This window comes from Peromyscus californicus, unplaced genomic scaffold (assembly GCF_007827085.1).
Source record: "Peromyscus californicus insignis strain IS unplaced genomic scaffold, ASM782708v3 Scaffold_12__1_contigs__length_115047231, whole genome shotgun sequence".
Lineage (NCBI taxonomy): Eukaryota > Metazoa > Chordata > Mammalia > Rodentia > Cricetidae > Peromyscus > Peromyscus californicus.
In genome coordinates, this window is record NW_026294413.1 from 105682954 (window position 1) to 106836386 (window position 1153433).

Consider the following 1153433-nt stretch of genomic DNA (forward strand, 5'->3'; position numbering starts at 1 on the left):
TAAATAATTTTAGAGAATATTATGACAATGTTGAATCTGGTGAACATACAGCAGTTTGGTTTTCTTTAGATTTCATGAACACAACCCTTCCCATATGCTTCTCCGTGATGTATTTGTTGCTGTTATAAATCAGGCTCCCTTACTCAATACCTTACTTGCTTCATGAGACATAATTGGCAGTTGTTATTCTAATGACACAGATCTATGTCTGCATATCTGTGGCCTCATGACACGTTGATGTCCAATACATGGAACAAGTGACCTGCAAAAACAAGTAGCATGCTTTTCTGAATATGGCGAAAAAATAAAAAGGGAAAACAAAATAAGGGGCTTTAGAGACACAGAAAAAAGGGAACTGGATAATTTTGTTCTTATAAGAGAACAACCCCTGTAAAAAACAAGTAAGATATTTGTGAGCCTTTTTCATCAGAATGAGGTGAGTGAACAGAATATGGACCAGGAAATGTAGGAACCAGGGCTAGTATCTGGGTACAGCTTCATCACTCTTAGGATGATGGGGTTAGTTAGCACAGGACAGGGGATGACAGCTATAGCCCAGTGCTGATCTGGTCTATCTCCAGTTTGTGGAGTCATAGACAGTCACTCATTCAGCTCTATACTGCTCATGACTGCTTTCATGTTACAGTAGCGAAATTGGGTAGTTGTAACAGAGGGTGTGTGAAATGTGGAGCCTAAAACAGTACTTCAATGATCCTGTACAGATTGTGTTTCTTAATCCCTGAAACTGATGATTAAATAAATTATTGAAAATAACAATTTGCTTTGTGAAAGTTGGAATCAATTCATCAATGGCTTTTCAGGTATGAGCATTTACTGTCTTGAGTGAGCGCCTGAGCTAGGAGAGCAGAGCCTCTTTGCCAAGGATTCAAGCCACCTTATTCTCCTGATGGCTTTCCACTATGACCCAAGATCCTCACAGCACCCCTGTCTTCCAGCCATGGAGAAGAAGAAAGGAGAGAAAGAGGGCTTCTGCTTCCTCTAAACAATCAGACAGTTGAACATTCACCTCTACTTAGACCATACAGACCTTGACTATATCTGAACATGTGGTTAAAAAAATATATTCCTATCTAGGTGGCCATGAAACCACTGAATAACAAATAATGCCACAAGAGACTGGTGGCCTATAAATTTCTTTCAGCTTAAAATCATGTGTCATATTGTGTTGATCTCAAATTGCTATAGCAGAATATCAGAATCTGGTTAGCTTAAAAATGGGAATTTATTTCCTTATATTTAAGAAGCCTGGGAAGAATAAGGTCAAGGTGGCAGACTCTATAGTTCCTCATGAGGTGTTCCTTCCTGCTTTTCAGTGTGTCCTTAACAAAGCAAGATGATGGTGTCTTATTTGCAGTGAGCTAAATCCTATCAGATCAGGACTTGCCCCTTTAACTGCATTTAACCTCAGTTATTTACTGATTCCAATGCAAGCACACTGTCTGTAGGATTTCAACACGTGAATTTGGGAAGTATAACCAAGTCCTGGTAGTTTCTAATACAAATGGAGAGAAATAGAAGAGCTGTGAATTCACCAAAAGACAAGAATGGGGTTGCAGCTCTGACCCACAAATCTGATTGTGGAAAAATAAGAACATCATGCCAAGACAGAAGGAAATAATAAAGCTTACACTGATAACTCCATAGCACAATTGCTGGCTTTGACATCTGAGAGCCTGGGTTTCAGTCCCCAGTGACACTTTAGCAAGTTATTGAACCAATTTTACCCCAGCCTTTTCGTCTATAAAATGGGGTGGGAATGGTATTGAGGATTAATGAGGTAATGTAACCAAGGCACTTAGCAAAGAATCAGACACATGCTAAGCACACAATTAAGGTAGCCCTTGCTATCTTTATCCACTGAAGAATTATAGTATCAGTTGAAGGAGCAAGCCCATTAAACCCAGAGTCCCATAGCTCACAGCTACCTTAAAGTGTAGATTTCATTGCCTAGTAACCTACACATCATATCAGTCAAAGCATGATCTTAAGGGTAAACAGCATGGCTGCCACACTTCCCATGAGAGTCAGAACACCGTGTAGAATAAATAGATGCAGGTGAACTATCCTTAGGCAGGTATCCCTGACTAATATTTCCCAACCCCTTTCCTCCATTAGGATTTCCTTTAAAAAGCATCTTTTACACCTCTAAATAATTTCTTACCCATGATATTTTAATATCCTAAATATGCTATATGTCTGACTATGTATAGTATGGGTATCTGTGTTATACTCTAAAGGAGCAATATTGTTCTCATGGACAGTACCCAGGTTGGACTTCACAGTCTAAGGAAATGCCCAAGGTTCATCTTATCAAGTAACCAACAACATAGCTCATGTTTTTTTTGCAAGGGGTTGCTTCACTGTTAACACAAGAAAAACAAGTATGGTGAGTTTACTAGATAATATATAAATTAAAAAGGAAATTGTTCACAAAGAAACCCTGTTTCAAAAAACCAAAAAAAAGGAAATGGTTGTTTTTGAAATAAAAGTGATAAAAATTGATTATATGCCTATTGCTTAAAAGACTGTCTTAAATTAAAATCATTACATTTATTTATCTTGTGTGGAGGTGGGTGGGCATGTGTTGATATGGGAGTGAAGTCAGAGGACAACTTGCAGAAGTCAGTGAGTCCTAAGGATTGAACTTGGTCACCAGCTTCAGCAACAAGCGCCTTCCCACTGAGCTATCTCAGTGGCCTTCAGTATCTTCCAAAAATTGCAGCATTTCTTGGCTACCGTGGAATAGATTTGAATGCCACGTGAATAATCAATGCTGATGAGCTGATGAGTGTGAATATTAACACCCAAGGAGAACAGGACACATAGAGTCAGTCTCCATGAGCTGACTGACACAGGTTCACTTTCCTTTCCTCAGAGTGAGCTATCCCCTCCTGAAAGAGTGGTCTGACCAAAGCTTGCCCTGCTCCTCACTAAGTGCCATTGTGGTCTTGACACAGGCTTCTAAGTGCTGGTTAGGCATTGTTTGAATTATAGATTCATGATTGCTTAAAATACAAAACTGTTGATTGGAGAAAGATATGTTTTGCTTATTCTTGTTTTCATTTATTTAAAAACACGTGAAGAATCATCTACATTTAGATCCTTTAAAAGAAACCATCTCAAGGAACATTTTACACTTTAGGAAAAGGTATTTTTGACATTAATAGACTCTTTCATTTTAGAAGTAAGCCCTTCTTTTCAGTTCATCGAAACATTACAATTCTTTTCTCTCTTTAACATCTTTATTTTACAAAACAGACTCTCCGAACCCAATTATAGCCCCCTTGGAAAGTAATGGTACCACAGGGAGATAAGAACGGGAAGGACTTGGGTATAGCCGCTCTATTTTTTGTTATGTTTTTGTGGCTGTCATGGGAAGACTATAAAAGCTTCAAGCCTGATTTTGGTGAATAAATTCCCTACAAGCTTTCCCTTCACAGAATGGCCACTATTATGGACAGAAGGGGAGTATTTCTTCAATATGTCCATTTGATTTTATTTTCTGTAGCAACCACCTTAGTAACCCACACTAAGATGTCAGAAATATGAAACTGTCTTCAGTTCACTGCCCTGTAAAAGATGCGTGGCAAAAAATAAAAATAAATAAAAAATAAAATAAATAAATAAACCTAGGAATGCCTGAGTAAGTAATTTTGTTTTTTATGATTCAAGCTCCAAAAGGTCTTGAACTGTCAGATTTATTGTCTATCCGATTTTATGACTTTTAGTTGTATTTATTCTTAGATGTTTACCGTCAGTGGAGCCTGTGTGTGTGGAGCCTGTGGGCTTCCCGATTGCTAAATCATCTTTTAAGCTTCAGTTGTAGCTTCTATTTAGCACCAATCCTCTGAGACATGCCATTAACATGAATCACGTTGGAGAGTGTTTGGTGCAGTATGAACCCCTTGTTGACTCCATCACTCACTGCCATGGAAGGAAATGATGACCTTCTTGGAAGTATTCATAGGGAAGAAATAGCCAAGGACTCGACTGCAGTCAGGGGCTTCTGATTGAGGTGTTCCCATTGACTTCTCTTTGCCTCTGTGAGGAGGCCAGAGGTCAGCAGGGCTCTGAAAGAGAACAGGAAACCAGGGGAGAAGGAGAAATGTGGCCCCAGATCACAGCTGCTGCTTCTTAGAGGCCTGGCTTCTCCTACCTCCCCAGAGGTTACATGCACAGCAGGCACTTCTCAGCTATTTCAATGCTATTCAAAATCTCCAGCCATTTCCTTCTTTCCCAAGAGCAGTCTATGTTCATATTCTCTGTTTTGCTATGTCTTTTCTCAAACTACTTTAAAAATATCATTTTAGTTCTATATTCAGGTGCTTGCTGATGGAGACCTAGGACTTCTCAGGTTGAGTTACAAAGTTCCTGAAAGACATGACTGCAATCCCACCAGGCACCACGTTGGTTTTGTCTCTTCTAACACGAGGGTATTTTCAAGTTTACAGTTAGTGTAACCTCTCTGCAAAATCTGAGTTATTAATGACACATACATCATTACTCTGTAGTTCCACTCTGTCTTTGCTTGTGTTTTGTTGAATTTGGCTCCCCAATCCTCCTCTTCTGGGGTAGTCTGACAGATGACTCAGGCCGTAAATCACTTGCCAGGTAAGCCTGACACCTGAGTTCAATGCCTGTAACCAATATGAAGGCAGAAGGAGAGAATCATGTCTATAAGCTGTCCTTATTTGACTTACATATGGAACTAGTGGACCTCCAACACATCCCACACATATGCAACGCTAAGACTAAAATTTGAATATGTATCTTTTAAAGCAGCAAATAGAAATTTAGATAAATTATACAGAAGATAATAAAGTTGAAGGGAAAAATAAGATGAAGAGAAAAATTTAGACAGAATGTCAAAATTTAGTCTTCATAACACTAAATTTTCAGCAGTATGATGACTTATCATGAGTAACAAACCATTTGAAAAGAAAACCTTTCAGGCTGTAGTTCATGTCCCCATATAAATACCCACACCACAGGTCTACACTTAGCAGTGCCCTCCTTTCGGTTGCTCAGGAGAAAAACAAAAACCAACACTCACAAACTGTGTGCCCCACCCCCACCCAGCTCTATCTTAGGTGCTGACTTCAAGTCACCAGCAGGCTGCTGTCCCTTGATAACCAGAGTGGCTTCTTTTATGCAGGCCTTATCTGTGTGACAAAACTGTCTTAGTAATGACCAGGAAGTCAAAATGGATAATCATGCCCTCCCCAACACAGTGTCGGTATGGTTGGTTTTCTCCGTGGCGCCTGCCTGCCTCTGCTACCAGGTGCCTTTCTGCCCTTAGCTGTGTGACGCGTGCACTCCTCAAAAGAGCTGGCCAGGCACAGCTCACTCCCTTTTTGCCTCTTTTTGCCTCTCTTCTTCCTCTTGTCTCTTCCCTGTCTGTCTGTCTGTCTGCCTGCCTCTCTCATCCCCACTGGAACACACTGTTCGCTCTTCCCCTCCCCCAATAAACCTCTTGCACTGTTTACTTAGTGGCATACCTTGGCAGGGCCTGCCAAAAGGTACCCACTTTGCCTTTCTTATTTTAATCATTACAATTATTATCATAGAAAAACAGATAAAATAAGTGAAATATAGAAATATATTATTTTACAAGAAAAATGGAAAATTCCTAAAAAGACACTAGTCATTTTTGTTATTTTTATGAAAGGAGACCAAGAACTTGTACTGTATTGGCTTGTGTATTAATGAAGTTATTGAGCTATAATTTCTTCAAGTTTGTCAATACCTGACGAAATCAACTTAAAAAATCTTCATCTTACCAGAGTGCAGTTTATCAATCTGCCTTCATATTGATCAAGGGACACTTCATAAATTTAAATTACATGGGTTAATAAGTATACAAAACAGTCATAAAATTCTTACTCTCGAAGTTCCAGGACATTTAAAATGCATTTAAAACCTCATAGAAAGCTGGGCATGGTGGCACACACCTTTAATGTCAGCGTACTGGAGGTCAGCAGATCTCTGTGAGTTTAAGGCTAGCTTGGTTTACACAGTGAGTTCCAGGCCAGCCAGAGCTACACAGGCAGTTCTTCTCTCAAAAAGCAAACAAACAAAAGAAAAATCAAACGAAGAAAAACCTCCAAGCTGGCACATCAGCTGTCAAGTCTGAAGTAATTAAGTTTTGTTTCTTTATCTTAGCAATCTCCCTGCCATTGTTATTTTGAGTCTGCTGTTCAGCTACAAAATAGCAGTGTCTGACGGGAGCAGCAGTGAGCCTGGAAAGGAGCGGGGACAGCGCACCGCACCGTGGAAGAAGAAATGCATACACATAATGGAGAGGCTCTGCGTTATTCAATCAGATGCATGCCTCACTGCATATACTGTTATACACCCCATGATACTTTTCTCTGGGCTCCTAGAGAGACAGGTATGGAACTGTGCCTCAAAATACCAAACACAGCAATAGAAACTGTAAGAAAGCCAGGCATCTGCCACCAAAAAGTCCATGAATGAATGGATGATGGAGGTAGCAACAGAGCCACCAGAAGCAGCTACCGAAGCAGTGTTTCTGATCCTGGCTGCATGCCTAAGGAACTTCAAACATTGTAGTGACTCAGCCTGCGTGCCTGTTGGTATTGTTTATAAGTTCCTCAAGTGACTAAAACACATAAGGCAATGTGAATACACACTTAACAATCAATATATCACATACATTTCATGTTTTTGAAAGTGAGACAAACCACATATGTGTAAACTAGGGACACTCACACTACAAAACAGTTCCTTAATCTGATGGTCAATTTAATGGAACCTAGAATCAGTTGGGGAGGGAGTCTCAGTGAAGGGTTGTCTAGACTGTGCTGAGCCTGCTTGCAAAGAGCTGTCTTGACTGCCCTGGTTGGTGTCAGAGACCCATCCAGAAAGTGAGCATCATCCTTCCCTGGTTTGGGGCGTTGGATTGTGTGAGGGTAGAGAAAGCTTGCTGAGGAAGAGGCAGGCATGGATTTATTCTTTCTCTTCTCTTGAATGGGATGTTACTAGCTACTTTGATTTCCTGCCTTGACCTCCTTGGCATGATGGATTATGACCTGAAATTTGTAAGCCAAATAAACCCTTTCTCCTCTAAATTGCTTTTGTCAGCGTGTTTTTTGAAAACAACGGAAATGAAACTGGAACACTTAGTAACATTCTCCCACATCATGTGTTAAGCAGGATGGAGGACATCTGGGAGGAAAGTCACAGATGGCCCTGGGTGTCACAGGACGGAGTGGGGGAGTGAGTGGGCACCTCCACATTTCTCAGAGCCAAGGAAGGCTTCAAATGAGTAATGAAGTTATTGTGAGTGGTCTGTGCTCCACCCATCCTTTCTAAGTGTCTTCATTGCGAAGTTGCGTATGATTTCACAATGGCTCTGTGGGGTAGGTCATCTCCATTTTCCAGATTGAGGAAATAGAAGTCCAGAAGTAAGTGATTCTTCAAAGATCATAGGATGAAGGATCAGTTCTGCTGGATCCCAGACAGGGGGCGCTAATGCCCTCCTAGCTGGAGAGAGATGGGCTGGGTAGGAAGAGAGACCAAAAGATCTTACAAAGCAACCGAAAGTCACACAGCGGTCCTGACAGGGAGAAAGCAACCAGGAGATGGGAAAGTTGAGGGTTGGAGAGTCTCCCTGCATGACAGCCATTCTAAGCAGTGGTGGGTACCGACAAAGTGCTTCTGATGCTCGCCTTTTATTACTTCAAAACAAAAGGTTCTGGGCAAGCTTAGCGTAGTTAAGTAAATAACAGGTTAGTTAGTAAGTCACAGGAAAGTTAAGTAAGTAGCAGTTATGTAAATACTGGGTTAATTAAGTAAATAGCTGGGTAGATAAGTAACCAGGTAGTAAAATAAGGAACAGAGTAGTTAAGTAGGTAACTGAGTAGTTAAGTAAAAAATAAGCCAAAGTGAAAGTTCAAGATCAGAGAAAAATTATGGGAAGTGGCAATACTGTGTAAATGTATGAGTTAGAGAGACTAGTCTGTCTCCCAAGAACCTAGGGAGTTTAGGAACAGCGAGCAGACTTGAGTGACATGAATCCCCTAGAAGTGATGTGCCGCCGATGTGTCTGCTGGCTTTCTCCACTACAGAGTTTCTGTTTCCCCCACTGTTGGAGCGGTGAGGAGTGATCTTTAGGGATTATAAAACGGCTCCCGCTACAACAATCAGCCCCTCCTTGGAGCAGTCATTATGTTGCTGTGTTCCAGTACTTTCTAATCTCCTTCCTCCTACAGGTTCCTTGGAATCCTTGTACGATTCTTTGTAGATATTTGCAGTTTCACTTTCTCATTGATGTTTCTATGGCCTCATAGATATTTGCTTTCATCTATTAGTTATATTCCAGGACTCGGATTATTTATTTCATTCAGATTGTTCCAGTTTGGCTGCTTGTGCGTTCTCTTCTGTGTGTACTTGAAGCTGTAGATCTGGGATCACCCATAACATCTAAGGTTCTCACGGTCCTAGAAGGCAGGTATGTTTAATCTCACTGGTGTGGAGTCATGTCCCTACCCTCCCAGTGGACAGAACAAGAAGCTGTATACATGTATGTGTCTAAATCCGGACAGACATATTTCTACAATAATCCCAGAATGTATCTACACATGCAGAATAGTAATAAGAAAGAGTTCATGCCACAGCCCAGGGTTTGTTTTAGATTTTCCCTGTTCTTAATTTATATTTATTTTATAGAAGCCTGAAATTTGGAGCATATTTCAGTTATCCGTTCAATTCTGACATATACAGGAAACAATTCAGAATTCTTAATCCATATGCCTGTCATGAAAAAAGGTTACTACACACACACACACACACACACACACACACACACACACACACACACACATAAACATACACACACACAAAATTAGTTTTTGTATTTCGGCTTATAACATAAATAGTCTGCCTTTTTTCACTAAATAAAACATGTGGAAGATTCATCCAGGTTGTTGCAGATATTAATGATTCATTACCTGTATTGGTGAGTAGTGTTTAATTGTCCAGAAGAAACATGTCATACACACACTCACTGATTCAAGGAGCTATGAGTTGTTTCTTAGGACAGTTACAAACAAAGGGGCTATTCACATTTACATGTTCAGTTTTTATGTGAACATTTTTATCTTCTGAACAAAACTAGGAGTAGATGTGCTAAACCGTGTGATACTTGTATGCGTAAGGTTTTTTTTTTTTTTTGAATTTGCCACAGAATTTTCCAGAATGACTGTGCCCCTCATCTTTCTGGTCAGCAAGCTGTCCTGTGCTCAGCACTTCCTATCCTCCCTTTTCAAATTCTAGCTACCGTATTCTGAAACATATATGTCTCGTTGTGATTTTATTTTTCTCTAATAATTAATAATGACTTTGAGTATTTTCTCAGGCACCATTAACGTACCCTGCTTAATAAGGTCTGTCCAAATTTTTTTTTTAGTGTTTTCTAAAATGAGCTATTTGCTCACTGAGTTTTGGAGGTTATAAAAAACAAAACCAAAAAACCTTATCTTAGCTGGTGGTCCTTTGTCAAACATGTGGTTTTGTTTGTAAATACTGTCTTCATGTCTGTGGCCTTGCATCTCCAGGCAAGTGATCTGCTGCTGAGCTAGGCCATCAGCATCCTCTTTTAATATAATAATTTCATCAGTTTCTTTCCCAGCTGTATGTGTGCAACAAACTTTGAAGTGCTTAATTCTTATTCTCATTGAGTCAAAATGTCTTCAAATTTTCTCAGATGCCCTCTTTGAACTCTGGGTTGTTTAGAATTGTCTTGAGCAAATTTATAATATTCAGCAAATGTCCAGGTATCTTTCTATTATTGGTTCCTACTTTAGTTTTGTTATTGCTCAAGAATTTAATTTTGTGTGTGTGATCTGTGTTGTTTTCAGTTGGTCCTTTATGACAGACTATGAGCGTCTTGATGAACACTCATGTGTACTTGAAATGAATGTGGCTGCCATCTCTGGCACTGTTGTTAGATCAAATTGATTTACAGTTTTATTTAGTGTCTCTACATCTTTATTGATTTTCTGTCAACTTGTTCTACCAATTACTAAAAGATGAAAATTACGGCATTTAATTACTATTGTGAGCTGCTGCTTCCAATTCTGTCTTTTTATGATTTGTAAACTTTGAAGCTCTCTTCGGACACGCAAGGGCAAGACTGCCATGTTTCCACGGAACTGAACTCGTCACCGTCCTCTCATGTGTCTGGCTGTGATCCCTCCAGGACCCCAGGGTGTCAGGTAGTATTGGGCTACCCCACTTTTGTTTAGCTTACTGCTTGCATGCTACATCCTTTCCACCCTTTGTCTTTACCCTGTCCACATCTTGACGTTTGCTGTGGATTTCTTGTGGACAGTAAGTGGTTGGAACATGGCCACCTCTTTCATTTAATCTTGTTTAGGCTGCCCACACTGAATGTCATGACTACTTTAAGTCCATTCCGCTGATACCTGTTCCAACTATTGCTGTTTCTTTTTTTTCTACCTTCTTTTAGAAATATAACTCAGGATTTGTTATTTGTCTTAACTCTTAGCTGATTATTAGTTATGCTTCTTATTAAATAATTTTAGGAGTTTCTATATATAGCTTAAACCCCAAATCTCTCTGCTGATCTAAGTAGCCTACATAACACTTAGCTTACAAAAAGTTGGCAGTTACACTGTAGATTCCCCGTTCCTCCTTCTAAACTTAGTACATTTTACAATTTCCTCTGCTGCTAGTACACAACGTGACACTGACATTTTTTCTCAGCCATTAGCTGTAATATGGAGCTAGCTGAGATGAGTGAAGGCCATTTTATCTATTCCATGGCTAGTGCTACTCTTTCTCTGTGTGTAGATATGGTCTCTCTTTGGTCTGGGATGGCTTCCTCCTGAGAATTTCCTACATCAGTTTTGATTTTTTTTTCCTCATAAATCATCTGGAAATGACTTCTTTTCTTATTTTCCTTATTCTTTATTCTTCTCTCATACAATACCTCTCTCTACAGCATTCCTTCTCCATGCACTCCTCCTAGTCCCCACCACACTTCCCTTCTCCCCAGACCCACTGCTCCTCTGTTTCCCTTCCAAAGAGAGCAGGCCTCCCAGTGAGATCAACTGAACATGGCATAATAAGACACCTAAAGGCTAGGCATAAACCCTCATATCATTTTGGTTTTCCTGTGAGATTATCTCTCCTTCAGTTTTGAAAACTGTTTTTTTTGGGTCTCTCTCCTCGGTCACTGTTCCTTAGCCAGACAGTCCTTCCTTCAGCACTCTGCAGATGGCACTGCCCTGTGTCTGGCAGGCGGTTTCAGGAGAGAGTGGTTCTGTCTTCTGGAGCTGCACACTCCACGAGAGTTTTCTTCTGGGGGTTCAATGCCTCCCCTTCTTTTGTCACCAGCAGTTTGGCCACCGACACTTTAGCCAAGGCACTGGCTTCTCATATTTTTATACTTCTTATTTGATTTTCTGATTTGATCTGTGGTTGGGTGCTAGTACCAAGTTCTGGAAAGCTCTAAGCCATTGCTTTTTCAAATATTTCTTTTGCCCTGTTATTCTATCTCTCCTAGTGAGGATGTTGACTATAGTCATTCCAAGCTCTCCAGCACTTCTGTCCATTTTTCAATTTTACATATTTTCTTTTCTAGCTTCACTTTCACTGCTTTCAAACGACTTTCTATGCTGCTGATCCCCTCCCACCCCTGCTTCATATCAAGTCTTCTTGGGGGCCTCGAGGTTGTTCATCTCGGCCTGTGCCTTCCTCATTTCTAGCATTTCTGTCTCAATAATTCTGTAAGTTTTCAGTCTTTGCTGACAATTCCCATATGACCATTTACCTTATCTTTTATATAAATCTTTATCTTTTTAACCATCACTGTAGCTAGAGTTTTCCTGCCTGGCCCACAGTCAGGATAAATCTCTCTCATCTGCCAGTCCCACAGCCCCTCAGACCCAACCAAGTAAACACAGAGACTTATATTGGTTACAAACTGTATGGCCGTGGCAGGCTTCTTGCTAACTGTTCTTACAGCTTAAATTAATCCATTTCTATAAATCTATACCTTGCCTCGTGGCTCGTGGCTTACCGGCATCTTCACATGCTTTTTGTCATCATGGCGGCTGGCAGTGTCTCTCTGACTCAGCCTTCCACTTCCTAGCTTTATTCTCCTCCTTGTCCCACCTATACTTCCTGCCTAGCCACTGGCCAATCAGTGATTTATTTATTGACCAATCAGCAACACACTTGACTTACAGACCATCCCACAGCACATCACTATTTAAACCAACCTCTTGCTCTTAATGCTAGTGTCCTGTCTGAGTGTGGTCCCTTGACTGTTTTGAGTTCTGGAGGTGTGTTATATCATACCTTTTCTTATGTCCCCTGATGCTGGACAACAGTCTAAGGTAAGTAGATTTTATGTCTACAAATGTCCATACCTTGCCTTTTATAAGACCATTTTCTTTCTTTTTCTGTTATTCCTTTAATGTGCATCATTAAGTTGATCTAGTCAAGATGTTGGTATCTATCTCAGGTTTGTTATGAATATTATCTTTAGTGTTCCAGAATCTTCTAGGATACCTTGTGCTTGGGGGCAAAAGGGGGAGGGATCTCCTGTGCTTAATGCTGCTTAATGAAGTTTTAGTTCTTTGCTTTGCATACAATTCAGACTCTCTCTTTCTCTGCATCCTTGTAATTATTCTGGCCTTACCTGTAGTTACTTTGTTTTATGCTGGCTAGCCTGGGTTTCTAGTTCTCAAAACATGTGCTATATCTTTTGGTCCCAGATAGACCCTCTTGACCTCTTACCTCCATCCCTCAGCTATAGTTCTAGATCTGGCACGTGTCCCTGATGTATCCTCAGGAGTATCCAGTTTTGTTTTCTGTTCATTCCTAGACTGCAGTGGGTTTTCATCATTGTCCTTGGGTTGACAGTACAGGCTCTCTTCCCCTTTCTATTTAACTTTCACATTCACAGTGAAAACAAGGGAGATCTGTGATGGCGTGAGTTTCCCCCACATGGTTGGTGGTTCTTTGCTCAGTCCTGTACCAGTAAGCATGTCTTCCTGGATGCTTACTGGTCTTTTGGGGATAGAGAGGGATCTGTGGAGAAGAGAAGCTTGCAGTAGAGATAAACTCTCCTCTGCATCCACCTCCTATGACTCTTCCCAATCCTCTCACAGTTCCAGCCATCTGTTATGCTATTTTTTTTCCAGTATCCAGCCACATTTATATCAGGTAATTATTGCTCACAGCCCTGCTGTTCTAGAAGAGCATCTATCTCTGTTGATTTCTGGATGACATTTCCAGTGACATCAGCTTTCTGATCCATTCCAGAAGTGTCCTATGTTTGCAGAGAACTCTCTATTCTTCTCTGTTGCCATAATATTGGGATTAAATCTCTTCCTACATCTCTACATGGAGTTATAAAAGCCATCTAGTTTCTATGAGGAATCAGACATGTAGGAAGAGATGTAGGAAGAGATTTGACCCCAAGATTATGACAAGTTCACACTAGGATTGACAGAAAGCCACACATGCATTAATCTCATTCTTGAGGGAGGAACACTTATGGCCTGGCACCTCTTCAAGTCCTCACCCTATTCTACTATTGCCTTGGTGATATATGAGTTTTTAAGGGGATACATTCAAGACACAGAAAATGTTGTTCTTAAGAATTGGAAAATTCTAATCTACCCCAATATGAATTCTCAGCGCAACTCACTGCTCAGTGATCAACATGCCTTTTCATCATAATACTCCCTCTCCCCACCTCTGTCTCTGTCTCTGTCTCTGTTTCTCTGTCTCTTTTATGTGGTGTGTGTGTGTGTGTGTGTGTGTGTGTGTGTGTGTGTGTGTGTGTGTGTGTTACATGTATGTACTTGCCTATGTGGAAACCAGAAATCAATATTGGGTGTCATTCTCTATCACTGTCTAACTTATTTCTGAGAGAACATCTCTCAGTGATCCCAGAACTCACCAATTCTGCAAGGGTAACTCTAGCCAACAAGTGCCAGGCAGGAATCCCTGTCTCCACCTTCCCAATGCTAAGATCGCAGCTGCCCTCTAACTGAGGTCCTCATGCTTGCACAGCTGGTACTTTAGTGAGTGAGCAGTCTCCTTTACTCTCCTCTCCCACTTCTAGAACTATAGTTGAGGGATGGAGACAAGAATTGCAGAGGTTATACCTGGAGATATCTTTTAACCAGTAATTGTCCCAAATTGCCTTCTAGGGCTTCTTACCTTAAATGATTTAAGAAAAGATATTTTTCAGATACACAAAATATTTCCCCATATTATTACAGGTAAATGACAAGAGATAATGATCTTAAAGGAGAGAATATTAGCCTTATTATTATCCAATTGACTCTAACTTGCACAGTTGAAGAGGAAGAATTACCTATCTCATGTGGTATGTTCTTCTAACAGCTGCTCAGTGTTGGTACTGTTAGGAGAACAAGTCTTTGGACCATTTGCACTTGATGGATATACAGATACATGCATGAAATAAGGTATTGGCAAATAGGGTAGTCTAGTTTAATGTTTATCCTAACTGCTGTCATCATGGGGGACATGCCTTAAGAATGTTTCTGTTGATGCTCATCTTCTCTCAGAACGTCCCAACCTCTCCAGACAGTTGAGGATAAGGATAGGAGTTCTTTGTATTCTTTTTGTGCTCTGTGGGAGAAGATGTTACAAATAAGCATGTTAAAAATAGCTTCAATAACAATGGACATTCAAGGTTTAACAGCTTTCCTTTCTCCTAACATCTTGCAAAAGATATAATACTGCATGGAAGGCTCAATGACATGACCCAGAGCATTTGAATTTTTAAAATATGGTCTTTGGATAAAAAAGAGTCATTCTGGGAGTGTGGTATTTAAAGGTCATCAGGAAAACATCTCCCTGGCACACCGTGTCATTGGCAACTTCCTGGTATACCAACTGATGGGGGTGCATTGTTAGAAGCATTGTGTGACAAATGGAAATAAGGATGTTTGTCATCAAATATTTTCTGCTGCTTGTACAAATAGAGGAGATAAGGCTCATGATATTTATTCTTCTGTCTGCTGGTGCATTCGAATGTTTCTATCAGAGTCTCATCTTTACAGAGGTCTCTCCTATGGAGATATAACAACTTCACATGCCATTTTTAGCCATTGTGAAGGTAAATGTGAATTTTTGCTGATAACATCAATGATATAAATGAAATATTCTTCTAGTACTGAGGTAGAAGTGACAAAGAAAAAAAATGAAAAAAAATAAAGTAGCTGCATAACAGGATCGTATGTGATTATGTTTTTCTCTGGGCCTCCAGATGACATGGGTTAGCTTTTACAAAGTCATCTGTAGTTATCTGGGAATTCTAGCCATATCTCAAAAGAAAGGGCCATTCCCGAATGGAGTTAAGGTACATTAAAAGATAAACATTTTCAGTTTATCTTCCTGAATTCAAAATGTGTAAGTTTTATTTTACAAATAATACATTTATTTTTCCAAACAAAACTGGTCTGAACAGGAAGGAGGTAAGATTTCTCATTTCAGAAAGGTAGCCAAAACAGTCAAAAGAGCAATTTTTTTCTCTATGATGCAAAATTACCTGTTCAATTTCTCTGTATTAAAATAGGACCATTTGTAATATGAATCATTTAAAGTGAATTTTAATTGTTAAGGACAATTTCAATTCTGAAAACTCTACTGTTCAATTACAATCCAAATGTTGTTTATTATCTCATGACTTGATACTATTTCATATTTCAAATTTGACATTTCTCCTAACACACATTTCTGTTCTTATCTTGTTTGCAAATATAGTAAGAGAAACTGACTGAAATATTTGGGGTCCTGGCTATCTTTTCGGAAGACTGGTAGCAAACACACAGTTTAATTAACAGTTAAATGAAAGACGTTATCTTGATTTACTTGCTGGTAGTTTGTAGAGAGAACCTTCCTATGGCTCATGGCTCTGGAGGCTGGGGAGTTCAAGAGAACTATGACGGTTTCTGGTGGAGCCTTTGTGTTGCATAATCCCATGACAGAGTGTGAAAAGCTAGTAAGTGCACAGATGGGGAAAGAAAGGGGTCAAACCTATCCTTGTATCAGGAGGCCACTCCCATGATGAGGAATCTGATCCCTCTTCAATGGCATGAATCGGTGCACATGAGCGAGCTCTGCCCGCCCTCATCACTTATTCACTTCTTAAAGATGTGACCACTTGCTGCCATAACAGGTGGCTTCAGCATAGAGAAGACATTCAAACAAGAACGGGAATATTTTAAGAGGCATGACCTGGACATATGGAATCAATAGGGTTGACACAGTACCTTGCATGAAGCCATTACCACTCACAAGATGGAAGGCATAATGATGGGTCTGGACTGTTCTGAGAATCTGGGGACATTTTGGAGCTGAGGTCTATTAGGACCTCAGCCCAGTACTCATTGCTGCCAGAAACATGGACAGAAAGAGCTGAGGAAAGGGAAGTGACACTCCAACTTGTTTTTAATCCAGTTAAAGGTCCACAAAGCCAGGAACCTAAGTAATTCTGTTGGTAGATGCCAGTTGGTGCCAGTGCGTCACCATCGATCCTGACCTCTGTTTCCCATCATGTTCTCTGGCTCACTCAGCCACCACCTCTGGAGACATGTGAGGGACTTGTTGCTGTTATCTGTGCACGTGCTTCTCATTCTGTCAGGACTTCTGCTGTCTCATGTATTTCCAACCCGTTTGTCTCAGGGTGACTCTGAGGGCTCTCCAACCGTATTGCACCTTTTCCCATATGCACTTTCACTCTTCTCTGTGAGTCCTACTGTCGTCACTTACTTATTTGACAAATATTTCCAACGCCCTTTCTGTCTTATATGTTAAAAACTACACCCTGGTTAAACCTAAATGTCTCCAGTCTTTACATCTGCGTTGGTTCATCTGGACACTGTTGGGAGAATTATCACTTAGCCCAGGTAATTGGTTTAAATTTGTGGAAATGGCCTGGAGGGGGGTGGGGGGGCAGTGATGGCTGCGGTGGCGGCACACACCTTTAATCCCAGCACTCGGGAGGCAAAGGTAAGGTGGATCTCTGTGAGTTCGAAGCTAGCCTGGTCTACAGAGCGAGTTCCTGGACAGCCAGGGCTGATAAACAGAGACCCAAGTCTTGAAAAACAAAATTGTGGAAATGACCATAAACTTCAAATAGATACTCAAATGAACTAAAAAAACCACCAATAACAACTGAATAACAAAGAGTCTTGCTGATCTCATGTACCAAGAAATTCAGAGGTGGGCAGCTCAGCTATGTTGCAGTACTGGTTTGAGCTCTTGGTCTTTCACATATGGCTGCAGGACAAAGTCACACTGACAGCACAGCAGTGTCACAGTCACAGACAGAATGCAGGACATTCTGCTGTAGAAAGCTGCCTTCCTCCTGCTGTCCCTGATATGCTGGAGAGAAAAATGTTTCTTCTAAAGATGCGTTGTTTAAAACTGGGCTTACGTCAATGCTGGACTTGAGTCTGCCTCCCCTAAAACCAGATCTTCACCAACCTGACATGAAATAGTGGTCAGTTAGTGAGAACATATGGATGACATGTTCTCAGGGAAGACAAACGTCTGGTGGAAATCCATTGTGCTCCTTCCATGTCAGACGCACCCACATCAGCACATATACTGAGATTGAACTCTGGCAATGTTACAAGAGAGTGTAACAGCTAAAGCAAGACCGTAAAAATCAGGGATTTGGGGAACCATGATGGTGCATTATCATACATGCTATAAAGAATAAGGAGAAATTCTGTCATAGACTCTAACTCTAGAGAGTTATCCATCCTTGTAGGAAACCTTAGTTACAAATCTATACATTTCCCATGCTTTTGTCCTCCATTCAAAAGCAATACATTCATTTACTGCTCTCTCTCTCTCTCTCTCTCTCTCTCTCTCTCTCTCTCTCTCTCTCTGTCTTCTCTCTCTCTCTCTCTCTCTCTCTCTCTCTCTCTCTCTCTCTCTCTTTCTCTCTCTCTCTCTCTCTCAAGTATTGGTGATTGAATCCATGGTATAACATATGCTAAACAAGCTGAGATGTACCCCAAGCCCCATATAGTTTGTCTGGTTCATTTAAAGTAAACTTAGCACACACACATAGAAGTTCCATATCAAGTATCTGTGAAAGCATTTGTTGATTTTTACTGTTTGTTACAGAAGGCAGTGAACATCTTACATTTTGTTACACTATATGTATTATTTCATTTATCTAGTATATGACTAAGGGTATGAAATATCTTGTTAAAATTAATGACATGGAGAAAAGATAGCAGAATCCCTTTAAATGCTAGACTGAGACTCACTCATCCATTTCCAGTGGCATGTACACTATCACTGCCACCCCTCTGTCCTAAATGTTTCCCAAACTACAATTCTTATTGAACTAAAGATGAGGCTAAAGGAAAGGCTATTGTCCCCAGAGGCCCCTCAAGTGAGGGGGTGGATCATATCAGAGTGTGCCATCAAAGAGAAGACCTGTCATTTCTTGCAATAAGTGAATATAAAGTAGAAGTTACTTCCTCTCATGGCAAAGATTTGTAACCCAGAATTACATTGATCCATGTGCTGTGTCAGTGGCAGCAGTGAAATTCATAGTATTTTTATGTGAAATACACTGTTTTATTGCATTAATTCACATTTAATGTGTACACAGTAATAACCATAAAGTATGATAACCAAAGTTATATATTTTCTTCAGAACATTCATTTACAGAGCTTTCAAAGGAGTCTGAGGAAATTAAAATATCAGTCAGTTTACCTGCAGGATATAGAGCAAAAGCAGAAAGCAATATAATATCTTTTACAAGCCACCCATTCCTCTCCACATAATGTCCTTACTTCTGGCTGATAAAATACAATAGTCATAACAGTGTACATATTTTTTAACTATGATACACAAAACAAAGGTTTCTGAAGGGAAGGAAATATACCTCCATCAGTAAAATTGTATTACACACATGATTACAAGCAGGAGGATTGAGGCAAGGAGCAGCGAAGGCTGCAGTCCCCAGGTCCCTTTCCTGGTAACGGTCCACAGAAAGATGGCGTCCATAAAAGCTGAAATCTCGTATAAGAGGTAGTGGAGGCCCAAGGGATGGTAGGAAATAACAAATGAACAATTGCCCAGAAAACAGAACAGGAATGAAAAATCTTGGTCATATTGAGGGCCGAGAAAATAAAACAACTGAGTGGACTATAATGTTCTAAAAGCTGTGACAGAGAAACCAAGAAATGGGTGATTTAAAGTCAGCGAACACAGAATGGGTCTAGTAATACAGAACATTACCATCCTTTTTGTAAGTATTTTTAAAAAAGATTTATTTTTTTATTTATGCATGTATGTGTGTGAGGGAGTTGGATATACCATGTGTGTTCTGGTGCCTGTGGAGGCCAGAAAAGGGTGGATCCTTGGTGCTGGAGGCTCAGGAGGTTGTGAACCATCCGATGCAGGTGCTTAGAACTGCACTCTGGTCCTCTGCTAGAGTAGCGAGAGCAGCAAGAGCTCTTAACCAGAGACCCGTCTCTCTTGCCCCTCTTACAAGTTGTCTGGCTGCCAAATATTCTACTCTAGTATGCAAACAAACTTAGTATTAAGTTCAGGCATAATTTGAGACCAAATTCATATTTGTGTCCTTTAAGAAGGCTCCCTGAACCATGCAGCACTGCTGACTTTCTCTTCATTGAATCCCATTTGGTTTTGTATCACTTATGTAGTTTATTGATTGATTCATGTTTTTGTGTATTTAGCTTTTATGAGAAATTTTCTACATAGATAGATGGAAGATAGATATGATGAATTTATCAGTGAATCCTGTTCAAATAGAAACATAAGCAGCAACAATGTACCTACACTTTAGTATTTTTGTCATTGCTTTGAAACATTTTAAAGAATGCTGGTGATATGCAAGTGACTTTATACATTTCTCCAAAAAGAGATGCATAAAGTCAGGAGTAATGCCTCTCCTTTACTACAACTGTAGACTGTGGTTAAGGATGTCTCTTCATCAGCCCCAGTCTTCATTTTTTTCTATTTTATTTTATCTTTTTATTTAGTCTTCTTTATTATAAGACATCCTGACCACAGCCTCCCCTTCCTCCACTCCTCCCAGCTCCTCCCTCCCTACTTCCCCTGGATCCACTGCTCCTCTATTTCCCTTGAGAAAAAAGTAGGCCTCCCATTGATACCAAGCAAACACAGCATAACAAGATGCAATAAGACTAGGTTCAAGGCTGAATTAGGCAACCCCGTAGGAGAAAAAGGGTCCCAAGAGCAGTCAAAAGAGTCAGAGACACCCCCAGTCCCACTGTTAGGAGTTCCACAAAACCCCCAAGCTAAACAACCACATTATGTATGCAGGTGAGCTAGTGTAGACCCATGCAGGCTCCCTGGTTGTCCTGTCAGTCTCTGTGAGTGTCTATGAGCCCTGCTTAGTTTATTCTGTGGGTCATGTTCTTATGGTGTCCTTGACTCCTCTGGCTCCTACAATCCTTCTTTCCACTCTTTCCCTCTTCTGTGGGATTCCCTGAGCACCACCTAATGTTTGGATGTGGGTTGGTGGGGGTTTCTGCATCTGCTCTTGTCAGCTGACAGAAGAAACCTCTTCAATGATAATTGGGCTAGACACCAATTTATGAGTATAGCAGAATACCATTAGGAATAATTTCATTGACTTTTTCTGGCAGTTGTGTTTGGTTCTACCCTAGGTCTCCAAGCTATCAAGGGAGTGTTGGGCATGGGCTCTCTCTCTCTCTCTCTCTCTCTCTCTCTCTCTCTCTCTCTCTGTGTGTGTGTGTGTGTGTGTGTGTGTGTGTGTGTGTGTGTGTGTGTGTATATACAGGCCTCGTTAGACTGGTCATTGATTGGCCACTCCCACAAGCTCTGAGCCACCAATTTGCTCCAGCATATCTTGTAGGCAGGACAGGTGTTGGTCAAAGGTTTTGTGGCTGGGTTGGTGTCCCAGTTCCACTGCTGGGAGCCTTGCCTGGTTACAGAAAATGGCCAGTTCAGGCTCCGTATCCTCCTTTACTAGTAGGAGTCCTCACTAGAGTCACCCTCATAGGTTCCAGGAAGTTTCCACTCAACTGGGTTTTCACATAGCACCCTAAATGCCCCCCTATTCCATAGTCTCTCCCTGTACTCTATCTCTCTACCACCCCCCCACACCTGATCCCCCCTGTTCCCATGTCCACTAGAGATCTTTAAAGGCTAGGCTCACAACCCAAAATACAATATTCATTAAAAATATCTCATAAGCACTTATTCATTTCTTGACTATTCACGTAGGCAAATGAATGCAGATGCCAGTATAAGCTTTTCAAACAATGCATTTAAAAAATCTGATGACATGCAATTGCATACCCATGAATATGATACATACATATGTATACATATGCTTATGTGGTTCTATTTATTGCATTTTCCTTTCTTCTAACTTGAATGTGGACTGGCCTTAAGATATGTATTGTCATAGATGAGGATAGCTGTCTTCATCACCAAACCCATCTCCCCTCCTTCCTGCATTCACCACAGACTGTATTTTCAGTGTTGCCTAGTAGTTTGGTGTGACTTTTCCAGTTAGTTCTAGCTAGTAGATGGGATGAGAACTGTCTCTGTTCCTTCCAGTACAAGTCCTGAAAATCTCTTATGCACAATCCCCTTCTCATGTTGTACTGGTCAGGGGCATATTGGTGACCACAGTGACTGTGCAATTGGGTGTGGAAGGAGGACACCTGCTAAACACTCACCCTGCCATTAGCCAGTGCTTGGACATGTGCAAGAAACCAGTTTCCTTGTGTTAAGACACTGAAATTCTAGTTTGTTGTCAGAAGTTGTTACTTCAAACTTACACAAATCTGTGGAGATAACAATGTACAGGGGGTGCATAATTGTTTGGCCAGAACCATTACTTCAGTTACCATGCTTGACAGGCATTAAAATGGTCAGCAGTGTTTGTTAAACTGCTCAACTCCACTGAGTAGAAGTACAGGATTCAGGTCACCATTTCAAATGTGGGTGCTTGGCAACTATGCCAACAACCTCATATCTTTTGTGTTGATTTGGTTATCTCTGGTAATGTTTGAGAATGCCGACTTTTATATATCTTGTCACTTAGGTGTAGAATTGTAATTTTTCCCAATTAATTGGGGGTAATGAATTTTTTGTTGGCATTTCTATTCTCAGAATTTTGAGGGAGATGATGTGCCTTTGTGTGTGGCTTTGACCATTTCTATTTTGTTTTCTGTATCCTACACACCTGTGCCATTTGGACATGCCTCTAAAGGTTACTTGTCTTTCTGGGGTTGATGCACAACAGAACAGTGAGAGATTATGAGAGGTCATGTCATCACTCCTCAGTGTAACTCTTGGCATGGGAGCACACTGGAGAGTTTTTGCAAAGTTCAACAATATTTATAGGTTTTTGACTCTTACTACAATGGCATAAGCTGTTATTCTTGGCATTTTGTGAAAGAGGACATAGTACTGAAGGAATTAAGGGGTTAATTGCTGGCATTAAATAATTACTTAATGGTAGAGCTAGATAAGGTTCCATAACTTATGCTAGTAAGTCACTGCTTTTGTGAGGTGACTTTTCTATATACATTGCTGTAGTGTTGACCCGATGATGTTTGATATCATCATCACCACTGCCTCGCTACCAACTTCACTACCATCACCATAGCCATTGCCATAATTATCCATATGTGTCACTGGTTATTAGAAAAATAACTAAGTATAACACCTTATAAAGAACACTGGTTTTTAAGATTTATTTTTATTTGTGTGCATGTGTATATGTCTCTGTGTGTATGTCACATGAGTGCAGGTGCTTGTGGAGGCCAACAGAGACTTTAGATCCCTGGTACTGGAGTTACAGGTGGCTATGAAATGAACCCAGGTCCTTTGGAAGAGCAGCAAGTGCTCTTAACCAGTGAACCATCTCTTCAGCCCCAAAGAACATGTTTTACCAGACACCTGTAGAAGACTAAAAATACAACAATTCCTATGAGAACTATCAGCAATAAGGCTGAAGTTGGTTTCCAAAAGTGGTCATTGATTGACTGACTATGATCTTGCACTTTGCGGGACAAGTGAGTTTTCCCTTTCTCATATCTGGTCCATAGAGGAATATGCTTGATGAGTACTAGGTCATGATAGTTCTTGGAATTTACCACAGACTGTATCAGTACCTACATTAGAGGACCTTCAAATTTTCTGGAGGAAACAAATATGAAGCAAAAAATGTAACCAAAATACAACAGGCTGCATTTCTGTAGTTTTTCACACACAGTGTCAGGGACACCTAGAGAGGAGGCAGTCACTGTGGTTGGAATTTCTTGGAGAAGTTTGCCTAATAGATGGCATTTGTTTGGGGTAGTGCCAGGTAAGTATTTCTTACATTGGTGATTCTAGATTTTGTGCTCAGTAGTATTCATACATATCAGATCTTGTTTTGCTCAATAGTATTCAGCCACGATGTCTTGAGTTACATGAAGCTAAATACAACCAAGCATCAGTATCAGATGTCCCTTGGCATTACTGGTCAGCAGCATTCAGAATTCAGAAAGGCAAACATGCCCCATTTATCATTATAAATTACCAATATAATTTCAGCAAAGGAGGAACACCATAAATATTTTTAATAATAACCATATATATATATAACCATATGCACATACACACATACAATATGTGTGTGTGTATGTGTGTGTGGTGTGTGCACATACACACATGCATGCTTTCACAGGCCACAGTGTATGTGTGGAGGTCAGAGGACAACTTGCAGCTGTCAATTGTCTCTTTCCAACACGTATGTCTCAAGTATCTGATTCAGGTCATCAGGCTTGGCAGCAACTGTCTTTACACTGTGCCATCTCACAAGCCCAGCACTCCATAATTATCTGTTAAACTAAATTAAATCAAGTGGTGTCTGGATTCATATCATTGTTGCCAAGGCTAACTTAAACTTACAGTGATAACGATGCCATTAGTTATGTCTTTCTATAAAACAGGATAGATTTAAAAGGCAGCAGCTGGAGGATGGCTCAGCAGTGAGGAGCACTGGGTGGAGGACAGCTCAGCAGTGAAGAGCACTAGCTGTTCTTATAGAGGACTTTGGTTTGGTTCCCAGCACACACATGGTGGCTCACAATCATCTGTATCTCTACTTCCAGGGAGTCTACTATCATCTCTCCTATGAAGGCACCAAGCATGCATGTGGAGCATATATATATATATATATATATATATATATATATATATATATATATGCTCACAGACAAAACACTCATACACATAAAATAATAAGTCTTTAAAGGGCAACAGCTGAGAGCAAGGAGGGCATCCCAAGGCTGACGGTGGCATTTGTCCTTCCCACAGGCTGTTAATAGTCTAAAGACTACACCATTCAGGGCAGAAGACAACTTTTGCATCTTGGTGGGCTAGTGGATGGCTCTCACGGTGGGAAGCAGTGATCTGCTGGGGCCTGTGGTGCATATCCATCCTCCACAGCAAGTACCTGTCCTGTTCTTCTAGAGGACTTTGTCCTCAACAACCTGCCTTGCTATTCATAAAAGCATCCTGGCAATGTCTTGAAATTGGCACCCCTGGAAACAACTCTAAACAAATGATGAACCAGGTGAATATCAGCTTATCCCCCTCATCCTCCAATAGGATGCCATGTAGCTGTGTGCCTCCATGGCTGTCCAGATTCTCCCAGCAAGATCAGCTCAGCCTACAGAGGTACCTTCCTGGTCATTTGCTCTGAATATCAGCCTTTCCTCCCCTTCACACTTTCTCCTTGTCTCCAAGTCTGCTTCTGGCCCTCTAACCCCAAATAATATATTTTCTGCTCAATATCACCTTTCCTTCTCTTACTTTACTGTGGGATTGGGGCACAGCCTCTGGCCACTTGTCGGAGTCTGCCGGAGACCAGCTCTAACCTGCTCCGACCTTTTGAAGGGTTCTTGAGTGAAGGAGAGAGGAATGAGGAAATGATGAAAAGATAGAAAGAGACATTAAGAAAGACAGACAAAGGATAGCTTTGGGAGGGCCCTGAGTCAATACCAGCAGCCCAGAGCTTTATTTCAAAGGGCTTTTTATAATATGCCAAGAGAAGAAGCAGAAGAGCTCCCCTTTTCAAGATCAAAGCATACCATGCAGCCAAGTGCAGATCCTTCCAAACACCTGCTAACCACACTTGTGGTCAAATCATGTCCTTATGCAGCCCTGCTAGGTAAAGCAAGCTCAGAATCTCTGACCCCGAGTAAGGCCTCTCCAGATAACCTCTGTGGGCCACCACAGCCACTTGCTGGAAAAGGTGAATGGGAAGAAACATTTTGAGTTCTTACATATCAAAAGACAGCTGCCACACTGGGCTTACAATTATTATTGTAATAATTGTAATAATAATAATAGCTATGTTTGCATATATTCAGGTTATGACTAATAATTATGTACAATTACAATAATTTCTAAATCCTTTGCCTTCAGCTGCCGAAGTTCCTCACCACATCGCTGTCTAACTTCTGGGGATGATGTCCAAGAAGCTGGATGTTACTGTAGTCTCTCATGTGCTCTGGTAATGTTCAACAGCTCAGGCTGGACTAGACCTTTCTGTGCAACCCGGGCTGGTCTCAAACTTGCAGCAGTCCTCCTGCTTCCACCTCTTAAGTAATAGAACTATGTATGTGAGGCCCATGCCTGGCTACTTGCTTTTTCCCCTCCTGCTGAAACCCTCATTATTTGGGTAATTGATTGCCTTACTGGTTCTCGCATTTTCTATATTTGTTTTACGTTCTCATCTTTTACTTCCACCAAATCTTAGGAGATAGTTCTGGAACTCTGTTGGCCACATTCAACTATTGTGTTTTAAATGTAGTATCTTATGCCTGATTAAGTCTTGTAGCCAGATTTCCCAGTGTACAACATCTAAATAAATGTGTTTTGTGTAGAGAGAGTAAAGGATGAATGTGTGGCCCCTGAGTATAACCTCCCTTGGGCCCGAGTCAGTGCTGCTACTTCCTGGCCTGTCTTTTCCAGACCAATAAACTGTTACTCTCAGCAACAACCATGGTACCTGCCAGTGTACATTTACGAAAAATCAGAATCAACCTAGTTATTTTTTAAAAAAGATTTACTTCTAATTATGTATATGTCTGTGAGTTTCTGTGTAGTCTTGAGTGCAGGTGTCTGCAGAGGCCAGAGGTGATGGGTCCCCTTGGAACCAGAGTTACAGGCAGCTGTGTGTTGCCTGGCATGGATGTTGGCAACTGAACTCAGGTCCTCTACAAGAGAAGTATGAGCTCATAACTACTGAGCCATCTCTCCAGCCCCTTTCTAGTTATTGCAAACAGAGGCCATATCTTAGAGAAGTGTGGGAAGGACAGGAGAATGGAGAAGACATTGCTCAAAGATTAGAAATACAAAGGCTCTGTGCCCTCATAACTAGAGGGAGAAAGGGCACATTGGTATTTCCTGACACCACAAGGGCTGTGCTGCTGATGAGGTCAGGGCCATGAGTCTTACTGTTGCTCTGCATGTGCCCTGGAGCCCAGTCTTCCTGACACTGTTGGGTGTGCGGCCCACAACCACCAGTTTCTATACTGTTGATCCCGTAAGTATCCATAATACAGCTCCTGGAGGTCACCTGCAGGAGTGTGCTGTCATCTTTGTGACTGCAGCTCCTGCTCCTGGAGATCACCTGCAGGAGTGTGCTGTCATCTTTGTGACTGCAGCTCCTGCTCCTGGAGATCACCTGCAGGAGTGTGCTGTCATCTTTGTGACTGCAGCTCCTGCACCTGGAGGTCACCTGCAGGAGTGTGATGTCATCTTTGTGACTGCAGCTGCTATACCTGGAGGTCACCTGCAGGAGTGTGCTGTCATCTTTGTGACTGCAGCTGCTACACCTGGAAGTCACATGCAGGAGTGTGCTGTCATGTTTGTGGCTGCAGCTGCTGCACCTGGAGGTCATCTGCAGGAGTGTGCTGTCATCTTTGTGACTGCAGCTCCTGTACCTGGAGGTCATCTGCAGGAGTGTGCTGTCATCTTTGTGGCTGCAGCTCCTGCACCTGGAAGTCACCTGCAGGAGTGTGCTGTCATCTTTGTGGCTGCAGCTGCTGTACCTGGAGGTCATCTGCAGGAGTGTGCTGTCATCTTTGTGGCTGCAGCTCCTGCACCTGGAGGTCACCTGCAGGAGTGTGCTGTCATCTTTGTGGCTGCAGCTGCTGCACCTGGAGGTCATCTGCAGGAGTGTGATGTCATCTTTGTGGCTGCAGCTGCTACACCTGGAGGTCATATGCAGGAGTGTGATGTCATCTTTGTGGCTGCAGCTGCTGCACCTGGAGGTCATATGCAGGAGTGTGCTGTCATCTTTGTGGCTGCAGCTGCTACACCTGGAGGTCACCTGCAGGAGTGTGCTATCACCTTTGTGGATGCACTTAGTCACAGAGCCCCTGTGGCTTTAGCTATTCCACTGCCTACATTTCTAGAGCTAGAAAGAAAGGAGGAGGGAAAAAATGGATTTTCTCTCCTTCATGTCACTCTTTCACCAACATCTTGAGATGTTTAGTGAACACGCCACAGAGCCTTGCAGTTAAGAAAGCTTGGGTGACCCTGCTTCAGGCATGGGCATAGAGCTGGATTATGGGAAAATTGCCAACACCCCCATTTATTGTGCACTAAGGGGTACCAGGATATTCCTACATTATCTCACTTAATCTTCACTGCAGCCTAGCACAGTAGGCACAGGGAGCCCACTTACTAAGAGAGAATGCAGACTCAGTGTTAGCCCATGTGCTTAAGACTGCATGACTACAGCATGGATGCATCTGGGGTCATTCTGATTCTAAATCTTAGGCTCTAGAGGATTTTGTTCCCGAAACATCTCTGGGGGTTATTTATTTTTAATTTGTTTATTATTATTATTTCACACTAATCTGTTTTGTGTATGCATGTGCATGTGTGTGGGGGCACGCATATACCATGCATAGAAGAGACATGGGAGTCTATAATGTTAGTAATAGAAAAGGAGGGTTTCAGATAGCACAAGAAATAAAGCTATTTGCCTGACTTAGGGAACAGGTGTTGTTTGCATAAGGGTGTTACCTTAGTTCAGGAGATCATTTGACCTAGGATGCTTGATAGGTATTTTAGATAAATACACTGTTAGGAGTTCTTGGAAGCATGCATAACATTACAAGAAAATCATTGTAGGAACCAGCTAATATATATACAAAGCTAAAATATCACCAAGACTTCTTAAGCCATGGCTTGACATTCGGAAAAGTCCTTGACTTTTCCAAGTAGTAGTTTTTGTGATAGTAGCTGGGTTCCATTATGGTTTCCTGCAGCTTGCAGCACTTTCCCTATCAGACTAGTGCATGATAGTCCACCTTTTCATTCAGGAGTGTGGTGGTTTGAAAGAAAATGGCTCCCAAAGGGAATGACACTATTAGCAAATGTGACCTTGTTGGGATAGGTGTGATCTTGTTGGAGGAAATGTGCCATTGTGGAAGCAGGCTTTGAGGTCTCATCTATGCTCAAGATACTGCCCTGTGTCTCAGACTACTTCCTGTTGCCTGCAAGATGTAGTGCCTGCCCTCAGCTACTTCTATAGTGCCATGTCTGCCTGCTTGCTGCCATGCTCAACCATGATGATAATGGACTAAACCTCTAAACCACAAGCAAACCTCTCCAACTAAATGTTTTCCTGTGTAAGACTTGCCATGGCCATGGTGTCTCTTCACAGCAATGGAAACGCTAACTAAGACAGAAGTTGGTACCAGGGACTGGGGTATTGCTGTCATTGGCCTGACCATGTTTTTGTTTGGAGGAATATGGACTTGGGTACTTTGGGTTAGGAAAGCAGAAGAATGCTTTAAGCACTGCTTAATGGGCCATACCAGTAGGAACATGGAAGACAGTGGTGCTGAGTGTGATCTGATAAACTCTGGGGGCTTTGTTCAAGAAATTACAGAGGAGAAAAATTTTGGTAGGTTGACTAGAAATTGTTCTTGTGATGTTTTGGTGAAGAATGTGGCTGATTTTTTGCCCTTGTTAAAAAAGACTGAAGTGACGAGTTTTGGCTTAATTCCATTGGCAAAGGACATCACAAAACTGCCTAGGATAGACTCCATCATATGGTTATTAGTGCTAACTATAATGAAGATTTATAATGAAAAGGAGCAAGCTGAGCAGGGTGTATTACAAAATGTAAAATTTAAGGAGAAAAGAAGCACCAAAAAGTGGAATGGAATGAAGTCCTGTGTTCAAGGAAGTATCAGATTAAGAAATGGAATAAAGGGAGTGGTGACTTCAGGGTAAGATACCACCCAGCTAAATTTCCAACTTGTGAAAATGAACTAATGAAAAGCTTAGAGCCAGGTGAAGTAGGATGCACCTTTAATCCCAGTACTTGGAAGGCAGAAGCCAGTAAATCTCTGAGTCTGAGGCCAGCCTGGTCTACACAACAAGTTTCAGGACAGCCAAGCTTAGGCTGTAAAAGACTGAAAGCTGGTGAAGATGTAATTGAATGAGGGGGCCATGTTCCAGCCACAGCAAGCAATAGAACCTGGCAGCTTCAGCCACATGGTCTGACTTCAGAGTCAAGGATAGAAGGAAGAAGTTATGGAATTTGCCTCCATGCCTAAGGAAAGCTGCTGAGACCAGGCATGTGTCAGGGGTGTCTCTGAATGAAGAACCAGGGAGGTCATTTCATGAAGCTGTAAACTTGAAGCCTGGATTGCCTAGGATACCCCAAGATGTTAGAGATGCTAGAACAGTGGGATATCCACCAAGGAAAGCTGCTAACAGGAAGTAGAAACAGCCCTAGGGAAAGAAGTGTGTTGCAGTCAACAGAGCTGAAAGGAGTTGGAAATTCAAAGAGTGTTTTGACATCAGACATGGAGATGCAGACTTTAGAGTTGGCTCAGTTGGTTTTCAGTCTTCCTTTGGTTCAGTATTTCCTTACTATGCCCCCTTTCCTCCATTTTGGAATGATAATATATATCTTGTGCCATTGCGCTATTATATGTTAGAAGTATGTGATCTGTTTTTTATTTTGATTTTATAGGGGATTACAGTAAGAGACTGCATGAGTCTGAGACTTTGAACTTTAGACTTTTAAATAAGTTTGAGACTGTTATAGACTATGACGACTTTTGAAATTGGACCAAATTCATTTTTGCATTATGACATGGCTATAGGCCTTTGGGGACCAGTGAGTGGAATATGGTGGTTCGAAAGAAAATGATCCCCAAAGGGAGTGGCACTATTAGGAGGTGTGGCCTTGTTGGAGTAGGTATGGTCTTGTTGGAGGAAGTGTGTCACTGTGAAAGCAGGCTTTGAGGTCTCATATATGCTCAGGATACTGCCCAATGTCTTAGACAACTTCCTGTTGCCTACTTCTCCAGTACCATGTCAGCCCGCATGCCACCATATCCCACCATGATGATAGTGGACTTAATCTCTGAACTGTAAGACACCCCACTGTAATCTCTGAACAAACCACCTCAATTAAGTGTTTTCCTGTATAAGAGTTGCCGTGGTCATGGTGTCTTTTCACAGCAACAGAAAGGCCAACTAAGACAGGGAGCCAGTGTGTCCTCAATCTGGCCTGTTTGGGGAATGCCTTTTCACAAGATGCGTTTGTCTGAGGTTTCTTTCAGAAGTCCCATGTCTCCTGGAGACCTGTCCAGGATTCTGGGAAGGCCATCCAATTGTGAGTGGACGGGCCCTGATGATAGTGGAAGATCTTTCATCTACCAGCAGGGAGCTAATCACATCAGAGCACACAACCGTTCCCTTTATCAACCTGCACTATACTCTGATTATATTCTCCATCCCTATAGATGGGAAACAGATGGCTGTGCACTAGAAAGCAGAGAGGGAACAAGCTCCCCAAATGCTCTAATTTCCTTCATGTCTTGTTCTTTTCCCTGATACACGTCTAATTCTGCCCTCACCCCTTGATTGCCCTTCTACCGCAGGGGGTGAGAAAAAAAATACATTTTCCCCAAGGGGTCAACTTTACTCAGTTTCTGAGAGCCATTGCCAAAATGCAAACATCTAAAGAACTCACTATGAATAGACTGTTCAAAGAAACAATCTTATTTTCAAATAGTACATCAGTGTCCATTCTGCTTTTTGAATGGCTCCTTAATTCTCACTGGAGTTTATTAGTCATACTTGTTCCCCCTTGATTGAATTTATTTGTAGCTGCTTCCAAGATTATATTGACAGATATTCCTCCTTACAATTTACAAGGAACATTTTTGCAGTGCCTGAGCTGACATAAGAAAAATGGAGTGAACAGATGCATGCACTGTACTCTGAATATCTAATTCATGGTTCCCTCAGCTCCTTATTTTTTTTCCATTGTTAGGAGCCAAACAAAGAAGGTAGTATTTGGGTTTAGTAAGATAAGTCTATCATTTGTGATTTACAGTTTTATACTTTTGAAAATAAATCTAATAAAAAATAGAGATAAAAGTTAGTTGATGTCATTTGCAGAGTCCCTGCATTTCATGAGGTAGTTGCTATGGCATACATTATGATTTAGGACAGATTAAAAGGGTATGGAAAGAAAAATAAAAGATCATTGGATCATTGTTGTCCTCCACAAGGTTGCAAAGATAGGATTAGACCAAGTAACCTTTAGTTGGATAACAGACAAATCGGGGCTGTTCTTTGGAGTCTTACTGTCACTTTGAATCATAGTACTTCAAGACTGGGGTGCATATGAGGTCATATGCAGTCAGAAGTTGCCCTCTTTTTGTATGTTGACATTATAAAATGTATTTAGTGGGTTGACTTGCTTTTAAATACCACAGGTGCCCTGAGAGGATGGAGCATACAGCTCATAGCTGCTGTCAGCATTCTGCCCTTCTTGGCATCCTGATCAGTCCCTTGCAAGGAGTGCTAAGTCTCTAGTTGCCTAATCATCCCCTTGGCCACAGTGCTCAGAAAGCCCCACAATTTGTAACCGTGTATAAGAAGCAGTCTCAGCTTTGAGCTTCTCTTCTTAGAATCAACAAATCCCTTTCCTTCAAAGTATAAAAAGAAATCATTTGACTTTTTTTCAAAGCTGGTATTTTTGGTGTTTCCTATATTATCTAGCTCCAAATGTAATGGTAATTCTGCAGCAAAGAGATTTCCTTTGTTCTATTCACTGTGTCCCCAGTGCTAGATGAGTGATCACTTGCAGTCAGTACCCCATGAACATCTGTTGCAGAAATGAATGAAAATGGAGAAATGGCAACATTTAACATTATTGGTTAAGGAGAGTATGAGGCTGTGTAAATTGAGCTGTACAAATAACCTGGGGAAATTGGAGTCTGTGCATTCTTCCTGTCCATGGAATTTAAGATGAGAGCATTCATAATTGTTTACCTTGTAGGTGAGCTGAGGTTATCTAAGTTGGTGCCTTTAAGTGCTTCAGGGTAAACAAAATGTTTTACTCCACCAAATTCTGCTTAATTAATGCTTATTGGCTTTTCAAAGTCCTAAGGCAAAAAGAAACACAAGACCTTCCTACTGTCCTTGAGATGAAGATCACATCATGACCTTGGTATGCTTACCTCAGCTGCTCCTTCCTCCCTCATCTCCCCACTCTCTCAGGATGGGTTAAGATGGGTTTGAGGGTATCTTTACTGAAGTGTGGGAGGGAGTGATGGAGAAGGCATGGGGGCTGCAAAGTGGCTTGCTTTCCCTACTTCAATAGTGAGTCAAATAGAACCACAATTCTAATGTATTTCCTCACACGATGGGCCAAATAAAAACAAGAAAGCAAGCCTCACACAAGTGCAGCAGGCCAAGACAGAAGTAAGTTTTAAAAATGTGCCTGTAGAGTCAATCATTGGTGGTTCATACATATAATCTCAACACCCATATAGCTGAAGCAGGAGGTTCAACCTGGGCTATATAGTGACTTGAAGCTGGCTTGGGCTACAAAGTAAGACCCTGTCCCCCAAAATAAGGTATAGCAAACACTAAATTAAATTAAACAAACAAGAAAGTACATATACATATTTATACTATATGTATATTATATACACAAATGCAAGTATACATATATGGTCTATGCTGGCTAATTTTATGTCAACTTGACACAAGCCAGAGTCATTTTGAAAGAGGGAATCTCAGATGAGAAAATGCTCCCACCACATTGTCCTGTTGGCAATCTTGTGGTATATTCTCTTGGTTAATGTTTGACATGGTAGGGTTCGCTTGCTCTGGGATGGTGGTCCTGGGTTGTATAAGTAGGCAAGGCTGAGCAAGCCAGTAAGCAGAACTCCTTCATGTATCACTTCTTGTTTCCAGGTTCCTACTTTGTTTGAGTTCTTGCACCAAATTCTCTCAGCAGTGGAGTAGGATCTGAGTTTTATAGATGAAATAAACACTTCTTTCCCAAGTTGCTTTTAATCATTTCATTTGTCACAGCAATATAAAACACTAAGACAGATTTAATCACTCCACTGTTGCCATGAACTGTTCAAAGCATGCAGCACCTCCTGTGTGTACTGTGTGAGTGCAACTGCCTGTCTCTACATGAAGAGGGAAAGCTGATACTTCTCTTCAAGTCCTTGCTGGGGTGGAACTTCAAATGTTATTCATACTCTACAGTGACAGAGGTGCCATACAAGGGCTTTGCTTAGAATGAGGGAGACAGAACAGTTGACAATCCTCTGTATTTTCAGTTGACTTTGGAGTACAAAATTTCTCCAGTGTTCGAGTTCATTTGAATGATCATGGGATTACAAAGTATCCACATACAGTCAGTTGTTCATATATTTGGAAATCTAGTAAAAAAGTATCTGCATAATTTTATCTTAAGACATGTCTACTCAGCCTAAATGGGTATCTTAGTCAGAGTTTCTATTGCTGTGAAGAGGCACCATGACCATGGCAACTTTTATAAAGGAAAACATTTAATTGAGGCTGGCTTAGAGTTCGGAGGCTTAGTCCAATATGATGGGAGTCTTGACAGCATGAAAGCAGACATGATGCTGGAGAAGAAGCTGAGAGTCCTACGTCTTGATTCACAGACAACAGGAAGTGAACTATCCCATACTATGCCATAGTTTGAGCATATATGAGACCTCAAAGCCCACCCCCATAGTGGCACACTTCCTCCAACAAGGCCACACCGAATCTAACAAGGCCACACCTTCTAATATTACCATTCACTATAGACAAAGCATTCAAACACATGAGTCTATGTGGACCATACCTATGCAAACCACCACATTCCATTTCCTGGCACCCATAGGTTTGTAGGCATAACATAATGCAAAACGCATTCAGTCCAATTTCAGAAATGTGGGAAGCCAGCTCCCACTTTTTCCCCAGGGTACTCTTGAGGAGAAAGGGATAAGAAATGTTAGATGGAAATATAGTGGGGAGAGAAACAGACAGAAACACAGGATAGCTTTGGGAGGGCCTGGATCAACATCCACAGGCCCTTTCCATCTCTTCTCTTCTAAAGGACTTTTTATAGGAATGCCAAGGGGAGGAGCAGAAGACCTCCCCCTAGTGCAGCCCCTTTCAATCACCTGGTAATCATGCACATGGTCAAGCCATCCTTTAATGCAGCCCTGCTAGGTAAAGCAAGCCCAGATCTCATTAGGAAACTTCTATGGGCCTCCACAACTCCCCCATCTTGATATAATAAAGGACCCCAGGCTCTTCAGGTAGACTGTGCCTGTCTTAGGTCATTCTTCTTTACTAATTTTCCTTACCTGTCTCAGAGATAAACTTTAAATCAAGCATACTCTGGCTTAGGTTGGAAGCTAGGAAGAAGAAAGTTGACTATCTTTGACTACCAGCCCCTGGCAAGAGGGGGTACAGAGCCTAACTCAGCTCTGACTCAGGTCCCTACTAAGAGCTTGCAAATAGTTGGGACATCCACAGTAATCCCTAGGCTGCCACACACCCCAGTAAAGGAGTAAAGGATGATAAAGATAGAATGTCCTTTTTGAGTGGGTCTAAGATGTCTGTAACAGCTCTAGCTGTGCCAAGCCCTTCTCTAAATCAAAACTCCCTCCTAACAGATATTCCTCACAAAGGCAAGACTTTCTACATGGTTATATTCATTAAGAAATTCAATACAATAAAATCAGAATTGAGCTTCATTAATTTAAAAATTAGAGCAATTAACTTTTTCATTGTCAATATACAAAGAACCTAGGGGACTAATTATCAGTGTCAATAAAATTTTCAAGAGACTATTTTGATTCCCAAGAGAAAGCATTCATTTTAAAACACTTCTAAGTATCCACTCAAGTAAACAAAAACCCATACTAATTATATAGACACTTTTAGTTGTTTAAGTAGCTCATATATACATGTGTTTCTACCACAGTAGTAGAATTTCTGTACAAATTAACTTGATTGTAAGAAGCCTACCCCTTTCTGAACAGAAACAGAGGAGGAATGAAAACTCCTAGGCAGAAGACAGAAAAGCTCCCCTAAATTAAGACACCTTCGCTTAAGTTTTCCAGGGGCCACTGAGACCATAAAATTATATTTTGGGCTATCATAAAAAGTGTTCAAATATATCTGAAGGTAAAAGAAGACAAAGGCTTTAGAATGTTTTTAATGTGATTGATTTGGTTTATAAATCATATTTCTTTAAAAAATAATGTTACCTAATTTGTCCAGACTAGACAGATACTGATGGAGTAACAAAAACAATTCTAGTATGAACATTGCTATACATAATTACAACTAGCATGGATATCACTATACATATTTACACTTTTTATAAACATATTCAAAAGGAAACTCTATAGGACTATTTTACAAACTTTAGCAAACATCTAGAAAAAAATCTCAACAGAACTATCTACATTTTCTTCCAACAAAACAGAGAGTTCACAAATCATGAGTTACCACAGTTAAAATTATAAGTGAACTCAAAACTGCTTCATTTTTGAAGTTCAGAGTTCACAGTCAGCTTTGATATCATCCTGAAAGTTTTCCTGACAGTTTGAAGTCAGAGCCTAATTTGTCAGTGGCTCTAGAGTTTTTGTATACTCAAACTGTTTCTTAAAGGCACCATACATTAATTTGCCATTAGAAGCAGTGTGGCTCCAGGTTCTTTTTCATTCCAATAGCCACAAAACCTTTGTCCCAAACTCCTCAGCAGTCTGGGGGCCCCCTTATTCTCCTACCTTCTAGAGACTGCAGGATGGAACCTCCATATCAGGAACATTGGTTCCACTGCTCTTACTCCAGCTTTTCTGGAGGAGTGTTATTGGAGCTGACATTCCTGTGTACCACACACCTCACCAAACTCAGCCAGCCAGAAAGCTTCCTTTGGTGACTGAGGGTAAAATTTCCCCCTTCTTAATTTTTTGAAACTGCATCTTAAGATTACCATAAGCTCTTTTAATGATGCCAATGTTGCTCTCTTGCATTTCAAGCACAACCCAAGTTTTTTATTTGCCTGTAAGTTTTTTTCCATACCCAAAGCAATTTCCTGGTGTTAGAACTATCTTTCCTTTGCTTTCTAAAGGGTGTCAAAATGGCTTGTTGACAAACAGCATTAGCATTTTAATCGTCTCCTGACAGGCAAGCTTTCACCTGTTTCCTGTTTTCAGGAGGTAAGTTAAGCTTTCTAACAGCACTTGGAAAAAAACAACGTTTTGGGCTATACCTGTACCAGCAGCAAGCCATTTTAAATTCCTTATGCTGTTTAATTGGAATTAGAACATTCATTTGCTTGATATTTCCCTTGGGTGTCTTACTTCTCTATTATGAGGAACATTTGAAAGCTTTTGTCCCAGTCTATCTGTTTTCCTATGGGCCTGCTTATACCGCCACACTGTTAAGAACTACATTTCCCAATCTGCCTTTATGGGTCTGGGAGAAAACTCAGCTCTGGTCAATTGCAGCAGCTGCACTCCCAGTTCCATTCACTCGGTCTGTATCCTCTGTATTTGTACTTTTGCTCTTTTGTCATGGGAGGTTTTCTTACAGATGTACCTCCTTAATCAGTCTATTCACCTGGCACTGTCCCCAGAGCGGGTCACACCTGTCTGCCGACATGCATTCAGACCAGGCTTGATGCCAGAAGCAAATCCCTTTGGGGCATTGCTCTTCCACCTCACTGGGTCCATGAAGAGTACTTGAAATAAGAGCTTTTTCAGAGAAATTCTCCACCCCCACATAGATCCTCTTTGTCCTGGCTTGTCTCCCCTCCCCAGGTGCAGAGTCCCTGATGCCTTGGCCATGGCTCAGCCCTCAGCTAACTCTTTTCTATATCTGGGGGTAAGTTCCCATTTTTGCCTTGTTTGAAATACTGACTTGAATGGGAGACAGAACTATCAAAGAGTGTTTACCATATTCTGAGAGAGGTTTTTTTTTTTTTTTTTGCTAGGACAGTATGGGCAAGCTTTCCATTCTAATAGACATTCCTTCCAGGTGAGTCTAATTTTGCCCTTACAGAAAGAAAAAAGATCTGAGAAAGAAAGACCTGAAAAGCTTCCAGTTTTTCAAGAAAGAGATTATTAAGTTTTTCCCCAAGACTTCTGTTTCCTTAACTCAACTTCATGGCCAAGAAGAAACTGACTCTGATTGTATGGTGTTGTAAGAGTATCTGCCAGTAGAAAGGAAAGGAGGATTTTGTTTTGTCCATATCTGCCTCAGGGAAAATTCATTTCCCTACTGCTCAGGACTCAGATCTAAGCTATCCACAGGCTAAAAGCTTCTACAGGAATCTTTTTCTGGCCCATTTTCCTCATATTATTATTTTTTTCTTTTCTTTCTTTCTTTTTTTTTTTTTTTTTGGTTTTTCAAGACAGAGTTTCTCTGTGTAGTTTTGGTGCTTGTCTTGGATCTCACTTTGTAGACCTGTCTGGCTTCAAACTCACAGAGATCTGCCTGGCTCTGCCTCCCAAGTGCTGGAATTAAAGGTGTATGCCACCACCGCCCAGCGTATTTTTTCATTTTGACTCTGATTTTTTCCCCAGGTGTGGTGATATTTTATTTGTGCACCCCAATAAAACTTATTTCAGCATGAGAAAACAGAGCCTGCCACCAAATTAGACATAAAGGTCAGACACGGTGGCACATACCTTTAATCCTGTTACTCTGGGAGGCAGATATCCAGTTGGATCTCTGTGAGTTCAAGGCCACACTGGAAACAGAGCCAGGAGTGGTGGCACACACCTTTTAATTCCAGCACTTGAGATCTCATGCCTTTGCTATCAAGTATTTGGGAAGCACACATGCCTTTAATTCCAGCACTAGGAAGGAAGGAAGATGGCAGGGCACAGAAAGTTATATAAAGCATGAGTAATAGAAAGTCTCACTCTGGAGGCTGAGGACTTGGTAAGATGAGGTTGGCTGTGGCTTGTTCTATTTCTCTGGTCTTCCAGCTTTCACCCCAATATCTGGCTCTGTTTTTTTTTTAATTAATAAGACCTTTTAGCAATTTGTGTTATACCCAGGAGTCTGCATTCAGAGTCCCAAGAACACAGCTCCTTTGCCTTGTTCTTCTAAGTTTTTTCCTATACTATATTTCTATGCTTAACCCTATATTTTTTCCTAATTTTAATAGATAGAAATTAATAGAGAGAGAAAGAAAGAAACTTAGACAGAGAGAGATATTTACTGCAATGAAACTTCTTGCTTTGGCATTTCTTTCAGCCACTTTGCTTCATTTATATACTCCTGAAAATAGAATACCATCACCTTTACTTTTAATTCACTACCAGGCATGACCACCTGCTCTGTCACACCCCCAATCTCCTTTCACCAAGATCCTAGTTAAATTCCTGTTCTGTGAGGGTCCCTGAACCATGTTCTGGCACTATCTATGGGAAGTCAGCTCCCACTTTTCCCCCAGTGTACTCTTGAGGAGAGAGGGATAAGAAACATTAGATAGAAACATAGTGGGGAGAGAAATAGACAGAAACACAGGATAGCGTTAGGAGGGTCTGGATCAATATCCACCATATCCTTCTATCTCTTCAAAAGGGCTTTTTGAAGGAATGCCAAGGGGAGGAGCAGAAGACCTCCCTATGGTGGTATTTTACTTGTACTGAAATGTGATTTTAATTGTATGTTAATAAATAAAGTTGCCCGGGGGTCAGAGCTATTAGAGCCATAGCAAGAGCGTGGCAGTGGTGGCTCACGCCTTTAATCCCAGCACTTGGTAGACAGAGCTAGGTAGATCTCTGTGTGTTCAAGGATACAGTCAGCATTGGAGACACATGCCTTTAATCTCAATACCAACCATAGAAGACTTGGAAGTCTTTACAGACAGGCAGTGACGAGGGTAGTTATGTGTTTGGGTTTATAACCAATGAGAAGGCAGAACAGAAAGGCTATAAAGACAAACACACAGGAAATAGCTCCCTTTCGGAGAGCTCTCTGGCTGAAGAGGATCGCTGAAGCAGGAAGGGTGAGGCTCTTAGCTCTGACCTCTTGACTTTCTTCTCTGAATCAGCTCTGTGTTTCTTATTTAATAAGACGATTGGTTACATCTACACCTCCCCCTAGCATAGCCATGTGCAGACCCTTTTCAATCACCTGGAAACCACACATGTGGTCAAGCCATCCTCTAGTTCAGCCCTGCTGCATAAAGCAAGTTCAGATCTCACTAGGAAACCTCTGTGGGCCTCCACACAAAAGTTCCCACAGTCTATCACACTCTCAACAATGTTTAAAAAGCCAAAGTTCAAAGTCTCTTCTCAGATTCATGCAATCTCTTAAATTATAATACCTTATGAAAACAAAATAAAAAAGAAGATACTTCCAACATATAATAGCACAGAACATATATTATCATTCCAAAATGGAGGAAAGGGATCACAGTAAGGAAATACTGAACCAAAGCAAAACAGAAAACCAACTGGGCAAACTCCAAACTCTGTATCTCCATGTCTGATGTCAAAGTGCTATTCATGCTTCCCATTCTTTTCATCTTTGTTGACTGCAACACACTTCTTTCTCTTAGGCTGGTTCCACTCCCTGTTAGCAGCTTCCCTTGGCAGGTATCCCAGTTCTCTGGCCTCTCCAATATCTTATGGACTCTAAGGCAATCCAGATTTTACCTTCACAGCTTCATACAATGGCTTCTCTGGGCCTCCATGCAGGGACACCCCTGCAACACACCTAGCCTCAGTGACTTTCCTTAGTCATGGAAGGAAATTCTGTAACCTCTTTCTTCTATCCTTAACTCTAAAGTCAGAACCACGTGGTCAAAGTTGCCAAGTTCTGCTGCTTGTTGGGGCTGGAATATGGCCTCTTTATTTGATTACATCTTTACCAGATTTTGGTTTTCAATGGTTTCCTTCACTGCCTAAACTTAGCTTTTCTGGAACTTGCTCTGTAGACAAGGCTGGACTTGAACTCAGAGATCCTCCTACCACTGCCCCTGGAGTGCTAGGATTAAAGGTATGCATTACCACATCTAGCTTTGAGTTTTTCTTTAAACACAAATTGGAAGCTTATCTGGTGGGATCTTGCCCTGAGATCACCACTCTCTTTATTCCATTTCATTTTTTTTTGTTTTTTTTTTGGTTTCTCTGTGTAGTCCTGGTTGTCTTGGAACTCAGTCTGTAGGCCAGCCTGGCCTCAAACTCACAGAGAATCTCTTGCCTCTGCCTCCTGAGTTCTGGGATTAAAGGCTTGTGCCACTATCTTCCAGCTTTATTCCATTTCTTAATCTGTTTATTTCCTTGAACAGAGGACTTAGCTCCATTCCACTTCCTGGTGCTCCCTTTCTCCTCAAATTGTACATTTTGTATTTTTCTTCATTCAGCTTGCTCCTTTTCACTATAAATCTTCATTAGATTTACCACTAATACCCACATGACAGAGTCTATACTAGGCTGTTTTGAGATTTCTTTTGCCAATGGAATTAATCTAAATCTCTTCACTTTAGCCTCAGGCAGACTCTTTGGTTAAGGGCACAAAGCAGTCACATTCTTCCCCAAAATATCATAAGAAAGATCTCTTGGCAACATACTAAAATCCTTATCCTCTGAAACCTCTTGAGCCTGGCTCCCAAAGTTCAAATCACTCTTAGCACCACTGTCTTTTGTGTTCCTATTAGTATGGCCTATTAAGCCTCACTTAAAGCATTCAACTGCTCTTCTGGTCCAAAGTCCACCATCTTCCAAACAAATGCAGGGTCAAGCCTATCACAGCAACAACCCCTTTTGTTACCAACTTCTTTCTTAGTTAACATTTCTACTTCTGTAAAGAAACACCATGACCATGGCAACTCTTACAAAGGAACATTTAATTGGGGCTGGCCTACAGTCCCAGAGGTTTAGTCCATTATGGTTATGGTGGGAATCATGACAGTTTGCAGATTGACATGGTGCTGGAAAAGAAGCTGCAAGTTCTACATCTTGATCCACAGACAACAGGAAGTAAACTATCCCACACTAGGCATAGTTTGAACATATATGAGACCTTAAAGCCCACCCACATAGTGACATACTTCCTCTAACAAGGCTACAGCTATTTTTAAAAGGCTACATCTCCTAATAGTGCCACTCCCTTTAGACCAAGCATTCAAACACATGAGTCTATGGGGGACATACCTATCCAAACCACCACAATGTTTATGTCTTCCTCAGTGAGCAAAGCATGCCTAATACCTCAACTTAGGAGTGAAGGATATGATGAAGGTTGGGACATCATCAGTGGCAGTTTTCTGGGATGGGATTCTGGAGGCTGATAGCTGGTAGTAGAAAATGTTCCACACCAAGTGAACTGTGTAGAAGATGCTCAATAGACCTAGTCTGGACATAAGATGTTCTGAAGACATATGGGCTTGATGGAGGATACTTTGCAAACATGTGGGGTGAAAATTGTCCCCAGGCACAGGGCATTATTAAATATGGTCCACAAACACATCTAGAATATATGTCTGAATGGAAGATTCTCCATTGACAGATAACACTCAGAGAAGATCCAACACAGGCACATGGGTTAGGAAGAATATTCTCCACATATATGTGAGCTGGAAGAATATGATCCACAGCACACTGGTTGGGTGGAAGATGCTTCATTGACAGGTGCTCTGAAAAGAAGATGCAATAGAAACACATGGGTTGTGTAAAGAATGATCTATAGACACATGACCTAGATAGAAGATGCTTCAAAGACACAGGGACTGGGTGGAGGATGCCATCAATCCATCCATCCACCCATCCATCATCCATCAATCCATCTATCACCTTTCTTTGTATCTGTTATCCATGTGTCATCTCTCCAACATTCATCTCTATGATCTTTAAAAGTACATGTCAAAGTAATTTCTAAGTCTCTTAGCTTACAAGTCCTCAGCAGAGTCCATGTGGTGTGAAATCTGAAAAAGAGAATGTTGCCATTATTTCCCACAGCCAGGAAGTGACTAAGAGGTGGATGTTCCTAGTAGATGTACCTCCTAGGGGAAAGCGATCATGGTCATAATATGGGTTTAACAATATTATGTATGCACAACAACAACAAAGATGTAATGAGCTAATGTGACATTTTCATAAGAATTTTTAAACATTTGTCAAGTGCCCACTTGCTTTCTATGTTGTTATAAAATGACATTGTGATACACCTTTTCCAGGAAGTTTGGAGGCTCTATAAATTATGTAATCAAATGCCTCAACCTATCAACAGCCTCAGTGTGCCTTTCTACGTTATATTTCTTCACCATCGCTCCTAGAATTTCCAGGTACTGTCATCTGATCATTACACGTCTTTTTTTTTTTTTTTTTTTTTTGCCAACAACCTCCCTCAATTTTTACGAGCAGAGGAGGGTGTAGCCACAGAGTCAAACAGAGCATATCTTGTTCTGACTGCCACCACTGGCTACAGAATGGGGCAGGTTAGGTAACTTGGATGTATCTTCAATCTCTCATCTGTATATGGAAGTAACAATGATTAATGCTGGTAACAGTACGCATACAAAGCAGCCTAGTCTGGGGTCTGTCACACAGTGCTTAATAAATCCTAATTTGCCTTCAATGTATATTCCTTTTGATTCTGAATAAATTTCCCCTTAGCTGAGAAGAGCACTCCTCCTCTCTCCTGCCATCACTTTAGCTCATGGTAATTTCTCCACTTAGGTTGTCTTTGGGCACTTCTTGTCAGGCACATTCATTTCCCTTAAGACAATTTTTTTTTAAATCTTGGGATCTTAAATGACAAAAAGCATGTAAAGTGCTTCTCATGAGACTTGAGACTTGACAGCTAGTAAGTGCTCCATAAATATTTCTGTGGCTGCTGCTTCTATTGCGAAGGCAACAGTCACTCATATCCCTGTGGTGAGAACAGCTCCATAGAAGGATTATACAATGGATGAAGTGTGTTTATGAACAAAAGAAGCAAGAAGACACCATGGGCAAAGACTGGCCCTCTGAGCCGATTGCTTAGATCAAAACCCTGAGCCTACCATTTCCTCTTGTGTTTTGTTGATCAAGCTCCTTCATCTCCTGAGTTAGAAGGCTGTGACAGTGAACCACCCCCAGAAGTTCCCTGAAAACGGAAAGAATTAAAGTATACAAAAGCAAATAAAAGCTCTTTGTATGAATGCACTGTGACAGGTGTTTCCTCCAGGCTGTTCTCACACCTTGTGGGTTTTGAAATGTACAAAAGTAAAGGTTTACCTCTCTGCTGATCTTTCCATTGAGCAGAAGCAAATGAGATATCAGATGTCATCAGGCATGTTCAGAAGAGGCTGGGGACACTGTTAGAAGGCTACACTGTAAACTTCCTTTGACTTATCTTACCCACCACACCTGGAGACTGTGTCTAGTATCCTTGAACATTTTTATGGAGATAAATTTATTTCTTTCTGTATGCCACAGAACATACTAAACATAGGATATAATTCAAACTGACCTGTTATTCTATAGAAACCTGACTTATTGCAATGCCATCATCTTCATTTTTATGATTGGCAGCATTTGCTGTTCCCTCAGTGGCTCAAAGTTAATGTGTTTTATTCTGGAACCCTGAGTTGTTACACACTTAAATCAGACATTGTGTTCATCTATTTTAGCTTCACCTTCATCTTGCTTCCCTGTTTTCTCTTTTCTATCTGTGGAAGATTCACATTCACACTTAAATCACTGAACTGTGGCTAAATGACAAAATAGCTCTTATTTACAAAAGGCTAGCTATCCGTGTTGTCAGCCACTTCCCTGGGCAGCATTTCCAATGTTGCAACATTTTATAGATAAGCCTGTGCAAGAAGTACTGGACAAAGCAATGTCACTCTTCATGCTCTTGATCTCCAGATAGTGGCTGGCTTAGTGACCCCCTGAATGAATGCCAAGTGTGGCAGCATGTAGAACAAAACACAAGCTTGGAACCTTAATCTTTTATGTCAGCAAGATTAGAGAAGGCAATGTGATAAGATCTGGCCAACAAAAACTCTGTTCCTACTCTAACTTTGCTTCCTGGGAAACATGTGATTAGAGGGGAGTAACTAAATCACTTCTTCCATTGATCTAGAAAATGGGGGTAATGATGTTCCTAATGCGTGACATCATCACTGGGGTGGACACAGATAGTATGCATCTGTAATATGTATGATGGTGTTATACAAATAAAGATATAATTGTGATGAATACATAATGATAGACTCAGTGAGGTTCTGCATGGTGAGGTTCCTAAAACATGGGCTTTGAGGTAAAGGTGTACACATAGGATGTTTATTATAAAATTGTTGCAGGCTAATATATTGGGATAGTGTCATAAGTAAGGTTGGATATATAGACACTGACACAGACTCTCCAGATGCTCCCAGAGGCACTGTGGACCATGGGTTGCCCTTCAGGTAGATGCCCAAGAAGCTTGGAAGCTGGTCCTTTACACTTCTGCACATAACAGATTTGAACCTGGGCTGCATCTTAGAAGGGCTTGACTCCACCAAGCTCCACTTTGGGAGGATGGGTGCAGTGGTCCTGAAGGGAGATAAGGTAATACACCACTGGACCCACTCTGGGTTCTTAACAAAAACTTTATGATAGCTGTGTGTGACACACCGTGGTATTCTATCACTTTCCCAGGCAGTGTACTCCTGGTGGGTAAGAATTAAGTGTGTTCTATCTGGCATGCAAAGTGCTCAGTAAATATTCATCAAATTGAATGGAACTGGGCATAATGCTGTCACATTAGAAAAGGATTGTCTCTGTAGTTAGTGAGCTGGGAAATACATTCTTAGACATGCAGAAATTATTGATATTTCCATATTGTACTACCAATTTTCTTTGTAACTTAACCAGAATACAAAATATAGTGGATAAAGCACTACTATAACACGATTTATATGACTATATAATGGGAAAATGTAAACTATGAACTTTCCCACATGACTTATGGTTAAATCTGATAACTCGTCACACTTGTAAGACTGTTTCTTAGCCTCTTGTCTTCCAGATAATGATACTTAGGTAGAGAGTGAAACATTCACATTCTAGAATGTTTACCATATCAACCAGGAGCTGCTCTGACAGAAGGCTGTGCTATTCCTTCATCTTCTACATGTGGGAACATTTTCATAGTAGAATTTTATAGAAAAAAATCATTTTTTTGAACATGGCTACTCATCTATAATATATTGAACTGAGTCTTCAAGTGAGAGGTAGAAGGCTGGGGTGAGACAAGCATTTTGGCAAGCAGAGTGCTATGAGTTGAGGGCTTTCTGGTTGAACAAGCGTAGTGTTTGCGAGTTATTCTTTTGGGGACACAGGTAAACAGACAGCATGTAGCAGTGACAGTGGAAGAAGATTACCCAAAAGGATACCTGCTGTAATCGGCATGGTATTATTTGTCTATTACAGACTAATACAATGTGAAGGAATGTCGCGTCCACCTCGACCAGCAAGGAAGACGCGACGCCAGGTTCTTCTCCAAGCAGTTTTTTCAGGAACCTTGGACCATCTTCTGACCCCAGGGAAAGCCATCTTCTTCTTCTCTCTCACTCTCACTCACTCTCACACTCTCTCTCTCTCTCTCTCTCTCTCTCTCTCTCTCTCTCTCTCTCCCTCTCCCTCTCTCTCTCACTCTGATCTCCTTCGGGGAAAGCCAGCCCATGCCCTTTATAGCCACTGGGCAATCAACCCCATAGTATCACGTGGACAATGCCGATAGGGTCAGACATACGCAAGCAAGCCAGATTAGGTCCAGGTGTGCAGAAGCAAGCCAGAGCCTAGCCTTAGCCAAATAAGGAGCACCTGCCATCAGGAAGGCAGAAGCCGGATGCTGGCGCCATCTTTGAGGTGCAGCCGTGCACGGCTCTCTACAAAGGAACAAACTAATACAGTGTGTGTGTGTGTGTGTGTGTGTGTGTGTGTGTGAAAGAGAGGAGGAAAGAGAGAATGTATTAAAAGGGAATTTCTCAGGTGTCTTACATCACAAGGTCTGAACACTTTGTTCTCTGGTGTTGTGTGACGAAACATTCCTGGGAAGATTCAACACACACACACATCTACTCACCCCAGTAGGGAGCCCATGACAGAGGATATGACCAAACTCCAGTTTGGTGTACCAGTGAGTTTACTGAGATTACTTACAGGAATATTGTTGAGGGGAACACTCAGCTTTTCTTGTTTATTCTGGCAGGGAGAGACCTAGGAATCTGGTCAGGTCCAGGGACTTCTTGAAGCTATTTTGAGTTGTTTTTCCCTACCTCTCCCCACCAGCTCTAACCAAAGCCATCTCACCCTAGGAGCCCACCTTCCACACAAATCTCAAGCTGTGCTGCTCTTAACCTAGCGGCTCTGGGGAGATCTGGTTCCTTACAGGGGTATGGGTGAGGTGTTCCTTACAGGAGCAGAAATGGATCAAAGGCAGCTGCATCATCAAAGCCCACCTCAGCATGTGTGACAATTCACAAAGCTGGGAACCCAGAGCACATCACACAGCCAGCTTGGATGGAGAGTGTCTGTTCCAGGTGCCTCAGTCTAAACCACTTCCAGGAAGCTCGGCTGGCTTTTGCTTCTTTTAGGGCAGCTAGTTTGTCGTCTTTGCACTTTTTTTCCTCTGAGGATCTTTGCCACCCAGCTTCCATCTGTCTGAAAGGCACTCTTAGCTTTTATTGCTTATTCTGGTAGAGAGGGGCCTAGTGAATCTGGTCAATTTTAGGGACTTACTGAAGCTATTTTGAGTTGTTTACCCTCTTGTGAAAGGAACTTCTTTGAAGGATGGATTTTTTCAGTTTCAGAGGAAACAGTTACACAACATCCACACACCACAGAGTTCTAGGACTCAACCCCTTGCTGGAAGACTAGCTCAATGGAGAGGTTTTGGGGGACTCTTGAAGATAGGGTGCCTGATCTTCCCATGAGTATCACTTGGGACAGAACCTAGGTTTCTGCAATAGATTACTTCCTTTCAATTCTATTCTTAGTGGCCCTTGGAGTGTGTGTGTGTGTGTGTGTTTCACTGCCTTAGGCTGATTATAAACCCCTCCTTCAATTAGCATTTTACTTGAAAATCCTTCAGATGAAACAGACAATTGAATCACTTTTTTGGAGGTAGATTACTGGGATAAAGTCTTCCACTCCAATCATATCTATCATCTGTGAAGAAGTCTGAGGAAACCAGGGGTCCCAGGAACATGGCTGACTGACTCTCTGACTTAGAAAGACAAGTTGTACACCATGGCTGAGACCAGTGGAGAAACAAATGTACTGCCCTTTCCTTAGAAGCTTCAGTTGTCTACATATGAACATCTTATTTGTGGAATTCTGTTGTTGTTTTTTTTTTCCAGAGTGGTTAGAAAGTCATAGGTGAAGCAGAATGGTTTTGTTTACCCCAAAACAAGACCAAAGTGGTTAGTCAAAATGTGTGTTTGAATAATCCCTATCTCTCCTCAGATGTGGGCATCCTTTCAGTCACCAAGACAAAAGGGCACCCTTTATGGCCCTCTCTGGCTACTGGCCTCACACTGATTTCTGCCTTTTCAGTGGTGGCTGCTTTTATGATTTTTTGCTCATGAGCTAAATCAGGTCTGTCATACCCTGTGTCATGTCCTGTGACACCAAATGAACACCTTCCTCAATCTCTTCTCCTCACTGACATGTCCAATCCCTTCAACAAAAATTAGGAGACCCCATTCCTCCCTACAACTTCAAAAGCATGTGAATCACCAATGTCAACAAGAAGACTTAATTCATCCTTCAAAGTCATTGAGTCAAAAAAAAGAAAGCTCTTGCTTACATTTTCATTGTTTTTGTAACTGAAAGACCCTTGGTGGTGTAAATAAAATGTCAATTTTTTCCACTACAATTATATACATATAATGCTTGTCATTTTCAAGTTTTTTGCCTTACACTTTTGGAGCAGAGAGGCTCCTGCAGGTTCCTTTGAGTGTCCTCATGTCATGCTAGTGGACTAGATTACTCAAAAAAAAAAAAAAAGAGTCAGAAGAGATGGAAGAGGAGAGAAAGGAGAGAAAAAGAGGAGAGAGGAGCAAGGATGGAGCCCAGGCCCCCAGCCCCTAGTGGAAGCTGGCCTCGGTTTCACACTCACACCTAAGAAAATAGTGTTATAGAAAATTCTCCTGTCCTGAGAGGTTAACAGTACCAGCTCAGAAAGTATCATGAGATTTTATTTCCCTTTAAAATATAAATTGTTGTATTGGTACTATATTTCATTTAAATAATTTGGAACAGAAAAGTGCTACTACTAACAGAAATCCAGTAGGAAGAAGAAGTCATTCAGTGAGCAGTTCCACTACAGGCTCAGAGGATACACTGAAGAACAGAAATCCATAGCTGTGTAAGACGGGAAATTTAGCTTAGCCTGAGATATTGGATTGGAGAGCAGTCTGTGAGGCCTTAAATCTCAAAAACACACTTGTGTACTGTGCTAATCAAAGAATGTGCACTAGGATTTGGTGTGTATTTGGTTTGTATGTGTTCGATACATCTAGTTTTTGTTCATATGAATAATTTGAAATTTTCTTGCTGCTACATCTTGTGAACTTTTATTTTTTTGGTGGATGTCTAAAAATCATAGGTATAATATAGTCAAAATAATCAAATCCTTAATTCATTTTAGGAATTTATCAATAATTTTCCATTATATATACCTTTTATGGAAATACAAGCCAAGACATTTTGCTATTTTGTCACAAAAAGGTATATCTGTGAAGAAAATGTGACAATGTGACTTCTTGACCTTTAGCTATCTCCATAACAAGTGACACAAAACCAGAAGACAACATCAGAAGAGATTTATTTCACCAGCAGCTCTGGTAGGACTGCCTTGGGAGAGTCTAGATAAGCCTGCAAATGCATTAACATCCCTCTCTTCAAAAGAATGCCCCTTGTCACATCATTCCTTCCTTGCTGCCTGGGCCAGGCCTGGTGACTTCCTTCTAACCACTAGAATGTAGCATTCCTCCTAATTCCCAAAATGTGTCTCAAAAACTACAGACTGCTGCCACACCTCTTCATGATGCGAAGATTCTCAAGGCCAATGTGAAGGAAGCCATGGGCGCTTGTTAGCTTCAGCTGTGCTATGAGAAGCAGAACCTCAGGATAAGCTTCCCAATCATTGCAGCTGGGCTGATACCTTGACAATAGCCTTCTAAGGAACCATGAGCCAGAAGCCCCCACACTGATTCCGAATTAGCAGTCACTGAAATTACAAACCACAGTGATTTTTGTTATAATTCCCCCCCCCCCCCCCCCCCCCCCCCCCCGAAATGTAGTCTGAAGTTTTCTTGTGTCCAGCCAGGCCCATGGTCGAGACAAATCTCTCCCACTCATGTCCAGAAGTTGGTTAGTCCCAAGTAAACATATAGAGGCTTATATTATTTATAAACTGGATGGCCTATTGCTCAAGTTTCTTGCTAGCTAGCTCTTATAACTTGACCCATTTCTATTAATCTATAAGTTGCCACATGGCTGTGGCTTACTGGTATTTTCACATCTTGCTTCTCCTGGCAGTGGCTGGTGTCTCTCTCTCCTCTGCCTTTCTTCTTCCTGTATCTCTCTTCCATTTCCAGCCTAGCTATAACCTGATTTGCCATAGGCCAAACAGCTTTATTTATCAACCAATCAGAGCAACAAATATTCACAGCATACAGAAAGAAATCCCACAGCACTCCCCCCTTTCTGTCTAACCAAAAAGGAAGGTTTTAACTTTAACATAGTAAAATTATATATAATAGAACAATAACCAAGCAAAAAATTACAGTTAAAATATCTAGTCTATTTGTATTTGGCAAAATTAATGAAAATATTCTATCTGTCCTATATTTGTGAATCTAAAGTTTCATATCTAATTTATCTTTTATCATGACTAAGGAAAATTATAACTAACTAGTCTTCAACTATGTCAAAGATCCCAGAAGAATATAATATTACCTAGGTAAACAGGAAATGCATTGTAAGCAACTTCCAAAATTATGGAAATGACAGAAACAGCTGCCTGCCTGGACAGACATCTGAAGTTCTTCTGTAACATTGGGGCATCCATGTTCAGCCAATAGGCCTAGAGTTTATTAGTTGCTTCTCTCTGTGTTCTGTAGAATATTTGGCAGGCTTCTCTGTGAAGCAGAAACCTGAAGAACCATTTCACTTAATTTTAGCAAATTCAGTGGACATTTTCCTATGGGTCTTGCATGTCCAATTTATACAACACATTATCAGCAGTCCAGGCAAGAGCAGCCTCTTTCCCAAATGGCTATCTTTGCCAAGAAGAAGATAAACTCCATATGGAATGTCTTCAATGCCCATCCTCCTCTCTGAAGTAAATTGGTGCTGCCAGGAACAGACATGTCTCATTGTCCAGAAAGTCTTAAGTTTTTAAAACATTTTAAATGCCATATTCTGTAAGTCTTTTAAGTGTTTGAAGATTACCTATCTAGCTGAAATATATCTTTGTATACCTAAAAAACAACTAACATGATTATAAGTTTGATTATCATAGATGATTAGCTATTAATCTGTATTTCTTAATTATACATTACAATTTCAAATGAGCTGCACAAACATAATTAAACAAGAATAGAAATATACATATAGTATAACAAAATTAACTTTAAATCTGTATCAATAAACTAAAATCCATAGCATTGTAAAACATTTAAAACAAGTTGTTGCTCTTTAAAAGTAGATTCAATATTATATCATTCATCCTATCATATCTATATCATATCCCCTTTTATTCTTTTAGAAAGAGATTGCATTTATAATCAACCTCCTTTAAATAAAAGTAAACATTTATAACCAATATTTTGTGAATTTGTGTATAGCTTCTCATACTACTTCCTGCTGGTTGGGGATGCTGGTAATCTTATGGGATCCTGAGAAAATTAAGAATTATAGTTAAATCTTGGCTGTAGTCTGTGGGGATGGATTGTCTCATCCAGTTGCTTTGAAGCTAATTTTGGATATTGGATCATCTGGGCCATGCTGTTATTGGAGACCTTTCAGGAGATCTTGGGTGATCAAACCATATTAGCCTGGAAGCAATGCACAGGCTCTCATCTTCTGTGGAAACAAAAACAGAACCTCTTTTCCAAAGCAACATATCCTTAGACATAAATTTTGAAGTCAAGATACCTTTAAAATATATATATCAGCAGCCTTTGCAATCAAATGTCTTTCTGAAGTTAAAAATCCTAAAGACTAGATAATCTAGACTCTCTGTGTGATTTCTATCTTTACATGGCTTATTTTTTATATTATTTTTACTGTCTCTTTAAAGACTTTATTTTAAAAACTATCTATTTCTTTATATAATTGCATATGATCATTTTTCTCTCTCTTCCAAGCCTATGTACATCTTTACATACACTGTAAACAGTTTAGAGTTTTATTCCATCTGAATCTGTCTTATTGTGCATCTAGAATCCTTCTCTGACCAGGAGAGATTTTTAAACTGCTAAACTGCATGGCTAGGACAAAAAGTGGTAGCCTTGGATACTGACTCCACCAACTTCAGCATAGCAGAAGTACCCAGGAGAGTCACATTTACCCTACCAACTCTGGGGTCCATGATCACCATCAAGTCTAGGAAGCAGTGGGTCTATACCCCTATCTAGCATTATGTAGCGCAGAAACCCCTTTTTTGTCTGTACTAGCAAAAGCTAAATCCACCATGCAGTACACTGCATGGCTTAGAGACACTTCTGTGCACCATGGCAGGAATTTGCCATGCTGTAGGTCAAGCCCGCAGACCACAAACCTACCATGGCCAGGGGACATGTCATTGTACTGCAGCCCTCCATGAGTGACATGAAATAGGAAGTTGCTCTTAGCTACATTTATAGTATCTTCTTAGCACTCTCAGGTTTTAGGTGGAAACTCTTGCCAGCATGTCTGGGTGCCATTTGTAACTGGAAGATTTCCTGTGTCCCACCTGGCCTGCAATCAGGACCAATCTCTCTCACCTGCAGTCCTGCAACCACTTTAAATAATCACTCAGAGGCTTAATATTAATAACCAATTGCATGGCCTATGGCAAGCTTCTTGCTAGCTAGCTCTTATAACTTAACCCATTTCTATTAATCTATAAGTTGTCATGTAGCCATGGTTTACTGGTACTTTCACATGTTGCTTCTCCTGGTGGCAGCTGGTGTCTCCCTAACCTCCTTTCCTCTTCCTCTCTCTGCAGTTGGAATGTACTGCCTAACCTTATTCTGCCTCACCATTGGCCAAACAGCTTTATTTATCAACCAATCAGAGCAACACATATTCACAGCTTACAGAAAGACATCCCCCAGCACTGAATAGTCAATGGAAGTCATTGTCACTGCAATTTAGCCCTATGTGCTGTGGACTAAAAGGGTTTGGCTGCAGAGACAGGTGATGGGTGGGCTCAGTTCTTTCCCTTGTGCTTTCCAACTATTTTCTTTTTCTCAGGAAATATAAACTATTTGCCCCGGCCAGTGGGGTATCAATGGGGGTGACCCACCTGCCACCTGCGGGAGAGAATGAAAGGGATGAGGAGACACAAAAGAAGACAGCAAGACAGGGTTCTGATCAAGCTGCAAATTTTATTCTCCTTAGCAAGGCTTATATACCATGGGAGGGGGAGGGGGCAGGAAGAAGGGAAGGGCATGATGTGCTGTACATGCAGTTGAGGGGAGACGTGTAAGTCATGAGGCTACAGGATGTTGTGCTAGGTGGTAAGGTCACTCATCAGGGCCCATTGTTCTGTTGCTAAGCTACCTGACCTACCTGACCTGTTCTTTATCTTTGGCGGCATCTGGTTTAGGGCAGGGGCTTTTTCTCTGGCCTAGCTAGTACTTTTCCATGGTCCATGTTTGGTCCCTGACATCTCCCCCTTCTATACGTATAGCAAAACAAAGAAAGGAGGCCCAAATGTTTTTGCCATGACAGGGGAGGGGTGACAGAGGCTCTATCCCTGATAAGTTCCATTGTTGACTGTCGGTCCATGTAGGCATCCCCATATGTCCCAAAGGAAGCTGGAATGATGCAGTTTTTTACAGGGGGAAGGTTTGAATCTGGGAGGAAAGAGTATAGGGTCTGCATAACTGCCATGCAATAGAGCATGTCATCCAAGACACCCAGGATGGTGGAGCACTTTAGTCTCCCTGCCTTCTGCAGTCCCAGCTGCACCTTCAATCCCCTATGCAGTGGGCTCCAGTTCCCAGGCACAGGTGCATCCTCCACTGGGCAGAGGGGCCTGTGCTGATATGGAGTCTTTATCTGGTTCATTGAGACCACAATCATGGAGATCGAGGTGATGGTAATGAACCTGAATTTGTTTTGCCTGAAGTTCGGCCAGCTGACCGCGCACAAATCGAGTTAGTTGAGACAAGGCCCAAGGGCCGAATGTCAAGACAAGAATGAGGCCAACCAAGGGTCCCAGAAGGGACGGCAGGAGGATGGCTAGCCAGGGAGATGCAGAGAACCAATTTTGGAACCAGCCTAGCTCTTGATCTCTTTCTTTTTTGTGCTTCTCTAAGCCTTCCTGGACCTTGGCCATGCTATCCCTTGCTACTCCTGTGTGATCAGTATAAAAGCAGCACTCTTCCTTAAGAGCAGCACAGAGACCTCCTTGCTGTAAAAAGAGGTCAAGCCCTCGGCGGTTTTGGAGGACCACCTCTGAAAGGGAGGTGAGGGAGGATTCAAGGGTGGAAATGCCTTGCTCAAGCTGTGCTATATCCTCATCTATGGAAATTCTAAGCCCTGAATAACGTCGATTAGATAAAACCAGGGAAGCTATGCCCCTACCGGCCCCTGCAGCCCCGACCCCCAGGAGGACAGCCAGAGTGACCGCAGTCACAGATTCCCTTTTCAAGTGATGGGGGGGGTGTGTGCGGCATGAGGGCAGCCATCTCTGCCAGAGTCTTCTCTTTCCATCTTCCTGAGAATTGATCTGGGGAATAATAGGTTAGCCTAGGGATAAGTGGGGAGTAGATAAGACAACAAAAACAAGCAGGAGGGAATAATCAATCTGAAAAGAGGCTTGGGAGGAAATGACTCTGGCAATTAGTGACTGGGCCTTATGGGCAGCTAGGGTTAATTGATGGGGGGGGTTCACTGGGGCCCCAAAGAATGTCATAGAGGGGTAGAAAGATCAGCGGTAGGGAGTTTTAAGTATGATCGAAGCCATTGAATGTCCCCGAGAAGTTTTTGAAAATCATTAAGGGTGGTAAGGTTATCTGTGCGCAGCTGGATGCATGGGACCAAGACTCAATTGGAATGCAATTCAAGGCCCAGATAACTAAAGGGCGTGGAGCGTTGGATCTTATCAGGGGCGAGCTGTAAGCCAGCAGCACAAAGGGCCTATGACAGATCTTGGAAAGTTGCTTCTAGGATAGAGGAGCTAGGGGCGGCCAAAAGAAGGTCATCTATGTAATGTAAGATATAAGTAGAGGGCCATTTTTGGCATATGGGATCGACCGCCCAGGACACAAAGTTTTGGCAGAGAGTCGGGCTATTTGCCATTCCCTGGGGTAAGACGCACCAATGAAAGTAGAGCATAGGGCCCTGAAAATTAACCCGAGGGAGGCTAAAGGCAAAATAAGCTTGATCACCCGGGTGTAGGGGCATGATAAAGAAGCAATCTTTTAAATTGATAACCATTTTGTGATAGGCCTCGGGGATGGCGATGGGTGAGGGCATGTCTGGTTGGAGGGCGCCCATGGGCTACATAACCTTATTAATAGCTCGCAGGTCTTGGAGGAGTCTCCATTTCCCAGATTTTTTCTTTATGACAAAGATGGGCATATTCCAGGGCGAATTAGATGGTCAATATGACCAGCGGTGAGCTGTTCCTGTACCAACATCTCCGCTGCCTGTAGTTTCTCTTGTGGCAGAGGCCACTGGTATACCCACACAGGTTTATGGGTAAGCCAAGTGATTTTGTCTGCATGGTGTACAGGGGGAGCAGTGGCCTCAATTAAAAACCCTCAAAGCCAAACCAAGCCTAGTTGTCTTATTAGTGGGAGCGATGGGCTGGGTTTGGCCCTGTTGAAGCTTACCGAGACCCTTTCCTGGGATGAAGCCCATGTGTAACATTTGTTGGGTAACCACCTCATTTGGGCTACAGATGATGACTTTCATTTGGGAGAAAATATCTTGGCCCCAAAGGTTGACAGGGAGCCCAGGGACCATAAAGGGGGTGACAGTACCCTGGTTACCATCCTCATCTGACCAGGTCAGAACTTTAGAGGATTGGAGGGTGTTGTTGGATTGACCTATGCCATTGAGGTCGGTGAAGGAGGGGGTGAGGGGCCAGGAGGCGGGCCAGTGGTCTTGGGAGATCACAGTGGCATTAGCGCCAGTCTAAGGAAGCTAGATGTACCCATGAAAACACAGGCAATAGATAATCCCACACCAAAAAATACCAAAGAAGGGAAACACAACACTACCACCAAAAAAAAAAAAAAATAAAATAACAAGAAATAAAAATCATGGTCATTAATAGTCTTTAATATTAATGGACTCAATTCACCTATAAAAAGGCCTAGGCTAACAGAATGGACACAAAACAGAATCCATCCTTCTGCTGCATATAGGAAACACACCTCAACTTCAAAGACAGACACTACCTCAGAGAAAAAGACTGGAAAAAGACTTTTCAAACAAATGGATTCAAGAAGCAAGCTGCTGTAGCTATTCTAATATCTAACAAAATAGACTTCAAACTAAAATCAACTGAAAGAGATTGGGAAGGACATTACATATTCATCACAGGAAAAATCCACCAAGATGAAGTCTCAATTCTGAACATTTATGCCCCAAATACAAGGGCATCTACATTTGTAAAAGAAACATTACTAAAGCTTAAACTGCACAACAAACCCCACACACTAGTAGTGGGAGACTTGAACACTCCACTCCCGCCAATGGACAGGTCTGCCAGACAGAAACCTAACAGAGAAATAAGGGAACTAACAGGTATTATGGCTCAAAAGGACTTCATAGATATCTATAGAACATTCCACCTTAACACAAAAGAATATACATTCTTCTTAGCATCCCATGGAACCTTCTAAAAATCAACCACATACTCAGCCACAAAGCAAATCTCAACAGAAACAAAAAAAATTGGAATAATCTCCTGTATTTTATTGGACTACCATGGCTTAAAGCTACATTTCAACAACAACAAAAATTATAGAAAACCTACCATATCATAGAAACTGAATAATACTCAACTAAATCACCACTGGGTCAAGGAAGAAATAAAGAAATCAGACTTCCTAGAATTCAATGAAAAGGAATGTACAACATACCCAAACTTATGGGACTGTGCAAAGAGAAAAATTCATAGCACTATATGTCCATATAAAGAAGTTGGAGAAATCTCACATCAGCAACTTAACAGCAGAAAACTCCAGAAGAAAAGGAAGTAAACTCACCCAGGAGGAAGAGATGCCAAGAAATAAACAAATCGAGGGCTGAAGTCAATAAGATAGAAACAAAGAGAACAATGAAAAGAATCAATAAAGCAAAGAATTGGTTCTTTGAGAAACTCAACAAAATAGACAAGCTGTTAGCCAAACTAATCAAAAGGCAGAGAGAGAGCATCCAAATTAACAAAGTCAGAAATGAAAAAGGAGACCTAACAACAATCTATGAGGAATCCAGAAAATCATACTTCAAAAACCTGATTCCACAAAATTGGAAAATCTAAAAGAAATGGACAATTTTCTGGATAGGTACCATATACCAAAGTTAAGTCAAGACCAGATAAACAATTTAAATAGATAAATAACCTGTAAGGAAATAGAAACAGTCATGAAAAGTCTCTCAACCAAAAAAAGCCCAGGACCAGCTGACTTCAGTGCAGAATTCTACCAGATTTTCAAAGAGCTGATACCAATACTCTTCAAATTGTTCCACACAATAGAAACAGAAGGAAGATTTCCAAACTTTTTTTTTTTACCCTGATACCCAAACCACAGGAAGTGCAACAAAGACAGAGGATTACAGACCTGTCTCCCTCATAAACAGTGATGCAAAAATAATAAAATATTGGTAAACTGAATCCAAAAACACATAAAAAATACTTGTCCACCATGACCAAGTAGGCTTCATCCCAGAGAAGCAAGGATGGTTCAACATATGAAAATCTGTCAATACGATACACCATATAAACAAACTGAAAGAAAAAAAAATCACATGATCATCTCATTAGATGCTGAAAAAGCCTTTGTCAAAATCCAACACCCTTTCATGATAAAGGTCTTGGAGAGATCAGGAATACAGGGAGCATACCTAAACATAGCAAAGGCAATTTACATCAAGCTGAAATCCAACATCAAATTAAGTGGAGAGAAACTCAAAGCAATTTCACTAAAATCAGAAACAAGACAAGGCTGTCCACTCTCCTTATATCTATTCAATATAGTACTCAAAGTTCTAGCTAGAGCAATAAGACAACAAAAGGAGATCAAGAACATACAAATTGGAAAAGAAGAAGCCAAACTTTCCCTATTTACAGACAATATGATAGTAAACATTAGTGACCCCAAAAACTCGAACAGGGAACTCCTACAACTGATAAACAATTTCAGTATTTTGGCGGGATACAAGATTAACTCAAAAAAATCAGTAGCCCTCCTATACAAAAATGATAAATAGGCTGGGAAAGGAACCAAAGAAACATCATTGTAGATGAATTTCTAAACAGTCTTATTAAGTAGGAAACACAGAGCCAAATACAGACTTAATAGCCAAAGAGATCAGAACAAGAGCCACAACTAGCTTTAGCTTACCATCAGCAGTAGCTTCCCCCGAGAGAGACCTCTTGCTGCCTAACCTGCGCTTTTATTGCTTTCCTGTTCTGTCTTTTCACTGGCTGTAAGCCCAACCACATGAATTCTTTGTCACTGCCTGTCTATACAGACCTCCAGGTCTCTATGGTTGGCATTGGGATTAAAGGTTCGTGTCACCACGCTTGGCTGTGTCCTTGACCACATAGAGAATCTGCCTGCAATGTGATCGGATTAAGAGTGTGTGCTACCACTGCCTGACTCCCGCTTATGGCTCGTTTTGACCTCTGATCTCCAGGCAACTTTATTTATTAACATACAAATAAAATGACATTTCAGCACAAATAAAATATCACCACACATCACCCTTTACCATAGCCACAAATAATATAAAATACCTTGGGGTTATGCTAACTAAGCAAGTGAAAGACCTGTATGACAAGAACTTTAAGTCTCTGAAAAAAGAAATTGAAGAAGATATCAGAAAATGGAAAGATCTCCTATGCTCATGGATAGGTAGAATTAACATAGTAAATAATGGCAATCTTACCAAAAGCAATCTACAGATTCAATGCAATCCCCATCAAAATCCCAACACAATTCTTCATAGACCTGGAAAGAACAATACTCAACTTCAAATGGAAAAACAAAAAACCCAGGATAGCTAAAACAATTCTGTACAATAAAGCAACCTCTGAAGGCATCACCATCCCAGACCTCAAGCTCTACTATAGAGCTATAGTAATAAAAACAGCTTGGTATTGGCATAAAAACTGACATGTGAACCAATGGAATTGAATTGAAGATCCTGACATTAATCCACACACTTGTGAACACCTGATTTTTGAAAAAGAAGCCAAAACTGAACAATGGAAAAAAGAAAGCATCTTCAACAAAGGTGCTGGCATAACTAGCATGTCAATATGTAGAAGACTGTAAATAGATCCATGCACAAAACTCAAGTCCAAGTGCATCAAAGACCTCAACATAAATCCAGTTACACTGAACTTGATAGAAGAGAAAGTAGGAAGTAGTCTTGAATGCATTGGCACTGGAGACCACTTCCTAAATATAATACCGGTAGCATAGACACTGAGAGCAACAATTAATAAATGGAACATCCTGAAACTGAGAAGCTTTTGTAAGGCAAAGGACATGGTCAATAAGACAAAATGACAGCCTACACAATGGGAAAAGATCTTCACCAACCTCACATCTGACAGAGGACTGATCTCCAAAATATATAAAGAACTGAAGAAACTAAACATCCAAATACCAAACAATCCAATTAAAAAGTGGGCTACAGAGCTAAACAGAAAGCTCTCAACAGAAGAATCTCAAATGACCAAAAGACATTTAAGGAATTGCTCAACATCCTTAGTCATTAGGAAAATGCAAATCAAAATGACACTGAAATACCATCTTATACCTGTCAGAATATCTGTGATCAAAAACACTGATAACAGCTTTTGTTGGAGAGGTTGTGGAGCAAGCAAATTTGGACAGCTTCTTTGGAAATCAGTATGGTGGTTTCTCAGAAAATTTGGATTCAATCTACCTTAGGACCCAGCAATATCACTCTTGGGCATATACCCAAGGAACACTCAACCATACCACAAAGACATATGCTCAACCATGTTCATAGCAGATTGTTCATAATAGCCAGAACCTGGAAACAACCTAGATGCCCTTCAACCATAAAATGGATAAAGAAAATGTGGCACATATACACAATGGAATACTACTCAGCAGTAGAAAACAATGACATCATGAAATTTGCAGGCAAATGGATGGAACTAGAAACTATTATCCTGAGTGAGGTAACCCAGACTCAGAAGGACAAACATGGTATGTACTCACTCATGAATGGATACTAGATGAAAGGCAAAGGATAACCAGACTATAACCCACAGCTCCAGAGAGGCTAGCTAGCAGGGAGGACCTCAAGAGGGATGCATGGGAAGGGGAAATAGATGAGATCTCCATGAGTAAACTGGGGACAATGGACGATAGGGGTGGGGAATGAGAACATAAGGGAATGGGATAGTTGAGCTGGAACAGGGACAGAATGGAAGAGCAATAAAAGAGATACCATGATAGAGGGAGACACCATGAGGATAGGGAGAAACCAGGTGCTAGGGAAGTTCCCAGAAATCCACAAGGATGGCCCCACCTTAGACTAATAGCTATAGTGGAGAGGGTGCCTGAACTAGCCTACCCTGGTAATCAGATTAGTGAATACCCTAACTGTCATCAGAAAGCCTTCATCCAGTAACTGATGGAAGCAGACGCAGAGATCCACAGCCAAGCACCAGGCCAAGCTCCAGGAGTTCAGTTGAAGAGAGAGGGTTTCTATGAGCAAGGGACATCAAGATCATGATGGAGAAATGTACAGAGACCATCAAACCAAACTAGTGGGAACTCATGGACTGTGGACCAATAGCTGTGGAGCCTTCATGAGACTGGACTAGGCCCTCTGCATAGGTGAGACAGTTATGTAGCTTGATCTAGTTAAGGGGCCCCCTGGCAGTGGGATCAAGAGCCATCCCTAGGGCATGAGTGGGCTTTTTGGAGCCCGCTACCTATGGTGGGACATCTTACACAGCCTTGGTCTAGGAGAGGTGCTTGGACCTGCCTCAACTGAGTGTATCAGGCTCTGCTGAGTTCAGACATTTGAGATGAGGAGGTGGGAATGGAGGTGGGGATGGGGGGGGGAACTAGGGGGGTGAGAGAGGGAGGGGAGGGGATCTGTTGTTGGTATGTAAAATGAATAGAAAATTTCATAATAAAAAAAAGCCTGAACAAAAAGTTACCCTGTGTCATATAACAATGTGTATATTGGTAGGGAAGATATGTGACAGCATTCAGTGTCCCCTATAAGCACTTTCACATGTATGACATGGACCTGCAGACAGAAACACACACATGAGCACACATACAAAGTGCAAATGCACATAATTAAAGAATTAGAGGGTAGAGTGCTTTCATGGTGTTTCCTCTGATAGTGACATTGATGTTTATTTCCATATTGTGATAGCTGAGTACAAATGAAAACATTGCTACTGCAGGGACTAGAGTCCTCAAGGAAGAGCAGGTAGCAGTCCCCTGGGTACTTTTCCTACCTTCCCTGGAGAAGCCATGCGTGCTGGTCTAATGTGGCCATTCCAACAGGAAGGGATCCTTCTTCATTACCTATGCTGGATACCAAGTCCTGGTCTAGAGACACCTGTGCAGCTTCATTCCAAGGCCTCTCTCCCTGGTGAGACGAGGTGTGGTGGTATTGTGTTCCCCAAAATATTGTGTATCCTAATAAACTTATCTGGGGTCAGAGAACAGAAAAGCCACAATATTAAACATAGAGGTTAGGCAGTGGTAGCACACGCCTTTAATCCTAGCATTCCAGAGACAGAAATCCCTCTGGATCTCTGTGAGTTCAAGGCCGCATTGGAAACAGCCAGGCATGGTGACTCACGCCTTTAATCCCAGAAAGCAGCCTTAATCCCAGGGAGTGGTGGTAGAAAGCAGAAAGGTTTATAAGGCGTGAGGACCAGAAACTAGAAGCATTTGACTGGTTAAGCATTTGGCTGGTTAAGCGTTCAGGATTTCGAGCAGCAGTTCAGCTGAGAGCCATTGGGATGAAGACCCAGAAACTTCCAATTTGAGGAAACAAGACCAGCTGAGAAGTTGGCCAGGTGAGGTTAGCTGTGGCTTGTTCTGTCTCTCTGATCTACCAGCATTTCACCCCAATAACTGGCCCCGGGTTTGATTTTATTAATAAGAACTGTTAAGATTCATGCTACAATGAGGGGCTTCTTTCCCTGTGGTCTTGAGGGACCAGTCCCACTGCTATAAGATGTCTGATCCCTGATCTTTCTAGTTCTTAGGGTGAGCTGTCCTCGGGCAGGAACATTTCAATGACCTCACTATGTTTCATCCTCCCCATTAAAAGCCTCAATGAAGAAGTGCCCCACACTGACTGAGTCACACGATGAATTTCAGGTAGCATCCGTCCCAGAAAACACCCCAAACTTACCCAGACACTTGGATTTGCTTCAAATCCCAGCCCTCCTTCGTGGACTCTGTGTTGTCCTCAGGCAAAGAACACTGATGTTACTGCAGCAGAGATTTACCTGTGAGGTCACAGAGGCCTCACCTCACTTCATTCTGGAAATCACAAAGGGCATCCTGGCCTCAGTTACCTCCCAGCTTGGTCCACACTTATTCTCTCCCAAACTGTGTCAAGTGTCCTTGGAAACACATAGATTTGGGGAAGTAGCTGGAAGTGTTTTACAGAGACACCTCCATGGGAATCACTTACACACATCTTGTGACAGCCCTTCATCTTTTCTGAGGTCACTGCATCTTTGAGAGGAGGCACACAGTTGACAGTGCTGTTTCCTCATCTCAAATGTCTGAACTCAGCGTCTCAGATTCACCATAGGCATCATGGTTTATTGCTGGTACTCACCTGCAAGGTGCCGTCTTCTGCCCCTTACATCTGGCTCCAAATGCAACCACACCTCGTTTATCATTTTACCTCTTCAGCACTAGTCTTTTAACTTGTGGTGGGTTATTAACTGAGTGTTTGCTTGCAAGCCAAGGGGTCCTCACTTTTAGAGGGAACAGGATGAAAATCTATAGATCAGTAGTGAATAAGTATACAGCATTCATGAATCACAATAGAATGCATTGCAGGCTGAGTCCAGTGTGAGGTGCAGAGAAACCTGGGAGCACATGCTGTCACTTGTCCTATCCTCAGTGGACCTTCTACCTGAATAACTGTTTGTGGATAATCGTTCTGTGTAGATGTGCTTCAAGCCCACTGTCCACATGCACTTGCAGTTTATGTAGTGTTGGAAGCTCCTTCTGTTAGCCTTCTCTGACCTGGGATGCTTTGTCAAGTCCATGCTTCCCCTGTGCAGGAGCTGCAGTCTCTCAACCACCAGGTTTCCAGTGTTTCTCATGACGGGTGGCAGGTGTAAAATATGACTGACACCCAACACTGGGGATTGCTGGGCACACATGGCCATGGGGCCACTGTGCACTCTCTGTAGTTACTCAGAATGCTGGAAAATTCAGTGGATAAGTGTGAAAAGCTATAAATCTTTGCTTGAATTAGCCTGGCTCCCTCTTTGGAGACAATGTGTCCAGCTTCTTGCATGAGGATGTTTTAATGGAGTCACACTGTATGTATTTGCATTCAAATAGGCTCCCATGTACCATGACTCATAAGCATGAGGACCTTGTGGGGTGGGTGTCATTTGGAGATTGTGGGAAGTTAGAGTGCCTGATGGAAGGATAGGCTTTTACAGCAGGTGAAGGAGTAGCCATTGTTGTGTCTTAAGTCTGGCCATGTGCTGTCTCCTGCACAGGCTCATTGTGACTGTAGCTGGCCTTCTGAGATCCATATATAACACAGGTTATATATGGATATACTTGGGCACAGAGAGACCTGTATCATTCATTATCGTGATGAGTTGTCCCCTCTCCTCAATGTATCACCCTCTCTTGAGGGATGAAATGACAAATTCTGGCCAAACCTGATTAAAATCCTGCAATGAGAACATAAAGTGAGGTTAATTTTCAAGTCACCTGTACTAACATCAAAGGCCACACTGGAGTGTTAATAGAATAAACACTTCTAAGTCTGGAGAGGTTATCTACCAAACCAACAGGAAACAAGAAAGGGCGTGGGCCAACCGATGCTCAGAACCTCTTGGCTTCTTTGGGCTTCTTCAGTCTCCTTTACTCTTCTTTTGTTTCTAGAAGCCAATACCCTACCTTGTCAACTCCAGTCTGTGCCTCAGTTTCAAGTTCTTATTATTTAAGAAGTAACTTTAAAACAGTAGAAATAGTTATTGGCTTCAACCATAATGGGGAAATTAATGTGGCCTGTTTTTCTGGTCTGTGAATTTTTAATGGAGACTATTGGTATAATCTGAGTTTTGGTCTTTAAAATTGGAGTTTTGTGAGCTTCCATATTACATGTCTAGCAGCTAAGAGTGTCCTTCATGTCCTGGCTTTGTGGAAGCAAGGCATATTTTACCACCAACACATATGTTTTGATAAACATTCTAAGGTTGAACATCAATTTTTTACCACATAACATTTACAAAGAATTATGTGATTATCAGCTGTAAAGAATACAAGTGCAAGATTACAAAATAAAACTCAATGTTGGGTAATTAAGAAGTATATTCAGTATAGATTTAATTGTGGAGTAGTTTCCTTGATTCATCTCACACAATGAACACTGGGATTTATAGTTTTGTTTACTCTGAACTCCAGCAGGTTATCCTTGTGTGGGACTGTATATTCTTTCAATTATGATTGAAGGGCAAAAAAAAATCCACATAAAAAGAAAGTGCATGATTCTCATGCTGTATCAAATGATTTTGCTTATGTATGAAAAAAGAGCAATATAAGAAAGTGGTACATGTAAACATTCCTGGTACAAAAGACTTTTGCTTAGTGTGTTGATAATTTTAAGTAGTTAATGAATCAGGGGCTGGGAAGATGGCTCAGTTGATAAAGTGGTTCCCAGAAACTATGTAAAAGGCAAGGAATGGCGGCATGCAGCTACAATCTCAGAAGGTGGAGACAAGAACATCCCTGGGGCTCACTGGCCAGCTTGTCTTGCTGAATAAGTGAGCCTTGGGCTCAGTGAGAAACTGTTTCAAAAAATAAGTTAAAGAGATATTGAGGATGATACCAGACATCTACTTTGGCCTTGATACTTGTTCACACTTATGTACACATACTCACATGCATGTATGCACATATACTGTACACACGTACATAGACATGTATTAAAATAGTTAATGAATATGATAAATGCTCAATTTAAAGGAAAATTTACAGGTAATTTTTACTTTAATTTTTAAATTGATTCATTTTTAACATACAAAGAGTTTTACTGTGACATTTTTATACATATATATCACTATGCTTTCTTAACATTTTGTGGAAATCAAGAAAAAGGCCTTGAACACTGTAGGCAAGTGCTCTTCCTCTGAGCTATATTCAATCCACTTTTTTAAGATGAGAAAAACATTTCCAACATGAGTTAAAAGACACTTTGTGATGACCTTGTTCTATTAGGAACTAGTCACCAGTTTCTTTTCCTTCTGATATTGAATTCCCACATCAATGTTCAATAGAATAAAGACAGAAAATGGTCTAAGGCAGAAATAGGAGGGCATATTGAAATTTTCAGCCACTTTTAATGCCTGGCAAAATAGTAATGTGTTGGCTATTTTAATAGTCAAGACAGAAACATGGTGAGTTGAAGAAGACTGTTTGCTTTTATGAAGTTGTAACCCATAGTTTTTAATTAGTGTATGTAGAAGTATATAGAAGAAATATTTAAAAAGATATTTCAACTATGCAATAACACAAGCATTGTTATTCTGATTCTAATATTTATCCCAAGAAAATTGCTTAACAGACTCCAAGCATCAATTGACATTAAAAGGAAAATGTTACACATCAGTGATTTTTTTTTTTTGTTTTTTTTTGTTTTTCGAGACAAGGTTTCTCTGTGTAGCTTTGGAGCCTTTCCTGGAACTCACTCTGTAGCCCAGGCTGGCCTTGAACTCACAGAAATCTGCCTGCTTCTGCCTCCCGAGTGTTGGAATTAAAGGCACACACCACCACTGCCCGGCATCAGTGATGTTTTAAACTCATCTGGATGTTCAGGGGAAGTTCTTCCCAGCCCAGGATATACATATTTATCATATGTGTATATATGGGGAGAGATATACACAAGCACACACATGCATATACATACACCCAATATACAGAGATTTATGATAATATAAATGTATCACATGTATTTTTCTACCTTGGACCTTGCTTATGGCATTTATCTGTTGGAGTAAAAACATGATACTCATAAATATGAGGTCTTGCCATGGTGAATGCTTCATTCTGAAGGCAACTGGATGACCTTAGAGGTGAGGTCTTGCTGGCTTCCACCTCTCCTTATTCCTTCATTCTATTACCATTGAGTAGGTTACAGAAATTAAAATTTCTGTTTCCCAAAACAACTTAGAGGACTCAGGAAGATACCTGTCATTTCTGCCTCCTGATAGTCCGTGTGTAATGAGTGTCCTGCCTTGACTAAGAGGAGGATACAAGAATCGCACCTATATGAAAGGTCCTTATGCTGCAGCCGCCTCAGTCTACCTCTCTAGACTATACCCTCTTGCCCAGGCATGCTTTTCCACAGTTCACTTCTCAGCAGACTGAGCATAAAAACTTTACCCTAGTTTTTCATGTGTGAAGGAAGGATCCCATGTCACATAAAAGTTTCTTAAAGTGTTAAGATTTTCTCTTGCTATCCTGTCTCTTATTGGTGTGTTGCCCATGATCACTGCAGTAGGTGGGGAAGACAAATTAAACTTTTTCTCTCCTACTTTTCAATGCAATTAAAAGTAAAATGAGAAAGAGATACTCTGGCTATACTTCTTGCTAATTTTTTTAGTGATTGTTCTATTATAATATGTACCCTTTTGAGAGCATGGGTAGCTAACATTGTACTACTTCAGGTACAATTAAAAAGCTCTGGCAACAGGATGACTCCATTAAGCCATGTCTTCTCAGACAGTACACCTATTCATGTGTGTATTGCTCACATTGAATAGTCTATGATCAGGTATGGTAATTCTCAATCTTGGGGTCGCAGATCAGATATCCCGCACATCGGATTTTATATATATATAAAAAACTAGCAAAATAACAGTTATGAGGTATCAATGAAATAATATTATGGTTGAGGGTCACCACAACATGAGGAACTGTATTAAAGAATTGCAGCATTAGGAAGGTTAACTTCTGGTTTAGTATTTCTCACAGTGCTTGTCTGTATTTTATTTATCTAAAAATACCTTGGTTTCACCTTTATTTCAAAAACTATTTCAGCTGGATATAAAACTTTAAATTCACAGGGTTGGTTATGTAAGTTGATAATTTTCACAAAAGTCATAAAAAACTGTGGCCATTATTATAGTGGAAATTAGTGAGGCAATTCCATGTAGTTTATCTGATAGTCAAAAGAGGTTTATTTTGTGTAAACTTACAGCAAGCAAAGGGGTCAGTTACAGAATCCAGGAGAGGTGAGGTGCAGTCCAACGTGGTTCTCAGGAGAACTCTGACTTAGTCTGCAGTCCAGCATCCAGCATTCAGGATCACGAGGTAGCCAAGAGAGAGTGAGCATGTAAGCATCTCAGGTCTTAAGGGGTCCCTGTCTCAGTTACACCCCATGTCGGGGAGGTACCTAGCAGTTACCTGCTGCCTACTAGAGGTGGTGCTTCAGGGGGAAGCACAGACAACTACCCCTGCACATTATTTTCTCAATATTAGGGTAATTAGGCCGTTAAAGGCAAGATCAGCACCCACAGAGGACTGGATCTGAGAGTCAATACTGAATCTCATAACCGTGATGATGCTTGTATAGGAGAGGAGATTTCCAGAGTCTTGAAGAAAAAAAATCAAAATCTCAGGTGTTTTAATTGTGGCAAACAAGGTAACCTAAAAAGGGATTGTAGATAGGGTATTCCTAGAAACAATGTTTTTTCTAGGAATAATCCAAACATAAGACCCTCTCTTCTGGAGTATGCAGAAGGTGTAGCAAAGGCCAACATTGGACCAATAAATGCAGATCAACAAGGGATAGATAGGATAACCCTTTGCCATTGGGAAACTCCTTGGTGGGCCTCATGCAGGCCCCCATGTCAAATTTGGTTCAGTCATTCCCAGACACAGAGTGGGCCTCATGCAGGCCCCCATGTCAAATTTGGTTCAGTCATTCCCAGACACAGAGGGGGAAACTCCTTCACAGAGCAATTAAAGGACCTAATGCCTATTGTAAAAAACAAACAAACAAACAAACAAACAAACAAGCAAAAAACCCATACTGCTCTGGATGACAGAATAGCTTTAAAAGATCAAACAAAAAAATTTCAGGAGAAACCATAAATCAAAATTAATAAAGATTAGATTTGAACAAGAAATACTTTTTGATTAGAAGAGGTGATAGTTCATCAACCAGCATGACCATTCAGCCTAAACTAACTTACTAGACTAATAAATGCTTTTCATTTGATCAGATATAACTTGTCAAAAGGGAAACTCCTCAAAGTTAGGGTTGGGGCAGGGTTTTGTTTTTGTCTTTTCAAGAGAATGAAGGCAATCAGCTAAGAAATCTGAAGACCACTGAACAAATGAGACAGCTTTAGAAAAAGGATGAATCATCCAGATAAAATGTCCCAAGAAAAGGAGCAAATTGGCCTATTGGTACATCATATTTCCAACAAATAAATCTTCCTAAATGTTTGTTTCTGCTGTGCTTTACAGACACATTGTTGGAGCCCACTAGGTTTCCTAGTGGCTGTACCCAGCAGGACTGCAAAAGAAGTTGATTGGACCACCGCCTGGGTACCAGGTGTTTGTAAGGGTGTAACTAGCAAGGGGGAGGTCTTTTGCTTCACCCCTTGGCATTGTTATAAATAGGCCTTTGGAATAAAGTTCTGGGCTGGTGGATAAGGATTCAGGCCCACCTGAGTCTATCCTATGTTTTCTCTCTGTTTCTCTCCCCCTCTATTTCTAACTAAGTCTCTTATCCCTGAATTCTCAAGAGCTCCTGGGGTAAATAATGGTGGGGGCTGGTCCACCACAACACATAATGCAAATTGTCTTTTTGTAGTCCCAGTTCAATTGAAAATTAAAACTGGCTTTGGAGTTGGAGCATGGCTCTCTCCCTCTCTAAACCCAAGCATGTTTGTTAAAAGGAAAATCCAAAATCTATGTCTTATGTCAGAAAAGCCACCTGACATGGGACAGAAGAAAAACCAAAATTAAGGGACTATTCTATTGCTACTAATCTCCTGATCCTTTGGTTTTATTTTGACTCTTTAAAACTTTTCTTAAGGTATGAATATTATATCAAAATTTATAAGATAAAAATACATATATTAAACTTTTTATCATGATATTAATGGTCATAGAGTACTAATTCTAGAAAAAAGCTTCATCTAGCTTCCTGTACATGACTTCAGGTTCAAGTCTCTATCAGGTAATTACAAATGAAGTTTTTGTATTCTGGAAGTATATAACAAATTATGGTCCTTTAACCATTTTGAGATCTGCTGCATGCAACATTTAAAATGTTTAAGTTTTCTGTAATGAACCATGACCAGGCCTAACAGTGACCTTTGAAGTCTGCAAAAGGAGCATGGGGCCCACCTGGACTATGGTACCACCTAAAGATTTTCTTTGGACTATAAACTACTCAGGAGAATTTCAACGTGGTTAGCTGAGATGGTCCAGCCTATGGACTACTGTAGCCAGTATTTGACATAAGCCCTGCACTTTCCCATTGCACAGAGACTGGACAACAAATGATACAGCTAGCTCTCCCAGGACTTGACAATTATCCTAATGCTTTTCAGGGTCCCCTAAAGATGCCTCCACCCCTAGACAGCAGGAAGTAATTTTAAGAACATGACACCCATGCTCCCAAGAGGCATTTCTGCTCCTGGCAACACCAATCTACTTGAGAGAAGATGATGGGCACATGGAGTTTACTTTCTTTGTGGCAAAAGTTAGCCACAGGGCAAGAAACTGCCCTTGCTTCAACTGCTGACAGTATGCTGTCCAAATTTGACAAGCAGGATAGAAAAGAAAGTGACTGCAGAACTTTGCCAAGACAAGGTGGGACAGTCCTTAAAAAATCCTGCTTCACAGATAAGTCTGTCAGATATTCTAGGCCTGTAGACTGATGATGGATGCCCCAATGTTGCAGAGAAATCTTGGGTGACTTTCCAGGCAGCAAGCTGTTTCTGTTATTTCTTATTTTTGGAAGTTGTTTGCTCTACACTTCTTGTTTACTCAGGTAATATTATATGCTTATCAGGTCTCTGATGGAGATGAAGACTTTATAGTTATAGTATTCCTTTTTTAACAAATTCCGAAAAGAAACTCGCAAAAGAGATGTAAAGTATATTAAGTTGAGAGACATAAAAAGGTAATTTGGGTTGGAGATGCAAGTTAAGATAGAAAGTGAATTAGGTACAACACTTTGGACTCACCAAGATAGGATAGATAATGGAGTATTTTCTTTGAATTTGTCAAATGTTAATAGACTAGACATTGCTAATGTAATTATTGTCTCTATTTATTTGTATACAGTTATTGTACTTATTGTATATAGTTTTTCTGTTAGTTAAAACCTTTACTTTTTATTTAGACAAAAGGGGGAAATGTTGTATGATATTTTGTTTGTGTTCTGACAAATAAAGCTTGCCTGGATATCAGAGAGCAGAGCTAGTCGCTAGTTAACCATACAGGTCAGGCAATGGTGGCTCACACTTTTAATTCCAGCACTTGGGGGGCACACATCTTTGATCTTAGCACTTGGGAGACTCATGCCTTTAATCCCAGCACAATTAGGAGGTGGAGACAGGAATACAAGGTGGTTAGAGACAGGATCTCAGTCCCCTTTGGTCTGAGGATTCTTAGAGGTAAGAAGTCTCTAGTAGCTACTGCTCTGCTTCTCTAACCTTTCAGGTTATTATGCTGATATTTGACTCTTGGTTTTTATTGATAAGACTAATGAAGGTCATGCTTCAGATATTGGTTGGTTATTCCCACAAGCTATGTGCTACCATTGCACTAGCATATCTTGCAGGCAGGACACCATTGTAGATCAAAGTGTTTGTGGCTGACTTGATGTTTATGTTTCTCTTTTGATATCATGCAGAATACCTTCCTGTACCAAAGATGCTAGCATATAGGGGTGAAGGCTCTCTATATATAGGCTCAACGTCTCCATTTTCAATGAGTTGTGTAAGTGTGGTCTTCAGCAATGGGACCTTGCTGTCAGTTTGTAGAGAGCAAACTATAGTCTAGGTAACAATTTGGATTGTTTGTGGATTCCCATGGGACTCTGTTGGCCAACAACTCAATTTCATGTAACCCAATCCTGGTACTGGAAGCTTCATTTGGTGACAAGGAATGTCCAGTTGGAACACTCTCTCTTCTGTTATTTGGTGACTTCATTTAGATTACCTTTATGTATGCATGTATTTTAGGAAGCATCTACTGTATTAGGTTTCCTCCACACCACCCTTTAAATGGCCCCTCATTTTAGTTGTCTCTCACTGTATTTCCTCCTTTATTCCCCCTTTTTCTTCCCTTTCCCACTTTATTGTCCCATTCCTGTGCCTTCCATCCATGCACAACTATCTATTTTATTTCCATTTCCTAGAGAAATCTGTCTGTCCCAGTCCCTTCCTCTATACCTAACCCTTGTGGTTCTATGAATTGTAGCTTGGTTATCACTGGCTTAACAGCTAATATCCACATATAAGCAAATACATTCCATGTCATTCTGGGTCTGAGATACCTCACTCAGGATAATTTATTTCTAGTTCTATCCATTTACTTTTAAAATTTATGATTTATTATTTTTTTAATGGTGGAATAATACTCGACTCTATAAATGTACTACATTTTCTTTATCCATTCTTCTCTTGAGGGACAGCTAGGTTGTATCTACTTCCTGGCTATTGTGAATAGAGCAGCAAGGAACATGGTCAAGCAAATGTCTCTGTAGCAGAATGAAGTGTCTTCTGGGTGTATGCCCAAGAGTGGTATAGCTGGATGTTGGGGTAGATCGATTCTTATCTTCCTGAGGAACTGCCACACTGATTTTTATAGTAGCTGTTCAAGTTTATAAGTTAAGTATCTATTATAGCAACAGAGAAGCAAACCAGAACCCCTGCCTAGGGAATGGTGTTACCAACAGAAGGGGGCCTTCTTACCCTGATTGTTGTAATCAAGAAAATCCCCAACATACATACTCTGAGGTCCATCTTGCTTGGGATTCTAGATTCTGTCATTCTCATAATGAACATTAACTGCTATATAGTTTTTGTCTGCTAATATCAACAACTGTCTGTTGTCACAGATTTGTATGGACTTGTTGGTTTTTTAATATGGTAGATATCTGTTTTATTTTTAATTAATTAATTAATTAATTTTTCCCAGCCTAATTACATTTCCTTTCCCTCCCTCCTCTCATACCAATCCCTTCCCCTACACCCTCCATCTACTCCTTTCTTTTCAGAAAAGGGCAGGTCTCACATGGATATCAGCCAGCCATGGCATACAGTAAGACTTGTCACCTCTTCTCCTATTAAGACTGGACAAGGCAACCCAGTAGGAGGAAAGGGTCCATAAAGCAAGCAACAGAGTCAGAACAGCCCATGCTTCCACTGTTAGGAGTCCAAGAAGACCAACCTACACAACTGTAACATATGTGCAGAGGGCCTAGGTCAGTCCCATGCAAGCTCTCTGGTTGGCTGTTCAGTCTCTGTGAGCCCCCTGGGAGCCCAAGTTAATTGATTCTGTGGATTTTCTTGTGATTCTAGCCTTTTTTAAAAAAAAAATTCTAATATGCCTTGCTGTTTTCTATCTTTTTAATAATGTCTAGTTATATGGCCATCTGCTGGATATCATGAAGCTGTAGAAAATTTAGATTAGGTTACTTTTCTTAAACAGTGTTGGCTTCTTACAACCCACATCTAAATCAGTGGTGGATATGCTTGCTTTTGTGGGAGGAATTTATTACTTATTAAAATGTTATTGATATCCATTTAATAATTTCATTCTCATCCTAGGTCAAGTCTTCACTCTAGAGCACAGAGCTCACTCTTAAGATATCTTTTTTCTGTATTTAATGGAATGGCCTCAAGTGGGTTCTCTTATCTGGGCAGATGCCTCATTGAGTTCTACACAGGTACCTCTGCTTTTAGCTTTGTATACTATATGACTCTGTTGCTAAGCAGTCCTATCATTGTCCAGGAACTCACAGTCTGTCCCTAAGACTCAGGAGTTGGTGAGTGGTGGTGGTCAACATCACTCCCACTTCTCATGTACACACTCCACGATCTCAGACGTTTCAGCAGCAGCATTACCAACTTCTTTCCCTTCAGACAAGCGAGCCTATGAATTCTGTCAGCTCTGCTTCCTTCACACCAGGAAAGCTGCATTGTTACTATACATTAATTACATATAGGATTAGATTTTAAAATCTCATCTCTCTTTTAGGTAACAAAAAGAATTCAATTGTTTTTCTTTCTTATTAAATAGTTTCTGCTTAGTTTTTTAAAGTGATGTATATATAATACAGATATAGTCTTTTATTTCTTAAAGAGACAAAACAATGCCAACCAAGTCGTTTGCCTTCATTGGTGTAAAGTTCGGTAAACAACATTGCCATTAATACTTTTGAATTTATAGAGTAGCAATTTACTCCAAACTTAAACCTCTGCTAAAAAGAAAGGATGAAATATATTTGATATTTTAATAAAAATTTAAGTGAGAATGTTACTTAACTTAAAAGTTTTACAATATTTATGTTTTACAGATTGTATCTAAGAGCTTTGTACAATCCATCTTCTAGATGTAGACACATTAATGAATATAAGTGAATTAATTTCCCTCTAGCATTTAAAATTTATGATTGGTTGGGTTTGGCAGTGGGAAGTTAAAGGGGATTTGAGATCAAGTGGAGTGATTTTTAAGTGTATTGGGAAGGGTGAGTTATATTCATTTTAATATCACCAAGTTCTTTTAAAGGCTCCCGTTTGTCAACGTTAAAGCTTTTAAATCAGAATCTCCCTTGATCAATGCTCCACTGAAACCCAGAAAGACAAGGACAAACATTTAACACACAAGGAAACATAGGAGGTCAGGGAACTTCTACAGTATTTTAAACACTCATCAATAGTTAGGAAAATGCAAAACACAACCACAGTAAAGTGTCACTACTGCTGTGTGACTTTTGCTGGGGAGATGTAAGCAAACCTTAGATTCGGCATATAAGGCAGAGCAGAGAAATGGTACTGTCCACCTCCCTTTTGGTGAACCAGAGTTTGTTGTTCACTTAGTGGGAAATGGGTAAGTGGTTACTTAGAGGAAAGTGAGTTGTTAAAAACAAATCATTGTGGTTTATTTTCAGAATAAAGTATGTTTGGAACTTTTCAGAGAACCTGGAGGCACTAGCCCCTGCCCTCATCTTCCCTAGCTATCCACTGGCCCCTGCTTGGTTGGGTCAGTTTATCTTTGGGTGGAAACATTGCAGATTGTTAAATGACTAAGCCTTTGTGTCAGAGGAGAGGAGAATTTGAGGAAAAGGCTGTTCTGAATGAGAGGTGAGAGTGTAACTCTCCGGAGTACCAGCCAGTGGGAAAAGAAAAGCAGTATCTTTTCCTTCTTTTCCTTTCTGTTTTTTCTTTCTTTGTATCAGAGAGTATAAAATACCTTCTGCAGAGAGAGAAAAATCTGTCTTTCTCATTTTCCCAATTTGAAGTCTCTTAAATTTGTTATTATGGAATGAAGGTCTTATTTCTCCCACAGGTGACACAAAAGCCACAGTACCACTGTATCCCCTCAGCATGGGTGTCAACAAAATGAACATCACATCGACTGAAGGTTGACCTTCTAACTTCAGTATACTGTAGCATCCCCAAAGGGAGAGAGTAATGGCTGGAATCCCAGGTGAGAATTCGTCCCCTTTCTATGCAGGAGTGCCAACAACTCTGGTGACATTACTATAGGCCTGGTTATCAATTTATTTTGTTCCCATGACTATTGGACAAAGGTACACTATAAGTTACTACAGAAACCACTCTTCATAATGGCCACAGTTGTGTAATGCCCAGAGGAAACAGTGATTCACAGCATCTGTCTGGCACATTGGCACATCACTTAGTTCATTAGAGAGAATTAGTCTGTAGCCATTCTGACCAGTACTCTAGGCTGGCCTAGACTATAGAGACTCTATAGTGTGGCCTTATTCCATCTTGACTTAAGGTCAGAGAGTTGGAACTTCTTTTGCCCTGCAAGGCTGCATAATAGAATGTTTTGGACAAAGGCATGGTTATCAGGTGTCTTATACTTCAAGGCCTAATTACAGGATGTTTTGCCATAAGGCATGGTTACTAGATGTTTTGAGAATTAAGGAATTGTTTACACTTGTCTGAGAGAGGGAGGTCTTTTGACTCTCCCTTTGCTGGTGAATAAAAGTCCATGAGGAATAAACTCTGGGTGATTGTGGTATTGACTCAGAGCCCTCCCAATGCTGTGTCTCTGTCTTTTTCTTTTACATTGTCTACATCTCTGTTTTTTCATATCTGTTATTTCTTAATCCTCACTCCTCCACTCAAGACTGTTTAACAGTCGAGTGGGACCTGGCACATGATGATCCTTCCTCCTTAGCTTTCCATGTGTTAGAGAGATAGGAAAGTAGAGTAAAGATCAAGGTCCTGGAAGCCTTATACAAAAACTGTAAAATTAGCCTCCAAGAGAGGCCTGTTGTCAAAGAGGAAGGCTGGAACTGATTGTGAACAACCATTTGCATTTTGGTAATTGGACCTGGCTCTTCTAGAGTCATCTCCCTAAACCTGACCCTGTCCTTTGTACAGTGTGGCCATGCTTACACATACTTGGCTGTAGAATGAAATATCTCTTGTCCTCTTTGAGATGAGAGTTGTGGGTTTTGGACAACAGCAACAATCTGCATTGTTTTATAAAGTACAGAATCTAAAATTGGAATGAAGCTAGGGTGAACTAATGGAGTGCCCAGTTCTATTTTCCTGGGAAATCTACATCCAAGTACATGTGACCACTTGAATCTTTGCTGTTCTCCAGGGGGGACCCAGTGTTAAAGATCTCCAGGCTGGTGCTGCTGAGAGGCTGCTGAAAGGGTAGGAGTATGGGAGGTCTTCAGATTATTAGAGGATGCTTAGAGGTAACTGTGGGATGTTGAACCCTTCCTTTCTCTCTTTTGCTTCTTGCCTGTGAGGTAAGTAGGTTTGCTCATCATGACCTCCCGACTGATGTGGGACTCCCCATGGTCCAAAGCAACCAGAGCACTGAACCCAAAGCAACTGGACAAATAATCACAGACTAGAAGCTAGAAAACTGGTAGCCTAAATAATCTTTGTTTTGTGGGGTGAGTAGGAAACCAGGGATGGATCACAGGGTCTCTTTTGTGCTAAAAATGGGCTCTACCACTGAACTACATTCACATCATTGAGCTTTCACCACCTTCCCCCGCCTTAACTTCCTTTAAAAATGTTTTAATGCTAGCATACAAAATAAAGGGTTTTATACATTTTTATTTATTTATTCACAATTTCATAAACATATACAATGTACTTTGATCATAAACACCCATATCCATGCTTGTCCCCCTCCTACCAAACCCCTTCTTCTTAACAAGTTGCCCTCCAACTTTCATGTCTTTACAGAATTTCCCATGTGCCCAATGCATTTGTTTAGGTTTGCTTACATGAGTATGGGGAGGGTCACCACTAGGGGACACTTTTCCTCTAGACTTGTTGGGTCAGAGGGGTCTGCCTCCTACATCCACATGTCAATACAGGAAAGAGGTTAGGTTTGGCCTTTCACTTCTCTTGGAGAACATTTATGAGAAATAATGGAATAAAATGAATAGAATTGATGTTTAGGTAGGTATACCAAAGAAACATGAATCTGCTATAATTTTAACAATGTAAGCAGTCTGGATGGAAATTTTGTACCTTTTGATGACTTTATTCTTTTACCTTTAAACAATATCACCAAATGGCAAGCATCCAAGCATTTCCAAACACACCTTACCAGTTTTCAAAATAGAGTCATCATCCAGTAAACATCCTATCACTCAGCAAAGCAGCACAATTGAGTTGTATCAGAACCTCAGTGCTGGGGAATAAGGAGAAGCCTCTGCAGGATTTTTATGAGAAATATTATTCATGTCTCATGGTTAGTTATTTTTTAAATTATTTTAATTTAAAAAAACAGTTAGGTCTTTTAAATTATTTTCATAAGCAAGAAAATATACTGTCCAGATGTGCATGTACTGAAATTTTTTACTACTGCAAGAAACTTGATAAAAACAAAATTGCTTTAAGAGGATGTGTCCATATTTTTAGCCTTGAAAGAATAAATAAAAATCTTAAGAATTAGGAAAGAAACTGAATTCAAAATGGGCACTGTGGTAAGATGAAGCATCCTTTGGGCATATGTCAGGTCTTGAGATAGATCGATTCCCAATTTTCTGAGGAACCACCATATTGATTTCCAAAGTGGCTGTACAAGTTTGTCCCCCACCAGCAATGGAGGAATGGCCACTTTGCTCCACACCTTTACCAGCATGAGTTGTCACTTGTGTTATTGATCTTAGTCATTCTGACAGGTGTAAGATGAAATCTCAAAGTTGTTTTGATTTGCATTTCGCTGATGGCTAAGGATATTGACCATTTACTTAAATATTTCTCAGCCTTTTAAGTTTCCTCTTTTGAGAATTCTGTTTAGATCTATATCCCATTTTTAATTGAGTTTTTGATTTCTTGACATGTAACTTTTTTTTGTGTTCTTTATATATCTTGGATATTAATCTTTACCCATTCTACAGGCTGCCACTTTGTCCAAATGACTACGGCCTTCGCCATGCAGAAGCTTTTCAGTTTCAAGAGGTCTCATTTATTAATTACTGATCTTAGTACCTGTGCTAATGGTGTTCTGTTCAGAAAGTGTTTGCCTGTGCCAATGAGTTCAAGGCTATTTCCCTCTTTCTCTTCTATGAGGTTCAGTGTGTTTAGTTTTGTGTTGAGGTCTTTGATCCATTTGGAGTTGAGTTTTGTGCAGAGTGATAAGTATGGATCTATTTGGATTCTTCTACATGCAGCCATCTAGTTTGACCAGCACTATTTGCTGAAGATGCTGACTTTTTTCTAGTGTATATTTCTGGCTTTTTTTTTTTTAGTCAAAAATCAGATTTCCATAGGTCTGTGAATTTAGGTCTTCATTGATCAGCTTTTCTAGTTTTGAGCCAGTACCATGATTTTTTTTTCACTATAGCTCTGTAGTACAATTTGAGGTCTAGGATGTTGCTATCTTAAGCAGTTTATTATTATTATTACTATTGTTATTATTATTATTATTCAGGATTGTTTTATCTACCCTGGTTTTTTGTTTGTTTGTTTGATTGGTTTTGTTGTTTGTTTGTGTGTGTGTGTGTGTGTGTGTGTGTGTGTTTTCATATGAAGCTGAAATTTTCCTTTCAAGATTTGTAAAGAATTGTTTTGGAATTTTGATGGGGGATTGCGTTGAATCTGTAAATTGTTTTTCATAGAATGGCCATTTTTACTATATTAATCCTACTGATGCGTGGGCATGGGAGATCTTTCATCTTCTAATATCTTCTTCTATTTCTTTCTTCAGAGACTTGAAGTTTTTATTATACAAGTCTTTCACTTGCTTGATTATAGCTACCTCAACATATTTATAATATGAGGTTATTGTTGAAAGGTGTTGTTTCCCTAATTTCTTTCTCAGTCCATTTTTCATTTGTATTTGGGAAGGTTACTGATTTCTGTAAGTTAATTTTGTATCCAGCTACTTAGCTGAAAATGTTTTTCAGCTGTAGGAGATTCCAGGTAGAATTTTTAGGGTCATTTAGGGATATTATTATATCATCTGCAAATAGCAATACTTTGACCTCTTTCTTTAAAATTTGTATCTCTTGATCTCCTTCAGTGTCTTATTGCTCTAGCTGAGACTTCAAGTACTATTTTGAATAGACAGGGAGAGAATGGACAACCTTGTCTTGTTCCTAATTTTAGTGGAATTGCTTTGAGTTTCTCTCCATTTAATTTGATGTTGACTATGGGCTTGCTAGAAATTGCCTTTAGGTATGTTCCTTGTATCCCTAATATCCAGGACTTTTATCATAAAAGGATGCTGGATTTTGTCAAAGACCTTTTCTGTATCTAATGAAATGATCTTTTTTTTTTTTTTTTTTTTTTTTCTGGATACAGAGTTTCTCTTTGTAACAGCCCTAGCTGTTCCAGAACTCACTCTGTAGACCAGGCTGGCCTTGAATTTATGGAAATCTCCTTGCCTCTCCCTCCCAAGTGTTAGGATTAAAGCATGTGCCACCATGCCTGGTGATCATGTGTTTCTGTATTCCAGTTTTTTTTATATGGTGAATTACATTTATCAATTTACATATGTTGAACTATCCCTTACATAACAAAGCATAGTTGATCATGGTGGATGACTTTCTTTCTTTCTTTTTTCTTTCTTTCTTTTTTTCTTTCTTTCTTTTTTCTATCTTTCTTTTTTTCTTTCTTCCTTTCTTTCTCTCTCTTTCTTTCTTTTCTTGATGTGTTCTTAGATTTGATTTTCAAGTACTTCATTGAGAATTTTTACATCTATGATCATAAAGAAAATTGTTCTGTATTTATCTGTCTTTGTTGGGTCTTTACATGGTTTGGGTATCAGGGTAACTGAGGCTTCCTAAAGCAAATTTGGCAATGTTCCTTCTGTTTTTATTTTGTGGAATAATTTGAGGAATATTGGTATCAACTCTTCTTTGAAAGTCTGATGGAATTCTGCTCTAAAACCAACTGGCTCTGGCTCTGCTTATATATAATGCCTTGGAGGCTTTTAATTACTATTTCATTAGGGGTGATAGATCTATTTTAATTGCTTGCTTATCTGATCTTGATTTAGCTTTTGTAAATGGTGTGTATTGAGAAGAATTTCTTTTTTTTGTTGTTGTTGTTGTTGTTGTTTTGAGACAGGGTTTCTCTGTGTAGCTTTGCGCCTTTCCTGGAACTCACTTGGTAGCCCAGGCTGGCCTCGAACTCACAGAGATCCGCCTGGCTCTGCCTCCCGAGTGCTGGGATTAAAGGCGTGCGCCACCACTGCCCGGCTGAGAAGAATTTCTTAAGTAGGCATTTGGAGCTAGATTCAAAAGTGTTTTAAAAAGAAATTCTGCTTCTCAGATAATCAGTAGCTCCATCCCTTTATGTGCTGCTGAGGTCTGAGGTTATATCCAGTAAGGAAATGAACTTCATGAACTTGGAACATCTTTATGAACTTATTATTGAATAGCTCTACTTGGACAATAATGTAACACTAATAGATGCCCTTCAAGGGACCGCAACAGAGGCAGGAGGTAACTGAGCTCCCACGTAGCCTTTGGTTTTACATCTGTCTGTAAGGAAAGCAGATGTTTGTGGTTGGGTGATTGAGGAGAGAGGTAGAAGAGAACCCTTGTGGTGTTCCAGTAAACCACAGACAACTTTAGTTTTGCTTCTGTGATTGATGGCATCACTGAAAAGCCTCTATGGGACAACTGTACTGTCTCAAATCCTGAACTGTAGACTATTCATTATGCGATGTGTTTTCTACCCTAACCTGATATTGATGTGTGCTGGCCAATGAATCATGTTTATCACATCTGCAGCAGAACAGGGTGGGCTGTGTATTTTATCTTGTACTCATGACCAAGTGGAAAATGGAGAAGAATCTGATAGAAGTCAGGTTAGGAAATATCAGACAAAAAAGGGGTGGGTAGAGAACTTAGCTGGTACCCCACAGGCATTCCAACACTGTAGTGAAGAGACACTGGCCCCTGACATCCATGCAGTGGAAAAAACATGGATATCTGTAGGACATCAGGCTTTTTAACTTCCAGTGATTACAACAACCATTTCCAAGTGAAGGTAACCCCAGTTTCCTGAATTGATGAACCCATATGCATATACTCAGGACCAAACTTTCCAACTAAGAGAAAAATCAAGGTGTTTAGATGGTCATTTTAAAGGAAACTAAACATAAAAAATGAAGAGAGCAATCTACCCTATGCATATTTTTAAGTGAGAGCTTTTCCTTAAAAGAAAGCAAAATGGCTTTGCCCAAGGTATGCAACCATGTGTATCAAGTTTTTCCTTTGTGCTTTGCTGGCATTGTCAATGCTCCAGAGGACAGCAGAGCTGGGCAAGGCCAACATGCTGACTGTGGTCCCAGTCATTGCTGGTGTGGAGGCTCTCACGAGGTAGGATAAGTAACTGGAGTACACATCACAGGATGTAAACAGGAACAAATAATTCTGAAAGTGAGCAGCTCACTGTGCAAACTGCAGTGCAAACATGGAGCTCTTCATTGTCTCTCAGACTGCACATGTCAGAGAGGTCGTGTCAAACTCCCCTCCCCATCAGGTTGAACACCCATCACCAAGACAGTGTCACTTTCCATTTCCTACAGCTGTCAAACCCCTCCGCTGAACTTGCGGTTTCACCCCTAGGCAGCCTCCACGCTCACAGGTGGGGCTCTTATCTTCGAGGAAGTAAGAAGGAGAAGCCTGTGGTTCCTTGTCTCAAACCAGCATCAGCAGGAAGGTCTGGAGCTTATACCTTCCCTTCTGCCCCTAAAGCACAGCTCACTTCTTGGTCATAGAACCTGGAAGGGAAGAGGAAGATGGGCAAAGTTTTACTGTTTAACTTTTCTTACCTGGTTGTCATGGTTTCTGAGGCTAAAAGTCCTTCCCCTTCCCTCTTATCTTCTCCCCCAACCCATTGGGCCCTCCCTTCCCTTCCTTTCTTCCTTTCCAGCGCTGGGGAGTAAACTCCAGGCTTTTCATATACTAGGCAATTTCACTAAGCCACAATCCAGTCTTTATTATTCATTTCAACTGGCATGCAATTATACTTATTTATGGGGTACAGTGTGACATCTAAATACATGTATATAGAATGCAATGATTAAACTATAGTAAATTGGGCTATCTATAATATCAAACATTTATCTTATCTTCATGGTAGGAATATTCCAAATCCTCTCTACCAGCTATTTTGAAATACACAGATTAATTGTTGTCTGCTATCATTATCCAGATAACCGTTTGTAGGAACACTACAAACCTGCCTCCTAGAAGGGGCTCAATGGGAGGAGGCTAAGAGAAGGCACTGAGAGAATATGATTGGAAGAATGCACTATATGCATGTATGACATTGTCAAAACTCCGTTAATTAATAAAACAGTAAAGTCGTGTCTCCTATCCAGATGTGGGTCTGCACTGATTAGCCATCCATGCTCCACCTTCTCATGCCTGCCTCTCTCCCTGAGCTCTGGTAACCACTGTTCTACTCTCTACTTTGTTGAGATCAATTTTGTTAGTTTCTGCATATCTGTGAGAACACCTGTGCCTGACTTACTGCTCTTAATGTAACATCCTCCCATTCTGTTCATGCTGCCGTCAATAACGGGCTTACATTCATTAGATAATTTTATATATCCCCTCTTGCTCATCCTATGCTAGATACAACATGCTAGCTGTCCTGGTGACAGAGTTGGGAGCTGGCTGCAGAGATTTCCCATATCTTTCTTCTCTGAGCTAACACTGCCTCGCTTGCTTCAATTCCCCAACTATTGCATTCCACAGAACCTTCCCTAGCTGCTTCTGGCTGAGGCTCTGTACCTAGGTCTGAGCACTCTCAGGTGGGGTTTAATCCTCAGTTCCTGCCTGCTGTTCAGAACAGAAAAATTCCATATTGAAGTAGACTGACTCAGATGTCAGCTCAAATACCCTAAACCCCTTTCTGAGGTTTCTGCATCCTTCTTCCTCCCAACCCCCTAGTCCCATTGCTATCTATGGCTAAGACCTTGTTTCTTCCTTGAAGGACAGCTCTTGAATTACTGGAGCCTAATGAAGTGCTACCAGAAGTTTATTTCTCTTGGGAAAGTATTTACCATAGCTTATTCAGAAAAGGAACCCAACGGCCCAGCTCTCCTCACTCCATTAGAAACAAGCTAGAGGCTTCACTTAACTCCTGGGTGGTGTCAGTCCCAAACCAACTTGGGGACTTGGGGACTGTGGGAGATGTCTTACCTTCCCCGTTGTGCTCCCAGTACCCTAACTGGTATCTCCTGGGAACAACTTTTCAACAGCCCTCTGGACTCCGCACTTGGGGTCTGCCCTGGTAGAATGTGGCTTAGAAGATCTACCCTGACAGGCAGCTGGGAAAGTGTGGGGCTCTGTCACCACCACCATCTTGGTCCAGCTTCCTTTTTGGTTAATTTCAGAGCCAGAGTGGCTGTGAACGTTTCTTTCCTTCCTCCTCTTTCTCACTTCCTCTGTTCCTCTCTTCTTCTTGCCCGTTCTTTTTGTCTTTTCCTTTCCCTCTTATTTTCCTGATATAAGAAGCCCTGACTCCACTTCTAGCTCTTCTCACCTAGCACTGGGAATCATGGAGAGAAAGCTGAATCAGTTTATGTTCGTGGATGGATTGATCATCTTGAAAACAATGGTTCATTTTTGTCACATTCTTGATCTCTTGTCTCTATGTCTCTATGAAGAGGCTTGGGATTTGGGTCAGTGTTTGGAGAAGGGAAATAGACAGGAAAAGGGGGAAGTTACATTTTCTGAGTTAGAGTTCAGAAGCTGACATGCTTAGCAGTGAGTCTGTAAATGATGGTGTCAAAAGGGGTGTGTGCAAGTGCTAATTAAAGGGTAGTTGTTGCTCTCCTCTCATTTTCTTGTTCTGTCTTCAGGTGCATCGTGTTTCTCTCTACCCTCTGGCCCTAGGCTGTTCTTCTTGAGGGTGCAACATAGGATTTTCTCTTTATTATCCAGGTCTCCAGCTTTGTCTGGCTGACAGAAGCACCTGCTATCCATGTAAGTCAAACAGGTGTTATGAACTACTTACCATGCTTTTTGTAAAAGGGCTACTGACCAACAGCCATACTATGTTTCAGAAATGTCACTATGTCTAAAGGAGGTCCCCAACCTGAGCGGTTGTAGTTGTTCATATCAGAAAGGATATTGTTGGCCATTGATTGTGCCATTTGTACCATAAGAAGTCAACATAGATGTGCCTATATTCCAAATGATGCTTGGGAAGCAGCTGACCCTCAAAGGCCCCCTTTCATCTCCTGCCAATAACACATGTCACTTTTGCCAAGGGATTGTGCCCTTGGTTGACCTTTATAATGAAGAAGCAATGTGAAACAGTTCAGAAGAGGTCTCTTGAAGGCATTCTTGCTCTAGAAACCATGAGAAAATGTTCAGAAGGGTCAAACTTCGGGCTTCCAAAATGGCTGGAACTTATACTTCACAGTCAAATCTATGTCCAGAGCCAGTGGTAGAGACAAGTACCCCATGGGCTCCCACCAAAATGACCATCAGTTTATTACTATCTGAAGGTAGAGGGGGAGAAGAGTAGAAAGGGGAGAGATAGAGGGAAGATGCTGAAAGAGAACATAATAAATGGTTAGGCAAGTGAAGGCTAACTTCTATTTAGTTTTATATGTTAAACCAGGACAACGGCTGGACAATGAAGGAGATGGCTCCCCTTGTCTCGGAGCCTCAGCATTTATGAATGAAAATGCTCCACATTCAGGTGGCTTTCCTGTCGAAGGGGCTCATCCATTACGGGGATAATGACTTTCCGTCTGGACAACAGCACAGCCAAAGGCCTGTTACAAAGGCAATGTAAAGTTAAAAAGACATTAGGAAGCAAACTGTGGCTCGTGCTGACTTTTGCCAGCCCTTTTCCAGAGATGATTGCCTGGTGCTGATGTGTGTTTATTACGCTTAATAATGGTGACATAATTCTTCCTTGAGCTCATTAGAGCTGTCAGATCAAAAGTAAATGTGTTCCCCTCTCTGTTTACGTCTAAAGACTTTGTAGTCAATAAAGAAAGATGAATGACATCCAGGGGGCACTCAATGTGCTCCTGAGCATTGCAGGCAGTGCCAAGCCAGGTTGTGTGCTTGGTGGCTCCTGGGGTCAAGCAGGACCCAGGGCAAAGGGTTGGCTCTCTTTTCTACTTCCTTTTCGGAGTCAACCGGTTTCCAACTTCAACGTGCTTGGGAAACCCCTCTTCCCCACCGTGCTGAAATATCCCCAGCTAGCTCGGGTTCCCAGAGATTCGGAGTCAGTAGCTGCGGGGTGGGGCCCAGCGATTTCGATTTCTACCAAGCTCACAGGTGATGCATGGTCCACACTTGGCAGCCAAGGTGCAGATCTCAATTCCAGTGCTCTCTTTTGCTAGGGCAGGGGAACCTCCTTGGCAATTTGGGATGTCCTAGTCTGTGCCATCAACAGTAGTGGTGACTTCAGGCAGCAGGGTAGCCGAGCCGCTATAGCCACAGGAGTTGTGACTGCAGCAGCCCGCCGCAGATCAAGTAGAAACCCCACCGGGCCAGCTTGGATCTGAAGGTAAAGAGCCAGAGTGGGGAGGCGGGGCCTGGCGCCCAGGGGCGGGGTCTGGCGCCCGGGGGCGGGGCACAGCGGCCGGGGCTCCCGCTGGTGGCTGGTGGCGGCGGCGGCAGGGGCTGAGGGCACAGCCAGCGGGCGGCGCGCCGTGGACTCCCAGCAGCCCGCAAAAGGTAAAGCCAGGAGCGTGCCTCCTGCCCGGTGGCTGCGGTGCCAACCTGGAGCGTCCCGGGCCACAAAAGCTGCGTTCGGGTGCCTGGGCATCTGTGTGGCAATCAGGCAGAGGCTGCCCAGCGGGGGTTCGGCGTGCGTGGCCCTGGGTTGGGGGCTGGGGGAGTGGGGTCGCTGCCGACGCCTCAGCCAGGCTAGGCTATCCCGAGTCGGAGGCAACTTTGCGCAGCGCTCCTCTTCCAAGTTCCCTTTATTGCCATTGTCTTAGCGCCTCCAGCCTCACCAGCTCCCGGACTCCAGCTTTGTTCTCCCGCGGTTTCCAGGGGTGTGAACCTGAGAGAAGCTGGCAAGTTCCACCTGCTGGCTCGTTGGGTGTTTCTCCCCTGGGTCGGATCCCGGAGGGGTTCAGCGCTGTCCAGAGCTTACTGGGGCAGACATCATGAGATGTAGTGTCCATCTGAGCAGTGATGATAGATCCTTGAGGGTCTGGGCTCAAGCCCAGGCGTCTTACTTGATATGGGTCCTGAGAGGGGGCGAGAAAAAGTTTGGGGCATTGACTGGGCCCAGAGAACTGGTAGCGTAAGGCTGTAGCTGGCAGGAGTTGGAGAGATTGCAAGGTGCTGGAGGTGAGCAGAGAGAGCAGGACCAGGACCCAGTTCTGGGGGATGTAGCTCTGAACCTGGATATTTGGCTGGGATGGGATGCTTGGCCACAGCATGCATGCGAGGTGGCTGTTGAGGAGTTGGAAATGGAGGAAGGTACCGGTACTATATGCGTACCCGGCGTCTGGATATTTTGGAAGAACAATACAATGGGTGCCTGATCGTACTGTAGTTCCTAGAGCTGGAAATAGGGCTGAAGTGGGGGTGAGAGATGAGTTTTACCCAGTACTGGAACTGGCTTTGAAAGCGAACAGGTGATAGTGACACCAGACGTGTGTGTGTGTGTGTGTGTGTGTGTGTGTGTGTGTGTGTGTGTGTGCACGCATGTGCATGTACGATTTGTGTGCCTTGTGTAAGAGTGTGGGCACACACAGCGACTAGGGATGCTATGGGACTGGACCACAGGGTGCCTTCTCCCCCGCCTCCTTCGCGCTTTTGACAGCTTGTGAGTTCCAGCTATTCCACACTCGCTCTGATAGGGGAGAGGCAAAGTGAAGGTCTGAGCAGAGCAGACAAAAGCGCACATTTGGAAGACCCTAGGAGGGCTTGCTACCTGAACACACGTGTGAGTAGAACAGGTCCCCTTCCTGCCAGGGAGCCAGAAAACAGGAAGAGCAAGAGACAGGAGTCCAGGGGGGAAGAAAGCCGGGATTTGAAGCATCTCGCCTGATAAGCTGAGGAATTATAAACTGGGCTTTAAAAAAGATATTAAAGAAAGAAAACGAAAATAAAGATGAAGCCAACGTTTTAGAGGCTACGACACAATAAATGTGATTATTTTCCAAAGGTGTTTTACAGAGTAGTGTTAAAGTCAGTCTGAAATCTTCTCTGAAGTTTATGACTGGTTTTAGGCAATCCTCTGACACATCTTTCCTGCACCTATCCAGAAAAACCTTTCGACTGCCAGGAAGAAGTAAAAGTCATATACGCAAATAAAATGCAGCTAAATGAAGTTTAAATGAAGCTTTGAGCGGGATTAAATGGCTTGTGTAACTGCTGAGTGTTGTTAAAGTACTGTCAGGGTTATAAAATAGCCAGACAAAAATAAAGGAAAAAAATAATTGTAACAAGAAAATGAAGGCTTTACAAGAACTTCAGTAATGAACACATAACAATTGATGGTATGATGCAGTAATTATTTTCGTATTTACGCCATTAACGATTGTAATTTAACGTTAATGTCCTGGTATTTTATTTCTTCTCATTTGCAGACAAAAGCACATCTGAGACACCATCAGGGAGTAATTTGGTAATATAAAGCATGAATAGAAAACACTAAACCATGCTCAGAACTCTGACAACATAAAGCGTGAAACAAAATAACCTCATTTGCTGTTTATTATCTGCCTTTAGAATTCTGTTTACCGTCATTTGCATAAGTGAATAGCTAAATTGTATAGTATATCCCGTTTTCAAGCAAAAAACATACTTGACACTTACACTGGGAAAAAAAAAGCCCAAAAACCCTAGGAGGTTATCCTTCCAGTAGGCATGAAGAAATTGAAAACTTCATCAGATTTGAAGCTAGCTGCAAATAATGGGAACATAGATTAGCTGACCTTAACCATCTCTGTTTTATTTAACTCTGCTCAGATAGTTTGCCCCATGTGCATTTGAGTCATATATGGACAACCTTTATACTCCTATTACAGCTAATCTTAGACAAACCAAACAAAAAATTAAGCATCACATATTGTAGCATGAAGCAATTGTGTTAGTCTGTAAAACTTTCTGCTATTCAGAGTTTCAAAGGGCAGATCATCTGGAGGTGAAGACAGACTCTCTTCCTCTTTTTTTTTTCTTTTTGCTCAAGTAAAAATTCAGAGGACACTTAAGTTATTCACATTTTAAGACAAACATCAGCATTCACCCATCTTAAAATGAATGTGAATTATCTTAACCTTGAAATGTTTGTTAAAACTGCCTTGCTCATATGATAAAGAGAACAATTAATAACTGTATTAAAAGGGCTCTGAAGTACGTGCCAGCAAAACAGCTGAGCCACACATGTGGTGGTTGGGAGTGATCAGTCAATCACATGAATGTTTTTTTAAAAAGTCCATTTATCTTTCCTGGGCACACACAGCATTGAAGTGAGTGAATGTGCCTTTTCTTCCCCAAGCAAACACACACTGGTTTTGTGTGAGACAACAGTGTAAGTTCAGCATTACCTGGGAGTGGGTTCCCTGTAAGGACAAGGATCTCCTATGTGCTTTTAGGTATAGAGAGACATTAAAACCCTATGTCCCGCCCAGTGGAGACGGGTGACGTGGAAGACTGGAGTAAGTTCTTAACAGTTTACTGCTCACAAGCTCGAGAGGTGCAATGGTATGGGCAATGGATAGCTTGAGTCTGTGTTCCATTACTATATTCACCTTTCACATCACCATGTCTCTGTTTCACTTTTGTGTTTTATGTTTTACAGGGTGACCAATTTCTCTGCATTCCCATTATTCTTTATAGCAGTCCTACAGGAAGGAGTCCTCCAACTTTCTTAAAGGCACACATCTGATTTTTGTTAGTTCATTGATTATTGATGCATGCATTTAATCAGTGACCATTGTTAAGAGCTAGGTGTTGAAGTACAAAATACGTATTTAGGGCTGAGTTGGACTCAGTCACAGTACTTAAAAGTGGATCCTGTAATCTATGTAAGTATGTTCTGCAAGTTAAAGAAAAGGTAGTTTTTAAAGACAGAAGAGGGATAGGTATGTGGATAAGAAAACACACTTAAATACTTGTAACACATCCCAGAGCTCTGCAATGGGATGGGTTTAATTCTGCTCCATGTCACCCAAATGTGGCAATGCTAGTCAGCCCCCTGTCTCAGTGTCCATTCATGGCACTCTGACTTCTGGCTCTACCACCCATAGAGGCAGCCTCAGTTGAGATTCACATTGGCTGCTGGGAGTTTCAGGGAGATGATAAAAACACAGCGGTTGAGACTTGTTTCCAGGTAGCTTTTCCCTGGAGGCCTGTTCGGTGTCTGTGTCTTGTCCCCACTAATCCCCTCCCCTGCCCTCTGTTCTCTTTCTAACTGTATGAGGTAGGCTGCTGTCCCACACTACATGCTCCCCACCATGGTCTCTGTGTCACCCTGGGCAGGGCTATGAGAATATTGTCTGAAACTTTTGGAATTGTGGGCCAAAAGAAGTCATTTCCCTTTTAAGTTGATTGTCTCAGGTATTTTGCCATTGTGACAAAAGGCTGACTTACAGCGCTTCCTTTCATCTTTTACAGACATCAGATTCAAGTTTTGCCACTAAAAAAAGAAATTAGCATAATCGTAGTGAGGAATGGACTGCTTTTTCTCTCTAGGAAAACAGAGTACGTTTGACCAAAAACCTAATCTTAAAATATAATCAAGAGAGCTGGGCGGTGGTGGCACATGCCTTTAACCCCAGCACTTGGGAGGCAGAGGACAGCCAGGTCTGTTACACAGAGAAACCCTATCTTGAAAAACATTATATATATATAATCAAGAGACTGTTATTTGGATATTATAAACTGACATGCAGATTTTTTGATGAAGAGTAGAAACAAAATAATTTGAGAAATAGCATCACTGTCTGTAGTAGTAACTTTACTCATTGTTGTGGTAAAAGAAATTGAAGATTGGAAGGGTCTACTTTGGCTCCCAGTTGAAGGTGGCAGGGAGCTTCTGGCTGTGGGGCATGAAGTTGCTGATCTCACTGTAGCCTCACTCAGGAAGCAGAGAGACCTAAATGCTGGTGCCCAGCCAGCTTTCTCCCACGCAGTCAAGATCCCAGGCTAGGGAATAGTGAGTGCTGCCTACATTGAAGATGGCGTTCCCACCTCAAGGACCCTAATCTAGAAAATCCTCACAGATGACCAGAGTTCACTTCTAGGTGACTCTAGAGATTGTCACATCAACAATATTCATGGCCAGTGTCAAAGCCAGGGCTTTGTATCATAGCAATGACTTCCTAGAGTCATAAGTTACAGGAACCACGAATCGTGTGTTCCTCTGTCCAAACACCTCTGTGCCCTCTGGCTTTGCCTCTGCACAGTACTAGGGTGCCTGTCTCCTCTATTTCTTCCCTTCCTTCCTCTATGTACCCCTTTCTTCTCATGTCTTTCTTCCTAACTGTCACTCTGGCGCTTACGTTCATAACTCTACCTCTTTTACCCTTTCTCCTTCTCATTTTCTTTCTCCACCATCCTTCTTAGAGCAGAACCAACCAACTAACCAGATAAACTCCTAACAATAAAACCCAGCTGGACCTGGAAGAATGTCTGTTCTGGCCCTTTCACCTTTGGCTTCTCAGCCACAGGGCCCTTGCTTTTTCTGCAGTTGGGGGGTCTTGGTATTATTTAAGACTTATATCCAGAAAATTAAAATTCTTTACTTGTTTTTCCCTCTGTTAATTAATAAACATACATGAGATAGGAAAAAAAAAGGAAGAAATTGACACTGATGGAATATGCCAAAGCAGGGCTTCTTAAACTGTTTCTACTCATGAACTGTTTTCCAAGAAGTTTCGCAAGACTCCGGATTTGTAAGGATGTGAAATGAGGGAACAAATTAAATATTTACTAATAAACCATTAAGGAATTTATTTTAAATAATTTCTTTTGTTCAATAGAACTTTGCCACTTATTAAAGATGAAAGTATTTTCATACAGATTGGGTGGATTTTTAAAAATTTATTTTTATATAAGAACTAAATCTTGGGCTGGGCAGTGGTGGCACACACCTTTAATCCTAGCATTCAGGAGGCAGAGCCAGGCGGATCTCTGTGAGTTTGAGGCCAGCCTGGTCTACAGAGCGAGATCCAGGACCAGCACTAAAATGACACAGAGAAACCCTGTCTCGAAAAACCAAAAAGAAAAAAAAAATCTTAAATCTTGGGGGATATTTGATACTGCAGGATATAGAGAATCTTCAATGTTGTTCTGGGTTAACCGATATTTCATTTTATAATTACTAATGCTGAGAAGGCTCCTTCACATAAATATATGGTACAAAGTGTCAGATTTATGTTTAGGGCCATTTTAGAAATTTGACCTACTCCTCAGATAAAATTCACTGAAGAACTTCTTATGAAACTCAGGCCAGCAACTCATGCAGCAATTTTGTTTACATGTACATGCATGCATGTATGTTGTGATGTACATCCTTTTAGTGTAGTTGTGTTCATACAGGTGAGGGTACACTTGTATGCATGTGGAAGTGGAGGCCAGAGGTCCAGATGAATGTCTTTCTCTGAATGCTCCTACCTTTATTTTTAGACAGGGTCTCTTGTTCAACCTGAAGCTTATTGATTCAGGTAGGCTGCCTCACCAATGGGCTTCAGAGAGCTGCCTGTCTCTGCCTCCCCGCCTCTCCCCAGGCACTGGAGTAACAAGTACTGGATACAGCCATGACTATTTGTACATGGCCGATGGATATTCAAACCTCAGGTCCCCATGCTTGCATACAGGTACTGTGCTAGCTGAGCCAATTCCCCTGACTCTTCAGATAACAACTTTTAAAATCAAATCTTCAAATGTAATGCATTGCAAAGATATACTGAATTCTGATGCTTATATGGTAAGAAGTGATAGTAGGAAAATATTAAGGGTCTTTTCCCCATGTTATTAAATGATCATGTTTCTTTAAAAACAGACAACTTGTTATGTACAGTGAAAACAGCAATTCCTAATGTATAATAGTTTCTAATGTGAGCTGAGGTGTTTCAGCCAGGATTTGTTCTTGATGCATGGTGTGATGGGATGCACAATGCAGTATGCATAGGTCATGTGTTCAGAACCAAGGTTACAGTGAAGTCCCGTGAAGCAACAGAGCGGATGCTGCCAGATACATCTTGGGTTCATTGCACACTTTGTATTGTTAAGCATTCAGAAACCTCTTACTGTGGCCAACATTTTGTGATGCCCCATCCAGTCATGTGACCCTCCTATAGGGTCCCAGCCTATAGTTTAAGAAGCTGTGCTCTAAAATGATTATTCTCCAGTTAGTTTTTGCAGCCAGTTAACAAGTCAGGCAAAAGCAACATTCTGGGTTCATCTGCCATTTGGAAAATGCATGCTCATTTTCAAAGAGATGGATAAAATTGAATAATGGCCTGGGTGCTGTTAAGTAATAATTGTTGAGTGCTTGTTGTGTGTATGTGGTGGACTAGAAGACCTAGACCTGCTATTTAATCCTCACTCTTAGGTGGCCTGTATTCTGCAAAACGTATGTAGACAGAGACAGAACAGGGTTAACTGACATAGGCCAAGGTCGCAAAGCTAAGAGGATGTCAGCTCAGATGCTCTTGACTCTGTCCTTTAGTGTAGGCTCCTCGTCGTCATCGTCACACCAGGTCCCTAGAATGTAGAATAACCATGCAGATAGTTTGTTGTAGAAAGTCTGGAAGCTGCAGTGGCTACATTAGTGTGGGCACACATCAAGAAAATGATGGGTAGTGATAATGGCACTATGAGTTCAAGTTCCACAAGCTCAGTTCAGGTGGGTAGATCTGAAGGTTTGAATTTCTGCAGGAAAGCATGGCAGAGACAGCTCACTGTTGGCTCTCTGGTTTGATTACCAAGGAAGACTCACTCACAGTACTTAAAAGTGGGTCCTCTAATCTATACATGTATGTTCTACCAGTTAAAGAGAAGGCAGTTTTTAAAGAGAAAGAGAGATAGTTATGTGGCTAAGCAAACACACTCAAATATTTGTAACACACCAACTTTGCTCCCTGTATATTCTGTATGTGTGGATTTGCTCTAACAGCAATAAAAATTTGTAGATTCCAACTCACTCTGATTGACTTAAATATACCAATGATTAACAACATCACAATGAGACAGAAATAATCATTTGTGTGAATGAAACAGTCCAAGTCCTTCAGATCCCATCTTGAGGGGAGCTGGTGATTATGGGGCCTCAGCTAACTTTATAATCCTGATGTACCAAATAAAGCAAGCCTAGCGGCTCCAGTCACTACACGTTACTTATTTCCAACTTTCTGTTGACCAGAAATTTAGTCAGGTTTGGGTGAATACTCAGGCTAGAGTTCCAGCAAGCCACAAAAGGGTCACCAGTATGAACTTTAAGGAAAAAAAATCCTATTTTTATTTTTACGTGTGTGTGTGTGTGTGTGTGTGTGTGTGTGTGTGTGTGTGTGTGTGTGTACTCTTGGAGGCCTGAAGAGGGGACTAGATTCCTGGAGATATGTGTGGGGATGAGCCAGCCACATACCACAGGTGCTGGGCAGCAAACTCAGGTTCTCTGGAATGGCAGTGTGTTCTCTTAGCCACTGAGTCATTTCTAAGACCCCGTCAGCATGGAACTCTGTCTACATTTTTGAGAGAACTCAGTTACCTAGGGCTATAGGGCTGTGACCCCTGCTCTCCAGTTCTTCTTTGTAAACTGGGATCATTCTGAACTGTTAGAAGTATACCCGGTTTAATAGCCTCGCTATCTTCAAAGCCAGCAATGGTGGTGGTGGTGGTGGTGGTGGGGTTTCTTGGTCTTCAGCTTGACTATCTCTGGAGTTAACTAAAACCAAAGTGTCTGGGCATACCTGTGGGGGATTTTTTCTCTTCATTAAGTCATAAGATCCACCTTTAACCTGGACCACACCTTCTGCTGGCAGCCTGTATAAAGGACATGGAATAAGGAAGCTGGCTCTGTGCCTGATTGCTCTCACTTTCCATGACAAATCCATTCCTTCATTGGCATCAGAGCCTACTTTTTCAGGAATCTGGCATATACTGAGACGTTCAGCCTTGTGGACTAAACAACTACTAGATTCTTGGACTTTCCATTGTTGTATTTGCTGGACCACAGCCTGTAAGCCATTCTAATAAATCATATATATATATATATTACCTATGAGAGAGAGAGATATGAGATTTACTGAATGGGATATAATATTTGGGATTATTATAATTTAAATGTATTATTTATTATACATGTATTCATATTATAAATTATTATTTGATATAAAATTTAAAATGTAAACTATCATATATTTGAATATATATTTATTAGAATATATATTTATTCTTCAAGTTCTGCTCCTCTTCAGAACCCTGACTAATACAGTGGGCCAAGTCCTTCTTGTACTTGAAGCTTCCTGGACATTTTTTTCCTCTCTTATTTTTTTCTACTTGCATCAAGGGAAAGCTCTGTGCTCTGGAAGGACAATGGAAGATTGGTCCACCCAGGTAGTTCAGGAAAACCTCCCTCTGTAAGGTTTATTGATGACTAACTTTATGTCTGAAGCCCCTTTTCCATGTGTGGTGAGGTGACATAGTCACATGAATAACAAAAGAGTAGACGACACAGGGTCACAGGCAGCTCGCCACAGGGCGCATGGGGTGTGCTCTGCAGTGTGGGCTGACTCCCAGGATTGTCAGCTGGAGAGTCATAGCAAAAAGCTGTAAAGTGGACAAAATGGGTGTTTTTTCCATCTATCCTGGGACACACTGAGCACATATCATGGTACTCACAGGACTGATGCAGACATAGTCCCTTCATTAGTTGTGTCCTCTAAACAGTAATCCTCAACAAAGAACTTTGCACATTCAAATGCCTTCAGGAGGCAGGAATCACCAAGAAACACGACACCTGTAATGGGGACAAGGAGTGAAATTAACTTCAATACTGGCCTGCTTTGAGGACCTGTAAATGGCAAATATCTAAATATAAGAGATCATTTTTAAATCTGGATTATGGGTGAGTCTGGAAATCAGTGTAAAATCTTCAGGATTTTATATGCCAACTAAGTCAACATTTAAAATATAGGAAAGCCCAAACTAATGAAACTAAGCCTTGTGTGTTGCATGGCAGTTAGCAATTTGTGGTTTTACCTGTCTTGAGTAAATTCATGCTTGAGTAAAGTAGAATTCAGGGTGATAGATTGCGCTCAATTAGCACTGATAAAGAAATGAAGCCACTGTAGTACAGTGAGGCCAGAAAGCTTCCGGCCTTCGCTCCCTGATGTGACACTGTGACTTGAGAGTTCTGGTTTTGCTGATCTGTGGTAGAACAGCAGGACTGAAGGGTGATTACAATAATGATGCTCTTGAATATTGAACCTTACAGGGGTGGCTAGAATTCTGGGTCTACGCTCCCCAGATGTACAGCACAAGTAGAATCAGGATACGGGTTGATGAGCTCCGTAATGAACAGTTTGGAGAAGTGAAGAGCAAATCTATAGTTACAAAATGACTCTTGTCTTTAGAGCCAAGGAGCAAAGGATGTTCAGAATATAGACTGACTTAAGTAAACACTTTACAAGGTGCTCAGAGACTTGGGAAATGTATACTAGATATTGGGTTTGAGGTTATAGGGCATTTCTGCTTGTCTGTATTCACTTGAGTAGCTCCTGTTTTACAGACAGGATGTTGTTGTGTATCCAAGGCTGGCCTCAGGCTTGTGACACTCCTGCCTCAGCTTTCCATGTGCTAAGAGTACAGATGTGTGCAACCCAGTACAGCTCAGAAGGTTCCGTGGGTGGGTTGGAGGCCTTATGGTTGAGAATACAGCTCTGGGCCAATGGGATTGGACTTTTATTGGAGTCCTGACATTTACTAGTGAGCCTTTGGCTAGGTTACTTCACTTCCTGAGACTGTTTTTTTTTTCCCCCCTACAAAATGGGATGTTTAGCACATACCTCTACGGTGAAGATAAACTGGAAGGAACCCATATGTCACTGTTATTTTCATCCCAGGAATCCAAATCTGAGCCTTTAGCCTCTTACCCACACCCATCAGTTTCCACAATGTGGACTGAAAACTGCCTGAATGCTGCAAAAGATGAGTTTGGGACCTCTGGCTTAGTAAATGAAGCTATAATGGCACCAAAGAACAACCCAGATTCCAGGCTGAGTCTTCATCTCTTCCCCAGCCATGGCTGCCATGGATGGAGGGCTCCTCTTTCCAGAAGTTTCCAGCATAGGATATTGCTGTGTTTTCATGGCAACAGAGTTGGACTTGGTGCCTAAGAATCCAGATGCTGGTTTGCTTTTATAATGTCCCAGCCAAGTCATACGGATATGAGGAATACACTCAAATCCTCCGAGCTTTAGAGTCCCTTTGTATGAAACAGAACACTAAGTTTTCTCAGTCACTATGGGCTTGAAAGGATTGCCTGAGGCAATACCTATAAAAAACGTTTTTTTAAAGCCTTGGAATCCAAATGGTTAGTACCTATTGCTGCCCCTCCTGGGCCATTTCCTCCAGTCTGGCATGAGCAAGAAGAACAAAATGGAAAGATGACCCAGACGCCTCCTCCATTATTCAATGAATATGTATTGAGCATCCATCTTTTCCCAGCTATAGTAAGTATGGGGGATAAAGGCAAGCAGGCACTCGTAAACACACTGCACAGTGCCTAACCTCCTGGAGGCCGTGTTCCAGCTGGGCATTCAAATGCCACCATAACACAGGATGCTCACGCAGATGCAGGTGTTTGCACATGGGAAAGTGGTGGGGCGGTAGCATCGGGGAGGGAAGCCTAGAAAGATATTCTAATTGAAGTATTGCTAAAATGTATTTCAGGTTGAGATGAGTACTCAAGAGATGCCCTGAACACAAGAACCACATCCAAAGACCGATATTTCTTGATTTGTTTCCTTTCTTATGCTTCATTTATGGTACAGTTAATACAGTAACTCTGTGGAAGTCCTTTCTGCCTAAGATGATATCACTGAAAATGCTACATAAAATTTAAAAACTCCAGCACTTGCCAGAAGGGCATTTACTTGGCCATTCCCCAGGTCACAGCAGCCTTGTATGCCCAAGTGCGTATACCCTGGCCTCCAGCCCAGCTTGTGGCTGGGTGCCTGCCATTCATCAGAGTTGTCACCTAAATTACTCTTACTGTAATTGTTTTCTCAGATGGCTGCAGTCAATCAGAAAGCCTTTGTTTAATTCAGGATATTCTAGACTGCCCATGATAGTCTGGATGACTGTAAAATACTATCTATAGTGAGGTTATTTTGAGAATTAAACCTTTATTCAGGTCATGTGGTATTTTAGATCAGTTAAAAAATAGACCAACAGAATGAAGTTTATTACATAGTTTTAATCCCAAGAATCTTCTTTAAAGCGTGTCTCCCCAGTGTAATAGCAAATAACTAGTGAGAAGATTAAATAGTAATGAGATAGCTAGACATGTTTCATAGTTATACGAAAGTTTGTATATTTATGAATAATGATGGCTACACAATAGAGTTAGAAGGTATCACACTTTGCATCCTGAGGTTTTCTGCAAAACGTGAAAGGACATCCTGAGAAGTGGCCCATCTTCAGCTAAAATAATCAGAAGGACCATTTATTTTTGATTCCCTTTCGTTTTAATTGATGCTACCTTTTAAATTTCATTTTGGTTTTGACTTCCAGAGTCTGTGAGGCGTTAAGAATTCTTCATTTTTGTTGCTTTGATTTTTTCTATTGAGCGACAGTCCTGGGAGTAACAGAAAGAAAAGGGGAGAGGGAAGACTGAGAACGGCCCAGGACTCACCACAGTTATGGGAAGGAAAGGAAATAACTCAAATGCTCCTCAGTTTCAGTTCTTGTCAGGGGCTCATTGTCCTCAGAAACAGGGAATAGGCGCCATTATAAATTCAAAGCCATGGGTAGATTAGCACACTAAGAACTACTTCAAAATGGAATTATTTTGTCATTTTTATTTCCCTTATAGAAAAATAAATGCAAGTTGGGCAGCAAATTAAAGGGTCATCTTCTCCCCTTATGAGGCTGGAGATCTGAATATTATTTTGTGGGAATTTGATTGGGGCTGAGGGAGTGATCTTATTATCAGGACCCTTTGGCCAATGATTTCATGACTAAAAGCATGCATCAACCCCTTTTCTATTTACATTCCTTGGCAAGCTATCATTCATTGTTATTGTGGGGATTTTGCTAAGTAATAGTTCTCTGGAGAAATTATGGGTTCCTTTGTGCGGTTAGAGTTTCCTATGAACTTACAGAGCCAGTCATAGACCCTCTTGTGGGTTAAGAATCCACTCTCAACACATTTCCTTTAGCACAGTTTATTTGTAAGGCTTCTGACAATCCTTTCTTCTGAGAAATTAATAATGACACACCACTATTTATTTTGTGAAAGAGAATTGATTAGAAGAAACAGTAAGCATAATTCTTTTGCCATGAAACCCAATGTATTTTGAATACTTGGCTGGGCTCCATAACAATGGTCCTATGTTCCTTTTCTGGCAATGGCTAGGCTGAGTCAAAGACTGTCTGGTGGATGATCTCCTGGAAAGTCTTCTCTTGATATATGGTATTTCACCCTTGGCCTTTATTATTTCTTTGTTCTGACGTGACAAAATCCTACCGGTACCTGTTTGTTGCTGTCAGGTCATTTCAAAGGGATTGTAGTGACTGCCCATTTGGTAGATTATTTTTCTCTCAACACCTACCTAGGTGTTTTAGCAATATCTATGTTTAAAAACTCAGATTAATTAACAGAAGCTTTGTTTTAAAATCTCAGATTAATTGAATAATGCTTCTGAGCATTTGCTAAGTTCAGTGTGAACACAGAGCCTGCTTCTAAATCTGCAGCACATCCAGAAGACTATTTCAGAGCAGAGGTGGGCTAGCTGGACGAGGAGACTCCATAGGGGAGGATGCCAAGTATGGCCTTCCTGCAACAGGGAGACTTCAGGCTAGATCTTGCTTTGAAGACCCGTTAGCTGTGGGCCCTTAGACAAGTGGCTGCATTGCTCTGAGTGTAACCTTCTCACCTTGAGACAGCTGCAACAGCACCTGCCTATGAGATTGACTGGATTTACACAGGCAAAGAACTTGACATGTGGTGGACCCATTATGAAGTGAGCTCCATGGCTTCATTTCCATCTTGGGTACATGTGGATTTGGATCAATAAATGCCACCTACCCACACACACACTACCACACTAAAATATGACCTGAGTGTGGAAGTGAGAGCGCATTTTTCAGCTCTGTGGCCCTCAGGTGAGCACCAGCAGCATCCCTTGGGAGCTGATTAGAAATGCAGAATCCAGAGCCCATCCTGCTACATAGAATCTGGTGTAAGGATCCCCTGGGGGATTTGTGAGTACGGCCGAGTTCAAGAATGAGAAATTGCAAGCTAGACCGTGACATTTCTCTCTTGACCACTTCAACTCCCTGTTGCTGGTCGTCTTTTCCTTTTTGCTGTCCACCTGTTAGTTTGGTGATTTGGTGATGACAGACACACACAGTGCTTGCTTCGTGAGGCAGGTTGACACATGCCTGTTAGCATATGTATCTATGGACTACCCTCAGCAGAGGACTTGGCATAGGTGAAATGCCTGTAAATGTTTATTGGGGGAGATAAAACAGCCAGTCATCAGACAAGCAGACCTTCCCATCTGTTCTGCAGAATCACAGCAGCTTGGAAGGACCTGGAGAGAGATGAATGTGTGGAGGCCTCTGCCAAGAGGTATTACCCAGGCCTGGTGGAGGAGGCTTGCCAGTAGATGTGCTGAAGTTATGGAAGCCTATCAAATGTGTGCAGCCAGAACAAAGGACAGGGAACTTCCTTGCTCCATCCTCTTCTCTACCTGGCAAAGTGGGCTGATGATACTTTGGGGACAGTTTCATTGGGTGATGCTTTTATTTGTTCCTAAGGTTCAAAGAAGTAAATAGCTAGCCCTGCTTCAGGTCATATTCGTTCCCATATCTGCGACTAGTTGGTTTATGTCTTAAAGTTTCTCTATAGGCTTCAAATTTCTTAATTGCTGATTCCCAGCTTTTCTTGTAGTAGGGGAAACTGAGAAGCGGGTAGTCCATAGAGAAAAATGATACAGCTGGAGGAAACTTGCTGCCTTGAGGGGAGGGTGAGAAATAGGAAACTATCGACTCATGGAGCTTTAGGAAATTAATTGTACTGCATGGCCACGAGGAAATCAAATGTGACACTTCCTTAATGTATACAACTGTGCAAATATATCTAAATTGATTTTGTCAATGTATATCTGGAGTATAGGTCAATGAAAGTGTCTAGTAGTGTCCAGACCTTTGAGAATGGCAACCTCTCTCCAAGGGAGGTAGCACCCTTTCAATCTTCTTTGTCCCTGCTCCAATGTCTGTCCTGTCAAGATCGACAAGCCTGGGAGCTTCAGATTGGAGCCATATACCTCACTTTATGACTCTGATTTGATCCTGGAAATCTAAAGAAAGCTAAAAGACATCAATGTCATTCTTTTCACAAACTCCTCTGTCCTTGCTGTAAAGCTTGTTTCCCATCCATCCATCTGTCCATCGATTCATCTGTCTTCTCATGTATCCAGTGTGAATATTCTGATAGGCAATAAGGAAAACTACCAACTTAACACCTGTATCAGATGAAAATTATCTTTAATCCTTTAAAGCATATTTTTCCTAGCCTTCATGTAATCTTCTTGGTTGTTATGTTTTGAGTTAGGATTTTACACAGCTTAGGCAGGCCTTGAACTCATGATCCTCCTCAGTCTCCCGCTTTCTGGGCTCACAGTTATATGCCACCTGCCTGGTTGACAGAAAATGTGAGTAAATTGAAGTAGCATCTGGGTTGATGGACACAGATTAGTATAATACTTTGGATAATACTACCTGGAGTTCCAGGCAATTCTCCATATTTCAATCCCTTTGTAAAATGAAATCTTAAGGAATAGACAGGAGGCGGCACAAGAATGGGACAGCTGGCCTTGGTTGAGCAGGAGATGGAAAGGATTGGAAAGGTCGCTACAGGCAGGGAGTTAAGGGCCAAATTACCCAAGGTTCTGCCATCTTCCCTCAGTGGGTCTCTCTGATTCTCTGAGTATTGACATCATTGGTCAGATGGGGCTCTAAAGACATGACTATTGCTCACATGTCACTGCCTTGAACTGATTCCTGAGGTCACTCTACCCGCAAGGAGGCTGAGAAAACCACCTAGCCATGTGCCGAGTTTGACACCCCTCCATCAGTCGGCACCCTGCTCCCTTTGTCTCTTCCCCTGCAAACCTGGAGAGAGAGTTGACACTCCCTTCCCCTACTTGAGAATCAGTTCTCTGCTTCACAAAGCCCCCTCCACCCACCTGGAGACCAAGAATAGAACCTCAACATGCCACGTTTTGACAGTTCCTAACAATTAATCCAGACTCACACAGTTCACAAGGATACTGTGAGAGTTAATGGATTATCTGAGTGATTTCTGTCACTTTGATCGCTGCCTGTACACTGCGCATTTGGCTCATGTGTGGACAAGTCTGGGCTCATTGTCCCTTGCACACCAGGGAGCTCAGTATGCACAGGCTGAAAGGCGTATTCTATCTGCTGTGACAAGGCCACTCCTGCATGCAGCTCCCACTCTATTGCTACAATAACTTCGAAAATAGAATTTTCAGGAAAGGAAAGGTAAGACAAACAGTGTTTTAACATGGTTCTTAGTGTGTTGCTGTAGAATCTTACTTCTAGGTAACATGGGAAAGTGACCCCCCCCACACACAGTAAAGTGGAACCAGTCACAGCTTGGGTTGTCATATAGATTAAACACATTGATGTTTACTGAGTGTCGAAGACAATATCTGGACTGTAATATGTGCTTTGTGATGTTTAGCTATTACCTGGAATACTGGTATACAGTCCTGGTACTCCAGATCAGGAAACAGACTGTGTGTTTATGTTACTGGAAAAGTGATGCTAAGGTAGAACATACGACAGCAACATTATTTACTTACAGAAGAGATTCCTCCATTTCTTATAGGCCAAGTTGAGCCAAACTTTCTAATACGAGCCACCGTCACAAAATCACAGAATCTCTTGCAAAGGGCAGCAGGGATGCTGAGGTGTGTCTGTGCAGGCTGTCCGAGGCACAGCCTGCGGGCACTGGCTGTGTGCAGATGTCATCATCTGACTGCGGTGGAATTCCTGGAGACAACGAAGTGCCTTATGTTCCTTGAGCCAGGTCAGGTGCTCCTTTGAGGTCAGCAAGGGCATTGTCTGATCACGGAAGGTCATCCCTTCTACACAGTTCTTTAATCTGTAGCTGTGACACTGGGTTTTGTCTTGTTCTGTGGCTAAAATAAAGACAAAAACATGAAAGACAAGAAAAATCATAAAATACTCACAGGCTCAAAGGGATGGTTAAGCCGTTGTGTTTGTACACAGGATGCAGTATCTCCCATATGAGGGTTTCTCAAAGGGACCACAGCTCAGCAGGGCTGGAGTAGAGCCCAAGTTTTTAAATTTCTAAGCACCCTCCACCCCCACCTCTGCTTAGGATGCTGCTGCTATTGTTTCTCAGTCTGAGGGAAATCTGATGGTTTGGACATAACTGCTATTGTGGTGGCTGTCCTTGGTCTTGAAAAGACTGAGATGATGGAGCCAAACTTAAGTGTCTCCTGGCCATTTTCTTGTTGTGTTGCTGCTTTCATTTGTTTACTTGTTTTTTCCTGCTCATCTTCAAAATGAAATTGTGCCATTATGCCCTGGATTGGAAGATGCTCCTTTGAAGTTGTAGTTTTCCATGTGACTCCTTATATTCTCACTTCACTTTCTTTTAGGGCTCCTACAGATGTGACTCTGAAGCCCAGCCTGGGCAATCGTTTAGGGGTACAGAGTCCTTCATTAACTCTCAAGTCTCATGTTATCATCCAGTTGAGAATGTACTATGAGTACTTCAACTCAGTTTTCTGTGAGCCAGAGATTTCCTACAGTGTTGACACCAGACTCCAAGGTATTGGCAGCCTTCATTGAAGGTGATTGTGGAGGTCTTGAAAACCAAGCTCGAATTCATACTTCTTGGCTTATGATTCCTACAGCCTCCCAGGTGACATCATGCACTTTGCTGGGGACTACACTGTGTGGCCGACAGTGCACCACTCTTAGGACCCAGAGCTGGACTATGTATAAGTAGGTCAGGAGGGACCCAGAGGCACTTTCATTGTGAATAGTCAGCCTATCTGTAACCCACTTGGTTTCAGAGCTATGCTCCATCATTAGGAGCTGGGTTTATTGTAAATACAGAGGAGCAGTAAATCTCCACTCTAGGATAGAGGTCTTTAATCAGTCAGGTTGACATGCTGGCTCTTATTTAATTGTCCTTTGACACAGGACAGGTGACTGCTGATGGCCACGAATTCAGCATTCCCAAGTCTATCAACATCTTGGTTCATGTTTGTAAACAACTTAATGTGTCTCCTTGTTTGGGCTGGAACATCTGAAAAGCATCCAGATGTGTTTATCGGTTCTAGCCTCTTCTCTCCCGGGAGCAGTGTGTCTGCCCTGCAGTTTACAGCTGTGCGTGACCACAAGGTCCTTTTGCTGCTGGCGATGCTTCTGCTTTTCAGCGTAATGAGTTTCACTCTCTCCGTCTCTCCCTTTAACTAATTGCAACACAGAAGTGCGTTCTGTGCCCCATCTGTTTCCATGATTGATTGTCTTTTAGTTCAGATTGTCCTAGAGGGCTGTTCAAAAAGGAAAAGGAGGCTTCGGTGTGACCTTTCAGATCATCGTAAACTTGAGTGCTTCTCTGCACCTCTGGGCACTCACAGGAAGAAGAGAGGCTTACTTCCCACTGCTGAGTGCAGTCTCCTCACTGCTCACTCTGGGCAGGCTGGCACTGAACACCTGTGATCCCTGCTTCACTTTGCTTTACGTCCACCAGAGTCAGCCTTTCTGTGTCTGTTCACAGAGAAGCAAGAATGGCGGTAATTAGGGAGCGTGCAGCAAAAGCTTAACAGAAACAACTGCCCCAGGAGTTTGATGTGCCATGAAATTTTGCTACACAATAGTTTTAATTATTCATGATAGCTAGGTTCTATAAAATCACCAAGATTACAGAATTACCGAATATTGAATCATTATTCCTAGAGGAAGTGCAAGGCTAGGTGCCTATGGATATATGATCAACTTTAAATCAAATGATCATTGTACAGCCTTGTTTTATTTATCCTTCTGATAAAGACACCTTATTGGGCTTATGCCAATTCAAAACAAGATTGTGGTCAATACCACTCTATATAGCTCATTCCTTGAAGAAACTGATATAATATTGGGTATGTCATTCGTATGGCAAATCACGGCCTGTTTGTGTGTAGGAACACCAGATAGCATCTTAACTAAACAGAGCAATCACCACAGCTTCACAGTAAAGAGCATGCAGTGACACTTGTGGGAAACGATAACATCTGAAGTACAGAGGCAGACTGTCACCTCATCCATTAGATCTCACCTGGAATACGCCATCCACACCTCAGCTTCCTCACAGCTAGGCATGTGTCCACAGATGCTCACAATGGTTCCGAGTGCGGATTTGGTGGTTATATATAAATATGAGTAGAAAGAGACCAGGATACTGAGGATTGATTATATCTTATTATATGAACATCTGGTTTCTACTTCTCTTACTCTGATGGTCTGTGCTCACTCAGAGGGGTGAGGGATTTTGTCCCCAGTCACTGCCCACTGGTAGAAACCTTTTAGTAGAGATCTGCACTTGGCATAAATAAAGGTATACACTCACCTTGGCCACATCGCCTATATTCATATCTAAAGCCCCCTCTTTATGAATATACATTATGGAAGACTTTTATTGGAAATGATGGACAAGGAACCTAAACCAGGTCACAAGTGCTTTATGCCAAAGAGTTTGCCATCCCTATGAGGAAGGAACAGAAAATGAAACATGGTAAACAGTAAGTACCTAACGGACGGCACAACAAATGTAAGAGATTTTGAGACCTGCTAAAGGTTGGTTAATATTGTCTCCCATTAGACTCCATCAATTTTTCCACGTGTGTAATATTAACCAGAGTTCTCTTCATAAAATTACTTTGTAGTTAGTGTGCTTGTTAGCTGTAATGGTCATCTTGACATAACCTAAACTCACCTTGGAAGAGACTATTGTGGGGGATTATCTAGATCAAGTTAGCCTGTGGACACCCGTGGGTGGGGCTTATCTTGATTACTAATTCAGGTGGGAAAACCAAGGCCCTTCTGGTGGCATGATTTCATGGGCAGAGCTCTGGATTATTTACAAGAAAATAGCTGAATACTAATAAGCAAGCAAAAGGAAGGGTGTGTGTATTCTCTCTATGCACTTGACTGTAGCTATAATGTGGTATCTTGATGAGTTCTGGCCTCAACTTCCCTGAAATGATGGACTGCAACCTAGAATTGTAAGCCACACAAACGCTCTGCTCTCCCATGCTGCTCTTTGTCAGGATGTTGCCACGCTAGGACAGTCAGCACAGCCTTTCGAACAGTTTTTATCTGAAGTATTATGAGCTCGAGCCAAGAGTTGACAAATATTCCTGCAAGTGAGGATTCTGAGGGTTTGGAGTCCTGGATGACTTGACGACTGATTTAGTTGGGAGGGGTTACCCAGTGGCATGAGACAGAGATAATTCTGAATTCTGAACTTGGGCTGGGAAAGTTTTATTGGAATACTGTTGTGTCAGTCTGACCTCTGTTGCTATGACAGAGCCTGGGTAATTTATGAGGCGCTCAGATTCATTTCTCAGAGTTCAGAGGCTAGGAAGTCCAAGGCCACGCCAGTGGTGTCTGCTGGGGATCTCCTTGCTCCTTGCTGTGTTCTCAAATTCAGAAGGTAAGTGGGAAGGAGGGACCCAATCCCAGCAATCCTTTTCAATGGGGAACTCTCATGACCTAAACATCTCTCTAAAGTCCCCTCCTCCACACATGATTGCCATGGAGAATACTCTTCATGAATTTGGGAGACACATCTCCCACAGCAGCAGCAGACATGCCCACTTGTCATGTCAGCCTCGGTCTCATGCCATAGTGTTGAGTTGTGTGGTCTACGAAGCTCAGGATGCTTGTTGTCTGTTCCTCTACAGGAACCGTTTGTTGATCTTTTTTGTGAAATGAAAATTATAATGCAGACCGAGGCACCTGGGAGATAGAAAGTGAAGAATAATTCTCTGCTGGAAAAGCTGGCAGAGCAGAGAACATCTTTGGTTCTCATCAATCATTTGTGCATTCACCTACATGTATGGTCCTATTTTCTTCTAATTGAAAACTGAGAGAAACAGAAACCCCAGTAGAGATGTAGGGCATAATCCATAAGTCTATGCTAAAGTTGCTCTAACAGTAGGACTCCACCTGTGAGGGTTTGCTTTAACCATCAGCCTGACTCACCCTAGAATCCCTTAGGGAGAGGTTGAAGGAGTGTCTAGATCAAATGGGCCTGTGGTCTTATCTATGGGATATTTTCCTGATTTTTAATCGATGGGTAGACCCAGACCACTATGGATGGCACCATTGCCTCACTGGGTCCTGGACTACAAAACGGTGAAGACAGTGAGTAGGATAGTAATCTTGTGTGCACTCATTTCTCTCTGCTCCTGACCACGATGATGTCTGCTGCTTCCGTTCCCTGCTGCCTTCACTTCCCCGCAATGATGGACTGTAGGCTTAAAAAAAATCCTGTCTCCCTTAAGGTGCTTTTTGTCAGTCTTTTATGTCAGCAATGAAAATAAAGCCCGGACACCGAATCTCCATGGCCTTCAACAGCTTGCACTGGCTTCTCCTTGTGTTGAATTCTGCCCCATGCTGCCCTGTCTGATTTCAATACCAGAACCTCCTGCATCTGGGTCCCTGCCAGGCTTGTGGAGAAAGGGAAAGAGGAAGAGGGGTAGGGTAGGGAGGAGGAGAGGGGAGCAGAAGGGAGGCTGAAATGCCTGGAAGCTTCTTCTGAGATGTGGCACATCACTTTGTTTGCACTCGATTTCCATTGGCCAAAGCAAGCTATTTGGACAAGCCTGTGTTTAATAGGATGGGACGATCTAATACTCAGACCCAGAAAGGAAGCAGATAAACACAAACAATGGCTGCTTCTCCCTCACAGAACGATAGAGTCAAAAGATTTTACCTGAAAGGGAGGAGTAGCTCAGAGAGGGATGGAAGCAAGTTTTGTAGGGAGGAGACAGGAAATGGTTTCAGTGTCAGATGTTCTGGTGGCTCCTTCTGACAAGGCGGGTGCTCAGATCGGTGAGGGGAGAGTTGTTATAATTTAAAAACGGTGGTAAGGAGTCATATACAACAGGGCTCCCATGGGAGGTTTATTGGAAGAGGAGAGAGAGAAGGGGCAGGGAAGGGGGCAGAGTCCGGTCCCTGGGGACAAAAACAGTGGAAGAGAAAGAGACGGGAGGTGGGCAAAGCCCCCCTTTTGTAAGGGAACAAGTTGAATGTGCACAGAGGGTGCTGTTAGTGGCTGCAGCTGAGGACTTATCGTATCAGGACCCCAAGGGTAGGCCAGTACAGATGCCCAAATGCTAACATTCCTCCCTTTTGCTTATTATAAAAAGGTGAGGAGTTAGAAAGGGGTAGCAGGTGAGGCGGAATGAGGACCCTGTGTTCTGGAGACTGCTTCCTGCTGACTTGGGGGGCATCGGTCACCTTTGGGGGTCCTGGCCATGTTCTGGGGTAACTGACTGTTCCACTTCACTGTCCAGGCTCTGTGGAACCGTCAGGCATCTCTTGGACCTGGCAAAATGCTGTTTGAGGTGGATCCGAATCGACTCCCTGGAGCTCACAAGAACCTTGAGTTTACAAAAAGAAATAAGTTTTAGAGGTATTAGAAAGCAACCAAAGGGAATTTAAAATCCTGAGCTTGTGGCTATGATACTATAGTGGTAGAGTATAGCATTTAGTACTCTGCTAGAGCTAGACTAATAGCCTATCAGAATTCTGTCAATTAATGTCAAGGTTGTGAACAGTAATATATCGAGAGAGAGAAATCTGGAACATGCTTCATTCTTTTATACATCTCAAATCACTTTCTCCTTTTCAGCACTTAAGCTTTCCTATTTTCACATAAATAAACCCTAAAGCACCTGGTCCTTTCCCATCAGCACAGCATCACCTTGACACCCTCTTTCTATCCCATTCACCAGGAGACACAGGTGGTTGACTACGGAGGGCAGTCAGTAGTAAAAAGTTACACTGAAATCTGTTCTGTAAGTTTATCTCTTTTCTGATCTGATAACAAAGTAAATTGTGTCTAGACCTAGTAGTCGCTCTAGGAGAGAGAGACCTGTGGCCTGAATTTTACACACAGAGAGAACTGGGAAGGCTACTGAAGCCTTGGTTGCTGCTGTTGACTGGTACAAGACCACCAGTAGCCTAGTCGTTAAACAGCATCAGAGTTCTGAGAAGGAAATTTCACCTGAGTTAGTGATTAAAAACGACAGAGACGTAGTTTCTGGTTACCCCAGGGTCCTCTGTGGTCATTGGGGCCAGAGATCTCAGGGCAGCGTCAGTCTTTGGCTGCCAGGCCTTGAAGATCTGACAGACTTTCCTGAGGAGGAAAGTGGGGGACCAGCCTACCTTGTCTAGGCAAAATGAGGCCATCGACTTCCCAGTGTCCTGTTGTCCACAGTCTGAACAGGGTCTTGGCAGTAGTTGAGGTGAAAGGCAGTTTTTTTTTGTTTTTGTTTTTGTTTTTTCTCAGTGGCTAGCGTTGCCTCATTTAAAACAAGCTTCTAGGTGGAGGCTCTTCTGTGCCCATCCATCTTCTTTGAAGGAGATGGGGTGCTTCCAGGAGCTGGTGTTGTTTCTCTATCATGAAAAGCTTTTTTATCAAATATTTAGATGCCTTATTCTACAAATCTCTGAAGCATTTGAGGACTGTTTGTCTATTACGTATATCTGAACAGACAAAATTTGCTTGTTTTTAGTTACTTGTCTTAAGCTTAACCTCGAAAACATATACAGGGGACTAAATAAGGCTTGTCCCTGTAATTAATTATATTAATACTTTGCATGACTACAATTCAAGAATTTGATCATTTATAAGGTGACTATTAACTTACGTTTCTTAACAGTCTACAACATGGTAGCAGCTTTCATAAGACTAAGACTTTACATTTCATTCTTGTCAGGTTTAGCCTTAAAAACAATGATTTTAAATTGAAGCTCTTATAATATCAAAATAAAACTTTTTGATCATAAATAATGGGCTCAGTAAAAAAAAAAAATAGTCATTTCATGGGTAAAAACAGAACAAATTTGTACCAAACTAGTAAGGCTGTCTCCTGAGAAGGCAAGGAAAAGTGACAGGGGAAAGATCCCCAGGGCCTAATGGGGACAGGAGGAAGGGGCTGTGAGCAGGGACTGAGGGAGCACAGAGGCCAGCAGTGCCCTGGACAAGCCATGGGAGACTCTGCTCAAATGTCCAACTCTGGGAAAGGACCCTCTCAGGGACCAGAAAACCCATTATAGAATATATATATTTTTTATCAAATACCTTATTTATCAAAAATATGCAACCATTTATTTAAATTCTCTGGAAGCTTGGTGTTGACCACTTGGCAAAGATATAAGTACTTAGGTATAAATCTCTATGTCAGCTTTTGTTAATCTGAATAGACTTTTATAACCTTAAATTTTTATTACCATATAGAGTATATTCTAAACCAGAGCATACAAATCCAAAATATTTGAGGCCTGTTGCTTCCTTAGTCTAGAAGGAGATAAAATGAACAGAGAGGTCATTAGGACTAAGTGTACTCTTTAACGTTAGTAAAAGATGGCTGCCAGCCATGTGGCTGTCTACATCATGATGAGGTCACCAGCTGAGATGGAGGAGAGCTATGTGGTTGCTGTTTAAAACATGTTTTTCTAAGTAATAGTTACATGCACATATACACAGAGTTGAATCCAGATTACATACACATATGTGCAGAATTAAACCCAACTTACATTTATACATATAGGGTTAATCCATGTCACATGCATACACATACACACACACACACACACACACACACACACACACACACACACACTAAACAGGAGTTGAGTAATAAAAAGAAAGGGGGAACTAGTATGTGCTGAGCAAGAGGAAGCTGGCTTCTCCATCTGAAGAAGCAAACAGATAGGACATTTAGAGAGGGAGAGAAGACAGACACAAGCAGGTTTTGGAGCAAGAAAAAGAAAGAAAGCGGAGAATTCTTTCTCGGTTCCCCATCTGCCTGGTCCAAAGAATATGGAGGCCAGTCTCACATCCAGGGGAATTGCCATTGGTGGGTAGCCCCATCAGAGACCAATTGTTGGTATTGAATGGAAGGCAAAGCTGTCAGTGAAAGAGAAAGCAGGTTTGTTGCAGGTGGAAAAGAGCGGATCTGCTGTGGGTGGAACAGGCAGGTAGGGTCCTAGCATGAAGTGGGCACCTTTGGGGGGCCCTGCCAACGTATGCCACTAAGCAAACACACCACATGCAACAGAGTTAGTGTGAGGGATTTGTTGGGAGGGGGAGAGTGAAAGAGAGAAAGGCTGTGTCGGGCTAGGGACCTGAGAGAGGCAGGCAGACAAGAAGAAGAGAGGCAAGAGAGGAAACAGAGACAAGAGGGGAGTCAGAGGCTGACTAGAGGAACGGAAAGAAATAACAGAGAGAAAGCTTGGAGCGAAGAAAAGAGAAAGCTTGAATGTAGGGAAACAAAACTCTCTTTCCATTTCCCGGATTGCTCACAGTAGTCACAAAGGTCCCTAAAAATATTGGGATCTAGGGTGCTGTTACGTGGCCATTTGGATTGGTTATCTAAGGGGTATTGAGGCCAAATTTGATTGCAACGATGAATAAGTTTAGGGCCCTGCAGGTCGTGTCCCAGATGTAGAGGCCAGAGGTTTTCTTAGAGGCATCTCAAGGGGGAGTGAGAGGGTATAGAAGACATGGTTCCTATGGATAAGAGAGGGAAAGGAAAGAGTCACTGCAGCTGTAGTCATGGGTGTCCCCAGGACTCAGGGAGGACCAAACAAGGACCAAGCCATTCAGAGGGTTGTCACCCAGCTCAATGGGGGTTAGGGAAAGAGAGCCAGCCATAGCCTTAAGGACTGTGGCTAGGGGTACCTCTACCTCTAAGAGTACCAGAGAAGTGCCAGACAATCAATGATTACTTCCTTGAACTCAGGGAAACGTTTACACCGACTGAAGGGGAAATTTATGCAATTGCCTCTGCGGTGCTGAGCAGCTGGTGAGCCAGAAGGTGAGTCTGTTGCAGGTAGACTAGGTTCAGGGTCCCAGCATGTCTCAGATCTTCACCTGTGGGTGGGAGGGACCACCAGGAGAACTTGCCAGAGTCTTGGCACCAATGTAATAATTTAAAAATGGCGGGAAGGAGTCATGCCACACAACAGGACTCACATGAAAGGTTTATTGGAAGAGGAGAGAGAAGGGGCAGAGAAGGGGGTAGAGTCTGGTCCCTGGGGACAAAATCAGTGGAAGAGAAAGAGATGGGAGTTGGGCAAAGACCTACCTTTTACAAGGGAACATAGCGAATGAGCACAGGGGGTGCTCTTAGTGGCTGCAGCTGAGGACGGATCCTGCCAGAACCCTAAGGACAGGCCAGTACAGATGCCAAAATGCTAACAAGAGTGGCTAGGGTGTATAGAAGTCTAATGACCTCATGCCTTAGAATCATCTGGCAGATTCAAATGTATGCTCTGATGAGCTGTCAGAGCAAGGCCTAGAATTCTGCATTTCTAACTAGCTCTCAGGAATGTTGATGCTGCCAGACCTAAAAGGCAAGGATGTATGTCACCAGGCACTTGAAAATGAAATGGGGAAGTGAGTGTTCATTAGCAAATCATCCCTGTCAAATGGTGAAGAATGTCTCTGAGGGGAAGTGTTGAGCCTTGAAAGACTGTATTGAGACTCCAGGGCAGAGGCAAGAACTGAGCTTTGGTGAACAGGGTGGCTTTGTAAGTGGCAGGCAGCAGTCAGGTGGCATCATGGGTTGGCAAGAGAAGGGTTGATGGTTAAAAGTTGTGTCCCCAAAAGGCAGTTAGCAGAAGCTTGATGGTCAGCTGGGAGAGCTGTCTCTTACCTGAGGCTGCCTTGCACCAGCACCTCCCACAGCAGGATTCCTTGGGACTTCAGGAGCTGGTGATAAGATAAATGTTGCTGAGTACTCATACATGAACAGCTGCTGTTGGTAGAATTTATGCCATTGGATGGTAGAAAATGATTCTGTATGATTAATAAAAATCATTCAGCCTTTTCATTGCTATGAAGGATGTTCCATTTGACTTCTGACTGTCATGGTTGTCTTGCCAGTTAAATCCTGATCAAAACTACAGTGGTGAAATTTGATGTTGAAGATAAAATGTCAAGGTGTAAGTCTTCTGTAGAATGCCAGTGTAGTTTCTTCAAAGGGAATGTGTTGTACCTAGATGCAGCCAGATTTAATGCTGCCTAGTCCACTTTTGATGCTATAAGGGAAGTGCCTGTGCCAAGATCAGATGCAGTGCATTTGGAGTTCAGATGTGTCTTGTCTTGCCATTAATGACTCTTGAATTGAAGTTTTGTGTCACACAAAATCAGGGTTTGCCACCAGTTTTCTGTGTTTTTATGGGAAAAATTTTAACCTTTTTAAGCCTGATTGTTTTATTGGTAAATTATGGTTGAGATCTTGGTATGTTGGAAACTAAATGTGCATCCTCTGGAAGAGAAGTACATGCCTCTAACCACTGAGCCACTTCTCCAGCCAGAGGTCTTGCCATATTAATAATAGCTGGCCGGACTGGCTTTCTTCCTCCATACTTCTTTGCTTCTGCTTCCTCCCTCCCTCCCTCCCTCCCTCCCTCCCTCCCTCCCTCCCTCCCTTCCTCCCTCCCTCTCTCCTTTCCTTCCTTCCTTCCTTCCTTCCTTCCTTCCTTCCTTCCTTCCTTCCTTCCTTCCTTCCTTCCGCTCCACAGTTCTAACTCAGGGCCTCACACATGCCAAACGAATGTTCTATCAGTGAGCTACATCCCCAGCTCAGGTTAACAGTAAGCATTTAAAGGGCATGACAGAGAAAAGAGCATGTCCTAAGTAATGTTGGGCATGTTTTTTTAAAAAGTAATGCTTTTTTTATTCTTTGAGAATTTCGTATATCTATCAAAATGTATTTGATCAGCCCTGTAACTTTCTTCTGGCCCTCCCTTCACCACACACTCCTCCTGTTGGGTATATTTGTTGAAAGCCTGGGAGCACTTTTTTCACATATTCAACACAATGAGCTCTGCATAGCTCTGGTCAACAAGAGACACTAGCAGATGCTGGGAAAAGATGTGGAGAAGTTGAAACCTGTGTACACTGCCAGCAAGATTGTAATACAGTAGAGGCACTTTCCAAAACAGCTTGGCTTTTTTTTTAAATGTTTAACACAGATTCACCATATGACCTAGAAGGTCTACTTCAAGGACTCTGTGACCAAGAGAAATGAAAACATGTCCCCGGCAAGGTTTCACAGATGTTTATGGCAGCGTGGTGATATATAGTGGTCAAATAAAATCAAAGGCTCTCTCTCACTCATGAGTGGCCACACTGTCGTCATCCATGCAACGAGTGCTGCTTGGCAGTGAGGAAGGAGAAGGTGCTGCTGGTTTGTGACATGGGTGGCCCTCGCACACCCTGGTAAGTGAAAGTAGCCAGACACAAAAGACAAAACATCGTAGGGTTGCATTTCCACGGAATTCTCAGAAAGGGCTAGTCTGCAGATAAATCAGGAACTTGATTAGGGCTTGACTGAGGCTGAGGGTAGGTAAGGTGTCTCTTGAGAGAATGAAGATGCCCTACAGCTGGATAATGCTGATAACTGCACAACTATGAACATACTAAGATCACTGAGTTGTATAGTTAAATAGGTGAATTCTATCATGTGTAAATTATACCCCCCATGGCATTGTTTTCCACAGAGTGAATCGTCCTCATTTTTCAGGATTTTCGTTCTTCCCATGTAGATGCTCACTGCTTTGAGACAAGGAAGACAGTGGTTCACAGCTTTCTGAGATGGGTTGGGCTGTTTATCATCAGGTTCCTCCCATTATTAAATTCACTGAGGAAGTCTGGTTACAGGACAGCAAACCTAACATTGCCACTAAAGCCTGCAGGATGGTCGAGGAGCGGATACTCGCATCTGAAAACTATAGACTCCCTGTAACTAGAAATCAATAACATACTGATGATTCCACACGAGCAGAGAGAGAGATCTGGAAGATGGAGTGTCTCTATGTGGCTGTTAAACGTGCCCTTCTCCAGCTCTTCATTAAGTGCCTGTCTTAAATGGGGCAATTCAATCTAAACCTTCAGATATGCTTGATTTATGGAGATCAACTGTTTTATGGCTGGCATAGAGCACAGGATAAAAAAGAAAAACTAACTTGATTATTGTTTCAGAATAGAATATCAAAAGAGGTCATTGGCAACACCTGGAAGATTTAACTGAAAGGGAACAGGTGCCGGGGGCATGGTCACAGCAGCACAAGTGCAGCCAGGGCATGCAGACTCTCACCTGTGTGACGCTAACTCTAAGGACCCCATTCCAGCCAGATGTGGAAGAGCAGAGAGTGGGGCCTGCTGTATACCTGTAATCCAAGGACTACCGTGCTGTGGTAGGAGGATGGTAAAGTATGCCAAGGCCTGGTTGGGTTACAGTGAGCCCCAAACACACACACACACACACACACACACACACACACACACACACACACACACACACACACACAAGAGAGGGAGGGAGAGAGGAAGAAGGGAGGAGAAAGAGACAGAGACAGAGTGACAGAGAAAGAGACAGAGACAGAATGACAGAGAGAGACACAGAGATTCCACTTGGAAAAATGGGAATTCTATGACAGCAGATCAAATAAATAGGAAATGAAGAAGATTTGCATTTGGCAGTTTCTGTGGCATGGGGTGGGTGTGATCCGAGCACCCCCATCCCCAGGCAAACTGTTTGGTACAGGCTACTCATCACATTTTTTTTTTTTTGGTTGGTATTTGTTGAGCTGAGTGTTCAACAGGGTTAGAAAGTTTCTCAATTGTGCCACTTAAATAGCACCCAAGCAAACAAAACCTCCACAACCATTCTGCCTCAATATACAAACAGAGGTACAAGGTCTGGATATTGTGAAATGGTCCTTAGAACAGGAGACTAGAAACTAATCCCTGATCAAAACTAGTGTCTCATAGCGAGGCTGTGCTGAATGGGTGGCTGACCAGCTCCCTTAACGCCATCTTTTTCAGGTGCCATGAGTGGGAAGCAGGAACCTAATTACAATTTCTCCTGATGATTCTAATGCCATTCAGCTTTGAGAACTATATTCCTGGCAGGAAACACAAGCAACACTGATTGAATGTATTTGTATAAGCAAGCCACTCTGCACGAAGTGTGCAAGGCATGTAAGATTTAGAATGTGGTGTCTCTGCAGTTGGCTCATTTTAATTCAGAAGAATGAATTAGGGGACAAAAGAGGGCCAGGGGATGTTATTCCAAGTGATTGGTCATGGGGTGTCTCAGAGAAGTAATACCAGAGAATAAAAGGAGTGAGAAGGCTGAGTCTGTGCTTCAGGGATGGACAGGAAACACTGTCGATGGCTACATCACCTTGAACATGCTCTACTCAGATTCCAGAAGCTAAGCAAAATCTGACCTTGTTAGTACTTGGATGGGAGAAGACACAAGGTAAGAGCCCTGGACAGGTGTGTGCCTGGCAAGTTTAAAAACTGGTAGCAGCCAGAGTGATAGTGTAGGCAAGGGTGCAGGTGGTAGCGGGAAGAGAGAGGAGAGAGAGAGAGTGAACAATGAATGGCCTCATGAGCAGATCTGATGTCTGTATTTGACTACTGGCATCTGTGACCTTTTCTGGCCTGACCTTTGCCTTCTGTAAAGTAGGATGAATACTTGTCTGAATTATTGTCTGCCTTTCAGAGGTTGTATGTGTTCATATTTCTCAGCTTCCAGAACTTAGCCCCATACATCACTCATAGGACATAGTACACATTATAAGCAATAGAAAGAAAAATTAATACTTCTTCCATCAGAATCTCAGTCTTCCAGATGGAGACTAGAAATGGCATTCATAACCAAGCTTCTCCAGAGAATTTGTGAGTAAATATACTATTTAAGAAGCTTTAGTCTTCCTTATATTTGAATAGAGTTCCCTATAGTTATCTGAAGCTTTCTATTAGTGGAATTTTCAAGTATGAAAAATAATTTGTCAGAATGGGCTAGGCTACCTTCTCTGCATGGCATGTGGACAGTGTGGGGCTTTCAATGCCCTACTGAGATGAGGCATCATGGCTTGAATACTTGGGACACTACCCAGAAAGAACTAATTATTGGGCCAGCAAGATGGTTCAGAAGGTAAAGCCCAATACCCAGGCCCCACACGGTGGGAGAAAAAGAACCCACTTCCTCAAGTTGTCTTCTGACCTCCACATGAGTGTCTTGGCACAAACAAACAAAGACCCTCTAATTCCTCTTTGATTTGCTCAAGCTAGTCAATAATAGTAAGAAATAAAACACTTCACAGTCCACTGTGTGTTAAAGGCAACCCCAAGGAAGGTGTGGTTCTATGCACTAAGGTTTCTTAGGATTGTTAGGTCAAAGAGTCCCTGAACCCAGTGATCTGTGCACCACTTGATCATCATCACTCAGCTTGTTCCTTCCACGTCATCCTACGGCCCAGTGTCTCAGCCACTCTGTGTAGGAGGCCATTTTCAGTCTTTTGAAACAAACCATTCTTCATCACGTAACTCTGGTTATTTGGCTTATACTTATTTGCCTTAGGGAACTACAAAGATTAAATTTTACCATGTCTTATATTGACGATGGTTTGAATGGCTAGGTTCTCTGCCTTAATTTCCCCTCTGTGAGTTCAAGAGGTCAGAAATGGACTGGGGCAACACTTCAGGAGCCTGTGTCTTGAGAAAGCAATTGGATTAGTTACCTTGAATCTCATCCTTTTTTTCACATTAAAATGATGGGGGAGGCGGGTTCAAGATGGGCAAGATGTTTTAAATTGATTTATTGGTAGAGAAAACACACCAAAATTGCAGAGAGAATTCCTTCCCTCTATTTAGTTGCTAAGCTATATCTGATGGTTCTTGATGAGACCCAAGATGAATAGAAAGTGGCAGCTTTTGCTCATCAATTTCTCTTACTCATCCTAAGTATTATAAGTTAATCATGGTGACCATTGAGTATCATACATGAACATCCTTGAAAATGCAAGGCTATTCCTCAGATATTATCCCTAACTGTTATTACTCCCGAGGTTTCTCATTGAAGGCTTATGTGATACTTTGGTCACACACCTTTATTTCTCAGATCAGAGAACTGAGGCTTAAAGCCGGTTTTGAGTATGGGCCAGAGTTAGATGTAACTGCTCACTAGGCTTTCTTCTTCTTTTTTATTCTTATCAAATCAATTGGAAGTAGTCAGTTCTATAATTTTTCAGATAACATCTGGGATGCACAATTAATGTTGAATTTCAGACAACACATGTTTTTAACTTGATTAAACTCCAACTCTAAGTATATCCCAAATATTATGTAGCAAATACACATATGCTAAAGATGTATTTGTAGCTTGTCTGAAATTCAAATTTAACTCAGTTTTCTGTATTTTCATTCATTTCTAGCAATTCTTAATGCTCTTTGGATTTGAGGACAGAGTTGTGAATGCTCAGCTTTGGTCCAAAGGAACACAGGAAGCAAGTTATTTCCCCACCTATTGCTTTATTTAAAATAACCCTCATGTTAGCAATATTTTTTTTAATGACAAAATAATTTTCTCCAAACAAAAAAATGCTAAGGAAAGGATAGCATTCCCCCCTTGATTTTTGCAAGGTATGTGGTGTTTAGCTTCACAGAATGGAGCTGAGTTCATGGCTCTGCTTCTGACTCTGCAAAACTGAGCAGTACATTTGGAAGCAAATGAGAGCACAAAAAGAAAGGTTTCTTCTCTGGAGTTTTGATCCTGTGGGTGCCCTCCCGGAAGGCCTGCCAGGGTGTGTCTCCACTGAGGTCACCGTTTGTCAGCAAATTTTCATCACCTGTCCTGTTGTTGAGTGTAGCCTTTTATTGTGATGGTGATTTTGAAATTGTGGCCTAAAGATATTTACCAAATATTTAAGAGTGGCAAGCAGTACGTGCCCTCCATAGATAGAGCTGCCTATCTTCACAGATGCAGAGGGTGTGCTGTAGACAAGAGAGGTAAAGAACTTTCTGACCCTGACACATGACACCCATAAGCCTTGGGTTGTTTAATTTTCAGTCTGCTTATAGAATTGTATTCATGGAGTTTAAATCTCACGAAGTGCTAGCCAAGTGTGGTTGTCAGTAGTCCATGCCTGTGAGCCTGTTACTTGTAAGGATGCAGCAGTAGAGGAGGGTTGCCATGCGTCTGAGGTCAGCCTGGGCTGTATAGTGAGACCTTGTGTTTAGAAGCGTGTCTGAAAGACTGTACTGAATACAGAGAACAAGGGAGGAATTACGGAGTCACAGTGGAGTGGCTTTTCATCCCTGAAGATGTGCATAGCCAGAGAGGTTACATAAGCTGCCCATGATTAACTAACTAGGCATTATTGGGTTGAAGCAGATCTAAAAAAAATTTTTTTACCACTGTGCCATGAGGTACCCATGACTCCTGCCCTTAGGAGGTGGACATCAACCTCAGTTGCAGGGAACAGATTCCAAGTGTGATCATTGGTTGTGCAGAGACCAGTGTTGGTTGGGCGAAGCAGAGGGAACTGAGTCAAAGCATGAAGTATTGGAAGGACCCAGAGATATCGAGAATGATTCTTTTTTTTTTTTTTTACTTTTTTTTTTCATTTTACATACCAACCACAGTTACCCCTCTCTCCACTTCTCCTGCTCCCCCTCCACCTTCCCCCCACCCCAACCCCCATCCACTCCTCATGGGGGATAAGGCCTCCCTTGGGGATTCAACACAGGCTGGCATACCAAGCCGCTCCCTGCTGTGAGAATGATTCTTATGGGATAAACAGCTAAGGGGGTGGGGGTGTACAGGCAGAGACAGCCAGGGAAACAGCCTTGCTCAGGGGGAATGGAACTGTGAGGATCAGGGATATAGGGGAGTAGGGGAGGAGACTGATCCAGAGTGGTGATGGCAAGGCATAGAGAAAGGAAGAGACAGGAGAGGAAGATGAGATGGAATCCTGGCAGCCATACTCTGTCGTCAGGAGCCTTAGATACCTTGTCCTTCTGGCTTGCACATGAGTGTCCTGTGAGTGGAGCCATACCTACAGTTCTGTGCAATAGTTCCTCTCATGATTTAACTTCATGCATGAAGCAGCCCAGCTCAGCAGCCATAGGTATTTTGTATAAAACTGGAGGAATTCATGCCAGCTCTTCAATAACATCTTTTTGTGTATAAAACACCAGTAGTTAAAATGAGGTTTGGTTTTCACTCTTGAAGCCTGTATCTGGAGATATAGTTCCTTGTGATGATTTAATGGTCACTTAGTGGGCCTTCAGAGGGTGATGCCATTTGCCTGTCAGTTAGAAAAGAACACTTCTTTGTGGAAAGTCAGAAATAAACTGAATATAACAACCTGGGTGAGGGAAGAGAGTTTTTGGAAGATGTCAAGCGGAGACCATGTGGTGTAGTCTGCCATGTTCCCAGCATGTATAATAGCCCACTGCATTAGAAGACACCAGTGATCTTCGTGGACTGGGGAAATACACACCACAATAGTGACAGTTGGGCTTTCAGATGAAAACCTGGCTTTTTCAATTTTCAATTTTTTTCAATTTTCACTAGTTCCCAGTTTTCTTCTTTGATAAATCCATCTTCTCTTTGTTGATAAAGTCATAAGAAGTAAAAAGAAGATGGACTTTGCCCACCCTGAGACACCTGTGTCTCCATTCCTTCCACATACATGTGGAAGAGTAGCAGCAGCCTCTTGCTCGAGGCTGGCTTTTCCTGATATGTCTGCCACCCTATCTCAGTTCCTTAGTGGGCTCAATTGCTCAAGCGACCCCTTATGTCTTCTCACATCTGCTGTCTGTTTCTGCTCATGGATATCGTTTTAGCTTAAGCTTTTGACGAAGGCTTCACTGAGGCCTTTCTCCTATCACTGTCTGACTTTAAACTTAACCTCTATAGTGTCTGAGCTGCAAATGCTATGCTGAGCCTCTGGGGATGTCTGCATAACAGGCATGCAAGCCATGTCCAGCCCTTGCAGACCTTCAGGGCTGGGCAGCTCCCATCGCATCTATTAGCCCTAACTATGGCTGTCTATATGTCTCTCTTCAATTTAATTCTTTGTTATTGGTGTCTTTTTTCTCCTCTCTGGGCAATATTGGTGGGAGCCTGGCTTCCTTCCCTCGCCATCTTCTTTGTGTTCTGTGGGCAGTTGGGGCGACATGAACTTCTAAAATCCACATCTTATTCTACTGTTGAAGGTAAAATTTGTATCTTCAGCCTGATATTTCCTTTAGGCTCTAGAATGAGGTATTTGGTAGGAAACCTGCTCTTTCTATTTCAAACCTGCCATGTCACACTCGAGCTTTCTCCGTCCTTCAGCTCATTCCTCTTCACCGTCCATCTCTGGTTGGTCCTGGCATCAGTGGCTCAGAGCAGACATTTATAGACTGTAGCCTTTGGGCCGGTCTACCTGCAAATGAAAATTTGTTGGGATATAGCCATGCTAGTTCCCATGTTTGAGAGAAGATACCATGTGGCTTTCAAATATGAAATACATACTCCCTGACCCTAGTTTACTTTACTTGTATTATCGTATTTATTATATTATATTGTATATATATATATATATATATATATATATGTGTGTGTGTGTGTGTGTGTGTGTGTGTGTGTGTGTGTAAAACTACATATAACCTCCTTGGCTAATAGTTGTTATGCAACTGTGAAACCAAACCAGTTTAAGGTAAATAAAAATCTATGTTAGTATTCAGACTCTGTATGATCTGGGGTGGGTCTGCTGCAGTGAGGCTCTTGTGAATTTGACATGTCATGGAACCTGAGGGGTATCATATCTGTCCCTTCAAGTTCTCCTGAAACTTTTATTTTTATACTGTACTATGAACATTAAGTTGACTTCTTTCTTCTTGCAAACTGCTTGCAGATGGTATAACTTCTCACTACACAAGTGGTCCTGATTCCCACAGATAATGCTCTGCAATGATCGGAGCCGCAGAATCAGCTTAGAGCCTCAGGCTGATAATGTGGCCCTCCACACAGATCTGCCCATTGTTTCTCATCTCATCGACTGCTTGTTGCCTTCTTATCCATTTCCCTAGTACTGGACTGGGGCACTTGCAGGTCTAAACCATTGCATGTCTCTGAACTTTGCACATAGTCTTCTGAATGACTACTTCTTCCATTCCTCAAGGCCAATCCACATAACCACTCCAAGCTTCATGCCTATTCATCCTTTAAACATAACTCTAATATAAATACTTCAACTAACTTGTTTCCAGGGAGACAAGCTACTGACTCACTGGAACCTAGGACAAGGGCCTCTGGGCTCTCATTTTCACGAGAGCTCAAGATAAATACCAATGTATTATGCATGGTTTAAATAGGCCTTGTGGAGAAATGGGAAATGGTTAAACAAACTTCACGTGCCCTAGAACATAGAGCTATAAATCTTTCTCAAGTGACTATATCATCCCATGTATTTTGAGACGTGATATTGCTGCTTTCAATGCGTCCATATTAGGTAATGGACAGTTGGTTCAGGTGAATTTCAGAATCTCTAAGTGTAGTTCAAACTGCATAGCTATTGGGGGAATAGAATGACATGTCCTGATCTTCTTGATGGTTGAGTTATATTTTATGACCCATTGTGGTTCATTCTACAGTGTTTTGTGTTGGTGTGAAATGTGACCTCCTTGGGACTTTGGGTATTTATTAAATCAAGCCTATCAAGTGTGTTCTTATTGCTGGGACTTTGTATCCACCTACTAATTCCTAAGACATGTTTGTTAGAACCCCAAAACATACATTTTCATATTTGGTTCACATAGCTGTATTATAGTTACATTTAAATATTTCAATCCTGTTAATAATTATGGTTAAGTTTACAGCTTGGATTATCTTTCTGCTGGATTAATGTTTAACATTTTCCTGTGATTCTTTGTAGCTAACTGTTCTTATTATTGTGAAGTTGGTTCATGCGGCCTTATACATCATTTTGATTAGGGTTTGATTTGTTTACTTTTCCTGTCTTTATCTATTCAATATTATTTTTCCATTTATGCTAGATTTTTTGGGGACACATGTTATCTAACTTGATTTTTGAAATACTATTTATTTTAAAATTACTTCATTTCTGTTGATACAGTTACTGTTTCATTTCTAGCATATTTTGTCTTTTACATTTCCTCTTACATACTGGTTTTCCCTCCTGTTTTTCTTGTTACATTTCTTTCATTCTTTTAGCCTCTCATGTCCTTTTTAGTGACTGCCTTGGAAATGAATAACTATATCTAACAAACCAAAATTTGCTAACCCGAAATCTTGCTTGTTATGCAACGTATTTACCCTTCCAGGGATTCACAAATGCCAACTTTGGTCACTCACTGAAGTGGTTTCTGCTTGTTTGAAGGTCCATGTTTCCTGCTGTAGTGAACAGTATGTTGGGAGAAGGTACATCAGTTGTTTCATCATCCTTTGGTGTATCCAGCTTGCAACAATTAACTCTACTCCTTGCTTCACAGCAACTTCCTTCTTTCCTCCCTCTATAGCACCCCACTTATTTCCTATAGAAAAGACAATTCTGCCTTCTTTAATTCATTTTTTTTGTTTATAATCTGATGAAGAAAGGGGACTGAGTAACTCACTCTTAGGAAGTATATTCAATCTGAGGATAAAATGTTTGGGTATGTGAACAAATTACTTATCCAAATTCAATATTATAGATTTTAATACATGATAATCTAGAAATAGGTTTTGGTGCTATGAATTGCTCATCTTCCTCAAGTTCTCTTGGAGAATAGCCAAGATCTTCATGATTATTGCAATTTCCTAGATATAGCTACTGCTGGAAATCTTAGCACTGGTGAATAAACAGTTTACAGTACCATGTCAGAACCCACGTCTCTTCACGTACAGAAACACAGTGCATGAGGATGAAATTTAAATGGTGGGATTTTATCCATACTTATTACTATGGGTGGATTGAAGAAACAGAATGTTTGATATCACTCTCAGGTATACACATACTCTAAAGCAAAACATACACAGACATATGTCTTAAGTGTGAGAAATGTCCTTCAGTTAATCTCGTTGTCAGTTTTGAAGACTAACAATACCAATAGTGCGAACTGAAATTTAGCACAGGCTGTCAGATGTATGTTTCCTCTCATTTTTATTGCCATTCCCTAAATTTGGAGAATGTTGGCCTAATCTTTATATATTACATAATATAATACCTGTGTGACTTTGTTAAACCGATTCTTTGTTTTAGTTTAAACGAACACTGCATAGGGATGAATTTGACTTTGTAATTCATTAATTATAACCTTTAATTGTTCTAAAGAGCTAGAAAATCTTAAGAATAGAAAATACCAGGTATATTCTAAAGTAGAATCTAGGCATGGCCCAAAACAAGAGACTTGTCTGGAAGTCTACAAAAGAAACAGCTTGGTTCATTTGGAAAGACTTGGACACAATAAAAGCCCAGCCGTAACACCGGGTGCTGGCACCTAGAGGTGTGGACTTGATGAAAACCCACATGTTGACCAGAGAGGCCTTGACTTCCTGGCTTGCTCTGAGCACTGGCAAGTGCAGTGGTGGGCCTATGCTCCTTTCAGGAGGGCAGAGGCCTTTGTTCTCGTCTTCTTGTTACGTACTTATTTATCTGGAGGCAGGGTCTCATGAAGCCTTGGCTGCCCTCATACACACTACGTAGCTCAAAATGACCTTGAGCTCCATACCTTCTGCTTCCAACTCCCAAAGTCTATAACTAAATGTTTTCCCCTGGTCCTGCCTGGCCCTACAGTCCGCAGCTGCTTATAAAATAATCACTCAGAGGCTTATATTAATTATAACTGCTTGGCCATTAGCTCAGACCTACCACTGACTAGTTCTTACACTTAAACTCAGCCCATTTCTGTTAATCTATATGTTGCCATGTGTTCTGTGGCTTTACCTCTGTGCCATTGCATGCTGCTCCCTGGACGCTCACTGGCGTCTCCTGACTCAACCTTCCTCTTCCCAGAATTCTCCTTGTCTGTTTATCCCACCTATACTTCCTGCCTGGCTACTGGCCAATCAGTTTTTTATTTATCAACCAATCAGAGCAACACATTCACAGCATACAGAGCATCCCACAGCAAAGATGTAGCTTACTGGCATGTGCTGCCATGTGTGGGTTGCCTGTGCTTTTATTACTTCACTCTTGTATGGCACACAGTCTATACTGGACTTTTTTTCTACCTGATTGGTAGCTTTCAAGCTGCCTTTCTCCTGCATTTCAGGTGGTGTTTGCTTTCTGCCTTTTATTTCACATACTTTTTTTCTACATCTGGTAAACTATTGGTTGACTACTCAACATGTAGAATCGGAAATAAAGCTACCTGGGGATTATGTAAGGCTGGGAGGGCATATTCCTGAGAATTACAGCAGGTGTCAAATGTCAGACCATGGACATTTGGAGCCAAAGGATTCTCGGGTGTCAGGGGCAGCTGTATGCACTGTAACTTGCCCATCTCTACATAGGCTATGCCCGAGCACATATAACGGGGCAATGAGGACAACGACCCTATCTCTTTAGAGCAGCTTGGTATTTGGAGCTTCCCGCATCTCCAGAGGGGCCCAGTGCTTGCTGGGGTGATAAGTGCTGTTTTAAACTGGTCTGTACACACCTCTCGATGGGAAGTCCCTGAAGGCAGAAGCTATGGGGTTCCTCTGAAAAACAAAACAAAAACTGTTATTTCTATCTGGAGATAAAAACCTGAAGATATTTTGTTAAATTTATTATTTTTAAGATCTCTTTGTTCATTTGTATAATCTCTTTCACTGTAAGAATGCTTGCATTGTCAATGTGACTCTTACAAATGGAGAGTTGCTGCCATCTGTTAGATCCATGTTACATTCATGACAGTTCTCTTTTTCATTTCATAATTTTTCTCCACAGCGGACTTAAATATCCAGGGATCTAATTGGGGGTAATCTTGAATGCTTGAATTAAAATTGAGTTCTATCCTGTCTGGGTATGCAAACATATTGCTTTTAAACCAGAAGTTATCAGTCTACAGATGGATTAAGTTCTTGCCTTCTGACTCCCTGACAGAGGCCACAGGAAACCCTGTTAGATGGGTCAGTTCCCGGTGTCACGTTTTTTTTCCTTCATGTTTCACCAAGATTCCAAGCAGGTGGGTTTCCTTGCAGACCCTGCTTGGTTTTGATTTGAGTTCTCAGTTCCACTAAGGCTTGTGGAGCTCCTAAGTGTTGCCTTGTGCCTCCTGTGCTCCACATATTCACCTGAACTAAAGTGAAGAGATGCTCTGAAGGTGCTCAGCACTGCATGCCTGCTTCTCTGATTGTTTTGATATAGTGTTTACTGCTTCCTTGACAACTTATGTATGATTAGTTTTCAAAAGCATTTTAGATTCTTAGTTGCTCTCAATGAGTGAGTCAGTCCCACATTCTGTCCTGTCTCAACCCCAGCACCTCAGAGCTTGCGTTTGTTTGCTGATTTGGCAAAACTGGTCCAGATATTTATGACCACCGGATATTCCAGGGATGCCCACAGAGTAAGACACTATGCCCAAAGGAAACAAACAGCAAAAGGGATCCCACTGCCGGCAGAGGAAAACTGTGGGCGGGTAGCCCACACATACTTTTAATACACTGGAAGAAACGAAAGAAGATAATGCTTCCATGAGATACACAGATGTACAAATATAAAAGTCCCAAGCCACAGACAGAATTTAAAAGTTGTGAAAGCATGCTGAAGAGCCAAATCATTAAATAAAACAAGTGGTGGTGGCACACTCCTTTAATCCCAGCACTCGGGAGGCAGAGGCAGGCGGATCTCTGTGAGTTCAAGGCCAGCCTGGTCTACAGAGTGAGTTCCAAGACAGGTGCAAAGCTACACAGAGAAACTTGTCTCAAAAAAGAAAAATAGCAAACCAGAGAAAAGTATTAATGTTTGTCCGATGGTTCATAGGATGGGATTTGAGGACCCAGAAGAGGAATGTATGGTCCCTAAAGTTTTAGAAGAAGCTTCCTGAAGTCATGTTTCCATATGAGTACAAATCTAAACTTTTTCCAGACACTAATGATACTACAGCCCCAAATTTGAATATGGAAGCAGATGTGAAAATCTGAATGGCTTGTATTAAAATAGACATTAAAAAGCAAACAAAAAAATGTAAAATGCAATTCTCATATTTTCTTTGACATATATTTTTGTAAAACTGCACATTAACATATAAAGCATTTATTTTAAATGAGTATTTTTCATTTTTTTGAGCCTGTATGGTATAGTACTATTGATACCACCCTTAGCTCCTCCAGACCCTCATTTTTTAACAATGTGAAGAGTCTGCTATCAAAATGTTTGATAATCAATGAATTATTCATTTAGCACAGGTGGTCCAACATCTGGAAAGTAGAACTTGAGAATAAGATAAAGATAATTATTCAAATATTTCAGAACTCAAATAATTCAGTAGAACAACTTGAACGTGAGAGACAAGTTTCCAGATTGAGGGAGCACAGTCTATAGAGGAACATGCTAGTTTGCATATATGATAGAGTATGACATCTCAAAGCTCATGGGATCAAGAAATAATCCTTGATATTTTCATAAAGAAAACAAGAACCCATGTATGTGTCTAGGACTCGTGGTGGTATATCAAACTTTCCAAAGGCAAATCGCAAAGATGAAGGATGATACCTTTGAATCCTGATGGTAAATGGAGTTCTAATTCAAGTAGGCTGGAGCTAAGGACACAGTGGCCAGTCACCCAGATTCTGTACAAACTATAGAAAAATGGGGCTCTGGGAGTGTAGTTGTGGAGAATCATGGAGTACAGAATTTTCTGCATTGCTTGAATTGAGAGGAATTGCACTTTAGAACTTAAAATGAATTAATGATATTAAATTGACAGAGGCAAAATATTTGCTCCAAATTTTTTACTCTAGGGAAATAAAATTGTATGTGAAAAAACTGTGTATCTTGGGCCACCTAAGTGAGCTATAAATAGTATTTATGTAGTCATTAGTAGTGGGAAATCAAATTGTGAACAGATATTTTGTACTGTATTTGAGAATGGGAGAGCATGTGGATGGGTGGCAGAATGGGGGCAAGAGGTGGGATTACTCAATGGCTAGAGCTAGAAACTCCACAGCAACGTGATTTTATAATCACACAGGAAAAGAATGAGTGGGAAAGAGTCTGGAAAACAACAGATTATTTAATTTTACTGCAATCTCTGAAAAGAGAGCCACATCCATGTCAACATCAGTGTCTTCTTGGTAACTTTAAATCTTAGGGTTAGGTAGAGAAGAACAGAATCGCCAATGTTTTCATTGGCCCAGCACAGTCAAGTCTGTGGGAAGTTGAGGTCTGGACTGCAGCCATGCACACCCTGTTTGCAGATACCCAAAAGCTCCCCTCCTCTCCAGGGAAGTGCTTAAGGCTTGAAGTACCATCTGCAATGCCTGGGAGGTTGATGAACCCCAACAAGGCAGAATTCTGACCAGTTTGCCCTATGCTGGAGGTGATCATATGAGTCTGGGAAATATGACCTTATTTATTACAAAAGCAGATCACATGAACAGTTTCTCTTTTTGATGTGGTGCTGGGAACTCCTCATAGCATGGAGAATGGTGGAACATTCCAAGGCCAAAGCATCATTCCACTGAAGCTTTTAACAGAACGTATAACAAAAACACATATCTTTAAAGTCCAATCTACTCAAGACAGTCAACGGGATCAGGATTGCTGCTGTTGTTAATTCAAACTGAAATAACTGTAATTGCTATGTTTCCAAGTTGCTTTTATGAGCCATATTCATTTAATACTCAGGGATGGAAGAGCTGTGTTCACTTGGACTTACTCTCATCTAGACTTAAAGTCCTTTCAAGGCATTTTTAAGGCAGTAAGGAACAGTTTTAAACCAAGAGTGGTGGTCTGTGGAACAACTTGAATAGTATGAAGCCAAGAAATCTAGAGAGCAAGAGAGAGAGAGAGAGGAGCAAGCAGGAACGCTGCTGCTTTGACACTGTAATTATAAACACATTAGACTTGGTGCAAAATATCATCAAACCATCAGTTTGGGCGATGGTTAAGTTAATTCACTTTTTGAAGTTCAATAATTCATCTGTGAAGTGTCAGCAGCAGGGTCTTGTTAATGGTAAGCCTTTCATTCCTGTTAAATCAATTGTAAATAATAGAACCCCTTGGAGAAAAATGATGAAATAAGCATTGATTTCCAAATTGGATGTCAGAAACAGAGCGTTAATAAAACACATTGCAAGCAAACACGTTCCTAATACACTCTGATCACTGAAATAGTAATCCGAGGGAAGGAAATCAATGGGTTTTGTGTAAGTTGTTAGTATTTTAACATTTCATTTGTATTTCTGTGTCATTATATCAAGTTTCCCATCTTAGACTCTCCATGGTTATTTCATTGTCATTATCGTCACCAGCAAGCCAGGTGGCATGTGTCTTGTCAGACGTGTTTCCCTCCCTGCCTTCTAAATAGATAAAGGCATCTGCTCACAGAATGTTCTGGATGCCTGGCACTGATGATTTTGTTTTGTTTAATGCAACACAGTGATCATTTACAGTAAGCCTCATAGAATGCCAAGAAAAATATGATGGCTGTAATAAATTTTTTTTAGGAAAATAAAGCTCTCTATCAGGTCCATGTGAGTGTTTTGTGCCCACACACACTAGTGTGTCCTGTGAACTCCACATGTGGAGCCTCCTGACAGAAAAGCATGTTTGTGGAGCTGTGATGATGCTCCAGCAGAGAAGACTGGGAAGGCTATGCCTCATGATTTGTCCACTGGAATATGAAAGATGTGGCTCTTCACAGTAAGACTTATACGCAGCTGGTGTGGGGGTAACAACATGGTTTGTTTTCTTAAGCTGCAGATGGGACATTTGTGGAAATACCATATGATATTGAAATAAGAAATACTTGACTTTCATTGTCCAGTGTTTCCTGTAGATGTTAAAAACAAACAAACAAACAAACAAACAGTGATATAGAGGTACTTGCTTCTTTAGCTTGATTTATATATTTTATTGATATGTCTCAAATTCCATTACCATGATCTGTGTTTTAGCTATTGTGATCTTTTCTAGTTTTATTTTTAACTTTTATAAAACATCTTTGTGAACTTATTTGGTGGCTATGACACTTAATCATGATCAAATGGTTGAGTGCTACCTGTGGTTATCTATGGGCTCAGTAAGAAACTATTTGTAGGAATCCAATTTTGAAGAGTGGGTGATATGCAAATAGTCCTGATGAAGTGGAAATAGGGATTATTGTAAGATAAAAACAATGCACACTGTGGGGTGTTTATGAGACATAAAGCAGTGTGCCCACAACATGTAGCAGATGCAGGAGATCTGACATCTTTTCCTCAAACCCACACAGACACTGTGTATACCAGTCAGGAAAGAAAAGCAGGCTGGTAAGAGGCATAGTGTATGCCATGTGGGAGATATTTGAATGACCACGAAAGTTTTAACCAAAAGTATGGCAGACTGCAACTCTGGTTATCTACCAGCTGACCATGAACTTTTGTGTTACAGTGACTATGTAATTTACCAATGGGATCCCTTTGGGAGGAATAGAGGGTGTCTACAGGCTGAGTATGGAAGAAGCACACTGAGCAAATTGACTGTATGGCCATCTTGGCTTTAAAAAGAGAGCTAGACTACTGACTTCGTGGGATTCAAGGAGGATCAAGGGTTAAAAAAGAAGAGTGCAATATAAGGAAGAAGTTGCTTAGGAACTGTTCATTGGTTGAAAGATGTCCGAGTTGTTCAGGTGATCATGAGTCCAGGAGCAAGTATGCCATATGGAGATGTGAGTCTCCAAATTCAAGTTGGGCCAGGTGAATTCTAAGGCACCACAAACCCCGAACACCTCAGCTTCAGATGGAGAATCTCTAGCGTCTTAGTTACTGTTCTGTTGCTGTGAAGATACCATGACCAAGGCTACTCTTGTGAAAGAAAGCATTTACTTGAGGCTTGCTTACAGTTCCAAAGGTTTAGTTCATTATTGTCATGGAGGATAGCTTGGCAGTATGCAGGCAGGTACCAGAGTGGCTGAGAGCTACATCCTGTTCTGCAGGCAGAAACACAAAGTAAGCCTGGACCTGGAACAGGCTTTTAAAACCTCAAAGTCCTCCCCTGGTGACACACTTCCTCCAACTATGCCACACCTACTCTAAAAGACCACACACCCTAAGCCTTCTAACCCTTTCAAATAGTGCCACCCCCTGGAGACTAACCTTTCAAATATATGAGCCTATGGGGGCCATTCCTATTCAAACCACCATACCTAGGAAGGCTGTAAGTGCTACATCCATTTATTTTATACATGTTCATGGACTCGTGTTCTAGAGTGCTGGGCTACAGTGTAGTGATGAGTCTAACAAAATGTTGAAACAAAATGAACCCAAACTTCAAGTCTGAGCTGAGAAGAGACCTCAGACTCTCCAGCATAGGTATCAGGGCTCAATGTTAGTGTCCCTGTGTTGCAGTAGAAGATGACTTCAGGCATTAGCAATACATAAGTTGGATACCCTAGAACTTGAAAATCAATTTGCTTGCAAGTAGATCTGTGGTCTTGGGGGAAGTTTCTCTGCTGGACTTTTGGAGGGTAGCATGATGACTTACACAGGCCATCTTCTTTACAGTGAAGACATATCATGTGAATGTTTGTTTTAGGCAAATTGACCTTAGATTAAGTAGTGCTGTAAAACTGCGTATTTGAATGCCTTACCTACAACCCATTTTTAATATAGTCTATTATGTCTTAGGACATTTTCAAGGGTGATGCTGGCTGTGAATTTGGCCTTATTCACTCGTATAGATCTGCACATGCCCTCTAGGTTGATTTTTATTTGGAACATTCCAGCAATTTCTTTTTTCCCCATTAGTGTAAACCTTTTGCTCTGTCAAGTCTCTCTTATCAGTGGTAGCTATGGCTGAGCAATCCTATCTTAGCCTTTGGCAATTCTTGTCTACAAGGCAAATCATGACACTAAAATAACCCTGTCTGTACTGTTCCCTGTTGCATCTTGACTATGTGTGGCCTCTCTATGTAGACAGCATGTCCCTTAGATTCAGAGCCTCATGCCCAGCACACTGTGGATGTGTGAGCAGATAAACAGAGCTCACTTCTCCCTGAGTAGATAGATGAGGGCCTCCAGGAGGAGAGGCTTCATAATGACTGGCCTCTCAGTCATACATACCGGAAGATGATGCCCACCGTACCTCAGAGAAAGCTGCCTGCTGAAGGCAGGGATGTGGAAGAGAATGGTACTAGAATCACTTGAAGCTACTTGCCTATATTAAGCTCTTTGTGATTTCAGTGTGTAGTTTGTGTATTCACAAACAGCTTTGAGTTGTTTTTTGAACATTCTGCTTCCCTCTGGGAAGTTTGCTTATACATGCTCTGACTCACGGTGACATATTCATAATTGAGATTCACATTTTATATAACCTGTTAGCGTCAGTAGCTGAAGAGCATTTCTTCATAAAGGACCGTGGTCTTCTGCTTCTCTGTCCATCCCTGCTTTTTTGAGTTAATATCATGGAGTCATAAAATTAAATGTCTGGCCACCTGCAGACTTATGTTTCATAAGGAAGGGGCATTGATTACAAATAATATGTATATAATGAGGTTGCAGAGGATTTAACATCACATTTCTTCTCTTGACTAATTAATGTGCATAAGAAGAGATGATTTATGGGAAAACACGTTTGGAAAGTTGGGAGAGACTGAAGGATACTTTGAACACAACGGAAAATAAATTTTTTTGAGCTGTTGCTTCAACAAACAATTTGCTTCTGCCAGGGTCTGAAGGATAACCTCTAGCTGGATCCTGCCTCTTCCAGCATCTCTTATTTGAACTCTGAGCCATGCTCTGTGCATGTGAATGCTGAGGGTTGCTTCTCTGAATTTCATCACTTCCCCTTTGAAACTTGTTATCGCTGTTGTATGAGAGATCATCATGGTTTTGCTTATGTGTGGCATATACCACATGGGTAGAAGAGACAGTAGGAAATGAACAATTGTTTTCATTTGCAATGAAATAGTTTGAGGGCTGTTAAATAGCTCCATGGTAAGGCTCCTGCCTAGCATTCATGAAGCCCTGAGTTCAATACCTAGCACTACTAAAAAATAAAAGCCACCTGTAGGCAGGTTCTGGAATAACCTCCAAACTTGCATAGCTGATGTTATTAGATGCCATGCTCAATGCTACAGTTGAGGTACATCACGACCTCTGAAGGTTTATGCTTTATTTTCCTGGTAGGTTATCTCTGCCATGGATACGTGGATTGGAGGTGGTTATCCACTTGTAGTACCTCTGTGGGTTAAGCTCTTAGACAGTGGTTTGATGTGAGGTTGGTATGCCTGTATGCAGGAGGAGAAGCTACCAGCTTGGGCCAAGGGCAATGTGATATGGAGGCCAGGAAGAGATGAGAGCATGTTGTCCATGAGTGCTCACCATTTTGATGATGCACATTCTTGTTACTGCTTAACTTACTGTGGGTCTCCATTTGGAAGGCTGAGAAATCCATTGTTGCTACAGGGAGATACTGAGATAGCTAGGCACAGCATTTGTCCAAATCTCAAAACCTGATGCATGGATGGGTTCCTCCACATTGAGCATCATATTAACTATACTAAAGATGACAATAGCTATGTAGTCCTTCATGTGAGACCAATGTTTCATATGCATTGGTTTGTTAGATATAGTATCCCATCAAGAACAGATTCCAGAAAGGTAAACTTCCGCAGGTATTCCTGATGGAACTGAGTTTGGAACCAGTCAGTAACAGTTCTGAATTTTCACTGTAGTGTTTCAACACTACGGGCTTGTGAACAGGAGAGACTTGGCTGAAATGCCATGTATTACCTAATACATATTCTTTCGGTGTGCTAGTTATTTTAAATTAATCCACAGTGCAGGGGTAATAACCAGGTTTACTCTGTAGTGTTGCACTGAGAGCGGTGATATCCCTAGTATATTCGCCTACTCTTACTCATGGTAATGGATGTTCAGGGGATGTGCACCAGCAGGTGTCTACTGATTCTGTGTGTTATGAATACCTCATGTGACAGGGGTGGATGAATGAGGGTGAGAGGCACTCTGAGCAGGCTCTGACTCCAGTTTAATCTCCTGCATGGGTTGCTGGAGCAGCCGGTATGGGTCTTGACCTCATGTTTGTGTTGCAACTTCCTGAGATTTTAGTAAGTTCACCTTACTTTGTAACTGACAGTCCTGACCTTACTGAACTGGAAAACAGCCACTCTCAGACTAATTTCCTCCTGATAACGTGAATTTCCTTCTCTAATTGACTAATAGAATTATCTGGAATTTTGCAACTAGAAGAGGTCAGGAAATGATGGCAGTGTGTCATCCTCTAGGCTCACTGTGCCCTCCCACCCACCAGTGGGAAGATTGATCCAAACCGCACGGCTATCTTCTTTCTCCTGTTGAGACTGCTGCCACTGCTGAACAGGATGCTGTCGCCACAGACCACAGCTGTCACTCTTATGGCAATGTGCTGTCCCTGACTGAGTTTTCATTTACTTGAGAGTTAGCCTTGTGGCTTTAACTCTGGGCTGTTCATTAGTGAACGGAGGCAAGAGAGACAATCTTGACTTGGTTTTATAACTTCCCGTTGCTGCAATGTTTGTGTTTTATTACCTTATGCTTCTTAAAGAGAAGAAAATTACCTCAGGAAATAGCAAGAAAATCCTAAGTTTACTATTTCCAAAGGAATTTTTATGCTGATGAAATTATATGGTATGAGTCATTGGCAATTTTAGTGCTTCTAAATCTTCAAAGCATACATTTGCTTAGAAATATTTTGTCTTCAATTTCTACTACTATTTGAATGTGGTCTCATCCCTCTCAAAATTCATTTAATTACTTCTAGAAATATTTATGTTGGCATCCACCCTCTACCCATGTCCGCATATCCCAACCCGCCAACACACTGAACCTGCACACTCCTGCTGTTCACTCTTGCATACCCACACATTTCTACACATGTCTATACATACCTACTTCTCCTTGTATATACACATACATACATCTGTACATACCCCCACCACTATAAGCCCCCACACCTACACACAAATCTCCACACACCTATACCCTACCCATAAACATCTACACCCACCTATATCACCACTCCTATACTTCCACACAGATCTACACACACAACTACACACACCTATACCCTAATTGAAGACATCTACAGGCACCTACACATACTTACTATACAATTATATACATAGCTAGACACCCCTATATACATAGACTTATACACACATCTGCACACATACCTACATCTCCTAGCTTACTCACATGCACACACACACAAAGATACATTTTAAAGGTATTTTCAGTAAGAGCACAAATTCTAGTTTACAAAATGTGCATGTGGTTTTTTTATTGAATAAGTTTCAAGATATCAACGAACTCTTCAAACAAGCAAAGTGTCATTCACATTATTAAGAGAGCTGGTGAGAATGTTGGCAGACCATTCTAGGAAACTACCTTCAGGCTAAGGGTAGATATAGTACCATAAAAAGGAAACCTTTCTAAAGATGTTGTTGGACTGACATTAAAGAGAGCTTTAGACATGAACATTTGTGCAGTATGTTCATTATCCTGATGTGATCAGCAGCATCATAGTAACTGCTTTTATACTAAGTCTCCATTGCCAGATGAAATGGTGAGGAGCTGGGAACCTGGGTTGCTGTACCTACTGCTGCCTTCTGGAGGAGCTATGTCATTTTCCTGTCCTTTGAAAGCTCCGGTCTTAAACTTGGTCTTGCTGGTACCCCCTTGAGAGCTGAAGTGCCCCTTATCCATCCCAGGTGGCGTGGAGTCTCAGCCAACTTGCTCTTCTAACCTAGGCATACATGACCATGGCTGGCACTGATGTTCCTTAGACATCTCCTTTGCTTGCTGACTTTAAATCTAGGAAACTCCAGATTGATTTTCAGGTTAACTATATTATCAGTTTTTGGAGCATTTGGACATATGTTTTCTTGGTTAGCACCATGGAAAAATATGACAGTCAAGTTGCTAATCGACTTTAACCCTGAAGTGTCACCCATGGGATGTACTAAAACTTGGGTGAATTTGAAAGATGACATCTGAAGAAATTAGTTCCAGAGTAGAAGGTATCCATTCTGTCTCTTCCTGGTTATGAGTTGTTTAGGCTAATTCCCCAAACACTCAGTAGGATCCCAGAAATTGTGGGTAGAGATGGGTAGTCAGGATGCTGGAGTCTGTCCTTTGGAGTCAGATGTACTTTTAGCTGTAGCCACCAATTAGCTGTATGACCTTTGATCAAATTACTGCTAGCCTCTGTTTCTGCACCGTTAACTGGGCATGATAAGGGCTTTGATTGAGGAATACCAATTGGTATCCAAATAAAATAATGGGACAATATCTGTGGGTGAAGGAGCACTGAGGCTAACACACTTGGGATGATGAGCATGGAAGTGATGGGAGCCCCCAGACTAACACTTCTGGGATACCTGTGAGTGAAGGAGCCCCAGGCTTACTACACTCATAAAATTTCTCCAGACTGCTATAACCAACACAGTCCTAAAACTTTGATTTATAGCCCAGGAAGTTCAGAACATGGGTAATTTTACCAAGAAGTATAAATGTTACTTATGGATAATAGCTCACAAGGTTTCATCTCTGAAGTTCCCATCTACATATGTTTTTCTTGCTTTGGATTGTCTTGCGCGCCTGGCTAATGTATAAGTTGTGCTATTATTGATGGCGTGAGTTTAGCACCCAGACTGTCCACTGGAATTTTGCTGTTTTGCTCAATGACTAGATGGTCTTGGAAAAGTTACTTAGCCTCACTGTGCTTCTGTTTCCTATCTCCCAGTTGAAAAGAGTAATAGCTCCTTTTAATGAGCTGTACTGTGTAGTACTGTTTGAAGTACACTTGTATTTTGCTGCACATGGCCAACATCCAGTTAACATACTTACTCTTATCCATACCCATCCCTGTAAGCACATGAACATGTACCTTTCAACAGAATTTTTTGACCACATGAAATATTGATACTAACTATGGGAATAACATCAATCATGCATGAGTAGATACAGGGGATAATAAAGAATAGGTTATATTTTGACCTTTAAAAATTATAGAAAGCAGCTGGGCAGTGGTGGTGCACACCTTTAATCCCAGCACTCCAGAGGCAGAGGCAGAGGCAGAGGCAGAGGCAGAGGCAGATGGATCTCTGTGAGTTCAAGGCCAGCCTGGTCTACAGGGTGAGTTCCAGGACAGCAAGAGAGAGCAGTTTCACAGAGAAACCCTGTCTCGAAAAACCAAAAGAAGAGGAGGAGGAGGAGGAGGAAGAGGAGAGGAGGAGGAGGAGGAGGAGGAGGAGGAGGAGGAGGAGGAGGAGGAGGAGGAGGAATAAATTGGAGAAAGCCAGGGAAAACAAGGTGACAGGACATTCTAGAACAAGTAAGATGAAAAATTACCTACATATGAAGGGCTATGCAGAGAGGCATCAATCAGGGTGTGAGTGCTGCATCCCTAATTTCAACTTCTTTAAACCAGGTTTGATTCTGCAGCTACTTTCATGGAAGCAAGTAACCAAGGCTGAGAGTTTACTACAGGGAATCACTGGCATGTGAGGGGTGGAGACTGGTGAGGCCCATTTCAGGCACACTCTAACCCGGTTACCCCTAGGAGTGAGTAAAGGCAAGAGAGAAAGAGCCTGAGGGGATATAATGAAGTGGTTAAACCATCCTTACACATTGGCAAGAAATGTTAGAAGTAAAAATAGCTGATTCATAAAGAGAGTAGAATAAAATTGGATCTGATTTAATCTAATGTATTTGGATTATAAACACTCCAAGTTAGACCTAGATTACTTCTTATCAATCTTGGGCACCAGAAGTTTAGTTCTCCAATTCGATGTGTGTCAAATAATCTGAAGGTTGTGTCAAAGCACAGAATTGCTGAACCTTGCTTCCTGAATTTCTGCTTTAGTAGTTTTAGGAGAGAGACTTGCAACTTGTTTCTACAGATTGTACTGTAAGAGCTCACGTTCTATACTAAAGGTTTATTTATTTTTCTAAATTAAAGGTTGATGTCAAGATTGCATAAGGGATTAATGTAAACTGTATGCATTCTTTCTCTTCCGTTCACTTGTTATCCTTCTTAAAGAGACCAAGTACTTTGGGGTGACTGTGATTGAAAACAACAACAACAACAAAAAAGCAAAGTAACAAGTGCCCGTAGAATATAGAGAAATTGCTGTTGGGATCATTCAGTAGTGTGTCTGGTGTTTTTTTTTTTTTTTTTAAAAGGACAATTCTAACATGAAACAGAACCTACATAAAATCCAGTAATCCCAATAGATAAATATTCAGAAGAATTGAAAACAGGTGATCAAAGGGGTTTGTATGCTGCTGTTTATAACATTAGCCACAATTGCCAAGAGCCGGGGGCAAAAAACAAACAAAACAAAAAACAGCTGTCCATGCGTGGATGGATGGATGGCTCAACAGAATGTGGGTTGTATATTCAGTGAGGTACTATTCAGCTTTAAATGGAGGTAACATTATGAAAAGCCTCCAGTTTTGATTACATTGTGCTAAGTGACAGGCATGAGACACAAAAGAAGAACATCATGTGATTCTACTTTCATCAGACCCCTGTGATTCCTACATCTAGAGACAGGAAGTGCAAATGGAAGTTGTTTTGAGTACAAGATGAAGAGGAGGGAGGACAGCAGGTATGTGCATGGGAGGTGAAGGGTGCTGATGTTTCCATAGCGCCTCTGGGTCTGCCTGAGCAGGGCCTTTATAATGGTTGGAACAGTGTATGAGTTACTACAGTTTTTTTTAAACTGGACAATAATATTCTCAGTTAATCGAACAGTTACACTCCTATAGTACCAGCATTTGGAATGTGGAAGCATGAGGTATAGACTTCAAGGCCAGCATAGACTGTATAGTTAGACCAGTTTCAAAACCATACCCCCCCCCAAAAAAAAAATAAAAAAGGAACAAGCTTATACCACCTTCCTTTTCCTCTTGCCAGCATTTCTCCAATTTAGAGTAGTCTGTCATTGAATATTGAGTTGGAATAGGACAGTAGTGTATTCTCCTACAGTGAAACAATAAACTTTAGCTTAATGTCCCCCTCCAAGACCTGATCTTTCACTGAAATGGAATCACAACAGTCATATATATGCTGAACTTGCCCAGAAGTTAACCCTTCACATCTACCCACTGGCCAGGGGAATTAACCCATCTTGATTTGTCTGGATGGGAAGCCATTGTCTACAAGCTTAGCTCCCAGAAAACAGCTGCAAGTCAGAAGCTGTCTGGTTTGGCATCAGTGATGTCTGTCTCTGACACTTATATCTCAATTAGATTGCTGCTAATTAAATAACCATGTGAAGCCAGCATCATTCCCTGTCTGTCCTCCTTCATAAGCCAGGGTATTGCCATTTTGGGGAGTTGTCTGTCTCCATCATTTCATAATTTCTAACCTTAGGCATAGCTGCTTAACTCAATTAAATGCAACCAAAATGAACTTTGCTGAAAATCCTAATAGCAAAATAAATACATGTAGTGAGATGCCCTTAGGTCTGATTTCTACCATTCAAGCTGGGGCTGTTAATTTTGAACACCATGGATAGTTGATGCTCATGATATTTTACAAAAGAAATGTATTCTTTCTGGATTATGCTTTAATGGGGGGGGGTGCTGTTTCTGGTTTTAAAATGTCCCGTTTCTATTTTAACTAACCTTTCATTGCTTTAAGTGACCAAGATTTTCATTCCTTGCAAGTGCAACAACAGGAAGCTATGAACCATAGAGAACATCGGGACCTGTAAGCTAGAGGTCCTGTGTCACTGCGTGTGAGATGAACCCTTGGTCTGACAACTACTTCATGCAGCTGTCTTTCTTCTGGCTCTTCTATTGTCTTTGTCTTCCAAGTAGCCTGAAAGCTAAAAGGATTTCCCTCTAGAGAACACAATGTTCTGAGAAATAAAACTGATTTTTTTTTCTGGAAGAAAAGATCTGACACATTGCTGCTTAATCAAAATTCAGAAAGCAAACAAAACTACAGGACCTCTAAACATTTTTCTTTACTAATTTGCATTTCAGATTGCCAAGCAACCATTTAAAGGATGGTTTGAATGGTTCATTGAATCTACCATTCAAAGGCTCAAAGTTTATTTGCTGTGGAGCCTTATCTTCCAAGAGTTATCGTCTAAAAGTAAAGAAAAATACAATAGACTTTAAAAAGTTAGTCCACCTACCTTCATCACACAAAAGGAGGATATAGAGACTGGAGACCTCAGAGTTTATCTGGAGTTGGAAGATCTTGAAAATATGAAAGTTTTTTCTTTGGAGAACAAAGGGTCAAGTTCAGTACCACAGTGTGAGTTGCTATTGTTGGGTGGCTGATGCCCTGAGACACTTCGGCACTCCACACTCTGCCACTGGATATTGCTGCCTCTCCTCCCAGCTCACAGCATATTGCCAACAAGTGAGATGGTATCTGTGAGACAGCCTTGGTAGTTGCTGGATCAAGTTCCTCAGAGTGCCCTCTTAGGGAACAGATCTATGCAGGAGACAGTGGGTTTGACACTTATCATTATCATGATGTTGTCAAGACAGAGCTTTTCTGTGTGATGGTCACATCACTGGTCAGGAAACAACTCTGTCCAGAATAAACAGTAGAAGGTGCAATGTGCGACTGTTAGTAAATTGTTTTGGTGGATTTGAGTGAGCAGTTTTCTTTATTTTTCAGTGTTTTAGGGTTTAGTACACTGATTTATTATTCTGGTTGTTCCTAATTTTAGAAATTCCTCCTTTATGCATGATAGAGATATTAGTCTGAGTAGCTTTGTACTCTGAAACTGTCTAAGCAATTGGTGAGTTGTCCTCGTTGTTACAATCTGGCTGCTTAGCCACCAGGGCACTCACTGCATTCTAGGAAAGATAGACAATCTGCTTATGGGGAAGGTTCTGATTTTATTCAGGAAGGGAGATCTTCATCAGTAAAGTTCAGTTTATATATTATTGCCAACCTTGTTTCATGTCTGTCTCTCCCTTGGAGGTGACTTGGTAGGTCATGTACGGGACATTTCAGCATCTATCACATTAGCTTTCAAAGAGTGCTTTCACAACCTGACCCTGTTGCAGCATGACCCAGGCATCTTGTTTGGAATGCAGATTCTTAAGCCATACCCTGCTCCCCTATTGAATATTTAATTTGAGGAGCCCTTAGTTGGAAAACTTTGCCGAATTCCAACACAATACCTAGCTTTAAACCAAGCACGCCCTTGTGACAATCCTTGTCAAACCCGTAAAGTATGTTCTGCTTAGGAAAAGATGAGGTTCATAACATGTCAGATGAATTCAGCCTCTAGAGGGTCTGAAGAAGCAAGCATGGCCACCTGACCCAGCCATCTTCTAGACATCCAAGCTTGTGGAGAAATCAGGACTGTTTAGGGAACAGCTCAGGGACTGATCATTCATGAGACACAAACGTCATTTGGTCTGCTACTGTTAAAAGCATCCACTGACATCTGTTTCTCACCCTCATTGGGAATGAAAGCCTGGTGGGAGGAGAGGGGACCCAAAGGAGTGTCTGTAGGCCAACAGCTGTGGCCAGGGATAAATCCCTGACTAATAAGCTGGAGACTGAACTCCTGATGAATGGACATTTCCTGGTGAAAAAAATTGCAGATGAGCCTTCAATGAAAGTGAAATTAAAGTCATTTATCCAGATCATTTGGAGATATCAACTCGCTTCTTAAAGAGGGAAAATACAATAAAGCTTCCTCATAAAGATATAAAATATTTAACGTGTGACTTCTGTTTCGTACCAACATCACCTCTTAATGGTCCCATTATTTTGTTATGTTTAACTTCTATGAAAAATTTAGGAGAAAGGATGGGCAAATGTTTAACCCAAATCAGAATTTTTTTTTTTTGCCTGAAATCTGTGATTACATCATTGGCACATTTATATTGCAAGACATTTTTACGATATAAGCATTTTTTCATTTGGACAGCAACCATAATAAATTGAAATAAAATTCAGTCTTGATTGATGCTGGAAGTGTCGTGTACAGGGCAAGTCCCATTTATTAAGTGCAGTTTGCCAGGGCAGCAATAATAGTAGCCTTTGAATGTTTTTCTTATTAAGGAGAAAAATGGTCAGTAATGTGAGATTTGGTGGGTGCCGACTGCTCCTGTAGGCTGCAGATATTCACAACTCACTCCTTTCTTGGCTTTAGGATAAGGGTGGTCATAAGCCTACAGACATTGTTTTTCTGTTTTTAAAAATTAGAATAAACTATTACAGTTTGTGGAATGAAAGAGAGAGGCTGATTACAACATAATGGAGTGTACCATATTCATCTCTTTGAAATATGACCTCACCCGGCCTTTTCCATTTTACAATCGATTCTCTCATTCCCTTAATGAACCTTTGCATTCATGAGTCTTCTTGGAAGTATGCACATGAAGTATTGCTGCAGCGAAGAATGATCATCTGCCAAGCGAGGAAGAACAGAGTGCCTCTCCTGTCGTTTGGTTCAATAACATTAGAAACTATTAATGCATCATGTTAGGCACTGTATTGTTTTGCTTAGTAATTATCTAATTTGCCAGAGCTTGCTGGAAAAATGTGGTTTTGGAAAACTGGCACAATAGAGTTGTTTGCCAGTTTCTGTAAGGAGAGGAGTAGAAAGCTGGTAGAAACGCACACAAGCAAAGTCTGGGCTTTTAAGCATCTTACTGAGCCTATCTGACTCCAGCAAGGTAAGCCTGCAGCTAGAACAGTGATGGCACTAAAAAATTATAGAGAAGTCTTCAGTGATTATATCAGGAAAGAATATGAAAGCATAAGTCATGGAAGTCCTGGGGTTGAAAATAATGATAATTCATTCATGGATTCTAGAGTGAACACATGCAAAGTTCATGGCCCCAACATTGGAATATAATATGGTAGTTCCACGCAACCATCAGACTCAGAGATGTTTAGTCCCAGAATTTTTCCCTTTTGCTCTGGTAGAAATTCAACAATGTAGTTACATATATGATATAGAGTTACTTTTTAAAAATTGGATGAAATTTTTGTGAGTTAGGAAGAATGTGAAGAAAGGAAAGAATGGGTCTAAACATGATTTTATTGATCAGCCACATGTTCCAAAAGCTAAGTCCTGCCTCAGGAAAATGGGGTAGTGGTTGAAAGGCATGTTGGGATATTTAAAGTAGGTCACATTTATTATGTGTAGACCAAACCAATCCAACTATGAATCTCTTTAAAGAAACAAAAAGGAGAGGGAAGGAGTTACCATGGGGCTTCTATATCAAAGAGAGTTTTGAACAAACTCCAAAACTTGTGAACATTTTTACAAATACAACTGTAAACTCATCATCATCAAAGCCTTTTTCAAAACATGAATGAAATACAGACCATTCTCAGATCTGAGGCTAATGAATATGTCCCGAACAGTAGTCTATTCTGCCAACTAGCACCTCCCTGGAGATGCCTTTCTTTCTGTAATACTGTTCTGACTGTTGGGAGGAAACAGCCCCTTCAGTGGGGTCTCCTTTACAGGAATGGTAACTTTAACTACATGGACACCACTCCTCTGGGGAGCTGGCGGTGGATTGTGTTTTTACTGCACCAGATCTATATGTTTATACAGGTATCCTCTAATGCCCAGCCATTATGTGACAATGACTACACTATTATCTGTTTTAGAATTTCAAGATGAATCAGCTTGTACATATTCCTAAGTCTTACATGTAGCACTTGACCTCAGGCTTTCTCTGCTCCTGGAGACCAACACTTCCTTATTTTCGTGTGATTTTGAGGTTTGTGACACACTTCCCTACCTAATGTATAAACTCAACAGGAAAGGAAATTAATGGGGGAAGCAGCTCACAGTATTCCCACCCTGTCTCAGCTGAGACCACATCTTTCCTATTTTCTTTCCACCTTACAAAATCAAGGGTACCCTCCCATCCACATCATCTGGCTGGTGGTCACCTATTGAGCTTTAGTGTTAAATGGGTTCCATTTGGGACAGCCTGGGATGATAAGGAAAGGTGCTTTGCTGTGTCTGTTTCTCAAAGAATGATACAGTAAGTCTAGTTTAGCTGATTGATGAAAAAATGAGAACTGGCTATGCCAATCTGAAGACAGACTAGATAGTTTTATATGGGTTGTATACAGTGAGTCTGTGCTTCAAAGGTTTCATCAAAACCATGGAATGCATGGTCAGATCACAGCATTTGGTCATCTTTATGCTGGAAAAGGTTTGTCTAAGGTAGATTTTGCTTTTCTAATTCTTTCTAAGTATCTTTATATGCACAAGGCACAGCCAAGATAAGTAACAGGCATAGTTAATAATCATTTGAAGTCCTAGGACAAGTTTGATATGCTACTAAAGTTTGTTCAGAATCTTAGGGAAAGTCCCACCCTCCTCAGTAAACTACATTTCCAATACAGTTTTCCTTATGTTAGGTGCTGTCTGTGCTGACTAGTTTTATGTCAACTTGATACCAGCTAGGGTCATCTGGTAGGAGGGAAACTCAATTGAGAAAATGACTCCAGAAGATCAGTCTGTAGGCAAGCCTGAAGGGCATTTCTTTAGATTGACAGGGGAGGGTCCAGCCCATTGTGGGTGTAGCCACCCCTGGGCTGGTGGTCCTGAGGGTTATAAAAAACATGCTGAGCAAGAGTACTCCTCCATGGCTCCTGCATCACCTTCTACCTTCCGGTCCTTCATCACTTCCATGGATGATGGACTGTAAAATGAAATGAACCCTTTCCTCCCCTAGTTGCTTTTGGTCATGATGTTTTATCATAGCAATCAAAATCCCTAAGATACAACCATAGTTTAAAATGTTTTCTACATAACATGACATATCAGTATAAAATATTTTTTAAATAATGTAGTCTTTTTAATCACAGAAAATATAAAAGAAAAATAATGCATTAAGAGAAAGTAGTAGGGTGTGAAAATAAGTATAAAATACATCAAGGTAGACTTAGCAGAGGGAAAATAATAATATAAGAAAAATTAATGATGTACCATTTTCATTTATTATGTATTTGAAAATGAAAAATATAGATAGGAAATCTCTCTAGTATTTAGAATCTACTAATTATATATATTTTCTCTTATTTACATTTATATACTTATAATTCTAATATATTTAACTTTTTTCAGTATTTATTAACAGAAAATAGTTTGTACTTTCAGTTAAATTTCTGTTCAGAGCCTTCAGTTTGATATTGAAGAATGTGTATGTAGCTATGCAGGTATTTTCAGACCCACACGAGCACCATATTCCGAGGTCCTCCTCTAGCTAGCTAGCACCTCGCCTTGTCAGACACAGAACAATGGGTATCTTTAGATTTTCAAAGTCCTGACCTTGTGTCATGTTCAGATAAACTTTGAGATCAGTCTTTTTCCTTAAAGTGAAAGGAAAGCAAATTCTTACACCTTCACTTAAAAATTAGGCTGGGGAGATGCCTCAGCTGTTGAGGGCACTTGCTGTACAACCATGAAGGCCAAAGTTCCTATCCTGCCACCCACCTCACAAACCTCGGAATGATCTGATGCCCTCTTCTGGCCTTGCATCCACACATAGATGTTCGGCCACTTTTATCTTGGGAGTAACTTGAGTGTCTTATTGGATATATGGCAGGTTCAGTGGGAGGGAAATCATGTCCGGTACAGCAAACCTAGATAATTTCCCCTGGCTGTCTTGAGATGCCAAAGACCCTAGAAAAGAGCTTACTACTGGTATGTCATAAACTAATATAATCTCTGTGGTCTAAAAACCTATCCTTATATACACAGGTAGTCGTAACTCTTAACCCTCATGAACATAGCTTCTTTTCACAACAGAGACAATCGCAAGATCCACAACTTGTCAAACAACAGAACATACATGATTGTGGGTTCCCAACCTCAGTTAATATACCTGCAATGAAAGCTCTACATTTTAGTTTAGTTTCTTAAACTGTATTTCTCTTTACTTCATTACAGGCCTGGAGAATGGCAACTCTGATCATGTAATGTCTTTGTCAGTCAAGAGAGGATGGCCATGTTTTCCTCAGAGATTCCTAGGAAAGGTCCCTGAGCAGCCAGCTTCAATTGTAATGTTAGTGGTAGTAAGAATGGCTTTTCTAACAAACTAACCCAGCCCCTTCTCAAAGTCAATGCATTATTTAAGCAGCAATGAAAGACCTCTATTTCATTGAGGCTTCAGAACACATATTTCTCCACCATATTCAACTTCTTGCTCCAGAATCAGGTTGACGGATGTTAGTCTTGATGGAATGACTCCTTTCTAGGGATAGCCAACTGACACGATTCTGGCCAGGGAGTCACTGGTGGAGATGACCGAATCTTGAGTGATGAGCAAGTCTATCCAAGGGTCTTAAGTGATAGCAGAGCCTGAGGTTTTGAGACCACCCCTTTGCAGGTGCATTAGTCACAGGTGATCTTACCGGGTGTTTTATATAGCTTTACAATTACATTTACTATTGTCAGATTTTCTGAATCTTTTGTCAAAAACCTATTTTTCCTATCAGAGAGCCAAAGGCTTGGTGTTTAAATCACTGCTTTCCTTGTGTAAACTGATAAGACAGTGTCATTTTTATGTTGAATATTTGAGCTAAGCCACTGGACAATGAAGAAGAATTTTAGTTCTCTAAAAAAAAAAAAAAAAAATCCACACTGACCTACCGGAAGAACAAGAACACAGGGCTGAATGTTGAGATGGCTTACAGCATGAGGATACATAAGGCAGAAAATGTTTCATGATCAAACTGAGTCCTTACCTGAGTACCCACAAATGGTAGACAGAGGGTGACAGTGGTGAGAGCTTGCAGAGCCCAGGCAGTAGGAGTGAGAGTGGCAGGGCTGAGAGCATGCCAGGCCCCACAATCCCAGGAGAGGGAGCAGAGTGTGTTCAAAGCTGTAGGGCAGTGCTGGGTGGCAATGATGACAGATAGTGAAAAGGACTTAATTTTCTGGACAGAGCTAAGAGTTGAGTTTGGCACAGGGATTAGAGACAAGAGGAGCTATGGGGCTCTATTTGGATTTCATAAAGGTCACTATGGCTAGTAGCTAAGCAATAGATGAGTGGAAGCATGTAAGGCTCAGTTGAGGCAGTGGAGTTTGGGCTACAGGTGTGTTTGGGCACAGTGAAGAGGACAGAACCTAGTGTGTGGGTTGACTCTGCATAGAAAACATGAGCAGGTGAATATCTAGATTGCTTTACTGATCTTCAGCTTAAACAAAACTGGTATAACCAATAGTAGACTAAACAAGCCCCAAATAAAGGCCTAATCCATGAATCAGACCATTGGATGAAAAAAAAATCCCCATATGTAAATTAGAGTTCTACCTGATATTACCTTCATGATCAGGGGAAGGCTTACTTTAATCTCTAAGATCCCTATCTTGAAAGCTTTATTAACCACATGAAAGAATCCTCATAAATCCTGGAGCCTAGCAGCAATGTTCTGTGTTAATTACCGTTTCTGGATCCAGTTAAGAGGAAGAGAATGGGGTGAATCTGAAAGCGGATCATACGTGAGTTGGAGCTATCCAGTGGGAGTATTTGCCCGTTTAATCCACTAGTGTTGATGAGTACCCACGCTACAGGCACTGTGCCAGACCCTGGGGAGCTTGTAGAGATGGGATTAGGAGCAGAGAGCCTGGGAAAACACTAAAGCACCAGAGTAATTGAGAGTTGGAATCAGTTCTCAGACCTGGGCATCACGATCCTTGGAGGGCTTGTGAAGCACACTTGCTAGGTCTTGCTGTGAGTTCAGACAAGGTAACGGTGTCTGACATGCTCTTCTCTGACCATCTTCTTACATTGCTGATGAACTGGCTTCGGTCATAGATAGCGTGCTGCAGCACTGCAGTGAGCTGCCGTCAAGAAACCAAAATAAAGGAGTAGAGGGGTATAGGGAAAATCCAAGGAAAGAGAGCTTTAGAGGAAGAAACAGTCTATCTGAAACATGCTGCTGAGGGTCCAAACGAAAGAAACAAACTGTCAACCAGATTTAGCAAAATGAGCACAAGAAGTTGAGCTGAAGCATAGTGAGCATGTGAATACTAGGGATGTGGGATGACATATTTACCTAACTTATTTGCTTTACTCCCAAACAAACAAATTGTTTGAATCCTTTTGCCCAAAGTTTTTTGGGGAGAATATGTGACTTAAATTTGAAGAGAAAAGTTTTAGTGGATCCGGTCAACCTTGTTCTTTGTAGAACCATAAGATGTTCCATAACACTTGTTCACAATACACAAATTAACTTTGTGAATTGCCACTAGGGGAATCCAGCAATGATTACCACCATTGTTTAACAAGGAAATTCTTTAGTTTTCAGAAAAGAAGTAGTCCAAGGAGTACTTTTTGACAACTGCACTCTGAAATTCTAACCCTTCAAGGGCCTATAGAGGTCCCTGGAGAAAGGAACATCTCATATTCTTTATAACCTCTCAGGAATATTGGGGTTTGAGGCATTCTTTCCAAATCTGAGGACTACACATAAGTGATGGGTACCAAATCTCATAGCTGTGTACTATCACAAAATATTCCAAGCCTTCAGATGGGGGATAGCCAGAGAAACAGATGGATTCTTGCTCATGGGTTTGGTCTTCTAGAGGTATAGTTTAGTTTTTATCCTCAAAGTGATTAGTTGAAAGTATTTGATTCTTAAGTCTCTTAAAACAAAACAGACCCCCCCCCACATTTAAAGATAACCACTCTGTAAAGTATAGTGGTGAAATGTTTTAGAGCTATTTTCCCTACCCCAAGCAACCTATTATTTTTGTGTGAGACAAGGAAATCTATATCTGATGAAGGGATGTGGCCATCAGTATGCTATACATTGGAAGCTAATATACCCACAGCTCTGTGAAGGAAAACCAAGCAAGCAAAGATCTTCACAATGACAATGTTCCCACCAATAACATGAGAATTTGCGTGAAGCTCAACCTAATGTATTCACCAAATCCTGTTGCTTTGTTTTGGATGTGTTTCACAAAGAGCGTAAAAGAGATCAAATTGAGAACAGAAGTGATTCTGACAAGCTAGACACAAACTCTTTCTAGCTCTAAGAGGTCATAATTCTTGAAGGAAGCAGTTCTGCCATTTTAAACCAATGTAAAATTAATTCATATTGCATCAGTTTTTAGTGGACTAGCCACGTCTTTTAAAATTCTTTAAACCATCACAATTAATGGATACAGTCAACTTGCTGTGATTTGAGAAGAAACCAGTTTATATCTTACAATGCAATGATTGATGTGCTGATTATTCCCATCCTTCAGGTCTCCAGGATCCAATCCCTACTGTTATTCAAATGAAGTACTAATTTTCAGAGAACTTCAGTAGGAAGGAACACAGCTAATAATGTTGATAATTCTCATTTTTATCATACATTAGAAATGCTAAAACATTTTAGAGCATCTTTTTTCTCATAATTCCTCAAGACAAATTATTATCATGATGAACTTTTTGTGGAAGGAACCAAATATCCAAGAAGTCCAAAGCCAATGAGTAATGGGCTTGGATCTGAGTTGGAATTTAGACGACAAATCATAGACTCCATCCTCCATTTGCTGCCTGTATCCTACCAGAGAGTATACCCATCCATTCTTTCATTAATAAATATCCAAGCACTCACCCCTACCATATTCTATGTCCTGGCCATTTTTTTGCCAACTCAATACAAGCTAGAGTTATTAAAAGGAGCCTTAATTGAGAAGATGCCCCCATAAGATTGGCCAGTAGGCAAGCCTGTGGGGCCTTTTCTTGACAACTGATGGATGTGGAAGAACCCAGCTCACTGTGAGTGCAGTCAGCCTTGTGCAGGTAGTCTTGGAGTGTGTAAGAAAGATAGCTGAATTCCCAATACAGCTGGAGAAAGCCAGTGAGCAGCACTCCTCTGTGGTCTCTGCCTCCAGTTTCCAGGTTTGAGTTCCTACCCTGACTTTCCTTCAAGCTGTGAGGTGGAATAAAACCTTTCTTCTTCAAGTTACTTTTGGTCATGGTGTTTTATTATAGCAATAAAATGCTAATATATCCTGCTATTGTATTTCTGAAATGTGAATGAGCACATACAAGATCAGTAAGTAGGACAGAACTATCTGTAAAACATGAGGGTCCTCTGAATTCTCCTGATTTCATCCATGCTTTACATATTAATGTTCATGGCACAGCTAAATATGCCAGTAGAGGAAGAGGCAGAGCCAGGGGCATGGTGGCCCTTTCTGCCTTTTTTTTTTTTTTTTTTTTGGTTTCATTTTGGCTTTATGTGGCCACACATTTTCTTTTGGGAATTTTTCTTGGGCTAAAACCCTTTCCTTTTCTCCAAGATTCAACCTTAACTTTCTCTCAGACCTGCTTTGATCAGGCTAACTCTACTCTTTGTTTCTTCACTAAAGTCCTTCCTTCCATATATGAGTATTTTATTTGTAAGGGGTTCTGCCTGTCTTCCAGCTCTTCCAGTATTCTTACTGGGGTGTGATTTTTGTCATATATTATATATATATATATATATATATATATATATATATACTTGTCATATGTATTACTTTTAATATATATATATATATATATATATATATATATATATATATGACAAAAATCATCACCCCAATAAGAATACACATACAGGTACCTTCAAATTAAGTGATCTACCTGACCTGTTTTCATTCTGGTCTTTCTTAATTTAGTGTGTGGTTTTGCAGAACACATCATTTCAATTCCACATAGTGTATATAGAATAGACAGCTCTCTTTGTTGACTAGTTATGTGCATGTGTGTCTATGTTTTCTACAAAACAAAGGTGAAATATTTGAAGCACATGTCTTTCTGAAACACAGACCTTATGAGCATAATGAGAATACTTGCTTAGGCCTCCAGTCATTGGGGATTGTGGGAAGGCTCCTGTGTCTATGTACTCTGCCCTCTATGGAATTCTCAAAGCAACCATGTGACTATGGTTCATTTTCATCAAAGGAGTTGAGCTCCAGGTGATCTTACTCTTCCTTTTTTTTTTTTTAACCTATTGAGCTGTTTTGCTGCTGATAGAATAATGCTGAATTTAAGGTAGGCGGCTTGCCTTCTCTAAGCCTGGAGACTTGGAAGGGACTGCTGGCGACATGTCACACTACTTTTGCCTTCCTGCCTTGGGCTTTGCCCTCAGCTCCAGTGCCTATCTCTTTTTATCCCAAACCCTCTTGTGATGAGGCTCTTTCTCCAAAGCACACTTAAAGTTGAGCACAAGAATAACTGGGTAGCATGTCTAGATAAATAAAAAGTCCAGATATCAGTATAATTTTCTTTGCAATGTTTTGGACCTATGGATAGCTGTGATTATTAAAGGAAGTTCAGTTAGTTAAAATCATGCTAAACAATTGCTCCCATCCCCAAACCTCACAAGCTTCCTAGAAGAGAAGTTATGTCACTCAACTCAATGTCCAGTCTGGATGCCCCTGGTCTAGCAGCTAGCTCCCTAACCTGGAACTCACTGCTACTGTTTGTAACCCTACATTTCCTTCTTTTTAAAAGTGTTTCCTTATTCTTGGGAATTTCACACATGTATACAATGAAATGTTATATACATTCCCCATTTATTCCTCAAACTTCCCCAAAGCCTCCCCTACACAGCCTCTTCTTGTCCTCTTCTTCTTCAAATTCACTAATTCCAGTTAGTTCTGCCTGTATGTGTGTTGAGCATGGGGCATCCATTAGTGGTCATACCCTCATAAAAGAATAATTCTCCCTCTCCAACAGCTGTCAGCTGCCAGTAGAGCATCGGCAAGGGGTAGGGCTAGAAAGCAGTCCACATCTATGCTGGGATTTGACAATTTTGATTTTGTGCAGATAACCTCAGTTTCTGTGAATTCATAAGAGCAAAAGCCATGTTGTGCCCAGAGGACATCATCTCACAGCTCTCCTCCCCATCTTTCAGCTCTTATATTCTTTCTACCTCTGCTTCTGAGATGCTCCCTGTTTACTTGGCAGGGGTGTGTGTGTGTGTGTGTGTGTGTGTGTGTGTGTGTGTGTGTATGATAAACATATCTCACATTTGATGAATGGATCTCAGCAGGACCTAAAGTATTCTCCATGGTGGGCTGCCAGTGGCAGAGATTGTAGATGGAAGATTTCATGTGGAGACCCAAAGCAGTACTCTGCCGCTGCTGTACACTGATTGCAGTTGGTGAAGGCCAGCCACACCAGAAGAGGGGCTGGCAGGGTGGCTGTGTGCCTGGAAGGAAAAGGAACTGGGTGTTGTGCACAGCCAGCCAGTTTCTGCCAGAGGGCTGCCGTAAGTTGTTTAACAGCTCCAGTCTTCCATCTAAAATGACTGCTTCCAGCAGAAGAAATTTCTCTACAGCAAGCTGTGATCAATGTTATGACTCTATATTTTATTTTATAGCACCTCTGCTCCATTCCTTCTAAATTGCCTTATTGCGTTTCATTATGGGCACTAATGATGAATTAAGTTGGACTGCTTAATAATTAAAAGTATCTCTAGGATAAAGCCATCTTCTCTCTTGGAGGGAATCTATTTGGCTTTGTTCATAGTAGCTAAGCTCAGTGCAGGAGACTTGGAATCCTTCAGAAATGAGCAAACCTCACGGTAAGTCACACTGACGAGAGTGTTTCCTTTGGGACTGACTGTAGGAGAAGTCACACCAATAAGAGAATTTTGACCAAGATAACTCAACATGATAAAATCTTCTCATAACAGTTTGCGGAGGATAAACCCAGAAGGGGCAGTCATGTTTGGAAGAAAACTTGAGAAAGAACCAATTTCTGATGCATATTTGGAAAAAGCTAACGGCAGCACTCCCAAGTTTGGGATCAAACATGAATGTTACCTAACATCAAGCAGTACCATCTGAACTTTGACATCTTTGGATAAATGTGTTTATTTTGGTTGATCCAAGTTGGCATTAGAGGAGGTGTGAGGGTACCAAGCTGCATGTTAAAATGTCTGTGAGTGCTTTCCTAGAACAAGGGTCTGGTTTTCATTAGGGTCCCTCTAGGATTCTGTGATACACCCTCCAAGGTTCTGAGGCAAGAATGTGAAGTTTAAGATTACTAAAACCACAGTGCATATGGTTGCTTTAAAAAAGTTGAAGTCTTTAGCCCCAGAAGATGACATTCCAGAATATTATGAAGCTAGGGACACGCACCTCTGAACCACTTTTAGTAAGGTCTGCTCTCACACATTTTCATTGAACAGTGTGAGTTTTCCATGCCTCATTCTATGATTACATGCACTAATGGACAATGGGAAGCTGCCTGAGTGTGAGAGTGAGGATCAGGGAAGCAGGATTCAGCAGTGCTGCCCAGGGCTCAGGTGGAGCAGGCAGAGGCAGAAGCCTGCGTCTTCTGCTTGTGATCCCAAGTGAGAGTGAATCTCTCTATATGCTCTATAAAATGAGGATTCATGATCCTCCTCCTTTGTATTGGAAGGAGAATAAGTTAAATGAGACACTTTATGGTAGTGCCTGAGACCCAGAAACATCTCAGTAAGTGATAGTTGCTGTTCGGTGTCTTGAAATAACTGAGCGCGTCAGGTGTAAGATGGATTAGGCATGCACTGGGTGGCCCTGTGGGGAGAAGAGACATCAACAGATCTGATTTATAGAGTCATCACTCAACCTAGCATAGACAATGCTTAATAATTACAGAAAAGGATAAATACGGAGCCAGGAACAGGGGATGAGCTCCCATGACTGAGGGGGTTTTAAGTAGGAGGATCCACATCTCAGGGAGAGGGAAACTTTGCAATTAAACTGTTATACCTGAGTCCTTCTTTAGTCAGTCTTCCAGGGATGTTCAGTAGCCACGATGTAAATAAGTTAGAATCAGGAGGTGTCTTGACTGCTCCCCATTTCCCCCCTTCTCTCTCCCTCTCCATATCTCTTCCTTTCTCTATCTTTCCATTTCTATTTCTAAGAAAAACTTGCTTTGAAAGAAGCATTCATGAAATTTCTCAACCCCAGGAAGAAATTGGCATGACTGAAAAGCTATCTCATAGAGCTCTTTTAATAAAAAAAAGAAAAAAAATCCATATTCCCGTGAATGCAGTATCTTGAGAAAGTGATGATTCTTTGCTTTACAGAAGGATTTGCTACAGGGATTTATTTGTTTAAGACAACTATTGGATCTCTGCATCTGCTACCATCAGTAACTGGATGAAAGCTCTATGATGACAGTTAGGGTATTCACTAATCTGGTTACTGGAGTAGACCAGCTCAGGCACCCTCTCCACTATTGCTGGTAGTCTAAGGTGGAGTCATCCTTGTGGACTCCTGGAACTTCCCAAGCACCCTGTTTCTCCCTATTCCCATGATGTCTTCATTTATCATGGTGTCTCTTTCCTTACTCTCCCATTCTGTCCCTGTTCCAACTCGAACCTCCCATTTCCTTATGTTCTTATCCCCCATCTTTTGCCCCCCATTATCTCCTCTCATCCCCAGTTAGCTCATGTAGATCTAATCTATTTCTCCTGTGCTAGGTTATCTTTGTGTCCCTCTTAGGGTCCTCCTTGTTAGCTAGCTTCTCTAGAGCTGTAGGTTGTCGTCTGATTATCCTTTGCTTTACATCTAGTATCCACTTATGAGTGAGTACATACTATGTTTGTCCTTCTGAGTCTGGGTTACTTCACTCAGGATGATATTTTCTAGTTCTATTTATTTGCCTGCAAATTTCATGATATCATTGTTTTTTACTGCAGAGTAGTACTCCATTGTGTACATGTGCCACACTTTCTTTATCCATTCTTCAGTTGAGGGGCATCTAGGTTGTCTGCAGGTACTGGCTATTATGAATAATGCTGCTATGAACATAGCTGAGCATGTGTCCTTGTGGTATGATTGAGCATTCCTTGGGTATATGCCCAAGAGTGATATAACTGCATCTCAAGGTAGATTGATTGCCAATTTTCTCAGAAACTGCAGAGATCCCCGGCCAGGCACCAGGCTGAGTTCCAGGAGTCCCATCGATGAGAGAGAGGAGGGAGTCTATAAGCAAGGGACACTGAGATCATGATGGGAAAACGTACAGAGACGGCCAGCCAAACTAGTGGAAACCCATGAACTGTGGACCAATAGCTATGGAGGCCCCATGGGACTGGACTAGCCTTCTGGATATGCGGAACAGTTGTTTAGCTTGAACTGTTTGGGGGGCCCCCAGGCAGGGGGATAAGGATCTCTCCCTGGTGAAGGAGTGGGCATTTTGGAGCCTAGTGCCTAAGGTGTGACACCTTGCACAGCCTTGGTTCAGGGAGGAGGGGCTTAGACCTGCCTCAACTGAATGTACCAAGCTCTGCTCACTCCCCATGGGAGACCTTGACTTGGAGGAGGTGGGAATGGGAAGGAGGGCTGGGAGGGAAGGCTGCGGGTGGGAAGAGGAAGGAGGGGGACCTGTGGTTGGTATGTAAAATTAATAGAAAATTTCTTAATAATAAAAAAGGAAAAAAAAAACAACTATTGGGATGCAACAAATGTATGAGATGATCTACTGCCCTGCTTTTTGTAATTACCTGTTAATGATTCTAGAAATAGGAAAAGAGTAGAACTTTGCTTTAAACTCAAGGACTTCATGAAAAAATACACTTTCATGAAAAATTTATGCATCAGTTTTCTAGAATATTGGGGTTGAACTTATCTGCTCTATCAAAAAGCACTATTTAGAAAAATTGGCTTCCTTGTCAACAATGATGTCTGTGACTTCTTTCCCATCAGAAGACAGCCACACACACTTCTGTCTGGTCAGCTGGCTTCTGTTTTATTTATAGACAGGATCTAGCTGTGTCCCCAGATAGTCTCATAAACCTCCTACCTCAGTGTCTAGAGTGCTGGGATTGCAGGTGTGTCCCAAGCTTTGCCAATGTACAATCACCTGTCTTAAAGTAAAATGTACTTATCTGGGCTTATACAGTGGTCAATATAAAATTAAACTGGCCATATGTATTTGTCTTTATATTCCAAACTGGAAGGAAATAGAATAATGAGGTTACTAGGTATGAACTTATAAATAAATCTAAAGACAGCAGAAGTAGTTAGGAGCTACCCATTGCAAATCAATACTATACCACTCACTAAAGTTTGGGGTCTACTCACTGTCTTAGAAACTGAATAGCTTAGCCTTGTGGTACAGGCCTGTAACCCTAGCCACTTAGTAGATAAAGGTATGAGGGTCACAAGTTCCAGGCTAGCCTAGGCTATAAGAGAGTTTAACATCAGCTTAGGTAATTTTGTAAGACCTTGTATACATTGGACTGGGAGTATAGCTGAATGGAGAGTGTTTGACTAACATGAATAAGGCTCTACATTCATTGCCCAGTACCGCAGGAAGAAAAGGAATAGAAGAATTATTTTAGAAATTTAATTCTACTCTCTTCAAAGGCAATCTTGTTGCTGTACAGTGGAAATACTCAAGTACCTGGATACAGAAGGTTGGCTGTAGACACAAGGAGACGGGCTTGGTTGAGAGTTCTGACAACACATGGAGCCACATAGCCTGGGATGCTAGTTACTTAGTGTTAGAAGTAAAAGGTCCTGAGATGAAGCCTGAGGCAGGATGTTTCTTTGCATTTCTTTCTAGCATTACTTAGGGGCACAGATGCAGATCTCTTGAGCATTATTTCCTGGGGCTTTTCTGCGGCATCTCAGGGATGAGTGGGTCCTGGATTTAGGAGCTGTTGCCACTCACTGTAGCCTGTCTGAAAGTGAGAGATGCTGAAGGATTATTGAAGACAGGGGAGTAAGTGAGTACCTACAGCCTTGTCACCAGTGCCCACACTACTCCTGGAAAAAGACTAGCAAACTCCCTGGATTTGGAGCATCTAGCATGTCCTGTCAATGATGTGTGGAATACAGTGGTCAGCATGTGTGATCTCAATTCTCAGTGATTCACCACTTGCCTGTTTTAAACACACACACATGCGGCAGATATATTGTATTCTGATCTGTTTCTGTGACATTTCAGATTACTATCTGTGATGTGTAATTTTGTTGGTTTGTTTCACTAAGAAGTGCTTAGGACATTAGAGACGCGCCTCTGGATATGTCCACTATCCATGAAGGCATTCCAGAAAGGGCTAACCAACTGGGGAGAGCCACCTTGAATGTGGGTAGCTTTATCCTCTGTGCTGGGGTTGCAGCCCAAATAAAAGGAAGGAAAAAAGAGAAAGTGAACTAAAGCTGGCATTCTTCTTTCTCTGCCTTGTAAACTGCTGGGACATCAGATAACAGCCATTGCCATGGACAGGACCTGGTCTCACCACAGCGTCTTCCTGCCACATTAGACCATGTCTTTTGAGCCTTGTACCCAAATAAACTACCCCATTACTTCTTGTCAGGCATTTGGTCATGGCAATGAGAAAGACATCTAATAGATCATCTTTTGTCCTAAAGTAGACCTTGGCCTTTCATGGTAGGTCCAGCTGCTATGTGGGGCATTCTGGAGGCCCCCTCACTTAGCTGAAAAGATCTGGCTTGGAAGACAGAAGTGGCTATTTGCTGGTGTGTGTGAAAACTCGGAACAAAATCCACTTAAGAGGCATTTCTGACGTTAGTGCTTTTGATTTCAGACAGAGGACACTGAAGTTGTAAACCAGGACAGAGTATTCTGAAATACTTCCTTTGAAAATCCCATAGACACTAGCTATACAGAAATATAAGTCAAATACTCGATTTTAACATGTCCAGCACTCACGTTGACAGAGGTGAGGCTAATTTCAATGAACTTGGAATATCCAAATATTACAACAAGTCATTGACATTAAAAATTAGTGGACATATTTTACACTCTTGTTCTGTATCATGAGATGTGTGGGCTTCCTGTGTACAATCTATCTCAGTTCTCAGGTGTCTGGTGGTTTTCGTATTAGAGCAGCCTAAAAGCCATGCTCCCAAGTTGCTAAGAAATCTTTTCTAATTCACTGGGGCAGTTCCCAGCGAGAGATAAATGTTCAAATTTTGTTCCTTGAAGAAGCTTTTTAAGTCCCTTCGAAAGGGAAATTACGAGTTTGACTGTGATGTATGTGCCTGCCTATAGCAACGCTGGCGTTGTGTGGGACTCTGGATCTGCTCCAAGTGAGACATGAGATGAGGTGACATTTTTAACTGTATTGAGACCACCAAACAGCTCTCTGGAAATGCTTCTGTATTGATCCTGGGTCTGTACAAACATAGGTGAGGAGGTGGAGCATTAAATTGAATGGTCAGTCTGTAGAGATGTTATCTCAGGAGAAGGAGTGGGGTGTCCACAACCAGGAAATGGAGATGGGAAAGAAGCTGTGGCACATGGCAGAAGAGACAGTGAACAGAAGCTGGTTAGGAGGAGGGCCAGGGAGAGAGGCAGCAGACCTGGGTGGCATGATAGAGTGTGTCAGGAGTGGAAGGCATGCAGATGCTTTCGGGAGGTCTGCTGGCTCTGATGGACAGGGAGAGTTAACAAAAAGCAGGCCTGTGAATGGGCTGACTTCAATGTAATGAGAACACAGCAGAGATGTTTGTGCTTATGTGTGAGGCTTTCCCAGGAAGCAGTAAGACAGCAAAGGGAGAAATTCTCAGGTCATCTGGAGGCTGCGGCAGTCTGCTCCATTTCAGTCACTGGGGCAAGGGTCATAGTGGTTTTCCAAGGCCCCATCTCGCATAATCTCGTGTCTATGTCTGGCTGATGGTGGTGTCTCCAAGGACTTTTCCTGTGGGCTCTTAGCATTCCTAGGAGGACCTGGGGAGAAGTCCTGGTCTTTTCTGCTTTCATAATGGAGGCCTGGGCTGGTCATTCTCCACCTCCTCCACACAGTGTAGAACTCTTACCTTTGGTGACAACCACGCTGTGCTGTCTGGTGGTCAAGTGTCAACATAGCACTCGTGGAGCATGGCCCAGGAGACAAAATTATCATGTGGAACAGCTGCAAGTCTGTGCTGCTGAGGGGTATAAAAGGAAGGAAATCTTGTACCAGTTCAGGAAGAAAGTAGACTTTCATTTTATGACCTACTCTCTGTTTTCTGTGTGTTTTCTATTCCAAGAATATAGGAGAATCTTCTCACAATAAAACTGAGTGGGGTGTCCATCAGCAGAATATATACTTGAGTTACGGAACATGTGCATGTGGAGAGCTTCCATTAGGAAAACCATGACTCTCAGAAATGTGCTGATAAAAAAATCCAACACAGCATGCTTAGAGCATGCTTAGGAAGTCAAAGGGCAGAATGATTCATAGGAAGGACCACAGCAGCGGTTGCTGGAGTCTAGACCAGAAGGAAACATGAGATTTGGGGGTGATGATGTTTTATACACTAACAGGGTGTGCACCTGTTCCAAGCGTATCAAGTAGGAACTCTAAGATTTGTGTGCTTTATGTAAATTGCAGCCTAAAGGGAAAAAATGGAGATAATCAAATACCGTAGTGAGCTCTAAGTTTATTTTGAAAGGTGTCAAAAAATCAGATAAGCTGACTGATAGCTGGATAGCTGGACACAGAAGTGAACACAGAAAGGGTTATGAGGTGCAATGTGGGAGTGAGCTGTACAATTCCTCAACCTTTGTATATTTTGGAAATGCCCAGAAAAACGTTGTAAGAGGACATGGAATACTTTGTAAACTTGGATGCCTTAGAGGAAACAAATTAGGCTCCTATGCTATGCAATAAATACAAATTCAAAATGGATCACAAACCAAAAGCTGAAATTATAAAACTTATGAGGTGAGCAGAAAGGAAAATATTCCTGCCTTGAGTTAAACAGAGACTTTGTCTATGAAACCAAAAACCATGACTCAAAATAAGAAAATTCAGGTAAGCCAAAACTGTAGAATTTAAAATTTGCCCTGTAAAACAAATACTATAGTAAAAGAACCAACTTCTTGGTTGGATAGAATATTTGGTTGGGTAGGAGAAAATATTTTCAAATCTCAGACTTGACACAGGACCCAACATCAAGCAACTTAAAACTCAGTAACAAGAGACAAGGATTTGAATGTCACTACACTGAAGATTGTAAATACATGCTCAATGCATTGGTCTCCAGAGAGAAGCACCATTTGCCTTTCATCTACTAAAATGGCTATAAGCAAAGTGACAATCAGGGCATGGTTGTTCTTGCCTATATGCAATGCCAGCACTTTGGAGACTGAGGCATGAGGATTTTGAGTTTGAGGTAACCTAGACTGCATCTCTAGCAAGACTGTCTTGAAATAAAAACAAGCAAAAATCAAGTATTGGTGAGCATGCAGATCCTCAGACATAGCCGTTGGAATGTAAAATGATAGAAGTATTTAGTATTTCTCATTTCTTTTCAGGAATATTAAGTCTAAAATGACCATGGGACCCATAAAGTCTATGTCTATGATGCCGTGGATGAGAAATAAGGGACACAGATCTGCCAAAAGACTTGAAGGTGAATGCTCAGAACAGTAGTAGTAGCAAAAAACAAATAGAAGCAATCTATATTCTACGGCTGCAGAATGCTGAAAGAAGATGTGGTCCATTGGTGAAATGGATTATTATCTGACCCTTTGCAAATGGAGGAGGCCAGGTACCCAGAGACTTTATACTAGAGCCCGCTCTCTCTGTGGTATATAAAGGAGAAATCCACAGAGACAGAAAATGGGTAAGAAGTTTCCTGTGAGCAAACAGGAACCTGAGAATGAGCAAAAGGGGGCTGCTGTGGGAGACTGAAATGTTCTAGAAACAGATTGTTGTGATACTTGCACAATTCTATAAATTTGGTGCTAATCATTGAATTGTGCACTGAAATCTGGTATCATGAAATCTGTATCAGTATCCAAAGCATGCTTAAAATGACATGTAATATGAACAGAACACAAATACAGGTTTACTCAAAAGCCATCCAAAATGGTTTCCTCACAAGACGATGGAACTTAGTCCCTTATGCCCTTCATCCTCACTGTGACTTTTTACAGTTATTTAACCTGTGACTTACATTTTTGTCCTATGAAATAGCAATAATAGCATGTTACCACTTAGTAATGCTAAGAAACCTGCACAAGAGTAACAGCATTTACCACAACATTCAAAAAACCAAGAACTTAATAAACTTAACGACCATGGTAATGATGGTGGAGAAAGCCAGGCCAGAATTTTATTGTTGGTTTTTAGCTCAAAGTTCATAATCTTGAGTGCATGGATGTACTCTGATACTTGCTATCCAACTTTGTAGATGTCATTTATGAAAGGACAGCCAACCAGATGCTATTGTAACTCCTTAACTTCAAATTTTCCTCTATCTCCCCCTTTTCCATGGGCCTTTCATTGGTTCTCCTCAGATATTTGGAAAAGAGGAGTTGAGCAGCCAGCCCCCTGTTGCAGCTTCCCGCAGTGCTGTGAACTCTGGTAGCAGTTTCTGCACCGTTGTGACTTAACAAAAGAGAAGAAACTCCACAGTGGCTAAGTGAGGGTTTCGAGGGTCTTCACCTACAAAGTGGGATGCATAGGTTCTGTTTCATGTGCTGTCTTGTCATGAGTTGGGGGACTCTGACTTAATTTCTGCTTCCCAGGATGTCATTCTCAGTGGGTGGGAATGCAGAGGTAGTTCCCAGCTAGGAAATCAGCAGGCTGTTGTTAAATCAGGGCTAGGTCTGGGGGATGGCTTGGGTAAGACTCAAATTTTCATTTACAGAGATTGTGGACATCCTAGTTACATACTCTGCAGGCTGATTTCAAGTTTATCAGGCAATGAAAAGCAGTTGCTTTACTCTTCAGTGAGGCTGACAATGAGAACTGGCTATTAGCAAATGTTCACTCACGGAGTCCTGCTGCTTTCTTTCAGTGTGGCAATTAGGAGCTCAGCTCAGTTTATGCACATGAGGAGTGTGTGGGAGTCACCAACAGTCAACCTCTCCACCCAATTAGGACCAATGTTTTCTTAATCATTAATAATCCTATTAATTAGTAGAGCAAATGTTTTCAATGGGGAGATACTATTACTACCAACTCAAAACAGGAAAATCAAGGGATTTAAAATTGGAAATCTTTGAAGCAATAAATTAAAATTCTATATCAACAACGGCAGTCTTTGCCATACTCACCTGTATTTCCATTTAAATTGTCTTGTTTTAGCTGTCAACTTCATAAGGTTTAAAATCAAGTTAAAGTGATCAGTTAGAATACTTAGTTTTTTCCCAAGATGGAATTTAAGGGCACAGTGCTCTGTAGTTACCTCTCTGGACTGGAACATGGCTTTCTGCTCACTGTGCTATGCTGAGTTAGACTTCTGGTTGTGTTAAGGCCTGTTCCATCTGGCACTTACACCCAGGAGCCACAAATTCCTCCTCCACTCAACCTACTGTCCACAACTCACTCGGCTGCCCTCTGTCAGGTCTTCTTAGTTTTATTAATCATCTCTTAAGTGTCACAGTTTCAGTTTATAGGGAAGGCTGGGCAAGACTATGCTGTTCAGCTAATATGATCTGAGGGACAAATTAAAGTCCCTTTTACTCCTAATTAGGTCTGTTAAGCCTTCACTGGCACCACACCTTGTCCTACAGTCCTCTACTTCACTATGTGACGTCCATGCCTGCAAATCAGGGCTTAACGTGATGCATCCTCAACCCCAGCAGGGAAAATGATCAAGGACCTGCTTGTCACATCTCTGTGTGTTTTCAAATGAGATGGCAATCTTCCACTGGAGACATGGAAGACAATTCTGAATTTTAAAGATTCTAAGTAGTTCAGTCAATTTGTGACCAAAACATTGCTGGCCCCCTCATCATAGCCGACGTCTCGCCCAGTTCGTACTCCCACTGGTGATTCTCTGTGCTCTGAGAACAGTACCATATGCAAATGAAGGAGTGGTTTCTCATGCCTCATAGTACCATGCTCTCTATCCTTGCCGTTTCCTTATGCTGAGATTTACTGAAACATTTCTAGACCTATGCCAAGAAGGAAAAACCGATTAGTGATTAGTGTGAGACCTCTGTCACTAGCGACCAATGCAGCAATCTTAGATGCTGCAAGAGTTTTAAGGGACAGCACATTCAAATAGCCCGATTCCCTGCTGTCAGGACTGTGGAGTGGCCTCAGACACTACATACAATTTGCAGTCTCTCCTGGAGGTATGGGCTCTAATTCCTCTCCTGACAAATGCCCTGGTTGTGGGATTAACTGATTCGTGCATTTGCTGGTTTGGGATTTTGGATTGGGCATAGACTACCTATTCCCCAAAGCTTCTTTCCTCAAGGATTTCAATAGACAGTCCTATCTGCTGCTATTTGTCACTAGGATCAAGAAATGTAGCCAGGTCTCCCAGTTCTGCAGTCTAATCCTGTGAGCTGAGGGAAGCCTGTTTCACTGGGTGTCACTTACTCATGTGTAAAGTTGGTGCTATTGCTCTCCTCGTAGAGGAGAGTATCTTGGGAAGACACTTCTGGTGTCAAAGGTTAAGAACAAAGCCTGGAATCCAACAACTTAGTTTTGCTAAGGACTTCTGTGCAAGCTGCTGCACAATGCTTTCCCTCTGCCAATTCTTCCTCTGGAGTGCAAGGAGCAGGGCTCAAGATTTTCATTGTCATCCTGGCCAGGGATGATCAAACCCTGGGAAATCTGGAGAAGATGAAATGTATCAGAAAAATAATTCAGTAATTATACAGCTAAAAAATGAACTGACAAAGAGATAGTATTTTCCCTTTGTTCTTGGATTCCTTATTTACATCTCTCTTTGCTCCCACAATGAGGACTTGCTGAGGGGTATAACAAAAGACACACAAACAATGGAGATGTGCAGACAAGGGTAAAAGGTCAAGAGACTGGGTATGTGAGCTATTCATTTAGCACATTATTTTCCCAGCTGGGAAATCTACTGCAAAAACTGAACTGGGATCAGAAGGGTGCTTCATAAATATATAGGTTAATTCCAGCAATATATCTGAAGTGCTTAGAGAGCAACCCTCTCTGTATTTCACTCTAATGGCCCAGCTTAATTTGTCATCTTTTTTCCCCTCCCTTTTAAAGCATTGCTGAGACTTTAAGATACTCATTGTGAATTAATTTGGGATTTGGCATAATAACATTAATCATGCTAAAAGAATTCATTTGACAGTAATGCAGTATAATTAGTGATGTGCTAAATCCATTGAGATCTACCAATAATTATAGAATCGTTATTTTAAAACCTTATATAGGCACTTCTTTTTCTTGTTCTTTCTTTTTATCCCTTTTCTATTTTGAATCTGCAACATGCAGAGGCAAAGTTTCAGCTCTGACAATTTGCTTTTTGAGATTCAAGGCAAAGGTATCAAGAGTAAACCTGAGTAGATTTAGCACTCCCCTGAAAGGCCTTGTGCTCAGGGCAAAGCATACGAATTCCCTTTGAGGGGACTGTTTAATCCTGCAGACAGCTAGATAGATCATGTGGAATTATTTGGAAGGCTTGAGAAAATAAATGGAACTGAGCAAACATAGACCTTAAAAGCAGATGAAGCTCAAAGACTGTTAGTACAAGAAAATATTTGGATTCTTATTTATAGACTCTGAATGTTTGCTCTCTCTTAAAAGTACTATGAGTGGATGGGGCATCAGAGGAAGCAAGGAAGGCAGGTTTTGTGGTTGTTGACTTTTAGGTATTGCAACAGCATAGAATCTTGGGGAATAAAAGCCACATTGCATCATTGTGCATAATAAAACTGAGGCTTCATTTGTGGCCATGTGATGGATAGGGCTTAGAGGACAATGTGTTAAGTGAACAAAGCCAGACACAGACATACACAAGTACACAAATACTGGGTGATCTCCCTTGCATGAGGAATCTACAAGGGTTGGTGTCATAGGAGATGAGGGGACAGTAGTGGTTGTCAGAGCTTATGATGGTGGAGAAGCAGGAGAAATAAAGAGAAGCTGGTCAACCAGGACCAAATTATTGTCAGGGAGAATAACTTCTCATATCCACTGTCCAGTAGGGTGAATATAGTTGACAATTAAGCATAGAGTATTTTGAAACAGCAAGAAGAGAGACGTTGAATGTTCTTACCACAAATAAATGCTAGATATTTGTGGTGATGTATTCAATTATACTGATTAGATAATTGTACAATGTATAGATCTCATAGTATCTCATACATGTGCATAATCCTATGGCAACCATGAAGAAATGAAACAATTAAAAGAAAACTTGTGGGCCATCAAAGTTGCCTACCTATTCAAAACAGTTTGATGACCCAGAAAGCAGAACACACTAGGCAATACGAGAAGACATCTTTACAAAGTTAATTATAGTAGGGCAACTTAAAAGCTTTTAACATTTACAGAAATAAAGGTCTTTGGCATATTTTTAAGTCTCCTTTTCTTAATTTTCTTTGACTCTTAAGAAGGTTTAAATAAGAAGATTGACTCTTATTTAAACAAATATGATGAGGCATAATGGCAAGATATTTGAGAAGTCATTAGGAGTGTACTGGGATAGTAGCAAGGCTGAGAAAGATGCAGTGGAGAGCATGTGCAGTTGAAGCTGACCTTGGGAATAAAAGGGTCTATATGTTGAGCAAGAAAAAGTCACCTGATTCACTTCCACAGCTGGATACATCCTGTGGTGCTTTACATGCAAGTGGAAAATCTTTTGCCCTCAAATGCGGATCCAACTTGAGACAGGTTACTAACCCATCTACACACACACACACACACACACACACACACACACACACACACACACCTGAGTTGAGCAGGGGGGCATCCTTTGTGAGGATGCTGAAGTGTCTTTGAGATGTTGGCCAGACATCAGGGATTGATGAACTGTGATAGAACTGCTAATCAAAAAACATCGAGTTAATGGTATCTTTGATGTATCTGGGTCTGAATTAGAAAATAAAGATGCCAAGAAAAGAGAGAAACTGAGGTCTATTTTTGTAGCAAGCATGAAGAGTTTGATGTCCCTGTTAGGATTCAGGGACAACAGGACAGGTGTGTGTTTACCAAGCACTTGAAAAACAAGGCTGCTGTCTGCTTTCTGCTAGGCTGGCTTGAAGCTGGTGAGGTCATGCAGACAGCTGGACTCTTGTCACTGCAATGAACAACCAAAATACGGTTCAATGTGACCCTCTTGACACTACTCACTTCTCAAGTCAAATGTTTCTGGATTAAGAAACTAAGCGGAGTGTGGCATAAGGATATTTTGTGTTGTGTTATGTTTGTGTGTTTGGCTTACTTTTTGTTTTGTTTAGTTTCATAATTTTTTTTTTACCATAATTCACTCAAACTTTCAGAAAGGAGCCATTGCAGGTTGTTTTTGTTGATGTTCTGAGTAGCCAGAACTATTTATGGAGACAAATGAAGTCCTGTCATCTTCCCCTGCTCCAAACTTAGGGAGACAGCTTGACCTAGAATGTTCTATCTCTAGCCCCTATCTTGCTCAAGAAAATTTTCTGGTTGTTTATCTATTCATCCATCCATTTGTTAAAGATGGGATCTTTCTATTTAGCCCGTACTAGCCTGTGACTCACAATTCTGCATCAGCCTCCTAGTGCTGGATTGACAGGTGTGATCATGCCTGGCTATCAAATTACTATTATTTTTTTGGTAGAATCATTTTGTCCTAAGGTTCTAAGTTAAATACTTCATCCAGTATTGACATTAACTAGAATATTGAATTCTAATTAAACCTAGAAATTCCACAATTATATTCAATATCACAAAATTTGTCATACAGGAATAACTTGGCTTGTTTTGTGTTCTTGTCTTCTGAGTCCCAATCTTTGTTCTTCACTATGCTTTAAAGTATGGCTTTTCAAAACAATAGTTGCATGTAACAGAGCCATTTTATAGGGCTTTCCCCTGGCTTTCCAAAGGAAGAGGCACACGTGCCCTGACCTAAGGAAAAATTAGAGCCCAACATGCTGCATGACATCAACTTATTTATCAGATCTTAAGCATCCAATCTGTGCAGTACTTCTGATAGGAACTCAACGTGGATGTCCAGAGCTCAGAAACATGATGACGAACACGTGTAGCAGAGACCTACTCATACCTCAATGACTACTGAGAAATACTATTATACAACCTGTTCTGTGTGGGGGAATACAACTCACCAGTTAGCTTTTGTCCTGTGTATATTAATCTTATGAGAATACTTCTCCTAAAGTATCTGATAAGTTGTTGATAAGATAAAATTGTTGAAATTTTCATAAAGTCAAAAATAACCACCATCTCTTTAAAAGAAGAAAAACTAAAGTCTAAATGTAAGGACTCAGGTGTAGGGAGCCACAGCTAATTCATACTGACTTACTTGTGGTGTGTGAACATTAATACTCTCTGAAGTCCTCATCAGTTGTGCTCCATGTAAAAAAGAGGCTGTGCAAAGACACCAGCATGGCCTTTCAACACACCTCAGACTCAGTCTTCTACATGCATGCAAAAGGATGCACGTGTTTTCTATGTAAGTCAGAAGGCCGGGCGCGTGGGCCCTCCCCACCTGTCTTTCTGAGATGGTCAAGTGCTACTTGATGATGTAGGGCTTCGAGACATGGCCTTACAAAGAGCAGTTCTCAACAGCCTGAGCTACTGTCCCAATCACGCTGATTTTGTGACATTCGTCTAGACTCAATCTCTACACATCCCCATTTAGTGGTTGTGATGTTTTCAGCTCTAATTGTCTTTCTCAGCAAATATCACTCATTGTGTCTGCTTGTCTAGGTCTTGGGGACCTGCATCGTCTCTTTACAGACAGATCCTATGGCTAAGCATGTTCTCAGCTCCAAAATCCTTACTTAGACATGTCTGATGGCAGAATATTTCCTTCAATTTACATGGTCTCTTTCTCAGAGCATGTGTGGTCATTGCAAATAAAATGTTTCCCAAATCAGTCTTACTTTTCACTAGTAATCCCTCGAAGTTGAATTGCTTGAGAAAACCAGTTACATATTCACACACAGCAAACCTTGAACAATAGAAAGGAAAAGAATCTTACTCTTCCCCCGAGAATGATCATTACAAGTGTTACAGCCATGCTTTCTCATATACAATGAAATGCCTATTGGGGTTACTAGAAAATACACAACATTAAAAAACAAAATAAACCATGCATTGTTTCCTTAGGTTTACCTTCCCAACTTCACAGTATCATCTGGGGGGAGAAAAAAGAGAGATTTAATGTAAGTAAATCACACTTAGAAAGCATTATAAAACTTTTCAAGAGGAAATAGAACAACAGGTTTCTCATGGGATCTCCAGAGAGTTAGGGGTGGGTAGCAACCTTCTTAATATTCTAATACATGATTTGGAAATTAGAATGTGCTGTAGAAACTCTGTTGTGCACCTTGTACTTGCTGTCCTGGAGGATAAATTATAAGATGACTTCACCTTGCAATAAGAATAAGCAAAGAAGTGTAAATGCATTTGAGGGGGGAAGTATCCTGGACTATAATTCATAATATAATGGTTTGGAACTATCATTAATGAAAGAGCAAAGAAGCATGGTTCTGTTCTGCAAGTGGAAAATATGATTTTAAGCAAAAAAGCTGAAGCACTCTGGCACTGTTCATCTGTTCCAAAAAAAAAAACTGTTGAAAGTCCTTGTGCAATTATAAACACCATGCTAGATCCTGGAGGTGTAGAGTTAAAAACAAAAATAGCTCAACTCTTAATCCTCTCTCCTTTCCTCCCATCTCTAAGATCTTCTCTCTGGCACTTAGTGGGAAGCATCTTCCGTACCCTTTACACTGCCAACAGCCCCACTGTCCTGTGGCTTCTGTATACTGAATGCATAGCAGTGCTTCTCATGCGCTAATGCTACTGCTTTGGGTGGGTGCCTTAACACTTAAAAAAATGTGTGCACTCATTCTACCCATGCCAACATTCTGTTCTTGAGTTGTTTTTAAAGACCTGATTTTATTCATGTGTATGTATGCCATGCATGCATAGGTGCTTGTGTAGACCAGAAGAGGGTACTGCCTCCCCTGCAGCTAGAGACACAGGTGCATGAGAGCTGCCCAACATGGGTGCTGGGAACTGAGTGGAGGCCCTTTGGAAGACCAACAAGTGCTCTTAACTGCTGAGCATCTCTTCAATTCTGTGTTCTTAAGTCTCTCCCAGCACTTCTGATTGTTAGTTGATGTGTTCATACACAATATGATAGCTTAATAACTTATAAGTCTAGATATTACTTCCAAGGGCTAGCGACAGCATTCTAGAATTTAATATGGAATATTTTAATTTGAATGGAAAATTAAGAGTAAAGATTTTTATTGGTCACACTGTCAAAGACTATTTTTGCACACTGAAAACAAAATGGTTTATTAAAACAGAACAAGAGAACATATAAAGCAGAATTAGCAGGCAGCTGTCTGAGTTTGGATGGAGCACAGAGAGCTCTCCTTTGAGAGCTATGCTGTGTCTTCTCCCTTTATGATTTTGAGTGGAAGAGAAAGGATAGGAGATGGGCTATGTCAGGGCTTCGTACTTACCACTGTCATGTCAGTGTGTTCGAGTGCAGCAGAACTGAAATATATGGTTGTTCCTGGCATTATAAAACTCTACACTATTCCCCAAACCCAAGTTATTTTAATTGACAGTCATTACAGAAAACCAGAGAAAGCTACTCCACAGGCTGTGAATGCTGCTGTAAATTCTGTCATAATGAGTGGTTCTGTATGTTTCAATCTTGTGTCCCCAAGTCTTAGTGTGTGTATTAGTTCAACAATACTGGGCTTCTGCTGAACATGTATACAATACTTACTGTGTGTCAGCTACTGTTGCAAGCATTTCTCAATTATTAATTTTTTCCCCAACATAATTTTTTAGTGATTCTTTGGGAATTTCACATCATGCTCCCCAATCCCACTCGTTTCCCAGTTCCTCCATATCTGACTCTCACCATTGCAGAATTTCCCTACAAAAGAAAAGTAAAAAAAACAAAATAAAAATGTTAATTAAAAAAACCCACTTCACTCCTCTGTCTTTCCCGCTCACCTCTCCATCACTTCCTCACCCGCATTAGTGGCACTATGTCTTGCAGTATACCCTTTTGTTCTGATAGCTTTGGCAATTGTTCATTGCAAGGAGTTGTCAGTCAGGTTTTAGACCTCTGGCTTTTGGAACACCATCAATACTGGACCCTCACCGAAACTCCTCTGGAGTATTCTGTTGTTACCGAGAATCATAGAGATCCTTCAGCTCTGGTTCCACAGGACCAGTCCCTTCACAGGCTCCAACAGGTCATAGATGGAGTAGATATTGGGGTGAGCCAACTCAAAGCACTGGATGTGATCCTGGGTGGTAGCTGAGTTGTTCAGTCCTGGCTCTGCTAGGACTGCCCCTCTCAGGTGAGGGATAGAACAGGCTTTCCTGTGCCCACACCATCAGAGGCTCTCCTGCACTTCTGATGAGGGGTGAGGCCAGATCTCCTGGGACCAGCTCTCCCAGGGCCAGGTTCATTACTGCCAGCTCTCCTGCTGCAGTCGCCACCAAGGGGCAAGGTCTGATCTCCTAGAGCCTGTGAAGGGTGGGGCCAGCTCAGCAGGGCCCTTGGATTTCAACATGTATGGTTTGCATGGTTCCCAGTGGTAACATGGACCATGGACATCAACACTGATCCTAGCTGTAACAGGACCATGGACCCATACATGGTCCTTGGCAGCAGCAGGGTCCCTGATTCATCATGGTCCTGGGTAGAGGGCAGACTACTCAGATTGGCATGGCCCTGGCTGCAGCAGCAGCAGCAGCATGGCCATTGAATACCAACATGGCCCCAGGGATGATTAATTTCTTAATCCTTAGAGAAGCCCTGTATGAAACACTTTGTAATACAGATGCAGAGGAATTTGCCAGAGATGAGCTAGTCAGCAGTGGAGCTGGGACCATAGTCCAGGCTTTCTGCACTGCTCTGCCATCTACAGCTCCTTGAATTGAGTAGAGACTAGGGTGGGTAGAGAGCCATTCAGAAAGGATTTTCAGAACTAGGAGTGTGAAACAAAGTTGGAAAATGTGTGAAAAATAACTTAATATAAGTTTTAAGTGCAAAAATTAGGGGGGAAATGGGTGCTCAGGAAAATGTGAGTGTGGGTTCCACTGGAGAGTTGCAATTAAGTAGGAACCATTTTGGTGGCTTTCCAGTTTTGCCCATCAAATTGTTAAACACTGTTTTCCCTTTCTTTCTCCTTGGGTAAATAAGCTACAGGGTGGCTGCGGGATGCCTTGGATGGAATTATCATCTGATACGGTAAAACTGGGAGTCACTAAGTTTACACAAGGGACTTAGGACATTCCTTTTACTATAATGGAGTTGCTGATGAGAGTCCTGCAAATTCATAGCTGGGAAGGAAGAAAAACCTAAGCAAACACGGCTCTTCATGTTGGAATCATTAACAAAGCATTTCAACTAGTATCTGGGGTAAGGATGATTTTCTCCTTTTATGTCCCTATAATATCCTGTCTTTCTATTCTCTCTCATCATCTTATTATTGTGTTGATTGATATCAAGTTCACATTCAATAAGGTAAGATGGAAAAATAGGGAAATTATGAAGACATGGGAAGAAAATGGAACTCCTCATTCTGGAGCTCCTTGGTAGCCAAGGATCAAGAATTCCAGCACCATCACATTTGTTGTAGAAATTACTGACATAAAGACAATATCCTATTAAAATTGTTATAATAATAAGCCAGGCTTGAAGCCTAAAGTGTATATTACCTTTCAAGTCAGACATCTCCCTTCTACTGACTATTTTCTGGGAATCACCCAAATAAGACTATTAGCTTTAAAAAAATTTAAATTATTATTTTATGTGTATGGGGGTTTGCATGCCTGTATGTCTATACATTGTGGAAGCCAGAAAAGGATGTTGGATCCTCTGGGACTGGAGTTTCAGATGGTTATGAGCTGCCGTATAGGTACTGTGAATGTAACCCAGGTCCTTTGGAAGAACAGCCAGTGCTATTAAACAGGGAGCTACCTTCCTAGCCCAAGATTATTAACTTTCTTCATTACAGTGAAATATCTGAACATCCTGAGTCCCTGTCATCTGGAACTTTATCATCTCAAAAATGTTCAGCATGACACATCCTAGAAACCACTGTGATATCATTGACATTATGTTTTTCCTTTAAAGATTGACTTATTATTTTTATTTTATGTGTATGAGTGTTTTGACTGTGTGTGTATGTGTACCATGTGCATGCAGCACCCTCAAACAGCACAAGAGGGAGGCAGAGCACATGGAACCTAGGGTTAAAGATGGTTGTGAGCTGCCATGTGGGTGCTGGGAACTGAGCCCAGGTCCTCTTCAAGAGCAGCAAGGGCCCTCAACAGCTATCCTGTCTCCCTCATCATTGATATTTCTTAACAATCCTTTAAAACCCATCCAAATCATATTACACAGTCATTGCCAATTTGGTGAAGTGTGACCCCACAAGTGTATATGTCTCATTTCTTCCTTGGGTACTACTCTATTCATTCTGGTGCCTAAAAATCTATGTTAGATGTGTTTTTTTTAATAGCCCCAATTCTGCTACATTATAGCTTGTCCTGAATTTCTTTTCTGTGACAATGCCAAGGATCAGCTTTACCTATGTTGAGGGCCCTGAGGGGGAAAGGAACTTTCTAGACTGCCAAGGGGTGGCAGCGTGGAACTGTGTCTCTTCACCTGTTATCAATGATATTCATTCAATACTAACTCCCAAGAGCCCATTAAACGCATATTTCTAGTATATATATATATTTTTTTTTTTTTTTGGTTTTTCGAGACAGGGTTTCTCTGTGTAGCTTTGCGCCTCTCCTGGAACTCTAGTATATTTTAAGTATATACATACTCATACATTTTTACACACAAACACAAATGTTACATAGTTAATGTTTCTGTTACAATTTTAATAACCTCAAAGTCTTGTATATATTTATTATAGGCGAGAGTTTGAAGGTATTTAACTTGCTATTTTGTTTTCTTTTTTATTTTTAAGATGAGGACAGATAGCAACATGTTCAACAATTTTTTCAGAGAGCTGTCTGTGATTAGAGAGGTTTTACTGTGTTGCTGTGGACTGTTAATTTATCAGTTGGGCAGAAAGCAGCCACTGGGCTTAAATCACAGTCTCTACTTTGAGGAAACTACCATTGCCTCACAGAACTCCTGGCTGTGATAATCTTGCCTTCATTTTTATTTTCTTACTCAGAAAAAGTGATGAATGATTGTGGAAGAGAAGAAGCCCATACAATTTGCTTACCAATAGGATGTCATTACAGCAGAAAACTAGTACATTGATGGCAGAAGGCAGAAGAAATATTGGTGCAGAGAATTTCAATAAAATAGAATTTGAATTTGGGATATTTCCATGTGTGGCTGTAATGTTAAGAAGAGAAGGAAATAATTTTCTAGAAAGGAAGAGTATTATTCTGTGTGATTCTTTTTTTAAAAAAAAACAACAATAGAAAATATGCAAATCTCACTAAACATGCTTTCAAATAACCACATCTTTTCACTCTCCTAAACAAGAATTATTGGTTTAGGGTTTGGAGAAACAGACAGATAATGACAGCATTTCATTATAAAACTTCTTTGAAGGTTTTCATGAAAATAATGTTTGAAAAATGAATCTCTTAAGAGAAACATTTTGTGTCTCTTATATTGCTATTTAAGCCCATCTACATTTTCCCCAAGGTAGTTTGTGAACACTGTTATCCAACCCCCACTTCCGGAAAGGCAGTTCTCAATGTAGGTCTGTTGGGTGTTTTCTCTGTGGCTGCCCTGTCACAGTCTTGCTTTTGAGCAGATTGTCCTTTTCAGGCTACCTCGTGGTCTGCCACTGAGCTCAGATGCAGGCTGCACCTGAGTGTCTGAGCCCACAATGAACTCTTCCAGAGCAGAAGTGACTGCGGCTTTCATAGAAACAAACCCTCTGAGGGCCTCACTCCCAGTTGATCGTTTTGTATTTGAGACAAGATTTCACTGTGTAGCCCTTACTGGCCTACGTAGACTGGGCTAACTCAAATTCTGAGAACCTCTGCTTTGCCTCCAAAGTTCTGGGATTAAAGGTGTGCACCACCACGCCCGCTGAGACCTTATTTATTGAATAACCACATTAGTAATTTTAAACCAGTTTGCTTAAAAACAATCAGGGAATCAGTATTTTTTAAATGATCACTGTTTTCATAACCTTTCCTGTATCTGTTAAACCATAATAAAATAAAACATCATCAGATCAATATTTTTAAATTGGTGAAAATATTTTAGATTTATGAAAACACATGTGATTTGTTTTTTTTTGGTATGAATTCCCATGATGTAACCCACTACATGAAGAGTAGAGAGTGCTCTTCACATCCTTGGGGCCGTCAGGAACACATTTTGCTTTGTTAAGCAGACTTCCCACAGCTTCCTTGTGAAGTTCCCTTTGAAGAACGGGATGATAAATAAGGGGGCTTTTCCAATTGCCATTTGCCAAAAGGTATTGTGGAGGTTTTTGTGTTCATGATGACTCGTGTGTTCAGTGTGCTGTTGTGGTTTTGGTCCTTCTGAGCTGCGGAGGGCAATGCCCGTGTCTCTCCCGTCTACGCCGCACTTGCCAGTTGCAGAGGAGCTAGTCTGCTAGGCCCGCAGCCCAGAGATGTGCTGGAGAGCCCTCCTGGTAAGAGTGTTTCTCTTTAATGAATTGTTTGAATGACTTTCCAGACTTGAGTTGTGCATTTCTTCCATCCCCGTCCCCTGAGAGTTGGTGCGTGTACTACCTACTTCCTCATTTTGCTTAAGTTGGATTTTCTCGGGTCTGAACACTGCGCTTTAATAAGCCCAAAGTGTTGTCTTGCCTGTTAGCAACTTCTCTTCCTTTGTGCTTTTGTGAATGAAAACTGCCTATTTGATGCTGCTCGTGCTGTTACTATATTCTGCTTCAGGCGGTTATTAAGAAATTTGCTTACATAATCAAAATATGAGTAATTTCTCCTGCCATAAATAATTACATCAATTTGAATACCAAAGAAGAAAATGCCTGGGCATATTCCTCCAGTATTTTGACCAAATGCCATTTTATTTCCAAGGTGATTTTTTTTTTTGGTTTGCTTGTTGTTTGTCTTTGTTTTTAAGAATTTGCTTCATTGGAGAAAAAATCTTCAGAGAGAGCTGTCATAAGGCAAAAATGAATTTAGAGGTTAGGAGTAGCAAGCAAGGTTTATCAAACATCAAAAAGCCAATTGGTACATTGAAAAGTTAATGATATTTTGGAGTACTAAATTATAGTAGGATGTGGCAGAAACATTTTGCAATTCCAAAAAGCACCCTAAAGACAACAAGAGGTGTTTACCAGAACCGATCACATGGTATTATAATGTTGGCACAGGACTGCATCCAATTACATTTTCCTAGTGGGGGAAGGAATTTGGAGGGTAGCTGTTCACTACTGCATCATCATCATTTTCGTCATGAAGCTCAGCAATGGCCTGTAGCTGGCTGACTTCACCCATGAAGCTCTTTCACACTCTGCTGTGGCTTTCAAGCAGACATTGAATGGCTTTGTTATACTTAGGTGCAGAACAAAGGCTTTACATCATCTTTTGTGTGTGGATCTCTCTGAGTGCCAGGAATTCAAACCAGAAAACAACACCTAGTCTCTTTCCATTACCGGTAAGCAATGTGTATGTGCCAATGAAAGCAAACTAAAACAGCTTTAGAAATAGATAGGCCTATGGCCCTGTGAATGTCTGCGAAGCTACTCCTAAGGCTATTACCTTCACTCTCAGGTCTTTTTCTTATCACACCCACCGCTGAGCCCACAGACCTCTGCTAGAACTTCCCAGACAAAGGGATTTCAATTTTAAAAACTTGTTGGTGTTCCAAATTATCCACAGACTCATTTTACCATGAAAAGTGAGATATTCTTCTGACTTTCCAAAGCCCCACATCTAGACTACACCGTGTGTCAGAACGGACACCTTTCTATGAACGATGGTAGATGTTCCACATAGGAAGGGCAGTATGAAGGATTCATTTTCACTTGCCCACATGGTCACTGGTACCGCAGATTTAGCTGGGTGGCAGTAACCTGGCGGGTTGTTGGCTCCTCTTTATTGCATTTCTTCCTGAGTGTTCATTTTTCTACTGGTTTTAGTTTTTCTTTTCTTTTAACTACTAATGAATTCATAGTGGGTGGAATTTTTTGATGTGTTGAGAGAGACTGCAGATTGAAAATTAATTTGAGGGACTCAGAGGTCTTCTGGCTAGTTCGTGGTAGCTGCTGCTGATCCGAGGAGAGTCCTTTCTAGGGCGTCTTGGGCATTCACCATGCATTCCAGAGATAGCCTCTGCCCTTGCCTTAATGCTGTGACTCATGTCCCTCTGCTCATAGTCTGTGTCTGTTGGAAGTATGACATGGCCCCAGAGCCTTCATAGACTTGTGATTTCCAGATGTGTGATGGTGACAAGGCACAGAATTATTCAGGAGATGCATTTGTTTTATTTATCAATATTGGCAGTAAGAGTTTTCTGAGCTCTATTTGTGGGGACATTGGGTCTCACTGAAATCAACGTATCTGAAGTCTCTGATTTGAGCCCAGTGTCACATTGGCTCTGGCTCTTCCACTTCGTGTCCCCTCACTTTCAAAGTCAGGAAAGAGCACTGAGACCCAGAGACATTTTTCACATTAGCCGAACCAAGAGTTTTATCCAAGGCAGCTAAGACTAATTTAATCTACTTCTCTTCCTTTCCTTAATCAGAATTCTCATAGAGGGATTAATTAGCAATAAAGCAACATGAGAGAAAGGAGAAGAAAGGGAGGGCATAGATAATCCACAAACTATATATAATCATCTCTGGGTAATCAAAAGTTAACTGTCATTAACATGACATTTTCTTTTAAAGCCAAGCAGAAAATTATGATTTTTGGCACTAACCTAATCTTTAATTATAGAGCAGTACCATTCTCCCCCTGTGTTAGTTCAGAGAGCTATAAATTATATTAGTCTAGGGCTTTTGTGTCATTTCCTGTCCTTTTCCATGATTTATATAGTCAGAATACTGACCTATAATTAAGTGTTCCTGAGAACGGCCTACAGTTAATTAAATGCTGTGGAGTGTGGAGGGTGTGCTGTGCCAAAATTCCACAGAAAGAGGCCAGTCCTGGGTTAACTATCTATGCAGAGGCTGGGTAAGTCTCAGCGATAGTCTTATATGACTGTTGGAGCCATTATAAGAAATCAAAATGAATCTCTCTTGGCTATTGTCTGTAAAAGGATATAAAATTCATCTCTTTTTTTTTTTCACAATTTAAAGATATAATTTCAAAAAGTGGTTTTCTCATCTGTGGCATGCCCTGGGTTGTAACTACTGGTTAAACAGATTTATCACAAGGAAACAACAGTGAAAGTCACGCCCTCCTTCCTCTCTTTTTCTTCTCTTGTCCTTCCGAATAACTAATCTTTCCACTGCCAAAAGTGAATATCCTGGGGAGTCACAGTGTGTCTCAGGCCTTGCTTCTTGTCTGGTGCTAAGGGCTCCCCTAACTCCACGGCTGATCTAAAGCTAGCCTCTCTCAACCTCTTCATCCTTACACCTTCCCAACAGTGTCATCCTACCCAATTCTGTTGTGTTTCAGATGTAAAGGTCCCAAGGCCAGTTCTAGGACCTAGGACAAGCAAAGAGGCGGGCCTGGGTGTAGGGGGCGGGAGAAGAGCTTTGTTCTTTGTGGATTGGCTTATCGAAAAGGGCCTCCAGACCTGTCTGGAACGGCCTCTAAACATGTGTTTAGTCACCTGCTCGCTGTACTTGGTTGGCTGTGAACAGGAGGGCACACTCATGGGCACAGATGGGTGGAGGGAGCTGGAATCGCAGATGTTTCATTTGTTACACAGGGTGCTTTAAGTAGTCACAACATTTTAAAAATTGAGAACTCTCGGTCTCAGATCCAGATACCTGATTTGTTAGAACACTCCAAACACTGGCCACAGAATATCAGTGTCTTCTGCAGTAAACCAGTGTTGACAGGGTGATGGGGTGGCTGTGTTCACTGGTGCTTAGATGACAGAGCACACCATTACGTGGGCTGTGTGTGGACTGGCATATGCTTCCTCTCCTTATGTTATAGTGATTGCTTGCGTGTTGGTGGTTGAAGAGAGATGAATAAGTTTGGAGTCAAAATTAATTTTGGCCAGGTCAGTATTAAGGTGAACGTAGGGAAAGGGGCATGGTAGGCTTCCAGATGTGCAGCCACTGCACATCTGCAGGTCACCAGTAGGAACACATTTCTTTTCCCTCTTCTCCCCTCCCCTCCCCTCCCTTCCCCTCTCCTCCCCTCCCCTCCCTTCCCCTCTCCTCCCCTCCCCTCTCCTCCCCTCCTCTCTCCTCCCCTCCCCTCTCCTCCCCTCCCCTCTCCTCCCCTCCCCTCTCCTCCCCTCCCCTCTCCTCCCCTCCCCTCCCTTCCCTTCTCCTCCCCTCCCCTCTCCTCCCCTCCCCTCTCCTCCCCTCCCCTCTCCTCCCCTTCCCTCCCCTCCCCTCCCCTTTCACCCTCTCCTTTTACCTAGTTCTTTCTCTGTCTCTGTCTGTCTGTCTCTCTCTCCATCTCCCTCTCTCCACTCCTTTCTTCTCCTGCTTCCTCCCCTGCCCTCCCTTTCCTCCCCTTCCCCTCTTTTCCCCATGCCTCCCTTCTTTTTTTCTTAAGTTTTCTTTCTGTAGTCCAGGCTAGCCTGGAACTCACTTGTATCTCCAGCTGCCCTAGAACTCCTAGCAATCCTTTGCCTTATCCTCCCTAGTTCCGGGGTTCCAGGCATACTGCAGAAGGGCAGTTTCCTTCTTTAAATGATGTCCACAATTGTCCTAGAGTTTCTCCGATGTGACATTTGCTAAGTACCATGTACTTCCCTTTAGAACCTTGTGATATCTATACTCTAAGCCATATGTCAATTTTGGGTTTCTCCTGTCACCTAACGATAAAAGCAATCTCAGGTAGCCATTCACATTTATAAAGCTTGCTTTCAGTAATTTCAAACCATCAAAATGACTATATGAAGATGCTCTCTGGATTTAGTCATTGTCTGTTTGAGCCTCTGTTGGAAGCTCTTCTTCATGACTAGAAATGGAATCCTTATGTTATGTGGTAACTCTTTAACCTATTGCCCAAATGTCAAAATGTTAACATATTTTTTACTGCAGTGGCATGAAGCTGCATTCAATGATCCCTTCAGTTCTAAATACTTATTTGCTCTTATAGCATAAGCCATTCTTTTTTTCACACAGAAATTAAAGTGTCAGAAAAGATGAATATGTGTAGATACCCTAAACAAAAATATTTTTTGGTTGAATTTGGCTCAACATCATCATTTTCATTTTTTTTTTCAAGCCATATGCCTCACATTTGGTTTCAAATTAATTGTTTTGGCAATTCTTTTAAATTACTGTTCCTTTCAGAAAACCATGATAGACGCTGAACATGGTCTGTGTAACACTAAAAGTTTTGCTCTTCTGGCCAGTTCCCTTCTAATACCAAAGCAAATTCATCAACCCATCGCAGCAATTTTCATAAAAGTTCCTTTGTAAAAGTATATGTGAAGATATGTTCTGACATAAAGTAATATGGGATAAGCTCATAATGTAGTCTATGTACATAAATAACACTTTATGTGATAATTTTTCTTATAAATAAATGCCACTCAATCTAGGCATATTTTATGATTTTTTTCAAAACAAAGATCTCATTTATTTTAACACATTTTAGTATTATTAAAAATGAGCCACAGGGTGATTTGGAGCAACACTAAACTCCTCTCGTCCACATTAGAGGACAGGAAATGCATCCTTTCAGTGACCTGCGTGGATCCCTTCAAAGGTAGTCATGCTCTGTGTGTGCTGTCAATGGACTAGTTCATCATTTCATCTTTTCACAGTACTAATGGAGTTTCACTTGACAATTTCATACCAAATTGTCCTTTCTGGCCAGCCACAGAAATAATGCGAGAACCCAGTAAGTGAAAATTTCTTCATCGGTTCAAAAACTCCTGCTGATGTAGAAAGGTCATTCAACATGGATTGGGGAGCCACATCTTTTCTCTAAAAGAGAATTCCACAAGAAGGGGAAAGTAAGAATTCTATACAAGTTTAATTTTAAAGTTAATCATTCAAGACAGTTGCCCATCTAAGCCACAGCTCAGATGCCTCTGCATTCTGCTTTTCCACAGTTCTTTGCCTGATGAGCTCTCACTGGCCCTCTAGATTGTTATAATATTAGACATAATGCATGAGCTATGTACACAGTTGGACGATATTTTTAGGGACTAATTTCATAAAAAGTCTGTAGACTTTTCTGGGTTAGATAGAAATGCATTTTTTCTTGAGTATTTTCTCTCTGCAATTGGTTGTACCCATGAACCTCCAGATAAGAAAGACAGAGGATACAGCTTTGTAAAAATTTTCTTGATTTCTGTTTCTGTCTCATTTTTCTGTGGGCTGTAAAGCACACATTTATAGACCAGCACTTGAAAATCTTGAATCTAGAGCTCTCCTTTTAAAGCTAGAGAGATGATAACTATCTGAATAAGCTTGAGCATTTGACAAGATTGGGAAACTCTATGCGTCCAGGTAAATCCTAGCTTTTCAGTGTGCACATCTCCATATGTCATCAAGCTTCCTCATGAGATCAGCGTGTGAGTAATCAGGGATCCAGGCTCAATGCTTTTAATTTTGATTTTTCCAAAGGGAAGAAGTGGGTTCCATAAGCACAGGAGTGTTTTTATTCGTGTTTCCAAAAATTCAATTATTTCTTAAGGCCACACAGCTCTTCTGTGGTAACTGGGGCTACCTGCAGTCCTCCCCTATTTCATAGGGGTACTGTCTCATCCCAGGCTCTACTCTCTCCTGCCCTGTCTTAGGAACTTCAGGGTATGGTGCACCAAAGGACTCTCGAGACATGAGATTTGCTGAGCTTAGAAGATACCATCCATAAAATTGATAATTATAAAAGGATCTTCAGTATGAAAAAGACCTTGGATTTTATTTATTTTAATCCATATGTGAGGTACTGAAGTCCTTGTCTAATGAAGTAAGTTGTAATGAACACAGATATTGATAATTCTGGTGTTTAGAGTTGACAAGATTTGGTGGATGGCTAACTGCTAAGGCTGGGAAATAGAGAAGCCCAAGACAGGCAAAGCATTAAGCATGACTAAAAAGCATGGGCTTAGGAGTTCTCTGTCATTACTGCCCAAGTGGCCTCACTCAAATCATATGATCTCAACTTGTTCATCTGTGAAATAAAGAAAATTCCAATTTGAGGCTTTTATGAGGATCAAGTGGTATTATATTGGTCAAATGTTCCTCATGTTGCCTGGAGGTTTTAAGTTTTCTGTAAGCATTATTGTCAAGAACATTAGATTCATTGATTGATTGATAACAAAAATTCTGTACCATGGTGATGTGAGGATTTTTTTTTTCTTTTTGTGGGGAAGGTGTTTAACTGGCAATTACACCCAGGCTTACACTAAGGTATGTGTGTGCTCCCACACTGAGCTCTGTCCCTAGCCCCAGAAATTCTTCTTTACTATTGGTTCTATAACGGGTTGTGAATACTCTAGACTTGGGTCCATTATTGAACCATTTACTTTCCTTTATCTTATTATTACCTCAAAATTTTTAGTAGTTTGTTGGTTTTTTTTTAATGAGAACAAGGAACAATTTTGGCTATGGGATGTTTTGGGAAGGCCAAATTTGGACTAGAGAAACCATGAAAGATGACTAGGAAAGCTGCCTGGTGCAACTGAGTGCCACATGAATTCAATAGTGTGAACTGAGCATCTTAGTGAATGATACTGAGGCATCCCTTGGCTTATATTCCTAACCTGGACCACATAAAAGAGAATTTTGTTGGACAAATCTTAGTTGGCAGCATGAGTTTTTGAAAATCCTTCTGAGTTTAGGGGGAGAAGCAGTAACCCTAAGCACCACATAAAACAAACTTCTATTTCCTTTTATTGCACTTGGTAAGGGTTATTAAGAATGTAATTCTTTCTGCTTGCTATGTGATTAGCAGCCAAGCCTTTTGGGGGTAAATTTCCATTGCAAGGTTCTTGTTATCGTAAATGGAACTCACATGCCTAATTCTCTTTCCTCCATATTGAATCCATACCCCTTTAGGTCTAACGGCAGGCTAAAAGTGATTCCAATCCTCCAATGTTGATTCTGGGCCATATGTTAGTACTAATTATATAAATGAGACTTGGTGGAAATGTGACATGCTAAGCATTCCAAGCTTAAGGAATTATCTAAATGAATTCTAGCTGCAGCGAGAGTGAGCAGAGGCATGGAAATGTGGGTGCAGATTTTGAGCAGATGTTAACAGGCCGGCATGGCCCTTCATTGCCTTTATTTGTCTAACTATAAGGACTGCTGATGAAACATTGTGTCAGAATATTTTAAGGTGCCATTCTTGTGAAAATTGCATTTCACACCTACAGATGGATCCATTCTCTGAATAAGCAGAGTGGAATGATATGGGATAGCAAAGGTCAGAGTCAGCAGCATTTGATGCCTTTGAAAATTTATAATTCATTGGAGTTAGTTGTCATGGTTATTATATTCTAGAATCAAGAGATTTGGAAAAGAACATTCCATTGCAACACCAAACATATCTGAAGTTTGGTTTATAAAACCAGAGGGGGAAAGAATAGCTGGAATTCAGTGAAAGGGAATGATAATGTCACAGTCAGTCCTTTCTGAATGTCTATTACAACTTGGGAATTGGTCCCTTGGAATACAGGTTGTGGGCAAGGAGAAGTTTAGGATCGTAAATCCTAAGATGATACAATGTAACCCATGGGTCACAACTCCTTTGGCAAATCTCTGTCTCCAAAAATATTTACATTACAATTCATAACCATAGCAATATTACAGTTAGGAAGTATCAACAAAATAAATTTGGGGGACACCACAACATAAGAAACTGTATTAAGTGGTCTCAGCAGTAGGAAGTTTGAAGACCACTATGATAAAATGTCAGCTCACAACCTTTACCTGGAAGTGGGAACATCTTGGACCACCTGACTTAATACCCCTGCTTCACCTAGAAGTTGAGCATACTGTCCTGTATTCTATATTTGTTAAACATCAGGATTTCCATGTGTTTTGTGATCTTCTCAGTTCCCACATAGACTAGTAGGTAATTGTTTGCTAAAATCGTGAGAATATCTAATGTTTATTAAATATATATATATATATTTTTGCTGTTTTGCTTGAGAAGTCATACTCTGTGGCTCAAGTTGCCCTAGAACTTACTATGTAGCCCAGGCTGGCCCCAAGCTCATGATGATCCTTCTTCTTCAGCCTTCCTCCAAACCACAGGGATAGTAGTCACAGCACCAGACCTGGCTGGAACCTAATTGTGCATTGAATACCATTGTCTTGTATAATCCATACTGGTGTGTTCTTGGATAGAAGCTGCTTTTATTGAGGAATCTGTACTAAGGCTAAGGAGGCTAGACAACTTGCATAATATCACACAAATAGAAGCGATAGACAGGGCTGGAGTTTGAAATAGGAATGATCATCGGTGCCTGTCATCCAGCTCCATAGGACATGGAGGCTGCAGAGGAGAATCCTGCAGTCTGGCGTTGCTATGTCCTTGATAGTCAAGTGAATGCTGCAGGTCAAGTGTCCTATATGTTTCCCCGCAGTGGTGACATGAGTGGATATGAGGCCAAGTGCCACTTCATCTGGTGTCCTTGCTGTGATGGTGTTTACTAAGTCATGAGCACCCGGAAGTATTACTTTACCTGTAGAACATTATCTAGGGAGGAAGAGGTAAACTGACTGGGGAAACATAGTGTACCTCTGCAATAAAAGCTTGGTGACATTAAGTTCCACAGGGTCAAAATTGAGAGCGCAAAGGACAGCAGTTGCTTTCTGTAGGACAGTGGGGAAGTAACGATGCCATAGAAATGATGCCATTCCAGCCAGGTTAGACTCAGCCCGGGAGCGGGGGAGTGGTCTCAATTAACAATGTCTCCTATTCCATTAAATTATGTGAGTTATTTATAATTAAAATTAACTTTAATTAGCATACAGAGCCCTAGGTTTCATCATGGCATTTTCAAGCAATTTGGTTTTTTTTGATCCTCCTCTTCCCATCTCTCCCACCCTCTCTTTTTGTTCCCATTGACCTCCGTTAACTAGCTTTCTCTGTTTGTCCCGTGTGTTGAATTGCCCTCCACCACTTCCTCAACCACTCTTTTCCCTTCTTCCCCCTCCCCATTCTCATAGTCTGCACCTGCATTCTCACATGTATACATACATGCAAACATTAAAAACTTGGATTGACTTACGAGAGAGAACATACAATGTTTATCTTTTTCAGTCTCGTTCACCTTGCTTACCAGTTTCCAAATGCATCCATTTCCTCTGAACGTTGTAATTTTGTTTTTCTTTATAACTCTATAAAATTCCATTGTACATATACAACACTTCTAACACCATTAATAGATAGACATCTAGACTGGTTACCATGCCTTGCTATTGTGAGTAGGGCAGCAATCAATAACTATGGATGTGCAAGTACCTCTTTATTAGGACACGAAGTCCTTTGAGTATATGCCCAGGAGAGGTAAAGATGGGTCACACTAATGTCTATAATGGCTGTACCAATTTGTATTCTAACCAGCAGAAATTAAGAGGTCCTCTTTCTTCATATCCTTATGAACATTTGTTATCATCTGTTTTCTTGATGATTACAATTCTAACTCCATGGTAAGATGGACTCTCAAAGTACTTTTAAATGTCATTTTCATGGTGGTGATGGATGTTGAGCACTTCCTAAAATATTTATTGGTCTTTTGTGTTTCTTCTTTTGAGAACTGTCTGATCATGAGCCCATTTAGTGATTGGTTGTGGGCTTTTTGGTGTTTAATGTTTGAAATTATTTGTGCATTCTAGATATTAATACCTTATCTGAGGTCGAGCTGGCAAAGGTTCTCTATCTCCCATTGTGTAGACTATCTGTTCAGTTTGCTGAAGGTCCTTTGCTGTGTAGAAGTTTCTTCATTTCATGAAACCTCATTTGATCATTTGAGGGGAGTATTTCTTGTGCTACTAGGGCAGCACGAAGAGTTGTAGCCTAAGCATACACCTTGAAGTGCTTTCCACTGTAGTTTCGGTGTTTGGGGTTTTAAGCTAGTCTATGATTCCATTTGAATTGATTGCTGTGTGAACTGAGAGATACAATTCTCACCCCAATCTTCTGCAGGTGGGTGTCCAGTTTTGCCAGCACTGTTTATTGAATGTACTGTCTTTTCCCCAGTGTATTTGTGACACCTTTATTGAAAATTATGTGGCCACAGCTGTGTGAGTTTATTTCTGGGCCCTCTATTATGTTCCATTGGTCTAGATGTTGTTTTTTGTGCCAGTACCAGGCTTTGTCATTATTGTTTTGCAATATAATTTGAAGTCAGACATTGAGATACCTTCAGTATTGTTGTTTCTGCTTAGGACTCCTTTGGCTAGCTATATGACTTTTAGGATTGTTTTTCTAGTTACTTGAAGAGTAGCATTGGAATTTTGATGGATATTGCATTGAAGTTGTAAATTGATTTTTATAGGATGGCCATTTTCACAGTTTTCTTCTAATCCAGGATAATGGAAGATCTATCATAGACCAGGTCTCCTATAATTTCTTTCTTCACTGCCTTTGAAGTTTTTTTGTAGTTTTATGAGTATATTTGTTTTTCTTTGCAAACATCACTTTCTAGTATCATGTACACCAAACACAACACTTACAATTTTATGTTGGCATGCTATGCAATAATAAACTTGATCAGCCGAGATTGAGGAAATAGCCATAACTTCATCTTTCCCTTTTCAAAGGTATTTGTACTTATTTTTGCTTTAGATTTATATCGATGTCTGTATATAGTCCTGGTGCCTTCATTTGGGAATGAATGTCTATACTCTAAGGTGACAGTGTCTACAGCCCCAGAGATTGAACTGAATCCTCATCAGGTTGGCAGTGGAGTATGTGTATGTGTGTCTGTTAATTTATGCCAATGTTACTAACGTCCACAAAATGCAAGTGGCAAGCGTGGAGGAGCTGTGAATTTTCAGGCGACCTACCAGCTTAGAGATCTCAGTTTGAAGGGAGCTTTTCTTCCGTGTCTTGTTTATCCAGTTCTCACAGTAGCAAAGAAAGATAGCGTCTTTGAAGGAGCATTTCCAGAGTTGTACTCTCGTGATTCTCTTCTGCCAAAAAGGAAAGGGAATTCCCTTGGAACACTTGATCACTACAATGTCTTTATATGCTGGCCGGCAGCCACCAGACAGCAGACCTGAGTGGAGATGTATTTCTCATTCTCCTTGACACAGCCTACAGCTCCCTAGGGCATCACTGCTGTCTGAAGCAGTGAGGTGTCTATGGGACTTAGGGCTGGCAAGTAGTGAGGCCAGTTTGTACTCAGAAGTTTATGTGCCACTTATTCTCCTTAGAACTCATGGGCACTAATTTCTCGAGCCATCTTGAAAGGGGCCATGTATTATATAATCATCATTGGAATTCAAGTGGCTGCATAGTAGGTGGACAATAGAACATCTTTTGCAGAGTTAAGTGGTGATTTTATGATAGCTTGGATACTTCATAGTGGAAATTACATAACCAAAGCTACTACCTTTAGGAACTAAGAGGTAATGGGAAGCTGGGAGCAGTCTATGGGCCTTTTCTTTCTATGCAGAATGTTTTGAAGATATGATGAGCAAGCAGTTTCTATTAGAGCACCATGTACACATTCTTGGGAAAATCTGGAGTTTTGAAGTATGATACATTAACAAGGGCAAGGATTATGGGTAAAATGGAATTAAAACAGAAGAGACCAAAGATGTACAATGTGACCTCATATTCTCAGGATGGGTAGGTCCAATTAAAAATATGAGTGCATTGAAGATACATGTTAAATTCCTTATAATGAGGTGCCACATATATGCATTAAATATTATATGTCTTTACTTCTAAAAGAAAAGCAGCTAGCTAGATAAGATTGGGGTGGAGGCACTGAGGCTGCTGACTTTTATAGATAAGATATAGAGAAACAAAGTTACTAAGACATTTGTGGTCACACAGAGTGATGAGCAGACATATGGGTAAAATGTGCAAAGTATAGCAGCCACCACATACCTCGCTATGAGAACATGTAGCTTTGCCCCTATGATTTACTATCAGCCATTCAGGTTCAGGTTCTCAGAAAACTCCTATAGGACCTATACAGTATCTTCCTTAAGATGATGTCATTGTGAGATTACTGATCCCGTAGCATTAGCATATGCTGTGGATGTATGTCTTGGAGCAAAAGAGGCTGAGTTTGTCAGGATATTTTAATGATAATTCAACCAATTGAATCCTGTATCTTTTATGTGTGAAGAGTTTTGTTCCATTCTGAGAAATAGAAAATGTATAAATAGCAAAGTTGGGCCAGGAACCCAGACCATGTGCCAGCATGTCCTTAACCCTGTGGACATATATACATCTTTATTTAAGATGCTCTAAGGGGGTGCATTTAAGGCTTCAAGGGAGGTTCACAGGTACAGACAACCTTTAACAAAGTGATTCTGGGCAGATTCTCTGTCCAGTCTGGGTAGGAGTATAGTGATGTAATTGTTTCCTAATGAAACAAGATCCTTAGTCATGGCATTAGGTAAAGGTGAAAATACTGAGCTCTCAAGCACCAGTGCTACCCTTCAGAGGCCTGCTACACTCTGGCTCAAGCATTTCAGTGCTGTCTTTACTACCTAAATAGGTGGTTGTTTGGAACATGGCAAGGTCTTAGGAGTGTGATCAACAACACCACCTGCTATTTTTTTAAATGGCTCATTAAATTGCTTGTATCTGAGTAGTTAGAATATCCCTTTAAAATTATTACATTTTATTTATTTACTTCCATGTATATATGATTGTGTGTGTGTGTGTGTGTGTGTGTGTGTGTGTGTGTGTGTGTGTGTGTGTTTTGGCATGCACATGCCATAATACATATGCGGCATGTAGGATTCAATTCTTCCCTTCCACCATGTGGGTCCTAGGGATTGAAGTCAGGTCTTGAGCTTGGAGGTAAGTACCCTTACCCAGTGAGCAATCTCTGGTTTGAATACTTGTGGGCATTTAGACATGCACCCACTTAATGATGGATTGCCAGAATTCACATAAACCCCATGAATCTTTTCTGGTTATGCCATAAGCTATTCTCAGGTCAACTGGTCTACAGAATTTTCCTCCAATTACAGAAGACATTTGAAGAGCATTTCAGAAGTGCTCGACATCTAATGACCTCCAGTCTACATTCATCTACTGTTATGAGCTGAGGTAGGCTTCAGATTTTTCTGGCAGCAGTGTTGGGAAGCCCAAAAAAAAAAAAAAAAAAAAAAAAAAAAAAGGATTCAGGGAGATGCATATGTGATCAAGACTCTAAATTGAAATTCTAGCTCTTCTGTTAATCAGCCAAGTAGGAGGTTCAATAAAAGTTGAAATGATGCTTGCCTGTGAGACTTTATTCCATAAGATCCCTTGATCTGTGGCTAGGCAACCTCTCATATTTGTGTTCATCCTTGTGACACTGTGACATGATGCTGTCATCTATAAAGTCTATACAAGAGAATCATACAGTTGAGATTTTAAAATCACAAAAAAATCTTGTAACATTTTAAAGAAGTTTACAATTCATTGTTGGGCCATGTTATAGCTCACTTGTGGCATCTGAAGTTTATGGCCACAGGTTGGACATTCTGCTATGGTTTCTTTTCTATTAATTGAATCTGAAAATAAAATTGAAGAAGGAAAAGCATTTCCCTGCTGTGAGTCAGTGTTGCTTAATGAGCCACCCATAAACCCTTGAAATCATCCCCCGACATATTTCCAGTAGAGAAGCTTAGCGCCTACTCCTCAGTAGAGCCAGGACAAGGAGCACAGCCTGGTCCCATGAGGGGTCAGAGCCTCCTGGGCTCTGGTTACCACAACAGCCTGAACACACGGGGAATCTCAGTGCACCATGGCAGCTTGCACACATGGAATCTCCATGCACCATAGCAGCCTGCACACATGGGAATCTCCATGCAACATGGCGGCCTGCACATATGGAATCTCCATGCACCATGGCAGCCTGCACACATGGAATCTCCACACACCATGGCAGCCTGCACACATGGGAATCTCCATGCACCATGGCAGCCTACACACACAGGGAATCTCCATGCACCACAGCAGCCTGCACACGTGGAGAATCTCCATGCACCATGGCAGCCCTCACACACGGGGAATCTCCATGCACCATATCAGCCTGCACACATGGGGAATCTCCATGAACCACGGCAGCCTGAACACATGGGAATCTCCATGCACCACAGCAGCCTGCACACATGGAATCTCCATGCACCACAGCAGCCTGCACACGTGGAATCTCCATGCACCATAGCAGCCTGCACACATGGAATCTCCATGCACCATGGCAGCCTGCACACATGGGAATCTCAGTGCACTTCCTTGTTTTTAGAATCGCAACTACTGAACTTCAGCATTAACATGATAAGATTTAGAATTATCCGAATCACATCAGTGAGTGTGTCTCTGAGAGTGTTTCCTGATGAGAGTCTGAGGGGAAGATCTGGATATGGGTGGCATCATCCCATGAGCTGGGGCCTAGGTGGAATAAAAGAGGGAAAGGAGAAAGCAAACTAACAAAGCGACAGCCTTCCTTTCTCTTCTTGCTGCTCTGTCCTGCCTCCCACAGTATGAAGGACTGAGCCCTCTGTTGTCCCTCAAAGGGCTTCTCTCAGGCATCCGAGTATCCCTTCACATTGTGATGTGACCGTCACAGTGTAAAGGTCAATAATTCAGAAGGTAACAGAGTAGCTCTCTGCTGTTGAGCCGTACTTCAAGTCCCACTCATCCGAGCAGAATACCGAGTCACTGCCCACAGTTGCTGGCAGTAGAGGTTGTTAGCTTGCTGAGAGGAAACCTGCATAACTCTCCTGCAACTTTGTTGTACACCACACTCTTGAGAAGTGCCAAAGGCTCCGTGTTCATGATCGTAGCTTATGTGGCCACTGGAAACCCTCCTGTGAAATGTGGACAAAATACAATTCTTTTCTTCTTTGAATATGTTATGCAAATTAGAGAACCTCCTTATCTGAATATGTTATGCAAATTAGGGAACCTCCTTATCATATCACCTATTTAAAGCAGGGAATGCAGTAAACTGAAGACCAAATGGAGCAAAGAAAGCTTACCAGAGTACATTTGTAACGATTTGGAATTTATAGAATGATTTCATGTTCAAAGCTGAATGCATGTAGCAATTAGGAAATAACAAATCAAATATATACATTAAAATGGAAAGTGAGAGTATATACTTCTAGACTCCTTGGACTACATCTGAATTGATTTAGATACCTGGCAGTGTCTTGGAGTTTCACTATGTGCAGAGAATTTCACTTGAATGTCTGGTGCAAAGCTCTCTTCAATTGCAAACTCTATTTATAACCTGGATACTGTTTGGATCATCACAAGGTGAATTAATCTTTCCTCCAATACCCCTCACCTAAGTAAGAAATAATGCTACCTGGATTGACACAGGGATGGGAAATCTGCACAAGCTTCACCAGTCAGAACCCCTTTGTGTGTTTGGATGGTATACAAGATGGCAGGGTCCATGAAGGGAGGGATGAGAGCAGGGAAAGTGTCTTGCAGCAGCATTTTTGAAGCCCCAATTGTTAGCAGAGAAACCTAGCCATTTAGATCACACAGACTGACTTTTATGGTAGACCTCTGATTTCATTTTTGGGTTGGTTTGTGTGTGTGTGTGTGTGTGTGTGTGTGTGTGTGTGTGTGTGTGTGTGTATTTCATTCTCAGTCTGTGTTTTCTTTGAAATTAATAGAGTCACTTACAAATGACTGTCTATAAATTTTCTCCCTCACGTATGTCTTGAAACAGTTTCATTTCTTCATTTAAAGCATTATAGCCATATCAAAATGCTCTGTTTTGTATTTAATTTCACCATCTCATATAAAATACATGTTCTTCACATAATTATGTAAAAATGGGTTTGTGAATGCCCTGGAGATCCATGTGATGGGCACATTACAGAAGTCTAAGTAATAATAATCTCCTGTTTACATGAGATTATTATTTTGATTTTTCAGGCTGTTTTTTACATTTTAATATGTCCAGAACACAGCTTTGCCCAAATACGCTGGTTTATTCTGGCCCCCAGAATGCATTTGAACTAGCATAGATGAGTTTGTCGGGCAGGATGCACAGCTATGTCTGATTTTTTAGAAGCTAACATAATAGAGCAAGGATGGAAATTGTTGTCCTGTTTGCAATAAACAGAGCAACACGAAGATCAGCAAAGTGACTGGAACATAGGAGGCAGAGGAGGAAGCAGAAGGAAAAATGTGTTCTTAGGCAGGGAGCAGAGAAGGGGCATCTGTATAGAAACAGTCTATGGTGGAGCTGAAGCATCATGGGATGAATCACCAGTACATAGAGAGGGCTTTGCAAGATGTGCCCGGGCTCTACCTGCAGCATCTGGAACCTTTGTGGAAATAGAGGTCCCTGCCTAGAACTGGAAACTGTGGTGGTGAAGCCCAGAATCCTGCATAACGATCTGACCATGCCAAACCACTGCACACTCGTCTATGAACTGCAGCTCCTGGAGGGCTTCAGAGCTTATTTCCACTATGAGGAGACAGGATAGCCTGGACCCCACACCCAGGTGTGGAGTGGGGAGAGCTAGGGACAAGGAGGAAGAGTGAACAAGGGACAGGGCTTATCAGGGAGTGCATGGGAGGAAGTTCCCTCTGAAGCTGGTGCCCGGAATTCACCTTTCCAGTGACTTTAAGATCAGGTGATGCTGCAGTATAATCAAAGGAAAGGACTCTGGAAAGTCCAGAGAGCGGCGACTTCGCAGTGGCTGTGAGTGCCCTCTAAGCACACCCCATGGAGTGTCTCACACTACCACAGCTGCCCAGTTTCAAGGCTGGGCTACTAATAACTGTCAAGCTAGACTTCTAGGAGGGTGTGTTGTGAGTAGGGGTTCTAAGCAGCTACAACCATGGAGAGAAAAGACTTGGAGCTCTGGGCACTGAGCCTATACCTAGACAAGAGGAGGGCAAGGAGCCATGGCTGCAGGCTAGAGCTCAGACAGTACAGAACTAATGCCAGGCTATGTCCCTGTGACACTGGGTACCCAAAGAAGTATTTTACTATTGAGGGCAACATGGAAGAGTCTGTGTGAATTAAATGAGTGCTATAAAATGCTTTCAAGATATCTTGAAATTAATTTTTTACATAGTATATTGTCCAAAATCGATGGGATTAGTAATCTCACGGTCCCTTCCTAGGCACATGGTACTGGCCTCTCTCTGGTATACTCTTATGGAATACCTAGGCTTGCTCTTGTCCCAGAGGAATTTTTCTGGAATAATGTGAGAGAAAGGATAGGATTTGTTGAACAGGAAGACAGTGCCAGCTATACCCCCAAAGAACAGAAGATGCATGGGTGCTGCTTCTCCTTAGGTCAAAGTTCAGCATGTTCAGATAAACAGTTCATCCATCAGCTTAAGAAGGATGAAGCAAGGAGGGATTTCACTTACCTTTGCTTCTTTGCTTCTGGAATCTGCATTACAAGAAACATGGTAATTCACCCTTCCCACATGCAAAACATTGCTGTGCTCTGTGCTTGGGGGATTTCCCACAAAGTTTTCTCCCATTTAGCTAAACAGCTAGAACAACCCACTCAGCTGCCTCCATAGTCCCGGTTCTGCAACCAGCTCTTGCTTCTTCGGTAGTCTAAGCAATGATGAGGGATTATTCTAACAAATGTTTCCCTTTCACATTAACCAAGTAGATTCCCCCATCTTGATGGACTAGATTATGGATCCCAAGATTTTAAGCAGGACTTTGACCTTCTGAAGAATTCTTCATGAGGTTCTCCTTTCCTAAAGCTCATTGTCATCTTGCTGCCACCCAGCAATGACCACTTAGACCTTTGTCTCCTTCAGTCCTGAGGGACTTTGTGTGTGCTTCTGTCTCAGCTCTGTACTTCTCTGCTGAGCCTTGTTCCTGGCACAGTCAGAAGCACTTCTGAAAAGCACGGTTTCCCACAGCATCTCTGAGTGCTTGTTCTTAACACCATTCCCTTGCCTATTAACCCTCTTCCCAGAGGCGTCCATTATCAAGACACCAAGCACCCCTTCATTTCTTTAAATTTCCTGTGCAATTCATTGGCTTGTATTAAAGATAACATAGCAACACTGTAAAACTATATTTTTGCCTTGAAAACTGTTTAGAGAAAAGCTGTAGCTCATAATAAGTATCAATTATGGAAAAATACATATATAATCAAACTCTGGGTGGTGGCAAAGCTAAGGAGCTATTCAGTTACTTAGACTCAAGGGGACTTTGTTTGGGCATGGCATCTTGTAGCTCGAACAGGTAGAAAGCCTGAGCTGGGTTCAGGGTCCTCCAGATGTCTGTGCAGAGAAGGGTTTATGAGCTGGGGTTCATGAGGTTCGAATGTGAAGTGGTATTATGCATCTCTTTCATTTTAATAACCTAAAACGAGTAATTCACTCCTTAGAAGATTTGATAAAAATCTTGGAAGTTTGCCAGCAGGCACTGTGGGAGGAAGAAATGCATATTCAGAGGGGGGTAAAGGGGGAGAAGAAAAGAATCAAGAGGCAAAAGCCCAGAAAAAAAGCAATCTACACCTGCGTTAATTTCTCTACTACACTGAAAACATCTTGGCTGAATTGCTTTGAAACACCAGCAATGCAAGTCTCCCTGAAAGGCCGAGCTGAAACTCGATGCTTTTAAGAAGGAGCCCAAGAGCATGCTCCTTGCATTGTGCTCACCTCAGGCGACAGATCTCATGAACTTGAAGCTTGGTTCTGGATGTCAAAACACCTACCTGCAATGGTGGTCGTTGCCATAGCAATAACAGGGTGATAACTAGCTAGATGATAGATAGGTGCTGAATAGATAGGAGATAAATGATCACATATGTCAGAAAAGGCCTTTGTGCCTAGGAAATTACAGATTTTTTTTTTTCAAAAACAATTCTACTGTCAAACCCCAAAATAGAACTCTCTGCTTTCCTCCCACCCTGTGTGCACTCCTGTGCTTTTCCAAAGACTTCTTCTCATCACAGTTATGATGTGTTCCACCCATCCAACTCCTTCCAGACTTCACAAAGGATGCAACACTACTGTGGAAAGCAAGCATCTAGCAGATGTCCACTAAAGTTGCTTCGTTTTACATTGATAGATGATTTCTTCATTCTTATTTTCTTTTGTTAACCCCCCCAAGTTTTTCATCTTACTTTTCATTCTTTTTATTCTCTTTCCTTCTTGCCTTTCTTTACCCCTACTCTTCTTTGCCCCAGCACACTACCATGTCCACACTAGCAGATATGGTGCTGGAGCCAGAACCCCAGGACTTTGTTCAGGTCAGGCAACGGCTCTACCAACCCAGGTACACCTGCAGTCCCAGAACAGCCTTATTTGAATGACCAAGAACTGAGACAATGAAGTAGATCTCTACTCCACATTAACCAGCTCCTGGAGACTGACTGTCCCTATAGAATAGTAGCAACACTTGTCTACTGAGGAAAATGCCAGAGAGAGTCTTGGCCCAGTGACAGTAGTAGCCACCCTTCCAGGCAGCAAGTAACAGCAGAGGGCATGTATGGGCTCAGAACCCACTGAAGAAGCCCTGCCTTCTCTGAACTACTAAAGCAACTGGTAGAGTGGTTATTTGCTGTCTTCAGGAGACCATAGTCCTAGGAGAGAGCTAGTGGCTCTTAGAATCCAAAGAAAAATTAATATTTGTCATTCATCACCCAGATTTGAAATCATATTTCAAGTTTTAACAAATCATTACTTGAGATCACGAACAGGAAACCTTGGCTAACAGTGAGCCCAACAGTGGTGTTAGCTTGTAGAGGTGGACAGAGAGTAAATGTTGCCCAGTTCGTTTCAGTGTTATGAGGAAACAGAAAAGAAAATCATTCCATCTATACAACCAGGCTTTTGAAGAAGCAAAAGAAGGAGTTGGGGGGAAGGTGTGATTCTCAATAAAGCTGTGATTAATTGCAGAATTAGAGGAAAAAAATGTCCAGAGCCTCTGAGCCTGAAAACAAATCTGTCTTCTTGATTATTTGGAGGTCCCAAGTTGTTGATAGAATGTTAAACTTTCACACTATCTGGCCTTATTTTATGCTGTGTCCTGCATGTGTTGTTCCTGGAAACATGATTGGGGCAACCAAGGAATTAAGAAGTGATGGATGCTAGACAGTGGTGGCAGGTGCCTTTAATCCCAGCAGAGGTAGGTGGATGTCTAGGAGTTTGAGGTCAGCCTGGTCTTCAGAGCTAGTTCCAGGACAGCCAAAGAAACCCTGTCTGCATGCCTTTAATCCCAGCACTCGGGAGGCAGAGGCAGGCGGATCTTTGTGAGTTCGAGGCCAGCCTGGTCTACAGAGTGAGATCCAGGAAAGGTGCAAAACTACACAGAAAGAAATCCTGTCTCGAAAAACCAAAAAAAAAAAAAAAAAAAAAAAAAAGGAAAAAAGAAACCCTGTCTGAAAAAAAACAAAACAAACAAGCAAACAAACAAAACAGAACAAAAAAAGAGAAAGAAATGATAGACACTGAAGACAGATACCCATGCACAGAAGAAGAGACCAGGTGAGCTCTGCTTGCTCTGATCGAGGGCACTGGGTGATGCAATCTAGTACCCGAGGGAGGAGCTAGCTGGTCTCTGTGAAAGGTCTCTGCAGGAGAACAGTTTCAAGCTACAAATATCCAGAAGGAAAAAGCTGTGGTGGCACGTTCTGTACACACTGTCAACAGTATCATACTCTCCAAGGGCAGGCTTTGTCATTCCCTGAGCCTGACCTGAGGGAGGCTTAGCCATTTCCACCGATCTGAGCATGGCTATGCCCATGTCAACAATATTCATTCACTCAGGCCTTCATCTGCTCCCCACAGTTTTCTATGTTGACTCAAAACCATTGATCTAATATTTGTCTCTAGCTCAAGTTGTATTCAAATTGTATTTTCAACGGTAAAGAGTCAATGTCCCCCTACTGGTTCATTCTGTCAAGACGTGTCTCCTGCCCTCTGTGCAGCACTGTTGAAAGGACAGGCCTGGACAGTTCATCCACCACTGAAGCACAGGGAAACAAAGGTAGAAGTTGGGTACAGAGGAGTTGAGTTGTGTAAGCTTAACTTACTTGCTTTATTAAGCATTTGTCCCACTTTCCTAGACTTCTGTCCCATTTTCCCAAGCTATTTCCTCTGTAATCACTCTAGTTTCTTTTCTGTTTCTGTGGTAAACATCTTAACAGAAAACAACAAAAAGGGAGCTCATTGGCTTATTCTTCCAGGTTTCAGAATATCACAGCAGAGAAGCAACAGTACCATAAGACTGAAGCAGCTAGTCATAGTGCAGTCCAGAGCCAACAAAAAGAAGTAAATTGATACAGGCATGCTTGTTGGCTTTCTCCTCTCTAATGCAGCTCTGGGCCTTGTACCTAGGGAATGACACTACTCACAGTGGGCCATATATTCCCACATCAACCATAATCCAGACGATCCCACATAGACATGCCTACCTACCAACCTGATCTAGATAATTCCTCCATTAAGACTCTCTTCCCAGGTGGTTCTAGGCTGTGTTGAGTTTGTAGTTAAAAATTAACCCTCACAGTAATCCATGATTTTCCTCACAGCTACTTGTGCCCTTCATCCCTAAGCTAGAATACCATCAGGAACCTCAACTTTAGCGTCACCTCTTCCATGAAATTACCCAGGGTCTACGGGTACACTGTGTGTCTACCAGGGTGTCGGCCCCGTCTCTTTCTACACTCTGTCAGCACACTCAGGTTCTGCAGACGTGTAAAGATTCACGTAGCTGTCTGTCTCCACAGTTAGAAGCAGAGCCGGAGTCCAGCTCAGTGTGCTGCTGCTCTTGCGCTCTTCGGAGGGATGCAGGTGTTCAACGTGGATCTAGAGAGATTTATTGACTCCTCATGTTGTCCAATAAAGGTGCTACATATAATGATTTTAGCTTCCCAAACATAGTCAAATTTGAATTAATTAAAAGATAGTATTCATTCCTTCATTAAATGCAACATCGAATCAAATTTGGAAAGCATTTCCTGGTCAGGTTAATTGGTAAGCGCTTGAGGCTTCCCTACCCATGGACACAGTTTCTGTTCCCTCTGAGCTCTGCAGAAAAACAATATACACATTTGCATGCTGAATTATTTCCATTTGTTTCTTCACAGAACTTTGCAGTCACTGCTTCAATCTGTGTCTGGGAGCATGAGAGGGACACACAGCCAGCCATAGTGTCTCAGTAGGAGTGTTTATCTAGGAGCATGTGTGAGGGAATGGGAGATCCCAGGCCTCCAGAGCAGGAGCTGCCTTGCCTGTGGGCTTGGACTATAGGAAGCAGAGGTCAGTTCCAGGCCCCAGGTGGCTCTGATCTTCCTATGTGCTATCCCACAGCACTGGCCAGTCAATTGTTTGTCATGAGTTGGATGCCACCTGATATCCAGTGAGCTCTCTATGGGAGCATCTAATCATAGGGAGCAAAATGTGGCTGCCTATGACATGGACAGAGATGAGCTACTTAGGATAAAGTTAGTAGAGGGACAAAACTAACCTGTGTCTCCAGTCACAGTAACCCTTATTCCTAGCACCAAGTATTTATTCCATGCAAACACCAACGATATAAACAATCCAAGATAATATACAAAAGAACCAAATACTCACAAAATAATGAATTTGCAAATTTGTTGTCATTTAAGACAAACAGGATTGTAAGTTTTTAATCAACAATTATGGGCACTGTGGGCTTGAATCCAAGAGACCTTGGCCTCTACCTCCTATGTCCAGCACAGGCCAGATTCAGTACAGGGTATGGGACTAAGAAAATCCTTATCCCATGTAACACGAATTCTAAATGATCTTATAATAAAAACCCAGAGCCACATACTGGGTAAATGCTGGATCAGAGGAAACAAATGAACAAGACACAACCACATCTCACCTCACCAACTCCTCAGCTGATCCTGTCTCCACGAATCCTCAGACTGAATCCTCTTGAGTCCTCAGCTGAAAGCCTCTAGTTCCTGTCTCCTCATGCCTTGGATGCCTTTCTCTGCCCAGCCATTTCACTTCCTTCCTAGTGCTGAGATTAATGGCGTGTGTGCTTCCCAAATACTGGTAGCAAAGGCATATGGCTCCCAAGTACTAGAATTAAAGGTGTGTGCCACCACTGCCTGGTTCTGTTTCTTTGAAGCAATCTCATGTAGTCCAGGGTGGCTTTGAACTCACAGAGATCCAGACGGATCTCTGCCTCCCAAGTGCTAGGATGAAAGTACTGCTGCCTGGCCTCTATGCTTAATCTAGTGGCTGGCTCTGTCCTCTGACCCTCAGGCAAGCTTTATTTGATACACCATATATCACCACAATCCCATGGTTTCTGCTGTGTGAGGGTGGTTGAACTCTGTTTCCCACTGAAATGTCAGGAAGTCTTGCAAAGCATCACTGAGTCTCAGGGAGAGTGAGCCTTCCCCAGCTTTTTGGAATGTTTCATCAGCTGCCGTGAGGACATGATGAACTTCAGAATTAATGGTGTAGTAGGAACTCCTCCTGATATGGCATCTAATAAAGGCAAGCAGGAAACTGCATCTTCTGTCCAGACATCTGCCAAAACAAGCATGAAGGTAATTAAGCAACAACAAACCCCATCATTAAAATGCCCCCCATCCTGAGTTTTAGGCTTACATGTTGTTTTCTTCTGGTTTTCTTTTCTTCTTTTTATTGATTGGTAAGTTTTCCTGGGGTGGTTCTCACACTGACCATAGGCAGAGGCAGCTTGCATTATTCAGTAAGGAGTGGATGTCAGGACTGTCTGTCTGTCCCTGTGTAGGGACAGACCCTGAGGGTGTGTCCCAAGTGAACAGAGCACAGGGACCCCCAAGGTTCATGCAAGTGGGTATTTTCTACTCACGGGTTTCTCCATGATAGCTGGAAAGAGGTCTGTGGCCTTGAGCACCAACAGCTACTGAGTGTTCCTACAGTGGGATTCATGTTTGAGGGTTTTGTTTTGTTTTGTCTTTTCCAGGAGTATTTTAAGTTAATAAGATATAGTAAAAGCAAAAACAAGAGGCCCAGGAAGTAATTTGATAACAAGAGTATAATATTCATCAAGAAAAGGGAGCTAAGAAAGCGGAGAACATGCATTAAGCAGTGATGACATGTACCTGTGTCCCAAGCTCTTTATCTCTGATCCTCTTACTCTCTACAGGAGCCTCGTAAAGTTGGCATCATTATCCTTATTTTTATATTTGAAAAGATGCTCAGCCAAGTGTGGAGACTTCGAGGTGATCTGGTGGTTGATAATTGGATTTGAGATTTGGATTCCACCTCATCTCGAACAGTGGTTAATCCTCAGAGTGCACTGCGGACATCACATCCAGACTTGACATTAGCCACAGCCAGGGAAAGGGAGTTTAGCAAGATGTCCTGAAATCTTCATTTGTAGAACACTGGGCTCTCCCTATTGTGTTCTGTACTCAAACACTCTGGGATCTTAGAATTGTGGCTTCCCATTTTGAGGATTGAGTCTGTCTTGTATCATGTGGAGGTTTTAGATCTTTATCTTTGAATGTGAGGGGTTTTCCTCTAGTGTTACCTAGATGTGTCTTGACCAAATACATTCTAGAACTTTATTGATGTGGTCAATCTGCTAAAGTAAATCATGCAGCACACTGACATTCAGCAATGGTGAAATGTGTTATTGAGAAAGAAAAGTCTCCCTGGAAAGGTCTCTACCCAGTCAGTGAGAAGCTTCCCTCTTTGCCAAATACCCTATGCCACCACTGTTATCTGCACGGGGGTCTCCGCGCTCCAGTGTGGAACTGGGCAGGAGTGAGATTATTGCTTTAGATGAGGCAGTCCTCTTCTAGCAGTGTTGCTAACTTGTGATTTCTAAAGATGGACTATTTGAGACTTTCCAAGTCACCCAGAGAGATGAATTCCGCAGAGCTGTCCCCTGAAGGGGGTGGAGTGAGCTTTGGATTACTGAAGATGACCAAATTATCTCCAAACACTAAAAGTACTGGACTGTGGCTGAAGGACAAGGTACAAGTGGGCTGGTGAGTGAGGGGATTCAGCAAGCCAAGTGATTACCAGCAAAACAATTGCCCAAACTGTATTTATGGAGGCTATCTTCTTTGAACCTAGCTTTGGTCCTATACCATGGATTACATGGAAAACAATTTGGTTTTCTAAAGAATGATGGAAATAGCTACGGGTTTGTCTCCTTTATGGCATCTTTCAAAGTCTATTCTTAGAGCAGGTTTCTTGGCAACAGTGACTTCTTATTTGGGGGTCACATGGTCAGTTCAGGTACAGGATACTAGATAGCATTTCTGACTTGGTCAATTCCAGCATCTTATCTTGACAGTCAGAAATGTCTCTAGGCATTGCTTCAGGTCAACAGTAGTGAACTCCCAGAGTTGAACCTACATCTTAACCAGCGACACATTAACTAACTGTTTTGATGTCAGGTCATGTCAGGTCAGTCTCTGCTATGGACTGCCTTGTGTGCGGGGCGGGGGGGCATTTCAACCTTACAGCTGCTTGTTTTAGAATGTGTTACCCTAAGCAAGATAGCCATGATCTTCATCAGATCAGTTGTATAGACACCAACTGATGTAACTACTTCTATCATCATCCTCACGTTAAAGAAAGCGAACTTGCTGTGCGTGAGAGAGGTCAGCTGACTGGAGAGGTCACTCAGCTACTGTCAAAATCCTTGCTACAGAATCTCACTAACGCCACCACTCCTTTTATCAGATCAGCTGTTCCTACTTATTGGAGATCATCCCAATTAGACAAGGCTTACTGACTGTTGGCTTCACCTCAGAGAAAAGGAGCATTTGTGGAGAGAGTCACTGGACCCTCACCTGAGACTCCAGTCATTTGCTACAATATGCCCTAATTGCCTCAGAATCTTGGAAAGGGCTTAAGTTATTGATTGAGGAAAGTTATCAGAAGGGGGTCTATCTAAGCAGCTGTAGAGAAGCCATCATCCATCGTGGGGGAAGACATTACAACAAGCTCCTTTGGGGCCACCCATGTAACCCCTCCTCTTTGCTCTGTAAATAAGCCCACTAAACCTGTTTCCCCAGGTTGAACTTTGGTGGACTCATACTTTGGCTTGTTGAGGGGCCTTATAAGGATGATGCAGACGTTGAGTCCCAGGGAAGGAATTCTTGCAACACTGTTTTATGTAACAAGTTTGATCATCATCCTCATTTTAGAGAAGGCAAACTTACTGTACCTGAGAGAGAGGTCAGCTGACTAGAGAGGTCACTCGGGACTACTAACAAAATGATGTCAGCCTTGCTGCAGAGCCTCACTCTGTCCCCCTTACTCCTTTTATTCCCTATCTATGCTCTGTGTTTGCTAATGAAACATGCATTTTAATACCTTGCAGCCTTCTTTTCTAGATACCTTGGAATTTGTTTTTGATCTTTTTCCTACTTTTTTTTAACCCATTTACTTTTGATGTTCATATTTTTAAAGCCAAGCTGTGTCTTGCTCCATAGAGTGGGTTGGTGTGGAATGGGTCTTCTTGGCCCTGTGGCTGTTTGTGTGGGGTAAGATCCAGTCTGTCCTTGGCTCAATGGCAGTTCACATTGTTTAAGCTTTGGAAAAGTTCTGCAGTGCAGCCCAAAGCAGAGAAGAGTACTAATACAAACACAATGAATTAATTCACAAGACTTACATAGGCAATACTCGGGGAAAGCATCTATTTTTGTTCGGGGTCAGCTGTCTATATTCAAAGCATTAGAGCTTAATGATTTCCCTCCTGGTTGTCACGCTCAGAGCTTCTTGATCCAGTTTGCCTTCTTATGCAGGCTTGATCTTACTTGAGCCTCCCCTGAGAATGACGTTATTTTTCCATTACATTATGACTATTATTTGCTTAATGAACCAAATTGAGGAAGCAGAATAACTTTTAGGACTAAACCCTCCAAATCCTGAAAAACATTGTAGCTATGGAGAATTCTAGAAATCTGGTGGGAGGTAACCAACCATAGGGACAGAACCATTTCCTAAATGCAGTGTGGAGTGGGCTGAGGTTCTCAGTTGGATTGTTGTAGGTCTTCTGATCTCAGAAATGTGCCAGAGAGAAAAATGTACAACACATCTAAGAACAGAAGCAAGGACACCTCTGTGTCTTCAGAAATCAACTCCGTTGTGTTCAGTCAATATTTAAGGATTAAAAGAAACTTCAAAGGCAAGCATAGCTGTAATCTTGGGGTAAGTATATCTGTCCCTTCCCTTTTGGGAAGCTGTGTGGGGACCACAGCGCTCAGGCACACCCTGACCAGCAGAGGGCTTCCATCTCTGACAAATGAAGGCTGAGCAGAACAAAAGGGCAGAGCGGGATTTCTCACACCTTAGATTGTGAAGGCTTCCCCTTCTGTTTTCACCATCAAAGTCCCCTCAAGCTGAGTTTTTATTGAGCTACAGAAAGCCCTGTCTTCTCCTGCGTTGTGCTCTGTAAGGTAGAATTTCTCTTTTATTTGTAGAAAGCTGTGGGGAGAATTGTGAGCATGTTGTATGCTTATTTGGTTGGATAAAGGCTATGCTTAGGGTAATTGATGTTTTGCAGAAATTTACAAATCAAATAGCTTCAAAGGAAGCTTACTTGCTAGCCCTCATGACAAAAAAAAAAAAAAAAAAAAAAAAAAAAAAAAAAAAAAAAAAAAAAAAAGCCCCACTGTTTTCTGTACATGCACTAGGAAACATTAGCACCCTAATGCTGTTAGAGTTTGCCTTTAGGAACTATTTCTGACCTTCTTTTCAGTGCCAAGCTTTCAAAGAGAACATCTTTTATTAAATGTGTACTCCCTGTTTTATATTTTCACCATTTTTAGCTTTCAGATGACTTGAGGCTGGAAGGGGTTCGGAATTGCTTTCAATGACTATGTAACAGGGACAGAGGACTTAAGATGGCCATCAAGTATTCTGCTGTTCGTGCTTGCCCTTCCTATATACCAGTGTTCACAAGCCTACGAAACAGGCGATGATCACTCGATGGCTTGTTTGGTATAGGTGGAATTTGGAATTTGGTGGAGAATTGTCCCAGAATCTTCTGCTGTGGGTTCCTTCCCCGAAGGTCTCTGAAGATTTGTTTTCCCTTCCAGATTTTCCTCCTTGAAGTGTACTGATATCAGGTTGTCTAGGTAACCTGCTGGCATGGAAGACACATTCTAAGGCTCCTCTTTAGTTCATACAAGTAGGTGGTACTCACCTTATTTGTGTTGATGTCATTTGTGGGCTAAGACAGGCTAGAAATGCTGGTGAAAGTGATGCTCTGAGGACAGATGTTTTGATTGCAGATGAAGGACTGGAGATAGCTCTCAATCTCAGGGAAGCTTCTGTTCCACTGTGGCTACTACAGCTTGGATGGAATGTTTGCTAGGCTTGCCTCCAAGAAGGGACACAGAATCTCATGACAGTGTGTGTGCTTGTTTTGGCCATGCTTCTTTTTATACCGAATGTATTTTTGTCAGGCATTTTGTGTTCTTTTGGGTAACCATGAGGATCTGAATGTACTCTATAGAGTAGAATGGCTATGTCCTCCTGGCTGAGCAATGACCTACCACTATCAAAAGGGAGTGACTCCCTCTGCCTCAATCCACAAGAGAATTGGAGAGGTTTTATATTGTAGTCAGGGAGAACAGAGTTAAGAAAATAAATATGAAATCAAGAACCCAGGAGCCAATCTTTCATGACTGTGAGGATCATGGGCTCTGGGCCAGGCTGGACTTCTCAGTTCCAGGACAACTCCAAGGTCACTCAGTGATTTTCATCAGGTCAGTCCAGATAGTCTGTCACATGTCATATGATGAGAGTTTGGTAACTGTCTCACACTGTTGTAAGGATTCAATGAACTAGGGCATACAACTTGTTTGTATTTATAGGTGCCTGGAATGCAGAAAACCTCATCATGGCCCATTTGTTTCTGTGACAAGTATCTTGTCCTGTAACTGGGATTAGATTTGTCTCTTTAAGTTGAGTCTCAGCCCCCTCCATAACAATTTTTCAGAAAATAACAATATGACCTTATAAACTGTGAAGGAATTTGTCACTGAAAGCTTAGGAGAAGAACTGTGTTGTAATTCTACATTTTGTGGGCATGTCTTAGCTTCTTAGATCTTCTCGCAGATAGTACAAGTTGAGAAGTCTACTGGGAAGTTTACACACACAGTACAGTGGCCCCAGGTTCTTCGAGCCCTTCCTTTGTTATCTGAGGTTGTTGTCACATTATTCTTCTTTGGCACTGACCTTTAGCCATTTAATTGTCTAGACATTCTAAAGCCAAGTGGACATGTATCTATTATTGGAACTTGGAGAAGTCAGAAAGGGAGAGACTGTGTTAGTTCAGTCAGAAGTAAGATTGAAGAGGCCTGGAGTGGGAGTCAAGGGAGAGACCAGCTAATTACTTAAGAGAAGTGATGTAAAATGTGGGGGAAGCGGTGGGAGTCGGTCTAACCCTGGAGGGTTGTGTCTTGATTTGTCTCTCACAACCACTTGTGCGGTATCAGCAGGTGGCTTGTACTGCTAACCAACCTCTCACTTCTCTGGTGATATTTTATGATTTCCACACCTCAGTGTGTATGTTCGCTAACACACTCCTTGGTCTGATTAAGTACAGGAAAGTCAAAGGTCACTTCTCCCATGTCTGTGACTGACCTTGGTTTATAGTCGTCTCTCTCTGAAGTCCCTAACAAGAAGCAGAACAACTAGGATACTGGACAGATGTTGAACAGACCAGTGGTGTCTGTAGTCATGGCTAACCCACTTTAAAGAACAAGGAAAGTATAAATTCCCAAAATATCCTGTAGGTAATTATACTGTGTTAGCAGCACTCAGTTTAACATTAGATATATCAAGTTGTCCATCTTGCAAATCTTGACTAATCAAACTGCCATGCCCCAGACTCAACATGCATATTTCTTCTTCCACTTCCTCATCCTACGTGATTCCCTTTCATGGAAGTTACTGGATCCAGATTCAATATCATATGCTTTGATGTGTATCAACTAGCTCTGAATAAATGTTAAAAACTTAATTTGAAGTAGGAATACTTCATGTTGGCTTATGGATTCCCAATTATCATAAAAATTTGAAGAACTTGCTGTTACAGATGCTTGAATGGCCACGGCAAGGCAAAATTTCTTGGTGGTAGCCAAGTTGAGCTAGGAATAGCTTTCCAGTTGGCTACTTTCACCATAATTTTCATTTGGCTTTTCTTTCCCTCAACAAGGCTCTCTCTTGAGAGTGTTTCTGTGTCCTCTGAGGTGTGTGTCCTTGAGAAGAAGCCACATTAGCCCTCAAGCTCTGCATATCCCTTCAATTCTCTCTCTTTTCAAACCTCCTTGTTGAAGGACTTTATCTTCCACTTGCTAAGTATAAAACGTTGCTTTGACACTTGTGTCTCTAAACCAAATGGCCAACTTTCAAGGGCACAGTTGTCCTTTCTCACTTTGTCAAGGTGCCATCATGTGTGGCCTGGTTTCCACATCCATGTGCCTTTCTGCATATGTGTCAGGATGGAGAATGAAGTGGTTGAATGATAGTAAAGCCTAGAAATGAGTTATTACCCCATCACTGGCCTTTATGAGCTCCTCTGCAGTCATGTAATTAAGGAGGCATTCACAGCTTGCTTTATGGCACTATCAAAGTTCCCAAAATGAATAAAATAGCCTCATCATTAATAATTTGGATTCGTCATCTTTGACCCAAAGGCATCCCGCACTAGAGACAGCAAATATTATTTTAAGCAGTTTAATGGATTATTGGACAAGTAACTAATGGATTAACAGGTCAAATAAATTAATGGATAAATTGGTGTGAACATGTGGATGAGCGGCTTTCCAATTGCAGTTGTAACTGTAAAAGGCAGACACCCTGAGGAGGAATTAAGCAGTAGCAACAAACACTATTATCATTAGAGTTCCGGAAGCATGCTTAACAGACAGGATGCTGTCTAATGAAACTGTAAAACAATTATAATAGCACCTCAGAGCTTTGGTGGCTTCTTTTTGTTTGTTTGATTTGGTTTTTTTCCTAGTGAATACAGGGGAAGAAATAATATTGGAAACATCAGCCAGATAAAGTATCATGATTATCATAAATAATTACCTGTTCAAGATGGACAGAAGAGTAGACAGTTAAACATGAGCCACATAAATATGTATAAATCTAAAGCCATCTGCCATGTTGTCTGGGTTGACTAGTATCTTTGCAGGCCTCCCACATAAATCAGTTTTAAAGGCTTCCCCAAAGCAACTGTAATGACGGGCAAAGATCTTCATTCTTTTGAGATGACAATAATTGTCTTGTTTCTCACAACGAAGATGACAAACTTTTCTTTTGGGAGTAGAGAATTAGTTAACTTTGCCACATATAAACTACCTTTGAACTTCATGTCTTAAAAATAGCAACCATTTACTTATTTCTGGGTTCTTCTGGGTAAGTCTGATCTGGGTGGTGTGAGACCAGCTTTAGCTGGGCCATCTCCTGCTTCTGTAGACCCTGCCACCCTGACTCCCAGGTTAGCTTAGTGGGCATCACTAATAAGTGAATTCTCTATTTCCCTCTCATTTAGGCTAACCTGGGCTCGTTTATATGAGTTTTTTGAGGTTCTAAGAGCAGTAAGTAAGGCTAAGCCAAATCTGCAAGCATTTTTCAGGACTGTGGGTGGTTATTCTTGAACTAGTCGTTTTGGAAGTAGAACACCCATGGAATTGGATGCAAGGAAACAGGGGTCAGTGGTAGGTCACTCCCCTGCGATCCACCCACTATTCATAATTTTGCTGACATACAAAATACATAGCAACCCCCCCCCCCCCAGTGAGGAGGTCAGCTGAGTCTGTATTTGTCAGCCTTTGTGCATGCTCGTTTCCTTCTTGCTTTCAGTTTTCTGCTCTTCAAACAGAATACAACAAAGGGCTAAGAGGGTAAAGAACCTGCTGCCAAGCCCACCCACCCGAGTCCTTCCCCAGGAACTGTGTGGCGGAAGGACACACCACTCCACAAGCTGTCCTATGATCTCTGCATGCTTGACATGACATGCATAACACACACACACACACGTGCACACACCACACACACACACACACACACACACACACACACACACACACACACGTGCACACACACACACACACCTTAAAAAAACATTTTTAAAAGAATATAGCAAAAGTACTTTACCCGAACAATTGCTTAAACTAAGCAGAAACTTCATGTAGTGTCCATCATCATGTAGTGATCATTCTGTAACTGTTTCCTGTTGGGGCAATGTGGCACGGCCCTGGTGTCACACTGCTGCTGCTGTCATTGCTGGATATTAATAAAGATATCACCAGTAGCCTTCCTGAGAAGTGACATTTTGGTCACGCAGTGCTGCCCAGCTCTCTCTTCCTTCCAGGTGCTGCTCTCGGGCCCATGCCATTCTTCATTAAGCTACTCCAACTCTCTTTTGTTTTTATGCCATTTAATGTCAGGGAACCAGAGCTTAGATACTTTCAATGTCTTTCTCCACACATCAAAATCCCAGCTAATTTTGTTTTTAAGAAAGACGAGAGAGACAGAAAGTGGGTTGAATTTCAATGTCCATTTCCTCGTGGTGGCTCCTCTGCAATTCCAGATGGCTATGATGGGGTAGGTTCTGCTTCAGAGCTTTGGATAATGGGAGAGTGGAGAATTTGCTGAGAGAGTGGTGCATTCATTTAGATCTTTGTGTTTGATTGTTAAATATAGTTTTCGCTGTGCATTTCCTTCTCAACCTAACTTTATATGTAGCTAAGGAGCTCTGTCTACTATACAGTGGTCAAGGCTGTCTGGTTTTTTTTCCTGTGGTGCTTGTGTATGTGTGTTTGTGTGTGTGTGTGTGTGTGTGTGTGTGTGTGTGTGTGTGTGTGTGTGAGAGAGAGAGAGAGAGAGAGAGAGAGAGAGAGAGAGAGAGAGAGAGAGAAAGAATTTGAGAGAAAGGGAGAGAATGTGTGTTAGAGACAGTGTTTGAGAGATAGAGAATGTGTGTGTATGAGAGAGAGAATTGTGTGTGTGAGAGAGAGAGGGTTTTTGAGAAATACAGAGAGAATATGTATGTGAGAGAGAGACAGAGAGAGAATGTGTGTGGGTATGATAGATAGAGAAAGAAAGAAAGAAAGAAAGAAAGAAAGAAAGAAAGAAAGAAAGAAAGAAAGAAAGAAAGAAAGAAAGAAAGAAAGAAAGGAAGGAAGGAAGGAAGGGAGAGAGAGAAAGAGAGAGAGAGAGAGAAAAAGAAAGAAAGAATTGTGTATGTGTGTGCATGCATCTGTGTGGAATATGCACATGTAGAGGCTGGAGCAGAGATGTGAACATTCATGTTTGCATGCAGAGACCAGAGAAACACACTGGGTGGCCTTTCTATCATGTCCTACTTTATTGTCTTGAGACAGGATTTCTCACTTAACTTGGAGCTACACTGGCAGCCAGTAATACTACTGTCTATATCCCTCACAGTATCCAGGGGGCATATGCTTGACCATGTCTAGCTTTTTATGTGGGTTCTGGGGATTCAAACTCAGGTCCTCATGATTATGCAACAAGTGCTCTTACCTATTGATCCATCTCTCTCCAGCCTCTCACTGAGATATCTCAACTCCAAGATTGTCTTATTACAACTTTATATTGGACAAGGCATTATAAACCATGACCTAATTTTAAAGTTGGGGTGAGAAGAGGCTGTCACAAAACCAGATCCAGCAGTTTGTTCTGAAGGAACAGGTGGCAAACATTTTAGGACATGAGGGCTCTGTTGCAACCACTCAACTCAGTTTGTGCAGCTCTAGGTGGCACAGATAATGGGCAAATGGAATGAGTAGAGCTATGTGTAGGTAAGAGTTATTTAGCAAAGCCACCATGAGCCACATTTCCCTGTGACTGAAACCACCCCATCCTAGCAGGAAATCGAAATCAGCAGAAAGGAAAGAACATTGATTGTAAGGAGATTCAGATAGCAGAGTGGTAAATGTGAGAATGGAAACTCTGGCCTGGTCAGTGTCCAGCCTCCTTCTCCAGCTCAGGATCGGGTATTAATGTTTGAAATAACCAGACAAAAAGGTGATTTGGCTTTCTCTGTGGTTCCATATTTGAAGAACTGCTTTATGTTTGGAGACGATATATCGATAATGGTTCCAAAGACTAATGAGTGACATTCCCAAGGCCCAAGGTCAGCTCCTCAGAACTGCAATTATATTTGTATGAAAGGGTGTGTATCCTCTCTGTGCTCGTGGCATGTGGCCTACAGCATGGGACTCTCACTCCAGATGAACAGGTGCTTCCTGAGGCTCCCTCTGCCTCCAGTTATTCACCTCAGTATCATTGGTCTCATGTTCCACTGTAATTGCCCATCAGTCCAGGCCTGGTGTAAGAAACCTGGATATTTTTCAAAGATGGCAGCCATCACCAGAGCCTGACAGGGAAGAAGACATGAGCAACATCACCACTCATGTCTTCTAGAGGCTCTTGAGGGTTAACAATATGCCGACTGTCATTTGGCATCACGGTGTGATTTTTCACAACAAACCCGAAATGCATCCAATCATTCCTCTTAAAAATATGAAAGGATTGACCCCAGGAGTTTGGTTTCTTTAACCATTTTTTTTTAATTTGACATTTGTATTCTAAGTTGTTCGTTGAAAAAAAAGGTAATGAGAGGACAAAATATTATATAGAAATATTTTTCTGTAGTAGTTCTTAGATGTTTTGAACACAGATAAAACCATAGTAATAAATTAGGGAAAAAGAGTATTTTAATCAGAAATAAATGCATGTTTATTTGTGACCTTTTAATGTATCTAATATTGTCATATTGTCAAGTATTTCTTATAAATGTTGCTTCTAGATAATTCCAGCTCACCTTTTAAGTCACACTTTTATAAGTTGGGTGTGATGCTTTAGAAGGCTGTCTTACTCACATTGGTAACACTCTGTCCTGTAAGGAAGCATTGATGAGGATGCAGCTACCAGTGATGCTTTCTCTCACCTCTCAACAGGCTTTGAAGGGTCTTCAGAAATGGCTGGCAGCTTTGTTCATAGTCCAGTCCACTACCCAGTAGAGATTTAGCAGTGACAGAAATATCCATCTAAGCATGTTTAATTTCTAAAGTCAGGCTGCCCAGTCAGTACAGTGAATACAATTATATAGAGCTGTTGAATGTCCACTGTAAATGTGGCCAGTGACTAGGAGAGTGGCTTCCCAATGCCACTCCATTTTAATTAATTGAGTTGGGATGGATTCCGAAAATGAATTGAAGCCCTGTTCATATTGACCTGTAGAGGGAGCGGACATTAGAATGCAGACTGTGAATAGAGATCGAACCATTAAAGTGTTGGCTTTCATGCTGAGTTAATAGTTCCCTTGCCACAAACTTACTTGCTCAATAACTAATCATTGCTACTGTAATCATTAGTATCATTGTTATTAAAAACAATAGGATATGTTTACTCAAGAAAGTATATGCTATATGCATGCTAGCTCCTCTTCTAATATTATAGGTGCCTTCGAGACAAAACTCAGTCTCATCCCTGCATCCAGTCTGGAGTTTAAACTCCAGTTAACTGTGACTAAATTCTATGGAATGATTAAATAAGATCCCCATTCCCTCAGCCTATGTGGTGAAATCCAAAGACAGTAAGTGTATTTCATTTTTCCATCCTGAACTTGCTCTGAATGCTCCCCCATCCTACACAACGAGGAAAGACTGAAATTCTGTGTTCACTTCTATCAGCAATTCTGTCTTTCTACAGTGCAGTCATTTGAACAGCTTCTTGTGCAGGGAAACGGACTCTCGGTTTCCATCAGTCTCATGTGGTTTGTTCTCATAGATGGTGCCTGGGTGTCTGAAGGGATTGTGGCTGCTCTGAGCTTACTACAGTGGGGCAGGGCAGAGCAGAGCGGGAGTCTCCTAACATCTCCCCAGTACCTGTGTCACTTGGACTCCCAATCAGCCTGTGCTGTGGTAGTGAGACATCTTCCTACCTCACCTTTGCATGACCTGCAGTGTCTGGCCAGGGACACCTGGGGCTGCTGGGTCTTATGGTCTGAGCTCACACTCTGTTTCTCAAGGCTCCAGCTGCCCTTCTGGCTGACAACCAGACCACTGCTTTCCCTGATTTTACATTGCTTCCCTGGTGTCTGACTGTGACTCTGACACCATAGGTCTCTTGGTAGCTCTCTGCAAGGGGGCCTTTTGTTCTGCCCCGGCTCCTCTTGCACCACAAGCTATCCAGAATCCCAGCTGGTTTCTGTGCTCAGCTCAGTGCAGAAGGTGTCACAGGCTTCCTGCTAGGCTATAGAGGACCCATAGCTGGCTGGGAAAGCCATGGTCAAACTCTGATTCTGCAGGACCAATTGCAGTCTAGTGAGCTCCAACATGACCATTTTCTACTTGGGGCTGGCATGGATGGTCTAGTGACTGTGTCTGTGTTTGTTCTTGACTTCCCTTTGTCCTTGCACAACACTTTCTTCTCTGGACAGAATGATCAAAGTCCATTCCTCCAAGCTTCCTCTTCCTCCCCGTACACACTACCTCACACTCTTTGCTGGACTCTTTAACCCTCCCCACTGTAGAGGCCCAACTTCTCCTCTCAGTGGCTTCTGACAAGAAGGGTCATTCCTGAGGGATTTGGGAAATGTGTTGGACTATTTTGGGGTTTGGGCTGTCATAATGAGATCTGCATGAATATTTAGTCCAAGGCTGCTGCTCATGCTACCAATCTTGAGATCTACATCTAGCCATTGATGGATCCTCTGGACCCTCAATGTCTTCAAAACCATCACAGATGTGACTATATCTAGCCTTATTATTCCTGTCTGTACATAAACATGCAAGTATTAAATACATTGGGGTTTTCCAAAAACCTAATAACCGGATTGAGATAGGATTTTGCTATATTCTGTTGATAGTTTGTCCACGTTCTTCACACTAGTGTGGTTCCTGGCATGGCTTTTCCAGTGACGACATCTGCAGCTGTCACAGCACTGGTGACCATGACAAAAGAATGAACTCCTGCTGATGTCACTGTGTGTTGCTGTGGGACTGACCTGAGCGCTCCAACATAGCTGCCACGTCTTTGCCATTCTTCTGCTTTTGTTTACTATTTACCTAACTAAAAAGAAAACTTTGTTCTTATTTATAAATAATTGTATTTTGCTAGGCAGTGGTGGTGCATGCCTTTAATCCCAGCACTTGGTAGGTAGAGCCAGGTGGATCTCTGTGAATTCAAGGCCAACTTGGTCTACAGAGCGAGTTCCAGGACAGGCTCCAAAACTACACAGAGAAACCCTGTCTCAAAAAAACAAAAAAAATATTCTATTTTGTAGATGAGCTGCATGTTCTGTAAATGAGGCTTATAGGAATAAGGTTTTCTTAGTAATCAGTGTTTTCTTAGAAAAGAAGAGTTCCTGTGGGTCATTGTCATCACTGTCCTCCTGCTCCCCCTTCTCCTCCCCACCTCCTTCTATAACTTCCACCTCCTTGTTAAATCTTAACTTGTAGAAGAAAGTAATTAGCTTATTAAATGCTGGGGGAGGGAAGGAAAATGCCATTATCTATGCCTTAAAATAAGGCACTAAAGACCACTAGAGATCATTCAGTGCGGAGTGTGATAAACAATCACGCAAAGATGTGTTGAAATAGACAAAGCACTAAAATAAGCCCAATGAGAAGAGCAAGCAATTCTCGATTAATTTTCTATTTGGTTTTTACTTTTTATGATTCTCACTAATTCTAATTTAGGCTGGGATGGAACTGTTCACCATGACGCCACTTGTATCATTATAGATTAATAAAATTATTTGGGAAAGCAATTTAGCTTTATAATCCAAAGTCATTACAATGCACATTCCTATCGATCTGGTAATTCTTTCCTGAAAATTTAAGCTAAGCCAAGCAAAAGAGAAGATATAAAGCAAACAAATGAAGGTGCTCATGGCAGTGTGACAACAACCTGAACAGTGCGAAGCAAGGGAGGTGTGCAGAATACAAAGCCATAGCGACAGCCGCAGGAGTTGGTTCTGTATTCTACACCACAGTGTCCATGTCTACTCCACCACCCATGTGCTCAGCTGAAATTAGTACACACCATGAGAGGCTCTGTGTCAGTGACTGGGAATACATGAATGGGAGGACTGGAAGGGGGCAGGCAGTTTGTGTGAAGGTAGGATTTGGACAAAAAAAGTCTCATAGCATCTTTTGCTTCCAAGTTTAATGTGGGGAGCTTTCCCTCACGAGGTCATTTCTTTTGCACGATCCCGCTGCTCAGCGGCATCTACCCAAGTGAGCAACACAGCGCTGCAGAAGTGTGGCTGTGGGTGGCCGGGGCAGAAGAGGGAAGATGTGGATCAAAAGGGATGCTCCTCCCTGTGCTGGTGCTGGCTGGGTCACTATAGAAAGCTAAGGATGGCATAGTTTCCCCTGCCAGAATCCATATCACATGCTCAAAGAATTTCACATATTTTAGCGACAAAAAGTAATCATTTTATTATCCATGTATGTGTCACAACATTACTACATACAACATTTCTATTTTAAATGTTTCTTTGTATTTTATGTGTTTAAGTGTTCTGTCTGCTTGCATGTCCATGCCCCATGTGCATACAGTGCCTGCAGAGGCCAGAAGAGGGCATCTCCTGGAATTAGAGTGACAGATGTTGGTGAACTGCCATCTGGGTGCTAGGAACTGAACCTTGGGCCCCTGGAAGAGCAGCCAGTGCACCTAGCCTCTGAGCCAGCTTTCCAGCCCCATATTTTCAAATTGACAAGCTGCTGAGTTCAGAAGCAGCTGCCTATGCCTCCTGTTTTGAACTCCATTGGCAACCAAATGGGTTTCTCTGGCTAACCTATGCAAGGCTTAGTGTTCCTATTTGACTTTCATATTCCAAGAGATCAGTTTGCTCCTTTCATTCTGGAAATACCTCAAGCAGATATCTGACTCTTCCCCATCAGATGGGGAGCTGTCACGTCCAATTAATCACCAACGTTGTTAGTGCAGAAGTGGCGGGGGGGTGGGGGGTGTCCACACCACGAGCAAAGCTCTCTCTTCTGTGGTCTCTCCTGCTCACACTCTGACTCAGTCCCTTTATGTCACATGAACTTGAGTTGGGTATTGAGAGTGTGTGCACAGCTCTCAGAGTTACCAGCTTGGGCTGTCCAAGTTGCTGCTGTTCTGTTTTGTGTCCGGTTATTTTTGATGAGACAGCTTCCAAACTGAATGTGACTACATTGGATTAATGTAAGTAGATGTGACTTTTCCATCAACCTTGAAGGGGAAACCCAGAGACCAACGGACATATGCTAGGTGTTAGTTAACGGACAATTTCACACAGGAAAATTTCAGGACATTCTAAAGTGGGAAACTGAATTCTATCAACATTTTAGAAAGACAAAGCATATGCCCAGGCCCTGAGCTAATCCCTCTAAGGGGGCGAAAGGCCAAGGATACATGTTTGCCTTTTTGCAAAGGGGGAGGTGGAAGTCTTTTGTTTCCAGAATTTTTCTTCATTTTCCCCTGTTATGAGCCAGGCCTTTTAGAGAATAGCCTCTCTCCTTTGTACTTCACACAGGAGCTGCAACAGCTGTGTTAATTAAATAGATATGTCACAGCACCGAGGCCAGAGCCTGCTGCCACATTGGCAGCCATGGGCCTCCATGCGTGGCAGTTCCCTGCTGCAGTCCCCGTCCCAAGCTGACAGAAAGAACAGTAAAACCACAAAGAGAAGAGTAATAAGCCAAGAACAGGGACCCTGTGCTAATTCCCATCTGTGTCCATATTAAATATGCCATCAAATATTTATGGGATTAAATACGAGCATGCTTCTTGTCCCCGCCTTGGAATATCTGAATATAATTCTCAGAACAGTGGGGAGGTCACCTGCAGCGGTGACAAGCTGATTTTAAACACTAAACAGGAAATTGTTTGATTCTCAACATCGTGCAGAAGAACAGCTCATTGACTCTGGAAATATTTATTGAATGCCGTGTGCAGTCTTCCTTTGCTGAGGCTCGAAATTCAGATGTGAACTTTAACCCAGTCATAACAGATGCTTCCAAGATGCAGAAACCCCAAAGATGAGTGAGCCATATTGCTAGCCAAATTCACACTTCCTTCTCATCTCTTTACTTCAAGTCAGGGTCTGTATCAGTTATGCAGCAGATTCTCTACAGATTTTGACTTTTACCAAAATTAGCCCTAGATGTTTGTTGATTACTTTGGGATTAATGTCCAAATGGGTTTGTGGTTTTAGTTAAAGAAATATTAATAGTACTTAATGTTGTGTCTCTGAAATTTAATTTGTCTTCTCTGGATTCTGCTTGCATCATGCTATTTTTTTGTTCTAATTGATTCATAAAGATCATTAAACAGGAGAATAAAAACAATTTGTAGCTAATCTCTGAGAGAATTCAGTGCGTGTGTTTTATGGTTCAAATAACAGATGTTATTTCAGGGAAGCTGAGCAGCCCTGAGACTCACTAGAAGTCTGCCTGGCCATTCACACGGCGGCTGCCTTCCCTGCTCACTCTGGTAGCCCGTCTGTGAACTTCTGCCCTTTGCAAAACAGCAGAGAAGCAAGGCTCCATGGCTTCGCGGCTCCATGAGCCCAGGAGGAAACTCAGAATTACCCATCACAAGCTCAAGTCCTGAGGATGTTCAGAGTTCAGCTGGTGCCCTTCCATTTTCCAAACTCTGATCTTCATTCAGAAAAACATACTTAGTTTCTGTCTTCCAAGAAAATTTTAATTTGATCTGTCAGTTTTTGGTGCTACTGTTCGCAGTAACTGTCAAGAAGTTGTGTTGTCTGAGTTCTTGGCCGGTGGCTAGTGAATGTTTTCAGAGCACAAAACTCAACAGCAAAAATGGAGCCTTCTGCCACCTGCCTTCTCTGGGAGACTATAATCTGCTGGCACCTGTCTCTCTGCTCTTAATTACTTTTAGTAAAACAAATCATGGTAAAGACTCACACCAAGTTAAGCACATGGAGGGGTCAACATGATGGAAGCCAACAGGAGAAGTGGGGGGCCGGATGCAAACTGTCATCCCGGCGGGGAAGCCAAGCTCCACCTTAATATATGGTGCAGGGAGTCAGGAACAGAGTTCGCTCCTGTGATCTGAGATTGTTATACAGTCCACTTACCTTGGGGCAACTTAAGAAATACAGTCTATTTTTCAGATGATGTTCTCCTGTACTACACACACAGTCAGTGGTCAGTTTGGGAGAGGAAATAGAGAGATTATTTAAGTCTTAATCCTAATAGAAAATGGGCCCGACAACAGATTTGATTTCACATAGTTTTAAAAGGCCAATTTGAAAATGAAGTGATCGAAGTTAGTTCATACCCCACAGCTTTCAGTCAAAGCCGGCAGCTCTCTCTTAGTTATTTACCTGAACCTCTCTCACTCCATCATGGGTAAACATAGATGTCTCAGATACATGTGTGTGCATGGACACACACAATACCAAGAGAAGATCCAACGATACCAGTGAGAAGCAATAGCCCATGGCTTCTGACTTTTCAACACTGATTTTAAGAACTCTTGCTCCATGTTATTTGATTATCCCCCCTATGTGTAATGGAACTTCCTAGCACACTATGAGCAGTAGAGCTTGTGAGAAATGGTCTCGATGTTGAAAAAGTGTGTGTGAGATGCTAGATGGACTCATTGCTCCTGATAACCTGTCCCTTCACCAAGATGTTTGGAGCATGGTCCTATGCCTGGGTCACACATGTCATGAAGTTTTCCATGATCACACTAGAAACTTCTGTGTTGTTTTATTTTAGAAGTGGAGTGAACATAAGTCTTGTTTTCTGTTGGGCCTGATTGACTTTAAAGGCAAAGCCATCCCTAACATTAAGGCAATTTGTGTAAGTTTGCATGTAGGTGTCCCTTAAATGGACTCCTGTCTTCCAAACAAGGTGCAAATTGATGCATGCTTGCTGGATCACGTGCTAGGACTTTATAATAAGTATCATAATTTTCAATTATATAATTTAATTAAATATTTCACATATACAGCAAAAATAGCAAAAACACTTTAACATTGTGTTTTTTTTTCTGATAGATTCAATCGGTAGTAACTTAAAACATTAAAACTTAAATAAATGATGTAAGGTTGAAGATTAGTCCAATTATGGTCCCCTTTCCTGCTACTCACATCAGGAATCATGACTTTGAAACTGTCCAGCATAACTCAGGTGCATGGGTTTATTCTCCTAAAGCACATGTGTGTTATCTACCTTTTATTTCTTCCTTTGGAAAAACTCTCCATAATACTCTTGTATTATCACATTGTACTTGCCTTTTATAACTTTAGTTTTAAAATTTTATATATATATATAAAACATCAGATTGTTAGGTTAACTGCCATGGAATTCTACTCTGATTGGCAGTGACATGTATCTATTAATTTATTGATAGTGGCCACTTACATTGTTTATACAGCTCTTCAGTCTATTTCCTGGGATTTCCTCTTAGATTTGTATTACTAAAAGGATGGGAACAATGTTCAACAGTCTATATAGCACGAACGGTAGGCACTGAGGAGCGAGAGTAGACACCATCCACAAGCAATGGCCACAGCTGTGTCGGGGGCACTTGCTGAACTCTAGCCTTGGCTTCCAGAGTACTCAGGTCACATTTGGCAGCCTGCATTGTTGTGCCCTAAGGAAAAAATCAATTGCTCCGAATTGCCTCTCCAACACTGTAGTATGTTTTCACTCCAGCCAGCAACATTTCCTACAGCACCATAAATACTTGATACTGCAAGATATTTTAATGTTTACTTGGTTGATGAATTTGAAATGGCATCTCTGCTTCATGCTCCATGCACATATTTTCGCTGGTGCGGTTAGACATCCTTTTATACATACACATTATTCCATATACAAATTACTATTACGATTTTCTACAATTAGACATTATCTTATTGCTCTGCTGAATGTTATTGTGATGAACATTCTAAATGAGCTACCAGAAATTACCTGCAAAACAAATGTGTGTGTGTGTGTGATGTGAGAGAGAGAGAGACAGAGAGAGACCTTTGAATCCCATTTTTCATTTTTACTACACTTGAATGTTTATATTTTATTGTAATATTCTACTTAATCCAATATCATGAATGTACTGAGTTGGAAGGCATGGTGGGACTCTAGAACTTGGAAAGCTGCAGCAGGAAGATCGTGGGTTTGAAGCCAGCCTTGGCTGCATGGGGAGGCCTTACAGACTGAATTACTCTTCTTTGTAAAGGCTAAAGTGTTGCTTTGGATTTCCATCTCCTGGAATGTTCACACATGGAGGGAGCCCAGCTGTGCTCTCTCTGCACTCCCATCCCAGTGTGCCCTCACACCACACTCACGGTTTGCTGCCACCTGCTTAGCCTGCACCCCTCCCTGCCAGGCCTCCCTGACTCCTTGGCTTCTCCCATCATACCCTTTACATTCCATCTCTTTCTCTTTGCTCTTTGGCAAAGTCTCCATTTGGTCCCTCACCTTCCTTAATTCTTGTCTACATGAGTTTCATATTAATTTTTCAAGCGTCAGAAAAGTCCCTGGTGAGGTTTTGAGTTCAGAGCTTCATTGAATTGCAGGCCACGTAAAGGGAGAATTGGTGTCTTTAAATATTTAAGGCAAAGATTTAAAATGTATTTTGTGTTCTATAAAATAAATGTGGTACTTTTTTTTGTTCCATTGCTTCTTAAATATTGTTTAATCTTTGTTGCTAATACAAATAAAGTGGCTTCTGGATTGTCTGCCATATGGGAACCTTTCTGTTCCATGTTGGTCTTGTAAGTAGCCACTGTATTGAATTTTCTCATTTATTCTCACAGGTCTCAAATTCCCCTGATCTTTCTGTATAGACAACTCTATAATTTAAAATGTGGTGTTGTCCTTACTTATTCATTTCTCTTTCTGTATTACTCCATTTTTTGTAAAGTACAGCGTTCAGCAACACAATCTGTCAATTTTCTTGTAGCGTTCCTGACTTCATGGACTTGGAATGTTTCACTAAGGTTTGGGAAATTTTCTCATTAACTTCATTAACATTTTAAATGCTTATATTTTACTCGTCATTATTAGTGTTCTTCGAGGCTTTTGTATGTGTATCCAATGAAATATGACCACACCCACCCCATTTCCCTCCTCCCACTCCCCCATCTTTGCCCTCACAGCTGTCTCTGAACTTCTTTGTGTCCTGAATGGGCCTAGTGGGTCATTTAAAAATAACCCTACCGAGTCAAGTAGGGGTTGTTGTTTTCCTCTCTCACTCGTGTTTGGTGGCATCCCTGACACTACATGTCTGCCATCCTTCTCTGCTCTGGCTTGGGGTCTGACATTTTGTTCCCAGCTGACCCCTGCCCAGCATGAAGACCCTTGATCTTGAATGAACTCCAGATGTCATGCTACACCACTACATGCCACACCATGCCATGCCACACCATGCCATGCCACACCATGCCAAGCCACACCATGCCAAGCCACACCATGCCTACAGAGTGTCTTCTTTTCTGCCCAGGCTTTCCCACCCTCTCCCAGGCCACCACCAATGTGGGGTCGATTTGACTCTCCTTGCCCTCAGTGGCCCCCAATCTTCACTGATATAATTTTGCTTCAACAAATCCATGGATAAATTTCACTGGTGTTTGATGAGGTTTTTTTGTTTGCTGGTTTCATCCTGCTTTTGCATTCTGTTGTTCTTATTAGACCGTGAAAGCTCTGATGGTGTGGTCTGGAGGGTCTTGGTGTGCACCCCCACGTGCCTTGCCACTATGTGCATGCTTATTTTGTGCTTCCCTGACTCAGAATTTTCTTGTTCAGAAGGGAAGAGAGGGAGATAAGATAACAACAGATGCATCATCCACACTGTGAGATAAACACTCTGCTTGGCTTTCTTCAGAGCTGTGATATTTGCATCTGGGTTTCAAAGTAAGTTTACCACGTGTTTTCCCTTTCTGGTTCCTCAGATGGTTTTGATATTTTATTCTAAAGCCCGACATTTTAGTAAGGTCATGATTTTACCCTGTAATCCAAAAGGAGCCTGCTCATCCAGGAGAATAGGTCTATTTGCACAGGTCTATTTAAGAAGCCAAGATAAAAGCTACTCCATGTGAACAATGCTGTCAGCCAGATCAGCTCATGGCGTTTAAATCGCTACAGGGGCTGCTTCGTTACCTTTTTATGTTGAAGTTTACTACTGTATTTTTCTTGATCAATTTATCCTCAGATAAATTTCACTGAACATTGGGAGTTTTGTTTGCTTGTTTTGATTCTTTGAAGTTTTATTGTTTATCCTTGTATCTCATTTCCTGTGTTTTTCATCTTGAGGTTTTGTTTTGTTTTGTTTTTCAAGACAGGATTTCTCTGTGTAGCTCTGGCTGTCCCGGAAGTCACTCTGTAGATCAGGCTGGACTTGAACTCAGAGATCTATCTGCCTCTGCCTCCCAAGTGTTGGGATTAAAGGCGAGTGCCAGTTTGTTTTTTGTTTCTCTCTAAATTTCTGAGTTGAAATTCTCATTATTTCTTCTTTTAAATTTTATTTATATTATGTCTTAAATTGTGTGTGTTTATATACAAACGTGTGTGAGGAGGCCAGAAGGTGGCATCAGATCCCTTACAGCAGGAGTGAGAGGTGCTCTTGCAAGCCTCTGGCCATGGATGCTGGGAACTGCACTCAGGACTCCAAGAGCAGCAAGCCCTCTTGACCACTGGGCATCTCTCCAGAGTCCAGGTTTCTTATTTCCATCACATGCATTTGAAGCTGTAAGTCTGCCTATAGTGAGTTCAGGGATCATGACATGTTGGATTTCAGATGTAGGCAGCTATTAACTGTTCTCAGGACTTTTGATCTATTTTTGTCTTTTACTTCCAATGATGCTGCAACTCTTGCTTCAATTAATCATACTATAAACTATCAGGCTATGAATAGTCATGTGAAATCACTTTTTATTTTATTTTGTGTAAGATTTAAAATTACCTTTCCAAAACAGGTAAGAAGAGGTATATGCTTCGAATCTTGGTGGTCAGAAGTCTGAGGCAAGAAGATTAGGAGTTTTGGGTGAATTTGAAGTTAGCTTGGGCTATATAAAGAGACCTTGTCTCCCAGGGTAGGGAGGAAAATAAAATACACACACACACACACACACACACACACACACACACACACACACACTCATACACATACTCACACACATGTGCAGTCTGCCCAGTTTTTTGTTTAAAGTCTCTGAATTAGTATAATTCCCCCATGCCATCAATGTCTCTGACTTCGCAGTCCACTCTGCCCAACAGAAATCCAGGTGTCTAGGTGTCATTCAATTTTCATTATCCTTTTAATTCCAGAGGTTTTCATTTCTTTAAAACTTGCAGATTATTATTCTTTTTTAGTTCTTGCTCTTTCAGAAGAGGAAGACTTTTTATGTCAGCTTTTCAAGAGGAATAGGAATACTTACAGAGTCTCAGATTAGTTTAGCTGGCTGGGTAAATTTAGCTGAATTGCTGTTTGTGAGTCTCTCCCAAGGAGGCTCATTTCTTCTTGATTTGTGACTTTTACCCTGCACTTCAGGGCCCCAGTCATTGAGCTACGGGAAAGCTCTTATATCCATTTTATTAAACAAACATGGGATTGTATGTCACTATAGGCTCAAACAGAATTTGCTGTCACATAGACACAAGGCCTGTGCTTTTCATGGAAGACTATGTTTATCACCCCGAGCTCCTTGATTGACAGGACCTCCTTCACTGTTTTGAAAACAGTTCTTACAGTACATGTTGAGGATGCCTTCTTCTCCAAAGCGTTGGTAAGCAGGGGCATGGCAGATCCAGGGATACTGACATATTTGCTAGCTAAGCATGTCTATCCAAAATCTGAGATGCTCCTCATGCACGTTTTCAGATTTTTGGAACATTTCCAATCTTAACATTTCATACTAGGAATGCACAACCCATATCCCTTTCTGTGTTTGCTGCAGTTTACTAAAGGCCCGAGCTTTAATGGGCCTTATGCCCCATGTTCAGCTCTTTGGTTTTTGTAGTAAAAATTATATCTACTTGGATATCTTCTCCATTTCTCTTATATTTCTGTATTCTGGGATTTTCTTTCTCATCCTTTCAGAGACCTAACTAGTTTGCATATGCATTTTTTTTTTTTAGATTTATTTATTATGTATACAGTGTTCTGTCTGCACACCAGAAGAGGGCACCAGATCTCATTATAGATGGTTGTGAGCCACCATGTGGTTGCTGGGAATTGAACTCAGGACCTCTGGAAGAGCAACCAGTGCTCTTAACCTCTGAGCTATCTCTCCAGCCCTTGCATATGCATTTTTAAATCTCTTAGAAGTCCTAGCACTTTTTTTAGGAATGCAATTACTATAGATATTGTTGCAGTGATTTTTGAAAAGTGGACTGGCTTCCATTTCACAGCATCTGTTTCACTGGGTACCAGGGAGCAAAGTGCATGGTGTAGGCACTTACTTTCTGGAACATGCACAAATGTCCACAAAGCCTTTTAGCCCATAGTTTTGTTTAAAAGCACCCTCTTCCCAAAGAACACCATATTCCACATGTGTGCATACTAAACTGAGGAGGAAGTCTCCGTGATTTTAGAAAATGATTTTAGGTACCGTGTTGAGGCAGCTTCTGATTGTTCATAGCTCATGGAACATGGACATTATGGAGAAACTCTAGTTAAAAAATCAAAGCTTATGAGTATGCACTTTTGTCCATTTCTGCCTTAACTTGTGAGAAGAGAGGAGAAGGAACAGGAAGGGAGGAGGGATAGATAAGAAGAAAGGGAGAGAAACAGGGAACAAACATGAATACTTAGCTTCAACAGTCAAGTCGGTCCTGGAAAGTATTCTGAATAGTTCTACATGAGACTGATTCCATCTTGTATTGGCTAGCTCTCTGGACTCTGAATCGTTCAACATGAATTGTTGGTGCCCATCTGAATTCTGTGATCAGGAGACAGTTGAAAGTGGGGTGGGGAGAGGGTATTGCCTTGTCAGAATTAACTGTAGACAGTCGAGGTCAGACTTGAAGTCTTAGAATGAGAGAAAGACTTTCTAAAAGGGGAATAAGTGGTGTCCCCAAGAGAAGCTGCAGAGCTGACACCCCCGATTTCACTATGGAAACATCGGCTCTCCTGTGGTTGCGTGACTTAGCACTCTATCAGTTTCATAAACTCAGATATCAGTGGTTTCTCAGGCGCTAGTGGTCTATTTCTAGAAAGTAAGTTTTAGGTAGATCCCATGTGTCTGAGTACAAGTGTTCTCTAGGTGTGGCATGGGGAGAGGTGTGACTTGTAATATCATGCACAATAACAAGATGCTTTGATATCCTGAAGTACTCATATGGCACATCACATTGAGGTCCCTTTTTTACTGAGACAAATTTCATACACCCTCTTTATTTCATTGATTTTCTTCTGCTGATCCATCTTGCTGGGTGACTTGTGTACTTCTTTAGCCTGTGGGGCTAATTTTTAAATCGCGCTATCTTTGATTTCTAAGATTTTAATTTTATTTTTGCTTATGCCTGGGGGTGCATATTTGTACACATTTGTATGGGTGCCCAAGAAGGGCAGATGAAGGCTTTGGATTCCCTGGAGCTGGATTTAAGGGCAGCTGTGAGTTGCCTACTGTGTGCTTGAAACCAAATACTAGAGTTCTGACAGAGTAGAAAGCATTCTTAACTGCTGCGTCATCTCTCCAGACCCCCAATTAAAAATCAAAAACAAATTGTTTTATTGGTAATGACTGATTTATTTTTATACTTTGGTATGTAAGAGGAATCTATTAAATGTGTACCTATGTATATTGCAGCTGTGCACACAAATGTCGTGTAGATATGTAAATGACTTTTCCTCATTAATCATCAAACTCTAAAAAGAATGTTCCCTCTTTTAAGAACATAATTCCAAACTCTGACAGCAGAAATTCTACTGTTACCAAAGCTGCAGCACTGAGATTTCCCAGAGCCTGAGCACACAGACTCCAATGTGCAGGTATCACTGCGGAACTCACCGAAACCCAACCCCTGTGTGGGTCCTTGGTGATGTGCTGGTCCTGTGTAGTTCTCATGTACAGTTGGTATTTCAACAAAACTGCCTGATCTGAAATGAGCAGAATTTGGGAGAGAGGCTCCGAGGAGCGAATTATTGATTTGAACTATTTAAAAGATAGATATTTGCAAAGGATTCTAGGAGCTCAGCCATGCTGCTGTGTAGTACTTTGTCTGCTGTTGAGAATGTATGAGATGGGATGGTAAGAAGCTAAAAGGGCAAATTAATCATATTAAGTAGATGAGACAGTTTTTCTACTAACACAGCTAAGAATAAATAAAAGACAAGTCTTAAGCTGTTTCCAACAAAAACACAGACCAGAAAACCAGCTGTGGCTTTTATTTATAAAGGAAAACAGTTGCCAAGTTTGAGAATGTCTTAGCAGAGGCCTAGCTCCAAATATGTGAAGACTCTCCTCCCAGAGCTCCAATGTGCTCCAAAGAGCAAATGGCTTTCTTTTTTTGGAGGTTTTGAGATGGCCCCGAGGCACTCAGCTGCCTAGTGATGTGGATGCTTGGGGGTTTGTTCTCCTCACTTGTCCCCCTCTTCCTCAAGGCAGGAGAAATGAGAACAGTGAGCCATGTCCACTTCACACATTGACCTCCGGGTTGGCCCATAGCCTGTGTCCCCAGCTAAGCAAAAGGATGGGCTGTTGGTCTCCCGCAGTTACATGGCAGACTTGTTGTACTGCTCTTCAACAAGTAACCAATGAAAACCAGGTATGCCTTGAAAAATATTGATACATTACTCTGTTTTCTCTGTGCTAAATGTCTGTGGTTCACACAAATGTCCTATCTCAAATTCTTTTGCTTGTAGCTTATTTGATTGTGAAAGTGTGTTTTTATACATGGACTCTGCAGGGCAGACAGGCTAGGGATGTGAACTGGAGTTACGGCTCCTCAAGTTAAAACGGTGAGTTGGCTTCAAGTGTGACAGGCGTTGCGGAGACACTGAGAGAGGCTCTAGGGCTTATTTTCTGCAGGACTCCTGCTGCCCTAGGAAGTAAACAAAACCCAAAACTCAGGAGAAACACTCTAATTTGAAACTGTTCATATGCTACATCTCCAATGCTCATTACAGCGCTTGATACCTGGCACAAAATGTCCAAGGAGTTGGAAAAGCTAACCACCCTGCACAGACAACTTCACACTGCTCACGTGCCTCAGATGATCATACCAGTCAATTAAAATAATAAGACATAAATCAACTAATGAAGATCATGCAGCTAGAAATGGGTATACAGACTGAGATGTCCTAGGATTTGATTCACCAAGTTTAGTATATCCATCTTTATTTGCAGTTTACAATTTTTTTAAACTATGAAGCTTATGAAAATATTTTAAATATAAAAAATCACTTAATTTAACATGTTTTCTGTCAGATTTTCTAAGCTACATATATTTGCATATGTGTTTTTATAACCATAAATACATACATTCATACACAGATAAAATTTATACATGTGTGCATATCAGTGATGTATAGATACAGCATCATATGCATATATATATATATATATATATACATATATAGTGGTATGTATGTATGTATACAGTTTAGCACTAGATTATATAGTCTACCATAGCAGGGGAGTCACAATGACAGGAACTTAAGAGAACTGGACACATTATATCCATAGTCAAAAGTAGAGCACAATGAATTAATTCATACTTACTAGTACTTGACTAGCTTTCCCCACTGGCATAGTTCAAAACCTCCTGCCTAGAGAATGGTGCTACCCACAGTGAGCAGGTCTTCCCGCCTTAATTAGTGTAATCAAGATAATCCCCCATAGACAAACCCACAGGCCAATCTAATCTAGACATTCACTGGGACTCCCTTCCCAGACGATTCCTGATTGTATCAAGATGACTATTGAAATTCATCACAACAGTAACTTAACTCCTTTAATGCCTTTGTCCCTAATACTTTTGACAGATATAAAAATATCTGTCTCATGATTGTTGGGAAAAATCATTTGAGTTTACATATAAAATGATCACAAAACACCTGGTGCCTACTTAATGTCATATGAGTATCCCGGATGATTATACTTCAGGTCATATTACAAGAGCCTGTTTGATACGCTTAGGGGCTCTGCAACATTTCATGAATAGATGCAGCCTGGTTTATCCCTCGAGTGTTGCACTCTCAGTCATTTCTATATGATGTTAGATGCAGTGTGGAGATGGAAGTCTTTGGTCCCATTCTTCCCAGCCTTTGCTTAGTGGTGCTCCTATTCATTTTCTCTCTCAATTATTGTTCTAAGATAAAGAGCGTAATGACAAAAACAGAATGCCACACCACTGAGGGTATTTCCTCGAGGAAGAAAAATTACACCAGACATGAAAAGTGTTCAGACCAGCTTAACAGGGAACATCAGGGGGCCATGAACAAATGCAAATCTTCACTGTCTACCTGAAATCACAAAGTAGCCTGTTTCAGTATTAAATGTGAAATTATGCAGATAGCAATGTGATGATCTCTTTTGTCTCTAGGTTGGTCAGGAGGATGTTAGCACTGGTTGAGAGTTTTGTTATTTCTTTTGATATTTCATATCCCTATAGAAATATTACAGCTGGGGACTAGAGAGATGATGCAGTAGCTAAAAGCTTGTACTGCACTTGCAGAAGACCCAAGTTCAATTCCCAGTACCCCTGCCAAGTGGCTTACAACCACCTATGATGTAACTCCAGTTTCAAGGGACTAGACACCCTTTTCTGGCCTCCTAGGTATTGTGAGTTCATGTGTACAAACTCATATATACACACATATATAAAATAATTAAAAATAACACATTTTAAAAAAGAAATCCACTACCTAAAGGCTTTGTTGAACACAGCGATCAGTCTCATCAACACACCTCATTCTTATCTGGCAGTGTCTACATATTTCTCACTCAAACATCAGAAATAGCAGGTGAAGACAAACAGCCTCCCTTGTCGGAACTCAGACACTCACAGTTACGGCAAGTTCAGTCTGCAGTATAGCAACAATAAAGATCCACTGGTCGAGGTACAGACAGACATGCAACAGAAAAGTCTCAAAGGTGCATGGAAGTTCACTCCATCTTCAGTGGTGGGACCCACAGGCCCAGAGCCCAGTGTTCTGAAGGTCGGCATGGTCTGACCATAGCATCAGGCTCCTGTTGGCCATGTAACTAACCAAAGAAAGCATTTTGGCCTCATTCAAGCATGCCATATGGGATGGGCTTTGCTTTGGTAACATCAGCAACAACAAAACCTCAAATCTTAGGAGCTGAGACTAAAAATGTCTCCTATACCAAACAAAGTTCGTTTGGCTTCCCCTACAGGAAGCTTCACTGATATGAGATTTTTTTTCCATCACACTGTGTGATAATTCAACTGTCATAAGATGTGTTAGCCATATTGAAGTCCCCTGACAGCATTCCCGTAGTGACAGGTTCTACAAAGTGTATTGTTTCTCTGTGACCAAGAAGTAAAAACTAAATGGAGTTCGATGGGAATGCAACTCTGCTGTGATTACAAAGTTGGCTTTCAGGTCCTTATGAAAGCCTTCACACCTCAGCCTTTCCAGGTCTGAGATATCAACAGAATAATATTCATCCAAGGAGTAGCTTCATGTATTTATGAGCCGTGAGAGTCAACTGTTAGTTGTTTCTGTAATTTTACAGAATATTTTCTACCGTCATTCCTGTTCATAGCAGCAGAACATTTAGGTTACAGGTATTACAGGTATCCTCTGTGCGGATTGCTCACCTTTCTATAAATCTGTGGTGACCCACGCCTTAAATTCCAGCTCCAGAAGCAGGTGGATCTTTGAGTTCAAGGCCAGCCAGGGCTACACAGAGAAAACCTTTCTTGAAAGCTAAAATAAATAAATCAATAAAATTTTTAAAAAGGAGGAAATACAAGTATTACCTTGAAAGCTGAGCTCATCAAAATCTGAAAGGCCGTGAGACGCTTGAGCCCAGCGCTGGAGCCCAGCGCTGGAGCATTGTGGGCTGTGAGTCTGGCGTTGGAGCGCTGTGCACTGTGGTCCTCTCTGCCTCCCTGGCTGCTTTCCTTGAGTCAGTTGAAATTTTATCCCCTCCTTGTTCAACCCAAAATCTAGAGTCAGTGCTGATCCTTGTTTTTTTGTTTTGTTTTGTTTTTGTTGTTGTTGTTTGTTTTTGTTTTTGTTTAAAAAAAACACTACACAGGAAATCTATAAGGGAATCTGTTTTCCAGATACTGAGCTAGACCAACACCCCAAAGACAGGTATCCTTAAGTGGTCAAAATAGTCCTCTCCCTGTTCCCTGTACTTCAACCCTGCCGGCATTTCCAGCCTAGGGAGAACTGTGTAGGAATGACACTGCATTTACTGATCTAAAACAAATATCTGTCATCTCCTTGTTTCTTGGGTGAGGAACCCTGCAGCACCTGAGCTGGGAGTTCTGCCTCAAGGGCTCTCATAAGGATGTGGTCAGGCGTCAGTCAGGACTGAGGTCCACGAGGCAGCAAAGACCTGGCTTTCAAGGTAATTCAAGTCGCTAGCTATGCACTGTCAAGAAAGCAGAAAGCTCCTCCCGAGCTGGGCTCTGTAGACTTGTCCTCACACCATGAGGCTGGCCAGCCCAGGACACACGAGGCAGCCATGCTGCATCTATGACTGAACTCTGCACAAATATCATTTCCAGGACACACTGTTGGCTACATGGGCCAGCCCAACTTAGTGTAGAAGGCAGCTGCAATCGGGTGTGAATGTCCCAGGTAATGATCACCAGAGGTCATGGTGTACCTTGACCACATGTTCCCTGTGGATTGCTGTCTACCTAGTGTTCAGTGCAGCCCTTCTATCGTATTATATTTTCATTTTCCATTTGTTCATGTGTGGTGAGGATATGTGCACCATACACGTGTGCACGTACGTGTGGAAGGCTGAGGTTGATGCCGGAAGTCAATTTTGATCACTCTTATTTTCTACTTTATTCATTGAGGGAGGGGCCCTGAATAAATCCCAGAGCTCACCAGTACAGACAGGCTTTTACTACATCAATCAGACTCAGCATTTCTGTGTGAACCACTCAAGGATGGTTTCCCACTCAATTAGCAGGAAAGTTCAAGTTCATCCAGGTTTGCTTGTTTGATTTGTTTGACCGACAGTCACACCCCCCGAAACTTCTTGCTCTTTCTCTCTTCTCCTATATCCCCAGCCACACTGGCTCCTTCCTTCTTTCTCGAAGATGGCACTGGCAGTCCTCATTCAGGACTTGTTCTTGCTGGTCCCTCAGCCTGCGTTGTTTTCCAAGCCCCAGAGGGTCAGTCCTTGATTCCTTTTGCTTTCTGCTCTAACATCTTGCTACTGGAAGGACCCTTTGTGCCAGCAAATGAATGGCTCCCTCCAGGATCCACATTCCTTCATCTGACTCAGTTGATTCACACATTCACAAGCTGTGATATGGTCATCTGGCTTCTAAGACTAAATCATACATTACAAACACTGTTACTTCCCCATTTGAAGTACTTGTATATGTACTGGGTATGTCTCAGACTGAAGTATAGCAAATGGCCACCTACCCTATCTTACATTCAGAGATAAATAAATATGTGTGTGACCAGACAGATGAAGTGATGAAATTCTGAGTTTAGACTGTTTTCCGGGTTTTTTTTATTTTTTATTTTTTTGTGCGTGTGTGACTGAATTGTTATGGAACCCCCACTTCTTTAGTGGCATTGTCATTTAAAAGTCTCCAAGCGACTGGAGATGTGGCTCAGTAGTTATTGGTGCCTTCTGCACTTCCAGAGGACCTGAGTCTGATCCCTAGCTCCCAACAGCAGGTGGCAGCTCTGTTGTTTTCTCTTCTCTGTTTTTATTTTTGTATGTTTGGCATATTTTATTAACAACTTATAACAATTTTTCACAATACAAATGAAAGGTGGCTATTATATTTCAAACATGAAAGATTAATTTTTTTATTTTTAAAAAATTTTATGTATGTATATAATGAAATATGATTATAACTAGACCACTGTTCCCCTGCTCTAACTTCCCCTGGTCTACTCTCAAACTCTCCCCTTCTTGATTTCATACCTAGTTTTTGTCTTTTCTTTCATTGATAACCAACTATTTCCAGTTAGTGCTGTGCTGCCTTGTGTTCATGAATGTGGGGTCATCCACTGGAGCACAGGAACCCTAAAAAAGAGTTGTTTCCCATCTCTCAGCAACTGTCAGCTGTTAGTAGATGTCTAGAAAGGGATAGGGACAGAGACCATAGACCCTGTCTATTTTGTGATTTGGACTGGCTTGATATTATGCAGACCTTGTGCAGGTAATCGCAGACATTGAGAATTACTAAGTGCAATAGCCATGCTATGTCCAAAAGGCAGACTTGCACTCCATTGCTTCTGATTGTCCAGATCTTTGCTTCTTTCTACCTCCTCTTCTGTGAAGATCCCTGAGCCTTGCCAGGATGAGGGTGGAGATGTTTACAAACATATCCCCTTTAGGGTTGAGTTCCCAGTCTTCCCTCCTCAATACTCTGCTGTGGGATGTCCTGTATACTGTAAATATATGTTGTTATGATTGATTGATAAATAAAACACTGATTGGCCAGTAGCCAGACAGAAAGGATAGTGTAGGTGGGACAAGGAGGAGGAGAATTCTGGGAAGTAGAAGGCTGAGGCAGGGAGACGCTGCCAGCCACCACCATAAAAAGCAAGATATAAAGTACCTGTAAGCCATGAGCCATGTGGCAACTTATAGACTAATAGATATGGGTTAATTTAAGATATAAAAACTAGATAATAAAAAGCCTAAGCCATTAGGCCAAACAGTTTAAATAATATAAGCATCTATTTGTTTATTTTATAAATGGGCTACGGGACTGTGGGGGCTTGGTGGGACCTGAAGAAAAACTCTCCAGTTACAATACTCAACAACTATGAGTCTCTGCCCTCACTGCTATCCACTGCAAAAAAAAAAAGCTTCTCTGAACCCAGCTGAGATCAGATCAGGTCTGTGAGTGGAAACATAAATTTTTTGTAAATATATAGAAACATAAATGTAGAAGGCAAATTCCCATGGTTTAGAATATTTTCCAAGTATGAGCATCACAAAGAATTCTGAGAGGAACTGTAACTTTCTACCCTGTGTTTGATTTGCACAGCACCCACCAACCCCCAAATATAACATAAATACAGTGATAGTTCAGAGGCTTACAATAAAGCCAAAGAGCAAATACCTGAACCATCTAAGAACTAGTACTGACATATAAAGCTCCTGCTATCATTACATAAATGCCTCCTCCCTTAAGCCAAAATATAATGAGCACTTTGTTCCATGTTTGTGTTGAGCTTATAGGAAGTGGGAACCTGGATGCCCTTGAGTAGTTGGCTAGTCAGATATGTGAACAATGGCCTTGATTCTAGTTTCATTTCTGTTCCTGTGACAAAATAGCTTGACTAAAATCAATGTATGGGACAAAGCAGTTTATTTCAGCATACAGCTCCAGGCTGCAGTCCATCATTGTGGAGACATCAAGGCAGGAACTTCAGCTAGTCACATCACATCCAGTCAAGAGCAGAAAGAAGTGAATGCAGACATTCTCATCCAATTGCTTATTGTGTTCAATCAAGTTCTCTATTCACAGTTCAATATCCCCAGCCTAGGAAACGATACTGTCCACAGGTGGGCTGGATCTTTCTGAATTAATTATGACAATCAAGATAATCCTACATAGACGTTCCTGCAGGCCAATCAGCTGTAGACAATTTCTCATAGAGTAGCTCTTTCAAGGTGATTCCAGGTTGTGTCAAATTGACAATTAAAGCTACTCATCAAAGACCTCCTCCTTTGTGTGCTCCCAAATTCATATTTATTCCTTCCAGATCTTTATGCTATGAAACTCCTACTATTTCATGATACTACAGTAGTAACTTTATTTTTTTCCCACCCTTAATAGTAACTTTGTGATGACAATTCATGACCTGTCTTTGGTTTTGATTTCTTGAAATCTTATATTTCTATACCAATGCATTTACCCAAGAATCAAAAGCAATGAAATAAAATGTACTTTGTAGCTTTTAGTCTACTGAGGAGTGTTGGGACCTATTAAGAGTCCCTGGTCCAGGAATGAGACATGATTTTGATTTTGCCACAAATGGCTGCCATGCTTAAGGAAATCACTTTGGGTATGCTTGGATAGCTGCAAAATATGTCTGAAATTCTGCGATCCTGAAAGAGAATGTAGGTTACAGGGTGAAGAAGAGAAAGACTAACAAGATGCATACCTCCTTAGATTTCATGACTGTGTGACTTATTTAATGACAAAAAGAAACTCTAGGAAGAAAGGGATTTATCTCAGTTTATGGTTTCAGTTTGTAGACCATCATTATGGAGACTTCAAACTCCTATAATATTTCACATTCATAATTTTTCTTAGATAATCATGACCTTATATCTTTTTTTTACCTTCCAGTCATCCTCCCAAATAGCATGAACAATTATCATTCCCACCGCCTTGAATATTCAAATCTTGTGCGTTTAGTGAGCAGCTCCAGCCTGCTGACCTGCTGAACTCTCTGTCTTGCTGGCCACGCCACAGAGTGGGTCTCCAGGGGGTCCCCCTTCAGCCAGGTGTCATTGCCAGGTCTCTCTCACCAGCTTCTGGGATTGTGATTTGGGATCAGCCTTGCTCCAGGAGGCTTAGAGCGGGGTGGGAATGTGCTCATTTGCCTTGTTCTGTCTGGAAGAGGTCAGAGTGGAATGACTCTGGGGTCAGGGCCAGGGGAAGCGGTGGAAGGGACGTAAGCAGGAAGGAAGGGATAATTTAACTGAACCCAGCCTGAACCTTCAAGCAGTTCAGTTAAGGGCCAACACTGACGTCAAAGCTGTTTCTTATTTTATAAGTCAGGCTGCCTCCTGAGTAGCCCTTTTCCTTCTGTCAGGCCCAAATACCAGGTCATGACCTTTTGGCTAGTTGCTCATTAGAACCTTAGTCCAGGTAAAGGTTTTCACAGTGTTACCCCTTTTTTGGTCTTGTAATATTAGGTCCTGCTGCTGTCTTTATATCATGACTCATGGAAAAGAATGAACAAAAGTCTTAAACGTATTTGCTTGGTTTTACATCCTTATTTCATTGGATTCTATGTATTAAATAGCCTTTCTTACAGTGACTCCATACCTCTAACATACTTAAACTTCCTTTAAATAAAGTACAAAGAAAAAACATTTTAAAAACTAAATTAGACTTAAATGCTATGACAATGGTTTCATAAGCATACATGCACAAGACTAGCAAACCACCGTTAGAATTACAGCATGCAGTGAGCCTACTATGGAGGTAAGAAAAATAGTTTTATTTTGCATATAGACTTTGATTTGAGTCCCCTGACATTGTCTCTACCAGTTCACATCTTATCCTCACCTCACTTGATATCTTTGTGTGAAGGTGACATCACCATGGGCATTCACATTCCACTGTTGCTTCCACCAAAGTGGACACTATTATGTATATTATATCTTTTAGCCCTCATATATCCATGATGGGGATTTAACATGCTCTGCTCTCCTAAAATAACAAAGCAACAAGTCACAGGGAGATGTGGTTTGCTCTGAGCCACAGTTCTCCTAGGACCAGACCCTATGACGCTTCCCCAGGAGCCTGTTGTTCTTCACTGGTCATGATTCATCACTGCTGTACACTCAGGTGTACTACTTGCTGTCCTTGGTCTTCCATGATGTATCCACGTGTGACTTGTTAAATGGTCCTCCTGTGTCTCTCTCTATGACCATCAAGAGCAAGGCTGTTGTGGGTTGCCATGACTCATCAAGGCCTTGCCTGCACCTTCTGGTCAACAGCCACAGTCATGTTCATGTCTCTGGAATCAAGTGAATCTCTGTGATTCTTTCACTGGATAATTATCTATTTGGTGTTGATAATGTAACTGGCACAGTGATTAAGGTATAGAAGTAGATGAAGAGTGTAGAGATTCCTCCCTTCATGGAATTTATAAGCTAGTTAAAGGAAACAAGAAGTGAACAGAATATAGAAATAACATAGAAATAGAAGGTGGTGATGCTATGGAAAGAGACCAAGTAGAAGGAAAGCTGGGAAGAAGTTGTGGCTTTAAGTATAATGGCTCAGGATGGTACTGAAACAAAAGGGACAGCAGAATTTAACATCCAGAGGAGGTGAGAAAGTGGTGGCATTAGACACATATGTATAATGTGTGCAATGTAAAAGATTAAATAGTAACGTTGAAAGTTGCAGGATTTCTTCATCCAGTTTCAGCTACATCTAATTAATATTAGATAGATTAGAAGAGACAAGAGGAGTTGCTTTGCTCTCCCTGACCTACCTTCATTTTGTAGGGTGAAAAATAAAGTTTAATGAGCCACAATGCACATCTTTAGCCTTAGACAGACCAAGAAATCCAAGATGCCTGCAGAAAACCTAGACCACCCATCCATGTATTCACCATTCAATATTCTTCCTTTCACCAACCCATCCATCCATTTTTTGCTTCCTCAACAAACTATTACACTTAGCCTAAAAATTACTGCTCCAAATCTCACAACAATGTTACCAGACAAACATTTTCTGCTTGGGCTTCATGATCCAAATAGGAAGCGAGCCTCACACTGAGGAATTCTTTATGTCTAAGAGCATAGTTACCAATTGAGAGTACAATTACATAGTTTGTTTTGGGGCAAAGGTCATTTACTCTAAATCAATGGTTCTCAACATTTTTAATACTGCAATCCTTTAGTACAGTTCCTCACATTTTGGTGACCCCCCCAGCCATGTTTCATTACTACCTTATAACTATAATTTTCCTACTGTTATGAACTGTAATGTATATATCTATGTTTTCCAACGATAGTCTTAGGTGACTCCTGTGAAAAGATTGCTTGACCTCCAAAGGGGCCATGACCCATGGGTTGAGAGCCACTGCTCTAAACAAAGATCATAAGGGGACTTCTCTTTTAATGGTGACAAAGCTGTCATCACTCAAGCTAGATTGGAAATCTCACTGTGAGAAACAGAGGCACTTCCTTCCAACTCAAAGAATAAATGGAATTTCAGTAGGGAAAATAATAACTAAGCTATGTTTCATTTTAGACCTGGATAGAATCCACATTAACATGTCTCCATGTCTCTGGCTCACATTAGTGAAATGGACACTGCACAGAAACACAAGGGCACTTCAAACATGCCGTGGTGTATCTGTTAAATATTCCAAGCTATTATTGACATCCTCAGTTTTTATTGATACATAGGAAATCTTTGATTCTTAAAGCAGTTTGTTTCTTATTAAAAAGAAAATACTCCACAAATCTAACCAGCAAGTGAAATCACCTGGGGAGGATTTAAAAACATCTCCTTGCTCCACACCCAGATGTTTTAATTCAGAAGGTCTTGAGTAGGGCAACAGAGCGTACATTTCTAACAAGCACCACATGAATTCCCATAATCAGCCTGATTCAGAAACTGCCACAGGGCTTGGCAGCCACAGCACTGGGAGCTGCTGACTTGTACAGTGTAGAAACCTGAATGATGGACTGATTTGAATTTCAGCTATGGTATACACATAAAAGCCCTGAACAGGAAAATGCCCTGTATCGTTGCTTCTACATGCTGGCATATTTTGACTTTCTAATGAGTGAGCTTCAAAATGTTAAATTGTTTGAGGTGATTTACATTTATTTTCCTTTAGGTAGTAGGAAGATTGAGACACTTTATCTTATATCTATGGGAAATGTAATCTAAAAGAATAAAGTGATAGGTATATAAAGGCTATGCTCATAAAGGGGGCATGAATTGATTACCAATTGGCTTTGCTGTGCATGAACAGTTTGATGAGCACATTTGAAAAACGATCTCACTGATGAGGCCATCTTCAAAAGCTAGAGAAGAGCTGGATTAGAAGATGGATTGCTGTAGATTCTCACACTTTAGTTAGGACTGTCAAATAATGATAGTTGCTTGTATTTAAGAATGTGCTTGATGTCTTTCTCTGATTAAAATTATTGGACAAGACATGCAAAACAATTGGTATATTGTATGTGGAGAAAGGAAGGGCTGAAGACATGTGCCAGGGACCTACTGATTGGTTCCTCTGGCATAGACCACTGGAGCATGGCAAACCTGACTATTTCTTCCCTAGCCCACCCTAACCTAGGCTGTGTGTCACAAACAGGTTAGTTTTGAAGTGGTCACCAAAGTACCTCATTAGCATGGAGTTAACTTAAGGTTAAGAAACTTCAGTAATAAGGTCAGAGAAAGTCTTTTGCTTATAATGTCAGAACTGGGCAGAAGTGGCTTAGTAGTTAAAAGCACATACAACTCTTGCAAAGGACCTGAGTTCAGTTCCCACATTTACGTCAGGTGTCTCACAACAACTGTAACACCAGCTCCAGGGATCCAATGCCCTCTTCTGGTTTCCTCAGGCACATGCACATACCCCCACACAAATACACATATGGACATGACCTAAAAATAGTAAAAATACATAGTAAAGAACAGTATTTAAGAACTATTTCAGATTCTTAGGTCAACATGGCAACCAATTTTAGCTCACAAAAATAGACAAGATTAAAAAACACATTTGGCCCTAGATAGGTTTTCTTTGGCTAAGAGAGTATATATCTAATCATAAAGAGTGACATCACAGAAGTCTCCAGAAGTATACTTGGTTTTGCTGAATCTATGCATACTATAATTGTGAGACATCCTTCATGGACAATTGTCAACTAGCTCATTTTGTCATTGCCTACCATAAAGTCCCCATGTTTGGTACTACTTACTGGTCCTTATTTATCTCCATTTTGTGTGCAGATTACAATTGGTTAGCTCTAGGCTGAGCTAATCAAGGACAGTACATCCTGCAGGATGCAGGTGGCCCTGCTCAGGGTGCTCAGCAAACAGCTCCATTATCGTACAAGCCTCATGGTTCTTCTGGCCAAGCTGCATTAGATCCTTTTCTCCATGCTAAGGGGAACTTAGCAACTAAAGCCCACTTAGGCATAAAAGGAATGACTGACTCACAAAACTTACAGGTCCAGGATACAAAGGAGTACATCAGGTGAGGCTGGGTTCAGGTACTTCTGCAGTACTGTGACCTTTACCATAGTCTTCTCTTCCCATGTGGTAAGATGGGCCAGAAACTCCCTGTTGACCCCAGGTCAAGTCAAGTGGAACAGAAAAGGAACACTCTTTCTCTTACTCTTTTGTGTAGATAATTCTGTGACATATTTTGCCTCCAAAGTGGCTTTCAATATCACATTCCTTTGTGAAATATAGTACTGTCTCATCCTTGGACTTGGAATGACTGTTCTTTTGACTTGCTGTATCAACAGAAAGTGCTGCAGATGTATCGTGCCTCTTCTAGGCCCACCACTCAAGAGTTTTGAAAGTATCTACTTCCAATTGTTCTATTCTTTGGTGTTTATGTAAGGATATCAAAGCAGCTTATGCTTAAAGAAGCCACTCTGGGGCTGGAGAGGTGGCTCAGTGGTTAAGAGCACTTGCTGCTCTTACAGTAGGCCTGAGTTCAGTTCTCAGCACCCATGTCAGACCACTAACAACAGCATGTAATTCTTGCTTCAGAGAATCCAACAACTTCTTCTGTCTTCTGCAGATACTCATATATGTATGTACACACATACACACTGGCACACATGTATGGGGACACACACATACACATAAATATAAGTAAAATCAGTCCCCCAAAGAAGCTATCTATAAAGAGAAGCATGGGACATGAGATGATGTGAAAAATTTTGGTCTCAGAGGACTGTTGAATCTCCCAATACATCAACCAGCAAGGCTCCACTCTGATGAGGGATCTATTTCCAACCTTCTTGTTAAATCCAGGGCTGCCTTGCTACTGAAAGAACAACTCCAGGCCTAAGTGTTGCTCAGACTTCTAATCTTTACACTTTTAAACAAGATGGTAGTTACTGTTCCAAGCCATAACATTGTAGGTTACCTCATTTTCTACCAATAGCAAACTAGCATAGTCACTACCCACCATTCCATGGGGTAGAGAGGGCATTAACTTGACTGAAAGCAGAAGAGCTTGTGCCTACTCAAGAGTGTGATGCAGGAGGATACAGGATGTCACAGGAGTAACTATGAGGACAAAACACTTAGATTTTTACTCCATCTGCTTCTAATGTCCTACATTTCCATTTCCCTCTGAATTCATGGAAGGATAGGTCCCTCTTTATTTCCTGAGAGAGACAGGAAGGAAACACTGTTTATCTACACTAGTTCTGCAGTGACACAGCCAGGACTTCTCTGTACTTTGTGCTGTTTTCCTGAAAACCATGCTTTCACAGTGTAGTATACTGAAAAGATACCTCACACACCCAGCACCTGAGAACTAAAATTCTGTAGCAGAGGACTATGTATAATAATATGATGTAGCCTTAAATGTATCTGTGAACATTGATCATAATGACTTCATTAACTTAAAAATCACAGAAGGAAATGTAAAATGCTTGTAGTTTATGATCCACTAAACACAAAAGATTTAACATTCAATTCTGGTTATAATGTTTCATCCTGGAGGGATATAGGAAATAACCCAACTTTCCCAGACCTCAAGTCTCCCATGCGCAAGAGAGTTGTATTTATAACTTGTTAAAACAGTTGTGAATGAGCTCAACCTTCTTTCTGTCTTTAGAGTGGAAGTGCAGGCTGCTAACCTTTCTCATTTATGCATTAGATATCCAGGGCTGAGCCAAATACCATAGGAAAATCTTTAAGCGGACCTGTCAATGATCCCTAGTTGATATGATGAATAGTCTATCATAATGTTTAAACATTGCCAACACATCAACTCTGGCTCTCCAAACTTCACTCCTGATGCCATCTAAAGTCTTGAAAGCCTTTTCTTTCGGCCTATGCTGCTAAGAATCCCAGGCAGTGAGGCTATTCTCTCTGTTTCCAGTTATAAAGCAGATAGATTTATGGTTTTGGACTACATGCACATGAACATGAAGGTGGCAGTCATTTCAGGGAGTCAGTGGACCAGCACACAGAGGAAGAGGGCTGACTATAGACATTGTGAATATTAATTGATCCAAAGTACCTTGACTTCCATCAGTAAATACAGCCATACCATGCTAACAGTTCTCAACGTCACTTGGTTGATCTTTAATCATTACTTCATTTGATTCTGCCTTTACTCTGGTTTTGGACAAAGCCCTCTACAGATGCTTGGAATGGTTTCCCACCATCATTGATTTCATCCATGGTCTCTTCATCATGGCTTCATGAGAGAAATGGGTTTGAACACTTGGTAGGTTGAACAAGAGACATGTTGGAACTGGTAAAGCGTAAATTGCATCTAGGTAAGACAGGCATGTTTTGGAGTCATTAGTGTTATTGGGTAGTATGTAGCACACACTATACTTATGAATTTGAATATTAAATAAGTTTGAATTTGGATATTAAATCAATAGTCTGAATTCATACACTTAACAAATACTTTGATCAGTGTACAGAGTGTCTCTTATATAGATTGGGTACTGCTGATCCAAAATGCCTCAAATTTTTTGAGAAATGACATGATGTTTAAATGGAAAATTCCTTATAAGCCCCATTTTCTAGGATAACAGAAACTCAACTGTGATCAGTGAAAGGTTTTTGCACCCCGATAAGTCTTTCTGCCATACAGCAATCCAAATCAAACCAAATTAGACTGAATTAGAAAAAGCCCTGGTTTAATGGGCAAAGTGTTCCTGAGTAATTATTCATCACCCCAGAGAGGAGATGGGTATGAGAGACTGGAAAACCATGTGTCTGTTTTCTGGGATGCAGCTTAAATACCCTGTGGGAGTGATCTTGAGCCTCTCTGGGGGAGAAGCTGAGTTTGGCAGGCTTTGAAGGGGTGGGTTTGGGGAAAGAGATGGGGGAGGGGAGTTGAGGTGGATCTTCTACCAGAACATTCCAGACTCTTTCGGTAAAGGGATGCCAGGGTGCCAGGGGTTGAGGTGGAGTTCCCACCCGAACAATCAGTATGTTGGTTTTGTGGTTGTGTGTGTGTGCATGCATGTGTGTATGCATGTATATTTCACAGCATGACAAGCTGAGGGACATACTTACCAGGAATCAGCAGGAATTTCCTTTGAGAATTCCTATGTTGTCATCTCAGATTTTGTGGATGACACAGGTCATAAATCCTCACAATGAGTCAGCATTGTTTCATTTATACCATCTCACCCAACCCCAATATCACTGGGATCTGAGAAGTGTTCATTCTAATAGACAAGGGCAGAGGTTGTAAGCAATTCTTCTCACTTCATCGTCCAAAGACACAGTATCCTCTTCCTCGCATAAGTCACTGAAGATAGCTGCCTATGTCAAGGAGAGGAGAATCAGACTTCCTCTCCTAATGCAGAATGGTAGGAAGCAATGGCACGGTCTCTTGAAAGCATATGTGTAGAATTAGAGCTATCCTCACTCCCAGTGTAGAGGCCCACAGAGGCTTCCTAGTAAGACCTTACTCAAGGTCAAAGAATCTGAGCTTGCTTTACCTATCAGGGCTGTATAATGGGATGATTTGGCCATGGGCATGGTTGCCAGGTGTTTTGAAGGGTCTACACTTAGCTGTATGTTGTGCTTTGATCTTGAAAGGGGGTGATCTTTTGCCTCACCCCTTGATATTGTATAAAAAGCCCTTTGGAATAAACCTCAAGGCAACTGGGTACTGACCTAGGGCCCTCCCGAAGCTATTCTGTGTTTCTATCTTTCTAATCGTCTCTTTCTATCTAGCTATCATTTCCTCATTCCTCTCTCCTCCCCTCAAGAACCCTTCAACAGGTCAGAGCTGAACTCCGACAGACTCCACATCCCAGAAATGACCATTCATCACATCCATGCTTGGATACTGGTCTTGTCATCATAGATGAATTGTTCCTCCCCAGGCTCCTTCAGAATCTAAACCTCCAGTGCTCTGAAAGTTGAACTCATTTGTGATTTTCTCTCCTGACTATGAGTTAAATATTATTCCTGCTTCCATACAGACATCACAGAACCCAGGCTGTGTCTTCGCAAAGTTGAAATAAGTCAGTCATCGTGTTTAACAAAAGAGGATGAAAAGAAAGAAAGAAAAAGTCTGCCATGTTGATGAATCTACCTTCAATATTAATTCAGGTGTAAAGTTTAAAAGCACTGTGAAGGTCGTGGGGCCCCTGGGAACATGGGCGTGTCTGGAGCATCATTTAAAAACAGCACAACCAATGACTCTGAACTTTGGATGTTTGACTGATCACATACCTTTGTGTTTTAAGACGAGTATCTATATGACGGGAGAGGAGAGACAAGAAGGCAGCCTGCTAACACTGTGACCATTACAATTCTCCAAAGAAAGAACAGCAGGTACTTTAGTAAGTACTGCTGAATTTACTTACTAAATTCCTTACTTACTTGCTGATCCCACTTGTGAATCAGAGTCATTTGCTTCATTTTTCCAAAAATATTTATTTTGCTGAGTATGAGTTGTCATGAATCTTATTATCTTAATAATCCCACAGTTGTAATGACAAAACAGCTCCTTTTCATAGCCTTTTCTGTCTTTAGGGGCTGTCTCTAGCTGTTATAGGTTATTGTTAAAAGATGTTCACTCTTATCCTGAAATGCAGGACACATAGAAAATCATATCCATTGAAAAGACTGAGGTAACAATGCTCTAAAGAAGCCATGGCATATAAAGTTTCAAAATTAAACACACACACACACACACACACACACACACACACACACACACACACACACACATTTAAGTCTGATGGAATCACTGGTGCAGCCAACCTGCCAGCCCAGCATTTTCTTAATTGTAAAATCGTGTGATTCTTAACTCTGGGATGATGTTATCTTAAACAGCATGTCTCTGGGTGACAAGAGTCATCAGAGATGCTTCTCACACTAGCACTGAAGCACACACTTTCAAACTCTCTCATTTCAGTCTCTTCTCCCTCTACTATCGAGTTCAATTGTTTATGCTACAACCCCATTTAAGAACCTAGAGACTCCCTCTAAAGTACACTCACATTTACAAGTGTCTTCAACAACATTGCCGGTTTAAACGCTAAACAGAAGGAAAAACAGAACTTGTTTGAATGTTGCACTGGTTCTGAAGTTGAATGGCTCCCATGGAGGAATGACTCTTGGAAAATCACCTGTTTATGACAGCCGTAGAATGCCTGTATTGGACTTCATTTGAGCACTGTACTGTAGTATCTGTTCCGCTGGGCCATGCAGGAATAAGTTTATACCTAACATCATTGGATATGATTGTTATTTTTAAATATTCTAAAATTTTTACCAAAATTAAAATTATATTTGAAAATAACAGAATTTAAAAAAGTTATTCTAGCCAGGCTATGGTGGCACAGGTCTTTAATCCCAGCATTCTGGAGGCAGAGGCAGGTGGATCTCTATGAGTTTGACTCCAGCTGGTCTACAGAGTGAGTTCCAGGACAGCCAGGGCAGTTACACAGAGAAACCCTGTCTTGAAAAACCAAAGGGGAAAAAAAAAGATTAAAAAAAAAATTCAGCATAGCTGTTAGCAAGGCCCATAGGAAGAAAGAAGGGTGTGTGTAGTAGGACATAGGAAGGGCCATATAAAGGGTAAGAACCCTACTGTAGATGAATTTCTAAATAGTCTTATTAAATAAGAAACACAGAGCCAAATACAGGGTGCAAGCTGTAGAGATCAGAGCAATAGCCGCCAACTAACCTTAGCTCACCACGTTGCCGTAGCTTCTCAAGAGAGCCTCTTCCTGTCTAACCTGTGCCTTTATTGCCTTCCTGTTCTGCCTTCTCATTGGCTCTAAGCCCAGCCACATCACTTCCTCATCACTGTCTGTCCTTACAGACCTTCAGGTCTCTATGGTTGGTCCTGGGATTAAAGGTGTGTGTCACCATGCTTGGCTGTGTCCTTGAACACAGAGAGACTCTGCCTGCCATGTGATAGGATTAAGGGCGTGTGCTACCACTGCCTGACTTCCGCTTATGGCTAACTATGACCTCTGATCTCCACATAAACTTTATTTATTAATGTACAAATAAAATATCATATTTCAGCACAAATAAAATATCACCACACCCTGCAATGAGACTGCGGCTATGTGAGATGGCCGCAGGAATTCAACTTGTGGGAGAGACGTCCCAGTGATGCCTGGTTCCCTCATCTTTTTCTTTATAGGTTTATAACCTTCTAAAAATAATTCTTTGTAGCTCCAGGTTCAGAAAGCCTAATTTGCATGAATACATAATATGCTGTGCGGATGAATACCAAGTCTTTTTATCTGAGCCTCTAAGAGAGAAGCATAGACAATAAGCAAACCTTGTAGCTCTCAAAAGACAGACAGGCAGGGCATTTGTCTTCACCCCTCCTTTGTGGCAGGGGGATGTGGAAGAGGATGAGACATCAGACATGCATTCCTTTGAGTCTTTGGAAGACACCCAGCAAGAAATCAAGGAGGATGGGGTATTTGGGGAGGCAGTGTGAGCAGGTATGGGCTGACCCAGGCACACTGGACTGTGCCTCTAATGCCTCTGGGTTTTGAAAAGCCTTGCATGGAAACATCTGCTTCACAGGCTGTCACAGAATGCAGAAGTGGGACTTGGAGACTGATGAGCTTCCCATATCACACACTCTGAGCACAGAGCACAGGTCACGATTTCACTGTACTTCTTTCTCAGGGTTTACTTCTTCCAATTCCAGAGAGAATGTGGCCTTCTTTCTAAGTATCAGTATCAAGTAGGAATTTCACCCCAAGCAAGCTCTCACAATGTGGATTCCTACTCAAGTCTTCATAAAACACCTTGTCTATGGCACATCTTTATAGTAGCTCTGTTTTGTACAACCAAGAATTCTGTATGGAAGAAACAAATTCGTTTAGCATCCTCTCCAGTGAAACTCCCCATTGATAATAGTGTTCACACAACAAGAACCGCTGCTTGAAAAAGAGGGAAAATCTAACAGTGTTGGATTGCAGTGTGAGGGTGAGCACGTTAATGTGTGTAAGAGGGTGAGCAAGTGTATGTAATAAGTGCGTGAAGTGTGTGTAAATGCTTGCAAATATTTGAATGTGTAAGGCATCTGTTACTGTCTGCAAAAGTGTGTGCACATTTGTGCGTGTGAATGTCTGTTAGAATATGAATGTGAGTATGAACATGTGGATGTACAAGTGCGTGTGTGTGCGTGCGCTTGTGTGCGCGCACGCGTGCACATGTGTGTGTAGTGTCAAGTTTGAAGATCATTTTCAAAATTGATAGAGCACACAATTGTGTTGCACAAATCATGTTGAGAATAACCAGATGAATAACCAGGTCCTGTTTCCTAAAGCATTGCAAATGAGTGACTGAAGCTTCACTTGAAATTTCCAGTACCACATTGTACAAGAATTTGAGAAAGACAGTATTGTCTTAGTCACTGTTCTATTGCTGTGAAGGACTCCATGACCAAAGCAACTCTTATAAAAGAAAGAATTTAACTGTGGACTTGCTTCCAGTTTCAGAGGGTTTGTCCATTATCATCGTGGTGGAGGGCATGGAGGGAGCATAGTACAGTAGCTGAGAGCTTCCTCCTGATCCACAGGAAGAGAAGAACACTGGGCCTAGTGTGCACTTCTGAAACCTCCTAATCTTTCTCAAATAGTGACATATCCCATAATCCTTCTCAAATAGTGCTAGTCCTTGATGAATAAACCTTTAAATATATGACCTATGAAGGCCTTTTTTTTATTCAAACCATCACAAGCATCTTAATTGGAAATAAAGTGAAAAAAATTGTGAGTGATTAAAAACATGGTTCTCTTGGTGGCAAAGAGGCTGATATCAAAGTTGCAAATGAAGAGTTTATGTAATGTTATTTTTAAAAGGGAGAAACAAAATTTCTAGCACATGACTTATGTAACATAATTTAATATTCCCAAGTAAGGAATTATTTATTCTAAATATGCATTTAGTCATTCTTCTTTATACCCCCAGGTTTCTGTACTTCAGTCAGTCAAGAATATTTCCTGGTATTACCTAATTGGGAAAATAGATTTGTTTATAATCTCATCAGAAATTGGTTCGTTGCCCATTTCCCCAATTACGTCAGAAAGGTCCTAAAATCCCTGCTTATAAGTGAACCAAGAGCCACCTTAAAAGCTACAAACTCACCAGAACAATCAGAAGATAATGGGAGTTGAGATGGAGAGGGGCTGAGAGAGGAGGAGGTCAAGGGAGATAGAAGAGATTAGGATAGACTAATGCACCCCAGCTACTGCAGTCAGGATGGAGAAATCAAATCAGAGGGTTCATCTGGATGTGCTTGTTCAATTGGGAGGACTGCATGTTAGAAAGACACTTAGTCCAATTTACTGTGCATTCACTTGTGTTCCATTTGTTTAACCAAAATAACCCCAAACACTGAGGACCTGGAATGCTCTGGAGTTCTGATTACCAAAGAAACAGAAGTGAGTCAGAGGCACATTCTTTGTTAGCCTCCTGGGCGCTGGCTCTAGATCCTTGGCACCCAGGGTCATGACTTGTGTTCCTGAAGCAAGCTGGTATAACCCAGTAACGAGAGGCTTACATCTAGGAGATGTAAACATGTATGTGCATCCCTTTTAGTGTACCATCTGGTAAGGATTAGGTTAGGCTCAAGAGGGCCGCAGAAGTGTTGGTCAAGCAATGCTACAAAGCATGGAAAACTAACAGAGGTGACTGAAGAATACTGTGTGTCCCTGCCAGAACCAAAGAGGATTTTGAAATTTTTATCAGAGTATAATATACATTCAGAGATGCACAGAAACCACAAATGAACAGATATGCCTCTTTTACTGTAAATCAGTGGTTTCTAATTCTGTGCATGTTTTGGGTAGGTGTATGGAATTGGCCAGAATGGAATTGTTCAGTATCAGTGGGTATTTGCAAAGGTTTTTCCAAAGTGAGTTTCTGAAGTCAGGTGTAGGTATTGTGGTGTATGCTTGTAGTTCTAGAACTTGGGAGGCTGAGGCAGGAGGATAACTGTGCATTCAAGTCCAGTCCCAGTTACATAGCAAGTTCTAGGTCTGCCAGAAACACACAACAAGACCCTAACTCAAAGAAAACACACACACACACACACACACACACACACACACACACACACACACACACACACACACACACACATCTATATCTATCTATACCTATAGATAGACATAGATATAGAGATATATAAATATATAAAAGCATATTCTTTAGAGATCTATGCTAACAAAATCTTACCTATGGCAAAAAAAATGAAAGAAGGAAGGAAGAAATGGAGATGGAGAGGAAGGACAGATGGATGGAAGGATGGAAGGAAGAAAGGCATGTAGTCAGTGAAGAAACAAAGTGCTTGACTGACAGCTAATTTGTTTTTACACCTGGAGTGCCAAGGATTCCTAGTTCCTCCAGAGGCTCCTGAGCCCATGGCATCTTCAGTCTTTTTGTGCTAGCCACCCCTAGAGTGTAAAGTGGTACCTGGCATAGATTTAGCTGCATTTTGAAAGCAGAAAGTTGGGAAAGCATCTCCTGAAAGACTGACACTTAGAGGAACAGAGCACTCAGAAAGGGAGGGGTCATTCTGCAGAGCTGTTGGAGGCAGTTAGAGTAACATAAGGCAGGAATGGTGATCCAGGGGAATTGTGAGCCTTTCCTTTATGCTCAGGACAATAACTAAACACTAGACACTAAGCAGAAGAGAAGAGCAGACTAGAGTTATCCAGACCACTGGGGAGATGAGAGGTAGAAATGGTCAGGAGGACCTAGGTCTTGGGTAAAGAGGCTTCACTTCCTGGCTGGTTAGATATCTGGGACTGGATATCTATAGTAACTTGTTCCTTAAAACCTTGAGGGCTAGCTGGGCATGGTGTCACATGCCTTTAATCCCAGCACTTTGGAGGCAGAAACAAGCAGATCTTTGTGACTTTGAGGCTAGCCTTGTCTGCAGAGTGAGTTCTAGGACAGTCAGGGCTACACAGAAAAACCCTGTCTTGAAAAACTAAACTAAACCAAACAAACAAAAACAACTCTGGGGCTATAGTAGACTCCACATGTATACAAAGGAAGCATGGGCACCATCTCAATCATGTGCTAAAAAAGCTACTTCACCATTTCCAAGGCCTTAAGTGGGAGAGGGTTCACTGCCACACACTGTTAAGCTAATAGCTTTTTCTGTCTTTAATTGCTGAGGATAGGATAAAAGCTAGCTTGGTCTCCTTGTTGATTAAATGAGGGCCTACGTCTAACAGCATTTGCTCATAAGCACACTTAGGACCCACTAATGCAACTGAGGGTCATACCATTAGAAGAAGGGACAAGACTGTGACACAGGAAGCCTACGTACCTGTATATCATGCCTTACAACAGTTTGGGCTTGTAGCTTCTACATCACTCTTAGGGACTCAGGTGGGACTTCTACCATGGCCAGTCATGAACATGGAATGTAGAAGTGTCGTCTTATCGTGTTTGTGCCTAAGACAGCTATGGAGGGCACAGTGGTGTTCTATGTGTGTCACTAGTGAAACCTCAGAAGGTGAACACTGCTACCTAAAGTCATTCAAATGACAGTATAATAACCTAGAGAAATTAATTGAGAGGAAATTAAAAAGTGATGCATGAAGACATTTCTCCAGATGTTGATGTTTGGGAAGCTGAGTAGAGGATGAGTATGTGTATGTGTGAGGGTGCATAAGATGATACCACTGTCTGAGGTCATCATTAGTGTCATGTGACTGAAACCTCAGTGCCTCTCTGTTGTTGGCCGGTCTTTGATATAGTTTTTCTTATATTAATTATAATTTTTTTTATTTTAGACAAAAACAGGGAAATGTGGTATTTCATTTGTGCTCTAACAAATAAAGCTTGCCTGGAGATCAGAGGAAAAAGCCAGCCACTATATTAAACATAGAGGTCAAGCAGTGGTAGCACATGCCTTTAATCCTAGCATTTGGGAGGCAGAGATTCATTCGGATCTCTGTGAGTTCAAGGCCACACTGGGAACAGAGCCAAACGTGGTAGCACACACCTTTAATCCCAGCACTAGTTAACCATAGAGGTCTAGAGGTCTGTACAGACAGACAGGAAGTGATAGAGCTGGGTGGAAAGAGGAAGTAAGATGGCAGGGCACAGAAAGGAATATAGGCATGAGTGTACAGGAAGTAGCTCTCTTGGGCTGAGGATTTCCTAGCAGTAAGAACTTGTGCCTGGCTTGTTCTGATCTCTCAGCTTTCACCCCAATAGCTGGCTTTGAGGTTTTTTTATTAATAAGACCGTTTATCAATTCATGTTACATGTCTCTCCATACTAAATTTCTGTCTCTGCAAGATGAGGAAAATGGCTTTTTGGTGGGCCATAATGCCTGAATCTTCTCTCCTTAACTCCCATAGTACATGGTCTATAATGAAGAATATTCTCACCCTAGACTCTCAAGCTAGAAAATGAAGATGATGAAAACATGGAAAAGAACAAGTGCTTGTAGATGTTTCTGTATATCACCCCAAATACTGCATAATTTTACCTTCTCTTAGTCAATCTTAGTGTTATACCATTTATTGTATATAGCTGAAGGGCAATTTTTTGTTCAGTATCAGTTATTATTAGTCAATAAAGCTATCAGAATACTTAGGCATTATTTCTGGCACAAACTGCCCTAACACTGGGGCTATGCAGAGGCAACTGCACTGAGGTTTTTAATCCATATAAACTGACATGATTAAAAGTAATAACATTTGAGAGTAATTATAGAGACTCTCATGAACATTAATTAGGGAACAAATGGTGCCTTGGAGATCAATTTCTATTTATCTTCCTTGTAGATAAGAGGCCTAGGATAAGTTTCTTATCAATAAAACAACCTGAAATAGTCCCTAAATAGTAGGAAAGGCAGCCCAACTAACAGGCTTGAAAGCCATTAGGCGGCAATTTCAGCTACAGCAAGATAAGAAATTAAATGAAATCTTGAAATTAAAAAAAAATGATTAGAGAACATATCTACCCAAAAAAGATCTGAGTGTTCACAAAGACCTCACATTCCCTATCTGTCCTTTGATGTTGTCCTGAAGCATGGTGATTATGACATCTTAGTGAACTTGAAGGCAGGCTCATTTTGCTCAGATGATAACAAGTGCTGCTGGGCGGTATCAACAAATTATTTTATTAGTGACTTTGATATCAATTGATTTGGGGTCTCGAGCCTATCTCATTTTGACTTGTCTGCAGATATTATATAAGGTCCCTGTCTTGTCAGCTCACCCCTACAGGGTTTTGCTGAGCCTAAGAAATCAACCTTCCTAGGCTTGCATTCTTGAACATCAGTGTTCATCATTTCTTTTTGGATATAACCAACTGGTTATATCCAAAAAGAACTGGAACTGGACAGGAAGTAGAAATGAAAATAGATGGTATAAATGACTGGGTTTCTCATACAGATGGACATATGGTTAGGCAGGTAATACAGATGAGCTAGGGGGCCTATAGACCACACAGGGACATCTGGAGAGAGCTTGCCACCTTGAGAAAGCAGATGCCATGAGAGAGAGCCCAGATGTCAACTGGTCCTCTGGGTTTCCAGAAAACCCAGAATATCAAAATTCTTTGGGTGTTTGCTTATGTTCTATATGCAGATGAATCATTCAAACTGCAATTAAAGACCCTGATGAAGCAATGTTTTCCTGTGGCCTATGTGAATCCCTTCAGTTTCAATATGCCAAACGCATCCCCAAAATAACACACTCCATGGGGAATCTCAAGTTACCTGTTACTGTCTAAATAAAGTGAATCACATGAAATTGCATTTTATAGCTCAAAAAAAAATGGTCAAATACAAGTAATTGTCTATGTTTCAAAGAGACTGTTTGCAGTTTCCTGAGACCCATGATCTTCACTGTCAGAATCAATGAACTATAAGATTAGCACACAGGGCACTTCTGATCCTGAGACATCTGTTAAGGCCTGGGGTCTTCTTAGACATCGGTACCTGTGTATGAGGGTGTGCCGTGAGATAACAGGGGCTAGAAAGTATAGAGGACAGTTTTCTATTGAGGAGACTCTCGCACACTGCCAAGTTAGTTGTTCAGGGTTAACACAACAAAACACTACAGATGAGGCAGCTTCTATGGTAGAAACTGCTTTTTTCACAGTTGTGGAGTCTCCAAACCTAAGGTAAAGGTATTGGGAGATTTGATATCTGAAATTTCTTAGCTGACATCTCCTCACCATGTCCATGTTTGACTTTCTTCTTTGTTTGACTCATTCTCGACACTCATTCTGGTGTCCCAGTGTGTCCACATCCCTGGGTGTACTGTTGAGACCAGAGATCAGTGTCTGCTGTCATGCACACTGCTCGTGCCTTACTATTTGAGAGAAGCTCTCGCCACCGAGTCTGGATCTCATTGTTTTAGCTGTGATGTCATGGTCAGGGCTCTCTGGGACCCTCCTGTCTCCAACCTCCTGGGCTGGGGTCACAGATGGAGGTGGTTAGGGATCTGAACTCAGGCCTCCTTACTTATGCGGCAAATACTATACCCCTGAACTATCTCTCAAGTCTCAGATTTCTTCTAAAATACTAGATCTGATTAGGGTCCCACTCAAAAGACATTATTTAAATTCAATGGCCCTTTAAAGGTCCTTTCTCCAAAGTCATTAAATATGGAGCACTTGAGGTTAGGACTGTAATGTACAAATCTTGAATAGGATACAGTCCAGAAAAGTCATGTGCTGGTAAATTTTAACCAAAACTTTTCCAGGGTGAAAACTCCTTAGTTGTAGCATTTGCCCACCTTCCATACTGGAATTGCTTTCACCTGGTTGTTATCATATTCCTGACATGATGTCAGGTAGAAAATTTCTTGAAAAATTGACAATGGGCTCAAAAGGGCCAGTGCAAATCAATATCTGTACTCCACTGAGTGGGACTCCCCATAGCCATAGAAAAATAGCAGAGCTAACATAGAAATGGCAAGAAGATCATCCGCCTGACATGGCATGGAAAGAAATAAATTGGAATGGTCTATATAGCACACAAAGGGAAAGACATGGAGTCTTTGGAAGGAGAGTTGCTTTTCATAAGACTGAGAATTTGTGGAACACAAGAGAAAGGAAGAGAGAGCCTGCATACAGAAGGCCCGAATTCCATCCCAGCCATGTCCAAACAAGATGGAAAATATGGAGCAGAGAACAGCCTCCCTGAACCCATTTCTTCCTCCCTAAAATACGTTCTCCTGGTATGGGTGTGATATCTCACACAACTTTGAACTATGATGCCACCACTCAATGCATAACCACTGAGCATGTATTTCTACATCTCTAAGCTAGTTTAGAAGAGAATTCATGACTGAAGCATGTGGCTGCCCTCACATATGGTAAAGTCATTGCAGAAAATACACTTAGTGGAAAGAAAAAAAAATCCAGTAATGCTGTGTCTAGTAGTAAGATGAACCCACTTTCTCTGCTGATGGGTGTGTGTTTTAACTTTTGTTCCAGTGGTCCTGATGTGGACAGAACCATTGGAAGATGCTAGGACCTGGGCTTCCTCTTCTTTTTCCAACTCTTTCCATCAGTGTTTTGGAGAGTGATGACCCCAGATGAGCAGCTTTAATGTTGTCTGGGAACTTGCTAGAAGTGCAGATTTCTGACCTCACTTTGACCTGTTCCACCAAGCACTCAGGAGATAGGACAAGCAAGGGGTAGAATTGATGCCAACATGTTCTATGAAATTGTGGACTTGCATAGCCCCTCTGTGGTTGGAGAGGCCAAATATTTGACTTCTAAAAACACACTTTGGTAAACAGTGGTTTTTAGAAGGAAGAGGAACAATTTCTGGTCTTTAGTATGTTAAGGAAAAACTTTGGGGTGGGGGGTGGTGATGAAAGCTAGATAAAAATGATAGCCATTTGGGGGAAGAGGATTTAGCTCAAGGATAGAACACTGCCTAGCAAGGCCACACCCTGAGTTTAATCCCTAACACTGCTACAAAGAGGCATCTATGTGGAAGTAAAATGTTCAGCCACCCTAACTCCATATATGGCTAAGGAAACATTGAGTGTTGTCTGTATTTTCCAGAAAGTCTTGCATGTTCCTGGGGAACATGGAGAAGATCCTGCTACTTTCTAGAGCTGACTTCTACTTGTTTCCAGGCTTTTATACTATTGGATATGATTGCCTGGGCCACTCTCATCCCATAGGGGTTCACATTTCTTTTCTTGCTGTGCTAGGCTGGAGAAAGAACTGGCCCAAGAGGGGCCGGATGTGCTCTTATTATAACTTAGGGCTGGGAGCACTTCTCAGTGTTCACTGGAAAGTGACATGATATATCCTTCTGTTACCAGGTGAAGTTTTTCCTTGGTTCTAGTCTTCTCAAAGGAAAGAATTCAGCTGAGAGGGAAAGAGATTGAGAGAGAATTCAAGCAGTTATTTATTTACTAAGCGAAGTGTACTTCATAAATATTGGAGATGCAATCTGCTTGATTACTCCATGTGCCTCCATTCTCAGTACTGAGAGCTCAAGATTATGCTCCCATGTTACCTGGTGTTCTGTGTGTGCATTTTAAAGTTTTAATGAATAGTTATTAAGTAGGTGGCATATTCATGAGCTAAAGTGACTCTTTCTGTCTATCAAATTATGATGGACCACAATTTTAGAGTGTTCTCATGATCCACTTGAAAAGTCCATAAGGGCCAGGGTCAAATTTGCCATGCAAAATATTATAATGAAGCCAGGGATTTTGATGACAGATCCTTCCTCAGTTCACATGTTTGACAACTGGAAAAGTCCCCTCAAGACTTAGCTTCTGATAGTTGGGAGATGTCCATTGTTAAGTATGTTGAATCACAAAGGGATGCTGTAGCTGAAGTTTTCTCCAGTCCCGCCCGGGCCTGTAGCCATTCAGAACCAAATAAACACACAGAGGCTTATATTAATTAAAACTGCATGGCCTAATGGCTCAGGCTTCTTGCTATCTAGATCTTATATATTAAATTAACCCATTTCTATAAATCTATACCTTGCCATGTGGCTTACCGGTATCTTTACATCTTGCTTCTCATGGCGGTGGCTGACAGCATCTCCTGACTCAGCCTTCCTCTTCCCAGAATTCTCCTTTCTCTTTGTCCCATCTATACTTCCTGCCTGGCTACTGGCCAATCAGCATTTTATTTATTAACCAATTAGAGCAACACATTTACAGCAGACAGAGCGATATCCATAACACTTCCCCTTTTCTTTTCTTTTTTTAAAGGAAGGTTTTAACTTGAACTTAGTAAAATTACATATAACAAAACAGTTAGCAAGCAAGAATTACAGTTATAATATATCTCTGCAGGGTTATCTAGTCCTCAGAAGACAGTTGCCAAGATCCAGCTACATGCTCTCAACTCCCTCCTTCCTAAATCCTTCCCCACAAGAATCAATGATGTCAACATAGGAAAGACTAACTTCTTCATCACCATAGAACATTTTAAAAAGCAAGGCTGGATTAAGTGCTGCCCATTTCTATTCTATAAAGAGGACATATGCTAAGGGAGAAGACTTGAAGAATTCTTGCTTCCAATCACTTTGAAAAACCACACTCCCACTCCTACGTCCATCACTTCTTAGGAAGCAGAACACCTGACAAACTGCTAACCAACTCTGACATCAGTAAGTTAGAGTTGGTCTTTAGCTTGGTCCAACTCTTATCTGCTTACCTGCTTCAGAACAAGTGACCTGGGAGTCAATTCCAAGTAGAAAGCATTTCAAGTTTCATTTACAGATACATGGCCCATGGGAGCCTTTTCTGAGGTCTTTGCTGATGAGTCTCCTTTGCCTTTTCGAAAGCATGGCCAGTGGGAGTCTTTCCCCCAGGTGAATCTAACGCATTTCTCAGCCAGTTCACTGACACCTAGAAGCCCTATTTAGCACTCTGGGATACTCTGTATATTAAAGGTAATCCTTGGAGGGATCTGGGTCCATAAACCACTGAATAAGTCACATGGAGCACAGCAGACTGTGTTTCATCTTAGGAATGGGCACCAGGGGTCATACTACTATTCCATCCAAACTTGAGAAGGAAATTAACATGGCCCTGAGAAGTCAGAAATCCTGCCCTTGCAATTAGCTTCTGTGGGAAGCAAGGTCCCAGAAACCAAACCAGGGTGGAAGTACCTGCTTCACGATAAATGAAGCAGAGCCTCTGAATTTGGGGATGCAGGGACTACAGTGTCAGGGAAGACAAATCACATTCCTCAGCTCTAGTGGACTTGGAAAGCCCTTTATTCCTCTGGGAGACAGATATCTCATGCCATCAAATTGAGCTTTCAGTGCTGAAAGTGGAGTCACACGGGTTGATCAAGTAGATTGAATTGCTGGTCAATACCTTTTCTATTATTATACCGGGAAATAATTATTACCTGCTTCGTGAGCCTGTGTAAGGTGGAATAAGACTGGAGGGAGAGAAAGGGAAAAGCACTGTGTTGTTCCACTTGTGTTTCCAACTTTTTCCTCATGTGTGCAGAAACCAGCAGTGCTAGCTACCAACCACTTTTAGTTACTGTTGTTTTTTAAATAAAACTTATCCTACGGTTTTAAAGACTGTCATTAAGCCAGGTCGGGTATGTAATTCTGGAATTGTAAGCACAGGAAAATGATGGAAGCATATTAGTATTTAATTCTATATCCATTGTAACTTTGGTTTGGGTTTAAAATTTTATCTGTGATCTCCACATAACGGCAAAGATGTTAGCAATCTTTTTGAAGAAAGGGTAAGTTGTCTGGATGCTAAGTTCATAGCACATTATAATTTGTTTTGCATTCCCCCCCCCTTCCCCTGCTCCCTGGCAGCACTAAAGTTAATAAATCCAAGACTGGAGCAGCTAAGTATTTTGCGGAGCTCTGGGGGATTGTTTCCTGCTTTGTCACATGACTTTGAGGAAGTCAGATAGAAGCTGTGGGAACCATTAGTCTCTGAGGAGGATCCAGTGTTCACCTGTGCTGAATGCAGCTGCCTTCAATCCAGCAAATATGCCTTTCTGGCTTTTGCAGGCCTAAGTCTAAGTTTCCTGGTGAGCAAAGACATATCGCTTTGTTTTTTTCTTCTTCATCTTTAGTAGATTTTAGGTACTCAAATAAGTGTTGACAAATGGGGCTGGAGAGATGGCTCAGCCGTTAAAGGCTAGGCTCACAACCAAAAATATAAGTGTTGACAAATGTAACACAAAATCAGAGACCTCTTTCTGCCTCAAAGATATAAAGTGGCAAAAATGCTTGAATTTTTCTCATCCCTAGACATTGTTCTAGAAGCTTCTTTCCAGCAACATTATACCATGAGAGTGTAACCCTCTGTGGTGGTGAGCTACAGTAGACTTTATATTACATTCAGGGGCAAGGTTTAAGAAGTTTTGTTTGGGTCATGGTTCACTGCATTTAAGATGTGTAGCAGGACCTCAAGGTGTCATAGGATACTCTTTTCCTCAAGTGGTGACAATAACATTGTGATCACATCACATATGCCATGGGACAATGCTTGTCTTTGTGCAGCTTCCCCAAACCCTAAACCCAAAGGGTCTGGGGCCAGTTCAGTGGCTTTTTAACACACAGCTTGGCTCTCACACTGTGATATTCTCAGGAAATGGCACAAGGGGGCAAGCTGGCCTAGCAGCTCCCTCACAAATTCCCACAAGAAGAGAAGCACTGTGTCTCAATGAAAGCACATGCCCTACTCTCCCGCTCCCTCAGACTGAGGACAGCCTTCCTTGTGTCTGGAGTCGGGTGCAGTAGCATACTGAGGAGAATCTTATGGCTCCTTCATGGCCTGTTTGCTTCCTGGCCTCCAGTCCTCTCTTCCTTGTGGACCCTTCTTGTCTCAATATGCAGTGAGTATGAGGGGGAAGTGACCCCAGGCAGGAGCCATCTGTGGCTAGGCCTCCTCCTACCCAGCCGCAGAAGCTTGGGCTTGAGATTTGCTTTGTTTGTTTGTCTTCCCAGGTGAGGAAGGGGAAACAACGGAGAGGCACAGATATCAACTAACCCAGTTGTTCATTTACTTCTCTGGGATTTTATTCATCTATCAGAAATGAAAACTGAAAACAAAGAAACACCACAGAAAGCATGAGCCTGATCTGAGCAGAACTTAGAAGGAAAACACAGTAAAAAACAAACTAACAAAAACAGTTGTAGCTAGAGTTTTCTCGCCTGGCCCACAGTCAGGACAAATCTCTCTCACCTGCCAGTCCCACAGCCGCTCAGACCCGACCAAGTAAATACAAAGACTTACATTGCTTACAAACTGTAAGGCCGTGGCAGGCTTCTTGCTAACTATTCTTACAGCTTAAATGAATCCATTTCCATTAATCTATACCTTGCCACGTGGCTCGTGGCTTACTGGCATCTTCACATGCTGTTTGTCGTTGTGGTGGCTGGCAGTGTCTCTGACTCAGCCTTCTACTTCCCAGCTTTATTCTCCTCCTTGTCCCGCCTATACTTCCTGCCTAGCCACTGGCCAATCAGTGTTTTATTTATTGACTAATCAGAGCAACACATTTGCCATACAGAACATCCCACAGCAAACAGTCATTTTGACTTTCATAATTATCTTTAGTTAACTGGTTACGCATGGGAAATTTTGATTGATGGAAGCCGGGGAAGGATACCTTTTCCTTAGATAACCCCACCCATGTCTACTCGACCTGATGTTAGGCATAGATTATCAATTAAACTAACATTATCTTCCCCTAATGCATAAACTTGGTGGTTGTTTTCCTCTGCCAACACTAGTGAGTGACGATGGCCGCCACTAAAATCAGATAGTAGAAGAGTGTAAATCAGTGAGCCGGCCTATTGCTCTTAATTAACCCGCAGTGTGCATAGCAGAGCCTCTCCCCCCACCTTCCACATCCCAAAGACAAGGAAGGTAAAACAAAGACAGTAAAAGCTAATGTCCCTGTGGGCTGCGAAAATTAACAGCAGGAATTTTTTTTTTTACCCCAAAGTCATTTTCAGTCATTAGTTGAATTGCTACATAAATGCTAAGTACTCCTTGTTGGTTTATAAAGTTAGTCCCAGCCCAGGAAGAGGCTGACTTATTCACTGATTGTGTGGATCTGAATTGGAGCAGACAGGAAACTTTGGGGCACTGTCGCATACCCAAACCAGCGTTCATTTTAAAGGACGCTAACAGAATCATCCTCAGAGAAGCAGAGGTTTTTTAAAAAAGTCGGAAAATACATAGTGCCTGTCATATTATGTGGGGAACACACATTTGGATATGGTCACTGGTCATTGGAAGAATAAAATGGCAGATCACTTGGCAGGAGATGGCAGGGAGGTAAACTGGAGGCAGAATCTGAAGGAACCCAGCTTTGGTTTTGTAACTGACTTCTGAGTGTATCCTATAAATACATTCACTGAAGTTTGCAGTGATGTAAGTATGAAATTGTACTGGGGTAACAAGGTTTGACAGCAGGAAAATAATTGAGTTGTCAATTCTTGGGAGAAGACATTACACGTTACATATCATGACTGTAATATGTTATAACCATTCCATGCTCGGTGAAAGCCTGTACAGCTGAAGTGAGAAGTTTTGTATACTTGCTTAAGTTATTGCATCTACTTGGTTAAATATGAAATGTTTTCTGGTTGCCAGACTCTCATTTGGAGATTTTGCTCTGATGAATGTGCTTCTTTCGGGTTTAAAATAGCTAGGTGGTAGTGTGGCGCGTTCGTGATGCTGTCTCCTTTACTGTCAATATTTACTGTGTAGATGCTTTACCAGAGCCTATGACCTCAAGAAGAAAGAGGTTAGGCCCCAGGAACTTAAAAGAAAGTCAAGCAGAGAAAATTAAATAGCAGTCACTCATCTACAGTGAGAGAGAACCATCAGTCAGAAGCTTCAGAGGGAGACTGAGCCCAAAGGGTGTCAGGAGTCAGTGATTTAGACCTTCCCCAATTGTAGGGTGGGTGGAGAGTGAGTTCTGGAAATGAGGAGGCAGTCAATCCTGAACTAACCACCAACATCTCTAAGAAACAACAAGGCAGAAGAATGGAAGAAGCCATCTCCGTAGCCGGTGGCTACAAGGTGGTCCACCACTAAACGCTTTCCAGGAGTCCTGAGGATATTGCCAGTCGACAGTGTGGCAATACAGAGCTGCCTGTGGATGGCAGAGAAAACAAATATCTGAGCACAAGAAGGGCAGTGCCTGGTCCTCTGTCTCCCAGATCTCTGGCTCTTTTGGTCAATTACAACTTCAAACCATACCTGGGTGGATATTCTGGAAAAGGAAGTTCAGTCCAGTCAAGTTGATCAGGTACATAATACCACAATAAATACAAATCATCTTAAGTCACCTATCTCATGCTATTGAAAAACATGTATCTAAGAGCATGAACTGGCATTCCTAGGCCAGACCTTACGTTCTTATTATGCAGAGGGTAAATGGATTAAAAATTTGTAACTGTTGATCACATGCAGAACTCTGGTAGACTGGTCTCCAGAATTCTCTGGGTTTTTTGAAGTTGCTGAGTGGTCTGCTCAACTGGGGTGTGCTCACCTGGTGTCTATTCACCTGGGATGTGCTCACTTGGGGGTCTGTTTACCTGGGATGTGCTCACCTGGGGTGTGTGTGCTCACCTGGGGTCCGCTCACCTGGGGTCTGATCACCTGAGATCTCCTCACCTGGGGTCTACCCACTTGGGGTCTGATCACCTGAGGTCTTCTCACCTGGGGTCTGATCACCTGAGTTCTGCTCACCTGGGGTCTGATTACCTGAGGTCTTCTCACCTGGGGTCTGATCACCTGAGGTCTGCTCACCTGGGGTCTGATTACCTGAGGTCTTCTCACCTGGCTTTTGCCCATCTGAGGTCTGCCCACCTGGCATTTTCTCGTCTGAGGTCTCCTCACCTGGTGTCTACCCACCTAGTGTCTTCTCACCTGGGGTCTGCTTACCTGGGCAGAGGTTGCTTTGCTCTGGGGAGATTCTTCAGACCCCACTAGTCTTTTTAATACAGGTGACTGTGAAGATGAACCATTAATTTATCTCTGATCTCTCAAATGTGGTTTGAGAGGACCACCTAGTGTGGTGGTGAACACCTGCAATCTCAGAGCTCAGGTGACTGAGACAGGAGGATAGAGAGTTCAAAGCTAATCTAAATAAGGAGATCCAGTCTAAAAATACATAGCTATATAAACAAAATTGCAGAAAGACCTGTGACATTTTTAGAATGTCCTGCAAACTTATTTAAAGACACTGGAAATACAGCCTTTTTGGACTTGGATGTTACACCACGATGCTATAATATTTTTCTCGCGTGGATAAGGTCCCAGCTTCCTTTCACAGCACAATAGTGAGTAAACAAGCAAGTCTTAAAACTGAACAAGTAAATAGAAAAGGCAATGTCTTTCACACAGCGGGGGCAAGATAAATGCTGGATGAGCATGAGCAGATGGGACAATGTTTGAGTAGTGGTTTCTCCCCACAGAGGGAGAACATGCATTAATAGGTCATTGTCACAAACTAGATGTGCGAAGAACAAGCATTCAACAAGGTGTGTGTGTGTGTGTGTGTGTGTGTGTGTGTGTGTGTGTGTGTTTATGTGTGTGCCTGCAATTCCACACAGATATCTGCCATCTTTCACTGCAGATGCAAGGAGCTTCTCCCCTCTTATCCTCCCTCTCTCTCCTGTCCAGCCAAATATCAACAGTAAGACAAAGTCAAAATCAAGCTACATGTATTATTTTTCATTCATCTAATGACGTGAAATGTAAAATCAGCCAACATTTAGAAACTAGAGATTTGGGATGAGGCTCCAAAGTCCTTTGTCTCTCAGTAGTCAGGAGGCAGTGTGGACTCAGTCAGCGCTCCCTTGTGACAGGCACAGTTGAGCTCAGTGCAGCTTGGACCTCCTCTGACCCAGCACTCAGGACTGTTCCTTGACCACTTACCATTTTGCATGGGATATAATAATTACAAGATTATAAATCACAATCAATGGAAGATAAGAACAGGTCACTACAGATTAACCTCATCACATACACAATAAACTCGACATCCATTTTTAAATCTCAATTCTTGGTCTTGCACAGTAGCTATCCCATTTATGGATAGAAAGATGAGATTAGGGCAGTTAAGGAGTTTCTATGTGTGTCAAATGAAGTGAGGCACCGGAGGACAGGAAGCAACACTGCACTCAAGAGCCCACTCATAAGCACAGATGTGTCTTGAAGTAACACAGTCCTAGTAAATGTAGCCAAACTGCATCCATCCATCCTTCTAGTGCACCCCTGTCTTACTACAGTGGCACAGTATCTGTAGACCTGTTTACCCTGGGGGATATCTCAGGAGTATTACATCACAAGCTTTGGAAATCCAAACCTCAATTCCAACTTCAGTTTCTCCTGAGTGTGTGGCACTTTTACATCGTTACCAGCTGAGCCCTTGTCAGTTGGGGACAGTCTGTGCTGGGTTGCGTTGCGCTTGCTGTGCCCAAGCTGTGACTCTTCACAGAAACCCATACAAGAATGTTTAAGAAAATCGGTGTGTCATGAGTCATCTGCACAGACAGGGAACGGCTGCCCTTAATCTCTAGGCTGTAGTCTATACCCTGAGCCTGTGAGCCTCTGTGACAGCAGCAATGGATAGAAAGCTGTCACAGGCAGCGGGTGCTGTAGCACCCCATGGAACTTCTCTTTACAGGTATGGGGGTTTCATGTTTAACCCAAGTCCTCTGTCAGCCTGGATGAACATTGATGGGTTGTCTTTTTTTTAATCTTTATTATTTATGGACACAAATTTGAGTTGTTTCTCATGTTTTGTACTTTTCAAATACTTGAAACTCCACCTAAGGTGGCAAAAATAAAAGAATGGATGCTGTAGGTCTAGGTGTGGAACTGGAGCCTTCTGGAGGCAGCTTATGCTGTGAGCTGTGAGAAGAGAATGGAGGCCGACATTTTGGTCAACACCAACCCTGAGCTCCATGGGTTAGATGCAAGTCATGTTTCTCACTTCCATGACCTCGTATCCCAGCTATCTCTAACCATGTAAGTGTGTGGCATTTCTATTCTGAATTTACCTGTCTCAAGTAGGTGCCTGAACAGAAACAATGAGACTGGCTTCACCTTTTCATCTAAGTATCCATTCAACAGCATTTATTGACCATCACCTGTATGCTCAGACCTTGGCATGGGACTGGACTGAGGAAGAAGCCTGAACATGATTCTGGTGGAAGACTCCAGGCATCAGCTCCCTCACGTGCAGCCAACCATACATACACCGTGTCTTTGTGCAGGCTGTTCTGGAAGCTGGTGGGCGGGCCAGGTGTCAGAACTTCGTCACCATAAGCCACAGAGCCAGTCAACTCCCGAGCACGCTTGTTTATGTTCAGGGTGGGGCCTGGGGTTCTGGCCAGATTCTTTGAGCGTCTCTGGTGTCCTGTCCCAGAGACATTCTTCTGTCTTATAAAACTAGGTTTTGCTTTCTGACCTGTGGCACTTTGAAGGTCGGGTGTGAGAGGTGTGCTCACCAAGGATGGGTATTTAACCAAGTCTCTTTGTGTGATGGTTTTACTTCCCTCTCTCAGAATTACTGCTGGCTCTAAAAGAGTCAAGAACTCAAACTTGTGTGAACTCCTCACACCTTTCCAAATTCAACAAAGCTGACATTTATGGCTTTGTTGAAGCAGAGACATGGCATTTGGCTTCAGACTGTTTGGACTGTGGAGTGTCAGTATAAATAGCTTTGATTGACTTTTGAATCGTGCACATCTGGAAGCAATTTATGGCATTCCAGCTAGATTAAAGAGCATTTTAAAGGAATTTCAGCAGCTTTTTCCCCCTCCTGTTGGCCATGGTGAATAAAGTTTCAAAGAGGGTTTAGCTGCTGCTCCTCTTAATGTAGATGGTCATGAAGTCAAACTCGGGGCAAATGCTTGGTGGGGGCGGGCAGCAGTAAAGTGGCTTGTTTTGCTAAAAGAATAAGCACAGAGGTGACTTTCCCTCAGCTGTTTTGTTCACACTGATATGAGAGAGAAAGCTTCAGTCCCAAGGAAGTTGCTCTGGCTACACAGAGCCCGTGAACTCAGTCCCTTTCAAAGAGGTCAAAGGACTGACTTTGACAAGGCACTGGACTCCACAAAATGGAACAGGCAAAATCAGGCATCTTGGCTTTCATTTACTGGCACTGTGGTGGTGTTCATTAGTAGGAACACCCACTATGGACTAGGGGAGATAGAGACACTCTCGGCTGCTGAGCAAGTTCACGACACAGCAGGAGACTGGTGGATCCCTCCTGTAGCACATAGTCTGGTGAAGCAGAAAGATACTACACGCCACACTGCATATACTTTATTCATTATCCACCCATTAGTATTGTTAACTTAAAGTGAGAGGATTGTTGTCTGTGTGGCAATGTGCTCAACTTAATTGGAAGCTGTAGAAACAGTGCTTGGCCAAGAGTGTGTAAATGATAGACATATATGTGAGAGCAAATGAAAAGGTGGAAGACAAGGAACATTCCAGATAAGGATCCAGTAATTCTTCTTTTTAAGCCACCAGAAATAGTAAGGAACAGCCCAGTAAGGTAGGTGTTTTCCCATTTAGACCTAGAGAAGATGAGATCCGGGTTGCCTAAAAACCTTTCCAGATTCTCCCAAGGACTACCTCTCATCCCCGTTATGAATATTCACTTCCTTGACACAGGGTATTTTAGGTAAAATTAAGTCCTATTACTTCTCTGAACCTCAGTTTCCCCACTTTGTGATGAAGACATCTAATAGTCTTAGGAAGTCAAGGAATCTATGTAAAAATGCAGTTGCATATAATACGGGCAACATTGTAATGAATTCAATGGAAACTCTAAAGCTTGCACAGGTTGAAGATGAAAACTTCTCTGGAGGGTGGGGCAAGAGGAGTCTCTTTTGGGAAAGGAGACATGTCCTGAGTCTCTCTACCCTAAAAAGGGAAATTAAATATCCATGATCAGCTCAGGTGGCCGTGCTTGCAGAGAATGATGCCCACACAAGGTCATCACTGCAATGCCAAGGTCGCTGCGTTCCTTCCCCTCCTTGATGCCTGGGATCAGGTCCCTCCCTCCTTCTTCTTCATCACTGAAGGGAAGTGATGAAGTGGTGCCAAAAGGATAGCAAATCGTCCTAAAAACCACACAAAAGTGCAGTTTAGCACACACGCTAGGCTGAAGGAACCGCCTTTGTTTCGTTACATTAGTTTCTCAGGGATTTCTTTCCTGGGTTGGCATTTCAGTGTGGAAATCTGTCCCCTTTTTCTTAACATAATGAGGCAGTTTTTACGTTTTAAGAACAATAGAGAAAAGCATGAAGAGTGATCGATCTTTTAGTTGAGATTTATGAACTGCTGCCTGGAGCCTCTGCACATGATTTGGAGAGACAAGGAAGCAAAACCCTGTGTTGTTTTTAGTAAAAGTAGAAAGAAATCTAATCGCCAAGACCAGGAGATGAAAAATGCCCTACTGGGGGTTTGCCTTTCCTTCGAATCCAGGTTCAGGAAAACCCACAGACAAAGGAGCGGCTGCTTTGCTTAAGGGTTTTGAACCGATGGGAAAGGCGACTCCGGGAGTTTTCTGTTCACATGCTTTCTGGCAGGATTACCCTGCTTCTGTCTCACTTCTCCCCACTTGTTGGTACAGGCTTCACAAAAAGACATCAAAATAAAACTCTACTGATATGCTCAGGATCAGTTTTCGTGCGTTCTGTATTTGATTAGAGGGATATATAGGAAACAAAGAAGGGTGGAACAGGGGACAAATGGGGAGCAAGGAATGTGGGGTCCCATGGCAACAGCAGGAAATGCAGAGATCAAACCTCGGTGGAAAATGGTCCGTGCTTTAAAAACAAGGCAGCAGTGGCGAGCCGATCAGAAGCAGCTTAGACTTCTAGTGGTGCCCCTCCCTGTGCCCCCTGCCTCCCCCACCACTCCCTCCCCTCACCCTGCCACTTACTCATTCTTTGAAAAAGGTTTTATTGTGTCTATTGATGTGATGTCTGTACGTTAGGCACAGTGCACAGGTGGAGGTCAGGGGACAAATTTCAGGAGTCGTTCTTTCCTCCCCTTGTGTGGGTCCCAGGAATTTAACTCATCAAGTGTGGCAGTGAGCACCTCTTCCAGCTTCACCAGCCCCTTATTCGTTCTTTCAGTTCAACATATGCTGAAGTCCCTCCAGTGTGCTAAGACTTGTACAAGATTATAGGATTACAGAGTTGACGGGCAGACACAACCTTGGAAGCAATGCACTCGAGGCTGTGTGAGCATTGAAGGACTTAATGTGGTGGATTATATGGTTCAAGTTGTACATTGACAAAACTTTGGTAAGGCTGAGAAACCTCATGAGGATAGAATCTGAGACCCAAAGGGGACATGATGGTTTTTGATTTGTTACATCTCACTGTGGTAGGTTTGGAGGATGAATGTTAGGCACCAAAAAGAATTCTGTCTTCCTGAGGCTGGGCTCACTAGGTCCCAGTCTGAAGAGACATTAAGTGTCACCATTAACATTACTGGAGAGGAATAAGGGAGCTGGAAACTATTTGCCTGTGGCTTTACTTTTTACCTGTGATTATTTATTTTGTGTGTGACAGTGTATGTATACACACATGCCCAAGCCATGGTGTACTTATTGAGGTCAGAGAACAACTTGTGTGGAAGTTAGTTCTCTCCTTCCACCATGTGGATCCAGGGATCTAACTTAGATCAACAGGGCTTGGTGGCAAGCGCCTTTACCTGCTGAGCCATCTTAATGGCCCTTTCATGAGTTTTATAGGAAATTGGAATTGGCCCATGAGCAATTTAATTATGTATCATTCTTAGCAGGAGAGAGGCAGAATAGTTGTGCGTGTATTCATAGAAAGGGAAGGAGAGGTACCTGTGCTCAGAGGAGAGTTTGAATCGGAGAAGGGGGCGGGGTCTTACTAGAGAAAGTCCACTTCACTCACAGCGACATTCTCCTGATATCGTAGGGGAACCTGACTAGCCCGGGGCACTTATGAGAGTGGAGTTGTGTGTACGTTTTTAGTTTCTGCTCTGGGAATATTGTAGAACACTCAGGAAAACAATTCTGTCAACAGATGAAGTGCGCTAAAGAGTGGAGCTCTCTGGAGCAAGTCCTCAGAGAACGTTACCTTGGTAATAGAACTGAGACTGTCCCTCTGCTGGCCCTTTCTGTCTCGCCCTCCTGCTCCTCCCCTTTCCCTTCCGCACATAAGCCCCCACCCCCATTTCTCTAGCATAGTCACCATTCTCTAACAGAGTTGCCTCAGGGTGGAGCCAGCGGGACTTCTTTGTGATTCACAGGTAGATGGGACACATTGCTGCAGATTCTGTTTTATTCAAATGAGCCAAATCAATCATTGAATGACTAATCTTTGTAGCAAAATTTCTTAGAATCTTTTGATGACAAAAATAATCTTCTGGCCACTGTTTTATTAGACAATCACAGAAATCCTATGAGATAGGCAATCTGTCTGGCATAGTGCCTACCCACAGTCCTCTATGCTTACATGGTTTAAAGACAACCCCCCTGTGAGCTCACTGAGGATGCACATACATGCCTTCTATACCTTCTATTTCCTTCTTGGTTTACTAACACCGCCCAGAACAGTCTACCAAGGAAAAGGCACTGGGGGAGTGTCTGCTGAGTTTAGCAAATGATTAAATCCTGTTATGAATTTTGTTCTTCCCTTAGAAGCTATAGAAGGGCAGATTGGTGAGCAGTGTGTTTAGGGTTTATCAGTTACTCTATGTCGTCATTAGTGTTTAATGTGTAAGTCTGACGTCAAATCTGTCCCTCACCATCTCCAAGCCCTGGGGAATGTGCTGTCCATCTTAAATTCCTCATCTACAAAGTGAACTTTCTACAGTCCCAACTCCCTATGTTGGATGAACTCTCTCCACAGTGCTCTTCAAAGTGGCTGTTTAGACTTTAAAATATTTGAAGGCATCATCTGAATCTGCATCTGGAAAGCTTATAGAGCAAGAGCTAGCTCTCAAGTAAACCTTGTCTTTATCGCCTAGCTCAAATAACTTTTCTCAGTTCCTGAAGTAGAGGGATGAGGGGGGCACATTTGAGAAAGCAACTGAGTAGGCGTGTGTTTGAGGCCTCTAAAGGTCACACTGTCTTCCTCCTGTGACGATACACTCACAAATCACAGAATGGCACTTGCTTGCCCAGCTAAGGACTTCTTAAAATTCCTCCCCCTTGCCTCAACCTGAATTCCTCTTTCAGATTTGGAGCTCTGGAGGACAGAGTGTATCATTTCCCTTCCTCCAATCTGAAGTCAATATAAAAAGATGAACTAATAATAAAATAACTAAGGGATTGGGTTAGTGTATGCATAAAGGAGAGTAAATATAAAGAGTGCTGTGGGAACCCAGGCACTCATGAGTGAAAGTGCTTGGAGGAGTGGAGGTGCTGACACCACAGACAAGAAACGGGGGTGTAGAAAGAACATGGAAGAGAGGACTGGCTGAGCTGACCGAGCAGTTAGAGCTCGGCATCTCCTGGCCTGCTGCCCTGCACATCTGTCAGCTGCTGAGCCTCCGCTTCCCCAGCAGCAGCAGCAGCAGCAGCAGCAGCAGCAGCAGCAGCAGCAGCAGCAGGAGTGGACGAGGCTCAGTAATATGGGTGACACACTGATCCTCCCAGTTTTCCAGAAAAAATTTTGTATTTAACTGTCATCAACTTTGTGTTTTCCATTGAATTCATCATCTTGTTGATGAAGGCGTCGGGGATGTATGCTAAGTCTTGAACTATCTATAGCTAGGACTAACTCTTGTCTCTGGTGGCATGCCAGGAGTGATTCCCTTTGCTCTGCACCTGCTTATCAGTTCTCTTTACCCAGCTGACCTGGGCCTTTCTTTATAGTTTAAAGCTGTCAATCACTGCCAAGACTAGAGAAATTATATCAAATCCAGGCCCTGATAGAGAAATTCCACTCGGGAGAGCTCTCCTTTGTGCAACTTGATAGACACCAAATAAAGCAACACCATTGTGAAAATTTAACCCACTCTGTGATTGATTAGTTACCCATGTCCCCATTAGCTGAAATTATTTCTTCTATTCCTTTTAAGCTTGAACTTTGATTTCTTAATAAAATTTACTGTCCTGAACACTTCACTTCATTGCAATTAAAAGCCCAAATGAACATGAACTTTATTGTGGAACTCTGTAACTCCAGTCTTACATTTGTGCTTAATCTACATACCAGACACATTTACTGCAAGCAGTTATGTCTTCAGGATTACTGTAGCTAATGTGTTTTCTGAATCTTTGAACACTGTTGTAAGGATATGTATTGGGTTGGAAGCCTATTCTGAGCATGCCTTTCTCACTCTCAAACAGGCATTCTAAGAAAGGGGTATACTTTGACAAACGACATGTCATTTTGTTTGTGAAGCTACAGTGAAAAGAATTATTTATGAAAGTGTATTTCAACCTCCATAGCATGTAACCATACCTTTCTGTTTTCCAGGTTTATTGACGTATAATTAACAAAAGAAAATTATATAAGTTAAGGTGTATACTGTGATTTGGTAATGTATGCCTTGTGACATTTATTATGCACATTTACTGTAAGCATTTCTATCTTCAGAATTACTTTACCAAATGATCTTATTTCTGACTATTTTACCATTTTAATGGCAAATTGAGTTACAGGCACAGGGACATCAATTACCTCACATAATTTCCTCTGTGTGTGTGTGTGTGTGTGTGTGTGTGTGTGTGTGTGTGTGTGTGTGTTGGTGTGAACATGTAAGATAGAAGCACTGAGTGAATTTTGGGTATAGAACAGTCTTGTCAAGTGTGATCCCAGAGCTTGTTCAGCTGTGGGACTCCAGCTTCCCACACTCTGGGCCAGCCTGTGTCCCTATCCTCTCAATCCAGCCCCTGCCAGCTGCCTGCCACTCCCCATGTTTCTCATTTCCCCACTTCTTATGTCAAAGCTTCATGGCTCTGCACAAGAGCTTCATCTGTTCCTTATTGAGAGCTTGTCTTTACCAGAGAAACTGTTGAACCTCTGAGAGGGAATTCGTGATTCAGGTGCTGTAGGATCCAGTGGTGTGGAGGCTGGAGTTTGGCCATCAGAAGCCCTTAGGGAAGGAGCTCTTACGGGAGTTTAAGCTTCAACCCTGCTCTTAAACCTGATCACTATGTTTTGCTCTTTTTGAAATAGCATTAATTCACCAAAACCATGTTTTGACAAATACTCATTCTCAGATTATTGGAATCCATTTCTTTTCTTAATGTTAAATTCACAAGCCATACTTCTATGACATAATTATTTAGCAGTCACATAAAATGTGTATCTGGTCATTCTTAACTGGCCCATTTATACATGGGCCACATAAAATTTGCATTCTTACACCAGAGACTCATTTATTAATAGTAATAAATACACTGGGCTGCAAGCCAAATGCACTTCAGAGGCTTGTAACCTGAGAACGGTCAGCAGGGATGTGAAATGGAGTGTGTGTGTATGTTTTAAATAACATTTTTTAAACACTCTCTTTCAAAATGGGGGTTGGAAGGGAGTCAATTTTTTAACAAAGGAAAGAGGAAATTTTCGAGTGATGTATTAATAGATTTAGAAAGAATGTCTTTCTCTAAAAGTTTATTCTCACCATGGAGTTTAGGGGGAGAGAAGGGAAAATGGGTGTTGGACTTGTTCCTTTCTTTTCTTTTTTTTAAAACAGACTATTTATAATAACACCATGAAGATTTCTATTAGATTTTCCATCCAAAAGAACCTATTATGTATTTTTATGGCTGTGTTCCCCGAGAGCAGAGGTTTGCCCATGGGTTGGGAAGACAGAAGAAGCCTCAAATCTTGAGTGGAAGGCTAGACAGAGGCAGCAAACAAATGGTAATGGTTTTACAAATACTGATGAGAACTAACAGCACCTTATTCTGTGGCTCATCAAGGAATGTGTGATTGACACTGTTCAGAACTCCTCAGTGGCTTTAACAGAAGCCATATGTGAGGGAGGACACGGGGTACAGCTCTCCTGACTAGGGACTGATGAGCCACAGACCTTTCTTTATTACGTTTCTTTTAAGAATAGGAGTTACAGTCTAATGAATTGCTTTAAAGGAGATGAAAAAGGACTCAACAGAAGACAAGAAAAAAAAGCTCAGGAATACTTCTAAACAACAAAATCCTTTCAACTCTTGGTGGACTTTTCTGTTCTTTGAACAAACTTTGGTTAAAGGCTTCACATTCACTATGTTACTTTCAAAGACACTTACAGGTGTGATCTGAGGTGTACGTGTGATTCTTACATGAATATCTTACTTCTCGATTCAGAAACATGTGGGAAGTTGGCCTTAGCTCAGCTTTTGTAAATGTCAAGCAAGACACAGTCCTTTGTCTTCTGTGCCTAGTGTTCTATCCCCTGGACCTAGACACTACCACTTTGTGTTGTTAAATAAGAGAAGGGATAAAGAAAGAAAACCTTTTCATGTTATAGGTATCTAAGCAAGTCTTGGGATCTTCCCTGTCTTTTTGTAGAAATTAGAGCTTGGACTTGAGGGTTGCACATACCCAGAGTGTGTGGCCATCACATGCCTAACTTTAACAAATGTTTGAAATCTATTTAGAGATGTAACTGAATGAGTCTCTCTTGTTTTTAAAAGTGTACAAAAATGGTAAATATACAACTTTTATGTAAATAAACTTTGATTAAATTAAGTATCTCTAGAAGCCTCTTTTTAGAAGTGGTAGGACATGAGAGATGCAAAGGGAACGGGCTATGTATGGCCAGCCTTGCATTCTCCAGTTGTGACTTTCCCAAGTGTTAGTCCCCACCTTCCTGTACATTCCTTTAGTCTAACTGGAAGCCCTGTGGACATGAAGTTTGCAATTTGAAAAGGGTCATCACCCCATTATCACAATTTGTCAAACATCTTGTATCTTGGAAAAATGGACTATAATCCATGGCTCCTCAAAGACCAAATTTGAAAACCTGCAAAGCTTGCTTGATGGCCCCAGGAGGTCTAAGAGAAGGCAGAGATGTCCAGTCTATATCTAGGAGATGTTTAGTCCAAAAGCCCAGGTAGAAGAGATGGGGTTCCTCCCTGATAAATTCTCTTAGCCGCTAATCTGTGGGGAAGGTAAGGAGCTGGGACATGTTCATGGATATGTCTGCATACTTCCTGGTCCTTTAACTGACTGAGGAGAGAAAAGCTGAGAGCTGTACACTGGAGTGAAAGGCAGGCCTTGGTCAGGAGACACTTTCAAGACAGCCAGTGACGGAATGTGAACATCCAAGAATTATGAATTAGTGGATAGGCTGCTGCCCTCCTTCCAGATGCAATGGCCTGTCCTCCTTCCCCTTCTCCCTACCTCTTCTTTTTCTTCCTCTCCTTCCTCTCCTTCTTTCTCTCCCCTCCTCTCACTCCTGTTCACCCCTTCTTTCCCTTCTCCTGGCACCCCGGGGAAATGTGTGATTTCTGTATGTCCTTCTGTGGAAGCTCAGTTTCCATTCAGCTGTCAAAGAACTTCAGTGTCATTACCTCTCCAGCCTTCTACAGGTTGGTTTATCTTCCACAACAATCAAACTGACCTGGACGGCTCTTCAGGTTTATGTTTTCTAGCGTCTTACAAAACTTTAAAAGGATGTGAAGCGTGAGTCTGTGGAATACAGGATTCCCTATCAGGAGCTGAAATCAATTACTCAGCAAATCACCAACTTACCAAGTCTGACAGCACTGGCCAGGCCTTGTGGTCCTACAAGCTCAATATTTTCATTTGTTCTAAGATGAAATGTAAGTTAGCCATCTTCTTAAAATGTTTTTTAGATGTGAACTATAGAGGACATCCTAAATACTGTTAAATTAAGAGTGTGACAGTATTTTATTACACACTGGGAAATGATAAGATCAGATTTAACATCAACTAAACCCAATCAATAGCTTGGATAAATATGCATTCTTTTTTTCTTTAAACCTGTCGTACTCAAAGCACAGGCCAACATACTGACTCGGTAAGTCATGGCGTCGACCTAATCATTCTGTTTGTAGAGTGGAAGGGAGCTGTTACAAGATCACCTAGTCTGCAGCTGCTTGAACAACACTGAGATAGCAGAGGGAGGAACAATATGGAGAGGAGATGGCCATGTGTGTTGGTGTCCTAACTTCCCTGGGAAGCTCCTAGGGTAGGCTGGCATGCCTAATGCATTGTAAAAACCTGCTTATGCATCTCTTGGAAAAGTGCAGAAAATAATCAAAGCAGTCCCATAAAGGATTCCCTAAGTGAACACAGATGGAATGAATAAAGGCCCAACACAGACCAAGTTTAGAAAATATAGAAGACATTGGTATTCTGTAAGACACTACAATGTAACAGACTTCCTAGTTGGTTTTTGTCAGCTTGACACAAACGTACATATATCTGGAAAATGGAAATTCTTAATTGAAAAAAATGTTTCCATCCAACAGTAGGCAAGACTGTGGAGGCATTTTTTAAATTCATGATTAATGTGGGAGGGCCCAGCTGACCATGGACAGTGGATGGTTCCAGAAAAGATGGTTCCAGGTTGTATAAGAAAGCAGGCTGAGCAAGCCATGGGATAAAGTCAGTAAGCAGCACTCCTCCACTGCCTCAGCTTCAGCTCCTGCCTCCCGGTTCCTGCTGGAGTTCCTGCCCTGACTTTCTCAGTGATGGAGTGGAACCCAAGAGTTGTAAGATGAACCAGATCCTTTCTTCCCCCATGGTAGTTTATTACAGTTGTAGAAAAGTAGCTAAGGCACCAAGCTTTCATCATGACATGGAAAATGGGGTTTCTATAGTATTTATGCATCATCAACATGTTAATTAAGCTTTGTTAATATTTCTTCTGAGTCAACCTTTGCAGATACACACACTCTCTCTCTCACACACACAGAGGGAGAGAGACAGACAGGGGGTGGGGAGAAAGAGAATATTTGATTGAATCTGTACATTGAAGTTCTTGTTGGTTGTTTTCTAACTGCTGAGAATTGCATTTGGATGCTGTTTGGCTCTGAAACACTTACCCCCAGCAGTCAGCAGGGAGAACCTGCCTCATTAACTTATCCTGTGCCCAGAGACTTACAGTTTTCCTCAGATTTACTTGTGTTACTTTATCAGGCCACCCGTGTCACTACGAACCTCAGTATCTTGTGTGGCAAACGACGCTATTTCTCTAAATTCTCCATTTGCTGGGACTTCTGGCGGCATCACAGCCTTGAGCTTTACAGATTACTTACTGAAAGGAGCCTGGGAGTTATAGCTAGCCATCGGTAATTAGGTAGTTCCAAGGAAAATAATAAAACTCTTTTGTGCCTGGGAGATCAGAATGGTGCACAGTGACTCGTATTAGTCAGCTGAGTAATTATGTAATTACACAAGAAGGGAAAGAAAGCCCTTCAGATTGTTTTTCCTAAGAGGCACTTTTGGAAGAGTTCCAGCCCATCAGGTACTTATGTAATTAGGTCAGGGCACCATCCATAAGGAAAGGCTGGGGGAATTCATTAAAAAAAATGTTTATGTAAAAGACCCCAGCGGAAGAAGAGAGAGAATTCTTACAGTATTCATGCAGACTCCACACACAGTGTTGGGAGCCACAGCACATGCTGGTGCACAAAGCATGCAGACTCCACACAGCGTCAGACGCAATAGCATGTCCTAGTGAACAAGGCAGTGTGCAGACCCCACATACAGTGCTGGAAGCCACAGCACATACAGGTGAATAAGGCTCTGTGGAGACTCCACATAGAGCACTGGAAGCCATAGCACATTCCATTGAACAAGTCACTAATATGTGGGTACACAGGGGCCAGTGCACTATTTGGGGTGACCACCGTGCTCTATTTAGTTCATAGTAATGAGGGCCTCCCAGCCACTCACTGTGGTGGCTCTTGGCTTTCTCTGCTATTGCAATTGAGTGAACTGAGAGTCTCAACGCATTTGAACCCAGGTCACCCATATCGTAGCAACACCTCTCCCCACTGCACCATACTGCTCACCAGCATTTACAGTTTGAATTACAAATGATGCCATGCTTATACAGACCTACATGACTTTTTAAATTTTTATCTTTTCACTCCTTATAAATATTATCCAAATAGTGCAAAAGTGATGCACTTGGTGGCTTGACCATCTCAGGCCCCCTCTGGATTTACTATATGGTTGCTGTAAATTTCATACCTAGAAGAATGCTGTGTGTTCATTGCAGAACACCTCTGATAGATACACCAGATTTCCCATAGCCCTTGGAAGCGTTTGTGGGCATTTGGAAGGACTGTATGGTGATGTCAGAGAATTTGTTTTATTATATAGATTTGCTTGTTCTGGTCCTTAAGAAATGTTTATGATTGTGTTGACATTCCCAGGACTGTCCTTATGGATCATAATTTCTGTGATAACAGACAACTGAGTTTCTCTGGCTAACGGCACTAACTCGAAAATTCTTTACTCTTTATCTGATTGCTCTGCTTCATCCAGCCATGCCTTTATAGTTTTAAAGGATTAGGGAAACATACTTCTGAAGAGAAAGGAGATAGGGCCACTTCAAAACTCCAGTTCACTAAAGATATAATTGCCCCTGGGACAGAAAACTTGAGCCATTCCTTTGAGATGACTGGGGAACCCATCGGGTCCAGCCAGGCTTGAATTGTGGAGCCCACTAGAGGTGGCCATGGCACAACTGAAGGCAGAGAGACCGGCAGAGAGTGTGCAAGCATGGGAGAACTGCCCAAAGGTCCTTGGGGGCCCAGCCCCTCTGTCAGATCTGGGAATATCCTAGAATTCATGAGACTTCATTTGAAATTGTCAAAAATTTGCCAAATTTGATGAAGGATTCTAAGAAACTCAGTGTTAAATCCAGTAGAACATGTGCAAGTTGGACTGGCCAATTTTCTAGGCCTGCACACCACTTTCTTGTTCCTTTCTCCAACTGATATGCTTTTCCTGAGAAATTCTAGAAGCCTGTCAACCAGGCTGTGGGGTTCATTAAGGCCATACAGACCGAGCACTTTGTGTGGCACTCTTTAGATGACAGTTAAAATGACTGTGGAAGAGGCAAGCCTGAAAACTTCTCCTGTTCTCTCTCTCCCGCTGTTGCTGTGGACCTGGACCTGTGAAGGTGTACGTTCACTCTGTTGGGTGTAGGTGCTTCTGAGTGCTCAAGACACAAAATACCTTCAAATGTCTTGATATGGCCTACGTCTTGCACATGATAAGTCTCAGATGAGATGTGGGTGGTATTACTCAAATTAAACTTTACTATTGGCTCAGTGGCAGAGAGCTGGTCTAGCCTACACAAAGCCATAATTTCAATTCTTATTACCACTAGAAAAAAAACCAGAGCTTCTCAAAAAGTAATATTTTGCAAAGGAAAACTATGTCCTGTAACAGTAAAATGAAATGATTTGGTCTAGAGAGACATATTGCTTGTGTGAAAGTCACTTTGTACCAATGTGGCCATGTACATGATGAACAACTTGAAGGAAGAGACTTTTGTTCAGCTTCAGAGTTAACAGAGAGCCCAGTCCACAGCCTCTTAGCATATGAGCTTGGGGTCATGATGGACAGGAAACAGGGTAGGCAGGGGCCTGTGTATAGTCTTCAAGGCCTGCACTTATTGACCTACACCTGCCAGCAAAGCCCCGCCTCCTGAAGAATCTGCAGTGCCCCCCCCCCCAGAAGAGCCCCACAACTCGGGTAACCAAGCCATCAGGTATAAGCTGTGGAAATGCTTCACATTCCAGCTGTAATTGCCTGTATTCTGTTCACAAGTTGAGCAGCATTCCAGAACACAGCACAGCAGCTCCTCACTGTGTCCCAGCACAGGCTTTCTACTTCACAAGGCCACACTGTCAACTTTTCATTGATGTCTTAGTCCCCTGTCTAACATTTCTAAGTGATGTGCTCATACATTTCAACATCATTTGCTGGCATGCAGCTATAACGCTTTTAGCTCTTCCATATCACATTTGTGTGTTCATTCCCTTCCCTCCATTTGCCAGCATATTTATGTTGCAATTCTCAATCAATATTTATATTTATATATATGATTGCTCACACATGAAGCTGCCATATACTAGGAATCCATTTCTTTCTCAGGTACATTAGCTTGATTCTCACTAACTACTTCAATTCTATATACAGTTTAATGGTTTAATTCTCTCCATTCTAAATTTTCTCTTACACTTTCCAGCTATTAAAATTTTGTTGGCATCTTCCACTTGCTGCTCTCTCTTCTTACATGCCATCTGACCTTGCAGTCTTACATCTTTTTGGCTTAGGCAGAGACAGAGTGTATTCTTTGACATGCTGTGTTTAACAAAGTAGAGCAGGGTTTTCTGCGTGAGGCCACGGGAAGGAAGGAGTTGGCTTCTAAGAAAGAATGAGTGCTTATCCAGAGGAAAAGCAGGTGTTGAGATAAAGCAGAGTTTAAACTACTTGCCAAGGCTATTAATAAACAGATAAAGTAAAGAGGAGGTTTGGGAAGGTGTAATTGTCACTGTAAGCACTCAATTTGTAAATGTGGGAGAAAGGAGGTATATCTGGCTCTAAAACATGCCTTGACCTGTTAGTTTTAAGAAAAAGGACTCTTGCTACAACTTTCAAAGAGCAGTCTAAAAATGCTTTGTGTCTAAAAGGTGAGAGGTTAGCCTCTTTGAGTCCTAAGTGCTAAGTGTAGGAGACCAGATTATTTGTGATAAATAACAAACCTTTGACTTAGTGAATGTTTCATTGTTGATGGAACTTGGTTTTATCACTCACTAAGCCTACCAAAATGTCACATCACACCCCATAAATACGGGCCCCTATTAAGGGTGGTGCTGGGAACTGAACTGGTGGCTTTGTGCTCTAATGCGAGTGTCAATGCTGGTCTCTTTTACAAAATGAGAAACATTCCTGCAGTGGGAATGAGATGTAGAGAGTCTCCATCGTTTGTACAGCCACTACAGGGATTCAAGATGAAGAATCTGTGGAGCCCAGTCTACACACAGGGACACCACAAACTTGATTGTAGGTTATTGGGGTAGAATTGCTATGTAGGAAGTAAAATGGACTGCTATAGGTACAGAAGTCCAGAACACGATGGAAGTTCAGGGAGAGGGAAAAGGTGGATGCTGAGATCATAGGGATAAAAGGAGGAAGGGAGCATAGCAAGATGGAGACTATGAGGTAACAGACAGGAAAGTCATGGTGCAGTTACAAGAGGTGACCAGGAACACTGCGTAGGTCACTGGTTCACGTGTGCATGCCTGCATTAATGGTGACTCCACTGAGAGCTAGTGGTCAGGAAAATGGCTCATCTGTAGACATGGTCAGAACAAGTTAACTATGAGCTAGAAGTAGGAAAATGGACAGGGGAATATTGCCATTGTAGATGCAGACTAAAGGAAGAACAATGAGGCTGTGAGAGAGTCTACACATGGTTCAGTTCAACTAATGCCACGCCGCCAAATACAATTTTAAACTTTATCAACAAAAGATGGTGAAGTGATTTTATTTATTTATTTATTATAAAGTGATTCATTCTCAGTCTGGTAATTCTTGTCTTGCTGACATTGCGCCCCAGTAATAGCTGTTTCTTCTCCTGTTGTCATTGGACCCTAGTAGTAACCCTAAAATCGTTACCAAGCCTGTATAGTGAAGAGAGCCATGCAGTTGATGCTAAGATTGAGACAAAGATAGCTCCTCCTCTGATGGGTAGTAAGAATTAGCTAGTACTTTTAAGTTGTGTAGGAAATCTCTGGGATCCAACAAGTCCAGTGAAATTTCTGCAGCTCATAAAGGGCTTGGTTTGCTTTACTTTGTGATTTTGTATTCTCCACTAAATCATCAAATTTGGCATTTAAAAAGCAGATGCTCAGAAAATGTTCACCAAAGTGAGAACCTCCAACATCACTCCCATGGGGCAACTTGCCAAGCATCCACAAGCTAGCCAGTGGGAAGTGGCTGTGATTTGCGAATGGTTATCTGTAGGGCCCTGTGCATTCCCTTCAGAGCTATTTATACCACAGATGTCACGAGCTGCACCCTCTCCCTTCCCACACTAAACACACCGGGTTCTTATGCCACATACCTCATGTCAGAGACCTGGCTTACTGGAGATACTTAGGAATCCAGGCCAACAGAGGTTTCTAGCATCTGAATCCATGATCTTTGAGGAGAAAAGAAGGGGCTTCCACACCAGTTCATTGACCAAGCTAATCAAACACTTCTTTTAAAGTGGACAAGAGACGTGTAGTTGTACCTTGCTTGGTAAGTAAGGAGCACAAAATACGTGTGCATCAAAAAAAAAAAAAAAAAAAAAAAAAAAGTCCAAACAGAAGCAATCTAAACTCTTGACTAGCACACCAAATTATCCCCCAAATTCTATGATATATTCTTTGAAGTTCAAATTTTAGATGCAACAGAGAAGATTTACTAGCTTTTGCAAACAAGAGTATAAGATATTGTGGAAGATTTGATCCTCCCATAAATAAGAAACACTTTATTTGAACATGACCCATGTACATGCTGTGCTAAATGCTTTATGATTTTTTTTTTTTTTTTGGTTTTTCGAAACAGGGTTTCTCTGTGTAGCTTTGCGCCTTTCCTGGAACTCACTTGGTAGTCCATGCTGGCCTCGAACTCACAGAGATCTGCCTGGCTCTGCCTCCCGAGTGCTGGGATTAAAGGCGTGCCCGGTGCTTTATGATTTACAAATATGCAGAGGGCCTAGGTTAGTCCCACACTGGCTCCCTGGGTGTCAGTTCAGTCAGTCTCTGTGAGCCTCTATGAGCCCAGGTTAGTTGATTCTGTGGGTTTTCTTGTGATGACCTTGACCCCTTCTGCGATCCTTCCTCCCCTCTTCCACAGGATTCCCTAAGCTCTGCCTAATGTTTGGTGTGGGTCTCTACATCTGTTTCCCTCAGTTGTTGGATGAGTGGAGGAAGCCTCTCTGATGACAACTGGGGTAGTCACCAATCTATGGGTAAAGTAGAATGTTATCAAGCATCATTACATTGATTTTTTTTCTCCAGTTACATTTGGTTCTATTATAGGTCTCTGGGATATCAAGCCTCTGTGTTCTGGCTCTCCAGGCAGTGTCAGAAGTGGACTTCTTCTAATGGCATAAGTCTCAGGCTGGACCAGTCACTCCCACAGTTTCCTTTAACCCAGTATATCTTGTCGGCAGGACAAATTGTCTGTCAAAGTTTATGTGGCTGGGTTGGTGTCCCAATCCCTCCACTGGAAGTCTTGCCTGATTACAGGAGATGGCCAGTTCAGGCTACATATCCCCTATTGCTAAGAGTCTTAGCCGGGGTCATCCTTGTAGATTCCTGGGACTTTCCACTGTACTAGGTTTCTACCTGACACCGAAATGTCCCCCTTTTCTAGTCATCTCTTCCAGTATTTTCCTGCTCCATCTCCCCAGCAGATCCCTCCTGTTCCCATCTCCACCTGTCCCCAGTCCACCCAGGAGCTCTCTCCTCTATTTCCCCTTCCCAGGGCTATCCAAGCACAGCCCCCCCCCCCCCCGCCCCCAGCCTTGAGCCCTCCTTGTTACTTAGCTTCTCTGGGTCTGTGGATTGGAGCATGATTATCCTTTATTTTACAGTTGATATTCGTTTATAAATGAGTACGCACCATGTTTGTCTTTCTTGGTCTGGGTTACCTCACTCAGGATAATCTTTTCTAGTTCCATCCATTTGCCTGAAAATTACATGATGTCATTGTTTTTAATAGCTTTGTAATACTATTTTTTGTAAATGTATAAATTTTTCTTTTGTAAATGTACCATATTTCTTGTGTGTAAATGTACAATGTTTTCTATATCCATTCTTCCATTTAGGAACTTCTAGGTTGTTTCCATTTTCTGGCTATTATGAATAAAGCTGCTATGAACATAGTTGAGCAGGTGTCCTTGTGTTATGGTTGAGCATCGAGAAACTGCCATATTGATTTCCAAAGTTGCTGTACAAATTTTCACTCCCACCAGCAATGGAGGAGTATTCCCCTTCCTCCACATCCTTGCCAGCATGAGCTGTCACTTGTGTTTCTTATCTTAGCCATTCTGACAGGTGTAAGATAGAATCTCAGAGTCATTTTGATTTGCATTTTTCTGATGGCTAAGGATGATGAACATTTCTTCAAGTGATTATTGGCCATTTGAGATTCCTCTGTTGAGAACTCTGTTTAGATCTGTACCCTAATTTTTTAATTGTATTATTTGGTTTTTTGATGTCTAATTTCTCAAATTCTTTGTAGATTTTGGAGATCAGCCCTCTATCAGATGTGGGGTTGGTGAAGATCTTTTCCCATTCTGTAAGCTGCCATCTTGTCCTATTGATGGTCTCCTTTGCCTTACAGAATCTTTTCAGTTTCATGAGGTCCCATTTATTGTCAACCTTAGTGCCTGTGCTATTGGTGTTCTGTTCAGGAAATTGTCTCCTGTGCCACTGAGTTCAAGGTTACTTTTGTCTTTCTCTTCTATCAGGGTCAGTGTATCTGGATTTATGTGCTATGCTAAATCTTATTTAAAATTCAAATTTCTTTTTCCTATTATGTGGCAACCCCACAGAATGGTCTTAAAATTTTGGAATTCCTTGAAATGTCTTTATTCTGTAGATAAACAACCATACAGAAGTAGAGAGAAACTGGTTGTGTTGTAAATGTCAGTATTTCCTGCAAGCTGGCCTTCCGGAAAGAGCAGTGAAAGTGGCTGGAAAGGGATATATTCTGTCTATCCTCACAAAAGCTGGCTTTAAGAGATAGTGTCCTTTTCTTCATCTACACACACACACACACACACACACACACACACACACTCACACCCTCTTGGCATAGCAAAAGAAGCAAGGAGTAGAAAGACTAGGGTGAAGTAGAGTCAAACATTTTAAAAAACCAGAGCATTAAAGAAAGCCATGGAACTTGGGAACCTCATAGCCAAGACAGACTGAGCAGGGGCAGACAGTTCCCCCATCCTCAAGGTTGCTGGATTCAATCTTCATTAGCATGCTTGCTGTTTGTAGCTTGGGGCTTTTCTGTTACACCAGTGTGAAGACACACATGGAATGGAACTCAAATGGCCATAACCAAAGGCAAAAAGAATGAGGTAAGTTGACAGGAGATGTTGCAGGCTTGAGAAACTGAGACACAAGTAGACCTATTAAACAGCTCCCTGGCCACTTGTGACAATGATGCAGGATGTAGTTGGCAGTGCGATAATTTGGGTCCTCAATGTTCCCCCAAGACCTACATCTTCAAGGTTTTGTCTCCAGCATGTGGTTCTCTTGGGAGAAGGTCAGTTATTGAAAAGGCAGGGCCTGGTCACTGGGGACATGACCTTGAAGGGATATGCATGTCTGACCCCTTCTGTTCTCTCTCTCTCCTCTTAGCCAGAAGACAGGTGACTCTGCTTCCCCACACGTTTCTGCCATGGGATGTCACCAGGGAGTCAATGCAGCAGGAGTCATTAGGCATGGGCTGAAGCTTTTAGAATTGTGAGCCAAATATGCTATGTACATCTCCATGCTGCAACCACAGGAAGCTGGCTGGCTAGATGGTCACAAGTTCAGTTTGTTAGCATTCTGGAACTGCTTCTCCCAAGGAGCCTTCCACACATATGTTCTCTGTCATCTCTCATCACCTCACCTCTCCTCTCCTCCTTTCCCCTCTCCTCTCTCTGCCCTTTCTCTTTTAATCTCTCTTCTCCCTCTCTAAGAAACACACACACACACACACACACACACACTCCTGGATGCTTTATTGCTTATAGGAAAAGAGACTCCATCAAAACTCTCTCTCCACTTTTGAATGAACAATCAATTATGAACATAAACTTGATCCCTTCACTCACACTGAGATCTTGTTCTAAAGGAAACTTCTTGTCTCTGCTTTGTATCAAACTCAATTACTTATCACCACCCCCAACCCCAAGATAGCAAGCTTTCTGGGGTAAGAACTTAGGTTTGTTTTGCTTGTGTTTGTCTCCTGTTTAATCCACAAGTAGTTTATTTTGTTTAGTGGGATCTCTGTAAATGGCTTAAATTGAATTGAATCAAATCTAATGGAATCCTTGGCAGCAGTCCTTAAACTCCAAACACAAAGCAGTGTGCTGGCATTCCTGGTAGCTCACTTAAAGAAAATCAGAAGACTGTAATCTATGGAGGGAAACAGTTACAACTCTATTAAATGACTGCAAACAGATAAAAGAAAATGCCATCCTCATCAACACTACCCCTGTGTTCATACGTTGGTGGACTGCTAATGGGTTAGTGGATTGTGAGTTACTCCTTCCAGTGCCTGAAAAAATATGTTTAAAGCTTCAGCAGAGAGCCTCCATCAAATAGAGAACTGAGCTAAGGCTTGAGTTTGTGGATACAGCTGCTGTCAATCACTGACACAAGGATGTGACCCCAACACATTGGCCCATGAAGCACTCTCTATGTATCTCACAATGCTTCCTTTAGACACTAAAATTTAGAAAAATGAACAAATAAACCAATGGAGTATCAGGGACTTCCTGTTTATAGATGTCTCTTGGGTTCCCACACTGGGCAAGGGGCAGAACCTTCCCCAGCTGGTGGGCGCTTGGGGTATTCAGAGTGACACAGTCTGGTACAACTCTAGTGTTATGGACAAACAGAGGCTTGGAGGGGTGCAAAATGAGTGTTGGAAGAACTGACATACTCGATATGGCTGAAGTGTGTCTTCTTAGACCCAAATGTTAATTCACATGGAGACTTGTGAGGGAACAAAGCTATGAGCGTGTTAATGTGTGGAGTGTAATTCATGAATGGATGGCTCTCGACTTATGACCTTGAGAATCTGGTTGTCTGTTACAGGAAAGAGTCATCTGTATACAGTCATAAAGACCATGTAAGGCAAGCTTAAGTGGGGCACAGAGGAATCCCAGGATTCTTCGATCCAGGATGTCTGCACAGGGCCTGTGGAGATGGTGATCTTTGCTGAGATTCATCATCCCACTCCATGTTCTTGGATGTGTAGGTAGAGTGCTGCTTCAAACAGAAGAGACAAAGTAAGCAAAGACAGGGATGTTCCATATCTCAACAGTGGGAGGCACCCCAAATGTTCCCTGTCTCTGGGGTAAAGCAGGCAGAAGGAACCTGAGAAGCCAGGGCACTGCAGATGGGGAAGAAGACAAAGCCACAGGGATGGGAATGCACATAGAAAACTCCAACTGTAGAATAATTTTGCCCGAGGCCAACCTGCCCTGCTAGGGAATCTGCAAAGAAAACCCACATTATTTATGTGCGTATGACCAGCAATATGTCGAAGGCCAAGAGGAACTGAGAGTTATTGAGCTAGTTCAAAGCAATCTCGATTATTGGAAATGAATGAAATTGAATTCCACTTCCTACAGAGTCATTTATTGAGAGACAAAAGCAATTAATATTGAAAATAAAATAATTGTGAACCTCTGAACTAAATTACCATGCATGCATAATGCACTGTCTCATCTGTCTTTAAATACTTCATAGATTAGGCACTGCAGCACTAGTCTCTACAACACAGCCTCCTCCATCGTTAGCATTTGCTTCTTCGACTTTTTCCAGAAAGAGGGTGCCAAGAGTATAAAAGATTACTCGAACTTAAACATATGTATCCAGGTTAAGATTTGGGAATTTAGTGTGTAAATTTACCCTGTCCACTGATAAATTTAGAAAAGGGAAGAAAGAAAATGAGAAGCTGATGAGGTATTCCCGAGTTCACTGACAGAGGAAGAAATCTTTTTATTGCTCTCAATTTAGCATTGTCATGGAGAACTATACAAGCATTTGAGAAATGAGTCAGTTATTGACAGGTACCATTGTATACCTGGTAATTGTACTGAAAGTCTTGAGAATGCAGCTGGCAATACATAGACAGTCCCCAACTTACAATGGTTCAAACAGCTGATTCTTCACCTTTGAGATGGGGTGAAAACCAGTACATATACCTTGAAGCCACATTTATGAATTTGGTCTTTTCTGAGCTAGTGATTGATTGTCTCTCATAATGGTGCATAGCAACCATTCTCATCCCCCAGAACCACAGAATAAACAACCATGTAGTACTGTGGTGACACCATGTTTGGGGTTACAGAGTCAGTAAATGACATGAGATACTCGGTATGCCGTTCTAAAGTAGACTTTGTGGTGGATGACTTTGCCTAGCTGTGAGGCTGATGTGAGTGCTATGCATATGGTTTAAAGTGGGCTTGGCAAAAGTGTAACGCTGGGTGGGGTAGACCTTGTCTGTTTCCTGCTGCTTCACACAATGCCACACCTGGTAATTTATAAAGACAAGAGATTTGTTTCTCAGAGTTCTGGAAGTTGACAGATTAAGACAATGGCACTGGCATCTGGCACAAGTCTTATGTTGTGTTATACCATGGTGGAATGGTGAGGCAGATGTGTTACACTGGAGTGAGAGACAGAGAGACAGACAGGCAAATAGGCAGACAGACAGACAGACAGACTTATAAGTCGCTCCCAACCAAGAGTGCTTTCTTCACAATGGCATGTGTCCACTCTGCTCATAATCCAGTCACCTCTATATTGCCAAGACAATCACAGTGGCAAGGAGCAGCTGGGATGGGTTTTGGAGATTCACACACACCAGAAAGGTGTGTTGGATGCACGCTCAATTGACAGTGGGTTTGTAGGGCTGGTCTCATCTCAGTTTAGGAACATCGTGGGCATAAAAACATGACTTTGGACCAACAGTTAAGGAGTATGACAGTTGTAGAGTTTGATCTGTTTGTGAGGCTCCTGGTAGTGAAATCGGGACCTGTCCTTGGCACTTAGCTGGCTTTTGGGAACCTGTTTCCCAGGCTGGATTACCTCGCCCAGCCTAGATGCAGGGGGAGGAGCTAGGTCCTAACTCAACTTGATGTGCCATGCCTTGTTCAAGCGCATTGGAGGCCTTCCCACTTCTGACTGGAAACAGAGGAGGAGTGGGATAGGGAGGGGGTAGATGGGAGTTGGCGAGGAGGGAATGGGAGGAGAAGAGGGAGGGGAAACTATGGTTGGTATGTAAAATAAGTGAAAATGTTAATTAAATAAAATAAATTTTAAAAAATAAATAAATAAAACATATTACTTCATAGTTTTTAAAAAAGGTGCATATGATGTAACCGCACAAGTCCCAGGGGAGCCATTTTGGTTTGGGAGAACAAGACAGTCTCCTGAAAACTTGGTTTCCTGATACACTTCTCACCTTTGGAAACAAGTTGTCTTGTGTAGGTTTCTGTTGGAGTATGATTTGTGATGTGACTCAGAGGAAAGCTGCTGAGGAAAAGTTGAAGAGGTTGGGGCCAAAAGGGGGGGAAGCAATATGGAAAATAACTTTGGTTCCTTTTGCCTGGGAAATTTGGAATCTGTCCACAGCAGGTTCTGGAGTCACTGGAACCAGAGGCCAGGACGCTGGCATAGTTATGCCTGTCTGTGGTGATCTGGCAGCATCTGTTGAGAGCAAAAGTGCGTGGGAGCTGGTCTGTCATGAGGTGGTAAGAGTCTAGCAATGCACAGGGACTGCCCTCATGGAATCTGCCAACACCTTCTATGTCACATGCACCAAGATATCTTTCAATGCTGCAGAAACAGAGTTTAAATCTACCAGCCTGGGGCAGCAATGAGAAGCCAGCCATCACTAATATGCCCAGCTCTTGTTTATCTTCATCTGGAGCCTAGAATTCAGGGCCTCAAGGAGCCAACAAACTGTCTTCCTGCTGCTAATCAGGCTGGATAGAGAAGACTAACACAGGATGAGTATTCTAAATGGGAAAACAAGCCAGGAAAGGGGATTCCTTCTCTTTTGCCTCCAAAGGCTTGGCAGGTAATGTCAGGAAGAGGCAGCAGGGTATTCAGTGAGAGAGATCAGAAACGTCTCAGAGAATCCAGAGAGAAATCCCCGTCTGAACATGATGCTGTGCATGTTAGAAGAGGGCTGGCTCATGAACACACATGTGAGCACAGTCAGCCCAGGAGTCTAGTGTCTGAGTGACTAAACGCCCAGTTAGCACATAGATAGCTTAGGACATTGGTAAAAAGCTTTCCAGAATACAGAAGGCAGACATAGAAGTTCCTCTTAGTCTGTTATTCCATTCTCAATAGTAGCAAAAGTTGTATACAGTTAGCCATGATCTGAAAAAGCAAAATTCAAATATCTGAGTTAAGACATTAATGAGTTTTAAGTTTCATACAATTGAGGAGTGTGAAAAAATGTCTGGGCATCTAGCTCCATCACACCTGGGATATGAGCTTTTGTCCGGTGGATCCACACAGTATACACTACCTTCCTGTTTGTCATTATAGCCATCAATATTATCATCTCATGGCATGTGGAGTCTGTGAACAAGTCTTTACTGCTTAAAAATGGATCCACAGTGCAAGAGAAATGATACTGGCTCCTTGGACATGAAAGTGGGGGGTTCCTTTAAATGAAAAAGAGAGAAGTTCTTAAGGGGGAACAGATGTGTTGTGTGTCAAAGTTGGTGATCTTTGCAGTAAGCTATTGCTGGCCCTCTCCTGCTGGGGTGATGTTACAAACTAGACTTGATCATAGGCATGTGCATGGGAAACAGTGTGCAGGATCTGATACAATCTGGGGAACCAGGCATCCACACTGCAAGCTTGGGATACCTTGTAGACAAGGAAGGTCACTGCATAATGGGGCAATAGTTCTTAACTCCATTGAATTCTAGATGTGTTGAGAAGCTAGGTTTCAGGGCTGAGGCTATAGCTCAGGGGTGTGGCATGTGCTTAGGATACATGGGGCTGTAGGTTCAGTGTCTAGTATTTGCAGAAGAGAAAGAAAAACATTAAGACTGCCCTGGGAGTATGACTCACTTACCCAGCATATGTTATATGATGGCATGGATCCAAGCAGTGCAGAAATACATAGATAAATAAATATAGAAGTCAAGACTCTGTTACAGAACAATAGGTCTATCGGTCACAAATTATAATGAAGTCCAACTTTCGTGTATTGCAGTGTATCATAGGCTGTATGTGTCGGGGACGTGTTTATATGTGTGGCTTAAGAGAATGTAACCCTTGTTTTCCCTGAGAGGTTCTGTAAGCATGTAGGGAGGATAGAACTCATTTAGCTATCCAGCAGAACAGGGCATTGTCTCTTAAAGATAAGATGCTATCTTGATGCAGCCCCTCTGTTGCTTCTTCTCACACTCGTTAGAAAATCTCCCTAGTTACCCATCACCCACCAAGTCCCATGGGGATTGGCTGAATATTGCACTAATCACTAGGCCTTAAAAATAACCTACCCTTCAGTGTGTGAGCTCTCACTGCTAAGTCTTCCCCAGATGCTCTTGAATGTTGATGCTTTCCAGTAATTTTCCATTGTACCAGGATATCCTTGGGCATCATCAGTAAACAGGCTGATCGTGGAAGGGCTTAGCTTGTAACCTTGAAGCATATGTGTTGAGTTTGAATTACCCCACTGTGTCATTTAAGTGCTGTAAGTGTTTCTGCCAGAACCATCCATGCTTGTTGCATTCCACAGCAATACAGCTCCTGTGGGCAGTTATGAGTAAAATGTCTCAATTGTAGGAGATTGGAGCTTATCACCATACTCTTTCTAATTCCATTCGAGATGAGAGCTAGGCTTCAATGTTATCCTTCCATTACCCTTTTTTAAAATGGAAAGCAAAATACTTAGCCTACAGAATGACCTTCCTAATCTCTTAGTCAAAACAGAGCAAAGAAAAAAAAGAGAGAAAGAAAGAAAGAAAGAAAGAAAGGAAGGAAGGAAGGAAGGAAGGAAGGAAGGAAGGAAGAAGAAAGAAAGAAAAAAAAAGAAAGCAAGCAGCCAGGCGGTGGTGGCACACGCCTTTAATCCCAGCACTCGGGAGGCAGAGATAGGCGAATCTCTGGGAGTTTGAGGCCAGCCTGGTCTACAGAGCAAGATCCCGGACAGGCATCAAAACTACACAGAGAAACCTTGTCTCAAAAAGAAGAAGAAGAAGAAGAAGAAGAAGAAGAAGAAGAAGAAGAAGAAGAAGAAGAAGAAGAAGAAGAAGAAGAAGAAGAAGAAGAAGAAGAAGGGCAGCTTCAGTGAGTGTCAACTGGCTTGCCCCAGTGATGGACTTCATCAGCCCTTGAGCAGCTTTCCACTTCAGGTTATTTGGGGAGACTTGGCTTAGGGAAGACGTACTCACTTAGAGACCCTGTGGAATGAGGGCAGTTTCCTTTGTAGGAAAAACAAGGCCTTCTGTTCCCAGTTCTTGGCATTTGATTATATTTACTGTTTCAAGCCCATTGTGAACTTTATTATTCATTATTACTTAGGAAAACTAGTCCAAATGTTCTTTTATATCTTCCATTAGATAATTATTTACATCATTTGCTTTAAAAATAATTTCATATTATTCCATGGGAGTGTATTCCAAACTAGGCCAATGGAGTCCTGTAAAAGAGTTCTTAATAAAATTTAGGTATTCCTCATATGAGAATGATATATACAGTTGTCTTAAAATATAGATTGCTGACATCATTAATTTGCATCTAAAACTTACCTTGGCAGAAGACTCAAAGATACACTTGTAAATAATTATATTTGATTCTACTTTTCTAAAGTAAACTTTCTCCATGCTGCCATTGTCAAAACCAATGTTAATCATGCGGTTCCACCTTGCTAAGGTTATAAAGATTGACTCACAACACAAACCTTCTGTCCATTAACTTTCACCTAATGTCACTGGATTGCCATTTGGTTAATTACACTTAGAGTTCAGAGTTTTGACTATGGCTGATTTATCCAATGTAATCTTTTAAAGGCATGAAGTTACTGCAGATAGAGAAGGTTATCATTCCCGAACCATCAAGGCGGACAGCCTTATTTTCCTAACTACAGGAGATGCTGATGCAAGGCACTCAGTCTTGTGAATTCAGTCAGTTCTGAGCATTCAGAATGCGGTCAGCCTTAGATCATTCTAGGCTACAGGATCCTGCCTGTCTAACGGCTTTTGATCTAGATGGAGTTGGAGTAGTGGACACTGTGATCAGAATATATTGTATAAAACATTTATTTTTTAAATATTAAAAAATGTAAATACTTTTATTACTTTACCTCTTTCCATCAAGCAAATATTGAATGATATTTGTAAAAAGGAAAAAAAAACCTCCCTCCTCCAAACTGTAGTCATGGAGCTTTAGGGACACACTGAAACCAAGCATATATTAATATAATTACCATGACTAGTAAAACATCCTGAAGCATTACAGTCTCAGCATCCTAAGACAGAAGGAGAGGGGCAAGGATGGGAGATTTATTTCTTTTTTATTCATTGCTCCTGATTTTAATCCCTGTGTGTGTGTGTGTGTGTGTACAGATATGTATATGTATGTGTAAAACACTAGTGACAGCCTACACCACAGGTCAAAATGATTAGATTCCAACAGGATGCTGTGTCTCCTGAAACAGTTCCTTCCATCTGAGTCTGGTCATGTGAGGGAGAGCCTCCTAAATACTTTAAAATCATTTTCATGCTCAGGCTGGAGAGATGGCTTAGTGGTTGAGAGCACTGGCCTTTCTTGTAGAAGGCCCAGGTTTGATTCCCAGCACCCACATGAAAACTCACAACTGTCGGTAGCTCCAGTCCCAGGTGATCTGATGCCCTCTTCTGGCCTCTGAAGGCACCAGGCATACAAGTGGTACACAGACATATATGCAAGCAAAACACCCATACATGAAAATTTCTAAAATTTAAAAATTAAAATAAATAAAATTATTTTCACACCTACAATTTATGATTTCTGAATGATTCTGTAACCAAAAAAGAAATTTGATCAAAAAGATAGAAAAAAATGATCAGTCTACTGTCCATGATAGACCAGTATCAGCGTTTTGTCATATAATCTCCCAGTAACTGTTGACACATACATTCCAGGTATTTATACAAGACATAAAACCCTACACATCATTTTATAGTCATTTTCCACTTTTTTAGGATAAATATTATCCTCCATGAACTTTTACATTTTTATAATATAATTTTAATATTTAATTACTCTGTTGCTTCTCAATTGACTTACTCCAAGCCACTCTTCATATGCATTTAATTTGTTTCCATTTTTCACTTTTATAAATTCTCTGGGGTTCTTGCTGCTTTCCTTACTTTAATTATTTCCTCAGGGCACACTCCTAAAAGTAGAATGGCCTGGTTAAACTCCTGCGGCTTTGGGTATATTATGAGAGAGATTCAACTTAAGCCCATGCTGGGGTAGACTTCCCCTGGCTGGGGACACACGCCAACCCCCATATCTCACTTTTACTAGGCACTTGTTTTTATTTTTAACCTTGTCAGTTTAGCAGTAACAGAGTGACTAGGTCAAGGACTCTGCAATATCTATCCTTTGTGAGGCTAGAATGCATATTTAATGATGTTTTAATATTCATAATGTTGCATTTAAAATAAAACTAGAAACAAAATCAAATTTGGAGGAAATGGGAGCTTGTAGGAAATGTGTGCTCTGAAGACAAACTTGAAAGTCATCCTGTTGACAAATGAAATTCTACATATTACAGAAAAAGCAGACTGTGCCAACAGGAGCAAGAAGTATTCTGTGCCGAGAAAGCAGAAAAGGTCAGAGTTCTCTATAATCACTGATGAAAAATTTATTTTTAAAATAAATTTGGTAAGTGGGATGGCTATTTTTTGTGGGGTGTGTGTGTGTGTGTGTGTGTGTGTGTGTGTGTGTGTGTGTGTGTGTGTGTGTGATTGTGTGCATGGGAGTGCAGTGCCCATAGATGCCAGAGGATGGTGTTTGATACCCGGAACTAGAGTTACAAGCAAGTGGGAGCTGCTGGATGTGGGTGCTGGGGACCAAACTCTACTGCAAGAACAGCAAGCTCTCTTAATCACTGAGCCATCTTTCTAGCCCATACCCTGTTCACAGTGGTATAATACATCACAGCATTCCCCAAAAACAGCTTCCTCTGTGTCCAACAGTTAAAATTAAATAACATAGATATTTGAAGGGTTATGTCAAATACAGAACATAGGAATCAAAAGACATTTGGGAAGCTGCCTAGCCCCACCCATGATTTTGTAGCTGAAACAGAGAACTGGAAAGGAAGTACATGTGCTCAGAAGTACATGTCCAGTGAATAACAAAATCAATTAATTTAAGTAGAAATGTGTTTTTAAAAAACATAAAAGCCGCCTGAAATTGAACACCTCAAAGAACCCATAGTCTGCCTCCTGCATTTTGAACACCCATACATAGGAGCTAATGTATATACTTTTTCTAAACTTCCATTAAATGGCAGTGGGCTGCCATCCAGAATTCAAAGTTATGGTTATGACTGATTGATCCAACCTGATCTTTCAAATTCATAAAATATTTTTATTCAATTTATTTTATTCAGCATAATAATAAAATTATGGTAGGATCAAGAATTGATGAAGGTAAAGTAGAACACAAAAATATAGAATATCTTTATGCAGACTTCGTAAAAATGTTCTATAAACTATGCTTTATGTGTAGCACTTTTTAAGTAAGTGGAATGCCCTCCACTGTGTCTCAGCACACACATCATGGGCTTGAACAAATGCATTCTGGCAAAGAAACGATGAATATTTTAGGTTTAGGGGTCCTATAGCCTCCATTCCAGTCTTCACTTCTGCTGTCTAAGGCATGAGGAGCTACAGAAAGTGTGTACACAAAGGGTGTCAGGCTGTGCCAATAAAACTTGATACAAATAGATAGAGGCAATTGTTTGAAGATAGAAGGGTAAGAAGCTGATCTACAAATGATGATCTGGGGAAGGAGGCACACTGGGTGAAGGACCTCAGAGAACTGAGTTTGAGTCTTCTTTCTTAGCTATGGCCTACATAAAGGAGGCAGAACACGATAAGGTTATGTAACTTAGCTGGGAGGGTTATTTAGAACTGGTCCATTGGTAGATAAGAGCATCCTCCTTACCATTGGCATGGGGGAAGGTGGATCTGAAGCATTTGGGCAAAGAAGAAATGGCCATACTCACTTTGATCACAAGAAATTAAAGAATTTTGTGGCATGGTTTCCTTTCAAAGCCATTTTTTAATCTGCGGTTTAAAGTTGGGCCATTAGCTCATACCTGAGTGGTCCTGAGACTTGCTGAGAACACATCAGCATGCTGGGCATGGAACTTTTGCAATAAAGGAAGCACTATAGTTTAATTTGTAGTGATTTAAAAAGATAGAGACTTTTTGAGAAGGGAAATCTAATTATGGGGAAAATAAAATTTCATTTGTTCATCATTTCCTGCATTATTTTTTATTGGTGAGATAAGTACACACGAAGACTATCAAAGAAAAACCATAAAGTGTACTGGAAGAAAATGAGAAATTAATGTATTGCTGTTCAGATATATATTACTGATACTATAATCATATGCTTTTTTGTTTTGGTTTGTTTGAAATCTTTGAATAAGCCTATTGAGTCAGTCCATTGGTGTTTAAGAATTTCTACAGCAGTTTTAAATAATTTTATTTTGCTTTTTTAAAATTCACTTGGACTTTAATGTCTTTGTTATGGCTGACTAACCTTGTTTCCTTCTGAGGTTGCCATAGTCATGTGTTCGGTTGACTCCTTTAAGGCTAGACATGGCTGGCCTCCTCCTGTATGGCTTTGTTGTAGCTTCCTATGAATTCAGAGATAGCTTCTTTATTTAACTTTATAGGTAAGCCTGAATGATCCTGTTAATTTAGGGGTGTAGTTTAATATCAACATATTGATTCTTTATATTTTGGGAGGCTGTTCATGTTCATTCCATACTAGTTAAATATTACAAATAATGGCCATGGCTTTAAACCTAGAAAAAAATGTGAAGTGATTCCAGTGAAGACAAGGCTGTTTTATGAGAATAAGTAGGTGGACATAGTTGAGACAACTTTGAAAACCAGTTTCTGCAAACTAATATTACGTGACACATTTATATGAACACAAACAATAAAAACATGTTAGCATTGTCTTGAGAATAGAAACCAGGCCAGTGGAACAGAATAGAGACTAGGAAGAAATTGAAACATGGGGATTTGATGTTAATACAGTATAAAAGTGGTATTTTTAAATTATTAGGGGAATAACAGTATAAATAATAACCAGTGAGGACACGAATTATAAAACAACTTTGTGGCAAATGATAAACAAAGCTGAAGCACTTTTTAAGTAAAATTGAAAAATCTGCATGCCAGCAGATCCACAAGATTCTCACAAAGAATTCTTGGGAAATAAGCATATGCTATAAAGTAGATATTTTCAGAAAAATATGAATAATGAATAATGGAAAAGTATTCCAGCATAGTAATAATTAAACATACACAAAACTGCATCTCACTTTGACTTTGTTTCCACTTTCACTGGTAAATGTGGCCCAATCACATCTGACTGTAGGCAGTCAGGGGCAGGCTCTCCTTCCCTCTGGGTAGGAGTGTGCAGTGAAGTTACTTTCCTACAATGAAAATGGCCAATATCCATTAAAATTTCAATTATAAGAATCCTGAAAATGAGAAAAACCTGTGAGATTGCTCAAAATCCTATCTATGTTCAAGAAGTTCTTTGTGCTTTCTCATAGAAAGCCCTGGAAGACTGGGTAAATAAATGATATCTCAGAATACCAAAACAATGCATGGTAAATCTCTGTCAGATGATACCAAGATGGGTCCATGGTAGGTGAAAAATGCAAGCTTCAGGCAGAGCATAATCTGGTTCTTATTAAAAATGAACCAGTTTTCATCATGCTTGTCTCTGGGTATGGATTTGGAAAAGGGAGTGGATGGGCTATCTATTTTGTATATGTTATTTTAATGCGTAATCTGATTGTGGATGCTTTTTGTTTCGTTTTTCAAATAAAATATGTAAATATATAAACATAAAAATAGAGCAAAAGTAATGAAGATAGATATAAAAAGTCTATTTTGCTTTTATTGTGTTTGGCTGGAAAATTGCTTAGATGTACAGCTTCAAGATAGGGCTTTTCATTAAAGTTTACCTCATCAAGAAATTCCATCCTACATGTAATCTAAGGAAAAGACAGCACATGGCCACACAAAATCTGTTAACATGTTTATAACAGTGCTGTTCTTAATAGCCAAAAAGCAGAAAAAGCCTAGATGTCTGACTGATGGATGGATAAACATAAGCATGGGATTCCCATGTGGTGAGAGATTATTCAGCTTAACAGGAACACAACACCAGTGTACATGGAAACTTGCACACACCTGGGGACATTGTGATAAGTCACAAGATTTCACATGTACAATAACTTTACTCATTATAAGAACTTCAGATTCCATTTCTGTGAACTGTCCAGAGTATGTGCATGAGTAGAGACAGACAGTAGGTCACGAATCAGCTGGGTTGGAGTCAGGAAGTGGAGGGTGGTGACTTACCACAGCTAATAGGTTTAGGTTTCTTTTTTAAGGGAATTAATGTTCAATATTAGATTATAGTGATGATGTTTGGCTCGGTGAACGTAGTGGAAGTACTGAGCTGAGTACTTCACCACGGGGCATCATTCACCATGTGAGATGTGTCTCCACAAAACTATTTTAACAGCATACTTTCAGAACTAGGAAGGGGGAGACCCGGAATACATGCATTTGGGTGTCTGGTGCATTGGTTCAGGGGGTGAGGGTGTTGAGCCTAAAGACCTGACTTTCACCTTTAGAACCCACATGGTGGGAGGAGAGACCCTGAGTCCCACATGATGTCCTCTGACCTCCATGTGCATAAAATAAAAATGGATAAATAAGTAAATGTAATATTTTTAAATACATGTTTCAGAGTCTGTAATGCCCCCTGCTTTTCTGACACCCACAAGACCTGTGTCAGTTAGGAAGCGTCTGAGGTATCTCCTCAGAGGCCAGGAGGAAGAAGGTCAGCCCATGCTTGTGTTTCTGTCACATGCAGTTGGGGATGACCTTTTAAAAGTCTCAGTTTTCCTCACGAAAGGGACTTGGTGTCAGTGACATGCCTTTTTTCCCATTTTGTTCTCCAAAAGGCAGAGTTATGGTGTCACATCTTCAGTAGCACTCCATAATAGAGAGTCCCACACGCTGTGACAGAGCATCTGTCAGACTATGCTGCTATTTTGTACACACACACCCCACACACACACACACCACTATGCATTTATGTACATATATATGTGGCATCTTTACCAATTCCTTGAGAATTTCAGGGTATTTTGACTGTATTTCCTCTATTATTTTTATGAAAACTTTGTATTTGAAGTGAAGAAGCCTTACCACTTCTGGTAGTGCCATTCTGTATGCTTCTTAACTACCCTTTGTTAAGGTAACAAGCAAAAAATAAATACATTTAAAGGACAAGCCAACACAAGGATGCCAAACAAACGCAATAGGGGTTGCTTGCTGCCAAGCTAATGCTTGGGGGATCTAAAAACTGAGGTCGAAACAGAGTCATTAAGACCACAGCTGTCATTAGTCATTGGCTAACGGGTCCATGAGGCCTTCAATGGACCCAGAGGTTAGAACATTGATGAGGATCACACGGTCTTCTTTTCAAGACTTGGCCACAAGACAGGAGGGGAATGACATCCTTCTTGCTCCCAGCCACGAAGAGGAGTGACAGACTTCTGGGGAACCTGGGAACAGCAGGTGCTCCCAGCCTATTTCTCACTTCAGTGAGTGAGCAACCATGACCTCTGTGGCCAGCGGCAGCAACAGAGCTCAGCAAGGTGTCATTCAAAGAGAGGAGGTAGAAACTTTGCCTGACTTTTCATAAATGCCAAAGCTAATTTTGATGAGTGCCTTGGTGTTGTAATGATAACCAAGATTAAAGGAAGCAGGCATCCACTTTAGGATATGAGAGCTGGAATTTTAGATTTCATTATAAGATTGCCATCTCAACAAAATCCTACTGTAATGGCAATGGATTTCCATCTTTTCTCCATTTCAGTTGAAATATTATCTCATAAATATACTTTGATACAAAAGAGATCTCTCAATTTTATGAGAGCTCTATTTTATTCTTAGGCCGACTTTATTCCCAAAATATCTTTTTGATGTACAGCTTCAATATTCTTGCCAATGTCCATGGCATCAGCAATCAAAGGCAGCATTTTTTCAGACCTTTTTTTTTCCACATTAAATTGTAGGTTATCCAAAATAACAGACCCCACTTAGTGTTCAGTGAAAACTCCTCAGAACGTCAGTGAGTGAGGGTTATTGTCCCTGGAGTTAACTGCTCTGATGGGGATGGATATATGAAAGGAGGTGGCTTGCCCAGAACTGTTGGTGGGGAACAAAGACCAGAGGCTGACACCTCCACATGTCAGTGTCTTGATTGTGTCTTAGACAAGTATGCTATGATCAGATGGCTGGAAAGTGTAAGGCCTGCTCCTCAATATCCCACTGGACATGTGGTGGCATTAATGGCACCCCAGACCACATTGCATTATGGGTTAGCCTTTCTAGCCTGAGAGTTGTGTCCCCACCTATGCTGTCAGATACAAGGGTGGACTTGTCACCACCGAGGTTGTTGCAAGTTGGCAAGCAACTGCTGTCATAGGTGAGTTTGTTTACTTAGCTGGAATAGATTAATAACACTTGATTCTAATGACTATGTTTCTGTAGTCATTCTTACATTACTGTGAGACCTTTTTCAAAATTATTACTCTAGGTATTAAAATCCCCTGCATAGTCTGAGATGTTCTGGCCCATGGAGACTTCCTCCCTACATCAAGCAGTGCTTCTGCAGAGCTTAACTCTGAAACATTTGTATTAAAATCTGTTTTCTGAGTTGGTAACTACACTTTTCCTCTAAAAAGTCCATCTGAAAAGAAGGATGAGGGCTTACAGGGTGATTCAGTGGGTAAAAGTGTTTGCCTCCAAGCCTAATGACCTGGATTAAATCCTAGGGACCCACATAATGGAAGAAGAGAACCAATGCCTGCATATTGACCTCTGACCTTCCTACACTCTCAGTGCCACAAGTACCCCCCAACACACACACACAATAAGTAAAATGTAATACAAATTGTAATTAGATATATTTTGATATTCAGAAATGTTGAAATAATACAGTGAAGTCAGTTCAGTGCGTGTTTACATGTGCAACAACACCAACTCTGGTTTGAACCACTTGTGTTATATAAATTCAGTACCACTGAAGGGCTTTCACACAGATGTGCAGTGAGTCCTGGTAGCATCTCTGCTGTTGTACACACTATCCTTTACTAACTCCAAGAAGTGGGTAGAATGTGGCACTTACCGTCCAGACATGTTCAGAATATATGTACATGGCAGAGAGCCTGGGAGGAATGTGTGTTCTGGTGAAGGCTGGTACATATCACACTAACCTCTCTCACCTGAGCCGTAGACAGGATGAACTGGGTCAGAGATTCCACACTGGAACCAAGGCCTGGCAGTTGGCCACTGTCTGCCTCTGGGGAGAAGGAAGCCATTTTCTCTGCCATTCCCTGTGATCTTAACAATTTGATGGCCTTTGAGGTAGCTTTATCAAATCACTTTTTTACTCAATGAAGATAGAAATATTTTTAAATGAAATTGACACCACTGTTTTCTATAATCCATTCAATAGAGCATAAATATCTTCCCCTCACCCGTCAAGTGTGAAGGAGAGAAAGCCAGACAATGCCAGCACATGGAATAAACAGATTTTTTTTTTTCTGAATGACCCAAGGTTCCCTTCATACTCTGATGCCTAAAAAGTTGTAGTTGTTACTTTTTAATTTTAATGTGAGAAACATAATTTGCTTATTGTTTTCCAAGACAGTCAGGGAATGAATTGCCTTTGATAAACATGCTTTCACTGTCTCCAGTGCGATCCTCAGTTTTCATTTTCATCAGGACTGTCTGCACTGATGCCTTCAATTAGTCGACTAAGATGTCAGTGTCTGGTACTCCTCAAAGACTTCATCCTGAGTTAGAAGCAAGGCAGCACATGTTGCTATCAATTTATTATCTGTAAATAGTTTTCTGGTTTTAATACTTGAAAATCAGAAGTGACAGGACATTTGAGTGAGTAATTTTTCTTTGCCTTATTCTTCCCTAAAAGTCAATTAGAAAAATAAAGTAATTTGGGCAACTATTTATTGAATTGGGGCAATACTATTTATTGAAAAAATGTATGTTCTAACTCCAGACATTTCAACTTCTAGGATTTTTATTAGTAGATGATGCTGTCCTTTTTGTATGTCATTTCTCTGACTGGAGTCAGAGTATATACTCAGAGACACACAAACACAAACATGCAGATACACACACATATTCTTTCATCCTTAAACACACACAAACACACACACACCCCTTTGTGTCTCTTATTCCATTAATAACTAAAGCAGATCTGAAAATAACTTAAAGCTTCCCAATAACAAAAGTAATTTATATATAATATAGAAAATTCTGATTATACAAAAAATATCTTTGTTGATTCTCATACACAGTTAGCTTCCCCCACTCCCTGTACCCGTACCCATGGACTCTGCATCTGTATCAAACACAGAACGAAAGTGGTTTATAATTATAGAGGTGTATGCACATCTCTCTCTCGCCATCTTTTCCTTAGCATTGTTCCAACAGTTCCTCATACAGTCAATTCACTGCATTGGAAATTTTAAGTAACTAGATCTGCTTGAGAGTACAAGGGAAATGCAGTTGCATTGGTTATATGCAAATGCTCTACCATTTCTAGGACAGTTAGAACATCCACAGACTTTGGTGCCCATAGGGACCCAGGAACCAATCCATGTGTACACCAAGAAATAGATGACCCTGTGTCTTTATTACAGTCTCTTACAATTAATAGAAACTCATCTGACAAGCTGTTTTAGTTGCTGAGCCCAGCTTACTCAAAACCCCTGCCTGAGAAGTGGATTGATTTTCATTTCCCCCAGTTTCTCCTGTGAGCACTCACCACATCCCAGACACCAGGATAAATACTGAGCATGTATGTGAGCTCAGGAATGGCACATGGATCTTAACTGGGAAACATGGATTTTTTTTTTAAGGTATTTTTTTTTAAATTTATTTTGCAATACAATTCAGTTCTACATATCAGCCACGGATTCCCTTGTTCTCCCCCCTCCCGTCCCGCTCACCTTCCCCCCAACCCCCCCCCCCCCATTACCATCTCCTCCAGGGCAAAGCCTTCCCCACAGACTGAGGTCAACCTGGTAGACTCAGTCCAGGTAGGTCTAGTCCCCTCCTCCCAGGCCGAGCCAAACAATCCTGCATAGGCCCCAGGTTTCAAACAGCCAACTCATGCAATGAGCACAAGATCTGGTCCCACTGCCTGGATGCCTCCCAAACAGATCAAGCCAATCAACTGTCTCACCCATTCAGAGGGCCTGATCCAGTGGGAACCCCTCAGCCATTGGTTCATAGTTCATGTGTTTCCATTCATTTGGCTATTTGTCCCTGTGCTTTATCCAACCTTGGTCTCAACAATTCTCGCTCATATAAACCCTCCTCATTCTCGCTAATTGGACTCCCAGAGATCCACCCAGGGCCTAGTCATGGATCTCTGCATCCAGATCCCTCAGTAGTTGGATGAGGTTTCTAGCACAACAATTAGGGTGTTTGGCCATCCCATCACCAGAGTAGGTCAGTTCGGGCTGTCTCTCGACCATTGCCAGCAGTCTGTTGTGTGGGTATCTTTGTGGATTTCTGTGGGCCTCTCTAGCACTTTGCTTCTTCCTATTCTCATGTGGTCTTCATTTACCATGGTCTCCTATTCCTTGTTCTCCCTCTCTGTTGTTGATCCAGCTGGGATCTCCCGCTCCCCCAAGCTCTCTTTCCCTCAACCCTCGCCTTTCATTACCCCCACTCATGTCCAGGCTGTTCATGTAGATCTCATTCCATTTCTCTATCATTGGGTGATCCCTGTGTCTTTCTTGGGGTCCTGTTTTCCAGGTAGCCTCCCTGGTGATGTGAGTAGCAGACAAGTCATCCTTGTTTCATGTCTAGTATCCTGCTATGAGTGAGTACATACCATGTTTGTCTTTCTGAGTCTGGGTTACCTCACTCAGGATGATTTTTTCTAGATCCATCCATTTGTCTGCAAACCTCATGATGCCATTGTTTTTCTCTGCTGAGTAGTATTCCATTGTGTATATGTACCACATTTTGTTTATCCATTCTTCAGTTGAAGGGCATCTGGGTTGTTTCCATGTTCTGGCTATTACAAACAATGCTGATATGAACATAGCTGAACAAGTGCTCTTATGGTGTGGTTGAGCATTTCTTGGGTATATGCCCAAGAGTGGTATAGCTGGATCTTGGGGGAGATTGATTCCCAATTTTCTAAGAAAGCGCCATATTGATTTCCAAAGTGGTTGTACAAGCTTGCATTCCCACCAGCAGTGGAGGAGAGTTCCCCTAGCTCCACATCCTCTCCAGCATAAGGTGTCTTCAGTGTTTTTGATCTTAGCCATTCTGACAGGCATAAGGTGGTATCTCAGAGTTGTTTTGATTTGCATTTCCCTGATGATTAGGGATGTTGAGCAGTTCCTTAAATGTCTTTCGGCCATTTGAGTTTCCTCTGTTGAGAATTCTCTGTTTAGTTCTATAGCCCATTTCTTAATTGGACTGTTGGGCATTTTGATGTCTAATTTCTTGAATTCCTTATATATTCTGGATATCAGTCCTCTGTCAGATGTGGGGTTGGTGAAGATCTTTTCCCATTCTGTAGGCTGTCGCTTTGCCTTGTTGACCGTATCCTTTGCTCTACAAAAGCTTCTCAGTTTCAAGAGGTCCCATTGATTGATTGTTTCTCTCAGAGTCTGTGCTACTGGTGTTCTATTTAGGAAGTGATCTCCTATGCCAATGCGTTCAAGACTACTTCCTACTTTCTCTTCTAGCAGGTTCAGAGTAGCTGGATTTATGTTGAGGTCCTTGATCCACTTGGACTTAAGTTTTGTGCACGGTGATAGATATGGATCTATTTGCAGCCTTCTACATGTTGATATCCAGTTTTGCCAGCACCATTTGTTGAAGATGCTTTCTTTTTTCCATTGTGCACTTTTGGCTTCTTTGTCAAAAATTATATGTTCATAGGTGTGCGGATTAATGTCAAGGTCTTCAATTCGATTCCATTGGTCCACATGTCGGTTTTTATGCCAGTACCAAGCTGTTTTTATTACTGTAGCTCTATAGTAGAGCTTGAAGTCAGGGATCGTGATGCCTCCAGAAGTTGTGTTATTGTACAGGATTCCTTTGGCTATCCTGGGTTTTTTGTTTTTCCATATGAAGTTGAGTATTATTTTTTCCAGGTCTGTGAAGAATTGTGTTGGTATTTTGATGGGGATTGCATTGAATCTGTAGATTGCTTTTGGTAAGATTGCCATTTTTACTATGTTAGTCCTGCCTATCCATGAGCATGGGAGATCTTTCCATTTTCTGACATCTTCTTCAATTTCTTTTTTCAGGGACTTAAAGTTCTTGTCATATAGGTCCTTCACTTGCTTGGTTAGTGTTACCCCAAGGTATTTTATGTCATTTGTGGCTATAGTAAAGGGTGATGTATCTCTGATTTCCTTCTCCGCTTCTTTGTCCATTGTATATAGGAGGGCTACTGATTTTTTTGAGTTGATCTTGTATCCTGCTATGTTGCTGAAGGTGTTTATAAGCTGTATCAGTTCCTTGGTGGAATCTTTGGGGTCGCTCAAGTATACTATCATGTCATCTGCAAATAGGGAAAGCTTGACTTCTTCCTTTCCAATTTGTATCCCCTTAATCTCCTTATGTTGTCTTATTGCTCTGGCTAGAACTTCAAGTACTATATTGAATAAGTATGGGGAGAGTGGACAGCCTTGCCTCGTTCCTGATTTTAGTGGAATTGCTTTGAGTTTCTCTCCATTTAATTTGATGTTGGCTGTTGGCTTGCTGTAAATTGCCTTTATTATGTTTAGGTATGTTCCCTGTATTCCTGATCGCTCCAATACCTTTATCATGAAGGGGTGTTGGATTTTGTCAAATGCCTTTTCTGCATCCAGTGAGATGATCATATGGTTTTTTTCTTTGAGTTTGTTTATATGGTGTATTACATTGACGGACTTTCGTATGTTGAACCACCCTTGCATCCCTGGAATGAATCCTACTTGATCATGGTGGATAATTGTTTTGATGTGTTCTTGGAGTCTGTTTGCCAGTATTTTATTGAGTATTTTTGCATCAATGTTCATGAGGGAGATCGGTCTGTAGTTCGCTTTCTTTGTTGTATCCTTGTTTGGTTTAGGAATTAGGGTAATTGTAGCCTCATAGAAGGAGTTTGGTAATGTTCCTTCTGTTTCTATTGTGTGGAACAATTTAGAGAGTATTGGTATTAACTCTTCTTTGAAGATCTGGTAGAATTCTGCGCTGAAACCATCTGGTCCTGGGCTTTTTTTGGTTGGGAGACTTTTAATGACTGTTTCTATTTCATTAGGGGTTATTGGACTATTTAAATAGTTTATCTGGTCTTGATTTAACTTAGGTATGTGGTACCTATCCAGAAAGTTATCCATTTCTTTTAGGTTTTCCAGTTTTTTCGAATAGAGGTTTTTGAAGTATGACCTGATGATTCTCTGGATTTCCTCAATGTCTGTTGTTATGTCCCCCTTTTCATTTCTGATTTTGTTGATTTGGATGCTCTCTCTCTGTCTTTTGGTTAGTTTGGATAAGGGCTTGTCTATCTTGTTGATTTTCTCAAAGAACCAACTCTTTGTTTCATTAATTTTTTGTATTGTTCTCTTTGTTTCTATTTTATTGATTTCAGCTCTCACTTTGATAATTTCCTGGCGTCTATTTTTCCTGGGAGACTGTGCTTCTTCTTGTTCTAGAGCTTTCAGGTATGCTGTTAAGTCTCTAGTGTGAGATTTCTCCAACTTATTTATGTGGGCATTTAGTGCTATGAATTTCCCTCTTAGTACTGCTTTCATAGTGTCCCATAAATTTGGATATGTGGTGTCTTCATTTTCATTGATCTCTAGGAAGTCTTTAATTTCTTTCTTTATTTCTTCCTTAACCCATTGGTGATTCAGTTGGGTATTATTCAGTTTCCATGAGATTGCAGGTTTTCTGTAGTTTTTGTTGTTGTTGAAATCCAACTTTAGACCATGGTGGTCTGATAGAACACAGGAGGTTATTCCAATTGTTTTGTATCTGTTTAGATTTGTTTTGTGGCCAAGTATGTGGTCAATTTTAGAGAAGGTTCCATGGGGTGCTGAGAAGAAGGTATATTCTTTTTTGTTAGGATGGAATGTTCTGTAGATATCGATTAAGTCCATTTGAGTCATGACATCAGTTAAGTCCTTTATTTCTCTGTTAAGTTTCAATTTGGGAGATCTGTCCAGTGGTGAAAGTGGGGTGTTGAGGTCTCCCACTATTAATGTGTGGGGTTTTATATGTGATTTAAGCTTTAGTAATGTTTCTTTTACATATGTGGGTGCCCTTGTGTTTGGGGCATAAATATTCAGAATTGAGACTTCATCTTGGTGGATCTTTCCTGTGATGAGTATGTAATGCCCTTCTTGATCTCTTCTGATTGATTTTAGTTTGAAGTCTATTTTGCTGGATATCAGGATGGCTACACCCGCTTGTTTCTTAAGACCGTTTGATTGGAAAGTCTTTTCCCAGCCTTTTATTTTTAGGTAGTGTCTATCTTTGAATTTGAGATGTGTTTCTTGTATGCAGCAGAAAGATGGGTCCTGCTTTCGTATCCATTCTGTAAGCCTATGTCTTTTTATAGGTGAATTAAGTCCATTGATATTGAGGGAAATTAATGACCAGTGATTGTTCATTCCTGTTATTTTTTGGTGGTGATGTGTGGGTACTTCTATACGTTGGGGTTTACTGCTGTGGCTTTATCTGTTGCCTGTGTTTTCGAGGGTGTATCTGACTTCCTTAGGTTGGAATTTTCCTTCTAGTGCTTTCTGTAGGGCTGGGTTTGTGGATAAGTATTGTTTAAATCTGGCTTTGTCATGGAATGTCTTGTTCACTCCATCTATGGTGATTGAAAGTTTTGCTGGGTATATTAGTCTAGGTTGACATCCATGGTCTCTTAGTGTCTGCATTACATCTGTCCAGGTTCTTCTGGCTTTCAAAGTCTCCATTGAGAAATCGGGTGTTATTCTGATGGGTTTGCCTTTATATGTCACTTGGCCTTTTTCCTTTGCTGCTCTTAATATTCTTTCTTTATTCTGTACGTTTAGTTGTTTAACTATTATGTGGCGAGGGGACTTTTTTGGGGGGTCTAGTCTGTTTGGTGTTCTATAAGCTTCTTGTATCTTCATAGGCATTTCCTTCTTTAAGTTGGGAAAGTTTTCTTCTATGATCTTGTTGAATATATTTTCTGTGCCCTTGAGTTGGTATTCTTCTCCTTCTTCGACCCCTATTATTCTTAGGTTTGGTCTTTTCATGGTGTCCCAAATTTCTTGGACATTTTGGTTCATGACTTTGTTGGCTTTAGTGTTTTCTTTGACTGATGAATGTATTTCTTCTACTGTATCTTCAACGCTAGAGATCCTCTCTTCCATCTCTTGCATTCTGTTGATTATACTTGCATCTGAAGTTCCCAATCGTTTTCTCAGATTTTCTATTTCCAGCATTCCCTCTGTTTGTGTCTTCTTCATTTTTTCTATTTCCCTTTTCAGGTCTTGGACTGTTTCCTTCATTTGTTTCATTGATTTTTCTTGATTTTCTCTCAGTATTTTATTGTTTTCTTCCAGGACTTTATTGATTTCTTCTCATTTGTTTGCCCTTTCCTCTAGTTGTTTACAGCATTCTTCACATTTTTTTGTCTTTTCCTCTACACAAGCCTCTAGCTTCTTCATGATGTCATTCATAAGGCTGTTTTCTTCTGCTTCTTCCAATTTCTGATGTTCAGGTCTAGGTGTTGGAGGAGGGCTAGGGCCTGGTGATGCTGTATTGCTATTCATTTTGTTGTATATGTTTCTGCCTTGACGTCTGCCCATCTCCTTGTGGTTCGTTTTTGGCCTTATCCGCACACTTGGTTCAGACAGACCAGTGTTCCAAAAGGGAAGTCAGTGTTCCAAAAGGGAAGTCCGGAGCAAGATGGGAGCTGGGGGCCGGCCTCTAAGTCTCAGGAAGAGGCTTGGGGCTCAGGCGGATGGGCGTGGAGGCAGGGCGTGGAGACTGCAGGGTCTGCCAGGGGTCTTGGAGAAGGGGATCCTTCCCGGTGGGGCTAGCAGGGAACCTGCCTGGTGGCCAGAACCTGGGCCCGAGTTGGGCAGGTCTTCCCTGGAGTGGCTGGTGCCCAGGGATGGGGTCTGGGGCAAGGACGGGCACTCACCAGTGTTGTAAAAGGGAAGTCTGGAGCAAGATGGGAGCTGGGGGCCGGCCTCTAAGTCTCAGGAAGAGGCTTGGGGCTCAGGCGGATGGGCGTGGGGCCAAGGCGTGGAGACTGCAGGGTCTGCCAGGGGTCTTGGAGAAGGGGATCCTTCCCGGTGGGGCTAGCAGGGAACCTGCCCGGTGGCCAGAACCTGGGGCCGAGTTGGGCAGGTCTTCCCTGGAGTGGCTGGTGCCCAGGGATGGGGTCTGGGACAAGGAAGGGTACTCACGAGTGTTCCAAAAGGGGAAGTCTGGAGCAAGATGGGAGCTGGGGGCCGGCCTCTAAGTCTCAGGAAGAGGCTTGGGGCTCAGGCAGATGGGCGTGGGGGCAGGGCGTGGAGACTGCAGGGTCTGCCAGGGGTCTTGGAGAAGGGGATCCTTCCCGGTGGGGCTAACAGGGAACCTGCCCGGTGGCCAGAACCTGGAGCCAAGTTGGGCAGGTCTTCCCTGGAGTGGCTGGAGCCCAGGGATGGGGTCTGGGGCAAGGAAGGGTACTCACCAGTGTTCCAAAAGGGAAGTCCGGAGCAAGATCGAAACATGGATTTTAAATGTGCTCTGGAAGGCTCATCTTGTTTGTGAAATGAGGATTGTTTTAGTGTTTGGGGAATGTTAAAGCTACTGCCCAAGTCCAGGAAAGAGAAGTGATCAAGGACCAAGGATCTATGAAATCAGTCAGTCGTTCATAACAGAAGGTCGGATTGCAAAAGAGATTGAAAAGAAATAGCCAGAGGAGTTGGGAAACCGGATAATGCAGCTCACAGAAACCACAAGAATGAATCTTTATTTAACATGGACAAAGTGGTCCACTGGGTCAGATGCTGCCAAGGACTGTTGCATGGTGTGAAATAGTAAAGAGATGGACAGGTGTGGAGGTTGAGGCTGGCAACTTCTCTGTTTTTTTATTCCATTTAAATATGATTATTTATAGTTCTAATGCTGCTGTTAATTGAAGTGTGGTCTCCAGGTACACACTAGCTGCCTTCTCTTTGTTGTCCTGAGTCCAGGTATAAAGAGAGTTGAGAAAATATCTGATCTCACTTTTTCTTCCTGCTTTCCTTACTTCCCACCACCATTTCTGTCTAATCTAGAGTTTCTTCCCTCTGCTGTGCTTCTGTCTTGATGAGACTAGACTGCATCACCTAACCTCTGCATCTCTCTCTGTCACAGTTCTTTGGCTATGGACAAATTAACTCCCCCCATTTCAGAAAATTCAATGTTTAAGAATTAACGTTCAACTGTCATAAAACACCCATCTGCTCACCCAAAGAATGACTCTTCCTTCTTCCTCTCTTTAACACCCCCTTTCTTTCTCTCCCTGCTCCTCCCCAAGAAGTTCAAATGTTCTTTGACCCAGACAAAGTGTGCAAAATATAAAGCTTGCAGAAAAAAAAGGTGAAATCAGTAGTCACCATATTTTCTCCTGAAGATATATTGAGCAGCCATTTAAGAAGAAAATGATGGATTGGGGTAGAAACAAGAGAGCAGAGATTCAAGGGGGTAATAAGCGGGGAATACCTAGCTTAAATAAAAGGCTTTAATTATGTATTTTGTGATTCTATTAACATCTTAATGACACCAAGAACAAAACTAAGAGGTTAGGAAATGAGTTGCTAGTTAGTGCTTCTCACCGTCCAATGGCGTTTTACTCCATGGACATCACTGGTAACTGGAAGGACTGAGCAGTACTGCCATGTCGTATGGTGCAGTCCCTCAGTGCTGTGCACCTGTCTGCTGCAAGATGAATCTGATTCAGGAAAGATGCCCCATCCATAATGGTGGTAGCATCCATAATGGTGACTGCCTGTGCCTCCTGCAATGCTCAGGGGAGGAGCAGCTTATCTTCAGGATGGCCAATTCGTTATGGTTAGTATCAGAAATGAGCCTATCAATCAGCCACATGAGCCCTTTAAAGGGACACCAGGGCCATAAACTTTATGAAAAAGGCTAGAGATTACTTTCATCCCTAGAGCTTATACACAATTTCCCTACCGCTAGCACAGGACCGAAAGACTAAATCCTCCAGCTCAAGGATCTGTACTCTCATCATGGCTTTTAGAAGCTGAGACATAGGAAATGATTGTCAGACAGATCTTTTCTCCACAGCTAAGTGAAGAAAAGGCCAGAAACTGAGGCCAGAGAACTTGAGGAAGGGAGGAGAAGTGACTGCAGGTAATTCGGCTCAAGTGGGAGAAAGGATTCCAAAGTCTGGACTCTACAAACACTTGCCTGCTTATGAGATAAGTCTACCTCTATTGGGGGGACTTACAAATCTCCACTGATTTATTCAGAGTAGGCAGAAGTTGGAGAAAATCTCATTTCACAGTCTCTTATTCTCATCACTCAGTCCTCGGGTGACGGGGAGTAAACCTTTCTAAGGGCTCCCCAGACACTTGGACGTTTTATTGAATTAATTGTCATTTATCACCCCAAATTTATATGCTTCATCTTTTTGTTCAAACAAGGGGTGATTTCTTATGGAATAGAGTTCTTAGGGTACCTGGGAGACTCTGGAAACTTCCCAGATAAGCCTAACTTCCCAAGTCTACCTTGAAAAATCCTGTCTCACTGGCTGCATTATAAATTTCAGTTGGGGTGCACTAGGATTCCTGCGAGCCTCCCTGTATACACACTGTCATGATGTTTCATCTGGCATAACTCAAGAATGTCTAGAAGAGGGAGATGGGGGATGTTTTGTGAAAGCGACATCTTTTCCTGAGCCAAGGAAGTCTCCTTGGACCTTGTTACAGAGCAGGGGTGGGGGTGGGGCATCTTTGCAGAAAGCTCACATTCTCAGGGTTTGCTTTCTGGAAGGTTCCATAGACTTCAGCCGTTTCATCCACAGAATGAGGTAAGAGGAACTCCATGGTCATGTCACTCTAGTGCAGGGCCAGTGTGGACCAGTGATGTCTCCGCTGCCTGTTGGTGCAGTTTAAGGAGGCTCTAGGCACAAGCTGTAGGTTCAGTGAGCGAGCCTGTCTCAAAGGGTAATGTGCAGAAGTGATCTAAGAAACCGTGCAAAACACGTGTGCACACGTGCGTGTGTGTGTGTGTGTGTGTGTGTGTGTGTGTGTGTGTGTGTGTGCAGTAAATACAGGAAAGAAAAAAGAAGAAATTGTGAGAGACCTCAAAAATGAGACTATTCCAAAGTAATGTGAAAGGTAGATGTTTTTTTAGCTCTACTTCTAGTTCTGCAGTGCCCAGCCAGTAGCCAGATCACTCATGAATATTCAGTGAATATCTTGGGGATGAAGAAATACCAGTAACTACAAGATAGTTCACAACTAAAGCCTAAGTCACACCAGACAAAACTTTGTTACACTTGACAGCTACTAAATGCTTCTGCTCAATTAAATATATGCACACATCTTCTTCCTTTGGATTTGAGACTTTGCAAAAACTAAGTCACACTGAGAGTCAAACCACGTGGCTTCCCTTCCATTCCCAAACCAACCCTTAGCCAGTCTGTGACTTACCTAGCCTGAGCAATGGGCCAGCAGCAGGACTGCTGTAAATCACCCCTTTCAACAGAGGAAATCCTAAGAGAGGAATTCTCTCTGCAACCTGAGTTCATCTACTTGCCACACAGACCCAAAGGTTATATTTTCCCCAGCAACATAATCAGCTCATTTAGAGCGGTGACAGGGAGCCACAGGCCATGCCTCCACCACTGGAAGGTTGAGGAGCTCAGTGGGAAATGCTTGGAGAAGAAATGCAGCCCATGCAGTATGGGGACAAAGACATTTGAGTCACAAAGCTGGGAAGTTCGACTTGTGGGTTCAGCACCTTCAGCATATTTTTGAAAATTGGAAACAAGAACATTCTGGTCAGCCAGTGGCTTTTGTCACATGGGCACAATGAAGCAGTGAAGACCCAGCTAGCAAATGAGAACATATGGACAAGTAGGACAGCCAATCAGTGTGGTGGGAGCCTTAAACCAAACAGGACAGGAAGGACAGTGGCCGCCTTGGAAAAAGTTTCTGGATAGCACAGGTGAGCATGTCAGATTACTATCTGGTGGCACTCCAGGATTTCTATCTACTTTTTAAGAGCTTTATGGACTACAGAGGCTGAGAAGAGGGCAGATGTCATTAGGGCCTGATCTTGGGACCTCCCCATTGCTTCTGGAAATCAGGGATGGCTAAAAATGGCTTCTAGCTACTCAGGGGATTTTAAGCTTGATTAAAACCAACTTTATGCCATTCAAGTATCAGTGTTTGTTTCTCCTAAGCATTTTCAGAGAACAGGATGATTAAGATACCAGCCCTTAGCCATAACCCCAAAGTCCAATGCCTTTGAGAAACCAGGCATGTTATGTCCACATCTGGAATGATTTGGGAGTGCTAGAAGGGAACATCAGATACACTGTGAAGCAAAGGAAGTGGGTCTGTGGTAAAGGAGGCAGTAGGTGGTGCTGCATGAGTTTGAAGGGCCTGTGTGGTCAGAGGGTGGGGCTGGGACTCTCTCCCACTCCCTTGATGTGTGTAAAATACAAACACAGCACAGAACATCACCGTGAGTCTCTATCTTAAGATATCTGAGTAACAAAGGTGCTCCAAGGGTGCCCCTCAGTTCTGATAATTAAAGCCATTAAAAACAGATTGTGAAATCACAAAAGTTGGACAAACATCGGGTTAAACAGAGGTAATTGGCTTTCTTTATTACAAGGTATCCTAGTTAAGGTTACTATTGCTGTGATGAAACACCATGACCAAAAGCAAGTTGGGGAGAAAAGGGTTGATTTGGCTTACACTTCCATATTGTAGTCCATCATTGAAGAAACCAGGGCAGGAACCTGGAGGCAGGAGTTGATACAGAGACCTTAGATGGGTGCTGCTTACTGGCTTGTTCCCCATAGCTTGCTCAACTTGCTTTCTTATAGAATCTAAGATCACCATCCCAGGGATGGCACCACCTAAAATGGGCTCGACTCACCCACATCAATCACTAATTAAGAAAATACCTCACAGGCTTGCTTACAGACCAATTTTTGGAGGCATTTTTTCAACTGAAGCTCCTTCCTTTCCAATGACCCCAGCTCATGTCAAGTTGACATAAAACCAGGCAGCACACATGGCTTCTGAGAACTTTGAATGTGTTCCTTATGAAGTGAGCTTCGAGAGAATGCTCAGAGCAGGAAGCATTTCTAAAACTTGGTTCACTGCCTTGCCCTGCATTTATGTAATACCTCATCAAGCACTTCAGTAATGTGCTTTGTGATAAATGATACAAGTGTGGTTCCTGGAAGTGAACATCCCAGAGGAACAGAGATGTCAGAAAACAATGAATACCATGGCTCCATGAGGATGGCTCCAAGTAGCCTTGGTAAGTCAGAAACCACAGCAGCAGTGTAAAAGACCAGGAGTGGAAAATAATAACTGTTGTTTTCATCAGCCACCATGTGCACTGGGTTATCTTACAGTGTTTTGATGTCTACACTTTAAATTGAAAGTGTGAGACTAGAGATGATAAGGTCAAGCCTTTACCATTAACTCATCTATTCCCTGGTACATGAAGAAACCTCATTTTCTCTGCCAGGCAGTATGCCAGGGGCTAAATACAACACGGATAAAGCCATAGCTGGCTGATGCCAAGTCTAACCTAAACCCATGAATCAAATTAAAGTGTATATTTTCAGTTCGTATTTTAGCACAATGGAAAAATGCTAACATACAAAGGAATGATATTTTCTTTTCATTGGGGGGTTTTCTGACCTCCTCAGGTATGCTCTCACCTGACGTGGTGGTCTTTAGCTACATAAGTGACTACCAAAAGCCCTACTTCTCCACCATGTAGAAATCTGGGTTGATGAGAATATGCTTGTTTCATCCTGGAGAGTTGGGCTTCTCCCTCCTGTCAAACCATAGCAATTCTCCTCTACTTTGTTCCTGTTGCTGATGTTTCTTCTTTCTCAGGGTCATTCTGAATCACCAGATGCTGGAGTCACATGCCATATCTTCATTAAGTCACCTGTGACCCTTCCCACATGAAGGAAAGGTGATCCCTTTCATAGTCCACCATATACTTACCTGCAACCTACTATGTCCTATATTGCCTTCCTTTATCATGTAAAATTGCAGATTAATCTGTCTGCTCAGTATATATACTAGGGTCCCACAGCACACATCTGAGCTCTTCTAGTGGCCAATAGAGAGAAGAAAGACACTAAGAGAGTGTGACCCCTGCCAGTCTGACACAGAGACGAGGATGGAGTTGAGTCTATCTGTCCAAGCATTACTGACCAAGGGCCTGGTCTGATGGGGCTAGCACTTATTGGCCAGGTTTTCTATGAACTTGACTTCCCTTCTGCTCCTCAGCCTTGCTTCCTTGTCCTCTTACTGTATGATGCCTCAACAAAAGTTCTTTTTCCTGAAAATAATTTGTCAATTTGGTTTTGAAAACTCCATTGACTCCCTTCTCTTTATTGTTCAAGTTTCAATTCCATTTATAGGTAAAAATTCCTCTGAGCTCAGCCACTGGGAACAGAGAATACATAAGGCAGTCTAAGATGCAGATTTGGGTATCATCCGAGATCTCAGCAAGTGCCTTCCACTTGACAAGAAAATTACAACTCAATTAGCAGGCATCTCTCTGCCTTCTGTCCTCTGCCTCACACTTTCTGGTTTTCCCAGGCAGATGCAGCCAGGCTCCCCGGCACTCCACCTTGCTCAGTCATCCTTCAGTCTCTGTGTGTCCTTTAACCAACAAGCTAGTTATGGTGGCATCCCACAGAAAGCATTTCTATGCAGTAACTCTGCTGTCAATCAGGAAGTGGGAGAGCAGCAGGGAGACTGGTGTGGGGTCTGCAGCATGCTTGGGCTGACAGAACCCTGCATGGCAGTACTTGAGTGTGTACTTAAGTAGATAGGGGAAAATATCTCCTCCAATTTATCATGGCTATTACTAACTTACAGCTAGAGGAAAGTATTTCACTAGAAATCAGATAATTGCTTCAATCCCTCTCATTATCTATACAGTCTGTGTTGGAGTATAGAGATTATTTAGTGAGAGAATTAATCTCAAAACCTGGAAGAGCAAATGAGTAAGGACTGATAGGGAAACATTAAAATCTCAAACCCAATGGCTGAGGTCCCCACTGGATCAGGCCCTCTGAATGGATGAGACAGTTGATTGGCTTGATCTGTTTGGGAGGCACCCAGGCAGTGGGACCAGATCTTGTGCTCATTGCATGAGTTGGCTGTTTGAAACCTGGGGCCTATGCAGGATTGTTTGGCTCGGCCTGGGAGGAGGGGACTAGACCTACCTGGACTGAGTCTACCAGGTTGACCTCAGTCTGTGGGGAAGGCTTTGCCCTGGAGGAGATGGGAATGGGGGGGGGGGGGTTGGGGGGAAGGTGAGGGGGACGGGAGGGGGGAGAACAAGGGAATCCGTGGCTGATATGTAGAACTGAATTGTATTGCAAAATAAATTAATAAAAAAAAAAAAAAAATCTCAAACCCATGTGCTTGTATCTGTTACTCTATTTACTTGGGGAGTAGCTTGTATTTTGTTGGTTTATGTTTTGTTAGCTGCATATAAATTTAGGATTTGTGTGTCTCCTGGTGAGCTTTTCATCATAACCAACTCTTATTATCTGTGCTTAGATGCTTGGGTCTGAAGTGACTTTGCTGGTGTCCTGTCCTCATCCTCTTTCCTAAGATTTCCCTTTCAATGCACAATGTGAAAGTCAACTTTTATATTTAAAGTGTAGAATATACATGCAAAGTGAAAAATATTTACACTTCTAAATAGTGCAGAAGCAGGGCTTTTTTTCCTATATCTTTTCAATTAAGTACTTCATCTTTTACATTTAATGTAATGACATGACCATTTGTATGCACTGTCTTACCATGTGTGGCATTTTGTACACCTGTTCTTTGTGACTATGACTCTGCCTTTTTCAAATGGATTGATTTCTGTTTACTTTTAGTCTTTTGATTTCTCTGCACCTTCATTAGCCATCTGTTTCATACTTTTTCTGTGTGTTTGGGGGAGTCTGTACATCAGTAACTCACATTTTGGTTTATTTGTATTGACTACTGTCTCGTTATCCTTTGCAGCGTTGACAGTCTAACAATGGTTTCTTCCTCTTTACCCCACCTCTGCATCACTGCTTCAGTATCCTGTTGGCTGCTTTGTGAACTCCGGAGACACTGTTTTATCTTTGTTAGCAAGTTAAGAACAAGAAAAAACATTGCTTACACTTACACACGTGCTCGTCTTTTAGATGGTTCTTTCATTTCTTCATATTGTAATATTTATCCTTAGCCCAGAGAACAGTTTCTGATATATTCCTACTTTAATATTTATGCATTGTAGTGTGAGTCTGTATAGAGCAAGTGTGCTAGTGCTAAAGCAGTTAAGAATTTATTAATCTGGAAATGCATCTTGATTACCTTTTCTAGTAGGAAAGATTTCTTGGATGAAAAAGCCTGACTTGGACGTGACTTTGTTCTCTGTGTAACTTTCAGCGCTGTGAAGATGTTATTGCATTACTCTCCTGCCTGCTCATTTCAGATAAAACGCCATCACTCTTACCACTTTTGTCCCTGTGGGCAATGTGTCTTTTTCCTTCTGGCCACTGTCCAGATCTTCATCTTCGTCTTTTGTATTTAGCTTTAAACATGATGTAATTATAGATGGTTTATTTTTTTATTGTCATGCTTGGACTTGTTAAATCCTTAAATATTAATAGTCAAAAAGTATTTGAGAATAGGGATAGAATGATACTGCCCTTTTGCACAATGATTTCTTCTGCTTTGGTTTATCCGTTCTTCTCTATAGACAGCAGTTACATCTGTGGAGACCAGTTTCATGTTTATGGCTTGGCTGCTGGGCTCTGCTCTCATGTCTGTACACAGAATCCTCTTTATTCTTGGTATTCCTAATTCACTGTTGTTCATGCAGTGATTCTTCTGTATTTCCTTACAGGCAATGCCTTACAACCTACAGTTCATTTACTTATTTTGGGTGTGTGTCCACATGCCATGCCACACATGTGAGGTGAGAAGACAACTTGGGAGGGTTGGTTCTCTTCTCTCACCGTGTGGGTTCCTGGGATTGAACTCAGGTCACCAGGCTTGGCGGCAAGCTCCTTTAGCCCTCTGATCCATCTCAATGGTGAAACAGATCTGGTTTTAACTGTAAGGTTTGTATTGGTTTTTCCATAGTGACGTTTCTGTCCTGAGGCTGGGCGTTTGTCCACTCACTGTGTTCATCCTTCATTCACTATGTGTTTATCTCTGAACGTGTTTATAACCACTTTTGCAATCCTTCTTCACTAGTCCACCAACTGTGCCTTTCGCCTTCTATTTGGGACTGCCTCTCATGATTGCTTTTCCTGCTTTTATCTAATGACACTGAATGAGGTGAATTTCCATAGCTTACATGCCGTGGTAGTCTGGGTTGTGTAATTATCACTAAAGACAGTCAAATTTTGTTCTGGAAACCTCTCAGGTAATCAAGTAACTAGAAATTCAGTTGAGTTTTAAGCTTTATTGACACAAACCTAAACTATTACTATTGGACCAGAGTTGAAATACATCTGAGGTCCAAGCTGATAAAGTCTCAACAAGATACTGTATACTGAACAAAATCTATTCCTGCTGGTAAAACAGAAACACCTGGTCCTATTGGCTTTGGGCTCCTCCTTTCCTCTCTGAGCCTCTGTTCCTGCTCCCTGCAAGGCACCATTCTCACCCTCAGGTGGCTAAGAACTGACTGACACTCTTGTATTCCCACTTGGCTTCCATGCTGTGCCTCTCCCTTTTCTCTGCTCTCCTAGTCCTCAGATTCCCTCTAACTCAGCAACTCCAGTTTCTGGTCTCCTCATTCTTTAGGGAGAATTGGTAGCTTTCGAAAGAGTTCTCTGTTTCACAGTACGGCTAGAAAGTTTCCCTGGAGAGATCCTGCTTGCTCATGTATGTCTTAGGATCCCAGCTTTTCTGTGCCAGGCCTGGAAAGAGCTGCTTTATGTGAGTGGAGGTTTTTATTTTATTTTACTTTACTTTTTACTGTTTAACAGTCGCATACATCACTTCATGTGTTTTGAACAGCCTCAAAGTCGTTTAGAACAGGAAGTTAAATTTGACACCTGTCACTCTGACATAGATAGCCTCTGAAAATGTACAAAAATTATTGTTATTCATGTTGCAGCTGTAAAATTTTTATTTTTATTACTTTTCCTTTTTGGTCATTTGTTTCAGACACCAAAATTGTGTTAACATCAGTATTTATTTTATTCTTTACACATAATTAATTTTTCTATGCACAACAAACACTCTCAATCATTTTATGAGTAGAAAATTATTGGTGTTTGGGAATGGTTCTATAAAATTTTGTTCAGAAAGGAATAGATCCTGGAGGGATCCATCAGGAATGACAAGGGGGAGGTTTTGCTATTATTTCCCTGAGTTTATATGGCTATTGTATTTGTCAGTTTTATATTCCATCTGTTTGGAGTTTTAAATGTTTTTACTACATCTTTAGATTTTATTTCTAATTATGATATGTGTATTTTAACCTAAGATTTTAATGTAATTTTAGTTAGCTTGTTAGAATATATTTTTTAAAAGAGCACTTACCAATTGCTTAGACCTCCAGTATGAACTGATTTGGACCCCAAAATGTCAGCATCTTAACACCCACTTCCAAATACACATGGTCATCAGCACAAAGGCAAAATCATTTACATACTGTTGCTTCTACATGAAAATTTGAAGAAGAGTTAACAGGGCTCTGTCTTGCATAAAATGTAGATTAGAAGGGGCTGTTGTAGAATGGCAGGTGAAATTTGTCATTCTAAAGGCATGGTACCAAGAGACAGTGGTGATGCACTCACTGACTATCAATGTAAATACTGGAATGTGTATCAGTGGGATTTATCCTCCGGTAAGTACAGGCAACATCTCTGTGAATCAGGAAAAATGGAGCAGGAACTCTAACAATTTAAGAAGGTAAATATAAGCTGTTAAAAAAAAATCCAGTGGCTTTTTGTTTGTTATCTTGTTATCACTGTGACAAATACTTGAGCCAATTCATAAAGAGAATAGATTTGAGACTAGATGTCTCAGTAGTTATGAATGCTCATCATTTTTTCAGGGAATCTGAGTTCATGTGAGCAACCATATGAGATAGCTCACAAACCACCTGTACCTGCAGCTCCAGGGATCTGGTAGCCCTCTTACCTGCACTCGTGGGTCCACAGACATGCATGCATACATGTAATTTTAAAATCAGGACTGCAAGGTGGGAGCAGATGTTGTAGACACAGGTGAGGATTAGATAATACGTTTTACTCCACAGGTGCGGTCGCTGTGGTAGTTCAAACATTTGGTCTGGAAATCATGTTGTCTGGGTTCAGAGCCAGAGTCCTTGGTGTTTTCCGTGTGTGCCTACCTACTAGTAGAACATTGGGCGAGTTGACTTTGCTGTGTATCCATCTCTTTTTCCATAAAATGCAGAGGATAATAATTGGTGCGTAATGGAATTTTGAGACTGTTTTTCTGAAGAATAAATGAGATCACTCTGAATTGGTTTGAAGAATACTCAGCGCATCATCAGTACTCAATAAACATTAGATAAAATAGGAAAGGATTCTGGTCTAGTAGAATTAGTGCTCCTTCTCTCAGGTTGGTGGGTGGCTTTTAGGTCTGAGTAGCACTTGGTTTTGAAAGAGGAAACCCCTGACAGACTCACATTTTGCTAAAACAAACAAACAAAAACTACTTGAAAACTCCTGCACTTACTTAATTTCATGGCTCTGCTGTAAAGTGTGCTTCTGAGCTTTCTGATGATATTTTGATTGTTTGCACAGAAGTCAATAATTTCCCATTTCCCTATTTAAAGTAGGTTTTTGTGTGGAGCGTGCAAGCACTGTAAAACAGGTGAAATTATAGCTTTTTGAGCTTGAGGACAAATAGGAGGAAGTGTGACTCTGAAGTCCTGGTTCACTGGGAGATTGGGAAGGGTGGTGGCTTTGCCACTGTAAGAACTGAAAATGGGAAGAGTGCCAGGCAGGAAACCCCAGGCAGGGGTCAGGTTCATGTGGACAGAAGCATTGCCTGGCTAAACTAAACTTTCTCATCTGGCTTCATCTTCTCTTCCCTGTTTTTCCCGTCGGTCCTGGTCTGGCTTGGTGCACCGTGTCTAATTCTTCATAAATCAGGTGCGGTTTAGAGCGATATTGACAGTGGCTTTCCCAGCGCCATTGTTCTCCCTCAAGAGTGTTATTCGGTCTCCAAACAATCCGGTGTGAACACCCTTGTTTGCTGGCCACACTGGCCTTTGTGGGCACTGCAAACTTTGATTTATAACTGTAGATAATTGATGGCTGTGGGGTAGAGACCACAGCTCTCACTCCTCCTCTTTTAATCTTGCTTTGCTTAGAGATCCAGGTCCCGGAACATTCTCAAGGGAATGGGCTGGGAATTTCCCATCTCCCCAATGGGAGGCCATTCATCATGGCCAGGAGTGTGTTTGTGAAAGCAAAGAACACAAAAGTCAGGCCACCTCCAGGCAGCCGGGCGGGCGCAGAATGGTGTTAAGGCTAATGTATTCATTATGACATGGCTAAGAGAAGTGGTGCTCTCCAGTGAATCAGACATATTTGGTCCTTTCAAAAACAAACTTGGACATTTGTGCTTCAAGTTATTAGTATTGAAATGCAATGCCTAGAGTCCTTGCAAAGTCATTGCTGGGGAGCACTTGAAAGCTCTGTTTTAATGGCACAAATCTCTTCTTTCTACTAATGAAAACACAGATTTCCCCCATTGGCAGCTTTATCACAATGTAGCTTGGCATACCTGCCATCCCAGCATATGCTCAGCTTCAAGCCCTGCTCTCCCCACCCTGCTCTCTTTACTTTTACTAGTTCAAAAGGAGTCCTTGCGACTCTTTAAATGGACATTTCTTCCTTAGCATACAAAGACTGATGGATGCCTAGTTTTTGGAGGTGATGATAGTCTTCTCTAGAGCTACAATGAAAATACAGCCGGGCGGTGGTGGCGCACGCCTTTAATCCCAGCACTCGGGAGGCAGAGCCAGGCGGATCTCTGTGAGTTCGAGGCCAGCCTGGGCTACCAAGTGAGTCCCAGGAAAGGCGCAAAGCTACACAGAGAAACCCTGTCTCGAAAAACCAAAAAAAAAAAAAAAAAAAAAAAAGAAAATACAATGAGCTGAGTTTTGCTGTTGTTGTGTTAAGTTCCTTGAGAAGAACAGAATTTACTCTTTACTTTTTGTTTGCTTTTTAAACTCTTTACAAATCACTTTCAAGCTAAAGATAGCCTGTTCTTGCATACAGGTGTGTGTGTGTGTGTGTGTGTGTGTGTGTGTGTGTGTGTGTGTGTCAGATGAAGTGTAATGTCAAAACTAGAGTAATGCATCATGAAAGTACAAAACTGAAGTATGGGGTAAATTTTAGGTTGTTTGTTTATTCAAACTATTTTAGGGATTAAAAAGTTATTCAGGGATGAATAGAAGAACAAAGGAAATTTGGAAATTACAACACCATGGGTCCCTGGATCATTTCTCCTAAATGTATCTGAGATGATGAGGCCCTAATGAAATGTTGCTTCCATTTGCTGCATTTAATGAATTAACAGCAGATACCATTGAAGTGGCATTAACACGCAGGATCTGTGGCTCTTGTTTTTCACACACCTGTTGATATGGGCATCATTTAAAGTTATTCATTGTATCTCAGTGAGGTTAAGTGACTGAGCTTTTCCTTGGGAGAGAAGCCTTAAAGGAGTTTGAATTGATAGACGCTGTCTGCACGGATGATGTAGAGGAGAGATGGAAACAATGCTCTTCATATATGTATTCCCAGTTAAATTAGAACCTTTTTCAGTTGGAGGGAAAGATACTTGTTGATGCATCAGCTCTCAAAGTCTGCACTTGATAACACAGAAATTGATGGGCCTTGGAGAAGAACTCCTTAACATCAACTTGGTTGGGAGGTAACTTCAACCCGAGTCCATGGATGTAGACTTATAAGAAAAGGTATTTATTTTCCAGATGACAGAAAACAGTAATTAAAATCCATGGTTAATCTGATTGAAAGCACAAAGTAATGCAGACATGGGACACCTCTGACAAATTAGCTCTCTGCTTCTACAAAGTAGGAGCTCCTCTTCCGTCAGGGGAGCCAGCTCTCTCCTTGGCACACCTTTGTACATTACAAAAAATAACTGCATTTAAAATAAACACACTTTCAGGCTGTACCTGTGGCTCAGTGATAGGGTGCTTGACTATACAGTATGTGCAATGTTCTACATTCCATCCCCAGTACCACAAAAAATAAGATATAAATTAGTAATGTCGATATGAGAGCCAGGTTCCCTTATGGTTTTTACTGCTTCCTTGGGAAAAAAAAAGTAAATATTTGAGAAAATTCTACTGCAGAATGTTCTTAAATCATTACACACTTAGCATATTTGTACTTCAATCTCATAGCCTTACATTTCAATATCAATGTTTAACTCATTTTGCACAGTGATTTTTTATTATAAGAAATATTTCACTATCAACCTGTCAACTCCCAGCCTTATGAGAAATTTACAGAATTCCTTTGGTCACAAGTGGCTCTGCTCCAAAGAAATTAAGTCTGTAGAACAAAAGATTGTTCTGGACGTTCTCTCTGAACACCTTCTCTTGTGTGATGGTGGGCTGTGGAATGATGTTATCCTAATCAGGGACAAGAGTTTGTCACACTTTGGGGATATAGACAGTGAATTTATTCTCACTGAATGGAAAAAAATAAAATAAAAAAGGAAGAGACAGAACTGGTCCTAGGGATAGTGGGGGAGAAAGTTTGTTATAGATATGTGGGGAATATAGTCAGAGGCAGAGACATGTGAGAGAGTCCAGAGTGGATATGACCAGACTGAGCTGGGCCATGTGGGGCGGGGGGAGGGAGAGGGAAGAGAAGAGGAACCAGGTACAGCAGCCACCAAGCCCAAAAGAGAGCGGGGGTAACCAAAATGTCTGGATTATATAGGGAAGAGCCACTGGGGGAAGGAAGGGCAGGCCAGCCTCCTCCGTACTGGAGAGTTCAGGGTAGAGGTCAGGGTAAGCAAATCATAGCCTGTAACAGGTAGGGACTGAGGGACCTGGGAGAACCTGGGCCAGAATCCACTTTGATAAGTTAAATAGGCCCCTCAGCCATTTGTTCTGGCTTTGAGACCTAACACTCACTTCTTAAGTTCAGATTAAACAAAACAAAATGTTTATAGTACTAGGGAACAAATAAAAAATGACACCCTTCACCCCAAACTCTAACTTGTAACCACAAGCAGAGAGGAGTTAGGTGCAGAGCCACATGTCCCTGTATGAGCAGTTGCTGCCAACACACCTCAGTTACCAGCTTTTCAGACTCACTCCACTTTCCATGTGTGGGAAGGAGATGGCTTCCTTCACAAAACGTATAAAGTACTCCATCATCTCAGAAGTACTGCATATGGGTTACTGAAATAAAATATGATGCCAATTAGCTACGCTCCAGAAGAGCACAGCTAGGTAAAGAGCACAGTGAACGCTTTCAGCCTGGTGTGCAATTATTTAATTGCAGATAGATCTCCCCATCATTGTCACTGCAGCAGCAGTGGCGGCTTGGTCCTGGGATTGGACTAAATGTTTCCTCAGAAGAGCCTCCTGATGCTCCTTGTGAACAACCAGTCAGTCCCCAAGGGAGACTACATCACCTGCAATGAAGAGCGGTGGGGGTGGGGGATGGGAGGAGAGAGAGAGGGGCAGATAAAGGGAGAGGGAGAGAGAGGGAAGGAGGAGAGAGGGAGGGAGGGGAACAGAGAAGGAGGGGGAGAGACAGAGGGAGGAGGGGGAGGGGGAGAGGGGGAAGGGGAAAAGAGGCTCAGTTGTAGAGAAATAAACCTGCATTGTGATGTCCTGAGGCTTTCTGAGGTCCAAGGAGGACTCAGCTTGCCCCAGGAGTAGATGGGACTTGGAAGTCTCCAGTGACGATCCTCTTTCTAAGCACGGGTGAGACCATGGCAAACAGGACAAGTGTAGGGCTGTGACATTTGCCTTTTGGATATTTTTATCCTAGGAAATAGCAGCTTCCAACCAAACTTCAAACTGTACACTTGGTTTTGCTTCCTGCCTTCTATGGAGCCTACATCTGTCTCATATGAGATAGATAGAAACTTTATTGACTTCACAATTAGGTTTTAGTTTGTTTAGATGTTTTTCCCCCATTTACTCTCTGAGTGGTCATAGACATAAATGCCTACAGCTAAAGATGACTGAAATATTTGTGGAGTGGGCACTAAAAGGCATTTGTCACACCACAACAGTTGGATCCATTTAAAAGCACTCTGGAAATTGAAATCTGAACATCTGTATAAAGAAGTGAAATGTGCTGCTGCTGTCAACACTCCCGGAAAAAGGTTGAGTTTGGGGTTTATTTCCTCTCCGTGGTGCTCTGTGGCCAGATTGGTTGGCTCTGCATATTTTGCAAGTTATTTCCAAATTGCTAAACATGAGTGCTGCAAGGTGGCTGAATCAAAAGAGACTGGGAGGTTTATCGTCGGGGCCTGAATGATGCTGGTGAAGCTGAAGGCTTCATCCAAATTAAGAAACTATTGCAGTGCAGTGGTGTTTTGTTTTTATGGACTTGTGGTGTTTGGATAATTGAACAGCTATGCTCTGCCTCACTTCAGCTTGAGAAGCATCTCTGTCAGAGCTTGGGAAGCACAAGGAGTGCTTTGCAGCCAGACTTCAGGAATCTGCTGAGCAGGCACTTAGGAATGAGGAGGCCAGACCTGGCTGCCGCACTGCAAAGTTCATGGAACTGTATCCATCTGTCAAGTGATGGGGGAAAGAGTGTCCAACCAAGAAGACTGGAAACCGTGGGGGAGTTTGGCCTTTGGAGAAGATGGCAAAGTCAATAGTCCATATACCACCTTTGAACTCTTGCTGCGCACTTCTTTGTACAAGATTTTCAAGGTGTTTTTTTTTTAATTATGTGTATGTGGGAGATGGGGATGTACATGTGAGTGTAGCAGACACAAAAGTTGAAGGTGCTTGTGAGTTGTCTGCGATGGGTGCTGGGAACTGAACCCTGGTCCTGTGCAAGAGCAGCAAGAGCTCTAAATTACTGAGCCATCTCTCTAGCCCTGCCCAAGGTTTTAACAAAAACAATGAAGCTCCATTCCCAGGCGGCACTTCCATTCAGGTATCTGTGAGCCTCCCTGTGGCCCATCTCACACTGTGGGTACCTGTGCTCTGAAGCAGGCACCATTTGAATTCTCCTGCTATCCTGCAGCAGATTTGCTACTGTGATGAGCTGTGAGATTAGGTTGGAGTTGTTTCATTTTTCATCCTGTGACATAGCGCTGATTTAGACCTCCATGATACTTGTCCATTCATACTAGAGTGAGTCTGGGTTGGGACAGATTTTGTTCCTTCCTGTTAGTGTTGTTATCGTTAACTCAAATTCACACTTGGACCAGCAGTTCTCAGGATCTCCTAAAAGGGAAGGATGCAGCTTACAGGTCATCTCACAGAGTTACAAAGACGAAGACAAAGGCAGCCCATTGTGTTCAGAGCTCTCTGTTTCCTCATCAGTTCATGATGAGCCTTTGACTCTCCCAATTCTCCCATGCTGCTTGTGTGGGGTGCTTGGGTGTTTAGGACCACACTTCCTAACCTGTGTGTTCAGGTCACCTGTGCTCATCTAGGGTGGGACTAAATGCAAGTTTTGATACCTTGGGTTCTTCCTTCTTAAAAAGCTCTTGTCTCTTGGTGACTTTGTGATGCAAAGGAGAGGACCCACTCTCTGGTCTTAGAGCTGACATTTCAGGCCTGGCAGGAGCACAAACCCGGACAGAGGAGAAACAGTAGGAGGGACATTTGGCTCAAGTCATGTACTGTGCTGAGTGGTGGGGTAATCCCTGTAGTGTGGACCTTCTGTCTGGGCCAAGAAGCTCCAGACTAGGAATGAGCAAGAATGTGATAGAGCTCCAGAGCACACAGGGTCCTGGCACCAGAAGAGACAGCAAGCAGCTGGCTTATGTGAGGTGGGGGAGACATCACATCTGGTGGCAGTACTCATCCGGGGCTTGAAAAATTTGAGGTATCTTTATTGGTAAGCAGGGGGGACAGGGTTGTGTCCACATTCAAATCTAGTATGCCGCTGTAACAAAAAGAGTTGGGGAAGCTCACAGTTCCAATGTATGTTTGAGAGTACCAGGAAATGTAGTTTGCTTTTCTGTTTATTTGTTTGTTTGTTTGTTTAAAAAGAATGTCTGTCTTGTGTGTAGAACCTCACATTTATTAGCTTGGTCTTACAAACGCCAGAAGGAGTTAGCATGCTGCCCACTGTGCAGATAAGCAGATTGAGGACTACGGAAGTTCTAGAACTTTTGACAGGAACATTGCTTGTCCAGGGCTGAGCAGGACTTCACAGCCATTCACAGCCACACACTGACACAAAGCACTCAGCACCCCTCTTTGCCAAGCACAAGGAAGCAGACCACTGAGAACCAGGAGAACTACGCTCAGGGCTTTACATCAGAGCCCAAGAGTGGGAGACCATGGAATGCAGGCAAAAGGCTTCTGGAAGTAAGCATTCTAGAAGCCTCACCATAATAAATTAGCAAAGAGCATTCTGGGGGCCAGTAAGAAATTGATATGTATGAAGTAACCAGACTGTGGGTCAATAAGAGTGCTCAGAAAATATGAAGTCAATTCAAGCAGTTTCTGTTCTTGTCTAGGAGAAACATGTCTATATTCAAAACAAAATCTCCATGTCAAGGTTGGTATGTGTCCCACCTTCAGAAGAACAACAGAATGTCTGAAGAGCAGACTAGCTGGTGAGTGGGTTTTGTCAAGATCTACAGGAAAAAGGCGGGGGAGTCAGCACCTCTAAGGCTAGTGCTTCCATAAACAGCCCCACTGGGTTACCTCAGCTGCTAAAGCTTCCAGCCATCCAGGGATAGATACTATCTTTACCTCAGTGTACAGTTCTCCTTGTGGAGGCCTTCTCTTTATCAGGGCTGAGGTGGTTACAGGCTCATCAAGTGTTTTCAGCAAATAACAATGATGCTGTGGAGGACTGCACCAAAGCACACACTGCCATCCTTATTTCCCAGACTCCTTTCCTCGGGGTCCTGTCTGTAATCCTCCTAGAATAAGCCCTGGCATTTCTGCCCTGAAGGACTGGCTGCTTTGGTACACCTGGTTCCTTATTTTCAAATTCACCTTTCAATTGCTCATATCTTCCTGTAGACATGTGAGACTTGACAAATGAAAAGAAAGAGGTGGGAATGGAGGGATTATGTTAAGGTCACAATTACAATTCCTTCTCCCCTTTCTAGTTTCTTATTTAATGAATTTTCTTTCTAGCCAAGTCCTTGTAACAGCTATCTGTGATTTCTACACATGCCTCTGTAATACTGTCCAAGTACATATTGGGTGGATATGGATGCCCAGCTCCCCTGCCTCAGACCTTCATATTTACATAGCATACGATACTTTGGTTTGCTTGTTATTAACTGGTGTGCACATGCACCTGCTGTACAGGGTTGGGTTTCATACTGACATTTTTGGACAAGTTGTCCTGTTGCTGTGGCAAATACCCTGACAAAAAGCCACACAGGAGAGGAAGGGTTTATTTGCCTTAGAGTTCCAAATTGTAGTCCATCATTGTAGGGAATTCACAGAAGGAACTCTGTAGGTAGAGTTTATCTGTGTCTCAACAGCTGCTCCCAAATAACCACAAAGAGGCTTACTATTAATTATAATTGCTCGGCTGATAGCTCAGGCTTGTCCCCAGCCAGCTCTTACAACTTAATTTAACCCATATTTCTTATCTAAGTCCTACCTCATGGCTCAAAGCTTGTTGTCTCATTTCCTATGCCTCCTGTTCTTCTGCTCAACTCCTCTGACTCTATCCTCTTCCTCCCAGTGTTCTCTCTGCCCTGAAAATCCTGCCAACCAGCTTTTATTAACAATGAGAGCAATACCTATTTATACTGTACAAAGATTGTTCCATAGCATTGAACTCAAATAGCTAGTCACATTACGTCTACAACCAAGAGCAGAGAGAATAAATGCCTCCTTTTGTGGTTGGTGCTTATGCTTAGCTAGCTTTCTTCATTCCTATACAGTTTGGAGGGCAGCTTGTGGAATGTTGCCACCCACAAGTGACTGAGTCTTCCTACCTCAGTTAACTCAATTAAGAAAATCTCCCATTGACATGCCCCAGTACAACCCAACCTAGATGACTCCTCATTGAGACTCTTTCTGGATGATTTCAGGTTGTGTCAAGTTGACAGTTAAAGCCAACCTGAATGCAGTGTACAAAACACTTTCACCACACCCTCCTATTCACCAGTCTTCCCTTCCCCTTCTCATCCCATTATTTTTCTCTGTTCTCCTACACAGTTTTTCTTCTACTTTTGTATCATCCATGATTTTGTTTCTGTATAAAATCTAGGATGCTCACATGACAGAAACATATTTTTTCTGAGTCAGCTTTAATTCACTTAATATGATGATCTCCAGTTGCATGTATTTTCCTACATATTACATAATTTCATTTTTATGGACGAATAAAATTCCATTGTGTGTGTGTGCGCGCGCACACACACACACACACACACACACACACACACACATTCAGATTTCCTGTATCCATTCCTCTATGGAGAGCATCTGGAGGGAATGTTGGATTTTTGAGAGCTTACAGGGCAATTCTGATGTAACAACTTGTAAGTGTGAAGACAGCTTTTGAGGTAGTAGACTCAAGACTGCTTTACAAGTGCTTCTCAGCAACACCCGGGAACTTGTTCCCAGTGCAAATTCTTGGATCCCATAGCTGACTAAGGAAACATATATTCTGGAGTTGGTGCCAGAAAACAGCTTTCCAAATGACTGTGGTGCAGCCAAGCCCCTGGCCATACATCCTCCCAATAGGTTTATGATGTGGAACATGGTGACCAGCTGTCTGTTATTTTCCATGAAGCCAGAGCTTGGGAGAAATCTATTTCAATGACAGTGCAAGCCATTTAGGTCTGTATGAAAAGATCTCAGTGATGCAGGTGGCCCAAGCAGGAAGAAAGAACTGAGGGAGGATTTTGGAATTTGATTTGGAGTGGGTAGGGGCAGGTAGGTGGAGTACTGAACCATCAAAAAGAAAACAGGCAGAAAGGAAAAGGGAGAGTCTGGCCTCTGGAGGAAATGGGGAATGTGAAGTACATCATCTGACTTCACTTGAACCATCCAGTCCTTCTTTCCTGTGCTTTCATTCAGTGTCTTCTGAAATGGTATCTTTGCTTCTGCTGCAGACCCCAGTGTGGCTGAAATCGCCCAAAGAGCTTTGTTACACTGGGAACTTTCCACAGCAGGAGCACGAGGCTGGGTCACGGCACAGCGGCTTCTCCCCTACCCCCTACCCATGACTGGTCTGTCTAATTGTCATCATTTCCTGCAGCCACAATTGTTATTTTCAATACTTTATGTCTAAACAGGGGAATATTAACTAACTTCCCTAATGCCCTTCATTGTATGATTGTTCAGGATGGCTGGTCTTGTATTTTTCAAGTATCTCCATAGGACTTCACCGAGTGGTTATCTGGATTAGGTTTCATTGGTCTTTATGGTGATTGTTTTGAAAAGAATGTTTATTTCAGGACTGTGGGATGCTCAAGGAATGAATGGACAATACATGTGCCTAAACTGAGGATGTGTGTGATGACTGATATGGGGAGGCAACATAAATGCTTGTGCCAGGCTGGAGACCATTGAGAAAGCTGTAGTGCCGGCAAGCTGGGGGTGGGCTGAAGCTGATGCCTTGTACAAAGCCAATGTCTCTAGATCCTTGACATGGGCTGTCAGTCACCAATTCCAAGGTGCTTCACCACCCTTGCCAACTGTCCCCCTATACTTAAAAATTGTGTCCTTTTTTTTTTTCAACCAAAAACAGTCTCTGTGCTTGGATTTTGGTCTTATTTGACTTTCGCTATTCCCATCCCTTAGGGAAGAACCACCTGTGTCTAAAACTGAGGTAAAGATGCTGAGGAAAGGGAACTAAAAAGGAGGGAGAAGGCTAAGGCTAGCTGCTCTTTCCTGAGCCAGGATGGGAGGGTGAGCTAGGATCTCAAAGTAGTTAATCTGTGGGTGCCTAGGTAGTGATGATGGACCACGTGAGGCCTATGAGAACACACTGAACAGAACACGCTGAGGAAAGAGCAGGCCGTACACCAGCGGCTTGCAAGGCATACAGCAGCTGTGAGCGGATGGGTAGGCTTTAAGATGAGCTGCTCTCTCTCTGTCCCTCTGAAACCTCTCCAGTCAGCCTGTGGAGTTGAAAAGGGATGCATGTGTAGAACTGGGTTGCGTTTCTGACAGCCAAAAATAGAAAGGGGCCAGGGAGAGAATCGTCCCTCACCAGTCACCTCGCTGTTCAGACTTCCTTTCCAGCTTTTGTTCGCTGTTAGCAGTTTGTCTAAAAGAGCACAAGAGATTGGGAGGATGGGGCAGAGCATACAACAGTGGCAGTGCAGGGAATCCTGCCCACGTGTTTCCACGCTCAGTCCACAGGGCAGAGACCCATCGGAAGGCAAGGTTTGGTGGCCTGGAATGTAGTGCGCCATGACTCGTCATGGCGATGAGCTGGAAACTGCTGGAGGAATGCTTTGGCCATTAAAAGCAGAGGAACTGGCAAAGAAGCCAAAAATAAGGGAACAAGGAGAACCATGAGTTTAAAAATAGTCAGGTCAAAGCACTTCTATAGGTAGTAAGAAACACTCAGAAGGCTATTTGAGCATTCTAATTAAATGGCGACATGGCTTAATCATGGCGGGTTCAACTTTACTAACATGGTCCATGGGAATAACTGTTATGGAAAACCACTTTCTAACTCTGTAACCTGCAAGTGACCTCAAGCAGTCACCTTGTGGTGACTGGAAGCCTGAAAACAGACCCCTGAGCATTCTCTAGAGTCTAGACACATTCTGACATCAGCTGAGCCCAGCTCCTCCTGCTCCTGCCCTATTGGGCAGTACACACTCAGTTCTCAGGTCACAGATGATGCCCCTCCAGTGGAAGTGTTTTCTTCTCCCTTGAAGTTCCTGGAGCTATGGCCCAAATTAGCGCATGAATTCTGAGCAGTACCATGGCCCAGCATGGGGCTGCAGGGGAGACTGAAGGGCAGACAGCCGCCACCTTGCCTTGCTCAAGGTCCTGTAGACTTCCAGATAGGGCATCAGATGAGTGGGTCAGTGATTTCTCATTCAGCACATCCGTGACAAATGTTGTGCACATTGTTCCATGCTTGTACGCATCCTGCAGCTTCCGAGTGTGTCTGAAGACTCTCAGGAGGCTTCTCGGGCGGGGACATCTGAGGGGTGAGTTATTGCAGGCAGGCAAAGGGAGTCAGGAGAAAGGAGAGTGGATATTTAAAGCAAGAGTTCTTCATTCCACTTTCTCTATGAAGACTCCCACTTTCTAAAATTTTTGCTAAGCATATTTTAATGAAAAACCATTAACAGCTTAGGTATGGAGTTTAGTAAATAGTGTCCTCTTTCAGAGAAATATTTTTCTTTAAAATTTCTATATATTTTAAATAATTTTATTTATTTATTTATTTTACATCCTGGCCACAGTTTCCCCTCCTTCCTCTCCCCCCAGTCCCTCCACCCCATCTCCCTTCTGTTCTCACCTCCCAATCCACTCCCCCTCCATTTCTGTTTAGGAAAGGGCAGGTCTCCCATGAGTATCAACAAAACATGGCATATCAAGTTACAGTAAGACTGAGCACCTCCCCATGTATTAAGACTGGGCAAGGTGACCCAGTATGAGGAATAGGGTCCCAAGAGCCTGTAAAAGAGTCAGAGACAGCCCCTGTTCCCACTGTTAGGAGTCCCACAAGAAGACCAAGCTACACAACTGAAGACTCCCACTTTTACTCAGCTCCAACCGATCTCTTCATGAACATCAAATTGCAGTGAACAGCTCAGAGGTTAGAGTCCTCCGCTGTGACTTATCTTCCTTCGGTGACTGTGTTTTGCTGGTCCAGCCTCATTTACTCTTGTCCCCAGTCAGGATGCACAGTGAGAGCTATTCTGACCTGTGTCACAATGGATAAAGCATCCCACCGAAACACCTTTCCACTGCTCAGTTTTTGTTTTTTGAGACAGGGTTTCTCTGTGCAACTTTGGCTGTCCTGGAATTAGGCTGGCCTTGAACTCACAGAGATCCGCTTGCTTCTGTCTCCCAAGTGCTGGGATTAAAGGCATGTGCCACCGCCTCCCATGGCTCGGTTCCTTTATCCCAGAAGATTATTAGGAAAAAGTGAACCTGGATTGGGATTGACAGACTAGCCAGTGTGCCAAATTCACCCAGACACTTGGTTTTGTAGATAAAGTTCTAAAGTTATTGCATGATCACTTACATACAAGCTGTCTGTGGCTGAGTCTGGGTCACAACAGGAAATAATTGCAACAACAGCAGTAGGCCTATAGAGCCTGAAATATTTACTATCTCATCTTTCCCAGCAAAAGCATACCAAGCTAGATCTGAACACTTAGCACATGACTGCAATATTGTCCATCCTGAATAACCCACACCTTCATGCCTTTTATGTTATCCTCTTCTGTACCAACCCCTACTTAAGTCTACCTTAAGTGACAAATGTACTTCGCTGTATTAGATATATGGAAAAGGATCTTTAAAAAAATCTCCTAAGGTATTTAAGGTAATACATCTTCTAAGGTATTTAGGACAGCTCTGTCATTTTAACCCTGTGACTAGGAGCTCAACCACAGAAAAGCAGGGTCCTGGGCCCCTTCCTTCTCCAGCCCCAGAGCTTAGAAAACAGCACAAGATGAGCTGGGAGGGAAAGTGATGGAGAAGTCACGACTGGAGGTCATGAACAGAGGGAAGACGATAACAAAGCACGCTTGGCTTTAGAGAAAAATTCGTTTTTCTACCTCTTTAAGGACAGATGTCTACTGTTCCCACTTTCTGTTCTCTGCTTTCTTGACCAAGGCCAAGTGCTGGCTTGATGACATGAGCCTGCATCTATAGATTTTCTCGTCCGATAGTGGGTAAAGGGGAGAGCTGAATGCTAGGCACGCTTTAAAGAGCAAACAGCGATGCAACAGAGCAGGAATGCTCAGAGTGAAGCATTTCAGTTATAACGTCGCAGAAAAGAACAACTTACTGGGGGAAAAAGTTCATCTGAAAAGTATGCAGATTAAGATGCATGTGTATCATTGAATCAAATTATATCTTCCTAGATAGCATTATACTATTAAGATTTTCCCATTACTGTCAATTTTCCTCTGACTTTTTCAGGAGTATTGTCAGAATAAAAAGAAAAGAACTTCATCCTGCACTTTGTGCTGCATAAATGCTGGTGTACACTCAGCACTGAGGCCAGCGTGTCGTGGAAGGCCCCTGGAAGTCTGGGTCTCTGCTCTCCTGGCTTCACTCCTCCAGCGTTCAGGGTACAGAGATGAACAGGGTACATTTCAGAAAAGATTCCAGAGGGCTTGGCTTTCATCCGCCTAGCAAAAGCATTCCTCCCTTTGTGCATACAGCCTTCTACTCCAAAGGGCAGGAGAGTCATGGGAACTCTTCCCTGACTTGACACTTTTCCTTAGGGGCCACATCAGATGGTCTCTATTCAGTTTAAACCAATAAAAAGATGCAAGAGGAGTTGATTCTCAACATTATTTCTCCTGATTTCCATTAACAGTTACATATACGCACACATCTAGATTACAGGTAGAGCCTAAGAGACATGAACATATGTTCTTTTTTAAACTCATAGCTAAATGTAATTAATCAATTTCATTATTAAACCTTAAAGTTAGTTTTATTCATATTAATTCTTTCCACATAATACTCTTCAGTGTGACAGATGGACAAAGTTTATAGTTTATATGTATTTTGATTCTCAAATCTAGGCACAGAATTCATCCCTCAGCCAACATTCTTGAGGGGGCAAATTACACTTATTTCATATTTGTTTTCTTTTTCTTTTTTTAGACAGTCTTGCTGTGTAACTCAGGCTGGCTTACAGCTCATGATCATCCAGCTTCAGCACACTAATTCCTGGGATAATAGAAATGGACCACCCACCAAGACAATTTTTTTTCTCAGAGTTTGCAAGATAATATGTACATATGCCCTAAATAAAATGTCACCAAACTCAATCTGGGCCAGCACTTCCAAAGTAAGCACCTCAAGCTTACTTAAATGTTCCCCCAAAGTGATCTAGTCAGCAGTGGAATATTATACATCAACAAGAATAATAAAGTACAGTTACACAAAGCAATTTGGGTGAATCACATGTACATAATTATGCATATTGTTTGATGCTGATGCCAATATGTGTGTATATGCATGCACACAACTCTACATGTACATACACACACAATACTAATCTTCAGTATTCAATATTAAAATTGTATTTACCCCAAGCAGAAGAGATAATGACTTCCAGGGAGATTTTATTTGTTGGTCATATTCTATTTTTAATGTGAATTGTGGTCACATGTGTCTTTGCTGAAAATTTATGGAGCTAGTCATAGTACAGATTGTTTAATTAAGAAGTACAAAATATATTAAAATTATTAATGGACACAGAAGAAAAACTCCTTCAAATTTTTTTCTGCTAAAGGTGAAATATTTTCATGTAATGGTTTTCAATGCCAGAGAGCTTTCACTTTGGTTCCCCAAAGTTTACACTGAATACAAATATCGAATATCCCCAGAGTCTGCACACACTGGCCTTAATCCTCCTAATGAGCTCCAGGATGAGTCCAGGCTTCTGAGACCCTCTGTAAAGTAGAGAAAGACAGTAAAAAGATAGTAAAACAAGTGCTTTGATAGCACTTTTTAAAAATTCATAACAGGTATAAAAAGAAGTGGCAGCTGTTTAGTGTATACATGTGCAAAAAACACTGTGAGATTTGTGGCATCATAAAGGGCATCAGTCATACATTCTGCCGAGTAAGGCATGGCTTCTGATATAATAGTCTCTGCTCTTTCTTCGGCCTGTATCTTGTGAATAATGGATCTGGCTGTTTATAGGCCTCAGTGCATTTGCAGGGAAGGCTTGGAAGAACATGACCATCAAATTTCCACTCTTCTGCCATTTCCTCACAGGTAGATGGAGACTGCTTTTCCTTTGCCCCGAGGCTGGGCCACTTTCTCTTTGCACAGATGCTGGTCTGAGTCAATACGCATTGAAAGGTACGAACACTATTGTAAGGCAGATTGGATCTATTTTGCAGAGTTGGCACCTTCTTTTCTGTACATTACCAATTGTTTAGGATGTATTTGTATTACTTTTAACAATGTGTAAGTGTTTGTCTATGTGTGAGGGTGTACACATGAATACTGGTGCTGCCAGAAGAGGGCATTGTGTTCTCTGGAGCTGGAGATACAGGCGTGGTCAGCTTCCTGGTGTGGGTGCTGGGAATGGATTTCAGGTTCTTTCGGGGAGCAGGGTGGGCTCACAACTACTGAGCCACCTCATCAGCTCCTGCATAACCGACTCTAACAAGAAGAAAATGGCAGCATGCATTCCCCAGGTAATCTCACTGCACCCCATGTTGATTGCACAGGACCATCTGATCACATAAATATGCCACCACTGAAAAATCTGCTGTTTATTCATGTAAATAAAATTCCAGTTAGCTCAAGCACATCCATTAGATTCTTTGCAGAATGCTCATGTTTTGACAAACACATTATGAAATATCTCTGGTATTTTTTAACTGAGCTTAGGGAATATAATTTAAATTTTGACATCTGAGTTATCATTATGAACATAATGATTGACTCCCTTTCAGGCTGGTAGGTGAGGCAGAGCTAGGACTCCACCTCGGGGGCTGCGGCTTCTTTGTTTTCTTATATGGCTTCATTCTCTTCTACCTCTTCTTTTGTGGTCAAGCTTTCACCTTTATCAGCACATTTTCTTACATATTAACTTCTTCTTTGTTTCCAGGCATTCTTCCTCTCGTCTAAGTTGACTCTTAGGCCTGCTGACTAGGCTCATGTATGCTCTGATCAGAATGTAGGTCTTGGCAAACATACCTGTGTTGTGTTTAGATGACTTCCTACTATTTCAGTGAGAGCTTATTACATAGCAGCTGCTCTTCCCTTGGTGTCAGTAGAACTGGAAGTATGTGGGATTCTGTGGGAGATAAATTCTGGAGTGGAGACAGATACACTCCCACACACACGAAGAGGCTCGGTCCTAAAAGAAGCCGATTTCTCACCTACAAAAGAGCCTAGACAGGGCTGAATTTAGTACCTGAAAGGAAAGGAAATGGATTGGTAAACAGATTATTAGTCTTTGATATAGCATTCCCATATAGAAGTCTTGGGACCTTACTTTGGAAAATTCTGATGCCCCTTCTATAGTTTTTATTGTATTCAGATTGTGCAAAAAATATTGAAATTTAGCCTATGTAAGTTAACTGCGAAAAATTTTGAAAGATTTATTTTTATCAGTTTTAATTGTGTGTGTGCATGCATGCACATGTGCCTGTGACTTCAGTTGCTTACAGAGGCCATAGGCTCTCTGTAAAAGCAGTGCGAGCTTAGAACTACTGAGTCATCTCTTCATCCACTATGAGACAACGGTAATGAAATTAATTTTACCTATCACTTGAAAATTAGTCTCACTATATCTCAGTTGTATGTCTGGACGTCTTTATGTCATATTATCTTCTGGTATCCAAGTAGGTCACTCTGTAGAAAATGTTTTCAATATGGAAAGAGTAAACTGTAGCACATAGAACTTGGACTCTGGAAACACCCAAGCCAGATTATGTCCCCTCAATGTCACACAGCAATGATAGTATCTTGAATGAGATGTCTAGCCTGTAGAAGTTAGAATTTCTTCAGAAAACAATGACAGTGATAATGACTCATAGAGCAGGAAATAAGTGATATAAAACACAAATCACTTATTTTACTATTTGTCAAATACAAATGGCAGCAGATATGATCCACTAACAGTGATAATATATTATTAAAATAGCACACAATTGTTTATGAAAATAAGTGTAGCAGGAATCTTAAAAGTTCTTATTAATAAAAACAAACCTGATGCCAAGTATTGGAGTAAATGATGGAAGATCAGAAAAGCAGAACAAGCCACAGCCACCCACCTGGCCATTTCCTCAGCTGATCCTGTTTCCTCAGACTGGATGCCTCTCAGCTGAACTGTGCTGCTCAAGAGCCTAAAAGCTTAACCAGCTCTAATTCCTGGTCCTCACGCCTTATATACCTTTCTGCTTTCTGCCATCACTTCCTGGGATTAAAGGCATGAGTCACCATGTCTGGCTGTTTCCAGTGTGGCTTTAAACTCACAGAGATCTGGATGAATCTCTGCCTTCCAAATGACAGGATTAAAGGCATGTGTGCCACCATTTTCTGGTCTCTATGTCTATCTAGTGGCTGTTCTGTCCTCTGAACCCAGATAAGTTTATTAGGATGCACAATATATTGGGGGACATAATATATCAACACAAATAAGCATCTTACTAATGTCATAATGTGATACTATTTCTGTTAAGATGCATATGATTAAAGCTTTTAACCTTGGCATTCTTTGATTTGTATACACTTGATAAAATCGAATCTCCAATTGTCTGATGAACATAGACATGAAAACCTTTGCAAAATACTCTGAAACCAAATTCAATTACCCATTAAAAATAATATAACAGGATTGAGTTGTTTTTATTTCAAGAATCCAAGGATGGTTCAACATATGCAAATCAGCAAGTGTAATAGTTTATTAGTCAACTGAAGGGCAGAAATCAGATGATCATCTCAGTAGATGTAGAAAAGACCTTCAACAAAGTTCTATAGCACTTCATGATAAAGGCCATGAGGAAATTGAAAGTACAAGCAACATGACTAAATATTATAAAGTATATATATGACAAGCCTAAAGCCAACATTGTGTTAAACAGGAGATATCTCAGAGCAAAACAAGAACAAAACAAGAATGTTAACTTTCTTTACTTTTCTTCAATAAAGTACTTGAAATTTAAACTCAAGATAAATAAAAAGGTAAACAAATATAAGAAGTCAAAATATCCCTATGTAAAGGTTATGTGATTCTGTACGAGACTCTAATGACACCACAAAAAACTCTTAGAGCTGATAAACACCTTCAACTTAATAGCAGGCTTATCATATAACAGTTAGGAGCTTTCCTGTCTACCTATCAGTAGACTTACCAAGAAAGACATTAGGTAAAATATCCTACTTATAGGAGCTGTAAAATAATACCCATGAAAACCTAATGAAGTTGAGACATTCTGAACTATCCTACTGAAATATCTCTGTAAAGAAAGCTGGAACACTGAGAGGAATGTGAAGATAACAGTTGTGGAAAGACTTCCCACGTTCATGGATTGGCAGAATTAACATGATGGAAACAGCTGTATTTCCCAAAATGATCTACATAATTGCTACCATCAAAATTTCAATGTCATTCTTTTGTAGAAGAAGAGAACCATCCCAAAAATCATGTGGAAGTAAAAAGAACTACAAATAGACAAAGCAACACTAGGTAAATAGAGTAATACTAAATATAACAATTAACCAATCTAAAACAATACTACAAAGCCGTAATAGTTAAAACGGCATGGTGCTGGCACAGTGGGAAAGGAAAGGGGACCCAGAGATGAATCTAAAGACAACTAATTTTTGACAGAACTGTCACAAATACACCATTGCTCTTAAGTAAATGACTCTGAGAAAACCAAAACCAGCTTAGATAGCCAGCAATAAAAGAATGAAACTGTGATATACAAGCAATGGAGTTTTGGTCAGAAAAATGAAATTATGTCAGTTTCAGGAAATGTGAAACTAGAAATTATCATATTATGTGAAGAGCCAGTACTCAGGTAAATAGCATGCTTTCAATTAAACATAGAATACAGACTTCAATATAAATGCATATGACATAAAGGCGAAGGAGGCTACCAGGACAGTAGAGGGAGAAGTGGGGTTGGGGAGGAAAGGGGAGATGAAGGCTGAATGTCCTATATTTTCATGTTTTGCACATGCTTTCTTTCATACACAGACTCTCAGTTGAAATACACACACACACATATATGGCATGAAAGCAGAAAAGGACTCTGAAAAGGGAAGGAAGTGGACCATCAAAACAAGGAAGGAAGAGCAGGTGTAGTTGGAGGAGTAAATATGAGCAGATTCAGTGCCATGCATGTATGAAAATGTCATCATAATGCCTGTTATTTTACATAGTGACTAAGATGTTAAAAAAATAATAAAAAGAGGAGAGTCTCTGTGAGTTCTTGCTTCATTTCTGGAGCAGAATAAAACATTTCAAGCATTGTCCTCATCATCTTTGGAAGACTCAGTGGCATTTGTAACTGGTCCAAAGGTAAACAAGAGTGGTAATAGGGACTGCAGGAACTGTGGCTGAAAGTGACAGTACAGAAGTGTAAAAACCCTGAAGTTAAAGGGCCTCCTAAAAACCACAGTCTACATAAAAGCTGTATACGTTAACTATTGAGTGCTGTTTCTCAACTGTGCCTTCAATCTACCCTCTGCCTTGTGGTACTGAGCCTGCAATCAGCATCCACACTTACAACTGTAGCTCTGCCAACAGGACCACAAGAGGATGAGCAGACTACAGGACAAGGGGGGAGCAGTCTGGCCTCCCTTTCTCTGAGTGTCATGTCAGCCATGCTCTCTCACACACCAACACCAAGCCGTCCACAGCAGCCATGGGTTCTAGGCCATTCCTCACTCTAAGGACTATCAGCCCCATAGGTAAACACCTCTTCTTAGAGGTTGAGGCCTTAGACCCACGAAGTCCCTCCTCGTGTTTCCCTACAAGATGAATGACAGCTGCATACTACAATTATGTTAGCTTAGAACAGTGTGTTTCTTGTTGTTCTTTCCAGTTCTCCAGTGTCTGGATCACTATCCTGACACTGAATCCCGTGTGTTATACTGCCACTCCAGACAGTGGGGTGTGGTGGTGACTGTGCTTGTAAGTTGACAGTTGACCATGTCTGAGGGAAACACTTGTCAGCATGTGATGTTTCCCTGATGTTCCTCTGTTTGCTGCTCTTGTTGTTACTTATTATGATATGCTTTCCTAGTCTTGGTCAAGTAGACACAAACTGGAGTCATCCACAATGTGAGAACCTCAGTTGATGAGCTGCCTTCATTTCATAGGCCTGAGGGCAAGTCTGTGGAAGCATTTTCTTCTTGAATAATGATCGATGTGGGAGGGCCCAGCCCACTATAGGCAGTGCCATACCTGCGCAGGTGGTCCTAGGTGAATGAGAAAGCAAACTGTACAAGTCATGAGGAACAAGCCAGTAAGCAGCATCCTCCATGACCTCTGCTTCAGTTCCCACCTCTAGGTTCCTATCTTGAGTTCCTTCTTGTCTTGGCTTACCTTGATGTAACCTATGAGATGTAATAAAACTTTCCTGCAAAAGTTGCTGTTGGTCGCAATATTTATTACAGCAAGAGAAACAAGCTAGGACATGGTATAAAACACCATCTGCTATATTCTTGTTATTAACCATTAATATGTTACAGCACTGGATTCTTGTTTCATGTCTCTGAAGAACTTTAAAAAGGAGGTAACAACCCATGAAATATCCCAAATCACTGAGGACCTCAATACCCAAATGCCACTATTTTAATTGCATGTTTTATTCAGGTACTTAATTTTTTTGTTTTATTTTATGTATATGAGTGCATTTCTGGTACATTCAGAAGCCAGAAAAATGTATTGAATGACTTGGAATTGGAGGTACAGATGGTTATAAGCCACCATGTGAGTGCTGGGAACTAAACCCGGGTCCTTGGCAAGATCAGAGAGTGCTGTTAACTACTGAGCCATCTCTCTAGAACCAAATTCAGCTGTTTTTATTCAATATTTTTTACTTTGCATTATAGCTACCTTTCAGAAATGCTTTGAAGGTACCACTTTTTTTCATTCTATGAAAAACTTGCTTTAAATATTAAGACTTTACCCAACAAGAACACAGGTGACACCGTAAGGGGGAACTATAGCCAATTCATTTGCCTCGTTTAGTCTTGTAGATACAGTTAGCCTCAAAGTCTATAATTATGTCTTATTCTGGGAGAGAAATAATTTTTGGCTTTTCCATTTCAAAAGATACTTAGTTTCAAAACCTTTGAAGGAAGGGGTATTTTGTGCATTGTAGCTTGGTTTAAGCTGATCAAGTATTATTATTAAGAATCTGTTCTTAATTACTGTGCTCAAATTGAATAATCTTAGCATTGCCCCAGGTATCAAAATATCTCATCATCATTTCTCAGAGAAACAATGAGCTGCATTCTATGGAAGACACTCAAGCTCCGGCTTGAGTCGACATTGACATAAACCATGTAGCTTTTCCAGTATGCACACATTGTATGCATTTTATGAGTTGGACAGAAGAGATCAAGTGGGGATGGGAGAGGTTTAGAATGTCTTGGCACTCCTTCCAGCTCCCACAGTCTTCCCAAGGCCTGTGCGGGATTATTTTCTTACCAGTTAAATCCACACAAGACCATGCAGTAAGGAAGTCCAGAATCCATTATCAAATCCATCTTGTTTATTCAGATGCAAGGAATCAATCCTAATACTGTTTAGATTTCATTTACTAAGAGATATATTTATATAAATCTTTTCGAGGATAATTTACTGGCATCATTTGAGGAAGTGTTTCAGTTGTATTTGAAAGTCAAAATAATATTTAACTTCAGGAATGGATTGCCCGAGGCCATTAAGCTATCTAACACTTTGACCCCGCTTCACTCCCTTTCTCTTTTAAGCACCAGGAGCACGGTTGATCCCTGCAGTGTGACTTGCTGGGCATGAGGGAATGCTCTTGTCCAAGCAGCCTGTGAAATCTTCAGTTACTTCTGAAATGCCAAGCTTCCGGGGATTGTCCGAAAGGAGATGGATGGATGTATAATATTCATTGACATGCAAATTCCCTATGCCGAGTTATCTCCACCTCCATCCATACTGGTATTCATTTTCCTTCCCTTCAATCCCCAGAGTAACCTAAGTTTAGAGGTGATCTGAAGGTAGACATCAACTTTGGTGTGGTTTGCAATGCCTCATGTACATCATCAATGCTTTTCTGCTAGACTATGAACTCAGGCAGAAGGGACGAGAAGCTTTTTCCTTTGCTGTCAAACCTGCTACTGCACAGCTGGGGGGTGGGGCAGGAAGCAGTTGGGGGGGTGATTCTGATAATTATTCTAAATGAATGCTAGAATAAGTTTCTGTTAGAATGAGACAATGTTTGCATGTTACTGATCTGAGCTGTCCCTGCCCCTCACGAACTGCCGCACTCAGGAGAGTGGCCCCTGTACCTAGCTGGCATAGGTAATATAGTAGAGCTGGTCCTGATAGTTTGCTTATTTGGGAAATAAAGTATCCTTCCAATATAAGGCCTAAATATAAGGCCTAAGAGAAAGATGGTTGCTCCATGTTGTAGGAAGAGAATAACTTGGCATGTTTGTCCTGTGAATCTTCCTGATAGTTGTCAAGTGCTACTTCATTCTTTGTCCAGTTCTGGTCATCTTCACAAAGGGCCAGAGCTAACTACTCACTCATCAGCTACTCAGCCACTGGCCAGAGTTCTATGGACTGCCATGGGAAGTGGATACTGGGAGGAAGAAGGGATCTTGAATGAGAAAGGACATGGGGAAATGTCGTTCCCAAACATTCCCCAGCAACAGGCCGTAGACAAGGTGGGAAGAAAAGACCCAGTGCAGAACATGATGGCTGCACCAATGGGGCCCTGGCCACTGAGGAGCCTGAACACAGAAAACACACATCAGGGCAGAGGCTCCCTCTGTGCCTCTGGGACGGCAGCTATTAGTCATTTAACCTCGAGGATGCAGAGATTCTAAGCCACACAGAAAGAGTATTTGGTCAACCCCAACATTAGCTTGCTTCTTGGGAGTTACAGCCAAACTATTGCATTTTCTGTGTTATTCGTAAGGAGGAATGGCAGCAGGAGAAGGCAGTGGTGCCCATAAGAAATCTCTGCTCAAGCCTTTTCTAGTCCACCACCCTGGATAGCTGGAAGGTGGGGCGGGAAGGTCTGTTCTTTAGACCTGCCTCCTACAAGCAGCCTATTGTTAACTCTAGTTTTTATTAATAAGGAAAGGTCATGTGCCAGTTGGAGCAGTAGGAATGGCTGACACTTTGGACTCATGATAATACTGCTGAGCTCTTCCCCTTGCAAGGTACTGGGAGTTTCAACTGGTTGGATAATGCTTTATAAACACCCTTAAGTTGGAATGCATTTTTTTGCAGAAGAAATAACCCTTTCTAGTTAATTAATTGATTAATTAATTAGCTAATTAATTAATTAACTGGTGTGTGTATGTGTGTGTTTGTGTGGGTGTGTGCCTGTGTGCATGGAAGCCAGATGCTGATGTTGTTCTCTACCTGATTTTTGTTTTAGATAGGTTCTCCCCTTAACCTGGAGTTCCCTCATTTGGTTAGGATCCCTTGGCCAAGGAGCTCAGGGGATCCTCCTGCCTCCACTCCTGCCTCACCCTAACACCCCACTCCCACTCAGTGCTGAGGTCCCAGACTCATGCTAGCAAGCCCAACTTTTATGTGGACGCCGGGTAACTGAACTCAGGTCACCATGCTTGTACAGCCAGTACTTCCTGAGCAAAAGTGTCTCCCCAGCTCCAAGGTGATCTTTTCTTATAAGAACTTCACTTTCTGCTCTGGAAGCATCCATTGTATCTTGCTGATTCTAAGGTAAATACAACTCCACCAAACACATCCAGCTTGCTCCATCTAAAATCACGGTCGAACTTACAACTTAGAGCATCTTGCAAGTGCTATGGGAATCAGTCACAACAAAACTGTCATTACGTGTGTGCGGCACTTGATTCCAGTTGAATGGATGCTCACTAGGCGAGTGCCACCAGAGAAAGGAAGATCAAACCTCTGAACACCTTCTAGTGAGGTCTTCATATAAAATCCAGAAAGCTGAAGCATGTGTGCTAGCTAATGAGTGTTAGCTACTTAGAAACAGTGGTAGAGACTCTTAAGAATAGCTACCTGGTCCCTGTTCTTTATGTCATAGAGGAAGATCCTGTGTGAAAGAAAAACATACTTACTAAAGACTTAGTGGGACAGTGAGGGAAACTGTCAAGCTCTGAGAATAAAGAAGTTTTAGGAGTACCTTAAACAATGCAATTTGCTTATGTTTCCCTTTTGATGAGTAAAGAGAAGTGCTAAAAAAAAAATTCATGTCTACATCTGAAAGAGCTGTTTTAAGAAGTATAAAATTAAAAGCAAGACTCAAAAAAGCATTGCATCACCATGTAGTTGACAGTGCTTTCTGGTTTTTAGTAGAACATAAACATAGTGTGCTTTACTGTGGATGACTTTTTAAAGTCTATAAAATGCAGTCGTTGGAGAGAAGTAGATAACTAGTTGAGTGTGTGCGTTTGTAAATGGTGGCTACTTAATTGAGCTGAACTTGTGTGTGGAAGTCAGCATTCTTCTTGTGCCTTGTAGTCCCTCATCTTACAGTTTTGAAGATAATATCCTATTCTTTTCCCCTTTAAAAAGAACGCTGGGGATTCTCCCCCCGGGTGATAATTTGAAGATGTCCTTCTCTACCCTTAGCAGCCCAGATCTCACTATCTGTGCGCTTGACACTCCAGTCACTAAACTCTTGATCTGTCGGCTCACACTCACTTGACTGCAAGAAGCAGAATTTTGTAGGAATGAGCAGAGTGTTTCACAGAAGCTAAGGAGGGTTCAGTGAAGTCTGAGAAGCTGAGTACTCTGGTGAGTAGAATTGCTTCTCCATTTGCAATGTGATGGATGATTTCTAATGAGTCATCTGCTCTGAAAGCACCCTTCCTTAGGTCAAAAACATTGTGTGTGTGTGTGTGTGTGTGTGTGTGTGTGTGTGTGTGTGTGCGCGCGCGCGCACACGAGTGTGCATGTGTGTGTTTGATAGAAAGAGTAATAATGCTCATTTGCTCTATGTTTTCTTAAAGTCAAAAGCTAAGTGAGCCTCAACCGTGTCAAATAGGAATATCTGATTAGAATTTATGCAGAAGTGAAAGTTGAGAATCAGGAAATAATGGAAATGAAATCACAGCCCAGCTGGTTCAACCTCTGTCTACCCTGCACTCATACCCCCCAGATGGAGGTCTGTGATAGTGTCTTCCTTGCAATATGCACAGACAAGGTAACATTTTTGTTCTTTTGTTTGTTTGTTTTTGAGATGTGGTCTTACTGTGTAGCCCTGGTTGGCCCAGAACTCCCTACGGAGACCATACTGGTTTCATACTTACAGGGATCCAACTGCTTTTGCCCCCAGAATGCTAGGATTAAAGAAAAGCACCACAACACCCATTGGGTAACTTCTGATTTAAAGAAAAGGTTGAAATGCTGGGTGTCATCCCTGTGCCATATTCTAGCTTTGATTAAAGGGAAGAGGGGATGACTGCCATTGACTTTGCCACTTGAATGCCATCTTAGATACTTTGCTAGATAGACAACCAGTGAATCCCTTTAAAGGAGTCAGGATCCCTTGGCAAGATCTGTCTTTTAACTTTGTCTTATATTAACAAATTATCCCAGGTGATGCAGGGCAGCCTAAGAGAGAACCAGACTAGAAATGAGTGACATGAGGCTTTTTTCTTTGCTATATTAAAATTAAAATAGTAAAAGGTGGAATGGGATTAAAGTAATGTAATCACTTTTACATGAAAAAAAGTAAAAGCAACTTCACAGGTTGTTTCAATAATTCTGAGTCCACTGAAGCCATGTACATCAGAAACCTTCAATGGCCTTTCTTTGCTGAGGTTTGAATGCTGACCTACTTCATTCGTCAATCATTGGGCCAATATTTATTAAGAGCCTATAACATACCATGCATCATACTTAACTCAAGGCTTAAAGCTAAAGACATAACATAGACAGTTACTTTCCTATCCTGTGGCAAGAGGTATAATAACTATGAACAAATGCAATAGTCTGTGCTTCCCATGTAATAAATATTACTGATGACATGTTAGAAGAAACTATACCAAATAATCCAAGGCCAGAAAATTCTGCCCCACTGGGAACATTTAACCTGAGGGTTGAGTTAGTAATGTTAGTTGGAACTATAGAGTAAGTATGCCCTGTGCCAGGAGAACAAGATAAACAAATGTCTTAAGAAGGTTTTCCCTTTGACATTATACTGGCTAGGTCATGGAGTACTCGTTCTCAGTTTTCTAGGGTTCTATACTGTCTGCTGTGGAATTTGGGCAATAAGGATGAAGGGAAGCCATTGTAGGATATTATGCATAACTGAGAGTCTAAGAAGAGATGGGATGATTAGACAGAGACCGAGTAAGCTACTGGAGTGGCCCAGGAAAGAAAATTCAGTGACTAGAGCTGAGACAGTGGCAGTCAAAATTCAGATGTTTGGTTTTGAAACATAGTCAACTGTAGTCATAAGAAAGAGAGTCAAGGACGACTTTAGGGATCCTGGGGCAGTAAAGGGATTATTAGAACAACCCTCGAGGGAAAACATCAAAGATATTAGTTATTGATTTAGATCTTTATCTGTTCAGAAAATCTTACTCGAAATATGCTAGTAAAAATCTATTCATTGTAACAAAGGAAAATAAAAATCAATAGGTGAAGGAAATCAAAAGCTGTGCCTGAAGGATGAGATGGGGTCAGGGGTGGGATGAATCCAGCCTCCTTTACAGGGAAGGCAACCCATCTGACACCGTGCTTTTCAGAAGCCCAGGGTAGGAGGCAAACTTGATTCATGGTGTTCATAAGTGAGACGAAACCAATTGCTTGGAGAGGCTCCATCCTGCCTGATATTGAGACCAAAGAGAAATTTCTCCAATAAGCTTTTCTAGAAGGGATGCTGTCCAGTGTCAAGAACAACATCCTCATCATAAAGGCAGTGATAACCTTCCTCTGTGGCTTCCAGTCCCATCCCTCAGAGAGGACCAGAGCACCGAGTCAGACAGCATTGACTGAAAACCGATTTTGTGAGAAAAAGGGAGTGTTTCCATCAAATTTTACCTGAAGTGGTCCAGATTTGTCACTTTGCTGTCCTCTGCCTTTAATTCCGGGATGAAGCCCAGAGGACTTGTCTCATGTTTTGTGTATGTGGGGTGCACACATTCCTGGCATGTTTTAGAGTGCAAAAGAAGAAAGACCAGCTGGCAGGAGGAATATCCACAGCTTTAGGAGCAGACTCCTCCATAGGTATGCGCCTCTCAGGCAAGCTTTTGAAAGATTTTTCTGGATCAGTGAAGAGCTGGAGGATTTCTACATGGAAGCCAGCTGTTCCATGTTCTCAGGACGGACTAAGCCTTGTGCCTTTCCGGCCAAGCTGGGGTGGAATTAAGCTTGTCTCATGGAAGCTGTAGTGTTTAACAGTGAGATATGTCTCAGTAGAAGGATGCCTGACTTTGCTTAGCAATGAGCCATAGGAGTAGTCCCAGGCAACCTGGAGTACCCCCTGGAAAGTAATTTGGGGTCCATTATAATACAGACAGATGGGAAATGGAGGTCCCGTTGTTCCCTGTTTTAAGGCACGACTTTAATCTTTATTTCAGAAGAGTTTTAAAGCAGCCATAACTAAATACCCACTTTGGTCATAAAAAATAAAAATCTCAATAAATAGAGTATCCGGAGAACACAGCTCTGTACAGTATCATCCCAGTATAGGTTGAAAAAATAGAATACAGTTTTTTAAAGTTTCCATCAAATTTTCACCAACACCCCAGGTTTTTGGAGCCTAGGAATAGTAAATCTTTATTATCTTTTTAGCAAGATAAAAATATGGGTAGCTACGGGAAGCAGTTTCACTGTAGTGTGATAGCTCAGTCACTACACTGTAGGCAGTACCTTTGGTTCAACCTTCCTGGGACAAGAGGCAGGATGCTGCTCTGTGGTCTTACACTGGGAGCCACTGAGTAAGGTCGGAAGCAGTGGAAGGAGCTTTAAAATTAGATTTGCTAGGTTTGGATCACTGCTTCTTTGTTTGAACCCAGTGTATTCCTCTTCTGCCATGGATTATTCGACTACAGAAAGAGTCTGACGACAGGCACATGCCCTCCAAGAGTATATTACAAGGGTTAGACACAATAGTGTTGAAGAGATCTTAGGAGTGTCTTGACTAGAGAGAGTGACTGCTGTTGCTCATCATAGCAGAACTTTGTGCCCCACCTACCTCACAAATGTTGGGTATGAGATAGGCCAGGAGGTGGCCCAATGAGCGACTATAACTCACCCCTGTGCAGTAACTTCAGACCCATGTCAAGTAGGCTTAAATAATAGTTCCTTTGACTCAACTTTGACAGCTAAAAAGTGAAAGATAACAGCTGAAGCAAGAACTGCCCAGGAAGACAAGGTGCATGGACAGTGAGTGTGGCCCCTAAGAAGAACGGCTCAGCACACCAGTCCCTTGCTCTCTGACAAGGGAGGTGTTGAAAAGAGTGCACAGTTGGTTTGGGAACCATGGATTTGTTCTTCCTAATACAAATTTGCAAAGAATAAGTATTGTATTATAGCAGCACTGGATGTTTTACTTTCATTTTAATGTTCTGTGGCTTAACCATATTAGATGTTCATACTGAACTAATAAATATGATATTCAAATAATTTATGTTTATTAAATTTCTGCATATTTCTTTAAAGATACATCTATTGACTCTTTTAGATTTATCATTTGGTTAGGGGATGATGCTGTGACAGTAGGGGTATTCAAAGGCCACTGGGAGCATCAACAAGCTCCTGGGAAGATGGTATCCCAGAAGATACTTTCTTCTCTCCTCCACATCCAACCTTGCCTATTAGAATACTCCCCTGAAAATAAGAGTAGTGTGCTATGTGGATGAGAGACCCTTTCAAGCCCACTGTGTTACTGGAATCACTAGATGCTTCTTTAGCAGAAGGTGTCATGATATCAACTGAAGAGTGCCATGGACCAAGACAGGTCAGGCGCTGGTGCTCTGAAGTATGTCCGTGTGCAGTGAGCATGGTAGGCACTGTAGTACACATGCAGTAGCATGAGTGTGTGCTCATGCTCTGACTTAAACACAGGAAAAGAAAGTATGAGAGAGCAAAGCCCACTGTCTCTTGAGGGCAGTGACTGGCACTCTCCCTCCACACAAGCCCTTTCTTGAGCATTCCCTACCATTGCCTTGGGACCCTTCATTCACAGTTCCACCAACATTCTCACACATGTACGCAGCACACTTTGGCTTTTTTGGCTTTTGTAGATCTTCATGTTTGGAGCTTTATCTACTCAGTCCTGGCATCTTGATTTTTTCTTTATTCCAACTCTCTCGTATACCATCTCTAGTGCTGGCTTGGGTTTTGCTGCTGCTGCTGCTGCTGCTGCTGCTGCTGCTGCTGCTGTTGTTGTTGTTGTTGTTGTTTGATTGGTTGGGTGAGGTGGTTGGTTGGTTGGTTGGTTGGTTGGTTGGTTGGTTGGTTGGTTGGTTGGTTGTTGGTTGGAGCACAGTCTCACTATGGAGCCCAGGCTGGCTGCCAATTCCCAGTCCTTCTTCCTCAGCCTCCCAAATACTGGAATCACAAATATGCACTTCTAAATCTGGCTTGTTGATTTAATTTTGAGGGCGAATATTGACTTGAATCTATGACAGAGACCCCACTTCCTGTAACTTTCTCTAGAACTTACTAAAAAGTCAATATCAAGCAATTTCTTATATTTTATTTGCCAAAATAATCTCAATCATGAAACTTGAGTACAATGAAATACCAAACACACTCTTTTGTGGAGGTAAGCTCTTCAGACTGTGTAATCAGTTATCAGCCAGGGAGAGCGGAATGGATGGTAAGGATGTGCGTCTTGGTAGGACCTAAACATGAGCTGAACGAAGATAATGAGAATAGACATACTAATGTGGACAAGGGGAAATCTATGAGGCATCATCCTCAGAAGAACTTCAGGCAACGAAGGAATGCAGAGTGGGAGAAATAGTCTTTATCAGGGAAGAGCACACCAACTGGTTATCCAATACCAAATGGTCAGGCCTGAAAACGTGCATACAAGTAATATTATATGGACTGAATAGGTTGTATTTGTGTTTAAGAGAGTGTGTGTGTGTGTGTGTGTGTGTGTGTGTGTGTGTGTGTGTGTGTAACAATTAATGAAAATGGAGTCCAGAAATTTTAAAGAGAGCAAGGTAGGATATATGGAAGCATTGGGATGGAGGAAAGGGAAGGGAATGATGAAATTGCATTATAATCTCAAAAAATAAGGATATAATTACAAAATGTTCACCTATCCCAGTATCAACTCCTACTGACACTCAGGACAGCTGAGAGAGCACCTGAAGAGTGTGATCTAGTGGCGAGTCTAGTCCCTTCTAACCCCGATCTGTAGTTATTTAGCAATGAATGTATGGAACACTAGAGAACATAATAAACTACAGTTAAATTGTTCATTAAAACTTGAATGCATCCTAGAATTTGAATGTATCTTATTTAAGATCCAACATTACACCACACACACACACACACACACACACACACACACACACACACACACACACACACACAATCCTGGCTGGAAGAAAGTTTGTGTGATGTGTAGAGGACAAGCTTCATTTTGCTGTCCATAACTACCTCCATCACTCAGTCAGTGTCTCTGCTGATATCAGGTTTGTGGCTGGAGCCTTCATTTCCCTACTTGCCAGACTTTGATGAGCTGTGTTACTTCTATAATGAAAAGGTCTACTTAAGAAAAAAGGTATTCTATCCTGCATTAGGAGTTTCATGAGAAGTACAAATAGTCCCTCTTCATACTCCTTAGTAGTCTAGTAGACAATGGACAATTAGAGAAGTCTCTCTCTTGGAAACAAAATCATTCTAGAAGTTTTTTTTAAATTCCCCCTCAATTATCTCTGCCATGCTCTCTGTGAGACTGTTACTGATTTCCTCTCCTCAGCTATGCAGCAGGTGCCCACAGAAGTGGTAGCTGACCTCTGCTGTCCTTGCCCATGCTATCCATACCCTTTCCTTGCTGGCTTACTGCACTTAATGGTAGTGTATCATCAACCATGGCCAGCTGATCCATAATCAAACTGGGAGGAGAGTTCACAGAAACAAATCTTGTTTTAAAATGCCACACTGAATCTCCTTACTGTGTATGCCAGTTTAAAAATATTAATTAGGGGGCTGGAGGCCCACGCCTTTATTCCCAGCTCTCAGAAAGCAAAGACAGGAGGATCTCTGTGAGTTCGAGGCCAGCCTTATTTAAAGAGTGAGTTTCAGGGCAGCCAGGGCTACACAGAGAAACCCTGTCTCAAATAACAAATAAAAATATGTTAATGAAAATGTCAGTGGGAATTATGGCCTTAATTGCCTATACATTGTATTTTTGTGTAGCATTTGGTCATTGATAAACAATTTTTTGAGACAGGGTCTCTCTATGTAGTCATGTAATCCTGGCTCTCACTGTGTAGACCAGGCTGGCCTTGAACTGACAAGAGTTCTGACTTCTGAGCACTGGGATTAAAGGTGTGTGCCACTATGTTTGGCCTAGATAAAAGTTCTTGATTGAGATCATCTAGTTCACTGAGAAAAAAAAACATAAATTAAATAAATCAGGAACATTTTCTGTTATTCCATAACTATTGATCAGGCCATTTAGATATAAAGAAATAGACCTTAAAAAATAGTGGTTTCCAGCCAGGCAGTGGTGGTGCATGCTTTTAATCCCAGCACTTGGGAGGCAGAGGCAGGCAGATCTCTGTGAGTTAAGGCCAGTCTGGGCTACAGAGTAAGTTCCAGTACAGGCCTGAAAGCTACATAGAGAAACCCTGTCTCAAAAAACAAAAAAGTGGTTTCCTAAGAAAAAATATACTGCCACATGCACTTTTGTTAAGTCTATGAGCTTAACCTGTGAAGAAGACATATTAATTTTAAACTCTACAGGTAAGTGCTCCATAGTTGGGACTTCACTTACCTCAGCAGTGATCAATGTGGACATTTCTCCATCAGCATCTTTCAGTAGCTCAGTAGGCACATACTTCAGGGAAACATCTAAGTAGTGTAGGTGTTCTGCAAATACTTGTTGACTTAGTTAAGCTTCGAGTCCTTGTGTCTTTGATGAACAGCTCTTCATGGATGCCAGTGCGGTGATTCTGTGGCTGCTCTGAAATCATCTTGGTTTGCTTCCTGCACCAGTGGTTTTGTGTTTAGGTTTTAAGGCCATCTCCAAGAAGGAAACCCAGATTTGGGGGAAATACACTTCTCAGTGAGGTTCCCTTATATTCAAATAATCCCTTATATTCGAGCTTTACAAAATTCCTCCACTCACAATAAACTCTCTGCCTGTGGGAAAGGGTGTCAACTACACAGATATTTTTATTATAATTTTTGCTCTTCTGATCAGTGTGATTAACTGAAATGCTGGCTCTTTTGCCTACTTTTTTTTATTAAAATATCATAAAATGTTCAGGCATCAGCACAAAAATTGCTGTGACCTCTATTTATAATGGGAGAAAGTAACAATTCCTTTAAAATATTCTTAGAGAGCAGTGTCTCTCACCAGCCCCTGCTGCCCGCTCACCAGGTCCCTGCACGTTCTTGTTCCTGTGTGCCTAGCTGGAAATGGCAGGAAAGGAAAAGTCTGGAAAGACAATGGTTTGAAGCCAGCCCGGAATTCTATCTGAGGCTGTTTTGTTGCTCTTCCTGTAAGGGACCTCTGTTTCTTACGGTCCGTTATACTAAGTGAGCACAGTAATCTTGCATGCTCCTTAAAACAATATTGTGATCTGGAATCAGGAGACAGTCTCTTGGCCCCCCTGCCGTTCAGAACACAGTATGCACATGAGCAAAGTGGAGATTGCCTCTCCAAGCAGCTGTTTCTGCTGCATCTGTAGAGCTGGGCTTAGGTAATGAAGCTGTAAGGAAGCCTGCATTGCTGCCCCCTTTGTGTGCATGGCCTGTCTTTTCTCACTGTCTGTAGGAGAACTCACCAGGGCCTCCCTAGGTCCTTAGTGCAAGCTTCATTTGAATAAGGGTCACTCATAAAAGCGACTGAAGGGGAAAGCAGACTCTTCAGGGTGCTGGGGATCGTATTACTCACCTTGTCATGACAAAACAGCTGGGAGAAGTTATGTCCAGGAGGAGGAATTTCTTTTGACTCATAGTTCAAGGCAATGCAGCCTGTTCTGGAGGATGGCTGAAGAGCCTGGGTCCCTGGTGGCAGGAGATGGGGAGGTAGGAAACGACGTCAGAGTTAGACCAGAAGTTGGGCCTGTCTGTAATCAGCAAATCCTGTCTATGGCTGCATGTCCAGCTAGACCCTATGATATTTCTTGTCATTTGCTGACTTAACCAATTCCTTGGCGAGTTCTGTGAGCCAGATCTTTGAATCCATCCTAGTCTCTGTGGTTAGAGCCACCATCTTCTCCCTGGGTTCAAAGACCCTTTAACTCTCTTCATGCCTCAGTTCTCACCCCACAGCAGCCATAAGTGATCTTTGAGGATGGTAAAGAAAACTGTAGTGACTGCTAAAAGTCTTCTAGTAGCTTCTGGTTCTCAGAATAAAACCCAACTTTAATGTGGTCCTTTACCTTCCCTCCATCTCTTTTGGCTCAGCCCTGCCCACTTGTCCTGTGTCTGCTCATTGAACGCATCAGGCCAGACTCTAGCTCTGAGATTTGCATTGGTGTTCTGCCCCGTGGGAAAGGCTTGATCCAGGTGCTTTTCTGACCTAGGGCTCTAGGGAAAGGCCCTGTAGACGCCAACAGCCCTGTCTTCTCTCTATGTTGCCTGCCCACTCACTTCATCATTAGTCCCGTCACCTTTCCTGCATTTCTGCTTCCTCACATATTTCCTGCCTCACAGGTGCTGTACCAGACAGAGGTCCAGTAAGGCTCAATGCCTGGTAAGGGAAAAGCAACGACAGGAGAACACAGGAGGACGCAGGGTGGTACCTGCTGTGCTCTCTGTGGCCCATTTTCTTGTCTCCTGAGTGCTACTGCAAATTACCTTTTCTCATGGTCTAGGTAGACAGAGACAGATATTACTGTGTATAATTTAATGGTTTTATTTTTCTTAACATTTTTTCCTTTGTTGAGTTTTACGAACACCATTAATTTTATTTTAAGAAACTTAAATGATGTTTTTTGGGGTTTTTTTTAGCCCAGTTGGGGGAATTTATACAGGAAATGCTCCTAAAGAAGGTTTTGGTAGGGTCTAATGACCTTGCCCCAATGGGACTCTAGATTCCTGCTGTAGAGAAAGACAATGTTTTGAGTGTCTTCTGTAGCCTGAGCTGGGCCTACGCCTGACCTACAGTTTAAGTACTCTGGTTGGCTTGGGTATCCAATCCCTGTATTTGGCCTTCTTGATACAATGTCTTACTGCCTGATGCCTGTGACCAAAGAGCAGAAAGGATTACGGTAGCTGGGTCTGTGTTGAATACTACAAAGAACGGTCAATTTGGGATCTCCCAAGTCATCTCTATTCATTATCTGTCACGTGGAAACAAGAATCTCTTGTGAGATTTAAAAATATCCCATGTCGAGGGAACTGCAGGTATAGCTGAATGGTAGAGTGTTTACTTATGCATAAGGTTTTAGGTTTAATCTTCAGTTCAAAAAAAACAAATAAATAAAGCGTGTTGTTGGGGCTGGAGCTGTGGACTGCTTGCCTTGCTTGTGCAAAGCCCTGAGTTAAATCACAAACCACAAAAATAAATAATGTATTCCAGACTACTTACCTAGCAATATAATTAGTGTGTGTGTGTGTGTGTGTGTGTGTGTGTGTGTGTGTGTGTGTGTAATAGATATCTTTATTCTTTATTAATGGCAAAATAGTGATCCTACACCATTGGACAATCAGGCTTTATTTTGCAGTCCATGTAGTTGACCAAATCATACACAAGTTATGTGAGTGGTTCCCAGAAGCTCAAACTCAGGAAACATAATTTTACATGTAATATGTGAGGCAGCTAGCAGATTAAAATCTGCAAAGGGAATATATGGGGGACCGTGGGAGACCAGCTCCGACCTGCTTCTACCTTTCAAAGGGTTCTTGGGTGGAGGAGAGAGGAATTAGGAAATATTAGGTAGAAAGATAGACCTAGATGATGAGGAGAAAGACAGAGACATAGAATAGCTTCAGGAGGGCCCTGGGTCAATACCCAGTGGCTCCCAGAGCTTTATTCAAAAGGGCTTTTTATAATATGTCAAGGGGAGAGGCAAAAGACCTCCCCCTTGCAAGATCGAAGCACACCGCACACCACACAGCCAAGGGTAGACTCATCCAAACACCTGGTAAAAACACCTGTGGCAAAATCATCTCCTTATGCAGCCCTGCTGGGTAAAGCAAGCTCAGATTCTCTGACCCTGAGTAAGGTCTCACTAGGAAGCCTTTGTGGATATCCACAGGAATATTATTAGTTAAGTGGAGCCTAGGTGGGAAGATATTACATAGTTACCTGTAAAAGAGAAACTAGAGAACAGAAAACAGACATTAAGAGAGGTAGAGAGGGCTGGAGGCATGGTCAGTGGGTACAAACACTCACTGCACAAGTGCAATTCCTGGGGCCCACAGTCAAAGGAAAGGACAGTGCCTCAGCTCTGCACCCTTTTGCTATTTCACACTCATATCCTGCCATACAAACAATAATAATAATAATAATAATAATAATAATAATAACAGCAAAATTAAAAGACATGGTGAGCAGCATGAGAAGGTGAAATATATAATGCTCTAATGAGAAACAAATTTTCAATGCTTGCCATATTCTAAAACCACTAAGTTAGAATGTCTTATTTGTTAATTTTCTCTCTGATTGTGGCACAAGGTATGTTTCTTGTTGCTGTGTTCATTATAAGGGACAAATTGCTAAAGCAGAGGACAAGTGCTGTGGGGACAGATTGTCACCCTTCTCTGGTGGCCACACTTTCTATTTGTGAATATTTCTATTCCAAAATTTCCATCTTGAAGTGTTTTTACAATGATGAATATTTTTTACCTCTGATACACACACACACACACACACACACACACACACACACACACACACAATTATCAGTGACTTACCAGCTTTTATAGGGCTGGGAATTGAACCCAGGGCCTAAACAAGTGTTCTACCACTAAATTCTATCCCTAGCCCTTGAATAACTGCAGGTGACTTTTGATTTTGGTTTTGTTTCTTTGCAGAAAAGAAAAGTGGTTTCAGGTTTCCTAAGTATCCATCTATTTTAAACAATCCTTGGAGCAAAAACTCATAGGAGACATATTTAGAGTTGGATTATGTTCGTTCAATTTATGTTAAAGTAACTAACGTCAAGACTGTACTGGGATAGACTCAGTGGCCCCAGTCTTGGCTTTTAAATGTATTCTTCACTAACCTTTCAACTTGTCCAAAATGTAGACTACAAAAGACTTCACTGTCTGTAAGGATGCAGACCAGATGATGACAGGCCCCTGTCACAGTTGGTATAGCATATATGTTTGCTGGGTGAATGAGTTAGTACTATGAATTAATAGCAATTTCTGGAAGATTCATTAAAGAAACAAAGGATAAAAAGCCAGGGCCTGTTTGGCAGCTAGTTGGGTTTGCTCTTTTCCTGAATGATGTCCTCACTGTCTGCCGGTGTTCCGGGCATTCGAGACCCTTGGGTGCTGCTCAGTGACAGAAGAGGAGGAGGGGGAGGAGGAGAAGGAGGAGGAGGAGGAGGAGGAGGAGGAGGAGGAGGAGGAGGAGGAGGAGGAAGGTCATCAGAGATTGCTCAGAAATGCTTTCTGCTGGCTAAAAACAGATCATAGATGTTTCCACCTCCAAGGCTCCCCTCAGCATGGCCTGTCCTTTACTGGGCTCTGACGTGCCACCACTGGATCTTTGGACCAAGCAAGTCAGCTTGGAGTTTTCAACAGGAAATTCCTGCTGAAGGTCCTGTCAAGATTTGCAACTTTCCTGTGGGAAAGTAAGCAGAAATGTTCTTCCGCCTGGGTTAGACTCTTGCCCAGGACAGGGCATGCCTGGATGTGGGCAGGTAGGAGACCAGGTTATTACTCCTGCAGCAGCAGCACAGCCCCCCACAGTTTATGCTGTCTTGCCACACACACACACACACACACACACACACACACACACACACACACACCCTCCCCCAGAGAACCTGCTCAACCCTGTCACTCTTTCAAAGCTCAGCTGAACTGAAACCCACACGGTACAGTCTTTACAGGATTCCCTCACCTGACCATGGTTTAAATGTGTGTTGCATTCTGTGACTAACTTTGATGAGAGGCTGAAGAATTTGCTGCTTCTCCTGAACTTTCTCAACCAGAATGAGTATGTTCTGGTGGGTGTTATAAAAGTGAGGCCAGATTAGCAATGCCCTGCCGTGTTTCCTCTCGTCCTTGTCAGACTCCCTGCATCATTTCTCTCAGCCTCACTGACCTAGGTTATGCCTTAGTGTGCTCCAGTATAATTAGAACCAAATATAAACACAAAGACAGGCTTCCTTTCCTGTTCAGAGAGAATGCTGAGCACATCACCTTCTTTAGCTCTTTCTTAGTAAGCCCAGAGAGCCTTAGTCTTGTCTCTTCCACAGCCTCACACTTGCACAGAAACTGCTCGATCTGAACAATGACCTGTCAGTCCTTCTTCTCTTATTAGCAAATTCATGTTCCAAAGGACTCGACAGTGTTGATCATTAGTTCGTGCAGTCCTCTTTTACTGACATTTCTTTCCTTCCTTCCTTCCTTCCTTCCTTCCTTCCTTCCTTCCTTCCTTCCTTCCTTCCTTCCTTCCTTCCTTCCTTCCTTCCTTCCTTCCTTTCTTTTTCTTTCTTTCTTTTTTTCTTTCCTTTCTTTTTTTTTTGAGAATTTCATATATGGGAAATGTCTTTTTTTATGTGAAATCAACCTCTTTGTCTTCTGAGAAGCAAGCGAGAAGGGGAAGTCAATGGTGACAAGAAAACATGCCCAGGAATTCAAACCCAAAGTTACACAAAGGTGCTGCTCACTAGGGCCACATTTGGGCAAAGCTCGCAGGTTTAAAGCCACAGGCAGCAAGTCTCTGCAGGCCTGCTGCGGCTCCTCTTGAAGCTGCTTGGTCCAGGGGTTCACTCGGAAAGTCAAGTTCATCGGTGACTTGGCTCTCTGCAGATATTGTGCTAAAAATAATGGACTTTGGAAACTAATCTTGGCAAGCCTTGTGTCCTTTTGAACATTTTTGATCAGATGTAACGTTTTATCGTCTCATTGTTTGGGAAAGGCCTGTTCTGACGTTTCATCATGGCAGTGTTTATGTTGCATGTCTAATTAGCTTCAACAGAGCAGATGAGTTGTTTTAGCCCGTCTGGCTTGCTGTCATTTTTTTCTAAGTTCCTCATCTGCTAAGAAAATATATTTGTCAGGGTTTTAGATTCCAGAAATCAAAAGTCTATGGATGGATCCTATTCACTGTAGGAAAAATATCAAGGAGCATGGAACCATTTTCCAGGCTGGCCAGGGGAAGTGGAGACAAGTACCAAAATGCTTTGCAATTCTAATTTGAGAAGCAGTGCCAAGATCAAGAACTCAGCCCCCTCCTACTCCCAATGTCTTCCCAAAATCAAGGGAAACAAAACGCCAAGCTAAGAAGTTTCTCACCATTTCTAACATGAGATACATTTCAAACAAAGCCAAAGGAGACTGTGGGGGTCTGAAAAAGAACAGGAAATCAAGTGGGGCACGAAAGAGCGAGACTGGGGAGAGGGTGGATTTGAGCCAATAAAACGAGAAACGGGCCACTGAAGAGACACTGTGCCTGCCACAACCACGGTGTTTTGACGGCTCTTGCTACATTACACAATATTGATGTGTAATTTTCAAAACCTAAGTGGAAAAGACTTTGATGTGACATAAGGCCAGACTCCAGGAAGACTCAGTCTCCTTTCAACTTCTGCTTGAGCCCACAGAGTTCCTTTCTGAGTTGTGGTGTTAGTGCCCATGGTCAAAACACCTCTGTTCACTAGTTAGTGAGGCTGATGGCTACTCCAGTTGTACACAATTGTATACTGGTGTGGGATTCTTACTTTGCATTCCAAGAGGACCACAGCATTTGAACCTCCCAACCATGGAATTGGGAAGGATATTTTAGACTTAGCGTGACAATTCAGTGAAGAGTTTTCAGGTACGTTTTTGATTTCCCCCTCTTAATCCATGTATCCATGTAGTAGTGGTGTCAACACCAAGGAACTTTTCTGTGTGATGGCATCATGCTCAGGAATACTGGCTATATGCTGTATCCAACTGTTACCTAGATGCTATGACACTCATAGTCAGGTCCTCACTTAAAACAATGTAATAAAAATCCAGAGGATGTGCACACATTATTTAGGAACCCAAGGACTTATTCCTGCTTTGGGTGACTGCTGTCTGAGCCTATGTTATGGCACAGCATTAGGAATAGAAGAGTATCACTGAAAGATAAAGTATTCGTTGGTAGGCCAATAAGACATCTGAAATACTGGCAAGAAAATGGTACAATGTTTTCTGATCATCTTCAATGTTTAAGATTGCAAGAGTTCTTTGAGACTTCACATATTCTTTATCATAAAAATATGCATTCTTAATAATATGCAGAAGGAAAAGGGTAGGTGAAATGCATAAGCTCAGGTGTTCCTAAATGTCTCCACATGAAGAGCATGCACCTTCTCAATTCCTTTTCCTCTGAGAATACTGATTGCTGCCCTAAGACGTCATCTGTTGTGACACCAAGAAGATGAGTGTGCCTTGTGTCTGCAGAGATTATTCTGCTACTTCAGTCAGGGCTTTTCTCAAGCCTCTGATACCCACCATCAAGTGCTGAGCTGCACACCGACTCAGTGGCAGGTGCATCCTCACACTCCTGGGATGACAGGAACTATATACCAAAGCATTAAAGGGACAAATATGTGGCTTAGAATCAGTGTTGTTCACTCTCTTTTGCTTGAGGCAAAGAGGGCTATGTTGCTATGTTTATTCATGTGTGTGTGTGTGTGTGTGTGTGTGTGTGTGTGTGTGTGTGTAACAATCATAATTAAGAAAAAGATACCATGAATTTGAGAAGGCATGGGGAGGCATGAAAGGAGTTGGAAGAAGGAGAGAGGATGATATCATTATATTTTAATTTAAAGTAAAGTAAATTTTTTTAAATCTTAGATTTTTTAAAAATAGTCCCACTAGTCAGGTGCTTACTCGTCAAGCACGAAGAACCCAGAACCCATGTAAAATGGCCAGGTGTGGTAGTGTGTGTGTGAACTCTTGCTGCAGCGAAGGTGCAGACAGGCAGACCCTAGGGGCTTGCTACCAAGCACTTACCTGAGTCAGTGAGCCATAGGCCAGTGAGGGACTTGTCTCAAAAATCAAGGTGTACTGTACCTGGGGAAGACACCAAAGGACACCAAAGATTGGTTCTCTCTCTCTCTCTCTCTCTCTCTCTCTCTCTCTCTCTCTCTCTCTCTCTCTCTCACACACACACACACACACACACACACACACACACACACACACATGTGCACACCGATACTCTGCCCAGTAGAAATATTGTTCAGCACTGATGGAATAAAACACTGTGGCATCAGGCAGAAGAGGGGAAGGAAGAAGGATGTATGCGCACGGAGGGAAAAGGGTGATGGAGGAGGAGTGTGTGTGTGACTCAAGGAGGGATGAAGGGCTACTGGAAATATTATTCATCCTGCACAAAAATATTGTAGGAAAATTATAAAATACCATGAGTATGTTGACACAGCTGTGATGCTAATGAAATATTACAGTCCTCACTGAAGGAAAACAAAAACTGAGATTTCCTGGATATCTGTTTTTGTTTAAAAAGAAAGAAGAGACATTACCCATGATGACTTAAAAGGCATTCCCAGCCTGTGGCACTTGTCAATCTAACTTTTCATATGTTCTGTCTGCCTGAAAAGCAGAGGAGTGAGTAACTAGCCATGTTGCATTTTGTTAACCAAATCTCTCTGGAAGCTAGCTCTTGCAAACTGTTTCCATTAAAGAGAAAGAAAGATATGGTAGCAAGTGAACTGCTTTGGGAGCCAACGAAGGAAATGGGAAGTGAGGCTTCGGAGGGTTTGGAACAGCTGGCAAGTTCTTATCCGGTCAGGAATTCCAAAGCTCATAAGTGATGTAGTCAAAAGCAGTGGGGCCCCTCCACCTGAGCCCTGCTCTACAGTGGACAGAGCAGTGGGCCCTTCCACCTGGGCCCTGCTGTACAGTAGACAGAGCAGTGAGGGCCCCTCCACCTGGGCCCTGCTGTACAGTAGACAGAGCAGTGAGGGCCCTCCACCTGAGCCCTGCTGTACAGTAGACAGAGCAGTGAGGGCCCTCCACCTGGGCCCTGCTCTACAGTAGACAGGGCAGTGAGGGCCCTCCACCTGAGCCCTTCTCTATAGTAGACAGAGCAGTGAGGGCCCTCCACCTGAGCCCTGCTCTACAGTAGACAGAGCAGTGAGGGACCTCCACCTGAGCCCTGCTCTACAGTAGACAGAGCAGTAAGGGCCTCTCTTCCTGAGCCCTGCTGTACAGTAGACAGAGCAGTGAGGGCCCCTCCTCCTGAGCCCTGCTCTACAGTAGACAGAGCAGTGGGCCCCTCCACCTGGGCTCTGCTCTACAGTAGACAGAGCAGTGGGGGACCCTCCACCTGGGCCCTGCTCTACAGTAGACAGCAATGAGGCCCCCTCCACCTGGGCCCTGCTCTACAGTAGACAGAACAGTGAGGGCCCTTCCACCTGGGCCCTGCTGTACAGTAGACAGAGCAGTGAGGGCCCCTCTACCTGGGCCCTGCTGTACAGTAGACAGAACAGTGAGGGCCCCTCCTCCTGAACCCTGCTCTACAGTAGACAGAGCAGTGAGGGCCCCTCCACCTGGGCCCTGCTGTACAGTAGACAGAGCAGTGAGGGCCCCTCCTCCTGAGCCCTGCTCTACAGTAGACAGAGCAGTGAGGGCCCTCCACCTGAGCCCTGCTCTACAGTAGACAGAGCAGTGGGGCCCTTCCACCTGGGCCCTGCTGTACAGTAGACAGAGCAGTGAGGGCCCCTCTACCTGGGCCCTGCTGTACAGTAGACAGAACAGTGAGGGCCCCTCCTCCTGAACCCTGCTCTACAGTAGACAGAGCAGTGAGGGCCCCTCCACCTGGGCCCTGCTGTACAGTAGACAGAGCAGTGGGGGACCCTCCACCTGGGTCCTGCTCTACAGTAGACAGAGCAGTGAGGGCCCCTCCTCCTGAGCCCTGCTCTACAGTGTGGAGGCACCTCATCAGTCATAAATATTCAGTGGCCTGTGGGGCAACTCTGTGGACTTAGTGGTAGTGTTCTTCTGGAGCTGTTTTGAGAGGCTCTGGGTTCAATTCTCAGAAAAAAATGTTTTTGTACTTCACTTTCTAAATACATTTTTTAAAGTTAATTTAAGCGTTTTCTTGATAAACTGGTTTCATCTTTAGCCACCCTGCTATGGCATGGCACAACTCCCCAAGTATGTCATCAGTTGAGCTTTCCTTTTTGTGGGTGACTTGGGTGACTCTGTCCTCATGACAATGGTTGACTTCTGTTTTACTCCACCTTTGTGTTTTATACACTTCTAAGATGCATGGTAATCCAGCACTTGCTTTTAAAATGTGTGGGTTTTTTCTCCCTCTATTTAGCTCCATCCTCCGCTTGATGTCCACTTGTTTCTGGATTTCTGGCTGTCTTATTTTACACACAGTCATTTGGATTAGAGTCTCAGGGTGCTTCAACCTGTCTCTGCGAGGACACCAACCTGGTACCACTGGAATGTCTGTGGTGTGTGGTGCTCTGTGTCCCATTGTGAGGCTTTTCCTCTGAACTTCTATTTTATATGGAAAGATAAAGATTTGTATTTTCTAAGAACTAGATGACCCATTAAGTGAGATGATTTCTAAAATTCTCCCAAAACTGGAAGAAGGAGAAGGAAGAGGAGGAGGAGGAGGAGGAGGAGGAGGAGGAGGAGGAGGAGGAGACTATGATGACTTCTTCATAACCTGGCCATTCAGTAGGATAATTTTGTATTCTAAAAATGAATAAAGTGAAATATGATTTCCCTATTATACAACAGTATTAAGTCTCTCAACAGCCAACCATGGCTGGTGGCTACTTTATCAGATGGACTGTTTATTTCATGATCACAGAGCATTTGTGGAACAATTGCGCTTCAGTCCATTCGAGGAAGCATGCTTCCAGGCCTATCCAACTCAGAGGGAAAGAAAGGAAAGGGAAGGAGGGGAAGGCAGAGGAAGTGAGAGGAAATGGATGGAAGGAAGGGAGGGAGGGAGGGAGGGAGGAAGGAAGGCAGGGAGGGAGGGTGGGAGGAAGGAAGGGAGGGAGGAAGGAAGGCAGGGAGGGAGGGAGGGTGGGAGGGAGGGAGGGAGGGAGGAAGGAAGGAAGAAGGAAGGAAGGAGGGAGGAGGGAGGGAGAAAGGAAGAAGGAAGGAAGGAGGGAGGAGGGAGGGAGGAAGGAAGAAGGAAGGAAGGAAGGTAGGAAGGAAGAGAAAAGACAGACAATGGTCTCCAAAGGATCTTTGTTACTCCTGTTTCAAATTCTTGTTAAAGTTTGAAATAGTGAGACCATGAAACAGAATCTGGTCTTCAGGGCAGAGCAGTTGGTTCAGCTGGTCAGCTGTAGGCTGGAGCCCAGGTGAGGGAGCCCCACTGCTGTGTCCACTGTACGGCAGGCCCAGGTAGAGGGGCTCTATTGCTCTGTCTACTGTACAGCAGGGCCCAGGTGGAGGGGGCCCCACTGCTCTGTCCACTGTACAGCAGGGCCCAGGTGGAGGGGCCCTCATTGCTGTCTACTGTAGAGCAGGGCCCAGGTGGAGGGCCCTCACTGCTCTGTCTACTGTAGAGCAGGGCCCAGGTGGAGGGCCCTCACTGCTCTGTCTACTGTACAGCAGGGCCCAGGTGGAGGGGGCCCCACTGCTCTGTCCACTGTACAGCAGGGCCCAGGTGGAGGGGGCCCCACTGCTCTGTCCACTGTACAGCAGGGCCCAGGTGGAGGGGGCCCCACTGCTCTGTCCACTGTACAGCAGGGCCCAGGTGGATGGGGGCCCCACTGCTCTGTCTACTGTACAGCAGGGCCCAGGTGGAGGCGGCCCCACTGCTCTGTCTACTGTACAGCAGGGCCCAGGTGGAGGGCCCTCACTGCTCTGTCTACTGTAGAGCAGGGCTCAGGTGGAGGGCCCTCACTGCTCTGTCTACTGTACAGCAGGGCCCAGGTGGAGGGGGCCCCACTGTTCTGTCCACTGTACAGCAGGGCCCAGGTGGATGGGGGCCCCACTGCTCTGTCCACTGGGACATTTCTCAAGCCAATTATTTGCTCCAAATATTTCTCCTATTTCAAAAGATTTCTTATTGTGGCTAAGTTGGGCTTTTCAAAAGGATAGCTTTATGCAGCCAAGGAAAGCAATCTCTAGGAACTTAAAATTCAAAGAGTCTTTAAGGCAGTAGTAGTAGTAGTAGTAGTAGTAGTAGTAGTAGTAGTAGTAGTTTGGGATTACAGGATGTGTGTTCTGCTTATTAGTAAGACAAAACTTCACTAAAGGGTGTGATTTGGGTTCCCTTATTCTTAGATTTAAAACCCAGTAATATTAGAATGCAGAAATACTACATTTTGATATTTTTATAGTGATTTTAAAAAGTATTCCAAGGAAATTGTCTTGGTGAAATTTGAAGGAAGGGAAGGAGTTTGGGTTCCAATAGAATATCTTTCTTTCCACATGGGGGCTAAAGTTTGAAGCACTTTAGATATTTTGAAGTCATCATTATTGGATTTGAATGTGATTTTGTATTTATGGTGGAAATCAGTGTCTTAGTGCAAGAGCCCTCAGACCCCTGAGTGCCTCTTAGTTGGAACTTTATTCGTTCAACTTAAATAACTGTGTAAAAGGAAGCCGTGTCCACAGCGTCTCTTCTAATCCTGTTACCCATCCTCAGCCCCAGGTCCCAACGGGGAGGGGAAACGATGCAACTCTTCTCTTGAAAGAGAGTCACTGGCTACCCAGGAGCAAAGGTACCCCAGTCATCCTCTTACCTGAGATCTACCAGGAGGTCTCACTCAGGAGGCTACGGCCAGGCCACTGGCTGCCCAGGAGAAAAGGTACCCCAGTCATCCTCTTACCTGAGACCTACCAGGAGGTCTCACTCAGGAGGCTACGGCCAGGCCACTGGCTGCCCAGGAGAAAAGGTACCCCAGTCATCCTCTTACCTGAGATCTACCAGGAGGTCTCACTCAGGAGGCTACGGCCAGGCCACGGGAGAGAAAAGACAAGCAGAACACGTCGTGGAGGCTGTACCTCGGGGTTATCGGGAATTCTGGTCATCAGGGAGCTACAGGCTTCCTTTCAAGGAAATTCTCCAACATCTGGTTTGGCCCAAGAGTTAAGCGGTATTGGAAACTATTGGTTAGTGCTCAGATTACATCTGTGCCAGGATGAGAGCGTTACATCCATGAAGAAATGACAGAAAGCGGGGGGTTTATTTCCTGCATGTGGGCTACAGCACATTCTTTAAAACTGACAATAGATTAAGATATGAAAATAAATGACAAAAGAAACCTTGGTTGGTTTCTAAATTGAACACAGTTACAAGAGACTACCCCTTCACTCTGCCTCTGGATTGTTCTAAGTTGTGATGGGTAATACAGAACAGCGGTACTCACCTTACGTGTACGATTTTTTACAGTCAGCATTCTAGCTAGTTGGGTGACTCCTAGTTCTTGGGAAAGCCGGGCATGAGTGGTAAATCGAAAGCATTTCAGTTTCTAATGGAAGAAAATGAGGTAGAAGCTGAAGATTGTTGCTTAGAGTTATTAGTTAGCTGTGGAACTTATTGTATCTACATAGACAATTTTCCTAGTTGAGACCACATATAAACAAAATTAGTTTCAACTTTAGCTTGCCTAAATTAACTAATAGTTCATAGAATTTTGATTATAAAACTATTCTATTTATCTTATGCTCCTGCACAAATATAGCTAGTTAATTTTTCTTTTGTTTGTTTGTTTGTATATGGGTGTATGTGGCATGATATGCCTGTGGAGAGCAGAGGACAACTTGTGTTCTTTCTTTCACAATGTGTATTCCAGAAATTGAGCTCAGGTCAAGAGCTTTGGCAACAAATGCCTTTGCTCACTGAACTATCTCATTAGCCTAAAATATGATGCTTTTAAAGATGGGTCAAGTACTAGGGTGGTGGTACATACCCATTAGCCAAGTACTTGGGAGGTAGAGGCAGAGGAATCAGAAGTGCAAGGTTATTCTCTGCTAGGTAGCAAACTCAAGGCCAGCCTCAACTACGTAAGACCCTACTTCAGTGAAACAAATAGGATCAAAACCTCAGGGGATAAAACTCATACCTGAAAGATGAGGAACCTACTGAAAAGGGGTTGCTTTTCTCCGATATTATTGGCAATGAAAAATATATGTCCTGCCACTCTCTGAATTCAGCATGCAGATGTGTAAGGATACACCAATAGGTTCACTCCAGGTCAGTATTCTGGATATGTAAGGATAACTAGTTGGCCCACTCCAGGTCAGCAGGCTGAATGTATGAGGATAACTAGTTGGCTCACTCCAGGTCAGCATGCTGGATGTGTGAGGACACACTGAAAAGCTCACTCCAGGTCAGCATGCTAGATGTATGAGGATATACTGACAAGCTCACTCCTGGTTGCTTGCTCCTAGTTAGCTTCAGATATCTGTGATGCTTGAAAACGTCCTTCACCTATTTGTACCAACATAGTTAGTTCACTCACTTCCTTGAGAAGCAGTGATTGGCCAGTTTGGGGTAGAATCTTGTCATTAATTGTCTGAAGTAGCTGAGAGTTTAGGATATGGTAAGCATAGCTATACAATGTGAAGGAATTAAAAGGCTTTCATTCCTGGGGCATCAACTCCATTTCCCAGTTACTATGCATCTGCCTTTAGATTAGAGCTTTAAAAAGTACACAAGATAGAACAAGCTTCATTCCTCTTTAAATACTTGTATGTGTGAGATGGGAAGGAAAAACACGTGTACATTTGCCACAACTGGAACCTCTGGAATTCCTGTTAGGGCCTGTGTTGCTTACTTTCTCATCACTGGGACCGAATACCTGATAGAAACAGCTTATGGGAAGTATTCCTTTTGACTCGTGGTCAGGGATACAGACCTCCATGGCAGAGAAGTCATAATGGCTAGAGAGGCTTGGTCTGGATCCAGAAGTGGGGATCACCTTCAAAGGTCTGCACCTAGGGACTTGCGTCCATTGTCCAGCTAGACTCTTTATCCCATGGTCCCAAAGTCTCCAGACTACCAGCTGGAGACACTGGAGCCTATGGAGACATCCTACATTTCAAACCACGCATAAAGTGGAAGAGTTGAGTCTTTAATGGGGGACATTCACTCTGAGCAGAACTAGAGTACCCACTGAGAGCAGGTAGACCATCTCTGGGCTGAGTTCTTTGCTTGCTTGGCTGTTCAAGAGTCCACACTCTCCAACCAGCTCACAGCCCAGTCTCTCCAAGGTTGTCACTTAGCAGCTGTTAGCACAGTGAGGCAAATGGGGAGGCGTGGCCCCCATGCTTGCCTGCATGCCATGCAAGATGAGGAACAAGAGGAACTGGTGAGGTGTGTGACAGCTGGATTTACTACACCAACTCTAGCTGGAAACCATTTGCCTGCCATTTCAGATGATTCTGAAACCCGTCTAGAATTCAGTTAGGTTGTGATGTCATGGGACCTAGTGTGGTTGGTGGTTTGAATGAGATGTCTTGCATGATCTAGAACATTTGAATGCTTGGTCCCGGCTATTGGTGTTGTTTAGGGAGCTTAAGGAACATAGTCATGCTGGAGGAAGAATGTCACTGGGAACAGGCTTTAAGAGTTTAAAGATTTACATCATTGCAATTGTTTTCTCTGCTTCCTGTTTATGGTTTGAGATGGGAATGCTCTCTCAGCTGCTCCAGTTACCATGCCTGCCTTCCCCACTGTGATGATGGTGGGTTCATCCCTCTGGAACCACAAGTATAAAATAAACCTTTCCTTCAGTTCCATTGGTCATGGTGTTTAATCACAGCAACAGAGCAGTAACCGACACACAGGCTTTCATCTTCTTATCAAGGTCCATCAGACCCGCTAGACCTCATTAGGAGTCTGTCCACAGGCGCCCTACATGTGCTTAAGTGAGAGCTGCCACCCTCACCAGGAATTTCTACTTAATCCATGAATGCCTGTAACTCTTCACCGGCCTCTCTGGGTCTTTACCTTCCTTCTGTGATACCCTTGTTTCTGAGGACCCAGGATCTTGGCAGACAGCAGACGCTGTATAACTCAGCGATGTGTGTGTCTGTGTGCCAGACTAGACCAAGGAATGCTTTGACATTGTGCGACGTTAAGCATGTAGCATACTATTAGTTTCCTCACTTCCTAATCTATACGAAGGAGTGCTGTGGTAGTTGGTAAAGTAATGCACATAGAGTGCTTGACGCCAAGGAGACATGAACACAATCAACTCAGCAGGCAGGTCACTCTTCCCATTTTCTTTCCGACAATACCCATAGTGGGGGGAGAGCTGAGAACCCAGGCAGACTTTCTTTTTTCTTTTCTTTTCTTTTTTTTTTTGTCAAGTTTGCTTTCCTCTTTACCCAAGCAGGGTCACTTGTCAATTACATTTGTTCATATATTCATCAAAAATGGTTGAGCAGCGATGTCTGTAAGATTCGCAGCCTAAAGGCTGTGTGTTCTTGCAGAGTAACGTGAGTGCTGGGATACTAAGTTTAAGAGGAAAAGGCAAAGATAATGAATGAATACCCTGAGGAGATGGGATTGCCATGCGTAAAGTGAAGAGATGTCTGAGCCCGTCCTGGAATTCTGAGTGACTATGAAGGAGATTTGAAAAAAAAAAAAATGACTATAACGTAGTTCTAAGGTAATGCTGGGATACCTGGCATATGGTACCCAGTACTTACTGGGTTTATCTGCACTGACACTAACATGGGCAGACCTGCCTGAGCTTGCCCATTGGTGAGTAATGCCATCAGCATCTTAAAATGCTCCTGTATTTGAAATCCCTTGTGTACATTATCCCTGTGTGGCCAGTAAAGCCAGGGTGCAGCCCCCATCCAGGAGGAGCCTGTGGCCAAGCTGTAGAGCTTTTAAGGCTCTGCAGGCTAGTGAATAATAAATGAAACCAGTGCAGGAATCTGTTCGGGCAATGGGATATCTAACCTGCCGGGTGCAGTTAGATTAGAGGCATGGAGCTGTGTGCTTCCTGTCTTTGTGTTGTGATAAGGTGGACTTCATTGTCACCGGCAGACACTCCAGAGGCCCTGCTGACCCCTTTGTGGACTTGTTATCTCAGCACAGAATTTATATGTTTCAATTCCTTTATTGGTTCCCTGTAAAGCAAAATATTGACAATAAAATTGCTATTTTTGTCTTAGCAGCCGCCACATGGTCCCTGCTCCTCTGTTTAATGGATCCATGTCCTTCCCTTCCAACTGCCTCACTGTTCCTTTGACAAGGAACCATGCATATCAGTAATTCCAGAACAATGTCTGTAATCTTTACCAACAAACTGTCCATCCTGCTGACCCTAGGAAAACTGGGAACATATTGAATATATCAGGGAACAGATTAAGGGTGTGCAGTTTATAACACCCTCTGTCTGGAGGCCTTGAGTGGGCCTCAGGCTCGAGCATATGTAGTTAGTCACATTGAACATTGCAAACTTCCAAAACGACAAGGAAATTGTAGAGGTCAACTCTCATCGGTTTTTGAAGCTTCCTGAAAAGACAAGATCCTTCCTGTGTCATGCCGCAGTACATGCTAGACACACAGGAGAAAGGCAAGTGGGGGTGCCCGTTGTCCCCAGCCTGTCCCCATTTGCCACAGGACGGAGATTGCAATGAGCCTGCATTTTTATACCTTGTCATAGAGGTCATATGCAAGGTAGAGGGGCAGGATGTAGATCAGACAGCCTGCTCTCAGGTCCAGTTTGCTGCTTGCCAACTCTGTGGCTTGAGATGAACTTCTTCATGTGACCTATTCTATAAGGCAGAAAAGAACACACTCATGAAGGTAGAAAGGACATGGGGAAGGAGATAAGTCTTGATGATCCTTTTGAAGATGCTCTTGTCTAGCCCGCTTTGTCAATACACTGCTGTTTATATGATACACACAAGCACATGTTCCTTTAACCTCTCTGAAGTAGTGTTACTTACAGGCAAGAGAACTCTTAACTGTTTTTGTGTTACTGAAACCACACCTCCCCTGGTATAGCAGGTGCAGTGGTTAAAACAACAAGCCATCCAGGAGGCCACTGTCTCGGCAGGTCTAATTGTGAACTCTACTGTGCACCAGCGGCAGTACAGTGTCCATCAGCAGTGAGCAGCAGTTTTATCTATCTATTCCTCTGTCATACTCTACATCCCAACTGAAGTTCCCCTCCCTCCACTCCTCCCAGTGATCCCCTCTCCACCCAATCTACTGCTCCTCCATTTCCCTTCAGAAAAGAGCAGGCCTCCCAGTGATATCAACTGAATGTGGCATAACAAGTTACAATAAGACTAGGCACATACCGTCATATTAAGGCTGGACAAGCAACCCACTGGGGGAAAGAGTCCCAAGAACAGGTGAAAGAATCAGAGACACCCCATTCCCGCTGTTAGGAGTCCCACAAGAACACCAAGCTAATGACCATAACATACTTGCAGAGAACCTAGGGCAACCCCATGCAGGCTCCATGCTTGCCGCTTCAGTCTGTGTGGGCCTGTACGAGCCCTGCTTAGTTGATTCTGTGTTCTCCTGATGTCCTCAACCCCTCTGGTTCCCTGCTGAAGGAAGCCTATGAGCAGCAGTTTTTTAAAAAAATTTATGTGTTCACAAATGCACCAACTATTTTACAAAAATATTTCAGTGCTGTTACAAAGTATATCCTTGGTATCTGTATTAGTATTTCACCATCATGACTAATGTTCCCGAGAGGATAGCCTAAGGGAATAGTCCTCGACCTTCCTAATGCTGTGACCCTTCCTCATGCTGTGTGACCCCCAACCATAAAATTATTATCAATGCTATGTCATAAATGTAATTTTGCTATTGTTGTGGATCCTAATGTAATATCTGATAATTTTGATGGTCTAAGGCAACCCTTGTCATTCAATCCTGAAGGGGGTCATGACCCACTGGTTGAGAATCATTGGCCTAAGGGGAAAAATACTTAAATTTGGTTCAGATTTTTAGGACTCAGTCCATGTTTGTCTGATCCCATGTGCTTGGGCAGAGCATTATGGTGGCAGGTGAGGTGAAGAAACCTCTTCACCTCACGCTACAAGAAGCAAGAAACTACCTGAAGGGGTCAGCAACATGACTCCAGTGACCTCCTGACCCCAGTGACCTCCTGACCCCAGTGAATGTTCACCTCCTGAAGTTTCCAAAGCAGTGCCACCATCTGGAGACTAAGTATTTATAGCACGTGAGGACCTTGAGGAGCAGGCATGGGTTATGGTCAGTGTACTTGCTGAGTCCACAGTGGTCCTTTTAGGCAGAATTCCAATATATGAGCAAAATAGTCTTCTGATTTTCAAAGGGGTAGAAAAGTGTGTTGCCATTATGACCAGAGATAATTGAAGGGTCCAACCTTCTGGGCCTTTTAGACCCCTAGAAGGCACGATTGCCATGTTGATTCTCTTTAAAAAGGACATGTAGACAGCTGTGTGCATGAGACAAAATCATTCACAAACAGCAGGCTGCTATCCATAGGGCTGTCTTCTTTTTGTTCATAAGCAAGTTCTATGTGGTAATAGTAGGTGGAGCCCAACAACACAATATTTTTCCATTTACAGAAGTGGCCCCTTGGCTCTGTGGCTCTGTGTATAAATCCAGAACCCCTTGGACTACATTGGATTGAAAAATCCATTTTGTATTCTCACTTTTATGGAGATACAGCTGGTCACACCGCCCATTTTGCCCCTTGGCTTCCAATTTGGCAGAGGAGAAATGCAGGTGCTGCATCTCAGGATCCAAGTGCGGCATTTGGATGGAGGCAGGAGGATGGAACCTTCTGGAAGTACTCAGGTCAGAGTATAGGGGAGTACTTTTGTCCTACAGCTATTTGGTTTCAGTGTTTTCTTTTATCACTATTAGTATTATCAGTCATCATCATCACTGTGGTCGTCATCATCTTCTTGGGGCAACAGCAAGAGTGTTTTTCACCTTGCTGGCCTTGTTCAGACTTTTCTACTTTCCCTTTGATCATTCATGAAAGGGTATGTTTATGCCATGGCAGAGAAGAATTAAGGTTCACTTACCAAAAGCAACAACAACAACAAAGGCCCTCAACATCTTAGAATACTGTTCCTTTAAGGACATCCTGGCTTCCTCCAGCTGCCTTCATCTTCCCGATACATAAGGGTACACCAAGTTGAATCTATAAACAGAACCCACTAATTAAGAGTAATTGCTTCGGAGATTGGTACAGACGATTCAGCATTGTATGCGTGTTCTTCTCAGATGTCCATTAGCTGCTAATAAGATCCTACAGCTGTGCCAGGCTGTTTCCTGTTTCCGTCTATTGTACCTTTATTGCTGTATATGGACCAATCGGATGGGTGGGACAATAAGTGGATGTCCTTTCGCTCTCTGAAAATGGCTCAAAAGAATGTCTGTTATTAGATTGTTTTTTCTGTGCGGTTTCATAATGCTATGCTAATAAAGGAAACATAACGCTGAAAGTTTGGGGTTTGGTTGCTTCTCTTCACTTGTGCTGTTCACTGGTTTCTTGTTTAATTAAATCCCTCTTATAGATTTTTTTTTAGAACTATATAATGGAAGCATGCCTGGGCAACATGAGCAGACAGAAAACGACATTCTTCCTCCCTCTTTCTTAAAAAGAGAAAGTTTCCATCTAGATGTTTTAAGTACTTAAAAATTCAGCATGAATATCATGTTGCTATATTTGACTGATTTACAGTGGAGGCTTAGTGAAAAGCCTATGAATTATTCACTCCCAAGTGATTCTATAAGCTAGAATACCAGAAATCATATCCTTGCTGAAGTTTATAAACTGAAATAGTTTAAATACTCTCTAGATATGTGAGTGTCAGTAGAGAAGAATTTTTCCCTCTGATTTTGGTTTTCAGTGATTTTCAGCTCTTTGTCATTTCGTTTTAGGAAAAGTCAGCTAAATATTTTTCCCTTTTCCACAGGAAAACTGCCTAACATGTTTTTAAATTGTTTGAAAATGATCGTATAGATTAGTAACTGGTGCCTTGGGGGTTTCCTCAGATCCAAAGAAGTTGCTGTTTTGTTGAAAGTAAAGGGCAGCTGAAGGGGAAATAGCCACTGCCTGTCTTCTCTTTATGTAGAACTAAAAATCTAAAAGTGAGGAGAAGAAAACGACAATCACACAAGATTAATTAAATCCTCCCCTCAGGTGGGAAGTAAGTTTGCTACTCCATGGAACTCTATATGTGTATATGTGTACATAATAGACTATATAGATTTACACATATACAGTAGTAAGCATGTTTGGTATATTAAAATTACTTAACTTTTAAAAGACTCCACACAATCTATTTGAGAGCCCACAGAAATGTCTTGGCAGCTAACCTTTTATGGGAGTAAATTAACATCACTTAAAATGCCACTTAAAGCAGTAACATTTTGACCTACATGCTCATCCGCATCCGTAAGTTAAACAGGGCCACATGAGCCACCAGTCTGATGATGCTTCCCTGGGAGATCCATTGCTCTCTGAGAATATGTGGCTACAAGGATAGCTGGCATTCTCCACACATGATTTCTAGAGGAACCATGACAAACTGGGAACAGGATGAGTGAAATTGCTCAGGGGAAGGATATGGAATGACTCTGCATCTATTGAGAAGAGCCGTGTTTCATAGTATGCAGAGTTTGTGAGTGGTACAGCATTCATCATTCAAACCAACCAAAGTACAGAAGAGAGAGAGAGAGAGAGAGAGAGAGAGAGAGAGAGAGAGAGTAGTCAGTAGAGACGTATGTTGAACTGTGGACCTTCACCAGAAAGCAAGAATATATATAGTAGCTGCACACAGAGAAACACAGACACAAGTATGATTCCTTGCATAACACTCCTGTACACATAACAAGTAATTCCCAAATCAGCTTAGTCATCAAAGGCTCACTAATGAGCATCCATCTGGCAAAAGTCCATCCTTACTAAGTACATGCACAGATAATTTCTTCATTGAGTTATTGGCATACGGTCCTTTGGCTCACGTCCACTTGTGTAACTGCCACTACTGAAGGCCTGATGAGAAGCTGGGGTTGCAGAACAGCAAGGGTTAGGAAGCCATTGTTGAACATCTGTGGACATTAGGCTAGCACAAAACAGTGATAAGAACGTACTGTTGTGATTACACAATACGAGTAACTTCCAGCTTGTTTTGTATGTAGTTCTTACTATAGTGCTAAGAATCTTCAGTTTGTAGTGAATGAACAGGTTGTCTTCATCCCCACTGCAATCCAGGCACAGACTGAGTGCTGGGAAAGGTGCAGGGAGAGACCTGCGAAGATTCCTTGTCCTGCTAAGAAAAGAACCACTTCAAAGTGTGTTTGTGGGGATCTGAAAAGGCTAGGTCTGTTGAAAGATGGAGAGAAGGAATATTCCTAACAGAAATGAAAATATTTACTTATGTTGAATCAACATCTTTAGAAGCAAATGTCAACTGAGCTAATTATTAATGTCAGAATTCTATTACCTTCCCCTTGGTGATCCATGGCAGAGGATTTGTTCAAAAGAAAAGCCTAAATCACATGGCCCTTGGCTAAATTACCGTGAGGAGGCAGCTACTCAGTGAAAGGAATGTGTGTGGTACAATTCTGAAAATAGAGCAGTGTCATGGGGAAATCATGATTTGCCCAATAACCCTGTTTGTTTGTTTTTTTCCTAAATCATGGTAAGCAAAACACTCACCCAATGGAAGGTGGCATCAAATATTTTTGTGGAAATTGTTATTTTAATGGGAAAAGTTAAAAATCAAATCAAAACTAGTGCATAAACTTCAATAACAACAACAACAACAAAATCTCAGTAAGAACCAGCTCTGTACTGTCCCATCCCTTGTTCTGATTTGACCATTTGCCCACTTTGCTCTAAAATTCCGCTGCATTTGGCTCATTCCTCACCTAAGCAGGTTTCGTGTGTGTTATGATTCTTTCTTGGCCACAACATAATTTCTTACTGATAGGGAACATTGCCTTTTGGGTCTGGAGAGTCCCGCAAAGGCTTCTATGCTGCTGATGCTACTGCAAGGTGATTGGATCGCAATGATGCTAACCTCACTGGTTGGTAAGTTCGCAGCTGAAGGGACCATTAGGAGGTAGAGGCTGGCTGGAGGAAGTGGGTTGCTGGGGCTCCTTTGAAAGTTGTATCTTTTCCCTGGTCACCTCCCCCACAATCCAGCCACATCTTATCCTGCTTCCTGGTCATCGTTTGACAACAGGCTTCTCTACACCATGTGCTCACACTGTGCTTCCCTAACCCGCCACAGGCCCAGAAAGAAGCAAGGCAAGTGAGTCTGAACTGAAACTCTCAAGTCAATGAGCCTTTCCCCCTTAGAACTGATTTTCTTAGATGTTTCCTCACTCTGATGACCCAAGGAACACAGGGACAGAGTGTTCTTTATATCAAATTTCTCACTTTCCCAATACTGTGTACTATACTTAACAGCTACTTAGTAAGTACTTACTAAATAAAAGAACCAAGCAAATTGTCTCAGCTCCTGTGGATATTAACTAAATTCCACTCCTTTAGAGAGATACATAAGGAGTGCAGAGAAGTCACAGGACATTAAAACCTTCTGCATTTGGACTTCATCTTGCTGTGCTTTTGATGTTTATTATATTTAATTGAAACTATTTTATTCCATAATCACAGACTTTCAAGAAGTCATAGATGTTGAACTGCATAAGACTTTGGTATTATTTATCTCTCATAACTTCACAGGTGCATACTATGAACTATCTCACCCCTGTTGCCCCTTCTCTTCCCTCTAGCTTGATGAAGGACCACCCAGAGTCACCACTGGCTCTTTCCTCTCCTTCCCTCCCAGGTCCACCCCATCTACACCTCCTTAAGTCTTATCCTTTGACGCATCACAGACAGGGACTAATGTCTCAGGTCCTCAAAAGTGGCCCACTGACCCAACTCCACTATGGTTGCTCATCTGGTGTATACCACCGACCCATTCTCTGCGTAGCTTCCAAGTGGCCATTTTACTGTGAAGACACAACAATAAAACTTTGATTCCAACGAGCTAGCAGCTCACCAGTGGATGTGTGTCCTGCACAGTCCAGTCTCCATCAGAATGCGTACACTTCCCTCTCTTTACCTCCTTCTCTTCCACACCTCTCTCTCTCTCTCTCTCTCTCTCTCTCTCTCTCTCTCTCTCTCTCTCTCTCTCTCTCTCTCTCTCTCTCTCTCTCAGGCTGATGATCTGCATTCTACCTCAGTTCAGTTGTCACTGAGTAGTGTTTCCTTGGCTTAAATGGTCACACTGTGTGCTCTCCTATCATTGGGCGATTCCTTCCTTTGGAGCACGGAGTAAACCCAGAAGAACTCTCTTCCCCACCAGGCTCTGAGATACTTGAGAGGGAGAGGATAGCATGAGTGTGTCCTTCATTTTTGTATCCAGGTGTTCGGGGAAGGACCTACAGCAAATAGACATGGAATTTGAGTTGTTCCCACTGTCATTTATTAAATTGTAATATTCTCACTTGGCTGATTAGATTTCCACCATCACCTCTGTCTTCTGTCTACACTGGACAGTTACCGAGACCCTACCCCCCCCCCCCCCAATCCTACACTGTGTTTATATTGCATTACAGGGCTGGAGTTTGGGACAAGTCACCATTGCCTTCTTCCATTGTGGGCAAGGATTGGTTCTCCTGAGCCCTGTTCCCTCACAGGTCTATCTCAGTACTTTGGTCATAGAAGGACTCAGAATTGAATTGGAACTGAACAGAATTGAATAAACTATCCATTTATGAAATAATTTGCTTTAGAGTTGCCAGAATTAAATGGCTGCTCCAGTGGCAATATAACTCTAACCCACTAATATCATTTGATCCACCAAGGAGCTAGCTAATTAAGTAGGTGGGTTAAACAGATAATCTGCTGGGGGAAGAATGTTTTAGCTGGAATCCACATAATTTTTTAAAAATCATCATAATCTAGGAGCTATAATTCTTTCTATTTTCCACCCAAAACAAAAATAGGATCTTGGCAAGTGGTGGCTGATTTCTGGCGTCAGAAGAGCAGGCCACACACCTGTGTGCCAGATGTGCCTTACAGACACAGCTCCCCCCAGCTCCTCTGCAAAGCATGCCCCATGCTGACTCCTTCCTATAGAAAAGGGGGGCATTGGTCTCCAGCCTTTCTGCAGGCTAGGTTCCCCGGTGCTCTCCTGTTTTTCTTAGCTTACAGGCCCCTTCATTGAATTTCAATGTCTTGAGTGACCTTTGCCAGCACAGGAGGCCTTAGTCATTTGCTCATGGATGACTCTGCTTTATCTGCTTGTTTGATTTCTGCCTGGCGCTTTTCTGACTTATATGACTAGTGTGGGGCTGTCACAGCTTTCTCTAGCCAGATCAGCCACATCAGCATCAATCCTAGTTAATGGATGATCAGGTCCTCAGGATTTCCATGGGGTGCCTGAACAGTGTCATCTGATACTGAATGTGGCTTTAATGAGAATGAATGGGGCTCGATAACGGATGGATCTGCATTGATAGACGCTGGGACAGGACACCTTTGTGGCCCCGCTTTGTCTCCCTAAGAATGCCTCTGCAACTGAATCTGGGCCATTTCTATGCCACTGTGCTAAGAGCTGTGGAATCTCATTCATCTCCTCAGAGGCCAGCTTGCCCTGGAGGCCCATCTGTTTGAGTGGATACAGAAAAATGTCACGGACATGTGGCCTGTTCACGCACATTGCCACTGAGAGCTTTCTGGTTATTAATTTCTCTGTTTTGTAATGACTCTGGTCACACACATTCTGGTAACATTTGAAAAAGAAAAGAAAAAAAGACATTTTTATTGTAATTTTTAAAGTGCAATTTTAAAAGATTTAAAGACAACTAAATAAGTGTTATTTTATTGTATTTTTAATATAGAGTCTAATTGGAGACACTCTCACCCCCACAGGGATTTTAAAATGCGTTGGACAGTATTTTTTAGTCCTTCTTAGCATAAGATGCCCAAGGCTGTGTTTTGGCCCAGAGCAATTTTGAGGCTGAGAATTGTTTTGTGCTTGGAAATGGTTGTTTCAGCAGCAGAGAAACAACATGGTCGGAACCAGAACAGGGCTGAAAGTGGTGCTGTCTCCCGCAGGCAGGCGGCTAGTGTGACACAATAGTTAGGAATGTGCCGGGCTTTCCCCTTAGACCTCTGCGGAGCTGGGGCCAGCTGCAGAACTGAAGAACTAGTCGGGGGGAATAAGAGACGCTTTTTTATGTTTGTCACTTTCTAGGAAATTCCCTGAACTTATTTTTCAGTCAAGAAATCAGTCTTAAGTGCAGAATGTGTGTGCGTGAGTCAATAATATCTCATACAAATGGATGCATAACTCACACAACACAGGAAACAGTGGAGTATTTGTTAAAAATAAATGGGGCCACATTTGTTCTGTTCCAGCTGTGAGAATGAACTGGTTCATTCAATCAAATGTGCCTAATGCTATAAGGTTTTCTCCTGGCCCCAACGGTATTAAGAAAGACTAGAGCTTCCTGGGTACCAGAAAGAGCTTGAACATGTCAACTCATTTTATCTTTCTTGTAAGCCTGGGAACTGACTGAACCTGAAATGGACTCAATGAAACCGAAACCTTGCACTCTGCCTCCAAGTATAACTTGCCTCTCTTCTCAAGCAGATCACAGGTGTGACCCCACAGAGCACTGTGACTGCACATTATAATCAACTGTGCCAGGACTTGTGTGGCAGGCTACTGTCATATTTCATCCATACATCATGAGCTACAAACTTTTCAAACTGTGCTTATCATTACTTTGAAATAATGTAACATTTAATAAATTATCTTACACCATAAGGTGGATTTGGAGAACCAAAGTCAAATACTCACTGCATGATTTCCTACTCAAACATGTGAACAGATAAGGAACACCAGGGTTCATTCATCACCACCCAGACCATCCTGATACTGCTCTTGTGTTCCCTCACACCCTTGTCCCATCTGCCTCTTGAGGACTGGCTGCCATGATTTTATCTGGAAGTTCACAACACTTCCTTACACCACAGAAACACAACCATAATTAGAACACCATCAGTATTGAAATCATTTAAAATATCCTTTTATAATATTTCCATGATTGGAATTCTATTACAGTTTCTTATAAACTCAATAACAAGCAAGGTTTCACAGTCACACACCAACAGAAGTCGATACTGTGATACCAGGCTTTACAAAATAGAATCTATTACATAGTCAGTTGATAAAGCCAGGAGCTTTGTGTGTGTGTGTGTGTGTGTGTGTGTGTGTGTGTGTGTGTGTGTGTGTGTGTGTTTTCATGTGTGTATGTCTGTGTATACATTTGTGGGTGTACACATGTATGCATGGTGGGAGGATGTGCACATGAGTGTGTGCACGTATATGTCTGTGTGATCTCCATCTTCATAATTTGATTTGAGGCCTGGTTTGAGACTCATAGGAAGGGAGTGGAAAGGAGCTGTTCATTGATTGAGTGATCAGTTAGGGAAACTGTAGAGTTCCTGTATACAAAGACAGGACACCATGCACCTTGACTTTGAACCCTAGCCCTGCAAAGAAAACCATGGGTCACCATGCCTCATGTCACGGTTTCCTTCTTTCTATCTTTCTCCCATGGATGAGGGAGAGTTCTACAGAGGGAGATTTCAAGTTTGTAACTGCAGAAGTTGCTGGCAGGTGAACTGGCTTCTCATTATACACGTACTTGAAAAGTCTATTCTAAATGTACTATGGTGGATTACAGGGTCTTCCCTGAAAAGTACAAGACAAACATGACTAACTAACACATGAGTTATTTGTGTCAGTCCCGGTGTGTGGGTGTTTTTCCGAATTCTCATGTGCATTCGAGAGTTCAGAATACAATCTTTAGACCTGGATCTGTGTGCCACTGACTACACAGCTTGGGGAGTGTTCTCTTTAACTATCTTTGTGGCCAGCATTCATTTATTTGGAAAACTGTTGTTTCTTAATCTTTAGAATAGATTTACCTTAAAACATGGACTAAATACTTGTATAAGAATGTTTCTAGTAGCATAATGTCATATGTAATGAATATATGCAATGAGAAATTTTAATTGTAATAAATATTACAAAATATTTTGGTGGGTGGGAAGATGGCTCAGTTGGTAAAGTTCCTGCATGCAAGCATGAGGACCTGATGTTATATCATATCTCTAGAAGCCATGTTAAAAATGATAAGCATAATGGCATGTGCCAGTAACCCCAGCACTGGAGGAAGCAGAGACAAGTGAAGCCTTGAATCTTGCTGGCAACTTAGCCTGCCTGAACGGCTTCAGCTGAATGAGAGACTGTGCTCCAATAAACAAACAAATAAATAAATAAATAGGGAGTAAATCCAATATTGGCCTATGGCTTAGACTTTACATTCACACATATGCATGTGTACACATGGGTACACATGTACACATATAATGCATACATGTAAATTAATTCACTATTTTTATCCCTTTAATTTCCTTCTTTTGTCTTATCGGTCCAGCTAGTGCTTCAAGCACAACATTAAAAAGGAGTGGGATTAGTTGATAGCGCAGTTTCATTCCTGATTTCAGCAGGATTCACTTCAAAGTTTTCTCCGTTTAGCATGATGTTGGCTATTGGTCTCTCATACAGAGCTTTTACGAGGCTGTGGTATTTTCCCTCTAGTCCTACATTCTCTAGGACTTTTATCATGAAGGCATGTTGGATTTTGCCAAAGACTTTTTCTTAAATGATTGAGATGATCATGTGAATTTTGTCTTTAAGTTTATTTACATGCCATGTTATATTTATTGGCTTGCAAGTGTTGAACCATCCCTACATTTGAGGGATAAAAGTCAACTTGGTCATGATAGATTGTCTTTTTGATATGTGTCTCTAATCTGTTTGCAAGTATTTTATTGAGCATTTTTTAGTCTATGTTCATCAGGGATATTGGCATGTATTTTCTTTTTTATTGGTTACCTGGTTTCAAGTGATCACATTAGAGAGATATTGGCCTTGTAGAAGGACCTTGGAAGCATGCCTTCTGTTTCTAAGTTTTTAACTAGTTTAGGATGGATTGCTGGAGATCTTTGAATGTCTGGTAGAATTTTGCTGAGAATCCATCTGGCCCTGAACTTTTTATTTACTTTTAACTGAAAGGCTTTTTCATTACTGTGTCAATCCTCCTTTGTCCTGAGTCTCCTCAGGTTGCTGACTTCTCACTTTGATTTCGGTGGTCTGGCTAATCTAGAAATTCATCCCTTTCTTTTGTTTTCTAACTTGATAAAGAAGAAGTTTTAAAAGTCTTCTTATAGTATTCTGAATTATTTTTGTGTCCGTTGTAATGTTTCCCTGTTCATTTCTGATTCTGTTAATGTGGGGCCTCCCTTGGTTAATTGGGCCAAAGCTGCCAATCCTATCCATCTTCTCAAAGAACTGGCTCTTAGATTCCTTGCCTCGTTGTTTTCTTTGTTTCTATTTCATTGGTTTCTGCTCTGACTTTTATTATTCCTTACTGTTGACTGGGTTTGGATGCAGTTTGTTCTTGTTTTTCCAAAGTTTTTAGTTGAACTGTTAATCCATTTATTTGTGCTCCTTCTGATTTCTTGTAAGTTTTTTTATTTTTTTAATGTGGATACTTAGAGCTATAAATTTCCTTCATGGAACTGCTTTCAATTTGTCTCAGAGGTATTGTATTGTGTTTTCATTTTCATTTAATTACAAGAATATTTTTATTTATTTCTTGATTTCTTTTTTGACCCATTCATCATTCAGTAATGAGGTAATCTCTGTATCTCCATGAGTTTTCTATTTACTGGAGATTTGTTCACTGTCAGTTTTAAGTTTTATTGCATTGTAGTTATGTATTATACACAGAGTTATTTCAATCATTTTGAATTTGTAAAGGTTTGTTTTACATCTCAGGATGTGGTCTGTTTTTTTTTTTTTATTTTTTTTTGTTTTTTTTTGTGGTCTGTTTTAAAGAGGCATCCATGTATGGCTGCAAAGAATGTGTATTCTTTGGTGTTTAAATGTGATATTCTCTAGATATGTATTAAAATCATTTGATGTATATTTTCATTTAATTCTATTGTTTTTCTGGGTTTTTTTTATTCAAATGACTTGTCTTTTGGAAAAAGTGGGGGATTAAAATTAGCTACTGTTAATAGCTTGATATTAATGTGTGTCTTTAAATCCAGTAGTACATTTTTATGAAATTAGTAACATAAGAATTTAGTTACATATATGCTTAAGATAGTAATGTCTTCTTGGCTAACTGTTGTCCCCTTGATTAGGATAAAGTGCCCTTCTTTATCTCCTCTGGTTAATTTCAGTTTGAAGTGTATTTTGTCAGGCATTAGCCAGTGGCACCTCTCACTTCCTAAGCCCTTTAGCCCGGAGAACTCTGGTCCATCCTTTCATTCTAAGGCAATGACTACATTTAGATCTAAGATGTATTTCTTGTGGATAACAGAAAGAGGGATTTTGTTTCTTGATCAACTCAGCCACCCTGTGTCTTTTGATGGAAGAATTGAGGCTATTAATACTTAGTTATCACTGAAATGCATATTAATTTCTGTCATTGTGTTGATGATTATTTTACTGTTGCTGTTTGTGTTCTCAGTGATACTTTGAGCTCTAATAATTATGGCTTCATATTTCTCTCTGTAGTCTTTTGGTTGTACTCATTCCTCTCTTCAGCCCAAAATATTGCTTCCTATATTTTCTGTACATTTGGTTTGTTGGATGTAATTTTTTAGACTGTATCTATCATGGAAAGTTTTTCTTTCTCCTTCAACTGTGTCAGATAGTTTTGCTGGGTATATTAATCTAGGTTGGCTGTCATGACCTTTTAAGATTTGAAATGCATTGCTCTAGGCTCTTCTGGCTTTTAAAGTTTGCAATGAGAAATTGGTTGTTATCTTGATGGGTTATCTTTATATGTGACTTGTGGAGTTTTTTTCTTGCAGCTTTTAATACACTTTCCTTGTTCTGTATTCTTGGTGTTATAACTGTGATAGTCTGTGGGAATTTTCTTTTCTGATCTTGTGTCTTTTTGGTCATCTGTGTGTTTCTTGTATGGATATGTCTTTCCTTCATTTGGGAAAGTTTTCTTTTATGATCTTGTTGAAGATCTGGTTTATGCCATTGACTTGGGATTCTTCTTTCTCATATATGCATATAATTTGAAAGTTTGGTCTTTTGGTGGTGTCACACATTTACCATATGCACCTTTCCTGTGTTTTTAAATTGTTTTCATTCTCCATGTCTGTTTCCTCCAGATCCTCTACCTTACTTTCAAGTCCTGATATCCTACATTCTGCTTGATTCATTCTACTTGCAAGGCTGTCCTTGGAGTTTTGGAGTTAAGTTATCGGGTTTTTCAGTTCCTTGTTTGTGTCAGCTTAGTTCTTGTCAACATTTCTATATCTTTATTAAATTCCAGTGTAGCTTAGAGTTTTCCTGCCTGGCCCATGGTCAGGACAAATCTCTCTCACCTGCCAGTCCCACAGCCGCTCAGACCCGACCAAGTAAACACAGAGACTTATATTGGTTACAAACTGTATGGCCATGGCAGGCTTCTTGCTAACTGTTCTTACAGCTTAAATTAATCCATCACATGCTGTTTGTCATCCTGGCGGCTGGCAGTGTCTTTCTGACTCAGCCTTCCACTTCCCAGCTTTATTCTCCTCCTTGTCCCGCCTATACTTCCTGCCTAGCCAATGGCCAATCAGTGTTTTATTTATTGACTAATCAGCAACACATTTGCCATACAGACCATTCCACAGCATTCCAGTTTTAAATACTGGAAAGTTTTGGTCCTGTCCTTTATTGTGTTGGCTTTTTTTTTTTTTTTTGGCATCATTCAGGCATTCGTTCTCTTTACATTATTTCACTTCAATTTCATTGAATTGTTTCTTCGTGTCTTTTTTAAGCACCTTGACCTATCTTTTAAAGTTTATTATTGTTCTTTTATTTTTTTTTTTTTTTTTTTTTTTTTTTTTTTTTTTTTTTGGTTTTTCGAGACAGGGTTTCTCTGTGTAGCTTTGCGCCTTTCCTGGAACTCACTTGGTAGTCCAGGCTGGCCTCGAACTCACAGAGATCCGCCTGGCTCTGCCTCCCGAGTGCTGGGATTAAAGGCGTGCGCCACCACCGCCCGGCTAGTTCTTTTAAAAGTCTATGTCCTGGATATCATCTAGATAACTGTCTTTGGTATCTCTATAGAACTGATAGGTTTTGGAAGGGAGATGCTGGCTTGATCATGTTGTTTATATTTTTGTGATGAGATCTGGGTATGTGGTATTCTTTTGTTCTGTATCTTTTTGGATAGAGCAGGCTGGAGCAAAATAGAAGATGTGCCAGTCTGGTTGGGGCTAGAGTTTGGAAATGGCTTAAGTTAGATAAAGTCAGCTAGGCACAATAGGATGTAGGTCCCAATCCAAGTCTGGGGTGTAGGGCAGATCTAGAGTTTGGGGAGGGTGTGTGGATGGAAGGATCTAGTAGACTCAATAGGCTAGACCATGTCGAAGGATGTGCAGGTTCTTTCTGGGTAAAGAGGTTGAATGTGATGTTGGAGGAGCCTGTGAGTTGAGGGGCAGGCAGGGAGGATTCCTGTGGATGCCTAGGGGTTGGTTGTCAAGCAAACAGGGCTGAACAGACTAGGCGGGGCAATGACTGTGGGGCCTGGGCTAGTTCTAGGGAGTTGGAGGAAAGTATTTAGAAGGCAGACTCACTCGCAAGGCTAGGCACTCAGGAAGCATGTGCAGGATCTGGCTGGGTGGAAAGGTTGGATGTGACATAGAGGGGCCTGTTGCTAGAGTTTTCCTGCCTGGCCCACAGTCAGGACAAATCTCTGACACCCGCCAGTCCCACAGCCACTCAGACCCAACCAAATAAACAGAGACTTATATTGGTTACAAACTGTATGGCCGTGGCAGGCTTCTTGCTAACTGTTCTTACAGCTTAAATTAATCCATTTCTATTAATCTATACCTTGCCACATGGCTCGTGGCTTACCGGCATCTTCACATGCTGTTTGTCATCATGGCGGCTGGCAGTGTCTCTCTGACTCAGCCTTCCACTTCCCAGCTTTATTCTCCTCCTTGTCCCGCCTATACTTCCTGCCTAGCCAATGGCCAATCAGTGTTTTATTTATTGACTAATCAGCAACACATTTGACATACACACCATCCCACAGCAGGGGCCCCTGGCTAAGTCTGACTATTTTCTTAAAGCTCACTCCAATGTCTTCCACAGTGTATAACCCCTGATGAGATCCTGCAAAGAGTAAAATATATTGTTAAAAGACTGAGTCCACACTGTGGCAAGATGAGGATTTACAGTCTGTTTGAATTTTATTATATATATATACATATATATGTATATGTAATATAATACATATATAATCTTTTTATTTGGTTTTTTCCTTCCATATAAAGACTATGTCTTTAATGCAGTGCTTGCCAACTAAATTCTATGCCTTGACACAGAGTTAGTATCATTTTTAGATCTCGTGCCTTAAACCTTGAGCCTGATAGTAGATGAGTACTCGAGTCAGAGTCTCTGTCCCACCTGGTCCCTCTGAGGCCCTCCCAGGCTATGAGAGGATGAGGAGATCAACTTTACAGATCCACTTCCTCTCATCTATTTTTAGAGCACAGTTAGAAAGCTCTATTCTTTGGAACTTAGCTGATTCTCAATTTGTTTAAAATACATCTATACTTATATTTTACTTCCCAGAGTAGATACTTTCCCTCAAATTATAAGCATGTTTCAATCTTTAAATGCTAAATAAATATTCAATACTTCCTATTTAAATTCACTGATATGGGAAAATGATAATGACTCCTGTTCTATTAATTTTCCTCTCATAAACTGAATATGAAAACATACCAGAAGTTTATTTCAAATAAAAATGGATATAAAAGCATAATCAGTTAATTATAGCTGTACCTGTCTATATTTTCCATATTAAGTTATTTAACAGCAAGTGCTTTGGAACCTCAAGCCTGTCACTTTATGTAGCTCTCTTCCAGCACTGTACCAATCATGAATGGACATTTAGGAATCTCAGTCAATACTGGAGTGATCACAATTTTCATATGCAATGTGGCATGCCATACATGGTCTGTAATCCCAGCCAACTAAAGGCTGGATGTCTTCCACTAAAAGGGCCAAGTTAGCACTGGGTGAGTAAGCCTTGTCTGAGGCCTAAAGCCTAAATGGAATGTGGATGATTGCTTCAAGAAAGGAAAAATAGGGACTGGAGAGATGTCTCAAAAATTAAGTGTGCGTACTGCTCCTGAAGAGAAGCCCAGTTCCCAGTATCCACATCAAGCAGATCACAACCCTCCTATAACTCCAGCTCCAGAGAATCTGATGCCCTCCTCTAGCCTGTTTGAACTTCCACCCACATGCACATATACATAACTTAAAAATTAAAAGTAAACAATAAAAACAAGAAAGAAAAATGCACAAGAATTTGACCATTGAAAATGCACTAAAACCAGCTCTGGAAGCACAGCTGTCTCTCCTGTGACTCATTTTGTCTCTGTTGTCAGACACCTTGGTTCTCTGTCTTCATGTCTCCCTATACTCACACATGACTTCCTAGACTCCTAGTTTCTTCCAACTTAATATTCTGTAACTCTTTCCATTTCTATATCATCTATCATCTGCCTGTCATCTACTTATCACCTATCACCTGTCTGTCTGTTTAGCTATCCTTCTACCAATCCTTTAAAAATCAGGGCTGTATTGGTATTTGTTTTACACTCAAAAGCAGCGCAGTGTAAATATCTAGCAAGCTAGCTAGCTAGATAGATAGATAGATAGATAGATAGATAGATAGATAGATTTCTATCTATCATCTGTCAGTCATCTATGATCTATTTTTCATCAATGGATAGCAAGATCCTGACAGGCCAAGGGTTTCCTATCTAGTGTAGAGACTCCATAGGGCAAATCCCTTCAAAGCCACTCAGAAGTCACTTGAACAGTCACTGGTCACCTGCTCCATCTTGAGAGCCAGACCTTGTCTCTAAGCAGCCATTCTGCTGGGGTTGCTTAGTAAATTATACAGTAGCAGGGCCATTCTGCTGGGGTTGCTTAGTAAATTATACAGTAGCAGGTATGGAAACATCTTGAAAGCAGTTCCCTATTGCTGCTTGCTCCAAGGAGACATTTATTCTGACTCATGCCCCATCTGTGGGAAAGCATCTAGGAGAACCCTGAATCCCGGTACTTGTGAGCATGCATGTGCAATAACAGTGGGCCAAGTGCTGATGCCCTAAAACCCCATGTTTACGTTGCTGATCCCGTAATTTATGGAACTGAAGTCTTCGACTTGCATGCATTCTAATGTATGTATAATTCTGTCTTCTTTTCTGAAAGTCCTGTTTTTACTTTGTGGTTAACAGATTGAATCTTGCAAAAATGACCTTAAAAGGAATATAAAGGACATTCTGAATATGCATGGAAAAAATCTTTACTATGTCACATGACCTCTCCTGCTGCAGAGGAAGCCATTCAGGCTTCTTCCTCCACTCACTTGGTGGTCTAAGGATACCCATGACTGCATCGCATTCCTAAACAGCTCTCTGCTGTTTCCTTTGCTCCTAAATTGAATTGCAAAGGGATAAGATATACAACTTTTGTGCCAAATTTAATTCTCCCATTGTGGCACTGTTTGGTTTGAGGTAAACATAACTTTATTCACAATACTTGTGATGAATATCCCAAATATAAGGCAGGATGCAAGATCACCAGGCAGGCAGAATGTGATTCAGTCACTTGCACTTTCTATCAGGAACAGCAGTAAATGTAATTGAGAGGATTTGTGCTAAGCTGAGCATTTTTGCTTAAAAACGGGTATTTTCTAGAAGCATTGGTGAAATACTAAGTGGTGCTACCTAGAACCAATGTATTAAATAAATAGAGAGGTTTAAGCTATGGCACATCAGGAAATAACCACTATGCCTATCATGTCTGTCTATGGTCAGTCTACAGGTTCTAAATCAGCCATAGAAAGGAAAGAAAAATGTCTGTTTTACATTTGAAATTTTATCTTTTTTAGTTCCTGTTTATTTATTGTTGTGTTACTCACACCAACCATGGAGCCACTAAATTGCAGTTAAGGGGGGGTGACGAGTGTTTTCTCTAAAAACCAACCTGTTTTGTTGTTTGGATTACATTTGAAAGCAGCACAATGCAAACAGTTCTCTCCAGGTGGAGGGGCGGGCTCCTCCTCTCAAAGCAGGCCCTGCTAAGAGTCCTCTCTCCAGGCTGTACTCCTCAAGTAACACACAGTTAGGGGTGTATATTCAGTGTCATTGCAAGTGTGTGACTAAGACAAGCCACATCTATCACTACTATCTATCATCTGTCTGTCTTTTATCTATCATCTGTCAATAATCCCTTTATTATCTACTATCTATTATCTGATCTGTCATCTATAGATCATATATCTATCATCTAACCATATATCAGTCATCTGTTTTTTATTTATTATCTGTGATTTCTCTGTCTATCTATCTGTCTGTCTGTCTGTCTGTCTATCTATCTATCATGTATATGTAGAGGGTGTTTGACATAGCCCATTTGCAGACCCATGACAGCAGATCAATTCCTCTTTGTTCAGTTCAATATGGAGCCAATACTGTCTCTCCTTTGCTATATAGGGTTAACAATTCTGACATCTGTCGACCAAACCTTATTTTAGCTAGCATCTTGAGTGAAACTTTTTCTTATCATTATTCTTTAAGTCCCTTTACATCTAGAATCTAGAACTAAGGATATGCAATCTAGCCAAGGAATCAATTTTACACCTAGCAAAACTGATATAGACTGTTTCAGAACATATAGATTTAAAAAATTCACTTAGCATGTACCATTTTTCATAAAAAGATAATGAAATTCTTTTAAAAAAGGAAAAAAGACTATTCAAATGATGAAGAAACAGAAAAAAAAAAAAGATGAAGACATGAAACCTGGGAACATCAGTGGAAGAAAAAAAGCCCTATCTGGAAATCCACAGGAGATAAGAAAAACAGCCTGTGAGCTCTGCAAGAGTAATGTCTTTACCTGTGGACTTCTTTTATCCTATGATGTCTTCTAAACTGTTTGTCACAAAGTTAGAGAAAAGTCTACTCATAGAAAAAAGTGTGTAAACAAAGCCACAGGATCAACATAACTCATAAAAAACAAAACAAAAAACAAACAAACAAAAAAAACTGTAAAGCTTTCCCAGAAAGGATCTATGAATGTAGTACATCATGTGACAGAGCTGGAAGACTGTCTTGCCATCGTAATAGAGGCATAATGTAAATGATGAAATGATTTTCACTTTTAAAGCTATGAAGTTAAATTGGGAGTAATAGTAGGGAGGTCTTATATGTAGGAGAGAGCTGCACCACACAAACAGTGGCAACCTATAGATAAGAAAATTTTATAAAACTATGAGAAAAGACTCTAAGTTGCTTTTCTATAAATATGGACACAGCTGATGACAAACAGCCCCGTGAAAATGGTTTCAAGTTGTGGTTTCCAAGGGAAACATTAAGGACATAGACAGGTTCAGAGCAGCTCTAGCGTGTAAGACAAGAGTCCGACAACCTCCATCCTGGGGCCGAGCCAGCGGGCCAGCCTGCCGTCGTGATAAACCATGCTGTGCGGAACACAGCGATGCTTATTCAGTGATGGCTTGTGTGAGGCTGCCTCATCCACAGCGGAGGTGAGCATCTATAGAATTCCTCCCTGGCTCATTCCACAAGTTTGTCACCTTCTCCTTGGGTGCAGTGGCATCTCTAATGGCCTTGTGAAAATGGGGCCCCATGGGCTGACCTAGAGGTTCTGATTTGCTAGGCCTCCATTGGGCCTGAGACATTGTCAGGTTTTTCATTTTTGTTTTAATTGAAAATATATTTGGGTTTTGGTTTATCCTCTCCAGCTCCTCTCATAACCTCCCTATTTCCCTGTGTGCCCAAATCCACATCCTTTCACCCTCTCATTAGGATACAAATAGGCATATAATAATAATAACAATAAAATAAAATCAGATAAGAACAACAGCAACAAAGGAATAGGAAAAAAACAAACAGAGGAAAAAGAGCCAAAGAAAAAGCCCAAGACACACAAGTAGACACAGAGACACATACATTTGCACACACAGAAATCCCATAGAGATACAAAACCAGAAGCCATAGTATATACACGAAGAACATGTAAAGAAAAAAGAAAATGCCCTGACAAAGCCTTATGAGATAAAGAAACATCCACAAATGCCCATGAGTTTGTTTTGTGTTGGCCATCTGCCAAGCATGGGGACTGTCCTTAAGAATAGTTTGTTTCCCCAGTGACAATTCAATGGGGGAAACACTGATTTTTCATTTGTGAGAAGTTATCAGTTGCTACTGGGTTAGGGATGAGGGCTTATGTCCACTCTAAGTTAGAACTCAGTCAGGGCTAGACCTGTGCATGCTGCCACAAGTATCTGTGGAGTTCATATATTCATCGGCCCCGCTCTGCTTAGAAGGCCTTGGTTTTTTTAGTTTTCTCCATTCCCACTGGCTCTGCTTCCTGCCTCCTCTTCTGCAGGGTTTCTTGAGCCTAAGGGGAGGGACTTGATCGAGTCATCCCATTTAGGACTGAGTGTTCCAAGGTCTTTCACTCTCCAGCTGTGAGTCTCTGTATCAGATCCCATCTACTACAGGAAGAGCTTCTCTGATGATGGCTGAGTGAGACACTGATCTATGGATATACCAGAAAGTTGTTGGGAGTCATTTTATTGCTAAGTTTCTTTAGCAGAACTGAAGCGTTTCATTTTGCCCTAGGTTCCTGTGGTTCTTGACCATCTCAGTGGTGTCAGGACTGGATTCCATCTCACAGAGTGAGGTTTGTGCTACTCTTGCACTAGCACGTTGTACAGAGAGGTCACCACTGTGGATCAGAGAGTTTGTAGGGGGGTTGCTGCTTCCCTTTCTCCTCTGGCAGCATGCCATGTTCCTTCCAGTAACGGGAACACTAGTCAGTACAGGGAGGCTCTAGGTGGGCGTGAGCTCAACGTCTCGATGTTCCATGAGTTGTGTAGGTGTGGTCTCCAGCAGTGGGACCTTGTCATCAGTTTGTGGAGGGCAAGCATAGCCTTGGCAGTAGCCTGGATTGTTTGGGGGTTCCTATGGGGTCCCTTTGTTCATCGGTTTGATTAGATATAACCCATTCCTGGAACTTGAGGCTTCATTTGGTGATGAGATGTCCAGATGGGGCTCTGTCTCCCCTGTTACCCGGTGATTCTGTTTGGATTACCTTTATATATGTATGTAGCTTAGGAAGCTTCTACTGAATTAGGTTTTGATATGACACTTCAAATGACCCTTGGTTTTAGCAGTCTCGCCCTGTATTCCTTCCTTCATCTCCTTCCTTGCCTCTCCCACTACCCATTTGATCCTCCTGTTACAGCCCCCCTCCAGTCCATTCATAACTATCTATTCTGTTTCCCCTTCCTAGGATAATTCAATGCCACCCTCTAGTCCCTTACTCTATACCTAGCCTCCATGGTTATATGGATTGTAGCTTGGTTGTCCAAGACTTGGCAGCTAACATCCACAAATAAGTGAAGACATACCATATTGTCCTTTGGGGAGTTACCTCACTCAGGATGATTTTTTTTTTCTAGCTCCATCTGACTTTGTTAGTTTTAACAAATGTTCAGGGGACTGTTAAGACTGCCATCTCAGGGACACACAGAGAACCATTTGTTAAAGGACCTATCTGATTTTAAAACATCATGTGCAGATATTGTGTTAGAAAATGTGGTTCAAATGGTGGGAAGTCTAAAGTTGGAATTGTGAATGCAATTTTTAGTGAAAATGAACATAAAATAAACCTGTGGTAAGAGAAAAGAAACAAGAGATAACTACCATCATTTAAAACAATTTCAATGTAACAAAAATATTAGTAAGACTGGAGGAAACATACTGCATTCATTAATGTCTTAGCTGAGTCTTCTAAGCTGTCATGAACACCATGACCAAGAGCAACTTAGGGAGAGAAGAGTTTATTTCAGCTTACAGAACCCCATCACAGTCCATCATCCAGGGAAGTCAGGACAGGAAGTGAAGCAGAGGCCATGCAGGGGTGCTGCTTACCGGCTTGCTCAGCCTGCTTTCTCATAGACCCCAAGACCACCTTCTCAGGGAGGCTCCACCCACAAAGGCCTGGCCCATCCCACATCAGTCATTAATTAAGAGAAGCCCTACAGGATTGTTTTTAGGCTAGTCTTACAGAAGCTTTTTCTCAGTTATGATTCTGGCCTCTTTGAAACTTCTAACTCATGTCTAGCTGACAATAAAGAAGCCAGGAAAATTAATAAGAAGCGGTCACAGGTACAGCGTGAATATTAAGATAGCAATCAATGCCTGCCACTACACACACACACACACACACACACACACACACACACACACACACACGCACGTCACACAGACTGTAGGTAGACCCGTGTCTCCCTCCCAGCTGGCTTGTGGAAGACACACTGCAGGAGAACAGTTTACATTGGAAAATAAAAACTTGACATTATCTTCTTAGTTTTAAAAAATATTTCTAAAATGTTGCTTGGTTACTATGTTTTAGCAAAATGCTTGTTCTCTGGATATCAGAGTTTGGATTTTCATTTACCACGCGCCCCCCCTTTTCTCCTGGCTCTTTCATGGATGATAAAATTGATACCGCAGAAGCTCCTGGGTGGTGGACCTGAGACCTCTCGGCCCATCTCATTTTCCCCTCCTCATCCTGTTCATCTGTGCTTTGCCTCAGGTGGGAAAGGAAGAGCCCAGACGAGCCCAGACTGAACTCAGGCATGAAGGGAAAGGGCTTGCTAATACCAGTGACCAGCTTTGTCTCCACAAGCCTGAAACAAAGGACATTTGCTACCAGGAATCCTTTAATCTGTCACACATGTGGACACGGGGGACTTCCCACACAGTCCACCAACGAACAGGACTTTTCCAACCAGAACTGTTTCCTTTCCCCATTATTAGCATAAATTATTCTGCTGTTGGCCCTGTTTCATCTATTTATTTATTTAGTTAGTTAGTTATTCTTCAAGATTTCGAGCATGCTGCACAGGCAGACAAGATGTTGGCAATCTTTAGGATTTGAAAGCAAGGAGAAAGGGGAGATTATTGTGGGTAGCTACAGTCCCCGGTTGGTATATATATTTAAAAAAAAAAAAAGACAGCTTTAAAAATCAGAGAATTGTGCCCTGCGGGGCGAGTTTGCTAAACTGTCAGCTCTCACAGTTAATGAGCTGGTTTGTCAGATGGAGAGAGACAAGACCATGGTAACAATGCTGAGCTTTGTGTGGGATTTCAACACCAGATTGACTGGGAATGTAGCAAATACTAAACGGCATTGTTTTATTTTCTAATTAATTTGCCTCAAACTACAAAACAAAAGTACTAAATATGTGGAATGGAGTATGCTTTTGAGATGAGAAAACACCCAAAGCATTTACCTCTGCTGAAGTAATGTGCATCCCACTCTGTTTCTTTTCATGCGGCTTGAGATTTCAAGAGACAGTGATGTTTTCGGTGAGGTATCGTCCTAAGGCTACTGTTCACAAACCGAATGGAAACACCATCTCCTCTTTAGAGTTCATGGTGTGCTAGAGAACCTGGACTTTCCCTGTGGACAGCGGTCCTTTTAGTACCCAGGGGCCAAGGACTGAAGGAAGGCTCAGGTGGATGGCATCTGAGCGAGGACAGAGCTAATGTCACACACACACACATGGATTCTCTCCTCTGTGGGTGGCAATTGATGTGACACACGACCTGCTAGATGTGCAAGCTCTGCCAAGGGCAGAGGAAATGGCACTGTTCAAACCCGTTTTAAGTTCTGCCTCTGCCACAGATGTGTGATGTGGGGGAAGATGTATAAAGCCATGGAGACTCAGCAGCTTGTCCAAAAAGTGGAGCTGGTCCCTGCAGCCCTGTGAGACTTCTCAGAGGCTCAAAGCTATGAGCTTATTTTACCTCAGGGGCCTGTCATGTGGTAAAGACACAGAGGTTATATTGGGACATCTTAGGGCCCATGAGTGCTCAGGAAGGTATACGAGTGATGGTTTTCCCTTCATCCACACCCATCTTTCTCTTCTTCAATTATCTGACCCAAATTTGAATCATAATATTTTTCTCTTCAAGGCTGCTATGATGCATTCTCCTTCATCTCCAGCCCAAAGTCTCTTTTCCAGCAAGCTTGCCCTCAGAAGAACATTATTTATTGAGAAATGCGTGTTTAAAGTGAACCTTCACCAAGTGTTTACTGTATACCAGACATTATTCTTCTGTAGAGGATCCCATTTCATCTTCTCTGTGATCCTCTAAAGCAAATTCTATAATTATCCACATTTTACACTTTTTAAAAAGCCCACTATATTGAGAAGTGAGATCATTTCCCCAAAGTCCAGACTCATGATTGAACATGGGCATCTGGCTCTAGAATCCTCTGTACAACTGAAAAGCTCCCGGAGTCTGAGTTCAGAGGTTGTCAACCAGTGGGCTCCAAAGTTTGGAAGATCCTGCTGGATGTGGTTACCATGGTAATGCTAATCGTGTGAAGAACACAGTCAGTACTAAGAACTGAGGTGAAGCTTCTCCCATCCCCACTCTCAAGGAATCCTAGGTAGAGAATTCATGGAATATGCTTTGTAGAGGCTGAGCAATTGAGCCCCCATAACTTCCATCAGAATTGTAAATCCCCCATGAGTGCAGGGACCATATTACACATCTCCAGTGTCTACACTCATACCTGAAACGTGACAGTTAGTCGAGTCTGATGGATGAGTGAGTGGTCCATCATTCACACTGATAGAGGGAGGAAAGGAAATAGTAACAGAATGAGTGTTGGAGTGATGGAGGGATGAAGTGATGGGTGGATAAATGAATGGACAGATTGAGTGAGGTAGGAATAGATAGATGGAGAAATAAGTAAATGGCTTGATGATTTATATTAAACAATCCATGTTTAATAGATGAATACAATGTATAGAACTTAGAAGATAGTATAGGCATACATTTTAAAATAATTACATGATAAATTTTTCTATATACATATGTATGAATTTACAAATGCAACCTGTTGAGTCCATTCAATGTTGACTGTACACGTGTTTCTAAGGCTGACTCTCCACTTGGTATTGGTTAACCAATTAGGTAGCACATCCCTGGGGAAGACTAATTCTCAGCCTGGGCAATCATTAATTGTTGTAGCTCTTCATCAAGGGGTGGGGCCTTGTGAGGTTTCCGTAACCTCTGTTGGCATGTTAACTAGGTTTTTCGTTGTGCAGTCTTGTTTAGGCAATCACACTGTTGGGATTTCATCTCTGTAGCTCCCCTGTCCTATACAGAAGACACAATCCTTCAGCAGACTTCCTGGTCCTCTTGCTCTCCCAGTCTTTGTGGTCCCTTATTGAAAGTTCCCTGAGCCTTAGATGGAAGGGTTGTTTTAAGTGTTAGGGTTAGGTACAGTATGGTCAGTTCTCTTCATTTTTGAACAGTTGTGGATTTCTGTAATACTCGCTGTCTTATGCAAAAAGAAGCTTCTCTGCTGAGGAATGAGGGCTACTCTTCTCTGTAGTATAAGGATACGTATTTAGAATGTAGTTGGAAACTATACTGGTTTAGGAAAACGGCAGTAGTGGGTTCTCCCCTCGCTAGTTGGCTATGTCTACAGTTACATTTATAAATTCCCTCCTTTGAGCGAGCCTTAAGTCCAATTATACAGCTGTTGGTTGCTCCCACGTTATAAATGCCGCTATTGCACCTGTAAGGCTATCTTGTCATGTTGATCATCATTATGGTCTGTAGATGTCACACCTGGGTGAGAGTACTGATTGCTTTTCTCTCTTGACAGCTTGCACCACCCTTCCTGGTACTATGCGAGCTGGTCCTCCAACAGGAGGCTTACAAGACAATTCCAGCTTAATTCTTCCAAATCTTGTGTCTGAAATGTGTGGTGTCTTCAGCAGTGGGAACTTACCTTAAAATTCTGGGAGGCAACCAAAGGCAGTGGCAATTGCCTGTATTTCTTGGAGTCTCTTGAGCTCTCCTAACCAATAACTCAAAAGAAAGTTTCTCGTGTCTGGTGCTGGAGTTTTTGTTGGATAGTCTATGGCTCTCAGGGGAGCGATGTCACCCCCAAGTAGCATTACTTCATATGTAATTTACATAAATATGGATTAATATGACTTCCTGTGGCTTCTTCAAACATCCTTAGTGTTATTTACCTTGGTATTGTTCTTGTGGGCGTAATAACAACAAGAAACTGACCTAAAATGTCCCGCTGGGTTCCTTGGCGTTCTTCACATTAAAATAGAGCTTTCTCTTGCAGCTGTATTTTCCCGTCGGTGTGCTATTCCAAATGGCCACAGTGAAATCCAAAGTTGTTCCTGTACAGGATGTGCAAGCTTGGTGGCACATAGGCTAGGCTACATCACACAAGCAATTTCCCTAAAGAGCAAGATTTTATTCATTCAGCAAATGCTTACCGGGTGCCTGTTCATGCTCAGGTGCTCTTCTAAGGGCTTGAAGCATAGATGCCAACAGGACAAACACTGTGAGCATGGGGACAGGAAAACAAATGCTTTCACGTGGCCATGGAGAAACATGAGGCAAGGAGAGATGGACTATAGGGAACGGAGTTCAGAAAGGAGCTTGTAGTTTAATAAAAGAGGATCAGTCATGATAAAATTATATGTAGATGTTTTAGCTTATACTATAGTGTTTGAATTTGAGAAAAATCAAAACCACAAAATAGTAAGTGTATGGGACCATGAAGGAATTTGGAGATCTGAATTATTAATAATTTTTATACAATAATTTGATAAAGTGAGAAATATCTTAGATTTGTGATGCATCGGTTGTTTGCTTGTTTTCTTACAGGATTAACAGCCCTGGATCTGAAGGTCCCTGGTGCCACTGAACCCTAAGCTGAGCAGCTGGCCAGCATCAACCCCTTCCTGTCATCAACAAAGCAAAATGGGAGGCAGAGAGAGCCTGCTGGGAGGAAGCCAGATCAGCAGGTGAACCCTCTTGCTTTGGCCAGGACCTTGTTCAGCCTCATTTTGCCCACGTCTGCCTCTTGCGTGTGGTTTGGGACCTGTAGTGATGTGTGCCCGCCCTGGAGCACCCGTCCTTCAGTGAAGCTTGAAGCATGAGCACCAGCAGCCACGCATGCCCAGTCCCGGCAGTGCGTGGACACATGACTCACTACCCAGCGGCACCCTACCCAATTCTGTTCCCACCTGTCATCGGAGGACTCTCCCTGCCTCCACTCCACGGTCTCCATGGCCACCCACCTCCTAGTGGATGCAGCACTCCCTCACCAGCCAGTAAGTACTGAGGGCCTTCGCCCTGGCTAAGTCAAGACAGTCTGGTAAACAGGCTCCTTTCTGTTATGTTGGTTTCTCTCGGTCTAGAATTCTACCCGAAATTTGGTGGGAAGAAATAGGTGCAGTGATGATGAAATATAATGTGACCTAAAAGGTGAACTTTAGGATTTGCCGTTTTTTAACAAGGCACAACAGTGGTCAGCAGATGAGGCTGAGGTCCCTGAAGAAACTGACTACTAGACCGTGCACTTCGAACTGAGAGATGGGACTGTAAAGGCCTCTGGTTCTCCTGAAGCTAGAGTCTAATTCACGTAATTTTCCCTTGGGTATTGTGTTACCGATGCTACCTATCAACTCCAGTCACATGGTTTGCTGTGTCCCTTACTACTTTAGGTTCTGTGCTGAGTTGCTTCTAACCCAAGATCATTTCTTGACTGATGTATCGAAAGTGCTATGAGAAAGGAAAAAGATTCTGAGATTTCTTCAAGCCTATAGAAAGTATTCCATAGCACATGGTTTTTAAGAGTTCTGTCTGAAGACCGAGCCATGAAACCAATGAGCATGTCTAACTTTGGGGAAATGCGTGTAGTTTTTTTCTGGAGATGGAAGGTATGTTGGCTCCTGTGATGTGGCAGACATTAGTGATGTGTTTTTCTATGTTCACTCTTTCTAAGAATCAGCTAGAGCTCAGTGTAGCCCTCTCTCTTGGTGCTTCATGTCCTGCTGATCCTGTGAAAATCCCTCCAAATACTGGTTTGTCTCTAAAAAGTTCATTATTTGAAGTACTGCCTTAACTTTGTTTGGTATTTTGTTCATGGTGCTCAACTTTTCCTCCTACCTCCTTCACACACAGGTAGAGGGGAGCTTGTCCCATGTAAAGATTCCTTTAGCATCAGCTATAGGGCCATCAGAATTAGCAGAGGGTGAGTGACAGACCGTTGGGATTTGGTGACATGGATGTGAATCACCATCACAGAGTGATCATGTCCGCTAAATTCTGACTTGCTTTCCATCTTGGAATGACCCAGTTGTAATTCATCTCCCCTGTGTTTTAGGTTTCTGGCCTTAGCACAGGACCATGAAAGTCTCTGAAATACTTAGCAACCTTCTCTCTGCCTGACACACAGCACATCCTAGCAGGTTTCTGTTCTCACATAGGAAGTGTATTTCATTGATATGACTGAGAAATTAAGAAAATAGGATTCCTATCCTGGGAATATAGCAGATTATACTCCCAGGCTGCCTGAAGCCTCCAAATTGACCAACAACCAATCCCAGCAACTTTGGGTTACTTCTGGTTCTGGTTTTACGGAAAGTTCAGTGTATATATGTCATATGGAGGAGAGTAATTGGTATTGCACATTGACGCACCTTTCTGGACAGGTACGAAAGCTCAGCGTCATGTTCCTCTCCATTTCCCATAGATTCCTTTGGGGTGGAGTGTTCTAGAGAGGTAGGCTTGGCTATGGTCAAACCCTGCTTACCTCCTGTTTTTATACATCAAAATTTATTGACATGCAAAACAGTCGTGTTTATATACTGCCTAGAGCAGGTTTGGGGCTTAGTAAGACTTTGTAGCCCAAGAATGCCCAAATATTGTTCCCCTTTATGGAAATGGTATACTGACTCTGCTGGGAAGACATGACATGGAAATATGAGTCAGGCCATCCCATATCCAACCTCGGCCTTTGCCTATGCCATTCACTTTTCTAAGTCCCCTCGGTCTGCTGGTGGCTCCATTTCTGTCCCGGTATAAGCAGAGAGATGTCATATCTGAGGCTCCTTTCACCTCATATACTAATAACACACAAGCTGCTGCTGCTGTTTGCTTGAGCCACATTGGCACTGCATTTTCTAGAACAAGTTGAATGGATTGCTGGCTGCTGCGTAGGATTCAACCTTTGAGGGGATTACCATTAGGTTTGAAGATTTCTTTGTTTTTGTTTTGTCTTCAGAAGGCCTGTAGGAAGGTACTGAGTGGCTGAAGCCTGAAAAGTAGCCAGAGTAAGGGCAGAGAAAGGAGATTCAGGCTGGAATCCTCAAATCTGGCTTCCTTCTCGCTCCTATCAATGACTTTTTCCATTTTTTTTTTACTACAGTCAAATCAAGTGAAGTTGCATAAGTGAAATTCATTAAGACATTTTTATGTGTTTGAGTGATTGCCTGCATGTATGCATTTACACAACATGCATGCAGGCACCCATGGAGGCCAGTAATGGATGAATCATGAGCAATGGATCCTCTGTAACTGGAGTCTTAGAAGGTTATGAGCCACCCTGTGGATGCTGGGAACTGAATCCAGGTCCTCTATAAGAATAACAGATTTTCTTAACCACTGAGCCATCTCTCCAGCCTCAATGAAACTCATTAAAAGGAGCTGCTGTTAAGACAGAGTCTATGAACTGGTCATCAAAGAGAGAATCCTTTCCAAGCCCTTGGGAGGCAGAGATAGTCAGATCTCTGTGAGTTTGAGGCAAGTAACCTGGTATAAATAAGTGAGTCCCAAACCAGCTAGGGTTACATAGTGAGATCCTGTCTCCCAGAAAGGGAGGGGGAGGAGAGGGGTAGGGGGAGGAGAGAGAGAGGGGGAGGGGAGAGGGGGAGGAGAGAGGAAGGGAGAAGGGAAGTATAAAATTCTGGGCCTTGGGTCCCAAAAGAAGAGTGAAATCTTAGGAGGTACCCACCGACTTTCCTCTGGCTAAAAAACAAGCAAAAGTTTTATTTATGTCTTAAAATTAGTAAAAGTGATATCCAAAGGCCATGAATTCTCAATATGTAGCAACACACATACTTGGGTGGCAGAGCAGCGAATATAGAGCAGAATGGAGTTAGCGGCAGGCAGCTGCTGCATGGGTGCTGACGGTGGATGATGGAACTTCTGAAGCATGTCCCTGATACTCGGTTTACATCTGTGTCTGCTGCTCAGCTAGAAAGAAAACAGTCCCCTGCTCCAGAAATGAGGTTCTTGTCAGCAGTGTGGGACTGTAGACACTCCAGAACCTTCCATCTCAGAAGTAAATAAGAACACTTTCCGTAGCAGCTCCTGGTGTCCTGCTTCCTCATCACACTCAAGAGTGCCTCCGGCCTCCTACTCCAGAGCATGAGCTGCCCTGAACGTCTGTCTGTCTGTCTGTCTGTGCTGTCCCTATTGTGGCATCTAAGAGTCTTCTTCTTGGGGCTGCTGGCACATGGTCCTAATCACAGTACTTGGGAGGCTGAGGCAGGAGGATTGAGAACTAAAGTCCAGTTTGATGTACATAGTTAAGATCCTGATTTAACAATGTCCTTGACGCAGTGTGTGTCCATGTTATTGTACTGCATTCTGACATGATTCTTAGAGCACGGAGCCGTTCTAAGTTTAGAACACAGGGAGCAAGATAAAGGGAGCACACACCACATAAGGAGGAAAAGCATGCATTCAGCACCTCCATGGGTCGGTCTGTGTCAGTCACAGTACTTTTAATAGCATTCTGGCATGGCTGTCAGACCGTTAGTAGAAGTCCTGTTTCACAGATAAACACCATGAAGCTTAGGGAGAGTACAGAGTTTAACAGCCAGTTAGACTTGGAGTCAAATTCCAAATGCAGATCTTGGGGCAACAAAGTGAATGCCTTTCCCAGTGTTTCAGGCAGGCAGGCGGTGGGGCCAGCCTAACCTTGGATGGTCCTCTGCGACACACAGGCATCTCTTTCCATGCTATGCCGTGGGGTCCTTGGAGATGATAGATGCTAGGGGATTCTGAAACCTCTTTAGTTCCACAGATGTCTAGGGAATGGCTATCAGTTTTCATCAACAGGGGAGTTGGAGGAAACCCCGATGAGGATGCCACAGCAAAAAGTCTTGCAGGGGGGGAGAGATGTGGGCTGCCAGGCCACACTCACAAACTGGATTCCAGGCTTGCTGTGAAAGTTGGACAGCTGTCTGTCTATCTTGCTTTCTGTCCCTTCATGGCTGCTTGTTCTGTTTTAGCACCCGTGTGCTCTTTTACATGTTGTTCAAGCTGGAAAATGTTGCTAAGCATTTTGACTGAGTAGCTCTCACAATGATCTGTTTAGTTCCAGGACTTTCTAATGAGAGTTCTTTCACCTTCTTTCTTGATGGGAAAGTGCTGTGCCCCAGCTCTCCAAGAAGACAGGTACTTCTTAAAATTAACATGACAGGACACAAAGCGGGCTTAGACAAGGAGGAGCCATGTGCCTAGCTCGTCCTGAAACCGTGTACAGCTGAGTTAGAATGCAAGTTTTTCACGGGTGTCCACTGGTACTTGTCCCGGAGGTTCTGACCCTGCCTGAAATATATGCACACAGATAGACTAAACCTCACCTGCTGGTTCTGGTAGCCTGGCGCCCTTTGCCCTGGCCTTGTTTTCTTTCTGCTGAGTCATATTTCCCCTGAATTTACACAGTAGACACACACAAACACACACACACACACCAGGAATCAAGTCAGGGGTCTGGGGATTGACACCACTACACTTTCATGGCTTCCCAGCAGAACAGTGTGGCCTACGTCCATGTGGCCTTCACGGTATTGATCCTAAAAAAAACAAGGTAGAAGAAACTTGAGAAGAACTTCTAGGCCAGTGGTAACCATTTTGCTCATTTCAAGAAGTTTATTTAAACAACAAGATGCTTGACTTGAAGGGAAAACTATCTAGGATCATTTTGTTCTAGAGTAATTTACCCCACTTAAAGACAGATTACCCTACATGTAACAGCTACATACAAAAAAACTTTAAAATTGTCCTTGGTTTTACAATGATAAATGAAAAACATTAAAATTCTCCAATCAAACAAGGTATGTAAGGATTTTGTTGTTGGGTTCTTTTGTTAAAACGTTGAGAGCAAAATAACTTACTGGAATATAAAGGTAAGAGCTGAATGAACATGCCACTAATGGAGACAGGGCTATATTTTCACAGAACCAGTACTTTCCCCAGTCCATCTCCATCTGATGTCAATCAAAACAGAACATTGGCCATTTAGTTTAAAAAAGAATAAGAAAAAAGTGCAATGCTTGTGCACATACACCAGTTACTTTATGTACAATAAAGAAATGGGGACAGGGAAATGAAAGAATAGAGAAAACTATGCTGTAGTAGTCAGGATGTGGGGGAACCAAATTGCGGCTTTCTAATTGCGAATGTATTCTTGGTCTATAACAAAATTCTGGAGTAAAGTAGCAGGTTCCCTTTTTAGTAGACACCTCCTGTCTGCTGCTGGAACACATCAATCGTATCTTCATCCTCCATGTCCATCTGTGCAGGTGTATCTGTTTCATTGATTGGTTGCCCATCAAACCGGAATCTGATCTGCCTCATTGACAAACCCTGTCATTCACAATAGGCTTTCATTAGTTTACTAAGTGGTGTGTGCCTCTTAATCTCAAATTGCACCACAGAACCATCCTGCCCCGCTACCTTCAAGTTAATATGATCATTATTCTCAGTCTTGACTCCTTCCTTGGGTTTCTCGTCGGCCATAGTGAGCGCCAGAGTCTCCACAGCAGCCACTTCACTAAAGAGGCACCAGGCCCAAACTAAAGGAGCCTATTTTTATTTATTTAGTTTTGAAACAGTGAGGACTGAGCTCAGGGCCTCATGCCTCCTAGACAAGCACTTTCCGTAAGTCATAGTCTAACCCTTGGAAGGTATCATATTTATTTTTATTTCTCAATTGGTGACTATCCATGGTGCTTTCTTTTTCTCTTTCTTTTGAGACAGTTTTACCATGTAGCCCAGTGGCTTCCAACCTGCAGTCTTCCTGCTTCTGCACATATGAAGTACACAGATACATGCCACTATGCTCAGCTATGATGTCTCCATGGTCTTCACTGAGGGACCATGGCCATCTTATTCTTAATTGTACGTTTACTATTTAATCCTTGTCACAGAGTGGATATCCCATCTGTTATATATGTGATAATAACTTGGGGAGTTAATTATAATTAAATTCTGTTGAATTAATTCCATTGTGTTTGCTGAAATGATTTTCCTACCTAAGTCAGGATTCTGGTTTGCTGAGAGTTTTGGGACTCACAACAGATTCCATTGTCCAGGAAGCAACCTTTCCCAAGGACTTTTGAAAACTACTTTTAATCTGAGGCAGGATTTCAAAGGAGACATTTTTGAGAAGAGAGTTATTTTGTCAGCTTCTCTGAAAATTGTCCCAGCCCGGTGCTCATGCTCACCTGTGGCTTTGACTTTTGCTGTTTTAGTGTTATTAGCACCGTCTGAATAGTCTTAGCTATCACATCTACGGGAAGCTACACACATGAGCTCACTCACGTTAGCCATGGCAGATATGTGACAGATTTCTTGAATTTATTTTATCAGATACCATGTATTTTGGGGAAAAAGATTTTATGAGCATTTACAATAATTCCATGCACAGCTCTTTGAATTGTAAGTAAATACATATAAGTAGTAAAAGTCTGAGGGAAAACCATTTGAGACCCTGTACTAATCTGTCTGATGATGCAGCTGCCCCTTCACCTAAAGTCCATCTAGAGAAGAGGGTCCCCATAAGGCATAGGAAAGGTTCATGAGCTGAAGCCAGCAGACCTGCAGCACAGCTCAGTTCCCAGCCTCACTCCATCTTCAGGATGTGAGAGACCACTTCGTGCATCGGAGCTTTAGATAACCTATGTCATAGCAGGCCAAGTGTGTCCTTCAATGCTCAGTGAATACAGAGTCCTGAGGCACCACACGGTATCTCCAGATATACAGTTCCCAAATGCTCTGAGATAATCTAAAAAATAAATGTTAATGTGTCAAGACAAATAACTGGTCCTCAGAGACCTCAGACAATTCTCCCTAAAAAACACTTTCTTCAGCCAAAGGTCTTGGGAATCATGGAGACCATGGACTTGAGACTTTGTTCCTGAGAAGTAAAGGCAAAACCCACTCTTGGGAGCAGGGCCCAGGCAGGGCTGGAAAGAGCTAAGGGTGGGTGAAGTGGCTGTGGAAAATGATAGTGTGCAGAATGATGTCCCTCCATCATGGAGGGTCAGATTCCATAGATAGAAACACATGAACTCTAGTATTTTTGTGAGCTGGGTACAATCCCTTCAAACTTCCTTCTTGTGGTCCTGTCCCGGCACACAGCCCACACAACATTCAACAGATTATTTCTGGAAAAGCTGGGTGTCTAGATGATGCCTCATCCCTGGGCCAATGAGGGTGCTGATGTACTGTAGCTGTCCCTGGGACTGCCACAACCAGCAGAGTAATGATCCACGGAGGCAAGAAGGTAGCCTGGTCCAACACAACTCAATAGCTGGTGCTGGTGCAAACTCCAGGAGTCTGACCCTGAGTGTTTTATTTCAGGCATATTCAAACATAGCACAATTTGGTGAAAACATCCTTGATGACAATTAACTCAATCCTGTGTCACAATAAAGTTTAAGGCATGACCACATCAAAACTCTTTGTAAAGTACACATGACATCTTTCATAAAAATAGGTTCTATAGGTTGACTACATGTGACACCTTCCTTAAAAATAGGTTCTCTATATTGACAAGATCACAATAAGGATCCGGGGGAGGATCCAGTGGGGTCTCCACCTCACAGCACAAAAGGTCACCAGCCCATTAACCACATCCTCTCCCAGCTTTCTGGGTAGATAACAGGTTATGCATCCCTTTCTTCCAAGGGACAACATTGTGTGTTTGACATGCCTGGTTTCCCTAGTGCTCATCTGTGAGCACAAGGACCTCCATGCCCCCCACAAGGTACCCTCTCTTGAAGCAGGCCAAGCGCAGCTTCCACCACTCAGTGAGAGCAGAGCCCTGAGGTGCCACCACTGTTTTTGTTCCCAGACACTCTGAGCCTAGTTCAGTTCAGGGGGTTAGATTAGATCTGAGGGAAGGACAGTATCTAGACTCTTTCCTTAGCTCTGCTTTACAGAGAAGGAGGCTCACGGCCCTTTCTGTCTGACGCTGGAAATACCAGGTTTTCTCATGGGAAGCTTCAACTGCTCACCTCGGGAATGCGTTTCTCTAGCAGGCAAATGGGCCATTTCCTGAGATCACTTCCTATCTATCACTTCCTATGATGAAGTTACCTGGTTTCAGAGGACAGACAGCAAGACTTTTAAAAAGCATCTCCTCAATCACATGCTTTCTTCTTGGTCCTTGGCCACTTCTGTCCCTGTTGCTCAGAGTGAGCTTGTATCAATAACAGTTCTTCATAGTAGATGATGAGTTCCTGATGAGTCCATGAGACCTGGCATCTGTGATATTGTCACATGTGCCATCTAAAACTGTCATCCTAGGGAGGGAGAGGTGGCCCAGTACATGAGAACACATACTGCTCTTACAGGGACCCAAGTTCAGCACCCTCATCAGGAGGCTCAGAAGCACCTGCCACTCCAGCTCCAGCCCTGCTCTCCACTCACCAACTCACTCACTGTTGTACACACTCATAACTCATTCATGCACACTCACACATATGCAGTCTCATGCACACTCATGCACACACACAACTCACACACACAATTAAAAATAAAAACTTTTATAAAATTATCTGAGGCTAGGGCTGTAGCTTGGTTGTTAGAGTTCTTGCTTAGCATGCTGGAGGCCCTGGGTTTGATCCCCAGCACAGCATAAACCAGCATGGACCTGTAACTCCAGCTCTCAGGAGGTGGGGGAGGGAAGGAATAGAAATTCAAGGTGATCCTTGGCTACCTAGGGAATTTCAGACCCTGTCTCAAAAAACAGCAGCAGCAAACTCTTTCAGTTAAAAACTGTGTGAGAGATTGAGTTGGGGTGAATTCCCCAACTAACAGACTGGTGTACAGGGACTAGTGTTGGGGACTCCATCCACTTTCTTCTTTTCATTGTCAAAGAAATCTATAAACAACAGTTACTGGGGGCTTCTGAGGCAGTTACAAACCTGATGGGGTTGTGTGTCTCCTATGTGAAAAGGGCTTTTTAGGCTAACGATATGGCAGGATTGGAAGGTGTAAAGAGCCCAAACACAGGTGGTTTTCATTGTCTCTGCCACCCACTCCCCTCAGAATCCCTTCCCTTCCTTGGCCTCCTCGTGTGGCATTTACATCTCAGAGAACTCTGTGAGTGCACTTTGTACTGTAGTCATCGGCTTCTGTATTCACTGGGGCCGAGGACATGTTCTCTTCCCTTCTTGAGGATGTTCTCTTTGATTCTGACAAGTGAAAGAAGTAACCCAAGAGGGGATGCATGTGGCTCATCGGTGTGCATGGGAACAAATGGACAAGCTCCTTCTGAACCTCCCTGCAGAATGTGCTAGCCCAGCGTGCATGGGCAAGTTCTTATCTTGACCATGCAAGGACCTAGAAGAACACACCCTAGCCCAAGAGTTTTGAGCTCCTATGTTACAGCCCCTCCATATAACGTAGATACCTATGGTCTGTATGACAAGGCTTGCATTGGCTTATGAAAAGGGGGAAATTTCCCTAAGCCATCTCTGATTACATAGGAAGGAGCCATGAGACTTCCTACTTGCAGTTTTTTTCCTTATGCACAGCAGACAGAAGAGGTAGTCAATGCCTCAGAGCATCTGTAGAGAAGAAGTGAGAGATGCTAAGTGCCCAGACCACTGTAACACTTGCAGGACTTACTTAAACAGCTTGGCAAATGTTTAACAAGGATTGTGTGCTTGTATGCTCACAATCCAGAACGTCCATGAGGCTGTGTGTCCGGGGCTTACAGGATATGAAGGTAGTATCCACCTAATGTCTTTGTAAATACCAGAACAGGAAGAAGAAGAAGGCATTTTGGTGTGTAAGTTCAGCTCAATAGCCTGTCAGGGTCAAGTATAAGTAATGCGTAAGTCAAACAGTGGAGTAATGTAACCTCTTGGGGCCTCTCATAAGCTAATTACTCTTCCACCTTCCTGCTGCCCTTCTGGAGCGATCTGATTGGTGAACCTCAGGGTAATTGTATTTAAATCACGACGGATCATTTTGGAGGAGTTAACTATGCTTTGGGGCACTGGGTCCACAGTAAAGACAGTCAAATGCTGGCCGCAGCTGAGAAGGCTTTCTCATGTCTAGTATTGGATAAGTAGTGTACACTGAATGGAAAAAGCTCACCCATTCCAAGATGAATGCGTCAGAATGGAAAGTTTAGATGGAAATTCATCCAAAATAAACTGCAGAAACTTCAGATCCATCTTGTCCTTCACTCGTATCCCGCTCTCAGTCCATATGAAGATCTCATTTCATAGTTTACACTCACAAGGAAAAATCATTTCTTTGCATCATCCTTTGCTCCCTTGGATGTAGATGAGGACTGGACTTCCTCCATCCCATAGTATTCCCTTTACATATTACTCCAGAAGACACGTCTTTTATGTTCTGTGGCTGTATCTGTAGTGACCAAATTGTTTGGCCTTTTAATCTTCTGCCCTGAGTGCCTGACGTTTTCCCTGCAGTAAAGGCTTCCTGTGAGCCTGTGTCTTCCCTCACCCAGCCCTGCCCTCTTCAGCTCATTTCCCGTTTCCCCCAGAAGCACATTTTATTTGTGTTCTGGGAACCACTGAACGCCTTCCAGGACCACCTTTTCCCTCCTGTTCCTGTCCTCTCCTCCTCCTGTCCTCTCCTCCTCCTGTCCTCTCCTCCTCCTGTCCTCTCCTCCTCCTCTCCTCTCCTCCTCCTCTCCTCCTCCTGTCCTCTCCTCCTCCTGTCCTCTTCTCCTCCTGTCCTCTCCTGTCCTCTCCTCCTCCTGTCCTCTCCTCCTCCTGTCCTCTCCTGTCCTCTCCTCCTCCTGTCCTCTCCTGTCCTCTCCTGTCCTCTCCTGTCCTCTCCTCCTCCTGTCCTCTCCTCCTCCTGTCCTCTCCTCTCCTCTCCTGTCCTCTCCTCCTCCTGTCCTCTCCTCCTCCTGTCCTCTCCTCCTCCTGTCCTCTCCTCCTGTCCTCTCCTGTCCTCTCCTCTCCTCTCCTGTCCTCTCCTCCTCCTGTCCTCTCCTCCTCCTGTCCTCTCCTCCTGTCCTCTCCTGTCCTGTCCTCTCCTCCTCCTGTCCTCTCCTCCTCCTGTCCTCTCCTTCTCCTGTCCTCTCCTCCTCCTGTCCTCTCCTCCTGTCCTCTCCTCCTCCTGTCCTCTCCTCCTCCTGTCCTCTCCTCCTCCTGTCCTCCTCCTGTCCTCTCCTCCTCCTGTCCTCTCCTGTTCCTGTCCTCTCCTCCTCCTGTCCTCTCCTCCTGTCCTCTCCTGTCCTGTCCTCTCCTCCTCCTGTCCTCTCCTCCTCCTGTCCTCTCCTCCTCCTGTCCTCTCCTCCTGTCCTCTCCTCCTCCTGTCCTCTCCTGTTCCTGTCCTCTCCTCCTCCTGTCCTCTCCTCCTGTCCTCTCCTGTCCTGTCCTCTCCTCCTCCTGTCCTCTCCTCCTCCTGTCCTCTCCTCCTCCTGTCCTCTCCTCCTCCTGTCCTCTCCTCCTGTCCTCTCCTCCTCCTGTCCTCTCCTCCTCCTGTCCTCTCCTCCTCCTGTCCTCTCCTGTCCTCTCCTCCTCCTCCTGTCCTCTCCTGTCCTCTCCTCCTCCTGTCCTCTCCTCCTCCTGTCCTCTCCTCCTCCTGTCCTCTCCTCCTCCTGTCCTCTCCTCCTCCTGTCCTCTCCTGCTCCTGTTCTCTCCTGTTGAAAAGTGCTCTCTGTAACCTCTGTGTGAGCATCTGCACATCTCCTTAAGCTGTGACTAGATCACACTGATAACCAAGAGCCTGGTTTTATCTTATTTTTTAAGGTATTTCCAGTGGATGAAAGGGTTAACTGTGGAAGGCTTACTGTTCTTGGGTATTGCTTCCATATTGAGTTAGGCCAGGGTGGATCTGACCTTCGAATATCTGAAAACAAGGTAAATATCCTCAAGGAGAAAAATGAGTGAAAATAAGACACATGTAAGTAATAAAATAGCTGGGGCCAGCAGCAACACCATGTACTGTAGCAAGGACCAAATCTTTCTACAGAGTCCTGTGCTATGTAGTTCCGTCATAGGTGACTGTCCTACAGTGGGGTCCCCACCAGGGGAACTGGCCTCATGGGCATTTGGAATTTGTAGGGTTTATGTTGCTATGGTAATACAATGACGATGCTGAGGGTCAATACGCATAGATGAGGGGGTTGGACATCTGCACCACCTCAAGTGGATCTGCTCCACATACCTGTTCACCCTTAGAGAAACATGGGGGCTTCCTATGGGCTCCTCCCTGTGACTGTGAGCAGGCGACTGCCTGGTGTCCAGAACAGAGTACAAACCCTGCTGAGAACCCATGGTTTCAGACACTCCTCTGGGACCCCAGGTTGCACACCTGTTATGAACAGAGCCAAACCTCCATGAGCTTTCCACTTCAGAGAAAGCCTTGGAGTCGGTGTGGCCTCCGGCCACTGCAAATGACATGTGAGCTGTGAACGTACATTTCACCAGTTAACCAAACATGCAGCATTGCGTTCTAGCCACGAGGCTCTAAGTGTCCAGAATTTGACCATGGGCTCCACAGACCAGCTCTATCCAGACCTAACTTTCTCAGTTCCGAACCTCCCGTTCCCATTGACCACAAGCCTCTGTCACTCTTCCTAACTGAACAGAAGCTGGTTCTCTAGGAACAGAAGCCACCCCTTCTTGAGTATGTGTGCTTTGAATGTCGCGATGTGGAAAGTCTTTCAAACTGACTGTAAAACAAGAAAGCCAATCTGTTCCTGGGAGTGAAGACACAGAAAGCTAAGTCTCTAAGGAGTTCCACATCACTTCTCAGGGCACTGACTCCTCCCACCCTGGACCTCCTTGTGCCTTTCCTTGCTTTTACGTTTCAGTCAACTTGATTGGGACTTCCTGTCATCTCCTCTTTCAAAGCCACAAATTTGTCATAAAAGAGTGGAAATTATGAAATTTTATTGTTGATCAGTTTATTGATTTATTGTTCTTCTTGTCTCTTCTACTTTGGGATGTACTCTTTGAGAGCAGCTGCTGTAGTTGATGTTACAGGGACAGATGCGCAGTTTCCGTTGTAACTTTTTTCAGCTGTGTGTGCAGATTACTGCATTCTGTAAGTTCAGTTGCAGAGGGGAAGGAAATGGGAGAAAGAACTGTTCAAAGACGGACTTACACGATACACACAACACTCATACACTCATATACACAACACTCATACACACAACACTCATACACACAACACTCATACACATCACACATAACACTCATACACATCACACACCTCCACTCAGCTTCAAAGGTGGGGAGGACCAAGAAGCATTGTAAATGACCTGTAATATCACCACCTAGTAAAATATCTACCTGGCTATACAATTTAAATGAAAACACTTTAGCATTAAAATTAGACTGTGGGGAGGAACAGGAGGAGAGGAGGAAGGGGAAAGGTTGGTATGTAAAATAAATGAAAAAAATTTAATAAAAAATTAGACTGACATTAAGTCATAAAGGCTGAACCCTTAAAGCCTCCTAAGTGCCCATGAACTAAGAAATGCAGGATGTGTATACTTCATCACAGGGATAGATATCACGGGGATAGATGATGGAGTATTAGATTGTCTTAAAAACTGAGGTGGTAATGTTTGTGGAATCACATTGAATCTGTGAGAATTCAGCCCCAGGGATCCTGGTCTCCCCCTCCTCCACAGCGTTCTGGTGCCCTGTGGGGGTGCTGGATACTGAAATAGGCATGCCCCTCTCCCTGGCCCTTTAGGGTTTTTTTTGTTGTTGTTGTTTTGTTTTTTTGAAGCAAAGCCTCAATGTATATCCAAATCTGTCCTCAAATTTGCACAGCTTTTGCATCTGTCTCCAGGGGCTGGGATTACAGGTCTCCACCAGCATGGTTGCTGGGACTTCATTTGTGTTTGGAACCTATAAAATGGTTGAGATCAGAGTACAGGAAGATTGCTAGTGGGGAAGGGAAAAGAAGTGGGAGGAAAGGGAGGGCACTCACTCACAGCAGGGTGGGCAGGTAGGATGGACGTCCTCTGCAGCAGAAAACTAGTTACCTGCTGCAGGGTGGGGGTGGGGTGGCCCTGGAGCTGGAGCTGTGTTCACACAGAAGGCAGTCAGGGAGACACAGGAAAGCTTCTTGCTGCTCAGTCACCTCACAGCGTACATGCAAATGACACCCAAAATGCACGTGATGGAGAGTCACCAGGAGATGTGCCTGGTGTCTAAAACAGGAGAAGGAACAAAGCACGAGGGTCCCTGCTTCCTGGCTAGGTAAGTTCCAATTCCACCTGGTTACCAAAAGTTAGAAACCTATGGCTGCCTGGCGGGGGGGGGGGGGGGGGGGGGGGGGGGGGGGGGGGGGGGGGGGGGGGGGGGCAGTTGCTGTCACCCATCAGAGATTCACCTCCTGAACTTCAATTGCCACCTGCTGCTCCTCTGACATGGCCACCAGCTGAAAATGGTGCTTTCTGGTCCCCTAGGTATGTTGAAAACACCCCTAACTCGGTGAGTAACAAAACACAAATTTTATTAATTTAAGTATTTGTTTTTAGATACAGCTGTGGATGCCAGTGTGAAGTTCTGGTGGTCACTGCTGTCTGGGGTCCTTTGAGCTCTAATTGGTACTTCCTCTTCTCTTGGAATTCCTCAGCAAAGCACAGTTGCAGCTGGAGTTTTCTCCAATCCCATCCAGGCCACAGCCACTCAGACTCAAATAAACACACAGACACTTACATTAATTAAAACTGTTTGGCCTAATGGCTCAGGCTTCTTATAGCTAGATCTTATACTTAAATTAACTCATAATTCTTATTTATGTTTAGACATGTGGCTTGGTACCTTTTCCCAGCTCTGCCTTCACATCTTGCTTCCTCTGTGTCTGGCTGGCAACTCCTGACTCAGCCTTCCTGTTCCCAGAATTCTCCTCTCTCTTTGTCCCACCTATACTTCCTGCCTGGCTACTGGCCAGTTAGCACTTTATTTATTAACCAATCAGAGCAACACATTCATAGCATACAGAGCGATATCCACAGCATATACTTGCTAAAGTGTGCTATCAAAACAAAATACAATAATTCATATAAAGGATAAATGGCTTGCTTTCTTCTACCTCCCATGAATATTTTATTTTGACAGAAACAGAAGTTTTAGCAAGAAGTCTTTTTATTTTATTTTATTTTATAATACAATTCAGTTCTACATATCAGCCACAGATTCCCTTGTTCTCCCCACTCCCACCTCCCTCACCTTCCCCCCAGCCCATCCCCCATTCCCACCTCCTCCAGGGCAAGACCTCCCCCAAGGACTGAGATCAACCTGGTAGACTCGATCCAGGCAGGTTCAGTCCCCTCCTCCCAGGCAGAGCCAAGCGACCCTGCATAGGCCCCAGGTTTCAAACAGCCAACTCATGCAATGAGCACAGGACCCAGTCCCACTGCCTGGATGCCTCCCAAACAGATCAAGCCAATCAACTGTCTCACCCATTCAGAGGGCCTGATCCAGTTGGGGGCCCCTCAGCCATCGGTTCATAGTTCATGTGTTTCCATTCGTTTGGCTATTTGTCCCTGTGCTTTATCCAACCTTGGTCTCAACAATTCTCGATCATATAAACCCTCCTGTTTCTCGCTAATTGGACTCCCAGAGCTCCACCTGGGGCCTAGCCATGGATCTCTGCATCCAGATCCCTCAGTCGTTGGATGGGGTTTCTAGCACGACAATTAGGGTGTTTGGCCATCCCATCACCAGAGTAGGTCAGTTCGGGCTGTCTCTCGACCATTGCCAGCAGTCTATTGTGGGGGTATCTTTGTGGATTTCTGTGGGTCTCTCTAGTACTTTGCTTCTTCCTATTCTCATGTGGTCTTTCATTTACCATGGTCTCCTATTCCTTGTTCTCCCTCTCTGTTCTTGATCCAGCTGGGATCTCCTGCTTCCCCAAGCTCTATTTCCCTCAACCCTCGCCCTTCATTTCCCCCACTCATGTCCAGGCTGTTCATGTAGATCTCATTCATTTATCTGTCATTGGGCAATCCCTGTGTCTTTCTTGGGGTCCTGTTTTCCAGATAGCCTCCCTGGTGATGTGAGTAGCAGTCCAGTCATCCTTGTTCCACATCTAGTATCCTCCTATGAGTGAGAACATACCATATTTGTCTTTCTGAGTCTGGGTTACCCCACTCAGGATGATTTTTTTCTAGATCCATCCATTTGCCTGCAAACCTCATGATGTCATTGTTTTTCTCTGCTGAGTAGTATTCCATTGTGTATATGTACCACATTTTATTTATCCATTCTTCAGTTGAAGGGCATCTAGGTTGTTTCCACGTTCTGGCTATTATAAACAATGCTGATATGAACATAGCTGAGCAAGTGCTCTTGTGGTATGATTGAGCATTCCTTGGGAATATGCCCAAGAGGGGTATAGCTGGATCTTGGGGGAGATTGATTCCCAATTTTCTAAGAAGGCGCCATATTGATTTCCAAAGTGGTTGTACAAGCTTGCATTCCCACCAGCAGTGGAGGAGAGTTCCCCTAGCTCCACATCTTCTCCAGCATAAGGTGTCTTCAGTGTTTTTGATCTTAGCCATTCTGACAGGCGTAAGGTGGTATCTCAGAGTTGTTTTGATCTGCATTTCCCTGATGATTAGGGATGTTGAGCAATTCCTTAAATGTCTTTCAGCCATTTGAGTTTCCTCTGTTGAGAATTCTCTGTTTAGTTCTATAGCCCATTTCTTAATTGGACTGTTGAGCATTTTGATGTCTAATTTCTTGAGTTCCTTATATATTCTGGATATCAGTCCTCTGTCAGATGTGGGGTTGGTGAAGACCTTTTCCCATTCTGTAGGCTGTCGCTTTGCCTTGTTGACTGTATCCTTTGCTCTACGAAAGCTTCTCAGTTTCATGAGGTCCCATTGATTGATTGTTTCTCTCAGTGTCTGTGCTACTGGTGTTATATTTAGGAAGTGATCTCCTATGCCAATGCATTCAAGACTACTTCCTACTTTCTCTTCTAGCAGGTTCAGAGTAGCTGGATTTATGTTGAGGTCCTTGATTCACTTGGACTTAAGTTTTGTGCACGGTGATAGATATGGATCTATTTGCAGCCTTCTACATGTTGATATCCAGTTTTGCCAGCACCATTTGTTGAAGATGCTTTCTTTTTTCCATTGTACACTTTTGGCTTCTTTGTCAAAAATTATATGTTCATAGGTGTGCGGATTAATGTCAGGGTCTTCAATTCGATTCCATTGGTCCACATGTCGGTTTTTATGCCAGTATCAAGCTGAATATTTTATTTTGACAGAAACAGAAGTTTTAGCAAGAAGTCTTAAATGTATCTCTAAAAGTGTGTATGGACATCTAGGTGTCCTGATCTCACCTCTTGGGAATGTGGCAGTGGTGCAGCACAGGCATCTTTGGGATACACTGATTCCATTGCTTGGGCAGACATTCAGTAGTGGTATTACCAGCTCACAGCATGACTCTATTTTAGTTTCCTGAGGAATTCCCAGTGTTCAGCAGTAGCTGACTTAATTTACATACCCGCCAGCTGTGTCTAAGAGTCCCTGCTCTCCACAGCCTCATCAGCACTTGCTCTCTTCAGTTGCTGTGGTGACAGCCACTCTGACTGGAGTCACGGGGCATCTCACTGTAGTTTGGTTAGCATTTCCCTGATGGTTAATGATGTTGAGTTCCTTTCATAGACCAGCTGGTCATCTGTGTGTCTTCTTTTGAGAGTTATGGTTCTCTTCTTTTGCTCAGTTTTAATTTGCTTTATTTGGAAAAACTTTTCTATCCAACAGTTCGGATTCCCTCTATCCTTTTATAGGACCTGCTGTCATATATCTGTTAGGACATTTGGCTGGTAGAATTGTGTAGTAGTAAATAAGTGTCACAAATACATCTTTAAGGATATTATATGGTACCTTTCATTAGCAACAAGCTAATGTCACAGTAGATCTTCACTTGGGAGGCAGACTTCATCAGTAACAGTCTATGAAATTGCCTCCCATGGGCTACTTTGCATCTTCACTCTGTTCTCTGTTTCCTTCCCCTTCTAGAAACTCCTAGTTTTGTCTCATTTTGTCTTTGTTGCAGTGTGCGAGGGTGGGGTGGGGGGGTGGTTGTGTGCTTATGTGTATGTGGCTGTGCCCTGAAATATTCCCTCATGTTCTATTCTAGGAGTCTCAGACTCTCATGTCTTACATTAAGACTTTACTAAGCTGGCTTTTGTATGGTGGGAGAGGTAAAGGGCTCATGTAATTTTTCTGCATGTGGACATGCAGCTTTCTTAGCATCACCTATTACAGGGCCTATCCTTTCCAGTGTACCCTTGACTTCTCTGTTGAAGTCAGCTGCTATCCGTGTGGTCTGCTCTCTGGGCTCCATTCACTCATGTGCATCTACTTTGTACTTTGTGGGAGAGCCTGCTTATTGTAGTTACTAAAATACATAGCAGTAAACAGGATGGTAGAGTTCAAAATGAATCCATAGGGCATTAATGAAATAGAGAAGACACAAATAAATAGAAAGATGTCCTTTGTTCATGGATTAAGAGAATTCCTTTAAATGTCACACTACCCACAGTTGAGTCCCTATCAGAATACCAGTAACATCCTCCACAGAGACAGAGATACAACAAAGTTTGTATTGGAACCATAAAAGACCCAGTATAGCCAAAGCCATCTCAGAGCTGAAGACACTGCACTGTGGGATGCCATGGTAAGGCAATGCAATATGTCTTAATATGATTCAAAACTTAGCAGGAACATATAGATTTGGCCTGGTAACCCTCAATATTATATTCAAATTCTGATTTTATTCCAGAAACCCATTCAAATTTTATTCCTATTACAACACTCCCATCTTTATTGGATTTTAAAGAATTTTCTTATCTTATGAAGCCCAGTGAGTTTAAAATGCTTTTTATTAAATAAAGGTGCATTGAAATTTTAACTCAATTCAGTTCAATGGATTATATCTTACTGCTGACATGTTGGAAAATTATAGCTTCATTCTTAGAGGAAAAAAGTATTAAGTCTAAATTAAGTTATATGCAGAAATTTTATGGATCTAATCACAGATTAGAAGGAAAACCATAGTGTTTTGATAAAATATTGGTAGTGATGGACTATCAAAATGTAAAGATTCTCTGTAGGGTACCCAGAGCTGAATCTGTATCTGGAGTCTGTGGAAGCTGTTGAGAATCAGTGTTCTGACCATTTCAAATCAGTTACTTAGTTACTAAGCAAAGGCAAAGGGGGCTTGTGGGGCAGTTTTGTGGGTCTACTTCCTTTGTTCTTCTGTGGTCTCAAGTTATTTAGTAACTCTTCACAGTGGTCAATATTGCTTGTACAGTAAGATTATCAGGTGAACAGCTGAGAGAATCATTTTGCATCAGTGACTGGGAGAGCATTCCTCATATTACCTGCCTTCTAAGTAAGACATTCTTTTTTTTTTTTTTTTTTTTTTTTTTTGGTTTTTCGAGACAGGGTTTCTCTGTGTAGCTTTGCGCCTTTCCTGGATCTCGCGCTGTAGACCAGGCTGGCCTCGAACTCACAGAGATCCTCCTGCCTCTGCCTCCCGAGTGCTGGGATTAAAGGCGTGCGCCACCACCGCCCGGCTTTAAGTAAGACATTCTTAAGCCTTGCTACTATTCAGTCCCTCAAGGACGGGGAGGGGATATCCCAGGCAAGGAAGGAAATGCAAGTATCCAGGGCACAACAGATAGTTCCTTAGTAAAGATTCCCTAGGACATACACTGGGAGTCTAGAGTGGAGGTGTGCATGTGAGGATATGGGAGAAGTTACAGATGGAGAGTGGGGAAGTGAGCAGGAAGGAGACAGCAGTAATGGGGGCATTGTGCAGCTGCCATGGGGGTGCCTGGTGCCTGATCCCACAGGAGCAGGCAGAGACCCTGCATGGATGAGTACTGAAAAGAGATGGGCTGGCTGTCACTGAGCCACAGAAGCTCATGGTTGCTGCTCTTCAGACAATCAGAGAAGCAGTGTCATCAGATCAAAGATGGACACAGTGGGAACATCTATAAAGATAGACAGCAGATACCTACCCTGGAGCTGTTACAGGGACTGTAAGTACTCTCCAATTATCTCCTCTATCCATCACCCAGGTATACACAGGGTGTGGAGTGTGGCTCAGCTCCATTTGAGTGAACCCTCCCCATGGGCTCTTTGCCCAGCATAAAGCCTGTCTGGAATTTAAATGGCTAGCCTCCTTTATTTATTAAGTTGGCGTTTATAAGGTGTCTTTGGGTGTACATTTATTTCTATAGTTGGTCTGTTGCTCGCTTGTATTTCTTCCAACTCTTTCAGAATATCTTCACCATTCAGGTCAAAGAAGAGATAAATCACTCCCATGTGCAGGAAGCACACCCAGCCAGGATCTGGGCTTGTTTCTCCTCTTCCTTTTAGCATGCTCACAGACTCTGGAAAAGGCAGCACACTAAGCAGAGACGCAGCGTCCACCTTGAGGAGTGGCGCTAGCAAGGAAAGCCGCAGAGTGCTTCCTCTTAACTGTTGGCTTGCGTCGCGCCGTGCTGTGAGAACGTTCAGGAGGACTTACCATTGCTTGCTTCTCTTTTGCTGCTTCAATGAAAACTCTAAAGGGCTGAGAATTTTTGTTTGTTCTATGTCTCAGTGCCGTGGTATTTGCTCCACCCGTGACCTTGGGCTATAGGGTCCAAAGGAGGCGGTGCTTCTTGCCGTTGTATGTGACTTCTTAAAAGGAGAGAAGAGAGAGGTCATGTGGTCCCTTCTTCCTCTTAATTATCTATTTTATTTTTTTTAATCCTGGTGTGATCGGACTCCGGACAGCCTGGGAATTGAATTCAGGTCCTCTGGAACACCAGTCAGTGCTCTTAACAGCTGAGTAATCTCTCTCCTCCTCAGTCTTCTCACGTGCTCAGAGTAGCACAGAGGTTCTTGGTAAGTACTGACTGAGTTAACAGAGAAACACAGTCTAGGCTTCCAGGGGTAACATGTTGTTTAGATTATACCCTAAGGACCTTGTTTCCGTCAGAGGAGATGAGTTGTGTCTTCATATCCTGAAACTCTGAATTATCAGAGTATCAGAAAGCATTCCCTTCTCGGGTGATGACAGCGATATGCTGATGGCTGTCTTCATGCCCCTGATTCTGATGAACTGTTGCCACTGACATCTCAGGATATCTGCTCTAACTCTGCATTTATTTTCTATATTTAGAAACTATACCATCTGACCTTCTGTGTTGCTTTAGTATGGGATCACACATCCATCGTGTCCACACAGCCCCCATGTGCCCAAAGGCTTGCACAGGACAGTAGAGGACCCACAGGTAGATTTGTGAAGACTGAGGTAGGCTCACAGAACTGTGGTACTGAGGATGCATCCCAGCCTTTAACAATGTGGAACTGGACCTGACTTCTGCTAAGCATGCCATGTACGTCTGGGTAGAGCAATCCTGGGGTTTTACTTCTCTTCTCCATTCCCAGCTCCCCCACCCCTCCACATCCCTTCGACCTCAGTCTTCAATGTATCTTACTCAAAACTAACTGGAGATGATGTGAGACACATCACTCTCTTCTCCCAGGCAGTTCAACGGCCTTTATTATGCATTCTGGAACTTAGATCAGGACAATTTGGTCCTCTTCCTCATGATATAGGAGCATAGTCTACATCTTATCAATTGTTCCTCTTTTACCTCCTAAGCTGGTCCTATGCTATGGAAATAAGATTTTAGAGCAGGGTAGGTAATCTCTCGAATTTTCATGTTCAGCCAAAAATAACAGAATTTGATATTAGCTGGCCAGGACGGGGAGGAAGGCTGAGAGAGGCTTCTTCCTTTATGCCTGAACCATGTTTGCTACTTCTAAAGGTAAGAGTCCTGAGACCCTGCCTCTACCTCTCTCAGTGCACCAAATCTGTGTCAGGCACACAGAATAATAACATCTGATAGCCATGGGTCCATCTTGACCCAGGTCATCACACGACAGAATCTGGTCCACTGCCTGCTCAGGAAGTGAGATTACACTGGAGTACAGCCATGCCATGTGCCCCTATCTGGTCTCAGGCTGTTTCCTCTTTGAGGTCAGAAGCTGCAGACAATTTCATTGGACCCCAGGAGCCCGATGTAACTGGCCTTTTATAGAAACAAATAAACACAAAACCACTTGCTGGCTTTTGCTGGAGATCCATCAGAGGAAGATCCTGCAGCATGACTTTTAAAGATGGAAAAGAATTGTTCTAATACAGGTTGTGAGTAACAGTGTGACTTTGGGTAAAGGACCTTTCTGTGCCTCAGTTTCCCTATCTTGTTACCATAGAGACAAAGCCTGTTTCATGTCACTATAAAGATTAACTTGGTAAAGAGGTTCAAGGCATGGGGCATGGGCTCCTTCATCTGTTTATTGATTTTGATTGATCCTGAGATTGTGATCCTGCCACCAAGGCCCACAACATGACACTTGACTGTATATCAGAGTTGTGGGAACGTGAACACAGGGCAGAAGGAGAGAATAATTCAAAAAGTTGTCCTCTGACCTCCACATGAGCATCATGACATCCATGCCCTTACCACCTTAAATAACAGTAAATAAATAAACGAAAAACATTTAAAAAGTAAAAGGAAATAGGAGTAGGCACTGGGCTAGATTTGACCCACCATCCATCATTTGTAGGGTCACAGTTTAAATGCCTACAAATAGTGCTTTCTTTTCTTCTCTCTCCACAACTCTTCAGCCACTCCCCAAAAGCTTCTCCCCCCACTTAAAACACTCTTCCTTGCCGAGACCATGAGGCCTAGCTGAAGGAAGCAGAAAGAGCTTGCTTTGTTAACCTTCAATTTGTTGCCTCAGACCTCCATTTTGTTCATTGGGTTGCCAGGGGCAGTGAGTAACACCATTTTTGTGTTGAAGTGACTGTGTCAACCAATAATAGACAAGCTTACCCAGTGACAACTTAGTGTTAAAAAAAATCCAAATCTCATTTCTTGTGTTCATAATTCTAGAATGAAACTATAAGGATAGTGGGAAACTTAAAAAAATAAGCTTAGTGCCGAAATCAATTGAACAACGCCAACTGTTCATGGCCTTTACAGCCCTATCAAAGAGCTATATTACACAAGAGAACTCGGCCTGTTAGATGGAGACCGAGTGCTGCCCAGGTCACTGTGTCCCCGAGTCTTTAAATCACCTGTCAGATTATACCAGAGGTTGGTGCTACAGCCATGAATGTGCCAATTGTTTTATTTCCCACATTTGATTGTGAACCTGAAAGAAAATACATTGAAATCTCAAGACTTCAAGCTAACAGTCCATTTCCCCTGAGCTGAAAGACGGAAGAACTTTGAGTAGGAAAACTCAGAGTAAAACTGTGTAGGGTGAGAAACGAAAATATGCTAAGTTACTTCCTTGGAAAACTAAGCTAGACCCCAGAAAGAAGTTAGGGGTGTTGCTAAGTGTCCAGATGTCAGACACTGTCCTTGACTCACACATGAACCTGTCTATGGGCCTCAGAGTTCATAGGGTCTTCATTTAAATACCACCCCGTTGCATAATTTGCTCACTGCAGCTTTTAACTTAATTGAAGCTTCATTTATAGAGTATAATAGATAGTGTGTGATATATATTATATATCACTACAGTGAGATGAGCCAGCTGAATAGTTACCTGTCCATCCAGTCCCCAGGTCACTGACAGTGCAGGGATGCACTGCTGCTGCCCTTCCTTCACTGTTCCTGGGAGTCTCCAGGCTGATCCTCTGGAGTCTGACTTCCTTAGCCCATTAACCTTTGTGGGGTTCATCCATATTGTCACAGGCTCTCTGCTTTGCCTTTTGTTCTTGTCCTAGGGTGTCCTATGTATGAAGACATTTTTCAAATCTTTATCCATTCTACTGTTAAGAGGCATTGGGGAACTAGTTTCCAGTGTAGGGATGTTATCGAAAGACTTTCATGAGCAGCTTAGTATTGGTCTTGGGGCAACCACGTATCCAAACATACATGTGCATGATCATATATGCCCTTGCCCAGTGAAATTGAGAATCACGTGGTATATGTCAGCTTTAGAGATTTCCACCCATTTCTTGAGCCAACATCAGTTCTAAACCACCAGCCTAAAGGCATGCCTGCTAGGGGAAGCCTATCTACCAAGAATATAGCCATGGGAGCCAGAATAACATTATAGCCATGGCCACATTATGGCCCAGCAGCAATGGCAGATGGTAACTATGATAACCTTGATTCACCAAGAACGTTAGTCCTTAGTCATCCCATTTATAGTGGCAGGGAGGAAGAGGAGGACTTCTTCATCATGTGACAATCCTATTATGTGACGCTCAGCAGCAGAAGCTTTCCTCACGGACAGAAGTCATTTCTGTAGACTCTTCCTTGCCCAGCATGGTTCGCTCTCCACTCTGAATTAAGTCAATGGGTTTGTGGAAGGTTTCATGTTTCACGTTCACTAGTCACAGTATAGAGACACCAGTAAAAACTGAGTTGTTAAGAAGACAGAAGAACCAACTTACCAAATGTAGAACATTCTCAAGAAGGGCTGCAAAGCTGAAATACTGATTGTAATTCCAGTCAGGATGGAGGTCTTGACAGCTGGAGGTTAGGTGGGAGGCTTGAGGTCTCCTAGCCAAGCTGAGTTCAGAAGTTTAGTCTGCTCTGAGAGGTCTGTGCCATCCCCCACTTCAGCCAGCCCTCCTTCTAACTCTCCTGTCATTTGGCTGGAAATTATTAGTGACAACCAAGAAGCACTGTCCTAGAGGGGGTGAATGGAGATGACCCCAACATGTATGGCAGATGAGATGTGTGGAAGTTGCTCCCCTCAGTGAGTACTTTGCTGATGTTGACAGTGAGTTCTTACAGTAAGTGTCCCTGTGTGTGTACACAGAGAGACCATATCAGCAGCAGCTGGCAATAATAACTTCTTTATTTCATTTATACTAGTATATTAGTAGGTGTGAATTTGAATATAAATACTTGACATATGAGTCTGTATGCATAAGTCTTCCATGTTCTTTACATTGAATTTGTGTGACTACAGAACCAGTTTCCCTGCTGAAAGAATCCATTTGAGAAAAGCCCTGAGAAATTACCTAAAAGATAGTATTCCTGGGCCAGGGCTAGTACAGAGATGGCTTGGGCTATGTAGCTCCCCAGGAGATGCAGGATTTGAGAGTTCAGAGTGTCTTTGTAGACATTGTGATTCTTCACAGCGTCCCTGTGGTGACAGCCATTTCCCATACAAAACAGGCTGCACTACATATAGGTAACAACACTAGGTCTCTGACCTAGGCCTTCACACATGGCAGCTCAGTCTCCTTCACTCATCATTCCTTAGGCAGGGTAGAACCCACAGGCTCTTTTGTAGCATCTGGAACCACACTCAGAAGGAGTGACTGGGTAATGACAGAATGGTGACAATTGGTAGAAACACACACACCTCTTAAATGGGGCCACAGATTTTACCCAAGTCAGTAAAGACCATAGCTAGGCTAGCCATCTGTGCTTCATCCCAGTGGGGCTCTGCACCCAGAATTACCAGGGCCAGGTTTCATGATTCCATTTGTTTCCATTAGTTTGGACTGAAGCCTAGATATCAATATGCTTGAAACATCTCCCAGATGGTTCTGCAGGAGAGCTGAGGAGCAAGAGTGAGCTAAATGTCTCTGTGCATGCCGTCTGGCATATGGCCTATGCATAGGGACCAGAGTAGAAGAGAGCTCCTGTGTGTGTATACAGAAGAGCCGCAGCACACAGTGGTCTCCCCAGGTAGTGGATACCCAGGTAGGTATCACCAAGGCAGGAGCCCTGTGGGGTAGGAACACTATGGAAGGTCAGCCTTAGGAAAAAGATCTAGGGAGCCTTGTGGGTCCATCAGAGACAGTACTTGGTGACAACCAGGGGACTTTTCACTCTGTGGAAGAGATTTGGAATGAAGAGAGGTTGTTGTTACACTATCCAAGGTGGGAATAATAAGAGGCCCCTGTGCTTTAGAGGGAGCAAGAGGACTGTATTCTGGGATGCTCAACAAGGGAAGGACTTGTGATGTAGAAAATGGTGCCCTTGTCAGGCATGGCCCCACAAGTCTCACATTCCACTACTTGCCACAGCAAAGAGCGTTATGTGTAGTGTAGGCTAGCCTGGCCTACACTAGTAAAACCCCAAGTCAGGGAAAACGAAACCAAGAGGGGGAAAGCAGGTGTATTTGGGCATCAGCCTATAGCCTTTGCTTAACCAAAGTGAAACTGCTCCTTTATTTGACAGGACCACAGGATATTCATCTTAAATAAATCAGGTTTTGAAAGGAATTCTCCCATAAAGCACACTTCACAACAGGAGACAGGTCTAACTCACTCAGGACCCTAAACTTAAGAGATGTGCTGTGAGCCCGGAAAGGATCAGCTGCATACATGCTCTCATTAACCTACATGTGAAACGTCATACCCACCACACATGGCAGCAGCTGTGCTCTCCAGATGCCTAGGAGCCCCACTGTCCCCCAAACCTGACCTCCCCTACACAAGAAACCACTATCTTGATGTTTGTGATAATCAGTTTTATGTGCTTCTATGCCCTTTAAATCCCAAATGTATTCGAGTATAGACATATGCACATGTCCATGCATGTGTATGTATTGTTACTACACATAGCATCCCTGTTTTTATTAACCTCACTCACCTCACTTTAATCTGTCATTTACCCACTCTTTTTATCTCCTGCAGTTTGTCTGTGCAAGAAACCATGTACTGTCTGTAGTATTTCTCAGTTGAACTGTTGCTCGACACGTTCCCACCATGCAGTGCCCACCTTCTCTGCCCTCTGTGTTTCCCGTCACTTGGTGTTTGGACTGAGACACTTAGTCTCGTTCGGGTTCGATGATCTGCAGATGGCAGTGCCTGCTGTCTGCCTGTCTGTCTGCCTGTCTGTCCCAGAAGCAGCCCCTGATGCTTGCCGCTCACCTCCTTTATCTGCTAGGGTGGGCGATGCTGTTCCTGTTTTATCCTGTTTTACCACTGCTTCTTTGTTCATTTCTTCAAGGATTTCTCCACGTGGGAATTCACCTCACCTAGAGGTTTATAGGAGAAAGGAGGGTAAACGGTTGACTGTTTCACCTTAGAGAGATTCGGAATAAACCCCCGGCCTCTGCCTGTCACCAAGAGGTTTCTTTCATTTTTGTGTCACATGTAACTAATCAGATCTTTCATTAGCTTCTGTCTGTCATGGCTGCTGAGATCTCTCATCTCTAAGGCGGATAGCGCCATGGATGTAAAACGACTACAATGGCGTTTGTTTAGCTACTCCCCCAGGATGGTGGAGAGGACAAAAGGAAGCCTAGAGTGTCTACCCTGTCCTTCTGGTCATTGAAATCTCCTGGCTAAGGGAGTCAGGTGGCAGAGTGGAGAGAATTCAAGTTCAGTCACTGACAGAAAAGTGGACTGAAATGTTCCCTGTTATTTACTTGGCTGTGTGACCTTCTGTCTTGCCCTCAACCTGAGACACCCTTTCCCTCACTGCGGAAGTAAGAGTAACAACTTAGTCTTAGCTCCATGTGAGCTGTGAGCTGAGAATGCACGTACAGCCGCCAACACTGCCACCCTCCTTCCCACCCTGACTCTGTTTGTGAGGCCCTGAGGTGCTGTTGAGTCCTGAAAGGTGCGAGCTCTGTGCTGGGCACTGTCTCAGTGATGGAAGCCCAGTCAAGGTGCACGGTGAATATGCTCAGACACACAAGCCCATCCATGCACACGGCTCTCGCTGTTTCTTCTCTCTCCTGTTTCCTTCTGCAGAGGTTTTAGTTACTATCATTCAATAAAGTTTTGCTGTTACTGTTGCTCTCTTTGCTCTCTGAAGACAGCTGGTGTTTCCTAGGAGCCTTTGTGAAAATACAACCTGCTACTCCAGCATTTATAGAGGGTGACCTTAGCCACAGACCATGCCTAGGTTTATCTGGTTTGAAGGACTCCAATACTGAATGTGGCTTTCCTGGTACCCATTCTGTGCACCACAACAGAGCAGCAGCCTTGCACTAAATGCAACATAACACCCATCCATCACATGAGTCTTTCCCTGTCTAAGTTGCTTCTTTTCACCCTCGAGAACATGCCTTAGTAAAATACAGTGGTGCTTGGACATTAGCAATTATTTAAAAGAAAATAATCACTCTTTCTGGTAAAGCTGTAGCTGAAAGTATATGTGGCTAGGTGGATTTCAGCCAGCTTCCCAAGCTGCAAGATTTTCATCTACCCACAAACATGGGAGGATTTGGAACTTACTTCCATAGTGATTCTATCAGTTACCTTAGTGTTACTATAGCAAAATGCTCAAGGAAATTAATTGGTAAAGAGAAAAGGGTTCTTTTCTTCCTTCCTTCCTTCCTTCCTTCCTTCCTTCCTTCCTTCCTTCCTCCCTCCCTCCCTCCCTCCCTCCTTCCCTTCCTTCCTTCCTTCCTTCCTTCCTTCCTTCCTTCCTTCCTTCCTTCCAGTTGTTAGCTTTATTTCTTTATTCTGTGGGTGTGGAGGAGCATGGTATGTGCATGCACAGTGAACATGTGCACAAAGTCGGAGGACCACTTGCAGGACTGGATTTTCTCTCTTCCCTGGGAGGACCCCAGCGACGGGGCTCACGCTGCCAGGCTTGATGCCAAGTGCCTTTACCTCTGCAGCCATTTCCCTGGTCCTGTGTGCTTTTACATGAGAGCTCACCACATAGCCCAGGCAGGCCTTGAACTCATAATCCTCATGCTTGATCTTCCTACTGGGTACATGAGGACTATCAGAATACACCACCATACTCAGATGGAGCAAAGGTCTTAGCTCAGTTTGGGGGAGTCTAAGACCAGAATCAAATGGCTCTGGTACCTTAAGCCTTTGGTGACATTATGGTACAAGCTTCTGTCACAAACTAGGAGGGACAGGGGAAGAAGGCAGTAAGAGAGAAATAGGCCGGGGTTCCACTGTACTGTCTGAGGTCACACCACCGTAACCTGACGCCCACCTCTTAAAGGGCCTCAACACCTCTTAGTAGTGACACCCTGAGGCCGAGCCTTTAACACACAGGTCTCTGGGAGCTGTTCCCCATATTCTGACCATGATAGTGGCCCTGTAGTTAGCTGGCCTTTCCCAGAAGATGGTGATAATCATTATCCAGAGCCTAGTGCTGTAGGGCTGGACTGTCTATGCAAAGCATATGCATGTACAGCTGTGCCATCATCCTGGGAGGTTAAGGAGACACTCCATCCATGATCTATAAAATAAAAAACTGGGGTCCACAGAGGTGACAGCATCTTATGGTGGCCAGATCCATGACTGACACTCAGCACTTTATACTCCTGCTTCAGGGTCTTTGTGCCAGGCCTCCTCTTCTCTCAGAGCAGAGTACATTTGGCCCCTTCCCAAGCTTGCCCTTCTAGTGAGCTGGCTACAGGCCCCTGCCCACCAGACATGGGCCCTAAACCTACCACCTGATCATCTCACCTTCTGGCTCTATTATTATGGGTTAAATATGAAATATCTCACCCAAGGTTCCATATGTGAAGGCTTGCCCCCCCAAAAAACAATATTCAGATGAGAGTCTCTGGGACAGTGAGGCTGTGTGGTTAGAGACCCACTCCACGGCTCACTCCTTTGGTGGAGTCATCAAGTGAGGCGCTGTAGGGACACAGGAGAAGCTAGAAGATGGGGCCAAGTGGGGAGAAGCAGGCAGTGGGGGCACTGTCTTGTTCCCTTCCTCAGTTTCTTTGCTTCCTGGCTGCCATGAGCTGAGCTGCTTTGTAACGAGCTCCCTGCCATTATGGTCTGTGTCACCACGGCAGGGAGCAACAGAGCCGTGTCGTCATGGACGGGAGCCTCTAAAGTTGTGAGGCCACGTGTGAGCTCCTTCCTGTCCACTGCTTTTCTCGTGTGTTTGGCGCAGTGATGAAAACTGAATCGCATCTGTCTGTGTCAAAATAAAGAATCAAAAACACAGAAGAGAGGGGGCAAGGAGAGAGCTGGGAAAGAACTCCTTAACATTCTGTGTTGTTCTGGGCTCTCACTGATGCATGGCTGGAAGTCTGAAGTCCAGAGCCTCAGGCGTCTCTTGGTGCCAAAGCAAGGACTGGGCTCACTGACAAGGCTTCTGCCCCTTGGTGCATTTGTGCCACCTCCCCTTTATCAGAAGGTTATTTATTCATCTTCAAAATGCTATTAACTGGACAAGTGTGTTGGACGAGGCCTCTGGGAGTCTGTTGGAAGCTTCAGAAGCCTGAATTCCTGGTGGCTTCAGAGTGCAGCTCCTGCCTGGCCCACTGCTCCTCGGGAGTGCCCTACAGAGTTCTGGGTCAACATGTGATCTGAGGGGAGAGCAGAAGGAGCCGTGTAGCATGAATGCTCACAGTGAAACAGGCAGGAAAGAGGGTGAGCTGGAACCCAGCGTTTCCTGAAGACAGCTGTTGGGTAGGGTGCTGGTTGTCTTAAAGGCTGTATGAGTGTCCTCTGCACACCAAGAGGCACACTGTCAGGGGAGTGGCCTGAAGCATTGGCCTGTGATGAGCAGCTACAGGTTCCTCCTCACTGAGCCCTGACCGGCTAAGAGACAGCAGCTCACTCACCAAGGCACTATGAGAGAATCTGTCTTAGCTGCTGTAATTGTAACTGCTATCAAGTTACTGGAGGCCGTTGATTAGTATTGTAGGTTTGGGGGTGTTCGTTGTTGTCCTGGAGAGAGCACTATGGAAGAGGAAGACTTCTCTGATCTGAGAGTGATGCGTTCCACGTTCCAGAGCTAAGAGGGCCACGTACTCCCCCTGGGGATGGGCCAGCTGTCTATTGGTATTAGTAGAGATAGCCACTCATCTAGCTGGGTCAGGACAGGGGTCAAGTGGGAAGAACAGAGCGTTTGCAGAGCCAATCACTCACAGAAAGCCATCATTTTTAGCCCCTGTCTGGAAAACACTGAACAGCTCTGCATAGCTACTCTGTTTAAGTTTTAATTGTGACCCACTTCCAGAAATAACAAAATTGCTTTTGATATAGAAAATAGGAAAAAACAATCAGTCAGTGTGTGTGTGTGTGTGTGTGTGTGTGTGTGTGTGTGTGTGTGTGTGTGTGTGTGTGTTCAGCTGCCAGAAAAATGAAGCCAGAGAAATCAGGAGGGGCTACCAGCACTGATTTGAAACTTCCTTAACTTCCTAGCTGTAGAGGCAAAGACGCTGTTTTCCTAGTCTGAGAGATACTTCAGCCCTGTGCTGTGTTTGTTTGTAGCTAAGTGCTCTGAAATGTGCTTCATTAATCATGGCCAAACATTTGGTAACATAACCATCGTGTCCGGGCTAGTTCCCTTCCAACCACAAAGTAGCCGACTAATAAATAATAATATTAGTAGAATTGTAGTAAATAATTCTTGTCCTCTTCCTTGCCATTGTGTTCTTGCTTTCTTACAAATAACAGATTTTTCAAAATTCTGCACAGGACAGAGATATTGGTGGGTTTATTGCTAGGCCTAGCCCACGTGAATGCAACATGTCATAGCCGGTATGACTTATATAACAGAGCCAGAGTTGGAGTGACTTGTTACCTTCCCTCCTCTCTGCCCAGCTCTTTAGAAGCAGATGCAGGGTATAGAACACCTAGATGGCAGCACCCACACAGTGGCAATGCCTTTGATTTGCCATGGTAGAATCCAAGTGGCTCCAGGGTGTCTTACTTTTCATCTGCACACTGTGTCCTGGGGAACATTTGCAAGCAAATGAATCAGAACAACAAATCAAATTTTGACCAGTGCCTAAATCATGGAGCTGAAGACCATCTTGAAGTAACTGTTCATGTACGTGTGGTGATGGTTCCTGTGATTAAGCAGGACTAGCCTGTGCCTGAGTTCTGATGAAGACAGACTAATGGTAGTGAGCTTTCACTCTGGTGCAGTTTCCAGGTGATACATTGCTGATGTGACATGCTTTCCTAGTGATGCATCAGCAGGCTGCATTCTACTACTAACATGGTAACTCCTTGAGAAGAAGAGCCTGGGCAGTGGTGAGGAACCTGCAGCCCAGGCCCGAGGACCCTGCAGATCTGAATCCCTGCCTTCCTCCTTATTAGGTGATGCTGGGCCATTTTAAAACCATGAAAGCTAATGATGAGTTCCCTACTCACTGACTCTCCCTGATGGTCCCTGACTCATCATTGTCTGAGGATATCCCGCTTTTATCCACAAGCAACTAAATCAATGCTTCATTCCCGAGGAAATGTGCTTTTGAAAGGTCAGCTGGAAAGATAGGTAGTTAAGAGCACTGACTGCCCTTGCAGGGGACTCAGGCCAATTCTGGCACTGACATGGCAGCTCATATCCTTCTGTACCTACAGTTCCAGGGGGCCAGATGTACTCTTCTGGCTCCCTGGGCATTAGGTACAATCATGATGGATGTATAAACACAGACAAAACAGTCATACACATAAGATAAAAATAATTTAAAATTCAGCTCGTGGCTGTCATTGCCAAAATACCCATGGGTTTCTATATGCCCCCTAACTGTTGTTGTGGATAAAGAAAAATTTGTTAAAGATTTTTATACAGTGAAACTTTTCCAGTGAAAAGAAGATGGGATGAGTGATATAGAAGTCAAGGCTGATGTAATTGGTGCAACTCAATATTGTGTTTATCTCTGAGCTCCCTAGAAGCAACGCCTCCCCAAGATGATAGATTGAAAAGATACATACTGCTTTGTTTAGAAGTTGTTTTATTAATATTAAATTATAAAATATTTCATTCATATTCTTGCATGAGGAACTTAAAGAGATGAATAGACCTGGTTTGCAGCAGTGACGACAGCAGGTCTCATGACCAGCCACCAGCCCTCCAGTCCTCTCGTGGCCCACTCTCTTCAGGTTCCGAACCCTTCGGTATCACTCAGTCCGTTCTGCTGTGTGTGGGGTAGAACACTCACAGACTCTCCTGTGTCACTTTCTTTCCTGACTTCACTCATGCAGTGTCTGTACTTCCGTCTGTGTTTGCATTTTGTGCAGGGCCATTGTGGAGTAGGACTTCCACGATGGACTTGATCTTGTGAGGAAAAAGCCAAAAGAAATGAAGTGTAGTGGCTAGAAGGAATTCCTGCATGACCTGGATGAGCAGGGTCTCCAGAGGTGGCAGTGTGTACACCTGCTTGGACAGAGAGACGTGCCTCCCGTTCCCATGCCTGCGTTTAATGCTTGACAACAGTCGGTGTCAAGCAGAGCTGTGCTCCCCATATCTGCTGCTACAGCTGCAGCACCCCCCCCCCCGCCCCCACTGCTGCGTGCTCTGGGTGACGGAGAGGTGACCGGAAACATTGCCAGATGTCCGTTCCCCTTACAGTGTCCTCACAGGTAGATGAAGAACTAAGAACTAACCTTCAAATTAGAAGCTATGACAGGAGGGCAGGCTGGAGAGACGGCACACCGTGTTTACCCCACAAGCCTGATGACCCGAGTTCCATCCCTGCACTCACAGTGAAAAGAAAGAATCAACTCTGAGGAAGCTGCCCTCTGACCTTCACAAAGTGTGTGTCATGTACCCATTCCCACACATCATAGAAACACACACACACACACACACACACACACACACACACACACACACATACACACACAGTACTGTAAGTCATTACCCATTCCCACACACATTATAAAAACATACACCCACACACACAAATAAAACAATTTTAAATATCAAGAAAGAATGAATCACCAAGTTACACCTCTTGTCTCCATAGAGTGGTATCAAAGACCTTGGGAATGGGCTTGGAATTCTGTGCGTATTTCAGACTCTTTCACACTTATTTTTTATCTCTGAGAGGAGAGTGTCTTTAGAACCTTCAATCCAGTGTATTTTATCCCAAAGCTGGAGGTTTGGGATAATCAAGTCTGCACATTTATGATGTACTGTTCTTTCATCTGCCCTAAGAGAGTTTCCAAATATTTAGTAATTTTCTGAATTATGCATGCTCTTCAGTTCCTTTTTAAACACATCAGAGTGCAGCTAAGGAACGCACACTTGGAAACAGAGCACATAGTGTCAACACTCTATGAAGAGGTTTAGTCTAGTGTCCTCATTTTAATGGAGGATGAAGGAAAGCTGCTGAGAATGAGAAACCCCAGGTCATGCAGCGTGTGCCTGCAAATTTTTATGTCATTGAAGGTAATTGTTAACAATCCACAAATCCCAATAAGCAAGCGAGTTGCAGATGGACTGACTGACAGCAAGTGAGCTCTCCTTGAGCATCAGTTCTGATCTAATTTGAGGGATGGGGATTGAGAAGGGGTTTCCCTTCATGTTGAAAGACATGTTAGGGCACATCAAGAAAAACAAAGTTGTCACCCAAAAAAACCAGCCTTGAAAGTTGAATGAGACTCCAGATGAAGATCAGAAAAACAGATACATGAAAATTGTCAAGTTCTGTTCTGGAAGCAAGCTGAGGCTCAGGGCTTTTGGACACATGAGGGTGGAATCTGTCAGTTACCCAACTATTGGAGCTGACCTTTGGATTGTTTGTTCTCTCCAAACTCAATGAGTCAAAGATTATCTTTGAAGTCAAAAGAAAGTTCCACCTAAAAATCTCAATACATTGATTTTGCTGTTGTTAAATAGTATATCTAAGCAACTCGACATTCACCAAGGTCTGGATTCTGTAGCTAAGATGTCTTCCAGTGTAGGCCTGTGCTTTTTCCACTCTTACAATATGGTGAACAATTAGTCACTGAATTATGTTGATTGTAGTCACCTATCAAGGTGACCAACCAGCCTGTAGTCATCTTTTGTTGTTATAGTTGAAACTCTGGTTCCCTTAAGTCAGCCATCACCCAACTGTTAGTTGCTAGCTTCCTCATTAGGGCCTGCCAGGTGTGGGTACATGATGTCCCTAGAGTAAGAGGGAGAACAAAATGCTTTGGTCTGGGAGGGAGTGAGAAGACTTCCAGAGGAAGGCACTTGTGGACTGGGCATGGGTAGGCAGAGAAGACTGAAGGGGTTCTTCGGTTGCCCAGAAACTGTGAGGAGAACAATGAGCAGAGGCCTCCTGGCTCCATTCTAGGAGGGGGTATAAACTGTGTGAAGAGAGTAGCATGCAGGGACCTCCTGAACTCTCTTCTACAAGGATATAAATGTTTTCAAGACCAGATGTGGTGATGTATGCCAATAATCCCTATATTTGTGAGACTGGGACAGCAAGACCATGAGTTCAAAACTAGGCTGCACTATCTAGTGAAACGCTACTAACTAAATAAATGAATAGTTAACAAATAACTAAATGATAAATGATTGGCAATCCGGTTATACATCATTCAATGAAATTATGTTGAACATCAAATAGAGGGACGCAGCATTATCAAAAGACCCCATACTGTCTGGAATCTTGACACACAGTATCAGAATAAAAAAATTAAGTTCTTACAAAATAAGATATTGATATAATAGAATACTATGATCTAAGAAAAAAATTAAAAATTAAATGAACAGAATTGTGTGACACAGTGTTGAAAGAAATCAAGAGCTTGGCATGTAAGGTGTCAGTGTTAATTAGATGGTCGCCAGCATGCTCAGACGCATGCTCAAATGCCAGCTAACATGCACACTCCATGCTTACATGCATGTTCAGGTGCATGTTCACATGCGTACTTTTGATTGAAGGAGCAATGTCAGTATCCACATGTCCGATCAACAGGTTCTTTTGATTTGTGTCATTTACATGATGTCCTTGATTAGACCTTTCAAAGAGAACAGTCTTTAAATCACTTCTGATAACTCATCCAGCACTCAGGGAACATGTTTATACTGTAAAGTTGGCTTGTCATTTCCCATGTAAGTATTTATAACTGCTAAAATCAGTATATGTAAAAAGTAGTGTACTGCTTAATTTTTTCTTTGATATGACAAAACATTCCAAAAAGCCACTAAGGAAAGAAGAAGGGGTGTGTTTCAACTCACAGCTTAAACAGGGATGCAGTCCATCAAGAGGACCAAAGTACTCTGCCTTCCAGCAGGTCATGGTCTCACTGTATCTGCAGTAGAAATCAGCACTGGTAGTCAGCTGGCTTCATCCTGTTTCACCTTTCATTCAGTCTGAGACCCCCAGCTCCATGGGATCGGATCTTCTCTCCTTGCTTAAACCGTGCTGGACATGCCCTCCCAGATATCTCCAAAGGTGTGTCTCCTAGGTGATTCCAAGTTCCTCCAAGTTGACAATGAAGACTAATTATCACGGGTGGTGTCAAACCATTCACAGGCTGGTAAGAGCAAACAGTACTCTTGTAGAGGACTTGAGCTTGGTTCCCAGCACCTGTGTGAGATTCTTTACATCTGCTTTTTTAACCCCAGCTCCTGAAACACTCTTCTGACCTCTATGGACACCTACATGTGTTTGGCATACATGCATACATTCACATAGACATACGCCTAAATAAAATTACAAATATGTATATATATATATATATATATATATATATATATATATATATACAATTTTTTTAAAACCATGTCTAAGTCAGCAGGAGTTTAAATGTTTATAGATAATTAGAATTGATCAAGATCTCCCTCTTTGGGCAAGCTATCTGTGTGAGAATTTGGTTTTCCCAGGCAGACAAAAGAAAGGGTGAGTTTCTCCATTGTGATTTACCCTCAGACTTTATGAATATTGCATTTTCCCCTGTTAACTTGGATAATAGCTGAATTACAAATGTCTTCAGTTAGACTTCATGTTTACTCTGTAAGATGAGGCAGTCCTCTAACACGACAGAGTTTATTTTAGTAGGTATTACCAGAGCCCTTATTAAACAAACCGTGGAGCTGGATCATGATTACTTTAAAACAGCAGTGAACTCGCTCTGACTTCGGCATAATTTAGTTTTACCCCTAAATAGCCCTCCTGTGAGACTTCTCTTAGAGCTGAAGCTGTAGGAGCGGGGTCTTTGGAAGAGCTCTTCCCAGCAGCTTTGCGGTGACAGGCTTGAGTGTCTGCAGAGTGCTCCCTCCACAGTGGGTTGTTTTCCCCTAGTGAAGCCTGCAGGTCTGCCAGACCTGGCATCTTCCTTGGTCTACACCACAGCCATGACCAGCAGCACCTGCTGTAGAGTGTGAGCTGATTTTCCACACAGCTTGTGGCCAGCAGCTGAGCTCTTGTCTGAGGACTAGTGGGGTAAAGTCAAAATCATGTCTCTCTTCCCTCTCCTGGCTGGTTCTACAAAACCCCATGTCCCTCCCTGTCAGGCTTCTCTGAGAATAGAGCACAAGAAGACACGCTAGAAACTGGCCAAGACAGAGCAGGTACAAGAGGGCTGCATGTGGGGACTGTCACCAGCACAGTCATCCCCACTACAGCTCCACAAGCCTTAGCTCTCAGGTCATGCTCATGACTCAGTGGGACTCTGAGATGTCCTTGGTGAGCCTGTTTACTTATTATTTGTTTTCTTCCTTTGTTTTGCTTTTTGTTTTGTTTTGTTTTGAGACAGGAGCTCACTATGCCATCTTGCATGGCCTGGAATTCCCTATGTAGACCAGGATGGCCTTAAACTCAGAGAGATCTACCTGCATCTGCTCCCCAAGTGACGGGATTAAAGGCATGTGCCACTACAGCCAGTTTTGTTTGTTGTTTGTTTGTTTGTTTGTTTTTTAAGTTTTCTTTGCTTTGCATTGTTAAAGTGTTGCCAGGCACTAACTTGCACGCCTCCTGCCTCAGTCACCTATGTACTGAGTTATGGTTTAGATTTACATGCCAGATGCTGATGGGTGACTATTCTATAGAGATATTATTTAAGAGATTCATGCACTAAGGGAACAAATGCGTGGTTTAGACATTCTTGTGGTGGGCTTATGAGCTCCTGATGAGGCAACCAAGTCTGTGGACATGACAGTAATGCTTTGAAGAAATTGGAGAGAAATAAGTTAAAACTGGTATTTTGCTTTGAGTTAAATAAAGGTGGTGTTTTCAGAAAAGTATGTTACAGGGTGGATAAATCATCTGCTGGATGATTTGGAGGGGAAGATAATTGGTATTTGTTGTTAAAACAAAGCCTATGTTTCATACTGTTTGTAATTGTGAAGGGGTCTCTTTTTCTACCCTCCCCTGATGTAGTCCGTACTTAGGATCTTACACAGATGGACTTTCCCAGTGCAGATTTTCTCCTAATGCAGATGCTCTCCACTCTGAAACATCATTGACAACCTACTGTGGACAGTGAGGACAGTGGCTGTCTACCTTTCCCAGTACAACCACAGGAACCAGAAACTCTCGGAGCACTTTCTTTCTGTCAGGATTCTCATGTCTCATGGTTAGGCCCCTGCAGTGCTCAGGTGCAGTGCAACTTGCCTCTCAAATCATGCTTGGATTTTGTGGTTTTCCCTCCTTGAGTGGGGACTTCTTAATTTGCCACCTCATGGCCTGGAATCCAGAGTCTTCCAAGAATTCACGGTTTTTTTGGTGTTCTTTTTGTTTCTTGTTTTGTTTTTCAAGACAGGGTTTCTCTGTATAGTTTTGGAGCCTGTCCTGGATCTCACTCTATAGACCAGACTGGCCTCGAACTCAGAGATCTGCCTGGCTCTGCCCCCCTCCCGAGTGCTGGGGTTAAAAGCGTGCACCACTACCACCCGACAACAATTCACATTTTTATATTGCTTTTTCCCCCTTGTAAAACTAACAGGACTCCAGGCTGTATGGACACATTTTGTCTGTCCTTTAAACTGTTTCCACATGTGGCAGTCAGCATTGCTCTGGGCAATCCAGGCTGGCCTGATTTGCATGTCTTGTAGGTAGTTTGATCCTTTTTGTCTCCTTAGATTCTTCCTGCACCCCTGAAATCAGGAAAATTCACTAGGGTACATCATTCTAGAGTATCCTGTAACATTTTTTTTTCTTATGAAAAACCACTTTGGCGCATGGATCTGCAAATGGAGATCTTTTTGTGTGGATCTTTGTTCGGTCATGCCCTTTAAGCTCTGCCCTGGGTTTGGGTCCAGCTTGCTGGTGGTAGGTCCCCTGGTCTTTGCTGTCCTTTCGGCTGGCACTGGTTGTTTTCTCACGCCTATCCTCCTCTTCCTTGCCTTTCTCTTGGCTGTGACTCTTCTACTTTCAGCATCTCCAGCATCTTTTGCTGACGACATCACCAGGATGTTCTCTTGCATCTTTTCTGAGCGTGGCGAGAGTGACTTGCTCTCCGCAATCATCTCCCTTTCAGCTCCTGTGGAGTCTTTGATGCTCTCCACACCCACAGAGTCCTCCTCTCCATTCTTGAAAGTCTGGAGAATTTGTCTTTTGGGCCCCTGATATGTACAAATTCTTTTTAGGTTTCCTCTTGACACTTTGGGTGGGACCCAGGGCAGTGCCACTGTAACCATGCTCAGGGACTAGATCAAACTGTGCTCCAAGAGGCATGAGTGTGCCCTTCCACCTGCTCCCTGGCATGAGCTGCACACTTCGAGCAGGCACATGCCCTTCCACTTGCTCCCTGGTGTGAGCTGCACACTTCGAGCAGGCACATGCCTTCTGCTTTAGAAAACTCTGCAGAAACAAACCCCTGGGCCATGGCTAGTTTGAGGAACAGGTTCCTCCCAAGCTGCAGACTGTGTCTCCTCTCTTCCCTTCATTGCTCTTCTGTCCACTCACACTGTCCAAAGGCCCCTCCAGGCCACCAGGAGCCAGAGCCAGAGCTGAAGGCTGCTTCTGCTTCTTGTGTCCCACCCACAGACACCCTCCCTCTCTGATGGATGGACAGTTCCCTAAGTCTTTCCAGACCTGCTAAAGACCTGTCCAGCATAGTGGAGTCTAGAAGGATGCGCCAGCCTGTGTTCTGACCTTGGTGTAGAGCAGGCGCCAGCGTCTTGGGCCAGCCATCTTTATGCCATTGTTTGAATCCCTCATCAAGCCCTCGTTTAGTTGTAGATAATGTTTTCCATCCTGTTTTGGTCCTTTCATTTCTCTCCATTTCAGGAGAGACGTTTGTGGTTTTTCATCATCTCTCATTGTGTGAATCCCACCAGACATCTGGAAAGTCCACAGAAATGCCTAAACTGGACTTGACACACGCAAAGACTTTCAAGGTTTTCTCAAGTCGGTGGTAACACATTCAGATTTCCCATAAACCAGTCACCATTTTCACACTGACACCATCCCCTGATGGTCCACATCAACAACCCCCACCTCTCCCCAGGTACAATTGTTAGAAAACATTAAATGCTGCTTATTTCGGTATAACAAAATCCTGTGGTTTCAACAAATGTCCTCGCTGTTCCTTCTCTTTCTCCTTTCTTTTTTAAAAATAATGGTTTTATTTATTCTTTGTGCACACAATATATTTTTATCATACTCTTTTCCCTTACCCAACTCCTCCCAGATCCTCCCCACCCCCCTACTCTTTCTCCTTTCTTTTTTTTTTTTTTTTGAAAGATGCAGTGGCCCTCCCAGCTGCAGTTGTTAGAAGGCATTAAATTGAACATCCAAGATTAATTCCCTGGCGGGTCAAGAGGAGAGCAGCATGTGGCCCATCCTACCTTCGCATCCCTTCGTCATGGCCGCAGCACAGTGTGAAAAGGAAAACAGTTGTGACGGGGGCTGTGATGGATGAGCTGGGTGGACAGGTCCCCCCTGAAGCTCATGCTTCCTGTTGTGTGCTGGGCAGTGACGGGGAAGGTGGCTTCGGAGAGCATCAAAGGCCTGCACAATAAAGCCTCTTTCTGGAGTGTGGAAGGATCCCAAGTAAGTATGCTGTGAATGATGGTGCCAGTGATGCCAGCGACGTACAAATAAATAATGAAGTGGGCTGAGCTGAAGTTTGAGCAGAGGAACCCTGCTGTCAGACCCCTGCCTGTCCACTCCATGCCTCCCATTGTCCCCAGACAGGGCAAACCATTCCAACCCAAGCAGCTTTAATTCCTAATAATTACTTGGAGAAGTGTGATATTATCATTATCAAAGACAGAAAACTATCATTTCCCCCATAGACCACTATCTCATCTTTTCCTATACTGCGGCCTCACAGACTTGCTTTTGATTTAGCACTCAAGCTGTCTTTCCCATTTTATGGAATTCTAAATTAAAATGGGACACTTTACTGTTCTGTCACAAATCCCCAAATTTCAGAGATACAGACAGACAAGAAAAAAGAAATATAGCATCCTGTTCACCCACATAAGTTGTACTCAACCTTGAAATAAACCACCCCAGAGAAAACTAGCAGGCACAGGTTTTTACCCCTTGATGGTCAGGAATTATCAGTCTGTCTATGTATGTTTAGCATTTATGAAGTAGGGAGTACACAGAGTGGCATACACATTTCTGACTGAGTGTCCCCACATAGCCTCATTCCAGACCTCCCCACCCACCCCTGCTTTTCTCTCCCTAGTCTCTAGAGATCCCTTCTGTATTCTGAGTATTTACTTTTCATGACTGAGTAAGAAAATACAACACTTGTCTTTCTGTGCCTGGATAATGACAAGAGGCCATTCTTTCTGGGCTGAATACTATTCCATTAGGTGGATTTCTTATTTTCTTTACTTACTCGTCTATTAACAGGCACTTAAGTTGACTGCATCTCACAGCTACTGTGAATGGAGTTGCACCAAACAGGTGTCTCTTTGATGTAGTGATTGGATTGTCTGTCAGCATATGTCCAGTTAGAGCACTGCTCTGTGATATGGTAGTTCTAGTTTGGTGTGTCCAGAAGCACCTCCCCACTTCCTTCCACAGTGGCTCTACTCGTTCACGTTTTCAGCAACGGTGTGTTTCCTTCTCCGAATCCTTGCCTGATTTCATTAGTTTCATCTTCTTCATGCCAATCATTCTAACTGGGGAGATTACTCCACACTGTCCTTTGATTTTCATTTCTCCAATTGGTGATACTGTACATTTTATATATCTTATGGCCATTTAAATCTACCCATCTATTAATTACATGAGTTATTTTGTCTACACATATTATGTCTATGAACCACATGCATGCCTGGTCCCCGCAGAGGATAGAAGAGGTTATCAGGTCTCATGGACTGGAGTTGCAGACAGATGTGAGCCACCATGTGTGTGATGGGAATTGAACCTGAGTCCTCTGGAAGAACAGCCACTGCTCTAAACTGCTGAGCCATCTCTCTAATCCTAGCCATATTTCCCCCAGGAATATGTATTGATCTCATTCACCCACTTTTTTTTGCCTTGGAGTCCCTTGGATAACCCCTATCTTACTGTGATATTATTATTATTCAATTTATCTACATTTAGTTTACTGTTCTATTTGAAGATTTGGAGGCTATTCATAAGTGATAGTCTGCTATAGCTCTCATACATATTCAAGCAGGTTGTTATTAAATTTCTTGAGTTTCTTTTGTTTTCTGGATACTACTGCATTGCCAGATGAATAATCTAAGACCATTCTCTGTCCCCAGCTCTCTGGTCATCATCTCCTTGGCTCTGCAGAAGAGACACACTGTCATGTCCTCCACTGTGCTCATTTTTGCTTTCACTGTCTCTGGGGGGGATTCTAGTCAAAGCAAAATGAAACTTTTCCTAGACCAATGTCTTAAAGTATCTCCTGTATATGTTCATGTGTTAATTTCATAACTACATTTAGATAGCTGATCCATTATATGTTTTTCTTTACAAATGATGAGAGGTGTGGGTAGGGTATCACTCTTCTACATGTGAACATTCAGTTTCCTCAGCACTATTTACTGAAGAGCTTGTTTTCTCTGAGTATGTTTTGAAGACTTTGCTTTAAAAAGTTTGTACCTGTGTGTGTGTGTGTGTGTGTGCGTGTGCGTATGTGCGTGTGCGTGTGCGTGTGTGTGTGTGTTTAGTTTCTGTGCCCCCTGTGCGTGTGCACGTGTGCATGTGCGTATGTGCGTGTGCGTGTGCGCGCGCGTGTGTGTGTGTGTGTGTTTAGTTTCTGTGCCCCCTGTGCGTGTGTGTGTGTGTGTGTGTGTGTGTGTGTGTGTGTGTGTGTGTGTGTGTTTAGTTTCTGTGCCCCCTATTCTCTTCTGTAGTTTTTATTCCAGTATCATGCTGTTTGGGTTACTGTAGTTTTGTAGTATACTTTTACAGTCAAATATTTGTTTCTAGGCTTCTTCCTCATACTCTTTCTTCCTCCTTCTACTCCTTTTCTGCCTCACCGTTCTTTTTCTTTACTAAATCCTTCCCTAGGAACCATTCACTATAATAGAGTGACATGGACACACTTCAGATAGCTGCGGCCTGTGAATGTGACAGTCCAAGAGAGAGACCCCCCTGCCTCTCAGAAAAACAGCTCCTTCTGTTATGACTGGATTATTTGGTTTTAACTTGTGCAGAATCTCTAATGGAGTTGGTCTGCTTTAGTCAGTACCACAAGTTCTCAGCACCATGTCTTCAGCATCATAATATTATCAGAAAAACTTTACTGAGAAAAATAATCTTGAAGTTCAAATTAATGTGGTTATGTTAGTCAGGGTTCTCTAAAGTCACAGAATTTATGGAATGAATCTCTCTTTATATATCCAAAAGGGGGATTTATTGGAATGACTTACAGGCTGAAGTCTAACAATGGCTAGCTGTGAATAGAAAGTCTAAGAATCCAGTAGTTACTCAGTCCCACAAGGCTGGACTGGTCTTCTGGATATGCTGGAATATGGTGATATTTTATTTGTACTGAAATGTGATTTTATTTGTATGTTAATAAATAAAGTTGCCTGGGCGTCAGGGCTAATAGTAAGCCATAGCAGAAGCTGGGTGGTGGTGGTGCACGCCTTTAATCCCAGCACTTAGGAGGCAGAGCTAGGCAGATCTCTATGTGTTCAAGGATACAGCCAGCATGGAGACACACGCCTTTAATCTCAATACCAACCATAAAAGACCTGAAGGTCTGTATAGATGAACAGTGACGAGGAGGTCATATGGTTGGGTTTACAACCAATGAAAAGACAAAACAAAAAGTCTATATAAAGACAGATACACAAAATGTAGGTCTCTTGGCTAAAGAGGACAACAACAACAGTGAAGGGTAAGGTTTTTAGCTCTTAGCTCTGACCTCTTCGGCTTTCATCTCTGCTTTGGCTCTGTGTTTCTTATTTAACAAGATGGTTACATCTACACTGGAATCCTGAAGAAGTTGGCTCCAATGCCATTGAAGACATGGATGTGCTAACAAAGCTAGGGCAAGCAGGCAAAGAGCAAAAGCTTCCTTGTTCTATGGCATTATATAGGCTTCTAGAAGAAGGTGTGGTCTATATTAAAGGTGTGTGTTTCCATCTCAAGATTCAAATTGAAGGCCTGTGTCTTCCAGCCTTAAGATACAGATCAAAGGTGTCTGTCTTCCTAGCTCAAAGGTCTGGACTAGAAGTGGATTCACCCACTTCAAACCAAGCAGAAAATCTCTCACGGCTGTGCCCTCCATTTCCGGATTGTAGTTCATTCCAGATGTAGTCAAGTTGCCAGCCAAGAACAACCATCACAGTAGATAAAACATAAGGGATCCTCTGAGATGAGGTTGAACACAGAGCTATAACAAAAGCTCATGCTTTTCCTCACCAGAGCAGAGTGGAGATCTTCCCAGAGTTCTAGCAAAAAGGAAGGTGTTCATTCTTCATTGTGGTTGAATTTCAGTAGCTACACATTCTGTCATTGTGACCCTGCTTTTGATGCTCAAATCACAAACTAAACTCCACAGCTATAATGAGCAAGGTTACCACTCATGTGTTTGGCCACGTTTCTATTACTTATCATAGCCTCTGAGTAAGGGGGCACATGGACACATGAATAGAGCAACACAGAAACACATACATGCGCACATACACAGGAGAGCAGACTTTGTATGAAAACCTTTCTTTGGTGATTGTTTGGTTTTTTTTTTTTATACATTAGAGGTAAATAGAAAGATTTAATAATTCTCCACACAGTACCTTTGTCTGTAGAGCAGTGCCAAACATTACTCTAGTATTATTAACTATTAGAAACTTTCAACGCCAATTTTTTTCATTAAAATCAACTCTGGAGTCATAGAAATCAAACATCCATAGAAACCTTAGAGGATTAGCTCATACTCCACAGAACTAAAGGAAAAATACATGTCACTATTTGAATGGCTGTTAGGAGGTTTTGTTGAATTTTATTTATGTATTTGTGTATTTGTGTACTTGCCAACGTGTTTGTGTGTGCACCTCTGATACAGAGGCCAGAGGAGGGCGTCAGATATGCCGGGACAGAAGTTATAAACAGTTATGAGCTGCTGTATAGGTGCTTCAAATCAAATCCAGGTCCTCCATAAGAGCAGCCAATATTCTTAGTCACTGAACCATCTCTCCAGCCCCAAGGATCTTAGATTAGCTCCGTCTTTCTGGATCTTTGTAAGCATTTTGTCCATGTATTTCTGATCTAATACAACATCAGCCCTGCTCTAGGCATAATTACTCGTTGTTGAAAGTTAGAGAAGAAATACAAACATTACAGATGGTGTATAGGTGAGCACCCTACCTAATATTACTCAATGATATTTGAGCTCCAATTTCAAAACTAATGATACCTTGTTTTCACTTCAGAACAATAGATGTCACAATAGAGGGTTGTCACTTTATAACCTGTGTTCAAAAATCAATTCTGTTGATTTTTTAGAGACTAGGCAACCTCATCTAAAATGTCTTGGGTCCTTGAAAAAAAAGTTAACCGTCTTTCTAATCACAAAGAAAGGAAAGCAGGGAGGGGAGGGAGGGAGTAAGGGAGGGAAGGAGGGAGGGAGGGGAGAAGGAAAGAGAGGGAGGGAGGAAGCTAACAGAGAAAAGTAAAACACAGAAGGAAAGACAAGACTGACTCTCCTCCTCAGTAGGAATGTCAGAAGATCCAGATCAGAACTCTTCCTTGTGTGGGATTATCTCATCATTTTAATGACAGCAGAAGAAAAGATGTGGTGATCTTTTTAGAATTGAGGTGATTATTATTTATCTGGGAGGTCTTGCATCATTTTATAGAGAATATATTTTGCTAACATTGCATTATTCATCCAAAGTCCTAGACTAGCTCTGTTCTGATGGCTACCTACCTTGCTGGATGACTTCTGTTTCTCCACCAACTCTAAATATCGGCTGGGGGTCTGCCACCCCTGAGCCAACCAGATTCTGTACTTTCCATATTGGATGTTATTCTGTGTTTTGGTGTGATTAATAAGGATGTCTTGTGCTATTAACATAATTGCTCTTTCCACTAATGAAGGCCTCTTTTGTCTGGGAAGATATTTTAAAGAGTTGCAACAGGGAGTCTGTGTAGAATGGCATTGGACATCGAGAACTAGTCACTGAGGAACTAAAATGACGACACAGTAAGTTGTGCCTTCAGACAGCCACTTCCTCCTTAGATTAATTCCCCAAGCAGCACTGAAAACGATCTTGAGGGAGACAGAATATTCTTCTGACAAACATTCTGTTTCTTTTCCCTATTTCTTCATTTTGGTATGTACTGCAATATTTGAAATGCCATGAGTCACCCCATTGTGTCCTCCAGAGGGAAAACATGTACACACTACAAGGTCCTTTGTGTTATGGGAGGTGGTAATCTTTGTTTAAAAACCACCTTTCAACTGGAAGGAGTGAAAAGTGGTTAGTGTCACTCCTATGTTCCCATCACCCACATCTGATGCTTCACAACCGTCTGTAAAACCGGCTCCAGGATTTCCAATGCCTCCATATGTGCAAGCATTTATGTACACACGTGTGTGTACATGTGGACACACACATAAAGTAAAATAAAGCTTTTATAAATATTTATAAAAATAAATTTTGAATTAGTCACATAAGAAAGTGTCTTCAGTATCAATAAAAATAAATTATTCATTGACTACTCAATAACGGTCTTGATATTTTTAATTCTATGTTTTATAAAGATTTTACTAAATTGTAAGAAGATCATTAAGTAAAATACAAAATCAAGTGCCAGACACAAAGATTAATAGGAAATATTCTGAGTAAATATAAATGTGTCCACCAAAAATTTAGTATAGTCATATAGTAATTTTGTCAAAAGCACCCAAGGGAACTCCTTAATACTGATGGAAATCTAAAAATTAGGTAGCTTCTTTTTGCTTAGAGAGAAAAGTCAAAGGAGGTAGACAAAGAAATATGTAATGTTTTTATCTTTATTTGGTTGCAAAATGATTGATATATTAATAAACACATCTTAAAGGAAAAAAACACCTTTCAAACATATAATATGTAAACTTTTTGCCACTGACTCAGATGTGGTTACTTTTTAAATAAGTTTATTGAAATTCTGTTGACATATAAAGTTAAATGCGCTATATATTCCATATTATTCTTGTTGTTCCATGGGTCAGTATTTTCCCCCCATATCTATAGGTTCATTCATGATTCCTCATCTATGGACTCAGAGAATCACAAGCAAAAATATTAAGGGAAACGATGGTATGTGGTTCTACATATGCTACAGAGTTTGGCTGGTGATTATGTACCCTAAACTGAATGCATAGACATTTCTCTGTGTTATTATCCTACAAATAATACAGTATAGCATCTGTTTACCAAGTATCTACATTGTGTTGGGTATACAAGTAATCCAGAAGTGATTTAAAGACAACTGGAAGAGATGAAGATTTTGTCATGTGATGGATAATAATCAAGTTGATAAAATCTAGGATTGCCTAGAAAACAAGCCTCTTGGCATGCCTGTGAGGGAGGATTTAGTTTAGGTTAAGTGAGGTAAGAAGACCTACTCTGTGTGGGTGGTATCATTCTGTGGATTAGGGTCCAGGACTGAATAACTAGGAGAACGTGAGTTGAGCATGAATATACACTCACTCTGCTTCCTGACTGCAGATGCAATGTGAACAGCTACCATGATCCCCTGACATCATGACTTCTGTGCTCTGACGGGATTTAGCTTTGAACCAGGAGCCAAAATACATCCATCCTTTCTTACCTTGATTTTATCACACAACACAAGTAACTAATATACATGCAAAGAAATTGCATTTCATAAAGTGCATTGAGCACCTATAGATTATGGTTTAGAAGGTAAAACGTAGAACCAGGCACACAAAAATATTGAGGAAGACTGTACTTTTTGTTCTATAGCTAAATAATATTCCATTGGTATAAATAGAATGTAAACTTTTGTTCATTCACACCTCAGTAGTCGGTTGTCTTTGTAAATACAAATACTTGATTGTATTCACTTTGCTACTATGAGTAGTTCTACTGTAAATATTTCTGTAACTTTTGTGAACATGCTTTTAAAATTCTTTCACAAGTATAGCTAGGAAAATAATTGTTCACTCATGTGGTACGTCTGTGCTTCACATTTTAAAGATAGTCACACTTTTCCAAGGCAACTACAAACTTTAGCATTCTTGTTGGCAATACACCAGGCCCTGCTATCTCTGTAGCATTTCTGCTACACTCATTACTGTCCACATCTGTGACTATGACTCTCCTAGTGACATCTTGGTGTTGTTTTAATTTGCATTTTCAAAATGACTGGTGGTGTATCTGCTTGGGAGAAATATCCTTTCAAATATTTGAAACATGTTTTACTGGTTTATTTATCCTCTTGTTGAATTATGTGAGTTCTCTGTATATTATGAACGAAATTCTCTTACCAGATAGAGTCATTCCTGGGTATGTGGTGAAAGCTGCTTCTGGGATTGACACCCTGCAGATATCACAGTCCACAGATGCCAGATTCTGTGTGAAAAATTACGGTGTTTGTACATAAGCTGTGCAAACCCTCCTACATAATTGAATTCATCTCTCCATTATTTACAATGCCTAACACAGTGTAAATGCTGTGTAAATAGTATACTTTATTTTTATGCAATAATAACCAATAGAAGTATGTTTGTGTTCAGCACTAATGCAATCATCATAGACCAAACTGCATAATATATAGTGCAGCTGCACAGGATATAATAAAAGTTCACAGGCCTTTATACAACTGCATAGGAGACAGTAAAAACTGCATGGGATATTGTGCAACTGCACAGAATATAGTACATCTGCATGGGATGTTATACAATTGCATAGAATGCAGTACAACTGCATGAGATGTTAGACAACTGCATAGAATATAGTACAACTGCATAGACTATAACACAATCTCAAAGTGTATAATAAAACTACATAGGATATGATACAACCTCATAGGCTATAATACAACTTCACAGAATATTATATAACTGCATAAGATTTTTTACACAACTATATAGCATATAATGCAACTTCATGGGACACAGTACAATTCTATATATAACCATATAGAATATCAAAGAGCTTCATAGGCTATAATAAAATATCATGAGATGCAGTACAATTAAACAGGATGTAGTACAACTGCATAGGGTATTGCACAGCAGCATAGGCTATCATACAACTTCATAGGTTATAGCTCATCTATAAAGGATATTGTATACCTGCATAGGATATAGAACAACAGGATAGAGTGTCATATAACATAGGGTGTGGTACAACTGCATGGTATATAATATGAAGCTGACTGAATCCAGGATATGAAACCCTGGATGTGAAGGTAAAATGCATGTGATTTGCAAATTTGAGATTTGGAAGAAGCATTTTAACTGTCTTTATCTTCTTTCCTCCCAGATCTATTCCCACTTCCCATATCCACCCAATTTTGTGTCTTTTTTTTTGTTTTAATTCTATTAAGTCCAATTTATTCTGTCCACAGACATTGGATATGTGGCCTTCACTGGAATGTGGTCAACCCACCAGGAGTCATACCCTTAAAGAAAACTGGCTCGCCCCCTTCCAGCAGCAATCAATTGCCAATAGCTCCTTAGCTGGGGTGGGGAGACTTTGTACCCACCTCCCCTCTTCATGCTGGAATTTTGTCTTCATTGAACTTGCAGAAGTCTTGTGCATTTAGTCTCAACTACTGTGAATTCCTGTGTGCAAATGCCCTGCTGTGTCCAGAAAACATCATTTCCTTAAAACCACCCATGGCCTCTAGCTCTTAGAATCTTTCTGTTTCCTCTTTTTGCAACAGTCCCTGAGGCTTGAGAAGGGTATGCATGTCATACAGATGTTCCATTTAGGGCTAAACATTTCTCCGTCTCTTATTCTCTGCACTTCAACCAGTTTTGAGTTTCTGTGTTACTTGCTATCTACTGCAAAAAGTTGTTTCTTTGATGAGGACTGACTGATGTAGTAACTGAGCAGAGTAATAGTAGTGGGCTGTCCTCTAGGGCATAAAACATGTCTAGCCCCAGAAAGGGTTCCAGGTATTGGTTTCACATCATACAATGGGCCTTAAATCTAAGTGGTTGGATACTCTAATGATATCCATGCCACTATTCACCAATAGGTATGTCATTATTGTAGCTCACAGAGTTCACAACTTGGCAAGATTGGTGATTTTGCTTTTCTTCTGGCAGCATGTATAGTCTGTGGTGGTTTGAACAGGTATGACCTCCATAGACTCATGTGTGTGAATGCTTGGCCCATAGGAAGTGGCACTATTAGGAGGTGTGGCCTTGTTGAAGGGAATGTCTCACTGTGGAGGTGGGCTTTAAGATCTTATATGCTCAGGCTATACCCAGTGTAGGACACAGTCCCCTTCTGCTAACTGCAGATCAAGATGTAGAACTCTGAGCTCCTTCTCCAGCACCATGTCTGTCTGTACACTGCCATGTCCCACCATTGTAAGTGGACATTTCTCTCCTGTCAGTTCCCAAATAACCACTCAGAGGCTTATATTAATTACAAAATGCTCAGCCAATAGCTCAAGCTTATTACTAACTAGCTCTTACATTTAAATTAACCCATTTTTATTAATCTATGTATTACCATATGTCTCATGACTTTGCCTGTCCTCCAGCATCTTGCTTCTTGGGCAGCTCACTCATGTCTCTCTTTCTCTGCTCCACCCTTCTTTCCCTCCTTAGTTTGGTTTTTCCACCTAACCTTATTCTGCCTGGCTATTGGTCAGTCAGTTTCTGTATTAAACCAATCAGAGCATAATTTACACAGTGTACAGGAATATTCCACAACACACCATTATGATAATAGACTAAACCTCTGAAACTATCAGCCAACCCCAATGAAATGTTTTCCTTTATAAGAATTTCCATGGTCATGATATATTGCTAACTGGAGTGCCAGCCTCCAGATAGCACCAGGGTATGCAAAAAAAAAAAAAAATCCACAAATGCGGTGAGGGCTATAATTTTTCTGAGGGAAGAAAATAAGGAAACATACATGCTTTCTGATGGCAACTTTCTCTTTTACTTCATCCTTTCCAGAAATGTATACAGCACTAAATATCTGTTTTAAACTCTGTTTGACTCATCTAGTGGAAGGACAAACATAAATCTACTTGACTCATTCTGAGAGAAAGACAAACACAAAGGAAAGACTATAAGGAAAACTAAAAAACAATGATCACTCACCCTTATTCCTCTGACAATCACTAGTCAACTGGACTGCAGTTCCAGATGAGTGAGATCCTCTTCATGATGACCATTAGAGGATTGTCTCTTCTTATGTGCAATCCCCAGGAAAATTGTCACACTCTGGACAATCCTGAGAAACCTGCCTCTCTCTTAGTTATTTTCTACAAAACCCTGTCATCAGGTGCCAGATATTGCAAACCAGATAGTCAGCCTCCAAGCAGCACCAGGGTATGCAAAAACAAAAAACACAAGAATTCGGTGAGCGTTTAGGAAAAATTCTTATCTAACTGAAGGGAAAACTGGGAAACACACATGCTTCCTGCTGGTAACTTTCTCTTTTACTTCATCTTAAAAATCTTGTCTGAGAATCCGTCTCTACATAGTTGTCTCTCCCATGCATTGTCATACATCTCTAGACACAGTTACATCTGTTTTCTATACTGCTTCATCTTCCTTGTCTCCATGCAGTTACATTCTTTATACATTCTCCACATAGTTACATACCTTCACATTTCTTCTTACATCTCTCACACTTCTCTCACTCTTTTCTCTCTATCACACGCAGCTATATCTCCCTTTCAGCACACACATCCACACTTATACCCACACTCACTCTAACACTCCTCCAGCCAAACTCTAGACAATTATATGTTACATTTTCAGTGTCCAACCTACATTCATAACACATGATAAGTCATACAGTTTTTCTCAGGCTAGGGAGGTCACACTGACTGGCATGTGCATGTAGCTCTTTCCCAGACAGAAAACGACATTAAAATTCAGGACTTAACCATAACAGTTAGTTGCTGAACCTTGAGTCCTGAAACATAAACTGAGGCTGCGAGTACATGTAGAAAATTAATTATTTCAGGGGGTTATGTCTAAGAAAGTTGCTTCAAGTCTGACCTTGATTCAGCAATAAACACCTTGGAATTTGACCTTGTGTATACATCTCCAGGGGCAGCCAGTCTGTTTTACATTTGTTCGGAAGTGTAAAATTAGCTGTCTTTGTGACTAAGAAAACTATTAATTTACTGTGTAAGTTATGAAAATTTCCTAGTATTATTTCTATTCATCAGAATTATACAGCAGAAATCATCTTCCTGATCATCCACAGCTATAAGTATGGTCAAAGATGAAATATTTTCACAAGACAAATACACAAGCAGTGGGGAGAACACCCATAGCTGTTATTAGGGAAGAAATGTAATGGCACATGAGAAAAATGACAGATAGAGGCAACCAGTCATTTGCAGTCAGTGACCCCACAGCCTTGCCAGGTGGGGCTCCCCATCAGAGAGTTATTCATCTAGTGGGGTGACCTGTTGAACCTAGTTGTCACCTGCTGTATACTCCCATGGCCTCTGGCAATAATATTTCTTCACAGCCATAGAAACCCTAAATAGGAAACTTGAAGTTGGCACAATGGAATAAGGTGTTGCTGTGATAGGCCTGCCTGATCATGCTTTTGTTAGGAGGAATTTGGGCTTTGGGAGTTTGGATGAGGAAAGCAGTGGAATGTGGAAGTGATATTTAATGGGCCATACTAGTAGGAGCATGGAAGACAGTGGTGCTGAGGATTATTTGAACTGTGGGGGACTGGCTCAAGAGGTTTCAGAGGAGAAGAATTTTAGTGTGTTGCCTAAAGTTCATTATTGTGATATTTTGGTGAAAAAATGTGGCTGCTTTTTTACCTTATCTGAAAAGTTTTCCTGAGGCTAATGTGAAGAGTTTTGGATTAATTGCATTGGCAAAGGAAATCTCAAAATAGCCTAGTATAGACTCTGTCATGTGGTTATTAGTGGTCATACATATAAAGATCTATAATGAAAGGGAACAAGCTGACCAAGGAAAGTTACACTGAGGAAAAAAAGGGGCATCAGGAAGTGGAATGGAACTAAATTCTGTGTTCACGGAGATAAACAAATTAAAGAAAAGCTGGATGTTAAGGGGAATAAAGGGAGTGGTGACCTCAGGAAATAACCCTACCCAGCTAAGCTTCCAATTTGTGAAAAGGAAATAAAAACAGCTTAGATCTAGGCATGGTGGTACACACCTTCAATCTCATCACTCAGGAGACAAAGAAAAACAGATCTCTGAGTTTAGAGCCAGCCTGGTTTACAGATCAAGTTTCAAGACAGCCAAATTTAGGAAATGAAGGAAACCATTGAAAACAAAAAGCTGGTGAAGATATACTTGAACAAGAAGGCCATATTCCAGCTCCAGCAAGCAGCAGAACTTAGTGGTTTCAGTCATGTGGTTCTAGCTTTAGAGTCAAGAATAGAAGAAATGGATTATGGAATCTCCCTCACTGACTAAGAAAAACCACTGAGGCCAGCTGTGTGGTAGCAGTATCCCTGAATGGAGGCCCAGGGAGGCCACTGTATGAAGCTTTGAAAGTGAAGCCTTGATTGCCTTGGAGACCCCAAAATTTTGGAGATGCCAGAGTTATATAATACCTGCCAAGGAAAGCTACTAACAGAAAGTGGAACTAGCCAAAGAGAAAGAAGTATGTTGCAGTCAACAATGACAAACGGATTCAGAGATCTGAAGAGTACTTTGACATCAGACACGTAGATGCAGAGTTTGGAGTTTGTCCAACTTGTTTTTGGTCTTGCTTTGGTCCAGTATTTCCTCACTATGCTCCATTCCCTATGTTTTGGAATGGTAACATATATCTTGTGCCATTATATGTTGGAAGTATGTGATCTGTTTTTGTTTTTGTTTTTTTGGTTTTTTTTATTTTATAGGGATTACAGTTAAGAGATTGCAAGAATCTCAGAAGAGACTTTGAACTTTGGACTTTTAAACATTGTTAAGACTGTTATAGACTATGGGGACTTTTGAAGTTATACTAAATGCATTTTGCATTATGTTATGGCTGCAGGCCTACTATGAGAGACAGGGAGTGGAATGTCATAGTTTAAATAGGTATGCCCCCCATAGACTCTTGTGTTTGAATGCTTGGTCCATGGAGAGTTGTACTACTAGGAGGTGTGGCCTTGTTGAAGGAAGTGTGTCACTGTGAAGGTGGGCTTTGAGGTCTTATATGCTGAAGCTATGCCCAGTGTGGGACACAGTTTCTTTTTGCTGAGAATATTTTCATTCTTGTTTATCAAAGATATTGACCTAAAATTTTCCTTTTTTTTTGCTAGATCTTTTTCTGGTTTTTTATTCTTTTTTTTTTTAATATATAAAGGTGGTACTGGCTTCTTAAAAAGAATTTGGAAATGTTCTTCAATTTTTTATGAGGATTATTGGTGTTCATTCTTTGATAGTCTAATAAAGTTCTGCATGAATCCACCTGTCCCTGGGCTTTTTTTAGTTGGGAGATTTTAATTGCTGCTTCTATCTCATTGACTGTTATATGTAATAACTTATCTCATCTTGATTTAGCTTTGGGAGGCCATATTGATCTAGAAATTTATCCATTTCTTTAAGTTTTTCCAGTTTGGAGGAGTGTAGATTTTTTTTTAAACATGACCTTATGATTCTCTGAATTGCCTGGGTATCTGTTGTAATGTCTCCCTTTGGGTTCTCTAATTTTTAAAGTTTGGATCTTCTCTGTGTGTCTTTTTGATAATTTGGCTAGACACTTGTCATAATTGTGAACTTTCTCAAAGAACCAACTCATTTCATTGATTCTTTGTGTTTACTTTTTATGTCAATTTCACTGATTTTGCCCTTATTTGACTGTGTCTTCCTATTTACTATTTTTGGTGGGATTTCTTCTGGTTTTTCTTTAGCTTGAAATCTCTAAAATTTTTTGATGCAAGCACTTAGTGCTATAGCTTTTCCTCTTAAGACTGCCTTCATTGTGTCCCATAGATTTGGATATGTTGCTTTATTTACATCCTTGAACCAATTATCATTCAGTAGTGTGTTTTTAGTTTTCATGAGTTTATGTACTTTCTGCAGGGTCTTTTGCTGTTGATATCCAGAGTTCTATTATGGACAGATAGTATACAGGAAGTGATTTCAATTTTCCTGTATTTCTTGAGACTTGCTTTGTGTTCAAATATATGATCAATCATGGAGAAAGTTCTCTGGGCTGATGAGCAAAGTGCTTAATTATTTAGTGTTTAGGGAGAATGTTTGATAGATCTCTGTTAGGTCCATTTGATTTATGATGTCATTTAATCTGGGTTTTTCTATTTATTTCCAGGAGACTTGTCTATTGGTGAGAATGGGGTATTTAGTAAATCAATTACTATCATTGGGTTGGAATCAATCTTGTGATTCTGTATCTAATAGTATTTATGTAATGGAATTGTGTGCCCTGCATTTTGTGCATATCTGTTTAATTTGTAACATTCTGTTGTTGGATTTTTTTCCCTTTAATTTAAGCAGATACTCCCCACCTCATCTGTCTAGTTTTGGCTTGAAGTCTATTTTCTCAGGGATTAGGATAGTTACACCTGATTATTTTTAGTTCCATTTATTTGGAATGCCCTTTCCCATTCTTTTACCCTAAGTTGGTGTCTATCTTTAATGGTGAAGTGTGTTTCTCAGAGGCAGAGAAAAGATGGATCCTGTTTTCTAATCTGTCTGTGTCTTTGTATTGGGAAATTCAAACCATTAATTTTAGAAGTTATTATTGAAACTGTATTGAAATCAATTCTATAATTTTATACTACATAATCCGCCATTTTTTATTTGTTATCTATAACCTCTTTGATGTTTTTATTACTCTCTTCAGACTGAATTATTTCTTCTAGTATTTTATGTAGAGCTGGCTTGCAATTTTAAATTCCTTTAGCTTTTTTTCTCATGGAGAATTTTTATTTCCTCTTTTGTTTTAATAGATAGTTTTGATGGACATTGTAGTTCAGGTTGACAGTTGCAGTTGAAGCTTATCTTTCCAGGATAAAGATTTTCATTGAGTAAGCAGATATTAATCTAATAGCTCTACTTTTATAGGTGATTTGACCTTTCTCCATTGTAGGTCTCAAACCTCTTTCTATGTTCTGTGCTCTTAATGCTTTAACTAAAATATAACATGGAAAATCTCTTTTCTGGTCTTTTTATCACTGGACAGGCATTGCTTTCTCTAGGTTTGGGATTTTTATTTTCTTTGATTTTACTGACTATGTTTTCTTTTTCTTCTCTTCCTTCTATGTCCATAATTTAAAGTGAGGGCTTTTAATGGTGTCCTAAAACTCTCCCATGTTCCATTCAATTATTTTTTAAAAAAATTTCTTGCTGACCTTTACTAAATGATCCAATTCCACTATGTGGTCTTCCATCCCTGACTCTGTTTTAGACACGAGCTATTTGTAATAGTTGGCAAGGCTTTCCTTGAGATTTTTAGTTAGTTCATTGAGTTTTTCACTCCCAGAATTGTTTCAGTTGGAATTTTCTTTATAAATTCAAAATGTATTTCACTGACTTTTTATTGAGTTAATTTACTATGGTGTTAATCATTATTTTGAAGGTTCTGCCATGTCATTTTCATTAAGGGTCATAACTATGGGGTTTGTATTTTGGGGAAGTGACATGTTACTTTGGCTTGTGTTGTTTTTATTTTTATGTTGAAATTTGTTCATCTGGGGTTAGTTTGTTGGTTGTGTTTTTACAGTTTTGCTCAGGCCACCTTTCTTCTTTAAGCAGATATGTTTACAGCGTTTATGACAGAGCTGATTCACAATAGGATTGGGATTTCAGTTTTCTGTTTGTCTGGTATTTGGGGACACAGTCTCGATCCGTGTCTTCTGGTCTCTCCTACAGTTTTGGTTCCGTCAGCAGTTTGACCAAAGAGCCTGGACAAGTTTCCCCAGACAGTGTGGACTGGGTCTTGAATCTCAGATAGGGCAACTTAAGGGTCCCAGTAGGGCAGCTGGTAGGACTCCGTGTCACTTTTGATGGCTGGAGGATTCCTTGTGGAGATCAGACCAGAATCTGGTAAGCCTTAGAGGGAGACAGACAGGCTTCAGGGGTTAGGTGTCCCTGACAAGCAGCTGTGGGACTTGGCTAGCACTTACAGATGGAGGAAGGCAGAGAAGGAGAGTGCTGGTGGCCTACCTGTCTCTGGTGCTTTGTGTGATAGCTAGAGTGCCCCTGTTAGCCATCTGGGTTAATATCTGGACAGTTCCGGGGGGGAGGAAACAGGACTATTTTTACTTTCTTGATGATATTATTTTAAACACAAAAACATTACAGTTTTAGTAAAAGTCCAGTTTGCTTTTATTATTTTTTTTTAGCACCATAGCTTTAAAAAGATCCATTGCCTAATCTATAGCCACAGAAAAAATTTACCACTGTTTTCTCCTAATATTTTTTTTAGTTTTTGCTCTTTTGTTTCAGACTCTGGAATTAATTTTTGCATCTGATGTGAATTTTATTCTCTTGTATGTGAATATCCACTTGCCTCTGTGTGTTGATATTTCTTTTATTCATACCTCTCTCTTATCCCAGGACCATATTGTATAGATTACTATATATTTATAATTAGTTTTAAGTTAAGGATTATATATTCTCCATTTTTTTTCTTACCCAAGACTGTTTCTTTGGTCTTTATGGGCCTTTACAGATACATGCTGTGGGATGTCTTTCTGTATGTTGTGAATATATGTTGCTCTGACTGGCTAATAAATAAGCTACTTTGGCCTATGGCAAGACAGCTTAGAGGCAGGCAGGAAATCTAAGGATAGATACAGAGAGAAGGGTGGAGTTGGGGGAGACGCTAGGAGCTGCTGCCACCAGAAGCAAGATGTGAGAGAACAGGTAATGGCAAGAAGTCACGTGGCAAAACATAGATTAAAGGGAATGGGTTGAGTTAAGTTGTAAGATCCAGCTAGCAAGAAGCCCGAGCCACAGGCCACACAGTTTGTAATTAATATAAGCCTCTGTGCATTTTCTTGAGACTGAGCAGCTGTGGAACTGGGCGGGACACAGGAAAACTTCTGGCTACAGTTCTATATGAATTTAGGATTATCTTGCTAATTCCTGCAAAAAAAAAGCTAGGATTTTAGAAAGAGTTTTAATGGATGTATCATTTGAGAGCTATTATTATCTTATATTAATATTCCAGTCTTGAACTGTGAAGTTATCTTTCAGTTCATGTTGAGATGTTCTTAAACGTCATCTTACAGTACTGTTTGAGGTTATCATGTGGAAGTTTTATATTTATTTTGTTAAGTTTATTCCAAAGTCAACGGTGTGCTCTTTTGCAATCTGAGTTGTTTTATTTTTTTTATTCATTTAAGAATTACCTTTGTCAAGTTGTAGGCATACAGCTGATTTCCATTTACTGATCTTCTATTTGGCAGCCCTGCTGAACTCACTAGTTACACCTGGTAATTCTCTTGGGTGGGAGAGAGAGATGAGGGAGAGTGGAGAGAAGAGGGGAGAGGAAAAGAGAGGAGAGAGGAGAGATCCCATCCCTCTTTTCCAAGAGAAGAGTCATAGAAGGCTATTGATAGAAGGCCAGCATATACCACTCAGATCTGGTTTACATGTTTCTTCTGGATCTTCCCTCTAGCCTATGCAGCTTTTGTTTTGCCTTTTCTCAGTTCCCACACTCCATGTGGTAAGCCCAGCTAAGCAGTCTCCATGAATGACTGAGCAATACACACTCTCTCCCTCTTTGTATTAATGTAGCTGCCTGCTACAATGTGCCTGAGCCAAGCAGAGCTTCCTCCATACTTATTAGTATTTCAGGGCCTAGAGAGCAAGCAACAGCAAAGGTGGGAGGTTCTGTGATCCCTTCCGCCTCGTCCCTAGTGTTCCTCTGTGTTTCCTAACATCAGAGCAGCTGGGCTCCTGTGTCTGGGGGCACTTGAGTACTTGATCTCATCCTCTGATCTGCTTCTGGGTTTTCTCTTCACTGCCGGGACCCAGAAGTGCTGTGTCTTCCCTTTGCTTGTCTTAGTAGTTTCCACAGCCATCGCTGCTGAGGAAGCCACCAGCATGGTAGCTCCAAACCATCTGTTACTCCAGTTCCAGGATATCTGAATCCCTCTTGTGGCCTTCTGGAACACCTGGATCAAGGGTTCTAAACTAGTCTTTGATTACTTATGTGTTGCTGTCATGTGGTATTCTCATCTTTGAATTAAGCATTCTGTGACCATCGTGTCTGAAACCAATTGACATAGACTTTTTAAGAGCCACACTCATCAGTGCCTGTCACACAGTATGCTCTCAGTAAACACTAGTCTCCTGGTGGTACCCTGTCAATCTAGAGGGATTGACCGAGAGGCCAAATCTACTGACTGTATTCCAGTTTAATTCACCATTTGACAAATCCTCACTTATTTCTGTCCCCAGGAAGGAGGACAAGACTAGTTAGTCTTCTTAGGCAAAAATTCCCACCACCCTCATGCACAAAGAAGTAAAGACAACACAAATTTCCTCTACAATTTAGGCCATGGGTGCTTAGTTGGCCTTGAGAGTAGAGAATAGGAACTTAGACCCATGACATCTGAACAATAAGCAGTAACTGAAGATGAGAGATCTCCCTGTGGCCTGGGAACTTAGTCTGGGGAACATGGAGGTTACTGAATATATGACATCCGAGCAGTGAGCAGCAGTAAGAATCAGAAGGCACCCTGCATGGAAGACAACACTGCTGTAGATATTGTTCTGTATAAACAAAACACTGATTGGCCAGTGGCCAGGCAGGAAATATAGGCAGGACAAGGAGAGAGGAGAATTCTAGGAAGTGGAAGACTGAGGCAGGGAGACACTGCCAGCCGCCACCATGACAAGCAGCATGTGAAGACGCCAATAAGCCATGAGCCACATAGCAAGGTATAGATTTATAGAAGTGGATTAATTTAAGATGTAAGAATTAGATAGCTATAAGCCTGAGCCATTAGGCCAAACAGTTTAAATAATATAAGCATCTGTGTGTTTATTTTATAAGTGGGCTGTCGGATGGCTGGGGTTTGGCGGGACCCAGAGAGAAAATTCTCCAGCCACACAACACACCTCACAGTGAGCATCATTATGAGTTCATTCCTCACAGGCTCAGGTTTTGTCTTCTTCATGTCAGTTTTGCACATCTCCTCCTCTGCCTTCTCTCAGAAAGGGTACAATTACAAATTCACAAAACAATTGAACTTGGAGTTTGAAGCACTGTTTCACCCTTGGCAACCAGAATCTTTAATTATTATACAGCTTGTGAGGAGAAAATAAAAGCCAGCACCTTATCCGATGAGCAAGATTCAGTGCTTTCCATGTAGGGCTCTCAAAAGGAGCTTGTAATGTGGATGAAAAGATTCTGAAAGCTTTGATTCTAGTTTCAGATGTTACTTGAATTTAAATAGTTTATGCAATTCAGTAATATTTACTTATGCTTGAGATGCTAAAATACAAGACCAGAACCTGTTCTTCCTGGATATAAAACTTTTGAAGAGCCAGGCGCTAGTGGTATATGCCTTTAATCCCAGCACTCAGGAAACAGAGCCAGGTAGATCTCTGTGAGTTTGAGGGCAGCCTGGTCTATAGAGCAAGACCCATGACAGGCTCCAAAACTACAGAGAAACCCATCTTGAAAAACCCCAAAACAAAAAAACTTTTGAAAAGAAAACAGAATGAGAAGTGCTTACTTTAATAGCTTTGGTATCACCAAGTAAAATGTTTGTGAATACATTTATTAACTTACCTTTATCAGGAAAACAAATCTGTAATGTTTATTTCACATGTGTTTAACTAAATCTTCAGTTAGGTTTCTTAATGATGAATGAACTTTTTTTGTAAAACTGATTTATTTGCACAAATTCTGGCTAGACAATGTAAATGCCTTCATGTTTCTCCGGAATTTTAGGTGGAAATGGTGTCACATGCTGAAAAACTCTCTAACAGCCTTAATTTCTTCCAGTATGTGTTGGTTTGAACATGAGGTTGTGTTGTTACTGTTCAGAAATGTTTTTGAGTTGTATACCCACCATTTCGTGGTGATGGAAGCAAAATTACCAATGCTGGAAATGATGCTTCCTTTCAGTCACCAAGAAACAGCCAGGGACTGTAGAGATGGTTCAGTGGTTAAGGGCACTTGCTGCTCTTCCAGAGGACCTGAGTTTGGTTCCCAGCAGCCATGCCAGGTGGCTCACAGGATCTGGCATACCCTCTGGCTTCCTCAGGCACTCACACTCATGTGGCACACCATGTACACAGAGATACATCACTAAAAATAAACAATAAATTAAAAAAGAACAATCCAGTCTGAACAGGGAGGTGAGTCCAGCACAGACGCACAGTGGAGCACAGATGCACAGTTGTCAAGCACAGATGCACAGTCAAGTGCAGACACACAGTCCAGCACAGACGCACAGTCCAGCACAGACGCACAGTCGTCAAGCACAGACGCACAGTCCAGCACAGACGCACAGTCGAGCACAGACGCACAGTCGTCAAGCACAGACGCACAGTCGAGCACAGATGCACAGTCGTCAAGCACAGACGCACAGTTCAGCACAGATGCATAGTCATCAAGCGCAGACACACAGTCAAGCACAGACGCACAGTCAAGCACAGACGCACAGTCGTCAAGCACAGACACACAGTCAAGCACAGACGCACAGTTGAGCACAGACGCACAGTCGTCAAGCACAGACACACAGTCGAGCACAGACACACAGTCAAGCACAGATGCACAGTCCAGCACAGACGCACAGTCGAGCACAGATGCACAGTCATCAAGCACAGACGCACAGTCGAGCGCAGACGCACAGTCGTCAAGCACAGACGCACAGTCGAGCGCAGACGCATAGTCAGGCACTGGCATCTGCAAATCTCTCACCTGTCTCCTGTTGCTCACTCCATCCAGAAAGCCCATTTCAAGTTTGCTCTTCCACCTTGTGACAATGATGCCTGGAATATTGGAAAGGCTACAAAGGCAATTTGTATAGTCATGAAGTAGAATTTTATGAACCAAGAAGTTGATCAAAGAGGGAGATCCCTTCCAGGAGGCCCTTGTTATTTTCAAGTTAATAAAATAACTATTTAATGGAATAAATAGTACACTGTGCTGGAAAGGGCCCATAGTCAACATAGAACTATGTTTCTGAGTCTTAAGAATTTGAAACAATGCAGGTAGAAATGATGGCCAAAAAAATCACAGACACTCAGAGAATAAGAGGACCATAAGTAACGATTTTGCTACACACACAGTGAATTCTACATGGCACACAGAGGATACTTAAGCCTGTTGAGCTCTGAACTATGTATTCTGGTGAATCTATACACAAAAATGGAAGATGTCAAATATGGGAAAATAAGAGTATCTGAAAGAGAAGACGAAAGCTGGCCCAAATGGCCTGGTTTTGAGGGTTTTCCAGTAGTAGTCTATAGGGTTGTCTCAGCCTTTTCTCATAAAACACCATCATGAAGGGCTTGGAAGAGGGCTTTGGCTCAGGCTTGACATGCTTGCCCAGCACATCATAAAACTAGCAGGACAATTCTAAAAGTTCTTGACAGCCTGGAAAAAATGGACCAAATTTTACCAAGAGAAATGTAAACTGATTAATGTAAAACTTTGTGCTCGTATTAAAAAACCATCTGCCCTAAATGGAATAGGGAATGAGGTTAGCAGCAGTATGCATGGAGGTTAACTGCAAGTTCAGTATGACTCAGGGCTGGGGCATGTCTGCTTGGTAACTGAATTTGATGCTTGAATGCAGATCAAAGATCATGCTAGGGAGCGACACTTGGAGTCATGTGCTGTGTTCTGGGTACCACATTTAGGGAAAATGATGACCACCTGGAGTGTATCCAGCTCAAAGGAGTGAATAAGCATGGAAAAGGAGTTGCAAACTCTCTCATAGAGAAACTCCCAGGAAGAGATCACTGAGCTCAAACAGGATTCTGAAGCTTCTGAAGGGGCTGGTCTCAGAAAAACACTGGTGACCTCTCTCTGTCTAAGAAGGAGAATCATCCTAAGAGGGTCTGAGCTGATGGAAAGTTTAAGCAGAGGGTCTACCTTCATCTCTCACATGCTGTAGTTGCCCGAAGTCCACTCCTTCCCAGGCTCTACATGCCTCTTTTTTACAGGCCTCCCAGACCAGACCCCTCTTCTTCTCCATTAATCTCTTCAGACCATTTACACCTTCCCAACACTATAAACCCCTTTCTGCACCCTCATCCTTGACAATACTGCTTCTCACACTCTAGCTTCTGAGTGTCTCCATGGCAGCATTGATCAGATATCCGCTCCTGAAGCTGACAGAGTTGCCCAGTGTCTGCACCCCCATAGCACTCTCTTCCACCTTAGCAACCGTATCCACCTGCTTGCCCTGTGATGATCCATCTGTGGACCAGGCTCTCTCTTCAGTTAGAAAGCCAAGGGTTCCTCATTACTGCCTCACTCAGCCATTAGAGCCTCCACACTCAGAACGAGTGGCTGCAGGTTGAAGAACAGCTGGCAGGCCTGTGCAAAGGATGAAAGCAGAAGACCGAACACTTGGTTGGAGAACCCCCAAGGGCCCCAAGCTCACCAATCCCATGTTTTCTCCTGTTTCTAAAGAGTGATCCCCATGGAGAGTTTCTGAAACACTTAAATAAATGGTGGCCTCATCACAGTGATGAGCTGGTCAGGTTGGAGCGACCCCATTGAATGTTCTTTCTCCTGTGATGTGTACACATTGCTTCATAGTCACAGTTGTGTGGTAAAGTAGGCAGAACATATGAGAGCCTAGAACACTGTTCATCCCAGGGGAGCCACTGGAGGGCTCAGGTTATGAGATGATTCCAGTGACCTGATCCAACAGAATTTAAGAATAATCAGTACTTACAAGACCTACCCAAGATGGAGGAGAGGCTCACAGAGTCCCATCCCTAGCTGAGGAGCTATCAATTGACAGTAACTGGGGATTGGGGGACGAGGTAGGAGGACAGGTGATTTTTTCCTCCCCCCCCCCCCCCCCCCCCCCCCCCGCATATGGACCCATGCTCCAGTAGGTGATCCTACACCCAGGCATATAATGCTAAAACTAAATAGATATAGTGGGTATGATGTGAGAGAGAGAGAGAGAGAGAGAGAGAGAGAGAGAGAGAGAGAGAGAGAGAGAGAGAGAGCACAAGGACATAAAGTCAGGAGAAATGGTAGAGAAATGGTAGAAACAGTAGAAAAAGTGATAGGGAAGGATGTGAAGGGAATTGGAAGGCAGGGAATGGGAGCTGGGCTTGATCAAAACATATATGCATGTATAAACATTAAATAAAATTGTTTTTAAAATAACCAGTACACAAAATAACTATCACACTGAGACTACATCTGCAGTTCTCACCAGCAGAGAACCAGTCTTGAGGAGACATTTGTGTGACATCGTGTTGTGTATCCTGGGTTGTTGTGTATCCTGGGTTGTGGGAGTACCACAGCCATTCACGGTCAAGTAGCAAATGTGATCATATTTCTGTTCCAGAAACACGCCAGTAAGTGTGTCACCTCAAATGACAAGAGAGAGTGCTGCTCCCAAGCAACAGCAAAGCATTGCAGTGAAAAGCGTGCACAGATCCCTGGAGGAGGGAGGGCTAACCTCACCGTGATGAGTGCTCGCTCCCTTTCTATCCCTGGAGTTTCTGCTGACAACAGCTCTTACAATAGTCTCCGTCTCCCATCAGGCCTTGTGTTTGGGGAGCCATAAAAGGGAGTTCCTCTTCCACAGTGAGATGTAGTGGAAATCTATCACTGATGCTGTGGAAGTCTCCACCCCACTACGCTTCCTGTGTCCACAGCAAGCTTATAAGCTCCATATTGCAGGCCAGCACTCCCTTCAGCCCAGGTTCCCCGTGACTGTCAGGCACAGCACTGCCCCAAGCACTATGTCTACTCATCACACACTACATTTGCCCAAACCTAGGCTCCCATTGTGAAAGCCAGGAAAGTTTAAGACTTGCTGGCCACCATAGCTAGCATGCTTTGAACTCGTTTACATGTGTCCAAATAAATGCTGGTAAGGCGACTTCTGCGTAGAACCAACCCACTTTGTTGTGTGCATGAACCAGAGCCGTCACCCCTGTTTGTGGCAGCAGGGCTTCCTCTATCACTGCTCTCTGACTAAGCCCAGACAGCGGAACCCCATTTCTGGGCCACACCAGAGGTTTTTGTGTCTCATTACTCATGGGTGGTGTCACCCACATGGAGCCAGACTTTCCCCTCCTCCCCATCTCTGTTTGTTTTTTGGAGCACTTCCCCCCACCTTCCTCCTTCCCCGTAGAGCAAGTTCATGTGTGGCTGGTTTTCTTGGGCACAAGGCCCAGGCCAGCCTCAGCTTTGTTTGTTGTTTGTTCTGACCGCTCTGAGTCAGCCCTGACACTCTGTGGTCAGCCTTCCCTGAACAGGAGCCCCTACTGAGCTCTGCTCCCAGATGGGAGGCCAGGCCCACTTTGCTCACAGAAGAGAGAGCAGAACACCCAGCTGCATGCTCCAGGAACCTCTAGGTTCTGCCTCAAGCCAATAAAGAATGTCTAATTAAGAATACTGTCCGGATTGCATTAGCCAACTATAGAAACAGACGTGAAGCAGGCCAGCTGATCACGATTCCTTCACATGTCATGTTAGTGAACTAAAAGGTTAAACCTCAAAGGGTCAAATAGAATCTCTCCCAATACAGGAGTAATGGATTCCTGCTAGACTTCCATTTCAGGAGCCCAGGGGCTGTGTCCGTCCAGGGTAGGAAGCAAACTAGAACTAACCAAGGTTTGTTTGTTTGTTCGTTTGTTTTCAAAAGTTTTAAATAATGTACTATACTATTTTATAATTTTGTCTTATTGCTATTGTTATTAGTCTTTTGTTATACCAAGTTTTGCAAACAGCAACCCACTCCCAGCCCAGTTGTAGACTTAAGTTACCTGCAGAGGGAAGAGGACCCTTGTGCATCCTCTGGTAGGTCAATCATGCTCCTGTTGACAGGTTGTGACGTGCACAGCAGCTAAGTTCATCTAGCCTGCATGTAGGCCTGCACTGGGGCTGGCTGGCCCTGACAAGCTGCTTGCTTGCTAGTCCTCACCAGGTTTATCTGCCCAAGGGGAGCAATGGTGGAACCCCTTCATTGGCTCAAGTATGGTGAAAAAGAACTGAAATGGGGGTAGAGACTGCAAATGTAGAGGTCAAAAACAGGCCAGGAAGGTTTGGCCCCCGTCAGTCTTGCTGAAGAATTTGGCAAGTCTTTCCAGTTCTCTGCATCTCCTCTAACATCTATAAAATGGAGTTGATAGCCATCATCTGTGTTAGATAGCATTATGAGAACCAAAATAATAAAACCATGATGTGTATGCTGGGAAGGAGGACATCAGTCATACATGTTTAACAAATCAGTGTACTTTCTGTATGATGAGTATTCAGAAACACTTGCTGTGGTCACTGTTCACGTTTAATTACACAGTAATTATCTTGGCCCCACCAACACCATCTCACTGTGGTATCTCTGGACTTTGCGTAGTTGATCCTGTATTATACCCCTCCCTTCTTCTTGAAACACGGTCTCCTTGGCATCTGAGGTTCCACACATTCTGGTTCTCTAGAAAATTCTCCACTCATTTTCTGTTGATTTTTTATCCTATACATACTTCATATGCTACTATCCCCCAGGTCCTGACTTCATCAACAGGTTCTGCACACTGCGCAGGGAGGCCATTGTATCCAGTCCGTCTGCCCCAGAAAGTGTCTCCCGTCTGCTGGCAGGGTCCTTTTACTCCACCTAGCTCATCTTCTCAGCCACATCCCCAGAGCATCTGAGCATAGATGAAGATCTCCCAGGGCAAAGAACATGGTCCTCTCCTGAGCCAATTGCTCTTCTCTTGCGCTGTGTGTTTTGTTAGAGGGAATCCTCACCCCACTGATGACCTAGGCTAGATAGCAGGAAATAGTCTTCCCCTCACACCTACTGGCTTGTGTTCCTCAAATTTGTTGCTGACCCCCACTGCGCTAAAGCCACCTTTACATCTCCTGTCAGGCTGCTTGCTTGGTCTCACTTTTCTTCACCAGCCTTGGCATTCTTCTTCAGTAAAGTTTTCTAAGTGCCAAGCAGTCTGTTTCCCTCAGGATGCAAGCCTCCCTGGAGACTTCTTGTTTTCTCAACTAAAGAAGATTTTATATTGTAGCAGGAGTTGGTCAGTTAACTTCTTCTTCCACCTCTCCATGCCTGTCTCCAGTCACTAGACCAGTGAACAGGACACTTCTTCATCCAGCTGGATTTTGCCTGGAGCCTGCCTTAGTGATCATAATCTCAGATACATGACTGTCACTCATCTTCAGCATCCTCTGGCTCTCCCCATCTTACTCCTTCCTTTCCATGTACAAGTTGAGCTCTGCTCTGCTTTAGTTTTCTGTAAATTAAATATCTAAAAAGTGACTTATTTCAGTTCTCTATCTCCAAAAGCTAACATGGCTGTCTGTCCTTTCTGTCACCTTCAGTTCAAGTGCTAGCCATTGACTCAATCACATCTCATCACTGTGACTTACTCTTTTGTTCTCTAACTTCGTATTTAAGGACACATCCAGAGTCCAGGATGACCTTCCTGTTTTGAGGCCAGCTGGTCAGAACTTGAATTTCTCTCTGATATGCAGTAGAAATTTTTCTTAATTTTTTGGGCCTAAGATGTGCACTTCTTTGGGCAAGCTGTTAGTCTATCTACTACAAACGTCCCCTTTCATGTTCACGTAAAATCCTGTGCCTACCGCTGTCATTCCATGTAGCAAAGATGGCCCCAAGCATCTGTGTGTTGGTCAGTTGCCTGCTTGTTCTTCTCATCATCCTTGACTCCCTGTTTTAAGAGCAAATTGTCCCTAAGTAAGTGTTTAAAATAATCCAGGTTATCCAAATAGCGAGTGGTACCCTAGCATCTCTACAAGAATAAGCCCAGAGGAGGGATTAGCCAGCAATCTGTAATTCATTTTAATGACGGCTGTTTGTGAGTATTTCCAGCCAATGTGTACAGACAACTTCATTACTTCCTTCATTGTAGCCAGCATTTACTGTCTCATGTCAGGCATCGTTTCAAGTCCTTTTTCATGTAGGAGTTGATTTAGTTTTACAACCAATTTCTGAGACAAGTATAATTATTGTTGGACACTTCACGAATATAGAAACTGAGGCATCTGAGATTGAAAAGCTTGCCCAATGCCAGACAGCTTTGTCTACAGGAACTCTGAGTTAGCCATGGACATGGACGTGCTGCCAACACAAACAGTCTCTCTGCCAGCTACACAAATGGGAGGGTCATTGTAGTTAATTTCAAATTTTATTTGTTTCTCATGAAACCCAATAGCCTTTAGCTACATGGATTTAAGAAGAGAGTTCAGTGAATTAGCTGGCTCCATCTGAGGTTTTTCAAAGAGCTAACTTCTAAGACACATAGGCTGTGGGCTTCGAGCATAGAAATGAGCCTGCGTATTATCTTTCAAAGCCACCTTGGTCTTTGGGAAAATCCTTGGGTCTAATGGTGAATCATTCCATGATCGCTCTGTCAGCTTGATGAGAGTCAGTCCCAGGGGAAGGCCATTGTGCCAGGGAGGAGGGATGGCAGGAAGAAGAGCATTAAATCTGGGGTTGCTTGCAGTTTCTGCCTTTGATGCTGTCTCTGGGGGCACAGAGATCGCCTCCTCTCAGTCAACAATTCTATGTCTCCTCCACAGTTCTGAAGGGGGAGAGCCCTTTAAGGCATTTTGTACTGACAAGCCCATTCCTCTCAGGGCCCTAGAATGTAATAGAAGCCATCAAGGGCAAGGGATATTAGGCTGTTCTCTGTGATGGCAACAGAATTCATAAGTTTCTCCGCAGCTCCCTCCTCCTATCAGCAGCTCAGTAAGTGGTTGGCAAAGGACTAATGTGTGTCTTGGCTAGTCTGAGTGACTGAGTGTTTAGAGGGTAGTACTGTTTATCCCCAAACAACTTCGTTTACAAAGGTGGTGGTGTTTGTCCAGAGCCCATGCTAAACTAACCTAGGGAAGTGAGAGAAAGGCCTTGACGGATAGGAAGCTTTTATGAACACCCTCAGCCCGGAGGTAAGAAGGGAAGAGTTTTCACTCAATAGACATTGAGGGGAAGACCTACTTCATTTCCTCAAGTGGGGAGTTCTGTGGCCAGATGTATTGCAAAGATTAATAGTGCTGGGGGGGGCATTCTCCCCATTTTCTGTTGTTGGCAATTTTACACATCCTGAAGGAGTTAACTGAATTACTTTTCCATAATTAACTTAAAATGGCTTTGAAGCCAAATTTAACCTGATTTTACTTTATTTTCTTTCAGTGTGATCTAATGCAAATGTCTTTATCTTTTTAAAAATCAAAAACAAATATACTCATTTGAAACTCTGTAGAAACATAGTTTCAATAGAAACTAACTACTGTTAGCCCATGCTCCATCCACAAGAACACTATTAACACAGGCACTGCCATTCCAGACTTTTCTTCAGGCATGTGACTATGTACATTCTTCCCCAAACATAAATCACGGAGAACATTCTTCTCTGTGATGGTTTAGGCATTGCTCTTTTTCCACAACCCAGGTTTCATTGACGGTGTCCTCAAGTGAGAGGTAGAGTCAGTGTCTTTACACAGAAGGCCTGAGAGCCCTTGTCCCTCCCATCATATGAGGACATGATGACAAGATGCCCTGTGTTCCAGCAATCGGGTTCACACTTTGACTTTGAACAGTGCAGCCTGTAAAAGCTTTACAGATTGACTTCTGCTGTTTCTAAGCCACTGTGTTTGGCATTTGAGACCAGCAGCCCAAGTGGACTGAGAGACTTTTCAGTAGTTCTGTAAGGTTCATAGTGACAATGGGGTCCCCTCAGGTTGTATTTGGTTTTCCTCTCCTTGGAAAGGGCAAAAGAAGTCATCTACTTATTTTCCTGGAATGGATACGTAAAAGTACAAATATTCTTTGTAGATATGAGAATATCCACACTTAATGAAGTGATGAATGTTTGCTTACTTACCCTCCAAAGATTCATCAAATCCCAGAATTTCTACACTTTCTGTTTTCCTTGTTCCTATAACTAATGTCCACAAGCTTGCTGACTTAAAGCATACTTTTTCTTATATTTGCGAACATACGTCTGTGTGTGTATGTTTGTGTTTGTGTGTAGGAATGTGGGCACCCATTTCCCATGGCACATGTGTAGAGATCAGAGGACAACCTCAGCTGTCTATCCTCCCCTTCTTCCTGGTTTGATACAAGCTCTCTTGTTCTCCACTATATACACCAGGCTAGATGGTCATGATCCTCTGGGGATGGATTACACATGTGTGCTGCTATGTCTGGCTTTGTGTGGATTCTGGGGAACTGAACACAGGTCTTCATGCTTGCCTGGCAAGCACTTTCCCGATGCACCTGTCTCCTCAACTCATGTGCACACCTTTCATCTTACAGTTGGAGAGGTGGGTAGTCTTCAAATGAGTACTACTAGGTTAAATGAAAATCTCATCAGGACAACATCCCTCCCTAAACTCCAGAAGAAAACTGCCTCTTTGTTTCATATGGCTTAGGGAGGTTGTCCAAGTTTCTTGGCTTATGTCCCCATGCCTTTTATTAAAGCCAGCAGTTTTCCTGGTGTGGTGGCATATGCCTGTAATCCCAGCACTGGGGAGGATGAGGCAGGAGGACTGCGGGTTCTGAGTCCCTCTGAGTTCGTAATGAATTCCAGTCCAAGGCCAGCCTGGAGTACACAGAAAGCCCTTGTCTAGAGGAAACAGAAGTGTCAGCAACACTGGGCTGGGTCTCCCTTACTACCACCTCTGCGGTAAGTTCCTATTCTGCCTCCACCTGTAAGGGCCCCTGGAGTAACAATGGAGTAAGTTGCAAAATGCATGGTAGTTCTAGTTAGCAACCTTAACTACGCCTGCAACTATGTAACTAAGTACTCCTGGATTTGGGTATTAGGACAGTGTCAGCTTTAGAGGACACTGGCCTCCCTACTAGGCATGACTGGAGGTTCTAGACCATCTAAATTTAAATTGAAAATATTCATTGCATTATATTTTGAAATTTTGATTAGAATGAATGTAGGCATTTTTTTACTGTCTTTTTTCAGTGATGGCACTGTTAACAGCTTTTCCCTTGTTCCATTTCATAATTATTTGTTGGAGTTGTGTTTGTGTGTGATAAATGCTAGTGTAGGTTGTAAGCCTTTTATTTTATTTTACTTTTTGATGTCATGGTTTTTGGGTTTATTTATCATCTGTCCAGAAAGTTAGGAACATTTATGCAGACATTCCTCAGTCTTTTCCTCCGGCTTTGCTGTTGTATCTTTGAATTAAGCAACTGTGACCATGGCTTAAACTGTGCCACCCACTAACATATTGAGAACTTCACTTCCCCATGCAGGGGGATGGAGGGGAAGTTCCTGCTCTCTGAGACAGGTGCTGGGAGTGGTGTGCCCTTGAGGACTTGGGCGTGCTAAACCACAAAGGTGTGTTCCTCCTTTTGGAAGGCTCTGCAAGCCTCACTTCTTCCCCAAAGATTCTTAGGTGAGAGAACTTCCTGCTTCTGGCCTTATGGACTTCTCAGTTGCTCACAGCAGGTCACAGTGAGTAGCTATTGAGAAAGTCCTGAATGTGAATGGCTAATTGGACTTTATCACAGGGAGCACCTGTGTTTACCCAGACTTCCTGTGCAAAGGGCTGTTAGAGCCATTAGGACACCAAGGAGATGCGTCCTCACTCAGGAAGGTCAACAATTCTACTAGTTGGTGACCCTCCCAGAGAGCGACTACCAGTGGAATTGGTCTCAGTGCCAGCTCCACCATCCTCATCATTACCATCATCCTCTAGCCTTACTACATACTCTGTCCCTTGGACTTTCTACATGTAAACCAGCTCCTTCACCCTTCCACCTGTCTCTCAGATCTGCCTCCAAATTCGTCAACTCTGGTTCAGTCTCTTCTTGCTTTTGTAAGATGTTGAGCTTAACAGTGGTATTGGAGGGTGGGAATGCCAGTCTAGGCCCTTTCTGCTTCAACCTGTTGGAGGTTATGTTTATTCTGTAGCAGATGCAACAGGTTCCTTTTGTAAAGAAATTTGTTATTATTGAGGTTTTTTTCTCCAATGGAGTCATTTAGTTTGTCCAAACTCAGGAGTTTCCTGGGTAGAAGTAAACTCTGTGTGAGCTGCAAGTTAAATAGTTACTCCTGTATTCAGCTAAATATATAATAAAAGCCATAACATTAAATATAATAATGGCATAGAATTAATAGCTCATCTTTTCCAGTGTTTACATGTTATAATATCCAGAAATGACTATAGAAGTATAATATTGAAATTGGTTTTATATATATATATATATATATATATATATATATATATATATATATATATATATATATATACACATATTGCTGAAATAAAGATATATTCATAATTTTGATGTTTTAGGTCTTTGTCAAATGCTTTGAGAACAGTTTTATGTGTACACATATATATGCATGCCTGTCTTCAGTCATTATATCAGATTCCTTGAAACATATATTTAATGATAATTTTCATAGAATTCTAGTTGACCCAAAGATTTAAAACACTTGAGTTTGTATTCCACGAACCACCATTCGTAATCTTTTAACAAATCTAATCAGGATTTCCAATCCCTTTCTCTACTGGAGAGACTTTGGCAACTCTCACGGAATTTTTGAAGAGTAGGTAGCTCTGCTGTGGAGGGATAGGTTGATGTATAGACAAGATAAGGCCACTGTACAGTGTGTGCACTGAGGCTAAAGGCACTCTGTCTGCTCCAGGATAAGCATTGTGATTGTGTGTGTTTGTAGCATGTGTGTTTCACAGTCCACCAGGAAATAGAAAAATAAGCACAGAGCACCACCAGAGTCATGCTAGCTTCCTCCAGGGGGCTTCCTCCTCTGAGATATGAGAGGGAGTAACCCAAATACTGATCGGGAGGTAAATGGGTAAACACACTGAGCTGTACATAGATGATAGAATGTTATATATTATACTCACTCTTAAGAAATAAAATTCTTATACATGCTGTAGTATAGTGGAATCTTGAAGACATTAAGGGAATTAGGCCAGACACAAGACAAGCTATGATCCAAGTAATGGGAATCACCTGGAGGCTCAGGCTCCTAGAGAGGTGATTGGTGGTCACAGAATCTGTAAGGAGGAGAGAGAAAGTGATGGTAAAGGGATGAAGTTGAAAAAGTTTTGGAGATGAAACACTATGACAGCTGTACAAAAGAGTGGATATACTTAACGACACTGCTTGCATATCTAAAAGTGGCTAAAAAGATAAATTTTACGTAATGTATATTTTACACAATCCTAATAAGATACACACTTTCAGAATTTTGTCATGTCTGGGGCAAAAGGAATGTACACAGATTAGTTCAGATCTACTACAGAGCCAACAAAGAAGGCTTACGTGCAGAAGTTACTGGGAAGAACGTGGCCACATCAGCCCATGCTGAAATTAACGCCTGGGAAATGCTTTTGGCTCACACAAAGCACACATCTCCACTCTGTGCTGTTCTCCTGAAGTCATGGTTGCACCCCTCTTGTGTAGGTGAGAGGTGAAGCAATGTGGGCTGTCAGTGGTCCATCTGGCATCGGGTTTTTAACCCCAGCCCTTGGGCACCTGCCCTGTGCTGCTGTCTTCCATACTCCACCTTATACAGACCTACCTTCAGCCTGTATATCTCCGCACCTCTTCATGAAATACACGTGATGGCAGTAGTACTGGCAAAGAGACTGGGGCTTCCCATCAGCTCAGCTTTTACAAACAAGAATGAGGTGGGTTCAGGGGATGCTTTCACCAAGAAGAATGGAATGTGCCTAAATTGTTTTCTTGATTTCTATTAGTGTAGATCAAGCACACTATGGAGTTTTTAAGAATGAGATAAAATTGCAGGATAGAATTCGCAGCATATTTACACTTCCCTGAGCAGAGGATGATTTTTGTTTCAATGTCGAAAATGAAGTGCTAACCAACAATAACTGACTATTGGAATGGATGTCCTGTAGAGTAAGCTTACCAATGTTCCAAGAATCTCATCTCAAATGCCAGGCCCACCATAGAGGAACTGTTCCTTCCACTGCAGGAAGTGAGCAGAAAAGTTCAGCAGGTTTCTTGGCCAAGATCCTCTGCAATCAGGAAATCTGTGCTGTCTGTGGTTCTGAGAGAAAAAGTTGACATTGGCATTCAATTAGCTTTCTTTTGGAAGAGTTTCATTGGAAAGGTGACTATGAGAGGCTGTGACCACTCCATTGTTCCTGCAGCGTCTGTGAGGGGGAGAAGAGATCCATGCTATCCTGAGCGTCTGTTCTCAGAGTGGACCTCTAGTCCTTCACAGAAAGAGTTTTCTTGTCCACATCCTTAATCTTGTTTATTATAGGGGATAACCAAACACACCAAAGTACTTAGAAAATTAGTGTTAACCTGTGTCTGACTTCATTAATGTCGCTCTCTACTGGTTGGTTGTTGTTGTTGGTGGTGGTGGTGGTGGTGGTGGTGGTGGTGGTGTGTGTGTGAGTTTTCCTATCTGAAAACACTAAAGACATGAATAACAAATGAAATTTTAATAGTTTTTGTTGGTACCTTCAAAATCTATGTAATCTTTCTTGCATTATCCAATGTAGTAGTAACTAACTACATATGACTATGATTGAAATGAAATGTAAAATTCGGTTTGTTGGTTGATTGGTTGGTTGGTCTTACATGAGTACTCAGTAGCCACATATAGCTTGTAGAAACCATACTAAAAGGTGCATATGTAAAAACTTCCATCAGCAGCAGGGAATTCTCTACCTGGTATTATTATAGACCTTTCAAAGCTGAACATGCTTACTTTAGAGACATTCATCTTGTGCTCTGTACCATGGTGGTCATGTGGTAGTGATATGAGAGCACCCCGTTTATACCAACAAAACTGCCACCTTTTGAGTGGGGCTCAGATAGTCCATAGTCTCCTCCTAGGAGCATCAATAAGGAGACTTGCACCTCACTGATGTCCACACTTTGGTTTGAGCTCTGTATTATCTACAGCAGCAGCCTATGAGTAGACCGAAGGATGGCCATCGCCTCAGGCGGGTGATGCTTCTGGAAGGAGGGCCTTTTCCTAGATCATCCGGTTCTTCTCCCTCGAGCAATAATTCTCAGCTACACCTGTGTGTACTGTCAGTTGCTGAGACAAACGCCAAACAGAAGCAACTGAAGAGAGGCAAGATCTGTTTGGCTGGCAGTCTCCGGGGATTTCTTCATCACAGGAAAAGGCATGGAGAAGGAACTTCGCTCATGGTGAGAGAGCATGTATTCACATCGCAACAGGTCAGGAAGCAGTGAGGGCTGGGGAAATGTTTCAAAAGCCTATACCTAGTGGACTCCTTCTGTCAGACCCCTCACTTCCTCAACATCCACAACCTCCCCGCCAACAAAAGAAAATTAGTACAACCAACCAGGACCCCGATGTTCACAACATGAGCCTGTGGGTACCATTTCAAATTCAAAGCATACTAACATGCGTGAATCATCTAGAAGGCTTCTGATTCTCCAGAAGCTTGGGCCCCATCCCCAGAGACCCAGAATCCATGGCTTTGTTTGCAGCCAAGATCTTTAGAAACACTCCCACCTTAACACAGACTGCAGTGAGACTGAGAACCAACACTCCGGGGCCTGTTCTGGGCCCTGTTTTTCCCTCCCCAGCGTCTGAGCCCTTGGGCCATCCACAAGTAGCCAGTGGTGACTGAGTACTGTGGAGGGAGACAGACAATGCTGGCTTGATTCCGCTGTCTTATTGACCAGTGCGGCGGCAGCATCTGTGAATAAACCACTCCCTCTCTGGAGCTGCTGCTTATCAAATGAGAATGCTGGGTGTCTGTGGCCCTCACAGGCTTCCAGTCTGAAATACTAGGTTCTGAATGACCTGAGAAAATAGGACTCTTTTTTTCTTAATTGTGGGAGACAATCTTCTCTGCCTTCATGTCTTAGCTTGTTCCTTTGCACTCGGTATTCTACAAACAGTCCTGAACCAGCCCTAACCAGAACCATGCTTGTTTAGAGACATGTTGGTTGGCAATTCCATGCATCAAATTCAGCTTATTTAAAATAAGAGTGTCAGTGTGGAGCTACACTGGCTGTGGAATCACCACTGATGTCTAAGATGACTGAGAAGGTTCTACTTGGCCCCATAGTAAACCTCTTTTTTCTTTTCATTCAAATTTCCCAGTTTTTTTTTTCCTTTGTGTAGTCACTTCAGTTGTTTCTTTTTATTTATTTATTTTTTTTTAATTTTATAATTTAATTTAATTTTATATATCAGCCACGGATTCCCATGTTCTCCCCCCTCCCGCCCTGCCCCCCCACCTTCCTTCCAGCCCCCCCCCCCCGTTCCCATCTCCTCCAAGGCAAAGACTCCCCCCGAGGATTGAGTTCAACCTGGTAGACTCAGTCCAGGCAGGTCCAGTCCCCTCCTCCCAGGCTGAGCCAAGTGTCCCTGTATAAGCCCCAGGTTTCAAACAGCCAACTCATGCACTGAGTACAGGACCCGGTCCCACTGCCTGGATGCCTCCCAAGTGATCTGTGAAGTCACATAATGGACACTATGGTGACAGTATTCATCACTCTAATCTGATAATGAATTGAGTTTCTCCCTCTTGTCTTCCACACTTAGAGCCTGGCTCCTGCTTCCCCTAATGGGCCCATGCTTCACAGCATTGTTAGAAGTGAAGTCCACCCTCTCGGCCCATCAGAGACAGTGATGGGATAGTGCCCTTCAAGGTGACAGTGTTTGTGACAGCAGGCAGAGGGGCAAGTGTGCTCACTGGCGAAGATAAGAAATGTGCTATCGTTTGGTTTGTGGGTTTCATCACTGAAACTGCTTATGACTTCAAATTGTTCATGAATCACCCTGTAAGTGCCTTAGAATAGGAAAGTGCTTGCCAGCCAGCACTTGACTCCAGTGTTAGAATATTTCACAACCTCCGTGTCTGCTGGGCTCTGCTGTTAACCCATCATCAAGCATCTAAGCCTCTTGCTTCACAGACCCTTTTCGGGCCCCACGGAGGCAGCTTCAGCCTCTGAGCACTGTGCCATGGCTCAGTAGCTCATCTGTGAACCCCATTGGCCTTCCACCATAGCATAACCAACTGAACTGCAGAGAGACCCTGGGATGCTACCCTCCTTGGGACTGACTTGCACAGTCTCTTTGGTCTTGGAAACTCTCCAGTCCAGGGATGCCCAATAAACATACACCCAGAGACATATATCCAAGACATCGATGCCCAATAAATATACACCCAGAGACATATATGCAGAGACACAGGTGTTCAATAAATATAAGCCCAGAGACATATCCAGACAGATGAAATGTGAAATTTTATAGCATCACAATAGAGGGAAATTTTTAAACAGATGAAATAATTCCACAGATAAATAGTCATCCCTCACTTTCCACACAGGATGGATTCTAAGGGTCTCCAAAGATACCAAGACCTGTGGATGGTCCAGTCTCTTATATTAAACAGATCAGTGTTCCCATAAACCCAGGCCGGCTCCCATATGCTCCAGCTCACTAGCAGGTTACTTACCCCAGTGCAACCTATGTTCTGTCAAAAAGTTGTTGTACTATATAGTTTAGGAGGCAAGGACAAAGTATGTGGGGTTCTCCAAATATTTTCTACCTGTGGCTGGTTGGTTTTGCAGAGATGTACAGGGCCAGTTCTGCATTTTCCAACATCATCATCACCAATGGGAAATCCACTATAGTTTTTCCTATGAAATCTTGAAAATTCAATGTACATTTTATGTTATGTCTCCATCTGGACAGGAACATGTCAAGATGAGGCGAGACCAATGACTCCAGGCACTAGACAGGATGCATTTCTCCCACCTTCTACACCAGGCTGATCCCAGCTCTTACTTTAAGACGAAGACCGTGAGCGCCCTGTGTAAAGGAAGCTGTCTCTCACCTCTGCTCCCAGCGCCACCACTCAGTGGCTGTCAGTGTTAGAACGACCTGGAGATTTGTTTTTTAAGCTCAAATGTCAGACATTGCTCCAGACCAGTTAGATCTGCACCTCCCTGGGGCCCAGATTCTAACATTCAGGGCATCTGTATGTGCTGATCTCCCTGAACCAGGACTTTGGCCTGTTGAGACATCGTCTGACCCAGCAAATGTGTTTTAGCTGAGGAGTTCTAGGTAGAGCAGAAGCAGAATACAGATGTGTGGATGGTGGTTATCTGCACTATAAGGGACAATGAAACAAGCAGGACCCAGTGTGGGGCGGGGTGGGGGGGTGGGGCTGCTCATTGAGAAGATAATCAGAAAGGTCTGTCCTATCCAGGGGGCACCGGAGGGGCACTCTGTGTTCATCAGCTCTAACACTACTGTGGGCAAGCAGCTCCTATATCCTATGATTTTCAGCAACAAACTTGTTTTTTTTTATTAGAATGGGGGGTGCCTGGGCTTTGGAGGCTTTGCAGAGCATGGTGGGAACATCTGGACTTTGCCCAGGTTTGTGACTGGCCTTGGATTTTCTCTGCATGTCTCTTCACTCTGAGACCTGCAGATGCCTCCTGTCATGTTCTTATGATAGCAGAAGTATGAGATATAAAAGAGAACACACAGAGAAACCTGGGCCAGGCATCCTTTAATTAACTATTTCTATGGTTAATTTGCTATTAACCAATCAAGTCCCCTGCCTGAGTCCAACAGCAGAGTAGAGAAGTCCCCTGGGAACCACTGAAGGGCAGGAGAGGACTGTAGGAGCCAGCCACCCACTTCTCATGAAGGTAGGAATTAGAAGCTGGTCAGCCTTTGTACGGAAGCTTGACACAGTGGGATTTTTGAAAACAATTTCTCAGAGCTCTCTTGGCCCTGTGTCTGAGTGTGTCTCCACTGTGCATCTTCTCAAACCCAGGAAATACCACTCTGTGCTCACAAGCTTTCCATACTCACCCCTGAGAACTTGGTCCTAACTTATTCAACTCTGATTTTTTTAACTCCCTGGTTTTTAATATTCATTTTACAAAGTTTTTTTTTATTTATATGTCTGTGTCAATTTGATATATGCCACAGGGTTACAGGGACTTGCAGAGGAGTCCAGGCTGTCGTGAGCTGCTCATCAAGGGTGCTGGGACTCAAATGTCAGTCTAGGTTTGATTTTATTTTATCTTTTGTCATTATTATTCTTATTATCATTATCAACATCATGCCTATTTATTTGCTAATGAGAGAGAGAAAAAGAATGTGGATTTAAGGGGTGGAGAAATGGGGAAGATTTGAGAGAAAATGGCGGAGGAAAAACCATAATCAGATTATATTGTATGATGGAAAATCTATTTTCAATTAAAATAAAACAAAACAAAAATTATCCAAACTTGTGTCCTCCACAAGAGTAGTACCTGTTCTTAACCACTGAGCAATCTTTCCCACTCTGTGCTTATTTTGTAATGAAAATATGACAAGTCATTCAGGATTCTTACACAGTATTTCTTCTAGGAACAATGCCCAGCATTCTTTGCTTCTCTGTGTGATGTCTTAGAACACAATAACCACAAATAATGTAACTCCCTGTTTTTAATACTTCACTCACTACCCAAACTTTCTAGAAGTTAACCATATGTGCTGTCACCACAGAAGAATCCCTTTGCTTGGCTTCTGTCATCAGAGGCCACACTTAGGTAGACATGTTCAATATCCATTCTATTTCCTAGATGCCCTGTGTGGGCAGTGGCGTGGCCCATCTTGTTTATGACTGAATCTGCAAGCCCAGTCTGAGTGACCTACATATTATAGCCCCATAATAAATTTTGGCCCAATTGGATGAATTTTCCTTGAAAGGACAGCAAAGTTAAAGGCACATGTTAGATTTTATGTGAAGCCAGGCATCCCTAGATCATATATCCTATCAAAGGCTCTGTAAACTACAGTTTACAATATGATGTTTCCCATCGTGGCCTTAGGAGCTGATTGGTATAAAAGCCTTAAGGTCTAGTTACATCATAGAATACTAAAAAGCAATAGACTGGGTCTGTAGGACAGGAATATAAGAGACCAAACTGGAGTAAAACAGGAGGGATCTCACTGGGAAGGAAATTTCATTTCCACTCACCTTCCATTTTCCTTCTCTCAGTAACTAGGGGACTAGTTAAGGTTATTATTGGGTTACCAAGCTACTCAAAGAGAGTTGAGAGTAGAAGAATATTTGAAAGCTGAGGGAAGCCCAAAGTTCGCCCGAGCTCCGTTTCTCAGCCACCCAGAAGGCAACAGGTACCTGGATGGTCAGCCGTGGCTGTGCAATACGACCACATTGCATCTGCTCACTGCTCTATCCCATGGCTTGTGACATACATGGAATCAAGAACACTCAACAGACATAGACTGTATTTTGGCTGCATTCGGCATGGCAAGCATTTCATAAACTAGAAACACAAGCCCCACATCCAACCCTGGGTATCTTTTCCAAATGGATAAGACCTGGGAAAAGTTATGGAGGCGTCGAGAACAGGAACATGAATGCACACATGCAGGAATTAGTATTCTGATGACTGACTGAAGGTGGTGGGAAGCACGTAAAGTGTGCCTCCATTCAAGATGAGTAACGATGATAACCAGAGCCAGATGTGCGCCTCAGGGGAGAGCCCGGAGGAGTTGGTGAACTCACTTGCACAGAGAACACAGGGCTTCAAATTTCTAGGCATGAGCACAGAGGAAAAGCTGCAGGCAGGTGATAAGGGCTCAGCTTAGTACCTCATGGAGGCCAGTGGGGAGAGCAGGCAGTGGCAGTCTCCAAGTAGTCACTTTGGAGGTAAAGTCTCAGACCTCTTGGCCCTACAAAACCATCTGCTTCATTCAGAAACCGCCAGTGAGCCGTTAATAAGATGCCTTGCATCTGAGAAGGGGTTAATGTCTAGAATATATAAGTAACTCAAAAAGTACTCAGCAAAACAGAACAAAATCAAAACCAAATAACTCATTGGCAGTAGACCTAGATAGACAGTTCAAAAGAAGTCAGGCAGCCAATGATCTTACAGGAAAGTTCAAATCACTCAGCATCAGAACAATGAGATTCTCTTTCCCTCAGTGAAAACAGCCATTATCAAAACACAAGTGGAAGCCACTGCTGGGGAGGGTATAGAGAGAAGGGCATGCTTGCACGCTGTTGGTGGGACTGTAAATTAGAACAACTATGTAAATCAGTGTAGAGGTTCCTCCACAAACACTAAAAATACACCAGCAAATTATCCTTCAAACTCTCCAGTTAAGGATATCCAAAGGAAATGGGGTCAGCGTGGGAAGCGGCCTCTTCCAGGTTCAGTGTCTCACTCTCCACAGCAAGCAGGGCAGGGAACCGGCCTAAGTCACCATCCACTGATGAATGCTTGAGGAAACGTGGCACATGAACATAATGGAATATTTTCGACCAAATCAAAGAATGGAGTCTTGTTGTTTGCAAGACCATGGATGGGTCTGGAGATTATCATTGCGCTGAGTGACATAAGCCAGGCGCAGAAAGACAAGTATCACGTGATCTCACCCATATGTGAGACAGAAGAAAGCTCATCTCTTAGATGTTGAGAGTGAAATGTAGTTACTGGTTAACTAAGAGAGTATGGGGAAGGGAGAGCTAAGGAAAGTTAAATCAATGGGAACAGAGAGACAAGAAAGAAATCTGTATGTAACTGCACACACAGGTAATTGAGAAAAAGGTAGCATACAGACTGCTTTCAAAGGCGAGGAGAAAGTCGTTGGGGTATTTTCACTGAAAAGGAATGGAAAATATTTGGAGACAAATAAGTTTACTCTAATTTGAGTATTGTACAAGATTCACATATTAAGACATTGTAATGGCACCCAATAATGTGTTCCATTTTTTGGTAATGAATCAGCTTAAAAATTAAAATGGAAGCTACTCGATTCTAGAAGTTATGTAAAATGCACACAAAATCCACTGTGAATCAGAATGAAGATGCATCTCTCCAGCAGGTTATTATTCAAATCTCAGAGAGTCATGATGCCCATGAACAGACTGTAAAGTGTGTGGGCCTCAGGAGACCCTTGGGGACCTAGAGTGAGATGAACAATGCTCACGGCCATCAAGTTTATACAAAGTCAAAGACTGTCTCCCTGTTTACATTAGTACCACTCCTTTCCTAGTATCTTCATTTAGAATGTCATTACTAGGTGTTCCCCCACATTCATATCCTGGGAACTGAAATCCCCAAATGCAGCAGGGTTGAAAGGTAGAACCTGTGACAGAAAAGATTATGAGGGCAAAGACTCACCATGGGTCAACACCGTTGTCACCAGGGCACTGGTAAAAGCCAGATCGGCCCCTCTTGGTCCAGCCTACGTACATGTGTTCTCTCCATCTTCATGCTGTTCTAAAGTATGGCACCGAGAGGAGGCCCTCACCAGGAACAAACCCTCACCTTGACTTCCAGATTCCAAAACTGTTCATTACACATGGCCTTTTCTAGATTAACCTGTTTTCACAGTATAAAAGACAATAGTCATTGGCGATTGGATTATTGTTTTAACTACATAGCAAAATATACATTGACTGTCCTATGTCTTTTTTCATTTTTATCATCATTATTAATTTTATCACATTTAGTTACTTATTGTAGGAAGTACACGCATGCTCTGGTTAGTATATGGAGGTCAGAGGACAATTTACAGGAGTCAGCTCTCTTCTTCCACCTTGTGGAGTGGTATGAGTGGATGGCCATGTGATCAGATGAAGAGGAGGGAAGAGTTCCGACTGTCCAGTCAGAATCTAACCCGGGCAGACCCAGGAGCTCAGACGCCTGATAGATTAGAGGAAAGACTGATGCACTGGAGCACATGGCTCTTTTTCCTGCCATTGTTCTCGGTCTGGTGCTTGCTCCCGTCAGTTCCTCCAAGCTCCACAACACAGCAGCTGAACTCTTAAAACTAGGGGCTGCCATGGGGAGATGCACTTCTACCAATCGTGGTCAATTACTCTCACAGTGCTCACAGCAGCACTGAATATGTTCAGGGGTCTGTCACCTCATGACCCTGTCCATGGTGTCATCCTCACGGTCCCCACAAATGAGGCTGAGGATGGAGGGCTCACTTGCTGCTTTACTTAAACAGGAAAGATGGACTTACCAAGTCGTTAAACCAACACTGAAGTGTGGGGCTGCTGCTTCAACTTCCTTCTGAGGGCCACATGACAATGAGGTGCACGTCACTCCATGCCCGCTTTGATACCTTGCCCTGGTGCAGTTTTTCTTCTGTATAACCCTGGCTCTTGAGCACAGTGGGAGCTCGGTGTACTTACTGTTTGTGCCCAGGAAAGAGTCTCTTGATTGAGAGAAGTGCTAAGGAAGCCATGGGCTTACACATAAGCATGTCAAAAGCAGGCGAGTTAGGTCACTTTGGTCTGAATGAGGAGGATGAGGAGGTTAAGGTTTTTGCACCAAATATGTCAATAAGATAAACACATGCAGATCATTTAGAATGAGATTTATGGACACAGCTCTCTTCATATTATGAAGAGAGCTTGAAAGAAGCAGATAACATGTATTTTTGCTAAGTCTGAGAAAGAAGTGGATAGTTGTGAAATAGGAAGGGGTATCATCTAATGGTGGTAGCCCAGGGCAGCTGAAGGCCTGCTTGTTCAGATTCTCAGAGTCCCTGCATCTTCAGAAAGAAAGATGCTCCTTTCTTCCCTGTAGTCAGGAAACTCTTCAGGAATGGCTGTGAGCTTCTTCCGGGGAGAAAGCCTGGGGGAAGGTAGGGCCAAACTCCCTGCTTCTGCCATTTTCTCAAAAGCTAGGCTGTCAGAGTTTGCATTTCCTTCCCATCGTGAACCCTCAATGTGAAGAACAGGGATAGATAGATATTGAGAAATAGCAGGTACTCCCAAAGCTGGAAGACTCAAAGGCCCCAGAGGCCACATCAGGTAATAAGAGTTATTCAATTGCTGGGGGGCGTGGTGCATACCTCTAATCCCAGCACTCAGGAGGCAGAGGCAGGTGGATCTCTGTGAGTTTGAGGCCAGCCTGGTCTACAAAGTGAGTTCCAGGAAAGGCACCAAAGCTACACAGAGAAACCTTGTCTTGAAAAAAAAAATGTTATTCAAGGTAGGGTCCAGTTACTTCAACTTTTGTTTTGTTTTTACAATTTTTTAAACTTCCATTTCCTTCGTGGTAACTATTCCTTGATCTTATTCTCCTGGGAAGTAGTCCATTTTACATTTTCTGAATGCTTGCCTGATCATCAAGGGGCATGATGCTGGTGGTTGGGTGTTCCTGAATTCAACCCCACCCTGAGACTGTGTGTGTGTGTGTGTGTGTGTATGTGTGTGTGTGTGTGTGTGTGTGTGTGTGTGTGTGTGTGTGTGTGTGTTAAGTAGTGTGAATGTATGTGAGTGAGTAGGTGTGTGTGAGTAGTGTGAGTGTGTGTGAGTAGGTGTGTGTGTATGAGTGAGTGTGTGTGTTATAAGGGTGGGTATGTGGGTGTGAGTGAGTGTTGTGTGAGAGTGTATATAAATGTGTGTGTAAAGGAGAGAGTAGCAAGTAGCAAGGTCACATAGGGAAAGAAGATCATTTACCAGCTAGAGACAAACTTGTTTACTCTTAAATATACATTTTTCTCAGAGTCAGCAAAAACCAGCCCATTGTGCCCATGAAACTACGTTTGCATTTTTAGTACAAATGAGAAAAATGATTTCTAGCTCAAGCATATCCTTAAAGAGACTATAAATCCACCCTCTGACTATAGAATGCTGGCGACCACTGTGGTGGTTTGTGGAGATGTCTGTTGCACTGGAAAGTTAAGGCAAGTGAGAAATCTGGGGATGGAGCCAGTGGGGACATTCAGTCACAGAGAACCAGCTCCTGTGGGGAATCCTGTGGATCCCTGGCTCACCTTGGGGGCACTCTTTCCACAATGAAGTTTGGCTTACGGTGGGTTAATAATTAGATAGTTCTTGTGTATAGTTCAAGTGAAGGCCACTGGCTATGACTTCACTTTGGCTGGGGTTTCCCTGTAATCCATTTAGCAAATTAAAGAGATTACTCTGATTGGTGCCATTATCTCCTATTCTCTTGCGGGTGAACCACTTAACCTGTGCTTAATTGAAAGAGATAGAGAGGCTACAGTAACAAATACAATCAAAAGGAAGGGGCAATAGGATCCCCGGGCCAAACAAATGATCGGTGCTGAGCTAACAATAGCAGATTAGAGGGGAGATCAATTAATTAGAAGCTATTGTAGGCGTTGGGTGGTTGCCAAGGTTTCTAATAGCCAAGCCTTAGTGCCAGAACTGTTTAGGGGGATTTTAATGGCTGGGAGTTGATACAGTTATTTCAATAATTACTTACTTTTATAATTACTTCATTAGAATACTAAATGTATTACTTCAACAAGGAGGATCCGTATCCCCCACGCTTTTAACCATATTGGAAGGCTACATCCCCCCTCAGAGTCATCTCCTGTTTGTAGGAGGCAGTGGTCTAGAAATGGCTGTGCTCAATTCCTGTTGCTAATCATGTGTTAGTCACCTGTCCTGAAAGGCCCTGGATGTTTAGAAGACCGAATGTAAAGAGGAACTCTCTCTGGGGTAGGTATAAACACAAAAGAGAATTTCAGTACAGTTCTATAAGGCTGGGGGTAACAGTTTTGCATGGGACCCAGTTTAAGAGGGGAAGAGAGGTCATTCTGGTTATTTAAAATAGAAAGAGACTCAATGCAGGGTATTTGGTACCAGTCTGGTCTTCTATGACCTGAGGGACCCTTTTCATCCCCCTGTTTGCTGGGCTCCTTTCTGGCCTTTGCGTTCCTCAGGGCCAGGGGACTCTTTCCTGGGACTGCTCCTCTGTCTGCAAAATTGCAATGGCCTCCCTTCAGCTCTCCGTGACCATCCACCTCTTCCTTCAGACCTGTCTACCCACTTCCTATTTATAATTGTGACTCTCGTGTCCAGCCTTGTTTGATTGGTTGGCTGTGGTACCAAGGATCAAACCCCGGGCCTTTCAAGTGCCGAGCAAGCTCTGTGCCGTACCCATGCTGAACTGCACTTCTGTCGCTCCTAGCAGTTCTACTCCGCCCAGTGATGTTTCTGCTTTTCCCTTTCTGGTAGTGCTTTAGTTTTAAACTGCAAAATATTTACTCAGTATGAGTCTTGCTTATTCCCTCATGCAGTAATGTGAGAGCTCTGGTTTGGGATCTGGCTTTGTTCCCTCATGAATCCCAAACGCCTAAACCAGTGCCTGGAACATAGACAGCTCTTGACAAGTATTCACTTTGTGAAGTTAATGCTGACAAAATGTGGGTGACAGTAAACCAGCATGCTCCTGGACTTGGGCTTCGATGACACCTCCATATTTGGGAAATACTCGCTGGCATCCTCACAGAGACACCCAGACAGTGCAGCTACACATGCCTGTGGGAATTTTTTCCTCAGCCTTGGAGACTCCAGGAAGACTTCCCAACCAGGAAGGACAATCTGGCAGAAGCGGTATTTATATTTTCCACTTCTCTAAAGTGTGTGAAGCTAAAGTGGAGGTTGGGGAAGCCCATCTATTCCAGAAGGTTGGATTTGACAAGAAGGATAGTGTCACTCCATTCTCCAAGGACCAACCTGCCACTTTAGGCTTCCTGTGTAAGTACCTAGCCATGCCTCCTGCTTGCTTCAGTCTCTATCATGCCTCAGTATATATTATATATACTACAGCACTATTAAAAAAATACACAGGCAAAATGTCTTCAGGAAGGCTTTGTTTCTGCAAGTATCAAAGCAGTGACCTCAGCTCTCAGAAGTCCCAGACAAGCAAGCATCGTTGGACTTGAGGAAAACATCAGAGCTCTGAGCATAGCAACTCAGCATGGGCCATCATCCCCAAGCTATGAAGGTTAAAAACATGAACAGGCTACCTTCAATATTTTGAGTCTGACCCCAAATGGAAATCCTTTGGTTTTTTTGCATGTCAGTGCAGGTGCCCTGTCAGCCTGACAGGGGACGACACAATTGCTGACATTAGTATGTGTTGTCTGACACCCTAGAGATGCTCACTGGAGTCTAAGAATACATATTTAGTGGTAATAGAATCCATGTGACCTCACTGAGTCAAACCCACTCACTTCCTGACATACATTATGAAGAAACAGAAATTTTCAGGTATGGTTCAGTAAAGTCAGCTGGTGTGTGGTTGTGGTCTTGGGCTGGGTTATCCCACCATCATAATTGGTGCAGACATGTCTAGGGCTGGTTTGTGAATGGCACACAGCACTGGAGACCTGGCACATTTGTTCCTGAAGGGCAAGTAAGGTGTAGATGGCTCCTGGTGACTTTCACCTTCTGGTATTCATCAGACTGTGTAGCATTCTCCCAGCCTGAGGGGTTTCTTTCAGCACAGATAGCATTGACAGAAGTTGACAATGCCATATCCAAGATGAGATCCCAACAGACTATAACCTTGCTCTTCCTCCTCACCCCCCTTCTCATCACACTTGCCTTGATGAGTCAACTCCATTCTCCATATTGGAGAAGCCTGTGTGATAATTGAGAGTGACCTTAAGTCATACCCATTGAGGAACTAAAGACCCCAGTCTAATGTGAGAATCCCAGTGCTCCAAACCAGAAGCTTTAGGGTAGAGCTTCTCAATAAGCCTTTGGATGAACACAGCCAGCTCAGCACCTTGTTTGCAGAGGACCAGCTAAGTCACATCCTAGATTCCTGGCCTACGTGGTGACATAAGAATAGATGGTGTTTTAGGCCACTGCACTTGAGTGATTTTATTTTGCAACATTAATGGCTAACATATCTAAGCAGTTCTCTAAAACATGAGTTCCCAGACACTTGTAAATTGCTATAGGACAAAAGGAGAGGAAGGCATTGGGAGGCTTGGTAGACACTCACAGGTACAGTCAGGTCACATTCTGACTCATATTTGACTAGTAGATACACACACTAGTGGTCCATCCCTAGAGCATCTGTGTGAGACAGCTGCTGCCCAGGTTCATTCATCTGATTTCACCCACACCAGCCCTCTGGTTCAGCGCTGCATCCAAAAAGCCCTGGTGGATGACAGACAACCCCATCACCTCAGTCTTCACAGCCAAGAGTGAGCAGTCAACTTGTGGTGGACTTTCTGAAGTAAAGTGATGGTTTGAGATGAGGGTTGGACCTGTGCTGGGCATGGGCTCTGGAAAACTCTGCTGAGGAAATGGCATGAATTGACAATGCTGGGTTGGCAAGGTGAAGTGGGGGAAAGGAGAAGCCTGGTTAAACTCCAAGGCCTGCAGGGAAGAGCGACTGCTTACTTGCATTAACAAGATATGTGAGTGGGAACGTAAGTAGAGACAGAATGTGGGAGCCAGTAGACCTGTGACAGTAGCATGTCAGTCAAGGGGAGTAGTTGAGAATGATACACTTTGACTACAGTGTAGAGGATCAGGTCGGGGGAGGGTGGAGCTTGGGCTGTCCTAGTCATCTTGGTAAGAAGCCGGAGGACTCACACTAAGTTACTGAGAGAGGATAACATTTTAAGAGGGTCTGTCAGGTGACATGCCAGGCTAGTTAAGGGATGGCAGTCAATATGACTATCCCCTCCTCACAGATGAGGCCTCCAGGGTTGGAGAGGTGTTTACTGGGCCAACCTGAATGACAGAGCCAAAGGAAGGAGCCAGATTACAGCAGCTGAGCTCCGCTTTAGACAGTTGACATGAAACTGGCTCTTGTCTTTCCTCGCTCCATCAGTGTGACCACCAACAGACAAACACCCCTCACAGAAATCTCTGTTGCTCCCTGGGGCCTCACTCCAAAGTCCTGCCACCATATGCTACCATGCAGGGCTTTCTGAATGTCTTTATGATTGTTACCTCCCCTTCTCCCCAAATTGATTTAATATTTATGTGTACCTAACACACAAACTTGAATGTTGTAATGGTACCCATGAGCTACAAAGATCCAAAACTCCCAGCAGCCTAGGGAGGTTGGTATCTGCAATTTCACGGAAATAGATTGAAGCTCAAAGACATAACTCCACAGCCTATATTTTTACTTCAATGCATTTGTTTTTTTTAAGAATACACCCATTACTCTCCCTGTTCTCACTCTGTTAAGGGAAAACCAGAGAAGAGCTACAGTGTATTGCAGAGAGAAAGCTTCCTCCTAGCTGTAATTAGATGCAACTAGAGAGACAGCTTGTTTCTTGCTGTGTGACTTGGAGTTGTCGTTTGTTTTTGTGACCCTGTACACTAACTCAAGTCCTTCCAGACATGCAAGTCTCCTTTGTAGGGGGTGAATGCACCATTAGGAAGTATGTCATCTTAACAAAGGTTAACCCATGGTGCTGCTTATCTGTATCCATGGGCATCCCTCCCTCCAGAAGAAACACAGTTACTCTCCTTCCTCCATCCATAGTTCTATCCTCACATGGCTTTGTGTCTCCCATATGCCAAGTCACATCTCTTCCTGTGTTCTCACTTATGAGAAAAAAAAAAGCTAAACTTTTGGTATAAGCAATTTGGTCCCTCAATCCAGAGCTGAGGTCATTTTGAGGGCAGCAGGAACAGCACACCTCATAACTGCTCCCATCCTTTGAAGTTGGCCCACATGGAAAGGACACCCTTCATCTCTCTTTCTTCTGGTCAAACAGCCAACCCCAGATTCCAGAGTCATTGGCAAATTCTAACTTATTTTGTATGCATTTCAAAGAATTCAAAGAATCTTCTTTGTCTAATGATGAAACGCATGAAAAGCCTTTGTCAATTGGAAAGTGTCCTACTTAAATACACTGTCTTGCATACTGCATAGTTTCCACTATTCAATCTTTTAAAAAGATATATCCTGGAAGGAAGAAACTTAAGAAATGATTGCATCTTGCTGAAGCAATCGCTTCTGTTTCTTCTATCTTCCTCTTGATAGCCATATTCACCATAGCTTGACAAAGCAGGTCTTAAATGCTCAGATAGGGACCACAGGATCACAAAATTAGTTTAGCATGCATTAAAAAGTGAGAGTGAGCTTTAATCCCAGCACTTGGGAGGCAGAGGCAGGCGGATCTCTGTGAGTTCGAGGCCAGCCTGGTCTCCAAAGCGAGTTCCAGGAAAGGCGCAAAGCTACACAGAGAAACCCTGTCTCGAAAAAAAAAAAAAAAGTGAGAGTGAGAAGAAGAAATGTTTCACCTTTTCCATAAACCTGGTAGAGTTTTTAAATTGAAACCTACACTTAGCAGAAGTGAATTATCTAGTGTGTCCATATAGGCAAAAGTAGCAAGTTCATATTAAAAGCACATATGAAATCTAGCACGAAATTGTCATAGAAACTCAAGCCACAAGTACTACAGAATAAGCAACAGGACACAGGACATTTAGTGGTGGATTTTGCTTGTACTGTAGCCTCCTTTCACAAAGAAAGATACAAGGTAGAAGGGGTGTGTGTGTGTGTGTGTGTGTGTGTGTGTGTGTGTGTGTGTGTGAAGCTTTGGGAATGAGTTCATACACATGCGCAGACCAGAAGACAGCGATTGCTTCTCCCTCCCTACCCACACTAGGCCAGGGTGGGAACTGCAGAGCACTTACAGCTAAGGCAGCATTATGATTAAAGCACTGTGTTGTTAGGGCCAAGTCTTTGTCACAGAATGTTCCTGTGTTTTGGCTGTCAATCAAAGTCAAGACCCAGCCATGCTGATCCTATACCCTTGAGCCTGGGTTGGGAGTCAGGCCAGTCATGAGAGTCTTATCCATTTGGTCCATGATGCCCTGGGCACAGATTGGCTTTCTCCACTGGAGATGCCTCTTGACCCGCAGCAGAGCTCCCTGTGATAGAAAGGATGAAGGACCAAAGCCTCTTCAAAGGGGATCCATCATCCTGCTACTGTCCTCTGCTCTCCTTTATCTCGTATAGCCCCTAAGACTGAGAACTCTGCTCTAAAGCTTCATACAGAAACTTGAGACATGGTCTTTACCCCACCTTCCCACTTCCTTAGCCCACTCCCCCCCCCCCCATTTTGTCTGGTTTCCCATCCAATGACCATTTCCAGAAGGCAGAGGACAAGAACTCTCAGATGACTCTCACCCCTGGTACTTTGTCTGTGTTTGAAGAAGTTACCTTCTGGAATGATCATTCCGAGAGTCAACGGTGGAAGTCCACTGCTCTTCCACCACTGAAGCAGTACCCCAATGTCACAATGCATATGGCTGCGTGGATCAGCAAAGGGGCCCTTTGGACATGCCGTGTCTGGGACAACTTGACTTAGAGCCAGTGTTCAACTATTACACCAGCTCCACTCCTCTGACCACAGTGGAGCCTGAGTTAGGTTTCTTAGTGTACCTGACTACATTTTCTCAATGAAGGCCTCTCACTCGGGGACAAAATGAGTGTGAATAACAAATCAAAAATCGTTGCGGACACTTGTCAACTGCTCAGGGAAACTGGCTGCATTGAGGCTAGCTCTCCAGCAGACAGGTCCCTGCTCTGCTGGCTCCTTGTAGTCACAACACAACACAGATGAAAGCATGCATAGTCAAAGTACGCCCTTCACCCTCTTTCTGTGTTTTATTTGGAGAAGAGTCCAAGTTGCCCAGGCTGGCCTTGAACTCACGCGGTAGCCCAGGCTAAGTTTGCCTGTGGATAGTTTTATTGTGGACTAGTTTATGATGGCTGTAGGGAGTTTGGGGTCAGCAGTGTGGCTTGCTCTCATTTATTAAACCTCAGCCAAAGAGGGTTCTGCCCTCCTATCTCACATCTACTCACAGCAATTTCACTGGACTTCATTAAACTTGAAGAATTGCACTTTTCCTTCACCCCTTTCTTCCTCATACTTATTTAGCTTTACAACTCAAAAGATAATTGCTCTATTAACAGATGTTTATAGCATAATAAAGGGGTGGGAAGAAGCTGGGAACGGTCTTTCTCTCTGGGGCATTCCTTTCTGCTTCTTGGAAGCACAGCAGAGGCATGGCCTGAGCCATAAATATTATTTTGGAAACAAACCAAAAGATTCATTTTTTAGCTACTAATAAACAGTTCTTTGCAAAAAGACTCCAAGGCTCTGTGAGGAAGAGAATATCAGGAATTCCTGGTGGCCAAAAGAATGTCACAATTCTTAGCTGGGGAAACAGCCTTGGCCTCACTAGAAGTCAGGCAAACCTACTGCAGGCCTATAGGAAATCCCACCTATTCTTGGTTTTGCATAGAGGAGAACCTTCTAGAGCATGTTCCCCCATTCTTCAGGCTGACAAAATGTGGGGCTACTCAGTGAAAACCTCACTTTAAAAGGTGAGCTCTAGGCTTCCTTTTCACCTAAGAAAGTGACTGCTTTGGAGATAGGGGACTTAAGGAAGTGATCAGGTTAAAGGGGTCTCTATGGTAGGTCCCCATCCAATATGGTGGCTGTGTGAGAAATGAGGTGAGTACCAGCCTACATAGGAGAGAGACTAATCCCAAGGGGCCTTAGAAGAAGCAACTTCACCGACACCTTGACGGCACACTTTGAGCCTTGAACTGTCGGAGTTCCCAGACCATAGTTCAGCCATAGCACTGTAGCACACCACAACACAGACACCAATCATACGCCCTCAGCACTGAGAAGAGTCACTCCCTGCTCAGAGATGACCCTTTGCTGCCATGTACCCTCTTGGTAGCCTTTCCTCTTTCTAGGACATGTTTCTCCTTAGCATTGGAGGGTATGCTCAGTTATCTATCTACTGAGTTCTCAGTTCCCTGGTCCTCACTCCCTGCTCCTGCCTACCCCCACCCTATGACTCGGTGGTCATGCTTTCTTTTCAAATTGTATGTGAAATTATATGCTATCACTGGCATGCCAACTTGCTCCCCACCTCTGACCTCCAAGATTCTCACAGCTCACTGGAATGATGATGGCTAGAGGGTCACTGGTCTTTGCTCTACTGTGAATCATCTACGTTACACTTAGGCAAATGTCACTTCTGGATCACTATTTTCCCTCCTGAGAAATATGTAATTGAAATATGAGCAAAATTGTCTCTCTGATTCCTCCAGCATGATCATGCAATGACCCTAATCTATCTGCCCAATAAAGTAGCCCAAGTACATACAGATGCATGCACAGCTGTCTCTGCTCAGGCCATGCAGGCCCAGCTTATCCCTAAGGGTGGGTAGAACTTCAAATACAGTACCGTACGCTCTACAAAGTGCTCTGAGCGCCAGCCTGCTCTTGCACCAGCCCAGCACCTATGGCTGAAAACAGAGCTCTGCATTTGTATTTTGAAGTGTGTCAAAATGCTTGACCCGCTCTTGAATATCTTCTTAACTTCTGAGAGATGTGTAGAAATGCTGAAACCTGATGTTTATTTGCTTAGCACACACAGCTTGTTTGCCCTGTCTTCCAGCCTGTGCTGCATGCAGTTTTGGACTGGAGGATAACTACAGAAGTCTCTGAGGTTGGTAGAGGGGAGCTTCACCTGCCAGTCTGGGCTGCAGGATCGCTATAGCAACAGAACATAAATCAAGGAAATGGCCCCTTTTGTAAGTTGGTTAATAGGCACAACATGCTTCTTTAGAAAAGCCCACCATTCTTTCAATAGAGTGTGATTGAAAGTCAGCCTTTTCTTCAGACACATTCTCATTCACATCTAGTAGCAGCTTGTATGGCCATCCGCGGGCTAATTTATTACCCTTTAAAGATCCGGCAGAGAAAAGACGGCTCTCGGAACAATGTTGACATTCAGAGGCGTAAGCACAGAACCACAAAAGAGCATCCTTTTGTCCCAAACTTGGAATATTAATCTTTAAGCAGAGACTTTAACTTTCCCCCTCTCAAGTGGTTTTACTCTTCCTCTGCTCTCTAAAATTTTACCAGTTTGATCTGACATTGTTCCTAGTATGTGGGAAGAGGAGTGAGGGTTCCTCCCTTTCTTTCCCCAAACCTTGATAGAGATGAACTGTTTTTCTCAGACCCCCACTCTTTGCTTGGAGGATGCTCTGCTTTGAGTTGGCTGATAGGGGAGTCAGCTCTCTTGTCCCGAGTGGGAGAATCTGGCCAATTAACAAGAATCCCAGGGTGTTCTTCTCTGTAATGCTGGGAGGTCAGGGTCATCTAATGGTGATCTGGTCCTCACCCCACTAAGACGTGATTTGGAAATGCATTCACAAAACACCCTGCCCTCAGCGACACCCCCCACAAGCCTTCAAGCACAAAGGCAAAATGGGGCACACTCAGCACTTCTTTCAAGTGGACAGGGGTATGCCACCAAGTGAATGGCAAGCTTCTCTCAAGGAGGGGACCGGAGCTGTGGCCGATCTTCTTTTTGGGAGAAAAGAAAAGGAGGGAAAACTGTAGAAACAAAAGCTTTGTAGTTTTTTTTTTTTCTTTTTTTTAAAAGAGATTGAGAGATGTAAAAATACTTCTGAAGCAAGAGTGAGCGTGTGCTGCTCTGTGGAGCCTCATTTCTCAGATGGAAGCTGAAGGGAGATTTGGGTTAATGCTTTCCCCTTTACCTTTGTAACTCCTCAGAAACCCAGGTCTTCAGAAGCCAGCCCCTTCAGAAGCTGCCTTCCCTTTGATGTAGACACTTGTCCCCACTGGCAGAGAAACAGTGAAGAAGCCTGAGTCACTTATAAGATGTCAGTACCCGAGAGTGCCCTTTCAAGTGCTGCTGTACTAGGAGGAAGGATGGCCTTGGCCTGTTCACGGTTGGTCACTTAGCTCTTACTAGCACCCACCAGAAAACACCTCTGGGTCTGACTGTAACACAGACTACGCACAGTGTGTCAGAGGTCCCCATGAGAGCCATGATGATGATAGCGGTGGTGATGATGATGGTTGTGGTGATGATGATGGTGATGATGATGGTGATGATGATGGTGATGATGATGGTGATGATGATGATAGAAACTCAGTAGGAAGGACTTCCCCAAGCACCACCCCCACCATTGATAAAGATTTCATGGAGACATAAGATTGGCTCTCTGTTAGTCTCAGTCACAGCTGGTTGGCCCTGAATGGTCATTTCACCACAGACCTGAATCTATTGGTAACATCACTGAGTGGTAGTTGCTGCAAAGCATTATTAAAATGTGGGTGAAAGCACGAACTAGAGTCAGCTCAGCTGCTTGCCGGTATGGGCAGCGTCTCACCTCTGGTGCTGTGTTCTTGAGTGTGAATGAGGGTATAGGAGCAGCTACTTTGCAGAGTCCTTCAGAGGAGTTAGAGTTGTATGTCCAGTGAACAATTCAGAGCAGTGCTGGGCTCCTGGTAGTGTTTTTGACAATCTTGCTGTATAGCTGACATTGACTATGGGAAGTATGCCTTTTATTCAACACATAGCTCGGCATTTTTAAAGTTCAAGTAACCTTATGTAGAACCCTAAACAAAAAGAGAAGCGTTCTCGAAAGCTGGAGCTACTCAATCGGGAAAATCATAGGCAGAGAGCAGCTGTGTCTCTAGGAGTTGCTAGTCCCATTTGCCTGGAGTCCTTGTGGGCTGGCATCTCAAGCATCTCCGCCCCCTTGCAGCCAGGTGGGTAAAGATGTTTCAGGCTGAGAACTCTTGCTGCAGAACTGTTTTCCCATTACCCTTTCCAGTCCCACTGGCCAACTTCTCTGGTTCCATCTCATTCTTCAGGGCTACTCAGCATTCTCAGACTACAGTTTATTCTGTAGAATTTGTTTACTCAGCAAGGTTACGCATGTTTTTAGCTCCTATATAAAGCAGGGAAGGTGAGAAGAGAATGGGCACCAAAGAAAATTCATCCTTGCTCCCAGAAAGAATTTCCACGTGAATCCTCTAAACACAGTAGAACTAACCAACACTTTAAATGGAAATTAAAAACCAAAGTGGGGGATAAAATCAAGAATAAAACAATTAGGACTCTGCAAAGGTAACGTCTAATGGAGATGGCTGGTGTCAATCCCAGAAGGGCACTGGGGTGTGTTATGCCTGGAAGGTCAGCACATGCCCAGCATGGACTGTTTAGCTGTGTGTGTGTGTGTGTGTGTGTGTGTGTGTGTGTGTGTGTGTGTGTGTGTGTACAGGCATGCACACGTTTTATTGTTTTGTTTTGTTTTATCACTACGATTAAATACCTGACAGAAAAAACTTAAAAGAAGAATTTGTTTGGGCTTCTGGTTGCAATGGGCTCAGTCTGTGGCCAGTTGGCTCCATGTTTCTGAGCCAATTGTGAAGCTGAGCATCATAGAAGAGGAAATGTAGCTGGGGGGAGGGGGACGGACGGACAGACAGACAGTGTTCACCTAATGTTGGACAGAAAGCAGAGTGAGAGGGTGGAAGTGGCCATGGTCACTTTCGTGATCAGCCTTTATTATCAACTTGACACAATTCAGAGCAGCCTGGGGAAGAAGAATTGCCTCAGTCAGGTTGACCTGTGGCCATGTCTGTCAGGGTTGTCTGGACTGATGTTTGATGGGGGAGGGCCCAACCACAGCCAGCTCCAGGTGTAATTAAACTAGAAACCTAATGTGCTGCCCACTGCACTACAGTGCCTAGCTGGGTAATGAAGCCAACAGAGAGAAAGGGAGAGTGACCAGTGGGTGTGTTCTTCCATCGTTTCTGCTTCAGTCCCTGCCTGGGCTCCTGTGAGGACTTCTCTCAATGGTGGGCTGTGACCTAGAAATGTAAGCTGAAGAAACCCTTTCCCCCCAGACTGATTTGCTCAGTGTTTATCAAACCAGAAAGCTCACTAAAACAGTCCCTAAGACCACTGACCTATTTCGCCTAGCTATGCCCTGTCTTGTTTCCAGAACCTCCCAAAATAGTGCCACCAACTAGGAACCAAGTATTTTTAACTCATGAGTTAGCGAAGGCAGTGAGGCTATTTCATGTCTATCCTGGTTTCATTTCATTGATAAAATACCCTGACAAAAAAGGCAACTTACAAGAGAAAGAGTTTACTCAGCACCCAGTTCTAGGTCACAGTCCATTCATTACTGCAGGAAGTCAAAGCAGGAAGTGCTACTAGCTCGTCACATAACATCACATCTGCAGTCAGAACAAGAGAAATGACGGCGTGTATGGCCACTCGCTTGTGTTCAGCTCAATTTCTCCACGCTTACCGTCCAGCACCCCTGCTAGGCAATGTTGCCACCCACAGTGGGCTGGTGAGTGCTACCACCACATCTTGTCACATCAATTAACAAGACAGTTCCCCACAGACATGCCCACAGGCCAACCCATGTACACAGTTCCAAAGCTAGAACTGAGACTCTCTTCTTACGTGATTATATGTTGCATCAAGTTCATTAAAGTTAACCGTCACAACATCCAAACCACAACATTTTTAATTCGGTGGGTTTGAGTGGAACCTGACCTGTGAGCTTATACCCATCATGATTACTAGTGATTTTAGAAGTTTGCATTACTTTTGTTCTTATCTGAATCCATACTACATTTAAGTGAGCCAGACATTTCCTTGGCAAGATGTCTCCAGTGGAGACAAGAGTGTTGCCCTGTAAGATAGGGAGCTGTGACTCCATGACCATGACAGGTCCTTAAAGCCAGTGTCCAAGATGGTTCCTGCATATAAGGTCCCCTATCAAGCCCATGTTCTCTAGCCGGTGTCCACGGTGTAGAGACAGAGTTAAATGGACTTTAGAACTCCATCAGGTCATTGTGGACTATTAGAGGTTCTACGTATGCAGAATTTATGAATTTTATGAATTCATGATTTGCAGAATGGAATGATCTGGCCCTATCTAATACATATCTTTGTTTGCTTTCTCCCATTCTCGAATGGTTAAGGATAAAATGAGTGATTTTCAGCCTGGATTTCTGACTAACAAAACAGCCAGATCCAGAGCTGAAAGCAGATATGAGCAGGAGGAAGGAGCTTGGACTCAGTTCAGGCAACCTTACACCGTCTCCCACTCCCAGCTGTAGCCTTGCAAACACGAAGGCCCAGAAGCCTCAGAAGCCTCAGAAGCCCCTTCGCTTCCCCAGCTCAGAGAGCCTTTTCATTTTACTTTGGATTTAAACTGGTCAAAGGCATTCCTGCCTTCTCCTTAGAGATGTAATACAATATGAACTCATAAGAATTGTGGTTTGTTTGTTTTCTTGTAATCTGAAACAGCTTTTATCAAAAACCCAATTCATAAGGAGAGGTTAATCTGGTACAGGAAGAAGCAGATCTTCGTGGGGATTTTTTTCTGTAAAGCACCCCCTCTTTCAGCCATCTATGAAAGAGTCTGTCTACCCCAATGTTGTCTCACACAGGGGACCAATTAGACAAGACAATCACTCAAAGAATGTTTATCTATATCCAAAAGGTTCTTCAGAACTTTTGATGTTGTCTTGGCATTTCTTTTTAGTGGGTTGTTTTTTTTTTTTTTTAAATGATGGAGTGGCCGACTTATTTTAATGCCTGGCAGGGCCAGGAAGAGCTGCCTTGGCTGATGTGTGTAGACATATGAAAAACATTAATATTTAATTTTTACTCTGTTTACTTTGAGAAACTGCCAGGGAGTGATTCAGATATTCAGCAGAAAGGGGCTTTTCTTTTATAATATAGTACAAAGGACAGCTGAGTGCAAGTTCTTTCTTCAAAGCAGAGGCTTGGGGGTGGGAAATGGTATTTATTTGTACAGCTTACATGGGGACTACTTGGACTGTGTAAACACTCATATAATTTTATTAAGAGTTGCTACCAAATCTTTTCATCTAGCCTGTGCTCCAAGCCAGTGATGAGGAGTCAGGGTGTTCTAGTCCCGCATTCCTTTAATTCGACAGTCCCTGTGTGTTCTTGAATGAGACTCAAACCTGGGGACAGTGACTTTGCATAAAGGTGAATCAAGTTGGTATGTGATACCCACACTGCGATTCCAGCAAGAGTATAAGGCTCCAACCAGCACCCTCCTTCCTTTTTAGTGTTTCTGTTCCAGGAGGCTCCTGCAGGGGTTTCTGACTCTGTGACTCAGCCAAACTTCTCAGCCTAGGGATAAAAGCAGTCCACAGTGCTCCCCAGTCACTGCTTGCTGGGCGCCACCTGATGTGGAGCTGGGGGCTCCTTTCTTCAGCTCTCTCAGTTTCCCCAGAGCTCCCTGGGGATCTATTCCGATAAAGGTCAGCAGAGGGACAGTTTTGGTTTTGAATACTGGAGAGAACTGGAAAACATAAACAATTCACCACTGCAGTGGCTGCAGTGACCCACACCAACAGTGTCACTCACAATGTGTTCCGTGTGTCCCACATTTACAGCAGAGCTGTCAACACATGTGGTTATTGAAACGGACCTGGCAGGTGATGGTAAGGCTTTTCTAATACAGCCAGAGGGTTAGCCCACGTGTGGGGACTCTGAGAGCTGCCTTTGTGGGTAGATCACTGGTTCTTTGTGACTGATAGCTAACATGGATTGGATGTGATTGGGAATGGGTTGTCTGTCTTTGATCTTCCTCATCGAATTCCTTCACCTGTATTCAGAGGATCTTTCAGCATTTAATGACAGTCCTTGTTCTACAGCCCAGGGTGCCCTGATGCTCACTCTATAGTCCAGCCTGGCCTTGAACTGAGGACACTCCTGCCCCCTAGGATCAGAGGCACACACCACCACACCCAGCCTTGGTGTGGGGACAGTGCACCTCCACTCTCACCCGTTCCTAACTGAAATTCAGGCTTATGAGCTCATAACCACATGAGTCTAGTGGACCCTGGGCTGTCTTCTCCTGTCATGCTCACTGTGGCATCTCAGAGCATGGCTTGTAGCCCTTATTGCTGTGGAATGAAGGCATGACTCAGATTGTTAAATGTGGCAATACAGGGGAATACCAGTTACTGTACCACAATTTTAAAAGTAATTTGTTTTTTTGAATAAAAAATGGTCTCCTTTATAATCATGAATTTTAGATTAGAAACATTATTTGAGAAAAAGTTCATAGCCTTCTGTAACCTACCAGAAGGTCTAGGACACAAACACAAAGTTAAGAGATTCTGTTGTAAAAAGTTCTTCAACTTTCAGAAGATGGACATTCGTTTTTATTTCATTAAGATTTAGTGTGTGAGTGTGTGTGTGTGTGTGTGTGTGTGTGTGTGTGTGTGTGTGTGTGTGTGTACTTGATGATGTTGCCTACAGAGGCCAGAAGAGGTCATCAGATCCCACAGGTCGTTATGAGATGCCTGACATGGGTGCTGAGAACAGAACTCAGGTCCTCTGCAAGAGAAGTGCTCACTGTTAGTTACCATCTCCCCAGCTCACTATTCATTCTTTCTTTCCATTTTTGACTGTAGAAGAGTCAAAATATCTGTATGAGTCTATAATCTACCTGAATAATCTGTGTTTTATGTCTAATTGCCATGAAGTATAATTACAACTATGCATAGCATTTACTGGGTGTCAAATTGATTTTCATTCATTAGACTCTATTTCAACACCAAGCTCTGTTCATTTAAGCATATCTTTGCTCTTTCATAATTTATGCCTTAATAAGTTGTGATTGAGGAATAGACAGTGTAATGTAAAATAACTCAAGACCCCAGTTCTAAATTTAATCTGTTTCCATTACTGTTGCTACACTGCCTCTGATAAACATTCATACAGCAAAAGATGATACTGTTTTCTACAGAATGCCCTTGTATTATAGTGTGTTCAGCATAAACTCAAATACTCAGTTTGATGTGAAAATCTGAATGTGAAGCTGTAAAATGTGACATAACTTCTAGATACATTTCTCTGAAGGAAGGAGAATGCATATAGTTGAGCAATATGAACGTACACCATCTAATCTCTGGATCATTAACTCAAATGTTAGAAGAACCAAATGACTGTCTAGGTCTGGTGACAAAGCCCCACAGTGCTCAGAGCCCTGTGGCACCCTGTGGGAAGAAGGCAATTGTTGAGAGTGGCAGCAGGCACAGTGTGGCCGGTTTTCTTGGACTGCCAGTCCCTAAATAATGACACAGAGACTTATTATTAATTATAAATACTCACACTTAGCTTAGGCTTGTTTCTAGTTAATTTTTTTCTTTAATTTAAATTAACCAATTTCTATTAATCTATGTGCTGCCCCAAGACTCATTTACCTCGTCTACATATTATTCATCCTGCTTTCCTGTCCTCCATGTCTGTCTGCCTAGCCTCTGTCTGGCTCCCTTTTTCTTTCTGCCCACAGCTCCACCTATCCCTCCCCTGCCTATCCCTCCTCTGCCTAGCTATTGGCCATTCAGCTTTTTATTAGACCAATCAAGTGCCTTAGGCAGGCAAGGTAAAACAGCAACACACCTTTACAAGTTAAACAAATGCAGCATCAACAAAAGCAATATGTCTTCACACAATTAAACAGTTGTCCTGTAACACAAAAGAATGTAACACATATTTACATAGTTAAACATTCTCTTCCACAACATTTCCCCCTTTTGTCTAAATAAAATGAAAGGTTTTAACTTTAATATAGTAAAACTATACACAGTAAGAACAATTATCAAGTAAGAGTTACATTTATAATATCCAGTCCATTTGTATTTGGCAAATCCAGAGAAAATACTCCATTATTTATCATAGCTTGGTGAATCCAAAATTTTGTACCTAATTTACTTTCTGTCATAATGAAGGAAAACTATAACTATCTAGTCTTCAACTCCATCAAAGACCCCAGAAGGATATAATATTATCTAAGTAAACAGGAAGTGCAGTGCAAGCTACTTCCAAAACTATAGAAATGACAGACACATCTGGCTGCCTGGATAGTCACTCAAGACTCCTCTGCAACACTGAGGCATCCATCTTTGATCTACAGGCCTAGAATATCTGGCAGACTTTTCTGTGAAGCAGGAATTTTGAAAGACTATCCCACTTTGTCTTGGCAAGGTTTGGCAGTTCACTTTTCTTTGTGTCCTGCTTGTCCAGTTTGTAGATTATACTGTCAGCAGTTGTGGCGAGGGCAGTTTCTTGCTCAAATGGCTAACTTTGCCACAATGAAAGCAAACTCCATATGGAGGTTCTTCAATACCCATCCTTTTATAAAGTAGATAGGTGCTGCCAGGAACAGACATGTCTCACTGTCATGAAAAGCCTTAGGTTATTAAACATCTTAAATGCCATGTTCTGTAGGTCTCCAAAAGGTTTGAAGATCATCTATCTATCTAAAATATACCTATTTAACCTTCAAAGCATACCTAATATGACTACAAATTTGATTATTATAGATGACTACTAATCTCCATTTTAATTATACATTACATTTTTAAATGAGCTGCATAAGCACAATCCCCCAAACAAGAGTAGAAACATACATATAGCATGACAAAAATAACTTTAAATTTGTGCCAATATACCAAAATTCATACCAATGTAAAATATTTGAGGTTAATAGTTGTCTTTTTGTCCTATATTCCTATATCTTCCCTAAATAATACAAACATCCATAGGCCACCAAACAACCAAAACCACCCACCCCACATCTTGGGAATGTGGGCATTGTGTTCTCTAAACTGCTTCCTGTTGTCTGGAGGCAAAAGAATCCCCAGGGGACTCTGAGAAAATTGAGATAATGGTCAAGTCCTTGGAAAACTAGTTGTAATATTCACTGTCCAACCACAGAACTGTTCCCTTGAGGAGGGTTCAGTATATATGTTACCTGTCTTGTAGTTTTTCTTGGTTTATTTCTTTATGTCTATAGCCAAGATTCTCAGGAGGTCTCCCCTGATCAAACCTGATCTCTATTAACCTTAAAGGATTCCACAACCTTTCATTTCCTGTGGAAACAAAAGCATAACCTCCCCCGCAATGCAATAAATTTTGTGAATTACATGTTAAAGTTAAGACATCCCCCAAGTATCTAGGGTGGTTTAATTTAGCAGTCCCTTTTACAATCCAAGGTCTCTCAGCAGCTATTTTTCGCTCATCAGCAATCAAAAAAAATCAAAATCAGCACAGCACCAGCTAGGATCCAGACTCCCTGTATACTTCCTATCTTTCCATGGCCTTTTTCCCTTTATATTACTTTACTCTCTCTTTAAAGACTTCACTTTATAATTTTTAAACTATTTATTTTTTCTTATGACTATCTATACCTATTTTCTTTCTTTCTTAAGCATCTATGCACATTTTTTAACACACTCTAAACTTTTTAAGAGTTTTTTTCAGTTTGGACCTGCTTTATTGTGCACCTATAATGTTCTCTGACCTTGTAAGCCTAACCTTAAACTCACCACATGGCTGACTTTGCCGAGTTTGGGTCCATGAGAACTGAGCTTTATGCCTCAAGGGCCTGGCAGAGACCTGCATTTAACTGGGAGCTGGATTTAACCTCCCCAGCTCTATGAAGTTGGTGCCTGCACTGTGACAGGCATTTTTATTTAGCTTATTATTTCTACTTAATGTGCTGGCTGCTTAAGTGTTCACTGTATGGTAAAGCCATATCTCTGTACATTACAGGGACCTGGCTACTGGGGGGCCATGGGTTTTTATTTTCCAGATTTCTCAGGCCCTACATAGAAATATGTGTCCCACATTGGGTGCCAAATATAGCAGGCTTCTGGAGATATCAGCAAAGAGAGAGAGTTAGCCAGGTGCTATTGTAACTCTCTGAGCTTGCAGGTTTTCACCCTAGCCTTTGAAGCTCAAGTTTTATTAGAATTATAGAGATTTAGTTAAGGCTGCCTTTAGAGATAGCCACAGAGCCACCGTCTGGAGGAACAGAACTCCCCCAGGCCAACTGCAGCCACTATGACAAAGGTAAAACAGCAGCACAGTTCCCTGTAACTGTCACCAAGGCTTGGTAAAGAATGAACCTTGGTGATTCTGTGAGGACATCAGCACTATATACATCCTCATTGGCTTGGTTCCTTCCAGCTCTGTGATCTACAAAGAACAGAAGTTTATTACAGTTCTGCAGGCTAGGAAGTTCAACACCTGATGTGAACTTCCCTCTGCATCCAAGATGGGTCCCTGTTGTTGAATCCTGTCATGGTAGAAGGACTAGAATATGACCTTACTAGAAGGAAGATCCCCATAGCCCTGTTATAAGAGCACTAACAGCCCTTTTGGAATGGAGCTCTCCAACATCCTGATGTCTGAGTTATAACTGTGCTGAAATACCAGCCATGGCCATGAGTATACCAAAGTCAGACAACAGGAAGCATCATGGAGGAAGCAGGAGCTGTAGCATGCCCTCATTGTCAGGGTCAGAGTGGTACCGCAGCTTTGAAAATAGTTTGACCATTCCCAAAGGCTGAAGGATGGAATAATTATGGGAACCAGCTATCCCATTCCTAAGCTATATGTATAGAAATTCAAACATAGTTGCCTGTGAACTTGAACTAGAAATGTTTGTAGCTTTATTCACCACAGCTGAAAGAGTAACTTAGGTCCAATGGTCAAAACTGGTAAATAAATTTTTTTATTTTTATTTTTTATTTTTTGGTTTTTCGAGACAGGGTTTCTCTGTGCAGCTTTGCGCCTTTCCTGGGACTCACTTGGTAGCCCAGGCTGGCCTCGAACTCACAGAGATCCGCCTGGCTCTGCCTCCCGAGTGCTGGGATTAAAGGCGTGCGCCACCACCGCCCGGCCTAAAACTGGTAAATAAATTAACATATGATTTATACAAACAAAGGAATATTACTCAGGTATAACAAAGTAAGCTTCTAATATATAGTGTAGTGTAGATAAACTTAAATACATAACCCTAAGTGAGAGGGTCCAGTCACAGAAAGGCACCTGTGAGAACATTGAGATGAAATGTCCGGAGTTGGATATTATGACAGAGAGCTAGTTTGGCAGTCTGAGGACAGGGGAGAATGAGAAGCAGCTGCTAGTGTGCATCATGTTTCTTTAGGGATGATGAAAATATTTTATGATAGTGATGGGTGTTGAACAGTTTTGTGACTGTACTTAAAATGGCTGAATTATATACTTTAAACGGGTAAAACATCTTGTGAATTACATCTCAAAAAATAAGTCCATGGCTGCATATCATGGTGCACATCTTCAATCCCAGCACCCAGGAAGCAGAAGTAGGTGGCTATCTGTGAACTCCAGGCTAACCTGGTCTACATAGAGAGACCTCATATCAAGAAAACAAAAAAAGACATCTTTCTGCATCTATTTAGATGATCATGTAATTTTTGTCTTTAACTCTATTTATGTGGTGTATTTATTATATTTATTCACTTGTATATGTTGAACCATCCCTGTACTCTAAGGATCAAGAAAATTGGTCATGAAGAACGTTTTTTGTCGTGTATATCTGTATTGTTTGCAAGTATTTTATTAAACATTTTTTAATCTACATTCATCAGGTTTTCTTTTTTTTTCTTTCTTTGTTGTTATTGTGTTTTTACCTGGTTTTGGTATTAATCAGAGTAATTCTGGCTTCAATAAGGAGCTTGAGGGGGTTTGAGAGTGCTCCTTCCATTTCTTTCTTTCTTTCTTTGTTTTTAATGATTTAAGAAGGATTGACTGTCTTGAAAGTCTGATAGAATTCTGCTCTGAATCTGGCTGGATTCACAGCTGGAAGGATTTTTATTACTATTTCAATCTCCTCCTTTGTTGTGTTTCAGTTGTTGACTTCTTGTTTTGATTTGAATGGTTTGACTGAATCTACAAATTCATCCATTTCTTTTAGGCTTTCTAACTTAATGGAATGCAGGTTACTAACATATTTTCTTATAATATTCCAAATTTCTCTGGTATCTGTTATAATGGTTCCCTGACTATTTCTGTTTCTGTTAATTCTGGTCCTTTCTTTCTTTCCTTAATTGGACCAAGGACCTGACAATCTTGTCTATCTTCTCAAAGAGCCAGCTCTTAGAAATATATAACAACAATTAATGAAAAATAGAAACCATGAAATTGAAAAAGAGCAAGGATAAGTATATGAGAGGGTTTGGAGGGAGGAAGAGGAAGAGGAAATGATGTAATTATAATCTCAAAAAATGAAAGAAATAAATTTTAAGAATAAAAGAAGTCTTCACCAAAGCTGGAATTGTGAACAAATGGAGATTATATGGGATTTTATGAAAATAGCTCTTAAATGCACTTTGTAGTATTTATAGTAGAACATTAGGGGTTCCTCTATATGTGTGAGAATGGGGGGAAGGAAGAGAAAGGCTGGGAGGAGAAGGAGGGGAGTGAAGAGAGAAGAGAAAGAGAGAAAATAAAGAGAAAGGACAGTAAAGAGAGAAAGAACAGAGACAGAGAGAGCATGTACAGACACACTATTCGGTATTTTCCTGTATGTTCTATGGGGCTAGACCAAAAGGTGATCTTGGAGTGAGGCCGGAAGTTCTCCTCAGCGTGGCTCTGACTTTCTGTGAGAGTCAAGGCCTAGACTCACTCTGTATCTTAGAATTGTTTCCAGGAGGCCACCTGGTCTTCTCTGTACCAGGGTCTCTCCGGCAGTGCACAGCAGTCTAGTCCTTAGACCTGCCACAATGGGAGGATTTTTTTTAAGCTCTCTTTACCACTGCTTGCAAATGAACAAACCCACACTTGTAGAGATGTTGAGTAGAGAGCAAAGAAAACCTACAAGACTCTCCTTAAAGGTTTTCAGGGCCCCTTTCCCTTTTCTTGGGGTGCTTTTTATTTTGTTTTTAAGTGTTGGGTTACCTTGCAGTATGTTCTCACACACTTAGTTTGGGCTGTCCTCTCCCCACACCCCACCACCTGCTTCTCTCCCATCCCCTGCCCCGCCACCTGCACCTTGCTGCAAGTGTTTCCTGCCAGGTATTTACTGGCTTTGCCGCTGGCTAGTCTGTTAAATTGGTGGGAGATAATAGTTGATAGCAGCAGCAGACCTGGGCTCTGTGTTATCTCTGTGAGCTAGCCCAAATAGCAAACAAGCCCCACCACAGAAAGACTCCAGTCCTCCCTTAATGTCCTCCTGCCTCTCCTGGTCAGGTGGGAGGGGAACAACAGCCCCTTTCTGCCAGGCTGTATAGCCCTTCCTCCATGCACGGCAGTCATCCTCACACCCTCTCCCCTGGCAGAACTGAACAGAACTGCTTTGGAGCCCTGTGGAGCCGGAGCCAGGCTTACAAGACATTCTCAGTGTTACTCTGATCGCCAGCCGCCTGGAACTCAGTTTTAGACCAGGCTAGCTGAAAACTTGTAACAATCCTCCTACCTCAGCTTCCCAAAATGCTAACATTTTATGAGCAGCTTGGTTCATTTGTTTTTAACTAATTAATTAATTAATTAATATATTTATTCCTTTGAGGCAGGGTCTCATCTATAGTTCTTGCCTGGAACTCACTATGGGGATCTGACTAACCTCTAACTCACAGAGCAGTCTGCCTCTGCCTCCCAGATGCATGGATTAAAGACCTGTGCACCACACCCAGCCTTTGGATGTAGTTCTCAGTTGCACACTACAGGATGCAGGTTTAGTGACCAAGTGTGACTCTGAATAGCCCAGGGGCTTGAGAGAAAATACTGCAGAATGGTGAGTCCTGGCATGACCTGCTGCAAGAACAGAGTTGTCCTAAAGGTCCGGACATGGGAACCCTGTTAGATCCTGCCAGATCCATCTTCACTTCTGTAATATGAGTACATGCACCCCTTCTCTGCTGGCCTTAAAAGGAAAAATGTCCTAAGATAAGCAGAGACCCAGAGCAGAGTTCTGGAAGTTCTCTAACCCTCCTGCACACAGTAGAACCACCCACGAAAACTTACTAAGTCCAACACCTGAGTCTCCACCAAATTCACTGAATAGAGTCTGCAGGCATTTGCATCCAGGGTTTATGTTCCGATATTGAAGACAAAAACTAAGAGCAAAAGCCTTTCTTCTTGAAGATCCCTTAGATTGTACATGAGGGGGAATACGGTGGATCCACATCTTCCCCTGAGTGCTTGATTTGAGTATGACTGTTCCATCTAGGAATTCACAGCATGGAGTAAATAATACACACGCAGAGTGTAGTTTTACCACAAGTGTTGAATTTAAGTTCTTTAAATGCACAGAAGACGGGCATCTACCATCCGAGAGTAAGTCACAGTAGTGGTCTATAAACTTTGGATGACTCAGCGTTGAATTTAGACCAGAGAGCTTTCATAATGTATGTTAGAAGCAAGTGTCCATATTAGTACCTGGGAGCCTAGAGGGTCAAGTGGTCTCTCATGAAACACAGGTAAGGTAGCTCCACCGAGAAGTCAAGAATCAGACTCTCAACCAATTCTAAGTCAAACTACCTGGCAGGTATTTTGGACCCTAAATCCTGACCTTGCCTAGCTCTGCTGCCCCATCCTCAGGCTTCCTAGGAAGCCTGCTTCACTTTGCTGAGCTTGTCACTCATGTCTTAAAGGTTCTTACACCTCCACATATTTACCTGAACTTTTTATGCTGCTCAAAATGTCCCTTAGGTCCTCTATGTTTGCGCATGCTCCCCGGTCCCCCTAGAGCTGCTGTGCCTGGCACTGAACTCTTAGACTGCCTGAGGTGTTCTGGGTTCAGTGTTTACCTTGTCTCTGTTCCACTCTTCCAGCTTTCTCATCAGCTAGCCCACCCTTAGAAGAATCTCTGACTCTTCTCTCATTCCCGATATCTAATTCTCCTGCACATCCCGTGGGCTGTGCCTTTGATGTTCTCCAGAATCAAGTCATCACTTGCCATCTCTGAGGTGTCATGTGATTCCACGTGAGTTCTCATAATGGCTGCTTAATTCATTTCCTGCATCCACTCTTGTCCTGAGGGACAGATTCCGGATAGCACCTAGAGGGATCTCTTTAAAAGGGATGGTCAATCATGTTGCTCCTTCATCAAAGCTCTTCAGTGGCTCCCTTCACTTTCAGGAAAAAATCCAAATTTCACCAGATTTGGCCATAAAAAAAAAATCCTACTTTTCGATCGATTTTACCATTTTTATTAACACTGTTTAGAGATTTTCGTATGTTCTCAAGAACAAAACCCCGTAGGTAGTTCACGGTTTGGAAACTGAGGCATGGAGAAGTTACGAAACATTACAATATGCACAATCAGTCATGGATGAGCTGGTCCCCACTCTTGCGCATTGCCCACAGTGCTGTTGGCAACAGGGTGTGCTGGAGTGTGCTGTGACTGGCACCACTGAACTCATTTTAATGGAAAAGACTGCAGTGAGGATCCCAGCACAATGCTGTCTTATTTTCTAATGTATCTCAGTGTGAAGTTAGGGAAGGGGAGAGGATTTAAGGAAGCAGGAGAGAGGAAACATGGAGCCTGCATTAATTAAGAGGCCTACATCCCTCCAAAGGGATGCTCCCAGCCAAGCTGGAAGCTCAGAGCTTTGTTTTCAAAGTCTGATCTTTCCCAAGCTGAAGGTTACATCAAACATATGGAGATATACCACCCAGAAGGCAAACCACAGCTTGCTTCTTGAAATGTTTGTTTGGAATTGGCTTGGCTGTTGCTCTGTACTCATCACAGGCCACAAGCTCTAGGCGACTTGAGAAGAGGAACTGGGTTCCAACCAGAGACTGGGCACCTCTAAAAAGCCAGCCATGCCCACAGACCTTAGGCAGGCTAGCCAGGCAAGTAGCTTTTCTGATTCTTACTCCAAGTGGAGAGTCTCCCAACTTCCCACCTAGTGTGGGGGGTGGGGCTGGGGGAGGGTTCCATAAGTGGTAAGAAAGCTTGGGCTTCTACTCGAAGGCTATCAGAAAGCAGATGTCACCAGTAGGATGAAAAGCATCAGGACCAGGGACTGAGGAGGGCAAGGGGAAGAGTGACTGTCGCACACACGGAGACATTTGACTTGTTCTCACCATCTGGTACTCTTCACCCATTGCCCACGTTCTTCTCTTGATTGAGGCTGGCAGAGTGGTGTGCCGCACCCCTGCAGTCCCAGCTGCACCCCTGCAACCCCAGCACTCAGGAAGCAAGAGAGCCAGTGCCGGCCAGTACGTACTGGATAGCCGGGCCTTGTCTCACCCTGAACGACAACAGACGAACAAGCAGTCTGCCCCGGAGGCAGCCTAATCTGAGCCCTCTGTGTATTGGAGGAGACCTGGGCAGCCTCAGCCTGGTCTCCTCCCTTCTACATTGTAAACCACTGTTATCTAAAGCAAGCAGAGACGTGGGAGGAAAACGCCCAATTATATGCCAGGAAGCCCAGTGTCCTGGGTTTGGGGCAGGGGAGTGACGACATTGAGTTTCATTGATGGGGCCCCTGCGGCAAGCCAGCAACCCCCCAGGAAGGCCTGCTATTCCTGTCCTCTTGGTGAACCTGCCTGAAAGGGATCCAGGAGTTATTTGGTAATCAGGACTTGTCAGCACCTCGGTTATGCAGGGTGGTTCAATCCGATAATGTGAATGGAGCCTGTAACAGGGCTGATGAAAGGGACTCCGGTTTCAAAAGGGCCTTGAATGATTTTTTGTTCATTTTCTGTTTACATGTAATGTGTTATTGATGTCATTACCTTATAATACAGCTGCTTGTTTCATAGAAAAACCAGGAATTATTCATTCTTCAAAAAAAAAAAAAGACTTAGCTGAAAAAGAAAAAGAAGGAAGGAAAGAAAAGGACCCTGTTACATGAGGAAAATTGCATCCGAGGGCTGCAACTGAAACATATTGATTTTTCTGGCGCACGACTTTTTAGATTAAAATGCCAATACCAAATCCTTTCATGACCTATAGTTCATAAGAAGTTCGCATGTCATTTGCTATTATTCTAGGGGGAAAAAAAGGCTGAATCTTTAATGAAAACATAGTTGGAAAGATGTCTGCCTTTCCACAATTTGCATATCATTATAATAATGCCTGATGATGAACTAAACATGCTCATAGTGGGGTGAGATGAACATTTTTCTTATTTCAAATCAAAAGGCATTTGTCTCTTTGATCATGGCTTGTCTGAACTTCCCCCTTGAGGATGGAGATAGGCTCGGATGTGTGCTCCACCCTTGTCTAGGCCCCATAAGCCTGGACATAGAGCTCCCCCCCCCACACACACACACACATACACATACACACACACACATACACTTCTAGGTCCTTTTAAGGCCTGAAACCCAAACACTTCAGGCCTCTGTACTTACAAGCTGTTCTCACAAACATGTGTGCCTTGTTTAAGGTGGCCCCACTGCTTGTTAAGCCAGAGACCACGTGCTTTCCTTATCTTTGCTGAGACTTGAGCAGGCCCTACACCATTCCATCTCTGCTGTACTTCGGTCACTACAGGAGGATTCTCATACTTCCTGGATAATAGCTCCATCAGCTTGAATTCACATCCACATCCACAGCGGGTGGGGAGGAGGGCACAAACTGCACTCCACAAACCGATCCTACCTAATATCTACTTTTGTAAATAAAGTTTTGTTGGTACATGATCTGTCCACCAGTTGGCTTATTATTGATGACTGTTTCTGCCTGCTGTCAGCATGGCTGAGTGTTGCCATATGGTCAGCAAAGCTGAAAAGACTGTCTTGCCAATTGCAAAAGCAGATTGACTAATCCTTGGCCTGTGGCATTATATTTTTCTAGAATGTTCCCCTGTGTTCTGGTGCCCAGGGGTGGCCACTGCTGTACCTCAAACCAGAAGAACGGGAGTGGGTAAATGCTGTAGAAGTCAAAATCATGAAATTTGTAGTGCTGTGGAATGTTAGAAATCCCCTAACCTAATGCTCAGCTGACTGACCGTATAATGGCCTGACAACATTTTCGCTTTTGTGGTGCGCCTTGTACATTTTGGTAGTTCTACTGGGGCTCCTCCCAGGACTATCGGACCTCACAGGCTCTTTCCCTTCACCATGCCCCGTGCCCAGCAGGCACACCGCTGTGTGGGGCGCTCTTCAGTGTAATGGCCCCACTCCCCACTTGTAGGTATTGGAAAGTGGTTTTGCCTTCGCTCTGAATGTCTTCCTTCTCAAAGCCAGTGTTGCTGTTGTTCCCTCGGCTCCCCTCTGTGAAGAGAGTGGGGTCCTTTCGTATGCAATCTCTCTCTGAATCTATCAGCTGACATTCAGGTGCCAAGCCATGTGCCAGTCTACCAAAGTGGGATGCCTATCACCTCCACCCTTCAACAAATTGTATTTCTGTCAATAGAAACTAAAAATCAACTTGCCCTTTGGCCATCCCATGTCACTGTCGTTGACTTTGCATGAAGTCAACCGAGTTCTTTCCTGCTATATAGAAAGCTAGCATCCTGTGTCTCCTAATATTATCATTTAAAATTTGTTCTTTCACCCAACCATTCCTGCTGAACCGGGCCCCCGTTTTCATGGAGTCTGCTTCTCGAATATTGTATGATTATTCTCACCGGAGAAGGAATGAGGCAACTGCTTGAACGTGGCTTCCCTTAGCCGCACGCGTGAAGGGGCTTCTTCCAGACACCTGCACTGTCTACTTTAAACAGCAGTGAGGAGACTAGAGCAGGTTCCCCCTGCAAGTTGCAGCTCCTGCCCTCCCATTCTGTTCTTTGGAGCCCTGACTGACCCCTGGGCTAGGGTCAGATTCGGGTGTGTGTTGAACTCTGAGTCAATCATTGTCATCTCCAGGCCAAGCATTTGGATTTCGGCCTACAGAGCTCTCCTTCTCAGGGGTGGGATGGCCGATAGCACTGATGACGGCTGCTGTCTCACTGGCTGGAGTCTCAGATGACAAACAGCAGTTCCCCACTAACCCAGCATGGCAGTGATGCATGAGTGAGGAATGGCCCTTCATTTGGCATGGGGTGAAGATTGGGAGCTGTTTGTTATTGTAGCATAGCCCAGCTTATCTGACTGATGCTCACACTTTGTAGGTCCTTCACCACATACTCAGGTGGTATGGCTGGCTGACATACCATCACTGAAAGTTTACATGAGTGGACGTTCCTAAAATTGCCCATATGACCAGTCAGAATCAGAGCCTCACTTCCATCCATTTTTTCTTGTTATCCTTGTATTTCCTGTAGGGTTACTCTCCCAGCTCTGACAGATCTTTCCTTATGTCTGCCCCTACCTAGCACCTGTAATCCTTTAGGCCATGGACTTCTTGGATTTCATTTATCCCCACTGAACTTTTCTGCCCCTAAATCTGGCCCACAATTTAGTGCTATGGGTTGTGTGCTGGTGCCTAAGGCCAGTAGGTGTCAATTGCAAATAGCTTCTTGGTCAGGGGTGGGACCCCATGTCTATCTACTTTCCCCTCCTGGTGCTTGAACCTGTGAAGTTGTGTCTGGTGCCACGGTCTGTGAGTTCACGTGTGCATCAGCCGGGCTGTGTCCAGAGGACACTGTTCACCTGGAGTCACCCACAACTTCTTGCTCTTACAATCTTTCTGCCTCCTCTTGGGCATAGATCCCTGAGCCTTGAGGGAAAGGATTTAATGAAGTCATCCCATTAGAACTGGGTGCTGCAAAAGCTCTCACTCCCGGCACACTGTCTAATTAAGCCTCTGTGCGCAGGTGAGACTCCTCTGCCTAGGGAATGGTGCCACCTACAGTGGGCACGTCTTCCCACCCCAGTTAAACTAAGCAGATTAACTCTCCACAGACATCTCATAGGTCAACCTAATCTAGACAGTCCTTTACCGAGTCTCCCTTCCCACATGATTCTAGACTGTGCCAAGTCATCAATTAAAAGCACACGTTACACAGGGCAGCCATGTGGAGATGCCAAGGAGAAAGGGCAGAAGCAGAGCTGGAAGAAAAATTAAAGTGCTCATTTCTAGAGAAGGAAAGGGCAGATTTTAGCTGAATGCCTTTCTAAAAACTAAGGTCATCATTAAAAACATCACACTGGCTTTTGATACCTACTTTTTAAAGCACAAATCGCTAATTTTGAATATATTTTTATTTTTCATTGACACACAGCAGTTGAACAGATGCACTGTTTACTTGTTTCCCACAACACACCCAAGAGGTAGGCAGGGTAGATTATTTTCCTTTGCTTTTGTCTCACAGGTGAGAACCTAAGACTTTGAGAAGCTGAACAGATCACTTGAGATTACACAACTAATTAGCAGCTAGTCAAGACAACAAAAACCAAACCTTTCTTTCAAATCTAGCCAAGTACAGAGGAGGAGTGAAGCCAGGAGCCACGCAGCGGGTTTATAAAGGACAATACATTTGAACAAGAGATGTGGCCACATAAGTCAGGAACCGAGAACTCACTCTGGGACAGAACTTACTGGAGGTGGGGGGACCCTAGAGGCCACAGTCAGGAGGCAGATATGCTGCAAGCCCTAGCCCAGACAGCACTGAAAAAGATTCCTCGTTGTTTTATTACATTTAAACATCAGGACACTAGCCATCAAAACAATATTTCTAGCCTCTTTTTGACAATCAGCATATCTTGCCCAGTGGGCCAATAGTCCCATCCCTGCCTTTTGTCCACAGTCATGGAGACTAATAGCCCACTGGTCTTTGTCAGCACATTCACCCTAGTAACTGTGCTCCCCTCCCCCACCAGTCTCCGGGTGTGTTAGTGCAGGTACTTTCATACTTTGTGAATTAGAGTGCAAAATAGTGGGTTTCCTAGCACTTCAATAGATGTGCATCATGCACTTTGCTTTCACACTCCAAGCTCCCTTTCTGGCTGTAAAGCAGGATTGGTTGCAGCAGCACCACGTGGATATTTAAAGCTGCTTTCCTTTCAGCCCTATTGTGTCCTTGGAACTTCCCATCATATGGGCATGAGTTTCACTTCTTCCATCCTGCATCAGCCAGGGTCCCTGGATCATTCCATCAAACGCACACTCTCAGACATAAAGTTAAGCATATGATGTAGTCATATATATGTGTCCATGGTGTGGGAGCCATGCAGAGCCCTGGCAAATGTGTCCTGCTACTATTCACAACATGTCATCACGTAGGCTCTGTGGGAGGGCATGAACGTTGAGCTGAGCCCTGTGGGAGATGGCTAGTCAGTCTCTCTCTCTCTCTCTCTCTCTCTCTCTCTCTCTCTCTCTCTCTCCCATGTCTAGTCTATAAGTGTCTCTGGCTGTGCGGTTTCCAAGCCTGCCTCTCTAGCCTTCCAAGAGCATCAGTGAGTTCCTGCCTCTGCTGTAGACCTTGTCTTCAGTCCACTCTCAGATCTATACCTGCCTCAGCTTCTGCTGTGGGATGTTCTGTATGGCAAATATGTTAATAAATAAAACACTGATTGCCAGTAGCCAGACAGGAAGTATAGGTGGGACTAACAGAGAGGAAAATTAAGGGAACAGGAAGAGAAGGAGGAGACTGCCTGAAGCCGCTGCCAGGACAGCTTTTGCAATCAAATGTTTTTCTTCAGTTACGAATATCAAAGACAACATAATCCAGATTCTCTGTGTGATAGCCATCTTTACGTGGCTTATTACCTTTACTGTTTCTTTAAACACTTTGTTTTTAAAAACTATTTGTTTATATAACTGTATATATTCCTTTTTCTCTCTCTTTCAAGCCTACGCACATTTTTACATACATTGTAAACTATTCCATCTGAATCAGTCTTATTGTGAACCTATTGCTTTAAACTGCAGCATTCTAAGACTGAAACAGCGCTATGGCTGCTGGTTCCAACCACTTCAGCTTCCCAATGTGGTGGTATGTTTTCCACCAGCTCTGGGAGCCATCAACTCTCAGAAATAGTGGGTCTATGCTTCTATCAAAGCAGCGTGCAGCCCAGAAACCTCTTTTTGTTTTATACTAGCAAAGGCTAAATCTACCACACAGCTTAATGTGCCACTTGCAGAGGCCTCATTCCCGCCATACTGTAGGTCAAGCACACACGCCAGAAACCCGCCATAGTAAATAGTAGTTCAAACATGCAGGCTGCCACTAACTTGAAAGAGACAACTAGGAACTGTTTTTAGCTCCGTTTTAGAATCTTTTTACTCAGGTTTTAGCTGGAAACTCTTGCCAATACGTTGGGCCCCATTTGTAGCTGGAGTTTTCTCTCCGGGTCCTACCAAACCCCAGCAGTCCCTTAGCCCACTTATAAAATAAACATACAGACGCTTATATTATTTAAACTGCTTGGCCATTAGCTCAGGCCTATCATTGTCTAGCTCTTACTCTTATATTCAGCCCTTTTCTATTAATCTATACTTTGCCACATGGCTTGTGGCTTACTGATACCTTACATCTTTCTTGTCTTGATGGTGGCTTCAAGCAGTCTCCTCCTTCCCTTCCTGTTCCCTTAATTCTCCTCTCTGTTAGTCCCGCCTATACTTCCTGTCTGGCTACTGGCAATCAGTGTTTATTTATTAACATATTTCCCATACAGAACATCCCACAACAAGCTTCACCATGACAAAATTCATTTCTCAAGCTCCTGGTTTAGTAGATTAGTAGGGCATGAAATTTAGGGACCTGTAACCAAAAACAGCACAAAGTTATCAATGCAAAGAGGAATAAAATGGAATTGCAAAGGGAACTTTTATTTTTCAGGAGGAAAAAGAAAACAAAATAATTTATAATTCCTGAAAACTATTTAGAATGGAAAACTAAAAAAGATTTAAAAAATCAAAAGCTAAAAATGGTCCTATTTGTGAGTTAGCTAACACTCTCTAGCTCTTTGAATTTTGCCTCTGGAAGTTCTTTATACTGTGTTTCTTCCTCTTTATTTACTTAATAAATTTAACTTTTATTAATTAAAAATTTTATATAGAAAAAGAAGAAGCATGGTTCAGTCTTTCCTAAATGCACTGATTATAATTTGCTTCTGTTTTACTGGGGTGATTCGGAAGCATTTCCAATTTTACATAAATTGGCAGGTTGGTTGGCAATGGAAAACAGTCATAGGTTTCAAGGCAATATCAGGCTGCTGTGTTGCAATGGTTTAGTACCCCAGAGCCAAGACCTCCAAAGTCAATGCCAGGGACAGGAACACAGTGGGCACTTGTGAACCGCTGTGTTCTGTTTTAGGAGGAAGCCTGTTTAACATCTGGCTGAACCTGAATGTCTGACAGAACATTTAGGATTTGTTATCCCGAAACCCCAGGTCAACCTTCACTCCTGTGCTTACCAGGACAAATGGCCTACAACTACACACAAATAACTATGGACCATATCTACAAGCTGCCAATGAGGAACTATGGGGACCCTCCCTGCTCAGCCCCGCTTGCCCCAGATAACCCAGGAGGGCATATGCTGCAGGGAATGTCAGCATGCGGATGAGAGAGCCAGAGGCACTTGAGTTAAAACTTGTCCTTTCTCAGTTGCATTCAGGTGACCACTACACAAATTTGCTAGCTCTTCTCCAAGCCTTGGAAAGGGTCCACACAGCAAGGGTCCTGAAACATGAGTCCTTCTTGTAAATCTACTTCTTGCAGCCTGATTTGATTAAAAGGATGTACAGAAAAGAAGTAGGAGTCATCTAGCATTTTGGCTAAGATCACCTCTTCCCATCCCTCAGCCCCACCATGAGCTTCTGTGTGTGGTTATCTCCATCACCATCCCACCCCATCGCCGACCGCCTGCAACACTTAGGGCCAGCTGCTGTGTTCAGCCCATTCAGCTGGATCAACTAAAAGAAAATTGTTTTCCTAAGATTGAATCTCATGATTTACCTAGAGGTTCTTACCCTAAACTTGGTCTCAAGTTTTGCTGTGTGCATGCATTCATGCATGCATGTGTGCATGCGTGCATGTGCACACAAACATACACCTATTGTTGCCAGTAAGCCTTGTGTACCAAGCATGACTGAGCCCCGGGGTTACTCTGGGACCATTGTTTTTCTATCTTTAGTGTGTGTTTATATAAACTTTGCTCTATCTACCTAGAGATAAGGGGTATCATTTTTCTCCATAATTGACAGAGCAAACAAACAGTGGCAGGTAGCATTACAGGGAAGCCTCAATTGTGGATGAACACCATCTAGACCCATAGGGCCAGAGTATAAGAAATGGCACAAAGTGGTGCCTTGAAATGTTTTAAGCTAGGTAATCCAATTGGACCAGAGTGAGGAACAGAAAACGAAGCTTTATTTCATTTGGAGAAGCATGCCTGGGGGAGACAATCTTTAGTTCAGATTACCTGGCACACAAGGGAGAGGGGAGAGCGGTGGGTGCTGACGCTGAAAGGTTACACAGGATGGCTGCAGTTGGAGCAACACTGTGTTCAGCTGGGAACAGTTTGCTGAGAACTTAGGCTCAACCACAGAGCAATGGGAGAGCAGGATACCTGGGCTCATGATACAGTCTAGGAAGTCAAAGGAAGCTGAAACCGATGCAGACCTTAGCAAGTGTGGCAAGGATGGATGCTTTCCTTCCTTTCTTTCTTTCTTTCTTTCTTTCTTTCTTTCTTTCTTTCTTTCTTTCTTTCTTTCTTCTCCCTTTCTCTCTCTCTCTCCCTTTCTTTCTTTCTTTTTTACTTAATTTTTTTTATTTCCTTTTACACACCAATCCTTGTTCTGCCTCCCTCCCCTTCTCCTGCTCCCCCCCACCTCCCCCCATCCCACTCCCATCCCCTCCTCATAGAGGGTAAGACTTCTCTTGGGTAGTCAACACAAGATGGCATATCAAGTTGGGGCCGGAACTAGCCCCTCCTTGCATCAAGGCTGAGTAAGGCATTGACCCATAGGGAATGAATTCTAAAAAGCCAGTTCATGTACCTGGGGTAAGTCCTGGTTCCACTGCCAGGGGACCCACAAACACATCAAGCCATGCAACTTTCACCCACATTCAGAGGGCCTAGTTCAGTCCCATGCAGGCTCCCCAGCTGTCGGTCCAGAGTCCAGGAACTCCCACTAGCTTGAGTCAGCTATCTCTGTGGTTTTTTCCCATCAGGATCTTTCTTTTCTTTTTCTTTTTTTTTTTAACTAAAGAGACAATGAACATAATTTCCCCCTCTTAGAATCCGAGACAGAAACCTAGAAACTGCCTATTTGACCCCTCATTGTATCAGTAAAGAACTGAGGTCAGGGAGAGCAGAAGTCCCAGGGGACATGGAGCCACGCATGGTTTTCTCTTCCCCCAGAACCCAGCGTGCGAATGCATTAGTGCTGCGGTTTAACACTCACTGTAAGTGTTCGCCATTCGACAATTATAAATGCTGCAAGGTACAATATTTTTCATAGAATCCAATAATGCAGTCATTGAAAATACCTTGTTGCAAAGTAAGCTCCCATCTTGGTCCTTGCGGTACCATAGTGGCCACCATGTGTCGGACACAGGGACGGCATTTAGTAGGCATGAGTTCACTGGTCAAAGACTGGACAACTGAATAGTTAGATGAGCATAAGAGAGGGAAGACGGAATGAAACAAGGTGAGTGAGTTGATGAGCTGGGTGCATGGATGGACAGATGGATGTCTTAGAAAGAGGAAGTTTAACCTGTTCTCTAATTTCCTAAATAAGAACTGACTGTGCCAATTCAGGGCCATGCTGTCGGAAATTGAACACGATGAACATGCTTTTTAATAACTGAACAGCAACAGCTTTCTATTAGGAGTATAATAAGGCAAGTCTCATTTCATGATTAAATCTCAAAGACTTAAGATTGCCAGCATAGATGTCTGGAAGTGTCAGCAGTGTGGAGGTGCTGCAGACCTATAATTACAAATAAGAAAACTCTCCATGATTAGGGGAGGTATGCCAAGCCAGGAAAGAGACTGAATATTAGAATATGGCTTTCTCGTTCACAGAAAAGCACTTCAAAAAGAGATGTATATAAAGTGGGAAAGGGATATTATGAAAAAGTCATATTTATAAGATAATAGGAAAAACTGTTTCATTAACTTCTAAGAATTTATAATTGTCATCTCATTTGTTAGTAAAAGAAAACACCCTATAAACTTAAAGATGAGTTACAAATTCTCTAGTATATGCCATGTAAGATGAACACTGGAGAAACTGAGGCAGGAGAACTATGGGTTCCAAACCAAACATGGTTCCAAGCAACACAACAGAGCTGTGTAGCAATGCCCTGTCTTGAAAGCAAGCAAACGAAAAAAAAAAATGTTATCTGCTCTAGAAGTCTCCTCTCGGCAGCCCCTTCCAGTCTGTTCCCCGAGTCAGAAGTAGTGAGTTCTGAACAAGGTGGTGCTGAAGGACAGTGCTGGTGAGCAGAAACACCAGTGAGGGGTTCACTGATGATCTTGAATGTGTAGTATTGAGGAGACATTTCAGCTGAGCGTGAGTTGCTCCCACAAAGTTTGTGTCTAACTGATGAATTGTGTAATTATTAATCTTGTCCATTCCTAAAACTAATGAACAGAAAATTGGAGGCAGGCCTGTCGTCTCCCACTCTCTCCCTCTCTCTGTGTGGCTGGCTGAGTTCAGTCCCCATCAGCACTAAATTCCATTCGGAGTTCACAGCCATCACAAAAGCTAGTGCAGTTTTAGGTTAAGCATATTTTATCCATAAATTGCTATATTTAGTTCTGGAGTTATTACTGCAGTTCCTTGGGGTACATTTAAATCCACCTTATTGTAATAGATTATGGAATATAGTGGCTAATGTGTCTAATGTAAAATAAATGACTCTAATGATTTATGATGCGACACTTCAATTTTATTGAACATAAGGATCATTGTACTAAAATGGATGGTGTATTGCTGGTTTAGCATAAAATACTGAATAACATATTCAAGAAAATGAATGGCTCGGCCAGTTCATAATATTCTGCCCCTTCAGCTGAGAGGTCTTTAATAAGCAAGAGTGTCATTACACTTGGAAATGGATGTGTAGGTAATCCATTATCTAGAACAATGACAGGGACCTGCCTCCATCCTCATTGTGGATGGGAGTCTGTGGGAGAACAGCAGACTTCTTTGGTCTTCATGAAAGGTTGATTTCCACCCAACCACATACCAACCATGCAATGTCTAGTACAATAGTAAATGGCCCCTCCACTTAGAAATTGTCACCTTGAAACTCTATTGATGCATCTTAAGATGAAGAATTTCCCAAAGGGCTTGTTTTCCCACATGGCCCTTTCTTCATGTCCTTGGTCCACATGTCCATTCTCCAACACTCAACATGCCTTCGGCCCAGGAGTTAGTTGTAGGATTGAGGTTTTCTCTTTTTCTGGACTCTCCTTATGTTTGATTGTTGAATGGTAAGATAGAGTGAAGACAGGCTTGTTCTGCTCTTGGATCTTAATAACTACCATATTAAAGATGGTTTTCAATTATCTAGTGATATATTGGAGCAATTTATTGGACTTCTCAGATCCAGGAGATGAAAGACAATTCTGATTTGGTAAATGACAGGTGTGGATGAATGGTGAGGTTCTGTCCTTCAAAAACTGTGAGGAATTACAGAAGAGAATTCATGGGAATGCTGTTTGACTCTGGCCCTTGGGATCTGGTGATCATAGCCTTATAATTCTCACGGACTATCTGGGGAAAAGCTCGGTGACAGGCAAATAAAAACGTATGGAATTATCTCAGTGGCACCCATCTCATCTCTGTGCTGCAGCTGTGCTGGGACGTGAAGGGGCTGGAGTATCTCGAACCTATCTATTGCATTACAGTAACCCTGCCACCAACCCCACCGGCCATACCTCCCCTCGCCATGCTCTGGGTCATTTCTTTCTTCCATCTCTCAACCCAGACAAGCTCATGGAGACAACTCAAACAAACCACACACCTATTTCCAGCACCCAAGGCACTCTGCCGAGGTGTAGACTTGAACATAGTTCAATATGATGCTAGGCACACATGGCAGTCTGACATCTTTCTCCAAGGTAGCAGACACTGACACTGCCTGGAATGAAATGGGTCACAGTAACCTGGTGGTGCTGTGACTGCTGTCTATGCAGTTAGTGAGCTGAGTTTTACGTTCCAGAATGGAGCAGCCTGTGTTGTGCGAGCTGCAGTGTGTGTTTCTTTATCTAGGACATAATTCAGGCTGTTTTAATTATTGTATTGATAAAGTTAGGATATGTTATGAAACTATTCATTATAGCAAGAAATGAGCAAATATTGATGACTGGCACTTAACTTTTGGGGTAAGCTAATGGACAGGTCTATCTCTGAAACACATGGATGCTCTGAAATCAGCTACTGTGGGTGAAAGTGGAGAATTCTTCGCTGACCATTGGGTTGCTTTTGAACTCCTCCATCCACTAGTTAACAGAAGAGAGAAGTCAATGCTGCTGAGATACATCTGACTGTAAAAGGTCCCTGCCACAATCTCAGGGCCTCCAGTTGCTAAATTCTAGGATTTTTCTCTGCAACAACTTCCATGCAATCATGGAATGCCAGGGTATATTCATAAAGAACTTGGAGGACATTTCCCTTTTTCCTTTGACCCTTATTATCCCCTGCCTTAAAATCTGTAGTTATTGAAATGGCTGCTGAGATTTTAGCACCTTCCACAAAATACTGTTTTCCCTATACTATCATCCTCCTGTCAACTTCTGCAGGGTCTGTCTGATCATCATTCTAATTGATCTAGGTAAGTGAACTATAGAAAAGCATGTCCTCCCCCCCATGTGTCACCAGGCTTCTCCACGTCTTTGTGTTTTAAGTTGTTCTGTAGCACTTCGACTCTCGGCTTCCATCTTTAAGAGAATTCACAGGTAGAGTCGGGGACATTAACATGTGACTTAAAAAAAATACTGCTAAAGGAGCTTTTTTGTGACACACAAAATTACATCTCTTTTGGCGTCTTTCCCAATGTGCTCATCCTTTGGTCTTGAGTCCCAGGCAAATCCTTGGTGCTCATCAAGTAATGCCTTCAAAACACTTTGATTTACTAAGCAGAACTGAACCTGAGAACATTTGTGGTCCCCACCCAGCACTGATATTTAAATGTATGTGTGGGGGGCGTCTTTATATCTGCCTTCAGATTATGAGCTCCCTAAGTCCATCAAAGGAACATGAGGATTCTCTTTGAGATCAATGATTTTCCAAGTGTTACAGCCTGTGCCAGAGTTGGCCTGGTGTAGCAGGCAGACTTTGCAGGGCAAGGCATTACAAGCCTGGGACAAGCTTAGAAACACTCAGGCTGTCAAGGACAATTATACTGAGATGCTCAGGACAAATAACTCATTAGAAGTTACATGTGATGAGTTTAGACATTGGGAATGAGACCAAAGTGACCTTGCAATGTGGGGAACACTGTGTGCATTCACAGGGATGCTGTGTCTGTTTCCACAAGCAAAAAGTGACAGAATGCTTGTATTATATGGTCTTTTTCTGACCAACAACATTTAAAAATATCTAGAAGAAAACTTAACAGAGAGTAAATGAGAAAGACCTGTCATCCAACATAACCCCTGAATAAATGCAAAGATGCCTTGCTCTTGTGCGGAAGAGTTCGGGTCTTTAAGGAGCTAGTATCTCTTTCTGCATCCCCCATGCTGTGCCCTCCGATGCAAAGAGAGATGTTAGCAGGATGTGGAGGCAGCAGGTGAGATGGATGGTAACTTGATGTAATGTTCTTAAGTCCACCTGGAAAAGCTAAAAGGTGACAATAGCTAGAGAGGAAAATAAATTAGTAACAGGGAGATAAGAGAGGACTCTTGCCATACAGAAAAGTCCAGCACAACAGACCGCAGCGTAGCGAATGCCAGAACAGTGGGGCTAAGCAAGAAGGCCAGAGAGCCTATGGGCCGCAGAGCCTGGGGGGATCCCAAGCCCTCCGCTCAGGAAGACTGGGGACAAAGAGTATATGAAACAGTGCTGCATTTTATAAATGGGGTTTGGGGAAGAGCGAATGCAAGCTTCCTACCAGCAGAACAAATTCCACATCGACCTTGTAGAGAGGAGTAGTTATCGTGAGAGTTGAAACTGTGACGTTCTAAAAGAAACACAGGTGTGTTATATACTAAGAAAAGAAGCTCGGAAGCTATCAAAGAAAATGTTGATATATTTGACCACGAAACAAAGTAAAAGTGACATCAGAGGTCAAAGGACCAACAACAAATAAGTGTTAGATATTTGCAGTACATATGTCCAAGATCAGCTTTCTTTTCTCCCGTGTGTGTGTGTGTGTGTGTGTGTGTGTGTGTGTGTGTGTGTGTACACTAATATGCACATGTGTGTGTGTGACGCATCTTCATGTGTGTAAAGGTGTGTGCATGCATATGAAAATACATTGGGTGTCATTCCTCAGGAGCTGTCTATCTTAGATTTTTGTTAATTGTGTCCCTCCCTTTTTGAGATAGAATCTCACAGGTATCTGGGGCTTGCTGATTCGGCTGGGTTGGCTGGCAGATAAACTCCAGGGAACCTCAGGATAACAAGTACGTGCTACCACACCCAGCTTTCACATGGGTTCTGGACTCAAACTCAGGTTCTCATGCCTGAAAGACAAGTCCTTTATCAACTGAGCCGCCTTTCCAGCCCCAGGGTCTGGTTTTCTTACTGAGTTAAGGGTACCACTGATGTATGAATAACCATACACACATTCATAGATACACAGATACATGTACATGCATGCACACATGTGTATACAGAAGGATACGTGTACATGCACACACACAGAGACTAATTTTTCCAGCTACATTCCTAACACCTGCCCTGGGAATATTAAGCTTTTACCATAAATTTCGGATATCTTCTTCCTTAATACAGTTTTGTAATCAGGTTTTTACAGTATTGCAAGCATGTGAGACTGTTATAAACACAAACTAATCTGTGTTGATACTATGTCTAACTTTAACCTAGAAGTAAATGGTTCTTGATCTTTTTGGAGATGAAGTCTTCTTTAAGAATCAGGGGCTGGAGAGATGGCTCAGTGCTTAAGAGCCTGAACTGCCCTTAAAGAAAGCCCACATTCAGTTGCTAGCATCTGTGTGGGGCAGGTCACAACTACCTGTAACTTCAGCTCAGGGGGTTCTGAGCCTCTGACCTCTGACTTCCACAGAGGTCATTCACATGCACATAACCACAGACACACACAGACACACACACACACACACACACACACACACACACACACACACACAAAGCGCGAGTGTGTGGAAATAATAAAAATAAATCTTTGAGACTCAGAAGACACAGGGCCTGCTCCCTAAAAGGTGAAGTACAGGCACCAGGGTACTGTGTGAGTCATGACTCTGACTCTAAATGTGTCTTCTAAACTGAGCTCATGGCAAGCACCTCTTGTTGTGTAACAAACCACCACAGACTTAACTGACTAAGACAAGAACCTCTGTAGCTCGTGATTCTGGAGGTTGATGACTTGACCTGTTTCTGGGGAGAAGGGTTCAGCACAGTGGATCCTGGGTCCACCTATCAGTCGGGGAGGTGTGCAGTATTCCCCCATTGACCTTCTCCAGCAAAATGCCATGGATCACAAGGCAAGAACAGAAGCCATGTCATCTCAGAAGACCACAGCACATGGGCAGAATGTCACGTCACAGATCCCATCAGGCTTGCAGGGATCAGGTCAACCCAGACAAAGGAGAGATGTGCTTGTGTAGAAAGCAAGGCATACCCGCCATGAAAAGGACACTGTGAAGGCTGGAATCACAGTGGCCATTTCCAGAATGTCTGCTGGGCACAGTAACATGTGTTCCTAGATAACTGGGGAACTGAGACAGGAGTGTGCATCATTTGAGCCTAGGAGTTCAAGGTGAGCCTGGGCTGCATAGCAAAACCCCATCCCAAAACTAACTAAACAGAACGATCTACCACAATATAGATGTCTGAAAATACGTTTTTGACCCATAGGGGATCTAGGCCCTATTGTCCACACTCAGAACATAATGGCCTGAAAGTAATGATAAACTACCAACCTATTCAAGCCAAATGACCAGGACGTTCTTGGTTTGTTTTCTTCACCTGATCTAAAATTTTCCAAAGACAAAGCTATGTGTGTATGAAATGGGGAAGAAGCATCCACAGGCATGACCTGTTTTATCCACTTAAATGTGCAGTGTTTATCCATAACCGTGGAAACTCAGCTTGGCATCCCTTCAGAAAGCCCCTGCAGTCCTGGTGGATAATGAGTCATAGGGCTCATATAGGGGTCTTTACACCCACAAGGAAAAGCCAGCAAAAAAGCACAAACCATGACCATAAAATAGAACACTATTGTGACAAGACCTGGAAATTAAACTAAATTTATTACCTTACACCCAAGAATGCTTTGGCTAAATGTCACCAGCTTCACTACACACTTACCTCCCCTAAACATGTTTGCATGCCAGCATCTTCTACTGCAGAGATTATAGATAGTCAAAGGTCACCAAGCCTGTAAAGAAAGCCTTGATTAACTAGCATATGGAAGGAAGTGAAGAGACAAAGAAAACAGGCAACAGAGGAAATGGGTGGCAATTACTAATGTCTAGTCTCGGGTAAGCCAGAAGATGCCACGTGCTCATAAAGAGCAGGGTGCAGGAAAGGAGCAAGGAAGAAAAGCTCCATTGCAGTGGTGATCCTGAGTGTGTACTAAGTGAGAACGTGGTCCAAAATCCAAACTTCCAGTCACTGGTCCATCTCTGCAGCTGCCACAGCCACCGGACAGAAAGGCGTCCTGAGGGGACCCTACTGAACCTCACTGCAGGTTGACTGGATGTGTTTCCGTGGTCACAGGTGAGAACTGTGGAAACGGCTGAAATGGACTCATCCTGAAAGCAACCCCTGGAAGGGCGGATGTCCCCGACTGTCTGTGGAGACAATTGTAGAAGGGAGGCTATTTTTAATATTTGGATATGGCTCAAGTTCCTTTCAAGGGCAGGAAGAAAGAATTCAAAATAATATGGTTGACAGACTATGACATTAAAAATAAAATAGTTTCCTGAGCTTGGGCTCTCAGCTTCACAGCTTTAACTTTTTCCACAGTGTTACCTGTGATGGTGGCAGCCACTTCCCCGAGCATTGTCGGGAGTGCCTGTCTGTGCCTCCTGTTGCCAGCCTGGGGTCTCTCCTGAAATGCTCGGGCAGTTTGAAAGTCCCAGTCAGCATCTTGTTGCAGAAATGAAAATATTTAACATGTAGGTGGAAGAACAATGATGTCAAGAAAATCCCAGCACGTGAAGAATAAAGAGATGAAGGGACTGTTTATAAAGTGAGGGGGAGGGGAGCTTAACTATTTAGATGCTAGAAAGAAGGAAGAGAGAAAACAAATAGGAGAAAGTTATCTGAAAGGAAGCATCTAAGAAGGCGGTGGAGGGGGTGAAGCTCCAGACTGGAAAGGGGCGCAGTTAGGGCAGCAACTGAAAGGAACCAATGGAAAAACACAATAAACCAACAGGTCAATGTCAAAACGTGATGGTGAAGATTCCAAGAGAAGGAGAAATGTTTCAAAGAACATCCAGAAAGGAGAAAGTCGCACTTGAAGCAATTAGAATCAGAAGACATCAGAATTTCTAACAGCTACATTATAAGAAAGAAAACATAAAGGCAACATTTTTATAATTCTGAGAGAAAAGTATTTTCAACCTTGAATTCTAGTGCCTGCCTAAACTTTTTGTTTGGTGTGAGCATGTTTGGGGTAGCCAAGGCTTCACTCTGTTTCTCTCCAGTGTGTATGAGTGTGTGTGTGTGTGTGTGTGTGTGTGTATGATGTATGCATGTGTGCACATGTCTGTGGGTGTGCTTGCCCATGCAAGCACGTGGAGCCAGAGACCTCAATCACTTCTTCACCTGGTTTTTTGACACAGGATCTTTCACTGTACCTGGAGTTGCACATCCGGGTAGAACTGGCTGTTGACGGTAGACTGTGAGTCCATCAAGCGCTCAGATCCACAGAACGCTGTGCTCCAGCACTGGAGCTGTAGAGCTGTGTCTCCATGCCCGGCTCTTACATGGGGGCTGGATTTGAACTCTGGTCCTCGCCCTTGCACAATAAGCACTTGACCCACTGAGCCACCTCCCACCCTCGGTGTTCTTTTGTTCTACTTTGATCCTTGAGTTTTGGCTGAACTCTGAAATAGAAAAAGCCTGTGAAACTGAGTATCCAACCCAGGAAATGAGAAATGTGAATACTAATGAGATGATGGAAGACCGCTCGCAAGAACAGAAGAAAACAAGCCCACACTGAGTAAAGATAAGACTGTCACTGACATGTTGTGTAGGGTGTTTGTCCATCAAAGCACAGTGTGCCTCAGTCAGCTAAGAGCACCTGTTGCCCTTGCAGGGAACCGAGGTTCAGTTCCCAGCACCCACACGGTGGCTGACAGCCCTCGTAACTCCAGTTACAGGGGATCTGATGCCTTCTTCTGACCTCTGCAGACACTATGCGCATGCAGGATACATACATACAAGCAGAATGCTCATACACACTAAATAAGTAGATAAATCTTGAACAAACAAACATAATACCAAAGACAGGAGCATATAAAATGAAATTAAGAATATATATTAAAACTAAGGCAGTTTACAGGAAAAGCACTATGTACTTGCAGAAAAATACAAGGAATGAAGAGAAGAAAAGCCCAGGCTCAGCTCTACTGCACAGGTCACACTAGTCATACTCTTAATTTATGAGTTTTATCAGGAATTACAGGATGGTACCTCCCATCCTCAGGGGAGGCATGATAAGTCCCTGGGTGCATGGCTGAAACCACAGAGAATACCTCACCCCATAAACCATTTTTTTTACTGTACATACACAACTATGAAGCTAGGTGATGGTGGCACAAGCCTTTAATCCCAGCACTTGGGAGGCAGAGGCAGGCAGATCTCTGTGAGTTCGAGGCCAGCTTGGGCTACAGAGTGAGTTCCAGGAAAGGCTCCAAAGCTACACAGAGAAACCCTGTCTCAGAAAGAAAAAAAAATACATGACTGTGATAAAATTTAACATTGGACTCAGTAAGAGATTAATAGCAGCAATTTATAATAAAATATAACGATTGCCACAATACATTGTAATAAAAGAAATTCCATCCACAGAATTAAAACTTTACAGATTGTTTACTTCTGGAATTTTCCATTTACTATTTTCAGGGCACACTTGCTGGGGGTAACTGAAGTCAGAAAGTGAAGTGGTGGGGAAGGGGTCTCCTGTGCTGCTAATATATCATTGGATTTGTGGTTTCAAGGTGGTAAGGAGAATGGAGTGAGAGAGACATGTGCCCACACATCTACTAACAGCAAAGGGTAGAATTCAAGTATTAAGAGATGGCACTAAGGGGCTGGAAAGGTGACTCAGTGGTTAGGAGCACTGGCTGCTCTTCCAGAGGACCCAGGTTTGATTCCCAGCACCCACATGGTGACTCACAGCCATGTGTAATTCCATTTCCAGGGCATCTGATGCCCTCTTCTGGCTTCTGCAGGGCCCTGGCTCACACATGGTACACAGACATATATGCACCCTAAGATCCAGTCACATTTTAAAAAATCAAATAATTTTAGAAGGTTTTAAAGATAAATGGCATGATAACATCTTGTAGAAAGGAAAAGAAGGCCGAGTTCTGGAGTGTTGAAGTCAGCGGTGTTTAATTGCTGTTTCTTTTGTCACTGTTTTTAAGTATATATGAATTGACAACGAAATTAAGTAAACAAAAATAATATTCAACAAGTCTCGATGCAACTTAAGCCAGGTTGATTTCAAGCTCCTTGTATCAGGGAGCACTTTGTGAGGTGAAGCATGGTCCTACCCTTTATGGGTTGCTCAGACGTATAGAGCAGAGTGACTGGGTGTCAAACAGAGGGTTCCATCTGTAGCGTCTATGTGCTGGCTGCTGCCCACAGCATTCTCCGTATTCTCATCTTTGTGGGGGGACGGGATGCAGCAAGCTGGCCAGGGGAGCAGTGGTACAGCAGGAGTGGCCGACCGTGGGCGACTGCTAAGCTGCTGGCACACACATTCTCTTTTATCCAGAAAGGCATCCACCAGAACATGCCTGGGAAGGGTGAGAAAACCACCGGCAGGCAGTCGGGAGCAAAGCCTGCAGGCTATCTATGTGCAACTGGATAGAGATGACTGTCGTGCAGGTTGCTGGCTTTAATCAAAGAGCCTTGCATCTTCCTTGATGGGCTTTGGGGTCCCAGCCTGGCAGCTGGTGCTTCCTGCCTCTGCCTCCTGACCTGCGCTTGTCAGCGCAGGCTAGCACCTCCCCACTTTTTCTTGGCCCTTGCTGGTTGTCCCCCCCACTGCTATGTGGCCACCTCCTGTGACTTCTGCCTGAGGGAAATTGCTCTGGTATCCGCCCCTCATCCTGGCTGTCAACTGAAAGGCCACTGTGAGTTCACTTCCTGAGGGTCCTGCCAGAGCTCAGATAACCAGCCCAGCAGCCAGTGTCCCAGGCTTCACTGTCTGTAATGCCAGACCCTGGAACATATCATGAGAAACAGCAGGAAAAGCAAAAAGGTTTAACTGCAGAGATTGTTGTGGAATATAAAGTAATATTGTCACGCATTAGCCTTCCAAGTATTGCTTAGGGTACAATTTGGCTTAAAAATGTCTTTAAAGGCATGAATATGTAGTATGCTCTTAAGCAGAAAAAATAAAATAAAATTGTCTACTACATATATGATTTATCTGTGTAAGATTTTTAAAAAGATAACAGGAAAGAAATAGACTAAAACATTAAGAGAGTCTGTTGGGGTGCAGAGAATCCCCCAACTCCCTCTTCTTTTCTCTTTCCTCAGCCCTTCCCTCCAGCATCCCTCCATCATTTCTTTCTTCTTTTCTTCAGGACACAGAGTGTCTATTATTTTGTCATGAGAAAACATATAAAATGTACAAATAAACTGGGCATGGTGCCTCATGCCTATATTCCTAGCTTTTAGAAGCCTGGGATCGGAGGATTGCCAGCCTGGACATACTGAGACCTTGTCTCAGATAAACAAAAGATAAATAACACAGTTAAGTTTAATTACCATGTCAGGGGCTTTCAGACTTCAGAACAATTAGGTAGGGGAACATGTTTATTCATTTAGTTTTCTGGAACCAAACATGAGATTCCATGACATGGTACCTTATGATTACTTGCAGATTTTAAACTTCTGTAAATACCCCGACATTGGAGGACAAAATATGGTGTTCTTTTCTTTCATCAAACCAGCTTGAGGAACCTGGAGCAGGTGCCTCCCAAAGACAGGAACTGTTTGGACAAGTGTAGCTGCCTCTTTCCTGCTTTAGGGCTGCATGAAATTGTTCTTGAGTTTGGTGTTAATTATATAGTCGTGTATTAAGCAATATCGGGAAGAAAGGGTTACAATTATTGCACACTGTGATCCGGACAAGATGTGACCAGCTCACTGGGGAGCCCAGACCCCTGCCGTGTACCTCAGTTTCCCTTCTATGGCCAGGGCTTGTGGAGGCTCCAAGGGACAGGGAGTAGATGGAATATCACACACCTAGATATTCTCTGTGAATCAATACACACGGAATGGCCATCAACCTCCACACTCACAGAAATTCTTTCCCACCAGAACTGAGCCCATGGCATGCCAGTCTATGGGAACAGGCTGCCACCGAAACTCTGGGGCTTTGCAGCTATGCACTGCATAGGAAGAGGCAGAGATTGACAAATGGATCTTTAGTCACATCTGGGGGGTCAGTTGTCTTCACTACCATCCTTCTCTTTTGCTCTTCAAGAAAGTTAGAACGCATTTGCCTGTCCAACAGCTTCACAGGGCATGTGTGTCATGGTAGAGTGTCTCAGCATGTACACAGGCCTGGGTTCAGTCCCCAGTAAGAACTATGACAGATCTGTAGGATGGTGAATCATGCCCTGTAACCACTACAATCAAAGCATTTTCTTTCCACTTTTCTAAAAACAATTATTACATTTGTGTGTGTGTGTGTGTGTGTGTGTGTGTGTGTGTGTCGCTCATGTGCAGAGGTCAGAGGACAACTTGTAGGAGTTGGTTCTTTTCTTCCACAATGTGGGTCCGAGGGATGGAACTCAAGTTGGTCAGGGTTATCGGTAAGTGCTTTTAACCACTTGGCCATCTGATAGCCTGAAAGCATTTTCTTAAAAATGCAATTTCAAATTCAGAATCTTAATCACCACCACTGTAGCCAGATAAGTAAACATTTTGTTCTTTCTTAAAAAAAAAAAATTATAGAAAATTCCCTCACTCTAAGCGCCCCCCATCTCCAAAGGCTGTAGCCAGAGTTATACATGGCTCATCCCACTCCGAGCACCCTTGTTTGGTCTAGTGAAACTCCGAATTGTGTGGTACAACTGGACTATTAAATATCTCACCGCCTTGAAGCTTTTGTTCCCACTGTCACCTACTAGAAGATTCTTCCACCAATCCCTGCACATCTCCCCCTACATCTCCACTATTGGCTCTGACAGAGTGAGGCCTCTGTGAGTGTCACCCCTATACCCTGACATTCCACCTGCCTCCAGCCCTCACCCTGCTTCACTCTTGTCCACTGCTGCCTATTACCTTCAATTACAGGACAGGTAGTTACTGTCTATCTTAATTGTCATTCCTGAGCAATGGAGTAGATGTGCATGCACACACATGCATACACACACACACACACACACACACACACACACACACACACACGGGGGTGGGGGCTGTGTAATAAATAAGGTAGAGAGACATGAAAGTTTCCAGGATGGTGGTCACTTAGGGACCAGAGTCCATAATTTCCGAATCCAAAGACCCAAAGACCTTCTGAGTTCCACCTTCTTTTGCTGGAGGGCCCATGGGAGGCCTGGAGACAGCATGCGTGACTGTGTCTGCCAAGGGGACAATCTGTTCAGGACATCCCTGGCTCATGTTAGTGTTTGGATCTCATGGCTGGACTATGTGGAATTATCTAGGACTGGTATCTAAACTAAAGGGGAAGAGAGAGAGAGAGAGAGAGAGAGAGAGAGAGAGAGAGAGAGAGAGCACAGCCTATTCTTTGGAAGGATGACTGGAGGAGTGTGTGTTATTGACTCACTCGCTGTCAGTTGCTAATGGTTCTAGCCAGAACCTTTTACACACCCTAGTTACTTTAGGGTGATGACCAGCCTCCTAGGAACCTGCTTTTAAAGTTCAAAAGACTGGGTAAACCAGACTTTCCTGTAGAATCTTATATGGATTTCTGGGAAGCCTAGTTTTTTCAGAGTCTAAACCATTCATTCATTTATTCACCTTCATCAAGGAAAGTCAGGCTGGTCCTCAAGGGTTTGCACCAATTGAACTGCATATGCCACTAAAGCACTAAGATACTCATGAGCTACCTGGTGAATGGCCACTACCCACCAGGGTCACCTGGGGTTTCCTAAGATAGCCTTGAACAGGGAGCTAGAGAAATGACTGGGCTGGTGAAGCGCTGGCCAGGGAAACGTGAGGACATGAGTTTAGCACCAAACAAAAAACCAGGTATGGCTGTGCTGCTTGCAAGCCCAGCAGTGGTGGCTAAAAAATGGGAGGAGCCCTGGGGCTTGCTAGCCAGACAGTCAGACCAATTACTGAGCTCCAAGTTCAGCAAGAGACCTTGTCTCAAAACCTGAAGTGAAGAGCGACTGAGGAAAACACCAACATCAACTTTTAACCTCCACATGCACGAGAAAACATGTGTACGCATAGACACAAAGACACACACTCACATACACACATATATGCACATATATACACATGCACATAAACATACATGCACACACACAGATACACATGCTCACATGGACGGACACACACACACACACACACACACACACACACACACACACACTCCATTAGAACTCTCCCAATATCCCATGAAAATTTTGCCAGTGCAGCAGGGAGCCCTTGGGAACAGCATCTGAGAGCTGCTGAGCCGTTCTGAACAGCAGGACCACCCCCACATTAAGAGAGGTATTTGAATCCCCCTGGCCTGAGACTTTACAGCGATGATGCTCCTGTTTAAAAGACTGATATCCATTCTGACCTGACAAATCTGAGAGTAAGTAACAGAGATGGAGGCCACATCGCCTGAAGATACAAAAATCTTCTAGAACACCCTAAATAAATGGGTTCCCAGGAACTAAGTCTGCTGCCTTGATCACCAAAGCAAACCTCACACCCAATCTCAGATCCATTCATCTCATCTGAGATCCTTCAGCTCATCTGACACCCTGTCCAGAGGAAGGACCTTCTGGTTTCCCAGATTCAGCCACAGTGCACGGGGATCTTTGTCTCTAGGTTCTGTGCTACAGTCATGGCTGGAATCAGTTAGTCCACTGAATCACATTCCCAGGGGACCCAGCGCTGCACTGACTAATCACAGATACAGCAACACTTGGCACTCTGTGTGTTCTGTGGAAGTTAGTCTTTGGAAGTTCCCATGGAATTACTTGGGCCCCAGTAATGTGACCAATGTTGTTTGATCTAATGCAGTTTCTGAGAAATTTCTGAGAAATGAATTAAGAAGAGCCCTACTGTAGAAACAGCCACATGCTTGAGGCATGCCAAAAAGCCAGAGTCAGATTCATGGATCCCACCACGGGCTTTTAACAAGGAACTTCAGCCTGTGAACTATGGGATTGAACACAGGGAGTGAGACTGCACGTGGGGCACATGTCCCCAATATTAACCTGCAGCCACCTGCTGATGTTCTTCATCTCAAGAAGAGGGGATCATGGCACCTCTGCCGGGGCCTAGGCTGGTGCCAGGGCATCCTGAAGGACTTTTGGGGAGGATGGAAGAGACTTGGTTTTTCTACTTTTCTTCTCACTGGGGTTCAGTGATTTTCATCCCTTTAGGGACACCCCTAGTGAGCCGCCTTCACCTTGATGGAACAGAAGAGATTTCCCAGATGCCTGAGTGAGTGCTGGGTTTAGGCACACTCCCACTAAGACCTGTTTCTGGTAAATTTTCAAGTTGGTTCTTCCCTCTGCAGATGATAAGCCGCCCTGCCAAGTCCACAATGTGTAGTGAAAAAGACAGGAGCCCCCTGTTTTGAGTCCTGCGTCTGCTTTCATTTCTCAGGAAGTCTGGACATTTGAATCAATGAATGAGTCAAAGAAAAACAAAGCTTTGCTTAGGGGAGTGAGCAAGATGGCTCAGTGCATAAGGGACCTTGCCACACAAGCCTGGAGACCTGAGTTTCGTTACTGGAGCCCACATGCTCAAAGGAGGTAGCTTTTACCTGCAGGTTGTCCTGACATGTGTGCCATGCCTTGTGTGTGTCCAGCCACATAAAAAAAAAAAAAACCTGGAAGGAGGGGGAGAGAGCAACATTGCTTAGAAAGAAAAAGAGGGGTCTGAGGAGATACCTCAGCTAATAAAAGCATGTGCCATGCAAGTGTGTGGACTAACGTTCAGATCCCCAGAACCCACTTAAATGTGAAGTAGATTGTTGGCTCTCCTGTAAGTCCAACAGCTAAGAGTTAGATAGGAGACCCTGAGGCAAACTGGCCAGCCAGAGTATCCATATCAGCAAGTTCTGGCTTCCACTCAGAGATCCTGCCTCAGTGAGAGAGCCAGTAAGGGAAGTACCAGATGTCAGCCTTGGGCCTCCACACACATGCTTCTGCTCACACATATGCAAAGATGTCAGCCTTGGGCCTCCACACACATGCTTCTCACACATATGCAAGGATGTCAGCCTTGGGCCTCTACACACGTGCTTCTGCTCACACATATGCAAAGATGTCAGCCTTGGGCCTCTACACACGTGCTTCTGCTCACACATACGCAAACACAAACACATATGTCAAAAAACTTTTCTTAGAATGAAGAGAAGACTTCTGTGGGTCTTATGAGACAAATTTCTACAAGCCAGGAGAGAAACAACCTACTTTCCTGCAGCTGTCTTGAAGTATTTCCCTCATGTTTCCTCTAGAAGTATCTGACTTTACATTTCACCGTAAGGTCTTTGATTCATTTTGAATTGACTTTTATCCAGGGTGAGAGTGGTAGATCCAGATTCAGTCTTCCGTATGTGGGTGTCCAGTTTCCTGGCATCGTTTGTTGAAGGAGCAAAGGAAGATGGGAGAAGACAGAAGTGGCCAGAGTCTAACTGGGGATTCCGGGGAGGCCTTTCTTTGAGGAAATTACAGACAGAGCTTAGAGCACACAAAAACCCCGCAAATGGTCGTGAAGAATCAGGCTTGTGGACTTCATTGCTGGGCATGTGACAGGGACAGAATCGTTGTCATTTCATCTCAGAATTGTCATCTGTCGCCTCTTCTGCTGACGTTTGTCTTGTCACAAGTGCTGGAGTGTGAGCTAGCAGGTCTCCAATTGCCTTGCAATCTGTTTGCAGCCAACAGAAAAGAATCTGGATGCTAAGTGTTGTCCCCTTCCATGGAGACAGAGGAAGAGCAGAGAACGCATTCCTCAGGTTGCAGTCTTTCCTTAGTCGAATTTGCACTGGGCCATCTAAGGTGTGAAGCATGAGGCAGGCCCTGAGTGCCAGTTTGTGAGACGGTCGCAGAAGTACGTGCAGAGGATGTCTGTGAGGTCTGCAGGCAGACACATGCTCCTGATGTCTCCAAGGACATCTTCAACCTGTACAAAACTTAACAGTCTTATGTGTCTCCAGACCTCCAGCCTGAACTTTGCTTGCTGATCCACCCAGATGTGATCAAGCCATACAGCAAGCTTCCACCACAGATAAGGAACAGATAAGCCTGTATTCCTTCCCCTACCACCCTGGACACAGCCACCTAATTCTCTATACCTTCTCTTACCACCATAGGTGAATCCACCTGAGCCTCCATGCATTCCCATCGTGATGGCCCGTGAGACTCTGAGCCAGAACAAACCCTCCCTTTCCTTAGGATGTTTCTGCCAGATAGTCTGTCACAGTGTTGACAGAAGTGACACTCACATACACATACACACATGCACAATCACACACACACACATGCACACACACACATGCACAATCACACACACATGCTCAATCACAATGTGCATTCGAGTGTGTACATATGCACACATACACACTCAAACACACATGCACACACACACACACACACACACACACACACACACACACACACACACACCAAAGAAGCTTCTTCCCCAGAATGTCAAAAGTACTCAAATGTAGAAATTATGGTTCCAGTGAGTTGAGGGGAAGCTTTTTCTGAAACCTCAAGATGATGCTGGTCCTCAATTGGTGTGTGACTCACCACAGAGTATGTCATGATTACAAGGAAATATACCCTGCTCACCACAGAAACCAAACCCTGAAGAAGAAAGCATGTGTACCTCACTCAGCACCCCATCCCTGCACTGTTGATGCTGGCACACAGTGGACCCTCAATAAACATACATTGATTGGATGAATCAAAAACTCTACATACTCCAGAGTTTAGTTGCTGGAATCTGTGAAGCCTGCTGGGTGGTCTTGGGTTTCTCGGATATTTCAGTTCAAGAATATGAGGTTGTGAAAGGGCAGCGGAGCGGATACTCAACCTGCTCTCTTTAGACACTCTTGATTCATAGTCTGACTGTAATGTTTCTGCGTTTGTGCTCTTAATCACTGAGGGAACTTGGCCATTGTGCTCCATGTGCGTGCTGTGTGTGCGAGCCCAGAACTATTGTCATTAATCATTTCCTGTTGGAATTATCACTGGCCAGCTCCTCTTCTGCTGTTTCCTCTGTAATGTCACAGGTGCTGAAATATGGCCTGGCAGGCTCCACCAAGCATAGACCAGTTCTAACCATGACACGACTCTCTGATCTGAGATGTAGCTTGTGGTAAAGACTTGATCAGCTGCTGTGACACCAAGTGAGGCTTCCTGTCTGTTGTGGTTTGGAGATGAAATGTCACCTATACCCTCACGTGCTTGAGCTCATGGTCCCCAGCTGGCAGGTGTTTGGGAAGGTTGTGGATCCTTTAGAAGATGGAGTCTCACTGGTGAAAAGGGCCTGAGGCTTTAGAGTCCACTCCTGTTTCTCATTCATTCTGCTTCCTGAGTGCAGATGTAATGTGACCAGCCAGCATCCTGATCCCATGACCGTGCCTGCCCTGGCTGCTGCCATGGCTCCACGATGGACTCTGTCCTTCAGGAACTGCGAGCCAAAAGCCCCTCTCTCCCTTAAGCTGATTTTGTCACAGGAAAGGAACAAAGACAGCACACATTCTTCCCCGCAGCTGTTTGACACCATCCCAGTGCATGGACTCAAAAGATCTGCTGACGCGGGTCAGAGGCAACATTTGCTTTCTAAGGAAGTGGAAAGGCGAAGAGGCAGCGAGCGCCTCCTTTCTCCTGTTTAGAAGCAAGCTGGCTAACTGGCTACTCAGGACAAGCTATGAGAAGAGCTACCTCCGCTTAAGCCTGGGTAATCAGGTTTTCTCCACCTGCAGCAGGGGGTAGGCCTGTCCGAAGCTGCAAGTCTTATTCTTTAGCAGCTGGCCGTTCTCCACAGCCCAGCTGATGGACAAGGACAGAGACAAAGGAGCTAGCCCAGGATGTCCTGGCCTTACGGGCCTCAGAAATACAGAGGGGACAAAAGAACCTAAGTTAGTTGAACTGTGGAGTCCAGTGCCACTCTGTGGGGGGCGGGGCGGGGAGAGAACAACACAGAGAGATGCCAGTACTCGAAATTTAAGAGAAAAAGCGGTCAGCCCTCCACGATACAGTGTGTTCCTGGTTCATTTCCACTCACATTCTGCAGGCGTGTGTTTTTCCTTTAGGTAGTGAAGTGTTCAATAGAAAAACGAGTGTTCCAGATAGTTTTCAAAGGCCCCACATGCAAGGACAGCCATAGTGGCTAATGTGCACATCGGTGTGGGCATGTCTTGCATGGCCTCTAACAGTTCCTCATCTCTCCTCTACGTGGGTCAGACTGGGGCCATGTGACATTGCTCTGAGTTCCTCTGGTCCAGCAGAACACCCTTCCTAGTCAATATTCTTGACCAATGTTTTCCCCATAGGAACACATGTCATTTTCTCCCTGTGGCCTTTAAAGTGCATTGCTATAAAAAAAAAAATAAAAAAAAAAAGGTCAAGGCAACAAGAACCAGGAGAAGACAGACTCTTCCTTTCTCTTCCTGTCTCTGTCCTTTACCTCCAACAGTGATGTCTGAACTTCATATAGCAGAGAATGTGGAGGTGGGAAACATCCTTGCAAAATATTTTAATTCAAGAAAAGGGAATTTTGAAGAGAAATTTTTCCAAATTATTTTCCTCAGAATATAGTTACTTTAACTACTTAAGTAAATTCTTCCAGTGCATCTGTGGGCTCCACAGGCCTGGGTCTGTATCTGAAACATGTGTGCATTGAATCTTTCCAAGAAGTGTACCACTTGTTTCCTATCAAAGTCACCATTTAACCACAGAGGCAAGGAAAGGCCCTAGACAGAAGAAGATGAAGAAGAAGAAGAAGAAGAAGAAGAAGAAGAAGAAGAAGAAGAAGAAGAAGAAGAAGAAGAAGAAGAAGAAGAAGAAGAAGAAGAAGAAGAAGAAGAAAAGAAGAAGAAGCAGCAGCAGCAGCAGCATCACCACCACCATGGACTAATGATTGGAAGTCATTGCTCACCTATGGCAAAGTTTGAGAACTTTCATTTGGAATATAATAATGTGAGTGAGAATAAAAACAAGTAGAAGGAAAAACCACAAAGAGTCAGAAAATGGACAGTTGAAGCGTGACTGAGACAGAAGCATGGCAGGAAATCGGGGCGGTAGTCCTGCCGTGGCCGTCTCTAAGCACATGGCTTAGCATGTGCACCAAAGAAAGGCTGTTGGCAGATCTTTTCAGCAAGATTTAGGAGCTGCAGAACCTTCTTCTAACCACTTCGAGTCACCTTTCAGAACTAAGGGCCTAAGGGCACAAGCCATTTATTTTTAACTTCTCACAATCCTGCTTGAAATGAGTTAAAAATTAAATTAATGGAGAATTTGTAAACTCTTTCCAGAACAGTCAAAAGTGATGAAAAGATTTGGCACTTTGTAGTAATATAAATATGTATGTGTGAGATATGTTTTATATGTATATATGTATATATACTATCTTTTATATATAGTATATAATTATATAGTGTATATTATATATTATGTATTATGTAATATAGATTACAGATAAATATTCCAAGAATAGCTAATTGCTAAGTGATGCTTACATCTGTGAGTTTTTGAATTGATTAATCAATTAAAATGCAGTGACATCAAAATGCCTCTGGCACCCCCAGTGAGGCACCTGGAGCCAAGGGCTGACTTTGGGAGCTGGAATCAGCACTGCATTTGGGTGCTTTCTCAGTTTGGTATCAGCCGATTAATTTTCCACTTCATATAAACAAACATATGCTGTTCCCTTTTGACAATATGAAAACTGTAAGATTGGAAGCCTGGAACACGGGTTGACAAGCTCTTACTGTGTGGGTACTTTGTGGACACAGCTTTGGTCCAGAAAGTTTTCCTGCTAAGTAATAAAAATTGGGGGGGGCGGCTGTTTGTTTGTTTGTTTGGCATTTCTTTTGAAGCTCACATAACTCTAAGTCACTCAAAATGACTAGAAAAACTTTTGGAAATCAAATCCTAATCCCAGCATGTTTCTCTTGTTCATTTAAGCCTTTTATATGCATGGGGAGCCAGAGAGAGCAGAGAGCGGTCGGGGCTTAAGCTACAATTGCCATGTCACACAGGCCTTCTGAGAAGTGGTTGGCATGCTTGTGTGTAAGTTAAAGCATACATTTCTGTTGAAGTATTTTCTTTCTTTTCTCCTTTATGCTTGTGTGTTTGGTTACAGAGTTTGTCTTATGATGGGAGCTCAATCAGGTTGAAGCTCGAAATGTTTCATTTACTGCCCTGTAGAAAGGACCTGTGGGTACTTGTTTTCTAGGTTAGCTGACAAAGGGGAAAAAACCCGTCCTCAGCCCTAATTCAATAGCATCAACATCAGTTCTTAAGTCAACAGAACTTACCAAGGCTATTTACTTAGGGCTCTAGGAGTCAAATTTAACCTCTAGAAAATGGAGGTGGGGGATGGTTTGGTGGACTTGGTTTTTTGGTTTTGGTTTTTTATTGTTGTTGTTGTTTTGGTTTTTGGTTTTTGTTTGGTTGGGGTTTTTTGTTTTTGTTTTTGTTTGTTTGTTGTCAAGAAGCATCATCAGATGAGCCTGCTAAGAAGAATTATAGTAACTTATTTTTCCCCTGTGGCTATTATCCAGAAGTTTTTATATCTGCAGATAGGATTATATTGTAAAGAATTCATCAAAAGACTAAATTTAAATGGACTCAAGAGAGCTGGAAAGATTTTTGCATTCTCTGAGAGCAAAGGCTGAGTATATGTGTGTTTTTCTTTCTCAGAAGGTGACAGTTTGGAGGGAGATGTGTCTGTCAGCTTTTGCTGAATAAGAAACACCTCAAGCTCTTGTTGGTAACACCCTTGTGCAGCCAACTTGTGGGTCTGTGGTGGGAGTAACTGGGATGCAGAGTTCTGACGGATTGACTGGACCCAGCAGTCAGCTCAGCTATGGGGAAGCTAGCTAGACCAGGCTTCTCCTGTGGGCTCTGGGCCTTTTCCTCCTTGAGACACAGGCTCGCTCTTTTCTGTCTACTTTTCTCCTCTCCTCACATTCCTTTTGGAGATTTCCTAATCTGGATCACACTGGAACATCCTAAGGTCAACATCTTTAACAGGATTGCCTAGATTTTCTTGAGACCAGTAGTAGAGAAAACCAGTATTTCTCCTGAAATAGGTTTAACAGTCTTGAGGGTTGTTGTAATTGTTTCTTTGTGGCCATTAGTCCCAGATGCCTTCAGGAAGGAGCTACCATCCAAACAGAACTAATTTATTAATTAATTAGATAGTCAGATGATTAAATATTGATGGCTAAATGCATTAGCATTTTTATTGAATTCGTTGCTTTTTATTTCTATTCCGTTTCCTGTATGTCTCTGATGAGCTAATCCCCAACAATGCTGTCTTTGGAAACTTCCTTCTGTGGCTGATGTGGGACACCGCTCATAACTCTGCTCCTGCAGGGTGCACCCTGCGTGTCTCTCCCCTGGTCATCAGGAAGCGTGGAGTGACTGATGGCTGCTTTCATCCACACAGGATGTTTTGACCCAGCTGTTTGGATAAGGCTGCAACGTGAAGTGTGCTGCCATTGTGAGGGGACATGGCCCAGGGGCCAAGGTTCAAGAAGATCATCCTTCTCTCATTCAACAATAACTTTTCCAGTCTGGGTTGTGCATCCAAAAGGAACCTGTGGAGAGCAAATCTGAGGCCGACTCCCACCCCGTGGAGCCATCTTTACGTTTGTCAAAGAACTATTCAAACAGGCCAGTTTCCAAACTCTAACAGTGCTGAGGAAACAGCAATGGGAACACAGGTTTAGGGAAGGGGGAAGTTTAACACTGCCATGGCTGAGGAAAGAACGGGTTGGTGAGGGGTTGGGGAACACACACTGTAACCATGTGAAATCAGTAGCAGGAGGTACCCTGGAATTTCCCGCAGGAAGGCTCAGCTGCTGAGATGTAGATCTTGCTTGAACAAATAGATATGTCCAGGGATGAGGTATTGATTGAGATTGGATTAGATTACCAGTTTGGAACAGTCTGAAGCCTGGGCAAGAGGTTCTGAAAGGAGTGAAGAATTTAAGTCCAACAACATAGGTGAAAAACTGATGCATCTTCCTGCCTTCCATAGCACATCAGGCCAGCAACCTTGAACATGAAAAGGAGAGAGTAGTCCTCAATTATCATATGTCCTGTCCAAAGGTAGCTCAGTGCCACACACCTGAAAGACACCCGGTGACAATGTCTCAAACTTATCAACAATGTGTAACAAGGAAAATGACCCCGGCACTCCTAGTTTTTCCTACCTGATTTATTATTTTTCTCTTACAAAGTCTACTTTGTTCAAACTTAACTTTTCCCAGTGTAACAAAGACAGCCAAGTGAGCAGGCAAAGCACATTGGAAAGGTCCAATAGTGCCCAGAACTTTGGGTTCGGTCCTTTTATAAAGGCAGGTAAAGGCAGAAAGCTCAGGCTCTGTGAGCCATTTGCTTTTTATGAAGAAAAGAATCCGTAACCCAGAGAATACATGTCCACTGGATACCTGTGAGACCCAACGAGACAGCCCAGGTGGGGCTGTGGAATGAACTCTTCCATCACTGGGAAATCCAGGGAAGATTCAGACAAGTACCACCCTCCCCAGCCTTAACCACTGTCAACAGGTCCAAACCTCTTTCCAGGTCACAGCAAGCTCTCTGAATGACAAGTGCCCAGCTCCATTCCAATCATGCAGCCATTCTATACCCCCGTTCGAATCACTCAGGGCTCAGGGCTAAAGACCAAGCCGATACCTGACACCAGCAGGCTGTGATTCGACTAAGCTTCCAAAGTCCAACTCTCACCCTAAGGTTTTTAAATGTCACCCTTATGACATCTCTGAGACTAAGTTTCCTCACAGTAGAAATGAGATTAATCAAATGCAGCTTTGATATAAGTAAAAGCTAAGGAAGGAAGTGACTTACAATAAGTGATGATATTTAAATCTTTAAAGCACTGAGCATACTTCTAAGGTATCGATTTTCTCTGATTCCACAATATACTTCTGTCTATATATTTGATACCTATTTGTGAGTGTGAGTTTGTGTGTGTGTGTGTGTGTGTGTGACATGTATCTTAATCTATTTCTGAAAGTTCTATTGCATATCCCACATATTCCATGGCTTAGTGTACAGTCTCTAGAACTTGTGCTGATCCAGAAATCTGGTATGAAATGCAGTTTAAGAAAGTTTCTCAGCATTTCCTGTCAATAAAAGGTACAAGAGACAGTGTTCCCTAGGCATGGGCAGTATGCACATAAATGTAACACTATCCTAATGCTTCTTTGTATTACCAATAAAAATAGACATTTAAATTATAAGATAGGTAGAAATGAATAAAATCATAAACACTTTGACCTTCTCTGTACTAAACAAAAATTAGTGTGTTCCCTAAAATCTTATTTTCTGTAAGAACTGTGGTGTGGGGAAAAAAAGAGAGTTTATGGTGGGAATAGTGTGTTGGGAAGGAGGCTATGAAAGAGTCAAGTCTGCTCATTTCATTATCTACTTCACTTGGTAGCTTCTCCCAGGAATCCTCTGAGCCATGTGGGCCTTTGAGCCAGATGAGCAAAATTCAAGCTCGACAGTAATTGAATAAGCCTGCCTGCAGGAGCAGGAATCAGCCTTGTTGCCGTCAGAAAGCAGAAGAATCAAGGTCCTCTTGAAACGTTTGGCTTGTCCAAACTGCATATAGCTTATGATACAGCTTAGAAACTAAAGGAGAACGGGAAAGTCAAGGTCAGTGTTTGTGAATATTAAAAACCAGCAAACTGGACTGTTAGCAAAGGTTAATGTTTTTCCTTATACGTTGACAATACTCAGAATGCTTCGCTTTTTTCCTCTTGAGTTTATACACGTCAGTGGTTCCTCCACTTAAGCATGTATCAAGGCCAACTGGAGGGCTGGTCACAGTGCAGCTTGCTGCTTTCCCATTCCAGGGTTTCCAGCATGGGCAGTCTGAGATGGGACTCAAAAGCTTGCATTCCCAGCAGGTTTCCAGGGTGACACTGGGGCTGCTGTCTCCCAGGACATGTGGAGGGACACTGTTGAACTGCAAACTCTTGGGTTACATCTTCTTCCAGATATTTGGTTTATGTAACACAGGTCTCAAGCTTGGTGTCACCAAGAACTGACATTCTCCTAATATTCCATCAGAGTGTCTCTTCATGTCCTGCACCTCCCCCATCCACTGCCCTTCCCTTCCAGGAGTAGGAGCGGAAAAGGCCAAGAGGACAGAGGAAGGATGAAGCAGGCTCTTGGTGGCTTCAGCTGGTAAATTCATGTCCTCAGCATGTTCCCAGGGTGAATTAATTGTCTTCCTTTTCCTTTCCTTTGCGTGAAGCCGTGCAGAACTGTCCCTCCAGAGTGAGCCAGGCCTGATAGCCAGCACTTTCTGAGGACGGCTAGCAGATGACTGTTGGATGAGTTGATAGTGCAGTCAGGAATTCAGGGTGGGGCACTGCCACTTGAATTAGGAAATGCTGAGGTCAGTTTCGGTTCAGCCTCCTACCTACAGAATTATGCCCAGCACATAAGTAAACTTGACCCACATGAGACAGACAGATCTGCAGATTGGCTTTGAGGCCCTAAGTTAGAAGGTATTTTCCCTGCTGTCTGGGATCCAGTAATTAATGTCCTCACACGAGAGATTTTAAAATCAAAAGCCTCAAAAATTCTACAAAGAAAAAATAATTCCAGACAAAGGCTTTAAAAGAAAAAGTTACATGAAAATTCATTGTTTTTGTTAACTAATGCCAAGTAACAAAAACTATTCTCAAACATAATGGCTTGAACTGCCAGCATTTTGTTTATTTGTTCTTGTCTGTAATTTGCTTGGTTCTTGGTAGAGCTTTTCTGTGTGTGGGATCCATGAAGTTGGCTCAGCTCTGAGAGAAAGATCTAATTCTGAACGGACTGCATTAATTCCTGCCATGTCTGTGCTAGACTTGTGACCTTGGTCTTTCTCTTCTGGTGTCTCCACATGGTAATTCGGGGCTTCTAAGAACAGCAGGAACCTGAGCCTAAAAGATGCCTGACTATACTCAGCTTGCAAAAGCAGAAAGTACAGAGGTCCTCTGAGGTTTTAATGTGCCATTTCCCAGCATTGGTTCCGTCATACTCTGTGGGTATGGTCTGCTCAAGGCCATGAGCACCAGAAACCATGAGTCTCTGGGGTACACCAAACCCACGGTTGACCCAGTCATGGAACGTTGGGTTTTCTGTTTCTACTATTCTCTGTATCACATGTATCACATGCCACAGTCACTCCCGGTCAACAGGAATGGGGCAGGCTATAAGTCTCAGGACTTAGGAGGGGAAAGGAGCTTTGACACTAGTGGAGGAAGAATTGCTGGGGAAGAACAAGTTTGTGCTGAGAAGACAACTCTGTCTAACTCCCTGCCTTAGGGGCACTCTTAACCTCTGCCCCAGTCCTGCCAAGTGTTTTGTGAAGGAGCCGGGTAGCTGGTTATTGGAGAACTTGTAGAAGACACCCTGCCTCTTTTTTTTCTCACTGGATGCATAGTATCAAGAACAGTGCCTGGCACCTAGGTAGCTCTATACTGGATGGATGAGTGGAAAAACAACACATTAGAGATATTCATGAGGCAGACAACTCCCGGGTCAGCTGCCATGCTGCAGGCCTTGCAGGGTTGGCTTCTCATCCTCAGAGTCCGAGGGGCTGGCTGCCTCTTCATGGGCATGGTGCATACTCTTTGCCAGTTCCCATGGTGTCGTTGTTCTGAGGTATCAGCGAACACCAATCACGGGTTTCTGTAGTGTCTAGCACTTCGGTTTGGTGAGTTAGACTTTGTGTTCTTGTTTCCAAATGCAGTGGTGGGGGAAACATGAGCTTGGCTTTATCAAATGCCTCCGTTTTAAGTAACAAGCCTTCTTGCGAGCGCTCTCTCTCCTCTCTCCTCTCTCCTCTCTCCTCTCTCCTCTCTCTCTCTCTCTCTCTCTCTCTCTCTCTCTCTCTCTCTCTCTCTCTCTCTCTCTCTCCTCTCCTCTCCTCTCCTCTCCTCTCCCCCCATCTCTCTCAACGCTCTCAATCTGTATTTTATTATCTGTTTCTCCTCCACTTACCCCTTGAAAACATGGTCTTGCAGCTTAGGCATCGTGCCTTTGATCATCCTCCTGTTGATTTCTTCTTTTGATCGGTTATCAAATAATCCAATTTTCCTGATGAACATCATGTGCTGGCATCTGCTTTGGTGATAGATCAGCAATGGCTGCCATGTGTGAACCATGCATGTCCAGCCTGTTTCTTATCAGTCAGCCTAGCTCCACACAAAATTTGAGGAGGTCATTTACTCCTCAGCGTGCAGTGGTGAGTTTTCAAACGAGGCTGAGAAGTTTCCTTGAAGAGCCGTTTATTTCTATATTCTATCACTTGTTATTTTTCATCATGCTTCCCGTCTATCTAGAGTCTGTCTTCAGCATTCTTGCTTCTCTGGTTGAGGTAGCTCTAACCTGCTCCTGTTTGTAAGGAATTGAACACATTTTCTGTCTTTTCCTGTCTTTCCTTCTACTTCCAGTCCCACAACCTATAAGCACACTGCTCAGTATTCTCAAGTCTGACCCATGTGACTAACGTGAGCAGACAAACACCTCAGGCATCTGTGAGTATTCCTGTTTCAACTTCACAAACCCCCAGCCATAATACTCTGCACCCAGTCAGGGATCACATAACCTCAGGCATTACTTTCCACTTCTCCGGTGGATTCTGGGTCATAGAGGAAATGTCAAGCTGGATGCCGAACAGATTGGCTTCTCATCGTGGGTCATCAGTGTGCATACTGTATCACCCTGGGGCACCCACTTCACTTCTCTAGGGATTTTTTTCCAACCTATATAATTGGAATGAACCTAATCACCCCTCTATTATATATTAAGCATAATATAGAAATAAAGTGAGGTCCCCCGCACTGCCTTTTATAGACAGCCTCAACACACAGTAGCCTTCAGTTTAAATTGCAGACCTTTGATAGTGTAGTGCATGTATTTGGTTTGGCCATCTCATTCACCTCCTTTGTTGCTGAGCAGCGATAAGGCTGACACGGGCAGGCAGGAACGCTGACTTGGAAATAACAGATTACTTTACTGACACACCTGTTGAATTCACAGCAGATCACTGTGCCATGAAGTTTGCCACATAGCAAGAGTCTCAGTGAAGACCTGTTTGAATCAACCAGGGACTAAATCATGAATGGCTGAAATAGTGATGGAACGTACCAGTGAAGCCCACTTCAATTTCCTTCCTGAACTGAGTTAAAATCAAATGAGGATACCTAGAAAAGTCCATTCTCTTCCAGTTTTTGATGACTCCTGTTTTCCCTAGAGACTGGTCCTCTTCATTTCTGAAATATAGCTGGAAGTTTGAAATCCCTAGGAGGAAGGGGAGACTGTGGTTAGGGTTGTTCATCTACCAACTGGGGAGATTCAGGAACCACTCAAAACCACACCATCACCACAGCCAAAACTCAGGCCGCCTATTGCATCTCTGGTAACTCTTGACATTGAAGGAGGACTTGATCACTGAGAATTTCCATTTTCTTACCTCAAAACATCCTTCCTTGGCCAGATAATTGAGGGAGGGGCAGAGAATTGCATGAAGGAAGCTCTGAGGCCTTAGGTGTTGCAGCAACAAGTTATGTCTTGGGCCATTCTGTCCTAAACATGAGAGTTCTGTGAATTCCAGAAAAATAAAACAATATGTATTGCAACTTCATGTCCTCTGTGTTGGGGGGGATCATAGGTTTCATCAGATTCATAGAGAAATTTGTGTACTTCCTCCTGCCCCCCTCCAAAGTTACCAATGATTGGTTCAAACGTTATTGTCCATAGGAAGAAGATAATTTCTGAGACAAATCTATTTTTGTATTCTAACTAACTCAAGGCTGACTAGCCATAAATTTTAAAGCACTCAAGTGTGTCATGTGACTTGCAGAACTTTCTCATGCTTTTGCACTCAATAATCAGGAAAATCCCCATTAATTTTTGCATACTTATGAAGAGAGTAACTAGGAAAATCCTGGACGAGACTGTCGTCTTCATGGATGTTAAGCCGGGCCATGCTCCTGAGAGTCTGATGCCTTGGCTTTCTTCTCTGCCGTCTCCCTTGGGAGTCTGTCTTCCCACTTCCAAACTCTTGGACCCACTTATTTACTGTATGCTATGCTAGACAAAGGGGAAGGGAACGTCCTGAGCTGTAGCAGGTACTCCATGCTCTAGCAGCTAAACTGCTCTTCTGCCTCCTGTGTTCCTGAAGAGGAACTGGCATGACTGGCTGCATACCTGCCTTTCAGGGTCTCAGAGGAAACCAAATGGATTTCCCAGTTGGTTATTATGCCTTAAATAAACTAACAATTTCATTTAGCCTTTACTGAGTTTTATTATGGGTGAGAGAGTTAGATATGCTTGGAGAACATGGATATAACCATACATAGAAAACAGCCTGAGTGAGTGGGGGCTGGCTCAGCACATAAAAGCATTTACCTCGAAAACACGAGGACCAGAATTCAGATCCCCAGCTCCCACGTAGAAGCCAGGCAGGTGTGGGGGCCTGTCTGTAATCCCAGCACTTGCAAAGCAGAGCCAGGGACTCCTGACAAGCTGGCTAGCTAGAGTAACTAAATCAACAAGCTGCAAATTCAGTGAGGGACGCTGTATCAGTAAATACAGAGCAATCAAGAACAGTATCTGGCATCAACATCTGGCTTTCAAATGTATCTGGCATACACACATGCATGCACAGCCATACAAAGATGCACACAAGCATACACACACCCTGTATACATATACATGCAAAGAGATTAAGAAAGTAGCCTGAGGTTTTGTGGTGGTATAGGCCTGTAATCCAAGCACTAGGGAAGCTGAGGCAGGAGGATCAACAGTTCCATGCCACCAACCTGGGCTACACTGTGAAACCGTTTCTCAGAGCAACCAACCAACTAAAGCAACTCCACACTGAGTCCATGCTGACTGCTGTTGAAGCCTGTAGGATGATCCCTCCCTCTCTTGGATGATGGAGTTCCATGAGTGGGGAGTCAGCATTCTGGGAAACTTTTCCCCAGTTCTACAGTGGCAGCTATGAACTTGTGCTCTGTTTTGACTCTGCATCTGTTGAGCTGTGTGGTGTTGGGAAAGGTCTGGGACCCCTTTCGTCTCTACAGAACTATACTATAGATACTCTACGGATACTGTACTCTGCTTGTAGAGTACACAGAAACTTAATCCAGCTGGCATTTGGGTAGTACTTACAATACTTCCTGGCGTGTGAAGAGCACACTGTGTGTGCTTTCAATAGACTTGCTGCAGAGAGACTGACTGTTGGAAGAATCAGCAGACACTGCTGTGTGACCAAGCAGAAGTCAACCTCCCAATGCTGGGCCAGCTGTCATGAAAGTGAGGATTTTTCCTTTGTTCTATGTGAGTTGTTATTTAAAGATTGAGTGGGTCTCCCCCAACCCCCTGCCAAGTATTTTTTGATAGCAGCTTTCCCTTTGGCTAGCCTCCTCTGTTCCAAGGGTCCTCATCTCTGAGGTAATCTGATACAATCCCCTGTGTCTTAACTACTTTGTCATAGTGAGACACTTGAACAGAAGCCACTTAGGGGTTTCATGGGAATTCCTTTGATTGGAGGCTTGTTTGCCCCTCCCCACCTGTGTTTGACCTCCACTTCTAGCCACCCATCCTCCATCCATCAGATGTCATGTCCCAAACAGATCTGAGGAGAGTCACTCACAAGCCATCATGATGTCCATGAGGAAACACGACCCGTTCTTGTCAGACTTGAAGATAACACAGAGCTTCTCAGGACTTCGTCAGTGGCTAAAATGGTTTTAGTCTATGAGTCACAGTTTAGATATTCGGGTCGTATTCTAAGTCTGCAGGCATGCATCTATAATACATACAATTGTCAGAATTATAGAATAAGGGGTACAAAGGTACTCAGAAAATTTTTTTAACCATGAACTAGAAGATGCTCAATGTTATACATAGAAATCTCTTTTTGTTAAAAACAAAACAAAAAGCAGAAAACCTTTCTGTTTTCAGGTAGTGCAAAGAAGTTCTAGACTGCTGACTGGATCTTGTGTTGGCATCTTTCCTGGTCACATCTAGCATGGGTCAGAGAAAAGCACCCTCCCCAGCAGCCTCCATGATTGACAGACACATTCTGCAGTTTTCAGAAGGAAGCATGTATGAGAAGTTTAGAATCTTCTAGTCCAGTTTCTTCATTTCTTTGAAAAACTTGAAATCCATAAATCTAGAGAACTTAACCAAGGGAAAGAAAAGAACAAAAGCTAATTTTCAAGAAAACTACAAAAGAAAGGGGATATTTAAATGTTGCCCTTTGACATGCTTATATTTTATTCATGATAAATATTCTCACTGTTTTAGTCTATTGAATGTATTCTATTTTTAATTGTCCATTTTAGTTGTCCATGCTTACAGGCTCCCGGGAGACATCTCAGTACAAGCGCACAACATACAGTTTGATTAGATCAGGTAATTGGCATATCTGTTGCCAAATATATTTCATTTCTTTGTCCCAACAACATGTAAAATCTTCTCCACTGGCTATTTTTAAATATCCAGTTCATTATTTACAGTGATTTTTAGATGTTTTTTTCCCTGTTGAGTGGTGTTGCTTATCTAATGGAGAAACAAATGCTCCTCAGGTGACTAGTTCAGTAACCAGTCTGTTACCTCTTCACAGTGGCGTTTCCTTTGGTTGCCGAGCTTTTATCCTGGCATACTTCCAGTTGTCAGCTGTTTGCTCTTATTGCTTGTACTCTTAGGGTTGTAACCCAAAAATTCTTCTAAAGCGTTATTGTCAAATACTGAGCCACAGATGAGACATCTATATCATATCCCTCTACCAAGACTCAGGGATCGTGTCAGAAGGGGGTGTGCACAGGCTGTGAGGAGCAGAGCACAGGAGGAATGTGGCCAAACAGTGTTCTCTGAGCATGGCAGGACTACTATACTCCTGAGCTCACAGCAGCTGAAGCTACCTGTTCTAGACCCATGTAAGATTAACTAGCCAGCATTCTAGCACGGAGTTAGAAGGCTTCACAAACTCCCTCCTGACTGAGGAGCAGTGGAAAGTTGATGGCTTCTCAGGGAGGGAGTGTGTGCTGGATAGTTTTGTGTCAACTTGAGAGGAAAGAACCTCAGTTGAGAAAATGCCTCCATAAGATCAGCCTGTAGACAAGCTGGTAGGGAATTGTCTTAACTAGTGATTGATGGGAGAAAGCCTAGCCCATTGTGGATCAGGGCACCCTGGACTGGTAGTCCTGGGTTCTATAAAAATACAGGCTGAGCAAGCCAGTAAACAGTTCCCCTCCATGGCTTCTATATCAGCTTCAGCTTCCAGGTTCCTGCTCTGTTTGAGTTCCTGTTCTGACCTCCTTCAGTTGTGGACTCCAGTGTGGAAGTGTAAGCCCAATAAACCCTTTCCTCTCCAACTTGCTGTTGGTCATGGTGAATCATCACAGCAATAGTAACCCGATTAAGACAGGGTCAACTTTCTTTAAGGGTATGGCTCCTGGTAGTTGGTCATGCACCAGTGAATGATCCCACACCCAGAAGTATATGAATAGCATAAATTGGAATGGATGGCTTATTTAAAAAGTAAAGGGGAGACATGAAGTCGGGAAGAGGTGAGAATGTAAGAGTACATCTAGGAGAAGTTGGGAGGAGAAACAGAAAGTGAATATGATCAAAATACACTGTATGAAATTCTCAAATTATATATATATGTATATATACACATATATAAAAACCAATGTTCTCAAATTTATACATATATAATACATATTTGTGTGTATGTATATATATGGTCATATAAAGACCAATGTATTATATGTGTGTGTGTGTGTGTGTGTGTGTGTGTGTATGTGTGTGTGTGTGTGTATGTGTGTGTCTTGAAGCTTTTCCCTACGTCAGGGTTTCAGGTTTTGGATGTATATCTTTGACTCACTGTGAGCTGATTTTTACATATGGAGAGACAGAGGCTTAGTTTTTTTTTCTTCTGCATAAGGACTTATGCTTTTCCCAAAATCATTTATTAATGAGCTTGTTTTTTCTCCAGTGTCAAAAATCAGTCAGCTATAATTACATGGATCTTTCTCTGGGTTTTCTGTTGTGTTCTGTTTTTGTCCCTGCACCATGCTGTTTTGGTTGCTATAACTTTGTAGTATGTTTTGAAATCAGGAATTGTAATGTCTCCCCATATTTTGCTTTTGTTCTGGGGTTGCTCTGATGATTCTGATCCTCTGTAGTTTCATATATATTTTAGGAAAGTGTTCTCTATTTCTGTGAGAAATGCTACTAGTATTTTGTTATTAAGTGTATTGACTCTATATATTAAATTGAGTTGTACAGGCATTTTAACAACATTATTTTCCAACTCATTAATTTGTCTGCTCTTTTATTTCTTTTAATGCTGTATTATAGCTTTCATTATAGAAATAATTTAGTTTCTTAGTTAAATTTATTTCTAGAGTTTTATTTCTGAAACTATTATAAATATCATTCCTTTCTTGATTTGTCTCTTAGATGTTTTGTTATCCACATGTCAAAGAAAAACCAGTGATTTTCATAGTTGATTTTATATTCTGCAACCTCACAGAATTCACTTATCAGTCCCAATAGTTGCTAGTGGAAATTTTAGCCATCTGTCTAAAGCAAGCACAGGTAAAACTTTTCCTTTCCAGTTCCTGCAGCTGGCATTTTTTTCTCTTGCCTTCCCATGTTGTCAAAGGCTCAGTTAGTTTGTTGGATGAGAATGGTAAGAGTGTGTGTTGTTTTGGGAGAAAATGACTTACTATTTTCCCCGTACAGAAAGATGGAGGCTGTGTCTGTTATAAACAGCCTGCATTGTGTTCAGATTCCCTTCCTAGGCCACCTTTCGAGGTTGTGTATCATTATGGGACACTGGACTTCACTCTTTTTCTGTGTCTGCTAAGATGACTTTATTGTTTATCTCAACTGTTAATGTGATACATTACATTTGACGGTATGTACATATTGAACTATCATTGCATACCTGAGTAAATGACACTTGGTCATGGTGTGTAATCTTTTTATGTGCTATTGAAGACACTTTTCTAGTATTGTGTTGAGAACATTTGTGCCCATATTGTTCAGGGATGTAGGTCAACAGATGTGTGTGTGTGTGTGTGTGTGTGTGTGCATGTGTGCATGCATGCAGATAATTCTAAATTGGTAGAATGAGTTTAGAAGGACTCCACCTTGTTCATACTTCACAATGGAGAAGACTTCTCCTTAAATTGGTAAGATTTGACAGTGAAGCCACCTGGCTTCTGTCCTTTCTTGTTTGGAGACTCTTTCCAGTTCAGTCTCATTACTGGCTCAGTCTGTTCAGGTTTCCTGTCTCCCCCGTTTCAGTTGGTAGTTGTGTGTGTCTAGAAAATAATCCAGTTATTCCAGAGCATCCAACTTGTTGACACATAGCTATTGATAGCATCCTCAGGATCCTGTTTATATCTTATATGTGATCCTGCATGGATCCTCTCTACGTGATAGCAGCTGTGATATCTCCTTTTGTGTATGATTTTATTAATTTCTTTTTTTTATGTCATCTAGTTACTTAAAAGTTTGACAAATATATTTATCTTTCAAAAATTCATTTATTTGGGGGATTTCATTTTGTATTTCATTTTTATTGTTTCAGCTCTGATATTTTCCTTTTTTCCCTTCTAGTAACTTTGGATTTGAACTATCCTTGCTTTCTAGTCCCATGGGTTTATCATTAAGATGTTGACATTCATATGAAATTGAAGATTGTTTTTCCAGTTTCTATGAATAATTGAGTTAAATCTGTAGAGTGCATTTGGTAGACTGGCCATGTCTACATTATTAATCTGCTAGTACAAAAACCTGGGGCATCTTCCCACTGTTTGGTAGCTTCACTTTCTTTTTTCCAGTGTCTCCAAGTCTTTCACTTATTTGGTTAGATCTATTCTGTATTTGAGGCTTTATTAATGGCACATTTCCCTGATTTCTTAGTGTGTCTATCATTTGTCTATGTGAAAATTACTGATTTTGTGTGCTAATTTTATATTCTGCTAGTTTGTTTAATGTATTTATCAGTTGTAGGAGTTTTCTGATAGAGTTTTGAGGCTTTTTTTACATATAGAATCACATCATCATGTACAAATAAAAATGCTTCAATTTCTTCTTTCCTGTGTATACATGTTGTCTTCTTCAGCTGTCTTACTGTTCTAGATAAGACGTACACCACTCTGTTGGACATGGGTGGGGAGGTTGGGCACTCTTGGTCCTGATGTTAGTGGGAACACTTTGAGCTTTCCCCTGTTAGGATGATGATGGATGTGGGCTTTCTGTACACTGATCACTTTACTTTGTTGAGGTATGTCCCTGGATTATTTTTTTTTCTCCAAGACTTTTATCATGAATGGATATTGGATTTTTATCAAAGGTCTTTTCAGAATCCAATTAGATGATCATGTAGTTTCTGTCCTTTAGTCTATTTATGTGGTCAGTTGTAGCTGGAGAATGTCTCTCCAGCTCCCACCAAGTCCCGCCAGTCCTAGAACCCACTTATAAAATAAACACACAGACTCTTACATTATTTAAACTGCTTGGCCATTAGCTCAGGCCTATCATTGTCTAGCTCTTACTCTTATATTTAGCCCATTTTTATTAATCTATACTTTGCCATGTGGCTTGTGGCTTACTGGTACCTTACATCTTGCTTGTTCTGGTGGCGGCTCCAGCCCGTCTCCTGCTCCGCCTTCCTGTTCCCTCAATTCTCCTCTCTGTTAGTCCCGCCTATACTTCCTGTCTGGCTACTGGCCAATCAGTGTTTAGTTATACAGAGTGATATCCACAGCAGTCAGTTATGTTTATTAATTTATATATATTGAGCTATTTGTGTATCTCTGTGATGAAGCTGACTTGACCATAGTGGATAGTCTTTTTGATGTCTTCTTGAATTGGCTTTGTAAATGTTTTGTGTTTTATTAAGTCTTAGCATGTATGTTCATCAAAGATTTTCTGTCTTTTTCTTTTTTTTCCTGGGTCTTTGCCTGGATTTGGTATCAGGTTACTATGGACTTCATAAAAGGAATTCAGAAATGTTCTTTCCTTTTTTTCTGAATAGTTTGAGAAATATTGGTTTTATTCCTTTGATGATCTGGTAGAACTTTGCACTGAGTGCACCTGATTCTGGCTTTAGTTGGGAGATGTTGAGTTACTGCTTTTATCTTACTAGGTGTTATGGATCTATGTATATTAATTACTTCATCTCATTTAAATTTAATTATATATATACATATAATATATATACATATATATAGAGAGAGAGAAAGAGAGAGACAGACAGAGACAGGGAAGAGAAAGAGACAGAGAGAAAGAGAGAGAGAAATTTGGATTTAGATCTTCCAATTTGGTGGAATATAGATTTTTAAAGTGTGTTCTTATCACTCTCTGAATTTCTTTATTATCTGTTTTAATGTCTCCCTTTTCATTTATTACTTTTGGTTTTATATTTGTTTGTCTGTTTTGTTTTTTGAGACAGGTTTTCCCAGTTTGGCCTTAAACTCAGAGACCCACTTGCTTCCCAAGGCCTAAGACACTATGCCTGGCTCCTTTTTCATTTCTAGTTATATTAATTTGAATCATGTCTCTTTCTTTTGGCTAGTGGATACAGATTTCTCAGTCTTATCAATCTTTTTTAAGTACCAACTCTTTGTTTCATTGATTTTGGGGTGTTTTTTGTTTGTTTATTTGTTTGCTTTTATTGATTTTGGCCCTGGTTTTGGTTATCCTTTGCCATCTACTTTTTTGGGGGTGTTGATTATCCTTGATCTCTTAAGGATTTCAGCCACATTGTCAATTTATTAATTTGATATTTCTCAAAAATTTTGACATGGAAACATAGTAAAATAATAAGCTTTCCATTTATGTCTGCTTTCCCATATATTTTGACATGTTGTTATCTCATTTTCATTCAATTCTAGGAGTTTGTAATTTTCTTCTTGAAGTCCCCCTTCACCCAATTTTGATTCAGCGGTGTTTCTAACTTGTGTGCTCTCTGTCTGTTGTTAAGGATAAGCTTTAATCCCTGGTGGTCAGATAGGATGCAGGGTTTGATTTCAGTTTCCAATGTTTTTCCTTTCTTTCCATTTCCACTCTCCTCTCTTCCCTCTTTTTCTTTCTCTTTATCTTCTTGATGCAGCATATGTATATACAGCCTGAGTTGAACTTGAACCCATGACCCTGCTACCTTCTTCTCTATCTTTTTGATTTTTTCAAACGTTTACATTTATCACCATAAATACTCCTCTTGGGGCTGCTTTTGCAAAATCCCAAAAGTTTTGATATGTTGTCTTTTCATTTTTGTTCCTTTAAGATTTTTAAATTTCTTTTGATTTCCTTATTGACTGCTTGCTCACCAAAAAGAATTGCTTTATTTCTAGATATTTGTATAACTTCCAAGCTTCCTCTCATTGGCCTTTAGATTGTATTCTTAGAAGTTACATGTTATGATTTCAGTTTTTAATTTGCTTTATAAAGTGTCATCCAGTCTGTCCAATATAATGTTCTACATCCTAACGAGAAGACTGTGTATTCTACATACAGATGTTGGATGAAATTTTTTGTAACTATCTCTTGACCTATTGGCATAGTTTATATTGCTTCTTTGTTGATTATATGGATAATATTTATTTTCATAGGTGGTGCCATTTAAGTTCCCAACAATTGTCATATTCAAGTCTACCTGTTAGATCAAACAGTATATGTTTATATAGCTTGTTCTTCCAATATTAGAAGTATATATTTTCTAAATTATCATTCTTCCTGTTGAATTAATCCCATTAGTAGTAGTATTACTGACCTTTCTATCTTTTTAACATTTTTTGGTGTTGTTTTGTTGTTTGTTTTGAGACAGGGTCTCATATAGGCAAGGCTGACCTTGAACCACTAGTCCTCTTGTCTTACTCTCCCAAGTTCTGGGATTACAGGCGTGTGCCACTGTCTTAGTTAGGGTTTCTATTGCTGTGAAAAGACGTCATGACCACAGCAACTTTTCTAAATGAAAACATTTCATTGGCTCAATTACAGTTTAGAGGTTCAGCCCATCATCATCATAGCAGAGAGCATAGCGGCATGCAGGCAGACATGGTGCTGGAGAAGGAGCTGAGACTTTTACATCTTGCAGGCAACTGGAAGTCAACTGAGGCACTGGGCAGTATCCTGAGCACCAAAAACCTCAAAGCCCACCCCCATGATGACACACTTCTTCCAACAAGGCCACACCCACTCGAACAAAGCCACACCCCCTAATACTGCGACTCCCTATGAGATCATGGGGCCAATGACATTCAAACTATCACAGCCACCAAGCCCAGTGTTGGTTCTTTTCAGTTAAGGTCTGTTTTATCTGGTAGATGTGCAGCTGCTTCTGTGCTTTCGACTTTCACGTGTATATTGTATGTATCTTCTTCTGTCCCTGCAGTTCCAGCCTTTATGAGATTATTTTATGTTTATCTGGTCCTTCTTTTCCTCTTTTTCTCCCCCTCCTGCTCCTCTCCCTCATCTGTTCCTCTTTTGGAGTAGTCTCTCTACACGACCCAAGATAATCTTACACTCTGAATCCTCCTGGCTCAGCTTCTCAAGCCCTGAGTTTGAACATGTGCAGCAACATGGCTGCCTTCCTCCTCCTCCTCTTACAATTCAGGCAGACACTCACCTGAGAGTCCTTATACTGCTTTTCACTCAGATCCCATGAAGACCACTCCCCGACTTCCTTTGATTTGTTGCTCAAATGTTGGCTTTACTTAGCTCCTCGATTAGTTTTCTTGTTTCTGTGGTAAAATGACTGGCAAAGCAACTTCAGGAGGAAAGGCTCTGCTGGGGCTCTGAGTCTGAGGGGATGTCTGTCACGGCAGGGAAGGGACCTCTGCAAAAGCTCCAGGCAGGTGCTCATGTCGTGTCTTCAGCCAGGAAGCAGAGAGGAATGAATTCTGATTCTCAGCTTGTTTTTTCCTTTTTGTGCCGTCTTGTACCCCAGCCCATGCAATGGTGCCATATGCATTTAGGATGATGTTTGCCTGCTCTTTGGTAACACCTTTAATACATACATACACAAACGGCTGCTTTTATAGCGATTCTAAATCCAGCCAAGGATTAACAAACAGGATTAACCATCACAGTCTAAGAACCACACATTCTGTTTAAAACTGCAGTTCTCATGAAAGAGGAAGTAGAAAGAGTGTAAGAGCCAGAGGATCCGGGAGTTTGCTGTGAGACTGTGTCTCCTAGGAATGTCAGAAGCTAAAGCCATACACAACTGCCCAAGCATAAGCTGAACATGAACAACAGACATGATAGAGTGGATGGAGGGAAAAGCACGGGCCTCAACTCCACACAAAGAACGACAGGCAACTAAGAAACGCTGAGAGTGGGAGAAATGTCTTCCCCAGGGAAGAGCACACCAACTGGTTATCCAGTACCACACGGTCAGCCCTGAAAAAAATACATGCAACTAGCATTTTATGGACTGAGCAGGCTGTATTTAGGATATACACATATATACATTTAATATACAATTAATGAAAAAATAAGTTATGAATTTGAAATAGAGCAAAGAGGTGTATATGGGAGAGTTTGGAGGGAGGAAAGGAAAAGGGGAAATGATATAATTGTATTATAATCTCAAAATAAAAAGAAATAAAATATAATTGCAGTTCTCCCATAGGAATACTGTCTTCCTATGGATTTGTTTTTGTTATTCATTGTCTTTTAGCATATTACATAATTTATTGTTTTGTGCTGATGCTTTTTATTGGGATTTATAATCAAAACTATTCTGTTAGAATATGAAATCTAAAAAGGAAATTTCCTCCTTGTTTATTTACTGCTATATCCTAAGTGCCCAGATTAGTGTCCAGTTTCTACTGAGTACTCAAAAACGATTTGCCAATATGTGACTAAGTGGACAGATGGGGAAATCCAGGTCATTTCAAAATAAAAAGGTGGGAAGTAGTTTTTAACAATCTAAGCTCACAAGTGCCAAGTAAGTCTATGATGCACATGTGCAAATTTCAACAAAATGTTGCTCTCACTTTCTAGGTTCAGCTAAAACTCATCCCTGAATCCAAGAATAAGGATCTGTGTCCTATGTGCATAGGGCAACTAGACTCAGAGGCAGGGGTGTGGGCAGGTTTGGTTTCCTCTCTACCTTGGAGTTGACAGCTGTGAGGAGCTGGGCCAGATTAGTGGTCTGTGTTCCCTCTAAATCAATGTGAGACTGAGCAGTTCACCTCTGCCTTCATTTGTTTTTTAATACATGAAACTAATACAATCCTCTATGAAGTGCCTCTTTCTTTAAAAGATACAAATATCTCATCACTGTGACCATTAAAATGCCTCCATGCTCCTGTTAAAACTTCAAATTTTCCAAACTCCACAAATTCCACTTCTCAGAACACGTCTCAGCTCTGCTGTTCTGCCAGTGGTGGAATTCTCGCTCCCATTTGACTCAATGTGCTCTAAGTTTCCAATGTGACGATGTCCATCCCTGTAGCTAGAGTTTTCCTGCTTGGCTCACAGTCAGGACAAATCTCTCTCACCCACCAGTCCCACAGCCGCTCAGACCGAACCAAGTAAACACAGAGACTTATATTGCTTACAAACTGTATGACCGTGGCAGGCTTCTTGCTAACTCTTCTTGTATCTTAAATTAATCCATTTCTATAAATCTATACCTTGCCACATGGCTCGTGGCTTACCGGCGTCTTCACATGCTGCTTGTCATGGCAGTGGCTGGCAGTGTCTCCTCCCACCTTCCTGTTCTCTCAATTCTCCTCTCTGTTAGTCCTGCCTATACTTCCTGCCTGGCCACTGGCCAATCAGTGTTTTATTTATTGACCAATCAGAGCACATACAGACCATCCCACAGCACATCCCTCACCTTGTTCTAGTCAGACGCCCATCTAAAGACAGCTTCCATCACTTAGAGGCCCTACAATTTCTCCTGTTTATTGCAACATATGAAATGAAACCACCTTAGCTGCTTGCGGCCTGCCCAGAACATCCCATGCACCATAAAAGGTGAATGAGCTTCCACATCTCCTGCTGCTCACACTAAGTACAAGCTGTATCTTTACTCATGCTTGCTTAACAATGACCCACTCTGAAGCCTACAGGTAAAGGTCAAAAGATTAGACTCTGGACACAGCACTGCAGGGACAGATTACCTCTATTCAACAATGTCATGTCACAGCCACAGCTGACAATGCCCAAGGACCACCATGGGCTTGGCAGCTGGAGACCACAACCACATGAAGGATTCTTCACTTCCATGTCTGACTACACAGGCCAGAGTGACCCAGAGATGGGGCTGTGGCCAGGACCTCACTCTCCATGCACTGTGCACTTCCTCACAGCATAGACACCTCGAGCAGTCAGACTTCTTATTTTTTAATTGCATTTTTTTATTTATTTCATTTGGATGGATGGATGAGTGTGTGTATGAGTGAGTGTGTGTGTGTGTGTGTGTGTGTGTGTGTGTGTGTGTGTGTGTGTGTGAAGGCCAGAAGACAACTGTTGGGGATCACTTTGCTCCTTCTAACTCCTTCTAACATATTGGTCACCAAGCTTGAACCCAGCCTTGGCAATAAGACACTGAGCCACTTCAACCAGCCCCCTAGACGGTACCTTCAGTACACCTGTCCCAGAGAACAAGGTGGATGCAGCATAGCTCCTTGTGACTTCATTTAAGAAAGGGCATGCCACTGTGTCTGCTACCTATAAGCAACCATAGCTATGCTTCTATTCAAGGGGAGAAGAGAGGCCTCCCACCTCACTTCGGGAAAAATCAGAGAACAGTCTGGCTGCTGCTCTTGTTAATACTTCAACCTGCCTGGAGAATATGGCTGTGGCTAGCCATCCCACACACCCTACTTGGAACAGCTATTTCTACAAGAGCTATAGAAGCCAAGAGAGAGGCCACTGTGCCCAATTTCAGGATAGAGAAAGGAAAAAAAAATGACACACTGAAGAGGAAACCTTGCTGGTATGGCCCGCCTGCAACTCTGGGCAGCCTGAAGAGTGATACGTAAAGCCCCTTGCCGAGTACACAGGACAGATTATTTACCACAGACTTCCTCCCCACAGGTGTGAGAAACAACTAGCCTCACATTTATTTGATGTATGGAGGACTATGCTAAGACTCCACATCTATTTTCTTTAGTACTTGCTACAGCTTTATAATATGGATGTTGTTATTTCTGTTTTACAAATGAAAAGTGTAGCTCAAAGCCATTAAGCACCATGACACATTTGCAAGGCTAATAAATAGTAGAAACAAGATTTGAACCTACTGCTGATTATCTCCCAGCACCATGGTCCCCCTCTACAAAGTGACTTTTCGCCCTCCAGCTCTAGATATTACTATTTTCTTAGAAAAATGGGAGGTAAGGAAAATAGATCAAACAGTATCTGCAATTGCAATTAAGTGTTAATTGCTTGGAAACAATGATCAGGTTAATAGAGGCCAGCTCTGTTTAGAAGGGTTTTAGGGTCTCTATAGATAGCACCATGATTCCCAGAAAACTGAGAGAACCAGAACTTGGAAAATGGGGGTGGAGAGCTTTAAGTTGGGCAACTAACAATGAAAGAAATAATTTTCAGGGAGCAACTAATATAGCTTAAATGCCCCTTCCCAAACATTCTCTTTGGGAAACAATACTCCAGATTGAGTTATTTTTCTAACTGCCTCTGCTGGGTCTCTGTGAGTGCAAATAAACTTACTCTTGGGTGGAGACAATGGGTTCTTCCAACAGGCTTGAATGACATTTCCTATGTGCCATCCTTGCATTTGGAGGCATTCGTTCATTTTATCTTCTGAGGTGAACAGATGAACGCAAATAAGGAACATATAATTAGCCCAAACTCAGCCATTTCTGCTTTTTCCGTCCAGAATCCTTATGATTATAGTAACAAGCAGAAGGGCATATAGAAATGTAGGCAATGAGCACCCCTCAGAAGATGAGGTCACCCTGGAAGCTGCCCTCAGAGATGAGTTGCCCCCAGAAAATGAAGAGTTCCTGAAAAGGAGCCCCTTCTAACAGAGGAGCATCTCTAAAGATGATCTCCCTTTGAAGAGGAGTTCCTCCCAGGAGTTCCCCCTAAAAGAGGGGTGCCTTAGCCCTTTCTAATGGAGACTGGATGTTTAGGCGTGCTCCTTGTATTTTTTTTTTTTTTTTTTTTTTTGGTTTTTCGAGACAGGGTTTCTCTGTGTAGCTTTGCGCCTTTCCTAGAACTCACTTGGTAGCCCAGGCTGGCCTCGAACTCACAGAGATCCGCCTGCCTCTGCCTCCCAAGTGCTGGGATTAAAGGCGTGCGCCACCACCGCCCGGCGCTCCTTGTATCTTAAATGACATCTGCCACATATTTCCCAGGGCTGGAGGTGGCAAGGGACCACTCAACAACACCCAATGCACTTCCTCTGGAAGGAATGGGCTGTGAGCAGAGAGGATTCTGTGCTCCTTCAGCACTCCTCCCCTGAAGGCTATGTACCAGGCTGTGAGACAAAGTAGGGGAAACTAGGGTACAGACAGTCATAGTTCCTACATCCTGTAGATATCTTACGGCTTTAAAGACCAGAAACCCGTTGCCATCTCCCATCCTGCCTCTGGAAATGCCATTTCGATGACTTTGCATCAACTGTAACAATGGTTTCTGTTGCTGTAAGCAAGCTGACGCAGGATGCTCACGTCCACCTCCTTTGTAATTTTGTTAAGTTGTTCACGGCCTAGATGTTCAACTTTTGGTGAAGGGACCAGGTTAAGGGCCCCAGAGAGAGAGGAGCACTCACTGTACTCTATTTTGTGTTGAAGGCTTGGTCCTCAGCCCTGACACCTCTAAGAGCTGGGATCTAGTAAGTTATTTTAGGTCACTGGCTGGTGTGGGGGGTGAGGTGGGTGGTAAGTAGAGCTCTGCTCTCTTCCTCATATGTGTCTTGGCCATGAAGCAATGATTTTACCACACAAAACTGCTGGAATATGTTATGTCTGACACAGTACCAAAGCAGCAAAACCACTTATTATAAACTGACAGTTCCAAAACCCTGAGCCTAAAATAACTTTTGCTCCTTTATAAACTGATAATTGTATGTATTAATTATAGTTAATAGAAAGCTAATACATATTATACATACATATAGAGTGTATACATATGTGTTTTATGTATTTATATACATGGGTATGTACATATATATTTAAGCATACATAAAATACTGCATGTTTTCTAAGATTTACTTTTATAGATAAAGTGTCTTGAAAAACATGTCACCCCTACGGAATGGGGAATAGGATGGGGGTGTTAAAAGGTCACTTTAAGAGATTTAGGAGGTTATTATCTATAATCTTCTTTTCAAATAAGACTATTCTATTTGTGAAAGACTTTGTACTTAGTAGAGATCATCAAAATACAGGAGCATAGGAAAGGCTGTTTGAAGAGACAGCTATAACTACAAGCTGTGGGAGGAAGGAGCTCTGTGTCCCCGACAGAGTGCCTTAATATAGACGTAGGAAACAGGAAGCCCAGTCGGGTCTGGAAATGATGTTGCATTCCTGGGGGGATATGCACAGACATCTACTCACCCCAGACAGGGAACTGATGGCAGATCAAAGTATGTACACCACCAAAGCCCAGCTCTGTGAACCGATGAGTTTATGGGGCTCCTCAGAGGACTGTAGGGGTCACTTACAGGAGCAGAGCTGACCCAAGGCCAGCTGTATCACCAAAGCCCACCCCGGAATGGGTGACAACTCATAAAGCTGGGAACCTGAAACACACTGCGCAGCCTGCAGGCAGGTCCACGTGCTGAAGCGTGTCCTTTCCCAGCAGCTGAGGCGTCTGACCCCCTTGGAGGCAGCTTGTCTCTCCTTTGCTTCTTCCAGACCCCTTGCCTGCTCTCTGTTTCTCCCATGCTTCTCAGTCACTGGTTCTTCCAAGCAACTCAGCTGGCTTGAGAGAGACTCTAAGCAGTCTTTTTTGCTTTTAAAAAGTTGGGAAAGAAGGAGCCTAGTGAATTGGTCAGTTTCAGTGACTTCCTATGACTATTTTGGGTTGTTTACTTCCTGTCTTAATGAGCTTCCCACAGGATGGAATGTTACAACCTCAGAGAAAACGTATATACAAGAAATGGGAGGAGGAGACTCCTGACATAAGTAGGGCCGGGCGGTGGTGGCGCACGCCTTTAATCCCAGCACTCGGGAGGCAGAGCCAGGCGGATCTCTGTGAGTTCGAGGCCAGCCTGGACTACCAAGTGAGTTCCAGGAAAGGCGCAAAGCTACACAGAGAAACCCTGTCTCGAAAAACCAAAAAAAAAAAAAAATGAATAGAGGCCAGGGCCAGCAAAGGCCTACTAAAATGTAGAGACAGAGTATCTGGGAAGTGTAAGCAACCCCATGTGCTCTAGCAATTCTTGGTGGTGGCGGTGAACATGGGCAGAGTGTGGCCCGAGGAAGCTGTTGCAGACTGAGGACAGGGTGGGAAAGGAGACCCTGGCCAATGGGAACAGGAGCCCAGGAGAAAGGAGACCCTGGCCAATGGGAGCTGGAGCCCAGGAGAAAGGAGACAGTGGACAGTGGAGCAGGAGCCCAGGAGAAAGGAGACAGTGGACAGTGGAGCAGGAGCCCAGGAGAAAGGAGACAGTGGACAGTGGAGCAGGAGCCCAGGAGAAAGGAGACAGTGGACAGTGGAGCAGGAGCCCACGAGAAAGGAGACAGTGGACAGTGGAGCAGGAGACCAGGAGAAAGGAGACAGTGGACAGTGGAGCAGGAGCCCACGAGAAAGGAGACAGTGGACAGTGGAGCAGGAGCCCAGGAGAAAGGAGACAGTGGACAGTGGAGCAGGAGCCCAGGAGCTTATGCTAGTTTTCTACAGCTGCTATGACAAATCACCCCGGGCTCGGTGTTCTGAAACAACAGAATTGGATTCTCTTACAGTTCCTGGGTAGGAAAACCCCAAATCCAGCAGGTTGATACTCCTTCCAAGCCTCTAAGGATAACATCTTCCTTCTTTCACTTGTGGTGCTGACACAGAATGCCACAAGCTATGTCCCTTATGAAGAACAACTTGCTTTTCCTGTTTCTGGAAGTTGGGAAGTTGGGAAGACAGTTCCTCAGTTTCGAGAGAGTGGATCTTGGCTTCCACCATGGTGTCTTGCAGCAGGGGCCTAAGGAAGATGTCCTGTCCTCAATTCTCTACAGTTGTGTCCAATAGAAACACCTCCAAAGATCACCTGATGATGCCTTGGGTACAAAGTTACCTGAGATTTAAACCGTGCTTTTCAATACTCATTCTGTGGTTCTGCCAGATGTTTATCAAGCAGATCATAATGGAAGAGGAAACATAAATTAGGAAGCTGTGGTGTATGCCAGACAAGAGAAAATGGCAGTTTTCTGTTATAGAGTGACTGAACTGGGTTGATGTGGAATGTGTGTTGGGATTGGACTCGCAGGACTGAGTGACGGCTGGAAGAGCTGAGATTCCAAGGCCTGTCACCCATGTAACTTGGTGAACATTGGAGAAAACAGAGAGAAGCAAGGCTGGGTACAGGCCACAGAGTAAAAAGGAGAGTCATGTGATCTACCCTGGCGGTGTGTGAAAATCAGCCAGAATTCTAAGTAAGATGTTCTGCTTCATAGTGAAGCCTAGACTTAGAGGGCTGTGGATAGAGGGTTTGGAGTGTTTGTTGTGTAAGCAGCAGTTGAAGTTGTAGTCCAGGTGAGATTTCAGGGACAAATAGGCAGACAGATAGACAGAAAGACAGACTGAGACTATGAATATGAGTGTGACTGAATGGATAAAGAGGATATGGGAGTCAAGGAAGAGTGTGTGCTGGACAATGAGGGACGTTATGAAGTTCAGAGCAGACCTTTGCACTTCTGAGATGATTTCACTGAGCTAGAAAAACAAGGAATGATCCCACATGCAGAAGGCTGAAGCAGGAAGATTGCAAGTTTGAGGCCAGGTTTAGCTAAGGAAAAAGATAGTCCTTTTTTTTTTTAAAAAAAAAAAGGGGGGGGGAAGGAGTGATGAATGATAAATAATGCATTCTTTCTGAGAGATCCTGGATGTTTTCTGCTCAGCTGATTATTTTTAGCTATGAAATTCAGTGTGTAAGTCAGGAGCCCAACGCTCTACAGAGAGAATTGTTTCATAACTTGGCATCTCTATTAGGGTGTTCTCCTTAGATAATTAAAATAAAACAGCTTCAATTATCTGTGTCAGAGAATTGACTGAGTACCTCACATGGTCCCTTCCAACCGTGTGAGCCAGTGATAGGTGGGACACGAACCAGCAACTTCTACTGTTAACAGATAGAGAAAGAAGTTCTTGTCTTGACTTGACATCCAGTCCTTGGTGATGAGCAGCTAGTCGGCAGGAAAAGAATATCAACATGGCTTCCAGATGAGAAACCAGAACAATGCCTTACTGGAGTGTGCATGTGTGAGCCACTGTATAATACATTTCCAGAAGAAAAACAAAGGGAGGGACACGTGGCATCCCACGAGAATATTAGGTCTGTTTTGATACTTCAAGCCACCATGAACCAAGGTCGTGATTAAACTGGAATCCTACTTATTCCCCAAGAAGAGTGTACAAGGGCTGGGGGTCACAGCTGGATGCAGAAGCCAGGGACTTAATCAAGGTATTGACCACTTTTCTCATTACTGTGATAAAATATCCTGAAGGAAGCAGTTTAAGGAAGGGAGAATTTAATGTGGCTCACAGTTTGAGTGTACTTCCAGCATGGTGAGGAAGTCATGCTGGTGTAAGGCATGAGGCAGCCAGTCACATTCCGTCTTAAGAATCAGAGAGTGAGGAACAGCTTGGGGGATTGCTTCATCAGCCTGACATCATGAGTTCCACTCTGTAACTTCTATAAAGGTGAGAGGAGGGAATGAGCTCAACAAAGCTGTCCTTTGATCACCACACAGAATCTGTGACAAGCATGCACCCATGAGCATGCGCATGCACATGTGCATGCACAAAAATAATAAATGAGTAAGTAACATTTCAAAAGAATCAGAGAGCAAATGATGCTTGCACTCAGCTCTCTTTCTCCCTTTTCCTCAGTCTGGGGTCCCAGTCTATAGAACAGAACCACCAGCATTTATCGTGAGTCTTCCCACCTTGATTAGCCTTATCTAGATAACCCCTCACAGACAAGCCCAGAGTTGTGTTTCTATGGTGGTTCTAAATCCCACTAAGTTGTCAATCAAGATTAGCAATTACAGTCAGCTTCTAGAGAGCAGAACCCTGCACACAGACCAGAGGAAATGATCCAAGCATGGAGAATATTAAGTCCTGGGACAGGATGTTGTACCATGTAAATTCCCAGCAGGGAAAAAATGGGCAGATTGCAGGGAGCCTAAAAGTATGTGTAGGGCTGTAAAAGATCGAGAGATGAGGAGCCACTCTGACACTGGTAACCGCAGACCTTCATTGGCAGGCCTCGCACCCAAAGCTGAAAGGAGGTTAGTGCATACTAGAGTGTTTCTAGGAAAGCAACCCCACAGAAACCAGTGGCCTTCGGTAGCGTAACACTGTCCATCTGCTGCCCAAACCTGGGACAGGGCTGTAAGAATAACGATCTCTCAGCCTCAGTCTCCCTTTCATATGATCTAAGGAAATGTTAGCCTTTGGGATGGATGAAGAGCACAAAATAGGCCTGGAGAGGAAAGAGCAGATGCCGATGCCTACACAGGCCCCTGGAGGGATGGATTCTGCATAGGGTTCTACCCAGGTACTCAGAAGAACAGTAGCTATGCCATATATCTCTTCTAGTCTCAGCTTTGCCTACAAAGAGCTACAGGACCATCTCCAGAAAAACCAGTAGAGTTCCGAGATTATTTTATACATCTTTGTTTTTACCTGGTGTTTTCCCTGAAGCCCACAACCTTTTATATGGTGCAGGATGCTCTGATTATCTGTCAGGCTGAGAATGGCCTTTGCTGAAAACTCAGCTGAGAGAAATAAAGCAGGTTGCCAGAAAACAGTGAACATGCATCACTGCACTTTCTTGGCCACCAAGACTATATTAAAGGAGATCTGCTGGGTAGGAAGTAAAATCTGAGGGGTTAGCCTCCATCAGCATCCCCTCCTTTGAAAAGTTATAACCCTCAAAGAAAGCAAGAAAGCAAGGATCCTCCAGGTAAAAGGTAGCCAGTGCTATTTCATCCCTACCCCTGTTATTGCAGACAAATTACCTCATAATAATGGTCCATTTGTGTCTTGAAATAGTGGGTTCCATAGGCATTATCACAGTCACGGACTCTGTGTAGAATTCCTGTACTGGGTGTGATTGCTTTAAGACCCAAGTTACCATCTGTCTTTGTCACTGTTCTATTGCTGTGAAGAGAAACCATGACCAAGGCACCTCTTATAAGAGAAAGAATTTAAATGGGGCTTGCTTCCAGTTTCAGAGGTCAGTCCCTTATCATCATGGCCATGGGCATGGCAGGAGGCATGGCAGGCAGAGTGCTGGAGAAGTAGTTGAGAGCTACATCCTGATCTGCAGGCAGAGATAAAGACTAGGTCTGGCATGGGCTCTTAAAACCTCAAAGCCAGTAACACACTTTCTTCAACAAGTCCACACCTTCTAATCCTTCTAATCCTATCCAACAGTCCCACTTCCTGGTGACTAAGGTTTCAAACAAATGAGCCAATGAGGGCCATTCTTATTCAAACCACCACACCACCTTACTAGAAAATACCATAGGAACATAGTGATGGACTGCATGGTGATGTCCTTGATCCAGGGACTGAATGTCAGAATGAAGCACCATTTTACCATTTTGAGGGATAAATGAACTAAACATGACTAATGCGTGTGTGGTGGTTTGAAAAAAAAATGGCCTCCAAAGGGAGTGGCACTATTAGGAGGTGTGGCCTGGTTGGAGTAGGTGTGGCCTTGTTAGACAAAGTGTGTCAGTACGCTGGTAGGTTTTTAGCTCTCCTACGCTCAAGCTTCTCCCAATATCACAGTCCACTTCCTATTGACTTCAGATCAAGATGGAGAACTCTCCACTCCTTCTCCTGCACCATGTCTGCCTGCATGTCACTATGTCCCATCATGATGATAATGGACTGAACCTCTGAACTGTAAGCCACCACAAGTAAACATTTTCCTTTATAAGAGTTGCTGTGGTTATGGTATGTCTTCACAGCAATGGAAACCATAACTAAGACAGCATATAACATAAATAATGCATATGAAATAAGCCATTGGCTTGATGCTAGCTTGGACCCTTCCTGGGGCTGGATTTCATGTCTCTCCTCACTAACAGATGATCATGTATTAAGGGAATCCATTCCTCACTCTCTTCTGAATCCTCCTTATAAATACATGCAGGTATTTCCTGAGAGATGTGGACCATGAAAAGAATGAGTTGTAGTTGGCTAAGATCAACACAGCCATTTTTCTGAGAGGGAATGATTAAAAGCTGGGCCTCTGAAGTCAGACTCCCAGGGTCCCAGGCTTCGCCTGCCCTTTTTGAGCTCTGTAGCCTGGATAGGTTGTGAGTCTCCCAATGGTTTAATTTCCTCAGCTATGAAATGAGGATAATGTTACATATACCTCTTCAGGATTAATGAAGAATAAATGAGCTAATCTGTGTAGAGCTCTTAAAACCACGCCTGGCCCGCAGGGAGTGCTCTGTAAACCTTAGCTCACGGAGGATTACTTTACTGCAGGTGTGATACCGCATTGTGTCTGTGAAGCAAACCCCCACTGGAGCTATGGGTCGCCAGTGTAGAGCTGGCTGTGTGGCTTGGAACTTTGCCCTCCCCGTCTCCATCCTACTATTTAGCTCCCTCCTCAGAGCTCATTATCAACTTCCCAGGGCAACACCTAACGCCTGGTACATAGTAGGGACCCCATCGTGTTTGTGGGATTTGTCTAGTCGATAGTCACTGTACAGTTTGTCTCACAATAACATCTGGTATTAATGTGTAGTACAGTAAAAGGAGACTTCCTGGAATGACTAGGCTCCAGGACCCAGGAGCATCTCCACTTGATGTGGCTCTATAATCTCCTCTAGGCCACAGATGCAGAGGTACTCCTACGAGAACTTTCTGTTCCCAGCACTTGATTTGTTGTAGAAACAGACTTTTAAAGACAGATGTGCAAAAGGCACCTCCCCATAAACTTCCCATCTCTGTGACTGCTGTGGAGGGCAGGAAATCACAAACCTTCTCTTTCCACCTGACCTAATGGGCACTTGCACTTTTCTCCCCCAAACACATACATTCATACAACACACATGCATGCTTAAGCACGTACACAATCCATATACATCCCTATACACATAGTGCACACACACACACACACACACACACACACACACACACACACACACACGCCATGTGGTAGGCTGATGAGGAAAAACAAAGGCACAGTGACAAGACTCTGGGTTCAGCAAGCCCATGTTTGTCTACGACATGTTAGAAAGGTCTGGGTGTCAGGTGGTTTGGACATGGTACCAGGGGCTCACTGTGGATGCCCTGTGATTGTCATTTCCTGCTAAGAGAGTGGAAACTCAGGTTTGACTATCTTCTCTGCCTATGTCAGAAGGGAAGTGGGAAACCAAAAATGGAAACTATATACCAAAAGACGTTAGGGACAGCCTGGTCACAGTGGAAGGGAGATCTGGGTGAGAAGTTTGTATGTGTGTATGTATACATGTATGTATGTGTATCTATATGAGGTGTGGATGTGTGTTTATATGTGTATGTATGCATGTGAGTGTGTGTTAGTGTGTTTGTGTATTTAAGTGTGTGTGTGTGTGTGTGTGTGTGTGTGTGTGTGCGCGCGTGCGTGTGCGCGCACGCACTGAGGAATACTGAAGAAGTCATTAGTAACACTCGATTTTTCTTTTTCTCTCACTGGCTTGTAGAGGAGTAATGTGACCTGCAGATGTTTAGACAAATAGTACACTGTGTGAGTGACAGCCTCTGCTCAGACATGCGCCAAGTAATTTCCAGTGGTGAAGGAGCAGGCACTGCTGGACTTCTAATCCTTCCAGGTTCTGCCTGTTTGACTAAAGACCAACCATACTGAAAAAGGAACATGACAAGACATTACCTAGACTGGCTTTTGCAGGGACAGGAGAGAAACACAGACAGAAGACTGAGAGGGTCATGTAAGATGGTCCTCACAGAAGGAGCAATCCCACCACCAGGCGTGCCTGAGGTGGGCCAAGTATTCTTCATAGGAATTATTTGAAGTACAGTGATGAGAAACAGGTCTCCCTAGCAGGATCAAAACAACCACCCAGAATTTATTAGCTCGTCTTTATAGTGGTTCCTTTAATTAAAAATGGTGACTAATGAGAGAAATCTTTGGGGAGGTTTACAGAAATGTCTAGTAGGGATTGTAGAATAAAGGAGACATTTACACATCAGACCATCTTTCTTAGATAAGAACATCCAAGAAAATTTAGAGCCATCCATGGGAAAAATCATGGTAATCATTTAGAGCCACAGCTGGAGAAATGGCTCAGCTTGTTGTGCAAGAGAAAGGACTTTTGTTCTGATCCCCAACACTTACACAGAGGCCTGGTGAGTATGGTGGCCCACTGTAATCTCAGCAAGCAGGTAGTTGAGACTAGGTCTCTCTAGAACAAGCTGGCTCACCAGACTAGCCAAAATGGCCAGCTCCAAGTTCAGTGAGAGACCCTGTCTGAATGCACACAGTGGAAAGCAATGGAGGAAACATCCGGCATCAACCTCAGACCTCCACATACACATATACACATGCATGTGCACCCTCAAATGCACTGTATTCACACATATGCAACATGCATACACACACGCAAAAAAAAAAATGGTTTTAGAACCTAAACTTAACCCAGAATACCTGTTTTCACCAGGGCCAATGAGGCCATAGGGTCCAATGCACAGCCTGGTCATGCAGCTCATCAGTAGCCAAGCAGCACCCACACACATTTCATATCTAGGAATCTTAGATTTTTTTTTTCACATTGATGCTCACAACTTTTTCCAAGTCACAATTGTTTTTAATTCAAAAAATTTATTGAGCACAAATGCATGGGTGCTGAAATGTGGTAGATTAAAAGAACCCAAGCTCTGGCCCATCAACCACCAGTGTGACATGTTCCCGTCCACAGAAGACACAGCTGCAAAGCACTGGATCCTCACAGCAACAATTAAAGTCAGCTTTATTTGAATTTGCAAAATCACCATGCTGCAACAGCGAGACTTCATCACAAAGGCCTGAGAGCCTGTTGCAGATGGCTGGCAGAAGGGCAGTTTATGGAAGCACTTTAGGGAACAAACAGAGCCCTCAGAATCCAGTGGCAAGTATGGATTTATCACACCATAGCCACCAGGGGAGTGGCTCCCTTCTACCTGGTGGCCAGGTCAAGTGGGAGGTATGCTGGCTTATGAATCACAAGCACAGGATTCCCTAGAAGAGAATTTTTATCAATGAAATGGTTGCCTTCATCCAGTGCTGTGTGCCAAATCATGAATGGGTATGTGGTATGGAAAAGGGAACTGTTTTATTTAAGCTTTGTAACAGGCAACTGGCACTAAGAAGACTCAAGACTTGAAAGAGGAACTTATATCAAATATTCTTTGCTGTCACAAAAAGCAGTATGATTTTCACTTTTGATCTCCAACTTTGGTTTTTAGTATATGTTGGTGCCTGCCCTTCCCCCAACTTATCTGTTCCCCAAATGTTTCAAGGGCTGGCCATGAGAGAACTCAAGGAAAATACATAGAAAACAGACCTTCACGAAGACTGGGCTCATAGGGAATGTCAAGGTCTCTCATCTGTAAAATACTGATAAGGATGTGTCGCTCGGTTCCTCATAAAGCAGGGATCCAGTTGTTCATAAAGAAGCTATCAAAGAAGAGAGCAGCTTGAGAGGAAGAAACCCACATGGAATAGCAACAAAAGAAATCAATGAGATTGATGCTGAAGCCACTCCACTGAACGTAGACTATCTCGGGATGATGGTAGCCTCCCTAATTATTTAAGATCGCTTGTAAAATCGATTTTATGTAAACACAGTGACACGCAGCGGCCAGCTCTGTGCAGAAGATGTAAGTTGCTGGAGATTTATTGGCCTGTCATTCACTGGTCTTGCTTTACTACCACTTAATGGTCTGTTTAGATAGTCTTGGTGTGTTCAAACGCCCCACTGTCGGCGCCAAGCACCACCCAGTGACAGGTAGCAGCCGCAGAGATAAAATAGGGGACCCCATGCCAGAGCAGATGGGGCAAGGACACATTCATTATTTTCCGGTCAGGTGCCCGGCTTCCCCGGGAGCCAGAGTGGGAAGTGGGAGCCTGTGCCTTTCTCCTTCCTCATGTTTCCTGAGCATGTGACTATTAAAAGCAGCCTAACTGAGGCCTATGTTCACCTTCCAGAGGCATGGTCCTGCTGATTTGACTACGGGGCCTTCAGATGATGTCACTTGGGGTAAATGCTATAGAGTAGGAATGCAATTCCATACCGGCCTAGTAGCTGAATTGTCTGGGAAATGTTAAGTGCAAAATGAATATAATATGCTGTCCGAGCAACCGAATGACCCAGCAGTCTCTCCGGCTCCATTTGCTCAGTTGTTAGCATGCTAGCTCGGAAAAGTACAAAAGGCTGTTTGCATTGGAGTGGCTTCAGAGGTGAGGGAAGGGAACACAGTCACTCCTCTCCAGGCGTTGAAGCCTGGACAGAAGAGATGGCATGTTTCACGGTCCAAGATGATGCTGTTAACATTATAATGTTTCCTGAATCAAGATGAATCTCCTTGCTAATGGCCTGTCTAATTTAGCAGCCCGGCTTTTCTTTCTTAGTAGCACATAAAGTAAAGGTGCTTTCTTTCTTTATGGAGACAAGACTTCATAATAACTCAAAATGGCCTGAAACTTGCTATGTGGCCCAGGGTAGGCCCAAAAAATGCAGCAATCCTGTCTCAGCTTCCAAAAAAACTGGAATTAAAGGTGTGTGTGACCACATGAAGCAACTGCTTCTAAGTTACATTCATGAGTGTCTCAGATTCCATAGAATATTGTGATATGATGTCACATATAGCTGCCCTCTAGGATGAAAGTACAGATTCTCACAGGATGCAGGAATGAGAACTACTTGAAAGGTGTTTAAGGTGGTGAATGTCTATGATCTCAGCACTTAGGATGCTAAGACTTTTGAGGACAGTTCAGGCTCCCTAACAAGACCCTTTCTCAAAAACAAAGGCCGGCCTGCGTAGTGTTGAGTAAGAAAATAAATTTTGAAAGCATATCATTAAGCCCCTGCGTTTCTTATTCCATAACATCAGAACTATAAAGAAAAGACCCTAACAACTACTGAGACAGGGATGAAGGTAAGGTGGGTGCCCCTACCCACAACCTGCATACACACACCATTTGCCCCTCATTCAATGGAACAGACCACTTCCAGCAAGGTCCCAGAAAAGCAGACATGTCCCTGCTCCTCCCAACACTGTACCCCTTTGGTGAACCCAGCTCTTAATCTAAAACAGAACACTCCAAGTCCCAGGCCCTGTGACTGGCCTCCAGCGTGACCCCCCACTCAGTCCCAGGGCAAAGGAAGCAGTCTGAACCCAGTTGAGTTCTTTGCAGGCCGGCCCTCTCAGGAATGCAGCTATGTGGCCATTTCCCTGACCCGGCTGGTGTCACAATGAATCCTTCCTTCCTCCTGAGCTATTTCCCTGTCTCTCCTCTGGAAGATTTATTCCACATGCCAACCGTTAGTGAAACTTCTTTTGCTCAAGAAAAAATAAACAAGCAAGCAGGAACTGAGTGGCCAGAGCTGGGACAAAACCAAACGGCATTTCCTGTATTTTAGAAGATGGCAAAGTTTCCTGAAAACAAAGAACAATGTTGATGTAGCTCAAGTGTAGTAATAAAAACCGTGCCCTGAATTCAATTAATAGCATCTTTTGTCTCCCTCCCCTGGGAGACTTCCCCGTTATGCTCTGGATTGCCTCCTCTTAGCTGGTTTTATCTTAGATTTTGCACTCCTGTTCTCTTAGTGTATGTGCCAGAGATTGCTTTTTCTCTCCTGCATGTTCAGTGTTTAGGTTCCTTCTCCTATATAATCTTCATGCTTCTTGTTTGCTGCCTGGACCTTTCGTCTGCTTACTTCTCCTTTCTTCCTTCTGCTTTATCCCTGTTTTCTGTTTGTCTTCTTTCGCTCACAGTCCCTCCTCTCACCCTTTTTCTGGGTTAGGTCTGTCCACATCCCGTGTAAAATTATAATTGTCAAGTCACGAACACTCCTGGCATGGTATAGGCAGATGAGAAGCTGTGTATGCTTGTCATTTTACTGTGTCAACTGACCCAAGGCTGATGTCCAGCAGCCTACAGGTGGCTGGTGTCACACTTCTGAAAGGACACTCCTCTTTAAAGGGGTGCTGTCTTCCCAAACCCCGTGAGGATAACATTGAAATAGAAAGGAATTGTAAACAGAGGCAGTGCAGCTCAGTGGCCCTACTAGTTTATGTCCCCACACTCAAACACCAGTCTGCTAGACCTTAGATCTTAGGGAAGTTAATTTCTGAGCCCTATGACAATAGCGATAATAATATAACTCTCAAAAGGTGGTTGTGAGGATTCAGTGAGTTAATATATGTATATGTATATGTATATGTATATGTATATGTATATGTATATGTATATGTATATATATCCAGGTTCTTAGAACAGTGTGATCTATGCATTCTGCAACTGTTATCTTCATGTGTATGAGTTACTCAAGTTGGTACCAGAGTTGATGAAGTAGAAACTTTGAGATGTGCCTTCCCCTCACACATGCCTACCCAGGATCATGAAACAGCCAGTTCACCTATCAATACACGTACACATTCACTACAGCGGAAACACCTTCACAGGAGAGTAGTTGTGAGCAAAGGTCCCCATCTGTGTGTCCTTGGTGTTCTTATACAAGGCTTTCATGGGGCCTGCCTATAGATCCTCTGATCCATGTCTCTTTGGGGATTTCTCTAATCTGTCAGCAGCAAGTGTCGACTGGGTTTCCTTAATGCATTTAACAAGCAACATCCATGTGGCATGCCTCCACATGGAACAGACATGGCCAAGGCCTTGTGACTTGCCTGAAGTTCTTCAGGACATAGACACTGCTGTATAGATCGTGCCCACAGACCTCACTGGCCGACCCACACTCCTCCTGAAAGGGGCACTCCTCCATCCACCAGGGTGGAAAACTACCTGAGATTCATGTACTGCAAATGGTTACTTCAGGACCTGCAGGGTGCAGTTCATGGTGAACTGGCCTCGTGGCTCTGGGCTGCTGCAAGGCAGTACACCACCGTGGTGAGAATGCACAGTAGAGTCAGACACTTAACGTATGGCTGGGAAGCAAAAAAATGGAAGGGGCCAGCACCCCATAATCCCCCTCAAGGATGTACTCCCACTCCAAAGCCTTTTGTAGGCTCCACCTCTTTAAGGTCCCATCAAGTCCCCAACATCATCCTGGCTGGGGATGAATCCTCTAGTGCAGGGCCTTCGAGGGAAACAAGATGGAAACAGCATGGAAAGATTCCAAAAGTGCCGCGACATAGACTCTCATGACTGCATAGCAGGTGCAATCAGTTGCCTGGTTATTACCAAAATAGACAGTCCAGTTACACACTCTGGTGTGCGCACTTGCTCTCTCTCTCATAGATGTATATATGCATATACACCACACAGACACACATACAGTGACTTGGTGTGATGTGAGAAGGGGGATGTGTGTGTGTGTGTGTGTGTGTGTGTGTGTGTGTGTGTGTGTGTGTGTGTATGAGAGACAGACAGACAGGAAGCATCGGCAACACCAGCAAGTGAGTGAGCTAGCAAACTTTGTTTCCTGTTGTTCATGTTAACCTACAGGGTACAGCGGGAGCCCATCTGCAGACGAACAAAACCGTCCTCTGTGTCCAGTGGGCCTTGTGTTAACAATGTCTGAACTGGACTCTCAGCTTCTGTCTTTAAAAATGAGGAGTGTGAGTGGCAGCACTCCGTCGTCGTCGTTCGGCAGGGCGTCAGGTTGTCCCTTACGCCGCCTTTAGCCGCACAAGGCCAGCTCTGTAGTCACACCCACACCACCGCGACTGGCAGCCTCTGCTCCAGCCCCGAGCTGACATGCCTCCTGGCTCCAGCGTGTTCTTTTCTTCACTGGGAGTGTGCAGTGGCAGGAGGTGGGCTGACGTGAGATATATTTGGCACTGTTGACTTGTCGCTTCTGCAAGAACCTGTCTGTGTTCTCTCCAGAAAAGAGAACGGCCTCGCCTTTTTCAGGGCACAGGAACAGCTAGCCAAATTCTGTTCATCCATAAAATTTAAAGAGAACGAATGGTCAGTTGCGTATCCAACTATGTCTCTATCTTTCCTGCATTTGCAACCCTTGATAAACCCTGACAGGGAAATCAAGAGGCATCGCGGGGGCAGGAGTAAGGAAAATGAAGTAAGGAAAAGCGAAATGCGGGTGGGGGTGGGGGACAGCTGCTCCAGTGAGAGACCAGAAAGGTCAACCAGGCAGTGAGAGAGGGCACTAGCGCAGATCATTGGAGAGGAGGGACTACCTGATGGCAGGCAGGAGCCCTGGGCAGTTAAAGAGCACGCAGTAGCTCTCAGAGGGCTTGTTTCCTGGCTGTGAGGCAGAGGCTGAACCTTTGAGAGGATGTGCAAGCCCCTTCCCTGCAGACTGCAAAGATATCCCAGACGCCGGCAGCACCCTTGGCTTCCAACAAGACCTTCCCTGAGTCAGCCGGCGAATTTGTCTATTGAATTTAAAATTCAAAAACTGAAGCCATTTTCCAAGGATCCTTGGAAAAAGATCTGTGCTTGCCTCTGAGGTCTGTCAGCAGCCTGCTTTGGGCTCTTTCTTGCTACTATGCTCCCAGGAGACTCTTCACCACCCTCCCGTGGGGTGTCATGCCCTTGGGCTACTGACTGCTCACTGTTCACAGTGTGCTTGGTGCTGCATCTGTCTATAGTAAAATGGCTGTCTGTACTGGCGCTGCACTATCAGGCCGGAGCTCTCACAATAATTATACACAATTCTTCCTCTAGATGCAGATTCATGTTGATTCTGCTCTCTGCAGCAGGGGAACCAGGTGATGTGGTTGCTCTTCCCTTCTCCTGTAAGCAACAATTCAAGACCAAGTGTCCCTGGGCATCATGTGCTCAGGAGTATGACAGGTATGCTGGAAGTCCTTCAGACAAAGTGCCAGCTGGCACTCAAAGGAGACCTAACAGGGGGAAACAGGGATGACTCATGGGGCTAGCAAGGAGGAATTCTGCTTCCTAGATAGTTTGAAAAGTTGGCCTCATTTCAAGATCACCTGGGGCCACAGAGCCCCAAAACATGGGAGCTGAAGCCAGGAGACTTGGTCTGCTTCCAGATTGGTTGCAACCTCTCTGCCTGGTTCTAATGGAGTTCCTCTTTCATTTGAAGCATCTTCAACATTTCCCCAGAGTAGGCAGGAACAAGGAATATCTCTGGAGGCTTCCCACCACTCTTCCTGCTACAGGAGGGCCTTGGCTTTGAAGGCTGTGCTCCTCAGGTCTGGTAGTTCCCAGTGGCTCACCTTTAGATCTCTCCCTGTCTTGGGGTCTTTTGATCACACACAGGATGAAATCTTACTTCAGCAATGTCTTCATTCAACTCCAAATGATGTCCTCTCCTTCCTGACAAAGGAGCCTTTGTTTTTTATGTCAAAATAATTGCTGAAAATTAAGGCAGTTCTCAGAAACCCCACACCCTGCCCTGCACTGCCTTTAGGGATGGGAAATGAGTGTTAAGTGTGTAGCCTAGAACAGTGAAGGGAAAATCAACAGTGAAATAATCTAAAAGACTCCCATCCCTGGGCATGCCATCCCTTCCCCATTTAGCTCTGGATACCATTGCACTGACAGTTCAGCAGGGAAAGAGTAAAACTGGAAGTTAGAGAAATGGAAAGGCCACATTAGCCTCTTAAGCTTTACATATGTGTTGTTTTTGACAATGAAATACTATAATTAACCCAGACTATTTTCCAAAGATTTAATTTTTTGCTGATGTTCAATAATATTACAGAAAAGCTGATTCCTAATTATTACATAGGGCATTGCATAAATTTCTTCCTAATTAAAAAGCCTCTAAATTCCAAATAATCAATTTACAAAGACATATGGTTTTGAAAAATTAGGCATTTAATTTCTAAAGATTTATTAGTCATTTGTACCACAGCTAATTAATTATGGTTATAATACTATTGCAGTCACAGTAGAGCTTGATGTAATGATATGATTGTAAAATCATTTTGATATGTCTTCTTTAATGTCACAGAATTACAATACACTTAGCTCTCCAGCCTCTTCTTAATTACGCTTGAAAGCATTAGTTTAATGAGAGATAAGAGGGCTTGATAAGTATACCTTCAGAATTTACTTGAAAAACTACTTTCAACATGAAACAAACAAATTGATTTTTCCCTGGCAAAATGAAATTTGTAGTTGGTAATAAATTAGACAGAAAAACCTTAAAATTAAATAGTGTGCAGTGTAGGAATTCCCATTAGCTCCAACAATTCAGAAAATGTCTCATGAGAAAGTAATCTAAGTGTACGAGAAAAAGCTGATGAAACTAAGATTCAGACAACAGTGGTTTCTGAGTGTTCACAAATGTGTGCGCAAGCTGTTTGTGTTGCTATTCTTCATTTTAGGGAGTTTATAGACATTTTTTAATCTAGAAATTTTTTTATACCATAACCAGGTTTTTGTTTGAAGTTGAAGGGAAGATTTTTTTTTTTAATTTAGAGGCAGAAAATGCCACAGATGTCTTTCATTGACTAGAGATGCATGGTCCCTCTGAAATGTCTAAGGGACATAAAACTGTTTCAGGAAGGTGAAGTAATATCCTAGGATAATATCCTGAGTGACCTGTGTCACTCAGAGTTCAGCCTGCCTGGTGTACACACATCTCCACATTCAGACCTCCAAAAGGGGACATGGCTATGTCCTGATAGAATCCAGGTACTGAGCCCCTGGGCCGCCTGTCAGGTTACTAGCAGCCCTACATTCCCAATCATAGGAGCTATAACATTGGAGGGTTTTGTTGAACCACTTCGCCAGTAATATCCCAATTTGTCTCACCCTGGGTACTATTGTGGCTTTTACCCGACGAAGTCTACTCTGTCTTGGGTTTCCCAGCACACCCATTTGAGAGACAGCAATCGAACAGTAGCCTCCTGACTCAGAAAGTCACTAAACAACTCCTGAAGCTCTTCCCTTATCAGGATGGAGGTTAGGAATTGAAGCCCCTCTATGGAGTGGGTCTAAGGTTGAAACAGTCATGCATGCTATCCCAGCACACAGCTCAACACTTATAGAACTGGAGTTTCACGGGTCTAAGTCCTGACGGGAGGGCAGGGAGTTTGCTCATTCATCTCAGTGCTGACTAAGTACATTGCCTCTGTACATTGACAGTGTTGACTAGAACCCCTCTGCCTCCATGAACAACTCAGTTGCCGAGGACTCAGAAGTAAATAAACTGCATTGGGATTGCCCTGAGAATTAGTCTAACAGAGGCAGTGGTGTTCGTAGAATAATAACACTGCTTATCCTGGGAATACATCAGCCCTGATGGAAAAGAGGCTTGCAGAGCTTGAAAGGGCCCAAAGAAAAGGAACAGAATATCTGAGTCTGGAGCAAAGGCAAGCCAAGAGAGGAAGAGCACTGGTACCAGCAGGGTAAACACAGAAGGTACAAGATGGGTGTGAGGAGCCATGAGAAGTCTAGGTTGGTTTGGGCTCAAAGGGTAAAGCCCAGCTAGTCAAGAATGAATCAGACTGGGTCTGGGTGTGTCCAGTTTCTTGGACTTACTGTCTTTCCCTCAGATTTGTAAGCTGCAACTAAATCCTCAATGGGATGATATTGGAGAGTGGAGTCTTTGGGAAATGGTTCAGTCATGAGGGTGAGGCCCTCACTAATGGGGCTTAGCACTGGGTCAAAGAGGCCTCTAGAAGGGGAGATTCTCAGTTAGGAAAATGCCTCCAGAAAATGAGAACCAGAGATTGGACCTCCATGTAAAAGCCAGGCACTATGTCTAAAATCCCAGCACTGAAGAGATGGATGGGAACCCCTGGAGCATTAGCCTTGTAACCTGGCTGAGTTAGTGACCTCCAGGTTCAGTGGGAGACCTTATCTCAAAAAGGCAAAGCGGAAAAAGATTGAGAAAGAAAGACACCTGACAGAGACCTTTGGCTAACACACACACACATACACACACACACACACACACACACACACACACACACACACACACACCATGTATGCAGACAAGCATGCACATACTCAAGCACTCAAACAAACACAGACACACACAAACACACTCACAAAAATGTGCCATTTATGAAACTTAGTAGAGTCTTAGGCTAAAAATTTCCCTTTAATATATACATTTTAAATGTTGGAGTTTTTAATAAAACCATGAAGTGTTAAAATATTTAGTTCTTTAACTAAAATTAGGCTGAAGCAATATTCAATCTTTGGATTTGGAGTCTTAGGAGAAATTTGCTTGAATTTGTGTGTCCGTGTGCTGTTCATATCAAAACAGCAAAGCAGAAGTTCTTATCAAAACAACAAAGCAGAAAGAACTCCACATTTAAGGACTTGCAGAGAGACATGGTAAGTCCCCACATAGGATTCTCCCCCCCCCCCACACACACACACACTCATATACACCAGTCTCAGTCACTGGTACAGGCTCCTGAACTCCAGGCCACAGTTTCTAGACGGGTCCATCACCATTAACTACACAAGCCACATAACCACTGGAGTGTTCCAAGTAACTCCCATTATTATTGATAAAAGTTACACTACTGCACCAAGGGGAAAGAAAGGCCACCATCAGGCTTTTAAAAAGCTATTTAATAGATCAGCTTTCACAAAGACAGACGGCATCACTAAGGCAGAACAAGGAAAGATGTGCCCAACTTTACAAGCTATTGGCACTGTTAATCATATTTTGAAATATTGTTGGCATATATCTTGGAAAATACAACACCACTGCGATATTTCCAGTGGGAGAGGTGACGGTTTTAATGCTGAGACACACTGATAATTCTAAGTCCTCTCCTCCCCCATATGAGAAGTAGATCACAGGCAGGCTCCACAAGCCCGAATCCTAAAGCACAGCATTGTGAATTCAGCCAATTCCTTGACAAAGACACAATGAATCTCAGTAGGTAAACAACCCCACATGTACATGTGCCTATATGAGTGTGCATATTCATACACCACTATCTATAGTTCTATACACTCAGTTTCAATGAAATGTTATAAACTTGCATTCATGTAAAAGTTTAAATAATAGGGAAGGGCTGTTAAGTAATCAGACTTCTGTTTTTATACTTTGCTGTTACAATTTACATTTGTTTCATTTTTTCAAGATTTTATATTTTTTATTTATGTATCTGTGTGTGTGTGTGTGTGTGTGTGTGTGTGTGTGTGTGTATACATATATGTGCGGGTACCTGGAGAGGCCAGAGAGGGGTTAGATCTCTCAGCTGGTATTTGAGTTACAGGTGGTTATGAGCCACCCAGTATGGGTACTAGAAACTGAAGCCAGGTCCTCTGCAAAAGCAGCAAGTGCTCTTAACCACCAAGCTACCTTTTCAGGCCCTCCAATTATTGTTATTATTATTATTATTATTATCTTTTTAATTTTAGTGAAAGTCTCACTGTGCCCCCAGGCCAGCCTTGAATTCCCCAGATAGGCCAGGATTATCTCAAACTCACAGTCCTCCAGGCTCAGCCTCCCAGATGCTTGATTAAAGACATGCTCCACTATACCCGGGCAATTCCAATTTCTAAGCATGGCATAGCAAATACAAGAGTTACACAGATGACTATTTTTGAGCATATTTCCACATCTCTTTGCACTGACCACCCCACTTCTGTGACATGGCCAGGACTCATGCATTTCTTCCCATCTGACAGGAATGTAAAGCAGGTACGCTGCCCATACTGCCCGTAGCTTCAAATGGCAACAGCAAAATTTGCCCTGATCTACTTCCAAATGGATGATTCTTACACTGTATCCTTTTGGCTGTGCAACTCGAGGGCTTTATAGGCAGATACACACACAGACCTGATCCAGAAGGATGGAGTTTTCATGTAACCCAAGTTTCACTGTGATGTTACACCAGTAAATACACCTGGCTGGCCTGCCTGGCCTGGCTGGCCCTTGGAAAAATTATTTTCCTATGACTTCAATTAAAGCTTTAGTAACGATGGGAGATGCTTTGAATATTCACTTAACCCTTAATAAAAATATTTTTGTTTTCTTCAATATAGAAATGTATCCTTTTAAAATGTTCTGCCTCCCAGACTCTCTTGCAGCTAGAGGTAGCCAGATATACAGACAGTATAAACTGCATTGATGAGAAAGAAGTCATGGGTGGTGTCTGGGAAAACTGCCTAAACTGTTGAAAGGATGGAGAGAGGAAAGAAGAAGGGAGATGAGAGAGGAGGGGAGGGATATTAGAACATACCCACAAGTAATCCAGAATCTATACTTAAGTAAAATAGTATGATTAATATATTCAAGACATAAATTGTTAGATGGAGAATTTCACCAGAAAATGAAACTCTGTTTTTAAAAACAGAAGTCAAAATTCTAAAACTGAAATATATTGCCTAAAACAAAGATTCCAGAGGTAAGTTTGATAGCAGATAAGACCCAGCTAAAGAGTGAATCAAAGAACTCTAAGAGAAGCCAGGTAAACAGACTCAGGCCAAAGCACAGAAAGACAAGAATGGAGAAAATCAAAACAGAGAAAAGAAACACATGAAGAAAAATAGCATTCATATTTGGATTCCCAGGAAAACAGGATGAATGTCAAAGAGGAAATGCCCCACATGCTGAGGCTGATATTCCACACAAGTCAAAGTATAGAACTGAACTCCAGGCCAGGTGTTACTAGGCCTGTTCCTCCAGCACCTATGGTTGGATCTGCCCTGGAGCAGCAGCCCCTTGCCTGTGGGAGGGAGGGTGGACAGAGAAGCCAGATCTTCCCCCTCAACTTCCTGTGTAAACCAGGGTAATCCCGGCAGATGGGGCCAGGGCTGTGACCCCAGCTTAACTTCAGAACCAGAACCAAAATGAAAATTTCAGTCCTGTGATTTAATGTTTTTAATTTGTTCAGAAATGAGAAGAGACTATGTCCCAAGCCATGTAACCATGCTAATGACTTTTTCAGCTTTCTTAGAAGTCCCGATTGCTGCCTGGGAAATCTGGCATCCAGCTTTGAATGGTGGGAGTGGCCCTGGTGTTTCCATGTCTGTTTCTGTGAAATCAGCCATGGTCTCTATTAAAACAAAAGGATGGCAGCTTTTACAGACTGTCATTGTTTGGAGAAAGGAAGGAGAGGGATGGGAGGGAAGGAGAAAGATGAGTGAGTGTTTTCCAGGAGCCTACACTTGGAAGAAGCTTCTTGTAACTTTTACTGGTGTTTCAGGATTTCTTTTTCCTGGACAGGCTCCACCTGGGCCTTTCCGAGGCTGCTGAGAGGTGAGAGGGGCCCAGTCTTGGACAGGGGAGACTCTGCTTCAAATTGCTATTGCAATGGCTTGATTTGGATTTGAAGAAAGAGGGAGGTGTGGCATTTGTCAGCACGTCATTAGTGTCTAGGATTGCTGCCTGTTTCCAGTGGATTCTGTTAGCTCACACTTTCCAAGGACCCTTCTGCTGATGAGATGGCCTCGGGCTTTCTTTCCACACTTTGAAGGTGCTAGCATGCTGTTTACATTCCAGCAAAGCTGGCAACAGCCACAGGGTAGAAAGCTCACCATTAGGACTCATCTCCTTCAGTCCCTTCAGGCACCCAGATTATCAAGAATCTGTGCACATTAGACAAGGGAGATCACAGCTGACCCAACTGTCTGCATTTTTCAGAGAGCACGGCCATCCTAAGGAGGGAGAATTGGATCAGGGTAGAATTTAAAATCTCTCTCATGTTTATTTCTCTCTGGAAAGTGAAGAGGAGCCTCTGAGTAGGTACTTAAGCTTTCTGAGAACCTATCATCCCTGGGATGAAGAGTGGTAGAGGGTCACAGGCAGACCCCAGAATACCTGCTTTGATTTTCAAATGTTGCCAACAGAGAAAAGGGTACCCCAGTCTCATGGCAATGTGGTCATCTTCAGTTTGTCCTTCCAACGTGGACCTCCAGGTCCTTTTTCACACCCACTCTTATTGTTGCTGGTTTCTCAGGGACCATATTTGCTTACTGTGTTATTTTCAGGAATCCAGATGGTTCCATGCCTAGCCAGCACTTACTCTACATTTTTCTATCTGTGGAAAAGAAAATTCATTCTCTGAGAATCTGGGGGGGTAGGGAATACCAGAAACACAGCCCTTGATCCCTGAAGGCCAACTAGAGAGCAAATAACATTTTTTTTTTAAATCTACAATGTTGACTAAGTCACATTTCTCTGAGATCAGGCCTGTAATATTTTAGCTGTCCTTCTGTTCTCTTGGCCGGGCCTGCAACCTGTATCCAGTGAAACCCATAAAAGGCATTGAAAACTTTCTCTTTTGAGGTATAACCAGCAAGGAATCTACCCTGACCAGGCACTCAAGACAAAATTGCAGCCACATAAGCCTAGTTGATCAGGGTGGTGATGTATCGGGCTCCTGCCCCATGGCTAGTGAACTAGATTCTGAAGAGGTTCACAGCCTCCAGAGTGGGCCAGGCCTGCCACAATCATACTCTAGCCTGTACTGCCTGCCAAGCAGGTCACCCACTCACCATGTGCGGCTACCAGAATTTTTAAAGTTTCTGTTCCTCACCACCTCTGTGCACATCTCGGGAACTCGACTGTTACACGATGCTGTAGCGATGTCTCTGTCATTGTAGAAAGCTGCTGTAGACTGAGCCACCCCCACCCCAGGAAGGGCCACAGCCAGACAGAAGGAAAATCCTCTTCTGAGTGGGAAGGGCACTCACCCTGAAGCAGCAGCCTCAGATCTGTTAGCGCAGCTGTGGAACAAAATATCACATACTTGGCTTAAATACAGAAACGTTTTGTCTCCATTTACAGACTAGAAGTCTAAGATCTAGGGGCCAAAGGCTCCTTGTAGTCAGAATTTATAGTCAGACAGGCTTGAATGCAGATTCTGTGTGGCTACTCCTCACTGGGGCTTCAGGCACACTAACTGCAGTTTGGTTTCCTCCTCTATACCATGAGAACACTAACAGTTGCCTTTGAAAGGATAAATGAAAAAGAACGGCGGAAGTGAATACCTTTCAGTGGGCCCGACCAAGGTACACCACGAAGCAAATGTGTCACGTGCAAGGAGGTTAATGCAAGAGGGGAGGGTGGAAGACTGGGGACTGAGAGAGGCGGACAGACAAGAGGAAGAAGAGAAGCAAGAAAGAAAAGAAAAGACGAAGAGGAGCAAGAGGCAAGAGAAACATGAGACAAGAGAGGTAACGAGACACACAGAGACAGGAGGGGAGGCAAAGAGAGCAAGTGATCCTGGCGGGCACTTTTGAAGAGAGCAAGTGAGCCTGGCGGGCACTTTTGAAAGGTGCACACGTCGCCCAGCTGACGGTGGACAGGCACCGGGCGACAGGTGATGATGTAACTGCTTTGGCGGCAGAGGCGGGCTGATGCTGTGGCAGCAGAAACTAACGGCCTTGACTATTGTGGGGGAGGTATTTCATAACATATAAAAAGATTCTGTAGAATATGGGTTCTCAGTTAGAGGCACAGCCATTATTATCATCCCCATCTCTACCTTGGAGAGCTTTTCTCTCTCTCTTTCTCCTTTGAGGACACTGTCCCACACTCCGGCTGTGGCCACTTCCCTTTTGTGGTGTGTCTTAGCTCCATTCTTACATCTATCTCTTTTATATTGTTATGTATACACACACACACATAGAGATATATCTCTTTTATGTTTTATTACACACAGATATATCTCTTTTATAATGTTATATGTACACACACACCCACATGCACACACACTGATGTATCTCTTATATTGTTGTGTACACACACACACACACACACACACACACTGATATATCTCTTCTTCTATACTGTTAGGTGTACACGCACACACCCACATGCACACATGCACTCACACTGATGTACATAGTGTCAGAGTCATAGTCCCATCTTTCTCCCTCCCTTCTCATGCCAAAGGTCGCTTGCAGTTCTCCAACCTCATGCAATAGAAGTTGGAAGCATAAGAAAATACAGCAGCCCCTGCAGTGACAGATAGGAAGCTGGATCTTCATGCCATCTTGTTTCTTGAGGAAGGTAACTTTTAAGAGCATTCTGCACTGTCCCCCATAATCACCCGCAGGAGTGATTCCCACATGGCCCACAGTAGTAACTTCCCATGGTATGTCCTGTATTGGCATCTGTGATGCCTTTCTTCACTTCCCTACCACAGCTTTCTGGGATCTCCATACAACTCTCATTCCAAACCCCACTTCCGCATCTGCTTCTGGGGACTCAACCTGGGACACAAATGTGTGTCACCTTTCACCAGCTGTGTGGAACTGGTTGTTTCTCCCATGATTTCTCAAGGAGTCTAACCATAGGCTGCGAACAACCAGGACAGACACACTGCAGACAGTGGCCACAGGAAGCTTAAGTTATGCCTCCCTGGAATCTTCAGTACCACAAAAGACTCGCTCCAGGAGGGCCTGCCGGGCTGGCTCCACATGGATGGTAAACCAAGCTACAACAGAAGAAATGCCACCGTAGCATTTAAGAAATGACAACAACGGATGCTGCTAAGTGCCCAGGTAGAAAAGTGTCAGCGAAGCAGGTTCTTTCGGATTCCATCTGGCGACCTGGGACCCCATGGTCACAGCGGCCTATGCCCCTTCTATGAGTTCATTACTCAGTACCACAGAAAAACATGTAACTCAGAGATATCTTCCACTGACATGACAAAAAAATGATTTCACCTAGGTCTCCCTGTTCTCCCAGGAGACCATCTGACTGACTTTGCTCTGTCGCTGAGCATCTGTCGGTGAGGCTGTGCTCAATGTCCATGCTCAGCTCCCACTCCATATGCATCATCTGCTGGGGCTGCACATTTTCCTGGCTGCTGGCCACTGCAAACTTGGTGTATATCTGAACACATTTATCACAGACAACCCTTTAGTCAAAAAGGGTATTAGCTCTGCAGGATGGGAGGGTCTTCTCCAGGCAGCTGAAGATTTAGGATTTGTGGAGAATATGAAATACCACAATCCCATCCCCATTAACACTAGGCAATAGCCCCTCTAATTTAGAACTGTATTTAAAGTATATAAGGATTCAAAAACAATAGAGAGTTATGAAGGCTATAAACTGTGAAAAGTTTTGTTTTCTTTACCACTGAGGGCTTTGTGTTGGTACCCTCTCCAACAACTCAATGGATTAACTTCAGTCCATGAGCAAAGAAACCGAGCAGCTCTCCCACATTCACAGAAACTCCGCTGTCCATCTCACCACAAGCACAGAAGGTACCTTGATCTTCTTTGTACAGTTTGGTTCAGAAACATTGGACATACGACACTTTTAATCCTAGACAAATACAACTTCAGACAGTTTTCCATCATATTGATCTGGGTCTCTTTTTAATGTTTGATTGATTAGAACTTACACTGGTCCAGATTTGCTTTCACCCATTCTCTGAGCAGAGGTTAGCAATGATCTATTTATCGTTCTCTCTCTTTTTTCTTAAGATTTATTTATTTTATGTGTATGGTCTTTTTCCTGTATGTATATCTGTGTGCCACGGAGACCAGAATGGGATCTCAGATCTCCTGAAACTGGAGTTACATATGATTGTGAGCCACCATGTGGATGCTGAGATCCAAACCTAGATCCTCTGGAAGAGCAATGTGTGTGTGCTTAACCACTGGGCCATCTCTCTAGCCCCTGCCATTCTCTCTTGATGAGAATTTGTACTATGACCAAAACACACCATCTAGGCTCTAGACCTGAAGGTGACTGATAAACAGTGTCATTCTCACTGGTGTCCCTCTCTTTGAATAACGAACACAAAGAGAATCTTGAACTGCTAGATTGTTTCCACTATGGGAATCAAATCACAGGAGACAGCCTTCCTCAGCGTCACACATCAGAGCACTTGTCCTCAGGGTCACACTTCTGGCAGGGTCTGTCCTTCCTTGGTAGCACACATGTGTCTACAATGTTCTCTCTGAAGCCGGTGGTGGGGTGAATGCCAGAACACATTGCCATGCCATGTGCTCCCACGTGAAAATGACAGCTCTTTATCCAGACATCCCTCCCGATGTCAACGGGCATGGTTTGATTTACTTCTTGTCTTTACTCTCTGTTTATCTGAGCCGAGTGGTGTCAATTTCTTTGCCATAAGAGTTTAGGATTTGTTTGTTTTTGCTTTATTTGTTCATGATCCCCTGAAACCTTTTAGAATCACCTAGCAAAAAGTGGGCTGTGTAAGAAAAAATCAGATAACCTCAGCTATGTAAGTTCATTCCAGTTAATTTTTGGTGTCCCCTTTCGACTCCAGAGCCAGTGATGTCATATTGCTGCATTCTTGAAAGTGGCCTTAGACAGAATATTGACACCATGGGCATCTGGGAGCAGTACAGGACAGAGCTTTGCCCACCCACCCCTTGAGAAGGTCATTGGTAAATATTTGCTGCAAACAGGTAAAGGTCAGGTCTGCATTTGGCTTAAGAAGTCAAGACCTTCCTGAAGCATCTGAACAATTTTCATAGGCATCGGAGCTGTGTCTCCAAGTCAGTGATCTCAGTCCTTTGTTTAGTACTGACCCCCAGTACATCCCAGGGCCTGCTGTGGTGGAGCTTACAGAATGCACCAGAACCTGTGGTGGGGCTTCCAGGGAGCAAAGTCCACCTGTGCAAAGCCTGAAGATGGGTCTAGCACAGAAAGAACGTGGAGAAAGACACAAAGGAATGCCATTTATGATGGAGTCATGTAGATGTAACCAACTGTCTTATTAAATAAGAAACACAGAGCCAATGCAAAGATGAAAGCCAAGAGATCAGAGCTAAGAGCCTTACCCACCTGCTGCAGCTAGCCTCTTCAGCCAAGAGACTCTCCGAAAGAGACCTACTTTATATAGACTTTCTGTTCTGCCTTCTCATTGGTTGTAAAACCAACCACATGACTGCCTTGTCACTGCCTGTCTGTATTGACCTCCAGGTCTTCTATGGTTGGTATTGAGATTAAAGGCGTGTGTCTCCAGTGCTGGCTGTATCCTTGAACACACAGAGATCTACCTAGCTCTGCCTACCAATTGCTGGGATTAAAGGCGTGTACCACCAACGGCCAGCTTTTGCTATGGCTCTAATAGCTCTGACCCCCAGGCAACTTTATTTATTAACATACAATTAAAATCACATTTCAGTACAAATAAAATACTACCATAGAGTCATTTGTATTTTAAGATGTCAAAGCTTTGACCTGCCCACACTGGAAGAGAAGATGGGCAAAGCCAGGCGGCATGACTTCGTGGAGGACCAGTGGTGACAGCCAGGCTGGCACTAAGGGTGAGAGGACTGGCATGCCTTTCTGAGAGATGCTCTTGACGCTCGGCAAAATTCAGCCCAAGACAAAACATGCTCTTCTTTGATCTACAGACTGAGTCTTGAGAGAGAGAGCGCCTATTAACACCTTGAAAAACAGCTAATACATGTGTGTGAGAGGAATGAGGTTTGGGGCTCAGGGTCACCTGTCTTAGGAATTACTTGTTCTCTAAGGTGGAGTCTTCCTCATTACAGACTCTGTTCCTACTCAGTGATGGGGTGCCCATGCAAAAAAAAAAAAAAATCCCTCCAAAGACTCCTAACACCTCAGGAGTCATGCTGCCTAGGTGAGAGTCAATACTTTGAATCAAGGCCTTCCCTTCAAAGATTCCACTGTGTCATTCTGTCTGCTGAGGTGATACTAAGGAGAACTCACTGACCGAAAGGACAGCCACAGATGAGGTGTCCTGGAAGCTACCCAAACTCTCCAAGAGTGTAAAAGATAAAGAGGTAACTCTGTGAGAGGTGAACAGGGTCTCTGGGGAAGGATGGCAGGACAGTATATTTGTGTGTCTAGGAATAGGAGATTCTGAATGGGGGGGCAGCAGCTGACATTGACAATTCTCTGTCACCTGGGAATGGCAGGAGGAGCCATGTTTAAGGAATCACAGCTATGGATACTCCCCAGTAACAATGTTATATTGTCTAATGGGCTTTATTAGCTTCTAATCATGCCCTGGGGTCAAGGTGGGGAATTGATAGTGGACAATTACCTAGAGGAAAAGGCACATTTAATTTTTCTTTTATTCCCTGCTCCTCATTCATATCTTTCTCTGCATTTTCTTACTCAGATACTAATTTAAAATGTAAAAAGCCAATATTTTAATATATTAAGGCTTTGGGTTTTTTAAAGTATTATTATCTCATGCTACTAACCAAGAAGACCCAGGTACATGATGCTAGCCTGACATTTCATCAAACGCTCTCTGTGCTTTAGAATTAATAGTCGATGCTAGTCATAGCCCTTGATGTTTCTGCTTCTGCTCAGGGCTCTTCAGCTTCTTACACTGCTTCCTAGGGTAGTTGCTTTCAAATGGTCCTTCAAAGCTGAAGGACCACTGAAGGTTTTTAACAATCTGGGAGTCACCTGCCCTATCCACTCTCTTTACTAACTAAACGCTCTCATCGAAATGACGTCTACGAGAGAAAGTACACTCATCGTCAGGACACACTTAGATCTGTTATAACAAGTGAACAGCAGCGTTCAACTAGGTCAAGAAACCGAGCATGTCAGAGCCTGCTCCTCTTCGAGTCTTGACCTGCTCCTGACCAGCACCCCGAGTTCTAATCACGGAGATCAATGAGACACTTTTCTTGACTTGGCATGAATAGAATTGGTGTGTGTGTGTGTGTGTGTGTGTGTGTGTGTGTGTGTGTGTGTGTTTCTAGCTCCCTTCACACAGCTTTGTTGCTGACATTTATTCGTGCACAGCTTGGGTTCATTCATTCCTAGTGTTCTGTGACAGTACTCTGTAAGTCTGGATTCATACATGTGTGTACATGTATGTGCCCGTGGGGGCCAGAGAACAACCTTGGATGTTATTCCTCAGGAGCTGCCTGGGTAGGGCTCACAGACCAGCTGGCCCCGAAGCCCCAGTGATTCTCTGCCTCCCTGGCACTACCACACACTACTCACTCTACCACACTTAGCTTTTGACATGAGCACTGTGTCTAGGGACCATGTTTCTAACCCTCATTTTAACTTTAATTTTTGTTTCTCTAATGATTAATTCTATATGACATCTTTTTATGGGTTTGTTGCCTTGGGTGACACTCCCATTTCAAACTCTTTACTGATTAGGAGTGAGAAGAAGATGTGTAGTTATCCATGAATTTTAAGATTTATTTTTTATTTTACCTTACATGTTATATATAAGGTATCTTTTTCTGTATTTTCTTTTAAAAGTTCCAGACATGATCCATTTTATTTAAATGTGTATAGTCTCAGGCTATAAGTTGATTGCTTCTGTTGTTTTATTTTCTTGCAAAAGACATTGTTGTTGTTCAGAAAACATTGTTTGAAGTTTTCCATCAGTGCTGTAGAAACACAGGCTTGTGCCACACACGTCACTTACTACTGTCATCATCTAATAGCTGATCTAATTTCATTTGACTTGTAATGGGTTCATTAGGATTGCTTTGAGGCAGCAAGCCATGGTTTATTTTCTACTAAATTATACATAGCTCTACTAACCAGTATCTTTAAAGAGACCCTGTGGTAGTTTGAACATGATTGGCCCCCATAGTCCCATAGTAAGGAGTGGCACTATTAGAGGTGTAGCTTTGTTAGCGTGGGCACGGCCTTGTTGAAGGAAGTGTGTCACTGTGGGGATGGGCTTTGAAGTTTCCTATGCTCAGGATACTGCCCAATGAGTCAGTTGACTTCCTGTTGGCCTGCAAGATGTAGCACTCTCAACTCCAGCACCAGGTCTGCCTGCATACCTCCATGATGATAATGGACTGAACCTCAGAAACTGTAAGCCAGTTCCCTCAATTAATGTTTTCTTTATAAGAGTTGCCTTGGAGGCCGGGCGGTGGTGGTGGCGGCGGCGCACGCCTTTAATCCCAGCACTCGGGAGGCAGAGGCAGGCAGATCTCTGTGAGTTCAAGGCCAGCCTGGTCTCCAAAGCTAGTTCCAGGAAAGGCGCAAAGCTACACAGAGAAACCCTGTCTTGAAAAAAAAAAAAAAGAGTTGCCTTGGTCATGGTGTCTCTTCACAGCAATAAAAACACAAACCAAGACAGAGCCCTTTCCGTTCATTCATTCTTTCTGTCAGTCAGACAGCCAGTCTTTACTGAGAGACACCGGGTATCTATGTGGTGACCAGAACAGTGGCCTGGGTTGAGTTTCTGTACTCAGGGGACTTCCTTCTACTCTCAGAGACATATGGTAAGAAGTAGCAAAGATGCCCTAGAGTGCACTGGAAGAGTTAGGCTCTTGTTTTAATTAGAATCATTGTCTCTAGGTTAGCACTCAAAGAGAGGTTCTTAAAAGAAATAGAGTAACGATGTTCACATCTAAGTAAAGAGTATCAGAGAGCAAAAAGAGACAGTAAAGAAATGGGTTTGTGATGTTTGAAAAATAGCTGCAGACAGTTTGCGGGTCACTGCAACTAAAAAAATGCAGACTAGAGAAAGCCTGGGTATGATACAGACAGTGAGTTCCTTCAAAATCAGCTCAGTGGATGGTGGTCGATGCGTGGAGTCTACAGTGTCTCCCATATAAAGGCACAGATTACAAGTCTTTGTAGCTTTGTGGCACTGTCTCTGCTGTAATTGCTCACCTCTGCTGTACAGCAGCAGCCATCAAAAGAATCTATAAACAAATGGAAGTTCTTTCCTGAACTCCAGTAAAACTTTTATTCTATAACAATTAGAGTCTGCCAGCCTCCGCCGAGAGGATGGTGACAGGAGGCCCACCGCAGATCTTCCAGAAGGCCACTGTGCCGTTGACCTTTGTGTTGCTGTGACCGAACACCTGACAAACAGCATTAGGGGGTTATTTGGACCCACCATTTCCATCCATCATAGTGGGGAAGACGTCGGAGTGGTCCTATTCACGGTGAACTTGAGATGGAGGCTGTTCACGTGGCATGGGTCAGGACGAAGAGGAGAGCAAGCTGGAATCAAGGTAGCGTCATTGTCAATGTCCCAATCCTAGAGACCTACTTCCCCCAGCTAGGGGCCTCCTCCCCCAGGCTCAAGCTAGAGATTGAACTTATAAACCCTGCTTCTTGGGGGAACACATTGGACTCAAACTCTAACAGACACACTGGTAAGTCTGCTTGCATCATTGACGTAGCAGGACCCAGCCCACTATGGGTGATACCATCCTTAGGGCTTGGGCTGTATAAGAGGGGTAGCTGGCCTTGAGCCTGGGAGGAAGCTAGTAAGCAGCATCCCTCCATGGTCTCTGTTTCATGCTCCTGCCTTACGTCATTGCCTTAGTGTCCCTCCACCATAGACTATACCCTGTAAACTGAAATAAAATATTATTTCCCCCTCAAGTTGCTCTTGGTTATACACTGTTTTTCACAGGAACAGAAAGCAACCTAGGGTGGTGTCCAAACTCAGTTTTGCTGAACAAACCCATCATTCTCCTTGTAGACTGGCCACAAAGTATTTCACACATTTGGTGGTTAAGGAGGGTTCCGTATCCTCCAAATGCAGCCCAGAAGGCCAGAACCTGTCCAAGTCTAGAACCAGGCCTAGAAGACATGAAGAATTTTCAGCATTCAAACTGAGGCTTCCTTCAGGGCTTTGCTGTATTTAGTTTGGAGCACACAGAAAAGCAGAGGGAAACTTTGGCCACTTTTCTCTGGGCAGGAGGGCAATCTCTACAGAATGGGAGACAAGACTACAGCCCCTCAGAGCAGATGACAAGGTATTCCACACAAGGAGATGTTCACAGGGTTTGGGCAACGCCATGCGAAATACCAAAGCCATCTTTTTTCTTTGAAAAATTTGAAACAAGTAAAAGGAGTTCTGATGAGAACACAGACTGACAGGGTTCTTAGAAGGACCCCAAAATAGGATGTGTCAATGTGGGCCTTCACCGCTTTCTCACGTCATCATCTGAACCCGGAGGTAAGTGACCCAGGCTTTAAAGGACAGCTCTGCTTCACAGGGGCGATCTAGGACTCAGGTTCCTGCCACCTGTGGCTTGGCCCTCCCCTGGCCAGTGTTCCCATCTGTGGGATCCATGCAGAGTCTCACACTGTTGAGGACTTTGAAACAGCAGCTCACAGTAAAAGTGTGTACTCACTTGTAAGTTGTGTGTGGTGTGTGCGTCTGAAAAAGTGAAGCTGCAGCGGGGGGTGGGGGGGGGAGCGGGGGGAGGTGAATGAGGTTTGTGTCTTCCTGCTGGCACAGGAGAACTGGCTGAGTGTGAAGTGCGTCACACTGAGGCTGCTCTAGAAGAATTCTGTGCAGCCTGTTTATTCAGATTCTTCTCTTCATCCCTGTATCTCAGTTCTCTCCCTCTGGGTACAGAGGTGTCTCTCAAATGAGGGTTTTGTGACCTGCTTCTGGGGGGAAAGTGAACAGAAGGGGAGAGGGACCATCTTGCTTCCTCTGGCATTTTGAATGCCGAGACACTGCACTGGGACATGTGCCCCGAACCATCAATACTCCGGGTGAAGGCTGTTTCCCTCAGTGGAACTGTTGCTGGAACCGGATTCTGAAAGAACAAAGGGAAGCCCAAAGTCGAACTTGGTCAAGCACTAGACTTGCAGGAGCTGCCTGATTCTTGGCTCTATACAGGAACTCACTATGTCCCCACGTAACAGTCACCAGACGAAAGGACTGATGCTGCGGTGTGCAGGGTAAACGCCTGTGACCTTCATCCAAACCTTCTGGACCCTGGCCCTGGGAATCTCATAGGCAGCCCTGGGTGTGAACTCCAGGGCTGGCTTTCCAGGCCGCTTGCCTTGGGTCTGGCATTTGCCTCCACACTCCGCTTGAACAGAAGAGAGGGCTCGTATTACTCCTGCTCTTTCTTTTTCCTGCTCCTCCTGTATTCGTTTGCCCTTACACTTCAGAGCTTTTCCCTTCGGAGGTAACTTTGCCAATCACTACTGAAGTTTCACTAGTTCAAACAAGCAATGGGGACTAGAGAGATGCCTCAGCCATGAAGAACAGTTATTGATCTTGCAGAGGACCAGGGTTCAGTTCCTGGCACCCACATGGCAGCTCATAATCAGCGGTAAGCCCAACTCTTCTGACCTCTGCAGGCTCCTGCATACATGTGGTACAAACACACACACACACACACCCATCGTGGAAAAGGGGCCTTATTCGGTGTTGTGATGCTGTGAGAAACATCATTACTACAGCAACAGCAACTCTTATAAAAACCATTGAATTGGGCTTGCTTTCATTTTCAGAGGTTTAGTGCGTTATCGTCGTGACAGGGAGCATGGTGGTGTATAGGCAAGCATGGTGCTGGAGAAGGAGCTGAGAGTTCTGTATCCAGATCCAAAGGCAGCAGGAAGACAGAGGCGCTGGGCCTGGCTTGGGCTTTGGAAACCTCCACCCCCAGCGATGACTAAGCATTCAAATACACAACCTGTGGAGGTCATTCTTATTCAAGCCACAACAGGCCCCAAACTAACTTTAGTAGCCTGGCACTGTCCTCCCAAAAGGTTTCCAAGCTCTAGCCTGAGGTAGGTAAGGAGTGTTGCTTTATACCCTAGAGTCTGAACAAAGAGAGCAAGAGACAGAGCGAGAAGACATTTTTCTTCAGAAGTGTGTGTTCTGTGTTAACATCCCATGTATGTGTGCAACACAACTCCACCTCCCTTCATTTCCCCAGCAGAACTTCCTCAGGAACGTCTCCCTGACTTCATTGTGTACTGACTCAGCCACCTTGAGATTTTTTATTTTCCCTTTTCTGCGTCAGACACTAGAATGAATTTGAACTTCATTCCCTCTGTACCCTTCTCTGAAGTATTTGTACTTTTTACACTCCCTCTCCCAGCTGTGTCTGAAGGAAACCCTTTGTGTCTTCGGCTTCCCTCTACCCAGAATCTTCGGTGTTGTCAACAGAACTGACTTCATTAGAGTAGACCCTGGAGCACCCCGCTAGGTCTTATGGGCTCTTTTCATCACAGCCTGACTAACTAGCTAGCTTTGTTTAACTAAATGCCTGGGACCAATGTCTTTAGCCTTCTTCTGCCTCCATATCTTTTTCAGAAAGTCCTTTCCAAGGATTCTAGAAAAGGGAAAGGGTGTGATCTGAGATGTCTTGCTGTCAGCCTTACATGCTGTCCTAAAAGCCACTTTGATCATCCCCGGTGGTTGATTATGAAAAAATGATGGGCTGATGGATAGATGGATGGCTCGATAGATGGGTGGGTAAATGGATTGCAAGGTGGTGGGTGAATATCAGGTGTATTAGTCAGGATTGTCTAGAGGAACAGAACTGGTGGGGTGTGTGTATGTGTGTGTGTGTGTGTGTGTGTGTGTGTGTGTGTGTGTGTGTGTGTGTGTGATGGTTTACAGGCTGTGGTCCAACTAGTTCAACAGTCAACAGAAGCTCCCAGAATCCAGTAGCTGTTCAGTCCACACAGCAGGATGTCTCAGATGGTCTTCAGTGCACATCGAAATCCAAAGAAGTCGGCTCTAATGCCGGTGAAGAAATAGACTTGCTAGTGCGAGTGAGAGCAGGCAGGCAAAGGGAGCAAGCCTCCGCCTTCCACGTCCCTTGGACAGGCTGCCTGCAGAAAGTGGGGGCCAGATTAAAGGTGGATCTTCCCACTTAAAAAGATCTGAATTAAAAGTGGCTCTTCCCATTTCATATGGTTTCCTTAAGACAAAATACCTTCCCGGGTGAACCCAGTCATGTGTGTTTTGGTTAATTCCAGACGTAGTCAAGTTGACAACCAAGAATAGTCATCACAATCAGGCAAATGAATGAAAAGATGGATGAGATGGTCAGATCAATGAGTAAGTGGACTGGATGGATAATGGATGAATGGATAGAGAAATGAGATAGAAAAATAATGTTAATGCTCTATTCTATGTAATATCGTTGCCATTTAATTAACTATAATTGGTGTTAAGTTCCTGAGACTGAACACACCTTCTGGGGAAAACATCAAGTCATGTAATCTATTCCCTGCCTCTCACAGAAGTACAGGGGCCTCTAAAATATCTCACTGCTATCCTGACTTGGGGCCTGTGCTATAAGCAGAAGGGACCATATAATGCAGGCAGAAGCTGAGAATACAGTGTATCAAGAATACACTACACACAGCTCACCTCCCCATCATCACAGCTTAGCAACATGCACAGGGAGAGGCTCGCTTGTTTCCCTTGTGATCTGCAGCGAATGGGAGGCTGGACATGGCGCCACTGCCCTGCATAGAAAGAGAGTGTGCGGCCAAGCCAACACAGGGAACCCACCTGTCCTCCCAGCACTTGGAAGGAAGAGGCAGAAGGATTATGAACTCCGGCCAGCCTGGGCTAGGTAGCAAAGACCTGTCTAGTAAAGTATCTTACTACACATTGCTAGTCCAGGAAAATTCAAAATTATGAGTAGCTTCCATTGAATGCTTCTGACTTGCAGTAAAACTGAAAAGGTTAAGATAAGACATCATAAGTTAGAGGCTCCATTCACAAGGACTGCCTCAGGACAGAATATACTATCCTAAGCAGGCATGTACAGAAAGCCCTGGAAATGTGCCCTGCTCTCACAGGCCTAAACACCTGGTGGAAACATCTCCTCCGACAAAACTCCCTAGGCCTATGTCCCATGATCTGGGTAAGAGCAGGCAGTGTGGTCCCGGCCATACTTTCTCCTGGTAAAAACCACACAGGCATTTTCAAATTTGTACTCTATCTCAGATGATGTTCAAAGTTATATCTTATCATTTGTTTATGTGGCACCACCCTCTGAGGCGTATACTTTAGTCTGCATTGGGTAGGAGAGAGCTAGGCTTGAGGGAGTGGGTGACTTGGTTGGCTTGGGGTCAGACACAAGGAAGTGGCAAAGCTAGGTTTCCCACAGTCTAAACTCAGTCCCTGCCTCCCAACACTGCCTCTCTAACCATCAGCCTGACCCCGGCAGAACTTTGAATAGTGATGGCTTAAGTCTGCACCGTTCCTTTGACACGGCAGCCACCAGCTGTGACTTCTGAGCACATAAAATGCCTCTGAGTGACTGAGGAACTGAGTTTTCAGGTGTTTCACTTGAATTAAACAGCACAGTTTAAGGGCCAAGGACTACTTGGATCATGCATATGATCTCTGAAGAGACCATGCTGAGCAAGGAACAGAGGCAGCAGCTGAAAAGTAGCCTTTATTACCCACGTGACCCTGAAATGCCGCACCTCATCCCCAAAAGACCTTTAAAGAGTCTGGCTGTGTTTCTGATAATTCGCCTGTCTAGGTGGCTTGTCTCGTTTTAGCTCATTGAAAAACATTGAGAGAGGCACACATACCTCCCCAAAATAAAATCAAGCAGAGTAATACTGAGAAACTGTAAACAAGCTGTGGGCAGGTAAGACCGTGGGTGGCTGTACTGGCACTGACTGTCCTCTTCTTCGTGTCCCTAACGCTGACGTCCTGTGGGTGTTAGTGAAAACGTGGGGTAGAAAGCAGGTTGGTGGACAGGAGAGAACAGGGCCTCTGGGTTGTTTGTTCTCATTTGGTTTTTTTGAAGACGAGGTCTTGTACGGTAGCCCAGGGGAAGCTCAACCTCTCAATCCTCCTGCCTCAGCTTTCAGGGTGCGGGTGTATGTCTTAGAGGTAGAGAAGCAGTGAGCATTCCTCACAGAGGGAACTGAGGGCAAAGGTGAGGTCAGCAACCGGGAGGCAAGAAGGAAAGACGGCGCTGGGGAGCATTATAAAACACGCTGGATGAAGGGCCCAATAAACCCACAGGGTTCCTGGTGCGAACAAGTTGACGCTGGAAAACACTTTCAAAGAAGGAAAATGAGGGTGTTAACAAACCCGCAGTGTGGGCCTGGGATGCAGGTCAGAGGTCGAGTGCTTGCCTAGCATGCATGAGGGGTGGGTTTTAGGATATGACTCAGCGGTGCTTCACCAGCATGTCAGGCCTCGGGTTCATCCCAGCACTGCAAAAGAAAAAAAAACAAAATACACAAACAGAAGATCCATGTGTGTGTGTTTCTATACCTTGTACCAACAGAGACAAGGTGATGCAGTGTTTAGTAAAATTATGAAATGCTGAGTACACAGGGCACAGGCAAGGCATGGGCCAATCCCAGTCCACCGCCAGGTTATGTAAATGAGTTTCCATTTAACATGCCTGCAAACACATCATTCATTTGCATGCACTTCGGTGCACCAGCAGGTGTTCAGAGAGCGGCAGGCCAGACAGAGGCTTCAGCAAGCTGCCAGGCAAAGCCCATGAAAACTAGACCGGCTGGTAGAACAAGCCCTGGAAAGGCCCTGGGGTTAACATTGTGCTAGCCACACTCCTGCCTCAGTTTCCCTGAAGAGATACGTATATCACTCAATATTTGCCTTTTCTTCTTCCTCTTCAGGACTGAGAGTTGAATGGATGTGGAGTTAAGCCTGTACCACTAAACTATAACACAGTCCCAATGTATTCTCTCCCCACAGAACTCCATTGAAAAGGCAACAAGCCAAGAGGGGTTGGAGGGCTAATAGGAAGACAATTTTCTGGCTTTGTTTGTTTTAGGGAGAGAGTCCCATGTATCCTAAGCTGGCCTCCAACTCAGTTTGAAGCTGAGGATAAGTTTGAACTCCTGCTCTCCTGCCTCTCCTTCCAAATGTTGGGGTCACAGCTGTGCATTACCATGCCCTGTTACGTGGTGCTGGAGATCAAATCCAGGGCTTCACATATGCCCGGCAAGTATTCCACCAACAGTGCCATGTCCCCAACCCCCTAACAGGAAAAAAAAAAAACCAAAAACAAAAATTGTAAAAAAGCTAGATGTGTCCTTTGAAAACAATGCATTCTGCTCCAGTGCTGTGGCCTTTCGCATGCTGTGGCCCACGTGGGTGCCTTTGCACCTGGAGGAGCTGACGCTGCACAAGGGTCTGGGTAAAGAGCTGAAGCAAGGCTGGCCGGGTGCACTCAGACACAGTTCTTTCTTCAGGAAACTCTCTGGCTCCGACATGTTTGCCGAGTGTGATTCATGGCGCTTCACTCAGGATTGTCCAGTGGGTAATTGCTGCTTCAAAACCAGAGAAACAGATGTAGACCCTGAACCCTGGCTATAAATTCCTTTTTTATGATTATGGTTTTCAAATGTGCTGTGTCACACAGACAAACACACAGTGATTCTCAAACAAAATGAATTTTGCTCTCAAACTTTTTCTTTTGTTTGTTTGTCTGGTTGTTCATTGGGAAAACTTTTATTAAACCATTGATCAAACATAAAGAAACAGAAGAGGTGGTCCTTGATAAAATAGGTGCCTCCACAAGGGGATATTTGGGCAGATTCCTTCTCTTTAAGTCAGATTTAAAGTGAGTGTCAATCATCTACACTTCATCGTGACCAAATTAGCTTAGTTTTTACTTCCTACCCTTTTCATTAATCATTATAGTACATGAATATATGTTTAATGAATCCTTTTTTTTTTTTTTTTTTTTTTTTTTTTTTTTTTGGTTTTTCGAGACAGGGTTTCTCTGTGGCTTTGCGCCTTTCCTGGAACTCACTTGGTAGCCCAGGCTGGCCTTGAACTCACAGAGATCCGCCTGGCTCTGCCTCCCGAGTGCTGGGATTAAAGGCGTGCGCCACCACCGCCCGGCTTAATGAATCCTTTTATCCTTGGTGCTTTCCTTAGTCCTTTAAAAGGACCACTTCAGAGGAAGAACCATGTTTTCAAACTAAGGAAGAATTAGATTTACTGACAAAGAACTGATAAGCAATGTGGCTAACTTGTGAGTCGCTTTGTGAATTAGCACTTACTAATTGCCTCAATCCTCGCCACCAGTGCAATTAATCCATGATGAGAGATGATTAATTGACTAGTGAGTCCCATTGCATTATAAGGAACCATAATATCCCATCCACAAAGATTTAAATACTGATCAAGTTCATTTCCCTACAATTAAAAGAATCTCAAGGTGATTATAAATTTAAATTATCTTTGAGCAAAGAAAGAAATTCCCCAGTCATTGGCATACATCACACCACATCCCCAAAGAGAGTGACTGTCCTGTCAGCCAAGCAACTGCCACCTTGGGGGTTTATCTGTGCCCCCTTGCAAAAGGATAATCCTAGCTGGGCTTCTTGACTGTTAATATGCCCCATGGAGTGCTGGGGAGGGTCAGGACACCCTCTCTACCACCTGTTGTGTGCACCTCTGCCTTAACTGCCTTAACGGGGCCTGAGGAAGGACTAAAGTATATGGGGTGGGGGGACTCCATCTCTGCAGCTATGGGGAAGCCCTCCTCTCTGCAGAGTGCAGGCTTTCCAGGAGAGGCATGCTGGGGAAGGAGCACTGGCTCACCTATGCTCTGTAAGGAAGCCCAGGAAGCTCAAAGTTCCCCAGAGTGGCTTTTAGTAGAATTGTGTCTGTTTGCCCTTGGAACCTTAGTTTTAGGAGAAGGGTTAGACACTGCTTAGGTCTGCCAAAGCGAAGGAATTTTAGCAACACACACACACACACACACACACACACACACACAAATGAGAGAGAGACAGAGACAGAGACAGAGACAGAGACAGAGAGAGAAGGGATGGAGAGGGCATTTTGCAGTAGTACATTTTCGGAAGACGTTTGAGAACGGTGCCTCCCCTCCTAGATGGGGCTGGAAATAAACAGAATTAGAGATTCATTCCCCTGTGCCTCATCCTCTCTTCACTGTGCTCAGTGCCTCCCTGCACTTTGGGACCATGATCAGCAAGGAAGAATAGCAGCCTCCTAGAAGAGGGCACCTGACACACATGTTTGCCATGATGCCAAGCTTTCTCACCTCTCACTTACATTAAACTGCAATTCAGCTCTTTCCTCTCCCCTCTGTCCACACCTGTTCCTCCTCCTCCAGTACCCAGGGTGAGTGACTGTTTCCAGGGAACTGAGGACCTTGAGGAAGCATTCAGGGCAGAAAGTGTCTTGGGCCAAGCAGAAACTCACACATAACCCAGTGTTTTGTATCTTTACAATTGCTCAATGGTGCTGTGTTAAGTGTTTGTTTGTAAATTCCTGTGTTCCCTCACTTAGGATGTGTGGTGGGGGTTTTTTTGTTTTGTTTTGTTTTTGTTGTTTGGGTTTTTTTTTTTTTTTGTAGTTGAAGGGCTTCTAATAATAAAACCATGTTACAAAAATGGATGGCTGCACAAAGGAGAGAAAAACAGCCTCCACTTTCAGTGAGATCTGACCCTTCTAGCTCTCTGAACTTTCCAATGGCAACAACCCAGCCCCCAGCTGCAGGTCCAGTGAGCTGTAGGTCCAGTGAGCTGCAGGTCCAGTGAGCTGCAGGTCCAGTGAGCTGCAGGTTCCATGAGCTTCAGGTTCAGTGCACCTTCCCTGGGGCGCTCTGCCTCCAGGAGGGAGTGTGGTGCACTTTCCCGTGCTGTTTCAGGACAGTCAAGCAGCAGCTGACCAGTCAGAGCAACATCTCAGCAGGGGTGGGTGCCCCTGACAGGCTCCCTTGTATGTGGGTGTGCGTCCGTCCTAGTGCTGCCCAGAAAAGAGGAACGGAGCCTGGGCTTCCCTGCCCATCTCCTTGCCAGCCTTCTGTGGGAGAATTACTAGGGAGACAGAGACAGAAGGAGCAGTCTGGTCCCCTCCTAGCGTCCTCTTTCCTGAGCCTTGCATCCAGCAGGAGAAGCTGGGAACTGGCTGCAGGTGGCTTCCCTTTGAAAGCCCTGGCTGCCTGGCAGCATCTATACCAATTACCTCTGGGTTTTGAGAACGGTTAGAAAACTGCTTCTTCCTCTGGGCTGAGTCAGTGTAAGCAGGTTAAAAAAGAAAAAAAGAAAGCCTCTTATCCGAAAATTGTTTTAAAAAAAAAAAAAGCAGGCAAGATTGAGCAAGAGTGGTTTGAGCGAAGCCTAGCTTTCAGAAATATAAAACTCTCAGACGGTTTTCAAAATATGCATTTAATTATGTGTGGAAGCATGTGCTTGATGGAGAGGCCCCCAACTCCCCCCTTACTCCCTCCCCGAGCACGGACTGTGGGAACAGCAAGCCATTCACATTGGGATGGGTTCAGAGGGAGCATAGGTATGTCCACCTCTGAACTCAGTGGCCTGGTCAGATCTGGGTATCCCTGGCAGAAGTCCCACAGCTAGAAACAGGAGGTTGAGACACAGTTGATATTCCTTTTGTGTGTTTACTGAGAAATTAAAGGTAGTATTTTGGTCCTACGGATGGTTTTACACAGGCCCATTATACAGAGGAGAAAACTGAGTCCTAGTGAAAAATTAGTGTTTTCCTAGACACACAGATGGCCAGTGGCAGAGCTACTGTGTTTTCTCCAACCGGCTAACCAGAATCTAAAATTCTCTCTCTCTCTCTCTCTCTCTCTCTCTCTCTCTCTCTCTCTCTCTCTCTCTCTCTCTCTCTCTCTCTCTCTCTCTCTCTCTCTCTCTCTCTCACACACACACACACACACACACACACACACACACACACACACTCGGCCTCTCAACTCCGTCTTTCACTTTTCTCTGTGTGTATTTGTGAGAGAGGGGTGTGCAGAGGATGAACAGTGGGGGAGAAGACAGAAAAAGAGAAGAGAACGGAGAGCGGAGAAAGGCTGACTGGTGGAGTAACTAATCTGTAACTGCTCCAGGTGTTCCAGCCTGCAGGGGATTTTTAAATCCAAGTAGATCCCGGAAGGTGTCCTCCCACCCCCACCCCCGGAGCCAGAGCAACCCCTTCAGCTAGAGCCTGCCAGAGAGAGAGAAGGTGGGAAGGAATGTTTAAAAATATAAACAAACAAACAAATAAATAAGAAGAAAGAAAAAGACTGCGGACGGAATGGAAAGTTTCCCGGGCCGCGAGGCTTCCTTCTGAGACGGGTGGCGGGCCCCTGATCTGCTGCTGTTAGGGGCTTTTGCCGAGTGCTTTTACAGAAGTGCAAAGATACCTAAGTTGCAAGGGCTTTGCCAGGCACAGCGGAGCAGGGAGGAATTTCAGAGGCGGGCTGGGGGCGAGGGTCTCCCCGCCAGGGCCGGGCAGATGAAAAGGCGCACACCGCAGCCAGCCGCGCTCCCGCTCCTCCCTGCGCTCCTGGCATTGTTTGCAAGCTGAGCCGTGGGGAGCACCGCGCGGCTGGCCGCGGCCTCGCTGGCTGCCGGCTCTTGCAGGGCTGCTGGGAGTTTTTAAGCGCTGTGAGAATCCTGGGAGTTGGTGATGTCAGACTGGTTGGGTCATTTGAAGGTTAGCAGCCCGGGAAGGGTTCACCGAAAGTTCACTCGCATATATTAGGCAATTCAATCTTTCATTCCGTGTGACAGAAGTGGTAGGAAGTGAGCTGCTCGGAGGCAGGAGGGTCTATTCTTTGCCAAAGGGGGGACCAGAGTTCCCCTGCGCCGCGGCCGCAGGACTGGGATGCCGAGGACGCGAGCCACCCGGGCAGGGCGCGTCTGGGCACCGGCGGGGTAGGACCCGCGCGCTCCCGGAGGCCTGCGCGGGCGTCGCCTGGAAGGGAGAACTTGGGATCGGTGCGGGAACCCCCGCCCCGGCTGGATCGGCCGAGCGAGCCTGGAAAATGGTAAATGATCATTTGGATCAATTACAGGCTTTTAGCTGGCTTGTCTGTCATAATTCATGATTCGGGGCTGGGAAAAAGACCAGCAGCCTACGTGCCAAAAAAGGGGCAGAGTTTGATGGAGTTCGTGGACTTTTCTGTGCCGCTCGCCTCCACACCGAGAGGATAAGCACTTTTGCAGAGCGCGGTGCGGAGAGATCATGTTTGACTGTATGGATGTTCTGTCAGTGAGTCCCGGGCAGATCCTGGATTTCTACACCGCGAGCCCGTCCTCCTGCATGCTGCAGGAGAAGGCTCTCAAAGCCTGCCTCAGTGGATTCACCCAGGCCGAATGGCAGCATCGGCACACTGCTCAATGTAGGTTTATTATTTTTTTCCTTTCTTTTACCAAGAAAAAAATGTCTCTCTTGCATGCAGTAAAGACACTGGAATAAAGTGCGATGGTGGCAAGACAAAGGGTTTAATGATTTAATGCTGAAGGGTGTGATCGGCTGGCATGCATATGGATTCCATCTCTGCTGAAATTCCCTCTTGGAGGTTTTCTTCCCTAGAAATGCCTCCTGAGCCCCTGCTCTCCTTTCCCAACCCATTCTCTCTTGAAAATAGTTTTTAAAATATGTACGGAGAGAAGGGGAAAATAGAAGGTGACCACAATACTTTGAAACATTCTTCAAGTAGCCCAACCTGACACACAGCAATTTGTGTTAAATGGGTGCAGAGGGTAGTTTAACTTGGCTGGAATTAGCCACAAGCCCAGTAACACTTGTGCATTTCAGCAGCACATAAGTAATTAAAATATGACATCGTCCCTTCAAGGAATGAAACCTTATGAAGGCGTTTGCTCCCTGAGTTCATAATGCACAGGGCAGGATGGTGCAGGATGCTGCCTCCCTCATTCCCTTCGCTGAGCAAAGGCAATATGTCTTAGCATTGACCCCACTGCCACCTCTCCAAGTCACTTTGTTGGTCTAAGAAGTTGCTGTTTTGCTAGGGAACTCCTGGCTACCAACACCCCTTGGGCTGGCCATTCATTATTTCTGTATCTTACAATTCAGCCAGGAGTCTGGACTTCAGTTAAAGGAAAAGAAATCTAAAAGAGGTAGCCTCGTTTTTAAAAACAATATTGACTGTTTGGTTATCTGATGCTGACATGGTGCCTTGGCTCCATTGGTCAACAGTAGCTCCGCTTCAGGCCTGAGAAATGACCAGGAGTCCTGGGAAATCCTACCGAGGGCGGGCTGCGGTGAGGGCCTGCAGGATGCCTAGCCCCCCTGACAGTGATTTAGATAAATGGTTCATCTATCTATCAAAATGTTTTTAGTGCTTGATTTGACAATTCATTGGAGCATTAGCCTGAAAATGACATTTTAAATCTTTGTTTTCAAAGAGGTCAAAGTTTAACTAGAAGAAATCGAGTTTTCCTAACAACATGGTGGCTTGTCTAAGGAGAGGTAAGAAAGGCAAGCAGAGTAGGGGCAGTGGCCACATGGCAGCTGACCTCTCTAAAACTTTTTCCTCAGAAAGAGAAAAAGGAAAAGGGGAAAAAAAAGACTTGCTTCTTGGGCCAGAAAATCAACAGGTTTGTAGCTGGGAAATCAATAACCATTTGGTGCCACCAGCCTGGCCGTCCAACTTAACATTCGCAGAGGCACACGCAGGCAGACGGAGCCAGGAATGCCGTCCTGGTCATACCCTTTCCTCGCTGTTGCTCACTTTCTTTTGGGAGAAGGCAGAGAAACTTAGTGTTAAAAAGCATTTTCCGATCCACTAGCAGGTCCTCGGAGCCCTTCTAACAATACCAATTAAAATAATGTGGACATTCTGGTTGGCATCCAGGGAACTGGGCATTGTGAAACTGACTTGTTAGAGAGGATTGCCCCGAAACATATTTTATAATAGAAGAATGAACTGTCCTGGGAAGAGATTCCGTGGAGCAGAGTTACTTGTAGAAATTCTCCCATTTGCGATTAGCCTTCCTAACCTGCCTATTGGGTTGCCAGAGTGGAGGGAAAAGCTTTGTTTGTTCTCGAACAAGTTAAACAAGGGATTTGCTTTATCTGGGGAGAGCTGGTGCTGAATGTGTCACTCGCCCAGGGCAAGCTGATAAGCAAAAAGTGTTGATAACAGCAAGGTTTAGCTAATCAAAGAAACCTGCATTAGACAAAGTAAATAAAGGCATTTGACAAAAGCGTTTCAGAAATTCCAGTGTCTTATTTTTGTAAGCAGGGCAATCAGTGCTCACTGTGGTCAGCTTCAGCTAGGGTTTCAACCCCATGCTCCAACTAGGAGCTGAACTAGTCAAGTGTCAACATTCCCCGTGCCCTGCAGACTGGCTCTGTTCTCCACAAACCGCTGAATCCCAGACCTTCCCGTTGGTCCAGAAATTATATCTTTCGAGGATAAATAAAAACAAAACATTCTTTTAAACAAAAGTTCTAGTAAGTGTCTGTGTCTTGCAGCGCTGGGGCTTTTGAAATGAAAGCCTAGGAGAGCCACGTTTGCATAAGTAACAGCTTAAATCCCATGGACTTAGGTGTCCGTTTTACCTAATGGCTGTTTTGAAAAGGTACAGATCAGCTTTGCTCTAACACGGAGGAAACAGTGGGCAGAGAGGCAAACCTGGTACTAAATTCCCCACAGAACTATCCTTGTAAGCCTACTTACGTTTTTAGTGTGTGTGTTCAAAAACCTTTGAACGTAAGAATGCCCCCAAAACCTCACTTGGTAAAGTGTTAGAATACTCCCTTTATTTTCCTTTTAATTTTAAAGACGGAAAACTGATATGCCAGCCAGCTGTTGGTTTGGAGCAGGGCCTGAGGATTGTTTGGTATAAACATTGGAAATCAGGATTAGGGGCGACTAAGGGAATGTGGTGTAAATAACAGAAAGAAGGCGACCCTGGAAGGCATCCATCCGGGTCACTAAGTGTCTACTCAGATGCCTTCTCGATTCTCTTGGTTTTAGGTAACCCCAGATGTTTTCTGCAGCAATTGCTCTGTGGGCACAGGATAAATCTTAATATTTTTTGATCTAAATATAGTTGCTTTTGGTGAAATCACAAGTGTGACAACATCTTGGCCCATTTCCTTGTGCTCTCCCTTTTCAGCACATCAAAAGAAGGCAGAAAAAAGTGTTCTTTTTGAATAGGGTTTTGCCCATTCAGAAGAAATTATTTTTAAAATGAATAGTAGCAATGTGTGATTAAGGAGGAAGAAAAGTTCCCCTCGCAGAGCCTGGAGACCCGGATTTGAAGCATTAAGCAGGATCTAAGTGCTCTCCTAGTGAGCTATCACTTGATGTCAAAGTGGCAGAGTCAAAGTTACCTTCTGAAAGACAGACTCATTGGAGAAGGACAGCCCCCCTACGAACTGAGTGGCGTTTTGAATAAACATTTCAGTGAAAAGGCCCAATTGTTTTCCTAAAGTAGGACATAATTTTCTGCGCTCAGCCACATGACCGGTAAGTAACACCATCCTAAAGAGGAGAAAGGACAGGGGCCTTCTGAAAACAAAAGGTGCACAAAGTTTTCCTTCCCGGTCCAAAAAAAGGAGGAATAATGGAATTTTGTCAGTTTCCAGATAAATGGGTAGGTTTGCAAATTGGGATCAGGAAAACAAAAAAGCAGTAATTAAATTTTACTGCCAGAAATGGTGCATTCCCAAAACCAAGTCCTGGGAGGGGAGGCACCCAGGACCTACTTAGCCTTCCACTGCTGCCCTTTGAGCCTGATTAGCAGCTCTGGTTTGAATTTGGCTGTCCAGTGGGAATACGAAAGCTCTGGCACTGGGTCTGACCTTTTTTTTCTTAATCTGTGAGTGACCACAATGTCAGTTTCTGTCAGGTTAGCTGGCCTGAATGAGGTTTTCCTTCTCATTTTGGACTGTCCAGAACCAGCAAATACCATCCTGGTTTTCTGTTTCCATTTTGTTTTTCTTTTCTAATAAATCACATGACTAAAACAATATTCTTTGAATTTCAGATACATTATTTTTTACTGTCAACATGTTAAGCAGGAAAATGGCTGAAAAAGAAAGAAAATCTTAGTTTTCTCTTTTACATATTCAGCAAGGTCATTAACTTCTACTCCAAAAAGGAAATACATGATTAATGATAAGGATTATCAATTCTGCTCATAGGAAATTTATCATTCTTTAAATTTAAAAAGTTTTTTGAAGAAGAAAGGCTGGGGAGCTTTTAACTAGGAACTTGGTGTCCGGGAGGAAGGTGGAAATGGAAAACTCAGACACTATCCATGAAACTCATTTCCACCTTGCCCAGGTCTAACAATACAAGCCGGGGGCATTTAGGATAGTAGTTCTCAACCTATGGGTCTCGACCCCTCTGCAAGTCTAAGGACTTTTTCAGAGAGGTCACCTAAGACCATCTAAAACCACAGATATTTACATTATGATCCATAACAGAAAAATTACAGTTATGAAGTAGCAACAAAAATAATTTTATGGTTGGGAGGGTCACCACGACATGAGGAACTGTATTAAAGGGTTGAGGCATCAGGAAGGTTGAGGACCAGTGCGTTAGAAGCCTTGAAGAGAATCTTCTGCAGAGTTTGAGCTGCATGTAAGTGCCGATAATTTCATCCTTAAATGGCATTTTTATACTTTAAATGTTCTAATATAAATTCAGTTAACTATCAATTAAATAGATTATTTCGGATATGGGAGTTTTTGATGAAGGTTAATCAGAAAAATGTTGGCTGGAAACCTTTCCCAAGATATTGATGTCGAATCTTGCCTTTCAAATTACAGGGCAGTTACGGCAATTATCTATCTCGGGGTTTCTAGAAAACCTTCATTTCAAATATTCTGCCGCAGTTCCACGTCAGTCAGTGAAATATGCCAGATATTTCACCATTACGACATCTCCTAGGTTGCCCCTTGAACCCACGGTTGGCACAGAAAGCCTTACGATACTACCATGGTCAATATAACCGGAGAGGCCACAACTTAATTTTTCCATTATAACTGGGGATCGCCTTGTGTTTCTGGGTCATTCCTCCAAGCTCTGATTCCTTTTGTAGCCAGTTGTAGATCGGTAAATAGAAGGCTAGCTCTGCAAGGATAGGCCCTGCTTCCCGGTGTGAGCAGGAGTGGGATGGGGGAGGGGCGTGGAACTCAGCCGAAGGGTTACAAACACAATCGTACCAACCCTTTACCAGTTTTTTAGGAAGTTGAGATTTGAGGTGTTGGAAGAAGGAGGATGGTCACTTCAGATTGCAGATTGATCGGGATCCTGCCAGAAAGTGGCTTGGTTTAAGTACCTCCTTTTAAATAGGAAGTGCGATAACCTCCCCACCCCCACCCCAGGGAGATCTTGTGACACCATCTCATCAGTCAGTCAGTGGCTGCCCTGAATCCTCTTTTCATGCCTGGCTTCCTGCTTCATCATTAAGATTTGCTGGGGATGGTGGTCCACGCCTTTAATCCTAGCACTTGGGAGATGCAAGCAGGCAGATCTCTGAGTTCCAGGCCAGCCTGGTCTATATAGTGAGCTGCAGTCCAGCCAGGGTCACATGGTGAGACCCTGTCTCAATTAAAAATTAAAGAAAGAAAAAGTGACACGAGATCTGAATCCCATATCCAAGCCTTTTTTAACGACTACAAGGAGCAGGAGAGATGATATCTAGGGCTTTCTGCTTCTCTTGGAGCTCCGGCAGGGACCGGGCTGTGGGTTTGCTTACTCTCCGGCCTTGCTAGGTGTGGAGCTGCAGGGTGGTGAGGTGGGTAAGATTCTGGCTTGTGCAGAAAAAGGTCAGGGTAACAGGAAGTGACGTCAGTTACCGTCAGTTACCCGTCTGCTGAGCCCTTCCTCCAGAGTCCAGGGCTTTAGGGCCACCAATGGAGAGAACCTACTCAGAGAGGGGAGAAAGAAAGCTCAGATTTAAAAGGGTCATGGTGGCCGGGCGGTGGTGGCGCACGCCTTTAATCCCAGCACTCGGGAGGCAGAGGCAGGCGGATCTCTGTGAGTTCGAGGCCAGCCTGGTCTACAGCGCGAGATCCAGGAAAGGCGCAAAGCTACACAGAGAAACCCTGTCTCGAAAAACCAAAAAAAAAAAAAAAAATAAATAAATAAAAAAAAAAAAAATAAAAAAATAAAAGGGTCATGGTGAGCGATCACTTCCCTGACACCCCACAAGAGAACCAAGAATAACTTGATGGCAATGGGGAATTTTAATAAAAATTCTGAGACTTTATTTTCAGTCCTGTGGCGGGTACCCCTTCCCCAGCTGGCAGCTGTGGGATTCTTGTCTTCTAAGACCATCCATCAATGAGCAGATACCAACCACCCACAAACCCCGTCAGCTCCGCAACCAAAGTGTGAGGAAATTCACAGTTAGGGCCAATCCCTAGGACTCCCATTTAGGTTTTCCAGCTCAAAGTTTCCAACTCACTTTGCATCACGTGACCTGTTCATTTGCTGCCAGACCCGAAGTCAACGCCTTTTCTCCGCTTTCTATTTCCCTTCTGACTTAAACTTCAGGTTATTCGCTTTTTCAAATATCTGCCTTGAGACGTAGAGAAAGTCCAAATGTAAGGCTCCATCGTATTTTCTAAGCGCACACTTGTCTTTAAGGTCACACCTTTGTAAAATTTAATATGCAGTTATTCTCCTAACTTGACCCGGACTTGCGGGGGGGGGGGGGGGGGGGGGGCGGGGAGGCTTGTTTTTCTGATAGGCTTGGTGGCACTCTCCTGTAATCAGGTGCATGGGAGGTGAAAGCAGGAGAATTGGGAGTTCAGGACCAAAGCAGGGGTGGTGATGGGGTGATTTGGCCTGAGCTGGCTACTCCCTTCCTAATAAGACACACACACAAACCAAGAAAAACAGCGTTTTTTGTTGTTCTGAATTAACTACTGTTTTTCCACAAGTTAACATTTTACCAAATTCAAAATCCGCAAGTAAGACTGAACAAGTACATCAGTTCACTGGGAAAGGGAGATTTGGATCTCATTTATCCCAATTTTCTTCCAATTTCCAGAACAAATGAAGAAGCAATATAATAACTCCCTCTTCTCAAAAAATATTAAAGGTTGCCACAGCTACAGCCTTTGTTATGACATCAAAGTCCATAATTATAAAAAGGCTGGTGGCGGGAAGGGCCTTTCAGCTTCAAACGATTTTTTAGGATCTGGCCTATTGGAAAGCTTGTGGGGATAATTAGCTAAAATGGAAGTGGAGGCTGTGAAATCTAGTTCCTGATGTTTTCATTTAGCTCAGTACCACCATGTGTTGTTGAAGAGAATTCTTAAAGGCACACGTAATTATTTCATTATGGTCTGCAGAAAGCTTTCATTGGCTTTAATGACAAGAAGCTGTATAAAAAGGCATACATTTTAATTAGTCCGTCTTATATTTACATCAGATAAATAACAAATAATTGATGAAAAACAAGTCTTTGGAATGGATGGCTTCACATAGTATGCTGGTTACAGTTTAGTGATGAGACATTTCCCTGTTGCTTTGCATTTTAATTATCTAGACCTTGTCGTGGTGGCGCGTGAAACTGAGGTACTGATGTTGCCATTTCCACAGCGAAATAATCGCGCTGAATGCCTCCAAATTGAAAGCTGGAAAAGGTAGCTAGCCACAGTCTCCGAGGAAGTAAATTACCAGTTCCATTAATTTTCTGTTCGTTAGCACGCCTTTGATCATTCGAATCTTTGTGCTTCACCTTTTCGGAGTGAGAGCTGTTGTGGTGTCCTGTGTGTAGCGCCTTCATTTCCAGTCTGAAGACTTGAATGTCGGTACCTTGTCAAGTATGCACGGGAAATTCAAAGAGCCTTCTCCATGTTCCGGGCTTGTTTCTCCTCTGATTTTTATATGAAAACCCATTTCACATGATGCATCTGTTTTGGTGTACAGAACACTAATTGTTATTATTGATTTTTAAATTCCATGACCATTACAAGTACCCCAGATGACTGGCAGATAAAGGGTAATAATGCATGGAGTTCTGGACTGTTTCATGTTTGTCTGGAGTACTTTATGTGGTCAATATTAACTGCCCCATTGAAACTAACTGCTGTATCAAATAACAGTCAATCAAATGAATGTGCTTAGAGATTATTTATTGAAAGCTTTAATTGTTCACTGGGGCCCTGCTTATCAGAGGGAACAATAGGAACTGGAGGTGGGAAGAAGTTTGGATTGGCAAGTTGGAGGATACAGAGAAGCTGGGCTCTCTCCACTGCTGGGTGGCTGAGTCTGCGGGAGTGAGCCTGTCACCTGTGCATTGAAGGCCCAGTGAGAGGACAGGATTTCCCTCCCCTCAGCAGAGACCGTGAGAGCTGTACCTCCCTGCACTTCAGGCTGATTCCTGCCCTCGTGTCACAGCTTCCCCTTCCTTACGTCTCTCCACATCTGCTCCCCATCACTGCCTGATGGTCCAAGATAACAGAAACAGCTTGACTGGACACAGGGTCGATTTCTACAGCTATGAAATGGGGGTAATAATGTCTGCCATGCAGGATTTGTGGAAGGATTGGCGAGCATGTAAATTAAGATTCTATTCTTGGGAACACAGTAGTCACTGTCTGTGATTTCCTCTCTGCCTTAAGTATGTTGCCTGTGGCAGATGCACACTGGCTAATAATGGCTACTACTTTTGTGGTCATTTCTGTTTTATCACTTTCCTGCCGTCTGTAGCTCCTCACCTTGATGACAATCTTTCCTGCTTATCACAGTTTGAACAACTCTGGTCCTGATTCAGGGGCAGCCATTTACCAAACCTCCAGATTTGCACACATTACTGACAGTGAAAAGTAAGCCTTATCTTACAAAGGCTTGCTTACAAAGTTGTTGCGGGACTCTTAGCCCAGAGATGCATGCCACTGTGGCACCTGCATCCTCATCATTTGATGATGTTTTAGATGCTGTAGAGTGCCATCCAGCAAAGGCTCTTGGGTGTCTGTTGTGTGCCAGGTGCCTTGATATGATCTTTGAGGATATCAAGAACATTCAGCCCCTGTCTCTGCTCTCTCCAAACTTGGGAGAAACTAAAGTGTGTCATGTGACACACACCTTGTCACATAAGCATGTCCCTGGGACTTTGAACCTAAGATTGATGATGGAAACAACAGGGGATCCCTGAGACCCACAGCTGGAGTATAAGTGGGTGATCAGATGCTGTATCCATTTTTTGTCACGGCAGAGACCCATGGTTATACCCAAATGAGATACTTAAAAAGAAGCCTTTAAGCCTGCATTGAATGATAAAGTTAGCATGTCATCCAGGCTAACTTCCGGAGAGCTGCTTTGTGGATGTTTCTGGAGTATCTAGGGAGTAATTGTGTTCCTTGGGGATGGAGTTGAATTTACTTAGACTCTTGGAAATGTCTCATCCTTTATGATTGCCCCTGTGGCTTACTGGGTAACACACCATCCCAAAACTTAGTGTCCTAACCCTTTGTTATCTGATCATCCTGTAGATGTAGTCAGACCTCTCACTAAACTGAATGTGACATCAGCTGGGGCAATGGTATCCAGTATCAGGAAAGCTTCCTCCAAGGGCTGTGTGCTGACTGACTGCTGGTGGAGAGCACAGCTGGGGCCATTGCCTAGAGGACCAGAAAGGGGGCACTAAAGGGAGGCTTCTCATAACCCAAGAGCCAGCCTTCCAAGGACAAACAGAAGTGACTCTCAAAGACTCAGAGGGCCCTACACTGTGTTCTGGGGCCAATCAGTGACAGGGCTAGCCCAGAGTCACTGTCCAGTGATCTTTAGTCTGCACAACATCATGCCATGTGTGCTGCACAGTAGGAAGACAGTAGTGTCTTCTGAGCAAGGCCACATTGAAGAATGATCTGTGACACTTAGTGAGTTTGCCTTTTGGCTCCTTATTTATTTAGCAGAATTCTACGTTACTGACTGTATATTCAGTTAGTCCACCCCAGACTGTAAGAAGGATATTGTTTTCCACAGTGTATAGACGAGGAAGTTGAACTTCAGAGCAGGCAAGTGACATGACTGAGGTTACACAGCCAACTGTGAGCCTGGGTGACAATCCCACCAAGCTGATCTTTTCTTTCACAGTTTCCACTTTGCAGGTCTGTAGCCTCTGCCATTAGACTGTCATCTCTATCTACTGAGTGGACACTTCCCCTAATATGTTTTATGTCCTAATAACGCCAAGAAAGGCTCCCAGGAGTGTTAGGGGAGAGCGGGAAGACTAGAAAGCCCCAGGACTGTGGCTCACACGACTTCCTCTGATTACATTATTCTCTCAAACATGAACGGTGGCCTTCGAGACCGTGAAGGAAACGACTGGAGCTGTGAGGAACCTTTACACTCCAGTCTCTTTGTTCTTGCATCCTGTTTGTTGTGGGCTGTGCTCCTAGTCACTGCCAATGCTCCTGAGGCTGAGGCTTCAGCAGATCACTTAGCACTCACCGATGTTCTTGGGGAGACAAGCACTGGGAAATGCAGCTTTTCACGCGGCCACTCTAGTTTCTGTAAATATGTCCAAGTGGTTTGTGCAAGGTAGTGCCTTAAACAGCATCTTCCATTACCAACAATAAAACCAGGCAGAAGAGGAGAGGGGAGGGGAGGGGAGGGAAGGGGAGGGAAGGAGAGGGGAGGGGAGGGGAGAGAGGAGAGAAGGGGAAAAAATCTTCTTGAGATGATGAAACTGAATGATGCTTTTGACATCTGCTACTGCTTGAAGTATCTGTGTGTATAGAGGATCCCAACCTTAATTAACCATAATTTTTTGTCAAACTTACAATAGTCATGATTATTCTTGGCTATTCAGATACTCTTCTCACTCAGTGACTTCAGTTCAAACACACTAGGTTGGAAGTCAAATGGTGGCCCCAGATGCAGGTGTTTCATGTAATGGTGGATGACCTCATGGCCCATGTTGCACAGCAGCCTTAGCTCCCCCACCTACTACCTGCGTTCTGGGACTTGAGCTCCATGTTGCCTCACTTTTCCATCTGTGAAATTGGTCTGTGATGCATACCTTACAAACTTAAGGTCAAAGTCTTAAAGACTTGAGGAAAAGATATATGACATGCATCCTAGTTTGTGCCTCTATTACTGTGGTAAACACTGACCAAAAGAAACTTGGAGTGGAAAGGGTTTATTTAGCTTACACATTCTGAAGACACTCTGTTGTTGAGGGAAGTCAGGGCAGACACTCCAGCAAGAGCAGAGGCAGAAACCGTAGAGTAGTGGCTTGTTCTTGTTCAACTGCTTTTCTTATACAGCCCAAGCCCATCTGCCTGGGAATGACATCACCCATAGTGGGCTGGGCCCTCCCACATCAATCATTAATTAAGAAAATGCTCCACAGACCTGCCCACAGACCAATATGATAGAGGCAAGTCCTTAGTTGAGGTTTCTTCTCAGGTGACTCTAGTTTGTGTTAAGTTGACAAAAAAGAAAAAAAAACTAAAAAGTACAGCATGCAATACTTGTTAAAGCAAACTATGTTCCCCAATGCTTTATTGTGAGAGAAAAATTTAAGGGCAGAAAAGTTGAAAGTATTCTCAGTGAACAACCAGATGCTGCAGCCATCTCTGCCATCAGGCATGTTCACTGTGTCTATTTGCTTCCTTTTGTATGTACAGATATGTGCCCTTGAGCATGTCTGCCCATGTGCCTGCAAGTGCTCGACTGTGTGTGTGTGTGCTTGCAAGTGTGTACATGTGTGAATACATCCGTGTGTGGTTCCCCACCAGGAGATCTCTGAGGTCGGTGCATGAGATATATATATATATATATATATATATATATATATATATATATATATATATCTGTTTTATCAAGTCTGGTGTAATTCTTGGTCCACTGTGAGCACTCAGTTAACTGTACACTGTGAAGTCATGGAGATGTTCAGGTCTTTTTGTACATTCCATACCAATGCTCTTCAATAGAACCTTCCATATGATAGAAGCAATATGTTATCACATGCATTGTCATCTAGAGTTACATGTGGCTCTTGAGCTTGTGACATGTAGCTAATACGTCTGAGGAAGTAAACTTTGAAGTTTATTTTATCAGAATTAATTTAACTTTCCGTCACCATGTGGCTTGTGAACCGGCAGAGCTGTGTACTTCAGCTGTTACTGTTCTTCTGTTTGCCTCCCTTTTCCCTTCAGCCTGTCTTCTCTTCTCTTGCTATTAGCAAGCTCTAATTATCTCTTTAAGTAGATGGCAAACAAACCACAGGAGAATGTAAACAGAGTCGCAGGGCTGGGAGCTCAGGCAAATGTTGAATTGTTTTTCCCTCTGAGAAGAATGGTTCTCCCGGCCTGGCAAAGGCTTCCCTCTTCCTTTGCAGAGGACCAGTGGGATGGATCCCAGAGTCCTCCTGCAGTTGTATCATGGGAGCAAACAATGTGTCCATCCCAATCCTGGGTTTGCAGTGGACTCAGTATTCCAACATCTTCAAACTACTTTCAAATCAGCTTGGATATCTCAACAAACTTCAAGGAAGCTGTACTCTATGGAAGTCCCTATTTGTTTCGGGAAAGTTCCAAGCACTTTCTTTTGCGGGAGTTTTTCCCCTGAATACATCGTATGTTCATTGTTTGTAACCCAGGACCTGGCACATGATGGATGCTCAGAAATAGCATCCATTAGAAATAGCGGGATGTAGTTCAGTGGACATGAACTTGAATTGCAGAACACCTCAGGTGTTTTCTGCTTTTGGTGGTTATGCAAAACATAGGAAGTGATGTCAAGGCAGCTGCCAAAGCTGGGGTAGCTCCTTCTTCCTGCCACAAGAAGCCCTTATGGGTGTACTCTGGGAAACTCGAATCCTGAAAACAGGTGCTGATTTCACGTGGCTTTGGGCACTCCCATTGGGGGCAGCCTAGATGTTTCTGATGGCCTTTCCTCTTCACTAAGACAGTCCCGTTTCCCTCCTCCTCCCCTTCCACCCAGCTCTAGAAAGTGTGAAAAAAGAAAATAGAAATAAAGCTAAAACACAAATTAGGAGAAACTTGACCCAAGTTTACTTCCTGCCTCAGTGTCTGCAAGTTGGGACTGGTCTTTACTAAAATGAGGCCATCACATTATTCCAGTATTTACAAGGCTTCCTGGGAGCTGCTACTTAACGGAGGTAATGGACTGAGGAGGAGGCCACTGCTGCTCCCCTCATCTTACAGAAGAGCGTTTGTGGGCAAGAGGGAAGCAGAGCTGACTCACAGTGACTGAGGAGTAGTGAGGATGCGGGGCTCTACACCTGTGTGAGGGCACTATGCTGTGCCAACCATCTACAAGACATCCCCACTTATTGTGGGAGGAGGGCAGGCAGGGAGAACTGGGAACCTCAGAACCCACAGAGCAAGTGCTCCCAAGTGAAAGAAAAAAATACTTTTAACAAAATGGGCAGTTACTCTAATTGCTGTGCCCTACTGTTCAGCTCCCTCTATGTCCTAATTCATTAAATTATGTGCACACACAGGCTTATTATTTACAGATGTTTGCACTTTTAACTGCTCATAGGAAACAGATGTTTCACAAAAGGTAAACAGGCCAGTGATCTAAGCCCTCCTCTAGTGGGTATCAAGTGAGTCTTACAGCCCATTACCTCAGGCCCTCTGTGACGGTTGTGAATTGCAGTGTCCAGTGTGGGGAGAAGAATTCACTCCCCCAAGGGAGCAAATAAAACATAGCAGCCCCGTCAGCAGACATCTGCATCCCTGAAGGGCGTGCACAAGTGACCGGCAGGTAGCGTTCACATAGAAGCAGCTCACTGGATGTGCTGGAGAGTTTATAAGCAATTGGGGAAATAGGGAGGCAGTCCAATGAGGAGACTTGATTACAAGGTTTAGGGCCACATGCAACTGGATGTGGAAGTCTTGCCACCTTTTCAAAACAATGACCTGATAAAAATCAACTTTCTCATGCCTCGTGTGGTGGCACATGGCTACAGTCCTGGTACTCGGGAGGCAGAGATAGAGGATTGCTGCACGTTCACAGCTGCATGGTGAGGCCCTGTCTCAGAAGCCAAACAACACAACAAAGAATCAGAGTGACTAGTTTGTCACCTTGCCACATACTGGGGCAGAAGCAGTAGATACGTAAGTGGATAGTGACTTCAAATTTTCAGAATACTGGGAAACAATAATCTCTCCAAAGTGCACAGTGAGATGCATTGTTTATGAACTGCCACGAGTTCTCTACACAATCAAATGAGAAATTAGCAGTAAGTTTGCCCATATCAGATCACTCTGTACACTGAAACCTGGAAACAGTCACAGTCAGGGTGGAAGATGGGTATGAAATATTAAGGGACGTATCAGGTTTATTGCATATTTGACCGTGAAAGTGCATTTTATTTTGTCTTATGGACCTTTAAAAAGTCCATATAATGGATTAAAGGTATTAAAACGCCCACATTCTGCCTGGCTGTAGGCCAGGAAACAGACATGAAAAATAATCCCACTAGACAGAAGACGCAGGAAGGAATTCAAAAATGTATTTATGGCAAGCATGTTGACCTCTGTGACTAATAAAAGTGTATCCACGAGGTGAGCTTTGTAGAAAATGCCAGCCCCTTACAACACATTGTGGTACAGTGCCTTCAAAACATGGCCCACTCTCCGTGACATATGGCTGTCATGCGCTCTCTCTCGCTCTGGAAGTGAGGGAATTCATGAATTTTATCCTAACTCAGGAGGGTGCTGTAAGGGGGAGAAGTCTTAATTTAGTTTATCTTTAAGCACGGGTCAGCAGATTAGCTCAATCTGGGCCATGGCCAGGCCACACCCATCAGTCATGTTTTGTGGATGGCTGCACACTCCCTCAGCAGCAGAGTTCAGCTGCTTGGACAGAAGCTGTGAAACCCACAGGGCCTGAGATGTTTACCATGTGCCATTTGTTATAGACAACTTTGCTTTCAAACTTCAAAATCAAGCTGGACATGGTGGGTCCTGCCTATAATCACTGTATTTGGGAGGCCAAGACGAAAGAATCACCTTGAGATCCAGGTCAGCCTGGACTAGCCAGTGAGACCCTGTCTCAAACAAACTGAGCAAAGCCCCCAAGAGACAGCAGTGGGGATGTGCCTTATCACTACAAGACTTACATGTGGGGATATAAAAAGTGGGTTCTACAGCAAGCCAGTTTCTGTCTGTGAGACCTAGGCCATACCACGAAGCCTTAAAGCTGTGACTTCCTTGTGTGAATTACGTTACTTCTTGTGACCTGACTCAGCTCTCCATCACCCTTGTCACCAGAAAGCATACAGGGCAATGCAGTGACAGCATACTGCCAATCATCTGCCAGTGCGGACTATTACTGTCCTGAGGGCAGAGCTCATCAGTTGAGTGCAGGCTAGAGCCATCTCACGCTCCTGGTTGTCACGTGCTCCACCCACATCACGGGAAAGCAAGGGAGCAAAGCTGCCATGTGACCTAGTGATGCTCCTGTGTGCACAGCCGGGGCCCATCACATCCTCCCCTTCCTGGCTCCAGCAGGCTGTCTGCTGTTTTCCAGGTGTCTCTCTGTGTGACAGTCTCTCCTGATAACTTGCTTGATGAGGACTCAGTTGCAGCTACATAGCACTGGCTAGTCATGCTTGCCCATGCTGCCCTGTCCACCCAAATAGTCCATTATTTACTTAATGTATTTATGCATTTATTCATGTATGTATGTATGTATTCATTTTTATAGACTGGGTACCACTTTTTAGCCCAGGGTGGCCTTATACTAACAGCAATCCTCCTGCCTCAGAACCTCACCCCAAGTGCTGGGATTCTAAGTATTGACTCCGAGGATGCTAGGCAACCTGGAATAGAGAACTACCAGGGTGAACCATGGGGGAGATCAACAACACAGAGTTTTGGACAGATATACATGGATGGGCTTAGAAAGAAATCAGAGGAGCTGGCTTGCTCCACTTACATAGTTCCAGAGACCCTCTCAGTTGTTAGAAGAGGAAATTGTTGTGGAAGGGAAAGTGAAAGAGACAGTTAGCCAATCAAGAGAGGACACCAATGGGGTGGGGGGAGGTTGGAAGGTGCATAGCACCTACACCCCTTCCCCCAGAGTCACCCTGCCTGAATGGCACCACTCTGTTCAGGCAATGTACCTAGTGCTTTATGATGATGTGACTTTTAATATTCTCAGTGATTCAAAGAGGGTCATGCTATTATTTTAGATCAGTAGAAAGTGAGGCTCAGAAGTTAAGGAGAACAAAATTTTGTCACACAGCTAGTGAATGATACACATGACATTGAATCTAGGAAGGCTGGCTCCGGGGCTCAGACTTTCAACCTTGAGCCTCAAACAAGCCACCTATCTGTAAAGATGGACACATTTTTTCCTTCTTTGGATATTTCCAGAATATTCAAGAAAGCCCGGGTTTTGGGAGTTGCTCACAGTTGGAACATTTTGAAGTTTTCCTTGGCAGTCTTTTAAAAAAAGAAATAAGAAGAAGACACTTTGAAAGGAGCAGCTTTCTCCCAAGCAGGAATCCAGTTAGGAAGGGGAGCGTGAGCCACCGAGTCCGGCCTGATTGTATGGTAAGCTGATGACTGTAGAAACTTGAGTGGTTTTGAAGAAAATGTCACCACCTGCAAACCTGTGCTTGCTGTGGAACTGGGCTCCACCAGTAACAGAACTTCCACACTAGTCATCTCAGGCACAGGAGGGGTGGGCACTGTGTCCTGTGTCTCAGCTCCCTGCCAGGCCCTGTTGGGAAGGGGTTATCCAGCTCCCGTGTGGGACCTTCCACTTCAGCTGACAATGTCAGTGAAGTCCACAGGTTCTGGTTTCCATTTCTCATTTTTCTTCATGCACCAAGTGAACTGGACAGGCAGGGCCTGCAGGAGCAAGGGGGAAACTTGATGTGTGGGTGGCTCACCTGTGAGGCCCCTTCCTGTGCCCACTGCCCGGGTCCCCAACCTAAAAAAGAAAAGGGTGTCATGCCCACCTCCCTGTCTCCCAGCTCCTGTTTTCTTAGTTTTTCAGTTTGTACATTTTGCTAACTGGGAATGAGTCTATCTGTCTGAACATTTAGGGAAATCTTAAGAGCATATCAACTGTCTTCTCTTGATCCCTGGTTTAGACCTATACTCTTGAACCTAAGGCCAGCCAAGTTCAAAGACATATCCAGCACTGTTCCCTGGCCTCCAGCAAGCTGCCTTATCCACCTTGTGCCCCTGGCTTCTTGCTTCTACAAGGCCCCTACAACTAGTGCTTTCTAGGTATCCCCTAGGAATTAATGCATGTAAAACGCTTAGAGCAGAATGTGGGTGACTAGCATACCAACTGCTTAAATGTAACCTGTAACTATTGCTTGATGCAGTTATTTAGCTAAACTCCAGAGGCACTTGCCATCCTGTGGTGACTGTGAGCCGTATTAACACATGGACTTTGCCCCTCTGCCTCAGCACTCTAATAACCAAGTGTGAGCTCCTTTACCTGTGAGTTTTCACACCTCCTCACTGTGGCCCATGAGGAACTCATTTCAAAATGCAGTGAGCATGCATCCCCCAATCCCCAGAGTGGACATGAACAAAGACGATTACCTCTGTGGTGTCCTGCATCTCTATCCAGAGTATTCCTGGGACTCTCTCTACCTAGCTCAGCCTTTCTCACGCAGTGCTCTTTGTAATTTGGGCTAGGTCACTTTATGTTTAGGGGAAAGACGTTCATTGGACATGATGAGATATCTTATAGCCTCCCGAGTGCCAGAGTATTTAATCTCCTTTAGTATAGAAATTGGGGACAGCTCTGACATGAAAGTAAAGTTGGTAACAGAGAAGAAGCACAGAAGGGCACACAAAAGGCACAGTGGCCTGTGAGAGCCTGTAGGGCAGGGAAAAGAGGATCCCCACACAAGTGCAGCTTTACACAAGTCTACAACTGTGCCTGGCTCTGGTGGAGATCATCTTACCAGGTTAATATATTCCTGGGAAGGTGTGAGGAGGTTCAGTCAGTCCTCCATCAGGTCTGGGCCATCTTGGTGGTCGAGGGTCTTAGCTACAGCAGAGGCTGCTGGTCCCCATCTCTCCAGCAGCAGCCCCACGACAACAGCCCCAAGTCCTGCAGTGTCCCCATAGGAGACACTGGTGCTGGTTAAGAACACTGCCCTAGAATAAGGAAGGTGGAAGGAAGTGTTTACTGGAAGGGTCTGCTAGTTAGCATTTATTGAGCCTTTACTGTATGTCAGTCTATTAGTTAACATTTATTTAGCTCTTACTGTATGTTGGTCTATTAATTAACATTTATTGAGCACTTAGTGTATGAAAGTCTATTAGTTATCATTTATTGAGCCCTTCCTGTATGCCAGGCAAGCTCCAAATATTGCTTCCCTTTTGTCAACAAGAATTTTAGGAACATCTGAATTTTCAGGAAGGAAGCACTGGGGCTCAGAGAAGTAAAGAAAACTCAGCAGTTACTATGTTCATGTGTGGTAGAGAGAGAAGTCCAGTTGGCTTGGCAGCCAAACCTACAAATCCCTTCATCTCCACAACGCCTAGGCAGGCACATGATGTCATCAAGAGAACCGCACTGTGAGAAATAAATTAGCTTCACAGTTATTTTAGGCTGTGAATATGACCTCCACCTGTAAGAAATGACACAGAAAAACTCAAGGGAATGTATACGCAACCAAACAGAGCCTTGTTTCTGTGAAGAAACGTTTGTTTAAAAGTTCTTGTATCAATCATTCATGTTGGAGCCTCCTCAGAACATAGCAATGGGCGAAGGATTTCAATGTTGCCTCCTGAAAATCATCTTTCCATTGCTTTCATTTTTCTCCTTTTAACTTTTATTTTATGTTTTGAGACAAGAGCTAGCCTGGACTCACAGACTGGCCTCAAATCTGCAGTGTTCTGGCCTTAGCCTCCTAAGTGCTACAATTATAGATGTAACCACCACCACACCCCGCTTTCTTGTTATTTTTGTAAGGCTGATGCCAACCTGGCTTTCACACACATTTATTGTGCACAAAGAAAGAAGGTGTGTCTGCATGAGGGACGCTTTAATACTCCTGTTTTAGTCTGCTTTCAATCTGGGAAATCCGAGCACATGAAAACGATGTTAGTACAATAGCCACCTTAAAAGTTATGAGACTCCTGATTTAGAATGAGGATGTGGAGCTGAACTCTTGTGGCACTGGGATAAACTCTCGAGGGGACCTTAACATTGTGGCACACCCAGTTCCATGCTGACCTGACTCCCGAGGCAGCTCGGACTCCGGTGCCTCGGGCCAGATCATTAATTCACAGTTCGCAGTGTCGTCCTGCCGTGCTTTCGGGGAAAGTCTATCTGAACCCTGGCCTGAGCTGACTTCGTCTGTCCCAGGAAACAGTATCACACAGAACACCTTAGGAGGTAAATTCCACATACATTCCTTGAAGTGGGATGGGTGTGAAGTTGAAATGTAGGTGTCGGGCATGTTGTGGTCCCTTGTGAAAATATGACATCAGTAACTATGGTAAAACTCATTCCCAGGAGTGCTGTCTCCTGCTGGTGGTGAGCTCAGACAGGTGGAGTGTGGGCTGAATGACGCCCAGTTTCCCTCTCTCTTTGAGGTTCAGAGCTTGAATCATGTCAGTGTTGGGAAATCAGGCCTGTGGATTAAAGAGAGAGGGCTACCCAGCTCCACAGTCCTGACTTTAGTGACTCTTCCCTGGCCTAAAACTAAGCTAGACACGTGGAAAATGAAGACACGGAAAGTGAGTTTTCAGGACAGTGATTCTGTGTTGTCAGAGGGGAGAGCCCCGCCCCGCCCCTCCCTGTGGTTTTGGGGAGGAGTGATGGGTTAGCAAGACCAGGAACATAGTAAGTGCTCAGTAAACAATAGACACTGTTCCTTCAGGTTCCTTCCGGGTAACTGAGCCCAGCACTGGCTGGAAGCCGCAACCAAATTCGTGAGGGAGAAGAGGGTTCTGGTTTCGGGCAAGTTAATTCCACAGAGCTTAGCTTGTGAAACATTTACTCCCAGGTGCAGTGGGAAGCTGGTGGAGCTCCCAGCCAAGGAGACCCAGCAAAATGGAATCAGGAAGTGGTGAGGACAGTGGACGTACATTTTCATGTTCAAGTATCTCAATAGCAATGTACACAGGAATTATCTGGCTATTTTAGTAAGATGCCCAGATGATCCACAGTCCCTGGGGTATCCTCACATTAGCCAGAATGGGGGTCAGGGACTATACTTTGAAAAGCAAGGCTTTCTTTAGCAACTCAGTAATCAGCCTTCGCCACGGAGCCCTTTCAACCCCTGTCTGTGTCCAGCACCTGTTACATGTGTGGTCAGAGTAGGAGAGAGTCTCACATGCCTTCTCCTGCTTCACTAGGGTCAGTGCTGATCTGGGCAAGCACACACAGCGCCAGGGTCACTGGCAGGTTACTGAGTCAGGACGCCAAGGCTGGGGTGGGGTTTCCCTCGCTGCTCCTCCTCCCTGCCCTGGGAAGCATCCTCAGGCTCCACCACTGTAGCCTGCACTCCCAGGGAACCATACATTTGCAAACCTCCCTTTGAGAGGCCTGGGAGCCTCTTCCCCAGGCCTGGCTGGTGTAGAGTCTCCCCCACCCCCCACCCCCCACCCCCAGGGCGTCCCCAGGCCTGAAAATGACATGTTAATAAAAAGGCTCTGCAAGCTCGCTCGCGCATGCGCGCATGCAACAGCCCAATCTGGTTCTAATTACTTGTACTTTAGTTGAACTTTGGCGTTTCCTTTGACTTTCTCCCCTATGTATGTGAGCCGAGCTGTGGGCTTTGCGATCCTGCAGAGAATCTTCTGAAAGTGGGGCGGGGGAAGGGGAGCTCATTCAGATCGGCTCTCTGGTGCCAACAAAAATCTAAACTAACGGGATGTTTTGACCAAATGCAACTTCGCCATTCGCCCTTAATTAGCTGCAGTGAGTCCTACCCGCCGACCCCAGATCTAGGCTTCAAACTCTCCAGGGGCTGTGCAGGAAATGCCTTTTGCTTTGCAGCCCCTTTTTCACCCAAGTATCAGCTGCCCAGAGGCTGCATTAAACTACTGTCTCAATCAGAAGGTTCTAGTAAAGAGGCAGGCCTTTCATGATGCCTGATACCTGCCTGCCTCTAATCAAGCCGAATACAGAATCCTGTAATCTGTCAACAGGGGCTAGTGGGCTGTAAATTAGCTCTCACAAAGGCCAAAGAATCTACTGAGCTCTTAAATGCACTATCTGCTCCTTAATCTAACCTTTAGAAAAATGCCAAGCACGAAAGGAATTGTGAAGCAGCTATTGTTGGAGACATTCTGTGTGTTTAAGGGACACTCTGGTGCTTTGTTGACAACAGGACACTTACACTGTGTTTTCCCAGGTGAGTCCAGTTATTGACTGCAACACCCACGTAACAGGCAGCTATGTTTGAGTTTTTCTTTTGTTTTGTTTTAAGGTTTTTCTTTCTTGCTTTATTTGGAGACCAAACCAACCTCTAGGGCTACGGCAGTGTTTAAGAAGCTGCCTCAGTGGTGGTACTGGTCCTGTTTTTGTGCTGGCCCAATGGGTGTGGGCTTTCCTGGGCAGCCCAGGTGTGCAGGCAGGATCCCTGTGCTGGTCCCTGCACCTCAGTAGCCTGCTGCCAGTCCCAGTGGGAGAGAGGCAAAAACTGATAGCCAGGGTTTGAACCTTTTCCAACAACTTGAGGGTGTGATTTTGTGTCTGTTAGAGCTAGCTTCTAGCTGCTGCTTTGGGACGGTCTTTGCTTTCCTCTGTCTCTATTGTGTTGAGATTCCTTTTGGTTTTGGTTGCGTGTGATCAGTTAATGAAAGGTGAGCTTGGGAAGTGACCTTTCACCACAGACCGGCTGAAAAGTCACAAGTTGAAGGCCGATGCCAGCTCTCCTAGCTGTGAGGTGCTATTGCTGTGGACCATGCTTTCAGGAACATTAATAGGAAAGAAGGAGGCTGAGACAGCAGGATCAAGAGTTCCAAGCCAGCCTTAGCAAAACAGTGAATTTAAGGATAGCCTGAGCTACATAGCAGAGTCTGTCTCAAAACAAACAAACAAGCAAAAAATAAAAACAACAACAAACCCATACCAGATGGAAGAAAGGAAAGGGAGGAGGAAGGAAAGAAGGGCAAAGCCAACCAGCCTGTGAATGCTATGGTAGTGACAAGGTTTCACAGACTGTCAGTGAAAGTTTGGCTCCAACTTAGTTCTCAACGGCCCCAGTCACCAAGATACATTATTCCCAAGCAGGGCTGTCAGCCTCTCTCCTACGTGACTGTGGGCCCAGACATCCCTCGGCTGCACAGCCAGGCTCCCCAACTCTGCCCATACCTTAGCAAAGAAGGCAGCAGCTCCTCTGCAGTTTGGATGGTACTGTGGGTGGGGATGCAGTGACCTAATGGAACAGAGTCCCTCAGTACGTAAACAAGTCAGCGAGGACGGATACAAGCCACAAGCCGGGGTCCAGCGCCAGATCGGAATTACTCCTCAAAGACTGACTCCCCAGCCTGCAGTCCACCGGGTGGCTGTAGTGCCGTTCCTTTATTGACACTACAGGAGCCTCTTCCCCCCTCTCCCCCGGGGATGTCTACAGGCCGCTTTTTTGGCCTGTTGGAGATTGCTGAATGAGCTAATACAGAACGCATTGTCTGCTGAGCCGGCAGAGTTTTCCAGCGAAATTTTTATCATTCTGTGGACTGATTGTACTTGCCTGGAATAAGGAAGAAAATGTTTGAGGCCTCTCAAGGGCATTTGATGAATCCAACTCTAATTTAAAGGGACTAATAGATTATTGATTTAAGCAGGGTGACCGTGAGCAGATCAATGGCTAAGCCATCTGTATCTACCTTAAATGCCAAAGGTGTCCGGTGAAAGGGGATCCACCTTAAATACCAAAACTGTCCCTGGGGCAGGAGAACTAGCTCCCTCCCCCCAAATCCCCAGCTCTCTGTGGGGAGGGAGGGAGGCAGGCAGGAAGAGGAACTCCAATAAACTTAGCCGAAGTGTGTTTATGCTACATTACTAAAGACCAAGTGATTCCATTGAAATCCTCCTCGTCTTTTATCTTGGTGCCACATCCTGGTTTCCATTCTAGAACATGCCTTGGAATGTTTGCCTTCAGCCAACTCTGTTGCTACTGAAATTTGAAATTTTCATTTCATTCCCTTTGGTTTGGTGTCACTTTAAGCACTGTAGGTCACGTAGAGGAAGTAAGTATAAGACCACAGACTGCATATATAAATACACAGTCGTTTTTAGTTTGGTTTGTTTTTGTACTGAGGATTCAATCCATGGTCCCATGTATGCTAGGCAAATACCCTACCATTTAATTATACCCACCCCCCAGAATTTTTTTTAAATTTTGAGACAGGATCTGACTGACTTGCCTAGGCTGGCCTTTGACTCATTCTGTAGTCCAGGCCACGGCTTGCCACCTTCCTTCCTGCCCCGGCCTCCCAAGCAGCAGGGCAGAAAGCCCTGCAGCACCAGGCCCAGCTCATCTTGAGCTCCACATAGCATCTGACCCAGCCTGGATGATCCCGTCCTTCAGGCTACAAGCAACTGGGCACACGGGGTGAGAGCATAGTTCTCCTGTGTTGTGGTGAATAGGCCCATGGGTGGCCATGCTGCTTGGTGAGAATATGGAGTCCAGGGCTCTGCTGATTGCTTAGAAGAGATTTTCAGTCCCACAGGCATTTCAGAAAAGCCTATTCATGTTACAAATGATGCTCATCCACAGAGGAAGGCTACTCTCAGCCTCTTTAAAATGTTTGGGGGTTTTGAACACCTACAGACCTCACCTTAGTCTTTACTATGTCTCACACTTCTGGGGATTAGCTGATTCCCCATTCTGTTTCCTCACTGGGAAGATAAGATGCTGGTTCTTGAAATGACATATTTATAGAAATTACCACCCACTTTTGAAATTCAGGACATGGCTGTGACAGCTGAGTCCAGCCCTGACAGGCCTCTATTTACTACAATCCTAGGGAAGCCAGAGCAGCTGTTCCACAGAAGGTCATGCCTCATTCATGTGAAAAACAGGGTGCACTAACGATGTTTCTACAGCCTCATTCATGTGAAGAACAGAGTGTATTAGCAATGGTTCCACGGCCTCGTTCATGTGAAGAACAGAGTGTATTAGCAATGGTTCCGTGGCCTCGTTCATGTGAAGAACAGAGTGTGCACTAGCGATGTTTCTGCAGAGCTGCTGATACCCATGGATAACCAGAAGCACACACAACAGCTCAACCTAAAGATGAGCATGGGAGCAAGGGCATGAATGTGGAGAGTCTTCAGAAGTCAGTCTATCAGCATGAATTAAACACTAACAAAATCATTTTGAAATATAATCTTTATTAAACTTAATAATTACAATTCTGAGACTTTATCCCAAAGAAATAGATGGAAATACACTGAGATTGTCTGTGATGATGTTCATTCCTGAGAGATGTTTTGCAGGAAAAATACTAACAAGGAACTATAGTCATGACACCATAAACCAAACAGTGCCCCAACTCAGTATAATTCCACTTCGGTAAGCAAACAAAGGTGTTTAAGTGCATGAAAGGAGTCTGGCAAGGATGCCCCAGAACCACAAGGGGATGTCAAAGTGAAGCAATGATGAGAGATTTGTGTGCGTGTTCACGAGCACTCATGCCTGAATTTCCTTACAGTTTTACAGAGATTGGTTTCAATAAGTACTGTTTTCTTGTGGATGCCACGATTCCTTATCAGCTTTCAGAGGGACACTGAGGAGTGTGAGGGTGCTTTCCCATTGGGGCTTGGTTGTGGCCAGCCTTGGAGACTTCTCGAGCCAGCCCCTCCCTGTCTGCCGGACACTTGGCACCACTGCACCACCACCTTTTCCTGAGCCAGGGCTTCTGTGTGCCAGAGAAGTCCGCACTCGAGACGGATGTCTCATTACTGTCCACAGATCTAACCTGTAAAGACCGTAATGGATTTATCTACTAGGACCCATACTACCCTAATGAATTCCTTCCAGGATTCTCATGAATTATGAAAATACTATCATTATAGTTGATTCTGTTCCAAAGGGCTAATTAGTTTTTTAAGGAAGCAAATGAGTATAAGAGTGCTTTTTGATTTCAGATGTTACCATTTAACTACTTAGAAAAGCACTTAGTGTTTGAAAAGAGAAAAAGAAGGGAAAAGTTCATGAATTAGTTCAACCAGTGTTTATTGATTATCTGCTCTATAGGAAGGCCCCCTAGTCCTGCCACACAGCTATGAGCACAGTAGATGGGGTTCCTGGCCTCACAAAGACTGTATGTGGGGTGGGGGGAACCACTGTAAAATATAAAGTTGTAAACAGACAAACTTTCTGAATCTTGACAACAGTTAAAACTTTATAGAAAATAAGATGAAGTAATGTGTCACCATGACCAGGGATAGGGAGGGCCTTTTGTTTTTTCTTCTGTCCTTTGGATTTGTGATGGGGATTGTTCCCATGGTGTCACACATGCTAAGCACGAGCTCTGCCACTGAGCAACACTCCCTTCCATAGCAAGGGCACTTTAGAGAAGTCATCTCTGAGAGAGTGGCACTTACTCTGAGATCTAAGAGAAAAATAATAGCCAAACCTGATGGTCTTGGAACTTGTAGGTGGAGAAAATGGTTGGTATGGTTATTTGCTCACCTGTCTGGGACAGGGTCTGGCAATGCTCCAAGCCTAGCCTAGAGCTCCTGGGATCAGGTCTCTGCCTTCCCTACATGGCCGGAGCTACAGGCCCAGTGGCAGAGCTGGTGTCTTATATTGCTATTTGAGCTTGTCTTGTCCAAAAGAAGAATGGAAAGCAGTTATTTAGGACTCAGCCAATGAGGGAATCGTGGAGGATGAACGTCAGTGAGGGCATGTCATGAGAAACCCCTTAGAGCATGGTGAGGACTCTGACCTCATTCGTGACTGGTGGAGGCTCCCCGTAGGCAGATGACAGGTTAATTTTAACCTTTGAATAATTATCTTGCTTGCACCAATGCGCGGGTAGAGAGTGCAGACTCAGGGAGGCTGAGGAAGAGGTGTCTGCAGCTGAGAACACGGTGCACAGTGTGGGAGCCCCCCCACAACTGAGACAGTGTGGGTTAGCAGTGGGCTCAGCAAGTGGAGGGACTTGAGTGCTGTGAGCACAGTTACAGAAGAAACGAGCTGGGAAAGCGTCTCACCGGCACAATTATGAACAGGGCGACAACCAGAAATTTGATCATCGTGGAAATACTCTGGGGCTTGTAAGTGGGAGATTGGAAGATTCTGGAACACCATTTGACTCCTCTCAATTGTTTCCTCTGTTTGCCCGCAGTAAGCAAAGGGCCAGTCCTAGCTCTGACTTTGGTGGGAGAACACTCTGGTCCAAGCTCTACACATTTCCACCTCAGTGGAGTTTGAGTGGTTGGATAATGAAAATAGAGATCATGTGGTTTATAGTCTGGAATAAAAAGCTGGGCAAGGTGGCATATGTCTATGCCATAGCATCAGGGAAGCAGTGGCAGAAGAATTGAGAGTTTGAGGCTGGTCTGGCCTATAATAGTGATTCCCTTTCCTAAAATAAATGAATGAATGAATGAATGAATGAATGAATGAATGAATGAATGAATGAGCAAACGAATGAATAAATGTATGTCCATAATACAGATGTACATGACTTAGAAGCTAGCTAAGTGCAACCTACTTCATCTCCAACATGAACTGCACACCAACCTGGGGCTGTATCTAAGTGTGCCTTCTGCATGTACAGGCCAGAAGCTGCACTTTCTAAGCTCAGGGTTTTGGTGCTGCAGGCCGGGGGCCAGCTCAACACAGTGCAGGGCTTCCCGAAGTCATGCTTTTTATCCCTTATGGCTACATGGCAAAAGCCCAGCCACATACACCCACGATACTGGGCTTCGGTGGACATTTCTTTATTTTGTCATCATAAATACACAATAAATAATAACTAAATTTTGGTTAAGTGAGCAGTAGCATCAGACCATACATCCACAACTAGATAAAAGAAAGCCCGAGGAAACAGAAGAGAGATCCAGGGCTTGTCCAAAGGGCTGACTTTGGACTTTGGTTCCTCCCTCTCCCTGCTGGTCTTGGACAAGGCTCTGCCTGAGGGCCCTGTGTTGGATTTCTGTTTCTCGCGGGTAACTTGGGATCCATCGCCCTCATGGTGCCTGTGAACTTCAAATTAGATACATGTGAGGTTGCTCTTGCAGGGGTCATTCAGCATCACTCCTGGCTGGTGGTAACGAGGACAACTGCTTCTGTGGGCTTAATCCTGCTAGGGTTGTGAGCTTGGAGCAGAGATGTTGGAACTGACTGGGGAAGCCAAAGGAACTGAAATGTGCCTTCTCTTGTTTCCTCTCCCTCTCCTCTCCACCTTAGCCATTGAGACACAGAGTACCAGCTCTGAGGAGCTCGTCCCGAGCCCGCCATCTCCACTTCCTCCTCCTCGGGTGTACAAGCCTTGCTTCGTCTGCCAGGACAAGTCATCGGGGTACCACTATGGCGTCAGTGCCTGTGAGGGGTGCAAGGTGAGTACTGGCAGTGCTTCACCTCCTCATTTTCCCTTAACTCCCATGATGTGACCTCCCCCACTCCAGAAGCAAGCTAGACTGATACCTGCAGCATCCCCTCCAGCTGGGACTGTAGCTTGGCTGCATCTCATGGTTTCTATCATCTGCTTTCATTTCTTTAGTTTAAAGTTCAGAAATGTCTGTAAATGAGTGACTGAGGTCAAACAGTCCTGGGCCTTTAAAATGCCCCCCCCTCCCCGCCAAGTTCTTTCTTACTAAGAACATTTTGAAGGAGTCCTAAGCAGCATGGCCCTGTTTCTCTTGGGACATGCCATCTGGTGTCTTTGTAGTTCTATTTTATTTTTAAATATGACTGGCAGTCCACTGAAACAACTTGCAGCGAGCCGAGATTGAAATTGGGATTTATCTCCTGGCTGCCTCCTCAGCCCTGTGGCCTTTGAATTACACTTTGATTTTCAGCTTGTACAGACTTGCTACTGTAGATGCATTGTAAATTCAGCAGAGTTGGATTAAAGCTTCTGCCCACAGAACACTGGAGGCTGAACATGTGTCAGACAGGAGATGGCTGCTTTGAATCACGTTAGATAACCATTATCAAGGCCAAGAGGCATTACTGAGTGAAAGAGGGCCTTGTGATCTTAAGGAAGAAACCAAAAGTGACTCACGGGCAGATGAGATGTATACACAGAAATGTCTCCAAGGAACTGGTGTCTCGAGCCAGCTTTTCCCTGGATATAGAGCTGCTGTTTAGTCCTCTCTATCTGGCTGTGCAGGTCTGGTGTTTTATATCTGGACTGAATGACTCATCTAGAGGGTTAGAGTGTGAGGATAACTTTACAGGCTCTGTGGCATTGGGCTTATCAGCAGGAGCGGTTTCTGTACGTGTTGATCAGGCACTGTCGTGTAGCATGTCAGTGACAGCTTGATGTCTTCATACCACAGACCTTTCCCTAGCTCACAGTTCTGTAAAAGAAGCACACAGGTATCCAGAGCAGCATGCTGATAGCCAAACCAGTCAGGGGTCAGCCTAGCATCAACAGGTCAGACCATCCTTGATGGGAGCAGCTCCAAGTAGCTGTCTCAAGAAGTGGCTATGGGGCTGGGGGCCATTGCCTTGTAGTCTATTTCCTTTGAGTATAAGTGGTACAGGCCCTACTCTCCTCCTCAGTCCTCTGAGGGTGGGTGCTTAATGACACAGAATGAACAAATGTGTAAATGTCACTCAGTCCCACAAAGCAATGACAAGAGTTTCCGCTGTTTATCAATCTTTTTAAGAAACATGATATATTTTACAGTGTAATACCAGTTTGGAGAAATTCACTTAAGAGTCCTGATCTCCCTGGGAATGTGAGAGTTGCTTTCAAAGAACTCTCTTCCCTTCTGTCCCTGCCAAGGTGGCAGCCAGCACTGGCTAAAAAATCTTATATTCATGCATCTGATTGCTAGTGCTCACCCTTAGCTGGATACACTTAAACAGACCCTAACATTTCAGAGGACTTCAGTGGAATGCTAGTGCATTTTGTCCACTTGATGCATAATATGAAAACAAATTAGTTTCTAATGTTCATTTGGAAGGTAAATGAAAAGAAACTTTTAATTTACTTACTTATGTACTTATTGAGACAGGGTCTCACGTGTAGCCCAGGATAGCCTGGAACTCATAGCAATCCAGCTACCTCAGTCTCCTGAGTGCCGGGATTACAGATATTAGCTACCCCATCATCAAAAGCATGCTTCTTGGTTTCCAAACAATTTTCATTATCTCAAGCACATAAATCTGAAGAAGGTGTGGCAGCTTCTTGCTTGCATGATGGCCCGGAAGGACAGCATCAGGTTTGTCCTCCCTCAGGCAGATGCTGACCTGCAGAGTAAGCAGTTTCCCGACCCGCAGCACAAACTGTTCTCATCAACTACTGCTCAGCTAATCCTCTGACCTCCTGTTTTACTGTGGGATTCTGACACTCTTTAGGAAAAACCCCAACAAAAATAAACTCACTCCAGCACAAACAACCAATAAACTCAGTTAAGTGGACCCAAGTCTCAGGATGGGAAATCCTTTCATCAGAACCATGAACTAGACCAGGCCATGGAGTTCCCGGCATGTATGGACCTTGAATACTGGATGCTGGGGTGGCTGGGCACTGGCTGCCTTTCCCCTGGTGGTAAGGGAAAACTTACTTTGCATTTGAGCTGGCTGAGAAAATAGTGTAGCAATCAAGAGAAGTGAAAACAATACGAAAGTAAAGCCGTAATGTACTCAGAAAAAAGAAATAAATGTTTAAGTACAAAACACACTCTTATTGGTTATTTAAAACACCAATATAATCAGTGTCTGAAAAATAGAAAATACCATGGTTCTTCCCCAGAGAAAAATTTGTTAAAATTCAGTGTTTATATGCATTTATAGATTTTGATTTTACAAAAATAAATTTTATTTTTATACAAAAATAACTATATAATGTTATAATGTATAGCCAATTTTAAATGGCTTTTTATATTTAATTATATTTTATGGTAAAAATTTATACAACTACATAGTTTCTGTGGTGATACAACTAACATAATTGCTGATGGTTATATTATAAATTATCTAATTAACTCCTATTATATAATAAGGTATTTCTGATTTTTATCTTTTTTTTTTGGTTTTTCGAGGCAGGGTTTCTCTTTATAAATAGTACTTCATAGTCTTTGGTATACTTGTGGATAAATTAGTAACAACAGATGGTAAGTCAGTGGCTTATATACTCGGAAGGGTGTGTAAGTGTGGGTGTGGGCGGGAGGGGGGTTACTAGGGATCGAACCCAGGGCCTTGTGCACACTGGTCAAGCACTCTACCAACTGACAAATTCCGCTCCTCCTTGCTGTCGCTTCCGAGGCTTTTGATACAGACAGGCAATACTCTTATGCTGTTAAGTCTGTATGACGTCGGTCATGGCAGACTCCCCCTACTGACAGCGAGGTGATGGACTCCTCACAACTTCTCCTTTGGAGTGCCTCTGTTTAATTAGAGGGTTACAGGAAGTCATGTGCAGGTACCACTTTGACTACCAGCAAAGGTACTATTGGCCCCTGGTTGATCTCACTCTTCTCCGAAGAAGAAGGGTCACTCACTATTCTAAGTGGGGAGCCTCTGCTCTGAAGTAGGATTCCCAAATAGAATCCAGAACATCTTCTCAAGAAGTAACAGAGGATGGGGATGTGGCTCAGCCAGTCGAGTGCAATTCTGGATTTCATCTCTAGCACTGTTTAAACTTGGCGTTGTGGAACCTCCTGTTGACTCAGGAGGTAGAGGCAGGAGGCTCAAAGTCAAAGTCCCCCTTGGCTACATAGAAAGTTCAAGTTCAGATTGAACTTGAGACCCTCTTCAAAATAAATAGATAAAAGTAGTGCCGGTAGCGGCTTCTTCCTGTCATGACCATGATGACCTTACCATTATTGGGAAAAAACCCTCCATCTTCCAAGGGACCAGGTGGCAGTGACATATGATGATGGTCAGAACTTAATGAATGGGTGTGGTTCACCTCTGGGGACAGTCAGCGGCTGCTATGTTGACACAACATCACCATGGCAACAAAGGCACTAGACACACCCTTGGGATGGTCCCCTTTAGGGGACTTCCAGTTGAGTGACTTGTTTTCCAGGGCACAAAGAGAACAAAATGTGAAAGTGTAGTTAGTCAAAGGTTTAGCAATATAAAATTATAAAAGAATACTATAAACAAAATGATTATCCAGAGGTACTGAAGACTTCCTAGACTCAGCAGGTGGGAAGCTGGAGCAGGAGGATCATGAGTTTGAGGCCAGCCATGCGTGCCTAGTGATGCCCTGTGTCATATCTAACATATATACGATTTATGCACAATTTTGGCCTGAGTCATGTATTATACTTCCATTACTAGCTTTCTGTGTATAGTCTCCAGCGTGAATTTCAGGAATCACATCCCAGCTAGGCTACTTGCAGCTTGATGACCATGGACAAACATGTGCTTACATTTCCTGCTGTTTTCACACCTGGACAAATGGAATGGATGAATTATTTTTCTAGGCACTGATTGAAAACCTGACCAAGTCAGACTTTAAAGGCAGAGAGGTTTCTCTGCTTACCATTTGAGGGCACGATACATCTTTATGTGGTGGTAAGAGGCTGTTTGCTCACATCTCAGTAGGTCAGGAAGCAGAGAAAGGGGCATGCTGGCTCTCAGCTGGCTTCTTCCGTTCTCCTTATGACTGAGTCTGGATCCCCAACACATGGAGCTACACTTTACAGGCAGGGCTTCCCCCTTGGCTAACCCTCTCTGGAATCACTATCAAGAACGAACATACCCAAAGACATGCGTCGTCAATGCCCTAGGTGTTTCTTAATCTAATCACAACTAACAATCAAAATTTTTCCATCATATAGAGACATGTAATCTTTATCACAGTATTACTGGGAACGTGAAATCAGTTTCCATGTACACAGCATGTGGAGTAGCACCTATAACCTTGTAAGCACTATACATGCTTAATTCCTGTGTACTCAGCATGTGGAACAGTACCTGACACCTTCTAAGCACTGTACACACTTAATTCCCATGTAGATGGCATATTGAATAATACCTGGTATCAACATCATTGCACACTTATTATAGAAAATAGAATATATAGCCTGGCACCGATGAAGCATCATCATACATACTTTAAGTGTCCTCAGCATATTGTATAATACCTGGCTCCTACAAAGCCCCAGACATGTTTAGTTCCTGCTCATCTTCTCATTAGCTTGGACAGAGCTACTACACATGGTGAGATGACTTCAATTCCAGTGTTAGCACTCCACTGATAATGCTCGTTCAGCATTTCCTCGTTCCTCTTGACAAAAATAAGCACAGCTTATTTCCTTCAAGACCCAGGCAAAGACCCAATCCAAGCCCACCTGGGTCGCTGTAGACCAGGGGTGGTAAATTGTTCCAGTGGAGAGCCATATGGTAAGTATTTTAGGCTTTGAAGAGGTAAGCCCTCTGTCAGAATGACTCAATCCTGCTCCTCCAGCCAGCCATAGTAAGATGTGCCATAGGATGCGGATGGCGCTGCACCAACTACTTTACTTATAAAAAACAACCAATGGCCCAGGCGTACTGAGCTATAGTTCCCTGACGCCTGACACAGCACATGGTGACATGTCCCTTCTTACAGCCTAGAACTCAGAAGCTGGTGGCTCCATGTGCTTGTTCTGGAGAGAGCAGGCCAAACTGTCCCTGCTGCATGAAGGGCTGATGTCTGCCTGTGTAGAGCTCTAGCGACTCACCTCACAGTGCCTACATTCTAGTCATCATAGCCAGAGAAACCTGTGGTTTGCTTCTCTTCCAACATCACCTATCAATCGTGTTGGAAAGGTCATGAGATCACACACCATACACTGCCATATCCATATTTCCCACTGCACAGCCCAATGCTTTGTGCCTTACTGGACAGTTATTACTGGTGCAGTTCTGGGAGGGTCTTAATCTGATGACCAGGTGAAGATCAGCTGTTCTGTGGTGGACTATGACCCAGATCCTGCTGGGATTCATGTCCTTTTTCTGTTACCGTCTTGCACTGCCCATTAGGTTCATCTGTGTTGCTCACAGTGGTGGGTGATTTCTAAATAGAGATAAGGCAACCACAGAGAGACAAATGCTTTTCTTAATTTATTCTATCTTAGATAGTTTTCGATCTAGACCACCGATCAACGCTGTCCTGCCCGCTGATCCCCAAATAACCACACAGAGACTTAATATTAATTATAAATGCTTGACCAATAGCTTAGGCTTGTTTTTAGCTAGCTCTTACAACTTAAATTGACCCATTTCTATTAATCTACGTGCTGCCTTGAGGCTCATTTACCTCATGTATGTACTTTTCCCATCCTGCTCACTCTGTGTCTCCTGGTGTCTCCCATGACTCTGCCCTTCTTCTTCCCAGTGTCTTCTTAGTCTGGTTCTCCAGCCTAACCTTATCCTGCCTGGCCTATAGGCCAGTCAGTTTCTTTATTAAACCAATCACAGTGACATATACTCACACAGTGTAAAGGGATATTCCACATTTTACTTTTGCAATACTAGGCAAGTGCTCTACTGCTGAACTGCTTCCCTGGCTTTTTAACTTATCATGAGACTGGTTACCAGTGTGCTTTTAAACTAACCAATCACTTAACTAAGCCTAAATCTAGTGGCTGAAGAGCTGGCAGGGCCACCTTGCACAAAGGAAAAACAATTATGCTGGCATGTACCTCCATTCTGCATCCTGTCTTCTCTAGCTTCCTGGGCATGTCTCTCCCAATGATGGAACTCACCACTCATGCTTAACCACACTTTTCCAACCCATTTCAGGGCTGAGAGATAGCAGGTAGGGGTGGCACACAGTGACCAGTCCTGTGTGCCCAAGGATACAGTTGTGCAGGGAGTAGAAAACTGGTCACTGTCTGGGCCTCTGTTCCAGTAAGCCACTGAGCCCCACAGCAGTTCTGCAGACTTCACAGATGAGGGAGCTGAGAGGTTAAGGATCTTGGTCAAGAGCACATAGCTGCTCTTTGTCAGAGCTGGGAAGGAAATCTTGTCTCTGTTGTCACACCCACCACTGCCTTAGCTGCACCACACACAAGAAGGGAGGTAGCAGAAGTGTATCATGTTCAAAATCCCCACTCCCCGGGCAACTACGTGAAAAACAAACATTTCTTAACATGGTGACAATTTTTAGAAAAAAAAAAAATACCCAGGCATAGTGGCACACCTAGAATCTTAGTAGTCAGAAAGGAAGGAAGGAGGATCACCATGAATCCCAGGCCAGCTCGGGATACAGGGTAAGACCCTGTCTCAAAAAAAAAAAAAAAATAAACTAAAAGAAGAAAAATAAGGAGTAGGAAGAAGAAAAGGAGGAGGAGGAAGAGGAGGAGGAGGAAAAGGAGGAGGAGGAAGAGGAGGAAGAGGAGGAGGAGGAGAAAAAGAAGTAGTTCCAGGGAGGAGCATTCCCCTAGAAATGACACCTGCAGACAGACCCATGTAGGCTTGGCACCCAGGGCTGTTCTGTCCTGTGCTCTCCCCCGTTTTGTCCTGCTTGGGTCTACCTAACGGCTTTCCACACATAAGTCAGTTTCTAGGCCACCAGTAGCCCATAGCACAGAAACCCTGGACAAGGCCCCAGAAGCCTCAGTGGAATCTTTTCCACCAAGAGCCCTGAAGTCATACTGGTGACCCTCTGTTTAAGGCAGACTGTAAGCCTTTAGACCTCAGCCACACACCCAAACCCCTCCAAGCTGATTCTGTCCTTTTTCTCATCTGTATTTATTTATTTATTTATTTATTTATTTATTTATTTATTTATTTATTTATTTATTTGATTTCCTTTATTGCATCTCTCATCTATATTGCCTCATCAGAGAGGAGCCTGGGTGTTCCTGGCAGAAGACTCAGTCACAAGGAGTTTGCACTCAGGAGATGGATATGTGCTCATCACTGGGAGCTTGGGTTAAGTACTTAAGTGTGCTTTGTGGTATTGTACAGACATGGTCTTTTAGAACTGTGTTCTTGACTGGCACTGATAAACACTGAATTCTGCTTGGAGGATATTTTTAGAGTTCATCACACTGACAGTTACTTCTGTGTGCAGGTTTGCTTCAGTATGGATACCCAAGAATCAGAGAACTTTACCAAAGGTGCTTGCATACACAGGGCTGAGTCTGTGTGCTATGCTAGGTCAGGAAGCCTGCCTTTATAAGTTTATCTAATTAGATGACAAATTGAACCTAATTATAGAGGGGGCTTGATACATTCAGGCAAACTTTTATAAAATTTTATAAACATCCTGAGAGACTTTAGAGACCAAAGTCCAGCTAATTTTCTTAGGAAGTTCTTCCTTCCATTTCAGAGACCTAAGCCAAAACCACAAGAGATATATTCTCTGACATTGTCTTTAAAAACAAACCCTTAAGAACTGGAAACTGGAAGGGTGTACTTACAAGCACTCTGGGCTCTCGGTGTGGAAAGAGAAATCTTAGCACAGGGGCTCTACCTCCAAATCCAGGGACGTTGGACACTGGGAGGGACAGCCTCCATTCTCCCGCAGTGGTGACAGCAAATGGACAGCTCCTCCGGTCTGTGGCCGCTCAAATGCCTTCCTAATCTGAGAAGCGCTCTTGGGTTTTAAAGGCAGAATATTCTGTCTTTTCTTCACCCTCTCCCCTTTCTGACATATGAATAAACAGGAACTAGAGGCTAAGTTCTAAGTTAAGCTGCAACTCTGCATTTCCCTCCCTCGTTCCTGAAAATAGCTTGTTTCGGTGGTCTTAAAGGGGGTTACAGTTTTTGAATGGTTTAAAGTTTGAGACCAGTGCTTTAAATGTTTACTTGTAATTTGAAAATAGTCAGGTCACTGACATTGCTGTTGTTATGGTAAACAAACTAAAGATAGATCTTTGATGACTGGGAAAAAGGCCTGCCTTGTCACCCAGTAGAGGAAGAGTCCCCAGTGTGTGCACTTATCCTGTCGCTCTGAACCTCCCAGTGATGTCTTCAAAACCTGGTGCAGGAAGACCTGGATCCATTTTTTTTTTAATTATCAAAACTCAATACTTGATTTTCTGATTTAAATCAGAGTTGGCTGTCAATAAAATCAGCTGCTTTCTAGGAATTCCTACAGAATATTGTGTAGAAGGTGCCGTGGCTCTGTGTTTCAGGTAGATCAAATGAACTACTCAAGAAATTGCATTGGGGAGCTGGATCTGACACCTTCTTCTAGTCTCTTTGGACACACATACACACCTACACATAAATAAAAATAAAATCTTTTTAAGAATGTTGTTTTTCCTAGGAATGACAATATACTTTTGAGCTTTCCTTCAAAGAGTGGTAAGTCAAGATAGTATTTTCTGGGTAAGAAAGGTACTTAGCCTTGTAGCTGGTGCTCTGGACACTTTTAGAAGCTGAGTCTCCTGGTCCTTTTCACTCTGGCTGTTTTACTGACCCCTGTCCATTCTCTTTCCTCATCCCTCAAGGACTGATATGGATGAGTAAAAGAGGCTCAGCCTCGGGGAGGTCTTCCTATTTCTACAGGTGTTCCCCACCCCCCATCTTGGGGCAGGGCTGAGACTTCCTGTTCAGGGTTGCTCCTGTTCCACTCTACACACAGAAACAATAGGCCGGCCTTATAGTTTCATAGCTTCTGTGTTCTGCAAACTCCTAAGTAGAATGAAATTCACTTGGTTTAGCTGACAAAAAAGAAATGTCCTCGGAAAAATTTCCCTATGCCCCATGACAGTCTGAAGTATGTATGTGTCCCTGGTTGGAAAACTCTCTTTCATACACTGACTAGAAATTCAGGTTCAGTGTCGAACTTGACCTGAGCTGGTCCATCAGTATCATAGGATTTCCAACCACCGGGATGTTGGAGAGAGCCAAATCAGGAAATTTCTTCTTAACCACTGGACTAGAAATAGCACACATCTTTGGCTAGAACTGGTCACATGACCAATGGAACTACAAAAGAGGATAAGAGGAGTAGTTTACTCACATATGCAGGTCCAGACTTCTTACTATGGAAAAGAATGAATGGCCGTCCCAGGAGCTAATGGTTTCCAGCCTGGGTCTTTTGTTTTGATTTGCTCATTTTTTATAATATTGAAGAAGTAAGCAAAATGAGGGTTTTCCTCCTCTAAGTTATAGATGAGGAAAGTAAGCTGATTAAACCATGTTCTGCCATGTGTGACCTTGACTCATCTGGAGCTCTTCTGAAATGTGTTCTGTGGAAACCTACTTGGACAGATTTCTGCCCTTAACCTTTTCCCTGAAACTTATTAAACTATGTTCTCAAACGCTGGCAACCCCAAACAGCCCCATATGCCTAATGTAATGCTTTGCCATTCTGACAGGCAGGGAAAAACCTTACTCAGTGGAGTTGAACCTTTATGAGGAGTTAGATTCTAATCTCAGCCTAGGAGGTGAAACTCACACCTAGACAGCATGACTCCAGAACCCTCAGAACAAACTGGAGATTTTTCAGATGGCTCTCATTAGGACACAGAAGCCAAGGTTTCCTCCAGTGTTCGTAGCAGGGCACCAGTTGACACGGTTGCTTTTTGTTTTCATATTATGGCAAAAGCCTATGTCCTCGATTAACGATAAGAGCCCTGCTAGGCCAGCATAATGATCACATAATGGAAATCATACACCTTTTAGAGGTCTTTCTGTCGTTGAGCATTACTGTCAAAAGCATTACTTTGGGGCTGAAGTATGTCCTGTGCTTCTTGTGAGCTGTGTCATTTGGCTGCTGTGGCTTTTGTTCCGTATTTTTCCGCCCCAGAAAGAAGACTGGACGTGCTGTGTGGATTAGCAACTCTGGAATGGGGAAGCGTTTGTTCCGTGGGCTCTAGAACTGGCCCTTGGATCAGGCCTAGAGAAGGGCTTAATGATGTGTGCCCCTCCTGTAAGCACAATGCAAGCATTGTCTAAGGCAAAGAGGAACGCTGGGGTCTGGCAGGCCTGCCCCTACTAGAGCCTTATTCACATTGAAAAGATTCCATCACTCTGCTAGCAGCATCCTGCCCAGGCTTCTGGCACCAGTTCTGTGGCCAGCACTGCCGCCTGGGGCATTTTTGTTTGGATCGGTTTTGTTTTATTTCTAAAGCAGGCTGCATCAGTGTACAAGGTAAAGGTGTTTGTGTGAAGCTTGTCATCACCCCTGTCAACAGAGACAAGGTGGCCATCTTCCAGGGAGTCTGCTGCCTGTAACTGTTGTCAAAATGCAAGAAAGCAAATGGCCAAGTCTACTTCCCCAGTTGTTTCCTAAGGCTCCCACAGCAGCCCCCTGACTACCCAGGCTTAGGAAAGTGCTTGAGACACCAATCAGGGGTTCAAAGAGTGTTGAAAAAAGAGAAACAAAATCTTCAGTCACCCTCTCAGCTTGGCTTCTGTGAAAGCTGTTTCTTACTCTACTTAAAAGAAAAATAATGTTCTATTGGAGAAAAGTAGACTGGAGTGTGTGAAATGCACTTCTCAGAGTCATGCATACTGGAGAGCCCTGCTGGAGGTCAGCAATGGGAGAAGACTTGGGATCTAGACGGGATTTTCATGGAGGAACAACGGCCAGATGGTGTTGATTTTTCTCCGTGTATTCAGAGTGTTCTAAGTCACAACACAGCTGCCCAGTTCACACGAGCCTGGAAAGTCCCCCAGATCATGGAAACCGCCACTGTTGCCCAAAGCTGGTAGGCTCCTTTGCTGTCCTCAGGGAAGTGAGAGCGGCATGTTGGATCTCTGCTCATGTCTACCGGGGTCATAGGTGATCCATGTCTGGGGACCTTGGGACTATGGGTGCATTTCATGCCAAGAAGTGCTTTGAAAGCTATTGCTCAGACCTCTGCAATGTCTCAGAAACACAAAGAGCTAGTTTCAGTATAGCAGCATTTGGAGGAGAGTCCTCGTCTTTGACATTTACACATTCCACAGGCATGTCCTGACACTGAGATGCTCCCTCAACTGGTCCCAACTCTGTTAGCCGGTTTATTGGGCCACACAGAATCTGCACAAGAATAATCAATGATGTAAGACAGCCAGTGCAAGTCTCTCTTTCATCACAGAATATAATTGGCTTAAAATATAAACCAATTTCTTTCCTTATAGCCACACACAAGATGTTTGCTATTGGAGAGTCCTCAGAATGGATAACCAGGAATTTGGTGATTTAAGAACCATGAGAACCCTTTTTAGTGTATCTAGGGAGTTCTTCCTTCCCTCTGTCTTATCTGTTGTGACCCCGAGCCACAGAGAGAGCCTCCTGATTCTCCACTACTTAGTGTATTGGAAAGAGGAGACTGAGTGTGGGGGCAATGTTAGAGACCTCCAAAGAGCCGATGCTCTGCTAAGTACATGTCAGATAAATAACCAACCATGAAAACCGCTGGGAATCAATTATGCTTAAGTACCCTGGTGTTATTTGACATTTTGGTAACTTACTGAATAATAAAGCTGAACTTCTACTAAGGACATATAAAAAGCTTTCAATAAAAAAGAAAAAATAGGATTTAGTTGGATTTTTGGAACTTGTTGTCTTTGTAACTGTTGCTTCCTTCCCGTCAAGTCATTTGGGGAGCAGTCACATTCGTGTGGCTGTCTTTGACTCTGAGCCCGAGCAGAGGCAGCCGTCTCTTCTCTTAGAAGGCCTTCTGCCTCATGCAGGAGATCCAATAAGATCTAAAGCAGCTTCGCGGTCGCTCGCTTTCTGCAAACCCTGCGCAGTGCCGTAGGTCCCCTCCTGTGGGAAGTATGTCCGTGATTGGTTAAATGTGGCTGTGGCAGGCTCTACTACCTAGAGACCTTGTGATTGGTTAAATTTGTGGTGCTCATACTACTGGAATCAAGCCTGTGATTGGTTACTTGCCCTGGTGCTCAGGCTCCAGATGGAAGTGAAAACTATGATTGGTTATTGTCTTAATCACAGCTTTCTTCCTTTACAGTCAAGATTGTCACCCTCCTTTTGTGTTAAAATAAGGCTTAAGCTGCAGAAATATGGAAATGCAAAATCATGGTGTGTTGTTTGTTTTTTCCTTTTTATTCTTTTGGGGGCCCCACCACCCAGCTCCCAAATAATCACACATGGAGGCATATTATTTCTTATGAATACCCGGCCTTAGCTTGGCTTGTTTCTAGCCAGCTTTTCTTAACTTAAATTATCCCATCTACCATTTGCCTCTGGGCTTTTCCCATTCTCTTACTTCTGTAAATCTTACTTTTACTTCGTGGCTTGCTGTGTAGCGGAGTGGCTGGCCTCTGAGGTCCTCCTCCTCTGGCTCCTCCTTTCTTTTCATTCCAGATTTCTCCTTCTATATATTCTCTCAGCCTGCCAGCCCTGCCTATCCTTTCTCCTGCCTTGCTATTGGCAGTTCTTTATTAGACCATCAGGTGTTTTAGACAGGCATAGTAACACAGCTTCACAGAATTAAATAAATGCAGCATAAACAAAAGTAACCTTAAAACAATATTGTACAACAGTGCCCTGAAGCATTGCATCGTGGATAGACACAGTCCTTCTCCATGTCACCTTCCTTCAAAGACCAGTCCTGGCACTGTGGAGTCACTGTCCCTGGCATTGAGGGGGATGCTTGCTGTTTGGCCCTGCTCATCCCCCAATGCCACCAACACTGTTACAGCTTATCAGTTGTAGCCATTCCCAAGGTCCCACATCACTCGGATGGAGAAGGGGAAGGTGAGCTTACTTTGCCTTCAGAAGAATGGGCCTGCCACTGTAAATGTGCAGAGAACCATAGAGGTTGGTCCTTCTGTACAGTTGTACTCACTGATTCAGATTCAGGGGTGCTATATAAAACCTTTGAGGGCTGGAGAGATAGCTCAGTCAGCAGTGAAGAGCACTGACCGCTTCCAGAGTATCTGAATTCAATCCCCAGCACCTACATAGTGGTTCATAGCTCCTAATAACCCCAATACCAGGGGTTCCAATGCCCACTTCTGGGCTCTTCTGGCACTGGTCATGCAAGTGGTACACAGACATACATGCAGGCAAAACCCATACCCATAAAATAAAAGTACATTAAAAAACGAAAACGAAACAAAACAAAAAACCTTTTGGGACATTTTCACTTAGTCCTGTCCTCTCTCTTACCATTCTTCTCTATAAACGTCTTCACAAGTTCCTGGGGCATAGCTCATGAGATAAATTTAGGAAAAACCAGTGTGTTGCACACAAAATGATGATTGTAACATATCTCTGTAGTTCAATCATTTCTTCTACCTCTCTGAAGGACTCCTCGTGAATCTGAGAAACTATCCCAGTCTTTATGTGAGAACCCAGCCCCAGGGTCTGCTATGCTCATCCATGTGACTGGCCTGGGGAGTCTTCATGGAACGGGTGTGCTCTCCTGGCCTCTTCCTGATGTGGCTGGGGTCCTAGTGTGGAACTTCCGGTGTGGCACTTCCTGTTAAGTATCTTGTTGTCTCCTCAATCGCCATCTTGCTCTAGTGTGTCGCCAGTAGGAACACCAGGACTGTCTTAGCCTCGTTCATCCCCACTACCCTCTAAGTGCCTGTAGCCAAGCTTGGCAGGATGTGTCAGGAGATGTTTGTTGAATGAGTCAATAGGAGATGATATGCCAGAGAGGTGGAGGAAAACCATCAGGATTGCAGCACATTTGTTCAAGGTCCAGGTTACGGAGGACAAAGGCTAAGCAAGGGGCAGATAAAGAAGATAGCGATGACCATGTTGGCCAAGACTGTCCCAATAGAAAAGGAGGATGTCAATTTTTGTGGGTGTCCTTCACCATTCAGTGCTGGTTTTAGGGAGAATCCTCTGAGTACTCAGATGTTTCAGAAGCACACTTGATCTGCCTCATGGTCTCCTCCCACCCACTCATGGCCACACCGCTCTGGGGACCATGGCCTAAGACCAGCACATGGTTTCAGTTTGCCACTTGAGAAGAGATGGCTTATTGGTGTTTTACAAAGGTGGTCATTTTAATTTTGTATGATAGTTGAGCTTATTGATTACTAAGATCACTTCTCATGGGCAATTTGAACTGACCTTGAATACCTTTCCCCATTTCTCATGTATACCAGTGGATAACAAGCCGAGGCTCACCGAGGTGGGCAGAGGGTTGACAGGGTAGAGAGTTTATTTTCATAGCTCTTCTGCAACGAGGGTAAAACAGATTCCTTTTTAGAGTTTATTCCTAAAATAAAGGCACGAAGTATGATTAAATGACTTTTAAGACCTTCAGAGTGTCTTGGTTACCAATTCCATGTAACAAACTGCCCATCCTGAAGGTGTATAATAATACTTTCCCTCGTAGACTGTGTACTTCTAATTTCGAAGGCTGTGTCTGTCTCACAGTGTCTTGAGCTGCTGCTACTGAGCCAAAACAGCTGGAGTGACTTGTTGTGCTACAGGGTGGATCATGTGAAGATGCCTTCATTGAGGGCCTAGTAGAGAGGTTTCCCATGGAAGAGGTTCTCAGCTCGAGCTATGATCAGAATGGCCATCCAGCACCTTCACAGGTGTGGCATGGACTTGTTTACAAGATGGCAGCTCCAGAGTCAAACATTAAATTACACAACAGCCTAGCAAGCCAGAAGCTGGGATGCAGAGGGCCACTTCAGTGGAAGTCATGTGTCCTTATCTTTTGTAGCCGTGGGAATCTCACAGTGTACCTTTCGTCCACTTCAGCTGTTTAAAGCACTCACTAACCAACCCAGACTCTAAGAGGTGAGGTTAAGAGGCTCCTCTGACTGGGACAGCGCCAGGGACACCTTGGTTTGTCAGTTTCGTTTGGTTTTACAGTTGCGTGGACTGAATCCCGGAAATGTAGGTGGGAACTGATGCGGACCAAGGCCAGGCCTTCCTACCTCTCACCTGAAGGACTCGGGGATAGTGTGGCAGATTTTTCTTCTTTCTTACAAGAGTTATCAGCTCTGAACATAAAGGAACAGAGTTCAGGGAAGGAATTGTTTCTTACAGGTTTAAAGGAAGGGGAGGTTCTATGCTGCTTGGCTGGTGAGTAGTCCACACAGCATGCTATTTTCAGACAGATGTTTGGGCAGCAAGGGGAGAAGAGGGGATTTGAATTTTAAGGAAGAAAGGTGTGGCTTTGAAGATGTGGGGGAAGGAGAGCAGGGACCCAGTTAGTTAATGTGTACTCACCAGTAGGCCCCTTATAGCTTGGAGTCTGTTGCCCCAGGGCTTCTACACAGAATCTGCTATTAGAAAGGAGCAAGATGCAGCTGCAGATGGGCGTGACCCAAGCGGCCTCTGCTCTGGGTCCTAAGCACCCACCCCAACTGTATTCTCACCAAGTTAGGTGGCAGATGGGCATTTGGCCCTAGGAGTGGATCAGAGCTGGCAGGTAACCGAGGAGATGCATTGAGGGTGTGCAGAGTGTCTGCAGCAGCAGAGGGAAAATCACATGCTCCCACTTCCATGGCACCTTGATTGTCTTGTTGATTTTAGGCAGTCAAGTACATTTTTGCTCTGATTAACCTAGACCCTCTGGTCCCTGTCTTTCCATAATGTTCCTCATGCAGAGTGCTGCTCACCCCCCTGATGTGCTTGGCAGGGCGTGAGCTCCATGCCTTCAACCCAAATTCTCTTTGGCTTCAGATTGGAATTTGTCTGTGGACTTTTAATTACACACAGGAAGGGCACCCAAACCATGCATAAATTCCGCACATATCCCCAAGGTAGGGCTATTTTTAAAATGCTGTCTATCTTCTTTTGTTTCTTCCTCTTTGAACCTGGCTATGGATTTTTGTGAAGTACATTGTGTCAAGAGAAGGGCAGTGAGGAACACACCACATATTGACTTGGGAAGCCTCGCTGAGACCAGCTAGCCAGGCATGCTCTCTGGCTCTGCTCTGGCATGCCAGGTTATAAAACAAGAGACAATTCTGCTGCTGCTCTGAAATCTGAACTTTCCTGTTTATGGGGTTATGGGACCTATGCTGTCTCTGAATACACAGTATATTTCCCTTTTCTGCATTTCAAATTAGATTAAAGACCTGAATGGTATTAAATAATTTGGCCCTATTTAAATGTTTAACTCAAACTCAGGCATGTGTTTTAACATGCTGGATTTTGTCCAAGCCCTTATATATACATAGCATTGAACTTTTCAAGGTATTAGATTTCATTGATTTTTTTCAGGAGATTCACAGAATGATGGAGATGGGTTTGGTGGCCTTTAATTGTCACTTGCTTTAACAGAGCTGTGGGGTTCTGGGACCCTCCACATGTCCTCCCTGGTACAAACATTTCATGTAGCTTCTACCCGGCAGTCTCTATTACTTTTACATCCCAGCCCCATGGGAGTGACACAGACCGACCTGACTTCCTCCTGCATCTCCAGGTTCACAGGCATCTGTCACCAGAACTGGGTGGCCAGCTAGCTGAAAAAGAACTTATGCGAGCCCCTAACAGACATTACCCACACGTCACAAAAATTCACTACATTTGCTTCTGTACTTCCCAGCAGGCTCCATTCTCGGAGACAGAGTGTTCTGGGTATGGGAGTCTTACTTTCCCCACCAATGATGTCTGTCCTTTCTATTTTGGGTTAGGAAAATTCCTGAGGTTTGAAATCAGGTTGGCCAAGTTCAAATTCTGGCCATCTCACTTCCTCCTTGGCCAAGTTCCCAAAACCCTTCATCTTTTGAAGAAAGAGGTTAATAACATCTGAGCCTTGGGATTATTTTGAAAATCAATATTGTATACACAATGGGCGTTTTCAGTCATTAGAGTACCTACCTGGTTCCTCCTGGGTGTCAGTGTTGTTGACTCTGGTCCTCTTAGCAAAGCCTTGGCCGTCTTCATCAGCTCAGCTGTGCTTGCAAGAATCCATCACCATGGAGCCTGTGTATTCTGTTGACATTCCCTCAGAAAAGGAAGGACCCTCACCTGAGATTCTAGTCACTCCTCCCAGCCTTTTATTGGCAATTGCACAGTACTAGCACAAAGCCAGGGTGGGGGTGGGGCTTAGGGACTTGGTCTCTGGAAGCAATGGAATAGATAGGCTGAGGGAAGTTAATTGGAAAGGATTCCCTCTGTGAAACTATGGGGAAGCCATAATCCATGCTGAATGAAGAGTTCCCAGTGCTTTGGGTCACCCCAACTCCTGTCATGTGACCCCTCACCTATGCTCTGTAAAGTGAGCCCAGTAAGTTCATTGGTTCCCCATGGTGAGCCCTGGTAGAATCACACTTTGGTTTGTCATTGAAACCTTATGAGGAGAGGGTAGATGTTGATTGTTTATCCCCCCGCCCCGAGAGTGGGGGGGAGAATTCTCACAGTAGCCTGGCAGTATTTTGACTTACCTGCAATAAGTTTGAGGTGGAGAGAAATCCCCAAGCCAAGCAAACTTCCTTTTCTCCTATGGATGGAATTCTCATCCCGTGACACAAGCCAGGGTGGGTACAAATGGCATGGAAGGCCCACCCTTCCCCCCTCCTCACATTCAGGTGCATTAGCTCCTCAAAGTATGGCAGGATGCATGGCGGTCCTGTTCAACAGTGTTGAACATAAGAGCCACAGCTGTTCCAATCCATGCACTTGACTTCAAAGTCAAGGCTGCTTGATTATCTTCTGCACAGACTGGCACATTGCAGAACTGTTTCCACCTTTTCTTCCTGGAGTTGAAGATTTGGCCATGTTGGTGGGAGGCTGAGATGGTGTGTGAGTTCTGTGAAGGTTGATTTGGTCCAGTGGTGCTTGGTGGGGAGGGAGAGCTTCAGCTGCCTTCCGAGTCATTCCTCATCTAGGTGAACTAGGAACTTTTCCTTGGCTTGGGATCACCTAGATGGCTTGTTAAATGATATGTCATGTTTTAGAGCCAGAATCTGAGATCCAAGGCATCTGGAGATGTGTTTTTCTGAGAAGTTCCCTGTGTGGTGAGGGGCTTCATCAGTTCTGGGCAGGATTTGTTCACTGTAGTACTAGAGATGGAACCCAGAGCCTTGAGCATGCTGGACAAATGCTCTGCTACTGCGCCATATCCACAGACTCAAGGACCACCACTAGAGAGCTGCTCCCTTATGGAGCGAGGGGCTAGCACTGACACATTCTCTAGTTACTTGTAACTTTGCCAAGGTGCTGTCTAGTCCTCCAAACATTTCAATACCCCCAAACACAGGGCTTATACAGTCAGCAGACGAGAAAATACTTTGAAAGAACATCAAGTCAATCTCCTTTGTTGTCAGAGTCTCCTACTTTTATGGGGTTGGCACTGGATTTGGAAGCTTGTCCAAAAGCTGTGTGCCCCAGCTCTGTATGAGTACAAAGTTCAGTCTGTTTCTGCACTCAGCACTTTGCAGCCTCTGTGCAGATGTTGGGAAGGTGAGTGGACATGAGTCAAAGGACTCCATCTGGAACTTGTTTTCTGCAATCAAAAGCACCCTGAGAATCACTGGCAGAGCTGGAGGCAGCAGGACATTGCAGTGTAACTTGGCATGTCTTCTCTGTTGGTAACCTGGAAAGGGAATCCTGCAACACTGGTCTGAGCAGACCACTCCCTCTGTCAGGTCTAAGCAGCCTCAGGTGAGGGGCAGTTACTGTGTGTATGGAAGGTTCTAGAAACACAGTGTTTTCTCCTATTACAATGTCTTCCAGACATTTTCCTCTTCTCTGCACCTGACTCCAGCTTGCTTGCGGTCCTGGTCTGACCTGGCCCTCGTTCCATTTCTTTTGCCCCTTTTGCAGGTCCCTTTGCCTTGTAGACACTTCTGTCTAATGACTTTTAGTGCAGCTAGGAGGTGTTGTTGTTGTTGTTGTTGTTGTTGTTTGCTTGCTTTTTAAAATACTTTTGTGTGCCATCAGCTCATTTAACCTTTGTAACTATGAAGAGAGAGAGACAGTAGTAATGATTTGATCATCCTTTTAAATTTTATCTGGAAGTAAAATTTAAACAAGGCATAGAGATTGTGTGACTTGTCAGAGATGATGCAACCTCCTGCAGAGGTAGGACTTGAACTCGGCCTATCTAGCCGCAAGACCCAAGCCCACAGCCACTGGATGGTCTCCCCGATGCACTCTGCAAGCTTCTCCTTCCCTCCAGGAGCTGGAGGGACTTTGAGGTGGAGCACAGAGCAGCCCACTGAGTCCTCTCCACATTTCTGCTCATCAAATCTACACATTGACAAGCAGCTGGACAGAGGCTGAGATGCAAAGTCCGTCCTCTGAGACCTCACGGGACTTCCTTCATCAACAGCTCCACAGCTTGCCTTGACTTGGCCTCTGAATCCTTTTGGTTACTAGAAGAACATATTCTTCACAATACAGTTGGAAGGGCCACTGTGTCAACACTCAACTCTCAAGCTATTTTCTCATTAAGCCTTTCCATGCTTATTTCTCAAGCAGGAACCTGCCTTTCACTTTAACAGAATAGCTCAGTTTGGATGCCACGTGCCACACTGCATAGCCACGTGTGGCCAGTGACTCCTATATTAGAAAGCAGATGAGCACTGGGAGATGTCTGGTGTACAAGAGGAAGCAAGGCATTTTAGGTTCAGTCTTGGGGATTTTTGTTTGTTATTGTTTTTCTTTTTTGAGGAAAGGTCTTATTACACAGCCCAGGCTAGCCTAGAATCATGATCCTCCTGCTCTGGCCTCCAAAGTGCAGGTGGATAGTATTTTTTTTTTTAAGAAACTGTTTCTGGAGGAAAATAGTGAGAAATTTGGTCACTGGTAGAAAAACTAGGTGAGGTGTGTGTGTGTGTGTGTGTGTGTGTGTGTGTGTGTGTGTGCACCTGTGCATTCCTCATCCATTTATGCAGTTGAATTCCTTTTTATTTGAGGAGGAAGAAGATTGACACATGCTTTCACCAAAGGCGTCAGGGCATGGTAAGAACAGGCTTCCGGGAAAATTGTGTGGAGATGGGCTTGTCCTCTATTGAGTGACATCAGCCGATTGGCTTCTCCACCCCAATCCCTTCTCTGGAGCAGAAAAGTATTATCTTATTTACAGTTACTGTTGTGATGAAACACTGTGACCTAAACAACCTGGGGGGGGTGGTTCTGGCTTATATTTACACACCATAGTCCATCACTAAAGAAAGTCAGGACAGGAACCTGGAGGCAGAGCTGATGGAGAGGCCATGGAGGGGTGCTGATTACTGGATTGCACCTTATGGCTTGCTCACCCTGCTTTCTTATAGAACCCAGGACCACCAGCCCAGGGATGGCACCACCCACAAAGGGCTGGGCAGTCCCCCATCAATCACTAATTAAGAAAATGCTCTACAGACTGGGCCACAACTCCATCTTGCAGATGCGTTTTCTCAATTGAAGTTCCCTCTTCTCAGATGACTCTAGGCTGTGTCACATTGACATAAAACTAGCCAGCACAAGTATGATACATCTTCTAATATTTCTTTTCATCTTTGTTGCACGACATTTGGGGGGAGACATGAGCAAATGTCTCCTCACTCCGTGTAGGGAACTGATGACAGACTGTATTAACAATACCACCAAACTCCAACCCGGTGAACCAGTCAGTTTATTGGGGTTACTTACACGAGCATAAATGACTCAAAGGCAGCTGTGTCATTGGAAGCCAACCTGGCGTGGGTGGCAGCTCTCAAAGCCTGGAGCTCTGGCACATGCTGCATGACATGAAGGCAGCCTAACAGGTCAGGGTGTCTCTTCCGGATAGCCTGGCTGGTCTGTATCTCTGTAGTCCTCAGTGCTCATATCACCTTATGGAGGGAGGGACTTTGTGAATCAGCTCCCAGGAACTTCCTGAGAAGTTTCAGTTGTTTACTTCCTCAGTCTTCAAGCCTCCTTTCAGAACCCTCAGAGTCCGAATAAGCTTCGCTCGAGAGTGGAATGTCTCATCCTATCAGAACATGTTATGTAAGGGTCCTGCTCACAAGAGGCCCCAGGGCAGCACCACAGAGCTACAGGTTTAGAGGGCATAAATCAGGCATCGACTTTCTGGACCTCTAGGTAGCAAGGCAAACAAGGACCCAAAACCTGGAGATAAGCAAAGCCAAGACTGGGAAGCAAACTCTGTCTATGGAAGTGAGCAGTGGCCTTTCTCCTTCTCTGCATTAGTTAATGGCTAATCTAGAGACTGTGCCGCTCTCTGATAGAGCACAGTTTAAAATATTTTATCATTAATGTGACAGGGAGTTGGATAAAGAAAATGAAGCGTGATTATAAAATGCTAATTATCATTCTCAAGTGCATATTGGGCACTTGCGAATATTTGCAGCGTAATTTGCTTTATTTATTATTTCAGTTTGGTTATAAATGTTAATTCAATTGCAGATGGTATGTTGGCAATTTACAGAGCTATAAAATTATTTGGAAATCCTAATATTTTCTACCAAAATGTTCTGTTGGTGATGGATGAGCTAAATTAAAAAGCGCCTGCTCCTTAGAGTTAAATACATTAATTGGCAAGTAGGCTGTGGGGATTTGCAGAAGGAAGCTGGCTATGTTCATGCCTTCAAGGAAAGAGGATGAGGTCTCTAATTCAGAGTGGAAGTTTTCTGGATGAGAGGAGCAGGGGAGGACAATGTCTCTTTCCCACCACAATAGCAATAGTGCGTCCAGGCTGAGGGTTTTCTTCACTCCTGATTGAGAGCCCTGAGGAGATAAACCAGGGTCAGGTTTCCCTGTATCCCACCAAGAGACTCAGAGAGTAGGCTGATGATGGTGAGTGTGCAGCCTGTGTGTCTGTGTGTGGATGTGCTCAAGGACCAGGCCTTTCACCATCTCCATTGATGACTTGATGTACAGCTTTACACTAGACCGTCAGATAAGCTGACACAGGATGGATTTGCCTCTACCACGTCTTATACAGTCAGATAAGATTACATTTTTATGTTTTAAATGCTTAAAAAATTATTAAGGTATATCATGCACAAAAAAGTAATTTTCAATTCACATTTGAGTATAAACAAGCGTTTCTCAGGCTGGAGAGATGGCTTAGTGATTAAGAGTGAGTAATGTTGTTCTGGGCATGACGGTTTGTTGCCTAGCACCATGTGGGGCAGCTCAGCTATGATTGTAGCTCTGTTTATGACGCCCTCTGGTCTCCATGGGTACCAACACCCACATGACATAGACACACTACACACACACACACACACACACACACACACACACACACACACACACACACACCACCTTTTTCGTTTGTTTGTTTTTGTTTTTCAAGACAGGGTTTCTCTGTGTAGCTTTGCTCCTTTCCTGGAACTCACTTGGTAGCCCAGGCTAGCCTCAAACTCACAGAGATCCACCTGGCTCTGCCTCCCGAGTGCTGGGATTGAAGGCGTGCGCCACCACTGCCCGGCCACACACCACCTTTTAATAGGGATTCCTGGCACCCAGGCATACCTATCCTTCTATATGTGCTATATGTGGCTGCTCTGTCATCACAGTGAATATTTAAGAAGGAGGTTATAATTAAAAAGAAGAGTCTGAACAACCTGGATTAGACTCTCCAGGTCATGGGACAATGAACAAAATAGAGACCATGGCCGGGTTGGGTTTTGTTTATTTTTTACCTCAATTCTATCCGTTATGGGACCTTAAGAATTTGGGGTAAGAAGTGTTTTCTAGCAAACTTCTTGTGTTTGAAAGCTGGGCAGATGGTAAATGTGAGCCCCAGATTCTTCCTTTTGTTTTGTTAATAACTGAAGGAGGTTATATGATATTACTAATGTAAAGAATTCTGTGCCCCCCACATTATATACACTCAAAACATTCTCTTTGCCCTCAAAATAAAAATAAAAGTAAAACTTGTTTTCTTTTATTGTCAAATTAAAAGCATAAACTAACCCATGCCCTTGGAGTGTTCTACTTGCATTCACAATTAGGAGTCCCGCATGTACCAGCATGTCAGCAGCATGGCTACCTTGGGTAACTCATTTGGGGAAATGTCATTCCTTACTAAGAAATACTGTGCTTAATTAATTCTTGCTCCTAGGAGGTCAACCTGGGGCACTTGTTATGGCCTTAATTGGCAGCATAAATCCTGAGACCCAGGAGGAAAAGCAGGGTGAGCAGTTAGCAATCTCTGGCCTTTTGGGGAGTGTGCAGTGTGCTGGCCCATCACAGACAGTGACAGCTTCCGGTTTGATGACTTGCGTTCTGGCCACACTGATGTTAGGATTAAAGGCCAATGTGCAAGGAGAAGAGACGCAGCAGCAGGTACTGGTGTTCTATGTTAAATAATGTGAGACAGCCTGCTACCTTCTGACTGGGAAAAATGTGTTTCTGTGAACTCCAGGTCCTACATATTAAATTATATTCATTATATGACCCATCTGGAGTCCCTGCCAGCCCCAAAAATATCATCTTACAGATATTAGCAAAAGGAAGCGAAATGTAATTTTTTTAATTGTAGACTTTTCATTTCCATTCAGTTTTTCCCTTTTATTGAGGAAACAAGACTGGAAGGAAAGCAGAGCCTTCTCACTTGCGCTGGTCCCCTTCAGAACACAGGCAGAGAAACCCTGGCTGTGGCTTCTCACACATGTGGCTTGAGGTGATGTGAGGCTGTCCTGGGCGGGAGGCAATGGCTGGAGAGGTCATGAGCTTGGTCTGAAACTCACACTAGTTGGGGAGGTGGGCTTCAGAGGAAAGAGGATGTACTGGTTGGCCCTGGCTTTCTCTGAAGTGGGCTGCCACAAATCACATTTGACAGAGTGGAAATGAAACTCATAAATATCACATAAGATGTAGCTTATTTTTTGTGTCCTCTTATCAATGTCGGTTGGCTGGGTTTTGACTCAATACAAAAACGTCTCCAGTATTTGGGACATTTGGTGCTCTCTACAGGCTTTGCTTCTGGCCAGCCCCACAGAATGTATAGAAAGGAGGTTCTCATTCAGACAGAGTTCTCAAACACTGGTTCTAGGAGATAGTTTGAGGGGTTCAGAATGGAATGCAGAGAGTAGCTGAGCACGTTGTACAGGGCATTGATGGCAGAGGGTGGTATTGCCCACAGCTCTATGGAGCCCATTGAGGGCTTTCACTCCTCAGCTGCTGAAGGGCACATGGCAGGTGGACTTTCGCACCCAACTCATGAGCAAGTATCTGCTGGAAGCCAAGTGTGGTTCCATATTTGATCTGGGACAAACATCCTATATAATAAATGGCATGCAGACCAGGCATCATCCATACACGCCTGCCACTCATGATAGACTAACCTGTGCGAACGCCTGGGTTGCTGAATTCTGAAGACTTACTTCAAGTTCAGTAACAGTGAAGTGCTTTGGGGCCACCCACAGACGTATCCAGTGCCCTTGTGCCTTTCATGGAGACAGTCTTAGATGTTTACAGAGAAGGCTCTAGACTAAATCCTGAGTTTCCAGCTGTAAATCCTGTATTTTGTGATTGGCCCTATTCCATCAGGTTCCTGGTATAGATTAGGAATTGTATTATGTATGTGTGTTATTATATATATATATATATATATATATATATGTGACTATATTATAAATGTGTATATATATGCATATATTTAACTTCTCTAAATATTTTCTTTCCACTTGGTCAGCCATACCCACCGATGACTCACCTCTGATTATTGCTCTATAACTTGACTGAGGTCTTTTTGTGGGGAGGCAGGACTCTGGATGAGGCCCTTCTCATTCACATACTGTGGCTCTTTGGTGCCTAGATATGATGGAAAGTATCTTGCCATTCACTGATGGAGCAGGGCCTGGAACTCATAGCACTTCTCCTGCCCCAGACTCCTGAGTTACATTTTACAGCCAGAAGCCATTGTACCAGGCTTGTGTCTGCTTCTCTAAGGAGGCAGACAACCCTGCTCTCATCCATGAAGATGCGGTGACAGGCACATGGCAAGCATAAATAGCAGCTCTGGGCTTCTTCCTAATGGGGTGTTGGAGTTACTTCCCCTAAATGGCTTATCCCGGCTCTTCCTGCCTCAGCCTCCTCCATTTCTACTTTCCAGAAAACAGACAAGATGCCAACACAATTAAAAGTAAAAAATAATCTGCTTCCCTTGCCGGTTGTAAATGCATACAAAATACATGTAGATACAATAGATTGTAAATAATTTACGTCTGCACTTTTTTTCAGTCTGTAAATGAGGACACCTAAGGCGCAGTGACCAGCAGGACACTCTTCCCTTCCCCCATTAAGATAACGAGATGGGCGGAGAGAACTCACATTGGGGTGTTTTTGGAGCACTGTGCAGATAAAAATTAAAAATTAAAGGAAATGCTTTGAGTAAGCAAGCTCATAAAAGCCATTTGGAAATTTAAAATTACAGATTAGTTCAGGTCTCCTTCAGAGGGATTTCTGCATGTGGGTTCCTTTCTCGTGGCAAGGTGGAAGCCTGTCTGCCTTTTGTGTGTGACCACCTGACACTGTCGTGGGATTCGTGACGTGGCCGGTGTGTCCTGTGCAGTCCTCTTATGCCTCCAGAAGCCGGCTCTGGTCTTTACCACATTAGCCTCAGGGGATAATGAAAACAAACAGGAACTGGGGGTGAGATGCACAGGCTCCCAGTACAGACCTAGCGCAACTCAGAGTGCCTGCTTTCCTGCCTTGAGAAAGTGCTTGTCCAGGCTGCAGGGATCCACCCAGCTGCAAAAACTCCCACTGGCAACAGGAGAATTGCCCCTTCCAAGTCCCTCAAGTCTGGAAACAGTGCTGCCTGGCTAAGCTGTGTTCAGAGGCTGCTCAGCCCTCTGCTGGTTCACGCAGTTCATCTGTGATTTATGGAGCCTTGCTCTTCGTTCTACACCTGCCTGTGAACATCTCCTAATTACTCATTGGAGAAAACTGGATAGAACTATCCTTGCTGAGAATGTGTGTGTTGCAAGGAAGAAGGCCAACCATGTCCAAAGAAATGTTCTGTCTTATTTGATCTAAGGAAAATAATCTCCAAACTCCACGATAGGCATATGGTTCAGATGATCTAGTGTGTTTGGACCCAGGGCTCAAAAGAAGCACACCCTTCCATGTTTTCTCCTTTGCCCCTCTGGAGACCATCAGAATTGTGAAGATGGTTCCCTGGGCCGTTATCTCTTAGAAGCAAAAGTAGGGTAAAACATCCAAAAACTCCTGATGAGCCTGCCTACCCCGGAGCAGGGACACAGCATCTTTAGAGCAGGCATTAACACCAGGAACTGCCTCCCTTAATAAGCCTGTCCTGTCTGGACCACCCAAAGCTTTGTGCAGCCCGACTGTGGAGGAAGTGCAGTTTTGATGCAGGACATGGAGAAATATGCAGCTTTTCACAGAAGATAGATTGTTCCCTCTGTCTGAAGGCAGCGGCTTTTGAAAATGAAGCTGAGAGTTTAAAAATAAGGACTCTGTCAGGGAAAATAAAATAGCTCCCCCTACATCCATTAGGTGGCCTTTAATTGCAAGCTGGAGAGTGGCCTGACTCACTGGCAGGTGCCTCTTTCATGGCCAGGGCTGTTTAACCCCGGCCTCTGCTGTGGTGAGAGGCAGCCACTCTGTATCAGCAAGAACTGGATAAATGGGAAGCAGAGAAGCACACTTAAAAATTAATTCTGTGGATTCTGCTAATTTTTCTCTTACTAGAGCAGGATCCACAAATGCAAAATTGAGGGTCTTGGAAACAACAAGAGCTCCAAGAGTGCATTTTTCTGTTGCAGGTGCCTAGGTGGAGACTCTAACGTGCTAATTGCAGGCAAGTTCATGGTGTTTAAGAGAACTTTACCTTTGCATTGGGGACCTATTTGATCTCAACTCTTGGCCGCGTGCTGACATAATGTAGCTGCTTTAATGTTAAAGATCAAGAAAGGGGAGCCTGTGGGTGGAATTCCAGCCCATCTCTTTGCTAATTTGATGAGAGAGAAGGGGATTTGGAATAAATCACTAAATTAGCATTTCTGACTGAATTTATGATATTGGAGCTTTGCTGCCGAAAATATCACTTCCTTTTCCTTTCCCTTATACTAAGAATGTTCTGGGGAAGTGGGAGAGGGGACCAACTGAGAACAAGGTATAATGACATATCTACATGAAGCTGCCATAATGAGACTTGGATTTCTGTGCTAACCTAAAAAAATTAATTTTAAAAAAATGGAAGAAGGAGGCCGGGCGGTGGTGGCGCACGCCTTTAATCCCAGCACTCGGGAGGCAGAGCCAGGCGGATCTCTGTGAGTTTGAGGCCAGCCTGGGCTACCAAGTGAGTCCCAGGAAAGGCGCAAAGCTACACAGAGAAACCCTGTCTCGAAAAACCAAAAAAAAAAAAAAAAAAAAAATGGAAAAAGGAAAGAATTTTGGTGGCTGTTCATTCATTGGGTTCATGTTCTCTGCTGGTCTCACCATTTCTATGCTAGTGTTAGAGATGCTGCCTGCAAAGGGAACTGTCTTGGGGAAAGTTATACACAAGGCAGTGTTCTGTTGTGAATGTTTCCATAGGCTGTGTCCATGGCTGGGAGCAAGATCATGGTTTCCCGAGTCTGCCCCTCCTCTCTGTGGAGCATGAGCACGGGTGATGGATGCACAGAGCGAGGAGAAGAAGGACTTTGCACTGTGGAGATCCACAGGTCACCAAGATGAAGTGTACAGAGAATTCCCTGAGTGTGCCCGGCCTACACAAGTGTCATTGACCAGGGGCAGGCAATGCTGCACCCTCTCACTGACCATCTCTGTGTTTGGGACTATGACGTGGGATGATGCTTTCTTATGTCAGACTTGTATGACACTTGGTGTCAACATATGTATGACAATTGGTGTCAACATGGCTTTTCCATTCAGGGGTAGATTCCATTTTGGAAGTTGGGTCTCAGGCAGTATTTTCTAGATAAACGTGGTGCAATTCTGCTCCACCAGAGTGGTGTTTGCTGATGGCAGGCAGAGGAACCTCTCCCTGTTTTTTTCTACCTGAGCTTTAGAAGACATACATGTCAATGCCTAAGTTGCCTCTCTTTTCTGGCCCTCGTGTTGCATCAGACTTCTTCCCTTTCCACTTCAGCTTTAGGATGGAATCATGTATAAAGTCAGGGAGAAAAATTATACCAGGAAGACTCCAGACTGGCCTTGAAAATCCAATCCACTTGAGACAGGAGGGAAAAAGCCCATCAAATTGTGGATAGCCATTTTTTTCTCTACTAATTTAGGTCTTTAATGTCCTAAAACATTGTAAGTCCATCATAATTATTGGTGTCTGTGAAAGGGCTTTGAATTATGTGCTGTGTGGGGTTGCCATGGCAATGTTCAGTGTCATCGACAGCGTTATGATAGAGCTGAACCCTGCCTGTGTTGATGGTGAACACTGCATACCAGACTTAGGGATTTTAAAATGCATGCTCTTTGGCAAAGAGTTTTGGAGTGTATTAGAGTGCATTTTGCCTCTTTTTCCTTCCACTAACATTCTTGCCCCTCCTTCACAGTACAGACTGGAATCTTTAATTTAGGTGCAGATGAGCTTTATGACGGATGCTGGGGATGGGCACTCATTCTTGGGGGAGGAGTGGGAGGAGGCACTCGCTTCTGGTTTTAGCTAAGGAGCTATACATTTTTTTTTCAGTAAAATAACTGAGAATTTAAAAGCTTCAAATTCATTGGCTTCTTGCCCTGCTCTACTTAATGTAACCCTGATAATAAATTGGTAACTATGGGATGCACTGTGGAAGAGCACTAAAGAACTGACCCATGTGATCTAGAAAACAGATGTCTTTAGTTGGTTTAAAGTAAATTGTCAAGTCCAGAACTGAAGAGGTCTCTGTGAACCCAGTGAATTCTTTCATTTTAGAAGGTGTTTTTACACTCTGCTTTAGATTATCTTCATCTTCAAACTCTCAAGAAGCAATGACTGTCTTCCCAGGTGTCATCTTTAGAACATGTACCCTGTTGCCCTAGAGTTCTTGGACTAGCCCATTTGCTGCCCTACCCTGTGTCCTTGACTTTCTTTTGACATTGTTCTGAGTTTGGGTGGCTCCCAAGAATAGTCAGGGACATCCAGAGGTCACCAGTAAGCTTCTGAGCCCTCCTGGAGTTTTCCCTCATTACCCTGGTCTTGGGAAGAAAATTTTATGCAACTATGGAAAAGTTTAGTGTGGCTGCCCCTCCCCGTGCCCTGGCCTCCCAGAATCCCCTAGGCAGGAAATAAAGCCCATAGCAAACCTTTATCAAAGAAACTCTGCAAGCCTGGCCTCTCTGTCTCTTGCTGAGGTAGTGGAATTTCTCAGAGGTATCTCAAGGGAATCCAGGGGAGTCAGTGTGACTGTGGAGACGACTTAATTCTGTCTGATCCATAGTCCTTTAACCACCAGAAGGTCAAGCAGAGGAGCCCATGAGCGCAGGAGAGAGAAAGCCCAGGCTGTCCTGGACATGCTTGTCTCTCTGAAGACATTCTGCAGCATGAGCCTGTGCAAACTCTGTGAGTCCACATGCTCACAACTCACCCCCCCTTTAAAGAACAGCCATTTTAATTAGCAGACTGAGCCTTTGGACTAGTCACAAACTTAGAGGATTGCCACCTGTCCACTAGAACAGGATTATGATAATTAAACTTTCATGAGGCTTCATCATCTATAACCATTATTTTACCCAATGTCATACTTTGGAGGAAATGCATTTCTTGTTACCTAATTTAAAATATTTGATCCAATTGTGTCATCTCTCTTGACCATAGGGTTTTTTGTTTTTATTAGTTACCCAGCAGCCTTTCTTCACTGGATCCTGTTGCTCTATAGTAAATTTCATTGTGAGCCTAGGCATTAGCTCTGTGCCCTTCTTGAGATGCTTAGACTCTGAAGTGTGAGCCTTGATCACCACTGGTGCAAGTTCCGGCTCTTGGCCGAGAGCAGAGGCCACCCCATCACAGCCAATCACAGGGAGTTTTAAATTCACCGGGAGTGGGGGGTGGGAGGGTGGGGGGGGGTGGAGGTGTTAAAGGGACCTGGGCCTAGGGGAAGTTGGAACTCTCAGGGGCCCTCACTTGACAGGGTCCAGGAAAATGCTGAAATCTGGTCTTCCAGAAAGATTAGTCAACATATAGAAACAGTGCTCTGCCTGAGTTGGCCAGCACAGCCTCCCTTAAAACGACTGCTTCAGATGCCTCTCAAAGTCCTGTTTTCCTCTGTGTTAAGTGTGCCATAGCTAAAGAGTGCTGGAAGGGGACAAGTGGAGCTGACACACTCAGTTGTTGGTGAGGATGTGTGAGCCATCACCCTAGTGGTGTCCCAGCTGCACTTCTAGAAACCATATCTGCTGCCCACGGAGCCCTTCCCCCTCACCTTATATTGCTGTTCATTCATGTTTACTAAATTCCCAGCCTGGGACCAAGTCCTGGTGGGGAGTTAATTGCTTATTTAAAAACAAACAAGCAAGCAAACATGCCCCTCCCTCTGCAGCTGGGCTTCCTTCTGTGGAACACTGGCTGGCTGGCTTAGAGTCTTCTTGGCCGTAGGCCCGTGCCCACCACCTCAGAAGGAAACTCACGTTTTCCACTCTCTCCCTCCCCTGCCCCTGCCTGTTGTCTTTTCAGCTGGGTGGATAGGTCTTCCATGGTCTGTCTGCCCCACACTTGCTATTAATAACTTCCCAGATGCTGTGGTGAGTGAGCTTCTACCCAGCGAGCGTCTTTTCTGTTTGTTTAAGGCAACAGGTTTCCTGGTGTTGAAACCTTGCTTCCCAGGGTGGCCAGGGGATTATTCCACAGTCCCCTCCTGCTGGCAGCAGGTCTGGGACTAGGAACCATTGCCTGCAGCCTGTGACCTGGGCGGTCATCCGACTACTCTTGGATTGAGATGGACTTGGAATCTTTTCCTTTTAATGATGGAACAAAACACATAAGTTTCCTGGCTCTTCTCTTTTCCTTTGGACTTCACATGGTATAGAAATTAATTGGGCCACAGCTCAGCTCACACATACGGGTTTGTTCTACTTCATTTCTGTCGCTGTGGTAAAATGTCAGGACAAAAAGGAGCTTAGGGGATAAAGGTTTATTTCAGCTGACAGTTTCAAGTTACAGTTCGTCATTTCAGGAAAGTCAAGACAACAGGAACATAAAACAGCCCATAGCCAAGAATGGAGAAATGACTACATGTATGTTTAGTGCTTAGCACATTCTGCACGCTTAGGTCAGGACCCCTTGGCTAGGGAATGGTATTACCCACAGTGGCCCGAGTCTTCCCACATCTGTTAACAATCAAGACAACCCCCTACAGACATGCCTGGTCTAGACAACCCCTCACTGAGACCTGTTCCCAGGAGATGGTAGGGTGGATCAAGTTAAAGATTAAAACTAACCACCACAGTGTCCCACACTGCTATGTGGGTGACATTCTCCTGACCCAGTGCTTTTTGTGACTGAAAAACGATGCCAAACTGCCTTTCTGAAAAGTAAAGGTTTTGCTTGGTGCCTATTCTTACCACACATCTATGCCTGGCTTATCAGCCACAGAGCTACACACAGCTCACTCTCAAAATGACACAGTGTGACTCTTCACAAGCAATTATGTGTGATGATTAAACTCAAGCCAGTGATGGCACCGCTACCTGGGAATAAGGACTTCCTGGCTGCAGTCCTGCCCAGCAAAGGCCAGCTAAGGTATTACACATGTGTATTGGTGTCCAGAGCCCAACAGCTACTTAATTAAAAAAAAAGTAACTTCATGGTGACGTCAACAACTCCCTACTGCCTCAGCAGTTTTAGCCAGCCATAATTCTGACCCTGGCCTCTGTGCACAGAAGAGTGCAGTGTCTCCTTAGCCCAGGATTGACATTCCCTGGAGACCTGCTCAAGTCCAAACACCCACCCCTTTCCTCTTGTCTCTTGTGCACTACCCCCATTCACATTGTACCTCCACCCCGTGCTGCTAACCCAGAGTCCTCTGGGAAAACACCTGCTACTCACATCCTATGCCTTCTCTAGAGCCCAGATCCCGTGGAGAGTCCCCTCCAACTCATCCGAATTCCCATGACTTTCATTTACTCAGTCAGAATTTTATGACCTACCATGTGCTAAATACCATGCCAATCTTTCTCATGACCTGCTTCCACTAAAGTTCTCAGTCTTTTAGCTGAGGTGAAGTGTAATGGTGTTACCACGCTGCTCTGTAGCATCTTTGACAGAGCTCACATAATTTCTTACAGATTTTGTTAGTTCTTTTATCTGTGGCTATGACAAAGTACCCAGAGAACAAGGAAGAAGGGTTTGTTATGGCTTATAGCTCCAGAGGGATCTAGTCCACCATGGTGGGGAAGCCACGGCTACAGGCAAGGCGGTCGTGGCAGCAGAAGCTGGACGCTGGTCACACTGCATCTATGCTCAAAAGGCGTCCAAAGACGAGCAAGGGGGGGCCAGGCTGTAAAACCCCAGAGCCTGCCCCACTGACACACTCCTTCCACCAAGGCTCCACTCACTAAGGGTTCCAGAACCTTTCCAAACAGCACCACCAGATGGGGAACAAGTGTTCAAATATACAAATCCGTAGGGAACATTTTATGTTCAACCCACAACACAGACTGAGAAAGCATCGCCGTGCACGCCAGCTGCTTGACATGAAGTTACTGAATCAGCAAGCGGATGAGTGAACACAGAAAGAGCTCATGCCACTCTGAGGACCTCACCTGTAAGAATGCCGAGATTGGCGCACTGTTCTTTCCAATTAGAGAACCCTTATTCTAATTACAGATGTGTGTATGAATTCTCCCATAAGAAAATGGGGTTTTCTAATAACGAGAATGATCACTCGCCAAGCTCTTGTTACACGGGAGAGGTACTGTGGTTGATCTTACAATGTCCATCTGAGTGGGTGGGCTCTTCCCCAGTCTTACTTGCAGATGAGGCCTTAGTCAGTTCAGACTTAACTGAGGCCTTAGCACAAGGTCACAGAGGTAGGTAAGTGACAGAGTCAGAATTCGTATCCGTACACACTGATCTAAAGCCTAGTTCACAATTGTGGACTAGTGTCTAAATCTTAAAACATCAGCCTCTGTGGGAGATAGTGGGCACTGTTACACATGAGTGCCTCTGAAAGCTGGGGAAAGGTGAAGCCGATGGCACCTCCAGAGCCGTGATTTGGAAGTGTTAGAGGAGGTGGCCCAACCTCACAAGACAAAGGGTGGAGGGACGGGGTGGGACTTACTTCCGTGTGCTTAATGGATGAGCAAGCATGAGCTAGTTAGTCTGTTCAGGGAATCTGGAATTTTAGGTATGTGGGTATAGGAGGATATTTGAGTGTCTTTTGTTTTAAAGTAGTTTCTGCACTGCAGATAACAGAAGTGAGTCAGAGCGATGGTCTTTCCTAGCCATTAGGTAAGATAGAAATAGTCTGAGCAGGTTTTGTGCACTCTCCAGTGTGGTTAATAAATGGCACTGGGATCCTTGGTGTCCTTTAAGTTTCCAGCTAGTATAGGAAACTGCCACTCTTGGTCATTCAGGTGGAAGCCATCCCTTTCCCTAGTCTTCTGACATTCGTCACTTGACACTAGTCCTGTTCTTCGGCCACCTCTGGTCTTCACTCTGGTACACTGATGCATTTTTAACCCAGGATGAGGCAGCTGGAGAAGATCATCAGTACATCCTCCAGTCCCTGACAGAGGAGCCGAGAACCCGGCTGTACAAGGCTGTGACCTGCTTAGGTCACAGAGACAGTGAGGAGGCTTGGCTCCCAGGGCAGGGCACTGTGGGAGACCAGCCCCCACACTTACTTACCCCAGGAACTCTTGAGGATTGAGGAATAAGAGACTCAGAAATAGAGAGGAAGAGAAACAGAGAAAAAACACAGGATAGACTCGGGTGGGCCTGGATCCTTATCTACCGGCCCAGAACTGTATTTCAAAGGTCTATTTATAACAATGCCAAGGGGTGGAGCAAAAGACCTCCCCCTTGCTAGTTACAGCCACCTGGTACCCAGGCCCGTGGTCCAGTCAACCTCTTATGCGGTTCTGCTGGGTACAGCCACTAGGAAACCTAGTGGGCTCCAACAGGGCACTCTCTCTACTGTGTCTAACCTCTACTTTCTTTCTCCAGATAGAACCAGGTCCTTCATCTTCTCATAGTCAGCCTTTCGGTCTTTTCTCTATAGGTGTCTATCATTTACTTGCTTCAAGAACTGTTATATGTGGACTTCTAAAGCCCATATTTTTAAGTCCAAGACCAAGCATATGAGGCTTTTATTTTGAGTTGGACATATATGTGGTTTTAAATCACATTGAATCACTTAAGAAACATGTGCTTCCTCAGAATTCCTCAAAAAAAAAAAAATTAAAAAAAAAAACCTTCAGCAAATACTGAGGTGTCCCTGATATTCACTCAGATCTCATCTCCTCAAAGAATGGGTGGCCCAGGGCTCCATACCTTCTGTAGACTTACTGTCCAGGGGGCATGAGATTCCATTGGAATTTTGGCTCACTGGATCTTCTATGTTTATGGTGCTGTCTTCCCAAGCATGCCAGAGATAAAACAATTCCATCTTAAACAATGTTAAAGTAAGTAGGAAGTCAACCTATATAGTAGTGTTAAAGCATCAGTGGCCTGGGCTCTGCCTCCTCATCCACATACAGTCCTGAAGCTGGGTCTCTAGCAGGGGTGATGTTTATGCCACAACTGAGGGTGGCAGTGAGGGAAGACAAAGATGTGGGTGACACAAAACTCCATGAGAATCACAGACAGTCCCTGTTTACCCAACACACAGATCGAAATACCTCCCAGCGTGTGTCATAGTCAGCAAGGGGTCTGCCGTGCTGGGGATGATTTCCTGAAACTGAGAGCTGCTGACACTCAGCCAAGCCTGATCTGGAAAACCAAGAAGTCCTATTTAGTTTCTGTCACCGTTTCTGAGCCACACTGATGGGTAATTAGTGACATATAAAGTTCTGTTGTTCTCTCTCATTTCCCTTGAATAGCCCAGTGTTGGTTTCCTGTGCTCCACAGTCACGACAACGTTGCTGAACTGAACATTCAGTTTTAAATAAATGGAAAGGGCATCTGTATCTCCCCGCCCCTTTCGTTCCTCTCACACACAAAGACTATCCCCTTCCATCACGCTCTTTGTTCTTCCTGGCCACGGAGCAATAAAAGTGTTTGTTTTTTTGTGTGTTGGGTTGATACCTCTGGGAACCAATGGTGCCTCGCAGTGTCCTGAAAAAAGGTACTCTGACACGGGAGCACACACTTCTTGGGTTCCAGGACCCATTGTTTTAGATTCAGAGCATTCTTGTAGCACCAAGGGAGAAAAAATAAACCATGTTTCCTTGGAAAATGTATGTGTCTGGGCTACTGACAACATGACAATCTTAAACCGGATTTCCAGGCCTTTACAGTTAAACTATGCCAGCAACAATATGTTTATTTAGACTCTAGAATCCAAGGGCACACGTGTGAAAATCCTAAACAAAGTGCACTCCATGAGTGTTCTTGGCTCATGGGTTGAGCACTGGAGGTTGTTAATCAGGCTCCCGCTGTGGTAATCCACTGCAGGCAAGGTTGTGCTCACACGGGGAGACTTGTGCTCTGTTCAACATATTTCCTACATTCAGGAGAATGGTTGTGGGGTGGCTGTAAATCCCACAGCAACTGGTAGGGTAGAGCGCCACACTTTTAATACACAGAGCAGCGGTGCCCTATCAGGCAATTAGAAGAGAGAGCAAGGATGGCAGCTAAGCATTTATCACCTGCTACTTCCTCCTGTTGATTAGAACAAGCAGCACTCCATCACCCATGTCTGCAGAGCTGTCTGGTAGCCACTGGGGAGGGACAGAGGAGATGTGAGGCCCCTGCTTCTGAGTCTAACACCTACTTCATTTCATGAGTGTTTTGCACAATTCAGGATATATTGCTGCTTTTATCAAAGTATTCTCCGGAAGTTAAAAAAAAAAACAATGATAAATCACTCAGCAAACACATGTAAATAAAATCGAACACAAATGTTATGAAATCTATTAACGAGAAGAGTAGATGGCAAGGCAGGCTGGAAGAACGGCATGAGGGAAATATAGACAGGTGGTGGGTCAGTAGGGAGACAGGCAGATGACAAATGGTGACAGACACAGACATTCATGGTGGAAGCAAAAAAGAAATGATTGCCAGGGTTGGGGATTTAGCTCAGTGGTAGAGCGCTTGCCTAGCAAGCGCAAGGCCCTGGGTTCGATCCTCAGCTCCAAAAAAAAAAAAAAAGAAATGATTGCCAAATTAGATGCAGAGTTCATTGATGTCCCCCACAAGGCAATAAAAATTCCTAAGGATTATTTTTCCTTGGGTAGAAATTCTCTGTGCTTCAACCAGACTTTTGAAAGATTTTACCAGCTTTCTACAACCTCTCTAGAGGAAAGGGTGTCTGCTGTGCTGGACAGGGCCCTTCTGGTGTGACATCAACGAGACCCATTTTTCTAGCTTGTTTTCAGTTTGGGATATTAAACACTCACTTGGTAGATTAAGCCATTATCTTAATGGTTGTGATAGGGAGCTAAATGCAAAAACAATCTTGTAGAAGACTTCAGAAGTTCCCAACTCTTACATGCTGTGTACAATGCATTTGGCAAATGTTATGCTTTGTGCACCAGCTTTCTTAGCAGTGGGTTCCCTTGAAGCTGTTCTGGCCTGCCAAAGAGCCAGTTAAGCTAACTAAGTCTGTGTGTGTTCTAACTCTGTCTGATATTTTCCCAGTAAATCAGCTTGGTATACGTTTTAGTAAGACACTAACAGTCATCGTTAGTTTTGACTAAAAGGGTCTTTGGGGCTTACCAAAGAAAGAGGTAAGAAGGTGTCAGAGTCCGTTTGGAACTACAGGCAGTTGTGAGCTGCTACACGTGAGTGCTGGACACAACCTCTGTCCCCCATAAGAGCAAAAAATGCTCTTAGCCACTGAGCTATTTGTCTAGACCTTGGGTTTGGGGTTTTGCAGTGGTCCCTTTATCAGTAGGCAGAGCCCAAGATGCACCCTGAGGTGGATTTGGTCTCTCATGAAGTTAGCTGTTTATCTCCTCATCTTCTTGCTTGCAGGGCTTTTTCCGCCGAAGTATTCAGAAGAACATGATCTACACTTGCCACCGAGATAAGAACTGTGTTATTAACAAAGTCACCAGGAATCGATGCCAGTACTGCCGTCTGCAGAAGTGCTTTGAAGTGGGAATGTCCAAAGAGTGTAAGTGCAATCTCAAACATGAGCTTTTCCCCTCTGTTTACCTTATCTATAATATGTTTGCTCAGTTTCTAAGATCAAATCATGAAGAATGTTAACATGTGACATTCAGATGTGGCACTAAAGGCGTGCTGCCCTGGACAGGTATAAACAGAGATGACATGAAAATAAGATAACCGTGAAGATTTCCTGATCAAGCTTGAATGATAGTTGGTGAAAACCAGGTCATAGATGTTGTGGCCGCAGGTTCCAGACGGGTTCCTGACCGGGTAGGACTCCGGAGTGGACAGTCAGAGCAGCCATGCACTCCCTCTATACCGTTCTCCTGACAATGGGAATAACGGCCTTTGTAGCATGGGGATACATGAGATGAAAAGTCTGAATACTAGTGCAAGTATGAATTGCCTCTTTGTAGATGGGAGACATGGGATATATTTGTTTTAGAAGGAACATTTGGGCATTGGGGACACTGACATTTTTCTCAAGTTGGATTAGTTTTTCTTTTCTAAGCCATTCCTTCCCAACAAAAATAACAAAAATATTTAAATAAACTAAAAATAGCTTATTGTGCCATAAACATCTGATAATAGGGAGTTGATTGTCTATGCATTAATGTAAACAGATGGCATAGATACAGATTTTGTTCATTATATTTCCTCCTTGATGCTTTTACACAGAAAGGACTGTGATGGTGTGTAGCTCAGTCAGCAGGCCTAAAACAGCATGAGGATGTGTCCCAGGTGAATGGCTTGGGTATCAGGCAGAAAAAACCACAGGGATAAGTCACTAGGGAAGGTGCTAGGAGATGCTTTTGTCCTCCAAGAGCATGGGACAACAAGCCAAGAACCCTAACCAGTCCATGATTTTACTGTGCATCAGAAGAACTGTGCTGTGAACCAAAGACATTTGTTGGAGATTAGATCTGGGAAATCTAGCCCTATGGAGAAGCCTGGGCTAAGGAAAGGGAGCCCAGTGGCTAATAGCACAGCTCCAGGGGTGCTTGGCTTCTTGGGCTTACTGATGCCAGGAACTGCAATGGCTGCTTCTCAGGAGTCACTCGCATGCTTCTTAACACTGCTCCCGTACCTTCCCCTTTCCTCTCTGCTCAGTTTCTACTCTTCGGGATTAGGATTAACACAGTTAATCTTATGCCAGCCATAGTTCTCAGTTCACTGCGTGTACCTAGGCCAGTCTCAAGACACACAACTCAAAACTCATTCTTAGAACAGACAGGTGTGCTGTTCTTCCCGACGCATGTGAACAAGAAAGCGTGTGAGCACAAGAAGTCGTCTGCAGGACAAAGTGGGCCTTCTAATGGAAGCAGGTGACAGAAAGCATGCTCTTGACAGCAGCCCTGCACTGCAGTGCCAGCCAACCCATGACCTCCGCCTCCACCTGATTTCATTATGTTTACCAAGGGACCCATTATGGCCCTTGGAGCTGACGGCCTGTCCCAGGAACAAGCATGGGCTAGGCACCCAGTGCGAAGGGTTGTGTGCACACCACTCCCTCTGGGCAGCTGTGTCTGCAGAGAACAGATCACATGGCCACTCATTTTCCAGGTGCTTGATCTATCCAAACTCCTGAGCAAGTGAGTTACTAGAGAGCAAGAAATGTGGAGCTGTGACGTTGATGTTCAATTATCTTAGGACTGACCTTTCACCCCTGCCGGGAAAAGCCTGCTGACCTGAATGACCATGTTATTTACATAAGTGACACCAGGAGGGTCACCTGATGTTCTGTTTCTTGGGTTGACACCCATGCCGTGTTATTTACCTGGGTGACACTTGGCAGGTCACCTGATGACTCAATTTTGGTCCTGTCGCCATGGAGGTCACGTGCATTTCTGTGGGAGGATGTCAACTCAAACTAAGATTATAAATGAATAAATCAGAGGTGAACTTGGGGGAGATCAGTAGTTCTGTATTTGTTTTGTGTGGGCCGCAGACCCATTCCCTGCTTGTGTTACTTAAAACCCATATCCGGCATCCCTGTCAAAACTGGCAGCTCAGTTGGCAATTAGAAAAAATAATGTTTACACCCACAGGAAAACACAGCTTCAACTCTCAAGGAACGCATCACCTTAATTAGATTTAAAAATATAGAAATGGGAAGAAAATGGGATCATTATGTCCAACTACACAAAAATAAATACGTTTTTCTTAGAAGAAAATTGAAGAGGAAATAAGTACTTGGGATACAGAAATTGAGAGTCTAATGGAGTATTTTTAAAGCTGAAACAGAAGAAAGCAGACAAGTATGAGAATTGTAATCAATTATCCCACCCCATACATAATGAAGAGGAGCCCAGGGGTAATAGAAGCTTCTGGAATGTTAGAACTGAAAAGGGATCTTGGGGATTGATTTCACTTGCTTGACACCTAAGCGCACCAACACACAGAAGGACCAGCAGGTCACCCCAGCAATCCCTTCCTGTAGAAGGAGAACCAAGTCTCCAGTTCAAGCCTGCCTCTTTTCCTCACCCCATTTCTTGGCAACTTTAATATTCCTGTTTAGTTCCAGCCATGGAGCTTGTGGATTTGCTTGTTACTCTGCAAAATGCTGCCCAGGGGAAGGGCCTGAGATATGGCCAGTGACCTCCAAGAGTGTGGAGCAAAAAGCCAGGCCCCCCATCCATAATCCTGTTGTGGGTTGCAAGAAGTCTTGGATTTGCTATGTAGAAAACAGAGTACCGGGAGAGGCCTAAGCCTGGTGTCACTTGAACGAAATTACATGTATCTGTGTATATCTCAGATATACACAGATACATGTAATTTTAAAAGTAAAAGATAAATTTTAAGTAGCCTCCATTTTACTTTTATGAGAGAGAGAGAGAGAGAGAGAGAGAGAGAGAGAGAGAGAGAGAGAGAGAGAGAGAGGAGAGGGATAAAGGGAAAACATGTGGTTGTGGTTGTTTTCTGAGTCTGGCTTATTCTGACTAACATGATGATGTCCATTCATCCATTTTCCTACACATGACATAATTTCATTCTTTATGGCTGAATAAACTCTGTTGTTGTGTAAGCTCCACCTTTTTATCCAATTATCTGCTCATCTGCAGATTGGCACAAGGCTGCTGTGTGTCTCTGTTCCTGAGAATCACTCTTCCCATCCCACTGGCCCTCACCACAGCCCTAGGAGACACATTACTTAGAACGCTCCCTCCTTTTATTCTTTATGGCAACTGAGATTCAGAGACGGTAATCGTGCTCAGGGTAACACAACTGACGAGCAACAGTGCTGGGATTTACATTGTATTTATTTATTTATCTCTGTGTGTGTGTGTCTGTGTGTGTGTGTGTGCATGCATGTACATGCATGTGCTTGTACACACACATGTATGTACACCCATCATGGCTCAGGAGTGGAGGCCGGAGGACAGTTAGTAGGAGTCAAGTCTTTCCTTTGCTGTGTAGGTACCAGAGATCAAACTCGGGTAGTCAGACTCAGCAGCCAGCACCTTTACCCCCGAGCGCTCTTGCTGGCCATAGTAGAAGTAGTTTGATTATAAAGTCTGTATTCAAACTGAAATGTATACTGCATGCCATAAAAAGCAGCTTTTAAAACTCTGAATTCCTTTTTCTGCCCTGTTTTATTGCCAGGGGTTAATAAAACAATCAGCACACTGCTTGCTCTATATTAGAGATGTATTCCCTAGAATACCGTGTAAAAATTTAATTCTGATAGATCAAATTTGATTTTAAATGTGTAAAGGGATTTGCTAGTAAGAAGTACTCCTTCATAGTCCACTGCAGCACTGAAGCACTGGGTTGTCTCTACAGCTTTCTCGTGGTAAATGCTGGAGGGTCTTGTATTTTCTGAGGGTTTGACAGGCTGAGAGAGGCCTCTTTGCAGTCATCTGCCAGAGCACAGAATTTGAGAGTGCTAATGGTGAGTGAGAAGAATCGATTTTTAGCAGCCATTCCAAGAGTTTATGGAGACTCAGAGAAGAAGCCACCGAAGCAAGGGGATGCCAAGATGCAGGAAGAGCTCCCGAGGGACTCAGAGGCCGTGCCTTAAATAAAAGCAAGAAATACAGAAAAACAGAATACGCACCAGGGTCCTTCCCCATCCTCAGCACCACTGTAAAATTGCCAACCTGGGCTACTTAGCTATTAATATATAGTGACTGCTGGGCTAGCTTGGGACACTGTGTGAGACCCTGTCCCAAGAAAGACAGTGAGTGAAGGATGAGTGTAAAGAGAAGTCAGCTATGGAAAAGCAGCTAATTGTCCACCATGGTGACAGATTCAACAGGACACTGCCCTTGCCACGGCTACAGAACAAGCTGGACTGCTAGGTTGCTTAAGTCCAAGTGAGTAGTTCGGAGCTTTAAGCCAAAGCTTTTTATTTTTATTTGTATTTATGTATTTATTTTTAGGAAAAGCACTTCACAGTCCAGGTCCTTTACTTCTTTTTGTGTGTTAGGTCATGAATTCATGTGGAATGGGCTCCAGCAGCTCAGGCTCCTTCCTGTCAGTCCTCACAAACTGTGCTTCTCCAGGTAGAGCGGGCTGGCGCTTCAACTGAACCCATGTGCCCTTCTCTTTGGCTTCCTTTTTTCTTCTGATCATTTTCTTCACTCGCTTCAGGAAGCTGTCTCAGCTCTTAGGGTGCTTGACATGCTCAGTCTGCACATTCATTCTTTTGGCAAGAATCTTGTCCCTAACTTGCTTGTTCACAGTGATGCCCACGGCATGCTGGGTGACATTGTAGACTCTTCATTTTTTGCCATGGTAGCACTTTTAGGACATTCCTTTTTGAACAGGGACCATTCCCTTGATGTCTACAACTCTGCAAAGGCCCAGAGAACACGAGCTAGTGCCTTCCTCTTAACCTGTGTTTGTAACTTTGGCGAGTTACTGGAAGATGGCTGCCGCAGCTGAGCAAAGCTTTTATTTTTTACAGTCTGCACCTTTTAAGAACTTAAAATTTGGCTATGTAGGCCATGACATCTTAGGAACTGTCAAGATGGAACCGTGTAGCTGAGGGAAGTGTCAGCCAGGGATTCTGGTTGTCGTCCACCTGTGCCCGCTTGCCGTGATAGGCCAGCTACTCTAAGTGGCTAGCCCAGGGCTCTCCTGTGCTGCATACTGCCACTCTGTCACCTCAGCTTGTGCTTCTTCCCACAGACCAGGCTCCAGCCATGCTGACCTATGCTGCACTATAAACGTGAGCCTGTGTTGGCCTCATTCCTCCCCCCACTGAACTCCAGCCTCTGGTTATATCTTTCCTCTTGGAAGACCCATCCCATACCTTCCCATAGTGCTTTGCACACACCTCCACAACCCACATTCTTACTGTATTTCTGTGCAAGACTCCCACTTTGTTTATAAACTCTGGAAAAATCACTTCTCTGCCTTTTGGCTACAAGTGAAGTTCATGTATATCCAGAATATAATTTTCCCCTATTTCCATCTCTTAGCCCCTTCTACTCACCAAACTTCTTCCCAAACTTCATGCCTTTGTGTATGTGTGGTTGACCACTGCACCACTGACTTTAATTAGGGTGGCTTGCATGAGCATGGGGGAGGGTTATTTACTTGAATAAGGGCAGCTTACCAGTGGCCAACCACCGAGGAACATGCCTCCCCCTGTCCCAACGACCATTAAGGGCCTGTAGTTCCTTAGGGAAGGGTGGCGACCTTATGAGCCCTTCCCCCATGAGTGCTGGAGTGTTGATGGCCCAGGCTTGTACAGAGCTTTTGCAGGTAGCCGTTGCTGCTGGGGCACCGTGAGCTCCCTGGTGTAAACGCCATGTCCGGTCTAGAAGACAGCCAGCTTTCCCAGCACCCCCACCCCCACCCCCAGCTCTGCATTCTTTCCATCCCTCTTCTTCAGTGTTTGCTGAACCCTGGAGCAGGTGGTAGTGATGTATTTTGGGCTGAGCACTGATGAGTCACTTTTTCTCAGCACTTTGGCCAGTTTTTAAAGATAACCTTGAGCACCTCTCTGGCTTGACTTGCTGTAAAGCTGTCCAACACAAAAGAACTCTGGGTGGGTATCTGTTCAGTCAGCATTCACTTACCTGTTAGGGCCCAGAATGGAGCCAGAGTGTGCACACACAGCTCAGCATGACTTTAGAAGTGATCCTTTTCATCCTGAGCAGATGACAGTTCCTACAACCAGTTTCTTCCTCCAGTGTCTGGTTAAACAGAGAAAAAGTGTTGGGGAGAGCAGGCTCCTTCCAGAACTTATTCTTCCCAGCTGGGGCAACTCAGGTGGGAAGATGTGGGTTTCAGGGATCGCCTGCACCAAACTTCCACAACCAAACTGTTCACTGACAGGAAAGGGGCCTTAAGCATCGGGCTCTGGAGGTTGTGAGGAAAATGAAGGAAGAACCATGCAGAACTATGACTCCTATGCTGAGATTGGGGGTCAGTAGTGGGCTGAGATGCTCCAGCCCACAGCCAGGCGTCCATGGTCTTTTCATTCAGAGACCCCCATCTCATGCCAACGACACAGACTTGCAGATGGTCTCCAACCTGTAACATTTCTGCTTTTCTTACTTAAACCTATAGGCTGCAGATTGAGGGAGGCTACCTCTTTGAATGACTTTCTGAGGTCGTGTTTAAGTGGCCTATGCTCTTGAGTAGGGGCCTAAACATCTTTGATTTTGTTCACACACACACACATACACACACACACACACACACACACACACACACACACACACACAAACTGTTTAGTGTCTATGTCACATGTCACAGTGATTTTTTGGTGTTTTTTTTCTTTTCATTCTGTGGCAGTTTCATGAGTGAATTTATAGAAAGAACAACTGAATGATCTTCAAATTTAAGAGTCCCTAAACTTATTGAGGCCTTTGCATTTGAGGTATTTTGAACTTAAAAACACCCCCTTACAAAGTCTCTAAATTCTGAGGTACACGCGCAATACGACCACCCTAAGGGCAGGTTTACCTCTGACAACGCCTCCTGGACAAGTCCCTCCAAGCACCCCTGTCCTGACCCTATGCTGATTCACATTCAAACAAACCTTCACCCCAAGCACGATCACCATCAATGGTCTTCAGACTTACCTCATGTGCCCACTGGCTCCCCTGCCGGCTTGCCCAGGCCTAATAACAGGGAAATTCCATGGTAAGTTTCCCAGTGTACTCAGGAATTTCCATAACAATCATCATCTGGGCGGGTGATGTCTTTCTAATTTTAGTTTATTTCCTCATTCATAAGTTGCCACCCAGCTTATAACTGCTTTTGCAGATTTTCTGCTCTGCAGAGATGAGCCTTTAGTAACCCTCACCTTTTGCTCCATGGCCTGTTGATCCCCCTCACACCCCAACAGCAAGTGACAAGCTGGGAGATGAGTGCCAACCTGTGACAGCCCAGGAAGTAAAACTGCACCTTCTATCTGGGCACTGGTCTTATGACCACACGCTAGGGCTGAAGGAAGTGTGGACGTTCCTTCAGCTTTACTGACCCTTCTCACCACTGCCTTCTCTCCTGAGAGAGGGCACTTGGTCCAGCCTCCCCTTGAAGACCAGGCGTTCCTATCACACAGCAGGCCAGAGCAGGAAAAGGCGCAAAGGGCTTTGCATGGTTTCCAACAGGCAGCTTTCTCGCTGCCCTCCTGCCCCAGCCATAGTGGAGCAAGCTGCCCAGACCTGAGGACTCCCCGCCACCTTGCAGGGCCATGTAGACCACAAGTGTGGGGACTATGCATTTAATGCTGTGCTTGGCATACAGTAGGTGCTAAACACAGCCGGTCTCTTGCTGTTTGTGGGGGGTGACAGCTTCATGCCACTGCCTAGCTGTCTGTGGCTGTGACCACAGCCTGCATGAGCCATTGCAGGAGAGAAGTGGGGGCCTTTCTTCAGTTTTTTATAATGACACTGGGTGGGCAGCTCCAAATGTTATGCTAAAGTGCCAATAGCAAAGCTCCTGAGCCTCATTTCTAAAGGGAATGCTTGCCTTCCCTGCCTTCTGCACATTGAGGGGCAGATGGCTCATTTGCCCGGAGTTGCCTAAATGTATAACCAAATAATGGGACAATATCTGAGTGTCCTAGAACCCAGCTCCAGGGATCTCTCCCTGGGTCAGTTAGAATGACGGGGGATCATCAGAATCTCTCAGGTAGTGGAGGCTGAACCATCGTCCCTTCCACCACGCTCCTTTCTCGGCTCTACCGGCACCTTCCTCTCCCTCAGCAGGAACTTGTGGCTTACCATTATCTACTTTGTCCCAACCACATCCTGCCCACACTTGGTCCTCCTCTTCAGGACTGCTCGCGCAGGCAGCTACGTGAGGAACCAGCAGTAGAGGGCATGAATGCAGCCTGGTGCTGAGTAAGGTCAGTGAGTCCCTTATCTGAATCCCAGCCTCCTGGGACTGTGGGTCGTCCCGGGTAGGACAAAGGACAGGAAGATGGACTCTGTGCTCTGAGGTCCAGAGGCCTGCCAGTATTATTTCTCTCATTGCTACAGCCAAATACTTGACAGGAAGCAACTCAGTGGAGGAAGGAATTGTTCTGGTGGAGGGTAGGCTCCATCATGGCAGGAAAGCCAAGTGAAGGGAGCAGCCCTCGCCTGGGATGGCGGGAGGACGAGACTGACTGCTCACATCTGAGCAGATCAGAAAGCAGCAACTTGGATACTGGCATTCAGTTGCCTTTCTCTTTTTCCCCTTTAAAGTGAGTATGGAACTCCGGTCAGAGGACGGTACTGCCCACCTGCACCTTAGACAAACCCCTCTAGAAACACTTTCATGCAAACCCAGAGGTGTGCCTCTGGAATGGTTCTACCCCCAGTCAGAGGCAAGTTAACAGTCACACTTCCTGAAGCCACACTGTGGTTTCTAACACCCAGGATTCTTCCAGCCACACTCTGCTTCTCCAGTGATGCAGTTTCTGGCATGCTCTTCTGTATCCCATCTACCTGTGGGGTTTAGTTCCCCAAACCACCAGGTTACCACTGCGGCATTTCTCCAACCGCAGTCTATGCACACGAGACAACAATAACTTAAGGACAGTGAGCTTGCCTGGAAGAGCTTCAGGTCCCACAGTGAGTAATTCCCAGTGCGGGACTCATGTAAGCGTTCAGTTTCAGCAATGCCAGGACATCCTTAATTAATACATCTACTCTCTCCTGATCTCACCAACACACACGAAGGAGGGCAGTGAAACCCAGCTGAGACTAGTTGGATCGACTTCAGAGGCCTGCAGACTTTCTTAAGTGCCAGAGAGTAAATATTTTAGGCTTGGCAGAACCCTCGGAGTCCCTTGTGACCAGAGTGTGGCTTTCTTCCAATAAAACTTTATTTACAAAAATAGGCTATTGATCTGAAGAACCTGTCTTTTTTTTCTGTTTATGGCAAACAATATTACATTCCTCTTTGTGGTGGCGCCTCATACACTTCCTCTGCATTTTATTTAAGCAACAAGTAAATAAAATCAATTAAAAACAAAACCCTAAGTGTGACTCTGTGAAATACCGTGAAGATGGCGCTGGGAGGGTTAGTATTTGAGACGAGACGTCCTGGTTTATGTATTGAAACAGCCTGGGCTGGAGGCTGTAGTTCTGCAGTTGCTGGAATTTTCTCACAGGGCCACCTCTGTCTTGCAGAGCCTTCTTCAGCTCCAGAGCAATTCACAGCTGGAGAACAGGCAGGGGTCTTGCATGGTATATGTGTATTCATTTGTGTGTGTTCATGTATACATGCACATGTGTGTCTGGGCACATATACAGGTGTCCATGAATGTGGAGATTGATGTCTTCCTCAATTGCACTCCATCTTATGTTTGAGATAAGATCCATCACTGCAGGGTGGTGGTGGCACACACCTTTAATCCCAGCACTCAGGAGGCAGAGCCAGGCAGATCTCTGTGAGTTCAAGGCCAGCCTGGTCTACAGTGCAAGATCCAGGACAGGCACAAAAAAAAAAAAGATCCATCACTGAACTTGGAGCTTGCAATTTGACTAGACAAACTAGTGAGCTCCAGGGTTATCCCTGTCACCACCTCCCCAGCATTGGGATTATATCCATGTGGCACTGTCACTTGTTAGGTGAGTGCTAGGGATCAAATTCAGTTCCCTGTACTTACACAGCAATCCATTATCCTCTGAGCCATCTCTCTGGTCCAGTTGGATCCTCAGGATTTGGATTTGGTCCCATGCTAACATAAGCAGGGGCCATGAGTGGGTGCACATGTTGAGGGACGTCGAGCATCAGGTGAGTTGATGATGGAATGTGGGACCTGTGAAGGACATCCAGTTGCCTTGTGCCTCTAACTCCCCAGGAGCAACCAGGCAGAGCTGTGTCATACAGCGGGCACTTGGGCAGCCTGGATTCAGGTCCCTGCCCACCACCCATCTCTGTGTAACTTTGGCAGATTCCTTAATGTCTTGGGCCCTGGGCCTTAGGTTCTTAGTTTACAGCCTGAGGATAAGAAGAGCTCCTGTGGCTGTTGTGAGGGATAGACAGTAATACAAGGCTGGAAACAGAACTTACTAAGAGCCAGCTCAACCTTTGGCTCTCCCCACCACGGTGCTAGGTGTGCCTGCCCCCCCCCCCCAGGAGCACATTCCATCAGCAGAAATATAAGTAAATGTACAGAATAACAAATGCTCTGGCTACCCCATAGGCCAAGTGCTCAAAACAAGAACGACCCTTGCTTTTTAAATTTGCCCCAGGGGTTCAGCTTTATACCCACAAAGTGAAGTAGTAGGTAGTCCAACCCGTGACAGATCTTCCACCCCAAACCAGCTGATGCTGGTCAGGACTGATAGCTCATCATGGCTCCCAGATCAATCACCAGTGTCTCTGCATGAGAAGAACCCAGCACAGCCTTCAAGGCATGTCCAGAAGAAACCAGTCTTGTGTGCCATCTCCGTTACCACATGCCCTGCACCCACAGCTTAACGCGCCCCACGATTGCTGTAACCTCAAGGTCTGTGTACTGGGCTTTCTGTCCTCGGTGCCCTTACCTTGCTCTTTCCCTCGGGGCCTCCTCTACCCTATGTGAACAAGGTCCATACCAGGCAGAGTCATGGGAAATGCATCAGGGGACATGTGTGGGTCGCTCCCTCCTCTCCATGATGTGATTGATATTTGCGACACCTCTGTTGAGATGACATTCAGAGTCAAACTTGTTCTTGAGTCCTGGAGGTGTATGTGTGTGCGTGTTTGTGTGTGTGTGTGTGTGTGTGTGTGTGTGTGTGTGTGTGTGTGTGTGCACGCGCGTGTGTGTGTGTTGTGAAAGAGTAAACTCTCCCCACAGTTACCACTTGTGCCTTCCAAGCCTGGAAGGTGGGAACAGAGTCTGCGCCCAGGGCCTTATACTTAGCACAAAATGGAATGGTCTGATGAGAAAGAGTGACTCCAAATGAGGAATGATGAATCAGGAGCCTTTTAGTCAGCTCCTCAAGAGCTGGAGATTTAAGTCACACAGAACTCAGGTGAAATGTAAGTTCACTGATACAGTGAGCCAATGCTGTCTTCCCCGTTCCTCTGGAAGCTACCTCATGAAATGATGCCACGGTGCTTATTATTCCATGGTGGGCAGAAGCAGATAAAGCCAACAAATAGATCCCCACAGAAAGACGTATGTCAACACACATGGATGCACGTGCCCACACGCATCTTCAAATCTGTAATTTGTTTGAGTGCGCTATTATTTTATATAGTTCTGCTAAGAAAATAGCACCCCTTAAACTTGGATGCACTAAAGAAAGGCGGCAGGCAGTTTTGGAGTAAGAGAGGGGGAAAGGAACAAAATATCCACCCTGTGAAAGGAAGGAGCAGCTCTCATTCTTGGCTGCAAATGCTCTGTTTTCATCCTGAGCTATTTTTCACTCTGCTCTAAATAGACGTTGATAAAACCCTGTGCCCAAAGACGATCCCCAGCACAGAGAGCTGGCTGGATAAATACACAAGTGCGTCTAATAGCTGGCAGATGGCCCGTGTTTGGAAACAAATGCTTCCATGAGAGTAGCAGCCGGGAGTTCTCCTGTGGCCCCTGGGTTCTGGGTGGTGAAGGGAACACTGTAAGTACCTTCTCCAGTGACAGTGACAGCAATTCTCTGGAGGGTGGCTACCTAAATTGCTCAATAAATCCACGTGCATAACACAGTCTAGAGTATGGCTTCTTGAAGCGGCACCACACTTAGCCCCCCTGCCTCTGCCACTGTAAAATACTGGTTATCTCAGCTTGTTTCTCCCATGCTCTGCCTTTCCAGGCGGAGTGCAGACTTGAGCCCTGAAGAGCTGGGGGAGCAGAGGCAGGTATGTTCAGTGTTGGAACAGGGAAAGCCAGCATTGCGCTTGTTCAAAAGCAGTCCGCTTACCTTCCCAAACGTCCTGTAAGGCATTTTACCACGGTGTACTACCTCCATGATTTAAAAAAAAAGAAAGTTTTATCTTCAAGGTATTGAATGACGGAAATGTTATTGGTATGGGAATACGCACCCACTGTCCATCTTTGTTAGTGGGGAAGAGAGTCATCCCATCACTTGGTCTGGCTTCTAATCCTGTTTTGATTCTGCAACATTGCTTAAATATTAAAACAGTGCTGAGAAACTTCACTGCCTCTTCAAAATAGAGCCATTTAGAAGTGCGCTTCCTCAGAGAAGACTGAAGTGGTTTCTGACCGAAGGTTTAATGATGCCAAGGAGAGAACCAAGTGTGAAATGTAGTGAGGGATGGACCCCACTTTGTTTCTTTGGATGGGAACCATTTTCAGCTGAGTGGAAACTTGGCTGTGGAACCTGTGGACTTTGAACTCTCAGAAGACAGAGACCCTGCTGCCCAATGTGAACTCCTGACCCCAGTAACTCATGCTGCTAGTAGTTAGTTCAGGGAGAGGACCATCAGGGCTCCTGCTGGGCTTCTGGAGCTGCAGACACTTGGAAACAGCCTTCTCTACAGTCCTCAGGAGGATAACGATGTCCAGGTCTTTAGAAGGCATTAATAATAGTGTTCTCCAGGTGACTATGTGTTCTTGTGATAGCATTATGTCATCAATTGAAACTACCCTAGAGAGACATACAAGAGCTGGTGAGAGGTGACATCAGCAGAATTCTCATTTGCAGCTGGATATAAATCAAACAAAAGGTTGGAAGACCATTTGGCTTTGTTCTCTAAAACCAAAGAATATCACATAACCAGGAATGCTACCCCAGGTATGTAGAAATGAGCAAATAGGTATACAACCCCCCCCCCCCACACACACACACACACACACGCACGCACGCACGCACGCACACTTGCAGCAAGTTTTCCATGCCAGTCAGACGTTCAGGGACCCATAAGTCCCTCAGCTGTAGATGTGGTTGTAAACAGTGACATGTCAAATATTTCAATGTGCACAACAGCAGAAAAGAACCCACTTCATGGATAAGACAGACATCAGACATCATACTGAATGCACAAGTTCAGAAGAGGATAAATATTCTCTGGGACTCTGGGATTGCATTTGTATGAAGATTGAAAAACAAAACTAATCCCTGTGATGGAGCTGAGAAGGGCTGTTACCCCGAGAAAGAGGATGTTCCCTTCCAAGAGACACCTAGGAGCCTTGTGGGAAGCTAGACACTGTAGAACTCAGCTAGGTGTTCGGGGTCACACACCTCTACTACAGAGAAGAAGGAGCGGGGGAGGACCGGGTGAACCATTTCTCCCAGTCCAGCAAGGTATTAGCTGTGTCTGAATAATGTGCTGTCATCTCACCAGAATTTCTTTAGTTTCTTTTGGTGCTGTTTATGATGTTGAGATGGAACCCAGAGCCTCACACATGTGAAACAAGTGCTCCCCCATGCCCCTTGTTCTTCTGAGACCCAGTCTCCCTATACAGAACAGACTAGTGCTGAACTCACTGTTAAGGAAGGCATGCCTCAAAATGTTAAATCTTGTTAGATTCTTTTCTCAACTTTCATCTCATTCTTTAATTGTAGCACACATTTTCTAGTTGTTTCGTATGAAAACATATCTTAGGACAGAAGATGAGCTCAGATTATTTCTAAGGTAGAATTTCAGTGTTTCTAGTTTTCTAACACTTCAAGTAATCTTTTTTCAGTGATTTGGGTGGGAAACTATGTAGAACTGTTTCTACTCTTGAGTCCTTGCTCCTCTAACAAGGACGATGTCCACTTCTACACATAGGGATCTTGACATCTGAGTGTGGCCTCTGCACTCCTCTGTTATCCACTGGTGTGAGAAGTCGCTGTGGCTAGGCTCTTTATAAAGAAAGTGGATTTGGACACGAAGGTGACTCAGCGAGTAAAGGCTTGTTTCGCAAACCTGGTGACCCCAGTTTGATCCCCAGAAGCCACGTAAAGGTAGAAAAGAGAACAGACTCTGCAAGGTGTCTGCTGAGCTGCAGACATGCACTGGGGCAGCCCGTCCCCACGCACAGCTGTGCCATGCACACACACACACACACACACACACACACACACACACACACACACACACACACACAGAAAGAGAGAGAGAGAGAGAGAGATACCATGCACACACACACAGAGATACGCCATGTACACACATATACAATACTAATAAGTGAGTTAGAAGAAAAGGAAAAAAAAGGCTTATTTAACACGCAATTCTGTAGGTTTAGGGCACAGAGCTCAACTGGGGTGGTGACTTTATGACAGATGATTTATCATCATGATGGTGACTCTTACAAGAGGGATCAGCCATATAGCAAGACCAGGAGCCAGAACAAGAGGCCAGACTAGCTATTATAACAACCTTGTTATGAAAACTAACCAGGCTCACAAGAACTATGTCAGATCCAAGACAACATCTCCAGTAGCCCGACTAACTACCATGAGGCCTGGCATTTCTCAAGTCACCCCACTGAAGACCGAGCTCTCAATACGGAGACCCTTGGAGTTGTATCCAAACCGTATATGGCCTACAGCATTGGCCATATTGACCTCATTGTAGCAAAGTGGGGGCAGTGGCTTCAACCTGCTGACCTAAACTGACCCACATATTTTTAGCAATAAAACATTACCGGGACACCACCACACACGCTCTTTCATGTATCCACACATGCTACCTGTGTTTCCTTTTATGAAGAGAGAGGAGGATTTATGATAAAGCCGATAGTCTTCAAAGTCTAAAGCATTTACTATTTGGCTCTTCACAAAAGAAGTTTGCCAACTCCTGCTGCAACCAATTCACTCTCTTTAAATTTTATTTTTATTTAAACGCTGGCTATGAGGATTTGCTTCCATGCCAGGTGTCTGTATAGCTTATGACTGCAGCTGCCTTCTCTGCCCAGGTCATACAAGTTACACAGGTATACTGGCTGGTTTTGTGTGTCAGCTTGACACAGCTAGAGCCATCAGAGGAAGGAGCCTCAGTTGAGGAAATGCCTCCATGATATCCAGCTGTAAGATATTTTCCCAATTAGTGATCAATGGAGGAGGGCCCAGGCTATGGTGGGTGATGCCATCCCTGGGCCACTGGTCCTGCGTTCTATAAGAAAGCAGAGTAAGCAAGCCATGGAAAGCAAGTCAGTAAGCAGCACCCCTCCATGACCTCTGCATCAGCTCCTCCAGCATCAGGTTTCTGTCCTGCTTGAGTTCCTATCCTGACTTCCTTCAGTGATGAACAGCAATGCTGAAGTGTAAGCCAAATAAACCCTTTCCTCCCCAACTTGCTCTTTGGTCACCGCGTTTTGTCTCAGCAGCAATAGAAACCCTGACTAAGACAACAGACTTACATGCCTTGGTGGTACAGTGCGGTAATTCAACAGGGACCTTATGATTTCAACGTTGGACTGGACATTTAAAGATAATTCTCTCCCAGCCCTACTCCAGTGATTACAGGTACAGGAAAAAATAAGGAATTTGTCCTCTCTAAAGGGCAGCTCACTCCAGCATCATGTCACTTTTTAACATAGATGACAGGCACTCGAGGAATAGATCTTTTTCAGACCAAAGTAAGAGTGACTTTGACTAAATGAGCCTGAATTTCTTCTTTAATTAAAAATATATTCTTTTCTCAGATAAAATATCCTGATTATGGTTTCCCCTACCTCTACTCCTCCCAGTTCCTCCCCACCTCACCTCCTCTCCAGACCCATCCCCTTCCTGTCTCATTGGAAAACAAACAGGCTTCAAAGGGATAATAATCAAATGTAATAAGATAAAACAAAGACTGACATATCAGAATAGGAAGAAACAAACAGAAGGAAAAGAGCCCAGGAGAAGTCACAGATCACAAGAAACAGAGACCCACTCATTCACACACTTAGGAATTCCATAAAAACACTCAACTGGAAGCCATAATATAGACGAAAAAGACCTGTAGAGTAAAAAGAGAAATCATATTTTTATTGTTGTTATTATTATTGTTGTTGTTGTTGTATAAATAACATATGTTGTTTATAATAAGAATAAATAATAAGATTTTTTTTAAAAAAGGAAAATCCCTGACATGACATTATGAGACAAGGAACCTCCAAAGATGCTGCTGAGTTCATCTTCTCTTGGCATCTGCTGCTGAGCATGTCCTTTGGATTAGCTTACTAAGTTTTCATTTGTAAGTGGTTATCAATTGGAGATTGCTTCTGGGTTAGGACTTTGCGCCACTATTGCCCTAGCATATCTTGAAGGCAGGACAGCATTGTAGGTCACAGGGTTTGTAGCTAGATTGGTGTTTATATTTCTTTTCTCCTTGTGTAATGTGCAAAGTACCTTCCTGTACCAAAGACGCTAGCACCTAGGGGTGAAGGCTCCATATAGGCACCAGCTTGCCTTCTCCATGTTCAATAAGTCATGCAGGTATTATCTTCAGCAATGGGCCTTGCTGTCAGTTTGGAGAGAGCAACTATGGTCTTGACAACAGCCTGGGTTCTTAGAAATGGGCTCTGGGGATGTAGCTCAGCGGAAGACCGATTGTCTAGCATACTCAAGACCCTAGGTGGGGAGGGATAAGTGGAAGGAAAAGAGGAAATGAGAAAGGAGGTTGGCTCTGAAAGCGGTTCTAGAAGAGGAGAGAGAATTCTGGTAGGTGGAGGTCCTGATGGAGTTAGAGCAGGTAGCTCAGGATGACTCTTCGGTTGTCTTACTCTGATGGCTACTTATTACCGTATATTACATGCAGGCTTTAGCATGTTCCTCCATCTCATGACAAACCCAACCAACTGCCCTTCACCATTGCCATTTGGAACAAGGCCACTTAAGCCAAGTTGCATGGTTCCTGAGCCCATTTTAAAGAGGAGCTCCACACTGCCATTGCTTCCCTATTGGCGCCCTCACTGCACAGATACTCACCCTTACTCTCCTATGTCCAAGTGCATTGTGGGAACAGAGCATCAGAACCATCAAGAAACTGCAAACATGCTTTAAATTTAAAGTGCCTTAGAAACAGAAGACACGCCTGAATTCTATCAGTGCGGAGACAGCACTGAGACCTTCCTCCTGTGTCTGTCTGGCTAGGAGGACAGGTCCAAGCACTGGGACTCCTCACCTGGGCAATGCAGTACCTTGCCTAGAATACTCAGAACAGAAGGGCCAAGGTGGAGGGTAAGCCCTGTGGTTATTCTTGTTACAGTGGAACTTTCCCTGTCCTTTTTCCTGTCAAACTCATCTAAAGTCCCAACAGACTTTTTGAGTTCTCTCCTACATAAGAGTACATTAAATTAGAGGGTGCACCAAACATCAGCTCCTCTCCAAACTTGCCACTCAGGCTCCTGAGACCATGGCAAGCCAATGTGTGAGCTCTGATGTTGAACATGGCTACCTTTGAGCTATTCCTGCTACTCTGACAGTTTCTAGAATGTCTGAATGAAATAAGAAATAAGATTCTTCTGAGCTTTGGGTCCACAGAGCAGCAGTTCATTAATGAATAGATCTGTGCACTGGGCATGGACATACCCACATATGTCTAGTGTGCTAGCAAGCTTTCTCCTACAAGTTCAGAATGTGGCACTCACGGCTTTGCTGTGCCTATCCCCAGGGGTGTATGTTAGTTACTTTGCTCATCACTGTGAGCAAATATCTAATAAGAAGCCAATTAAAGACAGAAGCATTCATTTCAGTTCACAGTTCGAGGATATAATCCACATGGTGGGAAAGCATGTGGGTAGGAACTTGAGGCAGCTCATTGGGAAGCGCAGAGAGATGAATGCTGCTTCTCAGCTTGCTTTCTCCTTTGTGTTCATTATTGGACCCCAGCATGTAGGAGAGCCCTGAGGAGTCCCCTCTGCTCAGTTCAACCCTTCTGGACACAGCCTTAAAGATAGGCCCAGTGGTATGTTTCCACATGATTCTAAGTCCAATGACATTAGCATCAGCTGGGTGACCATTGGCAGATCACATCACCTTGTTGGTACTGCACATGTGAACACCAAGGCTGTCAACACAGTAGAGATCTCTTCCAGATATTGCAATCTCAGATAAGAAAGTAGCATCCTTTTATTAGAATCAGTGTAACCTCTTCATGGGAAATTGCATTTGCTTCTCAGATATAATTACAGTGAAATCTTATTCATACACTGTTCCTCTTGGGATGTTAGAGGACCTCTTTTCCTGAGGTACCCAGTCCTGCCACACCTGTGCACACCTTGAGGCATATTAGAATGTTGATTTGGCTGTAATATTTGGCTAATCCTAGGCACTGGGTAAGGAGTCAATGAACAACTGACCAGAATCCAGCATAAAGATCCCACAGTTTTAAGGCAGTGTCTAGAAAGCTCTTGTGGTCAGCAGGGTTTATGTTTAACACACACAGAAACATTGTCACAACTGTCCTCAGAAGTCCAGTATTCAATACATGGTAGGACCAGGGTCTGCTTATACCTTAAAATGTTGAGAATGTCACTGATTCCCAGTAAGATCTGCCAGGCTAGTCAAGGAAGGGGCATCTGTCCAAAGATGGCCTTTCTACCCCTGTTTCTATGTGATGTCCAGGTGAATAAAGTCCTAGAGATCTTCATTTTCCAAACCCAGAGTTTCATGGTGGTGCGGGGTGAGTCTTAGCACAGTGGGGTTCCTTCATGGCAGGAGCAGTTGCCTTGTCCCAGTGTGGTCCTGGCAGGGAAGGCTGAAATTCCTATCAATAAGTCTGGAACACAGGATCTAAGACCATTTGCCCAGTGCCGGTGTCTTACCCGTGGTTATGTTATAAATACGGTCTGTTCATACTAATTTCAAGGGGCACCTCTTCATTGCCAGAATCCTGCTCTTTGGGGTGCATTTTCACCAGCTGAGACACAAAATTTATAATCCAGGAACCTGCAGAAGAGCCATGACTATGTGTGTTAGGTGAGTTCCTCCAGAAGGCTTCGGGAACTTTCTGGATCTGGTGATAAAATGCCTTGCCTCTTTCTTCCCTTTAAAAGTGAAGATCAAGAGTCCAGAGAGGGGATAAACATAAAGCCTGGGCATTGGTCTTGGTGGCCCCTTTCTCCTCCACAGGACCTATTAGTATCCTCAATCTTTTTGAGTGGGCCATTTTAGGAACAGGGGGGCAAAATTTTCTCATTCCCATTCCTATATAAAGTGCATTTTGAAAATCGTGTCTCCGGCATGGCCTACGGGCAGTGCCCAGGGCTGGTGAGTGCTGTGTCTGTGGCATTTCGCTGCTCTGTCCTCAGTGGAGATTCTGTTGCTTATTGTAACTAGGAAACATTGTTGGAAACCGGAAGGGAATTCTCAGTGTATTTAAGGTGCAGTTTGCTAACAGGACTCAGTGGATCAGGCCTCTCACCCTGACAGTGTGTGGATGATGTGTCTCTAACATTCCGGAGAGTTTGGGTGTCGGCCATCGCCTGACAGTTCTAGCGGGCTTGGAGAAATGTGCAGCGGAATCGTGGTGACCTACTTCTGTCAGCACAACACTGACCATCAGTGTTCATTTTTAACTACCTCAAAAATCAGACTGAGCAAGCAGTCACTTTCAAAGTGAAGGTCAGGGTACTGGCCAGAAAAATATAATCTAAAGGATAACTTGATCAGGACCTTTCTTTTTGTATAACAAAAATTTAGGTCACATTTATTTATGTGTGTGTTGGGGTGTCGGGTTGCGTATGCATGCCATGGTGCCCGTGTGGAGGTCAGAGACAACCGGAGGGTTCTGCCACCATGTGGGTCTGACCGACTGCAGTCATCAGGCTTGGCAGAAAGTGCTTCTGTCTGCTGAGCCATCTTGCCAGCCCCCACCAGGACCTTTCACCATGAGGAATCACATTGAGCCTTGAAAAGCCCCATCTCCACCTGGCTAGACAAGGAGATGGGGCTCTGAGGTTATGCTGAGCAAACAGACCTTCCTCACTTCAAAGGCGAGCAACTTGCCCCACAGGCTACCAAACACCTACACGGGAAGTCAGCTCTCTTGCCCTCCATCCTCCCTGCTTTTTTTCTGTGTATCTCTTAAATAAGCTTTCTTTTATAACTCTGGGAGATAAAATCCAAATTGCACTTTATGTGAAATCTTTTCATATTTAATTTATTTCATAATGTCATGACATGTTCTGAGGAAGCTCTTCAAAAAAGCTCATGCATGTGTGATGCTAGGTGGATGAAAAAAAGAAGCCAAAAGCACTGAGATCTTCCCTTGCAGAATATAATTCCTGGGATACAGCGTTGTCTTTCCATCCCACAGATAAGCCAAGACAAATGATGCAAAGGTATGGTGTGACTCTTCAGTGATAGGCAGAAGTGGAAGGCAGGACAGGGGACGATGTACGTAAGACTGTCTTAGAAGTTATTGTTGCTGTGATGAAAACCATGACCAAAAGCAACATGGGGAAAGGATTTATTTCACTCACAGGTCTATATAACAGTTCATCATCAAAAGCCATCAGGGCAGGAACTCACACAGGGCAGGAACCTGGATACAGGAGCTGATGCAGAGGGCACGGAGGGGTGTTGCTTACTGGCTTGCTCAGCCTGCTTCCTTATAGAACCCAAGAGCACAAGCCCAGGAATGGCATCACCCAGAATAGGCTGGGCTCTCCCATATCAATCACTAATTAAGAAATGCCCTACAGACCTGCCTACGGCCCATCTTATGGAGGCATTCTCTCAATTGAGGCTCCCTCCTCTCAGGTGACTTTATCTTATGTCAAGTTGACATAAAACTAGCCAGCACAATGGTATTACCAGACTTACATCTGCTGTCCTCAGTAACAAGGTCCAGACATGAGAAAACTTACTTTGTCCTCCCCCATTACAGGGTACAAAAAAAATGTACCTTGTCTTCCTCAGTACCCAGCCTTCCACACTCATGTTTGAAGAGTTCTTACCAGCAACCAGGATCTGCTGTGTCTTCTCCATCCTAGCTGCTGTTTCTGCTGAGAGTGGACACAGAAGGAGAGTGTTTGATCATGGAACTCATGGCAGTGGAGAGTGTGGGCGGATGTGAGCATTAGGCACCTTTGTACAGCAGCCTGGTGGCGTCGCTGCTGAGACTGCACTGTACAATATGGCTGTCGTGAAGACACAAGGAAAACAGAGAGTAGAACATTAGGACCAATGGGATGACTGCATAAAGACGTTCATGAAGGTGTGTCTGTACAGGTGGCGTGTGGACAGGAATCTTGGGGAAAGGGTGAACTAGAAGGTGTTAGAGGAGTGCTTCTCAATCTGTGTGTGGGTCGCTACCCCTTTGGGGGTCGAAGAACTCTTTTGCAAGAGTTGCCTAATTGGAAAACACAGATGTTTACATTACGATTCATAACAGTAGCAAAATTACAGTTATGAAGTAGAAACGGAAATAATTTTATGGTTGGGGTCACCACAACCTGAGGAACTGAATTAAAGGGTCCCAGCATTAGGAAGGTTGAGAACCGCTGTGTTAGAGGAAGTATTCCAGGCAGAGGAAGAGCATGGTGCAGAGCAAGCTCTGTGTTATGCAGTAGGCTCAAGTGGTGATTGAATCAGACATAGTCTGGCCCCGTGTGCTTGGCATGTTCATTCTGAAGGGAAGAGAAGTGAAACTCGAAAACAACAGACTACATCTGTAATTAAAAGTCAGGTTATTCCCATCACCCACATGGTGGCTCACAAGCATCTATAACTCCTTTTCAGGGGATCTGATGCCCTCTTCTGAGCTCCATGGGTGCTGAATGCACAGGGCGCACATATATACACACAGGCAAAGAGTCATACATGTGAAGTAAAATATTCCTTAAATGGGTTATGACAGAGAACAGGGGGGAGAAGACTTGGGACTGGCTGACAGAGAACGGAGGGAGGAGTCACGTGGGAGGAGGACGGCGGAACAACAGAGAGAGGCCGGGAATAGCGCGAGGCTGGAGTCTTCTGAGAGCCCAGAGGAAAGACAACTCTAGAGCTTTTGCAATCTTGAAGGGAATATGAGGAGCTCGAGGCTGGAAATGGTGCAACCCACTTGAAGGAGTCTGATTTGTAAGCTCAGCATAGCATGTGCCACTGATCGTGATGAACTCTGAAAGAAATGATCACATTTGCAGTTAGAAAACACGGCCCGTGGCATAGGCCCATGCTACCAAAGTGGTAGCAGCAGAAATAAATAGCTTAAAAATAGCTTAAACTTCCAAGAAGACAGAAAAGACACATTGGTGTGGACTGTATGGGTGGGTGGGTGGGGAGTGGATTGGGCACTGATGGTGTCTCCACCCTCTTTCCCTGTCTCGATGTCTGATGTCAAGATCCCAGGCCCTCTTGGTACCTCAGTGCCGTGGTCATGTGTTAATTGTCCCCTAAATCATGGGAAGAAGTGGCACATCTTTTGCAGAGGCTTGAGCAGGACCAGACCCTTGCCCAGTTCCTGCCCAGGCTTGTTCTGTGAGGTGAGTGCTGCCAGCTTCTTGTGGAGATGAGGAAGCTAAGGAGCAGTGGAGGCAACAGCTGGCCAGTGTGTGAACAGTTCCCTTATTAACATCAGAGCACTTCTGAAGGCCTCGGGGCTTATGCTGACTTGCCAGCCCACAGATTTTGTCTTGCTGTGAGGTTGTGTTCTTGTGTTTTGGTTTATCCTTTGACATAGGGTCTCACCTTGTAGCCCAGGATGGCCTTAAACTCATTATTGTCCTGCCTCAGCCTCCTGAGTGTCGGGATTACTGGTGTACCCTACCACACTTGGCTTATCAGGCATTTTAAGGGTCCACTATTCCTAGGTCTAGCCTCATTCCTTGCAGAGGTAAAATCCAGTGAGACTCTGTAGGGAAACTCCTTCCTCCGAGGGATGTCTTGAGAAGCGTCAGAGCAGAGGGGACAAGGCCCTGTCTTCTTTGGAACAGAGATCACCAAAGCTGTGCATTCAGGTTCAACTCCAACGTGTGAACAAAGCATCCTCACGGGCAGACCAAAGCCATGTTGCCTTTGATAGTGTGCCAAGGGGATTATGTTGTCCATGAAGAATTTAGTCTAGAGCCTTACAGGCCCCGAGGAAGTGGCACAGAAAACAACTATGGTGCCTTGTGAATTAAGACACGAAGGATTTTTGTATTCATCTTGGTAAGCAGATGTTCCAAGTGTTCCTCTGGCAGAGATAAACGTGAAGGGGTGAGAATGAACAGAAGGCCATTATCTTTTCTCCCACAGACCTTGAGAGAGACAAACCTCAGAGAAAGACTTCCCTCCAATTCCTAGATGTTTCCCTCCCTCAGCCTCTTTTGCTGAAAGTGAAGGAGTACTGTTTTTATTCAGCAGTGGGACCTTCACAAAGCCAGGCAGGCGGCCTTGATGAGGTGCTCTGTTGGCTGTGCCAGAAGCCTGGGGACATGCTTGCCAAACGCTGATGTTTGACTAATTGGTGGTGTCTGGGGAGCTGGCCCGGGAGAAAAGAGAGAAAGGCTGTGGGCGTTAGGAAAGACGTTTAAAGCTTAATGCTGAGGCCTTGGAGAAGGGCCTGTCCAATGCCAAGAGCGTGAAGATTCGGAAAAACCATTTTGAAACTATCAGTTACACTCCCAAAGGACATCGTGCCCAGACTACCAAAGGCTAACGGGGCTGAACTGCGGGAGACTGAAGCAGGAATGTAAAGGACAGGAGGCCACCGTTGGTTCCCTGCTTCGTTCTCTTCCTGGAACCTGTCAGAAAGGCTAGGCAGGGGTGTGGAGAGGTGTGTGGTGAGATGAGGGCACAGAGCAGGAGGGTCAAATAGGCAGGACCTTCCAGCACCAGCCATGCTCTGCCAATTGAGCTGAGGGATCACTTCCTCTTAGAAGTTCCCTTCCGTGTCTGGTTTCCTCAGAAGGAAGGACTTAGGGGAAAAGGTGCTGAGAGGCCTTGAGGGCTTATAGACCAGCCCAATTCCAGTTTCTTCTTGTCTCTGGACAGCAGACACAGTGTGACCAGCCACCTCACACTTCTGTCACGATGCCTTCCCCACCATGATAGACTATTGTCACACACACACACACACACACACACACACACACACACACACACACACCATGTTGTAAGTCAAAATGAACCTTTTCTCCCTTCTTTCCAGGGATCTGGTCACAGCAGTATGACAAGTAACTAATACAGGAGTGATCCCACCCTGCCGAGTGATCCCTGGGGAGCTCTGCAGTCTGCCAGATAAGATCTGGTCAGGCTAAGCCTCAAAGAGAGCTCCCTCCCTCTCCAGAAAGGGTCTGGGTCATAGTCTAGTTCCTTCCCAAGGCACTCACCTTCCTACTGTGTGGGAGGTTGGGAATGGGAGGGACTGGGGAAGAATCTCACTTCTGTGCATTTGTATGTTGCCAGTGGCATTCTACACAGACCAGCCTATATGTCCACTGCAGAGGTGGGCTGGCCACCATTTTAAAGTCCTAGTTCCTCCGATAGAAACAGGCCACGATGCTGGAAAAACTCTTGCAAGTCTGATCTGATCTTCAAGACGGACTTTGCTTGACATTTCAGAGCCTTGTGAGAAGGATCTTTCAGGAGAAAACTTGGCAGCTCTCCTCTCAAAACTCCCAATGGGAGTTCTGTGCAGAGTGTGATAATTTACCACTATTACTTACAAGGTGAGGGGTGCCTCGTGACTCCGGGGCAGGGTGAGCGTGTGTCTCCTAGGTGTTTGTGTGGGAGTGTGTTTTGTGTGCAGAGGACTGTCCCTGGCAATGCTGTGCAAAGCAGAAGCACGGGCAGCAGCTCAGATCCCTGTTGTGCCAAGCTGTGCAGGGAAGCCCAACAAGGAGCCAGTACGGTGAAGAACGTGTGTGAAACTGAGGCGGTGTCCTGACAGAGCCAGCTCACAGCAAGTGGGTACATTTTCACTCACATAGATTTCCAAAACCTAAAGCAACGTTTCTCAGTGGATAGAAATGTGGCAGTGCTGAAAGAGAAACCGAGGCAATGCCAGGCGCAGTTAGAGGGGGCCACTCTTAAAGCAGAGGAGACACTAAGGGTGTGGCATAAGGATGGCACCCAGCAGCATCAAGGTGTCCTGTGTTGTGTCTCCAGAGCATGTAGGGGCATTGGAGTAACGTTGGTGGCACCTGACTACAGCAGTGTGTCTGCTCTCATCAGAACCCATAAAGCAAATGCTGAGAGGGTGACTTTTCTAAATTATATTGCAATTTAAAAAGCCCCTGTTAAACAAAAGTGCTGGATGGACATGCTGGGTTTTGTTATATCGTGACATTTTTTGCTGTATGTATAATTTATGTTATTTTTTATCTACTTGGGAGTGATATATAGAGCTCTGTGGTTCACCGTTTACCTTGGGCTAGAATGAAGCTATCATTGTGACTATCAACACCCTGTCTGCCCTAGGCTTGCTTGCCTGTCTCGCCCTGGGCCAGCCCAAGATACCAATGGTACGCTCCATTTCCTGTTCCAGATGTGCCCTGAGTGGACTGTGGCATGCTTTTCTGTGTCCCACTGGTCTGAGAAGTCCCAACAGTGTCACCAACCTCATGTTTTCCAGACTAGTCTGGCATATAATCAGGGTTCAGCTAAGGCTTGTGTGGTTTTGTTGAGATAATAAGAGAGAGAAGATGGAGAGAAGTGGGTGGGAGCTGGAGTGTGCATGGTGATAATTATTTCAAACTTGCCACTTCTGCAGTTTGTTTGGCTTATTAGATTCCCATTGCTATGGTAACACATTACCACAATGCAATGATGTGAACCAACACTCGCTTATTACAGTTCAGATCTGGGGGTCTGAGGTTGGAAGCAGGGCTCATGGATCTGGAGTTGCGGCTGGCCTGACCGTGCTCCTTCCGGGAGGCCCTAGGGCAGAGTCCATTTCCTTCCCCGTTCCTCCTCTGGAGGTTTCCAGGTTCTCTGACTTGTGGTCCCTGCCCACCTGCAAAGCCAGCATGGCTGCTGCAGTCTCACCTACTCTATCACCCAGATTCAAACACCGATGCTCCCTCTTCCATAGCTAAAGGATGCGTGACTACGCTGAGCCCACCCGGATGGACAAGGACAGCCTCATTTTAGGAGTAGTTAATGAGCAACCTCATCCCGCCTGTGGCTGTCATTCTCCCCACCCATGTGACATAATATGTTCACACATTCCAGTGATTAGAATGTGACATCCTGGAGGAGAGGCCTTCACTCACCTTATTGGATATGATAAGGGACTAATGACGGCATCCATCTGAGTTGAAGATGCTGAGAGCATGTAGCAGAGAGCACTTCCTATTTCAGGATTATATTGGATCGAGGTCTTAACTCCCGAAGGAAACATAAGGCAAGGACATGGTGTGCACAGTTTTTGGTTTTGTTTCATAAAAGCTCTGGAAATACTGGTGTAGAAGAAGGAAATGGGGCAGAGAAGGCTGCCACCAAGGAGTGTCTTTTCAGGCTGGGCATGGTAGCCATGACTATAATGTCAGCACTTGAGAGCAAGTGACACAGCAACCCTGTTTCACAAACAAAACAAATAAACACACAAACCAGAAGGTGTGTTTGTAAGGTGTCCTGACTTTTTTATTTTTTCCTTGTACCGTCAGCTTGGCAAAAGTGACTGTACTTGGGAAGTGGCACTCAACTGAGAAAATGCCTCCATGAGATCGGTCTGTAGGCAAGTCTACCAGGCATTTCCTTGATTAATGATCAATGTGGGAGGGTCCAGACTACAAAGGCTGATGCTACCCCTAGGTCCTGAATTGTATAAGAAAGCAAGCTTAGCACGACAGGGAATTCAAGCCAGTTAGCTGCATCCCTCCACTGCCTGTGACAATTCCTGCCTCCATGTTTCTGCCTCCTGTTCCTACTGCCTTCCCTGGTTACTACAAGCTGCGATAAACCTTTCCCTCCCGAGTTGCTTTTCATCAGGCTATGTTATCACAGCACTGGAAACTAAGCAGCTCACAGGCTGTTAGCTTGTACAAGTGGGATAGGATGAGCAGAGTCAAGATCTGGGGAAATCCCAAGTCAGCATTATCCGTTAGTACGCATCTGCTAGCGTTTGGTTGCTTTCTTCAAGAGAACTTAATTCCCAAGCATGTGGGAGCACCAGGACCCAGGCGAGGAACGAAACGTTCTTGTGCAAAGATGAAGTGTGGTGAGAATACACTAAAAACAATCAAGGCTGAGAAGAGAGAGACCAAGCCAGGGACAAGGGCAGAGGAGTGCAGCAACATCTACCATGACTGTAGTAGAGTTTGGAATCTGCATGGGATCCTTGAACCAGAGTTCAGAAAATTCCCATACTTCCTGAAGGAGTCTTCAAGACCTTTGACTCCCAGCAGAAAACCCCCACCCTGTGCCAACTATATGTGCTCCCCTTTTCTGTTTTGTATAGTGATATATTTTGTTTGGTTAAAAGCGCCATGGAATGCTTTTGAGAGAGAGAGAGACTTTCTTGAAATTTCCTTTCTCATCCTGGACATTGCTAATATTGGGTGTCAGGGTTTGCCAGGTTGGAATGGAAAGGATAGAGGGTGCTCATTTGTTATTTCCCTCTGGGTTTTCAAGAATAGAGGCTGGATTTGGTTTTGTTAGAGGAAAGAAAATTCATCTTTCCATCAGAAAACTAAAAAGCTGCATTGTTTGGGATTTTGCAACCTTTCCTTTCAACACAGAGTGAAGGGGTTGTGGTGGAGGAGGGAAGAAATTCTGAGCAATTTCATGTTAATGATATGTTTAGGGGTGAAATAATGGTGCGTCGCAGCTATTGACATGATTTGTGACTGTTTGTGTCATTCTGCCTGAGGAGCGTGGTATGATGGCCCTGCAGCGGGCAGGGACTACACAGGGCTCTTACTGAGCCATGGATTATAATTTATATCAAGAAGGTCTATACATTCCATAATTATGGTGTGCTATGAATTAGTAGAGTAATATTGAATATCCCTAAACCCCTTATTACGGTTTTTCACTTGAAATATGTTTTCAATATGCATTTATTCAGCAATGCTTAAACATGGCAGGTCATAAACACATGCTTTTTAAATCCTGTGGCCGCATTTTCTTCCTGCTTAACTGTAGCAGGAATGATGTTATTATGTTATATGTTATGTATAAATGATGTTATTAACAGCAAGTGGGAGGGAAATGGGTGGGGCTACATAAAAACAAACAGTATTTTTTATTCTAGAAGTATCTCTTATTTCTGAGCCAGTATCCCCAAAGCAAAGGAGAGCAGTGTCCTTCAGAAACCTGCTGCACATTTCTTAGTGGGAATTCTCTACTTTTTGTAGTTCTTTGCCTGAAGTGTGAAATGGTGGCCATGCAGGTTGGAAATCGGCCATGTTTATGTGGCAATGCCTGGTCAGCTTACTGCATTAGCACATGGTCTCTACTCACATCTGGGAAGAAGAGCTGAAGATCCAGCCCTCCAGTTGTTAGGAGCGTGATCAAAATGGCTGGAGCCACAGAGTTGTATCCTATGACTGTCCCTCAAATAAGAATTAGGCTTCATTCTGTGCAGCAGGCAGTAACCCAGATACATAACGGGATTCCTCCAAGGGAATGAAACTGAGTGTTTTCCAGAAGAAAGAGTAGACACTTAAAGTTCATTTTAAGGGCTCACTACTGCTTATCTGGCACACCTAAAGCTACTTGCAGAACTATGCTTGCAATTTCAGTGCATGGACACCAGGGGGCAGACAAGACCAAATTCATGGAAAACAACACACTGTTCTTCATCCTTGCAGCTGGTAAACCCAACAATATAAAAGACTAAAAAGATATTTCTTTTTATTTCATTTGTTTGTATATATATTCCACCATATGGGTCCAAGGGATCAAACTCTGGCCGTCAGGGTTGGCAGCAAGCCCCTTTTACAGCTGAGCCCTCTCACTGGCCCTGAAAAGACATGCTAAAGATAGTTCAGGGACTGCCTCCACTTTTAAATCTGATGTGCTCATTGTAAAGACTGTGGCAATGCAGACTAATGATATTCTATTTTTATGAATGTGGAGACGATAGTTACAATGAGATTTTATAAGAGTGCAGATTCTTTGATAAGCATAGTATACAACTCAATAAGACATACCAAGTTCCAGACATGGAATTATGTTTTACTAGCCCTGAAAAAAAAATACGAGATCCTATAGATAAAATGAATGCATCACTTTCAGGAAATGCTGAAGTACAGAAAGATTATAACAGTACTGAAATACGTCTGAAACGTTAAGTCGGGGAACCAGAACTGACACCTGGGAGCGGTGAGGCTTGTGTATTTCCTAAGAAGAGAGCATAGCTTGTTTCCTTGCACACTGACTTCCAGGTTCCCAGGGTGGCAGCCGCACATGCAATGGGGAATGTCTAGATCTGTTTGACTGATGGAATAGAGGAATGCGTTGTATTTGCTGACAGATAAAGTAGATACCCAGCGAATGGTGGGTCTGGGTTTGTGTGTCGTCATTTCCATTCTGTCCAGTCATTTGAAGACCTCATAAAAGGATGTGTTGGAAGGAGCAAAAGCTAACCCACAGGCAGTTAGGTGCTGACAAATGAATGCAGAGACCCATGTTCTGCGTAAGAGCAGGGACAGTTTGTACAGCCAGTGATTAAGTTAGATAATCAAGAGTGTGATTTAAGAAATGGGAGCTCCTGCGTGAAATGAAATGCCTTCTTCCTAAGGTCTTAGCTCTTCTGAATTAATTTTCAGTTGAACCTTGGCTTTCTCTCTTGTGCTCGTGGTGCTGACCCACTGCACTTTGGGAAGCTCGTCTGAGGTTTTTCAGAGACCCTCCCCGGAAGTGAAACCAAGGTCCAGCTTACATGTTCCACAGACCCCAGTTCAAGAAATGCTTTCCTTTTGGTACTGGAAGAGAACCCAGATTTATACTTCACTTAACCTAATTCTGCTTTCCTATAAATCGTGAGGTCAACTTGTGTTTTCATAACCAAAGTGAGAATAGTAAGGGATCTTAGAAGCCAAATTTTTACCACTTGATACCAAAGACCTTGAGCAAATAGTCAAAAACATTTGTAAAGTAAGAGCAGTGCCTCCTTGTAGTAGAGAGAGTTGGCCGGAGTCTCTACACAACTCTTAGGCACCATGTTCCCAGTACATACAAGTGTTCAATTTCAATTTAAAAAGTGAGCTGCTGTTTCTGGTGTTAGTGCTTTTCATTCACTTTACTTGAATCTACGTGGCATGCAGAATTCTTAAGCTTTTTTTTTTTTTTTTTTAACCTCCTCATTGTGAGGCTGGGAATGGAAGTCAGGACCTCGGGGTGTGAGGCAAGGGCTCTGCCACTGAGCTCTGTCTCCAGCCCACGTGTTTTGGTTTTGCTTTTTTTTTTTTTTTTGGTTTTTCGAGACAGGGTTTCTCTGTGTAGCTTTGCGCCTTTCCTGGATCTCGCGCTGTAGACCAGGCTGGCCTCGAACTCACAGAGATCCGCCTGGCTCTGCCTCCCGAGTGCTGGGATTAAAGGCGTGCGCCACCACCGCCCGGCTGGTTTTGCTTTTTTAACTGTTTTTCAGTGCAGGATAAGTGAAGGCAGAGGAAGGCCTCTGGCTCCCAAGTTCTGTGGAATGTGTTTTCTCACTCTCCCCACTTTCTTTTTGCATAATGTGTCTGGTGTCACTGAATCCCCCCTTCCTGGGGTCTTTCCTGTCCTCCCGCAGTGCTCACTGAACACACCTGTCTGGATACAGACCGAATTCTCTGCAGAGGTGATATTATCAGTGAAACTTTACAAAACACATGCAACCGCATTTTAAGCTTTTGTTTCATGCCAAGTTAGGTTTGGGAATAACAGTCGATGGCTGATCTTCTGTGAGGAAAGGGGCAGCTGGGCTGCCACCATGCTGCATACTGCAAAAGGTCCCTGTATTCCTGCTGAGCGAATACCAGGTGTCCCACAGAGGCTGTTCCTGCAAGAGGACACAGAGGTGTCACCAGAAGCTGAGACCATATTCTCTGCGCTTGCCAGGAGAGCAAATAAGAATGATAAGGATATGTGCATGACTTGGGGAGAAACCAAATCCAGCAGATTGGATTTATCATGTTAGTGATAGGGAGAGAGAGAGGAGAGCAGTCTGGGTTCATTTTTCCCTAAGGACAGGCTAGTTTACAGTCCATCTGCTGTTAGCTGGGCTCAATGACTCTTGGTTACTTAATTTCTCAGGGCTCTGGTTCAGTCATTCTAGAACCTGTTTCTCTGGCCTTCTGTTTCATCAATGAGTGTGGAAGAATTCCAAAGTAGAATCTCTTGGTTGAGTCGAGTTGCTTGACCGGGGTGAGGTCCAGCTGGGTCACCTCATCTAGTGATGAGGAGCATGACTGTTAACTCTGCTATCTGGACAGTGGCTGTGAGACTCCAGGCCGGTGGTTCTGCAGACCGTGGCATCCTATGTCCTTCTCTCTTGTGGAGGGAGTGTGAATCCTTTCTTCATTTGGTTGATATGAAGGAAAAATACATCAGCACATAGAAGACCACAGGTTCCAGAGCAAGCTGACTGGATTTAGCCAAGATGAAGGGGACAGCACTGTCCCCATCCCTCCTCATCTGTCATTCTGCAACACTTTGGCTTCTGTTTGTCGCTTCACCACTTAAAATGCCTTCAGTAGAACCCCCAATGACATCTGCAGTCTTTACTGCAGCACTATTCACAATAGTGAAGACGTTGAACCAGCACAGATGCCAGTCAACAGACAAGTGGATAAGAAGTGTGTGTGCATGTACACGTGTGCGTGTGTGTGCATGTGCGTGTGTGCATGTGTGCGTGCATGTGTGTGTATGTGTATGCGTGTGCGTGTGTGTGTATGTGTGTGTGTGTGTGCACAATAGTTTAATTCGGTCATAAAGAACAAAGTTACGCCATTTTCAGAAAAATGGATGATACTGGAATGTTGTGTAAAGTGAAATAAGCGAGGCTCAGGAAGACAAATACCCTGTTTCCTCTCATATGGGGAATCTAAATTTTAAAAAATAGATGGAAGTGAAAGGATCACTATTTGGAGGACAAGGACCAGTAAGACAGGAAAGCAAGAGAGGATGAAGGATGTACAGCAGGAGCAAGGGTACCAATTGGGGGAGAAGGGGGTGAATGTGATCTTGAGTCTATTGGATAGATGTATGATACTGTCACAATAAAACCCATTGTTTTTATAAATCTATGTGAATGATAGTAAACAAAACAGGCACAAATAAAGGACTCTGAATTTTAAGATTCAGAAGAACAAGACACAAAGCCACAAGTAGTTATGCAGTTACAAACACAACTGTTTAAACACTGATCCAGGCCCGGGGCCACAGCGTGCAGAGTTCTAGCCTGGCGCTGACAATACCCACCAGGCTGGCCTCTCACTGCACAGCGAATCTTAAAGGGTAAATGTTGAGAACACTGGGCAGATCCAACTTCCCCAAGGCCTACAGGGGTCCTGGAGTGCTCTGCCTCACCACCTCCTACACACAGTCAAGGTGGCAGTGAAGCCACCCCCAGGGCAAAGCTAGGGGACAACGCTGCTCCAACAAACAAGTGACCAAAGGTGCTTATCTCTGGACTCTGGAAACAGGTTTGGCACAGCCACAAAAGCTACAATTTAGTTTAAAAATATAAGATATAGGCTGTTCTTCCAGAGGTCAATTCCCAGCACCCACACGGTGGCTCACGACCATCTGTAATGAGATCTGGCGCCCTCTTCTGGCCTGCAGGCATACTGCATACATAATAAATAAGTCTTTAAAAAATAAAATAAATGTAAGATGCAGATAGATGCTGCTGTACTGATCAAATGCACTGGAAATTTCTAAAAGAAATGATACCTCAGAGATACTTTTGGGGTCTGAAGGTGAGGCTGGTGAGGTGGATGGGGTCATCTCCATGGGATGCAGCAGTCCTTGTGAAGAGAGAATTTTAGGAAACATTGAACAAAGAAGTTGGGGGGAGGGGTTTCCAATGAAATTTTGAGTTGAGAGAGAAAGAAAAATTCACATTGTGCTAACCAAGACGGAGACTCAATTCAGAGAAATTGAGTAAGAGGTGAAATTCCCAGAATCCAGAGAAAAATGAGTCAAAGGCTTTCCCTAGAGTGCAACTAGATCAGAAAGCTGACTCCAGTCTTCGGGTAGGATGCCACAGGGAGATGCCACCCTGGAAGCCAGAGATGCTGGCTCGGAGCTGGGTCAGGAGAAGACCCCAAGCCCATGAGGACAGAGGGGGTTGAAAGGGCAGTTTGGTGCGGTAGAAGGGAAGGGAAGGGGAGGGGAGGGGAGGGGAGGGGAGGGGAGGGGAGGGGAGGGGAGAGGAGGGGAGGGGAGGGGAGAAGGGAAGGGAATAGAGGTTGATCAGAAAAGGCTGAGTTCAAGAAGCATCTGGAGAGGCATTTAATGCTTCAAACTCATGCCAAGCTAACTGAGTAATGTGAGCTTACGTTCTTGTAAATTATTTCAAGTGTGTATAGTTTTCCCCTGGGGCTGCATTACCGTGCAGTTCAACATGGGCTGTGTGTTTGAATAGGCCCTGAGTGAGCCGTGTGTGTGTGTGTGTGTGTGTGTGTGTGTGTGTGTGTGTGTGTATGCCCATGCAGCATTCACTGAGCAGAGTATACATCCCCAATGCAGTATGCAGGTTCCTTCAGCTTTCTGTGGGAAGTACTAGCACAGACAGTCTAATTCTCACTACATGAACTAATCCTCACTCTGATGCAGAGTTTGGCCTCTCAGGGGCTATCCCACCCGTGTCTGGACAGTGGGTGTGGAGGAGGAGCACTGGCAAGTGAGCATTTCTGTGACTCCTTTTGACTAGGCAGCCCCTTCTCTGAGTCCAACTCTTAATCACACTTCCATTTGTCTACAGTCCTCTTCGTGACAGCCTAGGACTCTGTTCACAAAGCTGAGGGTGTAGGCTGTGGACTATAACAAAAGGGGAATCCTGCTGCCTGACAGCCAGGCCTCACACCCCCCGCCCCTCCCACTCCCCTCTCATGCCCCCTCTCTGGATGCTGTGTGAGTGTCAGGAAATCTAGGTCAGTTTACCCAAGTAGAAAGTGTTATTTTATTGAGTTAACTGCACAAACTACTGCCTTGTTTTATAGAAACAAAACCCCTGTGTCCTTGGCATGGTCTCTGGAAGCTTTCATAGGCCTCTAGAAATCACTTCTATTTAAAGTCAACAATGAAAACAAGTGAATAAATATAAAAGGAAATAAAATGAGTAGTGAAAAACCCTCCACATACATGTGATTACCCAGGACAAAGTGTCATCTCTTCCTGTTGAATTTAGCAAGTATAGAGCTAAATTATCTGTCTTGATTGTGCAAGGACTTCAGGTAAAATTGTCACTTGAGTGCCAACACACCTATCAGCATAGAAGGCAAGACCCATCTCACAACTGGGGAATTGCCATTATTCTATAATTTGACCCATTGAATTCATTTCACTATCAAAGGAGGATAGGGGCTCTGGGCTGTTAAATTTCACTTTGAATTCCACACCATGTCATCAGGCTTCCAGTGGTACAGATGTGACTTTTTAAATGGCTTAACTTTATGACCAGACTGCTTGGGAGTAGAGCTGGTCGGTGATGCAGAAATAGTGCTGTACACAGAAGATGAGCCGGAGACAGCTGCCGACAGCAGACGTTTCGGGGAACTCGGCTCTTTATTTTGTTTCAACAGTCAAGAAGCATTTCATTTGCTACCCTCTGTCTTTACTGTATTTATGAGGGTATTTGTCTGTGACAGATAAGAACTGGACATAAAAGCCTGGTCCTTCATCCTCATAGTTGGAGGAAAGCCTGTGATACAGCACCATCACCTCACTTGGTACTGCCCAGTTTTTTGAGAGAGATAAAGACTGAGCAGCCAGCCCCATTTTTTTGGCCTCAGGGAATTCAGAGCAGCTGATAGCATGTGATAGCTATTTCCAGAACTTTCCCAAGATGCTGCTCTGCTCATCATAGGGAGAGTTGGAGAAAAATCACCTGTGATATTCTAGCCTAAGTTCTAGCATTGGGTTTGGTTTCTTGAGACAAGGTCTTGCTAATGTAACCTTCACATTCCTGCCACAACCTCCCAAGTGCTGGGATTGAGGGCACGTATCGCAACACTAGACCGACCAAAGCCTTTTTGAAGCACATACCTCTGAATACAGTTGTCACGGTTAATCTTGTCAACTTGATTGACAGAATTATAAAACACACTGCTAGGTGTGTCTGTGAGGGTGTTTCCAGTGAGGATTAAACAAGACCCACCTTGAATGTGGGTGGTGCACCGCACATGTTGTGGGCCCACACAGAGTAAAGGAGGAAGGAGCTGGAGAGAGCAGACCGTTTCCTCTGCTTCCTGGCTCCTGCTGGGTGCTCTTTTGCTCTTCCACACCTCCTCCCTTCATTCCAAGGCTTGTGTCTGGATTTTTGTCACAGTTCTTGCAGAGGAAGTGGTGGTGGCTGCTGGTGTCTGCCTCACTCCCAGGTTGAGCAGGATTCTGAGTCTGACTCCAGCTCAGGAGGAGAGCTGCAGTTAATAGGAAAGGGTAACTGTACTTGAAGATTGTGTTTGGCCATTCCACCTGAGGCTCCTGAAACAGTGTCCACGAAAGGACTCAGCAGTGAGTATGTGGTGGGCAGAGTTGAGCTTCTGGCCTTTGCTGCCGGTTTGGAACCTCCTTTCTCTCTTCGAAAGCACTGTCAGGATTTTCATAAAGGCCCCAGGTGTATACTGCATGTATTTACAGGTAACTGTGAATGATTAGACCCCACCTCTGGCTGTGAGTCATGAACTGCCAGCTTGAGGGTCCATGCAACAGAAGGCCAGTGCGGGGGTGCCTTGAAACTGCCAGCCTACGCTCAGTTCGGTGTGAGCAGAGCTAAGGCATGCATCATGAACTCGAACAGGGCTTTTCTGTGCCGCCTTCTGCTTATCCTCAAGTGAAAACAAAGAACAACTGTCATCCACATTCAGCTAGACTTTGTCATTTATTCATTCATTCATTCATTCCAGAAATGCATATGTGATCTAGATCCTGGGAATACAGAAAGAGCAAAACAGATCAGAAACCCTGACACTGTGGAGAAGGCACCTGTGTGGATGGAGACACAGAGTATAAGGAAAGGTGTGCAGGCATGGACGGAGACAGAGTATATGAGCACAGTGCACCTGTGTGGAGGGAGACAGAGTATGTGGGGACAGTGCACCTGTGTGGACAGAGACAGAGTATGTGGGGACGGTGCACCTGTGTGGACGGAGACAGAGTATGTGGGGACGGTGCACCTGTGTGGACGGAGACAGAGTATGTGGGGACGATGCACACACATGGAGAGTGGAAGAGAACATGCAGATAAGGTGGTCAGTGAAGTTTACCACAGATACTTGCTGTCCAGGTGCTGGAGGGAGATGGCCATTACTTAGTAGAGAAACCCTTTGGGAAGGAGTATTTGAGCAACGACCTGGAGGTGAGGGAGCAAAGAGCGCTAGCATCTCAGGAAGTTTCCCAAACAGGAGAAATAGCAGTGCAGTGCTCCTGAGGTGGAGACTAGTCTGATCCAGCAAGGAACTGGATCATTGTGCAGAGTGGATCATGGAGGGCAGGAAGGGAGGAGATTCCTGAGGCCACCAGTGCAGTGTGTGAAGAAGGGAGCCGAGGAAGCCCAATGGTTCTGCTGCCGAACCCGGGGAACAGCACACATGATCGTGGTGAGTCATGATGCTGGACGAGAAACAGACACTGAGCAGAGCCCTACTGCAATCAGCATAGCAGTTGTTCCGTTTGGCTGGTCCTGGTTAATGGAAGAATGGCTTGAGACAGCTGGAATGTAGCCACCGTACAAAATCCGATGTAGCACAAGTCTGTGAGCAAGTACCTCTGGAACAGGCAGTCACTCTCCTGTCTTGTGTTCTAGTGCTGCTCGCAAACGAGGGCCTGCAGAGTCACCCAGTGTCACAATCTCCTCGTGTGGTGACCTCACTGGGAACCACAGGAGCTTTGTTTTTAAACATAAAAAATTTGTATTAATTCTTTGGGAATTTCACATCATGCACCCCAAACCCACTCATTTCTCAGTCCCTCCGTATCCATCCTTCACCCTTGTAGTGTCCCCCACTCAAAGGAAACCTAGAAAAGAAATAATAAAAATAAGAATGTTCATTAAAACAAGCTACTTCCTTGCTTGGTCTTCCCGGCCTCTCCACCCCCTCCTCACTCTTGGTGGCAGTGGGAGCTGCTGCTGTGTATCATGCAGTATAGCCTTTCTCCAAACAGCTTTCCTTGCAAATGTTCATTGTGTAGTGTGTTGTTGTGAGGTTCAAGGCCTGTGACTTCTGGTACACCATAGATACTGGATCCTCACCAAAACTCCTCTTGGATATCCTGCTGTTGCCCAAGTCTGTGGAGATCCTGCGGCTGTGGTTCCGCAAGACCAGACCCTTCACACATTCCAGCAGGGTCAGCAAGGGGTGGGGTCAGCTCTCCAGTGAGGGGGATGGCTAGCTCTCCCTGAGCCAGTGAGGGGTGGGAGACCTCAACACATAGTCCTACACATGGTTCTTATGGGACTCTGTGGCAACATAGGCAACAGACATAAACACAGACCCCAGCTGCGGCAGGACTATGCACCCAGACATGGCTAGCAGCAGCAGCAGCTTGGGCCCAGATGTCACCATGGTCCCAGGTGGCAGTGTAGGCCTCTCAGATTGGCATGGGCCCAGCAGCAGCATGGTCCCCATACTCCAGCGTGGTCCCAGGTGGTGATCCAGACCCCGGGCATCTGCACTGCCTTTGTTGGTAACAGGAGCCACACACATTGACTCAGACACAGCTACAGTAGGGCTATGGACCCCGACATGGCCCTCAGCAGCAGCTCGAGCTGGTGGACACCATGACCACAGTTGGCAGTGCAGGCCACTCAGATCTGCATGGCACAAGCTGTGGCATCCCCTTGGTCCCCAACATGGTTACAAGTGGTGACCCAGAACCCAGACATGGCCCTCAGCAGCAGCCCTGGCCAAGATGTCACCATGGCCCCAGGTGGCAACACAGGCCACACATATTAGCATTCCCACAATTGTGGGTTGGCCCTCGGACCCCAACATAGCCTCAGGGGGAGGCCCAGCCCTAGGCATGGTCATAGCCCTTGGTGGCGATGGGAACCATGAACATCAACACAGAAAGGGGACGGCGCCACAGACCCAGACATGGCTCTTGGCAGCAGCCCAGGTGGCAAGCAGGCCTCCCACGCCAGCCCCCTCCTCAGCACCCCAGATCTCTCTCTGCAGGACAGGAGCCACTCTGCCCCTCTCCCTGCCACACCCTTCCATGTATTTGCTCATAATGGTATCTGACCTCCCCATGCCTTGTGGTGCTGGCTGGTCCAGGGAACCACAGGAGCTTTACACCTACTTCTCCTGTGCCTCTCACAACCCAGAAGGATACGATATTGTGAATGTTCATAGAGGAATTTGCAGGCAATGGGACTAAAAGTGTATGCTCCATGCCTGGGTTCCATGTGATTCCCAAGCCTCTGACTCCCTCCCTAACTAATTCCAGCTTGAGCTACTGGCTCCTGGTAGGTTAAGTCAGGAAAATACCAAATGTCCTGCATGAGCAAGACATATCCCCTCCCTCCCTCCAACACCAGGAATTGCCTGGCTCCAGTGTCAGTCAGGTATACACACAAGGGAGGCATGGTTGGTGGCCAACTAAGGAACCTAGTCTGAACAGACAGGCAACCAGACTCTAAAGAATGGAGCTTGTGGAGTGCGTTAATAGTTTCCTGATTGGTCCTTATAAGAAAGAAACCCTCCACAAAGACCTCCTGGCTTTTCTTCTTGACAGGTACCCTAAAAGGGGGGCGGGGGTACAAGCTCAATAAGAGTGAGAAACTAATAAGGCGTATACCCTAGGATGTCCTCCACTGGCTGTCAGGAACCTTGTAGCCCTGGATGTCCCCTCCCTAGTTGGGCTGTTTGTGAAGCAGGGCTGAGGTTGGCCAAAGGGGTCATAGATAGATTGTCCTGTGATCAGATTGCATTGCCATAACCACCAGTTGACCATATGTGGCCCAATGGGGAACTTTTAAGCCAGCAGTGGGACATGGACAGCAGCAGTGTTCACTGGAATCATGGGATGACCAAAGAGGCTCAATGTGGTTGGCAGGGGACCTGCAATGGTAGGAGTGAAGCTGTCTGCTGCCCTGCAAGGACACCAGCCTCCTTGCAGAGAATGAATGGCACCATCTGCCAAGAAAGGCGAGCCAGCTGGCTGCACTCAGGCTGCTGAGCACTGGAAACTGGTGTGTCCATGCCTTTCGGAAGCTCTGCAACCCCTTTCCTTGAAGCGCTTCACAGAAAGCATCAGAGCCAGGCATGGAACCTGTGATCCCAACACTCAGGAGGCTGAGGCAGGAGGATTGTTGAGTTCAAGGCCAGACCAGGCAACATAGGAATCTCCTAGTGTATAGTAAGAACTATGTGAAATGAAAAGACAGGAAGGGAGAGGGGGAGGGAGAGAAAACAGAAGAAGGGTTGGAAGAAGGAAAGGAGGGAGAGAAAGCGAGGGACGGAGGAAGGGAGGGAGGGAAAAATCATCAAAACATGCCCAGTATGATGTCTAAAGATGTCCACTGAAGCACTGTTTATGTAAGCATGGGACAGATGGTACCATGAAGGACTGACAGGGAAGAATACCTGTATAAAGCAGGTCACACCTGATGAAAAGAATGCCATGCTGGGTATCATTGCAGGGACTTTTTCAAAGCCTATGTAGTGACATGGGAAAATATTCATGATGCTACATTTGAGGAGAACAAGATCAGAAATCTGAGGTACTATATGATCTATATTGAAAGAAAAGAATGCATCAAAAGATAAAGAACAGAAAAAACTACATCAAATATGAACATGGATGGATCATGATTTATATTTCTTTCTCTCCAAATTTCAGTCCTTTCCCAGTCTTCAGAGCTTGTGCTATTTGATTTATTGATTTATTGGGGGATTGCTTTGTTTTGTTTGTTTGTTTGAGGGGGGCACAGTCTAGCTAAGTAACCAAGGCTGACCTTGAACTTATGATCCTCTTTCTGGAGGGCTAGGATTACAGGCATGGACCAACTCACCTAGCCTATGTATCTGTTTGTTAACTGGTACTTTTCTTTCAAAAGAAAACCATATTTCCCTGAAGCTGACATGAAATTACTTTCCTGCTCTGAGTGTAAAGAGAAAACATAAGTGAATTTCCCATTTAGATCTGAGAATCTCATGGATAGGTAAATATTTCTAAAATTGAAAAAGAAACAAAACCTGAAAGAAAAAAAAAAGAACTTTTTGCCACAAACATTTTAGAGGAGGACCCTCAACTCATACTCTCTGGAAGATCACCTAGGGTGGTTCATCTCATGTAGAATGTCCCCTGTCCTACCACGACAATGTTTAGTTGACCTAAGAGCAGCTTCCTTCTGCTGGTGGATTTCCTGAATGCTCATCAGGAATGGGGGAAATTGAAGCTAGTTAATAGCTTCACTTCCCCCTGTTTTCCATATCTCCACCTTTTCCCCAGGATCTGACCCGTAAGTCCCAAATCCCACAGCCCAGTGTCCCCAAGAGGTCACTTAACGTACCTGAACATCTCCAGTTACCTTTACTCTCCCATACAGGGCAATGGGTGTGTTTTTGTCCCTAACCCATCATTGGCCTGTGATAGAATCAGTGGTTCTCACAGCCGCATTCCATTCACTTGAATTGCTGAGTTCACTAAGATAGAAGGAATGCAGGAGCGGCTGACGGGTGAGCGAGCGTTTACCCGATGTACACTTAGCCCTGGTGTAAACCTTGGCACCTGAAGGGAGGGAAGGGAAGAGTGAATTGAAAAGGAGAAGAAAGTGGAAAGGGTAAGTAAAGATGGGGTGGAGTGGTAGAGCATTTGCGGTGTGTGGACAAGACCATGGGCTCAACTCCTAGAACTGGAAGGAAGGGAAGGGGGAGGGGAGGGTGAGAAGAGGGAAGGAAACGGGAAAGGAAGGGTTAGGATGTAGCTCAGTGGTAGAGAGTTTGTCTAGCTGTACAAGACCCTAACGAACATCCCAGTGCCTCAACCCAAACCAAAGTCCAGGCAGTTTGTTCTGTTGTCCGTTTACCATTCACCTTGTCTTTGTTCCTTCCTTGTGAGGAAAATAGGGATTGCCCAGGCGTAGTCGGTTCTCCTCAGGCCCAGCTTGTAGTAAAGTGTCCATTCAGACCCCTGTGCCCAAAGCTGTGAGAAGGGAAGCTGACTTCCCTGAGGGCTTTGCTCACCAGACTGGGTCCTTCCACCACTGCATCCCTCCCAACAACCCCAACACCCGTGACCATGAGCCCGAGCACAGCCTGCCTTCCTGTTCCTTCAGAAAGCCACAGCGCCGCCTTCTGTGCTTCCAGGGTGCCAGGTACTCTTCTAGTGAGAGGATGACAGAGCGATGGATAGAAGACAAAGGTAAATTAAGACAATGATTGCTTCATTTTCTTTCTCTGCAAATGTACGAGGACAATGACTGCGTACAAGGCAGTGTACATCCATCCTTTTTTCTCAGTAAAGTAAAAACTGTAGCAGGAATCTTAAAAGTTCTTATTACTGAAATCAAACCTGAGCCAGTTATTAGGGTGAACACTGGAAGATCAGAGAACCAGAACAAGCCACAGCTAACCTCACCTTGCCAACTTCTCAGCTGGTCTTGTTTCCTCAGACTGGAAGCCTCTATGTCCTCATATCCGAATGAATCTCAGCTGAACTGTGCTGCTCAAAACCTAAAAGCTTAACCAGCCAAATGCTTAACCAGCCAAATGCTTAACCAGCCAAATGCTTCTAGTTTCTGGCCCTCACGAAAGTATACCTTTCTGCTTTCTGCCTCACTCCCTGGGATCAAAGGCTTGCTTTCTGGCATTAAAGACGTGAGTCACCATGCTTGGCTGTATCCTTGAACACATGGATTTCTGCCTCTAGAATGCTAGGATTAAAGGCGTGTACTACCACTGCCTATCCTCTATGTTTAATATTGTGGCTGTTCTGTCTCTGACCCCAGGTAAGTTTATTAGGGTGCACAATATTTTGGGGAACACAATACCACCACAAAAAACAATATAAAAGTTGCCATTTCTGTTTAGAAAACGCACAGAGCTGCACTCTGGTTTGAAGAGCGTGTGTTCTCCACTCTTGTCTGGCAGAGGAAGAAGGTGGTCTCCTAGATGAAGTGATGTAACGCTTAGCTCCCATAAAGCATATTGTTATGACTGTGATTCATCGGGCTTCTGTGCAGGGGCCTGGGTGTGTGTGCAGTGGGTGAAGTAATGGGAGTGAACGCTTCTCCCTAGAGACAGAATCAATCACTGTTCTAGAAGATGGTGACATTTTAGAGAGAAACTCTGAAGAAAATGTCATGCTTAAAAAATTAGATTTAAACACACTAGCTCCGGATTTATTTTTATTACACTCCAATGGATACCCTGATTGATTATCAGCCTTACAAATGTTTAGCACATTTCTCACTTCTCTAATAATCAGAATAATCTAATTTTCAATGTCATTTAATGTACTCCATTCAAGGTTATAATAGATCATATTTCTAACAAAGCACAGCAATTATGTAATGAATAATACAGGAAGACCAGCATTCAGATTCCCTCCATTTTAAGGCCATGCCAAGTAAAAAGGCTTAGAAAGCCCATTCCTTCAAATGTGGTGTACATCCCAAGTCTTTGCTGGCCTTGGGTAGGGTTTCTTTTTCCCTGCTATTGTTCCAAAGACTTTTCCAGAGTGCTTCACCCCACACAAACTTTTGAGAAGGGAAGCAAGACTCAAACCCATGCACTACATGTTACTGGTGCACCTGGACAAAGTGACAGATTGCTGGGGATGTATTAACCTTCTGTAGTCATTACTGTTTTCTTCCTTTTTAGACACACACACACTGTCTGGAGAAATGTTATGTTTTAGTTCTGAATATTTCTCTGACACCCCTCACAGCAGCTGCTGATACGCTGAGTGTTTGAGGATGGTCCTCTCATGAGGAGGCCAGCCTCTGTATTTAGAACCTAATATGTTAGATTGTGTTTACTGTGTATTTCTCAAGAGATCTGAGTCATTTTGGGAAACCAGATGTGCGTTATACAAGTTCATTGTGATTGCCTGCTGGGTATAAAATGGTATCGGATCTTGGAGGTTGTTAACAGGCCTGAAGGAAAGCCTCTTTTATGTTTTGCTGTTGGTGAAGGGAATTTAGGTGGTACCAGGCCTGAGGGCATTTAGAGCCCACAGGAAGGGGACTATACAGCAGGTGCACTGTGCAGCTAGTAGGGACATAGTCCCATGAGAACTGCATGAGCTGTGGAGTTTCCAGAAGGTGTAAGCAGAAACAAATGATGGGCCATGCAGATAGATGTGTCACAACCCTGATGCAGCCCAGCGAATGCAGCGGTGACTCAGAGGCTGGGGAAGTTAGGGCTGGGAATTGGTCACCAGAGTGCCACATGCCATGATAGCATGTGTCCATCTTAAGGTGTTTGGTGAGTCAGACCTTGAAAGACCATAGCCCTCTGCATTTGGAACTGACCCACGAACCCTAAAGATGGCTCTTTAGTTCCAAGTGCCACATTTTCAAATGGACATTTTCTAGGACTGAGTGTCCTCCAGGGCGGCTGACCATGACATGTACTCACAAACTTGTTTTCTTTTCAGTGTGACTGAACCCACTGGAAATACATGAGGTGAAGAAAGACAGGCAAAGGGGACTGTGAGGGAGAGAAGAGTGGCGACAATGTGCTCACTCCTTCTGAGGTCTCATTGGCTCAGCACCTCCCTGAGCTCATAGCCATAGCCATGCCTTAAAACCCAAGGCCACCAGCCCTGAGCTCAGTCTTCAACAGCCACTCAAGCCAAAGGTCCACATTGCAGCCCAGCCCACTGTGACTTGGCTCTTAGATCGTCCTATAGATGAGATCCTAGATAACCCTGTGTCTTCAACAAGGAATTCTGTACCTCTGTAGTCAGAGCATGTGCTCAGAATTGCACCTGATACTTAGAGGCAGTCTCTGAAGAGACACTTGTCATTTCAGTAAGTGCTGGTTGGGAAAGTGAGGACTCTGAGGTAAGGTACCCAGCTGTAAAAGCTGTCCACACTGTTGAAGACAGAAGCTCAGGGGACATCACATAATTTACTAGAGCCTCAAGGGAAGTGTGTGTGTGTGTGTGTGTGTGTGTGTGTGTGTGTGTGTCTGTCTGTCTGTCTGTCTGTCTATCTATCTGTCTTTCTGTCTTAGTCCATCTGGAGTGCCATAGCAAAAGTAATGTAGGCTTAAGTGTCATAGGTATCAGAAGCTTGGATGTCCAAGGTGAAAGCCCAGGAAGTGTCTAGTGAGATCCCATGTTCCGACAGACAGACAGACAGACAGGTATTCTTGCTGTAACCTCACTTGCAGACAAGATAGTGAGCTCTCTGTGGACTGTTACAAAGACCTTCAACCCATTCACAAGGGCTGCACCCTCATGCCATCATCATTCCCCATCACAGCCACCTCTGCATATGCCATCTGGGGAGGACTTCACACTGGAAAGGAAGACACTCTGGGGAAGATGTCACACTGGTGAGGATGGTCACCCTGGGGAGGGTGTCACAGCAGGGAGAGTGTTCGCACTGGGGAGGGTGTCACACTAGAGAGGACATTCACATTTCAACATGTGAATTCACTGGTTTGGAAGCATTTGGGATTTCAGACTTTCAGAACTGGATATTCAACCTGTGGCTGGTGTTTGGTTAGGACAGCTACCACCCTAAGTGTTCAAAGGCTGGTTTCCTGGACTCTCCACCCAGTATAAGAACCACATTGGCTCAGGGGAGAGAGACTTTCTTTTGAAAGAAAAGATACCACTTAACACAGTGGCAACATGGGCTGGACTACACTAGAGTACAGAGTCTGCACTATAGACCCCAAGGCAGGAGGATTATAGCCCTGGACATATAGCAAGAGCTTCTGAGGACCAAAGCCTGTGTGGGAGAAGGTGTCTTCTGGAGTGCCGGTGTCCATCACTATCTGATGGACAGGGTTAGCGTTGTCATGGAGAAGAGAGAGTCTGCATCCTTCCCCTTCCTCCCTGTCCGAGTTACAGTATGTACTTAGGAGGGTCTCTTTCTAACTAAGTCACTCCAAAGGAAGCCCTGAGCAGGGAGGTGGGAATGTTGTCACAAATTACTTAGAGGATCTCTGAATGCCTACGAAGGAAATGTTTCAGGAGAATGCCACTTCTGACTCTGAATCACACTATTCTTGACACTAGCATGCTAAACAGGCTGTATTCATCATGACTTCCATGCCAATACTTCCACAACCTGAGCACTTTTACCCCAGTATTCACCAAATATTATTTGAGAGTATGTGTGTGTTGTCATTGGTCCCCACTACACCTGGCATGTTTGGAGGTGAATTCTGATACCCCAAGAGCTGAAACATCTCTCATTTCTCCCAGACACATCCCAAGCCACTGCTTGGCTCCCTGGCCCTATTTATGATACCAAATTCTACTCATGCTTCTCCTCAGCCTAGAGTGCTCAACACTTTGTTGGCTGCTACTCAGTGCAAACATCCCTTCTCTGGTGGGAATGTCTCTGGTCAGTCCCTCCCTCCCTTTCTGATTGGACAGAAATCTATATCCCACATACTGCTCCCCTGTGCATGTTCTCAGGATGTAGCCACACAGTAATCATGTGTTTAGGTGAGGGATGTTTACATCTTCCCTTAGCCATGCATGTAGAGATGATGCAGACTGTTAGTTTAGACAAAGAAATTGGGAAGTGGGTCGGTATAGCAGTCATGGCGAGGGTTGTCTGCTTTCCTGGTGAATGTCCTCGGCTCCCCAGCTTGGGCTCCAACAACCAAGGGCAGTTTTCAGCCTAAAAGTTTGCACATCCAAGTCCAGGGGTAGAATGCTGTGGGATGTTGGTCTGATTGGTTAATAAATAAAGTACTGATTGGCCAGTAGCCAGGCAGGAAGTATAGGCAGGACAAGGAGAGAGGAGAATTCTGGGAACAGGAAGGCTGAGTCAGGAGTCGCCAGCCAGACACAGAGGAAGCGAGATGTAAAAGTACCGATAAGCCACAAGCCAAAAGCCGTGTGGCAACTTATAGATTAATAGAAATGGGTTAATTTAGGATATAAGAACAGATAGCAAGAAGCCTGCCACTGCCATACAGTTTATAAGTAATATAAGTCTCTGTGTGTTTACTTGGTTCCAAGCGGCTGGCCGCAGGGCCGCAGGAGCTGAACAGAACCAGGAAAACTTTAGCTACAGTCGAACTCGGTCTAAGCTTTATCTTCTTCAAGTTTTCCTGGAACGCACCCTGGCAGCTCACACACAGCCCTCTTGCCTTTGGTGGTACAAGCTCAGTTGAGTTGTAACAGGGACCATGAAGATCCAGCAAGCCTAAAGTATATCTGTGTCCAAAATCTTATGAGAAATGTTCCTCTCGCCCCACATCCAGATGTGACTCTCTAAGGAACAGACTGCCTCTGTCACTAGTATCTCAGGGTAATCATGCCGTGCTGGCCCTGCCTGGCACTGGGTCCCTATAATCCTGAAGTAGAACTGTTGTGTGAATGAGGGGTGTCACTTAACTGACAAACAGCTTCTCCAGTCTCTATATTTAATTTGTGGAGAATTATTTCCCTTCCATAAGTAATATTTGCAATTCCCTGATACCCACACTATGGTCATTCCTCAATTTCCCCAGCTGTTTTCCAGGATGTACTGCAGTCTAAGATCTGAGGGTGTCCAAAGTCCTTGTGTAACAAAGATTCCATAGCTGTGAGATCTGTTAATATACACACGAACCACACACTTTAAATCATTTCTAGATTATTTAGAATACCTGCTACAATGTAGATGTTATACAATATGAGATTATATTATGTAAGGAGTAAAGACAAGAAAAATAGTCTATGTGTGTTCAGTACAGATGCACTGTTCCAGCTTCTTTTCTTCCTGTGGTTGTTTGCATCTGGGATTAGGAAGATTGCCAGTACCAAGGCCTGCTATACTTGGCTCTGCCATCCCTACACTCTGCTTGAAGGTATTCCTCCTCCACACAGCCACTTCTGCCCTCACTACACACGCATGTGTGCACACACACACACACACACACACACACACAAGAGGCAGGGAGGGAGGAGAAGACACACATACACACACTGAGAGAGACACACACACACACATACACACTTGAAAGAGAGAGAGAGAGAGAGAGAGTTTTAAATCTGGGACTTGCATATGAGAGAAAACATGGCATTTGTCTTCATGAGTCTGGTTTATTTTGCTTGCCATAATGATCTTCAGTTCCATCCATTTTCCTACAAATGTTATGATTTCATTTTTCTTTATGGTTAAATAGAATTCCATTGTGTATATGCTTCCATTTTGCAGCTATTGTGAACTGTGTAGCAATGAACATGGATGTGCCAGTGTCTCTGTGGTGTGCAACATAAGAGTGTTTCCCTTGTCCTCACTCCCTAACACAGCACCCTGTCCACTGCTTGCTCACTCTCTCCCGTTCTGGGTTTCTTCACAAGATTTGCCAGGAGAGGCTCAGTTTGTTCCTCATTGTCCTCCAACACAACAGTCTAGGCAGGCTGGCCTTCTTGGTTTTTTCAACTGGTCCCCGGCCTGGACCGCCATGGACACCCAGACAGTGCCTCTTACTGACCAGTCAGAGTGAGAGTGGCATGTTGGGTGCAGCGTGCCTCTGCGCCTCTGTGCCATGAGCAGCAGTCATGTCTTGCATGTGCTCCTTCTTCCTTAGCTGAAGGTCCTGACTTTGTGCTCCTGCTGTGGACCCATGCTGTGAGTGGCAGCAACAGAAAGTTGTCTGTCACTGCTTGTCTGCTTTGCTCTGTACTTCTCTTTGCAGTCTCCAGGGAGTCTCTACCTTCCCAGGCCTCAGCAGATCTCCTTCCGATTAAAGGGGGAAGTCACATTCTGCTATGTGCGATGTGGGTTTGGTTGTTACAGGAAGGGCAAAGGAAAAGAACTGGGAAGTTGGGGCAAGAAGGTCTGGTGTGGTGTTTCTTGGCATACTTTTGCGTCTCTCTGGCCCCTTGGCGTGAGCATTCCTAGGAGGAGAAACGTGGATCTCTGTTGATGACAGACATTCAAGTGTGTGGCCACAAGTCGTGATGAGAACGGCAAAGATGGCGTGTTTCCTTCCCTGTGACTCTCCCCTGAGGCTCCGGATAGTGGGACAGACAGGACTTGTGTGATCTCAGCAGGATCCAGCCCTTTAGGAGATGGGCAGCTGGAGCTGGTCTGCTGCTTCCTTCTCGCTGGAAGGCAAACTGGCCGGAGAACTGAACAGCCATGGACACGCTGAGTGAGACCCACATGACATGGGCTTTTTTTTTTTTTTTTTTTTTTCTATTTGATCTTCTGACATTTTTTTTCTTGGCCAGGGCGTGGTTACTCCATAGCATGCAAGGACAGCCAAGCCAAGAAGAGAAATTCTTGGTTACATCTGTGTTATAGACCCCGATCTTTTGAAAAGGAAGAAGTTCTGAAAGTCACTTTATGCACAGTATATGGCTGTGGAACCTGAGGTGTCTCAGTGTTCAAGTCCTCCTTCTGTGGGTCAATGACTGTGTTGCCTCTGGGACACTCAGACTCAGTTTCTACATGTGTAATCTTGGGAGTTGCTGGAAAATAAATGATGGAATATATGGGAAGCACTTAGCAGGGCATGGAGTCCCCTCAGCCCTGAAGGGAAGAGGGTAGCCATGAGACAGGTGTTACATTGCTGTTGGAACAAGCTGTACTTCCTGTTGTGACTAAGACCAGAAGTCTAGGTCATTTGCCAGACTAGTGATTTAAGAAACACGTCTGCCGGCCCCCAGAAGGAGATCTTCAGTGTATCTACCAGTAGGTTAAAATGTTCCCAATCTTTGCTTTTTTTAAAGGCAAGGGCAAGGAACGGTAGGAGTTTCTGGTAGCGTTTCCTATGGGTAGCCCTCCTCCCGCCCTCCTTGCTGAACACCCACTTCACTCTAGTCCCTGCCAGAGCCCCACTGTCTGCACAGCACCCGACGCACTAACTAAAACGTTAGTCCCCAAATCTGAGTCTCATCCACATTAATTCCTAGAAGGACTGGGAGAAGGGAAATGGGGCCTAAAGGATGGGCCGGCACTCTGTTCTACTGTTCCCATAGGAGAGCCTGTTCCCCAGGCTCTGGCCATGGCCATCACTTCCTGGGCTTATGTCCAGTTATCCAGTTGCACACTCCACAGGATAGCATGGGTACCTGGAATCCTGCACATTTAATCTTGTCCCTCTCACCCCTCACCAAGGTGAGAGTTGTCACAGGCCCTGCCCGGCATCCTTTACTTTGGCTCCACCACACAATCCCTCCTTGATTCAGAACTTTCTCATGTTTTCACTGGAGCTTCCAGCAACTGCTTCAAGTGATCTCTGCCCCCAGCCATCTCTTCACCACGAACAGAGGGACTCCTCTGTTACTGTGACTGCCAGAAGCAACCCAGTGAACTTAAACTCAAAGTTTCCTTGACAAGATTGCCTAGCCTGCAAGGGAACCCTACATCTAGCCTGATGTACAAGCCCCGCCCCATGGCATGATGTACGTCCAGGTTGCTCCAGTCACCTCTGTAAGCAAGAACCTTCCAACCTCTCCCAGAAGGAGCCCCCATGGGCCTCTACAAAAGACCTCTTGCAGCTCTTTGGGAGATTCATACAGCCTTCTCTTCCATAAATGCAGGTGGTTTACTGACTGCTTCTATAGGCTTATTACAGAAAGACATGTCTTCAATTTGTTTCATGAGGTAATTTTTAAAATGAGCTTAGAAAGTACAGGGTTTCCACATAGCGTTTTTCTGGTTTTAGTTTTTATTTGTGTGTGTGTTTGTTATGGTGTGGTGTATGTGTATGTGGGGGGAGGGGTATGTGTGTTCACTGAAGGCATACAGAGTTCTTTTGTCATCTAAATGAAACACACAGTATGAACACCCACACATCTACATGTAGATTTTTCTTCTAATGGCTCAGATTTCTAAAATTTATTTGAAAATATTCAAGAGCTTCTCCACATTAATGTTCTAGATGGGACATTAGTGTTCCAAATGTTAGCAAACGTCTGGAAACCCAATGGTCACTTTTTCATCCCTCAGATGACTGATGGATGCAGGTCACATGGCCCTTCCAGACATGTGACTATTGTCTACACAGCTGACTGTTTCAGTGTGTTCATTCCTGCTGCTAGGATGACCCCCCATTTTTTTTTTATCCAAAAAGTCAAAAGACCCACAGTAAGTGTTTCATATGTGCAAGGACAGGCAGGGCAGCAACAGTGTGAACTTCAGCTTGTGCTGTGACTGTGCACTGTGACACGGACCCTGGACTTGTGCTGTGACTGTGCACTGTGACATGGACCCTGGACTTGTGATGTGACTGTGCACTGTGACATGGACCCTGGACTTGTGCTCTGACTGTGCACTGTGACATGGACCCTGGACTTGTGCTCTGACTGTGCACTGTGACATGGACCCTGGACTTGTGATGTGACTGTGCACTGTGACACGAACCCTGGACTTGTGATGTGACTGTGCACTGTGCTCCCCACATTGGAGTTTTTTTTTTAAACAAGGCAAAGGACTGGGTATGGTGTTGCACTCTTTAATCCCAGCACTTAGAAGGCAGAGGCAGGTGGATTTCTGTGAGTTGGAGACCAGCCTGATCTACATAGCAAGTTTAAGGACAGCCAGAGATACATAGGGAGACCTTGTCTCAAAAATAAGTAAGTAAGTAAATAAATAAATAAATAATAAAAAAAAGCAAGGAGAGTAGTGGGTGAGTCTTCATTCAGAGTCAGATGACTGATCCAGGCCCAGTGTCTTTCATTTCCATTGTCATGTGTTAAGGCCATGGCCTCAGCCCCCGTCTACAAAGGACAACTATTACAAGTGCAAGGTCAGAGACGCAAAACTCTCACTGAAGTAGCCCCTTGCTGACAGAGGAATGGAGCTAAGGACCACCAACTGGCAAGGAGATTATGGAAACTCCGCAGTCACTCAATTGCACATGCCCAGTGTGTGCCCTTACACAGCACGGCACACTAGAATGTTCTCTTTGCCCTCTGAGCCCAGGCAGCAGTGGGCAGGATAGTTGGTTGGTTGATTTGTGTTTATTTGCTTTGCAGTCCTGGGGATTAAACTCAATGCCTCGCATACAACAGGAAGCACTTCCCATGACACTGTAGCATGAGGCTTCTTCTTAATGTGTATGCTTGCTCTGAGACGGGGCTCTCACTCTGTTGTCCAGGCTAGCCTTAAACTGTTGATCCTCCTGCTTAAGCTTCCGCAGTGCTGGGAAGACAAGCACTTGTCACCACGCCCATCTCCTTTGCCCTCTTTTGTAGAGTTAAACTGAAAATGATTCCTGTAGTTCACATGTCACTGGGAGAGAGCCCCTATACCCTAAAGCATGGCCTTGCAAGCATGGCCACCAGAAAAACACATCCACCCCATAAGGGCTGGTTACACCCACTGAGATTTAAGAAGGAGGGAGGGGAACGACGTCCACGTGCAAAGATAGGGTCTCCATTGCTAATAGTCACGTAGGGGAAGGGTGTGTTTAGAACTGTCTCCGAGGTATCCTTTGTATAAAGTAGTTTGAGAAGCATTTGGCCTCTGCACATTGTGGTATAAAGGACTGGCCTCTGCTGCTCGGAGTAGCTTTGGGAAGCTGGTCTAAGCCATGAGGACCTTGTTATATTTTTTAAATGCTACATCCAGATTGTTTCCTCCACACTTGACTTGTTAACTACAGATTCCCGACAGTGCCCCTGCCTGCTCCCTGGCACAGTGGACACCACTTGGCAGTTGTGGGGGTGTACAAGTGCTTCCACAAACACAACCATGTGGCATGCTTGGAGATGTGGGGAGTAGCTGAAATCGAGGTCCCCAGAATGAAAGGATTCTTTCATTACACAAACACTCAGGGTACTCTGGCCTCGGGCTGGTCCGATAATACCTGCAAACTGAATGGAGAGAAAGCCTAGCCTCTGCCACTCATCTTTCTGAATTTCAACCACTGTATGTGTGGCATGGTCTTTATCAGGGGACAGACAGACTCCATCGTCAAGGACATTGTGCAGTGGAGGGAGCATTGCACCCCAGCTCAGGCCTCCTTCATGGGATCATTCTTGTCAAGTGCTTGAGCACCAACCAACCATTCAATCCTTAAGTTATGGGAAAAGTAGTCTCAACAATTAGTGATGCATCCCCTGCCCTCAGGTCCGTGGAGTTCATTGATATAAGTAACCCAGAAAACAGTCTTTAAACTCGGATTAGACCAAACTTCCATGCTCTCCTCCTGAGCATCTCAGCACGGTAGTTACAGGATGGCTTCAGACCAACTGTGACCCATTATTCATGCAGTTAACTGGGAGCTGAGGAGTTGGAATGTGCGTATTTCAGACTTTAATTTCAAGCAAGAATAAATAGGCCGTTGTGCTCCCTTTGCTAAACTGAATATGAAAAAGTCTTTATGAACAAAATGCACCATTGATGGTATTTTCTCTTGTTGAGGACAAGAAGTTTTCAGGAAAGCACTGTTGTCCTCTTCCTGGGTCTGTGTGGGGCTTGTAGCTTTCCCGTGTTTCGGCATTAAATTTTTATCGTGTGTATGAAAATCAATATTCCAGATACATGCACAAGTGCACACATTAAAATGAACATGGCTTCATTTATTTCCATGATTAGACATTCAAATAAAAGTGCTTGGGTGTCTGTTTTCATATTCATAGGTCGGGATCTGTACATCAGAAGTATTTGTATAAGTGACACTTTTATGGCATTCATTTCATTTGCAATATGATAGGGGATCATAAATATGTTACTCTCATGCCACCAAATCTGATTTGTAGCACTTTGCCCCTCCTGAGTAGAAGCCTGATATTTATGAAGCACCTTTACTCTAAGAAGCGCTTTGCAAACATCAGGCCAAGTCCTATCAGGGGTGTATAAATCACACACACCCTCCCTTACATCACCCTCCAGGCCACTGCTGAAGGGGCAGGAGCACTCAATGATCCCTCTGCAGACCACTAGGTGACAGCAAGGCTGTTAATTTTAGGAGACAACAGCTCAGAAGCACTCTGTCTGGCCACATACATGCCCCCACAAAGGGATGGAACCCCGTATTTAGTCACCCATTCTCTGTGACATTCACAGCACAGTCCCTGAAAGCCCACTGTGAGTCGAGCTGTTGTAAACTTTGGGAATGCAGAGGAAGTAAAATAAAGCCTTGCCTTTTCTATAGTTCCCAGAGCAGTGGCGCAGGGAGCAGGCTCTGATACTAGCTGATCATGTACTCCCACTACATCCCTACTCATTCTCAGGGGTGGACTGCAGAGAAGCAGCTTGTCAGCCTCCATGGCCATTGTGGATGCAGGACTGTGTGCAACAGCCAGGTGCTTGGTGGGAGAGAGAAGTTTGGGGCTGCCACAAAGCATAGTTCCACACCACAGGCTCCTGGAGAAAGGGATCATGGGCTTTCTGCCCATAGCCCTCACCGCCCCTTGGTGCACCCTCCTCATAGCCTACATCACCACCTGCAGTCACAGTGAGGACCCTCACACAGCATTGTGCATGCGGAATTCTCAGTGTCAACCTTCACAGAACTTCATTATCATTTTGTGTGGCAGGCATCACAAAGCACTGAAGAGCCACCGTCTGTGTGAAGGTCAGAACCAGCCAGGTCACCTGCAAGACACAGGGCCTTCACAGGATCCACATCCTCCCCATCCTTCCAGGTTGCTGTGAGGCATGGAGGATGCTGTCGGGTTACGATAAGCAGTCCAGGGTTCAGGTTGCAGAAGACATGATAGCAGGGCCACTGTTCCTGAAGGTCGCATCTCTCTAGTGTCCAGAATAGCTCCATTCAGAGGCAGAGGCCTTGGGAAACCAGCACATGGCTTCCTGGGAGCGACTACGGCAGAGAAGGCGCTGGACCTGCTTGTTTCCTTTGGAGTCTCCCCCATCCTCTGCTTTTCCCTGTATTCCGCTGAAATCTCACTCTACTGCTTTCAGGGAGGGGATTCTTGATCCCTAGAAAGGGAATGATGATGAGGCTGCTGGCCCAGCTCCTGGGCGATTTCATGAGCCTAAGACACGGGCCGCCCTTCACTGGAACTACCCTGCTGTGTGCTTCAGGGTCAAAGGTGGCGTCTGGACTCTGGTTCTGGTCAGAGTTGTTTAGTGACTATCTGTTTGGAGAAACTCTCTCTGAAAGCCACACAGCTCAGCATTAGTCAGGTAAAGGTGTACCCTTCAGTGTGCTATGTTCATAGAATTAGCAGCACCGCATTGCTATGAAGTCCAGACACCTTCCTCTCCTCAAGGAGAAACTCTGCAACCATGAGTCCTCCCCGGACCTCCCTCCCCCAATTCAACCCTTCCCAACCATTGCTGTCTATGGATATTACATACAAATGAAAAGGTATGTTACACAGTGTGGTAGTTTGAAAGAAAATGCCCCCCAAAGGGAGTGGCACTATTGGGAGGTGTGGCTTTGTTGGAATAGGTGTGGTCTTGTTGAAGAAAGTGTGTCACTGTGGAGGTGGGCTTTCAGGTCTTTTATGTGCTCAAAATACCACCAAGTATCTCAGACCGCTTCCTGTTGCCTTTGAATCAGGATGTAGAATTCTCCAGCACCATGTCTACCTGTATACTGCCATACTCCCAGCTGCCATGCACTCAGCCATGATGATAATGGACCAAACCTCTGAAACTGTAAGCTGCCACCACAATTAAATGTTTTCCTTTATAAGAGTTGCTATGGCCTGTGGTGATATTGTGTTCCCCAATATATTGTGTACCTTAGTAAACTTATCTGGGATCAGAAAACAGAATAGCCACTAGATAGACGTAGAGGCCAGAAAATGGTGGCACACACACCTTTAATCCTAGTATTCTGGAGTCAGAGATCCATCCAGATCTCTGTGAGTTCAAAGCCACACTGGAAACAGCCAGGCATGGTGATACACACCTTTAATCCCAGAAAGTGATGGCAGGAAGCAGAAAGGTATATAAGGTGTGAGGACCAGGAACTAGAGCTGGTTAAGCTGCAGCAGTTCAGCTGAGATCCATTCAGATGAGGACTCAGAGGCTTCCAGTCTGAGGAAACAGGATCGGCTGAGGAGTTGGCGAGGTGAGGTGGCTGTGACTTGTTCTGCTTCTCTGATCTTCTGGCTTTGACCCCAATACCTGGCTCCGGGTTTGGTTTTATTAAAGAGACCTTTTAAGATTCATGCTACAAGGGCCATGCCCTCTCTTCACAGCCATAGAAACCCTAACTAAGACAGAAGTTGGTACCAGGGACTGGGGTATTGCTGTGACAGGCCTGACCGTGCTTTTGTTTGAAGGAGTGTGGACCTGGGGACTGAGGATCAGAAAAGCAGTTGAACACTTAGTGCTGCTTAGTGGGCCATCCTAGTAGGGGTACAGAGGACAGCGGTGCTGAGAGCGATTTGAACTGTGGGCGCTGGACCAAGAGGTTCAGAGAAGGATGTTAGTGTGTTGCCTAGAGACCAGTCTTGTGAGATTTTGGTGAAGAATGTGGCTGCTTTTTGCCCTTGTCTGAAAAGTCTGCCTGAGGCTAAAGTGAAGAGTTTTGGATTAATTCCCCTAACAGAGGAAATCCTAAAACAGACTCCATTGTGTGGTTACTAGTGTTAACTCTAATGAAGAGTTATAACAAAAAGGAGCAAGCTGAGCAAGGAAAAATATTTGAGGAGAAAAAGCACCAGGAAGTGGAATGGAGCTAAATCCTGTGTTCAAGGAGATAAATTCCACTAAGAAATGGAATAAAGGGTGTGGTGACCTCAGGGCAAGATCCCACCCAATTAAATTCTCAACACTGAAAAGGAATTAAAGAACTGGGTGTGATTAAAGGTGTGATTAAAGGCGTACTCAGCACTCAGGAGGCAGAGCCAGGCAGATCTCTGTGAGTTCAAGGCCAGCCTGGGTTACCAAGTGAGATCCAGGAAAGACGCAAAGCTACACAGAGAAACCCTGTCTCCAAAAAAAAAAAAAAAAAAGAACTGGGTGTGGTGGCACACACCTTTAATCCCAGCACTCCAGAGACAGAGGCTGGCAGATCTCTGTATTTGAGGCTAGTCTGGTCTACAAGTTCCAGAAGAACCAAGCTTAGGCAGTGAAGGTAGCCATCGGAAAAAGGAAAGCTGGTGAAGACGTAATTGAAGGATCTCTGAGTTCAAGGCCAGCCTGGTCTACAGATCCAGTTTCAGGATAGCCAAGCTTAGGCAGTAAAGGAAACCATCAAAAACAGAAAACTGGTAAAGATGTAATTGAACAAGGGGGCCATGTTCCAGCTCCAGTAAGGAGCAGAACTTGGCAGCTTTGGCCACACGGTTCTGGAGTTAATGATAGAAGAAATGAGTTATGAAATTTGCCTCCACGACTAAGGAAAGCTGCTGAAACCAGGCATTTATCAGGGGTGTCCCCAAATGGAGGCCTACAGAAGCCATTGCATGAAGCTGCGAAGTTGAAGCCTGATTGCCTTAGAGATCCCAAGATGCTGGAGATGCCAGAGCCCTGGGATACCTGCCAAGGAAAGCTGCTAACAGGGAGTGGAACCAGCCCAAGAGAAAGAAGTGTGTTGTAGTCAACAAAGCTGAAAGGAGTTGGAGATCTGAAGAATGCTTTGATATCAGACGTGGAGATGCAGAGTTTGGAGTTTGCCCAGCTGGTTTTGGTCTTGCTTTGGTCCAGTATATTTCCAGTATGCTCCCTTCCCTGTTTTGGAACAATAATGTATATCCCGTGCCATTATATGTTAGAGTATGTGATCTACTTTTTTATTTTAATTTTACAAGTGATTATAGCTAAGAGATTGCATGAATCTCAGAAGAGACTTTCAACTTTAGACTTTTAAGTTTGGGATTGTTATAGACTATGAGAACTTTTGAAGTTGGACTGAATGTAATTTTACATTATATGACTATAAGCCTTTGGGGGATAGGGAGGAGAATGTGGTGGTTTAAAAGAAGGCCCCCAAAGGGAGTGGCACTATTAGGAGGTGTGGCCTGTTGGAGGAAGTGTGTCACTGTGGAGGCAGGCTTTGAGGTCTCATACATGCTCAAGATACTGCCCAGTGTCTCAGACCACTCCCAACTGTTACCTTTGGGTCAAGATGTTGACTTCTCAGAACCATGTCTGCCTGCACATGGCCATACTCCCAGCTACCATGCTCCCCATCATGATGGTATGGACTAAACCTCTGAAACTGTAAACCACCACCACAAGTAAATGATTTCCTTTATGAGAGTTGCTGTGATCGTGGTGTCTCCTCACAGCAATAGAAACCCTAACTAAGACACATGGTCTTTGGCAACTGGCTTCTTCTCTCAGCACGGTTTCCAGAGTTCATCTACAGAGTAACCTGCATCGGTTACATTTCATTTCTTTCCATAACAAGCAAGATTCTAGGGTTTGACAAATCATTTAGTTTATGTGCCATCCACAGACGGGCATGTGGACTGTTCCACCCCAAGGCTGTTAGGGTTGGTGTTAAGAATAGTGAGATTCGGGGCTGGAGAGATGGCTCAGCAGTTAAGAGCACTGGCTGTTCTTCTGGAGGTCCTGAGTTCAATTCCCAGCAACCACATGATAGCTCACAACCATCTGTAATGAGATCTGGCACCCACTTCTGGCCTGCAGGCATATATGCAGGCAGAATACTGCATATATAGGAAATAATAAATCTTAAAAACACAGGTTATAATTTAAAAGTCCAGGGTTATTAAATAAAATAGTGAGATTCATGGTGGCATTTTTCATGTATATTGCTGTTAAGTTAGTTCTCCGAGGTGTGTGGCAGGAAAAGAGCTGCCGGGTCTTATGGTAACTGTTAGGAATATCAAAATTCTCTCAGAGATGTTTGGGAAATATACTTGTTGCTTGGGTTTGACCTTTGTGTGGACTAAAGCAGAGGCATGTCAAAGGAGGGGTCTAAGGTCTTGTACAAGAGCCTGGGACACCTACACACAAGCCTTCAGGATACAGTACCTTCTCCCTGGTAGAACACCATTCCTCAAGAGAGCCTAGAGACCACCATTCTTCCACTCTGTGCTGCCCACCTCATTGTGTGCTGCTTCTGTTGTGTTGTGTACACACACACACACACACACACACACACACACACACACACACACTTCACAACATGAGGCCTTTCGCCCCATCCCCAAATCTCCAAGGAAGGTCTACCTAGTCACAGTGTTATAAGGGAATACCATAAAGCCCCTTCTTGGGCCTCTATTTTTCCATCCTCTAGAACAACTGTTCCAGGGACTGAGAAGGAAGGTACCAGCCTGGGTTCTCCCACGTGTCCACTTCCTTGGTAGTAAGTGGATCCGATAGAGAGAGAAGCTGGCAGCTCTGCCTCCTTAAAAGGGGATTAGGTGAGTTCTGTGGTCAATCCTCCAGGTTCAGGTATCAAGACACCCACAGAATGCTCCTCTTCCTAAAAGTGGTTCCTCCTGGCCTCGTGAGCTGCTTACCCAGACAATGTCTTCTCTGTGCCGTTGGCTGCTCTCACTTCCTTCCATTCCCCCTCCCTCCCCAGCCTGTCTTCCCTTCCACGCCCCCCCCATCTCCTGTCCACACAGATCCTAAGGACTCTCCTAGTATGGACACTGTGTGTCCTGATGACCTATGTGCCCTTAGGGAGGCAGCCAGGCCAAATCCTCTTAGGCAGATCAGATTATACCCTGGGTCATCTTGCATCACACATACCCAGGTCATGCTGGCATCATATACATCCAGGCAGCCTGGGTCCTGACACTCCAGTGAACATGGGCTCCCTGAAGGGGTCATGTGATCTGGTATCAGTTTATCTGCCTCCCTGGGTTTCAGGTTCCTGCCAAGAGCTGGAGTTTGGCATTGTACTCACTTACAGCCATGGAGAAAGCTGGCCCTGGGAGGAGGCTGTCCCACAGCTCTGAGTCATGAACCCTACTGTGTGCCAGTGTCCTGCTGGGCTGGGATGTGCAGGGCCAAGTGGCACTTATTTCCTGAGGTCTAGGCAGCCACAAGTGACCTGGAACTGGGTGTCTGAATGAACGGGTGTATGAGTAGACAGTTGTCTTGGCCAAGGGTTTTGTGGTTTTAAATAACATGATAAATAACAGGATATCATATGGTTAACATAAGAAGTCTAAGCATAACACATAAAGGGACACAAACTACAGCCTTATCACCCTCAAGAGGAGTCTTTTTGGGTACCAGTCAGCTGATTCTGAAAAACAAAAAAAAAAATGAGGAAATGAGAATGCTCACCTCACTATGAAGCAACCTTGCTGAGGGATCTGGCTCCCAGGTATAACTGACCTGTCAGTCAGGGTTCCTTTGATGTGATAAATATCAAAGGAAATTGAAGGGTGGGTTATTTCATCTTCCAGGGAATGAGGGAAGTCATGGCATGAACTTAATCAGGGCAGGAACTGAAGCAGAGGCAATGGAGGAGTGCTGCTTACTGGCTTGCTCCTCATGGCCTACTCACCCTGCTTTCTTGGAACACCCAGGGCTACCTGCCAGGGGTGAACTGGGCCCCACTACATCAATCATTCATCAAGATATACCCTCCAAGCTCACCTACAGGCAATCTGATGGAGATTTTTCTCAGCTGAGTTTCTTCTTCCCAGAAAACTCTAGTTTGTGGCAAGTTGATAAAAATTGAAACAAAACAAAACAAACCCACCACCCAGCCAGGACAAGATCCTTGCAGTTCAGTCACTCAGGACACCCCTTCGGACCCTTCCCACTCATGGCATGCAGCCTGCATTGGAACTTCTTATGGGTCAAGCTTCCACAGACTGAAGTGTGCACCCTGCACACTGAGAAAGGCAGGCATGGTTCTGTCAGAGATGGCCGAGTTCCTTTGAGTTCGGTTCCCTCCTTTCTTGCTGCTCCCCTTCCAAGCGTTAGGGCTGGGAAAGGGGACTTCTTGCTCAGGAGCACGGCCTGGCCCTCCATGACCTCTCGTCTCCCTTTTTTAGCCGTCAGGAACGACAGGAACAAGAAAAAGAAGGAGCCTTCAAAGCAGGAATGCACAGAGAGCTATGAGATGACAGCCGAGCTAGACGACCTCACAGAGAAGATCCGGAAAGCCCACCAAGAAACCTTTCCCTCACTCTGCCAGCTGGGTAAATACACCACGGTAAGAGCCATCTGCCTAGGATGCCAGCAGTGTGGGCACAGGCCCTTGTGCACTCACATAGTTCCCATACAGTTTCCTGTGGTTGGCAAGAATGCTCACCCAGTCCAGCCCTGAGCCGGCCTGGCAGCCAGGCAGGACTCCTGGTGGCTCTCTTCCCCACATGTAGCCTTAAGACAGGGCCTAAGGCAGTTTTTCATCTGTGAGCACCTACTGTGTGGTGGGCTGCATGCTGAGCACTGGCAGCACAAATTAATTGTGTTTGTGTCTCCTCTTGGGGATTTTGGTCTGCTCAAACCAGAAATTTATTACATAGGTTGTGGTAGATATGTGACCTGGAGGGGATCTGGGGTCCATCTTTTAAATATCAATCCAGCTATAGATTCCAGGCAGGATTATGGGGCCATCCATTCTCTGGGTCATGATCTGGCTTCTAGGAGGGGTGCATATAATCTCAAGAACATCTGGGAGGGTACAGGACAGGGTGATCTGGGTCCCATGGACAGGTGGTCCCATGTATTCCACTATTCAGTGAGAAGTGGCTTTTTTTTTTTTTTTTTTTTTTTTTTTTTGGTTTTTCGAGACAGGATTTCTCTGTGTAGCTTTGCGCCTTTCCTGGGACTCATTTGGTAGCCCAGGCTGGCCTTGAACTCACAGAGATCTGCCTGGCTCTGCCTCCCGAGTGCTGGGATTAAAGGCGTGCGCCACCACCGCCCGGCTGAGAAGTGGCTTTTTAACTAAGGTTATAAATCAAGAAAGGGGCAGAGAAAGGTAAGAGTTGGTGGGAAGCTTTGGTTGGAGGATGCTCCAGGTGGGATCATGGGACTTCGGATTTTCCAAGGCAGGTTAGCATGTATTGTTTTCAGTAATGCACACCCCCAGTTTGTGCACACACTGGGCACTCAGTAGATGCTTGAGAAGGAATGAATGGATGCAACTAGACCGCCATTCCGACCTCTTTCAATGATTCCTAATGTTGTCCGGATTGCTGGCCAGTAAATGTGCTTGAAGGTTCCCCATCTCTGGTTTGGTAAAAGGTACACTGGGAAAACAACAGCATGAAAATCCTTAGGATAAAAAGAAACGATGGTAATGCCAGGAAGGAACAGTAAGGAGAGGAGCCTTGAAGTCATGCTTGAGGAGTACATGATGTCCTGTGCTTGGATGTTAGCGCCTATCGGTGACTGGCAGAGGTGGCTAGGGCAGGCCCAGAGCTCTGAACAACTTGGTGCTGAGACAGGCCAGGTAGACACCCAGGGAGCCCCAGGCTCCTGTGGGAGCTGCGGCTGCAGTGATACAAGGCAGTGGGTCCCCTGGCCAACCAGAGAACTTTGCATGTGTGGAAGCTGAGAAGGGTGGCGAGAGGCCCTTCCTGAGCTCAGGGGTGGCAGAGGCACTTGACGATCCTGAGCAGCCACACGTTCCGGCCTCCTGGGGATGGCTGCAAGCTTTTCTGGGATTCTGAAGCAGCTCTATTCAGATCACATTGAAAACCTCAGCTCAAAATGACTTTGGGGGGCCTTTTCTGCCTTCAGCAGAAGAAGCAGAAATGCTGGCCTGCCTGCTGGGCCGCACCCACTGTTTTGGGGTTCACTGTCTTAACCCAGAGTAGTACAAGGCTGGATGCTGCCGGGAAATTGTCATTTTCACATAGGAAGGACACAAAGACTGGAAAGGTATATCAGAGCACAGGCCAAGAGTCACATCTCACTCAGCTCTCCTCAGCCATATGGTATGAGCAAATGACTTCTGTCCCACCCACAATCTCACCTGACCATGGGATGCTGTCATGGCTGGAGGATGAAATGAGATGATTCCTAAAATGCTTCTGGAATGGGACCTGGCATGTGGCAGGGGCATGGCAGAAACCCCACCCAGCACATACCCATCCCTGGACAGACACCGTGTGAGTGGGTGACTAATGAGGAGTGCCAGTGAGCAGGATGTTTTCTCCTTTTGGAAATCGTTATCAGCAACCATGTTGCAGGCACTGTATTATTCTATTCAGCTAAGTGTGAAGGTGACCTTAACTTAAAAGGTAGAGACACTGGCTTAGGTTGGGGCCAAGGGCAAAACTGAGAAACAGCATCCTCTGGGGTGGCAGACTGTGCCAGAAAAGGAGTGAGAAACAAGAAAGGGAAAACCATACAGGGGCTTCAAAGACGGCAGAGACGCCCGTCTTTCTGCGTGTATGTGATGGAGAGTGATTGACAGCAAATCTTTGTTTTGTGGTTAGCATCTTTGCAGCAGGTTACCAAGCAGTCAGCATTTGCAGGAACCATGATCAGGACCTCATCCCTTTCTGTTCTAAGGGCCCTGAGAGTGGGGGCTGTTGGCCCCACATATACATAGTAGACCAAGCTATAAGAGGATCAAGTACTTTTTCCTTTGTTTAGTGGTCCAGTAGTAGACACAGGACTTAAACTGTACCAGGTGCAGGGGGCTAGGCAGACAGAGCTTGGGCCAGCAGAAACACACAGTTACAGGAAGTCCTTGCTGCTCAGGGACAAACCAAACTCCTAATGCCAGAAAAGTATGGCCATCAGAGGAGGCAGGTCCTCTGAAGAGGACTGAGAGAGCCAGAGCAGGAGACCCCGAGTATAACCACTCCTGGGACCATGTTCTGCTGATGAAGGACTTTCCCCCTTCTCTATGCGACAGTGTCAAAACATGGCCTGGTTAGGCCCCATACCCTGACTCACAAGATAACTAGATGAAACGGCCCGGTTGCCATGGGTGGTGGTTGCCTCTTCTGAGGACCCACATCCAAGTGTGATCCTTACCCCTGTGAGCTCACTCACACATCTGCACATCTCTCTAGAGGCAGCCCCCAGCTTCACACAAGCAGCCTCAGTGGAGAAACACCCCAGCCTCCTTGGTACCTCAGCAGGAAGACTTGAGTCTCTCCTGCCAGCATTCTTCAGCAAGGTCCAGCCCCGGCTACCTCAGTGGTGGACATTTCTGACTCACTCCAGCTTCCTTTCCTGGAATATTAGATCTCCTTCCAGACAAGCATCTCATCCAAATCTTAGTTTTAAAGACTGAGGGGTGTCCATGCAGTTTCCTGGACCCCTTCTCACGTACCCCGCTTTGGGGCAATTTGTTGTGTTAGTTCTCTTTTGCAGGGGCAAAATGCCCGGCAGAAGCAACTCAGGGGAGGAAATGCTCATGTTGGTTCATGGTTTCAGAGCATGTACCATGGTAGAGGAGTGTGGGGGTCCTTCCACTCATTTCAGGGGGAGGTGGAGAGCGTGTGGGGGTCCTTCCACTTCTGGTGGGAGGAGGTGGAGAGAGTGTGGGGTCTCTCCACTCATGGCACAGGAGAACGTGGCTGAAGTGACTAGGTAAACTGAAGTTACAGCAGGAAACAGTGGCTGGAGATGACCTTCAAAGTTCAGCCACTGGTGACCCTGACCCTGCTCCAGCTAGACCTCATCAATGAGCATTTCCGCAGTCTCCAGAAACAGCACCATCAGCCTGGGACCAAGTACTCAGACATGAATCTATAGGGGACATTTCCAATTTAAACCATAATTGAGCCCACCTGGCTCCTGGCGACCACCAGTCCCAAGCACTCTGTGGGGGAACTTTACAATGGAATGGGAGAGAAAGAAATAGAAGTTTAGCAGAGGTCAGCCCTTCCCTGCTGGGCAGCAGGGCAGCCTTGGGGAGGAGTGAACCGCTGTCCCTCGGTGCTCTGGTGCTCTGAGCTGCCTCCAGCTGCTCCTTTATTCTTACCATCTCTGCACAGACCTGGCTTTGTTTCCAGTGTAGGGGACTTGAAATCCTTTCTGGAAGTAGGTGGGAATACACAGAAATAATATTGGCCACAGCACATCCTCTGCAAGCTCCCAGTTCCGAACTCGGCATTTGTTAAAAGCTTTTTATAGGGAGGCAGTTGCTTCAAAGGCAAGAAACTTCCTGCCCCTTTCCTGGGGTGGCACACGTGTCAGGTGCCTGGGGCATATGTGGGCAGGGAAGAGTCAGACAGCAGGCAGCCGCCTCTGCAGATCTGCCACTGTGGCTTTTATTTCCCAAATTACAGCTAGTCACTTAGAGATACATTGGCAGGTTCCAGGGAGAAGCAAGGATGAGGGAGGAGACACACACACACACACACACACACACACACACACACACACACACACCCCACCCTCTGCCCCTGACCTGAGCAGGCAGCCCGCCATCAGGCTCTCAGCTATGTCTGATGCTGCTTAGGTGGCACTTACATCATCCCTTGAGCCTGGGCTCCTCCTCTCTATAATGGTAATTTTGGTGGTATAGGCTTCATGTGTATCCAGACGCTTCTGTGAGAAAAGGGTCTCAGAGAGTCTTACACAGTTTCTGGCAGGAAAAGTGTGCAGACTGGAGGGCCGTCCCCTGGACCCTGTGAGTGGCTTGACGTCATTTAGAGCCATATGCTTGGCTTCTGGAAAAGTAAGGTGGCCCCTAGTAAGTTTCCTAGCAGCACGGGCCACTTTCCACGTGCTGCCGTTCACTCCCCTGATGGGGACTGGTGGGACATAAGTTGTCCTGGCAGAGGTTTGCGAACTTGAACTATGAAGATTCAAGGAGCTTTAATGCTCAGAACAGACAGAATCATGTCTATAATGATTCTGCCACAGAAAGAACTCACCAACAGGCTCTGGGAGACAAGTGTTAGAATAGTAAGTGTGTGAGCAATTCCAGGCACCTGCAGGCTTGTTATTTGTTTGTTTGTTTTTTAAAGAAATCACATGTGTGATTGGTTAGGGAAGAAAAACCTAGAACTCAGGGAGGCTGACTCTTACGGGAGATGTACCCAAGCTGGGTTAAGACACTTTGGGGAGTCATGAGGCCAGAGTTCTGACCCCTCTGTTACCTCAAAGCTCCGTCACTTGAACCAGCTCATAACCTCCTAAGACTCAGTTCCCTGCACCACACACTGCGTGCCATGTTGCTGTCCCACCTGCCCTGTTCCAGCCACAAGAATTCAGTTCTTACCTGATGTTGGTCTCGTAGAGCTACCTCAGAAAAGTTTCACTAACTGGGTAACTTGAAGCCACATTACCTTTGCCTCCCATGCCAGGGGAGTGGAAGTCCACACTCAAGGTGTGAGCAGGGCCATGGCCTCGGACAGCCCCAGGGCGTACCTCCCTCAGCTTCTGCCTTTAATGACTGTCTTTACCTTTTCTTGGTTTAGAAATCATTGCTGCCTCCCTCCAACTTCCCATGAACACCGTCTCCTCTCTCTCTTACTGCTTGTCCTTGCTCTCCCACTGACATACATGCCTAGCTGTTACGTGCCAAAGTACATGGTGTCACAGTGTCTAGGGTCATGTTTATTGACCAGGAAGATGCTGGTCTCACTAATGACATCATGGTAGTGCTGGGACCATGTAGCTATCTCATGAGAGCATCCGGCCAGGAAGGAAGTCACAAATACAATGCAAAGTTTAAGCGACATTAAGTTCTCACCAGGAAATAAAACAGATGAAGCACCAAGAACAGCATGGTTGCCACAGCCTATCTGCATGGCATCCCCTCTGCTTGCCCAGGTATCCTGTACAGGCCACTGCCATTCTCTGGGCCAGAGCCTCCTTGTCAGCCAAATAGAGTCACAATGGTGCCTACCTCATGGAGTGTTGTGGAACACAGAGGAGAACGCACAGAATGGCCCCACGTCTGAGGCGGCCTAGACAAGGAGTGGTTACATTGAGAGCACATATGTACAGGATGCAGAAGTGGACTGCAGAAGACAGAGCAACCTCACAAACAGGACTTGGAGGACACCTGCCTATTGGGATGGGCAAATAACTCCAGGCCTAAGAAGGGCGCTTCTCAGGAGAGGCTCTCAACACCCCCACAAAACTTAAACTTAATCCTTTGAGTTGTTTTATAGCCTACACCCCAAATCCTAGCCCTGGGGAGACAGAGCAAGGATGATCACCAGACAGGGCCACACTGTGAAGACCCTGACTCAGAGAACCAGGGTTGGGGATGCGGCTTGGTGGGAGGGTACTAACCTGTGTGCACATGGCCCTGGGTTCCATCCACAGCTCCATGAAGAAAGAGAAAAAAGAAGAGATTTTTCTCTTCACTCCTTAGCTTAAAAACCCTCAAATAAACCACTGACCTGCCCAGGAGCTTTTAGACATGGTAGATCTTGCCTCTACTGGTGAGTACTTTTCTGAAAGAGATGCCAGCTAGAGAAGCAACAGAAAGTCGTCCAACAGAAGGGACTGTGCAATGGCAGAAGATATCATTTAACTGGATTGACAGGACTGGGCTTTTCCCAAGAAGGCCCTGGGTGGGGAGCAGGGTGGGTGCTGCAGGACACAGCATTCTGGGAAACTTACGTCCTTCCACAGAATGCCAGGGGACTTCCCAAGCAGGCAGCACATTCTGCCCACAGTAAGGCCTGGCTCAGCCCCAGTGTCCTTCCCCTTCCCTGTCACCTCCTCTTCCTCTTCATCCTCACCTGTTTCTGAGCATCTTTCCCCCACCCGCTCAGTGCTCTCTGTAGCTGCTTCCATCATCAACCCCCAGCAGGCCATGCTCTCCACCTACCCCGCAGCTGGAAGATAATGTAGGAGCCATTTCAAGCCTCGTGCCTATGAATCCAGCAGCCAGGATAATAAAACACGGGGTTATTTTGTGTTTTATTAACTGCCTTTTGCCTTCAGTTTGCATAATCATGAACTGGATTGACAGGCTGTTACTGGGTTGCTCGCTGTTTTAATAGAAGAAACCATAGGCCCCCCTCCCACTCCACTCTTGCATGATGGAGCAGCTCATCCAAAGCTGATGAAGATTTCCTTCACACTGGCTGCATCCAGCAATGTCATTTTTTCCAGATGGATACTCCATTGTAAAGTGATTTCCCACCAAGCTCGCCTCTGCCCTTCTCTTCTGCGGCATCTTTCTGTGAACTGGATAAACTGCCTATTAAATTTAATTACAGCCCGAATGGCCACACGTCTTGATCTGGCATACACACACCCCTGAGTGTACTGTGTTCCACAAAGATCCTTGAGGAAGACATAAAATTAATCTGGAAGATGTATGCTTGTTTCTGCGGGGACACTGTGGAAGCCATGATGGCTACCACCATTCTGAGGCCGTCTCTAGACTCCCATCTTCAAACTCTTCCCTCTGGATTCCTACTGATGTTAAAAGCAAGATAGCATTATGAACTTCTGTGGACTGATCTTACTGAAGCAGGGCACTGGACCTATTGGCTTGCAATGCAGAATTGCATTTGCAGAGATAGAGGCATTTGTCCAAAGAGCCACACGCCAGGCATAGTTTCTCCTTGCATGGTTCAGTTTGTCTTGGAATTCATGAAGATGACTAGGTTACTTTCAGGAGAAACAGCCTCTTGGTGTCTCTTCCACAGCATGATGTTGTTCTGTGACATCTCAGACAAGCAAAGGATTATGAGATGTCACTCAACTTTACTGGACTCTACTAAGTGCTCACTGGGCCAGCTGCACTCTAGGCAGTGGCAGGCCAAGCAAATGAGCCAGGAAGGTGTGTAACTGAGGAAGTGGTGGGGATTTAGAGAGGAGTACTATGACAGGCGCAGAACATGGAGTGAAGAATGCTAGAAGGTGGGCATCACAGAAGGCCGAGGAAGGCACAAAAGAATGTTAAGTTGATCGAAGACTCGAAGGGATACATGCTGCAGGGCTGAGAGACAGCTATCTAGGAGGACACACGGCCAATACAGAGGCCTGAGGCTGGGCTACAACCAACCTTCAGGTAAAGCAAAGAGATCTGAAAGGCTAGAGCTGAAAGAGTTTGGGGAGAGAGTGAACAGAGGCCAGATACCCTCTCATCACCAAAGTGACTGGGCTTTTAGCCTCAGGAAGATGAGGGAGATAATGACAGAGATGAGGGAGGAAACTGTGAGAGAGGTGATGAGGTGAAGGAGGTGGTCAGAGGGGTGCGACCTGGGTAGGGTGTGACGATGTGTATGTGTCTGGGATATTTGAGTCATGTATGCCACACTGAAGACTGTAGCTCTGGGAATGCTGTCAGGCCCAAGCTCTTGGCGATGGCATCATTAACTGTTCTGCGACGCTTTTTGGGCTTTGTTTTTCTTACGAGACATTTCATTGCAAAATGGAAGCTGAATAGTATAATGAAGCCCTATGGTCACTACAGACCACTTCTGTTCCATCCCTGTAAAGGTGCCTCTGGCTGCTGTAGGCCACCTTCTGGTTCCTCACACCCCCACCACAGTAGTTAATATTCTGATTTTTCCGGTGTGCATGCTGAGCTGCCGTGCCTATGTTCAAAGTATGACTAGAAAACTACAATGTCACCACTAAATAAGGCAAGCCTCTTGGACACCGGAACTGTTCAGACTCTACACTTTCTTGTGCTTGTCTCTCCTCATTTGCTTTAAGTAGAACTCAGAGAAGGCTCACAGCTCAGCCAATAAGTCTCTTTTTATCAGTTAAGCTTCTAGAATGTAATTTACATGATATAATGCTTCATCTTCTCCAAAGATATGTATTGATGTATTACAGACCATTGCCAACACTATGGAAAGGTTCCTCCTGCATCTGTGACACCCCACCCCACCCACAGTCCCCAGAAGCCACTGCCTCATCCTCCATGAGTACAGCATTGCCTCTTCTATGGTGCGCTGGGATGGCCCATCCTCCATGAGTGCAGTGTTGCCTCTTCTATGGTGCCCTGGGATGGCCCATCCTCCATGAGTGCAGCATTGCCTCTTCTATGGTGCCCTGGGATGGCCCGGTCTTGTGCATCCATCTTCCTCCCTTTAGTACAATGTTCATGGCTGCTACAGATGGGTATCTGCCCCCTTCTATCGATGGCCCCCTCCTATTCACTATATAGTCATTATTAACATCAGGACAATATTGAACATTGGTTCCCTCCCCATAGCTGCTCCCATGAAATGTCTTGGGTGGCTCCTTGGCTTTGCATGGTATCTGGGGCTCATGGTGCCCTTGTGCTTACCACGTTCCTGCATCTCCTATGAATGAGTAGATTCAGAGGCTTCATTTGACCTAGGGCAGTCTGAAGCCTGGTGGTGTGTTTTCCCTCACGACACCCACATGGCAGTAGCAAACAGTGATGACCAATGTCTAGAGGCATCAATCAGTTCATGGGACAGACACCAGTAGGTCCATCACTCCTTCATTAGGAGTGGATGACTACACAGAGAAGCTTGCCCTCCTTTGCTCCCCAGATGTCTTGTGACTGGTGTAAAGTCTGGGCAACTTGAAAGCAGAAATCAGAGGCTGCTCAGAGACAGCAAGTGTGAGCCCATTCTTGGCAAGCATCCCATTCCTACCTCCTGGTGGCATGTCACTCATTCTTCTCCTCCCTCTCCTCTTCTCTCTCCCTCTCAGAATTCCAGTGCTGACCACCGGGTCCGACTGGACTTGGGCCTCTGGGACAAATTCAGTGAGCTGGCCACCAAGTGCATTATTAAGATCGTGGAGTTCGCCAAGCGTCTGCCGGGCTTCACCGGCCTGACCATCGCAGACCAGATCACCCTGCTCAAGGCTGCCTGCTTGGACATCTTGGTAGGAACCTTTCTGAACTCTAGAAGTAAGGAGGGAGTTGGAGGCTTCCAGGAGATTCTGAGAAGACTACTTCCCAGTCTCATTTCCTAGATCTGGAGAGCCCTTCCCATGTGTTGGAATTTCCCTGCACTGATAAAAGTTCAGAGATCCCTGGGTTTGACAGGACTTTCCTTGTATGTCTCTCCACTGTTAAAAACCCCCAACCCCCACCACACCATGTGATCCTTACTGGCCCTCAGTGATGGCTTATCCCTGGCTTCTGCATAGCCTTTTCCAGAGCAAGCCCAGTTATTACAAAGAGCACCTCCCTCCCTCTCATGAGCCCTCCTCACCTTGCCCTGGAGGCCCATGGGACATTTGCAACCTACCCATAGCATAGCCCTGCAGGTGCTCAGGACCACTGGGATTCCCTGGCTAAACTGAAACCCTAGCCTAGCCCATAGCATAACTTTGTGAGGCTACCACCTGTGGTTTAGGGAAACTTTTGTCTTAATGCAGCTACTAAATCAGAGACCAGACAGGTACAGGTCTGGAGGCTGCGAGCCCAGGATCAGCCAGGCAATGCTGTTGGATTCTTAGGTCACAGGCCCTCCAGCTGCTTCCTCACTGGGTTAAGTTCTGTGGTCCCTTCATGTCTAAAGTCTTCTCAGGGCTGCATCCTCATGACCCAAGTAGGTTTAGTCTCCCTCAGAGGTCTACCACCTCATACCTTGGAAGTGGGTCTGCAGCTTGTCCATAGCAGCACTGTGGTCCTTTCTATGGGGAATTCCTCAACCATAGCTTCCACAGCCTTCAGAGAGGAAGGCTAGGTTCTCTTTTAAAACCATGGGGCTGGGGCTAGGGTAAAGGGATTTTAAAGGCAGACACTGCTTCCCACTGGAGGTCACTTATGCATACAGCCTTATGACTAAGAGTCAGGGCTTTTTCCTCATACTCCTCCTATTGCTCATGACATAAAAGTGGATTTTCAGGGAGCCACCCTCAGTTGATGTCGGGGAAAAAACTCTGGGCTCCCTCTACCCCTGGGTAGACACTCCACTTAGGCGACTTAACCTCTGCTTAGCAACAGAGAGGTGTCTGCAGGGGGAACACAGAATGCAGAAGCCTGCTTCATGAAGGTCCTGCTCTGAGAGAGCACAGAGGATAGAGCCCCTAGGGAAGGACTGGAGACCGCCAAAGAGCTCACCAGGGGCCTTTAGGGTAAGGTAGAGAAGGCAGAAGTCCTGCAGGATGACAGTGTGCTCAAGTAGAGGGTGTGGAGCACAGTGAAGTTGTAAGCCATGACTGCAAGCACAGGGAGGGGCAGGCTTCTAGAACAGAGTCTGCCTGTGCTCCATTGTGGGGTGCCCCTCCCCACCAACTCTGATTGGACTTCCTCCTGATCCCTGGCACTCTGCTGACTCTGCTCCTGGTGCCTACCTGTGTGGCTATAACCACATTGTATTATGAGATAGGGCTTTCCTTGAGTTTGAGTCCAATTCATTGTTTGCTAGGACACTGAGCAAAGCATGTCGCCTGAGCCCCATGGCTCTCATCTGTAAATAACAGGACTTTAGTCTGGAAGACTGAATATAGGGTATACCCATTTGGTCTATGCTAAGCACCTACAAAAGACTTGTTATATTAGTCACCTTCCTTCTTGCTACAACCAAATACCTAAAAGAAGCACGTAAAGGAGGTGTATTTGAGCTCATGGTTTGAAGATACAAGCCACAAGGATCCCTGGCTGCAAGCTTGTGAGAAGGCTAGTCATACTGTATCCAGGGCCGAGACAATGCCAGTTCTCAGTCGACTTCATGCTTCTTCCCTTTGTATTCAGTCTGGAACCCCCTATAGCCTACGGGATGGTACCACACACATTCAGAGTGCGTCTTGCCCGATCAGTTAAGCCCTTCTAAAATACCATAGTAGACACGCCCCAAGTTGACATGAAGATTAGCCATCACAGTTGGTAAGGATCACCTTATTTTTGGTTGACTAAACTTTTGAAAACAGACTTTTGTTCCTCTTCTTCCCCCAGCACCTGGCTTGGTGCCTGAGAGATAAGTACTCAGGAAAATGATATTTCAATCAAATTATGATTTATTTTGTAAAAAGTTATTTCTCAAAATGTGTGTCCCACTTATTATTTCCTGAAAAACCTAGCTCTGTTCTTAGACATCTGCCAACATGCAACGAAAGAAGACACTAACCGTCTTCTACAGTGGGGCATGCTGCCCATGTGAGGAGGCCCAGGCTCCTCAGGAGTTCCTGCATCTACCGTAATGCTGGTGGATGCTATCAGGACAGGCCAGCATAAGTGATCCAGCAAGTGGACATACATATTTTCTTCCTTCCAGATTCTCAGAATTTGCACCAGGTATACCCCAGAGCAAGACACCATGACCTTCTCTGATGGCCTTACTCTGAATCGAACCCAGATGCACAATGCTGGCTTCGGTCCTCTGACTGACCTTGTGTTCACCTTTGCCAACCAGCTCCTGCCTTTGGAAATGGATGACACAGAAACAGGCCTTCTCAGTGCCATCTGCTTAATCTGTGGAGGTACTGTTCACGAGTCCCCGCACAGAGCAAGTCGCAGGACAGCATGCGGCTCCACTGGGTTCTTCTGCATGGAGAAAGGCAGTGGATAAAACCTCATGGAAGGAAGAGTTTTACTTTCTTTTGTTGTAAATTAAGTAGTGGTATTTGAGCTCCTTCTGCTCTGAAAGAAATGCCAAAATCCAGTTGTCCAGTTTCTCTTGTGGGAAACAGGTACATTTGTAAAGGCAGGATCGTGCTGCTATATGCCTAAGGACATTTTAGTGATGACCCAAATGACTTGCATGTTATTTCTTACTATAGCTAGAATGATTCAAATCACTGCCTGGGATCCCTCACCATGCTCGTGTGCACCTGGTGAGCTGGAGTGAAGTATGGCCCCTTCTTTGTAGTGACCCCTGCTGGCTAACCAGAAGTCAACATTAGTTCAAAAGTAATGGCTATAACTAAGGGGCAGGCTTATCTCTCTGGCTTTCACAGCCAGCCTGCCCAAGGTGCTTTTGTTCAGTTCAATACTGACACCATCTGGTCATGAAAGATAATCTTGCCTCTGGACCCGAGCAGTGGCCATCAAATGTGCTTACTAAGGAACAACTATCTTCAAGTATCACTGCTTAAAGCAATTGCATTTATTCGGAGGAATGGGAAACAAGAGAGGGGATGGCCAGCAGCTCTTCAGCCCCGGGACACTAAACACTGAATACTTTCTCCTGCTCTCCAGACCGCCAGGACCTTGAGGAACCGACAAAAGTAGACAAGCTCCAAGAACCGCTGCTGGAAGCACTAAAGATTTACATTAGAAAACGGCGGCCCAGCAAGCCCCACATGTTTCCAAAGATCTTAATGAAAATCACAGATCTCCGCAGCATCAGCGCTAAAGGTATGTCTTCAAGGATGGAGAGGAGGGCAAGCTGTGCCAACTTGTGCTTTTTAAAACCCATGTTTTAATCTTAGGAGTCTCATAACTGTGTAAGTTGGAACGTGTATCTCACAGAAATCCAAAGGAATTAAGCATTGTAGGAGCATGCATGTGTACACAGTTAAGAGTTCCTCGGGTTTCCTTAGGAAGACATTTTGACACTGTCTCTGGCATGAGATTAACAGAAGCAGAAAGCAGATGCCACTACCCAGTGATATTAAGAGATTATTCAGTTTTCAAATGGGATGGCAAGTTAGAAGAGCAACTCTTCCAGGTAGTGTATGTATTTTTTAATTATTGTTGGGGCTTGCATGCATGCCCTTGGGGGTTAAAGGACAATTATATGGAGTCCCTTCTCTCTTTCCATCTCAATGTGCATTCAGGGGCACCAACTCAAGTCCACCAGCTTGCACAGCACGCTCTTGGCCCTCCGAGCCATTTCTCCATCATCCCCTTTTCAGAGTGCATATTTAATATTTTACAGTCTATACATTTCATTCCAGCTTCCAGATATCTCAGGTTTCTGTACACTTGGCCTGGTTGTTTTTTTTTCCCCTTTGCATCCTAACCTCTAGAAAAAAATGAGTAAGACTTGGGGTCACTGCGGCCACAGCTCTGGTGTAGGCAAGTTAACTCCTGCAATTCTGAGCAAAGGAATTCTTGCCTGGCTGAGAGATATAAATATTCTCACCTCATGATTCTCACTCTATGTGGCAACTCAGGCAATTATAGGAATGCCTAGAGCCATCTCAGAGCTGAGTGCAGAGGGCTTTTCTATGTAGATGACTCAGCAACTGTTCCTTGTGCCAACTATGCTATTACCTGTCATGTCCTTCCCATTAGCAGACTCCACACGAGGATCTCGGCAAGCCAAGACACAAATGCTACATTTCAGAAGGTGCTTAAATGCACAGTGAACTTGTTTGACAAGCAATCTCAGTTGTTGTTTTTTTTTCAGTGAGACGTTCTAAGTTCATCCCAGCATGGGATTAAGAGAAGCAAAAAGAGACCAATGCTTGAGTACATGTTAATATCACTCTCCATGGATAGCTATGCCAGTGACCTGAGGACTAACAGCCATGTACAGAAATGTCCTAAGTCCTATATTAGCAGAGTCCAGCAAAACCCTGGCCACAGGGTTCTGAAGCAGTTTTCCTGTTATTTATAGATTTCCATCTAACCAGCTGCATGTAGGGGCTGTGGGATCTGTGATTGCAGAAAACCACTACATGTTGTGATTCCAGCCCATCCTTCCATTGTGGAAACGGCCCATCCCTTCACCTATATTCTTCTGATCTTCCATCAGGAACTTCTCTTTGTAAATTATATTTACTGAATCTGACTGAAGAAGCACTGCAACTATCAAATTTGTACAGTACACTTTTCCACTGCTTTTCCTCAAAGTGAAAACGTAACAAAGCTAGTCTCTGGAGTACCCAATCAGTACATACTCCATATTCAAAGGGAGTGGCAGATCAGCCTCTGCCTGAGAATCAATCTAACTGGGATCTCAAAGCACACCTGACGCTGACATTCTAGTGGCCAATATTCCTACTGTAAACACTCTTACGTATTCACTTCTAATAAATGGGTTCTTTCCAACAAAGACACAGGTCACTTGATGCCTGTATTTCACAACTCCTTCACACAGCGGAGGGTGAATGTTGGTCCCTTCGTATCTAACAAGCTTTCTATTATCTCTCGAAAAAGGTGCAGAACGTGTAATTACCTTGAAAATGGAAATTCCTGGATCAATGCCACCTCTCATTCAGGAAATGCTGGAGAATTCTGAAGGACATGAACCCTTGACCCCAAGTTCAAGTGGGAACCCAGCAGAGCACAGTCCCAGTGTCTCACCCAGCTCAGTAGAGAATAGTGGCGTCAGTCAGTCACCACTGCTGCAGTGAGACACTTCCAGCTGCTGCAGACATTCCAGGACCTTCAGTTCCGGAGTGAAAATGCAAGGAAAACATTTTTACTGCTGCTTAGTTTTTGGACTGAAATATGTTAAACTCAAAAAGGACCAAGAAGTTTTCATATGTATCAATATATATTCCTTACTGTGTAACTTGCCTAGAAATACAAACTTTTCAAATTCTGAAATTCAGCCATTTCATGCCACCAGAAACTAGTTAAGAGCTTCTATTTTCCTCTCTGAACAGTCAAGATGCATGGCAAAGACCCAGCTGAGATGATTTAGCCCTGGTTAAGTTTCTGAAGACTTTGTACATACAGAAGTATGGCTCTGTTCTTTCTATCCTGTATGTTGGTGCTTTCTTTTGTCTTGCATACTCAATAACAAGACACCAAGGTTATGGAGCAGACTACTGTACATCACCGTGCGTCTTGCTTTCATGAATAACAAGGCTCACGGTAAGGAACCAGGACCTTTGTACAGTACAGGATAAGACTAAAGACACTCTGGTTTAAGTAATGTGGAAGCTTCTCCTTGCTTTTCGATGCTCTCAAGCTGCATCCTTTCTTTTATGTTGCCCAGATAGAGTATACCACTTCACTGCACTAGCAGAAGAGAATTCTGTATCAGTGTAACTGCCAGTTCAGTTAATCTAATGTCATTTGTTCAATTGTTAATGTCACTTTAAATTAAAAGTGGTTTATTCCTTAATGACACAACTACCGATGAAAAAAGATGCATTTTTACAGTCATGATAGCCTCCAAGGCAAAAACACTGTTCAGTGTTAGTAAGTTTGTTTACCTGTTCACAAGCCATTGGAGAGATATTCCAGGATAATCAGCAGGCTAGTCTATCTGGATTCTAGTAGCCCAGTGTCCTTCCTGACTCGTGCCTGATCCTGGGATTTCCCCGTCTTGACTCTTGAAGGTATGGGCAAGTGGCCTCCTCTGGCCTTGTTCAATCACTAGGACGCAGAGTGACAGCTGTGGTAGCGTGATTGACAGACTCAAGTGTCAGGTTCTGAGTTCTCATGTAAGCACTAGTGGAATTTTTTGTTTTTGATATATTAGCAAAAGTCTGTGATGTACCTTCACTGGCTCTGTTTGTACATTGAGATGGTTTAACAGTGCTTTCTATGTTCATATACTGTTTACCTTTTTCCATGGAGTCTCCTGGCAAAGAATAAATATATTTATTTTAAAGGTGTGTGGAACTTTTACTATGTTTCACCTTCAGTAAAGAGACTGAGAACACAGTTCCATTTTTAATGTTTAAATTTCATTTCAAAAAGCAGGTCTGTAGTCTGCAATCATGACAATTAAAATCTGTGCTAATGCACGGTAATCTATAACAATTCTACAAGCCAATCAGACAACACATGACATTTCAATGAGTAAAAAAGAGCATAAAACTGTATGTGTAAGAACAAAATGTTAAAAGGCCTACCACAATAATAAAAAACCATCAATTACATCATCACATTAAAATAAGCCAGATGTACAAAATTCTGAGACAGAAAAGACAAGGGACAACACAAGATATTTTTGAAAAATGTTCGTGCTCTTTGGGCACTTAATTAAACATTGCAAAATCAACATCTTCTTCTTCATCAGACTCTGCAAAATATTTGACTTCTTTCCTAGCCCGACCAGTCCGTGGCAGAGCAGGTGGTTCAGAAGTGAAGTCTGAGGGGAAGATGTCTACATCTGAATCCTGATCAAAAGATGTTTTCTTCGGTTTCTAGACAACCCCCCCCCAAAAAAACAAAAGTTTAAAAATCCCAAAGTTAAGGAAAGCCTATTGTTAAGAACTATTATTCCTTATATTTACATTTATGGCATATTGACAATAATCATACTTTTAAAATTAGAATTGACATGCTAACTTAAGCCTAAAATGAATTATGGATGAAAGAAACCAGATGAGATATAGTAAGTAATTAGCTACTTTGGGCTCTTGTGTTTACCAAGACATAGCCTCATCAATGCAACATCACTATTCTGAAATTATTTCTTACTCAACAAGTATATACAATGTCCATATTAGAAATTATTCAAGTTGCCCTATTTTCAAGAACATATTCAGAATTCATGCGAGCAGAACAAGGCTATCTATGCACAGTATGTAGCACACACTATCACAAGTGTTGATAAAATATTCAAAAAGTCACAGAATAGACAAGAGGTAGAAAAGGGAATTGATGGGAAAGAGCAATTTATAAAGCTGTAACCATCCATATGTATACTTTTAAGTTTTAATAGGAAGAGAAAATAAGTGGCAAGGGGGATGTACCTAGGCCACTCAAAAAACAAAGAGTTTCTAAAGGGTCAGATTAATTAGGAACATTAGGCACAGTCAAACAAATTCTATTTTTAGAAATCAAATTAATCCAAGTTTATAAGAATATTCTAATATTCAAGTAGCATACAACTACAATAGTTCAACAGATAAAACAGGAGATCCTAAGGGAAGTTGACTTAGAGTGCTCTCTACAGCTCTTGCAGACATTACGGCAGGGAGTGAGCACATGCAGTGCAGACCCTGAGCCATGTTGAGGCGCTCTTGCTTACCTTGCTGGCTGTTTTAGCCGGTTTCCTCCCAGGGTTATAATCACCTTCATTTTCTGAACCTGATGCTTTCCTTTTCTTTGCCCCTCGGCCTTTACCTTAAAATACATGAAAAGAGTTTTCCTCCCAAAGGTCAACGCAACGTAAGATAGATTCCCAAGTCTTACAATTATTTCTATACCCAATAGTAGAGCCTGCAATTCTACCCTCTTGCTATAAATGACATACATGAACTTTGACGGCACCATTTTAATTCTGGAATACACATGACTAAAGAGTATTTTAAAAATACACTTGAAACAAGTGAGAAATACAGGAAATATATTTTTAAAAAATACATTTAAAACAAGTAAAAAATCCTGGAAATAAGGTTCAATACTAAGCCCTGATAAAAAGACTAGCATTTTGCTAATAGGACTCTTGAACCTAGGAACAAAACTTCTTACAAGAGTGCTTAAGTTACCTGTCACAGCTGATAAACTTACCAAGGTTTCAAACCACACATACCTATATATTGACCTCCACAGGCTCCATGCTATTTTTCTTAGCTTTCCTCCTATTCTATTTCTCTGGCCTACATAAAGACCCTGCCTCAAATATACCAAACCAAGGCAGTGAGGGACAGAGGTGGGAGAAACTCAAGAGAGTTCATTGTAGCATCTTTTAAGCTTATTTTCGGTATATTACTTAGTCTTGCCAGTGTTCTGATGAGTAGTGCTCTAAACTGCTCTGTGTCCTTCACTCCAGTGCAGCACGGCTGCACAGTGCTAGTTACTGGCACGTGGTCCAGTTTCAGATAAACTAGGTATCCCGTCACAAAACTCTAAAATAAAGCTGAAGAAACTAAACCCTTTCCTTACAGCACTGCTTAAGGGTTACACAAAGACAGCCCTCACCTTTTGGTGTTGGAGTCTTCTTTGGAATGCCAAATTCAGAATCTGAGTCAGAGTTTGCAGTCTCTACGACTTTCTTCTGTTTAGGTACTCTCTTGGCCTTAGGGGCTGTATCTGAAGGTGGTTTACCTATTAAGCAAACATCCTTTTAGTTGGTCAATGTAATATACTTACCAACAAACCAAGCTGAAATGAGTTCTGTAACAGTGAATTTTTTTTTTAAATTGCTGATTAAAAAAAGAAAAAAAGAAAAGAAAAAGAAATGGTTTCTCTCTGCTTGGTGCCAGTATAAAGGCAAATAGCCTCCCATGGATGACAAAATGAGTATTATTCAATTAGGCATAATTTAATTTTTAGGTAATTCAATTGAGATATTTTAAGCAAGGGGCATTAAAAGGAATTAAACAGTATCTTTTAAATATATATTCATGACCAAAAAAGTATCTTTGACACACTAATTATAACCACACACTAAGTTCTAGCTTATAAAAATGATTCAGTGGGGGAAAACATTTTTATGGGGGTCTTCAAATAGAACAAATACAAAGCAACTCATTTTCCTCCAATAGCTGAAATCCAGACTTGGTATTTTTATGTGGAAAGAAACATGAAAATTCTAGATCAGTAGATCCAAGCCCTTACTTTGCCATATTATGTTTTAAAAACAAACTTCTGTTTTCTTTTCATCTTCAGTTCCATGTAATCACTCTTAACTTGTGTAATAAAAATGAGCCGGGCGGTGGTGGCGCACGCCTTTAATCCCAGCACTCGGGAGGCAGGCGGATCTCTGTGAGTTCGAGGCCAGCCTGGTCTCCAAAGCGAGTTCCAGGAAAGGCGCAAAGCTACACAGAGAAACCCTGTCTCGAAAAAACCAAAAAAAAAAAAAAATGAGTGTGGAAAACAAATGTATTGGATAGACTGAAATGAACTGCAGACTGTTCTATTAAAAATTGAAAAGTGTTGCTGACTTGATGGGAAAACAGAACTGAGTCTCAAGCTGAGATACTCAACATAATGCCCCTCACTGGCTAATAGGAGGAGGAACTGTATATGGTAGGGGTGGCCAAAGGCTATGGCTTTTACTCTCTTTGTATCCTCATAACTAACTCTACCTCAGGAACCCAAAGGCAGCTCCTAGTACGAATGCACATTCATTACAACAAGGCAATAGGGACCACAGCTAGTGTTTTCAAGCTTCCGGAAGTTATATGGCACTTTCCAACCCTCCACCAAATTAGGCCAGATATCTAAATATTATAGGATGCCTTTTGTTGCAAAATATTGGAACTACAGAATGTAATGTGAATAGAAATCCATGTGACTCGGGGTTAACAAAGATAGTTCTAAATGTCCTTCTCTTGAGATACTATCTGTAAATTGTATTTTAGGAAAGAGGTAGAGAAAGAAGATCTTGCCAAGGTCTTTGAAGGCAGTTTCCTAGTTCAGCTAACACAAGACCCATCCAGCTAGTAGAGAAACAGCTAAATGGGTTAGGTGGAAGATAGTCTGGTCTTTTAGTTAATATTAAACTAACTCATTAGCTTAATGAAGGAAACAGGGTGACAGATTTCAAGAAGGGATACAAGTCCTACAGTATTTTATAAGATTCTCACATAAAGACTAAAAGAAAAAGATGTTTTAAAACATTTTAAAAATCTTTTTGATTGCTTAAAAACATTGACATGTCTGTTTTTCTTTACGTGCTCCATGTGCATGCAGTACCCACATAACCAGAAGAGGGCATCAGATCCAAAGAACTAGAATTACAAGTGGTTGTGGGTCCCCTGATAAGCATGCTGGGAACTGAACTCAGGTCCTCTGCAAGAACAGCAAGTGCTCTTAACCCCCTGAGCCATCTCTCCAGCCTCAAAAATGATGTTTTGAAAGGAAATCAGAGTCTGTCTCAGTTTGAGTTCTCCAGAAGCAGAACCTGACTGACCCCAGGGTAAATATTTACCCAGTAGGTGATGACAGAAAGTATAGAATTGAGACAATGAAGAGCAGCTAGACATAGTCATATCAAGCCAGTCATTACTACTGGAGCTTAATTTATCTTCGTGGGGAACTTAGAGAGCCAATACAACAACCCCAGACTCGGAATATGAGAGAGGCAAGGACACTGAGCTACTTCTACATCAGCTTTCCTCAATCACTGGTAGAGGGTAGCTGGGGGCGGAGTTAATAGTCCAGCACAACTGCAAAGTCATCAGATAAAGAAATGTAGACATGGGCCAATATATCCTGAAGAAGTGAGAAGAACCTGTTATGGGCAGTCACTAGAATGCTAGCTAGACACGCTTCTCTGAGCAGTCTCATAGCAGTTCTAGTGAATTCAGATAAAACATGGACTTTCAAGATTGTCAGGATTGTTATGCTACACTCAACACACATGTGTCTCTATGGTGTATACTACAGATTTTATTTTCTTTTAGGGAATAGTCCATGTGATTTAATATCTCAACTAGATGTGTATTTTTAAAGTAGATATTATTTTCAAAGGCAAAGCACTAATATTGACTTCAAAGAGACTGAGATACATGATTTGCATATTATATAACATTAATGAATCAACTCAGCATTTCATGAACAATCTAAGGCTATGGTGGTGAGAAAAAACTTTGATTCAGAAAATTGTATTGAACAATCCTCCATGTAGGGAGTGGAAGGAAGCAGAAATATCAAATTATAGAATCAAGATAAAAAATGTATTCTCTACCCAATCTAACAAAGAGCTTTATAGGAAAACTATCCTTTGTTATAATTATTTATTCTTGAGAATTTCACATATTTATACAATGAAACATGATAATATCCATCCTATGTACCATCTCCAACTTCTATCATATTCATCTCAGCATGTCCTTCTTCCAATTTCATTTTCTTGTAACCCATGAAATCCAATTAATGCCCATCCTACCAGTAGGAATACCCTAAAAGAATGATCCCCTCCCATGAGGTTATCAACTGCCAAGACCTCTATAGTAAGGGGTAGGGCCTAGAGAGTGCCCAAATCAATTTAAATATCATGGGATTATTTTATAATGACAAAAGCTTTATGAAATCATCCCCCGCCCCACCTCCCTTTCTTTGACTGGTATGCCTCTGCCTCCCAAACGCTGGGATTAAAAGAATGTACCACCACTGCCTGGCTAAACTGCAATCTTAACATGTTTTACTTCATATACAGAATATGGACTTAAACACTTGAAAGTGGATGGAGGGGACTATATTTGTAAAATATATTTTAGCAATCCCTTCATATTATTAGAAAACAAAGGGGATTCTCTTAATATTGTAATAGTAAGTTTCATAGTGAAGTACTCATGCAAATCATTTCAAATTATATTAAATTCCCTTTCACATCAGTCACCTCTACAAAGCTTATGTAATAACACAAGCAGGTATAAAGTACGTACCCTTTTTAGCAGCGACTGTTTTACTTGGAACTTTATCTGTTTGCTTCAGACCAAATGACGGTGCAAAAACAGAAGCAGTATCTTCTTCATTACTGTCAAATTTAGCTGAATCTAAAAATTTCAAAGCTTTTTTTTAGTAAAGAGACTCTATAAGGACCTCTGAGTAAACTGATTCTTTGATGACTTCTCTTTAGCTAATAAATTGATCTTGTAAGTTTCTATTTTGATCATATAATCCACAATATACAAACAGCTGAAAATAGAAAATATACCAATGTTATACCTCAAAAATGTTAACTCTGTTGTGAAACAATATACAAATGCACAGGGCAATGAAAATTAATAATATCAAAAGTTAAATATTTAAAAAAATAACTGTTCAAAAGTATATACTAGTGATTTGTTTTCAGACGAAGAGGCGCCATTGTGATCATTTTAGTATCTACACAGTTAATCCCTCTAGAAAACTAGTGCTAATGCCCAAATCTAAAAGAGCAGTAAGCACTAATGTTTTTAATCAACAAATCATTGAAGACTAATTTTAAAGTTAAACTTACCTTCATTTTACTTTTATGAGGGAGGAGACAGGGTCTTGCAATGTAGCCCATATTGGCTTCAAACTTACAATCCTCCTGCCTCAACCTCCCAAGTGCTAGGAATATAGGCATGTGCCACCATGCCCAGCTTCAGCTTATTTTTGTCCACAAATTAGTTTAATTTAGCAATCAACTCTTCCCTCCCTCAAACCATAGCAAGAATATTTTAACTGGCCTCTGGGACTTAATACTTTCACATGACTATTTTGACAAGCTGTGTCAACAATGAATGTGTATACTTAAAGAAAATATACCAAATCTAGGTGTGTCTGTAGGAATATATTTAAAAATCCAGAATAAGGGCTTGGGAGATGGCTCAGCCATTAATGCCCACAGGAAAGCAAAGGGAGCATATTGTCCTGCCTGAGATCCTAGACCACAACAGGCAGAGAAAGGAAATTCCTCCTACACCAAAAACTAAGCAGCCATGCAAACTGAAATGGCCAATTTCAAGCTCAAGAAGAGACCTGCTTCAATATATAAAGTGGAGAACACCAAAGATGACAGCTGTCATCAACCTTGGGCCTCCACATGCACACATGTGCAAACCCTCACACACACCGTACACATAATACGTCAATGACATAAAGATAGCCAATCAATTAAGTGACCTTAAAAATTCTACACACACACACACAAAAAAATGCACTAAAATGACATACCCTTGTTATATTTTCTCCTACGAAAATTTTGTTCTCTCAGCTATAAGAATTTGGTATGACAAATCTGCACCTATCCAGTACCTTTACAGATGTAAATAGATTCACATCACCATAAAAATCAAATTTTAATCTTCTAAATTTTTTTTATATTTTTCTCATTATTAAATCTTATATGTAGACACTATATCCAGCAGGCTAGCATCTGCCTAGCAATCTGCCTACATGCTTCCATAATGCCTATTCTAACCAGTCAGTAAGTCTTATCACATTGGGCAAAAAGTAAAGTCATGAAAAACTCTGCAATTAAATCCTGGCCTAATGGTTTTTCTAGTGTTCTCTCTACCAAGTACAACAATCATATAATAATTAACTAATGAAAAAACTAAAAGAACATACCATCTTCTGACTTCTGAGAGTATGAAGGAAATGAAAAGAGATTCCCAAAATCCTGACTTTTTTTGTCATATGACGATTTTCTATTAGAAAGAAAATATCACAAAGAGGATGTAATCAAAATACCCTACATAATATACACTGCATGATTATAATCAACAAAACTTTATGTTTTTTTTCTTTCTCCATTATAGACAGGGCAACACCTGCACCCTGCCCCTTTCCTCACAAATTTATGTAAGTAAATATATGAATACAAATATAAGATAAAAATACTGATTTAACATGAAATAAGAATGGAAACTGGACAATGGTTTAATGTTATTCACATTATTAGCAAAGGTCCAAAGAGAAAGGTAGACTCACTATCATAGAAGGTGGTCATACCATTCCTGACAGCAGACCACAGGTGGGCAGTTACTTTAAAGACTGGTGAAGTACTGGTTATATTGAGTTACAATGTCTTTAAAAAATAAAACTAATTAGTTCACAAATCTCACATTCTCCATATTAATGCTGACATTATCAAAAGCAATAAAAGTAATCAAGGACAAATCTACTGGAAAAACAAGTTTCCTAATTCTAAAGAACTAGAAACATTTCCCAAACCAGGAGCTGTCCAAATACACACCATGAGGATGAGATTTTTGTAAACAACATTTTACTGGAACAAACTATACTCATTTACTTACATGTTGTTTGAGGCTACTTTCTTATTACAAGGGCAGCAATGAACAGCTGTTACAAAGCCATATGACAGGAACATAGAAAATATTTATTCTAAAGCCCTTCATGAAAAAGCTTGCCAATCTTACAAGTAACAGCTAGGGAAAAGAGCTGCAGTATTAACGAACTAATTGTCTCATAAAGAAACCTTTAGCTAGAATTGATCATTTCTTGGCACTCATGGGAAGTGCTTACTGGATATCATTGCTGCATTACTTACTCTGGAGTAGCTTTTGATTTGCCTGGAGAAAATGCATATTCATCTTTATCTAAGCCATCTGAAGGAACAAATTCATCTTCCCCATCATTTGCTATGGGAGATGCTTTAACTTTCAGTTCTTCTAAATCATTATTGTCATCATCATCATCAGCATCCTCCTCCTCCTCTTCTGAGAAATCAAAGGTGTACTTAGGTCTTTCAGCTAGGAGGAAAACAGAAATGAATGTTAACAGGACAGTGACAGGTATTCATAGTTCCAGATAATTAGTGCCCAGGAGCTGTGGTGCCACCCTGGGTGAAACAGAGAGGGATTCACTCAAGAGCAACAAAAGAATGTGAAAAACTCAAAACCCTAGATTTACCACTTAAAAAATTTTTTTTTAGTAATTTATTTAACTTTATTTTATGTGCATTGATGTGAAGGTATCTTTTAAAGTATGAAAGAAAAAGATGAACACTTAGAGAACAAAAAGTATGATATCTATCTTACACTTTCCAGGAGGCTGGGACAATACTCTGTATTAGTTAGAATAACATAAACTGATGGGACTACTTGTTTAAGATGTTGCTCATATTATTCAAAAACCCAGAAAAAGAGAATGGTATGTACTGTGTCACATTTCCCCTGTACAAAGGATTAGCAATACAAGATTTCCCATTTCTTTAACTACAAATGACAAAATTTACATTCTTTTACAAACGCTAAACTTCCTTTTTGCTTGCCTAAGTAAAAATGTTTATTTCCCTTTAGGGCTAGTTGAACTATAAAATAAGAATCATAAGGACCAGCTCAGTTAGCAAGTACTGCCAAGTATACAAAAAGCTCTGGATTCAAGTCCCAGTAATACATATAAACTGGGCATGCTGGTACATGCCTGTAATCCTAACACTGGGTAGGAAGAGTTGGGAGAATAAGAATATCAAGGTCATACTCAGTTACATAGCAATTTTGAGGCTAGCCTAAAAAAAAAGGTAAATTTTCACATGGATAAGATAGCAAACAACTATAGAGAAGGGCATACTGGCATAATGCAAGTAAGTTTTATTTTAATTTCTAGCATGCAGTATAGAGGAGAATTTTTAAACTATTTGAACACTCAATAATTTCATATTTCACTTTTCATGTATGGAAAAACCTAAACAATTTTTGAAGCATTAATTTTCATGTAACTTTATCCAACTATGTCAATTATTCACCTGTATCATTTATACCTATACCCACTAAGAAAAGTAACTTACCCACTTAATGAGTGAATCAAAGAATTTAAGGCCTGGCATGCAATCAAAAACGTTATTTGCCAGAGTTAAACAACCATAAAGTTGTAACGCTCATTTTAATGAATTAAAGCATAAGAAAATGTAAGGAAATTCATAAAACAAACTAATTAGATTTTAATTATCTGAGTACTTCCAATTAATGAATATTCAGGGAAGATTAAATCATATGCTTAACAGCAATACACCAAGAAGACAAGTTGCTGTAGTCCAACCTTAGCATTATATTTAAAAGAACTGAGTACAAAGAATCAGAAAACTCAGATCTAAGTGGTAGAATATAAACACAGAGTACTTCCAACAGAGCCATCACAGCTGCCAATATTACAGTTTTTGGGTTTGGGGTTTGGGGTTTGTTTACTTTTTAACAAATACCCCAAAGCTATAGAGGGAACATTATCTAAGCTTTAATAATAAAATGCATTAAGAGAACATGCTTTGGGGCTGGAGAGATTTCTTAGTGGTTAAGAACACTGGCTGTTCTTGAAGACTCAGATTTGGCTCCTAGCACCCACATGGCAGCTCACACCATAACTCCAGTTCCAGGGGATCCAGCACTCTTGATCTCAGTAGGCACCAGACACACATGCATTGCACAGACACACAAGTAAGGAAAACATTTATATACATAATCAAATAGATCTTTAAAAACATAATTCACTTTGTCTTTCTTTAGAGTGATTTAATACTTTAGTAACACTGATAATACTATTGATGAACCCAATTATAGGTCAATGATAATATACAATAAAATAAATAGAAATTGTATCACAATACCAGCTGCTCTCCTAAGCAAAGAATCTCTTGGAATAACCACAGGTTCTGTTTCTTCCAAGTCACTCTCTGACTTGGACTCATCATCTGACCAAGGGTTCCGTTTCTTCACTTTCTTTGCGTTTGGTTTACCAGATGATGTGGGTGTTTTTCTAACTCTGGTACCTAAAAGCAAGACAATGGTAATATGCATATTAACACCTATTCAAAGTTCTAGCAAAGCTTTTCTATGAAAGGTTCATTATAAAATAGAAATATGTATATGAAAACTAAAGGTATTACTTGAACTACTAAAAATCAATCAATCAAAATCAGTAAATTGTAGAAATACCCTATAGTCCTTTTCTTTCTTACACAAAACATGCACAAAAGCATTCCAATGCCTTACCAGGCTCCTTTTTCTCCCTTTTGGGTTTGGGACCTTTATTTACAGGAGCTGATGGGGTCAATGTCTCTTCTCCTGTACCTTCTACTGGTGTTCCACTAAATTCTTCATCAAATTCTACTTTCACTACTGTGGTATCAGGATCACCCTATGTGTTAAAAAACAAGCCAAATCCAATCATGAATAAAAGTATATCAGCAATGCATATTTTAGAGATACAGTTTCACTCAACAGTTTCTTCATACCAAGTAAGTTTTTTAAACATGCTCCACTTGAAACATGTTTTATTTCATTTACCTGTTTCAAATTACACTGCTTATAACCCTAACATTCTGATATACTCAGTGAGATGATAGCCACTTAGGAAAAAATCATAAAGAATAAGATAGGCTCTTGGTGGTTATCAAAGGAACTATGAAACCAGTAGCTAAATACTCTAAGTTACCCACAGAATCAGTGCCTATATCTGAGGTTCCTACAGACTAGAAAAACATTTTCAAATTACTGAAAGAAAATGAGCAACAGATATATTTTGTGAGGTACTATAAGCCTGACTCTAACCCAAAGTTATTGGTAAGGACAGGGGAATTGGTAGGAAGGTACGCTGGTTAATGCAACACAAGTTGAAACTGAGTGAATGATAGCAGTGGCTCAAGGGAATGTGAACAATTCTGCTTAAGGAGGACCAGAGAACATCCCAGGAGTCTTTCTGACTGACTTCTGGAAGAATCACTAAGTTTGCCAGATAGGTAGAAACATGGTGAAAGCAACAAGATGAGAAAGAAAGCAGGGCCTCAAACCAGGGTAATGAGCTAGTTCCAGCCATGCGAAGTTTGAGGGCATTGGGCATCTGGTGACTACATGAACACAGGAGCCTGGACATTATAGCTGAGACAGATTTAAGAGTTACTGTTTTAAGTGGGCAAAGCTCAGGGCAGACAGAAATGAGGTTATTGACACTACATCAAGTAGAAAAGAAGAATGATAAGAAACTAACCTAACAAATAACAATAGAAAAGGACAGAGGCTACTGAGCTAACGGGAAAGCCAAATATGGTAAAGACACAGGCTAGAGGAAGGTCATATACACCTCAGTCATCAGACAGTCGGCTCTAGTGTCAAAATGCTCCTATGCTTCAAATTGCTTCAAATATTAGCTCTGCACAGAAAAATAAAAATTTTAAAAATTCTCCGCTTTAATCCCAGCACTCGGGAGGCAGAGCCAGGTGGATCTCTGTGAGTTCGAGGCCAGCCTGGGCTACCAAGTGAGTTCCAGGAAAAGGCGCAAAGCTACACAGAGAAACCCTGTCTCGAAAAACCAAAAAAAAAAAAAAAAAAAATTCTCTGGCCTATAACTCCAACTTAGACTCATTTCCCTAGTCACAAAGAGTTTTGTATTGGATATATCTGCGTCCACATTCCTTGGGCTGTAAAACAAACTGGTCTAGACCATTAGCCTCTATAGGATCATCACACATCCTGCTTTCTTGGCTCTGAACATTCATTCTAGTCTTTACAATTGGCTAATCCTGGCCGATCCTACTCAAGGGTGGATAAATTTCATAATTATTTATTTAAGTTCTTGCTAGTAACTGTCAATGCCAATGCAAGATGTGCTTAACAGTGTTTAACAAAAAACATTCAGACTATAGAAAGTGATAAGTTACTTTAAAAACCAAATAGACCTTATTTTCTGCTTAACACTCCCTTAATTAGTCATGATATAGAATTGTTATTTATAAAGTTGATAGTTTTTGTGTGGTTTTTGTTAAGACTTAATTTAGGAAGACATTCAGTAGAGTTTTTCTCTCTCATTCTGAACACTGAATTTAGGCCAGGCCTCTGTAGTCCCAATATACTCAGGAGACTGAGGCAGAAGATCAATGAAGCCCATGAGTTTGAGGCCAAACAGAGGGGATAAGAGGGTGGGAACAAAACTGAATTAAACAAGTGGTTCTAAACATATGTGCGACCTTTGACCAATGGAGTGTTCTTTCACAGCTCAACTGCTCTCAAAGAATATTTCCTATCACATCAATACACATTACAAATCATAAAGCACGATTAAACTTAAGTAGAGTCTACCAATGAGCTGATACAGGAATATGTGATACCTTCTTCTTCTTCAGCAGTTTCCTGCTGGCATCTGCCTTCATAGCAGTAATTTCAGGAACAATTCTTCTCCCATAAGGTGATGGCATTGTCTCCTCCAGCTGAAGTTTCTTTACCTTAGGTTTGCCAACTTTACCTTTTATTGCTTTTCCAGACATTCCTGCCAGAATATCTTCTCGTTCTTGTGCTTCCACTTTCTGAAATATGGGGGGAGGGGATACATAAACAGCTCTTTACAAAAACCAATCACTATTGCATAAGAACCTGAAATAAATTTTATTCATTGTTAAGAAACAAAGCTTTCTTTTCAGCTGATCTAATCTGAAACAAAATAATGGGAAAAGAAGAAAAACGTTTAAGTCAGAAGACCTGAGTTTTAATGCTAATTCATGTATGTAGCTTCTTATCCTTAATACGATATGGTAATGGTAACTAGTGACCTAAGTGGTCCTTTACAGCCCAGGACCACTGCTGACCTGGTGTCATCAGAAATTGCAAACACAGACACAGGCAGTTCTGTTAGGAGTATGAAGCTGGGCTGGAGAGATGGCTCAGCTGCTAACAGCACTTGTTGCTCTTATAGAGGACTTGGGTTCAGTTCTCAGCACCCACATAGTAGCTCACACCCACTGTTAACTCCAGGTTCAGGGGATTACACCCCCTCTCATGACCTCTTCAGGCACCAAGCACACATATGATACACAGGCATACATGCAGGAAAAACACCCAGATGCCCAGTAAAGTAAAAATAAATAAATCTAAAAAAAATTTACAGTGTGAAGCTATTCTTTTCCATTGCTTTAATCATAATAATGATCTAATTAAGAAAGTAAAAAAAAAAATCCCAATACATTGAACTTATGGGGTTTGTTATCAAAATAAATGAATATATAACCATGATTAATGTGACAGACTCTAAACTCTAGAAAATGATTCTTTCTAATAATTAACATGTTTGGAAAGATGCAAAGGAGAGTGACATCTCTTGAAAGACATTTATAGAGATTTTGTTTAATAAAAGTTTACAGATATGATAGGTTTTTGAAATCAAACACACTGGAATCTAATGTTGATACATCTACTTACTAGCTATATATTCTTAATAAGCAACAGACAATTGTCAAGGGCACCTGCCATGTGGCAGGCTTTATAAACTCCTATCATATCTGTTTCAGGGATGATGAAAAAGGCTTGGCTGAGATGACTGACTGTTTTTAATCACACCAATAGAACTGTCTAACATGAGCTGTAGACCTGAAATGGGACCCTCTGAAAGAGCAGCAAGGACTCTCAGTTGCCGAGCCATGTCTCCAAGTCCCCATATCTAGAATTGAATTTGTTTGAATACTGTTAATTACCAAATAATAAAACGACAAATTAAAAGCAAAAAGCAACACTGGGGGGGCCTGAAATTGCTTTGAATGGTAACTTTTAGCTCTAGATCTGTACTACCGAAGTAAGCACAAAATGGGCATGTTTCACTTTCCTAGCTAGCAATCAAATTTAAAGCAGTATCAGAATTATAACAATAGTAATCAGACACAATAGTTTTCTTTTCTATGTAGATTTGTTCACTTTTATGGAAAATGTTTTGTATGTGTGGTGATGGTGATGGTGATATGATGGAACCTAGCCAGGGTCTCACTCATGCTAGGCCAAGTGCTGTACCACTGAGCATAGCCAAAACACATTAGCATTTTCTTAACATATAAGCCAGCAGAAAGAAAATATGCCTCTAGTTAAAAAGAAAATCTAATTAATGAATTAAGTCAATGTACACTATGGTACTTAAAAGACCACAGAAGGAACCTGAAACAACAGCACTAAAAAACTTCAAAAATCCCAGCAGGCAAGGATTATACTACATTTGTTCCTACAAACTCTAATTGTAACAGGAGCCATGGGCAGGAAAAGTAAATGATGAAATAATAATAATATAATGAATAAACTGAAACAGTGAAGTAACTGAAAACGTAGCACCATGCTAGAATAGTAGCTGTCAGCCTTTGGTAATCAGATGTTCACTCTGCTGCCATTAATTTAATTCTAGTACTTTAAAAGGCAATCTTAGAAAGGTTTATATTTTAAATCTTCTCTCTACTTTTACCTTTTAAATTAGAACTCCACTAACATAAAAACATTGAAATTTCTTATAATCTAAAGGAAGTCAAAATACCTATATTCAATCATACCCATAATTGGCCTTACCTCTTTTCAGGAAAATGTCAAATTAAATCAGTTAGCACACTCAGAAGTCAGGTAATAAAATTAAATCAATAGAAAGCAATAGAATTTAATTTATTCTAAATTGAAATCTGTAGCATTCGTATTCATCCATGCTAGAAATAGCTTTTCCTTAATCTCATAGAAGTAAAACTAGCTTGATCTTAACTTGGATTATAAATTCAATAATAAAGAGTTAAAGAAAAATTCTGAAGCAATTAAAATAAAAAAGAATTTTCATTATTATCTCAAAAAATTATTTTTCCAAATATATTTTATTCATTTTAAAGTTATTTATTCATTTATCAGCACTGGGGATTGAACTTAGGTCTTGCACATTCTAGGTCCATGTATTCCCATTGAGCTAGGCCAATGAACTCCCATTCCCAGCCTGAAATATATATTTAATAGAGATTCAACATACATCCAGTTCTTCAACAAATGCTGCTAAATCTTCTTTCCAAAGATCTGAAGGAGATTTCCTTTTGAGATCATTAACTTCTCGCCCCTACAATTAAAAGAAAAGAAAAAAAAGAAAGAAAAAAGAAAGTAGTACAATTTAACAGTTAATAGTTTTTAAATGTGGAAAGGATAAATCAAAATACTTAGTTTTGGAAAAATAAAATCAAAGATATGGATAATACTGAAATAGTTCCAAATTATTTAACCCACAAAAGTTCATACTTTTGTATCTCTCTGCTTAATGAGTTCTTCAACTTTTTCTTTAGTAAGAGACCATAGAGACATATTTAAAATATAATTAAAATCAGGGCCTGAAGGAGTTCCTGAGTCAGAGGAACTATCATCATGTTGGTTTTGTGTGTCTTCCTCTTCTGCTGCCTGTAAAAAATAACAAACTTCATATTAAAGTCTATTATAGTATCAAGTCAGCATTTAACTTCATTGAATATTAGACTAAAATGGTATACTGTTAATGCTACACCTTTAGTGTGGTAGGAGTTATTTAAGATTACCATCAAGGTTGCCTATAAACCCTATTTTCTATGTTAAAAAAAAAAAGCTTAAGATTTTCTTAAGATATACAATAAAATCTTCAAAAGGAATAGTATATTTTATCCCTATTTAACTCAGAAATTTGATGAAAAGTTAATTGCTTTCCTAAGTCCCAAACTAAAAAGACACTGTATCTTAAAATTATTAAGTAAAATGTTTTGTCAGACTTTTATACTGATCAGTAAATGAACATGAAACCATTAATAAATCACTTATAAAAATGTTTTAATAGTTGTAAAAAATATAATAGGCTATATTTACTCACTAAGGACGAATTTTAATTAAAAAAATCCCTACAACTATAGGGATTACTCAAATGAGAACTTAGAAAATAAGTTGACTGAAGACTAAGTTGATGATTTAAGGTGGAGAGATTTTCTGAGATTTTACTCATGATAACTGCAATGTAAAGAAGCCTCTTATGCTAATACTATGTTTCAAATTACAATGAATTCAATAAAAAGTAATTTTAGGTGCCATTGCCTTCAAAGGCTTAAAAACAAAGACATTAAATAAAATTGAATTAAATTTGTTAAATACATTCAGACAAAAATGACAAAGATACTCTCACAAGCTAAATGTTTAAAAACAAAACAGCTTTACAATTAAAAATGTTGAAATAAAATAATGTATCCCTACAAAGTTAGGTATGAGTGCACTTTGGAAATAAAATGATAAAAATTAAAAGTGCAAATCAAGATGCTTCGTGACACAAATAAAACTATAAACTCCATTAAAGAACAGTTGAAAGATGATTAGTAAGTGCCAGATAATGAACTATAGACTGCTCTACAGTTTTAAAAAATTCCTCAAGAAACTGTGTTTCTGTGGAGCTATGGAGCAACTCACTGGGTTATCAGCCCACTGCGAGGTATTAGAGCACAAAACAATATTGCTTAAAACTCCTACTTCAGAAGTCCATTTGGTGTGGTTTCATAACACCAGAAGCATTATGAATGAGCACTCTTAAGAATGTGTGTATTTCACTATTAACAAGAAGGGCACTTTTAGAAATCGATAAAAATTGAACTTTTCCATGTTTAATGATAGAATAATCTTCTAAGTGGTTTTATATTCTCTCTTCCCCAACACTCTAGAGGCTCTGGTAAGAGCCTCTCCTTTTGGTACCTGAACTCCTTACTTACTTACTCCCTTCAAGTTACACTTAGCAACAATGATGCAAAAATGTTCATAGTGATAATGTAAGCTAGCTTTTACCCATGAATTCTGCTTCCACCAGAAGGGTATTCAGAAATCAAGACACCCTTATATTTAAAACTAAATGAGCACTAAATTCACTAGCTTATTAGGCAACTTTTTAAAGATATAGTTTAACCAGCAATGACACAAAAATCCGAGGATATAAAGCATAATTTGGAGTTCAGTAATATAATAAATCATAGCAAGACGAAAAAATGTCCTCCATTCATAATTGTAAAAACTGTCCATCATGTCCTATCCTACTTTATTCAAATGGTATATAAGCCTATTATCTTGATACTACATAACTTCTAATTTTACTCACTTTAACATATTTAATTCAAAATTGAGAAGAGCTTAATGTAAACAAAAGCAGTATTTCAATATAGTTTGTTGGAAAATACAAAAAAATTATGGTTAAGAATTCTAAAGTGCAGGGAAATTTAACATATCAGTTTACAGTATATCGCACAGTTTTAACTATTTTAAATAATGCTAACATCACTGTCTTACATATTCAAATCTATTTCAATATCTAAAAATATTAACGATTGCATTTTTTTAAACTTTTCTACATTTCTGTTCTCAATCATAGTGTTGTACTGCCTTTTAAAATTGCCTTTTTTATCACAATATTAAGACACTAATTCTTGAGGGGACTCTTAAGGTTTCAATATTTCATTCATTGAATTAATACTACTTTATTATCTGAAATGGACAGTTTAATTATAGTGTTTAAATTTCAGACCAAAAATCTAAACACAGGCAGAGCACATGCTTGGTGTCAATGGTGTCAGAGAACATTTCTCTCTCATTTTCCCAGACCCGACCACAACTAGACTAGGCAAGTGGTGACCAGATGCCACAGTATCACCACAGACTGGGCGATGGAATGATTTTGAGGGTTCCCAGTCTGGCTCTCAGATAGTATGCATGTAGCTCATTAAAACCACCATGACCAATTAAGCTCTTACTGGCAGACTTAAAGGAAAGATCGAGGAGACTGAACTACCTTCTCAACCATGGAGTCATGTCTACAGGCCCTGGTGGAGACCAAGTGTTCTGTAGTGGGGATGCACTATAAATTCCTACACTGTGTCTGCTCTGTGGGAAGCAGAAGCTTTCAGTCCCCAAACAGTCAACTCAGCACCTTTATCACTTCTAAATTCAAACTTTTGGGCTTGGGGATTTTGTTTGTTTTGGAAGTTGCTTTTCAGAGCTTCTCTGAGTATCTTTTTCTGCAAGTGATTACCTTTTCTTGTGCTTCTTTCCACGCTCTCACTGGGTCAGATTCATAACCTCTCTGGACTAACATTTGAATCAAATCTTTCTTTGACCTATTCTCTATGTGAGGGAAAAATAAAATTAGGATCAAGAAAAGAGATCAATTTGTATTTGCTTATATTCTACTGATAAAAATGTCTTTAAAAAGACTTTTTTCCATTTTAACTAATGTTCAAATCTTTAAAGGCTATGCCTTACCAATAGTAATTTTCCCTTGTATCTTCTCTAAAATGAAACGGGCTTGATTATTAAGTTTTGTAGATTCTGCTCCCAACATTCCTACAAGCCATTCCTTCCGTAATCCATAATAACTTAATCGTAAATCAAAGAATTCTTTCAGAATGTCTTGCACAGTTTCATACTTCTTCAGACATCCCATATGATCAAAGAGTACCTACACAAAATACAAAGTTTTTTCTTTAAATTCAATAAATTTATACTGGTATTTTAATTTATGTAATATCTATAGTACTTAAAATAATTCTAATATGAATATATACTTGCCCCTGAATCCCACTTCTGAAACAAACCAAAAGTATTGATAACATTTCTATAAAATATTCCTTTAGTGGCAGGAATTTAATAAATGCAAATATCAAAACTATAGGAGAGTTTAAAATAGTAAAAATTTGATAGACAAACTAATTTTTAAAAGGTTTCTTAGTGTGCTACAGTTGATGGTTCAGTGGGTAAAAGCACATACTCTTCTTGTAGAAGAACTAAGTTTGGTACCCAGAGAAAGAAACTAATCCCTGGATTCTTAAGCATCCAAGCCTATAGCTATCACTCTTACTATGATAATACAATGCATGGCCATTTAAGAAAGATTAACTAATGTATTACCATGGAATTGCAAGTAAGAGTAGTTTGAAGTTTAAAAACTTTATGCAGTCCAGCAGCTTCTGCTTGTGCAAGTTTCTCTTCCGTCATTTTCACCACAAATTTCACAGTTGTATCAGTGTGATATTCTTTGTAATCAGAAATTAGTGCTGGTGTTTTATCTGTTCCATTAAGCATAGGTTCTAAGACCTGCTCCTTGTACACCTACAAAATATTTAAAAAGACAATAAATATTTTTACAACACACTATCATGTTCTCATTAATCACAATCTTTTTAAAATTCTCAATTCCTATGGAGGCAAAAAGGAAATTTTTTTTTTTTTTTGGTTTTTCGAGACAGGGTTTCTCTGTGTAGCTTTGCGCCTTTCCTGGAACTCACTTGGTAGTCCAGGCTGGCCTCGAACTCACAGAGATCCACCTGGCTCTGCCTCCCGAGTGCTGGGATTAAAGGCGTGCGCCACCACCGCCCGGCAAAAAAAGGAAATTTTTATCTTTGTTGTTTCTGTTCATTACTACAAAGGTAATATATGAGGATATGCTTGGTGGTGAGGAAAGACATACAAGGGCATAGTTCTGGTTCTGACCCACTTAAACCCCAAAGGCACCATAAAGTCTATGGGTATAAGAAGGATGACATTTGCTAGACCTAGTAGAGTAGCATATATGCCCTTTAGATTTAAAGCAACCAATACTGATCTGAATTACTGAGCATATTTATACAGGCCTATAATATTTCTCATTCCATGCCTTTTGTTTTAAAAGCAACATAAACATGCAATCTCTTTTTAGAAAAATGATTGAAAGAAAGTACTACCTAAGTCAGTGGTTCTCAACCTTTCAAATGCTGAGACCCTTTAATATAGTTCTTTCTGCTGTAGTAACCCCCAACTATAAAATGATTTTGCTGTTACTTCATAACTGTAATCTTGCGACAGTTATGAATCATAACATACATATCTGTGTTTCCCATGGTCTTAAGTGACCCCTGTGAAAGGATAGCTTGACCCTCAAAGGGGTCATGACCCATAGGTTGAGAACTTCTGACAGAATGTAAGATATACTATTTTTTTATATACACTTAAAAACTTGAAAATTCAAAACACAAAATTCAAATACAAGAGTAAAAAATAAATATGAAATCAAACCCTATGCAGATACAGAATAAACAATTAGGTGGATTATTTGTGCCACAAAGAATAATGTCCTCACATGGTTATACTAACCTGTGTCCAAGTTCTAACTGGAAGTTCTGTAATCTCTACTGTGTTTCTATCCACCACAAATATCTCACCACTGACAGCATACTGGTTCTGACCAAGCTCCTGGATGGTGCCTTTGAAGTTTTTATAGTTTGGAAGCTGCAGGGGAGATGGAAATAACTTGAGTTTGACTTTGTTCTTGCATGCCAATACTACCTCTAAACAGCCCTTAGCACATGGTCTACTTATATGGCAGTATTTGCTCCCGAATTGCTCCCGAATTCCTTCTAAAGGATATTAGCTTAATATCCTTTAAATTCAAACTCCTTTTGCTTCACACTGAATGGCTTGTAGTTTGGATCCAATTGAACTTTCTAATTTTTATCTAATGATTTTTCCTTACAGAACTACTACTTTTCTCCCATGCTCTGTTTGGAGATTTTGAATGTTTATTCTATCTGCTATCATTTAAATAGTTTGAATGTTCTCCCAAGGTTTCATGTGAAAACATAATTACCATTGTAAGAAATCTGATTGTGGTTTTTAAAAGTAATGCTTTTGAAGAAATGGTTAGGATTAGGCAAGGTCATCAGGGTGGAGCCCCATGAATGAATCTCAGTAGTACTGAATCCTAATAACTATGCAAGAAGGAGAGTGAGGTCAGAAAGACAGTTGTACATATGTACATGTACACACACACACACACACACACACACACACACCTTGTTTCTCACCATATGAAGCCTTGTACTACTAGAGGACTCTGCCAACACAAAAGCCATCAATAGATGAGGCCTTTAGGCCCTGAAACTCTAGAATTATGAAGTAAAATAAGCTCCTTTCCCTCAAAAAAGTAGTCTGTCTTGGGCATTTCATTATGATAACTAAAAAAAGGACTATCTACTAGCTCTGACACACACTCACCATTAGAAGAGGTTATTTCCTCTTCCAAAATCCGTACTTGTTGCTGTCACTAAGAAACTTAACATATAGCAGGGGACATTTTGTGAATATTGAATATCTAAAGACAAAGACCCGAACTCTTTAACTCACCTCTTAGCACAGGGCCACGTGATACTAGGCACATAAGAAGCATATACTAATAAAATACACTAGCTCATCATTCTTGAATGCATCTAAAACAGTTTAAATAAAATACTATCATAGAAAGTAATTTGGAACTTGGGAACTTAGTAAGAATGTTTGCTGTGGGTACATACAGGATCTAAGTTCAAATCCCCAGTACCCACATAAAAAGCAAGGCACGGCTGCATATACCAGTAACCCCAGCCTGGGGAAGCAGAAAGAGGTAGATATCAGGAGCTCACTGGCTAGCCGGCCTAACTGAAATGGCCAGCTTCCAGTTCAGTGAGACACTTGTTCTCAAAGCAGTAAGACAGTGAAAGGGGAAAGCACTCAGTGCCCTCTTCTGCAATATACATATGTGTATATATCATATGTCAATATAAGGAAATTTTTCATGGCTTAATACTTTAAGGACAAAAACAAAGCTAAATACAAGTATAATGAGAACACCATTCTCTATAGTTCAGAGATTTTGAAGTCTGAAGTACAGGGTATTTTAAATTTTCAATAAACAGTTTCTCTCTATAAAACTTATTTTCAGACTCATTCATTTATATCTTTCATGTAAGAAAATACAAGTTTATATCCTAATAGGATCCTGTCTACAACAGCTCTAAAATGAAAAGAAGTCAACAACATAAGCCATAAAAACTTACCATGGGATGAGGGTCCAAACCTTCTAGCATCCGTCTGACATTGTTCACAATTTCTCTAGCATCATAGTTAGGCAGTTTACAAGCCCATCCAGTCCCAATGCCCTCAGCACCATTAATCAAAACCATAGGGATTATGGGAATATACCACTCGGGCTCTACACGCTGATTATCATCATAAAGGAACTTAAGCAAGTTATCATCCACAGCTGGAAAAAGCAGTCTTGCCAGAGAGCTAACAAAAGGAAATAGGAGAATATTGCTCTGAGAAATGAAACTTCATAAAGACTTGACATTTTAAGAAAACCCTCTGGAAAGAATATATTTTTAACAATTTTTACCATATATTATAATAAAATTCACCTAACATTAGTACAAAAGTCATATTTTTCCCAAACACAAGCCAGTATCAGAGTCCTTTTTTACTTACTTACTTTTTTTTTTTTTTTTTTTTTTTTTTTGGTTTTTCGAGACAGGGTTTCTCTGTGTAGCTTTGCGCCTTTCCTGGAACTCACTTGGTAGCCCAGGCTGGCCTCGAACTCACAGAGATCCACCTGGCTCTGCCTCCCGAGTGCTGGGATTAAAGGCGTGCGCCACCACCGCCCGGCTTTACTTACTTTCTTAAATTCTTTTATGTTGTTAAATAACTTTGTAAGAAGTTCCAATTATTCTGAATAAAATACTTAACCCATTTTTAGTTTAAAAAATAAAATTAAGTACAGAAAAAAAAGTGTATATTTATTAGGACTGATTTTACCAAGAATGCATAAGAAGGCCGAAAGACTTCATGTTCTTTGTAATCAAATAACTCGGAGTACTCACCCTCAGTAAAATAACTAATTCTCTCTCCACTGCTTTAATTCTACTAAACTCTTACTTGCTATAACAAACTTCAAATTGAACTTTATGTCAGGAAGTTAGCAAATGGTTTACCTTAACATTGTGAAAATATAACGAGGGCTTGCAGCATCTTTGCCACCATGAAGCCGAGTTCCAAACTGACCAATGGGCTGAAGCAAGTTAATGTTGTTACTGCCCACAAAATTCTGAGCCAAATTCACAATAGTCATCATCAATGCTTGCTACAGAATGGGAAAAGACAAAAATATACGATTAATAGTCTAAGGTTTTTGGAACTATGCCTCAATTTGTATTAAAATCTAAACTCTCAATTCTATTGCATTTTCAAAGACCTCATAAAAAGAAAACTACTCTATTATAAATAATTATCATTTAGTATGCCAATAATTACTGTTCTCAGTTGACTCCACTCATAATGCTTACTTCGCCATGATGATAAGCAGACATTTCAGCAACAGATCCAGCCAGCTGGGCGACTTTTACTTCACGTTTATCATTCCTCTTGAAACAGGTAAACAAAACTTTTCGTTGGCCTGGTTTGAAGCCTATTTTTAAAAAGAGCAACCCTCCATTTAAAATACTTTAAAACTACTTTTAAATTTTGTCATTACTGCATGAATCTCAGCCTCACCTTCTTTCCCCAGATCACCTTCATGACTAACCTCTGATAGGCCATGTAATCCACACTGCTGCCAACCTTCCACAAAGTTTGTTAACTACTCTTTTCTGTCATTTTTATATGTTATAAATAAAATATCTCATAATATCAGCTCTTTTAGTGTCAACATTACATGTTTGGGAGAAAAAAGAAGACATTTACAATTCCAAAAGAGTACCAATTAAAGACCTTCTGGACTTAAAGAACTTTCCAGAGGTATCATACTTCTTCCACAAGAGACAATTTCATGTGACCCAATGCCAGCTATAACATAAGTATTAGCAGACAAACAGCTTGATGATTTTTATTAGCACATCCACAATCAGGAAAACTCTTACAAATGTTTACTGTAATGGTTAAGAACATAGACTTTAGAATCTTGGTAATCTGGATATTCATACCATGTGAATGAACAAATTACTAAATCAGTCTCAGTGTTCTGAAAGTAAATAAAGTAATAACCTTTCTAGTAACCTTAGTCATAAGATTATGTGAGATTATGTGCTTCTCTCTTCTCCTTGCTTGAGACCAATGAACACAGCAATAATCTTATCCACATATGCTGACTATCATTATGAGACCAGAGCATGGAAGACATAAGAAGAAGAAATATGGCTATTTCTTTGAAAATGTCATGACGTAACTGAGGAAATAAAATTAGCACAGATAATAAGAGGAACATAAGAAGTGGTATAGAAGTTCAGGCATCTGATGCGAATTTAGACTGAAGGAATACTTCATAGAAGGGAGACAGTCTCAGGCTAGACATGATGGATGGACAAAACTGCTATTAAATGAAAACCCAAGCAACACAAAGGTGAACAAATTTGCTATGACTTACGTAACTGGGGCTGGGGCTTTCCAAATAGAAAAATCAGTTCTAATGCAAAGTTTCCAAATTTTAAGCTAAATTACGTTAAATAATTAGATTTTGTTAATGAGATATAAAGGCATTTAAAAAACTTATTCTCCGACAATTTTTTAGATAAAATTCTATTTTACTTAATTTTGGAAACTTCAGTTTTAGAAATTACTTTTTTAAAAAGGGAGCTTTAAAGATTGACCTTAATTTTCCTGAAAAACTCAAAGGAATAGTAAAAACTTCAACTCTCTCACAACTTATCTACCACAGAAGTGTTTTTTTTTTTGTTTTTTTTGTTTTTTTTTTTTTTTTTTGGTTTTTTCGAGACAGGGTTTCCCTGAGTAGCTTTGCGCCTTTCCTGGAACTCGCTTTGGAGACCAGGATGGCCTCGAACTCACAGAGATCCGCCTGCCTCTGCCTCCCAAGTGCTGGGATTAAAGGTGTGCGCCACCACCACCCGGCTATCCCACAGAAATTTTAAGCTCTTTTGAATCGAATCTTCATGTTTTGTAAGATTTCAAGTAAGAATTTTAAATGGACCACAGACTTTGGTATTTTTAAGTAAGAACTGAAAATGGACTGTAGGAGGGCTAAACCACATGAAATTAAAACATACAGAGCATGTAAGATGAGAAGGACTTTTACACAGATTACTCACCATCCACAAGAGACGGTATAGATCTCTCATTGTCTGAATTTGAGAAGAGAATTAATTCCTTGTTGATGAAATCATTGTACGTCAAATGCTTTGTTGCCGTACCATATAAAAATTGCTAGGAGAAAAGTCACATAGCAAAACTGTCACTCTTCCTGCACAAGTCTCAGCCTCAGCTCCTCCCCCAGATCACATCACGACTAACCTCTGGTAGGCCATGTAACCTACGTTGTCTCCGATCCTCCATAAAGTTGGTTAACCATTCTTTTCTGTCATCAATCTTCTTCTTACTAAATGCCTGAAGAAGTCCAAGTAATAATGTCACACATTAAAGTTAATTTCATTATAAAACTTGAATTTATAAATGGTAAGTAATTAATTCTGGAAAACTAAAGTGCTTTTCCTAAATTTTGAGGGGTTTTTGTTGTTGTTGTTTTGTTTGTTTGTTTGTTTTGAGACAGGGTTTCTCTGTGTAGTTTTGGTGCCTGTCCCAGATCTCGCTCTGTAGACCAGGCTGGCCTCAAACTCACAAAGATACACCTGGCTCTGCCTCCCAAGTGCTGGGATTAAAGGCGTGCACCACCAATGCCCGGCACTTTTCCTAATTTTTAATCAAAATTATATTTGAGCTGTGTCTTTCTATTAAAGAAATAATAAAGCAAAGAAGAAAAAAATACATAAATTTTACAACTTTAGGTACTATACTTTGAAGAAAGACTCACCACACAAAACCAGCTCTGGAAGGAAACATACAACAGGCAGAGAGTAGCTAAAGAAAATTATCTTTTATTAGCAGCACACTTACCAAGGTAATGGCAGCATCATCTTCAGGGCCAGCATATCTAAACAAAATACGATGCCTTTCCATATCAGCAAAATATTCCTTTGCTTCTTTAGCTGTACTGGTACCCAATCCTGTATGATTTAATATAAAAGAGGGTCACAAATAACAATGACTATTCAAAACCATCAAATAAAGAGCTTATAGAGGAAGTCATTAAATTGGTACTAATTGAACAAGCTTAAGACAAACAAACCAAATATATACCTCCTGACTTAAATACAATGCTACATATTAATCATTGTTTCTGTCAACAAATCTAACTCAAATATGATCATATTCTGATTTAAATATCAGGTAACGGAAACTAAGCAGAAAGGGACTTGCTACATATTAAATGAAACTAAAGGAGCACAATGGGCAAAATTTAAGATGTGGGAAATTTACACAGAACAAACAAATTTATACAGATTATATAAGCAGTCATTTTATAAAACTTAAAAATTTATTAATGAATTAAAATGAGAAAATATGAAAAGGAAAACATTCATGAAATATGAAAAGATTACATTCAGAGATTTAAGAGACCCATAAACTAGATATTAATTATTTGGATCTTGGTTTAGAATATTAAATATGCAATATATTAATGTAATCACAAGGAATTTTAACATTGTTTGGATTTTTAAATATGTCAAAGAAGAATATGGATACTTGTTTAGATGCATATTAAAATAGTGACAGTTGAAATACTTTAATGTCTAGAAGTAATTTCAAACTAACATGGGGTACTAAGAAAGGTGATAAAAATAGTGATTGTTAAAATGCATAAGTAGTCCTATTCTTATACAATGTGTGTGTGTGTGTGTGTGTGTGTGCGTGTGTGTGTGTGTGTGCGTGTGTGATAAAATTTAAGTGCTAAGGGGAAATTCTGAAACTTTATTATTATTATTTGTGGGGATTCGAAATTTTTCTTATTTTCTATGAAAAAAATTTCATTCAGCAACAAACTGCTGGTTTTAAAATCTAAAAGACAAACTTTCAAGGTAATTTTAATACTCTCATAAAAATAGATTGCATAAGCAGTCATTTCACAAAAAAATTAAAAATTTGCTCTCTCTCTCTCTCTGTCTCTCCCTCCCTCTCCTCTCCCCCCTCATCCCTCCCTTTTCTCTCCTCTCCCTTCTCCCCTCTCCTGTCCTTTCTCCTCTCCTCTCCTCTCCTAAAAAAGAGAATATGGATATGATAAGATAAAAAAGGTCAATTATTGAATCTACTTTTAAAAAGGAACTACTTGTTTTAAATAGGATAAGTAATGAAATTTTTTGTCTGAGTTTATCAAATGTTACTGGACTGGACAATGTTAATATATATAATGGAGTTTTTTGTCTGAATCTGTCTAATGATAATGGACTAGACATTGTTAATGTAATTCTTGACTGTAACCTTCTCTTATTATTTTAGACCAAAAAGGGGAAATGTGGTAATATATTGTGCCCCCAATATATTGTGCATCCTAATAAACTTATCTGGGGTCAGAGGACAGAACAGCCACTAGATAGACATAGAGGCCAGGAAATGGTGGCACACACGCCTTTAATCCTATCACGTGGGAGCAGAGAGGCAGAGATCCATGTGGATCTCTGTGAGTTCAAAGCCACAATGGAAACAGCCAGGCATGGTGACTCACGCCTTTAATTCCAGGAAGTGATGGCAGAAAGCAGAAAGGTACATAAGGCATGAAAACCAGGAACTAGAGCTGGTTAAGCTTTTAGGCTTTTAACAGCAGTTCAGCTGAGATTCATTCTGAATGAGGACTCAGAGGCCTCCAGTTTGATGAAATAGGATCAGCTGAGGAATTGGTGAGGCGAAGTAGCTGTGGCTGGTTCTGTCTCTCTGATCTTTCAGCGTTCACCACCACCACCACCACCACCACCACCACCACCACCACCACCACCACCACCACCACCCCCAAAAAAAGAAAGAGAAATTAAAAACTAAAATACAAACCTTTGTAGTATTTTATTTTCCAGGCTTTCTGGTTTTCTATATGTTTTTTCCATTCATCAAATTCAGGAATACTATAAAAGGAAAGTTCCTGCTTATTTTTGCTTGCCTTAATTAAAAAAAAAGAAGAAAGAAAGAAAGAAAGAAAGAAAGAAAGAAAGAAAGAAAGAAAGAAAAAGAAATTAGTTCTTCTGCTAACACTTAAAAAAAAAGTGCAAAATTAAAACAATGCAAGCAGTACCTTTACAATGGGAGTAATGAATTCTTCAAGAAAACCATGCTTCAAAAGTGATGGCCAATTATGATGAATAAAATTGATTAGAAGGCCTTTGATGTGAGAACCATCTTGATCCTAAATAAATGTAAAGTAAAAATTACCATAATTTTATAAAATGCAACTACTTTTAAACAAATTTTAAAATGTATGAAGTGAAGCCAAGACAAAATTCCATTCAAATTGTAGATCAGTAAGCATTTTATAAAATAGTATAGATCAGATGACTATAAAAGAATTGTCACTTAAAATACAAGTATAGTTAACAATACACTGAATATACCTGTCCTTACATAATATATATGTTATCAATATATATGTTGTATGGTGTACCTGATTACAGAAGGTTTAAAGGTGGAAAAATACAAACACGGTTATAACCCCCTTCTCTGGTCAATGGCAGAGGAAGTTCTTTGAGTATTTACAAGTATTTACCTGTTTTTTCATGACAAAAAAAAAGCTGAAAAAATTCTCCTTAAAACTATATAGCAGCTTTTTCTGTTGAATTTCTCCACAAATGCTTTTACACTTAAAAAGACAATGTTGGTTACATATGAAGTTCTTCCTTTTCAGTATTTTAGTTCTTTCTTGATTGCTGCTATTTTAAAGTCCTCCTGGGTTTTGTGTATTCCAACTTAGGCCAACATGTGCCAACAGTGACCATCAACCTACCAGGTCACCGTTTCTCACTTACAAACACCACCATTTCATTTCTATTTCCACATAGGCTTAGTCACTGTGCTAGAATACTGTGTTCTGCTCTTTCCATAATTGCTGCATTTAAGAACATTTTTAAATAACCAATAAGGTTAATATCTCCCCCAAAATTAAGTAATATAAAATGAGCTTCATGTGCATGTTTCCATATAATAATATGTCCTCTAGAAGCACATAATCTCTTTCACCTATGCTACTTCCTAAGACAATTACCAAGAGACAATCTTAGGGCTAGGGATGTAGCTCAGTGGTAAAACATTGGTCCCAGGTCCAGCATGCATGCATGCATAAATACATACATAAGACAATCTGAAGATATGAACTATAAATATGTAATAACTTTCAGACCAACCTGATCAGTCATAATCATAATCTTTCCATAACGTAAGGTTTTCAGAGATTCTGCATCATCATAACTTTTCTTGTACTGCAAACCAACTATTTTAATAATATTGTTTATTTCTGCATTTTCCATAATCTATAAAAAAAGGAAAAACATGAAAGCATTTTTAAGTCACTATAGTATTTGAAAAGTGAGTCTGAATCTACATTTGAAAATTCAGTTTTAGTAATATGTTAGAAATCTCATGAATACCTGTAGGATGTATACAAACCTGTTTATGAGACGCTTCTCGCACATTGAGAATTTTACCCCTGAGTGGGAAGACTCCATATCTGTCCCTCCCAATCACACCTAATCCAGATACAGCTAGTGATTTGGCAGAGTCTCCTTCTGTTAATATCAATGTGCACTCCAGGGAATGTTTGCCACCTGGAAAATATTTTTAAATTATATATATTTTAAGTTCCTTATTTCACTGATGAGAAAAATGTAATCAGAAAAATTATCACAATGATAATGGAAGACTAACAGTCACCTTATACTATGCTTAATGAAGATTAAGCTGTAAATATATTGTATTGAATTCCCAACCTCTTAAAATAGCAATATATAGTACATGAAGCAATTTTTCCCTTCCATCCGTCCTTCCTTTTCTTCTCTATGTGTGCATGGTGCGTATGTACTCACACAGAGGCCACAGCAGGAAAACAGTTGTTGTCCTCTATTGCTCTTTACCTTATAATAGCCTTGAGACAGAATCCTTCACTGAACCAGAAGCTCACTGTTGCAGTGAGGCTGACTGGCCAGCAAGCTCTCAGGATCAACATGCACCCATACCCATCCCCTGTGGTACAGTGCTGGGGTTAAAGGCACATACAACCATGCCCAGCTTTGTACATGGGTGCTGGGATCCAAACTGAGGTTCTCACGCTTGTGCTGCTAGCACTCTTAGCCACTGAGTCACCTCCCTAGCCCCATATGAAGCAATTTCAATTATACTCTGAACAGAAAATAACCGAATAATTAAAGGTTAAACTTAAAATCTTTAAAAATTGGTTTGACTCTTACCAGCATCATTGGCATCATCCAGTTTGGGAATGCCTTTGATTTTACTGTATTTTACTGATGAACACTTCTTATTCAGCTGAGTCTGAGCCTTAAATTTCACCCAGTTCAATATGCTTTCTACAATGCCACAATTAGAGGCCTTAAAAATAAATAAATAAATCAAAGGTCAGTGGTATAGAAAATAAGCTGAAAATTCGTAAGTTCACCTAAAATTTATAGAACTGCCTATGATAGCTAGAATCCAGGCAGTTTGAAGACAAAATTATAATGATGATGATAATACATTCTAGTAAATTTCACTCAATTACAGTAAAACTATATTATAGCTTGTTAGCAAAACTAATTCAGGCAGCTATACATACAGTGACCTACTGTACTGAAAGACAAACATGAGAAAAATCCTGTTACAATAAACTTCATGAAGAATCTGTAAGGCTTTTGTAGGAAGCAAGGCTCTTACTACTAGTTAACATCACAAAAGCTTAACCACTCATTAATTTACTAATTGGTAAATTTAGACATTGATATCTCTGATATCTGCCAATCAAACCCTAAAATCCTGTAAGAAAAAAACAACAACAACACTGATATAGAAATGACATTAGGAAACTCATGCATAGGCCTCATTCTGCTAACAACAACTTCACCTAACACACTGTGTATAATTTGCTATGAACTGGTGTGATGACAACTTGTTTCCCTAAAAGAGTAAGCATCTTCAATCCCAAGTCTTAAAAGCTTTTTTCTTTTAATCGTCCATAGTGATGTGGTTTCAGGCATAGGAAATAGTTTTCTAGCCAATTTCATAAAAAAAACAAAAAAAGAAACAGTAACCTGTGTCAAATCTAGTCGGCTCACTTAAATGAAACAATACAATATCTACAACCAAATCTCTCTGTAAGAGCAACTGTTATGATGACAGAAAGTTACACTGTAATTTGAGCTCAGAATCATTATGAATATTTTATAGGCTTCAAAGCTAGAACTTAAAAAGGAAATCTGCTTTTGTTTCTTAGACCCTACCTTTGAAAACCTAACATTGAGATTTAACAAACACATTCACCATGGCCACTGTACTCTATTCCCCCACCACACTATACAGTTCCAAAGGCGCACGTTGGGGAGGAGGGTTTACAATGAAAACGACTTTGGCTAGTTGATTACATGATTGCATTCCCACTGCCAAACAACTTTAAAGGCCCCTCACAGATAATTAGTAAATGTTTAACTGGTAGTACTACTAACAAGGGAGCCAAATGAAATCCTGAGTAGTGTACAATGGATTACAAGAAGCCAACAGTGGCTATAAAATCCAGTTATAAATCCAAGATTTATTTACTTATACTGTCATTTTAGAAAAATTTTTAAAAGCCAAAATAATATGTACAAATTCAAATACGATTTGTAATAATGTAGAAAATACTACATTTTGTATAGGATATCCTATACATACATGATATATGTATATACCTACATATGTTACGTGTGTGTGTGTGTGTGTGTGTGTCAGTAGAAGAATTTGAACAAAAGAGTAGAAAGATGAAAACAGGAGACTAGGAGGCTCTGTATATTCGTCAATGGGATACTGGACCTTTACAATGGCCAACGCACAGCTAACACACTTAGCAATGTAATTTCCTACTTTTGTGCTTGCAAAAACAATTAATAGTTTAATGAAACAATGTGGTCTACATTTTTAAAATTAACAGAATGAAGTATATTAGCTCATAGTGTAAGTATATGTAACCTACAGTTACTATGATAAAACAGAATTTAGTCACAAATAAAATAAGTCAATAAAAGAACCTATTTACCCTATTCTCAATAACTTGAAAAATAATACTTACTGCTTTAAAAAATTTTTCTGACAGTTGGCATTTGGATCCAAAACTTTTGGGCTGCAGAGTCATGTTTTCCTTAGTTTGAGAATCAAAGGTTGGATTTTCAATAAGACAATTAATAAAAACCCATATATGGTTTTTAACCTGGGAAAAACACAACAAAAATATCAACATCCAAACAGTCATGATGTGGTAACTCAGCAGAACACATAAAGCATCACTTACTTGAAACGGCTTCACTGATACACCAGCTTTGTTCTTTTTCTTAACTACTTCAATCAGCTTACCAACAACTTGATCTACTACGTAATCCACATGCCGTCCACCCTGCAGAGGGAAAAGTACAGATTACAAAATCTATAGCTAAAGGATCCAACATCTTGGTAGTCTCACTACAACTATTTTCTTGAGGAGTATGAGTCTGAGAATGATAGTGAGGATTTAAAAAGATGTTTTAGGTCACAGTGCCAATAAACTATCTTCTGTAAATCTTTTCTTCATTACACATCTAACACCAGATCTAGAGCATTTCCTAATACTCAAAACCAGTTTTCTGATTATCTGAGCACCAAGTGAATGTTCAACAATGTAGCTAACATAACTCACGAGTTTGAACAGATACCACATATTGATTAATGGCTCAGTCCCTCAGGACTGCTTACGACTGTCAAATTCCCCTGAGCTACCTATCGATCTGTATAACCAGGGGAATCCCATTTCCCACTCAGATCTGACAACTGGATAAGATGGTTCATAGAACTCAGGAACATATTTCACTGTCCTTTAATAGTTTATTATTAATAAAAAGGGCCGGGCGGTGGTGGTGCACACCTTTAATCCTAGCACTCGGGAGGCAGAGCCAGGTGGATGTCTTTGAGTTAGAGGCCAGCCTGGTCTACAGAGCAAGATTTAGGACAGGCACCAAAACTACACAGAGAAACCCTATCTCGAAAAAAAAAAAGATAGTCTTCCCCAAGAGTCTCACTATGTATATAAACCACTCTTAAGGCAGGCTCCGTGCTCAGCAATAGATGGCCAACACAAAACAAACTCACTAGCATTTTTGGAGGTTCTTCTTTTTTATGTTTATCTTACAGGCCTTTTGCATATATATTAGTTTCCAATTTTGTGTTTTTATGGGATTTCTATGTGTGCAAAGGAGTGTGTCTCTGCATTTATGTGTTTCTTTTGCTCTTTCTTTGGCTCTTTTTCTTCTGTTTGTTTTGTACTACTCCAATTTGTTCATTTTTATTTTATCATATTTTATTTTTATTATTTTTTTTAGATGTCTGTTTTCTAATAAGAGAGAGAAAGAAAAGGATATGGATTAGGATGGGAGGGGAGGTGGGAGGATCTGGGAGGAGTTGGGGAAGGGGAAACTGTAATCAGAATATATTATATGAAGAAAAACTACATTTTCAATTAAAAAAACTTAACAACAACAACAAAGATAGAACTCACTAAAAGCCAAATGGACAACATATATAGGATAAAGTACAGGGAAGTCCATGTAACTTCGTAATCTTCTTCAGGAATATCATCCTCTCCCCAAACACTACAGCATATTTAACCTGAGAGATCTCCGAACACACTGCTTAGGGTTTTTTGTTTGGTTGTGTTTTGTTGTATGCAAGACTGTGCTACTCCCCGCCCCCCCCCCCCCCCGCCCCTGCCCCCTCAGTTTTTAAAAAGACACACAAACCATGTGACTCAGTTCAACTAATGAGATGTAAGCAATTACTGGCTGGGTGATCCTTCTAGGAAAACTATTATATCCTGACCAAACGTGGTGATTTGGCTTAGCACCATTTTCTTCTCCCTAGAACTTGGAAATGAGTTATAGAGAAACAATAGTATTTGAGGATAGGAAAAAAAGCCACATGCCATAAATGATAATAGAAAAGAAAGCCAGAAAAAAGAGGCCCCTAGTAGCATTACAGCACCACACAGCAGCAGCCTAACAGTTCCTAGAAATGAGAGGAAAAAATAAATAAATAAAACCTTTAAACAAAGTTTTAAATCACTGTCTAACCGAATAAAGTCATGACTGGGTCAAATTTCTGTTGACCAAAACAAGTGATATTTACTTATTTTAAAAAATTATTACAAATCACTGCTTTAAACTAGTCTACAGTATTTGCTTGCATTACTAACTGCTTTATTATTATCAGTAGATAATCCCTTTATGTTATTTATTCATTCATTCATTCACTTGTTTTTTGCAGAGCTGTGGATTAAAGTCAGAGCCTCTAACATGCTAGGTAAGCACTCTACCACTAGGCTACACCCACAGTCAATGTTTTTACCTTGATTTTGAAATCCAAAGCCTCCAGAAAAGGGTTCAAGCTCCTTAGACTAGCAAATAATATGTTCTACAACCTGACCCCTCAAAAAGCTCATTTCCTATTATTCTCTATCATACTCTAAATTCAGAATACAAAATAACAACAATCTTATCAATCTAAATTTCATAAAATATGTTCAATGATAAACACTAAGCATATTAACTTCTCAGTGAATTTTTAAATACTTTTAATACAGCTATTTGAGAAAAATAACTTTCATTTTCATGAGTCAAATTTAAAAGCCAGACATTTTTGTTGTTTCTATTTATTTCATTATTTAAAGTACTATTTTATCAATGACTTGGAAACCAAGCATATGGACTTACCTTTGTAGTTGCAATACTATTCACAAAGCTGATCTGCTGGAATCCTTTTTCACTCAGAGTGAGACAAACATCCCATCTTTCATTTGCAAGTTCATGAATAACTTTGAGGGCTACCCCAGTTTCATCCAGTTTGTCTTTCACATAAAGGTCTACATAGCTGCGAAATCCATTTACCTATTAATTTATAAAACAATGAATAGTCACTCATAGGTCAACAGTATAAATACATGTCATTAGTTATTTCCCTTACTTCTGTTCTCATTTACAGCAGTTTTTACCCAAGATGCAAGCCTTGATCAAGCATTCCCTTCTTGACCCCTGTTCATAGAGCATTCATTTGTGTCTCTACTTGATGAAGATGAAAAAAGATAGCTATTTAGGGAAGTTATTATAAAGTCTTCCATAAAACTAATTCTTCTATGTGGCAAATGTTATCATCCATTATGAGTTCAGATATGAGGAAAATTAAAGCAAAAGACATCTCTATCATTATGGAAAGCAGCTAACCAAATAAATTAATAATTTTCACAAACACAGCAAAGAACTGAGACTGTGAAATAACTGTCATTCTGAAGTCTGGAGAGAGAGAGACACATGCTGAAGAAAATCAGACTCTCAGTATTTGCTTAACTTGAGCACAAGTTTAATAAAATAGGAAACACCTTACACTAGATGTTTTAATCACTACTGGAAGAATGCAAGCATGCAAAGCTCCTAGGGGCTATGATTAGTGGTGCAGGGGTTCCTATCCTAGCAAGTTTTCCCTCCAGGAACCATATCCCATGGAAAGATCAGAATGATCAAGAGAAAGATACACTTGCCAGGGTGCAGCCTAAGAGAAGAAAACAACAGCCAGTGGGAAATCCCTCCAGACGCCATTTTCTTACAAAAAGAAAACAAGGAGGGGGCTCATTGTGTAAGTCAGCAGGCCTCAGAATGCAGACTGAGGACACTTAGGGAGAGCCGCTACAGTTGGGGAAAAAGAATTAGGGCAGATGAAAAGTCTCTATTCATGAAAGATGTGCATAAGCACTCTGAAACCAACCTGTAGGAAACAGCTCAGTGTGCATTTCAATCTGGGATTTAATCAGAGTCTTCTCTTACATGCTACCACCGCCCCCCCCCCCCCACTAATAAGACTAATAAGCCACTAATAACAACAGTGAATTTCAGCCAATAGAGCTACAAGACATAGATCATCTCTGCCAGGTAGATCAAAGACATGAACAACGAAGAATAAAAGGAAATAAACGTCGAACACACTCTAACTCGTGGATAGATTAACGTTAAGTCCAATAACAAAGCCTACCTCAGAACTACTACCTTACACAATACAAAGTTTTCCACAAATACTTTCAGGAATACCAAAGAACTATAAAAACTGAAAATAAAGTAATCATCAGAAATAGCTCAGGTAGAGCTGGGTAGATGGCTCACTGGTTAAGATTACTTCCACTCTTGCAGAGGACAGACAACCCAGGTTCAATTCCCAGCACCATATAAAAGCTCACAACCACCAGTTATTCCAGGTTCAGGGGATCTTCTGGCTCCCACAGGCATAAGACACACACATGGTGCACAAACACACACACAGCCCTAACACTCATACACATAAAATAAACCCAAATGAAAACAAAGCATCTCAGACACATCTCAGATGTTCTAACAGGGCATTTAGCATCACTATTGTTAGTTCAGTACAGTTTCTAAGATGTTCTAACAGGGCATTTAGCATCACTATTGTTAGTTTGGTACAGTCTCTACCAGAAAAGGCATTCCACTTCAGTAGAGAGATGAAATTCAAATAAAGAAAATGGAAATGCTAAAAATCAAAAGCACTGAAGACATAAGAAATGTCACTGACAAGGCTCATCAGTAGGAAAAAAAACTAATAAAGTTGAAGGCAAGGCAACAGAAACTAAACAAACTAAATAAAACAAAGAATAAAATAGCCCAAGCCTCAAGTGTGATAAAGCTAGCATATCCTGTACACCAGAGAGAAAGTTGAAACAATCATGCCTAATAGCTTTCAAAATTTGTGACAAAAAAAAAAACAACAAAGCCAAGACGCTCAAAGAACATCTCATAGGTTAAATAAAATCACAAACAAAACCACCACCACCACCACCACCCCCCCCCCCCCACACACAATATATAAAATCCTAACAGCAAAGCAGAGGAGAAAGAAATACATTAACCTTACCAAGAGAAGAACACAGAGAAACACATCACAACAGACTTGTAATCATGACCTATGCCAAGCAAGAATTGAGTGGCATCATTACATGCTGAACAAAAACCACTGTCAATCCATAGTTCTGTAGAAAATACCATTTGAAAGAGAAGAAAAAAATCAAGACTTTCTCATACACTAACAGGGAATTCATTGTCAACTGTTCTAGAAGAAAGGTTAAAGAAAATTCTTGTGCAGAGGTGTAAGATTAAATCAAAAAACTAAAACTGAACAAAACAGCACATGTGTGCAATTGCAAGTACTCTGGAGGCTGAGGCAAGAAGACTGCTTGAACCTAGGAGTCATAGGCCAGCCTGGGCAACTCAGCATGACTAGATCACCAAAACAACAAATAACAACAAAAACAAATATGCACAAGCGTTTTGTGTGTGTGTGTGTGTGTGTGTGTGTGTGTGTGTGTGTGAGAGAGAGAGAGAGAGAGAGAGAGAGAGAGAGAGAGAGAGAGAGAGAACTGAAAGCTATACTAATATTTCTTCTGCCTCCTTTTCTTCTCCATATGGTGTTTACAACCTATACAAATAAAGTGAACGATCTTGGGCTTGGGAGATAGTTCAGTGAGTAAAACACTTGCAGTAAAAACATGAGGACCTGAGCCAAGATCCCCAGAAGCAATATAAAGCCAGACACAGCAAGGCACAACTGCCATCCCAAAGCTCCTACAACAAAATTGGGGCACAGGCAAGAGAATGCCCAGAAACTGATGGCCAACAAGCCTGGCATTTGCAGCACCATGCAGTGGTGGGAACAACAGAGAAACTTGGTCTCAAACAAGTTGGAAGGTGAGGACCAAAAGCTCAGATTATCCTCTGACCTTCAAATTCACAGCATGGCACATGTACATGTACACACACACACACACACACACACACACACACACACACACACACACGAAATACCTAGTGACAATGATACAAGGAGTGGAAGAGATGACCTGGGGTTATAGACTTAGGAAGTTCTTTTAGCTACATGTGAAATATTAAATGTTTACCACAAACCCTATGGAAATTACTAAAAAGATTTTCAAAGGATAATAATATAAATATTATTTATATAATTATCTATTAAATCTATTAAATTATCTGTTATCTATTAAATCTATTAAAAATTAGATTCATTTTTTGAATTATCAGAGGACAGACACAAGAAATAGAAATTACCTAGTAAGATGACAGCTAATAAATTAAATAAATCAATAATCACTTTAAAATATTAATCATTTAAATATACCAGTTAAATAAGATCAGACAAGATCTATAAAACAAGATACAACTATCTGCAGTCTACAAAATAACACTTATTTTACAAAAGACACTTACAGGCAACTTCTTTCCATTAAACATGACCTTGACCCCTTTACACGAACCAGCCAAATCATATGCTCTTCTAGTCATGAGGGCCACAATGTCCTTGTCAAGTTTTTCCATCTTAAACTTCGCTAGATCTGGTTGGAATGTTATACATGTATAATCTTCACCATCAAAATGTTTAATTTTGGCTTCAGAAGTCTTCATCATATTATTCATCCATGTCTTTAAGAGAAGATATAAGTAAGTAGTTCTTTAATGCTTCTAACTTTCATAACACAGACTCAGCTCACAAAAACATTCATTTACTACAATATTTGTATTTTCCAACCTCACAACAACAAAACACCTTGAAACTGATTAATGTTAAAGTCAAAACTGTAAATATTATAATTATACCAGGTTGGTAATGAAAATAAATTGCACAGCTTTTATACAAAGTCAGTGAAGCATCTCTCATATTCAATATGCCCCATGGATTTTTACAAAAGTAAACAGACATGTTTATCTGATAAAATTATTTTAGCTTATTTAGAATTCAAAATACTCTTCCAAAGGCCTGCCAGCATTTCTTAACTACAAACTTGATAACTCAGCGAGCTTTAAAGCATGCTTTAAGTGGTTGCATCTGCTAAATAAAGCATCCTGCCTTAAGAGAACGATAGAGAAGCTATATGAAAATCTAGATATTCTGGTATCTCTTCGGTGATTTGCTTAATAGTTTTAAAAATAAAACTAATTTTTTAAATTTAATTTTTAAAAATATTTAAACTTCTATTATCTAAGCAAAACAATAAAACATTTTCAAAGAAATGAAAAAATGGACACATTACTATCATACCTGCTTAAAACTATGTTTGTATTCTTTGCAAGCCGTTTCTACTGTAAACTTTGTACTAAAAATATTACAAAGTTTTGCACCATAGCCATTACGGCCCCCTGTAAAACAAGTTAGATATGAAAATTTTAGTTAAAGTTCTTTTAAAGGAAGTTATTAACTAACCTATCATAGAGCAAGTCTGACATAAAACAGTTCTATTTGTTGTATCAATTTTTTCAATTACTGACTGTAAGTCCTATGTTTAGGGGTTTTTATATTAAAGAAATATTAGGATTTAGCAATATGATAGGTACTATATAGCATACTATATAGTATCATTAAAACATTTGTGATTTGCTACTCTCATAATTTAAGAAAAATAAGTTTAGTATCTTCTGACACAGTAAGTCTAGGTGAGTATGAAATCTGAACTTCTAACAAAGTCACTTGATTTATATCAACTTCTCAGAGCCTTGAAATTAAAAAAAGCTATCAACCTACTGAGGCAACAATATATTTCCAAAGTATCTTATATACAGAGACTTTTCCACTTAAGAAAAGTAGTTAAAGTCTTTTATTATCAAAGACTATGTGAAGGGTTACAGAGATGGCTCAGTGGCTAAGAGCATTCGAGTTCAATTCCCAGCACCCATATAGAAGCTCATAAACCATCTGTAATTCCATTTCCAGGGCAGTTGACACCCTCTTCTGGCTTCCATGAGAACCAGGGACACATGTGGTACACAGACCTACACACAGGGAAAATATCCATACACATAGAATAAAATAATAAAAATTTAAAGGACATGTGCATATATAGTAACAGACAGGTACCATAGTATTGTTATCTAAATCAAAACTTCACCTATCAGTTAGAACAGAATTCCAGCAATTTTATTCTAAAAGTCTACATATTATCCAACTTTTAAGATGATACTATTAAAATATATAATCAAAACAGACGAAAAATTTTTTATATCTTTTTTTAAAAGGATTTTCTCACAATGAAACTTCACAGGTTGCCTTACATGTTTTAAGAAACAGGAACTTAGAAATTTTATGTTAAGAAAAATGATACTTATCAATTAAAATTCCATTCAGACTTTACCTGTAACTTTTTTCTCATCATCATCATAATTACTTGATGTTAAAAGCTGTCCAAAGATTAAAGCAGGAACATAAACTTTCTCTACTTTGTGTTCTACTACTGGAATGCCTTTCCCATTATTCCAAATGCTTATAATATTAGATTCACTGCAAATACATAAGCAAAATTTAGAACTTAAATTAAATGTTAATTTCCACAAAAGTATTGAACTATAAAATAAACTTGAATGGTTACACGCGAGATGTAAGTCACTGTCAACTGGGAAACACTGGCATTATCTTGATGAAGACATGTACTTCAGTATTAGTCATAACTAATGTTAGGATCAGTAAGATCTGCAAGATAATACCAAAAAAATTCCTAGAAGAAACCTTTCTCCATCTCCAAGAAAAGAGTAAAAGGAGGCAATGTAAAAAAGTGTGGTATAAATGGGCAAAAATGGAAAATTACAGATCTTTAAAACAACTTTTAAATGTTTTTACCTGCTTAGCATATATTATGTATAATCAATATGATTATTTGTCATCAATCATCGTAATTTCAAAAACTTTAAGTTTGGTACTTCCTATATTCAGTAATATGATTACAAAATGTGACTTTTAATTATGGTACCTCTATTAAAAACAGTCTGAATATAGAAAAAAGTGTATTTTAGCACATGTGCAGTATTATTTGAGTTTCAGGCTTAAGAATCATCAGGTTAAAGGGATAGTCAGAACTCTGGCCAGTGTGCTTCCCACCGTTTTTGTTCTGGTGCTAGTAACCCACAGCCCCACATATTTTAGGCTTATACTGAGCTACAGTCCTAGTCCTGACGTTTGGTTTTTAATCAGGCAGATGCTAGCAGATGAATTATTTCAATACTAGCCATCCAGTATGTAATAAGCTTTAAACTCTACTGTAGATTGTACTGAATTCTCTAACTTCTAGAATAGCTACTACACTATTTGTGGCATGTCTTACTGCTGAACTATTTATATGCCTTTTACAATTTGACATTTTATTCCTTCCATCATAGACTACTTTGGGGAAGCAGAACAAAAGCTAAGTGGAATAGTATAACTATTGAATGCTGTCCTCCCCTTCCTACAAGACATTCACAAGCACATATGTAAAAAGAAATTTAAAAAATCAAAGTGCTATATAAAAATGTTAAGTACAATTCAAAGGATCTCAAACATAGGCATCAGAGAAAATGTGATCAGTTGTATAAACAGCATACCATATCCCCCCTTTGAATTCTGCTTTAGAGTAACTTTTTAAATTAGAAACCTAAGCAAAAACTGTAACTCTAAAATAAAATTCACTTTATTTAATAAAAACATTAATCCTATATAGTATATGTAGTTAAAAATAACCTAATGATAGGAAATTCATAAAAGTCAAAATATAATGGTTAAAATATAAAATAAATCTAAGACTTTGCAACTTGTAACAAAATGCTTGTTATAAATTTTAAATAGATGCTAAATCCAGAATGAGAAAAGGCTATGTAACTTATATCAACGATTTATAAACAAAATAAAAATAAAGAAGTGAAAAGTACACCCTTGACTCTTTTTCTTTGAGGTAGTTGAGAATTTTCTGGAAGAGGTAATTAGAATAAGGTGATGATAAATAAAAACTGACATTTGATTATCACTAAAAAAACAAAGAAATTTATGTATATGTCTCACTCATGTCCACACAAGAATGTTTGTGGATTATAAGGAAAGAAAGACATTTTTATGCATCAAATAATAGGGGGAGAAAGACAAAATGTCGAATGTCATATACAAAATCTAGATTTAAACACACATACACACACATTATACATACTTACACACATACAGAAAATAAGAACAGCAGAGGAGAGGAGCTAAATATGAGCACGTTACAATGATACACATGTATAAAAATGTCACAGGGAAACCCATATTTTGCATCTAACTAAAAAATTAATAAAAACGGGCCTGGAGAGATGGCTCAGTGGTTAAGAGCACTGGCAGCTCTTCCATAGGTCCTGAGTTCAATCCCCAGCAACCATATGGTGATTCACAATTATCTATAGTGGGATCTGATGCCCTCTTCTGGCACAAAGATGTACATGCAGGTAGAGCACTCACATAAAATAAATAAATCTTATTAAAAATGGTTGTAAAAGAGAAATGCTCTGCAGAAAACGTAGTAAGTTAGTAAGTAAACTGCACACACCCTTAACTAGTCTACAGAGCTATAGTACAGCTCCCTTGTTTTTCACTTTGTTGAGATTACTTAAGGCATTTTTAAGTACAACATTGTTGACTTTAAGTAGCTAGAATTAATATAAAGGAACTGAATGATAGCAACTATGTCCATCAAAAACCCACTGAAGAACTAAGGACAGTGGACCATTCTAAGCCAAGGTAGAAACATGATAAATTTGAGGCTAGTCTGGACTATTGTACAGATAGAACTAACACAAAAGAACAAAATAAACAAAATATATTTAAGAAAAGCCCCCTTTCCTTAGTTTTCTACCTGAATCATTTAGTTCTGAATTTTGTATAAGCTTACAGATAATCAAACATTCAATACATATACTCCTTACTAGCTCTCTTCAGAAAAAAAAAATACACAAAGTTATTTATATTTAACTGATAATTTCCTAAACAAGGAAGAAAAGGAATCATGACAGCTAAAATTTCCTTGAAAAACTTCTGTGTAATTTTTAACTTATAAATACCTGTATACCTAACTATATAGTCTCAAGAATGTATTAATAAAAATGATCCAAATGAAAAAATAAAATAAAAAGCATAAACTTCAATAGCATAAATATAGGAAAATATTGTTTTATAATTTGCAACTAATTTCATGGTGCAACCAAATACTAATTATTTTTGTTTTACAGTTTTATTATACTATTAATCTTAGCCATGCCCTCAAAAATTAAATTACTGACAATAAGAACTATCATAAGTAAGACTTAAATGGCTTAATTACTACTGACTTTAAAAGGTATAAAGCTCTCACAAAAGCATGCTGATAGAAGTCAAAACAAAAAATTTCTATTAAAACTATTACATGTTCTCACATTCTCCTCCCATGCATATCTTCCCAAATAAGATCACTACAGTGAAACCTAACGAGCCAAACACCTGGTAGGCATTCTCTAATACCCAGCAGTATTCAATTTATTAACTAAGTCATATATAATGGAAAGAGCCATATTTAGTAATGAAAAATAAATTTATTTTATTTTTCCCCAGAATAGCACTAACTATCTCAGCCTGCTGTCCTGAAGAAAGAAGAGTAAGAAGGAAATATGGATACTGCTCTAACAACTAAAACAGAACCAATAACACCGAAGAAAAATGGTTAAGGAAATGCTTTCTGAGGGAATGGACATGAAGGACAGAGAAGCAACAAAAATAATGAAATCCAAAGCAACAGGGAAACAAAGCCATAGAGGCATGTATAATACACATTTGATGATAAATTGGGGATTACATGAATAAAACAACTTATCATAAAAGAAATTAAACTTAAAATATACTTACGGATCAATAGAAACCTTAATACAGGTCATGTTCTTATCTCTCTGCTTATTGTCAGCGGCATTGACTACAAGATTAAACATCACAATGAGTAACGCAGCATAGAGGTTCCATAAACTTATGAACACAACTATATGTGCATCCCAATTTAGTAGTAACATCTGCAAGTGGTGACAGTCGATGACTATTAACCTTTCTAAATACAACTAAGTTTTACTTAGTAATTCCAAATTCTTATGATGTTACAGCAAACACATGTATGCACACACGCAGGCACATATACACCCACACACATGTAAGGCAGGGGGTGTTTATTGACTACAAAAATAAAAAAGAGCAAAAACATCTAAATCTAACCCCCAATCCAAATTTAAAAGTAAAACAACATATGGTTTACTTCATATCTTGGTGACAAGATATAGTTACCTTATGTTAATCTCCTTCAATAAAATTATTTTATATGCAGATCAAACTGATTAACTAGTTACTTTTTAGTTAAAGTCTTTAATACCCCATGATTCAAAATTCTAAATCTTAAATTATAATATTTTTTCTTTGTAAAATTAGTATCTCAAGAACTTATGAGCACAGAAATTCCATTTCCAGATTAAAAGATGATGTAATAACCCTCAACCAGCAGCGTCCAGTCGGAGGCCAGTGTGTGAATACAATGCATAACCAGGTCTGCCCTGTCACTTTCCCCAAGGACTTACAGGAAGAAGTTCAGAGAGCCACACAATCAGTCTAAGAAACCTCAAGCTTTAGTAATGAGCTGAGCAGAGAATTTCTAGAAAGTCCAAGGCTAAAAACTTTTACAAAAGTATAAGCAGTGCCTGAGTCAATAAGGCATAGCCACTTCAATTTAATTAATTTAATTTAATTGTGGGTGAGAAAAACTAAATTTACAAGTCCAACCTCCAGTTCACACAATCTACCAAGGTAAGGCCTTGTAGTCCTCATATGTAACATGCTCCTAAGTAACCATGATGCTAAGAAACCCCAGATGAGGCACACAAGAGAGTACAGTTCCCTATATATCACAAATACAGCGCTGCAACTGCACACATGAACAAACATCAGCAGAAAGAAATACAAAGATGCCAAGAAATACAAAGCTATTATAGCTGGGTATCGATCTTCTAAAGAATACACACACACACACACACACACATACACCATATATACATATACACACAAATACATATATATATACACACACAAACACACACACACACACACACACACATATATATATATATATATATATATATATATATGTACACAAAAAAGAGCAAAATGCTTTTTAAAATTACTGCAAGATTTGCTTGAGATGTTCAGGGCCAATACACTGACATTAGTAGAAACACATGCATTATGTCTTAAGTAAGTACTCACCCAAAATTTCATCAAAGATCTTGTATAAGCCTGGAACAAAGGTAACCTCTCTGCAGTTCATTCCTACATCTTCATCATACACCCACATTAACTGTATCAAGACAATGATTCAAAAAATAGTTTTACTCCATAAATCCCTAACTCCAATTTTACATAAGGTAAATCCCTATTGTCAACAAGTTATAGTGGTTCACATCTGTAATCTTAACACTTATATGAAGCTGAGGAAAGGGAACTGTCATAATTTGAGGCCAATCTGGGCTACATGTGAGTTCAATGCTAGCCAGGAACTACAGAATGAAATCCTGTCTCAAAAAAAGAAAAGAACAAATAATCTATATTGTCATGTACTCCATTAAAAACAGGCATTCAAAGTTAAGCATATATAACTTCAGCTAGAGTCAAGTTCAGCAGTCACAATGAACTTAACTAAAATTGAAAAGTTGTTTATTTTGTATTGCTTGTATTTCATTCACACATAAAGTCAGCTTTAACATGAGGCTGTTAACTCAGTAGCAGTTTGTGCTTAGCCATGTATAAGGCCCTGGGTTCAATCCCAACACCAAACAAAGCACCTCTGATTTCAGTTTCAGAAAGCATCGTTTAGCAGTACTAATTCTAATCATTCTACAGCAGATGGGGACTCTAAATCAAATTCCTAAGGCCTAGAGATTTGTTTTCTGTCAAGAACTCAGAATCACTAGAGATAGTACTTACATAATGTTCAAAACTATGATAAACATCTATTTACTTTATACTTTTGCTTCATGATTTATATTTATTCTACAGACTAGGTAGCACAGAGTAAAACAATAAGTCTGACTTTGGGCTTCCCACAATTGTTAGAATCAAACAGGATAATATATGTAAACCAAGTCCCCAGTAAACACAATCAAGTCAATTCTAAAAGGTACCACTATTAAAGTAAACCACAGCACACACTATGTTGAACTTCCAAAAAAATTCTTTTGGCTGCTGGGCATGGTGGTGCACACCTTTAATCCCATCATTCCAGAGGCAGAGGCAAGTTGATCTCTGTGAGTTTGAGGCCAGCCTGGTCTACAGAGCAAGTTCCAAGACAGCAAAGGCTGTTACACAGAGAAACCCTGTCTCAAAAAACAGAACAAAACAATTTTTATGGCACCATTTTATTCTATACTTCTGTATTCTGATATACTTATCTCCATAAAGTAATGAACAGATTTCCACTTCTCCTAGGTGTCTCTCAGAGTTCATTTTGTTTTGTTTTATTTATCTTTTGGTATGAGTTTCAGGCCCAGGGCCCTGTGCATTGTGAGCTACAACCTTAGCTCCTTTCTCCCTTCTGAAGCATGATCATACAGACATGAAATCACAGGCTTAAAAACTACATAACCACAGTTTTATTGAAATATTTAAAAAGATTACACATTCCCTAATCTCAATCAATTTTAGCAAGTAATTACCTGGGTCAAGGGTTCTACTGATCCAATGTATGTATCAGGACGAAGGAGAATATGCTCAAGTTGGGTCTTCTTCTGGTACACTCTCTCAACAGATAACTTCTTAGAAGAATCATTTTTGTTTGCTGTTTCCAACTCTTCCTTTTTTGCAGCATTGTTCTGGTCAAAAAGAGTCTAAAATTAACCAAAAAATCAAATTTAAATATCCTACCAAGGGGCAAACTAAAATGTGTATGGAAACATGACATGGGACCCATCTTTGAGAGTCACTAATATTCAAGTCCTAAAGATCACAGTTACCTTATGGACTGCCTTACAATAATCAGAACCGGTAAAACAGACCCCATATGTCTAAGAAATCAAGTTAATGTTTTGTGTTCCTCAAGATTTCCCAAGGATTCAGGTTGTAGACAGGTTACAGAATCACAATAAAAACTGGGTGGCTTTGAGAGTCACCCAAAGCAGCCTATATAGTTAAATACAGTATGAGAGGCAAGCGGATCTCTGTGAGTTCGAGGCCAGCTTGGTCTACAAAGCAAGTTCCAGGACAGCCAGGACTGTTACACAGAGACCCTGTCTCAAAAAACCAAAATAAATAAATACAATATAGCCAAAACTAGCATGGTTATTATAAAGCCCTCAATTTGCTCATGATCTTGATCATGCCAGTTTTAGCTCAGGGTGACCCAATAATGACGTACCTACTGATTCATTCCTCTAGTAGTACCAAGGATATAAAGCTAGGCAATGGTAACCATTTCTACAACAGCTGAGAACCAAATCAAACTTCAAAGTCTAAAGACTTCCCTGTCTTCCTCACAGTAACAGAACATTTCCTTCCAAATTTCCTAATGCTGACTAATATGGCACCTCATTAATAAAGGGATTAAAACGGCCTATTTTCAGTTTCTTAACATAAACATGTTCTAAATCACTTTTAAAAATGACACAATATATGTTTAAAAATCAAAATGCATGCCTTTTGAGTAATCTAAACAAAAATAAGACTTGTATAACAGAAAAACCATAAGGAAATTCAAATATCAACCATAATTTCTCAAGGTCTTAAATTTTATATAATATGAAAGGCATTTAAAAATGTTTCAAGTACTATTAATTTTACTGATTTTTGCTATAGTCATATTTTCTTTCATTTATATGCTTATCCATAAATAGTGCTGATTCAATTAAAATAGCTTTATACAAAAGAAAATAACTATTTCATAAGGTTTTCATATTCTATTTCTGCCAAGGTTTTGATGATGAACTAGCTGACCAGAAGATAAACTATGTTTTTAAAATATCAGTTCCCAATTTTCTAACCATGTTCTCTGCTATTGTGATTTTTATAGAAGTAAACTATTTTTAAAATGGGCACTCTGTTGGTTAATCTGGTCAATTTGATAGGATGTAGAATAACCTAGAAGACGAACCTTGTGGGTCTATTTGTGAGGATATTTTAACAAAAGAGTTTAACAAAGATGGAAAAAGGCTACCCTGAATGCCAGCAGCATATATAAAATAAATAGAATAAAAGGAGAACACCAGCACTCATCTCTGTGCTTCCTGAATGCAGATGCAGTATAATCAGCTCCCTTGTGTTCCTTGTACCAGTTAGAGCCACTTTCATGCCGTATCTTCCCCTCTGAACTGTCCAAAGTAACCCCATTTTGTCCTTGTTTTAACTAACTTCTCCCAACTGCAATCATTCTCATCCTTTTTTTTTTTAACAGCATAAAACAACTTGTTTTAAACAACTGAACTGAGCCCTCTAGCTGAAGCCAAAACAATCCCTTTCTTCTTCACATCACTTTATCAGGTATTTTATCACAGTAATGAGAGGAGTAATAACTAATACAGGTTCTCATAATAGTTAGAACAAAGATCATAATAAGATCAGTGTCCAAGTACTTTAAAATGACAGACCTACCAAATCAAAGGAAGGTGATTTTTCTACCAATAACTTAGAATCACAGAGTAAATGATTATTAGCATCAAGATTACAGACCTATACACGCACATAAATCTTTCCCATCAAGCTTACTTCTCTAAAACAAACATCATCACAAAGAAAATATTTCAAGATTACCTCAATCAGAAGTTAGTGTCTACCAAATTTAGATTTCAAAATTCACCTTAGCAGTTTTTGCTAAACTGAATTGGTACCTGGAGATGTGAATAAAGCCATGCCTCATGCCATTTTCAACAATTTAACCACAATCCTGCACCATTCTAACAAATGGTTCATACCTCTCCCTCCCTTTCTACCCACTCCCAAATGGCTATAAGAGAAAAATAAATGATCTGAATCTACTATACCCCTATCAAGTTCAAAGACTTGTCACTCTTGCAAAGATGACAACTTAAAAATCAGAATACATAGTGTAATGTCAACAAGATTGAAGATTAGGAAGCTCCAAACCCCCTTCCCCACAGAAACACAGATTAAGCTGTAATATATGAACCATTCATCCTTATAAGAAATTCAGAAACTGCATAAGAGGTCTTGTCCCTCAGGTGACCACAAAACCTCATCCAAGTCCACAACCCTTCCTTGGCAAAGCAGAACAGGGAAGAAACACAACTTCTTTCCTTGAATGGACCTCCAAAGGAAAGTTAGGAGAAGTGCTACCAGAGGGACTGTTCGCTGTCCTGTTGGATCTAAGCAAGCACTGGCAAGAACAGTTGCTAAATTGGAAGCCACTGAGAACAAAGGAAATCAAAATGATTTGGTCCAGCACCCAAAATCTGTAGTTCTAGGGATAGACATTAGGTGGAGCTCTAGTACCATGGCTTACTACAGCGTGTGCAGGATAACTCAGTAGGGCAGAGGAGATACCACAGACTGTCCCCTAAGTACAGATATAGACAAACCTCTTCAGTGAACAAGCCCAGAGATCACATGCCTGGGAAAGGTTTGCAAAGCCTCCTGATTCTCTAGATGGAGTAACTAGCCAGAATAGAACCTGAAGAGGAGGGAGCTGAACTTTGAAATGCTAAAGCCCGGAGGGAGGGAAAAACAATGGACATTCCAAGGGACGAATTAAAACTCCATGGACTGCCCCTAAGGAAATGGGGAGCTTACAGCCATAGGACTGCTATAAATAAAGCTCAGACTAGACTAGAGATCCTGTCTCAGGGAGGGGAAGGTGGGGAGGGAAGAGGAAAAAAGTATGGTAAAGAAAGGATAAAGGTAAGGGAGAAATGGAGATAAGACGATGCTCAAGGAACCTGTACAGATGCACAACCAAACAAGAAAACCAGTAAAATAATAAGCAAAATGAAATGAAATAAACAGATTGCAACTGAAAAGACTCAAATATTATTTCTGAAACTAAAGAATACAATAATTAAAAGTATACAAATGCTCAACTACAGAGTTGGCCAACCTCTAGAAAATGTAAAGACAGAAATTTCAAAGAAACCCAAAAGGAGAGAATGAAGAAAAATTAAAAGAACTTGAATCACTTGTGGGTTATCATCAATCAAACAGAATATATGTTGCAAAAATGTCTCAAATAAAAAGATAAAAATGGGCCAGGCAGTGGTGACTCACACCTTTAACGCCAGGAACTAGGGAGGCAGAGGCAGGCAGATCTCTGTGAGTTCCAGGCTAGCCTGGTCTACAGAGCAAGTTCTAGGACAGGCAGGGAAAGAGCTACACAGAGGAACCCTGTCTCAAAAGAACGAAGAGGAGGAGGAAGAGGAATAGAAAACAGATAAAAATGGGAAAAACTTTCCAAATGTGAGGAGAGAAATGGACAAATTTAGAAAGCTCACAGAAATCAAGTAAGTACAAGCCTGAAGGAACCTCTACTAAGAAGATATATGACCAAGGTTCAACAGTCATGGATAGGGCCACAGGCCCATCCAGGAGGCCATGAGTTCAATTCCCAACATCACAGGAGAAAAAAGTCACAAAGGAGAGAATCTTGACAGCAATACAAGAAAACTAATTATCATTCATATACTGGAGAGTTTTATTAGGTTATCAGCAATTACTCAACAGATACAGACTAGAACAAAAGTAGGATGATACATAAAAAAACTAACCAAAATATCTGGCAAAACTGCCCTACCTTTTTTTAATCTTTAGGTTGTAAAGAAGAAAATTAGTAAAAGCTGATCAAAGTAATTGATGAAAGCCCATCAAGCTGAAGCTAGTCATATGAAAATATAACCCTTCCTAGTAAAGATAAATACAGAGACAGATAGAGAACTTTCAACATTAATGTAAGAATATAGATTACTTTAAAATATGGTATAAATGTTTAAAAATAAAATCTATGTTACATAGTATGGAAACACTAAAAACACATCATTTGTGCTACAGTTCCTTGCCTGGTTTTATCTCTACGCACTTTACTTATCATCCTACTTTTGCTCGAGTCTGTCTTTTGAGCATTGCTGATAACCTAATAAAACCTTGTGGTTACTAAACTGTGGGTGGCAGAAGTATGTATACAGCTTTATACGCAATTGGTCAAGTTAACATTAATTTAAAACTGAATGTTAGCCCTTTGAGCTGTTTTATGTAACTACAGCAATAACCATAAAAAAAAATTGAGAAAATGTCAAATGAGAAGAGAAGGAAATCATAACCCCACAAAAGACAGCAAGAGAGAAAACATAAACAAAAGAGCTACAAGCTATAAATAAAAATTAAAATTCCAACATTAAGTCCTTTCATATCAATGATCACCTTAAATATAAATGAGCTTACTGCCTGTAAAGCATATATTAGCCAATTTGATTTTTTTTAATCCAACTACATGGTGCCAACAGACACACTTTAGATCTAAAAACACATGAGCTGCAATGGGCTGCAGGAGATATGGTGGCGAAGCATACTTTATGCAAACAGGATCCAAAGAAAGCAGGGTCCCATAGATACATTACACAAATAGACTAAGTTTGAACAAAACCTGTCACAAAAGACAAGGATAATTCGCCAGGAAGATATCATTGTTGTCAATGGGTATATACCTAACACTAGAGTACACAAGTATATAAAGCAAACATCAACAGAGCTAAAGGAAGAGATAGACAGCAATATAGTGATAATTAGAAACTCCTACACCCCATGTTCAACTACAGACAGGACAACCAGATCAAGCATCAATGTGAGAACAAAGAACTTGAAGCACAAGACAAACCGAACAGACAAGTACAGACGATCCCAGCTGAATATACATTCTTCCCAAGTGCACAGGAAGCATTCTTTGACACAAACCAGATGTTAACCAAAAAAAAAGTCTCAACAAACTGAAAAAGATTGAAGACATACATCCTCTCTGTCTATAATAAAATGAAACTAGAAATAAATAGAAGGGAAACAGAAAATCCACAAACTGTGGAAATTAAACAATATACTCATTAAACTATTAAAGAGTCAAAAAAACACAAGATAATTTAGAAAATATATGGGAATAAATAAAAGCAAAAAAGGCACCAAAACTTATAGAATCAAGATAAAGTAATACCACATTTATTTTTAAAATGAAGATGTTGAACCAATAGTGTACATTAAGAAACTATGCATAGAACTAAATCTAAAATTAACAGGAAAAAATTAGATTTGAGTCCCTTAGTCTTAGTCATCTGAATGAAGTGGAAAAAGTGAATGCTTACTATAAAATATCATCAACTATATATGATATACAGTGAATGCACCGCCTAAAGCTCCAGAGAAGAAAGATCAGCCAAAGGCCCAAGTAAACCAGCTGTGTACCATGGTGGTTACAGAAGAAGAAATAAAGAATGCCAGCGGCAGAGGAGCTGGTACAAGTAGCTGGACTATATGCTGCTATTAATGATACTGTGTCTCACTGTATCTGGGACTTCACTGCCATCTGATCACCAAGACCACTTCTGAGAGAGCTACCTTGTTTATAACCAAAACAGTGCCCTGTTGGTTCCCTCCCCTGAGCCTGGGGCAACCTAGACTAGTTCTGTGCTCAGTTGCAGCCAAGTGTAACATATGTACAATAAATCATGTCATTTGTTGTATCAGAGGAAAGACTTTTTTTAAGTTCTAAAAGTCAATGAAAGGAAGAGTTTTGGTGTTTTGCTTTTTAAGATCAACAAAATTAACAAATGCCTTTCATGATTTAAATATGTAATGTCCCACACAGGCTCATGTTTCAAATGACTATTCTTAAGCTAGTGATATGATCTGAGGAGGATACAGAACCTCAAGGAGGTGGGTACTAGCCTGCATAAACAGGTCAGTAAAGTAGGCCAGTGAAGGCTACACTCGCCAGCCTCAGCCTTATGTGAATGACTCTGCCACACACTCCGTAATCTTCCCTGCTACAAGGGACCGAAATTCCTTAAGACCATGAACCAAGTAAGTTTCCTCCTTGAAGTTGTTTCTGTCGGGTATTTTGGTCACAGCAATGCAAAAGTAACTAACTCCAAAACTGGTACCAAAGAAGCAGTCATTGCTGTGCCTAAACCTGAAGTTGGTTTAGTCCTTTGGAACTGGTTTGTGGGAGTTGCAAGAGGCTTAATATGTGAACTAGAGAAATCTCAAAATGCTATAAGCAAAGTTTAATGGGTTCTTCCAGCAGGAATTCAAAAAGATCAGAATGACAACAGAAAGGTGGACAGTGAAGCCCGAAACCAAGGTTTTAGGTGCAAACAAGGACTCTACTGGGAATTGGCCTAGAAACCATTCCTGTACATTTGGTAAAGAATTTCTGCAAATTTTGCTGTGTCCTGGAAATGTGAATGAGGCTGAATTTAATATACTAATAATTTAGCAGAGGAAATTTAAAGAAAGCAGAAAAAGTAGGGATGTGGCATGGTTGCTGCTAGCTACTATTAGCCAAGCTGGCAGAGTAACAGAAAAAAAAAGTGATTTGGCCAGAAAAAGCATTGGCAGACTAAGAGGCCACGACAGTTAAAAAGAGATTAGAAATGTTCCAATGAAGCTAAGCAATTTACACACTAGGACAACAACAAAGGGACTTAAAGAGCATTCAGGAATTGTTGGCAAAACTCCACCCACCACAGGCTCCAGAACATAAAACTATAAACTCATTTAAAAGATTTCCCTTTAAAAAACAAAAAGTCAAGTGTGCTCTGGCCATTCACGGCCATCTAGGAAGTGTTTCTCAGATTCAGCTATCCAGGGTCTCAGAGGCCACTGCAGTTGTGGTACAAAAGAGCAGGCTATATCTAAAACTACCACAAGAGCTTAGCATTATCAGAATGATTCTGTTTTTGCAGATATTCAGAATGCAGGAATTACAGAATCACACAATACTCCACCAAGAATTTGAGGAAAGCCTATGGAACCGGGCAGTATCTGACAGGGTTGGATTCCCTGCAGGAGGTAACCCATAGGGGACTATCAAAACTATGACAATAGTGCTTCACTTGCAATAGAGACCCCCCAAAAAACCATAGGAGCTAAGTAGACCCATGTGGGCTTCAAATGGCTAGGACATAAGGGTGGGTCTGTTCAAGCCCACTGATGCTCACATCATGCAACTATTCCCGTGGTACTGCTTGTGAGGCTACAGGACTCAGCGTTTGTCCTGCTGAGTTGTGTTCTTTTTTCGGTTTGATCTTCCCTTAATACTCTTTTGCTCTTCATTTTTGGAACAGTACTATCAACTGTGTGCTATCGTATATTGATATTGGTAACATTTTTGTCTTATAAGGGGTCAAAAAGAGATTGGTTTGTGTCTAAGTAGAGACTCAACTAGGCTTTGGAGAAACGTTAGAAGATGGATTGAGTACACTTTGCATTGTGAGATGGCCATGAATCTAAAAAAAAAAAAAACAAGGGTTTTGCCATGGTTTGAATTTGAAATGCCTCCCACAGTCTCAAGTTTGAATGCTTGGTAGTGTTACTTTGGAAGGCAGTGGGACCTTTATGTGATGAGGCCTAGCTAGAGAAAACTGGTCACTACGGTTGTGTCTTTGAAAGGACATGGGCCCCCCTCCTACCTCACTCTGCTTCCTGATCTACCATGATTCGAACAGTCCCAACTACATGCTTCTATCACTGCACCTTCTCCACAAAGACACTGAGATCCTGGAATTATGAGCCAAAATAATCTGTCCTCCCTATTTCCATCAGATATTTCAGCACAGCAGCAAAGTAACAAATATACTTTAGCTAGACTGAGTTGTTTCAAAACAGCTGTGACTGAAATTGAAACAAAAGAGAGACATCACAACTTCTGTCACAGAATGGTTTTCTAAGAGACAGCTAAAATTATATGCCAACAATTAGATAACCTAGAAGAAATTGATCAATTTGGGAAAAAATCTTAACATGCTTAATCATACAGAAAGAAAAAATCTAAACATGTCTACAAGGGGGAGAGATAACTAAGCATTTAAGAAAATGTATTGCAGAAAACATGGCCTACCAAATTAACTAAGCAGGGCTCACATGGGCTCACAGAGACTGAAGCGGCAAGCACAGGGCCTGCATATATGTTATGGTTGTTAGATTGGTGTTTTTGTGGGACTCCTAACAGTGGGAGTGGGGGATGTCTCTGACTCTTTTGCCTGCTTTGGGACTCTTTTCCTCCTATTGGATTGCCTTGTCCAGCCTCGATATGAGGGCTTTTGCCTTGTCTTACTGTGTCCTGTTTGGTTGCCACTTCTTGGAGGCCTGCTCTTTTCTGAAGAGGAAACGAAGGGGGGGGGGTGTTTTTTGGGGGAGAAGGAAGGTGGGGGAGAGCTGGGAGAAGTGGAGGGAAGAGAAACTGTGGTCAAAATGTATTGTATGAGAGAAGAATCTATTTTAAATAAATAAGAGAAAGAAAAAAAAAGAATATGTGCTGCCCTTTAGAGGGACCCAAATTGAGATTCCATGTCAGGTGGTTCAGAACCACTTGGAACTCCAGCTCGTGGCACCCGTACATAACCACCTGTAACTCTAGTGTCAGGAGGTCTGACGTTTAGTCAGACCTTCATTAATCTCCCAGGCACTGCACCCACATGTGTACATAAAGGCACAGACACATTCACATGAAAAACAAATAACTATAATGTTTGTTGAGCAAAGTTACAAAAGAATGAGAGTCCATTTTGTCAAAAAAAAGTTATATAAATATATACACGCATAGCAAAGAATATGAACATTACATATGTAATGTTCATATATACACACACACACACACACACACACACACACACACACTCACACACATATACCCAAAAGAATGCCAATAAAGGGGCTGAAGAGATGGCTCAGTGGTTAAGAGCACTGACTGCTCTTTCAGAGGACCTGGGTTCAAGTCCCAGCACCCACATGGCAGCTCACAACTGTCTGTAACTCCAAGATCTGACATCCTCACACAGTCATACATGCAGCAAAACACCAATGCAAATAAAATAAAAAATAAATAAATAAATTATATTTTTAAAAAAAGAATGCCAATAAAACTTACCTACAGAATGTATAAATGTGGGTCATTTTATTTTTACTTTTGATACATTTTCTAATTCTCTATAATGAATTTACAGAGGGCTGTTAAAAGCTTATTAATTCATGCATGTGAAAATATAATTAAACTAGATTAAAACTGAATGTTTGTCTAGAGGTACTATTTATACCTAGCTATTACTTCTGCAGACCAAACTTTCTCATTACTATCTGGATAAAAGTAAGTAAAACCAAAATACATAAATAACACTGGTAGCCTTGGCAAAGTAGAAAGCAGAAATTAACATTTCAGTCAACTTGTCTTTTATGTTCCCATTCTCAGCAAATGTTTGAGCACTGTCCACTGGCTCTCGAGCCTCAACACAAGAGGTTCCCACAAAACATTTAGAAGTTTTTCTAACAGAATTCTGCAAGAAAGGCCTCATTCAGTTCCTGGAGATTAGCAGAAACTTAATTCTAGATATTACTGGTCTGGCCACTGAAAATCAAAATCTGGAGGCTTGGGGAAAGAAAATAGCCCCTCATAATTACTGGGATGGTCCTATGCCCAGAAAAGGATGTAACCCACCTGGCTGAGCAGAGAACAGCTAAAGAAGAGATAAGGCCTTCTCCGTGGCTATCAACACCACCTCTATCTCTAGAAGATGCCCCCAGCAGCTTATCCAGTTTTAACACTGTTGCTGAAGCCATGAAGAACATAGGAAATTAGCTTCAACAAACACACACTGCAAATGCTTATCTACACATTTCCTTCAGAAACACCCTCCCAAACCCAAGGATAAAGCAAACTTTCACGAAGATAAAAGGCATGAAGACACTTATCACAGGGTTAGAGATGTGTGTGTAGTGTACACTTATCTTCTGTGTGCCAGCATGATGGAAGGTATCTGGGGCATTCTAACACTTATGTAAAAGCTCCATGAAGTAGATGCTGCCATTATGATTCCCTAGTGCATGTGGGATAACTGAGATCTGAAGAAAACTAGCATTTAAAGAAGCCAAATTATGAAAGCATGTGATCTGAGTTCACAGTCCACACTTTTCCATTATGCTATTATACTAGCTAGGTACATACACACCTGAAAATGAGTTAAAGTCCTTACATTTTTATGTCAAAGTAAAAAGGTGAGCAGACAGAAAGAGACAGGCATGTCTCGTAGTATCTGTCATATTAGGGTATATAAGAAGTTGTTTTGGGCCAGGCAGTGGTGGCGCAGTGGGACTTTAATCCCAGCACTCAGGAGGCAAAGGCTGGTGGATGTCTGTGAGTTAGAGGCCACCCTGGTCTACAGAGCAAGTTCTAGGACAGCCAGAGCTGTTACAAAGGAAAATCTTGTCTCAAAAAAAAAAACAAAAAATAATGTTTTAGAGAGGGGCTGTGCTGTGGTGAAAAATGATGGTTAAGAACTATCCCGGTTCCAGGCCACAACTGTCTCTGCCACATGCCTATCAGCTTCTGACCTATTCTCTATTCCTGTTTCTCTCTTGACAAATGTGAATAATAGCTTCTCTTTAAAATGGGGGTCCAATTTGTAGTAAAGTTTTAAAAAGAAACTTGGTAGAATACAACTCTCAGCATCTAAGTATTTAACAGACTTGAAACTACAGGTACCAAACTTACTTCTACTCAGATTACAAAAAGTACATCTAAATACTGTGATGTTACCTTTACTGGAGAATTGAGTGAGGAACATTGCTATCTACAAGTGTTGCACTAGTTAGTACTAGATTCAGGAAGGTAGTATATGAATACCCATTTCATCAACAATAACTGAGGGTGGACGGGCATCCAGACCTTTGCTAAAACATTACAAAGGATATAAACAAGGAAAACACATGTTCTCTAAATTCAGAAGTTTATGTTATTGTTAAGACAAAACTATCATACATGAACATCCCCTAAAAAGACTTATGTTTTACGATAAAGTAACAAAAGTTCAATGTTTTAAAAGTATAAATTAAAAATATAAGTAAAAAGAGCATAAACTGAAAAATTTTTAGTGAGACTCCAAACTAGCCTTAAAGAGCAGTGAAAATTTAGACTACTAGCCAGAGGATGGCAGTGGTGTATGCCTTTAATCCCAGCACTTGGAGGCAGAGGTAGGCAGATCTCCGTGAGTTCAAGGCCAGCCAGGTCTACAGAGATAGTTCTAAGATGGCCAAGGCTACCAAAGAAACCCTGTCTTGGAAAGAAAAAAAAAAAAAAATGAGACTAATAGTGAGAAGAAAACAGGTGTTCCCGATGAGATGAAATGTAAATGTATAAAGGAAACAGTAAGAGATGACCTAAGTATGGGATTATGGGAAACTAACCTCAATGGAGAAGACACACAGATTATGAACACAGACTTGCACTAATGATCCACTAAAGTTCTTACAACAAAATTTTAACCTGTTTAAATATAGTGATGCTTCTTTAGTAATACCCATAATATGGGCCAGCAAGATGGCCCAGTGGTTAAAAGTTTGATCACAGGACCCACGTGGTAGAAGGAAAGAACCAACTCCTAAAGGCTGTCCTCTGGCTTCTACATATGCACTGTGGTATGTGCACCCACATACATGCACATAATCAATCAATAAATGTAGTAATTTTTTTTTAAAGAAATAGTCACAGACAGAAAACCACAACTGATCAAAATGCAGAGTTGTAGAACTCAATCCCCACTCACTCATCTGCAACACAACTCCTGAACCTAAGGCTCAGAGACCACTGAAGGAGAGGAGGCAGAAAGACTGTTAAAGGCCAGAGAAACAGGAAAGCTTGCTGTGATATTGTGTCCCCTAGGACTCTCAGAAGCTATTTCCATGAAGTCTCACCAACAAGGCTGTCTAAACATGACCAGAACAATGCTGACATGTGTAAATATGTTAACTAACATGGAAGAGGACAAACTCTGGATGCCTCAGCCCCAGACAAAACTAAAAACAAAAAAGAATGCTGAGATGGTAGAAATTATCTTCCCAAGGGAAGAACACACCAACTAACTGGTTAATCAATTCTAAATAGACCTGAAAACATATACATATAAGTAACATTATATGGATGGAGCAGGTTGTATTTATATATTTAAGAATACATACACACATAAACCCATATATATGTAACAAAGAAAAAAAGACTATGAATTTGAAATAGAGCAAGGGGTGGTACATGGGAAAGTTTGGGGGGAGGAAAGGGAAAAGAAAAATGATGTCATTATAAATCTCAAAAAATTTAAATTTTTAAAAATATCCACAGTAAAAATGTATATGATATTGTTAGACTGCTTAGGTCATCATCTTACACTGCATCATAAGATAGGAATACCTCAGTCTCTGATGTTCAGCTGTAGTCCTAAGTTTTAGTTTATTTACCTATTTATCAAGATCATATATTAACAAAGGCATTATAATAAAGTGTCTTATAAGAATGGGGCTTTCTGGATCATGCAGGGGCAAGCTGGAGGTTCCAACTGAACAGATATATTTTATATTTTTTAAGGAAACTATAATGTTGTGGTTATATTTTTTTAAAAAACAACTTTCCCAGATAAACATTATAATATTTACAGACAAATTATTATGATTCTAAGATTTGTTATTTCAAAGTAATGAGGAGAAAGGTGGGTGATGCTGAGTTGAATTTCACTGAAGCCTGATGATAGATGCATAGTATACTATTATATACAGAATATACTATTCTGGCTACCACATTTGTATATACTTTGTCACTTTATCTATTATAGCATTTTTGCTTTATTTTGTTTTTAATTAAAATGAAATTACATTGTTTCCTCCCTTTCTTTCCTCTCCTCCAATCCCTTCCATGTTCTCCCACTATATTATTTAATCTACCAAGCTAGAGGATTCATTGAAAAGATATGATAGTCATAAATTTATATTCCAGTATTTTCACAAGCATTTGCTATAACCTGATAAAAAGATTAGCAGAATGAAAGACTATTATGCTCTACTAATCAAGTTTTACAAGCTAAAAATTCAAGAAACTTGACTGATAGATTTAAATTAAAAAATAATTTTTAAAAAAACCTTCATGATCTGTGTCAATTTCAATTTTAGATAGTTACAACACATTTCTTTTAAATTATTAAAATTTCAGCTAACTGTAAACCAATATCAAATCAAATGAATTATTGTAAGTAGAAATTAGTGAGTGTTAAAAACCACTCTGTTGTGTTGCTTTCGACCCTGAAAGGTAATGTTTCATCACAAGACAGTTAATTTCAACACACACTAACCTAAGGCAGTACAGCGACTCCTTGCTCAGCATAATATAGCTGGATTAACTCCATTTTTGTATCATCCACAAACATAAGACCAGCTTCACTGATATGAACACATGCCACTGCAATAAGTCTCCAAACTCCCATAATGAAAATTTAATTTTTCACCTAGCTAAAACATTTCATGTAAAATCAACAGTAAACTAGTATTCCAGAGTGTGACTTTCTTAGACTTTGCCAGTAACAAACATTAATTCAGCACTGTGTTATATTCAAACTCTGAATTCTTAATGCACTGCTTAATAAACTAGGGATGGAAAGATTAAGCTCCCTGAAAAAGTTTCACCTACCATATGTATTGCAGACAGGGTCTGAACCTGTATCAAAGCCCATATCAACTCACTGTATTCTCCCCCAATGAAGAAAAGCAGCCAGGCCCTGTGTGAAGATTCACATGTGTGATCTCAGCACGCATGAAGCTCAGAAAGGAGGATCATAAGTTCAAAGCCCATCTAGGTAGGTGGGTGGGCATACACTCTCCTGTCTCCTTCTCTCTTATACACACACACAAGAAACTAAAGCAGCCTATAAGGTTCACATTACTAACATAAAGCAAGCACCAGACCTAAAAGAAGAGAACTTCTAATGTGATTGTCATTTCAATAAACTATTCCAACAAGATATACTTTATAAGACCAAATTTTTATTTTGCTGCAATTCCCATAATCTATTTTATAGTAAATTTAATCAATAAGTCTATTTTAATTTCAAATATACTTTTCTCATTTTGAATGAAACTATACAAGATTTTCTCTATTTCTTATGAAAATATAAGTTTTTCCATTGAGCATAAAAGGAAAAGTGTCCCATTAAATTATGGATAAAGTTAATAACAGCAAATTAAAATATTGCTACCATAAGCAATAAAAACAATCCACCTGTGGCACAAAATATTTGCTATGGTGACAGAATTTGAGAGCGAGCTCAGCAGTTAAGAGCACTAGCTGCTCTTCCAGAGGACCTGGGTTCCAGAGGTCCTGAGTAGTTTACAGCCATCTGTAGCTGCAGTCCCAGGATACTGATGCCCTCTTCTGGCCTCCCTAGACACCAGGCATGCAAGTGGCGCACAAACATACAAGCAGGCAAAACACTCATACACATAAAATAATAAACAAAACTGTTTGCCACTGAGGAACCAAGTCACAGACAAGTCCACTCAGATCTCAGCGCTTCCACAATTATGAGTGCCACTAACACAAGATCCCACTCCATCTTCAGATGTCTAGTTTTAGTAATAGAGGTAAGGGGCAGCAATTTCAGTCATTCTTTCCACGGACAAATGTCCACTAACTTACTATCTAACTTTTCTTCTCCATTCATACTCTCACACTGCATTGTCTAGTAATGCACATATTTCCAGAGATTTGAAGAATCTGGCAAGTTACTTTGCAAAGTACTCTGGTACAGTAATGCAAATGATTAAGTGTTTTCCTGCTGTCCATAAGAACACCCTTTTTACAAGCAACATTCATCAACAGGCACGACTGCTACTCAAGACTCATCTAAACCTCAACCAAACAAAGAAAACAAGGGAAAAAATGCCAACCAATACGAAAGTTCCTTGATGTATTCAAAAGGCGGGCAATTGGGATCTTGAGGAAGGGGTGTGTTAAAAGTCCCTAAAATCTGTCAATTTTCTGTCCTGGCTCCCCCGCTCATTTGGCTAAGTCCAGTGTTTTGTTTCGGAAATGACCCTGATCTGAACTCAGCGCTGAGTAAGTGAAATGCTGGAGTTATCGATCTGTTGTGGGAACCCTGCTCCAAATGCTCCCGCTGCACTTGCTATTTCCATTTCCCACCGGGAACTGAGCTCCGCAAATCCTCCAAGTTCAGGCTTAAGCACCCTTTCACCTCCTGGGGACAGCCCTCGGCCCCCACACGTTGTACTCGCGAAGCTGACGTAAGTAAGATCTTCTTTTAGTAATCCCACCGGCAGATGGACCAGCTGCTGCGGTCTAACCTGCTGTCAAAGTCATCCCAAATACCCTCTCTGCGGAATGAGCCCTTCCTCGGGGAGGTGCAAACCGCAGTGGCCATTCAAGTTCAAGTTCCTTTGGGACAGGCCTCCGGAAGCGGTAGCATCTGGCACACATAGAGGACCCAGGCTCTGCACTATTTTCTGGCGCTGTGCTCAGGGAGGGCTGGCAAGGAGGCACGCGTCACCGCGGGCCCCCACGTCTTGGTGTGCACCCCGAAGTTTCAGGCGAGCATTCTCCTGCAGCCTGAGCCTCCTCGGTGGAGGCGGCGAGCAGCAGAGAGAAAAGGCAGGCCGGGTTAGGCCCTGCCCGCGACCCGACAGGGCGCCCGCCGCGCTCTTCGCCCCCGCCCGCCTCTCCCGCGGCCCACGAACAATGCGCCTGCCCGCGCCGCACTCACCACCCAGGTCAGCGCCCCGTCAGCACCCGCGAGGCTGGACTTGGCCATGGCAGCGCCTCCCGCGCAGGCCAGGGGCTGCTCGCGCTCCGGGGCCGCCCGGCCTGCCGCTCGCACTGACCGCTGCGCGCCGCGCTCCTAGCCGCGCCCCATCGCGGGCCTGAGCCGCCGAGGAGGCCGCGCCGCCCGCCGCCCTCAAACTCGAGCGCGGCGCCCGGGCCTAGAGCGCGGCCGAGGGTGAGGAAGGGCTGGCGGTGCGGCGCGGCCTCCCGAGGCCCACGCGGGGGATGGGGACCGAGGAGGAGGCGGCGGCGGCGGGGGTCTGCAGGGGCCGGCGCGGGCCGGCGCGGAGGCGCGAGCCCGACCCCCGAGGCGACTGAGGCGCTGCTTCTCCTCACGCCACCGAGGCCCCCGGAGGACTCGCTGCGGTCGCCGCCGCCTCGAAGGCCGCCACTGCCTCAAAGGCCGTCCGAGCGGCGCCTGACCCGGTCCTCAGGAGCACCGGCCGAGAGGGACAATAAACAGAGCCGCCGTAGTCGCCTCCCTCTAGTCCGGCATAACAGCGCACACACAGGCGCGCTCCGGGAGGGGGAGGGCGCGGCGGCCACCCGGCTGTCAGTCAGCCCTGGATCCTCCAATCGTGGCCTGGTTACCGCAACCCGCCGACCAATCCAAAAATTCCAGACCCCCAGAGGGGGCGGGACCCGAGGGGAAAACGTCATTGCGGGTAGCAACTGAGAGGCAGACTTGGGGTTTTTGTTTGTGTGTGAGAGTGTGTGTGTGCGAGAAAGAGAAAGAGCGAAAGGGGTTTCCATCTGAAGGGAGAGCGGGCGGCTGTCAAGGGTCATTCCGGGGCGGCCACCGGAGCCGGGAGGCCCGGCCGGGGGCTGGGGAGACCTCCGGGCCGTGTCCGGCAGACCTGCCGGGAAGCCGTGGAGGGTGGGGGCAGGGAGGCAGGAAGCCTTGGGCGTCCCCGGGGACTGGGCCCGGGAGTAAGCCAGCAAGCTGCAGAGGGCACTGGGCGCCGCCGCCAGCGCCCGGGCCGGGCCCCTGGGCGCCGGGCTGCTGCTGTGCAGAGCATCACCCACCAGGCAGTCTCCCTGCCCTTCATCTGCCCGTCCCCAAACACGGCAGTCAGTCTTCAGTGCCAGCATTTAGAGCACTTGAGAGAGAAGGGTGCCCAGAGAACGATCCAGGGAAGAAACGTGAGCAGGTCAGGGTTCCCTTTCCGGCTCCTGACCTTCCCGGTGAACAATGCAGACAGGTCCCTGTCACTTTCCACCTGTCAAGCACTGCACCACCACCACCACCACCACCACCACCACCACCACCACCACCACCACCACCACCACCACCTCTAAAAGGGCACGCATATCTTTTAGAACTTCCAGAGGCATTTTCAGATACACCCTAAGGAATAGGTTTATTGGTGTGGAAGCTTTCTAAGAACAAAATTAGCAACGCCAAAGCCTTTGGCAGATGGAAGAGCGCTTGACTTCACCCAGCCTGTAGATGGAACTGCATTCAACAAGTTCTCCTTGGGCATACTCCTCCCACGCCGTGCCAGGCGCGGCAATGGGTTTAAACAGCCTCAGACGTCAGTCTTCCAAGAGTGACTAACAAGAGGACACCGAGGAACTTTATCCAGATGGAGCTTACAACTTTGTGTGGCGGTGTTTCTGTGAGTCTCTGGCAGCCGAGTGTTTCCCTTGAGGGAAAACAAAAATGTCCAGGTTCACACCTCTCAACCACATTCTGAATCTAAAGGGGGGAACTCTGGAACATGGGAATAACTTAAATGTAGTTCTTAATTGGCTCTCTGGAGACTGGAATTTCGGCTTATTTGGGGACTGTGGGTCAGAACACTAAAGCCTTTCTTTACCTTGAATTTGGTGTTCTAGCCCGCCAGGGTCTAAGCTGAACTCTGAACCTGACAAGGAAGCACCGTGACTGTGTTAATGAATTTTCCCAAGTCCAGCTTTGGGCTTTAACTGTGGATTTTTACTCCTAAGTACCCAAATAGTTGATCTTTGAAAACAGATGATTTTAAAGGTTGAGTATTTAAAAGATAAATTTATGGATGCTTTACATAGAAGTCAAGCTACATATATATAGTCTCTTTCTGAGAGAAAGTCTCTGTGTAGCTTAGGCTGACTTGAACTTCTGATCCTTTTGTCTGTCCCAGCCTCTCAAGTGCTGGGATTACATGTATTACCACCTTACCCCCAACTGTTGGCTCTTTTTTGAAACATCACTTTCAAAACTCTTAAGTGTCAGATTTTGAACTCAAAATCCAAATATTCATTAGTAAAATTCACGTCCATCTTCCAATTTCCCTGACCCGAGGCACGGTTAGAGCCTTTAGCTTTCTAAGTATGAACAAACTTTTCTAATGCTAAGAGCACTAACCTGGAGGTTGGAGAGATGGCTCAGAGCACTTGTTCCTCCTCCGGAGACCCTGAATCAGCGTCCAGTGCCCACGTGATAGCTCAAGACACTAACTCCAGTCCAAGGCAACCAATACCCGCTCTGGCCTTCTTGGGCACCAGGCACCCAAGTGGTGCACAGATATACATGCATGTAAAATAGTCATAGACATAAAATTAAAAAAATTAAAACACTGACCTAAAAGAATTATTATTTAATACGCAATATTAAATGAAGAAATGAACATTAAGCACAGATTTGTAAAGAATGGTTAAACCCAACAACTGAAAGACTGTGTCTAACAGACATGTTTTTATAATAAAACTGGTTACTCACAGCTTGACCACAGAGTTCCCTTCAGGAATAATGTCAAGTAATGTATGGATAGGAGTATGGAAGGTTCCAAGCCCGTAACAGCCTGAATGATGATGAAGATGAAGATGATGATGATCAGTGCTTTGCACATGCTAAGTACACCTACCCCTTTTTTCTTTTCTTTCATTATTTTTACTTTTTATTTTGAGAACAGTCTCCCTAAGTTGCCCAAGCTTATCTTGAACTGTCCATCCTCCTACCTCAGATTCCCACATTAAGCAGGGTTCCAGGCCCCATGCTACCAAGCCTGGCTAGGTTTGCCCTTTTGTTTTCTAACTACTATGTAATCCTTGCATATGTATGCACACTACATTTAAAGATAACTTAAATTCAGTAGCAACCCATGTGTCATAATGAAAAACTTTAGACATCAAAATCATGTCCATATTTGTAAAGTAAAGACCTTTAGCTAATGACCTTTCTCAGTAGCAACCACAGAAGCTCAACTTGAGGTGTTGCTTTGGGTTTACGTGGCTTTTGTTTTGAGACTGTCTTACCATGTAAGCTGGCCTTACACTTAGGATCCTCCTGCCTCAGTCTCCAGAGTACTGAACTTATAGGCATGCTCGGCTATACCCAGCCTATTAAGTACCTGCTGTGTTAAGTACTCAAGACATGGAAAGTTAAGCAATGAAAATAGTTCCCACATTGAGTTCATATAATTTTATTATATATATTTTAAACTGTGCTATATAATTTTGACCCAAGGTTTTTAGGTCCAAAGGCAATTTTACACTTGCTTATTTGCTACTCAATAGCTGGTCTACCCCTATAAAGTCACATCTATCACTGAGCTTTATACGCAGTAGTTAATTTAATCAATAAGTAAAATAAACATAGAAAATAGCTTTTGAAAACTATAGTGCCCTACAGGGCAGAGTTCTACTGAAACCATGTATCACTCCAGTGCTGAGATTCAATGCAAGACCTGATGTTTCAGTCAGCAAGCATTTAGAGCTGCTACTAGAGCTCCAAACTCCATGTTGTCCCCATTCTGTTAGTTGTGGATACTGAGTATGTACAAAGTTGCAAGAAGAAAAGTTACAATGTCTGGCAAGCAGTGTACTTGGTAGACACTTTCCTAGATTAAAACTCAACCTTTAAATGGAACTTAGTTTCTTGTAGTTCAGTTTTCTTCAGAGGTGGCACCAAGAGAGGGAAGAAAGGTTCTCTAAATGTATCATATTAATTTTGTAGTATGTCCATCAGTAACTATTGTAGATTAACTCCTATTTGTCAGACTATTTAATATCTCCTGTGTGTGTGTGTGTGTGTGTGTGTGTGTGTGTGTACAAGTATTGTGGGCAACTGAAGACATCAATGATGACCACATTCCTGAGTGTCATCACTACTAGAAAGTAAAAAAGAAAAATAAAAAAAATCTAAACGTCTTTAGTTCCCACCTGTAATGAATACAGGATGTTTATTTTTGTTTTGAAGGAATTTAGTTTTGTTTTGTTTGGTTTGGTTTTGTTTGGTTTGAGTCCAGTAAACTGTTCTGATCCCTTGGTAAGGTTCTAATTACTTGTATAGACAGAAGGAACATCTTCATTTAATTTTCCTTGATATAAATCAATAATGATTAAGGGCCCTTAACTGCTCTCCTGAATTAAATAATGTAGAAAATGCAATTAGCACATGCTTGACTTAAAGCTGTTCTTGGCCTTTGCAATGGAGTCTAATAGACTGGACTTTCTCAGAACAACTGCTCTGTTCTGAAAAGCCCTGTTGAGAGCAGGGAGGCACTGTCTTCTGCCAGCCCTTCACAGACTGTGGCCCAACACTGGCATGCCTGCTGCTCAGCTGCACTTGAGGTCCTGCTTATCTCCATTAGCCCCGCCTCACAAGGTTCTCTGAGAGTCATACCTGAAGAAACAAGGTAGCCACGACCTTCCTGCTTGTCTGGTCTCATTTCTGGAATAAGAAACTCCATAACTGGAGCTGCCATATTGTTTTTATTCTGTAATCTGTTAGGATGTTTTAATTGAGAGGTGAAGCCCAGGATGGGTTAGAAACATCTATACTAGAAAAATCTCAGGTGGAAAGCTTCTAAGTCAGGGAGGACTTTTTAAATAAAACAGGGAAGAGGACTTGAAAGTCATTGAAGGCGCTAATTGATTCTCAGAGTGCTGAAGCACATCATCTTTTAGTGCACCAATTAACAACAACAAAAACAACAAAGTTACTCCGTTTCAAAACTGTTAGATTAGCTTCAGTGTTTTATAGAACTATTATCTTGTCTAGCAGCTTTCCTCTTTGCTTTGAGACGATTGTCAGAAAACAAGATGCAGAAGTCTAAAAAGATTGATTCTCTAAGGAACACATTCCTGTTTTAAGTGTTTGGGGAAGATAGAAAAACAAAGCCAGCCTGCTTAGTAAATCCCACACTGTGTAGTGCTGCACAACCAAATCAAGTGTCCAGCGAATAGTCCCTGTGCAGTAAGTATCCCATCAAAGCACATGAAAAAGCTTTGACATCCTTCATGCACATGCCTGTGCTCAGACTCAGTCACTTGACATTTACTCTTCAGCATCTTAAGTCATTGGAATTTTGGGGGTGTTCTTTGTTGAATACTAGAGAGTGTAATACCTTAAACTGTTTGATTTAACATGTTACCAAGAATTGATTAAATGGGCCAGGCATGATGGAACATCCCTGTAATCCCAGCACTCAATAGACAGAGAAAAAAGATCATTGCAAGTTTGAGGCCAGCCTGGTCAACATAGCAAGTTCAAGACAGGCTGGCCATGGTGGGGTGGGGGTAGCCTTGGTTTCTCTTTGGGACTAAGAACCAGGACTTTGTGAGCAATGAAAGGTACAGATCACAGTACCAGGAGAAAGACCAGAGTGCAGGAAGAGGAGACCCTGGCATGGCAATCAACGGTGGCCTTGTAGTGCTTACCCTTCACTTTGTAAGGAGAGCCTCATCCCCAGCTGATGCAGTATGGGCCGGATTCTTTCATGCATATCAGCCTAAGATACAGGTGGCATAATCATTCTTACTGTAGTCAAGAAATGAGAGGTCATAGGAAGCCACAGAACTGTTTAAGTAGTGGGAATGAAAATTCAAAACCAAGTCTCTCCCACTCCAAGTCATACCCTCTGCCACAAAGCCTAGTTGGCCAGCATACTTAGCAATAGAGAAAATTTGGCAGCTTCTGGGAACTTGGAGCCCTGGGAAATAATCCTTGATCTTTACCATTGGCCCTCAGCAAAGCCTGACTGTCCATTGTTAGACTCTGGTGACAAGTAGCTACAGTTTGTGTCACTGATCATCTTCAAAATCAAACCTCATCTGCTTTGTTTGCCTTATAATAATATGTAATATAATAATTGCTTTCTGAAGTCCAAAATATGAAAGAGACCCTGAGGATCATGTTCCATGTTCTGGTAACAGGTGAACATCTGTATAATTTAATCTTTATCATGCCAAACCATGTCCTTATTCTAAAGATAAAGCTAGTTTCTTCAGCAGTTGCTTTCAAATGCTGGAGGGAAAAGCAGACAGTGCTTATGTGCACATCTCAGATAGCTTCCAATGCACAGAGTTATTTAAAGCAGCATGGCATGTTTTCAAGGTGTTTAGTCACATGGAGATGACTGGCTTATAATCTACTTTATATCTTACATGTTTGCTTCTTCCTTTCCAGAATTTTGCAAATGATGTTTCAGTTCAGTAGATCTCCAAGACATATAACTGTGCATTTTAAAAAATTTGCTGCAGAAACATGAACACTGTTGCATAGTTCTCATGTGTAAGGATTCATAAAGCCTGGTTGTGTTTTAAGTTTCCTAGGAATCCTGCAGGGAACAAGTTCTTCTTGAACATAATCAGTGTTCAGTAAGTAGCTGTACAAGCTTCACAGTGAAGCTCTTTCCAGGAGTATCTATTAACATCCTGAGAATATGTCTTAGAGAAAAGACTTGTGGAATCAGTGCCACTGTGTATGTTATCTGTGATCAGAACACGCTTAGTTTGTAAGTTTAGAACATTCACACATCCTGTCGACCAGAAGCCCCACTCTTATGCATATGCAAATAAAAATATCTCCTTACATGTACCAGAAGACACACTCTAGATTGCACAAGCTGCACAATTCACAAGGGCCCAAACTAGAAATAACCCCAGTGGCTACTGCTAGCAGAATGGACTCATTGTCTGTGCAGGAGTCCTGCCCAGTGCTAGCAAGGACTGATGGTTAAATACACTGTGCTTCTCAAACAGTATACTAAAGAAGACAAAAAGGAAAGGAGCATATGCTGTAAGATGCCACTTATATAAACTTTTAAAGACTGTAAAATTAATCTACAGTAATAGAAGTCAGATATGGGCACCTGTGAGTGTAGGCTCGAGTGTGGTCGCTTCTATTTGCCAGATTAGGTGATGACATGAGTGTGTGTATCCTAAATCACCCAGATGCACACTTCTGCATCCTATACTTCTTTGTGTAATTGCTACATTTAAAGAAAAACATTTTAGGGGCTGTATAAATAAAAATGGTTTGGCTGTTTTTCCAGAAGACCTGGGTTTGATTCCCAGAACCCACATGGCAGCTCACAATGCAACTCCAGTTCCAGGGGATCCAATGCCTTCTTCTGGCCTCCCTGGGTACCAGGCTTACATGTGGTGCACAGACATACATGCAGACAAAACATCCATTCACCTAAAATAAATAATATCCTTTAAACAGAAAAGAAAAACTGTTTACTTAAAAACGTTGCCTCAGAAATTAGACATGGTGACCCAGGCCTACAACCCCAGCACTCTGGAGGTAGAAGCAGGAAGATCAGAACTTCAAGGCCATCCTTGGTGGCTACATAGCAAGTCAAAGTTTAGGATACATGAGACCCTATCTCAAAAGAAACAAAGAAACAAACAGAAATCCCTGGTTCACAAACACTTGATAAGAGAGTGTGGGAAGTCAGGCTTCCCAAGTTCAAATCAGAAGATTCAATCAGAATCTGAGGTGGCAGAAACCTCTCCCCACTTGTTTTCCTTTTGATGAGTACAAACTGATACGATCAAAGGCCTTCAGCAATCACAACCTACAACTGGTGTGATGGCGACCAGACAGCTCCCGCATAAGCATGGGAAGGCCATAAGAAAACTGACTATCTGCCATGATGTGCAGCATGCCTTTACTTCCTAAATCTCAAATTTCAAGAGCAAAGATATAGAAACATAGGAATTTCAATAGTCCAAACTATTATTTATTGGCATGGTGCTGGCACCTTTCCTGCTTATTGACTTTAATCCCTACAGAAAATGATTTGAATAGGACTCTGGGTTCCAAGCGATTTGTTGGGTTTTTGTTGGGTTAGAGGGTTGTTCAGTGGTGGTGGTGGCTATTGTGACAGGTCCAGGCTGATCTGGGACGACGATGTACAGCAGGCTAGCATGGAACTTACACTGCTCCTCCTGTCTCAGCATCCCAGGCACGAGCCACTAAGGCCAGCTTGGATTAGGAATTTGTTTCTCAAAGTTCCCAAAATTATATCATGCCTTCTGTTATAAAAGCCCTACAAAAGAGGGCTGTGTCAGACAAGACCTGCAAATGCTCCTTCGGCACGCCTTTCCCCACTGCTCTCCTACCACAGGGCTTATGTCTCTCCAGGGCATTACATGTGTGGAAACACACACACACACACACACACACACACACACACACACGTAGCAGGGGCCAGGCATCAATGAAATTTTAAGTTCTGCTCAGAGAGTTCCTTTCTTTGTTTGAACCACAACTTCCGGAGTCTTGCCCAGGAAGCACGTCTGTACTTGGCTTATCAGCAGTGACTTTGAGGCTAGAGAGCAGATTCTCAGTCCATGAGCAGACTCTCAGGCAGGAGGACTGCTGGGCTTGGAGATGGATGCTGCATTACACACCGTGTGTGCATTTCAAGATGCTACTGGCATTCTTGCTCTCTACCTGCCTAAGTCAGTATCATAGCAACAGCTACCACCAGCACTACGCTCCCTGTGCAAACAGTGTCTTCAGACATGCTGCCCCTTCAAAGACAAAGCCTTCCCTCCCATCACCAGAGAGAGCCACTGTTATTTTTAACACTGGAAAGGGATTCAGTGAATACCTTGTCGTTGTTATAAAGTGCGTTATAGACAAGAAAACTGAGGCTGGAAGGTTGACCTGCTCAGTGTTCAGCACGGTAAGCAGTAGAGCTGCAATGTCGGCAGCTATGTCTCTTTTAATCTCATTTTCCATTTTTTTCCAAATTAATACAAAGAGACATTAGAGACCACCATAAGGAGACAATACAGGACAGTGAACATCAATGTTTGCTAAGAATAAGAGCAAACAAACACTAAAATCACTCTATCATCTTCGGTTGATTCTAACAGAGTGAAGAGTTAAGTTATTTCAGGTTTCCAAAAGGGTCACATCAGAAAAAGGCCTTTATAATAAGCATTTAGGCCAAATAGAAAACTTTAATTTTTAAACAACCCACAGATAATGCTTAATCTCATCAATGGATACACAGCTCTGTTGAATGAAGGGGCTCGCTGCTGGCCCCTCATGCTCTGTATCCATGCCCAGTGCAACGTAGACATTTGATAAGATTAACAAAGCACCAGAGAAGAAAATGCACAATTATAGAGCTGTTATTCACTGCATGTCAGATATTTAACATACATAAAGCCTTTGGCATCTGTCGGTACATGGAACTCATTCTACCAATATTTATTAAACATCTTCTGTGTCAGATGAGTTAGCAGGTGCTACAAAGAATTAACTAGAGACAGAGCATGCCTTTTATGAAGCACGTGGAAGAGAAGAAAGGAAAGAGCCAGCTGCTGAAACATGTCATTACATCTGGGGCAAGCAGAGAAGGCTGCTGGGAGAAATGTTGAGTTCTGAGGATGGAATGTGTTAACACCCCAAAACTATCCTACATCTCACATGAGGCCGAGGCAGGAGGAAACACAGAACTGAGGGAGAGGACAGCCACAGCTGAAGAAGAGGATCTCAGCTGATCAAGCAGGGTTGGACCACCTTAAAGGTTTTTTTCTTTGTCTGTCAAAACCAAACAAGAACAAAAGAAAAAGTGGGGGACCATTGAAGAAGTTGTAAGCAGTGTCGTGTCTCAACTACATTTGGAGTTTACTGTGTTATTGCGTATAATAGATATGTTACATTATCTAATATATAATATATACCATCGCCTGCCGATAAGATCAGCTACCAATTCTTAGAAAGTAAGCCAGGCTGGCTACCATGTGTCTTTCCTCCTAACTATTGGAAAAATAAGACATTCTGGTCAATTACTGTCTCCTTCTTATTAGCAGTAAAGGAATCTTCCACAAAACTATACTTAAAAGTTGGTCCTCCGCCAGGCGGTGGTGGCGCACACCTTTAATCCCAGCACTCGGGAGGCAGAGCCAGGGGGATCTCTGTGAGTTCGAGGCCAGCCTGGGCTACCAAGTGAGTTCCAGGAAAGGAGCAAAGCTACACAGAGAAACCCTGTCTCGAAAAACCAAAAAAAAAAAAAAAGTTGGTCCTCATGATCTGACAAAAGATTAATGTCTAGAATTTATAAAGAACCCCAAAATTAAACATAGAAAAAGAATGGGAGAGAGAGAGAGTTCATTTATATCTGGGTTTCTCTGTTGCCCAGATCCTCTATACCATGTGTTATCTAGATAGTGTTTGCTCTGAGTGAAGTGAAATGGAATTACAGTGTCGTTTTGACTTTATTTCTCTGAAGGCCAAGCTTCTTGCAATTTCAACACTTAACAGCAAGTCCCTGTCTCAAAAAAAGAGGGGAAGAATGAGGAGAACTACATGGAGGAGGGGCACTCTGTGGAGGAGGGGGACTCTGTGGAGGAGGAAAATAATGTCATTTGCAGGAAAATGGATGAAACTGGAGATTTATGTTAAGTAAAATAACTAGATCCAGAAAGACAAATATTGCAATTTGCTCTCACACATGGAATCTACACTGTGAAATTTTAAATACATGATATGAAATTAGAAGGGATTATGTGGAGAGAGAGACTGAAAGGGGGAAACAAGAGAGGATGAGGAGACAGATATGGCATGTTTCCTCTCAATATGTAAAAATCTAGATTTTATGTATATGTACTTACTCATTTACACAGTGAAAATCAAACAATAAGGGAGGAACAAGGAGACCAGCAGGAAGGGGAAGGGGGAAAGTCACAGACTCTGCAGCAGCCAAGCTTTGCCTTCCAAAGGCCTCTGACAGCCATAGGGAGTGCAGAAACTCAGACGCTAGGTTTCCCGGACATGACTTTCTCTAGGGAATTCTTATCACAGGGCCCTCAATTTTCAATGCAGCCACCTCCCACTTTTATTTATTCGTGTTGCACTTCTTGTTTATCCATCTCTCTCTCTCTCTCTCTCTCTCTCTCTCTCTCTCTCTCTCTCTCTCTGTCTCTCTCTCTCTCATATTTTTGTTTTTGTTTATTTTTTACATAAGATTTTTACTATGTAGCCACAGCTAGCCTGGAACTCACTATGTAGACCAGGCTGGCCTCAAATTCACAGCGTTCTGCCTATCTGTTTCCTAAGTACTGGCATTAACTGCAAATTTTCACAGATATTTTTAATTTCTCAGCCCCAACAAGTTTGTGAATTAATCCTTGCAAAGTATAATTTCTCCAGGTCTCTAGTTCTTTCCTCTGGGAACAAAAGGCCTTGACTTTGCTGTTCCCTCCCAGCTGAGTAGTTCAATGATGTTTTGACTTCCACATTATTCAAAAATAAGATTGACAATTTGAGAAATATGCCCAGGGAGTGAATGGCTTGCCTGTTCATAACCTGTTCTGGGAATCTTTTCCACAATTTTACAGCAAACACTTCATAATTTACCCAGATTGTCAGCTTCTGAAGGCAAGAGCACAGCCATGCTTTTTCAAGAGAAGAAATGAGAACAGCTACTGTTTACCAGTAGGCTCCAGAACTGAATGGTCTGGTTTAGCAATCTGGGGAGGAGGAAGAGAGGGAGGGGAGAGAGGGAGGGGAGAGAGAAGAGGGAGGGTGGGGGAGAGGGAGGCAAGAGAATAACTAGATCCCCCTTGTTTGGTTTCAGACATTTCAATCTGCCTTCGGCTGCTTAAAAAGTCATCTTGGTACTGGGCCCTCTTGTTAGAGTGTCCTCATGAGAGGTCATGGGACAAAAGTCAAACTCTGGGGGAACTGCTTTTCCTCTAAGCTCAGCCATTCAGTGTCCTCCCTTGAAGGGAGTCCAAGCTGAGCCACTCCTGTGCAGGAGGAACCAGCTGAAGCCTCTCTCTCTCTCTCTCTGACTTTCCCTCTCTCTTACTTTCTCCCCGCCTCTCATGAAATCATTGGCTAATACACTCAAATCATGAGACAGTCAAGAGTAAAAAATAGCAGTGCCACAAACCCCAATATGTTGTTAAAAATTCTATTTTCATAAAACAGTTACTGGAAATTTATCTCCAATCAAAGAGAAAGACTTCTGGAAATTCTAATGATAAAGACAAGCATCCCTGCTGCTGGACCAGAATGTACTGATGTTCTCCAGATGTCCACACAAGTGTCCCTGTAAAATCTTTCTTTTCTTACCCCCTCCCCTAACTTCCTACACAAGAGTGAAGGAAACACCAAAACCAATAAGAAGAAAAAGGGCAAGATTGGTGCTGTGCCTGCCTCAAAAGTGGCACTTCAGACTCCTGTGCAAGAAGTGAAATAGAAAGTCATGGGGAGACAATGTCAGGAGCAATGGGAAAAGTCACCCAGGGCTCAGGATTTCCTAGCTGTCTCTGTCTCCGCCTGTACACTCCCTGGTATCTGTAATAGCCCTCCTCCTCCGTCATATCTAAGAGCAGTCATGTCCTTCCCTTTATTTCTTTTTTCATGCAATATACTACTCCCAGAAAGGTGGTTTGTCAGCTATGCCCTGTATTTGAGACAAGAGCAAGGGTGAGTCCCGTGGAAAGCAGACATGACATCGTGCAGCCAGCAGAAAGAAACGTGTCTGATTGTTGGAGCCAGTTTGAGAGATAGCTCAGCTTGGCATGACCATGTTCTCTATCCCACTCTGCCCTGTGAGGTGACTGACCCCAGAGTCCAATGTCTCCAAGACATAGCTCTCAGGGACACAGAGAACACTTTGGAAAAGGAGCTGTAGGTGCCATTCCTTTACTTATACCTGAGTTATGTACGTACTGCATTGTGGAGTTTATGAAGCGGTGATGCTGTGAAGATCATCAGAGGCAACAGTACCATTTTCAGTAGGGCTGTGTCCACCCTCATGGGTGCTATTCCTTTCTTTAACCCTAAAATTACCGTGCACTTAGTCTTCTAATAGCCCCCCCAAGCCCGTTTTCTCTACTCCTAAATATTTAACTTTTACTATTATAGAATAGTGTTAAAATTTTAGTTAGGAAACCCCCATTTAAGACACTTGACTTACTATTGAAAAACTTCTATGAAAAGTAGTGTTTTGCTGGTTCAACTTAAATGTTATTTAAAAAAAAAACCTTTTACTGGCATTTAGTGCACACTTTATGGCAGATATTATGACCAACCATAAACATCTACTCCATGAAGAATTATGATGAGCCCTCAGCCTCATAAACTGTATCTCGTCATATCTTAAGAAGGATTCGATGCTCATCTGCATTCAGGACTAAGCATTCGGAAACACTTAGAGTCCTTGAAATCAAAAGGATTTCAACCTTCAAGGTCCTGCCTGCCTTCTAAGCCTCTTCTGTATGCTTATGGGTATCATAAATACATTACACAGCATTTTCTAAAATTATTCAACTACAGAACATTCTTCTCCACATAGAATCTCAAGCAATACATTGGTAGAAATGCTGGCTCACCAGGCGGTGGTGGTGCACACCTTTAATCCCAGCACTCAGGAGGCAGAGGCAGGTGGATCTCTAGGAGTTTGAGGCCAGCCTGATCTACAGAGCAAGTTCCAGTACAGCCAGAACTGTCACACAGAGAAACTCTGTCCTGAAAAACCAACCCCTCCCTCCCCCCCCAAAAAAAATCTGGCTCACAAACTCCCATCCACGGCTCCTGGCAGCAGCAGAGTTCTCCTCTATGCATAGGAAAAATAAAAACTCTGAATGATACAAGGTGAAAAGAAGAAATCAGCTCCACTTACAGCCAGCATCCAAAGGAATAAAATACTTGAGAATAAATGTAACAAAAGAAATGGTAAACTTGCACACTGGAAACTACAAAATGATTGAATAAAATATTTAAAGGACAGAAATAAGTGGAGTGAGCCAGGCGGTGGTGGCACACACCTTTAATCCCAGCACTCGGGAGGCAGAGCCAGGCGGATCTCTGTGAGTTCGAGACTAGCCTGGTCTCCAAAGCGAGTTCCAGGAAAAGCGCAAAGCTACACAGAGAAACCCTGTCTCCAAAAACCAAAAAAAAAAAAAAAAAAAAAAAAAAAAAGAAATAAGTGGAGTGACTTCCCATGCTTATGGACTAGAAGAGAGGACTCTCAGGATGGCCCTGCCCCCCACTGATTGACAGCACAACACAGCCCTAGGCAGGATGCCAGATGTCACCTTTGTAGAAGTTAACAAGCTTCGATAAAACTCAAGTGACTCTAGCTCAAAGAACCTTGAAATAAAGTTAGTCACATTTTCTGTTTTCAAACCCATTACAGACAGGAGTAACCAAGACACGGCAGCACTGGCATAGGACTATTGATTAAATCAAGGCAGTACGGTTATGGACTCCAAATAAAACTGTGCCAAGAATGGTGTTTTCAACAGATGATGCTGGAAAAACTGGCTAACCAAATGAGTCTGAGGTTGGATCCTTCACACCATATGCAAAATTCACAAAAAGAAGGAAGATACCTGCCTGGAAGAGTCAGAGTATAAAACTGAGAAAAACAAGAAATCTGTGACCTTGTATTGAACAACAAATTATTGAATATGCCATTAAAATATAAGCAACACAGAGAGAGGGAGAAAGGAAAGGGGGAAGAGATGAAGGGAGGGAGGGAGGGAGGGACCAACTTCACCCAAACTAAAAACCTTAGTGGTAAAAACACCAGTAAGACTATAGAAGGATGAACTTGGTTGCTATACTGCTTATTTAGAGTGCCTGAAGCCCTGACTTCCAGGTTCACTCCCTAGCACCACATAAACTGGACTGAAAGCCTCCCATCTGCACCTCCACTCTTAGAAGGTGGACACAGGAAAACTGTAAGTTCAAAGTCACCCTGTAGCACTTGAAATGCTGTCTTTAAAAAAAAAAATTAAAAAAAAAAAAGATAACCTTAGGCCAGGCACAATGGTGCATGCCTTTAATCCCAGAATTTAGGAAACTGAGGCAAGTGGAGCTCTGTGAGATAAAGGCCAGTCTGGTCTACCCTGCAAGTTCCTGACAAATGTGGCTACATAGTGAAAACCTGTCTAATACCAAAAACAACAAAAATAGCTGATGGAGTAGGAGAAAATATTTATAAGTGTGCTGGATAGTTTTATGTCAACTTGACACAAGCTAAAATCGTTTGAGAGGAGGAACCTCAGTTAAGAAAATGCAGAGAGGGCTGGAGAGATGGCTCAGCCGTTAAAGGCTAGGCTCACAACCAAAAATATAAGAAAATGCAGAGACCCACAGCCAAACATGAGGCAGAACTTGGAGAATCCTGCTGAAAAGAGGGAGGAAAGATTGTAAGAGCCAGAGGAGTCAAGGACATCACAAGGAAACCCACAGAAACAAGTCGCTTGACTCATAGGAGCTCACAGAGTCTGGAATAACAGCCAGGGAGCCTGCATGGAACCACCTAGGCCCTCTACATATGAGTGACAGTTGTGTAACTTGGTCTACTTGTGGGACTCCTAGCAGTGGGAACAGGTCCTGTCCCTAATGCTTTGCCTGGCTTTTGGGAACCTATTCCTCATACTGGGTTGCCTTGCCCTGCCTTAATACAAGGGGAGAAGCTTAGTCCTACCACAGCCAATTTGGTATGCCATGCTTTATTGATTCCCATGGGAAACCTGACCCTTTCTGAACAGAAACAGAGGAAGAATGGATTAGGGGGAGTGGAGAGGAGGTGGGGGTAGAGAAGGGAGGAAAGGAAGGAGGGGAAACTGCAGTTGAGATGGATAAATAAATAAATACATTTACTATTATTATTATTGCTAATAATAATAATAATAATAATAATAATAATAATAATAATAAAGACTGGGCTGTAGGCAAGCCTGTAGGGCATTTTCTTAATTAGTGTTTAAATGGGAAAGGGTCCAGCCCATTGTGGGTGGAACCACCCTGGACTGGGTCCTGGGTTCTATAAGAAAGCAGACTGAGCAAGCCATGGGGAGCAAGCCAGTAAACAGCAACCTTCCATGGCCTCTGCATCAGCTCCTGCCTCCAGGATCCTGCCCTGCTTGAGTTCCTGCCCTGACCTCCTTCAAAGATAAACAATGACATGAAAGTTTAAGCCAAATAAACCCTTTCCTCCTCTGTTGTGGAATATTTGTTTAACCATGTAAAGATGTGTTGCTGTTTTACCTTGCCTGCCTAAGGCACCTGATTGGTCTAATAAAAAACTTAACAGCCAATAGCGAGGGAGGAGGTATAGGTGGAACTTCTGGGCAGGGAGAGTAAGGAGAAGGAATTTAGACTGGTAAAAAAGAGAAAAAAGAGATGCTATCGATATGCCAGGGGTCAGCCAGACAGACACAGAGGAAGCATGAAAGTAGGACACACAGAATGAAAGAAAGGTAAAAAGTCCTGAGACAAAACATGGTTGAATAGAAACAGGTTGAATTAAGTTAGAAGAGCTAGTGGGACAAGCCTAAGCTAAGTCTGAGCATTCATAATTAATAAGTCTCTGTGTTTATTTGGGAACTGGTTGGCAGTCCAAAGAAAATTACAACTACATTTCAACTTGCTTTTTGGTCATGGTGTTTCATCACAGCAATAGAAATCCTAAGACAGCAAGTTATACACACACATATACATACACAATAGTGGACTTGTTTTACGAATATATAAATAACTCTTACCATTCACAAATTTAAAATTTAAAAATAAAAATGGGCAAGAGAGTTGAACTAACACCTTAGCAAAGATGCTATATAAATGGCTAATAAAAACCTGAGGGAAGGCTCAATAAAATTCAAGCATAGAATTATCACACTTGACTCTGCAATCCTCTTCCTAGGTGTATGCTCAACATAAAAGACATGTTTGTAGTTTCCACAAGATGGAACAACTCAGATGCGCATCAACTGGCACAGGTGGAATGAAGCGTATGCTATACAGTGAATATTGATCTACAGCAAAACATCATTTGACTAAATGAGGGAAGAAGAGCCAAAGCCACAATCAGACAAAAAAAAAAAAAAAAAAAAAAGGCCTGAGACTAGCATAGGAAATGAAAGAAGCAAGTCACAGATCACCACATGTCTGCATCTGTGTGAGATATTCCCAATGGACCCAGGCAGAAAGAACAGTGGTAAAGGCTGATGAGGGAAACAAGATCTCATTGTCTTGATGAAACTTCTAATACGACTGTGGTAAAGGCTGCTCAACTCTATGAACACTTCATAAGCTCCCACTGTGTGGATTGTATGGTAGATGAACTGTCTCTCAATAAGTCCATCCCCTTCAACTCTGCAGGACAGTCTCCACATGTGGCCAGCAGCACGTTTCTTCCAGGGAACCACTTCTAGCGGAACCACAGAGACCTAGGGACCTTACCTGGGAATATAAAGTTGTAGCAACTGTTTTCAAAAAGTAGTGTGCTTATGACCCAAGGTCTCAGACATGTGCTTCTGTGGGCAGCCCTGACCTACAACATGGCTCACACAAAACACTGCTTTCCAAAATCGTAGAGGCAGAGACAGATGGATCTCTAAGACTTCAAGGCTAGCCTGGTGGTCTAGATACTGAATTCCTGGACAGGCAGAACCACACAGAGAGATCCTGTCTCAAAAATAAAATAAAGCAAACATCAACAAACAGTCAATAAACACAGAGAGAGGGGAGAGAGAGAGAGAGAGAGAGAGAGAGAGAGAGAGAGAGAGAGAGAGAGAGAGAGAGAGAGAGAGAGAGAGATTTCAGGAAGGGGCGTGGAAAGAGAAAGGAGCGGTTCCTTAGACAAGAAGTCAAGCAAAAGAACCAGAGCTAAGACAAGAGAGGGTCAAGTCTGTCAAGTTTAGCCTTTTAGCCTAAGAAGCAGCTGAAGCCCCAATAAGTGTGAGCACTGGGCTGCCTCCTCACTCTGCTGTGGAGGACAGAAGGGACACACAGCATGCACCCCAGACAACTCCAGAGCCAGCAGCCCTGGAGCCCCCAAGGTGAAACAGAAAACTGGGGCAAGAAACACAAAGCAAGATGTGGAGAGTTTCTGTAATGCTGTGGGGGAAATTACTCTGGGAGTCACAGGAACGAGACCTAAAATTGCGGCCAAAAATATGACTAGAGTTGAAGACGTGGTAACAGGTCACAGTGTTAAGGCAGAGAACCTGAATTTGGTTCTCAGTACCCGCACTGAGTGGTTTCCAATTGCCTGTAACTCCAGCCAGCTCCAGGGAATCTGTCCTCTTCTTCTGGCCTCCAAGGGCACCTGCATTCATGTGCACATGCCCACAGACAATACACACATATACACATTATTTAAGATAAAAATAAATCTAAATAAAAGAAAGAGAAACTAGGCTTACCTATCTACTTCACAATATTAAATTTTGACTCATTCTAACTGGAAAATCTGAACTTTAAGCAATTTCCTATCTTTAATTCAAACACTAAATATAGGAACTGTATAGTAAATCACTATATAAAAATGTTTGTTATGGTGTGACGAAAGGCCACTTCCAAAATTGCTTCCACTTCTCAGAAGTGTATCAAGATCATGCTAGAAGGCAATTCCTGTTAGGTTAACTGTGAAGTTAGGATGAATGGGGCCAAGCGCTAGGGTTCAAGCTTAAAGAGAGCTGCAGAGAGACTTGACTAAGAGAAAAAACAAAAGCCCAGCCAGCCTACAAGTATTGATTGACACAAATCATGCAAGCATATTTATAGAGGCACCCTGGAAAAGAAGGCAGATTTGATGCTTTGTCCTTGACTCCAAGGACATTTTAAGAATGGAGCCTTGTATTTAAAAATAAATGAGAATCATTTATTCATTCAACAAACATTGACTGAGTCCCTGCTAGGCTGAAGTCTGGTGAACATGGAGGAATTGTTCTGTATGGATTGTATTGTTTGTCTTGTATGCCTTTCATGTCTGGAATACTTTCTAAGAAATTATTTTAAGTGGTAACTAAACTGTTCAGTTTCAGTGTTGGTTGATGGCAACTGTTAGTACTATGGATTTTAGCATTTTTCTACATAGAATTGTTTTATTTTTTTAAATATTTATCTATTGTTGTGTGCACACTTGTGCCATGGTATGTGTGGTCATCAGAGGGTAACTTTGTGGAGCTGATTCTCCCTTTTCACCATGTGGTTCCTGGGGCTTGAATTCAGGTTCTGAGCTTGGCAACAAGTGCCTTTACCTGCTGAGTTATCTCACCTATATCAGGTTTTATTAAAACATACACACACACACACACACACACACACACACACACACACACACACACACACACACACATCCTGAAAGCAGACCTAGAATTAACATTAAGTGAAAATTAGCTTTTCAATTGATCCTAAATTTAAAAACTCTGAAAACAGGTTTTTGGGGTGAGAAGGCATTTAATTACTTTGTATTGCTCTTTCAAAGTGCCTGGAGTTTGAACTCTAGCTCATCTAGTGAGTGGTTCGTGAGCGTGCTGCTGAGCGTTCTAAAAGACTTAGCATTTGATAGGGCTGAGCGTTGGGCAAAGTTCTTGCCTAGGATGCATGGGCCCCTAGGGTGGCCTGTATTCAAAACGGAAGGTAAGTTTTTGTTCTCTCATTGCTCTCTAAACAGAGTCCCCAATCACATCTGCCCTGGTCAACCCGAGCTACTTTTTGGAGGTTGTAAATAGCGACCCACAGAGGTGCAGGGTCACTGCACTGGTGTAACTCTTAGATACTGCCTAATCTGAATTCCTCCTGACAGGGCTGCTTCTAAGAAAGTGGGAGAACACCAGCTGGGAGATGATGGGCTTCCTTTGCTCCACCGAGGGCTACAGGGGCAGCATTTTCTGAGGCCCTTGGCTATGTTGCTCTGCTCAGCTACCCATGCCTGTCAGGGCTGTCAAAACCCCAACCCAAAACCTCTGCCCACTGGAAAGTTCACATCCAGAGCAAAGACGACAGAAAGAGAGCTATTGGAGTTAAAAAGGAAGAGGAGTTTTAATGCACCCCCTTCCTGTGTGTTCGGGGACAGGAAGCACCAAGCCGGTGTCATTTCTGTGCTGTTTGCAATTTGTTACTGTTTCTGGCAGGGCCCCTAGAAACCAGCTCCCTTAGACCTGTTTCTTGTCAAGAAGCTCTGACCACCTGGACCTATGCCTTCGTCTCCATCCTGCTCAAACTGAGAGCCTGGCCTCCACTGCTCCTCTCAACCCTCTCCCCTCCTTCCCTTCTTTCCTTAAAACTTAAATTGAACAGCTGGCAAAACTCCAGGTCTGACTCCATCCCAGGCCTTCAGAAAAATGGTCCAGACTCCCCAGCTTCATTGTGCCCAGGAGCTGGAAGGAAGGATGGACAGTCAGAAGGACTGTCAGCTCAGGCCTGGAGTCAGAAGCTGGCATTTATCATTTTTGCAGGTTATGCCCCTGCAGGTTGAAACCAGATGACACTAAGGGCAAACACAAAGGAACAGGGTCTCTAGGTGCAGCCAAGAGGCACATGTCAGCGCTGGCCTGAGGCAGACCCCTAGGCAGCGCATGACGTGCTTCTTAGAATTGCCTTGGCTGTTCGGCCTTATCTCCAAACTACCCCATCGTTACTTCCCCTCTCCTCAGCTAATAACGCTGCCTCTTTTTACTGGAAAATAAATTAATTTAAAACCACCAAAGACTTCCAGCAGGGGTATCGTATTGACACAGTTTCTCTTACCCATGTCCGCTTCACCCCTGATTCTCAGCAACAGCAAAGATGGCTTTCTCTGATGCTCAAGTCCATCTTGGTCCCCAGCTTTGGCTCTATCAGGAAATGTCATATTATCCTTCTCATTTGAATACACCTCTGCCAAGGACTCAGCTAATTCTGCCCTCTGGACAGCCTCCTGGGGGCCTTCATCTTTCCAGGGACTCTGCCATATTTGACCAGCACTGGCCGCCATTCTCTCCATCGGTCTTCTCTGTAGTTCACAGCAGGATGCTTCCCTAGTTTCTTGCTCTTCCTTCGTGTCTCCATCACAAGACCATTCCCTCTTTCTGGGTGTCAAGGCTACCGTTGCCTCTTCAGTCATCCCCCCATCCTCCTCTGCTTTTACGGTAAATCAAGCTAATCTCAGCTCCTGCCCAGCCTCTTGGATACAGACACATGGCCAAGGAGCTTGCACAAGGCTCCTCTCACTACCGGATGTCCCAGACTGATTTCTTCATGTAGCAGCACCTGGCAGGATCTTGTTCTAGATGCTGGGGGATGCAGGAATAAATGACTACCTGGGGTTGGGGTGGGTGGGTAGATGGTGGCCAGGTGCTGGGGATGAGGAATAAATGACTACTTGGGGTTGGGGGAGGGTGGTAGGTGCTGGAGATGCAGGAATATATGACTACCTGCAGCTGGGGGGGGGGGGTGTGGTGGGTGGTGGCCAGGCTCTGGGAATGCAGGAATAAATGACTACCTGGGGCTGGGGGGTGGGTGGTGGCCAGGTGCTGGGGATGCAGGAATATATGACTACCTCCAGGGGGAGGGGGTGGAAACAATAGCTAACAAATGGATACCATGTGGTAATGGAAAGTACTGGAGTCAAGAGAGTAGGAAGGTGTACTCTTATTTGTGGGATAAGAAAAGGCCCCATTTTGGAAGCTGTCACTTGGGTAGAGACCTGGAAGAGGAGACTCAGTGTGGGGGTGGGGTGGGCAGGAGTTCCAGGATGAGGGAAGATCAAGCAAGGCCAAGGCAGGAGGCTGCAGTGATGGTACCAGAAACCTGAGGAGCAACCCAGAGAGGTTGCTGGAGGGCAGGGCCTAGGAGGCAGCAGATGCCCGGTACTCGCCGAGGAACTGGTTTTACAGCTAGTAGCAGAGCACCTGAGTTTTGAGAGAGTGACATGCTCCAACTTACCCAAAGGCCTTTCCTGACTGTGACTCTGGCAACTCTCGTTACCTTTAAAAAATTATTCTTTAAATACAGCTTAAATTCAATATTAATTTTCTGTTGAGATTTTTATACTTTGTTGTTTTGTTGGTTTTGTTTTGAGAGAAATTCTCACTGTGTGGCCCAGGCTGGTCTTGAACTTGAATCCTGCTTCACCCTGCAGCACTGTGCTGGCCCAATACCTTAATTCTTAAGGTGCTGGTTAGCAATCACTGACTGTCTATTGTTCTAAAATGAAATTTCCAAATGCAGAAAATAATGCAATATTTAAAATTGATTAGAATCCAAGTAACAGAGGTCTTAAGGTAAAATTGGCCATAGCTTGCCAGCCAGGATTCTTCTATTTCCCAGGCTGCAGCAGGTGTGCCTATGGTTTCTGATGATGTACTGAGGGCAAACATCACACCATCACTATCATTTTATAGAAGGAGTGGCGAGCCTTGCAAGCTGACCAGGTCTGGGCCATATGTGCTCCAAAGCCCTGTGAACAGGCAGGTAGGTGCAGAAGTTCGAGTCCCAGAGTAGACAGAGCTAGTACCCAGCTCGAAGACCTCACCTCTGTTTCCTGTTTCACCACCTAACTCTGAGAAGTGCACAATTGTGTTCCTATTTGACAGGGCATTTATTTTATATCAATTGCAAAGGAAATCAATGATTTCTTTGAGGCTCCTTCCCAAAGGTATACATTCTAATAATTAATACTTTAATTAATCACTAGAATTATTCACCTGGTGTGTGTGTGGTGGGGTGGGGTGGGAGGGTTGGGAAGTTTAGACCTGTGAATCCTTCAGAGAAACTGGTTATTCCTGAAACTTTAAAAATATCCCAGCACATATAAAGAAAATAGCACACCCAGGCATTATCTGTCTAAAGAACTGTTTATCCACGGCCCAGGCTGGAATGTTAATGTTGCCTAATAACAAAGGAACGTGTTCCATCCTGAGACCTTACTTTGAGCATCCAGCTGGGGAGAGCAAGCTCCTCGCCAAAGCACAAGGCACAGGGATACCGCCCGGAACCCTTACCGCAAACCTGGATGCTAGGAAGAGGCAAAAGACTGCCTGTTCTTCATTTTTGAGTTCCTGCCACAAGGATCCTGGGTTCCTGACTGTACGAGGAAACAGAGACTTGAGAAAGATGAAGACAAATTCCACCCTGGGGCATCTGCACGTGGGACTCCACTTAATGGGAGGAAATGGATCTGGAATTCAGGACAAGGATTGTCGTGGAGGTGGGGAGGGGGCAGCTAACACAGAAAAACAGACCTCCAGGAGAGAGGGGCCCTGGGAGATTTGTGAGTCCAGGCTGAGCTGAGAGGCTTGCAGAGGAGGAGGAAAACCGTGGTGTGGTTACTGGTCTCAGCGGGGTCCTCTCCTGTGTTAACATCCCATTCAAAGGGCAGCATCCTAGGGAAACCCTGCCTGGGGCTCCAGCTTCTGCCTTTTGAAGCGACAACGGAAGCTGTCTGGTAGATGTGGTAACAATGATGGAAACATACGTCCCACAACTAAGCTAAAACTCAACTGGTGGACAGGCCTCTAGGAAACAGTGGTGAGGAAGGTTACAGGTATTCCAGAAATGGGTTGTCTTTGTAACTCCCTGTGAACAGATAAGGTCCTCACAAGTCCAGCTTCGATGGACTCCCCTGAGAACCACCAAGGAACACATTGAACCTAAGCTGTACAAAACCCTAGGTAGTGTGGAGCACAGGCTTCCGACTGCCCCAAGCGGCAGACAAGCCCCTCCTCCCATCAGCCACACTCCGTTTCCAGCTGCACGCCAGACCGACCAGAGCCAAACTGGAGCACTCCCTGGGGACAAGCAGGAATGCAAACCAGAGCGGAACCGAGCTCCGGGAAGCTTCTTACCCGAGCGAGTTTTTATGAGGCTGACAAAGGACTCGGAACGACGAAGGCCGACTGGAGCACGGCCCCTTCTGGAAATCGCCGCGGTTGAATGAAGTGCTCCGGTTAATTAGAATTTCCTTTTGGAGGGAAGAGAACACCGTTCAACAAAGCTATTCTCTGGATATTGGGAGAGAAACCCAGTGATTTTTTTAAGGTTCGAAGAAAAGTAATAAAACTCATTTATGGTCTGAGTTCTTAAAACCTCAGCTTCTCTTTATGTATTCATAGGCTCTGTTCTTCCTTTCCTCCTCCACCTCTCCCCTCCTCTCTCCTCCCTCTCCCCCTCTTCTTCTCACCCCTCCGCCTTCTCCTCCTCCTCCATCGAATAAAGTCTCATATTGTGGTCCAGGCTGGTCTTGAACTTAAGGTAATCCTCCTGCCTCTACCTCCAGAGTGCTGGGATTTCATGTGTCATATTACCATGTCCAGTTTAAGGCTCGGTTCTTACAACATGGTGAGTGCTGTAAAAGGTGAGAGAGGATGAAGCTCTGCTTCCTGCTCCTAAACCCTAAGCACCTGTTCACACTGTCAATAAGAGAGGCTTCAATCCGGAGCCAGATATGAGTGACCATGGCCCAGGAACACACTCCAAACATATTCCAATGTAGAAACAGTTTCATAAAGCTTTTATTGTCATAGAACAAAAAGTCATAGCCAAGGCTCTTTTCAGGTATATTTATGGCAGTTTTGGGCCAGAGTGTCAGAGCAAAGCAGGACATTTCAGATGCTTTCTGATGACATTCTAAGCTTTGGGTCGGTGAACACCAGTGGTCTAAGTTAATACTAAGCTTTGGGTTGGTGAACACCAGTGGTCTAAGTTAATACTAAGCTTTGGGTTGGTAAACACCAGTGGTCTAAGCTAATATGTTCCAAAAGGACAGTCACAAGGTTAGAATAGACCAGAAGAGGAGATCGGTGAATGGGTAGTGTAAGTAAAGATCCCTCTGGACCTGCAGCGTTCCAGCCCTCCACCATCACCGTGCCCTCAATGCCTTGTCTGTGTGTTGTTTTAGCTGTGCTAGCTGGAGTTTTCCAGACCCAGGCTGCAAAGCTTGTTTCATGGACCTTAAAGACCTTATGCAAGAGAGCAATCACCATAGACTATCACTGAACCCTAGAAAGATGCCTTAGCTTCTGGCATACTGAGGATGCCAGGGTGATGGTATTCGTGCCAACGATGAACTCTGCTGCCAAAATGGCTGGGTGAGTAAACCCAACTTTCTGGAAGAATCTTGGAGGCCACTCTCCTTTGGTATCAAAGAAAATCCCTTTGGAGCTAGAAACTTCTGGGAGGTCCTGGTGGGCAGGAAAAGAACCCATGGCCCTGCACAAGAGGCCTCTTGCTGAATGATAGATAGCAACTGAATGTGTCTTCACAGGCAGGCACAGCAGGGTGACACTCAGCTCTGGGTTGCCAAGCAGCTCGTTCCCCATTGGCACAGCAGAGAGGACATTTTAAATCCTTGCACAGAGGCATTTTCTGTGTGGTGCTGGCAGGTGGGAGTGGTGGGCTGGCGATTATCTTCAGAACCCAGGATTGGTATGTACTTGGCAGATGTTTCCATAAACTAAACGAACTAATTTCAGTTCCTAGCCTGCCATGAGTTTGTCCTGCAACATTAGGCAAGTGATTCGGCTTGTACCCTGGCTTTTCCACCTGCCCAGTAGTCATGGGCCCTGAGAGAAGGCCTGCGTGAAGGTTCTGAAGAATTTAGAGTTGCCTCTGCTTCGTTTGTTCTAAATTATGGGCAGACGTCAAACCGTCAGTGTGAAAATGGCACTGTTATCTTCAGTGTCTTTCTTCTGACCAAAAACCTTCTCTAGCTTGACACAGTGGCTCATGCCTGCAATCCTAGTACTCTTGGAGGCTGAGGCTTAGAGTTCAAAGCCAGCCTGAGCTACACAGTGAGACCCTGTCTTAATTTCTTTCCCTGTTGCTATGATAAACTATCATGCTAAAAGCAACTCAAGGGAGGAAGGATTTACCTTAGCTCACAGTTCAACGACATAGTTCTTGATGACTGAGAAGTCAAGACAGCAGCCAGTCACGTGGTGTCCCCAGTCAGGAAGCAGAGAGCAAGGAAAGCAGCTGCAAAGTCTTGACAGATTGAGTAGAAACCAGTCAAGGATCTGTAACATTCCCCCTCCAGCCAGGGAATGGCGGCACTCACACCGGGCAGGTCTTCCCACATCAGTGTAATCAAAGGAGTCCCACACATGCCTGTCTCCCAGGTGATTACAGATTTTATCAAGCAGACAATTAACATTAACCATCACAGACACTATTTCGAAAAATTCCAAGCCAAAAGTTTCTCTAGCTTGTGAAAACAGTTTCTTCATAAGTCAAAGCTAATTTTGTTATAATATTTTAAATTTTTGAATCAATTGAGTTGATTTCTAAGGATTAATTGAGGATTAAAATTTTTTGTTCTCCATTTTAAATAAGATGGCTTTTCTATGCTGCTCCACAACAATTCATTTTACTTGATAACACAGTAACCTTTATTTCTAGTTTTAATTCTAAATTCTGATAACTACAGCTTTACCCACAACTGCCAGAATGCTTTTGCACTACCAAGCCCTGTGATTTTATCTTACGTTTACATTTAATCTTCATAACAACTCAATAAGGACTATATTATTCCTTTTCTACATATGTAAAAACAGACATTAACCCAGCTAGGACTTAACAGAACCATCCTTTTCCAAATCTGCCCTTCCCAATCCTTCCCTTTTTATTCTGTCAATGGACTGACTTGAAAACAGACTTATGAGGCCCGAGAGGCGGCGGCGGCTCAGTGGGTGGAGGCACTTGAGTCTGACCCCTGGTGCCACAGAAAGATGGGCAGAGAGCACCGGTTCTGCCAAGTTACCCTCCAACTCCGTGCATTCCTTGTGGTAAGTGTGCCCTCACAACCCAATTAAATCATCATCGTGGTAACAGCAACAATGATTTAAAGAGAACTTTTTTAGATTTATTTTTATGTGCACGTGTGTATACACACGTGTGTATGGATACCTGTGGAGTCTGGAAGAGGGTTTGGGATCTTCTGGAGCTGGAGTTACAGGTGGTTGTGATTACCATAGGTCTTGGGATCTTGGGTCCTCTGCAAGAACAGCAAGTGCTCTTAACCCCTGAGCCATCTCTCCAGCCCCACAGCAAACAGACTTATGAAGCAAGAATCATTCACAAACTCGGGTATGTATTCATGAAGGTCAGAACTATTTGTTGTTTTCCTTTTTAAAAGTTTTTTAAAATTTTATATAAACGTGCATTTTGCCTGCCTGTAGGCCAGTGAGCCACATGCATGCAGTGCCCTTGGAGGCCACAAGAGGGTGTTGGAGCTCTTAGAACTGGAATTATGAACACTTGGGAGCCCCACTGTGGGTGCTGGGAACACAGGGCCTCTACAGGAACAGTCAGTGCTCCTAACCACTGAACTATCTCTTTATCCCCCAAACCTTTTTGAGAGTTTTAGTCTTGGCCAGACTAAAACTTGTAGCAATCCACCTGCATCTTCTGAGTGCTGGAATTATGGGCATGTAATCACCATGTAAGGTTCTAATTAGTTTAGAATAAGAACCCCGTATTTCAGTCCAGCACAACATGAAGCCTGGGGTGGGAGTCCTGATGATAATCCCAGCTCTTGGGTATTGGAGGTAGGGGAATCAGATGTTCAAAGGCACCCTCAGCTACAAAGATTTGTAGCAGACAACCTAGGCTGTATGAGACCCTACCTAAAAACATATATATGAAAAGTTGAAGAGGAATGTTTAACATTTATAAATAAAATTTCAATTGCTTATTATAATAAAAAAAAAAAAAAAGAACTTCCCACAATGATAGTCAGTCCTCCAGAAATCACTATTGCATCTGCCTCGGACGACCCCACTTAATATTCTTCATTATTTGGTACAAACTGAATCAGATGAGCAGTAGACACACAAGCTCCTGACATTCTCTAAGCCAAATAGCAGTCCTCATAACACTAAACTAAAGCAGAAAAGATTATTACAGAACAGTGCTTGTCATGTAAAGATAATTCTTAAAGTATTTTAAATGTAAGCCAGGCATAATGGCACATACCTCTAACCCCTGCACTTGCAAGGCTGAGGCAGGAGGATTCACTCTGAGGCCAATCTGGGCTACCCAGTGAGTTCAAGACCAAACTGGGCTGCATTTAAAATGTCTTTTAAAGATAATTCCCATTGTCAGGCACCAAAAGTCCCTGCATCAGCTATTGCCTCATACAATCTGCTGATTGCACTTGGGCATGGAAAACCTGTTCTGTGGCTACTGTGGGGCCTTGGCTGATTCCTCCACAGGTGTTGTCTTGTACCTAAGAATGAGAACTGTCTAGTATCACCACACTGGCTAGAGGCAAAACTCTTGAGAAACAAGTCGACTTTGGCTTGCAACCACCTACACATATAATTAGTCTCCAACAGCACAATGGGAGCTTCCATAGTAGTGGCGCCACTCTAGCACAGTGAGAGAAATCTTACACTTAGCTTGCAGGCCAAAATAGTCAACGACAGCTCAAAGAATCAAGTTTGTTTTAAATAACTTTGCAGCAGAAGCTGACTTCACACATCTTCCTCAGGATTTGGCATATGGGCAACATGACACTAACCCTACAATTAGAAAACACAGTGTGTGAAATCAGAAAAGCTGAAGGAGTTCTGAACTAGGAATCAAAGAAATATGCAGACCCAGTCAGTTGTTCAGGAATGAATCACTTGGAGTCAGCCAGTATCAGCAAGAATCATCGAACCAACGTCATTTCCCTTGTTTTCAGAGACTGGTCAGTGTCATCCAGGAAGACATAAAAACAGAGCTGCATGGTCAGCTAACATGTAGGGCTTTGCTAAATGGTAGAGTGGGGAATCAGCTAGGGTTGTGGAGAGGACGCCATATAGAGGATCCCCACAGGGACTGTCTCAACCAATTCGCAGATTTTACCCAACTTGCAAGCTTTCGTTATATGTACCATTTTTATCTGGGTTAAATAAATATTATAAAATTCTTTGATGCTTTGCTTAAGGTTAAATTGTCTCAACTTTGAAAAACACTAAAGGCCCAACAGAAAAGAACCTCCAATCCCAGTGCAAACTTCAGCACTGGACCTAGATTTCTCCTTACTCAAAAGTGGTTGTGATGTGTCTTAGTTACTTTTCTATTACCGTGATAAGACACTGTGACTAAGGCAACTTAGAGAAGAAGGTTTATTTGGAATTGACAGTTTTAGAGGATCAGAGTACATGGCCATTGTGATGGGAGCATGGCAGCCAGAAAACAGGGATGGCACTGACAGTAACTGAGAACTCATCTCTCTACTCACAAAATGAGCAGAGAGGGCCAAATGGGGATGGTGTGGGCTTTGGAAACCTCAAAGCCCACCTCCAGAGATATGCCTCCTTCCACAAAGCCACACCCCCTAGTCCTTCCCAAACAGTCCCACCAACTGAGGACCAAGTATTCAAACATTTGAGACTCTGGAGGCCATTTTTATTCAAGCCACCATACGATAGCTAATCATTGTCCTTTAGCCCCTGGGCATGTCTGTAAGGGTACCTGAATGTGGGAGGTAGTATTTTATAGGCTATGACCCACAGTGAGGAAAAAGGGAAAAAAATCAAAAGGCCAGCTGAGCGTGGGCATTCATCTCTCTCTCTTTCCTAACTACACACAGTGTAACCAGCCATGTCCTGCTCCTGCCCCCAGGTCTTCCCACCATGATAAACTAGATTCCCAGATGCTGAGCCCAAAGAAACCCTTCCATCCTTAAGGTACCGTTTTCAGGGATTTGGTCCCACCAGTATACATGGTTAAAGTCTACACAATCATGTATTCAGTTCATTGACCCCAACCCCAACGTTATAATCCTTTATATGTGCACCAGAAGACAGGCACACTGGATGAACCTAAACAAATAAAGCAATACAATAAAACAATACAATGGGTTGAGTTTGCATAGGGAAGTAGACCATGCTGACTTTCAAGTGAGGATTGTTAAAATGAGCACCTCCACTTGAATGACACTTGTGCGATGATCAAGGCTTCAATGAGGTCCAAATTGTGACTCCAAATTCTTCACTAGGAAGAAGTGTTGTTACAGTGTTAATCCCTTTAATTACTTCACTGTCAATACTCGCCCAATAAAGGCCATGGTACTTTCGATGATCGTAAGTTCCCATAACTGAAAGTTCACCCGTAGGCATCACAGGCACAATCTAAAAGGAATCCTGAGTGTCCTGTTTGGAAAGCTGTCTAAGCTGGTCTATCCAGCATTCACTGTTGGGAGAAAACTATGTGTCAGGAATGGAATCAGGTCTTAAGTCGTGAAGAGCAGCAGATGTTCTTGAGTTGAGGACTGATATGATTCAGTAGACTTTTTAAAAGATCAAGTGTTTTGCAGTGCTATCTAGAATGTTTTGGAAAGAGAGACAGCAGCTACAGAAACTAATAGAGAAGAGTGTGAGGGCTTCTTTATGTGTTGTGGCATTGGAAAGGAAAGGGTGGAAGACAGTGATATTTTAAGACTGAACAGAAGGGAATTGAGACGGTTTCAGGGCCAAAGTGTGAGAGAAGGGAAGGAAAACGGAAAGGGGGCTCATCGCAGGTTAGCCTTGGAGTGGGTGTGGGATGCCTTCCTGATGATCGCTCATCTGCTTATGTGATATTCCCCCCTCACAGTGCCTACTAAGATTTCATTAGATAAGGCTTGCTAGAAACTGGCAATCTTTTAATTAACACACTTACCTCCTGCTAATTGTGACTAGCAGGGTATAACATCTATTACGGAAAGCTGAGGTTTGGGCATGTCTTTAATACTTCACTTTCCTAGACAATGTTGTCTACATCTGTATAGCTACTACATGTAAATGCCACCTACATTGGCAAGTGACAGGAGATAGGGGCCTACTCCTGTCTCACACAGTGCTGAGTTAATCAATGTCTGCCACAATCTCTGGTGGCTCTCTGAGCTCTGGGGACTGAAGTCTCTTAACTACATTTTCATACACCAGACTGCAGCACTGGGCACCACAGCACTCAGCCATCAGACTTACAGTCACACGTCCCTGTGAAATCACAGTCATTCTGCAATGCCAAGCAGATCTGTTGTGGACGATGGAAGGCCTTTCCAATTCTCCAGGCATCTCATTCATTGTACATTCCATGGAATAAGCAAGTGGTGATAGGAGAGCCGGATGTTGTTTGTCTGATGTTTAGATGAGATCACATATTTGAGATTCAAACGGAAAGAGCATCCCTGCACTCACTGCGCGTGTATCAAAGCCCTAACTGCTTTCACTTGAAATTGTAAAACTCAGTGAAGAAGCCCAAACCTTCTGCTTACACATTTCCCATCCTAACTACCTTTAGCGCTACACTGAGAGCGAGCGACTCTCTCACTGGAGGGTTCTACAGCACACGGCATATGGGAGGTGTCCCGGCCTGACAGGGCAGAGGAAGGCTCATAGCACGCTGGTGACAGTACAACATAATGGTGATGTCACCAGATGTCACTAAAGCAGGCAACAGGACTGTCAGCAACATGGCCTCGGGACCATTCTAGGAACTCTCAATTTCTTAAAGAGAATTTTCTTTTCTTGCAATTTAGTGTTCTGTCTTAGAAAATCTGGCACAAACCAAACAGTAAACTAATCACATTACTGAGGTTCCTAGCTACATGGGATCTTGTCTTGACCAGATATGATGCTTGAAGTGAGGGGGTTACCTGCCTGTGCTTCTGCACAGTAGCTTCAGAGTGAATGTGTGCGTCAAACAAAAGAGAAGCCAGCCATTACTCAAGAACAGCCCTTGCCTCCGCATAGTCTCTCTTTGTAAGCTTGGTCTGAGAGAAGAAACTAGAGAAAGCTGAAGTCACCCTCTTTTCATTAGAAGCAACAAGCAAGCAGAGGCAGCCAGAATATCATGGGAAATTACAAAGACAAAACACATTGGTAAAATACTGAGGAAAACAAAAAGAAGAAATGTAATCACTGTAGCCATTGTAGTTTCCCAAATATTAGCTATTTGTCTAGAGATGGCTAGTTTGTTTGTGGCATGACTTCTGGAAAAAAGAAGAGCATTCGAGCCAGGCATAGTAAGTAGCTCACATCTCTAATCCCAGCACTCAAAGTCGAAGGCAGGAGGATTGGCATTTCCTGAGTTCTAGGGTAGCCTAGGCTACAGAATGAGAAACTGAAAAAAAAAGAAAGAAAGAAAAAGAAAAAGGAAAAGGAAAAGTCACAAGAGGCTGAAAGACGCTATGCAGTGTGAGAACCTGAGTCTGAATATCCAGAACACACATAATGCTGCACGCAAAACCACATTTGCAAAACCAGTATTTCTGTGGCTAGATGGAGGAGGAGACAGATTTCCTGGAAGGTCGCAGGTCGCAGGGCTGGTGTCTGCAGTGCCGCACAACAGAGAGCCTATCTCAGGAAAAGTGGACAGTGAGCATCAGTAGCTGAGGTTTTCTCTCATCTCCATGTTGTGTGTTGTGGTACCCTGTGCCTGCCTCATACACACAAAAGAATCAGAGACTTACCAATAAACTCAATTAACTAGCCTGAGTCTAAGAATTTTGACATAAAATCTCCTGTGTGGCCCAGAGGTCTACCTTTTCAATGCCTCCTTCTTCTGGTGAGATGCAATTCTCATTCTATGGTGAGAGCAGTCCTCATCCTATGATCTGATATGCCTAAAGATCCCAGGCTCTAAGCTTCAGAAAAAAAAAAAGTAAGTAGCAAAAATATCAAACGTACATTTTGTCATTTTCCTTCCTGATTCTATTTATGCGTTCCCTACTGTGAAGCATTCGCCAACAGTTCACAGAAAGAATTATTTCATAAATAGAAGTGTAATTTAATCTTTATGCAACTCATTCTGCAATGAGTGAAATAAAAATTATACTTTTTATTTCAAATAAAATAAGGCTTAAACACGACTCTGCATTCAATCTGAGAAAAATAATTAACTTACACTCACTAAGCAAAATGAAGTTTCCATAAATAATAAACTTTTAAAAACCCATGATTTATCATATGAAGGGTTTGAGAGATCAAATGTTTCTAGTTGTAAGAACCATGTTTCCTTCGTATGAACCCATGAACACCAGCACACGGAGGGAGAGTGGGTCAAGGGTGCTGCTGATCTAACCAGGGGCTCAGTTCTCCAAACTTGTCTGGAATTTAGGTGGCATACATCTTTAACCCCAATGTCTGGGAGGCTGAGACAAGAGAATTGTGAGTGCCAGGCCAGACACAGGCTATACAGCAAAACATACCCCACCCCCACCCAAAGGAGGGCAGACTTTAGGCTCTCACTGTGTCTTTGGGCAGCTCCTCTGCTCCTTTCTATTTTCAGAAAACAACATTTTATTAAGGTGATGCTGGCCTTCCCCAGGAACAGAAGCCAGGAGCCAGGGCTCCCGTCAGTCTAATGCTTCTGGTGCCATGAGATGGTCTGAGTCCAAGTGAAAGTGCGGCTTCATTCCCTCAGCCCTAAAGCTCTGGAATCCAACTACCTCACGATTCATGTTCCAAAGCTCACCACCATTCCGCTTCAGCATGTAATCTGTTTCCAATTTGAGTTTACAAGACGTGTAAAGTCTTTGCTGGCTGTGTTTATTAAGGGAAGAGCAAAGACCTGCTTTGCTTTTTAAGTCTTTTACATCTGCAAGGGACACTATGACATTTCAGATGACAGTGTCTCTCCATCCAAGAATTCAGTATGGGAAAAATGCCTTTGTTTCCAAACATTGCTTCCCTGAAGCCTAAATATTTCCCCAATTATAAGATCTCTGCAGTCATGCTCATATTTAAGAGCAGTCTTCAGCACACTGTTCTTCATGGCTGCCCGGCTGCTTTGCTTTCTTCCCACAAAGTCACTTTCCAGGCAGGGATGACTTCAGCAGTTAGAAAGTAGTAGATGATGGTCATCTTCCTGAACACACCTTTTAGAGAGGGTGGCTTCCAGTGTGTGGTGTTTTCTGATGAACACATCAGGTTGGCAAGAAAGAAACAGGGTGGGTACCCTTAAATGATAGGCTCTATGCCACAGTGAAGATGATGGACAAACTTTGTGTCAAGGACTGCCAAATGACTGGGACAGCAGCTTGCAGAACACCATGTGTGATGCTTCATACAATTCATACAGACTTATAACTATTCACATCTGTAGTGTGTTAGTTACTGTGCACAGCAAGAGTGCAGAATAAACAAACTAAATTTCTGATGGCAGCAGGTACTTTTGGAGAACCAAACTAACTGGGTGCCAAGGAGACACTGAGAAGTGCCTCTGGAGAAGGGAAGATGGGAACAGGAGGGTCCAAGGAGGCTTCAGTAGTTTTTTTTTTTTTTTTTTTTAAGATTTACTTATTTATCATGTATACAGTGTTCTGCCTGCATGTATGCCTGCATGCCAGAAGAGGGCACAAAATCTCATTACCGATGGTTGTGAGCCACCCATGTGGGTGCTAGGAATTGAACTCAGGACCTCTGGAAGAACAGCCAGTGCTCTTAACCACTAAGCCATCTCTCCAGCCCTTGTATTAGTTTTTAATAGTAGGATATTAAATAATGTCAGGGGTGTCTGGGAGGAACATCTAAGGATATTAGTGACTTTTTAAGATAGGGTCTTTCTATGTAGCTAGACTGGCCTGGACCTCTCCATCCTCCTGTTTCAACCACCTGAGTTGCTGGGTACTGGAATTACAAGTATGTGCCACCATGGCCAGCTTCTAATGATTTGCTGGCCAGCTCTGCAGAGAAGGTTTCCCAAAATGCATTGGGAATATTCTTTACAAAACATGCTGAGAGCCACTCAGTACGAATCTGAAGACAATAAGGAGAACTGAGTATATTTGTTTCACAGGCAACTGAAAGAAGCTGAGGAAAGGTGTGTGTTATAAAGACCAGAATTAACACAGTCTACATTCTGGGATTGATAAGAATAATGGTTACCAGAAACTTAAGCAATGTGGTCATGGATCCTAGGCACATGCAATGTCAAGGCTTGCTGCCTCTTCACAAGCTGCTCAGCAGGTCAAACTGTCTTGCTTTAAGCAACTTGTAATACAAAGTAGTTACATTAAATGGCTGAAATATAACCACATTCATATAGAATGAACATTCCTGTAGGGCAGAGCACTCCTTGGCAGGTAACTTTTATAAGGTAACTTTTATACACAAAAATCAATGAATTAATGATCAGATAAAATGTGATAAAGTATTGGTTTAGCTTCGATTTTTCCACTTGATCTGTGCAGAATCAGAATAGTTAAAAACATAACATATTAGTAAGGAGTGATTGGCAGGAGACTTCACTGCAGCTGGGGATTTATGGGGATGGGATTGGGGTCTGGAGGGGTCTCGTCCTAGAGAAGCTTTGCCAGCTGCACCTGTATAGACACAGTGGGCAACGCACCTCATTTCTCAATATACATCCCAAACCCAAATTTCATGTTAAATATCTTCATTTTTAACGTCTCTGCTGAAAAAGGCTGGAGACAAACCACCACTGTGACCTGTTCTACACTGCTCTAGAAAACAGGAAGAAGCTCTTAAATAGTAAGTTGGGGGAAAATATGAGGCTAGGAGTTGTGGCACAGATCTACATAAAGTAAAATCCTGGAACTTTGGGAGCTTAGGCTGGAGGGGCAGCAGTTCAAAGCTATCCTGGGCTACCATTGAGACCCTGTCTCAAACCCCAAGAAAGCAAAATAGAAAGGCAAAGTGAGGCCCTTACAGTATTTTATATATATATAGTGAATCAAGGAGAGGCGGTTTTTGCTTACATTTTCAAAGGAGAGAGAGAGAGAGAAAAAAAAAAAGGAAGAAATTCAAAGGAATCCATATAGCCAACCATGGTGAGAAGGCAAGCTTCTGGGCATTCACCTGGAAATTTCTGGAATTACATAAATGTTTTATGTAAGAAAAAAAAAACTACTCCAAGGGAAGAAAGAAATCCTTGAGATAAATGAACTTTCATGGAGGTGAATGGTCTCTGCTCACTCAAAGCTGGTGCAGTCTGTGGCAAAGCTCAAGCTCAATGCCCAGCCCCCACTTACACTGTTCCACAGCCCACCATCGCCTGGGGAAGGAGTGCTAAGTAAGGAGAAGCCCAGGCTGGCCACTGATATGATCATTTGCTCCCTAACCATAAATACAGCGAACAGTTAAAGAAAAACCACTGAAGACAAGCAGGATGCAGAAACAGAGGTAGCTCTGCAAGAGAGAGCTCTAGAAAGTTCCAGTATTTTTCAGGGCAGAGCAGGTGTTGCCATCACCAGGTTGACAAGAGGACAAGCAGGAAAGCAACCGCGAGGAGCCAGATGTGAAACACAAAAACCATCCGAACAACGCACTCATGCAACAGAAGGGGTGAAGATGTGGGTGTGTACACTTAAGAGTCCACATGTTATTAAAAACACCAACGTCCTCTTTTGGTTATTGTTTTGTTGTTGTTGTTGTTTACCCGAGACAGGGTTTATCTGTGCAGCTTTGGAGCCTGTCCTGGAACTGACTCTGTAGACCAGGCCTCCAACTCAGAGAGATCCACCTGCTTCTGCCTCTTAAGTACTGTGATTAAAGGCATGTGCCATCTCCACAAGGCTTCAATGTACTCTTAATATTAGCATGCACTCTTACTAAAAAACGTAAGTAAACAGGAAGTTAAGCAGAAAACAAAAATAGCTAAGGAAAGTGGCAACTGAAAAACCAACTTCACAAGTAAATGTGGAACTGTAAATTAAAACTAGCTATTTTCTATCCTCCAGAACTGTAAAAACAGCACTGCTATTTTTGTTATTTATTGCTGCATAAAAGAAGCACTCCATGTGCCTTAAGGTCACTGGTTCTTGAGGCTATGGCATGTGCCAGGAATGTAGCGAGCCTGGTCCTGGGTGTGACAGCTCTGAGCTGGGCATGCTCTCCGGAGGCTGCAGTCTCAGAGCCACTCTGAAATGTCTAGTTGGTCCTGGCTGTTGGAGTGAGGCTTCATCTTTTCTTGAGTCGGCTAGATTATCCCAGTGTCACAGAGTCCAGCAATCCAAGACAGCCAAGTCCTTTAATGATGAGCCACAGAAGACCACATGATTGCTTTCATCAGCTGATGGGACATTGGAGCCAGCTCTAATTTTGTGTGGAAGGGGAACAAGAGCATGGGATTGAGGAGGCAGGCTACACTGGCTGGCTGCCACCACTGCAATTTAGTTTTTGCAAAAAAGGGAGGACGGTGCTGTCCTTTAACACCATTGCTAAGTGTGTAGCCACCAACATTTTGAATGCACATTTATCTTTGCATATGTTCTATGTGAAATATGTAGGATATTCTACATAGTAATGCTAGCAATAAAAAAAGGGAAAAACAGAATTCTGTAAATAAAGGGACATGCATAAATTACAAAATGCTGTGCTGTAAAATGAGACCAACTGGAAATGGACAGATTTCTATAACAGTATTAAGAAAGAGGCTGCACATCCATTTTAGATAGGGAAAAACCCAAACACATGAGAATGGTTCTGTGTGCAAACAGGTGAAGACCCACAAGAAATCTTGGACCAATACATCAGGAATCTTGTCAGTCACTTCAGGAAATGGTGTAGAGTTGGACGTGGACATGACATTTTCAATTTCCAGGACTATCTTGTTTGAATTTAGCTAAAATAACTTTAATAATTGAAGCATTTGAAAGCTGGTAAGCTAGCCTGAGAGCAAGTACATTTCTGTGACATGCTCTGCCAGGCCTTACAGTAGCTATTGAGCTTTTGTGAAACTCCTTCTGACCTACTTATGAATTTCCTGTTAGTGAAAAATCGCAGATTCCTAAACAAGTCTTTAGAAAACTAAGAGGCCAGGGATGGTGGTCATCCCTGTAATCCTAGCACTTGGCAGGCTGAAGCAGGAGGACTGCACAGGTTCGAGGCCAGCATGGGCTACAGAGACTCTGTCTCAAAACAACAAAGGCTTGGGAGGAGAGAACAAACTAAGAAAGATGGTAAGATCTCACGTGTCGCAGTTAGCTTCCACTTAGCCGTTCAGCTTGATGTCTACACACTGGGGATAAGACATTACCTACCATCTAGCAGTTTGGGCAAATCTAGAGGAAATGGCTATGTGTAATAAATCAGCTGGAACCAGTATTGGCTTAGTCTTCATTTTTCTCAAAAGTATTTAAGAATCTCTTAGTTTGTGAGATTTTCTCAGGACACAAGTAAAACCACAGCACCACACTTCTATTATTATAGACCCTCAGAGTTTAGAATAGCTTATAGAGAAGTCACTGCTTCTAAGAACAACTATGTCTTTCCCAGTGCACTGCTGTTGAAGTATCCCAGAAACATCCCCCCCCCCAAAAAGGTAACCACAAACTCCCGAGTCTATAGCCTCACATTTCTGGAAGATTCTGTATAGCCACTTACTGAACTCTTTGGATGGGTCATTGAACTTTTTCGGTCTTGAGTTTTTTGTAGTGACAAAATGAAAGTCTGAGCTAAATTACCTCTCATCTTGTGGACCTCAAAATTCCATGGCAAGGTGAATATTCCCCAGGTGTCTCTCAGTCAGAAGCATTTATTTCCTTGTAAAGTGATCAAAGCATGAGATATATGTGCTACTTGCTTTGAGGATGCAATCTTTTAAAAAAACACCAACACTAATCAACACTGCAGCAGAAAGCAGTGTCAGTGGAACTGGTGGCAGGGGTGGTGTGGGATTTACAGGCTTATTATGAACAATGACCACTGGGGCAAATGGCTAAGCTATCAGAAGCAGGATCAGGGGTCTGGCGTGGTGTTATTCCTGGTCCCCTCCATGCATTCTGCAGCTATACAGGAAAGGGTTAGCAAGTGAGAGCTCAACTACTCTATGAAGTGTGCCCTCTGTGAGAGCCTGCACTACCGGCGAGGCTGGACCGGACCATCAGCTCCCTTCTTGGCTCACCAACTCCCTTACTAGTTTACTACTTCACGAACTAAGAGAATTTTCTCAGATTTCTACACCATTCCTCAACATTCAGATAAAATGTTAGCATTTATTTGACTCTCTGCATTACAGTGTGGAAGTTCGGGTGCAGCTCCCTAGCATATGCAAGGCCCTAGGTTTAATCTCCAAATGTCCAACTGCCCTTTTCCCTCATTTTCTACGGAAGGACTTAGTAAAAGCTACAACGTATGTTCTGTGAAGATAAAGCAGAAGCATTTGTGTTTCAACAAGTCTAGCACCGTCTTACTGATAGACAGTTGCAGACCTGGAGCTTCCCATCTCAGAGTTGACCACTGAAGCCCAACTGAGCTCATGCACTCACCAGGCCACAGCTGCTGTCCAGTGTCTCCAGCTGTGGGTACTTTAGTCATTTAGGCTACTATGAATAATCAAAGTCTGAGAGTTCCAGAAAATTAATATTCAAGAAATATCAACAAGTTCAGATACATAAGCTATTTAGAAAATTAACAAGCAGATTTTTTTAAGATAGTTCTCATATAGCCAAATGTAGCCTTGTATTCTTTCTTGGTCCTCCTTTATTCAGTTCACTTTTTTATACAGGATCATGATAAAACATATTTATGGAAAAAAGGGAAATACAACTTTTTAGCAAGGGAGTGCTGTGGGATGTTCTATATGGCAAATGTGTTGCTCTGATTGGTTGGCAAATAAATCACTGATTGGCCAGGCAGGAAGTATAGGCGGGACAAGGAGGAGAATAAAGCTGGGAAGTGGAAGGCTGAGAGAGACACTGCCAGCCGCCACGATGAGAAACAGCATGTGAAGATGCTGGTAAGCCACGAGCCATGTGGCAAGGTATAGATTAATAGAAATGGATTAATTTAAGCTGTAAGAACAGTTAGCAAGAAGCCTGCCACGGCCATACAGTTTGTAACCAATATAAGTCTCTGTGTTTACTTGGTTGGGTCTGTGGCTGTGGGACTGGCAGGTGAGAGAGATTTGTCCTGACTATGGACCAGGCAGGAAAACTCCAGCTACAAGGGAGTACTTCTCAAAAGTTGGCCTACTATTTAAGAGTTGGTAAACAGCTAAAGATGCTGATTTAAATGGGAGAGATGACATTTAATAACAACTGCTACTCTTTCTATAAGATTCTAATATTTTTATTGATTTAGCATCAAATCCTATAGCTAGAAACCGATTCATGAAACTTAAACTATAGTACCAAGGCATCTGCTTTCCATCTAATGGCTTCAGATCTCATTCACATTGTTTAACTTTCTCATACAATACAGTTTCAAAGCCAAGAATATTGTATTCAACGAGGTAGCTTATAACTCAAAAGCTACCAAGTTCCATACATTATGGAATTTGCAATGTATCTTTGAATTTAAGCTGTGTTAAATGTTTTCGTAACTTGTGTACACTGAGGTAGTTTTCAATGTTCATCATACCCCAAAAAGCCAGTTTTTAGTCAAGATAAGCACTGAAAAAGTATAAGACAAAATAATCTGCTTTATTTTTTAACTGTCCATATATTTACAATCATAAAAACCTTCATGCATATAACTTAAGAGATACCTGACTTTCATATTTATTCAAAATTAAGAATGTTATGAAAATCTAATCAGAAAATGTTAAGTGACTAGTAGCCCCAAATTTTTATCAGTTATGAGCAGCATTTAATCATGAATACCATTATTTCCTTTTACACTTAACTAACAGTATTTAGATTAGAACTTCATATGGTTATTTTATGCCACATATCTTATGTCAAAGTTTAATCACAGGCAGAAGTGAGTTTTTAATTGAAGATTTCTTATGGTCCACACTATGAAGATATATTTTAATGAGGATTACATGATGTATAGGCAGCAAAAGAAACCTGTTGGACAGGGTAAACTGCCAACTAGACACGCACTGAGTTAACCCACCACTGGAGGCCATGGCCAGTTCCTGATTGTGGCCAGCTTGTCCCTGAAGTTCAGGCTTTCAGAGGTCACTGAGTTCTATAATTATCTCCAAGCCATTTTCTCCATGGTCACTTAAGCTTTGCCTAAACAGCTGGGTATGTTGCCAAGCAACGTCTCCATCTCCTCTGCTTAATTCTGCTTCCAATGTAACTTCTGTGGCACCAGAAAAATCATTATAGGAACGGAGATTTTTATCTGTTGGAGGGAAAAAAAGAATTTATACTTGAGTTTTGGTAATTTGAAAAGCATCAGGAGGGTTGGAATGTACTTTTTTATAGGACTGACAGTTTAAAATCAACCCTTAAAAAGCAGATATTTTTCTTTACAAAAGCAATTTATCCTTTGGAACAGAGATATTTTTCCCCTGCACGTGTTTCACCACACACACAACCCCCATCAGTCTGTCTAATACAAAATGAGATTAAAAATTTTACTACAGCGATATGAGTAACGCTTCGGTACAGCTCAGTTAAATGCATGCAGCTCACAGCCTGCACTCTGGCACCCACCTCCCAGCAGGTTGACTTGAGCTTTATCAGACCGTAGTTTCCACCGCACGGATCCACTCTCAAAGCTTTGGCTACTCGTTCTGATGGAAATGTTATCTACTTTCAGGCCAGCTGACCCACACTCAAACTTCCAGGAAATATAAGCAAAAGATGATCCTTCTTTTCGGGCCAAATACACCTAAAAAGACAGGGTAAGTGGGAGGAATTTTCAGAAGAAATCAGACAGTGCAGAAAGCTGAAGTCTCATCACTGCAGGATACTTTGAATAAACAATAATTAAAGATGAAGTTTTCCTGACTAAAAAGATTCTGTTAGCACTTTTTTTTGTTGCCATCAGCAATATCCTATGGCATCTTTTGGTATGTAGAAAGTTATTAGAGTACATGTGTCCCTAAACTATAGTCTATTTAGAAGCTCATTACTTAAAGCAAGCATTGAGAGGAACAATGCTGAGCATGAATTGTCCTTATAAATGATGGCCCCTTAGCTCATCTCCTCAGTCAGGATTTTCATACATACTTTCCCACAGTGAGGCCACAGCCTCTCCATGGACATGACATCTGCTCAGCCACCATCGAGGGATGTAGAAGTGCCATACAGGCCTGCCTTTCCAGAGTACTCCCTGCTCTTACATGCAGTGCTCCTTCCCACTTTAAACAGCCACAGTGTAAGGAGCCCAGGTCTACGGGCTGATTCTACTATAACCCTGCCATAGGAGCCCTCTCTCTCTATGTGCCATGCGACTCACATCTGTACCTCATCCTCTGTAGGCTGACCCACTCACTTGGGCTTGAGCTTAAGAATCTCCCTCTATTATCTCCTCTTCTGTCTGTACTCCCACAACACCTCTGTGTGTCTGTATGAGAAAGAAGGGCTCTGGAAAAGACCCCGTCCTCACTACGCTGCACTAGCCGTACAGTACAACACGTGCATCTCGATGCCCTGCCTAACACAGCTTTGTCCTAACCACTCTCACCAGATTTAAGTGTTTAAGTCCCACTTTCTCCATGACAGCTGCCTAGTCTAGCATGTATCTCAAGTACCAGGCTCTTGCCTTAAATTTAAACTGTCAACTTCCAAATCTTTTAAAATTTCATCATGCCTGAACTTGCCAACCTCTCCTTACTTCAGTGTTATTATCTCTTGGGTTTCTGTCTAATGTAACCACATCAAAAGTGCTCTGGGGCTCTGGATTCATGGGGGAGCAGGTTCTAATAAACTTGAAGTAGTTATCAAGCATTAAAAATATGTAATTATATAATACACACAAATGGGCAAAATATTCAAATTTGACTGGTTCATCTAGAAACACATAACTGACACTCTTTAAATGTGGGGAATATGGTTGAAAGGACCATATGGGAAATACCTACTATGGCAGCATCTTTTTGTATTTTGTATTATAGTCTCTATCATCAGGTAAAATTAACCCCTATTATCATTCTACTTTTTTTTTCCAGGTGAAATAAACTTGTATGGGTTGGTTTTTGTCAACTTGACACAAACCTAGATATACTTGGGATGAAGGACTCTTAATTGAGAAAATTACCCTTCCAGAATACTCCAAATGGCAGAAGAAAGTAGAATATAAAGAAAACCTGTGGATCTATAGCTCTTAGTTCATATTCAACAATATAATTGCAGTTCCCATTAATGTGCAAGGGGCTGAAAACAGTAACTTAGCAGAAACTACTGCTGCCGAGTATAAGATAGATAGTGTTTCCAAACCCTGTATGTTTGTAGGAAATCCAAGAACACTAATGTGAAAACATACTTGGAAAATGAAGCTGCATTTGGGGTACATTATAGATGAGGAATGATCTGGAGAAGGTGAATACAAAGCTCAATTAGAATCAGTATTCGTACCAGATACTCCAGGCTACCAATGGTTACAAACACGGTGGAACTGAAACTAGCATATATAAATAAATATAGCACTAGTCAGGTCTTAAAAAACAAATACTAGAAAAATCAAGTACTGAGGAAATCTCTGGCCTTAAACACATCTCACCTGAAAAGCAGACAAGTAGTTCACATTTTTTTTTTTAGTAATTTTAGTTCATTCCATGAAAAAATATGAATGCTAGATAAATTAATTTGCTTAAGGGGGGCACTTTTAGCTAAAGCTACAAAATAAACTGGTTACATATATATGCATGAAGGCAAGTCTATGTGGGAGGGCCCATGTCTGGTGGTCTTTTGTTGTATAAGAGAGCAAACTAAACTAGCCATGAGGAAGAAACTAGTAAGCAGCACCGTTCCATGGCCTCTGCATGAGTTCCTGCCTCCAAGTTACTTCCCTGCTTGAGTTCTTGCCTGACTTCCCTCAGTCAGACTACAAAGGTATAGTCCAAGCTGCTTTTGTCAAAGATTTATCACAGCAATAGAAACCCTAGTGAGGGCAACACTTATTAATTTTAAATGTTATCAGAATTAGTAAATTAGAGATAATATATCTACTGAACAATATTGCTCTACGAAGATAGTCTTGGGGGCTAGAGAAATGGCTCAGCTGTTAAGAGAATGTCTTAGCTCTTACAGAGGACCTGAATTCCAATCCTAGAACCAACATTAGGTGGCTCACAACTTCCTGTATCTCTATCTGCAAAAGATCTGGCTTCTTCTTCTGCTCTAACTACCACAGGCACCTGCACTTTATATATGTGTGTGTGTGTGTGTGTGTGTACGAACGTACGTACATATGTAGGTATGTATGTATAAAGCAAGAGGCAGAAGCAGGAAATCTCTGCATTTGAGGCCAGTCTAATGCCACAGCAAGTTTCAGGCCAGCCACAGTTGACAGCAAGACCCTGCCTCAACCCCCACCCCCAGATATGGACAGTCAACCACTGTTTGCTTTTCATAAGCTCAGATGTGTAGCAGTATCAAGTCCACTTAAGTTCAGGACAACCTCGCTCTAACACCCTCTAGTGTTCACAGTTCCATACTGTATGTTCCTCTTGTAGCTGTTTGTAAGAACCTGGGACTCTGTGATGGTACCATGTTCCCTGGGAGTCACTGGTCTCAACCCTTTTAAACTACTGGGTATCCACTTAAGGATTAGTCACAGCCTGAATACCCCTTTAAGGGAGTGGCACTAAAGGTTGTTATTTAGGAAGGGTAAGCCAAACAGAGCGGCTACCAGAATAAAGGCGGTTAGAAAGAGCTAAGTCTAGGAGAAAGCAGTGAAGACAGAAACAGACATTTAGACCCCGGGAAACATTCCTAAGGCCATGTTTCCCCTAATGGACGGGCACAGAGTACAGTCATTTAAAGTCAAGTTCATTTCAAATTACTAGCTTACTCTAAGAATTACCTTGATTGTATTGAGTGGGTCTGGGTCACAACTGTAGCTCTGATCATAACTTAAGGATTATAAAAGCTGCTGAACAAGCCTGAAAGAACTACTCGGTTACAAATTTATTTATTTTTCTTAGTCTTAAAGGTAGTAGCTTTTAAGATCATAGAAACTTAAGATTAGGGTTTTTAATTCATCAATGCCTAAAAAAACCAAACACACTGTGAGCAAATAAAAGGGTACTTATGCTAAAGCAATATACTATGGAAACAAACCATATTTATGTTAAAAAATTCTTATTTCTTTTTCATACAATATATTCTGTCCACAGTATTTTTATTCAAATGATGAAATGATACTTTTAGACGTGGTAGGAATGTCTAGTTTGGTAACCTGAAGCGCACTAAATGATTTATAGAAAGACTTTGATTATAGTCAAGTCTATGACTAACGAATACCAGCAGGACAAGTAACTCTATCTTATTTAGGACAGAAAACATTTTCTAAGCTCCCAAATAGTGGGGTGTGTGTGTGTGTGTGTGTGTGTGTGTTGTGAGGTTGTGAGTGCATGTGACAGTGGAGGCCAGAAGAGGATTCACATTCAGATCCCCTGGAGCTGGAGTTCAAGGCCGTTGTGAGCCACCTGACTTGGTGAGAACTGAGCTTGAATCCTCTACAAGAGCAGTACATGTTTATAATCTTTGAGCCACCTTGCTGGCCCCTGCAGGTTGTTTTCAATGTCCTACTCACAGACCAGTTGCTGCTTACTGGGTTTTTAATTGACAGGCTTCATTTCCACTGTGCATGTTTTCTAGGCACTCCACGGGTGTACTGAAGAGATGAGTGCTGCTCTCTGACCTTAGCAGGAACTCTGGTAAAACTGGAATCATGAAGCTTTTTCTCCAGCAACCCATCCCAGCCCTTTTTAGCATATGCACATACACCGAGGCATGTACAGCCTGTGGGTGAGGTGTCAGTCATGAAATATACAAATGGATCGAGATTTCAGGACTGAGAAACATTTGCTGTGACTTTCTGGTCTGGCTTTTAGTGAGGGTTGAAGAACTTCTGCAGTATGGACTGCTGAGGTTCACTCTAAGTTCCCATTCATTCCACAGGCACCTGTAGGCACCCTTCCCACAGACATCCAGCAGAGCATCTGTACTTCAAGGGACTTTAATTCACTGCTGGCACACTGGCATTGCTCATGAATCTTAATTTTGGTTATTCTATTTTATCGCTGAAATTAAAATGAACCCACTTTCAGCTGCCCTGTATTTAAATCCTCCTGTGTTATTTCTGATTCATCCCACCTCTAGCTTGTGGAGCTACCTCCTTGGGGTACTAGTATAATCACCCCATACTCCCTGACTCAACAATTGCAAGGTCATTTGAGTTCTTGGGATCTGACAACTTTTCCCCCTCTACTTTCACTCCCCACTTCTCTGCGTACCCTTTCCACACACTGTTCCCCGAGCACAACGTGTTTCCCATCTCTGTACTTCCCTACTTACTATCTCCACAATCCTATGTACTCTGTTCCATATCTTGTCCTAAAGTCGAGAAACTGTCTTCTTATAAAAGCCTACTCACATCTTATTTCTGAATCAGGAAGTCAGTGACTTTTTAAATCTTCTCTTTTCAACATCTGAGATTCATATTCCTCTAGGACTTATGCTATCAAATAGCTAGTCCACATATCCTTCTTATACTAGGTCATTGTCTTAGAAGTTACTGTTGTTGTGATGAAACACCATGACCAAAAGCAACATGGGGAGGAAAGGATTTATTTCACTCACAGTCTATTTAACAGTTCATCATCAAAAGCAGCAAGGGCAGGAACTCACGCAGGGCAGGAACCTGGAGGCAGGAGCTGATGTAGAGGCCATGGAGGGGTGCTGCTTGATGGCTTGCTCCCCATGGCTTAGTCAGTCTGCTTTCTTATAGAATCTAAGACCATCAGCCCAGGGATGGTCCCACCCACAATGGGCTGGGCTCTCCCTCATCAATCATTAATTAAGAAATGCCCTACGGCTTGTGTACAGCCTGATCTTACGGAGGCATTTTTTAAAATTGTGATTTCTTCCTCTCAGATGACTTTAGCTTGTGTCAAATTGTCATAAAACTAGGCAGCACAGTCATAGCCCCTGAGGCTTGCTTCTTTGTTCATTTCATCCTGAACGCCAACCACATTTGTCAACATGCATGCTTGCTGAGTGACTAAATGAAAAATTCTTGACATAAATGAGTATAGTGACAGAAAAAAGGTGCTCAAAAGTTGAGCTTGAGATGTAAATCAATCACCAGGAAGCTTGTGAAAGGCTCTGAGCACTACAGAGATGAAAGAGAAAGGATAAGCAGGTGAACTCAAGGGTGCAGATTCAGTCCACACATTCAATCATTCATTCTTACATGCAGCAGACTGCAGCAAACACTGAATATGTATTAGGCATCAGATATACGAGTATGGCAAGAAGTGGGAAACGATAAAGGAGATCTTGAAGATGCTGCTGCTCTAAGAGCGACAAGTCTATTCTTACATACAGCTGCTGAATAAACGTGAAGACAAGGTGCACGGTACATAGTGAAAAGAATCTACAGAATGGGAAAGTCCCAGTTAGCTGGGCCTGGACGTTAAGCAAGCTCTGAGGACAAGCAGTCAGTCAAAAAGGAAAGTAAAGGAGGCTCTGAGGAGAAGGCAAAGGGCAGGGTAGTTGAGGTTCTGAGAAGGCAGAGGGTAGGGTAGTTGAGGCTCTGAGGAGAAGGCGGAGGGAGGGTAGTTGAGGCTCTGAGGAGAAGGCGGAGGGGAGGGGAGGTGCACAGCAGAGCACCAAGCAAAAAGAGGCTGGAGAAACAGTTGGAGTAACTTCTGGAAGAACACTTAATTCAAGAGCTACTGAACTTTGGAAAACATTTCTCCAGCAGAGAAAACAGCACATGCTTGAAGGAAGCACAGCAGACAGGGAGATAAGCTAGGTCATCATTCTCCTGGCTTTTAAAGGGGAGGTGCTCACTTGCCTCTCTCTCAAAGAGGGTCCTTTTCTTGGTTTGACTTTTATGTTCCTTTCAATTCAGATAATACTGAACACTGTATTTGGAAGCCAGCAAATTTAGTATGTCTGTGTGGCCTTGGGAGGTAAGAGTTTCTAAGACTTTGAAAACAGGCTGCTTGTTATCTGCTGTGTGGGATGTCACTGAGTAAAGGAGTGCTGGGAACTGGCCTACTAGTCCAAAGAGCTGGCAAACAACTAAAGATGGTTGATGTCTCTAAACGGAAGAAACAAGGTTTAATGAAAATTGCTATTCTAAGTCTCTATCTTCCTCCCTTCTTCCCTCCCCTCTCCAAGATTCTAGTACTTTTATTGATTTAACATATTTTTACAGGATTTAACCCCTATAGCTAGAAACACATTCACTCAACATAAAGCACTGTGCCCTACTCTACACTAATCAAAGCATGTCTCAAATAGGCATGTGTGCTTTCTAATGACCTTTGCATTCATTCACATCTCATAACTCCTCATACAATGCACCCTTTCTGACTACAATGTTCTTTTTTGATCCATGTATCAAAACAAGCGATATGTGCCTGCTGTTTTGATGAACACCTACTCATCTTTCAGTGTCCAGCTCAAATACTGCCTGTTCTATGGAGATTTGCCCAACTCCCACAGCCAGAGCTAATTACCTTAGCGTTTCCATAGCAATGCACTGACATCCTTATTATAGCACACTGCATGGTAGTTAAGATGGCTGTTTATGTTTTCCCTGTTAGATGGTAAGAGAAGGGACTCATATTCATTCATATAGCTAAGAAGAGGCCTAGTATATATAACAGGCACCCAGCAAATGTCTGCAGATGAACACACGTGTGGAAGACCAAAGAGAAGTGTGCCAGAGCTGTCCTGCTTCTCAGCACACTGCACCTTCTGCCACACATCATCATTTTCTCTACTATTATTTTCCCTAGCAACACTGATGGCTAGGGAGAAACATGAGCTTTCTTCATTTCAGCAAGTACAAGCTAGGTCCTGAGTAAGGAAGCTTCTTTTCCATTCTACTTTCTGCTTAGGAGTTTTTAGGCTAAAGACAGTCTTCTAGAAGATGTCTATCTTCTACCAACTACACAATCATTAGAGACATGCACACCTTGAAATTCTAAGTTTTATTGTTTTGTTTTTATGCATTTCTTTAGTTAAGTAAAAATACTTGTGAAATTACAAGCGTAATAATCCCATAACCCTTTCTTGGTTCAGTAAGGATTCCTCTCTTTATTATTAAATTTGATTATTTATTAGTCAGTTTGTTTGTTTACTTTGGTTTTTCGAGACAGGGTTTCTCTGTGTAGTTTTGGTGCCTGTCTTGGATCTCGCTCTGTAGACCAGGTTGGCCTTGAACTCACAGAGATCCGCCTGGCTCTGCCACCCGAGTGCTGGGATTAAAGGTGTGTGCCACCACTGCCCGGCTTATTAGTTTATTTTTAAAGATTATTTGTGTGTGTGTGTGTGTGTGTGTGTGCACACGATGCACGTCTATGTGAGTGTATGTACACATGTGAGTGTGAGTATCTACGCCCGTGCATGGGTGTGGCAGGCCTCTTCATTTATTAATTTTTATTTCTATTTTTTTTGGAAGCAAGGTCTCACCCTGAACCTGGGCACATGTTTTCTCAGGCTGGAAACCAGAAACCTCTAGTAATATTCCAGTTTCTGCCCAACTCACAGATAGGATTATAGGTACGTGTAGAACCCAGCTTGTTTCACAGGTGCTGAGGTCATGATTGTATACCAAGTGCTCTTACCTTCTGAGCCACCTCTCCAGCCCCCATTAGATGGAACTTAAACTGAACCTTCTAATAGGGAAGTTGTAAGTTTAGAAACAAAAGCTCACAATGAATTCAAGACAGGAAGCAGACCTTAGTTTTATTTCTTTGTACTGTCTGGTAGATGCTTATGAACATGGCACCTGTATTCTGTGACTTACTGTTTTATTCTACCCAATGTCTTACAAGCGAACAATGTCCTATTTAAATATTTTTTGTAAGTTAATTTTAAAGCTCCCTATGAGTTAATCAACACTGTGTGTGTGTGTGTGGGGGGGGACTACTATCAATAATATGGCCAGGGGAAGGGCAGCTAGATGGCTCAGTGGGAAAGGCACTGCCAAACAGTCTGCTGACCTGTGTTCAGTCTCTGGAACCCACAGAAAGGTAGAAGGAGAGCATTAACCCCATAAAGCAATCCTCTGAGTTTCACACATGTGCCATGGCATGTGTGCCCATCCCCTGCCCTCCAATATTATCAATAAAAAATACAGTATTATCTATTCATGTCTTGAGGGTAACACAGATTATTTGTGGTGTTTCCAAGGAACAGGGATGCTTAAAAGCAAAGCTCTTATTCCTTATGGGTAAAATTACAATAATGTGCAATTTAGTAAGTATAAGTGAATAACTACAGTGCAAGCTTCATTTCTTCAACATTGTAGGGCACAGACAGGAAATAACCAGTACTTGTGCTCAATTACTCACATCCTAATGATGCTTGTAAGATAGTTAGCTTGCTGGACATTGGGCTAAATCCACTAAACTTCCCAGCTGCTAGTATTTAGCAGGTTGGTAATACATGGTTGTGAAAGAATTGGGGGGAAGGAGAAGGAGGGATGAGAACATAAGGGAACTGGATGGTTGAGCTGGGGGAGGGACGGAGAGGAAGAGCAAGGAAAGAGATATCTTGATCGAAGGGGCCATTATGGGGTTAGGGAGAAACCTGGTGCCAGGGAAACTCCCAGGAATCCACAAGGATGACCGCAGCTAAGACTCCTAGCAATAGTGGAGAGGGTGCCTGAACTGGTCTTCCCCTGTAATCAGACTGATGACTACCCTAATTGTCATCATAGAACCTTCATCCAGCAACTGATGGAAGCAGATTCAGAGATCCACAGCTAAGCACTGGGCCATGCTCTCTAAGTCCAGTCGAAGAGAGGGAGGAAGGATTGTATGGGCAAGGGGGGTCAAGATCATGGTGGGGAAACTCAAGAGACAGCTGACCCGAGCTAGTGGGAGCCCATGGACTCTGAACTGACAGCTGCAGAACCTACATGGGACCAACCTAGGCCCTCTGAATGTGAGTGACAGTTGTGTGGCTTAGGCAGTTTGTGGGACCCCTGGCAGTGGGACCAGAATTTATCCCTAGTGCATGAACTGGCTTTCTGGAGCCCATTCCCTACGGAGGGACACCTTGCTTAGCTTTGATCCACGGGGGAGGAGGGGCTTGGTCCTGCCTCAGCTTGATGTGCCAGACTTTGTTGACTCCCTATGGGAGGCCTTACTCTCTCTGAGGAGTTGATGGGGAGAGGGTGGGGGGGGGGGGTTAGGGAGGGGGAACTGTGGCTGGTATGTAAAATGTAAAAAACCTTTTAAATAAAAAGAAGAAAAAAAATTAAATGATAGCACTCTTACATAGTTATGTGATAGACAGTCATGAGGGTTATTGGTTACTTGACTACTTTTTCCTATGAAAGAATTAAATTCGGGCAGTGGCGAAGAACACTTGTTGCTCTGTAGAGGACCCAGGTTCAATTCCCAACAACCACACTGTGTTTCATAACTACCCATAACTCTAGTTCCAAGTGACCAGATGCCCTCTTTTGCCCTTTGGGGATACCAAGCATGCACATGGTGCACATACATATATGCAAGCAAAACACATACATAAAATATAATGAATAAATCTAATGAAATTTTTAGAAAGAATTACATTTGAACGCTGATGAAAATGGATATTTCCATGCTATAAGTGCAAGAATCTCTAGTGCATTTTTGATAAAATGTTGAGAACATGATTTTCTTTTCCCATTTAAAGAATTATCAAAAGCAATTATATCAGTTTTCATATTGTATATAATTAGAAAATGGAGGCAATCTATATGTTTAAACAGTAATACAAATTCTAAAGTTTCATGCATTAAATTACCATGTTCCAGTCTGTTTCAACTTTTCTGAATATGGATTCCATTTTCCACACACCGTTCTCCCATCCAGAGATGTGTTCATTGTTGTCTGAGACTCGGATATAACGGTCTTTTACAATATCATAACGGAGGTGAAACTTCTTAGAGATCTTCTCATTTTCAGAAGGGATGAACAAGGTTTCCTTTCTCTTAAAAAAAGTACAAATTCTATTCAACATTATGGAGACATGAAAACAAAAAGAAGAAATGTTATACACTATAATAAGAGGCCCACTCAAACTGAAAAGGAAAAATGTATTACACCAGAGAAAACTCAGAAAAGATTTTACAGCTTACATATAATGAGTACAATACTGATACAATACTTCTCTTGCATTGGGAGAGAAGAAGTGTGAGTTGGGATTTAATTTTCATCATCTATGGTGGTGGTTTGGATGAGAATGGTGCCCATAGACTCACATGTTTGAATACTTGGTGTCCTTTGGAGAAACTATGTGGGAGGGATTAGCCTTGTTAGAGGGGTGTCATGGGGGAGGCTTGAGTCTTCAAAAACCTCCTGCCATCCTAGTGAGCTCTCTGCTTCCTGCTTGTGGATCAAGAAGTGAGCTCTCAACGGCTGCTTCAGTGCCTGCCTGCCTGCCCGCTGCCTGCTGCCTGCCTGCTGCTTGCTGCTTGCTGCCTGCTGCCTGCCTGCCTGCTGCTTGCTGCCTGCTGCCTGCCTGCCTGCTGCCTGCCTGCTGCTTGCTGCCTGCTGCTTGCCTGCTGCCTGCCTGTTGCCAGCCACATATAAGTCACTTTGGTCATGATGGTTTACCCCAGCAATAGAAAACTAATACATCTACCTAAACTCCTTCATTTTTCTCTTTTCCACTCTTCCACCTCCATCTGTGACTCTGACACTAAATCTCACTCTCATCTTTGCACTCTTACCTTTCTAAAAGCCTGATCTAAAAGCATAATGTCAGATGCATCTCTTTTTACCAATACTCTCTCTTCCTTTCTATTTTTTTGAGACCAGATCTTACACTATGTGCCCAAGGCTGGTCTTGAACTCACTATACTCCTTCCTACTTACTCATCCTGAATACCAAGAAGACAAGCTTGTGCCACCTTGCCCAACTGAGACACTTCACTTTAGTGACTCTACAGCACTTCAAACTCTTTAGCAAGGCTTACAGCCTGTAGATGACTGTTCACTGCCTGTCAATGAGATCTCAGTGTTGCTCTTCCCTTTGCTGTGTCTCACTATATTACTTTCCTCTTAGTTCCTCAGAAAGGGACAGTGGATTCTTGCCTCAGGACCCTGACCCATGTCACCCTCTGTCTAGAATCTCCACATACATGACTCTTTGGCATCCTTTAGGCCTCAAGCTTAAACCATTTCACTAAAATGTACTTTCTTGATACAATAAGTTAGGAATTTGTCAAAGAGGTATTTTGTCATGTAAAAATTACTATAAAAGCCTGTTTTGGCTTAAAATCCCAGACAAATTTGATGTTCTCATCCAAAGTAAATCAATGTCTGATTTAAAAGTAAATAGTCTTTTCTACCCCAAATCAGTGAATACATCAAACATCTGAAAGTGAAGATATGTTTCTTCTGTGTCTGTATGTGTCTTGACATGTGGCTTGTCCTGTACTCTGGGTTGAATGATTTTTATAATGGGCACCTTCTCCAAAGTGTGACAGCCTAATTGCTTCCAGATATTGCCAAGGGCCGCCAGAAGGCAAAAGTACTCACTGTTGAGAATCAGCAATCTGTGTCAATATCTTGATATATTATTTTTTATTTCATCAGGACAATGGGGTATAATTTTGTATTAAACTTTAGGCTCTTGATATTAAAAAGTACAAAAACTCCCTAAGTACAAGAAACAATGAACACTGTAAAAATAGCTAACGTGTGTGCGTGTGTATGTGTGTGTGTGTGTGTGTGTGTGTGTGTGATTGTTAATGTTTTAAAATAGTAGCACAAAGTGGGGTGTGGTGGTACAAACAGAATCACAATACTGGGAAAGCTAAGGCAGGAGGATATCCAGTTTGAGGCCAACCTGACGTACACTGCAAGATCTTATCTAAAAAAAATACTAAAAACTATATGAAAGAGAATATATGAAAAAATATAATTCTCTAACAGAACCTCTATATTGCACTGTCTAAAGGTAAATAAAAGAAAGTTATTTTTTAGAATTTGATTTTAATAAGTTCTATTTTAACATTCTCAATTCTCTTCTTAACTTGTCCCTTTCTCTCTTTGCTCCTCCTTCTTCCTTCCCTCTTTCTGTGACATTGAGGACTCAGTACCTTGAGAATATGAAGCAAGTAATCCTACAAACCCACATCCTCTGTTTTATCAAAGTTATTTCAGAATGCGTTACCAACCAAAGGAAATATTTAGAATGATTACCTATTCTCTATTAAAGGATGACTAATTGTCAAATGAAAAGAAAATGTGTGTACATTACTGAATGTAGCATTATGCAAAGAAGCAAAACAACATGTAATAAGATTAATATTTCATAAAAAATTGAGCTCAGGCTGGTCTCAAACTTGGAGTTCCTCCTGTCTCAGCCTCCCTAGGGCTGGAACTACAGGCATGTGCTATCACTCCTAGCTTGTATAAAACTGTTAAGATAAAACTTTCCTTTCTGGTAACAATATCAGCAGTATTTTCTTCTTGCTCCAAATGACTGTGATTAAGATCCAAATATTTTTAGGATTAACATTCCTTCCTGCTCACTTTTAGAACTCTCATTTGTAAAATGGGAGTCAGTGGTTTCTTTTTAAATCCACGGCACTAAGATGGTCTCCAGCAACTGAGAAATTCTCAAAGTTTTCAAAAGGGGAAAATGATCTCGTTCTGACCCAGATCATATTTTAAGTTTAATCAGTGTATACCCATGTAAGAGGAAGCACACTCACCCTAAAGATGAAAAGGAAATGAAGACCTAAATAATGTCCATGCTTTCAGTGAACACAGCTGTGAGTTAAATGCGCTCTCTTTAATGGCTTCATCTAGATTCAGACTCCTAACTTGCACTGTGTCAGCAGTGATCGGAACTATTTGTTGAGCTTGGCTGTTGTAATTCTACAGCTAAACCAACATTACTAGCAGCCTGTCACAGATGATGGGATAAACAAAAAAGCAAACACAAAATTTAATGGGGATAATTCATTCCTTTAGAACACCTGAAAAATGTTAATGCATATTTACATAAAGGTAACATAAAACATTAATTTGTTCAGAACTGTTGAGTTGTCTGGTAACAATATGTGATGGATCACTTTCCTTTCAAGCACTTTTCATTATGTAGCTTCCTAGATTATGTTGAATAATCCAGCAATGCTACCTGAAGCTCTCTAGGTAAGAGGTGATCCAATGTACTATGTCTCAATGCTTTTTACAGAACATTGTACACAGACTTTCACCTGAGCCCTAACTGTAGAGTTAAGCTACACAAATCAGTTCCAGTGATATTACTTCGGTTTCCAGAGACGAGACACGTGATAACAACCCTTCCTTCAGCACTGAGGACTGAACTAGCGGCTCACACATACTTGGCAAGTGCTCTAATGCTGAGTCTCACTCTAGCTCTTCTTTTCCCTTTTCATTTTGATAAGTTTCACTACACGGCCACACTGAACTTGCAGCTCTCCTGCTTCAGTCTCCCTAACATCTAGGGGTACAGGTCGGTGCTAACAGGAACAGCTACCTAAGAATTCTTACAGACTACATAAGGAAGATTTTGAAAGCCTTAACCACTAAAGCAACAGATTATAAGAAATGTGTCTATTTTAGTTTTAAAATGGAAGAGAAATGAGATTTAAATCTTGTTTCATATTGTAAACCTATCCCTATATCCCACTCATAAAACCTCCCAGTAGGAAAATGACTCTGCTCTTTTGCCAACTCAGTTTTCCGAAAGCCAAGAGTGTAGTACAGCAAACAAGAAAGTCTGATTCCTTGGCTAGAACACATACCTCTAGACCCATTTCACCCCGGGCTACTCTCCAAGCCAATGACCCAGACACTCTTCCACCAAGTTCTCCAGGTCGCGGGGTTTTGGGAGATATAAATTCAACCAGCTCCACAATTATCCTCTGGAGAAGTTCTTTTCTTCTGTTTTCTGACAATGACAGCTGCCTCTGTAATGAATGTTTAAAATCAGAGTTTAGGGAAATACAGAAGTCCACCAATAAGCAAAATAAAAACATTAATATTTTCAGAGGTCTTGAAAGATGGAATTAATTTTATTTCCACACTACTTAGAAAATCTAAAAATATGGAAAACTTAATTTTATATATTTTATTTTGAGAAATCATTTAGCACCTATTTTCAACTCTTCATGACCTGGATTACTGAGCTTTAAAATGGGAGGTAGCACCTTCTGTTCTGGTTGCAATGGACTAGCTTGTCATATGCCAATGGCCTTGCTAAGAAAAGCTACACCCACCCACCCACATGTGCACACGCAGAGTGGGGGAGGGGAGACGGATTCAGCGTATAAAATAGGAAGCTACCAAGGAGACAGGATGCAAGAAGATTCCAGTGGAGGGGAATGAACTAATGTGAAGGGCCATACTGTACTCCTCTCCCCAGCCAGGGACTTGCCCAATATTAAGCAGTATGAGAAAGAGGCTGAGAAACCAGGCACAAAATGTGGGCTGAGTCTCTGAGAAGCAAGACAGAATTCCTAGCAGAGCAGAAGGCAGGGAAACCTAAGCAAATGTAAATGCTCCAGCTAGGTTCACACATTTCCAGGCCAGGGTCTCCAGAAAGGTGAGTGCGACCAGACTGAGATCTTGTCACACACATCAATCGAGAGTCAGTTGAAGGGGATTGGCTTCATTTTTCTTGCCAGGCAAAGCAAAACAGTTGTTTCTTAAAGTATGACAAAACTGTGTATGTACACAAAATACTACCAAAGAGGTATAAAGTGACTTTTCCGTCTCAGACCCCTAGTTCTTCCCTTCTCCAGTAATCACTATAATCATTCCATACCTTATTTCAGAAATTTTCATACATACATTTATATATACATTTGAACACAAATACAAGTGCATCATTATCGTCAAGATACAGCTTGATAATTAAACAAGTCATTTTTTGTTTCTTCAGATGGGGTCATACTGTACAGTTCAAGTTAGCCTGGAATTCACTATCTTCCTGTCTCAGCCTCCCAATGACTAGGGTTGCTAGGATTACAAGCATTTACCAACAGGCTCAGCAATGACATACTGTATGCACGTGTACGTGTGCTATACATGTGTGTGGTGTGTATGTATATGTGGTGTGCAAATATGTGTGGTGTATGTGTGTGTGCATGTGTGTTAACCAGGTTAACGGTTAACATCAGGTATCATCCTCTATCTTTTTCCATCTTACTTTTGAGACAGGACCTCTAATGTCCCTGAATCTTACCACCATAACTAGACTAGCTGGCCAGAAAGCCCTGGGACCTACCCGTGTGTAACTGCTAAGTGATGGGGTCACAGGCACAAGCTACCACATTTGTAGTTTACATGGGTGCTGGGGACCTGAACTAGATCCTCATGTCTATGCAGCAAGCACGCTGCCCACTGAGCCATCCCACCAGCCCACAACCACATCTTCTCATGCAAATACTCAAATATGGAAATGTTGTTTTACTGAACTTTGAGAAGGAATGTGGCATTTAACATAAAACACCATAATACTTAAATGGACTATCCACATTTTCCATGAATAAAAAGGCACTGGCTTATTAAATAGTCTTGCTAGAAAGATGTTACTACTTTAGGGATTTCAACAGGGGCTCAGGATATAGCTCATTTAGTAAACTGTTTGCTTAGGATCCCTAAGGCCCTGGGTTCCATCCATCCTCTGCATATATAAACTTGGGTATGGCAACTAGTCAACATGTAGAGACTAAGAGACTGCAGAGTTCTCAGCACTCAATGGGGACATCTATAGCACACCCCTCCCCTCGTCTTGGGGGTCACTGAAGAAGGGGGCAGAAAGACTGCAAGAGCCACTGTGGGTGACTGACTCTAAGCAAAGACACAGCAGGTATCACAGCAGGGCAGTTGTACATGTAAAACTCACAGCAGTTGTGACAGTGTGCACAAAACCTGCTGCACAAGCTCAAATCTGACAAAGTCTCAGCATGGAGGCAAGGAGGTGGGCATACCCACACCAGCTAAGGAGCTATTAGGATCAGCAAAATTAGTTTTCTTTAAGGGTGTGACTCCTGGCAGGCAGATAAAGCTCCAGGCAGGCCAGGCCTCATACACAAGAATATTTGGGCAGCACAAATTATACAAAAAATAGAAGAGGATATGAAGTTGGGTGGGTGGGTAGGGAGGTAAAGTGGATCTGGGAACAGTTGTGGAATGGTGAATATGATCAAAATATACTGCATGAAATTCTCAAAGAATAAAAGAAATTTTTTAAGAACTAGGCATTGGTGTTGCACTTGAGGTCAAGGTTACATGAGACCTTGTCTCAATAAATTATTTAAATAAAGAGTTAAAACTGGCTATTCCTGATATGTAAAATTTCAAATGTCCTTTTTAAAATGATACCCATCACATACCTGCTTATTAAGCCTATTAATGGTTTCTCGAAGTAACTCTTCTGTAACCTTGGTCCTCCTGGATATCACCTCATCATGTTTACAAGAGTATCGCCAGGTGACATCAACTACCTGGAACCAATCACAGAACACAACTATTTAACAAAATCACACTGATCCTTTATTTTCTATAAATAGCTATAATGCAACTCAGAAAAATATCACCCTTTGTTAGAATTTTAAAACCAGGGTTGAGGGTATTGCTCAATCAAAAAAAAAAAATGCTGAGCATGGAGGATTTTAACCATAATTCAGCACTTAGTAGACTGAGGCAGGAATGCAAATTCAAGGCCAACCTCAGCTGTCATAGTAAAACAATGAAAATGAAAGACATTGAAGAGAATATGCCTTAATTTTTTCAACAAAATACACTGATAAGTAAAAGGATCAAGTTTTCAGAATATTCGGGTTTCAGTTTAAAGCTGATGCCACTGCAGAATTAAATGAAGCAAACTTTGCCCTCATGATTATATTATTCCACAGCTGATTTCTAACAGAAAGGACAACTGAGGGAAAATGTTCAATCTTCCCAGCACACTATGCCAGAACAATTCATTATCTACATGCTCAAAATAAATTTCAACCGAATTAACTCCAACTGGATCAGAGTTTTACATTAAGATGTAAAACTAAAAATATAAAAGCTCTAAAAAGAAAACAGGAGAAAATTATTGCTATGAGGCAGGCAAAACTTTCTTAGATACAACATGAAAAGCAAAATCTGTAAGAGAACATGCTAAACTGGATTTATGACTTTGTTCTCTCCAAATAATTTAGAACTCACCAAGCAAATCTTTGCAACATATAATTCTAAAAAAAAAAAAACAACTTACATAAGAACATAAAAAGAAACTTTCAAAACTCAGAAGAGAACAAAATACACAATGGAAAAATAGGCAAAGGAGACGCAGGTTTGGAAAATGAACACCATTAGGACAGCACACTGGGAAAGCACAACTGTGCTCTTGCTGACAGGGCTAAATTTAAAAGTGAAGCCACACTAAACTTAGGCAAAGGTGTGGAGAAACTGGAAGTCTCATGTATTTCTGGTAAGAAAATAAAATGATGCCACTCTTTGCAAAATAATTTGACAATGATCCAGCCATTTCACTTCTAGGCAGTTATCAAAGAGAAAAAGCAAGTATATACTTGAATTCTTGTAGCAGCTTAATTTAAAATAATAAAAACTGAGCCCACCCAATGTCCATTTATAGGTATATGGATACAAACATCCCTTGGTATACCCACAGCTGAAAACACTGATTACAATGAGTTATGGTATATACAAATGACATATTAAACAGCATACTGCAAATGTATGTGACCTGTATGTCAAACATACTTTAAAATAATTTTATTCTTGGAATGCTTTCTCTTATGGCCTACCTCATCTTTAGAGAATGCTATGATATAGGAAAGCTTTTTGCCCCATCCTATTTCATAAAGGAGAGGCTTGTCACAGACATCTTCACACGCGTCACAGTGCAGCCACCGCTGCTGAGAAGAAGAATAGACTTCTGTCCAAACATGGTCTACTCATGTGGGGTAAGAGAAAGAAAAGGGAAATAGAAGTTTATAAAACAAGAATGACTTCGATAACTGTATGTAATGATTCTTAGAGCACTTTGTGACACACACAATTGTAGAATATTTGTAATTAAATTCTTTAAAATGTACTCAGTTTAAGTCTTAACCAAAAATAGTGTGCTGTAACTCTAAAGCCAGCAAAGCTTTGAGCAAAGCATCAAAACTTTGAAGGAATGAATGTGACTTCTGAAACTACAGTCTCTCTTGGACCCAGAAGAAGGCCTAACAGGATTTCTGGTTATTTATGGTCTATTTTTAGTTTTAAAATGGAGTCTCATCAATAGGTAAATGGATAGCCAGGCTGGCTTCCATCCTCCTGCCACAACCTCTGCTGAATGCTGGGACTACAGGCATGTGACACCATACCCCGCCTGAGGCTCTATATTTGATTCTGTGAGGAGACTATTAATTGAAGGTTTCATCTGATTCTAAAATAATAGTGGAAATAAGGAAAACCCTGAAACATAGAAAGCAACCAGACATAACAATAATTTTTAAATGAAGACCAAGTCAAATACCAAGGCTTTCTTCAGAGTGCTTGTGTAGACTGTAATATAGCCATGAAAACTACAATCCCTTAAAAAATGATCTCTACAGCACATTATTACATATGTTCCCATCCACACAGAACAGGACTACCATGAATGTCATGATAAAAGATTAGAAGGATAGAGTCCAGCTCCCAGGAATAGGGTTAGCTGTGTTACAAAAATCTTATGGAGCTTCGCGAATGCCTGTGACGTTGGTACTGCTGTTACTTTACAGAAGGTATGGTGGTTTGAATAGGAATGGCCCCCATAGACTACTGTGTGTGAATGCTTGGCCCATAGGGAGTGGCACTATTAGGAGGTCTGGCCTTGTTGGAGTAAGTGTGTCACTACAGAGGTGGGCTTTGTGGTCTTGTATGCTCAAGCTACACCTGCTATGACTCAGTCTCCTTTTGTTACCTATGGATCAAGATGTAGAACTCTCAGCTCCTTCTTCAGCACCATGTCTGCCTGCATGCCACCATACTTCTTGCCATGATGATAATAAACTAAACTTCTGAAACTGTATGCCAGCCCCAATTAAATGTTTCCCTTTATAAGAGTTGCTGTGGTCATGGTGTCTCTTCACAGCAATAAAAACTCAAACTAAGGCAGAAGCTGAATAGAAAACTTAGGCTGACATAATAAAGACAAAAGGAGGGGCTTAGGCCATAAATCTGAATTTTAAGTCTATAGAGCCTTTTTCCTATCTGACTTCCTCCTCTCTCCTACCACATGCTGTACCTGTGTAATCCCACACATATCGAGCTTCAAACCCTAATGCACGGCAGCACAGCGTAAAACAATTGGCCCACTCGCCACAGCGTCCACATCTTGTCTCCAAAAGTTTCTCAGGGTTGTTATATCTGGTTTAAAAAAACAACAAAGACAACAGCTGTGATTCATGATTAAAAGCCAATTTTTAAAGAATTTATATTACTTATATCCTAAATATCAATCATGATTCTTAGTTTCTTGTTTTAAAATACTGATTAAAGCACCTAGCCTATATAAGGTATTGTGCTAGTCTTTGTGAACCATGCTTAAATGGTGGAACTGTCTTCAGTGACTATAGTTCTGAGCAAGGGATGAACACAAATAATTTCACTATATGCAGTCAGTTTAGTCTTAATTAAAAATGGGTGCTACCTAGTCAAAGAAGGAAAGTACACTGATTAGCACTATCACACACACCATCAGCTCAGGATCAGTAATGCAAGCCATGGAATAAAGCTAAGACATAGGCGAATGGCTGGAGAGGGGAGTTTTCATCTTGAATGTTTTGAAAAATAAGATGTAGATGTACAGGTTTTCTGAAAACTGTGATTAAGACATTCAACAGTTCTCTTGCAAGAAAATTAGCTTACCGTGTTTAAAATGTAATTAGCTTTAAAAACTACTCAACAGGTTTTAGCTTGGGGGCAGGGGCAGGGATTTAGCTCAGTTGGTAGGGTACTTGCCTAGCATATATGAAGGCCCTGGTTTAATGCCCAGCACCAAATAAAGATGGCATGGTATTGTGCAACAGCAATCCCAGCATTTAAGAGGAAGAAGGAGGAGGATTAGAAATTCAAAGTCATTTTTGGCTGCATACAGAGTTCAAGGCCAGTCTGTGCTATGTGAGACCCTGTTTAAAAAAAAATCAAAACTAGGGCTGTGGGGATTAGGGTTTGGAGAGATGGCTCAGTGGTTAAGAACACTTGCTGCATAAGCATAAGGACCCACGTTTGGATCCAGTATTCATGTAAAAAGCTGGGTATGACCATGCATACTTGAGACTCCAACGCTGTGGGTGACACAGACAGAAGGATATCTAAAGCTTGCTGGCCACCAGCCTAGTTCCAGTTTCTGTGAGAGACCCCATCTTAGGAGAATAAGGCAGATGATGATTGAACAGGACTTCTGACATTCTCCTCCGGCTTTCACTGTGTCCCTGTGAACACACCTGTGCACACCTCGACGCCTCACCCCCATACAATGATTTTAACTTAGTATAAATTCCAGTTTTCTTTTTACTAATGATTTTGATTAATTCTTTGGACACACTTAAAGATGCTCGCTAATTTACCAGCAAGATATCTACAGCATTCTCCTGAAAGTTATTTACTCATAAAATTATCCTAAGAATGGAGGGCATGAGGAAGGTTCTGCCACTGTGTGTCCAGTCCTCTAGCTGGACAGAAAGTCAGCCAGGCCTGGAGGAAAAGGAAGCAGTGCCCCGAATGAGCAGGCTCCGCAGTGACAAGTTTGTGGAGTGCATGTTTTGCTTAAGCACAGTTAAATGACTTTAGAATTCAGTAACTGAGAAGAGATGTAAGTTTACATTAAGGCATAACAAAGCGTTCAAACACCCTAGCCTTGGGCCAAATCAAATGGAAGAGATCAAGAGCTATAGTTCAACAGTGAATCATTGCACCCCAAAACTAAGTAAGGCCTTGAGTTCTAGTTCTGGCACTATAAAAACAAAACAAAACACGACACCCCAAAAACATGTTTATTACTCCAACATTGTATAAACAACAGCTACAAGTAAAGCAGGAAAATGGTTAGAAAACAAATAAATAAATCGCATAAATATGTTAGGCAGCACCACGCCATACTATTAAAAACAAAACAAAACAAAACAAAACTGAGGGAGATTTAACTATGTATGGTTCTGTAAAGAGGCTGTGTAAAAAAAAAAAAAGAAAAGAAAAACACCAAAAAACAAATAAACTGGTTTTAGATAACCACTGGGTATTATATTCTTCTATGTATAATGTAGGGCTGGTCCCAAATTAGGACAGAACTGAGTCCTATAGTCCCAACAGAACAGGCCTTTTTGTACATAGGCAATGGAACTAAACTTCCTAAGTACTGCCTATTAAGAAAATCTAACAAACCAGGCAGTGGCAGTGCATGCCTTTAATCTCAGCAATCGGGAGGCAGATCTTCATGAGTTCAAGGCCAGCCTGGTCTACAGAGCGAGTTCCAGGACAGCCAGAGCTACACAAAGACCTTGTCTGGAAAAACAAACAAACAAACAAACAAACATACATCTAACAAGAGGCTTATTATAAGCTAAAGGTTGGGAAAAGTGAATTAAAAAATTTTAATTTCCCAAGTTTAAAATGGAGATGATTAGTCAGGCTTAGTGGTACACATGTGTAATCTTGGCATGTAAGAGGATCATATTTGAGCTACACAGTAAGACTCAGTCTCAGAAAACCAAACCAATCAACCAAACAAGAAAAACAAAACAAAAATGCAGAGACTGAGACAGACAGGAAAGGTGGGGACAGGGAAAGTCCTAATTAAAACAAATTTCTGCCTTTATAAGTTACTTTTACCTCCATATCTGATGACTAAATAAAGACAACACTGTACTCTTATAATGATCAATGGTATCACTGTTATTTTTATTGTCCCTGTATATCCCCATCCATAACACTTTCAGAACTTAAAATGCTATGAATATGTTTAGAAATTTATACCTTAGAATAAGGAGTCAACAAACTTTGCATAAAAAACAGTAAGGTCTAGTGATCAGCTCAGTTGGCAAAGTTCCTGCCTAGCATGCACAAAGCTATTAGTTTAGTCCCTAGCACTGGATAAACTGGGTACAGTGACACATGTCTGCAATCCTACCACTCAAAACAGAAGTTCTAGTTCAACCTGGACTATACAAGACACAGACACACAGGTATGATAGACAGAGAAGACAGAGAAAAGGAGACAGGGAATATTTTGGCAGGTCTTATGGTCATCAGCTCTCAACAACTCTGTTGTAGCTTGAAAACCGTCACAGCACCAGCTAAGTCAGTATAACTGTGTTCTAACAAAACGAGAGAACATAGATATGGCTGGGTCTAGTCTACTGGTCTTCAAGGGAAACTAGCCCACTCGAACATGTGGCTCTGGCAGGCCTTGCCCTTCTCCCCCATTCCCTCTGCCTTTGCTAAAAACCATTAGCTTATATTCCTAAAGGTAGTCACCAAGGTCTATTCCCTTATTTGGCCACTTCCTCCTCCTGAGGCTGACTACCAAGGTCCAGCTATCAAAGTACTGAAATCCAGAAATCAAAAGTCCCCTTTGGCTCACCTAATTAACATGCCCAGTTAAAATTAAACTTCATCCTAACATGGGTTTCCTCTTGTACCTTTATAAACTGCCATTTCCTATGTGCCACATCTGTCTCCTTTCTATCCACAGGTAGTCTTTTGTTGTCCCCTGCCCCCTGGACAAATACCTTGTCCCCTCTCCTTTATTCCTTTCCCTTTCACACTTGTCCACTATCTCCTGTGTTTGACTCTTCCTCCCTGCCCTCTGTTCCTCTGTGGCAAATAAATCTCCTTTGTGCTGAAAAGTTGGCCTTGGGGGTCCTGAGCCCATACTTTTCCTTTTAAGTCTAGTCTGCAGACCTTGATCCTAAAGAAATATCAAGTCCAGTGAAAATGGAGATTAAAAAGCTAATTTCATAATTTATTCCTGTTAAGAATCCCACTGGAAGCCCCTCCAACCTCACTTGGTAGGCACCCACCTTGGGAACCGGTTGCTCAACTGGCACGCATCACAGTAATGGTCCTCCACGTTGTTTGCACCCCACTTCAGCTCATCATCATTGGGCAGCAAGGCTTCATCTCTAGATCTAGTCTCTCCACCACAGTTGCTGCACAAAATGTTATTCACCCAGCAGAAAAACTCCTCTTTAAACCAGTGCAGGAGCTCCAGTAGAAGGAAGTCCTCATCACTTACACTGGTACCTTGGAAGTTAGGAGAGAATCAGTTAATGTTTAAAGCTGACAAAACACAAAAACTCCTATAGAGTTTATGCTCAAATTGGGAGAAGAAACATGTGGAAGTGTAAGATGATAAAAGCTCTCACAAAGAACATGTATGGAACAATGTTAGATGCTGTGGTAAGTTTAACACATAGTAACCTGTGTGACTTGACAGTCACAGCAGAGGGTGTGACCACTGCAGCCTCTGTGCTAACTATGCTGTTAGCAGAGCATGGTACTGTCTCGAGGAACTAGGGTCAATTTGAAATCGACCCATAAAACACAAACGAGATAGAAAAATATGGATGACTTTGAAAAACATTTTAAAAAATGGCTACATTAGGGCTGGAGATACAGCCTCGTGGTGGAGCACCTGTTTGATATGTGCAGGTCACCATCAAGTAAAATGTTAATATTGGCCATATTAAATTTGCTACTAGGTACATACACAGATAAACATGAAACAGTAAAAAAAAATGACAGGTGGAAATCAAAATACTAGATATTTTAAACATCATGCTGCTAGCTTTTCATTTATTTTATGTGTATAGGTGTTTTACCTACATGTATGTCTGTGTACCGAGGCATGCCTGGCGCCCTTGGAAGCCAGAAAAGGCATCAGATCCCAGGGGACTGGACTTACAGAACATTGTGAGCTTCCCTGTGGGTAGTAGGAATCAAGTCCAGGTCCTCTGGAAGAGCAGACAATGCTCTCCAGCATCTTTATCTTTTTTTTTTTTTTTTTTTTGAGACAGAGTTTCTCTGTGTAGTTTTGGTGCCTGTCCTGGATCTCACTCTGTAGCCCAGGCTGGCCTCGAGCTCACCGAGATCCGCCTGGCTCTGCCTCCTGAGTGCTGGGACTAAAGGCGTGCACCACTGCCACCCGGCTTTTTTCTTTTTAATCAGTGCTTCAACTGTGCAATAGAATTCACCTGTGGACATACATTCCAAAAGACATAAACACAAAACCATATCTATGGTATACAAAACAGCCCCAGGAAGTAAGCATGACACAAAATATTTTGTCTAATTTATCAATAAAGCACTACCTCCTATATCTATTTTTAAAAATTACATTTACTCAGCTGGGCAGTGGTGGTGCACGCCTTTAATCCCAGCCCTTGGGAGGCAGAGGAGGAAAGATCTCTGAGTTCAAGGCCAGCCTGGTCTACACAGTGAGTTTCAGGACATCTGGACTACACCAAGAATAAAACAAAAGGAAACAAATTACACTTACTCATGTGTATGAGTGGTGTACCACAGTGCGCCCATGTGAGGGTCAGAGGACAACCTGTAGACATTGGTTCTCTCCTCCTACATGGGTCCTCAGAGATCATAATCAGCTTGTTATGGCTAGTGGCAAGTGGCTTAACTTACTGAGTATCTTGCCAACCCCTCCTACCACACTAAAGACCATGGCTTCTCTGGGAATCAGGGCGACACACACGAGGTCCTCTCCACTCTGTGTACATATATTTGACATGGATTTGTTTGTTTGGGGTGTGAGTGGCACTACATGCATATGAAGTTGAGAGGACAATTTTCAGGAGTTAGTTTTCTTCTCCTATCACGTCGGTTCTGGGGACTAAAAAGTCATCAGGCTTGGAGGCAAACACCTTTACCCACCATGCCCAATCTTGCACATTTAATGTTTTGTTAGTAAATAAATAAAAATACTTATGAAGAAAATACCTACTATAATGTTAAGATCTAATCTATCTGATGTTAGTCACAGATGTCTGAAAGAGCATTCTTTAACAATACTAGGAGTGAAGATATCTAAAGGGATATCTGCAAATTTTTTAAAGTCATTTAAGCCCTTTATTAACAGGTATTTGCAATGTACTTACTCTTTTAAAATCAAGTAGTAAGTTTACATTAAGTTCTTAAAAATCTCAACTTGTATAGGTATGAAGTAACTTAAAATTTTTCAAAGGTGTATTAAACAGCAAGACTGTAAATTAGGTAAAACACGCTGTCATGACTAGAAGAGGTTGTCACAGACACAATGGAAAGGTTCTGTTTGATGTACTTGGCTGTCAATGCCACTCCATCACTGCTCCTTATAAAAGAGCTGGGACACTGACACTGACTGTCCACAAGGTCTCCACACACAGTAAGGAGGGGATAAGTAGACTGCGAGACCTTAGAGGCTACTCTCCACGACGGCTGACTTAGGGCAGTCATTCGGAGCACCGCCTCTCTGTATCTGCTGCATTTCTCCAGTATGCCTGCCAGCACGGCTGTCTGCTTGTGTGCACTACCTTCGGATACATTATACTTCTAAGTTTTAGTGCTAGGGATGGAACTCCGGGTTTCACGCATGCTAGGTAAACACGCTACCACTGAACCACACCCAAAAGCAATTTTAACTTTTAAAAATGTATTTGTGTGTATGGAAAGACAGAACCAATGATAAAATGGACTATGATATACATGTACATGCATGTGACATACCTAACAGTTTCTTAATTTATATAACCATTTATAAGTGGACCTGTATAGTTCAAACTCATGTTGGCCAAGGATCAACTGTACTCTATTCTCTCATAGCTTTGTCTGATATATTTCAAAAATTTAAAAGTACGGGGGGGGGGGCACTTATAGTTCAGCAATACATAGTGTTCCCTAATGGGAAAACTTGGTGCTTTTAAAAACTATTAATTCTCCCCAAATTAATTTGTAATTAGATAGAATCTCAAAATCATAAAAGATTTTTCCACAAAATTCTATGTACTAAATAATTTAACATGAAAAAGAAGAAACGCTAGATAGGCAACAGGGACTGGCAACTTAGCTCAGTCATGGGACACTTGCCTGCAATGTGCAAGGTCCTGGGCTCACACCAGCACTGCAAAGAAGCAAGCAAACACAAACAAACAAAACGGCTAGTACACTTCTCACTGAGAACCATAATGGCATCAAGTGCTTGATGTTCACTGGCTGACAACTGTGTATACCACCTACACAGCACAGGGTTATCTGTCATTCTATCCAAAGACTACTCTCACTGGTAACAACGTGCATGTTTATTAAATATCCTTGTTTTTCTTAGTTCATATATAAAGGTTTTTTAAAGGTAAATTTGTTAACCCATTTTTAATAATTAAATATCATATTACTGTAAAAAATGTCAACAAAACAAGAAAGAGTACTGAAAGACAAACTTCTTTAGTCTTTTTGAGACAGGTCCTCTATATCAGCTTTTACTTTTTTAAGAGTTTTTTTTTACTCTTTTAAGAGTTTTTAAGTGAATAAATGGTATTTAATAAGGTTGGCACTGCATGTGATAGTGCAGGCCGGTAATCCCAAGCATTCTGAAGGCAGAGGCAAGCAGCACTCCAGGCTAGCCCAGATACACTGGAAGACAGTACCTCAAAACCAAGAAAAACACATAAATAAAAACACGAAGACAAAACTGGCATTTCAAGGAAATTCTAAGAGAATGGACTACCCATGAAGTTGAGACAAGTAACTACCTAGATATTTGATATTGTTAATTCATTTAAGAAGTCTGCCTGTCTCTAGAGTACTACAAAAGTAGGAGTTATAAGACAGGATGTTTATAATTGGACTAGAAAGGCCTGTGTGTGTGTGTGTGTGTGTGTATGTGCGTGCACACAAATTACAGATATGTGCTACTATATCAGTCCTCTATGTGAATTCAGGGGGTTCAAATTCAGAAATTCATTCTTGTGTGGCAAGGACTTTACTCCTGGGCTGTCTCCCCAGTTTGGGAAGGCTTTCTTAAAAGCAAGATAAGACCAATAATATAAAACAAGCAATGGGAAAGTAGGTTACATAAAATATAAACTTCTGAACTGCAGAGATCAAATGAAGGGACAAAGAACACTGGGAGGGTAAAAGTCTAATGTGTCTAGCTGTGGTGATACTGTGTCCCCCCATATATTGTACACCCTAATAAACTTATCTGGGGTCAGAGAACAGAAGAGCCACTGGATAGACACAGAGGCCAGAAAATGGTAGCACATGCCTTTAATCCTAGCATTCTGGAGGCAGAGATCTATCTGGATCTCTGTGAGTTCGAGGCCACACTGGAAACAGCCAGGCATGGTGACACATGCCTTTAATCCCAAGAAGTGATGGCAGGAAGCAGAAAGGTATATAAGGCGTGAGGACCAGGAACTAGAGCCCTTTAAGGTTTTAGGCTTTTGAGCAGCAGTTCAGCTGAGATCCATTCGGGTGAGGACTCAGAGGCTTCCAGTTTGAGGAAACAGGATCTGCTGAGAAGGTGGTGAGGTGAGGTTAGCTGTGGCTTGTTCTGCTTCTCTGATCTTTCAGCATTAACCCCAATATCTGGCTCCCATTTTTCTTTTATTTAATAAGACCTTTTAAGATTCGTGTTACATCTAGCCAAGAAAAGGATCAATCTAGAACACAAACCTTCCTACAAATTAGTCACAATACTAATCACCCCCTTTCAACATCAGAAGTACAAATACTCTGCCCTTCTGTGAAGGAGTGCCACATGCCATTGCCAAGGAGGAGTTTGTGCAAGGACCAACAGGCAAGTTTTATGAGAGCTTTGGTGGAGGGCATTATCACAAAGAAAAGCAGACAGCAATGTCAGTGCCCATCCCTCAGGGAACTGTGGAAACTACTGTGTTTAACAGAGACCCCAAAACTATCACGGAACTGAATACATGTGAGATAAATTTTCTTTAACCCCCACATGAATTAAGCTATTTTTACACAGAACTATTTGGAAGAACAAATTTTGCAAAACCATACCATATGGAGGGGGCAAGGACTGACTGGGAGAAAATTTTAACTTTTCCTGAATAACGTGCAAGTTTTCCAGCAGAACATTCATGACACAGTCACATTCAAAGTAAACTGAGAGATAAGAGAATTGTCAGCATCCTCCTCAGCCTTGTCTCTACCTGTAACAGCGTTTTCACTGGAAAAAATCCAGTATTATGATGTGGTGTACTCAATCTGTCTAGCTTGCTGGAGGCTCTGGGTTCTATCCTCAGTCCTGGGGGATGTTATGGGGATGGGAGTGTAGATCATGTTACTAAAACTCTTCAATAGGTTTCTTATCTTTCAAAGTAGGAAAAACGAAAATTATAAAGGCCAAAAACTTAGTTTTACATCAAGAAATGATGAGCACCAGGGAAAAGAGAGATTAAGGTTTAAAAAAAATTAATTTTCCTATTCTTGTTCTAAAAAAAATAACAGCAACATGTTCAGTAATCAGTATGTAGAAAAGTGAAGTGAATGATAACACCATTGCTCTGGACAGAAGAAATAAAACCATTTCAAAAGGTGCCGCAATGTATGTGCATGAGTAGTATTTTGAAGACAGATTATTAAAAATATTTATTTTAAGTAGGGCAACCACTTTCCCCCAAATTATAAAGTGCCCTAGAAAGCATAGTACTGAACTATTGTTATTTTACTCTTTTTTGGGGGACCCACCACCCAGATCCCAAATGAACACACACGGAGGTGTGGTGATATTTTATTTGTATTAAAATGTTATTTGTAGGTTAATAAATAAAGTTGCCCGGGGGTCAGAGCTATTAGCAAGCCATAGGAAAGCAGGGCAGTGGTGGCGTACGCTTGTAATTCCAGCACTTGGTAGGCACAGCTGGGTAAGTCTCTGTGTGTTCAGGGATACAGCCATTATTGGATACACATGCCTTTAATCTTAATACCAATCATGGAAAACCTGGAGGTCTATACAGACAGGCCGTGAGGAGGTGGTCATGTGGTTGGGTTTACAACCAATGAGAAGGCAGGACAGGAACTCTATATAAAGACTTTAACACAGGGGTAGCTGTGGTTCGGAGAGGTAGGACCACCGCAGGAGGAAGGGTAAGTTTTAGCTCTTAGCTCTGACCTCTTGGCTTTCTTCTTTGCATTGGTTCTGTGTTTCTTATTTAATAAGAAGGTTGGTTACATCTACATGATGGAGGCTTATATACTTATGAATGCCTGGCCTTAATTTGGCTTAGTTTCTAGCCAGCTTTCCTTAAATTATCCTGTCTATCTTTTGCCTCTGAGCTTTTCCCATTCTCTTACTTCTGTAAATCTTACTCTTACTCCATGGCCTGCTGTGTTGCTGGGTAGCTGGCCCCTGGAGTCCTCCTCCTCTGGCTGCTTGATCTTAGCTCACTCCTCCCAGTTTTCTCCTATATATACTCTTTGCCTGCCAGTCCTGCCTATCCTTTCCCCTAACCTGCTATTGGCCAGTTCTTTATTAGACAATCAGGTGTTTTAGACAGGCACAGTAACACAGCTTCACAGAATTAAACAAATGCAACATAAACAAAAGTAACACACCTTAAAATAATATTCTACTACACTGAACAATAAGATAATTGGATAAAAATCCATTATATAAAAAGGCAAAAACCCTATAGTTACAGAAAATTTAACAACTAAAATCCTGACACCGTTCATGTTAACAAATGATTATAAAGGTCAAAACCATTTTTTGGGTTGTTTAAATGTACTAACTCATTTATTCTTTAAATTATTCTTATTTCCAAATGAAGAAACTGAGTTAGAGAGGTTGCACAGTGTAAGTAGCAACCTGAGCTTATACAAACACAACTGTTAGGAAATTATTCTGTGCCAATAAATGATATATAATAACAAAAGTGAACCTGTGTCTACCTTTAGGGATTAATTTTGCTAGATTCACTACAGTCAGACATAGTAAACATGCCTGCAATCCCCACACTTGGGAGGCAGAGGCAGTAAGATCATGAAGTCAGTGTCAGCCTGAGCTATACACTGAGACCCTATTTTACAAACTAAAGACAGTGGTATAGTTCCATGGTAGATCACTTGTCGAACATATGCAAGACACTTGATTCAATCTGTAGCATAGTAAAAAGACAATACAAAACATAAAGTACCATTTAATATTTACTGTATAGTCCATAAAGTTCTACCTTACCCACCAACATTCATATACCAATATTAAAATGAAAATGCATATTCAAGTTAAAGTTATTTTTAAGAGAAATGTTAAATAAACATTTGTTCAAGGAAGATGTACAAATGTGCTGCGGGCTGCAGGAATATATTATAAGAACTCAGCTGGTTATGGCAAAGCCACTACCTGGAGGAATCAGGGAATTTCTCCAGAGGAAGTCAAATCCCAAGGAGTTTTTGGTGTTACTTGGCTTGTTATATATCAGCTGTCTTCTGTTATGAAAATCATGTGTGCCTTCATAGTTTTCCCAATTGACTTTCCCCTAAGAAGGGCTAACAGTGTGGACTGATCACTCTCTGGACATACACATTCCAGGTATTTGGAGAACAGCCTCAGGAAAGGCTTTCTCTGGAATCAGATATCTCCCTTGGCCACTTTCAAGGACTAGCAGTAATAACAGTCCACATGCAAGTCTCCTGATTTAAGGTAAATTCCACAAGGAGACACCACCTAGGTCAGGTGCAATTCAGCTCCGACCCTCCTTTCTTACAGCCTTACTAACTTTATAGACCGCTAACTCCTTACCTAACCACTTCTAGGAATATTTAGATAACCTTCTGCGCTGACAGCAATGCTCAGCCAGAAACCCAGTTCAAGCCTCCCTGTAATTATCATCATTAGCAGCATCCGGCCAGGTCCATCCCCAGATGGAGGAGAATACTTTATCAGAGATACCTCTGTATTCTCTAAGAACAGACTTAAGCATCCAGACTACCCATTTGAGAAGGCCTGGCAGATATGCCAATTAAGCCTTACTTCCTCCTTTCCCAAACCTTACCTCTGGTTCCAGATCTCCCTTTAACTATCACCAGAGGCATCTAGCTGTACACAGGTTGCCTAGCGACTGAGCACACTTTCCCCCACCCTGCAGAAAAACGGCAGATAGCTTGGACAGATAGGAGCCACAGGAAAAAAGAAGACAGTTTTATTTTCTCCCATTGACCTAGGAACTTATAGATTCTTAACATTTTCTACTAATCACGTTTAAGATTATAGTTGAGCACATAAGAGCCCCCTTCCTAGATATTACCTGAATTTAGCCTTTAGTTAATTCATTTCCCCATTGGTCACTTTCTTTGGGGCTGCAAATGATAATTAACGGTTATTGCCTCTCAATGTGATTCTTATCACCTCTCCGGTTGACTCTGGAAGCCTGGCTTTATATACCGGACTTCCAGGGCACGGGGAGAGAGAAGAGAAAAGAGAATGGAAGAACTAGATGGGTAAGAACTTGAGAGGAACAAACTGAGATGGGGAAAAAGTAGATGAAAGGGCTAGAAGAGAGGACTAGAGGAACAAGATGGGAGATGAGCAAGAGCCAGATGGGGAAGAACAAGATGAGGAAGAACGAGATGAGGAGAGAGAATGGGATGGGAGAGGAGATGATATGGGAAGGAACAAGATGGATGAGAACCTAGAAGGGACAAAACTAGATGAAGGATTTAAGATAGAACCTAGAGGGGACCACAGACAAGTGTAGAGAGAAATCAGGCTAAAAATGAGCTAAATATGAGAGCAGAGTATAAGCTTGTAACTGACACAGAATAATAAAGTGTATGGACTAAGGAGTTTCGTGTAGATAGATTCATTTCTTCTCATCAAAGATTAATTATCAGCTGGTTGTAGATTCTTCCCGGACCCTGGGAGGGGACTATCGAGGGGCTGGACCCCCATAGTCCCCGATACAAATGCCCTTAAAAGATGTTAGACATTATTGGAAAGGCAAACCAAAACTAAAATGAGATGCCATCTCACCTCTATTAACACAGTTATTATAGAAATACATATAAATATATATTTATATAATATATACCTATAGTAAAGTATATATATACATACATACAGATATATACACATATACATATATATAGTATATATACATATTATATATATACTATAGTATATATATTATATAGTATATATATATATTAGTTGCTGGTAAAGACAAACTGAAATCCTGTGCACTGCTGATAGGAAGGCAAAATGGTACAGGCACTGAGAAAAAGTTTGGTGATTCCTCAAAACAAAACTAGAATTAGAATATTACCATTCTTGGGTTAGGCCGGGCGGTGGTGGCGCACGCCTTTAATCCCAGCACTCGGGAGGCAGAGCCAGGCAGATCTCTGTGAGTTCGAGGCCAGCCTGGGCTACCAAGTGAGTTCCAGGAGAGGCGCAAAGCTACACAGAGAAACCCTGTCTCGAAAAACCAAAAAAAAAAAAAAAAAAAACCACCAAATCATTAAAACCAGGTCTCAAAGAGGTATCTGTTCACTCATGTTCACAGAGGCACAAGAGCTAAACATGAAAGCAATACAAGTGTCCACTAACAGATAACTAGACAGGCAGGACATGGATGTTCACACAACAGAAGACGATTCTGCAGTATGTTTTAACACAAATGAGTCCTAGGGAAATTACACTAAACCAAATAAGCTAACCACAAAATACTTCAATGTAACAGAGCAGTCAAAATCTGAGCCAGAGAAGAGCAGTGATTGCCGGTAGCTGGGTAGGGAAGGGCAGAATATAACCATTTAATGGTTAGACTTCCCATTTTATATGACAAAAAGAAAGGACGGTGATGAAGGTTATGTGACAGCACAAAGTACCAAATAGCAAGGAACTGCATGATTAAAAGGGTAGGATGGAAGCCGGGCGGTGGTGGCGCACGCCTTTAATCCCAGCACTCGGGAGGCAGAGCCAGGCGGATCTCTGCGAGTTCGAGGCCAGCCTGGGCTACCAAGTGAGTGCCAGGAAAGGCGCAAAGCTACTCAGAGAAACCCTGTCTCGAAAAACCAAAAAAAAAAAAAAAAAAAAAGGGTAGGATGGGAAGTTTTCTACATTACTGTTACCACAATATAATTTTTAAAAAGCAAAGATGTGTCCATTATTATTATACTTTAAAAAAAATCTATATATGTATCAATTATCTATTTACAGTGTATACATATAGCTAAAGGCACTACTATTTAGCAATGATGCACAGTTAGCAACAAACCATTATGGAAGCCACTACCTTTATCTAATTTTCTAGCTTTGAATAACTTTTCTTGAGATTTTCTTTTTAGTTCACTGACTGGGATACATGTCAATGCTTTCTCCTGAAGGACAGGATTTTCATAGAGCTGCACATGCTGAATGTTGGACTGAAGAACTTTTAAGAAGGTTGAATCACCAACAACCTAAGAAGAAAAAAACACTAAAATTAGCTTTTTGGCAATGCTACAAAAATAGTATAATAAAACCACTGTGGTTCTATGATTTCATAGATACCATATGGAGTCAACAAAAAAACAATTAGATGGATACCTTTATAATATTAGTATTAAGAGATAAACTGCATTTGTGTCAGTCTATTTTCCACTGTGTATACACTGCTGAGGACATACATTTGTTGTTGAATTCGTAGTCACATGTTCTGATCAAGACAGTGCTCTGAGCAACACATTGATAACCCTTTCAACTACAAACCCTTGTAACATACAGAATTACAAAGGAGACATGATTTTATGAGGTCAAGAATGTCAATACATATCTAAGAGGAAAGGCGTATGCATGGGCTAAGGAAAGAACACAAAACAGTATGCCCACCTGCCAAAGTGTTGACAGAAAGTGGAAAAGTTTCCAAAATTACTCTGTGAGGAGCCAGAGGACTAGAAAGCAGGGAAGGAAGTGGCTGGGCAGAGTCTGCAGGAAGATGGTGTTTCTCCCTGCTTATAATCTCATCACCAAAGAAGCCTGCCTCTTGCAGCAGCAGTATATGCTTAGAGTTCCAAAAGACAGGTTAGTCATCAAGTCCATACCAGGTGCCTCCAGTATACCCAAGGCAGCCTGTCTTGTCCTCACTACACATGCTGGAAGAAAATGCAGCTGGCAGGCTCCTAGGCTCTGCCAGGTATGGAGGGGCCTGTAAAGCTAGCATGAGCCACGAGGGAAAAAATGTGTTAGAATTAGTCCCAGAAAAGCAAATCATACAGTAACAATGGAAAACACAGCAGAGTCCGAAAAGAAGCATGTCTTCCAAGACTAGAGGACATATCATATAGATATTCCTCCAATGGGGTTATAGTCTGGAAAACCTATCACAAGTTGACAGTATCCTGAGTGAAAAAGCATTTAGTCCCCCTATTGGACCACAGCTTAGTGACATGGTACTCTGTGGGCCTCAGGATGCTGAGGCTAGGGGAGCTGCAGCTGACCGCCCTTGTCTATTATTGCTACAGAGTGTCTGCTATGTATCTCCAGTCCAGGAAAACACTGAACTCACTTAAATTTCACGGGTGGTTTCTACTGGATGTGTACTGCATTTCTTTCATACCACTGTAAAGTAGAAAACTCAAGCCAAATTTGTAAGTTGAACACTGTGATGTGGGAAACATCTGTATTCAAAAGGCTCTAGTACAGATCTTAGGAATAAAAATTTAAACATTGAAATAAAGAAGGCACTGGTATAATCAAACAACAGAATATATGTATCAAAGAAAGATCAGAAGACTAAGTAAGACATTTTCTAAGAGTAAGGCATAAAAAAAAACAGACACTCAAATCAGAAAGTTTCTAAAACTAGGAGAAATTCTAGAAAAGAATACAAGCAACAGAAAAAAGAAACATCTCAAAGAAATAAAAGAAGCAAATTTCACATAGCTGAAGAACTAGGATGAATAGAAAACAAAGTGAAATAGACTACACCACTGCATAGCAGTAGGTAAAAAACCAAAATCCTAAAGGCCTTAAAACAGTAAGGAAAACTAAGTATGTATGGGGTGGGGTGGAAGAGTCTGGTGTCAGAAATCTTACTGAAAACACATGAAGCACATGTTTTGAAATTCTGATGAAAAAATGCATAGGTACATGGAATTTATACCCAACCAAACTAATCATGTAGAAGGGTAAAATTAACATATTTTATACAATATCACAACACAGAAAGCACTAATCAGGAGGCAGGTGCTACTTAACAAGATCCTACCTCCAACATAACAGGGGAGAAAGACAAAAGTTCCAAGTGCAATCATAATAAATGTGACTGGATCAGCAAATCCTCACCAAATATAGTATGCCAGGCATTGTATTAAGCACTAGGATATGTGCACAAGAAACAGTAGTCAAGTCCAATGGCACAGGCCTGCATCCCAACTACTGCAGAGGTTCAGGTCAGAGAACTGTTAGGTTCAAGGCCAGCCTGGACAACTAAGTGAGACTGTCTCAAAATTTTTAAAAGTAAAAAGAGAGTTGGGAGCCGGGCGGTGGTGGCGCACGCCTTTAATCCCAGCACTCGGGAGGCAGAGCCAGGCGGATCTCTGTGAGTTCGAGGCCAGCCTGGGCTACCAAGTGAGTTCCAGGAGAGGCGCAAAGCTACACAGAGAAACCCTGTCTCGAAAAACCAAAAAAAAAAAAAAAAAAAAAAAAAAAAAAGAGAGTTGGGGACATAGAGTTCAATGGTATAGCACTTGCATAGCATGCATGAGGCCTAGGTATAATCTTCAGTATTACAAAAAAGAAAAAAGGGGAGGGAGGAAGAGGAAGATGAGAAAGAAAAGACAAGAGAAAGGAAAAATGAAGGTAGGAAAGAAAAAAAGAATCACATATTCAGAGATCCACCAAGCGAATCAATAAATATCTGTCTGTGAATGAATTAGACACTGGAAAAATTAAGAGTGATGCAAAGAAGGCCATTGTCCTCGAAAATCAAGTAGCTTATGGGCATACAGGAACCCGACGATGTTTACTGATCATCTATTTACTAGGATACTAGGAATATATAAGTTAAACAATTTATTCTTAAGTACCAAAGAAGGCTGGGGATGTAGCTCAGTTGATGCAGTGCTTGTCTAGCATATATCAAACTGGGTGTAGTGATATACATCTGTAATCTCAGTAGTCAAGAAGACAAGGCGTTCAAGGCAATCCTTGGCTACATAGTGACTTCCAGGTCAGCACGGGATATATAAAAACTCTATCCAAAAAAAGTATGATAGAGTTATAAGATAGAGTTATAAATCACACATAAAGAATGAAATGAGATTTTACAACTAAGGTTCTAAAATAAGACCTTCCTGAAGATGTGGTAAAATGTGAAGTTAAGCTTGGCAAAGGGGAATGGAAAATGGTCACTCCAGTTGGAAGGTATGATAGTTAACTTTACCAGTTGGACACAACCTAGACTCACCTGGGAAGTGTCCCAATGAGGGACTGTCTACATTGGGGTGGTCTTTGGGGAACTATCTTGATTAAATTAATTGATATGAGAAGATTCAGCCCACTGTGGACAGCACTAAGCAGAGAAAAACAGGAATGATCTGTGGGTTTTTCACCTGAGTACCTAGATTCGCCGCTGAATCACTTACAATAAGAAATGACCTAGGACATGACAAAGGAGCAGTGAGTGATCCAGTGAGAACAAGCTGAGAAAGTCCCTCCAGCCAGGTGTGGTGTTACAGACCTACAACAGCAGCACCTGGAGGTGGAGACAGGAGCTCACCGAATTCAGTGCTATTCTTGGCTACACAGTGAGTTCCAAGGCCAGCCTGGGATACATAGGAGCCTGTCTGAAACAAAACAAACAAAAGTTGAATAAATATAGCAGAACAGGGACTCTAGATCTTAGAACAGCCTGTAACAGGGAAAATAGGTTACAAGGGACCAAACTGTCCAAGTGGCCCCAAAGTGGGCTAACTGCAGGCACCAATAATGGTCCACTGGGAAGAAAACGCTAGAACTACCATTCTTTTTAGTACAAAATGCAAATCAATAAACTTAAAATACCGGCTAATATTTAGACTAAAAGTGGCTCCCTCATGAACTGCAGAAACTACTCAGAGGAGAAAGAAATGGCAGAAAGTAGAGGAGTGGCATGTCCCTCCTCCCTGTATCTGTGATGTGTTTCGGTGTTTGAGTTTTACATGCTCCTGGCTAAGTGCATTTGTAGGTATGGAGCTTTTTGGTTTTGGTTTCTCAAGACAGGGTCTCTCTGTGTAACTCTAGCTGTACTAGAACTTGATCTGTAAACCAGGCTGGCCTCGGACTCAGAGATTCGCTTGCCTCTGCCTCCTGAGTGCTGGTTTTAACTAAAGTTCATCCCTGGCTTAATGATATTACAAAGAACTATGGGTATTAAAGCTAATACATGTAGACAAGGAAAAAATGAGAAGGCCAGAATATTTCTAGCATGAACTCCTTCACTTCTTCACATACTCACTAGGAAAAGCTGCATTATAAAGTAACAACAAAAATCATGAGACCTAACAAAGTTACTTCCCAAATTAAAAATTATTAGTACTATGTAAAATGTAGACCTATGTGCATAATTAGAAAATATACATATACTGTTAACAATTTTTAGAATTAAATGAGTTCCTCTTTGTATTGTTGTATAATGTACACAGTACAATATTCATGAATAAAGCAAAGAAATAAAAATATATTTAGAATATGTATTCATAATATCTTATTGATAGCACATAATTAAAGGATGGAGATGTATAAGACAAGTGTATGAGAAATGAAGAGACAGTGGTGAAGATGGGGAAGAAGTAGCAAGAAATCCAGGCCATACAGGACCCAAGGGAAAATTGTATGCTGACTTGTTTTAAAACAGTTTAGAGGAAAGGTTTCTTTTCTTTTTTTTTTTTTTTTTTTTTGTTTTTTTGAGACAGGGTTTCTTTGTGTAGCTTTGCGCCTTTCCTGGAACTCACTCGGTAGCCCAGGCTGGCCTTGAACTCACAGAGATCCGCCTGGCTCTGCCTCCCAAGTGCTGGGATTGAAGGCGTGCGCCACCACCGCCCAGCAGAGGAAAGGTTTCTAAACAATGGTCTGTTACAAACGGGATTATGTTCAGAGATGCATTTGTGATGACAGTGCAACATGGGAGAGAATGGTCCTAGAGAAAGGTATAAACGCCACCAAGAAGCCTTCCTGAGAAAAGAGATCAGAGGGGTCTTGTAGAATATTATTTAGGGTGTGTCACTTTTGTTTATGTTTCATTTGACTAACTCTGTGAAGCTGTTACTTTGCCTGTCTAAAACACCTGATAGTCTAACAAAGAACTGAACAGTCAATAGCAAGGCAGGAGAATGGACAGGTGAGGCTGGCAGGCAGAGAGAATAAACAGGAGGAGAAATCTGAGAAGAAAAGGAGCCAGAGAAGAGGGAAGACATCAGGGGTCAGCCACCCAGCTACATAGCAAGCCACAGAGTAAGAGTTACAAAAGAGAATGGGAAAAGACAAGAGGCAAAAGGCAGATGGGATACTTTAAGGAAAGCTAGCTAGAAACAAGCCAAGCTAAGGCCGGGCATTTAAAGTAAGACTAAATCTCCATGTGATTTATTTGGGAGCTTGGTGGGTCTCCCAAAAGAAAAAAAAAAGCCAACAACATAGGTGGGCCCTGTGTCTGAGACCAGCATGTCAGAGGAGACAGGATCTCAGTTAACAGCTGTATTTAACAGCTCAGAAGAAAGCAGATACAAGGTTTTAAGAAATGAAGCGGTAGGAAAGTCAACAGAGAGAAAATGCTGATTGATATAAAACAGAAATTGTTATAAAGCAAAATTGATGTAAAAACAAAACTCTCCATTTATTTGAAAGAATTCTTATTAAAATGATGCACTGAAGTGGTGTCTTTCTCTTGAATGCAGTTTTCATTTAGTGAGAGGGTTAAGAACTCATTTAGAGTATTTTTATTTTCAATTTATTCCCTTTCTATCTGGAAATTACCTCATTCGTTGTAGTTTTAATGGCATTCAAATGATCTTGAACAATAAGGTTTATTTTCTTGCCTTACTTTGTTACATATTCATTGGTCCAAGGAGGGAGGCTTAAGCCATGAAAATAGAAGGCTGTTGATTGCAGGGCAATTATGGCAGCTGGGTAACCAGGGACTATTGCTACACAAGGCAGCAGTTAATTGCCTGACAGAGAAAAGGTTATTTGGAGTATAAATGGAAGTTTAAAATATGAAATCTGTTTGAGACCAAAAAGGCTTTTTCTTCACTATTCATACTTCCAATTATTTTAGCTTCTGATATGAGATATTTAAGACTCTTTATAAGAAAGTACAAAGCTCGTGATTCTGTCAAATTGATGATGCTGGATGAGCATGATCACTACTCTAGCAAAGAGGCAATGATCTCCAAGTCTACCAGCTCTTTTCCACTTTTAATATCATCCTTTATATTTGTGACTTCTAGATGTGGAGCCTATTTTTAAGCATGAACATTCTATTAAATAATAAATTTTAAGTAACATTTTTAATTTATTTTGGAATTCAATAAACATTTCTTACAAAAAATAACTTTTCCTATAGTGTAAACTGTATGTTGTACCAAAAAGATCATGAACTAAGAGATATAAATAATATATCACCCACAATTTTACCACTTACAGAAAATTATGGTTAAGATATGTGTGTAAGATTTTCCAGACTTTAAAATTTTATCCTTTTTTTCAATATGAAGAATTAAATTAATGATTTTCAATATGAAAAATTTAAATGTTACACACATATAATTTATAGTATTTAGGTTTACCAGTCTCAGTTTACCTTTCTTCTCCATCTAATAATGGTCTTGATATCAAACAAACCACAACATTTTTGCTGTTTGTTTTGTTTTGTCTTTGGCAGGGTCTGCCTATGTAGCCCAGGTTATCTTGGAACTCATGATTCTCTTCCTACCTCAGCCTTCTTCCAAATGCTAGGATTAATATCCTGCCCACCACACTCATGATCATCACTAAAAAAAAAAAAAGTGTGTGTACATGAGTGATGGTGCCTGTGGAGGTCAGAAGAGGTTGCTGGATCCCATAAAGCTGGAGTTATGGATGGCTGTGGGCCACCTGATGTGGGTGCTGGGATCCTCTGCAAGAACAACACATGCTTTTAACTACTGAGCCATCTTCCAGGTCCCAGCTTCACCATTTTAATAGAGACCAAGTGTGCTAACATAAGGATGTATCATAATATAAGCAATCCCCTACTTAAGTTATGTTTGACCTTTAAGAGTGACAGATTAGCAAATGGGATACAGAACATTAAAATTCTTATAGATCTCTTCTCTTATTAAATAGATTCAGACTAAGAAGTTGCCTAATTGTTGGTTCATAAGACAAATAAATTTAAAAATTAACTAGCCCAGAAAGACTATGGTTCAGCATCTGTCTACCACTTGAGAAGCCTTGGTTGTCAATTCCTAACACTGTAAAAAGGATAAATGTGTATAGGTGATTATTTTGTTATTACTGTAATATTATTTAATAATTTCAATGAAATAATCAAAAATTATGATAATTATTTTAAAAATATATCCTTGTACAAAACAGGCAGTAATTTCTAATGGTAAAGAATTTATGAAGAGTTCTTAACAATTTTATGTGTCTTAACTTAAACTTTAAAAACTTACTTTATATAGCTAAAGAAATAGTTACAGAGTTTATTAGAATTTATTTAGCTTCTATGGAGGTTAATTTTTTTTTGGTGGTTTTTTCAAGACAGGGTTTCACTGTGTATCCCTGGCTGTCCTGAAACTCACTCTGTAGACCAGTTGGCCTTGAACTCACAGAGAGCCACTTGTCTCTGCCTCCCAAGTGCTGGGATTAAAGGCGTGTGCACCACTGCCCAGCAGTTAATGTTTTTAAAAGTATGTCTCTTATTCCTTGACATTAGTTCATTATAAATTTCAATTGGTATTATCACTCAAATTGATGATAGTAAAAATAATTGCTAAGTTCTCCTACAGAATAAAATTGATGATTAAAAGTTTAAATAAAATGATATTTAAAGCCAAGTATAGTCCAGGGGTCAGAGAGATAGCTGAGTGGTAAAGAACGCTTATTGATCTTGCAGAGGACCTGGGTTCAGTTTCCAGCACCTACAGGGCAACTCACAGTAGACTGTAACTCCAGCTTCAGGGGATCTGAATCCCTCTTCTGGCTTCCCTGGCCCCTGTATGCATGTAGAGAGCACACACTCATGCAGGCTCACATATACAAAAATAAGTAAATAAATCTTATTTTTAAAAGTGTATTCAAGATTCATGTCTATAATCTCAACACTTGGAATGTGGGAACAGAAGGTACAAAGTTCAAGGTCACTCTCAACTACATACCAAGTCTGAGGTCAAGCAGGGTTACAAGGAAAAAAAAAGTATATTATAGTAATTCATGGACAACCAAGAGTTGTTCATAAAAACAAAACAAAAGAACCAAGGAGAAGTTGATAAATACTACCCCACTAATAGTATACATCTTTAAATTTTTGTTGGTAATAATGACACTTTGTTTGAGTGACAGCACCTTAAAACTGTCTTACTATGCCTTACATTTTCCTGAACTACAAGGTTAGGGATCAACCATGATTCAGAAAGTAGGAAGAGTTTCCTGAGCTACAACACTAATGAAATACTTACAAGGTTCAGGAATACATATAAGTATTTTCAAGCTTTTTTTGTAAGACTGGTTAGCATTGAGCATTTTAAACTTAAAACTGTAATTAAACAAAAGGTAGTAGGAAATCTCAAAAAGATACATTCTAGCACTGTAATTAGAAAGCTTCAAAGCCATTAGAAATCAAAGAAAGGTGGTAAGTGAGGCTCCAATTCTGTATCAGTGTGCTGTGGGATGTTCTGTCTGTTAAATGTGTTGCTCTGATTGGTTAATAAATAAACCACTGATTGGCCAGTAGCCAGGCAGGAAGTACGGGTGGGACAATGACAGAGGAAAATTTGGGGAAGTGGAAGGCTGAGGCAGAGGGATGCCGCCAGCGCGCCGCTGCCTTGAAAAGCAACTTATAGATTAATAGAAATGGGTTAATTTAAGATATAAGAACAGTTAGCAAGAAGCCTGCCATGCCATACAGTTTGTAAGCAATATAAGTCTCTGTGTTTACTTGGTTGGGTCTGAGCAGCTGTGGGACTGGCGGGTGATAGAGATTTGTCCTGACTGTGGGCCAGGCAGGAAAACTCTAGCTACATCAGTGTATCTAGAAACAAATACAGAATTAAGGTGTCATGGATGGGCTACTTACACAGATGGAGGGGATATGAGAGTCCACTGGAGGGTTTTAAAATTTATTCTTATTTTACTCCTTAATTTTTACATGATTGGTATATGAAATATTAGTATAGAAATAGTATAGAAGCATATAATCTAGAAACAGGCAACCATTTTGGATTATGCAGTCAATATTCTATTATAGGTAAAACATACACTCAAAAATGAACGTAGAGGACAGGCAAGGTAGCCTATGCCTATAACTTCAGCACTTTGTGGGCGGAGGTCGAAGGAAAGTGAGTTTAAGGCCAATCTGGGCTGAAATGAGGCCTTGTCTCAAAAAAGAGAGAGAGAGAGAGAGAGAGAGAGAGAGAGAGAGAGAGAGAGAGAGAGAGAGAGAGAGAGAAAAGAAACCACTGCTGTAAGGAATGGAGGCTTGAGTTACTATTCTGTCAGTCAAGCAGTTCTACTTCTCTGAGACTGACAACTCTGTACTGAAAATGTGAAACTTCACATAAAGAATCATTGTTTCACTGGGCAGTGGTAGCACACGCCTTTAATCCCAGCAGTCGGGAGGCAGGGGCAGGCGGATCTCTGTGAGTTCGAGGCCAGCCTGGTCTACAGAGCAAGTTCCAAGACAGGAACCAAAGCTACACAGAGAAACCATCTGGAAAAGCCAAAAAAGGAAAAAAAAAATCTTGTTTCTAAAAGCAAACCTAGGGAAGCTCCCGAGTTTACGGGTCTTTCACACATGCTAACTCCTGGTACTGTCGATATGACAGTTACATTTCTAAGAACCATCATAAGCACTGGCTGGCTGGGTTTATTACTATAAACCAATGAAACATGTGAGGCTAATGAAAAGGGAAACAAGTACTTTAAAGACTTACAGGTTTCATCAGTCAAAGGAGACACATATGAGTATGGGTAGAGGAGTTAAATCTCACACACAAAAAAAAAGTCAGGAAAATACTCAATACAGGTTACAAGAAAAGGACAGAACACATCTGTGTCTTAGCTGGCCAGAACCTACCACCTTTATTCTTTATTTTCAAAGGGGCAGTGTGGGGCTTTCCAGGACGAGACAGAAAAGATTCTCAATCTCTTGACTACCAAGGAAAGAAGAGCTCAAAGAGTCCAGAATTAGCTAATCTGAGAAGATGATGGGTGGATTTAAGGATTATGTAAAGTTCTCTATATAGAGGACAGTGACAAGGTATTCCACTAAAATTACAATATGTAGATATGAGTTTAAACTGGTTACTAATAAAATAACTGTAGAAATATCACATAAAATTCTGACAGTGAAAATTGGGAATATTTAATAACCTTCATCAAAAGGAATTTTTGCAAACCAAGTATTTCCTATTGTTACAGAATATTGTCCTCTAGGCATGACATGGCCACTGCCATCTCAAAGTCACAGTAGCTGTGATGATCGGCACTCAGGAGACCTTCACAAGACTGGGCCAGTTCCTCATAGAAGGAAAGCGTGAAGGGAAGCCTGTGGTGGTTTCAGTGAGATGTTGTCACCCATAAGTCTTGGGCATATGAATATTTGGCCCCCAGTTGTAGGCACTGTTTGGGGACTTAGGAGGTGTGGCTTTGCTGGAGGAAGTGTGTCACTGGGGGCTAGCTCTGAGGTTTCAAAAGCTGTATGCCATTCCTAGTTAGTGCTCTCTCTGCTTCCTGTTTATAGTTCAAGATGTAACCTGTCAGCTGCTGCTCTAGCCTCCATGTCTCCTACCTGCTGCAATGCTGTCCCTTGTCACTATGGACCCTAACACTCTTTAACCATAACCTCTAAATAAACCCCCTTTTCTATAAAGTTACCTTGGACACAGTGTTTTATCACAGCAATAGAAAAGTCACTAACACAGACCCTTACCTGAGATTTTAGCTTCTCCCTTGCTCTTATGTCCTAATCCAGTTCCATGTGCCACCAGGAATGACCAGAGTATCTAAGCACTGGAAAACTAACTGAAAAGCATTTTTCATCTATGCAGCTTCAGGGAGGAACTCACCCATGACCCAGGCTAGGGTGCAACTTTTTAATGATGCATCTGTTTAGGTATCATTTATAAGCCTATAAATAAGCCCAAGAAACCCAACTAGTTTACCTAGCTGGACTTGGATGGACTCATTCTCTTGGTCTGCTCTAGTGCCCTATCTGAGGTACATATACATTTGTTATGTCTCCCCAGGAAAAGACACACAACAGCTATTAAATGGGATCATTTAAATTTGCCAATAGTGCCCGCTAAGACAACAAAAAACCCGATTTCAATTCTTCATGCTAATAACTAAATTTCACTGCCTTTAAGAATATATTATCAGTTTACTAATAGGTTATTGATGCGAGATATTTGTACACTGTGTGGAAATGTATTGCTGTGATTGGTGTAATAAAAAGCTGAATGGTCAATAGCTACGAAGAGGTCAGGGAGGACTTCCGGGGACAGAGAGAACTCGGGGAAGAAGAAGGGAGGAGTTGTCAGCCAAATGGAGAGGAAATAGGTGGTGTAAGATGAAAGAGAGGTAATGCTACGTGACAGAATGTAGATTAATATAAATGGGTTAATTTAAGTTGTAAGAGCTAATTGAGACAAGCCTAAGCTGAAGGTTGAGCTTTCATAATTAATAATAAGTCTCCATGTCATTATTCGGGAGCTGGCAGACAGGACAGAAGAAGACTTGTTACAAATTATCATTTACTTTAAACCTAAAGAAGTCATTTTTTCATTAAGATGTTGATAATGGTTAGACCATGAGAATTAATAATGCCCATGGAGATTGGCAGCATGTAAAATTCAGATTACAAGTATAAATACAATAGTGGCAATCAACTAATCTAATGGCCATAATACACACCGGTTCAGCAAGTTTATTTGTTTGAGGTTAATTAAAGACATGCTAATTTGTGTAACTGATATAAGTACCAAGAAAGCAGGTACATTTGTAAATAATAATACCTCAGGTTGAGTTTTAACATATAACAGCTGGCCATGGTTGTACACAACTATGATCCCAGCACTCCAGAGGCTGAAGTGGGAGGATCATGGGTTGAAGGTCAGCCTGGGCTACACAGCAAAAATAGGAAGGAACTAAAGGAAGGAGGAAAATAAATGGCAGCCATTTTGCCCACATTTGCTATAACTTTGACTATTTTCAAAATGCTTAACAAATTTGAAGATATTAGCATTCTAAAACCAAGAACATTTGAGAAATAACTGCAGGAATAATTCTTTTTTGCTGTCTCACCACTGACAGGATGTAAAGGAATGTTGGGTTGTTAACACTACCATTGGAGCAGAGGGCAGGCTTGGCAGCTGCCCTGGTTGGTTTCCTGAGTGCTGTGTTAATCGAGCAGGATCCTCAGACTGCTCCGCAGGAAACTGGACAGCAGCAGGTTGCTGAGACAATTCCACCTTCTTATTTGACCCATCCAATCTGCTGCTTCTCTCTAAGGCAATCAGGTCACGAATTTTCTGCAGCTGCTCCACTGAGGCTTTTTTAGGAAAGATGAGATGTGTTTCTCCCTGGAATTTACAGAATTGAGAAAAATCTTTACTTCTGCTTTACACTGACAGTCGTTCTTATACACGGTGAAACCAATACTATTGAATGTATTATATCTTTTTTAAAAAATATATTTTTTATATGTATGGGTATTTTGACTGCATATATGTGTCTTGTGCACTGTGTGTGTGCCTGGTGCCCAGGGAAGCCAAAGGAGGGTGCTGGCTCCACTGGAACTGGAGTCACAGATGTTTCTGAGCTGCCATGTGGGTGTCGGTTCCTCTTGAAGAGTAGACAGCACTCTTAACCATGGCACCATCTTTGCAGCCCTGAAGGTAACATATCTCAAGAAATATACTAGTTTTTAAACAAAATTAAGAAAATGTGTTTCCTTGCTAACATATAAAGCTTAGCATATTTATTGTAGTTCAAGGGACCTTTATTTATTTTACTTTACTTTTTGTGACAGGTCTCCTATATCCCAGGCCAGCCTTGAGTTTACTCTCTAGCTGAGGATGACCTTGAACTTCCTGATCTTCCTCCGAGTTCCCTTGCTAAATGCTGGGATTATAGACATGTACCACCAAGCCCAGTCAATGCCGGGCTGGAGCTTGAACCTATGGCTTTATGCATATGTGGCCAGCAGCACTCTACAAATTGACCTACATCCTAGTCATAGGAGAACTTTAACAAAATGCAACACAGAATAGATTATAAGAGTGGCAAAACGCATGTCCCTAAATCCTCTGCAATAAAATAAAATACTGTAAGTTTCTATTAAATTCCATACAAAGTAATGGCAGTAGAAAAACTGCCATACAAAAGGCCTGAGCCAGGAGGCTGAGGCTATAATCTCAGCTACTCAGGACACTTAGAAGCAGAATCCCAAAATCAATGAAGGCCTGGGCAAGGTAGTGAGATAGTCTCACAATATAGTTTTGTTTTTTTTTTAATCTGGAGATATAGGTCAGTGGGATACATTGGCTGCCTAGCATTTATGAAGAACAAGGTTCAGTCCCCAGTACAGATGTTTGTTTTTATTTTTAAACACAATGAAAAGATCAAGAAGGTATTGTATAAATCTACTGAGAAGCTATGTGACACATAGTAATATAAATATGATTGACAACAATTAATTGGCTATCTCAAAATAGTTAATAGCATTTTTAACGTTCCCAAAGAAATAATGTCTGAGGTGATACATATGCCAGTTATCTTGACCTGGTTTAATAAATTGTATACAATAGTAATAATAATAATAGTTGTGTACAACTGTAACGAAAACATATTTTTTATAAAAGTTATATGACATTTTCTAAACCTAAGCCTTTAGAAAATAGCTACATCAGAAGTGTGTTTGGGTTCACCATTTTCCAAGAGCAGTTAAAAGTATACACTGACAGTTAATTTGAAAATACAGATATAATTGTTTCGTAGTGCTAGGAGTCTTATACACACTAGGCAAGTCCTCTACCCTCACGTGACATCTTTAGCCCCAAACTATAGACTTATTTATTCCTTCCTTCCTTTCTTTTTTTAATTCAGGGTCTCACTGGGTAGTTCTGGTTTCTCTAGAACTCATTATGTAGACTGAGTGGGCCTCGAATTCACAGATTTTTCCTGCCTCTGCCTCCTGATTGAATGAATGTACCACCAGGCCTAGTACTATAGATTATTTTCTTAAAGATGTACTTATTTTTTAAATATCTATCTATCTGTGTTGAGGTATGTGCAAGTATCCACAAAGACAGGAAGATGGCATTGGAGCTTCTGGAACTGGAGTTACAGGCCTTTGTGAGGCCCTGTGTGTAGGTGATGAGACTCAAACCCAGGTCCTCTGCAAGAGGAGCAAGTGCTCTTAACGCTGAGCCATCTCTCCAGCATTCTCCAACTCCCACAAAACAAAACAAAACAAAACAAAACAAAACAAAACAAAACAAAACAAAAACCCTATAGATTATTAACAGGAATGGAAAAGTCCTCTAAACAAAACAGAACAAAAATAAGCAATATTTGTTGAAATTAGTTAAGCGCATATCCATAACACAGACTGCTTTAATATAAATATTACACAAAACTCCTAATTTAAAATAGTAAATTGTAAATCAAGAAAACAGGTAAAATGAAAATATATCCAACCAAGTTTCAAGGTGTTGAGAAGGAACAGTGGCAAACAGTAAGTCTATCAATGGTAATGTGATTAAAAGTTGTTACCACACACAGCAGCCACACCCGTTATGTTGGCTAGTTTTTGTCAACTTGACACAAGCTAGAGTCATCTAAGAGGAGGGAACCCCAATTTAGAAAACGCCTCCATGGGGTTGGAGTTTAGCTCAGTGGTAGAGCGCTTTCGATCTTCAGCTCCAAAAAAAAAAAAAGAAAAAAGAAAACGCCTCCATAAGATCAGGCTATAGGCAAGCCTATAGACATTTTATCAATTAGTGATTGATGGGGGAGGGCCCAGCTCATTGTTGGAGGGGACACCTCCCTGGCTGGTGGTCCTGGGTTCTAAGCAGGCTTAGCAAACAATAACGAGCAATCCAGGAAGTCCCACTCCTCCACGGCCTTAGCATCAGCTCCTGCCTCTAATTTCCTGACCTGTTTGAGTTCTAGTCCTTATAATCAAGAATTGTGTAAGCAAAATATGCAAGTATAAGCAAAATAAAGCCTTTCCTCCTCAAGTTGCTTCTAGTCATGGTGCTTGGTCATCAACAGTAACCCTAAGACACCTGCAGATCACTTAAAACAACTGAAAATGACTATTTCTCTGGTAATAGCAGGCTGCTGGAATTAATAATAACAGAAAACCTCATTACACACAATCCTTTTTCAAATGTACATGATGCTTCATGTATTAACCATATTAGCTATGAAAATTAATTTCTACCACTCATGGTATTGATATAGTATAGGTACTGTGCAAGCATTTCATGTACGTTCTCCCCACTAATTCTCAGAACCATCTGAAAGGCTGTAATTTTACCATTTACATACATTTTATGTGAAAATACAAAGGCTCAGAGAAATTGAATAATCTAGCTGGTGCTACCCCATGATTGCTCGATCATGGATTCAAACTGCAATGACCTCAATTGTTTTGTTATGACTGACCCCAACTTAGTCTGAACAGAGATCAAAATCTACAAGCTTTCACAAACAGCTGGAAGGGGATGAGCAAACAGAACATCCCCAACAGTGATGGCTCACTCCTAATGAATTTGGCTTTTCCAACTTTGGAAAGGAAGTAAAGAATGGTGAATACTAGAGAGTGGGATAGAGACAGGTATGAGACAGGTCAATGGGTACAGTGCTACAGCTAGAGTACATTCTGGTGTGTTTTTGGTATAGCAGAGTGAATGTAGTTACAACTGTGCAGTTCTATCTCCAGAGGATTTTGAATGTACTCACCATGATGGACATGCCAACTATGTTGATTTGATTATTACCTCATGTATATACATAAATCAAGACATCAGATAGGACCTCACAGAAATGTATAAAATAGTACATGTCAATAAAAAACAAAGATCTGTCTGTAACCCCAGTACTGGGGAAGCCAAAACAGCAAAATCCCAAGTTTGAGGCCAGCCTGGACTCCATAGTGAGTTTCAGGACAGGTTGTCTCAGAAAACAAACAAACAAACAAACAAATAATAAAAGTTTTAAGAAAGGAAAAAATTTCACATCTACATGTACCATCTGTTCCCACAAATGGAGCCTTTTGGTGAGTTGGTATTAGTGAAGCAGCACTGAAAATGCAGGAGGTAGTCTGTAGGGAAAATGGAACCGAAATTGAACTCTGTGGCCAAAACGGAACTGGTATATATTTGAGTTAAATATGGAGCACCTACGTATCTGGATCTATATCTCAGTCCACACCTCAGAACACCAAGAGGACAGAGGTGTGGCTCTAACCAATCCTAAAAATGATAACTGTGGCCAATTATGTTCTTATTAAAATGTTTAATCCATAGCACATTTTCATAAAGGTCAAAATTACAGGCTAAATATAATAGATCCAAGAACATTTTAAAAAATCAAGAATTCTAAGATTCAACAAACCTGCTTATGAAAACATTTTTTCTAAGACAATTCTCACTACAGGATGTTTAGCAAATCTGGCCCATGACAACTAAACGCCAGTAATGTTTCAGAAAACCAAACCCAAACTGTTCTGCCAGATTTCCCATGCTTCCTCCTTACCAAAGTGGGAAAGCAGATGCAGGTGGAGGACAGACAGGTCTGGCTCCTGCTGAGAACTGCCCCACCATGCTAAAATGCAGATCAAAAGACATTTGGACCCCAGTCTTCCTCAACATCACTCGTAATTTTCAAGATTTTAAGATACCTTTGTAATTTCAGGGTAAACATCAGATGTACCTTTCAACTTAAAAGTCTATCAAAACTCCTAATACGTGTTCAGCTATATTAGTCCTTCACAAAACTTAGTCACACTGATGAAACAGTTACTTCAGATCTGTCCTGAAGTGTAAAGTCTAAAAAGTGCCAGAAAGCAAATACGATTTCATTTTATAAGAACACTGACTCCATTTACATCAAATATTATTCCAAGTCTCAGAGTAGTTTATTATCTGGCATGGAGGAGACCAACCATGACAAATGCCTAACACTGAGGCGTTTTCTTGGGTATGGGCCAAAAATAAATAAAGTCCTTGGCAAATGAGGTCAGAGGGTTACCCTACCTAGCACACAAATATTTGTTAGGTGAAAGACAAATATGATTCCCTTCAACCTGTGACACTTCAACAATGAGAAACTGATACAACTTCTCTATGTTAATTACTAAGTTTTCTTGCCTAATTTTAAGTCTTCATTTCTTTGCACAGAGTCAGCAGTGATCTCATTTTTCTCCCTATATAGTTTGAAATTCTTTACATTCTGATGTTTATATGTAATCTGTAATCAGATGATACCATGCTTTAAAATCCTGGCCTGATCTCTTTTGAGTTGTGGGATTATCTTATTCAACTGACTAATATTTCTACTTAAACAGTATTTAATAGCAAAGGAGTCAAACCTGTCCAAAACCCATGTAGTACTTTTTCCCTTAAAAGCTGCCACTTTCCAAGATTTTTTTTTCATCTCATTTAGTGGTACTCTTATCGACTTCAGTGTCTGAAACTTAAAGCTAGATGTCCCCAATTTCTTCCTTTACCCTTCTACAAGACTTTTAATTTATCAAGAACTGTTGGCTCCTCTACACACGAACACATACGTAATTCCTGAATCCATCTAGCTCTCACCTCTCGGCCATCAGTACATAATTCAACAAATGTTTCCAGCCTCCTATCTGTGCTGTAATAGCGATCCTCTGGGAGCTAGGAACACCAGGGACAGAGCAGGTAAAGGTTCTTCCAACATTTACATAACCACTGCCATGCCTTGTGAGACTGGTTTAACAAGCTAAATTTGTTTTCCTGTACCATCCCTTGCCTGCACTCCAGATTATCCGGAATATTCTCTTTATAATAACTAAAGTAATATCTGAAAATATCTTCCCCGCTTATAACTTTCTAATGGCCTCAATATCAGTTCCTTTTCTTGTCTGTATGACAGAGTATCTGATACAAACAGTTCAAAGGAGGAAGGATTTATTTTGGCTCAGGTTCAGCGGGTTCAGTCCCTAGTCACTTGGAAACATGTTTCTAGGCCTACAGCTAGGCAGAGTAACATGGTGGTGGAAACATGTGAAGAAGGAGGCAGCTCTAGTCAGACAGGAAGTATACCAGAGCAGCAACAGGAAGAGACCAGGCTAAGAGATAGCATCCAAAGACATGTTCCTAGAGATCTACTTCTTCCACTGAAGCCCCACCTCCATAGTTCTACCCCTGTCTAATTAACCTACTCAAAGTTTGAATCCCTCAAGGGATTCAACCATTCATTTAGTCATGAACATCCTGAATGGTCTCTGGAAATACTCCCACAGATAAGGGGTATGTTTTACTAAACTCCCAAGTGTATATCAGTCTAATCAAACTGATAATCAAGATTAACTTGATCAGAGTTTCCTCTCTCACTCAAAAGAGTCTACATCTGTATAAGCCTGGTCTCTGTCTAGCCCTAAAGCTATTTTCTGTGTCAGAGCTACCACAGCTAGAAGCCCTTTGTGCACGCCAATCCTCTGCATTAACTTGGTTTCTTATCACTCGGGTCCTACCTTTATCTCCTCAGAGGCTTTCCCTTGTCACTTCATTGCTACACTGAGTGCAACTCTGATTGCTATGTGTAGCATGAATCGTTAGAAGGTCTTATTAATAAAAACAAACCTGGAGCCAGGTACTGGGGTCAGCACTGGAAGATCAGAGAAGCAGAACAAGCCACAGCTTCCTCACCTCGCAATTCCTCAGGTGGTCCTGTTTCCTCAGACTAGAAGCCTCTGTGTCCTTATCCAAATGGATCTCAGCTGAACTGCTTCTCGAAAGCCGGAAAGCGTAACCAGCTCTAGTTCCTGGTCCTCATGCCTTATATACCTTTCTGCTTTCTGCCATCACTTCCTGGGATTAAAGGCGTGAGTCACCATGCCTGGTTGTTTCTAGTGTGGCTTTGAACTCACAGAGATCCAGATGAATCTCTGCCTCTGGAATGCTAGGATTAAAGGCGTGTGCTACCACTGCCTAACCTCTATGTTTAATATTATGGCTGTTCTGTTCTCTGACCCCAGATAAGTGTATTGGGGTGCACAGTATGAGTACAGCATCGTATCTGGTCCTCTTCTCTGTACCTGTCTCTGCTTTCATACTGTCTCACACATTAGAACATATGCTCCAGATGGGATGAGATTATATTAATTTACCACGTTGCATCCTCATGGTGTGCAACAGAATTTGGTTAAGAAGGGTAGACAGGAAGAAAAGTACGTCCTATTTCTTTAACAAAGTCTAAAAATGCTGACTCTGATAGCCACTAGCACTTGTAGTCCTGCTCAACTTCCAACGTCTTACACATCAGTAATAGGGGAGCACCGAAGATTCAGAATCTGTTGTCTGTCTTTTAGAGACAGTCTTAGTATGTAATCCAGGCTGCCCTGAACTCACGGTCTTTCAGCCTCAGCTTCCCAAGTATGTAAGTCTATAGAATATGCCAGCATGCCTGGCTAAAATTCACAATTCTGATAATTATGTTTATTGTGTTATCTCTGCCACAAGGTTTGAGAGGATGGAAACACCAAACTCTTCTTGTGAAATCAAATGATAAAACAGCTTGAGATTCCTGTCACAGAAGAAAACCATTCGGTGGGGCAGATGGACTCCTCTTTTCTGTGTTTCCTTCACTTTTTCTTCTTACTGGAGGAAACGGTAATACCTTAGGATTCACCGAATACTCAGAAAGCCAGTGCTTGCTAGAAGACTGGGAGGGGACCACATTTAATCTTTGGGTTGTATTTGACCCTCTTTATTCTAAATCAATGAGACTTGTAAGAATTCTACCTGTAGAAACTTGTTACATTTTTATCCTGACTTCATTGTATTTAAAAAAATGTCTAATGGGTTAAAAAAAAACTAGTTCTACACATTTTCAAAATGATCAATTCATTAAAAATAATATTTCATTCAAACAACTATTCACCACTACTATTGACTGCTTTGCACATGAAGGGGAGGAAACCCTTACACATACTCACCTCTTCAAAGCCCATTTCAAACAAGCACTCAACGGCTCCTCTGACAGGCAGGAGTCTAGTAGAAAAAGCTGTGTTTCCAATACGGATGGATCTGTATTTTTCATCATTGGGGTTTCTGATTTAAAAAAAGATAATATAATGGATAATATGTAGCAACTTATCTTTTAAAGAGTTTATATATGTTTCTTTTCACATTTTATATCAGCTGCACTCCTACACAGCAGTACAGGTTCCAACTTTAGAGTGAGCAGTCCAGACAAGCAGTTCAGTTTCATGATTCTTACCTCTGTACTAAAGAGTACTTCTATTGTCCAACTTTATGGATGACAGTATTAATGCTGCCAGAGGAAATTGTGTGACATTTTAATTCTATGCTGTTACAGCTAAATACTGTATTGGGTAGCCGTTCCAGCTTTGACCTGGAAGTACCACATCCTTTGAGGCTTCGGTAACTGTCAAGCCTACAAGGCGGAGCCGAGAGAGGACCCCTGAAGACCCTCATCCAGATCTCAGGTCTGGATGAGCCAGCTCTCTTGGTTCCTATCCCTTTACTTGTAAGTTACCCCACAAAATAAACCTCCCTTTTAACTACATGGAGTTGCCTTAATATTTAAACCAACAAAATACCTTTTGAGTCTTTTAAGTTTCTAAAAGAAAATAAACAATAGTAGCTCCAGGCAGAGGGTAGAGAACTTTACTTGTTCTGAGGGATCCCATCATCTATAATGGTGCCCATGGCACAAAGATGGTGATGAAGAAGCCTTTCTGAACTGAAACCTGGCTAAAGAAGCTTTGCTTCCAGCATGAACCTTAATGGTCACTTAGCTTCCTTTCCTCCCTGGACCAATGACTGTTTTTACTATAAGTTACTACCTCAGTTCAAAATGTATTTTTAGTATAGGAAGTAGGGCAATAAAAGGAAAACATGACTAGTCAAGGACAAAGCGTAAGTACTACTGCTTAACTAGTGTACATTAGTGCTAGTCTACAACCTTTCATCCATGAGAACTGCAAGACTGAGTGGTCAAGGACTTTTAGAACAACTTCTTAGTACCTTGAGATTTCTACTGTATTCTGTAAAATTTGTAGGTTCGAAAAGGATTGGAAGTTTAAAAAAAATTATTTCCACAAATGATTTCAGAAGCAAGCACAGATTGTTGGGAGCTAAGGACAGTTTATCCTCTCTACATTGATTCTGTGTATTAGACCAGGGTTTCTCAATCTTGACACTCACAACACTTAGGATACAGCTGAGGGGTGATTCCCTATGCAACACAGAATACTCAGCATCCCTGCTTTCCATGGCATACCATTTAAACAAGCAATAAATAAATTATAAAATGACCCCAACATTTGTCAATGCTAAACAGATCATTGTGACTTCTCATGATACATGCCACAAGGTGATAAACATGTCAGTGCCACCACAATCGTATATCCCAGTTTAAAAACACAGTTTTAATGTTCAAATAGCTTCTAGGGCTCTATATGATCATTACATATTACTTATTGGTTTTTATCATACTATAAACAGAGTCCAGCAATGGCGATCATATCTAGTTCCCAGATTTTTTCTTTTTTCTTTGTTTCACCCAGGCTGGCCTCAAACTCAGAATTCTCTTGTCTCAGGCTCCTAGTTGCTTGAATAAGTTATGCATGCCCAACCCAAATGTTTTTTTTTTAAATAATTAAAAAATATCAAGCAGACTTGCATGAGCTTAAGTATAGACTAAGACCAAAAGTTGGTCCTGCCATGTCCTGGCACTATGGACACTGGCCTTAATTTTTGCTTGATTCTCCATCAACTTCATTTTCTCTGCAGATTTTTCTCATTTTGTTGTCACACTTTGATGGTTCCCCTCACACACACACACACACACACACACACATACACATGCACACACACCTCTGTTATCTATTAAATATTTCTGTAAGTTGTAATATTTACTTCACTTGTTAGCAGTTATCTTGTATCTTTTCTTGGAACATTTTCTGAATGGGTGGTTTTTGATGATGTTAAAAGGATGGAATCTTGAGAAGGCAGCAGAATTCCTTGTATTTGTTCAATTGTCACTTTGAAAATATTTTGTCTTCCTAGTTGTTTTACTCTCATACTTATCTATCAAGTGCTGTGGGATGGTCTGTATGCCAAATTACTCTGATTGGTCAATAAATAAATCACTGATTGGCCAGTGGCCAGGCAGGAAGTATAGGCGGGACAAGGAGGAGAATAAAGCTGGGAAGTGGAAGGCTGAGTCAGGGAGACACTGCCAGCTGCCACGATGACAAACAGCATGTGAAGATGCCGGTAAGCCATGAGCCACGTGGCAAGGTATAGATTTATAGAAATGGATTAATTTAAGCTGTAAGAACAGTTAGCAAGAAGCCTGCCATGCCATACAGTTTGTAAGCAATATAAGTCTCTGTGTTTACTTAGTTGGGTCTGAGTGGCTGTGGGACTGGCAGGTGAGAGAGATTTGTCCTGTGGGCCAGGCAGGAAAACTCTAGTTACAAATGGCATCCAACGTGGTGGCAAGAGTTTCCACCTAAAACCTGAGAAAAGATTCTAAAATGGAGCTAAAAACAGCTTCCTAATTGTTTCTCTCAAATGAGCGGCAGCTGCCAGTTTGAGCTACTGGTGGGTTCCTAGCTTGTGCGCTGGACCTGCCCGACCTGCCCGACCTGCCCGACCTGCTGTATGGTGGGAATGAGGCCTCTGCAAGTGGCACATTAAGCTGCGTGGTGGCTTTAGTCTTTGCTAGTACAAAACAAAAAAAGAGGTTTCTGGGCTACACGCTGCTTGGATAAAAGCATAGACCCAGGATAGCTCTCAGAGCTGGCAGAAAACGTACCACTGCCATGTTGGGAAGCTGAGGTGGGCGGAGCCAGCAGCCACAGCTGCTGCAGTTTAAAGCAATAGATTCACAATAAGACAGATTCAGATGTAATAGTTTATAATGTGTATAAAATATACGTAGGCTTGAAAGAGACAAAAAAGGTGATATATACAGTTATAGAAACAAATACATAGTTTTAAAAAAATAAAGTCTTTAAAGAGACAGTAAAATTAATATAAAAAATAAACCACATAAAGATGAATATTACACAGAGAATCAGGATTGTGTTGTCTTTGGGATTTTTAACTGCAGAAAAACATTTGATTGTAAAAGCTGTTGAGTTATGCCAAAATGTATATTTTAAAGGTACCTTCACTTCAAAATTTGGATATAAGGATATGTTGCTTTGGAAAAGAGTCTCTGCTTTTGTTCCCACAGAAAGCCAAAGGCTATGGATTTGTTCCAGATTAAGATACATCAGGTTTGACCAGCCAAGACCCCCTGAAAGGTCTCCGATGACACCATGGCCCAGATGATCCAACATCCAGAATGGTTTGAAGGCATCTGGCTCAGACAATACAGCCTCATGGACTATTCCATAATCCTAAAATTTTCTTTGTGTCCCCATAAGATACAGCGGCCCCCTCCAGCAGGAAGTAGTAAGAAAAGCTATGCCCAAATTCCCAATTATATGTAATATTACTTTGTTAATGTTAAAACCTTCCTTTTTGAAAAAAAGAAAAGAAAAGGGGAAGTGCTGTGGGATGGTCTGTATGTCAAATTACTCCGATTGGTCAATAAATAAATCACTGATTGGCCAGTGGCCAGGCAGGAAGTATAGGCAGAACAAGGAGAATAAAGCTGGGAAGTGGAAGGCTGAGTCAGGGAGACACTGCCAGCCGCTGCTGTGGGATGTTCTGTATGGCAAATGTGTTGCTGATTGGTCAGTAAATAAAACACTGATTGGCCATTGGCTAGGCAGGAAGTATAGGCGGGACAAGGAGGAGAATAAAGCTGGGAAGTGGAAGGTTGAGTCAGGGAGACACTGCCAGCCGCTGCTGTGGGATGTTCTGTATGGCAAATGTGTTGCTGATTGGTCAGTAAATAAAACACTGATTGGCCATTGGCTAGGCAGGAAGTATAGGCGGGACAAGGAGGAGAATAAAGCTGGGAAGTGGAAGGCTGAGTCAGAGAGACACTGCCAGCCGCCACCAGGACAAGCAGCATGTGAAGATGCCGGTAAGCCACGAGCCACATGGCAAGGTATAGATTTATAGAAATGGATTAATTTAAGCTATAAGAACAGTTAGCAAGAAGCCTGCCATGGCCATACAGTTTGTAACCAATATAAGTCTCTGTGTTTACTTGGTCGGTCTGAGCGGCTATGGGACTGGCAGGTGAGAGAGATTTGTCCTGACTGTGGGCCAGGCAGGAAAACTCTAGCTACAAGCCGCCACGATGACAAACAGCATGTGAAGATGCTGGTAAGCCACGAGCCACGGTATAGATTTATAGAAATGGATTAATTTAAGCTATAAGAACAGTTAGCAAAAAGCCTGCCATGGCCATACAGTTTGTAACCAATATAAGTCTCTGTGTTTACTTGGTTGGGTCTGAGTGGCTGTGGGACTGGCAGATGAGAGAGATTTGTCCTGTGGGCCAGGCAGGAAAACTCTAGGTACAATCAAGTTATTTAATTTTCAGAAAAATAACATTTGCTTTTGTATTTGAATCAGGTAAGAAAAATAATACTTCCCCCCGCCCCCGCCCCTTTTTTTTGGAAACAGGGTCTTGGCCTTAGGAAGGATACAGGACAATCACTGGCCCCACCTCTCCATCCACTGTTCTTACAAGCAAACACTGTGTACTTATCAAAGTATAGTGATGTATGCCTATAATTCCTGTTGTTGGTTGTTTTTGGTCTTTTTGGGGAGCCCGCCACCCAATTCCCAAACTAATCACTCACAGAGGCTTATTCTTAATTATGAATGCCTGGCCTTAGCTTGGTTTATTTTTAGCCAGCTTTTCTTAACTTTAAATTAACCCATCTGTCTTTCGCCTCTGGGCTTTTCTCATTCTCTTACTTCTGTAAATCTTACTCTTACTCCGTGGCTTGCTGTGTACTGGGTGGCTGGCCCCTGGAGTCCTCCTCCTTCTCTGGCTGCTACTCCTTCTCCCTTCTTTCCCAGATTTCTACTTTTATATCTTCTCTCTGCCTGCCAGCCCCGCCTATCCTTTCTCCTGCTTTGCTATTGGTCATTCAGTTCTTTAGTAGACCATCAGGTGTTTTAGACAGGCAAAGTAACACAGCTTAAAATAATATTCCCAAACAAATCCCAACAGGCCACTCCTGGTCACATGATGAAACGGTCTCAAAAACGTAAAAACACTTCTCAAAAACCAAACAAACAAACAAATAAACCAACCCCACCGGTGAGATACGAGACAAAACAAACAAAAATATCTGAACTTGGGGAAGAGAGTTGTAGAATAGTGGGGGTGATGACAGGGAAGGGAAGGAAGAATAAACAATACACTACAAACATGTATGAAATTTCAAAGAACAAATACCCCACCAAACTTGTAAACTAATTTAACAGAAATAATAATAATACATAAAACGATAATAGATATCCTCAGTAGTAGTTATGTGTGTGCCAAGTTCTTTATTTCTATATTTTATGGCAATCCTAGAATAGAGTATTTTTATACTTTTTATAAGTAAGGGACCTCAAACTTGGAAATGATATATGAATTGCATATGATCATACTTAAAAACAGCTAACAAGAATTGAAGCTTACTGCTCTAATTATGAAGTCTAAACATACTCTACCACATAAGCTGCCAACAAACTCACCAACCCTCAACACTCAATTTCTTGGTGTGTCAGTGGCAAGCTACATTAAAAATTAAAAGTCAGTTTAGTCTTCTATTACTTCTTGCGCTGTCACTGAAAATTGTGAACCTCTATCAATGTCTTCATTCTATCGGCATTTATGGTTATGATTACAAAATGGCTCTATGATTACAATTAATGCCTGTTTCTTCTAATGCTGTTCCTCATGAAACTCCACTCCAGGAATCATGAGTTCCCTTCACCTATCACTTCACAGAAATGTCCTCTGCTACTCCAATTGGTCCTACCTTATCAATCCTCTTCTTTACTGTCTCCTAACATAAGAGCATAAGTACAGAAACATAAACACTATCTTGGAATTGTTCTTTGATGTTACGCTATAAGCTATTTTTCCATACCTGTTTTTCTCCCAAATATATTTATATTCTTTAAACAGAGAAACTACTTTCAATTCTTGGTTCTTCCCAATAACACCCAGTATAGTCAATAATAACTGTGTGTGCTTTGTAAACAAAATTAGTGAACTATCAAACACGTACATTAAAGAATGAATGAATTAGGGGCTGGGGATACAGTCAGGTGATAGAGTGCTTGCCTAGCATTCATGAAGCCCTGAGTTCAATCTCTAGCACCTCATAACACTAAGTGTGAGAGCCCATGCCTGTAACTTAGAGATGTAGGTAGGAGGATATGAAATTTGAGATCATTCTCAGATAACATGTCAAGTTCTAGGCCAAACCTGGATACATGAATCAAATTAGCCAAACAGCACACCCATGATGTCAGTGAAACTAATACAGAGTTGTTCTGTTTTGCTTTGAACAAAGTAGATAGCAAGCTCATCTTATCTAAAACTTGGGGGAAGCTTTTGCATACAAAGTAGCTCATATTTCTTTCTGTATTTTAATTAGATTTATTACTGCTGAGGATATGATAAACATCATTCAAGTAGAAATTTAAAAGTATTATTTCACTGGAGATTACAGCAACAAGCATCAGTTTAAAAATATCCTAATGAAATTTTTATTTGCAATTCCATTCTATAAACTGTTCTGAGACTCTGAGGTCAGAAGAGATGGTGGGACAATACGCCTTTTAAAGTGCTTTCACTCTGCTGCTAGTGGATTAAAAAAAAATAGCGATGGAAACAGAAACCTGATTTTCTCTGCTCAAATTAGAGAAGTACAATTATAATGTGTGGCGAGGGCCCAGGAAGACATCTGGGGCTTTTCCTTAAGAGTTAGAAAGTCACTGGATTTGAATATGGAGAAAAGGACACCACCCCCAAGCAAGCCAGACATTGAATTCTAAGAACACAAGGACACTATTACTGAAAACAAACTAAATGAGCAATTTTTCACATCAGTCTGAATCTTTTAGTTACAAACTTCTAATTTCCTTTTTAGACAAAAACTCAAGATCAGAAATACAAGTCACAGTAAAGACTGTAAAATGAAGCAGTTTCTTTTAGAAGTTTAGTAAACATTCACAATGATGGTTATGATCCCAATAACCAATTTGTCTGCATGCAAAGCTGTCCTTCAAGTACCGTGATCTTAGCACCTTTGGTTTCAGTGTACTCAAAGCTGAATCATCTTCTCAAATCCGTCCCTCTATTCTGTACAGGGGATGGGTTGGGGGACTTGAGAATTCAGGAGGAAATTTCAGCTGTAGGCTCTCAAGATTCAAGCCTATGCGTTCTTTCAGAGTCCATGGGCATCTTGTACTGTGAGGTGCTGTTAGATCTCAGGTTAGAAAAGGTTAAGATGAGGTGTCACAAAGGAGGATGATGGTCACACAGGTCACAATTATGTAGCTGTGAGCAGGCTCGGTGCTGATGCTGCATAACATGGCATATAACCACATATGTTTACTTTCAAATCACTAATGGTACCTAAATGGACAATTATTGTTAGGGTGGCTCACACCTGTAATCTCAGCACTCGGAAGGTCGAGACAGGAGGACTGGCATGAGTTCTGGGCTACTGAGCAAGTTTCATGCCAGCCTGAGCTATACAGGACTGCACCCCGTCTCAAACAAACCGTTTCCAACTCATTCGCTAAAACTGGGCTCTATGACATGTACAGGGGTGAAGCTGAGACTTAATACAGACTTCATGTCAGTGTACTTCTAAGAGCCAGCGCCCGGGGCATGACGTCAGCCAGCACCTTAACCTCCTTAACCTCCCTGCTCGCCCCCTCCTGCACGCCTTCCCCAAACAAGCTCCCTTTGACCCAAAGAGCTGCAGCAGGGGGCTGCCTCCAACTTCCAACAACGACCCTGTGAGGAGCAGCTGTGGAGAGTGCTGCCCTCTGAACGAAAGTGACTTCTCCAGCACGCTTTCCTTCAAAACTCTTTAGGAGTCAGGTTGAAGTAAAACCCAGACATTAATAGGAAGTTCGTAACTTTAAACCACAAATGTTTCAACCACCAAACACGGCGTGAATATTTAACCCGCACTCGGGCTGGGTCACAGAGCCGGGATCCTGCAGTGAGATGGGACACCAGGGCTGTCAGCGGCAGTGACAACCTCGGCGAGCCCTCGTCGCCCTGCCCGCCCCGCCTCAGGCCCGAGCGCCGGCGGCCCCGCCCGTCTGCGGCTCCCAGGCTCGAGGGCCCCGGCTGCACCTCAGGATGTTGTCGGCGTAGGTGAGCAGCAGCTTGGAGGCCTCCAGAAAGGTCTCCGGGGTGTTCTGGCAGAGTTCGGCCACGGCTGGGGACGCCGAGCTCGACGAGCTGCCCAGGGCGGCCGACGCCATGGCTGAGCCGCGGCCCCTGCCACCTCGCGCGCCGCGGCCCGCACTGAGCAGGCGCCGAGCGCCTAGGCCGCCGCAGAGGCCTGAGGCCAGGGGGCGGGGCGGGGCGGGGCGGGGCGGGGCCTCAGCGCCGAGGGGCGGGGCGCCTCGGAGGACAGGGGCGTTGTGGGCGGGGCTAGGTATCGAGAGGCGGGTCTGATCGTTGGCACAGGGGAGCCAGCCACTGCGGGAGAGGTACGTGGGTACCGGTTGTGCGGGGCAGGGGCCCACAGATATTTTTATAGCCTTCCCTTCACGATAGATAAATGTTGTTTGTGGAAGAAAAGACTCCAGAAGGAAGAACAAGTTTTGTTTTGTCTTTTTTTTATGTAGGGGGAGGGGGGCGGGATTTGGTCTGTGGCCTAGGCTGGCCTCAAACTCTTGAATTTGCAGCAGTCCTGCCTCAGCCTGGCTTCAGGAACAAAAGAGCACGGCTCTGAACTCACCTGGTTTTCCGATTTGTGTATTCTTTTCCGAATTAGATTGATAAACATCACGTCGCATTTTTCAACAGCATATTGCACCCTATTAAGGAGTTGGGGACTCAGTTTATCACGTGGTGGCCCACATAAAACACATATACAGTAATAGAATAAAATGAACAAAGAAGAGGATAAAGTTTATACACACATTGCATCTCTTGATTTATACATGCATATTATCTACCAGTGTCCTTTATTTAATCTTAGAAAATGAATTCAGGGCCAGAGAGATGGCTCAGCGGTTAAAGCACTGACTGCTCTTCCAGAGGACCCAGGTTCAATTCCCAGCACCCACAAAGCAGCTCACAGCTGTCTGTAACTCCAGTTCCAGGGGACCCAGCACCCATGACAAAACATCAATGCACATTTTAAAAAAGAAAAGAAAATGAATCCGTAACCTCTTTAGTCCAACCAATGCCTCATCATACCCTTGATAGAATACTTTATTAAGAACTTTTTCTTTTTTGTAGAAATTCCAAACGTCAACAAATGTGTTTGGTCCTTGTCACTGGGATTGAACCCTAGGGGCTTTCTCACATGCTAGGTAGTGGTTCCAGCACTGAACTACACACTCAGCCCTTAATTTTAATTTTTTTCCCTCTGGAACTCACTCTGTAGACCAGGCTTCTGTTGAACTCAGAGATCTACCTGCCTCTGCCTCCCAAGTGCTGGGATTAAAAGTGTGTGCCACCATCACCAGCCTGGTCTTCAGAGCGATTTCCCGGACAGCCAGGGATACACAGAGAAACCCTGTCTCTAAAGCCACTCCCCCCCACCCACCAAGAAATAGGTATAGGCAGAAGGATATGGAATTCAGTGGCTTCTGGATTGCCCATTGCTTAGGTCCTAAGCTCAATTGCAAAAGGTCTGATAGTGAGTATTTTGGCTTTACTTTAAAAAAAAAAAAGGATGAATTCTGAGTAAATTTCTTTTAATTCTGCCATTTGTGAATTATTAGAGATATTTACTTTAACAAAGAACCTTGTCCTCTTCTGTCTGCTTAGTTCACTTGTCATGTTGAAGACATTTTCATTCTTTCTTCTAGAAAAAGTCAAGATATTAGTTACCTTTATTTATGTCTGCAGCAGCTTCAAACAAACTATGATGTAATGTTAAATTAGCCTTGAATTTCATATTCATTTGATCTGTTGTTGTTGCCAGAAATCAATCACTAAAAACGTTTTTTTTTTTTTTTTCTAGGATCTCAGCTTTATTAAATAGTGGCACAATTCTTAAATGAAATAAAGAAATAACCCACAGATTTCCCCCCAGGATCACTTTGGTCATGAAAAAAACTGTTGACCTCAGTAAAGACCATCAATGAAGAGAGGAGCCCTTCAGGAATCAGTGTGGTGATTCAGTTCATTATTATGTTACTATAGCCAATGATGAGTCAGCAATATTCAGTGTCTGTTATATGCAAAGCAATTTGAGATAGATGGTATAAAAGACCTTAATCTAAATGAAGACAAAAACTAACGTTATTAGTTTCTACCCAGATAGCTCCACAAAACCATTTGGTTAGAAATGCACATAAAAGGCAAGTACTACGTAGCCAGGGTCAGCATGTCAGGGTGTGGTGGGTCAAGTGAGAAATGCTCCCCATATCCAAACATGTGGTCCCCACATTGGTGCTGATATTTGGGAAGGTTTAGGTGGAGCAGCCCTGTTGGGAAAAGCTTTGAGGTTATATATCCTTGCCCTACTTCCAATTCACTCTCTCTGCTGTGCTTATGGTAAAGGATGTGAGCTCTCAACTTTCTGCACTGGCTGCCATGCCTGCCGCCATGCTGTCCTGCCATTACAATTTCTAACCTCTGGAACCATAAGCCAAAATAAACTGTTTTCTAAGTTGCCTTGGTTGTGGCATTTTATCACAGCAGTAGAAAAGCTTAGTGCCAATATGAATGAAAAAAAGAAATAAAAGGAAAGAAAGGACATAACTTCTAGGTATAATGGAGAAGAAGTTTATTGTAGATATGAGGGAGAGCACAGCCAGAGGCAGGAACCTCTGGAGAGTCCAGAGTGTACATGACCCTGAGCTAGGCCATGTGGGGAGAAAGGAAGGGGAAATGGGACAGAGGGGAACCCGGTGCAGCAGCCAGGAGACCCAAAAGTACAAAGAGGTACAGGTAATCAAAACGTCTGGATTATATAGGGAAGAGCCTCTAGGGGAAGGGCAGCCCAACCCCTGGTCTGGAGAGTTCAGAGTAGAGGTCAGAGTGTTGTAAGCCATACCCTCTAACAGGTAGAGACTGAGGGATGCTGGGAGAACCTGGTGGCCAGGTCAGCTTTGATATGTTAAATAGGCCCCTCAGCCCTTTGTCCTGGGTTTTAGACTTAACACAATAGAACTTGGTACTGAGAGAAAGATATTGCTGTGATGAACTTGAACATATTGGTTTTTTAGAGGAGTATTGTGGAAGAATTTTGGAGATTTGGGATAGAAAACGAGATAAAAATGTACAGTTTGTAGAGAAAAGGAGCTCTAGGAAGCTTAATGTTGCAGCCAAGGCATGTGCTGGAAAGAGGAAAATTAGCATGGTTTAGGAGAAGCTTTCCCTGCACTGGAACAAAGGAAAAAGGTACTCTGCACAAGACCCCACCTAGCCAAGCTTCCAGTGTTAAAACACAACCTAAGGCATTTTCTGATCCCAGAAAGCAACTGAATAAAAGCATTGCTGCTCATGTGATTCAAGGGGCCCCATCCCAAGCTTGTAGCCCCACTTGGCTATGTTGTCCCATGGTGCTGGCTTTAGACATGAAGGAGATGAGTGAGGGAGTCATACATCCTCCCTCTGTGGCTTCAGAGAGCCTCTGAGGCCAGGTAGCATGTGGCAGGGAGTTCCTGCATGAAGGCCCCGAGAGAGTAAGAGGCTGTGAGAGATGATTGTGTGGAGCTGTGAAAGGGAACCTTGGTTGCAGTGGAGACCGCAAGATGTTGGAGATGTCAACACCATGAGAAATCTGCCAAGGAGAGCTGCATATATGCTACAGGCTGGAAAGCTGGAGGGGTGGAGCTATCTAAGTCCCTGACAGAAGACACAGAGCTACAGGATTTGGTGTTTGTTCTGCTGAAACCTGTTCATGCTTTGGCCAGTGTTTTCTTACTATGTCCCACTCCCACCCTTTTGGAATGGTAATGTATATTCTGTGCCATGTGTTGGAAATATGTGATTTGCCTTTTGATTTTTACAGAGGGTTACATTCTGAAGAAACTTTAGGCTTTTAGACTTAACAGTGTTAAGACTGTGAAAGACTACAGGGGCTTTTGAAGTTGTACTAAATGCATTTAGCATTATATGGCCAGGAGCCTATGAAGACCAGGGAGTGAGATGTGGTGGACTGAAAGGCTCCCGTATTTGAACTCAGGGTTTCCTGTCAGTGGCCCAACTTGGGGACATTTGGGTGGTGTAGCCTTCCTGGAAGAGTACTCATGGGGTTGGACTTTGAAATGGTCTATATTCTTGTCCTGCTTTCCGTTTGCTTTCTTGGCTTCATGCTCATGTAAAGATGTGAGCTTTGAGCTTCCTGCTCCAGCCACCATGCTTGTGGCCTGCTGCCATGCTGTCCCCACATTGATAGACATCAACCCTCTGGAACTATAAGCCCTTTGCCTCTGAGTCATTTCTCCAGCCCCTCAAGTTTTTATTTTAAATATTTATTTTTAATATTTTAATATTCTTAATATTAAATTGAAAATTAATTAAAAATTAATTTTAAATATTTGTTTTTATTTTAGTTTGTGTGTATGTGTGTGTGTGTGTGTGTGAAGTACATACATATACATGCCCTTGCCATGGCATTTGGAGATCAAAGGACAGATTTTGGGAGTTCGCTCTTTCCTTCCATTATAAGAGTTCTGGAAATGGTTGTGAGACTAACCTTTAACAACTGAGCCATGGTGGCACACGCCTTTAATCCCAGCACTTGGGAGGCAGGTGGATCTCTGTGAGTTCAAGGCCAGCCTGTTCTACAGAGTTGAGTTCCAGGACAGCCAGGGCTACACAGTGGAAAGCCTATCTCCACCCCCCCCCCCCAAAAAAAAAGTGTTCTGGAAATGGAATTCAGGTCATAAAGCTCTACTGAGCCTAACTTCTCAGATTTGGCACTGGCCATATGGCCCTGTTGTTTTGTTCCTAGTGCAATGCCTGTTTCCCCGAGGTGACTAGCGATGCATCCTTTTACTCGTTTCACAGACTGAAATCACGGCCCACAACTTTCAAGCATTTCCTGACTGTAAGCGGTAGTAGCACTGACTTCATTGTCTTAGTGTTACAGTAATATTACAAACAGGAGTCCAACTTGCTGGCTAGAAAGTTTATTTAACTGGAAACTGTATTTGGAAATAAAGCTTTGAATGAGACAAATTTTAAGAGGAAGCTATGATAAGCAGAACCAATTTGAAGATTTGTGTTCAATACACCACGATATTTTAACAAGAACTATGGTACTAACTCACCTACAGCTATTAGGATTTTGTAAAATTTTTACCCCTTTCCAGATGGAAGTAAAATGATCAGAGAGAAACTGAAATAGAAATTACAATCTTGTTACATCACATTTATGTGTGTGTACATTGCTTGAGAATTCTTTCCCTGGGAAGAGGGAAACAAATAACTACTTACAGGGCATGAACAATAAATCAAAGCAAGAATCCTAACGTCCAGCTTGGAGTGCCTGTAGGTTTATTCGGCTTGCTTACAGAGCCTAGGTGAGCAGTTGCTTACAGGAGTGTGGGAGACCCCCCAAACATCTGCACCACCAGGAAGTTTCATTGCAGCATGGATGATGACATGACTTCTCCATGGCTGCATAGACAGAGTGCCCTTTTCAGTTAACCTTCCACACTCTGTATACTCCTGCACCTTCTGAGACCTGAGGCTGCCTGCATCTGGGACAGTATTACATACAAATTGCCAAAGGTACAGGAGGGAGTAACATTTTCACTTCGGAGAGCTCATACTAAGCAAGTGGAAAGCCCTGGGATCAAGGACAAACTTGGCTTCCCTAATCATTATAGACAAAGTAGACTTCTAAACAAAGCATAACCAGGACTAACAAGGAAAAAGATAAGCTTGACACAAAATCTTTTCTGCAGTTGAAAAAGAAGAAATAGTATACTTGGCAACAATGGCCACAAGAGGTTATCATAAGGAAACATAAGCATGATTAAAAGATTCATGTGCAGATGGTATAATCCATCCTTTATCTGAAGAAGGAAAAACAAAGCTCACAGCTGGGACAGATTTGAACAAATGGTTTATAAACACCACCTTGCTGTGTTTCATACTTTCCTACTACAGATTCACAATCAGCTCTGAACAAGTAAGTTAAACTTTTCATAAGCTCAGAAATAAACATGTTTTTTATTCTTGCTTCTGCTTAGATCCTGGGCATATTCCATTCACTTCCTGCCATAAGTCAGCAATCAAAAGTTTAATTTTAAAGAAGCATCATTTATTTACATTATTTGTTTACTATGGTAAATAAGGGTAAGGAAAAAAATGGAGAGGAGATACCACAAACACTGCACTAGAGACTTCAGGTTTTGCTTTTTAAAGGCAGGGTCTTCAGGTAAGTAGCCCAGGCTGGCTTTGAATTTGGTACACTGCTGAGGATTGAGTTCCTGATCCTCTCTCTACCTCCCCAGTGCTGAAATTGCAGGCGTGTACTGTGCCTGATTTCTTTGCAGACCTTTAAATTTGAAAGCGCTATATTCTGTTCTGCAACTAACAACTCCTAACAAATACTCTCAACGTCTTTACACATTACGAAATATTCACCAGTATTCACATTGTTTTCAGTGGCTGCGTGGCATTTGGATGGCCTCCAAAGGACTTCGGTTTCATGGCGTGTGGTATTATCAATACCTTCCCCACAGATACCATGGAGGCCTGACTGAGGCTACAGCTTTTTGTCCTCCCCGGAATTTCCTGAGGAAATGATTGCATCCTTTCTCTGGCAACACCGAAATATCTGTGCATTATCGCTGTGTCCCAAGGTGAGGATCGCTAAAAAGACAGTCTCAGTACGCAGAGCGGCGAACTCAGAGCCCGGAAGCCGGCGGAAGTCCCGCCCTGCTCATCTGATCTCTGACACCAGGCGCCGGTCTCCGGGCGGAAACGTTGCTGCTGTGGGCGTGTGCGCGCATGCGCATAAGGTGGGCGCCCGCCAAGGCTTGTTTCAGGTAGTGGCTGCGGTCCGCCCTGTCGGCGGCCGAGTGCCCCCGCGTTTCAGGTTTGGGGTGAAGGGCGTGGCGTGATCGAGGAGCCCTGAGAGCTCCTAATGCTGACCTGGGGAAGTAACTTCCAGCCTGCCTGCCAGGTCTGCGCGGGGCTGTGGCGGGGCCTCCGGAAAGGTTCGCTGCCCTACAGGGAAGTAGATAAAGGACACTTCACGGAATAGGCCCGAGACGGCCGGCCTTCTGTGCATTGACCGTAGAAATGTCACATAGACTCAGTCCACACTGTACAGTAATCCTCAGTGAGCCTAAAGAAGGGTGGATGCCCCCTGCAATCGGATCAGGGTGGGGTGGCCTCGAGGCTTTCCTTGTCCAATTTTCTTGAAAACTAGTAAGTTAGCTATCAGTTGGCTGTCTGAAGTCTCTCACAGCTTAAAAACAAAAGTTAAGTCCAAACGAGGGTGGCATTTCGCTGTGGCCTTTAGCACATGACTGCAAGCACACCTAGGGTATTTGTTAGACCCTTCTGTTGTTTAAACGACATTTGCTGTCTCTTGTGGTCTGTTCCAGGAATGTGTTTTTGATCTTCTGAATTCCAACCATGTTGTCAAACTGCTTACTAAAATTTCTAAAAGCCACAAGCTCTCATCCATATCCAGCATCATGCTGTTGGTTAATAAGCAAACGCAAGTTTTCTGGAACTATGCCAGCAGCCGTGTCTCTCAGGCGAGTTGTCATCACAGGCATCGGACTAGTGACACCACTTGGTGTTGGGACTCAACTAGTTTGGGGTCGGCTTCTCCGAGGAGAAAGTGGAATTGTTTCTGTAGTTGGTGATGAGTACAAGAGTATTCCTTGCAGTGTAGCTGCTTATGTGCCAAGAGGTGCTGATGAAGGTCAGTTCAATGAACAAAACTTTGTGTCCAAATCAGACACCAAGTCCATGTCATCTCCCACCATCATGGCCATCGGGGCAGCAGAGTTGGCCCTGAAAGACTCCGGCTGGCATCCGAAGTTAGAAGCAGATCGGGTTGCTACTGGCGTTGCCATTGGCATGGGCATGGTTCCTCTTGAAGTTGTTTCTGAAACTGCTTTGATGTTTCAGACCAAAGGTTACAATAAAGTCAGCCCATTCTTTGTCCCTAAGATTCTGATCAATATGGCTGCAGGCCAGGTCAGCATTCGCTATAAACTCAAGGGTCCCAATCACTCAGTGTCCACAGCCTGCACAACAGGAGCACATGCTGTGGGAGACTCCTTTAGATTTATAGCCCATGGCGATGCAGATGTGATGGTGGCTGGGGGCACAGATTCTTGCATTAGTCCATTATCTCTTGCTGGGTTTTCCAGAGCCCGGGCTCTGAGCACAAACCCAGATCCTAAGCTGGCCTGCCGACCGTTTCATCCAGAGAGAGATGGTTTTGTCATGGGCGAGGGTGCTGCTGTGCTGGTGTTAGAAGAACATGAACATGCTGTTCAGAGAGGAGCCCGGATATATGCGGAAGTTCTGGGCTATGGACTCTCAGGTGATGCTGGTCACATAACTGCCCCCGATTCTGAAGGAGAAGGTGCCTTCAGGTAAAGACTGGTTGTTCTCTTCAAAATATTTTTTCCTGTAAGAAACTATTGGAACTTCAAATTCAAAAAAAGTTATTTGGTCTTGGTGTATAGTATATATTTTTCTATCTTAGACTAAACTTTTTTTTAAATTCTTTGCTTAAAATATTTGAAAACATTTGAATATCTTTAAACAAAAATTGAATGGACTTTAGTCAATTGGACTTTAGTCAAAGCCAATAGAGCTGTGTCTTTGCTGACTCCCTATGTCCCCCTTTCTGCTTGGTAATTATGACAGCTCTCTTCCTCAGTTTCACTTTGAACCCTTATCAGACCTAGAGAATAAAGACAAGACCTGGTGGATGTGTCTGGTTGGGTTCTGTTCCTTTCAAAGCAGCATTTCTCAGTCCGGTCACCCAGGGGTCTTGCTGATGTGCTGATTCTGACTGTGGATCTAGGCTGACACTCAAGAGTACATTTCTAACCAGCTCCAGTCTAAAGACCACACTTTGAAAAAAGTCCTAGAAAGTATGTTACTTTCTCAGCTTAGACCATATTACATTTTATCTACTTAAATCTGCCAGGATTAGTGGGATTTCCTGTAAAAGGAGAAATACTAGCTATTTTTGGCGTTGTGGATCACAGGGTCTCTGCCATGACACTCAGGATGGAGCTTACCCAGTGTACTTGGAAACCTTCCTTCCTTTCTCTCACACAAGCTGCTCAGGTGAACAGTCTGTTGAAATTAAACTTATCTGATCATTTTCTTACAGATGCATGGCTGCTGCTGTGAAAAATGCAGGTGTGTTGCCTGAACAGATATCCTATGTCAATGCACATGCCACCTCCACACCACTGGGTGATGCCGCTGAAAACAGGGCCATTAAGAGGCTCTTTAGAGACCACGCTGGTGCCCTTGCCATATCTTCCACAAAAGCAGCCACCGGGCATCTGTTGGGGGCTGCAGGGGCGGTTGAGGCAGCTTTTACCGCACTGGCTTGTTACCATCAAAAACTACCACCAACTTTAAACCTGGATTGTACAGAGCCAGAATTTGATCTCAATTATGTTCCACTGGAGGCACAGGAATGGAAAACTGAGGGTCGACGTATTGGACTCACCAATTCCTTTGGGTTTGGTGGTACTAATGCAACACTTTGTCTTGCTGGCATGTGAACATTGGCTTTTAACTCTCATAAATGTATAAATAATAATGTGCATACATATGTTTAATATCAATACCCAGATGTCTTTAACACAACTGGTGTTTGTAGTAGAGTAGTTCTTGCTAGGGACGGGGCTGCCCAGTGCTCTATGGGTATTTTACAGCAACTTGGTGTCTTCTGTGAGATTTCAGGGGCAACTAGTGACAACCAGTTTTGTCTCTAGACATGTCGTTATGTTTTCTGGGGCCTAAAATAACCTGCACCCAAGAATGATTAATTTGTATTTTCCTAATGCTCTGAATCAAATATTTTTTAATGCTATGTTATCTATTCCTGTCCTTTTCAGACATTTATTTAGAGAGTAGCTCCTCCAAGCAAGGCTGTGCTGTTGCATGTTGTAACTCCAGGGACACCGTTTTTGTACTGCATGTAGGAAAAGATGATACAAGTGGGAGTGTGTGTCATCAGTCAGCATCCTTTGAGGACAGCTGTGACCAGTGATGACCTATTCACCTATCTAGGTGTCGTTAATGGAATTTCCCCGAACTCTCAAGTGTTCACTTCTCAGAAGGTGGAAGTGAAACTGTTTGACACTTCTTATTCTGGGTGTATTTGTGCCGTGAAGAATGGACAAAAAGATCCTTTGCAAAGAGACTCTTGGTAAATTAGGCCCCCTTGCCTCAGTCTACCTCTTTGTGCCTGTGGCAGTATTCTAGCAGCTTCCTATTCTAAGAACTCGTGGGCCCTCTACTTCTGCCTTGGGAATTTCTCTAAAGCCAGAGGAGCAAGTTTCCTGGAGGTGACAATAAGCCAGGGAAGCATTTGCGGATGGGGCATTTACTTCAGAGTAAGTGCTCCATTTCCATGCAGACCCTCAGGTCCTCAGTGATAGGGAGCTTCGTTCAGGCACTCACAGCCTTCCCTGCCCAGGGACACCTTTACCGGCCTCTCTGTCCTGTTCAACTTTCATGGCTTTTATCCCTATCCCATGAGCCATCCCCAAACAAGCTGCCTTCTCCTGGACTCTACTTTCTCAGTACCTCACACAATGAGACACTGAAAAAGAGGAAAAATGGTTATATGTCTTTCTGCAGAAATGAGTAACATTCCCACATTTTACTTAAAACTTTTTGTTCTTGTTTTATTTTTTTTTGAGATTTTTAAATAACACATATGAATGTTTTCCCTGCACATATATGTATGTACCTCATGTGTGAGTCTGGGGCACAGAGAGGCCAGAGCAAGGCATCAGATAGCCTGGAACTTCAGTTATGGATGGTTGTGAATCATCATGAGGGTGCTTAGAGCCAAACCCAGGTCCTCTATCAGAGCAACAAGTCTCTTAAGTGCTGAGCCATCTCTCAGCCCCTTGTCCTTGGTTCATAAAATCTGTATGTGTGTTGGTTGGGGGCATGTCTTTGGGTGCATGTGCCAAAATGGTGGTCCGAGGACAACTCTGTGGAGTTTGTTTTCTCCCCCCACTGTTATATGAGTTCCAGGGATGGAACTCAGGTCTTCGGGCGTATATTGCAAGCACCTTTATCTGCTGGGCCAGCTTACGGAGCCCAGTTTTTCAATGAAAAAAAAAGAAAATAGGGTCTCACTTTGTAGCACAAGCTGGCGCCAAATTTTCTGTGTATCTCAGGCTGCCCTCAAACTTGTCTTGAAAAACAGGCAGGCTTCAAATTCCCTAGTGCAAGCATTATAAGTTTGTGGCACCACACCTGGATTAGTTTTAGCAGGCTAGAACTACACTGACTCTAACAATGGTTCTCAATCCTCTAATGCTCAAGCACTAATCAGTATTAATTTCCATTAACGTGTTTGCTCAGCTGAGAACTTAATGGGTGCCCTGCATTATCACCTGTAAAAAAGTATGCACTAGAGAAGTTCCAAAGCGGGGCTGAATACGTAAGTCAACAAATCTCAGGTTAAGGGGGAAGATGAGAAAGGAAGGGTGTTCCACCCTGAGAGGATTCAATGTAGAAAGTTCTAGAAGTTAGAACACTTATACTAAACAAACCCAATATACTCTGAGGTGGGAGGTTGGGAGATGTCAGAAGGCCTGTTAGATGCTGGGTCACAGAGAACTCAGCACGTTTTAAGGAAGTGAGGGTAATAAGCCATTTAGGTTTTGAAATGGCAGGGTGGCTTTGTAATGTGTCCATTTGGCTGGGCTGAACTGTTTCCCAGCATTCACTTTTTGCTTAGGATTAGTTTTAAGAGATTTTTTATGAATGATATGAAAGATGTTATTGAATTTTAATGTGAGTCAGTGGGTGAGCCTGCAACTCTTCTTCCTGTGAGTCCTGAATCGTTCCCAACTCCTGCAAAGGTATGCTTTTGGCTCCATGACACTAGCTCCTGCCCACGCCATCAAAATAAAGAACAGGAACTTGCCAACGTTTCAGTTCCTCGTATTTGTGGGTCATGGTTGGCTATTGGAACTTACAGTTGTCTTCCGTTCCCTGCACCTGCTCTGTGTTTCCAACTCCAGCACCAGAAGGTCACAGCAACATTTCAGAAGACACTTAAGCAGTTCTTGAAGTTGTGTGACGCCTGATCCATATAAGAAGTACTCGCCTCTGTGGCTTTGTTTCTCAGGCTGAACCTTGACTGATACAAGAGGAAAGGATGTTATAGTATGAGCACCGCTACCACTTTATCTTAGAAATCTAAGTGGCTGTTGAGATAGGAGTTAACCCCAGGAAGCTTGAGCCCCTTAAGGGAATAGAGCCTAAAGGGTGTTGGAAAGGTAAGCAGGATATGGTGACTCATTTGTGTTCCAAAGTACATCAACGGTGCTTTTTAAAATGAGCTCTAAGATATTGCCATACAACCTGCTTTTAGTGTAGTTACATAAGTTTTGATAAACATACATGCATATCTGTAAATGCTGCTTCACTCAAAATGAACAATTTCATCACAATTAAAATTGCTTTGTGACCTGTTACAAGAAGGGGCTCCGGGGTTCTTCTGTTATGCCATGCCCACTCTATAAGACAGAAAAGCACCCTGTCTTTGTTCAAACTGACCAATACTGAATTAGAGGAGGAAGACCCCTGAAGTCCCATAAAGCCTCTAGCCCTTGAGGAAAGACTGGATTTTCAGATTCCCAAATCCAACCCTTGCTTTGCAAAGGGTTCTTTCTCTCTCTGCTTGCTGTGTGTGCAAGCATTTCCTCACCCCTCATGAAAGCCTTTTTTCATCAGCTGATTTTGTCTGTTGTGTTTGAGATCTCTCCCTTCTGCATGTGTCATGCTCAAAAATTTCCCCTTTAATTCTTTTTTTTTTTTTTTTTTTGGCTTTTCGAGACAGGGTTTCTCTGTGTAGCTTTGCGCCTTTCCTGGAACTCACTTGGTAGCCTAGGCTGGCCTCGAACTCACAGAGATCCACCTGGCTCTGCCTCCCAAGTGCTGGGATTAAAGGCGTGCACCACCACCGCCCGGCTCCCCTTTAATTCTTTAACTGGTGACGAAAACTCAACCCAAACCCTTAGATGGTAACATCAGTCACCTCAGCCATCATCCTGGCAGGCCTTGGTGGCCCCCCTGGTGCTGTAACCCAAGTTTTCACTCCTAAGTAATGTGAGTCATTGGTGATTGTCCTCTATATTTTTCATGCACATGAGGGCCAGAGTTTAGATTCCCAGCATCCATGCAGATGTCAGGCAACCGTAGCCTGCCTGTAATTCTAACCTGGTCACAAGCACTTCAATCTGAGACCCTGCCTACTCAGTTCTTTCTAAATGTTTATTGGTCACAGGTACTGGACCTTTTTGAGAGTTCTGAAGTTCTCTGCCTTGTGTATGTGTCACAAGACACTGGAATTCACACATGAGGCCATATCACAAGCTATGCAAGTGAGCCACTTGGATATTGTTGGGTCCATTTCCACCACTTTTGCTAGCCAGATGTATTTTGTGTGAGCTTCGAAACAGCTAGTAAGGCTGGTTAGTGTGAATTGGCAGTCATTTACCTCTGTTGTGCAGGTGCTTTTGGTGAATATGAATGTGACTCAGATGGCTTCACTCTTAATATGGTGTCTACGTGTCCACTCAGGAACCTCTAATCAAAATACTCCTCTCCTGTTCCAGTCCATGCTTTCTAGATCCTTAACCCAAAGCCAGGACTTCTTTATACATTTTCAGTTTGGAGGCTCCTTCTGCTAACAAAGTGTAGTGGTTTAGATGAGAAATGTGCTTCTGCTTCGTGGGTCCATGCGTTTGAACACCTGATCTCCAGTAGGTGATGCTGTTGGGGTTGTGAAACCTTTAGGAGGGATAGCCTTGCTGGAGGAAGCATGCCACTGGGAGTGGGCTTTGAAAATTTGTAGCCTTGCCCCACTTCCGCTTCACTTCCTCTTCTCCGTGAATGGTTGAAGGTGTGATCGCTCAGCTTTCTGCACCAGCTGTTTTGGGGAAAGGGGAAGGAAAGGATTAGGGTTATAGGTTAGCTTCTCAGAGTCCAACAAAGAATTGAATGCCCAGGAATGAAATAAGTGAAGGTTCAGAAAGGATGAAAACGTGTGTTTATTGAAGCAGAAAGTACCAGGCTGGGAAAGGTCGTATCTCAGAGCTGTAGACCATCAAGTGGACTCTGGGCTCATCTTCTATAGTACCCCTGGCTCTCCCCCTTTTTGATCCCCACTTTTTCTTAACCTCTTCTTCCCCTCTCATTACTTTATCTCCTCAACCTAGATGGCCTTTGGTCCAGTCCGGTGACATAGGAAGCATTCTGGCTGCAGTATCAGGATATTATCTCGCTGGTTGAGCTGCTGATGTGGGAATTTTATCTCTTGCCTTCTGACCTCTGCCCCAGTTGCCTATTCCCAGTTAAATCCTCACACATCCACCTGGTGTCATGCCTCCCCTGTCACTATGGAACCCCCCTTTGGGACAATAAACTAAACTCTTCTTAAGTTGCTGCAGGTCATGGTGTTTTTATTAGAACAACAAAAAGTAACGAATACACAAACAAATACACTGATACCCAGTGCGGCTTTGCCTCTTTGGGATATCTTCCCTCCTGATCCCTTTGAGCCCACTCTGAGCATCACTGTAGTACAACTGCCATCCATTTTCAACTTGCCTTCTTGCAAGAACTATTTAAGAGATAAAATCAGGATTCAACAATTGATTGATCTCACTTTCTGATCCAAATTCCATGTTTTATTTTGTTTTTCCTTCCTTGGATTGGGTCAGCCTGGGAAGATGTTTCTGGGGCATGTCTTGATTACTGGATTGAGGTAGGATTAAAAACGACGAGAAGGAGTCACACTATTCAACAGAGCCCATGTGGGAGGTTTATTGAAGGGAGAGGAGAGGAGGGGCAGAGAAGGGGGCAGAGACCAGTCCCTGGGGACAAGAGCAAAGGAAGAGAAAGAGACAGGAAGTGGGCAAGGCCGCCTATTATAAGGAAACCTAGCGAATGCACATGGGGCATGGGGGGCGGGGCTTTGCTTAGTTGCTGCAGCTGAGGATATATCCTGTCAGGACCCTAAGGGCAGGCCAGTACAGACGCCTAAATGCTAACATTGAGGGTGATGGGGAGCTGTACCTCTTATGCCTGCTCTCCCAAATGTGAGCGGTCTGAATTAGACCACACAGTAGTTATGTGCTTTGTGTGACATTGTTGTCTCTATGAATAAAGAATCTGAAGCCCCTTTACATTTGGTATTTTGAGACAGGGTCCATGCTATATGGTCCAGGCTGGTCATAGTCTCCAGGTACCAGTTTTACAGACATGCACCTCAGAGACCAGATTAGGAATCTGGAAGTTCAGTGGCCTGGTGACAGAACGGGAGTTCAAAGGGCCTTATGGACGGACATCAAGGAGCAAACCCTTGACCTCAGGAACAAACCACTCTCCCTAAGAGCAAGCTTGAGCCTCCCCACCAAGAGTGGTCTTACACTTACAGGGAGGAGCAGAGCTCTTCAGGACTCTGTTCTGAGTTGTGTGAAGGAACTGAAGAACTTCACTGGTTATCATCTGTGTTCACTTAGTAAGAGCACAGTATGGCTATTTTGTTTTTGTAGATACTAATGGTTAAATTAGAATTTGTCAGCCATCTTAGCCAAATCCCAGCACCACATTAAATGGATCCATAGGTAGAGGTATTTGATTTCTCTAGGTTTTTATATGTGTCTTTATTTATAAATTTAAAAATCACCATAAAAATCTTAAAGACCCACTATTATGTACAGATAAAAAATACAAGTTTTCATACATTCATTTATGTATATTTGAATGCAAACAAAGATGAACCTCACAAAAAGGAGTTAGAACAGTGCAGCAGCTGTGTCAGCCTCCCCTCCCCTCCCCTCCCCCGTTTCACCCCCTGTCCCCCTACAGCCTTGTACAGCTCATTCTAGTATTTTCTCTCAAGATTTTTTAAAATGTCTTTTGGTCCAAAGCAAGAGTTTGGCTAGAAATGGATTTAGATAGAGAAGGAGTTGGAAATTTCTAATTACTGAGTGCAATTAGCACATTGCTGAAACCATTTTGTTTGGTTAGCCTTGGCTAAACAGCCAGTGAAAGTTGCCTTTATCTCTTTACTGCATGGTTCTACATAGTCGTCCTCTGTTAAAGATAGACTAGTGGAGAGTAGCTGACCACAAGTCTTCTTGCTGTTTAGAGTAGCATCCTGAGAAAAGGGGAAAGCTTGGACTCAGTAGATCTGAATCTAAGTTACTAAGTTACTATTCTCAGCTCTGAAATGAGTTTAGTGGTTCCTGTCTAACAAGCTGGGTAAAGTGGCACCTGCCTGGAATTCTAGTACTATAGAGGCTGAGGAAGGAAGAATGCTGCGACTTTGAGGTTATCATGAGCTACATACAGAGTTCCAGGCTATCCTGGGCTACAGAGTGAAACCCTCCCAAAACACTTACAATAAAATCATAATAAATTATAATAATACCTGTCTAACAATGGTCTCTAGGCTCCAGTAAAGCTGGTTAATGCAGCACGTGTAATCCTCCTCACAGACATTTTCATCTGTGGGAAATTGGTTGTTAAGTCCATAGAATATTTTTATGTTATTATTATAGATGTATATAAATGTATTGGTATTATTATTATTATTATTATTATTATTATTATTATTATTATTATACTGTTGTCTTTGGGATTCACTGTGGCTAGGGTTATAGCCCTCAAAGGACAATGGTTTGCCAGAGTAAAAAGCGCCTATCTAGTCTTTAAAAATATTTCCCTGAATTAATAACCAGTGTGAAGCATTGGAACAGACACAGGAACTTGGAGAATTCTTCCTGAAGATATGAAAGGTGAGAAAGCCTCCTCTCTAGCAGGGCAGTGGTGAGGTGATTGCTCCAGGTTCTTTCTGGCTCATGTTTTCTTTTTAAGTGTCTATTTAAAGATTATGCTAAGGCTGCGAGTATGGAAGGCTCGCACAGGCTGGGTGAGAACATGACCCAGGTCTGTGCCTGTCTGGTTTGCATGGCATACTTGAGATGAACAGGACTTGAATGCGTATGGTTTACATACACCACTGCACTGCATCTTCTTTTTTCTTCTTACAAAGATTCCTTTAGAAATTGTCTTTTGGTTTAAATCAAGAGAGAGAAGTTTGATTAAAAATGCATTCAGAGAAGGAATTAGAGTGTTCTAATGATTAAATGCTGTTCTTACATTGGCATTCAGAGATGAATGCATGTGGTGATATTTTATTTGTGCTGAAATATGGTGATATTTTATTTGTATATTAATAAATAAAGCATGACTGGAGATCAGAGGAAATGGCCAGCTATTTTTAAGTGAACATAGAAGTCAGGCAATGGTAGCACACGTCCTTAATCCGATCACTTGGCAGGCAGGGTCTCTGTGTGTTCAAGGTCACACTAAGGAACAGCCAAGTGTGGTGACACACGCCTTTAATCTCAGCACCAACCACAGAGACCTGGAGGTCTGTACAGACAGGCAGTGACAAGGAAGTGACGTAACTGGGCTAAGAGCCAATTAGAGGGCAGAACAGCAAGGCCATAAAGGCGTGGGTAAGACAGGAAGTAGCCCTTTTTGGTAGATGCAGAGCTAGAGAGGTAAGGTTGATGGCTATCACTATTTCCCTGATCTCTAAGGCTTTCACCCCTATATTTGGCTCTGTGTTTCATATTTAATAAGACCATTTAGAAATTCATCAATAAATGTAGAGGTCCAGGAAGTAATCCCACAGACAAACCAGCACTGGAGCTTTATATTAAATAAAGCAGCACTGGGAGGAAGGGCAGAGAGAATCTGTCAAACATTCCAGCATCTTTGCAGTCCCCCCATGTCGCTTGAGGAGAGCAGGCTCTGGAGAAGTCTGGGAAGCTGTGGAACCTTTAACAGGCAGAGCTGAGCTAGAGGAAGTGGGTGACTAAGAGGGACAGGAAGCCTTGAGGATTACAGTCCAGGCCCACTTCCAGATTGGGTCTTCCTACTTACTGATCTACTCAGGTGTAAACCTCAGTCTCACACCTGTGGCCACAGCCCGGTGCTGCACTTGTCGCCATGTCTCTTCTTCCATGATGGAGTGTACCTTCAGACTGTAAGCCAGAGCGTGTTCTTTCTCCCTTGAGTTGATTCTTGTCAGTAATTTTATCACCACAAGGGTAAAAGCAACTAATTAAAGTATGTCTCTGTGTTAAATCTCTCCCAATCCCTTACTTAGTGTCATCTCTGCGTACTTCCACTTTTAAACCATCATACTGAGTCTCTTGGGAGATCTCTTTTCTTAAAAATCTTACCCAGAATTCTTGTAATCATGAAGGATAGATTCCTGGAAGAGAGGTTGGGACCATACATAAAAAGTAATACTGCACAAAATTCTCCTCCGTCTCTCTTTTTCTTAGGGGTTGTATTCCTATAAGCACTCTTTGCCTTCTCTTGTTCCCACCCTGAGATGACATTTAAGTGGGAGATTCTGAACACCACCTCCAGTCACATTTTCTGTAACTCTCCTAAACATAGATGACAAAAGTGTGTCATTTATCTTGTCGATTTAATTTTTAGTTTATTTTGCACCCCTTTATGACACACGTATAGTAAGCAAGCAGAGAAGTTATTTCTTGCTGACAAGGATTACACCATTCCTTGATGTACTGTGTCTCTCTTGACCCAGGACATTTGTTTAGTAGTCACAGAAGCCTAACATATTTTTTATGACCTGCTTTTAAAAGTAAAGATTTATTTTATGTATGGGCACATATATGTCTCTCTGTGTGTATGTGCATGTGCTTGTGGGTGCCCAGGAGGCCAGCAGAGGACATCAGATCCTCTGGAGCTGGAGTTAGAGGTGTTTGGGAGCTGCTGACATGGGGGCTGGGATGGAACTTTGGTCCTCTGTAGGAGAAGCGAGCTCTTTAGCCAATGAGCCATCTCTCCTGTCTACTAGCTGCCTTGTGTAGAAAACTTTGCCAATTCTCATTCTAAAAGACAAGGAGGCTTTTAAGGCAATAAGGTCAACTTCCACATGAAATTTAACAGGCACACAAATGCTGCTTTTGCTACAAAACTTTGACTCCCCTGGACTCACCAGGTGACTAAAGGCAGGAAGAAGTCTGACACCTCTTTCAAGCATGGTAACCCCTCAAGGAGTGTCTGCTTTACCTACCCTGTCCTGCCTCAAGGCTGGGAGTACAGTGTCAGTCATGGTCCTGAACCTTGAACTCCAAGAGGATCAGAGCCTCACAGGGAGATCACCCCCAGATGAGGGCAGTGACATCAGAGGGTGGGGCTGCAGCCTGAGGCAGAAGCGCACCCTGAATGATTCCCTGAGGACGTCTTTGGACCACCTTGCAGAATTAGAGCTGAGACAATGACACACCTTGGCCAGAGCTGTTTAACAAGGCACACCCCATGTTGCTTGTCTTCACTATTTCTCTGCTCACTAGATAGAATCTTAAGAGATATAATTCAAGGTTAATGTAGGAGGCTACCGACTGTCTCCAGGGCAAATACAGAAGTCAGTGTCTGTTTTAGGGGGCAGAAAACTTTTTTAGGGTCATTGAAAAAGTATTCATATAGAATCAGTCTCCCCCCACCCCAACTGTCATGATATTCTATCTGATTTACTCGGATGAATGATACCTTCTGATTTTTTTCTTCTAAGTTTTTTTCCATTTGGAGTCATCTTTACTTTGTAATTGAGGAAGCCAAGGGTAAGAATGATAATTAGAATGTTTAATGAGGGTTATTATTAGCTTTTGCTCACAGATGACAAGGCTGTAATGCCACACAATTTTCTCAGTTCTCACAGTAATTATTTAGTGTTTAGATATTGCTTCGTATTTCTTAAATGTTTTCAATTATTTTTTCCATTTCTCTTTGGATAAAAATACCTCAAACTACAAACAAAATGCAACATTGACTTTTTTTAGCATATTAATCTCCATTTCACTGATGGGGGATATGAAACTCTCTCTGAACACACACCAATGCATCCTGTTGCACTAACAAAAGTTAGGTATGAAGTACTCTTCCAGTGAGTGGCCATACCAACATCCACCATCACATAAGAAACACTCACAGTTAGAGTATAACTGACAGAAGAGAAATTCTGGGACCAAAACTTGTAATGCTCAGAGGGAAAAAGGACTGTTTCCTCCCTGAAAATTCCTATGTTGAATGAATTCCAGTAAACGACAGTGATTTGTTCCTGATTGCTGGATTCCTTGCTTCCCTTCAGCTACTGCTCTAATTCAGGCTGACTTTTGTGTAATGAACATATAACTTGGGCTACATACCAGGAACATCTGTTTCTGACTAACAGAGCTGTTGGCTAGTCAGGCTGTTTCCGCTTCAGCCTGAGGACACAGTGTTGACACAGTTCTTAGAGACCTGTTCTTCTCACACTGACTCCAGTAATATAGACTCAACACACTAATTTAGCTCTTTCTTGGGTCCAATAAAGACACTTCAGCAAGTGAAGGAAAACTAATAATCTGAGGGCAAAGGAATGAATCTGTTCATTTCATCCTTTGTTGCATGTCTCTTTATTCTCCAGATTCTCTAAATCTACAGCTTCTTTTCAGTTCTCATTCTTAGCTCCTCTCTTGACTGAGTATCCATACATTTCTAATAGGAGACTCCTTGCAATCCTGAGAAGTTTCAAAACCCTCAAGGTCCTAGCACATTCCCAGAATAGATGATAAGGGGCTGAGCCATTACTATAGTAACCCAAGGTTCCAAAGTCTCAGGACCAGAGGGAGAGGCCACAGTGCCCAGTGCCACAAACTCTGAGACATAGCTTTTTATCAACAGACTGGCAAGCAAAGAATTGGCAGTCTTTTCCTAGGGAGTTTTGTGTTAATAACCTTGGTACACATCAGCAAATCTGACCTTGTGCATAACTGTAAAGTTTTAAATTTATGATCCCTAGTTTGAACTTGCTCTGAGGTAAAAATGAGCTAAATGTGTGCAGTTTGTGTTAGACTGAGGAGAGATTATTATTTTCTGTGTTAGTCTGAGTAAAAGGAACAAAGCAGGCTTCAGTGTCTACAGTCTATGGGACAACAGATCTGACTATGAAGCACATCCTAGTATATTTTCTATATATCAAAATTACACAGCTAAATGAAAAGTCACCTTCCTGACCACCCACAGATATATGTGCCCATAAGACTGAGATGTAATCATGAGATTACATATACATATTACATGAAGATGCATGGTAAAGTGGAGATATCAAAGTTGTTATTGCACAAGAAGTTAGAGATGGAAGCAACAATATTCAGAGTTAGTGGCCTGCAAGTCTTACTCGACAGGTTACCCCATCAGAGGATATGGTGATATTTTATTTGTACTGAAATGTGATTTTATTTGTATTTTTTGTTAATAAATAAAGTTCCCTGGGGGTCAGAGCTAATAGCAAGCCATAGCAGAAGCTGGGCGGTGGTAGTGCACGCCTTTAATCCCAGCACTTGGTAGGCAGAGCTAGGCAGATCTCTGTGTGGTCAAGGATATAGCCAGCATGAAGACACGTGCCTTTAATTCCAATACCAACCATAGAAGACCTGGAGGTCTGTGTAGACAGGCAGTGATGAGGAGGTCATGTGATTGGGTTTACAACCAATGAGAAGGCAGAACAGAAAGTCAATAAAAAGACAGATACACAGGAAGTAGGTCTCTTTCTCAGGGGAAGGACAGCAGCGGCAGTGAAGGGTAAGAAAAGGGTTTTTAGCTCTTAGCTATTGCTCTGACTTCTTGGGCTTTTAATTCTGCATTTGGCTCTGTGTTTCTTATTTAAAAAAGACTGTTACATCTACAAGAGAACACTCCACTGGTGGGTTGACATCTGAATTATCAATTGCTATAAACTATAATTTAGTCATGGCCTGCAATAACTTGTGACAATGGCTCCTGACACTGGTGGGTTATCCCATGGCCAAAGCAAGATACTTTGAGAGTCAAGGGGCAGGGAAGTTTGCCTACCCAATATGAGGTCGTCCCAAGGGTTTTAGACACAAAACGGTTGGTGGCTGGAGGACAACGCAGTCCTGCAGACATAGATGGCATCTTTCTCATATTCTCTTGCCATGGCCTTTACCTCACTTGCCATCAAGAATGTAACAGTATGAAAAATAGGGCTATAGTGGGTGAAACCTCAGCATGAACATAGGCCCCAGCTGAACATAGTAGTGAAGGTCTGTGATCTCCAACTCTGAGAAGACTGAAGTAGGAGTTCTGGGGGCTTGAGGCCAACCTGGAGTACACTGGGCAGTCCTGTCCTCAAAACAAAAGCAAAACAACAAAATCAAAGCACATGACCTCCATGTATGGCCAAGTAGACCAGGGACATCCAAAGGCAGCCAGGCACTTCCCCTTGCCGGGAGCTCTATCGCTGTAATAATATGTTAGTTTCCTGCCTTTGTGTTTAAGAACTTCGGAATATAACTATGAAACGTCTCTTATGAAGCAACAAGTCCTTTTCCCTGCCTCTTGAGTCTAGGATGACTGGTGGCATTGGCTAGTGGCATGAAATTCCTGTGGTGGACATCATTTCCAATCCTCAGCATGAAGTGGCCTTGTGTGCAGTTGTCCTCTGTGATATCGCAGTGGGAATAGCCATGTCAGCTTTCTGAGAGGTAAAAGGGCAATATGGAACAGAGCCTGTGAGTTGTCGCTGCTGACCCATTGCTGGCCAGCCAGTCTATAGGGAACCTACAAGGTGTCTGTGACCTGGAGTGAGCTCAGATGGATACCCTGATTGGGAGCCTGTGGAGGCATGAGACACAACACATGTTGCCTGTTTCAAGCTTCTAAGTCTTCCTGGGGTGGGATGGGGCTTGACAGAAATTAAGTAGAACACCTGGGACTTCTCCCTTTGTCTGCCTGGGCCTGCATCACCTTCCCAGAGTCTGAGTGTTCTATCCCTGGATGTCTCCTCTCAGCATTTAACCCACACATTTCCATCCGCATCCCCTGATGTTTCTATACTGTGCACATTCAGTGTGCTGTCATTTTTTAGGAAGGGTATATTATTATAATTGATTTTGGGGAAAATGATTACTGGTGTAATAATAAGGCAAGAAAGCACACAGTGTTTTATGTTAAAGCTGCCTGATACATTTCAATTTCTGCAATAATTGTATTTAATTTTGCTGGTTGGGAAATCCATTTTCTTTGTGGAATCAGGAAACAGAGAAATTTGTCAGCAACCATTGTTTGGAATTTTAGTCTCCATGTGGGAGGCACAATAATTTACTCTGATAGCTAATATACAGGGAAACCAACTCAAGATAGAGAATGATATTTGGCACTATTGTGTATTTCTGGAAATATGTGATAATGGGATCAAAATCTAACAGAAAGGTAAAAGGCCCGATATCAAGGCTCTGTTTTTCTTCTCTATTTTCTTTTGTTAGCACTGACATACAATATAAAATTGGAATGTAGACAGAAAAGAATGGTGATCCCCAGTTCAAAATTTTATTGAGCAGAGTTAAATGTGAGACCTTTGGGGGTTTGAGGAAAACATAACTTTATGTGTCAGGGGAATGGGCCCCATTTCTTTAATTTCACAATTCCACTATAGTATTTCTGGGGTTTTGTTTTCTGTTACCAATATTTTTATGCTCACAACTAAATTCTAGTGGTCTGTTTTCAAATCTTTGGGTGTCTGTGTGGTACACCATCATGGTGCTGGTTTAAGTCTCTCAATAATCCCTGTGTAAAATAAGGCACAAGAGGATTCTTCACACTGTTTCCATGCTTGCCTATCAATTTACTAATCTGTTTGGAAAGCCCTCTCAGTTGGATTATGTAGGTGGAAGTTTCTGTCCTGCCAGCAGCTCCCAAATAAACACAGAGACTTATATTAATTACAAATGATTGGCCAATAGCTCAGGCTTGTTACTAGCCAACTCTTAAAACTTAACCCATATTTCTTATCTATGCTTTGTCACATCACTTGGTACTTTTTCTCAGTAAGGTATGCCCATCTTGCTTCTGCATCTGCTGGTGACTCTGCTCTTCTTCCTCCCAGCATTCTCAGTTTGACTCTCCAGACTAACCTTATCAGCTTCTTTATTAAACCAAATCACAGTGACATATAGTCACACAGTGTAAAGGAATATTTCACAGGTTTATTCTTTGCTTCACATTTTTTCTAGAGGGTGGAGATATTCTTGGTTGTCACATCATTACCATGTAAGCACTGAACACATGAATCAGTCATTTGGGCCTGACAAGGGGGTAGACTTCCAGGAAGGCTCCTCGTAGGGGCAAAGGGAGAATGATGCCTTCTTTCGCTACTGACACTTGCTTGTAAATTTCCCCAATGTAAGACTGTCTTGGGAGAAAGGGCTAGTCATTCAATTTAGAAAGTATATGTGGGTGGGTGAGATGGCTCAGTGGCGTAGGAAGAGTGCTTGTGGCTAAGCCAGATGACCTCAGTTTGGTCCCAGGATCCACATATTGGAAGGAGAGAATCAATTTCTGCAAGTTGTTCTCTGACCTTTACACATGCCATGGCACATGTCTGTACTGCTCCCCTCATAAATAAATATAGTAAGTTTTTTAAAATGATCTACAGCTGGATAGTAAGCATATCAAAACATGTTTAGCATCCTTAGCCATGAGAGAAACGCAAATTTAAACACTGAGATTCCATTTCATTGCACTCAGAATAGCAATCATCATGAAAACAAATAACAAGTGCCAGTGAGCACGGGGCAGGAAGCAAACACTGACACACTCCTCGCAGGAGGCCAACTAGTCCAGTCACACAGGGGAGAGTCCACAAAACCCTCAAAACCAGAACTTTCCTCTAACTCAGCTCTGTCCCTCTGGTGCATTTCTGAAGGTCACTACTAACTCAACATGATGTAGAAATACCTGAACACACGTGTGTATTCTGCCCATTCACAATGGCCACACTGGGATCAGCCTGGATGTCCATATGCAAATGAGTGGATAAAGATATAAGGAATTCTGTTCAGCCATAGAGAAGAATGAGATTATGTCATTCAATATCCTCATAATAAAAAGTGGATTAGAGAGAGGGCTCAGAGGGTAAAACTACTTACTGCTCTTCCAGAGGACTAGTATTTGGTTCCCAGAATTCATATCAGGCAGCTCATGAACACCTACCTGTAACTTCAGTTCCCAGGGATCTAGTGTCCTCTACCAGAATCCTTTGATAGCTGCATTCATACATGCACATGCCTGCACATAGACACACACTCATATAAACAAAAACCAATAAAATGAATCTTAAAAAAAAGGTACACTAAAAATATAATGTAAAACCTATTTTTTTTTTGTTTTTTTGAGACAGGGTTTCTCTGTGTAGTTTTGGTGCCTGTCCTGGATCTCGAATGGCATGAACCAGGCATATCAATAAGAGCTTGTAGTTCCATCGCTTGAAACATGGTGACAGGAAGAACAGAAATTCAAGGTCATCCTCAGCTACATAGCAAACTTAAGGCTAGCCTGAGATACACATACCCTGTCCCCAAAGTAATCAATGGTAAGTTTAACATCTGCAAACCTTTCATTTTCTTATATCATGATGTATTCATTTATGAATACCTAGGTTCTAATTTTTCCATATGGTAATCATTGTTTTATATAATTGTGCACATACACAATATATATATATATATATATATATATATATATATATAAATTTATATATATTATTGAAATATTTATTTGGGTGAATTCTCCAAAGTGGATATGATGGTTGCACTAAAGGCTGTGGGCATGCTCTCCCACTGTGAGTGGGCTGCTATGTCCATACTGGTCTCAGGATCTTGCTTGGGCCAATGGGATGCCAGGAATCAATGAGATGTCAGGCTGAGTTCTGAGGAGTGATTTTCCTTGGGGTAGCTGCTGGCGCCATAAGGACAGTACCATCAAGGAGCAGAAACATGACTGCCTTAGCTGAGCTGATTGGACCAGACCAGGTTCTGCTGTTCGACCCACAGACACTGGAGGGGGCATGGCGAGGTTTGGATGCTCGGGATTCATGTTCCTACACTAGTGAGGCCTGTTACTGTTTCTCAAAAGTCATGAGGACAGTGGGTACAGTGGAGGATTGTTTAACTCCTTTTTAAATTAGTGCAAAGTATTGACTTTTCTTTTTCTTTTTCCTTTAGTTTTTTAGACAGGGTATCAGGTTGTTCAGGCCGGCCTTGACCTCACTACATAACTGAGGATGACCTTGAACTTCTGACTCTCCTATCTCCACCTCCCAAGTGCTGGGATTATAAGCATATACAACTATGCTCGGTTTATGTAGTGCTATGGATTGACCCCAGACTTCATGTATTTTAGGCAAGTGTTCTATCAGCTGAGCCATAGTCCTGATCTATCAATTTTAGGGTTTAATTCTTCGGTATATTCCCAAGGGAACACACGCGACTGTGCTGAGGTGACACTATGCATCATTATAATTAGGTGGCAGTCAGAGGATAAGACAAACCAGCAGCACTTACTAGATAATTTCTGGACCTGGTTCCTGACTTGATCTTCTGCATTTATTTTGGCTTTGATTTTATGTCTGAAAACTGCTTTAGTAATGAAAAGTAAGACGAGTAATTAGTTTTTCACTTTACAGACATCAAATAGAAAATTTAAGCTACTTAGAACAGGGGAAAAAACCTTCCATTTGTTTTCATGTATTCATTTTTCTGCGGTGTGAGTCGGCTGAAGTGATGGCTGGCTTATTTGTATTTCCAGCAGCCTCTTCAACCCTTCCATGCTGGGTGAGGCAGGTTCTGACTTTGATGAGATTATTCTCCCTAGGTTTAGGGTCGTGATGCCGAATCTCGTTTCCAGTAACTTCTAAAACTCTTACTTGCCAATTCCCAGTTTCTCTGCAGTCTTTGACCTCACTATTCAGGTCTACAGCCATGGGTCCATATTAACATTTATGTAAAACCAATAGAAGTTTGGTTCACTGTAGACTTTAAGGTCATTTTAGATTTTAAAATAAGATAATTAGTTCCCATAAATTAAACAGGACTGAATTTCATGTCATATTCAATACAATTTGTCTTGGAATTTATAGCTAATCCCTGTCAACACTGATTGATGAGTACTTATGCTTTCTATCCACATGTCCCTCTGAGGGTCACAAGGGAAGGGAATGGAGGTTTTAAAGTCTCACCTCATTGTCCCTTCCCAAACCCATTACTTTCTTCTTCTCTTGACCCTTACAGACCTTTGGCCTAGTCTCCTGCTTCTGTACCCACTAAGATCCATACCTCCTACCATTCCGAGCTTCCCCAGGGGTCTCACTGAGGGGCACAGCTGCCACCATCCTTGACTCAACTCCACTCTGGTCCAGAATCCCTGGCAGCTGGTACAGTGTCAGTCATATAGCAGGCATCCTAACATTTGTTATTAGTCTTTATGATTGCAGACTTACTTTCTTTCTTTCTTTCCTTTTTTTTTTTTTTTTTTTTTTGGTTTTTCGAGACAGGGTTTCCCTGTGTAGCTTTGCGCCTTTCCTGGAACTGACTTGTTAGCCCAGGCTGGCCTTGAACTCACAAAGATCCGCCTGACTCTGCCTCCTGAGTGCTGGGATTAAAGGCGTGCGCCACCACCGCCCGGCGATTGCAGACTTTCTTATTCCACCACCCAAGCTGTCATTGGTCCTTGGTCCTCTCCTCCTCCTTGTGTTAGGGATGGCACTCGGGGACTTGCACATGCCAGGCAAGTGTCCTGCTACGGAGCCATCTGCAATCCACTGTTTAAAACCAGCCACCAAATCTCTCTTGTTTATTATGCCAGATGTACAACCATACATTTATAATCCAGTACTCGGTTGTTTTCCAGCCTCATTTTCTGTCTCTCAGCAAGGAAGAAGTAGAAGATGCCTGGAAACTGCAAGTAACCGAAAAGGAACCAGTATCGACCATGCTGTCGACCAAAACAGGTGAAAAGGACAAGTTGCAGATTCCAGGCACTTACCATGGTTCACAGTAATCTTTAGAGACATATAAGTGAAGCTTGAAAGTGTACAAAGATGTCTTAGGATCCTTACATTAAAGCAAAACAAGAGACAGAAGCTTGTATGAAGTTGGTTCATTTGGAAACATGTTGTGTAGGAAGCAGGGTATAGGGTAAGGAAGGACCAAGGAAGGAGGGGTAGTGGTCTAAGTTATGGGCTGGCACAGTGTGAGGGGAGTCTGGTTGTTCCCAGTGAGACAGTGTGAGGAGTAGTTTGTCTGGAGGATGAACTATGAAGGATTTGTTCATCAGTTCAAGGTCAAGGATCCTCCCTGATACTAACTCCTCTCTGCATCCACATTGAGAGCAAACAGATCCCACAAGATTTGAAGACACGTTGGGCCAGCTTCCTGGAGACCCTTGGCCAGGAGCAAGGGGAGTTACTGTGCAGTTTGACACAAGTCAACCCAATTGTCCCTGCATGAAGGAGGTCAAAGCCATGTGGAATTTGTAGCTACAGCGTTTGTTTGAGGATGGTCAAGGAGACTGAAGCACAGGAGCCTAGAAAGCACCTCATTTGGGAGGCAACATGTGTCCTGGAATCTCAAGGGAAATCTGCCAGGGACAGAACTCAAGCAGAACATAGTCAAGGCCTCTGCTCAGAACCTGTGATAGTTCTTGCGTCTGTCATTCCAATAGTGGGAGTCCTACCTTTTGTCTAACATGACTGGATGTGCTCTTGTTCCCCTTGTATTGTTTTCTGATTTTGTCTCATCTATGGTGATATTTTATTTGTACTGAAATGTGATTTTATTTGTATGTTAATAAAGTTGCCTGGGGGTCAGAGCTAATAGCAAGCCATAGCAGAACTGGGTGTTCGTGGCTCACACCTTTAATCCCAGCACTTGGTAGGCAGAGCTAGGCGGATCTCTGTGTGTTCAAGGATACAGCCAGCATTGTAGACACACGCCTTTAATCTCAATACCAACCATAGAAGACCTGGAGGTCTGTACAGACAGGCAGTGACGAGGCGGTCATGTGGTTGGGTTTACAACCAATGAGAAGGCAGAACAGAAACTCTATATAAAGACAAACACAGAGGAGGTAGGTCTCTCTTGGCTGAAGAGGATCGCTGAAGCAGGAAGGGTAAGGCTCTTAGTTCTGACCTCTTAGGCTTTTATCTTTACATTGGCTCTATGTTTCTTATTGAATAAGATGATTACTTCTACACTCATCCCTGCCCCTCTTCTGTCACCTACGTCCCCAGTGAGCTGTTCCTCGTGCTGCTGTTTCTGTATGCTCTTGCCTCAGGTCAGGCCATAGGCTCAGCTTGCTGCAGCTGAGTGCTAAGTGCTGGAGGTCTAATTCTTTCTTCCATGGCGTCATCATTCACGTTCTTCTCTTGGTGGCAGACCCTGATCATGTGTTAAACTCTGCACCCTGCTACCCTCCTTAATGTTTCTTTCCCTTTCCATTTTTCCACATCACATTTGACCCTGTAACATAATATAAAGTTTACTTTCTTCTGATGCTTGTTCCTTGTTTATTTTTACCCTCTGCAGAGGCAAGCTCCACAAGGGCTGGCATTCTTGGTCAGTTGTGTTCCTGAAAGTATCCTAAATGTTCATTTTAGTAATAGTAACAGGCACATAGTAGGTGCTCAAAAATGCTTAATTTGTGACTAAGAAAAACAAGCAGTGACACCACATGGTAGACTCTCCAGATGAGCCCTGGGGAGGGAAGAGGTCCCAGGTCCTTCAGCCTGTGCTTCCCCCAGCCAGTGCACCACCAGCTGCCCGCTTCTAGCTGGAGTCCAGCAGAGAGCGACCAACATGGCGAGCATCACTCTTCTTACACCGAGAGTCAAGGAAGAACAGTGGTGGAAACCAAGCAATTCATGGTCCTCACAAGCTGACCCAGCCAGGAGCCTGTGAGGAAGGTGGGAGGGGCTTTCCTTCCAAGGAAGGTCAGGAATCATGACTGTGATACTTCGCTATTTCTATGGTGCTGTAACTTCCTGGGTACCCTCCTAGCTGTGCCTCAACTACCACCAGCAGGTAGAGGTGATTCTCCCTCTACCTAACAAGCAAATGTTACTGATATATTTGCACTTGCACACACACACTCACATACGCAATACACACATGCATACACACGCATGCACACACACGCACACACTCACACTCACACACGCACATACACACACACACACACGCATACACACACATGCACACACATGCGCACACACACACGCACATACACACATACATACACACGCATACACACGAGCACACACACACATGCACACACTCACACACACGCACATATACACATGCATACACACACATGCACACACACACGCACACACATGCACGCGTGCGCGCACACACACACTTCACATGACATCAACCTAGTGACTGAAAGCACAGGAGTCAGTAGCATTTGATCTGTTCAAAATTCCTGAAGGTTTTTAAAATCACCCTAAAGGGAAGTCTCATACTCATGAAACTGGCTGTTACTGTCCCCAAAGCCTCTGGAAACCACTTATTTATTTTCCGTTTCTCTAGTTTTTAAAAACATTTTATGTATTTACTTACTTATTTATTTATTTATTTATTTTTTTTTGGTTTTTCGAGACAGGGTTTCTCTGTGTAGCTTTGCGCCTTTCCTGGGACTCACTTGGTAGCCCAGGCTGGCCTCGAACTCACAGAGATCCGCCTGGCTCTGCCTCCCGAGTGCTGGGATTAAAGGCGTGCGCCACCACCGCCCGGCGTATTTACTTATTTTTAAACCTGCTGTCTACAAGGAAATCTGACACTGAGTAACTGTGTTTGGCTTGGCTCCTGTTTTCGAGGCTCAGTCAGGTTGTACCTGCATCCATGTTTCATCCTCGCTTTGACTGAGTCATACTCTGTAGTGAGGTAGATGACGCTGTGTTTTTCCACATGTCTGTCATTTGAGGGACATTCGGTTTGTTTCCACATTCAGCTGGTATGAATCATGATGAGATAAACATTTGAATATAAATATTTGTTTGAACAGCACTTTTGAGTGGCATGTTCATTTAGTTATTCATTCATTGTTTGTTTATTTATTTTTTGTGGTGGGGTCTCACTCTATAGCCTAGGCTGCTCTTGAACTTGAGACCTTCCTGCCTCAGTCTCTCAAGTGACAGGATAAGAGGTGCATGAGTCACTTTGCCCAGCTGTATTCATTTTCTCACTCTGTTAATTCTAGGAACACATTTCTGGGAACACTCACACATTTATTGAAGTGGTTTTATGCATGTTGGTTAAGTTGGATGTGACGTAATGCTAGAAAAATAGGAACAGAAGCTGCTGGGTGTGCTGCTGCACAACTTTGATTCTGGCACTCAAGAGCCAGAATAGCTGGAGTTCTGTGGGTTTGAGACCAACCTGCTCTATATAGCAAGTTCCAGACTGGACAGGACTACATAGTGAGTCTCAAAACCAAACCAAACCAAACCAAACCAAAATGAATAACCACCACCACCACCACAAACAAAACCCACAACCCCCTCAAAAACAGTAAAAAAAATCTAAATGCAAACACATGAACCTGGATTCCATGTTTCCTGTGCTGAGGTTGACAGGATCCTACAGATGTCAGGAGCTTTCTAAGCTACAAACCAAGCCTGGAAGCAGCATATTTTCACAATTCTGAACTTAGGAGTAATGTTTGACTAGAGAAGAGTGAAGATCTATGTAGTAAAAAAAATAGTTGAAAGGAAGGAATTACTTGGGACATTGTAGCAAAAGGTCCACTTCCATAATATATAAAGAGTACCAATAAATCATTAAAAATGCAGTGATCTGGGCTTGGTGGTACACACCTATAATCCTAGAACTCCAGAGGCTGAGACAGGAGGATCATGAGTCCTAAAGCGAATTGGGCTAGAGTGAGACCTTGTGTAAAAAAACAAATAAAAAAAATATAAAACAAACAAACAAAAATCAACCAACTACTCCACTTCAAGAAAGCCTCAAAAGAAAACAAAATACAATGAGATATACTTTATTAAAGAGCAAGCAGGCTTAATTATTTTTTTAAGGATTCTCAGATAATATAAAATTTAAAATGCAGGCAGCATCCAGTGTTGGTGGAGCAGAGAAGAGTGCCTTGAAAGCGTGCAGATGAGGTTTGGGGAGTGTGCTGCAGGTGAAAGAAGACACTGAGGCTGATGATGGAGACAAAGGCAGTGAAACAGGACCAGAAACAAGGGCAGCTCTACCGGAAGCTTTCCTGGGTCCCGCAGCTGCTTGGTCCCAAATAAACACACAAACTGGTCTGTGGCTCAGGCTTATTATTAATTAGCTCTTTCATCTTAAATTAACCCATTTCTATTAATCTATGTATCACCCATGTGTCTTGTGGCTTTACCTGTATTCTGTTACATCCTGTTCCCCTGGTGGCTCCCAGCGTCTCCCCCACTCTGCCTTTCTTCTCCTGTATCTTTCTTAGATTTCCCTCCTGGCTATATCCTGTGTTACCATAGGCCAAAACAGCTTCTTTATTAACCAATGGGAGCAACACATATTCACAGCATACAGAAAGGCATCCCACAGCAGGCAGCTAATAGAGAAAGGTGAATCCCAGGTACAAGAGGCTGGAAGGATTTCGAGCACGGCTGTGAAAGGATGAACCAAGGTGTGAACTCCCTTCACAGAAATGAGCACCCTTGAGAGGAAACCACAATTAGAGTGGATGCCCAAATCCTAAAAACTCCAGTGAGAGAGAATAAAGGGAATCAGGGTGAGAGCAGATATTTTAATCAGTATACACCCAATGTGCAATCTACTCAGATTCACCGGAAGGGTCAGTGGCTAGCAATAGCTCACCAGGGGACCTGTATGTACATATGTGGGTGTGTGCTTTTATGCGTGTGTATGACTGTATGTGCATGTGTGTATATATGTGTGTGTGTGTTCATGTGTGCATGCATGTATATTGCATGTGTGTACATGTATATATTTATGCATACATGTGGATATATGTATGTGTGGATGTGTCACATCATTTGTCAGCAAGAGGACTTATCATATAAACATAGGCTTAAACTTAGAAAACTAGTGAGCAGCCAGGCAGGAAATATGCCTTAATCTAGCATTTGGGAGGAAGAGGCAGGCATTGGTCTACATAGCAAGTTCTTAAACACTGTCTTTAAAAATGAAAGGAAGGAAGGAAGGAAAGAAGGAAGGGAGAATGGGGGAGGGGAGAGGGAAAAGAAGAAGACAAGGCAGGCAAGCAGGAAAGAAAACTGGTGTACAGACAAAGTCAGAGGATAAATACCGTCAGTTGGTTTTGTGTTGTTTTAAGAAAACATCTGAGACTGTAATTGTAATGAAACAAGCTTATCTTAGGTGTGGCCCTGGAGGTTGGGTCACGCAAGACCAAGGACCCTGTGTAGCCAGGGATACATGCTGCTTTGTGAGGATAGAAAAACAAACGGTGGGCAGGTGTCCGGAGAGAACATGGTAAGAGTGAGAGGGGGCACCAAGCCGCCTAGCGGCAACTAGCCCTTCCTGCTCGTCTCCATGAGTTCAGTCATAAAGGCCCCTCTGATGACCCCCATAACCTTCCACTGGCCCAGCTCCTAACGGTGTTGCAATGACAATCAAATTTCAACACGAGTCTGAGTGTGTGGCTCAGCAGTAAAGCATATGCTTGGCATGTGCAAGGTCCCGGGTTCAATCCCTGATGCCCCCAACAATTTTCCAACATGAGTTTCAGAGGGGACAAGTCATATTCACGTTATAGCAGGTGAACAATAACTGTTTAAGACAGACATAAAAGCAGATATGCTAAGGATAAAGCCATTAGTGCATTCAGATTGGCTAGGCTAATTAAATAACTGAATCTGACTACCTATAATTTTCTCAATTGTGTATTTATTCTTTTTACATCAGTTGTGGCAGAGCAGCTACCAAAGATATTCATTTGGTCCGCATGTCACAGTGCACTTTCTATAGAACCCCGGCAGCTGCCACACTTTACTGTAAAGAAAGCTCTGGTCAGTGTGATTGCTCTGAGCCTGACAGCTCCTTCTGCTCTAAGACATGATTTGAATAGAAAGCTTTTGCTCAGAAACAATGAAGTTTAGCCCCGTCAGTTAATCAAGAAGTGTGAGGCTGAGGGATGTGGTTTCATCACGTGGAAAATGCCTGGCGCCCAATCGCACCTGCTTGACAAACGCAGTCTTCCAGTAAAATTGTTCCATATGCCACCAGCTGGGATCTGTGCGAGCACTCCTGGGTGTGTGCCAGGCGAGGGGCCGGCCGGGGTTCCAGCTGCCAGGGCTGCCCAGCACAGGATGGAAAGGACCAAGCTGGAAGCGCTGCTTCCAGATAGCAGACCTCTGTTCAGCCAATTATGCAAATGAGCTTGAAGCAGGATTTGTACTGTGTAGTTTCAGATGAAGGCCCTGTTCTTGTAAAGCCCATCCTAGGCCTAGACTATTTCAACTTTGGGGGCCTCTTATTCAGTTTCTGCTTTATTTTCTCAACCTTTAGAGAAACTCTCTTCAAGCACTATAAATACAGAGAGCAAGACCTTTCTTTGTTAGATAAGTAACCCTCACAAAGAAACAAAATCCACAGAAACAACAGGATTTTAATCTCATGCTGTGGCATGTTTTTAAGCTCAGCAGGTAGAAATCCTCAAGAGTTGGTTCAATAGATTTTTTTTTTTTTTTTTTTTTTTTTTAGCAAAGAAATGCCATGCATAATATTTTGCCTTTGGATTCCATAAAGCCAAACTGAACCATAGGATATGATGGATATGAACGTTCCATGAGAATACAAGATGACACCTCACTTATGTGTGTTCACAAACTGCCCCAAAGCCTTTGATGGCAGAAGAGGAAGACAGATTGCAGAGAAGGGCACTGACTAAGAATAAGACAATTCAGAGTTCAGTCTCCAGGAACGAAAGAAGGAAGGCAGGTGGCTCGGGGGGACTTGGTTTGTGGATCCAGCTCACAAAGGTTCTGGGGAGAGACCCCACAACTTGGATGCTGCAGCTGCTCTACCAGGCCACAGTCGGACAGGACCTCATGGGGGTCGAGTGCACCTGCCCACGCTCTTGTCTGCAGAGAGAGCTGCTGGTTGAAAGGCTGCACTGAGGTTGGAGGGAGAGACGGCTCAGTGGGTTAGAGTGTTTCTCTTGCAGAGGACCTGAGTTTTGTTCCTAGCACACACACAAGACAGCTCACAGCAAACCTTGTTTCTTTTGTAGTGAAATGAACTTCCTCACTTAAAAGATCCCCAGAAGACATGTTCTAAGTCTGTTCTTAAAGTGGCTTCAGTTCACTTTAGTATGAAAGGAGCCAGTAAACAGAACAAAATACAGTAGTTTCATTTTTGGACTTCTGATACATTAATCATCTAGTTATCATAGAGTTCCATGGGGGAATTTGTTATTCCCTTTAAAATGTTGGTTTATTTTTCACTAAAAGTAAGACCAAATCTAAATGTCAGGTTTTCTCGGTGAAACTCTGGTTTCTTTTTGTCTTTTTGGTAATTTTAAGACAGGGTCTCTTTATGTAGCTCTGGCTATCCTGGAACTTACTATGTAGACTAGACTGATCTTAAACTCACAGAGATCCTCCTGCTTCTGCCTCCAAAGTGCTGGGATTAAAGGCATATGCCACCACTCCAGCTCTGGTTTCTTGTATTACCCTTTCAGAAAAAAATTTCTATATTATATTATCAGTAGGATTTTACTTAAATGTATTTATATCTAAGGCTCTAAAAAAGATTAAGTATGACCATAAGAAGTTATTAATAGACATATAATATTTAAAAAGTAAACTGATTTTAGGAATGTGGGATTTGAAGTGAGTAAAAAGAAAATTTTTGGGTGCAATTGAAATTATAATTGACTTAAAATAGATGATCATAAGTATAAAATATTTTATACAAGCCTCTTGATAAGTATAACAGTAAAATCTATGTCATGTAAAGAGGCATGAACAAAAGCAAGTCTTAATAAAGAGCAATAAGAGAGGAAGCCATGTGTGGTGGCTTCTACTGGTAATAGAAATACTTGGAAAACTGAGATAAGAAAATGTAGGCCGAGTTTTTTGTCAGAACCACTGGCTCCCAAATAACTACACAGAGACTTATTATTAATTATAAATGCTTGGCCGATAGCTTAGACTTGTTCTTAATTAGCTCTTATAACTTAAATTAACTCATGTCTATTTATTTATTTGCTGCCATGTGGCTCAGGGCTCATTACCTCATTTTGTACATGTCCTGCTTCCTCTGCATTGGCTGACAACTCCCTGACTCTGCCCTTCTTCCCAGCATTTTCTCTGCCTTGAAAATCCTGCCTAGCTACTGGTCATTTAGCTAGTGACATATATTCACACAGTGTAAAGGAATATTCCACAAGAAAATTAGCATGAGTTGGAGGCCAAAGGGCAACATGGTGAGCTGCAGGCCAGCCTGGTTGGACTACAGAGGAAGGACCCTGTCTTAGCCAAGCAGAAGGAAGAGAAAGGAACAAAACAGCTGTGAGAGATCCAGAACATAATCATCAATGTGACAATGGTAATTCCTTAATGTAATTTGAAAGGACCAAGCAGATGCATAACAGGCTGCTGAGTCTTCTCTCAGAGATCAGGCCTCAATTTCAGTTTCCTGAGACTTGAGCAAGCAGTTTCTGGAAGGGCCATGAACAAAAGACATAGTCCTTGTAGTAGCTCCCTTTCTGCACGTACTCTGACTGCTCAAAGTTCAGCTAGTTGTTTACTGTCTGGGACCCCTCACCAACTTAGAGCTATGTGCGTGAGTCAAGGACAGAGCATGGACCACTGAGCCAGCTCCCACAGTCAGTACGTGCTAGGCCAGCCAGCCCTCATGGCAGCTCAAGACAAAGCCTAGGACTTGTCCCAGACTGCCCCCCAAATGATAATTGTAACCTCCAACCAGTAAATTCAAAAGTTACCCTCACCCAATTAAAAGAGAACAGAGACCTTCAAAAATAAAAATAAACCAATCCGAGTTGCACCTGTGCCAAACCCCCCCAACCGCCCTGAAGGGCTTGCGGTTTTTGCCTTTAAATAGCTAGCCTCACAAAGAAAGAGCAACTCCTCCCTGCCTCACTGTATTGGGTGTAGGAACAAGTTCCCTGTCTAGACTTGTACCTATAGAATAAACCTTGCTGTTTCATTCTGGACATCCTTGGTCTTCAGTGGTCTCTTTGGGGTTGTGATCTGGGCATAACATAATTCACACACTTTTGCACCTAGTCCCCAGTTGGCAGGGCTGTTTGGGGGGTATGGGACCTTTAGGAAGAGGAGTCTTGCTAGAAGGTATTGTGCAGCCTGCTGGGGGAGAAAAGGCAACAATAATCTCACCCAGCTGTCAGCGGCCAGGCAGGATATGGCTACCTATGCAGTAGTGGCACTGCTGTTAGGTGATAACTGACTGGTCTCTGGAGTGGAGGCCCATTCAACAGGGAATACAGATCTGATACTGGTCAACACCTGAGGAAATCATAGGCCTGGGGGAACTCATTACTATTTCTTAGTTGAATTTACCTAGAGTTAAACTGCCTTCTAAATATTTATTTATATATACATTTTATATTTATAGACAAGTGCTACTCTCAGCCTTAACCAGAGAAGTGTCTCCTCCCAGTGAAGGATTGTGAATACAGACTCATTGTTGTACAAAGTGTTGAAAATAAGAGGTGGCTAAGTGTCCATCCCTAATTAAGACATTTATAATCATCCCCTCCAAAGCTCAGAGAACACCATGGCAGAAAGGACAGAAAAAATGTATGAGCCAGAAGATAGGGAGAAGAACTGTGAGAGCAAGATACTGCCATTGCAATCACAAATTCACAGCAACTGCAGATGCCTGACTGAATCTGTGCAAGAATGGACCTGCTGATAGTGATGCCTGTACCAGATCTGGACAAGAATAGGCCTTCTGATAGTGATGTCTGTATTGGATCTGTGCAAGTATGGGCCTGCTGATAGTGATGTCTGTATTGGATCTGTATAAGAATAGGCCTCCTGATAGTCAGGCCTGGATGGAGGAGTGGCTTGGGGTAGGTGGTGGTAACCACCACTACTGAACTATTTTCTGTTGATAGATTCAGTAAGGAGGGAATCATTACATCCAGTTGTGGAGCCACTGATGACCCTACTGGGCACCAATGGAGAGGTTCCAATCCAATGGTCACACAGATGACCCTGGTAAAATGGGTTATGAAACCAAACCAAATCATGAATTTGGGAAGACGACTAGTGGAGTGGGTGATAGGAATAGAAGGAAAACAAGAGACAGTAGAAAGGGAGCATAATCAGAATGCATTTTTATATGTAAATATACATACTTATAAATAACAATATATAACAATATCATTTATACATATTTATAAATAATATAGTACACAAACATATTATATGTAAATATATATACACAATATAAATATATAATATAAACATATATATAAAATGCACATATATATATGAAATTATCAAAGAACAAAATTAATTAAAAAAATCTTTACCTAAGCTAGTGTCCAGACTGACTCTGTGTTTTCCTAATATATAGTAAATAAACACCTTTAGGTAATATGTTTTGAGTCAGTATTTGTGATTTATGAGAAGCAAGCCTAATTTCATGCTCTTTGCATGTGGACATTCTCTTTCTCAAATTCCATTGCTGAAGACAAGTCCTTTCCTCTTTGGGAGTCCTTGGCTCCTTTGTTTGAAATTAATTGGCTATATATTTGGCATTGTTTTTGAGCACTCTATTCTGTGCTATTTGTCTGTATATCTGTCTTTTACTTACATTTGTGTGTGTTCTTGGGTGTGCATGTGCACATGTGTCTACAGCTGTGGCATTCAGAAGGTAATGTGCAGGATTTTGGGTCTCTTCTTCCATTGTGCGAGGCCTGAGGATTGGCAGCACTTTTACCGACAGCCGTCTTTACAGACTCCTGAATATCTGTTTTTAATGCCAATCCTATGCTTTTTTTGATCACCCTAACTTTCTAGGATATCTTGAAGTCAGATTCTAGACTTTCAGTTTTACTCATTTTGTTCAAGATTGTTTTGGCTATTTAGAGCCTTTTGTGGCTCTCTAAAATAAAACAAACAAAGACTGCCCTCCCCCCAGTTTTGTGACAGATGACATTGGAATTTTATTTGGTAATTTTTGGGGTGATGATGGTACAGATCATGCTCAGGGATTTGTGTATTCTAGGCAAGCACTTTACCACCTCGATGTATCCTGGTCCACCTCAAAAGGCCTATGGTCCAGCAATGCACTTCCTCCAGCCATGCCTCATCTCCCAAAGATGGCTCAACATCCCCAGACTTTGCCCTGGGGACCAGGTATTTAAACGTGTGACCCGGTGGGGAGATCTTATCAAGGCCCAAAGCTTCACTTATGAGATGAGCGTGTTTTAGAACACTCAGTGCAGTTTGGTGACCACAGGTAACAATAGTGTATGGTGTACTTTAGGAGTATCTTTTTATTATGACTTATCATATGTGTGTCAAGTTATATTTTATTAGCATCTTTTTATTGACTAAATATTTGTGTATCTGTGTGTGGGTTTATATATGTGTGAATCCAGAAGTGGGTGTTAGATTCCCTGGATCTGGAGTTATATAAGCAGCTGTAAGATGCCCAGTGTGGGTGTTAGGAACCAAACCTGGGTCCCCTGTAAGAGCGACAAGTGCTGTTAAATGCTGAGCTGTCTCTCCAGCTCCAAGACTGTCAACTTAAGGTTTATTGTCACATACAAAGGTTGCTCTGAGAGATGATGATATTCTAATTAGCTCGACTGCAGTCATAATTTCATAATATATACAAAGATAAAAACATCATGCTGTAAATCTTAGATACATGTACTTTTAAATTTGTGAATGATACCATAAGAAACTTAGGAAAAACAAAGTAAAATAATCCAAATGGCCACACGATGGAGCCAAAGCCTTGGTATTAATAGGCCTTTCAGAACCTCGACTTCCTCTTCTGCAGAATTGTGGCCACTGAAGCTTAACTGGATTATTTAAAAAATGTTTATTTGTTGTGTTTTTAACACAATGCTTTATTTCTAACTATGTTGTTAAATCATAAGGTGGACATAATTTTGTCCTTATTCTTTCAAACTTAAAAAAAACCCCAAAAACTAGAATTTTTAAACCCCTGTGTGGCAGTCTTAGTGTGGTGCAAAAGGTACAAACCTGTCTACTTATTAAGGATAACACCAGCAGAATCTATGTAAAATAAAGTTACATCCCTCATAAAATGTTGAAATTTCCCTATGGTGTTTTGGAAGATGTACAATTCTCCAACGAGGGACATTCATGAGTAGAGAGGTAGGTGTACCCTGTTTGTACTAGATCCTCAATGAATCTTTACTGACACAGCTACTGAAGGTAGGAAGCAATGAAATCCCAGCTACCCATTGGCTAAAGTCTCTCATTTTATTCCCCAAATGAAATTGTCAGTTATGGAGAGAAACAAAGTATGAATCATAAGAGTTAGTATCAGACATGTGATTTTCAGCACCTCTTGTAGACTCAAGTACAGACATTTGTTCAACAAATGTTCTCTAGTGTTTGCTAGGCTTAGAATCATGATTGCAGGATTGGGAAATGAATTTTAATACAAAAACTACCACCCTCTGGAACTGCAAATGCCACCAGCACTCACGGGTATCAAGAGCACAGAGCACAAATACTTATGTACTATGGAGGTCTAAAATTGGGAATGTCACTAGTTTTAAGAAGCTTCTTGTTTGATCTAAATATTTTGACTTTCCTTAAAAATAATACCTTTCTACAAGAAGAAATAAAGAGGAAACAATATGTTTCCACACTGGAGTTCTTGATATCAGCCTTTCGTGTTAGAAGCCATGATTTTGTTAATCTTGAGTTTTAGAGTGCTGATAAAAGATAATGAATAGAAAGAAAGTCAGATGAGAACTATTCCACCTTGCTTCAAGTGGCAATGTAAACACTTGTAGGAGGAATCATTGTTGTGGCAGGCTTGCTGACTCAGCTGGTGTGAGAGCTGGAAACCTGTGTTGGCTAGTCTTATGTTAACTTGACACACCAGCTAGAGTTGTCTGAAGAGGGAACATTACTTGAGAAAATGCTTCTGTAAGATCTTGCTGTAAGGAATTTTCTTAATTAGCTGTTGATGGAGGAAAGCCCTGCCCATGGTGGGTGGTGCCATCCCCGGGCAGGTGGTCCGGGGTTCTGTAAGAAAACAGGCTGAGCAAGCCATGGGGAGCAAGTCAGTAGGCAGCACCCCTTCACGGCATCTGCATCAGCTCCTGCCTCCAGGTTCTTGCCCTGACTGCCTTCAATGATGAATGTGACATGGATGTGTAAGCTGAATAAACTCTTTCCTCCCCAACTTTTTGGTCATGGTGTTTCATTGTAGCAATAAAATTCCTAACTAAGACAAAACCCATAGTTGTGATCACCAGTGACTTTCTTAATTAACAAAATAGAGAAGAAAAAGCTTGAACTTTGGGTCTCTGAGCAGATTAAAGCTGTTCAATATGGTCCTCAGGTCTAGAGGACAGAACTGACTGATGCTCAATATGATAAGTCAGTACGCAAATGGACTACCCTTAAAAGACGTCAGAAGGCTCACTGGGTAAAGGCCCCTGAGATCAGCATGGTGGAATCAGCATGGTAGAACTGAAACTGGCATGGTGGAAGCAGAAAACAGACTCCTGCAAGGGGTCCTCTGATCTTCACACACATGCTATGGCATTCTCAGGTGAACACACATACACACACACACACACACACACACACACACACACACACACACACTCACTAAATCAATTAAATAAATTATTTTAAAAAGAGCAAGCAAGGAGGAAATACTACTATATTAAAAGTCCCAGGATATCCTTGTGTACCCTCAAAGACAAATAGCAAATGCTGTGCATCAGAGTCAGAAATGCTCTCCAGCCAATCACTCAGCATCCCACAAGTTTAGATGATCTGAGTCTCACACACAATGGAGTCTCCTCATCGCCCCCATCACCACATCATCTCTAATGTCTGGAAATTATTTCTTGTGAATACCATGGCATAGCTCATCTCTCTCATGTCTGAAATCAAATGTCTACATCATTTTCCTTTTAGACAGATAAGGACTTTGGAGCTTGAAGGAGAAATGACTTTCTCCAGGGAGTCCTGGCGTTAGTGATGGAGCCAGGCTGCTCCTTGCCTTACACTCTTATCTCTGTGATGATGAGAATTCTGTCTGGGATGGTTGCTTTGGTGTAAATTTGAAAGAAATTTCCAGAGTTTATTGATAATCAACATTACTGTCCCTTTATCTATAATCTTACATCTGGGAATATCTTTAGAAATATAAAGGTAAAGAGAATAAAGATATCCCCTGTAGCATTATTCCCCTACACTAGGTGATAAAAATGTGTCTGAATGCCCACTGAATGAGAAAATAATAAAAAGCATCATCAAAGAGCATCTTAACTCTTCACCATGAGGCTGAGTACGGTGGCATGCATCTGCCATTCCTGCACTCAGGAGGTTGAGGCAGGAGGGTGGTGAGTTCAAAGCCAGCATAGATAGCCCCTGGCTCAATGAGAGAATGTTTACCTAGCTTACATGAAGTCCCAGGTTCAATTCCTAGCACTGCAAAGCAACTCTGCATGAGTCCTATTTAGTAATATAGCATAACACTAAGACTTATTATGTGAAAAAATAGAATATACAATATGTACATTGCAATGCCAATTCCATAAAATCTTGCATATATATAAAAAGGCATAGAGAAATATAAACATTAAATATTTTTTATTTATATTGCTTTCTTAAGTTAGAATACAAACAGTGGGTCTGACTTTGGCATGTGCGTTTATACCTGGCCTTGCCCTTTGTTTATGTTTTCCCCATCACTTACTCTTGCTCTCTCAATCTCCCCCCACACAACTCTTTCTTACTTTCGTACTACATAAACAACCTTCCAAATCTAGGTGCAGTATATGTACGTGATGTTGGTCCTTCTGAGTCTGGCTCATTTCACTTCACACAATGATCTCCAGTTCTGCCTGTTTTCCTGCAGATGATATGACTTCATCCTTTAAGGGCATATAAAACCCCATAGCATGTAGAATAGTATTTCTTGAAGGTGTTATTTGGAGTAAAATTTTCTTCTGTTGATGTCATTGTAACTTGTATAAAGAATGAAAGAATTAGGAATGCATCATGCACATCTGCCCTGTGCTCCCTACAGGATCATCGCGAAGGTGCTGAGACATGGGATGAATGTGATAATCTGCAAACAGAAAGTGGGGCTAGGCCAGTCAGGACAGGGGGTTGTATGTTGCCTTGAACAGCTGTGGGGACCAGGTCTGGCTTCTCTTATTTCCTCACAGTGTGGGGCTAGAGATCCACAGGCTATGGCCCATGGCCAAACCCTGCTCAATGCCCACTTTGTAAGGATAGTAAAGTAGGAATGCATTTTGTGTTTTTAAGTGGTTCAAAAAGAAAGAAAGAAACAAAGAAAGAAAGAAAGAAAGAAAGAAAGAAATCAAAGAGTAATAGTTTATGACAGCAAAATAACATGAAATCTGCCTTTCAATGCAACTCATAAAACTTTATTGGGGCATGATAACACCGGCTTATTTAATTTTGTCCATGACTGGCTTTGGTTCTGATAGAGATCATGTGGTCAGCAGAGCTTGAAATACTTACTGTCTGGTCCTTCATGGAGAGAATTTGCTGAGCTCCGATCTCCATTCTATAAACATATCCCAGCCTCATATATTCCAAAGATACTTTTCATTTGATCTTAAATGATTAGAAATGGAGTCTTTTGCTAATATTTAGGCTTAAAATCCCTTGGAAACATTAAGAATGGGAGCCACTGAGAGGACACAGCACTGAGTACCACACTGTGATGATGACTGAGCTATCGATGTGTGAGTCTCAGAAGTTTAGGTGGGGACACAGATCTTATCTGGGCATTGGGAAGTCTTACCTTTGGCCTGCTGCAAGGACTCTTCTGGGTCTCCTTCCTCTCTTCTGTGGGAGTCTGCTGGAGTCCAGCTCTGACCTGCTCCCACCTTTTGAAGGGTCCTTGGGTGGGGGAGAGAGGAATGAGGAAATATTAGGTAGAAAGATAGAAAGGGACGATAAGAATTACAGAGACACAGGATAGCTTGGGGAGGGCCTTGTCTCAATACCCAGCTGCCCCGTTGTTTATTCAAAAGGGCTTTTTATACAAAGGGGAGAGGCAAAAGACCTCCCCCTTGCAGGATCAAGTATACCATACAGCCAAGTGTAGACCCTTCAAAACATCTGGTAAACACATCTGGTAAGGAGATGGCCAAATCATCTCCTTACACAGCTCTGCTGGGTAAAGCAAAGCTCAGACTTTCTGACCTTGAGTAAGGCCTTACTAGGAAGCCTCTGTGGGCCCCCACACTCTTCTACAGTACTGAGAGAATTAGGTGACTTCTGAGCCCCTACTCTACATTTCTGCAATGACCTTTGCTATTCTAACAGTTCATGGTTCTTTATAACTACTTGGAACATTTTTGATTTTTTTTTTTTTTTTTTTACCATTTCCCTGTCTCTCGGGAAAATGACTAATTTTAAAGCCTGTTCAAATCTTAAATGTGGACAGGTAAAATAAAATGTCTGTCATGGTTTGGGTATGGTCTGTGTACCCGGGGGCTGCTCAGTGTGGTGATGGCAACAGGGGTTGGAACCTAGTAGAAGATAATGAAATCACAGAGATACCACACCGCCTCCCCCTGCTTAGCACCTGGTAGAGTGAATTGTTGTAAGACAGCAAGTCCTGACTTTCTCTATGGCCATGTAAAATCTTCTAAATGCGCTCCCCTGACTTCCTTCCCTCCATGTGGAATCTTCAACTCCTCCTTCCTCTGGCTTTCTGTTTAGCTGTGTAGAGTCTGAATGTCTAGGCTAATGACCTTGTCATATCATTCACTATTAGACAATCTTCAGAGACCTAGCTCATGAGGCCACCTGATTGTCAGCTTTTAACCCCCCACAACTGTGAGCTGGGTGTCAGTGGTGAGGGCACAGAGACACAGCTCCATGCTGTTACCCTCACAAACCAGAGTGCCCCTAGAGATTTAGGGGCACTAAGTCTGAATGGGGATTTATGGCCTTGATGCTGAAAAATAATTCAGGGCTAGCCAGTACTTGAAGCAGTGTGGAAGATTTTTATTAAATATATTTTAATATAGTCTTAACCATGAGGATTAAGAGAAAGATAGGTACTCAGAAAAAAGTGAGACATAGCCAAGAGGATGAAATAAGGCTTCTCAAAGCCTGAAAGACAGCTCACGTATTCTGTGGTGGCTGAATATAGGACTTCAGAAGCTTCATTGCTCATTGGGTTCTAGGTACCCCATCCCTCCTCTACCCCAGTTTTCTTCTTTGATACTGGATATTGATTACAGTTTGGCTCTGGAGATGCCTTGGATAGGGTTAAAATCTGGCCAGATAAGAAGCCACTAGGGCTGTCCAAGGGGGTTGGTTATATGTACTTTCCTATGAATGGGGTTTCTTGTGGAATTTCTAGAAAATGTCAGGTTTACACATGGGAAGAGAGGAAGGCCTTAGCAGCTGGTGATAATCATGTAGTTTGCTTGTCTGCTTTGACTAGATTCCAGGATGAAGGGATGCTTTCCCCATCTCATATCCCCTATTTCATTTTTAGCTATCTTTCTAGCTGCCTAATGGGGACCACCACCTTTAACATTTGATCCTTGGAGGATGTAGTAGATAAACACCACAGCACCTCTTATCTTTAGAAACATCTCAGCCTTATTTTTTTTCAGATTCAGGAAGCCAAGGAAGATACCATCTGAGATGATGAAGAGGCTGTGGTGAACACCCTGGCACACTGCAGAGTGCTCCTCAGCTGAGGGCCATATCTAGATGACTGCCATGGGTTCTAGATTTTTCACATGTGCAAGTGATAAGAGGAACTATGATTTCTTATGCGAAATGTTTTATTATTTAAAGGCAGGTAACAAACTCAAATTAAAAAAAACAAAAACAAACTGCAATCAAAAAACAAAATGTAATCCCTGTGCCCTCAACCTTTTGAATATAGAGTAGGATTGTAGGTTACTGCCTTTCAAGGAACTCTTACCCAGCCTCCTTTATTAGGACTGGTTTTCAGTGTACCCAAATGCAAGCTTCCATACAAGGCTCCAAAGGAGAGAATCAACCTGCTACCTAGCTATGATACCTATGAAACACAACAATGACCAGCACAACGAATAACCCTAAGGGTACAGTAGTGGCACTCATACCTTGGTGGTAACCTACAGCTCTGTAATTGGACTTAAGGCCTTCTCAATAAGAGGGAAATCACGCCTGATGTGGGAAACATAGCCTACTACACAGGACTGTTGAAGTCATGGACGTTGGAGGAAAATCTACAAGCACCACCTTACTAAACAAGCATAATTCATAACTGCATTCTAAATAGTTGTCCTTATACCCACAGATAAGTGCAGTTCTCACACCTCATCAAGGAAACTTCTCTTTGCAACAGAGACCATTTTGGAAAACCATAACTGAGCAAAATGCAGATTTGTGGAGCCTAGTCCCAATTGATATCTATATCTATATCTATATCATCTATATCTATATCTATATCTCTATATCTGTATCTATATCTCTCTCTATATATATATCTCGCACACAACTCCTGAACCCAACACTCAGGGATTATTATAGAAGAAGTGGTGGAAAAATTGTAAGAGCCAGAGGAACAGGGGTTTTCTGTGACACTGTGTCTTCTAGAGATGTCAGCAAAGCTATGCCCATGAAGACTGCCAATATGGATGCCTAAACAAGACTTGAACAAGAATGATACCATTAGACATGACAGTGTGGAAGGGAGAAACCTCATGAAGTCTCAATCCGAGACAAAGAACTACAGGAAACTAGTGAATGCCGAGAGTGGAGAAATAGTCTTCTCCAGGGAAGAGCACACCAACTGACTATCCAACACCAAATGGTGAGCCCTGAACACACACACACACACACACACACACACACACACACACACACACACACACACACTTTATATATATATAAAATATGTAACATTATATGAACTGTGCAAGTTGTATTTCTATATTTAGAAATTTATTATATTATCTATGTATAAATTATACACACACACAAAATTAAGGGAAAAAAGGCGATGAATTTGAGAGAGAGCAGGAGAGGCATACATGAGAGAGAATGGAGGAGGATAAGGAAGGGAAGAAATGATGTAATAATAATCTCAAATAAAAAGTATTATAAAAAAGAACTCCTCCCTCAGGGTTGGGTGTAGCTTGGTGATAGCGTACTTGCCTATCATGCATAAAACCCTGGGCTTGGTGTCCAAAGCATGTGCACATGGGCACACAAACAGACATACACGTGTGTGTACTTTCACTCACTTATCTCTTAACTCTCTACAGGAAAAATTTTCCATTACTTCCTACTGTAGGCACATAGTTCAGTTCCAAACAGTTCCAACGTACCTTGTTGATCAGAAAAGACTCCCTCCTCCCCCAGACAGGGTTTTTTTTTTGTGTAGCAGCTCTGGCCTTTTTTTTAGATCATGACCCTAAGCTGGTGGTGGGCATAAGGTGTGCATTCAGATGGACCCTGGGAGTGAATTCGCTTAGATCTTGTGGAATTTAAAAGCCTTTTTGTATAATGACTCCAATTTTGACAATATTTTCAAAGCTTTTCAGACCAGTATTCCCCTGCCCTCTGCATTCCCTTCAAAGCTGATCTTTCCTTTTGCTGTGTCCTTAGCTAGAATAGGTTATTATCTCAATGAGAGTGGGAGTGAAGGGCTTCATTCTGGACACTGTTCTTCCCTTCCCTTTTTGGGGACATACGATGGCTTTGCTTATTTGTTTACTGAGTGTCCACAGACTGCAGGGATTGCTGAAGGTCCTGGGGCACAACAGCAAAGCAAATAACACTCTGCTTTCATGGGATTTACTTCAAAGAGGAGAGACAGAAGGAGGATAAATAATGTACCTGCTCACCATGCTAGAACATGGCAAGCACCACAAGGAGAAACGGAGCCAAGTGGTAGTGTGCAGTGATGGGAGTATTGTTTTAGATGATTCTGTCACTCAAAGGAGGAGCCTCCTGATCAGAGAGCCAAATACAATGAGTTAGCCGTTAGAATATCCTCAGGCCGGCCTCAGGCAGATTGCTTGGTGTGTAGGAGGAATGTCCAGGGGATTGTGTCCATAGAGGATAAAGCTGGGGCCAGAGGAGGCAGTAGAAACAAGTCTTATTAGGTAGCTAGCTACCAGATCACAATGTGTGTGTGTGTGTGTGTGTGTGTGTGTGTGTGTGTGTGTGTGTGTGTAATGAGAAAACACTTTACTACTGAGCTACACTCCCCCAGCTACCCTACCTGATCATGTATGTTTTACGGACATGTTGAAGAAGACTGCTGGAAGCCTTGCTTCAGATGGGTTCGATGACCTGGGACGAATGCGTGAAGTTGGCACCAAGAAGAGACTGTGACCACCTGTTGTTCAAACAAGTGGCCCCAGAAAGCCTGGGCTGTCTTTATAGTTTCAATGGTTTGCATGAACAGTTTCACAATCAGTTCTTATTTTCTAAGTTTCTAAAAATGGTTACAATAATTGCCAATTTGTTCCTTGCCTCTTCCCCCTTCCTTCCCCCAACTTGCCCACTGGTGGCCATTGCCTTTTTATCTATGTCTCTATCGTCAGAAGCATAAGCAGTCTTGCAAGCTACAAAGGAACTTTTCTAACTAGGCACACGTACAGGTAGAACAGTGTGCCCAGTTGGCAGCACATGTGGTTTATGCAAACTGAGAGAGACAGTTTTGTCTCTAGTGGTTAATATTTATATCTGGTAGGATCTGGGTTCTCACAATCACCTCACCAGCCAAAGCTGGATCAATCCATTCTGCGTTCTGTACTACTCTATCTCCTCTGGGGATATACCAGTTTTTCCATTTATCCTACAGGCAACATAACTTGGAAACTTATTCTTAGTAATTGGCACTGTTTATTCCTTGCTCTTAATGTCTTCCTTAACTTCTTGGGGTATTGGCACAGTTATTAGAAACGAGGGAAGCATGGATTCTATGATTCTACTTCATTCCCTGTTCCTAGACTGTTCCCATTAACTCCTGATATTGTCTATTTAATAACATTCCTTAAAGACTCTAGTGGTTAAAATCATTCTCTCCAGAACAGTTATGCAAATATGTAATATTAAACTTCATGACCTAGTGTGACTCTTTCAAGCCAGGAGTATGACTAGCATAGTGAAAGCAAGGAGAGTGGGTAGCACACACACTCCCGGGGTCATGCCCAGAGTTACGCAGTGAACTGTCCACAGGTCTTTGCCAAGTGGGTCAGGGTCTCCAGGGTCTTGCCACAAGGAGAGCCATTTGTGCTGTTCTCAGACCTCATCCCCTGAAGAAGTCACATGGCTCCCACCAAAGTTTTTCATTTCAAGCCATTGGAGGGATGACCTAGTCAGGCCACTTTCAGAAACCTACTCTGGTTGCCACAGGGGAAAGGCCTACTGCAGGGACATCTACTAGCAAGCTATTGCAGGTGCTCAGCTGGCAGGTGATGGACCAGGCTTTGAACCATAGTTACAATGAGCAGGTGATGTGTGCTGACTGTTGAAGATAGCCCAGAGGCTGCCTTCTCAGAGAGACAACCCTTGAACTCCTTTTTTATGCTTAGTTTAACTGTCTTCTGGAATTCCCCCAGGCAGCCTGTGTTTACTTCTGTTAGACGGTTTGTATTTTTAATTTAATTTATTTATTTTTAATTTGTGCATGAGTACATGTGTGTGTGCATATGCACATGCACATACCGCAGTGCACATTTGGAAGTCAGACGACAGCCTTTGGGAATTGGTTCTCTCCTTCTACCACGCTGGTCCTGGGGCTCCAACTCAGTGCTCTGGCTTGGTAGCAAGTGCCATCACTGGCTGAGTCATCTTACTGGTTGGAGATTCTTCATGGTGGGTCTGCACATCTGTCTCTCTAAGTTCCTCTCCTGAGGTGCAGAGCCACGCCTCTTTTTCCGTAGCGCCTGGTATGTGCATTTACATTGCTGGTATGACATGAATCCTTGTTTAACAGGCATGCAAATCAATAAGTTAATAGAAAACAAAGCTAAGAAGAAGGTATTGATCAGGAGATAAGTTAAATCAATGCCGTGCAGTCTGTGGAAAGCTTCCTGGAGCCTCCCAGTCTGGCTGTGCTTGGGGAGCCAACCTGCCATGCTGGCCGTCTTTAATCCCAACTAGACTGACTCCATAAACATTACCCCAAAATACCTTCGGTGTCTAGAACTCCACGGTACAGCAAATTAATGAATATGTAATACCTGAAATTAAAAAAAAACTTTAAAAATTCTTTGCTTTTGGGAGCAGATAGCAATTTGAAACTTATTGACTGTGGAGGGATAATTATAGACCTGCCATTCACCTCTTGGCTCCTCTAAACTGAAACTTTCAAATAAGATGCTGTACGTTTATGAAACCCTTACATGCCTCACAGTGGATTTTTTCTTCTTTGAATAGGTGATATTAAAAAAGTGTCAAAAACATTTCATTGGATTTTTTAAGATTTTTGTGTGGTGATACACTAACAGGGAGGAACATGGATATGCTTTTGGAATGAGGAAGGAGAATAGAACCCAAGATGTGGTAGTTTGGATGAGAAAAGTCCGCTGTAGGCTCCAGTATTGGAACACTTGGTTCCCGGTTGGTGGTGCTGTCTGGGAGGTTTAGGAGGTGAGGTCTTGCTGGAGGAGGTGTGTCACTGGGGGTGGACTTTGAGGGTTCATAGCCTGGCCTGGCCTGAGGTTTGCTCTCTCTACTTCCTGCTTGCGGTTTGAAGATGTAAGCTCGCGTCTCCCCTCCTGCCACCATTCCTGACACTTGCTGCTGTTCCTCTCCACCACCCCGGACTTACCCTCTGAGACCAGAAGCCGGAATGAACTCCTTCTTCTACAGCTGCTTTCAGTCAGGGTGATTTATCACGGCAGCAGAAAGTAACTAATGCCGGTGAGTCGGGCTGGGCAGCCAGACTCAGGCTCTTCTTAGGTCCTTATTCCTTTTCACGGGCTGAGTATGGATTTGATCAAGGAAAATGGGGGCTACAATAATAATAAACACTGTTGTTCACTCAGTCAAGAAGTCAACAAGGGGTTAGTGAGGCATAGTGCTTGTGTGGACGTAGAGAGTGCCAAGTGGTGGGTTTTGTGAGCCACAGTTTATGCTTCCATTGCAACTGACAGAAAGCCCAAGGAAGGCCCATGCAGGGCAGGCTAGCAGCAGTTCTAGCTTTGTGAAACTCCTCTCTACCTCCCTGGTCTGACATCCCTTGTTTTCATTTTCATGGCTGCAAGATGGCTGCTTCACCTCTGCCTTCTGTGGTTCTGTGTCTGCATTCCAGGAGTTTTCAGGTACCTTCCACAAAGCACCGTGCCTACCTCATTGGAAACATTGAAGTATACATATATACTCATATATGAACAAAAAGTGAGGAAAAACCCAAGGTTGTATAAACGTAGAAGTTCAGTGTTGCAAGTTATTCAATGTCTGGTCAGCCTCACATGATCTGAGATATTTAACTTTGCCTCATCGCAGGCTGTATTCTCTGAAAGTAGACACTTTGGATTAGAAGGTAATTACCAGGATCATTATCTATGGATTTTGCTCCTGGTAGCTGTATCCCCACACAGTAGATGTAGGTACTTTGTGTGTTAATAAAAGCCTTTAAATGCTGACCTCAAAGGTTTTCTCCCAGAGTTCAAAGGAGACTCTACAACCAGCGAAAAATCCAGTCTGAGGGATAAGGAATTACTCTATGCACTGTGCTCTTTCAGTCCGTGTCTCTTTATTGTTCCAAGTAACCTCTCTCATCTCTCTGCTGTTCTCTCTTGTTCTAAAGCAAGTCTCTGAAGTTTCAGGTTTTTATGCACACACAATCAACAATTCTCTGGCCAAAGCAAGGTCACAAGGCTTGAATTCTTTCAGTGTTATAAAAGGCCAATAAGAACTGTGTAAGGAGGTAACTGTCAGGCTTTCTTTAAGACTCAAGGAGGGAGTGACTTATAAAAGCCTCAGTGAACTCTTAAAGGGAATGGGGTCAAATGAGAGGGAGAGACTTAAATCAATTAGGGAAATCTAAGAAGGGAAAAATGGAATTTGTGTGTAATACTGCATTCCACCGTGTGGTTAGATAATAAGCTGATTAGCAAGCTGAGGTGAAAGTAAGTACAAGGAGTTAAGAATTTGTTAGTTCGAGGTTAGCTTGGGGCAGCACTTTCCTATCCATTAGTGGGGTGAAATCAGTGCATGCTTGTTCCCCGTCTATCTAAAGGCTGTGAATCAACAGTAGAGAGGGATTTATGTCCTCGGGTGTCTGAGAATGTCTCAAATGAGATACTTTTACCTGGACACTTCACACTGACCAAATGCCCACCAGTGAAGATAATGGCAGGAAGGCAGACATCTACCTTTACATTGGAGAAAGGAACAAAGACCTGGTTGTGGGAAACAGGTTTTGACCATGTGACTGTTTTCACACATAGGTGGGGGATGTTATCCAAATATCCCAAATGTATAGGGGAAGTTGTGCCCAATAAATAATCAGAACACCCTTAAACTGTGGGAAATGAATCCCAAATTTGTAACAAATGGGAAAAGGCTACAGCAAGAATTTACAGCAAGAAAACAGCCAATGCATTTAAAAGGCAGTGATTCCAAAATGCCTTGCATGATGGTTTCCTCCAGTAGAATCCTTAATTCTAATGGGTAGACCTTATCAAATGAAGGCTGAATAATTACTGCATAATCCTGTGACCTGTAACAGCTTGTGATAATGTCTCCTGCCATTGTCTGCGTGTGTTTGTGTGTGTGTGTGTGTGTGTGCTCGTGCCTGTGCGCGTGCGTGCGCGCGCGCGTGCCATTGTTTGAGTGCGAATATGTGGTGTACGCAGAAGTTAGAGGACAACATCACAAGTGTTGGGTCGCCCTCTCATTAAGCCTGGAACTTGGCTGCATAGGCAGACTCTATCTCCCATCTTGCTGTTCCTAGGATTATAGACTTGAACAGATGCAAGCCATAGATCATGTGTTCTGGAAATTCAAACTCAGGTCCTCATGCTGGCAAAGCAAGCTTTACTCACAAAGCTGTCTCCCCAGATCCCTCTCTACTTAAAAGGGCACTAATCTACAATGGAGCTTCATCCTCAAGTCCTTATCTACACTTACATCTCCCTAAAAGCCCCCAACTCTTAATACTGTTACTCTGGGGGTGGGAGTGGAACCTTAACATACGGGTTTTGGGATGCCCAAACACACAGTCTATAACAGAGATAACAGTTGATGTGGAGGTATATTGAGTTGCCTGTGAAGCTCATCCACAGTGACAAGGCTCTGCTTGGGTGATGGAGTATGCCTGGGTCACATATCTGATGAGCATGAAAAACAGCATAACCCATGGGGCCAGAGAAGCAAGGTTTATCAGTGGCATTCTATCACAAGCTGTTCATTGCTGAGACTCTGAGCCTGGATCCCAGAGATCCCAGACAGAGTCCCACCATGTGGCTAATAGAGGAAGTAGCTCACTGGAGGCAACCTCTGGCCTGCTGTCAACTATAATTTAAGATGATTAAATGAAGTATTCACTTCCTTGATTTTGAAACACATGGACCACTTTGAAGTTGATGACTGTATTCACTGTCTGTACACACAGAGCTGGCAAACAGTGACTACCTTTGTGACCCTTTGCTTCCCACATGTCCTCTTCAAAATCCCTGGTGTGGTTTCTGCTCAGCAACAGAGATGAGTGTGTTCCAGTGAGTACCTGCTTTTCAATAATGGCTCTTGGTGAGGTAAACACTTAAGTGTACAGCTCAGTGGTAGAGCTTTTTTGACCACTTTGTCATGATATATGAGAAATATTTGGGACACAGACATGGGTGACAAGAGAGGGGCCAGTTTTGCTCAAACCTGCCTCCATTTATATTATGTTTATAGGGATGTATATTTAAATTATAAGCATGCTGTCTACTTAGCTTTATTTCCTTTGAATATTACAGTAATACATTTGCTCTCCCCATTCACATTCTGCCTAGCAGACAACTATCCATGGCCTCAGAGGTGCCTAAGTAAAAACAGCACCGTGAAGGAGGGAAAAATCAAGCTGTTTTGAAGTTGGCATCCTCAAATTAAAATTATTACTAGAGGAAAGAAGGGCTTTTGATGAGAGCCTAGACATTTCCAACCTTAATCTCATGTTTTGAATGAGATGGCTTTGTTTTGGCTTGTATTTCATCTTTTTATTGTGCATTTCATGCTGTCGTTATGGTTTGTGCTGGTGCCTTTGAAAAATCTTAATACCGTCTTAATTGCATTGTGAGAGGCTTGTCATCTAAAGCTAATCATTTTTATTAGATCCGTATTTTGTGTTTTGTTGGGAAAGAGTGCTTAAGATGATTCTGCAAAATTGTGAAGATGGCAGCGTTTGCCTCTAGCCATCCAGACTGTTCTGTGCTTCTTATGATCTCTTCCGGTAGGACTAAACTACACACAGACAAGGTGAGATAGGGCCTCCTTCCCTGATGTGTACATTTTAACTCAAAAGCAGGTGCTTTCTGACTTTAGTGTGATTTAAGTTATAGAAACAGAAAAGCAGAGAACAACACAATGCACAAAGAAGAACCCTGTGCCCCAAATAAGACCACGGCTTCTGCTCTGCTGCAGGCCTTTTAAGTGTGAGTGTATAAAAGCTCACTTGTGGCTTATGTATGTAGACGTGTAAATACAAACAACACACACTTTGCTCATTTAACTTAATTATTCAGAATATTCAGACTCTGTTGTAGCAAACATATTCATGATTGCAAAGAATTTTTATGCAAGAATGGCTCAAGTTAGGTATTCTGTTTTTATAGGTATTTACACATAAAATTAATTTTCATAGTTCTTAGGCCAAACTTTGTCTTAGAATACATGCCCAAAAGTATGAATGTTGTATCAAAGGGTAGACACATGTTTGGACTTTTAATTTTATTTTTTTAATTTAATTTAATTTTTTTTTTTTGAGACAGGGTTTCTCTGTGTAGCTTTGCGCCTCTCCTGGAACTCACTTGGTAGCCCAGGCTGGCCTTGAACTCACAGAGATCCGCCTGGCTCTGTTAATTATGAATAGAAATTGTGTCACACTGACTTGGAATGTAGCTCAGTGGTAGAATACTTTCTCAGCATGTGTAAGACCCTGGGTTCCAGAACCACAAAAAATAAAAGAGAAAGAAATCAAATAACATTTTGTATATCTTTCCTTGCATAGTCTATAACACTCTCTATAAACTTGGTTACTGTTGGAAAGAGGAGAGAGAGAGAGAGAGAGAGAGAGAGAGAGAGAGAGAGAGAGAGAGAGAGAGAGAGAAACACTGTGGCTGGATGAACAGATAGTGGGGCCTCACATTTTTTCCATAAATTTACTTAGAAAATGTCTTTTTCTTAGTTGTTTCTTAGATTTTATTTATATTTATTTTCTCCGTATAGGTGTTTTGTCTGTGTGTATGTCTGTACATCACATGCATGCAGTACCCACAGAGGCCAGAAGGGGTGATGGATTCGCTGGATCTAGAGTTACAGAGGGTTGTGAACCCATGTAGATGTTGGGGATTGAACTTGAGCCTTCTGGAATAGTAGCCAACAAGTACTCTTAAACCCTGAGCCATCTCTTCAACCACAAACCTAGTATGTGTTTTGTATTATTTAATCTGTGTGTAGACTTTAATTTTTTTCTCAAAGATAATGTCTCAACTTTTATTTGATTTTTTTTTTAAATTTTGTATTAGGATGTTTTTATTCTACTGAGCCTAATTACCCTCCTGGAAATTTTAGGTTCCAGGAGACGAAGGGCAGTATTTTTGTTATGATGTTGCTATGGTTGGGATGAAAGCAGCCCGCCATCCCCCCCTACCCCATAGCCTCCTGCATTGCATGCTTGATCTGCAGCTTGTAGTGCTGTTCTGAGAGGGTCTGGAAATGAGCCGGAGCAAGCAGGGACAGGGTGTGGTCATCTTTGGAGGCTACACTAGGTCCTCAGTACACTAGGTACTCTTGTTGCGTCAGTCAGTTGGCGTCTACCAAGTGGTGAAGATTTCTCTGTGGTCTTCTCCAATCACTCTGCTCTGCCCAAGTGTGTGGGGCCAACTGACGTTGGACCAAACGCTCTAAAGTAGAGGTGGAGCGAAAACAAACTCTTGTAACCGGAAGTTGCTTCTGCTACGTATTTTTTTTTTTTTAAATGTGCTTGAGTGTTTGCCTGAATGCATGTCTGCACCATGCATGTGCCTGACTCTTATAGAGGCCTAAAGAGGGCATTGTATCCCCCGGAGTTATAGGTGGTTGTAAGTCACCATGTGTGTCCCAGGAATCAAACCTGGGTCCTCTGGAAGAATGGCCAGAGCTTCTAACTGCCGAGCCATCTCTCTAGCCCGTTGTGCTAGGTGTTTCATCACAAACAACAGAAACAGTAATTGAGGTAGTTTTGTTCACACCAGTCAGGTGCTCCACCTCCCAGCTCAGTCCAAGTGCTAAGGCAACAGCTTTGGGCTGTGAATCTTGGGGGTGGGGGGGGGAGGGTAGAGCAGCTTTGTGTTTGCCTTCTTGGTCCAGTTCCTTCTCCTGCTCCAAACAGGCTGTTTCATCCTCAGACACTGGTATCAGAACATCCAGTATCCAGTAGTTTTCATTAAGCCTTTCTAGTGCTCTATGATGATCTTACCAAGAGTTTCATGGCAAACCTCAAAGTGGGAAGAGACAGTCATGGAGACACACTTGAGCTAGAACTGTATTTCTTCTATTTGCTAGTGGGTGACCTTGGGTACTTACGTTACTTTCAGTTACACTTTTTTTTTAATTTGAAAAATTGAATTAAGAATACTTGCCTCATGAGATACACATGATGCATCAGATTGTATTTTTCCTTTTTTCTTTTCTTTTCTTCCTTTCCATCTCTCCTCTATCTTTGTCTCATAAATGAATGACTGATAAGTGAGCTTAGAAACTTTTAAAAAATATTATCTTATTTGTATTTGTGTGTCTGTATATGGGCACGTGAGTGTCTGCAGAGGTCAGGTGAGGGCGTCAGATCATCTGGAGCTGGAGTCACAGGAAGTTGTGCGGCTCCAAACATGGGTACCTGGATCTGAACTCCAGTCTTCTGCAAGAGTAGCAAGTGCCCTTAACTGCTAAGCCATATCTCTAGCTCCAGATTTCTTAAATGTTTTTTATTTATTCTTACCAGACTTCATACATGTATATAAAGTATTATGATCATATTTATCCCCAGTCCCTCCTAGGCTCCCCCAACACCCCCTTCTACCTTCACGTCCCTGTTTTCTGTTTTTATAACTCAGAATCCAATTAGTGTACCAGTAGTGGAACATGGGAAACCTACCACTTCCTAAGAAGAATGACTCTCCCCCACCCGGCAGCCATCCACTAGCTACAGTAGCTCTTCAGGTAGCGGTGGGGCTTGAAAATGCCTCTCATCCATATTGGAATGTTGACTGGCTTGGTCTTGTGCTGGTAACCACAGCTGCTGTGAGTTCATGGGAGCAACAGCCATATCACGTCCAGAAGATGCTTTTCACAGCATGCCTCCCCCATCCTCTGGATCTCGCATTCTCTCTGTCCCCTCTGTGATGTTGAAGCAGGCAAGGATAAGGAATAGCTTAGCCACCATGGGCTCCACTTGTCTAAGGCTATCCTCACACTCCCTTTCTAGTAATAATGCACTTGGCAGCCTGAGACTCTTACCTGCATAGACTGTACACACACCCCACCCTGAGCAAAGCACCCAACAACCTGGACACCCACTGCATTGAGCTGCACATAACACTCAACTCCAAACAGTGAACTAAGTTTCTCCTTTAATGACATCAAATTGGGCTGTTTCCATTCAAATGTATTTCAATACACCCTAGTCTGAGGGTAAGGAGGACTGATCTGGCCTGTATTGGTTTTGGGAGTATGCACCTAAAAAGGCAAAACCATGTCTCTAAGTGATAAGTGTGATCAGATGGTTAATGGTTTGCTCAACAATGTCTACATCCTGAAATCTAAGCTCTGGATGTTTGGAGCTTCCTGGTAGTTGAAGACTTTATAATTATTGTCCATGTCTCCTTTTTGGGGGGGGGGGAACGGGAGGGGTTTGGCCCTGACCTGTGTCCCTTGTAACAAAATTATAATTGCAGATATAACACTTTCTGAGTTTTATAAGTTGGACTAAAAATTTAACAACCCTGAGAAACTCATAGAAATCCCCCAATTTATAGCAGGTGTGTCAGAAGTGCCAGTGGCTCATGAGCCCTGCTGTCTGACTGATGTCAGAAGTAGGGGGGTCCTGTGGGGACTGGGACACTAATTTGTACGATCTGTATAACTCCTGGTCATTAGTACAGAATTAAGTTCCAGTGAGTGAATCAGTAACATGATGAACTGTATAATACATCCCTAGGGGATCATAAAAAGTGATCACAGGTCTTGGTGTTCCCATTGCAGTGCCTTGTGAAGCTTGGTGACACATAGTGCCATGTGGGCTGCAGGAATTCCTCTAATAGACTCCAAGTTATACCTGAGCTGGTAGGAGGAGGCCTGCTTTTTCAGTAATGACATCCCCAAAGTTAATTAGAACTTCAGTGGAATGGAGTATGATGTGTGAAGTTGTTATTTGCTAATTCTTATAAAAATTCATATACATGTTGAAATTAATATTTTTATTCTGTTTGCATTGCTAACAAATTAATGTTTTATAATGAAATTCTCCAATTTGGTCAACTTGACACAAACCTAAATATATATTGGATGAGGGAATCTTAATTGAGAGAAATACCACTGTAAGCCAGGCCTGTAGGCATGTCTGTGGGGTATTGTCTTAGTTAGTGTTTGATGTGGAAGGGTGGAGCTCACAGTGGGCGCTACCACCCCTTGGTAGATGGTTCTGGGTTGTATAAAAAAGCAGACTGATGGGGCTAGAGAGATTGCTCAGTGGTTAAGAGCACTGACTGCTCTTCCAGAGAATCTGGGTTCAATTCCCAGTACCCACATGGCAGCTCACACCTGTCTGTAACTCCCATTCCAACTGAGGGTGTCAGTTCCCAGGCTCTGACCCCTCACACAGACATATATGCAGGCAAAACACCAATGAACATAAAATAAAAATAATAATAAAAAAGAAACTATACAAGTTTTGGGGCTGGAGGGATGGCTCTGCAGTTAAGAGCACTGGCTGCTCTTCCAGAGGTCCTGAGTTCAATTCCCAGCAACCACATGGTAGCTCACAACCATCTATAGTGGAAGCTGATTCCCTCTTCTGGCATAAAGGCATGCGTGTAGATAGCACACTCATATACATAAAATAAATAAATAAGTCTTTTTTTTTTTTAAAAAAAGGGCAGGCTGAATGTGCTATGAGGAGCAAGCCAGTAAGCAGCACTCCTCCATGGCTTCTGCTTCAGTTTTTGCCCCCAACTTGAGTTCCTGCCCTGACTTCCATCAGTAATGGAGTGTGACCTGAGAGTTTTAATAATAAACAAACCTCTTTCTCTCCAAGTTGCTTTGGGTTATGGTGTTTTATCATAATTGTAGAAACCCTAAAACAGTGGTTTTCTTCAAGAAAGAAGGATATTTTTTTCCATTTTGAAATTGTAAGGAATGTGTAAGACTTAGGTGAACAACCCTGGTCAGGAGTGATAAGCAATAGAATGACGTAAATAAACCACAAATGGAGTAGTGATAAGCTATGTGTGGAATTAGTGATAAGACTAGAACCTACCCAGAAAGGGGTATAAAAGAGGAAGCCTCAGACATGACCAACAGAGCTCGTCAGACCCTTGCGTGAGACGACTCCTCTGCCAGGGACAAAAGATCCTGTCCTCAGCACAGACGAGGTTGACCATAGGCAGGCTGACCCGAGATCCAGAGGAACAGATGTGGTCAGTCCAGACCTGTACGCCTGGAGAGGTATTGCCGCTTCCACTTGGAAGACAGATAAATATTGCTTGTAATCTTATTGTGTGAATAAATAAGTGTTATACCAAGTCTGAACCAAGAGTGCTCATTTCTCCCCCATAACCAGGGTATGTGCTTGCCACAGAAATTATACAACCTCAATTTATAACAGTAGCCTGAGTATTTCTCCAGTCCTGCCCAGCCCTGCGGTCCGGATGAATCTCTCCCACCCATGTTCTGCAGCCACTTGGCCCCAAGTAAACACACAGAGGCTTATATTAATTACCAGTTGCATGGCCTATGGCAAGCTTTTTGCTAGCTAGCTTTTACAACTTGACCCATTTCTACTAATCTGTAAGTTGCCATGTGGCCGTGGCTTACTGGTATTTTCACATCTTGCTTCTCCTGGTGGTGGCTGGTGTCTCTCTCCCCTCTGCCTTTCTTCTTCCTGTCTCTTCAATTTCCCACCTAGCTATAACCTGACTTGCCATAGGCCAAACGGCTTCATTTATCAACCAATCAGAGCAACACATATTCACAGAGTACAGAAAGACATCCCACAGCACAGTAGACTTTAGAGGCATCTAAAATTCAGGATAGATTTCTTTTTGAGGCAATGTCTTGCTATGTAGTCCAGGCTAGACTCAGAGTCATGATCCTCCTTCCTCGACTTCCAGAATAAATAAGGAGACTGTGCCGATGACCACATCAGAAGGCTGTCTCCAGAATGCCCTGGCTTCTGCTGTGCTCCCTCTCGCTTGCTGCTGTTGGCTCCCTCTCGCTTGCTGCTGCTGTGCTCCCTCTCGCTTGCTGCTGTGGGGCTCCCTCTCGCTTGCTGCTGATGTGCTCCCTCTCGCTTGCTGCTGCGGTGCTCCCTCTCGCTTGCTGCTGTTGACTCCCTCTCGCTTGCTGCTGTTGACTCCCTTTTGCTTGCTGCTGCTGTGCTCCCTCTAACTTGCTGCTGCTGTGCTCCCTCTCACTTGCTGTGGCTGTGCTCCCTCTTGCTTGCTCCTCTGTGCTCCCTCTCGCTTGCTGCTGCTGTGCTCCCTCTAGCTTGCTGCTGCTGTGCTCCCTCTCACTTGCTGTGGCTGTGCTCCCTCTCGCTTGCTGTGGCTGTGCTCCCTCTAGCTTGCTGCTGCTGTGCTCCCTCTCGCTTGCTGCTGCGGTGCTCCCTCTCGCTTGCTGCTGTGCTCCTGCTGTGTTTGGCACGGTGATTACTATGTGAAAGGATCCCACTGCAGTTTAGTATGACTGTTTCATGGGAAAATTCCCCTCCTCACCCGACAATTCACTAGCAGATCAGAATGAAGATGATTCTTATAAGAGCAATGATGATTAGTTGGATCTATTATTTAGTTGAACTTTCTGAGTCAGCCTAACAGGTACAGGTGGTTAAGACAGACAAATGATTAGGGAAATGGTTTAGGTTATTCCGCCTGTTGCTCCAATAAGAGATACAAAAAGACAAAAGCAGGCTAGAAGTCACCTTCCGCTTTGTTAGATGTGAGATTTGTAGAAGGTGGAAAATAAGAACAAGGAAGTTTCATCCATTCTAGAGCCATGAATTCTGCCTGTGGAAAAACAGGCTGATGATCAAAGAAAGCAATCATGTCCTTACACCCAAGGTTAGGCCCGAGTTCTTTGGTCATGTAGCTTACAGAATGAATCGCAGGCCCTGGTCCATACCTTGAAAAAAACAAAGCCGCGAAAGGAAATTAAATGACCCTATTGTGTGTAAAGAAAAATAGATGGTCAGTTGACCACTCGTTCAAAACTTTCCTAGAGTAGAAATAAAATAGAAATCTGCTACATTGTAACCACAAACAGCTGCCTGCCAGTAACTGGCTAAAATTTACTTGGCTTGCTTAAAACTATGTTAATCAATTATAAAAGAATCATTGCTTTAAAAGATGTTATGGTTGGGAAATTAATACAAAAATGTTTAACTATTTGTGGGTGTCTAAAGAAAACATGGAACTTGTGATCATAATGTGATTTCTTTCTGTGTGAGGATTTTAATTTATTTTTGAAGAATATGTAACTTGTGGTTGTGAGGGAATCTTTTCTTGTCTTAGGAGGTATAAGGGATAAGAAAAAATAAGACATATAATAGAAGGAAAACACCAGGGAAGAGGTAGAAGGAAATAGAAGAAAAACCACTGGGAAGAAGAAGAAGGAGAAGGAGAAGAAGAAGAAGAGGAGGAGAAGGAGGAGGAGGAGGAGGAGGAAGAGGAGGAGGGAGGAGGAGGAAGGAGAAGAAGGAAAAGATCAGGTAGAAGAACAGGACAGAAAAGGAGGAGAGAAGAACCATCAGCAGAGAGGAAAATTAAACGAAGAGTTAAGCTGTGGCCCAAAAGACAAAGTCCCCTCGTGGCTGTTGGTCTGTCCAGTAGTTGGCCTAGTCTACATCTCCTCTCCAGCTTCTCTGGCCTGCTGGGGCCGACTCTTCAGCAACACTGTTACAAATGTGTCCCATGCCTGGCAGTTTAGCATTTTGACCTTGGTATCTTTCATAGTTCCTGGCAAAGTCCATATTTTCCTAGACAGAACCATGGCCCTTAGGGATGAGCTGGTTCATTCTTTCTATTATCACAAAGAAGGAACCTGGAAACTAGAGAGACATCTGGCCACAAACTGAATTACCCACCATTTGCAAAGACCAAATTTTAATTTTCTTTATTATTTTCTGATCCAACAAATATAGTCTCATTTTTCAGTAGTAAAAGTCTTCTTACAGAGGACCTAGCTTGTGTTTCCTAGTGCTGTGAGTAAATAAAAGAATTGCTATTAAACATTCTTCATAACTGAGTGTGGCTCTAAGTGGCTCCTTGGGAAGCTGCTTCCCAAGTGTGGCAGCCTCACTGCCAGTCTGGCAACTGGTGTTCATGCCAGACCTAACTGATTAAAACATGAGTTTCTAGCATGGTTTGAATCCACTTTTTTTCATGACTTTTCTTTCTTTGAGTTGAGCTGGGAACATGCAAAATTGTGTTGCCCTAATGGATTGAAGGTTTGATTTCTTAACTATGCACCTCAACTCTATTACAATCCAACCCCACTTGAATATTGAGATATTACCACTGAAAGAATAGAGCTGATAAAGTCTAATCAACAAAATACCCACAGATGTGTAAGTCTCAATGTAGTAACATTAAAAAACATAAAAGATTCAAAGTAGAAATATCATTTCAGCCGGGCGGTGGTGGCGCACGCCTTTAATCCCAGCACTCGGGAGGCAGAGCCAGGCGGATCTCTGTGAGTTCGAGGCCAGTCTGGGCTACCAAGTGAGTTCCAGGAGAGGCGCAAAGCTACACAGAGAAACCCTGTCTCGAAAAACCAAAAAAAAAAAAAAAACAAAAAAAAAAACAATTCATAGTAGTGACTCTAATTGAGTACATTATATGAAATCCCAAAAGATTGACTATAATATTATTGGATGAAATAAAAAAGGATAGAAATAAGCTGAAATAAATTCAAAGAGGATACAATAAACAGCTGCATGAAATAAGAAAGATAATACAGGTGTGAAACAGGAATGCTATGATATAGCAACACTGAAAAAATTTTTTATTTTAGAAATAAAAAACTCAGTAAGTCAAATGAAAAATGCAACAAGAAAATTCCATCAATTAAAATGGATCAAATAAAAGATGGATTATCAGTGATAGAAGAAAAGAGATGAATTAGAATGTTTAGACAGTGAGAAAGATAAAATAATAAAATGAAAATGTGAAAAGTACATTTAGTTGTTCTATGAGCAGTACACCCACAAGTCATCCTTTAATGTTACATTCTGGGCATTAAAAATTAACATAATATTTTAATTTATTCTTATCCATGATCCCTGAGCACACTCACTTCCAGTCCTTCCATGTCCACCCCCAACACTTGTGACCTTCCCCTCAAAATGAAAATAAAAAAAATAGAAAAATAAAGAAAAAAAAACAAGTCCAATTTCTATTATCTATATGTTCACTGGAGCATGGTCAAATTCTCAATGGACTGTCCTGAAACAGGACTGAGTCCTACCCTTACTGCACCCTGGCCAGAAGCCATGAATTGTGGAGAGCTAACTTCAGCATCCTTATCACACTTTTCAATAGTCTCTTTGATGGCTTCCTGTTCAAGCTGTTACTTTTTTGGGGTGGGGGTAGGGTTTGTCACAGAAGCCTGCCATATCCCTCTTTCTCGACTGTGCATCTGCAGTCATCTACATCATGGCAAAAGTAGCTTCCTTGCCCTTCACAGTCAGCTAGATCACAGATTGTGGGCTTCCACATGGTTTCTGGCAACAGCACAGACCACGGCCCCCTGGCTGCAGTAGCATCACAGACCCAGATAAGGCCTCAGGAGGCAGCCCAGACTACAGACATCAACATGGCCTCAGGTGGCAGCACAGGCTGTCCACATCAATATGGTCCCCTGTGGCAGCATGACCTGCAGACATCAGCAGGGCTTCAAATTGTAGCACAGACCATGAACATCAACACAGACCCAGGCATCAGTAGGACCATGGACCCAGACATGGCCTTCAGAGGCCACGAAGGCCACTCAGATCAGTATGGTCCCTGGTGGCAGCACAGTCCGCAGACATCACCATGGATTCAGTCAGTGGCACAGATGGTGAACATCCACATGGATCTCGGGCTTCATTATGGCCTGGGGAAGCAACCTGGACCACAGACACCAATATGAACTCCAGTGGCTTCACGAACCATGGTGGTATTTTGAGGAGGTCCACTCTAGAAACTAAAACATTCCTCATCTCGGGTTTCTGTGGTTACCCAGAGTCAGAACTATCCTGAGGCCAGATGGCATGTTCTGGGGGCTGAGTCCATGTCTTAGTAAGCTTCAGGCTGCTTGCACACCACCCTGTTGACCTCATTGGGCAACAATTTATTCCACTGTTAACCTCAGCCCTCTCTCACGCCTGTCACCACTGTCCTGTCTCCAGTTCTGACTCTCCACAGTGCACACACCCCTCTATTTTCTATCTTTTCCAACTCTATTATCACATATTTGTTCATGAGGCAGGGCAGCCTGGTTACAGTTTGGGCATTTTTACGAGTACATTTGTGTGCTGCTCTTTTCGTACAATGAGTTCAGATGTGCTTGTAAATACTTGGTCTCACGGATGCTAGGATACAGAGAAAAGTTCAAGGGATACCATTAAAAGACCAAATTTAGGAATCACAGAGATAGAAGGAGAAGTACTTCAGACTAAATACATACAAAAATAATTCAACAAAATCCTAGCAGTAACAGGCGAAAATTTTATTTCTCATCAGAAGGGTGTGCTACTCATAAAAGCAGGAGGACAAATATACTGGGATCGGAAAGTGCACTTGGGTTTTACTCTAACCAGGTGGTGACTGTGTCTTTTCCCACTGGTTGGTGTCTTAGTTAGGGTTTCTATTGCTGTGAAGAGACACTATGAGCACAGCAACTCTTATAGAGGAGAATATTTAATTGGGTTGCTTACAGTTTCAGAGGTTTAGTCCATTATCATCATGGTAGGACATGGCAACATACAGCAGACATAAACATAGGAGCTACATCTGGATCCACAGGCAAGAGGAAGTGAGCTGAGTGTCACACTGAGTGAAGCTTAAGCTGAGGAGACCTCAAAACACACCCTCACAGTGACGCAATTCTTCCAACAAGGCCACACCTCCTAATAGTGCCACACCCTATGAGCTTATGGGGGCCAATTACATCCAAACTACCACAGCTGGAGTCCAATCTCACAGTCTTTTGAGAGTGGCTAATTTAAAAAGAATTGGAGCAAAAGAAATGAAGATAAAGCATAACGGGTGGGTCACTTAGGTCACTTAAGTTCTGAGAATGCAAAGCAGGATCTTTCTATAAAAACAGTTTTACCCTGGAAAGGGATAAAACATTTGCATAAAGATTCTACCAGATAGGTAAGATAAGGATATACAAATTCCTTGTAAACAAAAATTTTACAGTGTTTGTCTGAAAAGCCTACTAATGTTTCTTATAATATGAAGATAGAAAAGCTACTATATCCTGGCTGGGACCTATTAGATTCAGGGGTGAGACTAAGACACAGCCTCAAACAGGGGACTCTTATGTGGTCCCACAGACACTGCCACATATATGAAATCACTAGAGGGTTTGAAATAGAAAATGAGACCTTGAAAACGTGTGGTGACGTTTGTCACTTTTTCTAGATGGCTTCATAAATAAGTGAGGTTTCCAAGAGAACAGTTTCTTATTTTGTGCCTCAGTGTACTCCAGTTTCATGCCCAGATTCATATTCATCCACATACCTTTTAAAAAAGAATATAATCTATTAATTTATTATATAATATTGAGTTTTATTTTGCAAGCGATAGTTGTTCTCAAGTTCTGACATTTTTTATTGCTGTGATTTTGAATTTTCTGTTTTCCTTCAGTCAATGGAATTTTAGCAAACTTGCTCTTTTCTGTATTTTCTAGGGCTGAGAATGTAACTCTGTGGCAGAGTACTTGCCTAATATGCATGAGGCTCTGGTTCCAATTTCTAGTACCAAAAAATTAATTTAAAAAAATTGAAGTTTCCTTATAAAGATATTGAGGAACTACTATGATTAGAAAATACTCTATCTATATTTGCAATTATCTAACAAAGAAACATATCAACAACTTTTTACTTTTTTTTTGAAATGGATTTTCACTATGTAGTACAGGCTAGCTTTGAACATACATTCCTCTTGCCTTGGTCTCTGTGTACCAGGATCAGAGGTCTAAACCATCAAACACAACTAAGAACTAAATTTTAATAAATATTTTCCATGTTTTCTACAAGCTGGGGGTGCTGGAGCAAGCCCTATAACCCCATACTCATGAAAATTGCAAGTTGCGGACTATCCTGAGTTTCATGGTCAGTTCCAGGCTAGTCTGTGTAACATAGGAAGAACCTCTCAAAAAAGCCAAAAATAAAGACACAAGCAAGGACGAACTGAAAGAGAGAGAGAGAGAGAGAGAGAGAGAGAGAGAGAGAGAGAGAGAGAGAGAGAGGGAGAAAGAGAGAGAGGAACAATCCAACAAGATGTAGCTCTCCTCACCCCTATCACTCTCTCCATCCTTCCCAGAGCTTTCAACACACACACGCACGCACGCACGCACAGTTTTTAAGAACTTTCATGTATATAAGAATTCCAAGACATATACCTAGGGAATTGCTTGACAAAGGAGATGGCATCTTCACTTTTACTAGATGTCAAATTAAGTTGCTGCACCAGCCCTCCCCACTCCCCAAAGAGTACAGGGGAATTCTGTCTCCCTCTTGCTCTCTAACACCTGGCATTTTCTATTGTTAGTTTCTGGCAGATTGATGTGTGTGAAATGGTCTCTTGTGGATGTTTTGATTTCTGTAGTCTACTTTACCATGAGCACTTACTGTGAGCACGGGCATCGTTTCCAGAATATGTTTCTCTGTACTATGTCTGCTCATATCCTCTGCTACCTGGTAGTTTGTCTTTCCATTGGCTTGGTGGTTATGGTAGTTTGAATGTAATTGACCCCATAATCTCATAGGCACTATTAGGAGGTGTGGCTTTGTTGGAATGGGTATGGCCTTGTCGGAGGAAGTGTGCCATTGTGAGGGTAGGCTTTGATGTTTCCTATGCTCAGGATACCACCCAGTGTCTCAATCAATTTCCTGTTGCCTGCAAGATGTAGGGCTCTCAGTTACTCCTTTAGCACTACATCTGCCTGCACACCACCATGCTCCCCGCCATGATGATAACAGACTGGACCTCTGAAACTGTAAGCTGCCACCCCATGTAAATGCTTTCCTATATAAGAGTTGCAGTGGTTACGGTGTCTTTTCACAGCAATAAAAACCCTAACTATGACAGTGGCCACCTTTGATACTCTGGATTTTGGTTACATGTTGGCCATGATTTATGTATCTCAGCTTCTGATCACTTATTGGGTTTGTTTATTTTTTCGAGACAGGGTTTCTCTGTGTAGCTTTGGAACATGTTCTGGAACTAGTTCTGTAGACCAGCCTGGCTTCAAACTCACAGAAATCCACCTGTCTCTACCTCCTGAGTGCTGGGAATAAAGGCATGTTGCCACCACACCCAGATCAACAGTCTTTTTATGTTGTTGTTTGAGGCTCTATTTTAACTTACTGGATTTATTTTCTATTTTATATGTAAGATTCATACTCCAGCCAATAACACAAACATCTGCATTAGCTTATGAAACTTTACAATTATCCTTCTACTTTGATGATGAAAGCCTCTGAGATGTATTTCTCTATATGGCAGAGGACTCATACATTTTATCATATGAATCACTAGTGATGTCCATGGTTGTTTTCTCAGAAAAGTTATTAATTAGTCCAAAGTCTTCCCAGTGTACTCTGTCCTGGGGGCAAGTTGCCATGCACGGTCTGAGCATTTGCCACCATTCCATTGGTTCATTTGTTGTACTTGCAGAGCCCCACACCATTTAGTTGGTTTGGCTCCCTAACTCCTCCTATCAGTTAGTTATTTTATATACCAGAAGTTCTCTATTCTTTGAACATTGAGTACAATGTGCCATAAAATTGTGGGCGACCAAGGGATCCCCATTTGGTAAGGATTAAACTATTGCAAACCATTTTTTTAAAAACAAATTTATTTGTTTTTTGGTGTGGTGCTGAGGACTGAAGTCAAGGCCTTGTGCAGACCAGATAAAGTACTCTACCATTAAGGACAATCCCCAGTCCAAAAACTGCTTTTTGAAAATGGCTATTTAGCTTGGAATTCCATTTTTCTTGACCCAATTTTTAAACTACTTTATGCTTTTCCATTATATTGAAGTTTAAAAATTATCATAATGTCCTTGTTTGAACAATTATCTTTCTTCCCAGTTATGCAACTGTCAAACTAGGGAAATGATTTCTTCAGTGTTAATAGATATTATTAAATAATAAGTCACAGCACTTACCTGAGGAGCTGGCTTCAAGACCTTTAGGTCCCCAGTCATGCACTATCTTGAAATTCTGTGGCACTCTTCCTAAGCATTCACTTGAGTCTTCCCCATTTCTCCCTTTCCTCCTCTTTTCCTCCTTCCTCCCTCCTTTCCTCCATAGGTAAACAGCTCTCTTTGTGTCTATGTAGTATATTCTCAGTGAATTTCCCAGACTACTTTTGCATTTATAAAGTATTTTTTTCCTTTGGGTCCCAGCAGAAGTTACTTTGTCTATCATTTCAAAAATCACAATGATTTTATATTTAATTTTTACATTTTTTTTGAGACAGAATTTTCTGTAGCCTAGGCTAGCCTCCAACTCACCAAGTAGCAAAGAATGACCTCAAATTTTTCATTATGCTGCCTCCATCTCCCAAGTGCTGGGATTAAGGTGTGTAACACTGGTTTATGTAGTGCTGGGGATCAAACCCAGAGCATCCTGCATGCTGTGGAGCACTCTACCAACTGAAACACATCCCTGCCCACTGATTTTTATTTAGCAATATGTGTTCTTATTTTATTTCTCACTACTTTGGATTTAGATTCCTTGCTTGTTTTTATGAGTGTTATTTCTTTGTTTATCTTATGGAGGCTACCAACAATGTTTGGCATAAATCAATATAATGAGTCATGGAATCATGTCTTTTTTAGCTGTAGTTTTTATGTATGTATTTTTGTCTTAAGGATTTGCTGGGTCATTTGCCCTAGGACTTTCTCTCTCTCTCTCTCTCTCTCTCTCTCTCTCTCTCTCTCTCTCTCTCTCTCTCTCCTTCTCCCTTATAGGGAGAGGAGGTAGAGGGAAGGCAGGGTATCTCTGTATATAGCCCAGACTAGTCTTTCATTTCAAGTCTTGTCTCAGTCTCCTGAGAACTGGGATTTTAGAAATGTATCACTATGCTTGGCAGTTACCTCAATTTTGAATACATTCATGTTTTAAAATACTTTATTTATCTTGGTTACATGTCAAAACATACAAAATCCTAAAGCACACCCACAAGGGAACAAATTAATTTTAAAAATTAAAATAGTTTAAGAATATCTCACAGCTATTATGCATAGAAGATCTTCCGCCTTTTTTTTTTCTGTTTTTGTCTTTCTTTGGTAATTAAGGGCTCTTAGTGTTAGAGCTATTTTCCATCTTTTTCTCTGTGCTTGTATTGCATTTGCCCACAATATGCAATGCTTGTGGGTGGCAAAAGTATGTATTATAGGCACAAGAATCATTTAAATATGATTCTGGTCTCAAGGAAGCTGTCAATAGTCTTATCAAGAAACAAGCTTATGAAGGCTTATTTGCAGATTTAGGATAGTGCTCATCCACTCTGAGAACCATGACTGTAGGTCTTTAGATTGTGTAATGGCAAATCTGAATATGCAGCCTATAGCCTATACCACAACATACTAATAAGATTTGAATGAGAAATGCTATGTTAAAACACTTTGTAAATTTTAAAGCCTCACACAAGCAGGAGTTAATTATCTGTTTTATGCAAATTATTCTGTCTCAATTTATGCATAAAGCTGTTTGAATAGATTTTGTTCCACAGAACAAAAGTTCTGCTTCTAAGTAATGGAACAGTATATGAATTATTCTGGCTTGCATTTTAATACTATCATTAAAGCTTCACTGACAATTGCTAATGTCTTATTAAACAGTGAAGTGGGCATAAACTCCAGGCTTTGGTACTCTCGGTCTCAGAATGACTAGTCATTAGATGGGGAAAATTGTATATTTCTACAATTTTTGCATTAATAGAGTTGAAATATGCTAGAGCTGTTTAGGGATCTTGGAGGCTGAATACTGATCAACTATGTTGGTTCTGTTTTGATTGGCCAATCCATCCCCTATCAGTTCCCACTCAGATATTTAAGCTGGTGAAACAGACCCAAGGAAACTAATCTTGTATGTAGTGCAGATGTTCTCTGCACTGAAATAGTCTCTTGTGCAGGGAAGAGAAAGGCTCCTAAGAATCAAAAGTAAAGGAAGTTGACAAAACCTAGGGAGTAAACAAAACTTACAAGTTCCAGGAAGCTAAAAAAGTTCCAAGGTTTGTAAAAGTTTCTCCCTCAGTTTAGAAGAGCAGTGAACCCTCAGGCATCAGCTGGGCTGCTTACACACTGTCCAGGGAACCCAAGGGATGCCACTTTTCTGTGTTTTTTATCAATAGGCTTCTCAATCCTCTAAGTAACCGTCCCAACTAAAGTTAACTGGACCCCGTGGTCTACTCCAGTAGACTCTGGAGCTTTTTCTCTATCGGTGTTCCATCTGGAGTGAACATGTATTTGTTCATGCATTGCCAGGAAAAGTCACACAATGTTGTCCTTGGCATTTTGGATATTTTGGCCCAGCATAACTCAAATGGAGCTTGCTAGTTCTTTATTGGAACACTGATGTTTTTGAAGAAAGTATGTCAATATCCCTGAATTTTGAATGTAATAAACTGCTTCTGATGCATCCTTGGCTAAGGTCCCTTTTTTTGTGAAGGACTGTGATAGACCCATTTAATAAAAACACCTGATCCTCAACTCTCACTGCAGGAAGATTGTGGTGCATGGTTAAACTCACCTTTCTTTTCTATGGAAAGAGAGACCTTAAAGCAGATGTGGTTTCTAATGGTCTTAGCCAGTCTCAGCCACACACTAACGACTTATATCTATTGATATTTAAAACAATCTTCAAATTCTCATCTCTTTGTGTAAGTGCTATTTTCTGTGCTATTGAGGTTCTAGTTAGACTGTTCTTGCCTTATTGTCGACCTTTCAGCTACCTATGCAGATCTGTCTGCAAGACCTGGGATTTGAGGACATGAAAGAATGAGGTACACTGTGGTCTAATGCTGCAGACAACCTGACTTCAGTTTCAGTGTTCTTTTATACATGAATAAAGCGAAGAAAACAATGATCCAAGGAAGGTTGTTAGAATTCACAAAAACATGGTCAGGAAAACATGTAAACATCAGTAAGCACATACTAAATATTAATAGAGCAGCCCTTTCTAGAACTTTCTCAGGATAAACCAATTTATTTTTTATTATTAATTTTTTAAAAATTTATTTTACATACTAACCATGGTTTCCACTCCCTCCTCTCTCGTTCCTTCCCCCAACCTCCTTTCTATGCTCCTCCCATCCACTCCTCAGAAAGAGTAAGTTCTCCCATGGGACTCAACAAAGCTTATCAAGTTGAGGCAGGACCAAGCTCCTCCCCTCTGCATCAGGGCTGAGTGAGGCATCCCACCATAGGGAATAGGTTCTAAAAAGTTCATGTGCCAGGGACAGGTCCTGATCTCACTGCTAGGGGCACCACAAACAGATCAAGCTACACAACTATCACCCACATGCAGAGTGCCTAGGTTGGTCTTATGAAGGCTCCCTAGCTATTGGTCTAGAGTATGTGAGCTCCGTGAGCTCCATGAGCTCAGGTCAGCTATCTCTGTGGGTTTCCCCATCACAATCTTGACCTCCCCAGTTGTTTATATAATCCCTCCTCCATCTTTTCAACTTGACTCCTGGAGCTTGGTCCAGTGCTTGGCTGTGGATCTCTGCATCTGCTTCCATCAGTTACTGGATGAAGGTTCTCTGATGACATAGGGTAGTCACCAATCTGATTACAGGAGAAGGCCAGTTCAGACATCCTCTTCACTATTGCTAGGAGTTTTAGCTGGGGTCATCCTTGTGGATTCCTGGGAGTTTCCCTGGCACCAGGTTTCTCCCTAGCCCCATAATGGCTCCCTCTATCAAGATATCTCTTTTGTTGCTCTCCCTCTCCATTCATCCCCCAACTCGATCATATCTATCTCTCATGCTCCCATCCCCTATCTCCTCCCTTCTACCTCCTTCCTCCTAGCTCCCAGTTTACCCAGGAGATCTCATCTGTTTTCCCTTCCTAGAGAGATCCATATATCCCTCTTTGGGTCCTCCTTGTTACCTAGTTTCTCTAGGGCTGTGGATTGTAGCCTGGTTATCCTTTGCTTTACATCTACTACCCACTGTGAGTGAGTCCATACTGTTTATCTTTCTCAGTCTGGGTTACCTCACTCAGGATGATTTTTTTCCAGTTCCGTCCATTTGCCTCCAAATTTCATGATAGGACGGAGCAATTTAAACACAATTGTCTGGCACAGCTCTGATCATGAGTCTTACTCTTGCCACCCCCCATTATTGAAATTAGATTCTTTTCTCATACAATAAATACATCCTGATTATAGGTTTTTCTCCCTCTATTCCTCCCGGTTCCTCCCCACCTCCCCTCCCATCTGGATCCACTCCCTTTCTGTCTCTCATTAGAAAAGAACAAGCTTCTCAGAGATAATGACCAAACATGACAAAATGAAATATAATAAGATAAAACAAAAACCATTGCGCAGTGAAGTTGGACAAGGCAAACCAGCAGAAGGAAAAGAGTTCCAAGTGAAGGCACAGGAATCAGAGACCCCCCATAAAAATATTAGACCTGCATTCTGTTGTAAAGTTTACCTCTGTAGCTCCTAGTCAAATACCTAAAGTTTTCATTTCCACAATTCCCTCAGATTAGGTTTTCTTTATTAATTCTATTTCCATTTTCTGATCTTGTTTGTATTTTCCTGGAATTTTTAAAGGGATTTATTCATTTTCTCTTTAAGGATCTCTATTATATTTATAAAGTTGGTTTTAAGGTCTTTTTCTTGTGCTTCAGTTATGTTGGAATACTCAGGGCCTGCTGTGGTAGGGTTTCTGGGCTCTAGTGGAGTCACAGTTGTTATTGGCTGTTATTGATTGTGTTTATATGCTATCATTTAGACATCTGGGATTGGGAAGATTATAGTTCTAGGTGCTAATATCCGCCTTTGTCTTTATTGAGTGGGCGTTTTGTTCCTTGATTTCTGTTTCCTCTCTGGATTTTAGAAGAGTATGGTGGATGTGTGTTGCCTGATAGGAAATTTTCTGTGGACTTGATAAGTATGGCCATTGGGGGTTTCAGATAAAATGTGTTTCTGGGTATTGGGAGCTGACATTTAGGAATGGGGATGGGATCGGGTTCTAAAGGGGCTCTCAGGAAGGAAGAAACCAAAGCATTTCACCAGGATCTGCTTCTTTAGTCTCTTTGGAATGGGGATCCCATAGGCTGCTTGGCCAACTGTCCAGAAAGAGATTATGTGGGGGTGAGGGCACTAGACGATCTTTATTCCAAGTGTGGCTGCACCAGGAAGAATAAAGAGGTCTAGTTATTCAAGGTTTGTCTTGGAGAAGCTGACAAGGGCCTTAGGGTTTTATTTTTTAAAAAAGGGGGGAGGGAAACAAAGACAGAATCTGGGTTTGCAGCACTGGCAAGGCAAGCAGTCTTGTTGGGCCAAAGTCTTGTTAATCATCTCTCATTCTCTTATCTCAGGCTCCCTCAGAGCTCTGTTGTCATCAACACAGTTTCTGCTGCTTTGTGGTTGGTTCAGTCTCTCCTTGTAAAGTGCTTACAGTCCTATTATTCCAAGAATACAAAGAGATCTCAGAAAGAAAATAACTGATCCAAAGGCAGGGTGGAGTCAGACAGATTCACAAACAATGGAGTCGGGTCAGTCACTGGAGATCCTTCTGTTTGGGGGTGACTTCTCTTCATAGACGATGGTCATTCAGCACAGCACCATTGCGACCTGTGGTGTCAGGGCCATCACAGATCACCCAGTGATGGACACCAGAGGTACAAAGGGTACAGAAGTTCAAAGAAGGTTAAGGCTGAAGTCTGCCAAACCATGATCTGGGCACTCATTTATCTTACATTCATCTTTATGTCACAAATCTCTCTCTCTCTCTCTCTCTCTCTCTCTCTCTCTCTCTCTCTCTCTCCTTTTCTTATGAAACAGGATCTCATGATATTGCCCATGCTGCCTCTAACCCACTGGCTCACACAGTCTTACTACCTCAGTCTCCTTAGTTTCTTCCATGACAAATAGAACACCATGCCTGAATTCTGTGTTAGATAATTAAAAAATATATTAATAATTATATGTTCACATATTTTTGTTTGCCTGTTTCTTTTGTGTTACTTTTGAAACATGGTCTCTCTATATTGCCTAGGCCAGGCTGCCCTCACATTTGTGGTCCTCCTGCCTCTACCTTCAAGTACTGGGATTACAGGTAAGCATTCTCACACCCAGATTAAAAATCTATTCAATTATATTTGGAAAAATAAGAACAGTTGATTCTGAAAGTGAAATGTAGATGGAGCTGAGACGAAGGGAAGAGAAGGTGAAGAAGTATGCATCTCGTGACCTAATGAAATGGTTCTAGAGGTCGCTGTGGTGCTATTGTGCAGATATGGTTGGTGTCCACACTCCATTGACCTGGTGAATGAGAGTACTCTTCAGAATGTGGAGGGTCTCATCCAGTCAGTTGAAAACTTTCTGCAAAATCATATTTTCTAAAGAAGAAATCCTGTAGTTGCAGTTTCAAGTTTAAAGCTTCCTGAGTTTCCAATCTGCTTGCTTGCTCTGTGGGTTTTGGACTTGCAGCTCCCACAGTTCTTCAAGAAAATACTATAGACATTATTTGTCTGTCTCCTCCTCTCCTTCCCCTACCCCTATTGGCTCTGGTTCTCTAGAGGACCCAATGCAGGCTCCTTAAGGCTAGAGGGGACTGAGGCTCTTGCTTAGGGAAATCTTCACACATGCTGCCTTTCCTGCTTTCCTGCCAAAGAAGGGTTGAGATTGGACTCTGTTGTTCTGGCCTAGAAGTGCTTAACTTTTTTTATCCTCAAAGTGAAGAAAGAATTTCAGTGGCAGTGGAGCAGGGCTGGAGACAGCGCCATGCAGCCACCTGCCACAGCCTGAGTTCTTTCAGAGTTCCAGAGTTCTCTACAAGGTGAAGTTGTGTGTGTGTGTGTGTGTGTGTGTGTGTGTGTGTGTGTGTGTGTGTGTGTATGTGTGTGTGTGTGTGTGTGTGTGTGTGTGTGTGTGTGTGTGTGAGAGAGAGAGAGAGAGAGAGAGAGGAGGAGAGAGAGAGAGAGAGAGAGAGAGAGAGAGAGAGAGAGAGAGATTTCAGTGACTCCCAAGCTGCATGTCAAGAGGTTGCAGAGACTGTTACCCCGCTTTCCTCCTTTTTCTCACTAAAAGAGATTATAAAGTGTCGCCGAGGTGGTTAGGATTGCAACCAGACAAGACAAAAGCATGGGTCTCAAGGTCTACACAAGGAATTAAGACATGGCTTTACTATAAATGCAGTTTCTGAGAGAGTCCTAGTGAATTACAGGTTTACAACTAGGAAGATCTTATTTCTTTAGACCTTAAGCATAGCCAATTGCTGTCCTAAAGTCGTTAGAAACATCTCTATGACAGTAAGAGTGTATCCATAGGCGGCCGTCACAGTCACAGCAAGGCTTTAACTGAGCAGGAACTCTCAGACCCAAGAGGACCTCAGCTTGAGGACTTCCTTTTCCTTCCTTCCCACTTACTGTTTCCTGTCTTTCTACCCTGCTCCACTCACCGTAGACATAAAACTGAAACCGACCTCAGAGTCTGTATCTGCATGGTTTGGTTATGTCAAGACCGCTCTTTTAGACATTCCCAGGTAAATGACTCCATTCACGGGAGGAACTGCCCGAAGTCCCAGGACTCTTCAGCAGAAAGCTTTTAGAGGTTTGGGCCTTCAGATTCTTTGAATCCCTCACTTCAAGTCCTGCCTCTTGCTGCTTCCATTAACTCTGGATTGCTGTTCAGATTGTGTTCAGATCTTTCATTGCTGTAAAAGTGTCCCCGCACGACTCCACCTTAACCATGCTTCCAATTCCCCAAAGGTCTGACAGCTCCCCCACTTTCACTGTGGAAGCTGGAGATAGTTCTCAACCTTACTTCAGAAAGCCATGAATTCATGTTTATCTTACTCACAAGCATGCTGATTTCATCCCAGAGAGGAGATAAAATGATGAACTAGTATCTTCCATACACAAATTATATAATGCCCCCATGCATGTCTGTGTACCACGTGCATACTTGGCACCTGCAGAGGTCGGAAGAGGGCAACAGACTATCCTATGGGACTGGAGTTAATCATGATCATGAGCTGGCTTTGGGTGCTGGGAACTGAGCCCAGGTTTTCTGTAAGACCAGCAGGTGTTCTTGACCACTGAGCCATCTCTCCGGCTCCATAGTGATACCTTCAGTGTGTAGGCATGATTATCCCCTTATCCATCCTGTGATCCTCAGGCTCACAAATGAGAATTTTCTACCCCCTCACTGGTGCCTTTGCCCCATTCGGGCTCAATTCCCATGTGCTACCCAGTGTGGATCATGTGCCGCACAGTCTTGTTTGGGAGATACGCATACTATCTCCACTACTCTCGCTGTGTCTAGGCCTGGTGGGGTAAACTGATCCAACTTAGCATGAGATAATAGCAAGCTGGCTATTTTATAGGACCAGGCAGTGCCCTATAATCCAGATTTGCTCACAATCAAGCTGACATTTGGACCTCTACCCAGCTCCTCTGTCTTTTTCTTAATTGCTTTGAAATCCACAGAGGGAGAAGATGTACTTTGCTGTCTTGTTATTTGTCCTTATAGCAACAGATCCTGAGAGCTTGTAGCCCTCCTCTCCAACTCCCCTCCTCCTCTCTTCCTCTTTTACCACACACCACTGAATCAGGATTCATGACAGAGACACTACACCAAAAACAGACGTAGACGTCCTCATTTCCAGCTAAGCCAGTCAGGAAAACCTTTGTGGAAGAGGTGATTAATTAGCTCGAAGGAACTGAACAGTTCATTTACACGGGTAGAGGCACCAAGACGCTTCAGAAGTCGGTGGATTGCAGTGTAGCAGGGCTCCAGGGGAGGTATGGCACATGATGTAGCAGGAATCTTAAAGAGTCTTATTAATAAAATCAAACCTGAGGCCAAGTATTGGGGTGAACACTGGAAGATCAGAGAGATAGAACAAGCCACAGCTAACCTCACCTGGCCAACTTCTCAGCTGGTCTTGTTTCCTCAGACTGGAAGCCTCTCAGTCCTCATCTCGAATGAATCTCAGCTGAACTGCTGCTAGAAGCCTTGAAAGCTTAACCAGCCAAATGTTTCTAGTTTCTGGTCCTCACGCCTTATATACCTTTCTGCTTTCTGCTTCACTCCCTGGGATTAAAGGCTTACTTTCTGGGATTAAAGGCGTGAGTCACCATGCTTGGCTGTATCCTTGAACACATGGATTTCTGCCTCTGGAATGCTAGGATTAAAGGCGTGTACTACCACTGCCTATCCTCTGTTTAATATTGTGGCTGTTCTGTCTCTGACCCCAGGTAAGTTTATTAGGGTGCACAATATTTTGGGGAACACAATACCACCACAGAGGTGATTAATTAACTCGAAGGAACTGAACAGTTCATTTACATGGGTAGAGGCACCAAGACGCTTCAGAAGTCGGTGGATTGCAGTGCAGCGGGGCTCCAGGGGAGGTATGGCACATCCTGAGGGCAGACTCTGAACTTCTGAAACGTTCTGCTTAGGAGGGGGGAGATAAAGGAGGAAGAGTGGGTACTAGCCTGGGCTAGCCCTTTAATAATGCGATTTTAAAAAGATAACATATTGACTTATCAAAATGGAAGCAGTTCCTCAAGTCTGCAGCTGTGAATGAGTATTTCCAGCCTATGGGGCTTAGCGGTTGGTTTTCTTTAGTCAATTTCTGGAGGTGGAACTCACACATTCTTTCTCTCCCTCTCCTCCTCCTCCCTCTCTAGGAGACTTCAGAAGCACCCAGGGCCTTCCACCTAATACTTACTCAGCATTTGATGTTCTCTACACCAGGTGTTTGGCAGAGCCGAAAAAACAGCAGGGATTGCACCAGGAAGCCAGACGCCGTGGCTGACAAATCCCGCTGAGTTTGTGAGTCCTGGCCACACCAACAGAGCAATCACAAAGATGGGATTATAAAACTTGATTAAGGAATTGACATTTCCATAGTTGCTAAGCTAACACAGCGGATTTTCTTAGTATGCCACCAGCCTGATTATTTTCTACAAACCTTCTATAAAAAGGAATCTAATCTTTAATCATTTTTTCCAGAGCTGAGGATCAAACATAGGACCCTGTGCCTATTTTTAATCTCTTGAAATAAGTTATTGATCTGCTAAATCCATAATTTGTTAGGGTAGGATTGAAAATTTTGCTTAAAGATTCAAAGAGCCTCCTGGTAGGGAAATTAATGAGATTTCTGCTAAATAATTATTTTCAGAAAATGTTGATTCTTCAATGAATATTAAAATTAGCACATGCTCATGTGCAAGCCCCTGAGTTCTATCCCTGAGTGTCAAACTCCCAGTCTCCCCCAGTGAACTCTCCTACACAACAGAAAAGGCAGCTCTTACATCTAATTCAAAAGAAAGGCCACCAAGTCTGGGTGTCTGTGGTGCAGAGGGATTGAACTGAAGGCAGTGGAGGTAAAACTGGCTTTTTTATTTTTCACAGGGGAGAAAACAATAGTAATATTGCCGAAAGCCCCAGAATTTGCATGTCTACTTGTCTACTCACTGGCAAGGTAGGACTTATCATTAGAAGGGAGATGCTATTTACAGACCATACTGTTTTCTGTGCTTCCAGCTCCTCGGGGGCCAGTGCCCCAAAATCTGGGGAATAGAGATGGTTCAAGAAATCCTTGCAATACCGTTACTATGTAAGCAGAAAGAGACAGGACCCATGGCAAAGATGGCCTGACATAGTGTGATCTAACCTAGCCTGGGGACAGGCTTGTGCTTTGAGACCTGACTGTAACTGGGTTTCTATTCTCCCTTGCAGAGCTGGGTACCCACCCTGGGACTGAGCATGTGCCCCTTTGCCTTCCTGTGTCCTGAAGGACTGCCCGTGGGACACCTCAGCAGACTCCTGAGAGTGAGACTGAGCATCCCTTCCTCAGAAAGCTCCTTTTCTGGTGTAAGTCAGTAGCAGTTAGGGGAGGTGCCCTGTGCCTCCTGCAGCCTGAGTAGCTCCCTGCTTAGAGGCCTTCACCGAGGCAAAGATGGGCCCTGGTCTACAGTTCAGAAAAGAATTTCAGGGTGTGCCAGGATAAAGCCAACTAATTTATTAAGTAGAGATAAGGGATAGATAGTACTCACTTTAGGCTAAAGTGTGAGCAGTTTGGAAGATAAGACCAAGGGACAGGAGCACACACCCGAGACAAGACTGTGGCTGCTAAAGAGAGCTGCTTGTCCCTTAAGTGTCTTAATCTTGTTGCTTTTGAGGTGCTTTATGCAAAGGATGAAATTTATAATCAGGCTTAAAGATTGAGCAAAGTTAAAAAACTATGTAAAAAAAATAGGAGTTGGTTTATTGGTTTTTCTTATCTTGAAGAATTTCCTTTTGTATATGAAATATTATGGTGGTTTTATGATGTATATTGTTTAGATTTAGGAATGTGAGGAGTGCAAACACCATTAAATTTCAGGGTTGAAAACACTCTTACTTCAAGTACACATTATTCATTGTTTTTAAAAACAATTTTTATTTGTGATATCTTCAGGCAAATGAGTGCTATTCTGTGGGCAATTAGATTTTGTCAGGGATGTGAGTGGTTCTCGAAGGCGAGCAGATTCCAGAGTGATGGGTTTCTTTGCTTCCTCTCTTATGTATTTCCCTCTGTTTTCTCTTGCTCAGCTATGTCCTTGAACAGAAGATCACAGCTCCTCCTAGAATGTCCCCGAAGCATCTTGTTCACAGCTTTCCAACTCCTCTCCCTTACCTAGAACTTTTACCCCGTGGGGGCTACTAACTCCCTCGTATACTGGCTATCCCTTAGAAACTGTACTCTTCGTATGCTAAAAAAAAAAAATAAAAATAGCCCCTTTAAAAAAGACTGTTTGCTTTAGATGTTGGGACACCAGCAGATAGACTGAAGGTAGGTAAAGCTGTGGCAGTGAGAGTGGGCTGTCCATCATGCCAAGGGGCACAGTTACCACGGTGGCAGCACTGCCCAAGGAGAGACAGAATGCCAGCAAGGAACTCTCCACTGAGACGAGGAAAGGACCTCAACTAGTGGCACTAGAAAGGTTGGGTACACAAGACTGAAGTGTCCTCTGACCTGCCCAAGTGCCGAGGTACTGGTTTATAGTGTGACAGACACGCAGCTGTTGCCAACTGGCTTCTGATGGCAGGCTGTATCCTCCAGTGTGAGTGTGGCACATCCAAGTTTCAGCACCTCCACAAGGCCAGGGACACCTCAGATGGCATTTCAGTCATGCATCAGCATCTGCAGAGTTTTGGGGGTCATGGTAGAAGTTGTGTCTCAGAGAGAGGACGAAGCCAAGTTTTGTAAATACGTGACATATCTTGAACCTATGTCTCTAAAGAGCTAAGGTTATAGGTATGCACGCCTTGCTCAGTTCACCACGATTACTTAATTTGCACAAGGTGGCTGGCCACTTTCTAGTTGCTTTTCCCACGGGGATGACCACATGTCTAACAAGAAGCAATTTAAGAGAGGAAGCCATTGTTTTGGCTTAACCATTTGAGGGACGACTCTGTCATGTCGGGGAAGATGAGACAGCAAGAGGAGGAAGCTGGCTGGTCACACTGTATCCAAACTTAGAAAACAGATAATGAGCAGGAAGTCAAGGCCTGCCTCCAGTGACCCACTGACTCCCCGGAGGCTTTGCCTCCGACAGTCCCCAGTCCCCCTAAGCACAGCCACAGGCTGGGATCAAGGTCCAAACCTGTGAGATGATACTTCACATTCAAACACAACACCCAGGCATCTTGTTGTTTCACCAGTGGGTTAGGTCTGGGGAGCCCACAGTTTATTGCAGAACAGACTTGTATGTGTAGCAGTCGGTTATTCCCACCCACCACTCTCACAGCAAGTATGGAGGATCTGATTTATATGTTGAAAGCCTTAATTGAACCTACTGTCATAATATTATCTCATTTACTTCAGAGTGAAGCTTCCATTCAACAGGTTCTGCTAGAATAAAGAGAGGGATGGTGGTTGGAGGTATAAGGCAGTGGTACTGATACTGGGGAAAAATTGAGGTCCACTTTTGGGGCTCTTCATCTTATTAATAAAAGAACCCAAGAGTAGTCTTAAACAGATGCAGAGGTCAATTTTATTAGAGCTTAGACAAATAACCCAGGGCAGGCAAGCCCTAAATCTCAACAGCTGCCTAGAGCAGGAGAGGGGAGAGAAGGAAGAAGCCATGCCACTGGAGGTAAACAGGCAGGGAGGTGAGCCCTATAGTGATGGGCAGCCGCACACCAAGGAGGGAAGCATTACAAAGCGAGTGAAGACCAAAGCCTTAGAGAAAGCAAGCTTAGAGAAGAGGAAAAGTTATGCTCTTCTGAGAGATTTGGAGAAGTTGGCAGGTTTGGAATCAACATGGCTGTGCTTTGTAAGGGACTGCACTAAGAAGCAGGGGATTCTGGGAAGGTAAAGTACAGCTTAAGCTAAACCCATCTTCCTAAGGGTTGCCCTGCCTTCCTGACGGGTGTTCCCTTGGTCAGGGCATTCATTTCATCTGCCCAGCTGGCATGTTAGGTCTCCATCCGACCAGAGCTTCCGTTCTCTTGACCAGGCCTTTACTGCCGTGTCACTTTAGTATCTGCCCAGCATCGGCAAGTCTCTGGGTCTGACCTTCAGCCCCGGGAAAACAAAACCTAAGCACAACAACAGCAGAAGCACAAAACACAAAATGGAGAACTAAACAAACAAGACTACGGACGTACTCCGTGTGTCCAGACTTATAAAAAACAACGAACTTTTGTGTGTAACGCACACTGTATGTACAGTGAAACTCCACTCTGGCTTAAGCCAGACTCTGACCAATAGAGTGACATTGGTTACTGTTTATAAATAGGAAAAAAGGAGTACTCTGGAAGGTCTCTGTGGGTGATACAGTGATGCTTGTGACCAGCTGGCTTGGGTACCTTTGTGTCCTGAGGATGTGGCTTCCACTTGAGCAGGAGGCACATGGCCACTGTGCTTCAGCTGTGTCACTCAGAACGTGAGTTTCTGTTGGTGATAGTAGGGCATGGGAGCATAGACACACACACTAAACCAGTTTAGTAGATCCCTAGAATGTTCTAGAGTTCTTTTCTCCTCTTTCCCTCCCCTACTTTTTTTCTTCTTTCTCCTTTACTTTTAGCATACTGTTTGATTATGTTTGTGTTTAGTAAATATTTAAACATCTTGATTATTCTGTAGGGCTGCATGGCATCCTGGATGAAGTAAAATCCCAGAGATGTCCTACTTGCCTGCACAAGCAAGTGAGCTTCAAAATGTCGGAGTCTCCCCTGACTATTAAGGATACTGAAGGCTGTTTTTGGAAGTTCCTTTCTTTAGTCTCCCAAGACATGTAGTATTCAGGGAAACATTTAAATGGGAGCAATTCCCAGCACACCACACCCCTGCACTTACAGCCAATTAGCATTAGCCCAGAGCCAAGCATCTGATCTGGGAATGGAACCCTTTTTATCCATCACAGTACATGGAAAGCAATTAGTGTTTTTATCGTATCTAGTTAAGGGGTAGAAGAAATGGAACTTATAATCACCACTCTCTACTTAGCTTCCTCTGTAACAATAGGCATATGATTTATCTAAACCTCAAATTATTCATTAATGGAGCAAATTGGTAACCTAGAAAAATCACCTTACATTCTGCTAAATCAACTTATTAACATAGTGAAATTAAACTAGACCACATGTAGAGAGCTTCTCACACACACGTCTTCATTTTGTAATGGGTTTTTTGGATATAAAATAACCTTATCTAAACTTCAGACCTCCTGATCTTCCCTGTATCATGACCTGATATAAGGTCTGAAGTTACAGCGGTCCACAGTGAGAAGAGGGGAGCAGGCAGTGGCAAAGCTGGGCAAGAGGCAACACCATTACTTCCTGCATTGGGTAGTAATAGCCCACGCCATGTTCTTCTTCCTGAACCTCAGAGGCAAAAACGGACTAACTTTTCCAAAATAGTGATTTAAATGCAAGATTTTCTATTGTATTTTTACAAAGAATAATTTCCTATTCATACCATCAAAGCAGGCTCTAAACTTATTTATGATTTAGTCAGCTCCATTAAGAATCCATTCAAGTTCTTTTCTTTCTGACCTTGAAATAAATAAAAATCTTGACTGGTAAAGATGAAGTGGCATGATGATGGGCCTGTAAGGGGACATGCTTAGGGGCTGAGGCAGTAAGGTCCACACAGAGGTCCTTGAGCAGTTAGGAAAACATCCATTGAGCTTTTCCCGGTGGTGAACTTGGCCAGGTTCCTAAGGGGATTCCTTTAGCATCTTCATTCTGGAAGGAAGCTCCTGCCTCAGGTGTTTCCTATGGGCTCTCATTCTTCCCTCTAATTCAGCATGCACACCCTGCATGGCCTTTGCTTCATTTCACTGCTTTGCAACATGGCCATGGTTCAAAAGGATTTAGAATAGAACATTAAAAAATTGATGGGAGACTCTGCATGGTGCACATTGACTCAAGCCAGTGACAGTGGTATGTGCCTGGTGACAGTCCCCATAGGTTAGCATCATCGTAAGGGAGAACAGCAAGTATGATTCTTCAATGTAACAGGATCCCTCCTGGAAAGTGATTCTCTTATTAAGGGGGGGGGGGAGAGAGAGAGAGAACATGAGAGCGTGAAATGAGAGAAGGAATCTTTGGAAACACACAATCCTCTCTTTACTCTTAGTGAGTGCTTCGCCCCTCATAGCTCTTATTATCCCACTTCGAGAATGAGCACATTGATTCACCACACACCCACCATCTACCTTCTACTCAACAACTCAGCTACTTCCGCTTTCTGCCTATTCCCTTGAGAGCCAACTTCTGCAGCACATGTCTAATTGTCTTCTTTTCCTCCTAGTCTTAATAGAATATTCTTCAGTCAGGTTTCTGTTTCTGGAACTGTGTTGTCATGGTTACCAATCACCGCCATGCAATCAAATCCAGGGTCCTCATCATCTTACTCCCTACTCCAAGTCCACATCAGCTCCACACAGTTCACTGCTCCCTCTTCCTAGAAACTCTTTCATCTTGTGTTCCCCTGAAAACCATAGCCTTTTGATCCTCTGGTCACCTCCCAGGCGCCCCTCACCTGGTCTTTTTGCTGGATCTTCTTGACTTCTTGGTTAGATGTGTGAGAGCCACCTCAAGTTGAACATTCTACATGAAAATTTTAGATCTCCTCACCACAGCCCAGCTGGTGGCAAGTTTGTCCTTGTAATTCCTCATGATGAAACTTGGACATTATCATTGTCTTCATCTTTGTTTCCTACCTCACACTTGATCAGTATGTCTGTTGGCCTCTTCCAAACATATCTGTAACTGGCCACTTTTCACCAATATGCTGGAAAGAACTCAAGTCAAACCTCATCTTTCCTCACTGGAACCCAGAGGTCTCGTGCAATTACACTTTCTTTTCTTTTTCTTTTTTTTTTAAAGATTTATTTATTTATTTTGTGTATGAGTGCGCTATCTTCACACATGCCTTTATGCCAGAAGAAGGCATCAGATTCCACTATGGATGGTTGTGAGCCACCATGTGGGTGCTGGAAATTGAACTCAGGACCTCTGGAAGAGCAGTCAGTGCTCTTAACCTTTGAGCCATCTCTCCAGCCCCTACTCTTGCTTTCTTAATAGAACTTTCCTCTAAACACAACAGGTAAAGTAAGCCTTCAAAAATATGGTTGTGTTTTGTTTGTGCTAACATCTTGTCTCACTTAGGATAAAACCCAAACTCAACTTCGAAGGAAAGGCTGGAACATCCTTCATCATCTGGATCCTGGGCCCCTCTAGCCTCACCTCACTCTGCCCATGCCTCACTGTGCTGCAGCCACACAGACCTGTTTGCTGTGTTGCAAGCATGGCAAGCCTGTTTTCATTGCAGGGTTCCTGTGGGCTCTACTTTCTGCCCAGGGTTCCTCGGTGATGCAAACAGATACCACTTTGCGCAGGAGAATGCCCAGAAGCCTCTCAGGAACTTGTCTCTATGAGGAAACACCTGCTTTTGTCATCCGCTTGGTTTTTGCAAGGCCCTTTGTATCACCTGACAGATTTATTATTTGTTTGTTGATTGTCTGGTTTCCTATCAGAATGTCAATTTCAGTCAAGAGAGACGCATCAGCTGTTTTATTTTTCCTTTACTGTATTTCCAATATGTGGATAGTACCTGGTGTATACAGTAGACACTCAGAAAAAATGTATTAAACAAATGGCTTCTTTTAGTGACTGGTGCTGCATATCACATGAGTGTCTTATGAGATGAGTTGCAGACCAAATACAGTTGGTCATAACTCCTTTAATGCTGCCTCGCAAACCCCGCCCAAACCCTGCCCAAACACATGGTGGCCTGTTCTGGTATGGGAACTGCAAGATTCATGGTAGGGGTGAGGACCAGTGCTTGATCCCTAGAAACCATATAACATTAAAGCTGAGCATAGTGGCACACATTTGTAATTTACCTTTGAGTAGGTAGCTGCAGGAGGTCTCTGTGACTTTCATAGCCAGCAGAGTGACAAGCCACAGGAGGTAAGAAAGCAGGTCTGCTCAGCAGGCCTCAGTAGCCAGCGCTGATTCAGACTTCTGGATCTGACCCTGAGTAGTTTATTTTAGGCATATTTAAGCACAGCACAATTCTGTAAAAACTATTCTGGTGATAATTAACTCAATCCTGCATGCACAACAAAGTTTACAGAAATCTTCTTACATAACTCAGACCTGACTACTTCAAAACTCTTTGTAAAGTCCATAAAGATAGGTTCTAAAGATGGACTGAGAAAAACAAATTTACAATAATGGTCCGAAGGAGGGTCTGGTCTCTAGCCACACAGATAGTGCAAAGGTCACCAGGTTAGTGAGTACATCTGCTTCCAGCCTTCTGGGGGATCACAGTATTGCATTCCTTCCCTTGAAGGAACAACCCTGTGTGCTGAAGATTCCAGGTTCCTCTAGTGAGCACAAAGTCCTCATTGTCTCCTACAGCTAGTGTCTGAGTAATGATATGATACTTGAGATAATTATCTGGCTTCCATATCATTCACATACACATGCATATATGTAAACACACATGTGAACACACACACACACACACACACACACACACACACACACACACACACACACACTACAAAGTAGGCATTAGGAAAGCAGAGTATCTTCCAATCAGCTGAAGGCCTTATGACCAACTGCCTTCAAGGAGAGACGTTCTGGCAGCAGATTGCCTTTGGATTTGAACTTCAGCCCTCCCCCAGTTCTTCAGGCTCTTGGCCTGCCCTCCTAAGTTTGTGTTTGTCAGTTTCCAAAGTCTCATGAACAAAGGCCCAAAATAAACGTCTTTCTCCACCTCCTTCTCTCCATCCCTGTCTCTCCACACACACACATGCCTTTTGGTTCTGCTTCTCTGGACAACCCAACCTGACCAGTGATGGGCCCTCCCGCAGTGGGCTGGGCCCCCCATATCAATCATTAAGCAAGAAAATGCCATACAGCTGATCTTATGGAGACATTTTTCTCAGTTGGGGTTCTCTCTTCTCATATGATTCAAGCTTATGTAAAACTGACAAAAGACTAGTAAGCACAGAAGGAGACAAAAGGAAGCAGGACTTAATGCAGGAAATAGTGGATTGATCTACCTCCTTTCTCTGTTACCCGGTGCTATAAGAATGGCAGGTCTAAAGGAGAGTGTAAGGGAAGCAAAGGAGGTTTGGTGGTCGGCAGGAAAGGTGGTACTTGGTGGATGAGGGGAGCAGAAGCCACATGGGGCCGTTCTGAAGGAGTGTGTAATGAGGACTGGGAGTGCACTGAGGCCTGCCTGTCTCAGGTAGGGCAGAGGAGCAAGCCAGTGCTATGCAACTTATACCTATTATAATGTATCATAAAGAGTTGCCAGACAGATCAAGAGCTGCTGTGTGATAACACTGGCTGAACTGTAGAAAATGATGGTAATTTACCCCCATAAAGGCTGTGTGGGTACAAGGAGAAAAAACAATGGAGGAGAAGACAGGATACCATTTCTTCACTGTTCTGCCTGTGTCCTAAAAGGAAAGCCTAAGAGGAAGGAAGCAGCAACAAACCTGTGCAGGATGCTCCCTCCTCAGTCAGGGTCCGTTCCTCCTCCCCAGCTGTTCTGGGAGTTACACTTTTAAAGCCATTCTGGCCCCAAAGGGAGTTCTGCTACCCATATCCTCCTTAATGGGGGGAATTGGTTCCCTACAGCAGGCAGGGTGGTCAGCAGAGAGCCTTAGCCTCTTTGTTTCCTGTCTCAACTCTCCTCTTTCCCCTTCCATTTCCCTCAGGCATTGCCCTGGGTAGAGGCAAGATTTCTTCTTCAAACATTGTGACTCTGCAGAGCTCTATTCCCGTCAGCTCCCCACTGGGTTGGCCAAGGCTTAGCTGGGCCTCCATCCTAGCTGTACCTCCTCCATCCCCTTTTTTCCTTCACGGACACTGATTTCTTATAAATATATAGTACCCTAAACTCTGCCTCAGTCAGTATTGGCTTCCAGATTACCCTATCCATGTCCATGCCGTCATCTGCCCTTTAAATGGCCGCCAATCACCTTCATACCACTTCTCGAGGAGAATATGCTTTGCCTGGCATATCCAGAGGGCTGAAAAAGTCCTTAGTATCAAAACCAGAGTTAAAGAGAAGTGGCCCATGATCTCCCCAGGCCCTCTCTCACTAAGTTTCTGAGGTATTGGTCTTTTAACAGAAGTTAAAAACACAGCCGGGTGGTGGTGGTGCACACCCTTACTCACAGCACTCAGAAGCAGAAGCACATAGATTTCCCAGTTTGAGGCCAGCCTGGTCTACAGCGTGAGTTTTAGGATAGTCAGGGCTACCAGAGTAAACAAAACAAACAAACAAAAATTAAAACATCGTGGAATGCTAAAACTAAGATAGATATACTAGATCAGACAATAGGTTAGCATGAACTTGTAAGTCAGAACATAATGAATTTCTGGGCTGGGGATGTAGCTCAGTTGCTAGAGTAGTTGCCCAGTATGTACAAATGCCAGACTCACTCCCCAGTACCACATAAACTTGGCATTTCTGTAATCCCAGCACTCATAAGGTAGAGGCAGGAGGATTAAAGGTTCAGGGTCATTTTGGGATATGTTCAAGGGCAGCCCGGGATATATGCAACTCTATCTCAAGAAAAAATAAAACTATATAAATTTCAAATAGCTTTTGCTCAAGCAGGAGTTGCTTTACCCAGCTGCAAACCCTGGAGAAAATATGTTGATATTTTTCTTGCTATTAGAAAGAAATGCATTAATAATGAGGAATTCTGATATTCCGACTTAGATGGTATATTATGAAACTTCTTTCATTATCTCTGCAGCCCACTTGTGACCCCCCTGATTTTCCATGCTTTTCCCTGGCCCCGTGGAAGTACCACAGACCCCCAAGCATCTTTGATGTGGCCACATACCCTGGGTATGTCATTCACTCATTTTTGTTTTGGGAATCTGTCTTACTTACTTTTGTATTGCTGTGAAGAAACATCAAGATCAACGAACTTATAAAATAAAGCAATTAATTGGGGTTTGCTTATAGTTTTAGAGGTGAGTCCATGACCATCATGGCAGGGAGCATGGCACTGGGACAGTAGCTAAGAGCCTGTATCTGATCAAAAGCAGAAAGCAGAGCGGGGAGGTTGGGGAGAGGAGAGAAGGGGAGAGGGAGAAGGAAGAGTGCTGGGGAACAATCCTTTTCTACACTATGAATATGCATTACTCTCATTGGTTAATAAAAAGCTGACAGGCCAGTAGCTGGACAGGAAGTTAGGCGAGAAAGCAAAACTCAGAATGCTGGGAAGGAGAAGGGCGGAGTCAGGAGCCACCAGCCAGATGCAGAGGAAGCAAGTTGAGAATGCCGCACTGAGAAAAGGTACCAAGCCACGTGACTAAACATAGATAAGAATTATGGGTTAATTTAAGTGTAAGAGCTAGTTAGTAATAAGCCTGAGCTACAGGCTGAGTATTTACAAGTAATATTAAGCCTCTGAGTCAATTATTTGGGAAGTAGCTGCTGAGAGTTGCTGTTGGGACAGAAACTCCCACCTACAGGAGCGAAGAGAGGGGAATGGGAGAGAGAGAAAGACTGGGCCTGACGTGGGTTTTTGAAACTTCAAAGCTCATCCCCAGAGACACAGCTCCAAAAAACTGCCACACCTCCTAACCTTCCCTAAAACAGTTCTGCCTAGGGACCAAGAATGGGAACCATTCTCATTCCAACCACCACAGAATCCCTTTTGGAGTTGTTTGTTTGTTTCTGTGTATAGTTCACACCTTCCCCTCCTGCTCCATGTGGTTTGAGTGAGGATGACTCCATTTATTTATTTATTTACTTACTTATTTATATTTGTCTGTCTGTCTGTCTGTCTCTGTGTGTGTGTGTGTGTGTGTGTGTGTGTGCGCGCACGTGTGTGTGTGTGTGTGCACGTGCGTGTGCGTGTGCGTGCGTGTGCGTGTGCGTGTGCGTGTGTGTGCGTGTGTGTGTATGAGAGCTGTGGCATGGATGTGGAGGTCAGAGGACAACTTGCAGTAGTTGATTGTTCCCTTCCACCACAAAGGTTCCAGAGATTGCATTCAAGTCTTCAGACTTGGGGGTAAGACCCTTTCCTCATTGCACTATCTCACTAGCCCCCATTCTACCTTTTGAAGTAGACTTGGGACCTATGACTGACCAATCAGTGTCAGGTCCATGTCACCATTGGGTTTGGATGACTCAGTTGGACATGTATCTGAATTTCAGGATTTTTACAGAACTCTGAGAAAACAAGAAAGACTTCTCTCCACTATAGTTCTTGGGAGGGCTATGAATAAGCCCAGTGCTGTTGCTCGCTACCTTGTGCTCAAAACTGGCCTCTGTACAGAGTCTATAGAAGGGAAGTGAGCTGGAAGGGAACTGGGCAGACTAGTGGTGATCTGCTGAATGACTGGATCTTGATATACTTGAAGGCAGTCTCCTTGATACTTTCCAAATATGTGACAATCTGTTTTATAGCTTTAAAATGAAACTTTATATGCCTTAAGTGACACCTGGCTCCTGTACTCTGCTCCAGCTTCAGTGAGTATATTTTGTATTCTAAGAAGTGCATCACATTCATTGAAAGTCCAAATATTCCTTCTGTATTTGTTGCTGTGGCATGATTTCTGACCAAAACAATCAAGGAAGGAAGGAAGGAAGGAAGGAAGGGGTTTCTTTGGTCTTACAATTTGACAGGAATTCCAAGATGATGTGGAAAGTAAGACAAGAAGATAGTGATTGATGTTGGCTCTCAGTCTACTTTCTTTCTTTACATAGTCCTGGGATCCCATCCCAGGTGTGGGGCTTTGAATGAAAGTGGCCTCCATGGGTTTATAGGAAGTGGCACTGTTTGGAGGTGTGACCTTGTAAGAGGAAGTATGTCACTGGCTTTGAGGGTTCAAGTGCTCAAGCCAGGCCCAGTGTCTCTCTCTTCCAGCTGCCTGCTGATCCAGATGTAGAACTCTCAACTACATCTCCAGCACCATGTCTACCTGAGCACCGGCATGCTTCCCACCATGATAATGGACTAAATCTCTGAACCTGTTAGCAAGCTCCAATTAAATATTTTTCTTTATAAGAGTTGTTGTGGTCATGGAGTCTCTTCACAGCAATAGAACACTGACTAAGATACCAACCAGGGGATGATGCCATCTCCTTTTATGGTGGGTCTTCCCACCACTATTAAGCTAACCAAAGTAATCTCTCAAAGACATGCCCAGAGGTGTGTCTCTTTGGTGACTCTAAACGCTGTCAAGTTGACAGTATTAACCATCACTTTTTTCCTTGGTGTTTTACAGTGCTTAATCTCTAGAGCATTGAAATCTGATACTCTTGCCATGGTCTTTGACTCTTAAATCTTGTGTTAGGTACTGGCCTCTTCAGTTTGAAGTCTTCAAATTCTTCATTCTTTATTGTCATTGTATCATAGAGTCCATGGTACAGGATAAGTACTTATCATATACATAAATGGAAATGCAGAAAGGGATGATATTATACAAATATCATTTTTAAATATACTGGAAAGTGATCTCCACTGAAGGGGGTAGGTGTGTTTTATTAATTTTTTCATTGAAACTATATGTTGTGGTACATGATTCTGATTTCAGAGTGTGGGAAGGTGAGGCAGGAGGATCTTGAGTTCAAGACCAGCCTGGTTACCAAGAGGCTTTATCTCAAAAAGCAGAAAGCTTTGTTTCTTAAAGAGTGAGAGGATCTGGCTGTGCACAGTGTACATTCAGCTAGGATGTGTGAGTTGAGCAGTAATGTACTCTACAGGGACCCACATACCTTAGCATGTGGGTATGTGAGTCCCTGCAGAGTACAGACTGGCATTACTACTGCTTGCTTTCCCCAGGAACTGTCAGATTCCTATTTATGGAATGGTCAGGAAAAACATTCCTTTCACTTTTGAGGTGAGAAACAATGGGTTCTAGTAACAATGGAAACTTTCATATCCTAGGAAGGTTTATAGTACACCAGAAAATCCAAATCCATCTTCTTCAAATGATGTGAAGTTTTCATGCACATCGTGAAACACCACCACCTGCTTCTGATGAACTTACTTCAAAGTAAAAACTAGTTAGTCTTTTGGCTATTTTAATGAGCTGTTTTCTTGGTTACTTATAAAATTTTTTGCTACAGTTGATCAAATGTTTTAGAGGCATGCAGAAATCTCTCAAACTTGGTTGTTGACTTTACCGAGAGCTTTGTTATTAATAATTTCTTAGTAAGTAGTTCTTTAATCTTCCTGGTTTGGGGGGATAGAACCTTTCTGATATCAAAGGAGGAATAGAGAGATGCAGTAAATCTCTGTAAACACTGGGGGAATGTTGTAGGATGCTCTCTGGCCTTGATGTAGTTTTCAAAATACATCAAAGGAGAGCAACACGAAGCAATCATTCCAAGTCAGGAGTTGTAGATTATGGTGTGGGTGTCTTCCTTGGTTGGGATCTTAAGCCATTGCTTTATTAGACAGAAATGGTTGGGAACAGAAATGCACATATTTTACTCATAGGGAAAGCAAGGAATAATTGTATCTCTTAATTTGATGACATATTGACAGATCTATCAACCATATGTCTCCCTTTTGGGGAGTAGAAATAATATGATTTGATCTGACTGCCTGCAATAAATTCACATTTCTAGGTTAACTTATCTTTTGTGCAGTCATATGTACCTATGTACAGCTGCGTTAGACAAAGCCAATGAAATTAGGCTTGTTTGTACTGTGTTGCTAAAGTACAAATTTGCTGAGTAAGAGTTGGCCACAGACTGGGAAAATGATAAAAATAAATATCACTTGAAATCCTTTTAAATGCACAGTTATATCCAGAAATAGCTCCCTGTTTTTTTGTTTCTTTGATTTTTATTATTTTTTTCAAAGCAAAGAGCAGAGAAGTGAACTCTGCTAATGTTTTTGGTTGGTTTTCCTGTGGTCTTAAAAGTCTCAAGATTCTTTCAAAATTGTAAGAGACAACAGCAATTGGATATGATGACTGCAGTCAATAGCCTGGTGCAGAGGAGAGAAAAACAAGTAGATTTATCTGCAGATGGGAGCACGGCCACACGGCATGTCGGGAAGCTGATTTCCATGGGGGATTTTGGGTTGAAGGATAAGCAAGTATTCTATTGCTAGAATTGCCATCTGAGTAATATTGGACTATTTTAGGATAAACTGCAATCTGGTAATTATCTCTAGTTCTGATTGATAAATTAAAGGGTAGGAAAAATATTAGCTGTTGATGGCCTATTTCTCTGGGTCATTATGAAGGCCAGATGCTTATAGATCAGAAGTAATTTGAAAATCAAAATTAAAAAAAAATTCCGTCTGGCATTCCCAAGTCAGAAGATGCAGATTGCCTTGACAATGTTCTGATTAAGTTGATTCTAGCTGGCAGAGGTAGACCAGAAGTCTCAGTGAGATGGGCTGTTCGCGACTCTGTATGGGAAGCATTTTGTACTAGATAGCATCTGTAATCCTGTTTGGAAGACACTGATGGGATTCCCATCAGATGCTTTTGATGTATAAACTGCATCCTGTTGGTCACATAGTCTTAGTACATACAAGCTTGACAGTTACTAGCATCCTTCATCCAGTGTAGGCTGTACAGGATGGTGTATCTCTGCTTTGCTGGAGTAGAAGGATCTTTATAAACCCATGAAAGATGATCACCACATACGGACACAGCCTGGAACTGGTAGGAAGTTAATGTCCTATAGGTATTGACTTTCAAAGAGCCTGATGGGAACTGGTGCATAAATGTCCCATGCTTCTTGCTTTGGCTAAGACAAGTCTGACTTACAACCCACACAGTCCCCATCAGCTCCTCAGGGATCCCTTAGCAAGGTTGAGCTTAAGCTATCCACAGAGGTAATTAACACAGTTTCCTGTCCCTTCTTACCACCCGATTACTGCTCTCTGGGGCCATCTCTAGTAAATGCATCTACAAGGAACCATGTCTCCTGCTTTGTGTTCTGAAGGGATTACCCAGCATCACTGCCTCTAGACTTAACATGCCGTACAAAACTTGAGGAAAACACAAAGCTATAGAAAAAGGATGGATTCAGTTGGAGCTGTGGAGAGCCTTCCTGTAGGCAGTTTCATTACCTTGGTGAAGGGGTGAGAGACCAGCTTCTATGGTAGTCAATATTCTCTTGATTCTGGAGAATAGTTGTTTCTGGTTTCCAGTCCTTTAACTGTAGAAGAAAGTGTCAAATGTGAGGAGTGAAGGCTCCTCTTCTTCTGTTTGTGTCATTAACACAGGATGAAGAACTATAATTGTAAAGCACTCAGCCTGGTGACTTGTGAAGGAAGAGCAAGCCTAAGAGGTGAGGAAAGAGAGGGAAGGTGGTGGCTAAAACCTCATACTTCTCCACTGTTCAGGCTTCCTCCCAGGCCAGTGTCAATCTGTGACAGATGGGTCATGAGTTTTATGGAGACTGAGTTTTTTTTACTGCTGTGTCCTTACTCATGTGACATCTGCTATTTGATAGCTGCTTAGTTAAGCATGCTGGAAGTGAGTGGATGGATGATCTGACTAGATTCCCTCTTAGAAAGGTGATGTAGGAGAGAGCCATTGGCAGAACAGGGCCCAGTATCTGCTGTTATTTTGGGACATCACCTTGGCAGCTCAGCCCATTCTGTTGGTTATGGTCACCCAGATCCAAGCACAGAACCCCATCAAAGGCCTTCCCTTGGTCTCAGAGTTCTCAAGAGCCCTGGTAAGCAGCTGTGATTCAAAGTTAGCCAGAAAAGATGAGATCACAGAACATTAAGATCAGGACCCTTATGTAGGTTAGTTTTCCATTCTAAACCTAATGCTTTTAATTTATTAAAAGGATCTAATGACACTCTTCTCTGTGAAGTGCTGGATGCTCTTGTTTGATATGTGTGGAGCTCCTGGTATAGTCCTCACCCATTAGTGAATTTCTGTGATTCTCTATTTACCTGACAGGCTCCAAGGTTGAAGAAAGTGAAGGGAAAAGAGGACCAGCCAGTGCTTAGCTTAGGACTCTATCCTTAAAACCAAGGAGCTGTTTATTTTCATTGCTGCATATCCAGAAACTGTGGACATGCTATTGGGAAATCAGAGTGCATGCCTGTAACTCACTGTTTAGAAAGACTAGTCTTTTGAACTTGGCTAAAGCTCAGGCATTTTGGTTTTGGCCCTCCAGGTTTCTGCCACTGTGTCTGCTTCCCTAGGCATTTTGCTTGCCCTGTGGGCTCAGAGCCTGACTGGGAGCTGGTAGCACTTGGCATGGACTCTGTGGGGTATGTGTTCTCACAATGACCTTTCCTGACAGTTTTTCTCCTTTCCAGCCCCCTGGATTAGAGGAGCCAAGCATTCATTTGTCTGTCAAATGTTTTATTTTTGTAGCTACTGAATCTTCCAGTTCAGTAGATGCATTCCGGGCCAGAAGCTGCCTAAATTACTTTTCAACAAAAGCTGCCCTCCAAACTCTCCTTCCTGGGTGTGATGAGGGTAGGAGTGTCTGGCAGCTGAACTCTGAGACACAGTGTGAGCCTGGCTGGCTTTATTGACCAGTGTGCTTTGATTTGTCAAGACCCTTTGGCATTGGAAAGATCTTTCTCCTCATTCTAAACTGAACTGTAAAGAAATAACATTCTCAGTTGGGAGGGATACTTATCTCCATGCCAGACCACAGAATAACTACTGTTCTCCACCGCTTTATATCCTTTCTCTTTTCAATGACTTTGCAGCTTCTCCTATACAAAGGTTCAATCTGTTCCCCCAAATCTTGAATGTGGGCTGGATCTGGAACCTCCTTCCATAAACAGAATGCAGTAAAGTGACCAATTATGAGTTCCTATGACCTTGTACACTTCACTCTGTCTAGTAACATTGCCAAAAGCCATGTGCAAGAGCCCAATGGGCTGCTGGACTGAGACCCAGGCACCATGTGGACCACTGTGCCACAATCCTTAATGTGGGTCCTCTGTGTGGTCTTGTGAGTCTTTAGAAAGGGTCTTTTGATACCTCTAGATTGTAATATGGCAGTTATGGAGCAAACTCTAACTGAGCTTGGGCTTGACAAACACCAGCATTCATTGTGTTTTGATTCTAGGGAGACAGTAAGCAGCATGAATGACAATGGGAAGCAGAGCCCAGTGAGTAGAGATGGCTCTGCAGTGCAGAAGGAACTACCGGATGTTCTTTGACTCCTGATGAGAATTCATGTTCTTCAGCATCTTTTATCATTGTCACTGTGGGTTACTTTCTACTGCAGCTCAGAGTTTGCCTCTAGGTTCACCCTAGGACTTCCCTGTGCCCTGTGGTGCTGTGATAGCAGGGAACAGGTGCACTTACCTGACAAGGACTGAGTTAGTCTTAGAACTCTGATCTTGAATGACCACAGCACATGAGGATTTATGGGGAAAATCTTATACTATGACTCCTTTGTCACATTTAACTGTATGGATTCAAGAAATTATTTTTCAAATATCATCTTTATTCTCAAACAGCTGAAATGTATAAGTAGGATGCAAAGATGCATAATTTGACTCCTGTAAACAGTATTAAATCCTGAACTCATTAACATTAAAAGGGATTCAACCTGACGCTAAAAATAATTTAAATAAATTTTATGTCACAATTTATTTCCTGGAATTTATTTCTGTCCCTAGTAAACTGTTTATTTCTACAAAAAGTGAATTCTGGGTCTAATGCTGTTTTAAAAGTTTGAGGTGACAATATCCAGTTTTTCTTGATTTCATATAACAGAGAAACTTCTCTGTCATGAGCCAAACTCAAGTACATGCAATAGAATTTAGAAAGTTCTAGAAGAAGCAATCTTTAGATATCTGAAGATATTTCTGGATTTGTATGTTTTCCCTTAAGGAAAGTTTAGGACTACATTAATATCTTTTTAATTCAATTTGACTAATTTCCCAGTAAGAATGTGAAATGATTCTTGTTTTTAAAAGACATTTGAGTTTCAAGGGACATAAAAGCTAGATGGAGAAAAATGCTGCTGTGAACTCTGTGCCTCTGGGAAGGGAGCCCTTCTTGCATCCCCTTGATGCCTGTGGTGGGCAGTTTGCTGCTCACCTGACTCCACATTTCCTCCAGCAGAACCTTGCTGGTACAGACACTGCAGTGTAATCCCTGATGTTTATTTTAGGTGTAAATCAATATAGAAATACGCATCCTAGGCCTAGAGGGCCAGAGAGAAAACTGACATCAATTAGTTACACTAGAGCTTATGTACTTAAAAGCCCTGGTTAAAGGTGTTCTCCAGAAGGAGTGACAACATCACTTAGAGATCACTGCTTAGCAGGAGCTGCTGTGTGCACTGGGTAAGCCCAGAGCCTCCTCTCCCGCTTGCCTCATTGCTGAAGGTTGTTTGGGGCTGTGTTTACTATCCTGCTGTGCTATGGATACTGAAAAGAACCCAGAGGGAGAAGTTGGTCTTTTGGAGGCACTGTGTGCATGGGAGGCTGTGACGATTTCCATGGAAGATTGTTGGTTCTAGACACTGAGCAAGCAGCCCCAGCATGATACTCACCTCAGCTGATGCAGAAGAATTTTACAGGGAAGGACTTCTGTAGCTTGGACCTTGGTAAGTCCCCCTGAACATCTTTGAATCTTAAAGGGAATTCTGGGACCCTAGTCCCTCGCTCCATCTATGTTTTGCTTCTTGGCCACAAGTTGTGGGTTTCTATTGTTCATACCACAGTGTGTTGCTTCACGGTAGGTCCAATGCCAAGTGCACACTTATGTCACTTTTCCTGGGGAGATGTGAATGAGCATCTGTTCACTCCACGTAGGGCACTGATGATGGACTAAAGAAATGATCCTACCCAAGTCTAGCTTAGTGAGCCAGTGAGTGTTGGGATGACTTATGCAAGTATGGGTGAAGGACGACTTCAGGAGACTGGATAGCTCAAAAGGAGCTGCATCACTAAAAACTCTCCCATGGTCCCTCCTATGGCCTCTTTTCCCTTGTTATTATATTCTTATTATTTAAAACAATTTTTAAATTTGAAAATACTATGATCAGATTCTTCCCCTTCCCCAGGTCCTTCCAGATCCTTTCCCATTCCTGACCTAGCCAACTTTAAGTTCTTTCTCACAAAACAAACTGAAACCCAATACAACAACAAAATATCCTCCAAAAAGCATCCCCCCAAACTTTAACCAAATAAAAGCACACAAAAACTGTGGAATCCGTTAAATATTGGTCAATTACTCCTGAACATGAGGCCTTCCCTGGAGTGGTTGATATACCCAGTGTCACGCCACTGGAGAAAGCTGATTTTCTCTCTCCCAGCAGGTATAAATGATAATTCAGTTATTAACTTTTACCCTAGTGGATAGGTCTTCATTCATTCACTCATTCATTAATTTTAAAAAAAATCACAAAATAAAATATAATAAGATAAAAAAGCTACCACATCAAAGTTGGGCAAAACAAACTAACAAGGAAATGAGACCAAGAAAAGACCCTAGAATCAGAGACCCACTTGTTCACACCCTCAGGAATCCCTTAAAAATACTAACTTGGAAGATGTAATACAGTTACGGAGGTCCTGGTGCAGATACCTGCAGGCCCAGTGCATGCTGCTTCAGTCTCTGTGAGTTCATAGGAACTTTGCCCATGTTTACTTAGAGGAACGTGTTCTCCTGGTGTCCTCCATCCCCTCTGGCTCTTACATGATTTCTGATGCCTCTTCCATGGTATTCCCTGAGCTCTGAGGGGAGGGATTCAATGTAGACATCCTATTTAGGGCTGAGTGTTCCAAAGTCTCTCACTCTCTCTACATGATGGCTGGCTGTGGGTCTCTATATTTGTTCCCATCTGCTACAGGAGGAGGCTTCTCTGATGATGGCTGAACAAGACACTGATCTATAAGTATAGCAGAATATCATTAGAGGTCATTTTATCACCACATTTTTTTTCTTTTTTTAGATCAATACTATTTGGTTTTACCCTAGGTCTCTGGGTTATCAGGTCTCAGGTGCTTGGTCACTCAAGCAGTGTTGCATATGGGTTCCATCTCATGTAGTGTGCCTTAAGTCAAATCAGACATTGGTTGGTTGCTAATACAAGCTTTGTGCCATCATTGCCCTAGAATACCTTGTAGAAAACCCTTTTGTTTTTTCATCATTGTATAAAAAGCATTTATGGCTGGCTTGGTGTTTACACTGGAATGTAGTAGGGGTGAAGGCTCTCTCTATGTAGGCACCAGCTCGACTTCTCCACGTTCAATAAGTTGTGTAACTGTTTTTTTTTTTTCAGCAATGGGGACTTGCTGTCAGTTTGTGGAGTACAAACTATAGTTATGGCAACAGCCTGGTTATTTGGGGGTTTCTGTGAGGCTCCTTTGGCCAACAACTCAATTAAATGTAATCCATCTTGGTACTGGAAGCTTCATTTGGTAACAAGAGATGGCCAGTTGGGACTCTGTCTCCCCCAATTATTTGGGAATTTCATTTAGATCACTTTCATATATGTATATATTTTAGGAAGTGTTTACTGTATTGGGTCATACTGCCCTCAAATGGCCTTTAATTTTAGCTGTATCTGCCCATGTTCTGTCCCACAACCTCCTCGCCTCTCTCCTTCTCGGTTGATTCCCCCATTACACTCTCCCACCCATTGTTATCTATTATTTCTCTCTCCTAATGAGATCTATCTTTTCCTTCAAGTATCTTCATCTATACCTATCCTCTGTGGTTCTATGGATTGTAGCTTGATTATCATTGACTTAACAGCTAATATCCACACAGAAGTGAATACATATCATATTTGTCTTTCTGGGTCTGGGATACCTCACTCAGGCTGATTTTCTTCTAGTTCCATCAATTTGCCTGCAACTTTCATAATGTCTTTTTTTTTTAACAGCTGAGTAATACTCCATTGGGTAAATGGAGTACATTTTCTTTATCTGTTTTTCAGTTGAGGGATATCTAGGTTGTTTACAATTTTTGGCTATTATAAATAGAGCAGCAATGAAGATGTTTGAGCAAGTTTCTCTGTGATAGGATAAAGCATCCTTTGGGTATATGCCTAAGAGTGGCATAGCTGGATCCTGATTCCCATCTTCCTGAGGAACTGCCAGACTGATTTCCACAGTGACTGCAGGAGTTTGCACTCCCACTGGCAATGGAGGAGTGTTCCTCTTACTCCACATCCTCACCAGTATGATCTTAGCCATTCTGACAAATATAAGATGACATTTCAAAGTAGTTTTGGTTTGCATTTCCCTGATGGCTAAGGATGTTGAATATTTCTTTAAGTGTTTCTCAGGAATTTGAGTTTCTTCTATTGAGAATTCTCTATTTAGGTCTGTACTCCATTTTTAAAGTGGGTTATTTCTTTTCATGATTTATAGTTTTTTTTTTTGCATTCTGTATATACTTTGGATATTAGCCCTTTATTGAATGTGGAGTTGGTAAAAATCTTTTCCCGTTCTGTAGGCTGTCACTTTGTCCCATTGATGATGTCTTTTGCCATGCAGAAGCTTTTTAGTTTCATGTGGTTCCCTTTATTAATTATTAATTATTGATCTTAGTGATCTTAATGGTGTTCTGTTCAGAAAGTCTTTTCCTGTGCCAATGAATTCAAGGCTATTCCTCACTTTTTCTTCTATCAGGTTCAGTGTATCTGTTTTATGTTGAGGCCTTTGATACATTTTGACTTTGTGCAATATATGGTAAGTATGGGTCTATTTGGATTATTCTACGTTCAGACATCCAGTTTGTCTAGTGCCATTGGTTGAAGATGCTGCCTTTTTTTCAGTGTGTATTTCTGGCCTCTTTATCAAAAGTCAGGTGTCCATAGATGTGTGGATTTATGTCTGAGTCTTCAATTTGATTCCAATGATCAACATGTCTATTTTTGTGCCAGCACCATGCTGTTTTTATTCCTGTATCTTATAACATAGTTTGAAATTCAGGATGGTGATTCTTCCAGCAATTCTTTTATTGTTCAGGATTGCTTTATTTATTCTGTTTATTTTCCCTCATATGAAGTTGAAAATTGTCCTTTCAAGATCTGTGAAGAATAGTTATTGGTATTTTGATGGGGATTGCATTGACTCTGTGGATTGCTTTTGGTATGTTGGTCATTTTTACTATATTAATCCTACATACCTATTAGCATGGGAGATCTTTCCATGTTTTGATATCTTCTTCAATTTATTTCTTCAATGACTCGGACTTGAAATCTTTATCATATAATTCTTTCTCTTGCTTGGTTAGAGATATCCCAAGCTATTTTATATTACTTGAGGCTGCTGTGAAAGGTATTGTTTCCCTGATTTCTTTCTCAGTTCACATGTCATTTGTATACAGAAGGGATATTGATTTTTGTGATTAATTTTCTATCCAGCCACTTTGCTGAAAGTGTTTATCAGTTTTCCTGCAGTCTCTTACAGTATCTCCCACAGCTTCTTCTAAAGCCAATACTCTAACTTCTCTTATAGCCCCTCCCACAGCCTTTCCTCCAGAGTCTCTCATATACTCTTCTACAGATCTTTCAAAGTATCTTCAACAGGTTCTCCCACAGACCCTCTAACATCCTCCATCGCCTCTCCAACAGTCCCTCTCACCCTGGATTTTCTATAGATCCTTTATATCTTCTTTTATAGCTCTCCTACAGACTCTGCGAGAGCTTTACCTATGATCCTTCTATAGACACTCAACGGCCTCTCCTACTGCCTTCCTACAGACCCTCACTTCTATAGCCTCTCCTACAGCTGTCCAAGAGCATTTCCTACATCCTTCCTACAGCTTCTTCTACAGCCCTCCTACAGCCTTCCTGCAGCCCCTACAGCCCTTTCTAAAGCCTCCTACAGCTCTCCTACAGCTGTCCTACAAGCCCTTTGTAAATCCTCTCCTGCAATGTCTTCTATTGTTATCTAATTTCTTGTGCTTCAGAAACACACACACACACACACACACACACACACACACACACACACACACACATTTTACTATTTCAGACATACTGAATAGCTATATTCTTCACTGCTCTATCTCTGTTTCTTTATTTTGCCTATAAGCTAGCTATCTGGACATTAGACAATACCCATTCTAATCAAAACAAATTTTCAAGTCCCAACCTAAGGTTTGACCTTCCTCTGGAGGCTTACCTCATTTTTAATATCAATATAACCTTTTGTATTGAGTTATAGCACTCTCTACAGCCTGTGAAGAGCATCATTGTTCTGTGGATGGGAATGATAAGCTTGTTAGGAACAAGGACAGAACATTATATTTCTCTATAGCCTTTGCCTGCCCATCACAGTACTGAGTACAGACTGGGAACTCCATAAATGCTGGTAAAACATGCCTTCCTGACACCTTTCTGCTAAGCTGATGGCTTCATGCTTTCTTGTTCTATAGAGCACTGCTCAACACTTTGTGAATGCAAGGGGCTATAAATACCTGCTTTGGATGTCTCCCATTCTAGATTATAAATATCTGCAAATGCATTCTTTTCATTCCCAAATTGGCAGCATCTTTCACATTGCTGAGCACCTAATAGATTCTTAATATTTTTAATAAACATGTAGGTAGTGTTTCTTCAGTCTGGCGTAACTTGGAACATAATGTAATTCTGCCAGTAAAGGACATTTGTGATGCTGGGTTCTGGGAATTCAGAGGAGTGCATGAGACTGTCAATAAAAATTAAGGGTTGAGAGGGTGCTGTGGGAGGAGCCTTCTGTATGCTGTGAATATGGGTGCTTTCATTGGTTGATAATAAAGCTGTTTGGCCAATGGTGAGACAGGATAAGTTTAGGTGGTACAATAAACTGAGGACTGAGATGAAGAAGGGCAGAGTTAGGAAGATGCAAGCCAGTGGCCCAAAGAACAGGATGCCAAATAACTGCTATGCCATGGGCAATGTGATGATTCATAGATTAATAGAAATGGCTAATTTAAATGTAAGAGCTAGTTAGTAATAAGCCTGAGCCATTGGCCAAGCATTTATAATTAATATAAGCCTCTGAGTGATTATTTGGAAGTGGCTGAGCGACAGAGTGGGACAGATAAAAGCCTTCATTTACAAAAGGGAGTTTGCAATATGCAAAAAGAGATAAGGAATTAGGAAAATAGTTTTCAAAGAGTTGTATGCTAAGAACGTCTATCCATAGTCCTGTAATATTGGGACTGTCTTGAAGATTATGTTTTGTTTGTAGAGGTAATAAATAAATTAGACATCCATATTTTAGTCTGCAAAATGCTAAGAAATATGACCAATATCATGATGGAGGGGTTATTGAAATTTACCTTCTTGTAAACACAAGAGAGAAAGTTGAATTTAGGGTGCTTGGAAGGGGATTATGGAGAAGAAAGTATCTTGGACTGTAGAAGAAAAGGCTGGCTAATGGAAGAAAGGGGATATAGTCTATTGTTTATTTGCTGGGATGTTCTTAACTGAGGCTGATAAGCTAAGAATATATCCACTAGCTATCAACCCACATTCACTCTTTTCCTATATGTAATGATTGAATTTGGGTAAGGAATATGGGTAGATCACATTTCTTAGTATGCCTATGGGTAGTGGGTGGTGGGTTTGTGGTACCAAACATGTGATGTGAACTATTTTGCATTGGAATGGAATCTTTTAAGAATATGGGGCCCTTCTACAGTGGTTTTTCTTTTGTGAGGTAGACTTAAGGGGGTGGAGAGTGTGGTGGTTTGGATAGGTATGGCCCCCATAGACTCATGTGTTTGAATGCTTGGCCTATGGAGAGTGGCACTATTAGGAGGTGTGGCTTTGTGGAGTAGATGTGGCCTTGTTGGAGGAAGTGTGTCACTGTGTGTGGGGGGTGGGCTTTGAGGGCTCATGTGCTCAAGCTATGCCCAGTGTGGAACACAGTTCACTTCCTGTTGCCTTCAGATCAAGATGTAGAGCTCTCAGCTCCTTCTCCAGCACCATGTCTGCCTGCGCACTGCCATGCTTCCTGCCATGATGATAATGAACTAAACCTCTGAAACTGTAAGCTAGCCCCAATTAAATATTTTCCTTTAAAAGAATTGCAGTGATCGTGGTCTTTTCATAGCAATAGAAACCCAAACTAAGACAGGGAGTTAGACTGTGGTAAGAGTTAAAGGATTCCATATCCATGGGTGGAAGAAGTCTATAACCTGAGTCACTACAGGGAAATGAGTCATAGTTAGTCTGCAACATCTACCTAGGAAGGTTTGGTGAACACAAAACAAGGTTCAATTTGGTCTGTATCACTCAACATTTTTGACTCCTTTGTCCCAGAAGTTTAGTCTAAATTAAGCAATGCATAAAATGTGTGTGAACTGGTGCCATCTTGCCCAGCTTTCACATCATGACCACTACCACAAGAAGTCCAGTGGCAACCTCCTTGGTCTGGCTCCTGTAATGAGCCATGGAGCAGGCTACTATGACAACAAACAGGCAGAATAGTGCAGTGAGATTTCAACAACAGACACATGGTTCTGCTACGGAAGAGTTGGGGGTCTGTTACAGAACCTTCCCTTAAAAGTTCATTGCCCAGTTGAAAAATGTGATATTCATAAATGCAAAGTTAGTAGGCCACAAACAGACTTCATCCAGGCACTGGAGGTCAGTGGATGACAAAGTTCAAGGGCAAAGTGGCGCTGTTGGCCCATGGGACTCCACAGACATCTCCAGGAAGGAATATAAAGGCTTATCGTATGATACTAAATATTAAGGGGATGGCAAGCACTGTTACCAAGTTTTCTGAGGTTCTGTGTCACAACATGACCCAGCTCTCCTCTCATTTCTGTCCCCAGAACACAGCCCAGGATGGACATGGGGACACACACTGAATTGTGTCTGAGCCTCTGGTGGGTGCTTTTATTTTCCAGCTGTTTCTTTTCACTCTTAACCCATATTCCTGGGAACAGCAGGATCCTGAAGTTCATTCACACTGTTCTTTAAAGTGCATCAATGACTCTCAAAGCTATAGCTGCATCCTCAGACTCTTCCTAGGTTGCCATTTGGCTGCAGGATGTCACCCGATGGGTCTCACAGGTCCTGGAGTGTCACCACATGCTGATTCTCTAGACCTGTACTGACTTTGTAAAGAACAATAACAGGAAGAGAAATAGATAGATAGATAGATAGATAGATAGATAGATAGATAGAGCTCCTCCTGCTCTGTAATCAGAAAAGTCTTGAAGAAGAGAAGTCTTGGACAGTCCTAATTTGGAGGCCTCTATGCCCATGACTGACAGATTCACTAGAAGGGGAGAGAGAAGCAGTTCTCCTAAGGATAATGGAACAGATAAATCAAAAGTCCCTCTAGGTTAGACGCTGAGTAAATATTTGCTAAATTAAAATGTGAGAGAATATTTTCAACATCCCCCCTCCCATAGGAACTTTGCAAGGATAACTTTGGGGCCCACCTTTCAGTGTGGACTTAATTTTGTCAAACCAGCTGGCTCATCCTTGAGAATGTCTTGATCTACAAACTGCTCTGCTAAGCGTTTGTCTGTCCTCAGCAGATTTATAACCTTCTGTGAAGCAGCCCTCATAATGGAAACGCTGACAGCCCAAGTTTGGCTGACAGGAAGGGCACAGCTGTGATAAAGCTTGAAGATGAACGGAAGGCACACTTCAGTCTTGTGGGCTTGCCATGCATGCAGGTCACAGAGAGCCACATCCTTAATTGGCTCAGGGCTCTAAGGAAGGCCCTCTGACACCTGGGCCTCAAATTGGCTTGGATTTACTCGTCTGAGCACTTGTCATAGGGCAATGAAAAACTTAAGCCCAGCGGACTTAGAGGTAGATCCTTATTTTCGTTTTTGGCTTTCCCACCTACATCAGGGGCAGACAAGCAAAGGCCTGCAAGAGAAGTGCAGCCTACCATGGGTCATGGTAGAAAAGGGCTTGAGGAAAGTGTTTACACCGTACAGAAGAGCTAATGCACAGGAAATAAAGCACAAAGCTTAAGATGTTTAGTGACTGCCCTTGACTGGTAAAGTCTGAGGTTTAAATAAGTGAATTTCTCGTGATCATTTGGTTCACGATCTCACACATTCCTGTGTGTGTGTGTCCATGTACCTCTCTGTTTATGCTTGGAATATGTACAGATTTTTTTTTATGTTTTGTTTTTTGAGACAGGGTTTCTCTGTGTAGCTTTGCACCTTTCCTGGAACTCACTTTGGAGACTAGGCTGGCCTCAAACTCACAGAGATCCGCCTGGCTCTGCCTCTTGAGTGCTGGGATTAAAGGCGTGCGCCACCACCGCCCAGCGAGATTTTTTTTAAAGTAAAGTACACCAATGAAATTGTTATAGTCCTTGAGATACTTGGAAACATCTAGGATCCCACATCGAGATGGTGATTTATCTTTCCAGTGAGTGTTGGACAGATTTCAGCAAAGTTAAGAGGACCAAAAGAGTAACTTTTTGTCATTACCTTTTAGGAAACATAAGGCCAGGCACAATACTGGATGAATCCCAAGTAGATGAATTGGGATCATTCAGTGTGCTGCCTTGCCAAAAGAAGTAGGTCATGGCCCCTCCTCACAGTGTTATCTGTCCTTGTGCATTCCACACTAGAGTGCATGGACACAGGCACCCACAGGTGTTTATTCAGCTTCTGCTGTATGACAGATACTCGTGCTCATTTTCACTTCAGGGGGTGGCACTTAATTGTATCCACAGCTGAAGGAGGTGGGTGTTTCTCTCTTCATTGTTCAGTTGAAGGGCAAAGCTCAGGCACTTTTTGACAAGGCTACCATGAAAGCAAATCATAGTGATAGAATTCAAGATTCTTGAGCATGTCCTGAACTCTTAAAATCTGGGCTTAATTGTATACTGGGACATCCAAATTGAGGGTGTGTGAAACACACTCTACCTCACTATATGAGAGACAGGATCATGTACACAGTGGTTCTTAAGGGATAGAGCTCCTGGACCATGTGAGGTCAAAAGGATTTTCATAATACCAGCGTGTTTGACTGCCTCCATTCATTACCTTCATGTATGAAAGGATGTGTGATGGTGCCACTCTTCTGAGGATGAATGGCGGTGGACTATTTGATTACCTTTCTTCCTTTTTTTTTTCCTGGAGACAGGTTTTTCTCTGTGTAACAGCCCTAGCTGTCCTGGAACTTGCTCTGTAGACCAGGCTGTCCTTGAACTCACAAAGATCCAGCTGCCTCTGCCTCTTGAGTACTGGGATTAAAGGCATGCACCACCACCTCCCTGGCCCTTTCTTCCTATTTCAATGTGGATATTATAAACACTGACAATTATAACCGAAGTAAACAAGAACACTTCAGTGTTTTAAGAGAATGGACAGGTTCTTACAAGTTTGGGGACTTGGAGTCTTGTTTAGACAACGGCCCTCTCTCACCCTCTGCAGTCCAGACACGTGCGATGAACCGATGACACCTTCCGCACATTACCTTGGCAGGTTGTTTAGCCATCCTATCCCTGCCTTCTCATCTCAGATGTTAAAATGGCTCTAGAACCTGTTTTATAGAGTTGTCTAAACTCATTGATAGTTGATATTAACAAGACTCTGTTAAATCAAATACGGCTTCAGAACATGCAGCACTGAGCATGTTTAACTTGTTAAGTAAACCCTTCACCTCCCCACACCTTGAACAAAAACAAATTAGCTCTGTATGTTGTTCCCAATTAAGGAATAAAGCTACCTTAATCTTATTAGAATAAACTACGTTATGAAACAACGTGTGGAGAATATTAATCATGAGTACATAACTTATCGCAAAACACGTCCATATGTGAAATCATTCCACGTTTGGAAATTGATGCTGGCCAGCCTCGGCATCCTGTTTGTTTTCCTCCCCAAACGTTCCCCAAGGAGAAGCACTATTCAGACTTATAATACAGTGGACTAATTTGGCCTGATTTGAATTTTATTATATATATACGTATTTATATTGAAATTATAAGTATGTAGTCTTTGGTAGGCTAGCTTCTTCTACTCATTCTGACTTAACTGCATTTCTATATGAGTTTATAGGTTGCCCTTCATCATGGCTGATAACAATTATTGTATGAGCAGCATATACTCATCTGTTTTCCTTGGGTATTTTTCAGATTTGGCCTATTATCAATAGTTCACTTTTTAGATCCTGAGTCGGCCTGGAACTTGCTATGTAAACCAGAATGCCCTCAAAATCACAGAGATACACCTGCCTCTATGTTGCAATTGACAGCTTGTACCACCACACTAAGCTAGTCTATAAATATTCTTATTCATGTATAGATAAAGCATTCTCTTAGGGCCATCCTCAGAAATGGGCTTCTTTAGTAAAAGGGATTAAGTGATGTTGTCATGGATGCAGATTGCTGGGTCATCATGGATATGATCAGCTTTTCGGTTTGCAAGGTGGTTGTACAAATTTGCATTTCTGCCTGCGCTGTCAGAGAGTGCTGCTGACCCCTTGGGCCTGCAGGTTTCATCTTCAGCATTCTTGTTGATATCTTACCGAGTTTCAATTTTCATTTCCTGGATGACCAAAACAATTGAATCTCCATTTATATATTATTTGAGTATGCTTTTAAAAGATGTATTTATTCTTATTTTATGTGCATGAGTATTTTCCCTGCATGTATATATGTACACCATGTGCATGCCTGGTGCCTATGGAGGCCAGAAGTGGGAGTTGAATTTCCTAGAACTGGTTGTGAGTGGCCATCTGGATGCTGGAAACTGAACTCAGGTCACCTTTGAGAGCAGCAAGTGCTCTTAATTGCTAAGTTATTCCTCAGCTCTTACTTGGGAATTTTATTTTTTCTGTGAAGTGCCTGTTTAGAATTTTTCCCTTTTTTTTTCTTGTGATATTTTTCTTATCAATTTGAGGGAGTTATTTATATAGCCCACATTCAAGTCCTTTGATAGCTTTAGTGCATACTTAAGGTCCTTCAGAGAGTACTTCTAGCATTCTACAGCCTCAATTATTTAAAAGTTCAGTTGAAAAAGCTGCTTGATGAGCACAGCGACTACTGTCCAATCTGTCTGCACAAGCTTTGATGTTACCGACATTCGAGTGCAAGAGCTGACAGGAGCAGACAACGGTTTAGAATTTTATCTGGGTTAGAATTTTAGCTGTTTTGTTTTCACACCATTAAGCGAACACTCTAGAATGTGGAGAAACAAGAGACAATGCTGTCTTAGAGCTCATTCATAAGCTGTGCGCCAGAGCACTTTACAAATGAGGAGCAATCCCCTCTGAGATGGTGGACTTGGAATGAGCAGACACTACACTGATTTACAGATGTGAGCCCCATGTCCACCTGAGTAAGGGCTGGATTTGGAAGATGTGCTCACACAGACTTGCTTCTTGCCCTTACTGCCCTATGGAAGGCAGTGGTTTAGTTTGTCCACATACCTGTCCTGACTGCTAGCCAGGCATTCACACAAAATAAACTGATCAGTGACTGCTCTTTCCCAAACTTCTCATCACTGCTGCTAAACTAGGGCTTCACCTTAAAGTCTCTTGGGAAATTCTAAGCAATCAGAATGATGGCCATGGTCATCAGTGTGTTTTGTATGCCTCCCCAGCTGACTCTTGTTGCAGCTGAAGCTGAGAACCAGGGCTCTGCAGCAGCCCATTGACACCTTAGTAAAAAGAATCCAGACCTAAGTTCAAGGCCTATTCATCACCTCCTGGGCAATTTGGGAGGCATGGCTGTGTGATGTGAAACTCTTCCCATGAGGGTGGCTCCCAACTTGCCCACCTTTTCAAAGACAACTAAAGGTTTCATGGTGCCTGGCACTCTGTGGTGTCTTCCTCCTCTCTCCAAGCTCTGCCCTTTAAAATGTCTTTTTTCTTTTCCTTTCTCCACTGACACTTCCTGTCCCAGGACAGAGCCTTTCTTGACACCACCTCTGCTGAGGTTTTAACCAACTCATGATTTCCAGTTCTGTTGCTAAGAGGGAGACAGGATTTTGGATACTGGGGTAGATAGACGAGGGAGGAGAGGGCTGAACCTGAATGATCAGGCCTGTAACATGACCCCTTCTTTTAATTTTTTTCAATACAGTGTATTTTGATTATATTCTTCCCCTCCCTCAACTCCTTCCAGGTCCCCCAACCTCTCTGCTCTGCCAATCTCATGTTCCTTCTGGGACTTTGTCTGGCTTGAACCTGTGCGGATCCTGTGCATGCTGTCACAGCCCCTGTGAGTGGCTTGAACCTGTGCGGGTCCTGTGCATGCTGTTACAGCCTCTGTGAGTGGCTTGAACCTGTGCGGGTCCTGTGCATGCTGTCACAGCCTCTGTGAGTGGCTTGAACCTGTGCGGGTCCTGTGCATGCTGTCACAGCCTCTGTGAGTGGCTTGAACCTGTGCGGGTCCTGTGAGTGCTGTCACAGCCTCTGTGAGTGGCTTGAACCTGTGCGGGTCCTGTGTGTGCTGTCACAGCCTCTGTGGGTTCATGTGTGCATCAGCTCTGCCTTGTCTGGAAGACACTTTCCTTGACATCATCCACCATCTCCAGCTTTTGCAATCTTTCTGCCTGTTTTTCTACAAAGGTCCTCAAACCCTGAGGGGAAGAGTATGGTAAAGACTTCCCATTTAGGGCTGAGTACTGCACAGTCTCTCATTCTCTTCACACTGCTATAACCTCTTCTTACTATGGCACAGAAAGGCCTTTCTCAATGTCAAGGTCAATGTGCTGCCAATCTGCCTTCTTTTGTACCTTTTGATGGAAGGTGTTCCAGTGTTCTCCATCTGGATGAAGGCTCCTTCTGCTCTTCAAGCTTTGGTAAATATGTGGTCCCAGGTTTGGTTTGCTGTGTGGTGGAAGAGAAAATTGTTGGTAGGAAAATTCTTAGAACAAGGAAAAGAAGAAGAAAAAGAAAGACATATATCTCTTTTCTGTATTATGCCAGCAATAAAGATTCTTGACTCTGAAAATACCCCATGTTGATTTCTATGATGGGTTTTTGATGAAGCAGTTTGGCAATTTGTATCCTTAGCCTTGAAAAGGGCCATGTAATTACTCTTTTTAGTCTATATAGAGAAATAACTGAAAATGCAGAACTACAGGTTTTCAGCATGGCTCTACCTACAAATATAGAAAATTGGTAGAAGCCTGAGAGTGCAGCCTTGGGAGTATTCTAAAGCAATCATGGGACATCTACCTGAAGAAATACTATTATTTTAAAAGTAATGTTTATGAGTTCTGGCTTAATTTTATTTTCTTATTTATTTACTTTATGTGTGTGAATGTGATCATGGTGTGTCTATTGAGGTCAAAGTACAAGTTTCTGGAGCCAGTTCTCTACATAGATTCTGGGAATCAAATTTAGATTGTCAGGCATGACCACTGACTGAGTTATTTCTGGCTCAAAGACTCTGGCTAAGAACAGTGTGCAGGGCCAGGCGTTGGTGGCACACGTCTTTAATCCCAGCACTTGGGAGGCAGAGCCAGGCGGATCTCTGTGAGTTCAAGGCCAGCCTGGGCTACAGAGTGAGTTTCAGGAAAGGTGCAAAGCTATACAGAGAAACCCTGTCTCAAAAAACCAAAACAACAACAACAACAACAACAACAACAACAACAAAAAGAACAGTGTGCAGCTTTCAGCCCTCAAAATCTCCTTGCCCAATCACATACCCAGAGTGAACACTCTTGAATGTCGAAATCAACAAATAATTTGATGCCAGAATTTCTTCTTTTTAAAAAGAGATTTGTCACCAGGGCCAGCTCTACTGTGCCACCCAGGCAAGGTTCAGGGCCACTCTCCCAAGTGCGGCAGCTGCTAAGGAGCATGGCCAGCTCTCCCACTTTCATGTCCCCAAGGCCAGCTTTTCCATCTGCCAGAGGTGATGAGGGATGGGGTGGGGCATCTCTCCCTTGCCCACGCCACTGCATGACAAATAAGGGGCACAGCCAGCTCTCCCACTCCCATGCCCTTGGGGGACAGCTCACCTTTGGGCCCTGCCAACAGGGTCAGCTCTACTGTGCTGCCCAGGCAAGGTACAGGGCCTGCTCTCCCAAGTGCAGCAGCCAGTGACCCTGTTGTTGTTGGTGGGGTGGGGGGCGCAGGTGAGCTGGCCCTGAGGGCATAAGAGTGCGAGAGCTGCTCCCACCCCCACCCCCATCTGCCATGTGGTGGCATGGGTGAGGGAATGATGCCCTCCCCCCTTGCCCTTCACTACCTGTGGAAGGCGAGAGAGCTGACCTTGGGGGCATGAGAGTAAGAGAGCTGGCCCTGCCCCTTGCTGCTGCAGGTGGCATTGGGTGAGCTAGTCAGGGCAGTGCTGGAAAACTCACCCTGGTGGAGAGGATGAGGGAGAGCTGGTGGGCTGACTAACCCAGCTACTACCTGGGTCCAGAACTAGGGCTATGAGTTGGCTCATCCCAATATCCCTCCCATGTATGAACTCCTGAAGCACGTGAAGGGTCCGGACCTGCAGATCCAAAGCTGCAGGATCTCCATGACATAGGACAACAACAGGATATCCAAGAGGAGTTCCAGTGAGGGCTCAGTATTGATAGTGCGGCAGAAGCCAGAGGCCTCGAATCAGACCAATGACTCATTATAATGAACACTTACAAGTAAAGATGTATGGACTAAAGGGTGTACTGTGTGACTCGCTGTGTCACCCCAGAGCTTCCATGACAGGATTTTTTTCTTTTAAAGTTTATTTTATTTTATTTTCGGGGGAAGGTTGCAGGGGCAGAGGGTGGATATGAAGGGATAGGGAGATGAACAGGATTAGGATGCATGATGAGAAATCCACAAAGAATCAATAAAAAGTTAATACAAAGATTTGTTTTTATTTTTATTTAGGTATGTGTGTGTGTGTGTGTGTGTGTGTTCTATGTGTGTATGGATACATGAGGGGGTGAGAAAAGGGTATTGGATTCCCTGGAGCTGGAATCACAGGCAGTGTTGGGGATATACACTTGCGTCCTCTGGAGAAGCAGCAAGTGCTATCTTATTTTTTCGAAAAATAAGTATTTTGCTTAATTCTTTGGGAATTGCATAAAATGCATTTTGATTATCGTCCTCTCAACTCCTCCCAGATCTACCTCCATCTCCCTACTCCCTTTATTTTGTATCCTCTTTAAAAAATTTTTAATAATCCACCCACTCTAATTTGTGCTGTCTATTTGTTTATTTGAACTTCTGGGTCTTGGGGCCATCCATTGGCACATGGTCAACCTTCTGGGGCTTAAGGAAAACTGATGCTCTGTCTCTGGAAAACCATCAACTGTCCAGTGCACCTGCAGAAGGCTACTGGCTTTTGTTGAGAACCAGCACAGCCGGAGATGTGACAGAGAGCATTTCCTCAGCAGAGCAAAGCCAACTGTTCCAGGGCCTTGGCCACGTGAACTTGCAAGTAGGCTGCAATTTGACTATGACTTCAGGAGACCATGACCATGACTTCAGGAGAGCTGGCTGAGGGTGAGGAAGGTAAGGGTGATAAACCCAGAGCCAGCGCTGAGCTTAGGGGAAAATGCCATGTAACAGAAAATAGATTCAAAAGGTCCCTGGGCAGACCATATTTCTCCAAAGGTGTGGGCTAAGGATAAAGAAAAGGAAGATGTGAATGGTCTCAACAAAATTACAAGAGGCACAGTATACATTGCACTGTGGCATAGTAGACAAAAATTATGAAGGGGGAAATCTGTTGGAAATCCGAGGGTGAAAGAAAAAGGAGATGAATAATGCTGAAAAGGACTCCCAGTACATTAAACTAGATAGGAGAACTAAGTTTGACATTGGTGAGAAAAAATGATGATTAAGCACTGTAGAAAATCAAATCAATGAAAACACATTCTCCCAGAGTGTAGGGGGGAAAAGAGATAAATTGATAAAAATGATGAGAAGGAAGATACTATAGACAGAAAACATAGTAAGGATTAAGCAAATGGATAATAATTTGTGTTCACAAGAGGAATGCAGGGACAAAGGAATGAATATAAATGTAATAAATGAGCTAATAAGCCAGTAGGCATACCGAGAGATTCCATGATGAGTCCAGAAAACTAAGTGAAAGAGATCCACGTTCAAATGTACCCAGGCAAATATTATTTTGCTAAATGAAGGAGAAAAAGAATTTGATGCAGGCATTAAGCCTGGGCGCAAAGACGAGGTAGTCAGGACTGGACCTACAATATCACTATGCAGAGATGAAGCTGGGAACTTATGAACATGGATGAGTTGTAGATGAATGCTGTGTGGCTGGAATTCACCAAACAAGAGGTCTAGCAAACCTTACTGCATATCCCTGCTAGGTTTTGAAAAGGCGTGATTGCCATGAAGGATGACTGCATTTATTTCAGTTGAAACCACAGGGGCCTTACTTTGCCTGGAAGGTCACCATAGTGAGAAAGGACTATGAAAATGTTAAACAAGATATGATGAAGATGTGGAACCTGAAGATGTCATTCATAAGCATCGTAACCCTAAAGGAATGCTTCAGGCAGTGGCTGAGGACAGTATAGAAGTTGGAGGCTGTGGCGAAGCTGGCTTAGGAGGATCACTCCAATGAAGCTGCCATAACAGGGCTGCACTCCAATGACGTCATGGTAACAGGCCTGCCACAGAACGATGAGAAAGAGACTGAGCTATCTGACTTCCTGACCACCCAGTGATGTGTTTAAAGTGTGTGTGTGTGTGTGTGTGTGTGTGTGTGTTTGGTTTTTTGAGACAGGGTTTCTCTGTGTAGTTTTAGTGCCTGTCCTGGATCTCGCTCTGTAGACCAGGCTGGCCTTGAACTCACAGAGGTCTGCCTGGCTGGGATTAAAGGCGGGCGCCACGGCTTCTCTACATGTTTTAAGACACTAATTTTTATATAATATTTCATTAATTATTTGACAATTTCGTACATGCTTAAAATGTATTTTGATCAGATTCACCACCTCCGCTGCTGTCTCTAACTCCTCCTAAATCTACCCCAACCTCCAATCTATCCAAATCTATCCCCTCCAGAATTCATATTCTCTTAGAATTTTTTAAAAATCACCCACCCAGTCTAATTGGTGCTACCCATATTCTCAGGTATGTGGGGGCATCTACTGATGTGGTTGACCTACCAGGGATGATATACCCTTAAAGAAAGTTGACTCCTCCAGCCCCCAACAGCTGTCAACAATCAAAGGGCAGCTGAGGGCAGAGGCTGGACTGTAGATGGCTTAATCTTGTGTAGGTCTTGTGTAGCAGCTGAGAGTTTTGCATGATTTTCTGTCCAGAAGACACTATCTCAGCCCTGTTCTCCCGACTTCTGGCTTTTGCAGTCTTTCTGCTCTCTCTTCCATGATGGGGGAACTGTTTTTAAAAAATGACACAAATTTATAAAAAAAATTGTTAAATCTCAAAAAGAAAGATACATAACACAAAAAATAAAAATGTAATAACTTCAACATTTCATGTAGTTATTAGTACATTTAGTCACAAATTAATAAATAATGATATAACAAAAATAATCTAGATTAGAATTCATTGCTAGCCTGTGGTAATACAGATTGAATGGCAGTTGAGGGGCAAAGTGTTCACCTAATACTTTAAAAACAAAGTTAAGAGGGTGCACTCAGGGTCAGCAAGATGGCTCATCAGGTCCAAGCATCTGCCACTAAGCCTGACATAAGTTCTGCCCCTGGAAGCCACATGGTAGGAGAGCCATCCTTAGCAAGTCATCTTCTGATCTCCCCATGTGCACACCCCTCCATATATACACAATAAGTAAGTAAATAAGCAAGTTTAAAAAATACTCCTATTTGCACTTGGGAAGAAGAGTCAGGAGGATCAGGAGTTTGTGACAATTCTCAGTTATAGAGTGAGTTTGAGGTTGGCCTGAGCAACACAATAAAACCAAAGTGAGGCAAGGTATTCTTCACTCTTGTTTCTGAGATGTTGAATAAAGCATGTCTAAGGATGATTTGTTTTAAATGAGGTAACCATTACCAACATTAAAAGTTGGGTATGTAAGCAGGTTGCACTGGCACATGGATGTCACCTTAACAAATAAGAGCCTGAAGCAGGAGGAGCTCAAAGAGTTTGGGGCTAGCCTAGGCTATGTAAGTTCACGCCCCCAAACAAACAAGCAAACAAAAAATTCTGTATATAGTATAGAAAGGCAAAGAGAACACAATGAAAGAGAATGAAAGAAATAATACAGCTTCACAAAGCAAACAAGCCCACTGACAAACAAAATATGCTCACTGAACCAGCGAACAAAGCACACGGAAGTCCATAAGACGGCTGGAAGCAGCCGCTTATTGACTTGAGTTTCTGCACACCATCACCACCCTGCACTGTGTCGGTGTTCTGTTTGTCAAGTTGGGGTAACAAGATGTACTCATTATCTATTTCCAATTATCTTCTCCTTACTTCTAAACAGTCAGAGGACCAAAGGTGACTTTCCATATCCCTGCAAATGTGCTGCTGCCACCTGCTACAGGAACCACAGAGTCATCTCCAGTTTCTGGCATCTGGCAGTTGTCAGGCCCCTGTGATGAGCTGACCAGTCACAGTTGGAGATAAATTGCAGTTCTCCAAGCTGAGTTAAGATGAGGATTAAAGCATACATGAAATTGTCCTGAGGATTAAATGCAATATTAAATCTAAGATGCCCAATACAGAGAGCTCAGCTGCTATAATTAGATTACTATACTGGTAGCTTTAAATATGATTTAGTAAATTATATATCAATAAAGCTAGGATTATTTGTGTGTGTGTGTGCGTGAGTGCATGCGTGCGTGCGTGTGTGTGTGTGTGTGTGTGTGTGTGTGTGTGTGTGTGTGTTTGTGTGTGTGTGTGTGTGAATGCAATATGCATTTGGTGCAGAAGAGGGTGTCAGATCCCCTAAAGCTGGAGTTACAGGCATTTATGAACCACCTGATGTGGGTGTTGGGAAATGAATTCAGGTTCTCTGAAAAGGGAATATGTACTCTTAATTACTGATCCATCTCTCCAGATCCCAGACTAGGATTATTAATAAAATATCTGACTAGATCCCTGATAGTTTTTTGTAATGAGATAAACACAGTCAATGACATGCTGTGAAAACAATTAACATGGTGAAACTTCACAATGGAATATTTACATGCAGCTTCCCACAAGAATTTACCTTATGGGGTCTGGATGGATCAGTGGTTACAAGCATGCACTCCTCTTCCAGAGGTCCCAAATTTGGTTGCAAGTACTTATGTAAGAAGGCTCACAACTGCCAGTAACTCTACATCCAAGAGATTCAATAAGCCTCTTCTGGCCCTTTCAATGGCACATGTACACACACACACACACACACACACACACACACACACACACACACACACACAATCTTAAAGAATTTACTAAATGAAATTGAATTTTTATTCTTTATATTTTTCTGTGACATTTCCAAAAATTTCTATAATAAATACATACTGTTTTAAAGATCAATAAATATTCTATTTTAAAAGAGGTACTTCTAGAAAAATATTTATTGATAAAGGGAAACATTCTTAACAGAATATCAAGAAAAAACAAAACAAAATCTTATGTGCAACATTTTAAAGATGATTACAAATGAACTCAGGAAATTATTAACATTGTTAACATTGTTTATGGGTCAAAGGGTTTTTATTTTTTCATATTTTATATTCATTTCTTCAAACATTTCTCTATTTCTACCTCTTTTTATAGTATTTAGAAAATCTATAATTGGAGAAAGAAAGCTAAAAATTATGAGAATAAGAGGAATCTTTTGTGGAATAGCCAGCAGTTTGGGTCCCGGCAAGTGGAAGATCATACAGCTGAACCTTGGAGAGTGATGAATCAGTCGCTCATCAGAGAGAGGACACGAGGTCAAGAGTCATCCAGCACTGCTCTGGAAGTTGCGTCCTGAGCAAATGCACAAAGGGTTCAGATGGAGAGCACAGGCCTCCTGTCTACTACATGCCTCCTCTGCTACACTGCATGCCTCCTCACTGAGTGCAAAATCTGTGCAAAACCGAATGTGAATATCTGCTTTATGTGGGGCCCAGGAGTTCTCCAATTCTCATCCAGTGGAGATGCTTAATTGTAATCCAGCAGTTCCGCAGAGAAACAATTTATAGGTAACAGCCATGCATGGCCAACATCTGTTCTTCAATGGGGCCCCAGGCACCCTACACTTTTTAGGTTGAGGTTTGCTGTATCAACCTCACTTGTCACATGTCCTGGACATTTAACCCAGATGGATATCTGGACATCTGGAAACAGCAACCTTGGCAGATACAACCCAATCCCAGGCAAAGGAAACTGGTTGTCATGACACAATGAAGAGATTATGTGGCTTTGTATAGTGGCTCCTGAGAGCAAGTCCTCAGAAGTTCAGTGCCAAGTAGAGTTTTTCATGATCTCATTCAAATTTTATCATTGGAGACAATGAAAAAGGAAAGCTGCTGAAATTACTTATAAAGCAAAGTTTATCATTCACTCTTTTGCTGTTAAAATGCCCTGTCATTATAAAATGATCATGGTAAGTGTGTGTGTGTGTGTGTGTGTGTGTGTGTGTGTGTGTGTGTGTGTATAATGCTGTCATTTGGAAAAAATAAGAAAAAGCTGGTAGTCTTATCATGACTCACAACACTGCTTTTGCAAGTCTAAGATCCCTGATCTAGAGGTAGAAGAGTTTGGAGTGGAAGAACCAGAGTTCAACCATTTGCTGCCACTGGCATATGTGTGCTCACACAGGTATTTTTAATCTTTCATAAAGGAAGGTAGATTTTCTTCCAGCTACATTAAACGTTCTCATTCTCATAAAATATCTGAAAAAATGACCAGCACACGATCTCCTTCTAATGAACCTTCCACAGAGTCGGGGCACAATAAAAAGTTATGATGTGGACATTGATTAGGTGGGATAGTCCACAGCAAGTTTAACAACACATAGCCATGGAGAGGACTCCATTAGATAGAGATGGCTTGAGGAAAAGAATGTTTTTATTGTTTAAAATATAGTTCTCACCACCATAGTCTTTTAAAAATTAGATCTTAAGGTTTGTACTCTGGGCTTAGAGGGCAGATTTCAAATAAATTCTCACATTTTGAGAACTTCCAGTTCAATTCAATGGAACTGCTAAGTCGTGGCCATTGACTTTATGGTACTAATTTCTAGGACAAAAGAAAGGATATGAGTGTTCTAAGAGGGGCACAGAGCGGGAATTGCTGAAAACACCCACCATCTTGCCCTCCATTCCATCACTGCGGCTCACGATGTAGCATCCTCATCGCGGACAGTGGGTCTACTTTCCCTACTCACTGCTCTGTCTGGTTGGCACCTTCTTCAGAGGTTCACTGCTGTGTTGTTTCTAGCTCTGTACCATTTTCTCATCTTCTAGATCTTAGATATAACCCATGTCTTTGCAGTGGTTTGAATACGGTCTCCACAGGCTTATATATTTGAATGTTTAGTCACCAGGGGGTGGCAATATTTGAGAAAGATTAGGAGACATGGCCTTGCTGGAGTAGGTGTAGCCTTGTTGGAGGAAGTGTGTCTTGGGAGGTGGGCTTTGAGTTTCAAAAGCCCACTCCAGGCTCTCGCTCTCCCTGCCTGCACCTCAGGATTTGTCAAGGATGTATAAACATCTCCAATGTGTAGAGAACTAAGTGGAGAGGGTTGAACTGTGAGGTTTGTCCAACAAGGAAGTAGTAATACAGATACGACCTTCAAAAACCACAGTAAAGCCAGATAGTGGTGGCACACGCCTTTAATCCCAGCACTTGGGAGGCAGAGGCAGGCAGATCTCTGTTAGTTTGAGGCCAGCCTGGTCTACAAATGGAGTTCCAGGACATCTAGGACTGTTACACAGAGAAACCCTGTCTCAAAAAAAAATCACAGTAAAGAGCAAAGGTGAGTTTTTCCTTAAGTGGTTTCAAGCTGCACGTTAATCTAGTCAATGCATCTAAGCTGGGGCTCGCTGATATAAAGTAAGGAGTGCCGAGGTGGGGAAGAGCCAGCTTAATCAGCACTGGCTAGCAGGAGGCCAGGTCAGGCCATGAGTCATGCATCACTGACCAATGGAAGGCAGGTGCTTGGGAAGGTGTCTGAGGGCATTCATAGAAAATATATGCAAGAAATTTACTAAGCACTCACATTCTGCTGTGCCTTAAAGTATGTAAGAATAAAAGTAAGCTCTGTCTTTTGCATGGGCCAGTGTTCAGTGGTAGAGATGCTCCAAGAACTTCGACAGTTATCTATTAATTTGCACCTTATTTGTACCTGAAGTCTGGGCACCATGTTCTGGAGGTTTGGTTGAACTAATTCTTTCTTGGCGTTTTTTTTTTTTTTTTTTTTTTTTTTTTGGGTGGTGGTGGTTAATTATGGTTGTATTGTTTAATTTTTGAAGCCTAATAAATCATAACTTTTCTACTAACAGAGACTGAAGCAATATGACACTTAGCACTGTCTAGAGTCCAAAGCACGCTCTGTTGGAACTGGTGTATGAGCCCCAAAGTGTCAGTGTGCATCACTAGAATTTCAGTCTCTGCTAGGTGGTCCAGGGTGGAACACTGTGGGAATCACCCAAACAAAGGAGAAGGATCCTACTTTTCCACTCAAGGTGAGTGGCAGCATGTCCAGTCCTGGGGGCATGTGGACTCTGAGGTGTAGGCTGAGACAACCAGTTATTTGATGCTCAGATGGTTGGCACAGATAGGCCGAGGGCTCAGCATGGAACCAAGAGGAGAAACAGAAAGCCTTCCAAGAAGAAGCTGAAAACTGACCTACTTATTTTAATGGTGAGATCTGCTGCTGGTCCCCTGCAGGCCAAGCCCAGGCTCCCTGACATGAAATTGAAGCATTTACTGCCAAGGACTTAGAGACTGGGGATTTTTCAAAAGCCTTATTTCTTTTTTATTTTTTTCCCCAGTAAGGATGCTTTGCTCCATTGGGTAATATCTGTCCCTAGGCTGGAAATAGTCATGGTAATGAGGATTATTTGTGTTGAGTCAACAAGTCCAAAGGAGTGGACAGACAGCTTGGCCATCTGGCTTCTGTGCTCTGCTCCCCCCACAGGACCCACAGAACCTATGGGGACATATGGAAGGAGAGTGGGAGGATGAGGGGGCTGGAAGAACGGAGGCAGGTGCCGTTCTGCCCTTTCTTTTCATGAATTCCCTGCCAAAAGCACACACCCCTCTCTTTTAGTGGAAGAACTGCCTTTTGCAAACCATTTGCTCCATATTTTGGGAGGTCTGTTTCTTGGACTTGTAGGGCAAACTACAGTACAGGCCATATTAGCAGTGATTTGGGGTCAGCCAGCTCTTTATGGTGGTGTTAGACAGTGCTATAGACTGATGGTGGCACCTCTGAGTTCAACCTACCACAGGGGTAGCCCCCACTCATCCTCAAACTGCTTCCAGGCATTAGCAAATATCCTGAAGGGGCGACATCACTATGAACCAGGCTATAGGGCTGCAGCAGTTTACCCAGGGCAGAGACTGAACATGCTAGCTGGCTGAATTTGAAGCAGAGAAACAGACAGGAGTTTTCTGCAGACTTCATATCTATGCGTAGAAATGGTCATCATACAGCAGTGATCTAAAGTCAACGACTTAAGAAAGATAGTCTACAACTTAGTGTTATTGCTAAGGTGGCAATACAAATGCACATCCTTAATTGAAGGTGACATTCTTACATGCTGCTCCATGGACAGCCAGCTGGTGTCTCCTTGGCTCAGCCTTTCCCTTCCCAGAATTCTCCTTGTTTGCTTATCCCACCTATACTTCCCGCCTGGCTACTGGCCAATCAGCATTTTATTTATCAACCAATCAGAGCAACATAGATTCACAGCATACAGAACATCCCATAGCCCCATAGAATTTCATCTCTGATGCTTTCCTCAAAGAAAGTGAATTATTGTGTTGGTGTCTACTCTAAGGATGGTGCTGAGTGCTCCTCAAATCCTCCCTCAGGAATTCTCCTTGATCCTGAGAATTTTGCTTGATGCTGGCTCATGGCTTAGCCTCTGGGCAGGAACCACCCTCAGCTATAAGGAACTGCCCTGCCCTGCCCTGCCCTGGTTTCTTGCTTTTCAGGAACAGTCTATGCCAGTGATTAGGATTTCTAAGGGGAGGGCCTTTCATTCACCTGGACTAAGCAGAAGGATGAATACAGCTCTGGAACTTCTGGAGTGAAGGGTCAGCCAAATCCAGTGTGACAACTGTTTTCAAGTTTCAAGTCTCCTTGAGTTGAGTCCTTCATTCTTCAGACTTCTTGGGTATTGGCTATGAGACTTAGTCATGCCTTTGTGTATGTTACTGATTCCAGGGAGGCTTACTGTCTAAGTTAGGGTTTCTAAGACTGTCATTAAACACTATGACCACAAGCAATTTGGGGAAGAAAGGGTTTATTCATCTTACGATTCTCATGTCAGTCCATCACTGAAGGAAGTCAGGGCAGAAACCCAGGCAGGAACCTTGAGGCAGGAACTGAAGCAGAGGCCATGGAGGAATGCTGCTTACTTACTGACTTGCTCTGCCTGCTCTCTTGTACACTTTGGCTATACAGGCATAATCATTTCTGAACAATCTGCCTTGGGTCTGTACTGTGGAGACAAAACACATTTCTGTAATGTTTGAGCCACTGCCATTTTTTTATTAGTCAATGGAGACTAAGTAATGGGGCAAAAGTAACTGACTCCTACCTTTTAACAGCTTAAATCTTCCCTCCTTCCTTCTTCTTTCCTTCCTTCCTTCCCTCCTTCCTTCCTTCCTTCTTCCTTCCCTCTTTCCCTCCTTCTTTCCTTCCTTCTTCCTTCCTTCCTCCCTTCCCTCCTTCCCTCCCTCCCTTCCTTCTTTCCTTCCTCCCTCCCTCCCTCCTTCCTCCCTCCCTCCCTCCTTCCTCCCTCCCTCCCTCCCTCCCTCCCTCCCCCTCTTTCTTGCCTCCTCTCTCCATTGTTCTCCTTCCTCCTTTCCGTCACTTTCATCCTCTTCTCCTCCCTTCCTCCCATCCCCTCCACCTTGTCTTTCCCTGTTCTCACTGCTTTGTCTCTGGCCATTTGCAAGTTCTTCTGGGGACGCACCTAGTTTCTATTTAGTGTGTACAGTCCTGACTTGAATATCTCTTTGCTTGAAGACAGTTTTTATGAATTCTCAAATCTTTCTACCCACATATATGCTTATGTCTTTTCTGACCCCAGGTTTCCAGGTTGGATATGTGTTTTAGTCACTTTCAGCCTGTCTTTGAACAGGAGGAGTGTGGTGGTTTGAATCATATGGCCTCCAACTTCTGTATTAGTTACTTTTCTATCTCTGTGAAGAAACACAATGACCAAGGCAACTCATAAATAAGCATTTAATTTGGGGGTTTGCTTACAGTTTCAGAGGACATCATAGCAGGGAGCATAGCAACAGGCACAAAGACATGGTACTGGAGACGTAGCTGAGAGCTTACATCTGATCCAGACGCATGAGACAGAGAGAGGGGTGGTGGTGACTGGGAATGGTATGGGCTTTTGAAACTTCAAATCTTGCCTTCAGTAACATATGTGAGTCTGTGGTGGTCATTCAGACCACACAAGGAGTATGGAACCACGCCTTATCTCATCTTTGGTTTCTGATGCCCCAGCCTGAACAGTGAGTTGTGAAATTGATCCGTTTTGTTTGTAGCAGTGGTTAGTTCATTCTTGTGTCATTGTGGTTTTTATTTGGAGGCAGATTCATGGTTTAGGAGCCCCCGAGTGCTTGCAGTCTTGGCCCATTTTGAATCAGTGTAGCTGGTAGCACTTCTGCTCATGTCGCCTGGTGAGTTCCTGTGTGGACCTTTTCAGGATATACTTAGAAACACACATAGAAGCTGCATGCTTTCCATTTCCCAATGGGATGCTAGCAACTTTCCTCCCACTGGCAACAATGAGAGTCTACTAGCTTCATATTCTGGCCAAGAGTTGTTTTTGGTAGTCATTCTGGGAGTTGCTGTGGTAGATCATTGTGGTGTAAGTTTACATTCCCCAATGACTAGTTAATCATAGTACACACACACACACACACACACACACACACACACACACACACACACACACACACACACACACTGTCCTTGGTACCCATGAGGAATTGGTTTTGAGATCTTCTATGAATACCTTGGATTCTCAAGTCCTTTATAAACATAAGGCAATGTAACATCTGCATGTGACTGTTGTGGAATATTACTTTGACTATGTAAAGGTGTGCTACATTTGTTTATGCTGCATTGGTTTAATTATATACAGATATGTTGCATTTGTTTTACCTGATTGGTCTAATAAAAAGCTGAACAGCCAATAGCTAGACAGCAGAGGGATTGATAGGGCTGGTGGACAGAAAGAATAAGTAGGAGAGGAGAAGAGGAGAGAACTAGGGCGATAGAGAGGGAGATGCCTGGGGCCAGCCAGTAAGCCATGGAGTAGGGTATACAGAAAGAAAAAAAGGTAAAAAGCCCCAAGGCAAAATGTAGACGAAGAGAAACAGGTTAAGGTAAGTTATAAGAGCTAGTGGGACAAGCATAAGGTAAAGTCAAGCTTTCATAATTAATAAGTCTCTGTCATGATTTGGGAGCTGGTTGGCAGCCCAAAAGAAAGCCTGCTACATGTGACTTACCCACACAGTCTTGCAAAGCGCATATCATACCTGGATTACCTATCATGCCTAACACTATGTAAGCATCAAATACTATATGAATGTCTAACACTACTAAGTAGTTAATACTATGTGAGTACCCATTGCTATGTAAGTACTGAATTCTATGCATTTCATACTGTGCATATTTAGGCACAGCATGAAACAGTCTGTTTGGTAAAGATGCAATTTTCTCCTGAAGATCTTTGATGTAGTTGGTTGAATGTATGACGAATTTATGATGTAGAGAGGGCAACTCACATACTAATATGACTCTGTGTGTGTGTATGTGTGTGCGTGCGTGTGTGTGTGTGTGTGTGTGTGTGTGTGTGTGTGTGTGTGTGCATATGTATTTGTGGGTATACACATGTATTTTTATGGCTAGCTTCTTTTATTGTGCAACAATGCAAATAAAGTAATTTTAAGGTAAGTTATAGTTCAGTTTCTCTTTCTTTTTCTGTCATCAGCTAAATCCATTTTTAGATTAATTGGGAGACAGAAGAAAGGCAAGGGTATGTTTCCTGTCATAAATCATTGACAATATCAGCCAGCAGTTATGAAAGGAGTTGTGTGTCTGTCACCTTCAAGGCTTCCTTTCCATTCCCCTGCCTATGTCAATCCTGCTCCTGGGGAATTAGTAAGGGCTGCTCCTTTGCCCTTCCTTGTCAGATGTATTCTTTTAGTTCCTTGTAAAGAGCCGTCTCCATGGTAGGAGGAACAGGAAATTTGACAGAGTGTATTGTGACCAGGAGAGCATGGTGGTGACCAGTTTCCTGGTCCATGCCTTGAGAGCTTGTTAGTAACAAATCCCAGTCCCTCAGAGACATACCTTCAAACACACCTATGATACCCATAGGTGGGACCCACGGGTCCAGGCCCGGAGTGCTGGCTGAACTTCCAGGCAGTGCCAACATTCACTTCTTACTTGAGCTAACCTGAAAGTGATCTTGTGCCTCAGATAAAATGATAGAACCAAGATATATCTTTTTCCTGGGCTCAAATTATACATGAAATAAATAAGAGTTGTAGTTTTCAGCCTCTAAATTTCATGATAGTAAGAGCCTGCCAGAGCAAGAGCCTTATAGTTCCCAAGGACTGAGATAAAAGTTTTTGACATGGATACATTATTTATGTTGGGTTGTGGGCTCTTTTGTGTATGGGTCTTTTTACTAGGAACATCTCAAAGTGAGGGATGTGACAACTCAAATTCTAAACAGAATCCCTAAAAAAAATCACTGTCTATGGTGATTTGAAAAGGTATGGTCCTCATAGATTCAGGTATTTGAATGTTTGACCTGTAAGGAGTGGCACTATTAGCAGGCTTGGCCTTGTTGGAGCAGGTGTGGCCTTGTTGGAAGAAGTATGCCACTGTGTGGATGGGCTTCAAGGTCTCATATGAGGTCTCAAGCAAAGCCTGGTGTGGGACACAATTCACTTCCTGTTGCCTGTGGATCAAGATGTAGAACGCTCAGCTCCTTCTCCAGCACCATGTCTGCCTGCATGCTGCCATGCTTCTTGCCATGATGATATTGGACTAAACCTCTGAAACTGTAAGGGAGCCCCAATTAAATGTTTTCCTTTATAAGAGTTGCCATGGTCATGATGTCTCTTCATAGCAATAGAAACCCTAATTAAGACACTGACCAAAAATGTTTACTGAAATATGCTACTAGAGTCTATTAGATGATAAAGAGAGTAAAGCCCAATGTTGAATTCTGGAAATATTCAGGAAATGCTACAAAATGCTGAGCCTCCTCTAATCTCCCATAGGTTCTGATGAGTCCAGCTGTGACCAACATTTTGACTCATGCCCACAGGAGTACTATTGCCAGCCAAGTTTGAGAATTAATAGGATGAACCACTGCTGCCCATGTGGGTGAGGAGCCAGGGCTTCATGTGAAAGAGTAACCTCCAGGGAACACCTAGTGACCGAGAGACGGACACTGCTAACAGTGGACTAGACATTGCAAAGCAAACTGGAGTCTTCCTCACTCAGTTCTTTTCCTTTTGTTTTTTTTTTTCTTTACTCTTTGCTCTTTGGGGGTCTGCTACTCAGCTCCCAGATAAATCACATGGAGGCTCAGTCTGTCATAGTTCTAGCCAGCTTTTCTTAACTTAAATTCTCCCATCTACTTTTTGCCTCTGGGCTTTTATCTGTCTCTATTCTGTATACCTTTCTTTATGTTTGCTCTGTGGCTTGCTGTGTAGCTGGGTGGCTGGTCCCTGGCATTCCCCTCTCCTTCTCCTTTCACTTCTCCTCAACCTTTTCTTCCCAGATTTCCCCTCCTTTTTATTCTGTCCATCTGCCAGATCCATCTATTTCTCTCTTCTACCTAGCAATTGGCCATTCAGTTCTTCATTAGACCAGTCAGGTGTTTTAGACAGGCAAAATGACACAGCCTCACAGAGTTAAACAAATGCAACATAAAAGAATACAACACATTTTGTATCATTAAACAGATGTTCCACAGCATAAACAAATGCAGCACATCTTCAACTAATATTCCACAATATTTCCTTAAAATAATTTGCCCTTTAAAGTGTATTTCTTGATTACAAGATTTCTTGAGTCATAAAATATATACTTTTCACAGTTCAAAGTTTGGGGCATTAAAATGAATCTGCATTTTTCTTTTTGATACAGGCTCTTATATAGCCCAGGCTAGCCTTGAACAACTATACAGCTGTTCTTTAACTTGTTGCTGGTGTGTATATGGTGTGTTGCTCTCATGTTCATGAGGCTGTAAGAGCACAGGGGATACTTTTGTGCTTTTGTATCCAAACATAAAGCCAATGCTCTCTATAGCCCCAGTTCCAGAGGGTAGGCCACGCCCTTCTACTTGGTGTTGCTCAACATTTAGATTCACAAAGCCAGGAGAGGATCTGTGAGCCACATGCAAATTCTCAGAGGGGGAAGAATGGCATGGACCCCGTGATATAGCAGCTAATCCATTCTGAGGTTAAATATCAGAATGTGTGCGTGGTTTTCATCTTGCTGTCCACTACAAGGCTTTTTTTGTTTTGTTTTTGATTCTGATGTCCTCCAGGGGTGTAGAAGTCATCTGCTTTACTTTATTTTGTTATTTATTTATTTATTTGAGTTGAGAGTTTCTTGCTGTAGTCCAGGCTGGCTTGGGCTTTGGAGTCCTGGGTGCTGGAGTGAGAAACCTGCTTCACTGTCCCTGGCTCTAGCTTATACTTTTATCCATCAATTACATGTACCTCCCTGGAGGACAGAGATGTCCCTGAACATCTCTCCGCCCGCCTAAAGGATTCAGAGTCCTATAAATCCTCTTTATTTAGAATGCTGCATAGCTGGGGCCCACTTAATCAAGTGGCCCTCTTTCCTCAAACACGTTCTTATTGAGTACTACAGGCACAGAATTATGTTAATAAATTTAATCAACAAAGCTCTCAGCATTCAGTCCTTGATCTGGTGCTGTTACCTGCACATGATAAATCCTTCACTTCTCTTGCCAAGCTGCTGCTTTCTCAATCTATTTGCTTTACTTAGAGTATATAAATAAATAGGAACCTCATTTGGATGTGGGGGCCCACTCCTGAAGTCCCAGCACTCTGGAGGCAGAGGCAGGAGGATTACCATAAGTTAGAGGTCCACATAGGGAATTTCAGGCCACCTTGGTCTACATGCTAAGGCCTATTTCAAAAAGACAAAAACCAGTCAACCAATCAGCAGCCAAATGAATCAACAAGTGAATGAACAAAAGGAAGGAAGGGAGGGAGGGAAGGAGGGAGGGAGGGAAGGGAAGGAAGGAAGGAGGAAGCTGAATTACTGAGTGTTCTTGTCTCCATGGCCTGTTTGGTTCCATTTCTGAGGGCCCCAGTGAATTTCTAACTTGTTGTTTTAAGCCCAGACATAGCAGTTAGGAACAGGCAGCTTCATGCCGCATTCTTTCTGGCATCACAGAAATGGAGGAGAAGCCCTCTTTTCCACTCATATGACAGTGATTTATTTACCCGAGGCCACTTCTAGTGGCCTCCCTCACACCTTCACCAGCAGTTCTCCAAGTAAAATAAAATAAATACAGGATTAAAATTTATTACATTTTCCACTTGTGGTTCATGGCTCTAAATGAATTTTAGAATTATTTGTGCATCTTAAGCAGTAGTTCTCAACCTGTGGGTCACAACCCCTTGGGGTCACATATTAGATATCCTGCATATCAGATATTTACATTATGACTCATAACAGCAGCAAAATTACAGTTATGAAGTAGCAATGAAATGATTTTATAGTTGGGAATCACCACAACATGAGGAACTGTATTAAGGGGCTCCAGCATTAGGAATGTTGAGAACCACTGGTATTAAGTACTCTAGGAAACTCTAGTTCAAAATATCTGGGTATTAAATACAGATGTGTGTGTGTTTAAGGAAATGTCATAGGTGATTATTATTGACATGCTTTTCTGGAGACTGTTGCTGGAGACACCTACACATCTATTCTGGGGTTAAACTTTGTTGTAGGCATATGACCTAAGGTCTAGTTGTTCATTTCTGTGCTATGCAATGGTATTTTTGTACATTAGCCCATGCTTTTCTCCTTATTCTCCAACACACTGATTTTGATTAGGGTTTTTCTTTAGCCAATGCATTTGTCTAATTCTCTTTGAACTCAGAACTGTAGGTTTTCCAGTGGGAGTTCTATAACCCTGCAGACAGTGGATGACTGAGTGTGGGCACAAAGACGCTAGGAGACGGCGAGTGTCCTTATCAGATGCAGACTGTGGAGAAGACCATTTCTGGGATGTTGATGCTGTTCCTCACTCCTAGCCCCTCTTTTCTGTGCCCTCCTTTGCATGGCCCATGAGGTATTAACCTCTCTCAGAGTATAGAGCTGAGCGCATTTATTGCTCAAGATGTTATCAGCGCCTATAGCAATCCTAATCCACCTTTCCACACCTGCTAATATTAATGTATACAGCTGAAACCATGGAGACTCCATGTCTAGGACTTCTGATCCCCCACAGGAGGCTGAATTACTTGTTTTATGGTAGTCCCTTTCCAAGTTCCCAAGCAGGAGAGAAGTTAGTTGTCCTTGGTGGTGAGATTTGACAGCATTCCTGCCCCTGCCTCTGCCTCCAACCCCCAACTCTGCTTCCTAAAAACATTGTATCCACATAGGTTTTGCAAGAAACTGTCCAAGACACTGGACATTGTCCTTATATGACATTCACACGAGTGACTTAAGTCCCTGTGGTTTCCTGTATCTGGCTTTCCCTGTCAGATCATAATGATTTTTGGAGATGCTGAGGTTTATGATATTTTAGCTTCAATCTACTGAGCAGAATGTATGACACACATGCAAATGTAGAAAAATAGGCATACATGCTGGGTATATGTTCTATTAAGTTAACGGATCCTAATTCTTTAGGAGTTATTTCAAAAGTGGATTAGAGACATTGAAAAATGAGTACTTTGGCAGGTATATTTTTATTTTATAATTTTGTTCTGTAGTTACAGGTGTTGATGAGGCATAGGTCAGGAAGGAAGTCATCTTTTATCATGTATTCCAAAGTTGTAAGAAATTTCTCACCAGAAGAGAAAAGTGTTGATATTTCTGAAGTTAGGAGCTTCTGGGTACTGTTGTGGTTTGAATGTGAAGTGTTTCTCACGGGATCATGCCTTTGTACTCTTAGCCCCAAGATGCTGGAGCTGTTTTAGAAGGCTGTGGAAACTTAAGACTGTGAAATCTGCCTGAAGAAAATGGGTCACTGGGAGCTGGCCTTGGGGTTTTGTAGTTCAGCTCTCTTTCCTGTTGTCTCTGTGCTTCCTGACTGGAGACATTAATAAGATCTGCCACCTCATGCTCCTGGCACCATGTTTCTCCTCCACGGTGGACTGTATCTCCTTACACTGTAAGGCAAAAATAAGCCCTTTTTCCTGTAAGTAGCTTCTTGCCAGGTAGTTAGTTGGTCACAGCAAAAGGAAAAGTAATTAATATTTATTTTAAGACTCAGTTTAGGTGTCATTTAGGAAACAGTAATTTTTAGCAAATTACTCTACAATATACATTACAGGGATGACAAGCAACATGACATTTTCAGCAGGGTGACCCCAGGACAGCAGGGAGCTACTGCCATTTTTCTTGTTTGATAAGAACAACCCAGTGTTTAGTTAAGCTGACAGTGCTGGGCCCACATCCTTCATGGGCATTGTTCTGAGAGCAAGTACGCACTGCCTCTGCTGCCAGAGCTACAGCCTCCGATCCCTCCTCCCTGTACCGTTTGCTTGCATTAGCTCTTATATTTCCTTCTTTGACTTTGTCTGTGTCTTTCTCTTTTTTCTCTTCTTTTTTCTTCTTTCTTCCTGCAGCATCAGAAATTGAACTGAAGGTCTCAACCATACCAGACAAGTACTCAAACACTGAACTATATTCGCTGGTCTCTTTATACTTTTTATTCTGAGACTCTTACTCAATTGCCCAGGCTGTTCTTGAACTCATCTACAGCCAGGTTGGCCTTGACCTTGTGATCTCCATCTCACTCCCAGTCATTGGGATTACAGGTTTATGCTACCAGATTCGCCTGCCTTACTTCTCATTTCTTAAAGTGGAATATTGGGTTTTTAAGTTGAGTCTTTTAAAACAAATCTTCCCCAAGCTCTGCATTAGTTGCATCTCATAGATTCAGATATATTATTTTTTCTATTTAAGTTAAAAATATTATTTAATATTTCATTAGCATACATTAATTGCTCAGAATGGTGAGTTTCAGTACGATGTCTTCATGCATGTGTGTGATACACTTTGATCATTTTCAACCCTCTTACTCTGTCTAAGTCCTTTCCCACAATTCTGTTTCTCTCTCCTAGTGGTTCTGCTCCTACATTCAAGTCTTTTAAACATTTTTATACATTCTACAAGTGAGAGAAAGCATGCACCATCTGATTTTGTTTTTACTGTTTGAGACTTCCATGCATGAAAACGTGTTTTGATTAAGCCAACCTTCCTTACCTTCCCCTCCAATTCCATCTCTCACAATTTTATGAGTTCTCCTTTTTAAAATCTACCAAGTCCCCTTGGTCCTGCCAATACGTGTAAAGCCAGAGACAGGGGCATGGACAGCCTCTCAAAGGCTGCATCCCTGAGGAAAACTAACTCTTCCTCTCCCAGCAGCCAGTCCCAGATGGGATAAAAAGCCCACCACATCTAGACTTTTTGGTCAGTGGATCCCCACAGACTCCTTCCTGCAATGTTACAGACTATTACTACTACTTCTTTTGGTGACCTTCTAGAACTTGATGGTGAGACACAATTATTGAAAACACCAGGTACATAGGACATGGAGAAATTAAATTGGTGCTTATATGGAAGCCTCATCTGGTTCATTTTACATAACGTGGTGATCTCCAGATCCATCTGTTTTTCAGCAAACAGCCCAATTTCATAAGATATCATTCGAGGCAAAGATAATTATCTGTTGTGTGCCATCATGTGTCCATTTCTGTTGACAGCTATCCAAGCTGACTGTAGGCTATCATGAGAAAGGGCTATGAGAAAATGGGTAAATAGGTTTCTGTAATATGTGTTTACTTTGATCTTTCAGGTACCCCAAAATGATATAGCTGGATCTCATAGTATTTATACTTTTATTTCCAGCAACTTCCTACTATTAGTGTCTTTACCCATTTACATTCCCACCAAAAGCACATAATAATCCCTTCTCACCTGAATCCTTACCAATATTTGTTGTTGTTTTTTTCACTTGGTGATAGCCATTTTGACTGGCATAAGATCAAATCTCAGTGCAGTTTTAATTTTTATTTTCCTGTTGTCTAAAAGGGTGGCACATTGTGTGTGTGTGTGTGTGTGTGTGTGTGTGTGTGTGTGTGTGTGTGTGTGTGTCCCATTTGTATTTTTTTCACTTGAAAGGTGTTTGTTCACTTCATTTACTTATCTGTTGATCAGGTTATTTCCTCTCTTAGCATTTAAGTTTTGGAATTCTTTACATATTACAGATCTTAACCCCTTGTCAAAGGAGCAGCTGGCTGTTTTTCTCCTGTTCAGCAGCTGTCTCTTTACTCTATTATTCTTTTGTTGTGCACAAGTCTTTTAATTTCCCAAGATTCAATTATGAATTCTTGCTATAATTTCTGGAGCTATTTGAGCTGTGATTCCCATGGAGAAGGAATGTCTACAAACTGGTTCCACAAAGCAGTGAGCTTTGGAGTGACCTTCTCAAGATGGCCCCCTGTCACAACACCATACATTTATAGAAAACATAAATGGCAGCATGCTGGGAAGTCACCAGATCAGCTAGCTCAGGCTGCCTTTCTCTTGTCTGTTTCCTGTCTCAGCGTTGCCTGCTAGGTCTCTGTCTCTCTCTGTTCCCTCCTGCCATGGCGCTGGGCCGCCCTGGGCTCAGCACTATTTGCCCCATCAGGCGTGAGTGTTACAGATCTGTTCAGCTGATTTCTACCTAAAACCTAAACTGTTGGACATGGTCAGTGCTTCATAGAAGGGAACAGGAAAAGAGTTCGACACAAACATGGTATGTCTGTACCTCCCAGATCTGGTCCTGGGGTCAGCTTTGATAATAACGTCTCTCATTTTCTACAACCTTCTCTCCAGTACCCTGGCTGAATCCTTGCTTAAAACTGACTGGCAACTCAAGCTTTTAGCCGTGGGGCCTGAAAACCTTGGTGCTTCTGTTTTGATTTGGATGTATCAGTTGAGAAGTAGCATTACTCAACGCCACACTGAAAGGCATCCAGAGCGTGTTCCAAGTGTAGTCCATTTTTACTTTATTGGGTAACAGCATACAGTTTCACGCTGGCAATTTGGATAAACCACCTTAGCTGACTGAGTGATATTTCCTGCCAGTTGTTTCAGGGGAATATAGCTTTTTAGTCCTGGGATCTTACAGAATTACCTCTCAAAACACAGCCAGATGTGGCAAAGTGTCATTGTTAGGTAATTTTCCAAACAGTTTCTGCTAGTTAGAGTCTTCAGGAGGGAGAGGAGGACATTATAGGATGGGACTGTCTAGTGACATGTGATACTACCTGGTGCAAGGGAAAAGTGCTGTACAAAGCTGGGCACTAATTTTGGAGTTCATTGTTAGCTTGTGATCTTGCAGATCTACTTAGGACGGATTCCTTTGCCCTCAGACTTGATTTTCCTTGACGCTGTTCATCCTACGCAGCTGCAGGTGTGAAGTCTGGGCATACCATCACAGTGATCCTTAGAGCATGACTTTTTAAAAGGTACTGGCCTGTGCCACTGCTGGAGAGACTTGATGAGTCAGCCCAGACATCACAGCTCACTTGGAGTCATGATAGCTACCAGAAAATGCCAGTGTGAGTTAAAGTAGTTACGGTTTATTTTTTAAATATATGTTTAATTAAAACAGAATTATGTCACTTTTCCCCCTTCCTCTGCCCTTCCAGCCCCTCCCATGTCCTCTCACTTTCAAGTTGATGGTCTCCTTTTCTTTGATTATTATTGGTAGACACGTATACATACATATGTATGTATTTGTGTGCACAAATATATAAATATAACCTGCTGAGTCTGTTTTTGTTGTTTGTGTATACATGGTTTCAGGGCTGGCCACTGGGCACTGTACAACCAGTAAAAGCGCTCATCTCTGGGAGACACTAATTCATTTTTCCAGCAGGCATTTGTTGCCTGTAATTCTTGTGAGGGGAGAGATCCCTTTAAAATCACCCCATTCCATGTTAATATATCCATCGTTGTTGCTAGTTTTCCAGTCTTGCTTATGAGGCCATTTCTAGGAGAGACTGTTTCACTGCAGACTTCCTGGTTTTCTGGTTCTTATAATCTTTCTGCTTCTTCTTCCTCAATGTTCCCTGAGCCATAGATGCAGGAGCTGTGATATAGATGTATCCAGTGGGGCTGGGTTCCCCATAATCTATTGCTATCTGTGCTGTGTCCGGTTGTGGTTTTCTGTGAGGAACATCATTTTTTGTGAAGAGAGGCTTCTTTGATGAGGGGTGGTCGATACACTTCTATAGGTATAAGGACAGGATTTAGAATGTAATAAGGAACCATTACAGTCAGTACCACATGCTTAGGACATACGCCTTGACTGATTGGAGCTAAATCTAACCTGAAAGGCTCTTTTCTGCAGTCTAGACTCCATGATACCAGAAAATGCTATGCAGGATGCCTGGGTGGGGGTGGGGCAAGGCAGTAGTCTCACTCCCTGCAGCAACACCTGTGCACCATGATAATGACCAGCAGGGCAAACTGTAAAGGAGTCATAGTGGCACTCACATGTGGGTGGTGACCAACAGCTGTCCAGTTAGACGTAAGGGACACTCAACAAGAAGGTAGTCATGCCTGCTACTAGAAACCTAGCCAGCGGCCTAGGGTTAGTGAGGCCATGGATATTAGAAAATAATCTTTTCTTTCTTTCTTTCTTTCTTTTCAAAGAGAAATGGAATTTGGTCTTAATGTTACATATTCTGACACAGAATCTCGATTACTAACTCTGAGTCCTCCTCATTAACAAGCATGACATTAATAGCATCTTAATTCTTTTTTTTTCTTTGTTTTTGGTGTGACACTTGGATTTTCCTATGGCTAAAGACTCACTCCTCTTATTTGTAGGTGGGTTGGATGATGATCCCAGTAGTCATCAGCCATGTAGATGGATGTAGGGGGGATGCATTTTGAATAATTTGAACAAATGTCCTCTGCCCAGAATACATGGTTTTTAGAAGAAAACAGAGATTCCTTATTCCATCCTTGGTGTTAGTATTATTGGTCATGATGCCTCTGCCATACCATTATACTGTGCCCATGTGAGCTCCAGTACTGGAGTGAGCTGTTGTGCCCATGTGAGATTCAGTACTGGAGTGAGCTGCTGTGCCCATGTGAGATTCAGTACTGGAGTGAGCTGCTGTGCCCATGTGAGATTCAGTACTGGGGTGAGCTGCTGTGCCCATGTGAGATTCAGTACTGGGGTGAGCTGCTGTGCCCATGTGAGATTCAGTAATTGAGTGAGCTAATTGTAGGTTAATGTTTGTGAAGTAATATGTCATTTTTGTCTCATGAATTATTCATGTCAGTGTGTATTCCTGAGGTACTGGAGCTGTGTAAAATATTATATGAGAATATAGATGTTTTTATCATGTTTTATTTCTATGAACTATTTGGCAAAAATATCCTAGCCTAAACCAGACAAAAACCTCTTTATTTAGTTTCATATTAAAATTTTCCACTATCAAAAATATCTGAGCAACAGCACATATTTTTGTTTCTTTCATAATTTTATCACTTTGATTCATTACTATTAAAAGAAGTGTTAAAACTAAATTTTCTTCTCGCCTATTTTTTTCTCAATGAATTATTGAAAGATGATTGTTGCTGTTTCCAACTCAGACTACATCTGTCATCAAATTCTTTGTGAGTACTTAGATCCTCAAGATAAAGTGTCCCTGGGACTAACTTTATCCAGTTTTGAAAGGGCCACTAGAGTGGTACATTGTTATCTCTGTATTTATTTTCTTATTTAGTGTTTTCCTGAGTGTAATAAATATGCCTTTGCCTCTCTGATTTTTATCGGCATATATTCCTTGTGTACAGTGTTGGATTTGTAAAGACACTTTTTTCAAACGTATCAGATCCTTCCATAGTGTTCACTCCCCTCCCCCTGTATTTTTGGTACTTTTGGAATGTTGCGGAAACCATCAGATGAGTTAGGACGTCTTAAGGTCACACCAATGCCAGTATTTACTGCCTCTTTAGGATCAGAAGCCATGATGGCTGAGAACAAAGTAATTAAGAGGTTCCTATCAGGTGAGAGTATGTTTATTTACAAGGCTTCCTGCTGAATTCTGTAAGTCCCAGTCCCTAACACTCCTCAGTCCCCATTCTGGCACCTCCAACTCTAAAGAACCCCTCATTTTCCGATTGCTTCAAATGCATGGGTGGATGGATGCCTATGAAGAGAGGAAGGAGAAAGAGGGTGATAAGGTAGGATCTGAGTAATTTAGAAAAAGGAATTGGAGCTGAGTCCTCTTTGCTGAGATGTTCTTTTAGTCTTGATTGAAAGGGTAAGTCAAGTAAACGCTTTCCTCTCCAAGCTGCTTTTGGTCACAGCAACAGGAGGAAACTGGAACATGGGTTGTCTGGTTATGAAACAGGGCTGTGTTTCCAGCTTTGTCATAGATAAGTATACGCTCTATAAGCAATCTTTCCTATGTATCTGACACTCGGACTTATGTGACCAGCCCATGACATCATAGGTTCAAGGAACAAGGAAGAACACAGATAGAGACAAGAAGGAGACCAATGGCCATTACAAGTCCAAATGCAAGCAGAAGACAGTGTATTGAGTTTGGGTGTCATTAGGATCAGGGTTAAAGGGAGCACCAAGGATGGGAGAAGTACCCAGTGCAGGTAATGATGAGAGGAGAGGCTTACCCAACTACAAGTACACACTTTTAGAAACTAGAAGCTTGACACAAGTTGAGGGCTCTAATCTAATCTATCTATCTATCTATCTATCTATCTATCTATCTATCTATCTATCTATCTATCTATCTATCCATCTATCCAACTATCTATCTATTTTGCAGTGCTGCAGATGGTACCCAGGCCCTCTCAACCAATGTTCTACCAGTGAGCTAGACTTCAGCTAGGAACTCTCTTTTAGAAAAAGAATGTAATTCCAAATAAAATATATGTATATGGTTATGTGAACATATTGTTGGAACCTCAGCCAAGGCCTTGGAGCATGTCTTTAGCAAGAAAGGGTCTCAAAGCTAATGCTGCACAAGATCCCCAGCCCCACCTTCCCAGCCCCATCTCACCATTCTAGCTATAAGGGGAAGACTGTAGAGAAGGTCACCAGACAGGACCAGGGAGTCACCAAGGCTTCATCTTAAAAAGAGGCAAACCAAGAAAGGGAATTCCCTACCTGTCTAATCCATCTCTTGACCAATGCATGCCTGTTGTTGGCTGAGGCTAACTGAAAACCAGAGAACAAAGGTGTCCTTGGCATTTTCACAGCCTTTGGGGTGCAGAGTAAGTGAAGAGCACAGTGTACACAGATATGGAGAGACACACAGACAACGTAGATAGTGAGCAGACACCATATGTAGCAAGTCTTCCTCTGTACTGTCAGTTCCCAAATAATGACACAGAGACTTATAATTAATTACAAAAGCTTGGCCTTAGCTTACGCTTGTCCCACTAGCTCTTATAATTTAAATTACTCATTTATTTTAATCTATGTTCTGTCACATGGCTCATTACCTCATCTCTCCATACTGCTCATGCTGTTTTCTCCAAGTTTGGTTGGCGACCCCTCTTTTCTTCTTCCCTGAGTCCTCTCTGTCCCCAAAAGTCCCACCCAACCTCTTCCTGCTTAGCTGTTGACCATTCAGCTCTTTATTAAACCAGTCACAGTGACACATCTTCACAGGGTAAAGGAATATTCCACAACAGCTCTTTCCTTGTTTTTTTTTTCTTGATGGGATTTTATACTGTTCATCAGGCTGGCTTGGAACTCTCTATTATCCCAGAATGGCTTCAAACTTTACATATGTAAAGAGAGAGAGAGAGAGAGAGAGAGAGAGAGAGAGAGAGAGAGAGAGAGAGAGAATCCAAGTACAGTGTATGTATATTAAATTCTCATATTTCTAAAGAAAGAGGGGGGAAGGGGCTTGGTCCTGCCTCAACTGAATGTACCAGGCTATGCTGACTCCCCATGGAAGCTGTACCCTTTTGGAGGAGGGCATGAGGGGTGGATGGGTGGGGGGAGGCTGGTGGGAGGCTGGTGGGAGTGGGAGTAGGGATGAGACGGGGAATTTGTGGTTGGTATGTAAAATGAATAAAAAAAATTTAAATAAAAAAATTTAAAAAGTATACCACCAAATAAGTTAAAGAGTGAACAATGTTGGGACATTTTCATTTCCTCAGAAGCTATCATGCTCATCTATTCTGAGATAAAACAAAGTAGAGAGTGTATGTTTTTTTTTTTTTTTTTTTTTTTTTTTTTTTTTTTGTGTGTGTGTGTGTGTGTGTGTGTGTGTGTGTGTGACCACAGCAACAAACACTAGCTCAATTTTTGTTTTACTTTGTTAATATGGGTAGCAGTACAACCTTCTTTCAGAAGAATGAGATTCAGTTCTCCCCTTACCATCCCATGATACATGTAAACTTTATTTTAGGTTAAATCAATCACTTACCAAAGTGCTTAAAAATAAGAACTTCAGTTCCTCAGAACTCAACTCAGCTGTAATGGGTAATGTTTATTAAAGACAAGATTTCATCTGCCTGGCCAGAGATGAGCATTCTTTTTCAGGGGATATACACTCTGAATTCATAGGACATACAGATTTGTGAGGCAATTTTTAAATAAAAAAAAATCCTTTTTAATTTTAACTTACTCTTTGAAAATTTAAACCATGCATCAACTATATCTTTATCTTATTTACCTATTACTCACCACTCCAGGTCCCTTAAGGATCCCATCTTCCATTCAACTTCATGCTTTCTTTTATTTACTTATGTGCTTATTTAACCCACTGTGCCAGTTCATGCTGCCCACATGCTCACAGGCCTGGGTTTATCCACTAGGGTATTGGAAACCTACTAGTGGCCACACTCCAAAAGAAAAGTGACTCTTTCTCATCTAGTAGCCACCAGGGAGCCCTTCCCCATCCACACTTGAATTTTAACTGGTGTTGTTTAGGTAACCACAGCTGCTGTGAGTTTGTGTGTGCAACAACCATTTCAAGACCTGAGGACAGCATTTTCTAGCACTCCCCCCCATCCTCTTGCTCTTACACTCTTGTTGTTTTGTTTTGTTTTTTAATTTTCCGGAGCTGAGGACTGAACCCAGGGCCTTCTGCTTGCTAGGCAAGCGCTCTACCACTGAGCTAAATCCCCAACCCAACTCTTACACTCTTATTACCCCCTTTTCTGAGATGTCTCCTTACCCTATCAGGAAAGGTGGGATAATATGATGTCACAGCTACAGCAGAGTCATTTATTCTTATTGAAAGGTATTTCATTAATGAAGAGTGAACTATTTACCACTACAATAAAAAGCTTTGATCATGGTTTGGGGAAGCATAAATCTATATATATGAACATAAATATTTAGAATGTGGTTTGACAACATGACTATTTAGAAAAATAACATCAATAGGTTCTCCATTAGGGCCCAGACTTCCCTTGTCATGTTTTTTGAGCATGTTTACCACACCAGGCATGAATTCCGACCTGTGGAGCAGTCCTCAAATCCAATCAAGAAAACATTTGGTTACTCCATGAAAAGTTTGTGGACACATCCTGCCTGGAAGTCTGGTGTTGCAGCCTGGTCGGCTTTACGTGGGTTACTTCAGCACCCTCTGTGTGGTGGCCCGCCTTACCATGAGTGTTACCATGGTTGACAGAGGAGCAGAAGGAGGGCTGCTTTCCCAAGGGAAGAAAGATTTCAAAGACAATGTCCACCACTGGCCTATCGTGAGGCAAATATCACATAAAGCAATGAGCTTAGATGTAGAACTTCTTCCCTTCCCTGCCTGGAGTATCTATTTTCTTTCCTGAGCGTCTTGGCATCACTTTCTAAACACACTACCTGAACTCAGGATTTTGTCTCAGTATCTGTTTCTGGGTGAACCCAGCCTAGAAGACGCTTGTACATCACACATATAGATAACACTAATTATTTCAGCCCAACACACCAACTTCAACATGTGCACAAGACTGTGAATTCCATCAACTAATATCTATTAGCCATTTTCAGATAAGCATTAAGCCAACCAAAGTTAATTTTCAAAATGTTACATTCCTTTGCAAACTTCTTTGCCTTCACATGGACTCTAAAGATAGCCTGGGGTTGAATTATTTCTAGTTGTGTTTCTTGGGTAGGCTTCCTAGCCTCACTATGCCTCAGTTTCCCATATTCCTGTATGACCAAAATAGTGTCTACCTCTGTATTAGCCAGAGCATTGAGATGGAATTAGCCCTACTCTCAGAGCAGCCTGTCATATAGTAAGTGCTATGTGGGTGTTGCTGAAACACATGACTGGAGAATTGAGTCTATCAACAGAGAAAGTTAAAACTACACTTTCACAAGTAGGTCACAGAGCAACCATTTCATTAACAAATTATTTTATTTTAACTATTCATTCTCATTCATATTAATTACATGTTTAAAACCAGAGCACAATGTTGGCTTCATGAGCTGTTCATCTTTAATGAGTACTGAGTTAATTAGTGAGACCTGTCTTCCTGAGTCCCACATCTCCTCTGTAGCATTCAGTTTAGTATTTATTATTTTAAAACAGCAATTCTCTTTTTCAAAAATGTTTGGAGAAGGAAATGAATAATTACTCCTATACTCTACATTACTAAACTTCAAAATGCAGAAAAGGAATAATGGTAATGGAAAATATGTGTTGGGCATGACTGTGCCTGGGAAACAGCTCCATTTTTATTATGCATGAGAATTACCTGACTTGCTCATTGAATTGATGCAGTTCATTATTTTTTCACCTAAGAAGTATTTTTAGTCTATTTTCAGAATGCCTATTTGTACCTTCCTTTTGACCTTGAAAATCAGTATAATTCCTACTCTTGTAAATCTGAGAATAATCTAGATTTCCTTCTACTCTTCAGGTTTCAGTCCTCAGGGAACTTGCTAATGTGCTCATCATTTGCTTAAAGAACGACAGTTTCACTCACAAAGCTCTTCTCAGTCCTGTGCTTTATCTGTTAGTAGCTGTGGTTCTATATAGTGGTGCATGGGCTGACTGTCCCAGAACATCCAAAGAAGCCTACATACATTCATGCATGCTCTGTAGGAATGTTTGTGTTTATGTATCTATGCATCTATGTATCTATCCATGTATATATGTATGTGTGTATGTATGTGTGTATCTGTCATCTATCTATATATCATCTATCTATCATCTATCTACCTATCATCTGTCTTCCTATCCTCTATCTCTATCTGTCTAGCATCTATACATCATCAGTCTACCTATCCATGAAACTTACTTTCTTTTCCTTTTCATAAAAAAGCATTGTATACTTCACTCCCAAAACTATTTCTCAAACTTGACCTGGAGTAAAACTTAAATCTTAGACTGTAGAATAGAGAGAAAATGCTATGGGCTGCAGGAAAATAGGAACTCAGCTGGTTATGGCAAAGCCACTACCTGAAGGAATCAAGGAATTCCTTCAGAGGAAGCCAAATTCCAAGGAGCTTTTGGTGTTATTTGGCTTGTTATATATCAGCTGTCTTCTGTTATGAAAGTCATGTGTGCCTTCATAGTTTTCCCAATTGATATTTCCCTAAGAATTGCTAACAATGTGGATTGATCACTCTTTGGATATATACATTCAAGGTATTTGGAGAATAGCCTCAGGAAAGACTTCCTTCCCCCAAGCCCATCCGTTTCTCCCCTTTCAGCAATGAAATCAGATATCTCCCTTAGCCACTTTCAAGGAGTAACAGAAATAACAGTCCAGACCACCACATGCTAGTCTCCTGATTTAAGGTAAATTCCACAAGGAGACACCTCCTAGGTCAGGTGGACCTTAAGCAATAGCTTTACACAATTTAGCTTGGACCCTCCTTTCTTATAGCCTTATTAACTTTATGGACCCCTAACTTCTTACATAACCACTTCTCAGAATGTACACTGAGCACATAGATCCCCTTTTTGATATGCTAACTGGTCATTAGCACTCAGTTGACCTTCTCTTTTACCACTCCCATTTTGGATTGTAAAAGAAAGTCTGGTGGTCACTGCATGAGGAAAATTCTTACCTGCCTTTATGACCCCGTAGAATTCAAGCCTGATGACCTTGCTCCACCAGGGGATTGATATTGCTTGGGTTTATAACTGGACTGATGAGAGACTTGGGGAAAACTTAGAGATAGAGAATGGAGAGGGATAAGGAGGATTTTGACCAGAGAGAACGTGTGGATGAGATGGAAGATGAGGAAGAGTCAGATGGGGAAGTACTAGCTGGGTAAGAACGAGATGAGAAGGACCTAGATGAGGCAGAATTAAGATGAGAGAATTAAGATAAAACTTAGAGGGAACAGTAGATAAATATATAGAGAAATCAGGCAAGAAAGGAGCTAGGCATGAGAACAGAACCAAAGTTATGTAAATAGGAAGTTATCCCAGAGGAATTAAAGCAAGTGGACTATAGAGCTCGGCGTGCTGAGATTCTATTTCCCAAAAATAGTCCTTTCTGTTCGTAGTTTTCTCTCTTGAGCCCCTGGGAAGTATTAATATTAAGGCTGGTCCCTCAAATATTATACAAGAAGAAAACTTATGACTTGTTAATACTTTCAAGTGTGAAGGTTGATCATGCTAGTTCCTGTACTGTCTTTCCTAGTCGTCTGGCACTCGTATCCCTGTTATATCATGAATAAGATCATGACATCACTGTGCCTTAATGTGATATACACCAGAGAGAGCAACAAACAACATTTAGCTCCTTTCTCTGTAGAGTAGAATTGGTGGGAAGCAATTATAAAGTCAACACATCAGCTTCATACAAGGAAGAAGTATACAACTGAGCAAGGAGAAAAGAGAACTTGTCATATACTCCAGGCACTAGGGAGAGTCTGGACCAAGGGGACAGATCACCTTAGAAGCCAGCAGAGCAATCAGTAAAGAAATAGTATTGCTTTAGTCATGGGAGTCATATGGAGAAGTGGTAAAACTTAAGACACACACTTGTAGTGTCGCCAAAAGGATTTGATCATGGGTGGATTAGTATATTTGTATATAGTATATAGTATATAGTATATAGTATATAGTATATAGTATATAGTATATAGTATATAGTATATAGTATATAGTATATAGTATATAGTATATAGTATATAGTATATAGTATATAGTATATAGTATATAGTATATAGTATATAGTAAATAGTATATAGTATATAGTATATAGTATATAGTATATAGTATAAGAGAGAGGAAACAGGTGACTCTGATGCCAGAGCAGGTGAGAGGACAGAGTTTCTAATTACTTGGGAGGGTGGAGAAGAAGGATACTCACAGTGGATGAGGAGGTCTGAGAGCTGTGCATCTGGACATGCTCAGTTTGAGGGTCAAGTACATCTCCAATTTGCTGTAGGCTAGAGGAAAAATGGGACTTTGGAGCATGAAGTGGGGCGAAGTCACTTTCACAGGCAGGTGAAAAGCCCTGAGAAGTGGCTTTTAGAGCACTTCAACACTGTATAGGAAGCAACCGGTAAAATACTGAGAAGGAGATTTCAGTGAGTCAGCCAATAATCAAGGAAGGAAGACAGCAAAGTGCTGCTGATGGGTCAAGGAAGTTGAGGCAGAGCTCACCATTGTACCCATGGAGAGGCCATGGCATCCCAAGGAGGAAGACTGTGGGAGTCCAGATGGAACTAGAGACAGTGGGACAGATGAATGAGGCAGCTGCTGGGGGAGTTTTGTTGAAACAGTTGAAGTGTGTTTACACACTTGGAGATGTGATATGGTGGAGAGGAGTGGAGTAGGAGTGAGAGCAGTGAGCTACTGGAGGGAATCCTTCAGTAAGTCAGAAGGCTGCAGAAGAATGCTGAGATTAACATCAGAAAATAGCTGGACTCTATATTGGCTAAAGGGGGCCCATTGGACCCGGGGTCAGGAGAACTCTTTCAGGAAGCTGATCTCATACTTAACCAGGGTCACCGAGGAGCTGTTAATAATTATTTACAAAGAAAGGGACAAGTTGGGCACACTGATGAGAGTTGGAGAAGTGCCTCACAGTAGAATAGGGAGACACTGCACTGCAGGCCTGATGAGACAAGTGGAAGGGCTGTTGTTGCAAACAGCATGGACTCTGGCTGCAGCTGTCACAGTGGGAAAGAGCCCTTGAAGGGAAAGTACAGCAACTGCTCTCCCACAACCCAGAACATAGAGAAGCAACACCCTGGATCTCAGTCCCATTCCATCATCCTCTCTCTGGTTGAATCAAACCAACAAACATCTGGAGGGGTCCCAGCTGGTGCACACTCCAAACCAAGCTTCCCAGAGCACAGAGCGGGCAGGCAGGCAGGCAGGGATGGGTGGCTCTGAAGAGGAAATTAAAAAATGTGCTGTCTGGTGGTGTGAAGCATGGGGAAGGTATTTTCTGCTCACTTATATTTTTGCAGTGAAACATAGAGCCCTGAAAATAAGCAGATAGAAGACATGTTGGAAATTTGATGGGCAAGAAGTTATCAAATACTAATTGAATAGGATAGGAGAAGACAAAGGACTGGAAAAAATATCAATTTTGCAATTTAGCCAAAAGTTTTCTTAGGGGAGTGGTCATGAATGTTAATTAAGAAAAGCAGCCAAAGTCTCTAGCCATAGATGCATGGGAAAGCACAGACTTTCCCAGAGTTATATTTAGTTAAGGCTTGGCTCTGCCAGATGAGTACAAGGACAGATGGAACCTGTTTTAGTCAGTGTTTCTATTGCTGTGAAGAGACACCATGACCTCAGCAAGCTCTATGAAGGAAAGCATTTAACTGGGGCTTCCCAGAGTTTAGAACTTCAGTTCATTATCAGCATGGTAGAAAGCATGGTGGCACACAGGCAGACATGGTACTACAGATGTCACTGAGACTTCTATATCTGGATCCACAGGCAGCAGGGATAGAGAGAGCCAATGGGCCTGGCTTGGGCTCTTGAAACCTCAAAGCCTACCCCTAAGGGCACACTTTCTCCCATAAGGCCACACATACCTTAACAAGGACACATCTCCTAACCCTTCTAAGTAGTGTCACTCACTGATGACTAAGCATTAAAATGCATGAGCTTGTGGGGGTTATTCTTATTCAAACCACCACATTACACTCCTTGCTCCCACAGACCACTAGCCACATCATAATGTAAAACTACATTCATTTCAATTTCAAAAGTCCCCATCTATAGTCTATCACAGCCTTAACACTTTTTAAAGTCCAAAGTTCAAAGTCTTTTCCGTGATTCATGACCTACTCTTAACTGTAACCAACTGTAAAATCAAAATAAAAAAACAGATCACATACTTCCATCATACAATGGCACAGAATCTACATTTTTATTTTTTAACCATAAGAAAAGGGAGTAGATCCCTGGGCACCATCCACTCCGGGGAAGATCTGTCCAACTTGGCCCCAGGTTCTGGCCACTGGGCAGGTTCCTTGCTAGCCCCACTGGGAAGGATCCCCTTCTCCAAGACCCCTGGCAGACCCTGCAGTCTCCACGCCCTGCCCCCACGCCCTGCCCCCACGCCCATCCGCCTGAGCCCCAAGCCTCTTCCTGAGACTTAGAGGCTCGACCCCAGCTTCCATCTTGCCCTGGACTTCCCTTTTGGACCACAGGTGAGTGCCCTTCCTTTCCCCAGACCCCATCCCTGGGCACCAGCCACTCCAGGGAAGACCTGCCCAACTTGGCCCCAGGTTCTGGCCACCGGGCAGGTTCCCTGCTAGCCCCACCGGGAAGGATCCCCTTCTCCAAGACCCCTGGCAGACCCTGCAGTCTCCACGCCCTTCCCCCACGCCCATCAGCCTGAGCCTCAAGCCTCTTCCTGAGACTTAGAGGCCGGCCCCCAGCTCCCATCTTGCCCCTGACTTCCCTTTTGGAACACTGGTGAGTGCCCTTCCTTGCCCCGAATCCCATCCCTGGGCACCAGCCACCCCAGGGAAGATCTGCCCAACTTGGCCCCAGGTTCTGGCCACTGGGCAGGTTAACTGCTAGCCCCACCGGGAAGGATCCCCTTCTCCAAGACCCCTGGCAGACCCTGCAGTCTCCACGCCCTGCCCCCATGCCCATCCGCCTGAGCCCCAAGCCTCTTCCTGAGACTTAGAGGCTCGACCCCAGCTTCCATCTTGCCCTGGACTTCCCTTTTGGACCACAGGTGAGTGCCCTTCCTTTCCCCGGACCCCATCCCTGGGCACCAGCCACTCCAGGGAAGACCTGCCCAACTTGGCCCCAGGTTCTGGCCACCTGGCAGGTTCCCTGCTAGCCCCACCGGGAAGGATCCCCTTCTCCAAGACCCCTGGCAGACCCTGCAGTCTCCACGCCCTGCCCCCACGCCCATCCACCTGAGCACCAAGCCTCTTCCTGAGACTTAGAGGCCGGCCCCTAGCTCCCATCTTGCCCCGGACTTCCCTTCTGGAGAGAGAGAGAGAGAGGGAGAGAGAGAGAGAGAGAGAGAGAGAGAGAGAGAGAGAGAGAGAGAGAGAGAGACGGAGAGAGAGAGAGGGAGAGAGAGGGAGAGAGAGGGAGAGAGGAGCTCCCATCCTGCCCCGGACTTCCAATTTGGATAAGAGAGCTCCCATCTGGACAAAAGAGAGAGACTTCCTGAATCTGTCAGCTCTGTCTGAACCAAGTGTGCAGATAAGGCCAAGAACGAACCACAAGGAGATGGGCAGACGTCAAGGCAAAAACATACAACAAAATGAATAGCAATACAGCATCACCAGGCCCTAGCCCTCCTCCAACATCTAGACCTGAACATCAGAAATTGGAAGAAGCAGAAGAAAACAGCCTTATGAATGACATCATGAAGAAGCTAGAGGCTTGTGTAGAGGAAAAGACAAAAAAATGTGAAGAACGCTGTAAACAACTAGAGGAAAGGGCAAACAAATTAGAAGAAATCAATAAAGTCCTGGAAGAAAACAATAAAGTACTGAGAGAAAATCAAGAAAAATCAATGAAACAAATGAAGGAAACAGTCCAAGACCTGAAAAGGGAAATAGAAAAAATGAAGAAGACACAAACAGAGGGAATGCTGGAAATAGAAAATCTGAGTAAACGATTGGGAACTTCAGATGCAAGTATAATCAACAGAATGCAAGAGATGGAAGAGAGGATCTCTAGCGTTGAAGATACAGTAGAAGAAATACATTCATCAGTCAAAGAAAACACTAAAGCCAACAAAGTCATGAACCAAAATGTCCAAGAAATTTGGGACACCATGAAAAGACCAAACCTACGAATAATAGGGGTCGAAGAAGGAGAAGAATACCAACTCAGGGGCACAGAAAATATATTCAACAAGATCATAGAAGAAAACTTTCCTAACTTAAAGAAGGAAATGCCTATGAAGATACAAGAAGCTTATAGAACACCAAACAGACTAGACCCCCCAAAAAAGTCCCCTCGCCACATAATAGTTAAACAACTAAATGTACAGAATAAAGAAAGAATATTAAGAGCAGCAAAGGAAAAAGGCCAAGTGACATATAAAGGCAAACCCATCAGAATAACACCCGATTTCTCAATGGAGACTTTGAAAGCCAGAAGGACCTGGACAGATGTAATGCAAACACTAAGAGACCATGGATGTCAACCTAGACTAATATACCCAGCAAAACTTTCAATCACCATAGATGGAGTGAACAAGACATTCCATGACAAAGCCAGATTTAAATAATACTTATCCACAAACCCAGCCCTACAGAAAGCACTAGAAGGAAAATTCCAACCTAAGGAAGTCAGATACACCCTCGAAAACACAGGCAACAGATAAAGCCACAGCAGTAAACCCCAACGTATAGAAGTACAAACACATCACCACCAAAAAATAACAGGAATGAACAATCACAGGTCATTAATTCCCCTCAATATCAATGGACTTAATTCACCTATAAAAAGACATAGGCTTACAGAATGGATACGAAAGCAGGACCCATCTTTCTGCTGCATACAAGAAACACATCTCAAATTCAAAGATAGACACTACCTAAAAATAAAAGGCTGGGAAAAGACTTTCCAATCAAACGGTCTTAAGAAACAAGCGGGTGTAGCCATCCTGATATCCAGCAAAATAGACTTCAAACTAAAATCAATCAAAAGAGATCAAGAAGGGCATTACATACTCATCACAGGAATGATCCACCAAGATAAAGTCTCAATTCTGAATATTTATGCCCCAAACACAAGGGCACTCACATATGTAAAAGAAACATTATTAAAGTTTAAATCACATATAAAACCCCATACATTAATAGTGGGAGACCTCAACACCCCACTTTCACCACTGGACAGATCTCCCAAATTGAAACTTAACAGAGAAATAAAGGACTTAACTGATGTCATGACTCAAATGGACTTAATCGATATCTACAGAACATTCCATCCTAACAAAAAAGAATATACCTTCTTCTCAGCACCCCATGGAACCTTTTCTAAAATCGACCACATACTTGGCCACAAAACAAATCTAAACAGATACAAAACAATTGGAATAACCTCCTGTGTTCTATCAGACCACCATGGTCTAAAGTTGGATTTCAACAACAACAACAACTACAGAAAACCTACAATCTCATGGAAACTGAATAATACCCAACTGAATCACCAATGGGTTAAGGAAGAAATAAAGAAAGAAATTAAAGACTTTCTAGAGATCAATGAAAATGAAGACACCACATATCCAAATTTATGGGACACTATGAAAGCAGTACTAAGAGGGAAATTCATAGCACTAAATGCCTACATAAATAAGTTGGAGAAATCTCACACTAGTGACTTAACAGCACACCTGAAAGCTCTAGAACAAGAAGAAGCACAGTCTCCCAGGAAAAATAGACGCCAGGAAATTATCAAAGTGAGGGCTGAAATCAATAAAATAGAAACAAAGAGAACAATACAAAAAATTAATGAAACAAAGAGTTGGTTCTTTGAGAAAATCAACAAGATAGACAAGCCCTTATCCAAACTAACCAAAAGACAGAGAGAGAGCATCCAAACCAACAAAATCAGAAATGAAAAGGGGGACATAACAACAGACATTGAGGAAATCCAGAGAATCATCAGGTCATACTTCAAAAACCTCTATTCAACAAAACTGGAAAACCTAAAAGAAATGGATAACTTTCTGGATAGGTACCACATACCTAAGTTAAATCAAGACCAGATAAACTATTTAAATAGTCCAATAACCCCTAACGAAATAGAAACAGTCATTAAAAGTCTTCCAACCAAAAAAAGCCCAGGACCAGATGGTTTCAGCGCAGAATTCTACCAGATCTTCAAAGAAGAGTTAATACCAATACTCTCTAAATTGTTCCACACAATAGAAACAGAAGGAACATTACCAAACTCCTTCTACGAGGCTATAATTACTCTAATTCCTAAACCAAACAAGGATACAACAAAGAAAGAGAACTACAGACCGATCTCCCTCATGAGCATTGATGCAAAAATACTCAATAAAATACTGGCAAACAGACTCCAAGAATACATCAAAACAATTATCCACCATGATCAAGTAGGATTCATTCCAGGGATGCAAGGGTGGTTCAACATACGAAAGTCCGTCAATGTAATACACCATATAAACAAACTCAAAGAAAAAAACCATATGATCATCTCACCGGATGCAGAAAAGGCATTTGACAAAATCCAACACCCCTTCATGATAAAGGTCTTGGAGCGATCAGGAATACAGGGAACATACCTAAACATAATAAAGGCAATTTACAGCAAGCCAACAGCCAACATCAAATTAAATGGAGAGAAACTCAAAGCAATTCCATTAAAATCAGGAACGAGGCAAGGCTGTCCGCTCTCCCCATACTTATTCAATATAGTACTTGAAGTTCTAGCCAGAGCAATAAGACAACATAGGAGATTAAGGGGATACAAATTGGAAAGGAAGAAGTCAAGCTTTCCCTATTTGCAGATGACATGATAGTATACTTGAGTGACCCCAAAGATTCCACCAAGGAACTGATACAGCTTATAAACACCTTCAGCAACATAGCAGGATACAAGATCAACTCAAAAAAATCAGTAGCCCTTCTATATACAATGGACAAAGAAGCGGAGAAGGAAATCAGAATACATCACCCTTTACTATAGCCACAAATGACATAAAATACCTTGGGGTAACACTAACCAAGCAAGTGAAGGACCTATATGACAAGAACTTTAAGTCCCTGAAAAAAGAAATTGAAGAAGATGTCAGAAAATGGAAAGATCTCCCATGCTCATGGATAGGCAGGACTAACATAGTAAAAATGGCAATCTTACCAAAAGCAATCTACAGATTCAATGCAATCCCCATCAAAATACCAACACAATTCTTCACAGACCTGGAAAGAATAATACTCAACTTCATATGGAAAAACAAAAAACCCAGGATAGCCAAAGGAATCCTGTACAATAACACAACTTCTGGAGGCATCACGATCCCTGACTTCAAGCTCTACTATAGAGCTACAGTAATAAAAACAGCTTGGTACTGGCATAAAAACCGACATGTGGACCAATGGAATCGAATTGAAGACCCTGACATTAATCCGCACACCTATGAACATATAATTTTTGACAAAGAAGCCAAAAGTGCACAATGGAAAAAAGAAAGCATCTTCAACAAATGGTGCTGGCAAAACTGGATATCAACATGTAGAAGGCTGCAAATAGATCCATATCTATCACCGTGCACAAAACTTAAGTCCAAGTGGATCAAGACCTCAACATAAATCCAGCTACTCTGAACCTGCTAGAAGAGAAAGTAGGAAGTAGTCTTGAACGCATTGGCATAGGAAACCACTTCCTAAATAGAACACCAGTAGCACAGACTCTGAGAGAAACAATCAATCAATGGGACCTCTTGAAACTGAGAAGCTTTTGTAGAGCAAAGGATACGGTCAACAAGGCAAAGTGACAGCCTACAGAATGGGAAAAGATCTTCACCAACCCCACATCTGACAGAGGACTGATATCCAGAATATATAAGGAACTCAAGAAATTAGACATCAAAATGCCCAACAGTCCAATTAAGAAATGGGCTATAGAACTAAACAGAGAATTCTCAACAGAGGAAACTCAAATGGCCGAAAGACATCTAAGGAATTGCTCAACATCCCTAATCATCAGGGAAATGCACATCAAAACAACTCTGAGATACCACCTTATGCCTGTCAGAATGGCTAAGATCAAAAACACTGAAGACATCTTATGCTGGAGAGGATGTGGAGCTAGGGGAACTCTCCTCCACTGCTGGTGGGAATGCAAGCTTGTACAACCACTTTGGAAATCAATATGGCGCTTTCTTAGAAAATTGGGAATCCATCTCCCCCAAGATCCAGCTATACCACTCTTGGGCATATACCCAAGGAATGCTCAACCACACCATAAGAGCACTTGTTCAGCTATGTTCATATCAGCATTGTTTGTAATAGCCAGAACATGGAAACAACCTAGATGCCCTTCAACTGAAGAATGGATAAACAAAATGTGGTACATATACACAATGGAATACTACTCAGCAGAGAAAAACAATGACATCATGAGGTTTGTAGACAAATGGATGGACCTAGAAAAAAATCATCCTGAGTGAGGAACCCAGACTCAGAAAGACAAACATGGTATGTACTCACTCATAGCAGGATACTAGACATGAAACAAGGATGACTTGTCTGCTACTCACATCACCAGGGAGGCTACCTGGAAAACAGGACCCCAAGAAAGACACAGGGATTGCCCAATGACAGAGAAATGGAATGAGATCTACATGATCAGCCTGGACATGAGTGGGGGTAGTGAAAGGCGAGGGTCGAGGGAAAGAGAGCTTGGGGGAGCGGGAGATCCCAGCTGGATCAATAACAGAGAGGGAGAACAAGGAATAGGAGACCATGGTAAATGAAGACCACATGAGAATAGGAAGAAGCAAAGTGCTAGAGAGGCCCACAGAAATCCACAAAGATACCCACACAACAGACTGCCGGCAATGGTCGAGATACATCTCGAACTGACCTACTCTGGTGATGGGATGGCCAAACACCCTAATTGTTGTGCTAGAAACCTCATCCAACTACTGAGGGATCTGGATGCAGAGATCCATGACTAGGCCCTGGGTGGATCTCTGGGAGTCCAATTAGCGAGAATGAGGAGGGTTTATATGAGCGAGAATTGTTGAGACCAAGGTTGGATAAAGCACAGGGACAAATAGCCAAATGAATGGAAACACATGAACTATGAACCAATGGCTGAGGGGTCCCCACTGGATCAGGCCCTCTGAATGGGTGAGACAGTTGATTGGCTTGATCTGTTTGGGAGACATCCAGGCAGTGGGACCGGGTCCTGTGCTCATTGCATGAGTTGGCTGTTTGAAACCTGGGGCCTATGCAGGATTGTTTGGCTCGGCCTGGGAGGAGGGGATTAGACCTACCTGGACTGAGTCTACCAGGTTGACCTCAGTCTGTGGGGAAGGCTTTGCCCTGGAGGAGATGGGAATGGGGGGGGGTCTTGGGGGGAAGGTGAGGGGGGCGGGAGGGGGGGAGAACAAGGGAATCCGTGACTGATATGTAGAACTGAATTGTATTGCAAAATAAAAAATAATAATAATAATAATAAAAAACCAGAAGAACAGAGCAATAAAAGAAAAAAAAAGAAAAGGGAGTAAATGGAGCATAAAGAGGAAATACTGGTGCTGTGGATATCGCTCTGTATAAACAAAACACTGATTGGTCAGTAACCAGGCAGGAAGTATAGGTGGGACAAGGAGAAAGGAGAATTCTGGGAAGTGGAAGGCTGAGGGAGATTGACACTGCCAGCTGCCGCCATGACAAGTGAGATGTAAGGTACTGGTAAGCCACGAGCCATGTGGCAACTTATAGATTAATAGAAATGGGTTAATTTAAGATATAAGAACAGTTAGCAAGAAGTCTGGCATGGCCATACAGTTCGTAAGCAATATAAGTCTCTGTGTGTTTACTTGGTTGGGTCTGAGCGGCTGTGGGACTGGTGGGTAAGAGAGATTTGTCCTGACTGTGGGCCAGCAGGAAAACTCTAACTACAAAGAGAAAACTCTAGCTATATCCTGGAACAACCAGCTGGATAAACTCTAAATTCTGCATCTCCATGTCTGATGTCAAAGTGCTCTTCAGATCTCCAAGTCCTTTCAGCTTTGTCGACTGCAACATGCTTTTCTCTTGGGCAGGTTCCACACTCTGTTAGCAGCTTTTACTGGCAGGTATCCCACAGTTCTGGTATCTCCAACATCTTGGGGTCTTTAATGAAATCCAGGCTTCAATTTCACAGCTTTATGCCTTGGCCTCTCTGGGCCTCTCTGCAGGGACACCCCTGAAACACATCTGGCCTCAGCAGTTTTCCTTAGCCTTAGAGGGAGATTCCACAACCCCTTTCTTGTATCTTTGACTCTCAAGTCAGAATCAAGTGGCCAAAACAGCCAAGTTCTGCTTGCTGGGTCTGGAACTTGATCCCCTAATTCAAACACATCAGCATCAACTTTTTGTTTTTGATCATTCTTCTACTGTTTAATCTTTTCTTTAATTTCTTTTCACAAGTTGGAAGCTTAGCTGGGCCCTGGGGTCTTGCCCTGAAGTTACCATTCCCATTATTGCATTTAGTATCAGGCCTTTCTTTAAAATTTTTATCTTCTTGAGCACTGAAGTAGCTTCATTACACTTCCTAATGTTCCTTTTCTTCTCAAACTGTAATTTTGCATTTCCTTGCTCAGGTTGCTCCTTTTCATTATAGATCTGTGTAAGAGTAAACACTTATAGCCATGTGACCCAGTCAATCCTAGGCTGTCTTGTAATTTTCTCTGCCAATGCCATAATCCAAAAACTCTTCAACTTAGCCTTAGGCAGATTTTTTGAACCAGGGCAGAAAATAGCCACATTCTTTGCCAAAATATCACAAGAAAGGTCTCTAGGTCACTTACTAATATTCTTCCCTTCTGGAACATCTTGGTCCAGGCCATCATAATTTGAATTGCTATCAACACTACTGTCTTCCACATTCCTGCTAGTATGGCTCATTAAGCCCCACCTAAAGCATTCAACTACTTTCCTAATCCAAAGTCCCAAAGTCCACATTCTGCCATCAAACAGCATGGTCAGACCTGTCACAGCAATACCCCACTCCTGGTATCAAATTTTGTCTTAGTCTGTGTTCTATTGCTGTGAAGAGGCACCACAACCACAGCAACTCTTATAAAGGAAAGCATTTACTTGGGGCTTGCTTATATTTTCAGAGGTTTAGTCCATTATTATCATGGCAAGAAGCTTGGTGACATGCTGACAGACATAGTGTTGGAGAAATAGCTAAGAGTTCTACATCTGGATCCACAGGGATCAGGCTTAGAAAACTTCTGGGTCTGACTTGGGATTATGAAACTGCAAAGCCCACCCTGAGTGATATACTTCTCCAAAAAGGCCACACCTCCTAATTTTTCTAAGTAATGCCACTCCCTGATGACCAAGCATTCAAATATATGAGCCTGTGGGGGCCATAGTTTAAACTACCATTTAAACTACCACAGAGCCCTTGCAGAGAACACACTCAGTGAATTCTCACCCAGGTTGGTACAGGATGAAACTTGGAAGTGGCAATAATCTGAGGAGCATAGAGATATTTACAGTCTCCTCTCCAGAGCCAGTACTGTTAACTTGCCCTATACTTCTTAAAAGTCAGGTACTTATGACATCAAGAAGTTTTTGAAAATGAACAATATTCAAAGCATCCTACTTTCCATTTTATGCTTTAAATGTGAACCTTTGCACCAATTAATTAAAACATTACAATCAGTTTTACAAGATGGTAAACCTTGAAAGCTCCCTTCCCTCCATTTCCTCTTTTTCTCTTCCCCCCTCGCCCCTCCTCCTCTTTCATTTCTCCTTCCCCCTCCTCCCCTCTCGCTCCTCTTCTCCCCCATCTCCTCCCTCTCCTCCTTTTTCTCTTCTTTCTCCTCCTATTTGGCTTCATTGTGTAGTCCAAGCCGGGCTTAAGATTAAATGTGTGTGCCACTTTGCCTGACCCCTTGAAATTCTCTTACATGGATTTATTTATTTTTGTCTCATTGACTCCAACTTTAATTTCCTGCTTTTATTTACAACTTAAAAATCTAGATACAATTTAGAATTCAATACTCACAATATCATTGATTTGATCAACATTAAATTAATTTAAATAAATTAACATCTAATTTTATTAACTTTCTAATTGATAAATTATGTCTTTATTCTTTTGTCTTTCTACTTAAAAGAAAGTGAGATAGGATGTTTGCTGTGGGATGTTCTGTATGTTAAATGTGTTGCTTTGATTGGTTAATAAATAAAACACTGATTGGCCAGTAGCCAGGCAGGAAGTATAGGCTGGACAAGCAGAGAAGAGAATTTTGGGAACAGGAAGGCTGAGTCAGAGAGACACTGCCAGCAAACCACCATGACAAGCGATATGTAAGGTACTGGTAAGCCATGAGCCACGTGGCAACTTATAGATGAATAGAAATGGGTTAATTTAAGATATAAGAACTACATAACAAGAAGTCTGCTGTAGCCATTCAGTTTGTAAACAATATAAGTCTCTGTGTGTTTACTTGGTTGGGTCTGAGTGGCTGCAGGACTGGCGGGTGAGAGAGATTTGTCCTGACCATGGGCCAGGCAGGATTGGAGAAAGCTCTCCAGCTACAGATGTTTACTTTTTATGACTATGATATTAAAGGTAAGACTTGCAACAGCAATTTTAAAATGTGAACATTGATATACATGCCAACCAGATTGTTTTCCCCCAAAGTCTATGAATTGCAATTGTTTTTCTTTAAGTGATATTGTTGCATGAATCTTAATGGTCTTATAATAAAAATCCAGAGCCAAATATTGGGGTAAATGCTGAAAGATCAGAGAAACAAAGGAACAAGCCACTAGAGAAAATGCTCACCACTACCAAATCCTCAGACAGAATGGAAGGTGAGATCCTGTCTCCACGAATCCTCTGACTGAATCCTCTGAGTCTTCAGCCAAAAGGGTCTCTAGTTTCTGTCTCCACATGCCTTATATGCCTTTCTCCACACAGTCATTTCACTTCCTTCCTAGTTCTGGGATTAATGGTGTGTGTTTCCCAAACACTGGTAGCAAAGGGATTAAAGGCATGTGACTCCCAAGTCCTGGGATTAAAAGGATGGGCCACCACTGCCTGGTTCTGTTTCTCTCCTAGACTGAATCAATCTCATGTAGTCCAGCGTGGCTTTGAACTCACAGAGATCCAGACTGATCTCTGCCTCCCGAGTGCTAGGATTGAAGGTGTGTGCCACCACTGCCTGGCCTCTATGTTTAATCTAGTGGCTGGCTCTGACCTCTGATCTTCAGGAAATTTTATTTGATACACAATATATCACCACATGATGTTTGTCAGAATGATGTTGAGAACTGTTGTGTTTGGAAGGAACTGTTAGCATATTTATGAATGTTTATGGAGTACACATTCTCATGCATCTCAGAGGTAAGTGGTGTCTGGGCCAGTGCTGCTGCACATCAGACTCAAGACAAGGCAACTGAAGCAAAAAAAAAATCTTTTATTGCTTCATATTTTTGCTTCTTAGCTTTTGGCTGACCGTTGTGTGGTAAAGTATGCTTCCAACAACCAAGTAAATCTTTGTGTGATTCATGCTTTTAACATGCTAAGCACTTCCACAGGCACTATTTCCTACCTATGTTTTACCAAGCATCACTGTCCAGTCCTGCTTCTGAAATGTTTTCCTGCACTAAATGTTTGTATCTGTGAACGATGCTCCTTTGTAGGGACTGGGGCATTTGGAAGCACTCACAATCTCTACTATGCATGTTGTTTTCTTCTGAGACTTTTAGAAGAAAATATTCTTCTATTCTTCCAAAGGAAGAAGAGAGAAAAATGCCTGTGAAACTTTTGCCAGCAGCATTAGTGGGTGGTTTAGTCCGGGCACTCTGTACTAGGGAAAGTGGCAAGTGTGATGATCACAGGAGCATCATTTGATGTGTTCAGCCCAGCCCCACTGCGTTTCCGCCAATAACACTTTACACATTCAACATTTGCTCGGTTCTGAACTGCTTGAGCAGTGGTATTTGCTGCAAGTGAAGCCATCAGGAGCCTTTAGATTCATTACAAGGGCCTGCTCTTTTGGAAAAGAGAGAACAGGACACAAAGAAAGCAATGGGAGAGGTGGTGGATTTTCTTACAAGAATAAAACTCCCAGTGCTGCTCCTTGGGGTCCTGGTGCTCTGGGACTTCACACCCCTGTCTGGCTTTTCCCCCTCATGTGTAATTTACTTGATGGGTACACTGGGAGAAGTACCTGGGTGTGTGGCTCACATGGCTGGGCCTTTCTTGCTTACTTTTGCCCAGTTCTACCTGGCCTGAGTGCAAAAACAGACTTAATCCTGTTATGTTAATAACAGGCCCTTTTGGTTTTCATGTTATATCCTATAGTTAGTCTTTTTTTAATGTCTTAAAATGTTTATTGATTCTGGCCGGGCGGTGGTGGCGCACGCCTTTAATCCCAGCACTCGGGAGGCAGAGCCAGGCGGATCTCTGTGAGTTCGAGGCCAGCCTGGTCTCCAAAGCGAGTTCCAGGAAAGGCGCAAAGCTACACAGAGAAACCCTGTCTTGAAAAACCAAAAAAAAAAAAAAAAAAAAAAGGTTATTGATTCTTTGGGAATTTCACATCATGCACCCAATCCCACTCATCTCCTATATCCACCCTTCTCTCTTGTAGTGTCCCCTCACAAAGGAAAACTAAAAAAGAATAAAAATAAGATACAAATAAACAATTTTTAAAAACCCAACAAAACACTTTACCCCTCCATCCTCTCCACCTTTCCATCACCTCTTCATTCATCTTTGTGGCATTGGGAGGTGCTGTATATCCTGCAGTATAACCTTTTGTCCAAACAGCTTTACTTGAAAGTGTTCATTGTGTAGTGTGTTGTTGGTCAGGTTCAGGGTCTCTGGCTTTCTATACTGGATCCCCATCGACATTCCTCTTCAGTATCCTGCTACTGCCCTGAGTCATGGAGAGCCTGCTGCTTTGGTTCTGCAGGATTATTCCCTTCACACACTTCAGCAGGTCATAGATGGGGGAGATGTTGGGGTGTGGTAGCTCCAAGTCCTGGATGTAAGGCTGAGTTGGTCAGATCAGGCTGCTGGGACCACTCCTCTCAAGTGAGAGCCAGAGCCAGCTTTCCCAGGCCTGTGATGAGGGGTGTGTTGAGCTTTCCCAAGTGTGGGGGACAAGCTCTCCTATTAGGGGTGGGGCCAGATTTCTCATTCCAGGGTCATCAGAGTCTGTTATCCCAGGGCTGGGAAGGTTCAGGGTCAGCTCTCCTATGGGGGGGACAGGCCACTTCAAGCCAGTGAGGGGAGGGCCAGCTCAGCAGGGCCCTTGTACTCCAACACATGGTTCAACAACACATGGTTTAACACATGGTTTGCATGGGGCCCTGTAATAACATGGGCAATGGACAACCACACAGACCCCAGCTGCTGCCAGACTACAGACCCAGATGTCTCCATGGCCCTGGGTGACAGATCAGGCCTTTCAGATCAGGATGGGTCCAGCAGCAGTATTGTCCCCTGCTGTGGAATGGTCTGTATGTCAAGTGTGTTGCTGATTGGTCAATAAATAAATCACTGATTGGCCATTGGCTAGGCAGGAAGTGTAGGCGGGACAAGGAGGAGAATAAAGCTGGGAAGTGGAAGGCTGAGTCAGAGAGACACTGCCAGCCACCATGATGACAAACAGCATGTGAAGATGCCGGTAAGCCACGAGCCATGTGGCAAGGTATAGATGAATGGAAATGGATTAATTTAAGCTGTAAGAACAGTTAGCAAGAAGCCTGCCACGGCCATACAGTTTGTAACCAATATAAGTCTCTGTGTTTACTTGGTCGGGTTTGAGAGGCTGTGGGGCTGGCAGGTGAGAAAGATTTGTCCTGACTGTGGGCCAGGCAGGAAAACTTTAGCTACAGTCCCCAGGCTCCAAACTGGCCCCATGTGGTGGTTCAGATCCTCAGCAGTTATGTGGCCTCTAATGGCAACTGGAGCCATGGACCTCAACACAGACTCTATCTGCAGCAGGACCATTGACCCAGAAATGGACCCTAGCCACAGCTTGGGCCTGAGCATCAATATGGCCCCAGGCGTCAGTGCTGGCCACCTCAGTCTGCATGATCCCAGTGGCAGCATGACCTTCTGGCCCAAAGATGGCTTCAGGTGTTGGCCCAGATCCCGAGCATCCTCATTGCCTTCAGTGGTAGCTGAAACAGGGGACATTAGCACAGACCATGGCTGTGGTAGGGTCACGGACTCAGACATCATCCCTGGCTTCAGCTCAAGCCCAGACAATTCCACAGCCTGGGCAGGAGCTCAGGCCATTCAGAATGGGGTGGTCCCTGTGGTGGCATGGCCCTCGGGCACCTATGTGGCCACATGTGTCAGCCCAGACCCCAGGCATCCTCTTGGCCCTAGGTGGTAACAGGGACCCTGGACATTGACACAGACTGTGATTGCAGTAGGGCCACAGACCCAGGCATGGCCCTTGGCAGCAGCCTAGGACTGGACAACACACTGTCCCTGGGTGGCAAGCAGGCCTTCCACGTCAGCCAGTTCTTCACGGTTTTCACCTCCTGAGATCTGCCTCTTCCTATAGGCTGTAAACCTCTCTCTGCCTTGCTGTAGAATATTAGTTTAAGATGTATTACATTTGTTTATGGCATGGAATATTTGTTTAATGATGCAAAGATGTACTTTATTCTTTTATGTAGCATTTATTTAACTCTGTGAAGCTATGTTGCTTTGCCTGTCTAAAACACCTGATTGGTCTAATAAAGAGCTGAATGGCCAATAGTGAGGCAAGATAGATGAGGCTGGCAGGCAGAGAGAATAAACAGGAGAAGAAATCTGGGAGAAGGAATTAAGAAGTGAGAAAGAGGAGGAGAGGAAGACTCCACGGGACAGCCAGTAAGCTACACAGCAAGCCACGGAGAAAGAAGTAAAAAAAAAAAAGATATACAGAAAAAGAGGAAATAGAAAAAGATAAAAGCCAGAGGCAAAAGATAGATAGGATAATTTAAGTTAAGAAAGGCTGGCTAGAAACAAGCCAAGCTAGGGCCGGGCATTCATAAGTGTAATACTAAGCCCCTGTGTATTTATTTGGGAGCTGGATGGCGGGTGCCCCCCAAAAGAGCCAAAAAGTAAGAGTATGAAAACAACCAACAACACTGCCTCTCTGTCCCTCCCATAGCCCACCATACATTTGCTGACCATAAAGGACTCTTCTAGCCCACCCACTGCAAATTAAAGGACTCAGAAGCTGGGACAGGGTAGCACTCATTTTGGATAAGTTGTATGACACACTGGGAGGCTTCGCTAGCCTGCTTTCCAGCTCGGAGGCTTCTTGTACTGTTTGGGTAGCTCTGTGTTTTCCCACCACAGTGCCTTATGCGTAGTGTTACTGTATGTAGCAATATGTATTTAACAATATCCTTACATATTCTGTTGACGCCTGCTTCTTTCTAGACCATGAACTCTGCCTCCTGAACTAGTTGGTTTTGTTTATTTTTATTGGTGCTGCAAGCCCCTAACATGGTACTCCACAAAGTGCTCACCCTAATTTGTTAAATGAGTGAATGTATGAACCAATGAGCTGTTGCTTGAGAAAAGATCCTGCTCCTAATTTACATAGAAACGAGAAAATAGGCTGTTTGAACTCTGCACTCAAAAAACAAAACCAGCAAAAGTGCTATTAGATTCAGTAGATGCTGCCCTTAGCTACTGTAGCTTTAAGTGAGCTTAGATACAGCCACTAAGCACGTAGCTTCTTCAGAGAGTAAGAGTGGAACTAAGCCAGGAAGCCGCAGTTAACCTGGAAAACTCCATGGCTGGTCTTTTTTAAAATACAAATCACAGTTTTAATGAAATCTAACTGTTGACCTAGTGTGTCATCAGTTCAGCTGTCCAGACCACGATGATTTCCATACGCTGCTATTTCACCTGAAAACACAGAGACCAAGACTGGAGAGATGCCTCAATGTTAACATCCTGGCTGCTCTTTCAGAGGGCCCGAGTTTGAGTCTCAACACCAATGTGGTGGCTCATATGGTCTGTAAGCCCAGACCAGGGAATCTGAAGCCCTCTTCTAGCCTTCACAGGTACCAGGCACACACACGGTACACAGCCCTACCAGCAGGCAAAACTCCCATACATATAAAATGAATAAATAAAATAAGAAGTTATTGAAGAAACACAGAGACAAAAGGCCATAAATTCAAAGGTACTCAACATGTCCCATTGGCTGTCACCAAAAATATTAAGCTTGGTTTTGACAAGCCTTTTAAGGATGAAGTGAGTTTAACATCTGGTATGGAAGCTTTCACATGAGGACTGACGGATGGATTGAAAAGATATATAATTTGATTACTATTTTGAGAGAAATAGAAAACACTGAATTAAGAAAGAAAAAAGTATTCAGAATTGTAATCACTATTTCAAGTCAATTTCCGTGTAAAATTTGTAAAGCAAGAGTTGGTTTGCAGTTAGGTCCTTGCTCTATGAAGGGCTGTGCTGTCAGGCTGTGTTTCATAGTGAATCTCCCAAGACCTGGAGGCAAGGGCCTCTGAAGCTGGTGCTTGCTTAGGTTCCAATGTGATTTCTGTAAGAATGCAATGCTAGAGTTCAGACCAGCCTGCTGCTCAGGCCACAACACCCATTTCAATGTTTTAGTAGTTTATCTTCTTTTTGTAATTGGCTGTTATTATTATGACTTGAAATTTTTTTACATTAACTGTTAAGGCATTCTGTGAAGACTCTATTTCACCAGGACAGATTTTCATGATCATCCCTCAGTTTTCTATACCTACAAAAATTACTTTCACATTTCTACACCTGTTTTAGTCTCCCCACTACCTCTAGTGAAAACATAGTATTAGCATCTAGATGGTGCTTAGGCCATGAGACTCTGCATCAGTTCTCCCCCTTTCATGGATATCCTATTGAGATATTTTCTGTGAGTTCCTAGATAATAGACTTCTGGTGCTGGGATCTCTCACCTGGAAAGTGAATTCATGTCTAAGGAGGAATGGGTGACCACACTTCCTGCCTCCCACCCCTTTCCCTGCCTCCTGCCTGAGAATCAGAGAGCCTGACTGTAGGCTCATGCTGTGAAACCATCCCAACCTTCAGAAAGCTATAGCGGGGGCCGGGAAGGGGTGACTTCTGCCATGTGGACCTGAGAGTTCCTGCCATGTGGTCTTTATCTGGTACTACAGCCTGACCTCTCCTCAGAGCCCCTGCCATGTCCTTGTCTATGTGTCTGTCCTTGACAATAATATCTCTTCTAATAAATCCTTCTTGAACCCCACATCTAAGACCTTTCAGTCAGATGGTGGCTATGGTTGGAGTATCATAATGATTTATGGCTGGGATGGACTGAGTGGCTATGAGCTGATTGACTGTCACTCTCCTTTGCTCCTTGTAGGCTTTCCATCTGGGCAGCTAAAGCTGTTTCTCTGTATGGCTATCCTGGTGGGGGTTGGAGTGAAGACTATGTTATGGTGTTGAAAACCAGGAACTAACACTGAGATGTTTCAAAGTAAAACCTGGTTTAGAGCCAGGTCAGACTTACAGTCTCCCTTGGTGGGAGAATGAAATGGCCAAGAGGAGAAGTAGAAGGGCCTTTTGATGGTTTGGGAGCAAATGATTCCAAAAGCAGAATTTTGCAGTTATTTTTATGATCATGGGAAATTTACCCACTATGGGTTTATGGTCAGATTTGTTACGGGTTAATGATCAGATAGTTAACAAACCATGAAACATTTTGTGGTTAGTCAATTCTCAGAACGTATCATGAAACAATGGAAACAATTTATGATGTGTAAATCATAAGGTTATAGAGTGAGAACAAGTAAAAAAAACAAGCTAACTTCTAGCTAAGGACATAATTAGAGGAGAAAAAGAAATAAATCAAAGTCTAATACTGTTTAACTAAAAAGGAAATGGAGTCAGTTGTCCCTAACAGACTGTGGTAGTTTGAATGTAATTGGCCCCCATAAACTCTTAGAGAGTGGCACAATTAGGAGGTGTGGCTTTGTTGGAGTAGGTATGGCCTTATTGGAGGTAGTGTGTCACTGTGGAGGTGGGCTTTGAGGTCTCATATATGCTCAAGTCATGCCCAGTGTCTCAGACCACTTCCTGTTTCCTGGGTCAAGTTGTAGGACTTTCAACTTCTTTCCAGCACCATGTTGTACCATGATAATAATGGACTAAACCTCTGAAAATGTAAGCCACCCCAATTAAATGTTTTTTATGTACAAGAATTGCCATGGTCAAAGTGTCTTCAGAGCAGTAGAAACCGTAACTGAGACAGAAGTTGGTACCAGGGACTGGAGTATTGCTATAATAGGCTGGATCATGTGTTTGTTTGGATGAATTTGGACTTTGGTACTTTGGGTTAGGAAAAGAGTAGAGTTCTTTAAGCACTGCTTAATAGGCCACAATAGTAGAAGTATATGTGGTTTAAACTGTGGGCTTGGCTTAAGAGAATTCAGAGGATAAGTGTATTGCCTAGAGATCATTCTTGTGGTATTTTGGTGAAGAATATGGCTCCTTTTCGCCCTTGTCGGAAGAGTCTGACTGAGGCTAAAGTGAAGAGTTTTGGGTTAATTCTGTTGGCAGAGGAAATCTCAAAACATCCTATTATAGACTCTGTTCTGTGGTTATTAATGTTAACTCAAATGAAGATTTATAATGAAAAGACACAAATTGAGCAAGAAAAATACAAAATGTACAATTTGAGGGGAAAAGGAGTACCAGGAAGTGGAATGGAGCTAAGTTCTGTGTTTAAGGAGCTAAATAGATTAAGAAATGGAATAAAGGCAGTGGTGACCTTAGGGCAAGATCCTATTTAGCTAAGTTTTCAACTTATGCAAAGGAATTAAAGAAAAGTTTAGTGTCAGGTATGGTGGTGCATGCCTTTAATCCCAGCACTTGGAAGGCAGAGGGAGGTAGATCTCTGAGTTTGAGGCCAGCCTGGTCTACAGATTCAGTTCTAGAATAGCCAAGCTTAGGCAGTGAAGGAAACCATTGAAAACAAAACTGGTGAAGATATAATTGAGCAAGGAGTCATGTTCCAACCTTAGCAAGCAGTAAGACTTGGCAGCTTCAGCTCATGGTTCTGGTTTTAGAATCAAGGATAGAAGAAAAGAGTTATGAAATATTCCTCCATGACTAAGAAAAACTGCTGAGGTCAGGCATGTATCAGGGGTGTCCCTAAATGGAGGCCCAGAGAGGTCATTGTGTGAAGATGTGAAGAAGAAGTCTGTATTTCCTTGCAGACCCCAAATGTTAGATGCCAGATTCATGAGATATTGGCCAAGAAATGCTGCTAACAGGGAGTGGAACAGCACAAGAGAAGTGTGTTGCAGTTAAAAAAGCTGAAAGGAGTTGGAGATCTGAAGAATGTTTTGACATCAGACATGGAGATACAGTTTGGAGTTTGCCTAGCTAGTTTTCAGTCTTGCTTTGGTCCAATATTTCCTCACTATGCTCCCTTGCCTATATTTTGGAATGGTAATGTATATCCTGTGCCATTATATGTTATAAGTATGTGATCTGTTTTTTGATTTTGATTTTATAGGGGATTACAGTTAGGAGATTGTATGAATCTTAGAAGAGACTTTGAACTTTGAATTTTTAAACATTGTTGAGACTGTGATAGACTATGGGGACTTTTGAATTTGGACTAAATGCATTTTGCATTTATGATATTGTTACATGCTTATGGGTGACAGGGAGTGGAATGTGGTAGTTTGAATGTAATTGGCCCCCATAATCTCATAGGGAGTGGCACTATTAGGAGGTGTAGCTTTGTTGGAATAGGTATGGTCTTGTTGGAGGAAGTGTGTCACTGTGAGGTGGGCTTTGAAGTCCACACCCAGTGTCTCAGACTACTTCCTGATGCCTGCAGGTCAAAATGTAGGACTCACAGATCCTTCTCCAGCACCATGTCTGCCTGTATGCCACCATGTTGTACCATGATGATAATGAACTAACCCTCTGAAAATGTAAGCCACCACAATTAAATGTTTTTCTTTGTAAGAGTTTTCATGGTCATAGTGTCTCTTCCTAGCAATAGAAACCCTAAATAAGACATTATTGTTTGGATGTGAAATGTACCCCTGCCCATTTGAACACTTGGTTCCCAGCTGGTGTGCTGTTTGTGCAGGTTATGGGACTCTTGAAACTATGGACTAGCCAGCAGAAGTGGGTCACTGGGGTTGGGCTTTGAAGATGATATCTGCTTCTGGCTTGAGTGTCAGCTTTCTGCTTCCTCACCTTCCAAGTTGTGACCAAGCTGTGCTGCTGCAGACAGAGCCATCCCAGATGCCATGATAGATGGTGTCCCCTTAACCTCTGAGTCAATGTAATCCCTTTCCATACTGGGCTACCAGGCATTGTGTGTGAGAGGAGGAACGTCACCAATCAAGGCTGCATCAGCAGCGATTCCACTGTGTCCTCCTGGTGGAGATCATCACAGTGCTCATCCAGGTCTTCAGGGGTGGGGACAGGTCTCCTGTCTTGTTGGGAAGAATGTGGAAGAAGGTGTGGTTTTCCTTTTGATACAACTTATGCTAAAGGCTCCTCAGCTGAAAGCCATCGTCGCCAGCCATCATTTGTTGTAATGGAATAAATGGTAACATCATGAAATTAGTTCTTAAAATATGTATCCATAAAATAAAGAAATGTCGAGTTTGAAATGCTTGTCTGTAATATATGTCTACTGCTTACTGACTTTTGTAGCCATTTAAAATTGTAGCTTCAAAAGGCAAGAAAAAGAAAAGCTAGAGAAAATGAGAGCTAATTTCCTATCTGTTTTTTAAGCTAAGGATTTATTAAAGCCATCTTGGCTGGCGAACTGATTGTAGCATATACAGTCTCACTGCACAGCCCTAGATGCCCTGGAGCTCACTGTGTGACCAGGCTGTCCTGGAACTCAGAGATCTGCCTGCCCCTTCCTCCCATGTACTCAGATGAAAGGCACATACCACCATGCTTAACTGTAGCTAATATTTTTGACAATTCTTTTTCCCCATTACATTTATATTACAGATAAGCTAATTACTTCAATATCCCCCAATATTCTTTCTTCTTTTGTCTCTGGGGGAAATAAACTTATCTATATATGTTTCATTCCTCTTTCAAGTACAGATATTTAAACAATTGAAGGAGGGATTTATAAGACCCAAAGCAAAATTAATTTTGACTTTGGGGAAAATTGTTCTTCTTGGTTTTTTAACCTTCAATTTAAAACTCAAGAAACCAATATTTGGTGAATATTTTTTTCCATTTGGTACAATCTGGATTCATAGCTGTATAAAATCTCAGCTATTTTGGGAGACAGAATCCATTGCTGCAACAGCTAATGTTTGTTGAATCCAAAGCTACATGCTTGGTGCACTGATTATTTTTGCATCATCTCAGACCTCTCAACACTTCTACAGATAAGGACTAATCATCTCCATTTCCTGTGAGGAGGTGAATGGCAAAAGGTTGCGTCATTTGTTCAGGCTCACCTAAGAGGTACCTGTAGCTAGAGTTTTCCTGCCTGGCCCACAGTCAGGATAAATCTCTCTCACCCGCCAGCCCCACAGCCTCTCAAACCTGACCAAGTAAACACAGAGACTTATATTGGTTACAAACTGTATGGCCGTGGCAGGCTTCTTGCTAACTGTTCCTACAGCTCAAATTAATCCATCTCTATAAATCTATACCTTGCCACGTGGCTCGTGGCTTACCGGCATCTTCACATGCTGTTTCTCATCATGGCGGCTGGCAGTGTCTCTCTCACCCAGCTTCCTGTTCTCTCAATTCTCCTCTCTGTTAGTCCCGCCTATACTTCCTGCCTGGCCACTGGCCAATCAGTGATTTATTTATTGACCAATCAGCAACACATTTGACATACAGACCATCCCACAGCAGGTAACTGGTGGCCTAGGAGTCCATACTGAAGAGTGTCTGATTTTAACTCCATAAAAATATTTTTTAAAAGATTTGTTTATTTTACTTTATACATAAAAGAGTTTTGTGTACAGTATGTAAGTGCATTGCACCCATGTCTGGTACACATACAGGCCAGAAAAGGACACTGGATTCCCTGGAATTGGAGTAACAGGTGATTGTAAGCCACTCTGTAGGTGCTGGCTTACAATTTCTCTTTAAGAGCCCCTCTCCAGTCCCTGATTTTGACTTCTTAATCATCTTATCCTACCCGCTCCATGGATATATTCAGTGACCTCTTGAACTTTTAGCCTTTGCTTTTATAGGCTGGGTATAAACTCTGGGGATGCAACACCAGACCCACTTCCCAGGTGTAGATGTAAGAGGCCTTGTAATGAAGAGTGGGAAGGAAACAACATTTGAAACATGATAGTTTTATTGTTGTTATAGTAACAGGGCATAGTTTGTGAGCATTGTGCAAACATGTACATAAGACATTTATTACATGTTGCTACTATCTAAATTTCAATAGAACTTTACAATTTTACAATGATAACATATTATTTAAATAATTTACATTCATAGCATATCATTAATAAATTATCCCTTATCACACAACTGTGGGTATTTCATTTGTGTCTGTTTTTGTAGCAATATAAGTCTGATTTATACTTGTACCTTAAGGCAATCCCCAAAGTCTTTGTGAGTCACAAAGTGTGTTGGTAAATATATTCTTTGGAAGTTATGAAAGCTGGTAAAACTACAGTCAAGTAGATGGAGTACATGTAATTGATCAATAACACACAAGAAGAATCTAAGATGATATCAATTTAAAGCAACATATATATTGTAGCAGGAATCTTAAAAGTTCTTATTAATAAAATCAAACCCAAGGCCAGTTATTGGGGTCAATGCTGGTAGATCAGAGAGACAGAACAAGCCACAGCTATCTCACCTTGCCAGTTCCTCAGCTGGTCCTGTTTCCTCAGACTGGAAGCCTCGAGTCCTTATCCAGAATGAATCTCAGCTGAACTGTGTTGCTCCAAAGCCTGAAAGCTTAACCAGCCAAATGTTTCTAGTTTCTGGTCCTCATGCCTTGTAAACCTTTCTGCTTTCTACCACCACTCCCTGGGATTAAAGGCTGCTTTCTAGGATTAAAGGCGTGAGTCACCATGCCTGACTGTTTCCAATGCGGCCTTGAACTCACAGAGATCCAGAGGGATTTCTGTCTCTGGAATGCTAGGATTAAAGGTGTGTGCTAACAATTTGTAGCCTAAGTATCTTGTGGCTTTTCTGTTCTCTGACCCCAGATAAGTTTATTAAGGTACACAATATTTTGGGGAACACAATACTACCTAATAATAACACATATATTATAGGAAAGAAGACATTTAATAATTGGAAGGCTAGTTAAATTAGAAATGCCTCATTGGGGGGTCTAATATATGCCAGTGTGGTGATATTTTGTTTGAAAATCCGAGTGTGGAGCTAAGCCTCTAGTTAGCCATAGAGGCCAGGCAGTGGTGGCACACACCTTTGATCCCAGCACTTGGGATTTCACTCCTTTAATCTCAGCACTAGGGAGGTGGAGACAGGAAGTGATATGTCTGGGTGGAAAAAAGGAATATAAGATGGAAGGAGACAGGAGCTCAGGTCCCTATTTCAGGTTGAGGATTTCATAGAGGTAAGAACTAGTGGCTGGCTGCTCTGCTTCTCTGATCTTTCAGCTTTCACCCTGATATCTGACTCTGGGTTTTTATTAATAAGATGAATTAGGATTCATGCCACAAGACAGCTTTCATAGAATAAGCTATTGGCATAAAAGAATGAATTAAAAAAGGAAGATACCTATTCCCTAGCACTTACTCTCTAGTGGAATGTTTATGTACTAGAAATAGAAATAGAAAGCTGAAATTTCTTTAAAAGTTGATCATATGGGGGCTGAGGGGATGGCTCAGCTGTTAAGAGCATTTACTGTTCTTTCAGAGGACGTGAGTCTGATTCCCAGTGCCAATGCAAGGTAGCTCACATCCATGCATAACTCATGCTTCAGGAGTTCTGATGCCCTCTTCTGGATCCTGCAGGTACTTAAACTCACATGTACATACTACCTGTCTCATACATATATACACAATTAAAGATAAAATGCCTTTTTAAAGACAGATTTTCTTTCCTTTGTTCTCTTTCTTTATGGATGTTTCATTCTTATTATTTGGAACTTTGAGACACAATTGAAGAAGTAAATGCAGAAAAAGTTATAAACTAGTAAATAAAGAAAAGTAGGAAGGAGATGCAAGAGGGCTATCTGAAGAAATTTGCTCTATTTTTAAGCAAGAATTTTAAAAGTGCATGTTTGGTTTTGTTTTATGGCCAATGAGTAATGAAAAGTGAGTTAATTATAATGACTTGAATGGGAATATTTCTTCCTTGTGTCAGATGTAAACATATATAGATGTTTAAGGCAAGACAATTTGCCATTGAGTAGAAATGACATGTAGCTAATGTGAATGTCCATGACTTCCAACTTTTGAGATATATTTGATTTTCTCTCAATCTCCATTTAAGAGATGGTGTATGTAATAAACCTGGAAGCCATGATGATGGACAGCTGCCAGTGATTCATTCTATTGTCTTTGAAGTCAAATATTGAGGAAGCTACTGGAGAACGAAAATGAGTCTTTCCTACCTATCTTGTTCCAAACTGGCATGATAGTTCATACAGTTAATATATACTTAATGGATAAGGAAATGTGGAAAATTACATTCTAGGAACAAAATAAATTCCCCCTAATTTCATGAAGCTAGTTTAGCTTGTTAAGACTTTTAGAAATATATTCAAGGTGTGTATGGCTATTGATGACTACAGAATTCAGGTATGTAGAAAGTTGAGATTTCTGAGTATTTTTGTAACTCAATTTGATCTTGTTTCTGAATCTCTGTTCTTTAGACAGCAAATAATAATAATAATATTTTAAAAATTATTTATTTTTCTTTGTATGAGTATTATGCCTGCATGTATGTCTTTGCACATGTGAATGCCTGGTGTCCATGGAGGCCAAAAGAGGGCGTCAGGTTCCTTGGCACAGACATTATAAATGGCTGTGAGCCACTGTGTAGGTTCTGATAATCAAACTCAGGTTCTCTGGAAGAGTAGCTAGTGTTTTTAACTGCTGAGCCATCTTTTCAGCCTCTAATAATAAAATCTTATTAAATATCAAAATACAATGGGTATTGGGAAGGCAACCATCTGAAAATTAGGGAGATAGCTCTTACTAGAAACCTAGTTGTGGTGATATTTTATTTGTGCACCCCAATAAGCCTTGTCTGGGATCAGAGGGAAAAGCTAGCCACTATATTAAACACAGAAACACAGCCTTTAATCCTAGCATTTGGGAGGCAGAGATCCATCCAGATCTTGTGAGTTCAAAGGCCACACTGGGAACAGAACCAGGCATGGTGGCACACACCTTTAATCCCAGGACTAACCATACAGATCTGGAGGTCTGTACAGACAGACAGGAAGTGATAGAGCTGGGCAGAAAGAGGAAGTGATGAAACTGGATGGAAAAAAATGTAAGATGGCAGAGCACAGAAAGGTATATAGGCATGAGTATATAGGAAGTAGCTCTCTCTGGAGGTTGAGGAGTTGGTAAGGTGAGGTTGACTGTGGCTTGTCCTATTCCTTTTATCTTTCAGTTTTCACCTATCTGGCTCTGGGTTTTTATTAATAAGACCATTTAGCAATTTGTCTTACACCTGGTATATTGGACCCTTGGTTTTGAACTTCTTACCTTATAATACTACAGGATTGTGAGGAAAACATTTCTCATTATTTATGTCATCTGTTTTTGGTGTGGTTGTGGTTATGGTGGTGTGAATGAGATTTATCCTCCACAGGCTCATGTATTTGAATGCTTGATGTCTACTTGATCCTGATGTTTGATAAAGTTATGAGTCCTTTAGGAGGCAGAGCCTTACTGGGGGAAGTATGTCACTAGGGATAGTCTTGAGGGTTTATAGCCCTACCATAATAACTGTTTTATCTCTTTGCTTCCTGTGTGGCACTGCATGGCTTTGTATCTTTTGAAAAGTCCACAATTCCAGCATTTTAGTATTTTTGTTTCCTGAACTTACCCAGGTGCATTATTTTCTCTCTACTCACGTTATTGTTCCCAGCTGGTGAGGTGTAGAGGATGTCAAAGCTGATGGTACTGGAAGGTCCCACTGTTAGAAATAAATATTCTTGGTGATGCACAAAGAATCACAGGAACAAAGTGAAAGTAACTCAGAATGGCAATTTCTTTTTGTAAAAAACAAAAATAAAATGTGCTGCACCATCACCTAAATGGAGCTATGGAGAATCTGGGGCAGAAAACTCACTTGGTTTTCATTCTAGCAAAAGTGGTAACTGTGTCTTTGCCAAAATGCTGGGTCCAGCCTCACAGTCTTTCTTGATTGTCTAGTTTTAAAAGAATCAGAACAAAGGAAATGAAGGAAAGGGGTATGTGGGTGGTCATCGAGTTCCAGAAATGCAGTAGGCCTTTGCAGAAACAAATGATTTATTAGGTGAAGAAGATAGGTCTGTTAAAAAACTAGTATAACCCAGAATGATAGAAATGCCTGTTACTCTAGCTCCAGGGATCCAATGCAATCTTCTGACCTTCCTGCATGCAATTGTTAGGTAGTGGAGGAAATTTGGTGGATATTTGTGTCAATCTCCTTTTCTCCCAGTAGAAGGATTTTGGGAGGTAACCCTTCCTCAATAAAATATAAGCCCCATTGCCCACAGTGGTAGAGTCTCATTAACATAGGTGACTGCAGTTTCCCCTTCTCATCTGAACTCCTAATATTGTTTAGAAGAAAGTGAAAGGAAGAAAAAGAGAAAGAAAGAGAGGGGAGGATACAGAGAGGAAAGAAAAAATTAATTTATTTTAAAAATCTATGTATGTGTATAATAACCATGGGTGTCAGAAGATTGCATTTGATCCCTGGAGCTAGAGTAACAGGCATTTGAGAACTGCCTGATGTGGGTGCTGAGATTTGAACTCCAGTCCTCACAATTGAGCTGCAAGCACTGTTAACCACTGAACCATCTTTCTAGCCCTCCAAACTCTTGCATTATTGAGGCATTTCTAAAGGAGCTACTGTACCAGATCATTGTCTCAGGTTCAACAAGTATCTCTTCTATGGGCAGGAAAGTTCCCTTGTTAGCCTTCACCGCCTTGAATTTAAAAAGCCAAGAATTTTTCCATTTCCTCTAGTCTATTAATTCTTATCAACACAACTAGAACCAAAAATAAAAGGGCTACTGCTATAGAATAATCTTTGTACACTGTAAATATGTATTACTGTCATTGTTTAATAAAGAGCTGACTGATCTATATATGGGCAGGAAGAGACTGGGTGGGAGAGCCAGACTAGAGGAACACTGGGAAGAAGGGCAGAGTCTGAGAAGTCTTGAGCCAGATGCAGAGGAATTAGAATATGCTGGCAGCTGACATAACAGTTTAAGATTTGTCGCATGTGATCAGAGAACAATACAGATGCTCAGTAAAGACAGATCCAGATGAAATATCTAAATGGGTTACAGTGTTTTTAAAAATATTGGAAGAGAAAAAAGAAAGAATATATACAATCATAGATTAAAAAAGAGTTAAAAATAATAAAGTCCTTAGAAAAGATATAGAGTTGTAGCTTAAAGTTTTCCTGCCTGGCCCACAGTCAGGACAGACTCTCTCACCCGCCAGTCTCACAGCCACTCAGACCTGACCAAGTAAACACAGAGACTTATATTGGTTACAAACTGTATGGCCATGGCAGGCTTCTTGCTAACTGTTCTTACAGCTTAAATTAATCCATTTCTATTAATCTATACATTGTCACGTGGCTTGTGACTTACCGGTACTTTACATCTTTCTTGTCCTGATAGCGGCTGGCAGTGTCTCCCCCACCCAGCTTCCTGTTCTCTCAATTCTCCTCCCTGTTAGTCCTGCCTATACTTCCTGCCTGGCCACTGACCAATCAGTGATTTATTCATTGACCAATCAGCAACACATTTGACATACAGACCATCCCACAGCATAGAGTAATAAAAATAATAACCCACATACAGATTGGAAGTATACAGAGAGTCTGGATCCTGTATGTTATTGTGTTGTCTTTGAATGTTTTGACTGCTGATGAATGAGCAATAGCTGCTAAGAGACATTGGATTATGAAAGCTGCTAGATTAAACCAACCTATATATTTTATTAAACCAACCTATATATCTTGACTTCAAAATGGAAGTCAAAACATGTGTTGCTTTGGGGAAGATGTTATGCTTTTATTTCCACAGGAAATGAAAGGCTATTAGTTCATTCAAGGTTGAAGTTGATCAGGTTTGATTGAGGAAGACCCCTGAAAATCCTGGCTACAGACATAAAAAATAAACCAAGAGTGGGAGAACAAGGAAAGAGATGTCATGATAGATGAAGACCCCATGGGAATAGAAAGAAGCAGAGTGTTAGAAAGGTCCCCAGAAATCCACAAAGATGCTTCCACTATAGACTACTGGCAATGGTCGAGAGAGTGCCTGAGCTGACCTGCTCTGGTGATCGGATGACCGAACACCCTAACTGTCATGATAGAACTCTCATCCAGAGACTGATAGAAGCAGATGCAGAGATCCATGGCCAAGGTGGAGCTCCAAGGGTCCAATTGGCGAGAGAGAGGAGAGATTATATGAGCAAGAGATATTGAGATCATGATTGGAAAAAGCACAGGGACAAATAGCCAAACTAGTGGAAACACATGAACTGTGAACCAATAGCTGAGGAGCACCCATGGAACTGGACCAGGCCCTCTGGATAAGTGAGACGGTTGATTAGCTTGAGCTGTTTAAGAGGGCCCCAGTCAGTGGAACCAGGACCTGTCCTTGGTACATGAGCTGGCTTTTTGGAACCTAGGGCCTATGCTGAGACACTTTGCTCAGCCTTGGTGTCGGGAGGAGGGGACTGGACCTGCCTCAACTGAATCTACCAGGCTGGGCTGATTCCCCAGGGGAGCCCTTGTCTTGGAGGAGGTGGGAATGGGGGTGGATTGCGGGGGAAGGCTGGGGGGTAGGAGGAGGGAGGACAGGGGAAGGAGGACAGGGGAATCTGTGGCTGATATGTAAAATTAAATTAATTATAAAATAAAAATATTTTAAAAAATAAATAAACCTAGAAAACACATAACATATATTTTTACCTGCTCAAACACAAAACAAAACAAAAAAATCTTTGGCCAACTTGTGTATAACACATGGTCTATACTTGTATTAATACAGATATGTATGTTAATTTTCAAAGTTTATGTATTTTCAGAGCAAGGGGACAAGATACCAATAAAAATGGATGGGTCCAGATGATACAACATCTCAAAAAACCTCTGTTGCCATTTCCTCAGAGTTCTACATCCAGAACAGCTTCAAGGCTGCTCGTTAAGATGGTCCAGCCTCACAGACTATTCCAGCCAGGACTTAACAATTGTCCTGATTTTCTCAAGGTTCCCCCAAAGATGCCAGTGCCCCTAGCCAACAGGAAGAGGTCTAGAGAAAATAACACCCACATTCCCAAAAGATGGGTTTGGGATGTTTGTTATCATTTAAGTGGGGTTGGTTGCAAGTTGTTATATCCAGGAAAAACTAAACAAAAGAGTTAAATTTAAAGATCTCTTTCTAAAGGAATAAAAGGGGGATATGATATAGGAATGGTAGGAAAAAGGGTAGATTATTGAATCTACTTCAATCTAAAAAACAGCAATTAATCTTGAAGTATTTTACATTGGTATGGATTTGGGCTTATTGATGTAAATTTAAAGTTATTTTTGCTGTACTATATGTTTGGGATATCATGCTTATGCAACTCATTTAAAATGTAGGTTATAATTAAAAACACAGGTTAGTAGTTAGTGATTTATAATAATCAAACTTATAGTCATATTAGGTATGTTTTCAAGGTTAAACAGATGTTTTTAAACACTTCAAAGACCTACAGAATATGGTGTTTAATATGTTTAATAACCTAAGGGTTTTATGGCTGTGAGACATGTCTGCTCCTGAAAACACCAAATTACTTCAAAAAAGATGATAGGCATCAAAGAACCTCCATATGGCATTTGCTTTCTTTATGGCAAAAGCTAACCATTTGGGCAAAGAAACTGCCCTTGCTTCAATTGCTGACAGTGTGTTGTCCAAACTGGACCAGCAGGATGCAAAAAAAAAAAAAAAAAAAAAGACTGCCAAACTTTGCCAGGAGAAGTTAGGCCAGTCCTTCAAAATTTCCTGCTTCTCAGAAATGTTTGTCAGATATATTAGGCTTATAGGCCAAAGATGGATAGGCCAATGTTACAGAAAAACTGGTTGACTGTTCAAGCAACCAGATGTCCCTATCATTAGGTAATATTACACCCTTCTGGGGTCTTTGATGGAGGTAAAGGCTAATTAATTAGACTTTAAGTTTTCCTTAGTTATGATAAAAGATAAATTAGGTATAAAACTTTAGATTCACAAAGATAAGTAATAGAGTATTTTCTCTTATTTTGTCAAATACAAATGGATATTGTAACTAATTCTTACTTGATAACTACTTTTGTTGTATATAATTTTACTATGTTAAAGTTAAAACTTTCTTTTTTAATTAGACAAAAAGAGGGAAATGCTGTGGAACAATCTTTGTACATTATAAATATGTATTGCTCTCATTGTTTAATAAAGAACTGACTGACCTATAGTTGGGCAGAAGAGATTGGGCAGGAAAGCCAGACTAGGACAATGCTGGGAAGAAGAAAAGCAGAGTCTGAGGAGTCTCAAGCCAGATGCAGAAGAAGCAGGACATGTAGAAAATGAGGTAACAAGCTGTGAGCCATATGGTAGAACTTAAATAAGAAATATGGGTTAATTTAGGTAATAAGAGCTAATTGATAACAAGTCTAATCTATTGACTGAGCATTTATAATTAATATTAAGTCTCTGTGTGGTTATTTGGGAATTGGCTGGTGGGACAGAAAAGTCCGTCTACAGGCTACAAATTAAAAGTTAAAGAAAATAGGAAAAAGCAAAGCCTAGCCTTCCCCTTATCAAAGGTAACTGTGGACCAGGGTCTCCATCTTGGATTCTTGGTAAGTGGTGTCCTATAGTCACACTCCTAGCTAGAACTGTTCACTCCTGGCATAGCAACAAAGACCCTGGGTTTTTTTTACCATCTGCCATGCCTTACCCCATAGAGCTGTTTTCTGGTTTATCTGCCTATGCAAATAGGCCAATAGCAGGTATACCAGAGGCTCCTTGACTTCTGCAGGGATTGCAGATGTGGGCACTCAAGCAGCCATCAAAATGCAGCAGGTGCTAGACTGAACCATTCAAGGAAGATTGATTTTATGATGGGTAGAGTTTATGACTGGGGAATGTGCTTCACTGACCTGCTTTTGATTAAGTCGAAGAGAAGTGCTAAGGATGTTTTCTTGCTGAATGATAAACAGTGAATGCACATGGAGGAACCAGCAGTTTATGTGAGCAATTTATACCTCTGAGGTACTACAGCATGCCAAGGTCATTCACAACTACTTCAAATAACTGTCTCAAGAGAGGGATGAAAAACAGTATACAACTTAATGAAAGAGAGGCAATATAGCCGAGAGAAGCAGGTTGTCCCTTTGAAAATGTTTCTTTTTATCATGTAGAGCAGATGAGTAAAGAGATGCTTGGAGGATGTTTTTGGATGGGTTCTCTGAGAACCAGAACCAAGATAAAGATGAGATAAACCCAGTCTATTGGGAAATCCCAAGGCAGACTGAGAAGGTGATAATGTAGCAGGAACATGGGGACATTGAAAGTAGAGGCAGCAAGATTAACCTATGAAAGAAACTGGTGGTCAAAGAAGGACTGGAAATCCTTCCTGATCTGGCATGAGAAAGGCGCCTGAGAAATAAGTGCAGGGAGGCTGGGCATGGTGGCATAACCCTGCCTTTAATCCCAGCACTCAAGAGTCAGAGACAGGCAAATCTGAGTTAGAGGCCAGCCTGATCTACACAGATCCTGCTTCAAATAAACAAACAAACCAAAAAACAAACAAATAAACAATTCAGGAGAAGACAGGAGCTAAGTAAATAACACACAAAGATTCAGAACTCACATATTGAGGCACTTCCACACCCTAGAGTGACTTTTTCCTTTCTTGTTTTTATTATGTGTTTTTTAGGGGGTGCTATACAGTTGTTTACCGGATTGTGGGCAATTTCCAAGTGGCTACATCCTTGAAAAATAACTACTCCTTTTTCCCCAGAGGCCTCCCAATCCATGCTCAGACGTGTCCTAAAGGACCAGTTCCTAGGAGGAACAGATATTTAAAGTCCAAAGCCCCACATGGTCCCGAAGGATGGCACAGCCTGGTGAAATGGGAAGCCAAAACACATGGTGTCCTGAAGCTCCAGGCCTTTTTTCCTGTCCTGTGCCTTGCTGACTTCTGCTTCTTCATACCATACATAATAGCTCATCCTCTCTGTGTTCATTTATGTTAGGCAATATGGTCTTTGAAGCCATGGATCTAATTCCAGAGGTAACCAGATGTTCTCTGAAGCATGAGACCCAAAGGTAAAAAGCTGAGGCCATTGTTTGTGCTATGGTAAAATTTTGCCAAAGGACAGATGTTTAAACTATATCATCATATTGAAACCAGACATAGTTTGTATGGATTCAGAGAAATGGTCTTCATGACCTGCTATTGAGATAAGGGACTATACAAAAAATGAACAAACATAAACCCAGCTCTACAGGACCTGCACAGAATGGAGCCTCATATCAACCGTCCAGTCCCTTAAATGGAAGTGCTTGAAACCTCATGAACACTCAGAATGTGTGTCCCTTTTTTAACCAGGGGCTTTCAACCACGCAAAAGAAGTTAGGCAGCTTCCCTGAGGACTAATAATGGATTACTATTAACATCCAGATATTAACTTATGGGCTTTCATGGAAAGACCTGTGAGGAGAGTCATATTCAGGTGATCAGCTGAGCAGCTTTAGACAACTCCAAAGAAAGCCATTGGCAACTGGTACCCACTAATTGGCCATTTCTGAACCTGTCTCCTAGTGACTGAAGAGATGAGTCAGGTTAAGAGCACTTGCTATTCTTACGGGGGATCTGGGTCCTCTTCTTAGCACCCACATTGGGTCATTCACAACTGCCTATAACTCAAGCTCCAATGACCTGACACCCTGCTCTGAACTCCACAAGGATCTGCACCCACATGGTGAACGTAAATTCACACAGGCACACACACACACGCACACACACACACACACACACACACACACACACACACAAATAAAAATGATCTGTAAATCTTTGTCCTCCTGAGCACATTTTTCCTTGTCTCATAGTGATCTCCCAAACACCCAATTCTTGGCCTCCATGACTTAACGAGCTCTTACCTCCAGCTGCCTGCCCAAGTAGGTGATGTGCCTTTCTTCATCCAAGGCCTACTGCTCTATTCTTCTTCTTACAGATGAGAGATTATTCCTAGAACTTCCTACCCAGATAACTATAGTAGACAAAGAACTTTCTTTGAAAAGTGTTTTTAGATTTATTTGCTTTATTTAATGTGTACAAGTATTTTCCTACATGTGTGTCTGTGTATCATGTGCATGACTGGGGCCCGAGGGAGGTCACACGATGGTGTCAGGTCCTCTGAAACTATAATCGTGCTGAGCAGACATGCAGGCTTTGGGAGCCAAATGTAGGTCTGCTGCAGGATGACAAATGGTCCTAAATATTTTATTACTTTTATTTTTGGCATATCTGTTTTACAAATATGTGCATTTATGTGACTATGTTTTGGGAATATATTAGAAGGCCCAAAAAATGGCTCATAAACTTGAGTACTCTAAACTTAAAAACTATTAAAATGGTATCTTTGGGTCTATTAAATATTTCATAAAACCTTAAAATGCTGTTTATATAAAAGAATATTCACTGGCATAATAAGATAAAAGTTTCATTAAGCTATGAAATTTTACCATGAATACATAGTTTTTGGCAAAGATTTTCTTAAAAAAACAACTGTTGGAAGGAAGAAAAAAACACTTAAAATTTCATTTAGTGGGTAACTCTGCTGGATAGTTTTATGTCAATTTGACACAAATTACAGTCACTTTGCAAGAGGGAATCTCAATTGAGAAAATGCCTCTACCAGATTGGCTGGTGGACAAGCCTATGGTGATTTTTTTTTAAATTGGTAATCGATGTGGGAGGGCCTAACTCATTGTGGGAAGTGGCATTCCTATGCTGGTGGTCCCAGGTGCTATAAGAAAGCAGGGGGATGAAACCACAAAGAGCAAGCTAGTAAGCAGCCCTCCTCCATGGCCTCTATATCAGCTCCTGCCTCCAGAGTCCTGCCCTGTTTAAGTTCCTATCCTGACTTCTCAGCGACGGAGTGTGTTAAGAGACTGCAAGCAGAAATAAATCCTTTTCTCCTCAAGTTGCCTTTGGTCATTGTGTGTATCACAGCAATAACAATCCTCAGACAGTAACACGCATGAGAAGTCATGAAAACGCTTCATGCAAATCAACATACCTCTACGTAAATGTATATTAAAATTCCTTTTATTAGACTAATTGCTGTGGACTTTATTTTCAGGAATATTACTAATATATGAATGGTAAGTGCAACTTCAAAAGAAACTTCATTCTTTTGAGTTAAACACATGTATGTGTGTCTGTGTGTCTGTGTGGCGGCATGTGCACAAGATGCCTGCAGAGGCCAGAAGGTGCTGGTGTTGGGAACTGAACTCAGGTCCTGTGCAAGCATCAGTGAATAGTCTTGTTACAGAGCCATCTCTCTGGACCAAACAAGTGTGGCATTTTAGTGAGAAATGTTAGATATGTGTGTCTACCAAAGATCTTTGTGTGAGGGGCTGCTGGATGGCTCAGTGGCTAAGGGCCTTAGTGCTCTTCTGAAGGACCCAGGTACCCATGTGGCAGCTTCAAAACTATCTGTAATTCCAGTTCCTGTGGAATCCAATGCTCTTTCTGGTCTTCATGGGCTCCAGGCTCATACACATTGTGCATAGATATGCACGCAAGAAAACAACCATGAACATTAATTTTTTTCCTGTTAAATTTACTTTTCATAATACAAATTAAAGGAGGTAAAACTCCAAGAAGCAGTAATCCTTCATATCCAGGTAACTGCTCTGGAGGGATGGCTCTGTGATAAGAATGTGCATTGCTACTCTCTTGCACATACTTACTTACATGCAGTGGGGATGGCCAGATTGGGTCAAGAGCTGCCTAGAGCTGCCTGGAGGAGTGGCTACGGTGTCACTGGACATGCACCACAATGTGACTCCTGTCTCTGCCTCCTTTTGTTTCCATTGTCTTCCACAGGGTCCATCCCCAGGAATTCCTTAGGAGGGACCTTGCATACCAACTCCCACTAAAGCCATCTCTGTCTGCTTCCTGGAGAGCCAGGAGGGAGGCTTTGATCCATGATTTCTTTCCCTCGTCAGAGGCTCCGGACATACGGCACAGTAAGTGCCAAGAGCGGAGTATTCGATGGGTGGGATGAGAGTCATTTCTTTAGATTTATCGAAAGAGTAGAGATCACATGAAGGCAACAGGAGATAACAAGTGTAATAAACAGACCATGGGTAACATGAGGACTACAGATTTTGATTTCTGATTTAATGGTGGCCAATTCAGAGCCCCAGGACGTGGGCAGGAGGACAGGGAAGCCGACAGGTAGATAGGTGTGGGGCCTGTTATGAAAGAGAATGAGACAGTACTCTACAATAATGGGAAGAGAGACAGCACGGTGTATCTTTGTCTTATTATTTCCTAAAGTCATCAGGTCTTTTCCTCGGCTTACATTGCATGGCCAAGCTTGCTAATTCTGTCTTCTCAGTGTCCTGCTGGAGTTCTCTCTGCCCCTCCAGCTGCTGAGTTAAGGTCTTTCATCTGGGTTTCTTTAATGGTTTTCTGGTGGCTATTTTCAGTCTTGCTTTTCCCCATCTCTCTGTAGTGCAGCCAGAATGGATGTTTAGCTTAAGTAAAGACTGGATTATGACAGGTCTTCAGTGTGGGCTTCAGCAGAGCTCCCCAGCCCTGCCTCCCTGGTCCTCTTCTGCTGCTTCAGGCTCTTGTTATCTTCTCCAACCACATGGCATTGGCTTCCCTTCTGCCGTTTCTCCACTGCCTCTGTATACATCATTCCGTCTCAAAATACACCCCATGGCCATCTCCCGTGTTCTGTGTTCCTAAATGCAGCTGCTTGTGCATTCTGAGGGCTCCGTGACTCACTCTGTCCTGAACCTCTCATTTCACTAATGCAGACCCAGAAGGGCAAAGAGCTGTGACTAGCTCACAACATGAGGGCCTTAGCTGTGACCAGGCTCCCGTCACCATAGCTTGGTTCTCTCCATCTTGCTCCCAGGGCTGCTTTTCCTCATTGTCTCCCTGAGGCAGCCCTTGATGATTCCTCTTCCACCTCTGTCCTGTGCATGCCAAGTCCAGTCACCTCCTTTCATTTGCATCATCAGCTTCCCCAAAGCTTCATGTCCAGTCGGGAATCTGTCTGTCTCTAGCACCTGGGTCTGATCCAGCCCTCCCCATTCATTTCCCAGCACATGCCCTGTTTAGGACTAGACAAGTATTATATTCAATGAAATAAAGACACACAGCTGAAAAATGAACAGTAATTTAATTGACAACTTAAGGCACAGGAAATACTAGTGAAGAGGCTGTAAGGCAGCTCAGTGAAGGTTGTTTCCTGCTGCCAAGCCTGCGGCCCTGTGCTCGATCCCAGAAACCCACACGGCAGGAGGAGAGAACAGACTCCCACAAACAGTCCTCCAGTCTCCACATGTGTGGCCCCAAAGTAACTAAATGCAATAAAATACTAATTACATTTAAATACACAATTTTAAACCATGGGCCTAGGTTTATGGACCCAGAATGTGAAGATATGTAAGACAGAATCCATGTGATATCTATTTTGAGTACCACGAGCTGGTTCCAGCTCTCCCTGCCAGATAAGGCTACACCTGAGAAATCTGTCATAGTTTCTGAATTCCTGCAGAACTTGTTATTAAATCACTGTTCATTTCTTAACTCTGTATGTTTCCACTTTTCCTTTCTCCTCCAGTTCACAAGCAGGAGCTGGGTGCCTTCTGTGCACCTGTCCTGGACAGACAGCATCTGGTCCCTGTTGAATGGCCCTATAGGGAACGAGGGGCATACCCAGTGATTAAAACCACAAAATAATGCTGAAGGCAGAGCATACAGGAAGGGTGCTGGAGAGAGATCTATGTATGCAGAATTCTTCCACCAGAGCCCCACCCTAGCTCCACATGGACATACAAGACACATCTTCACCTTCCTTTATGCTTTATGGCCTCTTCCTGCCCTCATTTCTTGCTCTTTTCCTCCAAAAAGAGCAGTCAGCACTATAGTGAAGACCAGACTCCGAGGGAGGTCCAGTGCTGTGGAGAAGGCCTGAGTGTGAGAGGTCCAGTGCTGTGGAGAAGGCCTGAGTATGAGAGGTCCAGTGCTGTGGAGAAGGCCTGAGTGTGAGAGGCCCAGTGCTGTGGAGAAGGCCTGAGTGTGGGAGGCCCAGTGCTGTGGAGAAGACCTGAGTGTGAGAGGTCCAGTGCTGTGGAGAAGGCCTGAGTGTGGGAGGCCCAGTGCTGTGGAGAAGGCCTGAGTGTGAGAGAGGCCCAGTGCTGTGGAGAAGGCCTGAGTGTGAGAGAGGCCCAGTGCTGTGGAGAAGGCCTGAGTGTGAGAGGCCTAGAATTGTGATCAAAGCCTATACTGAGAGCAGCCTTCCTGGGTTCCTCTCACTCACTTGTGTTCTGAGTTAGATGAGCCAGTTTCTGTGTTGGAATGCTGCCATTATTAGAGCTGCTCCTGTGAGGAACAGAGTTGTAGAAGCACACGATTATGAGGAACATGTTAGACAGGGAGAGCATCACAAGGATTGTTGTGTCTGCCCTGATTGAACTATTTCCATCCACGCTTGTGGCTGAGCAGCTTCTCTAGTTTCTGAGCTTAGATGCGTGACTTAACCACTTAGAGTGTTGGCTTCTCATTTAACTGACAGGAGTAGCATCTCAGTTTTGTGGTAATTAAAAGGAGTGAATAAAATAAACATGCCAAATGCCTGCAATCCTGCCACTCTTGGTGGAGACGTCTGTCATTCTCACCCTGGGAAGAATGCCATCCCTCCTGGTATCTTGTGTGTCCTCAGAGCACTCTGTGGGCCTCCCTGTCTGTGCTTTCAGTGACGTCATTTAGGTTTTTAACCTTACACAGAGGGGCAAATAAGAAAGCACTTGGCAGCGTCTGCCAGGGACCTGCTGTAGGGGTTGATATCCTGTCATACCACACGATACAATATCATACTGCACGATACAATATCATACCACACATTACAATATCATACCACACGATACAATCATACCACAGGATACAATCATACCACATGATACAATATCATGCCACACGATACAATATCATACCACACGATACAATATCATACCGCACGATACAATATCATATCGCACGATAAAATATCATAACACACGATACAATATCATACTGCACGATACAATCATACCACACGATACAATCATACCACATGATACAATATCATACCACATGATACAATCATACCACATGATACAATATCATAACACACGATACAATATCATACTGCATGATATAATCATACCGCACGATACAATCTTGTACCACATGATATAATCAAACCACACAATGTAATCTTACCGCACAATACAATCATACCACACTCCACTGCATGGCACCACATCACACCACACCATACCATTCCATACCATGACATATATCATTCCATACATACTACAATCATATATCAATCATATCATATCATATCATATCATATCATATCATATATTATGTACCATATCATGGCTTACCTCACTATACTGTAGTGTAGGAGACATGGAGGTCCTTGTGTTCACAGTTAAGCACTAGAGAAAGCAGGAAGGTTAAATATGCAGGGTTGTCTCATCAAAGGGAGAGATGCACAGCCTGTTTCCACCCATCAGGCTTGGGGAGGAAGTGGTTGGTAGCCTGGTGACCTCTGTGCTATCCATGTGGCGAGGCCACACTGGACCCCCAGACTCATGTGTTTATTTAGTCAGCCTAGAGTGCTCTCCTCCTCCAGACCCCTATGACCATTGTTTATCTTAAGCCTGCTTCCTCAGTTAATCCACAGAACCTGTATTTATGGCAGATGTCACTTGTACTTCACAAGAGTTTTGATGTAGTCATGTCTTAAACTTTGTGGTACACACAGGATTGAGTTAATTATCACCAGGAAACTTTTTCCAAATTGTGCTGTGCTTAAATATACCTGAAACAAACAACCCTGTGTCAGACTCTTAGAGTGTGAACTAATACTGGCTACTAAACCATACTTCCACCTTGTCTCAGGACACTGTGGTGTTTGAAGAGACCCCCTATACTGTACCATACCATACACCATACCATAGCACATCACATGTCATACCATGCCATATCATATACCATACTATACCATATATCATAAATAATACATAATATATGACATCATACCATATGATATTATATAATGTATACCATACCATATCATCTCACCTCATCACATATACTGTAAAATATCATCTCACATCATAAATACTTTATGTTATATCTTATCATGCCATAGCATATATAACATCCTACCATATGCTATTTCATATCATGCTGTATCATATATCATGTCATGTTATATCATACATTCTATTATGCCATACTATATCAAGCCATAGCATATCTTCATATCATGTACCATGGTATATTATATCATACAATGTGTTATATCATCATGCCATGCCATATCATATATCATATATCATATTGTATTACATTATACCATATATTGTGTCATATCACATAGCATGTCACATATTATCATAATATATATCACACTACACCATATCTTATTATTACATACCGTATTATAGCAATTCACAGCACACTATATATCATATCAAATCACATCATACTATATAATACCAGGTCATGCCATGTCTCATGTCATATCATATTAGATGTCTACTATCCCACTCTGCCTCTTTCATTTCTGCTCACAAACATAACATGAGGTTTTGTTTTGGTGAGGGAATCTTGCCATTTCCCCGCCATCCTCCTGATACAACACATTCTCTGATGTGCTGGCTATATCTTACCTCACACAATTCACCATGACATGCTCATTCTCCTGCTTTTGAAATCAGTGGAGGTTTCAATGGAAACATCTGGAAACTGGTGTTTTGAAATTCTATAATGAAATTTGAAATTCCTCCTGCAGAACAGTTAGGCTGGGTGTGGATGTCTATTATTGGGGAAGTGGAGGCAGGAAGATCAAAAATTCCAGAGCAGCCTGAGCTACATAGTAAAACTAAAACAAGATTCAAAAACCATCTGCTTCCTGCTCTGGCTTTGGTACTCACAGAGAAATCTCTGATTCTGTGGGAGCCCTCTGCAAGGTGGTGTCTCGTGGTAAGCTTCAGGGCTTTTGTGCGGTAGCCTGCCAGTGCATGGCAGTGGTACCCCTTCACTCACAACCCCCGATAGCCAGCCAGGCCTTCCGGCTCTTTTGTGCCACTGTTGCCACACTGTTCTGTGACTCACCAGTAAACCCAGCATCTGGCTTTCTTGCTTTATTAATTACTCATTTATTTTGGACGAATTTCAAGTCTAATCAACAGAAAGCTGTATCCACATGGCTCTAGGAAAGTGTTTCTCTTCTCACCTTGCCTGCAACGTGTCACTTAGAGTCGAATGCTTCACGACCCTCCATCTTGGTGACAGGCGTGTGTCACAGCTGTTCTGTCATGTTGCACTCCTTAAGATCAGTGCAAAATAAAACCGGAGTTAAAATAAAAGTGGGTCAGTTGTGACAGTAAGTGAGGTGAGTGTTGTACCATTCCCGTACGAACGCCTCTGTGGTGTCTTTGGTAACACTGAAAGGAAGAGGGAGAGGAAACGTTATCCTTCTTGCCGATGACTCATCTCTACTTCCCCACTCTGATTTTACAGGCCCTCAGGGCTTCAAGTCTCCCAAGTCATCCAAAATCAGGCAGCCTTTCTCTGCACTCATGGCTACACCCTGGTAAAGTGCCACCTTCCCCTCGGGTGCAGAAGTGGGAATCCTCCCTAGGATTTTCAGCCAGATCGCATTTTGAACCTTTGAATTACTTTCATGCTCCAGTTCTTCATGTTTCTTTGTCATGCCTTGTTTCATCAAGGTATCAGGGATGTGAACATGTTAAGCCACAAAACCTCTGGAGGCCCAAGTCAGAGGCTCTATGTACACATGTATTATAATCTCACCATTAAACAGGAGGGTCACTGGTATTCCTCCATCACTAGAGATGAGAATTCCCACATCTGTCCACAAACAGAGGATTAACATTCTCTGCCATCACTGGAGAACAGGATCCCATGCTTCTCCATCACTATAGAGGCTCTCTTCTCTCCTCAGCCTGTTGCAGGCTTTATGACTCGGTTTAGATGAAGGAATGCAAAAGACATATGGAATGCCATTTTCTATCTTGGGCTTCCAGAGGTTTTGTGGCTTAACATGCTTCCATCCCTGATATCTTGATAAAGCAAAGCAAGGCAAGACTGCTGGGGGATGGGAGACACATTCAGCAAGTCTAGATGACTCATGGGCAGGTAACTGGGAATGTGAGAGCCAGCGGCACTCCGGCCAGTTGACCAGATCTTGGTTGTCTCTGAACACGTAGGCAGTGCCATTTGCTGTCTGCAACAGAGGCCGTGTGGCTATTGCTTCAAGCTGAAGTGTTACTATGACAACAGAATGACTTTGTGTCTGAAATAGAATCTTACCATCATGCTTAAAAACCACGAGAGCGCTACCCACTCTCAGGTAGACTCCCTCCACAATTTCCTCACTGTATAGAAGAGCCTGATTTTGTTGAAGTATCAAGTGTTTCATGGTTTCAGCCCATGATACATGGGCAAATACCACCAAAGAGTGCCTTCTTTCTTAAGTAAAAAAACAAACAAACAAACAAACAAAAAACCTTCACTAGAAAGAAACAAATTAGACTTCAGAAAAACTTAATGATTCTATGCTTCAAAAGACATCATTTAAAACAATGAAAAGACAAGCCACAGGCTTCCTAAATAACTCAAAAAAGGTTTTGAATTATATATCTGACAGATGCCTCATATACAGAATAATAAAAATCTTTTATAACTCAATAATAAGAAGGCAAACAGCCTTATTAAAAAAGTAGGCAGAAAAATAGGAACAAACGCTTCACCTAGGAAGGTGTTCAGATGACCAGCAGGCATGTGGAAAGACATTTTGGTCAGGTCTGTTGACACACATGTGGGAGGCTAAGGACAAGGGTACATTCCAGGTGAGCCTGGGCTACACAGCTGTACACAGCTGTTTCTGCAAATACCTCTTACTTTCAGAAACTGAACTTCTGTCTGACCTTCCAGCTAAGTTAGTAATATGCATTGAGACCATGGAAGACCATGTACTAATCTGTTTCCTATTGTGTGTTCAGCCTGTGTAGCATGACTTTAAGAACAATTACTAGCCAGTTTAACTATACCTTACACTTCCCATGTAATCAGCTTTTACAACCTAAGCAAAATTTGTAGTTTTAATTTTAAAGTATGTACTCTTCCATCTTCCTGACTCAGAAGTGTGTGTGTGGGTACACGTGTACACATGCATGTGTTTGTGTATTGTGGTAATCATTTGTTGAAAGCAGCCAACAGGTTGAAAGCAACCTTGAACAGCAAATATCTCATAGATGTTGGAAGCAACATGTAGATCTCTGTGTGCAGTTTCAAGTGCTGTTCAGCATCATTGGACTCAGTAAAGTAACTTCCTCCCTTGTAAGGGTCTGTTAAAGAGTATTGAAAAAGTTTCCCTAGTCCTTTTTTTGATCATGTTTTCTATGCTGTTCAACAGGTAAAGAGCAAAGCCCTTTGTTCGGGATAGGCAACATCATACACACATATCAGACAGAGAACAGACAGGTCATAGACCACAAGCTACAGACAGATGGAAGATCCAAGCAGAGAAGTGGAGAATTTAAATTTGGACTTACCCTCTCTCAAACTATTTCAAGAAAAAGATTCTTTGTTCTCGAATGTGGTAACTGATACACATAGTGAGTTCCAAGTCAGCCTGGGCTACAGAGTGAATTCCAGGCTAGCTGGGACTATACTTACTGTATCTCATCAAACAAAGTTCGATAATATTAGGAAAATGCAATTTATAGCCATATAGTGGATGTGGGATGTAATAGTATGAAAATATCTCTTACATGTTAGGAGATTGCAAATTTTGCTGAACTTCACAGCCAGAGTTAGTAACACACCTAGAGATTACTCAAGACTGCTGTCCTACTGTGTGATCAATACTCAAACCGTTTAACCTGCCTTTAAGAGAACAATGTAACAACCAAACCTTACTTGCTTTGGGTCTCCTATGTGATTAAGTTTTACAACCTAGGCTAATGCGTTAGCTGTGATTACATACTCCTCCATGCCCCCGACCAGATAATGCATGTGTATCATTTGCCGAAAGCAGCAAATGCAGAAGTTGAAAGCAACTTTCTAAAATCTACCATAAAAGTTGAAAGCACATTTATGGATATTGGTTGATTAACAATGATGTTTGGGTCAGTTGGGATCAGTTGGAGCCAGTGACCTAATCCCTTGTAAAACTCTGATAAAGTATCCCTTTCTTTCCCCATGGGATGCTTTCTGTATTGTTCAATTAAAAACAGAGTGAAATCTTCTGTCAAGGAAACACATCACTCACAGATGTACATACAGATGCAGGCCCAGATTGAGACGCATGCAGCAGACAGACAGAGGACAGAAGACACAGGGACATGTAGAGAATGTACATCCGGGCCTCCTCTCAGTCAAATGGCTCCATGGGGAAGTGATTTATTTCTTTCCTTAATGTGACACAGATGTGTTATTGGAGACTTAGTTAGTCACTAGTGCATATAATCCACAAAAGTGGAGACACTATACTCACAAGAATGGCCACCATTAAATACAGGCCATGACAAGTGTTGACAAGGATGGAGAAGTGAGAACCTCTTCTATTGTGTATGGAATAGAAAATGCATCTGCTTTGGAAGCCATTTGTTCAGCTTTTTCTTTGTTTGTTTTTTTTTTTTTTTTTTTTTTTTTTTTTGGTTTTCCAAGACAGTGTTTCTCTGTGTAGCTTTGGCACCTTTCCTGGAACTCACAGAGATCCACCGGCTTCTGCCTCCCAAGTGCCACCACCGCCCGGCTTGTTCAGCTTCTTAACAAATCAATCAACCTCTCATAAATTTACCCCATGCGCAATCTGCTCTAGTCCCAGGCTTTACTTAAAAAAAATGAACAAAAACGTGCATATCAAGACTGGTACTTGTGTATCCACAGCAATAATATTTGTTATAGCCCAAACTGGAAAACCCCAAACTGATGAATGGGTAAAAAATATATATATATCTATGACATTTTCACAGAATGGAATATCATTCAACAGCAAAAAAGAATACCATACCAATGCCAGCACTTGGGAAGTGGAGGCAGGAGGATTAGGAATTTGTGATGATCCACAGCTACATAGAGTTTGAGGCCAGCCTGGGCCATATGAGACACTATCTCAAAAATATGAATTAGTAATAAATGCTATAACATGAATACAGCTCAGAAACAATGTAAAGAGAAGGTCAAATGCACAATGATCACATGCCATTTCTATGCAAGGTCCAGAAAAGGCAGATTAGGAGAGAGAATGGGAGAGCAGTTGTTGCCTGGGGCCCCAGAGGTAGAGCTCAAGAGTGTGGGTGAACATCAGAAATCTTTTGATAGGATAGATATGCTCTAAAATTGGATTTTTGTGACAGTTGTACAATTCTGTCAATTTACTAAACGTTCTCTGAATCATAACCCTAGGCGTGTGTATTTCATAGTATATGTCACACCCCAGGGAAGCTGTACAATGTCATAGTTAGAAAAACAAAAGATAAAAAAGAAGGAAAATGGGATGCCTCCCAGAGAAAGCTCTTGTCATCCCACCCAGCCTTTGGCTTTTGTCCTCTCCTGCCTGGAATGCAGGTTTGATACCCAAAGATACTGAAAGTGTATTTTTTTAAAGGCTGTATTGGAATATAACTGACACATAAAACTATGTATTTAAGGCATACAACATGATGCTTTTCTATATACTTTCTTTGAAATGATTACCACAATCACCTTAACTTAGTTACTATTTTACATGGTGATTCACAGTTACTTTCTCCACTGCCCCCCTTCTCTCTCTCTCTCTCTCTCTCTCTCTCTCTCTCTCTCTCTCTCTCTCTCTCTCTCTCTCTCTCTGTGTGTGTGTGTGTGTGTGTGTGTGTGTGTGTGTGTGTGTGTGTGTGTGTGTGTGTTGAGAACATTGAAGCTCCGTTCCATTGGCAAATTCTGAGTGCATAATGCAGCGGTACTAATGACAGTCATACGCTACCCTTAGTTCTTCTGGACAGACTCATTGTGTAATGAGTTTGCTCTCTTCACCAGCCCTAGCAGCTAAGATATAGTTACAGCTCCACTCTTCACTGCCCTACAGCCTGTCTTCATGAATCTGACTTTTTCTAAGTTCCATACACAAGTGAGATCTCCCAGGGTTTGTCCTTCTGGGCTGCCTTATTTCCTTTCTCATTTTGACCTCCTGGCTATTTACAAAACAAATGATAGGATTTACTCCTTCTCTTCTTCCTTTCCTCCCTCCTTCCCTCTCATCTCCTTCCTGCTTCTCTTCTCTTTTGGTTGAATAGAGTTTCATCACACATTTTTCTTCATCCATTCATCACATTACAAGTGTCTCCATTCACGAGGATGACAAGGATGGTGACTAGGGAGCCAGGGAAAGCCTGGGTTGCTTGCTAACTCGTTTAGACAGATCCTTGCTTTCCCTGGTTGGCTTGCTTGAAACTCACTGGATAGCTCAGGGTGGCCTTGTGGCCGTCTTCCTGCATGCCAAGTGCTGGGATTGGAAGAGTCCATTCCACCATCACACATGACTTAGATTGCTGGTTCCCTGCCTTCTTCCAGAACCCTTCCCATCCTTCCCTTCTTTCTTTTCTCTTGTGGCACTGGGCATTGGACCCATGGGCACTGGGCATTGGAGCACTGGGCATTGGACCCATGGGCACTGGGCATTGGACCCATTGGCACTGGGCATTGAACTCAGGAGCACTGGGCATTGGACCCATTAGCACTGGGCATTGGACCCATGGGCACTGGGCATTGGACCCAGGGTCTTGTATGCACCAGGTGATTGCTCTACACTGAGTTCCACTCCCAGCAGGGCAGGTCCTTGCTTACCTTCATGAGTTCTTGTGTGTTCAGAATTGCCTCCCTCTAGGTTTCTAGATATGCAAAAGAAGGACTCTGCTTCTTTATGTTAACGTTTGTTAGATTTCATCCATTGTGGGAGATCAGAGGTGTATATCCTCAAAGGCTTCCTGCTGCTCATTAGCCTGACCTTTGGAGCCCTTACTGGTCCAGATAGTGCCTGCTTCTCTATGACGTTTAAGAAGCCACTAAACTGATTTTCAGTTTCTTAACAAGTTAATCAGCTTATCACAAATGTACCCTAAAACCCAGTCGTTTAAATGCCAGACTCCACTTAAAATAGACATAAATGTCCATATAATGACTGGTACCTGAATATTCATAGCAGCATTATTCATTATAACCCAATGCTGAGCAACCCAAACTGGTGAATGAGTAAACAGAATATAACATTTTCACAGATTGGAGCACCATTCAACAGCAAAAAAAAAAAAAAAAAAAAAAAAAAAAAAAAAAAAAAAAAAAAAAAAAAAAAGACATAAGCCAGGGCTGCTATGCACAGTAATGCCCCACTTGGGAAGGGGAGGCAAGAGAATTAGAAGTCATGGTTCAGGTCTCTGGTCCCCATCTCTCTCATGGTTTGGTGAGGCTCTTGTTCTATTATGAAGTCTAGTCCTGAGACATCAACCCTCTTAACAAGGTGGTCACTCAAAGGTAAATGTCATGCCAAGGATTTAGGTGCTGAATTATCTGTGGTTCTCAGCCATCAGGTCTGCACTGGTCTTCTGGCAATATGTTCCAATTTCAGGTTACCATTTCTACAAGCTCTTATAAGCTGTCCGCGAGAGAATAAGGGTGTGGTGGATTTTCTTCTCTGAGGGTGCACAGAAAGGCCACAGTGGCTACCTGTGCTGGTCCTTCCACAGACACCCCACCAATGCCCTGCTGCACTGCCTTCAGAGCACTGTGGTGTGACAGGTACCGATAAGGCGGCTGCCTTTCTACTTTCAGAAAGGCCAGGGGAGGCTCTCAGCCCAGTTTGAAGACTCATTTGTCTCTCCCTTCTTTCTCCTCCAGGATGAGGGGGGCACTGGGCAAAATGATGGACAGATGGCGAGCGTTATTTTCTCTTGTTATCTTCTTCAGCTCACACAGCTGTGGGCAAGGATCCAGCTGGCTGATCGCCTATCTAAGGCATTAGGATTGGGCTTGAACTTGCTCTGACTTTTAAGTATTTAAAGGGAAGGCATTGAATATATTGTTACCTGGCTCACTGGAAAACTTATTCCTAGGCACTTCAAGGAGATGAAAGGTCACGTTTCAAGGGCATTTGGAATATGAGACACATAAGCTGCTTCTTTACAATTCTGTGTTTTCCCATCACACCTGGAGTCTGGCATATACCCATTCTTTGACATGTCTAATATGTGAAAACACCTAGCCTAGTCACCAATATGAACAGATCTCTATTCTGTTTTAGATGGCATGGCATGGCCCTACATGTCCTTAGTTTCTCATGGATACATGATTGAGTTTCAACATGTCTGTTCCAACTTCGACTTTTATTTTTTTTGGATGATTCTCCTTCCGGGAGCTGAATGTCTGTTTATTCCAGGAACCCCATGAGTCCTCAGTTTGTCCTTCCTCTTGGTACCAGCAGGCTTTGCAGCTGGTGCAGCTGGGAAATCTACACCCCCACCCCCACTGAGGGATAATTATAGCAATTAAAGCGGAGACTAGTATTTCAAAGGAGCAGAATTTCCACATTGCCATTAAAAGTGCTTTAATCTGCTGTGAAGGTTGAGTGGTAAACATTCTTCCCAATGTTTTGAATTTTAAGACATTTGACTATTACCATAGAAGTCTGAAGAGTGGACAGCTAATGGAATCACATTTATCCAGGGTAGTAAGAACCAGAAAGGATAGTTCAGCTGTCTTGAACAGAATAACAAGAAATGTTCTTTTTATCAGAAGTTTGGTTAAAATTGGTAAATACACATGGGACGGTGAGATGGCTCAGTGGCCAAAGACACCTGTCACCAAGTCTGACAACTTGAATTCAGTCTCTGAACCTGTACAGTGAAAGAAGAGAATTGACTCTTTAAAAAAGCCCCCTGACCTCTACACGAATGATGTAGCATACATCCCACTCGCAATTCGTAAACGTAATAAAGAAAGAACAATAAAAACCTTATGCTGTATTTTGAACAAGATGCACACAATGGGAAAAACTGAAAACAAAATACTAATTTATCTCTGATGACAACATGTCTGAATAGGTGTCTAGTTCCAATCTGACTCAGTCTGCCAAAGATTGTATTTTCCCAGTGGACATTTGACATTCCATGAGCTGGATTCCCTTTAGCTGCCCCCTTTCTCCACCATACATTCACAAGTTTAATGGAAAAAGAGTTTACCTGTTAGAATTGGTCACTCTGGTCTTCCATGGCTCAAAGCCACCTGGGACCCCAAGTGCTGACGACCTCCTCACAAGCATCAAGTCTGTAAACCAGGACGATGGGAAATAGGGAATAAGCAGAGATTTGTCTCTGTTTTAACTAGATCAACAGAAATGATAGCAATGCTTCCATCTAAGAGAAGATAGGAATTGTCTTTTAAATAGTATTTCTATAACTAAGACAGTTGGTTTACTGGAATACATTTTCTTTCCTATAACCTGGTGTTTTAGTTAAGATTTTATTGCTGTAAAAAGACACCATGACCACTGAAGAACCAAAGCACCCACATTTCAAGCAAGCCCCTCACCCCAGCTTGAAATAGGCCTGAGTTTCAAAATTCTCAGAGCTGCTGACATAGGTCCCAGGACAAAGTCAGGATGTTTGAAGAGCCATCTGGTAGCAACTGATTAACCATAGAATGCCCCAATGCCAGAGATGGTCAAAGTACAAAGTCAGGATATTTGAAGGACTATCTGGTAACAATTGATTAACCACAGAATGCCCCAATGCCAGAGATAGTCTATAAAGTTTGACAAACAACCAGTTAAAACTACAGAGTAAGATAACCCAGGAATTCTGGAAAGCCCCTAAAACTTGAGCCAATCAGAATTGTACCCGTACTAGCACCCCTAAATGATGTAACCTTGTGGATTTTGCCTGTAAAACCTGAGTTTGCAGAGGGGCGGGCACCTCCTCTAGCCTCCGCTGTGTCCGGGTGCTCGACCAAGGTACCTGCCGCATGGCTTGAACTGCTTCAATAAACCTTGCTTTTGCATTTCGGTGAGTTTGTGTTTCTGGTGGTCTCTTTAGGGGTCTCACACCCAGGGCACAACAATCACGGCAACTCTTATAAAGAAAACATTTCACTGGGGTGGCCTGCTTGCAGCTTCAGAGGTTCAGTCCATTATCACTATGGTGGGGAGCATGGTGGTATGTAGGCATACATGGTGTTGGAGAGGTAGCTGAGAGTCTTACATCTTGCAGGCAACAGGAAGTTGACTGAGACACTGGGTGGTATCCCGAGCATAGGAAACCTCAAAGCCCACCTCCACAGTGACATACTTCCTCCAACAAGGCCATACCCACTCCAACAAAGCCACACCTCCTAACAGTGCCACTCCCTATGAGATTATGGGGCCAAATACATTCAAACTACTGCAGCTGGTAAGTGTTTTAGCGCTAAATAAGAGTACTGAAAATCCAAGATTTGGGAAGTTGTCAAGCTACGTTACATTACCTGAAAATGTAGCTGTGTACTTCCCCTTTAAATCACAATTTACATGTAGAGCTTCTTAATTACCATTATGACCCTTCAGCATTATTGCATCTAGAACCTACTGTCCTAATAACAGCCAAAATAAGGACCCAGCTTTTTATCCCTTTTAGGTTCAGCACCCACATACTGAGTCCTTGACTTTCTCCATGCCCAGAATCACAATTCCATGAGCTGGTGTTGGATTTATACTGAGTTTTGAAATACTAGTCTAAAAGTCACAGCTGGCTTAGATGTCATGGGGTTCTGAAGAACCTTCAGTGTGCCTGGAGGTGGATCTACTCTGCAGTGTTTCCTGCATACATTACACTTTTAGCTGCTGAATCTTTTTGTCACAGGACATTTTGAGTGGCTCTGCATCTTGAGGAATAGCCTCTGGGCAAGCCTATTATCAGCTCACCTTCTGCTACTTTTGGCCTCTGCTCCAGCTGGTCCCTGAACCCCCCAGGCAGTTACTGGCTTCTGACTGCCATCACATTCTGATCTTGGTATCTACCATGTCCTGTTATTTTCTGTCATTTGGCTACTCTGAAACAAGTACTTAAAAGCTGAGCTCCAAGCACGCCTCACTGAATTGTTTCCACTCTTTCCCCTTCTCTTTTATGGGAACCTCTGCTGTTCTTACTGCCTGGGTATTTGATTTCCTTGTCCCCTCTGCAGGTCCCAATCTTAATCTCTGGAGGAAAGGCCCATGTTTAGTTCTCCTTCTTAGTCCCACAACACACACAGTATCAGGATCACACTGGCTATTCAAGAAGACAATACTTTCTAAATATAGAACAAATTAATGCTGATGGAGCTTTCTCTACTGCAGCAGAGGCAGTTTGTTGTTGGTTGTTTTTGTTTTTTTGGGGGGCCCGCCACCCAGCTCCAAAATAAATCACACATGGAGGCTTATTCTTAATTATGAATGCCCGGTCTTAGCTTGGCTTGTTTCTTGCCAGCTTTTCTTAACTTTAAATTATCTTGTCTACCTTTTGCCTCTGGGCTTTTTCCTTTTCTTACTTCTGTGTATCTTACTTTCACTCTTGCCCTGTGGCTGACTGTGTAGCTGGGTGGCTGGCTCCCAAAATCCTCCTCCTTCTCTCGCTCCTTCATCTCTCCTCCTCTCAGACTTCTCCTTCTATATATTCGCTCTGCCTGCCATCCCCGCCTCTCCTTTCTCCTGCCTTGCTATTGGCCAGTTCTTTATTAGACCATCAGGTGTTTTAGACAGGCACAGTAACACAGCTTCACTGAGTTAAACAAATACAACATAAACAAAAGTAACATACCTTAAAATAATATTCTCCAACGGCAGTCCATGCTCCCCTTCCATTTCAGAGCTGATGGCCCTGTACTAAAGGTTCTTCTGACCATTAGCCTCCTCCATGGTAAAGTCCTCCTAAGAGGATTCACATGGGACATGATTCTCCTCATACTCTGGAACCATTTTGAGATCTCTATACACAATTCTTGCTCAAATTTCTTATATCATCTCTCTGTCTTAATCCAGCTAAATCACTAACCATGCCTGTAAACTGGTTTCAAACCACATCTTCAACAACCTCTCTTTCTTCAGTCAAACTGAGCTGCCCAGCATGCAGCATGTAAATCTACACAGGGCCTGAGAAAGCTGGAAAAAATAAGTTTTGAGTTGGCTTGGTATTTGCGCATGAAGAGGAATGGCTCTTTTAAGAAGCCCTGCTTGCAGCAAGCACATTAATGGGGTTATGAGCAGAAGGTGGCATGCTCCTCAGTGGCAGGAGATAAGGGAGAAGTACCTACTGGAGCTGGGGCAAATAGACTGGCTCCAGGCTGGGGCCCACAGGCATGAGGCTGCACTCTTACCAGCCTGGAGGTGGCAGAGCCAGACAGCAGGACATGTTCTAAGTAGAACCATGCAGTGGAGGGCCTAACCTCTGCTTAGCAATTTAAGGTTTGACTTACATGGCCAGAAAAGGCTGCAGAAGCATAAAGTCAGGTCCAGATGGAGAAAAACCTTTATACAGAAATGGTAAAAAAAAAAAATGGGTATAGATAGTCACAGAAAAAAATAAAAAGCTTAAAAATAATGTCTTTAAAGAGAGAGTGAAGTAATATTTTAAAAAAATAAGCCATGTAAAGATGGGAAATACACAGGGAGTCTGGATCCTGTATGGTGCTTTGTTGACTTTGAATTTTTTAAATGCTAATATACAAAGACCAATGGCTGTTGAGAGACATCAGATTATGGAAATTGGTAAATTAAACCAACCTATATATTTTAAAAATGTCTAAACTTAAAAATGGAACTCAAAAAATATGTTATGCCTTTGTTTCCCCAGGAAACAAAGAGTTATGGTTCTCTTCAAAATCAATGAAAATCAGATTTGATTGGGTGAGACTTCCTGAAAATCTTGGTTATAGACATAAAAAAGAATCCAAGAAAGACTACAGGACAGATGATGTATATGCTGATCCCTCTACTATGGAAACAGCTCTGAGACAAGATGAGACATGATTAATCTTGCTGGCTACAGAGTCCTTATAACTTATTATTACCTACCATTCTTTCATATGGCATGGATAGAAGTCTGGAAATACAGTCCAAATAAACATAAAGTTAACAGATGCCTTTTACCTGCTCAAACACAGAACAAAACATTATCTTTAACTGACTTATGTACACTGCACACTTATGTTAATGCAGATATATATATATATATATATATATATATATATATATATATATATATATATATGTTACCTTTAAAACTTTGTGTGTTTTCAGAAAAAAAGGGACCAGACACTAATGAAAACAAGTAGCCCAGGTGATCCAGCCTCTCAGAACGTCTATTTTGCAGTTTCCTAAAAATTCTTCATCCAGAACAACTTCATCCAGAATAGTCCAGTCACACAGACTATCCAGGCAAGACTTCAGATAAGCTTTATACTTTCCCATCACACAGAGACTAAACAAAAAGTAATACAGCTAGCTTTTCCAGGACTTGGCCATTATCTCAATTTTCTCAGGGTCCCCTAAAAGATTCCATCATCTCCAGACAATAGGAAGCAGTCTAGAGAACACAGTGCCCACATTTGTAGCTTGAGTTTTCCTGCCTGACCCACAGTCAGGACAAATCTCTCTCACCTGCCAGTCCCACAGCCACTCAGACCCGACCAAGTAAACACAGAGACTTATATTGGTTACAAACTGTATGGCCATGGCAGGCTTCTTGATAACTGTTCTTACAGCTTAAATTAATCTATTTCTATTAATCTATACCTTGTCACGTGGCTTGTGGCTTACCGGTACTTTACATCTTTCTTGTCCTGATGGCGACTGGCAGTGTCTCCCTGACTCAACTTTCCACTTCCCAGCTTTATTCTCCTCCTTGTCCCGCCTATACTTCCTGCCTGGCCACGGGCCAATCAGTGATTTATTTATTGACCAATCAGCAACACATTTGACATACAGACCATCCCACAGCACACATTCCTAAAAGGTGGGGTGAATTTTGGTCATTTTGTGGGTTATGGATGTTTGTCATCCTTTGGGGGGGTTGGTTTTAAATTGTTATTGGTTATGATCAGGAAAAAAGCTAAATAAAGGAGGTTAGATTCAGGGACCTCTTTCTGAAGGGAAAAGAGGGGATATTGTATAAAAATGAAGGGATAAAAGGGTGAATTGTTAAGTCTAATTTTGCAGTAAAAAAATTACTAGTCTCAAATATTTCACATTAGTGTGTATTAGTGTTTAAGGTATTATATGATGCAGTTCATTTAAAAATGTAATATAAAGTTTTAGTCCTTAAAAGCTATTTAGGATAATAAAGAAATACAGGTTAGTAGTTAGTCATCTATAACAATCAACAAACTTATAGTCATGCTAGATATGTTTTCAAGGTTAAACAGATATATTTTAAATAGATATGTGGTCTTCAAATACTTCAAAGAACCTACAGAATATAGCATATAAGATGTTTTAGTAACATAAGAGTTTTCATGACCATGAGACATGTCTGCTCCTGGCATCAATTTACTTCAAAAAAGAATGATTGGCATTTAAGAACCTCCATATGAAGCTTGCTTTCACTTGTAGGAAAGCTAGCCATTTGGGCAAGAAGTTGACCTTGCCTCAACTGTTGACAGTATGCTGTCCAAATTGGACAAGCAGGACACAAAAGAAAGTGACTGCTGAACTTTGTCAAGACAAGGTAGGAGAGTCCTTCAAAATTTCTGCTTCACAGAGAAGTTTGTCAGGTATTCCAGGCCTGTAGGTTGAAGATGGATACCCCAACATTGCAGAGGAACCTTGAGTGACTGTCCAGGCAGCCAGCTGTCTCTGTCATTTCTATAGTTTTGAAAGTTGTTTGCTCTTCACTTCCTGTTTGCTCAGGTAATATTATATCCTTCTCAGGTCTCTGATGGAATTAAAGATGAGATAATTGTAGCTATAGTTTTCCTTGTTATCAAATTCAGAAGAGAAACTCATAAAAGATGTATAAAATCTATAAGGTTGAGAGATATAATCTCTTAAATTGTTTATCTAAGAAAATGTTTTGAAGTTTAAAAAGATATTTTTAGGATGATAATACAAGTTATGATAAAAGTGGTTTAAGTATAAAACTTTAAATTCATCAAGGTAAGATAGATAATAGAGTATTTTCTCTGAATATGCCAAATACAAATGGACTAGACATTGTGAATGTAATTCTTACCTGATACTTGTTCTTATTGTATATAGTTCTACTATGTTATTTAGATAAAAAGAGGGAATTTTTGTGGGATATTTGTATATTGTTTGAAGATATATTATGATTGATTTAATAAAGAGCTTAACAGTCAATGGCTAGTGTGCACAGGCAGAACTTTTGGGCAGAGAAAGGAGGTAGGAGGAAATAATCAAGGTTCAGGAGAGACACCAAGAAGACATGGAGGGAGTTGAACATACAGAATGAAAGGTTAAAAAAAAACCACATGATAAAACATAGATTAATAGAAATAGGTTAATTTATGTTATAAGAGATAGTTAGAAACAAGCCTAAACTGTAGACCGAGCTTTCATAATTAATAATAAGTCTCTGCATTATTATTTGAGAGCTGGCTGGTGGGACAGAGAAGGACTCATTATACTGAACAATGATCTGTTTTGTTTGAAGTAGGTTTTCTTTACCTCCTTTTCTAAGGAGTATTGTAGAACCTACTTGTAGAGACAGACAATTGGTTAGGCCTGACCGTATAGTGTAGTTGACCAATGAAATACAACTAGACAGAAAGCATATCATGTCTAACTAAAAAGATGGTCACTACAAGCTTCGACTTTGTCTCTCTTTCCTTGGAACAAAATACAACACCGTACATAGAGGGTGCTCTTTTATGTTTGGATAGAAGACTGAAACAACGCACACAGCAGAGCTGGCTGACTCAGCTAGCTCTACAGTGAACAAAGAGTATACTCTATTTGTAAACCTCATGTGTGATAGTTGTCACCACAATTTACAAAGAAAATAGCAGTTAATATCTCTCTCTATTCTCTGTGGCCTCTGTGGTAATTTGAATAAGAATGCTCCCTATATATTTATATATTTGAATGTTTAGTCACTAGGTAGTGGCACTATTTAAAAGGATTAAAAGCATTAGGAGGTGTGACCTTGTTGGAGGAAGTGTGTCACTGGGGGTGGGTTTCAAATATCCATTCCAAACCCAGTGTATCTCTCTGTCTCATCCTATGGATCAGGGTGTAGCACTTAGCTACTACTCCAGTGCCTGCCTCCATGCTCCCTTCCATGATAATAATTGACTCACCCTCTGAAACTGTAAGCAAGCCAAAATTACATGCACTCTCTTATAATAGTTGCCTTGGTCATGGTGTCTCTTCATAGCATTAGAAGAGTGACTAAGACAGCCTCTAATGAGCAGAGTAATAAAGCTGTCCATAGGTGTTTCTGATTGGTTCCAGCAGAGGTCTGGAACTGTGTGTCAGACTGGCATCCTTCCTTCCTTATATTATTGACCATGAAAAACTAATCAGATAAAATGTCTCAATGGTCTGAGAAGAGGGGGCATGATAGATCCTCACTGAGTGTGGACTATTTACTCAGACAAGTGTTTTGTACCTTAACATCTATTTCAGCTCTGTCTATCATCTTTCTGTCATCATCTATATAATATATCTGTACACACACATTGATAACTTCTTAAAAGTCTGGATGATGATGATGAAGATGATGATGATGACCGTGTGTGTGTGGTGTGTGTGTGTGTGTGTGTGTGTGTGTGTGTGTGTGTGTGTGTGTGTGTGTGTGTATTCATGAAACCATGAACCACAGCGTTTGTGTGTAGAGGTCAAAAGATGACAGGGAATATAGAAACTGGTTTTCTCCTTAGGGATCAAATTCGGGTTATCAGGCTTGTTTGCAAGTTTCTGTATCTGCTGAGCATTGCCACTGGTCCATGCTAGTAACCTGATACATGCCAGTATGTGTCATTATTTGATTAAGGCTGGTCTAAGATATTTGAGCACATGATAGTGCAATTGATTAGGTAGCTCTCAATCATGATCTCACATGGAAAATTTACCTGGTCAGTTGGTGTCCCATGGTGAGCTTTCTAGCAAACCAAAGATATCTATTTTTCTAAAGGAAAATGGCTTGAAGAATGCATGTTAACTTCTGGAGCCTAAGGTTGCCCTTCAGTCTGTTGTGGTACAGTGGACAAACAGCATTTTTAGTCTGTATAACAATCTCAACCTCAGGTCTTAGAAATCTTTACAAACCCAACTGTCTCTGTAAAGCTTCTGCCCAGAGACACCCTAATGATATGGAGGCAAAGATCTCCCCAAGAGTCCAAAGCTGATTCACAGGTGTAAACTCCCAATTATCACCCCAGCAGGGGTGCATCCGAGTAGGACCTAGGGTGGCTTTGTGAAGTCTGCTGAGAAAGCTGGAAACCATTCTTGGTTGTGACAGATAGTACAGATAGTTCTCTCAATAGTGTTTCTTAAAGATTTTTTTTCTAATTTTAAAGTGTGTGTGTGTGTGTGTGTGTGTGTGTGTGTGTGTGTGTGTGTGTGTGTGCAGGTTTCTGTAGAGGCCAGAAGAAAGCATTGGATCCTCTGGAACTGTAGTTACAAGTGTCTGCAAGCTGCCTAATGTGGGTGCTGGGAACAGAGCCAGGGTTCTCTGCAAAAGCAACACATGTTCTTAATTGCTGAGCCATCTCTCCAGGCGCTCAAAGGCATCCTTGTTCTGTCACTACTTGCATTCTGCCCATGGGCCCTTCTTTTCCTCCTTTGACTTTTTATTCTGGCTCCTTTTTATGTGCAGTCTTTGGGACTCACACTGGAGGGCAACTCTTTAGCTGGAGCCACAAGCTTTTCACTCAGAACCCAACAGACAAAATAACAGTCACAGAAAAATAAAATATTTATTTCCTATTTGGAAGACCAATATTGAGTATAGTAAAGTCACTGAAGTTTCTGGAAGCTTCTCTTCATGAGATAGTAGTATAAACACATTGAGCAAACTTAGTATTTTAAATCATGGTGAATTTATCCTAAAGTTACATATGGTGTTCTCTTTTGTAAAGTGATCATTTATGAAATCTTTGGAAATGACTAAAGTCCATATTTCATTTAGTAGTTGGATAGGTTGAAAATTTAAAGTAATTTAATTTCAATAAATATTTACTAAAATCTTACTGTGAGGCTTATGGTTTAACAATCTAATAAAAGGCAGAATTGAGTTTTTAAAAAGAACGAGCAAGTATGGTAACATAAGCAGTAAACTGAATTATGCCAGGGTTTGAACAGTCAGTAGAGGTAGAAGAAGAAGGGCCGGGAACAGAAACTTGCCTGACCTCGTCATTAGGAAAGGTGCTTAGTGAGTGGCACAGAGATGATTATGCTGCAATCTCTGGGAAGGAAATTTCTGCAGTAATTTGCCACTTAACTGTGTGATGAACAATAGAGTAATTACAATGAAAATATATGCTGATTTTTAACATTTACAGTGGACTTACCCTATAACCTGGGCTGCCAAATATAGAAATGTGGACACAATGTAAAAATGACTAACTTTGACAATAGAAAGGCAAAAGTATTGTTAATTGGAATTGGAAATGAAGAAGATCAGGTGTGTAGAATGGCTGAGACCTTTCCCTCACAGACGTAGGTAACAATATGTTTTCATCTCTAGTTGATGGGAAAAGGACAAGCTATATTAACAAGCTATACCTTACAAAGGAAACCAACAGAAAAGCTTAAATTGGCATATATATCATTTTAGAGAATTTGGGTAAAACAATAAATATCCATGCATATTATGGCAATAAGCAAAGAAAAGATGTCTAGATTGTATAAACCTTATCAGAACAGAACTGAGTCTTTTTGTAAATCCTTACATTCCTGGTCAATTGATTTTGACAATGAGCCAAGATAATTTTGATGGCAAAGAGTAGCTTTTTTTTTTTTTTTTTTTGACAATCTTGATATGGTATCCCAGCCTGGCCTTACTTGTCTCCTGAGCACTGGGACCACCATTCAAGCTAGAACAGTCTTTTCAATTAGTCGTGCTCAGATGACTGTGTATCTAAATTAAAGGAGATACTAGAAACTTACCTTCATCACATGTAAGAAGTAACTGAAAACTGGTAATAGCCTAAAATGGAAAAAGATAAACTATAAAAACACTAGGAAACATGGGCACAAATCTTATATTTCTGATTAGGTAATGGATTCTTAGATCTGTTATCAAAAACAAACTAAAAGCCCTAGATATGACTTGAGCAGAAGCCTGGCTTGTCTGGGCTGCATAACAGATCACCACAGACTTGATAGATTTATTTCTCACAGTCTGGAAGCTGAAAGTCTAAGATGAGACACAAAAGACTCATTGTCCTTCAAGGAACTGCTTCCTGTTCACAGACAACTATCCTCACAGTGTTAGGAACTGGGTGTTCTTGGAGGGTTCTTTTAGGAGGTCAATAGTCCTATAGGTGAGGGTAATTAATTCTCTCATGACCAAATTACCTCACAGAGTCCCATGACAGGATCACTTGGGAGGGTAGGATTTTGCAATATAAATGGAAGGGGAGGGAGTGTGTTCAGATATAGACACACACACACACACACACACACACACACACACACACACACACACACACATATGTATATGTTATTTTGTTTTCACTATGACCACCTGACAAGAAGTAACCAAAGGAAGGAAGGGTTTATTTGGATTTCCAGTTCAAGGGGATAAAGTCTGTCATAGTGAGGAAGACATGTCAGTAGGAATGTACAACCCTGGCCACATTGTGTCCACACTAAGGAAGCAGAGAGCATAGGCAGAAAGTGAGGCTGAGCAGTGAAACTTCAAGGTTTGCTTCTAGTGACTCACTTCGACCAGCAATGTCCACTTCCTGGAAGTTCCACAACCTTCCACAACAGCACTGCCAGTTTGAGGCCAAGTGTTGAAGCCCACAAGCTGGTGGGAGCCATTTCACATGAACCGCCACAGGGAAGGCTCTGAACTGCTGAGGCAGGTGTGAGCGCTGCTGTCTCAATTGTGCTCCAAGTTGGTGAGTGACACCTGGATGCAGAGTCGAGCTGAAGAGAGAGGGGTGGTTGAACAGTAGCTAATCCTCTGCCCCCAAAACTCTAGCTCACCAGCACGTGGCCTCGTGATAAATGACATGATAATGTGATTTTCATGTAATTCAGACACCTAGCCATGAGTTATTCAGACATGATCTGGGGGGAGGGTCAATTCTGGTCAGACTCTCCTGTTTCCTAGTTGTCATTGTTTCCAGGTCTAGACTGTTCTAAACCATTCTCATCCTGTCAGAGAGCCAGGTAAGCATTTGAATTAGAATGCATGCGTAAATCATTGTCCCTGGCCACCAAACAACAAATCAGGTTCTTATTGGTGGAGAATTTTCTTTTCTTTTCTTTTTTTAATGTAGTTAACTCTTGATGAATTTTAGACCTTTTAAAATCAGAGGGCTGTCACACGATAAAGCTGTCCTCTGGCTGAATAACACTGGCATTCTGGAGTCTCTGGTGCAGTGACAGTCAATTCCTGGAAGGAGGCATTGAACAAAGACCTCTGACTGTGTGGTGAAAACAGCTGCCTGCTCTCATTGCTGAAGGGCCTAGAAGGCCTTTGTTCTGTCCTTATTTCTTGAGGTGTTTATTTGTTTGTTTTGTTCCTTTTTTTCTGAGAGGGGCATTGTGGTGGTTTGGGTGAAAATGGCCTCCACAGGCCCATAGGGGGTGGCATTGTTAGGAGTACGATCTTGTTGGAGGAAGTATGTCACTGGAATGGGCTTTGAGGTTTTAGATGGTCAAGCTAGGCCCAGTATCACTCTCTCTTCCGGCTGCCTGCTGATCTAGATGTAGAACTCTCAGCTACCTCTCCAGCAACATGTTTGACCGCATACTATCATGCTTCCCACTGTGATGGACAGAAACCTCTGTACTGTAAGCCAGACTCAATTAAATGTTTTTCTTTATAAGAGTTGCCATGGTCAAGGTGTCAGTTCACATCAATAGAAATTCTAACAAAGACAGGCATTTATAGCAAGCACTGCCCTGGGATCAGAGGATGTCTTAGGGCACAATGACTTTACAAAAACCTATACTGTGAGTGGTGAAGTCTTTGCAGGAATTTTTTCAAATACTTATAACTATTTTTCCAGCCATTTTTGATACTGATACGTCCTGGTCTTTTCTAACTTTAAAATCCTACCTAAAGAAATGTGGATCTGTGGGTAAGTTTTCACACAATTAGACAACGGAAAAACTTGAAACTGATTGATTAATGTGAATTGATTGATGTGCTCAATTTCCTAACTGTTATTCAACTGAGCTCAATGTCTTTAACATTTATTTAAAAAGAAAAAAAAAAAAAGAACAAAACCAAACCAAAACAAAACAAAAAAAAACCACGATGCTGTGTGTTTTCCTTTGCTGAAAGCAGCAATATCAGAATTCTTTGAGGTCACACACTATCAGGAAGGGCGCTCCACCAGGGCCAGACTCTGTATTGGGCGTGGTGTTCTCAACCTATCATAAAACATGTCAGTTAAAAATAGCTCTACCCAAGGGCTGTGCATATGACATATGTAAAAGAAAAAAGGCAGGCGAACACCCCAGGGGAAGGAAGTGCTCCAGGCAGAGGCTTGCAGGATGGCTGCCTCCCACCTTGCCTTTGTTATTGCATCAGCCTTCACAACCCAATTATTTTTAGAATCTGATCCTGTAAACTGATGCCTCACTGCTGCTCTCAGCCCTCTCCCTGTCGCCTGGTAAAAAGCTGAGCTGTGGGGTTTTGTGCCTACCAGTAGCCAACGTGTTTACTGTAGATATTTTTGTACTTTGTGCTACACATGATCCCCAAATCAATACTTCATACCAGAAAAATCCAGCTTCTAAGCATATGTCTGGAAGCAAGATGTCAACAGGTCTCTCAGCATCTGCTGCTGTGGTATGCATAGCTGTCAGGTGCCAAAGGCAGTCTTCCTCCTTTAGAGCTTTGTCCCCTGGGGCAGTGTTACAAGCAGTGTTTGAGTCCAATGGCAGTCACAGGATTTCCAGGTTCTTGTGTCCCAGAAAGAACTGGACCAGAGATACACAGACTTGTAGAAGCAGAGAGGGTTAGCTAAGAAAAGGAACCCTTCTAAGATAAGGCAGAGCCAAGGTGAAGGGCCAGTGACTGCTGGTCCCAGCGCATGGGGATCTTTCTTTAATATATGTTCTGTTACACAGAAACCTTGATGGGTCAGGTTCTCTCTCTCTCTCTCTCTCTCTCTCTCTCTCTCTCTCTCTCTCTCTCTTCCACTCCTGCTTGGTTTCTTTTATATACTCTTTTTACTTAACTTTTCCTTACTCTTCTTCCACAATTTCTTGCCAAAAGAGCTGTACTCTTAACTTTTTCTTGTTTGCTCCATTTGGTTTCTTTTTATGGGTTAAAGGATGATGATCAGTCTACTGTAACTTCATCTGTGTTGATGGGGGGGGGGCATAATTCAATCTAAAAGGGACCAAGAAACTCTCTTCTTGTTCTCCTGTTGGTTGGAAAGGAGGTTCTGGATCCCCGAGGAGGGGTTTAGTTTGAAGACACAAGAACACAAAGTCTGAGCAAGAGTAGTGTGATACCAACCAGTGGCCTCAGAAAGTGAAGAGTAAAAAGCAAGGTAAGTCATGACCACGGTTGTCCCAGGAGAGCCATCCTGTATAGCTTACTCTCCAGGATTGTAAACAAAAAAATGAACAATCAAAAACCAGATCAACCCCAATGGATGGTTATATTGCGAGAATGTAGTAATACAAAAGAAAAATTTTAAGAGGAAATTCAATGGTACAACAGATTAAAAGGGAAACGGTGTGGGCTCATAATCATTGACACCTACATAGCTAGAAAAAAAATAATGAAGAAACCAGAACATAAAATAAGGGGTTAGCTATCCAGAGATTTATAAATAGGTCTCATGTTTGTATTTAGGAAATTAAGGCATCTTTTGTTTGTTTGTTTGTTTGGAGAGAATTTAGGTCTTTTAGCATAGTAGATATGAGACAATTAAGATGCTCTTGAGGCTGTGGAGACTCATAACGTAGGGAATAAATTATTGAGGGTTTGTGTGTGTATATGTAGATGGAATAGGTCCTTCTGAGATAGTGTCAGTGAACATCACAATACAAAGAGGAATGAGTAACATTTAGTCATCAATCTCCTTTTAGAATGTTCCTGGCTTTGTACCAAGTAAAAGAAGGCTGGCCTTTTAGCTTTATCTACCAGTATTTTTGGTAGAATCTAGCTGGATAAGTAAGCTACAGATCTAGGAATTCCCCTTAAGTTTTTGGTAAGGACTCTCAATGCTATGCCTTTTTATTAATGTATATAGGTGATCCCCAAGGGGAAGGCCAGTAACTCCTTCAGCTTTTGAGCATTACTGCACAAGTTCATTTGATAAGAGGTCCAGGGTTACTGATTAAAGCAAATAATGAAGCTTCATTATTAGAAAGAAAATTAACATTGTTACATATTACATAAAGTGCTACCCAAGATGCCTCAATAGCCATCTGTAATTATTTGAGCAGCAGCCATCCTTGAAACTGAAGGTTCATCAATTCAAAAAGCAACCCAACTTCTCTTGACAGTGTTTTCCCTCTTTGTAGAAGGGAACTCCATTTCTTAGGTTCTCAGGAGGACAATTCTTCCCTTCAGTGTCATGGTGTTCCCTAGCTTTGCCAAATACTACCCCTTCAAAGTCCTCTTTCTTGGGCCTGTGTTTTCCCTCAGGTACAGGTTGTCATCTGAGAAACACATTATTTCCAGGAAAGGTTATAAATCAGATTTATTCTTGTGTCTGGTGATTTCCTTCATGTCTTTTGGATGACTTCTGCTTTATCTCTGTTTGAAGAACCTCAAAATCCAAAATTAAAGTTAACTCACTGTGTCTGAGGTCCCATTACCTCTTTTTTGCTGCTTCCTCCCGAGATCTGGAGCAGATTGACTTGTGATGGGGTAAGACAGTGTAGAGGGTCCTCCATCTTGTGTTCTTGCTGAGGCCATTTCAGGTTCAACTAGAATCTGATCTCCTTGACGGAGAACCCCCATGGGAAATGACGCAGCTCTACTCTAGGAACCAAAGGTCAGGATGTCCTAGCTAACTTAGCCTCTGTTAACACTGCCTGTTTGTGAAGAACGCCCACAACTAACTGCCTATCTTAGCTTCTGTACTGCTTCCTTCCAACTGCTTACTTTTGCAAAGCCCCCAACTGCCCTGCACTTGCCAAATGAGATGCCAGGACATGGTTTCTGCCTTTAAAAACCCAGTGTTTTTGACATTTGGGGGTAAACCCAGGTCCCTGAAGACTTGGGTGTTGTGGAATAGAATATTTGTTTAGCTATGTAAAAGTGTGTTGTATTTGTTTATGCTACATTTGTTTAACTATGTAAAGATGTGTTGCTGTTTTACCTTGCCTGCCTAAGGCACCTGATTGGTCTAATAAAAAGCTGAATGGCCAATACCTAGACAGAGGAGGAAAAGGGAGAACTGCTGGGCAGAGAGAATAAGTAAGAGGAGGAATCTAGGCTCAAGGAGAGAAGAGAGAATGAGGGAGAAAGAGAAGGAGATGCCCAGGGCCAGCCAGCCAGGCAGCCACCATGTAGTCAGACATGGAAGAAGAAGAAAAAGTAGGACATACAAAATAAAAGAAAGGTAAAAAGCCTGGAGGCAAAGCAAAACATAGATGAAGAGAAACAGGTTAATTTAAGTTATAAGAGCCAGTGGGACAAGCATAAGATAAGGCCAAGGATTGATAACTAATAATGCCTCTGTGTCATGGTTTGGGGGCTGGTGGTCTGAGAAAGCCTGCTACACTTGGATGTGGTCCCAGCTGGCTGGAATAAAGATTTCCAATTGGCTATGCATTGTGTCTGAGCGGTCATCTCTGGTGAGCTTCCTGTAACATTCCGGAGACCCCAGCAAGATCCCAGAGACTGCACCTAGATATTTAGGGGCCTTAGAATTCCCAGGAGCAGGAAAGAGTACACTGGGGCAGAGAGGACTTTTAGGGGGCATGAGGCCTGGGGCATTCCAGGACCCCAAGAAAATCCTCTTTAACCAATGACTTCTGAGTTCTTAAGAGGCAGGTCAATGCCACCACCCAAAAGAGTGAATCAAAAAATCATCTGGTCTAAACACAGTTGGAGGTAAGTTCAGTCTGTAGAAGATATCATTTGAATGGGGCACAAGGGAGGAGGTCGTATGCAAATGCAGATCCTGTGTCTGGGGTCTGTGTGAGACAACACCAGAATCCCCCTGGTTTGTTGGATGAGTGATGCTTGGTGTCCACCTGTTGTTGTCTGGTCACTGTTGTCTGTGTCTGCATTGCTTGTCTCTGGCTCTTTAAGTCAGTCTGTCACTTGCCCTTGTGACAGGAGGCATGTAGACTGCCTTAGAACCTCTCTAAAAATGTTTGTTAAAATACTTTCAGAAGGGCTTCTCAGATGGAGATTATGGTATTCCTTTATCCCCAGGAAGACTCCACACACTTTGTAAACAAGAATGGCCCTCTTGTAAGGTGGGATAGCTTCCTGAGTGGTTCTTTGGATCCCCAGGCAGTCAGAGCAGTCTGGAATGTCATGACAAGCTCTCCTAGCCATCCTTATCAGTTCCCTATCCCGACCATTGGCTAAGCCTTGTCCTTCATCCATCCTCATGATTGAAAACTTGTGCTATTTCTTTGTGAGTCAGTGTTCTTTTGGTCCAGCTGGAATACTCAGAGTAGCAGAGAGTACCTCAGGCTCTCCTTACTCCATCTGATGAGATGGACATTCCCTCTCTTTATGTTCTGACTGGACCAACTGGGAATATGAGAAAGAACAGAGGAAAAAGCTGTCTCCAGAGTAGAGGCCAGGAGGTTGACTCTACTATACCTGGTCTCTTCTTGAACATGCACATAGAACAGTTCTGCCTACAGGGAGGCCAGATGGGTTTTGTCTGAGGCTGTGAAATCATCATCCATTCTCCCCTTGAAGGAAGTACTGGGACCCCGTTACAGACAAGGGTAAGAAGAGAAGGAGGGAGGAGGTCCCTGCCCCTGTTTCTTGTATATGTCACCTTCACCACCAGTGATTTATATAATTAGAAGTCTCCCAAACCTTCCTTTTACCGAGAAGCAGCAAGCCCTTATCAGCCTATTGGAAACTGTTTTCTATATATACTAACAGACTTGAGATGATGGTCAGCTGCTCCTGGCCACTCTGTTTATGGCCAAGAAGCAAGACCAGATACAGCTGGAAAGTAGAAAGTTGGCTCTGGGCCTGGGCAATGGTTCACTGCCGTATGTGGCGGCCTGGGTAGAACAAACCTTTGTAGCTGGAAATTTTCCTGTGTTCCAGCTGGCTGGGGGTCAGGACCAATCTCTCCCATTCATGTCCCCCAAGTAGCATACAGAGGCTTATATTAATTATAACTGCTTGGCTATTAGCTCATGCTTATTACTGACTAGCTCTTACATTTAATTTAACTCATAATTCTTATTTATGTTTAGCCATGTAGCTTGGTAACTTTTCTCAGTTCTGCCTTGTCATTTTGCTTCCTCTGTGTCTGGCTAGTGACTCCTGACTCTGCCTTCCTCTTCCCAGAATTTTCCTCATCTGCTTGCCCTGTGTATATTTCCTGCCTGGCTACTGGTCAATCAGCATTTTATTTATCAACCAATTAGAGCAACACATATTCACAACATACAGAACGACATCCCACAGCAAACCTTCCCATCTTCCTGACCCAGTTAAGATCCTAATGCCAGTGAAGTCAAGAAGTCGTTGGACACTTTTCACCAAACATTGTTAGGGGGATAAGAACAGCAGCATAAAACCTGCTAACTTGTCCAAGGCAAGCCAGGCAATTCTCAGGCCTGAAGAATCACCAGCTGGGAGTCTGGAAAAGCTCTGTGTAGCAGAGCATGTATTTATCCTCATAGACCTAGATGCCCCCAAACACCCGCCAGTCACTAATACTGCCTTTGTCATGCAGATGGCCCTAGACATAAGAAAGCTCCAGAAATTAGAGGGATTTGAAGGGATGAATAAGTCTCAATTTTTTGAAATTGCTCAGAAAGTTTACAATAGCTGACATTCAACTGAATACAGACCAGGAAAGAAACTCACCTGTGCAGTAATCTTTTCCCTTAGGGAACCAAACAAGAGAGGAAATAGGGAAAATAGACTAGAAGAAAGGGAAAGGCAACATCTGGAAAAAGACTAGTGTGCCTATCATAAGCAGAAGGGTCACTGGGAGAATGAATCCAAGCAGAAACGAAAAAGAGAAAGAAAGCTGCCCCATCCTTCAGTTAGCCAAAAATTGATGGGGCCTGGGCTTCATATGTCTTAGCCTCTGGGAGCCCAGTATGACAGCAAGAGTGGGGAACAAAACTGTTAACTTTCTAATAGACACCAGAGCAGCCCACTCTGTCTTGACAGGACACCTTGGACCCCTCACATCCAGGAAGACATCAGCACAAGGAGCAACAGGCCAAACAGCCTACTGTGCATAGACAACCTCCAGGACTGTAGATATAGGACAAGGCACTGTGACTCATTCTTTTCTGGTTATGCCTGACTGTCCATACCCATTGATTGGAAGGAACTTATAACAAAAACATCAGAGCCATCATCTCTTTTTCAAAGAACTCAGCTAGGTTAATACTGGACTCGGCCCAAGCACCTAGCAATATTTGAGGAAGGAAGAGCTACCCTCAGGCTTCCTGCAGGAACTCAAAGCAAGGGACTCTGATGTTTGGACTGAGGGGAGCCCACAGGATTAGCAGCACATCAGCCACCCATCGTAGTTCAGTTATTAAGTTCTGAAACACTGGTGCAGGTCAAACAATACCCCATTATCCAGAAGGCCTAGAAAGTGATCATCAAACACATCACCTGGTTGAGTGGGGCAGGAATTCTTCCCTGCCACTCCCCATGGAACAGTCCCTTGCTCCCTGTCCTGAAACCCAGCACTGAGAATCCTGATGGGTACAGGATTTGAGGAAAGTCAAAAAATGGGTGGAAATCCTGTACTGTAAGCCAGTTCCAATTAAATGTTTTCTTTTGCAAGAGTTGTCATGGTCATGGTGTCAAATGTGTTGCTCTGATTGGTTAATAAAACATTGGCCAGTAGCCAGGCAGGAAGTATAGGTGGGACAAGCAGAGAAGAGAACTGAGGGAAGTGGAAGGCTGAGGTGGGAGACACTGCCACCATGACAAGGGAGATGTAAGGTACCAGAAGGTCACGAGCCATGAGGCAACTTATAGACTAATAGATATGGGTTAATTTAAGACAGAAGAATTAGATAGCAAGAAGCCTGCCACGGCCATACAGTTTGTAAGCAATATAAGTCTCTGTGTGTTTACTTGATTGGGTTTGAACAGCTGTGGGCCTGGCGGGTAAGAGAGAGTTGTCCTGACTGTGGGCCAGGCAGGAAAACTCTAGCTACATCATGGTGTCTCTTTACAGCATTAGAACACTGAGTAAGACACCCAGGTATTATGTTCAAAAGTTAGAGAGTCTGGTTAAAGATAAGACTTTCAGATATTCTTCCTGTGCTCAGGTAAACCCCAAAGGGGCACCGAAGATCCCACAAGGAATCTGGGCTTGAGAAAATGGGCCTGGGGAATATTTCAAGTTGGACTTCACTGAAATCAGGCCTACTGCTTTTGTCTATAAATATTTGCTGGTATTTATAGACACCCTCTCAGGATTAGTGGACATGTACCCCCACCCCAACAGAGACTGCTCCAATAGTTACTGAGAAACTTATTCAGGAAATAATTTCTGGGTTTGGACTGCCCCTAGCTTTGGGGTTTGACAATGGTCTGGTCTTCATTATAAAAATGTTTCAAAATTGACAAAGATTTTAAATATTAATTGGAAATTACATTGTGCTTATGGGTCACAGAGCTCAGCTCAGGTAGAAAGGATGAGTAGAACTCTCAAGGAGACTGACCAAATTGGTCCTGGGAACTGGAGAAAATTGGACCAAGTGCCTCTTTTTTGCCCTGCTTGATATACTCCTTATTAGGAAGGGCATATTCCTTTTGAAATTATGTTTGGGAGATCACTTTCCATCCTCCACAAACTCCAAGATATTCCCCAGGCAGAATTCTCATCATATCTTTCTCAAATCCTTACAGGCTTTGCAGGAAGCTCTCCAGACTGTTGGCTGGACAGTGGAGGGAGCCCTGGCATCTCCATTTCCAAACCCACCCACCAGTTCCAGTCAGGAGACTTGGTTGGATAAAGAAGATCCTACTTGGACTCTGGAAACTGCCTGGAAGGGACCCTATCCAGTTATCCTCACTACCCAAACTACTATGAAAATGGGTGGTGTCATCCCTTGGATCCTTTACTCCCAATTAAAGAAGACTGCTAAGGATGAGGACAGATGGACCATCACTGTCACTTGGACTTTGGAATCCTTAAAGATAACACTGCCCAGAGATCATAGCCCAGAACATTATGTTCATTCTTTTCCTTCCTCTCTGTATGGGTACAGGAGCCTACAACCCTCAATATCCCCCTGCCCAGTCTTGGGAATTAAGGATAACAGATGCAGGGAAGGTGATAGTACTATGGATGAACAACTATAGTTCCATGTAGACATTCATTCTTTTAGGCTTGCTTTTGGAAATTGGTTAAACTAGAGAAGAGATGATTGTGGGAACTATCTTTTGAGAGATAGATATAGGAAATTTAGTTCTATGCATATCCAATGAACAGACCCCCACACTATCAGGGGCCCGGTAATGGGGGACAGTTTTTATTATGCCAAATGAGATTATGGAATTGGGGTTTCCTGGAAGCATGCCAATAATTGTATATATATAGAAAGAGGGGTCCCTCCTAAATATTGCCATAGTGAACTGTAATCCCATAACCTAACACTGAGCAATTAGAAATAACATAGGGATGACTGTTCCACTGGACACAGGAGGAACCTGGGAAATAAGACTCTCTTATGCTACCAAAAGAGAACCAGTGAACAAGTTTACCATTGGGAGGAAGCCACTGTCCTTGGGCCCGTCTATGGATCCCAACAGAGACTTCCTACCCTTTCTAAGGAGGAAAGACCCAACCCCAACCAATGCTTCCTCCCATAGGATTGGGTCCAACCAGTGCCAAAAGCATTACTCTGCTAGGCCTCACAAGATTGGAGCCAGAAATACTTCTTTATTTTCCACTCTTGATAAAGTTTACCATCTGCTTAATTATTCCCATCTGAGAATTGGTCAGTACTGCTGGCTGTGCCTGAACCCTCGATCTTCTTACTACATAGGAGTAGAGATCAACCAGACCATTGGTCTACCAGCAAGTGAAAACAATTGGACTGGGAGTACCCTAAGATAATGGGGAAGAAGGAAATGTACACCTTGATATGGATCTGGGGCTATAATGGGAAAAACAAACTGCACCTAATCATTGTTTTTCTCCTGGTTGGGACTGGTACTGCTGGGGCAACAGCCATAGGAACATCGACCCTCAAAGTCAGTGATTAAAAACTTCAGAGAATGAAGTAAACAAGTGGAACAAGACTTGGGGATATTAGATGTTAAAAGATTCCTTATCCAGGCTATAAAAGCAGATAGACCATGGCAGAAGTGGTTCTGCATAACCGAAGAGGCTTAGAACTTCTCTTGATGAACGAGGGAATATTATGTATGGCTTTAGGAGAAACCTGCTGTTTCTATGCCAACTAATCCAGTAAAATTAGGGCAAACTTTGACATGGTTAGGGAAAACCTCCAAGAAAGGAGACATAGATCAGATAATTGGTAACAGTCTCTGTTCACCTGGTCCCCATGGCTGACTACCTTACTGTCAGTATTAGCTGGATCTTCTATTCTTATCCTGATCAGGCTAACCGTGGAACCTTGAATCTTCAACTGCATGACCAACTATACCAAACAGAATAAACTCAGTTAAACTACTGGTCTTTAGGACTAGCTATGCCCACCTAGAATAGGACAAGTCAACAATTTTACTTATGCTTATAGAATTTGTAGGTTATGCCTCAGCTGAATGTGCTGGGCTTCGCTGACTCCTCATGGGATGCCATACCTTTTCTGAGGAGAGGATGGGGGTGGGCTTGGGGAAGAAGGCTTTGGGGGTGGGGGATGGGAGGAGGGAGGAGGGAGAGAATCTGTGGTTGGTATGTGGAATGAATAAAAATTTCTTAATAAAAAAAGAATTTGTAGGTGGAAGTTTCTCTCCTATTCCCAAATATCCAGCAGCTGCTTCCCAAATAATTAACTCTGAGTCTTAATATTACTTATAAATGCACAGCCAGTAGCTCAGGCTTATTACTAACTAGCTCTTACACTTAAATTAACCCATAATTCTTATCTATGTTTAGCCACATGACTTGGTACCTTTTCTCAGTTCGGCATTCTCATCTTGATTCCTCTGCATCTGGCTGGAGACTCCTGATTCCACCCTTCCTCTTCACAACACTCTTAGTTTGGTTGTCCTGCCTACACTTCCTGCCTGGCTACTGGCCAAACAGAGTTTTATTAAACCAATTCAAGTGTCAAATCTTTACGGTTTACATGAGCATTATCCCACAGCAGCATCATTGGGAATGTGATGGGGCAAGACAGTGCAGAGGTTCTGCCATCTTGTATTCCTGATGATCTCCTTGATGGCAAATCCCATGGGAAATTACCCAACTCTTTTTGAGGAATCCAGGTGGGATGTCCTAGCTAATTTATCTCACTAGCTTCTGATGAGACTGCTTATTTTAAACTGCTTGATCTGTGAAGCCCCCACCATGTAGCTGCCAAGTAAAATGATGGCACATGGTTGCTGCCTTTAAAACCCCACTGTTCTAGACACTTAGGGGTAAACCCAGGTGCTGTGGATGATTGATTGATAAATAAAATGCTGATTGGCCAGTAGCCAGGTAGGAAGTATAGGCAGGACAAAGAGAGAGGAGAAGTTTGGGAAGTGGAAGGCTGAGGACAGGAGATGCTGCCAGCCGCCATGATGTGCAGCAGGATGTAAAGTAAGCCACAAGCCTCATGGCAAGGTATAGATGAATAGAAATGGGTTAATTTAAGATAGAAGAACTAGAAAACAAGAAGTCTGCCATGGCTGTACAGTTTGTAAGCAACATAAGTCTCTGTGTGTTTACTCTGTTCAGTCTGAGCAGCTGCAGGACTGGCAGGTGAGAGAGATTTGTCCTGACCGTGGGCAAGGCAGGACTGGAGAAAACTTCAGCTACAAATGGCACCCAACAGGTTGGCAAGAGTTTCCACCTAAAACGTGAGAAAGAAGATTCTAAAACAGAGCTAAAAACAGCTTCCTAGCTGTCTCTCTCAAGTTAGCGGCAGCCTGTGGGTTTGAGCTACTATGGTGGGAATGAGGCATCTGTAAGCAGCACATTACACTGCATGATGGATTTAGCTTTTGCTAGTACAAAAAAAAAGGTTTCTGGGCTACACACTGCTTTGATAGAGGCATAGACCCACTGCCTCCAGTGGTGAGCATGGTTCCTCCGAAGCTGGGGGTAAATGTACCATCTCCATGTTGGGAAGCTGAGGTGGGTGAAGCCACCAGCCAAAGCTGCTATTTTAGCCCTAATAATGATGCAGTTTAAAGCAATAGTTATACAATAAGGCAGATTCAGATGAAACAAGACTTTAAATGGTTTACAATGTATGTAAAAATGTACATAGGCTTGCAAGAGAGAGAAAAAGGAATATATACAGTTACATAAAGAAATAGATAGTTTTTAAAAATAAAGTCTTTAAAGAGACAGTAAAGGTAGTATAAAAAATAAGCCATGTAAAGATGGATATTACACCGAGAATCAGGATTGTGTTGTCTTTGGGATTTTTAACTGCAGAAAAACATTTGATTGTAAAAGCAGTTGAGTTAAGCCAACATGTATATTTTAAAGGTATTTTGACTTCAAAATTTGGATCTAATGATATGTTACTTTGGAAAGGAGGCTCTGCTTTTGTTTCCACAGAAAGCAAGAGGCTATGGATTTGTTCCAGATTAAGATACATCAGGTTTGACCCGCCAAGACCCCCTGAAAGGTCTCTGATGACACCATGGCCCAGATGATCCAACATCCACAATGATTTCAAAGCAACTGGCTCAGAGAATACAGCCTCATGGACTACTCCATAATCCTAAAATTTTCTTTGTGTCCCCATAAGAATTCATCACCCTCACCCAACAGAAAGTAGTATGAGAAGCTACGCCCAAATTCCCAAATATACCAAGCTGGCTTTGGAGATGGAATTGGCTCACTCCTTCTCTAAAACCAAGCATATTACTAAAATAAAAGGTTGAAAGATTCTTGTGTCCCATATCAGAAAAGCCCTCTAGTGTGGGACAGAGAAAAACCAATATTTTTATTTAAAACAGGTTGATTATAAATGCAATCTCTTTCTAAAGAAAAAAAGGGGATGTAGATATGATAGGATAAATAGTAAGACCTTGTTTAAAAATGTTTTACATTGTTATGGATTTTAGTTTATTGATACAAATTTGAAGTTAATTTTGTTATACTGCATATATATTTCTACTCTTGTTTGAGGTATTATGTTTATGTAACTCATTTAGATTGTAATGGATATTTAAGAAACACAGATTAATAATTAGTCTTCTATGATAGTCAAACTTATAGTCATGTTAAGTTTTCTAGGTGTACATAGATATAATTCAATTAGGTAGATAATCTTCAAATACTTCAAAGACCTACAGAATATAGCATTTAAAATGTTTTAAAAATTTAGACTTTCTGGACAGTGAGACATGTCTGCTCCTGGCAGCACCAATTTACTTCAGAGAGGATGATGGGCATCAAAGACACTCTATATGGATTTTATCTTCTTCTTGGCAAAAATAACCATTTGGGCAAGAAAATGTTCTTGCCTGGACTGCTTGATTGTCTGGACATGCAGGACCCATAGGAAGGTGACCACTGAACTTTGCTCAGCAAAATGGTCCTTCAGGTTCCTGCTTCACAGAGGAAACTGCCAAACATTCTACAGGACACTGAGAAAAGTGACTGAGAGACTCTAGGCCTGTGGGCTGAAGACAGATGCCCCAACTTTACAAAAGAACTTTGGATGATTGTCCAGGCTGCCAGCTGTCTCTGTCTACTTTCACAAGACTCACGAAAGTTGCTTGCGTCCTTCTCCCATTTCTCAGGTAATATTATATATCCTCCTGAGGTCTTTGATGTAGTTGAAGACTAGATAGTTATAATTTTCCTTAGTTATGATAAAAGATAAGTTAGATATGAAACCTTAGACTCACAAATATAGGATAGATAGAATATTTTCTTTAATTTTGTCAAATACAAATAGACTAGATATTATAACTGTAATTCTTGCTTGATAACTGTTTTGTTATATGAAATTTTACTATGTTAAAGTTAAAACCTTTCTTTTTGAAAAAAAAGAAAAGGGGAAGTGCTCTGGATGATTGATTGATAAATAAAATGCTGATTGGCCAGTAGCCAGGTAGGAAGTATAGGCAGGACAAAGAGAGAAGTCTGGGGAAGTGGAAGGCTGAGGACAGGAGATGCTGCCAGCCGCCATGATGTGCAGCAGGATGTAAAGTAAGTCACAAGCCTCATGGCAAGGTATAGATGAATAGAAATGGGTTAATTTAAGACAGAAGAACTAGATAACAAGAAGCCTGCCATGGCTGTACAGTTTGTAAGCAACATAAGTCTCTGTGTGTTTACTCAGTTGGGTCTGAGCGGCTGTGGGACTGGCAGGTGAGAGAGATTTGTCCTGACTGTGGGCTAGGCAGGACTGGAGAAAACTCCAGCTACACCCAGGTCCCTGATCATTGGTGTATGTTTCCAGCCAGCTGGAATTAAGACTTTCAATTGGCTATTATACACTGTATCTGAGTGGTCATCTCTGGTGAGCTACCTGTAACAGACAGATGAACTAAGCATTTAGCATATCTCACCTTTGGAAAAGTCATAATAATCTTTAATTATAGTAAACTTAGTAATATACATGTTGTCATTGGGTTTCTGTCACACATAAAGCTTGTTGTGACTTACTCAGACTTGTAAGTGCTTAAGCTGAATTCTTTTATTTCTATTTTAGAACAATTCTTTAGGACTTTAGGTCAAAATATCTAAAAACCATCCTCATTTGAAATATTTCCCTTATTTAACTTTGTTTACCAGAAATAGGTTTTATACTGGTATTTCCAAAACCTTTTTTTTACAAAAATTAAGATTGATGTTGTTAATCACACCAGGTGAGATTAAGACCTCTACCACAATTTTCAAGCTAAATTTGAAGCAAGCTTTATTTTATTCAGGAGTACCAGAGAGCTGGCCAGGGACTGCCTCTTAAGTAGGGTTAGAGGGAGCAGTGCTGAATCCATTTCTCGTGGCCCTTTTAAGGAGTAAAATTGAGACTAGTTGCAAGGCAGGTTTCTAGAATCGAGGCAATGGGGCAGTGAGGAAGCACAGAAAACACCTAAATCCCAGTCATTGTCATGTGGCAGACTAGGAGGTCAGGGCATTCTCAAAAACAAGTCAAGGTCATGGGTTGGGACAGGTCATGTTCTAGGAAATAGAAATGTACAAATAGAAATTCAGTTCTTACAATAAATGGAAACTTATTTTTAACAATACAACAAAATGGCTCCTGCCTTTGAAAGGGAGTCAGTACCTCAAAGACAGGCCAGGGACCATCAGGGACATCTTTTCTCCCAACATGGCCACATTGATTAAATTTTTTTCAGTTCCTCAGTATTGCTTTCTCAGTATTGACGTGCTGGGACTGGTGTGGTCAAGCCTAACCTGTTGGGGCGGCCAGTGCCTGTACACTCACTTTTCAATTTTCAGTTACACCATAGAGTAGGATGACTTGGTGCTAATTTAACAGTTTAGTTTATGTAACCACTCACATATTTGTCAGTTGGTATATTTGTATGCAGCAATAGGTTTAAAAGCCAAAGTTTTGGAGATTTTATTTGTTCCATTTTTTAAGTGAATTTTTAAGTTAGACAGTTGTTCTAGTTATTTTCTTCATAGCACTAAGATATCTTTAATCTAAAACTTGAACTTTTGAAGATATGACACTTGATAAACAATGTAGAAGAATTAGGTTTCAAAGACAGGGAGCCACATCTGATCATTGCTGAGTCTCGTTGAAGCCTGAGCAGATGTCAACTGTTTGATCTCCCCACCCTCTTCTTTTAAATTGAATAAAATAAGAAACTTAGTACTCTTAATTCCTCTTTGGGGGTGGATGTACAGGCAGCTAGGCAATAATTTTCACATTTTTAAAGACACAATTATAAATTAAAAATTACCCTGAAGTTTTACAGTATGGGTTCTCTTTCATAAAGACTTGATATGATAGCCCTTCTCCATTATGTAGACTCCCAGACTCTGAATGTTACTGCTTGTTGGGATAGTGGCTCCTTATAAAAAGGAGATTCAACACAAAGATCCTAGACAAACAAGTACCCATCATTAAGTCTTAATTATTATGCCTAAGAGATCCATGAATCAAAAATGCCTCTGATCTATAAGCCCCTTGCCCAAGGGCAGATAGTTCCTGAAATGCTGGAGGCTGTTGTTTATGGGAGATAATAAACCACATTTTCACTCCCCTAAACAAGTTTTTGACCCAACTATACAGGATGTGCTTGATCACATGTTGGCAGGAGTTTTACAGGCAGGAAATATGTCAGGATGTAGTCTTGCCCCTCATTGGGGATAAGCAGGAAATACATCAGGATGTATACTTGTCCCTGATTGGACCTAATGGGGAATACTTTAAGCCTTTGCAAACTATGACTCGGAGCCATTTTCTGGAAACCTGGGCATGGACCTGGCAAAGCCCATCCACCTGGCTAGTATTTAATTAAAGCTTGCTTCAAATTTGACTTTAAATTGTGGTAGTGGTGTCATTCTCGACCAGTGGGTTAACATTTTCTGGAGGCCCCCCATGAGATTTAGACCACCCAACCAAATTCTAAAGCTGGACCTTCACTCCAGAGCTCCAGGGCTGAGGGTCTGCTTCAGGAGGCACGTGCTTTGGGATGTTCCACGGCTCTGAGGCTGCCTTCAGTTCTTGGACTGTCAGAGTGAACTGACGTGTTGAGAAATGCAGCAAACATCTACCGAGACCTCCTGGTGAGTCTGTCTTGGAAGCATTTGTCTGTCTATTTCTCTCGAAAGTTGTGTCTGCCTATTTTGTTGGAAAGTTTTGTCCGACTGTTCTCTAGTGTGTCTGTAAGTGTTGTTTAAACATGGAGACTTGTTGTTGCATCCTTGGTAGGCCCACTCCACACGGTCACCTTTAATCAAGGTAGTGGTGAAGTCACATGACATCTGTCTTCTCCAACCCTAGCAAAGATGGCTGCTCGCCATGTGACTGCCTGAAGATAGTGACAATCCACATGTTGCTTATATCTCAAAATGGAATAATGCCATGTAATTCCTTTAAAATGACCTATGCTTGGGTTTTAACTATCAACTCCCAGTGTTTTAAGTTTTTTTCATAGATTTTACAGATGTTTAACCATATTCAATAAAATAAACTTATAAATCTTGAGGTACAGAATGCTCACAACTGTGAGCTGCCGCTGCTACCCTAGAGGCACCCCTGACCACCATGCCTGTAGGTCTCAGGGAGGGTGAAGAGAGAAGACAAAGAGAGGAATTAAGGGGATAGAGATGAGCGACCAAGGTGTTTGCCACTCAGGGAAGTCTGGGGAAGTGATGACACTAGAAGAAGCCAATGGCAGGGTTGTATCCTGGACCTAGGCTGCCACATGAACTATCAGGTGGGTACCACCATATTGCTACCATGACTGCCATCTAGTACTGCCACTATATTGGCTGTCTCTAGGCAAGTACAAGACTTCTGGGGAAGGTCTCCCTGAGGGCTATGTCTTTACATATCTCCCAGTCTAGGTGCAGGCCTTGATCAATAATTGTGGATCCATCCATGCTTTTCTGTCCCTTGGCCTTGGGTGTGAACTCTGTCCAACAGCTACAGGTCTGCTTGCCTGATGTCGGGTGTATCCCCGTAGGCATCATCATGGCCGGTGGAGTTGCATCAGCACAAACATTAGCAGACATTGTAATTTTGTTGAAGGTTCTGGAGGTTGTGGTATGAGTCTAGCAGCGTGGGGCCAAGGGGTCTGGGAAGACGCTGACCATGGGGCCTGGTGAGCTACAACGGGATAAAGGGAGGGAATGGGTTGGATCTGGGCTACCGTCACAGGTTTTCAGTGCCAGCTTTAGTCATGTACCCATGACCTCTGCACCTGGGTCTGCCTTTTCCATGCACTTTGGAGGGAACGAAAGGAGGCAGTAGAAGAATGGAGGGAAGTATCCACAGCTCCATGAACAAGAATTCCTGAAAGGAGCTGTGGCTGGGACGGCTTGTTAAAGCTTCAAGATTATGGACAGTTTGGAATGTTGCAAGATTGGGGGCCTGATTACATCCTCAAGACTGTCTGAAGCCCCCTAAGAGCCTTTGCCCACCTCTGTGCCAGACCTAACCTCCTAATACACAGATAAAACCTTTAACAAAATCTTATCCTTTTAATGGAATGGCTAAGAATATCCTCCTGGGTTATGTCTGAGGCCTACAGTTGAGATTCATCTTGCTGTAATTGACATTTCTGATATTTCTGTCAATGTATTTTAAAAGTGCTTTGGTTTATAAAGTTGTTTGTTCTATCACTATAAAAGTCCATTAAACAATTCCACATTAGAAATAAGGAAGTGGGATAACAAATCTGTGTTCTCCCAGGCCATGGCCGCTCATATTCTGGCTCCAGAATAAGCTATTTCTTATTTCCTTTGAGTCAAGAGGTGTTGTTTCGTGTCATAGTTCCCCAGGGACATGATCTCACCTCCTGGCCAGAACTGTTACAAGCAGTCTGGTGGGCATCTGCTGGGATTTCTGGGTCCTTGTGTCTTCAAATGGAATTGGGCCAGGGACCAATGCAATGTGTAGTGGCAATAGCAGAGAGTGTATTCTGGCAGAGAGAACTCCAAAAGAAGGAAGTGGACTAGAGGTGAGGGGAAGGTTAGAAGTTTAATGGCCCCAGATACCAGTGAATTGGGACATTTATAGGTCACTTGTATAGATGGCAGTTTTTTTTTTCTTTTTGGAGATGTGATGGGGATGTTCTATTGCATACATAATAGCTTTGATGGGCAGCCTTTTAGTTTTTCTCTTTTCCCTATTGTTTTCCTTCATATGCTAGTATTGACCTTACTCTGAGCCTTATTATTTAGTACAGGTTCTTCCCAATTTCTTTCCCTTGGGGTGGGGTGTGGAGTGGTGTTGGGGTAGAAGTCGGGTTGGGCATAGTGTCTGTGGTTTCCTGGAAATCCTTGCTTTGGAAGTTCTGTGGGAGCCCAGCTCCCACATTTTCCAGGGTTCCCATGAGGAAGAGAGGGATAAGAAAATATTAGATAGAAAAATAGCGAAGAGAGAAAGACAGAAACACAGGATATCTTCTGGAGGACCTGGATCAAAACCCAACAGCCTTTTCTGTTTACTCAAAAGGCCCTTTTATAATAATGCCCAGGGGCAGGGCATAAGACTTCCCTCTTACGAGATCAAAGCACACCACTCTTCCAACCCCCTGGTAACCATGCCTGTGGTCAAATTATCCCCTCGTGCATCCCTGCTGGGTTAAGCAAGCTCAGATTCTTGGACCCTGAGTAATTTGGGCCTCCACAAAGTTGCCAGCTCTCCTTATGGTACAGCATTCAGTTCCACAGTGCTGACTCAGTTTTCCATCATATGGATAGACCCAAATCTTTGTGCTTTACTCAACACTCACAAAAGCTGTCCACAAGGCAATTTCTGAACTCGGCCCATTTTTATTGAAGATTTAGAATAAATTCCAATGAGTTCCTGAGGCTAAAGAATTTCTTTCTTCAGCAAAACAACCTCAAGCTGAACACTGCACAACCTCTTCCTCCTCATGGCCCCTGCTTTCCTCTGGCCCACCCATGCAAGGCTAAGCCCAGTGTCTTTTTGGCTCACTTCACTAGTTCAGCCGCCTTGCCCAGAACACATGTACACTCTTAGGTCTCATGCACTTCTGCAATCAGTGACTTGAAAGATGAGCACATGCTGCTCCTTAAAACGAGCTTTTGTGTACCCCCTGAAGAGGCTTCCACATGGTTTTCCATTTCTGATGCTTAGATTTGAAGGAATAGCCAGTGTCTTTGGAGGCCATTGTGAACTCAGTGCTCTCAACAGCAAGGGTTCAGTTTTAGTGAACACCAGGCTCCCAGGGAGGCTATCAAGTAGGCAGATGCTGGGTTCTGGCTGGAGTCTCAGAGTCCGACTGTAATTGAATCTAGCATAAAGTCTTCATATCACAAAGTATGTAATTTCACTGAAGGCCTAGGGCCATGAACCCATTAGGATGCCCTCTCACTTACTCCCTTGTCCTCATGAGAGTGGGAAATTATCTTAAAACCAGTCCTTTGATCAATTTAATGATTTTGTTAAATGGTAAGTGTATTCTGTCTTAATGACCTCACACTGTAGTTGTGTATGTTCAGTGAACTACAGTTTCCTTTTGGAGGGCTAGAAAGAAGGTTCAGTGGGTAAAAAGCATTTTTTTGTCTAAGCATAAGGATCCGAGTCAAAATCCCCGAAACCCGTGCAGAAAGCACCCCAGTGCCGGGAAGTGCAGATGGGAAGATTTCTGGGACTTTCGTTTAGGGGTCTTGATGGGGTTCTTTTCTTTGCCTGGTAAAGAATTGTAAGGTAGGAAACCTCTGAAGCTCTACAGTAGCAGCAGGGGAATTATTGAATGCAGGGAAGAGGAGCAGACAGAATCAGTCCATGAAGAAAGGTTTTTTTAGGGGTGAGGTAACACACACCAGACACAGACTACAAGACCCTCCAAGAAGTAGTGGGGGACCTGGAACTTGAAGCCCGTTCTTTCCTTGAGGGCTGGGTTCTCTCTGAGGCTACAATGTATACTGATAATGGAGAATTAATTTTCTGCTCCCTTATATTGACATTATTCAACTATTTGCACCTTTAGGAACATTTTGTCATGTGTTTTATTCATTTCCATATCTTCTCTGGTGCCGGACACAGCATAAGAACAGATGGGCATTTGTGTGTCTTTCTGTGTGTGTGTGAGTTAGTGTGTGTGTCTCTCTCTGTATATCTCTGTGTGTGTGTATATATATATATTTATCTGTATGCATATACAGTAGTTGAGTCTCATATTGGCACGTCTAGTAGATATACAATCTCAACATTACTATGAACATATTGATGTACTGTGTTAATAAGTGTATCAGGTCACATAATCAAATGATAATTTGAATTCCTAATTATCTGCAGGTCCAGAGGACCCAGTTGCCTGAGATAGGAACTTTAGGGGAGGGGGACCCTGACTTCTATACTCCTTCATCTACCTGTGTTGGTTCAGTTTCCAGTTGTGATTCCTACATCTTCCTCTTCATTTTGCAATACCTTGTTCAGTTCCATAAAACTCCACTGTTGATTAGGATAATGATACACCCTGCTTTCAGCTGAATCCCTCTTCAGCTCTTTGTCTCCAGGTGGATCTTCCTGCAGCACAGACCTGACCGAGTTTCCCTAGGGCTTAAAGCTATTTCATATGCCTGGATCCTGAGTGCCGTTATGACTTACTTCCAAGCTATGGAATGCTTATAAAACTATTTCCAGACTTTTTGCTTCCTTTTGGGGATAAGACAGAGTCTCTTTTTTAGTGACAAAAAGATTATGTAATGGGGGGTTGACAACAGGGGAGAGAAGCAGAGGAAGGGTGTCCCCTGCAAGGTTTCTATCCACTGCCCACTCTGGCTTCTGAGGAAGCAATTAGTATGCAGATCAGCTGCACAGGTCTTGCATGCATTAGCAACTGAGCCCTGGCTTTCCAAGCCCTTCTCTGATTCTCTGCAAACCCGCATGCCCTCTGGCTGCTGTGGCATGACCCTGCTCAGAATCCATTAACTGGAGATTTAGGCCATGGACAAAAATGGTCATTCACAGTCATGATTAATGAGACAGTTGCTTCAGAATCACAAGGCGCCATACTGACTAACCACTGTTAGTGTTTTCTCACTATTATACCAAAGAATCATTTCATCACACTGGAGCAATTGTTCAGACTGGCTGGGTTGAGGAGGAAGGTAAGTACTGAACATGATTAATAGCAAGTATTTTTTTATATCTTTATGAATATAACAGTAACACTCACCATTGCCAACAGCTTGTACTGACTACTCTGGTGCAGTGTGTTAACTCTCAGAGTGATCTGGGAAGAAAGCCTGAACACTGCCTCCTTTGTACACAAGAAAATGACACCCTCTTCTGCTGACTGACAGATTAGGTTAAAGCTGGCAGCAACCAGTTAGAGCTGCTCAGCAGCCCTCCCCTGAGCTGGTGGGAGACACTGTGTAGGGCAATTCCTTGTCATTGTAAGGAGTAGTCTGCATGCCCCTGTGAGGGCAGATGTGGTAGATGATGCTAAAAACTACCAGAGGGGCCAGTGTACCTGATGCTACCCAGGAGAGAAGAAAGACAGCTGTGAGTACCAGGATTCCAGAGGTTTACTAAAATCTAGTTGAGCTTGAAACTTTTCAAGGGCCTGACAAGATGGAGGGAGAAAGGCAGCCTGGCTGTGACTAGAGGGGACCAGAAAAGGAAGGTTCTCCAGCTTGTTGGACACAGTGAAAAGACTAGAGTATCAGGCAGGGTCGGAGGAGACCGGGACTATGGCAGCCACAGAGGGTTCAGTGTCCTCAGGATTGGGAACCACACAAAGTGGGTTCCAGGCCTGAGGAAGCCATGTACACTGTGGAATCCAGAAAATCAAACCTCTTCAAAGGTTAGACCTGAAAGCATCACTGGGAGAATTAAACGGGATGTTTATAAAGTACCCCAATGCTGTGGGATGTTCTGTATGGCAAATGTGTTGCTGATTAGTCAATAAATAAAACACTGATTGGCCATTGGCTAGGCAGGAAGTGTAGGCGGGGCAAGGAGGAGAATAAAGGTGGGAAGTGGAAGGCTGAGTCAGAGAGACACTGCCAGCTGCCACGATGACAAACAGCATGTGAAGATGCTGGTAAGCCACGTGCCACGTGGCAAGGTATAGATTAATGAAAATGGATTAATTTAAGCTGTAAGAACAGTTAGCAAGAAGCCTGCCACGGCCATACAGTTTGTAACCAATATAAGTCTCTGTGTTTACTTGGTCAGGTCTGAGCAGCTGTGGGACTGGCAGGTGAGAGAGATTTGTCCTGACTGTGGGCCAGGCAGGAAAACTCTAGCTACACCCCAAAGAGCTCAAAGCAGGAAGGCAACATTGTTCAAGTGCCTTTTAGTGACAGTGAGGATGACCACGATAAAATACCAAGATGAGCAGCAGCGGCTGGTTTGGAAAGGAAACTGACACACATTTTCTCAGTGAGGTTTGCTGTAGAGAAAGGCCTTGAAACCATGACTGGGCCCCCATGTGGAAAAGAACTCTAGACAGCAGAAAAAAGAAAGTGTATGGAGAATCTGAATTCCCTTTAAGTGGAGTTTTAAAGGGAAGCAGGGATTTCCTTTTAAAACTGGATGAGGAACACCGTTCAAAATGAGTATGACAATGATAGAAGTCAGGCATGCGGCACACACCTTAATCCCAGCACTCCAGAGGCAGAGGCAGGTGGATCTCTGTGAGCTCAGTTTGAGGCCAGCATGGTCCACAGGGCTACAGAGTGAGATTTTTGTCTCAACACACACACACACACACACACGGAGGCAGGGATGGGTTGGGGGAGCCACCATGCCACCATGGGAGGAATGAAGGAGGGAGAGGCCACAAGAACCCTTTCAGAAAGCATCCTCCAGTTATCCTCCTGAGGAGTCTTTAACCAACCTTGAAAACAAAAGACAGATCTGATTTCTTTATAACCTTTTGGGGGTGGTGGGAAGATTCACATCACATGATTTGAGTTAACATAGTCTGCATGACAAAGAGCATAGAGGAGCCAGGTATCATAAATTGAGAACTGTCAAGTCACAGTACAGCCTGTTTGTTATTTATCTCTCGGTCCCAGACAGAGTGTTAGGTAAGCATGTCCTGATCCAGGCTATGGGATCAGGGCAAAAGGTCCAGGCCTACATCTAACATGCAGGAGACTGTTTCCAAGTTCAATTCTGGATCCAATTCCAAGAGGAATTAGAGCCCATGCGGTGAAGGCAGGGTGTGGTGAACCCTAGGCAGAAAGTCTGCCATATCCAAGGGACAGGAGTTAGGAAAGTCATGTGTTCACTCCTAGAGGTAGCCTAAGTGTGGGAGCCCACAGAGGCTTCCTAGTGCGAACTTACTCAAGGTCAGAGAATCTGGGCTTGCTTAACCCAGCACGGCTGCATAAAGAGATGATTTGGCCACAGGTGTGTTTACCAGGTGTTTGGAAGGGTCTACACTTGGCTATACGGTGTGCTTTGATCTTGCAAGGGGGAAGTCTTTTGCCTCTCCCCTTGGCATATTATAAAAAGCCCTTTTGAATAACAGATGAAGCTGTTGTGTATTGACCCAGGGTCCTCCCGAAGCTGTCCTGTTTCTGTCTTTCTTCTTGTCATCTAGGACTCTCTTTCTATCTGATATCTCCTCATTCTTCTCTCCTCCACCAAAGAACCCTTTGAAAGCTGGGAGCAGGTCAGAGCTGGACTTCCACTGACTCCAACACCTAAGGCCCTAATCTGTGTCCTCATCTCTACAGGCAGATGAAGGGCTCTCTATAGGTACCCTCCCTGCTGAAGCTCCCTTGTCTATCTATGCTTTATGACAAGACTGAGTGGGCCCTGAACTGGATTATGTTGTCCAGTCTACACAATTCCTAAGTTTTCATAAGGCCAGGCCTGTATTTCCCAGAACCCCACTTGTGATGTAGTTCATCAACATGGAAATGAAGAAGCAGCCACTGTTCTCAGAAGACCTAGGGTGCCACAAAGGGCCTGCACAGGGCTCTCCGTGAGCCTGCTTTCTGGGGCTAGGCAGCCTGGTTATTGTTCCCCCAAATCTTCATTTTTTCTTCCCACTGAGGTGATGGAAATTGAAATTTGCGGAGGGCATTCCTTGCTGTCCAGCTGCATCGTCCCCTTCTGCACTTGAGCAGCATCTTCTACCTTTTTGGAAGCTCTGGTCCCTGTGCGAAGCTCTCCAATACCTCCACCATGGCCCCGCTTTTCTAATCAAGTGCAGAGCAGAGGGGTGCTGCTTAGCTTGCTCATCTACAGGAGGGCTTGGGCAAGTTTCCCTTAAATGATGCTAGTAAACATTTCAGTCTTTGTAGGGCATTCTGTCTCTGCTGTAATTGAACTGCTCCCCTCTGCTCTCCAGAGGGAAGGCAGCCTTAGACAATACCTAATGAATGAGGGCTGCCATGCCCCAATATAATTTTATTTCTGAGCACTTGTGTTTCATGTAGTTTTTATGTGCTACGAACACCTATCCCCCTCCTCCCCTACTCACCCCCATTCTCTTCTCAGGCCATGAAGAAGCAACTGGTGAGCAAGGTCTGCAGCTTGGAAATATCTACCCAGAGCAAGACTAAGAGAACCAGCCAGGTCTGAATATGAGTGTGTGACATTGACTATGTGCTGTTGGGCACCTTGTCTAATCTCTCTGAGCCTCACTTCTAAAGTCGGGACATTTACACCTAGACTCTGAAGTGGTGTTTTTGGGCTAAGTGAGAACACATGTAGAGTCTTTTGTTGACTGTTGGGGACACAATTCATGGTTGCCAGCATTTCTATCCTCAGATCACTCTCACTACTCATGGCTGGCTCTCTCACTCAATTAAAAAGCAAGTGTCATTGTCTGCAGCTACTGGGGCTTGAACTGGCCTTTGGCCAGAGGAGAACAAACAACACACAGGTAGAAAAACAGTGAGCAAACTATTGTTCTTTCCCCATGGAGACATAAAGAACATCTTCCTCCTCCTCACAAGGGCCTAACAACAAACCAAAGTTCAATTCCACCAGAGTTCACCTGGGGAAGCAAGGAGCTCATTAGTTAGTGGCAATGAGCAGGAGCATGAATGACCCAATAGCAGAGGCTCTGGAAGGTTCGCACACAGAATGAATGATAGTTTTCCAAGTGGGAGGTCTGCACACAGCATGAATGATAGCTCTCCTGTGGTCAAGTGGATGAAGCCTTCTCCTGTCTCCCTCTTCAGCCAGGGCAGAAAGGCAACAGAGTTGGGATTTTGATATCCTTGATTGTGAGTGGTAGATTCCAGGTGATAGCTAATTTCTTGGTAAACTAATTCCAAAAATATGCTTAAACATTTTGCTATGGAAGCATATTGAAAAGCAGAAATATATTCAATGTCTAAGTTTCTTATTATGTAAATTTCTAAGTAAATTTCTTATTATGACACCTATAAGCTCACCTAACAAAAAGCACACAACATCCTGAAGTCTAAAAAGGAGTTTGTCTATGACTTGTGTGTTATCCCCCAAGTCTAATGACAACTCCCATGAGAAAATTCTCCTCATCTCCATGTCCTCAGCAGGGACCTTTCTCCTTTCTCAGTGACAGTATCATGTTACTCTATTTTCTGTCATCATAACACACATTGTTAGCAGGATTTGTTTATTTAGCTGCCACTGTCCATATTCCTCCTACCAGAGTGTAAGGACAAACATTCCACGGGACTCTATGGTAGTTTTTTTTTGTTTGTTTGTTTTGTTTTTGGTTGTTTTTATGTGTTCTTTTGAGATAGGGTCTTCTTATATAGGCCAGACTGGCCTGGAACTTTTCCTTTTCCTCTCTTAACCTCTTGAGTGCTAGAATTACAAGCTTGTGACACCATATCTGGCCAGATTGGCATTCTCTGTCTCTCTCTGTCTCTGTCTCTGTCTCTCTCTCTGTCACCCCCCCCCCCCCGTGTGTGTGTGTGTGTGTGTGTGTATACATTTTTGTTTTTATTGTTTGAGAATTTTATACATCCATATAATGTGTTTTGGTCAAATCTTGGTATATTTTCATATGTAAATATATTACCCATTTTAAAGACAAGTATCATTTTGCACATGGCTGCAGTTTTTTAAACTCAAAACCATACTTTTGCTGATTTTATTCTTTAGTCTATAGAGGTTATATCAGTCACAATTAGATCTAGATGGTAATAGGAACCTTTAGATTACTGTTTACCAAGATCAAAGTCCATTTCTTCCTTCCACTGAATTAGGACAGAGGGAGTCAATCTGGGGCTAGCAGCCCTCTTTAACTCTTCATCCAGGATGGCTGGTGGGCCAAGACTGCCTGAACTTACAGTGTAGGACATTTAAAGCCAACTATGGTAGGTGCTGCTGGCTAGGACTTAGTCACATGACATGTAGCTGAGACTGCAGTGAAATCCTTTAGGTGAGGAGAATTTATTCCTTGCTAAAATTTTGGAGTTCTACTAAGAAAGGAAGGACATTCACTTTAGGGGAAGGATAGCAATAGGTTCATTGAGTTCCTGCCTTGATTTCTCTTATAATAGACTGTAACATGCCAGATAAACCCTTTCCTTCCCAAGTTGCTTTTGGTCATGGTATATTACCACAGCAGTAGAAACTCAAGACAAAAACACAAAACAATTTCTAAGGGTAAGGGGTTTAGTTCAGTTGTAGAGCCCTTGCCTAGCCTGAGTGCAGACCTGGATTTAATCCCTGTAACCCACTTGCTCCCTAAGTCTCTAGATTTGTGATGATTGAGATCAGTAGGCCTTAAGGAGGGCCTGGTCAGGGAGTGTTAGGATCAACTCCCAGAGCCCCAAGGCTTTTCTGTTGCTAAAACTCTTCCTTCCCACCTCCTGCCTCCCTCTTTTCATTGGAGACAGTCTTGATTTGATTTTGATTTCTTACTTGGTATGTTTGTCACTTGTGCATAGGAAGGCTACTCATTTCTGTGTGTTAATATTTTATCCTGCTACTTTGCTGAAAGTGTTTATCAGCTATAGAGGCTTTGTGGTGGAGTTTTTAGGGTCTTTATTTATAAAATCATATCATCTACACATAAGGATACTTTGAGTTCCTCCTTCCCTATTTATATCCCTTTGAACACCTTCAATTGTCTTATTACTCTAGTTAAGACTTCAAGTACTATATTGAATAGGTATGGAGAGAGTGGATATCCTTGTCTTGTTTCTGATTGTAAGGAAATGCTTTGAGCTTCTTTTCATTTAGGACAATGTTGGATGTGGGCTTTCTCTAAATTGCCTTTATTATGTTGAATTGTGAAAAGCTATGTAAAAATCTATTACTGTAGAAGCTTCCTGAAATATATACATACATCAAATGAGTTTAAATGGGATTACTATATAATAGAGGGAGACAATACCCTAACTAGGCATTATATGCTAAATAAACCCCCAATACCAGGAATGAGTTACATCTTTCTGAGTTATTGGCCAAAGGGGTCCTATTAACACATAAAACATTATGGGCTATTGTCAATGCTATTGGTTATTCTCCACAACCTCACGGTAAGATCCTACTGAAGACACGACATATTTATGTCTTCAAACATGAAGAAATGATCTGGTTCTCAGAAGGCTTTGCCCCCACTGACAAGCATTCATAGTGCTGGAAGGTACTAGCATGCTACTGGAGGAGAAAAGCGATCATTAGTCTCACCTAGATAACAAACCCTGCAAGCTACAATAATGACCGGCCTGCAAGTTACACCCGCTGGTGCAACAGTGGCAAATACTATGGCAGCAACCAAGGACCTTTTGATTGGATTCAGGGCCTGCTCTATAAGAAGGAACTGTTAATGATGTTGATGACACTGTTAATGATGTCAAAAAGCTTCTTAGGTCGTGGGCCCCAGGAGAAAACCTACTACTATTATTCTGCTCAATGATCATAGCAATAAAATAATTCCTAATGACATATTGCTATACCTATAGATCATATAGAACATATAGACCTTGTTCCACCCTCATAGGAGAAGTTTTCTCTTGCAGTAGGTGGTAATTAACAAAAAACCTCAGAGATGGATGGTTTTCAGAGAGTGTGGGACCTTGGACCACTCAGCCCTAAAGAGGATATCTTTATCACACCTCTTTTCTCAAAGAAATCTAGAAGGATTGTAAGAGCCAGGGGTGGTAGACAACTCTAAGAAAACACTGTCTTCCAGACATAGCAGGGTTGATACACATATGATCTCACAGAGACTGTGACAGCATGCACAAAACCTGCACAAGCTCAAGTCAGATAACATCTCAAGATGGAGGAGGGGAAGTGGGCACAATGTCCCATCCCTAGCCCAGAACCTATTTGCAGTTCATAGCTGCTTAGAGAGGGAAAATCAGTGACATAGAGTAGATCAAACACATACTCATGCTCAGGAGTAATTGGCCAACATAAATCAGGCAACATGAAATATTAATGTGTATGTGTGTGTGTGTGTGTGTGTGTGTGTGTGTGTGTGTGTGTGTGTGTATGTGTGTGTGTGTGTGATATGTTGTCTTCTTTTGTTTTTAAGAGAGACAAAGAATAGGAAGTTGGGTGGATAGGGAGTGGGAAGAGGATTTGGGAGGAGTTGGGGAGAGGAAAGAATATGATCAAAATAATCATAGGAAATTCTCAATAAATAAATAAATAAATAAAACAAAATAAGAGAATAACAAGGGGTGGTTGTTGCAAGCTCTTGCTTGAGGAAGGGAAAGTCCTGGGCAGATGATGAGACCATGGTCTCCTTCTTTATAATTCATAGACATATCTTCCTGCATGAAGGTTTTTCTACTCATGGTTTATATTCCCAGACATACTTCCAAGTTTCTGAGAACAGGGATGGTTTCATTCTTCTGCATTTTACCTAACTTAGTACCACACAACCCTGCTCACAGTAGATGCTCAATATATGACTGCCAAATGAACAAATGGCCTTGGGTGTTGAAGACTCTGCTCCACCCCAGAACACATCAAGAATGGTAACAGACACTAATATTTACCAACCATATGTTCTGTGTTCAGGTTGTACCAAGTACTGTAGCTAATTCTGTCATTGATGCTGAATAACAATTTTCTGCTAAAGATATACTTTATAATTAGTTTCATATTTTTGTGTGAAATTTAAGGGTTGGCAATGTTAAATTAATTTCTTTAAAGTTGCACAAAGCTGTTCTAGTCTCTGTTAGCTCCTTTGGACTTGCCTCATTAGCAAAAGCAGAAACAACAACAAAAAACTTTACATATGTGGAAAGAGAATTTCATGGTCTTCTTAAATTCTTCCTAATTTAGCTCAACTTAAGGAAAACTGTGAATAATTTAACTTCATTTATGACGAATAAGCACCATAAAAGACATGTATCTAATGTATGTATTCTTGAGACAAGGGATGAGGGAACATGAAACAAAGTACAGGAAGTAGAAGAACTAGGCTCATATTAAAGGTCAGAGAGAAACTCAGACATTTATAAACATTGTAGCTTTCATCAGAAAAGAATTTATTCAAATGTTAGTATTTATTGCAAACACTGTTGTAAAATGAATGTGGTGGAATGTGCTTGAAATCTCAGCCCTTGGGATAGGAGAATCATGTACTCAAGCCAGCCTGGGGAAGTAATTGAGACTAAAAACTTATGGTAGAACATACAAGTTTTGTCAAAGTTGGTTCAATAGCAGTTTACTAGGGAGACAGTATAATGAATATTATTAAGAATTATTTAAGTTTCAGCCTAGTACTTCTAGAGCTATACCACTGCTGAATCCTAGGTTGTTATATCCACGGTTATATCCTAGTCCTTCAAGGAAGTTAGGTGTCCTAGTTAGGGTTACTATTGCTGTGGTGAATAACCATGACCAAAGCAACTTGAGGAAGAAATGGTTCATTTGGCTTACACTTCCACATTGGAATCCATCACTGAAGGAAGTCAGGACAGGAACTCAAACAGGGCAGGAGTCTGGAGGCAGGAGCTGATGCAGAGGCCATGGTGGGGTGGCTTACTGGCTTGCTCAGCCTTTCTTATAGAACCCAGGACCACTAGCCCAGGAATGGCATCACTCACTATGGGCTGGCTCTCCCCAATCAATCACTAATTAAGAAAATGCCCTATGGGCTTGCTTACAGCCCCATGTATGGAAGCGTTTTCTTAAATGAGGTTTCCTCTCCTCAGATGATTTAGCTTATATAAAGTTGACATAAAACTAGTCAGCATATTAGGGAAATACCAGTTTTTCTCTGCCAGACATATGAAATTACTATTTGTGAGCTCCCTAGTTGGAGACATAAAACCTAATGGAACAGATGGGTGTCCATCTCTGGCATTGCCTTTAGCCTCAGTCCTGGCTTGAGCCATTTGGGCAGACCTACGCACAGTTATTACTAAGTACATGTGCAGAGGATATTTTTCCTTTAATTTTATGTTCAATTCATTAGTTATCTATTGAACTCCACCAATAGCTCTCTCTAGAACTGGGAATTTTTATCTCATTGTTTCATCAGTTCTGATTTATGTTTTTCAAAACTTACTTCTCACATTGAGTTTTGGTATGATTTCTGAACTGTGTTTTCCAAGCATGCTTCTCAGTCTATTGACCAAAATTCATTTCAAGAAGAAATGTATGGCTGACAAGATGACTTAGTGGGTAAAGGGTTTGCTGCCAAGCCTGATGACCTGAGTTCAACTCCTAAGAGCCAGATGATGGAAGAAGATATTCAACTCCCACAAGTTGTTCTCAGACCTCCATATGCACTCTGTGGCATGTGTACATCCATCTCCAACAAAAATAAATAGAAATAAATATAATAATAAAACAATTAAACAAAAACCAAATGAATACATTTATTGACTTGGTTTGGCTCTTAATACTTCAACTTAATTGCCCCCTGATGATTCAAAGCCCCTTCCAAAGTGAAAATAGAATAAAAGTAAAGTGGAACCATTAAAACAAACATAAAAATATGGCCCTTTTTACCGCAGTTTTCCCAACGACATCATATATCTTTGATCTACAGTGCAAGGCTCCCTCCAGTGTCCAGGCTCCCTCCAGTCTCCGGTTCTCTGTGCTGGGAGGATTCTGCTGGATCTCCCTGACATGTTTTCCTCATGTCTTATGTGGTTTTACTTCCATCTGGGAGTTTTTGCAAGTGTTTCAAATTTCTCTTTACAGCACCCTCCTTCATTTCATATTGGCTCCACTGTGTGAAAATCGAAGCAGCAACCACAGCAGGCTTCTAATAAGTTTCTTAGTTTTGTAGTGTGACTTTTCTCACTATGGAACAAGAGAGCAGAATGAGATTCTAAACAACAAACACATTTCCACAAAACCCTGTAAAACTATGCAATGTAAACTGCAGATCCACAGGCCTTTATTTAACCCACTTGAGACTTCAGCTCATGCTTCTTAATTTTAGAATAGATAATTAAGTTTCTTTGCTCTAAGTTCCCTTAATCTCTAAGAAGAGACTCGGTTTCAGATAGAGGAAGTGTTGAAAATGAGTTGAGACTTACATAGGTTTGAATTTCTATATACATACAATAAAACAAACAAAACAAAACAGGTCTCCTGCCACACAAATCAGAACCCCAGGGATTGAGTGCAGGCATCATGACTCTATTTTCCTGGCTTATAGATTTTCAGCAAAAGGATAAAAAAAAATGAATGAAAGATATATTCCATAAGCATATGCTATTGGCAAAAAGATTGCTTTTATCTCAAATAAAATAAGAGAGAATTTATTCTGAGCAAACTATGAGTGACTGTTCCTCAGAACTTGGCTCTCTGCTGCCCAAAGAAAGTGTTCTAACATGGAAACACTTTTATTAACTTTTTATAGTCCAGTGGCAAGGACACCACAGAGGTGGGTTACAACAGAGCGAGGCAATCTCTGCTGCAGGTTTTAGATAGAATTAGATGACATTCTCAGCTTGTGGGATGGTGGAAGGAAATCTGGAGCTTTTCAGTATTTCCAGAAACTTTGGGGAACCCCACACTGGGTGCTAGATGCTATGGGGAGTTGGGCTTTTTTCTTTGGGGTCTTAGTCTCATAAATAAAAGAATTGAAAAACAGACATGAAAGGAAACTCAAGGACAATTTTATCATTATTTAAGAGGAAAACAACATTGAAGGCAGCTGTCAAGAGGAAGATGAGGAGGAGGAAAAGGGAGAAAATACAGTGTTTGTAAGCAGCCATAGTGTAGAAGCAAAGAAAGAGAAAGCTGGGAGTATCAGGGAAAAAACTGAACAGACTTTGGAAAGAGAGCTAGAAGGAGAAGGTAAAGTTAAGGCTTAGGAGTGCTACATGGTGGTGTCTCCCTAAGCAACTGCGCTGTGGCAGGGTTTCTGAAGGAGGAAAAGCACTTCATCATTAGGGGATAATTATTTCTCATCTCCTTAGCATGACTACATGAATCATATTGCTTAAGGGTAGTCTCTTCACGAGATGAATGGTAGGTACAGTTGAATTAACTCTTAAGGGAGAAGAACAAAGTAAGTGATGTTCTAATCTTCAGAGCACATCAGCAGGTCATGTCTCTACCCAGACCTCAAATAGATTCCATTTTTTTTTTTTGATCAGGAGAATCCCTTTTTGTGCCTCACAGAGCCCTGGTATCCACACTCAATGGCTTCCAAGGCTATTGTAATAGTCCTGCCTGAAGAGTTGAGACTCTAAAATAATTGAGGAGATGGGCTGAAATTGAGGACTAGATGTAACCCACTATAAAGCATCACCATAAAATTTAGGAATAACCAAGTGAGTCCCAGGAAAGGCGCAAAGCTACACAGAGAAACCCTGTCTCGAAAAAAACCAAAAAAAAGAAAAAAAAATTTAGGAATACAATTCCAAAGCTGGGCGCTTTGAGAGAAGTGATAAAGTGTCTGATATGGCTAAGGACATTTCTGGCTTTTATCCTAGGGGGAGAAGGCAAAATACCTTCACTTTTAGGATCCCCTAATCCAAACTACCTAACCATTTTTTAAAAATCCCCTCTCCTCATCAATAGAGCCAAAGGTTGAAAGTGCTCCTCAGATCTCCAACTCCTTGCAGCTTTGCTGACTGCAACACACTTCTACATCATTTTTCATCGGGAGAATGTCCTCCAGATTTGCCTACAGGCCTACCTGATAGAAGCACCCTCTCAGCTAAGGGCCGCTCTTCCAAGTGACTCTAGATTTTGCAAATTGACAAAGAACAAGGCAGCACACTTACCACACAGCCTCTTTGGAAACAAAGCTTGGTCAACTTGACTATATCTCAAAGCCTTCCAGAGACTGAACTCGTGCTCTCCGTTTGTTAGACAAATTTGTTAGTCCCCTAAGAGCTGCCCACACTCCAGAACCGGTTTCCACCCTGCCTTCAATGACTGAGTGCCAGCAGCCCTGAGTTCCCACTGTCCCACTTAGTGTTTTCCTCATATCATAAGCCTCTCTATAAAGCCCGTCCTCACAACCTGGCATGCCTGTTTTCCACCCTGCTCAGGGGCAGCCTTTCATTCTCTACCACCAAAAAATCCCTTGCTGAGGTCTCTTGTGTGATTTTTGCAGCATCCCTTGACTCTGATTGCCAAGATGCTCTTGGTGCAAAACCCTTTCTTTGGAGCAGTGACTCAGGCCCCTCCAATGTTTGTGCTCCTCCTGGAGTCTGAGCCACACTGGGACCCTAACTATCTGTCCCACCTCCAGCAGACTCATTTACTGGCTCACCAATTGCTGGAATCTCCATCTATCTTGGGCAGTTGGAAAGTGATCCCTCTAGGTTGGTGTAAACACTTCCCTGAATCTAAGGAAGTGAACACTGAGAATCCAGAACCCCTCTGGTACTCTTGGAGGCAGAGGTACCTCCAGCCACAGTCTTTAAGGCTGCAGTTGACCCTCTTTATCAACCCTGATCCCAACCCTTTCCCTTGGGTGAGACTTCATTCTTGAGCCTGATTTTTCACCTTTTGGCTTCACTTGAAAGCCCCTGGTTATCAAGTTCCAAGTCTCCTCAGGCTTTGGTTCCTGACCCCTGATGAGTGTGGTGATGATCCTCTGAATGGCTTGTGTTTTCTCTCGGTCCTCCCTAAGTCCTGGGAATGCCCTAGACTACAGGCTTAGCATCTTTGCCTCTTTCTCACCCATGGAAACGGCATCATCCATACCTCTTGGCTCCCCCTTGGGATGCCTCTTAGAGAACATCTGACCCCCCACTGCTGCCCGACTTAAGGGCCTCTAAACTTACCTGCCTTTGCAATCAAATGTCCCTTAGATAACCAGTCTGTACCCTAGATCCAAATATTATTCAGGATCTTTACAAATACTGTGAGCATTCGGAAGTGGAAGGAGATTCCTCACTCCCTACTTCTCTTCTCTCCACTCCAAGCCCTGATTGCTTTTGTCTGCTCTCACCTCCCCACTGTGTAAATGTCTTTTAAGTTATGGTTGATGAATCTGTAAGTTTGCTGCAAAGTGGAGCCAGGAGCTGGACCCAGCAGGAGGGGGAGAAAGTAAAGGAGTAGGCCAGCTGCAGCATGCACACACCAGGCACACACTCCTCCCCGGCTCATGGGTCTCTCAGCTCCCTCCTGCAGCATCCTCTATCTACAGTCAAGGCTCAAGAATTTCCTGTCTCTAATCCTTCCCTCTGCCCCTCTCTTCCCCCAGCCATTCTGGTTACCTGGCCCTTTTTCATCTGTCCTTCACTCTCCCGGCTCTCCTCTCCCTTCTCCTCACATGGCCCCACTTGGGGTCATGTTCAGTCTGAACTCTCCCAGATGTCCCTGCCTCTGGTTATGTAAACCCTGCCCCCCTTTAACTTTTCATTGATTCTTTGTGGATTTCACATCATGCATCCCAATCCCATTCATCTCCCTGTCCCTTCACTTCCACCCTCTGTCCCTTGCAACCTACTCCCCCCGCAAAAATTCAAAAGTAAAACCCCAAAACAAACAAAAAACAACTCCACAAAACAAAACAAACAAACAAACAGAAATCTTGGTGTGGAAACTGTAGTGTGGTCCAGTGAGTCACACAGTTTACCCTTTAGTCTGTACATCTTTACTTGTAAGTGTTCATTGCAAAGAGTCATTGGTCTGGCTCAAGGCCTCTGACTTCTGCTGCACTATTGACACTGGGCCCTCACTAGGACTCCTCTTGGATATCCTGTAGTTGCCCCATGTCATGGAGATCCTGCAGCTTTGGATCTGCAGGTCCAGCCCTTTCATGTGCTCCAGTATTTCATAGATGAGGTGAATGTTGGGGTGGGTTACCTCACTGTCATGGTTCTGGGCCTGGGTGGTAACTGGGTTGGTCAGCCCACCAGCTTTTCCTCCTCATCTAGCTCACCCAGTGCAGCAGACAGGGAGGAGTGGGACCAGTTTTCCTGCTTTCACATCCCTGGGACTGGCTCACCTGTAGTCATACCACCAGGGCCAGCTCTTCCTCACTGTTTTTCCCGGGTGAAGTACAGGATTGTTGTACCTGGTGAGGGGCAGCGCCAGCTCTCCAACCTGTTGCAGGTGGCAAGGGGTCGGGGGGTAGAGGGCATATTTTCCTTACCCTTGCCATCCCATGGCATATGAGTGAGGGATAGGGGCAGTTCTGCTCCCATGACCACAGGCCTGGCTCACCTGTGCCCCCACCAACAGGGTCAGCTCTAGTTTGCTGCCCAGGTGAGGTGCCATGCGTGCTCTCCCATGTGCTGCAGCTGGTGAGGGGCAGAGCGAGCTCTCCCACTCTCGTGACCCTGGGGCCAGCTCTCTCTCCTGCTGCATGTGGCAAGGGGTGAGGGGAGGAGGGCATTATTTTCCTCACCCATGCCACCACATGGCATGTGAGGGGGGTGTGGGGTAAGTCCTCCCGCTCTCATGCCCCCCAGACCAGCTCACCTGCACCCCTCCCAACAGGATAAGCTCTATTATGCTGCCTGGGTAAGGTGCAGGGCCTGCTTTCCTGAGTGCTGCTGCCTGTGGGTGTCAGTGCAAATTCTCCCACTCTCATGACATCAGGGCCAGCTCTCCCACCTGCCACAGGGCAGCAAGGGAAGGGGAGAGGTCTTTTCTCCCTGTCCCACTCCACCATATGGCAGATGAAGGTTGGGGCCAGATAGCCCACACATTAGGCGCCGGATCACCTGTACCCCTGTCAATGGGGTGGGCTCTACTGTGCTGCCCAGGCGAGGTGTGGAGCTCACTCTCCCGAGTACTGCAGTTGGTGAGGGGCAGGATCAACTCTCCCACTCTTGGGACCAGCTTTTTCTGCCTTCTAGGGGGTGGGGGGTGAGTGAGGAACAAAGGGGATATCTCTCCCTGCCCATGCCAATGCATGACAAACTGTGAGGCTAGTTCTTCCACTCTCACGTCTTCACAACCCTGCCAGCAGGGACAGCTCTACTGTGCTGCGCTGGGGAGGTGCAGGGCCAGTTTTCCCTAGTGCTGCAGCCAGTGATGGGCAGAGCCAACTCTGTGCAGTCCTATCCACAGTAACAAGAGCCATGGACATCAGGTCCTGGCTGTGGCAGGGCCATGGACTCAGACATGGCCCTAGTAATAGCTCAGGCCTGTACGACACCCTGGCCCTGGGTGACAGCACATGTCACTCAGGTCTATATGGGCCTGGCAGCAACATAACCCTAGGGCACCAAGAAGGCCACAAATGGAGGCCCATACTCTGGGCATCAGTGTGACCTTTGGTGGCAACATAGGTCATAGACATCAGCACAGACTCAGGCTATTATAAGACCATTGACCCAAGCATGGTTCTGGGCAACAACCCAGGCCTTGATATCATTGTGGCCCTAGTTGGCATTGCAGATCACCCAGATTAGCATGACCGAGGTGACAACATGGCTCCTAAATATCAATATGTCCCTGGGTGGCAGCCCAGCCCCCATGCATCCACTAGACCTTCAATGCTAACAGGAGTCATGGACATGGACACAGACTCTGCAGTAGAGCCATGGAGCCAGACATGGCCCATGGCCACAGTTCAGGACCAGACATCACCATGGCCCCAGGTGACAACATGGGTCACCTAGGTTTTTATGGCCCCAGCAGAAACTTGACCCCCTAAGACCAATATGGCCTCAGGTCTTGGCCCAGACCACAGGTCTCTGAAAAGCCCTTGATAGCAACAGGAGTCACAGAAGTCAACTCAGAGCACAGCCACAGCAGGGCTACAGACCCAGACATGACCCCTGGCAGCCACTTCAAACCAAGATGCTGATTTGACTCTCCTAAAGTATATACTGATCATTTGTTTCTGCTGGTTCCTGCCAGATATCAAACTTGACCCCAAATTCTAGAGTCTTCCTTCTCAGTTCTTCCTCCCCTCCAGGTGCTGCAATCATTACTCTCCTTGTCTATGCTGTGAGTGTGTCTCTCCTGGAGCCTCCTATACCATCCCAACACACCCACGTGGGCATTTGTTTTGTGTCTCTTGGCTCTGCCTTGCTACACCCATCTAGGTCTCTCTACTAAAGACACTTAGTGTCTCCCCTTTCCTCTGCTCAGCCAGCTTTCTCTTACATCCTCCTAGAAACTGTGGTCCCACCAAACTATCTCTAGTCTTCTGTCTGCAATTCTGCAATTTCTGTTTTCAGATTCCTCTCAGAGAGAGAAATCATAGAAATTCCCTTCAGTGGAGTTTCATTTTTTCACCCTCTCTCCTCCTTAGACTACAGACAGCTTGGCATCTCAGTACAGACCAATGGCCAAAAATGGCACACTTGATTCCTATCTTAGGGTTTTTATTACTGTGAAGAGACTCCATGAACACAGCAACTCTTATAAATGAAAACATTTAATTGGGTTGGCTCGCTTATAGTTTCAGAGATTCAGTCCATTGTCATCATGGTAGGGAGCATGGTGACATACAGGCAGATGTGGTACTGGAGTAATAGCTGAGCATCCTACATCTTGCAGGCAACAGGAAGTTGACTGACTCACTGAATGGTATCCTGAGCATAGGAAACCTCAGAGCCCACCCCCACAGTGATACATTCCCTCCAACAAGGCTATACACACTCTAACAAAGCCATATCTAATAGTGCCATGTCCTATGAGATTATGGGGGCCAATTACATTCAAACTATCACATTCCATTCCCTAACCCCCCTAAACTTGTAACAATAGCATAATGCAAAATGCATTTAGTCCAACTTCAAAAATTCCCATGGTCTATAACAGTCTCAATAATGTTTAAAAGTACAAGGTTCAAAGTCTCTTCTGAGAGTATGCAATCTCTTAACTGTAATCCCCTGTAAAGTCAAAATAAAAAGATCACATTCTTCCAAAATATAATGGCACAAAATATACATTACCATTCCAAAATGTAGGGAAGGGAGCATAATGAAGAAATACTGGACCAAAGCAAGACCGAAAACCAACTGAACAAACTCCAAACTCTGCATCTCCATGTCTGATGTCAAAATGCTCTTCAGATCTTCAACTCCTTTCAACTTTGTTGACTGCAGCACACTTTTTCTCTTGGGCTGGTTCCACTCCCCATTAGCAGCTCTTCTCAGCAGATATCCCATGATTCTGGCATCTCTAACATCTTGGGGTCTCCAAGGCAGTTCAAGTTTCAACTTCATAGCTTCATGTAATGGCCTCTCTAGGCCTCCATTCAAGGACACCTCTGACACATGCCTGGCCTCAGCAGCTTCATTTCATAACTCCTTCGTTCTATCCTTAATTCTAAATGCAAAACCATGTGGCTGAAGCTGCCAAATTCCACTGCTTGCTGGGGCTGGAGCATGGCTCCCGAGTTCAATTACATCTTCATCAGCTTTCTGTCCTTCACTGCCTAAGCTTGGTTGTTCTGAAACTTGCTCTGTAGACCATGATGGCCTCAAACTAAGAGATCTGCCAGCCTCTGCCTCCCAAGTGCTGGGATTAAAGGCTTGCACCACCACAGCCTACTATAAACCTTTCTTTAATTCCTTTTCACAAATTGGAAAGTTAGCTGTGTGGGATCTTACCTTGAGGTCACCATCCCCTTTACTCAATTTGTTAGTATTTAGCTCCATTCCACTTCCTGGTTTTCTTTTTTTTCCTCAAAATTTATATTTTGTAATTTATCCTGCTCAGCTTGCACCTTTTCATTATAAACCTTCATTAGAGTTACCAATAACAACTACATGGCGGAGTCTATACTAGGTTGTTTTGAGATTTCTTCTGCCAAATGGATTAATCCAAAACTCTCCACTTTAGCCTCAGGCAGACTCTTCAGACAAGGGCAAAAGTCAGCCACTTTCTTCATCAAAATATCACAAGAATAATCTCTAGCCAACATACTAAAATTCTTATCTGAAGCCTCTTGAGTGAGCCCCAACAGTTCAAATAACTCTTAGCACCCCTGTCTTCCATGCTCCTATCATGGCTGGCCCATCGAAAAGTGCTTAAAGGCATTCCACTGCTTTCATAACCCAAAGTTATGAATTTGAACCAAAGTTCAAATTCCTCCACACAAAAACATAGTCAGGCCTACCACAGCAATTCCCCACTCCTGGTACCAATTTATGTCTTAGTTAGGGTTTTTATTGCTGTGAAGACACACCATGACCTCAGCAACTCCTTTAAATGAAAACATTTATTTGGGGTGGTTCACTTATTGTTTCAGAAGTTCCCTCCATTATCATCATGGCTGAGGGCATGGCACCATGAA

The 1153433-nt window shown here is 42.5% G+C and overlaps 4 protein-coding genes and 1 pseudogene across 11 annotated transcripts; 2 read left to right on the plus strand and 3 right to left on the minus strand.

The window, feature by feature from the left end:
• The first annotated feature begins 85344 nt into the window (after positions 1–85344).
• On the plus strand, positions 85345–740889 carry Rarb (retinoic acid receptor beta). 3 transcript variants are annotated; one of them, XM_052734053.1, is made up of 9 exons: positions 85345–85455; positions 392783–393231; positions 626565–626713; positions 664139–664280; positions 724609–724769; positions 734135–734311; positions 736651–736855; positions 737574–737732; positions 739482–740889. In XM_052734053.1, the coding sequence occupies exons 2-9, from the start codon at positions 393054–393056 to the stop codon at positions 739676–739678; spliced, it is 1368 nt and encodes a 455-aa protein (XP_052590013.1). In that variant the 5' UTR covers positions 85345–85455; positions 392783–393053; the 3' UTR covers positions 739679–740889. The 3 variants fall into 3 exon arrangements, with proteins under 3 accessions (XP_052590013.1, XP_052590014.1, XP_052590015.1); XM_052734054.1 differs by lacking the exons at positions 85345–85455; positions 392783–393231 and adding an exon at positions 598950–599629; XM_052734055.1 differs by lacking the exons at positions 85345–85455; positions 392783–393231 and adding an exon at positions 599184–599275.
• On the minus strand, positions 397660–399161 carry LOC128107742 (small ubiquitin-related modifier 2-like; annotated as a pseudogene).
• A 49-nt stretch (positions 740890–740938) lies between the features above and the next one.
• On the minus strand, positions 740939–804456 carry Top2b (DNA topoisomerase II beta). Its single transcript, XM_052734052.1, has 36 exons — positions 803860–804456; positions 787789–787944; positions 786344–786434; positions 784952–785015; positions 781431–781576; positions 780344–780441; positions 779515–779727; positions 775945–776118; positions 773499–773600; positions 773280–773417; positions 771433–771571; positions 770636–770793; positions 770374–770499; positions 769272–769382; positions 769034–769139; positions 767048–767157; positions 766448–766540; positions 766246–766360; positions 764491–764612; positions 764140–764288; positions 763210–763441; positions 761492–761626; positions 760271–760471; positions 759626–759821; positions 759396–759487; positions 756614–756769; positions 756354–756437; positions 753709–753903; positions 751598–751742; positions 751213–751374; positions 749161–749362; positions 748218–748297; positions 746564–746674; positions 743151–743276; positions 742258–742352; positions 740939–741427 (listed from the first exon to the last, which is right to left on the minus strand). Exons 1-36 carry the CDS (start codon positions 803905–803907, stop codon positions 741260–741262), a joined length of 4839 nt encoding a protein of 1612 aa, XP_052590012.1. The 5' UTR covers positions 803908–804456; the 3' UTR covers positions 740939–741259.
• A 39757-nt stretch (positions 804457–844213) lies between these two features.
• On the minus strand, positions 844214–907607 carry Ngly1 (N-glycanase 1). The gene is made up of 12 exons (XM_052734057.1): positions 907397–907607; positions 899073–899187; positions 891214–891450; positions 878946–879111; positions 868719–868941; positions 864944–865065; positions 863472–863617; positions 862047–862157; positions 859452–859616; positions 855473–855658; positions 845201–845378; positions 844214–844886 (listed from the first exon to the last, which is right to left on the minus strand). Exons 1-12 carry the CDS (start codon positions 907525–907527, stop codon positions 844711–844713), a joined length of 1956 nt encoding a protein of 651 aa, XP_052590017.1. The 5' UTR covers positions 907528–907607; the 3' UTR covers positions 844214–844710.
• Positions 907608–912147: 4540 nt separating this feature from the next.
• On the plus strand, positions 912148–921872 carry Oxsm (3-oxoacyl-ACP synthase, mitochondrial). Of its 6 annotated transcripts, none has more exons than XM_052734062.1 (3): positions 912148–914049; positions 914800–915807; positions 916560–921872. In XM_052734062.1, exons 2-3 carry the CDS (start codon positions 914831–914833, stop codon positions 916960–916962), a joined length of 1380 nt encoding a protein of 459 aa, XP_052590022.1. In that variant the 5' UTR covers positions 912148–914049; positions 914800–914830; the 3' UTR covers positions 916963–921872. The 6 variants fall into 6 exon arrangements, with proteins under 6 accessions (XP_052590022.1, XP_052590023.1, XP_052590021.1 ...); XM_052734063.1 differs by lacking the exon at positions 912148–914049 and adding an exon at positions 914100–914208; XM_052734061.1 differs by lacking the exon at positions 912148–914049 and adding an exon at positions 914150–914235.
• Positions 921873–1153433: the final 231561 nt, after the last annotated feature.

Excerpts from the sequence above, each read along its gene's own strand:
- Rarb (XM_052734053.1), top strand. The coding sequence starts at position 393,054 with ATGAGCACCAGCAGCCACGCATGCCCAGTCCCGGCAGTGCGTGGACAC. Across the intron at positions 724,770-734,134 it reads AGCTGGGTAAATACACCACG|AATTCCAGTGCTGACCACCG; the intron begins GTAAGAGCCATC and ends TCTCCCTCTCAG. Across the intron at positions 737,733-739,481 it reads CCGCAGCATCAGCGCTAAAG|GTGCAGAACGTGTAATTACC; the intron begins GTATGTCTTCAA and ends CTCTCGAAAAAG.
- Top2b (XM_052734052.1), bottom strand. The coding sequence starts at position 803,907 with ATGGCCAAGTCCAGCCTCGCGGGTGCTGACGGGGCGCTGACCTGGGTG. Across the intron at positions 780,442-781,430 it reads TGATGAGAAAAAAGTTACAG|GGGGCCGTAATGGCTATGGT; the intron begins GTAAAGTCTGAA and ends CTTGTTTTACAG. Across the intron at positions 773,601-775,944 it reads ATAGTATTGCAACTACAAAG|GGTGGACGGCATGTGGATTA; the intron begins GTAAGTCCATAT and ends TTCCCTCTGCAG.
- Ngly1 (XM_052734057.1), bottom strand. The coding sequence starts at position 907,527 with ATGGCGTCGGCCGCCCTGGGCAGCTCGTCGAGCTCGGCGTCCCCAGCC. Across the intron at positions 868,942-878,945 it reads AGCTAGAAAATTAGATAAAG|GTACCAGTGTAAGTGATGAG; the intron begins GTAGTGGCTTCC and ends CTAACTTCCAAG. Across the intron at positions 844,887-845,200 it reads TCAAGTCAACCTGCTGGGAG|ATAAAAATCTCCGTTCCTAT; the intron begins GTGGGTGCCAGA and ends TCCCTCCAACAG.
- Oxsm (XM_052734062.1), top strand. The coding sequence starts at position 914,831 with ATGTTGTCAAACTGCTTACTAAAATTTCTAAAAGCCACAAGCTCTCAT. Across the intron at positions 915,808-916,559 it reads GAAGGAGAAGGTGCCTTCAG|ATGCATGGCTGCTGCTGTGA; the intron begins GTAAAGACTGGT and ends ATTTTCTTACAG.